Below are 1,055,708 nucleotides of genomic sequence, written 5' to 3' on the forward strand. Positions count from 1 at the left end.
ACTGGAAATACATTTGTTTGAAAATCTTTAATACAGTAGGACTCATTTCTCAAACAAGTATTTTGACTTGGACAGCAATTTTGAAATGTCTAGCAAAGTCCCAGCTACCTATCTTTTATTTATTTATTTATAGCTACATATGGACACAATACCTTTACTTTGTTTATTCATTTTTATGTGATGCTGAGGGTCAAACCCAGTGCCTCACATGTGCTAGACAAGCACTTGACCACTGAGCCACAATACCAGCCCCCAGCTACCTATCTTAATACAAATCAATTCAGAAAAAAATAAGTGATGTTTCAATCTGTATTAGAACTCACAAATATGTTAACATTTTTTAAAACCTAATTAAGGTAGTTGGTTCTCAGACTCACTCCCAAGATGCTAATTCTTTTTTAAAAATATTTTTATTAGTGGTTGATGATTTTTTTTTTATTTATTTGTATGTGGTGCTGAGAATCGAACCTAGTATGTCACACCTGCTAGGCAAGCACTCTACCGCTGAGCCACAATCCCAACCTCCCCAAGATGCTAATTCTTGGCTTCTGTTTTTTAGAGTTTCCCTACTCAGTACAAGTGAATGTTAAAAGCACTAACTATGGTATGTACAGGCATTCTTTTTTTTAATTTGTTCTAATTAGTTACACATGACAGTAGAATGTGTTTTGACATAAATAGAGTATAACTTCTCATTCTTCTGGTTGTATATGATGTATAGTTACATAGATTCTGTAATCATATATGCATATAAGGTATTATAATGTCTAATCAATGAGTGTATAGAGAGCCTACAGAATGAGAACACATTTTTATCCCTCATACATCAGATAGAGCACTAATCTCTAGGGTATATACAGAACTCAAAAAGCTAAACACCAAAAGAAAACAAATAACCCAATCACGAAATGGGCCAAGGAACTGAATAGACCTTTCTCAGAAGATGATATACAATCAATCAACAAATATATGAAAAAAATGTTCATCATCTCTAGCAATTAGAGAAATACAAATCAAAACTACTCTAAAATGTCATCTCATTCCAGTGAGAATGGCAGCTATTAAGAACACAGGAGCTGGGGTTGTGGCTCAAAGGTAGGGAGCACTCGCCTAACATGTGTAAGGCCCTAGGTTAGATCCTCAGCACCACATAAAAATAAATAAATAAAATAAAGGCATTGTGTCCAACTACACCTAAAAAATAAATATTTTTTAAAAATAATAATATCTGATTTATTCTATTCTCTTTCATACCCCCATACCCTCTCCCTTCCCTTCACTCCCCTCTAATCCAGAGTACCACTATTCTTCCCCAGTCACATCCACCCCCAATTGTGAATTAGCACCCTCATGTCAGAGAAAACATTTGGCCTTTGGTTCTTTGGGATTGGCTTATTTCACTTAGCATAATATTCTCCAGTTCCATCCTTTATAGGCAAATGCCATAATTTCATTCTTCTTTAAGACTGAGTAATAGTCCATTTTGTATATATACCACAATTTCTTTATCCATTCATCTATTGAAGGGCACCTAGGTTGGTTCCATAGTTTAGCTATTATGAGTTGAGCTGCCATAAACATTGACCTGCCTGCATCACTGTAGTATGCTGATTTTAAGTCCATTGGACATAAACCAAGGATTGGGATAACTGGATCAAATGGTAGTTCCATTCCAAGTTTTCTAAGGAATCTCCACACTGCTTTCCAAAGTGGTCCCACCAGTTTGCAGTCCCACCATTCACATTCACCAGCAATGTATAAATGTATGTACATACATTCTAAACAAAAGCACAGCAGTTTGATTTCCATACAAAAAAAGTCCATGGCAAAAAAAAAAAAAAAGAGCATGCTAAATTAGAAGTACAGCTTCAAATTGCACCCCCAGTTTATAAGCTAGTTTTGGCTTCTCTGCAGTGTGATCATTATGATACCATGAAAAGATCCCAAGATTTGTATGCAGGTAGCTCTTTGATGGGTCTATAGCAGAACAAGTCCATAGTGTATTCCTATGTAATTTGTTCCACTCAGATACCTGAAATCATTTATCTTTCAGCACCCTTCAAAGAATCTCCTCTGGTTTATCAGTAATGGTCTGATTAACTCATTCATTCCTTCTTTCCTCCCTTTCTCCTTCTCTCCCTTCTTTCCTGTTTTTTAATCTGGAAATAGACAAAATAATTTCCTTCCATGTTATATAACTATTAATGCTAGAGGTCAATTTCCTATACAGAGAGCTTTATTTTACTTGATAAATCCTCAAGTTACTTTTTAAAAAATCTGCTTGAAGTGTGACTTGCCACAGTTATAAATGTGATGCTATAGTGTATTGTCACCCTGGAAAACTTAGAGTTCAGAAATTCTGCTGCCTTTACTGCCCCATCACCTTTTCCCATAGTCCCTTCAGGTGTCCAGTGCCCTCATTTTGGCCAAAGATCTTAATAGTAGCATCTACAAAAATACAAGCAGTGATGCTCCTTCTTCTTCACTGGTGGATTTCCTCCACCGCTTTTGATCAGTGTTCTCTATGAGCACCTGTTCTTATCAAACTGCCAGCAGTCATTATAATATACCTAATAATATACCTTTCTTCAGAGAACTGGCCAGAATTCACAGGCCCTAGGCTCCCTAACATTACTGAGGCCATTGCTAGAAATTTAAATAAGAATACAGCACCCTACCACACTCCAGGCCCCAGAATTCTGACACCTCTGTTTTCCAGAACTCTTTTCCTTAGAAGCAGATTTTGGAAAAGATGAAGAACATCACTAATAGGATGGCATGGGATCTCTCTGCCCAGATATTAGGCAAAGCCACTCTAAGGTTTATAGGTTGTGTACAGATTTTTTAAAGGGAGTGGCTTCCAGGGTAGTTTAAAAATGAGTTAGGAAAGCACAAGGCACTTACAGTTTTTATTATCCTATGTCTGTGTTCCTTCTTCATACCAAGAAACTGGTATCCCACATGGCAAGTTTGTGAGAAACCTACATCCACCAGGAAATGACCAAGGACATTAAGAACTTCCATCTGATAAAATGTCCGCATACCTGAAGCCCAGGAGTGTGAAGAAGCTACTGAGGATAAAACATAAATGGTACAAAGAGATGACCTAGTGTCCGTAAAGAGTCTGTCTAGCCCCCAAACCACATCAGTAGCACAGACAATTCTAAAATATCCCTTGGCAATCTTTTTTGCAAAGTAATTGGGAAATGCTGCACCAAAAGATAAAAAGCATTTCAAGTTTCTGCATAATGTCTGTTATATATTTTCAAAGTACCAAATGAAAAAAAAAAGATGAAAATTAGTTCTGAAATAAATAACAAATATTTATTGAGCAGTACCTATCAGGCTATCAGGCACTTTGCTGGGACTTCAGGGGATTTGAAGATGTATAAAACTAAGCTTACAATTTAGTTGGGAGATCAGACATGTGCACAGTAGAGGTTAAGCTCTAATACAACACAAAAGTACTTGAAATGTCAAAAAACACCAGCAAGTATTTCCATCTCAGGGTGTGAGGCTTCTACTCCCCAAAGGCAATTCCTAGCCCATCAAAATAGACAAAAATCTCCCTCCAGGTAATAATAACCCAAGATAAAAACAAATCAAAGGGATCACTGTCAATTTGAAAATGCCCTCTAAAAGGTCCTTGATTTTTGTTTGCCCATTAATCGAATATTATGTATGCATTAAATGGATCTTTTGCTAGGCTTCATTTACATGCAAAATTCACTAAATACATTCAGAAAATAAGACCAACTTTTTAAATGATGCCCTTTCATTACATGTCTGCAAAATATCAAAATAAGTGATCAGTTCAGTCACTAAAAAAAAGAATTTCATCGGATCAATGTGATTGGCATTAAACATAGCAGGCAGCCTAACAGATTTTTTTTCTATGAAATTGATTTCTTAAAAACTAACAAGATGATCTTAAAAGACAATAATGTTGTCTAAATAAAATTTTTCCAAAGAACTAGGATTACTGAGTGAGGTTCAGAGACAAAGAGCCCAATGGTGCTCTGTTACTGGTCTATGACCTCCCTCATCAAGTCATCATCCTCTTGACTCAGTTTTCTTTTATGAAATGAGACACTGAGTAAGATGCTCTCTGGGGACCCTATAATCTGCAGTAGCACAAAGAATGAAAAATCCAGGTTACCGAATTAAATACAACTATTTTAGTATTCACAGTAATATATATATATATATATATATATTCTTTCAAAATACTCATAACAAGCCCTTTACTGCTTTTTCTTTATTAAAATATATATAGGTGTGTATGTGTACATATATATACATATTTAATATGTATAATGTGTAAATGTAAATAGATTTACATTAGAACTACCTAAAGTAACAACTACATACTAACTATTACATTTATGGTTAAATTCTAATTTTGGAGAATAATTTCTTATAGAACCAAAACCAACTTCATTCTTATTTTCTGAGTATGTAGCAAGTATACCAAAGTATAGATGAAGTTAATCACATTTTAATAGAATGAGTGCAAAAAACTCAAGATTTTATTTATAATATTTTATAACTTTTGTTTGCAATATTTTAAGATAAAATGTTTTTTATAATTCTAGACTGCTAATCCTACTCTATAAATACTATTATAATTGGACTGTTAATTTCATGTAATGCATATCTACATACCTAAATTTTTTAATAACAACTTCAAAGTGAAAACAAATAATAAACATTAATACCCCCCCAGAAATGGCTGTGCATTCAAGTTAGAAGAAAAATCTCCGTAAATTTAGCAAAAAAAGTACAGTGATTCAAAAACATTATTTTTACTTATTCTCAGAGATTATCTAACTTATATAACTATCATCACTTCAATTTATAATTAATTATTTTTGATATGTTCTTTTCAATTAAGGTCTCTAAACATTAAATAAATGTAGTTGTATAGTATACATCAGGTCCAAAGGTTAATGGCCTGTGAACAATTGTGCCTATAACAACAATATTTTCTTAATATAACAATTAACTGCATGTTCTTAACACATCAAAAGAATATCAACACACCAACTCTAAGGGTAAAAGAGTAAACATAAGCAAAGCTTGACACTTGGCCGATGTCAGAATGTGATTGAGTGGTAACTCGTTTTGCTGTGGACTGTAAATATGGAAGGTATCATTATTATGTGATGTATGATAGCTCTTGGGAAGTGAGAGTGGTCATCAGTTAAACAAATGAACCATTGGGCAGAGAATAGATGTGACACTATGGGCATGATCTTCTAATTTTCTGATAGGCAATGGACATTAACTGGTTCACAGATTTTAATGAGGACATACACAATATGTAGTACATATTCATGTACAAACAGGTCTATATATTTATTTGAGTGAAATAAAGATATTAATATGTCACAACGGAAGATGTAACTTTTTTCTACTTTACATCAAAAATTTTTGAAATTGAAATTTTTCTGTCTACCTAAAGAGAACAGGCCAAATCACTGCTTAAGAGTTCCTATTTTTTTTTTTTTTGACAGTCTGCATTAGGATATCTATTATTGTAAATGAGCTGAAACCACTTTGGGATTGTGAATGAAACAAATTATAATTTACAGTTTGAATTTAGTACCAATGAAAATTCTGACTTACACCTCCCCCTATGTATAATATAAGCTCATAAGATCAAAGTGAAACTTCTTCAAGTTTGCTTTTGTTTAGGGTCCCCTGCAAGCAGACCATGAGATAAAGATTTGAGTTCAAATAATTTACTGGAAATTAAGGAAACTCTGAAAGGATACTGGGGATGTGACACAGGGAAAAGGAAACAGTCAATAAGGGTATGCAGTCAGTACTACCACTGTGGACCACTGGAGTATAATCCCACTGAAATCAGGGAGCCACTGTAAACCACACATAAGGATAATCCCATCCAAGAGGTAAAGAAGCTGATGTACCTATAATCTATCATAAATTATCACAGTCTTTGGGGACTGAGTTAATTCCCTGGCAGGGGTTTCAGCAGCCAGAAAAAGCCCCAGACCAAGGATACTGTATAGCAATTAAAAGTCAAGTTGTGCTCACTAATCACATAAACTATGGTGCTCTAATGCACTCAGAAGCTCCACAGAGAAACAACCCATGGACATGCTGCCACACTCTTGGCCACTTTCATTTCCTTTTGCCTTGACTATTTAAGTACCTTCTAACTGGTCTTCTCTCACAGTTCCTCTCTCCATTTCAATCTTTCCTATGCACTACTGTCAATTAATCTTTCCAAAAGATAGTTCCAATCTGTCATTGCCTTGCTCAGAACCTTCCAATGATTCTCCTTTATCTGCAGAACAATTAAGTCAAAATGTTTCAGTCTGGCTCTTTCTGTCCATAACATATACTCATTCTTCTTTTGCTGTGAGCTGTCACTATTCAATTGAACACACTTTCATCCTTGCTCACCTCCTACTCTTCATCTGGGACATCTAGACTTTATCACAGTCTATTTCCAAGGGTTCCTACACTTGTGTGAGGAGATGAGTCTTCTTCCTGCAGGTTTTCCTTACATGTGCCCTTTCTTTACTGACACAGCATCTGAATTCCTTCTCCACTTTATCATTCACTGGGCTAGGATTATATCTATTTGTATACAGTAATTATCTTTATGCACCTATGTTCTCATCTCTAAAATGAGATCAAGCTCTTAGTTTTAATCCCTATGCTACCATCATAACTAAAACAATGTGGGGTATATAATAGATGCTTAAAAATCAAATGATAAGTTGAAACTATGACTGCAGGAAGGTGCCATGTGTCATAAAAAGAGAACGGAACTTGAAGCCTGGACACCTAAGCTGCAGTCACAGCTAAGTGAATGACATTGGCATTCACTTAACCATTCAGTGTCTCAGTTGCTTCACCTATAAAACTGGATAATAAACTGCCCTTTGCTGCACATTTCATATAACTTGAAATCAAATAAATTAGCACCCATGAAGTAACTTTGAAATTTTCAGTGACAGAACATCACAGGTTATTTGTTTTATCACAGTGAGGTCCTGTCCTTCAGGTGATGACAGAGATGACATCAATTTACTGCTGAAATGCTGTAATTTTGCCAGTAATTGTCCTGAATATGCTTTCTAAATTTTGGCTCCCTTTAAAAATTAATGCCTATACATATAAGCTGACTAGCTGGGAAAAAGTATCAGCATTTGAATTTAGTTTAGAACAGGATCAACTAGCCTCCTATGGAAACTGAATAAAGGATCTAGACCTCATTAACAGCAGGCTTTAATGCAACAGGGTCAAATAGATGTGTGTATGTGTGTGTGTTGTGTACTCAATAAACTAAAATGTCTATTGAAACAAAGAAGAAATTTACAGGACTCTCCTACTTGTCTATGGTACAAACAGATAATTTTCAAAAGCTATGCTTGTATATGTGTCTAGATAAAATACATGCATGTCCTCATCCTCCTCTTTCCTAAATGATATATCTTGACTTTACAGTATGTTCATACTCTGGCATTGACACACCCTTTAAATATTACTAAAAGGCTGCCTTTCTACAGTGTATTAAGCAGCTGCTTGCATATGAGTATCTTGTTGTCCAGAGTGACAGCTGTATTTTCGCCTGTTTTGACATTGAGTCTGATCTGGGTGAATAGCTCATACCCATTAAAGTGCTATTACAACACTGAATGACTGCCAGAATACTTCCTGATCAATTTTAAAAGCCAGCTAGCTGTCATCATCTAATCGCAACAGCAAAAAACAAATCTTTGGGGAATAAAATGAGATTTTTAAACATTTTTAAAGCAGTATATTAAATATAATCCCTAAAAACTATTTGAATAAGAATTATAAGCCACAGAAATGGGAAGGTGGAAATAATATTTTCTGCACTTTGAAAACCCTTACACTTGCATATTGGCAGGCAATCTCAAATACTCCTTAAATTTACCATTTCGGCAATCACTGAGTTTGAACTCCTGCCATTACATAACTTAATAAAGCAGCACTGAAAACAATCACCACAGAATGCGATTGTGCTCACCATTAAATTTAGTTCTATAAAATTTAAGACTGAATTCAATCATCTTTCTGTCTTTGCTTCAATGGTTGAAATCCAAGTGTTCAGGTTTACTCTTTACTTTCCTCAACAGCCAGACAATATGCATATTTTTAAAGTTACAAGGCTGGCACTTTTAGATTTGTATTTATTTAGCATTGCCGTAGGGAGGGAGAACTCACTGAAACAGTTAAGACCATGTGAATCAACAATTTAATTGGGGAAGTCTAATTCAAAATTGTAATTCTGCCATCATTATACCAACAATATCAACAAGTACATTGGCATAATCCATACGGAGGACAAATATTTAAAGTATGTAATCTGGGATGGTTTTCTCAATGGGTAGTGTTCAGTTTGTCTCATCTTGGTTTTCGCCTTCAATGTTTTCACATGGCCATTATGTCAGTAACACAATTTGGAGTGGGCCGTCTCAAGTGCAGACATGAAAAGATCCAATTTCATGACATCAGGAGGTTCAGTGATCATTCATTCCTTCCAGGATCTTGCACCATTGTGTCAGAGAATCTGAATAAAAGTCTAGAATTGCTAACTTCTCAACTCACATTTTATAGAGTATGATAAGAAGTGAACAATATATTTTAAAAACCCTTCAAATTTTAAGTCTCCTTAATAAAACAGAGCCATTAAGGAAATACTGGACTGATAAAAAAAAAATTCACTATTCGTTTCTAGAGATTCAAGAGCTCTTCTAAGAGACTAGAACCTCTGCTACAAAGAGTCTTCTCCGCATTATTAGATGATCTCTTTCACTTTTGATCAAAATCTCCCTTCATTTTTACTTTAAATTTTTTTTTCACTTTTTAATCCATTTTTAAATATTAAAATTGATGTTATTCTAAGAAACGGACTCATCTTACTTCCTCATTTAAATAGTCAATGCTCCCATTGTGAATCAGGGAGACTCAGGCACCTCTGTGGGCACAACGGCCTCCAAAGTGCTGCTGGTGAACTCACCTCTGTTCCTGAGCTCCTGTGGCTCCCTCGTTGGCCCCTCCGATTTCTCCCACCACTCCAGGCCCTTCTTATGCTCTGCCTTTGCACATGTTTTGCTCCATGGTCAGCCCACCTTCTGATCTCTTCCACCTAATCCAACTCCTGTTCTTTCTTTTTTCCTTTTTCTTAATGTGTATGTTTTGCTTTATTTTAGTAAACTCTTTATTAATAACTTTAGGTTTACAAAAAAGTTTCAGAGGTGTTAAGCAGTACTTCAAATTGTTCTAGTGATTGTCACTTTAGACTATAGCCTTTTGTTTCTTTGTGGGATTTTTGATGTTATCAAATTGATTTTTAATTAGTGTATAATACTCAAATTGAGAAAATTATGTTATGTGCATGTACAAATACACCACAATGAAACCCACTATTTTGTATAATTATTAAACACCTACTCTTTCTTTATAATACCTCCCCCATCACCTCCTCTGAGAAGTCTTCTTTGATTTTCCCAAGCAGATATATATTTCTTCCTTGTATCTGTCACTCAGGCCAGGAAGTAGGCATGACTATTTCACTTATTTATCTGTCTGATTTGCTCACGGACATGAATACTGGTTCTGTTGAGAATAAAATAAATTCCACAAATAAATACCAAATAACAAATATTATCTGACAAAGAGAACCCAGAATGAAAAGAAAACAGTAGCACCAGAATGGCATCTCTTAACAGTAGGTTCACGTCTATGTTTATTTTGTGTGGCCTTCTCTCACTTGTTCTTTTTTTTTTTTTTTGTACTATTTCCACCAATGGGCAAGCTTTTCCCTTGTAAAGCAGAATTATCAAAATCTGTCAACGCTTAAAAACAGGAAATAGCTGAGGTTTAGACACAAAAAAGAACACAAAAACTGACAAGGTAGAAAAGTCAATGAATTTGAGAATGAACTGCAAAAAACATCTCAATGTTTTTTAAATTTATATGTTATTTTTAAAGGTAAATGCTCATACTGATGAGTTACAAATGTATTCTGCCATATAAGGCAAAGACTAAATGTTCAAAAAATGAAGACTAAATAAGAATCACTATAGAGACTGAAGTGTAAGCTATGTGACAGTCCAAGGCAGGAGGTACTATTTACCCCAAGAAACTTAAGTTCATAAAAACAAAGTGACGGTTTATGAGTGACTGTGTGTTACGTGACAGCAGACTACAGTACAAGGGATTGAAAACTCTCTGCCATATATGTATTCTTTTTCTTTCTTGAATTTGAAGATACTCTGAACAGAGAATCACGTGGTACATAAAAGAAGGTACCAGAAAAGGTCATAACTGAGGTCAGTTATTTGTGCCAATCCCCATTTCCTTTATATCCACTCCATTACTCTCAGCACAAGTTAGTTCGGCCTCCCCACATACTGTTAAAAATATGTATATTGCTTCTGGGAGATCTACTGCCCCTTGTAAATTCACATATTAAAGGGTAGCATAGAAGGGAAAGGAATCTGTAATAGAGCCGTTTATAGCCAAGCACTAAATCATATAATACGGAAAACAAATGTAGATGACTTGGAGGGTGGGGGCAAATATATTGCCTCTCCTCAATGAACATTCATAAAATAAAATGGGATCTCCAAGCTGCCAAAATTAAGTGGAGCTGGGCTACAAAAATATCAAAGAAAGAAAGGAGAGGGAAAAGGATAGGGAAGTGGAAGAGGAACGGAAGGAGGGGAAGGGGGGAAGAGAAGCCAATTTAACCCAGTCTGAGTTAAGTAGTTAACCAGGTATTAAGCAAATTGGCATTATTTAAGTGAAATTCCTAACAGTTTTGAAACTCATTATACCAATATACATCTCCGGGAGGGTGGGGGGAGAGGGGGGGAGGGGGGGGGAGCTTTAAAAAAATAAAAACTGGAAAATCAGGATAAAAAATGAATAGACTGCAGCTTTTCCAGCTTTCCCAATGATTTCTATTCCTCCTGACTCAGTGCCCAAACACGTCTTTCTCTGAACTGCCTTGCTATTTTGCCAAAAGAGAAAACTTATTTTCCATCTATGTAAACTCCTAGAAGAGGAGGGAGCAGGAAGACTACTCAATTCAGCCCAAGAAAAATAGGGCCCTTGTTCATATCTCCAAGTGTCTGGCAGTGACCCAGTCCCCTGCCAACGTTGGTGGTCCAGGCTGCAGGCTATGATCTGACCCAGGAATTAGAAGCGTTTTGCTAACCTCCCTTCAGTGGGTCAGCTGGAGAAAATGATACACTTACCGGGCAGGAAGGAAGGGCATGAGCACATCACATTTAACACCACCCCTTTCCCGGAGCTGGCAGGTCTTAGAGTCCCTGGAATTTAGCTACAAAGGATTAAGCCTTACTAGTTTCTGTAATGAGAGAACAACTTCAAAGATACAAGGGGGGAAAGGACAAAGAGAAGGACAAGGGGAAGGACAGGAACTGAATTCTGCATTCATGAAGCCAAATCTATTTTTATTTATGTGCAATGTTAATTTAAAACAATCCAAAAGGCATAATAGAGACCAGCCATATATTTATACTAGCTGTCAGATGGACTAGTCTGCCACAGCTAAGAGGAAGACTGGGGAAGGAGTGAACAAATTGGAAGCCAGAATATAAAGGACAATAAATCCACTGTAAGGAACAACTAAAATAAGGACAGGAAAGATAACAGATTTTTAATTCCTCCCTAACTCTCCACAAAAAAAAAAAAAAAAAAAAAAAAAGCCCAACAAGGAGAATACCATGAACAGTGGGAAACTAAAGAAGGAGGAAATCATTCCCCTCATTGTTGGTGAGCAGGCTTCTGTCCAAATGATTCACATGGGCAGATGTTAAGTCAACAGCTCTTCGAGTCAGAAACTGTGGTAAAGACCACAGACACAATGAAAAGGCATACAGGCTTCCTGTCCTCAGAAAGTTTATATTTTAAAGAAAAGGGACAGTTGATAAATTTATAATTACAATTGGGCAAAATAAGAGGCACAAAGACAGATCATAATCAAATTTAAGGTACCTGAGGAGATCAGCACCTAGGCTGAGACCTGAATAGGAGCCAGCCAGAGGACTGTTAGGGAGGCACTCCTGTGTTTGCGTTCAATTATAGTCATCTGATGAAATAAATTATTTGAATTTGACTTATACATCTTATTGCTATACCTAACATCAACATGGGACTTGGAATCTTGCTCATTATTGAGCAGTCAAGAGAAGACTGTAGGCTGATAATATCAGAGAAAGCCTTCAGTGAGGAAAGAGCAGGAGGTGAAGACATCTTATTTAAATAATTCCTGTATTTTGTCGTTTTCCTATGAAACCTACCTGGAAGCTCTCGTGGAGTTTAAAATAGTTCAATGCCTGACCTGGCAGACTTCCTCTGACCAGTTTTTCCTATAATAACACCATATAGTTAATGCCTGGACCATATCTATATTTGGAAGTGGGGGAAGTTAGGCAGAAAGAACTAGCATGTATCGATCACCAACTGTGTGCTTTATGCTTGGAGTATGACATGCATTATAATATATTCAGTTCTTGCAAAACCCTCAACAAGGAACATCCTGATACCCTTTTTTTTTTTTGATGAGTACACAAGACTCAGAAACTTAAACGTGTTTTATCAAAGTTTTTACCGTCAGTAAAAAATCCAAGACCGAAACCCTCATTTGTCTGATCCCAAAAAACTGCTCAAAACCATTTAAGCCAGTTGCTCTCCACTTTCCAAATCTCATAATGATCACTGCCGAGATAGCAGCCTCCTCTGTTCACCCCTCACCTCCTCCAACTCACAGGTGTGTCTTTGCTTGCTTGCACTCTCTCTGGCTCTCTCAAGCTTATTACTTTAAGATCTATAAAAACACACATGGTATTTTTATTAGTGGGCACGGATACACATTTCAAGAGTACCCTAAAATTTCAGAAATAACCAATAGGTTAAGAATAAAATAGTGTTGATGGGCTAAGGATAGAGCTCAGTGGTAGAGCATTTGCCACCATTTGCAAGACTCTGGGTTCAGTGCCCAGCACCACATGCATACACAAACAGAGAGAAAATAAAATGCTTTTGAGAACACAGCTATGTGATATATTTTTTTATTTTTATTTTTTTAGTTGGAGATGAACACAATACCTTTATTTTATTTATTTATTTTTATGTGGTGCTGAGGATCGAACCCAGGGTCTTGCATGTTCGAGGCAAGCGCTCTACCGCTATCTGATGTATTTTAATGGCAAAACTATATGTGGTTTACAATTTAGATTATCATGACTCATTTAAGGATATTGTGTTCTATAATATTGAAAAAAAATTTCTCTACATTTAGTATTTTCCAATTACAAAAGGAATGTATTTCAGTATGAGAGAGTTTGAAAGCTACACGAGTATAATCAAAATAAAAATTATCCATAATCCCAACAAATGTTCATTCCTAAACATTTTGGTTGGTATATTTTTGTATTCTTGTGTACAATTGTCAACTAAGATCTAAACTGTGAATGATGTTTTGTAACCTGACTTTTTTCATTTAACATAATATGGTTGGCATTTACATACAATCCCAGAGTAATCAAGAACATGATTCTCAATGAAAATCCTATGGTAGTCACTAACCACATATGATGAAATATGAAGACTCAAATGTATGTTAATATATTTTCCTGTCCAAGAGTCATATCAAGTCTCTATGACAAAAAAAAATAATAATAAAGTTTTTCCTCTGCCATTTTTTCACATTCTGAACACCTAAGGGCAAAATATTTTTTTTGTTTTTAATCTTTGCATTCCCAATTTTATGACTGACACATAATAAATGTTCAATAGTTATTTGCTGAATTGATCTGAATGCCTGCCTATATAAGACCTACTGGATGACAGGCAAGGCTATACAGGGTGGATTTCTGTGTACTCCACAAATATATGCACAATAAAGTCTAAGCCTTCCATTTTAATATTATAAATGAACACAAAATAATATTCAAGACAAAAGTTTTATTTGTCACTATTTTATATTAAGACTAGAAAGAGATGTTTTCCCAAAACCCCAGACTACTGGAAGATTTAAAAATCTAATATGAAAAGGATATATTCTGAATACTCTTCCCATCTACTTTTCCAGTTCCACATTCAGGCTATTATAAAACTAGAGAATCAATCCACCTTTATAATGCATTTTTAGAATGTATTAGGAATGACAATAATTGTTAACAGCCTACAGATCTATTTCCAGCAGCAGAAAGTATCAACACATGTATGAAAAAAGGTGATTCTGACTCAAACTCAAATTAGGAAATAAGACACATAGAAGAAATATGGAGATTAGGTCACACCTTCCAATGAAAAGAAATATTCATTCCAAAAGTGATGTCATGGGTCAGCTTTGAATCCAAGTGTAAGGTTAACATTTTGTCTCACTAGAAAAAAATGAATTTGACCTTGTAATATTTATATCACACAAAAACTACCACAGACAGATTTCTTTCTGAAAGCCTTCAGATTGCTTCTTGTCAAATCGTCTGTGTCAGAGATACGAAATGTGATCTTAACTGGTAGCCATATTTGATGGTGACAACCCAAAAGGCAGGGCTGAGGAAGATTTTAGTGTGGGCTTTTTTTGTTGTTTTGTTTTGTTTTTGTTTTGTAATTTGTATTTGCCACTACTTTTGTTATGTCTGCTTGGAAGAGTACAAATGTCATTGAGGGAAGCCCTTGGGAAGAATTTCTTCTTCTTACAAAACTGTTAATAGTCTTAGATTAAAAATTTAAAGGTAGTAGATTCTATAAGCACTCAGAAAAGTGACATACAACTTTTGACTTAAATGTGGTAACTCACTATAAAGAACAGAGAACAAAAAGAAAGCATCAACACATGTAGAAAAAAGGTGATTCTGAAACATTTCTAAACATGAAAATGGCAGATAAACTATCATAAGTTTATTTTGATGAATATTGATAATAAATACATTCCTTATCCCTTATAAATTATGCAATGAATATAAAGAAGGAATGCATTGCAAAATTTATAGATGGGTACTAATTAAGGAATTAATTGAGAAAGTAACCACCAGGTACCATGGTGCATACCTGTAATCCCAGTGGCTTGGGAGGCTGAGGCAGGAGGATTGCAATTTCAAAGCCAGCTTCAGCAAGAGCAAAGCGCTAAGCAACTCAGTGAGACCCTGTCTCTAAATAAAATACAAAATAGGGCTGGGGATGTGGCTCAGTGGTCGAGTCTCCCTGAATTCAATGCCCAGTACACCCCAAAAAAATTTTTGGGAAAGTAACATTTTTCAAATCTCTAAAATATAAAATTTCTAGTAACTTTAATGGAACTGCCTTGTAGCATGATATTTAAGAGACATATAGCTGAGCATGGTGTTGCATAAGCCTGTAAGCCCAGCAACTCAGGAGGCTAAGGCAGAAGGAAGGTAAGTTTGAGGCCAACCTGGGCAACTTAGCATTAGTTGTTGATGAGGATGTAACTCAGTGTAGAGCATTTGCCTAGCATGTGAAAGGACCTGGGGACCATCTCCAGTAGCAGTGAAGAAATATGAAGCTTGTACATACTTGTTACATTTTTCAAAGCATATGCTCCAATGTATTCTTCAAGATATGTTGTATTAATAGATGAATAAATAAAGAAAATGTGGTACATATACAGAATGGAATATTATTGAGCCATAAAGAAGAGTGAAATTATGGTATTTGCCAGTCAATGAATGGAATTGTAGACTATCATGCTAAGTAAAATAAGCCAATCCCAAACAACCAAAGCAGATGCTGACTCACAGTTAGGGAGTGGGGTTCATTGGATTGGACAGGGTGGAGTGTTGGCAGCCATCCATGGGCTGTGTGTGGACTATATCGCGCATCACAGCCTAACCAATAGGAGAGTCTGGGGTCTGGGAACTTCCAGTGGACACTTCCTCTGTGTAAGAGTGCCCAGACACATCGTGAGCCCTATTCAAGCTCTGCCCCAGGTCCCACATAGCACCATAGATGGGGTGACCTACTGTAGCCGCACAGCCCCTCTGAGATGGGGGTGACCTGCCAAGATGCCAATCAACCTGTTGACTACAAGACATCACAAAGCAAGACTCCACTCCTGAAACCTTATTCCTGCCTTTAATGTACCACCTTTAAATAAACCACAAGAGCCATTTTCTAATTGTCTAGCTCCAACTGCTGTGTGGACTGGATCTATCATGGGCTCCAACTTTTGAAGATATTTCTGACTTCGTCTTTTGTTCTTCACTAATTATTCTAGTCTTTAATTTCTTGGGAGGCTTATCCCTCTGAGCAGGCAAGAATTCCCTGGTAAGGTGCTGGCCACCCCGCAATAGTGGGGTGGGGAGAAGAGGCGGGTGGGAATGGGAAAGATAGTAGAATGAATCAGACATAACTTTCCTATGTTCATATATGAGTACACAACCAGAGTAACTCCACATCATGTACAACAAAAATGAGAAGTTATACTCTATGTATATGTGTCAAATACATTCCACTGTCACGTATATCTAAAAAGTACAAATTTAAAAATATGTTATATTACTTCATAATATCTACCTTCATTATTTCCCCATAGACATAAGAAAGTTTATGCCTTACATGTTTAAAAGCAAGGTAAAGACACCCTTTAAAGGTCAAATATATGATTTCTTTGGCATGCTATAAAATGTGGCAGGTGAAAATGCCTAATGTTTTCTTTGATATAAGGAGGCTGATTCATAGTGGGATAGGGAGAGAGAAGATGGGAGGAATAGACAAACTCTAGATAGGGCAGAGGGGTTGGAGGGGAAGGGAGGGGGCATGGGTTATTAATGATGGTGGAATGTCATGATCATTATTCTCCAAAGTATAGGTATGAAGATATGAATTGGTGTGAATATACTATGTATACAACCAGAGATATGAAAATTTGTGCCTTATATGTGTAGTAAGAATTGTAATGCATTCCACTGTCATATATAAATTTTTTAAAATGAGAGATGCTTAAGCTTAAAAAAAAATGTGGCAGGAGAGCAAGAGGCTCTAGATGAGAGGTAGCCTATGGATCAGGTGGAAAATGTATGGGGCTCAGGTCGGACAGACGTGGGTTCCAATGTCCTACCCTCTGTGATTGGCATACAGCATTACCTAACTTCTGGCTGAAATGAAATGAGTAAGCCCACTTTGACTCTTGGGCCATAATATGTGACTCCTGATGTATAAGAAATGTACATATTTGGAGAAAGGAAGAAAACTACTTAGGCCCTCCGGTAAGGGGATTAGTAGAAATAACCACCACTTACTGAGCAACTGCTATGTACCAGTTACCCTTTGTGTCTCTACTTCCTCTAATAAGCATTTGAATGTTGGCTCTGATTTTCATGCTGCTGCTGCTGCTAGTTTGGATACTCAGTACCAAGCCTGTGCCATGCACTTTCCCTAAGTGGCATCATCTACCCCCCACAATAACTCTGCAAGCCACATCACAACAAATGAGTTGAATAGAGTTAAATAGGAAAATGTTGGCCTTGGTATGGTAAAAGCAATCACTATGAACAGTTTTAGGCACACCCAATATTTTTAAAAGATTGGTCTGGCAGAGCAGGATAGCTGGGAAGTCAATCCATTGCCCATCATTCCCACACTGCCCAGAGAATGAGGGTCTAAGAAGCACTGTCAAAATGGCAAAAATAGGGTGGAGAGAAATTATGCACCCCCCAAAAAACTGGACATGATTTATTGTCCTTACAGCTCACCACCCTTATTAAGTGCTTAAAATGTGCCAAGCAACGTGTTAAGTGGTTTTTGGTTTGGTTGGTTGGTTTCTTTAGTGCTAAGGATGGAACTCAGGGCCTCTTGCATGCTGTGCAAGTGCTCTTCCATGGAGCTACACCCCTAGCCTATATTTAAATGACTTTTATAGAAATTATTTCATTTACTTATCATGGCATCACTCTGGTAGTTACCATTATCATATAAATTTGCAGATGAGTCATCGACATCATCTATAAAACCTACAGTTTACATCACTCACCCTATACAGTGGGTCAGCAGTGGGTCTGGCCTTGAACCCAGATTTGTCTGATCCCAGAACCAGCACTCTTGGCCTCTTCACTGTGCCTAGCTCTCCCACGGCAATACTTACGATGACAAATATGGGATCTGATTGTAAAAATTAATTGATATTAATTTATTAATTATTTAATTAATTTATTTATGATATTGATATTGACTTTCTTATTCTTCAGAATGTATCTCCTTAGAATCTAAAGTTTTGCTCTTTACTAGGTATTGTCAAGGCATATCCATTTTTTAAGCAAAGAATGCAAATTCCAATTGCCCTTCATCAATCATTTGAAAGGTATAACAATATAGATGAGACATTTTAAAAATTTGTCAAGAGATATAACATTTGTGAAGTTTTTCATGAAAAATCAACCTATTTATAAAAATAATTATTGCTGCTTACCACTGGGTTCAGGTCTGTAAGCAGACAGAAGACAGAGATTCATATAAAGCCCAAGCAAAAGAAGTTTCCATACAGCAAAATCAAAAAGTTCATTTCTTGAAACTAACCGCTTTAAATGGGGTTGTTTTGAAGACACTGTTCATATCTATTCAAATAGACCCCAGCCCGACCAAAATGTTAATCTGTCACTCCTAACTGATCCTTTACAAAGCCTTAGACCACTGCTTACAAAAGGAATGTAGTTTATTACAGTTGTTGCACTCCAAATGAATATTGATTTCAATCTCAGAATGCTATGAAAGGACTTGCATCAATTACACAGTACATCAGAGTCATAATGCAAGTTACCTAGTTCCAATGATGCACACAGCAAATCAATCATTCACTTTCACACACCTTTGAAGAGACACCAGCCACTATGAGCTTCCTTTATCTAAACCTTAAAATAAGCCAAGCAGTGCAAAGCGGTGATGGAAAAGGAAACCATCCCCGGTTTTTAAAAACCATAGGCTACTGTCAAAAAGCCATTATAATTACTCCCTTTCAAGTGGGCTGTGTGTTAATACAAATACAAATGAGGGGGTAAAAAAATGAAGCCTTAATGACAGCATTATGAGGGGAGGTTTCTCCTTTACATTATTTATTTATTCAATGGAAAATTATTTGGCAATTATGATAAAGCAACTAGAGGACAATGACTTTCCTTTGAATCACTAATTAAAATGCTGATTGCCTGTGGAGTGAGATGTGCAGTTATGGTCAAACAAGAACTTTCATTGTGCGAAACAGCTTGGGCTGGCCTGACACCTGGGTGGGGAGGGGAGAGGATGAATCAAGCCGACTTCGCTACCAAAATCAGACTCATTTTTATTCAGGAAAATCCTAACATAATGTTAGAAATCTTGGCAAGATAATAGTGCAGCCAGGAATCTTAAGAGAAAGAAGAAAACGAAAAAGAAAAGGGGGAAGGAAGAAAGTTAGTCCTGTTTCTCAATGAATAACCTTATGATCTGAGAATATTTGATATATACCAAGTAGTCTTCCATGGGAAAGTTACTTTCTTACAAGTCTGCATTTCCTATGTTCTTAGATTTTGCTATAAGCTACTTTTTTATATACACAAACATCAAAGAAATGTCATCTTCTTAACTCAACATAAATGCTCTTTAAGCACAGATGATTTCTCTCCAATAATGGAAGAAATGCCTTACAATTAATTGTGAAGAGGAAATTGCCTTTCTTACAATGTAATGAATTCAGTGCTTTGAATTTTACTAAAAAAAATAATGTCTTTCCAATAATACTGAAATAGTCATGTTTCTAAAATAAAAAATATATTTCTTATATTTGTAGCTTGCTTATGTTCTTCAAAAAATAATTAAATTCATAAAATTAAGGAAGAGTAGACACCTTAACCAGTAACATTCACCATTAGAAAATACATTATTTTGAAAAATCCAGTCTCTCACAGAATGATAAATTCTTAGATTCAGAAGAGAATTGAGAGGTCATCTATCCTATCCAATTTGAAAATTCCCTCCAGAGTGTCTCTCAGAAGATGCTCATCACCTTCAAAGATAGACTGTCCCACTTCTGAATGGCTCTTTAGGTCAGCTAAAATGTAAAGGTCAAAGTGGCCTTCCTGGGGTTAGGGTTGTAGCTCAGCGGTAGAGTGCTCGCCTAGCACTGCAAGGCCCTGGGTTCGATCCTCAGCACAATATAAAAAATAAATAAGTACATAAAGGTATTGTGTCAACCACAACTAAAAAATATTTTTTTAAAAAAATGGCTTTCCTATAACTTCTATTCCTGGAACCCATTCTATCCCTGGAGCATCACAAGATAAATCTCTCCCTCTTCCAAATGACACCCTTCAAATAGTTTAAGATGCCTCTCATGTTTCCTTCAAAGTTTTCATTTTTCCAAAACTTATTAATTCTGACTTTTCCAGCTAGTCTTGATGTGACTTTGTGCCCATTCTCCATAATCTGTTTCTCTTAACAAAAGATTGAAGAAAAATAGAAAGAACTATATCTTAAATGAGATCAAATTATTCAAGTGCATTGGAACTAGTTTCTTTTTTTTATTTCTATTTTTTAGAGCCATACATAACAATGCATCATATTTATCTCATAGTCAACTAAAACCTTTAGATAAATGTTATACAAATGATTTGTTTAAAAAGTACAAGCTTTATGAAATTACAAAATGCTTTAAGACTTCAATGTCTTTGTCCATTTTTAACCCTAACAAAAATCCTTTCCTGTCCATTTGATGCTATTTGCTCTTTCTAAGCCTTAGTTTCCTCATGTATAAAATGCTTAATCTGATAAATTCTAAATAGACACTAGCTGCCATTTATGGAGGATTTGCCAAGTGGTGGGAACCCTGAAAGGGCCCTATGTGTACCATGTGCAGGTAGATATCATCAGTTGAATCTTATGAATGAACAAGCTAAGGCATAGAGAGGTGTGGTAATTTGCTCAAGTTCTTTAGCTAGTGACAGGGCCAGGCTGCCTTTAACCACCACACTATCAATGACCATTCCTCTTAATTTCCTGACTTGTAAAACATTAACAGTTGGGACTATGATAAACTGTTAATCAGGATCAGATTAAAGCAGTGTTTCTTTAAAGACCAGTTCTCAATTTGATTAATTTATCTTGGGAGGTTCATTTGCTCAAAACCGGTAAATCCCTCACCACACAGTACATGTCCCCACAAAGAGCCAGCAACCATGATAACATAAGGCGCTTTCTCAATTGGCTTGCACACTGAGATATACTATGCCTTGGGAATTCCCCTCATCTACAGATTTAGTCATCCTGTTTTTTTTTAAAAAGGACATGATATCAGCTTGGTATCCAAAGTGCTGTCAATCTACCCATTTTATAGTTCCCACCCCAGTATAAGCCTCACATTAGACACCTACAGGTTTTTTTGTTTTGAGTTTTTTCCCCTCCAAAATATCAAGAAATTGTCTCATCTCTCCTCTTGCCTGTGTTTTCCAGATTTCCAAGAGAAGTTCCACAATCCCAAATGAAAATCTCTTTAGTACCATGGGATGAATCTGTAGCAATTTAAAGCAGCGAGCTCATTTAAAATCTCTACACCTACTTGAGATTTTCAGTTCTTTTAGTTACAGTTGTGCTGCCCTTTCCGATTTGAAAAACCATTATCCTTTACAGAGAAAATAGGAGTTAAATAGAATTTAGCGGTGTTTCTCTTTCTGTAGTCATCTTTTAACATGATACCATCTGTTCCAAACAATGCAAATCAGCAAATATTTCTGGAGTGCCTAGAATGTGCAAGTATTTTTTATGAGAACAAAGGGAATATGAAGATGACACAGCATGCTTAAAACTCAGGAAGGAGGTGGGGCAGAAGGCAGGAAGAGCAGTTACAAAGGCAGAAATGGTTAAGTATAATATAATAGAGAAATGACTACACAGAAGAACAAACTGCTATAGGATCCTACAGAGAAGGGACCAATTAAGCAATAAGATAGTTCTTCTATTCCCCCGTCTCATTTCTGCTTCCACACGTAACTTTAAATCTTTTTCTTTTAGAGTTGTATATTTTACATGTGTAAACTGGCATGTGACACTTTTTGGTCAACTACTCTTTTCTTTATTGAGGTAATCTATAATTGTCAGAATTTTGTTAGGAGAGCCTCCCACACCAATGGTCCATACACATTCAATCACCTTTTCTCTCATTCATTCATTAAACAAACATTACTATGATAGCTAAATATTTTAAAGTCATAGAATTGTCCTACTGAGACAGGGGTGAAGGACAAGTGGTCAGCTTAGATCATAATGGGTCAGAAAGATGAGGGCTGATTATGGAAGAAAAGGAAATGGATTGCTAACATTTCCAGAGCACTTCCCTGCTCAACCAGTGGCTAACATCTTCAGGGAATCACACTTTCCAGTACAAGGAGTTGCTAATGATTACTCCCTGGGCTGCTCCTTCCTGCCCTTAGGCACATATACAGGAAAGAAAGAGAAGGTGGGGAGGGAGAGGAAATCTGGGATCTATAAAAAAGCAAGACACACCTTCTCCCACCAACACTCAGCTCTGGGCCCCTTCTCTGCAGAGAAGTCTGCTGTCTCTGTTCTATGTCTTTCTTAAATACAACTTGCTTTCTACTTGCCTCAGCATTTCTCGCTTGTTTAATCTTCAACACTGGAGGATCAAAGACCTGATCCTGATTTCCAAGACTGGTATCACTTTTATATTTTTAGATTATTTACAATTGGCAAATACTGTAGAGCCACTGGCCTTGCATTTAAGGAGCTAAACCTTTTTTTTTTTTTTAATTTGGATTTTTAAAAATCTGCTTCCTTCTGGACATGGTAGTACACACTTGTAATCCTAGCTACCCAGGAGGATGAGACAGGAAGATCACAAGTTCCAGGCCAGCCTGGGGCAACTTAGTAAGACCCTGTCTCAAAATAAAATAAAAAGGGTTTGGGACATAGTTCAGTGGTGGAGCACTTATTTGCCTAACATGAATGCAGCTCTGGGTTAAATCCTCAATACTGGAAAAAAAAATTTTTTCTTTAATTATAAACCAAAAACTACTTCCTAAATTCTTAGATTACTAGACAGTTTTCACTTCACCAACAAATTTTCCCCTAATTTAAAATTAAATTCGGAGAAGCCAATCATTCCATTGTTTCCACAATCATTTAAGAGATTATTTTTTCAAGACAAATCATAATTTTTTTCATAATCTTGACAGACTTTATGTAGAGATGAAATTCTACAACACTACTATATCTACCCCAATAACAGATTTAAAATCCCAACAATTAAAACATCATTCATCCTGATATGTGGCGAACAATTACTGCTGTTCAAACTCAAATACTTTCTACTTAAATATGTTTTTATATTTTTGGTATTTAAAAATATTACTTAGTATGTTTCCACTATCAAAGAGTTAGGTGTCCACTATTTAAACATTTGAAAATATAGAAAATCAGAAAGACAAAAAAAATCCTAAAATTTACTACCTGGAGGTAATTTAACAATTTTGGTATATTTCCTTCCTGAGTATATGTGAAGGTGTGTGTATGTGTGTGAAAAGACACATATGTGTCTATGTATGCCTATGTATTTATTCTGGGTATGTATGTGTGTGTGAGTTCTGCAGTTTACTTGTGAAATATATAGTGAGTCATCACTGTATATTTTAAAATTCATTTCTTGTTGAGGAAAAGGTGTTTCCCCTTAGTCCAAGAGTTGCTTATACTTCTTATGCTCTAATTTAATTTTTTGCTTAACACCTATACTTTATCTTCTGCATACAAATATCCGACCATACTGACCCTATCCATACTATTACTGTTTTTCAGAGAATTTTTAGGACTTCCCTCATCCTTTTTATTTATTAATTAAGTATCAATTTTGTGGTTTTATTATTTTATTTTCTTCTCTTTACCAGTCCCAAATTTCAATTTAAAGTTCTCTTGGCTCTAATGATGAGCCCTCTGTCAAGCTCATCCTTCCCAGTACTAAAAACTAGAAAAATAGATTAAGACATTACTTATGTCTCCATCAAAAACTGTAGAGACTTTCCCAGGCCCCCCTAACCATCTCACTTGTAAATACATAGACAAGAAGAACTCCTCAATTCCTAGGTTCAAAGAGGTTTAACAGACCAGTCTCATCCATTCTAGGGTTCCTGCTCCAAGAATGTGGTACATGTCTCCCAGCACTATTTCCACAGTATATATTGTCTCCTTCCACTTCCCAATAGAAACCACTGCAGTTTATGGAGTCACCAAGAGAGATTGCACTATGCCACCCGACACTGTGAACACTCTTTGTTCAGCACAGCAAGAACAGTGCCTCCTGGAAAGGGCCTGCCTGGTGCTGCAGGGAACATCTCCAAGGGCCCCCAGCAGCTAGGCTGGGCAGATATGCCTCTCCTCTTTCCATGTGGAATAAGTTCCCACACTCACCAACTCCTTGATGTTGATTTATATTGTCTGCTGATGCTCTTTTCTTCTCAGAATATTTGCTCCATTCAGACTGCCCTCATCAAAAAATTAATCTATTTTATTGCACATAATATTTGCACATAAGATATAATGTAAAGTTTTGATTCATGTATCTATGGAATAATGATCAACTCGGGGGGAAAAAGATAAAATATTTGTGAAAGAAAATAAAATGGAGTGGCTGTCAAGTCAGATATGAATTTATTATTATACATAGTATGTTAAACATTAAAGTGAATCAAATGCAAACATATTAACATATAAAGTTAAAATCTAAATAAAAAAGGAAAATTTGAAAAAAATCAAAGAATGAATGTTCAATCACCCAGGTATCTAAAACAAGCAAAACTTCTTTCCATAGTTTAACAAGTTTATTTACTAAAAAGAACAAATATGATTTATTATTTTAATATACCAAGATTTCATTATGTAGCACTTAATCATTTAAGATATGTCACATATCACAGTATAAAGGCAATATTAATAATGATCTTCTTATCAGTATATGATCATCATTTTAAGATTAGCTCAAAAGAATGGCATATAATATTTTATTACAATTGTGGCATTTCAATGGATTGTTTTAAATTGAGAACACTAATTACAAACATATCTCTAAAATTTAACAGGAACAAAAAAGCAAATATTTATTTCTCTATAACTATTCTTTCTATTTTTAAAAAAAAGATAGATAGAGAGAGAGAGAGAGAGAGAGAGAATTTTAATATTTATTTTTTAGTTTTCAGCAGACACAACATCTTTGTATGTGGTGCTAAGGATCGAACCAGGGCCACACGCATGACAGGCGAGCATGCTATTGCTTGAGCCACATCCCCAGCCCAATTCTTTCTATTTTTTATTACTGAAAACATATTTTGAAATACAGTCCTTAAATGTATAATATACTTTAGAAATAAAGAGTACAAATAATCCTTTGTCCTGTGTCTCTCTAAAATATGCATCTTAGTATCATTCCCCAAATAACATGATAGTAGGGTACATTTAAATATTAGCTAAAAATTAACATTTTCCTCTCTTGTCTAATTTTTAAAAAAACATTATGGGGGCTGGGGATGTGGCTCAAGCGGTAGTGCGCTCGCCTGGCATGCGTGCGGCCCGGGTTCGATCCTCAGCACCACGTACAAACAAAGATGTTGTGTCCGCCGATAACTAAAAAATAAATATTAAAAAAATTCTCTCTCTCTCTCTCTCTCTCTCTCTCATCTCATCTCTCTCTCTCTTTAAAAAAAAACCACATGTATAAAAAATCAACAAGATTATCACTAATTTTTTTAAATAGTTTTACTTCTGTAAGGTGGGAAGGTGGGATCCCAGGAAACTTTCCTTGTCTTTATACTTCTACATGCTGTATGGTGTATGATAGACATGTATTACATTTATAATTGAAAAAGGAAGATAATTAGACTATCCAAATTATGAGATTTGCCAGGCACAGTGGTGCATGCCTTTAATCTCAGCAACTCAGGAGGCTAAGGCAAGAGAAGCTTAAGTTCAAAGCAACTTAGTGAGGCCCTGAGCAATTTAGCGAGACCCTGTCTCAAAATTAAATAAATAAATAAATAAATATTTTTTAAAATTAAAAAAAAAATCAGGGCGAGGATGTAACTTAGTGGTTAGAGTCTCTGGGTTAAATCCTTGGTACCAAAAAAATTTTTTTTAAATGTGAAATTTACCTTTAAGCTCCTAATCTTAAATTTCAAATATTAAAATGAGTCAAAGCACATGACTCTGAATTCCATTTGAGATTTTTTTAAAATAGAAATGCTAAATATGGCTAATTTAAAAACATTTACAGGGAATCTGCTTTAAATATTTGATATCTAAAGAAATAAGATATCTACCAGGAATAAAGAGATACATTCATTTATTTATGATATAACAACAAACAGTTTCATTAGTCATATGAAGAAACCATCTAGGGGCTGGGGATGTGGCTCAAGTGGTAGCGTGCTTGCCTAGCAAGCGTGAGGCACTGGGTTCTATTCTCAGCACCACATAAAAATGAAATAAAGATACTGTGTCCACCTAAAAAGAAAAAGAAAAAAAGAAAAAGAAACCATCTAATCTGATCTGTGTGTGCTCATTAGGTATAGAGAACCTGACTAAAAATACCATGCTTTTTTCAGTCTTCTATCCTTCACCGAATTATTCTTTTCAGCAAGGGAACAGAAGTTCAGTGAAGTAGACCGTTAGGATCTGCTATCTTAACAAGGTTTTAAACATTTTGAGTCAGAGAACCTATCCATTCTCACTGTTTTCTCAGCCTCTAAGAACACTGAAACTGATATCCATCATTCATACTACTAATCAACAAAATTAGACTCTATGTTCTGTTTCATGCTTTGCCACTATTTATGTATAAATATGTTGATCAAAAGATAAGACTTCAAGACTAAAAGTGTTATGCATTTTTCCTGATAGAATTAGTTGGAAGTTCTCACAGGTCCAAATTAGAAAAGAGAAACTCTCAACTAAAAGGAAGATTTCTATTATTTTCCAAAAAACATTTAGTGAGTTATTAGTTCACATTAAACTTTAGCTACATTTCACTAATATAGCATGCCTTCACTGCAATAATAATCCAACATTCAAGACTGAATATTTAGAGTAGGTTGCAACTAAAGACTTTGTTTCATGCAAGAAGAGGTCTTAATCATCTTCAACTCTCCACCCCAACTGAAGTTACTACCTAAGAAAAGAAAAATATTAAAATCTATACCAGGTAGATCATAAGACTCACAGTGTCCTCATATCATTAATAAAATTATAAGGGACAGGTCAATGCTCTATACAATTGTGGGTGTTCAATAGGGGACCATGGAATGGAAAGAGAAAAACAAGCAGAAGAAATATCTGGAAAGCCAGGCACAGTAGCCCACACCTATAATCCGAGCAACTCTAGAAGCTGAGGCAGGAGGACCTCAAATTCAAGGCCAGCATGGCCAACATAGAAAGACCCTGTCCCAAAAAAATGGCTGGTGCTGTACTGCAGGGGTAGAACATCCCTGGGTCCAATCCTTAGCACCTCAGTAAGTAGGTAGAAAGGTAAATAAATAATTAAATAAATAAATAAAAGTAAGGCAGGTGCAGCCTCAGGGCCATTCAACCTGAGCAGTACAGTTCCTACCTGTGGCATGTACAGGAATTCCGTGCAAATTTTAATTGGGGGAAATGGGCCAATCTCTTAGGGGGGGAAGGGGAAAAGAAAGAAAAGAAAAGCTTTTGAGAAAAAAAAGTACATGACCCTAGGCTTTCTAACCTAGGAATCTAAATTTTTCTTTCATCTGTGCCACAAACCTGGAGCCTATTTTTCTCTGAAAGTCCACCACAATTCACCCAGCCTACAATGCATTACAGGTAACACAAATACCAAAAATAAGATGAAGAAGATGAGGAAGAAGAAGCAGCAGCAGCATAACTAGGTTATAATTAAATTATTTCCTAGGCGTAAGGAAGACATACAGATTCAAGCTACTGGAAGAATAAGTAGGAAAAGCAGGGCTCTCACTTAGAAATTACTGGTTTCTTACAAATTATTTATAGACATATCTTAACATAAATCGGTTCAAAGTTAATCTAACAAAGAACTGGCTGTTCCATTTCTCACTTGGACTCTTGAAACTTAGGGATGTTGTTCCTTTTACAAAGCCACTGCCACTAAACCAAACACAATATACATGCAGTTATATTTCAACAAAGGTAAGAGGGCTTCTCAGATCTACTCCCTGGTTGTGACCTACATCTTTAAGGCCTGAACCTAAGTAGAGAAGTTCATGCTAACCCTATGACATCATCATCATCCAGCAGATGCAATGTAGAAGCAATTAGCTAAACTGCTTGTTTGATGACAAGATAACAACATTTTACTTATTGGACTCTAACAATATATTGTGTTCTTTTTGCCTGACATTATCTCACTGTCTCTCCTAATCCACACAGCCCAGTTATTAACTCCACTTTCTGATGAAGTAACTGAATCACAGAAGTAATGCAAGGCATATTAGAGATTATGTTTCTAGCACCTTTGTTTTATGATGGAGGGAAATGATGCAGGGGGTTGTTATTTAATGTCAGAGCCAGCACTAGACTAGGTGCCCGCTGAGCAAGCCTCGCCTTGGAAGGTTTGAAACTTTGGGGTTAGACGGCAATATTTACATCCTGGGTTTAGCACTCACCAGCTGAGTGTTCTTGGGCAAGTTGTTACTTCTGTAAACCCAGACTGCTCCCTTTATATTGAGAAGGAAGAATGATACCATGGCCCTAGCCTTAGCCTCAACTCAAACTTTGCATTGAGTCCCAAATCAAGACACAGCTCTCTTACAGAGATGTCCCTCACCTGCCAGCATCTGTTCCTTTATCCGCTTTTTATATTACTAGATTTTCAAATTGGCCTTTGAAAATGTGACATCTTAGGGTGTTGTCTAATTTCTTCTTCCCCAATGAAGTGGGCTGCTCTTTCAGAAAAGGGGCTGTCATTCACATTTCCTTTGTTATCACTTACCTTTTCAATATAGTGAAGGGTTCATAGTAGGTCTTCAACAAATACTTGCTAGATTGAAAAAAGAGCCTCTTCTCAGCTATAAATAAGAGTCTTTCAGCTTTGCAATCTATCGTAGGTCTGGATTCACATGGTACATTAATTTATAACAGTCACATTTTAAAACAATGTGACTTCTAAATTAAGGTACACTGGCATCAGTTCCTCACAGATTTCTTTCTCTAGAGAAGGCAGCATATTGCAAAGTTTCTTTATCAAAGTGTGGCACTAGCACAGGTAAAAATTCCTAAGGCCAAACTGACCATAACATTGACATACAGCTCATAAATTGCCAAGCACTGTGGTTAGTCTACTACCTTTGCTAAGTTATTGAATTTCTAAAACTTCATAATGTCCAAAGATTTTCTGTAGATCCAAGGACTATGTAATAAATAAATCATATGCCCATTCTATTGGAGGTAGAGTTTTTACCTAACATTCATTTCCTATAAACCCCTCAAAATTATAAAGACTGTAAATTTCATGTGCTATAATTTTAAACTTAAAAATTATAAGTCCTCATTCTTTATACTCTTTCAGAATATAAATGTCTGTACAGCTTTTATTTTGCATGTCATTCTCTAATGAATTTTTTAAATTCATGGTTTCATATCCTCTTTGACCTTTGGCTAACACCCCTAAATCTAGTAGCTACCCAGCAACAATCACTTGTATGAGCTTGGTGTGTGTTCCCCTAGAGCTTTTTCTATAAATTCACAAACATATATTTATATCCATGGAGAATATGGATGGTCTTTTGTGATTTGTTTGTTTAGTATGAATGTTGTGGTACTGTTCTATAAGATGCTTGTTTATCCTGTAAGAAGTGGTATTAGGAAGAAATTTCCTTGTCAGTTTAAAAAAATACATGTGGCTCACTCTTTTTTAGCTATGCATATTTTCACAATTTGTTTAACTAGTTTTCTATCAGTGAACATTTAGGCCATTCTTCATTTTTTTTTGTTACTACAAATAATATTTCAGGGATAATCCTTGCTAATGTTTCTCTATTATTTTCCATGGCATTTTATTAAGAATTATTTTATTAAGCATACATTCTAATTATATACAAATCCTCAATAAACAATATGATATAGGGTATTTTTTATTGCTTAACTGGAATAAATTTAAATGCTGGCATTTATCCATGCTAACAATAAATTTAGAGAGCTCCCTTCACACTAAAACAGGAGTAAGCAAACTACTGACCACTAGCCAATCCTACTCATTGTTTATTATTATAAATAAAGTTTTATTGAAACAGCCACAAACATTCTTTACATATTATGACTGCTTTTCTACTACAACAACAAAATTGAATTGTTGTGACAGAAACCATATGACTCACAAGGCCACAAATATTTACCATTTACCACAAATGTTTACGGACCCCTCCACTAGAACACAAAACATTCTTTCTCAAAAAAATTTTTTTTCTATTTCTCTAAAGTGCAAGTTAAAGGGCCAGTATATTTACATTTAAAGTATAAGACATGTAGTGGCACTTGTTTCTAAAAGGCAAACAAAAAGTCCATCTCTGCTAAACAAAATATCTTTTTTGAGCTCCATGATCAAAACCATGTAGTATTAAGCCACATCTGCCTTGGATCTTTCATAATTTTTGAAGATACTGAATGAATTAATTAAATTTAGGATTCTTCTTTAAATAGTGAGTTATCCCTCAGCCTAATAGGTGATTTAGGTCACCATTTTGAATAAAAATATGTTTTTATTATAGCTGAGTGGTGTGTAGTAATATTTGAGATGAAACAAGATTATAGAATGAAATAACTAGTGAAAGTAAGCCAAGGGGATAATGCTTCTTGGCTTCCCTGAATCCTTAGCATCTGGGATGGTTGTTCTAGACTACTAAAATCCTGGTTAGTTTTCACATTTGAAAGCACCTACGATTCACAGTTAGAAGGAGGTACTTACAATAGTAACTATATATTTAAAATAATGAAAGCTATACAACATTCACAGCAAACTCTGTTATTCTGTTGCCACTGACTGCAAAATTTATGTTAAAGTTGGTAAGTGGATAACAACAACAACAACAAAAAAATCATCATTTGAGCTTAGTTACTCTATGCTCATATACAATGAACTGGTACTTGCAGAGTTAATAACTAATAGTTTCTACCACTTATTTAAAATAATAAAGGAGACTCTAAGCAGCATAGATGAATTCTAAATGTTTTGAACTCAATTTGCCAGGTTGTGCTACACTTGCACCGAAAGGGAACAGGGCTTCCAGCCATTGTCCTATGTAAATGTTAAAGTTCTTTCAGCGTTCCTCATTATGAAATGTTTTACAAAGTATAAAGAAGGTCCCAACAGTTGTCCAAAGCAACAAATTCTCATTTTACTCTCCTCTACAGAAAGAAAGAATAGAGAAGTGAGTCCACTAGTTTTGTTTGATCAAAAATAATAGCAATACTAATTACTTCTCAATTATTTGCTGGTTTACAGTTAGCAGACTTCTTAGAAACCTTCCTGGTAACCTGTCTGCTTAGTCTCTTAGGTGAATGGGCCATAGTAATCCACAGTTGCCCCTCTTCCTGGAAACTACTTTAAAAAAAAAATTAGTGCATAGTTTGTTGGTGGTGCTGTTGTTGTGAAAAAATGAGAAGAAGAAATAACTAATTTTCCCTACCAAAGTCTGGGTCCAGGGTGGACACAGGACCAGTTTGCACAGGACAACCAGGTGTGCACCAGGTTGCCCTATTGTAATTATGAACATCCCTCCCCCTACCCTACGAAATGTCATAAGTTGAACTATAAATTCTGCATTTGATCTCACTAGGCTCAGGTCCATTCATTTTTGCCTCCTCCAGTGTCTTCTTTCCATCTCTTCTTTGAGAGTCCTGATTAGGAAGGAAAATACTGAAGGAAAAGGAGGGGAAGCATTGGATTGGAAAAATCAACAGAGTCAGAAACAAGAAGGGCTCCAGAGATCCAGACAACTAGAGACGAGGAAAGTAGTGAATGATACAGAGTCTAATAAGAGGTTTGGGGTCAATGTCAGTTTCTCTCTGCCTTCTGGTAGGGCGACTAGGTCAGGGAAAGGGAGTTCATGCTTCCATGTGTGGCTATGAGGGTGAGTGTTAGGGGCAGAGTTTCTGTGCAACGACTGTAGCCATAATCATAAAGATAGTAGTCAGTACCCTTAGAACTGGTTAAGGAACAAACAGGAATATCCTTCTCCGGAGATCTAAAATGAGAGCAGAGACACTCAGTGCCATCATGGAAGCTGACATTTGAAAAACTGAGAAAAATCTCTGAATCTCAAAGACCCAACAGTCAATAAGTGTGCAGGAAAGAGCTGGTTTATCAAGTTTGAGAAGAGTTCCACAGCCTACACAGCTAGACCGACTCCCCTTCAAATCAGTCTGCCCCACCCCACCCTCTCCTCTAAACTAAGATTCCCTCTGTTTTCTGGCCCAGATGATTTCAGAGTAAGTCTTCTCCTTAGGGATGCCTTGCCTGGGTGGAAAACATGGTCCGGGTGGAGTTCCAAATTTCTCAGGAGCTGGGGACTCAGCTCTCAAACCCACTTCTCATGCTGTTATCAGCAGAGTACTGGGCAGTTGAAGGGCCATGACACTATGTGACTTGTGCTCTCAAGTAACCAAAACAGACACACTAAGTGATCACAAACAATACTACAAAGTATTATTAGAGTTGTTGTATAGCTAACACTTATTGTTATCTATGTATCAGACTCTACTCTAAGCACTTCACACTTACTAATTCCTACAATCTTCACATGACCCTAAGAATGATGGTATTATCCCCATGATACACATTAGAAAACTGAGGTTAAGCAATCTGCCCTGAGTCACATGGCAACAGGTAGCATAACCAGGATTCAAATCAGGGTGATTAGGCTCCAGACCCTACACACTCAACCACTTTACTCCAAGTGACCCTCTGATACAAACTCTTCTGAGATTCCACAACAGGTGAGATCTTAAAACTAATTTTTGATAGTTGACTTTTAGAAACCACTTTGTCACAAATTGCGGTAACCTCAGTGTATTCCAGCAAATCATACACATTATTCGCTATTCTTGAATTTTTCCCTCTTGAAAATTAAAATGTAAAGAACAATGCTTTGTAGTTTCCCAAATTCTTATGAAGCAAATAATAATTGTAAATCTTTCCAACTGTTTCATAGCTTACACTATGAAAATCTTACTTGGATTTCTTCTAAACCAAAATAACCTGCCAAAATATTCAGGGAAGAAAGCTCATGATGGCGTTATATTCCTTTTTGAAAGCTTCATTTAGACACCTACCAGAGATCCCTTCATGGACACAGAAAAATCTTAAACTGTCTCTATTTGATTGTGCTTGCCTAAGGCATTAAGTCCAATCCACCATGTCTCACCTCAGTAACTCGACACAGACTAGAAAATTCTTACAGTCAGCTTCCCCAAGGGATTTGTTAAGTTTCACATGCATTTAGTCGTGCAGTTGCCCTGCTCAAATTGATAAACTTGTAGCTAAATTCTTTCTGCAGCAATGGGCTATTGGGCTTATGTTTTTTATCACCAAGAGAATAAATATCTCAAAAGAAGCTGTTGCTATATGTTAGTGTTACCCATTAGTTTTTAGCATAATTGAGCTTACATTCCAATTTCTCAGTAACTGATAAGTATTTATTTTGTGGATGTGGTTAAAAGGTGAAAGGAATTTAAAAAGGGCTAATGCTGAAATATATTTGTAGCAAAAAAAAAAAAGAAAGAAAGAAAATTTTGATGTCTTAAAGTGAGCAACCAAATGAAACAAAAATTATGAATAAAATTACTTGTATGAAAACTCTCAAGTTGCTATGTTACATGTCTTTACAAGGGATTTTTTTTTCAATGTATCCACCCTGTAAAAATGATCTAGCCTAACCCATTTACATTACACAGAGTTTCAAGGTCACAATAGAGTCGGGACTAGACCACTGGTCTTCTATCTCTACAAATCATATGATTCTGACAACTCTGGTAAACATACACATCTGAGAGTCTCATTGCAATTGAAAACTGAAGGTATATTACAGTCATTCAAATCATCACTCATTCTCAATCTGTTAGTAACAGTATTTCGATACTATCAGAATTTGTGGGAGCCACTTCTCTCTTTGGTCTCCAGGGTCATTAAGTGCTATCATTTATTTTATATACTATGTTCCTCAACTAGAAAGCCTTTCGGGAATCATCTCAGGCTTTGACCTCTCTCATCCTATAAGATATAGAGCCACTGCATTATTTTTCCAAACAAAGTGGGCCTGTTGCTTTAACTCCATCTCTAACATGTTGTATTTGTCTGTTTACAATGTCTCAGGATCCTACACACAACCATAAGCATTTTCTTCCCTGAGTAATTTTTGTTTCCTGTTCTCAGAAGCCATCAATGGCTCCCAATTGCCTCTTGAATCAAATGAAAACTCCCATCCAAATGATTATCTTCACACCTAAGTACCTTCATCTTCATTCAATATGATTATTCAGCAAGTATTTGTTGAGTAATCACTTTGTGCCCAGTAAGATGCTAGGCTGTGCAGGAAATTATAAGATAGATGATATAGTTCCTGACCTTCTAGATCTTAACAATCAATTTGGAGAGACAAAACATGATCACATTAAACATTTTCATAGCAGGGAAAGGCTGCCCATGACCATGTACTCATAGGAGGGAGTGGAACACACAAGTCAAAGTTTATTGGGAGCCAGCGTATTTGTGTGACGCTGCCTGAGCTATTCATGAAGTGAGCCAAGCCTGCTCCAGAATGTGTGACAAAAGCACATTCTCCTGGGAAAGCCCATGCCTCCAGGGTGGGAATTGGCATCCTCTAAATTCAGAGACTAAAGTGACCAGTCTATCTGAAGTGGAGCCTTCTTGTGTTTAGTAGTCAGAAATGAGACTAGGAAGGAGATGGAGACTGAATAACAGTGATTCTTTAAGTATATGCTGAGCAATTTGGAATTCATCCCTGCACAAAAGGGAGGAAAAGGGATTACCGAGTGAGAATACAGCAAGAAGAAAGTGATTATTATCTAGTAGCAATATCCAGGGTGGAATTTTAGATAGGAAATTATTAAGCCATTGCAATTGTTATGAGATAAGGTCACTAACAAGAGCATGCATAGATGGAAGAAGAAAAGGAAGACAGACTGAAGAGACTTTCTGAAGGCACACTATTAATACATACATAAAGAAAAGACAGCCAGGGGCTGGGAATGTGGCTCAAGTGGTAGCGTGCTCACCTGGCATGCGTGTGGCACTGGGTTCGATCCTCAGCACCACATAAAAATAAAATAAAGTTACAAAAAAATTGTTCTACAAATGTGAAATAAATTTTTTTTTAATTTTTTATTGTGGGTTGTTCAAAACATTACAAATTTCTTGACATATCATATTCCACACTTTGATTCAAGTGGGTGTGAAATAAATTTAAAAAAAAAAAAAGAAAAGAAAAGACAGCCAGGCATAGGGGCACACGCCTGTAATCTCAGCAACTCTGAAGTCTGAGGCAGGAGGACTGCAAGTTCAAGGCCAGCCTCAGCAATGTAGCAACACTGTCTCAGAATAAAAATATAAAAAGGGCTGGCAATGTGGCTCAGTGGTTAAGTGCTCCTGGATTCAATTCGAAGAAGAAGAGGAGGAGGAGGAGGAGGAAGAAGAGGAGGAGGAGGAAGAAGAGAAGGAGGAGGAGGAAACAGACAAACCTGAAGGATTGCAGTACATAAGGTAATATAAGAAGAAATTGTCAATAAAAAAAATAACACATAATAAAGCAAGGAAAGGAGGGAATGGTGAGTCTGAAGTGTCAGCAGGGTAGATTGAAGAGACTAGCCTAAACTTCAGATAGGAAACGGGAATGTGCTCTAGATTTGTAAGATACTAGCATAGAGTGATAGCAAGAGACTGCTATGCATTTCCAAAAGCTCATGACTTTTTCCTGCTGAGCACCCACCTCCATTACCTTTTCCAGGCTCTTGCCTGAAGTCACAGCCAGGTGGAATGTGGTGGGCAGGGTTACTTCTAAACTGGGCCCATATGTACTCCCACATATTATCCCCTGTTTTCTGTCCCTTTCACCAGGTGAATGAAAAAGGAACCTACAGGAAGACTCCTAGAACCTAGGATTGGGCTGGACAAAATCTGGATCCTTAAATAAATGCACAGAATAGAAACCCATACATGTGGGGAATACCACTGAATCTGATAGAAAAGATATAACTTTTGGTTGTATTAAGTCACTGTTATTTAGAATCGTTTGTGCAGCAGTCAGCCTATGCTAATATGGTTGGCTTTCCAGAAGAAACCCATGTCCTACAAAAATCCAACTGTTAAAGCAAACCTTATGATCATCTACACCTTATTCAATGCCCACTCTCTGTTTTTTTTTTTTTTTCATTTCATTCTACTTTCTAGAATGATTTCCACCACTCTAAGCCTTGTCCTTCCTTCTTAATATTTTTGCATGAGTTTTATATCCTGCGTTAAAGGAGCTTTTGATTTACCCCAGCTGACAATAGTCACTGCAATCATTTTCCCAACCCCACAGCACTTGTGCAAATATCTCTATCCATCTGTAACTGGTTATGACTATGTTTTTATGTTTATTTTATCTGTTATCATGTATCTCCATTTATATTTGTTCCATTAGATTATAAACTCAATATGAACAAAGATTGTGTTTCCTATTTCCTTTGTAATTTCCTACATGCCTCATATATTGCCCTACACTGTCAGTGCTTCATAAACTCAACTAATTGAAGTTCAAACTTCTACTCATATACTTGCACCAGATGTGTAACCACTCACAAAAATCTGTGCCTACAACATAAATGCATGCACAGTTTTTCAGTGGCACCCTTGTTTATCCACTGTCATCAGGGAACAAGCTGGCCCACAGAGTTAATCTTGGCAATCAAATATAATGCAGCAGGGAGGAACACAGTGGCTCAACAACACAGCACGCTTAGCTGGCATCCTTGCCTAAAAAGCTCTTTAGTAAATCACACTTTGACAATAGTCATTAAAATAGGTCTCTACTAGACATCTGGTAGCAAACAAGTTCAAACTGGTTAATATCAGTTTGCATTTGTCAGACATAGGCAACAATTGATAAAAATATTTTAATCAGAGGCTTTTGACACTCCAGATATCATTAATCTTTTTTGCCCACAAGTTCCTAAGACTTAACTCACTAACCATGGTACCCATGCCCCTCAGGTCACCAGGAGATGGAGGGTCTCCTTTCTTCTTTGTACTAGGTCATTTTGTATAAACGTCAATTACAGCATTCATCACACTGTGTGGTAATAATAAGCTTTTCTACTTGCTTCACCCCAACCCACTGCAAACACCTTGGGAACAAGGACTGAATCTCACACTTCTGCAAATCCCTAATGCCTGTGTAGCACTGTAGCCTCCTAAGTTATATTATTTGTGATAAGCTTTTATTATAAGAAATAGAAACCCAAGCTAAACAAATGTGAAGGAAAAGAAAAAGAAACCATATAACAATAAGGATAACTGAAACTAGGAAAAATACATCCCCACTAGATTTTCCTGCCCAAATACATCATTTTGGAGGATCTTTACCAAAGGTAAAAAGCTTTAATTAAAATTGTTTCCCTTCCAAAATACGAAAGAAAATAACTAGAAAACTATATGTGTAATTTTTGGAAATAAAAATACTTCAGGAGAGAAATATGCACTCTGGATAATCATTTAAAAAATGTAACTGTGCTAGACAATTAGTATAACATTTATAATAAACCTCATCTAATTCCTCATGTATGCATATCAAAAAGTAAGGTATAGGGGCTGGGGCTGGGGCTCAGCGGTCCAGTGCATGCCTCGCATATGTAAGGCACTGGGTTCAATCCTCACACCACATAAAAAAATAAATAAAGATATTTTTTAAAAAGTAAGGTATAGCAAAGTTCAACTGGACTTTTTTGACACCAGAGTCAGTAATTATAATCAAAAAATTATAATCAAATTATTATCTAAAAAACAAAATTACTATTTAAAAGCAATTGAGTTTTCACTATTTTCCACGGTGGCCACCACCCCAAAGGAAGACAGCACAAAGAGGGGAGAGGCAGAAACACCAGTACCAGAGGAGTGTGACTCAGGCAGTGATCTGGTCTAGGAAAGCAAGGAAGTTGGAAGAATGCTATTGCCTGCCATGTGGCAAGAGTAGGGGATATTTCACAGAACAGCTGGCACATCTGTCCTTTGTCAAAGAATACGGATGAACTTTACCCAGAAAGGAGACAGGAAGAACGGCATGAGCCAAAGCAAAGAATGATAAAATATATAGTGTATTTAGGGGAAAAAAATCTCCCTAAATTTGGGAAAAGATTATGGGGGAAGTATTAGCAGATCATAAAACAGGAAATGAGGTTGCAGCCTGTGAAAGGTCTTCTAGGAAGCTGGGGAAGGTGGAGGTTCACTCTGTACACAAGGGGGAGCCAGTGCAAGTTTGTTGATTTTTTGTTTGTTTGTTTTTGTTTGTTTCCTCCAATTGAGGTGAAATTCCCATCATATAAAATCAATCATCCTAATGTGAACAATTTTGTGGCATTTCTGAATGAGATATTCAACCACTGCCTTAATCTGGTTCCAAAGTATTTTCATTGCCCCAAAAAAGAAACTCTGCACCTATTTAAGTAGAAGCTCCCCATCCCTTGCTTTCCCTGTAACCTGACAACCACCAACCTATCTTCTGTTTCTATGACTTTACGCATTCTAAATATTTCATAGAAGGGGGATCATATAATATGTGACATTTTGTATCTGGATCTTTTACTCAGCATAACATTTTCAAGGTTCATCCACATGGGTGTATCAGTACTGCATTCCTTTTTATGACTGAATAATATTCTACTGTGTTCATATAACACGATTTCTTTATCTACTCATCTGATGGCATCGGGACATTTTTTTAACCTTTTTTGTGTGTGAATTGTGCTGCTATGAGCATGCAAGTCTGTGTACTTTTCTCTGTACCCATTTTCAAATCTTTCAGATTATAACTAAAAGTAAAATTGCTGGTCACATAAAAAAAAAATCTATATTGAGCTTTCTGAAAAACTACAAAATCACTTTCCACCGTGTCTGAATCCTTTTACATTCCTACCAGTACAAGTTTTGAAGCAGGAAAGAATGAGGCAGTTAAGAGGCCATTCTGGTGGTATACACAAAAGATGGTGGTGCCTGAGCCAGGACTAGGCAGTGGGAAACATGGGAGGGCAGAATAAAGAGCACACAGAGGAAGGAATACCATGGAAGGAAGACTCAGATGTGACTCTTAGGCTTTGAGCTTGAGAAACTGGATGGCTAATTCGTTCAACCATGAACTAGGTTATATAGAGCAAGAAAACTTGAGAAGGGAAGGATTTGGGAGATCCCAGCAGCTCCCAAAGACATTAAATGGGTCATTAGAAATTCTGGTCATGGGATGAGGTTGATTTTTTACTGTAAGTTCAGGGGTGGTTAAGAAAGAGGGGTTAGTCTAGTCAAGGACATATGCAGAACAAGTCGTTCAGAGAGGGATTTAGAGAAGAGAACCAACGAAAGCAGTTTGGAGGACACTCACTCAGTACAATGTGAACCAAGACCCTGAGAGTAAAAACAGAGGGGTTGGGGAAGTGGACTAAGAGAGCAAGAGCCAAAACTAAGATTTAAAAATTCTTTATTGGTACTTCATCCAGAAAGGTTGGACCCTAATTCATGGTTAGTTTCTCCTGAGCAAAAACGCTCAACAGATCTAGATGGCATATTTCATACACCATTGTTTTTTACTCTACAGGAGCTCTGTGTGGCATTATTTACACTTTGTAAATGACAACCAGATGTTTGGAAAAAATCCACTTTCCCAAAACACAGAGATGGTGTCAGCAGGAGGATTTGAACCCATGTTCCTTCCTATGGGCTGAGTGGGCCCATCTTCAGTTTCTCCCTGAAATAGGCCTCTTTCCTCTCTTCCTTAAAACATTTTCCAAGGGTTGTTTCCTTAATAAAACAATAATGGTTCCAAAGACAGAACCCTGACTCTAGGAATTCAAAGTATTTAAGTATTTAAAACATAAACACTAGAATGACTATCTAATTTTTAAAATTTAAAATTCCAATAGCAAGCACTTGTCTTGGAAACTTTATCAAAGACTTTTTGTAGCTTCTCATTATATGAAATCATTTTTGTCCATTTAAATTAACAGTTTTAATGGAGAAAAAATATTTTGTGCTCCAATGTGTAATTGACAAGGGTTTAATATAGTTTTGATGTATTATATTTTGTCTTTTGCTGAAAGATAAGTATAAGTAGTATTAACCTAGCTTAACTTTTGTTAACGGGTATTAATTTAATATATAGGAAGTTAGTTTGGAAGTATCTCTTCTAACAGAATCATACCATGTACCTCGGAATGCCACAAGCATTTACAGTTTTTCTCAATAGTGTGCATTTAATACAAATATAAGTGCTTGCATGTTTAGAGTACTCATGGAATTCATAGTACAATATTTCAAACAAAATAATAAATAACTTCCTAACCCACTCCATCATCCATACTTGCTTCCCTTCCTTCCCCACAAAGTGCCAGGCTTCATCCCCTTTCAAATTGTAAAAGTCAAAGGAGAATATCTCTGCAAAGTTGCTGGTACCTCTTCCCAAGGGTAGAAGGTAATTAATTTGACGTAAAATCCTCCTCTTCAAATTCCTTCTGGGCTATGATAAGTTAAGATCCTGTTTATGTAAATAAAAGTGCTTAATTAAACAGTGTATGTGATAATGCCAAAAAGAACTGGAAAGATTTTCATGGTACCATTTCATTGTTAAAATTTGACTGTATCTAATGGAGTTTCCATGAAGATATATCTGTTCCTTAAAAGGTAACAATATTTAATTTCCTAAACTTTTATTTCATTTTCCGAAACTAACTTTGCTTCAAATTAAGTTCTATAAAAATTTATAAGAGAGAATGCTTAATTTAGTGGGAAATAAAGGCCACAGTCTGTCAGTGAAGCCCAGTAAGGTGGGGAAAAAAACCCTTAGTTGACCTAAAGCAAAAATATAAAGAGGTTACAAAATGACTCTTTTATCACATATGACACTATTATCAAATTCAATACATATTTGGGGTATAAAATCTCTTAGCTTGGTGCATTTACTTATTTATAATCACCTCTTAAATTTCTTACCACCTTAAATCATCTGACCCTACACAAAGCAAGGAATTTGATTCCATTTCCTCTAGAATTCCTCACCTTCTTGGGTCCCCCAACCCTGTTCTTCGGTTGCCTCCTTGAAAGTTCAATTTATTTTCTTCTTGGAGTCTATTATTTCTCCTACTCTCAAACTTCCAAGACTGGCCAGTCAAACCTACGCTCACTTCTCTGTGTTGTCACATACGCTCCAACTTTTTAAGGGCCTATAGACATTTTTTAACACACCAATATCAATTCAAATGCAATAGAACTATCATTTTCCTTGCCAAACCAGCTCCATATCTCAATCTTCCTTTTTTGATTATCAACAACACCATTATTCTAGTTATGCAAAACTCTGGAGTCATCTTTGACTCATTTCTCTCTTTCATCCTGAATTTAATCATTTTTTTCCTTATAATTTTTTTTTCAATACAGATAATGTTTAGTGTCTTGATGTGAATGTATAAAATAGCTTATGCTCAGATATGTGGCACAGAAAACATGGTCAGTATGTTCCCTGGTCCCCTACTTTCTGCCATATAGTACTTCTAAAGCAACAGTTAAATATAGCAACTTATCTGCCAGATAATCTCATGTCAGACTTTATGACAGATTCTAAGGCCAGGGATAAGCAAGTTCAGTCATTGCTGATCATCCCCAACTACCTGATTGCTGAACAGTGGCATTCTCCAAACACCTGGAGATTAAACCAACCGATGAAATTTCTGCCAAAATAATAATATATCAGAGCAGAAATAGGCAAAGTCATTTTAAAGAAACAGAATGAAGCTAGATGTGGTGGCCTTGCCTGTATTCCCACAGCGGCTGAGGCAGGAGGATTACAAGTTTGAAACCATCCTGGGCAACTTAGACCCTGTCTCAAAATAAAAATTAAATTTAAAAGTCTGGGGATATAGCTCAGTGCTGGAGCTTTTGTCTAGCATGCATGAGGTCCTGCGAGTCCCCAGGAAAGCAAAACAAAACAAAACAAAAACAGAATAGTTTCTAAGCCATCAAGATTTGAACATTATTTGATGACCTAAAGAAAGAACATGACACTCACAAAGTCTCCTTAACCACAAGTACTGCTTAGAAACTGAGAGTCACAGAAACAAATGCTGGGTGTGCCCTTTCACTCACTATCCCACACAGGAGTAGCCTTGGTTAATAGACTTTGGAGGTCCTTGTGCTACTGAACAGTCCACAGGCAGCTGGCCACACTGGGCTGTTACAGTTTGATCATCCAACTCCCCTATTCTAACTCCATGCTCAGTGGGCCCCTTCTGAGTATGATCCAGCTCTCTGTGCTGGAAAAGAATATTTGGTAAGACAAGTATTCAATCTGTGACTGTGTTTCTCATTGTAAATGAGTGCTTTGGCATTCTGGTTTTATTAGCCTCATGAATGTGGTTAATGTGAGTCTGCCTGAGAGAGATGGATCTGCCTTCAGTGCTGACAATGTCAGACTTGCGGATTGGCTAAACTAAGTAACAGACACTGCGTTACAGATAGCATCAAACCAAAGGTGGTGAACACCTTAGTATAAGGCATAAAGGGAGATGCAGCAGTATTTTTGACCTCTCCCTGAATGATATTTGGAAGAACTGAAAGGAAAGGATAACACTAACAATCCAAATTGCTTGGAACCATGAGTTATGATACAAACAATGTAAATTAAGCAATGGAAAAATAACTGTCATTCATATTTTTTTGTCTTCCAGTCATTAACTGAATAGTGTGAATTATTTTTGCAGCTTTCCAGAGCCACAGGAAAGAATTCTACCTATATTCGGTCTCTACTTCCATTACAAGGATAAAAACAAGGGATCTCCAGTACCATGTAGAGCTTCAAAGGAAGGTCCTGGTAGTGTTACTGAGGAAATCAGGTCAGACAGGCAGCAAGCTAAAGACATTAAGGCATGTTTTGCCAAAGGCCAAGCTTTCCTCCAACTGAGAATCTGCATGCTTCCAAAGCAAAGACCTCCACGTAGTCTTGGAGGGGACATTTTCCCTACTGTCTAGATTATACTTACATGGAATTTGATTCTGCTAGACTTATAGCCCAATTAACATGTGGGATTTCTGAGGAAGCATCAAGAACATCAACTTTTATTACAAAATAGTCACAAATATTCCTCTATAGGGTCACATGGAACCCTCCTGTACCTTGCTCATTGATTTCTGACCAGCCTTCATTAATAAACCTCACCAAGAACAAATTTTGAATCCAAATGGATGAATCCTCCAATTATTTTAATAAACTATACTCTCTTATAGTTTTCAAGTCTTTTCTCAGTCATTGTTTTTCTAGTTACTGAATTCATTCACTGGTAGCTTTCCATTGTTCTTAGGACATTCCAAAAATAAGTAATGAGGGGAAGTGGAAGGCGGTGGCACTTACATTAATTAGCTCTAAGTACAATCATGTACAGCCACATTAACTTGCTTGGAAATTTTTAAGCAACAAAGAAGTTGTTCCTGCTATTTATTCTTTTAGTTTTATAATAATCGGAATGCTGGTTTTAATAATTAGAATGTATGGTTTTAAAATAATAATAGCAAGTCAATAATAGTCATTTAAAATGTAATGAATTGATGGCTAATCTACACATTTATTCAATCATTCAATAAGCATTTGTTTACCACATACATTCAATTATTTTCATATTTAGGATTAGTCTGCAAATGCTTGGGTTTCTGTCATTTCACTTTTTAATGTAAGGCCTCAGTCTCAAAACAGACCTTAGTATCTTCTGGCACAAATCTCTGCCTTTTCTCTATTTACTATTTCAGGGAACAGAAACACAATCCACTGAGTCAGAAACCTTTGCATATCATGGCTCCTTCCTTCTTCCTCACCCCTCACATCCCAATAGCTAATTTGTGTAGACTTGCCTCTTGTTATGTATCAAGTCCATCCCCACACACACTGCTTGGACCAGGATACCACCTTCTGCCTGGAGGACTGAATGAAATAGCCTCACACTGGCATCTCCTCCCTTTTGTCCCACCTTTTTCCTCTCTCCATATCACCAACAGAGTTAGCTTTCTAAAATTAAAATCTAGAACTAATTCAATCTCTCTTGTAACTCTTTCAGTTTAATTCAACTCACAGCACTGTAATGGGAAGTAGAAAATAAGAAGCAAAATCTACTGCATGAAATACAAGGTTTTTTTTTGTTTTTTTTTTTTTGTTTTGTTTATTGTTGGTTGTTCAAAACATTACATAGTTCTTGATATATCATCTTTCACACTTTGCTTCAAGTGGGTTATGAACTCCCATTTTTAGCCCATATACATATTGCATGGGAGGGAAAGGGAGAGAAAAGGGAAATTGCATGGAAATGGAAGGAGACCCTCAGGGTTATACAAAAGAACATACAAGAGGAAATGAGGGGAAAGGGAAAAATAATACAAGGGGGAGAAATGAAGGTCAAGTTTTAATGACTTCATTAAATATTGCTTTCCAGCCTCAGTTCCTATCCTATGACCACATGCATCCCATCACTACAGCCTATATCGAATTCTCTATAATTTTTCTGCCTCTGTGCCTGAAATGTCTGTCTCCATTTTATCTGCCTCTCTAGTTCTTTCTCATCCTTCAAGGCTCAAAAGGTTCCATTGCCTTGAAGCCTGAGTTCAATCACTTCTGGGCCTCTACAATAAATCTAGTGCCCCAACCCTATGCCTCCAGAATATCCAGTACTTATCTGTTCCCCAGCATGCATCATGTTGCAATTGTTGCTTTGCTCATATTTGTCTTTCCTCCTGCCCCTCCTCACATTTGGACTGACAGGTTCCAGATGTGAGGTGCCACATCTAGTTCATCTGTGGTTTTTAGCACCCTGCCCAGTGGCTGCTGTACAGCAGGCACTCAATCAGTGTGCTGAACCACTCGATGATGGGAAAGATTCCTACAGGAGTTGTGCCATGGGTTTCAAACTGGAGGTACAGAATAAATAAATTAAGAGGAAAATACAAATTGAAAAGCCTTCTTGAGGAAGAGATTTCAAGAGATTAAGTAAAGAAAAGTTTTGGAAAACAGGAATCAAGTGACAGGATGGTGTGACAGTGAAGACAACAAAAGAAACTCATATGTCTTGTTTACTTGGTTTCCACTGTGTTTGCTACTCTGGTTGATGACACAACAAAGGTGACACATGCTACTGGTGGTATAAAACCAGATTTGCCCTCCAGAGTCCTCATAAGAAAGGTATCAGATAAATAGGAGATTTTCTCTTTCTTTTTAAACAATAACAGACCAGTTGAAGGCTTACATCTTCATCATGTTTATGGATTAGTCAGGTTCTTACTCCTTACTGTACTTAATCATTGTTAACATAAGGGGTGTGTCTGTTTCTAAAAGGGCTGTTGTAAACTAAAAGGAATTACTTTTTATAACTTTTTTTATTTTTATGGAGAAGAGGAAAATTAGAGAAAAATTGAGTCTTCTTTGACAAAGCTTTTCTGTAGACATGTAGCAAAGACAGTCTTCTGGAGTAAAAATAATCATCTTTTTAATTAGATGATCATCAGATTATGCCAAATGTTCACCTAGGAGGGCTTCGTTCTATTTTTCCCAAAGTATCCTAAATGCTAAAAACCACTATAAAATGTCTAAATGCTTTATAATGTATCTATAAAAACTACAAGAATATACTTTTAGGGAAATTAATTAATGGGAAAATCCACTAGAAGTCAAGTCAAAGAGGCAATAACCACCAAGAAGTAACTAACTGTCTCCAATCCATAGTTTAGCTTGGAAACATATTTAAAAGCATATCAAAGTTACTTGCTTTATCCGCTACATCTATAAACTTTTCCCATTTTGTTCTAATATTAAAGTGACTATGTTCTCGTCCCCATGGGTATGGTCCCAAGACACACAGCACAAGGGAGAGATGAGTCCAGTTCCATTGTTTTCTTGTCATTTCTAATGCTCCATTTCCAGGAAGCACATATAAAAAGCTGACAGAAGTTGCCTTTTTGCATGCCTCTGCCAGTTCCAAGACTTCAGTTAGGTGAGCAAATCCTCTCTTCTCACCAACCTTCCCGCTCCAAGGGACAGCACACTGAACTGCCACAGGACTGGGTCCCGGCGTTCACTGGCCTTAGCCATGTATGTGAACCAGCCATCTCCCTTCTCCAGTTTTCTTTCCCTCCGTGTTTAATGTTTTTCCTTCCCATGCAGGCAAAAATCCTTTGAACCATTAATGCTTTTCTTGATGTAAAGACCTTTCCCATCTATTACATAATGATTCATTTTCAAGCCATAATTCAATGGAGAACTGTAGTACACAGATATTATAATTCTTAAGCATAGAGGCAATACGTCACCAAATCAATGATTTCTTAACTATGATTTGAATATTTTACATATTAGCACTTTGATATATTTTATTGAAACTGTGCTTGTTAAAATCTTTCCCAGAACTCCCATTTTTCTTCTATTGATATAGAACAGGAAAAATTAATAACAATAATTAACTTTACCTGTGTATTTATAGTTTAAAAGGGGAAAAAAGCATGTTTCTCTCATATATTGAACTATGGACAAAATATTTAGTTGCTATTTTAATTAATATGCATTTTATCCATGTACAGAAATTTGTATGAAACTGTTCCAAATTAAGTCACGGTAAAGCCTAAAAAGAGCAAAAGGCAATTTAAAGTATTTTTGACATCATTCATTTAATATGTCTTGTAAATTCATAAAATTATAGCATCTAAAAACAAAGATTTAGTATTGAAATTTACAATTTTGTGATTTTTTTTAAACAAAATTTACAACTATACTATCTTGCTGTTGTTACTGTCATAAATTACTATCACTTGTTTTATAACAACAGCACGTTTTTTGTTTGTGGAAAAATGCTGTATCACTAATGTTACAAGTCTGATTACAGTTTTGGTCTGTCTCTAGTCATGGGAAATAACAAAACTTTTGTAAAGGTCTGAATCCAACTCCCCACTCTCAGGGATCATCCTTAATTTTTAAATCTATCCTGAAAAATGTAACATTTTTCAAGCAGCTGATGCTTTAAACACGCTGGACTAGACTGAGCATTCCTTCATCCTGATGTCATGCACCAGCGTTTGTCTCAGAAGACATCTTTTGTAGTTGTAACCAAAAGGCAAAAGAAATCAGAGCTGTGAACAGGGAGAGAGAGGGAAAGAAGGAAAAATGCTTAGACCAATTCACTCCAAAGAATTCGGACACAAACCTGTATGTTTTTAGTCACTCAACATGCACACTTTAAAATAATGCCTTCCGACTTTTGTAAGGTATTGTGTGTATTTTCACACTATTGGTTTTTAAAATACTCTCTGCTTTATGGTAATGTGTCACAGGGAAGTTAGCTATAGTTTCATGAAAGACGTTTTCATCCCTGACTGGCATCTTCTCAATAGCTGGGGCCCAGGCACACCGCGCTCTTCCCGGCAAGGCCCTCTGCACCGAATACAGTGCAGCATTCATAAGTATTCTCAGCACCGCGGGGCAGCTCACAGAAAAGCTTCTCCAGCCTAATGGGTTACATCACTGAAAAGTCTTCCATTGGCCTAGGTGAAAAACATGAATGCATGCCTCATTCATTTCTCCACCTTAAAAAAAATCAAGTAAAATCATATCCACCCTAAAGCAAGACTTACATTCCCACAGCCCAGCTCCATCAAATCTAGAACTGAACCTTATGCAATGGTACTAACTTGCTTAACCACCACTCACCTTCAAAATGATTTTTACAACCTGTGCCACTATTAAAAATACCCAGTACACTACCAAAGATAACTTCAATTTTTAATGGAATAATCTTTGATTGGTGCTAGCATTGCCTTTAGATTTAGGTCGCATTTTAAAAATATACTTGAGGTGCAGCCATAAAAACAAAAAACTCACCCTTTCCACTGACATCAACACCATAAACCAATGTGCACAGAAATTTCCACTTCTCCTTTTTCCATACCTTTCCTGATGGTCAAAAGAAATCAGTTGCATCCAACACTTTTCAGAATGTGCCAAATATCTATGATTTGGAAGGTAGGCACCCACTAGTGTGTCCAAAATATTTTAAATTGAAGAGAACACACTTTTCCCTCCTTAGAACATGCCTTTTAAGGCTAACCCATAGTTAATGTCTTGAAAACATTTCCACCTTTTTCTCAAAACACAGGTTCAAGTGTGAATACAAGTAATACTTGGAGGGAAAAATAAAACCCATTGCTCATATTCTGTACTCTCACTCATACAAATTAAAGAACTGAAACTGGAGCTGAAGCTCTCTGGCTGTGCTTTTAAAAATGATGCCAAATGTCCAAAACTACAGCTGCACACAGACGTTCCAAAAGGCATGTAGTGTTCTGCACAGAGAGCATGGAATCCTCACAGTGGCATCCATGTGGACTCACGGGGTTGCTGTGACAATGGCAGCAGCTCCATGTCCTTACTGCTGTCTGTCTGAATGACAAGGGAAGCCATGTCAATTATGAAGAATCGTGGACTTTATGACTAATGACTCACTCAAAGCCATTTATATCCTTGATCGTGTAAATCCATCCTCGCTCACCAACCCATGACATGATAGAACTTTATAGCTTCTTCTAAGCCATTTCCGTGCATTATAGGGGACTCAGGCTGCTATCATCCGTGTTCAAAATCTGCCTAAACATCCTTGTGAAATGCTCACAGAAATCAATTCTGTACTCCTATACAGCTAAGAACTTTTTTCTGCTTTCTTTTCCTTTCTTAAAAGTTTGTTAATTTTTTTTTTTTTTTGGGGGGGGGTTGTTTTATAAACATAATCCCTAACTGGCAACATGAAAAAAATTCTTCCCCAAAAAGTCTACACTGAGAATTCCAAAAGAAGCTGAATTCTAAAAGAAACTGAATGCCTTTACTAAACATAACATATCTCTTTGGCATTAGATAAACTCTACAGAATACAAGCATAAATATTAATTCCTGAAATAGCAGAAGTTCCAATTTGCATAGGAATGGCCTAACATCAACAAGGCAGACTTTTTTAATAACCAAAGGTCTCCTTGTTGTGTTATTTGTGTAATGTAGATTTTTGTGTCCTGTAGATTTCTGACTTTGCAAAATGCTCTAGAATATGCAGCCTTTAGAATGTATAGCATATTCACGCAAGCCCTACTTAATTGAAAAAAAAAAAGAAAAGAAACACTGAGATACATAAAGGCCACTGTTACCAAGCCCATCAACAGATAATATTAAGTGCAATATTTCTCTGCTCTCCATTTTTTATCAATATATATTAGTTGCTTATCTGACTATAAGTATATCTTGTTGAGACAGGATTCTTACATGTCATACTAGATACCCCCATAAATATCTAGTAATTAGCCTTACCATAATTTAAACTCCCATTATGAGAGAATAGATATAATTTGGCCCTCAAATTCTTTACCTATCTATGCACATTATACCCAAGACTTCATGGTTTGCAAGATAGACATCAAGTCAGAAAATGCCCCTTCCTGCAAGCATCTTAGCAATTAATTCAGATTTTGAACTGTAGAACACAGAAATGACTAACTAGAGCTACAGATTGGGTGGCCATTCCTCCACACACTCTTTTAGAAGACAGGGCAAAAATTCACAGAATATTCACATGACTAAGGATAATCAACGTCAACCATTTCCACCCTGCAAAGGAAAATGGAGCTTCTGTTAAGAATGAACAATAAGGACATTATTTTGGTTCCATTGTGTTTTTTTGAAGGAGTTCCCATCTCTAAAAAGTACACGCAAAAGCAACAGTATTCCAGCTATCCCAGCATTATTCAATTCACTGATGATGCTGTTGTAAAGATTTATGTAAATACAAAAAGTCAATTAAAAACTGCTTTAAATATTATTTCCTCTCAAAACACAGCACAAGAAAGGCTTATATGGAACTGAAACATAAATAGTTAGGAAATTATTCAACCAAGATGGTCACATCTCCAAAGATCAATGAAACAAAATATTGATAAAAGAATACTAGATCTGTTACAGTTGACCACTTTTATTTTTTTTTCTCTTTTTTACTTAATGCTTTTTGAATATTTTCATATCATAAAAGCCCTTAAAAAGTTTGTATAAGTACATCATCCTAATCCAATGAGTGATACTTGTAGAGCAGTATGAGGAAGAATCCTTACTCCACTTAGAACTCCATACAAAATTCTAAGATTTAGCAGGGATTAAAACCAAACAAAAATAAGATTGAGCCATCATAATATAGGTTATGGATATATCTAAAAAGTAGGTAACTCATTTCCAGAGCATGAGACAACATATAATATGTTATTGCTGAACCTAGTCAGTTAGGCTTCATTTAAAAACCATGTTGCATTAAACAATTTCTCCTCTGAATGAGTTTTTCTGTACAACACTTAATAATTCTATTTCATTCAATAAGTTTTTACAAGTTCTATAAATATAGCACTGCATCACTAATTTATAGTCACTATTAGAGGAGGAAACCCAGCACATATCATGTAGTTTCAACTGAATATTTAAATTTACAGCATTTGACAAAGACTTTGGGAATGAATACTAGCATGTATATTTTTTTCACTTTTTAAAAGGGAAACTTTGTGATTTTGGAAGAATAAAATCCGAAATCCAAGATAAACTGTTCATCTCAAAAATTAATGATTTGATGTGAGTGACCCCCCGTATTGGGAATACAAGCAGACTTTAATATAATAAATTATTACAACAATATAAAGCACACAAAGACACAATTAGGAATTTGAACTCAAGGGCACTTGATCACTGAGTCACATCGCCAGCCCTATTTTGTATTTTATTTAGAGACAGGGTCTCACTGAGTTGCTCAGTGCTGTGCTTTTGCTGAGGCTGGCTCTGAACTCATGATCCTCCTGCCTCAGCCTCCAGAGCCACTGGGATTACAGGCATGGACCATCATGCCCAGCAATAAAATTGTTTTTATAGTCTAAAGAAAATATAAAATTTCACTTTCTTTTTGTTTTTTATCTTACATTTAGCAGTAAGATTCCCATTGCCCTATTCATATAATGTAATGGATAGAAGCAAGCGATTGTGCAGAATTTAAGTGTGTGGGATTCAGGAACTAAGGGGATTTAAGAAGGTAGAGGTCCTCTCAAAAACTGCCAAATCTTAAGCATATATAACAGAAATAAGAAAAGGAAGGTAAGGGGGTAAGTGTCCTAAGGAGCACAGATAGAGATTATTTTAGGGGGCATCTTATTTTGAAATTTCAGATGTTGGTGATTTGTCTGAGAGAGGAAACCACCAGGCAGTTAGATAAAGTAGAAAGATAAAGGATAAACCAAGGTGAGGAATGGGGAGAAGAGATGAAATGGAATAGGACATCAGCAGAGGCCTGCTACGCGACACTTTAGGAAAAAATATCTCAGGAGAAAATGCAAAGGAAAGAGAAAATGACCTCGACTTATTGAACTTGTGCGACGGAGAGCTGGGCCCATGTTGGCTTTGCCCATCAGGACAGTGTGCGGCTGGAGTTCCACAGCCCCGTGCCAGAAGGTGAAGATGGACACCTGCCGCTGCAAGAACATCTGACAGACATCTACAGGACACCTTAGGAAGATCCATTTGGCTTGACAAAGTAGCTCATCAGAGATTTTCTTATTTTCTTTTTTTTTTTTTTTTGTGGTGCCAAGGGTCAAACCCAGATCTGTGCATGTTAGACAAGCACTGTACCACTGAGCTATATTCCCAGCCTAAGATTTACTTTTAAATGGTAAACTTTCTGAGCATTTTTTCTAATCAATTATTTTTCAGTAAGAATAAAAACTGAGTGTAAAAATTTTAATAAAAAATGCGATTTATAAGTTATTCAGCCAAACTTTTATGGCCAGAGACACACTATGCTTACTATGTGCCCTGTTAAGAATAATTAAATGGCTGCCACATTTCACCCCAGAGGTGGATTCATTCCATTTCCATATTGGACTCAAAGATCACTTTCCATAAAGTATTCTCAAGATGCATGCTCCATTTACAAAAGCTCTTCAGATGAAAGATGTTTTTGCAAATGCAAAATATGAATTATTGTCATCATCATCATTTTTATTGTCCTAGGCATGTGAATGGATTTTGCATCTGGTGGCTCTAAGGTTTTACCACAGCAGGGTGGCTGGGTTAAAATCTAAATTCCTGAAGCAATACTGTAATACTTTGAACCATAGTGACATCCAAGAGGGATAATGACTTTCTGATGAAGTGAGCAGCTCCGCCATGGTAAGAGGAGAAATGCCAAACCTGAACCTGGTGCAAACTCACTGCTAACTCCTGACGGAAAGTGGATAATAAATGGCTGCAGGCTTTCTTAGTTCTTCTGTGTGATCACCTAACAGCAAGAACCACTGCAGGTCACAATGAAGAGCCTAACAATTTGAAAGAGGTGTGTGTGTGTGTGTGTGTGTGTGTATGTGTAGCTAAAATATTAAATTGAAATACTATTTTCTAAATACCTTCCACAACATAAGTGGCCTGTATCGTCTTTCAAGACAGAGTATCAGTTTATTTCAAATTTAGAGATACTGGCCTCGATTCAAATTCATGGCAGTTATAGAAACCAATGTTCCGTGCCTTGATTCAGGTGGCAAGCATTAAATCTTTTTCCGGCTGTCATGCAACAACAACTTTAATACAAATTAGCACTGCCAAACTCAGTTTCCTGGGCTCAGAGGTCCTTGATGCTAGTCCGTGAATTTTATTCAGACTTGCACATGAACTGTGTTCTCTTTTGAAATGGTAGCATCCGAGAAGAAAAACCTAAACAAAATACAATTTAATTACTCCCAATTCAGCAGTCTAATTTATAACTCACTACAAAAAAATTAATATTCCCTGTTTTGTTATTTTGATTAATGGAAAATTTAATCATTACATCATATGTAGAATGTTCTTCAATGCAAATTCCATTTCTATAATGGAAATCCTCCTTTTTAAGCTGTTAACATTGAATAGAAACCTGTCAATCAATACTAATTCAAAATATAGTACTTGTGTTAGTACCTCTTGGTTCTGAGTCAAATCTTCCAATGCTTACAACCCTAGGAACAACGGACCAAAATAAGAGAGCTACCTCTCTTCCCTGGATAGGCAAGTCAAATTGACATGAACCTGACACTCCAAACAACTTTGGAAGGATTTCCAGCTAATGAAGGTCTGATAGAGAAGCATTATTTCAAGTGAGGCTAGTATTCTTCTTATACCTTAAATTGGTTTTTAATTAAGATACCCCAAGGGAAAACAGTAATCTGGTAGATAGTTTTAGCTTCTAGGTTTCTAGATATGTGTGATATGTTCAAATCATGATCCTCTGACAAAATTTTAACACTCACAGAAACATCAGCTAGCTGAGAATTGACATAATAATAGATTATTTCTTTTATTTAAAAAAAAAAGCTTTTGACAAATCAATTGGCCTGATCCTAAAAACAACTGACCTCCTAGTCAAGTAACTGCTTTTATTTAATAATCACTTCAAAATATACAAAATGGGCAATGTAACACAAAAAGAATCTCATTCCAAATGTTAAGCAAATTACTCTTTTTGTGATCTTAAAAGTCTAGGGCTGGGGATGTGGTTCAAGCAGTAGTGCGCTCACCTGGCATGCGCAGGGCGCTGGGTTCGATCCTCAGCACCACATAAAAGTAAAATAAAGATGTTGTGTCCACCGAAAACTAAAAAATAAATATTAAAAATTTCTCTCTCTCTCTCTCTCTCTCTCTCTCTCTCTCTTCCTCCCTCCCTCCCTCCCTCTCTCAAAAAAAAATCTAGGATTCAATAGTTTTAATCTGAACATTTTAAGAAGGAAAAAAAAATGGTCTGAAAATTTTAAAAGAGAGGTTTTGGGAAATTTAATTCCTTTGAACATTTATTCCACTATAATGTATTTAAATCCCTAAACAGAGCAGATTAAGGCTATCCTAACTTGCAACCCTCAGGCCCAAAGAGAGAGATGTCACAATAATGGCCCACACATGTGCATGGTCCTTCTAAATGGCCTTAGAGACTCAAGTAATGGAATATGGCATGAGACAGACACTGTTTATGACTACTTATGGTGACCTTAATCTGAGACCTTTACTCCATGAGCCCTGCAATTCTGAACTACAAAATGAAAACAACAGTACCTTACCCAAGGATTTTCGCAAGGATTTAATGAGATAACATATTTAATTTGGTGACACATAGGAAATACACTAATAATTATTAGTTCTGAATCTTATTGAAATTTCACAATAATCAGTGATGTGGACAATAGTGTCTCGATTTTACAGAATAAGACTGAGAGAGCTCAATTAGTTTGAGGGCTCATAGATTTTAAGTGACAGAGCCAGAAGTTATTTTTTAAGAGACAAATGGCAGTAAGTAGAATAATAAAATTATTAGTATAGAACATTTATTTGTATGCTTACAATGTGGCAGGCACTACACTAAGCTTTTTAAAATACCACCCAATTTAATTCTCATAAAGACTCTGAGATTCACACTATTATCCCCATTTTATATATAAGGAAAACTGAGTGTCAGAATGGTTAAACAACTTAAATTACTCAACAATTATTTTTTGAGTCTTTACAATGTCCCAAACATGGGTACACAAATACAAAAGGACAGACAGGATTCCTCACCTCTCAACATTTAAAAAATCACACCTAAACACTCTTTAAAAACTGTGACCTTTGGGGCTGGGGCTGGGGCTCAGTGGTAGAGCACTTGCCTAGCATGTGTGAAGCACTAGGTTCGATTCTCAGCATCACATAAAAATAAATGAATAAATAAAGGTCTATCAACATCTAAATATATATATATAGCAACCCAGTAACCTTAGAGACTGAGGAAAACATCAGCCTAAAGCTCAATACAGTTATTACCTGACAGTTTGTATGAAGGGGAAAAAATCACCAGTTGCAAACCTCTCTCACTAATCTACGCAATGTTTCTCTAGAACACAAAACAATTCTCATTTCCACTGTACAGAGGAGTAAACTGAGATTATAAAGTATGTACCATTGTACAGAGGAGTAAACTGAGATTATAAAATATTATATGAATGCTGTTGGATCTATGGACTGAAAACAGGTTCTGAAAGGGGAACACATGCATGGCACACGCCTGTAATCCCAGCAAATATGGAAGCTGAGGCAAGGGGATCACAAGTTTGAGGACAGCCTCAGCCACTCAGGCCCTGATCCAAAAGAAAAAACAAAAGGACTGAAGATGCAGTTCTATGTTATATGCCCCCGGGGTTCAATCCCCAGCACACTCACACAAAAAAGGTGGGGGCAGAATGTTTCTGAGGGAATAGACCCTAGACACCTAGTGGTCCCAAGTGCCAGAGACCCTGAGGAGACTGAATTATTCTCCTTCCTCCTAGCTCCCTAGGAGCTCCCAGGTCCACGAAGACCAAAGATCTGCTAAAATTTACACACACACTAACCTCCTTACCCCTTTCCAACTCCTTGTGCCTGAAACAGAACCTTCTAGCCAGAGCCACCATTTTGCAGAACTCTAGGGCGCTCCACTCACAGAAGGTACACAACAAATATTGCTCTTCAAATTGTACACCTATGGGCCAGCTCTCTGCTATGAGTTTGGGCTTTTCCTTGTGGGTAGGGTGGGTGGTATTTCTTTTCCCCATAGTTGTCAGTCTCTATCCCAAATCCCAATCTTACAAAAGAGCCAGGTCCTAGTCAAAGCATGAAGGTATATATTAAGAAGCAGAGGACTTCACACCACCCAAGAACACAGCCTCTGGCGTCTGGACCAGCTTCTTCAGCTTACTAGCTCAGTGTCTCTGAGACGTTTCATCATATCCTTAAGCCTCCATTTCCTCATCCATAAGATGGATAATAACAATAGCACCCAACTCTGTTTTTATAAAGATTAAATGAGATAATAAAGTGACCAGAATAGTGCCTAGCACATGTGTGCTCCATCAATATTACTAGTAGTTATATTTATTACCATTTTAACTCAAATTATGTTAATCCTCTCCTATTTGCCAAGATACTGAGAAATATCAGGAGAAAAATAGCATTAAAATAAGAATTTGGGGGTGGGTGGGCTGGGGATTGAACCCAGGGCCCCATGTACTCTAAGCATGTACTCTATATCACAGAACTACACCTCAACCCCTAGAAATGAACTTTTAAAATGAGAAACCAAATTGGGTTTTAGAACTTCATATACTCCATGTGTTATGTGGCTACTAAAACACTGACAATAAATGACTGAAGCTTTTCAAACCAGCAATTTTATGTTTTTTTTTTCTCCTTTATTGGCAATTCAACTGAAGAAATAATTGTGTGTGAGAGAGAGACAGACAGAAAGAGCAACGAGATAGAGAGACAGAGAAAGACTGTGTCAGAGACAAAACTTAAAAGAAAGTAATAATGGCCCCAGGCCTAGAAACACTGACTAGAAGAACTGGAAAATCTTTGGATATCACAATCTATTTTAAAGAATAAAAAATATGAGGAAGCAAAATTAATGGACTATATTCATAATCATGGTTAAAATTATGGTAGTTAGTTGTTGTAATCTAAAAAAAAGAATATCTTTTAAAATATGAAGTTATACAATGAAAACAGTTTTCTTTTAGCTTGAATAGATATGCTTTATAGGAAAGGGTCCTCTGTGAACAGAAGAGAAGGGATTAAATCAAGGCTTTAAGACAAAGGATGAGGTAAGTCTCCAGAAAACCCACCTTATTCATATCCACTGATAAGTGGCACCAAGTCACCAAGCCCTACTAGGAACTGTAGTGACAGAGAGAACCCACAAGACCCAAGTTACCTTGATTCTTTTCTTCTAATGTCTCAATAGGGGTTTGTTTAAATAACAGTATCTGATCAAAAACTAACCTTAGTACACATACCTGACAGAAGCTGCAAAGTCCTTTCCTCCTCTCAATCTTTTGCTATGCTCTGTGTGTATGCATATCTAATAAAGAAGCCTTGAGTAATGTCGATATCTAAATGAAAAACAATTAAGGAACAATAAACTCTTACACAGAGCTGGAAAGGGGTATGGATTTGAGCGTTGTTAATCATTTTAAGTAGTGATCTCCAAACTTCTTTGATCATGCACCACTCTCATTAAAGCATTTTCTAAAACAGACCTTTAATATGTATGTACCACTCTATTTCTAAAATATAAACATATACAACTGTATTAAAATACCATGTACATTACAAAACACAAACATGAAATAAGTTTTAAAAGGCAAAGTTAAAAAAAATGAATGTTATCAGAAGTTACATTATTTTCTTCCTAAACCAAAGTAAATCCTCTGCAGATCATTAGAAATACACGCATCCCTGTTTTTCGAGGTCAGAAATATCAGAGATGCGCAGAGACCTAGCATGGGAGACTTTACTACCATTCCAACCTCACTTACTGTGTGCATGAGTTTCTTGAAGTGTATTCCAGGAGCTGCCTCCCTCAGAATCATTTGGATTACCTTTAAATTCTCAGTCCCCACTCTTACCTAATTTCATAAATCAGTAGGCCCCTAAGCTTTGGTATCTATCAAGCTCACCAAAGGATCTTTATGCACACTAATATTTGAGGTATACCAATCACAAGTGTTAATTGCTTTTGTTCCTTCTTGGTTGTGGTCCCCAAGGATGCCAGAAAAAGAAAAAGTCTAAGGTTGAAGTGGTTCATGCAAAACACACATACACACACAAAAATATGCATACATACACACACAGACACCACTACCACCAACAACAAAAACAACAAAGCACTAAAGAAAAAGATCACCTTTAGGAGGCAGAAGTACTATAAAAACTGCCGAGCTGTTTGTTGTTGCTTTGTTTTACTAACTATAGCAAGTACCAATCCTCTCACCATCTGTTGTATTTGTAGTCTTCCTTTAATAAAAAGGACTTCACATTTCTCAAGTAGAATTTTTTTTAAATTAAAAAAAATGACATAATACTAATTTAATAAGAAATTGGAAGCACCCTTTGCTCTACCACAGTGGTCTAATGATTTAAAGATAACAAAGATGATTGATTCTTTGTAAACTTCAACTGATATCATCAAAAAAATGACCATGATCATTTGAAAGAAACAACAGAAACACGTTTCTTCTAGAAATTTTAAAAACCCACCCATCCTTCCCTAAATAAGACCAGTAATCATCCAAATGTTAATGCCAGTTCTCTAGGCTGATGGTATTAAAAGTCTTGATCTGGAGAGGAATGGTTCTTTATTCTGATACCCTCATCCATTATGAGTCTTTAATCATTCTAGTGCTTGTTGCAGACATTTATGTTATATTTTTGCTAGAGTGGTACAGCAAAAAACTATTCTACCAATAGCATCTTTTTGCACACACAAGTCTAAAGAACATGATTGATTACCTACTAAATTCTGACAGATTACTTTATTGATCAGATACTCTTTCTATATTTATTCTCATTAGTAACACTAAAGAGAGCCTTGTTTAGTTTGTTCTTTTGTGTTTGTATTTTGATTTTGCCTGTTTTTTTTTTTTTTTAACACCTCTCTAATAGACTTTGGATGATACCATGATAATGATGGTCACATGACCTTGTTCTGACCAATGAGAAGCAAGTAGGAGTTAGATTGCCATTTCTGGGACAGTTTCTGCTTTTCTGATAAAAATCTTAAAGTTTTTTCTTCTTCTTCTCTTGTTTTTTGTTTTTGTTTTTGTTTGTTTGGTTATTTTTCCCTCTACTTGCCCCATGCTTCTGCCTTGAAAACTGACATGATGGACCCGGGAAATCACTGGAAAAGAAGCCAAGAGAACACAGGAAGACATCTACTCTGTCTTTGACTGTTAAACCAACATCAACACTCATCTGCCTTTAGGCTTCTAATCATGTGGGGGAAAATTAATCTTTTTTTATACCACTGTTAACCAGTTTTTATCTTTTATGGAATGGGAAAAAAAGTGTCCCTTACTAATATTTACAGCTGTCCTCTCAGTATTTGTAGAGGATTTATTCCAGAATTCCCTACAGATACCAAAATCCATAAATGTTCAAGTCCACTATATAAAATGACATAACACAGGCATATAACCTATGTACACTCACCTGTATACTTTAAATTATGTCTATATTACTTATAATACCTAATCCATATAAGTTCTATGTAAATAGACATTATACTGTACTGTTTAGGGAATAATGGCAAATAAAAGGGTCTGCATGTGTTCAATATAGACATAATTTTTTAAAAAATGCTCTGGGGCTGAGGAGTGGCTCAGTGGTAGAGCACTTGCCTAGCATGTGTGAGGCACTGGTTTTGATTCTCAGCACCATATATAAATGAATGAATAAAATAAAGGTCTATCAACGCTTAAAAAATACTTTAAAAAATAATTTTAAAAAATGTTCTCAATCCATGGTTGAATCCATGCAGAACCATAGATCTGGACTCCACAGTGCTCAGATATACAGGATGATTATATCATCTTTTTCTTATTGCATTTCCAAATTCAAATTTCACCAACACTTGAATTATTCTTCCTCTTCTGATCTACAAAAGCACTTCGTGTGTATGTTAGCTGCAGCCCCCATCATGTTCTCATATGTTATTATTACCACCATTCTCCAGTGGAAGGGAAACTCCCTGAGGGGGAGGTCCTAGTTCATTCACCCTTGGCCCCACAGAGCCCTCAGTACAGTGTCTGGCAATTATAGGTGTTCAATTAAATACTTACTGAGAAAATTAATGATAAAAAGTAACCTCCTTTGTCACTTAGATGACTATAATAAAATTCACAAATCTCCCCATGTAAATGGCCCCAGGTAGTGTTTTATATATATATATATTTTTTTTTGTATGACAATTCCATAACTCATTCCTCAATGTTAACTGACCACTTCATATGTGTGAAGCAATATACTATGTGCCAAAGGAACAAAAATCCATTTTGTAGTTGACTTCAAAAAATTTATAGAAAATTAAATTTTACAGAGAAAATAAAAATATATTCACTGAAGTTATATTCTGGGACTAAATTAGATGTCAGCACTTGAAATAGTTATTTAATCTAGGTATCCCTGCCATAGAAATGGCATTCAACAATCATCATATACTTGTGGAACTATGAACAGATTTTCATTTACAAGCAAATCCAAATTTATGAACAAATGAAATTCTAAAAGTACATTTTTACATGAAACTTGGAACACTTTTTCAAACAAATAACATTTCCAATTGTGGTTAGGTGTCTGATCAGGCCCAGATGCCTGTTTAACCTTAATGTGGTAAAATTATGGACCAAGTATTCCCAGAATAGTAACAAGTCCGTGAAAAAGGAAGTTAAAATATTTTCAGCTTTTAGAGAACATCAACCATATTCTATTCCACTCCTTGTTTGGGTTTGGAGGTAAGGCAAAAACTTCAAACAGATGAATATGTCCTCAGAATGCTTTATTTAGTTTGCTCCTAGAAGATACCTACCTGAATGTGGTATTTTTTATTCAAATCTTTATTCAAATCTTAATCACCCTCTTCCCTATATCACAGAAGAATTCCTCAGCATCTTCACCAAATGCATTCCCTGTCCTACCCTAACACCCAAAGAAAAACTCACTTAGTTGAGAATAAGGGAGAAGGCAATGTGATCAAACTAATCTGCAAAAATACCTTCCAGTATATCCTAACATTAAAAAGAGATGGGTATTCTAGGTGCAGGCCAGCAGCAGTTTTGTAGTGTGGAGAGTGGGGTAAGTAAATGGCCTGAGCTGACATGCAAGGGTGCAGCCCTGTCCTCATCTTCCCATCACTACCAAACATTTTCCACTCCTCAACTCACAGTTCTCAATGACCCTTCCAAAAACATTTCTTGTTCAACAAAGAAACATGAAGGTTCAGCTCTGTGGCAAAGTGTTTCTTTTCTTCACTTTCCTTCAGCAGGTTCCACGGCAGACACAGCCAGGATTTTAATAAGAGAGAGAGAGCAATGGGTGAGCAGGGGCAACCTGCTGGATTTATTATGGGTCATTTGGAATTTGGCAACCATCTGTACTTACAGGGTTGAAGACTTTAATTAAAACAAAAACGTGATTACAAGGAATTTAATTTAACTGTTCTTTTATGCTACAGACTTTAGCAAAGGCTGTGTGTGTGTGTGTGTGTGTGTGTGTTTCATTGAGCAAATTTGGTCTTTAGGAATCTTCAAATATAATGACAGGCATAAATTATTTAAAAATTTTTTAAACTAAGAAAAGCCTTATTGCTTAATTAGGCTTAACAGGGTACTAAAACATTAAATTTATTTGCTTTTAACCAGCATTATTCTGGCAGATTTTTTACTTCAAGGATATGTCCAGCTGACCAAGAATCCCATTGATAGAAAAGAGCAAGACTTGAATAAATGTTATATACAAGATTAAAATATTTCAAAGTGATTTGATGAAAAACATAATCATTTGGGTCTTTTATAATGAATAATATAGAAACCATAATCATGGATTTTGTTGAGATATGAAAAAACAGCAGAAAGAGTACATTCCAAGAGGTTTTTATGGATTTTAGTCATCAACTGAGAAGACAAAATATATTTTTAAATAAGTTTAATTGTGATCGAAAATGGAGTTCACAAAATATTCCATTTTCTATTTGGCCCGCTAAAAGTTACAAGTATCATATTAAAAGTTATTTACCTTTACTTGCATATGTAGGCATTTTCAATAAATATTATCTCAGGGAATTGAAAATAACATTATACATAACATAATTTTCATTCTATTTCTTAAATCTTATCCATTTAATTAAAAGAATCTTCAATGAAAGCTACTTTTATGTTAGAGATGATACACAATTGGTAAGACTACAAACAAAAATACAGAAATCATTTTCTCAAGAGTTCAACTCTGGTTACCATGGGCAGAGGAGCACACATTTCCAGGTGGCCATTTCTGATATGGTAATCATTTCTAATAATATCTGTCTTACTCGGTGAAGGAGCTTTGGGCTGAATTTTGTTCCCCCAAAAGACAAGCTGAAGTCCTAACCATCAATAACTCTGAAAGTATAACATGAGGTCACAGAGGTAAGCCCTAGTCCAATAAGACCAAGATATTTATAGAATGAAGAAATTTGGGGCTGGGGATGTGGCTCAAGTGGTGGCGCGCTCGCCTGGCATGCGTGCGGCCCGGGTTCGATCCTCAACACCACATACAAAGAAAGATGTTGTGTCTGCCGATAACTGAAAAATAAGTATTAAAAAAATTCTCTCTCTCTCTCTCCTCTCTCACTCTCTCTTTAAAAAAAAAAAAAAAAAAAAAAAAAAAAAAAAAAGAAATTTGTACATGGACATGCACATGCGTGTGCACAGGGAGAATGCTATGTGAACATGAAGGCAAAGACTGCTGATGCATCAACAAGCAAAGTCTTGCCCAAAATTGCCAACATACCTCCAAAAACTAAGAGAGTAGCATGAAATGGTTTCTCCCTCACAGCCTGAGAAGGAACCAAACCTGCAGATACTCTAATCTTGGACTTCTAGACTCTAGAATGATGAGACAATAAAGCTGTGTTGGTTAAGCTATCTGCTATGTGTTATTTTGTTAAAACAGCCCTAAGAAATACAATGGGAATTGCTTTAAAAGGAACATAAAGGTGGTGTGAACCTTTCTGAACGTACATTTTCATTAACAAAACAAGGAAAAACTACTACTTCTATAGAAGAAAACAACATGAAACTGTACAAAAAAAAAATGGAGTAGTGGGGGGACTCAACCACTGAGTCACATCCCCAGCCCTATTTTATATTTTATTTAGAGGTTGGGTTTCACTGAGATGCTTAGCACCTTGCTTTTGCTGAGGCTGGCTTTGAACTCATGATCCTCCTGCCTCAGTTTTCTGAGCCGCTGGGATTATAGGCATGTGCCACTGAACCCAGCCAAAATTTTTTTTAAATGGACATATATGCTATGTCCCTGGGTTAGAAAATGAATCAAGTCACAGAACTTGAGGATAACAGAAGCAACTGAAGCAGCAACAAAACTGTAAAACAAACATGTTGCCTTTCCAAAAGAACTGAGAATTTTAGACATTAATTTAATTAATTTCTAACCCAGGATAAATTGATTAAAACAATCAAAGTCAACTTCAGTTGCTTTACCACTAACAATTTTTGATTCTTTTTATCCCTGTTTTATAATTCCCTTCTGGTTTTAAAATCATTTTTATTAATGTCCAAGTGTTTTAATATGCTTTAATTTTTTTTCTCCCAACTACTACAAATACTTCTAATAGTTTATTTCCTTATTCATCCTCTAAGTGGGTCTCTCTTTTCTCAATTAGCCTCTATTATAGTTTAGGTATGAGGTATCCCCCCAAACATTCATGTGTGAGACAAGAATTTTCAGAGGTGAAATGATTAGGATTACGAGACATTTAATTTAAACACGGAATTAATCCACTGATATGGATTAACAAGGTGGTAACTCTATGCAGACAGGGTGTGGCTGGAGGTACTTTACTGGGGACATGCCTTTGGGTTTATATCTTGTCCTACCTCACATTCTTTTTTGAATTATGGCAGAGCCCTAAAAATTATTAATTGTTAATTGCATCGTTTTAAAAGAAATATTTCTGAAGGTGAACATTTATTTGTGTACTCCTCTACAAATTCCACTACCTACCTACCTTTCTTACAGATAAGAAAGCTGAAGTTCAGAAGTGGCACAATGGACATTTGAATACAGTACCTTTAGTTCTTCCTTCATAAAAACTTACTTATCAGGGGCTGGGATTGTGGCTCAGCAGTAGAGCGCTCGCCTAGCATGTGCGAGGCCCTGGGTTCAATCCTCAGCACCACATAAAAAAAAAAAAGAAAGAAAGAAAGGGTATTGTGTCCAACTACAACTAAAAATTTAAAAAAAAAAATTCCTTTTCAGTCTGATATAACAAATTCCATCTAAACCTGCAAAATCATTTCAAAAATATTGTCCAATACTACCCATGTGTAAGGCAGGAAGAGAATTTGGCATAGACTTTTTTTTAATGATGATTTTTGTGGTACAATATGGGCAATATATCTTCATAAAAACTTAGGGACTTCGGGCTAGAGTTGTAGCTCAGTGATAGAGCTATACCACCTGCCTAGCATATGGGAGGCACTGGGTTCAATTCTGAGCACTGCATATAAATAAAATAAAGCTCTATCGACAACTAAAAAAAAAAAAAATTAAAAAAAACTTTGAGATTTGGGCTGGGGGTGGAATCAAAAGAGGTACAAGGCCCTGGGTTCATCCATCAATGAAATATAAAAATAAACACTTTGGGACTTTATTGGCACAACTATTTCCTAAAGAAATACTTGGCAGTGGTCAGTCCCCAGGATGGTTCCTAACAATCCCCACCTGCTAGTACTTCACACCCTGGTGTAGCCCCCACCCCCAGTGGGCCAGGACTGGTCTCTGACCAACAGAATATGGAATGGCACACCTCTCCCGCCCCCCACCCCCACCCCCTTTCTCTGAGTCAATTGTCATCTTAAGGATACCCAGGCAGCCTATATGGAGAGGCCTAGGAGGTGGTGAATTGTGACAACTAGGCAAGAGCCACAGGGAACAACAGGATTGTCAGCAACCAATGAGCTGAGTCATCTTAGAAGTAGATATTCCAGCCTCAGCATTTGATTTCATCCTCCTGAGAGACCCTGAAGAGAAACAACAAAGTAGGCACTCCAAAATTCCTGCGCTTCAGAAACCAGACTAGCTAATAAAATGCTGTTGTGACATAAGGGCAAAGGACAGGTAGCTGATTATCAAAGAAAAGGAAATGGGTTGCTAACAGCCTACCTCCTATGGTACTTCCCCCAGCTCAACTGTGGCTAACACCTTGGTGGGGGGGGGTCACTTTCTAACACAAGCAATCACCCCCTTGGGCTGCTCTTTCCTGCCTTTGGGCACATTCTCAGGAAAGAGAGGCTGGGGAGTCTAAAAAAAAAAAAAAAGCAAGACACACCCCTCCCTCAGGCACCAGCTCTGGGTGCCAGCTTCTCTTCAGAAGAAGTCTGCTACTCTGTTTTGTCTCCTATATAGGGTGTTTAATCTTTTACACAGGGGACCAAGGACCAGATCCTGATTTCCAAGACAGTATCAGTTGTATGAGGATTTTAGTTATGAAAAGTAATGTGGTTTAAAGTGTGGAAATGTACCATGATTAAACTATATTACTGGATTTAGGAAACAAGTGATCCATAATTATATTCCAAGTATAATGATAAATTAATTGATATTATATAATCAGATACATATGTAATAGCTTAGATGGTTGGAATTTTAATGACAATAGTTCAAATAAAAATATTTTATATACATTTACATTGTACAGCAGGTATATTAAGAATTTTAAAAATATTCTGTTGGACTTTCCAAACTGCCATTTATATATGTTTCTCTAATTATACCTTTTCCAATATACAAACTTTCTCTGGCAGAAAAAAATAAGCTACCTGATTTATAACAGATGTGTTTATTACATCTTCAGAATTTCCTCTATTCATATGGAATTTTAAATGTCTTCATTAAAGTATTCATTCTCTAATAGAACATATTATATGTAAATATGTAGCAACTGGATATTTTGTAAAAACTTAAAAGAATGGTTAAAATAAGGCAGGGATGCTGGGTGCAATGGTGTGTACCGATGGTCCCAGCCACACCAGAGGCTGAGGCAGGAAGATTGCTTGATCCCAAGAGTTCAAAGCCAGCCTGAATTGTAACAGAGCAAGATCCATACTCAAAAAAAAAAAAAAAAAAAAAAAGTTGTGTGTGGGGTGGGAGAGGGAGTTCAGTACATTTGACATAAAGAACATAATGGATCAGACAAGCATCTGGGACCTGGAGTCCAGGAAACCTGGGCTAGAATCCTAGCTGTAACATTTGCTAGCCGCAGATTGGCCAGTTTACTTAACCTCTCCATACCCAGCAGCCTCATTTATAAAGTGGCTCTAATAACACCTACCACATAGGACTGAATAAGAAATGAAGGATACATAAAACATTCTTAGCACAGAGTCTAACATACAGTAAACACTAAATCAATTAATGTTTATCATTTTGAGCACAGTATAAAATGGAACAAAGAGCCAAAGGAGATTTTCCAGAGGAGACAATACTGTTTTGGATATTATTAAGTCATTTCATCTATATTCTGACCATTGTTGTAACTGTGATAACTTTGAAATTTTCATTTTAGTAAGGGTGATGTTAATTTTCTTTGAATACTATTAAGGCATATCAAGGAAGAATAGACAGTGAAAAACTGAGTCTTCCATTAATTAATGGTGTTTCAAACCTCCCAAACCACGGCTTCTCCCCAGACTATTTTTCTCTTTTTTCCTGTAACAATAACAGAAGTCCATAATATTAAAGGTCAGGGATATTTGTGCCATGAAATTATCATATTACTGGGTACTTACAGAGAACTTTAGATTCTATAAAAGCACTTTCCCATGCATTATCTTACTGAATCAACTACTAAGTTCTAGTTGAATACTGAATATTAATTTCAAATGTAAAATTAATTTAAACATAAAATGGAAAGCTTGATTCTGCCTAACTTCAAAGTCGCTCATGCACTAATAACTGTTTCTGTCCCCTGGATTATTCATCTGGATAAGAAGAGGACAAAATGGCTGGAAGCTGGGAGCAGGTCAGTAAGCATGTAGGGAGGCTGCAGTCTACTGTCCTGTGTCAACTAAGTTATGCCCACTCCACCCACTCCCCTCTCAGCACTTTGAGAGGTACAAGGAGAACCTCCTTTTAAAAAAGATGAGAACCTAGTTTCCAAAAAGCGTCACTTGTCTATTTTTCCCCATGAATTGCCTTGGAACAGCCTGATCCATTATCTTTTTTAGCAGCTCATTATTTCAATTTAATGTCCTTATCTGCTGTCTTCCACTTGGCAAAACTCCTCTTATCAAATGTTACTCTGTATTTAAAATCTGAAAAGTAGCTAATATGGGACCTATTACAGCAAACATAGAAAAGACCCTATTTTGCCATTTTGTATTTGCATTCTGAACTGCTTAAACTTCTTAAGCAATTTTTTTGGCCTCAGAAAGTATACTTTTATCATTAGATTCTATCTAGACTTTCTTCAGGGTCATTAGCTACCATTACTGGGTAGTACCCATGTAAACAATGAAGACCTTTCAGAAAGGAAGGAAATGAAGGGATCTTGAAATAGATGGAAATAAGCATTTCTGTGGTATGAATTCCCAAACTTTAGTATTTTCTTATATTTCATATAGTGTTAGTAACCTACCTCTTATTGATACCTGAATTTTAAACAATGCCACTTATAGGCACAGTCTCTTCTTTTCAGGACAATATTTTTTCATCATTTTTTTAAGGTTTGTTCATGGTTTGCCTAGCTCCACATCTGATGGAAATACTTTATACTTGCAGGTAACTGGGAGTGTTTAATAGTTTCAAAATTCATTTTTAATAACAAATAATTTTAAAACTCCATCTTTTTGTTTTTCAATTTAAACCAGTTTTTATCAACCAACTAATTTTTAGTATCCTCCTCTAAAATTCTTCAAAATTATCCCATTGCTCTCCTGTCCTCTACCTCCATTTATAACAGTAATGCCCTAAACTGGATTACAGATACAATTCCTCACCAATATCAAGAAGCAACATGGCACTGTACTGAAATATCTGTTAATTCCTCTTCCTTATTTTCTAATTGTTCCTTTGGACTCCATAACTGAAAATTTATTGGAAGGGTCTTAATTATTGTGCTTAATTATTTACTTAGGAGAATTTGAACTTATGTAATAACGTATCGGATGCTACTGTGTATTTGAACTTCTGAGCCATTCCCTTCATTTTCTTACCTTTTATTTAGCACTAAAATGTAGCTTTATAAAAAGAATTTAAATAAAAGTGTAACTGAGTTCTTAACCTCCTAAATGACTCAGGTCCTCACCCATAACATGGGCGTTTCCTCAGAAGTTACTGTGGGAATCTAATGAGGTAAAGTGTGTAAAGCTCTCAGCACAGCGCCTGAGCTCACTGCATGTTGACTTCATGATGACCAAGAAGGTGAGGAAGGAGGGGGTAGAGGAGGAGGAGGAGGAGGAGGAGGGTGTGACCCTGAAGGATATCACACAGTACTCACACTATCAATGACCAAGAGGCCTCCTCAACCAGAGAGATGGAGCCATTTATCACAACATGTTCTGCAGACTGTGTGTGAAAGAAAGCAGAGCCAATAAAGGATGGCAGCACTACCATCGTATGAATTCGCCTTCTTCAAAGAACTGTTATTAGGTTTCAAATAAGGTTCAAATTTTGCTTTGAGTTTTAAATATTTGTTTTTGTAATGGGAATAGTCACAAACATTTTTAAGTTTAAAAATGTTTATTTCAAGAACTGCCATGAAATTACCATTTATGTGGGGAATTAAGCAGCACAAACATTTCTCTAAATACTTCCAGAGGTTAATGAACATGTTTAAACACATATGCTGGAGGAAACAAAACAACCCAAACACACAGCCTGCTCTCAGAGTCCTGGTGACTCAATGAGGCTGTTCCAGTGCAGCGTTTTGTTTCCCACTGTTTCTTAAATGACCACCACTAGGTTTTACGTGATGTCTTTGCTTTTTCCTAATTCCACATTCAACTCAGAAGTATACATGAAATATGAGCAAAACTTATGGAGAAGAAATTATTTCAATCTATAGTAAGAGACCCAAATAATAGTTTAAAAACAAATTTATGACTACATTTGACTAATCAGTAATGAGAAAATTCCATGTTTATTATTTCTGAAGCAATAAAAGCTATTATAATGTACAGAATAACAGTGCCCTTTAAAAAGGGTCCTTGATTTGACTTTCCACAGTGGCATTCTTGGTGATATGTCTACTATGCTCCCTCAGCCAACTCCCTTCAGGGCACAGAAAGAAATGTGTCTCTGTAATCTCCATTTTCATTTGAACTTATTCTTTTCATAGTAAAGCCTGATTTTACTTTTATTCTTCTCCTGTTTCAACAAACATTCAAGGATATAAAGATAATAAGCTATGGCTTCTCCATGGCTACTACAATAAATATTATCTTTCCTGCTTCTCTCCCAAATTTAGTACATGAATTTGGCACTGACTGTAAAGAATATTTAAGTCAATGAAAACCACTATATAAGAAAAACATAAAAGTTAAAAAAAAAAAAAAACTTTTGGATGACCTTCCTTCTAAAGTTCTAGATGTCTGACCACCATCTTATAATCAATATATTTCCCTGAATATGAATATGAATATGAATATGAAGTTCCCTGATCCATACTTTCTTTTAAAAAAAAAAAAAAAAAAAAAAACCTTGACCCATACTTGGAAGTTGGAAGGATGGGAAGTTATGGACTCTACCTAACTAAACAATTACTCCACAACAACAACAAAAAATATAAATGGAAACTCACATAAAACCTTAGCTATGTTGAGTCTCTTCATAGCATTCACAAAATATTTATGATAGTCTATACAAGCAAACTGACCTCATTCAGCACATGCCTTCCATCTGGAGTATACTTAAAGGAATACAGATATTATCACTGTACTACATGAATACATAGCATTGGATAAATTCAACAAATATGGGTTTCCCCTCCATAAACCTGCAAACCCTTGGGAACCTCAATGCAGAGCAGTGATACTGTTACAGAGGAAACAAGCATGTATGACTCAACCTGGCAGGTGAGCATGTTCACAGAGCTCGGAGCACTGAAAGGCTCCACTCCTTTACCCTCACCGTCACCAGGTACATTTAGGTCCATCAGAACCTCCAACACAATGTGCATAAGCTAGAGAAGACTTCATCAAAGAAAAGAAGTTTTAAAAGGGCAAAATGACAACAGAATTAAGTATTTACTCATGTAAAAGTAAACATAATTCTAAAGGGTTAGCTTATTTTAATTGTCTAATATTACTAGACAGGAGGTCACGACTCCTCTTTCAAATCCTTACTTGAAGATCAATTAAAATGTGCATGTGCAGCCAGGAGTGGTGGCTCGCACTTGTAAATCCCAGCAGTTCAGGAGGCTGAGGCAGGAGAATTGCAAGTTTGAAGCCAGGCTCAGCAACTTAAGGCACTTAGCAACTCAGGGAGGCCCTGTCTCTAAATAAAATATTTTTAAAAAGGGCTGGATATGTGGCTCATTGGTTAAGTGCCCCTGGGTTCAATCCTCAGTACCAAAAATAAAAAAATAAAAAAGTATGCATGTACACACACACACACACACACACTAAATACCAAGTATCCCTTAGCAAAAGTCAGAGCTGGTCTAGGATTAAAGGTTTGTGGTTTCTGGAGCATAAAAAGAAAGCAAAAGTTTAGGAATAAAATCTTGGGGCAGACGTAAAAGAGTGCAAAGATCATTCAAAAATAAGTAAGTAGTGTGTCAAAAAACAGGAAGTCAAAAGAGAAATTAGAAGGATGGGACAGATTTCAGGGTCAGGGAAGACAAGAGTTATATGTCTCATAGTTTGGCAGAGCAAGATAACAGTACCACCATCAATACTTTGGCATAAGCTATTCAGAGGCTAGTTTATTTTCTAGATTATGTATTTTCTTTCTGGTGTATTCATTTATTTTCATCCACTTATTCATTTGACACGTAATATGCTGAGCACATAACCATGTGCCAAGTAGTGTGCTGTTCAGTGGGGCCTATGTAAGTAGCTGTGGAAGATACACAGCTGTACATATGGATTTAGAAACCAGGGGAGAGATATGCTGGTTGAAAATGAGCAGTTACAGTGTTGTCAGCTCTTCAGGAAGCCCAGAGTCCTGGAGGGAGTACAGAATGGCATGAGAAGAAAACCAAGACAAAACCATGGATATCAACAGAGAACTGAGGGAAACATCAGAAAAGCATAGTAGCAGATCTGTGGAGGAAGCAAAGTATCTCAAAAAGGACCAAGAGTGTCCAATACTGCTAAGAGATCATAGAAGATAAAGACCAGAAGTGTCTTTTGGCAATGAGTGTCCTCAGGTTTGGAGATACACAAGGAAGCTGCATATTCCTCACCAAGGAAAAGCTGAAGGTAGTGATGGGCTCATGGGCTTAGGGGAGAGTATTAAAATTTCTGGAAGCATTCAGTTTGGAGGGAAGGGGAGATTCACTGTAAAGAATTTATAAGATAAGAAAAAAAATCAAGGTAGAGAATAGGTTGTTACAGGCTTAAAACACACACAAACACACACATACACACACACACACACACACACACAACAATAAACAAGACTTTAGGTGGTAATTTAAAATGGAAAGGCCCAAATTAAAAGGAAACGGATGAAGTATACTGAAGGAAGTGCAGAGTTGAGCACAGCAAAGAAAAGTGGTTAAAATCCAAGAGCTAAAACTGGAATATTTCTGTACTGAGTTGGAGTGGGGGATAGTGAATGTAACTACAATGTTTCAAAGGCTAGAGTTCCCACATGAGTGCTACAGAATGTCCTTGCCTATGAAACTGAGAAAATGGGAACTTCCATAAACCTATGATGCCCACAGGGATTTTACCACCAAATTCAGGATTAAGAGGTGCATGATCCCAAACTGAGAGACAAAATCAGTCCAAAGAATAAGAAAGTAACTCAGTTAAATAAAACTAAAAAAAAAAAAAATCTCATCATTCAAAATTTCTAAGAGAATAGGCAAATGCAAGATAAAAATCTGGACTAGAAAATAAATGCTTATAATAAGAAATATTTAAAGATATCAAAGATGAATTACAAATTAACAATTCAAATGGTTAGAAAGTTTAAGATAATGTGGTAAAGTATTTGTCACTGTTTGACACATAAGAGTATGATAAACAGTGATTATTCAAATATTATTATTAAAACAGGAGAACATGCATCTGCACAAATTTTCCAGGAAGAAGGGCACAGTATAGATATGGCAAATGTTTTTTTTAGGAAGAGAACAATCTTCCCACATATATACTGGGAATAAAAGAACAGTTTCATCTGAAGTTTGGAAGTCAGAGCAGATTTGCACAAATTAACTAAAAACACTGTCATACTAAGGCTTAGGAAATAGCCATTCACAGTTATATTTGTTTCTGGAACTTGGTGGTCTCTTTGGGAAAACAAAGTTTTTGTCCATTAAAATGGATAAAATGTTTTAATATCAACACTAAATATAATTTCTAACTGTGTTATTGGGTAGAGATCTGTTTGTCCAGTATGTATGTTGGGGGACAGGCATGTTTTGGGTATACATTGAACAGATTTAGGTACATATGTCAGTATTTTGGTTGTAATTTTGGTTTCACAAAATTGTGTTTCCTTGTCTGTATCTACCAATAAATTGGCAGTTAAAGTTTATTCCAAAAATTATTCAAGACATGTTAATGCCTGAATAAAGCTAATATGCATTGAAGACGAAATTTAGTGTCTACAGATTATAAACTTTGGAGAAAGTAAGCAATGTCCAGAGTAAAGAGAGAAAGGAATAAGTATATTTGAACTACTGATCCACTCTTTCCCTGGAGTTATTAATTATTTCATTTCTTTTTACATATTAAGTTCAGACAAGTTTATCAAGTTTTAGCCCTCTACTAATTTATATGATGAAAGTAACCATATTCACCACCATTAATCAATCAGGGTGAAGAGCTAAATTAATCACAGCTATTCAGTTCACCCTTACAAGAGATTTTATGTGCAAAGATTTTCCTTCTAGGTACTATGTACACAAGAACATGTGATAGCTGAACTGCATCACCAGAGGAGAAAGACCTGGAAAAATGTCAGCTCTCTTTGCAACCTGTTCTATTTTATGACTGAATTTCTCAATTTTGGTCTAATCAACTTAAATTATTATAGGTACAATTTTGTGAAATATAAAATTAATGCAATTCAAATTTTATGGAATTATAATTGACTATAAAACGGGTTTAATATGATCCTAATTGGAAATATAGTAGTTCATTGTTCCAGTATTCATCTATTTGGTGGTATCATTTAGGGGTTTTTTTTAAAAAAAAAAAAAAAAAAAAAACTATCAAAGATATATTTGATTCTAATTAATTTTCTTGATTTCTTGCTTAATAGAGAGATGCATCTTGAACTTAAAACTATTCTCTGCACAGTTACAAAGTTTAATCTTCAGGGAATCTACAATGGACAATGTAAATAATTCAGCCTTGAAACCTAGGAGACCCTAGGAACTACTCAGCATTAGTAAAAGATATATAATTACAAACTCCCCATTCCCCTGTCTTTCTCTCTCTAGATTTGAGATCATGGGTTATGCTGAGGATGGTTGGAGATCTGACTGGTGGGAATTTCTGGGATGAAACATAAAATAGGAAATAGGCAAAATTAAATCTGGAATTCATCCATCCTTTTATTAATTATGTCCTCAGAATGTATTTCAGCATTCGGCATGCAAAAGGGACACCAACGTGTTCCCTTTCAAAGAGGTAATGATTTATATAGAAAGACAAGTATAGAAGAAAACTATAATTTCTTGCTATGAACTTGCGATCCTCCTGCCTCGACCTCCCAAGCCACTGAGATTACAGGTGTGCGCCACCGGACCCAGTTATAATTTATTCCTTCACTATCCATCATTTTGGTTAATGGTCCTTTCTGCTGGTATGAATACTTATAACAATAGATTTCAGTGGTAAACTATGATATGCTTCTCAGCACATTCCCCTGAGTATGTCTTCATGAGTATCTTACAGTTTGATATCTTGGCATGGTCTCCACACATTTGACTGACATTTATGCAAGTAGTTCCATTCAGAGAAAAATTGTGTTGTGTATCCTAGAAAGAACATTTGGGTCCAACCCATTAATAAATAATGGGTTTCATTACTTATTACATTATGCTTTGATAATTAATTTGCATTAAATTATATTGATATACATATATTATTGTATTAGATTGAGATAAAAATTGGGCCACAAGACTTGAAAAGGGAAAAACAGAACGCCAAATCATTGACCGTGAAGTGACTACCTAATTTTATAATTGGATCTGAATTGACCAAAAATCACCAGTTATATTAACCAAGAGTTTCAAGTGAGCTACATCAACAAATTATTATTTATAACAAGTGCAATGCTATGCAAAAAGTAGGAATACATTATGACAAAAAGAGTGACCATGCCACCAAAACTCATGAAAAATATGTCTCTTCTCTGGTGAGTAGTCTATAAAAACTATGCAGGAAATAAACTGGGCGTGGTGGCAAAGGATGGCGAATGCCTGTAATCCCAGCAGCTCAGGAGGCTGAGACAGGAGGATCTCAAGTTCAAAGCCAGCCTCAGCAATGGTGAGGCACTAAGCAACTCAGTGAGACCCTGTCTCTAAAAAAATACAAAAATAAGACTGTGGATGTGGCTCAGTGTTTAAGTACCCCTGAGTTCAATCCCCAGTATAAAAAAAAAATTTTTTTTAACTATGCAGGAAATAGAAATCACAGACTGTAACTTGCTAACAAACACATCATAACTTCCTAATAACAATCTTTTAATGCTGTACCTTCGCATTATGCTAGGTGTGATCTCCAAACATTTGCTTGATCTATTTATGTTATAATTAAAATTGTTAGCTTGAGAAGTAGTTATTATAAACTCAGAAGATAAGGAAGGTGATGATTTAGTATAATTTCAGGTTGCAAAAGACTAGCCTACAAGTTCGTGAGTAGTACTGAAAAGCAACATATAAAAGCAGAGTCAGAGAATCAGCTGGCCCCATATTGGCATGAAGAGGTACAAGGAAGAGAAAAACAGTATGATGCAGAAAAGTAATGTGGGAAAGTAGAGAATTCCCTGAAGAAGGAATGAAGAGAAAAAGAACTCTAAGAGTCAGAAGGAAGCCAGTATGATAAAATGATTTCATCATCATTAATGCAGACAGAGGCTAGTTTCAAATCTTTACCAGATATTATCTCATCATAAAATGGCAATATTAACAGAGCCTGCTCTTTTGAGTTATGGAGAAATTTAAATGATGTGATACAAACACATAAAGTAAAACTTTCAACAAGTTAAAGTTTATGGATAAATACACCAAACCAGGAAAAGCAGGCTTACAAAACAGAACAAACATCTACTATGATAAAATATGCCATGAAAATATGAATATATCAACAGTGAACCCATCTCCCATTGAATCAGTGAAACCTATATAAGCTTGATGTTCTGTATAATATGATTCATGCTTAAGCAATTTGGGTACCATTACATGTTTGGAACTTCAGTCATTTTCTGTCTTAATAGTTTACTTCACATTTTTTTTTTTTTTTAGGTTCAAAGAAGCTCTAAACTATAGAACTACTAGATCCTCTCATCCCTCTATAATAATGTTGACATGTAGTGGCTTGGAGTGTCAAGAAACAAGAATCGATTGGTTTCCCAAATTTCTGCATATTGTGCAGGCAAAATACTAACCATCTTTGTTATAGACTCTCTATGTAAGGGTCTGTATATAGAGAAGAGCCTTGGATACAGAGATACTATTTCCCTCCAAAGCAAAAGGAAGACATGTTTACTGCCCATCCTGAAAGATTCAGGTTCCCTGGGCTCAGAGTTCCTCCTGTAACCAACTACTGTAAATGTGGATGTCATTTGGCCTTCTTCATGTCATCCTGTGGAAACTGGGGCTCAGAGAATTGACTTAAATGCTGATAATCTGGCTACCACTAATGCTATAATGAATTGCCCTTTATCTCTGACCCGGCATCCTTTAAAATGTAGCAAACTAACCTGTTAACTTGCAAGTAGGATGAAAATCTCAGAGACTTCTAGAGTTCTTCACACAGAATGTAAGGGAAAATATAATCACTCAAATAAATAACAGGTAAAATAGTATCAACATGCCACTTCAGGGGACTTTTGGATCCCCTGAAGTCTATTCACTGACCACTGTAACACAAATGAACTGTAAGACAGGAGAAACCACACTCAATCAGAGCCTACTGAAAGTTTTTGTGACCATGCATGAACCTAATACTGCTGACAAATGGATAATGGGTATAAAATATAACTAGATGTCTGTCCTTGGAATAAGACTTGGGAAATGAAAACAACTGCAGAAGGTGGAGAGGGACTGAAATCTAATTTTGTTTGGCTCAACTCAACTCTAAAAACTTCGTTTTTACAAAGAACATTATAAGCATCTATATATGCCAAATATAAACTGTTTCAGAGTGAGCAGATATTTCCAACTTTGGGATCAATACATATTACTCAATTCTAAATTTCTTGACTTGGTGGTAGATTATTGCCATGTTGAGAAACCTTTAATTAGGAAAATAGTTACCAATGAAAATATATACAACACATTTATTTAACCCAACTCATGTTATTTACCCACTTTTCTCCTGAGTAATGTTATAAAACTAATTTAAAAATATATATATATATATCACTCTGAGACACTGGTTCCAGAAAAGGTGTGTCCAGGTACTGACTAACGCATCTATAAACGTGTGCAGCATAGTAAGAAAAGCGCACATGACAGGTTCTCCATGTTCCTTCTATTCATTTTAAAATGTGCTAGTATAGCTTCTTTAGAAATTGAAGGTAAGAGGGGCTGGGGGGTACAGCTCAGTTGGTAGAGTGCTTGCCTTCTTTCTATGCACAAAGCCCCAAGTTCAACTGCCAGCAGCACAAAAAAAAAAAAAAAAAAAAAAAAAAACAATTGAAGGTAAGGGTAACTTCTAAGCAGGAATTTTTCTAATCAGTTAATCCCCTAACACATAGCCAAAATTAGCTTTGAAAAACAGGATTTTGATGAATGAAGAGGATGAATGATTTTGATGAGTGAAAGCATCTATGGAAGTATAGTCCACATTAAAACATTTAAAATATTTTCCTAAGTACTCATAATTGAAAAACAGATAATCACTTTTTGAAGAATTGAGTATTTCTTCAGGGAAAAATATTTTATCAGTAGTATTCAATTATCATTGACAAGGGCATAATATAGGTACAGGGGAAAATATTCTTAATTTACATATAATACACAGAATATATGTATAGATAATCTATATTTAGAGAGAAATTAGGCAAACAAGTTAATTATCTCATAGGAATATACTTGCATTTCCCATTAAGTATCATTAATTGGAAATTTCCAAGAAAACAACAAACAAGTGATTAAATGATACATCTATTTAAAAAGTCATTAATCCACTCTAAGTAAAAAATCTTATCTAATCACAAATCTTTAGATCTGTCTACACTACAAACATTAAATCAATTCACCTTTACAAGTGAAAGAGTAGAATTAGAAGAAGGGTCTTTTGAAAAACAAGGTTAAAAAGAAATAAAAAAAACTGTTGTAATGCAGAAATGTTTTCTTCTATAAATGTATTAGAATACACAAAATTTTCAGAGATTAGTTACCACTAAGCACTTGCCTGTCTATCAAATACTCTTCCTCTGAGTATATCATCTAATCTTCAACTATTTCCAGAGATCTTCTGTCTCAATTGCATTGAACCAACAAATGTATTTATCTCTAAAAACTTTTAGCATATTTCTTCAGTACTACACTGAGTCATATGCATAACATGTCACTTTAAAATATAACTTAATGTCTTCTACTCTCCCATTGCTTCCACACATTCCTCTGGACATTTTCCATCAAACTTCCTTTCAAAGATGCTCTCAGAAAAGAAAAAAAAATTTTAAACATACATATTTTACTGACTGAAATCGATACGGCAAACATCATAGTTGATCTGAAACTTTTAAGTGTTTCATAAATAAGGACTATTTGTAAATGTTAATGACATTAGAAAAACACTGTATACTTCAACTCATTATTTTATGTTATATATTCAGGTATTCGTGTAATCATAGATTTCTATAGTTGGGAGTATTAGAAGCTCAATATACAAATGAAGAAACTGAGGCTCTGAAAGGTTAAAGGACCTGTGTAGAGTACAGTTTCCTATAAAGATAACGGAAGACTGGCACTGCTGCCCAGGACTGATGTCATTCCATGCTTCTGTATCAGTTCCCAAGGACCAATAGCCAATGGAAATTCATAACTTATTTACCCTGACAACCTCAATATCCCTGGGCTTTGTCACTCATATACAGTTATCATTGAGTAACGAAACCCTTCTTGCTTTTTGACTGTCCATTGTTGAAAAAAAAAAAAAGATTGACACACTTTGGTACATCTTGATTTGGGGGGCTTTCTACTGACTTCTGCCCTGATGTATTTTATTGGTAGTTTAAATATCCTGATTCAGCAGTGATATATAGCATCGCTGTTATGGCTATCTTTTAAAAAATACAAAGCCACATTAGTTAGAGCATGGTGCCCTAAACATGATGTGCCAATCATGTTTCAGCCGTTGTGCAGCCACATCAACACAGCACAGAGTCGGGCCTCAGGAAATTCTTAACATTCTGAAGAGAAATACAAAGATGGGGAAATATTTTTTCTATTTGCTAAGAGTGTTCTACCTTGCTAGTAGTTGTATCGATTCTGAAATTGATTCTAAAACACAGATATACTTAACTTTGCAGTTAAAAGTTTCTCTATACTAATGGGAAGTGATTCGTTTTATTTTTTAAATGATACTGATTTTCCTGCTCTAAAAACTAAAACAACAAAAAAATACTGCATGAGACTAAACCATATGGATGAAACCACATGCTGGAGCAGTACAGGTTGTGGGAAAATATGCCTTCATGATGTCTTCTGCTATCTGTGCTGCTAACTATAACTCTTGCATATATAATTCTATTATACTTTTATAATTCAGGGTTTTGAAAATGCTTTTGAACCATAATATATTTTCCTGGTTAAAATTCTTTGAGATGTTCTTAACAAGAGTCTTAGATAATGAATTTGGGCAAACTCTGGAACAGTCTTTACAGTATTATCATTCTCATTAATTTTCAGAACTACCCACTGTGTTGAGATGATTGTCATGGGCCTAAGACTTCAATTTGGCTAAATATTTTTGCATATATTTCAACATATAAGTAACTAACAGATGTTTAAATGTTAAGTTCATATGGAAGATATCGTTAAATGTGTTTAATCTTTTAATTTCTTTGCCACACTAATTCTTATTATACTATTTCTTTATGTTTTAAACAATTTTCTCTATAATTTGTTCTACAATGGACCAATAATTACAAAATCCCTTCAAAGAAAACAACCCTTTAAAACACTTTGGAATTTAAGCCATTTGTGCATAGATAGCATTTAACATTTCTAGCATCACTACTTTTTAAAGAATACCATAAATAGGAACTCTGACATTTTATTTTATATATAATATGATATACAGCATAAGACTATACTTTTCCTTTTCTTCTTTCCTTCCTTTCTTTTTTTAATAGAAAGAGTAGTTTCCATTTATATTCTTATTTGTCTTTAGCAACCTGATACATGATACTGCCCTGACCTGCCAGGGGGGAAAAAATAGATAGGAAACGAAAGCCAATTTTACTTTAAGAGAGTTAATGCAGTGCACAGTTCCATACTTTTATCCAGTGTATTCTTTTTTTTCTTTGCCTTTTTTGGTTATCTCTGAAGACTCCTTCTGTTTCTATTGTTTCATCCTTTAGCATTCACATATCAGAGCAATAAGTATTTCATTACTGGTTTATCTGTCCAGAGGCTTGAGAAGCGGTAACAATTAACCCTCCCTTCACAGTGATTGATACAGGCTTTGCTTTCAATTTGTTCCACTACACAGATCATGAAATTCTGAATGCAATCATCCTCATTGACCTACACTTTCAAACACACAGCTACAATGAGACGAAAGTAATTATTAAAAGGAACACAGGACCACTGAGATCTGAAACAAAGTCTTTTAAAAATCTGTTAGATGACCTTCTGGTAAAATTGGCAAATTTTGATGCTCAAGAAAATGATAGCTCTGTGTCCCTGTCTGGAAATATTAGATGCAAGTTGATCAATGTATATTATGGTGATTGCACTGGGTACAATATGTACTTAGAAAATGTATCAAACCATTCTAGAACTGCTACAAATAAACTGTTCATGTTGTAGCTTAAATCACATAATTTTTCCCCCAAGAATATTAAACTTCCTGATTTGTGTAAAAAAGTGAAAAGCTTGACCATAGCAGAGAATCCGGACTGGAAAAGCAACAGTCACTCTCAAGGAAGAGCTGCATACCTGAGCTCCACATTTTCTCTCTCCCCTCCCTTTAGATGAAGATTCATGGTAAGAAATGAATACATTTTTCACAAAGTCTGAAAAATAGCTTCAAATAAATATTAATCTACTGCAATCGATATATATGAGGAATGGAGAGGAGCTGGTAGAAGAGTGGTGACTACAGAACTATATTAAAACAAGGGTTGCAGTTAAAGAAAATCAGGGCGGAAAGCAAGACAGCAGGCCTGAGGCTCTAATCACAGAACAGAGTGATGGAGATGAACCAATACTGCATGGATTAGCAATGAATTATTTTGAACTGTAATCATATGCCTGCATAGAAGAGAGGCAAAAACTAACCATTACTCATAAACTGATCTGCTGATTGAGAGACAGAGAAAGAGAGAAATTCATATGCTATACTAATTCAGAATAATGAAAACCTGAAGATGTGGTTACACTTCAAGTAACATTTTATTTTTAATGTCTGCTACTTACTAAATAATATGGAGTATTTAGAGTATAAACTGTGAAGTGCTTTGATTCAAACAGTATTAAGCCAATCATTTTTGAAAGATCAGGATGTGATATAACTAGTCCTCTGACACCATTCTTTTTTTGCCCACTAAAACCATTTTTGGATAACTTTGACACCCCCCCCCCATATAAAAAAAAATCTTTAAAGTATTTAGTTATAAAGGAGAAATAGCACTCAGAGAATTAACTCCTTTTGGAGAATCTGAAAAATTCATATCAAATGAAGATCCAATTGTTAGAACTAATTTTGTTAGGGGAAAAAAATCAAAACTGCTGGTAGCAAGAGATTCCTGAGATTCTTATGAACAGACTGTTTAAATGAAGAGCACTTTAATCAGTAGAGGAATCCTCACGTTTCTAATGTCTTGCTGTGCATTCTGCAGGTTATAGTAGCAGCTGGTAGAGGTCATATATCTTTTGTGAGCATCCCAAAAAGGCTCACTGCCAGACTGTTAAATTATGAATAAGCAATGAACAAAAGAATGCAGATACGGTGGTGACAAGATAATCCAAGCAAATTTATCTATGACAAATTTCACAGGATTAACAAATTACATTTACACAGAACAATAAAAATGTGCAAAAAAATGATGAGCCTACTTTTCCTTACAGCATTAGGAAAACAAAAAAAAGTCACCAACCCACCGCATATATTTAAATTTAACTCTATCTAAAGTAAGACATTTATAATACATTCAAGATATCTTTGTAACATTTTCACACCTTAGGTAGACACAGACAAACACGGTATATCTGGTATACACTTTATATGTAATTTGTGTGGTATGGAATGCATATATGTGTGTATATGGCTTATATATAAACCATACATATCATGTATGAAAACCTTATACAAAATAATCCCATTCATATATATGAATAAAATGCATGTGTTCAGAGTAGATTCTGAGGAATAAATATTTTTTATAGGGAAAATGCACCCTCAATCAGTGTAATACATACTATCTACTAAAATATCCTTATGCATTTATGTCTCCATTTTCCTGGACCAGAGAGAGAGAAAGGTTCTGCAACCAATCACTCCATTTAGCCCCACCAAAATATTTCAATCTCTCAGAGTAATGCGCTTCTGAATGAAGTTTAAAACTAGCACCCTTTCCTATAGTGTTACAGCAGAAAGGAAATTTCAGAGATTTGAGGAAGAGGATGTTAATTACAGCTATATTCACATACAAATGACCCTTCATTCAATATTAAATTTTTCTTTATAATAAAATTTTTATGAATCTTTTTACAAATCTCACAAACGAAAAACCTGTAGTCTATCACATGTAATGAGATATTACTGAAATGACCTATGATTCTTTAAAGTAGCCTTAAAATGCTATATGGCACTACATTTCAAAATATGCAAAATAAAGATTTGGTAAGTTTTAATGTTTTATACTAGCTACCCAAGTCAGATCTCCTTAATTCTGCCACTAGTGTGCTGATGATAATAAAATACTGTAATCAGATGTAATTTCAAGATGATCTGACTGCTGTTTTAAATTTTGTAGCCTTTTTAGTTATACTTTCTATTGACTTTTGTGGGAGTTTTTTAGTAAAACTTCTCTCTAAATGAGTTATTACCAATTCATTTTATCAATTTTTATCAAGTTTTTATGTAAACAAATTTGCTGAATGTGAAAGTGAATATCTAATTAAGATACAAAAACAAAATATTCAGCCTTTTCAACCACAAATACCCAAACACTGCTTATCTAGTCCTTTCAAGTCCTGAAATTTCTACTACACTTTTTTTAAAGAAGCTATTTGGTTAACTTTACATCCAAAAATGTAAAGATAAACAGAGCATGCTTATCAACTACTGCAAATATAGCATACAGTCTGCAATGAGCAGTCATCAGGTCAGATGCTACAAAGTTTCCTAAAGAATAATTTTTGTCAAAGAACTGTTACATACCTAATCAAGCCCTTTGGATCCTGGCATGGAGAAATAAAAATGCTACCAAAGACATTCTCTTCTTGAAGATGTCTGATATGTGTATGTATGTGTGTGTATAGACGAAACAACAACCTACTATTGTGTACTTATGGTGGCCCATTATTAACATGTTATATTTTTAATTAAAGGAGTTAGCATGTGTAAACACCTTAAACTATGCAAAACCCTTAGAAGAATACTTGTGTATTAGCATATAGTGGTATATAAATGCTTGCTGTGTTATTATAATGCCTGATAATTTGGCCAGAGGCCAACTTGTACAATACATTTCAAAAGAATACCCAGAAACACAGCCAGGCACTAAAGTGTGTTATTCAGAAAGTTCTGTGGGACTGTGTCTACCCACTCAGTGACAAAACCACTACAAAATAAAAATCCCCAACTGTAGTTTCCAGCAGCATGCTGTGAGGATATGCTATGTGTGCAAGAGGGCCTTGAGTACTGTGTGTGCTGTGACCAAAGCTATGAATCTACAGCAAACTGATTCTTCTAAACCATTCAGCTAAAAACCTGCCCTAAAGTACATATCACCGCAGAGTTTGCCCACATAACTATTGGAATGTTACAGGGAGAAGAAAGCATACTTTAAATAATTGATTCCTCCTATAACTTTATAAACTATGTTTCTGAAGTTCTCCAAACATCCAATGAGGCACCAAAATAGAGGAAAGATATAGTTCATTATCCACAACTTAACCATTCTTGCAACCATTGGAACTGTCCGTGATTAGCTCAGAAATTTGTGACTCTGGAAAGTCCAAAACTCCAGGTCCCTCCACACTGCTGTCAAGATGCATTTCTACAAAGATGACAGTGCCCAATTCCACATCAGCCATAAATCTGAACTCAATCTCCAACTCTACCACTTTCCTTGGGAATACTAAGCCTCTTATTTCCGTATGAGGAAACCAATGATAAAACTGCTAGGAAGTACAAATACAGGGTGAAACACGGTGTCCAATAAATGATTTTTATTATCCTACATGATCTCTTTTTAAATCCCATCAAAACATCTTTTCTAACGTTTGCTATAATTCTACTTATATTTAAATAGCATCTTTTCACTGTCTTTCCTCCAAGAACTTCTAATCACTCTATTGTTATTAATTACCATATTTTACAAATGGGACACCTGTCCTCCCAGAACACTAAATTTTCAGAAGTAAATAGAGAACCTTATAGTTTTATGAATCTCTGCTACTCACCCTTAGAAAAGGGTATTTTATGACAGTATCATGTTTTGCATGTCCAATGTAAGAGCCATTCAATGATCAGAACAACTGCTCTTACAGGGTATATTATTCAGCACTACCCCAAGCACAAGTCACTATGGTCCGTGGTAAAGGTCCAATAAATAAAGCTGAATGGAAAAAACAATCAATAATTGCAGTCTAGGGCCAGAAGCACTGTGGGCCATAGTAACATGGGATTTTCATCTTGCTTCTCATGATTTTGTATACAAGACCACAAGTATTCCAACTAATTCACCAACATGTTTTACAAGTGTACACTGAGGACAACTTCACATGTCTCTTCAATCTTGCCACTGCCCTAGTCATTTCAGATACAGTAGCAGTCACTTCATTCCTACTAAGCCACATCCTATTATTCACTGTAGTATTACTAATATTACCACAAATTATTCTAACTATGTAAGGTTCTATCAAACTTAATAGTGCAAACATCCTATTCACACTAATGAGGCCCAGCGCAGTAAAAATACCATTCAGTTACAGTTGGTTTATTATACTGCCCAGTGAGGGGAGGAAAAAAAAAAGCCACTATTTACTGTGAAAATACTAACATCATTAAATGGAGATAACTGAACTTTCCTATAGATTCTAGAAGTTTTAACCTAATCATAAGTTTAAACCAATTATATGCATTCCCTTATATGCAACGTAGAAAAAGCAGCCATATAACCATAGCATGGAGAGGGTGGCTAGTCCTGCTGCTCTCATGTGTTCTTGGTTTTCTTTAAATTTAGTAGCATTATGCATAAGAAATGATTACAAGAATTTTAAAAAATAAAAATACACTAAGGTTTACACTGGGGTCATTATTAATTACATTGGGGTAATTTGAAGAAGTTTTTAAGGGAAAACATTACTGGGAATTATAGAGAAGCTTTTGTAATATATTCCCATAAACAAATATGAAGATATACACCTTAAACAAGATTGAAGCTATTCTTCTAATTCTTGCAAGTGTTGCTTCACAGAAGCCTGTGTGTATGTATGTGTGTGTGTGCAAGTGTGCGTACGTACATGCATGCACACACATGCACACACACAGTCTTTTGTCATAGAGAATCTCACTACAAAACAGGACATCCTGGACAGCAGATCTTGCTTCAAACAGATGTGATTTTAACATGCCAGTGGGCCTCAGACTAAAATCTGGGGCAGGGAAAAAGAGTCGAAGGGATCATAGAAATTCTGGCATGCCTACAAAATAACTCTGTTATAGGGGTAACCATTGTAGAAAACTGCAGGGGAAGATCAAAATTCATATTACTACAACTATCAAATTGTTCTCATTTGTGGATTGTATTTAAAGCGCAATGTAATTCTCTGAATTCATTATTGAGAAAGATGTTAAATATATATATAACTTTTAATCAAATATGAAAGTTCTATTTTTAAAATCACATATAGACACAAGGACCAAAACTTTACTCACAATAACACTAAGTGCTATAAAGACCTTTTATAACTTTTTCTTCAATCAAACCATCAAATAATGTTGAAATCCAGTTTGCTCATTATATCAAATCCAATCTAGTGACTGGCATATTGTACACTTGGAGTAATTAAACATTTCTCAATTCATAAATCAGAAAGTGGAAATCTGAAAGGATGCTGTGATGTGGGAGGGTCCTATGTAATAAAGGTCATTATAAGTTCTGACTCTGGAGCTATACTATCTAATATCCTCTCTGTTGGAATCTATGATATGCCCATGCATTACAGTTCTTGTTGACAGTCTGTTGCCTTGGAAATATTTCATTATTTCAGTTTTTCCATTTGTAGACCCTTGGCCTTGTGATATGAAGGCCATCCTATTTCATATTTTCGATTATCATTTAAGCAATCTTGTGGAGCTATTTATATATATAAGCAAGTGTTAGACAACGCATATCATCATTTATCACTGTTTAAGCTTATACTGTAGAAAGAAATACCTCCAAAAAAGTCTCCACCACCACCTTTCACTTTCAGCCAAAACCATGTGCTAGTGAAATATGCTTTGCAAACCAGCATGGGCACATCACATGCTTGACACTTCTCTCTAATTTTCTTGGTTATATATCCACACAGTGGAACAACTCTGTGGCAGTGCTATATAATTTGCAGCCCACTGGAGTTTAAAGAAAATCAAACAAGTTTACACAAACAAGGTTTTTAACTTGTTCTTTCAGGTTCTAAAGAAGCATTTGGTGTATGTATAATTCAGAGAAATTTCAGGAATACTAAATAGTATCCAAAGACATTATCAAGAATGAGCTCCTTTGTAAACATTATAAGGAAATGATTTTTTGGACTGTATTATTATATGCAGGCCATGCACTTCGTAAATAAACAAGACAATTCAACAAGTTACATTTTTTCTCTATAAGTTTTGAATATGGGTATATTTGAAAAGTAGTAAATAATCAAGTGCCCATAAACACCTTTGCGAAATCAAAGGTTTGGAAACCACTTTTTAAATAAACGGGAAGATACAATTTAAAATATACCAAAGAAAGTCATCTTTTATAAACATATCTGTGGTTCCACTGTGGTTGCAAAGAATATTAACTAGCAAGTTCTAGGCACAAAGTGCAAACAAAGGTGGAATGACTCTACTTAGTTGCTGAAAGTACTATGAAAAATAACCCCCTCCTGAACAAACCATCTGACTTCCCATTTCTCATTACAAAGCCAAATCAACTTACATGTGTAATGTTTACACTTAAAGGCTAAGAGCATTTAAAATCCTGATAACAAAGTAAACCCTTGGGACATAAAACAACTGTTTGGATAATGGACCAAGTTTGTGGTTATTACTGTTTGTAACAGTTTAGAACCCTTTCTTCCTCTCCTCTATAATGTTCCTTCTATACTCTACCCCCTTATTACTCCTCCCTTTCCCCATAGGTTAAACTTTTTTCAGATCCAACCTTTAAAATGACAGCATCCAAGCTGAACAAGAAGATGCTATTAAAGGGCATTAAATTAAATACAGTATATCCTCCTACAACTTCAATCAGAATTTCAGACCAAGTGTTATTTAGTTCAGCTCTCAAGTGGAGCAGAATAACAAATCGCACACTTTGATTTACCTTCTTCGAATGCCAAATGGAGACAGGTGATAAAGAACGCACTCATGCACAGGCTATGAAGTTTCCCCTAGAAATTAATTCTATCTTCGAGATTCCTATCTCAGAGAAATTCCCAAAATGGCACACAAATAGGCCTCTGCTAGAGAGATTACTGGGGCCATCCCAGTAAATACATTTACTACCAACACAACTGGGAAAGGAGGAAAGAGGAAAAGAAGGAAGAGAGGGTGGAAGGAAGAAAGAGGGAAAGGGGAAAGGAAATCAATTTTAACCTTCTGATTTCAAAAAGTATTCACTATCATGCTAATGTAATTATCAAAAGCCTTGCAGGATGCACTTAGAAATAATTTTTCTACCTATAAGAATAAAGTATTTAGTATGTGAATTCTTCCTGAAACACTAATACTTAAGGATGAAATGTTCGTTATTAGCTATCATAAGATGTCAGATCTGGGAATTAATCGTTAATGTGCATAGCATTTAACATCTTTAATTATCTAGAGTTTAGAATTAGTCAATTATGTATCTTCTTAAAAATATTTCCTTAATCCTGATAATTTTGCTGTCCCTATTATATGAAGAAAACAAGCAATAATACAATAGAAGCTTTTTACAGCCTGAGTGTCTCCCTATTTTTTTCTCGATGTATGTTGTATCAAAAACCTATGTTGTATCAAAAATAAAACTGTCTGTTATAATTAAATTTTTCAATTAAACACTTCCCTCGGCCTCTTTTCAAGTTTTCCTAAGCCTGTGAGGAAAGTAAATGTCCATGCTTGGAAGCTCGGGTTGCATTTCCCTGACTGTATTTGTTTTCCTTATGAATCAGTGGGTAACATTTCATTGAGCCTTTCCTCTTCGGAAACAGAGATATTCACTTTGCTCAAGACGATATGCTATATGCAATTAATGTCATTAACGCTGTCAATTAATAGCAAATGGGATTCCAAACAAAGTAGGCTAGGTGGACAGCAGGAGTGGAAACTACGTTGGGGTGGGGGGCGGGGTGCTTAGTTACTCTAACAATGCTGTTCACGTAGGACGATTAGAGAGATTTTGAACACAAACTCCTTTTCCCTTTGGCTCTACTAGTTTAAGTAACTTCAAACAGACATGCTCGACTGAGCCCTTGCCTGGATATGCAATTCTCACCAGGAACTTTTTAAAACACAGATCCCCAAACAGTAACTAACGGGGCATAGATGCTCCAACTGCTGGCACATTTTGGATCTCGCTGTTTGTTTGCTTATTTGGATTTAAGGGGTTTCTTCTTATTTATTTACTTTTTCCTGGGAGGGGACGGAGACGAGGGAAGGATGAGAGCAGAGGGCAGAGCAAGAGACCCACAAGTTGCCAGGGCTGAGGGCGCAGCCCGGGCGGCGGGGAGGCGGCGGCGCGCCTCGCTCCGCCCGGCCCGGCCTAGCTGCTCCGAGCGGAGACGGCCCCTCAGCGACACATTCCGGGCCTGGCGCGAGCTCAGCGCTCCCCGCCCCCGGCCTCCTCCTCCTTCTCTTCTCCTCCTCCTCCCCCTTCTTGCCTGCCTTCCCTCCCCCTCCCCAGCCTCATTCCCTTCCTAGAGAGCAGCTGCCAAGGGACCTGCGGCGGCCCCGGGGATCCCCCGGCCCCCCACCCTCACCGCTGCTTCCCGTCACACAGCAGCGCCTTCTTTTTGTTTCTCTTTTTCTTTTGCCCATTTTCTTTTTCTTTTTTTTTTCATTTTCTTTTTTTCTTTCTTTCTTTTTTTTTTTTTTTTTTTTTTCAGCGAGTCACTCTATTCGCCGAGCCGAGGAGGTGCGACTGCTCCGAGAGCCTGGCGCCGCTGCCGCCACCGCCAGAGCCCGCTCGCTGCCGCAGCCGCCGCCGGGCGGACAATGCGCGCGGGGACCGCGGGCGAGCGCTTAGCCGCAAGCCCCCAGACGAGGTCCCCGCGGGCTCGCGGCCCAGGAGGCGGGCTGCGGAGCGGGCCCCGCCACCTCGGCGGCGACGGAGGCGGCGGCGGCGGCGGCGGGAGCAGCAGCCCCGGCGGCAGGTTCAATAAACAGAAAAGTGTTACCGTTCTCGCCTGGAAGGATCCTGCTGAAAGCTGGGCTTGGTGGGCGCCATCTTCCTGCTATTTTTTTTCCTCTCTTACTTTTTGCCTCTCTCCCCCCTCCCGGGGTGGGGGGCGTGGGGAGGGCGGGGGGTGTGCGTGTGCGTGGGGTGGCGGGAGTGAGTGCGGGCGTGCGCGGCGCTCAGCTGCTGCCCGGCGGGCGGCGGCCGTGGCCGTGGCCGTGGCCGCGGCGGCGGCGGCGGCGGCGGCGGCGGCGGCCGTGCTGCTGAGGCAGGGCAGCTACGGAAAAGTAGTGGGGCCGGAGCCTCGCCGGCGGCCGGCTGTCCCCTCGCGCCACCGGTGCTCCCAGCCGCAGGTCGCCGCCTCCTCCGCCGCCTGCGCCTTCTCCTCCCCCTGCTCGCCCGGCGCCGCCGTCCATGCGCCGCAGAGCGCCCGCGGCCCGGGCCGCTCCGGCTCCCGAGACATGCCCAGCTCGGAGACAGGCGACCGGTGGAGGCGGCGGAGGAGGAGGGGGAGGTGGCGGCGGGGGGAGGCGGCCGCGCGGCCCCGCGGGCTGCCCGGCCCAGGGCCCCGCCGCCTCCGGGTTCTCACCCTAGTGCGCCGCCACACACACACACACACACACACACACGTACACACACCCACAGTCACCCCACCACCACCACCCAGAGCTGGCCGGGTGACAGGTGGGGCACACACTCTCCCGGCGGGGGGCGGCCGGGGCCTAGGCTGGGAGGGACAGGGAGGGGGAGGACACGCAGGGGGTTCCCAGCTTGACCGCTGTGAAAGTATTTCTGGGCATTTTCCAGCTGCTTTGCTCCAGAGCGCTCTCTCGCACGCAGACACACACACCCCTTTCTCTCCTCTCTCCTCTCTCTCTCTCTCTCTCTCTCTCTCTCTCTCTCTCTCTCTCTCTCTCTCTCCCCTCTCTCTCTCTCAGGGGGACTGGAAAGCTCGGCTGCTGGCGCAACAACGCCACTCAGTTGCAGTTTCAAACACTTCCCTTCTCTGGAGTATCGCAGCCAGGAGGAAGGAAAGAAAGACAAGAACTGGGAGGCCACGGGAGTGAGCTGGGGCAGGACAGGGTCCCGGGCGCACCTTTGGAAGCAGCGGGAATAAACGTGGGGCTAAACGTGGGGCAGGGATTTGGGCTTGTGCTGGCCCGGGCTAGCGGCCGGGATAGTCCTGTGGGCCCGCGCAGCTGCAACACAGGCACCTAGTGGCTCTGGCGTTTTCAACAGAGTCCCCAAAGCCAGAGTATCTGCATTATTCAAGCACGTACAAATATGCAGACCCAAGGGTTTACAGGTGAATCCCCAGTGGTTAAAACGCAATTACGTAAAACGCTTTTCCCGACTCAGTTCCCGGTACCTGAGACCAGACTGCTTGCCTCTGGGGATCTAACCGGGCCGCCTCCCCATTTTACAGCTCAGCAAGGCCTAGAGAAAGAGCGATTTGGTGAAGGTCCAGCGCTGGAATCCTGTTACCTGAGTAGACCCTAGTCAGTGCGTTTTCTCCTCTAAGCCACTCTGCAGCAGGAGAGCAGTTTTCTACGCAGAGACTTGGGTCAGTCATATGTCAACCAGGCATAAAGAAAGGACTCCCAAAGCTTTTCCACTTTTAATGAATGAAAGAGCCTGATAGAAAACACCAGTCCTACGCGAGGTTTTGCATTTTGCTTTTTAAACTTTAGGAAAAATAAATACAAGACCTGAAAAGGAGGCCCCTGTGATCCTACCATTCAGTGAAGTAGGGCTGGAACTTGGAAACTTCCATCTAAAGCATAAGTGTTTTTCGAGGGGGCAGAGGTGTTTAATTTGCATGATGATGTTTGAGTTCTCTTTGGAGTACACGCTACAGGTAGGAGAAAATGAGAATGAGAAATGAACTGGAATAGAGACTGTTGTCTACAAGATACAAAGTGACTGGTAGAGAAGGGGGGAAAGTTGCCAGTTGGAAGCTCTGGCTCCAGGACAGCCATCTAGGGCATTTCTGCCCCAAGATGACAAATGAGAGAAGCTTGTGTTCTCCCAACAAGCAGGCTCTTTTGCATGAAAACGCCCCACTCCTGTCACTCTCTTATAGACTCCCCAAAAGTACTTAAAATATTTTGGGTGTGTGTGAAATGATGTGTCACCATTCACTTTAGCATACACATCCAAGTCTGGAGGTAGTAACTAAGTCTGACCCTCAGAGTTCCTGAAGCCTGACAGATAGTTGGTGGCCCACAATGCTGGCTCAGACCTTACCTCAAATACCTGCCAATAATCTTCTTGCCCCACATGATTCACTCCTCTGCCCCAAATTTAACTAAAATTAAAGACAGTAACAGGTGTCATCATATCTGAGTAACACCACCAAAGAAAGCTACATTTTTTTACATCATCTTCCCTTCTGTCAATATAAGAAAACATAAAAAGGGAGGGAGGGAATAATACATCTCAAAAGCTAGAGTTTACAGGTGATTATTTTTTATCTTTAGAACTATAGTGGGACTCAAATGTTTGACAAGAAGCCCAAATTCAAAGACAAAAAGGTGGAGGGCTCCAGAGCAGCTTTCAGTATGGAGATGGCAGGGACCATGGGGAACTGCCACTGGATGCTTCTAACTTGAAAAAAAAAATGCCTCAAGATAATCTTTTTTAAGGACAACACCAACACTCAGAGCAAACCTAAAGGCTAAAAATTCATAACTGTCCCCTATGCCCAATTTTATTATCTTTTAGTTTAGCTCAAGTTCCCCAGAGGTCCCTGAAATCTTCTAAAAGCCATCTGACATTTCTGACCCTTAACTCCCTACTTCACAAACCACACTATTGTGACCATTGCCTGCACTTCCTAGTTAAAGTGATCACCAAATTCTATTGTCATTTAAATGTTTTATAAATGACAAAAAATACCTGACCATGAAAAGGAAAAATCTAATTCTTTTCTCCTTCATGTTTGAAAGACTCCCACATCTTTTGTATTAAAGGTTCTTGTCATCACTGAAGTAAAACAGGGCTAAAATAATTTAAGTCAAAAATCACCTTGTCAAGGAATAGCCCCTTTTTGAAATATTTTTAAGATTCCTTTTAAAACTTCTGACAATAAGCAGAGCATATAATGAAGTCTTCTTTAGAATATTTGCATTACTGGGCATGAACTTGGATAACACTCAGTGTGTTATGCAAAATCTGCTCTGGTCACTGGGCCCTTGGTTAGAAGACACAAAATATGGCAATGATAGATTATCTTAACCTTTTCAGTTTAAATACTGTTGGTTCAAATCAAAGGTTCTCAAATCAATGAAGTTTCAAATACAAGGTAAAAATAGGAACTGTTATTTGAATTATGCATTGTGTATATTTTAAGTTAAATGCCATTGGCAAATCTCTCAGATGTTTAATCGTGTGCAATCTGGGAAACACAAATATTTAATTTCACACTTTCATGTGCTCTTTTTTCTTCCATCTTCAGTAAAATTGAACCCCACAAATGGAGAGCTTACTTTTCTTATTACATTGTTAGTTTTTCTCAGCGCATTTTTATGGATTACATTTTCAATAAAATCTTGGACCATCGAAAGTTGTCCTTATGGAAAAACTTTAGAGTTCTAGGGCTGGTAGTGGAGGTCATTTCTCTCTCTCTCTCTCTCTCTCTCTCTCTCTCTCTCTCTCTCTCTCTCTCTTTCCTAATTGAATCAAAGAATGTTTACTATCTCAATGTCACATCCATATTTTTTAAAATCTACCAATATGTTTAACAGAAATGCAAACAAGTATTACTTTTAAACTTCCATCCAACCACCAAGCCTAACTTTGTAAAATTAGTTTCCTAAATTGTATCTCGGAATTTTATCCATTTGCATTATAATGCATTTAAGATGAATACTTAACAGCGCCGAAGAGACTCGGATTTCATGCTGTATTTCCCTGTAGTAACAGGTGACATGATAACACGATTATGTAGAAATGCAAGTCTACCGCTACACGTGAAAATCGGTCCTATTCTGTTTGGAAACAAATGATCAATCAGCCTCCGGTGATCAATTGCCCTCCTGGTTGTTGGTCAGCGCCGATCCGCACCCGGCAAAGGCATTGAGAAAATTCTGCTGGAAGGGGAACAAGGATCCCAAACTTTGCAAAAGCACCTTGTGCGGCGTCTCAGACTTCGCTGCAACTCCTTCGCTACTCGGGACTGAGGTTCTAGGTTTGGGGCTAGACAGAGGGCAAAGGATGATTTCACTTCGCCAGTGCACTGGAGTGCTTTTCAATTCGGACTGTGATTTTTTTTTTTTTCTTCCTTCTCTATAGAACGAGAAGAAGGCAAAGTGAGCCCTGGTGGTGTGCATGTGTGTTGTAAGGCACAAAACAGGAGCAAAGTGAGTCCCACCCCAGCACCCCGGGGCGGGGGCACTATCCCAGCTCAGGCGGGACTACTCACCGCTGCTGGTAGGATGTGATGCCCTGGACGTTCTGCGGGGTACCGTTGGCGGCGGCGCCGGCCCTCCCCATGCCCGCGCCGGCCGGCACCCCTGCAGCTGCCCCGCCGGCCGCCGCGGCCGTCACCTGCACGCTGAAATCCGGAAAAATTCGGATCATCGCCGCGACTTCGGACCCCGGGTGCTACGACTCTGGGCTGGGGCTGGCGGGGGTTCGGGCTCGGGCTCGGGCGGCGGCGGCAGCAGCAGCGCGAGCAGCGGCGGCGGCAGCAGCGGAGCCAGGCACCAGCCTGCAATCCCATTAGTGAGCCGCGGCCACTGTGCGCGGCGGAGAGGCGCTTTGATGTGCGCGCAGCGGACTGGGGGGGCCGCAAGCGCGAGGAGGAGGTGCGGGGGGCGTGCGAGGGACTTGCAAACAGCAAAACGTGTCAGGGTGGGGCCTTTTTCCCTTTTGGGGGGCAGTGGTGCTCCCCCCTCTTTTCAGGATGTTGCTCTCACTGGCTGCTCAGGCTTCGCCGCGCGAGCCCAGCTGAGGGAAGAAGGGGAGGGGGTAGTGGAGGAAGGATGCACCAGGAGGCTTGGCTAGGACTTGGCCGGTGCAAGGGAATGACGGGCAGTGGAGAGTGCATTTCTTTCCCGCCCCTCTATACACACACACACACACACACACACACACACTCGCCGCGCACTTCCGACCCAAAGTGCTAGACTGAGGCGCGCTCTCTCCCTCCTTTCTCTAGAGAAATAGCCACCATACAGGCAGGCTCGCGCCTCCGGTGGCTTCCAGCAACCTGGACTCCAGCCTGCATGTGTAGGAATGGGGGCGCGGAGCCTCCCCTCCTAGCCCGGGCCGCTCTTTGCCAGTCTTCTGCACACTATGCAGCGCAAGCGTTGCCAAGCGCAAGTTGGGCTCCTGGAGAACTTGATACTTATCAGGAAGAGATGGTGTGCGAAGGTGGAGGGAAAAGAAGTCGCTTTTGTGCAATGAAGAGTTTGTTCCCTTTATAAGAAAGGACTCTTCCCGCTCCTAGTGGGCGGGCGGGTTGATTCTGGGCAAACTCGTGAGGTGGGTACTGTAGGACCTGCTAGCGGGATCCGAGAGTGCCCTGATGACCCACCTCCACAGGCCCCCTTTCCACCGATGAAACGAATAAATTAGCAGCCACAATTGAGAAGAACTCTGCAAATTCCAACCACCAGGGAAACAAAAAGAGAAAGCACGTGCATTTATTTCCTCGCGTCTCACAGTTACTTCTCCACATTGTTGCAGCAATCCTTAGGGGATGAGGAGGGATTCTTTATGGTTTGGGTACTCCTTCTTAAGTGATAACTTGCACTCCTTTCACTCGACTAAGGGATGTGACGGTGGGAATTTATCATCCCCCTGCCCTGGACCCCTGTTGCCCCACTTCCTCCTCTTTCTTCCGGCTAGAGAGCGGGAGCGAAGTTGCAAGCAGTGGGCGCAGCCCCTAAGGGATGCAAGGCTCAGGCTTCCTACCCCTTGCGCTCCCACACTCCCTGCCTGGTTTTGCTATTGCTGCTGCTGGTTTCCCCTTCTCCTACTCTTCTCCTTTCCACTCCCCTCACGCCAAAGCCCCGGCACCACAGCCTGGGGAGGAGTGGTCGCCGCACCCTCAGCTCAAACCCAAGTTGGGCTCAGCGAAGCGTGGTGACCGCTGCCGCGCCGCCCGGGCCCTCGGCCAATAGCGCCTCGCCAGGCGAGACACCTGCTTAACCCTTTGAGCCTGGGGCGCAGCCGGCCCGCCGGGGGCCAGAGGGGCAGAATGGATTGGCCAGAAGTTGCCAAGCCAGAGAGTAGCAGAGGCCGCTCAGCCCAGCGTCTCCGCACAGGGTCAAGGGGCCAGGAGTCTGCCCTTGCTGCACACTCAGGAGTCCCCTCCCACCCTGATGGCTCTGGAAAACAGCCAAGCAGCACAAAGGCGAGTCCTCGCCCCAGTGGCATCCCACGCCTGCCAGGGCAACCTCTGAGCTTCCCTAACCCAAGTCAGTTTCCGGAGGAGCCTCCCGCGCCCAGCAGCCACAGCGAGACAGAGGGAGGGAGCCTCAGCTCTCGCTGGCCGGGCCCACGGCGCAGCTGCGTTTCCATTTTCCTCTCAAAGAAAATGCTTTGGACCGCAGATAATACCAGGAGATATGAAACTGCTTCGTCCCCCCACGTGTTGCACGTAAAAAGAATCCTAATGAGCATCTGTGTCTTGTGCGGAGGATCCCACGAGTTAGTTGAAGACCCGAGCGAGGTCCTGACTCCCTCCTTAGGGTCATTTTCTAGCTTAACAGGGATACCTGTTGAGAAGCCAAACGCGGGGTTCTTGGAGCCCGGGTTGGGACCGTGGGGGGCGGAGCGAGGTGAGTGGAAAGCCGCCTTGTAAGGATCATAAAAGTGAGTCGTGGTCCCACGCGGAGCACTCAATGACTAGGTGTCGCGGGCTGACTTGGATCTCTGCGCTCTCGCCCCACCGCCTCTCATCCTCAGGGCAGGATCCCAAGAAATTTCAAATAACACTCTTCAGCCCTGGGAAGGCTTTCCAGTTGAAAGAAATGGAGTTCATGCCCATTCTAGACAGGTATCATAGGCCAATGGAAGCCTAGTAAACGCCTGATGAATGAAGCTGAAAACTCACTCATATGTGGGCAGTGGTTTTCTATAAAATACCATTTGTCTGAATTATTAGCCCATTTGTAGGGTGGTGCTGTGCCTGCCACTGATGTCTACACCAACCACTTGATGGAGGGCTTCTAGCAAGTGGCTCCTGCCTCCTTGTGACTCCAGTACTGTCATATACTATTTCAGGCCAGATCCTGTTGATCCAGAGGCAGCCCAAATGGCCAAGTGAGGGGGAAAGGGAGAGAAAACTCTCCTTGGCCAAAAGAGAAGAATTTTTAGAACTTTGGTTTCCCTTTTAAAGTCTTTCTACAAATCAACAAAAGCTATATTTATGAATAAAGAATATCACTTCTTTAATTGTTTCAATCCAACACTATGACTAGAAGAAGCCAGTAATTACATTTTATTACTACATATTTTACATAATAGTTGGTCAGCAAATGTGTGATCCTGGGGTTGGGGATGTGGCTCAAGCAGTAGCGCGCTTGCCTAGCATGCGTGTGGCCCGGTTTCAATCCTCAACACCACATACAAAGATGTTGTGTCCGCCGAAAACTAAAATAAATAAATAAATATTTTTTTAAAAAATGTGTGATCCTGTTTCTCTTCCCTTTTGGAGGGTAATTTTTACCTGGAAAACCAAAGGACAAAATTGTCCCATTAGAAAGAAAATGTGAGATTTGCTGTTGGACACTTATTTACAATGAAGCCTCTTCAATTATACTATTAAAGAGTTAAATGAGCACATTCAACTTCAAAGTTCTAAGCTTTCAATTATCCATTTTTAAAGGAATTGACAGGACTCCTGCTCTCCGGATCCTTCTTTTCTAAAACAGAAACACACAATATACTTAAAGAAGACTTGCACTATAGGTTACCTTAGAATACATATGTAAGTCTGTTGTAGCATTTTATCCTTACATATATGGTTTCAGAAGGTTGGTTTGCATGCACAAGAGACAAATTCCTTGTTGGAAATGCTTATCTCCATGTTCATTAAGGACCTTAAGCAAAACATAAGTTTATTCTCTCATTAGTAATTCAGATTCATTACTCTCTTTCTTCAGTTAAAATCTTTACATGCTGGCAGCTGTTTTGAAATATTTTGAAAGTTGCTTTGGCGTTCACCCAACCAAAAGGGCTCCAGTTAACACTGAACTGTATACTTTCTCATTATATATCCTCCCCCACCCAAATCTAAATATTAGTGTATGTAGACACATAGATAAGAACTGTATGTTTTAACCTTGAATATATACATATGATATACAGAGCTATCACAATCACAGATTTACATTTTTAGCCTTGTACAACTGTGCCTAATGTCCATATGAATAAAATACTTATTCTGGAGAAATTTATTTCCATTTACTTACATGCTTTGATTCTGAATTTTTACTATTTGCTGTCAGAAACTGTCAATGATAGGTTAGGAGAGAAGGAGGCTACAAAGCTTGATTATATCTATTTTTTGTTTTACTTTGATTATATATTTATAAAATATAAAATAATCTACAGAGATTAGGATAAGATAAGGCAAAATGGGAAATAAATGGCATAAAAATCCAATATGCAATGAATAAAGGTAAGAAATGCTTTGATCAGAAATGTTGAATGTTTTTATAGAAGTGATTATGCTGCAATTAAAGATTTTTTTTTCTATAAAGAAACTTACATGATAATATGCACCAATCTGGAGACTTCACTTTAGTAAGAGCCATGAGCTAGTATTACGGTCCCACCATACCATTTGAAGGAGATTTTACATTCTGTAGAGGGGTTAAATATTTGATTTAACCAATTTTCCATCTTCACTCCTCAATCCAAATTGAATTCAAGCTCTTCCTGCTAAATTTTCCATGCTATTAATATATTCTCCAGTCCATTTAAAAGAAAAACAATAATGTCAGGGAAGGGAAGAATAACATAAACTTAGCAATATAGCCTTTCTCAATGATCTAGCAGGAAAACTAAAAGACTATTCAATGAATCATTATTTATAATATATGCATGACCATATATAATATATAAGAAAAGTTCTGAGGATTTTTTCATCTTAATACTACATGTATCAAGCACTAAAATAAACTATTATGCCAAACTAATTCTCAGAGGACTTTATAAATATATAGCTAGGAAAAAAAAAAGACATTTGGTTAGAAGAAAATCCTTTAGCCACTTTTTAAAAAATTCAGTAGCAGGCAGTAGGGGAGGAGGAATTGTTTAGAAAAATTAGTGTGATGGGGGAGAGTTCTCAGAAATCCATATTTTTTTCTTAAAATATTCACACATTATGGCACATATTATTCCAAAGCACGTACAAATCAATAGAATCTAAGATAAACTTAGACTTAAAAATAAAATAACGGAATACACTCAACATATTTAATAGATGAATTTGACTTTAAGCAACAATCTTTTGCTTTTGCTTAATTTCTTGTGGTACGGTATTTTATTTTGAAGTTGAAACAGTTCTAATTTTTTAAGGAAATAGTTTTAAATCTACCTGTGATTATAAAGAAGTCCCGATTGCTGGTTCTACTTTTGTTTCTTCTGTTACCATCAGCATAATTGGAACTTGCATGGAACCTCTACTTGCCCCACAGATTCAGCAACCCATGGTAGTTTTTGTTTCAGTCAAAATTATATACAGTACTAACTTAAACTCTTGTCCCTATTTGACTTAATTGCTCCAGGTAAGCATTCATATAACCAATGAACTCCTTCTTCATTGAATTTTCTCATTGATTGTAAAATTATTAATTCAGTAACTGATTGATTGAAGGAGTAGTTAATTGCTTTGGATTGAAATTTTCTTCCAAAATGAAAACAACCATACTAGATGAGTTTTTACATGAATTTTTCATTTTCAGAAGGGTAGGATATTGTATAAACCTAATCACACAGAAAATCAAACGAGTAGTTTTATTAAGCTCCATGCTGAGTCAACCATTCTGTTTTTATTAAACTGTTATGTCCCTTCACCTAGAGGGATGGTTCTCAGACTTCACCATGCATCAGAATTACAAAAAAAGAGCTTATTAAAACGCAAATTTCTGGGCCTTACTTCCATAGGACCTTATTCCATAAATCTGGGGCCGGGCAATCATTTTCATTTCTAACATGTTCCTGGGTTGTGTTAATACAGTTAGCTCAGGTACCTTATTTGACAACCACTGACCTAGTATGTTTATAACAGAAGATCCTGACTTTGATACACATTGAGTGGTCAAGGACAAGTTATTTAAGCTTTCTTGGCTTCAGCAACCTGATATTAATTAATTAACTAATTAATTTTTAAAGATATTTCTAATTTTTTTTTAGTTGTAGAAGGACACAATACCTTTATTTTATTTATTTTTATGTGGTGTTGAGGATCAAAGCCTGTACTTCACACATGCTAGGTGAGCACTCTACCACAGAGCCACAACCCCAGCCCCTGGTATTAAGTTAGTCCAGGAAAAATGAACTTGTCCTATGTGTTAGGAATTCAGACATAGTTCCTTTCTTTAGGGAGCCATGAGTTTATAAGCAGAGGTAGATATGTAAGGAAACTAACAACAATTATCCCAAGTGCAACAATCAATTTGTGTAAAACACACAAAAGTGGCATGGGGGTAGGGAAGCTAAAGAAAATGAGAAGAAGAAGTAAAACACGGCCAAGTGCACAGGGTGAGAATCCTGCACTCTGGCTTGTATACGGTTCTACCATATATAAGCTGAGTGACTCCAATTTATTTACTTTCTCTAAGTCCCAGTTCTTTTATTTGTGAAATTAGTAAGACAGTTCTCAAAGGATTGTTGTAAGAATTAATTGCTATGAAGTGTGCAAAGTGCTTAGTAAGTGCTTGACCCATGTTAATTATTCAATGAATGGTGGTCATTCCCATCAGAGCAATTTCTGTTCTCTTGAGGTCTCTTGGGTGGAGATGGAAAATTATTTGATTACCTAGATAAGTTAGGAAATATCTTTACACTATATTTATAAATGTTGACAAGCCTAAACAGTTCTTTATTCTAAGCTGTATAACTACATACCTGAAATCAAAGTAAAAAAAGACACCAGATAAAATTACTGCTAGTGCTCCAGAAAGTTAGGAGTACTTTTCTGGAGATTTCAAGTTCTGCTTCACACAAAGGGAAGTAAACTTCTGGCATCAATCATGTATAGGAAGTGTAGAGGCATAAAATAAAAGAGTTTCAAAAAATATAAATTCTGATATCAGATCCCTCCTGTATTGGCAATTATTGGAAACAAGGATACTTGCATTTTGTTGTGAATCTTTTAAATCAATGAGAGTAAGGATAACTGTGATTTTTCATTAAAGTATCATTTGATGCAGTGAATCACAAACATTTTTGTCTCCAAGTCATCTTTTTAAAACATTATTTGATGGGCTGGGGATGTGGCTCAAGCGGTAGCGTGCTCGCCTGGCATGCGTGCGGCCTGGGTTCGATCCTCAGCACCACATACAAACAAAGATGTTGTGTCCACCAAGAACTAAAAAATAAATAAATAAATAAATAAATAAATAAATAAAAATAAATAAATATTTAAAAAAAAACATTATTCGAGCCACTAAAAAAATCTGGATTATTTATATCACATTTATAAATATTTACTCTATTCAAAGTTAAGACATATATGTAAGAACTCTTTGTTAGTCCATTTAAAAATGACCAATTTTTCTCAGTACCATTTGTTGAAGGGGCTATCTTTTCTCCAATGCATGTTTTTGGCACCTTTGTCTAATATAAGATAATTATAATTTTGTGGTTTAGTCTCTGTGTCCTCTATTATGTGCCATTGGTCTAACAGTCTGTTTTGTGCCAATACCATGCTGTTTTTGTTACTATTGCTCTGTAGTATAGTTTAAATTCTGGTATGGTGATGCCACCTGCTTCACTCTTCCTGCTAAGGATAGCTTTAGCTATTCTAGGTCTCTTATTTTTCCAGATGAATTTCATGATTGCTTTTTCTATTTCTATGAGGAATGCCATTGGGCATTCCATTGATCAGAATTCCATTAAATTTGTATAGTGCTTTTGGAAGTATGGTCATTTTTATAATATTAATTCTGTCTATCCAAGAGCAAGGTAGATCTTTCCATCTTCTAAGGTCTTCTTTGATTTCTTTCTTTAGGATTCTATAGTTTTCATTGTATAGATCTTTCACCTCTTTCATTGTTGATTCCCAAGTATTTTATTTATTTATTTATTTTAGGTTATTATAAATGGGGTAGTTTTCCTCATTTCATTCTCAGATGATTTGTCACTGATATACAGAAATGCCTTTGATTTATGGGTATTGATTTTATATCCTGCTACTTTGCTGAATTCATTTACTAGTTCTAGAAGTTTTCTTGTGGAGCTTTTTGGGACTTCTAGGTATAGGATCATATCATCAGCAAATAGTGTTAATTTAAGTTCTTCTTTTCCTATACATATTCCTTTAATTTCTTTCATCTGTCTAATTTCTCTGGCCAGTGTTTCAAGAACTATGTTGAATAGAAGTGGTGAAATAGGGCATCCTTGTCTTGTTCCAGTTTTTAGAGGGAATGTGTTTTAATTTTTCTCCATTTGGAATGATGTTGGCCTGAGGCTTAGCATAGATAATCTTTACGATGTTGAGATATGTTTCTGTTATCTCTAGTTTTTCTAAACTGGAAATCCATATGCAACAAAATGAAATTAAATTCCCATCTCTCACCATGCACAAAACTCAACTCAAAGTGGATCAAGGACCTAGGAATTAAAGCAGAGACTCTGCATCTAATAGAAGAAAAAGTAGACCCTAATCTTCATCATGTGGGATTAGGCCCCAACTTCTGTAATAAGACTCCTATAGTGCAAGAATTAAAACCAAGAATCAATAAATGGGATGGGTTCAAACTAAAAAGTTTCTTCTCAGGTGAACAGAAAACCTACATCCTGGGAGTAAATTTTTACCCCTCACACATCAGATAGAGCACTAATCTCTAGGTATATAAAGAACTCAAAAATCTAAGCACCAAAAAATACAAATAACCCAATCAATAAATGGGTCAGGGGCCTGAACAGACACTTCTCAGAAGATATACAAGAATCAAATATATGAAAAAATGTTCATCCATCTCTAGCAAGTAGAGAAATGCAAATCAAAACTACTCTAAGATATCATCTCACTCCAGTCAGAATGGCAGCTATTATGAAGACAAACAATGTTGGCGAGGACGTGGGGGAAAAGGTACACTCATACACTGCTGGTGGGACTGCAAATTGTTGCAGCTGTTATGGAAAGTAGTATGGAGATTCCTTGGAAAATTTGTAATGGAACCACCATTTGACCCAGCTATCCCTCTCCTTGGTGTATACCCAACAGACTTAAAAATAGCATACTACAGGAACACAGCCATATCAATGTTCATAGCAGCACAATTCACAATAGCTAAACTGTGGAGCCAACCTAGATGCCCTTCAGTAGATGAATGGATAAAAAAAAGTGGCATATATACACAATGGAATTTTACTCAACAATAAAAGAGAATAAAATCATGGCATTTGCAGGTAAATGAATGGCATTGGAGAAGATAATGTTAAGTGAAGTTAGCCAATCCCCAAAAAACAAATGCTGAATGTTTTGTCTGATATAAGGAGGCTGATTCATAGTGGGGTAGGGAGGGGGAGCATGGGAGGAATAGACAAACTCTAGATAGGGCAGAGGGGTAGGAGGGGAAGGAAGGGGGCAGGGGGTTAGCAATGATGGTGGAATGTGATGGACATCATTATACAAAGTACAGGTATGAAGACACGAATTGGTGTCAACATACTTTACATACAACCACATATATAAAAAATTGTGCTGTATATGTGTAATAAGAATTATAATGCATTCTGCTATCATTTATTTTTTTAAAAAATCAATAAAAAAAGAAATAAAAATAAAAAATAAAAATGACCAATAAAATTCATTACATAACATCAATAATGTTTTAATAACTATTAATTAATTTTATTCAAAAAAATAGAAGAGAAATATTGTTTCTTTTTTTTTGGTTCTCTTCAATATAGCTTAGAAGACAATCAGATTCTTCTATCTCTTCTGCATTCAATCTGTTATGAAGTTAGGAAAGAGGTAAGAAAAATTTTAACAACCTTCAGATAATTGTGAATTGTGAATATTCTTCTTTGCTACTATACCAAAACTAAATAAGAGTAGTTTCTTAAAACTTAGTAGTAACATGAAAATTGAAATCATACTAAGAAATTTTCATACTATGGCTATTAAAATTCATTAATCTGTAGATATTTTTCACCCATGTGTGATTTTTTAAAAAAACATTTATTTTTTAGTTGTAGGTTGACACAATATCTTTATTTCATTTTTGTGTGATGCTGAGGATCAAATACAGTGCCTCCTGCATGTTAGGCAAGCACTCTACCACTGAGCCACAATCCCATCCCTCCATGTGTGATTTTATATCATTATGCATTGATAATTTTCAAAATATTGACTAACTGGGCTATGAACCTCCTCTAAATATTCATACATTTTATTATGTAATATCAACAAATCATATCTGTACCAAAATGATCTGTAAGTCTTTAAGCACTAGGAATCTGCATGTTCACAGTGGCAGCTGAAAGTTTCTTAAAATTCTAATTTTCACTTGAAAACTCAAAATATTATTATTATTGGCAACCAAATATTGTCAGTTGTTATCTTTGGAGTGACAGACACATTTTATTCATTTTCAAGAAATTTGGGAGATGTCAAACACCCAAAACTGAATAACCATAACTTTTCAGTTATTCTTTCAAGCATAAGTATCATTCCATGAAAAAAAAAGTGGCTTATTCAGTTAGCAATGCCAACAATTGATTGTACAAGTGATCTTTCAGAGACACTCATTGTAATCAGGTATGCAACAAAAGTGCTTCGTGTGTACTTGCCAGTTCATCACAAAGAACATTTTAAAGATGTGTGCTTGAGTGTCTAGATTTAATAAAATTAATATTTTTGCTGCTTTATCAAGGACATAGGAAAGTAATCTGGCAACCTTTACTATGAGTGAGTGACAGGGGAGAACACAGTGACAACTAGTACAGTTTGGTCCTTCCATCTTGTTTCCTGCTAATTTCTTATCAGGTTGGTTGGTTGGTTGGTTTTCTTGGTGTTTGTTTGTTTGTTTGTTTTTGGTACTGGGGAGTGAATCCAGGGGCACTCAACCACTGAGCCACATCCCCAGCTCTTTTTAATATTTCATTTAGCAACAGGGACTCACTGAGTTGTTTAGGACCTTGCTAAGTTGCTGAGGGTGGCTCTGAACTTGCAATCCTCCTGCCTCAGCCTCTTGAGCCACTGGGATTACAGGCATGCTCCATCGCACCCAGCTTCCCCAGCAGTTTTACATGCCATTGTTTTCATATCATCAGTGCAAGTGTCCACAGTGAGAAAGGCAAATAATGTCTTAATATTATTACAAAATAATTTTGACCTCCTGGATACTGAAAGGATCCTCAGCCCACACTTTGAGGCCCAAGTTCTTATTATTATGCAATTCTCATGTTATGACAACTAAATAAAATGTCTAGACTCTCTTTCTTGCTATTTTTCAAAGAATGAAAATATCCTTTGCTATTTTGTGTTGTTTTACTATCAAATCACGACTGGGTTATTACCCATATTGTACTTAGGATTTCAATTTTAAATAAAACTCAGGTATAAGTGCTTTGTTTTTTTTTTTAATAATATCACTTAGGAAATGGCATAGTTGTTTTTAAAATATTTTTTAGTTGTCAATGACCTTCATTTTATTTATTTATATGTGGTGCTGAGGATCAAACCCAGCGCCTCACATATGCTAGGTAAGCTCTGTATCACTGAGTCACCATCCCAACCCCAGGAAGTGGTACAGTTTTGAACAAATTATTTAAAATACTTAATGTTGGGCTGGGGTTGTGGCTCAGTGGTAGAGCGCTTGCCTAGCACATGTAAATCACTGGGTTTCATCCTCAGCACCACATAAAGATAAATAAATCATAAAACATACACAAATAAATAAAAGTATTGTGTCCACATACAACTGAAATTCTTTTGAAATTAAAAAAAATAAAATACTTAATGTTGAAGATCTGGGGTCAGGAACTTAATTTTTTCTCAACTCAGAGAAGGGGACGGGAATACAGAAATCAATATGATATTCCAGAAAGAGGGAAAGATGAAAAACATAAGGAGGTAAAGTTCTATGTTGGAAAGAAGTTTTCCATCAGTCAGTACTGAAGAGGACCTCTGAGGTTCTGGCCTCCATCACTTAGGATATATTTTAGTAGAACAAGATGAACACTTTCAAGGAATTCAGATGAGAAATTTTGGCACTGGGGGATCTGTTAGAGTCAATGTTCCCTAAATTTACAATTAGTATAGACCTGCTCTTTAATCATGTCCTGTCAATGACCTGAGCAAAACATCACAACACTGTTCTCAAAGTGTGTGATCTTTCTGACATGGTCTTCACAGGCAGCCACAAGTAGTTTCCTTATTGTTTATCACTATTCTCAAGCAAGAGGACTTCAAAGTCTTCTTCATAATAGGAGAACAAACTGAATTGCAATGTAAAGTATCTTTGCTTTTTCAAAATAAAAAGGGGGAAATCTGTAATTTAAGTATTTACAATAATTAATTTTATTTAAGTACCCTGGACAGCTGCTCAAGATACCGACCAAATAGGCAGAGAGTAACTCAATCTTTTGAAGTTGGAGCATGGCTTGTTATTAGTGATTCATAATCAAAAAGAAATCTCAAAAAGAGTATAAGCCACTGAAGAATTAATCACCCAATATATAAATTAATATAATCTTATCCAATGATTATATCCTGTCAGATATACTCTTGATGAGTTCTAGAAGCAGTAGCTTGCTGGCTGATTTATTTCTAGAGAACACTTTTCAGTGTTTGTATCAAGAGGAAATAAGAAAGGTATTTATCAGATAAATGTTATCTTTGTGTCTTTGCACAAAACCAAGACACAAACAAACAGTTTTAATTATACTTATTTTGACTGAGAAATAATCCTTCCTAAAAACAGATTTGTGTGGTCATAGTCAATAAAAACTATGCACTTGAGGAAGAGTCACTGAGAATTATAACATTATATGCACGAGGGAAGACATCTAAATAAATTGTTAAAATTTAAAACTTTTGCCAAACTCATTTTATTTGATTTGGAAGAGTGACACAATGCATTTTCACTTGGAAATTTTCTTTGTTTAAGATCTTGGCTTATTATGATTTCCTCTTGCTTAATTTTTCTAAAAAGAAATATTAAGTAGCATAGAAGTAAAATATACCATATATCAAATCACCTTAGATTTGTATGACAGAAACACAAGTTATTAGTTGCTTACATAAAATAAAAGTTTATTTCTTAATCATACAGATGTTTAGCAGGCAGATTACTCTATATCAAAGAACCTGGGTTCCACAATGTCAGGGGTATTGAAGTAATCCCTACAGTTCAAGATGATAAGCTACTACATCCAATTTATAAGTAGCAGAATAGAAGTACCATGACTGAGGGACAGAAGGGTATGTGGGTTCTCTTTAAGAACACACTTTAGAAGTGGCACATAGTTCCTTCACATGTCTTTGGTCAACACTTAGTCATCTGACCAAAAATGGCTGCAAGATATGCTGGGATATGAAGTCTATGTTATAGTCAAGTGACAGGATAAAAATCAAGAGTGCTAGTATTGTAGAAGGGAATCATTCAATGTAAAAAATCCACTTGAAACTAAAAGACAAGCAGAGATCCAATTAATCTGAAACTAAAATATTGGAAGTAACTCTTTATTGAAGCTAATGAAGGTTAAGTTCAACAGTATTTACTTGAAATCTAGTAATAACCAAATTCAGAGGTGTTCATTCACCTATGGAACACATAAAGATGCCTTTCTGATTTTTTAGTGAAACCAAGGGGAAGGAATATAGGCGTGAAATGTTGTGACATTTTTCCTTTTGTTAAAACGAAAGAGGTGACAAATTTCTAAGAAGAACTCCAATCTAATAAATTTTGTATTGTGAGGTATAATTTTCATTTGATTTATGACATGGAACTTAAGCCAAGCAAATATACAAATATTATTTATTCCATTGTAATGTGGGCATCTATTTTTTATTTGGCCCATGTTCAGAGTATGAAGGAAAGAGTTCAAGGATCAAAATTATCTCATCACCATATCAATACTTTGTGGTCTTTAGAGGAAGGACTCTATGATGCTCAACATATCTTTGACTGTGGATAAGGCTACAGGCCTTCAGCAGCTTAAGAATAAGAGAATTCCTGATGATGATCTTAGATGTCTATACTCACAGCCCAGTTCTGCACAAAGGTCCAATTCTGCCTACAGGTGATCCTGCTCCCCCTACTGTTCTCCAATAAAGACCCTCCTGCCTTCAACTTGAGTGTATTTTAAACTTTGATCTAAACTCCAGGTTTCTTTTCAAACACATTTTGATGTTTCACTCGCTGTTCTTATCATTTGAAAGGCACAGGAATGTTATAAAAATGAAATAGATATTGCTGCATGCCGTGGTGCACACTGGTAATCCCAGGACTTTGGGAGGCAGAGGCAAGAGTCTCAGCAACTTACTGAGACCCTGCTTCAAAATAAAAGATAAAAAGATATGGGGATGTAGCTCATTGGAAAGTACCCATGGGTTCAGTCTCCAGAGCACCCTGCCAAAAAAAAAAAAAAAAAAAACCCAAAGCTACAGATATTTTCCTACACAGTATTTTAAGCGTCAGTAGAGAGAAACTTGAATTAGAACACTTGGATTTTAATACTATCCAGGGATGTGGGATGAATTATCTAACTTCTAAAAGAAGGTTTCCTTTCATTGATTCATGAATTCATCTGAACAAACACTCTGTGAGCAACTACCATATGCCAAGTATTCTTTTAAGCAGCAAAGCTATATCAGGGTAAAAGAAACATAGGGAGCTCTCCCTAGATGTAAGAAGAGGCAGCAATGAACAAACACCCCTAAAAGGTCGGAAAAGACAACCTCATAGGGTGGCTATTCTAGTGAAATAAGGTAAAAACAATATAAAGTATTTAGCATGGTGCTTGGCATACAAACGTAATTCTAGTAGGAGCTACTATTAATAGCATTACATGGATTTGAGTAGTCATTATGGTAGTGTGCAAATGTAGTCTCACATGTTCACAAGATTGAGGCAGGAGGATCGCATGAGCCCAGGAGGTTGAAGCCCAACTGGACAAAATAGTGAAATCCTGTCTGGAAAAGAAATAGAAAGAAAGAAGGAAGGAAGGAAGGAAGGGAGGGAGGGAGGGAGGGTTGATTTTAAGTGTATAATAATAGTCCAAAATAGTAGGGCTCATCTGCATTGAAAGTTTTGTTCCTTTGGTTATTTCTCTATTTTGTAAACATAAAAAATGTAAAATCCCTAATTCCAATTCTTGCATTATCTAGTGGAAAATAATACCACATTTAACACAATTAAACTCCTCTTCATTGCCTTTGACTTTGCATCATAAAAAATATTTTTTTAAAATATGGCCATAGGAAGTATATAGGAGAGGGTCAAGGAGGGTAGGAAATGGGAGGCAGATATGATCAAAGTACACTATATGCATGTATGAATATGCCACAATGAAACCCATTATTCTGTGTAACTAATATGTGCTAATAAAAACATGCCCACAAACAACTAAAGATGTTAAAATGTGTAAAGAAATGAAAATGAAAAATTAATGTCTCTTCATCATGCGCTACTGTTAGGCATTCCAGACATACATTCTCTTTAAACCTCATCACAAGCTATATTAGATCCAGGTAGAAAATTCCATCAATTGTCACAGACTCAAGTAAATGCATGGAACAACTAAAGAGTTCTCAACATAGCTTTTCTTTTTCAGTTTCCAGTTACTGCTCTACAAATAATTGTATTTCCAAATACTTTTCTGGTAAGAAACAAAGGAAGATGACACCATCAACTAGAATGAGAAGATAATTGAGAGTTTTTATATCTTAAAAATGGTTTATCCTCAAATAAAGCAGGCTTTTTTCACCTTCTGTTTTTCAGTTCATTTAGTTCTGATATAAAACAATCATAGCACTTCCAATTCAATTAGTAATGCTCATAGAAATTTCAGTCTTTTTTTTTTCTTTTTTTTTTTTTTTGTACTGGGGATTGAACCCAGGGGAGCTCAACCACTGAGCAACATCCCCAACCCTTTTTATTTTGACATAAGGTCTCTCTAAGATGCTTAGAGTTTTGCTAAGTTGAGGAGGCTGGGTTTGAACTCTCTATCTTCCTGCCTCAGTATTCCAAATGACTGGGATTACAGATGAGCGCCACTGTGCCGGCGGTTTTTTTTCCCCCCTATTGTGTAATGATAGCAATGGTAAAAACAGTAGGGTCCTCAGACCAGCACCACCATTTTCAATGGGGTTATTAAAAATGGAAATTCTCTGCAGCCACCTATTGAGTAGAAAACGAGGATGGGTCCAATTGATCTGTGTTTTGAAATACTCTCCAGGTGATTATGATATAGTAAAAAGTTCGAGAGCTGTAGGTATGGATAAGTATTGATAACCAATAAACAGTGCTACAGAGCATTATAATACTACTTTCTCTAAGGCAAGATCTTCCCTAGCCAACAAAATTTATGTCATTGGTTTCTTCCCATATAAACAGAAAACAGAGTACTCCTTTAAAGATTCAACATTTCGGGGAACTTCTAAGTGTCACCAATTTGGGAGCTACACTCCTAGTAAAACTAAAGCAAACATTTCAAAGACAACCAACATCCAGTTTTCTTTCCAAATTCTTCTGCTTCTAACAGGGTGGGGAATGTATTGCAAAGAGCCACGTACAAAAGAGCAACCCAAAGACAGGGTGAATAGAGAGCGTCACAATCACGCTTTAGAGGCTCAGTTTCCTACCTGGAGGGTCTGAAAGAACGGGTCCTGTTCCATATGTAGAAGGCCAGGGAGCAGGATTGGTTTGTTAAGGCTGTCACTGAGATTAGAGCTTCCCGAAGCTCCTGTCCTAACATCAAGTCAATTTCTTGCTAAACTCATTCTCATTTTAAATGGGAAAAAGATTAGACTGTTGAGTGCTTGGGGAAAAATATAAAACTGGCTGGTAGGCAAGCTTTCCTTTTTAAAAGAAAAATTCTCTTAGCCTTCTGAACTCAACGATAGCTTAATAAAAGCAACAGAAAAGACTAAAACCAGGGGGAAAAAATAAGAAGACAAGAAAAAAGGAAACCAGATCCCTTTTAAAATCAGTGTTCATTAAATGCCAGTGAAAGAAAATGCCTTCAAAATTCTTACAGAGATACTGTTGGGACAGAGGAAGAGACTCACAAACACTTCAGAACAGTAACTGGAGTTTTCCACTTCAGAATATCACAGGAAATCCATCACCTAAGGATGCAAAAATACGCTTAGCCTTAAAAGTAGCCATATTTCTCACATGTACGATGGCCCTTTTGTGGTATGAACGCCAGGCTCACCATCTAATCGGAAGCTCTTCTGATGAAGACCTGTTGCAAGATATGAAGAGGACAAAGAAAACAACAGTTTACTTTTTTTTTTTTTATTACAAAGGTAAAAGGTAGAATTAGAAAGGGTTCCTGAAGGGTTGGGGCTATAGCTCAGTGGTAGAGTGCTTCCCTAGCATGTGTGAGGCATTGGGTTCAAACCTCAGTGTGACAAAAAATAAATAAAAATAAAATAAAGGCATTATGTCCATCTACAACCAAAAAATAAATAAATTTTTTAAAAAGGGCTCCTGAAGGTGGATTTTTTTTCACCTAGCCTGTTCACCACAAAGCTACGCTTGCCCTATAATTTTGAGAAATGAGACTAAGTGAAAGTTTCTGGGGTTGCTGATGTACTTGAATAAGGTCCTCGTGAACAATTGCCATGAGCTAAGCTGGAGGAGAGTTCAAATAATTTTGAAGCAGGTGGGCAAGGTAAGCTTTCAGCCCCAAACCTTCATTTCATCAAGTTATTTAGTTGGTTATCATGACTGAAATTGAATGCTAAGATGAAGATAATACAAGAGGTTTTGGGAAGGAGGGAGAAGCCTGCAACAGAGAAAACGAAAGGAAGCAAGTTTTGGTAAAGATAGCCTCTAAAACAGGATGTAGATCTAAGATTTATGGAAAGAAAGCAGGGAGGAAGCAGAACCAGACAGGGAGAGTTGCAAACTGTGGCACAGTTTAATTGTGCACTTAAGAATTCTGTATTGGGTAGAAGTGGCCAGCCTGGTTGTCCCACCATGCTCATCCATTGCTTGAGGACCATCAGGGAGGAATGTGGCTTTAGTTCAAAAGTTGTAACACACTTGGAAGGTACTGCCACTGGAGACTGTCAGCTTTCTGCATCCTTCACAGCTGAACAGGAAACCTGTACAGTGTTCTTCCATGGTGGACACAGGCCACACTGTGCCAAGGAATCCACTTCTCCAGGATTCCAGAGAGTGCCTCCCTGTACCTAAGAAGAATGACAGCTTTTCTTGCAGCTCAGCTGGTATTCTGTATTTCCACTCTCCACTTTACTTGTTCCCATTTATCCTTTCTACTGGTCTTGGTGGCTTTTCCAAAAGTATACAGTTCTCTGCAGCAGATGGCTTAGTCTTATTTCAAAACCCTAGGGATCTATACTGAGATACTTCAATAGGGGTTTGCCATAAACTCCAGGGCCTCGCACGTGCTAGGCGAGCACTCTACCGCTGAGCCACAACCCCAGCCTCACCATTATATCTTTTCCACCAGTGACATCACAGAACAAAAATCATAGTTCTGCCTGGTCATTTGGTTGAAGCAGCAGCAGACATGCTTGCACATGCAGTCTGGTCCTTGCCCCTGGTGTTTAGATTGCAGCAGCATTCCTAGGGATAGACCAAAAGAAACTTGCCAGGAATCGTACAGGTGGTCCAAATCTCTTAGGACTATACTATGGCAGAGACAACAGAGCCCTCTGGCAAAAGTGTCAATATAAATTGTTGCCCATACCATACAGATGTGGACTCTTTCTGTCTCCCTTGCTTGCTTAGAATAGAAAGTAACACATTTGCTAAATTAAAGGTACATATCATGTACCTGAATTCCTTGCCAAATAAGTCCTATATTCCAAGAGATTGTCTCTAAGTCTGTCATCTGGTCCTATGTTCTGGCCCTCTTTGTCAAGTACTCTAAAATCCCAATCCTAGGGGTACTTTCCCAGCTTCTGCTAGTATATTCTGACCAACCATTGTAGCTTTCTTTAGCATCAGGCCCAGCACAGGTTGGTTAATGCCATCACCATGGAAGCCAGAAGTGGTAGAGTTAAATAAATCCTGAGGGGAAGAAGTCCCTGCAGTATCCTTCTGCATGGAGAGATTTCTAGCTTTCAACAGGGATGGGTGGGTTCCCTACATATTCTGTGAAAGTCCAGAGGAGCCCAAATCTTTAGGTATACCCACTCAGATTCTCAGAACAGTTTTCTTGATTTTTCCAATGAGTGTTTTGACCATCAGACCCATGTCCGCTGGGCATTCCATTCATCATCCAAAGCTCTGTAATTCTAAGTCCTGAGAATGGTTTTTGGCTTTTTCTCCTTTCCCACTGCAGAAGATAAAGACTGTTTTTTAAGCTGCCAAAGAGGCCCCCGGGGCTTAGCACTTAGTTTTCAGTTTACTAACTCCCCTTAGCTTTTCATTATCCTTCTGCAGGATTCTAAATCAAGCTAATAACAGCAAGCCAAATTCACTGTCCTTGTGTGCATTGTTTACCACCCATCTCTGACTCAGCACTTTCAAAGTCTTGAGTAACTGTAGCAACCAGGGTGATCTCCTCCAATACAGCATCAAATTAGGCCACCTCCTTTGAAAGTTTTAGCAATGGAGTCACCACCTTTTGCCAGAATCTACATCTGTTCTGTTTACCACCCACAATGGGGTCTTCATTGCCAGATGAATGCTGAATGACCCAAGCCTTAAAGCCCGTCTTCTTGTCAGATTGGGTCCTGGTAGGCAGATACTGAGAATTAGGAATGTGCACAATTAGAGGGGAGAGCTAGCACCTGTGAAAGATAAAGGGCAAGGCAGCAGGATTGAACAAGAAAGGCTTTCAGATTGGGATGTGGATCTGAGAGTCTGAATGGAAAGTGGGAGAAGGCAAATTAGGAGAGCACAACTACTCTGCAAACCCAGTAGAGTCTTGACCAACTCAATGGGAATCTTCGAGTCCAAGATTGCCCATAGAGAAGTCCAGCACTGGGCAAAATGGACCAGGCTCTAGAATTCCACCATGTCAGTCACTGGGAGGTAGCTATGTGGAAAGCAGGTGCCTTGACTCAAGTGCTATGATCCTGAAATCACTACAGCTGGAACCTGGCTACTAGCCACTTGTAATATGAGTATTGCACTTCCATAGCTGACCTTCACAGATTTTTCCTGTGGACATATATTTATTTATTTTTCTCATTTCACAACACAGTAATCGTTTTGCTAGGAGATACAGAGATGAGTAAATATGTTTCACAATTTTCAAGAAGCTGGAAGATAGGGGGGAAACCATTCATGTCACAAAGGAGTGACCCAAAATACAAAGGTGCCAGAGCCATCCATTTGCCTTGTATTAGAAATTCTGTTTTAAGTGCTCAAGGACAGGCAGTCAGCTTTTATTTTGATCAACCTTATGAAAAATACTTAATTTTAAATGTGATTTTCTTTATAAAAAAAAAAAAAAAGAAATTCTGTTTTCTTTCAGGGAGCAGCCCCTCTGAGTTCACATGGAAACGCCTCCCTGTGTTCACTCATCCCATTCAGCTCCTAAAGAGGGTGTAACTCAGACCTGGCCACTCAAGGCTTGGGTTGGAAATACTGTGTGCTCTTTTACCTGCTGGTATTGCTTGTGAGGATGAGGTAAGCCTGGAGTTACCAGAGAACACCACGTGGACAGAGCCTGCCTGAGACTGCAGCCAAGTCACAGGGAAGTAGAGCTGAGGCAAAGAACTTGAGAAACTGGATTTTGATGACACCTTTGGAGCCCTTGGAGCCCGCCAGACTTCAAAATCTAGGTCTACAACTTTCGGTTATGTGAGCAAATAAAGTGTCATTTTGACTTTAGGCTGTTTAGGATTGGTTTACTGTCAACTCTTGATACAAAACTGGTAGAGGAAAGGCTGAGTCTAGAACAGTCATATATTTTAAGGCACACTCCTCTACAACAGCACCCTAAGTAGTACCTTTGAATACTGGAATGTGAAAAGAGTACACCCAACCTTCAGTCCAGCCTGTCCCTCTAAAAGAGTCCATGAAGGATGACTCTTCTAAAGTCACAAGCCACTTGATAGAGCACATTTTGTTAAGTCTGTGGGGTTTAGGCCACAGTTGTTTTCACTGTGACACTATGTGTCCCTCGAGAACAAGATGAAGATTACATGCTGTTTAAATTCACAGAACTAGGAGAAACTGAAAAAAAATTAATTTATAAACAATAGCAGTCAGCTAATGCTAATTTAGTATTTAATGCCAGTAATCCTGGATAATGTGGCTATTGAAGAATAGTTACTAACGTGGGCTTCATACTATAATTTAGCATTACTTAAGTAAGAACAAAATCAAAATATGCACTTTTGAACAAAATGTGGAAAAAGTCTAATCCTTATTAATTTTTATTTTTGTGACTAGCCTGAAAATGTTCCTTCCTTTTGTTCAGCACCTTTTAATTCTTTATAACTTATTCTGGAATGTTGTGAGAGGAAAATAGTTTCAGAAAATTAAAATTAACTTTTTTCTAGTGCATTGTTATTTACTTCACCATTGCAAAGAACTTCAAAGCGACTTTTGGCCTTGAGACTTGTTTTTATGATGTATTCTTATGGCATCTTTTGTTTTTAATTGGCCTTTTTAGATTTTAAAGGTTAGTTAAAACAAAACTGAATTCTTAAATGATGGCTGTGTCCACATAGAATACCTAAAGAAAGAGATGAAGATTTTTACATTTAAGAGTAATTAATTTTTTTTATATTTTTTGGATTTTTTAAGAAAAGGGCTTATGAACCATTGGGGATTTTATATTTAATGGAAGATTTATTTGAGGGCTTTGATTTGTTTTACATAAACATTATATTCTTAAAATTAGTCCTAATTTTAAAATTGGATTTTTTTTCCCATACCATGTTTTTGGATATTTTCCAGATATTTCTAAAAGCAACATTATGATCAATCACATTCTTATCATCCCATAATTAGTTTGGTAGCTCAGTTTTACACATTGAAAAATAGAAACAGAGATTAACAGACCAAATTTGAAAAGAAGCAATGAAGAGAATTCATTCCTTTGTCCACATAACATTTGGCAATTCTGGACTTTTACATTTTTTTTTTTGGTACTAGAAATTGAACCCAGGGGTGCTTAACCACTGAGCTTCATTCTCAGACCTTTTTAAATATATATTTTATTTATAGATAGGGTCTCACTCAGTTGCTTAGGACCTCACTAGGTTGCTAAGACTGACTTTGAACTTATGATCCTCCTGCCTTAGCCTCCCAAGTCACTGGGATTACAGGTGTGCAAGATTGTGCCCAGTGTGGGCTTCTACTTTTTAAGATAAATTGTTTATAATCTTCAGTTCAAAACTTGTTGTTCATTGTCAGGGTGTCACAGGCAAATCTTCATATTCTTGACATCACAATTACAAAAAAAAATGGTTTTTAGCATGTATAAAAAAGAACAGTCACTGCAAACATCTAGTTAAAAGATTAATGGCAAGAAAAACAAAGAAACAAAATTTGAGCATATGAATAAGGCAGGAGAGTAGTATTTTGGTATTTCATTACTAAGGAAAACCTGTTTTTGCCTCCTCAGAGTCAATGAATTCTTCTACACATTTGAGAAATATTCACTGAGCATTTATGTTTAGCACAGAGGAAATGGAGATGAAGTGACCCTATTCCAGCCCAGAGGAGTGTGAAGAAGTAGGAAAGACAGACAGACACATAAACAAATGACTATGGGAGAAATAGTGCAGTAGAACTTTGTGATGATTGATGTGAAAACAGAGATGAAAAGATGATATTACTTGGGCAAATCAAAGGGAAGCCAAAAGAAGCCTTTGTGAAGGAGGTCAGTAGGATTGTAACAGTTGTAGAAGAATAGGCCATTCAAGGCCAGCATTTCCCAGTAGGTGTGTGGGAGCAGGTGCATCTCCTGCAGAGAATGGAGTTTTGTCAGAGAGCAAACAGGGTTTGTGGTAGAGCATGGAGGTGAAGAAGCAAAGCATAAAGAGCCACCGGAACTTATACTCATGTTGGCAGGGTAGGCAGGTCAGAATTTTAAGACCTTGAATTCAAAGTCATGAAGTTTGGGTTTATCTAATTCTACACAGAGAGCCATCAAAGGTCTTTTCATTTTAGCAAGATTGTGGTACAATCATCTCATGACATAGAAAGATAAAGTCTACCAGATGTGGATAGATTGGTGAGAAAAGAGACTAAAGCTATGAACCTCTTTAGAAAACTGTTCCAGGAGAAGGAATGGCTATGTGTACCTGAATAGTAGGAACAGCAGTGGAGTGAAGGAGACAGGAATGCCACTTGGATCAAAATGTGGAGGTTGGTGGTGTTGACTGGGGAAAAAGATGAGGACTAGCTTGTTGATGAGAGCTGGAAAGGGGACAGGAAGGAAATGTTGGGTTTGGAACATGTCAGGTTCAGGTGCCTGTGGTTATCTGGGAATAACTGTCCATAATATGGATCCAGAGCTGGTCAGGAGTGTCCATCTGCTGAACCTGGCTACAGAACACCTTTAGCAGACAGAAGATGACTCAAGTCTATGTTAGCGATAAACCACAGAGAGTTGCATTTTCATCTTAATGGTCTCCTGGGGGGCTACAGATGAATAAGAAAACATTTTTGAGTTCATGTATCTCTCATTTCACTGTTATAGAATAGGAGTTCAGAGAAAGCAAGTGACTTAACTCATCCCCACAGCTGGTTGGTTGTAATACCCATAAGAGAATCCATATCTCCAGGTATTAGCTGTTGTGTGGGACAACTCTCAATACCTACTGGCAGGATTATAAATGGGTACAACCATGTTGGAAAATTGGTATCGTCCAATAAATCCAAACACGTGTATACATTCCAATAGTCCAGTCTTTCCTCTATAATTCTCCATACACAAAAGAAAGACATACATCTATTAACTGAGAGTCATGCGTGAGAATATTCATAGTAACACTATTCATACGACATCCTGCCAAGAGGAAATTTCCCCAAAACCCATCCATGATACATAAATTAATTAATTAAGGTATATTCACCATAAAATGAGAATGAGATGGGCATAGTGGTGCATGCCTGTAATCCCAGCAGCTTGGCAGGCTGAGGCAGGAGGATCACAAGTTCAAGGCCAGCCTCAGAACTTAGGACAGCCCTAAGCAACTCAGCAAGGCCCTGTCTCAAAATAAAATATAAAGATATTTTAGACTGGGGTTGTAGCTCAGTGATGGAACACATATCTAGTATGTGTGAGGCACTGGGTTCAATTATCAGCATTGCATATAAATAAATAAAATACAGGTCCATTGACAACTAAAAAAATTTAAAAATTAAAAATAATAAAACATAAAAATAGGCTGAGTGTGGTTCAGTGGTTAAGCATCCCTGGATTCAACCTCTGGTACCAAAAAAAAAAGTTACTTAAAAAATTTCATAATGTCTAACACATGTTTAGCATTGTCTCTGAGTAAGATTTATTTCTGGATATACTTACACATTTGCCTATACATTCTAAGCATCCATCTATTCTCCATAGCAGCATACCTTTCTGATTAGTCAGTCCTCTCTATAATATAGATGGTTTGTTGTAAGGTGGAACATCTGGGTTTTTCCTTGCTGGCTGTGACTGGCAATGTTTACTACTGGATACTCAGGGCCTTGTACATGGAACTTTCTTGCTAAATATCAGCTAAGGGACAATGAAATATTTGTCCCTGAACATAAAATAATACTAATACTAATACTCAGTTAGGTTCTTGAATGAGTTGGCAAGTAAATCATTTTTTAAAAAAAGAGTTGATTTGAAAGTTTTATATAAATATACCCAGGCTCTGATTCTCTTATATATTATTTTATTTCCATCATAATCTATTATAATTTAGAAAAGTAATGTTGATTCTATTGTAAATGGTACTTCCTAATTATTATCACATGATAGGAGTGTGTCCTATGGATAGAAGGCTACCATGCTAAAAATAGCAGGCAGTTTTATCAATTAAAACATTGAGCCAGGAAAACCAATACTTAAAATTATATTGTTTTAAAATGTACTATTGTCACAGATTTAAAGATATGAAAACTGGGGGTGGGGGGAAGTTGCCAAATTGTTTCACATAATGAATATTTGTGATGATGTTTAAAAAAAAGACTCAAGTTTTTAGTTTTTCTGTGATATTTAACATTATTTCAACTTTAGTTTGTATAAAATTAAAGGACTAAGATTAGAAACTATTATTTGTTAAGCTTGAAAGAATACTTAACATTTGTTAAATGAATTGAATATAATAGTCCCCAAATCTTCTAATTCTCTAGTCCATTTTCTTTGTCCAGTTGAAAATAAAAACAATTCTAGATCTAAAATCCCATGATTAACTTCCCATATGACTTTGTATTTACAAACCATGTCCTTTTTTCTTGAGACAGTATCTTGCTATGTTGCCCCAGGTTGGCCTTGAACCCCTGGACTCAAGGAATTCTGCTACCTGAACCTCCTTGAATAGAGTTTATATTAACTTTTTTTTTTTGGCAGGCTTGGGGAGCATACCAGCAATTGAACTCTGGGGCACTCAACCACTGAGCCACATCCCCAGCCCATTTTTGTATTTTATTTAGAGACAGGATCTTACTGAGTTGCTTAGCACCTGACCATTGCTGAGGTTGGCTTTTGAACTCACAAAAAAATTCTTCTGCTTCAGCCTCCTGAACCACTGGGCTTACAGGTGTGCACCACTGAGCCTGGCCTTTTTCTTCCCTTAAGTAGTGTTTTCTGTCACACAGTGGTAGGGGGCTGATAATGGGTGTAACTTATTTGGGGAATCCTACTTCAGTGATGCTATTGTGACATAAAGGCTTGAAACAAAAACAAAACAAAATACACAAAATGTTCCTGAAGGTCTTGGACAGTGAGGTGAGTACAGAGAAGGGGACAAGACAGGAGGAGGCAGGTACGACACTGCAATGTCCTTCATAATCAGGAGCCGGTGGCGGTCACTAGAAGCAGGCCAGGAGCTAGGACTGCAGGTGTACCACCTCGCTGGCTATAAACTATCTCTAGGTAAGGGGGCCCTTCTCAAATACACCATTTCAAGTTTCTTTCGGGACTTAAATGATTTAATTACAACATGTTCAAAAGAGAGCAGACAATGGTGACAGAGGTATTTGCATAACAGCCCACTGAAAGGAAAACTAATGGGAGAAAGTCATGATGTGTGAATTATTTGCTTGAAAAGAGTTTTAATATGGTCCCTTCTCCTTAGCCAAGTGGTTCCCTCATGAATGGGGATCACAGGAGTGTTGAAGGACATATTCTGTTACTTAATTTTCCTTGTGTTTAGTGGCCAATGGAATGGTTGGGGTGGTGGTGGGGGCACATTTTCAGCAACCTGGATTTATAGGTAACTAGACATGGCTTTATATTTATCTCAAAGAACTCTTTTGATCACCTGCCTATAAGTGGGATCCAGCTCCTGGTTAGTGAGGAGATTGCAGGGTTATCCCTATCTCCTCTCATCCTCTCCCCTTCTCTTCACCCGGCTCACTGCCAAGGGCTTCAGAAGCATTTTGTGTATTTGTTTGTTTTGTTTTGTTTTTGTCTGAAGCCTTTATTTCACAACAGTATCACTGAATTAGGATTCCCAAAATAAGTAACACCCCTGCCGTTGTGTGATAGAAAACACCACTTAAAAGGTTAATGTAAAAATTACAGCTTTTACAAAAACAAACCACTAATTTTCAGTTTTAAAGGAAATGTGGAAGAGAAATGAAAGTCTTAGTTAATAGAAGATTGCAGTGTTAAAGAACAAAGTGAATAGTAGTTGAAAGTTGAAAGTCAAATCACCATCCGCACTAGAAAGTCATGGCAAAATAAAGGTTAAAAAAGGTGACAGATGTGCTGAGTAAAAAAATGATCTTAGAAACAAGCTTCCCTTGAATGTGAAATGGAAGAATCCAGAGTTGGGATTGCCAACTGTTTACAAAGAAAAGATTATTCAGAAGAACTACGTGACTTAAACAATAACAGCTTTCAGATTCTTCTGGGAAGATTGGTAGATAATATGAAATTTAAACTAACATTTGGACCTTGTCCATTTTGTGCACAGTGAAGACATTTTTGGCATGCTATTTAAAATATTTTCATATCAGTTTATCATTCCAAAATATAGTGAAAACACACTCTACAGTTGCATTCTGTGGCATGAAAAAAAGTAATGTCAGAGGCAGAGGCCACATTACCTTACATAGAAATAAATAATTCCCTGTATCCAGTTTACACTAATTTGCACCTTCTTATGCATCTAAGGTACAATTCCAAGAAATTCTTTGTCAGAGAAAAATCATCATGTAAACTTGGGCAAATTACTTAATCTCTTTAGTATAATTCAGTTCCTAGTCTAAAAAACAGAGACAATAGTAGTAAACATTTCCTTTAGTTAATGTGAGTATTGAATGGACTGATACCTAATAACCACTTAGGGCAGTCAAAAATAAAGAGGAATACACACGCACGCGCGCGTGCACGCGCACACACACACACACACACATATACACGAGATAATCCTTACTGTTTATAAAATAATTATCTATTAAAACATGTGAAACTGCTAGAAAAAAATGAATATGTGACAAAGACCATATGAGGACTGCAAAGACTAAAATATTTACAATCTGGCCCTTTACAGAAGTATTCACCAAGGTCTGCTCTAAATGGTAATCTTGACTACAATAGGGATGTTTATTCAGTTAAGCGAATAATATAAATGGAATGCCAGCAATATTTAGATTTTCTCTGGGGCTACATAGCATTTACTAAGATTAAAAATTGATTATATAACTAAATTACGATTTCTTGTATAAGTTCAAATGTTACCAAAATATTTATCAAAGGAGAGCTTTCTAAAGTATCTCTGACATCTGATGCCAGGGAATTGTTAGTTAGGGTTTTTGTGTTTTGTTTTGAAGCTGGGCCTATGAACACAACCACCAGGAGCTACCAGAGATGCATGGATACTTCAAGGGTCTTATTGTGAAATTAACCTTATTCAAGACTACAGTGATGCACAACTCCAGGGGGTACCATTTACATCATGTTACATGAGAAGGAATTATGCCTTCTCATGTAACAATATGAATCCCTCTGAGTTGTGCAAAAACAACTGTACTGACTTTAGTTCCTTTCTTAATTGGCATTAAGTTGGCAAATAAGGAAATAATTCAGATGATATATTTTTATTTTAATAGACTATTTGACAATCTCGGCCTTGATATCTTCTTATCAAAAAAGAGAAATACAGCTTGGATATTTATATGATAATTTGAGTAGATTGAATAATTTTTTTCCAAAGATTTAAAGATCATTGACTGGTGGAGGCCAGCTGGTTGGAGGAGGCTGCCAACTGGATGGAGGAGGAGTGGCCTACTGTGAAACAATTACTTTGGCTGGGAAATTCAACATAGTTTTAATCTATGATCTAAGAGAGGACATAGAAGCTATGCTTATCAAATTTACATATGACATAAATTGGGAAGTTAGAGGATAGTAAATATAGTTTCAAGAAAAAAATTTAACACTGAACCAAAGCTAAACAAAATAACACACTAGAAATTGATCTTTAGCAATCAAGGAACTCTCTAAACCATGGCTTTCTCAATATGTATAATTCGTTGTTGAACCTAAATGTATTTTGGCTTCATAAGATTCGGGGAGTCTTAAAAAAAGACTGAATAAGTATGATTATCCAGTAATTATAGTTATCCTTTAATATTTGACTCTTTTCTTTACTATGTAAGTTTAATACATTGTTTCCCAAAGATAAAATTGTGAGATAGAATTTAACTTATGTTAAAGACTGAAGGGCTGCAAAACAGATATGGTCCATAGATGTCTTTTATTTGACTGCCCTCCTCCATTGTGTGCCAGTGAACATTTGAATTAATTGCTTACACTGAAAATCCCCAAGATTTCATGCACATATCTGGATCTTTGGCTTCTCTGGAGTAACAGGAAGATCCACTGCACTGGCCCCTTTCTTGCACAATAGCTTCCATTCTCCTAAGGCCAGATCTGCACCCTCATGCCATCACATTCCTCCCCATTCCCTATGGTGGTTCTACCTGGTCTGATTACTAATTTATCTACATGTCCTGCACCTGGGCATTTGATTTAGTGTGACTCCTATAAAGTAAAATGATGAAGACATTTTGAATATATGGAATCTTTCTCCAAATGTGTTGGGTTGCTTTAAGAGGTGTTCAACTTCCCTCCCATCATGGAAGGAAGCATCCTTGAAAGTATATGATATGGGTATAGGCCTGACCAATGTTTTTCAAATTTCTTTTTAAAAGAAAGAGACAAGCAGTGTTGCTTGCTCAATGTTTACTCTGATTCTTATACAGTCATAAATATAAAACCTGTGAGTTAAATTCTTATGTTTTTGTTCTGATTTAAATGAATTCCAAGCAAATATTTAAATTCCAAAATTATTGCTGTCAAGCAGCTCTTTAAAGACTTTAAAACGTCTTTTCATATATTGAGTGTTTACGATGTATAGACACAGGCTATATTTATGATATTTCATCATCTTTGTAGTTTGGACGAACATTTTGGCACTGTGCATAGCTGGAACCATAAACTTAGGGATGATTCCCATGGTCCAAAATTCCTATGAAGCTAGGTCATGCACAACCAACATTCAGAGAAGAAAAAGAAGATGATCCTAGTTATACCACTTTATTCCACTTGTGAATTCCAGAGTCCTGGTTATATTTGAGATGCAGATGCACACATGTAGATTCCTTTTTCAAATGAGACACTCTGACTCACTGAAATGAAGTCAAAGGATATGTGTAGTATGTACTGAATGAGGGCCACCACTGTTTGGACAAAAAAAAAAAAGAGGGGGAGGGTATGTAAGATTAAGTCCTTGCTCCTTAGGAATGCACTCTTGTTGAAGATAAGTCACTAACACAAGAGATAATTAAAGAACAATAAAAGTAGTACCTAGTCAAATATACCACAGACTACACATACAGTAGGCATTTGGAGAAGGCACAGAGGAGCACAAACTGTGGCAATTTGTAGAGAATGAATAGAATGTCATTCAAAGGATAATCCAAAGGAGGGGAAAAGATACACCGAGTAACAGTTACAGCATGTGCTAAGAAACATACTCCTCCTACGTCAGGCAGAATGTGAAGCATGCGTGAGCAGGCATGTGAGAAGCCTGATCATGGAGATACTGAATGGTGTTGAAGACTGGATCCTTGAGCATTCCTTTAATTATTGGTGAAAGGATAAAATGAAACAATGAACATGACAGCATGCTGAAGACCACTAAGAAGGCTGGAGCTCTGGCTAAAGTGGAGTAGGAGAAAGACTCTGCCAAGAGGAGACAGAAAGGAAAATACGATTTATTTCTAACGATGAATGCTCTCTAGGTAGCCATAGGTTGGTGTAGTAAGATGGTGACAAATCAAAGAAGTGCTGTTTCCAGTATGAGGAGCTGTGAGCATGCTGGTGTGCTGATGGAGATAGCTGAATAATGAGCTCACAGTAGAGCCTGTTGCATTTTGTTTGATATCATGTCTTTAAAGAGCAGAACTAGCCCTCCAAGGAGATGGGCTCATTTTTCTTAAAGATGGAAGCCATGAAAGAGCTTAGATAAAGCTACAAATAGGTAGAGTGGATGTAAGAGAAGTCGAGGGGGGCTTGTTTCTTAATGTAATTTTTTTTTCAGTGAAGTAGGAGGCAAGGACATCTACTACTGAGAGTGAATATATAAGACTAGGCAGAGAAGGGTAGGGAATGTTAAAAAGGCAGGCAAAGAATGTACTCATTTAGGGATTCAAAAATCTATAAATAAAATAAGGTTACTATTTAAGCAGAGATGAAAGAACATGGATTTGTAGCTGAGTCCAGCATCATGGTTTTGAGAATTTTTCTCAGCAATCTTTGATAATAACCAAGCAATAATTTAAAAAAAAAAGAAAGCAAATAGGCAGCAGGTGAAAGAGGCATAAGATTTTAGGGTGATAGCTCATGCATGATTGACATGGTAGTTCTTATCAAGAAGTCCAGCCTAGTTAAGGAAGTGAAGCAAATCCACTTGCCAGGATGAGGGCCAGGAAGAAGAGGAGCATTGGCAGACACTGTGGAACAAGAAGAGCCAAGGGGATGAGGAAGGGGACAGGTTGTGTACCAAGAGAATAATAATACTAAATTCCTGCATTCAGAATTTTCAAGTGTGGGAAGTGCTGGGTGATTGTGTCACCACAGATGTGGCTGTGCTAGGGACAACTGACACGGAGCGAGGAGAGAGATGAGATGAGATGTGAGGCCAGGGTCCTAACCAAGTATACTGAAGCCATGAAAATAGAGGCCCATCAATGAGAAGGTTGGAACAGCATCTTGGTGGCTGGAAACTGAGGTGAGGATAAGAGCAGTTTAAGGAGTTGTCATAGATTCCAGAAGAGGATTATTGACTAGGAAAAGTTAGGACAACAGTAGACCAGATGCACCAGCGATCTAGAAATTAGTTGCCCCAGTATACAACACTTTGTGTGCCTCTCTTCAAATCATCTTGCTTATTGCTGGAGTTGCTTTAGCAAACAGCTTCACACAAATGGAATCTGATACCATCGCAGCTTGACCACACAGCTCTTATCTTCTGCCCCAGGCTTTCCTGATCAAGCAATGTGGCACTCCCAACATGCAATCTAAATCTGGAGGGAGTTAACCCTGATTGGGATAGCACTAGACTGACCAGCGCTGGGGAACCAATGTACCCTTCTTCCCTCCCTTGGGTAAATAATTCTGAGGTGCTTTCTATGAGGCTCTTCGGAGCACTCCAGATGTGTTGCTCTTCAGTTGTGCACAGCAGTAATGAGAGTGGTAGCAGAGCTTGGTACTGGCTTTCCCTTCTTCCTGGCTTTACTTCTCCCAATTTCCTACCCTATTCCCTGTGATTGCTTCTTAAAATACACTACCTGAATGCAGGTGCTTGTTGTAGACCTGCTCTCTGGGAGGAACCTCAGACTCTTATCTGTGAGTGGGATCCCCTGAGTAATAAGGAAGATTTCATGATCAAGTGAAAGCCAGGTTTCAATTTAGTTGAAGAAGAAGAATCCTTGAAAAAGAGGAGTTTCTGACAAAACACAAATTTCAAAAGAATCCTCCTGGATTGGTGGCAGGTCATAGCAAGAGCAGGGCTGATGGAGATGAAAGCATAGGAGGAAAATGAGGAAGGTTAAATATGAATCATGTACATTAAGCCAGCTCCCCTGTTCCAGAAAATAAATACTAATAAGCATGAGCGGCACGTTTTAGACAGTTGGATTTATTGCTGGAGATTTGCGTTTGCCTTTATCTTCATTTGTTTTGCCCTGGGCAGAACATCAGACAGTCTAGCCTTGCTGTGTATTTCCTTTTCTTGCCAACATGCTGATGTCACCCTGTATCCAGCCCTTAACGTCACTTCAATTCACATTCATGTCTTTTGTTTTTTTCCTTGGTGTCTAATTTACTATAGTTTCATTGAACTTCCTTTTCTTTGAGTAGGACACATGGTCAACTCATCTAAAATGTCAAGAAACCATATGTATGCACCATAACAACATGGAGTTATGTCCTTCAGAGGAAAAATTGAAATATACATTTACATGTGATTAAATAATTTAAATAAATATCTGTGTATTTTTAAAAAGCACACAATTCTGACAGTACTAGATAGATGTTTCACATTCGACTGAACCTTGAACTATTATTGCTGAGAAAGAATTTATATAGGAGACACATTCAATTGGGAATCATTGAAAACAGAGATCAAAAGAGAATGTTCAAGTCATTACCACCCCACTTCCTGTCAGTCATCTACACTATTGTTGCTCTTACTCAGCCTAATCTTAAATTCTCTTCACATGTGGCCTCTTCAGCAATTATTCCATATGTAATATTACTGATAAAACTATTGCTGGTCACTGTAGGTCTGTTGCCCACAGCAATACTAGGCCTGATATTTCTCATGCAGAGTTTTGATTACTCAATTTCATCGCCCTCTTCTCTTACCTGTCCACATTTATGCACATCGGAGTCATCTTACTCTCACAGTTATCTTAATTAGTACACACAGCTTTTAGAATTCATCTTCTGTGTCCAGGTTTCTTCAATTATTTCTGCTATTTGTTTTAAAATTCCTTTTATTTTACCTTTCACATCTCGTTGATGAAGTTTTAGAAGATATTTTTTCTTAAATCTAATTCATCATCCAATCATCATAGCTAGTGGTGTCTGCTTATGGATTTAAAAGCACAATTCAACAAAATGCAATCCCTAACCTCCAATAGACTCTAATCCATAGAAACAGTTTGGTTTCTCCAAAAGCTACTTGACCATAGCAGTACTCAGTAATGGAATTTTTATAAGAGAGCATATAAACAGATAACTATTGGTTGCCATCTTGCCAACTATTAGAATTCCTAAAGGAAATGACTTGCTGGAAAACACTCCTAAAAGATGGAGAGAGAAATCGGGCCCTGGCAACATCCCTTGAAAGCTAGCCGACGGTCCTACTTTGAAGCCAGTTCTACCTCTGTACTTTTCAATTCTAAGAGTTTGTTATATATTTTAGCTTTTATTGAAACAAGTTTGATTTAGGTTCCTATCATGCAGCTAAAAGAGTCCTTACTAATGTATGTAGTTTGCCAAATAACAAATTTGACCAGCTCATTAGAGCAATCTTTTGCATACCAGTGCTTCTCAAAGTGAGAGTTGCATAGTGATCTTTTCAGAATCACCCGGCATGCTTGAGAAATGTAGATTTTTCTGTAGTACCCTCCAAACTTCATCAGAATCTATAAAGGTGAGGCTCTCATGTTTGACAAGCTACCTCTGGTGATTTTATGCACAGGAAATTTTGAAAAACACTCCTGAAGTCATGACTTTAGATTATATCAACTCAGATCCAGCTGTTTTTTAAATCAAATTGACCCTTAGGTTCAGTCAAACAGCAATTCTTTTCAAATAATTGATCATCAGATTTTAAAATGTCAGCATTGATGTAGCTAGAAAACAGAGTAAACACTTCAGGGCATATGTGAAGGACCTGTAATGGGAACTGTGGTGTTTAAATGACTGTGGAGTTCCTATCACCTCTTACCTGTAGTCTAAGTGGCATTGGAAGACAGAACCTTCTACCAGGGACGAGGCTGGGCAACATTTGCAGGTAAAGAAGAAGGGATAAAGTAAGTTTACCTTGAAAAGGTGCAGAGTCAAGGCAGACCACGCTGGAGACGTGTGGCTATTGTGCCTTTGTTCTTTCAGCTGTTGAATGAACTTTACACCTCTCCAATATGGTATTAATTTCCCACACTTGAATAATTCCTCATTTCCCAAAGAGCACGAGTACAAGGAAAATCCTTCATTTTCGAGGACCCTATGGACTCCTTTACTTCTTTGGACCTTTTTAAATCCATTTAACTACAGATGTATTTAATTAGATAAATCTTTGGACAGGACACCTTGCAATTCAAGGAATTCACTTCCCAGTCAGTTTCAGAGGAGATGGAGTTTGTGGAGCAAAAACATGAATCTGTCAACTGTTCAGTAGATAAATACATTGTGGTGTAAACTCAGTTAAAAAAAAAAGGAAATAAATAGTAATACACTTAACCAGACTGATGAATCTATAAAACATTAGGCTAAGTGAAATAATTAAAACACAGTAGGGTACATACCATGTGACTTCTGCATGAAATTCTAAAACAGCAAACCCACAAGGGACAGTAGATCAGCAGTTGCTTGGAGCTGTGAAGCAGGAGAAGGCTTCTGCTACACAGAGGCACAGGAAGCTTTTCAGGATGATGGAATCATTCTATATCTTGATTGTGGGGAAGGTTATATGAGTATATATAATCATCAAAGCTTATCAAATTGTATATCTCAAGTGGCTGAATTTTTTTTGTAAGTGAATCATACCTCAGTAAAACTATTATTGAACAGAGAAGTTTAGATGGAGTGGAAACAGATTTTACCAGAGCAGGAAAACTAAGACACACACACAAACACACACACACACACAAAACAGTTTGAGAGGGGAATGAGTTGAGGTCTAGGGACAGTGTGGGGCCTGAGGATGCAGGCAGGTCTCAGCAAAGGGAGTAAGTACCCTGTCATCCAAACGGGAAACTCTGGTTTGGGCTGTGACCCTCCTCACTCTATCCTGTCTGCTGTTGCCTGAACAAAGTGCACAGAGCTAGAACAGGGTCCAAGTTCTACCTGAAGGTGACCAGAAAAGAATGAGACATTTGGAGACTGAAACACAGAGAACAAGGCTGGAACAGAAGGAAATGACACAGAGTGACCCCCCAGGGTGGGCAGTTCTTGGGAGGAAGAGGATACTCTCTAGTCTAATGGATATTTATCTAGAGGCCAATGACCTTGTGTGATAGGTTAGTGCCCTTGAATTATTCTAAAGATATCAACAGGTTATTTGCTCTAGAAACAAAGTTCCAAGTCACTCCCAGGTAACAAAGTGCAGGATGCTAGTAAACATGCATTGAGTTAGAAAATTATTCTCTGGGGGGAAAAATGCTTTGTAAAAGATAGAAAAAATTGCTTCTGAAAAATTGAGAGCATTTAACAAGCAAGCTTGATTACAGCTGCTTTACCTTCCAGTGAGAATGGAAGGGTTTTTTTTCTTTTCTTTCTTTCTTTCTTTCTTTATTTTTTGAGAGTGCTTTCCCATAAATATCCTGTTCACATGCTGAGAGAACAAATGAGAATGGTAGAATTCGGTCCATTTTGTGAACCCCTTAAAAATAAGAGGATGCCCCCATCGGCAGTGTTTTATGAGCAAGAGGATGCTTTTGTGCTGCCAAGTGGGATAAGGTTTTATTTAAACCCTAATTTTCTCTTTCACTCGTTTGCTGTCATAAACCAAATGAAATTTGGCTTTTAAAAAAAGTGGTAACTCATGTGAAGAAACAATTAGAGGGATTATTAAAAATCCATAAATTATATTAAATTTATAAAAAGCTCTTAGTGCCAATAAATAAGTCATGTCCTTATCTAGACACATTCAAACTGGGCATCCATAAAAAAAGCACAAGGAAATGAAAAGTTCAAATGGAAGAAGAATCACTAGATGAATTACTTCATCCTAAATGTTGCAATTGGCTTCTTTTACAGGAACAATTTTTTTTCCAGAGGTGATAAACGCAGAACCTCATCAATCTAGCTCTTTACCCTTGGCGGATACTTGTCTTTCTATATGCATATTTTTTTTTCTCTTTGGCTCCAGACACAAAACAGAGTATCATTGTGATCCAGGATTTGTTTGAAGAGATTTCATCTGGAAAGAAGTCAAGCAGGGCACTAGCAGGGGAGCTTTTACAGATTATGACCTGTAATCTGGTTAATACTCTGAAACACAAAGATCCAAATGTGGGGATAAGGTTACTTCATGTGGCCATGTGCCTCACCTCCCCCATCCCCTAGGAAGTCATCCCAGAGGCTGAGAAGGACCCAGCTTGTGCATGCTGGCAAGCTAAAGGGGAAGATAATATAGCTATAATGCATATATTCCAAATCTAGCACAGGATAATTACCCAATAACAGTACTCACTTATTCTGCTATTATTGCCAAAGGAATCAATTTCCTTTTTAGTTTAGGATTTATACCTATGATCCTTGGTAAAGAGAGGGTACAGGGGTTGAGTATAAGTGAGGCTTTATTTCTACTCCAATATTTAGGCTAATCCCTAAAATTTTACTTTTTTACTAAAAGGTTGTAAAAAACCAATGTTTAACTTTACATATTCATTTGCAGACCAGTAAATTTTAATTCATCCTCTTTTAGAAACCATCTGCTGAAAGTAAATCTTCATAGCATCTAAGTTAAATTGTGAATATACTTTTCTTAAACACAAAGAAGTTTCTAGAAGATATGAAATGATATATTTTTTCTACCCAAAATAAAAGATTAAAGTTTATTTTCCTATTTGAATTTTTTTTAGATTGTGTTTTTTAAATGGCCACTTAAAGTCCCGAGACATTATTTCTGTTTGAAAAATAATAACTGCTTTTGTGCAGATCAGTTTTCCAACACATTCACGTGCATACCCATGCCTGTGAGCAGAAGTCTTAGGCATCTCAGTGGTGAGTCCCCAAGTAATAAATACTAGACTTAAGAACAATTTATATGCAGAACAAGTTATCAGAGGAAGCAAACCCCAAGCCCCTAGTTCCTATGGGCATCATCTCTTTGTTCCCAGTAATATATGGGGAGCAACTCATTTAAAGGAATACTTTAGCTTGCAAACGTAATAACAGAGACACTGACCCTTGATACTATCTATCCACCTGCTCTTTGAAGGAGTCATTGACTTTGAATCTGTTCCCTCTCATACTGATCCATCAAGGCAGAGAGAAGTGTGAGAAGTTTGTTGCTATTGCAATTGTATTACAGTTCTTGATTTACTATGAAGATTTTGCAGACTAATTGGGGTACTGAGTTGCATTTCTAACAATATTGTCCAAGAAAAAGTAAATTCCAAATTTCAGATATTTGATTAATATATTAACTCTTGGAAATAACCTACTCATAAATCGGGAGCTTCTGGAATGATTTTTGTGAGATTGACTATTTGCCATTTGGGTTGAGAAACTGAAGTTAGGTTAAGTAACTTCCACAAAAGTTTCAGAGAACAAAAATGATGAGATGTACCCAGACACATGTCCTATACAAATCTGTATTCATCTCATTCATCCTAGAGATTTTTTTTTGGTTGTTGTTCATATATAGAATTACTTGTCAAAAAATAAATGAGCCAATCTTTGTTTCAAGTGAAATTTTAAATATGAACATTTAAAAAAAAATCCTTTTGGGTAGGGAAACCAGTAGATTTAACTCTTAATCCTTTTATGGCTCCACGGAAAGGGAAAGTTCTAATACTCCTTTCATACCCCATGGTGTTCAAATAAACCTCTTCTTAAAAACTGTTCTGCATGTTTTGTACTTAAAAATTAGAGAAGAAAAAGCAAATGGAAACAGGGCATTTCAATCTGATGACAAATGGGTGACTCTGGCACTCAGGAAGTTTCTTTGTCCTATTTTCTTCTGTAGATCCTGCTCCTCAATGCATTTTCACATGGAAAATTTTTAAAATAGATTTATTTTAGTAGGGAAACAACAGAACAAAATTTAAGATACCATTAATATAGTTCGGGGACAGAGCAAAGTGTTAATGCAGAAGGAGCATACATTAGAGAACATGTGACCTTTCTCAGGATGAACTTCCTACATAAATCCTCTCCTTCCTCTGGAGGTGGCAAGGCAAATACCTACACTGTCAAACTCAGAAGGCTTTTGATATGGGGCCTGGGGCAACTGGTACATTTTTTAATACCATTTTCCTCATTTGTAAAATGAGGATAATGATACCTTCTTGTTCTATAATACTACGAAAACTAAGAATTAAAAATTTAAAAGTAGCCCCAGTTTCGCAGAGATACACTGAAAAAATCAGACTTTAAATTTGAAGACCACTAGGCCATTTGGTTGTGACTTTTAAATGCCTGAGGAGGGGAGAACAAATTCTTTTGAATATCCAAAGCTTTTATTCCCCACCCCCTTTAATCAACAAGCTTATTAAGTTCGACTATTTATAGCATACTCAGAAGCCCACCATATATTTCCACATGCATTATTTCATCTGATGTCCACAGGAGGTCTTTGAGGTAGTTGTGATTTCTTTCTTTCTTTCTTTCTTTTTTTTTTTCCCCCCATGAGGAAACTGGAGGAGAAGCTAATGACTCACCTGAGCCTCATGACCTGGAAGCAACAGAGGTCCGCCTTGAACCTATGTCTGCTGGGTCAAACTGTCATGGAGCCTGTGCAGGCTCCAGGCAGGCACAGCCAGCTCCTCATCAGGGAGAAGGCTTTGCTTTTCTTTATCCCTTTCATTTTCAGAGCTGCACTAAAACCCACCAGAATAATGGGATGAACTCTCAGAAAGGGACACATATATGGGCCCATCTCAAGTAGAATGCAGATTCAATACAGACAGCTGCAGAGTTTCATATAGTTCAACGAAGAAATGCTAATCATTAGTCCTGTACTTTATTTGTTCCAATTTTGTTTCCTCTAACAATCAAATGGGGGATGGGATCAGGAGGGAGTGAACAAGAGAGAAATGCCAGTAATCATGGTGAGTAACAGTGTAGGGGTAAAGTGACAGCTCAAGGCTTTATTGTTGTCATAAAAGTGGTGCAGTTTTAGAGCTTTAAGATGAGCAAATCTCGGGGGTCTATGTCCACTGTGGTTCTAATAGCATTAGAAAGGGTGAGTTGGTATAAACAATAACAAGATTTATGTTAGTGCAAACTGCTGACTATTGACTCTGATTTTGAAGAGAGGAGAAAAGAGAAAGTGAAACTAGACCAGATTCCTGTTATGTCCCTATTTATGGGAAAGTGAGAAACTTGACCAGTTCTAGTAGTCATTAACAATGGGAAAGCAAGGAACTGATTCTGTGCCTTAAGATTAGTCAATAGAAATCAAATGGAATAGAGACAACAAAAAAAGCTGTGGTGTGGCTGTTTGGAACTGAAGATTCCTAATAGCAAAGAGGAGCTGACCAAGTGGTCAGACTGATAATTGTATACTCAAAAAAACAAAGATTTTGAAATCCTACTTTGTGAAACAGAACATCTAACCTGAAGTGTTCACCTGTAGAAAAGGAAACTCAAAACACCCTTTTATTCATAACTTGTCTCTCAGTTGGAAGCAAAAGACCTAAATTTAACTGGATGTGAATTTAAGTCATATTAATATATGAGGGAGGTCACCTACCACCTTTTCCCACTTAGTCAATAAAAAGGACCCTGAGCTGATTCTTCTCTTTTCCATTTATTATCAGTGAGAAGAGATACTTTTCTACTCTGAGGAAACTTCCCGTTGGCTTTGTGATTATTATTGAGCTACCGCAAACATCTTGGCTTCACCAGTTTATATTAACAATTTCATTAACTTAGCTATGTATTTTCAGCAATCAAGAAATCTTCCTAATTATACTCTTTTATATGGGAAGTCCAGCTTCTTAAAAACCACTACGCGATTACAAAAACAAACATATAGTAAAGGAGTCTTCAGCTACAGGAGGGAATTTAACCAAAGTACCATTGATCTTAATAAAAGAAAAATCAAGCTTAAAATAGAGAATTGAATACTTTGAGCACAAGATCTGCTCCCATAATCTAGGAATTTTATGACCTCCCTAAAGGAAAGAGTATGTGGTCTGTTAAATCTGATCATAAAATATCTCCTTGAGGCCTTAAAATGTAATGTGTCGGATGTTCAATCCATCCAGTATGGGCCAATTGTGAAGCTAAGATGTCAGCCACCTGTTCCCAAACAGTCCTTCTGGTGTTATTGCCAGTCTATAGCCTTCAGGAAAAGGGTGGAAACTATAAAGCTGAGAAATAGTACAATTATTTGGATAGAAATATACTTTCATTATATAGTAATTAAGTATACTTGAATCTCATATCTATGTGCCTACTTTTCTATATGATACCTGAAAGAACACAGATTGAACTCTTAGGGGGTTCCTGATGAAGCATATATTAGTTAAGAAGCAGCATTTGCTTTTTGTTTTGCATATTAGCACATTGCATGACTTTTATAAAAAGAATTTATTAATGTAGCAAATAAAAATTAAGTCAACATGATCTTTTCTTAAAGAACACATGGGGTGAAAACTTTTTAAAAATTTGATAGTCTTAAACAAGTTCAGTGCAGTTAAACCCAGCAATTTGGGGGTGATCTTGTGGCTAAAGCAAAAAAAAAAAAATCACAATGTTAGAGTGCTATTTTTATATTTACTTGTACAGCTATGTAAATTAAGTAATTCATCTTAATTTTTTATTGCCTTTGAGATGCATTAGAATCAAGTAGTCAGCAATTATTTCTGTCTCAGAAGGAAAAAATCATTACCCTAGGTAAGCCACTGATTCATTACTGAGAGTTCATCCCCACCAAAGAACACTTTGGTAGGCCAATTCTAGGGATGCATTTTGTAAAAAGATAAACTCTATGGTTTTGGATTAGGAGCTCATGCTCGAGAAATAGAATAATAGCAAGTTGGTAGCTTTTGAGTAAGATAATGAGCAATCCTATGCCACTTGGAAAGCTGGGATGCTCTGGCAGAGAACTCTCTGACATGTGCAGTCTCACACTGAACAAAGCTGTGTTTCAATACATGAGTCTTGTGAGAACAGAGACCAATAACCAGAGGGCACTTTGGCTTATTTCTTTGCAAATATTTTTTTTAAATACATAGTAGGAACCAGGAACCTAATCTTGAGGCCCTTATGATGGGGAGGGCACGATAGGGGTTGAAGGAGGTGGGTATACTTAGAATTTCATAAGTCAAGTCACTTATAAAGGTATATGAAGTAGAGAACAAGTTCACAAAAAACCCAGAAACTGATGATTTGCAGAAAAGACACACTCTCTAAAGCAATTGAACAAGGAGAAAAAGGGCAAGAAAGAGATACTTCATAAAGCCAGGCCTAAACTAATGCTTTTTGCCCTACACCTTCACATTTACACTTAACCTAAAAAGATTAAAATATCATAATAATTCTGAGATTTCTGGCTCTCAAGATTTCCATTATGACACATCAATAAAGCAAGGCAAGGTGACTGAGGAAGAACGGCCGGCTTTCATTTCCTGCTCATTTGAAGGTCACTTTTGGAGATAAAGATTATATTTTTGCAGAACCAGAGGATACACGAACATTTCTAGAAACTTGTAACATCAGATGTTCTGAACGAGCGAAGGAAAATGAATGATCCTATTAAGATACTTCTGACCATAAATCAGAGGTGTTAAGCTCTGACTGGCTAACTTCAGCTTCCCATTTGACTCATTTGAAAATGGAACTGATGTGAATATAGATTGGGGAAAGATGCTCAGTACCATTAGAGGTGGCTCATAAGCTACTACTCATGAATCTCAGATTGAAATACAATGTGCCTAGCACCCAGGGACAAATATTTGCATCCTTTCATTGTTAAGTGACTCCGTACAAGAAGCAGAAAAATGGGTGTCATGCTTGTAATACAAAAGAACCGCTTGTGTTAAAACGCACAGGCTCGCAGGGAGGAGTGGTGAGCAATTTACTAATGACTGACACTTGGAAAGGGTGATTTTGTTTTCAAGCTCACCCCCCCCCCATTTGCAAAAGCATCTATTTCTTGACATGTGCTGGTGTTACAAACCTCTTTCTCTAACATTTTTAGTGATATTTTGCTTCAACCCTTTAATGGAGCAACCTTTTAACAAAGAGGATATGGATCCCTTTTCTGCTATTTTTCTGAGTTCTTAGTTTCTAGGAACTTTCCCCAGGCAAAATGATGAAATTCTGCCACTCACCCATGGGCAAGTGATTTAACCCTTCTGAGTCTCTGCTTTTTCATCTGCAAAATGAATCTAAAATAATTCTCATCCCACAGAGTAGCTCTGAGGCATCGAATTGGATTTGTTAAAGTGTATATAAAAAAAATCTGGCCCCAAATAGTAGCTAACAAATGTTATCTACTAAAAGGGTGCTATAGGTAAAGATAAACCTCGACAACAAAAATCTCTAAAATTAAGTGATGCAAGTGAATCTTTTTCAGTGCTTGAAACATTGAATGCATTTACCTTCTATTTTCTAGTACTCCATAGAGTGGCATATGATAGATAATTATGTTTGCCTTGTGACTATGGCTTTAAATGACTTCTATCATTGCAAATAGATCAATGGTCAATTGAAGGGGGAAAAACATCAAAATGGCTTAAGAAATATTGTCAGCAAGCATCTGAGATTGAGGCAAGTGTTAGGGAGCTTGGTGGATGCCTGAACTGCCTCTCTTCTGCACTGGGTGGGGTCACCATGCATCATGTGCCATTTATCAACATGACTCAGAGGAGAACATTACAAACAGCTGTTTAAGGATTGCGTCAATATCACTTACTCTCAAATGTGAACTAGTGACACTTATACTGTTTCTGCAAAGAAAAGAGACACCCAAGTCATGATCTTTAAAAGAAGCAAATTACTATCTTATATATTCTAGCATAACTCATAGCCATTACAATAAGGAAATCACTCCTCACTAGGACTCCTAAAGCTCAGGAAATAATGCCAAGAATTAATAAATGGGTTGACATCAAATTAAAAAGCTTCTGCACAGGAAAAGAAACAAGAATGTAAAGAGGAAACCTACAGAATGGAGATTTTATTTACTAGTTATTCTTCTGACAGAGGATTAATATCCAGAATATATAAAGTACTCAACAAACTTACCACCAAAAAACCTTGAAATAACCCAATTAATAAATGGGCAAATGAACTAAACAAACACTTCTCAAAAGAAGAAATAAGAAATGAGCAAGAAATATATGAAAAAGTGGGGCTGGTACTGCAGCAGTGGTAGAGCACTTGCCTAGCATGTGTGAGGCACTGGGTTCAATCCTTAGCACCACATAAAAATAAATAAAATAAAGGCATTCTATCCATCTACATCTACAAAAAAATGTTTTTTAAAGAAATATATGAAAAAGTGTTCAATATCTTTAGAAATTATAGAAATGCAAATCAAAACTACACTGAGATTTTTATCTCACTCCAGTCGGAACAGCAGCCATTAAGAATACAATCAATAAAAAGTTCTGGGGTCAATGTGAGGGAAAAGGAACACTTTTACATTGCTTCTGAGATTGTAAATTAGTACAAACACTATAGAATCAGTATGGAGATCCCTCAAAATACTAGGCTGGAACTACCATATGACCCAGATATACCACTCCTTGATAATTATCCTAAATAATTAAGTCATCAGGGCTGGGTTTGTAGCTCAATAGTAGAGTGCTTGCCTAGGATGGGTGAGGCCCTGGATTCGATCCTCAGCACCACATAAAAACAAATAACAACAAACAAATAAATAAAATAAAAGTTAAATTCTTAAAAAAGAAGAATTAAGTCATCATACTATAGTTTGATGCATGCATAAACATGCATACCCATGTTTATAGCAACACAATTAATTTTCAATAGCCAAACCACGAGAGGTATCCATCAACAGACAAACGGAAAAAGGAAATGTGATATATAAACACAATTGACTTTTATTCAGTCTTAAAGAATAAAATATGTCAGAAAATCAAGGGCTGTATGTTTCTTCTCATATATGGAAGCTAGAGAGGAAAAAGGAAAATAAGTGGTGGTGGGGGGAAATCTCATGAAAATAGAAGGGAGACCAGCGAAGAAAGGAACCAAGGGGAGGGAGGAGAGGAAGGGAGGGGAAAATATTGGGGAACAACATTGACCAAATTATATTGTCATATCATATCACGTGCATGTGTGAAAATGTAACAACAAATCCCACTATTACATGTAATTATAATACAGCAATAAAAATATTTAAAAAAAGAATTTCGGAAAATGAAAAAAATCCAATTATAGAATTCATATATGAAGGGAATTTTATGGCTAATTATATATTTTTTAAAATTCTGGGGCTGGGGTTATGGCTCAGCAGTAGAGCGCTCGCCTCACAGGTGCAAGGCCCTGGGTTCGATCCTCAAAACCACATAAAAATAAATAAATAAATAAATAAAGTTATTGTGCCAATGACAACTACAAAAAATTTTTTTTTAGAAAATCCTAAGAAAGCGTCTGCTTTCTGGTGCCATGTTCTGAGTAGCTTTCCTCTACTCTGCCCTTCCATCTTGATTTTCTGCCTCACCTCAGGCCAGAGCAACAGAGTTGGTCATCTATGGACTGAAACCTCTGAAATGTGAGCACAGAATGAACTTTTTGTTTTCTACAGTTGTTCTTGTTGGGTCTTTAGGTCACGATAGTGAAAAAGCTGACTAAAACAGAAATTGGCACAGACAATTGGAGTCCTTGCTATGCTGTGGTTCAGAAGCTTTGGGAGCATTTTGGAATTTGGGGGAGGAATTTTAAAAGTTTAAACATACAAGCTGGAAAAGCTTTAGAATGGCGTGAGTAGAGCTTAATGGTTGATTCTCCAGGGAGTTCAAAAGAACAAAATCCCATAGGACAGTAAATACTGGGCTCATGAGGTTTCAGAGGAAGAAGAGTTTTGCAAATTGGACTAGAGACCATTCATGCTACATTCTGGCAAAGAAGTTGTCTACATTTTCCCCATGTTCTGAGACTTTGGGAGGCTGAATTTAAAGGCCATGTACTAATTAATCTGATGGAAGAAACTGAGGCAGCACAGCAGTCAGGTGGTACATGGGTATGGCTGGCAGCTTTTAGCCAAGTTTACTGTGATAATCAGGAGCAGAAAGCAAAGCAGAAAGATTTGGAAAACTTGGAGTTTGGCCAGAAAAGTGCTAATGAAACGGTGGTAACACAAAATATGGTTGTTAAAGATATTATAGCCATTAGATATTACTTTGACAGAGACAATAGGAAAGATGACACAAGTTCATCTTAAGAATTGGCAAGACCACACCCATTTAGACGCAAAGGATGTAAAAGTAAAAATCTCTTTGAGAAGAGAATGGGAACACTCTGCTTGCACAGGAGGACCTAGAAAGTTGTTTTACTATGCTCAACTGCCCAGGTACTCAGAGGCTCCCTAGAGGCTTGGCTGCTGCTTAAGATGGTGGCAGACTTTGGCATCAACCATAAGTTGCTGGTTCTGCAGGGATGCAGGATGCTGAAGTTAGGGGGTCGTGGATGCTTCCACTAAGATTTCAAAAGAAGGCCTGGGAGGCCAGGCAAAGTGTAGCAGGATCAGAGTTCCTGTGGGTTGCCCCTGAGAGAGCTATACATGAAGTAGTGAGAAGGAAAGCTACAGTGGAGATCCCTGAGGTTAAGAGATACCAGTATCATGGAACATCTGCCAAGGAAAGCTTCAGGAATTGAGCAGAAACAAGTCAAAAGAGAAGTGTCATGGGCTGCAACCAGCAAGGCCATAGCAGCAAAACTACACAAATCCCTTGAAGAGAACATTACATGTGCTCCAGGGAGCTACAGGACTTGTTGGCCCAGATGGCTTTCAGTCTTGTTTTGATCCCATCCCTTCTTTCTGTGCCACTATATCTCCCTTGTAAAATGGAAATGCTTATTCTGTGCCTTTATATATTTTGATATATGTAACTTTCTTTTTGCTTTTTATATAAGGGGAAAATATCTAAGGATTTGTCTTGAGTCTCAGAGGAACTTTGGACTTGGACTTTTGGATAATGCTGGAACCATTAAGACTATGGGGACCCTTGAAAATTGATATATGTATTTTGTATTGTGAGATGGGCATGAGGTTTTGTGGTCCAGGAACAGAATGTTAGGGTTTAGATATGAGGTGTCCCCCAAAAGCTCGTATGTGAGAAAATACAAGAAAGTTCAGGAGTGAAATGATTTGTTTAATCTAATTGGTGCATTAATCCATTGACAGAGATTAATTAGGCGGTAACTGAAGGCAGGTAGAGTTTGACTGGAAGAGGTGGGTCACTAGGAGTATGCCTTGGGGGTTTATATTTTGTCTCTGGTGAATGGAACACACACATACAAACACACACACATTCTCTCTCTCTCTCTCTCTCTCTCTCTCTCTCTCTCTCTCTCTCTCTCTCTCTCTCTCGTTGCCATGTCCTGAGCTGCTTTCCTCCTTCTACTGTGATGTTCTGCCTCATCTTGGGGACAGAGTGATGGGGATGGCTGATTATACATTGAGACCTCTGAAAAAGTGGGCACCAAACTTTTCCTCCAAAAGAAAACTCTCCAAGCCAGACACACACACACACACACACACACACACACACACCCTTAAGAAAAAAGATCTAGGCAGTTTCTTAAACTGCAAGTAGTTGAGAAATAAAACTAAATGTTTTTCCATACTTAAATTTTGAATTATAAATGATAGTCTTTTAATGCTAACACATATTAAACAAAGAAGAAACATATTAAAGTAAAATTCTATAGTTTTTAATAAAGGATTCTTGACAAGTCTATAAAATTCTAAAAGAAACACTTCAGATTAAGCAAGACCTCATTGAAAACTCACAGTGAGTAGTATGCACTGAGGGTTTTTTTTTGTTTTGTTTTGTTTTTTTTTTTTGGAGTAAATAAATGATCAAAACATCATGTTATAGAATCCAAAATCTCTGTTTCTATCTCCCAAGAAATTCCTTGAGAGAATACTCTAATTGTGTTTTGACATGGTTTTTGGTGCTTGTAGGGATGACTTTTGCACCTCAGTACAAATATTATAGTTTGTAAGGCTTTGAGAGTTATTTGTCTCTTTGTTCAGGGGCATCCCAAGATTTTCTTTCTCTCTTTTCACAAGACTAGGTTTCCTTCATTCAAGTTGGAAAATTAAACTAACAAAATTATCAAATATTTCTCATAAATTCTGAAACTGTACACAAATATAACTTGGTACAGGTATTAAAAATCACAAAATGTTTTAAAGCTAGCCTTCATAACTTACCATGTATGCAAATATTCTCAGAGTTTTCCAAAGTTTATTAAAAAAATGGAAGAAGAAAATATTATTTCTTATCTTTATCATGATCACATACTCCAAGTACAACGTTTACAGTTTCCCACATTCATCTATTCATTTATTCATTTAAGTGTTTATTCCACAATATTCTCTACCCTGTGGGCTTTAGCATCTAGTATGGGAAAGAGACATTAAGAAAAATGTCCTATAAGATGAATAATTATGAACCATGATAAGTTTTCTTTTAAAAATGGATTGGGAGCTATAAAAACATAGAACAAGAAAACTGATCTAATGGTGGATCAGGGGAGACTTCCCTGAGGTGGAAATTGGACTGAGGTGTGAATACTGCTGGTCAGCCAGTGATGGAAAAGACTGAAACACAATGCTGCTTCATCCACTTAGTTCTAAAGATTGTGAAGAATTATTCTATTTGAAGTGAGTAGAAAGAAGTCTAGTGTAGCTGGAGACTTTGGAGCAATATTTCCCAATCCTGGTGGAATTTGGGGAACTCTAAAAGAATCCAGGTGCCTGAGACTCCTCCCCAGAAAGTCAGATATACTCATTATTCAAGAGTCTGGAATTTTTTGAATGTTCCCTAGGTAATTCTAATGTGTAGCAAAAATTGAAAATTAGTGCTGGGGAATTAGAGTAATATGGTGGAAGAGTGTAGTGGAGGGAAGTGGCACATGTGATGGTCAGAAAGCAGAGGGACACTAACCCCAGCTAACCAAATATATTCCCCAAAGTCACACCCCCCCCCATTGTCCCACCTCTTTCATCCACACCTGACCCACCTTTAGTTGCCACTCAATTAATCCCTATCAGGAGATTAATTCACTGATTGGGTTAAGGCTTTTATAACCCAACCCTGTCACCTTTGAATGTTCTTGCATCATTTCACACATGAGCTTTTGGGGGACACCTCACATACAAACTATATCAGATACCTCAGGGGCCTATGTGCCCATGGCCCCCAACCCGTGACACTATTGGAAGGTGGTGGTACTTTAAGAGGTAGAGACCACTGGAAGGTGTTTTTGTGATTGGGGCAGGTCCTTGAAGGGGATATTTGTATCTTTACCCCTTCCTCTTTCTCTCTTGTGTTCTGGCCACAAAGTAAGTGGTTTTGCACATGCTGCTGCCATGATGTGCTACTTTGCATGTGTCCTTTCAGTTCTATAATTTTTTTGTTGCTTCAAGTGTTTGAAGCTCACTAATGAGCTACTCATATGTTTGTGTTATTAATATTTCCATTTATTACTGATAATATTCCTGTTCTGAAATCAGTTTCTTTGATATCAATAAATATTCCAGATTTCTTGTTTTGTTTTTTCATATTATTTTTATCTCTTTTAATCTTTTCAACATTTGAAGTGATTTTTTTTGTAGATGCCAATTAGTTTAGTCTTGTTTTATCATTCAGTGTGAAAAATTAATGCCTTTTAATTTCTTGTTTAGACCATTTATACTTAATGATTATTGATATTATGGTTTTAAATGTTTCATCTTGTACTTATTTTCTACTTGTCTGATCGCATCTCTTGGCATCTATCTCCTTATGGGCCTTAGGCCTCTGAAAGCCCGCAACAATAACTTTACTTTGTGATTTTTGTTTGTTCGTTCTTTCTGGTTTTGGTCCATAAAGATATTTATTTGCATATTGTATGATTGTATCACTCAATGTGTTTTTCTATATTTAAATGTTATAAATCTTTTAATATTTTCTGATTCATTGTTGTATGATAAACTGCAAAATGTTACCTCAGAGTAGCATCTTGGTAGGAATATTCTGATTTTATTTCTGTGTGGAGAATGATTAGAAGGGAGAAAAGATAGCTCAAGAGAAAGCAGAAGAACAGAAAGCAGGCTATTGCGATAGTCAAACTAAGAGGTGATAGTGGCTTGGAGTAGGGAGGTGTTCTAGTTATTTATTATGATTTAACAACTTTCCTATATGTAGTGAGAAAAACAACCATTTTATTTTGTTCACAGATTCAAGTCAGTGCTTCGAAAAGGGCACATTAGGGGAGTTTTGCTTCTGCTGCCCCATATCTAGGGCCTCATTCAGGAAAACTCAGATGGCTGCGGTGGTGGAATGGCTGGGGGCAGAAGGAATTTGGAGCTTTCCCCGTTCACATGTCCCATGCCTGCCCTGAGGTGATTCAAAGCCTGGCTCAGCTCGGGATGTCCACTGGACCTACATATAACTATACACAGCTTGGTGTCCTCAAAGCACAAAGGCCTCAGTAGTGTTGTGTTGTTCACATAGCCACATGGGGCTCCAAGGACAAGTGTTCTGTGACCTAGGCAGAAGCTGCAGTGTCTCTGACAACCCAGCCTCTGAAGTCACATAGCATTCACTTCTGAGTTTTGTTTTTTGAAGCAGTTATAAGTCCCTCAGATTCCAGGGAGGAGATAGATTCCCCTCAACAGGATAATACCATTTACATTTGTGCATATATACCTACATGACATATTTGTGCTCCCAGTGTCTGAGCTAAAATGTCTATTGTGTGCCAAAATATTTTAGGTTGATGAATTGCTCTATATTAAAAAGTAATATAATTTGAAATTTTGATGGGAAAGCAGATCCAAATATTCAAATTTGCAAGAAGGACAATTTCTCATTGAAATATATAAAGAAGCTTTTATAAAATACCTAAATATGGTCTTTTATCTTGAACAGAAGTACCACAAGTAAAGGATATAAACACACTTGAAAAATATATAACTTGTCTACTTATTTCTACATTAGAACATGTGGTATGTGCTTAATTATTAAACGTTGCTATGTGCCCTGTCCTGAGTTTTCACACTGAGGTTTATTGATATTAATTCCCACCCACAGGGATCTTGGAGTCTGGTAGGGAAGATCAATATGCAAAACATCAATATCCCAAAAGAGGGCTGTTGTAAGGAGACACATACTATGTGCTGTGCAGGTGTAAGACGCTCATACACTCCAAAGGGACTGTGCCATCATGCCTGACAGGATGAGCAGTGGTTTCCCCAGGAAACCAGCAGGAGCCTTGGTGATACAGGCAAGGGAAGAGCTACAGGTGCAAAGGGAAAGATTAGGAAGGTGTGTGAGAGGGGAAGTACAGGGGTTCTTTCTGTGTAAAGTCAGATGTAGGCAGCTTTTCCAATCTACAGAGGTAAGAGCAAGTTGTTCCTGACAGATTATGGTACCCTTCTGGCACTTTATTCTGAAGACACCAAGGAGGCCAGTCCCAACCTCTTGTCCTAATAGTTAAGGATTGGAAGGAATCAGATGCTGCAGTTATTCAGAGAAGGGTTTTAAAACCAGCTTACAGGATATTTTTTTTTTTTTTACTAAATGTTGGACTTAAAAAAAAAAACCCAAAACTTTCAAGTGAGAGTATCAGATCCAGGTTTACTCTTGTCAACCACATTTAACAAAAGTATTTCTAGAGACAATGCTGAAATTGTGCTTAGTATCAGTCAAACATTGCTATAGCTTCATCAAGTGACTAGAAGTTTTAATTGTAAATTTTGAAGAAGCACCTAATATTTTCCTTAACATCTGCTAAATATGTTAGATTGCATATAAGTCAAATTTACATATATTACTAACATATAAACAACGTTAGGAGAGCTTCAAGAAACATGTATTTGAGGTCTCTTTTAGAAATGATGAGAAAAGTAAATTGTGCTGGAGGTACACACAAAAGAACTTGGTGTGTTCAGGAAACACCATTTTTATTCATTAGAGGATCAGCTATTGAAGACCTTATTCTTACAATAATCCTAAATTCAAAAGGGAAACTTCAGTTTTACTCAGTGTCTTAAATCCATTTGGGTTTCTGTAACAAAATGCCAGAAACTGGGAAGCTTATAAACAATAAAAATATATTTCTCACAATTCTGGAGGCTGGGCAGTCCAAGATGGAGGCAGGAGCAGCTTCAGTGGCTGGCAGGAGCTCTCTGGTTCCCTGAAGGCGTCCTCCATCCTCCCATCCTCTGGCTGAAGGACTCCCACAGGCCTCTTTCATTGACACACTAATCCCATTGGGGAGGGCCTTGCCCTCAGGACCTAATCACCCTGCAAGGCCCCACCTGGTAACACTATTGCATTGGCAGCTAGGATTTTAACATAGGGATTTGGGGGGGAGTCAAAAACATACACCATAGCACTCACTCGGGGTTTTCTTTGAAAAAGCAACAATGACAATTTGATCCAGATTTGATTAATACTTTTCTTCTCATCAGCAAAAAAAAGAAAGATGATGATCTGAATTTTTCTGTAAGTCAGATTCCATTTTCTAAGTTGAGGCTGCACGGCTTTCTGAGAGAAACATCCTTTTCCACACGGAACATTCATCAGTGTCATGTTTCACAGTCATCACTCTGAGTTTCTGTAAAGTTTCAGAAATCTCCCTTTTTCCCTATCCAAGTAGCATAAATAACATGGATGGTGTTTCCACTGTGAAATGACCTGGTGGTAATGGGGCTAATTTCCCCCTACAGGTCTGACTGATTCTCAGGCAATGCCACCCAAAGACTTTCATGTTTACATCCAGAAACAGAAAAGACTGGAGGGAGGTTTCCAGGATGGGTTTGGTGGCCTTTCTGGCAGCCGAACACAGCAAATGTGGTATTGAAAGGGTGGAGGTTCTGGGATTTTGTCAGTGTCTATAATAAACAATAGTTTCAAAGCATCCAAAATTTCTAAAAGTTCTTATTATCAGCTACAAGTTATCATTTTAAGATGAGTGAGGTATATGTCCTTTGGAAGACTGTTTTTGAGCTTATTTGTGGCAAGATCTATCCTATATGGTAGTAGGTTCAGAGTTGACACTACCTGGGTACCATGCCTACATTTGCTCTTTTAAATCTAGATGTGAGGGTGTTCCAGACATTAGGCCCAACAGTAGCTATATTGTTACAAGTCCAACACCTAATCTTTGTCTGGGTAAATTCCCCTATTCAGATGTTAGTTTTCCTCTAGAAACTCCAGATTAGTTTTAACAAAAACTCTAGAAAGAAAACAGAAAGATGAGGCCCAATCTCTCCTTTATTGACTATTTTAAGTTCTTAATGAAGAACAAGCTATGTGGTTCCCAGATTAAAATCTAAGAAGTGTGATTTTAGGCAGATAGTAGGCAGGGACAGGTGGGGTTGTTGAGGGTAAAGTGAGCTCATTGGAGAGTGAGAATGAGAACTTAAAATAGAATGAAAACTTGAAACAAGGAAACTGACACTCCAAAAGTTTTTAGGTGATTTGTTTCAGGCAGCAAGGGGAAGCCCCAAGAAAGATGGATATATATAGTCTTTGAATCAGATTGATTTAGTCTAGTTTTATCATGCAGAGCTCATTTGCAAAGTCCATCAAGTGGTGCTAATTAATAGAATAGTCAATTGTGGGTTAGTTCAAGTTGAGCCTTGAAACCTTTGGAAGGCAACCTCCAAGGTGGCCCCCTATGATCCTGGCGTCCTAGGAATCATGTCTTCACAGTCTTCTCCCTCGTTGAATCATAGCTGGTCTGTGATCAATAGAATATAGCAGAGGTGACTCTGTGTGACTTCCTAGACTGGGTCACAAAGGACAATGAGGTTTCTACCTTGATCTCTTAGATCATTCTTTCTAGAATAAGCTAGGAGGATGTCATGGACATACTGGAGCACCCCTGTGGAGAGACACAGGTGAAGAGAAACTGAGGCCTCCCACCAGTAGCCAGCACCCACTGTCAGCCATGTGAGTGAGTTCCCTTCAGAAGTGGATCCTCCAGTCTCAGCAAAGTCTTCAGAAGACAGTTATTCAAATAATGCCTAAAAGAACCTCTTTGGAAACCCTGAAGCACAACTACCAGCGAAGCCAGAATTAGACAGGCAGATAGGCAGGGGCAGGATCCAGAGAAGGGAGAAATTGAAATGTTAGTTCCTTCAGAGTGCTTCCTCCACTCTTATCCAGGTAACCTGCCCAGACTCCAACCTATTGCTAAAGTAATCTGTCCCAGGAATTGCCCCTCCCTACAGGGAGTTATAAAAGTTGTTAATTAATATGTCCTGGGCTGCTCCCTCTGGCCCTTCCCCCTCCATCTGCTTCTCACCTTTTGGCCACCCCACCTGACATCTCCTGGAAGCCAGCAGGAAAACAAAGGAAGCCTAGGACATACAAACACCCTCACTTCTTAGGATACCAGGACACCAGCTATGGCCTCCTTCTCCCTCCCGGGAGAAGTCTTTGTTACCCCTTTTTAAATTAAACCCTGTTTTATATGTTTTCTTCTCTAATGTTATACTTCAATATGTGAGGGAGCAGAACTCATCACTGGTAACGGGCGGTATCACCGCGACACCAAAGGGATCCTGAATTCCTCGTTCACCAAAACAATCAACAAATTTCATGGTTGTTCTAAGACATTCAGTTTTATAGTGATTTGTTATAGAACAATAGTTGCTGAGCTTCATTTTCCTACTTTCCATCTGATTTCTACAGGATACTCTAGATGCCTCAAAGGTACCTAAACTTGGAAGCTAAGCCCCCCTCAGGGATTGTCTCCCTGTGGACAGTGGGTTGCTCAGGAAGTCTCTTCCTTGACTCCCTTTTAGCCTCCCCAAAGGGTAGGTTGGCCGTCTGATTGCATTCTGGCTTGTGGAATGTGGAAGGTGGTGTGACTTCAAACCTACCCCATGAAACTTCTAAAATGTGCCCTCCCACACACTTGTTCATTTCTGTCTGAATGTAACCTCTGAAGCTGTGTGTTAAAGATGGTATTTCCACTGGGCCCATGTCCCTGAAAGATGTGTGGAGCAATGTGAACTGTCATGTAAGCAAGAAATAACTGCTCAGAAGCCACTAAGCTTTGGAGTCCATTGGTCAAGTAAAGCCAGCTAATTCTAATCTAATCAGTGAATCCCATATTCCAGATTCTTTCTGGAATCTTTCCCTGGGTTCATCTCAGTGCTAAAAAAAAAAAAAAAAAAACCAAAATCTTTCCTATAAATATCAACTATTTCTTTGAAGATAAGTTCTTCCATAAATCTAAACAAATCTAATGTGCTCAGCAGATGGGTCTGGATTAAGATTTGAGCCCTATATAATAGTATTTTGCAATTTAACAAGATCTGGTGGCAGATACATATTTAAAAAGCAATGCCAAAGAATTTCAGGCACTTCAGCAAGCTCCTGAGATAGACTTTAGGGGACAGAGTGATTTTGAATGACTTCAATCATAGCATCAGGGAAACTTCCTGCCCTTGAAGGATGTTGGAACTGTGAGAAATAGAAAGTCCAGTGGCCCATTTTCAGAATATAGTATTTAGTCTTAAATGTAAGATTTGAATACAAGAAAGGCAGCTGGAGGGGAGAGCGGAATGGAAAGTTACAAGCAGTTAACACTGAGGTGTAAAAATTCATAGCCTCTTGCCAAATAGGGGAGAGGGAAGGGGGAGAGGGAGGGCAGAGGGAGGGCAGAGGGAGGGGCCTGACCAACTACATACTTGCCCAAAGGGGCCTTCCTGCCACAACAGAACAAAGGGGTGGGAACAACTAAAAGACTATTTCTTTAAATAACCACAGGAGAAAGTAAACCTAGGAGGATGTTGGGGAAGATTGTGTAACCCATGGTACTTGGCCAAGGAAGGACCTTGCATTCTAGGGGACAAAATGCTGACTAAACGTTCTGTGAGGCCTGCTCCCCAGACCTCCAATCTTGTAAGATTGTCAGTAAAGCTTTCCTTTTTGCTATGCCTTATGTCTCTGAATCCACTTCTTGGGTTTGGACAGGTGAACAGGTTTTTAGCAGTCCTGAATTATAATCTGACTGACCCGGATAGAAGAGATTTATCTGGAAGTTTGGTGTGACACCACACCCTAAAGGGTTTGCACTTCCAGAGCCTGGTCTTTGGCCTCGTTTCTTATATATAGTTATGAATGAGCATTTTTTTTAAAAAAATTTAGTTGTAGATGGACAGAATGCTTTATTTTGTTTATTTATTTTTATGTGGTGCTGGGGATTGAAATCAGGGCCTCCCACATGCTAGGCAAGTGCTCCACCACTGAGCCACAACCCCAGCCCATGATTGAGCATTTTTTATCCTCAAATGTTTTCCATGTCCCTTAGACACTAGCAAGAGAGAAGGCCAAATATAGTGATCTGAGGCTTTGTCACACACTAAGATATTAAGGGAGGTTTCTGTAGTTCTTGAAGAAAGACATCTTAGTTTTTGTGTGTGTGTTTAGATTGCTGTTGCACACTAAATACACTACATTTACACATATATACATGTGTGTATGTGTATATGTAAATGAATGGAAATGAACGAGAATGGAAGGGAGAAATAAAACTTCCACACAATGTTGGCTATCCCTGAAAGGTCATGCCAACTGAGAAAGATTATACCAGAATTTTACTGCTTTCCCCTCATGGCATCTACATATTTCCCACGGCTTCTCTGGCTGACCATAGAGGAGTGACTGGAGAATATATCACACTCTAGCTTATTAACTTTTGCAAATGGCAACAGAGCAGAGTAAGAATGTCTTTATGTAAATTATAATATGAAAACATTTCTCCAACAGTGGTGTCTCAGCCTGCGTCCCCCAGAAAGTAGGGTCTGGGGCAAAGATCCTATGTGCAATTCCTTTCTCAAGAAGTACAATCCCACTGGGCATGGTGGCACATGCCTGTAATCCCAACAGCTCAGGAAGCTGAGGCAGGAGGATCGTGAGTTCAAAGCCAGCCTCAGCAAAAGTGAGACACTAAGCAAGTCAGTGAGATCCTGTCTCTAAATAAAATACAAAATATGGCTGGGATATGGCTCAGAGGTTGAGTGCCTCAGAGTTCAATCCCCAGATCCCCAGTACCAAAAATGAGCAAAAAAAAAAAAGTTCAATCCCTGGGAAGCAGAGGCGAGGAACAAGTGGCGTGAAGTAGGGAAATGGGAGAAGCCTTGATCCAGGGGTTTCATCACCCATTGGCCAAAGATTTTTCCCATAAGGTGTCAACTCCTTTGAATTCCCAGGTTGTACTTGGGTGGGAACATAGGTGGGGACAGGGTACTATAGATTCATTTGTGTTTTCCATAATGTATTTAAATGGAATCAAAGTATATGTGGGGTTTTTTGTGTGTGTGTGTTTTGTACTGAGGATTGAACTCCAGGTGCCCTGTACCATTCAGCTGCATCCCCAGGCCTTTTAATTTTTAATTTTTTAAAATTTTGAGACAGGGTTCCTTTAAGTTGCTGAGGCTGGTCTCCAATTTGTGGTCCTCCTGCCTCAGCCTCCCAAGTCACAGAGAGTACAGGCAAGCGCCAAGGCTCCCTCCTGGCAGTCTATGCTTTCTTATTTGCTTCTCCACCTGTCCCCCAACTCAGAATAATTATTTAAGTCCCCTGTATTGTTGCATGTATTAGTATTTGTCATGGAGACCCCTAAGGTAGCTTCCAATAGGTCCTGCCCTTTTCTAACCTCCAAGGAGGGTGGGACCTGTGACTTGCTTTGAACCAACAGAATGTGGCAAAGGTGATAGGATGCCAGTCTGCTACTTATTTCACTTTTTCCTTGCTGTTGGATTTAGATTGTTAATTCACCTAGAATGTATTTTGAATTATGATGTGAAATGAGGTTCTATAATTTAAAATAGCTCATAAGTAGTCCTAACAAATTTGATTTCATTTCCTTATCATTTTATGGTACCAGTTTTATCATATATTAGATTCTTATATCTAGAACAGATTCTGGATGAGGTAGGACTAAAACTGAAAACCAATGAGTGAAAAAAATCGCAAAGAATATATAATGAGGAAAAATTAAAAGATAAAAAGATGGGGCTGGGGTTGTGGCTCAGTGGTAGAGCGCTTGCCTAGCCTGTGTGAGGCCCTGGGTTCGATCCCCAGCACTACACATAAATACATAAATAAATTAAAGGTCCATTGACAACTAAAAAAAATTTTTTTAAAGATAAAAAGAAATTAATGATGAAGTTTTGGCATCATGGAAATGGGGAAAGATTTGTTTACTGATTATAAACTTCTTATAGTAGTCTGTGTAAAGAAATTTACAAAAAAAAAAAAGAGATTGAAAGATACCTTGTGTTCATGGATTAGAAATATTAAATTGTTAAAATGTCCAGATTATGCAAGTCGATCTGTAGATTCAATGCAATCTCTGAAAAAAATTCTAACAGTATTCTTCACAGAAATAACAAAAACAATCCTGACATTCATATGGAACCACAAAAGACTCCAAATAGCCAAAGAAAACTTGGGAGAAAAGATGCTGGAGGCATCACACTATTTTCAAAAAATACCTTAATATACAAAGTTGTAGTAGTCAAAACAGTATGGTACTGCCATAAAGATAGACACACAGACCAATGGAACAGAGAGCCCAGAAATAAATCCACACGTTCCTGGTTGACTGATCTTCATCAAGTGCCAAGGCAAACAAGAGGGAAAGAACAGTGGCTTCAGTAAGTGTTGCTGGGAAACTGGATAGGCACACCAAGAAAGAAACTGGACTCATCCCCACCACAGCTAATAATCAACTTAACATGGATTAACACTGAATCGTAAGACTAGAAACTGTGAAACTACTAGAAGAAAAACATAGGGAGAAAGCTTCTTGCATTGGTCTGAGCAATTATTATTTGAATATGATCCCCCAAACACAGGTGACTAAAGCAAAAATAGACATGGGATTGCAGCACATTAAGGAGCTTCTTCGAAGCAAAGAGAACAATCAACAGAGAGAAGAGACAACATACAGGAAGGAAGAAAATATTTTGAAGCCATCAATTTGATAAGGAGCCAATCCTCCAAAACAAAACAAAAAAAAAAACCCTTCAACTCAATAGCAATAAAATGAAATGACTAGATTTAAAAGTAGGCAAAGGGTCTGTATAAACATTTATTGAAAGAAGACATACAAATGGCCAACATATACATGAAAAAATACTCAATGACAAATAGCAGGCTTTGTCTGAACGTGAAGTCCCAAACTAAAAAATTATTTTAAATATTTTTTAATTATAGTTGGACACAATATCTTTATTTTATTTATTTATTTTTATGTTGTGCTGAGAATCAAACCTAGCACCTCACACGTGCCAGGCAAGTGCTCTACCACTGAGCCAATTAAATATACCCCCACTATTGCCTCCAGCAACAGAATCCTGCCATCAGTATCCTAATCACACTGGCTTTGCCTTCTATTTCAAGTTTCCTGTGTTCTTTCTTTGGGATCCTTTCCCCTGAGGATAAGGACTTGTCTGTCTTGTTTAGTAAGCTGACCCCCAAACCCCCCAAAAAATACCTGGCACATCATGAGTGTCCAATTAATGCTAGCTGAGTAGATGAGTGTGTGGATTTATGGATGAATGCTACTGTGGTAAGGGCAGGAAATGATGGTGGCTTGAACTTTTGCCAAAGAAAGGGAAGAAAGTAAGGTTTCTTTATTTTGCATATAGAATCACTTGGACTTAGCAAAAGGATTGAAAATGGGACGTGAAGGAACATTATTAACCACAGTTGACTCCCAGAATTCTGGCTGGAGGAATCTGTATATCTTCACAAGTGTTTAGTGTTTAGCATCCAGGCTAACACATAGTAGGTGTCCCCCAAATGGTTGTTAAGTTAGTGATTGATCTGACCTTAAACTTTAATACATTAAAAGTATTAAAAGCTATGAAACTGAGAAGTACCTGTATGTATTCTGGATTCCCTTTTCCTCATGACCCTTGATGCTCACATTCTGTTCTGGGTGGCTGAGCTATGGAGGCAGAGGCTGCCCAGTGGCCACATGCTGTACCTTGCTGGCCTGGGGAGAGACACAGGAGTGTGATTGCCATTGCTCATTGAACCTGTGTTTTCAACCAGTTGCTATAAAGGTAAGCGGTTTGCAGTTTCTCACCCTCTTCCCTGGAGAACAATGAAGAACACTGATTTGGAAAAAATGTGGCAAATTTTCAGATTAATTATTGGAACAGTATCTGAACCATGAAAAATTCCGTTTCCGAACGAGGATTAAAAAAGAGCATACAGCACTAATTGTCATAGAGTCCTTGCAACATTTTATGTATTTTTCATTTTGTAAAAGCAGTGATTCATTTAAAAGAAAAATTTGAACGGCAATTTCAGCAAAAAGTTAAATTAATACAGACATTAGCTCAGACTCAACATGAGTGATACTGGCAGGTTACGTGCAGCTCTTGTTCCCAGGGACAGCACCCATAGCAAGGCCACCTCTGGATTTCCTTGCTCCTAAAGCCGTTTGTTAGAATGTGAACTCTGATGTGTCCTTGCCCCTGAAATTCATTACGTGGGCTTCACAGGCCTGCTGACCCTCCAATTAACCAAGTTTCCTTGCCTGATTTCTTAAGAAAGGGACAAAGATATTTTAATGCAGCAGTATCTTGCACAATATGGAGTCTTGATCATTTTTCCTTTCTCAATGATTTTACAAATAATGATGTGGAGAGTGGAGAGAAGAAAACTACTACAGCATGTAGCCACCAATCATCTCTTATTGTTTTCAAAGAATGGGCATGTGTCATTCTACACTTTGGGTCAAAAGAAATTTTTAAAAACCCGCTAGAGTCAAATGCACTCATATGTAGAAAAGTTTCATTTTTAGAATTAACACAATCATGCTATCTTTTCCTAACTGGCCCGTTGTATCAAGTCTACACTGCCTGCGATGATTTCGGAATGCCAGGAGCCTGATATCCTTTCCCTGCCCCTCTATGGCCCCCACACTCTTTGTTTCTGTAAACTCCAGGTGGCCGGCAGGACAGGGAAGGTAAGTTGGGCATTGGAAGTGAGGGCCTTGACTTCAAACATTGGCTCAGCCTCGACATCACTGTTGGACAGGAAAAGGACCATCTTCATCTGCAGAATGGGCTTATGATTAACTAACTCACAAAGTGAGTGTCAGAGATGGTACCTGTGTTAGGGAAAGTATGTATGAAGCCCCTGCCTTGTAATGAGTGACCCTAGTTGTCAGTGGCCTAAATCCCCAAGCATCCTGATTTGCTTATTTTTCAGTGGAACTATTTTTCCTTGGGTTCTGCATTGTGAAATTCTCTCTTATGTTCCATTTATTACACACTTGTTTGTCTTTTCTCATTTATAAGTTCATAAGTGTGAGACACACGCTCACCTGCCCAAGCCCAAAGAATGGACTAAGAGATACAAGGTTCACCAAAAAAGTGAAGCTTTACTATAATGATGGTCTTGCAAGATCTGATGCCTGGTGTCCAGGGACCCCCAGTTCCGGCACAACCAGTGTTTTATCCCCTAGAGTGCAAGATCCCTCTCCCAGTTCCTCACTGGCTGACTACTACGGGGTGCACAGTCTTCCAGAACCTCACCTAGGTTTTACTGTATCCTATCAGTTTATTTACAACCTTTAGTTGTCTCCACCTTCCTTTGTTCTCTTGTGGCCAGACAGTCCCCTTGGATGGTACATACAGTTTATCTCTGTTGGTCAGGTCAGATCCCTTCCTTCTCACCTCCTGTTTATCAGGGGGCAGTGGATTTTTGCATTCTGGTGTTAACTGCTTGTAACTTTTCATTCTGCTCTCCCTTCCAGCTGCCTTTCCAACATCCCAAGTCATTTTATATTTCAAGCTAAATACTGTATTTTGAAAATGGACCACAGAACTTTGTATTCTCAGAATAAGTATAAACTGTAGTTTATGATTTTCAGATAAGACACCCATCAAACAGCTCTGGAAATCTCCCTGCCTCTTAGAAGACTATGTCAAATTGTCTTTTGGTATAAAAAAATCCAGGCATGGTTTATTTAAATATGTAAATGCATATTTTAGTATTAGCATCAATTTATTGAGTGCTAATATGGTGTTTGCATTAGAAGACCAAGATAAAGACCACCAGGAATTTGTATCCTAATAGTTGATTTAGCAGTAGGCAAAGTATTCCAAACCAATACTCTAATAAACTTGTTCATAATTTAGATATGGAATATACAGCTTATTATTGTGGGAGGCCATATAATATCTGAGGAATCACAGAAAAAGAAAAGTGTATTTAGTATAACCTCCACTTTATGTAAGCTTGTAATTCCTGGACAGTATAATATATACCATTTTTATGTACAGCACCCAAAATAGTTGGATTCTCAATTATATCTAGAAATAAAAGTCCCATTTTTACCTGTGACTCAGTTTTCATGGTCTCTGAACTTTGAAGTCATAATTAATTTTTGCAAGCGCAAATATTCTGAGAAGACATTATAGCCTGTGTCTGGTTCTCTGGGGGAGTTCTGAGACGGAGCATTTGTCAACAAGGAACTTCAACTAGGATCTCCAGCCCCGTTTCCATCAAAAGTTCTAATGCTTTCTGCTAGTGAACTTTCAGCTAGAGCTACTGTCAATAGAAACAGAAAAGAATGCCAGGACCCAAGGCCTTTCAACACAACCGCTGCAGCAGGGAGAATTTAGGAATGCAGAGATAGAAGGCTCGGCCACAGCCAGGAGCGTGTAGGGGGCCTGTTCTTCAAGCAGGTTATACAGCTACAGAGGGGAGCCAGAAGGTCTGCAAAATCCACTCACAACCTTACAACAGGAAGAGTCCCAGCATGCTCTGTGAGTGTCATTAAAAACCCACCCAAGGCAAGTGACCTTAGAAGACCATCCTGAAAATTCCCAGAAACGGTTATGCAATTATTAATAATTAAGGGCCTACTGTGTGCAAAAGCTCTAGACATAATCTCACATTTTGCATGACCTTGATTCTACTTTTATTCTCCTCAAGAGATTCCACCAGAAAATCTTCTTGTTAGGCAGAGAAAAGTGCTCTGTTTGTCATTTCTGTACTGAAGAGTTTCCATCAACCTTGAATTATAGGAAAAGTCTCCTGTACTCAGCTATTGTTTGCATCATCATCGTCATCATTATTCCAGGCTCCTGAAAGGGAGCGGAGCGTGCTTCTTTTAATGCCAACTGTGATTTGCATGTTCATGGAAGGTTTGAAGTTTCAGAAATTAAATGTCGGGGTGTAAAATTTTCTTGAAGGAAGAAAGTATGATTGCATCAAACTTTCAAAGTACAATCAAAGTCTAAAGGAAATATAATTATTATTGTCGGTTTATCACCTCAAACATGTTGTTGTAAATGTCATTATATCAGATGAGTTTGGTAACAGGTTTTCCATTTTGCACTTTATTTGACAAGGTGATTCATTGTTTAGTGCAGTTTAAGATGTCAGTCCTTCTGGAAGGAATTGAGCTGAGCTGATGTGCATAAGAACATTCTTCCATCAAAGTGTATGATTAAAGAAGGGTTAGACTCCTGAAATATTGTTTCCAAACTTGCTTTGAATAAGAGTGGTTTCTTTGTGGAGATATAATTTATCACAGTTTGTTCCATCTGGGAAAGTGTGTAAAGACTTGACACACTGTCTGGGGTACTTTGTGCAGCTCTAAGCCTGGGTGAGAGAATCCTACTTTGAATAAATTTCTCTATCATGGGAGCCTATCGAGTGATTGCAGTTGTGCTTTTTGTTTTGTTTCAAATAAATTATCTCACAATGAACAAGGAGAGCAGAGAAAACTGCTTTCCCCACCTTTTGTTGCACACCGTATGTTGGATTACTGTGTGTTGTGTGTGTTGGTCATCCAGTACTAAACACTTCCCAACAAAGCACCCAGCTTTTGGGTCATGGAAGGAAGCCAGGGCCTTCTTTTTGCCATGTTGATGATGCCATGACCATTTCCTTTTTCTCTTTGTTAATTTTTTGTATTGAAATTTTAAATAAGAATATAGATCTTGATAATGAAGACTCCTTTTTTTTTTTTTTTTAGTCAATGGACCTTTATTTTATTTATTTATATGTGGTGCTGAGAACCGAACCCAGTGCCTCACACATGCCAGGCAAGTGTGCAACCACTGAGCCTCAGCCCTAGCCCTGTAGACTACTTTTTAAATACACGTACTTACGAAAGGCCAGGAAATGGGATAACTCGTGGATTACCTCTCACATTCAAAGCAATCTTGTAAATTATTTGCATCTGCACTCTAAAATGAGGGAGCCGAGGCTCTGAAATGGTTACTGGTTTGCCTAAGCCATGCTCACTACAATGGCAGAGCTGAAATTCCAAGTGAGCCTCTGTGACTCCAATACCAGAGCTCTTTTCTTTCCCGTGGTTGGTATGTGTCTCCACAACACATGAACTTACCCTCTTTTTTTTATAAGCAGTTTGGCCTATAGATTTTTACTGCTGTCCTAGGTGATATCTGTCCTAGTATCTTTTAAAATTCTATTGGATATCTGACTGTTGTTAATATCTTATGTTAGGTGATACTGTGCACAACACATACAAGCTATAAAATTATTTTCTTCCCTTTCACCCCAGTGGAATATATGCTGATTTCAACAAAGGTTAAAATGTCCCAGGCCTTTTACAGGGAATTTGGTTGTAAAGGAACTCCCTAATATCTTCCAAGTGGCATTTAAAAATTTTGGCCAAGTAGAGGTTGTCACATGAAAAAAATTCTGTACTTAAATTGAACAGTCTTTTTTTTTTTTAATGAGAGATGCAATGACCAGTATTTAAGAATATAAAATAATAGTGAAGTATTTATGCAGTTGCCATTAAAAAATGACAAGTTTGTCAGAGCTAAATAATGTCTTCTTGTGATGAAAGCAGACATAGGCTTGATACTTATGTGGGTTCAAGGCTAAGATATTGTCAAGCCCCCTCAGTCCAGGGTAATTTGCAGGACTCTCCATCTTATCTTGGCCCTCAGCTTGAAGTAGGAGTCCACACACTAGATTTGAATATACTTAAAATCTCAAGCATTCCAAACTAGGTGAAGAGTTTGTCATTTCTGTTACTGTACAAGAAATTTTGAAACTTGTGATTTGTATGTGTGTCTGAACATAGGGTTTTTAAAAGTATTATTATTGTTGTTTTCAACAAATAAAACCATCTCTGGCTAAGAGGGCTTGTTTTCATTTGTTTGAAATTTTTAAAATATAAATCTGTATGCACATAGTATCTACCTACACATACTTACCAACAAATGCACACCTTATGGTTTTAAATTTCTTAACAGAATTGAAATAGCCATAAAACAGTCCATAAATAACTTATTGCTCTGCCAATAATAGAGGATTGTATCGTGGTTTAGATCTTGGTCTCTGGTGCCTAGCTTCAGATCCAGTTTTAACCCCATTATTTCTTACCGCTTAGGCAAGTTTAAAAATATCTGTTCCTTAGTTTCCCCATTTTCAAGTAGTACCTAATTCATAGGCTTATCTGAGTTCATATTTATAAAGCACCTAGAAGAGTGTTTGGACACACAATAACCACTATGTATTAAACTACTGGTTTAATAAATGAAGTTTTTCCTAGAAGCAATATGCTCACAATAAATTATAAAAAAAAATGTTTTGGAGCATATTTTGAGAAGCATTAACTCTTTTTGTAATTTCACTTGGTTTTCTGAGGAGATGGTTGATAACATTTGAAAATAAAAGTCCCTCTTAAAGTGAACTGGCATCTATACTAGGTTAACTACAGGAAAAACTAGAATTCTGTACACAGTGCAAGTCAGTGGGACCAATATTATTCTGTTCTCAGTAGGTGATAGTGATCAGAGACTCAACCTGCTTGAATCTAAGACCGGCCTTGGATAAGTTAGTAAATGTCTCTGAGCCTCAGAGTCCTCCTTTATAAAATGGGAATACTATTGTAGCTACCTGTGAGATTGTTATGAGACTCAAATCAGATAACATTGTTAAACACTATTAACCCAATAAGAGCGATGATCTATATTGATATTGATAATTTTGTTATTCAGGTCTTTGCCATTTAATTTTCTCATCTCCTTATTAAGAATAAATGGAAGTGGTATCAATTGATTCCACTTATGATGGAAAAATACATGAAAACAATGGTGACCTATGGTAAGAACTGAGGAAGCCCCTGCGTTCATATCGGTGGTAGCCAGGTTGTTGTAGCATGATTTGTCAGGTTTTGATTGGCTGTATTCTAAAAATATGTAGAGAAATCACAGTGAATTTAGAAACCCTAAAAATAAAATAAAATATTAAAAAAATAGGAAAACAGTCCTGAGGAAAAGGATTTGTATTATTTACATGAGACCAACAAGTGATTAGCTCAAAGCTTCTTCAAAAGATAGTTTTCATGAGAATGTTGACTTTCATCTATGAGAAGATAAAGGAGCTGATTTTAGATAGTAGACAGCAAGTCAGATGACATAAGGACTTCTGTTTGTGAGTGAGTTCCCACAGCAGGACATTTCTCAACAGATAGGGTGTGATCACCACCTCCAGAAATATTTAAACAAAGGATAAGCAACGACTGTCCATGATGGTTAGTGTGATTAAATCTTATTTCTGGGCATGAAAATGACCTGATAATCACTTTCGACTCCAAGGTTCTATTTTTTTACACCATCCACCAGAGCTTCCTCATTAAGTTCTACAGTATACCAGAGTACAGAGCTGAGGTTGGACCCTTAGATCCCACCATGGACTCCACAGTCAGCAAGAACAACCTCCTCCTCCATTCTCTCCAGGGGGAGTGTGAACTGTGAAGTAAAAATCTAGGGAATTATTCACTTGGTTGTGTAATGTACTGAAAAAGAGATGGTATCTAAATTAAAAAAAAAAAAAACATGTTATGGATCAACTAGAAAACTTTTGGAGGCCCAGAGCAACTCCTTGATACACATGTGGGAGCCAGATGGATTTGAGAAAATTAAGGAACTTACAGCTTTCATTATTCAGTCTGGTGAGGTACTCTTTGGATTTTACCCCCAAAAGAATACTACAGAAATTCAACAGAAACATTGCAATGACTTGGTCATTGGTAACGAGGTCTTTATCTACATGGCAAATGCTGATAGAGCCTGCTCATTCTCAACAATTCATACCTTGAAACTTTCAAGCAATAGGATTCCAAATTTCCTTAGCGAGAAAGTCTAAACAACCTTTCAAATTAAAGGACATAGAACACATTCATCCTGCTCTTGAATTTTCATCTCTTTCTTCTGTGTCTCCAAACTATTTAGTTATGAATTTTATATTTGATCACAACCAAAGATGGAACTATTAAACCATTTATTCAATCACCCCACATTCATTCTTTTAAATAGTAAATATTCAGAAAATGCATATACTTCTTAAAGCTTTGGTAGATCCAATAAAACAGAAAGCGAATTCAACCCATAAGATATATGCAAAAATAACTATAATGCCAAAGCATATATAAGAAGAGACATAAGGATAGGTTAAGAAAATAAATTTTGGAAAATTGGGAGATGAGAAATCAGCATGCAGCATATATTTCTAAATACAAAATGTGGCCTCTCAGGAGCATTTTAAGAGGTTTCATGGAAAAGTCTTATTGATTTATCATTGGTCATTAAATCCATAAAGAGGACTAAGTGTATGATTTCAACATAGATTTGAGGTTTATATTTCTTTCTTGAGCCATTACTGTTGGCCAACATGGCACAAATTAACATGGATAGGAAAGGCCTTCTTCTTGACAGATGAAATGCCTACTTTAAATGGCACAAAACAGGGCTGCATCCCAACTGTACTTCTTTTAATTTTATAACTGAACAAATTGGTTGTCATCTGGTGACCTGGCCTCCATGGGACAAGCACCTCTCATGTGTCGACATGCATTATTATCTGGTTGCAGAGTTGCTTTGACAAGACAGCCAACCTGTTGGCCAACTTCTGTCAGGAAAAGCTGTAACTGTTAGTTCTACTAAAACCAAAATGATCCATTTTGGCAGGTATGCTTTGGTGTCCAGAGAGATATCAAACTAGTCTGCTTAGCAGGCTATATTTAGTTTCTAGTGGGTCACAGTTTATGACTTATGTGGTTAATCCTTGGGATGTAGTTGATCTCCAAATTAAACATTATACAGGAATCCTGATAAGGATCTTCTGTGGTCAGCAAAGACCTTTATATTTATATTTCTTATCCTCAGATAAATTCTTTATCACAAGAAAACATCTTTGTCTATTCATCAGATTTTTTTTAAATCAGCAATGTAGACCATCTTTAAGTACAACTGGACAGTAATCTCAATTTTGAATCGTCTATTCTTTTTCTGTCAAAAGCCTAACCAAGACTGTATGGGAGCCACCAGTCACTCATCTTTAAGTTCTCCCAAATATAACCATATCATATCCTCAGTTGTTATGTATGTTTATTGTAAGAAGTAGTTCTATGTGGACTTCTTTTTTGTTTAAGATTTAAATTATATTATCTGTTATGTCCTTCAGTGGTCTGTAAATAAAGAACTATAAGGCAGAAGTTACTTCCTTTATTAGAAAATATTCTCTTTGATCGTGTTTTCTTTACCTAGATTGCTAAGCTTAGAGTGAATTTTTATACTTGCTTGGTTTCAGAATTTTTCCTTGGTCTGAATTTTCATATAGTTATTCCTTTTACCATTTTTGTTTCTTGGCTCATGTGTCTCTTATTATATCAATAACTTCCAAACTTTAATTGTGATTTTTTGTTGTTGTAAGCTGTGTCACAGCATACATCACTTTTGGAAGAGGGGAGTCAAAAAACACACATGAAAAATATAATCTCTTCAACATGGATCGAGTACCAGATCAGGTACTGCCTTGAGAAATGTCTCAGAAGGCCTGGCCAATGCAAAATAATAACCTCAGATATTTGTTCCACAGAATCGTACCTTCTACTCCAAATCTATTGAATCAAAATCAAGGCGGAGACAGGAGTCTTTATTTTCACTGGTTCCTCAAATGAGCCTTGTGCAAAATAGACCAAGCACCATTGACCTAGCATAATTCTCTAGTTGATCCATATGTGTGACTATATCTCCCCAAGTTTGTAAGCTGCCCTGAGAAGAAGGATGGGCCCTATGTTCCACCAGCATTATCTGCAGCTCCATCAGAGCATAAATTTAGATATTCATAAAGGACTCCATTGGATATGGTATAAAAGAGTCTGAAAAATTATTGGCTGAGGCAAAGTGGTAAGCACTGGGAGTGACCTCAAAGTGAATAGAGAGGAAATTATTGCTTTGAGCCATGTGTGAGTCTTGGGAGTCCTGGCATCAGATGTCAGTGGGAACAGAAGGTACTTAAGCAGGATTTCAAATTGTGGGGAAGTGTTATAGTTTATGTGGTATCTTCCAAAAGCTCATGTGTGAAACAATGCAAGAAGTTTTGGAGAAATGGTTGGGTTATAGCCTTAACCTAATCATCGAATTAATCCCTTATGAAATTAACTGAGTGGTATCTGGAGGCAACGTAGGGTGTGGTTGGAGGAAATGGTTCATTGGGGGAGTAGCTATAGGGTATATATTTGTATCTGGTGAGTGGAGACCCTTCTCTTTCTGCTTCCTGATCACCATGTGAGCCACTTCCCTCTGCTATACTCTTTTGTCATGTTGTTCTGTCTCACCTCGAGCCCCTAGGAGTGCAGCTGGCTGTGTATGGACTGAGGCTTCTGAAACCATGAGCCCTCAAATAAACTTTTCCTCCTCTACAACTGTTCTGGTTAGATATTTTAGTTACATCAGCTATTTAGCTAAAACAGGAAGGGGCGACCAGTGCCTTTTCAATCACATTTGGAAGATGAGAGAAACAGAGGGAGATATAAGAGATACCCCAAATTTGAATTTTGAACAAATGGGAAAAACGTTAATGCCATTATCTGAGATAGGATATGATATAAAAGAGTGTGAAAAAATTATATATTTGGCTTCAGAGTATGAGGGCCTGAGGAAAGTGCCAGGTGGAAGGACAGTTGGATAAAAGGACCTATACCCAGACTCACCAACAAAAGTCAAGCTTTAGAGACAAAGTGTTGGAAAAATTACATACCTAGAAGTGAGTTGAAATTGTGGGAGTAAAGAAATAACTTGGGAACTGTAGAGTGAAAAGACAGGAAAGCTTTGAAGGCAACCTGAAAGAAGACATGCAGTAGAGAGGGGAGGAAGAAGCCAGGTGTGTTAAAAGGTAGGAGTGAAAAGAGGAGAATTTCAGATTTCAGAAATCAGAAGAAAAATGAATTTTAAGAAGAGTATCAACCCCCTGTTAATAGTTTTCACCATAGTTGAGGCAGCTACTCTCTGAATAAGACTACTTGGGATGATTCAAGCAGAATAATTTCCTTGTTCTGGAATGGGACATTGTGAGGAGTGAGTTGCTGGATCTGGGATTATGATTTGCTGGTTTAGAAGCAGCCAGTGGTTGAACTAGTGAGTAGTTGGATGAAAGTATAGAGTCCTTGTTTTTATGGTAGATTTCTAGAAAAACCTGAAATGTTCGTTTTCAGGCTAACCATATGTATCAATGTACAAATGAGTGTTTTGATTTTCTCACTGACCTGTAACATTGAGAGGTGGGTAAAGAAAACAAAACTCTGCCTTTTTGCTCTACGAAAAGATTTTAGTCCACAAGGTTTTAAGCTGTGTTCATTCCTACTCTGAAAATGTGCAGCATTGTTCTGGGTATCATCTTTTGAAAATAGAAAGCTCTTTGATATGTGTATCACATTTCAGGGCTTTCTTAGACATTTCTGGCAGATTTGCCCAAACCTTCCTTCAGATGGGCTGATTTGTACAGTATCCCCTCCCCAGATATGGGTTCTGAAACAAATACCACACTGATAATGGTGATATATTCATTTTAAAGCTGTAAAGTAAATGTGGTTGAGGTGGGATGGAAAGGGAGAGAAAAGGGAAATTGCATGGTAATGGAGGGAGACCCTCATTGTTATACAAAATTACATATAAGAGGTTGTGAGGGGAATGGGAAAATAAACAAGGAGAGATATGAATTACAGTGGATGGGGTAGAGAGAGAAGATGGGAGGGGAGGGAGGGGGGATGGTAGAGGATAGGAAAGGTAGCAGAATACAACAGTTACTAATAGGGCATTATGTAAAAATGTGGATGTGTAACCGATGTGATTCTGCAATCTGTATTTGGGGTAAAATTGGGAGTTCATAACCAACTTGAATCTAATGTATGAAATATGATATGTCAAGAGCTTTATAATGTTTTGAACAACCAATAAAAAAATTAAAAAAAAAAAAAAAGAATATCAACCACCCAAACCTTTTTTTTGTCTACTTGGTAGGATTCTAACATCCTGAAAAATTATAGTTGTGCAATTTCAATAGAGTAGAAGGGGCAGAGAAAAGATGACCAAGAAAGAATGAATGGGAGGGACACAGCTACTATAAAGCTTGTGAGAAGTCTGATAAGGAAGAATAGTGATGTGATGGGGAAGGAGAGTGAGGGCATTTGGTGCCACTTGAAAAAGGAGGAAAATGTGTCTCTTGCTGAGGGTGCACCTATTCCCACGTGAGTGCTGATGTGACTTGGCCATCTGAAGACTGAGTGGATTTCACCCTAAATGACTAACCCAGCAGGGAGTTTTTGTGCATTGAGCAAAAGAGAAAGTTTTATTATTTATTTATTCATTAATTTTTCATTTTTTTTCTGTACCAGGGACTGAACTTAGGGGTGCTCTACCACCGAGCTACATCCCCAGCCCTTTTTTCATTTTTTATTTTGATTCAGGGTCTTGGTAAATTGCCAAAACTGACCTTGAACTTGTGATCCTCCTGCCTCAGCCTTCAGAGTTGCTGGGATAATAGGCGTGCACCACTATCTCTGTTTGAGAGAAAGGTTTTTCATGACAATAAATATTTAAGCACATTTCTAGGCCTAGGAAATTTTTCTAGTTGTTGAAACAGGTGAGATGGCAAGAAATGTATGTATTTAAGAGAGAAGAGAATAAGGAAAATCAAACAGAAGCATGAAAAGCTGGATTCAAAATACAGTTGCCCTTAGACAATGAGCAGAGCAGAAATGGCCACTTATGCCAGCACCTTACCTGAATTTTTTTTCTCATGTCATTAATTCTTTTGTATAATACAGGCATGTAATGGACTCTAAATCTCCTTTTGTAGTTTTGAAAGAACCTCAAAAGTTATTTCAGTGAGTGTCATATAATTATAAAAAAGACTGGAGAAAATCTCTATGAACTAATTTGCAGTGATTTCTAGGGATATTAAATTTTAAAAATCAAAGGCAAAAGATACACAAAGTATGATAACTGTTGGGCTAGAAAGAAGAGAAGATAAGAAAATATCCATATATATGCTTCTTATTACAGAAAGAAACTGGGAGAATAAGTCAGAAGACAATGGATTTGCATACTTCCAAGGGCCGAAAGGAAAAGGGATGAGAAGGAAGGAGAAGGAAGTGATCATTTTCGGGGTATATTTTTTGAATGGTTTCAACTTGGAAAGCAGGTTAATTATTCTACAGGTTAGAAAAATGAAATTAGGCCAATAAGAAAGGAAAGGAAGAAAAAATAGACTAAATTGAAAAGAACTGAAATAAATGAACTTAATTTTAACTATTTTGAATGAATGACATAACTGTATTGAAGGGAAGAAATACTGAAGGGAAGAGAGGAAGGGAGGGAGGAGGAAGTACAAAACAAATCCATGTAAGGAATCACGTTGAAACAGTTTAAGCACACACTTCAGTACTGAGCTGGGTGGGACATGTGGGAAAGGGAGGATGGGCTAGGGAAAAATTACAAATGCATCCTGAGCTCTTTTATGTTAGGTTGTTTATTGTAATGCTTCTAAGGCAATTCTAATACCATTTTAAATGTATTGTATTTTATTTAACAAATGAGTAAAGGGGTTGATGTTGTCAGTGTCCAGGGTTTTCATGGTGGAAGAAGAGAAATACAAATATGGAATTAAGAAAGAACCCTAAGAGAATGGTTTGAAATCAGATACTGATATAAAGTCTTGATTTCTAAAATAAGGTATGTGCAGGTATAGTCACGTTTGTGTGTGTCTATGAATGTGCCTTTGTGAATATATACTTGTGTGTGTGTACGTATACATGTATGGGTACAAACATTTCCTTGCTCTGTTGACTGAAAGGGTCCAAAAGCAAACACCTCAGTAGCAATAAGTACATCTAGCACTCAGATCTTGTTCTTTAATCCTCAAAGAATCAAGGCTTCTCAGAGAAGTGGCTGATTCAAGGGCCGGGATATGGAGCTTCGAGTATAGCTCAGCACTTGCCTTGGCTGAGAGGCCCTGTATTTGATCCCCAGCAACACACACACACACACACACACACACACACACAAATTTGCTCAAGGGCTGGAACCACATAAGTGTAAAAGAAGACTTGAATACTTTTTATACTAAAAAGTAAGGAGTTGCTTAAAAGATGTTAAAAGAATAGTAGAGCCAGATTGTAGAGGCTCCCACTGGCTCCAATTGGGACAACTTGAGCAAATTAAATAAGAAGAGCCATGTGTTATAAACAATTGGGGACAAAAGGAATTCATGAGTTCAGGACTAAGGTAAACAGTTAGGGATGGAGGGGAGGATCTTATTTACTGTGAAATAACACCGATAACCAACTGATTATATGAAAAGAATGTTAAAGTTAGAAAATAATGCCAGGCATGGTGGCGCACGCCTGTAATCCCAGTGACCTGGGAGGCTGAGACAGGAGGATCACAAGTACAAAGCCGGCCTCAGCGAAAGTGAGGCACTAAGCAATTCAGTAAGACCCTGTCTCTAAATGAAATATAAAATAAGTCTGGGCATGTGATTCAGTAGTCGAATATCCCTGAATTAAAAAAAAAAAATCCCCAGTACTCCCCCACCAAAAAAATTAGAAAATAATAATTTTACAACCATCTTGGTAAAGATTAATTAGGTAAGAATTATCAGGGGATAGCCAAGCACTGCATGCCTATAATCCCAGTGATTTGGGTGGCTGGCAAGTTCAAAGTCAGTCTCAGCAATTTAGTGAGGCCCCAAGCAACTTAGTGAGACCCTTTCTCAAAATAAAACAGGCTGGGGATGTGGGTCAGTGGTTAAACTCCCCTAGGTTCAATTCCTGCTACCAAAATATATATATCGATAAATGCTAAAGAGAAAATTTTGAAGAGAGGCAGAATATTTGCATAAATTTTAAAGTGCTTTTTCCATAAAGTGACTAAAATTAACATCTGTAGTAGGAGACATATGGACATTGTGTTTCTCCCAATAAGATACCTGAAAAAGACAGAATATCAACTATGTGACTTTTCTATTGAGAATGCATAAAAAAAAAAAAGAGAGAATGCATAATTTCAATCTAATCACAAGGAACAAATTAGAAAAACACAAAATAAGGAACAATTTATTTAAAAAGGTGAGGCTTATTCTTCAAAATTATAAATGTCATAAAAAAGACAAATAAAAAGCTGGGAAAATAGTTCCAGATTTTTAAGGAAGCCCAAAGATACCTAAATTCAATACCTAAATCACATACTGAAGGAAAAAAAATGCTACAAAATATAACAGGAAAACTGACAAAACTGGAAAGATAAATTAGATAAAGACATTGTATCTTCTAATATATGGATATTTATGAAGTTGATAACTGTAATTATGGTTATGTAAGAGAATATAGCTATTTCCCCATTAGGAAACATACAATGTAGTAATTTGGGATAAAAGACCATGATGTATGTGACTCACTTTCAACTAATTCAGAGAAATAAAAACCAAATAGAGAAAGAGAGGGGGGGGAGAGAGGGGAAGCATATGGGATGGAATAGTAATAATCAGTGAATCCAGCTTTATTTTTATATTATCCCACAAATCTGAAGTTATTTTTAGATGTGAAAAAATGGTCACCAGTTGTTACTTTAAATGTCTATAGTTGCTGTGTGGCCAGTGGTAAAATCCAACAAACGTAGTCTAGGAAAACCTCTTGAAGATAATGAAAAATTTTGAGGTAAAATGTTTTGCAAACTGAGACCTCAGTATTTACTCTTAAATCTAGAATCTCCTGGAGGAGAATAGGCTCATGTAAAGAAAAATCACATATAGGATCCTAGAAATCATAGCAAAACTCACGTTTTTATCTCATTAAATTGAAATTAATTGATATTTTATAGGATTGTCTCCCTTACTACCTTTTTCAGAAATGAAATAAAACACATGGATGGGAAGTCACATATTTTAAAGCATTCCTCAAGCAAAATGTAATGATAAAATGTATGTTCCCACTAGAACATTAATCTCGTCCTTCATAATTAACTATTGCATTTTTCTTTCATCAGGCTCTGACCTTTAAGGTGTTCCTGTTGTGTGTGTTTTTAATGCTTAACTTTTCTGGAAAATGTGCAGAGGTCATAATGAGGCATAATTATATACAGTATATAATTTTCTTTGGCCTTTTTCAAGTGCTAATTTAGCTATCATTTCTTCCTATAGAATTTTTATAAGAACTACTTTTTGAAATGAAAATTCTTTCCTTAGTTTTGGCATGAGTTATATATTCAATAAGTATTTAATACAGATAGGAAACTTAACAACATATATATGAGTGTTAAGTGAATACTGTATGATAAATTCTTATTTATCTGGATGGAAAATAAACTTTAAAATTAGCCCTTTCCTTCTGCATGCACTGGTTGATAGGAAGGGTCTGTTTTTAATCATTCTGAATCAATCAGAACTTGTATCTTTAAAAAAAAAATGCCCATTAAAGCTTGTTTCAGTCTTATAGAAAATGCCTCAACTTGTAAATGAATAATAATTTTACTTTTAAAAGATATTTAAAAATATAGGGGCTGGAGTTGTGGCTCAGTGGTAGAGCCCTCACCAAGCATGTGTGAGATCCTGGAGTTGATCCTCAACACCACATAAAAATAAATAAATAAAATAAAGGCATTGTGTCCAACTACAACTAAAAAATAAATATATATTTTTTAAAAAAAGATATTTAAAAATATACTTTGCTTGGAAAGACATCATTTGGTATATTAGAAGAGAATATCCAGAAATTTATAATGCTGATAGAAGTATTTAGAAGAGGCAAATCCTGAACATGCAAAAATGGAATTGTTTCTTGAAAGTTAAGAAGTTTTTACTTTATGAAACCTTGCCATTAAGCGTCATTAGTCATTTGACCAGCAGGGATGAGAGCATAAATATGAAGACTGATTTGATATTCACACAATTCTAATAACAAGATAAATTTCGCCAACTTGGTTTTGTATTTTAAAAGACACTTTAAAATAAATGAAACATATTTGCAAGCAAGCAAACCATACAGAAGGAATTATTATTTGTTTTGAATTTCTGACTTAGTGTAAGTAACTTGATCAACTAATAGAACCAGACTAATTCTATAAACCTCTGAGTATATTTTATAAACCACTGGTTAGGGAATATTAGGATTTAAAGAGGATCTTAAGCATTTTTATGTTCCTAATGCCTTCAATCATTTTAAGTCCTTGAATAAATTTTGCTGAATAATACTTTCTTTCTGTAATGTTCCATTTGTTTATAGGGTTTGGATTTTTTTTTTTAGTGGTAAGTTAAGTGTGCATAAAGACACAGTATATTTATTACGTCATGCATTTATAAATTTGTATTAAATTAACAAAGTCCACTATTATATGTCCTCATGGTAGGAGAAAATTCCAAATTTCATTCTGGAGATTCTGCCAAACTTTCCCACATAAAATGAAATAAAGAAAGGCAAAACAACAATGGCACAATCTATAAAGTTTATAAGCATGACAGCTTAAATGGTAGAAACACAAGGATTTTGTCTATACCTGGAAAATCTTGATGCTCTGACTCCATAGTTAACAAGGGCAAAGTTACCTAGGCCAGATCATTGGGACTGGCCATTTTTCCACTGTAAATGAGGAGAAACTCTATGGCATTTTACATTTGCATTTTGAATTCACTTTTTTTTTTTTTTTGAAGAACATACTCACCAGAAAACTTTGAGTGTTTTGTAGTTGAAGATCATCTGGGTCTGTCTATACAGGAGTTGTATGAAGTTGATCCTGTTGTTCTTTGGGAGCCTTTTCTCATATTTTGGAGTACCTCATTTCAAGCAAGAAAGTGTAAACTTCAGATTCAATGGTTCTCAAACATGATGTTTAACGTTTGTAACCAATAATAAAACGCTAAATTGTTTTGGTTTATTTATTTATTTATTTTTTGTACTAGGGATTGAACTCAGGGGCACTCGACCACTGAGCCACATCCCCAGCCCTATTTTGTATTTTATTTAAAGACAGGGTCTCACTGAGTTGCTTAGGGCCTTGCTTTTGCTGGGACTGACTTTGAACCCGCGATCCTCCTGCCTCAGCCTCCCAAACTGCTGGGATTACAGGCATGTGCTACCATGCCTGGCCAGAAGAATTCACTTTTTTTTTGTTGTGGTTTAAGTATGAATTAGATGGGCTTCAAAGTTACTCTTAGTGCAATGTCATTCCAATCCTCTAAATTGATACCCTCCTTGAGCAGGAGAGAGGGAAGCTAAGATTGCCCATACAGGAAATTTCTTATTAATGCTTGACAAAAGCCTGGAAATGTCTCTTCTATGTCTGTATCTCACAGAAATTCATATGTTGAAACCTAATCCCCACTGTGGTAAAGAGTTGGAGTCTCTGGTGGGTGATGAAGTCATGAGGGGGGCTCTCATGAATGCTATTAGCACCCGTATAAGACACCTGCGGGGGCTTGTTCATCAATGCCCTTCAACCATGGGAGCACACAGCAAGTTGGCATCAAGTGCTGGTATAATTTTTCCAAGGGCTTCTTGCATGGAGCCATCAATTGGCTTGGTATTGTGGCATTTTGTATCCTCCCCTTCTGCTAGTAGCAGATTATTTATGGTGTTTATGTAAAAACCACTATGGTCGTTATTTAAATTAAACAAAAGGGAGAAATGTTAGAATCTGTAAACAAGTCTGGATGGCACCTGGCAAAATGCCAGAGGGAGTGGTTTGTGAAGTAACGCCAGCGAGCCATTAAGTGTGGAGATTCCTTATTGGTTGACTGCTGTATCTAGTTTATGTTAGATAAGCTGCGTGTAATGTATAAATACCTCTGTTGTCCTACAATAAACGGCTTCCACTCCTGCTGTATCAACGTACACAAGTTGTTCTCACTCCCCGGTTATTTTGCTGCAGCCGGACTGCGGCAATCAAGCAGAGAACTGCCCTAACCAGACACTAAATCTTCTGTTGATTTGATCTTGGACTTCTCAGCTTTCACACTTTAACGTATACGTTTGCTTTGTTTAAAAATTGCCTAAAGTTTTTTTGTTATAATAGCCCAAATGTATTTAACACAAGTCTCACACATGTGAACACCTCCCAAGTTTTGTGTACTGTGATGGAAAAGAACCTGATAAAGTTGCATTATGCAACTGATTTGCTTCAAAACACAAGGACAAATAAAATCTGCATAATTTCTGCTATGGTGAGAGTCCATTAATCAAGGGTCAGAATAGTCCCAAAGTATTGGTCAAAAATGCCTTTGGTAAAGAAACCTATTGTGGACCTGACCAGCACAAATCACTATTATTTTATTCCGGACACACAAATATGTGGCAAGTCTCAAATTAAAAGATTATTATTATATGGAAGGTATGTGGTTGTTTTTAAAGAGGGAGCTAAAGCCTTAGTATGGCTAGGTATGCAGCAGTGAGGGGGGCAGTGCTGTCACAGGTAAACCAAGAGAAAAGCAAAAAAGGATCATTTCCATTGAAGATCTTTTATCCAACAAGAATTTCCACCTAGGGGCATAGCAAGGTCAGTGTTGAATACTTATTTCCTTGGTACATTTAGATTTGTATTTATGACCAGCAGTCAGGAAATGAAGGTATATCATATACAATCTTTCGATCATTCTACTTTTTAGGGAGTTGAAAAATAAAACTTAAAAAGTTCACTGTGAAATGGCTTGGTTTAATTCCTTGGCCTGCCTTGGGAGAGTATTCAGAGAAAAGATTCCAATTTTTGCTGTACTGACATGAACTTAGGTTGTATCATTTTTTCTGATGGTTTTGATTGAACTAATTAGTATTTAATTGACTAACCCATCAAAACAATCAGTTACAGGAGCTGGGAGTGTGGCTCAGTGGTAGAGCACTTACCTAGCATATGTGAGGCACTGGGTTTGATCCTCAGCTCCACATAAAAATAAATAAAATAAAGGTATTGTGTCCATCTATAATTTAAAAAATGGTTATAGTTAAGGAACTAAATTTAAATCCTTAAACTATGCATGGGGAGAGATCTTTAGTTTATGAAACAAGGCACACTATTTTTCTAAAGTAATAGGAACTAAGAATGCAATAAAATCTAGAAAAGAAAAAAAAAACTATTCCAGTTCTTCTATGTTATATTGACTTTATAAATTGAAATCTATCTAACTCTAAGAAAATGGTGTCAGAAATTAGAACAATACGTACCAGGTCAGAAAACTTCCTGCAATGAGCCAGACAGTAAATATTTTAGGCTTTACAGACAATATAGTTTTTTGTTGCAAGTACGTAATGCTGTAGTTACAGTGTAAAAGCAGCCCTATGTAAACTAATGGGTAACCTTGTTCCAATAAAACTTTAGACATCAAAATGTGTATTCCTTTTTATTTCTGCATGCCATGAAATATACTTTTGAGTTTTTTTAACCACTTAAAAATGTAAGAATCATTCTTAATTCACATGTCAAAGAAAAATAGGCAGGGGACTAGGAGACTGGGTGTGGTGGCACACGTCTATAATCCCAGTGACTGAGGCAGGAGGATTGAAAGTTTTGAATCAGTCTTGGTAATTTAGTGAGACCCTGTCTCAAATAAAAAATAAAAGGGCTGGGATGTAGCTCAGTGGCAGAGTGCCCCCGGGTTCAATACCCAGCAAACAAAACAAAACAATACTAGTGAACTAGATTTGGCCTTTGGGCCTAAGTTTTCTGATCCTTGCCTGAGACTAACAGAGCATGAGTTGTAACAATAAACTGTGAACTTTGAGACACATCAAGAATGTCAGTGTTTATTCACTCTAATTAAAGAGTTGAACACATCATCACCTAGGTACCATACTTGACATAAACGTTCATCCTGAGGGGCTGGGGATATAGCTCAGTTGGTAGAGTGCTTACCTTGCATGCACACAGGCCCTGGGTTCAATCCTCAGCACCAAAAAAAAAATCATCATCCTGAGTTTAATAAAGAGGTTCCATGCAAATTGTGCATCATTCCATAAAACTGGCGTGGACTCTTCAATAATGTCAATTTTATGAAAGATAAAAGAATAAAATTTGAGACTAAGTTGTTTAAGATTAAGAAGACACAAAACCTTTAATATGTGATCTGTTCTGGAGCCTGGATTAAAACAACTGAAAATGAATATTATTTGGACTTTTGGAGAAATTTCAATATAGATTATCAGACAGTATTATTGTATCAATATTATGTTTCTTGAGTGTGAAGATAAAATTGTAGACTTGTAGAAAATGCCCTTGTTCTCATATGATATGTGTTGAAGTCTTCACAGATTTTTTTTTTGTGTGTGTGTGTGCGCGCGCAGAGAAAGGAAGTAAATACTACTACCAAATAGTAACAATAAATGAACCTGAGTGATGAGTGTGCAAATGTCATTGTAATAGTCTTTCAATTTTTCTATAGGTTTGAAATTATTCAAGATTAAAAACTGTTAAAATAGAAAAAAGAGATAAAGCAGTAAATTTAGTTGGTTCAAATGATATCCGAAATAGAAAAATCATGATACTTGAAAAATCACTTATTCTTTAAAATTCCAAGATAATTCCAATTTCATTTGGACATTAAAGCCATTTTACTTATACGAAATAGCTGGGTCATTTCATTCTGTATTGATATTTTCACCTACTTTGTTCCAAGAAATTATAGAACAGATAAAACCTAAACTGGATGAGACAAACATAACAAAGTCATCAAACTTAGGTTATCCAAAGCTCTAAATTTAGACTGTTTTCTTGTTGTTGTCTAAAATGCATATTTACTCAGGATGCAGAAATCTGAAAAACACTTTCTTTTCTATAATTAAGACCACTGTACTTCTTCTAAAAGTCAGATCTAAATGGTTTTGTATACTACCTTGCTCACCAGATTTTTGAAAATGTAAAAAAAAAAAAAAAGAACTGTATGAGAAACAAAGTAAATGGGGTCATCATTTAATTTGGAGAAAAGTCATAATCATTTCACTCAAGGATATGAAAGGCTCTTTCAAAAGAAAGTCTGTAAACCCTTTGGAGATGGAGACCATGTGTTAGTTACCTTTGTGTACCTGCTGCCAAACACAGTGCCTCATAAAAGTAGCCATTTGAAGCGTGTGGGTTGAATGACTGAATGACTAAATGGATGAATAAGTGGAAGAGGACCCTGTTTTATATGGATACAGGGACCCTGTTTTATATGGATACAGGTTGTGTTTGTTCAATGTAAAGAAAAGATTCAAGATGACTCCAGCACTGGACTGGGCCACTGAAGGAAATAGTGGATTCTTATTTATTCACTTATTTATTTGTTTATTTATTGAAATTTACAATAATAGAATAAACATATATCTTGAATATATTTTTAGAGAAAACTTAGCACTTAAATGTTCAGATAGTTTTCTACATGTATGATGATGAAGACAGTTCCTTGATTTCAAGGATTCTGTTAACATTCAGTCAGGTTGAAATAAATCTGAAAATCATGACATATGAAGGGCAGTTGGAGGAATAGTGGTTGGGAGAGAATGAGTAACTGGCCTCAATTATGTTCAGGGTTGCCATGAGAAATAGGGAGCAGATACTATAAGCTGCCCCAGGACCAGTAAGCAAAATTAAAGACAGGGCAGGGGGGAATGTACACACTTTAGCAACCAAAGAAAGAGCATTCTAACAAAGAGACATACCCATCCCTAAAACAGTTTGCCTTAACAGATAACAAACCACTGTCCCTGGAAGATATACAGGCAGAATTTGTGTGGCTGTTTTTAAGGGTAACTGGGGAGACAGCATCTATGCAGGATGTAAAATTGAGGCTCTTCCATCTCTTCCAACCAGAAAAGGCATTGTTCAATACGCCTAAAAGTCAATCTAAAAATTTGGTGTTAATACTAAACAGATGATTAGTAAATACTTTGAACAACTCAAGGTCTTTTATGAGCATGTAAATAGAACACCATGGTCAATTCATTCTTTGAAGGTTTTATCAATAGATGCAGACTTGACATTAGTTACTATCCAGGAAAAATTTAGGTTTTCTCAGAATGTAAAATAATACCATATTCCAACAGAGGTCCAAAATACTCGTAGGTATTTCAAAGACTCTAGGATTTGTTCTTTCTATATATCCCCGGCCACTATCCCTGTGTACTCTATCATGTCTCAAATCTAGCTTATTTACTATAGCTGCCTCCTAACTAGACAATTATCTCTAATCTCTTTCCTCTGTAATCCTTTTGAATATAGCAACTAGATGTCTGCCTAACACCCCTTTGGAACAAATGACTACCTATTCAAAAGCCTACAATGATTCACTCAGAATTATGTATGGAAAAGATTAAAAGTGGACATAAAATACAAATATTTATTGAAGTGGGAGAATTACAAATAAGTAGTGTTCTTGGTGCAGTGCTAATAAAGTTCTGATTATAAATAAAATCAGGTGAAATCCAAAGAATCTACAAGGTTTCCTTACCTCCTAGCATACTTCACACAAAAGCTCCGATTTAGCTTTTTAGAAGACCCTTCATTAAATCCTCCCAATAGGCCTTTTCTTCTATTATCCTTGCAATAAAACTCCACTATTTTCTTGTCTTTCTGCTCTCTCTTTATCCTGTTTCTTCCTCTGTGTCCCTCATTGCTACGTCTTCACTTGTGCCTCTTTCACTATTTGCTCTCTTCCTCACCTCCAGGACAACTACTGAATGTTGTCTGGATGTTCACTTTGTCTCTACCCTAGGTAAGCTTCCTCAGGGCAGGGCCTAGTCTGTTTGTTCATAGTTGCATTCCCTGAATCTAGAATAGTGCCTTGCAGATAAAAGGTATTAATGAATTATGTGTTAAATGAATGATTGTCATTTCTGTGACTACATGAACCCATAACATTTTTCCCTTTCTGAAATATGATATAAATTGATTATATATTGTGTGATTTTATATTGCATTATATCTTTTTCTAGCTGTGTACATGTTTTAATGTAGTTCTCTCAAAATGAAGCGATATGTCATCCATGTTTCCTAATTTGATATTCCAATTTAAGAAAATTTTATTGAATACCTACTGTGTGTCAGGCACTTTAGTAGGAATTATTAAATAAATTAAAAACTGCATTTAACAAGCATTAGTAAAGACCAAATGGAATACTTCTCTGCTGATTTCTTTTACACAAAATAAATATACCTGAAATCTATAGTTTAAATAAAAACAATAGTCAAATTTTCTATACTTTTCTGCCATCTTTCTATCAAATCCACTTGAAAGAATTATTTAAAATAAATTAGACATACAAGATATCCTGAAATCCAACATTAAACCATTAATGATATGTGGAAATAAAATTAGTATACATTTTTATTGGTTTAGGGGAACTGGCCTTTCATCATTTTTTGTTTCAAGATCTTTATAGTGGCCAGAAAGATTTCGAAAATTGTGTAGGTTTCATGTCTAGTCTATAATTCAAGTAATTTTATGCCTTCTATGCAATCTGGATATTTTGGAAGCTGCTACATGTTATATTTTTCAGAACCAGATGAAACAATTTGGTAAAGAACACAGGTAGAAGAGATCACTAATTTTCCTTTTCCCCCAATAAACTATTTTTATTATGCCAATTTTAATTACCATGCAATCTAATGGATTTAAGGCTTATATTTTCCACATCACTAGACATCACAAACATGAAAGCATTTTATACTGTCATTATACATCAATGTTTGTACTTGGTTATACATATATACAGAAATTATTCACACATCTTAACCTTGCTATTTCCTCCTTTCAAACTAACATAATTTTACCATGAAAGCAGCTTTTTAATAAATGGTATAAGAAATACAGCAAGGCACACTTTTTTTAAAAACTTTTTTTTTCTCATTACCACCTCAAGAAGCATAAAAAACAAAAATGTTGTACATAATTGAATAGTAGAGTATCACCAGTTTGTAATATACAACACTGTTATAGATGTGTCTTGAAGTGCTGCATAGATTATTATTAAAATGAAATAAATAGAATGGTGCTTTTAAAAATTACTTAATTTTGAAAATTACTTAATTTTGACCAATGTTTCTTCTCTATGCTACAATCAAATCAAATGTTGATGTTTTGGGTAAACCTCTTTCAATAAACATAGGCATCATATCATTAAAAAAAAATCCAGATTGAAACATGAAATTGGTCAAGTACTGGCAGGGATGTCATTCCAGACGGTGAATTTAATGGACCATCAATTTGGTGAACTGCAGAACTTCAAAGAGTGGATAGAGAGGGAAGGAGGCAAACAGAAAAGTCTCACTGGAGAGAGAGGGTTGGTAGAGGTAGCTTGGGACAGGAATCCATGGGAGAACAAGCAGCTTTGCTGAACTTCAAAGACGATCACCTAAAGAGAACCAGTGCACACATCCAGATCACAAGGCTCATGTGGACAAACTGCATTCAGAAGAAATATTCATCTTGGGAAAGTCAATGTGACAAAAGGCAGTGACAACATGATGGAACCAGAGATCAGCCCAAGGCGGGAGGATGAGGCCAGCCCTGAGTTGCAGCCAGACTATCTACAAGAAAGAAGAAAGTGACAAGAGAAGGTTTCAGAAATGTTTTTCACTTGCAAAACAAAGCCCTTTGAGGAATCACTGAAGGTTGCCATTTGGGGACTACCCAATAATGCTCTGAAATAAAATAATGATTTTAATAGCCCAAGGTTCACATTACTTATAAAAAAACCACTTTGATATAGATGTGAGAAATGCATTTGTTTTTGAAAAATGACATGATTTCAAAGAAGAGAAAACTCAAGTTTGACCTTTTCTCTGGATCATCTACTCTTTTGCAGGTGAACTCAGTTTTAAATACTCATGATTGCTTCAAATCTATATGAAAATGTGAGGCAAAGTTACTAAGTGATTCAGCAAAGTATTACCAATGATTTGGAGACTGAGAGCATGGGCTCTCGGGTTTAACCCTTCCTTCAGTGACTTTATGTGTGATATTGAACAATGTCAATATTATATAGAGGTGAAATATTTATAACATTGTGATAATCCTAAATGTTTTAGCCTTTTGCCTATAAAAGGCTAAAATTAGGATTTCTAACTCAACTATAACGCATTTAAGATACTAACAGCATTGTAGAAATGAAACCGATTCAATTATTTTTGTACATCTGATGGCTGATGCAAATTTGTTCCAACAGATTGGAACAGATTGGCTAAAAGCAACAGGTCAAATGTGAGGAACATCGAAATTCCAGGTTTAGTTGGTAACAGTATGCAGTTACTTTAGGTCTACTTTAGGTCCTTGGACCCAGCTCTAAAATAAAGCAGGCTTTTGCTTGTCTGAGTTTAAACTAAGTTCTAAAGTCTGATATTAGGTTGTTTACTGCCCCTCTAAAACTAACATGCTCATTCTCTGTCTTGTTCTTGCCTTCTATTTTCTACAATCTTGCAACTTTTATGAGAGCCAGAAAAACTTTTAACAAAAAAGTGGTTTGGCTGAAACCACAGGAAGTTGGGGACAGATAAAAAGTTAACAGGAACAGGGGAAGACAAACAGACAGGAACAGATGGGACACGATTTGGTGCAGTAAAATAATCAGTAACTCAAGAAAGCACAGTACATTGTTCAAACGCTGAGGACATGACTCATCTGAAATTGGCTACTGAGTAGGGAATCCTTAGGTGAGGCAAATCTGGTCTTACTAAAAGCTGGCATTTAAATTCTTTCTGGATAATCAATTCTTTCAAGTTGGCCTACTTGGAAACAGTCAGACCAAACTGGCTAAGGCACAAATCTGATGTGTGTGTGGTGTGTGTGTGTGTGTGTGTGTGTGTGTGTGAGAGAGAGAGAGAGAGAGAGAGAGAGAGAGGCTATGTCAAATAAAATCTTTGTTATTTACCATTGCAGGGCTAGTTATTCAGAAGTTCTGGGTAATTGAAAATCATATCCAGCAGAACCTTGATTTATTAAAGCGATTTTAAAGGTAAATCTGATAAGATTATACCTATATTGTCTAGTGAAAAAGTAATATACAATCCCCAAAGACAGTTTCTTAAACTGCTTGACCAGCTTTGGGAAATATCAAACACTTAGCATCAACCCAATTAAAAGAATGAGAATCTGTGCTGTGTACATTAGGAATGTTTGCTCTTACAGCTTTCTCAGTTTTTAAAAACTGAGCAACAGCATTTTTAACTGTATATATAAGCTGAGTATGCATAACTACAAATAATTTCCTAAAATCTAAAATCTATAAGCTACCAACTATCACATTTACAGACCAATAAAGTAGAAAAGACAATGAAACTAAAAGTGCTAAAGGACTATACGTATTGTAAGTAAATACAGCTCCCTGCCCCATCTTCAAAACACATGCGTGCACAAAAATACACAGGCATACACAGATGTACACATACAAAATCCCTAAACCACCAGAACAAACCAAAAAGAAAAAAAAGTACATACTGGCTGCATGCGATGAGTTAAATTTTTATACCACAGGATTTATCCAGCCTGAAGTTTAGGGTTAAACCATTCATCAAAGATCAGAGGCTTATGATGAGGATTATGAAGAAAAAACTGTCAGAATACAGCAAAAAGATTAGTGCAAAGTACATCTCTTAGGCAGGTCCTAGGAGGCACTCTAGACATACATTATGTGCTTTCCTCCAAATTAGGCAGAAAGAGCTGGATCTATCCAGTTACCTTGCCTTTGATGTGATTTGCTGTAACTGACCTCTCTATTTTTATAGAAACATGACACATAAATGAAAATAGTGAAAAGCACAGCAGTGTGCCTGGAAATCAGTGCAAATGCACACTGTTAGATCACATTAAAGCTTCTCAAACAGTTTCAGTAGGTTTTTAATTAGAACGCAGTAAATAAAAACCTTTTCAAAGATTTTTGAAAAAAAAATTGTGTTTCTGTTACAGACTGTATTCTAAGTTATATCTCTTCTGGATGGAATTATAATCATTTATTTCTGATCATTTCATCAGAGTTTATTTTTTTACTTTACCTGGGGAGAAAAACCCAGCAAATTGAATTTAGTTAATTTTAGAGTCTAGAAAGAAAGAGTACCCAAAGTGATGATTTTCAAATGGCTTTAAAAAGCAGAGTTTTTTTCTCTTGCTTTTTTGAATCTTACAGAAAAAACAATAACAATCAATAAACTCCTATAGTCATGAAACCTCATATTTCTCAAATATCTTCATTATGTATTCCTCACATTAAATTCTGAAAGCTGGTCAATATTTTCAGATTAAATAATGTGTCCTGGTTGACAGCACTTTAACAACATATGAATATTGACATCCAAGTACCTAATGCTAATGATGGGAAAAATTCGGGCCTCCAGATGTTTTGTCCACATGAAATAAAAACAGCACCACCTGAATAGGACCAGTAAACTGAGCTATTCAAATTGCTCTAAGCTGATAACAAGTCACTTGGGGGCGATGTAAGTTCTGCAGAAGTAAAATTTGGCTGCTTCTGCTTGTGTCCAAGATAGGGCCATTGTGGGGGCTCAACAAAATATTGCTGACTGGCATGCAGGCAGACTGGCAGATATCTGTTCCTGCTTCTTAAATGTGAGGACTATACAGATCCATAAGCACATTCACTTCCCTCAAGCCTAAAGATGGGGCAGCTCATCATTTACATTTCATTTCAATTCTATGTCTATGTAAGGCAGAGAAGAAACTCCCAGAGGATTGAAAAGGGAGAGAGTGTCCCAGAGGCTTCTCCAGTGCCAGAGTTTCTCCTGCTCCCGATCTCAGCATGACTGGTGACTCAAGGGTCACAGTCACATGATGTCATGCTCAGAGTGGTGTTGCTTTCAAGCCTTTATCCCCATTTAGCAAACAAAATCAGCCAGGCTCTACCAACCCTTCTGCAAGGTTGGCAGAACCCACAGTACAATCGGTTTTAATAGAACTTGTTTTGAAGCAGCTTATAGAATTGCAGTTACTCTCCCTTAATGGTCAGTTTTACTGCATACGGATAGAGAATGTGATTATAGGGTGGACACGACTTGCAGAAAATACATTTCTCTCCCCTATTTTTGTTCTCGCTTGCAGCCAATTGTAAATAGAGTCTGAAATACAGAAAATTAGTTGAGCTATATTAGTAAGTAGGATGCTTTTCTTCAGTTTTGCATATTGAGTTTATTTTTAGGGTATATATATGGTATAGATTCCCCCCTCTCTCCCCATTTCTAGCAGCTCTACACAGAATCACACATTTTAATGAGCTTAGGGCACAGGTGTTGCAGGAAAAAAAAATAATGATGTTTGCCATTCATCTTTCAAATTAAATAATGTGTTTTTAAATAGTAACTTTTTTCATAATACATTATGGGAACAACATTTATCTGTCACATTTTAAAAGATGTATTTGTAATAAATGTAAATTACTTTTAGAAAATCAGTAATTAGGCTCATCAAAAAATAAACAATCTGCCACAAAAAAGATAATCTTTAGCATAGTTAAGTATAATAACTGTTATTTGAATAAGTTAACAAATTAGGGTAGATTGCTTCTGTAATTCATTTCCTATAGCACGAGTTTAGGTTACAGCATTAGGCTTCTGGAGTAGGGGGTGGAGATGGCATTAGGCACCTCATACTTTGGTGAAATATGACTCTCACATTTGAAAATTTTCTTCTTTAAACTTGATTGAGAAAGCATATTCATCATTGGGGCTTCGAAATGGGAAATAACAGAATCTTTGTGTCACTTTTAGAGATACATCATCATCTCAGAATTATCAATCAATAGCTGTCTTATTAAATATGAAAAGTGGAATGACTTTCTTAAAAAATTTGATGGAAATCAGCCTGTCACCTTCAGGCAAAATTCAAAAATTCTGTTTTTATCAAGACGCCATTAACTTGTCACGTATTCTCTCTGCATTTGCTTTCTGTGCCTATTCTCAATCTGTGTGTGGATAAATAAGAGCCTCTTCTTTAACATCAACGTCCCCTCCTGTTTGAATTCGCAGACACGGCCATGATTAGAAGCTGTGATAGCACAGCCTTCCACTGGGGGAAGTAAATGTGATGATAGCTCCATTAGAGGGAAGCATAAGAGGGAGGCCCTAGGTAGGAGCTTCAGCCCTTAGCCTGCTCACTGCCTAAGTTCAGGCACTGGAGGGAAGCAGCAGCTATGAACAGGGAGTCCAAGTCAGGAGTGGTACATTTTGATGATGGGGTATAACTGCAATTTGGATAACTTTTTTTGAGGTCCTAAACTGTTCAGCTACTTCCTCAAATTTTGTATTTTTCTTGCCAGAAAGATGGAATAAAGGTAATGTCACTAAAAATGTCAAATTTTCACTATTCTCCCCCTTTTTCTTCAGTTACTTTCATTGTTGGAATTATTCCTTCTCCCTAACTGCCTCATTCAGATATCTGCCATGATTGGTCATTCTGACTAGCCTTTTCTTCTATTATGATTTGTTGTTGCCCACTAATATTTTAAACATATAAATGGAATGAGGACTGATACATACCTTTCTATGAGATGATTTTCATGCTCGGGGAGGGCACTACATTCTATCTATGCATATTTGTATGTCGTTCTTCATGAAAGTTTAGAAGATTTTCTCTGCAGGTTAGAGCCTTGGGGCTGGGATGCAATGCAGTCTTGTCTTTGGGCTGATTCACCTTCAAGGACAGGTCTTGAACTTTAGATTTGGCTGAAGCAGCATCACGTTCTGGCATTCCGGACTCACCTGGCTTTCCTGAACTCTCCTTTTCACTGCCTAGCCTTGAAGGACTAATCGCTGAGCTTTCTGCATAGCCAGTGGATGTTCGGGGAAAATCACATACTTCCTTTCCAGAGTTGGCTCCTTTCTGCAGGGGAAGACTTGAAAAAGCCACTGTGTCTGCATCAGCCACGGAGGGAGAAACATTACTGAACTCAGAACAGCTTGCTGTTGTTTGTATTGGCACCACAGCTTCACTGGGAACTGCAGATTCATTCGGAGAAGGACTAGAGAAATAGGACTCCTCTCCTTCAGGGTCATCCTCAACACAGGCCTCAAAGAAGCATTCGATGTCCTCTTTGTCATCTAAGCCAGAGTCGATAGCATCTAGTGGCAATGGAGTGTTGCTCTTCTCTTCTACGTAATTGGTGACCTCCCCACAATCACTGTCATGAGATGAAAGAGACAAGTAGGAATAAAAGTCCCCTTTTCTCAGCTGGATGGGCCGGTGAGAATGTTCTAACACCTTCTCCTTGATTTGAGTTAATGAAGTGGGAGCAGCCTCCTCGTTTTCAGGTTGAGATTTACTTTTTAGGGCAGTTGAAGCCATGTCAATGATTTCCTTAACAAAGTCATGTACTGAACAATCTTCAGCATCTTTTTGATGGAAAACATCTGGCTCACAGTGGCAACAGGAAGTGTTGTCGCTGATAGAGGCATTTTCCTCTGTTTCATTTTGTTCAAGTGCTAGGCAACAGCTAGCAGATTTTCCAGCCTCACTTGGTGCATCATTAGATGAAGATTCCAGTACATCACAGTCTTGTCTGTCGTTAACTCTGGTTTCTGAAGCCAGTTCTGGGCAAGACTTCTCAAGGGGAATGCAATCAGCAGCTTGATTTTCAAAATGGTGGCGATTTGGACATTTCTTTGGAGGGTGTCTGCCGTTTGGGAGAACAAATTCCTTTCTACCAATATCTGAATCCTCTGAACCATCCACAAATGCTTTACACTTACAGTGCTCACTTTCTGAAGACTTTTTCCCATCTGAACCAAGATTTTCTGGTTCCTTTGAAATCCCATTCACTTCATCCTTTTGCCTTTCTGGAGTACTTTCAATATTGCCATTTTCCATGTCAGCCACATACAGATCTTTACTAACTTTGAAAATATTTTTCTTATTTTCACCCTTTGTCCCTAACTCATGTGTATGAGATGAATTCTTAGCATTTCCATTATTTTCAGGAAGACATTTTATGGAGCCATTTAGAAGGGCCTCAATGTTTAGGGTATCAGAGGGATTGGTCGTTTCACCACTGCTTACATCTTTACTGCCCTTTATATCATCACTGAGATTGCACCGTTTCTTATCTTTTGTCAAGGAAAATTTTGGCCTAATCCAGGTCTGCAATTCATTCTTTATATAATCCAGCCCTGACATCAGGTTGCATTCTTCATAAATTTCATCATCTGTGGCAATACTGGAGTCATCATCTTCATCTTTGATGCACAGTTCTTCTTCAGTCAAGGTGAGTGTAGAGCTGGAGAGGAGATCACTGTCATCTTCATCGTCAGTGCAAGCAGAGGTACAAGAAACATTAACGATCATGCTGACATTCACGTCACTTTCATCAGCCACAGAATGATTCAGGCGCTTCCTGAAGGATGCATTTGATTCCGGGATCTTGTTCTTGTGTAACACAATATCCTCTGAGCAAAGAGAGACTTCATCACTGCTACTAAGTTCTGTAAGAGATGCCGCTGAGTCTTCATTGATAGAAGATGCTATGTCTAATGACATCTGGCCAGCAAAGGACATCTTTTGGGAATTGCTCTGGAGAGTGATATCAGAAACGCTTCGTTTTATCTTTTGCTCTGAGGGACTCTGAATATTCTCCAAACGATTCAGGAGATCTAATGTCCTTTTACTTAGTTCACCAACTGAGCCACTGCTCACACTTAGGTCCCCAGAGCTGTGACAGCTAAAAAGATCTTCATTGCTTTTGTAGGATGTCAACCAACTTTCTAAAGAAGTGCTTCTCTGGAGGCTGTCACTACCATTTTTAAAGATGCCCAATCCAAATAAATCACCCCCTGGAGAAAGGGACTCAATAGATGAACTACGAGATAAAAGGGAGAGCTGTTTGGCATTCTGAATGCCAGTAAATGTCTTCTCTATATCGCCACTTTTATATGAATTGCGATCCATTTCATGGGGTGCACTTGCCAAAATCCTTTCATGGGGAGGTGCATCTGGTTGCAACTCTGAAGCTTGATGTTTAGATTTGCAGGATTTTTTATCAAAATAAAAACCACGAAGAAGGGGATCTTCCACATGTGCCTTTTCACTTTGTGACTGTTTCATTATCATTGGTAATTTGAGTTTTGAGCCTTGGAGGTACGAGTAATCATAAAATGTAAACACATCATGTTTTCCTTGTAATTCTTCTCCCAAACAATCAGGGGTATGTTTGGTAACACTGTTTAAGTCTCCAACTTTTCCATTTACACAACTCACTGGTGAAACGGATGAGTGAGAGCTATTTGGGAGCTTACTGCATTCCTCCTCATCTTTAAATTTTTGCTTTAACATGTTAACTGCCTCTCCCACTTGTGTGTCCAGATGTTCGGTTTCAGGGTTACTTGGGGACCTATCTCCCACATTGAGCAAGTACATTTCAGAGTTGGTAGTCACTTCAGTGTCTCCTTCACTGACGATTCCACTCTCACTGCCAGAATTCTGGCTCATGTCTCCACTATGGCATGGGCAGGGCTTCATCAAGTTGGAACTACCTAAAAGATCTGGCAAAGATTTGGTAGATGAAAATGAAGAGTCTTTACTGAGACTCTTAGTTAAAATACTAGGCTGTGTCATGCCAGTAAACTTTGGATTGTTTTTTAGAAATGGTATGTGGCTGTCATCATAGAGTTCAACATTATGGAGGCTATACACTTGGTAAATGTGTGGGCTGGGGGGTGCAGTGATATTTGAGGCATACTGAGATCCCCCATGGTCTCCTGCCTCCTCCTCATAACCAGGGTCCTCACTACTTGTCTCTTCAAGCTTTGATGAAGGCATAACAGATTGGGGTTCTTGATCAAGGTCATTTGATTCTTCATTTAAACTAATTAACTTGTTGCTTATATCTGTTTCATCCCATTCCAAAGCATCCTCACTCATTCCGTTTAGGTCCATCAAGCCAGGATCAATCACATTCAAAGTCTCCTGTGTAGGAAGAGAGGGAGAAAAAAGAAGAATTAGGGAATATAAATAGGAAGATTTTACCCATTTGAAATCTCTTGGAAGAGTCAAAAAAACTGCCTGAAGCATGGATTTGAAAGATAGCAAAACTATCACCTCTGCTTCTCTTTGGAATAACATCCTCAAATTACTGAAATAGCTTTTTCTATCAATAGTAATTTGTCACTGAAGGCAATAACATAGATTAAAATGTTAAGATTATTAGAGTCAAATTGTAATTTATGGAATTAATCATTTCCTATTGATTCTTCTATTTTTTAAATCTTGGATTAAGTGAAGATTAAACTGTCAGGTAGATGAAAGTAAAAAGAGCACAGTCTATGATATCTGTTCAGGTACATTCACCCTCATATTATTTTAGTTTCCAAGCCCATAGTGGGACATCTGCAGTCACACATGGCAAATTCCCTTTACCTCTATTTCTGGGTTCTCCACTTGAAGTGGTTTTTGCCTACAGAGCTAGTTATAGCCACCATAGAGGTCCATTTATTGACCTGAGGCTTTTGACTATCCATCCTTTTCCCTTCCTTCCCTTTCAGGGCTATACGCCTCTTTAGAACTTGGCACTGCTCCCAATCAGACCCAAGGTGAACAACAATAACTGGTTTCCTCACACCTTCCCATGAACCCTAAGTGTTCTAGGGAAGTTCCTTGATCACAGTTTTCTCAGTCCCTCTTTCTTCAGTCTTGTCTTTATGGTGGAGACTCCACTTCTGTCCTTGTTCTGATCTCACTATGGTCAGTCTTGACCTCTATTTCTTATAGGCAAGACTTTCCCCTTCCTTCCCATTTTCAGCCCCAGAATAATAACCCTCTGAAGACTTTCTTGACTCCCAAGGATGCAGAAGCCCAGATCTCCTTACACTGCTCTCTGTCTCCCCATTTGGGATAAATTTTGATCTTCCCTTGAACTTCTTGGTTTTGCCCCTTCTTAGGTAGAACTTGATGCATTCTGGGATACAGTAGCTGGACAGGCTCCTGGATCTTGATCAGATTCCTTCACCATCTTTACTTGCTATCCAGCTTTCTGGATATGCCAAAAAGGGTGATAGATGTGTACTACAGGCCCTGATAGGCTCACCCACAGAACAAAACACAAAATGAACTTAGCACTTTAGTCTCTGCTCATGCTGGGTAGCTAGGCAAATGAGCTTGGCTCTAGAACTAGCAGACTAGTTGAAGGGCTAATTTTGCTGCTTACCACCAGTGTGATTTTGGGCAAGTTACTTAACCTTTATGAGCACATCTCATTACCTGTAAAATGGACATAGATCATCTATCTTTTAAATGAGTGTTATGTGAGCTAATGATTGTGGAGTCAGTCAACATTAGGTAGCTAAAATTCTTAATAAATGGAGAATGCAGAATTGCTCTAGACTGACCTTGAGTCAAGTCATAAAGGGTTCTCCCTGCCTCCTCATTCTCTGCTTCTTACCATTCCTTCCAATTTGCTATTAAAACCACAAAGAATTCATGCATTTATAGAGAGAGGTGTCATGCCTGTAACAGACCAGCATTTTTGCATTACCGGTCAGAATTATTTTAACTGTCTGATTAAAAAATAGGCCATGATGCTTTTATTCCTCAGTTAGTGGGAAGAAAGCTTCACCTGCAGCACATTAGCAGAATTTTCCTAAGCCCTTAACCCTTCCTGAAACTGTTGGAGGATACCACACAAACACATTAAGTATAAATACCTATTAGCACTTTATTATACTGGATATGTAGGAGATTGTCTGTATAGCACGCTTAAGTTTAAAGGAGTCCAGTTACAAAGTAAACATTAATTAAGGCATATTTTTAAACTTTCGAACAGAAATGTTTCCTGCTGCCAATGTTACAGCAGTTAATCTAGTATACTGGCAGTCATCATAGTCACTTACATGTGGAGTACATTCACTGTGATGAATTTTTATTAGAATTCCTGTTTATTCTTTGCTTGATGATAAAGGGAAGTACTAATGACCAGTTTGCATGGCTAATGAATGTTAAAATCTTCAGTTGTAGGAACAATCAATCAGTCTAATCAAATAGTATATTAATTTCAAATACCTTAGCTGACACTAAGATAGAGCTAATAAATAATTGAACTAGTCTTTCAAAGGAGCTCTCTTTGTAACTCTCAGTTGACTTTAAAGTTTAGCAGCAAAGATTTTCATGAGGGTCCCAAATCTTAGGGCTCATGTAGATATACAGGGATGTGTTGGGAGTAGAACCTAAGTGTTGCCTGCAACTCAGACTGGTGTTCCATGACACAGTCACGTTCAAATGCTGCCTTTATGGCTTTAGAAATTCAAGCCTAAGAAAGTACAAAACTTATAGCAGCATCTGAAGGAACAAATCTTTTGCTCAATAAAATAGCTGGAGTGGAAAACTTGCATATAATGTAATTTTTTCCCCTTAACTCTCTTGTCCTATAAACCTCTTAATTTCTTGTGATTTCTAACATTTTTTGGTAAGTCAATTCCAGGGAATATGTGACAGGATCCATTAGGAAATGAGTCATATTAGACTTTGAATTTTTTCCATATTAAAGAAGTGCTGCTTACTCTGCTCTCTTTCACTCCCTTCTTGTTTTGTATTAAATTCTGTCAGCATTTTTAGTAAAATCTCCATTTCCTCAGGATTTAATTTAAACCATAAAACATAGCCCTGGGGTAAGAAAGTGGGAAAAATTTCCAAGAGGAAGGACACTGGGATATTTATATAGCTAAGAAAGTTGCCTTTAGAAAAACAAATGCATATACAGAGATATAACTGATGGGATGATGGGAAATTATTTGGTCAAATGCTGTCTTTGATGATAGCCCAATACAGACAATAATGCTCAAACTAAGTAAACATCTGCTTCATTGTTGTTTCCCTAGACAAAATGCTTAGAACTTTTTTTTTTCTTTTTTTTTTTTGCAGTACTAGGGATTTATCCCAGAGGCACTTATCACTGAGCTACAGTCCCCGCCCATCTTATTTTATTTTTAGTTTTAGACACCGTCTTGCTAAGTTGCTGAGGCTGGCTTCAAACTTGCAATCCTCCTGCCTCAGCTTCCCAAGAACCTGGTAAAGAGGTATGAGTCTGGTAGAAAGGGCATGAGTCCCCATGCCTAGCTCTTGCTTGGTACTTTTTTAAAAAGGTACTAATGATACTGTCTGTGATAAAGTGATGAGTCCAAATGGAATTGGATAAAAATCTGAATATCTGAATGAAGTCAAAAGAAGGTGATTAGTAAATGAAGTTCCACTGGAATTAATTGTGCAACTCAAATTGAGCAATACATATACTACTTATGGTAACTTTGAAATGATAGTATAGAACTCTATTTTTAGAGTTTTTCTATTTTTCTATTGAGAAAAATAATAGAGGAATTATTGGTAATAATAATCATTAATATTATTAATAATATCATGAATAATAAATTATAAACTCTAAATTAATTCATGCAAGGATCTGTCATTTATAAACTTGCTTTGGATACAGAATTTTGTTTAAAACCAGGGTATTATATAAATAATCACACACACACACAATTCTGCAGATATATTCAAGAAATAAATAAAATTAATTGGTGCTATTTATTATTTTTATTCTTGAAAGCAGGTTATTTATAGAAATACAATGTATATCCAGAAAGGAACTAAAAGTGGCTAGAGAAATGATAACAATGATGATGATGATGAAAGAACCAAGATTCCAATTGAAGTAAGTGATATACATCTGAATTGGCATCCTCTATAGCTTTATGGCTTTAATTGAGTTATATATTCAAGGATTGCGTTTTCAAGAATTTCTTAAAATTTTAGGTTTATGGTTGGTGTTTATAAGAAATAAGAAACACATAACCTACAGAGTGGGAATGAAGAAACCTGACATTCTAGAAAACAACAACCAACAGATCTGATACAGCAACCTCTGGATGTCTTGGATTTCCTTTAAAAAGTAGTGCCTCTTGAAAGATTTTTCCTAAAAAAAATCTTAAGAAGATTAAGCTGAACTGAATATTTTAGTAAAACTTCTGGTACTGGGAGTAGGCAAAATCTTTAGGAGGTCTTGTGATTTGCATAGTCCCATTTATTCCAGATTCAGGATATTTTGTTCAGCTTTTTCACTGCTGTGACCAAAAGACCTGACAAAAACAACAAAGATGAAGGAAAGTTTATCTGGGTCTCACAGTGTCAGAGGTCCCAGTCCATAGATGGCTGACTCCTTGCTCTAGGCTAAAATGAGGCAGAAGTCATGATCAAAGGGCGTGGCAGAGGGAAGTAGCTGAGGATATAATCATCAGAAAGCAAAGAACTCCACTCACCAGGGACAAATCATAACCCCCAAAGGCACATCCCAGGGACCCAAGGCCTCCAGTCCTCCCCAGTGTTGATGTGAATTAACCACCATCCCATTAGTTCACATCAATGGATCAACATACTGATTAGGTTAAAGCTGCCATAATCCAATCATTTTACCTCTAAACTTTCTTGCATTGTCTTATGCACAAACTTTTGGAGGACACCTCTTATCTAAGCCATAACACAGGAGTTTAATGAGTAGTACTACATCAAAATCTGGTAGGGGGTATTTATCTATAGAAAAAAGGAATATGAAAAAAAAAGCAAAATTAACTATAACTAATAAAGATATACTTGCTTACTCTATGGTGAAAAGCAGAATACATGGAGATTTGAGTGCACAATGGAGAAAATCATATAAAGATCAGATTGGGGAAATCAATCTAAATGAGAAAAATTCCCAAATTCATATATTTACTCTGCTTTTTTTTTTTTTTTAATTCTGCAATATTCTTTTTAGCCCCTACCCCAAACCTATACCTAAAGTGTCTGAGCATTGGATGCATAATTAGTTTCCTAAATTGGATTTTACCAAACAAAATCACAAACAACAATCATAAACAGCCAGTCCTCAGAAAGAGAAAGACAGCTTTAAAAGAATCCTGAATGTGTCATATTCTGTCTCTTATTGAGCAGAGAATGGGCTCAGAGTTAGCAAGAAAAATACTGAAGGGGAAAAAAAGCAAAATGTTCACTGTTTATCAGCCACTTTGGGGTTGGATGTAGAAACTAAAACAAATCTGGGTTTGAATTCTGAGTCCCCTTACCCCATGTTATCTGTGGACAAGTTAGTGAACTGATATAAACCTAATTTCAGCACAGTGTGTCTATTTTATAGACTATTAAGAGCTTTAAATAAGGAAATATAAAATCCCATAGGGTGGGCCTGGCACACAGTAGGGGCATAATGACTCATAGCTATCCTGTGTTGAAATATCCTATATTTCCTGTGTTGAACTGAGAGGAAGATAGCATGGTTGAATGGTTAAAAATCATAACAGTTTTTGTATCAAGACATGTGGTTTGGTTGACTAATCTCTTTGGTACAACCACATGCATGGGATTCAATAAAATAAATATCAATTAGGCCCCTTACACACACTGTGCTATACTTGGGAGTGGGGTCTGCTTTTGTCTTGCATGCCCTAATTGGTTTATCCTACAGGAATAACCAAGCCAGAAAGGCACCAGCCCAACTCTCAGTAAGGCCCATAGCTCAAGGACTTTCTATTTCCTGAAAATAATCTTTTTTTTTTTTTTAAAGGCAGGTCTATTGTCTGTGAAATTCTATCACAACTGACACATTAGAGCAATCAAATACTGCTCACTATCTATCAGATTGACAATAATGTTAAAGTAACTTGTCTCAGCTCAGAAAATGCTTTGAAAGTCTATTTCACACTAATGATCAAAAACTGTTCTAGTGAATGCTCTTTTTCAATAACAAAGCTGATCAGAAACTCAAAACAGACAAGTAAAATCCAAAGTCATCTCACAAATCTTACTAAAATGAGTACTGACATGGACATATTTCCTAGTCTTGACTACATAGATAATTCTGAAATAGTTGAAAATGAAAAATCCATTAGATGTTGTTCTAATGGTAAAAATTGCCTTTCTTCTCAGTAGGGACTAGGGACAAAGGGAGCTCAATGATGGAAAGCAGGGGTTTTCTTTCCATAAATAAACTTCACAGGGGCAGGGCTTTTGTCTTCTCTCCCTTATAATCCTAGTACCTACAACAGTGCCTGAGATAAAGCAGGTTGTCAAAATTTTTTTTACTAAGTGAACTGAAGGAAGACTTGCTCAGGGTCTCAAGAATTGTTGAAGGGAGCTGAGGAAAGCTCCTGAAGTTAAACTGTGCTGTGCTGAGGGATATCTGACTTTTAAGCTGGTGCTATCACTCAGTTATAAAATTTAAAGAGCTCAGTTATAAATTCTAAGAGCCTTGAAAACCTGCTCAGTGAAAGACACAACATCATACACAGTCATCCCTCAGTGTCCACGGAATATTTGTTCCAGGATATCCACACCCTCAAGATACCAAAATCAGTGGTTTCTTACATAAAATGGTACAATATTTTTATATAACTGATCATATACTCCAGAAAACTTTTTAAAAATTATAATACTTTAAGTAATACCTAATACATATCATTGTTACATTGTGTTATTTAGGAAATAATTACAAGGAAAAAATCTGCCCATGTTCAGTACAGATGCAATTTTTTTCAGTTTTTGTTTTGTTTTTGGTACTGGGGATTGAACCCAGGGGCACTCAACCACTGAGCCACATTTTTAGCCCTTTTTTGTATTTTATTTAGAAAAAATAAAATACATTTTTATTTTATTTAGAGACAGGGTCTCCCTGAGTTCCTAGGGCTTTGCTAAGTTGCTGAGGCTGGCTTTGAACTCAAGATCCTCATACCTCAGGCTCTAAACCTCTGGGATTACAGGTTTATGCCACTGTGCCTGGCTCTTTCAAATATTTCTTATGGATGGTTGGTTGACTCTATAGAAGTGGATCCTATGGATGTATATGAAGGGTTAACTGTATTGCCTGATTCCATTTATAACCAGATCAGGTAAATATTCTGAAATAGTTAATTTCAGAAAATAACCAGAAAAGATAAATCCACAGGGACAGAATGAAGATAGGTGGTTGCTAGGGGCTGTCAGGAGGAATGGGAAGTGACTGCCTAATAGGTATGTGGTTTCCTTTTGGGATACTGACAATATTTTCCAGGTGGTAGTGAGATAGGAGTTTGGAGAAACAGAAAAAGACAGACTGAGTCTTAAAAGAGAAGCACCCACGAACTGTTGGCATGCAAAACAAGCATTGCTGAGCAAAAAGACCTGCTTCCTTGACCCACGCCCTTGCCAGCAAAAAGTAACACATAGGCTGTGTAAGTGCTGGAGAAACTGGAGTAACTTTGTGCTGACTCCTCTAGTCCAGCCCCTGGCTATTGTCCTTCTATAATCATTAACACTCCAGACTAAGGGGTTGTTGTCTCTCTATCTCGGGATGGTCTGCATTCTCCCTTAGATGTATATTTTTTACTTCATCCCAGAAGACATCTCTCCCTTGAGAAAGCCTGCATTCTCCCTTGAATGTGTGTCTGCTTTCCTCAATAAATCTGTGTGTCTGACTAGCTCATGCTGAAATCCTTTTCCATCCCTTATGCCAAGGATCCCACTTGTTCTGAGCTGAGGTCCCCCTCTCGGGAACTCCTCTGTCAGTGGGTACAATGTTGTGAATGTACCAAACCCACTGAATTACTTAAAGTTATTAATTTTGTGGGAATTAAAGAACTACTGAATAAAAAAAAAATCATTTGTAACCTTAGAGATGGCTGGTCCTAGATGTTGGCACACGAGGAAATGAGTATAGAAGTATTAAAGAGCAGCCCGAAGGAGTCCAGGACCCATGGCAAAATTGCAATTAAGACTGGCAGCATGTGCCTACCAAGGTTGTTTACCACCTTTCTTGTCCTCTAGCACCAGTCTTGGAAGGAGAATGGAAATATAGAAACCATGAAGATCACAGAATGTATTGGAAACTCTTCAATACATTCTGTCAATTATTCTAATACCTTTTCCTTCAAACCAGGCACAGTAGCCCATTCAAACTATATTTATTTAACAATCAACCCCCCCACAAAAATGCTGTTTAATACTCTTGATTTGATTTTGTTTGTGAAAATCAGGTTGCTGAGAGCTTTAATGTTCTATAAGCTATAATGTTCCTCAGGCTATAGGAAGGAATTTCACAGAAGAAAGCAGAATACACAAAATATAAACACTTTTTCTTCCTTTCCTATAACTTCAGTCTCATTGAAGGGTCTGCTCTAGTGAAGCACTATTTTGATTAAGAAGCTATGTTATAATAAGAAATATATTTGGACTTTGGTCTTTACCCAAGTTTCCAACACAGAGCTCTTAAAACCCTTGGAATTTACTGATAGGAATGTCTTTTGTTATTCACAAAGAGCCACTTTTGATTACACTGGAGTTTATGCTAATGAGGTAATTTAGGTAGGGCCCCTAGGTAGCCTCATAGGCTGGAGCTGGCCACCAGAAAGACCAAGTGATTAGAGGGCTGGAACTTTCAACTCCACTTACAGGGTCTCTAGAGAGAAGGATTGGGCTGGATATGAAAACCTTCAAAAAATTCTTGAAGAATGAAATTTGATGAGCTTTCAGGTTGCTGAACTCCTAGAGGTGTTGGAAGGGTGGTACACCTGAGGAGGCAAAGCTTTAATCCCCTCACCCTGAGCACCTTCTCCATCTGATGATTCCTGTGTTGTATCTTTTCATAATAATTTGTAAATGTAAATAAAGCCTTGCCCTAAGCTTTGTGAGCCATTTTAGCAAATTATTGAGCCCAAGGAGGTATGGTAGGGATTAAAAGTCCTGCCAGAAGCAGAGAATGGTAAGATTGGCATCTGAGGTGGGGGAAGTCTTGTAGGACTGAGCTCTTTACCTTGAGGGATCTGACACTGACTCCACCTAGATAATTTGAGAACTGGGTTAAATGGTAGGACATCTGGCTGGTATGCAGGAAGTAGAGAGTTGCTCAGTATGGAGAAAACCTACACATTTGCTCTCAGAAATATTTTGTGTAGGGAAACAGCATTTTTGGTTTTTTGTTTTGTTTTTAAAGAAGCAATCTATTGAGTAATATAATAAGTGGACTGGGGTTGTGGCTCAGCTGTAGAGCACTCGCTTAGCATGTGTGAGGCCCTGGGTTTGATCCTCAGCACCACATATAAATAATAAAATAAACATATAAAAAATAATGAGTGTCAATAAGTTAATGACATTTAGATACTTCATAGTCTCTAAATAATTCTTAGAAACTTTGGTGTTGGTGGTATTAAAGCTAGGTGACAGCAGATGACCAAATTTTTTCTTAAGCTAATTGTTGTATAAATCATTTTCTCTCTTCCTCTCCCCACCAGGGCCTGCCTCTATATGTGTGTCTGTATGTATGTGTGTGTGTGTATATATATATATATATATTTTTTTTTCCTTTTTCTTTTTTCTTTGAGTTAGGGTCTCATTATGGTCCTCTTTTGCCCACACTAGGCTCAAGGGATCCCTTTGCCTTAATCTCCCAAGCAGCTGGGACTACAGGTACAGACATGCAACATGTACCCAGTTCACATTATTCATATTCCTTAAACACATGCTGTAGGAAAAAGTTTTTTTCCAACTCTGAATGCTTTACTAGAAAAACAATTTACTTCCACTGGCAAATAATTATTTTATCTTGACTATTGTTTTATATGTAAACAACTAAAATTTTTATTATCTTCAGAATAGTCTAACTAGGAAAACTGTTGTTTCCTTTTCTCAGTCACTATTCTGTGGAATTTTCCTCCTGAATTTCAAGAAGTTCCTAAATTTTTAGTTATATAAAAATAATTTTTTATTAAAATTTAGGAAGAAGTTTTTACACAAAAGGAACTTCTCTTTCTGACCTCTACAGTACTATGTAGAACTGAAACAAATAAAAAAAAAAGTTCAAAAGAAAAAATAAACCTCAATGAGGTTGTAAAAAGCCCAACTGCAATAAAATGGTATTTTCTTCTCTCCACCACATGGTAAATCTATCTGGGTGACAATGACAGACTTACATGCCAGTTGCATAAATGATTTTCCCCTCTAATGGTAACATCTAGCTTCAGTTTTCTAGATTTGTTCTAGCTTTTTGGTGTTTGCTTTCTAACTGTCAGGAATTGAGATAACATTTGAGTTTTGTGCCACTGGATGTAGTTTTTATACCTCTGCCTTAGGGAGATGTATACTCTTCTTGCTCCTTTATGACAGTGATTTTACATTAATAAAAACGTACATTTCCCTCAATATAAGGAACTGAACCCAGGGCCTTGCAAATGCTAGGCAAGCACTACCACTGAGATACATTTAAAAATACTTTTTAAAATACTTTTAAAATTATATTTTGAGACATGGTCTCGTTAAGTTGCCCCAGGCTGGCCTTGAATCCTCCTGCCTCAGTTCTTTATGGGTAATTGGGATTATAGGTATGTAACACCGTGCCTGGCAACACCTACAGGTTTTTTGTTTTTTTTTTTTTGTTGTTGTTGTTTTAAAAATATTTTTAGTTGTAGATGGACATAATGCCTTTACTTTATTTACTTTTTATGTGGTGCCAAGAGTCTAACCCAGCGCCTCACATGTGCTAGGCAAGTGCTCTACCACTGAGCCACAACCCCCGCCCCCATATCTTCAGTTTTTAAAACCTAAAAAATATTGGTAGTAAAGAGGAGATGAGGAATCATATAAACAAGTGAACTTTTCTAACACATGGGCTTTTCTTTGAGATAGAATTAAGGTCTCAACTTTCAATCTGTTTTGTAAGAAGATAAAATTCATGTTATAATCCTCAGGTAGCCTCAGGTACAACAAGAGTATTGTCAACATGCCAAGGTCTGCTTGAAAAGCACACATCAAACAACAGAGCTCACCCATGTCCAGGATCCATGCCCTTTACAAAGTACCCACTGGAGTTCCCCTTAAACTGCAGTTTTGCTTTCTGTGGTTTCAGTTACTCAAGGTCAACTGTGGTCTGAAAGTATTAAATGGAAAATTCCAGAAAGACAATTCATAGGACTTGAATTGCATACCTTCCTGAGTAGCAATGAAATCTTGCTTTGCTTTGCCCCATTCTGCCTTGGACATAATTCATCTGTTTGTCTAGTGTATCTATTTTGCATATGCTTACTCTCCTAATTACTTAGTAGACATCCCCATTATCAGATCTACTGCTATGGTATGGAAGTGCTGTGTTCAAGTAATCCTTATTTTACTGAAGAACAGCCCACAGCATAAGAGTAGTGATGATGACAATTTGAATTTACCAAAGGAAAGCCAAAAAATACTTAAAGTGAAAAGCTGAAAGTTTTCAATATAATATGGAAAGAAAAAAAATAGATGGTGATGTTGCTGAGATTTACAGTAATAATGAATCTTCTGTGAAATTGTAAAGAAGTAAAAAGAAGTTTGTGCTACTTTTGCTTTCAAACCTCAAACTTCGTTGAGTGATAAATTGCTTAGTAAAGATGGAAAAGATACTAGGGATGTGCTGGGGGTCTTAGAATATATTCTCAGGATATGACAGGGGAAGGTTTACTCTATTCACTGAGAGAATTTTCTATCTATTCATTCTCTTTATGCTCTTTTTTTTTTTTTTTTTAGAGAGAGAGAGAGAGAGAGGTAGAGAATTTTTTAAAATATTTTTCAGTTTTTCAGCGGACACAACATCCTTGTTTGTATGTGGTGCTGAGGATCGAACCCGGGTCGCACGCATGCCAGGCGAGCGCGCTACCGCTTGAGCCACATCCCCAGCCCTATCTATTCATTCTCAAGGATTACATACATCAAGAACCAACATTGTATCATTATAGCTTTTAATTGTTAACTCCTCTCAGATAAACAAGGTGTGGTTTTTGCGGTTGTTTTTAAATTTTAAGTCTTATGATTACAACTCATCATTCAGACAAAACAAAAAGAATAAAGTGTTGATTAACTTGGATTAGGAAATTATGAGTGACCCTAAATGGCATGCACTGGATTGGTTTTTTTGTTGTTGTTGATCTTTCTCATGCCAATCACTATGCTTTTCTCACATTTATCATCTGATTGGCCCAAGTTTATCCAAGTTTATCTGATTAATAGGCAGGTCAGCTATGATTCATTTTCTTGAGATGGTTTAACCCTTTATTTTATTTCATTTGATTTATATCACTGTTTTAATAGCCTCTCATAAAGATAACTGCTTTTAGACTCAGAGGGGAACTAAAGAGTCTCAGAATTGCTAGGATACCTCCCTTGAGCTGTCACTGCTCCCATCACAAAAATGACTGGAGAGTTTACAAGCTACAACTGATGCTCAGAAGGTTGCCTGAAATTTCAGGATGAATTTTGCTAGGAGGTAATAAATGTTTTTGAAGTAGGTTTCCACAAGATTTTTCCTATCCTAGAATCCTTAGACATGTTGAAAATGTAGAATCCTGGGGGATTTTCTTTTTGAGATCTCATGGGAAAATACTAAGTATTCTAAAATGCCATTAAATTAAAACTTCATCTCGACTGGAATAGAAACTCTGATCCTGGGCTCTCATGGAGACTCGTGAAAGTTTTAAATGTCAGGACCTTAATTCAAACTGTAACCCAAATCATAGATTTCTAAATCAAAGAAATGTAAATCTCAACCTAAAGAAAAATGATATCAAAATGTAAGTTCATTTTGTAAATTAAGAAAAAAAAAACGACATTAGAAGTTCATGGTTACTTTAATCCCTTAAAACCCTTTGTAATGTAAAAATTAGCTCAAAATAATGATGAACTCTAAACTCTTTGGATATGGGTCCTTAAGTTGGCAACTAAGAGAATATGCTGAATTTATAGGGCAGAGAGGCAAGGCACTGAGCAGCCAGGGAAGCTAATTACCTGGGCCAAACCTGAATTTACTACTCTGGACACTTCACAACGGTAGCATTTGTGACTGATAATCTCTGCTTTGCTTGCATTCAGTGCAGTGTAACATACTTTGCACTATGTAAGGTTTGTTTTTTTTTCTTCTTCTTAATAAATAGAAAGTAATCAGGGAAATAGACTACTAGATGACCTCTACCTCTTACCAACCAACAATATTTTTTAAAGGCCTCTCTGTAAGACATTCTCTGGTAAATAAATGTCTTTGCTGCTCTTAGGGAGCACAAGGAACCTCGGATAGAGATCCCTTATGTTTACCTTCAGATAGTTTCCATATTAAGCTGATAAAGGCTTTATTTTTTTTTCTTCAAATATTAAAGACCCCCCCCCCACCAAATTAATCATTTTCCTTCATTATTTAGTAAAGTATTTGATGAGCTGTGACTCCATAAACTTTAGGAACTCATTTATTATGTTGCCTGATCAGACCTTGCATTTATTTACACAGTGTACCCATAAAACCCAGCTTTCATTAGTGCTGGGGAGGAACACTCCTGCTTCCTTTGCTGGGGAAGGTGAAGCTGGAGAAGATAATTAACCATGAAACAATAAGGAGGCTTGCTGGGTAAGCAGTAGTGTGAAAACAGTTACTCCTCACAAAAGAGGGGAAATTAGCTTGCTGGATAAAAAAGGAAGTGTCAGATTGAAGACTGAAAGGCCTGCCAACAGAAGTAGATAGCTCTATGCATCATTAATGAAATTTTTTAACACTTAAACGCCACAGCTGTCCACATTTAAATGCATGTAAATGCCATGTGTTTCCAGAGATTAATATGCATGTTAAAATATTTTTTTCTTCCTTAAACTTCTAGATGTTGACTCTGTTTCATTTCACCTACTTTCTTTCTAAGAATAAAAATGTACCAGCTTTCTCAGCATTGTGTCCTCATTTCCAAAGCCCACGTACATGATACATCCTGGAGATGGGCAGTGTGCTCGTTATATTTTAACAAACACATTATTTTACATTCATAATACTGGTATTTTAGTAAACAGAAAGTTTGTTTTGATTTTGCTGCTTCACAGAGTGAAGACTTATGATGTGCGTTTCCTTTCAAAACTTCCTCCTGGAGCATTAGTGTTCCCTGAAGCAGCCCCATTTTGGCAGAAATTCAGTTCTGTGCAGTGCCAAAAGAAATAGAATAAACAAACACTGCTCCATGCAGCTGGTGAGATAATTTACATATTACTGCACACCAAACATGAAGACCTGAATATGGATTAGAGCTACGGTGATGACACAAATGTCATATAGATAAAGAGAAACAAAATCCAACACATCATTGTTTATTTTACCACTGCTACTGTATGAATGCTGCCCAGAAAGAAAAAAAAAGAGAGAGAGAGAGAGGGAATTGCTTTTTGAAAATTGGAATCCTTTCCGTATTTCAAGTGGAGTTCTTTCAGACAGTAATACAAGAAAAGAAAGAAGCAAAAAGGCATAGGTTATTTTGGATCCCTGAGTCTTCCCACTTTTGCCTTGTCAGTTAAAGCAATTTTAAAATGCATAAATTTGGATGAGATGGGCCAGGGATAACTGGCCATAGTTATCACACAGGGATAACTTTTAAAATACAAAGATACCTGAATTCCTATCTAGCCCCTTCTCTACCCTTGATAATTTCATTTGAACATTGAGCTCTTTGAGAATGAGGTTCTTGGTTAGGAGGTTGGAATAGACAGTGTAGGTCCATTAAAGGTCCTTCAGGAGATGCCATTCAGTGGGCAGGACCTGCCTAGAGTTCTCAGCTAACATGTCTTCTCTCCTCATTCCTGCACATGCAGGTTATACAAAACAGTTGACCCTTCCTGACCTCAGCTAGATACAGATACAGGGAAGAAGGGACACCTCTCTGGGTACTTACTCGGGATGAATAGAGCATTTAAAGAGATAAGAAAGTTAACATATATAATGATGATGGTGATAGGGTGGAGAATAAAGAGAAAGTGAATTATTTTAGCCCCCACCAAATTAAAAATTCTTTATCCCAGATAAGACAATTTGATGTTTTACATTCAGAACTATTTTTGAAGTTGGATTGTTTTAAAAGCCTTTAGCCCTTTAATCTTTAGGAGTGATTGTCATGAGTACTCCTGATTAACTGTAAAAACAAAGAGAAAAATTAAGGCCATGTGGGTTAATCTAATTAACTGAATATTACTAAATTTTAATAATCAAGGAATTTTCTCTAAAATTTAGGGGAAAAAACATTGGAGAAGAATTTAGAGAGTAGGTGCTATTTTACAGGTAAAGAAGAGACTACTTTTTTCTATAGTATTTGAAAAGTCACTCTGATTTGGACATTGAAAATGGTCTCTGTTTCTACAACTCCAACCTCAAAGAATGGAATTATATTGCAGCAAGAAAACATAGATGAGATACACAAGAAGGATTTGCTATTTAAAAGTCAATTAAACCTTCTCATTGATTATCATGAAACATTTTGAAACTCTATCTAGGGACTTAAAAAAATAGAAGGAACAATAATGTGTTCAATATAATCCTACATATCACTTCCAAACCAGACTTCCTAAAATAAATTTGTTCATTATATTACTTCTCTTGTTTAACCAAACCAAACTTCACCCCACCCACACACCCCACCCATACATACACAAAACTTTTAGTGTATGTCTTATCTTCTTAATTATCTGGGCTTACTTTTAAGGCATTCCATAAATTGGTCAAATAAAATGACTGAAATTCAATTCATCGTGCTCCCCTGAAGCTCACCGACAGTATAGCAACTGCCTCATGAATGGTCCCTGCTCTCTTTGTCACTATGCCTTTGTTCACAGTAGGCATTCAATAAATATTTTTGAATGAATGAATGTGGTTTCTAATAGCCCTCACCCAAATTTCTTAAAAGTCAGTCATAGATTCCTCTTAAGATTTTTTGGTTACAGGGTCTTCAGAGGTCTTTGTCTCATTTGATTTGACAATGTGATAGAACTACATAATTTAGCACTTTCATTGGTTTGTTCAGTAAATATTCACTGAATACTTAGTACATGCCCAAGCACTGAACATATACAAAGACAAATCAAGCACATCTCATCCCTAAAGGATATTGCAGTTTTGTTATTAGCTTTGAAATTTGTGCCATTGCTTTCATCCCAGATTTGGCATACTTACTGTCTCATCTATGTTAGTATTACCTTACTATCATAGCCTGTGAATTCCTTGAGAGTGAAGATAATGTCTAGTACTATGTCTTTGCAAGCAAATCCTAGAATGATACTGAGTAAATAGCAGGTACTCATGGGACATTTTTTGATTATTTGCCTATAGGTTTAGTTACTTCTAATCCATAACTCAATGGAATCATACAAAAAGTGATCTATGCAAATAAAAGAATACAAAAACCAATACATACTTGCAGAATCAGCAATGATACATTGATGGTATTATGGTCATGGGAAGAATATTTAATCTATTTTAAAATAGTTTCAGTTTTTCAGATCCTGGACCTATGGACTTACCTGTACTATTTTATACTGCTACCTTCTTCTATGTAAAAATTACCTTATCAATTTTGATATTTTAATTCAAGTCCCCGAATGACTAAAACATAGTGTATTTCCTTTGATAGCCACTAAATGCTGTCATTTATATAATAAGAAATAATAAACACAATTCAAAGGAAACAACTGACCTAAATATTAGACCTGAATAAAAAAGAAAATCAGCAGTAAATTTGATCTTCCTACAACAGGGTAAGAAAATTATTTGACCCCATGGCATTTTCACTTAAATGTTTTCTCTTCAATCAAAGTTTAATATTTATTTTTTTAGTTATCGGCAGACACAACATCTTTGTTTTGTATGTGGTGCTGAGGATTGAACCCGGGCCGCACGCATGCCAGGTGAGCGCGCTACCGCTTGAGCCACATCCCCAGCCCTTCAATCAAAGTTTAAATGTGACTATTGCTTCATGATCAGCAGGTTGATACTGAGGTTTATCTCTTATTTCTGGACCAGTGCTTTCCAACATTTTTCAAGTCATGACACATAGGAAATGCTAATAGACTTGTACACTGAGAAGAAAAGAGGAGATAGTTCATTGCAGAAGGCCATGAGACTAGACTCCTTCCAGTTCCTCTGCCTCACCTAGGGGTGTCAATATCTTAGCCCATGTCTAACTAATTCAAGGGACATGACTGGGTAGTTCTGCACAAGATAACTATACTTAGAGGTTTCTTTGGTAAAATGAGAAGGTGTAGAGGTAGTTCAACAAAGACTAAATGATATAAAAAGAAAAATTAAGAAAATAGAAGACAAAAGCAAGTTATTATGGGCTTTTCCAACAACCTCATTTATTCAATAAATATGTATTCAGAAAATTTATGTATTCAACACATTTACTGAATACTAGGTACCAAGTGAAAACAGATAAGGTTTACTCTTAGGATCTACTGAGTCAGAATATAATCTGACACCATACTGAAGGTAGATCTGAGTTATTCTAGGATGTCAGGAAAAGTTTACCTGAGGCAATGCCTTTTGATTTGATTTCTGAAGGATAATAAGAATTTTCTGGGAGGGAACTCAGGATATGGATGAATGGTGAATGCAGAAGGAATGAGGCTGTAAGGTAGGAAGAGGCATGCTACATTTGAAGGCCTCACAGCAAACAGAGGGTCTGGCCTGCAGAAAAATGGGATATGTGCCTGGAAATAAACCCCAAGGAATCAAGCAAGGTGAGATAATCAATTTGTGCCATCTCTTTCATCCCAGTATTTTTAAATGATTGTAGAGACCTCAGGGTAGAGGACACACTGGAGAAGGGCAAGAGTTGGTGTGAAGAAAGCAACTGCAGTGGTACAAGTAAGAATATGCATAATAATATTTATTGAATATTTTTTTTGTGCTAGGAAATATCCTAAACACGTTTCACATATTAAATAATTTATAAGAGACTCAGCTTGGACTAAGGTGGTGATAAAGCACTTTTGGAGAAAAACTGATTTAGGAGCTCTTCATAAAGTAAAATCAACCAGACCTAATGATGAGCTGGATGGAACGATACTGAATAAAGAGTCAAGGATGACCAATGTGCTCTGGTTTAACACAACTGAAGAAATTTTAGTATATTTCCTTGAGATTAAGAATACTAGAAAAGGATCAGTTTGTCAGGGAAGATTAGTAGTTTCTTTTGAACACAATGAGCTTGAAATGTCTTGGGGAGTTCTCAGGAGAGTTGTACTGCTGTATATATATGTGTGTGTGTGTGTGTGTGTGTGTGTGTGTGTGTGTGCGCGCGCCTAGAGTTCTTGAAGCTATGGGTGGGGTGAGAGAGCCTAGAGAGAAAGAATGAGATGAAAAGAATGTCCAGAGTGGAAAGCTAAGTAGAAGGTGAGGAATAAAGAAAGACAACAGATCACTGTGGACAAGAGTAGTCAGAGAGAGAGAGAACTGGGAAGAGGAGGTATCTGAGCTGAACTCTAAGGGTTAGGCAGGAGCTTCAGAGCTATTTTCCCATAGGAATTTTTTAAACCTAGAAGCATGTAAAGAAGATAATAAAAGCATTCTTAATAACCCCTGGAAATATTTTATTTAATCCCTCATGCATACACACACATTTTATAAAATCATGACTATAATTATGCATATATTATATGATCAGCATTGCATAAATGTCCTGTTTTTTTACTGTATGTTGAATCCAATTTTTTAATTCATAAAATATTTATGACAGCCATGATATTAGTGATTTTAAATATTCTTCAAAGTTTTCTTATAATGCATATTGTTAGAAATTCATATTTTTTTCTAATTTTTATAGGGGTTTAAAAATAAAATGAAGTAGGCATTTTCACATGAATAGCTCATATTATTTGCTGAGACAAATTTAAGAAAGACAGATATTAGGCCAAAGATTGGGAATACTTTCCAGGATACTGATAAATAGCTAAAGATTATACCAGTTTTCAATCCACTCACCTCTCTAACACTGGAATTTGTCATTAAGTTTCCCTCTTTTAGATGGGTTAAAAAATAGCAACTGATAAACTATGTTACTTTTTATTTCTTCCATTACTAGTTATAGTACATATTTATTCATAGTTTAGTAACCATTTATATTTATTACTTTGTACATCATTGGGTCATATCTTTTGTCCATTTTTTTCTTCTATTTGGAATTAACTGGATAGATGAGCTATTGTTGGTAGAAAAGCTTTATACTTCAGAGTAAGATCAGTCTATGGAGGTTTGAGAGTTTATGAATTTGACTTACAAGCAAAACAGAACTATAACATATTCTTTGATGAGTGGGATAACATAATTATAATAGTGTTTCAGTCATTTGAGTCAGATAGTTGTGTGCAGAGTAGACCGGAAGAAGTACTTGGAGATAAACATACTAGCATTTAGTCTAGCCATCAGGTGATTCTGACAGAGGGAAAGAAAGTTTAACTGTTGTGAATATCCAGAATACTCATCATATGTAAGGGCCACTTTTTAGTGAAAAAGCCTTTATTACAGCCCTATCCCACCTGAGGAAAGACATTTCTCTGACTTCAACCTCTCTAGTCTTCCTGTCTTAACAAAACAGGTGGCAAACTAAGAGACTCTTTTGAAGATGTCTTCCCCATTCCTTATCATCACACCAACAGGGCTTCAGTATAATAGTGTATAAGAGCTGAAAGAGATAAAAGATATTGAGGAAAAGTTCTTAGGAAACCCCAAAGACAATAAGAGAGACAAAAACAAGAAAAAGGAAAAGAAATTTGAAGCTCAGCATAAAATAATCATATTTAGAGTAAACATGAAATACAGCTTGACTCATACGCAGATTAACATAAAACTCACTTGAGGCCTATTTATCTCATTTTCTATTGCCTGGTTTCTATTACCTGATCATCATGCTTAGTTTTTAACAACAACAACAACAAAATTTCCATACATGCTAAAAGGCAAGGAAAAAAAATCCAAAAAACTGTAATCTAAAGAGATAAAGTAAGCATCAGAACCAGATTCAATATGACATAGATTTTGAAACTATCAGAAAGTTTTAAATAGATGATTAATATATTAAGAACTCTAATAGTGAAAGTAGAGAACATTTTAAAATGGATGGGTAAAGTAAACAGCGATATGGAACCTTTAAGAATAAATAAAAAAGGAAATGCTAAAAATAAAAATCACTGTTAAAGAAGCAAAGAATGTCTATAATGGGCTCATCAGTGAATCTGAAGAAAGGTCAATAAAAATTCCTAATAAATGCAAAAAGAAACAAAGTGATAAAAATAAGTGAAACATCTAATAAATGTGGGACGATTTCAGAAGGTATAACATGTATAATTAGAATACCAGGAAGACAAGAAACAATGGGTCCAAAGAATTATTTGAAGTGAAATGGTCAAGAATATTCCAAAATTAATGTCAGACATCAAATCACACAGCCAGGAAACAGGATAAATACCAAAAAATCTATACCTAGGTATAGTATATACAAACTGCAGAAAATCAAAACAGAGAAAATTTTATGTCTTAGAGCAAAATTTAGAGGAAAAATGATAAAAATTACAAGGGACTTTTCATCAGAAAACATGCAAAGCAAGGATAGATTAGGTGAAATATTTTATCAGAAGAAAAACCTACTAACCTATAATTCTATATTCAACATTATACTTCAGAAATGAGACAGAAATAAAAATTTCTTTTAGACAAACAAAAACTAAGGGAATTCACTCCCAGCAGTACTGCCTGGCAAGAAATATTAAAAGTTATTTAGGGAGAAGGAAATGATACAGGTTAGAAACTTACATCCACATAAAGGTAAAGTGTTGAAGAAGAAACATATGGAAGTAAAATAAAACATTTTATTTTTCTTTTTTGGAGGGTACAGGGGATTGAACTCAGAGGCACTCAAATACTAATCCATATCTCCAGCCCTTTTTTGTATTTTATTTAGAGGTAGGGTTTCATTGAGTTGTTTAGTGACTTGCTTTTGTTGAAGCTGGCTTTGAACTCGTGATCCTCCTGCCTCAGCCTCCCAAGCCACTAGTATAACAGGCATGTGCCACCAAGCCTGGATCATTTTTCTTATTCTTAATTGACTTAAAGGGTAACTTTGTTTAAAGTAATAATAGTAACAAAATATTAGGTAGTTATACTATATGAAATTAATTTTTAATATACTAAATTAAATGAATGATAGCAGTATCATAAAGTCTGGGAAAGAGGAATTGAGAATATTCTGTTTTAAATAGCTTTCTCTTTAAGTGTGAAGCAGTATAATAGCATTTCTAAGGTAGACATGAATTAGTTTAAAACACATATTGCAAGTTCAAAGGCAACCTGTCATTTTTTAAAAAAGATATATAATTGGTATGTTAAAAGAAGAAACAAAAATGAAGTCATACATGCTCAGTTAAAAATCACAGAAAGAAGAAAAAGGAGAAAAAGAAATATCAAATACAATGAATAGAAAATAGTTACAAATATGACAGGTATTAGTCCAACTATATTAATAAAATGTAAACTTTAAATATAAATGGTTTAAATAATTCAATTAAAACATAAAGTTTCTTAAAGTAGATTCAAAAACAAGGCCCAACTATATGTTATCTATAGAAACTCACTTTAAAACAAAGATTCAGTCAAGAAATTAAAAAGATAGAGAAAGATATATAATGCTAACCCTAATCTAAAGAAAGCTGGGGTAGCTATATTAATTTCAGAAAAAGCAGATTCAAAGCAAGGAAAAATCAAGAAAAAAATTGGGATTTACACAATATTAAAGAGGTCAATTCTTAGGAAGACATACACTTCTGACATGTATACACCTAACAACAAAACATCAAAACATGTGAGGCAAATATTGATAGAAAAACTGAAAGGAGAAATAGAAAATCCACTGTAGCTATCTATTTCAATGTCCCTCTTTCAGTAACTGATAGATCAAGCAGGTCCCAAATTTGTAAGAATATCCTTGACCTGAAGAGCACTATCAATCAACATGATCTAATTGACACTTACAGAATACTTCACCCAACAACAGCAGAATACACATTCCTTCTCGGGCTTGCAACAAACATTAAAAACACATCACAATTGTGGCCATAAACACACCTTAACAAACTTAAAAGAATAGAAATTATGCAGTGTATGTTCTTAGACCATAATGGAATTAAAACTAGAAATGACACAAAGATAGTAGGGATATCCCCCAAATATCTAAATAACACATAACTTGAAGAAGAAGTCTCGAGAGAAATTTAAAGATGTTTTAAACTAAATAAAAATTAAAATACAATTTATTAAGATTGATGGGATTCAGTGAAAGTAGTGCTTAGAGGGAAAGGAAAGCATTAATTTATATAATTAAAAATAAATATTAGAAGAGAGATTAAAAAATCGTTAATCTAAACTGCCATTTTAGGAAATTAAGAAGAACAATTTAAGAATAAATCAAGCTGTAGAAAAAATAAAATAAAATAAAAATTAGAGCAGAAATCAATGAAATGGAAAACAAGAGAGCAACAGAGAAAAATCAACTAATTAACCAGTACCAAGAGAGAAGTGTCCAGGATTAATTCAACTGGTTTAGCTTAGGTCCACTCTTGCTGAAAAGGATAAAGATGAGGATGGATGGTCAGGTCAACCACTGAACCCATCACTTAAGACAGAAATTCATCATTTAGTCACTTCTCTATCATTTGTTCATGCATTTATTATTAAATATTAACTGCCTGCTAGACCAGGTAATGTATTATATCTAGACAATTACAAAGATAGGTAGGTCTTTGGTGGCTACAACATAAATAATAATAGCAGCTAACATTTATTGACTATGTGATAGCAGCTATTTAAAGAACTTTTTACACAGTAGTTATTTAAACCTTATATAATCTATGTGATAGGTAGTATTGTTATCTCTATCTTCCAAATGAAGAAATGAGGCTAGAAACGTTAAATAATTTGCCATGATCACACAGCTACTAAGTAGGAGAGTGTGACCAAGCTCTTAGTGACCATATTCTATTGCAGTAGTCATGGAAATTTCCTTGAAAAATCTTCTCTATTTACTGGAAATCCTCACGTTAGGAATATCTTGTATTTGTCATCAAGCACTTCAACTGTAATTTAAACTCATTTCTTCCTTTTTTGGCTATGATAAGTAGAAGGAGTAGAAGGACTTGTAGATCTCATATAATTTACTGTAATGTATTTGAAGAACAGCAATAAGGGATTTATAAAAGAAAAACAAAATTATTGAAAACTACTGTTAAAAGAGCTTTTTGGTATTGAAGCTTGGCTAGAAATCCTCTAAAGAAGAGAGCTGTTTTTGACATGTATAAAGATTTTTTTTTTTTAACAACCATCTCTCTTGTAAGTAATTAAGTACAAGTAATTACATAATTACTTGATTATGTAGCAGCACTAAAATTTTACAGGAGGTTTTTCACTTAAACTCTAGCCTTATAAAAATAATTGCCACAGTCAAAATTATTTTCTAAATGCAGTAATTCTTTCTGCTTCTAATTTTTTTGAGGGGGGTGATGGTGGAATCTAGGTCTATTTTTGTTTAGCAAACCGAGCCAGAGAAATGTGTAATTTAATAATGTGTCACTGTGTTCAGACAGTGACTTAAAAACTTAAACTGAATCCTCAAGTTATGATGGTAAGAAACTAGATGGAGAATGAAATTTATAAGCCGGGGTTGCATACTGGAGGATTTCTTCAGTCATAAATTTCTAAAATCAACAGTTAGATTAGGATGAGAATTCTATTACCTTAGCCAAAAAATAACATTTAGAATATTTAGTTTTTCAAAATCTATCAGCAAGTTATAAGATTGAGAGATAGGAGAGGTATTAGATATAAAGGAAACTCACAAAACATCACTTTTGAGTAATCTTTGCTCATAAGCAAGAGGCTTGGGTAACATAATGTGTGGGGTTTCCCCCTCCTTTTATTTCATTCTTTCTTTCTTTCCTTTTTTAAAGTGAGCTGTCTCATCATTGCAAATTTTCTCAAGTTCTTAGAACTCTAATTAAAATGTGGTAATTGGTTATGTTACCTCAATTACCATGATGCATGGACATTGATGCAAAGTGACACCAATTGAATCCCTTGGGTGTTTTACCCTGGGGCCATCCCATTTATCCTGGCCTTATTATTTTCAATTATGTGGCTAGATGGGTTGCATACTTTCAAGGCCAATAAATGTGTAAGGTTTTTCTGGACACAAGGTTCTGTTTTCAATGCAGACCTCTGGAGTGTCAAGCAAAGAGGAAAAAAAAATGGGAAGGAAAAAAAATCCTAAAACCCTAAATTTGCTAAGGTTCAAAGGCATGATTGCCAAAATAAAGGTATTCCAAATAAATCCAGACGATATCTGTTTAAAACAATTGTTTAAAAAGCAAGAATGATTTATTCACTACTGATAACTACTCCTCCTAACAAAATAGTGGTGAGACCACTCAGAGTCCTCATGAAAGTGAAAAGGGTGAGTGAGAATACAGATTCAAAAGTTTTCTTCATCATCAGATAAAGGTTTAGGTCTCTAATAGAGCTAAGCAGAGATGTGCAGCATACTTTTCAGATGTGTATTATGAGAAATCTGTCCTCACGAAAGTAAGATGCTATAGTTTAGATATAAATTTTATAAACTGTACCTCAGTAAACGCATGTGATAGACAACGTAGGAATGTTCAGAAATAAAATGATTATATTAAGAGAGCTGTAATCTAATGGGTGGCCATTTTGTGGATTAATAATTTGAATGTTTACTTGGTGGTAACTCTAGGCAGATGGGGCAAGGCTGGAGGAAGTAGGTCACTGGGAGCATAGCTTGGGATTTAGATTTTGTCCTTTGCATTCATATTCATTCTCTACCCCCACCCCCCACCTCAGCTTCCTAGGTGCCATGAACTAAGCAACTTTCCTCTGCAAAGCCCTTCTGCCATGATGTTCTGCCTCATCTCCAACAGAGTAATGGAGTCAGCTGACCATGGACTGAACCTCTGAAACTTTGAGCCTCGAATAAACTCTTCCTCCTCTAAGTTGTTCCTGTCAGGTATTTGATCACAGCAATGGAAAGCTAGCTAACACATAAAAGTACTGTGAAATGATTATTCAGTATTCTGAATAAATTGTTTTCTACTGGGGACACTAATGGAATTTGTGGGAAAATTTGTCTGTTTATAGGCTTGTTCCACTCATTTTTATTATCTCCTCAGACCTATCTATTCAATGTCAGTGATATCCTCAGTGGTTATGAATACCCTTTGTACATTCTCCTCAAATATCTAGGAAAAAATTAGGGCATTATCTGGGAACACCACCAATAAATATAATGTGATACTTTCTCAAACCAGTTTAATTTTATGAGAATAATCCTTGTGCCTTCACCAGCTTTTTTTTTTTTTTTTAATTTTCAGATTTCTGAAAACTAAAAGAAAATTTGTCATTTGCCTATCTCCAAATAGGTAGAGCACTGAATTGGGAAAATTGTGAAAGAAAGAAGGTATACTTACAAAGATCTTCTAAACCTGGCAGAACTGGAATTATTTATGGCAGAACCCCAGGCTATTCCGAGTCAATAACCAAAGAGCCTTATGTTCGCAACACTTTGAATGTACTTTTTCAACTGAGCCTCATCCATATTTTAACTGATAGATAATTTTTTCCTTCATTTTTGTCTTTGTATTCAAGACAGTTCTAAAAGCAAATTCAAGAGAGTTTTACCTAGAATTCATTCCATTATTTTAAAAATACTTTTGAAATAAAAAATATTGAATGATGATATATAAAGACCTTGTTTAAAGCATTTCATCCATAAAAACATTTTAAAATCTAAACTTTACTAATAACTTATTCAAACTTTTTATTTGAAGTTTAAGTTTTAATTTCAATTCTTTAAAAACAAAAACAAAAAACCAACACTTTCCCTCTAGCTTTACTTTTAACTCAATGATTTCTCTTTGTTTGGTTTGAAACTTTTCCAAACAATATCCAAACTAAATTCCATCCATGAATGTCTTCTGATGAATCCAACCATTTATATAAGAACTGATGGATGAATGTGGAGGGGAGTAGTGGCTGTATTTTCAAATGATGTTCCCTGAGTACTATCTAGCCCTAGTCTTCAGACAACATGCATGAATTCTTAGAACTGATCAACTAATAGAAAATAACCTATTAACAGAAATTACTGTGCTGTCATTTCATTACATAATTCTTCTTGAGTTCAATTAAAAAAGAAAACTCAGGTAGTTTCTAATAAAAAGGAAAAATAATAGAAGTCAGTATCACAGAATATAATAACCAACCAAAGAAGTCTTGGGTAGAAGAAGGTCAAGGAATGTTATCAATAAATCTTTAAGAGAAAAAAGGGCTTAAAGTTCTAGAATAGATATACCTGGATCCAGGTCTTTGGTACTAGCAGTATTACCAGGGTAATTTATTTAATCTTTCATCAGCAGTTGTAAAGAAAATTAAGTAAGAAAAGTGGTCATAGTGACTAGGATATGTTATATGCCTAATAATATTTACAACACAACAGCCCTATTCCCTTGGTGATGACACTTGCAATATACTACCTGGCTTTTTACAGGGATCCTTGCTAAAATATTTTAAAAAACCCAAAATTAGTATAAAAATAGAAAAATACTGAGAAACATATTTTCTCACACTGTATGACACCCTCCTGTGTTAGCAATTTTGAGGGTTCCCCTGAGGGAATTAGTCTATACTAGACTGAACCTGTCCAGAGAGAGAGAGGTTTATTGAGATGACATTTGCAATAATAAATTTGATTTGTGGTATATACAAATCACGGCTGGAAAACTGGTCTTACTACAAATCCCACGAATGTCAGGAGTTTCTGTGAAGCATGTGTGAATTTAATAACTAAGAAGCCCCATGTAGTTAGAGGAAATGCTTAAATAAGTGTCAGTGAGTTATCAGTGATCATCCAGCACACATAATAGACCAAATCCTCTCTTATTTTCTCTAGCATTTTGAAAGAGAAAATGTAGTTCTCTTTCTTGATGTTCTTACAAGAACTTACTGATTTTCCTTGAACATTTAGATATGGGTTAATTTTTGGTACATAAAATTCTTTGTATATCAAATGGCAATTAAGGAATTTAATCCATAATTTCCTAAACTATATGGAAAAGTGGAATCATCTAATTTCCAAATCCAGTTGGCTTAATTTGTATTTATAAAAAGTTTTGTTCATTTATTTAGTTTAAAGGTAGTTGCTGGGTATCTTAATGGCAAAACACTTGCCTAGCGTGTGAAATCCCTGGGTTCTGTCCCTAGAAAGGCAAAACAAAACAAAATCAAACCTGAAGACTTCATCTTAGAGAGGCAGTTTAGTATATTCATTTAAAACTGGAATTCCCAGGTTCAAATCCCAAATCAATTACAAACTAACAGATAACTTTGGACAAATTACTGACTTTTTTTTTTGCCTCAATTTTTTCTTGTGCAAAATTGAAAGGATAAAAATAGTATACATATTATATGGTTTTTAAGAATGTTAAGTGACTCAGCGTATCAGTTACTTAAAACAGTGCCTGATACACATCAAGTGCTATGTGAGAGCTATAGTTACTGTGTTTGGCTTTTCAGGAAAATAATTCCCATTTTCATTTACTTACTCTAAGGCAAGGATACCCACTGCCAGGTTTCAAGGTAGTCAATCAATTCCTTTGTAATTGATATTCTGAATATGCTCATGTAAAATTCTGAATGTGTTCATGTGTTTTTAAAACAGCTTTTTTTTAGGGTATAATCTGTATAAAATAAACTACATATATAAGATGTACAATTTTGTTTTGATAATATGAACACAGTCATGAAAATTGTACCCTATGATTCATTTCTAATTTTTTTAAACATTTTACATGAAGGTCAAAGCTCACAACCTGAGAATATAGATACTCAGTTGTTCCAGGATCATTTATCATTTTCTCCATGAATTGCCTTTGTACCTTTGTAAAAAACCAATTGATCACTTGTGCTTATTTTCTGGAATATCTGTTCTGTTCCATTGATTTATTTGTTGACTTTGGCACCAAGGCCACACTCTTGAATATTGTAGTTAATTGTAAGTCTTGATATTAGGAGGTGTAAGTCCTCTAACTTTACTGATCTGTATCAAAAGTGTTTTGGCTATTCTAGGTTCACTACATTTCCAGATGAATTTTATATTCAGCTTACAAATTTCTGCCCCCCAAAATCATCAGAATTTCCACTGGGATTTCATTGACTATATAGATAAATTTGATGAGAAGTGATATCTTATTGATGTCTTCTGATTCATCAATACTTTTAGATTATCATTAATTGAATTATCATTTAATTTCTTCCAACAATATTTTGTTGCATTTTTGCACACATTTCTTTGGTTAGATGTATCTCTAAGCATTTCATAGGTTTGCTGCTATTGTAAATAGTATTGTTTTCAATTTCAGCTTCTGATTTTTCATCAAGTAGTACATAGAATAAAACTAATATTCATATATCAGTGTAAAGTTGATGGAAATGGTAAAAATATATGTCCTTGTTTTGTTCCTGAAAACACTCAATCTTTTAATTCTTAGGTTTCTGAGAGACTATATGAGGAAGGATATAGATTTTGTCAAGTGCTTTTGCAGCTCACATTAGGATAATCACATGATTTTAATTTCTAAGTCTCTAAATATAGCAAGTTACATTTTTTTCACACTTATATATTGTTAATTTCATATGATAAAATTTTAAGAATCTTTTTATTTATATTAATTAGGAATTTCAGTCAGTCTTTAGTATTCTTGTATTGTCTTTGTCTGGTTTTGGTATGTAGGTAATATTTGCCCAAAGAATGAGAATGGAAAATATTCCTTCTTTCCAGTTTTCTGGAAGACTTTGCATAACATTAGTATTTCTTCCCTTAAACATTTGGTATAATCCATCTAAAGGGCCATCTGTTCCTGGAGTTTTCTTTATGGAAGATTTTAAACTAATAGTTCAATTTATTTAGTAGTTACAAAGTTATTCATAATATTCCCTTTATATTCTTTAAATATTAGTAGAAACTGCAGTGATGCCTGTTTCTTATTCCCAATGTTGATAATTTGTTTCTTCTCTCTTTTTTCCCTTAATCAGTCTGACTGGAGGATTATCAATTACATTAATCTTGTTTTTAAAATACAACTTTTCATTTTGATTTTTTCCTTTATTGATTTTCTATTTTCTATTTCAGTGATTTCTGTTCAGATCTTTTTTATTTCCTTTCTTCTAGTTTGAGTTAAATTTGTTTTTCCTTTTCTAGTTTTGAAAGATTAAAGCTAAGATCAATGTTTTGATGGCATTCCACATCAAAATGTATGTGCCTGGGGCTGGGGATGTGGCTAAAGCAGTAATGCGCTCGCCTGACCTGCGTGGGGCGCTGGGTTCGATCCTCAGCACCACATAAAAATAAAATAAAAGATGTGTCCACCGAAAACTAAAAAATAAATATTAAAAAAAATTATCTCTCTCTCTCTTTAAAAAAAAAATGTATGTGCTTTTTCTATTTCTATTCAGTTAAAAATACAGTTGGTACACCATAGCCATGGGTTTGGAATCAACTGCATATCAAACATACTGAAAAAAACTGCAACTGCCGACTTTTTTTTTTTTAATTTTTTATTGTTGGTTGTTCAAAACATTACATAGTTCTTGATATATCATATTTCACACTTTGATTCAAGTGGGTTATGAACTCCCATTTTTACCCCATATACAGATTGCAGAATCACATCAGTTACACATCCATTGATTTACATATTGCCATACTAGTGTCTGTTGTGTTCTGCTGCCTTTCCTATCCTCTACTATCCCCCCTCCCCTTCCCTCCCCTCCCCTCTTCTCTCTCTACACCGACTTTTTTTATTGTCATCATTCCCTAAATGATACAGAATAATATTTATATACATTTGCATTGTGTTAAGTATTAAAAGTAATCTAGAGATGGTTTAAAATATTTAGGAGGATGTGCATGGGTTATATATGCAAATACTATGCTATTTTAAATATTTTTAAATTTATTTTTAATTGACACATAATAATGTACTTCCATACTATTTCATATGAGGGTTTTGACCATCTTCAGAGTTATATGATTGGGGGTCCTGGAAACAACTCTCTACCCTACCAATGAGGGTGACTTCATAATTTACCTTTCAAAATTTTGACCTCTGTACTATATAAGTGTGTTATTTATTTTCCATATATTTGAGAATTTTTCATACATATTTTATTATTTATTTCTAAACTAATTCTATTATGGTTAAAGAACATACTTTGAGGTTATAAGTTCTTTTAAATTTAAGACTTGTTCCTTGACGCAGAAGAGTCAGTTTTGGTACGTGTTCTGTGTGCACTTAAAAAGAATGTTTATTTTGCTGTTGTGGGATGACGTGTCTTATTAATTAACTTTTTAATTTTTATTTTACATATTTAAGATGTGCAAAATGATGTTTTGATATACATATACATAGTGAAGTGATTACTACAATCAAGCAAATTTATATATCCATCATTTTATATAGTTACCTTTCTTTGTGCACATAGGGAGGAGAGTACCTAAAATCTACCCTCTTAATAAACTTCTAGTATATAATAGAATATCATTAAGTACAGTCTTCATGTTATACACTGAATCTCTGGATTATTCATCCTACTATAACTCAAACTTGGTATTTGACCCACAACTTCCATTTCCCTTCTTCCCCCATCCCAACCCCTGATAACCAACTTTCTATTCTGTTTCTACATTTTGTTTTAAGATCCCATGTGTAAGTGCAATCATATAGTAATATTCTTTCCACGTCCTATAGGATTCTCCATGGTATTGTAAATGGCAGAATCTCCTTTTCTAAACACTGAATATTACACTCACAATTTCTTTTTTCCATTCATCCATCAATGGATACTTTCACTTTTTTCACTATCTTGGCTATGGTAAACAGTGATGCAATGGACACGGGAATACAGATGTCTTAATGAGGTAGTGACTTAATTTCTTTTGTATATAAATCAGAAGAGGTATTGCTAGATCACATAGTAACTGTATTTTCTTAATAAACTTCTAGTATATAATACAATATCATTAAATACAGTCTTCATGTTATACACTAAATCTCTAGATTATTCATTCTACCATAACTGAAACTTGGTATTTGACCCACAATTAGGAACTTCCCACAGTGGCTGCACCAATCTATTTTCCCACCAATGGTAAACAGGTTCCCTTTTTTCCATATCATCACCAACACTTGTTACCTGCCTTTTGGATAAAAGACTTAGTTGAAGTGTTTTAATTAGGTCAAGTTGGTTTATAACATTATCCAAATCTTTTATGTTTTTACTGATTTTCTGATCTATCAATTACTGGGAAATGGTATTGGAATCTCTGCCCTAATTTGTCTCTTTTTCCTGTCTCTACTCAGATGTATTAGCTTTTGCATGGTGCATTTGTAAGGTCTGTTTTAGATGTTTAATAATATCATATTCTCTTGATTAACTGGAACTTTTCACATTAATAAATGTTATTTATACTTTGTGATGTGCTTTGCTCTGAAATCTGTTTATTATTAATATAGCCACTCTGACTCTATTTCAATTAGTCTAAGCTTAGCATATTTTTTCATCCCTTTTTAAAAAAATCTATTTTGTCTTTATATTTAATATGGGCAACATATAGTTAAATCTTAAGTTTTTTTTCTTGATCTAATAAATTACTTTCTTTGGGCTTTTAGTTCATTGTGCATTTCTGTTTAATAGGACTATTGCTATAGCATTTAAATCTTTCATCTTGTGCATATATACGGGTATGTGTGTGTGTGTGTGTGTGTGTGTGTGTGTTATTGCTTGTTACGTCATCATTGTTTTTTCTTTAACTGGGGATTGAACCCAAGGGCACTTAACCACTGAGCCCAGCCCCAGCCCCCCTTTTAAAAAATATTCTATTTACTGACAGGGTCTCACTGAGTTGGTAAACCCTCACTAAGTTGCTGAGGCTGGCTTTGAATTTACAATCCTCCTGCCTCAGTCTCCCAAACTGCTGGGATTACAGGCATGAGCTGCAGCATCTGACATTACATCTGTTCTTTATTTTCTTTTTCCTCCTTTCCTGGATTGAGATTTTTTCCAAAATGATTTACTTAATTTCCTTTGACTACTATTTATAGTTTTTTTTATTATAGTTTTAAAGGGTTACAGTGTTCTTTTTATCTTATCACAGTCTACTTTTTAAGGATATTATACCACCTCACATAGAATAAAAGCCATACAAAGCTCAGTAACATTTCTTGCTTCCTGACCTTTGTGATATTGTTGTCATATATTTTATTCCTACATGCTATAAATCCTATAATTAACTGTTATTATCTTGATTTCAACAGCCTATTACTATTTAAAGAGATCTAAATAACATGAATTTTTTTCTCACTAATCCACATGCTTACCATTTCCATTGTTCTTTATTCCTTTGTGCATATCCAGGTTTCCATCAGATATCATTTTTTATTTTTATTTTTTGTTTGCTTAAGGACTTCCCTTAAAAAGTCTCATAATATGGATTTAGTGTGATGAGTACTTTAAGCTTTTAATATTTAAATACTCTTTTTTCCTTCTTTTTTGAATGATATTTTCTATGTGTGTTTACTCCTGGGTTAAGTTATTTCCTTCTAATATTTTAAAGATGTTGCTCCTGCACTTACATAATTTCTGATAAGAAGTCTGCTACTCTGCTTCTTCTTATTCTGTAAGCAATGCATATTTTTTTTCTTCTGGATGCTTTTAAGATATTCTCTTATCTCTGGTTTTAATCAACTTGATTATAATGCCTTCTGATGTATTTTCTAAATGTTTATTGTGCTTAAAGTTTGTTGGGGTTCTTGGATTTGTGAATTTATAGTTTTCATCAAATTTGGGAATTCTGGCCACTTTTTCTTCAAAAATTACTTTTCTCTTCCTCCTTTGTCTTAGAGACGCTAACTATATACATATTTGACTAAAGTTTTCTCACAGCTCACTAATGCTGTTTTTTTTGTTTCTTTTTGGATAGTTTCTATTGCTATATTTTTAGGCTTATGAATTATTTCTTCTGGAATCCTGGGTATTTTGTTTGTTTGTTTATTTTGTACTGGGAATTGAACTCAGGGGCCCTCTACCACTGAGCTACATCCCAAGCCTTTTTACTTTTTATTTTGAGACAGGGTCTCATTACGATGCTGAGGCTAGACTCAAACTTGCAATCCTCCTGACCTAGCCTTTTAAAAAAAATTTTTTTTGGTTGTAGATGGAAAAAACACCTATATTTTATTTATTTATTTTTATGTGGTGATGAGGACCAAACCCAGTGCCTTACACGTGCTAGGCGAGTGTTCTACCACTGAGCCAAAAACCCAGCCCTTGCCTCAGTCTTTCAAGTAGTTATTATAGGTGTGTACCCCTCCATGGACTCCAGTGTATTTTTTAATTTAAGCAATTGTATTTTTAATCCTTATTTTAGGTAGGTATCTTCAATATTTTTAGCTATGATGCTCAATATTTTTCTAGCATCTTAAATACATGGAACCAAAGTATAACTTTGTTCTTATCTACTAGTTCTATAATTTCTGAATCCATTTATTTTGATGGATATTTTTCTCTTCATCAGCTGAATTTTCCTATGTTTGTTTGCATGCCTGGTAGCATTTGATCAGATGCCAGATATTAAATTTTATGTTGTTGGATACTGAATATTTGTACTGCTATAAATATTCTTGAGCTTTGTCCTGGGATATGATTAAGTTTTTTTTTTTTTAAAAATGTTTGATCCTTTCTAGTCTTGCTTTTAGGAAAGACCACAGCAGTAGTCTAATTTTACTCAATTGTTGAAGCAAAATCCTCCTTAATACTCTATCACATGCTCTGTGACTTTCTTATGACTGAAAGGAAAGAGAAGTATTCCTGGCTTTGTAGAAGCTTTGAAGAACAATCCATAGATTGTTCTTTCTAATCCTTTCTGGTGGCTACTTCTGCTAAAGACTCAAGAGGATCCATTCTGTAAATATTTATCAAACACCTAGTATGTGCAAGGAAATCACAGGCCCTGAATATAGGAAACAGAAGTTGGTATCAGTCCTCTCCATTCTTCTGTCCCTTTTTTTGAGTTACCTTCAATCACCATTTTTTTTTAAGCACAGAAGAAGTTATGTGCTATCTTCACTAACCAAATAATATACATATTCAGCAAGGGTGAGTCTTTTTCTGCAACTTGTATCTACCTCTACACAGTAGCCTGAGTCTCTAAGAAGTAGCTCCCATTTCTCAAAGCTAAAACTTGCCTGTACTGTAGAAGTAGGATAAAAATACCTACATTTGGTCTGGAGAAATCTAGCCTGGCATCCCTTATTATATGATTTCAAACCAGTGCTTAAAGGAAACCAGTTTGTGTCTTCTAAACCAGTTTGAATGCTTCCTAATGTTAGAACTTTCCCTGCTGCAGCTAGATTTTGCCCAAACTTCTTTCACCAATACCAAACTTACAGGCTTCAAAGTTCAGAAAAAAAAAAAAAAAAAAAGGTAACCTCTTGCCCTTCCATATACTCTCAAATATGAAAAAAAATAATAATAAAGAAAAAGAAAAACATGCTAGTTAAATAACTTCACAGCAAATAGGTCATTTCAAAAAAAGATATCCAATTATGTAGACTCTGATTACTGGTAATAATTTGCAAGTCTTAAGAAATTTAACAATTTCAGCTCAAAACAATTAAACAGAACTGTTGAAGAGAAAATCACCCTTAGACTCAACATGGCTTCAGATGCAAAAGATCAGGAAGGTTTACTGATTCTGTGTCCCTTCTGTTTAAAGTCCCTAATGCCAAACATCTGAAACAATATTAAAGCAAATACTGCTTTGTTAAAATTAGGATGCATAGGAAGAAGATATTTTTCAATGACACGATTTTTATATTTGATATTTCAGTTTTGAATCCTGAACTTTCCAAAGACATAGAACTGAAAATATAAACATATAAGGAAAACTTTCCTTTCTATGTATATATATATGTATATATTTTTGTTTATATAAGTCAAATATGAGAGTTGGCCCTTCAACTAATAGCCATTGATTTTGAGGGCATTTGGGGAATACAATCTTTTTATCAATAAATTCTTTCTCATAAGAATAAGGCTTTCTGGACAATACATTTTGTATTATAATAAAGCAACTTCTAGTCTTCTCTATTTCCTTCATCTAGCAACAGCTTGAACCTGTACTCAATTTGGAAAATCCTTAAAAGGAATGACTATCCCCATTGTGATCATGACATTAAAACTCTAAGAAGAAACTTGTCAGTTCTCAGCAATTTAACTCTATCAGAACGAGCTCCAAGTAGAAACAATGGGGGAAATTCATGTACAAGTAGATGGTATTAACTCATATGATATAAGGGAAAGGTAAACAGTATACATTATTTCACTGCATTATCTGCCACGCAAATAGGTTGCTCCATAAACTGAGAATGTTAAGCCACCTCCTAGCAAAATACTCATGGGCGGTGCTGGAGTGGTGGCTCAGCAGTAGAGCATGTGCAAGGACCTGGGTTTGATCCTCAGCACCACATAAAATAAATAAATAAATAAATAAATAAATAAATAAATAAAGGTATTGTGTTCAGCTACAACTGAAAAATAAATGTACTCATGGGGCATTTTACAATTAATGAATATCTTTGGTGAAGGAATGATTGAAAGAATTAAAGGCTTAGGTGGTAAGGTAAAGTGAAATCTCCATTTGATTTTTTAAAAAGAAAAAGACAATGAGGTGAGCAGTTTGACCATTTGGAGTGCCTGCACTCTGTATCCTATTATAAACTAAAATAAAGGGGGAAAAGGGCAATGAGATACCCTAAAAGGCATCTCAGTAAGACAAGTAACTCTTGTGTTATGACAAATGGAGTTTCACTAGTGGGAATACATTTTCCAAGCTCTGGGAAAATTATTTTTTGTCTGAAACAAAAACAAAACAAGGGACAATTACACTAAAAAAAAAAAAAGAAAAGAAAAATTCACTCACAGATTCCTTTCCCATCTTCTTTTGTAGTCGAGTTTGCCACTGGACGGCTTGCATGACAATGGCTTCCCATCTTCTTTCAAGATTTACAATGATCAGCTGCATGGGCTGGTGGTCTGCGTTCAGATTGCAGGTCTCACGGTCATCCAGTAGATGCTGGCATAATCGAAGAATGGAGGCCACTCCTCGACGTCGCTGCTTTATTTCACGACAGAGGGACTGCAACACAGAATTGTTACAATCTATGAACTGAATGTTTATAGGGCGGAGTTCCCTAAAACATGAAACATTCCCTTCCACCATTATTTTGAATTGTAATTATATGCTAGTTACAAACAATAGGACAAGAAGAAGGGCCCTGAGGTCTCTATAGATAGCTAACTAATGCTAGAGAAATTAGCTTCATTCCTTTTTCACTTATTTCTTCCCTTTTTCACTTATTTCTTCCTTTTAAATGTAGGTTCCCACCTTGAAACCTAGGTAGTTAACAATTTCTAATCTAATGAAATAAATCATTTAGGGCATATGAATGCTAAACAGATTGACATGCTTTTTCAAGGTCAAAGAAACACACAAAAAATTGAAATATACTCCAAAATAAAATGGAATTTTTCCAAATTTATTTCTAGACTCTTTGAAAAGAACAAGTTCAGTTTTTTACTGTCTGCGAATGAATTGAATAAGGTTGCAAAGAATTTTTATACATAAAAGCTATTATCTGAAAAAAAAAAGATAAGCAGTATTTCTCTTCCGAAGCTTGATTAACAAAGCAATAATGTTCTGAAAACAGAAATTAAGATACTGGATTATTACTGCACTATTTGTTGGTTGCTGTGTTTCTTTTAATAGACATCACACTATTTAAGAAGGATATGCATGCATCAAAATAGCATTTTGCCCCCAGAAGCATTTGTATTACTGCAGTGACCCTAAGCTGAACAATTCAAGCAAAATAGTGGGTACACATGTCTAAAAATATTGTATCCTTTCTTTGCCTACGGATAGTGTGTAAGTGATATTCTAATTCAAAGCCTTCAGGAGAAATGATGATTATATCCACAAACATCACTGAATTACTAATCTCCCTCTACTGCCACAATTGGACTGTTCTAACAGTTAACAGATTGCTTATTAATCAACAAGGGTAAACAAGACAATGCAATTTCATTTAGTGTGAGAGTTTTAATGCCTGAAAGTATTTGTGCTTAAAATGTTAATCTAGATAAGGCTTCATTAGAAGTCTTAAAATGATTAAGTGCAGTTCATTGAAATGTGCGTGGAGTAGGGGTAGTAGATCAGCAGGTGGACATTTCATACAGATGTTCCACTTATTGATATAATGCATGCTATAGCTATTTAAATGACCGTAACTCAGTAATAGCTGGAATTCTATTATTTCTATAATGAGAGAACCCTGTACCTTTAATATTTCTGAATTTTAAATAAGGTGAGTGACAAATTCCCAAACCTCTATTTATGGCAAAATATGACTAGGAATTTTATTATTCAATTTATACCAGTGCAGCAGTTCCAGTTTTGTTTCCTGGGCTTACCCTTATTTATTTTCCTAGGGTTCATTACTATTTTCCTATATAGCTCCTGATACAACAACCAGGTCTGACAAATTTCTTTACTGATACTATTCATTAGTTCACTGCTGATTGAGGGGAAACTCCTAGACATTCAAGGATAAAACTTGAGAGCCCATTAAAGCAACAAGCATTGTTTCCATCTCCTCCTCCAATTCTGCCAGCTGTCCTTTCTTGATCCACATGCATATTCTCTCTCTCTCTCTCTTTGACACACACACACACACACACACACATACCTACACATCCTATACACTCTTACTCAACAACAACTGTTGAGCAGTCCAAACTACAAAGTCCACTGAATACTTGTCAATTTTTTTGGCCTAATACTGATGGTTCAAGATAATATCATCGCCAATTGAAATTGGTTCAGATGCTTCCTAAGGAAATGCACACTAAGAATTCTGTTTTTGGGGGCTAGGATTGTGGCTCAGCGGTAGAGCGCTGGTCTAGCACGTGTGAGGCCCTGGGTTTGATCCTAAGCACCACATAAAATAAACAAATAAAATAAAGGTATTGTGTCAACTACTTCTAAAAAACAAATGTTTTTTAAAAAAGGAATTTTGTTTTTTGTTTTGTGGTTAATTTATTAAAAGAAAGGGCTATAAAAACCAAAAGATGATTTGTGTCATGGTCCTAGATTTTTAAAACCACTGTTTGAAGTTACACTAGAATAGTAACTACATTTCTCAAGTCAACAAAAAGTCCCTGAGTTCTTAGCCTAAGGACAATTTGCAATTAATGGCACTAAAGGTATGTATGGATGACTCCATAATAAATAAGGCACAGACCATACAAGATAGTATCTGCAAAATGCCCTTATGGGCTTCATTCACCCTCACAGGTATTTTCAAAGTTCTAAAACAGGACTCCTGAGGTTGGTATGGGAAATTTTTATAAATATCATTGGCCATATTTTTTGTAAGTATCTATAATATATCTAATATCTAAATATCCAGAAAAGCTTCACCCCCTTATCTTAATGCACATGAATTAAGATGAAATGGTGGTTTAAAAATGTAAAAGCAGTTACTATTGATATTCACTACCTGATTTTTCAACCTTCACAATTCTACATTTTTCTTACTTTAAATATCTAAAGGGCTTAGTCTACATTCTGGATTAATAATTTATTCTATATGTACACTCTTCAAAAGGAGAGGAAAATTGAGAATTTTACATGGCAAACATTTCAGTACTTTTTAAAATAGGAGATATAACTGGTAAAATAACATTCTTCTACATAAATGTGTTTCCATGACAACATTAAAATATACATATTTATTTATAATCACAAACACATACTAAATAAAATCAGTGGATCTGCTGGCAACATTTCTCAGAATCAGTAGTTTACATTATTTCCATGATAAACTATGCACAGAGAAATGATAAATATAACTACATAGGAATAAATGATTATTATGACTATTTTTGTTTTACATTTCAGAGAACTGTATTTTTAAATAGAAACCCAAGCCAGGCAATCTAAGTAAGGCACAGAAATATGACAAACTTATTCTTACCGCTCTCTTCTCTGCTACACTGACCTCCTCAAATATGTACTGTATCTTCAATGCTAGATACTCATTCAGGAATGAAGGTTTCAAAAATGAACAAGCTACTGCTCCTTTCCTCAAGGAGCTGAAAGTCTACTGGAGGTGAATTATACAAATAAGTATAACCATACAAATGAGTATAAAACAAAGAGGGAAGGAAGTCTGTGCAGGTTAATATTGGAGGAACTAATGAAATCTTCAAGGAAATGGTGGAAACCAGGAAATCCAAGATAAAAGATGGGTGATAGTAGTTACAGGGATAGAAGACCTAGAGACATATGAATGTGGCAAACAAGCCCGAACTAGTACCTTTGGGTGCTTAATAGTTGGGGAAAATGAGAACGAAATGGATGAAAGAGGTCATGGCTGGTTCCTGTACATGGTCATATTGCCCTCCTGGAGAAGTATAAGAAAACAAAAGGTAAAGGAAGTTCAAAAGAAAGAAAAGCATAACTAATATCAATATGTCAAAGAAAAGTATTCCAAATGCTTTAATATTTAGTTATCATTTGGTAATTTTTTGGCAATTTCTTCCTGCAAGGCTACCTTTGTTAGTATAGAGGTTTGTCTTAGAAACCCAATTGTTAGAGTGCAGTTTGATGTGCCACTTTTAAATTTTTTTTCTTTTTTTAAATATTTTTTTAGTTGTAGATGGACACAATACCTTTTATTTTTTTTTATTATTATTTTTTAAATATTTATTTATTTTTTTAGTTATCAGCAGACACAACATCTTTGTTGGTATGTGGTGCTGAGGATCGAACCCGGGCCGCACGCATGCCAGACGAGCGCGCTACCACTTGAGCCACATCCCCAGCCCCCACACAATACCTTTTATATATATAATTTTTTTTTAATGTGGTGCCGAGGATCAAACCCAGTGCCTATCACATGCCAGACGACTGCACCACCACTGAGCCACAACCCCAGCCCTCCCATACTTTTAAATTTCTAATGACCAATTATATTTACTTATGTTTCTACTCATTTTCATCATGTTTCCAAAAAGGCAGATTTTCTATAAAAAGGAGAAGCATTAAAAAAAAAATAAAAATTCTTATGTTTGTTTTTCCTTTACAAAGAACAGATTTACAACACTCTAAACATTTTTCCCCCCTTAGGGAGGGATCATATTATAAAAGAGTTGCTAACAGGGAAAAGATTTTGTTTTACATCTATAGGCTGTCAATTTGGTTTCTAATTCACCAATGGCAATTTACAAGGGTTTTGTTTTGGTTTACCTCCTGACATCCCTGGTCAACTTTCCAAATGTTGAAATCATTCATATACTGAACCAAATAGACAAAATCATTCCTGGCACTGGCTTCAGTATGATGTCATTGAAGGTAAGACTTTCAATGCTGCTACTTTTTTCTTCACAATATCTCAAATGTATCGCAAATGCTAATGTTTTACATAGAAATATTACATTTACTTGTATGTACATGTACTTGATATTGAACAAATGCCATCTACTTCATATGATGATGTAAACAAACTTACAATAAAAATAATTACTATAAGTAGATCAAGAACTGTTAAAATATTACACATACATAAGTAAAGTGTGAGAACCAAATAGAGGAAAGAGAGATTAAGAGAAAAACAATGTTTCAAAAACACCAAAACTTGGGTGGGGGTTGTGGTTCAGTGGTACAACAATTACCTTGCACATGTGAGGTACTAAGTACAATCCTCAGTACCTCAGTACACACAAAAATAAATAAATAAAAATACTGTGTCCATCTACAACTGAAAATATTTTTTTAAACACCAAAACTCAATATATGTTAAAAATATAAATTCTAAGAAATTTGTCTCCAATATCATAATTTTATTCAACATTAATTTAATATTATTAGGTAGGTCAATATAAACAAAGTAATAGAACTTCAGATAATCTGAAAATTGAAACAGAAACTATGAAGCAGTTCCATTTATAAAGGCAAATATTACTTCTAGATTGATCAGTATGATACCTATACCTATTTTTTAAATTCATTCTTTCTAGATATACATGGCAATAGAGTGTGTTTTGACATATTACACATACATAGAATAAGTATGACTTGTTCCAATTAGGATGATTTTGGTTGTATATGATGTGGAATTACTTTGGTCATGTGTTAATATATAAGGATAGGAAAGATACGTCCAATTCATTCTTCTGTCTTTTCTATTCCCATCCTCCCTCCCTTCCCTTCATTCCCCCTTTTTATGATATGAGCAGTTGCTTTCTCTTTGTCTGCTACCTGTAGCCAGATTTTCTAGAGCAGAGGTCCTCAGAGTCTTATTCCCAGGTCCCAGGGGTATTAGCATCACCCAGGAATTGTTAGAACTGCAAATTCTCTGGGGCCATACCATATCTTCTGAATCAGGAACTTTGGGATGAGGCCCAATGAGGTACAGTTTAACAAGTACTACATGTGATTTCACTGCATGCCAAAATTTGAGAAGACAAGTCTACAGGGAATAGAGAAATTAGTTTTCAGTTAAAAGCATCTTGTCAAGTAGATTTTTTACAAGTATAAACAGAAGGTATAAATTCTGATTCTAAAATCAAACTGATAGCCAAGAGTTGAAGGACAATGATAATTAGTGATCACTCTTTTTCTTATTGTCAGCAAATGACCAAAATATAAATAAATGAATGAATCAGTGCAATAGTTTGGATTTTGAATGTTCCCCCAGAGACCCATGCTTGGATTTTCCCCAGGGTGATACTTCTGGGAGGTGGTGGGGCCTTTAGGAAGTAGGCCTAGTGGGAGGTCTTTAGGTCATTTGGGGAATGCCCCTGAAGGGAATTGTGGGACTTTTCCTAGTTGTCTCTTTGCTTCCTGTCTAGAAAGTTTGTGGTTTCACTCCACCACTCACTAGCACTCTGGTGTGCTGCCTCCTTACAGGTCCAAAACAATGGGCCAACCTGTCATGGACTAGAAATTCCAAAACTGAGCCAAAACAAACCTTCTCTCTTAAGTTGGTTATCTCATGTATATAACTTGTTATGTCAAAAAGCTAACTAATATAATCAGTGAATAGATCTTTTCATCCAATCTTATCTTTATGTTATTAATATTTTCTTGATGATATCCAAAAATTTCAGTGAAATTATAATTGAACCTGTGTTATATTGTTTGCATCCAATATTTGGAGCTTCTACTCCTATTTTTACCAAATGTCATTTACTAGTTAATGCCTCTAATAATACGACATTGTGCTAAATTAAATAGAAGCCCTGCTAACAGAACGTTTACACAATAAAACAGAATGATGAAGATTCCTAGGAAGGTAAAAGAGATCAGGTGCATACAATGTTGATACCTGCAGTCATGGTCCAATAAGAATATAGAACAAGTGGGGAAAATGAGAGGCTATATTGGTATCCTATGCAATTTCAGAAGATGCTTTTGACTGGTTGATTCCAGATCATTATTTGGGGGGCAAGGTTAGCAATAGTCATATGCATGATATTTCTTATAGCAATAAGCATTTTTTGAGTATCAATTATTTGCCATGCACTGTACTTTTCATTACAGGATTAACATTAGTGGATGAGAGGCATATAATAAGAAGTGTTACCTGTTCTTAAGATCTTATAATCTGATTGGAAAGAGAAGATGCTGATTCCTCAGCGTGAGATAAATAAATGTAAAGCAAAGGTTATTGATAAAACAACTCATCAGGTTGAAATAGGTTTAAAATAAGGTAAGGGAGGGGAAAATTATTTGTGAATAGTATGACCATGATCCAAGTTTAAGGTGCAATTGATATATATGCTATATTATGGCAATTTACTTAGAGAATAAGAAAGTCCATTACTAGCTGCAGTATATACATTAGGATTCACAGAATTAAAACTAGGCTTGGAAGATGCTGAAGATTGGAAAGGAGGAGGGAAGCAAATATAGGCATTGCAGATTAGAGTATGCACAGAAGAAAAGGTCAAGAAATCATAATTTTTGTAACATTTTAACATGGAAGTTCAAGTGGGTATGATGATAATCATTGTTAAATCATTCATTCATTCATCTAAATGTACTTATTGAGTGCCTCCTACATGCCAGGCACTGTTCTCAGTGATAGGAATATAGCAGTGTGCAAGGTACACACGATTTCTTATTCATAGAACTTACATTTTCATGTATGCAGGTGAGAGAAGCTAGAAATAAAACATAAATAAATATTCTAAAATATCAGATAGTGTCAAGAGCTATAAAATAAATTGGGTGATACAATAGAAGTAAATGGGAAGTTACTTTAGATTGGATCTTCAATAAAGCTTCTCTGAAGAGGTAACATACAATAACAAGTTCAGATAGAGAAACAAAATGTGACTTACTGTTCTGATGCTGTAATAGTTTAGATAAAATAATGTTTATAAAGTAAAAGCTAATATATTTCATTAAAGTCTTATTTTAAAATTAAATATAGAGTGCTATGATTAAAATTTAATGCTTATCAATAAAATAAATTAAGTTTAAAAATTATTAGTGCAATTAAGTCAAGAAACAATAGTCTATTAAAAAATGGTGCTGGGACAACTGGATATCCACATGTAAAGGAATGAATTGGACCCCGACTTTGCACCACATGTAAAACTAATTCAAGATGAATCATAGACCAAAATGTGAGAGCTAGAACTATAAAAATCTTAGAAGAAAACAGAGGAGTAGGTGTTCATTACCTTGAGTTAGTCAATGTTTTCCCAGAATGACAGGAACAGTAGAAATGACTTTTGACTTCTTAGATAAAATACCAAAGTACAAGCAATTTTTGGACTTCTTAAAACTTCTACATTTCAAATGACTCCATCAAAAAAGTGAAAGGACAACTCACAAAATGGAAAGAGATTTTTCAACATTACATACCTGATTAAAGATTTATATCCAAAATATATTTAAAAATTCTTACAATAAAAGCAGTCTTTTAAATGGCCAAAGTATTTGAGTAGACATTTCTTTAAAGACATAAAATGGCCAATAAACACATGAAAAGATACTCAACATCATTAGCCATCAGTAAAATGCAAATATAAAACATAACTTGATAGCACTATGTTTCTACTAAGTTGTCTAAAATAAAAAACATACAAAAATAATAAGTGTTGATCATACTAGAGAATTTGGAACTCACATACATTGCAGATGGAATTGTAAAATGGTGCAGCTACTTTAGAAAACAATATGACACTTTGTCCAAAATTTAAACATAGACTTACTCTATGATCCAGCAACTTTACTCCTAGGTAAGTATTCATGAGAACTGAAAACACTTGATCACATAAAAGTCTGTACAAAAATATGTATAATAGCATTATTCGTAATAGCTCAAAAGTATAAACAATCCAAACATCCATCAATCAATGGGCGAATAAACAAAACATAGCATACTCATATAACAAAATATTATTTGACAATAAAAAGGAATGAAATATCAATACATACTACAACATGGATAGACCTTGCGAACATTATGCTAAGTGAAAAAAGCTACACACAAAAGGTCATATATTACCTGTCTCTATTTATATGAAATGTCCAAAACAGGATAATGGATAGAAACAAAGTAGAACAGTGGTTACCAAGGGCTTCAGTAAGGGTAAAATAGGGAGTAACTGTTAATGGGTAAAGAGTTTCTTATAGAGGTGGTGAGAATGTTTTGAAATCAGATTCTGTAGTATGTGAATCATACTTCAACAAAATTGTTAATTTGAAAAAAGTTCTATTTCTTCATCAATCATGTAACTGATTTTATAATCAGAAAACTTATTATTCTCCTAGGGTATTATGTATGCTTGTGTTACTAGTGATACCAGTCATCATGGTTCTGACACCATGGGTTAGTGCAAGGATGAATAGACTTACAAATATAAACTGAGAGCTTTTCTCCCCCTTTTTCAACTTCTTTTCCAGACCCAGTCTTCTTTGTGAACTTTTGTATTTGTTTTATGTTATTTGTAGAACAGCTATATTAAAAATTGCACTTCATTATTATATAGTAGAATATCTACTTTTCATGTTATTCTAGGAAAATTATGTGTAACTCAAAGTAATGAACACTTCTCTGTTTTCTTCTAAGATTTTTATAGTTCTAGCTCTCACATTTTGGTCTATGATTCATCTTGAGTTAGTTTTACAGGTGGCACAAAGTTAGGGTCCAATTCATTCCTTTATATCTGGATATCCAGTTGTCTCAGCATCATTTCTTGTAAAGACTATTCTTTCCTGACTTGATTATACCAAGTAATGATTATAAAATCCATTGGGATAGAATCATTAATACAAACCTACATATCTTAGTCAAATGGTCAGACATTCTCCTATATGACAATAATGTATTGCAATTTTTAATATAGCTGTCCTACTTCTAGAAATATCATGAAACATATATAGAAAAATACACAAAGACGACTTGGTCTGGAAGAGTAGTTGAAACAAATGTGGAAAATGAAGAATGTTAATTAAATCAAATTATTTCAGTGAAGAATTCCATACATAATCATTTACATCTTATAAAACTGTACTCTATTGCATTATTGGTGTCAGTACAAAAATGGGAGACCTGACATATTGGATGTACTTCATGTACTTTACCAAAGATCATTCCAAATTGGTTACATCTATCTGAACCAATAGAAGATAAAAACAATGCTATCTTCAACTATTTCATCAAGGCTTGCTTGAAAGCAAAAGCCAACAACCAATGAAATTTATCAATTTCTATAGTACTATTCTTAATAGAATTTTCCTAGTTATTTTCACTAAGCCCCGATATTAATGATTAACATTTTTTGTATATGTGTGCCATGAATTTTTAGGTACTTGTATGTATTTACTCATTTAATCTCCACAACAATACATGCATACACATATGCTCACGTGCACACACACATACATACACACACACACATATAGAAAGGGGAACAAAGGGATTATGATTTAGTTTACAAATGAGGAAATGACGATGAGGGGAAGTTAAATAACTGATCAGAAGTAACGCAACTAATAAACAGCAAGGCAGGATTTTAACACAGGAAGCCCAAATTCAAAGCTGATTCATAAAAACTATGATACACAGTTTTCTTTTCATAAGTAATTGTCGCGACCCCTCGCCGGCAAGGGAAAACACGACACAGGATTCTTCTTTCAGCAGTTTATTCAGGCCTTGTTTCATGTATCATCTTCTAGCGACCCCCCGCCGAGCGCCCAAGCATAGCCTAATGAAGCTTACTCAAGTCCAATCCAAAGCTGCCACGCGGGGTTTTCTCATAGGGTGTTGAGGGACAGCGTGCCAACTTTCCCTAATAAGGAGTTGTTTACCAAGATCCACAACGGAGACCGGCGCCATCTTCTAATGGCGGCAACGGTCTACAAACACGGCTCACCACAAGTAATATGAAGAACATGTAAGATGTCTACATTTTCAGACTAACTGGATCCTGACTTCAACTATATGTGGATACAGTCATAAAGTTATTGTTCCTAAGAAAGCCAACAACCTCTTCTTGTAAACCTTTCAGAAATACAATCTTCTAAAGGGCACTCTAGGTCTTCAAATACACAAGAATTAGTAATACGCACAATACTTAAATCCAGGTTGGCTACGAAAACATGGATGGAAAAAAATATAAATCATTAATTAAATAAGCATGTATGGAATACCTATTATAATGGGTAGTATTCAAAGTGCTTGAGATATATCAGTGTACAAAACAGGCAAAAATCTTCTTTCAAGGACCTAATATTCTAATAGATAGAGGAAGTATTATCTCTTGAGAAGGGTATAAATTATAGGAATAATAAAGGAGAGATTGAACAAAGGTAGAAAATGTTCATTAGACAAATGATTAACATTTCTAGCAATGGGTCAGCAGCTCTTTTGGTCCTGAGAACACCATTCTCAAATAAATTATGTGCTTAACTATGTGTAGTGTATAAAGTGTTGAAATAAGAATTTTCACCCTAGAATTGTGAAGAAGTAATTATTCAAAACAGACAAAAAACCCATATTTCAAATTAAGTATGAATGATGACTTGTATATATTTTTTTAAAATATGGCAAATGACATCTTGGTATTTTAACTGATTCCAACCTTGAAAAACAATGTCAGCCAATATAGAGATACAGTTCAGTTGCAAACTCTGGGACTTAATCTATATTGAAGCTAAATATTCTATAAGCATGCAGTGAAGTGCAAAAAACAGCAATTGAAAAATGACATGATTAAATGGCAAGACATGCAATCATTTGCTCTCAATTATATCAATGTATCTTCTTCATTTCTAGGAGTCAGGCAGAAATATTGTTTTTTAAATGCCTCTATTAAATTGGTCACCAATAATAAAATAGATGAGAGTCCTAATAAGCTCATTTACATAACATATATCATACAGTACAAAACTATTCTCTCCAAACAGTTTTGCTCATAGATTTGTCTCCTGGTTGTCATGAGTCTTTGCTACATTAGCAGATTTTAAAAGCATAATACTGCCTTCAGGACCATTTGTAGAAAAATGTTTATGAAACTTTTCTAGTTAACCCTTGGCAGGATCCTTATTGCTAATTATGGAAAAAGTATTGATATAATATCTTGGCTGTCACATTCTATTATGGTGATGGTAGAAGCAGAATCTAGGTCTGACATTTTGGAAATATCATCTAATTGCAAGTCAGAAACAGAGAATGACAGTTTTAAGTAGATTATAACTTCTTTCAAAATAGCAAACTGGTTTGCTTAATATAAAAGCTAGATTTTAAAAATAGTATTAAAGCCTCCTGAATTGGTTCACCAAGCACATCTCTATCAGCTCATTGGAAAAGAGCTGGGTTGTGTGTCAAAACAGTTTGAAACTGTACATGACAGTATAAGTCCAGATTCAAACACTGAATTATTTCTTATAACCATTTAGAATCAAAATATTTCCAGTGAATATTTTTATTTTTAAGAAAAATCACTTACCCTCTGTTAATTCACCTTGTCCACAGAAAAGAAAAGGTCAAATACAGTGCATCACCTTCCAGGACTCTGAAAAACCAGCCCTTTGACCTAGAAAAATATTCTACTTCTTCTTGCAATCTAGTATACTCACCAATCAATCTGAATCACTAAAGGTCACCAGGAATATTAATTAATACTGTAAATTCTTGGAGACCCTTCAATAAGTGATGTCATCTAGGGAAAGATAATTATTATTTTATAAATATTGATGTTTATGTTTAATAGCATGTATTTTCATCTGATAGAAAAAGATGTAGTAAATTTTTATATGGTGTGACACTACATCATGTATAACCATAGAAATGTAAAGTTGAGTACAATGAATCAAAGTGCATTCTGCTGTTATATATGCTTAATTAAAACTATATATATAGGGGCTGGGGATGTGGCTCAAGTGGTAGCGTGCTCGCCTGGCATGTGTGCGGCCCGGGTTCGATCCTCAGTACCACATACAAACAAAGATGTTGTGTCCGCCAAAAACTAAAAAAAATAAATATTAAAAAAAATTTTCTCTCACTCCTCTCTCTCTTTAAAAAAAACTATATATATATACATATATAGTATATATAGTAAATTTTACTTATAAGGGAGCATTTCTACAACTTTTAGCTTTTTTTTAAGCTGTAGGATAATATAAATATACAAGAAGCATTCTAAAAATGCAGATACCGTGTTATTTCTTGAAAACTGTTGTTTTTATCCCTATGTGGCACTCTTTAATTTCTTTGTTATTTTCTCTATACTAGGTTAAGTACTTTTAAATATGTTTGTTTTTAAGAATCAAACTCAGTGGTTTTGTGCTTAGTTCATATTCACGTGTAATTAGTAATATGTTGTATACTTCCTTTTCTAAATTAAAAACACTATTAAAATTCCAGACATACAAAACAATATGAAGATTAAGTTACTCTAAAGAAAACTGTAATAGCTTACAGATTGCTTGTATCATTACTAAAATGCTGGTACCTATTATGGAGTCTCCCTGGAATAAAGAATGTACTTTTGGCAATAATCTTTTAAAAACATGTCCATTATGTTAAGATGCTAAACTAGTCTGCAATTTCAAAAAGGTAACTTTTAGCAACAAGGGGAAAAGGGTGCTGGATTTAAATGCAACTTAGCCATTATACTACAAAATACTTTTTTTAAAACTCCACAATCACTCTTTTCATAAGCAAATAAGATATTAATTGTAATTTATTTTCATCTATTATATTTATAATACCCACTGAGGTTTTCTCTCATTGATTCCATGGGAATCATTTCAAAGTAATTCTTGGGAATGGATAAAGATGATTTCTTTCCTCTAGATTATCTGTTGGTCCCAGCTACCTGAAATCACTTTTGTTTTTAGTGGATCTTAAGTATTCACTGGCCAGATCAAAGGACATTCAGGACAGACTGTAGGAAAGGAAGGAAAGAATTCTGTATGACAACATACAGTGCACTACAGTATCCATTTTATAAAATCTATAAGAAAGGGCTTATCCTAATGACCATACCTGGAGAATGAAATAGCATAAGAAGGAAAACTAGAGAATATAGGACCAAGGGTGAACCAAGAGGAATTTCCAAGGATAAGGTGAAACACACAGCCAACCTAACTCATGACGAAAAATAGACTATTCAACTAACTAATTTCATGAGTTGCTCGATCATACTGCATGGTGTTTTTTTTCACTCTCATCTGCCTATAGTTGGCTATACTTCACCACACTCCTCTTATCAAGTCCTGTTTTTCTAGACTTGTCTCTGGCTTCTTTTTATTTCCTATGAATACACTCCTGAACTCATCACAAATCTCAGTCTTACTTGAAGTACAAGAGTTAAGAACTAATATTTTAGAGAAGTATTCCTATGATTCTAGAACCATACAGATGGAAAAAATGGGATTCGGGAACTCTAGGAATATATAAAGAATATTGGAAAGAGAGTCAGACTTTGGGAATAAAATTTCTAAAGAGGAGGAAAATGATGCCAGGGAGAAAAAGTCAACATTCGAAAAAAAAAATCCTTTTATTTAGTAGTCATTTAATACTCTTGATCTAGAAGGGGCAGAGGCATAGACAACTTTATAAATTTTATGCTCTTCATTTTATTTTCATGGCATGTAAAATAAATAGGATGACTTCTTGTATAGAGTTTGGACCACTGGGAATTTGTTTCTTAGCCCTTTCCTTTGCATTTGCAGTGGAAGCCAGAGCATCTTGCCTTCTTTGCACAGGCTTTCAGTATTCCCAGGGATGTAGTAATACTAACCAGACTCTCAGGGTCATTTTGAAATTCAACTAATATGAAATAGAAAATCACTCTTCAACTACTATGTTAGGTAGAAAAGAGATGGTGACTAAATATTAGCCAACCGGTAAATTGCTAGGATGATTATTTAGCTTAAAGCAACATTCGAGAAATTTGTGAAAAAGAAATATAAGAACTTCATTCTTCATCTCATAGCTAAAAATCAAGCGGAGGTCCAGGAACATTTTCTTAAATAAAGCCAATTCTCCTCTTCTGGGAAGAGATAGCACATCTCCTGCCTGTTGTTTTCCCATCCCCTGGAAAAAATTGAATACATGGGGGATTAGTTCTTTTGTTCACTCTATGTAACATTTTGTCAGCAAGACAGACGATTTAAGCTAATCACACAGGTGTTTTAGTTTATATTTGAGAAGCAACTTGGAATAAGAAACTACAATGTAGGATATTCTCTTAGTTTGGCAATAACTAGTTGTGTGATAGCAAGTAAATGATATAACTTCTTTGTTTCCTTCGAATCTTCTTTTTAAAATTCAATGATCCTTTGGCCTCTAACATCTTCTGGCATCAAATACTGCATAACCTTCTACTAGGTCAGGAAAAATATCATATTGTGGTCTGAGATGGACTTTTTTTTTTTCTTCTTGATACTGAGGATTGAACCAGGGGCACTCTACCACTGAACTACATCTTCGGCCCCTTTTATATGTTATTTTGAGACAGGGTAATCTCCTACCTCAGTCTCCTAAGTAGTTGGGATTAAAGGTGTATGCCACCACTCCCATCCTGAAATGGACTTTAAAAAAAATTATAAAATAAAATTCAAGTACCTCTAGAATAAGTTAAAAGGTGACTCTCATCTTTTCTTATGAACTTCTAGGGTGTGACAGAATATTAATTTTATTTTTATGCCTTTGTCATTTTAATTTATTTTCCTTTTTGCTGACTTTAACTGTGGTCACCTGCTTTAACTGGATAAGTATGAGTTGCAGCCATCTCAATGAAACAACCTTGCTTGGTTTCAGATTCTACTCATGTCATGGTTATGTTCTAACATCTTCAAAGTCTCACCGAATAACTTTATAGTGAGAATCATACAAGTAAGTGAAGCAAGCACACGTGACTGAAAATTTAACTTCCATTGCTGTGTCAGTAAAATTTTGAAGTCTGTTGCACCTGTATTTTATTGAAGATGAAGATGTCATAACTGAATAGATACTCACTGCTGGTCTTGATGGGGGTCTTTACTGACAGATAAAGGAATAAATGAACTATCCCTCCAATTCCTAAAAGTCATTTCTCCTGGTCATTTTTAGAAAAGAAGGATGGCAGAAGGGGAAAGAGGAACTTGAGTTACTGCCCAGCCTGTGCTTCTCATAGGAGCTTTCAATATAAGACCTGTCAGTCTCATTTTACATTTATCTGCAGGGCATTAAATTTAAAAAAGAAAGCGAAATCTCCTTGGGGAAGAGAATGTGGTATTCTAAATGTACAGTGTATAATTTAGGATTTAATCAACAGTTTAGAGCATCAGTGAAATTAAGAGAGATAAGTTAGGCTATTTTTTTTTCCAGATGGGAATAATGATTTATGCCTCCACCCTATCTTAGAGAGGTTTTGGGAGGATTAATGAGCTAATGTCTGTAAAGCTCTTTAAGCTCCTCATATGGAGGTGCAACATAAACACAAGGTGAAAAATGATAGCAAACTCTATACTCAATTTGAGTTCCCAAGGGTAAAGCCCCTGGAAATGAGAAGCTGTTGCAGGTCAAGATGGTAAATACGTGAGTTCCAATGCCAGAGGAGCAGTGGTTTGTTGTCATATATATTTTTAAATCTGTTTAAAATAGTCCTTAGTAGTTGTAATAAAGCATTTCAACATTTCCTTCTTATCACAGTATTCCTCATGATGATCATTTTTATTTCTATTTGTCAAACGAGACAAGATTATTATCTATATTTTACAGGGAAAAATTGGAATTTGGAAATTGCAAAGACATCAGTGACAATCCTGCACGAGAAATCACTGGCTTGGTAATATTGGATTGTGGCTTTGATTGGGATTCCAAAGATGCAGGCTGCCATCTGGCTCTGCTTGTTTTGTCCTGGGTGAGTCATTTAATTTATCAGACACCTAGTTTCTTTCTCTTTCAAATAAGGAGGCTGAGCTAGTTAGATGATCTCAGGTTTCATTCAGAGATGAAATTCTACAACCTGCTTTGTACTTTAGTATCTAGTAATTTCAAGGCATTGTCTAAATATTATGAAGGACAAGCAAAAAAAAATAAATTTTTTTTGATAGGATACATAGTCTGTTGATAGGATACATAGATGCATATTTATACATGCCTGAATGAAATAAATAAGCATACAAACAATACAGGAATTTCTTTAATTACTTACCTCCAGCACTCCACATATGCACATAGTGTTCCGTTCCTTGCCCCAACTTTACTTCAGATTTCAATTTAGAAGTCACTTACTCTAGGAATTTCCTCATCTCTCCCCATGAGAATATATATGATGTCCCTCCCCAAGAATGTTCTATGTATATATTCACTCCTGTCAAATCACATGCTGCATCCTGTGTTCTACTTTAGACTGTGTGTTTCTTGGAAGTCATCTATGAATGGCTCACCACAGTATCCTTGGTACCCAGAATGATGCTTGACAAATGTGTTTGCTTTAAAAAAAAAAGGTGTCAAATAAGTGGAAAATATCTCTACCCACATTCCCCAAATAATCTTGAACTGGTTCTTCCTTCTAAACACCAAAATCCCTTCATCCTTATACACCTTCTATTATTTTTAATGCCTCTGTTGAATATACTCCTTTCATTCACAGGGGAGTGGAAGTGAAATAGAGGCAATAGCTATCATTCCAGGGAGAGAGGGGTTCTTTGTAGAATGAGACCCAGGAGGGTCAAAACAGTTACCACGTCCTGCCATTTCTAATCCTGAGACCTCTTTTACATCTAGCCCCCATGAAAGGATGTCAGCAAGATGGTAAAACAGGGAATTTCCAGTGCTTGTCTTCTTACAGACCTTCACAAGAGCTACAAAAAGCAGGTGAGAGATTACGGCACTTGGGCATTGCAAAGAAATAAGACACTGAAGAGGGGAGTAAGGTTTCAATTTCACCTTTCCAGTATTACTCCCCAAATCTAGGCAGGACATCACAGAGAGATACTGTCTACTAAGGAGGAGAGTAAAATAAGCTGCTGACTATCTGAGACTCCAGTGTCAGGCCAGGTCCCAGTATCCCCACAGGTCATACCACACTAGCCTTTGTAGTCCCAGCATACTCATGGATCCAAATACCAGACTAACACCTCTCACCCCAGTCTCCAGGTCAGCACCTAAGGCCCCAGTTTTGTCTAGCCCTAGGCCAGTCCCTGTGACCCCAGGATTTAGGCCAACACACTCCAGAAGACCAAAGGTCCAAGTCCATGCCAGTAGACCATAACTCCGGGGCAACCCCCATGAACTCAGCCTCCAGGCCCATTCTAGCACCAGGGTGACTGGTGTGGCCCTAGATTCTAGACCAGATTTAGAGAACCAGTCTCTAGGCTGGCCTCCCATGGATCAAGGTTCCAGGTCAGCACACATAGTCCTAGGCTAGAATCTGCTGACCCATACTCCAGACAAACCCTCTGGACACAGAGTCTAGACTGGTGCTAATGGCTTTAGGTTCCAGTGGACCCAGGTTCCAGGTACTCCCTAGCAGAATCAGGGTCCAGGTCTGCCCCTGTATACTCCATCACTGTACTGGCTGCTACATACTCTGGCTCTAAGACTACCTGTATAAACCCAAGGTATAAGCCAGCTCTAGGAACAAGTTCATCCCACAGATTCAAACACTAGGAAAGCCCCTACATGTAGTCTCAAGACGTGTGCAACACCAGGCTCACCTCAGTGGACCCAGTTTCAGGCTTGACTTTATCTCATATATCCATGCTCTAGGTCAGCCTGCCCATGGATCCTACCAGATGTCCCACTCAGGAATCTTAAGGCCAACTGACTGGTAAAGGACTTCTACTGATGAAGTCAGTCTGTAGAGATGAATAGGTGCCTATTTCTTCAAATGTGTAGGCACCAATGCATGACCACAAGGATAATCAGGAAAACATGAATAACACTACCAGATGGAAAACTAAAGCATGGGTAACTGATCCTAAATAGTGGAGAGTTGTGAATAGCCTGGCAAAGAATTCAAAATAACCATCTTAAATAAATTTAGTGAATGTAAAAGGCCACAGAGAGACAACTAACAAATATAGAGAATATACAAACAAAACAAGAGTTCAAAAAAGAGATATAATAAAGAATCAAGCACAATAAAACTCAAATCTAAGTAGATCAAGGACTTAGACACTAGAACAGAGAACCTGTGCCTAACAGAAGCAAAAACAGTCCCAAATCTCCACCATGTTGGCTTAGGAACTGACTCCCTTAACAAGACACCTAAAGCACAAGAAGTAAAATCAAGAATCAGTAAATGGGATGGAATCAAACTAAAAATCTTCTTCAAAGCAAAAGAAACAATCAATTATGTGAAAACAAAGTCTAGAGAATGGGAAAAAATTTTTACCACTTGTACCTCAGATAGAGCATTAATTTGAGCATTAATTAATATACATCTACGATATATAAAGAAATAAAAAAAACTTAACACCAAAAACCCCAAATAACCCAATCAATAAATGGGCAAAGGAACTGAACAGACACTTTATAGAAGAATAAATACAATCAATCAACAAATATATGAAAAAATGTTTAACATCTCTATCAGTTACAGAAATGCAAATCAAAACTACACTGAGATTCCATCTCACTTCAATCAGAATGGCAATTATCAAGAATTCAAGCAATAATAAATGTTGGCAAGCATATGGGGGAAAAGGTACACTCACACCTTGCTGGTGGCACTGAAAATTGGTGCAACCTTTCTGGAAAGCAGTATGGAGATTTCCCTCAGAAAACTAGGAATGGAACCACATTTTGGCCCAGTTATCCCACTCCTCAGTTTATACCCAAAGGACTTAAAATCAGCATACTACAGTGATGCAGCCACATCAATGTTTATAGCAACTTAATTCACAATAGCTAAACTATGGAACCAACCTAGGTGCCCTTCAACAGATGAATAGATAAAGAAAATGTGATAAATATACACAACAGACTATTACTCATCCTTAAAGAAGAATAAAATTATGGCATTTTCAGGTAAATGGATGGAGCTAGAGAATATCATACTAAGTGAAATAAGCATATCCCAAAGAGTCAAAGTCTGAATGTTTCCTCTGATATGTGGATGCTAATTCACAATAAGCGGGTGGAGCTAGGGAAAAATAGAGGTACTTTGATTAAACAGAGGGGACTGAAGGGAGGGGAGAGGGTATGGAGGTAGAAGGATAGAAGAATGAATCAGACATCATTACCCTGTGTGCCTATATGATTACATGACCAGTGTAACTACACCATGCATAACCAGAAGAATGAGAAGTTATATTCCATATGTGTATAGTGTATCAAAATGCATTCTGATGTCATGGGTAACTAATTACAACAAATGAAAAGATAAAAGAATCAAGTAGATATTATGGAGCTAAAGAACACCAGAACTGTGCTGAAAATTTCTAGAGAATGCTTCATTAGCAGATTTGACCAAACAGAAAAAAAATGATGAGATCAAAGATTGATTATTTGAGAATTACCTAATCAAAGACATAAAAAGAAAAGAGAAAGGAAAAAAAATGAAGAAAATCTATAGAATTATGGGACATCATCAAGTGAACGAATATAAACATATAAATCTCAGAAGAAGCAGAGGAAGGGGAAGACATTTATTTAAAGAAATGATTACATAGAAATCCCCAAATCTAGGGGCTGGGGTTGTGACTCAGTGATAGAGCACTTGCCTAATATGCATGAGGTACTGGGTTCAATCCTCAGCACCACATAAAAAATAAATAAAATAAATGCACTGTGTCCACCTACAATTAAAAAAAATCTCCAAAGAACCCCAAATTGATTAAATAAGAAATAGCATCCCCAAGACACATAAAGTCTCAAAAGTCAAAGACAGAGAATTTTTGAAAGCAGCAAGAAAAAAGCCACTCATCACCTGAATCAAACTATCAGCAGAGTTCTCTTGTAGAAAAAAACTTTGCTGTCAGAAGAAAATGGAGAGATATATTGAAAGTATCAAAAGGAAAAAAGAAAAAAATTGACAAAAAGGAGCTTTTAATCAAGAATATTATATATGGTAAGGATTTCCTTCAAAAATAAAGGAAAGATAAGAATTTTCCTAGAACAAAAGCTGTAGGAGTTCATCATCACTAGACTTACCTTACATGAAATGCTAAAGGGAATTCTTCAAGTAAAAATGAAGGGATGCTAACAAAGGGAAAACATATGAAAGTATAAACTTCTTTGTAAAGAATATAGTCCAATTCGGAATATCCTACTGCTATAGTGATGCATAAATCACTAAAGTATTAATAATACTATAATAGTTTGATAATAGACAATATTTAAAAGATGTAAGTTGTGACATTAATAACAAAATATGGGAGGAGAAGTTAAAATGTACTGTTTTTATGCAACCAAAGTTATTATCAGCTTAAAAATAGGCTGTTATCTTTTATACAGGTTCATGGTAATCATGAAGGAAAAAAAGCCTACAGTAGACACATAAAAGAGAAAGAGAAAGTAATCAATGCATACCACTAAAAAAAAGTAATCAAATCACAAAGGAAGACAGCAAGAGAGAAAGGATCAAAGAAACTACAAACCAGTAAAAATTTTTAAAAAATTGCTGTAGTAAGCCCTTACCTATGAATCATTACTTTAAATGTAAATGGATTAAATTATCCAATTAAAAGATACAGAATAACTGAATGGGTTCAGAAAAACAAATACAACTATTTGTTGTCCAAAGAGAACTCACTTTGGCCTTAAAGACACACAAAAGCTGGCAATTAAGGGATGGAAAAATATAGTCTATGTAAATAGTAACCAGAATGGAGCAAGTGTGGCTATATTTATTTCAAACAAAATAGACTAAGTAAAAAAACTGCTAAAAGAGATAAAGATTATTTATAACGATGGTAAATACATCAAGAGTACATAATAAATATAAGTACCTAAATATATAAAGTAAATATTAACAGAAATGAAAGACAAAATAGCAATACAATAATAGTTGCAGGGGCTGGGGTTGTAACTCAGAGGTAGAGCACTCGCCTACCATGCATGGGGCACTGGGTTCAATCCTCAGCACCACATAAGAGCAAAATAAAGATATTGTGTCCACCTACAACTAGAAAATTAAAAAAAGAAATGATAGTTGCAGACTTTAATACTTCCACTTTTAACAATGGATTGATCATCCCAGACAGAAAATCAGTCCATGGACCTGAACAACATTATAGGCCAAATGGATCTAATAGACATATCCAGGAAATTCTATTCAAGAGCAACAGCATATACACATTTTTTTTTCAAGCACACAGAAAAATTCTCCAGGACAGATCATATGTTAGACCACAAAAAATATCAACAAATTCCAGAAGACTGGATTTATATAAAATGTTTCTTTTTAACATAATTGTATGAAAAATACAGATCAATAACAGGAAGAAAAGTGGAAAACTCATACATATGTGGAAATTAACACACTCCTGAACAACTAGTGGCCAAGGAAAAAATCAAATGAGAAATTGAAAAAACATAAAAAATGAAAGTGGAAAGGCAATATACCATAACTTATGAGATGCAGCCAAAATAATTCTAATAGAGATGTTTATAAACACCTACAACACCTACATTAAGAAGAAAGATCTCAAGTAAGCCATCTAATTTTATACTTTAAGTAATAAGAAAAAAAAACTAAATCCTAAGTCATCAAAAAAAAAAAAAAAAAAAAGAAAGAAATAATAAAAACCAGGGCAGAAATAAATGAAATAGACACTAGAAAAACAATACAAAGGATCAATGACACTAAGTTGGTTTTTCAAAAAGATTTTAAAAATTGACAAATATTTAGCTGGAGTAAGAAAAATACATCTGAATAAGATGAAAAAAGGGGATATCACAACTGTCATTGCAAAAATACAAAGGATTATAAGAAGCTACTTGAACAATTATATGCCAAAAAATTGGATAACCTGGAAAAAATGGATAAATTCCTGAAACATACAACATACCAATACTGAATCATAAAGAATAAAAGAAAATCTGAACAGAATGATGGAGATAGAGTCAATATTAAAAAAAACTCCCCAAAAGAAAACAAGAATCTTTTCATGCTTGCATTATACTAAACATTCAATGGATGAAATCCAATAATTCTGAAACTCTTCTAAAGAACTGGAGAGGAGAAAACACTTCCAAACTTATTTATGAGAACAGAATTATTCTCATACCAAAAAGCCAGACAGGGGCACTATAAGAAAACTATAAGCCAGTATCCCTGATAAATGTAGATATAAAAATCCTCAACAAAATACTATAAAACTAAATTCAATAACACATTAAAGGGATCATACACCGTGATAAAAAGGAATTTATCCCTGGGATATAAGAATAGCTCAACATATGCAAATCAGTAAATGTTACAGAATCAAGGATAATGGCCATACCACATGGCCATCTCAAGAGAAGCAGAAAAAGCATTTGACAAAATTCACCATCCTTTCATAATAAGAAATCTCAATAAATTATGTATATATGGACTGACTGGTTTTCAAAATAATAAAGGCCATATATGATAAGCCCACAGTTAACATCATTTTCAACTTCCCCCAAAAGCATGAATAAGTTCAGGATGCCCTCTCACCACTTCTCCTTGACAAAGAAATTAGCAGGAAAAAGAAATAAAAAGGCATATTAACTGGAAAGGAAGAAATTAAAATATCTAAATTTAAGAATGACAAAAACCCTATATACAAAAACCCCAATTCTACCAAAGAAATGTTGGAAGTAATAAATGAACTCAGTAAAGTGCAAGATACAAAGACCACCAAGTAAAATCAATGAACTATTCAAAAGGGAAATCAATAAACAATTCCATTTACAACAGCATTTAAAAAAAACTTAAAGAATAAATTAAACAAAAGTGAAAGATCTGTAGATAGAAAATAATCAAACATTGATGAAAGAAACTGAGGACATACAAAAAATGGAAAGGTACCCCATGTTTATGGATTAGAAGTAATATTATTAAGTATCCATAATACCCAAAAGAATCTACAATTTCAATAAAATTCCTATAAATTTTCTAAAGGCATTTTTCACATAAGTAGAACAAAAATCCAAAAATTATATGAAACTTCAAAAGACTCCCATATTGACAAAGCAACCTTGGGCAAAAAGAACAAAGCTGGAGGCATCACAACCTGATTAAAAAATAAACACTACATATCTAGGCTGGGTGTGGTGGCATATACCTATAATCCCAGAGAATTTGGAGGTTGAGGGTAGGGGATCACAAGTTGAGCACAGTCTGGGTAACCAATCTAAAAATAAAAAATTAAAAGGTCTGGTGATATATTCAGTGATAGAGTGCCCCAGGTCCACAAGCAATCAATCAAACATAAGTTAGTTGACCAATTTTAAAAAAAGGAAGAAAAGAAACACTACAAAGCTACGATAATTACAACATCATGATACTGGCATAAATGCATGTAGACAGTCCAATGGAACAGTAAAGAAAAGCCAGAAATAAATCCATATATTCATGGTGAGTTGGTGTTTCACAAGTGTGGCAAGAACATACCATGGGGAAAAATAGTTCTCACTGATCTAAGAAAAAAATGGATATCCATATGCAGAATGAAATGATCCCTTTTCTTATGCTATATGCAAAAATAACTCAAAGTAGATTATAGACTTAAATGTAAAACCTGAAACTGAAGAACCAATAGAGCAAAATAGGGGACAAGCTTCTTTGCATAAGTCTGGACAATAATTTTTTGCCTATCATTTCCAAAAGCATAAGAAACAAAATAAATAAATAAAAAAAGACAAATGGGATCACATAACAAAAAACTGCACAGCAAAAGGAACAACTGAGAGAATACCTAAAGAATAGAAGGAAATACTTGTGTACCATACATCTGATAAGGGGTTAATATCCAAAGTATATAATGAATTCAACTCAATGACAAGAAAACAAATAACATAATTAAAAAATGGCAAGGAACGTGAATAGATTTTCCCAAAAGAAGACAAACAAATGGCCAAAAGATATGTGAAAAAATGCTCAATATCACAAATCATCAGGAAAATACAAATCGAAGCCATGATGAGGTAACAAGTGTTGGCAAAGACATGGAGAAAAGGGAACATTTGTACATTATTGATGGGAATAGAAATCAGTATAGCCATTATGAAAAACAGTATGACAATTCCTCAAAAAATTTAAAAGAATTACTATATGATCCAGCAGTCTTGCTTTGGGGTATACATTCTAATAAAATAAAATCAGCACATCAAACAGGTATCTATGTTCCCATGGTTAGAGCAACATTATTTACAATAATCATGATAGACAATCAATCTAATGGATAGATGGATGAATAGATAAAGAAAATGTGGTAAATACATACATACAACAGAATACTATTTAGTTTTTAAAAATAAGGAAATCCTGCCATTTATAACAATATGGACAAATCTGTAAGACATTATACCAAGAGAAATAAGCGAGGCACAGAAACAAACAAACAAAAATTACTGTAGGAGCTCAGTTACACTAGAATCTGAAAAGGACAAACTTAGAGTAGCAAAGAATAGAATTATGGTTGCTAGGTGCTGGGAAAAGGAATCAATCAATTTTTAAAAAACAAAGAAAAGAAACACTACAAAACTACAGTAATTACAATATCATGGTACTGGCATAAATGCATGCATATCATCCAATGGAACAGTAAAGGAAAACCAGAAATAAATCCATATAGATTGGTTAAAGGCTACAAAGTTTCAGTTATAAAGATGAAAAATGATTAACTATGTGAGATGATGTTGGTTTGACTTAGTCACATTATAATACATGCATATATTAAAATATCACATTGAACACAATAAATATATACAATTCTTATTTTTCAGTTAAACTTTAATAAAGATGGGTGGGGGAGTAATCCTGCTTCCTCCTCCCTACTATAATTGAACTATTTCAAGCCTCCACAATATAGTGTCACTTAAATTACAGAATAGTAACTTCCTAATGGGTCTTTCCCTTTAAAGGATTGGCACAGGCTCTTTAAGCCTACTCTCTTGATTAGGAATACTGAAGATATTCCTAATTAATGAGCAAACTGTAGGTTCCTTGTCCTGCATTCAGTCTCACCCAATTCTCCAGTTGGTTACAATATGCATCAGTATCAATATATAATATGTATCAGTATCAGTATACTGCATAAATATGGTCTATGCTTTCTTATCCCTGAATTTCAAACTAAAGAAAATCTACATCTTCCATTTCTAGTCTCAGACTGAGATATTTGTACAGGGGACAATTTGTATAATTTCAAAGAGGACCTATTTTTAAAAAAATATTTATTTTTAAATTTTTAGGTGGGTACAATATCTTTATTTTATGTGGTGCTGAAGATAAAACCCAGTGCCCCACAGGTGCTAGGTGAGCACTCTACCACTTAGAGATACTTTTTGTCCTTTTGAAGCATCATTTTCAATGAAGTAAACATGGATGCTGGGATACAGAATTGGCTGGATCCAATAGAAATTTGTGCCAAACTAAAAGTATTGTTTAGAGGAATCAAATGGCATCTATAATCGAATAAATCTACCAATGGGCAAAGATGGCTATTACCAAAACCAGAATGTGAGAATCAGAGGGAATCTAGAAACCAAACCAAAATTAACAAATAAAAATTTACAAATAAAGAAGACTAGGCAGAGGTAAATTATTTGCTAGAGATTACACAACTGAAAGTCCTAGACTATAATATTATCAACTAACAGAACCTGTTGAAAGTACTCAGTAAATACTATCAACTGATCAATTATAAAGACATGATGCTGAAAAGTTGCAGAAGCTGACTGATAATTCAATATGAGCATGAAAAATTAGTCTTGTTTGTCTCTTTAATTGAAGATTAAATGTGTGTGTGTGTAGAGCAATGATCTTGGAGACATATGAAGATGTAAAAATAGTTTACAAAAGGTTAGAGAGACAGAAGGTGGGGAAGAAAATGGGCTCCACTTTAAAATGGTTTGCCACCTTACTCAAAATCTGAAAAGTAGCCCAAAATGTGGAGAATTGCCCTTTATTTGAGATCTGGTTTTCTGTACCTAATAAAGAGCTGTCCCTTCCACAAGTCAAAGTGCAATCTTGAGAAGTGTACTAACTACCTCCTTTTTCCCTCTAGTCTTCAGAGAGAAAACAATTCTCTTGTGGTTTTACCTAGATAGTAATAGGTCAATGATCCAATTAATAGATAATTCAGTTCCTATAAATTATATAACTCACCTAACGTAATTGAAACTCCAAGGGATTTGCTGTGTCTATTTACTACAACTCTTCCATATTAAACATAAATGCCAAAAAAACATGTATGAGTTCATGCTTTAGTAATTATAATGATGGCAGCTAAAATATATTGATCTCTTATTTGGCAGGCCCTATTTTAAAAAGTTTTCATATATATTATCACATTTAACACTTACAACTACTCTTCAAGGTATTGTTATTATGTTTATTTTTGAGATGTAAAATCTTTAAGAAAGAAAAAAGGCAGAGCCAGCATAACCTAAGCATTCTGGGAACCCACATGCTTAAGCCTCTACACTATGGTGGATCAGATTCACTGCTCCAGTCCTATATTTGCTAAAGCAGAGAACATGGGAACAACTTTGCAATTCTGTTCTCCTAATTTTGTCCTTATCTGAGTTTATTAACAAAGAAAATTACACTGAAGTCACGTTAAGAGATCACTTAAGAATAGAAACATTCATCACTCTGGTTTCTGAGCCATTGTCTGATTTTTAAGGCAATGAAGAAAGAATATGTGAGTTTTCCTTTTCTTATTTCTAGATTAGAATGGCAGTCTTTGACTTCCATAAATCTGGCTTATCCAATAACAACAATACAAAAGATGCACATAAATTGAGCACACACTTGTATCTTTGTATTTTTACATCTTCAAATTAGGGCAGAAGACCCACTTCAAAGGAATATCATTCAGCATCTTTTCCTCACAGAAGGTGTGATTAGAAAGGATTTGGCCTTTATTCCATTTTCTTTTACATTAGAAAACTGCTCTGGAACTGCCTATAAAAATTTCCTTTGGGTCTTTCCACCACCCTCAGGCAGTAATATGAATAGGATTTATTTAAATATAACATTGAATTTCAACCTTAACCCAGCCAATTTTTCTTAGAAGACAGTTCTGGATTATATCCAATTATTTCCAGGTATATATTAGGTGACAATTTTTTTTTATGTATGGGGGTGGAAATCTGATAAGAGTTTTTTTAATGAATATACATAGTTTTCTTTTGATTAACATATATGGTTAGTATAATAGTTTCTTAAAAATTATCTAAGACCTATATAAAGGAAAATCATCTAATGTCTGTTAATTTTTAGTGTTTTACATGCTTTGGTTATAACCAGATTACATTACTGTAATTCTTTGTTTGCAGCTTTGCTAATAGCATCATTAAAAATTTTGTAATGTCTCCAGGATAGAGTAACATAGATAATTCAGGCACCTGTAAGAACCATGGCTACTTTTCTCATGTATCAAAATTTCCAAAGTATTCTCTCCTGTCTTTCAATCTAATCTACTTTAAAATGTAAATTTTGGTGCTAGGTGAAGTGGAATTATTTATGCTGCCAATGAGATAGGTTATAGTGGATATGGGAAATTTTCCCTAAATATCATAATTACCTTGGCCTTGTTTTTATTTTTAGAAATTATGCATTGAGATTTTAGGAAATATTTCTTAAAGCATGGACTGTGGTTAGGGGTTTAATTTCTCTATTTTGCAAAATTATGTTAGTGGTATTTCTTTGTAAAGTAATTACTTGGTAATACTGCACATTTCATAGTCAATGTGAATCCTTTTCAAGGCTCTACTCTGAAAATTTGATTTAAAAGATTTATAACATTGACTCAATGACTTCCTTTAGCCAGCTGTCAAGTATTCAGAAATGGGAGGGAACAATGGAGTATGTTACCAGCTAATGTATTTTTCTCTTTCCAGAAATAGAACTTTGACCAAGGGAATGTCACGTTTACAAAAGTAGTGATCAATTGTGGAAAGATTTGTAGGTCTGGATATTAGTTCTATCATCTACTGACTGTATGAGGTTGAGCAACTTACTTCAATTTCCCTTCTTCAGTTTTTACTCTGTAAGTAGGAGATAATAATACCACCTGCCTCAGGATGATGATGAGGATTAAACAAACAAATGCAGGTAAAACATTTAGAAACTGTGCCTCATACCTTAAGAACACTCAGTCAGTATTTGTTGTGGTTACAGTTACTAAAAGAATGCTTCATCTTCCTACTGCAATTCTAGTGTAGTCTCCATTTTTAAAAGGAGGTACAGATAGCAGCCATTTACCCATTTATAATAAATTTTGTCATCTAGAACAGGGTCAGGAAACTATGGCCTGTGGGTCAAACCTACCCACTGCCTGCTTTTAAAATAGTTTTATAAATTAACTTCATTGAATACGGCTGTATCTATTCATGTGCATATTGTCTGTAGCTGCTTTTGCATTAAGATGGCAGAGTTGAGTAACTGCGATGGAGATCATATTATATGGTCTTTCACGGAAAATGTTTGTCAACTCCTGGTTTAGAATAAAACAAAGTTTTAGTGTTTCTTTGAAAGGTCATCAAATGACAGAGTGGGAGATTATTTGAATTTATACCAAAATGCCATTGTTTTCACTCTCTGTTTTTAGTTGTCATGTGAATTCAAACAAGTTCCATTTATTTTCCACAATTCAAGCTCTTCATTCATAAAAACATGTAAATACACATAAGAGAAGGTGTTCATAATTTTTAACTTATATAATTATGGTACATGTTAAGTATAATAACATGGAAAAGAGTATATGGTCAAATTTAAATTTCGAAGCAAATCTGGGGCATTAATCACTGACAGGGTTACCAAATCTATCCCACTCATTCACCTTCTTCATGACAGGATCTTATGACAGGTCTAAACTTGCCTTTCTCCGGCTGGTTCTGGGTCCAGGCTAGCACTGTGGACTTCTGCAGTTATAGTGACAGATAATTTTGTCCCAATTTAGAGCCTTTAGAATAATGAGTTTGGTTTTGGGATGCAAGGACACATGATTAAGTAATTATATTCTTTTCTCTCTGAAGGGTCATCATTAAAAAGCAGTGATTTCTAGCCAATGGCATTGAAGCTGCTCACACACAGCTCTACAGTGCCCTTTGCCAGCTGGCCTCATTATATCCTTGATATGCTTGCTCTCCTGCATTTTGTTGTCATCGTGTTCACTTCTTGCCAATTTTGCATTTCTGTCCCAGGGCTTCACACCTTTATGTTTCTCCTCCTTTGTTGGGCTTCAACTCTTTCTTTTTTGGATAGAATTTTCTCGTGTCTAATTCCACATGTACCATACTTACTGCTTTAATGAAAAAGGAAACAATCCACAGTTGCTTTTCCTTTTCCAAAAACTTAAGATCCTGATCTTTAGTCATATCCCAGATCAAGCTATGTATACGAAATGCAGTTCTGTCTACAATGTGAAGGGCTTTCCTTTTGGTCTGAAGCACTCTCTTTCCTGTTCTTCTGGATAGTGCACTGTGATTTGTCTATCATTGCTCTCGGAGTCATATAAAGGAATTCAGTTGTCTTAAAAGCCTGAGGTTTTTAGATGGAGAACAACAAAGTTAAAGCCTATGGATAAAGTCTGCCCTCTTCTGTGTGACCAATGACGGAAAGAGATGTGGGAACCCACAGGAAGAGTCAGAGCACAGCAGTTTTCAAACATAAAGGTTCTATAACAACTCTCATATTTGAATTATTTTATCACTGAGAAAGGCAGAGGGTATCTGTTTTTTGGATTTATGGCAAATAAAAAGTTTTCATTCTGTATATGCTTGTTACCAATTATGATTTTGACAGGTTATAAACATATTACATTGTTATTATTTATTATACATATTTGGTTTCACTCTTTCAATGAATGTGGTAAGACAGAGAACACTTGATTAATCATATACAAAGAAAAGTAACTAGAAATATTTAAAATTCTCACTATGAAAGACATTTATACACGTGTGTACATTTTTCTTTAAAAACAAGAAAATGCTATGCTAGACCCTTTAACTATCTGATCAAACTCCTCAAGCTCAACTTTAGAAAGGAAATAGAGCTTTAAGGTTATAAAGAAAAATCATCAGTATTTTTAGGGCTTTATCACCTCAAAAAGTTTGAAAAGTTTCAATTTAAAAAATTACAGAGAAAAGAAGTTTGCACTGACATAGAACAAAAATTCAAGCCCAAACCACAACTATCTTCCCAACCCCCAAATATCTTCAATAGCTAAAGCTAATTTGCTACTCTGGCCAAACTGCTAAAGGCAGTGACTGATAAATCGCCATAAAGAAACAATGAAACCTAGTTCTGTCCCAGTTTTCTTTCTGAGTCATCTGATATGGAAGGATACTCAGTGAATATCAATAAATACTAATTTTGCATAGTGGTTCAAAGAATGGACTTTAGAGTCTTATTACTGGACTTAAAATGCCAATTCTACCATGCATTAAAGGTGACCCTGGATACAGAAGACTTAACCTTCCTGTGCCTTTGTTGCATATGAAAAATCAGGATCTAAATAGCAGTCCTATGTTGCTATTAGGATTAAATGAGATACATGTAAATCCTCAAAATGGAATATTATACTTTTTCAAATAAGTAATTATAATCATACTCAACAACATGAATAAATCTTGGCATTAATTAGTAAATGAAAAAATTCTGAAAGACAATTTATAGCAAGACTATCTTTTTAGAAATTTAAAAATAACTGAAATAAAAATACACTTTCCTATAAAAGGGAAGGAAGAGAATAATCAATATGGGGTTCAAGATTACGACAAACTTAAGGGAAGAAAGCAGGGGATGGAATGGGGATGAAGAACCATATGATTATGTATACATTATTTTTAAAGTCCTACCTTTTTAGAATAGGAGATTCTCTGTGATAATTGTATTATTTAAAAATAGCTAAATAAAGTGCGATATAAAAGCAGTTTAATGAATAATGACACTGAAAACAAGAATGCTCCACAGTAAAAATACATGTCTTTGAAGAAGAGAATAGAATGGCAAAACCATGTGATGGTCTCCACTATAGTTTAGAAATAAAACTTCTATGATTATTTTCAGTTACAAAAATGCACTTGGTAAATAATGAATTAGGTGTAGTGACTATTCCCCTAGTGGCTAGAGAGTGGTAGTGCAACTTTAGCAAAAGAGTGGAATGCCCCCCACCGTTCCACCTATCTCCTTCTCTCTTTGCTTCTGAAGTTCTTTCAAATTTTTACTGGGACCTAGCTAAAAATAATGTTGTCACTATACAAAGTCAAAGTATAAAGCTAATTTCCTGTGGAAAAAACAACAAAATTAATGTGGAGCCTTTCATGCTTCTACCTATAGTAATAGCAAGTAACAGCAAATGGTCTATATATAAAACATAAAACATAAGTAGGTAGGTTGATCAATAATGGTCGGAACAAACTTCTTGTTGTTTACAATTATTATATAACACTTTTGGGTGGGACAAGTAAAAAATGACAAATTGTGTGGGTACTAATAGGTTTTAGACTATAAAACCCACTTGTTTTGTCAAGATGTTTTCACTTTTCAGTTTGATCTTGTCAACTAAATAGCAGAAGAGGAGGTTTCCAACCAAGACAACATATAAATGTGTAATGTAGACAATTTATTGGGAAGTATTGTGGCCTTACTTTGAGAGTGACTCCTCTTGGGTTCCACCATGAAGCAAGATGAGCCTGCCTATATGGCAAAGGGGAGGTGAACCACAGGGACTAAATTCTCTAACAGATTGCTGGGTGGGGTGAGATGAATAAAACCTGATCCTGGAAGGTTTTGAGAAGAAATGGTTGCTTGGTCCCAAGAAGTTCTTTGTTTCTTAGCTGTCCTGTTTCTCTTAATACCTTTTACACTAGAAAGTTTCTTGCCACAAAATTCAAATTCTACAACCCCAAAGCCCCAGGCTGATACCAGCCAGAACACAAATAATTACAATCTTTTCAGGAGGGTTCAAGCAGTATGAACAAGCTACGACGATATGATTAAACATTCAAATGTTAAACTGCTTTTGAATAGATACTGTGTAAAGAATAGAAACAAACCAGGGGAAATGCTTCTCCTTGGATATGAACATGAAAACAGCTGTGTTGCTAAGGAAAGTATTATCCTACAATAGAATATACTATAATGTAGGAACCTCTTTTACTTTATTTCTGTCCTCCATAGTTGACTCTTCCATATGTAAAAATTACGTTTCTTTTTGTCAGCATTAATGGCCTTAAATTAATTCAGGTGCTTTGATCAGACCAATTTATAAAACTATTTTTAGTCAAGTTTTTTATAGAACATTTAGGTCTACCTTTCAAAGTCCCCAAGGAATCTTTGGGTGTTTGCTGATCTGCTTTTAATTTACCAAAGTCCTCCCTCAATAGGAAATGCATAAAACACACAAGTAGCAGAGACTTTTCTACAATGTGTATTTGATATGCTTGATGTTCATCTTTATACGAATATAGACATTAGCATATAAGAAATGTGGAAGGCATCTATAAATTCAAGGAAACATTTAAGCAAACAGTGATCCATAGATACATGGGCATAATACTTTATGTAGTTGATAAATATTTCATCTCTACCATAAAGAAAGCTTTTTATCAACTTTGATTGTTTTTTTATTACCTTAAAGTATTGCAGTTGTTTCTCAGCATTCATTGTTCCTTCCTTTTCTTGTCTCAGGCAGGAATTGAAGATGAAAAGCTCTGTATCTCTTAGCCACCCTTTCAGTTCTTTGATCCTGACCTCCAGCTGCCTTACCAGGCTTCCGCTTTCAGGAGAAAGCAGGTCACGTGAACCCGACCCACTGTGCCCTGCCATTGTGTCCTGGATCTTCTCTCCTAGGGTTTTCTAATGTATCAGATTCAAAAACAAAAACAAAACAAAACAAAACAAACACCAACAACAAAAACAAAATCATGTATTAGCTGAGGTGACCAAAAAAAAAAAAATCATTAACAAGAGCTACATTGAAGTGTCCAGTAGTACCTTCCACCTCACTACTGATAATTAGTTTAGGCCAGCTTGCTATCCCATTTGGGATTCAAATTCTCAGACAGTGTGCATTTTTCTGACTGCCAGTGGATGCTTAAGAAAACCTCATCCACTTGTACCTTCCTTTTTAACAGAAAGGAGATTTAGTCCAAAACTTCACTATGGTCATAGATAAAAATTCATTTGAATATTCATGACAAGAATTTATAGTAAAAAGTTCTCTACATAACCTGTTCAAGAGATAGAAGTCAGAGTTTAATCAATATATGAAAGAGCCCAAGAGTAGATTGTGCAGAGAATTAAGTTCCTTCTTTTGTTTTGTGAAGTACAATTTCCCAAACAATATGACAGAGGACATTTAAAAAGAAGTAGACTCCTTGGTGCTGATGTTGATTTTTACTTGACTGGGAAATTGTTCAACCCCACAATTCTTCCCATTTGGCATTTTGCATGCTAGATGCTATACTGTATGTGTTAAAATAATGCCCAACTCACTCTGCTAGAAGCCTACTTAGATTAACAACTATGACATGAAGGTGCCTTGGAACTGGTTCTCTTTTCTTTCTTTCTCCCTCCTTTGGTGGAAAGCACTCTCTTTGTAGAATTAACAGGATTTAATCGATAATGATAATTTAAACCTACAAAAGTAGCTTTAAAACACAAATAAAATTAAATCAACAAACATTCATCTGCTGTGTAGTGTTCTGTAAATAGTATTTTTAGGAGATTGTAACAGAAAAATAGTCTTTCTTTGCAACACCCTTGTATTTTCATGGTGCAAATATTGATAATTTGAAGACCCTCAGTGGAATCCAGATTTAGCTATTGTTTTTATGCTGTAACAAAAGTAGCAGCAGGAGGTGAAATCAATGCCCTTGGAGGGTAGGGTCACAAAAAAGAATTTATTGCCACTTTTTTGTTCTGGAACAGTTTGCAATCATAAATTCTTCATAAACAGAATACTTCAGAGAATGGTCCGTCTTCATAAATATACGACAGAGGACATCAATTTCATTTAATTCACAATTTGTGTCAGCACAGCAGATGCCAATGCCTGCCTTGATAGGGTTGTTTAATATGCAATTGAGACAGAGTAATATGTAGCACAGGGGACAAAATTTCACAGATTAAACTGTACGCACCACTGACATTTCATTCTAATGTATTTCCATTCCACACTGTTCACCTTAGATGAAAGTAATATTAAAAACCATATCCCTCTATTTTACTATTGTTAGAAGTTAAAATCCTTGTCTTTAATTTTTTTCATGCCAATTAAAATGTAATCAAGCCAATTAAGAGTATGCCTGGGTGGTGTTAGTGTAGCACAGGTTTTGTATTATAAAATCTTTCCTTCATTCTACTCTCCCCCCCAAATCACTGCAAAATGGTGTATTGTATTTGAATGATATTTTTATCAAAAATCACAACCATTTTAAGGCATCTGATCCATAAAAGATAGTTAAACAATCTTTTTTTTTCTCTTCAATATGATGCTGATTTAAAATTTTTGTGGTGGAAGCAATATAAACGACATATTATGAACAGTTTTCTAAAAAATGTTAGTTATGTATCAAATTAGCAAAAGATATATTAAAATGCAATGTCAACAGACTATCAGTTTATTGATGAAGCAAATAAAGTTGCTGTTGTTATCTATTTAGTAAACAACCTTTTAAAATGTCATAGACTAACCGCATTTCTCATGTCTGAGATCAGTGAATCCTATAAAATTTAGTAGGTTCTGACTTACATCACCAGAAAGTGGAAGACATTAATTACTATTAAAAGGCAATGTAACAATAGATTAGAGTAAGAACCTTTAACATTTTAAGTTACTTTGCACAACTGCAGAGTGTAGAGAATTTAGATGAGAACCAAGGACTTAAAGTTGCAGTTTTTTAATCACCTAGATTAAGCCTGACATAAACTCAACGCTGGCATTTCTCCAAGTCATCAAGGTACATGGAATGCTTCTAATTCAAAATATTTTTGGAGTATTATTTCTTCAAAAATAATTTTAAAGAGGCAGAAAAACGGAAGGCACGAAAAATTAGGCTCCATAACTGACACCACCCATACTTAGCTGTTCAAATTAATCATTTAGGTAATTGACAAATTTAGCTTACCCTTGATTTGAAGTGAAGGCAATTTAGGGGAGAAGCTGATGAAAAAAAATACAGGTTAACTTCTCTCTCTGCTGTCTTCCAACAAAAGGACAGCACTGTCTCCTGCACAGTGCCACCCTGGTCTCTGGGTAACAGAATCTCTAGATTGCCTTTTTGCCAGATTCTTGCATCTCAGTCTTTGGCTGAGACCCAGCCCATCATTGCGTGAAATGAATTACATGAAACTTTTTTCTTTTCTTTCTTTTTTTTTTTGCTTTTGTTAAAAGTGAGCTGGAAATTGAGGCAAAAAACAGAGGCTGATTTAATTCTGCATTTCAGATTTAGGTCAAATTTGCATCTTTGTTTTGGTGCTTTAGTGGGACTTGAAAGCTGTAGTGACAACTCCACTTTTCATCTTAAGGGTACAGTAAATCGTTAAACAGTAGATGTCTCTAACATGTACCTTCAGAATAAATTCTATTAACATTCACTCAAGCATGACAGTCAGTGTATATCAGATATACTGTATTATAGTTGACTTGGTGCATACCCATAATACATGGCATATTTTACTTACTTTTTATGTATTAAAGAACCAAAATTATTAAAATCTGAGAGGAGACAAGCTCAGAATTTTAAAAAAAAAATCAACGGAAGAGGAAAAGCAGTGTTTTCCACATAATAGCATGAATAGCTTGTTTGAAATGTAGGTAGTGAATTGAAAGAGAGAGATATTTGTGCCTCAAATTAGAAATCAGACAGATAGAGTACTTCACTACACAAAAAATGTACACATAACCTACAAACAGTAATAAAAATGCAAATACCCCAAGCAGTTCCCATTTTTCATTAATTGAATCCACTTTTTCAAGGAGATCATTTGGTAGTAAAACGCCACCTTTCTTCAAAGCTTCAACCTTACTAAGCAGCTCCGTCTTTTTCAGGTGCCTGATGGACATTTCCACACTGTATCGCTAAAATGAAAAGAAAGAAAGAGATATCATTAGGGAGAGAGGTGTTCTTAGAAAAATCTTTGAGCAGAGTATGTAATACTTATGGGTGTGAAAGTTTTTATTTCCAATAAAATTTGTAAGGATAATGAACTTAAACTAAGTACGTTGAGTGGTTGAGGAATATTGCTAGAAACAGTTAAAATATATTATGCACATATACACAAATATCTAATTTATGTATTGAGTTGACAAAGATTTGTGTCTTTTTAAATCAAGTTTACATATGCATTTGATCTTTAATTGAAGGCATCCCAAACGGGAAAATATCCAGTTTTGTAGGATTTAATATTACAGTTAATTTTGATCAATATTTGGCTCCAGAGTGCTGCCTGTCTCATGTGTCCCCAAAATAAGTTGCAGTGGTTTAAATAAAATTATCAATGAAAATTATGTGACTTCTTTCTTATAAGTTGCCTGAGTTCTCAATTAACATTCTGTTTCCATTTTTCTTTTACTTAAAATCTCTATGTGGGCTTAGGGAAGAGGTTCAAATAGAGAGGAAAAAGAAGATCAATGTTTGGGGAATAATTACAAACTATACCTCTTTATTGGTCATTGTAAAGTGTTTCCAAAAATTACAGTTGATTACAGAATCCTCTTCCTCAATATACACCATATTCTACAAACTGTGAAGTGATCTCTCTTAAAAGATGTTTTGAGGGAAATAATGTAAGAGCTATTTAATATGACAGTTACTATAGTGATTCTCTTGAAATAACTATACTTGTATAACTTCATAGTTAGAAAGTCTTATGGATAGCTATAAATAACTATGGCTATATTTTAAAAATATATATGTAAAAATACCTCGGAGTAGAAAAATTATATTCTCTTTAAAATATTAAACATACTTTACATTTTTAGAATATTTTAAAAATATAATGGCAATTCCAAAACTTCTTTCTTTGAAACACCAAAGTTAGGTCACTGAGTTCCATGGTAGCACTCCTCTTTTTCCAATTGAGCAAGGTTGCCCTAAGGTAAGCACCCTTATCAGATCTAATATGAAACATTTTTGTCTGGGAAAAGTAGCATTAATCAGTGAGTTCAAAACATACCCAAGCACTTGGATAATTTTATTCACCTTGGAAACATGATATTATATAAAATCCTAAACTAAAATACAATTGGAAGCAGCTTAAAGGAAAAGAGGGTATGAAATTACTGTTTCAGTTAATAGATTTTCAGCATTTGCGTGCATATGTTTGCATACTTTTAGTTTCATATTTTAATCTTTCATTTACACTAAACATGCACATCATTTGTATTATGTAAACTTCTCCAAATGTTAGTCATTTGTGGATCACAGAACAAAATGTTTTAAATGAGGTGATTTAAAGCATTTCATATTATTAATGAATGTTGATCAGGATGTCAGAGTATCCAAAATTACATGAATATGCATAGTGAAGAAAATCAAGGGTTGCTTTAGAGCGCTTTCAGAATTTGGCCTGTGATACATGGGAAACTCTGATTGCATTTTCTAATGACAGGCAATTACCAGGACCACGTTACTTTAATACAGAAAACATACTGTCCACTTGAGTTTTGGGGACTCAATACTCAATAAGTATTCTAGAAACCCAGATAGGGATTTATTTGTCAGAATGATAACCGAAGAAGAGGCCAATATGCTTTATGTAATCAGATTCCCATGTAAAGATTTACATAACTAATTTGGTAAGACCTTGACATAATGTTGGGGGAACCAGTATTTCAGGGAGGCAGAAAAGTCCTGTTCAAATCTTTTACTTATGCCACATGTGTTAATAGACAGAGGGAGTTCTCTGGCTATGACACCTGGCAGTGGCCTCTACCATTTATCATTTTTACTTGTGACAACTCATTTCTCTTTAGCCCAACACTGAATACCTCCTACACAGCAAATTTGTCAAGAAAGAAAACAGTTTAGATGTATCCCACAAAAATCATATTTTTATAGTAATAAAAATATAAAAAGCAAGTAATTGCCAGATGCAGTGAAACATGCCTATAATCCCAGCTCCTTGGGAGGCTGAAGTGGGAGGATCACAAGTTTAAGGCCATTGTATTGTTAATTGGACATTGTAATACATTGGTCATGTATTGTTAGTTGGACATAGATTACATTATCTTTAATATAAATCATAATACAAATATTAAAAATGAATTGCAAATTCCCTAATAGGGAAATTTAGAGAGGCCCTGTCTCCAAATAAAAAAGGGCCAGGGATGTATCTAAGTGATAGAGTACCCTGGTTCAATCTCCAGTACCAGAAAAAAAAAGTAATTAATTTGAAGTGGGTTATAAGTAGTTACAGCAATATCTTCTAAAATGATTATTATATTTAAAAAATATTGTCTTTATGTATGCTCTTGTCCCTATGTAGCCTACTACATAAATAGCCCAATGAAAGAGATGATATACGGACAATGTCTTCAAACTATAAAATCTAAAAGAATCTAGTTAATGGTTAGATATATTGGTATATGTATAAAAGAATGTCATGTAATTTAAGGTGAAAATATTTATATTTTAATTTATGAAGCACTCTAAATATTGGATTTGATAAGACTTAGGGTCTTAAGCTGTATGTGTAATAATACCAGGAGGGTTATATTTTTATTGACGATAGTATGTTTTTATTCTTCTCTACCATCTTTTCAGAAGCATTAGAGGGGGAGCAATGACAGCCAGCTCTATCTGTTCTCAGTCATGCTATCAAGTAGGGCTACTTTATCCTGTGGTGGAAAGATAATTTAATCTTCATATTCATTCCACCCACAGCAGTAAGTGAGCAGAGGTTGCCCCATTGTGTCCTGTAGTCTGGGGATGTTATGATATAGACTACTCTTCAATAGCCAAAAATGAGATTAGCAAAGTTAAAGTCAGATGGCTTTTCTTGAGTGCTAAGGTAAATAAGCATCCAGTATTTAATTTCCCCATAGCACCTGCTGTGGGCCTCTCTGTCTAGTCAAAAATAAAATATACTCTATTGAAAGGGCATATTTACATTATTAAGTGTATTTGCTTGGCCAATTCAATTTTGACTAATGAATCCTCCTAATAGATTTGTGAATGATCTAAATTAAAGACACAGGACACTACTATCCTAAATGCTAATCCAGTATATATAACTATAAAACATTTTTTTAAAGAGTTAAAAAATAACCAGAAATAGTATTTCACTGTTCTAGTATGAATTAAAGAAGGTTTTAGGAAATTCTTACTGAAGAGTTTCCTTTTTACAGGCACAAATGATAAACTGAATTATAAAACAAAGCCAGCAAAAACAGGGATTTCTGAAATAAACATACTTAGAAATGCATGCAGACTTGATTGAGATAACTTTTTTGACAGTTATGCTAAAGGCTTTTTTTTCCCCCCTCTAAAACCCTTTTTTTTTTTTTTTTTTGTTAAAAATCACACCGAAAATTCTGCCCAAATGGAGACTGGAACAATGCCTTGAAACAGTGTTAATTGTCACCATGGAAACCAGAAGAATAAGCCATTTTGAAACTGGTATAGAAGGCACACATTGAGCAACTCAAGCATTTTTCTGCCTCCCTCAATGTTAAAGAACAAGATGCCTTGTCACTGTGAGGTCAGAGAAAGAAAGCATCATGAAAGGGTTGTAGATGCTCACTGTCTAGTAAATAAAAAAATAAAAAAATAAACTATATACAGCTAATGTATAAGACTCTACCAGTGAATCTTTTTGAAATAGAAAGATCATCAAAAGATGGCCAGGATTGGGGGATGGCTCCCACCTAAGCAAAACTTCAGGGCTATATTATGTGAACCTTGCCCCCAAAGCTCCCTGGGAATTCTGCTGTTGTAATAAAACTTCAGAAGAGGAAAGAAAAAAGGCAGCATGATGGAATTCAAAATAATGCTCTAAAAGCACACAGAGAGATTAAGACATCCATTGTAAGACTTTTGTATGGTGCTTCTGTTGGTTATGCTGAAAAGAGACCAGACATTGCTGAGCAGAGAGTGAAGCTCTGGTTACAAGAAACACAAGAATTAAACCAAATAATTTTCTTGATTATTAGAATAGGACTGTCAAATTCTGTGTCATCAGGGTTCGAGTATTTATATCATATAATATATTACTTTTAACTGGCTTCAGGTGACTTTATATTAGAAGAGTTAAAACAAGGAAAATGGTCTATAAAAATATCAAATTTGAATATCTTTCCTGGTGCAATTTAACACTTCAAATACCTGAATGTTTGGCATGATCACCTTTCCCATATACACATGATAGGCAGATAGATGGAGAAAATACAATGAGAAAATAAAATATCTTAGTCTACTGACAAGACAGCACATGCACAGAACATATGAAACACAAAACTATTGGCAAAATTATGGGTGAAAATGTGCATTTTTTTGCACAAAAATGCAAGGATGTGTCTATGACTCTCACATTGTGTTCTCTGGCTAGTGTTTGCCCTTCTCATTGGAGGCTTCATGGTGGCCCCTCAGCAAGTCCATGCCTAATGCCATTCAGTGATGAACAAAGAGTCTTTTTATATGAAAGTCCAGGGTCCACAGCTCAGCTGTACTGCTAGAGACCAGTGTTGCCTTTGCAGCAGCTCTTGTGCTGCCTCCTTTTTCTGAAGACCAATGTCCAGCATCTCACAAAGCATGTGATGCTTCACAACGAGTCAGGATCACCAACACTTGGGGAAGATGTTCAAAATTGAAGAAGAGGGTTCAGGCCAAGACAAATAATAGTTGTCATTTCTTACAAACGACTTGTATTTTACCATTAGCATTTATGGCGAATAATTGCACAGAGAAATTATAAAGACTCCTACAATTGTCCTTGTAAATTAATAATAGGCTTTCTTGATTGGGATAAATTTGCTGCTGAGCCTTTGGAAAAATTAAAAAGTGCAATGTCATTTAAAATTGCCAGAACTCGCACAGCAAATTACATCTGAGGTTAAGAATTGAGTTTCCCCCCCTCTTCTAGCTTATTCCATTTGCATGATCTGGAAATCACATTACATTGGCCATGTATTGTTAATTGGACATAGATTGCATTATCTTTAATATAAATCAAACTACAAATATTAAAATGAATTGCAAATTCCCTAATAGAAGATCATAAAACAATCTTTTTAAAAGTATCTCCCATTAATAATTTAATTCCAATTATATCACTCAGGAAACTTAAGTAGGAGATCTGGCAACTTATTTCTCCAATCATTTCTTTTACATAACAAATATCTAAGCCTTTTAAAATAAATATAGCTGGAGAAGAATTTTTCATTATAAAATAAAAATAAAAGCACAAGCCTGAAAACTTTTAATGTCAATTTCATGTAAAGTACTGCATAAGAACAGCAAGCCTGCCTGTCTCTTCCCTTACCAACACATGTCAAGGATGAGAAAAAACACATCCTATAGGAAAGATTCTGAAGTTTAAGAAATATTGTGATTATACCCTCTAAAATTACAAAATTGATCATTATTATTCTATTTATTTTTTAAAAAGGTTCTTTAGCCCCTTAGATATTTCCAGAAATTTGATATCTTTCTGAAGCCTCTGCATGGCCTTTAATGAGTTTATATTAAATATTTAATACTGTTTAGGGCATATCCACTACTACCAAAAACAGTTATATTCCCAGCAGTCCCACTGTTTCAGGCAGAGGACTTGATTGATCCTCCTAGCCTGAATTGAGTAGAATGAAAAGAAGCAGTTGGAAAATAGCTGCAATCATTTAATGCAGATGACCTCTGACAGCCTCGCAGCTCTTCTATCTGAACAGAAATTTGCATGGGGTCTCTGTGCAGAGGAACAATGTAACCTAAATGGTAGACAATCTTTATTCTAATGAAGTGGGTGTCAAGGTCAATGTAAAACTGCAATGATAAATGGTCCACCACTAGGCAAGAGAAGTTGCATAGGCATTGTAGTGCTTTCACGTTAATTGAAGACTGAAATGCACTGCGTGAAAAGCACAAGCCTCTCTTTTCACCATAATGTGTTAACGTGCCAATGCTGAAATGATTTCTTCAAGATGTTTGCCTGTTGACATGTATCTTATTGCAAAAATAACACAAATGTAGAATTATGGCCCAAAATGGACATTTTTAGAATTTCGCATTTTCCTGGTACAGAATCACAAAAATTAAATAAAGTGTCCCCCAAACAACATCCTGACACCTAATGTAATTCCTTTGATCCCTTTTTCTTTTCTTTTTCTATTTAGACCTGTCTTTAATTAGTTTCAACCAAGCAACCTTTTATAGAATCTTCATTGGGTACTTTCATGCTGAGCTAACTGTAAAAGAGGACAGAAGAGAATCATTTAAATATTATTTTTCTCCCTCAGTTTTCAGCTTAGTCTGCAGTTAAGATCTTCAGGTGTTGTTTGTTTTAAATGAAAATACAATGAAAAGCCCATGGTTTGTAAGAGAAAATAACTATTTTCTACGGAGGAAACTAGAAAACCATAATCTGGTCACTTGACATTGACAAAATGACTGTACAGCAATAATTACACCATTTCTTCAGTTGATCTAGCAATTTTGTGGCATTCAATATTTTTCAGCCCTTAAAAATAAGGATAGTAAGCTGCTTTTAAAAAATCCTGATCTACTTAAGCCTGTAAAGGGGACACTGTTTGCTAATACACTCATTAGCAGCCAAGCACTTTAACTTCATCAATTAAACAGGAAATGGAGTTGCACCATTAGTTTCACAATTTGCTAAAATACTGATAAGAGCATATTACTAACCATTTGAGAAACATTTCCAGGCTCAACTCATAATAGGTTATAACTGAATGCATTTTTATGGTTGCCTTTTTTTTTTTTCTGATTCCGGTAAACTCTGTGATATTCCAACAATAAGCTTCTTAACTCTAAATATATTTTAATAATACAATTACAGTTTTACTAGTCAAGAATGTAGTCTGCAGTCTTGGCAACTAGAAGGTTATTAGTATACATTTGTGTAAAATAAATGATATTGCTAGTTTGTAACTCTGATGTAAAAAGAAACTGTCTCAAATAGAAATCAAGGATTACTGAAATGGTAATCCAGAGAAAAAAAAATCATACCATGAAGGAGGATAGTGAAAAAGAAAAAAAAAAGTTACTGATGAAACTGTTTAAAAAACTGTACAGCTTCATCTGTGTGTGATTTGTCAGGTCTGAAGCTTTGACGTGCCCAAGGGGCAGACCCCAGCGGGGAGTAGGCTGCCGAGCTAAATAGCTGTGAAAGAAGTCTTAATGTAGGATGGAATTCAAACTAACCTTGACATGACCTCGGGAAAAATATGCAAAAAGTAAAATGAATGCTCTCTGCAAGATACATCCTAATTTTGTGGTGGAGCTGGTTCGTTTTACAAACATAACTGAGACCTTAAAAGAAAAACAGAAAGCTAGTAAAAGAAGAAAACTTTAGAATTCAGGCAAAAAAAAAAAAAAAAAAAAAAGTAAGCAAGCATGATGTGTTACTGTGAAGGCATGTGAACCATTTGGAAGGAATCCAAATAAAAACCCACACTGAACAATATTGTTGTCAGCCTGTCTATTCAGAAAAATTGTTTTTTTTTTTTTTTTTTTTTTTAGGTTGAATATAAATGACACAAAGCCAAGATTACATCACTGCATTACAAAGTCTGTTGTGGCTTTTAGCTGAACAAGCCCAATGGATCTATTGGTTCAGGACAGTAATTCAGTAAGGAGGTTTTAATGTGTTATTTTTTTCCCCCCAGAGTCAATAAAAATAGTGAAATTTGAGGAAGAAACATCCCATGTGCTTTGTAGTCTATTTCTTGCTTTTGATCTGTATTCTATAAGCAAAACTCCAGTTTTCATTGATGCATTTAGTCCTGATTTGACTCTATTATAAATTTTGCCTGTTTTGAAGTGATCAGCTTAGTAGGAAGGCATTTGCTTTAGTTCCCTGGACAAGAACTGGCTAACTCACTGGATATATGGAAATTTTAATTGAGTGTCAACTTGTGTAGAAATTCAATCCTATTACCTTCTCAATGCAATTTTGTAGCAATACCAGTTATTTACTACACTACTAACCAGATTTTAAACATAATTAAGTTGCTAGCAACATAAACCCAAAATCTAATGACTTAAATCCCTATAGCAAGGATATGAATTCATGGATCAGGTGTATGTATGTACTTCCATTAGATTTCATAAGCATAAAGTGAGCAGAGGGATGCAATAGCTTAAAAGCTTAAAAGTGCAGGGATTTTTGCCGAAAACCTGTTGAACAACCATAAGTAAAGATCACTGTTTAATGATATGTTATGCTATAACAGGTCTCTTCTTTGGTCCAGTCTTATTCAGTGTCTTAGATAAGGAAAACATGCATGCAGTATGTTGTTCAAATTGACAGATTATACTAATCTCATTGATTAACAAAGAGTAATAAATAATTTAGATCATAAACTCAATTATCTATAGGTACTTATATGCTAATAAACCGGTTTTCTGGAAGAAGAAAAAAGAAAGACAATGTCCTAATCTGTAGTGTTTGCCAATTTCCCTGGTATAAATACTCCCACAATGGCAGGTTCCAAGAAAGCAGTGGTTGTTACTACTAGCAAAATCCAACACACTACTACCCAGCAGGTAATGTAAAAGAGACAAGTAGGGTAAGCCTAAGTCCTTTTCTGTTGAGAGCTGCCACATAGGAGCTGAGCGCCCCCTAGCTTCAAGTGATGGAAATGTGGAGACTGGCTTCCCTGCGTGCGGAAATACGTAGCTCCACATCTCTGCTGAGCAGAGGAGCAAAGCTTTGGGAGTGGGCATTACCCAATGGAGTGGGCTGCCTTCTTGTTCCTTTGTAATACTACCCCTTACCTTTTGTGGATAGAAGGTTCCATCAAACATCCCCTTGTGTGCCTCCTATAAAAATAAAGAATTCGAGTGGCTCACTCTCTTTTTTCAACGGAACCCCAAGGTCGAGAGTCGTCACTGGACCCTAATAAAAAAGGTATTTTCTGTCTGTCCATGTAATTATTTTGTTGCAACCCAAATTCGCCTGGGATGACCCTGAATGATTTGGTTGCGTATCGTGACACTCTTCCCTCATCATATTCTCACTATTGCTTAGTATCACGGAAAAGGAGAACTACTTTCTCTATTGAAGAAAAAACAGTGCATAAATGTGATTATTATTGATATTTGATGTAATGACAAGAGATATAAGTGGGGAGAGTGATCTGTGGTGGATAGGAGAACATACACTCCATCTAAAAGGACAAATGTTATTCAGCTATGCCAATTATTATCATATGAGATTATAGCTTCAATGTGGTTTCAGTATGACTAGGTGTGTTTTTTAAGTGAAGCTAAAATACAACTTTTTATGTGAAATCTGTTTATATTTTGCATTAAAACTTCTTAATACTATACAAGCCAAACTATGCCTCTGACTTGGATGTGAATCCATAGGCAAATACTTCATATTGTCTATGTCAGATGATAATAGTAGACTCTAAAGGGAACAAAAGATGATGGCATAATAAATTAAATCTAAGAAGGAGAAATGGCAAATGTCAAGCCTTACAGAATTAATAACCACCGTCAACCCATCCTACCCTCATCAGAAAGATAAATATGTAACAACTACATAAAGGACACAGGTAACTAGGCTTCAATTGCCTTTAGGTTCACTATGAATCTATGAACAATGGAAAGTATATGTAAAAAAGGGGGGGCTAAATTGAGACAAATACAAGGTCAAGACGATGCAATAAATGTCCAAAGGAAGATCTGACACTTCTGCAATGGGAAAGCTACTGAAGAAGCTAGATCTATTCAGAAGACATGTTAGCTGGCTGAATATTTAGAGGACTTTCACATAAAAAAATATTAATTTGTTCCATTTGGTCTTAAGAGATTGGACTAGGGATCAAAGGCCAAAGCATGAGTAAGAACACAGCATGGGAGAGACAGTGAGTTCCCATTCACCAGAGGTATGCAGGCAGAGACCAGAAGCATACTTGGCTGAGATATTTTATGGAATAATAAGGCACTGAATGAGAACTGGCTTGGAAAATGGAGTCTAAAGTTCCTCTCTGTTTTAGAAAGTTGAGCTTCTTTGGGTTCATATCTACTAGATCAACCACAGCAATCATTTTATTTGATGTAGAAGAAATGCCAAGATCAAAACCCACCAAATAAAGATGTCACTTGTTTGAACAAGATGCAGATATAAGATTCTAATGCAGGAAACCTCGGAGAAAACAATGGTGCAACGGACAGAACCACATAAAATGTAAACTATACAATTTAAGCCCAAGATATAGAGAACCAAAATAAAAGGCAAGGTTAACTAAAAATTCTGAAACAATTTTCAATATATCCTACTTTAGTGGAGCATTTAATTGGATTTGAGGTATTTAATGAAAAATTTCAAGTTCTTTTATTTGATAAATATATAATAGGAGCCTTCTACTATAGAACTTAGGAAGTTAGATCCTTATTTCAGCAAGGTCCTTCCTGAGATTTTTTTTCAAAGACATACTCTTCCAAATGCCATTCTCAAAAATTTCCTTCCACCAATATAGACCTTTCTCCAACAGATATCTAATAAATGCATTATAACCATTGATACCAGCAGCATGGGTATAATGGACTTTCTCTTCCAGGCGATGAAACTTTGTGCTACACTACATTCCAAATCTATACTTCTTGATGAGTTTTCTGTGCATTCCAATGCACTTCAGTGATGATGTAGCTCATTGCCATAATACATCATGACTGCTCTAATTATGGTTTTATTATGATGCACCATATCAGAGCTGTTAGAATGTCTTATCAGCACATAGTGAGAATAGTTATGTAATTACATAATATCTGTTAGAGTATGCAACTTAGGGTGGAAAAAAAGACATGGGGAGTAGAAATAAATGTAATAAAAATCAGTTTTCTCCTTTTAAAAAGGTTCCAATTTGGGGCTGGGATTATAGATTATAGATTGCAGAGCACTTGCCTGGCACATGTAAGGCACTGGGTTCAATACTCAGCACCACATAAAAATAAATAAATAAATAAATAAATAAATAAATAAATAAATAAAATGTATTGTGTCCATCTACAACTGAAAAAACATATTTTAAAAAAGTTTCCAATTTAAAATAGCATCCTTTGTTTTCTATCCCCCGCTCTAAACAAATAACTCCAGACACATTTATTTTTGTTTCTTTGGGAACTATATAATTTAATGAATCTCTTAAATCAAGCAAAATAAGAATTAAAAAGGAAAATTCTAGACTTTAGCTATTCTCTATATGTAGTAAAAGAATTTAGCTAGTACGTACTATCAGAAATCCAGTAAAAATTTAAGTGTAGTAAATTAAAGTTCAGCAAAGGTTTATCATTATCAAACTTCAACACTGCATTCTGTATTCACTGTATTGACCTCTTGTGTAGACATTACACTTCTTGCTTCATCCACTAAGACTTGACTGACTAGCCGAATTTTATTAAATAAACTATGAGGATAAAATGAGATAAAGTACTGATAACTTTATTTCCTTCCCTAAACTCTGACTGTAAATATTCCCTTGACTTTAGTCTATCTGCCAAAATCTACCCAAATATAAAAACAGAAATCTTGTTATTTGTCTTATAAATTTGAAGAATGAACTCTCAAAGCATGAAGGCTATGTCTTCTTTGGCTGACCATGAAGTATTCTGAATATTTGAGGGTTTCAGAAAACACTAAGCCAATCAATGGTTTCTCAAACTAATTAATACATGACTGCTATTTGTTGTTTTAACATACAATCACAGGAGAATTTATATATCAAAGCTAACCCATATCTTTATAGCTGAATTATAGGCCTGTTCAATGCAAGTATTTATAATGGAAATGCTGATGAAGCCTAAACTATGGATGGGAACATTGTGCAGCAGCAGCCATTTCAAATATAGATATATTTTTAGCATTAGGAGGCACCAAGTTTGTTTAAATCTGGATTTTTTTTCTACAATTGCAAGTAATGTTAATAGCACACTGTAAATGTTAAGGCTAAGTGTGCAATGTCAAAATAGATTGGATCTCTCTGAAAATTGGAAATTCAGGCTTTTCAAACATAATCCAGATGTTTGGCTTTTATTCAGATTTCAAGAAAGAGGGAACTAATATGATATAAAATTCATACATGCATATTTCATTAGTGCCTTTTGTATCGCTGAATTAAACATTCTGAAACGTGCTTTTCCCAAATCATGCAGAGTTTTAAACCAAAGCAATTGCCAAGATGTTGTGCACCTCAAAAAGAATGCCAAAAAGGCCAAATTAATTTCATAAGGAAAAGACTCTATATTTCTTATGCTGACTTTGTTGATAATGTTTCCTCAGAGAGAATATCTTGCTTTCTCTTTAAGAAAAGAGAAAAATCAGTACACTGCACCCATTGTAGTTCATCAAAAATGTGTTGCTGCAGAATATAGTGACTTTCAAAATCTATGTGAACCAGTGGCCTGAATGAAGGCTGGAAGTTCATATTTTCATCATCAAAAACTATATTTTCAAGTTTATCACAAATGGGTATTCCCCAGGGACTAAGGACACCAGCAATGAGAAGCTGTACTGGGAATTTACCACATGATGGTAGGTGTTAAGACACTGCTGATTAAAGCTTTTCTAGGGTTCCTGCTCCCAAAATACAAAAGTCATCATACCCTTCACATTGTAACTTTATATGTGTGTGTGTGGTGTGTGTGTGTGTTTTAGCTTTTCAAAGGTTTTCCCATCTATAATCTATTCCCCCCACCCATTTTCCCCCTCCAGTGCTAGAGATGGAATCCAGGGCCTCATGCATGCTAGACAAATGCTCTTGTCTACATCCCTAGCCCTTCTCATCTATAATCCTAATAGATCCATTATGTTATGGGGTTTTAGTGGTCATTGCCCAATCCCTGCATAAATATTTGATGTTTTAGGTAACTTTTTGAGGGTATCTCTGGTGCCTTCATTTTAGATGAGGACAAATGTGGCTCAGAATTAGATTATAAAATCCTGCAACAACAGGACTCTGTGAGGTCAAGAACCATGTATTATTCACCCCTTACCTACTCTAACTCTGAGCACTATGGCGTAGATGTAGAAGACAGATGGAAAATATTTATTCATTTGAATTTCTCCCCAAAGAGTAGTCAGGTGGGCTTATATCAGCTGTTGCAACATATATGCCAGGCATATTGTCAGCACACAGAAATGAGGAGAGTATGATTGCCCTATCTTTGAACTTTATTGTCTACAAAAACTTATTTGATAAAACATCCAATACAGAAATATTCTCAATTTTCAGATACAAACTAAGAACAAACTTAATTGCTTCCCATAGCCAGGAATGGTTAGCATGTACACGAAAAGCTTCTATAAAATGCATGGCAGAAAAGAGAAAGGTGACAGCAATTCACCTTAAATCTTTAAAAATTTAAGGGCACCTTTTATGAGTAGTGTTTTCTTATAGAAAGAACATTTAATCAGGAATGCAAAAGTCTAGGTCTAATTTCCAGTTCAACACCAGTTTGCTATAGACTTTCAAATCTTCTGATCTAGTTCCCTTTTTGTTTCTTTTGGGTGTCTGTTCATATTTGCCCTGAAGAGATTTTAAGAAAATAAATTTGAGAGACTTCAGGTTTTAAGCTTTATATGCTATTGTTTCAGCCTCAGAAAGCTTGTTTGTCATTGCAATGGATTTTTTTTCTCTTAAGGGAAGTTTATGATGAAAGTCAGTAATATAACTTCCATCTTAAGATTAAAAATTGTACATAGAAGCTAGGTGACTCACCCAAAGTCAGTAAGATAGTGCTAAAACACAGAAATACAATTTCAGAGGGAATTTCATCTTAGTTTGCTAGGTCATATTATTGCTCTTGAAAAGGTATCTTTAGATCTCAGTCCAGAATCTAATAAAATTGGTAGACCCTAGGAATATAATGTACATATAGGGTCAAGAATGTCATTCAAAATTATTTTGGAGTGGCCAAACACAGTTAAGAACCCCAACATTGTGGCCTCCATGGCCAGATTCATTTTGGCATAGGCTCAGCCTCTAAAACTTCATACATTTTGAATAGCATGAGGCTGATTCTAAAAGGGCAAACAGAAGAGTTCTCACTGATAGTCACGCCTGTCACTCAGAATAAAAATGGCTCACAGCTTAAAGAAGTTCTAGGGTATAGGTGGGAATTTCTTAGTATATATTAAGACCCAAAGCAGCAAATCTTGGTTATAATAATCATGTTGAGCACATTTCCAGCTACATTAAGGAATCTGCCATAACATTCAAGAAAATTTATTAGAACAGTTCTACCAAAGACAAAAAGAATGTGTATATGTGTGCATATGTGTGTGTGTGTGTGTGTGTGTGTGTGTGTGTCCAATCACAAGAGACAGAGCGATTAAAGTAAGGAGGAGGAAGAAGTGAAGATTTGGAGAACAAAATAAAGAAGATGCACAGACAATGAAGAGAAAGTAGCAAGTGAGGAAAGTTAGAAACGTTTAGTCAGAGGAACCATTACCGGTCTACAGAGAATAAGTCATAAAAATTACATAAAAATAAATAGCATTGTAAAAACAGAAAGAATCACAGCTAAGAAGAAGGTCTTCAATGAATGACTTCCCCGAAATAAATGGATGAAAACATATAATATATTGTCTTAAAATATAAGGGCTGAAAAAATTCATTAAAAGAAGACTGGAGCTGGGCCTGGTGGTACATGCCTGTAGGAGGGTAAAGCAGAAAAATCACCAGTTTGAGGCCAGAGTGGGCAATGTAGTAAGACTCTATCTCAAAAATAAAATAAAAAGGGATGTGAATGTGGATCAGTGGTAGAGTGTTTGCTAGCTTGTAAGAGGTCCTGGGTTCAATCTCTAGCACTGAGAGAGAGACCACACACACACACACACACACACACACACACACACACACACACACGGCGGGGGGTTGGTTGGAAATAAAAGAAGCAGAAGCACAAAGATGTGGTCATTTAAAACAATCTACAGCCACAACAAAAGATAACTATTCAAGAAATAGGTACTAAAACTTGTGACATCAAGGATTTTCCTCAGTACCATTGAGAGGAAACCCCTCCACCAAGTTCCATCAGTCCTGTATTGTTTTTCCTGCCTTTATTCCCTTGGTGGCTTGCCACATAATCCATATTATATTTCCATAGTAATTCCATCTGCAAAACAGGAACAAAACCATACTTGCCATTTATCAACCATAGATATTTTAAGAATTATCATGTTTGTAAAAAATTTCATGTCTACGTGAAGTGCACCACTAAGAAAAAGTCTTCAGTTTTAGTACACCTGACTTTTGTAATAAGATTTGTTGGGCTGTTACTCATTTGCAAGTAAAACCAATTTCTCATTGGTTTTTATTTTCTATCTTACAAATACTGTGTTCTAATTATTGTCTGGCCACATTAGAGAGTAAAATAAATCACATCCAAGTGGAGTCACTGGAAAGGTAAACATTATATAAATGTTCAATTCCCATCTTCTAGAAAATACAAAGTTTTACTCTCTCTCTTTTTATTTTTACCCTTAATGAAGAAAGGAAAGAACATATTGATATCACCTAGTAATAGTACTTCTTAAATGCTACACAGAGATAACCATTTAATCACTCACTTCTAAAACTGCGGTGGCAGGAAAGGACTATGCCCAACATTTTAATGTGTCAGTCAAGGAGACTGACAATAAATAAATAAATACCTGGATACATATTATACATGTTTAAATTTTGCTTGCCTTGCTTACCAGTTATGCCTTCACAGTGCCTTAGTTGCTCACCTAGGGATAATATTAATACTTCATAAGGCTGCTATGAGGATTGATGAGCTAATATATGCAAAGATCTTAGAACAACGCCTGTTACATAATAAGCATCACATACAGGGCTGGGGTTGTAGCTGAGTGTTATAGCGCTTGCCTAGCGCGTGTGAAACACTGGGTTCGATCCTTAGCACCAAATAAAAATAAATAAAATAAAGGTATTATGTCCATAAAAAAATAAGCATCACATACAAACATTGGTTCAAACTTGATCCAAATGTTGCATGCTAAGAAAATATGACTTTGGCATTATTTTTCTCATCTCTTTTATGGCACAAGTTTGTATAACTATCTTCACTAAATGAAACACTGAATTTGGGAACCAATAATCAACAGAATGAAAAAAGATATTGAACATTACAATTTGTCACTGGTTTTATTCTTGTCTCTTGTGTGTGTGTGTCTTACTGGTTTTGGTAAAGTCCCAGGACTATGTGAAACTAATTTCCAGATCTAAGGTTTTCTTCTGATATTGCATTCTTCTGCAAAACACCTACCTTTATTTTACCTATTTATTTCACTTCTATCCAACAAGGACCAATTCATGTCTCATTGCTTACATAGAGACTTTCTTAAGAAGATTAGCACTTAATTTTTGTACATGCAAATATGTGTCTTTACTATTAGTTCATGTTATTTTCTAAATGGATTATAATAAATCACTTAAAGAAGAGGATAATCTTTTTATTTGGTTTTCTTTCCATAGCATACTCCATACAATACGTAACAAATTTTTACTGCTGCATGATCATATGGTTACCAATGAGACAATGACATTTTCTACTCTTTTAAAAAATATGGAAATATTTAACTGAAATTCCTAATATATGTATTAGTACATATGAACCCAGAGTAATTTTCAATATATAGATATAGATAGATAGATCAAATAAAGGAATAAAGGTAAGAAATGTTTTTGTGCTTAGGCATACAAAAATTGATGCAAATTACACAAATTATTTTTTGGGTTTGATACCAATTAATGCAGTTTGCAAAGGAGAAAAACTTGTAATCAATTTTTTTCCCAAGCAAATAAGACCCTTCAATCATACAGCTCTCCAGAGAAGTAGCTCCAGTAGGGAATTGGGGATTAGAGTGACTGCCTGTCACTAGTCTCCCAGGGTAGACTTTTAATTCAAATGTGAACCTATTTTGTTTACACCTTTATTGAAATATAATTCAGATATCATAAAATTCCTCCACTTTAAATGTACTATCCAATGGTTTTTAGTTCACAAAGTTGTGCAACCGTCACCACAATCAATTTTAGAACATTTTCATCATCCCAAAAAAGAAATCCCATAATCATTTCTAGTCTTTCCCAATTTATTTCCTCCTTCCCCACTCATCCTCCCTCACCCAACCTCCTCAATTACTTACCTACTTTCTTTCTCTCTATATTAGCCTATTCTGAACATTAAAAAAATTCATCCTAAATATATATATATATATATATATATATATATATATATATATATATATTATATCCTTTGACCAACATTAAACCATAGCACCCTCCCCTCTAATCACTTAAGTCTCTAATAACCACCATTCTATTCTCTACTTCTATGAGATCAACTGTTTAAGATTCCACATATGAGTGAGATCATGTGGTATTTGTGTTTCTGTGCCTAGCTTATTTCTCTTCATATCATATTCTCCAGGTTCATTTATTTTCCTGTTGCAAATTATAAATTTTTGTTCTTTATGGCTCAATAGTATTCCACTGCACTGGAATGCTACTGTATGCATTGAAAATATATATATATATATATATATTCTCCATCTTCTTTATCTATTCACCTGTTAATGGGCACTCAGAATAATTAGGCAAGAGGAAGAAATAAAAGCATCTAATTTGGAAAGGAGGAAGATAAAAATTGTCCCTATTTGCAGATAACATGATCTTATATAGAGAAAATCCCTAAGATTCTACCAAAAGTAAAATTGTAGAATACAAAATCAACACATAAAAATCAGTAGCATTTCTATATATTAATGGCAAACTGTCTAAAAAAAGAAATAAAGAAAACAACACCATCTACAATGGCTACAAAAAATAAGATACTTAGGAATACATTAACCAAGGAGGTAAAAAATCTCTACACTGAAAATGCTAACATCAGTGAAAGAAACTGAAGAATGAACACACAAACACATTCTCATTCTCTCTCTCTCTCTCTCTCTCTCTCTCTCTCTCTCTCTTTCAAGATACCTCACTTTCATGGACTGGAAAAGTAAATATTATTAAAATGTCTATAGTATCCCAAAAATATACAAATTCAATTCAATCCCTATCAAAATACCAATGACATTCTTCACAGAACAAGAAAAAAATCCATAAGTTTGTATGAAAATATAGAAGACCACATACAGGAAAAGCTATCTGAAGCAAAAAGAACAAAGGGAGAGGTATCACACTGCATGTTTTAAAAATATACTATAAAGCTATAGTAAACCAAAACAGCACAGTATTAATATAAAAACAGAGCCACAGACTAATGGAACAGAATAGACAGCCCAGAAATAAACTCACATGTTTACAGCCAAATGATTTTTTGATAAACCATGGGGAAAGGACAGTCTCTTCAGTAAATGGTTCTGAGAAACTGGATATCCATGTACATGATTAAGAACCTTATCTCTTACCATATTTAAAAATAACTCAAAATGGATTAAAGACTTAAGACCTAACACTAGAAAACATAGGAGATAAGCTTTTTTTCAGGGGGAGGAGCATTGCTGGGGATTGAATCCAGGACCTTGTGAATGCTAGGCAGTCATTCTACCACTGAGCTACATCCCCAGCCCTAAGACAAGCATGTTTGGCATTAGTCTGGGCAATGATTTTTAGCTATGACCTTACAAGCAAAAACAATAAAAGCACAAATAGATAACTGGGATTTTATCAAGCTACAAAAGCTTCTGCATAACAAAGAAAACAAATCAACAAGAGTGAAGAGACAATCTACAGAATGAGAGAAAAATTTGCATGCTACACTTCTGACAAGAGGTTAATATTAACAATATGTAAGAAACCCAAACAGCTCCATAGCAAAAATATAAAAATCTCGATTGTAAAACAGCCAAGAATCCTGAATAGACATTTCTTAAAAGAAGATATAAAAGTGAACAAAACGCATATGAAAAAAAGTTTAATATCTCTAAGCATCAGAGAAATCCAAATAAAAAACACAATGAAATCACTTCACTCTAGTTAGAATAGCCATTATAAAAAAGACAAAAGATAAGTGTTGGCAAGAATGTTGAGAACAAGGAATCTTTACACACTGTTGGTGGAAATGTGAATAAATACAGCTATGGAAAACAGTATGGTGGCTCCTCAAAAAATTAAAAAGAAAATTGCCATGTGATCCATCAATCCCACTACTGGGTATATCCAAAGGAAATGAAATCAGTATGTTGAAGAGATTATTTGCACTTTCATGTTTAGTACATCACTATTCACCATACCCCCCAAAAGGGAAACACTTAAGTAAGCCTGTTCTTTTCCAAAATGCTTTAAGAAGTACTTAGATCCTTTCCTCATAGATAGCTAAATTATTTTAGCTGTATTTACTATGACATCCAATGTAACAATTCAGATATAAACTAGTGATGTACATACTGCAACAGAAGTAGAAGGTAAGAACAATTAGCTCCTCCAATATGTGTATCGTCAGTAAAGAGAGACCCTAAACACCATGTCACTGAATGCCCCTTTTCTGTTCCCAAAAACCTATCCAAGTTAAGGCGACAATGACAGCAAGCCTGGACTAGAAAGTCCAGATGATTATTATCTTGAAAGACACTAACTTTCTCTTATGCACACTGGGAACAAAGGTAGGGGTTATCTATAGATGGCTACTTTCTTGCATGTGCACCAGGACAGTTGCTCCTTACCAATGCTAGTCATACAAGCAAACAAAGCAAGCTAATGCTGATGATGTCACTGCTTCTGCAGCCTAGCCCCTTCTGAGTGGAAACTGGGGTGGAACTAATGGCATTGTGGAAAGGATACATGTCACTTGTTGGGCCAGCAGCTATGGTACAAAATACTGTGTGGGAGAGAAGGCACTTACAAAGCACCATGAGTGACAGAGGTGCTATCTGCCCAACTATAGCCATGGAACTCTTAGAGCAGTCACTGATTTCTTGTAAGTTTCCCCTAATAAACCTTATGTTTCCCATGCTGACTCTAGACACTTTCATTGGCTTTCCTGCAACCAACCCTCCTGCCCTGGCACAACAGGGTTGTGGATGTGACAATATGAAATGACCAGTTTTCAGTGGAAATATAGATAAATATATCTGTTCTATTCTGTGAGAAAAAAAATGAGGAGTATTTGTTAAATTTGCCTATAGGAAAAAGGTAGAGAAATTAAAGAGTGTGGAAAATCAAACATTAAAGAGAAAGCTAAATTTCTATGACACATTTAGGAAAAGACACATTGTATAGGATCCAATTGAATAGTTATCTACCACTGAATAAAAGTAAAACATAAAAAAAAGTATCTAAGATGCTTCAGAAAAAAAAATATGTACGATACTACCTGAAATGAACAAAAAACAGTGTGGCATTTAAAAATTATACTTCTTATGGTAGTTTAAAAAATATTATATTTATCCTAAGTTTGTAGTCTTTGAAATTGTGCTCCTAAAATGCTGATTTTGCCAGATTGCTAACAGGTAAATTAAAGCAATTTTTGGTAGTTTTCAGCAAAGAGAGAACGCTGAAATTGAAAGGACCTTAAAGCCACTCATTCCATCCTCCCCATTTCACATATGAAGAAAATGAGACCTGATAAGATAGTCATTGTCCAAAGGAATCTTGCATTCTTCTCCAGCGCTTTATCACATGGCTTCTCTACACTGGTCTTTAGCAAAGCTTAAAAATAAGCTTGAAGAAACTTCAAAAGAAGATCTACAGAATAAAATATAAACTGGGCACGGCACTAAGATGAGGTCCATTCATTCCCTTCATATAACCAAGATTCTTTTTAAAAAAAACTTCTTTGGTGTATGTGTATGTGTGAGTACACATTTAAATATATTTTTATTTTTACTGTTTTAATGGTTTCCAGCTCTGATAATTTATTTTCTAAAAATTGTCAGTGTGAATTTATTTTTGTTTCAAGACCAAATATGAAATGTATGGTTCATAAATCGATTTCAGAACAGAAGAGAGCCACCAATGAAGATCTATAATAACATAGTGACAGCCAAACTTGCAAGAAGTGTATCAGATCCACTTTCTATTTTCTTTGGGTCCCACAAGCACAACAGAGTATAGGAGGCCACCTGGTGGTGAAATGAAACAATTAACCATTTACTATTACACTGAAAATCAAGAAAACAAGGAGAGTTTTAGTTGTTACAAAAGGAAAATTAGAACCCTAGGCAAAAGAATGATAGTCAACAGGTATTGCTGAAATATGGCAGACAGAAAAATAATTGGAAAATCATTCAAGTCTGAAGAATCATGTATATTGCTAAAGTGTTGCCATAGTAGTTATTATTTATATGTAGGGATTAGTAAACTTTTTCTGTGAAGTTCCAGGTAATAAATAATTTAGGTATGTTGGCCACATGATTATTGTTCAAACTACAGTTCTGTCATCATACTGTAAAAGCAGCCATAACTACATAAATGAATGTGTGTAAATGTGTTTCTAAATAAAACTTTATTTAAAAAATAGGCTGTGGGCTGGATTTGACCTGCAGGGTATGGTGTATCAATGACTGATTCTATATTAAGTACTCAGCACATGCAATTTACCAAACACCAGGTGAATCCCTTATATACATTACCTCACTGAATATTTTTTTGGGGGTAGGGGGGTGCCAGTGATTCAACTCAGGGGCACTTGACCACTGAGCCATATCCCCAGCCCTATTTGTATTTTATTTAGAGATAGGGTCTCACTGAGTTGCTTAGAACCTCGCTTTTGTTGAGGCTGGTTTGGAACTGGTGATCCTCCTGCCTCAGCCTCCTGAAGCGCTGGGATTGCAAGTGTGTGCCACTGAACCCGACTACCTCACTGAGTCTTAACAACAACCTCTCAAGGTGAGTATCATCAAATTTTCTAGGTTTGAAAACTGAAGCCTAAAATGATTTTTAAAAATTGGTGGAAAATGTACTCAGCTCTTTCTGCCTTAGAAATGGTTCACGTAGCTCCATGACCATTTTATTCTGAGATTGAACACACTTGTTCTGACCCTCCTTCTCATTTATTTTATAGAGAGGCTGTTTTCAGTGTCCCTCGATGGTGACTTTGCTCTTGTATTTTTACCTCATGTTCCCTTGAATGCTGTTTGTCTCTAACCAACTCTTTCTCCACCACTTCTTTTATGTTTAAAAACTTTATGTCAGTTTTCATAACAACAGATGTAAGCAAGCATGAGAAAGAGACAAAAGCAATGTATTAAAAATAGATAGCCACATATACAACAATAAGCCAAAGAAACTGTCATACAGTGTATGCTCCAAATGGAAACGGAGCCAAAAACGTGAGACTCACTCTTACATAAATTATGTATTATGCATCTACTGGGAGAAGAAGCAGCTCTGTTCCTAAGTGAAAGAGGATTTGGGGGAGGTTCATTTTATGTCATTTTTGAAGTCTTTTTAAAAAAATATACATGATAAATCAAAGCATCTCAAACCACATTCCTCTTCCAAACCATCCATGAACTCCATTATTAGCTGCTAATGTGAGAGAGCTGAAAAATCTGATAGAGGAAACTATGGAACTTGTTAAAGTTCCTCAAATATGCGGATTAACCAGCAGTCTCTCAATGTTACCATATTTTCTCCTACAAAAGAAGATGGAAGCAGTTTCACTTAGATGGAGTGTAGACAAAATTGAAATGACTTAGAGACTTTTTTTAACTTGAAAAGAATAATATAAAATCATGAGAAATGTGACTACATCTAAAAAAAGAGAGAAGAGGGTTAATTACAGAGCATGGATTCTGGCTGACTTGACAATTAAATCTAACAACAGAGGGGATATACACTAGATATAAGAAGACATTCAGGGCAAGGAGAGTTGTTAAACATTTTAATGGGAGGTTGTGGAATTCCCTCCGGAAAGATTTTTTTAATGGAGGACAAATTTTCTCCTATCTGGAATGGATAAAAAAAAAGACCAATCCTTGAAAGAAAGGAAATGAAATGAAGGTGCTTTGGAGGTCACTTATAGTTCTGAAACTCCACTGAAATTCTTATTTTCCACAGAACGAAGTAACTGCACAAAACCTCTAAGAAATTTGGAATATTCATGAGAAAAGAATCAGTAACCAGGTAATTCAATTCAGAAAGTATTTACTGAGTGCCAAATATTACCTGTTCCTGGGGGGATGTTCACCCTAGTAGGGCACAGGTCTGAACAGCAGGGTGGACAATGGACAGGGAACACAATTATTTCCCTCAGTTAAAACTCTAAAACAAACAAACAAAAACCTTTTGTGCTCCAATCAGTTTCTGGAACTATTTCCTGAACTTGTGAGCTCAAAACTCCCACAAGCGCTGGCTGTCACATGAGATTTCTGGCATTACTCATGGTATCCCTGGATCTTTTTATAAACAGAAAAGGCTTCTGACAGTGTTTCCATACTTTATTTCTTTTTCTAACCCAAACTTGGACGGATGGAGCTTTGTGAAACTATCATCAAAACATGGATTACAAAACGCTAGCCAAATTTGAATTCTTCTGCTATATTTTAACGTTGTAGAAAAAAGATTTCAATTAGCTCAACTTGACAGATTCATTTATACTTCAACTTTAGTGAATATGAGGATTTTTTGCTCATGGTCTATAAGACAATCAGTGTTTCACAAAATGGGTGTTTAGAACAACCAGGCAGATGACAGTAAAAAGAGAAAAACAAAATCGTACAGACAGGAATGTTTTTCATGTATGTTTTTAAATCTCAGGGTGTCCTAGCTGACGAAAGCTGAGGAGGAAGGACAAAGTTCAGTGGGAAGACAGTAAGCCCCAAAGGATGTCAAGGTAGACACATACAGGGCCAAGGAATGAATTCATTATAAATCTTTATCAAATTCTAACTTTACATGGTGTGTCTTTTAATCTAATCTTAACTGATTAAAATAATGAAAATTCAGAACTGTTAAGTAAAAAATATAAATATCCATATATATGGATTCTTTTTTAAAAGTTTGAATAGTACAAACTTTTTTAATTTAAAGTTTTTATTAGTTGTTGATGCATCTTTATTTGTTTAGTTATATATGGTGCTGAGAATTGAACCCACACATGCTAGGCGCTAAGCACTCTCCCACTGAGTTATAGCCTAAGCCCAAGTATTAACATTTTTGTAAAAGAAAATGTGAAAGTTTTAAAAGCATGTTTCAGCCCTCTCTTGGCATTATAGCAGTGAAGTTTAGATTTTAAGTTTTCACATTCTGAATTAGCTAAGCTTTGGAAAGGTGAATTATTCTTTTAAACTCTACACTACACACACACCATGATGAACCTGGATTAAAGAGTTAGCCCAAGTCCAAGTTCCTTATTGTATTTCTTACTCTCTCCGTGACTACATTTTTAGAAACACACATTCACCTCAAGTCAAGTCTAATTTTCTGCAATGGATATGCCAATAAGCTGTCCTGTACAAGAAGAAATTGTGTTGGTATACCTACAGTTTCTAATGACTATTCATGTTCACCTATATTCATTGTTTGATTTTTAGGTCTCACATTTGCATGGGGCATGTTATCCTCATATCTATAAATAATCATACTGGTATGTATCTAAATAATCAAGAATATATCAGAGGATGTTATCATTTGAGAGGTCAGAGATTATTCATAGAATGATCATGATCAGTTGGACATTCTTGTACCATTTGTCTCACATGTGGGGCATATTTGTCCTTCCCTTTGCCTCTGCTTCTTCCTATTCTCTCTTTCTCCTCAATATCAGCCTGGCCAAATCTGAGTGATCTGAGTATTAAGAACCATCCTTACTGTACTTGTTTTTTTCAAGAAGAAAGATTTTTGTTTTTATTTTATTATATGTAATACAAAAGGCCATAAAGTTTTATACTCAATTACCATAGAAAGAAAGTAGGATTATTTTCCTGAAAAAGTAATAAAATTATAGTAAAGTTCTAATTAATAGAGTTTAATTATAATAATTAAATTTTTAGTGAATGGGGTTTGATATAATATAATCCTCAAAATATACTGAGTTTTTATTGTGCCAGGCAGTGTGGTGGGAACTAGATCTATATCAATAAACTATAAAGACACAAGCCTTCCCACCTTGGAAAGTGGAATCTAACAAAAATTGTAAATATTCATTTTCAAATTTGGTCAACAAAGTCCAAATCTATCATCATTATTTAAAAACCCGCTTTTAATTAATAACAAAGTACTCACAGCTTAATTATCCTCAAGGAGGGCTTTCTCACAGAGGCACTTCTGAGTATAGAAAGGGGTACTATTATTGTAATGAAGGTAGCAAAATCTAATATGCCAAAATTTATAGCATAGAAACGCTCCAGACTGAAACTTGGCATACATGAAATAATTTTGCATAGTTATTTATATATGCATGATTTAAATGTCTTGGGACTACCAGCATATCTGATCCAAGGAATCTGGCTTCATCCCCATTCAATTCTGATGAAAAATTTTGTAAAATTAAACGCACACATTTACATGTATGTGTACACATGTAAATGCATGTGCAAAAACATATTCATGTGTGTACTTTCACAAATTTCTGTTTTTAGTGGCTAACATGACAAAGGGAATATCAAAAATCATAAATTTTCTTATACAAATGTCTACAAGCATATGGAATCTAAGTTAGAAAAACAACTGAAATAGTAAATTCAGACGGGTTTCAGGAGTGTATAGATATCCTTCTGGAGAAAAATCTCTCTGTACAAGAAAGTTTAGAGGAAAATTGAAATCAACCCTCAAACAATAAAGGTATTAGTCTAGCTGGCTCTTTCCTAACTTGTGAAAAAGAAATATGTATGTGTATATATGTGTTTTGTGTCTTATGTAAATGAATTAAGGTTCAGCAGGAATACTACTCCTTCCTTCTTAGCTTACCCCAGTGTGCCTCATTAGGGATAGAGTGTCACAGAAGTGCCTAGTTTAAGAATGTATGAGCTTGACAAATGCCCACATTATTAAAAATATGCTTGTTTCTGAGAACTGAAATTGCTTCCTTGACAGGAGTGAAAATGGTTTTTTCTGCAAATGATATTCCTATAGAGTATCTCTCCATGGGGACTCTTCTTCAGTAACTTCTTGGGCAATAACTGGATCCATGAGGTTGAATCCTCCTAGGGCAATGCTGTCTTTAATGCATCTCCAAAAGAGCATATATTTTCAGCCTTAGCTTTCCTGAATCTGACAGAATATAGGAGGCCCCTGTGAGGCTCAACATAGCAAGGCTCCCTAGGATGTTGAGGTGCTTATGAAAGTTTGGCGGCTTTCACAAAACAGCCTGATGATTGGCTAAAGAGCCAACACAAGTCCATCATGTTTCTTTGCAGATGTACTACCTAAAATTTAGGAGCCTCTTCTATCTATCCAAGCACAAAAAGCGCATATAGAGGGAGGAAAAAAATGTTCTTGCAAAAATTCTACCTGTTAGAGAAGAGGATATGAAGCAACAATGAGTAGGTAAGCATCATGTGAGAGAAAGGAAATGGGCATTAGAGCTAACCAGATTGAGTTCCAATTTGGACTTATTTACTTAGTTCTTATGGCAGTAATTGGTACAGTTAAATAAATATTTCTAGCTATCAGCCTTTCAGACACATGGCAGGGTTGCATTTCTTTACCATTTTGAAGTTGGTTAGAGCCATGTGATTCATTCTGGTCAATGATGTTGGGTATGTTGCAGTTTGGATCTGGACCATCCCCCAAAGGCTTACATGTTTAAGACTTTCTCTCTAATGCAGCAACATCCAGAAGTGGGACTTTGGGGAAGTCATTGAATCATGAGGGCTCGAATCAGTGTAATAATTCATTGATGGGTTTATAATTTGATGACATTATTGGGAGGAAGTGTGAACTAAAAGACATGGGGCCTACTTGATGGAAGTAGCACTGGGGGCATGCCCTAAAAGGTTACATGTAGTCCCCAGTCCCTCCCCAACTGCCCAGCTCTCTCTTTCCCAGCCACCATAAAGGTGAGTAGCTTTGCTCCCTCATGCTCTTCTACCACAGTACACTGCCTCACTATAGGATCCAAAATCATTATGAGCCCAGACACAATGGAGTCAGCTGACTATAGACTGAAAGCTCTAAAACAATTCACCAAAATAAATCTTTCCTTGAGTTATTTTTCTTAGGTATTTTTTCACAGAGATGAAAAGCTGATCAACTTGGGTGGAAGTGACTTGGGTCTCCTCCAGGTGGAAGGATTAATGGCCAGAATGAGACCCCTCAGAAATCCTTTTACTCTTTGCCACAGTGAGGGAATATTTAAGAAGGTGGCTACTGTGTAAGTCTAAGTAGTGAAGTGAAGACAATGCCAAGACGAACCAAGAGCCAACTTATGATGGACACGTAGAGAAATAAATCTTTGTGGCTTTAAGCTTCTGAGATTTTTTTTTTTTTTTTAAAGCTCAGCATACCCTAGACCAATATGACTAAAAAACTAATTTTGTGTCTTTCAGGCTATCCACTTAACCTCTGTGTTTTAGGATCAGAATCTATAAACTAGGGGAAATAATCTAGGATCATTGTGAGCATTAACTAAGATAATGAGAATACAGATAGTAAGATTTGACCAATGTTAGTTTCTTTTTCTTTCCATCTTACTTCCACGCCAGAGTACACAAACACTCGCTCACATACGTACACATGAACACATTTCTATTTTTATCAAATGGTAGAAAAGATATCTGTTCTTAGTTCTTTTCCTGGATTTCTCTCAGTCTACTACCTTCCTTTCCCATGCTCTTCCATTTAAGTTAGATGTTAAGATTGGCATTTCATTCAATTATTGCTCTCCAACATTCCTCCATAAACTATCAGCATCTAGTAGAGAGTATTCTTCTCTACTCCAAACAAATGACTCTTAAAGACAGGATTAAAGGCAGTATGGACATTTAGAAATGGAGATAGTTGGATTGAGGTATTTCTAACACTCCAAAAATGATGTCCCTTGGACATCAAAACCTATAAATCTACTTCCCTCTATAGACATGGTTGTGAGGTAAGGACAGAAGAGATAAGGTTAATGAGTTTATATGTGAAAGCATTGTGGTTGAGCTTATCCCCTCAGTGTTTACCCCCTATTCCAAACAGGTAGCAGAACTTCTGAAACAATGAAAACATTATCAAGGTAGCTTTTCTAGCCCTACCTTCTTTCCTTCTTTTTCTTTTTCCATTTTTTTTTTGAGAGAGAGAGACAGAGAGAATCTTTTTTTTTTTTAATATTATTTTTTTTTTTAGCTCTCGGTGGAAACAACATCCTCCATTCTATCTTTATGTGGTGCTGAGGACCGAACCCAGCACCCCACACATGCCAGGTGAGTGCGCCACCGCTTGAGCCACATCCCAGCTCCTAGCCCTACCTTCTTTTTACTTCAGGAAAATACATGCATGGAATTCTAATAACTTGTAAAACTAGAATAATAAAGACAAAAGACTTGGATTCAGTAGCATATATATCTAATATATTTCCTTGTGGTTATGGTTACAATAATCAATGTCTTCCTAATGTAATTACATGGAACATTAATCCTAGTGTTTATCCTTCTTATATCAAGACCCCTTTGTCAATGAGGATACTTGGTTTTCATCTTTAAACTTTGGTACCATTCTCTTTTTTAAAACAAAATAAGTAAAACCCAATTCGTATCATAGTAGTCTGTGAATTTAATCACATGTCATATTTTTCCCAGCTTCAAACCAAATAAGCCTAAATATAAACATAATCACTAAAGATAAGTAATTCAAAAATAGGAAATACTAATAAGTAGGTGGGAGACACTTCTATTAAGTTATTAACCAGAAATATATACACAGCATTGAGTAGTTCAAGATCCGAAGACAGCAGTGAACCAAGTGCTGTTTCTTATTGGGAATTTAAATGTTCCTCTAATCATCCTTTACAAATCAGAAAGAAATCTACAAATATCTGAGTCTAAAGCCAAAGCTCTCATCTTAATGAAGGAAGGAGCACTGTATTATGCCAATTTTATTAAGTAAAATTTTTTGAAAAGTTAAAGACGTAATTTTTTTTTTGGTAATTTAATCCAAAATTTTATTAGTGAACTCTTAATGATTATTCCTGATTGCAATTAATAAAATTTCCATAGCAGGTCAACTCATTTAAGTGCAATCTGTAATCATTTGGACTTTAACATGATGGTTATTACTTATTACCCTGAAACCAAGCAGCACAATGAGATATTGATTACTTTTAACCTTTAGATCCAAGGATTCAAGAAAGGTCAGAAGAGGGGAACACTCTACTTCTCTCAGCTGGTAAATGGATATCCTTCAGGAGAATTCAAATGATTCCCATTGGCCAGGTAGACCCAAGATTAGTTTATTTTCTGGGCTGACAGGAAATGATGAGACTTTTTAAATAGCAGCACATATTTAGTGAAATATTACATTTATATAACAAAGGGCCTCACATGTGCTTTACAATTCTGCCAGTCTCAGGCTGTGAGCCCTTTACCAAGTTTCGTTGGAGGCAGCATCTTTGTTGGAATGAGATATTAAACACAGTACCTTTTATTAGAATGAACTCATTTCATCAGACTTAAGCTCTCTTGGTAGGTTCCCAAAGGTTGAATACAATTATTGGTAACTGTTGGTCACTCACATGTCTTTTGGTTTCCCTTTTCCATGATAGCATTTAGAAGTATTTTTCACTTTTGTGCTACTGAAAAGCAAGGAGTTCTAGGCAGGGTCCCGTAGAATCACAGGCAAGAGAAATATAACTGTTATGTGTTAGATTAATTTGCAGAACACTTGGCATTATTATTGCCAAGTCGTCAAATTGTTCCAAGTTGTTCCGGAAGGTTGTTATTAATAGTATGTTTTCTGAGGAAAGTTCTGTCTACTTTTGGAACTGCATTTCTGTTGCCAAGGAAACTCCTTTAAGCAGAGTTTTCTAGGAGCACACTGCTGCTTTTGTTTGCCAGTGTCCTATTCATATCATCTAAGTAAGCATTTTACATGCACTAGCCTTCAGTCCCAAATGTTGAAGTTTTAGGCCATTTAAGTTGCTTTTTCAAACACAGCTAAATGCCTGTTATGATTTCCCTCTCTCCCTTCCTCCTAGCTTCTCACTTCATCCAAACACCCTCTTTCCCCACCTTCTGCCCACTCTCCCTCCAACATGACCAACTCTTACTATTCAAGGTTTATTTTTTTAAACAGTTGCATTAAAGCAGATAGTTTTCATAGTTTGATACATTAACTTTAATTTGAATAATAATTCCATAGGTTGTAGCATTAGTCCTTCAAGTGTTAATTATCTTTTCACTCTAAAATTAATGTAGTCATTTCCTACTGACTCCCTTACCCCATTTATTGAAGTGCTGAGGAAAACATGTCATTGAGTCCTGAGCCAGCCCTGTTGTTGTGATTAAGCTGGTCACATGGCCCATCTCTGCCAAAAGGAGGGCCCTGAGAAAAGGTGACAAAGACAGTGATTTCCTGTCAGCAAAGAGTACGACAGGGCTGTCTAGAAGTGATGCAAATGAGGGAACTTTCCCCACGGCTTGTTTGATCCACTCCAGGCCAGAGCCGGCCAGGCCAGGGAGAGAGGGAGCAGCACAATGCTGCAGAGGCCAGCTCAGAGAGCCAACGCACCTTCCGGACAGTAGCTCACCCACTAGAGACAAAAACTGCTGGCGGGGCTTCCCTTCCTTGCCCCTCCATACACAGAGCCAACTATTTCTTGGCATCCTATTCTCTTAGCATCTTTTTTTTTCTCCCTTCTTTTTTAAAAAGCGATTCAAATAGGAATTATAAAATCCAGCATGAAAGGCGTTTCATGTGACATTCAGAAACCACGTTCATCTACCTTTTCTTTTCCTAAACAAACATTGGAGGATGTTTTACCCTCTCTCACACTGAAAAGAAAAGGAAAAGATAAATATATTCAAGTGTTCATACCATTGATTCATCAAAGCTCAAATTAGCATAACAGTTAATCTAAGGACTTTTGAACTTTAATAAAAATGGAACAACAAATTCATTTCTAGATAGTAGTAGAGAGAGCCTAGGTTTTTCCATTCTGATCACTTAAAATATGACTAGATAATGTTATTTGAAATATTATAATGATTATAAGCATATTCTTATCTTAATGGAGTTTTAATCTAACATACAATTAGGCTATACAATTAATCTCCTGGGAAAGAGGTAAAAATTATCATTAAGTTCTTGCACTTGATATATCTAGCACACTTTTACCTGGACTGCTTCAATAACTAATAATTTGTTTAATTTTGAACAATCAAGGTAGAGATGTAAAACTTGGTGCTGAAATTCCAATATAAGATCTAATTAACAGAATTTAACTTTTGATGCATATTTCTATTCTATATACTAATATATGAAAAAAGCCTAAAGTTAATGGATTTTTTTTTTAAGGCTGGCTACTATGACCTGGACTATATAAAGCAGATAGCATTGCATTTTTAGAAGTTAAAGTTCTGTCACAAAGGTATCAAGACACATCTGAAATTATTTAGATCAATTCAGTCCAGAACAAAATGAAAGCAATCCATTCCAGAGGGTTGAAATTTGTGAATTTATAAAATATAGGCATAGCATGATTAATCTGTTTTCTATAATCAGTTCATAGCTATGACAACATCATTTTGGCATCAATAGTGATAAAATAAGAAGCCAATGATATCCCATTTATCTTCTTTTTACTCTATATTTCTTATTCTTCAAAATATCTAATTGTATTCCATATACATTTCTTTTAAAAGTAATGATGTTTGCCTTTAACACATACCCAAATTCTCTAGAGTAATATTTTCCTCTACTCCTTTAAAATTTATCCTTTCCTCTGATAACTATTTCTTTCTAAGCCAATTTTTCTTTCACTGCTTAGTTTTTTAAATTTATTTGTATTTTTTTAGCATTTTCTTACCTATTTGCCTATCCACCTGCTATTTTAATTCATTTCTGTGCTCTTTTCTGTTTGATTAACTCTGAATTAACTGATTTTAACTGCCCCCCTCCCAATGCTTATAGTTCCCTCTCACTTTTCAAATATTCTCTTCTTTTCCAACATACAATGTTGACATCCTATCTTTAATAATCCCACCTGGTCAAACTATCATTGAAAGGAGCCAACTTTTTGTGTGAGTTGTACTCAAAAGTCTCTGAATATTACCTGGCAATGGATACAGAGAAAAATATTTAGTTCATGTGCTAGAAGTATTATGGTTACACATTTACCTATAAGAACTATTCTGTTCAAAATTTGCCTGTTATATTATTCTAAGCTATATAAAAAGCCTAAAAATATTTTCATATCTAAATTTCAAAATAAAGTTAATTTTCTCAAAGGAAGTTATTATGCTTTTTTTCTCACAGAAAAAGTAAACTGTGTAACTGAGCACATTTCCCTCTTTGTTTTCATTATGAGGAAACTCAAACTTTAAGATCATCTTTATGGGCCATATAAGGCCTTACAGTCTATATGTAGACATATCAACTCTTCTCGCAGAAATAGCCTTTAATCTCTATATTTTCCCTAGTTCTGATTTGTTTGTTTGTTTGTTTTAGAAGGGGTCTTACTATGTTACCCAGGCTGTTCCTGAACACTTGGGCTCAAGCGATCCTCCTGTCTCAGCTGAGACTATGGGCATGCACCACTAGCTATATTCTTGAAATATTTTTATTATTTTCATGTGGATTCCTAATCTCAAATTCATAGCAAGGTAAAAATATATTTAATATGTTTAATAACCATTGTATTATGCAAAGTGAATGGTCCCTTTCCTTTTACACATAGGACATGTTTGTATACTACTTATATCTATGGAGGAACACACAGAAAACTTTCATTTTTCCCATAAAATGCAGAACCATATAAGTAACTAACCTTAAAATTAAATGTACAATTTTCAGTATAAGTTTCCTGCAATCATAAAGGTCTTAGTTGAAGTGGATACTTATTTCATACTATTTTTAAGCTTTAACTCCTTGGAAATCATATACTCTAATATTTTATTGATAAGGAACAGGTAAGGAATTCATTCAATAAACAAATATATAAATGTGTTGTTGTAATGAGCTTCATACCATCTGAAAACAATTCTTGTTTGATGAGAACAATAATTACCAGGAATCAACTTCTTAATTTGGCCCCTGAAATTAACTTTTGGACTCTGGAATCCCCTACCGACCCAGGATCACTAGGAGCTCTGCAATCTGTGCTCTGTAGGTAGCAGAGAACTGGCAGTACTACTCTGTGCATAGATAAGGAGTCCCTGAGAAGGCACTTCCTTAAAACACTACAAAGCCAGCTGTGATTGCCAGGGACCACATATATCACTGACAGCAGCCAGAAGCAGCCTGAGATACAATTCTCCACTCATTGATACTTCCAGGTCACTCAGTCTATAAAATTTATAGGATGGAGGAGGAGGTGATTGAGCTTCCCTGAGTCCAAGAATAATGCCACCTTTGATCTGTAGAAATGAAAAAATTGAGCTTTTCCTTTGCAAGTGGGTTTTAAATATTTCTCCATTAATAGTTAATGCACACACAGACTAGCAGAGTGACAGCTCCCTGTGATTATGAATTCTGGCTTTGTAACTCTAGTCCAAATAGGAGCTGAACTTTCAAAATCACAGTGGTTACTTTTGACAAATTAAATTGTCCTACTTAGGAAGGTAGAAAGAATGACGAGAAAGAAAGTGAGAGAGTGGGAGCAAATTATCCTTGGATGTGATCCACAGACTGAGGAAGGAAGAAATGAAAAAGGACGATGTTTATATTTTCTAGGATGACGATACTGCCAAAGTTTATTAGAAAATTGGTACAGAAAGTTACTATTCAGATATAGAGTACGACAGAGAGGGGATAGGGAAGATGTTGGTAGTATAGTTCAACGTCTCCAAATTAGGAAGAAAATATATTTAAAAGAATGATTAATTTTTAGTAAGAATTAAGTTGCTCTCAAAATCCTGTAGTTTAAAATTAATTAGGAAAAAGGTCTTAAACATCTAAATATCGGAAAATAACAAGAAATGGTTTAAAGAGAATATGCTCTATACAGCTCAATGTAGTATTAAGATTTCTAAATATTATTTTTCTCTATGAGTTTCTATGTATTTTGCAGGCTTTGGGCAGGCAACAAGTGCTTCACTTAGGAGGTCTGCTGAATGGATAGTCTGGGGTATTTATCTGTAGTTCCATATCTAGGAGTTAAGGTCATTTGATTTTCTAGCAGAGACAAGAATATAAAAATAGATAGTCAAGAAAATAATACACAATGCCAAAAATAGCAAATAAGCTTTACTTTCTGTGACCAGTAGAAAATCTTATTAGATTTTTTTTAACATGACATTTCTAAATGTATACCTTGGGGGATCAACTTGGGACTGTACACATACATAGACATGGGTCTAGACATAAGGATCAGTGCCAGAAAAGGAGTTGGATGATGAAATACAGTAACCCAGGAAGAGCACAAAGGTTCCAATGCAGTAAGAGCAGGATTGATGATTCAGTCCTAGCTCATAGTTTCCTGAAGATTTTTCCATCGTTTGCTTAGCTGAAGATCTCCCTTAAAAGTTTCACCATCATTCTTTCACTTATATCAGGTATCAGCAGCTTCATTTCTAATTGTAAATTATTTTTTTCCTTTTCATGCTGGGGATTGAACACAGGGCCTTAACTCATGCCAGACAAGTGCTCTGCCATTTAGCTATATCTCTAATCCCTTAATTTTTTTTTTAATTCAACAACTATTAGCTCAGTATCAACTATATAGAGTTCATATGTATAGAATACAAGTGCAAGGCATTTGTGTTGGTGTTAAAAAGTATTTTATGAAGTGAAGATGATATAAATAGGTTAGGATGAACTGGAAATGCTGTGAAATGGGTTTGGGTCCTGTTGAGTTGTGACAATGACTGGGAAACATGACTAGAAAATATTCTGTAGTACAAGGGATGGTACTACAAACTGATAAAAAGTTGCCTTAAACATCAATGATTTTGGGGCTAGGGTTGGGGCTCAGTGGTAGAGTGCTCGCCTAGTGTGGGTGAGGCACTAAGTTCGAACCTCAGCACCACATAAAAATAAATAAATAAAAATAAAGGCATTATGTCCACTTACAACTGAAAAAAAAACCTTAAAAAATCAATGATGCTCTTTCTTTTAAAATAACTTCTTTTTTGAAAAAAAATAGTTGTAATGGACATAATAACTTTATTCTATCTATCTATCTATCTATCTATCTATCTATCTATCTATCTATCTATCTATTTGATGCTGAAGATAGAAACCAGTGCCTCAGATGTGTTAGGCAAGCGCTCTATCCCTTAGCCACAAACCCAGCTCCTCAATTATGCTCTTAATAAGAAATGTTGATCAAACATGTATATATTTGGAGGCCAACAAATATGATGATTAAAGACAGTTAAGGCAGTCTCAAATGGTATTTAAAACCTAGGAAGGCCTGGGGACCAATTGAGAAGCTTTACTCCTTCAGGGGTCTCTTTGATCAATAGGCTACAAATTCCCCTCCCCCAAGTCATCAGTTTAGCTGATTCCTGGAAAAGCAGATTTAAACAGAGGAATGGGATATTGAAAATGTTGACCTAACCTGGGAATCCCTGGGGATTCTTTGGGAAGAACTGAAATTAATTCTCTTCAATCAGTTTTTCTAATTCAGGAGGCACCCTACGTTCTATATGAGTCCTGAGTCTATATCCTCAGGATTGCTTTGGAGGTTTCCAAAACTCTGGAATATTTTCTGGGCTCTCATAGAGAAAGATAGTACAGACTTGTAGTATCTGCCCTTGGTTTCTAACTCAATCTTTGATTTTGCTTATAACTCAAAGAAAAGTTAGTGCTGGTCTATGTTGAGCACCTCAAAGCAGAACGATGGTGACAGGACATGAGTCACAAATGAAAAAAACATAGTATAGAAACTCTCTGGAAAAATACTATACCCCAGAAGTACTGAGTGGGTGGAATAATGGCCTTCAATGTGGCAGAATAGGAATTCTCAGGCAAAGCACTTACAAGGAAACCACAAGAAAAAGAAGACTGCACTTTTTGTTCAATGATTTCCTATTAATTGTGATGTAAATTATATGAATGTGATTTTGACAAAGAATAGTACTGTTTCTGAAAAAATAGTGGCATATACGCAAAATACAAAATGCATCAAGAAGAAAAGAAATGTTATTTGGCATCATGAGTGCAATAATTTCTGAGACAATGGCTTAGGAATAAAATATTTTTCTATCACTAAATTAATATATATTTATAAGCATTTTATATGTAATTCCTGATCCTGATATGAAATGTGAAATTACCTAGCTTTACTCTAACAATATGTTATGCCAGAAGATGCATTGGATAGCTTTGTTATTAATGTGGACAGTTATCCATACAGGACACAGCTAACAGTCAACAAACTTAATCAATGTTGGACAGAATTCTTTAGAGGGTTAAGTGTCCCCATGTGCTGAGTCCTTGGGGAGCTTATATCTTCTCTTAACTAAGGTGATTCCCAAGGGACACTAATTAAAGTCAACCAGACTCTTGAAAAGTATAAATATCTCTATTTAGAGGAGGCACACATTAAAATATATTATTAAAGAAAGGTAACTTAGAATACTAAAACTGGAGAAGAAAGAAGACAACTTTTATTTGACCTTGAATGTACTTCTTATTCTATAAGAAAATTTGAAAAGCTAGAGGGTAGTTGTTTCCTGTCATTATACTGTTGCTGATTCTGTGGTTAGTTATTAATTTTATTTTTTATGATTCACAATCTGCTCTTTGAAATATGCCATATGCTCAAAGCAATTCAAGGATGACAACTGTCAGAATTACTCCAATAAAAATTGCCTAAATGAGGAAGATTTACTGCAGTCTGATATTTCAGTGGAAAGTCCCTCTTCTTTCTCTGACAGCTTTTTCAGGCACTGTGAATCTTGCAACCATTTTTTCAGTCAAAATCACTATGGTTGTTTTGTACGAACTTCTAAGACTATTTCAATTGAACTGGTAAAACATATTAGGCTAAGGGTGAATTAGCAGACACAGAAACAATATAGATAGTTATCAGATGGATTGCCTGCAATCAATATGTGGGTTCTAAACCAGTTTTCTTAAATCACATGAAAATGTATTGAATTAATATGACCATGTCTTCTCTATGTATCACTAATAAACATTAAATTGGATGAGCTCCATACTATGTCAATAACAAACCAAACTGAAGGCAAATTTCTTTTTTCTCAGGAAAGATCTGAGAGGTGGAAAGAATCCACCTGAGTGCTCCAATCAAAATACATTTTGTTAAATGTTACCAGTCCATTTATCCTTCGTTTTGTTTTAGTCTATTTATTAATGCAGTTTCATTTATTGCTATTCATCTTGAAGATAAATCTTTGTCCTTCCATAGAATTACACCAAATAGAATGTGATAAAGGGAACTTTCTTGCAATTATGATGTCGGTGCAGCCTGTCAGCACACAAGGGATGGAAATGAGTTTGGGGACAGGGAAGGGAATTCTAATAGACACCATGATACATACAATGAACGCAAAGATATCCTGTGAGAGAGAGACTTGTCAGGCTAATCAGATCTTCCACAGCAAGGTAAAGGCAGGAAGGGTAGCTCTAACCTTGTAAAGATGCTGCTGCTGCTCTTCTGACATCATCAGGTCGTGGCTGTCCATCACGAGGGACTCCATGTCAATCAGCCAATCCCAGAGCTCCTGATATTCTGAATCAAAGTCCAGAAGCCTGAAGATAAGGCACAAAATGTATTATGCATAAATACAGTGTAGTTGTTAAAATCTCATATTAGAATAATATATTCTTGAAAAATCATGATGTTCCTAGGTGATACCTATAAAAAAGAGAAGGGAAAAATTCTGTGTGGTTACACAGTGGACAAAATAGGAACTCAAGGCTGTACCACTGACATCTCTAGATTCTAAAATGAAACATGTAATTCCAATGCTCATACCTGAGACATGTCATGGTTATTTCCATCTTTCTGAAGGTTTGTAGCACATGAACAAAATGACCATGACCATGTCTTTGAAAAAGAATACTGCCATTTAACAGACTGAGAAACAGAGGATCAGTGATTTGTTGACAGTTTCATGGTCCAGAAATTTGGGTAAGAACAAAACCTTCAAAATTTGAAACACTTTCCCATCTACTAGATTTTCCATAGATAATGCATCTCAATAAATTTATGATTAAGAATATTGACTTATATTTCTACAGTGATAATAAGATATTATCAGATCCCAAATGTTTATTTCACTGGAAAATGACTCAATCACTTATCTGTCCTTCTGCTGTCTATCTGCCTATCTCTGCAAATATATATCCTATACTTATTGTCATGGATGAGTAGCCAGCATTTCAACTTAACACTCAGAGATAGGCTTGAGTGACTCTGGTAAGCCAGTGAGAACCAGTGGCAGATCCAGTATTAGACAGGTGTTCCCCACAGACATGTAGGAAACAAAGGTAAGGACAGGAAGTCAAAACAATGAATCTTTGAATAGCCAGTAATCATTAAAATTCAAAGGAGGATCACTATGGTTTTCAACAAAATAAATCATTAGAATAAGGAGCTTAACAGGATTAATGTGATTCTCTATTGAAAGCCTGGTGAATAAGTAAAGCCCAGATTCTTCTAAAACACTGTGATCAGAAAATGAAAATTCAGGATGAAAAACTATGACTTTTTCTATCCCCACCCCAAATCTTCCTCCTAAAAGAAGTACTACAGTTTTATCAAACAGTAACTGAGCAAAACGCTATCGGTACTAATGCAGCAGGAGCCTCAGGTAGGAATTTCGTTTTATCAGTTGAATATTGAATAACTACCTTTTTCCTTTCTCTATATATGTTAGACTACTTTATAAAAAATGACTCTCCACTTCTAATAACTTATAGTTTACCTTAATAGATCTGTCAAAAAATTAAGATGTGCCTGGTGATAGGGAAACTGGATCTGGAACTGTCTATTTTATTTTAATTATTTACCATCAAATAAAGATCCTTGGCCAGGAACATAAGCACCCAAGGAAAGGGTGGCTAACATATTGAATTGATCCATAAGTGTTTATTAAATGCCAATGCTAGGTATAGATAATGTTGTCATAACCTTTATTAAGGCTATGGTAGCCTAGAGCAATGTTTTTCAGACTTAAATATGTACATGGAACAACTGAGAATCTTACTGAAATGAAGGTACTGATTCTGTAGTTGGGGGTGGGGAAAGCTTGTGATTTTGTGTTTCTAACAAGTGTTGGCAATGTTGTTGGCCCAGAGACCAACCACACTTTGAGTAGCAAGGACTTCTAGTATCCAAGTGAAATCTGAACTAGTTCTCTGTTTCAAAATACTACAACTTATTGTCATGGATGAGTAGCAATGTCAATAACAAAATTGACAGCAGCAGCAGCAGCAGCAACAACAAAACCAATCACTATAATGTGGCAAATAAACCACCAGTCTTTCTTTATTAGTGCTGTGACTAATAAGGAGTGACTAATAAGCATTTGCTGACACAACAGGTTTAACCATTTAGAAATGCCTCCTGAATTATGGTCACCATTTCTCTTGCTTCTCACCTTCCCATATTTGAACCATAAAGACACGGGAAAAGTGAAATGGCACCCACAAAATTAGAAAAGTATGATCGGGAGGAATATTAAAAGTAAAGGGAAAAGCTCACTCTTTTTAATTCAGTGGACTTGGAGAATAAGAAGGCAATGAAGGCAGGAGGAACAGGTACTCTAATGTGTATCCTCTCCTCTTTGCTGAAGATTTAGAGGGGAAAGCCAAAAGCACAAAAATGTCAGCTGCACTTCCTACTTGGAACTCTAGGGTGAGATTACTCTATAGGATGTCCTTACAATAAAGTGGAGTAGAGATGTTATAGTTAGAGCATGGGAAAGCATTTTGGTTAGGACTACCTTTGCAACTGAGAAACTAATGTGACTCCATTTTTGAGAAACCAGCCTCTACCTCAGAGCAAAGCCTGTCCAAGGAAGGGGGCATGACCCTGGTCCTTGGAAAAACCCACAGAGCACTCCTGGGCACATAGCCACCCTGCTGAGTTGTTTGTCTATAAATAACAGGAGAGGTCTGTGGCACCAGGTGTCCCAGACTCAGTTAGGCTAGGTGAAGACCCATAGCAACCTCCAATCATCATGAGACAGGAAAAATACCTGGAATGCCAGATGACCCCCAAGTAGTTTATGGTGGTTGATAACATGTTGGGAAACCATGTAGTTTAGCATGTACACCCCTGGTGGCCTAAACCAATCAGTTCAAACGAATCCCTCTCTTGTACTAACCAATCACCCTACCCAACTTGTTCTAACCAGTGAATGTGCTAATCAATGTTAAGAGTTGTTGTTTGACTTTCCCATGGTATGGAATGATTTGCTGTGTGATGTTGTGACGCATAGAGTATCCCCCCAAAACCTATAAAATCTCACTGAACAAAGGACCACTGTGTCAGGAACGGTTGTGAGTCCAGGCTTGAGTTTGCAATAAAGATTCTTGTGTGATTGCATTGGATTCGGCCCCTGGAGATCTATTGGGGTCCCACGAATCTGGCATAATACCACCATTCTCTGATTCCCCCAAGGAAAGACTCCAAGATTCCTAAAAGTTCACCTGGTAAAACTGTCAGAGGCATTGCCATGGCAGCAAAAGCACAAAAACCAAGGACAATCAGGTAGTCTTTGTAGCTAGACCTCAAGAGAGCTGGGAGGGCCAGTGAGGGCTGAGGTGTAGCTTGGTCAGGAAAAGATTCCACTGGGGCCTAACTGAGCAAGAGATAACAAAAACTGGACCAGCCACAGCCCTCTACCTTATATGCCTGCATAAGACCCATTTCAACAAATCCATTAGCCTGTACCCAAGCACAGTGTTAAACTAGGGGATCTGAAAGTACCCCAGAACCACAAAGTCATATGAACACCTATTTGCTCAGATATCATCTTGGAGAAAAGAATGAAGAGGAACAGGAAATCTGAAAAATTGAGCATTATCTCAAGAAATTGTTCCTTAGAGAGATTATTCTCTACAGAGAATGATAATTAATTAGAGAAGTAATCATGTGTTTAAGAGCCTGAACTCTGAACTTTATATTATTGTTGTAGGGATTAAACCCAGGGATGCTTTACCACTTAGCTATATTCCCAGCCCATTTTATTATTACTCTTATTTGTTTTGAGACAGTATCTTGCTAAGTTGCTCAGGGCCTCCCTAAATTACTGAAGCTGGCCTCAAACTTAAGATCCTCCTGCCTCAGCCATCCAAGATGCTAGGATTACAGGCATACACCACCATGCTTAGGCTCAACTCCAATCTTAAAGCAAGTTTTTTTTTTTTTCTTGCTTTCCCAGGAATATGAGTGTAAGATGTATCACTAAAATTATCAATCAGCACGAGAACATAAAGAAGCTCATTTTCTTTTTGTATGTTTATAGTAGAGAAGAAAACTTTGATCGTGACTAAGTAAGTCAAAGGCAAGGGACAAATTTATTATCTTTGCACCTGCAGTGTCCAGCATAGCACCTGGTGATTATGATGAATTAATGTAGATGATGAAATCAAAAACTTTCAGTAGGGCAAGGATGACTTAAAAGAGCAGTGAGTGATGGAGACAATATTATCTCATTCTCCAAATCTAGTGCCAAAGCAATCAGAGCAACATGCATAGACTTTCACTCATTCTGTAGGTGAGATTTTATGTTCAGTATATGGTAATGGCACATATGCTTACTTAAAATAATTATAAGTAGTGGATACTCAAATTAATTAGTTGCCTTTCATTCTACACGAAAGTTAAAGGAGATTTATGAATAAGATAATTATTAATGAATAAATTTCAAATAAATGAAAAGTATATGCAGGATAATAAAATACTCTGAACCATGGAAATTTTTTCCACAGGCTCTTTACCATGCCTTCATATATATTGAGCTGCTCCTTTCTATTTTTCTCCTTATTGAGGACCTGAGAACAAAAGACATTTCTTTCAGATGAAAGCACCAAGAGTTCTCAGACAGCCTACACTTGATCCAGCAAGCAGTTAATGAGCCTAACACAGATACTCACCATTTTTTCTAGTCTAGTCTGTTTTCATCCTAGCTAAAAATACTCAGGTTTGATATTTAATGTGCTAGATACAGTAAATACTTTGGTACCATATTTTGGTTTATCAGTATAGAATCAACAGCAATATTCCAAATAACAAATGCTTACAAAGTTCTGATATAAGAAGATAAAAACTCTTTAAAAAATAATTTGCTCCTGATAATCTTGGCTATGTGTTAATTTGAAAATCTGGAAAAGGCCTGAGATTTTTTTGAAGATCAAGTATTTAACTTTGTGGCAAATTAGAAGTAAATTACTAAATTTCTTTGTTGATTTTTGTGAAAGCTTCTGAAATGGCCACAATTTTATATGCACATTATTTCAAAAAACTGCTCAAGTAAGGAAGCAGATAACTTTCCTATTTCTGCAAAGGTAATATGTTTTTCAAGTGATTTTATAAAATACAATGCCTTCTAGAAAAGTGCTAGCTACTTACTATACAAGTAAATAGAAAAGATCATAGATGAGTGAACTTTTTTTTGTTTTTGTTTGTTTGTTTTGGTACAGGGGATTGAACCTAGGGGCACTTATCCACTGAACCTTAATATTTTATTTAGAGACAGGGTCTCACTAAGTTGTATAGGGCCTCAGTAAGTTGCTGAGGCTGGCTTTGAACTCACAATCCTTCTGCCTCAGCCTCCTGAGCCACTGGGATTATAGGCATGCACCATTGTTTCCACTCAGATGAATGAATTTATCAAGGGTACTATATAACTAGTTAGCAGCTTGATATCACATCAAAGAATACACCTATTCTATCAGCTGAATTCAGAACCAGATTCTGCTCTTGAATTTCTAGTGACAAATGCCCTAGGTCCCTCTTTTTAGAAGGAAGAGAGGCAACTGACATTGTGGCAAGTAGCTGGGAATCTTAGGGGATGTGAGGGTATAAATTACTCTTTTAGAATGACTTTCCTCATAAAACATACTTTGTAATTGTGTTTGGGTTTATTACATCAACTCAAACATTATCATGTGATCTCTGACTTTCAAAGGTCTGAAAGCATACCTTTTAGGTATTCTACAAATATGTTACATTCTTTACAAAAGTGGTAAATTCAAATATACTCTCATAGAGAGTATTCATAAAGTGGATATAAAAGCAAACACACTGCCAAACTTGTATTCTTTTTGATATATTTCCTTAAAATTACCATATACCTGATCTTAAATAGGTTTACAGTAAAAGAGAAAGGTTTTGTTTGTTTGTTTGTTGTGGTAATGGGAATTGAACCCAAGGCTTCATTCATGCTAGGAAAGTCCTTAGCCACTGAGTTACATCTGCAGCCCAAGAGTTAGACATTCCATTGGAGGTATAATATCCTCATTTTAGAAAATTTAAAAGCTTAATCATGAGGAGAAAAACATATTCTAACTCAAAGTCAGTTTTTGTTAGAAAAATAAAGAATTTTCAATGTTTTAATGTTATAATCAAGACTATGGAGCAATAGATGTGCAATATTTTCTTTAGTGTTTGTAAGTTTGGGCATAACTACTATGGATGATTGCCAAGTATTTCCTAGCATATTGCCCACCATTCTACCATGCTACTTCAAGGTTAAAAAAGATTCTAGGGCTTCTCATCAAAGAAACAAAATAGTAAAAATTTAGTATCATTTTCTAAGATTGGATGGCAATATATTATTTGTGAGGCTGGCATAGTTTAAGAAATAACTCTTCTTCTAAACCCTGGTGGGAGTTATGTTTGACTAGCTAAGTATTTGAATACATAAATGCATTCAGCCTTTGGTATTTAAAGTGAGCATCATTAACTCAACATTTCAACTTAAACTTTGCTTAAACGATAAAGTTTCACCCAAGTGAAATCAATGGGAGGTGTGTGTGAATATGGGAGGTTTCAGCTTGGCCCACTGAGGAATTTTGATTAAAACAGACAACCAAATTAAGAAATCATCAAAATAGAGCAATTATTGGTTGAAGAAAAGATAACACTAAAAAAGTCCTCACAATTTTTCTACCTCAGGCTGAGTATGTACACACACACACACACACACACACACAAATTTAAATATCCATCTTTTATATGCTTAATGGTTCATTTCACACTAACACATCTAAAAACATCAGGCTGGTTCCTGAAATACCACCTTGCCTATACTGGGAGTTCTATTAAATGATCCAATTTTCCTAGCTTCTTTAGCATATTGATTCTTTCCCCAAATATTCACTAAGTATTCACTGTTCACATTATTTGAGCAGGGAAGTTTGCCTCTGGTTTTCAAAAAAGAAACTAAAGGGAGTGGTAAAAAAATCTTGCAAAAATATAGTTTAAGTGTTTTCCTGAAGTAAAATGCTAATAATAGATCAGAATTTCCCATCATCCTCTACTTCATGTGGGATGTAAGCAAGAAGAGAGATATATAACAGTGGCACCTAGCCCAATCATAATATCATTAAAGAATAAAATTTAGCTTTCCAGACATGGAATCTGATATGCGCAGTTGCATGCAGAATCCCTTTCCACTCTAAACATATTAAAGTGTGGACACTAATTTACTATTTTGAATGAAAATTCATGAGCAACTTCCTCATGAGAAAAGCAGCCTGCCTTTGCCATTAATAAATAAAAAGGAATATGGAGTTCTTTCCAGCAGTAATTTTCTCAATTTTCATATATACCCATGTACATGTGAAAATGTCAAAGAAAAATAAAATCATGCCTACAAACTTGCTAATAACTGGCCCTACTTTCTCATGGACCATCTGTCCACAAACACCTATAATTGAAATAAAATGCATAAAGTACCAAAATAATCCATAAAATTCTAGCCAACAGGATTATTCATAAAATTAAAAATAGATTTCTGGGTATATTTTGAGGATTCTGTTAGGCTGTCAGGAAATAAAACCCTTTTCCAAATTTTCAGAGAATACACTGGACTAAGTTCTAATCCAAAGAACTAAGAAACATTCTGAAAAATGTTAGAATCAATACTTGAGCAAAGAATTGAGGGACCTGCATTTCAGAAGACAAAACAAGAGTTAACTTTAAAAAGCGAGAGATAAGCTGTCTTACATCATCTTCTATCTGTATGTTAAAGCGACACAAGATCCAGACCTTCTCCTGGCACACTGGTGTGGGTTAGGCAACTCATCCTTTTGTAAAATAGGTCTTTCTGGGTTGAAAAAACAAATAAAATCTTATCAGTAGAAATGGGTCCAGTAGTACATTTAACCCCATTGGATTCATCTATCTGGGTCCAACTGATTTTCAAAGATTTCATAGGTAATAGAGAATGTTTACTCTTTGTGTTACAGAATAAATAAGTAAACTGAAACTAACTGTCTGTTTGCCCAATCTCTAATAAAAGCCTGGTAGCAGAAGTCATATGAAGCATTCTCAACACAATGTTGTCTCCTCCACTGGGGCTGACCCCACCCAGAGAGTCCAATGCTGAGACTGAAAGGCTTAGTTACTTACAGAACTGCTTTTACTGAATTATGCTTAGACATCACTTCTGTAGCCCTACATCAAAAAACTGCTTTGGGGATTTGGTTTCTCTTATAGAGATATAGTATTAAAGATACCCATCCTCTCCTTAAAGAACAAGAGAAATTCCTCCAGGTCTCAGTGGGATAAAATTTGTGTTTTACCTAATGTATATTATTTTTAATTTTAATACTCTTAAGAATTTGATGATGAATGGGATTTTATTATTTTCTTTTGGGTGTGAAAAGCTTAGCACCAAATCATGGCCCTTCTTGAGGCCATGCATAGAATATATTTTACTTTGGGGCTGGTTATGTAGCTCAGTGGTGAAGTGCTTGCCCAGCATGTACAACACCCTGGGTTTGATCCCCAGCACCACACACACACACAAATTTACTTTTGCCTAAATTACTTCAGTCAAACATTTATTCTGTTTTATTGTCAATATTTTTGTAAGTTGACTCAAATCCTTTGTGGAAGAAGATGGGGGAACAAATAGGGAAATAAATGTTAAAGAACAGAGTTAAACTCTGCACACTAAATCTTGGCAGATTAAGTTTATCCTAGGTGTCTTCTTATTGTCATTCTCTACCTCTTCAAAGGGTCCCATCAACTTTCAGAAATTTGTACAGAAACCCATCATTGTTATATACATTTATATAGTTTTTTTATATATAAACACATATATTATATTTATACATTATTATTATTTGACATCACTATTAATTTGAGGTCTCACTTCCCCAGAAAGCAGTTTTCTGCCTCTCTGGCTTGCCCTTTGTTGGCTCCTGGTATTAGATCACTATAGTGGAAGACTATCTAGGTCTACAGTTATTTTAATGAATTTTCCCATTAAAACAGTATAATATCGGGGCTGGAGTTATAGCTCAGTGATAGAGTGCTTGCCTGGCATATATGAGGTACTGGGTTCGATACTCAACAAAACATAAAAATAAATAAATAAATAAGATAAATATGTTGTGTCCATCCACAACTAAAAACAAAATTTAAAATAGAACATAATATCATAACCCCAAATTATTTCTACTGGTCACATTTTGTTTGTTCCTTTGAACCTGGAAAGACCTATTTTAATAATCACACAGTAATCAAAATATCAGTTATTTGGGAAGTAGCCCTGTACTTTTTGCTCCACTTTTGTTTTATTTCCTTCCTTCCTTCCTTCATTTCTTTTCTGAGTCAGGGGTCTCATTATGTTGTCCAGTCTGGTCTTGAATTCTGGGGATCAAGTGATTTTTGAGCTTGCCTCAGTCTCCTAGGTAGCTTGGTCTACAGGCACATACCACCAAGTCTGCCTACCTGTTGCTCCTTTTGACTATATGCTGCATTGTGATCTTGCTATTTAACAATAGCAGAGGTATAGGAAAAAGGGCCTGAACTGAACACTGATCAACTAGATGTTCATTAGAATAAGATAGGGCAAGAGTTGGGAGAAGGAAGTACAAATACAGGATGGAAATGTTTATTTAAGTTGTCTGGTGACTTAGGTATCTTAACATTGGCACATGTAGGAGATAGAACGTCATTTATATGGCTGGTGTGTACCCCAAAGAAAACATTTTATATAACAATGTTTCAAAAATACCCATGGAGCAGATATTCAGAATGGTCAGTGTATGCATGTTAGAGAGAGAGTGATCAAGAGAAAAAGAGACTATGAGTGAGCATGAATGTTCATCCAGTTACCCAGAGATGCTTGTGGCCTGTTGCTGAAATGAAAATCAGAAAGATCACAGGGCAGCAGTGAAATCCAAGGTGATTACATCCCTTCTCAGGTGGTAAAAGTTACTTGATGTATCTTATTGCTCAATTAATTTAGAGAAACAAAGTTGGTCTTTAATCAAGCAATATTTTAAATTCTGATTTATTTATTTTCACTTGTCAATATAATTTCTCTTTGGGGATGTTTTATATACATTTGGGTATGTGTGTGCTTTCACACCAATCCAGAGGTACATCTTTTCCTAAATCTAGCCCGCCAAACTTTCAGCCTTTTATCTATTTAAAGTTCCTTTCATTCAGACTATTACACTAGGAAATAAGCAATATATACTGTTTGGATATGGAAATTTATGCTAAAACCTTGCATGTTAAGGAGTGACTTATTCCCATATTTTTAGATATAAGATATAAACCTCATCTATATCTTCCCAAATTCCTATAGACATTGCCTGACTTCCTCCACTGCCAGAGAAAGCCTTGCATGTGGCTGATGAGACTTAGGTATCTTATAGAATTTCACCCCCTTGGGGATCCCTCCTGATCTTAGGATGCAGAGTTAGGCATTATCTCCATGCCTCTATGTCAACAACATCAAATTATTTATCGCGATTCTTGACATACACGCTCTACACATTTACTCTCATAACTGAAATCCTCACCCTCCCTCTCCCTCTTCTAATGGCTAAAATCTAGGCATCTTTTAAGATAGCTCCGTTGTTCCCTCCTCCCTTGTCTCCATGACCCACTTGAGGCAGGCTGGATTAAATAGTCCTCCCCTTCTTAGTACCCCTATAACACTCTATATATTGAATTTTGTACATTGTTATACAAAGTTGTGTTGTGTGTGTGTGTGTGTGTTTGAGAGAGAGGGGGCGGGGGAGAGAGAGAGAGAGAGGGAGAGAGAGAGAGAGAGAGAGGGAGAGAGAGAGAGAGAGAGAGAGAGAGAGAAGTGGGGGTAGGGAGGGAGGGAGAGACACTACACTGAGGATATGAGGACTGTGGAGATTAAGTCTTATGTATCTTTTTCATTCATAGCATCTCTATTAATCCCCAAACTAAAAATTTCAATGTTCCAAGCACTGTTTCTCAAATTTCAGCATCAGAATCACCTAGTGTTGGTCTCTACTTCCAAATTTTGCAATTCAGTAGGTCTGGAATGGAACCCAGAAATAGGATTTCTAATGAATTCCTAGGAGATGCCGATGCTTCTGGTATAGAGATCATGCTTTGAAAACTACCAGAGCGGGTTCTCAACCAGTGGTGAACATTACACATAATCACTATCATCCACTCCCACCTACTAAATTAGAATTTTCAGTAGGGTGGAAAGGCACACTTTTTCCACCTCCCTTCCTCCCTTTATCTTTCTCCCTCTTTCTTTCTGTACTCTTTCCAGCCTCTCTCTCTCTCTCTCTCTCTCTCTCTCTCTCTCTCTCTCTCTCTCTCTCCTTCCTTTCTTTCTGGCTTAAAACCTTCACAGATGATCATCATTATGAATCATAAGCTCAAAATTTAACTCCAGGATCTGGACTTTATCTTCTTCCAAAGCCTTATTTTTCATACCTCCTCCAACTTTCTACCCTGCTTTCTAATCCTATGACACAGCAGGCAATTGAATGATTCCAGACCTTTGCTCCCTCTTTCTTGGTCCCATAGCAGTTTCAGTTATTAATTCATGCATACATTCATGAACCCATGCACATTCTGAGCACCTAGCATGTGTCAGGCACAGATTCAGGGAATAATGTAGCAGGGAATACAATGGATGCAGCTGTGCCTCACAGAGTCCATCTCATTTGTTCTAAGCCCCAGGAGCACCCCTGTGTCCCCTTCTTTCTTACTGCATGGTAAATACTGACTTAATGTTACACTCTCTTGTAGACTGTAAATGCCATGAAGGCAGGAACTTTCTCTGTCTTTGTGGGTGATCAATAAGCCTGTTTCAGATTAAATTGAAAAGCTCTTCTTCTAACACAGTTCTTCTAGATCATTTCCAGAGCCTTCTCTCCCTGCTGTCTGGTCTGACCTGCTCCCCCTCAACACAGTCTGAGAGCTCTGCCTCAAAGAGCCTGTGCCCTAACTCACACAGACTCAACACTTAAAAAAATCTTTATTCTATTTTGTTTACAGATTTTCCTCCTCCTACCAAACTGAGCTTCTCAAAGTTTGGAGCCATTTCTTTTAGCCTTATTAATCTTTGCACTTTCATATAGAACCTAGCATATAAAGGGAACTTACAAATGTTCGCCAAACTCATGTATGCATTCATGTTGTTTCTTCTGGGGGGGTTTATTTTGTTTGCTTTTTTCCTTTCCTTTTTATTGGTGCATTATAATTGCACATAATAGTGAGATTCATGGTTACATATTCATATATGCACATAATATAAAAATAGAGTTTGACCAATTTTATTCTCCAGTAAATTTATTTGTTTGTTTGAGACAGGGTCTCACTATGTTGCACCAAATAGCCTTGAACTCCTGGGCTCAAGTCATCTTCCTGCTTCAGCCTCCTAAGTAGCTGGAACTGGATATGTGTGCCATTTTGTTTTGACTTATACCTGCTTTGCATTGTTTTGTACAAAATTCCTTGTAGTTTTCATAAAATCTTCTTAAGATGTTTTCATCTCTCTATAGTTGGAAGATACCCTAACTCAAATTTCATAGGTTGGAATATACACAACACAGAATTTAGATTAAAATGTTTGTCAAGGATATAATTGAAATCCTCAGAGAGAGGGTAAAGTGCAACTTTTTGGAATAGCTTTTGCATTCTTGACATAAAGTTGAATTGAGGACTTAGCTCCACCTTAAGCCTTCTATCCTGGATAAGTGAGGCACCCAGACTTTTTACTTTTTAGGCCTCTAACTTATTAAACTAATAAGATACTACACATGATCTCAGCCAAAAGGCCCAGATGCAATAGGCCTCTAACTTTGACATGGAACAAAAGACATGGTTTTTTAATATAAACTAAGTTTTGACAACAAGAGGCTACTTAAATGAATCAAATAACACCTTTGAAATTCATTACAAAATGAAATCAGACAACTTCTTGATAGGAACAGGTGTCTGAAAAAGAGATGGTTATGCTCTATAAAATACAAAGAATATAAGTGTTCTTAATAAATTATGTTCAAAGCATTATGTTATGTGTATAGTAGGCCCTCAATGAATATTTATTGGATGAAAGACATAAAACAATTAAATCTAAAAGTACTGGCTTCTGTTACTATTGAGAATCACCAGAGTCACACATTGCAGGTCCTCCAAGAGCCATGGTTCCACGCCCTGATGCTGGAGCCAGTGCTAAGTGTCTCCACAGGTAAACATAGTCTACTATTAGAAGTCATTCAGCTTTACATGTGTTCAGGGAGATCGTCCTGCCACACATATACATGACTGCTAATCATACAATTCATAACTGAATATAAGCTGATATGTCACCTTAATACACATCTTTTCATCAAGCTGGAGAAGTTATAAATTCATTTCTACATGATATTATGACTATAAAATTTTTGCAGAAATTTAAGATCACTATTTTATGTAGCAACTGAGTCTTCCTTGAAGTAGTATTAGATATTTTTCAATTACACTATAGTATATATTATTTAGCATGCATGTAGGCATATATGAATTTTACTACCAAATTCGTTTGCTCTGCAGTATTTTGGATATCTGTATATGTAATGGACATCCTGGAAAGCCACATTATTCCCACAAATACTTACTGGAAACAATGCTCATTCTATGTAACAAAAGGAAAGGTTAATGAAATTATGTATCATTGGAGCAGATAATTTTACAAAGCTATATTCTTAAGGCTTCAGAATGAATGATTTGACTGTGGGAGCAGAGTCTTAGGGGCAGGATACCCCAGATAACCTCACCCACATGCATTTCTCAAACAATGCTTTTCTGTATGTAAACAGAAAATAGAAAGGAGTATATGGTTTTTGTCCTTATTATTAAGTATCTGGCTTTTCTTCAGTGCACTCTTAAATTTCTGCACAATGCACAGCCTTCAGCACCCCAAGGAGCATAAACAAAGGATATCAGGCAAGTTCACCTACTCCCACTTCACAGAACAATGCTTGTTGTTAACTAAGCAATTCCCAAGTCAGATTTATGATTCGTGGAGCCCAGAGTAAGTACTCAGGTTGGGTACTTGGAATCTGGGGTCAGAAGCATGTGGTGCTGCTCAGTCCCCAGGGCTTTTAAAAAACATGAAAATGTGACCTAAAGTTTATGCCTGCATGTACACCAGAGACTATTTAGGCATTTAGAGAAATTAAAGCACATAAAGATCTCAAAACAGTTTATTGTTCATGCTCCAAGATTTAACCTTTTCTTTCTTACTGCTGCTATGGTTTTTCTCTGGTGAATAAGTGTCTACTGAATAAATAAGAAGAATCAATTATATATATTACATGTCTTATAAAAAATAGACTGATAAAACAACAAATTACATAGGTAGTTAAATATGAAAATTTAAAAAATTTGTCTGAATTTCATAAACAAATTTATGATTATGATTTAATGGGATCAAATTCTGTTTTTGTAAGACAAAATTTGTAATCTGTATACTTAATTTAACCCAAATTTCATATGAGTACTGTAGTTCCAGTCAGAAGTGAAGTGCATAAAAAGGCTTCTTTTCTCCCAGCCTCTTTAGGAAACATTCTGGTTAGAGTTACGTTCTGTTATAGTTTGGATGTGATATGTCCCCCCAAACCTCATGTGTGAGACAATGCATGAACATTCAGAGGTGAAATGATTGGATTATTACAGCCTTAACCCAATCAGTGAATTAATATTCTGATGGGGATTAATTGAAGGTGGGTAGGGTGTGGCTGGAGGAAGTGGACATTGGGGCATGCCTTTGGTATATATTTTGTATCTGGCAAGTGGAGAGTCTCTCTCTCTCTCTCTCTCTCTCTCTCTCTCTCTCTGATCATAACGTGAGCTGCTTCCCTTCACCATACTCACTCATCTGCCATGATGTTCTGCATCACTGAAACTGAAACTGTGAGCCCCCAAGTAAACTTTTCCTCCTTAAAATTGTTCTTGTCAGGTCTTGTGATCACAGCAGTGAAAAAAAACTGACTAAAACATATACCACAGTTTTATGTCATGATACAAATATTTAAAGTAGCTCTTTTTTTTTTTTTTGTACCAGGGTACCAAAAAACCACTGAGTCAAATCTCTAGCCAGTGGTTTGTTTTTGTTTCTGTTTTGAGACATGGTCTCCCTAAGTTGCTTGGGGCTTCACTAAGTTACTAAGTTGCTGAGACTGGGTTTGAACTTCAGATCCTCCTGCCTCAGCCTCCCAAGCTGCTGGGACTAAAGTGGCTTAAGAGAATCTTTTCTACCCCTTGTTGTCTGGCTCAGGTATAAAAGAGAAATTGGCTACAATTTCCATTTTTATGAATATGATGTTATCAAGCCATTAAACTTTAAAATAATTAAATTTCATCACTACTCTTTCACTCTTTAATAATCACCCATTAAATATTAAATATTAAAGTTGAGCCAGAAAAGATAATATAAGAATATACATATACACAGTATATAACAATGTTTTTATAACTTTAAAGAAACTTAGAAATGTTTGAATACATGACTTAATTGTTGAATTGCATGGGTAGTTAGTACTATATAACACAGCCATATGTCTCAGGCTGAATAAAATTCTTGATGGGTCAATGAAGGTGTTGGGTCCCTTCACATACCATAGACAATTCAAGTGCTAGTCTACAATTCCAGTTAATTTTCTGTGAGGCTAAGTGGCTATTCCATAGTCATTAAATAATTATTAACTATGTTATTGAGGAAAATTATGTCCTACCAAGTTCCCAATAAAATTCTGGTGTTTAAAGTTTCCATAAATAGACTTTAACATAAACCATGAAGCTTCAAAAGGGGGAAAATACAACAAGAAAAAAAAACTATAAAGAAGAGAGATCAATACTATTCACACAATGTTTTTTCAAAATACTCAAAAAATTGCTTTTTACAAAATAATGACAAAGTTAAGAAGTTCTGGGTTAAATGACAGAGTCTGATAAAATCCACAGCCTTCAATTCTGACATGAAGGGAAAAGAACATAAATGCCTGGTCTACTGAGCTTTCCCTTGTCTGTTAGCTAGGGAAGAAATGCCTGCCTAACACCTACTCGTGCAAGGTCAACGAAAAAGTAGATTAGTGAGAATAAAACAACAAAAAGAACAGTCCCCTACCCATTGCTTCCTACTGAATGAACTTTTGACATATCAGCAAACTCTTCTTTTCTCTTGCTGCTGCTGGTATACTGTTCGCTGTACAGCTTGAGGGACATCTGCTCAACAGCATCTCTTTGTGCTTCCAGGTAGCATAGCTGAACCTCAGCCTGGAGAGAGAAACAAAGAAGAATGGATGCTTTAATCCAGAAGGAATGCATTTCAAGTGAGGTGTAACAACTCAAAAAATGGGAATTGTTCACATCATTATATGCTCCTTTTGGGGTTGGATTTAATGGGATCAACTGGGCATATTACAGGATTATATATTAGAGCTGAATCTTGTAAGTTCTTCCTTAAAATATGACCCAAATAAATGAACTCTTGGAAGACTCAGTAAATATCACAAAATATCCCTGAGATCATAATACTGTATGATAAAACTTTACATAAAATATCTGTAAAATTTTTTAATAATGATCTTGTTCACATTGTCATATATAATATTTATTTTTTTTTAATTTCCCCCTTCAACCCAGACACTGGGAGATTACACACACACACACACACACACATATAATATATATGTTTTTTAAATTTTCTTCCATAGAAATAAAAAGAGAAAGAGAATAATTTTTAGAAGTCCAGTATTAATTATAGTACCTCTCCAATGGTGAAAATAGGCTTCCTTTATTACTTTTTTTCCCTTTTGATTCTCTGTATTGTCTTAATAATTTTAACTCAAAGGAATAGTAATTTTGGTTACATGCAGGTTTGGATTATTAAACCTTTCGTAGTTATTCATAGTTACTTGGGCTTCCTGTAAAGAAGAGGTAGTAAGTTCACTATGCTGTTTTCTATCAAACCAACGCATTCAAAAGAATGCTGAATAATATTTGGCATGGAAATGTATTAAATAGATGCTTTATTTATTGCAGCTGTTATAATCCCTGTGGCTTTAGGGTTCCCTAGAATGCCAGATGAGATGGAGAATGAAGCTTCCTCAGGGGCAAACTTGTCCATGGTAAAGAGGAAGGGACAATACTGAGTTCATGTACACCGTGAACCAAAGCACTCTTATTTTTCTTTTAGTATGATTTACTAAATCCAAGCACATCCACTAACATTTCTAATAAACCTTAAGACTTCTATTTTTATTAATAGTCTCCTAAGAAAAACAGTTGTGGGTCAGCTGTTGAATAGTCACCAGAATTCTACAAAATGTAAGAAAAGTCAAGGAAGACATGACCTCTTCTTAGTCTCTAGAGCCAACCAAAACCTTTTATCTGGTCTATAGTTTTACAGAATAGACTAAGGAGAAAAAATGTTATACAATGGTGGCTGCTTAAAAGGCTGAATTAGAATTCTGTGAAGAAAAAATGGTTATCTTGTAAGAAGTAAGGTCTCAAACTGTTCTAGAATTTCTGTTTTTTTTTTTTCCCAAACAGCTAATTGTGAGTGCTCTCCATTGCTGAGGAAGAACTTAAAGAAACAATGTTAAATATTATAGTTACACAGTTTAAGTTTCATAAAGTAGTTCAAAACTAATTTGTATATTGGTTCATGTGAACTTTTCTTGCTTAGACCAATTGGCTTGAATAAGAATAGAGACATCTGGATTAAGAATTATGTCTTAACACTATAAACAAAGTATAATGTTACATGGAGTATATCCAATTGGGAATAGAAGGTGTGGCTGATGAAAAGGACAAAGGAAACGCTAAATCCAGTGTTATTTTGCATCTTTATTAATGATGTGGAAGAGGAGTACGCAGAATGTTAATGGCATATATAGAAGAGTGCCAGCTAAGAGGTTTGCAAATACCACGGGACCTGGAAGAATTACACATACTGATCTAGGAATATATTTTTAAAGATAAAACAACATAAAGAGTCAATGATTAGAAAAACAATATAGTTTTTTTAAAGCATACAAGTTTTTTATGTGACAAATAATAGAGATAACAAACAATTTAAAAACAGTACTCTTCCCATGTGTTGTCCCCTCCCTTCCACTGCAAAGCTGTAGGCACAATAAGATCATCCTATACTAAGTATTCCACGGGAAATTCTATTACAATAATGCATCTATGCCATTAGAGGCATGTTTGGTATGTAGATGTTTCTGTTATTTTTTAATTATCCTAAGTAACATGCTAGACCATGGCTTGATCTCACGTTTGTGTGCCACAGGTCACTAAAAGGATCAAAAAGAGGGAAGCAATGCAGACTCACTGTCACTATGGAAAATAATCAGTGGTCATCCCTTTGTGATCCTTGGTCATTTTTGTGTACAAAGTAAAACACCTTTCACATGACAGGCATATATGAAAAGGAGTTTAGGGAACAAAGCTGAGAACAACTCCAAAGATTGTTACTTAACAAAAACGACTGAAATGTCATAATCTAAGACTTTTATTGCAGAATATTTCACAGGCATTTGGTACAGAAACTTCAGTGCACTAACAAGGAGATGAATTACATGGCCCAGGTCTTTCCTATCTATCTCTATTTCTATTCCTGCTCTCAGTGATTCATTCTTAAATGTGCTGATAAAAATAGAACCACAGTAGTTCCTTTTGCTAAGGTTGAATGGCTTTTCTAGCCTAAATCTCTCTGCAGACTGTTTTAAATTTTTTTCATACCATATCTTAATCTACAGATGTATTTTAGAACCAAAATACAAACCTAGAGGCAGCAGATGAAATTAGATAAAGTGAGAATTTCATGGAGAGAGAGAGAGTATGATGAGAAGAGAAAAAGGATCAGATCTCACATCACCCTATTCTAGGCCTGACCCAATACAATAGATTCTCAATTGTTCTACTTCTTTCCTTCTCCACCACCCCCAATTTCATTTTAGGTGTTGTTCATTGATTGATCTTTTTTGTATCACAACTGATGTTACTGGTTGTGTCGGAGCTTGATTCTGGAACTGTTTCCTTTATATCCTCTTTTATTCCTTTTATTGCTATTGATACAGTAATGCCTTCTAATTTTGACCTCTGAACTCCACATTAAAATGTCCAACCAATCATGTGCCATCACTACTTGGATTACTTTAGAATTTACTGTTCAAAAAAGAACTCTTCATTCTCATCTTTACTACCCACCCCAGATCTTTTCATACTTCCCATTTAATGAAATGGTATCTATTGCTCAGATCAGAAACATAACTTGACTCTTCCTCTTGCCTCTTCCTCTTCATTACCACAAGTTACTCCATGAGTTGTTGATTTGTCTTCTAAAATGTCTCTCCAGTCTGTCTTTCCAATCTGCACTGCTGCCAGCCTAGTACAAGCCTTTATTATCTCTCACCTGCAGTATAATTATCTTCTAACATGTATCTCCTCTCTTGATCACTCCTACCCCTCTGCTCTCTTCCTAATTAACTTCCTAAAAGTTAGTGTGGTTAGTAAAGGCTTGATAGAAGTGGTATTTGTGCCAGAACTGAGATAATGGGTATGACTTTGTCAGAAGAATCAGTTTCTTTACCCCCACACCTGGGGATTGAACCCAGGAGCACTCTACCACTGAGCTACATTCCCAGCCCTTTGTATTTTTTATTTTGAGACAGGGACTCGCTAAGTTGCCAAAGCTGCTCGTGAACTTATGATCCTCCTGTCTTAGTCTCCCAAGTTCCTGGGTTATAAGTGCAGACAGATACCTTTATAGGCAGACTAACTCCTTTTTATAAGGGCCTAAAGTCAAGAAGGGATATAACCTGCTTAGAGAATGGAGAACAGAGCTTTGGGGCATTTAAATGAAGAAAATAAAATAGAAAAGGATAGACTGTGGAGAAAGTCAGGTTAGGGAATTTAAATACTGAGGAAATGTCACCAAAGTTGTCAATGTTTCTGTGATAGCCTTAATTTTGCCTCATCTTTCTTCTTCTGTCTTGACAAAATAGTCATCCAATGAATTAGAACAAATATGCTTACATAGCTCCTGTCACTTGTACTTTGAGAACAGCACAGTGAGAAGGGAATTATCTGTTCCCATGAGGCTGGAAATCCAGCCTTCCAAACATAGGGAATACCTGAAAGCTTCCCATGACTAATACCTCCAGTAAACCTTTAATATATATACTGAATTATGTCCCTTTACCTCCAAATTCATACATTGAAGCCCTAAGCCCCAATGTGTCTATATTTCAATATAGGATCTTGAGGTAATTAAAGCTAAATGAGGTCTCTTGGGTAGGACCCTAATCCAATTGTACTGGTGTCCTCATAAGAAGAGGAGACACATATGAGGCCACGTGATACTTTGAGAAGACGGTCATCTACAAGCCAAGGAAAGAGGCCTTACCAGAAATAACACTTACAGACACCTTAATCTTGGACTTTCAACCTTCAGAACTGTGAGATACAAATTTCTTTTATTTAACCATCTTATCTGTTGTATTTTGTTGTGGCAAACCAATAAAGTTAGACACGTGGCTTTTCATCTAAGGTTTAATACAATTGCTTTGCTACTTATCGTTAGTAGCATGTTTTCCCCCTTTATTTTGTATGCACCTAGTGCCTAAGTCACAAGAGGTACCCCTCTTTGAATTTAGACTACAAATTAATAATTTAATCAAGATACAAGACACAGAGTTCTAAAATATTTTGTTTAAATTTGGCTGGGTATGTGGTGATTTAAATTCAATGATCTTCTTTGGGGCCTGAATAATGACTCAACTATAAACTTCCCTCTGATCTTGTGTGTCTGACTAATAAACAAAATAGCCCATAGTACATGGAGTCATTTTGGGGGTATAAAAATTTTAGTCAATTTAATAATCTTCAAGGATTATACATGCAATCACTATTATAAACATATTTAGTCATATGCCTTAAACTTGTTCTTAAAAAGTACTAATTTAGTTAAGAAACATCACTGATTTCCTTACACTCTATGTTCTACCATCCTTTTTGTGTTATTATATATCCTGGAAATATTAAAATTAATTTCACTCTTTCTTAATTCATATCATTGCAGAGCTTCCTGCTCTCTCTCATACTAAACTTTATAGGTTACCATTAAATTCACCCATCTACCTGCATCTAGGTCCAGATCCTCTACTTTCCCTTCTGTTTCTGTGGAAGTTGTCCATTTTTCTACTAAAGTTAATTGCTCCATTTGCACCAGACTCCCTCAAAGATGATCATCAATGAAAATCATCTTTTTCTCCTGAATCAAATTTTATTCTCTATTGTATTATTCATATTAACACATTATCTTTCCCACTACCCCAAAACTGTAGCTTTTACTATAGTTTAAAAAAAGAAAAAATAATTCCTAAATATCAATTGACACTGATCTGTTCTCCCCATTTCTCTATTCTCCATTGTGGCAAAACCACTATGCATTGTCTGTACTTGCTGATTCCAGTTTCTCTCTTATCTTCAACATCCTCCAATCAGGTTTTTGCTCATATTCCCTATGTACTGATCTTTCCTCAGTCCTCTACCCATTATCACCTGCTCCAACAGGGCTTGTGGGCACACTCTTAAGGGCATTTGCTCTTGTTTACCTAATAGCTCAGTGTCTCACCTTCTTTGGGTCTGCTGAAATGTCATCTTGTCATCAAGGTCTTCCCTGACCTACAACCTAAAACTGCAACTTACTCCCACCCCTAGCAATGCCTATCCTCCTTTCTACAATTTTACCACATGTAGCCAGATATATTATTTATTTTATGTTGTTCATCCTGCTCCAGTGGATTGGAAGGTCCATGAGGGCAGACTCTTCTGTTTACATGTTTACTTCTGTATCCCTAACACCCTTCATGACCCATGTATGTGATACACATTCTATACACATTGACTCAAATTTTAATGAGTTTGAATAACTTCAATGGATTAAAATGTACAAAGAAATAAAAGTTTGAAGGTTGTAGCCTCAGCTTGATATTTTAAATTGTTGGCTCTGTTCTCCCTCAGGAGACAATTGTTTCTTTGGCAGAAAAGAAAATGATTGAAATATATAACTTGTTTACTATTCTCTAGAAAAAAAGAAAAAGGAGAAAAGAAAACCTCTAATTTATGAGTCATGTGGGCATTTGGAGGCAATATCAACAATGCCACAGTTTGTATTTGGAAGACTGTGTATCAGCTTAGGAAAATCATGAGGATTCTTTAATAGGATGGGGATTAACTCTATTTTTCTAGCAATAGTTTTATTATTTGGGGGATATTTTCCTACTTCTACTACTCGGTGTTTTTAAACCCTCAGTGCAGTATAGCTAAGCATACACCTTTTCCTTTACTTCTTTAAACAAATATTTACCATGCCTCCCTTCCTTCCCCTCAGTAGTATTCCTCCTACCCACTGACCCAGATTGCTTCCTTTTTCTAAAAACACTATCAGGTCTCAAGACCTCCACAGGTCTTGCCAAGAACTTCCAGGGTTGATTAGAATCTGCACTTGGAAATATTTACTCTTTTCTTTGGCAGAATTCCTCATACTCATTCTAGGATTTAGATTTCTCACCTTTGAAGCATTTTTACCTAAGATCTGTTTAAGTTTTTTATATTTTTGCTTTTCTTTGTCATTGTTGGCAGTTCATAATTTCCTAAAATAACTCACCTTTGGGACAGAATTCAAAGTGCATTTCCTTCGTTCAGAAATAAGCTTTCTATGAAAATCAACTCACATATCCATGATTAGCTATATTCTGGTTAAATACAAATAGCATTTGTCATCACAATGAATAAGAATCTCATGTCATGTTATTCTTCCAGCCTTAAATGCACAACTGGGTAGAATGTCAAAACTTCTTTCTGCATAGTCAGAAAGGGAGTCATAGGTTTAAAGAAGTAACTTTTTTTTTTGGAGTAAGGTGGTTAAGGGCCTTCATTTATTCATTCAACAAATACATCTTGTGTATCTTATATGTAAGACACTGTACAAGATAGAAACATGGGTCAGACACAGTATCTATCCTCAGGGATAATATAATCTAGAATCACAGAAAAATTAATGGTATGTAAAGGGAGTTCAAATATTCATTCAAGAATAAGGCTAATATTACCATTAAAAATGTTGCCAAAAACAATTAGTAAATTTGTTAAATGTTCTTTTTATTATTGGGTAAGAGAATTATAAAAGTCTTAAAAATGTATTTCCCTTGTTAAAAATTAAATACACACACACATATATATTTAACAAGGACTTTCAAAACTATTTTAATATTGTTAGTCATTAAAGACTATTGCATATACTAATCTTTGTACATCAGTATAGAAACATATAACCATAGTGGTAACTTCAGAAAACCTAGCTTTAGATCATCAAGATTTATTATAACTCTCATGTCTATATGTGATAGATAACTCATTTAAGTTGGAACATTATATTTGTACCTATAAAAGATTTTAATTTTTATTGACTTGTTTGCAAATCATTAAAAACATTCACTATAATGTTTAGGAAATTCAATTTTAAAACTACATCCTTAATGATATTTATTAAATGGTAAGCATTTAAGCAAAGTGGAGAAATTAACAGCAATACTATTTTCATTATGCCTTATGTATTTGTGTGTAAAGAAAAATGTTCTCTTCCTCTAGTTTAATGACAGATGTTTACTAAAAATACAACAACAAAAATACCTTCATCTGACAAACATGAAAAACAAGCATATCACACAATTGCATTTGTGAATTGTGAAGTGTTTCATCCATCACTCCCTCTATTTTGATAATGCAAGTAGTTAAACTCATTAAAAATTCAGCATTTTATGTCATGAGCCAGGGTGGGAAGGAAGTGTGATTACACTGTGTGGACTGGAGAGGATGATTAGAATTTTCAACGTCTCTCCATTACTGTTTCCTTGGCAAATCTCTGCACGACGAAACAGGCATCAGGTCTGTATTTATATTCTATGGCACTGTTCTTATTCTCATCTTCAAATTCCACTAAGGAAAAATCCTTATTTACTTTCTGGCAGAAACTAAAAATTAAAAATGTATATTGTGAAGATACAATCATAGTTTCTTTTGCCCTGCAGGACTGGCATTTCCTTCCCAAGAACAACTATGCTGGCAAATGCTACTATTAACTCTATAACTATGGCATGCACTCCAGTTTCTTTGAAATTCTATAAAATAGTTACCCTTAGATGGTGATGGAAAAGGAGGAATGAAGCAGGAACAACAAGAATTATTTTACATACTAATAATAACAATTTAGTTATCAAAACAGAACTGAACAAGTGTGCCTTTATACTGTTCTTTTAAAAATTTAGCCTCCTAGGGTTCTAATAATCAGGGCCTATGGTTCAGGAATGCATGGTAGCACTCAGGCTCAGTGCCTATATCCTCATTTCAAAGAGAATCATTCAAACTGACATCTACCCTGTCAAGAATCTCGACTTTGAGCTGCTAATGTAGAATAAAAATCAATATAAATTTTGATCATTTGATGAATATTTACTTCTTTCTTTAGTGTTTGGGGATTTAGAATTGAAAAGTGCTGAATCAAGTCATTTTATTTTTTTGTATTTGTGCCAACACCAATTTACTACCCTCCAGAAAGTTCCTGAACAAGATGTCTCAGGTGGCACGCATGTTGGTTTTTCCTGTCAATCATAACAGTATGTCACTAGGGAACCATAGTCATTTCCCTTTCATATTCTTAGTGTTCCAAAGAGGAATATTTTGATTACTTCCCTGGAAAAGGTAAACTTTCTCATTTAGACACACTATTGTAAGGCTAGATATCTGTTGTTTTTGGCATTCAGTTATGCCTAAATGGATGCTATTAAAAGTCAAACACTTCATTTTAGGCTCTAAGGGTCATGCACAATAAATAGAATTTACAAATGGGTTTCTCTATAAGCAAAATTCAGTATCACTCCCAAGACAAAGAGCTTTTGTAGAAGCTGCCATCTTTCTCTATGCATTTTCTAAAGGTAACAAATATCAACTGACTGCTCTAATCAGCAGAAAGGCTTCACAATAGAAGACTTTACATTTTTATTATACATGAAAAGAAAATACACTGCAAATGACATTAAGAAAGCTTCGCAATTAAAATGTGATTCCAGTGTGAGACTAGTTACATTAGTAGAACAGCATGCCACCATTTTTACTATGATACTTTGGGGTGTGTGTGTGTGTGTGTGTGTGTGTATGTAAAACAAAAGCTTAAAAGCTGACTACCATTCTTACAGAATGTTTCCATAGTGATTTTTAAAATAATGGTCTATCCCAATCTAACAAAGACTAAATTATTTGCAAGCACCAAAGAGGTAAACTACTCTCATTTTTTAAAAATCTCATATGATATAGTGGCAGAAGACTCAATACTAAGGAGGCATTTTTGTTGGTTTCCTATAAATTAAATAAAAATGGCAGCAGCTGCCTTTCCCAAGGATGATATAGCCCTGGACAATCACTAGATATTATGTAGACAGATGTTTTAAATAAAATAAAGTATTTAGATTGCTAGATACCTTGCTCGATATGAAGGCAATTATAGGATGTCTTTGTTAAATTACATTTTTCATTTTTGTGAGGAGAAAAAAGAACTGTCCTGGAAACAGTACCAACAGGAAATGATCCTATATCTAAAACAGCTGGAGACTGTAACTAATATAAATTTACTTGAAAATAAAAATGCTGTGTGCCTCTGGAGACATGCAGTAACATGCCATAAAAATAGATGAGACTACAGAAGTATTTAAAAGGGAGAAAATACATTTTATCTAGATATTAATCCGAGATGTGATCCACTGATAAATGAGAAATATTCCATGATGAAGAAAAGAGAAAATCAGAAGAGTCATTTTAAAAACTACAACAAAATTTTATTTAAAGCTATATTTGTATTTGAATTTGTATTTTATTTAAAGCTATATTTGATGTTACAAGAAATCTTTGTTTTTTATATATTGGTTATCAATCAATTTACTAAAGTCATAATAATAACGTAAAGGCTGATACTGTGCTTGGAAAATTCTAATGGAAGCAGAGAAGATTTACTATGAGTAAATTAAGGACCCTAAATTTTGGACAAAATATTATAGTAATTCTCAAAGCTATATATAATAGCTTTAAACACAAAGACTTCCCACTACTTTTGGCCATCTCCCAGATTCTGACTCTTGTTAGTTGTTGAATTAGAAAGACGTCTGATACACTAATTCATACTAAATAATCATAGACATTAATATTGTAACATGGATTACTTCTAATTGAACAAATTTTAATATTCTTTACTTAAAAATTGAGATGCATTAACCTACATGATAATTTTAATAAAAGCTGTGGCTAGAAATCTACTTGCACAGGCGTGGTAGGGAGAACCTGGGTAAGCACACCCAAGTCTTAGGTGTCCACCTTTTTCATTTCTCATCTATGCCTAAGACTCACCTTGGTCCAGTCCTTGGGGTCTTGGTCCAGTGGGGTCTGGGCCTCCAAGAGGAGGACACTATGTGAAACTGGGACTTTTCAGGGCCTTAAATTCCCATAGTCAGGGAAGATCCCAAAGCCTCAGAAGTTGCTATATATATATATATATATATATATATATATATATATATATATGTGTGTGTGTGTGTGTGTGTGTGTGTGTGTGTGATGAACAGTTACCACAATACTGCCCTCAAAACCCAAAATGTAATGTTCTTAAACCAGATCTTGATTTAAAGTTCTTTTGTAAATTGATGTTGCTGTAATAACCTCAAAAGTAAACCTCCAAAGCATAAACTAAAACTGGAAACAAATCCAATAATTCTTCCTACTTTCTATAAGTTCATCAAATATTTTTTTTCTTTTATTGGTTATTTTTAGTTATATATGACAGCAGAATCCATTTTGACATAATTATAAAAGCATAGAATATATCTTATTCTAATCCTGACCCAGTACTTCTCTTTCCCCTTTGTTTTCTCCACCCCCTGTGTCCTACTCAGCTTTTTCACTGCTGTGACTTAAAAACCTGACCAGAATAACTGGGGGCTCATAGTTTCAGAGGTCTCAGACCATAGACAGTAGGCTCCATTCCTCAGGGGTCAAGGTGACGCTGAACATCATGGCAAAGAAGTGTGGTAGAGGGAAGCATCTCACATGATGATCACGAAACAGAGAGAGACAGAGAGAGATCTCTACTTACCAGATACAAATATATACCCCAAAGTCATGCCTCGAAATGCCCTACCTTCTCCAACTACACCCCACCTGCCTTCAGTTATCACTCAATTGATCCCATCAGGTGATTAATTCACTGATTTTGTTAAGGTTCTCATAACCCAATCATTTCCCCTCTGAACCCTCTTACATTGTCTCATACGTGAGACAATGGGGGGGGGGACACCTCACATCTAAGCCATAACATCCTACTCCCTTCCCTTTTTTTGATCTTTCTTCCATTTACCCATAGGTTTTTTTAAAAATTCTTTTCTGTGGATATACACGATGGTGAGATTCACTGTAGTGCATTTATATATGTATATAAGAAAGTTATGTCAGATTCATTCCACTGTCTTTCCTTTTCCTATCTCCATTCCTTCCCTTCATTTTCCTTTGTTTAATCCATTTTCCTTTGTCTAATTCTATTCTTCTCCCCCACTCCATAGGGGAGAGAAATGTGGTTTTGAGGACTGGCTTATTTCACTTAGCATGATAGTCTCCAAACCCATCCATTTACCAGCAAATGTCATAAAGTTTTCTTCTTATGGCTGAATAATACACCATTGTGTATATATACCACATTTGTTTTATCCATTTACCTGTTGAAGGGCACCTAGGTTGGCTCTACAGCTTAGCTATGGTGAATTGTGCTGCTATACACATTGATGTGACTGTATCATTGTAATATGCTGATTTTAAATCCTTCCAATTATATACACCCAGGAGAAGAATAACTGGGTCAAATGATGGTTTCATTCCCAAGTTTTCTGAGGAATCTCTATACTGCTTTCCAGAGTAATTGCACCAGTTTGCAGTCCCACCAACAATGTACAAGTGTACCCTTTCCCCACATCCTTACCAACACTTGTTTCTTGTATTCTTGATAACTGCCATTCTGAGATGAAATTTCAATGTAGTTTTAATCTGCATTTTTGTAATTGCTAGAGATGTTGAACATTTTTTCATATATTTGTTGACCATTGTATTTCTTCTTTTAGAAGTATCTGTTTAGTTCCATAAATATAGTTATCTAATAATAGACAAAGATGCTAAAAACATACATTGGAGAAAAGATAGCCTCTTCAACAAATGGTCCTGAGAAAACTGGAAATCATATATAGTAAAATGAAATTTAACCCCTATTTCTCACCCTGCACAAAACTCAACACAAAAGTAAATTAAAGACCTAGGAATTAGAGCAAAACCCCTGCACCTCCTAGAAGAAAATGTAGGCCCAATACTCCAACATGTTGGCTCAGGAACAAACTTCCTTAACAAGACACCTTATGTGCAAGAAATAAAATCAAAAGTCAATAAATGGGATGGAATCAAATTGAGAAGCTTTTTTACAGCAAAGGAAACAATAATGTGAAGGGGAGCCTATGGAATGGGAGAAAATCTTTGCCACCTGCCCCTCAGATTGGGCATTCATTTTCAGGAGATACAAAGAACTCAAAAAACTTAACACCCCAACTAAATATCTCAAATCAATAAATAAGCAACGGAACTGAACAGATACTTCTCAAAAGAAGAAATATGAATGGTTATCAAATATTAATAGGAACTACTGGGGTTATTTTCCAGTAATCCTGTAACAAAGCATGTACACACACACACACACACACACCCCTACAACAGTGATTTCTATGCAGTGTATCATCTTTATAACTATACAGACTGATTATCACTGCTGTTTACTGTTTGTAAAGCATGATGTGTTGCTTATTTTTTCTTGAATTTTCTTACTAGCTCCATGTTATCCCATCTGGAGGAGACTAAGAAAAAAATACACATTTTTCCTCCCTTTTTGATGGCTTAGTTCCTATCTCTCAGGCATACTGATATACTAAGTAAGGAACATGTTAAAATTTTATATACTCCATTTTTGGGGTCTAGCTTTACTTTAGGGTCAAACTGAAAAGATAAATATTGCCATCTCCTAAGACAAAAGATTAGTTGTGAAAAGGTTCCTAAATATTGCTCCATCCAAAGAAGTCAAATTTCAATGATTATTTTCTTTTTGCCCTTATGTAGTAAGTAATATCTGATAGATATTAAATGTTATGCTTAAAATTTATTTTAAGTTAAAGATTGGACCTCAATCTTTTAACAAGTGTGTTACCCACATATCACTCCTTGGCTTGGGTCTCCAGAAAACTGCCTTGTGCATCACTCCACCCTCCTCCTGAGCTGCTCTTACTCTTGCCCACATACTCCAGCTATACTCAGCTTCTTTCAATTTCAGTTCCTTTAATGAATCTAACTCCTTCCTACTGGTACGTGCCATTTCTTTCTCTCTTTTTTATATGGCTAACACCTTCATATTTTTAAGTCTCACTTTAAATGTTACTTCCATGATTATCTTACCTAAGGTAGATATTTTCTCTCTCTGATCTTTATTTCTTTTCTTCTTACTATTTATTACAACTTAAAATTATGTTTATTTGAATGAGTAACTTTTGTTTGCATACTTGATTGTTTTAAATCCATATCTCACTGAAATGTAAATTCTACAAGAACAGGGGCCACATCTTTTTTCTTCATAATTGTATCCCCAATGCCTAGAAAATTGTGTGTTGAATGAATCAATGCGTTGTTGAGTAAAAATCCATGAGCAATATTGATAGTTCTCAGATTAGAAGAGTAATGACCTTGGTACAAGCAAAGATCCATGCTGGGCATGATAGCACATGCCTGTAATCCCAGTGGCTTGAGAGGCTGAGTAGGATGATGCCAAGTTCAAAGCCAGCCTCAGCAGCTTGGTGAGGCCCTAAGCAACTTAGAGAGACTCTGTGTCAAAATAAAAAATTTAAAAAGGGCTAGAGATGAGGTTCAGTGGCTAAATGCCTCTGGGTTCAAACCTGGTACCAAAAAACCTGGTACGAAGGAAGAGAGAAAGAGAGAAAGAGAGAAAGAGAGAAAGAAAGAAAGAAAGAAAGAAAGAAAGAAAGAAAGAAAGAAAGAAAGAAAGAAAGAAAGAAAGAAAAGCAATACTGGCCAATACTGAAAACACCTTGGGTTGCCAATCTGAGAGACAAGGTATGCATGACAGAGAGCATCAAAAAGAAAGGGTTGCTTTGATCAAAGTCTCCTGAGATTCCTTTACCTTAATAAATGGGTTGGGATTATCTAAAATTTGCAAAGGAAAATCCTGGAGTCTATTAGTCTTCTGTGTAACACATGTTAATTTAAAGTGATGATGTTTAATTTTAGTGGTCTCTATGAAACTTTAACTGTGGCTATAAAAGAGCCGGCTGAACTAAGACATGGAGAAAATATATCAGATTCAGAGCATAGTAGGAAATAGAATTCACAAAGTCATAGTAGAGAATAATGGTTGAACAACACATAAAATGGTTGAACAGGACAGAAAAGCTCAAATCACAAAGGAAACAAGAGAAAATGAAAATGCTTAATAAGTGGTCAGATTCCATAAGCTGATTCTCAGAGACTCCAAAACATACCTAATTCAGCTATCAATTATCAAAGGGGAGAGGATGCAGCAATTTACTTCTTGAAGTACCAATAATTTTTCTTTGAATCTCACTTTTTTCATTTGGAATGTGAGTCTGAGATATTTCATATCCCTAAACAGAATCTGTTCTATGCATGACTGTTAAAATATAAACATTGATTACAATGCAATCATACTTGCAAGTATTATGGGGGCTGCTTTTTGTTACTCAGAATGTTTTTAAACCCAAAATGATTTTGGAGTTCTAGTTTCTGATTTTAAAGCTTATGCTCTCCACTACCTTCATGACAGAACAGCTATTTCTTGCAATTCTTTAGTTTTTGGTAGGGGAGAGGGTGCCAGGAATTGAATCCAGGGGTACTTCACCACTGACCTACACTCCCAGTCCTTTTTTTTTTTTTTTAAATTTTGAGACAGTTTAACTACATTGCTGAGGCTGGCCTTAAACTTGTGATCCTCCTGACTTAGTCTCCTAAGTAGCTGGGATTCTAGGAGTGCATCATTATACCCAGCTATTTCTTGCATTTCTCAATATGACAGATTTTAGTAGCTTGTCTCACCTTACACATATGTTAAATTAAGTTTAGAAGCTAGATAACTAAAGTTCCAGAAAGTGTTTCAAAAACAAGAGTAAGGAACCTTAGAATGAGCATGAGAACATGAGAAGTCTCTTTTCAGTATGACCTCCTAGGCCTTGATTTTCAGTAGCATTTTGGTTGTTTAGGTCATTTTGCTTTTCTGTTGTAGCTTATATAATTAAAATTGACCATGTAAGAAATCCTTGGAGGTATAACTTTACCATAATTTTCAGAAGAACCAAGAAGAAAGGCATGTTATGCTTGATAGACAGATATCTGGTAAGAATGGAATTTTCCATAGTTATGGGAAGTTGAAACAACTCTTATAATGAAGCAACATTTAAACTTTTTGTGATTTTCTGTGAAACAAATCATAGGAGTGGCTAGTGCCTTGTCCATGAGCTTTTTCAGCATCCAACCCACTAGTTGTATGACCAAATTTCTCCTTATGATGACTCACATGAGGAAAGGCCTTTATATGAGGCTTCCCATAGCACATTTTCAGTCAAAACATTGTTATGATTTTTAAAATGAAAAAATGACAATCAAGAACAAAAGTGGTTACCATTTAGTGGTTACCATTTTCTTCAGAATAAAACTGAATGTCATACCATAGTAATTAAATGGATTTCATGATTGGATCCTAGTTCACTCCCATGACTTCCTTTTCTGACAAATGGCAAAATCCACCTATACTCACGTTAGCCTAAACTGTGTCCTCCCGTGTACACAAGTTTTTCCATCTCTGCTTTTCAAACTTTTCTTTATTTCTGCAACTCCACATTCCACATACTCCTTTAGGCTTAAGACCCACCCCCACCCCCGCCACACCTAAATTTCCTGGATACATGAAACATATCTAGCATAAAACATATCTCATTCTACTAGTAGATATTCAGCTCACCCAAGTGGGAGATGAGCCAGATTTATTTTGATGTTATCCACAGGTTTTTGACACTTAGTTTCTGATACTCAATAATTGGGAGCTAAATGGATAATTGACTGAGGCAAAGAGAGACGCTGGTAGGTACAACCTATTTCTATTTAAGAAGAGTGGAAGATACCATTTTAAAAAGTCTTTTAAAAATTTTGAGCAGGAAAAGTCTAAGATGAACCTGGGACATTATCTTGTAACAAAGAACAAACAAAAGGACACAGTTGTTATGAAAAGACTCTTTTTTTTTCACAAAGGCGTGAAATATATGCATCAAAAGAAATTATTGTACCTGATTATTGCATAGTGAATAAATAAAGATCAATTAGACTATAATTACACTCTAAAGAGAAAGAAAAAATATTTAATTTGATTTAAAGGAAAGCAAAACATTTAATTTGCAAGTTTGTTTGTTTGTACTGAGGATTGAACTCAGGGGTAATCTGAGCTACATCCCTAGCCCTATTTATTTTTTATTTTGAGACAGGGTCTTGCTAAGTTGCTGAGGCTGCCCTTGAACTTGCAAGCCTCCTGCCTCTGCCTCCGAGTCACAAAGATTAAAGGTGTGCACCACCACATCTGGCTTCATTTGCTTTTTAAAAACGGACTTATTAGCTCATCTAAAGTTGATATGAGAAAGTTTTATATATTTAAAAAACAATGCCAGCTAACAAAGTATAAGAAATAATAGAATGAGGAAATAAACATTTTGTAACTCCCAAAGAAATAACTGATTATAGCAAGAATCATCAATGGATTCGAAAATCCTACAGTAAATCTTTAACAGGGAACTAAATATTCACATGCTGTCCAAACAATGCCCCACAGGTTATCTGTTAATTACAAAGAAAATCTCATCTATATAAAGAAGGTATTGGACTGTCACCACTTTAGCATCACAAACAGTGGAAAGCCTGACATGAAGGGATGCCATTTGAAGTGTATTTGTCAAAAATATTTAATCTGAATCTGAGCAAGCCTCCAGACCAAATTTCCAGTTTATAGGCAATAGGGGATAGAGATAAAAACTATGAGATACCATGAGGAACAGACAAATCTAGAACACAAAACATCTGGTACAACGACGATTCACTTGGCTTCTTCAAATTACCCCCACAAAAAATAAAAATAAAAATAAAAATAAAAAAATAAAAATGTATGAAAAAAAGAAAGAAAATGAAGAATCAAATAAAACTGGTCCTTTTTACAAAAAAAAAAAAAAAAAAAAAAGACTGTTGGAACTTCAATTTGAATGAAGTTCTGAGACAGAAAAAAGTGCCAGATTAAAAAGACAGCAGTGAGAAATCCTTTTGTACTGACGTTAAATGCACTGCTGTCTTCAATCTGCAACTTCACAGATTTAGAACCAGCCCTAAGAGAAAACTATATTCTCCAAAAAATAATAAATATCATACTACTGCTAGTCATTTTCCACACTTATAATGAACGTCTCTGCCATTTCACAGAACATTTAAAGAGAACTATAAACTTTTATATTTTACATAATTAGATATTTATATTTTATAGTTCCATCTCAAATAATCTATTATTCTGTGAAATAAGTATCAATTTGTGTTCTGAAACAATATGCAAATTAACAGATTAATTGGATGTAAGTTCACTATCTATCACCTAGAGCAGCTCACTACTGGGTATTTAGATACATGCTTAAATTTTGAGAGTAATGTTGTGCTTGATCAGCAATCACTTTCTAATAAAGTACTGATACTTTTGATAAGAAATTATATTTTATGGCTTATGATTTCATGTATATTATCTTATTTGATAATCATAGCAACCAGTAGATCAGGTATTACTATCCCCACTAAATAGAGGCAGAAGCCAGAGATCAAATAAATTAGTTTTTCCAAAGTCATATAGCTAATGAGAAGAACAGCCAGGAGTTTCTGGCTCCAAGTTCATGGACAAGACTACTAACCATCCCAGGTATCTTCTATAGCCAGCAGTCCTGAAACAATGGCTTCCAGTTTCCAGTCAGTCCCTGCAGTTGTCAGTACAAAGACAATTAAAACAGCTGACATCTGGAATCTACTATATCAAATCTACTGTATAAGGTACACAATTCAGTTACTTTTTGCAAGGCTCAGTACACAGTATGATTTAAGCATGTATCTAGATACCCAGTAGTGAGGGAATCATTCAAATCTCCTTGGCCCTGATGGCTTCAGAAATGCACTGATTCTGCACTTTTGGTGGCTGTGCACCACCACTGTGTGCACCTTGTCCATACACTCTGATTACCTTGCCCTATTACAGATCATACCACTATCCCTCTTTCCCTGTGGAAAGGAATGAAATCTTACTGAGAGGATCATTTTTCTGGTCATTTCTTAGTGCTGACTCCCAATTAGGCACATGATTTATTACCATTATCATGATTTAGAGATTCATAGAGGGATTATAGTAACTTAGAAATTTAGGGCTGGGGTTGCAGCACATGTAAGCTTTTTCTCATTCTGCCTTCCTGCTATTCATTTCTGGAGACACTATGCCCTTCCTCCTCTGACCTCCTTTCTGTTCATTTGCCAACATTTTTTCAGAATTGCCTTTCCAGGGCTTTCATGCATGTGCCATTCTGACTAAATAAGCTCCTGCTAATCCATTTCCTCTCCAATCTCTGGTTCCTTACTGTCTTGTTCCCCTCCCCTTCTTCTGTAGTTGGATTCCACCTGGCCCTCGGATCAAAGCAACCTGTTTTTCTAAACAGGACATCTGGACCCTCGTTGGTTGGAAACTGAGAAGGTGAGACTCTGCTTAATGGTAAACTCTTTTCTTTGTTTACCTTTTCTTTCTTTGAGCCTGGTCCCCCCCCCCCAAAAAAAAGGACAAATACTAAGACCAAAAAAAAAAAAAAGAAGAAGAAGTGGGGGTTGAAATCTTCCCTAGTCATGAAATGGGCAGCAGTCTATTTTGTCTTTCCAAATTCTACATATCAGTTCCTTAGAAGTTCTGTCCTCATGGTTCCTTTATTCTGTAGAAAATTAAAAGCTCCCCAAATAAAATTTTATTCTATAGTGAGACTTCAAAGACGAGTAGTTATGAAAAATTAAGTGATCCTTGTGAGCAATGAGACACACATAGTCAAAGACAAATGGCTGTAGTAAGGAAGAGGAGGGGGACGAGGAGAAGGAGAAGCAGCAATACAGAGTCAGAGATAGCCAAAAAGCCTTTTTTATATTTCATCCAGGTTCCAGAAAAGCCATGGATAGTAAATTAAGATAGAGGAATGGTGAAGTGAATTATTAAATAATCCACCTCCCTTACCCCAGTGTAATTAGTTTCCAATATTCTCTATAAATGCATAACTTTTCTATATGCCCTCAAAATTCCATATTTTATATATTATTCATAATTTGGTATTGAAATAAATATCTTCACAAGGTAGATTACAGGTCCATATATGCCTTACAGACTCCTTTAGAAAGTCTGCTCTTACTTAGAACTTGGGGGAAAGCAAATTAATGTTCTATAAGCTATTCACCAGACTCTAAAGTCACTTCTTTTCAGAATTCCCTCAAATCCCTGAACTAGAATTTATTGCTCTGGCCAACTCATTTCTCCCATCAACCAAAACATCAAAATTTCTTTCCAGGATTTCCAGTAATTGCCTCACAATTAGGCACAGCCCAGCGTACCCATTAGGTTGTCACTTCCTACCAGATGTTTTCCAGCTGTTCTCAATGTCTTTCTGCTAATGCTCTGCCATCTGCCACCTTAATGGTGGCACAATGGGGAATGGATGCTTTGGTGACTTTGCTTTTTGAGTTGTAAAGACTTGGCCCATTGCCTCATCCTAGGGAAGTGTGATATGCACATTTGTTACATTTCTCCAGCTAGTTATTATATTTATTTTCACCAACTTACTAACCAGTATCAAGCCAGTTATAACATGAAATATGTGGGTGCTCACTATCATATCTAAATCTGCATTGCTCTTCATTAATGAACATTTTTATTTCATTTCTGGCTATCACATGTTCTGCCATAAGGATAACAATTAACAGCTTTTATTATAACTTTAAATATATATATTTAACTTGCCAGTTATATCTTACATATTAAGATTTTATGTTTATTTTATATTTTCTACAGCTGAAAGGAGATAAATCTTGGCCCTCTGAGATCAATGGTAAGTTATCAAAGTCTGCTAAGACATAACAGTTACTGATGTTTATTCCTAGGGAATCATAATTCAGTTTGTAATCTATTTGTATATACTTATTGGGAAGATTATTGCTCCCTTCAATTATTTAGAGTAATGGAAATTATTTTCCTGAAACCAAGATTACACTAGATGTCAGAAAGGTTAGCACCATTAGCTCATAATCCCTTCCACAGACCCAATGGGAATGGTTATTATTGGGACTTGAGCAAATGCAAGAGTAAATTCAGAAGAACTGATATGCATACTAATTGCAATGTACCTGTCTTCAGTCATCTGTTTAATTATATAAATATATACATATTTTTTTTTGTGGTGCTGAGGATAAAATCCAGGTACTCATGCCTGCTGGGCAAGCACTCTATCAATAAATTATATTCCCAGCCCATTTAATTATTTTAAGATTTGAGTCCTCATCACCTGATAACCCGATGTGTTATTTTCCAAAATAACATAAGCTTCTATGGCTCTTAAGTGAATACCTTATTTAAAGTATTTGTGCTTATAGTTACAAGCCAGATTTCTAAATTTGCTTGTAGGTCAGATTATAAATATGGGGCTCAAATAGAATGTTAACATCATTCATACCAATATAGGCACTTGTTTTCTGGTCTCAAAACATTGACTTATCTTGAATAAATACCCTCCTCCCTTTCAGTTCATATTTAACTGAAATTAACAAAAATATCAATCATATTGACAATGTAACAAATTTCAAAAAGCAGCTTCATGCTTTACTTAAAGCAGCCATATATGTAGCATCAAAGCAATAGTCATGTTCTAAACGTTCACTCTTTCCCACTTTAGTCAGTAAATATATTTAGTTGTATTACAAATATTTAAAGAGTGGTTTTAACTTATAAAACCTGTTAATATCATATCAAATATGCTGGTCCTTATAAGGATGAAGACAACAAGGAACTTTCAGTTAGCAAAGAATATAAACTCTTAACAACTAACTATAATACAAAGCAGAATGGTATAAAAGAACTAAGAGTGATATAATGAGGCATTAATAATTAGTTACTGAATATACCATGGAAAAGATAATGTTTTAATTTGATTTTGATGTATGAACAGAATTTTGACCAGTAGACAAGAAAGAAATACAGTTAAGTTAAAAAAAATAAGTCTTTAAAAGTGAACCTACCAAACTCCACTGTACTTCATATAATCACTGCTCTTTTGCACCCCTAAGAGTGTTATTTAAGTTTTCAATGCAGTTAATTGAAACCCTACTAGATGCAAATCAAAAGTTTCAGCCTTAATTGAGATATTTTGAAAATTGAACCCATTGCTTCAGGCAGGTGCTACATGAGATTCCATTAATATAGGTAATTAACATTAGCCTCTGCTTTAATTAACATGCACACTTTAATTAGCAAAGCATTAACCAACATTAAAAAATCTGATCTTCATGCATCACAAAAAACTGCAAAGTTATGACTACTATGTTATTTTTCTCCAAGGTTGTAAATCACAAAACAGCAATCACTTTTGAAGTACACTCCAAATTTAAAATATTAAACAGGAAGACATATACACTATGAGTAAAAACTCTATCAACATGAAAAAGAACCCTCTTTAGAAAATATAGAACCAATGACTTTCAAATTTTAAACATGAATTACATTATAATCTTTCAGTGATCATTTGGAAGGCAGAAGACTGACTTGAAATATCCCCAGAGACTGTCACCATCCTTGTATATATATAATAAACAAATGACTATACCAGAGTACAATTACTGATTTGACCATCTACCTCCTAACCTCTTCTCATAGATTTGTAAGTTGATTCGTTGTTTTAAGATGTTACATTGGAACAATTTGTTTCCAGGGACTTCAAAGAGGTTTGGGCTTCTCTCTTGGTCCTAAGGCTTGCCACTTCACCACAGCCACCAAAAGATCAGCATGAGTCAGCATCTTTACCCTTCACTATGCTCTCCTTGTAAGCTAACAAATTGGAAAATGAATGCTTCCTGGATTTTCAAAGCCATCCTCCAAGCTGTTACAGTGAATTTCTTGGCTCTTTTCCCATGGCAAATCAGAGCCTGGGCTCCCAAGAGACCATGCAGAAGTTTGGTGTTCTTTCTGGATTGGCACTGAGGACTGTGCTCTGGAAACAGGTGCAAAGGCACCTCTCATTTTTGTTTAAATTAACTCAAGGAACCTTTATCAAATTCTTCCCCTATTCTGTAGATTATAGTATGACAAAATATGTTGGATTGTCATAGATCCGTATTACCCATGTTCTGCTCATTATATTCACTTGGGCTTTCACTCAGGAAAGGTACAAACAGAAGAGACAGAGAGAAGCATTTCTAAGAAGCACAGAATCCTGATTTATAAATGTGCAACAAACCCTCACAAATACCCCTCTCAGTTTTACATTCCTGGGGCCTTCCTTAGAGAAGTCCATTCAACAGCATCAAACACTAAGTCACTTGCTTAACTGCTTATAAATATTTAAGACAATTACCAATGAGTGAGAATTCATTCTCCACTACATTGATATCTTTCCCCTCATTCTAGAGAAATATTCTTTCAGAAACCGGTCCTTAAATCATAACTTCAGAATAGGCTGATTTGATGAAATGCAGATTCTCAGGCCTGGTTAGGATTGAATGAACCTGTTTCTGAGAGTGGGTCCAGTTTACTCAGCACTTCCAGGTGATGATTACTCAGAATAAATCTGTAGAACAACTGAGAGAGTGAAGCTATAGTCTCCTATTTACCATGCCATAGGAAATGCTTATAAAAAATGAGCAAATATTCTGCACCTAATCTTACAACTCCCTTATAACTTAATATAGGAAAAGAAAATAGGTTTTGTTGGGAGAAAGCTTTTACTAACCTTTGGTAATGAACAAAATTTGATAGATAATAAAAATAATGTAAAACAGAAATATTTACATTTACTTTTAATAAACTTTTATAGTCGTCTCTCTTGTAAAGGTTGCTTCATAAATGCATTTTAAGCAGTTTTCAAACACATTTCTTAAAAAGTTCTGTTGGTAATCTGCTTTTAACACTCTTACTTTGCCAACAGTATCATGTTTCATGTCAACTAACTCCTTATGATTTTCACAGAAATATCTGAAAGAGGTGTTTATCTTGAGAGGAAACAGATTTAGCTTAAGAGAATGAGATTTAACATACATTTACATTCTTTAGATTTCTGATTATATTCCATGTGACATGATCACCATAAATCTGGCACAATACAGTGAAACTCACCTAGCTAAACAAAAAATGTTAGATTAGCCAAAATGACTTTCCCCAGTCTGACCCCAATTTCCTTTTAAATCTTATCTTTCATTACTTTTCACACAACCTCCTTTCCAAGCAATTTGTCTCTTCATTACTGGCTCCCAAATAATAGCACTTCCTACCCCGAATCCTTTTTCTAGAAAAAGTAATTAATTTATTTTTATTTGTACATCGTAATTATATATAATAGTGGAATTCATTATGCCATGTTCATACATGGACATAAATTTGTCCTGCATAAAATGCCACCTCTCTTTAGTGAAACCAAAATGTCCTATAAGGGCCAATGCAAACATCTCTTTGATCTCCCCAATTCCAACTCTTTTGTTTCTATTCATCCAATATGGACCATTGACCACCTTACTTTAGTAGAGATCTGTTGGCTCAAATAAGTTATAGCTTCTTAACTGAATCTTGAATTCTTAGAATTAAGGCATCTCCCACAGTGGTTAGGACCCTGACTCAAACATCAGAGTTACTTGAAAACTCAATGTTAACATTTTTAAATATTTACATAGACATTTAAAAAACCTAATAATAAATTGTTCAAATATACTATAGGGTTTAGGCCTTAGTATATTTTACATTCTTCCCCTACAATCTAGTGGAGAAATCAGATACAATTTCATGCAGTTCACAGTAGTCACCAAAGAAGAAGGAGAATAATACAATGTTAATGACTAGGTATGTAGGGCCTTTGTATCTTAACTCAAAATCCAATCTTTTGTTGATATAAAAATTTCCACCACAGTCAACAGTTTCTTAATCTGCTGCGTATTCAATCTTTCCCTGGTGGTTAATATTTCTATTTCAATAATTTCACCTGTTCATATTTTATTCCCATTTGATGATTTTTCTGAATTCAATTGCTTAATTGAGATTGCCTCATCAAAATAGTTTATCAACCCCAAATTTTATGCTAAACAAGATTAAAGTTGCAAATATTACACAGATTATTTTGTAAATTTATATAAATCCTTAGAACATGAGTCTTTGTATCCTTTATATATTGCATATAAATAGTTCTTCATACTATTTCTAATTATGTATAAGGTATCTTTATAAAAGACTACTGGTGTGGCATAGCTTATTCTAATTAATCCACAGAATTATGCATTTTGTTCATTTAATTGGTTTGTTTCATTTGTGATTGGGTTCTCAATACACTTCCTCACAGAGAAGAAAATTCTCATTTTAGTCAATGCCATTTTATTCTATGACAGAAGAACCCCTAGGGTATCCCTTAGGGTATGGGAAATAAGCTGTAGGTCTGTGTCAGAAAAACAGACCTAGAATGTCAGTGTGTACGTACAGTCTTCAGAGCCCAACTCATGTGAAACTAGAGTTTGTAATGGTTTCACAAAACTCCCCCAGCCAGTTGTAAATGACATACCAATATTAAATTGAGCATGACATTTTTTGAAAGAGGAAATTATACAGCAGATATATAGCTGCTAAAAATTATGGGCATTTTATAGGGCAAAGTCTCATTTTTAATAAAGATCTGAAATAATGACTTTAAGTTTGAGCAATTAGTAAGAGTTTAAGGTACAATGGTTTCAAATTAGACTGTGCACATGGCAGAAGAACCCAAATGGCCCAAGACATGCGTCTTCTGATTTGCTACTGTGAGTCTGCATAGGTTTTTTTATAGGCAGAAACCTGGAAATTACTACTCATTCAACTTACATGAATGTGAAATGATAGAATTCAATTATTCTGTTTTTCCGTTTTACATATCAATTCATGAGCCTAAATAAAAATGAGGCAATATTTTGTTTCCTTTAGTTTTGCTATCACAAAAACCAGAGAAATCAAATGAACATATTCAAACCTGTTACTTAATAGCTATCAATTTTATTATGCTCTTGAAGGTAAGTATTACTATTCCCATTTTATAGATAAGGATATTGATCCATAAATTTTACTTATTGGTTAAAAGGGGTAAAAGGACAAAATGGCCAAATATGGTAACTAAACTTTCATTGGTAGAATACTTGAATTGAGGCCTAACGTGTCAATTAGCACAGCAATCTCCCCTGCTGTAAATATCATGACATGCAAAGTTGAGTGGGAGTAAATCAATGTTGGATTTAAAAGCTTTAGGGATATGCATTCAGAAAGAGGAAGTGGAGAAAAATATTAAGTGAGGAGAAAAAGGGAAGAGCTAAGAGAATAGCAGTATATTTATTGCTTGAACAGAGTATAAAGTCTTCTTGATTAGAAATAAAAAATAATTTGGTGTTGTAACTTGCAGAATCTTTAAAGGAAATTCAAAGTACCTTTGATTTGATACAACATGTATGGTATTTCCTTTTAAGAAATTGAGCTTTTATAAAGATCAGAAAGGCATACAAATGCTTCAAAATAATACAGTTCCCTGATTCTGGGTTTCTAAAAAGAAGGAAGGAAAATCAGGCAAGAGGCAGGTGGAGTAATATAGACATAAACAGCTAAAGGCCTAGGTTCCTATACCACCTATGGAAATAGAAAAGCATTATTCCAAGAGACCTTGGCAAGGAAGACTCAACCAGACTTGGAGGTTGATAGTTACCATTTTGGAAACAAAAGAGAGAAGAACAGTGAAAATCACTTTCAGTCTCTATTGCTGAGGAGACTGGCATACATTGGTAGGGTAATAGGAAAAGTAGAAAAGCAAAAAGAGATAAAGTTAGTTATTATGGAAAGGTATTATGCCAAGAGCATGTAAAACTGGCAATCTTCAGGCAGGCATGGTGGCATACACCTGAAATCCCACCTCCTTGGAAGCCTGAGGCAGGAGGATCACAAGTTTGAGGTATGGCTGGGCAACTTAGTGAGAACCTTTTTCAAAATAAAAAGAACTGGAAAGGAAGCTCAGTGGTAGGGTGCCTCTGGATTCAATCCCTAGCATAGGAAAAATTAACCAGTCAACCAATTAGACAAACAAAAAGTTGGAAATCTCCTACAGGCAACTGAAGATGGAACCATACTGTGCAAAGTAAACAGAGATTAAACTGAAGATATAGATCTGGGCATCATTGCTGATGATGGTGGTTAAAGTATCACGCCAAATAAGACTCCTAAGAGAGTAGGTATATATGAAGAAGAACAGGTCATCCAGAATTCCTCATCAAAGGGTGGCAAGAAAATGAGCATTCAATAAAAAATGAATTTAAGATGTGAGTGGACCGAAAGAAAATTACAGTGATTTGTTAATAATCTCTGTAGGAAATAAATCTTTCACAAATCACATTAGTAAAATTGACCCCTGCTATGGTTTTAATGATGGTGACTCTTCCTAAATTCATGTTGAAACTTAAATCATCAATGCAACAGTATGAAGAGGAATGGCCTTGGGGATGTTATTACATCATGAGCTCAACATCCTTCTACCAGCCTGAGGTTGAAGGCAGTGCACTCTTGCTCTTCCATTCCTTCAGGTTAGGATGCCACATTCATCTCCTCTAGAGGATGCAACAACGAGTGCTTTCTTGAAAGAGGAGGTTGTATCCTCACTACAAACCCTGCTGGTGTATTCTCAGTTTCTAGAATTGTGAGAAATAAATGTCTGTTCTATATAAATGACCAGTCTTGGGTACTTTGTTACAACCTTACCTAGTATAGTCTATCTAAAACAATTAGATACTTCACAGTTATCTATGATAACAAAGAGCCATTTAAATTTTTTTGGAAGAGAAGAAATCATTAAACATAGGATCCTTGGCTGCTGTGACACATATAATAAGTGTGGGCACCTTGTTTAAAAATTTGAAAGTAGCTAGGAATGTGGCGGAGTTAGCAAAGCAGACACTGCATGGTTTGTAAGTATGGGCTACTGGACACTCAAGGAACCATTAAAATATATATTTAAGGGCAAAGAGGGATTATTGAACAAATTCCTATGACTGGTCAACATGAAGAGCACCAAATAAATTATAAAAGTACTGAGATCCTTTATGTCCAGGTAGGAGTATCCTCTAGTAGTTTTCCTATCCTAATCAAAAGTGGAATAGTTAGTTATCATGGATAATTTTCTCCCTTGTATGTCTCACCTTATGGCATGAAAAAAGAAACTTTTATAATCTTCTTAGGTTCAGTCACAGGATAATATTCATAAAAATATAAAATATAGGAAAGAGTTCTTAGAACTATTTACCCTAAACCAACCTTCCAAATAAATTTTCTTATTTTCTCAAAGTATTAGAAATTTATGCATAGTCTAGGTGAATGTAAAACACCAATATCATGGGGGAACTCTGGTCTATTGAAACATGTTTGAGCTGGAAATTGATTTACTTTTCTTTTTTAAGATTATCTGAGCTTTTGCAAATTAATTGTTTAGCATTTAGAAGCTAAGATAAGTCATTGTTGTATCTTTAAAATACAAGCTACTGTAAAGTATATTAAGCTTCTTGCACAGTACCCAGCTAAGGTGACTTAGGATAAATAACCACAGAACAAACTAGATATACTTATTTGCATTACATACTACTTTAACATTTAGGGAGCTTAATTTTAAAAAGAAAGAACAAGACCCTTAAACAGGTTATCTTTTTTGCCTCTGAAATTTATAGCTATAAGACAAGCTTAATACTACAAAATTAAAATAAAATTCTAAACCCTAGATAATGAATTCAACATTTATGTTGGAGAAAGAAAAAACAAAAGCCTTTCTCAGGCTCTATTTTTAAAAGTGGTCTATATAAAATATGTGTTGTGTGTGCTGCTTAGACAAACCCAGTGTTGCTATCAAAGATAAGGAACTTGATAACATATTCTTTGTAACTTCTCTTCATTTGTTAAACCAACTTAAAACAATTTACCAAGCCAATTTGCAAACCCAGTTTACTGACCAACCAGCTATTATTTTTTATATGATTCTTATGAAATGAAGGTCATTTCAAACAGGGACTACATAAAATTACCCATAAACTACTAAAAGTGATTTGCTTACTATTGCATATTTCTTCCATTTTTGTACCCTAAAACTTATACTTTATTGATTTATATTTATAAAAATAAGTAATTATGACATCAATAGTAAGAAAAAAGCAAAAATCTTTAAATTTATGAGATAAACACAAAAATAAAAAATAAAATTACATTGAAATCTATTGTAACCTTTCATTTCATGCCTTAGAAACATAAAGAAATTTCTAGAAATTCAATGAAAACTTTGCAGCACAATTAAATGTAAAATAAGTTTTAACATGCATTTCTCCTGCCAATTGGCATACATAATAGAAAAATGGGAGAGAATAGGTTAAACAGTCTAAAAGGATTTTAACCTTAAATTTGACAGAAGTTAAATGGCTGTGACATTGGGTTCTTCTGCTTTATTCCAGCTAGTAATCCACCCTCAAAGTTCCTGTCAGGTAAATGACCTTGTATTTCATTAACTGATAATTAAATGGATTTATTCCACTAACGGTTTTAATTAAAATGCTAGAAATATTGATTACCCCTCTCATCCTTATTCCCCCAGATGAAAAAAAGGTTTTAGGAATGTTTATTTAGAGAAGACAGAGAATTAAATTAGATTGAATCTCTATGAGACCCGAAGACTGGTTCTTTCATTTCTGCTGCTCAAGCAGAAAAAGGTTTCAATTTTTTGATGTTTGATTAATTATTTTGAAATCCATTTATGCTTACCTTGGTGTTTAATTAAAAATGTCATTTTTAGCATAATTAAATTGGCTATCTGTGGAAGACTAACTTCAAACTTATATTTTAAAAATTCGATGCCTTTTTTTTGGTAAAAGAAACTTTTTAGTTATTTGCTTTTTCAGTAGAGGTGCTGCCTCATGAATGAAAAACTAAGGAGAGCAGGAGCTTAATTGGATTTCCTACATTTGAATATTAGACCACATATGCTTATGACTAGTCTAAGTTTATTTGGCTGTACTCTTTAATCCATTAGTAATTCATTCATTCTAACAAACACAGAGAATGCTCTTCCAAATGTGTTGGATTTCATAGTGTTTACACTGACAAAATGTACCTCATAAAAACTGTCTCCAGCATGCCTGGATGCCTTTCTACAGCACTGATTCAAAGAAGTTAAGATACAGTTTCTACTGTCAGTCCTGTCAAAGCACATCCAGGCAATTGGAAACCATTTTCACTAAACATCAGACCTGATAATGACATAGTGGGAAGTGTAATAAACAGAAAGAGAAGACCCAATCATTCTTGCATACTGTGCTCTACCAAAGAGATGCCTCCATATAGGCTCACCAAAAAGGCAATTCTAAAAATGATCACCATTATTATTTACAAAACAGTGCTAAAATAATAATTTCCACGTAGGCAAAAAGTCATTCTTGAGAAAGCTACAACATGAGAGGTAACTAATGAAAATCAAATTTCATAAGAATACATATTTTGATGTAACTTTATTTATTTTTTTTTTTTTAATTTTTTATTGTGGGTTGTTCAAAACATTACAAATTTCTTGACATATCATATTCCACACTTTGATTCTAGTGGGTTATGAACTCCCACCTTCACCCCATACACAGATTGCAGATTCACATCAGTTACACATCCATTGATTTACAAATTGCCATACTAGTGTCTGTTGTGCTCCGCTGCCTTTCCCATCATCCACCCTCCCCCCTCCCCACCTCTCCCCTCCCCTCCCCTCCTCTCTCTCTACCCCCTCCACTGTATAACCCTGAGGGTCTCCTTCCATTACCGTGCAATTTACCTTCTCTCTCCCTTTCCCTCCCACCTCTCATCCCTGTTAAATGTTAATCTTCTTCTCCTGTTCTTCGTCCCTACTCTGTTCTTAGTTACTTTCCTTATATCAAAGAAGACATTTGGCATTTGTTTGTTAGGGATTGGCTAGCTTCACTTAGCATAATCTGCTCTAATGCCATCCATTTCCCTGTAAATTCTATGATTTTGTCATTTTTTAATGCAGAGTAATACTCCATTGTGTATAAATGCCACATTTTTTTTATCCATTCGTCTATTGAAGGGCATCTAGGTTGGTTCCACAGTCTTGCTATTGTGAACTGTGCTGCTATGAACATCGATGTAGCAGTGTCCCTGTAGCATGCTCTTTTTAGGTCTTTAGGGAATAGACCAAGAAGGGGAATAGCTGGGTCAAATGGTGGCTCCATTCCCAGCTTTCCAAGAAATCTCCATACTGCTTTCCAAATTGGCTGCACCAATCTGCAGTCCCACCAGCAATGTACAAGTGTACCCTTTTCCCCACATCCTCGCCAGCACTTGTTGTTATTTGACTTCCTAATTGCTGCCAATCTTACTGGAGTGAGATGGTATCTTAGGGTGGTTTTGATTTGCATTTCTCTGACAGCTAGAGATGTTGAGCATTTTTTCATGTACTTGTTGATTGACTGTATGTCCTCCTCTGTGAAGTGTCTGTTCAGGTCCTTGGCCCATTTGTTGATTGGGTTGTTTGTTCTCTTATTGTCTAATTTTTTGAGTTCTTTGTATACTCTGGATATTAGGGCTCTATCTGAAGTGTGAGGAGTAAAGATTTGTTCCCAGGATGTAGGCTCCCTATTTACCTCTCTTATTGTTTCTTTTGCTGAGAAAAAACTTCTTAGTTTGAGTAAGTCCCATTTGTTGATTCTAGTTATTAACTTTTGTGCTATGGGTGTCCTATTGAGGAATTTGGAGCCCGACCCCACCGACTGTAGATCGTAGCCAACTTTTTCTTCTATCAGACGGCGCGTCTCTGATTTGATATCAAGTTCCTTGATCCATTTTGAATTCACTTTTGTGCATGGCGAGAGAAAGGGATTCAGTTTCATTTTGTTGCATATGGATTTCCAGTTTTCCCAGCACCATTTGTTGAAGATGCTATCCTTCCTCCATTGCATGCTTTTAGCCCCTTTATCAAATATAAGATAGTTGTAGTTTTGTGGATTGGTTTCTGTGTCCTCTATTCTGTACCATTGGTCCACACGCCTGTTTTGGTACCAGTACCATGCTGTTTTTGTTACTATTGTTGATGTAACTTTAAAAACAAAGCAAGTTCAAATCAACATATTTTTCTGAAATGTTTCTTTGAAAGATGATTCCTTCTAAATTCTCCTTTAGTTAAGTTTGGATTTTAATGCATAGTTCTGACCTGCTAAAGTAACAGAGATGAAACACACACAATTCTCATGCTTATGTCTACTGAGGCCCTAAGAACTAATAATGGTCATTTGCATTATTTTAAATGGAAAGATAATAAAGGGAGAAATACTGATCCAAAGACTCCAGATGAATTCTTACTTTGGTACAATTCCACATCTCATAACTTGTCTTCTTTATAGTTAATACTGTATCTTTTAAGGGTACACCTACATATTTTATCTTGTGGTAGAGAAAGGCAGTATAATCAATCTGATAATATAATATTTTGAATTCTTCAATGAATTTCAGAAACGGTTCTGAAAATGTTTGTGCTCTGAAGAGCAATATATATTTCATAGAGCTGGGCAGACTGGAATTGTGATAGCCCAGTGCTCCGTAAATATGAAGCTCTGAGCTTCAAGTGCTCAAGTTATATGGTGTCAAACATCTACTGGCTACATTTTAGCAGTCTAACATCAATATTGTAGCTTGTTTTTCAAAGACTGTTATAAATCATTGGTGCAATTTCATTCTATCTTACTATCCGAAGAAAATCTTGGTCAAGGCTTTTGCCAGAGAGTGCATTCAAAAACTAAGAAACCTATTCAATCTTTCTAATAAAAGATAAGGAGGAAGAGCTGGACCTTTTCATTTGTAAAAATAGGACTAAAAAAGTGAAAGAAAGTCAAATTCTAAGATTCCATCATTCTTACCAGTAAAAGGAAACCTATATGGTCATATACCTCAGTTTTCTTATCTACCAAATGGGAACAATAATAACTAAGGAGAGGATTGTTCTATTCTGAAAGCTCTGCCATCTGCAGAAGTGAAGACCAATGAACACCATTTGCAAAATAACTGCATCAGAGGTTTGAATTTAAAGACTCATAAATAAGGGATGTTGGCTTAAAACTTATTATACCTGAAAAATGTCACATTTCATTTTCATAACAATAGAAGCAGGGTTTATTATAATGCCTACCATTTCTGGTATTTAAACAACAGCACTTGTCAAGATTACTGATAGTTCTATCACATACACTTACTTTCTTGACTATTGTTTTGAGAGATAGTGACATGGTATTTCCTTAGATATATAGGGAAATATTTTCAAGACAATAGGGTTTTAGTGTCTTTCCTATGAACTTTAAGAAAGTAGCCAAGATGAATAACTTCATTATTAACACTGATATATGACTTACTTTAACCTGTCTACATACAAAAGTAATGCTGTTAACAATTGCAACTTTCTTCAAGTATGCTATGAATCACTGTATTCCTTTTCCCCTTTTTCATGCACCATTGCCACTATCTTACCTTCAGCGGTTTTGCTAGATTTCAATGAAGATGGAACTAGAGGGCACACATTAGAATTTTATATCAGTTCAAGAAGGGGAGAAAAGAAAGACATATGAAGCCCGAATGACATTCATTGAAGGTTCCCTAGGGAAGATAACACATGTTTTTGTCTCTCACCTGCTAGGCATGCTAAATCAGTGCAATGATAAGCTAATTTATGAAATATATTTCATCAAAATATGGACATCTTTACTGTTGCTAGTTCAGCCATTGAAATTTTCTAAAATAATAGCAACCTAATTTTTAAAGTGTATGAGACTTGAATTGTCTGATATAATGCTTGAATGCTTGTGGTAGATCATATATGTAACTTAATATTTCTAACTAAAATAATTGTTACCAGGTTGTTGCTTGGCTGAAACTCAGAATCTTTATGCATGCCTCTGTAAAACTTGTCTTATCAATTTTAAATACCAGTATTTTCATTCCAGTGTCAAAGTGATTGAGTTTGGGGATATATATATATATATCTTTTATGTGTTCTCAGATGCACAGTGGACATTTAATTGTTTAAATGATCTTTTACAATGCTTTACTACTCAAATGTCCAAACTTTGCTTTTTACCTGTCTTTCTTATACCTAGCTTTTACCCAGATTTCTTACAAATGACTTTAATGAGGCTATCAGGCAATCACAACTAGAAGAGTAGCCCTACAGATGCTATAGATAACTCCAGAGGTATATGCTTCCATGCTTCCAGGTGGACACCATTAAAATACAATGCCATCATGGTAGCCCTTGAAACCAGTCCTGTTTCATTAGCAATAGAGCAGATAGTTTTTTATATAATCAATGCCTTCTCCAAGGAATGGCAAATTAAATGTGGATCAAATTAAAAGCATCTAAGCATAAAATTAGACTCAAAACAAGAATTTTCCATTAAAAAGTGCTATTCAGCCTTGTGTGATATTTTTCAATGACTTTTCCTTGCCATGCTCTGATCTTCCTGCCAGGTTTCCAAGAATTATGTATGAACAGTGTCTGACTCTTTTACCATCTACCTGCTCCTCTTGCCAGACTCACTTGAATTCAACATAGATAGCCCTGTTTGAGACTTGGAAACTCATCATCACAGGACTGAGTTCCCCTGTTATCCATACTAGATGGTGCCACAAAGAAACATACAAGATAGGAGGAGGCCAGTTATAAAAGAGAGACTGTCTGTTTACCCACAAATATATTGGCAATCAGCAATGATGAGAAAGGAAACGCAGCAAACATTACTGATAGCTTAATGGCATTTAAATAAAATATTCAAGTTAGAAAATTTCCTCAGTGCTACCTTGCTCTTTTAAGTGTTCTCTTTTTAGAATGAAATAGCTTTCCTTAAATATTATGTATACAAATAAATAATTTGTATAAATAGGTTATTTATTTAAAAACCTAATTTTCCTGTGCACAGAGTCAAATTTAAGTTGTCTAGCCTTTTTGACATTAGGTTACTGCCAAAAGTAAACACTCTTTTTATTTAGCTGGATAATAGCATCATTCTAAGCTTTGTGCAGAAGCAGATTTTATAGCAAAGATGATAAAAGATACAGGTTTGTTACAGAAATAAATTCATAACTGGAAGCTTACTGGTTTGTAACTTTTGTGCTTGATCAATTGATTGAAATAAACATACCTGTTAATCTGTGAATGACCAGAAGCACCGTGGTAGGTTTTTTTTTAGAAAAGAGGAACCCTCTGTTTACAAAGACAGAAGGAAATTTGGGGAGGTAATCAAAAGGATAACTGCTGAGAATTTGGGGCATGAAACTGAGGCATTAAGTAAGAAGGCAAAAAAATAAATTATATATGTAGGGAAACATGGATGCTTCTTTTTGTGAGGGTTGTTGAGGAAGAATAATAGAGAAAAGAGAATAGAGGCAGAGAGAAACAGAGAGGCTAACATTTTGATCCTCAAAACAGAATACAGAACTAAAGCAATCCAAGGCCTTATTATACAGAGTTTTATAGCAAACTCAAAAAGACTATTGAGTGCTCAAAAGCTTTTTTTTTTCTAAAAAAAAAACAAAACAAAACAAAACAAACTTCCTAGGCCAGTAGAACTCTTGGGAACATCCCAGAAACAAAACCCCTGGGCAGTATTTACAGAGAGATCAAATAAATGTTCAAGAAACCAGAGATATGTTAAAGTTTCTTTGCTCTAAGTTCACCAGATACAACTCAGCCAGGTTAGAAATTACTGACAGCTTTACTTTCTAATGTTAGGTCTGGAAACACTTGATGGGAGGAAGAAATAACCTTCACAGAAAGAGCCATTTCTCTGCACATTATTTCACAACCTTTGGAGTTGCAACTTCAAATCACCAGAGCAACCCCAACTCCATCTGGATTTAAGATCTCTGTGGTCATTGGACTTCTAATGCCTCTGCATCATTCTGTAGCAAATGAAAGATCACCAGACTAAATGGGACCATTTAAAGTCAAATGATCTGCTAGTAATGGTCTAAACCAGAAAACATCTCATCCTCAGGGGTGTACAAGTGAGTAGCTTTACCTAAGTCAAAATGTTGTGCTCTGTATATACGTGTACAACCATGAATGTCTTAGGATTCATTAATATTTCAGTGCATCAGGTGAATATTTCTATGAGAAAAGGGAGAAAGAGGCAAATAACTGCAATTGGCATTATGTTTAAGATATGGACCAAATTCTAACTGAAGATGAAGAACTAAGTATTTTTAATTCCTATTTCAGATGGCTTTTCTCTGAGCAGATAATCAACACTAAGAACCAAGTTTATTATAGTTCAAGTGTCCATTTAGATAAAGGACATGTCTTTTATCTTTGTGTTTCTCCATGATGACACAAAGTTAACATAGAGAAAAACCTGTAATTCCTCTTCAATAGCTCAACTGTTTTTTAAAAAAAGGAACTATTCATGAATCAGGAGAGAGAAATAAAAAGAAAGGGAAAGGAGAAGAAAGGAGAACAATAATACAGGAAGAAAATGAAGGAGGAAAGCAAAGAGAGAGAGAAAGAGGGGAAAAGGGGGGAGGGAGGAAGGGAATAGGAAACACTTTTCTCAGCATAATATCCATTCTGGTAGATGGGTTTCACCATTTTCTCCTACTTGACATTTTCAGGGCTAAAAGATTTCAAACATCTATTGGGACAACACAATGGCAAGAAAGTCCCTTTTAAGAGACTCAGAGCATTAATCTTTCTTATTACATTTGTTTCCTAAGAGTTATATTGACATGTACAGATTTGGTCTAGTTGTCCTAGTAAGTCTTGATTTATCCTCTTATACTGTCATGAAAACTTTATTCTAATGAAAAAATTCTAATACTATGTGGAATTTAGTTTGTAATTGTATTGCCAATTTCCTCGTCATATGGTATTCCCATGACACAGTATTAACACTGATATACTTTAACTGTGCTTCCTGTATAAATTTATAAACACAAAGGCATATGCACTTTTTAATGGGATTTACCTGAGTAATGCTAATGGGAAGCCACACATGTAAATCCTCACGCATCAAAATGAAAATATATCTCTGCACGTTCTCAAATAAGGTTTCTTGGGGGTTCATTTAATGTTTATAAGAAATTCATTCATATTTGTAACCAATTCTAACCATCTGAAGGTCACAGCATGTGCTGTATTTCTAAAATACATCCTATGAGGTGAATAAATGGAATAGACTATGTTCAAATTTGCTGCTCTCCTCTGAGCCCATTTAAAAATTAGATGCCTAATTTTAAGGAGATTTACCCCCTATTTAAAAACAACTTTGTGAAAGAAAAGAAGTATATACCACTGCCAAGTATATGTAAGTTCAAAAGTTTTTCTATTGCCTGAAATAGAGATGCGAGAAATTACATTAAAGTTTTAAACAGAAACATAAGTTTTCAGCTGATGTAGATCAAAATCTATTAGAGATAAAATTATTTTGACAAAAACTGTGTAAATACAATGCCACTGGCTGCAAGCCTATTATTGAATGCAAGTGGAAAATAAGAATAGCACTCCTGAAGGGGCATTGCTAAAGTGACACAAAATAAACACAACCATTTCGGTATAATTTTTCACATTAATTATGTTCTCTTATCGTAGATGTATAACTAGCCAAGTATAACAACAATAACAAGATAGCACTGAAGTTATTTTGCAAACAGGAAAAAGCAAATAAAATAATACTGATATGCTAGTTATTAGATTACTAGCATTTTATCTTGTGAAATAGCTTCCTTGAACAAAAAGACTATATTAATCATTTCTGTTCTTCCAAGTAAATGATATTGCATTTCTGAAAAAAAAATGTTAACCGTATTTTCCCTTAAAGATACCTTCATTTATTTGCTGATTTGCCATCCCCAAATCTTTTGCTACTAAGAACATTTTCAAAGACTATACCTGGCAAGTAGTGTTCTACTAAGAACATAGGCTGGCGCATGTTCTCTCCCTCTGTCTCTGTTTCTCTCCGCCCCCCACCCCAGGTTAAAATTTAATTCCCTAAAAACATGTTTGCCATTTTCCTTAAATGGGACCCTTATATCGATAATTTATATATATTTTTTAAATCAAGGAACTACCTACAAAATTCACCATTTTTTAGTCTAATCAAGTAAGCTGCCCTTTCCTCATGTTTTAATTGCAGCTCTTAATTACTTCTCACTCAGTGGACTCCAGGGACCATACTGAATTCAACCAATCTCCACTGGTAGTCTTCAATATTTGTCCATTACTCTTAAAAACAAGTCCAAAGCTGAAAGCCAATAGATTTGGTAAACATAAGTCTTCCAGTTTTTACTTAGAAGACAATAAGACATTCTCTTTGTCTGGAAGGTCCTAGCTTTCTGATTTTCTTTTTTTTTTAATTGTACATTATTGAACATTCTGCTTCCATTTACATAATTTATCTTCTTCTCTTGCATTCAGATCTACCCTTCTGTACATGAAGCATGCTAGATTAAATCAAATACATACCTGATTACTCATTACTGAAACAGATAGGGTGGTATTTTTCTTTACTAGTCCCAAAACATTATTTTCAGAGAAAAAAAAAATCAAAAGAATTTTCCAGGGAGTAAAAGAGTAGTTATCTGTTTCTTTTACACTACCATTAAAAATATTATCTGCTGTGGACCTTGAAGAAATATAAGAATTCTCTGGGTAGTATATCCAATACCAGTAGTTTATGGAAACATGCCACCAAACAAGTCAAGACAGGGAAACGGCTCGGCATGGTGGCACACACCTGTAATTCCAGGGACTTGGGAGGCTAAGACAGGAGGATTACAAGTCTGAGGTCAGCTTCAGCAACTTAACGAGGCCCTAAGCAACTTAGTGAGGTCCTAAGCAACTTAGTGAGACACTATCTCAAAATAAAATTTAAAAAGGACTAGGGATATAGCTCACTGATAAAGTGCTCCTGGGTTAATTCCCCAGTACCAAAAAAACAAAACAAAACAAAAAAGGTGGGGTGGGGGTGGGGAATGGCAGCAGCTAATGATCCTTCCTAATTCACCATCTGTGTTTACATACTTTTGTTGTACATTTTTAGTTTGCATATTTCTGTAATAGAGTCCCACATCATTGCTACATAGATTCTAAAAAGTAGAATTTCTGTGTCATCTGTGAATCATAGTCTTTGAAGCTTAGCATTCATAAGGTTTTACAATTGTGATCTCTTTGGGGAATAATAGTTATTAGAATATACTACCAAATATGAGGCTGTTAATTAATTGAGGGTTACCTGTGAGCACAAATAAGAGTGCCCTGATCTCCACAATGTGAGGCACATTGAATAAGTGACTTATTGTGAAGATTAGAACAGATGTTTATATGTTTATATTTTATTTTTGTAGACATTTATGAATTGTTAGAAAAGAAATGGTTTCTTTTCATCACCTTAGATTAACTATGAGGAGAATAAAGAAGACATGTTGAGGAGAAAATTGGGAGGTCATGGATCCTAAAAAGAAATAAGAGAACTCAGTCCTCTCTAGGGCCTAAATCAAAGCTCTGGAGTGATTTTAAAATGTTTTAAAAATGTTTTTTAAAAGTGATTTAATATAGTGAGTTGAGATACATTACATTAGATATAATTAGACCTAGACAGGAAAGGTGGTTCTGAGAAGCTAATGAAATATCATTAAGGTTGAATATAAGATTGTTGATTAGGATAAAGCTAATCCTGATTAGGATAAACAAGATGGGAGCTAGAGATCTTATTTTTCCTCTTATTTATTTATTTTATAAGTGAAGAAGAAGGGTGCTATCTTGCTTTAAGTGGAAAGAAAAAATAAAGAATATTATCACTTTTATATTCTGTTAAAATATTCTATCACAATAATGTTTTTTCCACTTTATTTTTTGGAAAGACATTTGCCTTGAGATGTATCTCTATTAAGGTAAAAGATATGAATAAAAATTGAATTTACCTGCTATATATTTTGCCTTCACAGCAAAGAACTGCAAGGCCCCAAGCAGTCTGGCTGCTCCTTCTCCTCAGTCTTGCTCCACGCTATTGCACTCCTTGTACTCTCTATTTCAGCATTACTGTCAATCTCTGGTCTTACAATCACCAATGCTGCCTCATCCTGAAAAAGATTTTCAACCACACCCCCCACCACTACCCAAGCTCCCACCCTACCTATTTAAAGATTAATCATTGTATAGAGTCCGCTTCTATTTTGCTCCTTTGATAAACTCTTTCCAACTTCTCTGACTACATCAAGCCAACTAAAAGTTTTAACACTCTGGAATTCCCCCTTATGGTATTTTCCACAGGTGCAATTTTATTTTTATTTTTGAAAATATTTAGTTTTGCTCAATCTTCCTCAAGCCTCTTATGGCGACAAGTCATGTCTAGTTTTGCTCACTATTGATTCCCCAAAAGTGTGGTGTAGTTCCTAGAACATGGGAGGTACTCAATAAACATTTGACAACTGAAGGAGTCAATGAACAAATAAACATATGAATGATTTTCAGTTTTTTATTGGAATGATTCTGCTGCATAGACACAATTAATCATTAGTTCTAGTCTTGAGATAATGATGGATGCATTGTCCTCTCTATAAAAATTTGATATATACTTGAAAACTTCTCCAATAGCAAGTGTCTCTATAATTTAAGTACATATCACAATGATTAAACACAAATTATAAATTCATGTGCACTCATAAAAAATCAACCAAGATATTTCTTTATCAACTACAGTTCTTTAATAATCTTCAGGGCTTATTCTTTAGTGTCAATGGATCATAATATTAATATGAACTATTCAATAGCAATAGTATTTAATATACTATGGATTGCATGTATGTCAGTTATCCCTTTTGATGGAAGAAAACCAAAGTAAATTCTATACATATCACTTAGATTTGAAATTTAGGGAGCATTGTTGCCATATCAGCACCAAAATTCCCACTAAGACACAAAAATTTGTAATACATTTCATATTAGCTAATTGCTCTTTCTTCCATAAGATTATTTATTCCCTGATTTTAGTTCATGATTTACAGTGGCATTATAATTATCTGTATTGTCAATTCTGTTTCCTTATCTATAACAACCTTAGGAACAGGAATGAAGTTCTGTTCATTGTTTATCATCTCTGACACTTCACTCTACCAAGCACAGTGCTTTGGTAGTTAAAACTTAATAAATAAATGTGTGTTAAATAAAGGGAGCGGGGGAAATAAAGTATGAGAGGGAAGTAGAATAGAAAAAAGGAAACATAAAGTCTTCCGATTTATGACATCATGTTGAGCAGACCTGGCCTTATATAGTATCAACATTTTGTAGCATTTCTTCCCAAAACCAACATTTTTTTAAAGGTTTCATCACAATATGCAGTCATACACTGATTAGATCTTCATTTCTTTTCACTCTGTCTCTCTCTCAGTTTTCTGGCTGAAATGCTAATGATACACAGTGAAATAGGCAAAATGTTGGATATGAGAGAGAAAAAGAAACAAAATGGAGTTGAACATGTCATGTGTCCATTAGGTCACAGGTTTCTGACACTTTCCAGTGCCTCTGCCTATGCCAGATTGGAAGTTTGGGACCATTAATTTTACCATGCCTCTCTCATCCTTGTCATTATTCACCACTGCTAAAAAGAAAGACCCCGTTTTCTGTGTTTCTTATTCTCATCCCAATACTTTCCCAGATAATCTTCCCCTTGACATTCCCACTTACCCTTTCCTTAGAAGGAGAGGTTGCTCATTCTTCCCCTCTCCACGCACCATAATGTACACAAGAGAGTCAGTCTTTGTGTTCCTATAGCTTTTGCCAATCGCTCCTTTATTCTATTTTTAAAATATGTTCCTTTAGATTCATCCTAAGTCTCTCTGTGTGGCTCATCCTCCTGTTACCCACACCCAACAAATTGGTGAAGGATTATGGCTCCTGGCTCAGGATCTTTGTCTCTCCCATTCCCATTCTGCTTTAAACAATTCCCATGTATGTGAGGATGACTCTTTCCATATTCCAGTTACTTGACTTCCTCAATCCCAATGGACTACACAATTCTGCAACCCATTCCCATATTCATATTCTTGCCATGGCTAGGATATCAACTCCCATGTTCCACTTTTGGACCACAAATTCTGATTCTCCCTTGTGTGAACACTCTATCGCTTTCTGATTTTCAATGCATTAACTCTTTACAGACACATCCTAAGCAATTCTAATTTCTGCCCATGTATAAGTTCTCTTCTGCTCTCCATTTTTTTCCAACTTAGATCTCAGGGTTCACTGTACCAACCACTCCCTTGCCCGTACTTTGTAACTTCTGACACAACTGAATATAGGCTTATGTTACAAACAAATGTGCCCAAATGGAAACAAGAAGAAAGCCTGTATCAAATATCTCCCTTTAGCTATTATCTTGTTTTATTCCTTTCTTCATGGTCACATACCTTGTTAGTCTGTCTTTTCTTCAATTCTTCACTCTGAACTTTATTTTTGAATCCACTACAGTCTTGCTTTTGCCTTTCAGAATCGATCCCTTCTCCACAATGATCTATCTCAAAATACACTGCTATTTGTCCATTATCTCTTCTAAAGCCTATAGTTGCCTATGTTCTTCTTCTCTTCCCATGAGTTACCAAGTTCTGCTGATGTATTATGACATAGCATAAACCAACATTTACTGAACTTATTCTAAGTGCCAGGCCCCATCTTAAGCGCTTTACATTTAATTCTCACAACAACCCTATGGGGTATATAGTAAAGTACTACAATTGTTACGTTTCACAGATAAGGAAATTATAACTAGAGGTGATAAGCTAAGTCAAGATCTTCATACATCCTTAACATCCCTGGATCTATCCTCTCTCTATTCCCACACTGAGCGTGCTGAGGTTCTATCCTCTCACTGCTTTCTCTGACTCCATTTCATGTCTCCCATAATCTTCTCCATTTCTGACAAAGTTCCCTCTAAATTGCACAACTGCTCACATCACTTCCCTGCTAAATACCTTCACAGGTGCCCCTCAGCTAACAGACTAATTTCAGTGGTTACACTTATTACCTAAGTCCGTTCATAATCTGCTCCTTGCTTGCCTCCTGGTCTCATCTTCGGCCATTGCTTTCTTTCCCTATACTCAGTGGAATTAATTATTATTCCCAGAGAGTGTCACTCCATGGCTAATGCCTGAAGTACACTTTTTTATTATTTACTTTTTAATTGTAGTTGGACACAATACCTTTATTTTATGTATTTATTTTTATGTGGTGCTGAGGATTGAACCCAGGGCCTCACACGTGCAAGATGAGCACTCTATCGCTAAGCCACAACCCCAGCCCCTGAAGTACACTTTTAAATGACTAATTTTTACTCATTATTTAAAACTCAGTTTCAGTCCAGTCTGTCCAGAAAGCCATAGTGTTCCCTGGTGTAGACACCCTTCTCCACCATTGTGAGTTACTGCACTGCTCTCCCACCACAGAGTTATGTGTCATTAACTCACACTCCACTACAAATTCCTATAGGGCTAGCAGGACTGTGGTTTTCTCAACTTTAATGGCCAGTGCCTGCCAATATACGGGAATTCAAATATTTACTTCTCAATCTTTTTCCTAATTCAGCCATCTTGATTTTAATTCATACATTAAGAGTATTTTTCAAAATTTATAATCCTTCTAAAGAAATTCAAAAAATTATTTTCAAGTATAACAAATGATGTTTTGATATGCCAACATTCCTAATGAATTGAGTAAAACAGATACCATTTGTTTGTTTTGAATGGCAAGTCATTTGCTTGCCAGCAATTACATTGTATGTTTGTAGATATTTCTGCACATATACCATTTGCAACATTTCAAAATCTGTTATTTTTCAAGTTACACAGGTTTTGTCTACTAGAGATTAGGACACTTTTATTTTAAATAATTTTGAAAGTAAGTGCAAAACATTTCTGGGCATAATACAAAGTCCTTACAAATACTAGTCTATAAAACAACTCAGAGAGGAGACCACTATTTGCATGTAAATCAGTAAGCTTAATGGTGGATTTCAGGTCTCTTGAGAACTATCTAACATAAAGCAACGAATAAATTGAATGGTGGTGCATTGCTTTTACAAAAGCTAATAAACACGGCTTTATAACACCCTATTCTTTGAAATAATCTCCTCTCCTACCATTATTTGGCTTAACATATATTTCTACACCGTTCACATATGAAAATCACATTTTAAAAATTAGGTATTATAATTAATCATTGAATTTCAACATTCTTTAGAATGTGCTAAGTAAAATCTTACATTGAATACAATAATTTTCCCGTAAAATATTTCACATTCTTTTCCCCCACTATAATGATTAATACCTTGACATGTACACTGACTTTTTATCAGTGTTCTTCAATCAGTTTTTGTTATACCCCATTCATTTAATCTAGCTATAACACCACTAGCTTCTAGTTTCAAGACAGCTTCCTAGTCACATCTAAATTAATAAGGTTCTCTGTTGAGGGTAGTACTTTCTGAAATTACTTTCAATTTAATAATTACAGATGGATTAGTGATGTGATTGAATCATATGATCCTTTTTATTTTTTGTGAATGATACAAATTCAAATTAAAATGGACCATAAAATATCCATACAGAACCCCAGTTACTTATTTTGTACACATATATACATTTTCTTCTGAAGAAAGAATCCATATATACATTCATATATACATTTTATTCTGAAGCAAGAATTCTTATTCTGACCATGACTTATACAGCAATTTCCATAATTCCTTGTTTTTCACAGTTTTATAGCATTGGCAAGCTGCTTTCCAAACCCCCATTTCCTCACTAAAATAAATTGACTCTCAGAGATTCCTGGAAAGGATATAACTTTATTTTCTAATTTGAAAATAATTAGTAAAGTATTCAGCAGTGAGTCTCAAATAATATAAGACAGCTTGACCTTGGCAGAACATACTTCATTTAGCTAGGAATAATCTTCTCTTTCAAAACTCTCCTGATTAAACTGTGGTAATACTGTGGTCACTCTTGAGCTTTACACTGAAAACTAAATTTAATGTCTGGATCTCTCTTCCTTTTGCTTTGAATATTTGACATGTTTTTATCTTAACACCAAACTTCTTATTATAGGATTCCTTCAAGTTGGAGGTGCATTTGAGAAGAAAACTGAATGACATGGAGATCAACATTTCCAGAGAGGTCTATAACTAATATTCTATTAAAACTGTGAACATTTCTATACTGATTATCCCTTCTCCTCTAGTCCCACCCCAGGCAAAAAAGAAAAAGTAACTCAAAAAGAATAACCTCAACAAAGGAATTATTATCAATTAGATTGGACAGCCATCATGTCCTCAGAATAGAAGAGGACACAGAATAGGTTTAACTCGTAGTTTAATTGTCTTCTAGAAGATTAGAACCAGAAATGAGAACCTAGTTTACTCAAATAATAATGAGCACTGAAAAAGATGTAGTAGAAGACTTCATAGAGAAAGTACTCTTTGAACTCAAACCTGAAGTTTGGTTAGAACTTCAAGTTTGAAGGCAACAGCATAAGGCCAGTTAATATTGAGCATTTACTCTGTGACAGGTACCATACTAAGCATTTTACATGTCTACTATTACTTATTATTGTGGCCTTACAAACTGAGTACTCTTATTATCCCCATTTTGCCTTGAGGAAGTTGCTGCTTCAGTAGTTTGAGAAACTTGTCCAAGGTTCTCCAGCTAGTCTGTGGTGAAATTAAACTCCAATCCTAGACTGTCTGAATCCAGAAGCCACTCTCAACTATTATACTAGAATGTATATTATACAACTATTATACTAAAATGTATTTGTACAGGTTGTGAAACAGTGAGGGAGCTAGCCCAACTAGTGATAGAAGTTTTGTTTGACATACGAATTAAAGTATTAGCTGTATTGGAAATAGAAAAATTTCAAATTTAAAATAAAGAGTCATGGAAAATTTGTGAACAAGAGAGCAATGCTGGAGGAAGATTGGGGAGACAAATATAAAATGATTAAATCTTTGATGAGTTTGGAAAAATACTTGATCAAGCTTTTGGTAATTGCATTTGGTAAGCTCTGCTGTGGTAACAATACCCAAATGTCAGAGGCTTATGCAAAAAAGTGTTTGCTTCCTATTGAAGTTTCAAGCCCATTGAGGATGGTTTGTAAGTGATTCGTGGTTTTTCCCAATTTGTTATCTTCATTCTTGTATTGAAACTGAAGGAGAAGCTCCTATTTGGACATGCTATTCTTGTGGCAGAGGGAAAAGAACCAGATCACTGGAGAAGACATGCAATGATTCTTAAAGCATCTGCTCACTTATCATTATCCAAAGAAAATCACACAGCCAAACTCTATGTTGACAGTGCTAGGGTGCATCCTCCTCCATGGAGGCCTGCAGATCACACAGTAATAGGCAGGGTGTATAATCCTTTTACAGGAAAGAGAGTGAATCGTGGGAATAATAATGTAATCTACCAGAGAAAGCCTGTGCTCTTTGCAGATGCTGTCACGATTCATTAAAGCAACAGAGCGAAATGAGTAAACTTCATGGAGGAGGTGAAATCTCTTGTTCTCCCTAGATAGAGGGCTCTGTCCTAAGAAGAACAACTGTTGCTCTGTTTCCATGCTTTCTGATGTAAAAATCTAATGCTGCATGATTTTGTCATGCTGTACTTGAAATCTGTCAAAGATTGAAATGTGAATCAAAGACAGTTTATATGAATTGATGGAAAGGATATGAACCCTTTACACTGTTTCTTTGCAATTAAAATGAAATTAAATTAGAAAAAGTAAATACAGAAAGGACCCAGTTAACATATATTTATGCCTTCTTTTTTCCTATCCTAAGTGGCATTATGTTTAGGATGATTTTACCTATTGCCTCTTTGTGACTGTTGACCTCATAAACAATTCCAGTCCCATATAAAATATATGCAATACAAATGAGTAATAGTTAAGTATTAACCAAGTATATTTTGGTGCAAACAAGTCTCTCCCAAATATAAAAATGATTAAATCAAATAAAAATCATTCTAGAATAAGTCATTTCTAAGCCTTTTGGGGAATTTTATTAAACATAAAACTAAAGTCTGAATTTATCTTCATGCTGTCTGTTTGGCTTTCTTGCTTAAGTATCTGGCCCCCACTGGTCATTTTTAGCTTCCAACATCTTTCCAAAGGGTCACTCTTTCTCTGGTCCAAAGCCTGGCTTTATCTTCCCCTTGTACCTCCCATCAAGTTCTCCTGTTTGAATTCTTAGACATACTATAGATGTAGCTCCTTGCAAATTTATCATTTCATCAGAGCATAACTTTTGCTGATACCAGTACATTCCCATTAAAGATCAATTTTACCTGACATTCAATTAGAAAATGATTTGTCTTGGACTGAGGTTTTAGCTCAGTGGTAGAGCGATTACCTAGCACACGTGAGGCACTGGGTTTAATCCTCAGAACCACATAAAAAGAAATGAAGGTATAAATAAAATAAAGTTATTGTGTCCTTCCACAATAAAAACTTTTAAAAAACTAAAACGGTTTGTCTCTTTCCTTTTTTGAAGTTATACCAAATCTTTTGCAGGGGAAGCCCAAGTTTTTCCAGAACCCAAATCTTCAAAGTCCAAAGAACACAATATGTGGAGATATGTGATAGATATAAAATATTTGTAGAATTAATAGACAAATATATAAATAAACTAACCACTCTAGCAGGTAAGCTTCTCCTGTGTAGAAAAAGCTCCTAAACTTTTATTTAAAGATACTTAAAGATAATTTCATATATATTTTTTATACAAGACATTTGATAAATATTATTTGTTTACCTGGGCAAGGAGGGAAAAGTTTGGTGGTTCATAGCAAAACATGATACCCTAATCACATCATTACTTCCTGTTCTCCATCAGTTTTGTTTAAGAAATGTTTATAATCCTGGGGAGAAATAAATATAAACTGAAAATCCTAAAATTAGGAAGAGAAAGTTGTCTCCCGCCTTCTAAAATGCCTTTTTCTAAAAACTTAGAATCCTATTAGAATGTCACCAAGATTTTAAAAAGTTTCTTTAGTGTTGTAATGATCTACTAAACATAATTATGCTTATAAAAGAACACTAACAACTCATAGAATAACCATATCCACAGTATATTGTATTTGCTCTCTAAAGACCTTTACCTAAATTGACAATCAAAACGTTGCTGTAAATTTTTAAATCATTTTAAACATCTCAATCATGTGACAACTTCAACAGCTTATTCTAAGGCTACTTTTGACAGAGGAACTCGAAGAGTCTTCTGATCTCCATCTTACTGGTAAAATGTGCAGCGCTGGGTTCAATCTCAACAACAAATTTTGAAGCACTGGAAGAATATGAATAGAATCCCATTCCCTTATGCTGTAATCCCTATTCTCAGGAGATCAATAAATGTATTTCTCCTAGTTTCATATAACTACACAACTATAGTATATAGCAAGTCTGTTTTGCTACATTTGTAAGACCTATTTAAAGTCTAACCAATCACAACTTTTAAAAAGAATCATAAACTTGGGGCTGGGGTTGTGGCTGAGCAGTAGGGTGCTCACCTAGCATGGGCAGGGACCTGGGTTCGATCCTCAGCACCATATAAAAATAAATAAATAAATATATTGTGTTGTCCAACTACAACTAAAACATAAATGTTTAAAAAAATCATAAACTATTCAATCATGAAATTATGAACTATCCAAGGAGGCATTCTAAAAAGTGGAAAACTGGTAAATATAAAACCTGTCATTATAACATCATGAGTTTATTTGCATAAGCACAGAAGTGGTGCTAATCTTAATCTTATACACAAATAATTGTGCTCAAAACATAAATTTCTAAAATTATAATGGTAAACAGTAGAGGGAGCATTCAGCTACAATGTAAGATCTTAGTAAAATAAATATAAGAACAGACCTTCCAAACAAAATGAAAAAAAAATTTTTTTGGAAAATGAGATATAGAAAGCATATTTCTTAACAGAAAACAAAAAAATGTAAAATATCTTGGTATATTTCAAAATTTTCTATATAATTTTTGAATTTTAAAAACTGTGCTTAAAGTATTAGAAGTAGAAAAAAGACTAGAAGGACATACACATCAGAATATTAGAGTCCTTGTCATTCAATGTTAAGACAGTTGTGACTTTTAAATTTATTTCTATACTTCCCAGGTTTTCTTCAGTAATCATCTATTATTATTAATATCAGCAAGAATAATAAATTAATTTATAATATCAAGAGAACTAACCAACTCCTTAGTATCAGGAAAGGGTTACACTGTTAAACTGACTTTAAACACGCTATGTAGAAGGGCCTACCTTTTACCTTAGATTTTAGCAAACACTAGAGGCTCACATATCAGGTAATAATTTCATTTATATTAGAGTTATTGCTTGTTTCTAAGTCCTAGCAAGTCATTGCTTTGATGGGAATATTTTCTCTCTGGTCCAAAAGTATCTTGCCTTTTATCCCTGAACTACTGCAAAAAAATTATTACAAAAATGTCTTGGAAAATAAAATCAATGCTGCTACCCAACTCCATTGCATTAACAGGTTTTTCATCAAATTCTACAAGTAATGCATTATATTGCATTTTTCCACAATAGCAACATGAGGTAATTTCCATTATACTGCTTTTATAGTTGAAAAAATATCTTTCATTTTCTAAATATTGAACAGTATGCTAAGCTCTTATACTCTCATCTGGGACCTAATTTCTAATTTAAATTTAAAGATCATTTGAAGTAAATTAAATGGGCCTATGAAACAAGATCTTCTCAAAGCCCAAATTTAAAATGAGATGAGATCTTTGATAAAAATTTTTGCACATTAAACTGTGACGACTTTAGATAATGGGGACAGGAAGAGGCAGTTGAGGACTGCAGCCTCAGTTTGCAACTGTTCGCCTTATTAGAATAATACATTTCCAGGAATTACACAGAAATAATCATATGAACTTAGCTATTGGGAAGCAGTTACATCAAGGTAATTTTAAACTAATACTTTGGTTATTAGTTAGTGAATTATTGGAGAGTATTATCATTCTTACAAAAGACACTATTTTAAGTCACACTCAAGTACTGAGTTATGCTCAAAAAACTGGGTTCTAGTCTTTCAGGTTCTCTGTCAGATGAATGCTTATATGCAACTAGCTGCCCTGAAACATGTTATGTGTGTGTATACACACACACACACACACACACACACACACTCTTATTAGAAATAAAGCCTGGGATTGTCCTCTCACATTATAAAAGAGGTCCAATTTACAACTTGGCATCCAGAGATGTGGGACTAATATAAGTGTATATTTCTACAGGTTCTTGAGTTTAAAAAAATATATATATTCTAAATAGTTGCCTTTTTTCTTTCCTTTTCTTTCTTTTTCTTCTTTTTTTCCCTCTTTTCTTTCTTTTCCTGAAACTAGCACTTTGGCAAATCACATTGTTGTACTGTGTTTTGATGCATGATGTTTTCATGGTAATGCAACATGTATAAATGACAAAATGCTGGCTATCTCCCAAAAGTGTAAAATAGTTAAAATGCTTTTTCAAAGGAAAAGAGCCATTATCAATATTTTTAACAATTTTTTTTTTTTGCTGTAAATGGCAGTCAACCAACTTAATACCAAATCTCCACAGAGTTTACGATTACAAAGAAACAAAAGAGTCTTAGATATGGGCAATTTTGTTTATGAAATTTTTCACTACCCAAACTCCTTCTTGGCTCAAAAAACAAAATTATGCATCTTGAAATTTCTTCTATTTTTTAGAGAAGTAATAGTAGAAAATTCCCTCTACAAACCACATATTCTTCTCACTTCTCTTGAGATTTGAACTGCAGGTGGCTGGATGTTTTTATTTAGAAAACAGTCCATTTATAAATCATGGATGGCAAAGACCTGACATTAACTTTCATTTCTGATGGTTTAATTTAAATGTTTTTAATAAAGTGCTTTTGTTGTATTATGTCTTCTCACAGATACTGATAACCCTGATAGAAATGGTGTCACACAGATGTATTGAATTCTCAAGAGAGATAAGCTTCCTTAAAATTTAGTGAAAAAGAAAACAAACTCCTTTTTTTGTTTTTTAATTTTCTATTCCCATTTATTTGGAGAGGAAGGAAGAAACGACTGGGGGTGGGGTGGGGTGGGAGATGTATACCGTATCTAAAAGAGTGGCAAATGCTTTTAAACCTTGCCATATAAATGAGTCTCTTTAAATTTTTTTTTAATTAAAGCAAAAAATCACCACCTTATTTTTGCTCCTTCTTTTTCTTCTCTTAATATTTTCTTTTATATTTTAACGTGGTTCAAGTTAAAATATTTCTTGGAATCATTCACCCAGCCCTAATTCTAATAAAAGTCTTCAGAGTTTGTGTCTAATAACAGCTCTGTGGAGGCCCTTGAAATTCTAATAAAGACCCATCAACCTATCAGAAGAACATGTAATTTTATGTTCATTACTTCCTGGTTCCCGACTATAGAATTTGGATGGTTGCACCTCAATTAAAAGTTGAATTGAAGTTAATATCATTTAAATAAAAACTTCAATAAAAAGTTAAAGTTCTATTCTTAATAGCATTAATACCCTTTAATGACCGCTATGGTCATTACCACCAGATAACTGACCTCCTTGACCCTTTCCTCACTGAGAAACCTGGCAACACAGACAATTATTTAGCAATAATGAACACTCTATGGGAGATGATTGTGTAACCAAGTACCTTGACTTACCATTCTGTTGCCTCCATTATTCAAAAAACGTTGCATTTTTCCATTATAGGTTTTTCTATTTTTAAAAAAGAAAGCTGCTCAGGCTTCAAACTCACACTCTCCCTTTGGCCTGCAAAAGTTCACCTTATAATTGGCAAAAACTTTAGATATAATTAAAATGGCGTAAATTAGGTGAGTCTACTATTCTTGAGCAGTGACTGATGCCTGTTAAAAAACTTAACCTTTACCATTAGAGACCACTCTAAAGAAGAAAAAAAGAAGGCATAAAAAAGAAGTTAAAGGTGGCTTTCCAGGTCTCTTTCTAACTAGGCTTTGTGATTGGTGTTAAACTTAGCAGTATGAGAGACTTAGCAGTATGAGAGACAAAAAGAAGAAAAGTCCAAACAGGTGATTTTTAGCAGGAGAAACTTCACAAATCCTTTGAGACCTTAATTCCTGTTTTCCCTTCCTGGAGAATGTTATTATTGGAGGTAGTGCCAAAAAGAAATGGAACGACATTAGCCCAATTTTTTGCTAAAATAATGACTTAGTAGACTCAGCTCCTGAGAACTCTGAGAAATCTTATTCCATAATATAAACTAATAGAGGCACTGTTTAAGGAAAAACAATAAACTTCTTGCTATGCTCTATAATTTTATATCGTCATAAGCATATCAAGCTAATAGAAATCATTCTAATTTTTGTGGCAACTCCAACTCACAATCTAGAATAGTGAAATAATACCAAATATTGATTAACAAGTAATTCTCTTACAATTCAAAATGGACTACAATTGAAGTTAAGCAATGCTTATATATTGAGATACCCCTAGTTCTGAGTTCATTTATTTTGTTTCTATGCTTTTCATATTGAGTTTTTATTTCAGTAGGAAATTATTCAAAGACTGAAGGCAAGATAATCTTTGATTCCTCTGAGGACAGATACAAGATGAACTGAGCATTTGATAGAACTTTCAGATGTAAGCAAAAGAATTTATTAAAAAGGATTTTGCACTAACATAATTTGTTGCTCTGAGGAGATTATATGATCTCTATTTCTATAAGTCTGTCAGATAAGTTCAGGTTTATATCCACATCCATAAAGCCTGAACAAAGGCAGAGAAACTGAGTTGATATCAGTCTAATAGTTCAATGTTTCCCAGTTACTTCAAACCTAAAAAAACGAAATAACAAAAAAAAATCATTCATTCTCCATCAATAAAACAGTACCTATTATATACTGTGCAAGGCATTGGTAAGAAAGCAAAAATGAAAGTGGTATGGTTCCTGCCCTTAAGGAGTTTATAATCCAGTAATAAGACCAAATGAAATATGTGAGAAATCACACAGAAGCAACATACTAAAGGAATACAACCAATGTGATTAGTTTTGTCTAAGGGTGAGTTAGGAAGAACTGAATGGACAATGCAATATTTGAGCTGGATTTTGAAAAAGTAGAAGACTGAAAATGGAACACAGCACCCACTGTGAGGGAAAAGTACAAGTGCTAGCTTGGACCTATAGGCAAATGTGAGGCAGGAGAAGCGTTGAGGAATCCATGGACTGAGGTTTAGGCAGGGCAATAGAACTAACAGCCAATAAGCCTGGAGAGGTAACTTGATGATGAATCAAGAAATATTTTGAATACTTTGTTAAGGAGTATAGGTTTATTCATTGGCAAGGTTTTTGAACAAGAGTTTGATGTGATCCAATATGTACTTTAGGAATATGACAACAGAAATAGAGATCAGTATATAGAAGTTGAAGCTAAGAGTCAATTAGAAGTCAGTGATATTATTTGGCCCTAGAACTCTGTACAGGAAAGATTACTGGGGTCAGGGTGAATGCTGCCAACATTAATTATCATATTATAGTGAACACACCAGGATACCACTAGAAGTTCACTTATTAAATAAAAATTGTTTACATTATCTGTGGGAAATTACATTTCTAAGTAAGTCTTCAGTCCTTACCCAGAAACTGGAATGATAAGGCCTGGATCAAGTTTAGCAGTGGGTATAAAAAGGCCATAAGACAAAAACATATGTGTGGCTCTACCAGATGCTACTGGTTCCACTGATTTGTAAATAAAATCACCCTTGAACCAAGCTAGGGAAGCAAACCAAGTTAAACACACAGTTTACTGCTGCAATGGGCTTCCCATTTAGTCCCTATTGGTCTCCGCATATACTAAACAAAAGCCAAAGCACAGTCATCAAAGTAATACCAAGAATGACCCTGGAAGACTGAAATACCATTCCTTTGGTCAAAATGGTGCTTAACTGATATATTTCTAGCAGATGCCAAGAGCAGGAAGAGTCATGTTCTACATGCATCACCACATGAGACCTGGGGCATGACCACAGGTGAGATTTTCATAGACCAAAAAGAAAAACTGTCAAGCAAACATTTTTGCCATTCTGAAAGAAAACGGAGCAAGAAGGATTTTTTTTTTTTTATTTGTATAAAATATATTGTTCTTCCAGGCTGCAGTGAAATAGTTTCTATTTAATTGCACAGAAATCCTAAGAAGGTTACAGCAGTGAAACATTAAAATTCTAAGGGCAACTAATAACATTAAAACTTTATAGCCCCAGATAGAATAATTTAGACAAAAACAACATGAACATATGTTTTGTGTAATAATAACAAACATTTATAGCTGTCAAGAGAGAAAAACACAGGTTTATGCACACCTTAATGGTGTGCATGGGTGAGCATGAGTATATTTAAAACATAATATATTACAAAAATGACAGCATGCATGGCTCTTCTGGGTACTATGTTAAATCAATGAATAAATTACCAAAAGTGAGCTGTGGCTGTTTGGATGTGTAATTGAGCTTAACGTATGTAGTGTTATTTCAAAAGAAACTGTTCAAGGAGTTTCGAGCCCAATCCACTCTGCATCTATCCTAGGCAGTTTACAAATAGCAATAAATGAAACTGTTTCACAGTAGGAAGGAAGTTTAGTTATACACATTACTTAAATTGAGGAAAAGTTAATTTTAATATGCTTTGCAGGAATTGAAAACAAACTTATAATAATTTGCTTATGTTCACCAAACTGGAAATTGAAATGTTAATATTTGAATTTAAATTTATTTTAATTATTCACTGTATGACTCAAGAAAATCACTAGAAATTATCTATTTAACTTAAAACAAATACATACACAAACCCTTCATAAATATGTTTATTATTCTACTTGTTTTAATTATACAATCTGAATGCCACACTTTTAAAAAAATATTAGGACTACAGAATAAGAAATAAATTTTAAGCTTGTTTGTGCCAACAAGTTAATGGCAATTGGTAATAACTGTGCTGTAGACAAAGCCATTAATGTGATTTTTTAGGATAAAAAATAACTTCTCATAATTTTCTTTCTAATTATAAGGTTGTTTGTCTTACTTAGTATTCTACCAGTTTTATGAAACATGGAAAGAGGTATATTTTCTTACTTTTCCCTGCCTAATTTTTCCTGGCCTTAATTGTCTTATGTTTTCTGCTTTACGTAGAATGCTATGACCATTTTACATAGGAAATTTGAAATAAAATCATAAAAATTAAGTCCTGAAGCTTTTGAATTACAGATCTTGCCAGGCAGCTAAACTAAAAGAGCTACTCAACAAGTGTAATCTCTTTTTAGGAGACTGCAACTTTAAGCAATTTAAAATGTTATGATGGGCTTAGGTAACAACGATGCTGACTCCTTATTTTTCATTTCTTTTCTGTTAATAGGGTCATTATATCATGGCAGATGCAGGAATGTCATATGTTGTATGAAAAGGAGACTATTTTTCTTGAACAGCATATTTTTATCTGTTCTATTAGTCCTGTGCTTTGTCATCATTTATGACCATCTAATACAACAAGTATCTTCCAATGCTATCTGCAATTGTGTAAGGCCCTGAACTCATAAATCCAAAGGCTTGCTTTTCATTCTGCACTAGATGAATAGATTCTTACTAACACTGAAAGTAACAAAAATAAGTTTGTATTTATCAAGATCTTTTTATCCAAAATAATAATACAATTAGATAGAAGGTCATTTCTCAGCATTTTTAGCACCACTTTTACTCATGTTGTCACTGTTAATTCACTTTTCCACTCTACTCTCTTCTCCCCAAATTTTGCACAAACCAACCAATTTACTGACTCTGCCAAACAATAATCCTACAGGGTTTCCATGCTTTTATGAGCAGATGATGATTAACACAGTTGGAGCAGTCAGATGCAGATAGTGGAGCCCACTTACAGGCTCCATGTTTCTTAGATCAAGATATGGAAATTCATAAGACAGGAAACACTGCTTTAAACACTGGGAGTTTTACGGCCTAGCCATTTTATGCTGAAATGGGTAAAGCTACTTTCACCCTCTTTTTAGTCTACTCTGTCTGCAACATAAGTCACCGGTCTTTGTCTATAGCAGCTGACCCCACAGAGGCATCACTGGTTATTAAGCAACAAGCCTCAAATATTTTGCAGAAAGAATTTACTGAAGCTTCTATGAACAAGGCCGTAAGAACCAGAGACTGTCCCTGACTACACTTATTTTAGGTGACCTATTTCCTTTCCTGATTTAAAACTGAGTCCTACAGAATTAACAGTCAAGGAGTAGGGGTTTGTGGGAAATGGAAAGGGACCAGCAGCTAAGTCAATATTAAATCAACTAGACAACTACCATGTTTCAGATATTACCCTATGAATATCAGAGCTAACAAAAGTAAATAATAAACTCATTGTCATAGAAGTTTACTGTAGATCTCAAAACTCATGCTAATAAAGTCTTAACATCAAAGACCCTTGACAAGCTATCACCATAATAATATCTAATAATAATAATGAAAGCAAACATTCAAATTATACCCTATACCTCTTAAATCTCCAGATCTAGCTACCTTAGGATACAATGCTGAAGCTTAAAAAATATGAAGATGTCACACACTGAATCTGTGGACCAGCACAGAAGAGGGAACCCTGGGAGTCACAGATTGGTGTGCATACGATACAGCCTGTGCTAGGATTGATATTTTTGGCTTCCTAGCTACTCTCACTACTACTACCACCACTGGTACCACCGGAGGTCCTTCCTTGAGGTATTTGACTCTGAATATTGGTGCCTCAGCGTGGTAGTCTCCAGGTTCTACTTTTGGTTTTCCTTTTTACATTCTTTCCCTCTGCCTCCTGTTGTGGATTGTTTTTGCTTCAGACTGTATTTTTGGTTCTCAAGCCCACTTTTTCCCTAGATGCTGTGATTCTCCTTCATTCCATGACCCACTCAAAGCCCTCACTGTAGCCCAGATTATTGTCCCAGCTTGCTACCTAACACTGCATGAAAACAGGGAGGCAGACTCCCACCCCGACAGTGATTACAGGAGTTTTGGAATGTTCCAAACATCTCTGATCATCTTAGCAATCATGTATGAATTAGTCAACCAACTTTGATATTTTCGTATATATCATCTAATCTCTTCAACACCTCTGTGAGGGAGGGATATAGCATTATCATTCCTCATTTGTGGATGATGAGACAGGTAAAGAGATGGGATTCTCTGACTTATTTATCCCTTGGATCAGCACATTCCATTTCCTTATAGCTTATGGATATACAGACTTTATTTTAAACTTTCAATTTTATGGTTCCAAAATTATGATTATTTGTCTCTATCATTAATTCTACTCCTTCAAAGTTCCTCCCTAGTGAAAACAACTGGTAGTAGGAGTCTTAAAAAATATTAAATTAAAAAAATTATCTACAAAGCATTCCAGTCACAACATTATTACTACTGTAATAATATATTTTTATTTCAGATTTGTAAAATATTAGCTTACCAAGTCAACATACCTTTTTCTTATTATCAGAAATATTTAAAGATACTAAAGACAGATATTAAAATTAGAAAGTACTAGGTAACTAAAATGAAATAGTAGAAACTAAATAGTTGTACAGTGTGGTATGTTCTTTCCTGCACCAACTTTTGATACATTTATTAAACTTGATACAACTCTCACACACATTCTATTAAGGAATGCTAATTTTACAGGGATTATAAGAAACACAAACTCAAAAGGAGACATGCTTTATTGAAATTTATTATTCTCACTGGGAACTCAATAACAATTATTTAAATGAAAAATTAAGTGTTTAAAAATTATAGTAGTAGTACAACTTCCCCCACTTATCATTGATTCATAACTGGTATGCCTAGGATGTCAGCAAGCTAATTAACTTATAAATAATTCCATTTAAAATGTTTTAAAAAGCCAGATTTCCAAGTCTGGACACATTAGGCTGCTTTGTTTTACTTTTTCTTTTTAACTGTGAAATGTATAGTTATAGAATATTTTGCACTAAAAACACTTCACTTTAATTTTATAGAACTGGACTGTATTCTACCATATCAATTAAATTTAATCAATTATATCATTTTAATTCCACATAACCTCAGAGAGAATGGATCAGCTTATAAAACTCATACAAATACTAAAGGACTATAAAGGAAATCCACATATCTTAAGGGTTTTGATTTCTGGTGTGAATTTTTTGTTCATCCAAAAAGTATTTTTTTTTAAGAACAGTCTCTGAGGGATATAGTATGCTGAGCATTGTAGTATACAGAAAAATGAACAAGAAATAGCTCCCTACCTTCAGAGAGCATGAAACCTGAGAAATATCTTTAATATAAAATTCAAAAAGAGAATATGATATTGCTATAATTGAGGTATAAATGCTAAAAGAATGTTGAAAAATCAAGTCATTTTGATATAGACAGGTGCTGGGTGGGAGACAGCTAGTATATTGCATGGTAATGAAGATTAAATAGGGATAGAAGGGCAAAGACATGGGGAGCTGAATGAGAAGAGCATAGGGAAAAAAAGGACAAACTTGGGAAACCAGGAATGACTCCATGTGGCTACAAAAAGGAGAGAAAAAAAAGAGGTTTTAAAAACCAGTTTAGAAAAGTAGAAATTTAAACTGGCAAGCTTTGTAGAATTTGAGGACAGAGAACCAAAGAAGGTCTAGAGAATAGTAAGCAAGAGACAGCTGTCAGGTTCTGACTCAACTGACAAATTCTACTGTGGTTTGTTTTATATGTGGGAACTATGAGTAAGATTTGGTTTGAAAAAAATGATTACTGAAAACCACTAACCATGATCAAATGTTTTATTTGTAGATTGGGAATCTAAGGCTGAGCAACCATTTGTTTTGATAACCAAGAAGCCACGAGTGAACATTGATGAAAATTACTTCAGCAGAATGTGGCCAAAGGCACCATTAGCAATAAATTAGAAGAAGTTTAAAACAAAGTAATGGTTTAACAGTGGCAAAAAATACTAAAAAACTATTTTGAGATGTAATAGGAAGAGAAATATACAAATTGTATAATATTCAGTAGTCTATAATATTTTTATTAAGACAGTGAATTTGTTGTTTATTACATTCCCCCAAACTAATAGAACGTTAAAAAAGAAGAAAATTATTTAAAAAAATGTTGAAGGAAGGGTACCTTCAGAGTTTGTTAATTCAGCTATTCAATAACAGAAAAACCCATCATTCCCCTCTACCATCTTTGGCATATAAGCATGGGTTCTCAAGCTAGCTTCATTCATAGAGACAAAATGGATAAGGCAGCTCAGCTTCCTGTCCCTTTGAAAGTATCCAGAGTTTGAAAGGGAATCCTTTCTTTTTGTTTGTCTCTTTGTATAAGAAAAAAAATCTTCCCAAAGTCTCACAAAGACTTCTCTTCGTATCTCACTGGCCAGAAGTGCACTAACTATGCCTAAACCAATCATTAATGCGGCAAAGAAGCTCTTATGGTTGCCTATGGACTAGTCATGATTTACATACTCCCTGGTTGAGGAATAGGATCCATTGCACCTGAATAAGAACATATGAAAAAAGGTGGCTATGTAGACAAAATAAATGGTTCTGTCAGAAAAAGGAAAAGAAAAATAGCTATTGGGTAGGCAGTCCACAATGCCTGCTATATTAAGTTTAATACACATTATTTGATGCCACTGTTGATGGTTATATTATTAGTGCAACATCAGCAACCCATTTCCCTCTTATGAGGAGAAGTGTGCCTATACTTCCTTATATCCAATTTTACCATTTATTGGAAGAAAGAACTATTGATTGCTTTGGAAAAGTACACAAAACAAGAGCTTCTATTTTGAGGCATTCATTGACAGAAGGCTGTGTGAGAGAACAACTGCTTAAAATTCACAATTTCTAAAGAGATTCTATCTTCAAGTTCTTTTACCTGATTTCCCTTTTGTGTATTATCCAATGGAGAATAGTTGTTAAGCTTTTTATGTACAACTGAGACTAAAAGAAGCTACAGATAACGACAGAAGATGCTATTTGTCAAAGGTCTAAAGGAGGAATACAACTAAAAACTACTACACAATTGGGTAAAATATAAAAGTAATTACAAAGGAAGAAAAACACTCAAATTTACCTTTATTCAGAGATATCTTTGTTCATATCTCGGTCTCCTTGTCCTGTATCACACAATTAATAATTCTTAACTTTTAACCCAAAAAGGGGGCTATTTTCAATTACAGATTAACAGTTATACTTACAAAGTTTTAATGACATGATTTCATTTCCTTCTAAAATGCAACAAAAATTAATAGTAGCACTATTCAATGACAATTTGAAAAATACATTTTCTTCAGTAATATTAGTCTAATTTACTTGACAGAAAAAAGTATTATGATATAACTTCATAATGAGAATGAGTAGTGGAACCCAGAAAGCTGTTTTTTAAAATATATATCTTTTAGAATAGTTTGTCCAGAGGAAGAAGAATGTGTTATCATAAAAGAAAAATCAGGGCTGGAGTTGCAGCTCAGTGGCAGAGTGCTTGCCTAGCATGTGTAAGGCACTGGGTTCGATTCTCAGCACCAAATATAAATAAATTAAAAGCAGGTCCATTGACAACTAAAATAAAAAAAAAGAAGAAGAAGAAGAAGAAGAAGAAGAAGAAGAAGAAGAAGAATCAGAGCAAAGGCCCTTGATAAGTGTACATACAACAGGCCAGGTTCTAGAAAGTTCCACCACATGAAGCTGGCTGGTATTACATTATAACAGTCATTATCAGGGATGCTACTGGGTCTGTTTAGCATCAGAGTCATGAGTTTATATCATGCTATTGTTAGTTTACTTTTAAATAGAAGAGAGATGAATACTTTGGGGACGAGGGGCTGGAAATTTAAAAAGAGATGAGACAAAGAAGAGTTTTAAAAAATTCTTTATAATTAAAAAGGCATGGCCCTCAAGTTATGAGTGAACTTCAGAAGGTTCAGATAAAGGCTGCAAGTTTAAATATGCTGATGAAACTTAATTCCTTTCTGGTCTCACAACTAGACCAAAATTTCCCATTAGAAATGAATGGTTTTATCAGTTTTAGCCAGATGGATCTACCCAGTGAAATTCAGTATTCCTCTCAGAAATATAATGATAGTCTGAGTATATACATGAGATATTAAAGCAAAGACAGCAGAGAAAGAAATTCAACCAAACTGGGTTGAAAAGAAAATGCAAGAGTGTTTGTTTTTGTGTATGTTTTATAGAGACCCTATTCCAGAGAAGTGATCCAGGTCATTTTACACAGCAGAGCTCTCCAACTTTGTATTTCTTATAAAGGTCTAGGAGGATATAAACTATGTTATGTTAGCTAAACCTCATTCATCATTTACTAGAAGGATGTGTATGTACACAGATTACAGTGGACCAAATATAATATGTCAGAGATTAGACTTTGTTAGACATTTAAATAGTGGTATGATCTAGTTCTGCCCTTTGAATTTATGTCAATTTAGAGACCTTTACCTTCTCAGGTTCAATCTCACCTAATCTTGTTAGAGAGCTTTAAAGCAAAGACTACAAATCTCATCAACCAGTGAGCTGGCCAGCGAGATATTAGATGCTTTTAGTTTTTTTTCAAAGTCACTCAGAAGTATATCTTCTCAGAAAGCCCCTTCAAACAAAGACTTAAACACCCCTGTCAACCTGTTAAAACAATCAACCAACTAGATTTACCTTGAGGAATAATAATAATAATAATACCACCAATATCTATTTTATAGTATAAATTACTAGTTATTTGGGGGAAAATAGGTTAAATGGCTCTTTTAGAGGTTTTCAATTAAATTTTATTTTTTGTTCAATAAAAATCAAGAGGCAAAGGAAGTAAGAGAGAAGCATAGAAAGAAAGAGAATAAGATGGGGTTTATCGTTATTTATATAAGATAAAACATCATGAAAGATGAGAAGATAAAGTGAGGTTCTATCTTTAGCTCTAAAATGAACACTATATATTAATCAAATCAAATAAAATATATTTCAAGATGAAATAATGTATAAAGTAAGTAAAATGAAGATGTTTAGAATATAGTTGCTACCACAAGTAGTTTACAGTCATGAAGAGTGTAATCACCTTAAAAGTTAACTACAAAGATACACATGGAATTTCAAGACAAAAACAGAAATGTTATCATGAGATTGTGTGTTATTAATCAGCAAATGCGTGGTATTAACAATTAATTTAATGCAGTTTAGAATAGGTAGATATTATAGGAAATCTTTTTTGAGAGGGCAGAATGAATCCTACTATACTCTCCAGTCCCTTCTTACCCTCTACCTTCCTCTATTGGAATAATTTTTCCAATGACTAATCACTTAATTCGAAGTCCCTTGACTTCCTTCCATCTTTACTGAGCTTATCACTAACATTCCTTCTTTCTTTAACTCAGAAGCTATATTCCCTTCTAGAAACTTACATTTCCACCTGATTCACTTCCTCTCCATCATCTAAATCATTGTACAGTGGCCTCCCTTATCCATGGTGGCTATATTCCAAACCTCCAGTCAGTAGATACCTAAAACCATAGATTGTACAAAACCCTACATATTCCTCTATTTCCTATACACATATACTTATGATAAAGTTTAATTTATAAATTAAGTACAATAAGAGATTAACTAATGATAGGGATTGGGGTACAGCTCAGTGGTAAAGCATTTGTCATGTGTGAGGCCCTGGGTTTAATCCCTAGTACTGCAACAAATAAATAATAAAATAGGATAACTATAACAACATACTATAATAAATTTTTATGAATATTGTCTCTCAAAATATTTTATTGTACTTTAGTCAACTTTATTCCTGTGATGATTTGAAATGATACCTAAACCACTTTACAGCTTCTCTTTGGCAGGTCTGAATTGCCAGTATCACTACTCTTGTGCTTTAAGGCTATTATTAAGTAAAATAAGGGTTGCTTGAACATAAGCACTGTAATACCATGACAGTCAATCTGACAGCAGAGATGGCTACTTTATAACTAATGGGCCAGTACAGTATACAGCATAGATATGCTGGACAAAGAGGTGATTCATGTTCTGGCTGGGACAGAGAAAGATAGTTAGAGATTTCACCACACTACTTAGAATGGTGTACAATTAAAAGCTTATGAATTGTTTGTTTCTAGATTTTTTTCACATAACATTTTTCAACCACTGTTGACTATAGGTAACTGAAACCATGGAAAATGATATTAGGGATAAAGGGTACTATTAGTGATTCTCTTTCTTGTTCTTCTTGAAACTGTCACCTTCAACTGACCTTATTTTACTATTTTTGTTCTTCAGTTTGACCTACATTGCTACTGGCTGCCAGCATTCTGGACTGCAGGGGCTTAGAGTTTCACTGCTGAGCATGTTGATTCTCACTTAATCCCTAATTTCAGTATGTCATCCTTGTTCTCAGTTGCCCTAGGCATTTCTCAGGATTCTATTGTATCTCTGCCTTATTTTCATACAATAGTATCTTACTTGTCAATATCAACTTCCAAAGCTATAGACATTATTATTTCAATTTGGATTGCCAAATTTACATTCTTAGTGTTGATTACTCCAAACTTCAGACTTGCATTTTCAACAGTTATATATGACCACATAGGTGATTTTTAGGGTTATCCTATTTCCAAATCATTGTTATCAAAACTACTTGTACTTTGGAATAACCTGGGGGGGTGGGTAACAGATGCATTTATGCTCAGGTTATATTCCTACATATTCTTGTTAATTGGGCATTAAGGTGGCTGTACTAAATGAGTTAATTATCTTCCTTCAAAACTGTTCCTTATCAAAAATGTGTTCAACCTCAGTTAATGCTATTTTAACTGATCATGTTCAATTCCCTAATGTCACTGTTAGCTCCTCTCATCTCTCCATCCCCTAAATGCCAAATTCTATTAATTCTTCTTCCATAATATTGTTCTTATTTGTTTCTTTATATTATTATAGCAACTGCTATAAATCAGCTGCCTTTAGTTATTGTACTAGTTTCCTAATTCATTTTTATGACTTTTGATTCTCCCTCTTTCATCCTACCTTTTCCATCTGTTTTCTGTGGCCAAACTGAATCATTAAAAACATGGTACACTAGTAAAAACAACTCTTCAACCTGGTGTTCAAAGCTGTATGGAATATTGCTCAATGTTTTTCAGGCTTTATCCTCAGTGAGGTCCTCTCCCTTCCCATAAGCACATGAACATTCTATGCTCCAAAAAGCCAAATTTTTCACTGCTCTCCATTCTCTAGATGCCCCTTGTGTTTTCTCTTTTCCATACTTTTGACCATGCTATATCTTCTTCCTGGAATGTTCTCCTCTAATATCTTCCTAGTACCATTTAACTGAATATTGGAGACCTCTGCAAAATCCATCTTCTCATAGGGTGAAAGCTTTCTCAGAGCAAATCAGATTGAAATAATGTTCCCTCCCCAAATTTCCCTATCTCCTCTATTCCTTATTATAGTATTTGTCACATATTATATACATGTGTGTAATTTAGGATTACATATATGCAATAAAAGTGAAGTTAGCCAACCCCCCAAAAACAAATGCTAAATGTTTTCTCTGATATAAGGAGGCTGACTCATAGTGGGGTAGGGAGGGGAAGCATGGGAGAAATAGATGAATTCTAGATAGGGAAGAGGGGTGGGAGGGAAAGAGAGGGAGCAAAGGATTAGCAAGGGTGGTGGAATGTGATAGACATCATTATCCAAAGTACATGTATGAAGACACGAAAAAAAATATCTCTACTGTTAGGCAGTGTGAAAGGAGAGACATGTTGTCCTATTCACGGTTATACCATTACAGTGTAAAGACACATTCAATAATTATTAATTTTAATGACAGATTAGAATAGTATAGAGAGAATGACAAAAGCAATTAGCAAAATCAAAGAGAAAAGAAAAGGGAAAACACATTTGGAAGATGATAGATAAACTAGAAGATATATGAAATGAAATACTGACGTGAATATTGACTAAGTTGGAATCACATGAGCTTAAGAGGTTTAGCCTTTATCCTAAACTATCATAAATAGTTTCTCAGAAGACTGTCTCAATACACATGATTATGTAATACGTTTGGAACCTAGGTTTTTTCATCAGGAAAGTGATGAATTTTAAGAGTTAGGACTGCTAGAATTCTTGGGACAAATGAATGAGACAAACCAGGTAAAAACCTTAGCATGAAACTGTACCACAGTAAGTCTGCTGTAAATGCTAACCCCATTAATAAAATGTTACATAAACACACACACAGACACAGACACACACACACACACACACACACACACACACACACTGCTTATATAATAATATCTAAGATGTCAAAGAAAAGGAAGTTTTTCTGGCTTTGTTTTCCAGAGCTTGAGAAAGGAATGAATAAAAGGGAAGAGACCCATGAAAACACTAATGTCCATGAAATTCCTTGGGCAGCCTTTGGAATTCAGACCTCTAAATGACAGGTGAGGCAATGGTTTTTAGCTTCTACTACTTTTCACTAGATACACATTTTCTTCTTTTATCTTTCTCCTTCTGTTCCTTCTCACTTCTCTTTTTCTCTTTCATTGGTTAGCCTCTTCTTTAGGCTTCTTTTATCCTTCTCCCCTTTCTCACTCAGTGAAGTCCCTGGCTTTGATTAGTCCTGCAGGGGCAATACTAAATGAGTATTGGTCTCTGCATCCTATCTGAGTATAAAGATGAGAAGCCATTGCCCCAACTCAATGCAAAATGGTCTAGACGTCATAGTGAGGTGGGGCCTTGAACTCTGTCCCAACAGGATTTCCTATCTATTTCCTAAGAAACATTAACCTTCAGTTAGCCACAATGAGGGATAAGACTGGGAATGTTATGGACCTGATGGAAAAGAGCACTCCAGTACATTGGAAAAATATCTGTCTTTGGTAGTATCATAAACACATAAATAGCCATTATCTTCCAAGTGAAATCTAAAGAGAAGGATAAAACAAAATGTGGACATCTCTATGCCTCTTGACTTCACTGGACAGAAGAGATACTCTGAGTGTGAGAATACTTAAACAAGTGTTTGGAGTATTCAAAGTGTTGAGTGAAGGTGTGTGTACAGTTGCCATTTTAAAAGAAGTCCTAGGTGACTCAATAAACACAAGAGCCAGAGCAAACTAATTCCTATAGCAGGCAAGGTTCTCCCTGGCTCAGCCTGGGGCCCCTACCAGAAACAACACACTCCAATAAAAAGTGTGAATCACACAACAAGGTAATTGTTTCATGCTTTCAAAGGATTAACTTATTAATTTTAAGGCATTTTTAGAAGACATTCTCATCTTGATTTTTTTTGTGCTTAAATACTTATAGGTTTTTTTTAAAGTTGACATCCACTGTAGATCAAAAATCCCTCTAATGTGCTGATTATGTTATCTTCCAAATAGAAAAAGTGGAATATAAAACATGAATTCTGCTAGTAAAAGATGGCTGCTTTGCAAAAATCTATGTTTGTATCAAATACCATACATTTTGTAATTCTATATTACAGAGTCAGAGATTAGACATCCTTAGACAAAATAAGAAAAAAAAATGAAACAACCTATATACCTCAGTGACATTTCCCTGTGTTGATCAGAGTCACCAAAGAATTTCACTTCCAGATTCTTGCTGAGCCAAATGATTCCATTATCAAAGACACCAGCAATTGAAGTACAGTGTGGAAAAACAAAATAAGCTATGGTCTTATACACCATATAGACCATGATAAGGCTGACCACTAGCTATCCTTTGACGTACTATTTTTAATTTTTATGGGTATATCCACTCATACAGTCAATAACATACAAATTTAAGTACCTCAAAGATATTAGAGAAAATATTTTTTACTTGATTCTATCACAAATTTAGTAACCATATTGATCTTCAAAGAAGTAATTCAGTTTTGTTTCTGTCTTTCAAAAAACACTTTTGAAGAATTCTGCCCTTCCTATAACAGCAACAAAAAAAGACTGTCAAAAATTCCACAGTGGAAGAAAGAGCTCTGCCTATGTACTGCAAATCAGGACTATGATTATATAGTTCAGTAGAAAAGGAACTGGATCAGATATGGGCTTTTAGGAAGAATTCTGAACAGAAGAGATGGAATTGGTAATGCATTTACTACTCATTTGCTTGCATCAAGAACTCCATTCCATTTCAATCTGCCAACATCCTAATTAAGATGATCTGAATCTTAGGTGATCTATTATTCTAGATCCAAGATAGCCCAAACTACGTTAGACAAGATGTTACACTGTGTGCTTACATTGAAATGATAAGGCCACTGAGCAGAAAAGCATGTCTTCTCTCGTGTCTGGCTTGGCACTGGACAAAGTCTCTGTCAGCACTCAATAAATAACAGGCAGGCCTTTGCCTATTGTCTTTCTCTCTACTAGTTTAGGCAAGATTTAATTTTATTAATTCATTTCAGATTCCTTTTGACAACATATACCTGTACTTTTATTTACATGGGTGGGAGAGAAAAAAGTGTACCAAGTATATTTTTATGCACGTGTGCATCAGTGTATGCAGAACTAACAACATATAAATGCAAATTCCCATTCAGTGTCTTAATACTGCTTGTGAAAAGCCTATATTAAAGACTATGCCCACTATATAAGCTCCTGAGCCAGCACAGAAAAGAACGTAGCCTCTTCTTTAGGCTTCTTTTATCCTTCTTCCCCTTCTCAAAAAATTATCAAAGCCTTGAAAAGACTCAGGATCAAACGACTCTAGACAATAATGTCTACTTGAACTATTACTGGTGAGGCACAATCTTGTAAATGTGCTCTCAAAATCAGCTCTTTTATAGCCCTTCATTTAAAAAAATGTACCCATAAAATATTAGCATAATGTATTATGCTAAATGGGTTAAGACAGTCACCTGGTAAACAAACATACAAAAACATGTGTTAATGCTGGATGTCCCTTCACTTGACATATCAAGAAAGGTCAGGTTGTCGGTGATAAGCCCAAGTCAAAGGCCATGCAGATGCCCATCTCACCAATACCTAAAACTGTCATTTGTAGGTCTGAGCAAACATACTTAAAAAATGTCTGTAAACTTACTTTCCTGCTATTGTTGAACAGATATCATTGATGACCTTCAGAGTCTGATATCCATTTCCAAAGGATGATGACTTCAATCTAAGAGCCTCAAAGAAGACAGATAAAATAAGCACAATCCTAGAGTTCAAAGCAGCTAACCCTCTGTCTCCTTTTATTAAGGAAATGAAGATGCTAGTTGGGACCCAGGATAGGTCACCCTTATAGAAGCTGTAAAGTTTTCTGAATTTATAATAAAATCTTCAAATATTCCTTGTTCTGGAAACTTATCTGTTTCCTTAAAACGGACAAAGGAACCATTGTTGCCTGCTTTCAGTGATGCAAAGTTTGATAAGTCATGTGGGGAAATCCTGGCCTGGATTCTAAGACATCTGTAAAGATGCATGCTTTATAGGAGAAAAGTAAAGACACAGGAAAAGAGTGTTTTAAAGGAGGTTATGTGAAAAATCTGTAAATGCTTGCTTTTTTCAGGATTTTTGTTTCATGCCTTGAAAGGTCAAAAAATAATATAGCCTTTGCAGGACATTGGATATTCACTGTGTTTTGAAATCCCTCCAGCTATGTACACCATTAAAATATTTAACATACAGAAAGCCTAGTTTAAGGAGATAAACTTTTACCAATCTAGCTAAAATAAAATACATAATTATAAGCATATTTTCAATTTTAGGATGTGAGTACCGAAGCTCTATTTCTACAACTGTTAAATTCTGTTCTCTATTTCCATGTATAAAAGATCTCACAGTCCTGGGAAAACACTTTTTTAAAAAATGAAATACAACAAATAAGGTATGCTGCCAAGTCCTGGGGGAGAAGTTTCCCAGAGTCTTTGAATTTCCTCCTATCCTCCTTCTTTACAAGATTTCTAAGACCAAGTCCTTTTCTGCAGTCTCTCAAACAAGGTAAAAAAGAAAAATACCCCCTAGATATATTCCTTAGATTTTCTATTATGCTTCTCAAGCTCCCAGTAGCTTCTGAAGTAAACCTAAGATGAATTCTGGAGTTATTTTTATTATGTTTTAATTTCAGTTCCTCTTTTAGGTCTAAGATGAAATAGATGATCATAACTGCTGTACTTGGAGATGCATTTCATGGCACAATTTGTACATGACCTGTGCAAGGTCACATCATGGAAAGGGGACTGACATTATGGATAAGAAGCCAAATCCTGATTTTAGTCTTAAAGAACTTCAGTGTAAACTATTTAAATTTGTACTATTTGGTGTGATATGGGAAGAAATTTTTCTTTTTTAACAGTGTGTGTGTATATACCTATATATTCAATATGGAAAGCTCACTCTGGCTTGGATTGTGTTGATTATTGTTTGAATCAACAATCATTAAAAATCTTTTTTTTTTTTTTTTTTGGTCATGTTGTGAGGCTCAGTGCAGAGTATGGCAAGCCAGCCTAACCATCATCTATGACACAGTCCTGGGTTCTGGACATAACATATATTTTTATACCTGTAGGTTTTATACAAGCTCTTTTTTTTGCCTATTATTTTCACCTTAGCAAAAACTCTTTCTACCCTTCAAAACATCAACTCCTCTGCAAATCTTTCCTCAATATCCTCAGAAAAGGTTAATTATTTCCTTCTCTGTGTACTCACAGCCCTTTGTACCAGTTTTACCAGATATATTATAATTATCTGCTTACTTTCTCCATCACTAGAATATAAAGTCTTGTATATTACATTTCCCTTATTTAGGATTTACTATATGCAAGGTTCTGCTTTAAGTACATTAGGAATGTCAGCTCTTTTCAATTTGAGTGACAACCTTTTGAGGTGAATATTATCACTACCTCTATTTTACAAATGAGGAACCTGAGACATAGAGAAGTAACTTCCCCCAAGGACACCCAAATAGTAAATGCCAGTCATTGAACCCAGGCAGTTTGACTTCACAGTTTGAGCCTCTCTATCACTGTGATAGAGACTAAGAGAGGCAGTTCATAAACATTAAACAAGGAATGATCATTCTGATTTCTCCATAGTTTCCTAAGCTTAAGTTGAGAAATATATTTTTGTCTTAAATTGATTCTACATTCACCCTTCAATATGTATGTGTTTATTTAAACAGAGAAAATTTATCCCAGACTAGGAAAGAGAGAAGTAGTTGGGAGGTTGAAGGCCTAGAGTTCTGCTGGCTTTTCCATGTCAAAGTCTCAAAACTCTCAGTGCCTCCCTCAGGTTCCACATCCATAGATGCCTAGAAAAAGCTTATTCTTGTATCTGCTTTTAGCTATACTACATTGTGCAGATAATGTGACATTAAAATGCTTCAGAACAAAACTGCTATCAATAAGAAAAAAGTATATTATTCTTTGTAAACTGATATGACTCCAGGCATTTTCACTTTTGGAATGATTCAAATAAATTTCATATTATTGTGGTTATTGTTTAAAGAAGTGAGGCACCCAAATCATTAAAAACCAGATGTATTTATTTTCCCTCCTTATATTTGAATTCATATCTTAATAAGTCTCCTGAGTTCAGTATCACCTATTTACCCTTTAAAGCATATTAATATTTATATTTTACATGTATTCTTTATTTTCTGGTTTACAATAATTCTTGCCAAGTGTAGAGATTTGGAAAATTGAAAGATATTTAAAAATATATCAAAAAATATATAACTGCATATTATAGGTCTCTTCTGATCTATTTATTTATTTATTTTTGTGTGCCAGGTATTGAACTCAGGGGCACTCAACCACTGCCCTCTTTATTTTGAGACAAGGTCTCACTAAGTTGCTAAGACTGTCTTTGAACTTATGATCCTCCTGCCTCAGCCTCCCAAGCTGTTGGTATTACAGGCATGTGTCACCACACCAGGTACTGTCTTCCAATTTTTAAAAATTTCTTCTAAAACATTTTTAATAACTATGTAAATCTTTCATTAGAATAATATATAGTATAAATTAAACATTCCCAGTTTTGAAAACATTTCAGCTGATACTAAACTGTTCATAATTATAAGTAACAATGCAACAAACCTTCTTTCTTTTTCATGTTGTGTGTAGTTCTGCAGGAAAATGGCCTTCTTACAGCCTATTTCAGTGGTTTTCTGGGAGCTAGTTGAAATGCAATTCATGGGCCCCTCTCGGAGGGTCTGATTTGGTCTGAGGAGGGGTGTGGGCAAGCAGTCACTCTTTTTGAGAAATGCTAACATCATCTCTATTGTGAAAATACTTTTCTCTAGGTTATATTCTTCATTCTCAATACCTCCCTATAAAATGAGCTGATTTAGAACTGTCTATTTCAAACTGACTCTGTTGATTGGGGTTCTCTATTGTCAAAAAGTGATTTTATGAATTTAGGTGATTTTGCCATCTCAGGAGTTCCAGGTTGGCATATCCATCACCCTGCTCTCACTCGCCCCACTCCATTGGTCACTACATCCAGAACAGGTTTTTATACACCTCAACTGGGTGTCATTTCCTTGATTTCTTCAAAACCCTCCCCTTACCTGATAACGAAACACCCAGCTTCCCCTAACTCCTCCTTCTGTAAACACACAGATGTCACTTTCTCAGAGAAGCCCTCTCTGATGCCCTGATCTAAATCACTTCTCCCACCCCAATCTCTTATCAAAGCATGTATTATGACATTAGAGTCTGTCTCTCCAACTTCACCGTAAGTTCCATGAGTTAGGCCCTGAGTCAACCCTAATGCCTGGCACCACAGTTGGCCTTGAGCAATACCAGTGAAAGAAAATGTGCTAGGTGCTAACAAACATGGACTCTAGGATTAAAAGGTACAGATTCAAATCCTAGTCTTGCTATTTAGTAGCTATATGTCCTCTAGCAAATTGCTTAACCTCTTTGTACCTTCATTTTCTCCCCTGGGGATTATAGTAGAACTGTGTTATATAATTCTGTTGAGATGATGAAATAAGAGAATATAGAATATAAAATATTGTCTTGCACACAGAATGTACCTAATGTAGGACAGCCCTTAAAGAATAAGTACTCAGTATCCTTTCTGTTAAATAAATAAAACACAACCAAGTTTTCAGTTGTATCCTTTTTCATCTTCCTTCTTCCCATTCCCATCCCCACAAAGCCAAAGCTTTGCACAATTTCTCCCTGTAGCCTGCTCCTTAAAATAACTCCAAGTTTGCTGAATACACTCTCCATTCCACGTTATTAGTTGCGGCTTTGATCCTTTCATCACATCACTTCCTAAAGTATGTGCTCATGTGCCAAGCCACCTCTCTTCCTTCCTTCAAGTATTTCCTGAAATGTGACCTCCTCCATGGAGCCTTCTTAAAGTAAAACTGAGCTCATCATTCCATCCTCTGCTTCCAACAAATAAGCTAAAGGTTGTGGTTTGAGGTTCCAAAGCTGTAAATCGCCTGAGCTTTTCACTGGCTGCATGGGTCTCAGCATTGCAGGGATGATTTTGGTTTTTCCTCTGTCTGCATTTAAGAATTTGAGTCTAACAGGGCAAAGTGCTTGTTTAACTTGGTCTGTATACATTTAGCACAATGCCAATCCACATGGATACTGAAGAACTGTGATTTGATAATTATTTACTTGCTTTGTCCATGCCAGGAAAAGAAACCAGGAACTCTTAAATCTGTTTCCTCCTTGTTATGATATGTTTCAATGTGAAGTCTCTTAGGAAACACAGATACAAAAGTAAGGCAAAACTATAGAAAAATATCAAATGAATAAAATTATTTTCCACATTGTGAGTCCAAAGATATCATTAGAACAGTAGCACTCTGTACTGAAAGGTGTCTCATTTAAAGTTCAGTTGCATACGCTGCATGGGTTATTTTGTAAATATAAAATGGATAACCAAAACATGTCAATACTCATTTTTAAAATACTTGTTGTATTCGGTGCATGCACCATTATAGAGAACTTACACTCAGAGCAAAAAGATTTGTAGCAAAGCATATGACCTTCTTCCCACTACAATGACCATCCCCTAATTAGGCAATGCATCTGATAGTCATTAACAGGAATGAGATAATGAATCACTTTCTCTCTTCTTTGTTAATTTGCTGTAACCAAGCGGCTAATGGATGTCAGAGCTGAGTGATTGCACTGATTATAGTGATTTATAGTTGCAACAAAACAATTTAAAACCATTCTGATTATTCATGTTAAAGATGCTTTATGTTTTGTTTACTAAATGTTTTATGTCCCCTTTTCTCCCACCCCTAAAGTACTGTCCCCCTCCTAACCTGCCACTTTTTACAAAAAGACCTCTTCCTGTAAAACTTGAAAGTTGTAGGCTTTTCCCCCTCCTTTTTTTCATTGTTTTAAACCAAGCCACTTCGTTTTGTTTATATATAGAGAGATAGATATATAAAGTTTACCCACTAGACACGAAAAGCCTTAGGGGTGGAAAGAAAACTTCAGTGGTGCATAGTTCAAAAGAAGACAGAAATGAGAGGAAATAAGGCAAACTTCAAGCCACTTACCTTGGGGCTTCCAGTCCCTTCCTCATCCTCCACAGACACATCAGTAGCCAGTATCTCTGCTTTGATGGTATCCAGAGCTCTGAGAATCCAGCTGTGTTGCCGTTTGATTTGCCTCTGCAACTCCTTCCATTGACTTGCAATCATCCGCAGCATGTCCTTCAGTCCTTCTCCAAAAAGAGAGGAAAGCACAAGTTGGGAATCTGATTAAATCTTTACCCATTATTATTTTTTATGTAGTAAATTAGGTGGCTATTTCAAATGCTATACATGTTTTTAAATGACCTTGCCATCACCTGCCACATTAGCACTTGTCACTCAGAAAACAGAGTGGCAATTTTTGAAACAATATATAAGGATAAAAAACAGAATAACCACATGCTTTGGAAACAGACTTAGATTCAGCTATTGACTGAAAAAAAAAAGGCATGTGGAACAAAAATCACAATGCATAAAGATTATTAACACTATAGTTTCTCATTCAAATGAAAGGGCCTGTGTATCTGTGTAGGGGCATTATAATGATCAGAAAGATGTATTGAAATAGGTAAAGTTAATTCAATGAGAAATACAGTAAATGGGCCTGAAGTAAAACAGCAGTCTTTAACACATCCGATTAATGCTGTGCTTTTCCTATTTAGCTGTAGTAAGCTCAAAGAGCCAAACTGTAACTCAACCTGTCTTATGATCTTCTACTACCAGGATAAGTATAGCAAATGATGACAAAATGATTTTTTATTTGTAATCTGTTCCTCTTAAATACATTAATACTGGGCTAAGAATTGGTTGAAGGCCCAAAATCCTGCTAATGCAAAGACCAGCAAAGAACACAAAATGTTCATCTGTGTGAATTGGCTGGGAAATAATCAGATACCTCTAGACTGCCTGCCTTATATCTGTAATGATATCTATAAGCACCCTAACGCATATGCATTGTAACTATACGTACAATTCTCATTCATTATCTTAATGTTATTTCCAGAGCACCTACATCAAAAAGCATGTCAATGTGAAGTTTTCAAGAATGTGATTTCAATTGAAGCTCAGGCGAACAGCAAGCCCAAAATAAAATGAACAGACCATTTGGAGGCAGTATTTCATCTTATAAGTATCACAGCATTGTATGCAGTATATGAAACATTTATAAATCTTGAAGGTCAATCTGATAATGTAAATATTAATAATACATAAGGAAGTGAATATATGCAGTAATTTACAGCAATGCTTCTTCATTCTTAATAGTCTGGAGACATAAAGACTTGCAATATTTCAGGAGGATTTACCTGCTTTGTGGGATGCAATAAGCTCAAGAAGTTGGTGTCCTTCCTCCTCCACAGCTTCCTTGAGAGCACAATGGCTGTCTACATTCAACTTGAAACTCTGCAAAGAAAAATATGAGCATCAAACACTGGAAAGACAGTTGCACATAAAACATCCATACAAAATTACTTGCTTCTTTTTATCAAGAACCACACAGCCCAATTTACCCAATAGACAAACTAATTTGCAATACTAAAAGCTATTGATATTTGGGATCTGGGCTCAAAATGTTTCCATTAGATTAGCAGAGTGCATCTGTTTGGAAACAGCTGACAAATCTAGAAATTCATTAGGCTTTTATGAAAAGTCACATCCCGTAGGCTATATCAAGAAGTAGCAGTGTTCTATAAAATACACTGAATTTCTACTCACATATATGAGCTCTTTTCTTCATTTTTTAAAAATAAATGTTGGTGATAGACCTATTTATGAAACCATAAAAATTGGCAGCAGGAAATATATTAGACTTATGTGTGCATATATAAATTCATTAATACAGTAGGGTTTGATTCAGCTGTTCCTCAGATATTTCAAAACCACAGAACATGGAGGTGAATTTAGGTGCCATACTGAGGAGTCAAATGCTTTTCAAATCTTTGATTTTTAAAAGTTTATTCTTTACAATATGACACTGCTTTGTAAATAAATATATTAAGCAAATCAGGGGCATTTTCCCTTCATTACAGTCATCTAAAAGACAGAAACTGCTCTCAAGAGTAATTTCTTGCAGGAAGGCTTCCTTAATACCTCTGCAGAGTTAATTATTCCTTTTTTATCTGCTCCTGATACCTGCTTCTACTGTAGAATTTATCATACAGTATATGGGTTTATTTCTATTTTTGTCTACCAAATTATAAGTAACATGAAAATTGCCACTTTCACATATATCTCCATTCCTGTCACATACAAGGTGTTCGATAGTTGTTTGCAAGCATAGTAAACATCTGTTGAACTTGATCAATAATACTCTCTAAAGAGGAAGGTTTATACTTAAATATTAAGGGCTGGGGATGTAGCTCAGTGGTACAATGCTTGTCCAGCATGTTTGAAGCCCTGGGTTCGATCCCCAGCACTACAAAAAATAATAAATAAAATATTTTAAGAAACACAAATGGATTGCCAAATATTTCTCTACCTCTGGAATGGTCATAAAACATTTCAGCCACAGGAAGTTCAAGAGAGTATAATCACAGTAACCAATTTGTTGAATCAATGATTAGTCTTCAGGGTGAAAATTCATTCCTTGACTTGACTAATTGGAACAAGCATAGATTTGAAATAACTGTGTGCCAAATTTTGGCTTCTTCATGAGAGGGCTCCAAAATATACAACTGTTTAGTTCTCACAAACATTCATTGAATAACAGTGTATATACTGCATTGTACTTGGTATAAAGAATATTTGACAGAAGTTCAAAATGATCCAGTCCAGGTTGGAATATGTTTCAGATTGAAGAGGTAAACAACCATAAATTGTGAAATTAGGTATTCATCCAGTCACCACTTAGAAACCACCACTGTGACTGCTATGGACACTAGGCCAGGCAATAGAGATTTGGGTAGTATAAAGCATGACCTCAGGCATCAAAGTGCCACAGCAGGTGTTGCTAGGAAAACAAAGTGCAGCCTGAGTCAACTTGGATGCTTAATGGTGAGTTTGGGCTCTCCCTTTCACCATGGTGAAAACGGTATTTTTAAAAAGTACAGAAGAGGGGCTAGGGTTGTGGCTCAGTGGTAGAGTGCTTGTCTTGCATGTATGAGGCCATAGGTTCGATCCTTAGCACCACATATAAATAAATAGATAGATAGGTAGATAGATAGATAAATACATTGTGTCCATCTACAGCTAAAAATTATTTTTTTAAAAAAAAAAAGTGCAGAAGACAGAAAGAATGATCAAAAGAACCTGGAAATGAAGGATAGAGACATGCAGATCAGGCCTTGAAGTATAAAAATAAGAATTTTGACTAAAAAAATTCAAAAGTTAAGAATCAACTTTCATCTGACTTTCTGTTGTAAGATACAGTGATATATCAGCCAAATATGACAAAAAGTAACAATATTAACTTTACCAAAAGGGTATTCACCATTCCTTGTATTGGTCTTTCAGCTGCCAGCATTTGAATGAATAAAATAAAATAAGTCAATGTATAGGAAGCCTAGTGTTTCTGGTCAATGTAAATAATATTATATCTGTGAAAAATTAAATATTTATTATTATACAGTCAAAACATGGCTGTATTACTTCTTGCCACTGCCATGAAAATCATCAATGCTATAGCAATGCCATGAAGAATAAATAATGTGTATGTTGCAGAAAGAAGGAACAGGGAAAATAGAAATACCTAAGATCAACTGAAAAGCACCAGAGTTTAGGGGGGAACCTATTCTAGAAATTTCTTCATAACTGTAAAGTTGGCTTAATGCTCTCTATAATTGACTGTTTACTTACAATAGATTTGTGTTGAATGATTGGTGAGCATGAGCTTTTGAAGGGGTATGTCAAGCCTATGTCATAGAGCAAAAGAGAACCTTAGGACCTCTAAGCAGACTGGATAATTCGATATAATTGAAGCCAAGAGTATAGAACAGATACAGCTGGATCTGGCTGTGTTTCAAGATGATGTGGAAGCATTTGATTAGGAAATTGGAAAAGATGAGATATTCATTATTAGGAAAAAGAGAGTCTGATAAGCTTGACGCTGTATAAAAAAACCATCTAACATAACTATTACCCAAATGGTACAATATTGCTTGATTTTTCAGGTGCACCCATTAACTATTAATATAAACTAAGGAATTCACAATAGGCCTCTGAGAAAGCAGCCAAGTAGATACATTAACAAAATTGTCAATGAAATTTCTGGCTGCTAAAGGATTCTGTAATAAGCTCTCATATTTTGCCCCTACCTCTTCCTTAGAGAAGGAAGCGGAGATAAACATGCTTTCTTTTCCTAAATTTGATATTTGGACACATTTCCATTCTTGGGTTACTAACACATTTCCTCAGAAACGACATATGGTGTATATTCTTTCTGCAACATCTATACCACTCCCTAAAAATGTGGGGCATTCTCTGGAGACTTGATTTACAGTAAGAACATTGCCACAGGCAGGTACCATGGTCCTATGTCACTGATTATATGAAATTCCATAAATATGAGTAATCTGTGTCCTAGGGGACACCAAATCTTTTTCAGTGTCTTTAAAGCAGCATGTAACTGAATGACTAGAAGAGAAAAACTAGAAAACTAGAAAAATTCAATGGCAGAAACAAATATTAGATTATCCAAAAGATGATACATCAGAGGTTAACCAATGGGCATTTACATTACTATAATTTCTGGCATGACCAGCTTATATAGATCTTGGATGTACTACTTCTTGGCAGGAGCCACATTCAGGTATGCCTACTGATTATACTTTGTAGGGTCTCCTACAAAGCAGATAAAATAACACATCTAATCCTATTACATGCATTTTTTTTCTTTTTTGTAACCAGGGATTAAACTCAGGAGTACTGAACCACTGAGCCACATCCCCAGCTCTATTTTTGTATTTTATTAGAGACAGGGTCTTGCTGAGTTGTGTAGGGCCTCGCTAATTTGCTGAGGCTGGTTTTGAACTCAGAATCCTCCTGCCTCAGCCTCCCAAACCGCTGAGATTACAGGCATGTTCCATAGCACAGAGCTTACATACATATTTCTGAATGGCACTGTTTGATGGGAATGTGATGGTCACACAGACATGAATTAAAACTAAGGGTATGTACACCTTAATGGAAATGAAACAATAACAAAACACAAAGAATGGTTACTTATGAAGAATCATAAGAATAGACATGGATTTTCTGGAAATGGTAGGAATAATCACAAAGGTTTAAACATCCTATCTAAGTGGTCCCATCTTAGCAGCATCACATCATAAACACAGACTTTCAATTCCCCTATGGAATACTGTTAATATCTGCCAGATCCAGAGTTGTACAAGTCTTGTAATGATTGTGAACAGAGAAGACAGGAAGACAGACTGAGTCTTTCTGACCTAATTTTATATTTTTAAGGCAGATATTCACACAATAAATATTTATTGAGCAGCCTCTGTCAGGTCTACAGATACAAAAGTTAGCAATAATAAAGATAATAAAGTTGGTAATCCTGGTCTTCAACCAGCTTACAGTCTAGTCCAGTGGGGAAGAGATTAGCACAAGTATCTTTTATACAACCCAGCGCAGAATAAATGTGTAATTAGGATTTGGTGTATAATATAGACTGATGGAGTCTTAAGCAAACTGAACAATAATGTGCCTTGTTCGATGAGATTTGAGTGTGTGTGTTTGTTTTTAATTTAAGAATTATGCCAGTCAAGCAAAAACAAGACTGTGGGCTGCATTCCATATGAGAGTGATAAGTGATAGGTGTCATAGGGGTCCATGCTAGGGTCCAGATTTAGCAGAGCTTGGCAGGAGCTTGTAAAGAATAAACTGATTTGTACCTGGATCTAGGGACACCCTTTGGTATAGCATGAAGTAGGGAAGCAGGGAGGCAGGAGAGACAGCAGCTGTAGCTACAAAGGACTTGCCTTCTAGAACCATGGAAAAATATGGCAGTGATGTGAGAGAGTGACCAATGCAGATCTATGATCCAAAAAGATCTTTCTGGCTGTTGCATAGAGACTTGATTTTAAAAAGGCAAACTGAAGACAAGAAGGCCATTTAGGAGGCTGCTGTGATAATACAGGCCAGATGTATCTGCATGATCATTTTTATAATTAAAAAAAGATATGCCTTTTTTTAAATGAATGGAAGAATGAAAAAATGAAGAAAATCTTCTGTCTTTTTAGGTTTTACTTGGTGCGTGAGAACAGCGTGTGCCAGAATTTAGTTCTTTGGCTGTTCTGATGATAAATATCAGAGGTTATTAGTCAGGAGTCTCCAAATGTGAAAGACATATTGAACTGATGAACTTTTACTCCCACTGTCATTTTAAAGAGATGGTATATATGCTGATGAATAAGACACTTGATGACACTTTTTCTTCACACAAAAGATTTTCGCTACCCTAAGAAAATGAAAACATGTCTTTTTTACAAGGGCAGGGGGAAGAATGTATGTCCAGTCAGAAAAGGCAAGGCTTGAAAAGCCACCTGCTACCTTCCTCAGGCCATCTCTGCCCTGCTCTACTTTGAGCTGTGCCCAGCACAACTCTACATTTTCAGATAGGCTCCTGGTAGGAAAGGAGCCATGATCATGATGCAGAGGCTGACAGTTTTTCTTCTCCACCCCATAATGCCATCCATGGAAAATGGTCAGCTGTCTTGGTCCTCAAAACATAAAATACACCTGCAAAATGCCATGTGTACCAATAACTGGACAATTTCTGTGAGTAAATACTTATTTAAGAACCTTCTGAAAACTCAACACAACATTATATAGCCATTAAAATGAAGAATAAGCAATCATATGGCAAATGTGTAGAACATGCTACAAGCAAAAAATGAAAATTCAAAACTGTATTAACAGCTGGGTGCTATAGTGCATGTCTCTAATCCCAGAGACAGGAGGCCAAGGCAGGAGGACTGCAAGTTCCAGGTCAGCCTCAGCAACTCAGTAAGATCATGTCTCTAAATGAAAAATAGAAAGGGCTGGGGATATAGCTTAGTGATAAAACATCCTCGCATTTAATCTCCCCAATATAAAAAAAAAAGTATCAACAATACAATTCTAGCTATGTAAGTAGTCCCAGTACATGGAAAAAGATACAGAAACATATAGAATCTTGACATCCTTTGTTCAAGAGCAGACTTAGAGTTATCATGATCTGTTCTTACAAAGCCAGATCTAAGTGCTTTACTTTTCTGAAACATAAAATGGAAACATTACTGACTTCTAGTTATTGTGAGAATTAGAGACAATGAATGTGAAGTATTGAAACAGTGCAAGGCAATGAATAAGGCTTTAAAAAACTCATTATAAAAATTCATTCATTTTCCCTGTTTTTCAAGTGTTCTAGGTAGTAGTTGATACTTTATGTCCTGTATTTTTGAGGCCCTCTGAAGTGCCCAAGGACTAATACCAAGTCTCATTTGCTTTCTTTTCCATCCAACACAGGCTGCTCACAGGAGACACCCCAAACATAAATGCCATTATCTGAGACATGAGGAAGCACATGCCCAGGCTGAGAAGCCAATGATCTGGGTCTTCCTTTCCCTCTAAAGTGTGTCCTTGGACAAGTCATTTAACCCTCTGGGCTACTTATCTATAATCCAGGCATTTGGACTCAATATTTTCCAGTACTTAGATGTTTTGATTTTTATCTTCTTAAATCTAGGTAGTTTAAGATAGGCAACTTGAGAGAATTTTTATTTATTTTAAACCAGAGAATTTTCAAAGAGGGAAGAATCACAAAGGCCATCTAACCACTCATCTACCCCAGGGCAGCTCCATCCCTCAACCATCCCAGGCAGATGTGTCCCCTTCTATTTTTAACCATCTCCAGGGAAGTATCTTCTAACTTTTCATTGTGGATCTACAGCACTTCTTCTCAGGATTTTAAAATCTCTGTGAAGTGCAGCATGAGTTTCCCTCTTCTTCAGATTCTATTGCCAAATCATCTCTCCAGTATAGGGACTGGAAATCAAAAGCACTGAGAGAATATGCCAACAAGATCTGCATGTCCAATCAATCACCAAGCCCAGCCAATTTGTTTCTCCATCCTAACCTCTCCATATTGACCAACAGTGCCTTAGACTCATCAACATTCCTTATTAGGGGGACTATGACAGCCCCAATCATGGTCCCCTCAAAACTACACTCATTCCTTATTTTTTGCATGCCTATGGAGACCTAGACACTATAGAAAGCTTGAAGGCTATGACTGTGGACAAGATGAATGTGGTCCCTGCCCTCACAGAATTCACAGTCTAGTGAGTGAGTGGGGGAGGGGTCAAAGAAATTGAATTGTAGTCAGTTGTGTCAAGGGAGTTTTGATATGAGATGTGTGCAGGTGACAAGCAAGGACTCTGGAGTTAGCCAGGGTGGATTCAAATCCTGGCTCTTCCATCATCACCATGTAACCCTGGGCAAACTATATATAATTATATTTTTCTATCCATGAATAGGAGAGAGCCTGACACATTGTAGAAGCACAATAATTGTTCTTATTCACAAAATGATCTGTCTGCCAAACAAATCTGACAAAGACTCCCTTCTTAAGACTCTCCAGTGGTTTTCCAAGACTATGGAACAAGGTCCAGGCCCCTAGCATCACCAACGGACCCTTGAGGTTCCTCACCAGGTCAGTTCTGCATACCTGACCTGCCTTGCAATGTTCCTAAACTGCTTGAAGTTTCCATCTCACACAAGCTGAGTTGTTCCTCCAAGATTCTTTTCATGCTACGCTTCTGTCTGGCAAACCCTTCCCTGTCCTTCATGTCTTTTAAAACTCATCTCAGGTGTCATCCTTTAGGAAGTTTTCCCTGACAGTCTTTTACTCTACCAACTTCCCTTCCTGTGACATCCATAGTACCTCTGTAGAGCTCAAACCTCCAAGTACTATGTTGTATTCAAGTTATTGATAGATACATCTACTTCCCACATTTGAATTTCTTGAAAATAGAACTGTGTTTTCACTCATTTTTGGTAGGTATCCTCAGTGCCGAGGACAGTGCCTGACACATAGCATACAGCTAACAAATGGTCAGGGGAGTTAATACATGTAGATTTGTACCAAAACGTTCCACATAATTTTCAAACAGCCTACAGCATTTTGGGAGATATTGGTGCAATCATCCTTCACTTAGAAGTGGTTGATAAATGTCCCCAAATTTTACTCATTGAACACCATGTAAATGAGCTGTCATGTTCCTTCGCTTACAAAATTACTTGCCAATTACACTTAGATGATCCCAGCGTTAATTGCCATGTAAACTATACCCTGGCTGAGATAGCCCAAATCATCAATTTAACTTTACCCACTCATCATATGGTACTTACCACATAATTAAATAAATGGTCAGCCACTGCCACAATTGTGTATTTTCCCAATGAAGTGAAGTGGCTACATTTGTCATTGATTTATCAGTTATGACAATCTGTAACACACCTCCAGGTACAATCTTAGAAGCTTAAAAAAATTCAAAGAACTCTGTATGCTTGAAAAAGAAGTTCCAAATTTTTTATTAAAAAGATTCACATCATAAAATCTCTGTTTTTCTTTAAAACAAAGACACAAAGACATAAAAAACAAAACTACTCATTATTTCTAGGAAATAATTCTTTCTTCCTGAAATCTCAGATAATAAAAATTATTCCAGGCATTTGAAGTGAATTTAGCTCTTTGAGCAACTTATAATTTATTTCAAATAGTTGATTTTATGTGTGAAAAGTAGATGCATCTTACTGAGGCTGACATTCTTTTCTGATAGACTGGCTAATATCTTATGCAAGATTTAGATAGATGAGAGAGATATTGAATGCTGATGGTGGCTCTGAGTGACGGAATTTTCATCTGCTTCTCTGGATGCCGCCTCCACACCTGACACAGGTAATCACATTGACTTCTCAGCATGGCCACATTAGGCCAAATGAATTCGCAAACAGAGGTTCTGTCTAAAGGGACCATTTGACTTCCCGAACATACTGCTCAGAGGCCTTGATTGAAAAGGAGGTCAATGCTGGCCCAAATATCTCTCTACCCCCTGAGGTGGAATAATTGATGTGCAGCAGCCCCTACAGATGTGGAGTCACCAGGGTGATGGATGGATATAAGTATATTATTCACATGTACATCTGCTAATATACAGGTCCCAGTGCAAACACCAGGACTTAAGAATATTATGTGGATTTAGGACAATCCCTGAAGGACTCTAGTTCTATTAAAATTTTGTTTGGCAGCCTGGGGCAGATCTATTCCAACTCCCACAAGCTTCATGCATCTGAGAGGGAGAACCAAACCACTTTAAAAATAAATTTAATAAATTTCGTAATGTCAAGTCATTAACATCCTGTCTAGTCATATAGTCTTCATATTTTGAAACATTAACCTGTGGAATTGTATTAACCCTTGTAATATCTGTATTAATGTTGTGTGTGTGTGTGTGTGTGTGTATGTGTGTATGTTTACTAAAGAGGATTAATTATATCCCAAAAAACTGAAGAAAAAATTCCCATTTTTTCTCTATAGGTTTTTCTTTTTTATTTATCAGTGTATTATAATTATATATAATAGTGGTATTCCTTATGCCATATTCATACATATACATAACATAATTTGATCAGACTCATTCCCCAGTACTTCCCCTTCCCTCCCCTCTTCCTTCCCCCATCCACCTGCTCTACTCTACTGATCTCCCTCCCATTATTATTATTATTACATTATATGTATGATTCATTGTAGTATATTCATACATGGACCCAGCATAATATGGCAGATTTAATTTCCCACTATTTTTCCATGCCCTCCCTTCTTTCCTCCCTCTTGATCCCCTTTTATAGGTATTTTTCTTGTCACAACTACCAGACAGTATCCAGAAAGCCCAGTGATCAGATCACTTTGGTTTGTAAATATTAGAGAAAATAACTTACAGATATACTTGGTTATCCTTTTATGATTTATAACATTAGTTAGAATTTGCTGCTGTAGTGGTTATAATGTTGCTTTTACAAGTGTTCATTCATTCATTTTAGCATATTTTTTTAGTATCTACTATGTATGAGCAAGTCTGGGTGTCAGAGGAGAACCAAAGAGACATAAGCTTTCCCTCAAGTCATGACAGCTACGAGAGAACAGTTGAGGGGTGAGTGGGGAGGTGGGGAGGATTTCAACTTCTCTAAGAATACCTGAGCTTCTCATATCACATATTCTCAGGTATCCAAAGAAGAGTATACAACTTCCTAAAATGAAAAAATAAAAGCATCTTCACATTCAACATGTTCATTTGATCTTCACAACAACCCTAAGTAAATATGACAGGCATTTTTTCTGGCTAATGTAAAGATCTGAGATTTCTACTTATTTACCGGGTAAATTATTTTAAGATTTTAAAATTCCAGGTAACACAGTGGATAACCAGGATCTGTGCATGGGGTACACAGGATGAAAGATAGAAGGTGACTGTACCTAGCTCATGTGACTTTCTTGTCCAAACACAACATTCTCTGGCCTGTGCATGAGCACCTAGTACAAGGCTCATTTGCAAACTTTTTCAAGGCTTAATATACCATTGCCCTAATTAGGAAGTGTTTAATAAATATAGTATTTCCCTGGCATCTAGTTAAAAAGTCATCACTCCAGGAACTCAGGAGCCTGAGGCAAGAGGATTGCAAATTTGAGGCCACCCTCAATAACTCAGTGAGAACCTCAACAACTTAGGGAGATCCTGTCTCAAGATAAAAAATAAAAAGGTCTGAGGATGTAGCTCAGCAGTAAAGTGCCCCTGGGTTTAATCCCCAGTGCAAAACAAAGTCATTAATTCCTTAAAAAAAAAAAAAAAAAAAAAAACATAAAGCTATATATCAGTAAACTGTCTGGGCACCAATAATTTTCAAACGATTAAAACTGCTGGATGTTATGGCCCAACAGTCCTTAAACTCAGGTAGAAAATGAATTTCTGAGGTGCTTAAAGCAGTGCAGGGATCCTTTTTTAAAGAAATGGAAAAATAATACTATTTGTCTCCTAGATGTACAGAATTGATTACATGAGCAAAGGTAAGTGGTCTAGGACTTTCACATGTCCAAAAAGAGCTTTCTGCCACACCCACTCCCCACCTCTCCCAACACATCAGTCTCAAAATGCATGCATGCTATAAATTCCTGACAGACCCTTCTATCTCTATCCACCAAAGCTAATAACTCAAGGCTGTGGGTTCAGTATTTCAAATTCCCTAAAGAAAAGTAATATTGCTGTTCCCTTCAAAACTCTCACCTTAAACTCATGGGAATCAAAGCGGACAGACAGTTCACTAACACTTTTTGTGGTGCTAGGGATTGAACCCAGGGCCTTATGCATGTGAGGCAAGCACTCTACCAACTGAGCTATGTCCCCAGCCTGGCAAATGGAACTTTAAAGGTCCTGTGATGGCCCCAGCCTGCTCATGTTGGCTGAGGGAGGTGGAAGGCAGGTTGGCCACACAACTCTGGCTTTTGAAGTCTGACTGTCTTACAGTAGCCGAGTAGCACCATGCATATGGCTACTGCTGTTCTTGCGAAGCTCAACTTGCTTAGGCCATGCTTGTCTATCATCTCATCAGGGAAAGGGAGGTGAGAGAGGTGGGCACCAGGAAGTGGAAAAAAGAAAACTGTATCATCTCTTAACTTCAAGCAATGAAACATGGAGCAAAAGTGAAGACAGAAGGATACACAAAAGAAAACAGCCTCAAGTATTTTTGAAAGTTTTCTTATATGGCTAAAAATTCTGTGAGAAGTATTTTTTTGTTAATGATACATATGAAAATTATTTAATCATAAATGTAATATAAATATCTATATTGGATGACAATTGTGCACAAATATTTTTTGCTGAGAATTTTGTTAGCCAGGCCTTTAAAAAAAAATAAATACTCAGGGTAATAACACAATAAGGAAAAATTGTCAAACACTTCATGGGTACAAAAATAATGGATTTTTGTGCTGCGCTGCCACCCTGTGGCAACCAACTCAAATTGCAGGTATTAATCCTAAAATGAACAAAAAAGTTCAGAGGTGTGCTTTTACAAGTCCACCCCTGTAAACATGGACCAAAACACATACACATACAAATGTGGATCCTACTCACTTTTAAGGACATGGAGTAATAGTTGTCTACAGAGTGTGACAGACTCTCATTGCATGGAGTCCCTGAGTTGTTGCTATAGACAGACACTAACAGGATCAAGAGCAGACTCTCAAATGGTGTAAAAATAATAAAACTAATATGGATGTTCATGGAGTATTACTTGCAAAGTCATAAATAAGTAGAAAGCTTAAATTCCCATCATTGTAGGAAAGAATAACACAATAAGTTAATTAACACAACGATTAATTAAGAATAACAACACAATAAAATACTAAAGAACTTCTAAAACATACAGATCATCATATTCTTATGGAAAGATATTTGAGATATTCTTAGGTTCAGAAAGCAAACTGTTGAATAGTACATCTAAAATAAATTTAAAAATCCTTGAAATGTATGCTTTTACATAAAAAGGTTCAAAATTGTTTACATTCGCTACCCAGGGGAGGGTAAAGCTTTTACCCTTAGGGAGGGTAAAGCTTTTACTTCTAATTTTATGCTCTTTTATATGGTTTTATTTTTTGTGTGTGTTTTTAGTGAGTAGAATGTAATGTTTTTCTTTAACTGGAATCAAATAATTTCAGTAGTTTTATGAAAGAAAAAGTTTTCTCCACCTTAAACACATGCCCCTTTGTACTCACTGTACTCTAAGGACATCTGCCCCTTCTTTTCCATGAAAATACTATTGGTAATGTTCACACCACCTGGTTTCACACACTCACTCCCTAGAACTGCTCTTGAGCCTCAGTCCCACTCCACACCCACTGCAGCTCTCAGCGACGACTATATTCTTAGCTACATACAAATCTTACCCAAACTAATGTCCAATGCAGGGCAGTGGGCATTAGCAGCTTTGGAGGAGACAAGGGAAAATGGAATACATGTTGGTCATGATATTTCTCACCAGATAAGAGTGGCCTCAAAAAGAGAGGTGTTGACTTGTCTGATTTGTCACCTTCTCTAATTTGCCCCTGTTTCCCTATTCTCACTTTCCTCACCTAACATTGGCTCACATGCTGTCCACATTTCCTACCGCTCAATCATTCTTTAATCTACTCATTCAAGTATGGCCACCCTCATTGTAAGCTTGTTTCTTCCACACGTAAGTAAGAAAACTTTCCTGCTCTTTCCAGGACTGGAATACAAGTGTGCTTTTGCCAAGGGTAGAAACCTGTTACATGTTTATCAGACTGGCTTTTTAGATCTATCTAACCCTGGATTCCTCAAACTGTTAAGCTACCTGTGTTCTTTTAGAATAGAACCACTATAATATGTCTTTTAAAAATATTTCTATTCACATTATAGACAGTTGATTAATTAGTATTAATATTTTAAAAGTTCCTGTAAATATGGAAACAAAAGACCAAAGAACAAACAAATGGGTTCATAAAATGAGCAGATAGTCTTCAAAAAGGAAATGCATGTGACTCCTAAAAATATGAAGAGATACTCACCTCTATTTAAAACATAAGAAATACACACTGTTTAAAATTCAATAAGATGCCATTTTTAACTATCATGGTAACTAAGTTCAACCAATACTTTGGATAGCAAGAATGTGCAGCAACAGACATTCTCATGCAATGCTGAGTACAAACTCACATAATCTCTATCACAGAGTTTAGCAAAATATGAAAATTTTAAATGTACATAATATTTTTATTAATTTTTTATTTATATATGATAGAAGAATGCATTATAATTCATATTATACATAGAGCACAAATTTTTCATATCTCTGGTTGTATACAAGGTATATTCACACCAATTCCTGTCTTCATACATGTACTTTGGATAATGATGTCCATCACATTCCACTATCATTTCTAATACCATGCCCCCTCCCTTACCCTCCCACCCCTCTGCCCTATCTAGAGTTTGTCTGTTCCTCCCATGCTCCCCCTCCCTACCCACTATGAATCAGCCTCCTTATATCAGAGAAAATATTCGGCATTTGGTTTTTTGGGATTGGTTAACTTCACTTAGCTTTATCTTTTCTAACTCGATTTTCCTGCAAATGCCAGGGTTTTATTCTATTTTTTTGCTGAGTAATATATATATATATATATATATGTCACGTTTTTTGAATTTTTTAATTTCATCATCACTAGCAATTAGAGAAATGCAAATCAAAACAACTCTAAGATTTCATCTCACTCCAGTCAGAATGGCAGCTATTATGAAGACAAACAACAATAAGTGTTGGCAAGGATGTGGGGGAAAAGGTACACTTACACACTGCTGGTAGGACTGCATATTGGTGCAGCCAATCTGGAAAGCAGTATGGAGATTCCTTGGAAAATTGGGAATGGAACCACCATTTGACCCAGCTATCCCTCTCTTCAGTCTATAGCCAAAGGACTTAAAAACAGCATACTACAGGGACATAGCCACATCAATGTTTTTAGTAGCACAACTCACAATAGTTAAACTGTAGAACCAACCTAGATGCCCTTCAGTAGATGAATGGATATGTGCATAATGTTTCATCCAGAAATTTCACATGTACAGTATTCTAAGGGTATATGTATACTATGTAAGATGATGAATTTCAAAGCATATGCACTAAAGCATCATTTGTAATAGGAAAAAAGATTACAAAAACAACCTAAATTTCTAGCATAAAAGATTGCTTAAATAAGTTATGACATATTCATAAAAGGGAATAATGTACAGCCATTCAAAAGGAGGTAGTTCTATGTTTACTGAGTTTTCACTACTGCTAATATTAACTGAGGGAACAAAGAACATATATGCATTTATTTTTAAATACTTGGAAAAACTTTGAAATGATATAAAGAAATAAGGAGTAGTGGTTGCTTCAAGGGAGAACTGGTACCTGAGAGAACATGGTTAAGGGGGAGACTGACCTTCAACATCTTACTGCTTTGCTTTATTTACTCTTTGAATTCTACTGTCATATCTACACACAGTCAGTCAAAAAACATTTTTAAAACTGAAAACTGTCTACCTGTACTAGTACATCAAATACTATACTCAAATCCATTTTCTATCATGTCCATAATTATTCTCTTTTAAGCCCTGAACTTCACCTAGTTAATTATGCCAAGCTGATTTTATTCCCATAGCATTTATGGTTGATTCATGTCACTCTCCTGTTTTACAATAAAACAGACCTTCAGTGAGTCCCTATTTCCTCCAGATAAAAACTCAATCTGTGAAAAAATCATTCAATTTCCTTTACCATCAGCCCCAACCTGCAAGATTCCAACCTAGTCCAGGTCACACCAGATGGCTCAACACACCTACCTCACCTAGCCTATAAAATTTCCTCCCATTTTCTCTCCTCCTGTCTCTACCTACCAAAATTTTACATGTCCTTTGAGGTCTACATCAAACTACTCTTTGAATCTTCTCTATTCCCAGGAATAACAAATAAAAAATTTCCTCCATACTCCTAAGAGTGCTTCATTTATCCTACAAAAAGTCCTGAACAGAATATTATATTAGCAATTAAAGGGTCTATATACATATGATCTATGATTTCCTGCCTTAGATTAAAAATCCCTGAAAGAAAGAAACTAAGTTTATTTACCATGTATTCCTAACAACTAAATAACTTCCTGGCAATCACAGTTGCTTGAAATAGATAAACTGGAATTCATAGTCACATTTCCTTCCACTTTTCTCATTCATCAAACTCCATTAATAATGTGGTTTCTCTAAGACTAATTCTATGTGGTTGGTTAAAGTTTGCCTATTAAAACATATGCTGCCTATAAAAATTTACTCCCCAAGTTTAAGAGGGGCCCTGTGGTTGTTTTTTGTTTTTTGTTTTTTTTTTTTTTTCCTAAATCTTGGCACAACTGTCTGTTGTTGATTTGACTTCACTTTCTCTCACCAGACACTCTGATTGGCTCTAGGTAAGTGAATTTTTGATTTGTTTTCCAGGGACTGATTGTATATGCTCTAGTGGTCATTGGGTGAGCAAGGCATGTGTGAAAACAATTTGGGAGATCAGAATTATCAATTCAGGAGCAAATGGATATGAAATGGAAGCTCTAGAAAGGTGATTGCTGGCCTGATCTGCTGCTTTGCTCTTAAGCACTCTAATTCTGAAGATCCTCTTAAAAGATAAAAATTAATAAACTCTCTTAAGAGAAAAAAATCTAAAGATAGTTCTGCTCAAATGTGATCAGTCAAAAAGATTGTGGGGAAAACAGCTTAAACATCCATCAGCATGTGAATAGATACACCATTGTACATCCATGTAATGGACTACTACTCAGCAATAAAAAGGAATGCAACTGACAAGAGAAACACAACATATCTCAAAATAAGTATGTTGAACGAAGGAAACCAGACCTCTTCCCTTCAAAAAGAATGCATATGTTTGTTTCACTCACATAAAATTCTAGAAAATACAAATCCAATAGTGATATAAAGCAGATCAGTGATTGCTGAGGAATGGAAAGTGAAGGAGAGAGGAATTACAAAGAGTCATGAAGAATCTTTTGTGGGTGTATGAGTGTGTTCATTACCTTGATTATAGTAATGATTTCATGGGCATATATGATTTGCAGGTTGTCAAAACATAATATTGTATACTTAAAAGTATACCATTTATGACAATTGTACCTCCATAAAGCTGTTTTTAAAAGTAGTAGAAAGACAGAGGTGAGGGAAGAAACAGAGAACTGAGTCTATTCAAGAATAGACCAATATAATGCTATTTTAGAAGTAATTTTCAAAGAAGGATTGTTCGATACCCCCCAAAATACACTTCCAAAATGACATTTTCTTGAAATGTCATTTTCTAAGAAGATAGGAATTACAGTTTTGAAAGGAGCAGCCAGGTTTCAAGCAGAAGATTAATTATCATGGAAAATCATTGATGTATAATTGCAATTTCACAGTATTTCTTACTGTTAAAATAAAGCTCCTTCATATCTCTCATAAAATTATTATAAAGCTTTAATTGATTTGTGTTGGTGAAAACCCTTGGTTACCATCATGGAAAATAATTGAATCAAATATCAAAATATAAATGTACAACTTTTGTTATGATTTTTATATTTGTTTTTCTTTACAATTAATATTACAGGGTGCCAGCTATTATACTAGGGTAGATTCCCACTCTATGGGATTGTGCCTCTCTTCATTTAATGTTAAGTTATAGAATCTATAAAGTCATTTAAATAAACGTGTAGCTATCTCTACTATTGGATAACCTTGCAAATACCACTTACCCACTTGTTAGAAGCAAAAGTCATTTACATAGGATGTAAGGAATATAAATCTCTAGGCTTACTTATATATTTGCTTTTAAGGGAAGGTAAACTTTCTTTGCCTTCTCTTTGAGAATAACAATATTAATTCAGCATGACAGCAAGGATATGCAATAAAAATATAAATGACAATAATGGTCAGAAGGACAATATAGACACACAGAGACAGAAAAACTTAGTCTGTTTGAAGGATTTTTGAGCCACAGGCTATGTCTAGAGTAATTAACAGCATGAACAGTAACTATTAATGATTTTTTTTTTTTGGCAGTTCTGGGGATCAAACCCAGAGGCTGTTGTATGCTAGGCGGGTGCTCTACCACTGAGATACATCCTAGCCCATGACTGTCCTTAAGTGTTACTTAGTAGCAGTCCACACACTCTAGGGCTTTAGCAACTGTCAGGCATTGTTATTCATAATTTCAAAAGTGAAATTTGTGATTGTGACTTAATATCCAGTGGTCATAGTCTCTTACTATTTGAAAAGCCAAGGAAGAGAAGATATTCCTAAATTGTCTCTATTCCCACCAACATAATCAGAAATGATCAAGGAGAAAACTCGTCAAAGAAAGTGTTCAATCATTAGGCAGAAACAAGGCTATTCTGAAGAGAACTATCTTAAGAAGGATCTTCTGCTATGTTTCTCCAGTATAGCGATCCATAGCAAAGTAAATAATGATTTTCACGTTTTGGATGAGAATGTCATTATGAGGCAGATACAGATGCCTATAACTCACCTTAAAACATGCTGCAATTTATAAGGATAGATAGAATAACAGTAGTCACTAGGCATGTGGCAATTTAAATTCAAATGTAGTCAACTAAAATTAAAAATTCATTTCCTCAGGTGCACTAGTCACATTTCAAGCTCACAGCAGACGCATGTAGCTAGAGGTACCTGTACAGGACAGTGCGATATAAAATAATCCCGCATCACAGACAATTCTAGTGGACAGCTTTGGGATAGAATGAAACAGAGTCTAACACAAGGATACCAAATAAGGATCTCTGGAGTACTGGAGTTGAGAATGGGAGCACACACTGGTTTAAAGGGGTGTATCACTCAACTCCTAAAGCAGAAGGAGCTCTTGGCTCAGCCTCTCCTAGCCTGGCTTTCAATAAGTAACCTAGAGTTAAAGTGCTCTTTATGCCCCCATGCCCTCTGGGACCTCAAAAACTAAATGTGTGTTTTCCATAAAATATTAAATCAAGAAAATTAAGACAGCACACTTAATGTGAAATAAAGTTCATATACTCCTGTTTAAACACAGATTAGAATTTCTGTCAGAACAATGCCAGTGAAAAGTTGACATTCTAATTAATACAATTTACATTATAAAGCACTGAATATCTTTATCTTGCTATTATGAAATGCCCTCTTTTTTTAAAAAAAAAAATTGGAACTGTACTCAACAGGGAATTGAATACTAAGGGCACTATTTAAAAATACATGTACAAGAGAGGCAGTTGGGGTCACTGGCATTTTTACACACTATCAACTCAGGTCTCCAAAAAGGGAAGCAATATGCTCATCCTCTGCCACACATTTTGTCATTTTTATCATCCATACAGCTATCTGCATGCAGCAAGAGGATTTTGAGGCTTTCTTGCAACAATATAAACATGCTGCAAAACACAAACACATAAACACTAAGACATTTTCTTTCTCTTGCTCTCCTCTCTTTTCTCCCTCTCACAGTCTCTCCCTTCTGTCTCCCACTTAACATCACAGACAGCAGTTCTGCAGCCCTGTGAACACACACATATGTAGGACTCCCACACTGTGTTCACCCAATCCAAATTCTGACTTTGTAAGAGGGGCAGAAAATCAACCCCACAGTTGAGTACCCAAGGATTCGTGTTCATTGCCTTTGTCAATTTTATGCTATCAGTGAGGGGAATGAAGATGAGACCCTTAAAGCTTGGATTTTCATTTCCTGTGACAACGTGCTTTTTCTTCATGCTTTATCACTCTCTACTACTTGGTTTCCGCCCCTTCATAATTGATATCGGCCATTTGAAGCATTCAGTAAAAACCTCATGAGGTTCACCAAATGTCCCCCAGTCTATAATTCTTGCTTTTAACATACTCAGAAACATATTCATCCAAGTGTATTTCACTTCTCCTCCATGGTTTTCTCTGTGCACAGGGACGGGTATAATGCAGTTGTATTAATTATCTGCTGAAAAATCCACATAGCAGCAAAAATGATGGAGATCATTGTTTTAAATATTTTATTAAAATAACCCAGTGTAGAACAGATAAAGTAGATCCTCTTGATAATGAGAGGCTCATTAATTTTACAAGAATTCTAGAAAGCTTAGAATGGTCATCAAAATTGTCTTTCATTAATCTATTTTTTTTAAGAGGAAAACCTTTGATTGTCACTTGAGAGAGCAAGGCACTAGTAAAATTTTCTAAGGTATTTTTAAATAGTTATTTACCCTTCTGGAAAAAAATTTTAAAAATTCTAAATTTCATAATATTACTTGAAACACCTATAAATCTTCAGCTTTTGTAGTTTACCCCATTAGAATTTGGTTTCACTAGCATTTAATGACTATTGGTAACTAAAACTGATGTTTTAAATAGACAAACAAGCAGCACATTAACGTCCTTCAATTACTGATAATAAGAACAATACAATCTTGCCTACCAAGTGTGTCTCCAGGTACAGTTTGAGGCCATCCGTCTCTGCTTTAGGGGGAGTCCAATTCTCAGTGGTTTCCATGGCTTCATTTAACCAATGAATAAATTCATCCAGCTTGTTGACAAACCCCTTATGAGAGAAAATAAAAGGGCAAAAAGAAAAAGAAAGGCATATTAGTCAGTTATTTTTTAAGCCAAACTTAAAAATTCCAAACTTCACCCGTGGTGAAAAGTGATGAAAGTGATACCACTTCACACCCACCCTAGCGCCATTTTTGCTGTGATGAGATTTCTACTATTCCTGGCCCTGAAATCTCTCCAAATAGGAAAACAAAAACAAATTTTTAAAACATGTTCTTTCATTTCCCCCTCCCCCTTAGGAACACTTTCCTGAAGAATCTGGATTGGATTGTGGGGTATCACTGTATAGGTGACCTCAAAACATCAAAACATTTTTGGTGTCTGTCAAGTATCACCTTGCCAAAAAGTCAGATCAGATGTTTTAGGAAAGCCCACTGAATTTAGGTGATAAAAGCATTTTTATAAGGATGGTGTTCTTTACTCAGAGGCCTATGGAGTTGAGTTGCCTTTGCTGAACTAGAAATATATTCTGAAATCACATAAGCACTTGGACAAGCTCTATCCGCGGTCCAAAGGTCTGGCTGAGCCTGGGTGCTAAGAAAAATGGAAGAGAAGAAGAGTAAGGCCGATGAACAAACACAACCACCTGACTCTGGGTATGTCTGGACATAAATATTCTTGTCTAGCAAGCACAAATCACAATAATCTTGCAATTTTTCAAATAGTGGCTATAAAATTTTATTGACCATTTAAAAGAACACATCTGTAGAAACGAAAAATAATTTGAAGAAATGAAAGACCAGCTACAAACCTAAGCAAAGGCATGGGGCTTAGCGTCTGCTTTCCACGTCTAGGTAAACAGCACCACCTGGAGGTCATAATGAGCAAGGGCAGGCTGCCACACTTTTAAGCTTGGGATGCTATTTCCCCATTAAACTAACTCCTTCAAGTTTGCCTTTTTATTAATTTTGACTAATATCTTTAATGCATAACTGGGCTATCCTGAAACCAAAGTGAGAATAGCGAAAATTCATTTTCTTTTATCACGCCTCTCAGAAGCTATGTTTTGCTGTTTAGCATTCTACTAGATAATTCTTTAAGGTTCATAATCCTTTAATTTGTGCAATTGATTTGTCTCAAAAGAATTATTAGAAAAATAAATATGGGATCAAGGAGGGTTATAAATAGAAAGGCAGAAAAATAACACTTAGAAACATTCCTATCTATTAGAGGACAAAGCAGAGATGTGGACAGAGGCCCAAGGAATCAGATCATACCGTCCCACGTCCTGTCCATAGTTTCATATTGTCAACCTAAATGGAGCTCAGTATTTTACCACATAGGGTAGTATGTCATGTATTTTCCCCATATTCTATAAATGCTAGCAAAAGCTTTCTATATTGAAATGTCCCTACTGTGTCAAGACTCAGAGGACACAGGTGACACATTACTAAGATTTCACAAATGAAAGGGTTTTTAAAGTGTTTTAAAAATCTATCCTAATCAGGTAGTTTGGTAAAGCCAATAAGAAATATCATATTAAAAACAGTTTAATCAGAAACTGTGACCTAGACAATTGCAACTGGATGATTTTGCATGAGGTAGTTCAATGCATCAATCCTGGCCTCCAAACCTAAACTAATGATATTAATGAGGCTTCCTTTAAATATTATTCAGAAGAGTTTCTTCTAGATGAGGTAAAAGCGTACTACAGAGAACATTTCATGAATTTCACACCTACATTCCCTTACAAAATATATTTCTAATGATCCACAAAATCAACATTTTTCTAGTTTCTTCATATTACAAGTTTTTCTAAATGCTAGTAATCTATGCCAAATAATTCATTTTGCCCTTTCTCATATATTTTAGATATCAGTTTTTCAGCTTCTTCTCCTTTCCTGCATTTTCATAAATTTAAGAGTTGCTTTGTTTTTCATTTCCTCCCCAATACTTGACTCTTAATGTAGAAGTTACACATATCCACATTCAGTCTTCTCAAGAGAGCTTTCCACCTGTTCAACATGATATTCCCCAAACTCCTTTTTCTGATAGACTACCTAGGACTTAGAATATTTCACAAATTCATATCTGACTTGATGATTATCATGAAGCCCTTCAGATGTTTACATTAAGTTTATGAAAAGTAGAGACAGAGACTATTAAAACTCAAGTCCTAACTCTTGATACTCTCATAATGGAATTTTCATAAAAAATCGAGACCCTTTGTTGAACAGATGGGCTTACAGAAATACTACCATCTATAGAAGTTTATCAGCAAAGCAGATGGTTGATGACTGTGAGGTGAAAATAGTATTTTATAGTACTTACAGTACTGGCCACATTTTTACTATTGAATTTGGACTTGAGTTGCTATATCTGTGTAAACAATTGGTTTTTGGGGAAAAATTAAGTCAGGAAGTCAATTATTTTGGAAAGGACTGATTAAATCCAAGAAGACAAATAGCAAGAGATAGTTTGTGAAATATAAGCAGTAACAGACTATTAATTACTTTATTTCTCTCTGAAAAACAAATCAATGAGAGAGTACCTAAATGGATAGGTGCCTCATTATAAAAGGTTATTCTTAGCCAAGGATTATTAAACAATGTGTATCATATTTCCTAAAAGAACCATGATTACATAGGTAGCTGCAATTTTTGAGGTGTATATTAGGCAAAATGCATGGGAACTGGGAAAACTTTTATGGATGATCTCTCTGTAGCCCAGCGTAACAGAAAAACTGTTTGTTTGTCTGGTGTCAAAGAAACAAGGGCGAGGGGGACCCAACATGGCGGCCGGTGAGGAGGCAGCACTTTCAGTATCTCCACATTAACGGGATCAGAGAGACCCATTAATATGCCTAGATTCTACCTGCTGAGGAACTTCTAGCAAAATTCCGCTGAAAGGAGACCTGCCGGGAATTATTAAGTTTATTAGAGGTGACAGTTTGTCCCAGATGAGTGAATCTCGGCCACGCGGCACAGAGGTCCAGTCCCGCCGGCCGCCGCCGAATGGCTGCGGCCCACCCGTTGCGGCGAACGTTCGAACGGCCGCCCGCCCGGCTCTGCGAACGGCCCCGCCCCCACGGCGAACACCCCCGCCCGACCAGCTCGGCAAACGGCCCGTCCGCCCGGCTCAGGAGGTGACGTGAAGGGACTCTAACCAAGCCTTTATGAAATAGCGAACTGGGAACTAAAACCAGAGATTGAGTCAGACCAGAGACAAGCCAGTTCCACCCCTCCCTTCGGACACTCCAGCAAAGAGCCAGGGGCCCACCATAGCAGAGAGGGGAAGTCACCAGAGTTCGGCCAACGAGATTCCTTCCCAGCGGAATCTACTTTAGCAGGTGTGTGACTCCCACCCACATCAGATACAAACAACCGGGAAACTTCAAAAATCTCTCCGTGGGCGTGACCGTAAGGGCCAAGGGACTCCCGACCCCCAATTCCCCCTACCGCCAGTGACGTGGGCGTGACTGTAGGGGCAGAGGGAAGCAGAGAAGACTCCCCACCCCCAACTCCCCCAACCGCCAACTGAGAGGGCGTGACAGTAGGGGCAGAGGGAAACAGAGGACACTCCTGACCCCCAACTCCTCCTACCGCCAGCGGAGTGGTCATGATTGTAGGGACTGAGGGAAGCAGAGGGGATCCTCGACCCCCAACTCCCATTACCACCAGTGGCGACACCCAAGGTCTTAGCCGCCAGCTTCCGAGGGCGTGCCCACCAAAGGGGTCTGGAAAAATTAAACTATTGACTCCCAGACCACAGCTCCACAGCACTGGGGCTTAGATGAATGACAGAGAGAGTGCTCAGTCGTTCGGGAAATAGGGCACGCGGTGGGGCTGAAAGTGTAACCAGATCCTTGGGGAACCGCCTCTGGTGAGCAGGACTTGGCTGGCTGGCAGGAGGAAGGGGAGGAGGGGCCGTAGAAGTGAAACGGCTCTGGACTAACAGGATTGAGAGACTCCCAGGAGCTGCCTTACAGGGATTGCTGTTGACACACAAAGGGCAAAACTCAGCTCGGAGGGCACAGCTCTGCCTACGGGAAGAGAAGAAAATGGATATCTAAGACCTAATTTTATTTCTTATTTTATTTTATTTTCTCTCTCCCCTTTTCCTTCTTTCTTTCCCCTTTCAAGTTTTATTGTTCTTTCTATTCTCCTCTATTCTATCTATCTCCCTCTCCTTCTTTCTTTTCAAGAGCACCTTCCTTCCCCTTCCCCCCAACTTTCATCCCAAGCATTACGTCCTCCATTACGTGTAATTGTCTAAATGCAAATAGGTGAATGTTTCGAGGCCGTCTATAGGGCTCCTAAATACCTAGCTACTACCAACACCCTGATCCAATCGACGGTTAGTATCCCCCTTCAGTAGAGCAACCTTCTAAAGTAGCCAAGACATACTAACCCTTATACCTTCATAGCACCTAACCTAAAGTCCTAAGAACAAACAACAAATCACTATATGCATACAGAATCCGGAAGCCCTTTATAAATTGAATGAATCAGCTTTAAAGTACAATAAAGCCCAACATCTCTAGGCATAATCTCCCACCACAAAGGAGAGAAAACAGAGATATACAAAGCCAAAACAAATGTATAGGAGAAAGCAGTTACTAAGCAGCCAAACAGAGCTGGAAAGTAACGTGAACAACATGAAAAAACAAGGGGAAAAAGGATTACAGACAATGCAGGACAACTTAAATCTACAGGAGGACCTAGAAGCATCAGAAACATGGACAGGGAAAGAAATCAAGGCATACCTAACTCAGATGGAACGGAATATTAGAGAAGGCATGAGACACCAAGTCCAAGCATTGAAAGTATATTTTGAAAACAAACTAAACAAACAAATTCAAACTGCAAAGAACGAGCTTTACCAGGAGATAGAGATCTTAAAAAAAAAAAACAAAACAGTAATCCTAGAAATGCAAGAAACCATAAACCAGATTAAAAACTCTAACGAGAATATTACAAATAGACTAGATCAAGTAGAAGTCAGAACATCAGATAATGAAGACAAAGTTTATCAACTTGAAAAGAATATAGTCAACACAGAAAAGATGCTTAAATCTCACGAGCAATCTATCCAAGAGATATGGGATCTCATAAAAAAACCAAATTTGAGAGTCATTGGGATAGAAGAAGGCACAGAGGTTCAAACCAAAGGAATGGACAACTTATTAAATGAAATAATCCTAGAAAACTTCCCAGAGATGAAATATGGAATGGATTGCCAAATCCTGGAAGCCTACAGGACCCCAAACATCCAAAACCATAATAGACCAACTCCAAGACATATAATTATGAAGATAGCCAACATACAGTACAAGGAGAGAATATTAAAAGCTACGAGAGAAAGGAGGCAGATTACATTCAGGGGTAAACCAATTAGGTTAACGACTGATTTTTCATCACAGACTTTGAAAGTGAGAAGATCCTGGAATAATGTATTTCAAACGCTGAAAAATAATGGATTCCAACCAAGAATACTGTATCCAGCAAAATTAAGCTTCAGCTTTGACAATGAAATTAAAATCTTTCACGATAAACAAAAGCTAAAAGAATTCGCAGCCAGAAAACCAGCACTGCAAAGCATTTTGGGCAAAATACTACAAGAAGAGGAATGGAAAAATAGTGCCCAAAACTAACAGCGGGAGGTATCTCAGTAAAGGGGGAGGAAAATAACCAAAAAGTAAAAACTAGCCAAACTAAAATAAATAAATAAATAAACATGACTGGAAGTACAAATCATATTTCAATTGTAACCTTAAATGTTAATGGCCTAAACTCACCAATTAAGAGACATAAGCTAGTAACCTGGATCAAAAAAACAAATCCAACAATATGCTGCCTTCAGGAGACTCATATGATAGGAAAAGACATACACAGGCTGAAGGTGAAAGGTTGGGAAAAATCATACCACTCACATGGCCCTCGGAAGCAAGCAGGAGTCGCCATACTCATATCGAATAAAATCAACTTCAAACCTAAGTTAATCAAAAGGGATAAAGAAGGACACTATATCCTGTTAAAAGGAACCATCCACCAACAAGACATAACAATTATCAATTTGTATGCACCAAACAATGGTGCGGCAACGTTCATAAAACAAACTCTCCTCAAGTTCAAGAGTCAAATTGACCACAACACAATAATTATGGGTGACTTCAACACACCGCTCTTGCCATTAGACAGATCCTCCAGACAAAAGCTGAATAAAGAAACTATAGAACTCAATAACACAATCAATAACCTAGACTTAACCGACATATATAGAATATATCAACCATCATCAAGTGGATACACTTTCTTCTCAGCAGCACATGGATCTTACTCAAAGATAGATCATATATTATGCCATAGGGCAACTCTTAGTAAATATAAAGGTGTGGAGATAATACCATGCACCATATCTGATCATAATGGAATGAAACTGGAAATCAATGATAAAAGAAGGAAGGAAAAATCCTGCATCACATGGAAAATAAACAATATGTTACTGAATGATCAATGGATTACAGAAGACATAAAGGAGGAAATCAAAAAATTCTTAGAGATAAACGACAATTCAGACACAACATACCGGAATCTATGGGACACAATGAAAGCAGTTTTAAGAGGGAAATTCATTTCCTGGAGTTCATTCCTCAAAAAAAGAAAAAAACCAACAAATAAATGAACTCACACTACATCTCAAAACCCTAGAAAAGGAAGAGCAAAACAACAGCAAATATAGCAGAAGACAAGAAATAATTAAAATCAGAGCGGAAATCAACAAAATTGAAACAAAAAAAACATTGAAAAAATTGATAAAACTAAAAGTTGGTTCTTTGAAAAAATAAATAAGATCGACAGACCCTTAGCCATGCTAACGAAGAGAAGAAGAGAGAAAACTCAAATTACTAACATATGGGATGAAAAAGGCAATATCACAACAGACACTACAGAAATACAGAAGATAATTAGAAAATATTTTGAAACGCTATATTCTAATAAAATAGAAGACAGTGAAGATATCGATAAATTTCTTAAGTCATATGATCTGCCCAGATTGAGTCAGGAAGACACACACAATTTGAACAGACCAATAACAAAGGAAGAAATAGAAGAAGCCATCAAAAGACTACCAACCAAGAAAAGCCCTGGACCAGATGGGTATACAGCAGAGTTTTACAAAACCTTCAAAGAAAAATTAATACCAATACTTTTCAAGCTATTTCAAGAAATAGAAAAAGAAGGAGCTCTTCCAAATTCATTCTATGAGGCCAACATCACCCTGATCCCGAAACCAGACAAAGACACTTCAAAAAAAGAAAACTACAGACCAATATCTCTAATGAACATAGATGCAAAAATTCTCAATAAAATCCTGGCAAATCGAATACAAAAGCATATCAAAAAAATTGTGCACCATGATCAAGTAGGATTCATCCCTGGGATGCAAGGTTGGTTCAATATACGGAAATCAATAAATGTTATTCACCACATCAATAGACTTATAGATAAGAACCATATGATCGTCTCGATAGATGCAGAAAAAGCATTCGACAAAGTACAGCATCCCTTTATGTTCAAAACACTAGAAAAACTAGGGATAACAGGAACTTACCTCAACATTGTAAAAGCTTCATATGCTAAGCCTCAGGCTAGCATCATTCTAAATGGAGAAAAACTGAAGGCATTCCCGCTAAAATCTGGAACAAGACAGGGATGCCCTCTCTCACAACTTCTATTTAATTTAGTCCTTGAAATACTAGTCAGAGCAATTAGACAGACAAAAGAAATTAAAGGCATAAAAATAGGAAAAGAAGAACTAAAAATATCACTATTTGTGGACGACATGATCCTATACCTAGAAGACCCAAAAGGGTCTACAAAGAAACTACTAGAACTAATAAATGAATTCAGCAAAGTGGCAGGATATAAAATCAACACGCATAAATCAAAGGCATTCCTGTATATCAGCAACAAAACTTCTGAAATGGAAATGAGGAAAACCACCCCATTCACAATATCCCCCCAAAAAATAAAATACTTGGGAATCAACCTAACAAAAGAGGTGAAAGATTTATACAATGAAAACTACAGAACCCTAAAGAGAGAGATAAAAGAAGATCTTAGAAGATGGAAAAATGTACCCTGTTCATGGATAGGCAGAACCAACATCATCAAAATGGCGATATTACCCAAAGTTCTCTACAGGTTCAACGCAATGCCAATCAAAATCCCAACGGCATTTCTTGTAGAAATAGATAAAGCTATCATGAAATTCATATGGAAAAACAAAAGACCCAGAATAGCAAAAGCAATTCTAAGCAGGAAGTGTGAATCTAGAGGTATAGCGATACCAGATTTCAAACTGTACTACAGAGCAATAGTAACAAAAACAGCATGGTACTGGTACCAAAACAGGCAGGTGGACCAATGGTACAGAATAGAGGACACAGAGACCAATCCACAAAATTACAACTTTCTTATATTTGATAAAGGGGCTAAAAGCATGCAGGGAGAAAGGATAGCATCTTCAACAAATGGTGCTGGGAAAACTGGAAATCCATATGCAACAAAATGAAGCTGAACCCCTTTCTCATGCCATGCACAAAAGTTAATTCAAAGTGGATCAAAGAGCTTGATATCAAATCAGAGACTCTGCGCCTGATAGAAGAAAAAGTTGGCTCCGATCTACATATTGTGGGGTCGGGCTCCAAATTCCTTAATAGGACGCCCATAGCCCAAGAGTTAAATACAAGAATAAACAAATGGGACTTACTTAAACTAAAAAGTTTTTTCTCAGCAAGAGAAACAATAAGAGAGGTAAATAGGGAACCTACATCCTGGGAACAAATTTTTACTCCTCACACTTCAGATAGAGCCCTAATATCCAGAATATACAAAGAACTCAAAAAATTAAACAATAAGATAACAAATAACCCTATCAACAAATGGGCCAAGGACCTGAACAGACACTTCTCAGAGGAGGACATACAATCAATCAACAAGTACATGAAAAAATGCTCACCATCTCTAGCAGTCAGAGAAATGCAAATCAAAACCACCCTAAGATACCATCTCACTCCAGTAAGATTGGCAGCCATTATGAAGTCAAACAACAATAAGTGCTGGCAAGGATGTGGGGAAAAGGGTACACTTGTACATTGCTGGTGGGACTGCAAATTGGTGCAGCCAATATGGAAAGCAGTATGGAGATTCCTGGGAAAGCTGGGAATGGAACCACCATTTGACCCAGCTATCGCCCTTCTCGGTCTATTCCCTGAGGACCTTAAAAGAGCATACTATAGGGATACTGCCACATCAATGATCATAGCAGCACAATTCACAATAGCTAGACTCTGGAATCAACCTAGATGTCCTTCAATAGATGAATGGATAAAAAAAATGTGGCATTTATACACAATGGAGTATTACGCAGCACTAAAAAACGACAAAATCATGGAATTTGCAGGGAAATGGATGGCATTAGAGCAGATTATGCTAAGTGAAGCTAGCCAATCCTTAAAAAACAAATGCCAAATGTCTTCTTTGATATAAAGAGAGCAACTAAGAACAGAACAGGGAGGAAGAGCATGAGGAAAAGATTAACATTAAACAGAGACAATTGGGGGGAGGGAAAGGGAGAGAAAAGGGAAATTACATGGAAATGGAAGGAGACCCTCATTTTTACACAAAATTACATATAAGAGTTTGTGAGGGGAAAGGGGAAAAAAAACAAGGGAGAGAATTGAATAACAGCAGATGGGGTAGAGAGGAAAGATGGGAGGGAAGGGGAGAGGGGATAGTAGGGGATAGGAAAGGTAGCAGAATACAACAGTCACTAATATGGCATTATGTAAAAATGTGGATGTGTAACCGATGTGATTCTGCAACCTGTATTTGGGGTAAAAATGGGAGTTCATAACCCACTTGAATCAAATGTATGAAAGATGATATGTCAGGAGCTTTGTAATGTTTTGAACAACCAATAAAAAAAAAGAGATAACTGTTAGGACTGAGAATATGAAGGAAGGAAGGACACAGTAATGAAACATACTCTGGAAGTAACACAGAGGAATGCTGATCTCAAGAAGAGGTGAATTATTGTTTCCATGAAAACTTCTGTATACCATCCAGCTTGATTTGACTTTTTCTCTGTTTAAATCTCTATTGAATAAATTCACCATAATCGATCATCTTAAAAAAATAAATAAACAAACAAGGGCCCTTTCAAGGCTCCTCTCTGGATTTTTTTCTGAATTATATTCTCATTTGTACCAATTTTTATTTGTTGCACTTTTCCTCTTTCCTTGTCCATACTCAGTTTTATCAGTCACAATAGAAACCTGAAAAATCCCAGTGTTCCTGCCTTATAATTAAAAAAAAAACTTAGTACCTCTCCCTTTTGGGGAGATCTAAGTTTTCTACTTCCTCTCCTGCTTCTATGTGTAAGTTTCAAGAATATACAGAAATCATGAAAGCAAGTGAAACTGGAGTCCATTCAATTCTTGCTATCTTTGTCAATTCTTCTTCTCCACCTCTCTCAGCTCCTACCACAGTATTCTGTGTAGAGTGTCTGTGGGTTATCCCTATATCATGGTGCTCTCTTTCTTAGAAAGATCAAGGAAGTAACACTTGATACATATACCAGGTGAGTATGCAAAGTATTCACATTTAAACACATACAACACATGTTTGATGCTCATTTTCATAAGTTCTGCTTAAATCTTGGTGGTATGAATATAGGAAAATGAGTCTGACTTAAGTATCAACATAGAAAAATAGAGAAAATATTTTAAAAATTATTTTTGAACACCATTTAAAATCTAGTACAATAAGTACTGATCATTTATTCATTCCATTAACAAATATTTATCAAGTGCCTAATATGTGTAAAGCACACTGCTAGAGTGTAAAGATAAATACTGTTGTGGGAAAATTTTCAGCAGACAATAAAGCATGTGTAAACACTGACCTACCAAATTCAAGTAATTTTAATCACTAACAAAATAGATTTACAGTAAATAAGAACAGGGACACACTCTAGGATCTTTTGAAACATATTCTATGTCATGGTTTGAACAGGAGGTGTCTCTCAAATGTTCCTGTGGATGCAGAAATAGAGGTAAAATGACTGAATTGTGAGAGCTGTAATCTAGTCAGGAAATTCTAGTTTGAACGGACTGGGTGGTAACTGTGGACAGGTAGGACATGACCCGAGGAGATGATTCAGTGGGTGTACCCTGGAAGGGTGCATCTTCCTTGCGGCTCCTTCTCTTCCTCTCTGCCTCCTGACCCTGCCATGAACTTAGCAGCTTTCCTCTCCTAGGCGCTTCCCCCGCGGTATGCTGCCTCACCTCAGGCCCAAACCCAAAGAGTCAGAACTCTATGGACTGAGACCTCTGAAACCGTGAACCCCAAATAAACTTTTCCTCCTCTAAGTTGCTCTTGTCAGGTATTTTTTGGTCACAGCAATAAAAATGCTGACTAAAACAGTCTATATCAGAATCCTATCTGTATCTAAATTTGTTCCTATTGTTAATATTGATCTATCTGGTGTTTCTCTAAGACTCGGAGTTCATACTTACTTACCTGGAGAATCAAAGATGACTATAAAAATCAGATTTTCTTCATGACAGTTCAGTGCTGCCAACTGCACTACATAAAAAGCACATTTTATGCATATTCAACTTATTGCCACAAGCTGAATCACAAACTTTTGAAAGTCCACATTTCAGTCTTCATTATTCAAACTTCTAGTCATGTAGTTGGTCACTCTCTTTCCCATCATTTTCTATCACCAAATTCCTACTTTCCCTCTCTGACCCTTCTTCCATTGCCTTTCTCTGCCTTTCTTACAAGCTATCCAGGGTCATATGGAAGGTGATACAATCCAGAGGCCCAAGTGCTCCCCACCCTCTCATGGTATAATTGCTTCCTTCTGGGTAGATTCCTTAGCACATTCATATCTGATACAGGCTCTGAGAGTCCATAACCTCATGACTGGGGCCAAACAAGGACTCAAACTCCAAAAGAAATCTCAGTCATTAAACTTGGAAGAAAATGGAACTACAGCAGGTTCTCACCAGTTGGCAGTACAGATCCTACTTTCAAATCATCTGTATTTTCGAAGTTCTATCATAAGTTTTTTTTTTTTTCAACTTACTTTTAAACTTTCTAAAGCATCAATCTCTTTAAAGACTAAGAAGCAGTGAAAGTGCATGCAAACATATACTTATTGGTTTGTAAAAAACATAATTTGCTAGTCCTTAGCTAACTGACACACATTTGAAGTGGAAAACAAGATATTTTCCCTTCATTGTGCAGTCAAAGCCTAGGGATTTTTTTTTTATATGACATGACCTTTAGGCCAAAATAAAATTGAAAATGCTCTAATAAAAGAAAAAGGAAGTATACAGCAAGAAGTCGATACTGTGTAGTCAAAAAACTCCATGAGGAAACTAAGGGTCAAAGGTGAGTGACCTCTCCTCTGGCAGAAGCAGGATTTGAACCTGGATCTTAATCCAAAGTCTGTTCCTCCTTCAGTAACACACTGCCAGCTTAAAAATAGTGCTTCCAGAGACACAGTTTCAGAGCCAGGTGAAGAACCTGCATTTCTTCCCAACCCAACATCCTGGACCTGAAACAGAATCCTCCAGGTTCTATGCCCTTCTTCTTTCACATTCACTTTTTTTCCCCCTGAAAAGGATTTGTGATGAGGCTAAATGCATAAAAAGATGCAAGCAAATATCACTGTAAAGTTGATTTCCTGACATAAAAAAAAAAATTAAGTAAAAAATTTAAGAGAAGTATATTCTTGAATGAGCCCATTCCACTCATGCCTCAACTATGGCTGTGTGGGGCTCTGTTTAATCACAGAAGAGATGGTCCTTAGTTATCAAGGGGCAGTTTAGCCACCCCCATAAACTGCTAGTTTTCTTTTGTTGTTTGTTTGTATGTGTATGTGAACATGTGGCATTCCCCCCTCAGAAGAATTTACATTTCTTTTTTTCTTCTTTTTAGTACTGGGGATTAAACTCAGGGGCACTAGACTACTGAGCCATGTCCCCAGCCCTGTTTTGTATTTTATTTAAAGACAGGGTTTCACTGAGATGCTTAGTGTCTCATTTTTGCTGAAGCTGGCTTTGAACTTGAGATCCTCCTACTTCAGCTTCCTGAGCCACTGGGATTACAGGCATGCGCCACCGTACCCATCAGGATTCATGTTTCTTGATGGACAGAGAAATCAGGTGTGATGTCTGATCCAGTTTAAATCAAATTAGCTCCTCTCAGTGAGTGGCATGCTGATGAACATCAAAAAAGTAAACTAGAGATCCAAGATGGCAGGCCAGAGGGAGGCAGTATTCTGTTTCGCTCAGTGACCTGGGACTCAAGTAGTGAAAATACTGCTTCTCTGCTAGCAATATTCTTGCTCCAGGGCAGAAATCACGTCCCAGGCCGTCCAGGGCTCCAGTCCTCAACTTCAGAGTAGGTCTCCCAAGTACTCGCTCAGGCAGGACTACTGGGTACCCAAGTGAGACCATCAGTGGCAGCAGCACCCGCACAAAACTTTTAGCTACCCACACTAGGGAAATCACAGATGATGCTCCCATGTAGGACACCCTGGAGCTTCCCATAAGTAGGAAATCTCACCACCACTCCCAATCTACCAATGTGGGGCTCCCTTGGTAGCCGCCTTCAAGGGACTCTGCAGCAGCAGAGATAGTCCCTTACATGCAGTAGCCTGCCTGCACCTAAGAACCTCACACAGGCTCTGAAGTCAACTGATAGCCACACACTGCAAGGCACAGAGCTCATCTCTGAACTCATCGTCCAATACCATTGTTCTTGGCTCCCCCCCGCCCAACCCAACACCCCACCACTGAAAGCAGGTACCTCCATCTTGGGTCACCTTCATCACCATCTTCAGTGGGGGCAACTCCAAGTTTGGAACTCTGGCTGGCCAGGTACCCAGTTTCTAACTACCGCTTTCTCCAGCAGCCGCTACCCCGACATATTGATACCCTGGTTACTTTCACCAGCCTGAGGGTGGACATACCAACTAACAATAGATGACCCCACCTATTAGATGAGAAGGGAAGCAGGAAAGATAATGATCTCCAGCCAAAACAATACATGTTTCTTCCTTCAAGATTTTTTTTCCTCTCCCTCTCTATTCTCCTGTCCTCACATCCCCAACATGTGAAACCAAGAACTATGCATAAATTAGGATTTTGAGGACTGACAATTCTGAATAATATATTACAGTTGTGTTGTATATATTTTTTCTTTTTTCCCCACCAGTTTCTACAATTTTAACACTTTTTATTTTTCTTAATATATATGTGTCTTCGTTTTATGTACTCTACTGTCTTCCCACCTACTTGTCTACCCCAAATTACTTCCTCTCCCTTCTCCTGTTACTAATCTTCCTCTTTAGATTTCTCTTTCACACTTCCTAAGATATAATAACTCTACATTGTCACCTTCTACCTCCTCAGCATATCATCCTACTCCTCACTCCAGGTTCTTTGTCCACCATTAGAAATGGTAACCCTTTTACAAACCTACGGAGTATATTGTAGATAATAATTGAATTTATCATTTCTGTACATTGTGACCAAACTTTAAACGTTTTAATAGCAAACATTTGTTTTTTAGGGTGGATATTGTTTATATTGGGAGCTGCTAACATTGTCCTTTGCCTCAAAGGAGAGGTATTGGATCCCTACAGGGACACTATAAGGCTATAGGGTGAAAACAGTTATGCCTTAGATCCACAGTACTAAAATGGAAGACACACAAGCAATATGAAAAGACAAGGGAAGAAAGTGCTCCAAACAAATCAAGAAACCATATTATTAGAATCCATGGCACAGCAGAAGAAATTACAGAGAAGCAGATCAGGATGTTCATAATTAAAATGTTCTATGATTTAAAGGATGATGTAAGTGAGCAAATACAGGCAGCAAAAGATCATTTTGACAATGAGCTACATGAAAAATATAGGAAGCAAAAGATTACTTCAATAGGGAGATAGAGGTTCTAAAAAAAACCCAGAAATCCTTGAAGTGAAAAAACAATAAGCAAAATTAGAAGTTCAATTGAAAGCATCACCACTTGGAAGACAGGACCTCAGACAATGAGAACAAAATATATAATCTTGAAAAGAATGTAGACCACACAGTAAAAATGGTAAGAACTATGAGCAGAACATTCAAGAATATTGGATAGCATAAAAAGACCAAATTTAAGAGTTATCAGGATAGAGGAAGGCATAGAGTGCCAAACCAAAGGAATGAAAAATCTATTCAATGAAATAATATATCAGAAAATTTTCCAAACATGAAGAATGAATTGGAAAACCAAATTCAGGAGGCTTACAGGTCATCAAATGTACAACAAATTCACACCAAGGCACATTATAATAAAATTGCCTAACATACAGAATAAGGGGAGAATATTAAAAGCCACGAGGGAAAGTAATCAGATTATATAGGGGGAAACCAATTACATTATGTGCAGATTTTTCAACGCAGACCCTGAAAGCTAGAAGATCCTGGAACATATATCAAGCTCTGAAAGAAAATGGATGCCAACCAAGAATCGTATATCCAGCAAATTAAGCTTTAGATTTGATGATGAAATAAAAACCTCCATGATTAAAAAAAAAAGTTAAAAGAATTTACAAGTTGAAAGCCTGCACTACAGAACATCATCGGCAAAATATTTCATGAAGAGAAATTGAAAAACAACAGTGAAAATCAGCAAAGCGAGGTATTACACTAAAGGAAAAACTAATCAAAGGAGAAACCAAGTCATGTTACATACGAAAAATAAACAAAAATGGCTGGGAATACAAATCATGTCTAAATAATAACCCTGAATGTTAATGGCCTAAACTCACCAATCAAAACACATAGACTGGAAGATTGGATTTAAGAAAAAGACCCAGCAATATACTGCCTCCAAGAGACTCATCTCATAGGAAAAGACATCCACAGACTGAAGGTGAAAGTTTGGGGAAAATCATATCACTCACATGGTCTGTGGAAGTAAGAAGGGGTTCCTATCTTTGTATCAAATAAAGTAGACTTCAAGTCAAAGTTAATCAAAAGGGATGAAGAAGGATATTTCATACTGCTTAAGGGAACCATTCATCAACAAGACATAACAATAATAAATTTATATGCCCCAAATAATGGAGCATCTACCTTCATCAAACAAACTCTTCTCAAGTTCAAGAGTCAAATAGACCACAACACAATAATTCTTGGTGACTTTAACACACCTCTTTTATCACTGGATAGATCGTCCAAACAAAAGCTGAACAAAGAAACTATGGAACTCAGTAATATAATCAATAACTTAGACTTAGCTGAAATATATAGAATATTTCATCCTTCAATGAACAAATATACTTTATTCTCAGCAGCACATGGATCCTCCTCTAAGATAGAGTTGTAGTTGTAGATGGACAGAATGCCTTTATTTTATTTGTTCAGTTTTATGTGTTGCTAAGGATTGAACCCAGTGCCTTGCACATGCTACGCAAGCACTCTGCACACTGAGCTACAGCTCCACAAAGCTACTCTTAGCAAATATAAAAAAGTAGAGATACTACCCTGCACTATATCAGATCAAAATGGAATGAAATTAGAAATCAACGATAAAGTAAAAATAAAAGCTAATACATCACCTTGAGACTAAACAATATGCTACTGAATGAACAATGGGTTGTGTAGAGAATCAGATGTGACTGCGTTACTATTACTATCCTTGATGGAGTCTGCCTGCAAATAGGATATTCTGTCAAGGTATAGATTGGTAACAGCGGACATGCTTGAAAACGAGTGTCTGCTGTCCTTGGGAGGGCCTGCTCGCAAACGAAAGGCTCCTTCCAGGTTTAGATAAGGTAACAGCGGACATGCTTGAAAACGAGGTGTCTGCTGTCCTTGGGAGGACTTGCCTGCAAACAGGATGTTCTGCCAAGTGGGCTAGTAGGGCGCTGAGAAAAATTTTATTATCTGTTCTTAACAAGAACAGAGCTCGGCATGCTCCAGGCCGAGAGTAGATTAGCCATGAGAAGCGGGTCACTTCTGATTAGAAAGTAAAACTTCTTTATGCTATGTTTAATTAGCTGAAAGACCTGATTTATTGCTGTTGGAAGGCTGCCTTCTTTGTTCACAATACTATAAAAAGATTGCTTGTACACAATAAAGGACTTTTTTTCTGCTGCTGCTTTGCTTGCTCTGCTTCTTCTTTCTTTCTCATGCTGACCTGCACGTGAATTACTGCAACAGGTTGCAAAAGACATCAAGGAGGAGATTAAAAATTTTTTACAGGTGAATAAGAACATAGATACAATGTATTGAAATCTCTGAGCCACTATGAAGGCAGTAGTAAGAGGAAAATTCATTGTGTGGAGTTCATTCCTTAAAAGAAGAAAAAGTCAACAAATAAATGACTTAACATTACATCTCAAAGCCCTAGAAAAAGAAGAACAAATCAACACTAAAAGCAGTAGAAGATAGAAAATAATTAAAATCAGAGCTAAAATCAATGAAATTGAAACAAAAGAAATAATTTAAAATATTGACAAAACAAAAAGTTGATTCTTTAAAAAAATAAATAAAACTTACATACCCTTAGCCATGCTAACAAAGAGAAGGAGAAAGAAAACTCAAATTACTAACATATGCGATAAAAAAGGATATACTGCAAAAGACATTACAAAAATACAGAAGATTATTAGAAATTATTTTGAAAACTTGTACTCCAATAAATAGAAAATACCAATACCAAAGGCATTGACAAATTTCTAGAGTCATATGGTTTCCCCAAATTGAATCAGGATGATATACACAATTTAAACAGATCAATTTCAAGTGATGAAATAGAAGATGCCATCAAAAGCCTACCACCAACCAAGAAAAACCCCAGGTGGATACACAGCCAAGTTCTACAAGACGTTTAAAGAAGAACTAAAACCAATATTCTTCAATTTATTTCAGGAAATAAAAAAAGAGGGAGCACTTCCAAATTCATTCTATGAGGCCAATGTCACCCTGATTCTAAAACCAGGCAAAGACACATCAAAGAAAGAAAACTTCAGACCAATATCTCTAATGAACATAGATGCATATATTCTCAATAAAATTCTGGCAAATCGAATACAAAAACATATCAAAAAGATAGTGTACCATGATCAAGTGGGATTCATTCCAGGGATGCAAAGTTGGTTCAACATATGGAAATCAATAAGTGTAATTCATCACATCAGTAGACTTAAAGATAAGAACCAAATGACCATCTCAATAGATGCAGAAAAAGCATTCCACAAAATACAGCATCCCTTCTTGTTCAAAACACTAGAAAACCTAGGGATAACAGGAACATATCGCAACATTGTAAAAGCTATCTATGCTAAGCCTCAGACCAACATAATTCTCAATGGATAAAAACTGAAGGCATTCTCATTAAAAACTTGAACAAGACAGAGATGCCCTTTCACCACTTCTATTTAACATAGTTCTTGAAACACTGGCCAGAGAAATTAGACAGACAAAAGAAATTAAAGGGATATACATAGGAAAAGAAGAATTCAAATTAGTACTATTTGCTGACAATATGATTCTATACCTAGAAGACCTAAAAAATTCCACCAGCAAATTTCTAGAACTAGTAAATTGATTCATCAAAGTAGCAGGATATAAAATCAACACCCATAAATCAAAGGCATTTCTGTATACGAGGAAAACTACCCCATTTATAATAGCCTCAAAAAAAAAAAAAAAAAACTTGGGAATCAGCCTAACAAAAAAGGTGAAAGACCTCTACAACGAAAACTACAAAACAGGATGGCGGCGAGGGGAGTGCATTGCCCCCGTGTGCCGCGTCACTGTGTGGGAGAATGACAAGTCAGGAAGGCTAAAGGCTATCTTATTAGGAATTTCCAGAAATAGTGGGGTGCTCCAGAACCTGGAGGAAGGATTTCCATCACACGAGGATCGGCTACGGGGACTCAAACGTGAGAGATTTGTCGCACGGAGGGTAACACTGCTTATTCAGCAAATCGCCCCGCGGCTAGAGTCTGCAGCACGCGCTGGGAAACGAGGAGATAGCGACGCAGGGATACAGCCCTGCAGTTTCTGCCAGCCGTGCAAGCACCGTACTCAGGGCTGAATTCTGGGTTCGAGACGGGGGAAGGAAGCGGTCCAATTCGGTTCTCCACATCAGTCAGACCACAGAGGAGGCCAGCGGCCACCATCTTGGAGAGCTGACGTCACCATCCCTGTTTAAGATGGACCGCAGCTCATTCAGCCATAGAACAGGTAATTTCAGGCTGCCATTCGCCTGCGGCTTGCAGACAGATTACTCAGGCTCAGTGCTAAATAACCCGCGGAAACTACTTCTTGGAGCCTGCCCTTATCAGAGCATACACCGAGCACGGAGAGGCCGAGTTCCAGCTCCCGGAACTGCTCTGGCCCAGGGCTAAGGAGCCCGCGGAAACTGCTTCTCGGTCCGGGTCCTGCTGAGTACTGTGGAGGTAAATACCAACCGAGCCTTCGTGGGCAGTGGCAACAGGACTGAGACGGGGCCTGTGAGGGCCGGTCAGGATTCACCCGTTGCTTTGGTCACCCGGCAAAGGGAACGAAATGCTGCCATTCGCATAGGATACCAACATGGCAGAGATCTGATGTCATCAGAAAGCAGCGGAGGAGAGAACTTCATCAATACCAGTGGCGACAGAAACAGTTGGTCTCCTGGTAGGGAGGGTGAGTCACAGACACCCGAGTCTCTCTCGCTTTGTCGTCGAGCCAGAGGGGAGGAGCCGGGCCGCCGCCCGCGCCTGGAGCAGGCCCGCGGCTCGCTGGTGTGGTGGTTGCATGACCCCAATTAGAGAGGGGGTGGAGTGGAGCTGCCACCCGCGCCCGCAAGGTGGGCAGACCTGCAACCCAGTGGTACGCGGGCGTGGTAGGAGGGGCAGGGCAGAGCCGCTGCCCGCGCCTGCAAGGTAAGCAGACCTGCGACAGACTGGTGAATCAGGCCCAGCGGCCTGCCAGCATGGTACACACATCACCCCAACTGGAGTAGGGGCAGAGCAGAGCAGAGCCCGCGCCCAGATCAGGCCCCGCCGGTGTGGTGGTCACGTGACCCCAATTGGAGTGGGGGCGGAGTGGAACCGCCACCCTTGCCCCAAGGGTGGGCAGACCTGCGACCGACCTGCAGATCAGGCCCAGCGGTCCGCGGGCATGGTAGGAGGGGCAGGGCAGAGGGGCAGGGCAGAGCCGCCGCCCGTGCCTGCAAGGTAGGCAGACCTGTGACAGACCGGCGGATCAGGCCCAGTGGCCTGCCAGCGTGGTACACACGTCACCCCAATTGGAGTAGGGGCAGAGCAGAGCCGCCACCCATGCCCGAAAGGTGGGCAGACCTGCGACCGACCAGCGGGACAGGCCCAGTGGCCTGCCGGTGCGACAGACTCGTCACCCCATTCGGAGTAGGGGCAGAGCAGAGCCACCGCCCGTGCCCGCAAGGTAGGCAGACCTGCGACCGACCAGTGGAACAGGCCCAGCGGCCGGCCGGGGTGGTAGGCACGTCACCCCAATTGGAGTAGGAGCAGAGCAGAGCCTTCGCCCGCGCCCGGAACAGGCCCAGCGTTCCGCGGGTGTGGTAGAGAAGTCACACCAATTGGAGAGGGGGCAGAGCAGAGCCACTGCCCGTGCCTGCAGGGTAGGCAGACCTGCAACCGACCAGCGGATCAGGCCCAGTGGCCTGCTGGCGTGGTACACTCGTCACCCCAATTGGAGTAGGGGCAGAGCAGAGGCGCCGCCCGCGCCCGGAACAGGCCCAGTGACCTGCCGGCGTGGTAGTCACGACACCCAATTGGAGTAAGGGCAGAGCAGAGCCGCCGCCCGCACCTGCAAGGTAGGCAGACCTGCGACCGACCGGCAGAACAGGCCCAGGGGGCTGCGGGCGTGGTAGACACTTCACACCAATTGGAGGAGGGGCAGAGCAGAGCCGCCGTCCGCGCCTGCAAGGTAGGCAGACCGCCGCCCGACCCTGCAAGGGAGACTTTTCAACTATACAAGAGCAATATAAATATATAGGGGAAAAAAAAATTTCAAAAACACAACAGTTTCACCAAGCAGAAAGAAACGCAAACAGTATGAAAAGACAAGGAAAGAAAGGACCACAAGCAATGCAGGTCAACTCAACTTTAGAAGAGGTAACAGCTGCAGCAGATGGAATGTCAGATAAAGAATTCAGGATATACATGCTTCAGATGATCTGGAGTATCAAGGAAGACATTAGACAGCAAAATCAGACAATGAAAGATCACTTCGACAATGAATTACACAAAAAAAAAATCCAGGAAGCAAAGGATCAACTATACAGGGAGATAGAGGTTATAAAAAACAAACAAACAGGGCTGGGGATGTGGCTCAAGCGGTAGCGCGCTCGCCTGGCATGCGTGCGGCCCGGGTTCGATCCTCAGCACCACATACAAACAAAGATGTTGTGTCCGCCGAAAACTAAAAAATAAATATTAAAAAATTCTCTCTCTCTCTCTCTCTCTCTCTCTCTCTCTCTCTCTTTAAAAAAAAAACAAACAAACAAAAAAAAAAAAACAAACAAACAGAAATCCTAGAAATGCAGGAAGCAATAAACCAACTTAAAAACTCAATTGAGAATACTACCAGCAGAGTAGAACACTTAGAAGATAGAACATCAGACAATGAAGACAAAGTATTTCAACTGGAAAAGAACATAGACAGCTCAGCAAGACTGTTAAGAAACCATGAGCAGAACATCCAAGAAATATGGGATAGCATTAAGAGACCAAACTTAAGAGTCATTGGGATACAGGAAGGTACAGAGCTCCAAACCAAAGGAATGAGCAGTCTATTCAATGAAATAATATGAGAAAACTTCCCAGACTTGAAGAATGAGACAGAATCCCAAATCCTAGAAGCCTACAGGACGCCGAATGTGCAAAATCATAAGAGACCCACACCTAGACACATTATAATGAAGATGCCCAACATACAGAATAAGGAGAGAATTTTAAAAGCTACAAGAGAAAGGAAGCAGATTACATTTAGGGGTAAGCCAATCAGGATAACAGCTGATCTTTCAACACAGACTCTGAAAGCTAGAAGATCCTGGAATAACATATTTCAAACACTGAAAGAAAATGGGTTCCAACCAAGAGTTGTGTATCCAGCGAAATTAAGCTTCAGAATGGAAGATGAAATTAAAACCTTCCACGATAAACAAAAGTTTAAAGAATTCGCAGCTAGAAAACCATCTCTTCAAAACATCCTCGCCAAAGCATTACAGGAAGAGGAAATGGAAAATAACAATGAAAACCAACAGTGAGAGGTAGGACAGTAAAGGGGGGGGAAATAATCAAAGAGAAAAACAAACCATGTTTAGTAACAGAAATAAACAAATATGGCTGGAAGAACAACCCATATCTCAATAATAACCCTAAATGTTAATGGCTTAAACTCACCAATTAAGAGACACAGGCTAGTAGAATGGATCACAAAACAAGACCCAACAATATGCTGCCTACAGGAGACGCATTTGATAGGAAAAGATATACATAGGCTGAAGGTGAAAGGTTGGGAAAAATCATATCACTCATATGGACTTCGGAAACAAGCAGGAGTGTCCATACTCATATCAAATAAAATAGATTTCAAGCCAAAGTTAATCAAAAGGGATAAAGAGGGACCCTACATACTGCTTAAGGGAACCATACACCAACAAGACATAACAATCATAAATATTTATGCCCCAAACAATGGTGCAGCTATGTTCGTCAAACAAACTCTTCTCAAGTTCAAGAGTCTAATAGACCACCATACCATTATCATGGGAGACTTCAACACACCTCTCTCTCCACTGGACAGATCTTCCAAACAAAAGTTGAATAAGGAAACTATAGAACTCAATAACACTATTAATAACCTAGACCTAATTGACATATATAGAGTATACCACCCAACATCAAGCAGTTACACTTTTTTCTCAGCAGCACATGGATCCTTCTCAAAAATAGATCATACATTATGTCACAGGGCAACTCTTAGACAATATAAAGGAGTAGAGATAATACCATGCATCTTATCTGATCATAATGGAATGAAACTGAAAATCAACGATAAAAGAAGGAAGGAAAAAGCATACATCACTTGGAGAATGAACAATAGGTTACTGATATCAATGGGTTATAGAAGACATCAAGGAGGAAATTAAAAAATTCTTAGAGATAAATGAAAACACAGACACAACATATCGGAATCTATGGGACACACTGAAAGCAGTTCTAAAAGGAAAATTCATTGCTTGGAGTTCATTCCTTAAAAAAAGAAAAAACCAACAAATAAATGATCTCATACTTCATCTCAAAATCCTTGAAAAAGAAGAGCAAAACAACAGCAAAAGAAGTAGAAGGCAAGAAATAATTAAAATCAGAGCTGAAATTAATGAAATCGAAACAAAAGAAACAATTGAAAAAATTGACAAAACTAAAAGTTGGTTCTTTGAAAAAATAAACAAAATCGACAGACCCTTAGCCATGCTAGCGAAGAGAAGAAGAGAGAGAACTCAAATTACTAGCATATGGGATGAAAAAGGCAATATCACAACAGACACTTCAGAAATACAGAAGATAATCAAAAATTATTTTGAATCCTTATACTCCAATAAATTAGAAGATAGTGAAGGCATAGATAAATTTCTTAAGTCATATGATCTGCCCAGATTGAGTCAGGAGGATATAGACAACCTAAACAGACCAATATCAATTGAGGAAATAGAAGAAACCATCAAAAGACTACCAACTAAGAAAAGCCCAGGACCGGATGGGTACACAGCAGAGTTTTACAAAACCTTTAAAGAGGAACTAATACCAATACTTTTCAAGCTACTTCGGGAAATAGAAAAAGAGGGAGAACTTCCAAATTCATTCTTCGAGGCCAACATCACCCTGATACCTAAACCAGACAAAGACACTTCAAAGAAAGAAAACTACAGACCAATATCTCTAATGAACCTAGATGCAAAAATCCTCAATAAAATTCTGGCGAATCGGATACAAAAACATATCAAAAAAATTGTGCACCATGATCAAGTAGGATTCATCCCTGGGATGTAAGGCTGGTTCAATATACGGAAATCAATAAATGTTATTCACCACGTCAATAGACTTAAAAATAAGAACCATATGATCATCTCGATAGATGCAGAAAAAGCATTCGACAAAGTACAGCATCCCTTTATGTTCAAAACTCTAGAAAAACTAGGGATAACAGGAACATACCTTAATATTGTAAAAGCAATCTATGCTAAGCCTCAGGCTAGCATCATTCTGAATGGAGAAAAATTGAAGGCATTCCCTCTAAAATCTGGAACAAGACAGGGATGCCCTCTCTCTCCACTTCTGTTCAACATAGTTCTCGAAACACTGGCCAGAGCAATTAGACAGACGAAAGAAATTAAAGGCATAAAAATAGGAAAAGAAGAACTTAAATTATCACTATTTGCAGATGACATGATTCTACACCTAGCAGACCCAAAAGGGTCTACAAAGAAACTATTAGAGCTAATAAATGAATTCAGCAAAGTGGCAGGATATAAAATCAACACGCATAAATCAAAGGCATTCCTGTATATCAGCAACAAATCCTCTGAAATGGAAATGAGGACAACCACTCCATTCACAATATCTTCAAAAAAAATAAAATACTTGGGAATCAACCTAACAAAAGAGGTGAAAGACTTATACAATGAAAATTACAGAACCCTAAAGAGAGAAATAGAAGAAGATCTTAGAAAATGGAAAAATATACCCTGTTCATGGATAGGCAGAACTAACATCATCAAAATGGTGATATTACCAAAAGTTCTCTATAGGTTTAATGCAATGCCAATCAAAATCCCAACGGCATTTCTTGTAGAAATAGAGAAAGCAATCATGAAATTCATATGGAAAAATAAAAGACCCAGAATAGCAAAAACAGTGCTAAGCAGGAAGTGTGAATCAGGCGGTATAGCGATACCAGATTTCAAACTATACTACAGAGCAATAGTAACAAAAACAGCATGGTACTGGTACCAAAACAGGCGGGTGGACCAATGGTACAGAATATAGGACACAGAAACCAATCCACAAAACTACAACTATCTTATATTTGATAAAGGGGCTAAAAGCATGCAATGGAGGAAGGATAGCATCTTCAACAAATGGTGCTGGGAAAACTGGAAATCTATATGCAACAAAATGAAACTGAATCCCTTTCTCTCGCCATGCACAAAAGTTAATTCAAAATGGATCAAGGAGCTTGATATCAAATCAGAGACACAGCGTCTGATAGAAGAAAATGTTGGCTACGATCTACATACTGTGGGGTCGGGCTCCAAATTCCTCAATAGGACACCCATAGCACAAAAGTTAATAACTAGAATCAACAAATGGGACTTACTCAAACTAAAATGTTTTTTCTCAGCAACAGATACAATAAGAGAGGTAAATAGAGAGCCTACATCCTGGGAACAAATCTTTACTCCTCACACTTCAGATAGAGCCCTAATATCCAGAGTATACAAAGAACTCAAAAAATTAGACAATAAGAGAACAAACAACCCAATCAACAAATGGGCCAAGGACCTGAACAGACACTTCTCAGAGGAGGACATACAGTCAATCAACAAGTACATGAAAAAATGCTCACCATCTCTAGCAGTCAGGGAAATGCAAATCAAAACCACCCTAAGATACCATCTCACTCCAGTAAGATTGGCAGCCATTATGAAGTCAAACAACAACAAGTGCTGGTGAGGATATGGGGAAAAGGGTACCCTTGTACATTGCTGGTGGGACTGCAAATTGGTGCAGCCAATTTGGAAAGCAGTATGGAGATTTCTTGGAAAGCTGGGAATGGAGCCACCATTTGACCCAGCTATTCCCCTTCTCGGTCTATTCCCTAAAGACCTAAAAAGAGCATGCTACAGGGACACTGCTACATCGATGTTCATAGCAGCACAATTCACAATAGCAAGACTGTGGATCCAACCTAGATGCCCTTCAATAGACGAATGGATAAAAAAAATGTGGCATTTATACACAATGGAGTATTACTCTGCATTAAAAAATGACAAAATCATAGAATTTACAGGGAAATGGATGGCATTAGAGCAGATTATGCTAAGTGAAGCTAGCCAATCCCTAAAAAACAAATGCCAAATGTCTTCTTTGATATAAGGAGAGTAACTAAGAACAGAGTAGGGACGAAGAGCAGGAGAAGAAGATTAACATTAAACAGGGATGAGAGGTGGGAGGGAAAGGGAGAGAGAAGGGAAATTGCATGGAAATGGAAGGAGACCCTCAGGGTTATACAAAAGTACATACAAGAGGAAGTGAGGGGAAAGGGAAAAATAATACAAGGGGGAGAAATGAATGACAGTAGAGGGGGTAGAGAGAGAAGAGGGGAGGGGAGGGGAGGGGAGGGGGGATAGTAGAGGATAGGAAAGGCAGCAGAACACAACAGACACTAGTATGGCAATATGCAAATCAATGGATGTGTAACTGATGTGATTCTGCAATCTGTATATGGGGTAAAAATGGGAGTTCATAACCCACTTGAATCAAAGTGTGAAATATGATATATCAAGAAACATGTAATGTTTTGAACAACCAACAATAAAAAATTAAAAAAAAATAATAAAAAAAGAAAGAAAACTACAAAACACTAAAAAAAGAAATTAAAGAAGACCTTAGAATATGGAAAGATCTCCCTTGTTCTTGGATCGGCAGAATTAATATTGTGAAAATGACCATTCTACCAAAAGCATTATACAGATTTAATGCAATTCAATCAAAATCCCAATGACATTCCTCATAGAAATAGAAAAAGCAATCATGAAATTCATCTGGAAAAATAAGAGACCCAGAATAGCTAAAGCTAAAGCAATCTTTAGCAAGAAGAGTGAAGCAGGAAGCATCACTATACCAGACCTTAAACTATACTACAGAGTGACAGTATCAAAAACAGCATCGTATTGGCACCAAAATAGACCTGTAGACCAATGGTACAGAATAGAGGACACAGAGTCAAACCCACAATCTCTTCAACAAATGGTGCTGGGAAAACTGGAAATTCATATACAATAAAATGAAATTAAATCCCTATCTCACCATGCACAAAACTCAACTCATAGTGAATCAAGGACCTAGGAATTAAACCAGAGACCCTACATCTAATAGAAGAAAAAGTAGGCCCAAGTCTCCATCATATCAGATTAGACACCTACTTCCTTAATAAGACTCTTATAGTGTAAGATTTAAGATCAAGAATTAATAAGTGGGATGGATTCAAACTAAAATGTTTCTTCTCAGCAAAAGAAACAATCAATGAAGTGAATAGACAGTCTACATCTTGAGAGCAAATTTTTACCACTTGCACATCAGATAGAGCACTAATCTCTAGGGTATATAAAAACTCAAAAACTATATATATATAAAAATAACCCAATCAATAAATGGGCCAAGAAACTGAACTGACATTTCTCAGTAGAGGATATATAATCAGTCAACAAATATATGAAAAAAATGTTCAATCTCTCTAGCTAGAGAAATGCAAATCAAAACAACTCTAAGATTTCATCTCACTCCAGTCAGAATGGAAGCTATTAAGAATACAAACAACAATGAGTATTCGCAAGGATGTGGTAGAAAAAGGCACACTCATACATTGCTGGTGGGACTGCAAATTGGTGCAGCCAATATAGAAAGTAGTATGGAGATTCCTTGGAAAACTGGGAATGGAACCACCTTTTGACCCAGCTATCCCAATACTCGATATATACCCAAAGGACTTAAAAACAGCATACTACAGAAACACAGCCACATCAATGTTTATAGTAGCACAATTCACAATAGCTAAACTGTGGAACCAACCTAGATACCCTTCAGTAGATGAATGGATAAAGAAAATGTTATATATATATATATATATATATATATATATATATATATATATATATATATATATATATATATAAAGAATACTACTCAGCAAAAATAGAGACAAATCGTGGCATTTGCAGGTAAATGGATGGAGTTGGAGAATATAATGCTAAGTGAAGTTAGCCAATCCCAAAAAACCAAATGCCGAATGTGTTCTCTGATAAAAGGAAGCTGATTCATAGTGGGGTTGGGAGGAGGAGCAAGGGAGAATTAGACAAACTCTAGATAGGGCAAAGGGGTGGGAGGGGAAGGGAGAAGGTATGAGGGTAGGCTAGACGGTGGAATGAGATGGACATCATTCCCTAAGTACATGTATAAAGACAGGAATGGTCTGAATATACTTTGTATCAACCAGAGATATGAACAATTGTGCTCTATATGTGTAATATGAACTGTAATTCATTCTGCTGTCATATATAAGAAATTATAATTAAAAAAGTAAACTATTTTCACTCTATGAAAAAACTGATCATCCTCTGCTATTAAAATGTATTTACATCTTTCTTAGTATTCCAAGATTAAAATATTAGTGAATGTCCTCGTCCAGATAATTCTAGCTGAAACAGTAAGTATTCACTATGTGCCAGGACCTGTTTAAGTATTTTATATACAATATATTATTGAAGTCTCACAATGACCATGTAAGGTAGATACTGTTATCACTTCCATTTTGCAGATGAGAAAACTGAGGCAAGAACTGCCCACTGTCCTGTGGCTAGAAGGTGGTAGATTCGACCTCAATTCAGAGAGTGCCACTGGCACTACATGAAATCATGAAAGGCCAACTGATCTTTCAGCTTTTATATATCCTAGCAGAAATTAGAAGATACAAACTATTCAAATGAAGATTGTGAGTGGGCAGAAGGGGACATATTTAAAAGTAAAAGAAAAAAAATAAAATAACAATGCTCATCATGAACCAGTAAGGATAATGTTAAGAGGGCAGTTGTTAGAGTCAGACAAAATTGAATTTGATTTTAGGAGTAAACAAAATGAGTTATTTAATCTCCAGACCTCAGTTTCTTCATTTATAAGAGATAATAATATTCACCTTGAGGTTACATGAGAAAAACAAGAGAAAAATATATTGAAGCCTGATGTAAAACAAGGGCTTGATAAATGATTTTTAAAAATCATTCCTAATAAGTTCTAGTTTGATATTCTATTTCACTCAAAAAAATGTTTGATTATTTACTAAGTCCAGCACTGTGGTAGATGCTGAAGAAAAGATGGATGAGAGAAATCCCTATGTGACTAGAACCTAAGGAGTGCCAAAAAGAACTCTAGGGATTCAGAAGTGTGTTAGTCTATCTGTTGCTGTGACAAAAATACCTGAGAAAAGGAACTTAAAAGGAAAAAGATTTATTTGGGTTCACAGTTTCAGAGGCTTCAGTCCACGGTCACATGGCCCCATCACTTAGGCCTGTAGCAAGGCAGAATATCATGGGTTGGATGCGGAGTATGGTGGAACAAAGCTATTCACTTCATGGTGGCCAGGAAGTAGAAAGAAAGAGAGGGGCCACAGACAAAATATACCCTTCCAGGACACAACCCAATGACCTAACTAGGCCTACCTCCTAAAACTTCTACCACTTCCCAATAACCCATTAAACTATGAATCTGTAAATGGATTGATTATTCATGAGATCAGAATCCTCATAATCTGATCACCTTTCAAAGTTCCACCTCTGGACACTGCTATGTTGGGGACCAAGCGTTTGATACATGAGCTTTTGGGAGATATTTAAGATTTAAAGGATAACAGAGGAGCAATAGCTTTTGCCTCACATCATCAATCAGAAAGTGAGAAGAGGATAGCATCTGAACAGTAAGAATTTTATTGCCTCCCAACTCCCCCAGTGCGTCTGGAAGTGATCATAGTTCTTTATTAATAGCCACAAGTTTAAAAATAATCTGATAAGTTTCCTGAACAGGTCATATTCTTTGGAGCAAGTCTTTAGATTAGCAATAGAGTACCACTGAGTAATAGCTAAAGGATATCATACTCACTGCTTTATTTAAGCACTGAAAACTGGTCAACTCTGTTTAGAAGCGACATTATGTCTTGAGATTTGTTATGTATACCTAACAACATATATATTTAATCTTGTATTTTGCACATAATTATTATATGCAGAATTCCAATAAGAAACGTCTAATTTAAATTTGCATACAACAGCACTCAAATGCATTTTGCCTTTTCCTTACCACCTATCTAAGTACTTAATATGCTCCCAAGACCCAGAGGCTCAAAATGAAGTACTAAGGAGTTAAAAGTAGTGCTCTGGATCCTATCACCTTATTCATTTACCTACCTTCCTGCCTATAAAATCCCACCCAAAAGAAATGATGTGGTGTGTCCTTTTAGAACAAAGACTGAAGAGAAGGGGAAGTGGTTTCAGACAGTGTTAACTCTGATGTCACAAAAACTCAAATACTGAAATGCCTTATTAAATATTTAGCTTCTTTTCTAAAGGTTGAATGGGATGGCTTTAGAATATAAAAATATTCCTCATGAAATTCTTCCAGAATAAAGGTAAAAGGCTATAAGCAGGAAATAGCAAGAAAGGCAGAGTTCAAGCTTTGGAACACCAGATCATATTCTCTCTGTAACCAGACTTACTTTCGTGAGGTCCACAGAGAAAAAACAAAGGACAGTCACATCCTCTGCTGTCTAAGCTTCTGTGAGAACCCTAGCCCCCGTCACACAACTCAACCACTCCTATCTCAGCCCCGTTTTAGGTCATTCCTTCTGAACTTTGTCCTCTCCCTTTTCTGTCCACCTTTCCTTTCTTTCTCAGCTTCTGTTTCTTTTTTGCCTTTTTCTTCTCCCCTTCTCCTAGCCCTCTCCCAGCCGGGTTATTCAGTTCTCTTTTTCCTTCTCCTCAGTTTCTCTCATATCTCTCCCTGATCTTTTTTCTTACAGCTCCAAGTCTCCCTGCCCAACCCCACCTTTTGGGTCTAATCAATTATTTTCAATAAACAACATTTCCCAACATGTCTGTGAAGTTTTAATGAGAAGGACTGGCTCCTCCACACTGAAGTTCAGAGCTGAACATGCTGTTATAATCCTGGGTCTAGATTAGCTCTAACCACTTTCCTGATGGGTAAGACAAATCAAATATCTAGAAGAGGAATGTACATGGCTAGATAGGAGTGTCTGTAGAATACTAGGTTATTAAAAGGATTATATGTGATGTTGAGTTGCTGTTTATCCAAATTTTCTCTAGGAAGCATACCATTCTTTAATAATGACAAAGTTTTTTTTTTTAAAGTTGAAATTCCATGTGCAGAGATTATTATACTGAATGAGTAAGAAAATGCTACAGCCAACTTCCTCTCAGAGAAGGCCAGGGCAGCAAGTCAGTAGAGAGTAATAATTCTGCCAGTACAATATCAGGAGAGTCAAGACAGAAAATAGGAAAGGAGAAATGAGACGAATGCCCAATTTTCAAAAGATCCTTAGACTCTCTAGATCTCTCTAGTTCAAAGAACCCTGCCATCCCATTTTACAAGTGAGGAAAATGAGGCTCATAAAGGTTTTGTGCTTAGCTGATAACACATAACTCACAGGAAGCAGAGCCAGAAGAAGTTAGGTGTTGTGTCCTCAACTATCAAACTCTAATTTTGCATCTTAAAGTTTTCATAGTCATCTTTTAGATAAGATTGAAGTTTTTTTTAAAAAATGGGGGGGGCAGAAGTAGGATTAACAAAATTCTAGAATACTGTTTGTTTAGTAAATTTATATACTATCAAGATTGAGTAGCTCTAGGCCAACTGAAATAAGGATTAAACTGCCTTTTTTGTTCAAACTTCATATGTATGCACAAATATGCACACATGTGAAATAGTTCCTTTGTTTAAAAAAGTGTTTGAGACTTTACTATGAATAAGAAATTGTATTAGAGGCTATGCCTCACTTATCAATGACCCAGGTTCTTAAAGAGTTCAGTGCAGTGGTAGATATAAAATGTGATATGTATGACAATGTCGATCGGTGCTTCTCAGACTTTCAGTCTCAAGACTCCTTTAAACTATTAAGAATTATTGACGACTCAAAGAACTTTTGTTTTCTTTGAGTTATGTCTATCAATTTTCATTTTAGAAATTTTTTAAAATGCATTAATTTAAAAATGATGATAATTTATTATGTGTTAAATAAGGTATTATTATGAAAAGTAACTATGCTTTTACAAAATAATGGAAAGAGTGGCAGTTAGCTGTATGTAAATTCTGTGAACGTCTGGCTCAATAGAAGACAACTGATTTCCATTGCTAATTCTGCATTTAATCTATTACAACATCACATATCATGCAGCCTTTGGAAAATTCCAGTGTAAACAGAATGAGAATAAAAAGGCAAAAAACACTTTAGTATTAATATGAAAATAGCTTTAACCTTGTGGACCCTTTAAAAGGGTCTTTGAAGTCCCTGAGACGCCTGGACCACACTCAGAACCTCTGATCTAGATAATCCCAAGTGCTCAGGGGCCATTGGAAAGGCATTAAACTTAGCATTGAAACATCCAGGGGAGCTTCGGTGGAGGAAACTGCAACCAAGCTGATCCCTGGCAGATAAGTCTCAGTAATTCAGAAAAAGAACAAAGAGGACTGGGAGGAACAGAGAAGAACATTCCCAGCAAATAAAGCCCAAGAGAGAACAAACAGTTTGTTCTGAGAACTCTTAGCTTGAGCATGGCTAACACTCTGCAGGTGAACAGGAAAGCAATGAAAACTTAGGATGGAGAAACTGGCCAAGAGCCAGGCCATATTTGACATGTTCTGGAGTTTGGACATCATGCTGAAGACAATGGGAAGCTGCTGAAATTTTGAAGCAGGGGAATGAGAGAATTTGATTGCCATCTTTGAATACTCACTCTGGCTGCAGTGCAAAGAAGAGATTTCCAGTTGTAAGGCTGGGAGCAAAGAACCCAATTAAAAGGCTGTTATAGCATTCTATGAAGAACTTCATGAGGCTAGAGTAGTGCAGCGTCAGTGGATATGGAGAGAATATGCCAAGATACAGAGAGTGCTTGAGAGGAGAATGGACAAGACCAGTTGAATAGGATATATGAGAAAGATGTTAGAACCTGAGATGACTTTCAACATTCCCAGAAAGAAGCAATAAGAAGTTCAGAAGGAGGAATTATCTGAAGGAAAATCATGAACATGATATTAGATATCATGAATTTGGTTTTGTGATTCACTAAAAGCATCCAATGAGGTGGCTGATAGTATGAGCCAGTAACTCACGAGCACGACTTAGTCAGAGAAGGCAACAATAGCAGGGCACTGGAGACATGGATGCACTCATCTTCCTCTACCCCAGCCCCTCTCTCCATTGTCTGTCTCTGTTCTGGCTGTGTCTCAAAATCAGTTGTGAAATTTTTAAACATTAAGCGAATTCAGAGAAGAGAAATCTCTTCAAAGACTATCAGGGCTACAAAGATAAAGAGACAACACCAGGAATATTTTAGTATTGATGTTGGAGGGTGGGGAGTTCTTGCAGCTCCTTTGTGACAAGCTTGCAATATCTGGTAAACCTGGAGATGGGATGTTGTAATAGGAAGTGTTCTGGACTGGAGAGACAGGTTTCAGTTGTAAAATGAAGGTATTGAGCTATTGTTTTTTCATGTCTTTCTGATTGTTAACATGTATGGTTCTTGCATATATAACCTCCTTCAAAGTCAGAGATGTTCAGATGATTTACCTTCTTCCTTCTAGTTAGACAACTGACTGATCTTTTAGGTCTTCCTTATACCCTCTCAGTGTCTTCTAATCTGCTCACCCTATATATCCTTTATGATCCACTCAAATGCTCCACTCCAACAAGGCATCTCAATTTCTGCTACTTTTGAAGTACATTTTCTTAATCTTTCCATACTTAGCAGTCAGTAGTTTCAGGGACAGTTCTAAATCTATTAGAGGTCTTTCCCTTTTCCTCACATAATATACTATGACCCTCCCTCTGGTTAAAATTAGCTATGGGAATGATTATTTATAAGCATGTAATTGTAAATGAATATTTCAAATATGTGTAAATACAAATTATATATAATTACACATTATTTATAAGGTTATGTGTGACAATATTATAAATCAGAATATTGTTTGTATTTGGCTGAACTTACATTCATAGCATAAATTCCCCTACATAAACTTCCTAAGATGTCATAGCAGTGCACCAACTAAAATTATTAAGCCAATTAGAGAAGAATTATCTCTGGTATAATACAAGAATCATCTGTCAAGGCTGGAGGCTCAGAGTTTAACAAAGAAGAGGGCACAGGAACCTCCAGAGGAGGCCATTACAGGTCCCAAGAAGGGGAAAGGGTGACCTTGACCATTGTGGATAGGTTTATATAGAAGTCTGAGGGAGTTTACTGAAGGTGAGAAGAAAAACAGGGTGGGGGCATTTTTATCTCAAAATACCCCAATCATCTATATACAGCAGCTGCTAAAACTGGACTCCTCCTTTCCCACAGCAGCAACCACCACCATAAGAGCTAACATTTATCAAATGGTTATTAAATGCCTGGTACTATTCTATGTTCTTTATACATTTTAATACATTTAGTCATCGCAACTCTATGTGATAGATAAGGCTTTTTAAATTCTGTTTTGCAGAAGATGAAACCAGAACACAGAGAGGTCAAGTCACTTTCTCAAAATAACACAGGTGATAAGCCCAACAGAGGTGGATGAGCTAGGCCTTGGTTTAGACAATATGGTTCCATAGCCCACATTCTTTGCCACCCTGCTTCCCAACCATCCAGCACCAAAGAAGCTTCCTCACCCATTAATATACATTGCTCTAGAATTCTCTTCCTAGGGAATTATTTTTTCTTTGTCAAAAAGCTCCATCTATTCCTTTTCTGAATATTCATCTTTTTGGTACCTTGAATAAGTGTCTTTCTTGGAGTCCTTTCCAGACATATTTCCCAAGATAAAAGTGTGTCAGAGAAAAAAGTAGGTCCTGCATCCCATTAAGACCCTGCTTAATAATTGTCTCTTAAATACGATGGCATGCACGAAACAGCATGAAACTTGAGATGTAGTGAGGATAAGATAAAACAGCTTTAGTGAAACTTTATTTTGGAATAGTAGTCTTCTCTAAACTATAGAAAATAAAAAACGAAACTATTGTTATTGAACTTGTCATCTTTGTTTTGGGGCTTAAGGAAAAAGAAAAAGAATACTAGATTGCCAATTGTGACATATGCTTGCGCTCTGCCTGCCTGCTCCCCACCCCCACACACATACATTCATAAAATGTAGTTCTAAGTTCTCAGGGGGGAAAAAAAACAAAACAGAATTTCAGAATACCACCTATAAGTGATACCTTTGCTGTGTGATTTTCTTAAAATTTTAAAAAGATAAAATACTAATAATTTCCTTTATTCCTAGATAAAGCATGAAGGCCAGTGGTAAAGCGGCTAGCTTCTAAGAAGGATAATACTAAGCCTTATCAACCTGAAGAATGTAAGGCATGAAGGCCTGAGTTCACAAGCAGCACTTTTCCTGGATAAAGTTGCTTATTCACCATGCAAAAATCCAGACCAGTCATCTTTAGATAGTAAGATCAGCCTCAGACATGGTCTGACATCATGAATGCCCTTGACAGAGAACCCACATTCTTGGAATGTATTTCCCCATGTTGTCTGAATACAGGACAAGCAGCAGTGCTGATGGGTAATTTTATAACATCAAAACGCCAAATCCACCAAGATGAATGTTTCCAATCTGCTTTATTTAACTGAACTTAACTTGCCATAAATTCAGACTAATCCATATCTAATTCTTACTGGGTTACTCACTTGTTTACTGTCACCACTGGTCCTGGTCTTTTGGTATCTTATAAACCCTAACCAGGCCCCAAATTCCTCTAGCATATCTGGTTCTTGTCATATTACAGTACTAAGAATGCAGCATGAATAGTTTCATACCTCCAGGCTCGTTAATGTCTCAACCTCACATTCGCTTACCATTAAGAATCTTCTAAGGGGAATTCATGCAGAATTCCATGGAATATTCCATGTTGTAGTGATATAGTCCAATGAGTATTTTATAGAAAAATCACTGCTTTTGTTAATTATTCCTCATACTCAGTCTCACATAAAAGTTCAGAATTAAGAAGTATTTATTGATCAAGCAATGTGATTCCTTTATTGTTTATTACTTAAAACTGAGGCTTGAAAGACTGTTCCAAGGCTACAATGATACTTAGGGGCAGAATTAAGGTTCTTATTCTAGTTCTTTTCAATATAATTGATGCTAGTTCCCTAGATTCATAGAAAAAGTCACAATGGTGATAAAACTAATATTTATGTAAATTTTAAAGTCTACAATGAGCCTTTGCTCTTTGTAATTTCACATAATTGTTGTAATGACATGACAAACATAAATAAAATTTTAAAAACTATAAGGCTTATATAGTAAACTTTAAGTGACTTATTCATGTTTTCATAATTAAGCCCCAAATTCCTGTCTTCAAGTCCTATACCCTTAGATAAGTTAAAAACTTCGTTCCTCATTGGTAAAATGTAAACATAACATGTCTGCATTAAGGAGGGATTTTTTTGAAAAGTCAATGTGATACAGTATTAAATGAATAAACTCCTAAGCATTTTGTCTAATGCATTGAAAGTAGAAAATAAGTGCCAAGATTTCCTTTTGGTTTTTCATTATATTTCCAATACATCCCACCAGGGATAACAAGTTATGACCTTAAGCCTAAAGATAAATAATAATTCACCAATTTCCTAAGAATTATTTTATTTTATTTTAAAAATGCAGGACTGAGTTTATCCCCTTTTGAGATTTTTCATCACCGTAGAACTGTTTGTTATCAAATGCAATTAGGCACTGTTATCACATTTACACAATATGTTATTGAGTCATAGCCCTTACACGCTAAGAACATCACAAAGAATTTGATATTTTCATTGTGATATTTAAAACTGCACACAAAGAAGCAGACCATCTTGCCCACAAATTTCAGGGCAAAAACCAGATGCAGTGATCAGATTCAGCCTCACGGTGGAGCTAAATCATCACTGATAAAGCCTTCTAGATCCAGTGAAGGCTTTGCAGAAACAAAACTGACAATGGAATGAAAAGAAGGCTTTGCTGTGTTAACCAAGAAGGCATTGCTTTGGATCCCTGTGGTTCTTTTCAACCAACCTTGAGCAATGACTTGACATACTCAGAAAAATCTATTAGCAATGTTAATTCACAATATTTTTTCCTGGCATTGCAACAAACAAAAGATATACAAAACATTTTTTTTTAATTATTCTTAAAAAGAATTTTATAGGCTTGTCTTTAAAAATGTTATGCTGACTTAGAATTCTCAACTTGGATTTGGGCCACAGAATTTGCATGTAAGATAACATTTACCTTTCCCCCAGTTACTGTGTATCTTCATTTCATGTGTCCCTTGGAACATTTCATCTCCTAGTCCCCAAATTTTAACTTGAAATCTCAATTCTTTAGACTTTCTTCCATTCTCTTATTTTAAAACAGGCACAAAATTTTATTAATTTATCTAACATCTCTTTATTCAGTCTGCTTCCAGAAGCACAGTTCAGACCCTTTTAACACACAGTCCGGACTATAGCAATAACCTTCAAAATTAGACTTAGAGGACTAGCTCCCAACCTTGACTGCACAATGCAATTGCCTGAAGAGCACATTTAATTGCCCTGGGGTGGAGCCAGAGGCTGAGACTTTTTTAAAAGCTCTCTGGTGATTATAATAAGCAGCCACAGTTGAGAATCACTGCTTAGAGGTGCATCCAGCCAGCATACCATGACCAGATTAACCTTCTTAAACTATCAACTCTCTAAACCAAAACTTTTATGTAGCTTCCTATTAAAAGGTTGAAAATTAGTGACTTAAAGGTCAAATGTATTCTATAGGTGTGTTTTGTTAGGCCTGTTTAAAATTGTTCAGACTCAACATTTAAAAATTGGGAGATGTCACATAAAACCCAGATTTTCTAGTTCTTTTTTAAAAGCTGCAAGATCTTGCCAAATAGGCCCACAATCCTGTGCAACTTTCATCTAAAGCTGAGCAGTGGCTGCCCTTTAGGCATGTCAAACATCCTCCAGTTGATTTGGTCCATTGCTTCCCTTTACATCTGGTTATATAATTTCTATCATCTGCCTGGCCTTTTAGAGTCCTTTTAGTTTGGAATCCTGGTCTAGAAGATAAACTTCTAACTCAATGACACATTCACTCACTCATTCACTTATATACTCACTCATGAATTCATGAGATAATTATTTTGTGGCTTTGCTATGCAAATACTTGGAATTCAAAGACCCTATTTTGGCCCAATTCTTTCTAGCTTTATATTCCCCTTCCTTTTAACAAACTTTATTCTAATCAGAAGTTAGTTTAAGAGACATTCTCCTCCCAATATTCATAACCTAATGGTTCATTCCAAAACTCCTTTGCAGTTAGGTGATGACATATGACAATGCCTGGCCAATAGGATGTCAGTAAAAGTGAAGTTGTATGAAACTTCCATGTTATAACCACAGAGAAGAAGTTAGCTCCCCTCTATTCCTCCTTCTCATGAGCTGGAATGCAGAATGGTATAGTGAGCATCAGGGAAAAGAAACCTGGATCTCTAGTTGTCGTCTGTCTTCTCTGGACTGTCTGTCTCTTGTTAAGTGAGAAAGAGACTTCTATCTTACTGCACTTTGAGTTTTTGTGGGTTTTTTTTTTTTAATTTTTAATAGAAGCTTAGTTTGCTCTCTAAAACACAGAATCTCTTTTACTACTTCCTAAACATACCTTGTTTATTTTTGCCCTCAACCTTAGTCTGTGTCAAAGCTTGTATCACTCATATCCCTTCTCCTCATCTCTGCTATATAAATTCTACTCATTATTCAAGGCCCAGCTCAAGGACTCCCTCCTCTGTGAGGCTTGCTCTAGCTACACTTGTTTTCCTTCCTTTGTTCTATCTCATATGACTTTCCCTTGGCATTTATCAAACATTATCTTATGTAAGAACATAGAAACTTGAATTATGTTGCCATATCTACAAGCTCCAAGCCCAGAATCTAAAACAAAATTTCTGGTTATGCACAGTTGAAATAAAAAGAGTATTCAGAGTCCTCCAGTATTCTACTTTTGCTGAATGATCATCCACATTGTCAATTCACGTTCAATCTGTGATCCTTTAGGATTCTCGAATCTTCTAATTATAATTACAAAGCTGAGTCTGGTCAATATTTTACGAATGTAGCTTTTTACCTGATATTTAAGCTGGATTCTAGTTTTCTATCTTTTATCTAATCAACTCCTTGACTTTCTGGATCCTTATTTCTAAGTTTGAATGGTGTTAGAGAGCCAACTCTTATTGTTCTCATATTGAGAATCTGAAAGTATCTAGGACAACATTAGAGGGATAAAGAAGAAGATATTCTCAGGGGAAATTTGTGAAAGAAACTGAAAGCTAAGTCCAGAAGAAGAATAAAGAAAAAAGAATGGGAGAGAAAATGTAAAGAAGATGTGAAGATTCAAAATGCTTCCAATCCAATAGGGTGCTCATAAGAGATCATTATCTACACCTAAGAGAACTGCCACTCCACTCACACAAGAAAAACTAGTATGTAGTTGGTATAAGGGAAATATCAAGCAAATGAGAATTGAATTTATTGCAAAACTTACCAGTAAATTTCTCTGTGAGTGAATAAAGATAAAATTGTGTTTCAAATAGGACTTATTCAAATCTCCAGGCAAGTAAATAATGTCCATACAGGACTTTTAAAAATGAGCGACCCTCAGTATTTTTTTTTTTTTTTTAGGAGACAAAGTCCAGAAGATGACTTAGCTCTAACCTTGAAGCTGTGCCCTATCCCATAAGAAAGCCCGGGGTGAGTCCTCAAAAACAGAAGAAGTAACCATAACCACACTGAGATATAATCAAAGAGAACACAAAAGCCCCAGACTATAAAACTATTAGGAGAAAAATTTCATGCTGTTAGATTTAGCAGTGATTTCTTGGATATGGAAACAAAAGCAAAAATAAACAAATAAGACTACATTTAATCTAAAATATTTTATGTATCAAAGGACACAATCAATAGAGCAAAAGGAAATTTACAGAATGGAAGAAAATATCTGCAAATCATGCACATGTGTGCACATATATACATATTATGATTTTTATTAAAATTATAAAAATTTTATGATTTTATGTTCTCCTATTTCTTTATTATTCTTCTGGACTGAATTTTCAGTTTCTTTCACATACACACATATGTATGATTTGCACATCATATATATATGAACAAGGTGTTAACATTTAGACTCTATAATGAACTCCTATAACTCAATAACAAAAAAAAAATCAAACAACTCTATTAAAAAATGGACAAAAGACGAGAATAAGATGATATGCAAATTCCTCCAAAAGATGATATACAAATTGTCAACAAGTATATTAAAAGACACTCAAATCAGAGAAATACAAATCAAAATTACAATTAAATATCATGTCATATCCATTAGAATGGCTAATATAAACAAAAATACCAAGCTGGGAGTGGAGGCACATGCCCATAGTGCTAGCTACTCAGGAGGCTGAGACAGGAAGTTTCCTTGAGTCCAAGAGTTTGAGGACAGCCTGGGCAACATAGGGAGACTCTGTCTCAAAAAACAAAATAAGACCAAACAAAAATTAAAAACATAAAGTAACAAATAGTTAAAGTATGTGAAGAAATCCTTGTGGCCTTTTTTTTTTTTTTTTTTTTGGTGCTGCGAATTGAACCCAGGGGCACTTAATCACTGAGCCAAATTTCCACCCCTTTTTGTATTTTATTTAGATACAGGGTCTCCCTAAGTTGCTTAGGACCTCACTAGGTTGCTGAAGCTGGCTTTGAACTTGTCATCCTCCTGCCCCAGCCTCCCAAGTCGCTGTGATTATAGGCAGGCACCACCATGCTCAGTCCCTGTGTACTCTCTTAATGGAATTGTAAAATGATGTAAGACAGATGTTTCTCAAAAAACTTAACTAGATTATCATATGGCCCAACAATTCTACTTCTGGGTACATACTCCAAAGAAATGGAAGGAGGATCTCAAAGAGATATGTGCGTATAAATGTTTGTAGCATCCTATTTTTACAGTGATAGACAAGAGATAAAAGCAACCCAAATATCTATCAACAGATAAATGGATAAAAAATTAAAATGTGGTATACACATACAAAGAAATATTATTCAGCCTTAAAAAGAAGGAAGCCCTGTTATATATCATACCAAATAGGGATGAAACTTGAGGACATCATGCTAAGTGAAATAAACCAGTCACAAAAAGACAAATACTGTCTTGATTCCACTTATTCAAGATACTTAGAGCAATCAAAATCATACAGACAAAAGTAGAATGGTTATTACTAGGGACAAAAGAGAAAGAGTTTTGTTTAAGGGAACAGAATTTCAGATTTGCAGCATGAAAAAGTTCTGAGGATCTATTTTATAACAATATGAATATACTTAACACTACAGAAATGTATGCTTAAAATGGTTAAGATGGTAAATTTTATGCTATGTGGGATTTATTTTTACCACAACAAAGAAGAAATAAAAGGAAGGAAAGGAAAGGAAAGGAAACAAAACTCAGAACAGCATATTTTTTTTATGACTGTCACCTTCATGGTAGTGTCATTGTAAAATCAAAATGAAGATAGAAAGACAGCATAGGTTCTGCCTGGACCCATTTTACTATAGGAAAAGAAATGTAAAAATCAGTGCCAAGTGAATCTCATACAAAACCTCCTCTCCATTGATGTTACACTGGGTCCACCACTTTCCAGCTTTCTCTCTAGGCAGGAGCAATGGTGGCAACCTTGGTGCCACTACTACAAAATCAGAAAAAGACTTGATTACATAGTCCAGTTACAAAGAGTAAGCATTCTGCTAAGTACTGGCTGCACTGAATCCAAAATAATTTATGTGCAATGACATCCCCAGCTGGCAGCAAAGAAGTTTTTAGAATTGGGTTATAGATGTTTTTAGGACAAAATGCAACAACAGCTGAGTCACTGAGCCATAGCTGAGATGCCATAAGCTGGCATGTGAAGACATTTACATCTCTGTGGAGAAATGGGTTCAGCTATGCCATGCACCTAGCAATGATAGCACTGATTCCAATCTAATGGAGTCCTATTTCCAGGACAAGTTTTGAGAATTTAGTGTGAGCAGGAAGCCCACGATGCAAGAAGTAGATCTTGCACTATATCCCAAAGGACAGACCTGAAATGCTTCACTGAGGTACACTTCCTGGCACTGCACTCTGCCAGCCCTCCTGGGAATCATATAGCTATTAACCTAGCATCAATAATTTCCTACTTTGTCCAAGTGGCTACTTATCAGGCAGTTGATTTCTATTCATGTCATGAAGAAGAATCCACACTGTTCCTTTACTCAATCTAGAGGTGGTCTATGGGTTTTATAAACAAATTTTATCTGCATATATGATTATTGTCTGAATTCCCTGGCATTTGAATTTATCTCTAGGATAAAATCCAAGTCACTTTTGGCATCTCAGTTGTAATCCCACCCCTCACACTTAGCAGCTGTGTGACAAGTAATTTGCATTCAAACCTTAGATTCTTAAATGGGGTCAATAACAGATCTTCCATAAGATTATTGTCTAAATTAATTAAAATAATCTACTCAGAACCTGTACATAAAAGATGCTGATCAGAAATTATTTCCTCTTCTTCTGCCTTAATCAAGAACAGGGGTCAGTGGTTATTCTCTAGTCTTTGCAGGCTACACAGTTCCTGTCACAACTACTCAAATCTGTCATCACACGACAAAAGCCTGCATAGACGATGAACACACTGTGTTCCAATAAAACATTATTTTAGAAAGCAGACAGTATGCTAGATCTGGCCCACAGTCTACAGTTTGCTAACCCCTATTAGTGATAACATCTATGTCTAGGTATCACACTAAGTTAATTTTTCACCGTTCTGTTAGATTTCATCTGCTCCAGATATGTCCTGCTCTCCTTTCTCCCCATTGCTTTTGTTCTATTCCTTAACTATATCAGGACAGATGAGTCTAGTTCAATGGCTTGCCTCTTCTTTTTTCACTTTTATGTATTGAGAGACTCCCATTGGTACTCAAACCCAAGATGCTCAATTAACTTATCCACAACACAGATTCTGAGTAAATCAGCCACCATTGAACAAAATCCCCTCAATCCTCACAGAGAAATCAGAAAATGGCCCTTTCCTTGGAAACTGACAATTTACAGAGGAGCTTTCATTTGTGGGGAAGGAAAGACTGCAACTTATTTCCTGGTTTTAAAATTTTTGATTCACAAATATGTTTACATTTGCTTGTATGTGTGTAAACTTCTTAAAGGACATAAGATTAAAAACAGCAATTAATACCTATGGCGGGGTCAGAACTCAAGAAGGAGGATAGGGATGAGAAATAGATTTACTGGGTATCTTTTAATGTCTATGTTTTAAAATTATGTGAATACATTATCTGTTCAAATTTTTAATTTCCTAATGAATAAAGGATACATACTTAAAATAAATATTTCAAATTAATGAAACCAACCAATGAAAGACACAAACATGAGAGATAGGAGGTGATAGGAAACTGTTAGGTACCTAAAACATGTAGTCACCAATCCCAGCTGTTATCCTAAGGAATTCTACCACAGTCCTCAAAAGTCCCACTTTGTTAGTGGGCTTTTATGTACCTTCTGCCTTCTGCTCTGATGGCTCAGAGAAGACAGGGTGGAACATTTAGGGAGTGGCAAGAGGAAAATATGTACCACTCTCCATTTGATAGAGTAGAACCAGAAGAAGGATATATTCAGTATTTTTTTTAATGTCAGGCTATAATCCTTCCCATGTGTTCCATACACTCTCCTTTCTAGTCTCAGTGTGTACCCACCTATACACTCCAGCCATTTTGAACTTTCTTGCTACTTCTTACTTTAAATAAGATTTAGTTAAAAAAAAAAAAACTTTCATTGTGTCTTATTTTGAACTACCATCCTTTGTTTCATGCTGCTTTCATAACCAAATTATTGAGCTGTTAGGAATGAATTTTTCTCATTTTTCAAACATCTATACTCCAGCTTCTACCTCCACTCCTCCATTAAGTCAATTTTTCTTTAAGGTCCTCATGGACTCTTTCAAACAAATCTAAAGGCTATTGTATTTTTCTTTCTTAGTCCTTATTCTTTTTGATCTCCCTTTTGAAAGGAACAATGCTGATGTCCACCTTATTAAATATCTCTTTCTCCTATTTACTTAAACACTGGAGGATTTTCTCTATCCTTTCCTGATCCCCACAAATGAGCTTCTTCCTTATCTTGCCTTATCTGTGGGCTACAACTTGAATCTCAGTCTTTTTCTTTTCTCTATTTATCCTCATTCTTTTACATAATTCACCTATTCTCAAATATTTAACTAGTAGAGAGAATAAAGTAGATGGGGGCCCAAAGCAGGCTCTGTGCTTCTTTAGCTGTGCTACTTAAGAAAAGCACTTTCATTTGTCTGAACTCAGTTTCCTCCATTCCAAGATGGAATTTTTTTCATTCATTCAATAGTCTCCACTGACTGCATATTATATGCCAGACACTGTTCTAAGTACATGAAATTCACTAGCAAAATAAACTGTTAATATCCCTGCCATTATGGAGCTCCCATTCTAATGGGGGAGATGAAACAAATGCAATAAAAATACTACATAAGGAATGACATAAAAGAAAAAAAATGTGATAAGAGATTTAAAAAGCGGGTTATATACCTTTTTTAAATAATAGGTGCTGGGAATGTGGCTCTGTGGTAGTGTTAGTGTCACTTGTGAGGCCCTGACTTCAATCCCCAGTCCCCAGAATCACAAAAGAAAGGCAGTCAGGCAGGCAGGGAGGGGAAGGGGAAGAGAAGTAGGGAGGGGAGAGGATGGGAGAGGGAAGTTGGGTGGGGGGAGGTCAGATGGTCAGGTTTCTCTGAGAAAGTAATTTCTGATCAAAGACTCAGAAGAGATGGAGGAATCAGAAATTAGGGCATCTAATGGAAAAATTAGACTGTAGTCAGGGGAAACTGATATCTCTACACTAGGTACCATCACAGCTATACCATAAAGAAGCATGCCCAGAATTTTCTAGGAACAACAGAAGCCAGTGGAAATGGAGTGAAATGGGGAAAAGCAGTTGGAAATAAGGTCAAAGAGGAAATTAGGAGACCACTCCATGTAGGACCTCTAAGTGCACTGGTAGAAGTTGTTGCATTTTAAGCGGAGAATGACATCATCCGATTTATATTTTAAAAGTATCATTCTGGCTGCCATGTTGGGATTAGACTGAAAGAGGAATAGAATAGAGGCAAAGAAACCAGCTAGGAGGTTTCCACAGTAATCTAGGCAAGAGGAGAGACTGACTACTAGGACCAGAGTAGGAAAACCAGAAGGAGAGAGAAGTGGTCAATTTAGGATTTTTTTAAAACCTTGGGGACTGAATTAAAGCAAGATATAATCCATGATTTTATAAATCATGTCCACCTTATTAAATATCTCTTTCTCCTATTTTATAGTTATGTCAAAATGTATTCTATTGTCAGTATAACTAAAAAGAGCCAATAAAAATAAAATAAAATAAAAACCTACTTTTTCAGGATTATTAAAAGAATCCTACGATAGAATTATCATAGGCAATTCTATTATAGGACTGAGATGTTAAGTGATATTGTACAGAGATGTTAAGTAATATTGTCTCTTAAATTCTGCAAGAAGAATAAGTTCTCTAGGTCACTATTTGGAAGAGACCAAATCTAGGGTGTGATATTCAAGTTCAGTTGACTAGGGGTTGGCAGCTACCGTCACTACTTCAGCAATGAGTGAGTGAAGGGAGGTTGAGCTGAGGAAGGAACTTAATCTTATTGCCTTCCTTTACCTCATATCCCAACCAGTATAGTATTTCTGATTACCTACAGACACTTCTTCTTAAAGGCTTTACCATATACTCACCTTATATACACAGTTTTTAAAAAGTATCTATCCCATCTCTTCCTTAAACTAGCTACCAATCTAAATATTTCCATCTATCAGTCCCCAGATGCTGAAAACTTAGCTTTCATTTTTGTAGAACTATAGAATTAGAGCATGCTACCATTGGAAGTTGATAGCACAGCCATCACTTGGTAAAAACATCTCTTTTTATAAAAGAAGAAACAAAACTCAGAAAGAAGTATGACTAGCTGGGGCCACCCCAGGCTTTAATGACTAGACAAGGCCTGGAACCAGTTTTCTATATCCTGTTTACTTCCTTGTCAATGCCTCCTTGTTCAGTCTATATCACATCAGTCCCTGAGTTTTTCCACCTCAGGCTGATATCTCCACACCACCAGAGCTACCAGGCACTATCATTATTGCCAATTAAACCTTCCAGAAAGATCATTGGAGGTCATGGCCTACACTGCTTTAGTATGCTGGCTTTAGCTTCAAATACTGACTTTGCACCTAATAGTTGTGAGGACTTGAGCAAGTTTCCTAACATATGCTGCCTTAGTTTCTTCATATGAAAAATTCCTATATTCTACAACTTAAATAGAATGAGACATGTAAATATCCAGTACAAGCAAACACAAAATAAGGGATCAAAAAGCACTATTTGTTATGGCTTGTATTACCACTCTCATGAAGAAGAAGTTGTTGATGCCTGGTAAACAAATATTAATTGCCTTAGTGCGACCTTCAGGGTCTTACTACAACCAGGTCTATTACAGGTATGGAAACTTTTGTTGTTCTCTAATCACAGACCTTCCAATTGGGACAGCTGTCTTTGCACTCCCACATCCATTCTAATTCCCATTCTAATTTCTGCATTTTAGCTTATGCTGTTCCTCCCTGACATGCCTAATTTCCTTTTTCTTATCTGTCTAAATCTTGAATATCCTTCAAAGCCCCATACAGTGTAGCGCTGTATAAGAATACTCCAGGCAAATTCTAGCTCCACTGACATTACTTCTCTTCCATACTACATTGTTTACATTTAGTACATATTAACCACTTCTTTATGGAGAGGCATGACAGCATTTAGTCAATGGTGTGGGATCTACAGAAGACTTCTTCAGTCTCCTCATCCATAAAATGGGGTTAATATTAGAATTGTTGTGATGAGTAGATATATAAATATATGATTTGTATTAATTAGTATTATGTTATGATTATTGTATATTTATGTTAACTCTTCCCTCTTTCTTTTAAGAACCTGCTTTTACTCCCAGTTATTCTGTCCATATGTATGACTCTTTAACCCGGGTCTAGCATAACACTGGTCTCAGAATAGTGTTCAACAATGAATGAATGTGAAAAACTGGGAATAGCAGCCACAAACCAACCATTGGGTTTTACTAATCTTCTCTATCAGATATGGATGGCTTCTAAACACTGTTCTCCTATAATTTTATAATTGCCTGGTGAAGGAGAAACTCTAACCTCTTTCAGGGAGGCAACACGATGTAAAGAAGAAAACTGGATGGAGACTCAGAAGACATGGTTTATGTCTCAGTTCCCAAGCAAAAGGTTCAGTGTGTCTGTCTGGCTATCTATCTGTCCAACTATTTCAGCTTAGGGAAAACAACTTGAGCTTACTATTTTCATCAATATAAATGGAGAATGCTCTGGCATTACCTGCCTGCTTCACATAACAGCTGAGAAGATCAAGTGAAAAACTCATCTGGAAGAGCTTTATACACAGTAAAATGCTATACAAATGATATAAGGCATACTTATTTATGTCACTGAACAAGAAACCATAAGAACGATCAAATTGAATGAATTTATTTCCAGTGAAGTTCTGGAGAAAGGGCTATTGCCACAATAATCAGAGTGAATCTTTCTGGCTCAGCTGTCTCTTAAAAAATCAACTCAAAACTTGAATCATGGAGCTCAGCCTTGAGAATTTTGATAAGCCTATCCTCAAAGATTTTATCACATCTAACAATTCATTCAAAAAGTACAGATTTACCCAAAATATCAATTCCCCAGATGGCAGGGTCATAAAACCAAAGGTCTCACCAAGGATGGAGAATAAAGAAAAACAAAGATTCCTGATAAATTTCAACTGTGTGGTCTATTTCAACAGAAAATTACTAGAGATGGGGAAGCTATTCTGGGGTCAGAACAAATTAATCAAAAAGTACTTAAGATAACTGGAATATTCTATTCATATATTCCTGAGATACTTATATATGTATAGCTATTGTCTTATTTTATTTTGTTATATCCAGGGAGTCTACCATTCATCAGGAACCGTGTTAAGTTTGAGCAGTATCAATAGAGAATTCTATACCAGGCAGGGACTCATCAAGCCAACACATTGACAAGGGCAGTTCCAAGTGATACAAATGTCACAATGTAGTGATCATTGTGCCTTTTTCTTTCTTTCTTTGGGGAATTGGTTATCAAAAACAATAATACACTTGATAATGAATTGGGGCGAAATTGACTTTTTCCCAGCATTACTTCCAAAAATCAGGTAAGAAATCATTCAGATTAAGACCACCTTACCTCTATTTTTTCCCATATGGCTTCATAGTTGTCTTGGTGTTGAATATCTTGCATTAGTTTCTCAATTAAAGCTGATTTTGTGGTGGAATGGCTCTCATTTTTCTCAGAGGATGAAGCTGTCTCTGATTTCTCATCAATTAATTTTTTCATGCCAGAAAGAGGCATGCACAGCTCCTCATCAGAAACAATGTCACTCAGTGGCCCAGATTCAATGCTTTCCCCGAGGGAAGATGCTATGTCACTGGGTGAGCTGGGAGACACTCTGCCTAGCCTTGTGTGTTTTTTCTTGACATGGTATGTTGGGTACATCTCAGAATCTGAATTCATTTCAGACAGTTCCCAGTCATCAATATTCTGAATGATTTCTCCTCTGGGTTTCTGAGGCAGAAGTTTTGTTAGCTTTTCCAGCTTCAAAGCTAACACTTCTGTCTGCTTAAGGTGAGAGGGTAGTGCTAGATATTCATCAGAGCCATACCAGGCCTCCACAACCTGACCATTCCTGGTAACATGACTTGGGGAGAAGGAGCAATCTTTTTTACTTTCATATTTTTTAAGAAGGGATACTGGAGACAAAGTATTGTCTGAACCAACAGAAGATTCACTGCTCTGAGTAAAAGGTGGTGAACTGGATATTTCTGATGGCACTGACAATTTGGCATTTTGACTTCTCTGACTGCACGGCTCAACAGAGGATGTGGAAGCAGAATCTGTTTCTGGTCCCTCTATGGCCTTGGAAGTACAAGAAGGCATTCCATTCAGCACTACTGAGCTCCTCATAGTTTCAGTTTGCTTGCCCGAACCAGTGGCCTGTTTCGGTATTCCACTTGGAGGCACATCTTCTGAGGTCTTGGGTGGTTTTTTAAGTCGAAGTTTCTCTTTGTGGCAGTCATTAAGCCTTCCCAGACTGGAAGAGATTTCTTTAATGTGACTTTTGACTATGTTTTCAAGATTCCCAACCCCCACCTTGTACAAGCACTCATAGGACTGGCTGGCAGCAGAAGGGCTGTTGGGGTAGGAAGACTGTAACACTAGGCAAAGCTTAGATCTGTCAGGAGGGTCCACCAATGAAGGAGTGCTTCTACTCATCTCAGGCTTCAGATCAACCATCTTCTTCTTGCCATCACTGCCTTTTAGATCATTCTTTAAAATTTCTTCTTTAAGGAAAAGCCCTCTTTTTGGCAATGTGGGCTGCGTGGGAGAGTCCTCATTATAATTAAAGCAGTCTCTGATGGATCGCTTGGGGGTTGCATTCTCACAAGGAGGAGGCTGTTGGTTCTTTGCGCCAAGATGGGAGGAGGAACTGCATTCTTGCTTCACAGTCTCGGAAGGTGACTGAACAGCATTTGTCAGAGCTTCCCCTGCAGATGGCATACCTGATGTTAAGCCTGGTTGCTCTTTGATTGCACAAGCGCTGTTTTCCTCATGTCCACCTTTGTCCTCTGCTGAGAGAGATACCTGAGACATCTCCTCACTGACTGCTTCACTGCAGCTGGAAGGGACAGGGTCAGCAGCCACTGTGAGTAACCCAACACTTCGGATAAGCTCAGGGAATTCCTTTTCCATCTCACTATAGCTCCAAGAGTCAAAAGGTTTGGTTTTGACCTGGCTAGAGGTCATGTCACCCAGGCCACTGAGCAAATCCTCACTTGGACTGTAGTCAGATAGTTCAAATGCAGTAATACCACAATCCAGAGACAAGTAATTCTGAGAACATTTGATAGTTAACTGTCCTGAGTCATCCACTTCCGTTAGAGAATCAAGTCGGCCCTGAAACAGAATGGTAATGGTTTCAACATGAATCATACTCAACTGCTGTTCAAATGAAATCTCAGCACAGGCTGCTATTAAGCTCAGAAATGTATCAGTCTTGACTGCTTCTGTTTTGACATACAAAAAGGCCTACTAATCAATTACCTCATTGAATCATAGATCATATCCTGTTCTTAAATATTTGAAGACTTTTATTTCATCTAGAACATAGAGCTATAAGAGAAATGGTCAAGGTCAAGCCCAAAATATCCATTCTTATCTAATTTTCTATTTAAAACTAATATATTAATCCTTTAATATGCATTCATAAGTAAAGCCTTAAGTAATAAAATTTCTGAGAACAAAATAATGTAATAGTAAAATCTCTCTGAGTATGTGTTTTGTTTTTTGTTATTGCTCGAACCAATACCTACCACAATGGTTAGGTCATAGTAGACGCTTAGTAAGTATTTTAAAGTGAAACAATTAATTATATTAAACCAATCATATTAAATACATATTCACAAATCATAAAAAGGTAAACAATTGACATTTCAAATACATAACATAAATAGTTCATGACCAGTTTCTGTTTGGTCCCATGTTTTCAAAGGTACACACAGTTACTCCTGGAGAAAATTAATGAATGTCACAACTTTATCATCTTAGCCCCATCTCCTCCCTCTGCATGCATTTCTCCCCCTCCCCCTAAATCCACCAGTGTATGTTAGATCCTAAATTCCCACTTCCCTTGTTTATAATTCCAGGTAGGCTTATCGATTTGAAACTCCTCCATGCTAGCCAGGCATGGTAATACATGCCTGCATTCCCAGCAACTTGGGAGGCTGAGGCAAGAAGATTGCAAGTTCAAAGTTCAAAGTCAGCCTCAGCAACTTAAGGCTCAAAAAAAACTTAAAGAGAATCTTTCTCAAAATAAAAAATAAAAAAGGGCTAAGGATGCAAATCAGTGGTTAAAGAGCCCCTGAATTCAATCTTCAGTACCAAAAATAAAGAAAAGAAACCTCTCCACGCTATAAAATAAAAGTGTTTCAAGTATTTACTTCAACTGTGTGATTAAAGTTTTTGTCTCATTGCTAATGTAGTTTTTTCTTTCTTTCTTTTTTCTGTGGTTCTGGGGACTGAACTCAGGCCTTGTGCTTGTCATGCAAGCGCTGTCCCACTAAGCTACAACCCCAGCCCCACTAATGTACTTTCTCAGATCACACAGCAAATAGGGAGATTTCTAATTGATGATTTGGGGCAAATGGACCCCTGAAATCCTAATTTGCTTATCATGCTAAGGGACAGTTTGGTCTAATCAAGCCCTTTAGGAAATAAAGGAAGGAAATAGAAAAGTGAAAGTTTATTTTATTCCTGGACCTCTGTTCTGCTGGAGGAATAACTGGGATGAGCCCATGGAAGCCTGATCCTACGTGGTTTCTGGACCCTCTCTCCCTTTCAACCAGGTATCCCGAGACTTAGCCTTGTCAGGATCTTACGTGGGTTTTATTGTTCATTTGCTTGTTTGGGGTTGGGAATGCTCTCTCCCTTCAGACTTTCACTTGCCTTTATCTTCCACTCCTTTCACTCTTAATTCATATCTGGATAATTCAAATAATAATAACAGAAACTTTTAACTTTTTTAAGCCTCAGTTTCCTCATCCATAAATTGGGATGGTTGATTCCTATTATCACCTTTTCACTTAATCCTTAGAACTTTTCTCTGGGCTCTGCACTATTCTTCTGTTTACAAAAGACCCTGGGTCAAAAGAAGGTACAAAAGGAGCCCATGGAGGCTGTCTGACCTAAAGTCCAAGTTCTGAGCATTGGCAATTACTTTAAACTGACATGTCCCCTCTTCTAATTTGTTTTCCACACTGCCACCAATTTTAATCTTTATGAATTGCAAAATTGGTACTGTTATTTCTCTGCTTAAAATTCTTTAGTAGCTTCCTCTTGCTGTTCAGTTAAAAATCCTAACCCTTCCAAGGTCAGGTATGAAAAAGCCTCTTTCATGCCACTTTCCCTTCCACAACTGTACCCAGTCACATTATCCTCCTTATAGTCTGAACATATCATGTTTCCTCCTGTCTCAGGGCCTTTGCTTATGTTATTTCATATCTGGAAAGCTTCCCACCTACACCTCTTAACTCTGATTCTCATTCATCCCCAAGAGTTTAGCTCAGGTTTTTATTCTTCGAGATGTCAAACCATCACTTAACTCAGAATCTTTTATTGTAAGCTCTCAAATCTATACCATTATCCCTTCAAGAATTTATCTCAATGTAAATAAATACTATTGTGATTACTTGACTCATTTGTTTCACACATAGTTTGTAAACACTGTGAGAGTGTAAATCACACATAAAATGATTGACTGACCAGTGTACCCACAGCATTTAGCAAGAGATCTGTAGAGAGTGAGCACTCAAAGACACCTCTGTTGAATGAGTGAATGATGACATTTTGGGGACGTTTCTCTATTCCTTCATATAACTTATTCCTCTGATTATGTACTTCTAGTTGACTCAAATGATTAAAAGCCCAAGCTTCAGGGTCAAATTCTTGCCCTGGCACTAATTAGCTATGCAACTGAAGGTCAGTAGTTTGATGTTGCTAAGCTTTGTTTCCTTCATCTGAAAAAGGAAATGGTAAGCCATATCACAGGGATGTTGAGAGGCTTAAAGGAGATAACATATGTAAGATATGGTGCTCAATGAGTGGTCACTGTTACTGCTCTTATTATTATTTTTAGTAATAAAATATGATGGGAAGGAAACTTTCTTCAAGATGAGAGTTACCTCTAATACCAAATTACACTGCACAAAGAAAGAAATCAGTTTCAGCTGCCAGTCTCAACAATAATTATCTAAATGGAATTGTGTGACTTTTGAGGTTCATACCTGGACTAGGTTCTTTAAATAACAAATTCAAAAGCAAAAAATACCAAGGAATAAGTTAGCCAATAAATGTCACATTTTTGTGCAATTTGTAAGAGAGTTACAGTGAGATTTGCAATTTAAAACAGGTTGCACTTTTTAAAAATCTTTTATTTTGGTTGTTCATTACTCAGAAGTTACTCTTTTACAGAAATAGTATTGTAAGTAATGGTCAAGTCCAAAAATTATTCCATAAGACCTAGTCCAATTATCAACTAATTACAAAATAATTGCAAAATTATTTTCTGTCATTTCTATCATAGTTATTGCATTGTAATACTTACATGAAGTTAAAGAGGCACTAAAGAAAAGTGTTTCTATGATGAGTAGAGAAAAGAAACTCAAAGTTTCTTGAGAGTTCCTGTAACAATTAGACCACTGCAAGTATCAGCCACCAGCCTTTGGACAAAGAGGGAACACCATGGCCCTAGGAGTATATTTAGTTCCCATTTTGGTGGTCACAGCACCTTAAGACCAGGGACACTGTCTTGAATGATAGGTGCTCAATAAATGATGTTAGATGAATATAGTGAATATATATGTTAGATGAATATGTAACTTTATCTCAGAGAATAGAGTGTGACTACCTTTCTTAAATCTTCAGGGATCTCTGGTTTAGAAAATAAAATACACGCAAAAGTACTCAATGTTCCAAAGGGGCCCTCTCTGATTCTGTTCCCAGCAAGGCCAACTATCTAAACTAGTGAGACAGTTGAATCACTTTAGGATAATTATTTTTTTATTCATACTGTAATTTGTTAATGTGAAAAAAATTTTGGGGGGAGAGGAGGGGAGCAACCAAAAACAGTCCTGTCTTTCACCGTACAAAGGCAATTTAAGAAAAGAACGTTCTTACAGTTTTTCACATCAGATGAACACTGAGTTTCATTATTTGAAATATTTTTTAGTATTACTAATACTTTTAGTTCTATTGCTTCCTCCTGACTACCTTCCCAGATAGTTTTCTAATGCATGTAGTAGTCTTAGATAGGCATCGGCTCAGGGGATGAGTGCATGCTGTTTTTACTGTCTTTATTATTTCAGAAACATCATGTTTAATTATTAGTGCAGACACTTATGTCAGAACTGCCTTGCAATGACTCCACTCAAATATACCTCCATTTAATATATTATGAAGCAGCTTTTCAGAAGGTTATATTTTATAAACGTGCTAATTTATCCACTTTATTACAGGCCACAATCTTATCTTAGATATTAAGGAAGCCCCCACCACCATTTTCTAATAATTTGAAGCAAGAAATTTTGCTTTGTTCCTTATCCATAATTAAGTTAACTTAAGTCTTGTTCCAAATACTTTTAGAGCCTTCTTTTTTGAACACTATACTGTATTTTGCCACCAAGTGAACATGAAATTTAATGTCCATAATTTAGAAGATCTCCCTATTAACATGCCCCAAGAGTACATCAGTCTCCATTGCTATTTAAGGTCATTTTTATGCCTAATCTAGTATTCCTCCTGAGAAGAAAATAAGAAATAGAATTCTATTTTTTGAAGTATAGGTATAGTGAAAAAAAATGTATATCTCTCTGTCCCCTAACTCCTTTAATCTAACTACATAGTGTTTGTTGTTTTAATTCCTGACATATAAATTCATGGACCTTTTATCAAAGTGCCATACATCCCCAGAGTCCTCAGACCCCAGTGGACTAAACTCAATCATATTCCTTTCTGTTCTACTGTTAGGAGTCCATGATTCTAAATGCATTCCAGAGAGCAGCAGTAGACTGAGAGGAGCAAGTATGATAGGGAAATGTGAGGTAAAGTTCCATTTCTAATGGGCAAAGGAAAAAGTACACAAAGCATTTCAATATTTTTATTTATACTATATTAATGATTTTTAAGAATGTTCATTTTCTACAGGCTGAAATTATGTACCAAAGAATCTCTATGATTAATTCATAGTTTACCAACCTAAAGTGATACCTCCCCGTTCCACACCTCAAGTGGTGATTATCTGTATTATTTCATTCAATTTATAAAACATTTATATACAGTGATACAAACTATATTCTGTGGAAGACAGATGAATATAATCTAGTATTAATCCTTATACAGTTCAAAATCTAACACAAACTTTGTCTTCTTATAAATTGGTTCATAATAAGTGCTAGTGGAAGAATACACAAAATGCTATGCTGTAAGTACTCTGGAAGGATCAATGTATCCTCATGGAGAAGGAAGTATCGTTTAGGTGAGGTACTTACTACATCATCTGCCCATAGCCTTCATCAATGTTTGCTATTGTGTTAATATTAATTATTGTTATAGTTTGGATATGCAGTGTCCCCCCCAAAGTTCATGAGCTACCATGTTCAGAAGTGAAATGATTAGATTATGAGCACTGTAACCTCATTGGTGGATTAATCCATCAAATAGATTAAACATTGAGAGGACTACTGTACTGGGTGGTAAACTGCAAGGAGGTGAAGCGTGGCTGGAGGAAGTAGGTCACTGGGAGTATGTTCCTGAGGATTACATCTTTCCACCTGGCTCCTTGCTCCCTCTCTGCTTCCTGACTGCCATGAGCTAAGCAGCTTTCCTCTGCTGCACCCTTCAACCATGACATTCTGCCTCACCTCAGAGCAAGAGCAAAAGTGTTGGCCATTCACAGATGGAACCCCTGAAACCATGAACCCAAAATAAACTTTTCCTTCTCTAAGTTGTTCTTATCAGGTATTTTGAACACAACTTATCACTAGTTATGCAACGTTAGCTTTCTCAACTTGGTCCTCTCATATGTAAGATGGATGCAATGATAATACCTGTAAAATGAGGATAATAACACCCACCCTGCCTACCTTCCAGAACAGTATGAGGAGCAAACAAAATTAGGAAGATGATTATTAATATGTTATTCATCTTTAATGCCTAATGTGTTATACATAGCAGAAATTCAATACAAATTTAGAAAAAGTAGAAAAGAAAGAAGGAAGAGAGGAAGGAAAGAATTGCTATTGAAATAGAAATCAGTTAAAAACTGGTTTGGTTTTATTTAATTATTCCTAGATTCATGTCCTTAAACATTTGCTTAACCTCTCTTAAATTCAGATTCTACATCTATAAAATGAAACGATTTTAATACCGCTTACCTTTCTTACTAGATTAAAAAAATACTAGGTGATTATCACAGTGTCTAAAATATAAAAATTTCAGTGCCATACAGTTGTTATACAATTTTGAGTTTTACTTTAGTTTTTGTTCGTTTGTTTGGTTTGTCAATTTGTTTACTACATATGGTTAATTCCATACTTATTTATTTATTAATATTTATTTTTTAGTTGTATTTGGACACCGAACCTTTATTTTATTTATTTATTTTATGTGGTGCTGAGGATTGAACCCAGGGCGTCGCACTTGCTAGGCGAGTGCTCTACCCCTGGGCCATAACCCCAGCCCTAATTCCATATTTAAATAAAGAATAAAACATATTTTGCTTTTTCAAGAAACAAAAGAGTTAGAACTTGCCACTTTCTAGAATTTCAAATTCTCTCTTCAGTGTGGCTCTGAATTTCAGCTTACTTCTCAAAATAGAAAAGTGAATCCTCCTTCACTGGAAAGACACCTACTATTTTAGTTTTTCAGAGTTTTGTTGTGTTTTGCCATTTCTCTCTTCAATCTACAAATCTTTCACATGTGAATTTATTCTGATAAAGCTGAGAATTTTATCCAAATCCCCTTCCTGTTTTCCACAATCCCAGTATGCTGATAAAAACAAAACTAAGCAGTCATTTGATTCTCATAGAGTCACACACAAAACACGCAACACAAATAGAATAAAAATCCAGTTTCAGGAAGGATGGTCATGGAAGTATAGCTTCAATTCATAGAAAATATTCACAAAGCAGATGACTGAAAATCCACTGTTTCTCTGCTCCTCACACAACATATTCTTACAACTCTGCAATAATAAAGACTGATCCCAAGTAAAAACTAAACTGCTTCAAATCCAATCCACAAGCAATTGTTGAGTTCATATTGTGAGAACCATTATGTATGTGTCATGACACAGCTATGAAAACAGCATTCAGAACCATTAGCCTGAATGGCTTTTCATAGTGTGTGTATATGTGTTTTACTGAATTTTGAACCCAAGGCCTCACACATGCTAGGCAAGTGTTCTACCACTGAGTTATATCCCTAGCCCTTTTTATTTTTGAGACAGAGTCTCAATAAGTTGCCAAGGTTGGTCTTGAACATGCAGTCCTCCTGCCTCAGCCTCCCAATTAATGGAAGTGTCAATTTTATTTGAGAATGGTAGAGTTCACTTGGATTCAAATTTACAGTATCCCTGATGAAATAATTCATCAGTAATTTTAAAAAACTGTTTAAAGTCCTATTAACATAAGCAAGAAAAATAAATTAGCTCTGTAACATTCTACTGTTCATTTGATTCACTACATCCAGAATAATTTTTCTAAAGCATGAATCTAATCATGGCAATTCCCTGAACAAACACTTCTTTTGTCCTCGAAATAAGGGTTAATTCACTTAATATGGTTTTAATAGCTATTTATCTTCATGACTAACCTCTGCTTACTTACTGGGACAAATCCTGCATCCTTTTTTTTTTTGCTCCAGTCTTGTCTGTCTATAAGCCTGTCACTCTCTCTTACCTCTAAGTCTCTGATCTCGCCATTCCCTCTGTCTAGAACACATTCTACCCCATTCACCTATCTAATTCTGCTTCTCTTTCAAGTTTCAGGTTAGATCTACTTTTTCTGAAAAAGCCCTTCCTGTCTGAATTAGGTGTTCCTTTCTCTATCCTCCAACTAAATTTTTAAACTTACCACAGCTGGGCCTTAATGTATGTTCACTTCTCTCCATTCTCCACTATAGTCAAAGTTCCTTAAAGGTAAAGACTATGTTTTGATCACTATCATATTCTTGACACCTAGCACCTGGAATAGTAAGTGCTCAATAAGTAAGCATTAAATATTTGAAGGGGAACAAGAAGTCAGGTTAGTACCAAAAACTATGGACAGGATTTGTGTAAACTACCAGATGTGAGTTAACTCTGACCTAAAGCCTCATTCACATTAGAAGTGTCCTAGCTTCTGTTCACTACACCTAGATTCAAAGTCCAACTTAGGAACTGCTTATTTATCTACAAAGAATTCCTACGTGATCTCTTTACACTGAAAACATCCTCAAATGGTCACACTTGACAAGACATTACTTCTCTTCAAGGAAAACACTCACCTCCTTTGTCTCTTCAGAAAAAGCCTGCAGAATGTCTGTCTGCCTGGTGTAGTTGCCATTGGCATCCTGCAGTCCTTGCAGAATGCGCTCTCTCAGAACCAGCACTGAGACTCGGAGCTGATGCCAAAGGAGCTGCACTGCGTGGATGTCCACAATCACATTGACAGAGTAAGACAGCAGCTTTAAGGAGAACTCTGTTTCAAGGAGGGCATGGATTTGCTCAACATGGTCAGAAATATCTTCACAAATGTCCTGTAGCAAAGAAAAGCAAAATATGTGAGAAGAAGTTTCCCCCATCCTGGGGTGAAAGGGGTATGGGGCTGGGGAGTTCACTCTTTTACCTGACACCAATTATCAGGGTCAATGGTAGCACATGAATAATTGGTCTTTGTTTTAGTTCAGATATATGGTCATAGGCCATACTCTTGTGTACTGGGTCTTCATACATACAGGTAAGTTGATCTTTCTCTAAACTGCAATATTGCTGTTCTTTAAGTTCAGCCAAGGTGGGGGGTTCACTTCACCAATCCACTCTCTGTTCTCTTTTATAAAGTTTGTTTGGGGTTCTGGAAGGGAACCAACAGCTGTTCTATTTTCTCTATAGAGCTCATAATATTTCAGGATAGAAATCTCATTCAGACATCCAGCAGGAAGAAAGGTGTGGTAGTATGTGTGCTTCATAGGGACTCCGGCCCTTCTCAGTACCTGCTTATTTATCTACAAAGAATTCCTCCCCTACATCTCTATACTGACAACATTCTCCAAAGGTCACATTTGACAAGGCAAGTTCTCAGTGAACTTTGAGGTCTTCAGTGCAAGAGGCAATTGTCACTTTCCCCCAAGGACACTATTCACTATTTAAATTCACAATGAATATTTAAATTTCCAACCTATACTTTGCAAACAGAAATCCCTTTTAAGCAACAAAGCCAAACAAAATCCCAAAGATGAAAAAAAGACAAAATACATTTTTTTTCAGACCTAGACATTTTAAACAAAAACACTACTAAATCAAGGTTTCAATCTCCTTCACACATACTATTAGGTAGACAGATTTGATATCTGACATGTCACTTGCTCTTACAAGTTCCCAAATTTCCATTGTGCTGTCAGAGGCCAGAAGCATGAAATGAGTGGCATCAACAGAAACATTTACTTGGGCAATTTAAGAGACCATTAAGTATCAAAATGATGTTGGTGTCAGCTTAAAGTGCTCAGTTACACGTTTTTAGTTGTGCATCAGTGATTTTTTAAAATTAGGCTTTTAGTTATGATTTTTGTTAAGGCTAAAATTGTGTGATAGCAGTTAAGTTCTGAGACCTACCATCAGTGTCAAAACTGTCTTTCTATGCTAGAAACATGCCTTTCTGATTTTGCGTAATTCAGTAATTATTTTAGAGAAAAACTTTCAAAACTCCTCTGCATTCCACTGGAGAATGCATCTAGTTCACATTTTCCTCTCTCCATACTAAGCATACCATTATTTGAGGTAATTTCAATATTCACACTGATGAATCAATCAATGCCCTAGCACTGGATTGCCTTTACTTCACAACTTCCAGGACCTTCATGCCATAGCTCTACTCTGGGCCTTGTCATCTACCATGTAACAACATCAGAAGGTCTCCTATGTCACCTATGTCTTTATCCAACTTTTTTACTCCTGACTCTTCTAGCTCACCCAGGCCACCAGCCCCTCCACCCCTTTGCTCCATATGTGACCCCCTCCAAGTAGAGCATCTATGGGGATCACTTCAGTCACTCTCTTGGCAGTGTTTTCAACTTCCTCACCCTCTTGATTTCATAACTCAGATTTGTTAGCCTCTTTCTTTTGGGTCTCAATTTGATCCTACAGATGCAAAATACTTTACATACTTAGGAAAGAAAAAGGCTTGGGTGACCTTTATACCACCTGCTTAAAATAGCCAAACAGGCATTTCTCACCTCCCCACTCACATCCCCCAATACAAAAGGTTATATATAGCTTTGGCACCATGAAAATTTCATGCCAAAACACTTGCCATCTGTTCCTCTTGATTCAGCTTCTTCATAATGGATATATTAATGCAGTGAGAGCCAGGTCATGGGTCAAGATTGCCAGGCAACAATTCAGGGGAAACAATCTATAAGACATTATTGTGCCAGTTAATTTAGGTTCCCGCACCTGACTCCTCATAAAAGAGAGGTAAATTGGCTCAATTCTCACAGAATCAGATGAAACCTTAGGGGAAAGAAATACTCTCCCCCAAGAATCAACTTCCCTCCATTGAGTACTTTGGCAATGTACTCATGCAGTCTCTGTTGAAGTTTTTGAAACTAAATAATACATAGTTTATTAATATATAATTTTTGTATTATTTAGTGCAACTTTCTGGAGTCTATTAACTTAATTATTTTTATTCCCTGCACTCTTCCACCAATTGTGTGGTTTGACAACAAGTACAAGAACACACAAACTATAAAATAATAATTACAGGTGTGTGTGGGGGGACTTTGCTTTGAACTTTTAGTGGGAGATTTGTTTAAAGTAGGTAACTGAGCACTTCTGACCTATATACTTTTTAAATAACAGAAAAATGTGTTTTTGTTTTCCCTCTATAAAATGTTGAATGAATGTTTATGGAAAAATTAGTCCAAACTATCTAATGTTTAGCACTTTAACAATTACCAATTTGTTGTACATTCATATGAAAGAAACTGAAGATTATGGACTTTCTGTTTATTTTTATTCAGTCAGGTAACTAGGTATTAGAGACTTTCAAAAACAATATGCTGAATGGCTGCCTCTCAGCAGGAATGGCTTGCAAATTAAAGGCTCTAAGAGACTCAACCTGTTGGAGGCCTTGCAAGCTCTCCATTATTAAGGTGAAGTAGAAGCATGGGGGTGGGAGTAGAGGGGGGTTAGATTAGTCTAACTGATGCATGTGAGGAATGACTGGTGTTCAGACTCAACTGCACATGTGCCTCTAGCAAAAGCAACCTGAAACTGGCCCTGTTCACATGGCTAAAGTGCTCAATGTATTACAGATTTGCATATACTGTAGTGCAACACAGTGGAAAGTAAATAGTAATTTCAGAACAGAGCTAGTTTTTTAGGAATATAGAAAAAAATAGTCCCTTCATAACTAGAAATTTATCTACCTACCTACCTATGTATCTATCTATTCACTTTAAAGACCCATACACAAAATATTTTTCCCATCTACTTACTAAGAGAATTAACAGGAAATAAAACATTACGTTCCACAATTAGAAATTTTAAAACTTAACAAGGCAATGACTGGTTAGGCTGACACAGTAAGCAAAATTCACAGTGAAGTGTAATCACCCAAGAAATGAAATGTTTGATTTCGAATCCTTTCCTGTTTGGATAGAGAAAAGGGTGGTAGTAGGAGGTAGAAAACTGAATCTACATAAGGTCAAGAGAGGGATGAAGATGGTGAAGACTGTATGAGTGACAGACACAGAACCATATCCATCTTTGATGGAAGAGATGGTTAGGTCTACATCTGACTTATAGGACATCTTCTATAAGTCAGGTTATTTTTGGAAACTCACCTTTCATAGTATGAAATTATCCCATATCTCTTGCTCACACATAATTTTTGCTCATGTTCCTATCAGTTTCAGCCTCTCTAGCCAATGTCATCTCTGCCAGACTGTTCTTCTCTGATTTCTAGACTCCTCTTCTCAAGATATATTTGGAAAGTATATCTCTCCTGGGACAATCATACCCTGGAAAAAATCCACCAGTTCAAGCCTTCTCTCACTCTCAAGATCCCAGATTCAGACTTTTACTTTTAAGGTTGCTTCTACTCATTGTAAGCAAGGTCCATGAACAAAGAACTGAAGGACTTTGAGAATAAGAGGGTAGAAGAAAGGCAGAATCAGAAAGAGATGGCCAAAGATCTCAAGACAAACTGTGTTAACCTTTAGAAACTTGCTTGGAGATGGACCTGTTTTCTGGTATTGTTATAAGCAAATGAAAGTTACTATATCTAACTTCTTCAGAATATTATTAAATAATAGGATGCTTCCTTCCTATAATTTATAAAGATTTCATCATCAAAAGGAGGCATCTTCATTCCCAGAGGATTTGTTTATTTCTGTATGTGAATCTTCTCTCTAACTAGAAGACTGTTTCCCTATGTTCTCTTTTATATAATTAATGGCTGCCCATTAGTTGGTCACTCTTTTAGTCAGTTTTCCATCACCATGATAAAATACTTGAAATAAACAATGTATAAGTAAGAAAGATTTACTTTGGCTCATAGTTTCAGAGGTTTCAGTCCATGGTCCCTTGGTCCCATTGCAACACGTACATCATGGCAGCAATTACACATGGTAGAGTAAGACTATTCACCTCATGGTATCTGAGAAGCAAAGAGAGAAGAAGGGGCGGGGTCCCAACATCACCTTGTAGGGCACACCCCCAATGACCTAACTTCCTTCCACCAGGCTCCACCTCCTAAGGGTTCTACCACCTCCCAACAGTGTCACAGGCTAATGACCAAGACTTCAGCTTATAGGCCTGTGGGGGACATTTAAGATATAAATCATAACAGTCGCTCAAGAATTGTGATGATATTGCTCTCCTTTTTGACAGACTAACAATGAACAAAAAATTAATTTTGGTAGATAAAATTATTTAGATTTCTTGTCTTTTTCCTTGCCTTGTGTGTTTGTTTTTTATTGTTTTGTTTGTTTTGTTTTGTTTTGTTTGTATTAGGGATTGAAAACCAGGGCCTTGTGCAAGATAGGTAGGTGCTCTCCCACCAAGCTACATCCTCAGTCCTAGGTTTATTTTTCCAAATCACGAATTAACCATTGCTTTAGCTACTTGAAATCTCCTTAATTCCTACATTGATTTCATTCCCTCCTTATCCTTTCCTGAGGAAAATAAAAAAAAAAAAAAAGTTCTCCAGCAAGTTCACTTAAATGGTTATATTAACAGATGTCTTTAAAAATAACAAATTTTGTTTTTAAATTGAGGATGGTTTTTAAATGTTTTTTAAACAACTTTTTAAAATAGATACTCAAATTTTCCACAGCTCAACCCATACTTATTAAGAACAGAAGAAAAATGTCATTAGAAATTAATTACCTCACTGAATATATTGAACATGCACTAATCAATATGCTAGGAATACAAGGTGAAATAATACCTAGGTCTGCCCTTCCAGAGTTCCCTGCCTGGTAGGGGCATGTCAGCAGAGGTTACAGTTAAGAAGATAAATGTTCATTAAGAGTACACAGACAAGGACAAAATGCCCATAAGAGCATGGGGAAAAGACGCAAAAATACTTTTTAAAGAAAGTAAAGTTTAGATCTTGAAGAAGACAACTAGGAAAATATGGCGGAGAAGAGCATTCCAAGGAGCAGTAAATGTCTCTGTTAACTATGAACCTGTGGTTTGGCAGTGATCTCTTGGACATGGAACTAAACACAGAATTCACAGAGGAAAAAAACTGAACTTTATAAAAATTTAAAACTTCTTTTCTATGAAAGAAATTTTTTAAAATGAGATAGGTTATAGCCGGGCATGGTGGCATACATCTGTAAACCCATAGGTTCAGGAGGCTGAGGCAGGAGAATTGTGAATTCAAGCCTAACCTCAGCAACTCTGAGGTGCTAAGCAACTCAGTGAGACCCTGTCTCTAAATAAAATACAAAATAGGCTGGGGATGTGGCACAGTGGCCAAGTGCCCTGAATTTAATCCTGGGTACCAAAAAAATAAAAAAAAAATGGAGCAGGGGCTACAGATTGGGAAAAAATATTTGCAGATCAAATATTCAACAAAGAACTTATATCCAGAATATAGAAAGAATTCTCAAAATTCAACAGTAAGAAAACAACTAATCCATTTTAAAAGAGGCATAAAATTTGAACAAGCATTTTACCAACATGGATACAGTATTAAGCATGTGACTAAAATGTTTAGCCTTGTTAGCCATTATGGAAATGCAAATTAAAGCTACAATGAGATGCCAGTATGCATCTTATTAGAAGGCCTAGAATGAAAAATTACTGACAGTACCAAATGCTAAAGAGTTCCAGAGCAACTAAACTCTCCTACACTGATGATACAGGAACACAAACTGGTATAATCACTCTGGAAAAGAGTTTAGCTATTTCTTAGAGTTAAACATACAATTACATATAAACCAGAAAGCCCACTCCTGAGAGTTTATTGTAGATAAATAAAAATTTATATACACACAAAAATAAAAAAGACTAGACTTTAATTTCTCAGGAGGCTTATCCCTCCCAGCAGGCAAGAATTCCCTGGTGAGGTGCTGGCCACCACACGATAGTTATGTTCAATTATAATCCACTGATAAAAACTGTGGGGGAAAAGTGATTGTCCCCTTTACCTCCAATCTGTTTCTCCACAGGAACAAGTGGCAGGCATTTCTCCATTCATTTACCATCCCAAATAAGGTTTCTCTATCTCTTCCCCTAAAAATAATTTCATTATTTCTTTCAAAACATTCTTGACTTACATTTGTGTAACTTTAGGAACTATTCAGACACTTTTCCTAAAACAAAAGTAAGCTGAAGCCTACTGTGTATTTATTTATCTGGTACTGGGGATTGAACCCAAGGGCGCTTAACCACTGCCACATACCTTATCTTGTCTTGTCTTGTCTTTCCTTCCTTCCTTCCTTCCTTCCTTCCTTCCTTCCTTCCTTCCTTCCTTCCTTCTTTCCCTCCCTTCCTTCCTTCCTTCTCTCTTTCCTCCTCCTCCTCCTCCTCCTCCTCCTCCTCCTCCTCCTCCTTCTTCTTCTTCTCTCTCTCTCTCTCTCTCTCTCTTTAATTTTGAGACAGGGCCTCACTAAGTCTCTGTGACTGGCTTTGAACTCACGATCATCCTGCCTTACCTTTCTGAGTCACTGGAATTACAGGCATGTGCCACCACACCCAAATGAACCCTACTTTTAAAGAAAAATTCTCCTCACTCATATTTTTTTTTCTTGTCAGAGTTTCAAAAATCCTGGACCCTCATTTTATCCAGAACATTCCATTCCACTTAGGATTGAAAGTTTTCATGTTTTATAGTCAGTAAGCAAAAGAGAAGTAAATATAAAAAGGATTTTATGTACATATTTTGGTTTTACTACAAAATGCCATGTCATCATTTCTGCTCATGTTATTATGAGTTGTAGAAATTAATGATAAAAGTATCTTTACCCATATGCATACCATATGTGTATGCACTCTTAGAAAAATCTGGGAGCATATTTTTACCTAATATATGTACTTTATATTTTAAAATTCAGATCACGAGAACAACATAGTTACATGTATAAAACTTTCTTTTTTCCCATGTTTTAATTGGTACATTGTAGTTGTACATGATGGTGGGATTTTTTTTTATTACATATTTGTACATTCACACAATATAACAATATCATTTGGCCAATAAACTTTCAAGTAAGTTATTTCAGCTAAAACTTGAAACTTTATTTAAAAAAATCAACTTCCTTTTGTAGAGTATAACATTATTTTCAATTGACTATCAAAACTGTGCTTTCTCCAAAAACAAACCAACAGATGTTCTATGACAAGGTATTTTTATTTTCTAAAAACTAAACTTCCCCTTTTCCATATAGTAGCAATAAAGGATTTGATAAAGAATAACTATTAAAAAAAATACCCTGTAGTTAACATCAGAGTTAACAGTGAGAAACTAGAAGCTTTCCTACTAATATAAAAAATAAAATAATAAGAATGTCCCCTCTCAATAGTTTTTCTCAATATCATATCATACTGGAAGTCCTACCTGTTACCCACCCACCCCCCAAAAAAAAGAAAAAAGGGAGAAGAAGAGAAAATAAAAGGTTTGCAGATTGGGAAGAAAGAAATAAAACCATCTTGCTCACAGATAATGTGATCATCTATGTAGAAAATCTGAAATAATTGACAAAAAAAAAAACTCTTGGAACTAATAACTAATTATAGCAAGGTTCTAGGATATACAAGTTAATATGTAAAAGTCAATTGCTTTCCTATACACAAGCAATGAACAAACAGAATTTAAAATAAAAAGCAAAATACCATATAAATTAGCACCCCCAAAAATGAAATACTTAGCTACAAATCTATTAAAAAGTACAAGATATATATAAGAAAAACTACAAATTTCTAATGAAAGAAATCAAACACCTGATATAAAGCTTAATTCAATCAATAACCCAGCAAGTTATTTCTTGGACATCAACAAACTTATTCTAAAGTTTATACAAAAAGACAAAAATCCAAATAACCAACATAATACTGTATTGAAGAGAAATTCCTCTCACTTTGGTAGTAAGACTGACATTATTCAACTTCAATTTTTCAATAAATTTTGCTGGAACATTTGGATATCCACAGGAAGGAAAAGAAAAAATAAAAAGAATCTAGATGCAGATCTTTCTTCCTTCCCCTAAATGAATCATAGATCTAAGTACAAAACCTATGAAATCCTTGGAGACACCATAGAAGAAAATCTGGATCACCTTGAATTGGCAAACTATTTAGCTAAAATATCAAAAGCATAATATTTAAAATGAAAAAATGATAAAATAAATTTCATTAAAATTAAAATTCTTTATTCTGCTAAATATACCATCAAGAGAATGAAAAGACAAGCCACAGACTTGGAGAAAATAATTACAAAAGATTCACCTGATAAAAGATCATTTTCCAAAATATACAAGTACTCTTAAACCTCAACAATAAGAGAACAACCAATTTAAAAATGAGCCCACATTAACAAAAGCAATCTACAAATTCAATGCAACCTCCATCGAAATATTAATGACTTTCTTCACAGAACTAGAAAAAAGTCCTAAAACTCATATGGAAGAATAAAAGACCAAGAATAACCAAAGCAACTCTGAGAAAAAAGCACAATGCTGGAGGCATCACAATACTCAATTTCAAATAATACTACAGAGCTATAGTAACAAAAACTGCATGGTACTGCCATAAAAGTAGACATGTTAAACCTAGTGAAATGTGTGTTAGTTGAGCTTTTCATAGCTGTGACCAAAATACCTAAAAAAGAAAACCTTAGAAAAAAATGTTTATTCTGGGCTCAAGTTTTCAGAGATTTAGTCCATGGTTAGCCAACTCCATTGCCATGGGCCTGAGATGAGGCAGAACATCATGCAAAAGGGCATGGCAGAGGAAAGCTGTTCATATCATGGCAGTCAGGAAGCAGAGAGCAAGAAAGCAGGGACAATATATAGTCCAAGGGAATTCCCCCGTTGACCTGCTTCCTCCAGCAACATCTCACCTTCCTACAGTTACCACCCAGTAATCCATTCAGTTGATGAGGTTATAACTCTCACAATATAATCTTTATGCCTCTGAACATTCTGCTTTCAAAACATGAGCTTTGTGGGGGACATTTCTAGATCCAAACCATAACAGATAGATTACAAAGAGACAAATCCACACAGATACAGTCATCTGACCTTCGACAAAGGTGCCAAAAACAGATTGGAGAAAAGAGACAGTCTTTTAAACAAATAGTTCTGGAAAAAGTGAATATCCATATGTAGAAGAATAAACCTAGATCCCTATATATCCCCCTAAAGAAAATTCAATTCAAAATGGATCAAAGACCTAGGAATTAGACCCAAAACTTTGCATGTACTAGAAGAAAACAGGACAACAATCCAAAATGTAGGTACAGGCAACAGCTTCTTCAATGGGATTCCTAAAGTTCAGCAAATAATGTCAAAAAATTAATAATTGGGATCATACCAAATTTAAAAGCTTCTGCCCAGCAAAAAAAAAAAAAAAAAAAAAGAATTTGGAGAGTGAAGAGAGAGTCTACAGAATGGGAAAAAATCTTTACAAGCTACTCTTCTGACAGAGGACTAATATCCAGAATATATAAAAAGCTCAAAAAAATTGATAAATGGGCAAAAGAACTAAACAGACATTTTTCAAAATAAGAAATACAAATGGCCAAAAATATATATTAAGAAATGTTCAACATCTTTAGCAATCAGAGAAATGCAAATCAAAACTACACTGAGATTTCAACTCATTCCAATTACAATGGCAATCATTAAAAATACAAACAATAATATATGCTAGAAAGGATTCAGGAGAAAAGTAACAGTTATACATTGCTGGTGATATTGTTAATTACTACAACCACTGTAGAAATCAAAAGGAGGTTCCTCAAGGACTAGGAACAGAACCACCATATGACCCAGCTCTCCCACTCCTTGATACATATCCAAAAGAACTAAAGTCCACATAGTATGCAATACATGTATACCCATGTCTATAGCAGTGCAATTCCTAATAGCAAAGTTATGGATCCAGCCTAGATGTCCATCAACAGATGAATGAATAAAGAAATATAGTATATGTACACAATGAAATTTTACTCTACCATTAAAAATGAAATTATATCATTTTCAGGAAAATAGATGGACATGGACAGCATCATGTTAAATGAAATAAACCAGACTTTGAAATTTAAGGGTCACATGTTTTCTCTCATGAGCTTTGTAGGGAACATTTTTAGATCCAAACCCTAACAGATTACAAAGGGACAAATCCACACAGATACAGTCATCTGACCCTTGACAAAGGTGCCAAAAACAGACTGGAGAAAAGAGACAGCCTTTGAGGCTAGGAATAAAAAGGGAATCTCATCAAAGTAGAGGGAAGCCCAGTAGAATAAAGGAAAGGGATCAGGGAAGGGAAGAGAAAAGGGCAAGGGAGGTACAATGGAATGAAATTGATATAATTATGTTATGTGCATGTAAAAATATGTCACAATTAATCCTACCATTATTTATAATATACCAATAGATTTTTTAAAAATAAAATAAAAATTAAAACAATAGAAATGGACTTGTCAGGCTCAGTGGTGCAAATCTGTAATCCAGTGCCTTGGGAGGCTGAAGCAGAAGGATTGCAAGTTCAAGGCCAGCCTTGACAACGTAGCAAGACATGGTCTCAAAATAAAGGATAAAAAGTGTTGGGGATATAGCTGAGTGGTTGAGTGCTTGCCTAGCAGTGCAAGGCCCTGAATTCAATCCCCAGTTTTAAAAAAAATGACAAAATTTTTAACAGCTACCTCACTAAAGAAGGTATACAGATGACAAGTAAGCATATGAAAAGATGCTTCACATCATATGTCATTAGGGAAATGAAAATTAAAAGAATGATGCAATATCATTATATACCTTTTGAATGGCCAAAATCCAGAACACTGACACCACCAGATGCTGGTAAGGAATAACAGGAAATCTCATTCATTGCTGATGGGAATGCAAAATGGTAGAGCCACTTTGGAAGACAGTTTGGTGGTTTTCTTACAAAGCTCTACATACATTCTTACCATACAACCCAGAAATTATGCTCCTTGGTTTTTACCCAAAGAAGTCCAAAACTTATGTCTATGCGAAAACCAGAACATAAATGTTTATAGCAGCTTCACTCATAACTGCCAAAACTTGGAAGCTACCAATATGTTTTTAAATAGATGAATGAATAAATAAATCATGGTGCATCCAGATAATGGATATTATTCATTGCTAAAAAAAGTACTATCAATCCATGAAATATGTAAATGCTTATTACTGAGTGAAAGAAGCCAATCTGAAAAGGGTATATACTATAGGATTCCTCCTACATGACCTATAGAAAAGGCAAAACTATTAGGGCAGTAAAAAGAGCAGTGTTTTCCAGAGGTTTGGGGTGAGGAAGGAAGGAAGGGTAGAATTGGTAAGCCAAAGAGGAGTTTATTTCAGTGAAACTATCTTGTAAACCATAAAGGTAGATATATTATAACATTATACTTTTGTCAAAATGCATAGAATGAGTGAACCTAATATTAACTATGAATTCTGGATAATAATGATATGTTGGTGTAGGCTCATCAGTTGTAACAAATGTACTCTGGTGGCTTATGTTGATAATGGGGTATCCTATGTCGGGGCACGGAGTACTCAAAATATTTCTATGTCTGGTTATCATTTTGCTGTGAACCTAACACTACTCTATAATAATGATCAAGTCCTAAAAAACACAAATCAGATCATCCCTTTTTTTCTTTCCTCTAACAAATACACTTTTCTAATGGAACTACATTTTTTTTTTCTTCTACTTCATTCTTCTAGATGTAGTGGCTATAACAGACAATAGTAGGAAGAGTGGTGAGTTTTATGATCATCAGTACTTCTCTTAAAAGTTTGAATAAATCTGTAATGGTAATTCTTTTTTACTGCTAGAATCATGTGAATGGGATAATTTAAATGGGATCATTTATGCAGAAATGATTTTGTTGTTATAATTAATTACACTCATCCATCTCCCTGACTAGACTATGCATTCCTACTAGCAGGAAATGTGTCCTGTCTTTGCATCTATAATGCCACATAACTAGGATACTGCCACGCATTGGGCAATGTTCAAAGGATGTTTGCAGAATTGAATTCAGTTGTACAAAATATATTTCACAAATCAAGAGGAAAGTAAGTAGTGGTTCTGATTCCTCTTTAAAGATATCTACACTTATCAGCACATGGTCAGTAAATGTAATTGACATTGATTGAATCATCTCCTGTTTTGATTACGAGAAGTGTATAAAAGCATGCAGATTTGGAAGAGTGGGGAAAGAGGTAGAAAGAGGAGGATGAAGATACTGAATACATTAGCAGTCTTCATACTTCACCTTCATGCCACAGAAAATCTCCTTTGCCTTCAACTGAGGAAGGACCGTTTAGAAGCAACGGCAGGCCAGGACTGGAGGTGTGGCTCGGTGGTACAGAGCTTACCTCGTATTTATAAGGCCCTCTGTCTGATCTTCAGCACCAATTAAAGGAAAGGAAAAAAAAAAGTAATGATAGGTCAAACCTGATCTATCCAGATGTGAACTGTACTGCTTTCCATGATTTGAAAAGGTTTTGCTTAAAGTTGTTATTTAAAAGCTTCAGAAGATTGATTTAACTATGACTTTAAATCTCAAATCCCAAATTCTGATTTATTTGTGTGTGTGTGGCAGGGGTGGGGTGGGGTGGGGGGAGGACTAAGCAAAATGTTCAGAGGAAGACTGACCATCACTATGGAGAGATTGTTTTACAACTTCATCACTTATTTACATTCACTGTTTTATATGACTTTACTAAATATAGGTTCAAAACCCGAGTTTCAGCTAGGTGCAGTGATATATGCCTATAATCCCACCTACTTGGTAGGCAGAGGCAGGAAGATTCCAAGTTTGAAGCTAGCCTAGACAATACAGCAAGACTCCAACTCAAAGAATAATAAAAAATCTGAGTTACTTCATGAATAAAAGTCATAGCTATGGCCTTGACTCTCAAAGGCTTATCTGGAAATTCTCAGAAGATTTGTACTTTTCCCAAGACATAGTTATAGAACTGATGCTTTGGCAGTGCCTCAGACAGAAATCAAGAGAGAAGTCAGTGGTGGTTTTTATATAGCAATGTGCTTGTTTATCATGCAAATTCCTAGGTGCCTCCTTTTGATGGCAGCTGGGACCAAACAAATAACCTACATTTTCTTAAGCATGTGGTGGTTTTCTATGCACAACACATTGAAAAACCCAGGGACAGAAATGGGTCATCTATCTAGGCTGACTAGCACAGAAACAGGAACTAGAGCAAGCCTGCAGCTACTATTATAAGGCCCTAGGCAAGCTGAAAGGTAATACTACTAACATTACACAGGTGTATCAAAGGTATAATTTACATTTTTTCATGCACCAGAAAATAATTTCCACAATTTTATTTATCCAATGCTGAGAGTGTTATGATAATCTCTAGAGCAGAGTCAGGGTTTTGGGTTTTTCTAACATGCCTCTTTTTTCCCTCACAGTTTTATTGCAGAATGAAATCGATACAGAATACCACAAAAAATATAGAAAGACCAATGGAGATACATTCTGAAAAATGTGTCACCAGACAATTTCATTATTGTGCAAACATCCCAAAGTGTACTTGCATAAACCTAGGTGCCAATCATTGGATGTGGCCTGATGCAAAGAAGTCACGTGATAAACACAAGTTGTATGAGGCTGCTGCTAGTGTAACACAGCATACTGTTTCACAGTGAACTTTTTTCAATAAATAGGAATATACTTTAATGAGTAATAGTTTAGTAAATACAGAAACCAATAACAATCATTTATTATCAAGTATAGTGAATTATATATAATTGCCTAGTATTAATACTTATTAATTAATACATAATTTGTCTAGTTTCAAATATTTATTTGTATAAGTATTTATAATTGTCTGTGATATACTTTTTTAAAATATTTTTTTAGTTGTCAATAGACCTTTATTTTATTTGTTTATATGTGGTGCTGAAAATCGAACCCAAGGCCTCACTCATGCTAGGCAAGCGCTCTACCGCTGAGCCACAACCCCAGCCCCTGTCTGTGCTCTACTTTTTTTACTGGCAGTGCAGAAGGTTTGTTTACACCAGCATTACCATAAAATGTGAGCAATGTGTTACACTATGATACTAGAACAGTTACAGCATCATGAGGCAATAGGAATTTTTCAGCTCCATTATATTTAATCTTATGGATTAAATATTATGCAGCCAATTGTTAACTGAAATGTTATTTTGTTGTACATAACTTTATTTATCTATCCCTATATATGTGACATAATAAATTGTATATGGCAAACATTCTTAGAACAAACCACCCAGCTCAAAATTTAGAACTTGTCCAGCCATCTCAGAAGTACTTCCATGGATCCTCTCCCCATCACAGACCCTGCATCCCATCAAAAGTGACCATTGTCCTGACTTGCACAGCAATCACTCCCTTGCATCTCTTTCTGGTTTTAGCACTCAAGTATACACACCCGGATACAGTTTTTAACTTGATACATATTTTAAGTCTCTTGTAATCTGAAGGTTCCATCTGAATTCCTTTCTTTCATATAATTTATTGGTTAAAGAACCTGGAATGTTAGACCTGCAAGTTCCCCACGATTTGGATTTGTTGATTGAAGCCACATGAAGCAGTCCATCATGTTGGTTCCTCTGTCCTCTTTATTTCCTACAAATTGACAGCCAAATACTGAGGACAAATTAGTGTAAGTTCAATTTTTTTGACAAAACTGTATATACTATTGTGTTTTCTCATCAACGCACTTAATTTTGATTTTTTTGTGCTCTTTTTTGAAAATTGATGATATCAACTATTTTGGTAGTTGATGGTCAGTGTATAGATCTGTTAATGCATTAGGGTTTATAAGAGGTTGATATTCTCATGTTTTATGTATTAGTTGGAATAACTTTATCAGAAAATGATTCTCTTTATAACTATTTTAATACATTGGTACAATTCATTAATGAAAATTGAAAATATAGCTACCAAAAACCTTTTTCATATCTCTAAAAAATTCTTGTAAAATTACTGCTATTTCCTGCCATTGGTAGATTAAACACTAGACTGGGAATCAGAAGACCTAAATTTCCTGACTCAGGGACACTGAAAGGTATCACTCTGGCTCCTGCAGGTCACCCTGCTCTAGGCTCTGAATAACAGAGCAGATCCATACCACCAGACTGAGAAGGAAAGAATTATGGTTCATTCAGAATTAGGGCCGAGACCATCATGTACCACCCCAGGGTTAATGTCTTAAACAGTCTTTTTGGTTATCTTTTCCTCAGTTACCATGGTGTGTCCTCCACCCTCCAACTCCCCCCCAATCAGCAACGCAAACACACATATTCCTTTCAGTCTCATTTTCATCTGCCTATATACCACCCACTACTCTTTCTACTTTATAATCATTTAAGAATTTACCTTCCAAAATATTTATTAATATCTAATACCAATTTTGATTTATTATATCTAAGCTAGAAAATTTCTAACTCTGTTGAAAGACTCTCTGAAGCATTTCTAGGTTTAAAGAGCTCTATAGTTCATTTATAAATGCTTTCTCTTTTTCATAAATACTTTTTATATGAGGAGAAAGAAGTTAAAGAGATCCAGGTTCTATTTGGGATTTCACTGCTGATTCATGATGTGACCTTGGTTAGGTCAACCTCTTTCTTAGATGTACTTTTTATATATTTAGATCACTAAGTCCATGGCACAGCATCTAAGGATGTGTTTCTATCTTCCTCCCCCGTATAAACATCCGCAGCATCTAGCTTGGCTGTTGATTTGTATTTAAACACCTACAACATGCCCGTTGAGAGTTAATATTATAGACACAAGTTTTTAAGTCTCACATCTGAGAGTCTAGACCAGGGGACCAGGGAATGAAACCTATGGGAATAGAATCCTATGAAGAGACAATTTTAGAGGACATGGTTAGGACCTTGTAAGTGAGATAACAACCAATTCAGATTCTGAAGCCAATGTCACCCTTTCATGTAGGAAAGATGGAAATGCAAGTCTCAACTGACCTTCTGGAAACTTCCCATTGCCTCCTATTGACTCAATAATTTCATTTCTGAGAATTTCTCCTTAGGCAATAATAGATTTAGTAACTAAAATGTTATCACAGAGTTGTTCATAATGGTGAAAATTATAACAACCACAAGATCTAACGAGGAGATGGGTTTAACATGATGTTTTATTCCATATGATGAGAAAATACAGAGGCTAAAAATGATGTGGCAAAATATATTTAATGGCATCAGAAGATGTTCAAGATATATATATGTATATATATATACATATATATACAGATATATATATATTTTTTAATTGTCAATGTACTTTATTTTGTTTATTTATATGCAGTGCTAAGAATTGAACCCAGTGCCTTACTCATGCTAGGCAAGCATTCTACCACTGAGCCACAATCTCAGCCCCCAAGATATATTTTTAACTGAGAAAAAGTTGTAAGAGTTCTATAAAAAATAAAAACGAGTTCTATAAAAAAATGTAGCTATGTATACTCAGAAAGAATTTTAAAAGATGTCAAAGCTGTTCATAATATTTTCTCTAGGTGGCAGCATTACAAATGATTTTCATCACACTATTTCATTATACTATTTTAAAACACAAATCTGTATATTTTAAACTTTCACCACTGGAAATTTGTTTCTTTTGTGAGAAATAAAAAAAAAATAAAAGTTAAACAACTAAAGTTAAATAACTAAAGTTATTTCCAAGGCAGAACAACAGTCAAAGAATGCAGGTCAAACTATGCATAATAATAATATGAACTACAATATCAAGGTAGCCGAAGCATACCAATGCCAAATCAACAGGATACTTAGAGTCCCAGCATTCTCTTTGTATAAGAAGAAACCTGTTACTTCATTCATAGTTATCTTCTTTTCATTCTCTTAAGTTTCTATGTCAGGTGGCCAAGTGTTATTTATCAGTCAGGTATCAACAGATAAATAATACTTCACTAACACTGATTATTAAGACTTCTGTTGACTTTTATTGCTTCCCCCCCCCCTTTAAATTTAGCAAGATTGAGATAGATAGAGATAAAAGAACAGAAGTGAGAGTGGGAATGTAAACATTTTCATCCCCTTCTCCCTTTTAATTTGATCAATCGGTTTGTACTACAGCACAGCAGAATAGGTCACCAAACCTCCTCTATGTTTTCATACAAACCCACAAAGGGAGGAGATGTTTTTGAAGGCAGGTTTCACCACTTGACAAAGCCAGACCTTGTCACTTCAGGATTGACCCTGACACCCTGTGATTCAGAATCTCCTACTTTCTGCCTTTGGGTAATTACTGGGAGAGTGAAGACATCTGAGGACTTTGTGTTCCTTTGGAGGCATACTTTACATGACTAAAATTCCAATCTTTCACAATTTCTTATGAATTATTGGAATATATAACTTTTATAATTAATATATATAAATGTTTATTTTCATTAACCCAAATGTACTGGTAGATATTTGTTCCCCTCACCCAGGAGAATCAATATGAACAAAATGTATATATCTAGAACATTTTCTGAAAAAATTAATGCTTAGCATCAAAGCCCAAATTAAAATACAGAATTCAGCTTATATCTTAGTTAAGAAAATCTATTTTGATATTTTGCCTGCTGCATGCTCAACTGACTCTCCATTTTAGAACTACTCTTAGGCAAGCCCTAGACACACAAAATAAGATGAAAGTTATTGAATTCCAATAATGTGGTTTTAAATCTACCCTCATTGCCCTTTTCCAGAGGTTCCTCTGGGAAATAAAAATGGATCAAAATAACATATCTGACCAAGAAATGCAGCAAGCATCCATTATTAATAGCTCAATGACATACCAAAATGGAGGAGGAAAGGTCCATTCAAATAATCCTATAGCACTGATTCAATCTCCTCAAAAGACAATGTACTTTACTTTTGAAATCATCTATCAGTGAAGAAACAAATTAAATTCCAACAGACTCTTCAAACTTCCAGATTACTTGTATCTATAAAGTCTATTTTAACTCATTGCTTATTTAAATTGACCACAAACTTAGTGAGGAAGAATTTTCTTCTCTCCGATTACACACCCAGGGTTCTATTCCTATCAAACAATAAGCAGAGTTTCAGAAAGCATACAAAAGGAAAAGCAGGACCAATAAATGAGCTCTGAGCAAGCACAAACACCAACTAAACCTCAACTCATTCCTTTCGACATTTAATCCATGATTAACAAATTCTTCCTTATAGCACCCTAAATCTTATGTCTATCCCACACCTACTTAACTGCAGACAGAAACCATTCTGTGAAATGCCTAGCAAAAATCCAGATGTACACAGTATATTAATAAATAAAGTACATAATTAAAGAAACAAAAGGGACAATCAAGCTGGAGATACAGAAAACATAAGAAAAGACTACACGAGAGATTTACTAGGATGGGACAACTTACAGTATTTCTCTATGATTTAGGCTTTACCTAAATTCCAAAAAAAAAAAAAAAAGGGCAGATTGCAGGTGACTTACAAACAGTAGAATGCACTATTCATGTTTATAAAAAAATATACAGGCAGGAGAGAAAAATGAGCAAGACACGTATTAGTCAGCTTTATGCTGTGACCAAATACCTGACAGGAACAACGTAAGAGAAGGGAAAGTTTATTTTGGCTCCCAGTTTAAGAGTCCATGGCCAGCTGACTCCATTGATCTGGGCCCAAGGTAAGGCAGCACATCATGGTAGAAGGAGGATATGATGGAGTATGATGGAGGGAAGCTGTTCAGGATATGGCAGCTGGAAAGCAGAGAGAGGGAAGGGAGAAGAGACCACAGGGAAAATGCACCCTTCAAGGATACGCACCCCCAGGAATCCACCTCCTTCAGCCATGCCCTACCTGCTTACCATTTCTACCCAGCCTATTGGAACTAGGATGAATTGATGAGGTTACAGCTCTCACAATTTAATCATTTTACCACCTAACATTCCTGCACTGACATAGGAATTTTATGAGGACACCTCATAGCCTCAACATAACAACATTTAAAATGAGATAGTTACTGCAAGTGAGCACTTAGTTTAGCTCTGTGAAAGAAGGAAAAAATGTGTGGCCAAAAGTAGATGGCTGAAGACAGTGAACTAGTACGGGAAATTAGAGACATAAAGGGATTACTAACGGTTAAGACAAGAGGGTAGCAGCAGATGATTTCTGCAACAGAGTGGAAAAAAGGAAGATCTGGAACACCTAAGCAGATATCTTGCTTCTTTAGAATTTTCATGGCATCTTTCTAACAATTTAGACTCTGGGAGACAAAGCCAAGGTTTAACAGAGAAAGCTAGGTGAATAGAGGTCTACTCTGGAAAGGGCTGATCTCAATAATCAGAAAGAAAACACTAACAACATGGAAATTTACCAAAAAAAAAAATAATGTATCTCTGAAGCTAACAAAATGTGAACTCTGTAATTAAGTTTTGTCCTTGCTGCTTGTCCACCTGCTCACAGTCTATGGAAGATCTGTGCTCACACAATGTCAAGATAGTTCTCACACTCCAAACAGAGGTAAAAGGTATGTGTAGGATGATTTTGTCCAGAGGGACTTCTTTTCCTCTTTTCTCCCTTGAGTTAATGAAAGGTCAAGATCTATCAGTGACCCCAGGAGAACCTCTGTGCTAACCTGCCCCTGGGGTTTCATTACGAAGCTCCAAAAAGTGAGAATTATGTTGGCTAGCTTGACTCCAGTGATTTCCCTCACTGGAGCTAGAACTGACTTGTAAAATAAATGAAGCTTTCTCGAAATAAACAAACATTCTGTTATTATATGGTAAGGGCCAAGAGGCCATTTGATGTTGAGGGGAAAAAAAGTAATTAAGCATTTCATTATGATAGCATTTGTTCTCTACAGAACAAATAGGCCTATCTACATGGAAAATACTGGTACAGATGAGTCTAAGATCTATAAATAGGCAATATAAGTGGTGGAACAAAAGCTGAGAAACATCATGTGAGTAAAAAGCAAAAAAAAAAAAAGTACACAAAGAAAATATACCAACATATCTCTAGGGAATAGGAACTGTAGGTAATTTTTTGCTTCATATGTATCTGTTTGTTTATATATTATAATTTATTAAAGAAATAAAATAATTTGGTGGGTTTTGTGGATTGTTTGCTTGTTTTTCAGCATATATACAAAGATCCAGCATTTTATAAATACGAGGTGATGATGAATGCATTAAAGCAGAGACACTATTATTAGTGTCTTCTCACAGGAAAAGAGCTAGGAAGAGGGAGGGGAAAATAAAACAAAGGTAAAAACACTGAGATCTGGTGATTGCCCAAACTCCCCTTTAGTTAATTTGCCCACAAAACTACTATCACCAAGTCTTTTCCCATGAACTCACCCCCAAACTCCCTTTTAATGTAGCCAGAATACATTTTGTTTTTCAAACTGTGGGAGGTCAGCTGCTTGGAGGGGCAGCAGCCACAGCTTATGGAATGATAGAGATTTCCGGGAGAGGCAACTTCAACAGGAATAAAAAAGTGTCAAGTAACATACAGCGAATGTAAATAGACACCAGGGCTGGAACGACTGGCTCCTTAGAAGGACTATAAACAGCCAACAGAATCCCAGTCTCATCAGCAAGACTCTATTTGCTTTGGAGCCAGAACTAATTGAGTTCTGACCACTCTGGCCACCAAAGGACAGGCAGTGCCCTGACCTACCCCAAGCAATAGAGTGGTGTCCTGGAGCCACCTCTTTAGTTGCATAAGACCTGGACAAAACACAGGACAGGACAGTGTCATTTTTAATCGCATCCTCTATTCCACTTGTACAGTCAAGGATGACTGGGAACAAACTTACACATAGCATCGATGGCCAACAGGAGGATTTTTAAAAACATGAAAAAAAATTGTATTTCCACAGAAATAACATGAGTTCATTGAAAAAAAATAGAAAAGACTAAATATTAATCATGGATCATATCTATCATTTTTTCTTTTTTACCACTTATCCTTAGACCCCCAAACAATGCCTGGCACCCAGTGGACACTCAATAAACAATTACTGAATGAAGAGCACCTATATAAATCACCAATAACTGTATTCTCCATATAAAATGGTATACAATTTTCTAGATTGTGTTCTATATTTGTGTTGTTTTTTACTTGATGGCATAATATGAATATTTTTCATGTCAATTAACGTTTCATAATTCTTTATGACTGCCAAATATTCCATTTTATGAACATACAACATTTATGTAGCCAGTTCTTTGTAGCTGGACATTGGACTATGCCTCTCTTAAAGGCACAAACACCCTATTCGTCATTCGCCAAATTTCCTTTAATTAGAATACAAGTTCTCCAGAATAGAGGCCTCTCTGTTTTGCTTATCACTGGATCCCCAGGAATCTAGTGTAGTTTTTAATCAATAAATAATGAATAAACAATTATTCTAGTATTTGCCACTTCTTTTAATTTCTATTTTAATTTCCTTGCTCCCATTTAAGTGACTAGCCTAGCTTCCAAGCTGGTTTTCTTCCTCTGGTATGTTTCATTCCCTTTCCCAAGGCACTCATTCTTTCTGAGTTTAATACCAACAACTGCCTCTTTCATTATGTGATCTCCCTCCACCTTCATTATGTGATTCCCCTGTTCAGAACAAACTTAAAGGTTCCACAGTGTTAGGATGGATCCAAAAGTCCTTATTCTAACTTATTAAGGACTACCATAAAAGAACCACCAGATATGTTTAAAGATTTTTTTTTTTCAGTCTGAAAGCATCATTTTGTATCTCAGGTAACTGAAGCTTAGAATGCTCAATGACTTGCAAGGACACAGGTTGGCTTGTAATGGAACCCAGGTCTCTGGGTTTGCAGGCCACAGCTTATACCTTCAGACCCCACTGGCTCCCTCCCAGTCTCCCCTGCTAACTTCACTTCCTACCCAGATCCTCATTTCAGAGAAGATGGTTTTCATGCTATTCCTGAAATAAGCCTACTCATTCTGGCTCTTGCATTTTGCTCATGGTATCACCATTGCTTGAACTGCCCTCCCATCCCACCTCTATGCCCAATCAAATCTTTTTTCAAGGCCTGATTCAAGCCCTGTTTCCCTAACTATGTCTGGCCTCAGCTACACTGAATTCTTTGTTCTTTACTCCAACAGCACTTGCCCCAGTCATTCCAGCACTTAATTACACCTTGTTTCTCAATGGTGAATATATCACAGCTGAGTGAAATAGCTTGCTGTGGGTGTAAGGAGGAAAAGAAGGGCAGGAATGGAAAAAAAAAAAAAAAGACTGCTATAATGTGCTTAGCCAGCCAGATATGTTCTAATGCTGGAATACACCACTTAACAAGCACAGGCACCCAGGTGTTGCATCTCGATGTTTAATCACCCTTGCTTATTTTAAATGTAAAACTTAATTTGAGTCTAATATTTCTAGTTTGCTTGTTATAAAGCTTTCCACTTAAGAGCAAGATTATTTTTTTCACTTTGAGGTAATGGATGGTAAAGTCTTTCAGAGGAAGAATTGTGCCTTAATTATCTTAGTATTTACAACAGTGCCTTATACAAATGTTAGACTACAAATTCTGGAACAAGCCTGATTACTTTTCTATAAATAATTCTACAAATGCTAGGATTCCTTAACTGTTTCATTGACAAATGATAAGCAATTATTGGACTGATGATACCTACATAACTATGCCAAAAAAAGATGGTCAAGAATTTTACATCATAACTGTGCTAACACAAACCTCTAATATATTTAATTTACTTTATGCTAGTTACCACTGTCTCCCCCTATTATATAATTTGGGGATGTACTAGTTTTTAGGCATGCACCTAGACATTTTTTTCCTTTTTCTTGAGATTTTTCTAAGAAGTGCCTGTGTGTGCATGGGTGTGTATTATTATATACACATACACCAAAAAAGAGATGGACATTTTCTTTAGGATAAAAGAATTAAAATAGGATATGCATATAAAATACAGTTAATAAGTCATAATGTCATAAAACACTATCTATTATTGATATATTGGTACACAGGTTTAGTTTTAAATATACCTTTGTGTATTTCTGAATCAGGGCTGGGTAACTAATCCATTCAGAGATTTACTGATGCATGAATAAACTATTTGTTCCAATTGGCAAATAAGTCTATATACTTATATTTATATAACATAACAAAGACCAGATTTTAGAACCATAAAATGACTTAAATTCTGGGCTGAAGAGGCAGTAGACAGATTATGTGGATATGGTTGGGGCTAAGATATTTACCATAGTCTCCATGATTTCTTATTCCCAATGACAGAAAAAATGGAACTATAACTTTTGTTTTATAATGTACAAAGCTGAGTCAGTGTTCTTAGAATAGTTCTACCAAGTATATGATCCAACCCTATCCACCAAGATCTTACAACATTCATTCAAATGACTGACATGACAGAGGAGCTACATTAATGTTATGCATCCAAAAATACTGTTTTCCTTCAAAGTTGTCATATTGTGGAGTTATCTTTTTTTAAAAAAAATACAGTTTAAATAAAAATTCCTGGAATTATACTTTAGAAACTGCTTTCAAAGCAAGTTCATAAGTCACATAATAAAATGAATATTCTGTCTTCATATTTATTTCTTGGTTTTGACCAAAGATTAATATCCAGCTTCATAACTCTGTTTATGATGATAAGAGACATGTAAAACAGAAACCCTCTTCAGTACCCAAAACTGAACCCTAAATAAATTTTGCCTGTTTTTAAAAAAAATCAGATGACAAAAATTGAAAATTAGGCATCACAGAGAACTTTCAAAGTATTCAGAAATCACTATAGATTTTAAAAAATGAATTCTCAAACTAATACTGAGTATATTAACAAACTAGGATTACAAATGGGCCTACATTTATTTGCTAAAAATTCCTCATGACTGATTAACTAAATGGAATCATTTGTATTAATATATGCCTTACAAAAAATACATAAATATATATTATGCACACAATATGTAACATAACACTCAGTAAAATACTTTTTAGGGCTGAGGTTGTGTCTCAGTAGAGCACTGTTCTCAAACGTCTGAGGCCTTGGGTTCGATCCTAAGCACCACATAAAAAAATAAATAAATAAAGGTATTGTGTCCATCTACAACTAAAAATATTTTTTAAAAAATACTTTTTAAATAATTGCTCATAAAGAGAGGATCAGTACTACTGATTCTCCCATTTGCCTCAGGCTCTAAAATGTCTTGGCACAACATTGTTTATTGATCCTGCCTTCATTTAAAATTTTGATATTTTGTTCATAATGGATTTATCTACACTCATTTTTCAAAAAGAAAATGCAGGGGAACTACTGGGAAATGAAGTAGAGCAAATTATATTTCATGCTTGTATGATTATGTCAAAATGAATTCCAATATTATGTATAACTATAATACACCAATAAAAATTATAATATTATTTATCTTGATTACTAGGTTTGTTTTTTTTTTTAAGAGAGAGAGAGAGAGAATATTTATTTTTTAGTTATCAGCGGACACAACATCTTTGTTCGTATGTGATGCTGAGGATCGAACCCAGGCCGCACGCATGCCAGGCGAGCGCGTTACCGCTTGAGCCACATCCCCAGCCCAGATTACTAGGTTTTGTTGTCTGTCACCCTCTTACATCAGGTGCCTATGGTAAATACCTCACTTTTCTCACCCTAGTCCCAGCCTTGCCTTGGCCAACTCACTGGTTCAGGAAGATAAGGGACATGTAAAACAGAAACCCTCTTGCCTAGTCCACCCTTCACTAGATACTACCAGCCAACCAGCAGACACATGACCTAGATAAATGCTTATTGTAACATGCCACTAAATTGTGCTTTTTCTTTTTTTTATTTGTTTTAATTAGTTACACATGACAGTACGATGACCTTGACATATCATACATAAATTGTGCTTTTTCATACTCTAAGAGTCAAGTGATAGAGTAAAATGACAATTATAGATAGGTACGAATTAAGTATTTTGAGTACATGAACTCTGAATTATGATTATATTATTCAAAGTTCATAGCTTATCTGGGAAAGTTAATCAAGGATAATAATAGATTTTATATTATTGATTTTTTCACAGCCAGGATTCCTCTCTGTGAAAGTATTATACCTACTCCTCCTATTGATATCACAACTTAGCCACATGAGTTGTTGTAGCCAAGGAAATGTGAGCTGAAATGAAGAAGATGGAATTCTAAAAGTCATCAAATGGCTCTGCCATGACTTCTTTCTTCTTGATTTCAGAAGACTAGCACATCCCTGATGGAGCCATTCCCTTAGTATAATCCCAGACGATAAGGACATAGAATAGAGCTGAGTATCACCCCGTGATGGGCATGTTACATGAATGACAAATACACCTTGTTGTTAGTCATAAGGATAGGGAGTCATTTGTTGCCACAAAATAACTTAATGAAAACTTACAGAGCCAGTGTAGTAACTATTGGCAAAGAGAAGGTAAGTCTACCACTATTCAAAGATTATACAACTATATGATTGGGAAAACTCAAGAACTGACTTAAAAATTTCAACAATCAAAAAATGCAATCAGACAGTGAAGTAAGAAATAATATTTACAAACCAATAGCAATATATACAAATTACAAGCTCTTAGGAACTGGAACTAAATACTCCATTAACAATATAGTATCAATAAAGATAAAATGGCTTTAATAAATCTAAAATGCAAATATTCTACTTTAAAATACTACTGAGGAAGATAATTAAAATGAAATGGAAACACAGGTTCTTATATAGAAAATCTCCATATCTTTAAAATAGCAGCCTTTCCTAAGTCATTTTATAAATGTAATGTGATTTCTAATTCAAATAACAATAGGCTTGCCTTTTTTGTGGGATTAGGGGTTGTAACATAGGAAAGGAGAATAATCTGATTTTAACATTAAAACAGACAATCAGGAATAGCTAGAGAAAATGGGAAAAGAAGGTCAGTGAGGGAAGACTAGTCTAGCCATTATTAAAATATAAAGCTTTAGTAATCAAAACTGTGTAACGCTAACAAATAAGGCAGACAAGACAATTGAAAAGAATAAGTCTAAAAGAAGATACAAATAGGGGCTGGGGCTAGGGCTCAGTAGTAGAGCACTTGCCTCATACATATGAGGCACTGGGTTCGATCCTCACCACCACATAAAAATAAATAAATAAAGATATTGTGTTCATCTACAACTAAAAAAATATTTTAAAAAAAGAAGATGCAAATATACATGGTTATTTGAGTATATGATAAAGGAGACATCTCAAATAAGTAGGAGGAAATGTAACAATGAGATAAATATGTGGAAAAAATTAAGGTGGGTTTAATTGTACACTTTGATAAATTCCAAACAGACCAAAGGTTCAATTTTTTTTAAAAAATGTAAATATTACTAGAAAAAATATGCAGAATCTTGAAGTGGGGGAAGTCCTTCTTGATTCAAATTCCAGTCATTAAAGAAAGATATTTGACCTATGATGGAAGCTAATGGCAAAAGTACTGAAAATAAACACTTCTTAATCACTCCTGGTTGGAGTGTAAGTTAGTACAACAACTGTGGAAAGTAATTTGGCCATTTTTATGAAATTATAAATGCATATGTACATTGAATAGTGATCTACTTCTGAAAATTGATGTCACCAATATATTTATACTTTTTTGTGAAGTTACTTAAATGACAGACTATTTATGGCAATGCATGGATATTTTTGAAATATCCAAAGATTGGAAACAGACTAAATGTCCACTAATATGATACTAAATAAAATGATACATTTATTCTGTAGAATACAGATAATGATGAAAAGTCTCCTTATATTCTGACATAGAAAGATCTTCATGATATTGTTAAGTTACAAAAGCAAGACATGAAACAGTGTATAATATAAAATAGGAGAAAACTAAGAATACATATGTTCTTAGAAATGCATATTTCTAGAAGGATGTACAAGAATTCTTATTTAAGAATGAGCACCTACCTAAATGGAGTAGAGAAGGGAAAAACTAGTAGAAAAGCCAACACTCTGAACTAGAGGATAGAAGGGGAACCTTAAATTGTATATATTTTTGTATTTTAATGTTTTAATCCTATAAATATATTTCATGTTCAAAAATATATTAGATGATAACACAAACTCCAAAACCAGATTTTCTGTGGGTAATTTAAAGTTAAAGGGCACTTGTCTAATTACACTATAGTAAAACCTCTCCCAGATGGTCACTTGTACTATGATCAGTAGTCCACAGCCTGCCATCACTCTTTACCACTAGTCTACTTTGAATAGCATCTCATTTCTCCATCTAAAATATCCCCTTCCATCTACAAAATAAAGCAGCTTATCCAAGCACTTCAATTCAACAATTTCACCATTAAGAGCATTTTCATTACTATTTTTCTAAGCACTTTTAAAAAGCTAAAAACTTCAATTGAACAGACTGCTCATTATAACATAAAGTACAATTTCTACATTGATTGAAATGGCTTGATGAGGACCTTAATAATTCTTTGCTTTGAATGAGGAGTTTCAGTATGCAGAAGGAAAAGGCCCACTCAAAATGATAATGTGGTGCTCACAATAGTACTATTAGTTGAACCATCTAGTAATAAAGCATATTGCTTCATTACGCTGGGCTGCTTGTCATTTTCTAAAACAGCAGTAAGTAATAAGATACTGTCATTAAGTGAGAACTGATGAGATAAAAATATTGATGACATCAGGTTTACTGCAAGCACTGCATCCTCATGGACAAAGTTAGAGGGGAGGCCAAGGGAGAAATAAAGGAAAGATAAGGCAGGGCAGTCAGATGGAAGAAATATCACTCTAGGAAGTAAAGATCTGCATTCTACTTATATTTTCCCATTAACTAGCCTATCACTTAATGTTCTTTGGCTCAGTTTTCTGATTTATAAAATGTGCTAATAATAATAATGTATCTGCTATGGTACAGACACCACTGCAAGTGCTCAACAAATCTATTTCCTTTTCCTCCTGTAATGAAGCTAATCTACACTTTCCAGGTGTCTCAGGCAGGTAGGCAAGGTCATAACTGAGAACTGGCCAGTGAATGTGGGTGGAAGTAACAGGCTTTGGTGCCAGACCTAATCCCTAAGACACTTTTGGAGATCCTCCATGCACTCACTCTTTTCCTTGTCTGCTGGCTAGATTCACAAGATTCAGAGAATGTGAGGTCCTAGAAATATGAGCCTCTAAATCTGCATGCTCCAACATGGTAGCAACTGAAATGCAGTTAGTCCAAATTGAGATATACATAAGTATAAAAATACACACCATATTTCAGAGACTGTGTAAAAAAAGGAACTTAAAATGGCTTAATAATAATTTCTATACTGATTACATGTTGAATTGGGTTAAAAAATATTTTATTAAACTCACCTGTTTAACTTTTCTTAATGTGGCTACTAGAAAATTTAATCCTTATGTTATTCACATACATGGTTCGTCGTTTTTTGTTGTTGTTGTTGTTGTTGTTGTTTTTTAAATTTTTATTGGATAGCACTTCTAGGGGATGGCAGAAGCCTCAGTCTCTGAAGGACCATATAGAGCAGAGCTCTCCCAAATACTGTGACACAGACCAAAATGCACTTGGAAGAGAAAAGCTCAGGGCTCAATCTTTGTTCCTTCAGGAGTCCATTTTAAAGTTCCCTATATGCGTACCTGCCCCAGATAAGATAAAGGAAAAAGGAATTTGTTCACCCTAAATCAGGGTAAAGGGGATGGAGGAAGAGTATGTCATGACACGATGGTGGTTACAATTATCATATGTTTAGACTACAGACGCATTACAAAACTGGCAAAGAAAAAGATAAAAGGTTAGGTAGTATTAAGTACAGCTGTGAATACTGAGCCTTCCTGATGAAGACTCCCCCCGTCACATGCAGTAATTAATACTCAAGTACAGAACTATTCAGGGAAGATTCATGTATACTTAAGTCTTCACCATTCCAACTACTACCTGCGCTGGCAACACTATACCAATTCTGGGTATATAGCCTGCTTGGATGCATGGATGCAATTTTAACCATTCACTCCTGTGCATCCCATATGGTAAATGTGCCATTCTTTCAACCAACGACGCAGGTTAAGAATGTTCAGTGTCATAACAATACAAGAATAAGAAATGGTAACTGACTTCAATATAAATATATTTCCTACTACCCTTGTAATAAGAATCCTTCAGATGCATTGTAATATTTGTTTTCAAACAAATACTAATAATATTCTAGAGTAAATACTTCAGAATGATCTGTCAAATGAAAAGGTCATGGGATGTGTGTGGGTACCTATTTCTCCATTAAATCATTCAAGTCTTTTGTTGGCAAGATCACTGGGAAGAATAATCTGTTTATATTTCCTGTTGAAAATTTCATGGATCAAGCTAATGAAGCATGTTAGCTAGCTAGTTTTCCTTCCCTTTTCTCATCTCCCTTTTCTTTAAAGTAAAAGATCTAGTATAAGCTAAGTTAAACATAAATATACTGGGGGGAAAAAAGAAACAAAATCTAAGTCTCAAGTATTTCTGGATATATAAATTACAATTAAACTCATAGATAATAGCTAAATATAGATGCATTGTTTTAGTTCACACAAATACCAATTCTTATTTAAAAGCTCTAGTTTTAAATCAGGTACATATGTGCTTTTAAAAATAAGTATTTGGAAGATTGAATACTAATCAACTGCAATTGCGACAATTTTAAAAGTTAAAAATCATATATCATGCTGGGTGTGGTGGTGCACAACTGTAATCCCAGCAGCTCAGGAGACTGAGGCAGGAGGATTACGAGTTCAAAGCCTCAGCAACTTCATGAGGTCCTCAGCAATTCAGCAAGACCCTAACTCTAAATATAATATAAAAAAGTAAGGTTAGGGACACGGCTTAGCGGTTAAGCAACTCTGGGTTCAATTCCCAGTACCAAAAAATAAAACATATATCATGAATATTGTGTCTAATCTCTTTTTAAGGATTAATGCTTTAACAATTAAACATGCAATATTTACATGCAAACAGTAATATTTACTTTTAAAATATAAAATAACAAACTGTTTTAATGATAAACTTGATAAGTCATGTAATACCTTAAACATCATATATTAATAATGATATTTATTTAACATTATTAATACTTTGTAAAAAATATTATTCAAGTTTTTTTCAGACCATTTGTATCAATGCTTTTTAAATATATATATATATATATATATATATATATATATATATATATATATATAATTATTATTATTTTTTTTTTTTTAGTTGATGGACACAATACCTTTATTTTGTTTAGTTTTTTTATGTGGTGCTGGGGATTGAACCCAGTATCTCACGCATGCTAGGCAAGCACTCTACCACTTAAGCCACAACCCCAGCCTTGTATCAGTGCTTCTATTATTTACCACATTCATCTTCTGAACAGGTCAAATTATAATCTCAAAGAACTATGTAAGACTTCAATCAAATCAAGTCAAATGCAAATTTAGTCATCCAAAAAATGAAGCAAAGGCTGGGGATATAGCTCAGTGGTACAGCATTTGCCCAGCTTGCACAAGGCCTTGGGTTCAATCTCCAGCACCCAAAACAAACAAACAAATTGAAGCATGAAACAACTTTCTTAATTTAAAAATGTTATCCCTAAATGAGTGAATAAAAATTAAAATTCCTTCTCTCTCTTTTTTCATTGTTGCATTCATTTTTATTTTCTCATGTGTTTTCAACTTTTGTTCTATATACTATGGCTTTCATAGATAGAATTTTATAAATCATAAAAATTACATCACAATTATAAAGTGAACAAAATGTGTAACTCTCACTCTCCTAAAGAACTATTCACTGCTGATAGCCAACATCCTGCCATGTGCCTTTTTGCCTATAGAAGAAGACCAAGCCTATTACTTTATGGTACTCACTCCCTGGTTTCTTTCTTGTTTTTTTTTTCCTTTCTTCCCCAGCCCCTCTCAAAAATTTATAGCACTAAATGCCTACATTTTTAAAAATGAAGGTAGGTCTCAAATCAATGGCTCAAGTTTCATCATTGGACATTAGAAAAAATAAAAGCACTGAGATAATACATATAGAGAAACCCTAAACTATGATGTAAATTTGGTCAGTAAAAGCAATGAACCTTCTCAAATATACCCCAACTTCTGAATTTCAATCAGCCATTAAGGACATATGTACATGGATACTAGATCTGATAAACACTGGAGGCAGCACTTGGCAGAAATTGTTTTTTTTTTTTTTTTTTTTTTTTAAGGAGTTAAGAATCAAAAGAAGGATATAACACACACATAGGATCAACTTACAGGAAACAACTCTTGATTCTATTTTTACCTAGAGAGTTCTCATACTTTATGAGACTATCTGACCCTTGCCACTACTATTGTCAGAAGATTAAGGCTAACCTTAAGATGAGTTAGTGTCCATTAAACGATTAGGTTGAGCTACTCAAGACTGCTATTTTTACAGGTCTCAAACTGTTAAGTATTGGCAACTTCATATCATTCAAGCTAATAATTCCAGAGACTTCAATAGTACAATACGTTTCAAGAATAATAGCACATCATTTCAAGTTTATTAAATTGACAAACATAATACATAATTTTAACTTTCATTTTTTTAATTTCTTGAGTTCATTATCTTTGTCTCCAGAAAATCTTTCTCCACCAAAGGTATAATTTAATATTTAATATGCTTAATAGGCCACTTCTAAATCCCACCACACAGATGTCCTCCTAGGGATCCCCGAAGGGCTTTATGTGATCACATGCATATGTGTGTATAGGTATATGTACATATCTAAATGCACATATACATGTATATTACTTGATAATGAAAAGGCAAGTTTTGCTCCTGAGAAGTTTATACAAAGTTATACAATATCAGTAAATCTCAGTTTAAGAATCTGATAGACAAAAAGCACCATTAAAGCACAAATTAATTTGTGACTTCTTATTCATTTAACACAGACTCAGCTCCTCAATCACTCCAATTATATGTTTATACATATTTTTTAGGAATATGTCTATCACTTTATATGAGGTATATTTTATAAATTTGAACAACTGTTGGATTAAATAACTCAGATGGAAGTTTCAAAGTATAATATGCAGCATTTATGTACTTATTTTATACTCCAGACACTTAGGAGCCAAACTAAATTTGACATTTTATAATGTAGGTCAATTTTGGAATAAGAAGAGCATTAAAACTACAGCATTTTATGTTATTTACACTGATGTGGACACAATCAGGAGCTTAAAGGAGTCTACTTGGAAAAGATTAGTGCTGATTTTCATCTTAATCTGAAAACAAAATTTAGACCCTAAAATAGTTTAAAATATACAAAAACCATATGTTCTAAAATCTAAGAAGCTTTACATTTTCTTCTATTGTTCCTCACAAATATAAAAGCCTATCTTTGGGAAACAGAATAAGGGAAATAAAACAGAAAAGAAGAAGGTAAAATTTAAGGAGGCATTTTATCAAATGCTGGATAATCACACTTTGTGTGAACTCCCTCGGTTTCCCTTATGCCTTACAATTTGACTGCCCTTGAGTAACAAAAATATGAAGACTTTCATTGCATATTGTCTAGTTAGTGAGTGAAACAGTGCCCAGCAATATAGGCATGTTCTGTACAGACGAGACACTTGAGACTTGCATGTCCTGCTCTGGAATTGAACAGTTTAATGGCCTTTATCTGTCTTATAAATAATTCCACATAAACAACAGCCTACCTGAACTGCACAGCAAGAAGAGGTCCCAAATGCAGTGGGGTCTTAAACAGGCTGCTGCAATTTCATGTCTCTCAGGCAAGCCATCCGCTTCTGTTGGTTACTCCACCACCACCACCCAATAGGTTGAAAGCAAGGTAGAGAAAGCCCAGATCTTGTAACTTAAGTCGATTTGGTTTTTAACCAGTTGTTGCTGGTTAACTAGCTTTACAAAGAAAAAAACTAAAACACAGCACATGACTTTTTTTCCATATCTGACCACTTAAGAACTTTGGGCCTATTTAGAGGCTTGTTATGAACTATAACTACAGTAAGGTTTCAAATGCTCTGTCACTCAGCTCCCAGACTGCTAACTGGAATTTCATTCCACATGTGCCCCTCACAATTAGCAGGGTTATTTTAGGCACTGACCTAAGTTCTCAGAGAATGTAAGCTGATGGCAAAGGGGTGTCTAATGTGTCAGTTGCTTAGTTACGATAGAAAGCTTATATGTGAAACTTAAAATCCAAGTAGTGATTCTTCTATGTCCTACTGCATGAATTTTTACTTTAACTGAGGATAAATACTGAAGTTGTACATCTATCTTTAAATACCCACAGAGCTTAGATCCATCATGGATAAACACAGAACAGTTACAACTGTTAGTGCACATATTGTCAGTGCAAACAGAATTCAAGAGAGGCATGCAAGTGACTTGGACAGCTGTTTGATAAAACAATTTAAAATTCTGACTGGCAGTGTCCAGTCACATAGTGCATTGTGCCACAGAAAGTCTTAGTAAAAGTAAACTAACTGTCCAGAATCTTATCAAGATTGTTCATTCCCTTCTAGGCTTTTATAAAGAAAGATATAAATACAAAAACACTCTAAATATTTTTCATAATTAGGAGAGTTAGTTCCCTTCTACAGTTTGACACTTACCTAGTAGGGCATGCTATTTATAATAAAGTACTCCACCTACTGGCTAAGGTGACTGTCTTGTAGATAAATATCTTAGAAAAGAAATGAACAAAAGTGAAACAATGGAAGGAAACTGCATTATGCCACCTTACCATCGAGTCCATCCATGCCAGCTCTGAGCAGTCTTACTCCCACAGGCAACCTGGACATATCGACAAATCTTCCAACTTCCTCATTAACATCCTCCTCATAGTTTCCACAAAAGTCAGAACTCCAGGACAGAATGTGAATTCCCCCAAGGGGACAAACATAAATTAGACATAAGGATGGATTTTCCTGGGTTAGAGATTTGTGAGAACTACTTGTAGAAAGAATCAGTCATCCTCTTCCCAAAGACATTTAAATCAAAATATGAATAAATCTGTTGGGAATGATTAGCCACGGTATCCCAAAAGAGAGAGTACCAAAACATACAAAAATCTGAAAGTAACTTCTTTTTCCTTGGTTGCTATTCTATCAAACTTCTTGACAGTCAGCTCGGGTTCATTCACCTACTCTAGAAGTATCATGACTCCACCTGGTTGGCTTAATGCTTTTTCCTTGGTGTTGCCAAGCTGCCTCTGCCTGACATCTTAATGATCTCTTTACCTCCTTCCTCACCTGGAAACAGGCCACTCATCAACAGGCAATTGATAGGTCAGGTTAATTTTTGCAAGGCTGGTTTTAAAACAGCACTGTCCTTAGCAGATATAAATGAGTGTTTGCTAAATGAATGGATTCTGCAGGTTACAGGATCAGTGGAACAAATGTGGCCTGCTTCTGAGTTCAACAAGCTACTCCCACCCAACTCCCTGTCAGTTCAGGGTGACCAGCAACTCTGAAATAACACAATGGATGGTATGTAGATTTATAATAAAACAAAATTATAAAATTCAAGAAATATCTTTTGAAGGTGCAAACAAATGAACCAACTTCATGTCAAAGTTTTGGTAAGAGTGTGACTTACAGCCCATTCGCCTCTCCAATCTTACACCAGACCTGCTCTAGTCAGTCCTGATGACAAATAAGAATCTATCTTCCCCAAACCAAAAGACTTTCATCGTTTGCTCTCTGACATGCAGCTACTTTTCTTCTCTACCACTCAAGCTTGCTGAAATTCTCTAAATTGAAATTTTCCAAGCTGAAATTCTTCCATTTGTGATGATAAAATGGAAAGAGAAGTCAAAGCCAACCCACAATGTAGATTAATCACAGATTGTAATGGCCTCAACCAAAGGGACTTTAACAAACTTCAAATTCTGAATATCTTTCAAGAATTAAAACAACAATAACAACAAAAACAACAACAACAAAACCCTTTATATTTCTGAGTAGAAGTAAAAATATTTGAACCACTAGAATATCTCCTAGGAGCTATTATTAAATCATTTTTTTTTCTTTATTTGATAACGTAACCAGGGGCAAATTTTCTTTTCTCTTTTAACATGGAGAGAAAGAGATGACCCCAGTCCTGTGGTCATGATCATTTATATCCCAGCAGAAAAAAAAAAGGAACATGTAATTCACAAGGTCCTATTTTTAATTCTCATTTAAATAGCTGTCAGCTCTTGCCAGTACAAAACAAGAAAGATGACAAAATCAAGACAAGATTTTCTGACCAGAGCCAAGTATTAACATTAGTCTGGAGAGCTATGCATATTTAAAAAGTTACACATCCTTCAGAGAATTTAAGAAACATCCAAACAAAATTTTCTCTAATTCTGCCACACAAAAAATGTGTATACACATTAAGTATCCTTTATCCAAAACAACTTGGGGCCAGGAGTGTTTTATATTTCAGATTCTTCTTAATTTTTGGAATATTTTCATATATACAATGTGATATATAATCATGAAATTAATTTGTTTCCTGTACACCTTGTACATGTAGCCCAAAAGTAATTTTACATAATATTTTTGGTATATCTGTATTTTGACTACAACTAGTCACATGAGGTCAGATGTAGAATTTTCTATTTTTTATTCTAATTCATTACATATGACAGCAGAATGCAATTCAATTCATAGTACACAGATAGAGCACAATTTTTCATATCTCTTGGTTGTACACAAAGTGGAGTCACACCATTCGTGTCTTCATACATGTACTTAGGGTAATGATGTCCATCTCATTCCACCATCTTTCCTATCCCCATACTCCCTAAATTCCCACACCTCTCCTTTGCTCTATCTAAAGTTAGTCTATTCCTCCCATACTCACTACCCACTATCCCCACTGTGAATCAGCCTCCTTATATCAGAGAAAAAAATTGGCATTTGTTTTTTTGGGATTGACTTACTTCCCTTAACATTAAATTCTCCAACTGCATCCATTTACCTGCAAATGCCATGATTTTATTCTCTTTTAATGCTAAGTAATTTTTCATTATGTATATATACCATATTTTCTTTACCCATTCATCTACTGAAGGGCATCTAGATTGGTTCCACAGTTTAGCTATTGTGAATTGTGCTGCTATAAACATTGATATGGCTGCATCCCTGTAGTATGCTGTTTTTAAGCCATGTGGGTATAAACTGAGGAGTGGAATAGCTGGGTCAAATGGTAGATCCATTCCCAGTTTTCCAAGATATCTCCATAATGCTTTCCATACTGGCTGCACCAATTTGCAGACCCACCAGCAATGTATGAGTGTGCTTTTTTCCCCCATATCCTCGCCAACACTTATTGTTGTTTGTATTCTTAATAGCTACCATTCTGACTGGAATGACTAGTTTTGATTTGCATTTCTCTAATTGCTACAGATGTTGAACAATTTTTCATATATTTGTTGATTGATTGTATATCATCTTTTGAGAAATCTCATCTGTTCAGTTCCTTGGCCCATTTATTGATTGGCTTATTTTTTTGGTGTTAAAGATTTTTGAGTTCTTTATATATCCTAGAGATATATGCTCTGATGTGTGTGTGTGTGGTAAAAATTTGCTACCTTGTGACATCATATTGGCCTCAAAAAGTTTCAGATTTTGGAGCATTTTAAAATTTGAATTTTCAACTTGTGTGTGTGTATGTGTGTGTGTCCCCAAATAGATATTTGACAGAGCTAGCTATAAGAAGAATACCTTCTGATTCCTATAAGGAAAATCTATTTCTTTAATAGCTTTAATTGTGAAATATATTTATTCATTTAAGTACAAATAAGTTTGTTCAATACACATTATATATCAAGCCCTGTGCTCAGCTTTTAATTTTTTTAAAAATGAAAAGGACATTGTCCTAATCCTCAAGAAACTTAGACTCTAAAGGGACATAAACATAAATAAATAATTATTATGTAGTTTAAGAAGCACAGTGATATCTGCAGAGGGTATCATGAAAACAGAAAGAATAAGAGGAACCCCCAACCCAGAATAAGACAGAGAAGCCAGTCAGAGGTGGGGTGGCAAAGAGGAATTCCAAAAACTAAGTAAGAGAGGTGAGCAAGTGTTTAAGAAGTAAAAGTATCATACAAGAAGACCTGGCAGCAGCAGAGTAAGAGGCACTTTCATTGAGGGTAATGAAAATACCTCAGTATTAGAGGAGCTTCACAGGCAAGAATAGGAATGAGCAAGATATGGAACTGATGAATCAAATAATCCCTCACACTTCAGGATAGCTCAGAAGGAATGTCTAGGATCACTGCCTACAGTGCATCTTAATCCTAAGGGATTTCTGCCAGCCGTTTAACTGTGGAATACTTCAATTAAGTCATGACTTAGCTTCCCATTAAAGTCATGAATCAACACAGATGAAAGAACTGATATTGAATATTACTTTCTCTATAATAGTTACAACCTAATACTGATGTTAGTATAAACATAAACTTCATTTTTAAAAGCACACAATACATTTTAAGGCAATGATTCAGAATTATAAAGTCATTTGGTTTGGAGATCTGGATCTACTTCCTCTTATTGAAGAAGAGGAAACTAAGGTCTAGAAAGGTCATCATTTGCTCCAGTCATATGATAGAAAGGGACAGCCCCTGTACAAGGCAGAAGTCTTTGAGTACCCTACAGCACAGATTGCCTGCCTTCAGTATCTGCTGCATGGGCATATACATTTGTGTGTGTGTGTGTTTGTGTGTGTGTGTGTGTGTGTAATTTTATCCTATGGGTTAAAGAAAGGTGCAGTTGGATTTGAAGTACAGTACTGAAAGCTTGGGTAAGATTTCTATTTTAAAAGGATCTTTCCTTCTTTTGATAAAGGATTGTTTTAGGGTTCTTTTAAATAACTCAGACAAAAAACTAAGCAAAGACAGTAGAGGTAGAAAGGAGTGAAAAATTAGAAAAATATTAGGGAGACAATAATAAATACAATCAGGAGACTAACTGGACATAGTAGGTGAATAAGCAGAGAAATTGAGAGGGTAACTCTTCATTTTGTATCATGAGTAACAAGTAACTGAGATAGATGCATATAAAGCATTTAAGAAGATGCATATAAAGCACTTAGGGAGACAGGAGACTCTTCCTAGCATTTGAGATGAGCAGAAATAGCCTGAGATCAATGGAGTGATAGATGCCACAGTCAGATCACTTTCACATTCTTGGAATATTATATGGCTTTCTTGGTATTTGAGGTATCTTGTGATGCCTTTGTTCCTCCTAGAGACATAGACATAAAATTAAAATCAATGTTCCCTGACAATAATATGGCACTTTAACAATCTTAATTTGTCATTTTATAACATTTCTTGGTTTTCATTTCTGGTTAGAGCAGACTAGTTTATGTAGACCACCAAGGACAATTAGATAAGCTGAACCAGAGAGAGGGCGGGGGGAGAATGAATCAGTTTATCCAGGTATGGTGTTGCATACCAAATACAGAAACTCAGGAGCCTGAGGCATGAGGATTGCAGGTTTAAGGCCAGCCTCAGTAATTTAGCAAGGCCCTAAGCAACTTGGTGGGTAGCTCCGTGGTAAAGTGCCCCTGGGTTCAATCCCTAGTGCAAAAAAAAAAAAAAAATCAGTTTGAAGGCATCAGAGAGTTTCCAATGCAGCAGAAACTTAAGAGTTTAAGATCACATGAAGAACAGAAATACAGAGAGGTAAGCTATTTGACACTATTTTTCCCTCTCAAGTGCTTTACAGATTTGTAAGCAAAGCTAGAGTTTTAAAAGTTACACAGAACTTATAACAGGCCTCAGTACTGGAAAGATGAAAACTTGAGCTTAGAACCCACAAAGAAGGAGGAAACTGGGTAAGAATCCAGGCTTTCAGAGAGGACCTCTAAAGGTCTACACCAGGAGGACAGGAGTAAGCCAGAAATAGACCATTCTTCACAAAAGAAATCCAGCAATACATTAAAAAAAGATAATGCATCATGACTAAGTTGGATTGATTCATACTGGGAAACCAAGTTTGGTTTAATGTTTGAAAAATAATTTTTCAAAAAATCATATGAAAATCTCAATACATTAAAAAAAAACTGATAAAAAGGCAACATTCAGGGATAAATCTCATAAATATTTTAAGCAAAAAAAGCCAGATACAAAACAAATATACCTTGTATTATTGTATTTACTTGAAGCACCAAAACAGGTAGATCACACGATGTATTTAAAGATATGGGCAATAAATCTGTATATCAAAGAAATTATCAGAAAGTCAGAAAGTTGGTTTCTTCTGAAGCGACAGAGGGGATGTGATCATAAAGGAGTATACAAGGTGTTTATATGTTCCTAGAAAAGTTTGATTTTGTTTTTTATTTTAGGTAGGTGCTTATAGCTTCCCAAGATAATGAATACTTAAAATGGAATGAAAACTGAGACTGCATTTGGAAGAAGATTGGAAACCACAGGAGACAATTCTTCAAGGATTACTGCTATAAGGGAAACAAAGTAATTGGGTAGCTAGCAGGGGATGTACAAGTCAAGGAAGAGTTCCTTCTCTTTCGGGCTGGGAGATGTTACAGCTTGCTTATGTACTAAAGCATTTGCTCTTTTTATTTTCTTTGGAAGGATACATACAAAGTTGATAACATGACTGCCTCTGGAGAGGGGAACTGTGAAATAAGAAAACAAGGGTAGTGAGTTCTCACTTTATCATTTACCATCTTTAATTTTGTATCTTTGAATGTATTATCTAATCAATAAATAAAATCAAACAGAAAGGTAAATCTTTACATATTGATACAGAAAGAAATCCTAAAATATTACACAAGCTAAGAAAATAGGCTACATAATAATAATCAATATACTTTTAAAATTACATAAATATGAAAGTAGACATAGTGGCCCACACCTGCAGTCCCAGATACATAGGAGGCTAAGGTGGGAGAATCATTTGAGACCAGGAGTTCAAGTCCAGCCTGGGAAAAATAGCAACACTCCATGACTCAGAAAAATTATATAAATATGAACGTAAATATGGACTGAAATCCTAAAAGAGTATATACCAAGTAGTCAACAGTGTTTTTCTACAAAATAGAAAAAAAAATTTCACTTACCTATTATTTAATTTTTTACAACAATCTTTTATATCAGGAAATATATATAAACATTTTAAAGTATCTTTATCATACACAAATCTATAAATATAAATGAATTACCTATGGTTGAAACAACTAGGAAAACAACTAGATACTTTTCTGTGCCAGTAGCAGTTGCAGGCTTGGGCAGGCAGTGTTTGGGGTTGAGAGAGATAAGAAAAATCAGACCCAGGCTGATCAAATGTATTGAATTCCAACTCCTGAGGTTATGTCTTTTATCAGCTTTACCTATCAAATGTGCCTATCTCAGTGACATCTAAATTCACAAAATGATAAATTAAAACATATTTTTAAAAAATCTTTGGGATTTACAAATCTTTTGGCTCCACTCTGGTTTATACTAAATCACAAAACTGTTTTCTTCCTTCTGATTAATATGAGTCACTTTACATAAATGTCTACAAATCATGGAAAGAAATACAACATCAGAAAGCATGACTATGACTTTCCACACTGACTAAGGCACATATTTTTAAGAAAAAAAAAGCTCTTTGGATTCTGCATCTAGTACTACTGTTTCAAACATAAGGCTTCAAGGCTTAACATAGATCTTTCACTAATGCATGATTTCACTTAAGAGCATTTATTCTTCATATCAATTGTGATTTCTCTTTTCCTTTTCAACTCTGACCCAAAATTTCTCTACTTGGAGCTCTGACTTTTTCACCCAACTCTGGAGCTCAACTGCTTCTTTTTCTAAATATCTGATATAGTACCCAATATTTCTCTCTTAGTCAAGAAGCTCCCTATCATTTGTTTGAATTAGGAAGCATTTAGTCAGACACCTCAAAGAAAAAGTATTAAGAGACACAAACCTCAACTCCAAGGTTCAATTCCCTTGCATTTTCAAAACTATTGTTTTCTCCTCTCATAACCCAAGGCAATCTGTTAATCTAAAACAGTCCTCTCAGGTCCTAAACCATCACTACACCAGTATGAGAAAGGTACAGAACTCTAAGTGTCAGTCCACTTGGGCTGTTAAAACAAAATGACATAAATTGGGTAGCTTTGAAACAACAGAAATAAATTTCTTACAGCTCTGAAAACTGTTCCGATGGCTGATTAAAATCCCCACTGCCTTGATGAATAATACATGGCCTCTGTTGAGATAGCCAATCCATACTAGTCTCCTTATCAGTTACTTGGCCACACTCTTATTCTCTCCCAAATGGGTTTTCTCAGTTTTCCAATATAGATACTCTGAAAATTTTTCAAAAAAGTTAAGTTCTGCTTTCCTTATGATTAAAAATTCAATCTTTAAGTCATTTCTCTTTCCCTGAATTTTTTTATAAAGCAATCAAAAGAAATAAGAAGTCAGGTATGATGACAACACACCTATAATCCCAGCTACTCAAGAGGCCAAGGCAGGAAGTTCACAAGTTCAAGGCCAGTCTCAGCAACTTAGTGGCTCATAATTTATAAGGGGAGTGGGACTTGGGGTAGCTCAATGGTAGAGCACCCCTAGCTTCAAGAAAGAGAGAGAGAGAGAGAGAGAGAGAGAGAGAGAGAGAGAGAGAGAGAGAGAGAAAGAGAGAGAGAAAGAGAGAGAGAAAGAGAGAGAGAGAGAAAGAGAGAGAGGGAGAAAGAGAGAGAAAGAGAGAAAGAAAGAGAGAAAGAGAGAGAGAAAGAGAGAAAGAAAGAGAAAGAGAGAAAGAAAGAGAGAGAGAGAAAGAGAGAAAGAAAGAAAGAAAGAAAGAGAAAGAGAGAGAAAGAGAGAAAGAAAGAAAGAGAGAAAGAAAGAGAAAGAAAGAGAGAGAGAAAGAAAGAAAGAGAGAGAGAAAGAAAGAAAGAGAGAAAGAAAGAAAGAGAGAGAGAAAGAAAAAAGAGAGAGAGAGAGGAGGGAGGGAGGGAGGGAGGGAAAAGAAAAGAAAAAAGAAATCAGGTTGCTCTTTGAACACTTTGCTTAGAAACTCAACCAAGTATCTTATTTCATTACTCATATGTTCTACTTTCCATAAAACACTAGGACACAAACAGGATTCAGCCAAGTTCTTTGCTACCTTATAATAAGACTTCCATTCATTATCCAATAACTTGTTTCTCATTTCTGTCTTGAGATCTCTCAGGATGGTCTTTTCATCTATACAATACTACCCAAATTCTGAGCATAATCACTTAGGCATTCTTTACCAAGACTGGGGCTTTCTCAGCTCTCTTCCTCTCTTGAGACCTAACTAGAATTAATTACTCTTTTTAGTCCATTTATGGCATGTATATACCTCAAAACTATTTCAGCCTGTTCATTTATTTCAGCATATTCATATATTTCAGCCTGTTCATTACCTGGTTCCAAAGTCACTTTTACATTGTTAGCTGTTATAGCAGCATCCCTTCTTGGTTCCAATTTTGTGTAGTCCTTTGGGCAGCTGTTTTTTTATAAACTAGATAGTCTATATTCTGGAGACTAGGAAATCTAAGATCAAGAGGCTAGTAGATATGGTATCTGGTGAGGGTCTTCTTACTCACAGATGGCACCTTCTTGCTGTGTGCTCACAAAGTAGAAGAGGCAAGGGGTCTTTTTTGGGCACTAATTCCATTCATAAGGGCCACGTCCTCATGACCTAATTACCTCCCAAAGACCCCACCTCCTAACACCATCATCTTAGTATTTAGGATGTCAACATATAAATTTGAAGGGCACACAAGCATTCAGACCATAGCAAAATCCCTTTGTAATTAGTTTATTAGGGATTTCCTAAGCATAAGAGTTGTAAGAAAGTAAATTTAGGGGCTCATCTACATAACACAAGAAAAAGTTAATGACAGAATGTTAAGTTAAAGAAACAATGTATAAAATTGTGATGTATTCTGAGTTCAGTTTTTGTATACATTTAGATAAAAACTAGAAAGAATAAAAATATATATTGGCAACATTATCTCTAGGGGGCCATAGATAATTATTTTATAAGAATATATATTATTCATACACTCAGAAGAAAACACTAGAAAAGTTATTTAAAGGCAAATTATTCAAGATTAACAATCAACTGAGGTGAGAACTTGCTGTTTACTTGATATAAGCCACATGTTCCTAAGTCTAAACCCCAAAAATCAATGGAATCCTTTCTCCGTAAGAATTCTCCCCATATGCCTAGGATTCTTTCACCATGTCAAATTTTCATAGAAATAGGAATGGGCAGATCCTCTTCCTCTCCTCCCAGTATATTTTACTCCCAGTATATGTTCTCTCTGACTTGAGACTAGCTCCTTTCTTCTGCATTCTTATTTTATTCTGAGTAAAGAATTAACTCTGTAGAAATCAGGAATTCCTGACCATTACACCAAGGAATTTTTTCCATTGGCTGTCCAATCCAGTCATTCTCTTTGACTCTATGTGTAACAATCTTCTATTCATCCCTATATTTTTCTTAAAAGAGATATATTTCTTTATATCTAATTATCACAATGTAGTTTATGTGTTCTAGGCCCTCCCCATAAAATCTGCCTGGATTTTACTCATCTTCTTTCCTAATTGGCACCTTGAACAGACCTGAATTTCAGATTAAATCTAGTTATCCACATGCTGATCATCTCTTTCTTGTATCAAATTACTTTTTTGTGTTTTTTGATAGCAGATGTCTCCTCTGATGGCTTTCCCTCCTGAGGACATTCAGTCCATTTTTTAATCTTTGTCACCTACAAGATGTTAGTTTAACTGTTGCTGCTTCACATCTTGACTCCAATTGGTGTTTGGAATTTTCCTTCTCACTACTCATTTACTTTATCATTCAGTCATCTGTTTAACAGAAGGCTGGTTGTCTCCCTGATATCTATTCTATAGTTACACAGATTTCAGCATGATGTCTTCCTGACACATTTTATGGCAATCACAAAATGACTTGGCTCAAAGGCTTACTCTTGTATGTGTGTGTGACATATATTGGCAATGACATTCACTAATATTGCTCTTAATCACTGAAAAAGAAAATTTAGGAAGCTGGGTGCAATGGTGCCCACCTATAGTCTCAACTACTCAGGAGGTTGAAGCAGAAGAATCACTTAAGTCCAGGGTTTGGGGACCAACCTGGGCAACATAGCAAGACCCCATCTCTTTATTTTTTATTTTTTTATTTTTTTTTTAATTTTTTATTGTTGGCTGTTCAAAACATTACATAGTTCTTGATATATCATATTTCACAATTTGATTCAAGTGGGTTATGAGCTCCCATTTTTACCCCATATACAGATTGCAGAATCACATCAGTTACACATCCATTGATTTACATATTGCCATACTAGTGTCTGTTGTATTCTGCTGCCTTTCCTATCCTCTACTATCCCCCCTCCCCTCCCCTCCCCTCCCCTCCCCTCTTCTCTCTCTGCTCCCTCTACTGACATTCGTTTGTCCCCCTTATATTATTTTTCCCCTTCCCCTCACTTCCTCTTCTATGTACTTTTGTATAACTCTGAGGGTCTCCTTCCATTTCCATGCATTTTCCCTTCTCTCTCCCTTTCCCTCCCACCTCTCATCCCTGTTTAATGTTAATCTTCTTCTCCTGCTCTTCGACCCTACTCTGTTCTTAGTTACTCTCCTTATATCAAAGAAGACATTTGGCATTTGTTTTTTAGGGATTGGCTAGCTTCACTTAGCATAATCTGCTCTAATGCCATCCATTTCCCTGTAAATTCTATGATTTTGTCATTTTTTAATGCAGAGTAATACTCCATTGTGTATAAATGCCACATTTTTTTTATCCATTCATCCATTGAAGGGCATCTAGGTTGTTTCCACAGTCTAGCTATTGTGAATTGTGCTGCTATGAACATCGATGTAGCAGTGTCCCTGTAGCATGCTCTTTTTAGGTCTTTAGGGAATAGACCGAGAAGGGGAATAGCTGGGTCAAATGGTGGCTCCATTCCCAGCTTTCCAAGAAATCTCCATACTGCTTTCCAAATTGGCTGCACCAATTTGCAGTCCCACCAGCAATGTACAAGTGTACCCTTTTCCCCACATCCTCGCCAGCACTTGTTGTTGTTTGACTTCATAATGGCTGCCAATCTAACTGGAGTGAGATGGTATCTTAGGGTGGTTTTGATTTGCATTTCTCTGACTGCTAGAGATGGTGAGCATTTTTTCATGTACTTGTTGATTGATTGTATGTCCTCCTCTGAGAAGTGTCTGTTCAGGTCCTTGGCCCATCTGTTGATTGGGTTGTTTGTTCTCTTATTGTCTAATTTTTTGAGTTCTTTGTATACTCTGGATATTAGGGCTCTATCTGAAGTGTGAGGAGTAAAGATTTGTTCCCAGGATGTAAGACCCCATCTCTTTAGAAAAAGAAGAAGAGAAAGGAAAAAAAAGAAAATCCAAAACTTCATACACGGCAATGCTCAGCATATGACTTTGCTCTGAGTCTCAAAGAGTTTGCTTTTAGCATTTAGGGTTGATACCCATGAGATCTGTCAAGCTGTGTGGATGATTTACCATGGAGGGTAAATCCCTAGACATGCCATGCCATGCCTATTTACAGAGAATCTAAGACTCTCTCACTAGACAACCTATATTTTTATAGTGCTTTCTATGACCAGGCATTGTTCTAAGCACTTAATAGATACTAGGTAATTTAATGCTCATTGCAGTCCTATGAAGTAGATGCTATTATTACAACCTTCATTTTACAGCAGAGAAAAATGAAGCACAGGCATTTGGGCTCCAAGAATCAACTCACTGAACCACCACTCTAAACTGCCTCTCAGTTATAGCAAGATCTCTATAAATAAAAGTGTTTTGTTATTGAAAAGATATGGCTAAATCTGATTTGGGGGACCAAAGTAATAAACATGACACAGGACATTTTTGAAAGTTTGTGATAAAACACTAATTTGGAATTGTGGCACTAATTTCGTTTGCCAAGACAGACACTAACACACATACGGAAGTCAAGTTGCTTTAGAACTGAGCTTCAACCCACCTGCCTGAGCCACTGCTTGGGAGAATTGCAAACCCCACCCTCAGCTTCTCTCTTCAGCTGCTTCTACTTATGAATATTCCTTTTCTCTTTTTCTCTCAGTTATTTTTAAGTCGGTAATATAGAAAGATCCTCAACTTGGGGCCCAGTGTATAAGGGTTTTAATCTTTATCTGACACAAGTAAAATATAGCTAGATAAAATTTATAAATGAGAAAAAAAGGATAAAATCCAGTAGGAGACTTCATACATTTCTTTTCAAATTCTTTTAGTTGTAGATGGACACATTACCTTTATTCATTTTTTTTTTTTTTATGTTGTGCTGAGGGTTGAACCCAGGGCTTCATACGTGCTAGGCAAGTGCTCCACCACTGAGGTACAACCCCAGCCCTCCTACAATACATTTCTAAGGATAAATCACAACTTAAACCTCCTTCAGTCCCCATTTTGTTGGGTGCTCATCTGAGTAGGATGACTTCAGAGGCTCCTGAATTACAGTTTCTATGTATTTCTCCCCAGGTCTCTCAGTATTACCTAAGGAATTTCTTCTATAGATCCATTTTTTTCCTTTGTCTTCTGTTTTTAACTCTTAAAAACTAATCACTATGAGAATGTTAAGCACTGAGGCGTGTCTGGGTATGGAGAGTTTAGAAATCAAAGACACTGCCTGGCTAAACTGTAAGGTGCACTGTACAATATCCTTGTCCAGGAAAGAAATCGCATCTCTCTGGCAGCATGCAGAGGACAGAAGAAGAAACCATTCTGCAGCCATGGTATTGGGACTGAAAACTGAGGGAGCCAATTTCTGGTAGGCCTGAGTCTGTCCCAAAAACCAAGCCTGGCAAACCCAAGCTGCACAAGAGGAAATGTGCCTATGTGAACAGAAGAAAATCAAGCATGGACAGAGGTTTACACAGGGTAATATTGGTTGTGGAAACCCATCCAGCTTCCCCCTACTCCTCCAATACAGCTGCTTATAGGACCAGCCAGGAGAGAACCACCTGACCAGGAATTCAAAAGGGCAAGGCAGCAGATATTGAGTTTGGAGACTGAACCTGAGACCAGTAATCCTGGGGTCTGCAGGCAACATAGTAGGCAAAAAATTGATTCCTACACCACACAAGCGAAACCCAAAGGAGATCCCTAGGGACCAGTCTTCCAGCATGGACTGACAATTGCTGGGCCCAGGAGGTACTCTGATTTAAAATCTCCAGACCAATTGGCATTAATCGAAGAGCCTTGAGCACACCAAAGGCTAACCCCTGCCTCTAGGATTAACCCTCTCACCTTAGCAACCCCATCCTGAGAGTGGAGCAAGCATTACACTCCACATCTAACACTGTGGAGAAGGGAAGCTAAAAGTCTTTTTTTTTAGTTGTTGATGGACTTTCATTTTATTTATTTATATATTCATTTTATTTATTTATATATGGTGTTAAGAATTGAATCCAGTGCCTCACACATGTGAGTCAAGCACTCTACCACTGAGCTACAAACCCAGCCTGCCGAAAATCTTTTGACCTCCAATGGAAACAATTCAACTTTTCATCGAGATCTTTTTTTTTCTTTTCTCTTTTCCACATTCTTTTTCACATTTCCACCATTTTTTGAAACTGATTGTTTTTTCATCTATCAGTTTATTGAGGACAAGGATGTCTGATTAGTACATTTCAGTTTTGTTTTGTATACTTTCATCTTCACTTTTTTCAATTAAAAATATTTTACTTTATAGATTTATTTTTCTCTCACTCATGTTTCCCTTGATTCTCTTCCTCTCTTTTCTCCTGCTAACAGCCATCCTGTATTGTTCCTTCTTTTACTGTTTTAATTTTTCACTTTTTTTTCTATTTTCCCTACTTCTTCCTCATAATCATCATATCCTACACCACTTCTGTTTGTTCCTTGTCCACCATTTGAAATTGTAAACCCTTTTGCAAACTTACTGCTTTGATTGTAAGCAATAACTGAACATATCCTTTCTAATTATTGCAACAAAACTGTAGATGTCTTAGCAGGAGCTATTTGGTTTAATGCTGCATAATGTTTGCATTGGTTGCTGTTCTTATTTGTCTCCCCCTTAATAGCAAGGTACTGGAAACCTTCAGGGGAAACTATAAGTCTACAGTGTAGAAACTGTACTGCTTCAGACCCATACTACTGGATGGGTAGACACACAAAAAACATGAAAAAAAAAAACCAGGAAAAAAAGTCACCCCTAAGAAACCAAGATGTTCCAATAGTAGAATCCATTGACACCACAGTGAAAAAAATGTCAGAGAAGGAGTTTAGAATGTAGTTAAACTGATCCATAAGGTAAAGGACAATGTAAGGAATGAAATCAGAGAGAAAGACAGAAGGTGAAAGATCAATTCAATAAAGAGATAGAGATTCTGGAAAAATATCAAGCAGAAATCCTTGAAATGAAGGAATCAATAACCAAATTAAAAATTAAATGAAAAGCATGACCAACAGAGTAGACCACTTGGAAGACAGAGTTCAAGACAATAAAGACAAAATATATAATCTTGAAAATAAAGTTGACCATGGAGAAAAGATGTTAAGAGAACTTCAAAGAAATATAGGATAACATGAAAAGACCACATTTAAGATTTATCAGGATAGATGAAGCCAAGGAGATACAAACCAAAGAAATCGTTTCATCGAAATAATATCAGAAAATTTCCAAAATCTAAAGAATAAAATGGAAAATCAAATACAGGAGGCTTACAGGACCCCAAATATACAAAATTACAACATACCCACACCAAGACATATTATTATGAAAATGCCTAACATACAGAATAAGGATAGATTTTAAAGGCAGTCAAAGAAAAACATCAGAATGCATTTAGAGGGAAATCAATCCAGATCTCAGCAGATTTCTCAACCCAGCTGCTCAAAGCTAGGAGTCTTAGAATAATATATACCAAGCTCTGAAAGAAAATGAAAGCCATCCAAGAACACTATACCAAGCAAAATTAAGCTTCAGATTTAATGATGAAATAAAAATCATTCATGATAAACAAAAGTTAAAAGAATTCACAACTAGAAAGCCTTCACTAAAGAACATTCTCAGCAAAATATTTCATGAAGATGAAATAAAAAATAAAAGTAAAAACCAGCAAAGGGAGGAACTACACTAAAGGAATAGTCAATCAAAGGAGAAACTATATTCACATTAAAAACCAGAAATAAACCAAAATGACTGGGAAAACAAATCATATCTCAATAATAACTTTGAACATAAATGGCCTAAACTTGTCAATAAAAAGACATATACTGGAGGAATGGATTAAAAAACAAGACCTAACAATATGCTGTCTCCAAGGGACTCACCTCATAGGCAAAGACATCCACAGACTAAGGGTGAGAGAATGGGAAAAAACATATCACTCACATGGATTTTACAAACAGCAGGGGTTTCTATCCTCATATCAGATAAAGTAGACTTCAAACCAAAGTTAGAAGGGACAAAGAAGGACATTTCATATTTCTTAAAGGATTTCCACATCAACAAAACATAACAATTGTAAATATTTATCTCCCAAACAACAGAGCATCTACATACATCAAACACACCCTTCTCAATTTCAGGAATCAAATAGATCACAACACAATAATACTGGGTGACTTTAACACCTCTCTCAGCACTAGGTAGATCCTCCAAACAAAAACTAAACAAAAAAAACTATTGAACTAAATAATACAATAAATAATTTATACTTAACAGACATAGAGTATTTCATCCATCAATGATTAAATACACTTTCATCTCTGTAGCACATGGATTCTTCTCTAAACTAGACCATATATTAGGCCACAAAGCAACTCTTAGCAAACACAAAAAAATAGAGATAATTCCTTGCATTTGAACAGATCATAGTAGAATGAAATTAGAAATCAACAATAAAATTAAAAAAAAAAAACAGAAGCGACTCTAACACCTGGAGACTAAATAAAATGCTATTGAATGACCAATGGATAGCAGAAGAAATCAAGGATAAAAAGTCTACTAACATTGTCCTTATCCCAAAGGAAAGGTTTTGGAATTCTACAGGAGCACTACAAATCTGTAAGTGTAAAAACAATAACACCCTGGACCCACAAAGCAAAAAAACCAAAACAAAACAAAACAAAAAACTTAGAAGTAAATGAGAATAGCAACACAACATATTAAAATCTCTAGGACACTATGAAGGCAGTTTGAGCTCATTTATTAAAAGAATAGAAAATTACCAAATAAATAACCTAACATTACATCTCAAAGCCCTAGAAAAAAGAAGAACAAATCAACAACAAAAGCAGAAGACAGGAAATAATTTAAATGAGAGATGAAATCAATGAAATTAAAACAAAAGAAACAATTTTAAAAATTGGTTCTTTGAAGAAAATCAATAAAATCAATAAACCCTTAGCTATGCTAATGAAGAGAAGGAGAGAGAAATCTCAAAGTGTTAAAATTCGTGATGAAAACAGAAACATCACAACCAGACATTACTGAAATACAGACAATAATTAAAAACTATTTTGAAAATTTATATTCTAATAAAAAAGAAAATCTTGAAGATATTAATAAATTTCTAGAGACATATGACCTACCCAAACTGAATCAGGAGGACATACACAATTTTTTCTTTTCCCCTCTCCCCAGCTGCAGTAGTCCACCACAGTAGCTGCCCAACTCAAAACAACTCTCAGTAGGACTGATGTGCAGTGTGACCAGGGCACCGCCCACCACCCATGGGAGCCCTGAGGGAGAGGGAAATAGGACAAAAGTTTGGAGACTTACAGAGAGACCAGGAACTGGGAAATCTTCAGGTAAGATAGTGAGAGAGGACCGGGCGCTCAAGTCATATGAGTGGACCCCAAAAGAGACCCTTGAGGTGCAGTCTCCCTGCGGGGACTGGCAGGTGCCACTCCTCAGTTCCAGGTGCCCTGCACCAGGACTAGTCTTCCCACCCTGGTTACCTTCACCATCCTAAGGGCAGAGACACCAGCTTACAACAGAAAACCCCACCTACTGGATGAGAAGGAAAGCAGAAAAGATATGGATCTCTAAAACTAGCAATAATCCTGGTTTCTTCCTTCAAGAATTTTTTTTTCTTTTTTCTTCTCCCCCTATATCCTCCTTACCTCACATCCCCAACATATGTAAAACCAAGAACTTTGCATGAATTAGGATTTTGAGGACTGGGACATCTGAATAATATAATATAGAGGTGTTGTACATGCCCTTTTTTTCTCCTTTTATTTTTTTCCCCTCCAATTTTTACTATTTTAACATCCTTTATTGTTCTAAATACATATGTGTGTTTGTTTTATGTACTCTACTGGCCTCCCTCATACCTGTCTGCCCAAAACTACTTCTTATATATTCTCTTGCTGCTAACTCTCTCCATAAGATTTCTCTTTCACACTTCCTAAGATATCTTAACTCTATATACTCATATCCTATCTCCTCAGCATATCATCCTAAGCCTCACCCCTAGGTCATTATCCACCGTCAGAAACTATAAACCCTTTGACAAACCTACTGATTATATTATAGATAATAATCAATTCCAACATTTCTGTACATTGTGACCAAACTGTAAACATCTTAATAGCAACAAATTGTTCATAAATGGCATATTGTTGATATTGGGATCCATTAACATTATCCTTCCCCCCAAAGGAAAGGTTTTGGAACTCTACAGGAGCACTACAATCTAAAGGGTAAAAACAATAACACCCTGGACCCACAGATAAAGAAGGGAAGACACACAAGCAACATGAAAAGACAAGGGAAGAAAGTGCCCTGCAAAAATCAAGATACCACATTATTGGAATTCATGGCCAGCATAGTAGAAGAAATTACAGAGAAGGAGTTCAGGATGTACATGATTAAAATGTTCTGTGAACTGAAGGAAGATATAATACAGCAAATATAGGCAGCAAAAGATCATTTCAACAAGGAGCTACATAAACCAATACAGGAAGCAAAAGATCACCTCAACAGGGAGATAGAGGTTCTTTAAAAAACAAAAACAAACAAACAAAAAAAAACAGAAATCCTTGAAATTGAAGAAGCAATAAACCAAATTAAAAGTTTAATTGAAAGCATCACCAACTGAGTACACCACTTAGAAGATAGGACATCAGACAATGAAGACAAAATATATAATCTTGAAAAGAACATAGACCACACAGTGATAATGGTAAGAAACTGTGAGCAGAACATTCAAGAAATATGGGATAGCATAAAAAGACCAAATTTAAGACTTATTGGGATAGATGAAGACACAGAGTTGTAAACCAAAGGAATGAATGATGTATTCAATGAAATAATATCAAAAAACTTTCCAAACATGAAAAATGAATTGGAAAATCAAATTCAAGAAACCTACAGGACGCCGAATATACAAACTCACAACTGATCCATGCCAAGGCACATTATAATGAAAATGCCCAACGTACAGAATAAGGAGAGAATATTAAAAGTCATGAGAGAAAGGAATCTGATTACATATAGGGGAAAACCAATTAGGATAACAGCAGATTTTTCAACCCAGACCCTGAAAGCTAGAAGATCCTGGAACAACATATATCAAGCTCTGAAAGAAAATGGATGCCAACCAAGAATCTTATATCCAGCAAATTAAGCTTTAGATTTGATGATGAAACAAAAACTTCCCATGATAAACAAAAAAAGTTAAAAGAATTTAGAGCTACAAAACCAGCACTACAAATCATCCTTGGCAAAATAGTCCATGAAGAGGAAATGAAAAAAAAAATGAAAATCAGCAGAGGAATATAGTACCCTAAGGAAAAACTAATCAAAGAAGAAAAGCAAGTCAAGTTAAATAACAAAAATAAAGAAATATGGCTGGGAATACAAACCATGTCTCAATAATAACCCTGATAATAAATAAAACTCATAATCAATAAAACTCACCAATCAAAAGACTTAGGCTAGCAGATTGGATTAAACAAAAAGACTGAACCATATGCTGTCTCCAAGAGACTCATCTGATAGGAAAAGACATACACAGACTGAAGGTGAAAGTTTGGAAAAAAATCATACTACTCACATGGATTGTGGAAGCAAGCAGGGGTTTCTATCCTTATATCAAATAAAGTAGACTTCAAGCCAAAGTGAATCAAAAGGGAACCATACACCAACAAGACATACAATTATAAATATATATGCCCCCAAACAATGGAGCAGCTATGTTCATCAAACAAATTTTTCTCAAGTTCAAGAGTCAAATTGACCACGACACAATCATCTTGGGTGACTTTAACACACCTCTCTCACCACTGGACAGATCTTCCAAACACAAACATTCAAGAAATATGGGATAGCATAAAAAGACCAATAATTTTGGGTGACTTTAACACACCTCTCTCACCACTGGACAAGTTGAATAAAGAAACTATAGATCTCAATAATACAATCAATAAATTTGACTTAACTGACATATATAGAATATTTCATCCAATATCAAGTGAATACATTTTCTTCTCAGCAACACATGGATCCTTCTCTAAAACAGACCATATAATATGCCACAAAGCAACTCTTAGCAAATACAAAAAAGTAGAGATACTGTCCTGCATTTTATTAGATCATAAAGGAATGAAATTAGAAATCAACGACAAAATAAAAATAAAAATATCTCTAACACCTGTAAATTAAACAATATGCTACTAAATGAACAATGGGTTGCAAAAGACATCAAGGAGGAGATTAAAAAATTCTTAGAGGTAAATGAGAACATAGACACAACATACTGAAATCTCTGGGACACTATGAAAGCAGTACTAAGAGGAAAGTTCATTGCATGGAGTTCATTCCTTAAAAGAAGAAAAAGTCAACAAATAAATGACTTAACACTACATCTCAAAGCCCTAGAAAAAGAAGAACAAATTAACACCAAAAGCAGTAGAAGGCAGGAAATAATTAAAATTAGAGATGAAATCAAAACAAAAGAAACAATTGAAAAAATTGACAAAGTAAAAAGTTGGTTCTTTTCAAAAATAAATAAAATTGACAGACTCTTAGCTACATTAATGAAGAGAAGGACAGAGAAACTCAGATTACTAACATATGTGATAAAAAAGGAAATATCACAACAGACACTACAGAAATACAGAGGATAATTAGAAATTACTTTGAAACCTTGTCCTCCAATAAAATGAAGATATTGAAGGCATCGACAAATTTCTTAAGTCATATGATTTGCCCAAATTGAATCAGGATGATATACACAATTTAAACAGACCAATATCAAGCAATGAAATAGAAGACACCATCAGAAGCCTAACCAACCAAGAAAAGCCAGGACTGAATGGATACACAGCAGAGTTCTACAAGACCTTTAAAGAAGAACTAATACCAATACTCTTCAATTTATTTCAGGAAATAGAAAAAGAGGGAGTGCTTCCAAACTCATTCTATGAGGCCAAAACCAAAATCACCCTGATTCCAAAACCAGGCAAAGACACATCAAAGAAAGAAAACTTCAGACCAATATCTCTAATGAATATAGATGCAAAAATTCTCAACAAAATTCTGCTAAATCGAATACAAAAACATATCAAAAAGATAGTGCATCACAATGGAGTGGGATTCATCTCAGAGATGCAAGGTTGGTTCAGTATACAGAAATCAATATATGTAATTCATCACAACAATAGACTCAAAGATTAGAATCATATGATCATCTCAATAGACGCAAAAAAAGGCATCTGACAAAAGACAGCACTCTTTCATGTTCAAAATATTAGAAAAATTAGAGATAACAGGAACATATCTCAACACTGTAAAGGCTATCTATGCTAAGCCCCAGGCCAACATCATCCTAAATGGATAAAAATTGAAAGCATTCCCTCTAAAAACTGGAACAAGACAGGGATGCCCTCTTTCACCACTTCTATTTAACATAGTTCTTGAAACACTGGCCAGAGAAATTAGACAGACAAAATAAATTAAAGGGATACAGATAGGAAAAGAACTCAAATTAGTACTATTTGCCAACAATATGATTCTATACCTAGAAGACCCAAAAAATTCCACCAGCAAACTTCTAGAACTAATAAATGAATTCATCAATGTAGCAGGATATAAAATTAACACCCATAAATCAAAGGCATTTCTGTATATCAGTGACAAATCCTCCGAAAGGGAAATGAGGAAAACCACCCCATTTTCAATAGTCTCAAAAAATAAATACTTGGGAATCAACTTAATAAAAGAGGTGAAGGATCTACACAATGAAAACTACAGAACCCTAAAGGAAGAAATCAAAGACCTTAGAAGATGGAAAGATCTATCTTGCTCTTGGATAGGTAGAATTAATATTATCAAAATGACCATACTACTAAAAGCACTATACAGATTTAATGCAATTCCAATAAAAATCCCAATGGCATTCCTCACAGAAATAACAAAAGCAATCATGAAAATCATCTGGAAAAATAAGAGACCCAGAATAGCTAAAGCAATCTGTAGCAAGAAGAGTGAAGTAGGTGGCATCACTATACCAGACCTTAAACTATACTACAGAGTAATAGTAACAAAAACAGCATGGTATTGGCACCAATTAGACAGGTAGACCAATGGTACAGAATAGAGGACACAGAAAATATCCCACAAAATTACAATTATCTTATTTAGACAAAGGTGCCAAAAACATATAATGGAGAAAAGATAGCATCTTCAACAAATGGTGCTGGGGAAACTGGAAATCCATTATGCAACAAAAGGAAATTAAACCCCTATCTCTCACCCTGAACAAAACTCAACTCAAAGTAGATCAAGGACCTAAGCATTAGACCAGAGACCCTATGCCTAACAGAATTAAAAGTAGGCCCAAATCTACATATGTCAGCTTAGGAACTGACTTCCTTAATAAGACTCCTAAAGCACAAGAAGTAAAATCAAGAATCAAAAAACGGAATGGAATCCAACTAAAAAGCTTCTTCACAGCAAAGAAAACAATAAAAAAAATGAAGAGACAGCCTACAGAATAGGAGAAAATCTTTGCCACCTGCACCTTAGATAGAGCATTAATCTCCAGGATATATAGAGAACCCCAAGAAAATAACAGCAAATAAATAAATAACCCAATCACAAATGGACAAAGAAACTGAACGGACACTTCATTGAAGAAGAAATATGATCAGTCAACAAATATATGAAAAAATATTCAATGTCTTTAGCAGTTGGAGAAATGCAAATCAAAATTGCACTGAGATTTCATCTCACTCTAATCAGAATGGCAATTATCAAGACTACAATCAACAATAAATGTTGGTGAGCATGTGGGGGGAAAGGTTCATTCATACATTGCTGGCGGGACTGAAAATTGGGGCAACTACTCTGCACTATGGAGTGCAGTATGGAGATTACTCAGAAAACTTGGAATAGAACCATCATTTGACCCAATTATCCCACTCCTCAGCATATACCCAAAGAATTTAAAATCAGCATACTATAGTGATACAGCCACATCAATGTTATAACAACTCAATTCACAATAGCTAAACTATGGAACCAACCTAGTGCTCTTCAACAGATGAATGGATGAATAAAATGTGATATATATACCTGGTGGAATATTACTCAGTCATAAAAAAGAAGGATATTATGGCATTTGCTGGTAAATAATGAAACTGGAGAATATAATGCTAAATGAAATAAATCAATCCCCAAAAACCAAAGGCCAAATGTTCTCTCTGATATGTGGACACTAATTCACAATAAGGTGGGGGTGGGTTAGGAAAGAATAGAAGTACTTTGGATTAGAGAAAGGGGAAATGTAGGAAAGGGAAGGGGAATGAGAATAGGGGAGATAGTAGAATTAATCAGACATTAATTTCCTATATGCATATGACCAATGTAATTCCACATCATGTACAATCAGAAGAATGGGAAGTTATACTCTAAGTATATATAATATGTCAAAATACATTCTACTGTCATATATAGATAATAAGAACAAATAAAAAATTATTTTTAAAAGTATATAGAATATGGTAAGAACTCAGTATTTAATTTATATTGTATAAGATCCTAAAAAATATACCATAGAAATGTAATTAAGAATAACACATTAAACATTTGTTTCTGCATAGAAGTAGGAAAGTTTAAAGGCACTAAATAAATAATGTGCAAGTACTGCTAGTTAAAAGAAGCTTAAAACAATCTTATGGATATTCAAAAGAGATGAAAATGATTTTTATCTGCAGATTCTGATTATCAAATTAAGATACGAGAGTGCAGGTGGACTTATTGGTTATATACAAGCAGAAGGTAATTTGCTTGCTCCTCCCCATTCAGAAAATTCACAAGATTCTTCTTTCAAAATTTTGCTCTTCATATAGCTATCACTACATACCTTTTCAGTCTTTCAAAACACTGTGCCCAGGACTGGGGTTGTATCTCAGGGGCAGAGTGTTTGCTTAGGATGCCTGAGGCACTGGGTTCAGTCCTCAGAACCACATAACAATGAAACAAGAAAATAAAGGCATTCTGTCCATCTACAACTACAAAAAAAAAAAAAAAAAAAAAGAAAAAAAACACTGTGCCCAAATGGCACCTTCAAAATAAGAACTGACAACAAAAACAGTCACCAAAAATGATTGGAGGGATGCCTGAAACAGTTGCATTTGATATAAAGGCAGAATGGTATAGTAATCAAGAAAGCAGTCTTTACAGACAGTCTGAAAGTCAATCTTAGCATTACTATTAACAACCATGGGTCCTTGGGACAAAAACTTCACCTCTATGCCTCAGTTCCCTCATTTTTTAAGGGATTTTTAGAATTAAAATTCACATGACAGAGGACGAAAATGTGATGGTGTATGCAAGCACCCATCATACAGTAAGTATTAAGTAAAGATTCACTGTGACTATTATATATTTATAAGCTACGGAGTGAAAATATGAAGTACTACACTGAGATGTCCATTCCTTTGTATAATCTCCATTAGGCTATAGTTCCATGTGTTCATTTCCAGAGAGAAAAATTAAAGAAATATACTTCCTATGTCTCAAATAAAAATATAAAATTAAGAATGAATGTTTAGCACTGTTGTTATGGTTTGGATATGAAATGTTCCCCAAAAGCTCATGTGTAAGACAGTACACAAATGTTCAGAGGTGAAATCATTCAATTATGATAGATATAACCTATTATTCTATTTGATTAATAATTTAAATGCATTAATGGATAGTAACCATAGGACGGTAGGGCATGGCTGCAGAAAGTAGGTCATTGGGGGCGTGCCCTTGGAGATTATATTATCCCTGGTTCCTTGCACTCAAGCTCTCTTTGCTTCCTGGCTGTCATGAACTAAGCAGCTTTCCTCTGCCTACCCTTTCACCATAATATTCACCAGCCAGCCCCACCTGGAATTTAGTTTGGTTACAAATAAGTTGTCAGTTTGTTTGCCTTGATGCCCTTCTTCTCTCCTCAGAGAATTCTAAGTAAGGAGAGTCCTCATAGTCATTCAACTTTTTTTAATTTTTAATCAGAGAACTTGTTTGTATAGAAGTTGAACCATGTGCAATTACCTATACTCACTTCTTCTGACCTATTAAAACAGCAATTTCACGTGATTCAGTTTCATTTACTATTAATTGGATGAATGCAATCTTGAGGGAGTTGGGGAAGCAAGAAGTAGATGGGCGAGAAGAGATTTATTTCTTGTCAATGAATTTTTACTTCACCTTCTCAAAGTTGTTGTGTCATAAGATCAAACACTTTTTGAAGAACTAGAAGTACTTCATGTGGAAGGAATTAAATTCTCTTAACAGTGAGAAAAAAAGATAAGGACGATCACGCTGATAGCAGCAGATCCATGATCCAACTGCACAAGAAGGTATCAAAGAAGCATAACCTCTCACCCAGCATCAAAGCTACATATGTGGTGGATGAACAAGTTATTCTGAAAAACAAGACTAGGCAATTACCTACCATGTAAAAGCATTAGATTCTCAGTCCCCTCTCCTGTAATTTACACCCCTTCAAATGAATCTTGTTCAGGCAGGTTTACTAAACAGTTGCAAAATGCTTGGATTATGAACTTTCAAGAATGCAAAGAGCAAGCAGCTCACCCCATTAATTAGACAGTTTCAAGCTCCTCTTTCCCATCCATCTCTCTTCGTTTCTCCTTTTCTGCTTTGAATTTTCATTATAGTATGACATCTGCTTTGAATTTTCATTATAGTATGACATTTGATTCATTCTGAGAGCACAAACTCTAATTTTCTGGCTTTCCTAACTAGATGGCCTCTTCACCGCCCCATGGAAGAAGCAAAATAACTTGTTATCAATGATGTCACTTGGCTTCCACTTTTAATTTTCTAATTTCCACATGTGCCATTCCATTATTACTGGTTGTTCACACACCCTGGAAACATTGCAAGCAGCCCAAGAAGCACATTTTTGGCACATCACTGCCTCCAAGGATCATCTCTCATTTTGTTCTATCTTCACCCCTGGTCCCTGTCACCACTGTCCACAAAAAAAAAAAAAAAAAAAGTATAATTCTAAACTGTCATCCATGTTATTCCAGATGTTTCAAAACTTCAATTAAAAAATTGTAGATTAATCTCAGAGAAAATAAATGCAGAACATAAAAACTATTTTCCACATTGCTGTTCCAACATTCCACAGGGATTTATATTTAGGCAAATACATGTGTTTGAGGGAGCTTGTGGACTCAACTTTAATCATTCTGAGAAATAGTCTAACCAGTTTAAACTGGATTTTTGCTCTTTGTAACCCATATGGCATTCCAAACATTTCTAAACATTAGGATTACATCATTCTCTCCCTTTAATACAGACAGCTATTATATTCCATTTTCACTACCTTTAAATTCCCAGTATCAAATTGCCCAGCTGCTATTTCAATCTCTCTCAGTTGCTAAGAGATGGAGATGGTAGCAGACCAGACTAATTTTCTTGAACATCGAATTGCAAGTTGACATAAGAGAGAACTAAATTCAGCCAAAGCACAATGAGCCCAACAGTTGGCAGCCAAACTATGTGTCTTTTCACAGCTGCAGGAGACAGTTGGTTCAGAGAACCTTGTTGCCATCTCCCTGCCAACATCACAGCCATGTTTTAATACATTCTCCACAATACCTCTCAGCAAAGAGAGGCATTGCCATTTGCATTACAGGGATCAGTCTGCTATAACAATACCTCTTCTAGAATTAACTTCCATAGCTAAAGGCCACAGTATTATTTTTCTGGGCAAAGCCCTTCTTTTTTTTAATAATAATAACAACAACACTTATAGTTATTGTTGTAGGCAACACTTGTACTCTTCCTCCCACCTATTCAGCTTTCTGATCCAAGAACTTATTCTCCCAACTGCCAGGAGTGTTGCCTGCTTACTCAGCTAAGACCCTTCCTGGGAACTGCTCTCAGCTGTCTGATTCAAGGTCATACCCTTCCTTGGGAGCTTTATACATCTAACACCTGTTCGATGATGAACATATAAAAAAAAGTGGTGAGAATATATAGCCTGGAAGAATGGGAGAGCCACCAGTTTCTGGTACAAGTGACTGGGGTCTGTACCAACGCTACACTACACTGCAAAGTTCTGCCTCTGTTTGATTTGACTTCCCTTACTTGTCAGAGGTACTTTCCCCCAGAGTTCACTCTAATAAACCTCTAGCATGCAGAGTTCAGAGCCTTGAAATGAGCTTCCTGGGGACCCAACTTATGGCAAAAAGTAAATTCTTAAACCTCTCATTTCTTTTATGGAAAAATCTACAAGGCTTTCACATAGTAAAGAAATCCCATCAGGACTATTTTTCTTGATTTACTCATAACTGTGCTGCATAAGTCATAACCCAGAATTCTTACACACTGAAATATCTGTTTCCTACATGAGAGTCCAGTAACACAGGACCCACAGTATCATTCTTAGCCAAACTCCAGTCAGGGAGCAATGTCAACAGAGTTCCTATTAAATGAAGGAAAATGAGACAGACAATAAACTACAAAGACAGTATGTATCCCAGATAAAGGTGAGGTTTCAATTTACACTAATTATGCAAAGAAGATATTAGCTGTGGCCCTAGAAGGAGGGTTCAGAAATCTATCTACCCAAACTGGGTGAGAAAATGTTAAGAGTTAACAATAATAATTGAATAAAGGTAGAATATACTCAGGAGACAAGGGATGCATTGGGTCATGAAACTAAGCCCCAGCTAACAGCCATGGATGTGGATCCCACTGAAAAGGAAGGCTTGAACTAAGGAAGGTTCATCATGGTAATCTATAGTTTAGGAAGTGGATCTGAGATCTTGTGTTCTGGTCCATTGCCTTTCTATACCTGTTCATAAATAGATCAAAGTACTGGTCATTGATCAAATATGACTTTGGCTTTCTTTAGTTGTGTGTCTATTAAACGCTAAAACAATGTAGAAATATAAAAATGACATAAGTCCAACCCATGCACTAAATTTAGTAGTAAATTTTATGATTATGGAGATAATCTTCATTTATTATTTAAAATTTGCAAAATGTTTTAAAGAATCAGAAATATCATATTGCCTTGAAGTTTTAATTTGAAATCTTTAATAGTTAATAGATATTAGCCATGAATTTAGCAAAGGTAAGAATTTGATTAAGTGTATTATCTAAAACAACCTAGTTTATCATGGCTATAAATTTGACTTATTATATTTTCAAACTTGCCTAAATTCATAGAAATATTTGTTTTAACTGTTTCTAAGTCCATCCTACTATGCATCTAAGATCCTTGAGATCATTAGGTGATTAAATGGCTTAAGAATTTACATTTGGGATGATATTAATGTGTCAAGTTTATGAACTAACTTAACATGAACCAAAAAACAAATGTCTAGGGCTGGGGAAGTGGCTCAAACGGTAGCGTGCTGCTCGCCTGGCATGCGCGGGGTGCTGGGTTCAATCCTCAGCACCACATTAAAAAAATAAAGATGTTGTGTCTACCAAAAACTAAAAAATAAATATTAAAAAATTCTCTCTCTCTCTCTCTCTCTCTCTCTCTCTCTCTCTCTCTCTCTCTTAAAAAAAACCAAATGTCTGGAATTTCTGTTATTCTCATAATGAACTTACTAAATTTGTAAACAGAAGAAAGAGAAGGTAAGATAAAATTAAGATCTAAGATGAATCAAACTTTAAAATTTCCAACTTTAATAAGTTCTTTCCTAAAATCTAAGTGTTTATTTCCACTTCAATTGTCAGGAACTATTAAGCTTTACCTCCTACTATCAGTTCAAACCATGATTCTTCCTCAGTAGACCTAAATAACTTTGCTAGTGTTTTCATGCCCTGAAATTTCACAGTTGGCAATTTCCCTCAGCTACCCTAAATGATTCCCTGACTGTATTTCCCCAGAGATGAAGCTGCTAGATCTGGTAGGAAAGAACTGCCTCCTTTGTTCTGTTGGTGATGTGTCTCAACAATAGTGATAAGATTTTTATGAAATAAGCCATGAGTCAGAAAGTAAAATTTTTCTAAGAGTGAAGTATTGTAAATCCAAAATTCATTAATGAAAGTCCTTAATCCTGTTCTGACTAATGTTCAATTTTGTGGGGTTTAGGGAGGAGAAGTGTTTAAAAAAAAAATCTCTAAGACAGTGCTTCTCAACATTTAATGTGCGTCTGAGTCACCTGGGGATTTTGTTAAAATGCAGGCTGATTCACATTCCTAAGAGTTCTCAGATGTTGCCATGGATAATACCTTGGGTATAAAAGCTCTAAATGTCAGTACCCAAGTTGATGCTTTGTGGCTTCTTTTAGTTGTGAAATTCTGTTGGAGGTGGCAGATAGGGAGTGATGTTATATAAGTGTCAACCCTGGACCTAATGACATTTTATATTACCAATTATATTAAGATTAATTGATTATTTGCCACTTAAAGATGTGTTTTTTGAAAAGCAACTGAAGTTAAAGCAAATTAGTAATTTCCAACATTCACAGGCTATTTTATTAGGAAATAAAGAGATATTAGACCTGAAGAGTGATAAAATATGTCAGATATGGATGTCAATATATGTCAACTCTGATCATTAGGAATTTAAGATGTTATTCTTATTTTGGAACTAAATCTAATGTAATCTATATTTCATTACTTAGAACCATCTCTGAGCAGCACTTCTTTGGCTGCCAGGCCAAGGAGATAATATACTTAGATATCCGTTTTTCTCAGCCTGCAAAGCAAGGCAACCTAAGAAAGCTGTAGAATGCTAGTTTCTTTATGAACACTAGATGGTGCTACAATACAAATAAATAGCAGCCAATTCCTTCCCTTGCAGGATTCAATTAATGATTTAATCAAGTACCAAATCTTGACCCCGCCTTTTTTTTTAAACAGATAAAGATCTAAACTGTCTTGAATTTATACAACAGGTTAATGGACATGTTTTTAAAGTTTATTACTACAGAACACTGGTGATCTACTGATAGTTTAATATATCACATAACTTTGTTTTGTAAATGAACATTTGTATGCATGTGTATCTAATTCTTCTTAGATTACTTGGAAAACATGAGTGCTCACAAAGCTTGACATTCAATGACATATAAAGAAGTTTGTAAAAATCTCCTCCCTTGGAGATTAAGAGCAATTCAAAACCCCTCCATTGCTTTCATAGGCCTACTTCAAAGCAAGTTGATGAACTTTACTAGACAAGCTTACAAATTATTTCCTGGCACAAGATCTCATGGCAGGACACAAAGCACTTCCCCAAAGCTGCACTAGTTCTCACAATAAACCCCATGAGTCAGGGAGAAGTAACAAAACAAGAGGAGTCAGAAACATCTCATTAATACCTCTACCAGTAGCATCGCCATAAAGTTCAAAACAATCTGATTTACACACTTGTACTAATCAGAGAATAATTTTGACTAAACCTGCCTATTGCTTGTGTCTTATTAAGAATGACACAGGAAAAATGCTCCAAGATCAGTAACCTAGAAATAATGATGTTGATAAAGGTGACAGAATTGTCAGAGCAAAGGGGGCAACTCCAGTTAGAACAAAGGACATTTGGGGACTGGCAAGTCTTTAAAGTTGTGTTGATGGAGGGACTTTCATCAGGAGAAAACGACAAAAGGATATAGAGGGTATAGAGTAGGAAGGCAACAAAAATAAACCAAAAATAAAAATCCTGCTTTGCAGTTTTCCCTTAAGTCATGGTAGCATTGATATATGACGCAGCCTAGAACCTCTATATACTGGATCTAAGGAAAAGAACCTACAAGTGTAACTTTCTACAACTATAAGGTGTATATGCACAGAGATCTAAACTTGAGTTAACAGGATTCCTGCCCTAAAGGAGCTCTTAATCTAATGTTTCTGTGCTTCACTGACAGATGGGCTAACATTCACTACATGAAGGGCAAGGCATTGTTTCGTAAGGCTTTGGTGTATTCATTTCCTAGATAGAAAGCAAGGCGGTTAGGGGTGAAAACTACAAATCTCAAAAGGTATAAGGTAAGGTGACACTGTTGGGGGGGCGGGAAGAAACCCTAGCTTTTATTTTATTTCTTCATTGATGTCTTCAGTAAATATTAATAGAGTACCTATTGTGATCAAGGTACCAGCATTTCAATAATTTTTAAATAGAAAAAGCATGTGTCTTCCTAGATTCTAAGTACTATTGTCTAGGTTACTATTCTAAGACCACCTTGTGAGAGCTTCCTTTTCTGAATTCAACTCTTTGAAAGGGGGTGATCATAGAGTGAGGATGAGGGAGAAGGAATAACATCTATAGCACAGCCGAGAAGGGCTGTAACCAGCAGTCGAAAAGTCACTCGATAAATTGGGCAAGACTAGGGAGAAAAGGGAACAGAGATAAAGGGAGGGAAAGGTTTTTTAAAAAGAAAATATAAAATAAAGGCAAATAAAACCTGGAAATTTTAATATGTGATGATAAAAGAATAGAGAGGTGAACCCTGAAGGTAAGCTGAAGAAGACTAGAGATCTCATTAAAAAGTAAAAAGTGTGATTGACATTGTAGGAATCTCAGAGTAACTACTTTGGATTCTGACATCGCCCACACCAAAGATCAGAGCACTGGAAGAGTTATTCAAACAACCGGGCACAAGAAACCATTTATAACTTTAAGATAGCATGGCTTAGACAAGCAGATCCAAGATACAGTATCAGATGGTAGGGTAAGTAAGATTCCTGATTCTGACACTATAGTTACGTGTCCTGGAGCAAATTATCACCTCAGAATATGTTTCCTGTCCATGAGAGTGATACAGGTTTTTTGAAATATCTTATATAAATGTTATTCTATTTTTTAAGACATTTTAATGGAAAATTTCAAACATACAAAAGCAAAGACAACAGGATAATGAACTTTTTAAGTATGTATTACCCGGAATTAATAGTTATCAACCTGGCCAATCTTTTTTCATCTGTTCCCATCCACAGCACCTGATCTCAAATTATACTGAAACAAATTCTAAATATGCTGTAATTTCATCTAAATAATGTTTCATTATGTATTGCTAAAAGACAAGGACTCTTTAAACACAACCACAGTAATATTATTATACTTCTATAAAGTTAATTCCTTAACAATATCAAATATCCAATTGCTACCCATATTTCCTCAATTGTCATACATATATATATATATATATATATATATATATATATATATATATATACATATACATATAAAAGGAAGAAAAGGGAACAGAGATAAAGGGAGGGATAAAGATAAAGATATATATACATATATATGTATATATAGATCTTATTTTTCACCTTATATTTTGAATCATGATCCAAGCAAGAGCCACATATTGATTGGTTAATCTTATGGTCTCTTTTAATTTTGTCTCTTATTGTCTGTTTTAATCTATACAATTTCCTGAATTAATTCTCATTTCTGTTCTGAAATTTTTATTAAGAAATAGGGTTATTTTCCCTATAGAGTTTCACACAGTTTGGGTTTCTGCTGAATACAACACCATTATATTATTTAACAGAGTCCCTTCTCTTCTGTTTCCAGGAAACTGACAAATCCAAATACTTTTCAGATTTTCTTTTCCTTGTGTTGGCAATACTAATTCATGTATGTGGCATTATATGGTTTTGTCAAGAGTTGCATAGGGCTGTCTTTATTTTTGTAATTTTATTAACTGATGATAATCACTGCCAGCAGCACTTTTATGGATGTTTCTATAGTAATTCTGATCATGTAACATATATGATCCAGAAGATTCCTCAATAACCAATCATGGAAACAATATACTCTGATTTCTTGCAAGTTTGTCTGTGGTCTTTACCCTTGAAATTGTATTTAGTTGATTCTTTAGCTCCTATTTTCCTTTCCTGAGACTCTTACATATATTACTCCATTATCTTCTTGCCAAAAAAAAAAAAACAGCTAACAAAAAGTTAATGGTGACAATCCTATCATCTTTGCTTTATTTGTGACTAGGAGTTTAGGCTGGATGACCATAGACTTTTTTTGCTGTTGTTTTACTAATTTTTTTTTCCTTTATATAGTCCAGAGGTTTTTAGTTTTCCTCATAAGTGTAGAACTTTTCCAATGTGTAATTTTAAATCACTTGAAATTTATCTCAGGAAAGTTTTCGTGATGTATAAATGTTAATATTATTTCTAGAATACTGTTTTACTTTCCTTTCTCGGGGATTCCTATTATGCACATGTTAAATATCTGCCTGTACTGATTTTCTCAAAAAATTTTTTCTCTTATTTTTATGAGATACAGTTAACATACAATAGAATTCATCCTTTAAAGCATGCAGTTTGGCAAGGATTGGCAAATGTACACAGTATATGACAAGATAGAGACCATTTCCATCACTCCCAAATGTTCTCTCATGCCTCTTTGCAGTCAATTGCCTCCCCTCAACCACACACGCATATTTCCAACTCTAGCAACACTAATCTGTCCCTATATTTTGCCTTTTTTAGCATGTCATTTAAATATAATCACATGGTATGTAGTTTTTCTTTGCTTTTGAGATTTATTCATGTTGTTTCATATGTAATTAGTTCATTATTTCTACTGATTAGTAGTATTAATTTATGGATAACTTTTTTATTATTATAAATATTAACATATTAATTGTACAAAGTAATTGTATTCACTCTGATATTTCCAAACATACACACAATCAGCTGAATTAATTGTTTCCATTCACCCTTCTTCTACCCTTGCCTCCTTCCCCAACCCTTCCCTTGGCACTGTTCTCATTCTCTAGGAATCTCCTTTTACTTTAGGGTTCTCATTTTTGTTATTCTTATTGTTTAGTTTCCACATATGAGAGAGAACATGTAATACTTGTCTTGCTATAGCTAGCTTATTTCTCTTAATATGATGTCCTCCTGACCCAACCATTTTGTGCAAATGACAGGCTTTCATTTTTCTTTACTGTTGAATAACAGCGCATTGTGTATTATATACCCTATTTTCTTTATCCACCCATATATTGACAGGCACCTATGTTGATTCCATATCTTGGCTACTGTGAATATTGCTGCAATAAATAGAGACATGCAGGTATCTCTTTTGTATGCTGGCATCATTTTGTTTGGATAAATACTCAGGAGTGGGATAGCTGCTGGATCATATGGTAGTTCTAGTTTTAGGTTTTTGAGAAAATTCCTTACCATTCTCCATAATGGCTGTACTAACTTACATTCCCACCAACAGTGTATAAGTGTTCCCTTTTCTCCACATAATTACCAGCATTTTTGGAGGAGTCTTTTTATAATAGCCATTCTAACTGGGGTGAGATGGTATTTCATTATAGTTTTTTCATTTCCCAGAGGGCTACTGATATTGAACATTTTTTCATTATTTATTCCTATTTTTATTTCTTCTTTTGAGAATTGTCTTTTCAGATCATTTGCCCATTTTTAACCAAATTACCTTTTTGTTGTTAAGTTTTCTGAGTTCTTTATATATTCCGGACATTAACCCCCTATCAGATGAACAGTTAGCAAATGTTTTCTCCTATTCTGTTGTGATTAGGTAGTCCCTTCACTCTATTGATCATTCCCTTTGTTCTTCAGAAGCCTTTTAGTTTATTCATTTGTCAAGTTTAGCTTTTGTTTCCCATGCTTTGTGGAGTCCTACCTAGAAAATTATTGCTTGTACCAATACCTTGAAGTACTTCTTTTATATTTTCCTCTAGTAGTTTCAGGTTTTATATTAAGGTTTTTGATCCACTTTGAGTTGACTTTTGAGCATGTGCATATCCAGTTTTCTCTGCACCATGTGTTAAAGAGGCTATCCCAGGCTGTGGTTGTGGCTCAGGGGTAGAGCACCTAACTGGCACTTGTGATCCCTGATTCAATCCTCAGCACTACATAAAAATAAATATATTGTGTCGATCTACAACTAAAGAAAAAAATATTTAAAAAATAAGAAGAGGAGGAGGCTGTCCTTTCCCCAGTGAATATTTTTGGCTCCTTTTCAAGAATCTCATAGCTGTAGATGCATGCATTTATTTCTGGAATCTCTGTTGGGTTCCACTGGTCTATGTGCAAGTACCATGCTGTTTTGGTTACTATGGCTTTCTATAGTAAGTCTTTAAATCAGGTATTATGATACCTCCCTTTTCTCTTTTACTCAAGATTGCTTTGATTATTTGGGGTCTTTTGGGCTTACATATAAATTTTAGGATTATTTTTTCCAGTTCTATAAAGAATATTTGACATTTTAACAATGTTAATTCTCTAATCCATGAACATAGGTGGTCTTTCCATCTTCTAGTGTTTTCTCCAATTTCTTTCTTCAGTGGTTTGTCATTTTCATTACACTTTCTTAGTTTATTCCTAGGTATTAAATTTTATTTTGTGGCTACTGTGAATGGGATTTCTTTATCAGCAAGTTCACTATGTATAGAAAAGCTACTGATTTTTGTATGTTTTATGTTGCTACTTTACTGAATTTGTTTATTTTAGTTTCTAATAGTTTTTCAGTGGAGCTTTTAGTTTTTAAATAGAGAGAATCATACCATCTGCAAACAGGGATAACTTGCTTTCTTCCTTTCCTATTTGTATACCTTTTATTTCTCTTATCTAAGTACTCAAAAATTTCTAGTACTATATTAAATACCAGCAGTGAGAATGCATTCCCTTGTCTTGTTTCTGATATTAGAGGAAATGCTTTCAGTTTTTCCCCATTCAGTATGATGTTGGCCATAAGTTTGTCATATGTAGCCTTTACTATGTTGAAGTATTATCCTTCTATACCTAATTTGCTCAGGGATTTTATCATGAAAAGATACTGAATTTTAGGAAATGCTTTTTCTACATCAGTTGAGATGATATGATTTTTATTCTTCATTCTATTTATGTGATATATTATGTTTACTGATTTGCATATGTTGAACCAATCTTGCATCATCCCTGAAATGAAATCAACTATCATGGTGTATAATCTTTTTGATGTGCCATCTGAATTTGATTTGCTAGATTTTGTTGAGAATTTCTGCATCAATTTTCATTAGGGACACTGGTCTATAGTTTCCTTGTTTTGTTGTGACTTTGTTAAGTTTTGGTAACTGGGTAATGCTATCCTCATAAAATGAGGCTGGAAGGGCTCTAGCCCTTTCAATTCTATAGGATAGTTTGAAAAGCATTTCTGTTAGTTCTTCTTTAAAAGTTTAGTAAAATTCAACACTAAAGTCATCTGATTCTGACCTTTTTCTTTATTGGGAAACTTCTTATTATCAATTCAATCTCATTACTTGCTATTGGTCCTATTGGGTTTTTTTTTTTTTCAGCTCTTCTTGGTTCAATTTTGGCAAGTTTTACATGTCCAAAAGTTTTTTAATTTTCTCTAGATATTTCCAATCTGTTAGCATATTATTATTCAAAATAATCCCTAATGGTCCTTTAAATTTCTGTAGTATCCATTGTAATGTCTCCATTTTCATCTCTAATTTTATTGATGTGAGTCTTATCTTTCTTAGTCTCTAAAAATTGTCAATATTGTTTACCTTTTCAAAGAAACAAGTCTGTTATGATGATCCTTTGTATTGATCTTTTAGACTCTATTTCTCCTCTGATTTTTATTATGTCTTTCCTTCTATTAATTTGGGATATCATATGTTCTTGTTTACTGAGATCTTAAGATGCATTATTAGATTTTTTTTAAATTTTAATGTAGGCACTCATTACTGTAAACTTCCTTCTTAGTACTGCTTTGCTGTATCCTAGAGGTTTGGGTATGTTGTGCTTCTATTTTCATTTGTTTCAAGGAATTTTTAAATTTCCTTTCTGATTTCCTCAATGACCCACTCTTCCTTCAAAAAGGTATTCTTCAGTCTCTGTGTGTTTGTATAATTTCTAAAGTTTCTCTTGCTGCTGACTTCTAGTTTCATTCCACTGTGATCAGAAAAGATATGATATACATCCAGTTTACAGTGGAGTTGGCATTTTAAATTGGCTGTTTAATTAGCAAAATTCTATATGATTAGTGACTTGAAAAATGTAAAAGAAAAGATATGAAATATGATTTAACTTTTTAAAAAATTTGTTTAGACTTTTTTTGTGACCAATATATGGTCTGCTCTAGAGAAAATTGCATGTATGGATGAAAAGAATTGTATATTCTGCAGTGTTTGATGGAATATTCTATAATTGTCTATCAAGTCCATACAACCTATAGTGCAGTTTAACTCCAATATTTCTGTTTGTCGGGGTTGGGGGGAGGTCTGGTCAATCAATCCCTTAGTAAGAATAGGGTAGTGAAAGCCCCCACTATAATTGTATTAGAACCTATCTCTTCCTTTAGGTCTAATTGTGTTTGTTTATAAAATTGGGTGCTCCATTATAAGGTAATCCCTTAGTAAGAATAGGGTAGTGAAAGCCCCCCACTATAATTGTATTAGAACCTATCTCTTCCTTTAGGTCTAATGGTGTTTGTTTATAAAATTGGGTGCTCCATTATAAGGTACTGTGCACACCTGGATGGGGTGAGGGCTTTTATACCCCTACTTTTTAAAGTTGTGGTACCTTCCGGGGATCAAGCTCAAGTGGGTTGCTGCTGGAGCCAGGCAAATTTTTTTTCACCCCCTCATTTTTCTCATTTCTCAGGGAAAGAGGATTGTGAAACTCTGCAGCTACCAGACAAAAATTTCTCTCCAGAATTTATTAGGCTGTATGCCTTGGGAGAGAGATGGATTCCCTACAGCACTGCTCAAAACTGACCCCACCATACTCCTGTGGGTGGGTAGTGGTAGTATCTTAGAGACCTTCTGCCTCTTGGAGACAGGTGCTAAGAGAGGAATAGTAGGAACTGCGGGGTCAACCAGGATTCCAAGCAAACAACATGCAGGTGGCTGTACCCCTAGTCCCAGAGGACAGATTTCCCAACCCACTGGTTATTTTAAGGGCTGTGGACAGCACCCTCTATACCCCTCCACATCATCATGTCCATGCCCCACTGTGAACCATTCTCGGGGGGGGGGGGGGTTATGTCAGATTCTTTCCACAAACTAAATCTGGCTCTGGCTCAAGAAATAGTCAACCACTGAGCCAGTGCATTGGAATATCTTTAGGGGATCCCAGAAATTGGAATATGCAGGGGTTTCTGACCCCTTGAGCAATCCAAATTCAAACAATAGTCCCCTTCTCAAGATGGCTCCTGGCTCTAGCATTCTGGGGGTTCACTGCAAGATTAAGTGAATTCATTTTCCAAAGCCATACTACTATGTAGGTTTCAAGCCTTTACCTATTTTAGGCTATAAGCCTACAAGGCCTGTGAAACATAATGGTTATGACTGCCAGTATCTGCACTGATAGTTTGCTAGGACTTTCTCTTCTACCTTTATACTTGGGGAAGGGAGACTCTCCCTCTCTCTGCTATAGAAACAGGGAGGCAGGTGATGGGCTATTTTCTCTTGCCATGCTTCTCATCCAGGTCTCTGGATTTTACAAAGTTTCCATATTTCTACTGTTGAATTCCAGAGTTTTCCCATGGTCACTCAACTCAATATGCAATTATTTACCTATTGCTTTGCTGCTTCTTTGTGGAGGATCAGGTGAGTGCTAGGTCCCTCCATTCATCCATCTTGCCTGCCAGAAATTTTGTCTTTTCACAAGCTGGTGGGTATTTGGGCTGTTTTCAGCTTGGGGCTATTATGAATAAGTCTTTTGTACCATGGATATTCTATTTTTCTTAAAGTATTATCTGTTATGTTTATGTGTCCTTGTGTTCTTTCCTTCTAGCATAGTCTTCTTTCCTGAAATTATTTTTCCTTTTATTTCTAATTCTTTCTTGAGTTTTTCACCCCTTTTAAAAAATCTCCCTTTTCTTTAATGATCACATTTGTGTTTTTCTAATTCTGAATCATGTTATTTCACAGCTTCTATCATTTTCTTAATTACTTTTGACTCAATTGGAAATATAACCTTTTCATGTGTTGGAGGGTATACCTTTCTGGCATGCTTTCATTATCTATAAAGATGTTATTCTGCTCTTTATTCTCTTTTTTTAAAAATCGATGACTTAGTGGGTTAATAAACTTTTTCTGTTACTCATTTTTTAAATTTTTTTTAGTTATAATTGGGCACAATACCTTTATTTCATTTGTTTATTTTTATGTGGTGTTGAGGATCGAACCCAGTGTCTCGCACATGCTAGGTGAGCGCTCTACCGCTGAGCCACAACCCCAGCCCCTGTTACTCATTTTTTTTACCACTATTGTGATTAATAATAGTTATTTTAAGGGCATCTGAAGTTACAGATGACAGCGATAAACTTCCTTAGAAAAGAAAATTCAAAATTAATAGTAGTATCTGCAACATACACAATTGTATATATTCTGACATCTGTAGAAAGTAGGCAATATTATTACGTGAATATTATTACATGAATTTTATCAGTATTTATCCTTACATTACTGGGGAAGAAATTAATACACAAAAATAAAAAATCTTCTTCCAAGTTTATGGTAAGACAACATTATAACTCCACGTTCCAAATTATCAGATTATATATAAAAAAGGATACATTGGAAGAGAGATCATTATTTTAACTTGAAGAACTGTCTTTCCCAAGTAGATTTTTCTCTGCTTTTGGCTGTTTTAAAAAAATAAAGAAAAAAAAGAAAATTTGAATGTAATGACCACTGATACTATTTTAAAGTGGTAAAAGAATTGCCATCCAGAGCAAGTTAATTTTCTTTTATATACTTACATGTGTTTTCTAAGGCTTTTCATTCAGACTAACTTGCTATGAAACAGGCAAATGGAAAAAGATGTGACTGTAATCATCATAGAATATCTGTAGCAAAACTGATGGAATCCCTAAATGTCAAAAAAATCCCTAAGTGTATTGCTGAACTGATGACCAAGTCAGCCTTGCCAAGTTGAGGAAAAGAGGTCTAAGGCAATTGAACAGAAAAGTTTAAATTCTCTATTTTGGCATGATATGAGTCACAATTATTTAATTAATGCCTCTGAATAGAGATAAAAATGCCAGCAGGAACATTTCAGAAAGTTCATGTTTATGACGTACATGAAAAGCATGTGGTCCAGAGACCAGGCCCTGCCTGTATAGCTTCACCAGGCGCCTGAACTCTATCAGGATGTCAGTTCCAGCAGCACACAGGGAAGAATTTCCAGTGCGTTCATCACACAAGTATCTTTCTGTTTGGTTTCACCCTGTCATCTAGCACTGTGTTGAAGTCCTGAAGTTGATCCGAGATTAACAAGAAGCTTAAGATTTTTTTGAGTTTCGCCTACTCCAACACATTGCTGAGTATGGTGAGGGAGGGTACGCTCTTGGCATATTTGCTGTATTGAGAACTCTCAGGCATCCAAGGCAAGTTCCTGATTCTGAGCTGCCTCTACTCCACATCAGAGCCATCTGAGAGCCAAACAGTGAAGCAGATAAAATAGGAGTCAGAGCCACACACACGCAACCCCAGCTATACAAGAAGCTGAAGCAGAAGAATAACAAGTTCACAGCCAGCCTAGCAATTTAGTAGGCCCCATTTCATTATAAAATTTTTTAAAAGAGCTGGGGATGCAACTCAGTGGTAGAACACTTTCCTAGCATACACAAGACCCTGGGTTCAATTCCCAACTACCACTCACACACACAAGAATAGGGGTCAGAATCATTATGACCTTACCTGATACTGCTAAAAATGCCTATTACCAGAGGAACTTCATGCCCTTCCACTCCCAAAACTTAGTCAAAACCTACCCCTTCTATATCAGATTTCCTCAGGCTTTACTCAGTATATGTTAAGGCCCCTATTAAGTAGATTAATTCAGTAGTTCTCAAACCTTGTCTTCAGCAAGAAATCTCTTTTGTTAGCTTCCCCATTAGATCCAATTCTTTTCCACAATAAGCCCCATGCATGGAAAGATTGTGCCTATTGGATAAACTGTATTTATTCAGAAATGATTAATTTATTTTTCCATTTAATCAATGACAGAAATAACTGCTGCTTTGAGCTCCCTGACGAGCATAAGAAGTGTTAGTTACCTCATGCACTTAATATAATTCCAGACAGAAGACAAGAAAAAAAATGTTAATCCATGAAGCCATACTTGATTGATTTAAAGTTCACATTAAGCAAAATTATTTGTTTCATTTGAGAGTATGATTCATTTTAAAGCACTTGCTATCAGTTACAGATTTTGTTACTTCACAATAAAACAAAAATATCTTGCAGATTTAATTTCTGAAGTTACTCCTTTAGTGATTTATTTAAATAGTACTATAACTTCTTCATGTTTTTTGTGAAAAAAAGGAGAAGAATTTTAATTTATACTTTGTATTCTTTTTAAAGTTGAAATTGAAACTACATTTTTCTGTGGCATAAAGATAAAATGTATAAACATTTTCATCATTTTGAAAAATTGGCCAAGTTAAATATGATGGCACTAATGTCATTCATAACTTTAATGATCAGCTTTAAAATTAAATATGGTGAATGTTGCTTTTCATGTAAAGCACTATGATGATATAATATTTAGAAGATTTCCATGGATCATATTGGCATAAGCATTATTATTATTTTTACTTTATAACTAAATATACTCCTGCATTTATCAAATATTAACCATATCTACTTTTCTGAATACATATATATTTGCCCTTTTCTACATATGTACCTTCACCACTAAAAAAAAGCAGAAACAAAAAACAAAACAAACATCTTCAACTCTTTAAAAAAATATTGCCAGGTAAAGGTTATAACATAATCCCTTCCTCAGGAGTACAAAGGGAAGAAGGAGGGAAGGAAAAAGGGGAAGTACTGGGGAATGAATTGGAGCAAATTATGTTATATGATTGCATGAGTCTGTCACAATGAACCCCAATATTGTGTATAATCTTAATGCTGTAATAAAAAAATAAAAAAATCCTTTCCTCTATCCCTTTGTCTAATCAAAGTAGCTACTCCAGAGTCAATCACCTTCCACCACCAACCCATTTTTTTATGTAGACAAATGGACAGCCAGCAAATTCAATCATCAGTTTAGGATTTATACTTCATATACTTGTAAAGTAGGTTTGAGGCAGGTTATAAGTGTTACGTAATTTTAAAATAGGGCAGAACTGATAAAAACAGATCAGAGTACATCTAAAAGAGATAAACGGGACAAGGACTACAGGATTTTCCATATTTTCTCCCTATCATGACCATCACAAAGTAAAAAATTTGTGATGTGAACCAATTTTGCTTAAAAAAGAAAAGGAGAGGGCTAGGGATGTGTTTCAGTGGTAGAGTGCTTGACTAGCATGCACTAGACCCTGGGTTTAATCCCCAGCACTGCCAAAAATAAAATTATTTTTCAAAGGATAAGAGAGCAAGTACATTTAATTTTAAGTTAATTTTTAAGGAAAATTTTCAGGATTTTGAGCAAGCCAAATGGGACATACACTAAGATAGTGTTCCAGTAATTCTCACATCTACATCATCATACTACCTAATTGTCGAATGTACCAGAAAAAAAACAAAACAATTTTAAATGAATAAAAAAATTATTTAGCATAATGAAGCATTTTGTTGGAGGAAAATAACCCTTTCCATTTCAAATCTATAATTATGCGCCTTTTAACTACATAGCAAAAGAGAAATATGAAATAGAGTAACTTTTCAAATGCCTGAAATTTTATATTATCTGAATCTTTTTTACCTTATGTAAAAAAAATCAAGCTTTCACTCTAATTTATCTTCCTCTTGGTCTGCTAAAGCAAACCCCATTAGTCCTTGCATTATGTTACTTCATTTTCTACTGTTTTATAGTTGAAAAATTCAACAAGTGCAAGACCAAGTGTTGCCACGCAAAGACATCAGATACAGCCATATGAGAAGCTGTGATCTATCCAGAAACCTTGCAAGTCTGTGATTTCCTGTAGAAAGACAAGCATTCTCCCTTGGTTGCATTGTGACTGGAGAGGGTCTGTCCTTTCTGAATTTAAGAGCTTTGCTGCTTCTTAGAAGATCTAAATACTAAGTAAATAATAAATGCAGCAATCTTAGTTTCCTAAGATATTTATTGCTAACAGCTACTAGGCTTTTTTTTTTTTCTTGTCCAGGAAAGAGAGAGAGGGAGATCCTGAGATGGGTAGAGACACTCAGGGTGTTGCATGCTCAGAGAGTGTTAGGAAGACTTAGTCATCTAGTCATCTAATTGAGTTCACAGGCTGATTGAAATCGCCTGCATAATTTGTGGCTGTCTACACTCATGATTTATCACATCAATTCATAAAGTGAATTAAAATTCAGAGATTAACTGAAGACCAAAGACTCTCAGAGCATCACCAAAAATTTGTTTCCAAAGAATGCTGGCTAAAATCAATACCATTCATGAGAAACAGATTTAATTTGCAATTTGGCCTAAAGACTCAGTTTGAAAAATTGTATTGTAATTCCAAGTGATTAATAAAAGTTTGGCAGCCTGACTTCAATAGCCCAGTTAGCCTTTACAAGCATTTATTTCAAGAATGAACTAGACAAATATTAGTTATCAAACCGGTTATGACACTGGCTTAACTTTCATCTGAGAGGTAATAAAAGTCCTGCCACCTCCTGACTGCATCTTTCATAGATGTGGGATGAATGTAAAGGAAAAGACAGAGGACAAGGGTCAGAAGGCTAGAGTCTAACTGATTCTGCCACTTGTTAGTAATGTCAGTTTTCTGGGCCTCTGTTTTCTTATTTATAGAAAGAACAGCAGAGTTTAATAATCTCTCATCCCATTCTCTCTCATTCTAACATTAAAACAAAAATTTTCTCACTTCTCTAAATGCCCTTGTATGAAAAACCCTACCTCCATATTAACCTTCATATACCTACAATAATAAATGATGTTTCTGAGGTTAGGACTAGCAGGCTCTCTCCCATGAGGAAGTCTATGTGCTCACTTTCACCACAATCACCATTCCTCCTTTTGGATTAAACCAGGTCACAGAAGATTCAAGTTCCCTGATTGATCCTTACAACTACCAGACAGTTTAAAATATGAATGCCATACATGACAGCATTTTCCTTTTATTTTTTAAAACACTCACATGTTATTTCATTTGTAGCTCACAAGGCACTGGTAAGGCAGGTGGTAGGTATTGTTATTTGTATTTGAATAGAAAAATTCAATGAGACTTAACAAGGTCCAATGACTTGATACAGTAATATGAATATATTCTCACAATAAACCAAGAGAATGTTTATTGATACAGTCTCTGGGGGACAGCTTAGCAGTATGTATCAAAATATCCTAACATGTAAAATATATAATTCCAATTTTAAATATTTTAGACAAGTATACAAAGATGAATACTCAAAGATAATAATCACAACTGCTTTTATAATAGGAAAAAAATAGAAATAACCTATATGTCTGTCAATAACTAAGAGGTTAGAAAAATAAATTAAAGAATACTCAAGCAGTAGAATGTTATGCATAATGAACAATGACAGGATAGAACTCTAATTAATAAAAATATGCCACAACTTGTCTTTAAGTTACAGAAAAGGGGTGGGGGAAAGAAAGTTAAAACATCATCAGTTCTATCCAATAAAACTCTCTAAAATTTTAAAAATGGTCTTCTGTGTTATTTAATGCAGGTGCCATTATTTTTTTATATGTAAAATGTGATTAGTATGACCAAAAATGAATATTTTATTTTTATTTTTTTTAATTGATTTAAATTTAAATAGCCACAATTAGCCAATGGCTACCATATTGGAAGGTACGGTAGACATAGTTATTTTATGTGTTATATTATAATCAGAAAAAACATAAAATCGATGTAAACAACAACAAAGTTTACCAACCTGTGTCTAAAAGAACAGCCAGAAGATAAAAGAAGAAATTAGTCAACAACAATTTTACCTAAGGAACTGTTATGCCTTCAGTGTGAGGCCCCAGTACATATTTTATACATGTGGTTTCCATACGTGGGCATGACTGTGCTAATTTGGAAAGTTTCCTAAATACCAGTTTACACACTAGCAAATATGTAGCTTTATGCCAAGAAAGCTGTATCCTTTGTGCTGTCTCTGCAGAAGAGACCAAAAATAAAGGGTGATAAATGGAATTAAGCAGAAAATAAAAGCTGAAGTACTGAAAGCAGGATCATACTTTTTGAAAGACTAATGAATTATTGAACTCATTGAATGGATTTATAGTAATTAAGAAGCTCATGTTTTCTACTAGCAATTTTTTATTATATCAAAATGTAATGAAGCTGCCAGGCACAGTGGCACACGCTTGTAGTCCCAGCAGCTTGGGAGGCTGAAGCAGGAGGATCATGAATTCAAAGCCAGCCTCAGCAAAAGCAAGGTGCTAAGCAACTCATGAGACCCTGTCTCTAAATTACAAAATAGGGCTGGGAATGTGGCTCAGTGGTAGAGTGCCCCTGAGTTCAATCCCTGGTATCCCCCACCCTCAAAAAGAATATAATGAAACAACAAAATATATTATTTTCTCATATACCAGCCAATGTAAAGTTGATTCCTAGGAAATCATACAAACCAGCTAAAGAATGATTTGATTTTTAGACCTGTGCAAAGCAGGAGGGATGTTTGTTCACGGGGGTTTCCAAATTCCAAACTATCTGCAAATATAAAACAGTATTTCCCCAAGTCAACAAATTTTTTCACTATAAGATTATTAGATAAAATCACATTGATATTTACAAAAATAAATAAATAAATGAATTTTTAAAAAGATTATTAGATAGATGAAACATAATAATAAAACCACCTTCCCCATTTGTGTTTTTTTCCTCAGAATTTGATTATTAATAACAAGATAAATATTAGGGCGGAGATGTAGCTCAGTGGTAGAGTGCTTGCCTAGCATGTGTGAGGCATTGAGTTAAATTTCTACCACCAAAAACAAACAAAACAAAAAATAAGATATAGTATACATATCCATATGAAAGCCTTTTTTCTACATTTAAAATTTAAAGAGCCTTTCTTAAAGAATGAATTGGCCCAAACTGTATCATTCTTAACAGTATGACTATAATTAACCAAAGTCCTGAATTAATTAGATCCCCTCATTCCACTTTTTTAGAAAAAACTTTCAGTGTAAATCTCTCTCTCTCTCTCTCTCTCTCTCTCTCTCTCTCTCTCTCTCTCTCTCTCTGTATATATAGATAAAGATATAGATATATAGATATAGATATGGTACCAGGGATTGAATTCAGGGGCACTCGACCACTGAGTCACATCCCCAGCCCTATTTTTTGTAATTTATTTAGAGACAGGGTCTCACTGAGTTGCTTAATGCCTCACAGTTGCTAAGGCTGGCTTTGAACTCACAATTCTCCTGTTTCAGCCTCCCAAACTGCTGGGATTACAGGTGTGTACCACTGCACCCAGCTTCAGTGTAAATTTCTTAATACATCTAAATCTATATTACTCTATTATGTGAAAATTATGTTCCAAGAGATAACTTTAAAAACAGCAGTATTGCTGGGCACAGCGGCACACACATGTAATGCCAGTGGTTTGGGAGGATGAGGCAGGAGGATTACAAATTCAAAGCCAGCCTCAGCAAAGGCACTAAGCAACTCAGTGAGATACTGTCTCTAAATAAAATACAAAATAGGGCTGGGGATGTGGCTTAGTGGTAAAATACAAAATAGGGTTGTGATGTGGCTTAGTGGCCAAGTACTGCTGAGTTCAATCCCCAGTACCTGCCATCCCCCAAAACCCAACAGTATTATTAATTTTGAAAAAGATTTAGATATATTCAGTACTATGCACATGAAATTTGGGGAAGAATAATAATAAAAGTGAAAATTTTAGCAAGTTTATTTTTCATTTTGTTTTGTTAACCACAACTTTCAAACAAAATATGTGCTGCTCTTTGTAAGTCTTATTAATTAAGACTATTTATATTGTGCTTTAATGGCTAAAAGCAAATTATAGAAGACTGTATTTTGATTGGAAGTATGTATATTTACCACAAACCTAACACACACACACACACACACACACACACACACACACCAATTCATCTGAATATCATAATCACAAAGGCAACAAGCAGTATTTGGACTGTGAAATAATCAGAATTACTAATATTCATGTAGCATCTGAGATTTACATAGCTCTTCTAAAGAATGACTTACTTGATTTTTACAACAGCTTTTAGAGGTAGATATTTATAGCCAAGTAAATTGAAGCTCACAAAAAATTAGTGAATTGCTTAGTCTCTTAACAGTTAATACATAACAGAGACAGGATCACAACCACGACCACAATTTCTAAATCCCAGGGCCTTTCCACTTGGCCTCACTTTTGGCACTGGTCAGCAGGAAGGGAGACTGCAGGATGATAACTGACACTGATTGAAGAACTCTGTTTTCAGTATTATAAGATGGTTAATAGTAAAGAGACAGCTAGCTATCTTTGCCAAAAATGTGCTTATGAAATCTCTGAGGTAGCTTGAACTAAATGAGCCACCATCCAAAAAGCAGGCTAGGATATTTCACTATGCCATTATAAACTCTAGAAAACAGACACTGCCCAGTTTTAAGAATACCTTCAATCGTTATACAGCTACAATCTTATGCTTGGGATCTAGTTTAAATTAGTAGTCCTCACACCATATGACCCAAGGTAAAAACTGGCAGCTCATTGGTGAACTCTCTTTCAGAATCCTTTTCCTTTCACCTTACCTTTTGTGAGACTCTTTCTTCCATCAAAAGCATCTGGTATTCAGTCTTGATGTGACTGTAAGCTAATGTATTACTTATCCTAGTAGCATTTATTTTTAATGCCATATCTCTAATTATAGAAAGATAGACTTTGTAGAGGTTAAGGGAAATTCAGACATTAACGAGATTAGGAATTAAATATTTTAGGTTAAGAATCTGTCCTGCAATACCTTCTACCTACAAATGGAGGCTTCCCCATAGCCCCTGATGTTCACGGAAGTAGCAAAACCTAATGCAAAGGATCCAGATAGCTATTTTCTGCTAAATGTACAACTGTGAAATTAGGTATGCATTTGGGGGGATTGGGGTTTACTGGGAATTGAATTCTGGGACACTTGACCAATGAGCCACATCTCCAGCCCTATTTTGTATTTTATTTAGAGACAGGGTCTCACTGAGTTGTTTAACACTTCACCACTGCTGAGGCTGGCTTTGAATTCAAGATCCTCCTGTCTCAGCCTCCCGAGCCACTGGGTTTAAAGGCATGCGATGCCAAGCCTGGCAGTATGCATTTTAAATCTCTCTTCCTCTACTCATTTTGAAATCAGTTAAAAGGCAGTATGATGCAGTATTCTAGGTGTTAACTTGGAGTCCCCCACCCATGAACAGATTTAAAAGGGTCTCTTGAGATACTAAAAATATATATATATATATTATTACCATGCCTGTGCATATGTCTTGAGAAGATAGTTTTATAGTTTTTGTCACATTCTCAAAGAAATTACTAAACTGAAAAGGATTACCACAGACTAAGATAGACCTGGTTTTTATTCTTAGCTCTATCACTTTCTAGCTGTATGATCTTAGCAAGTCAATTAACCTCTCTGTGCCTCAAGTCCTTTACCAGAAAACTAGATATTATTACAAAGATTAACTGAGATTCTGCGTGCAAAGCACTTTGAGGGAAAGCAAGGCACAAGTAATTGCTGGGTAGTTAATTAGTATTATCACTAAAAGGGTAAAGGACTTGAGAAACTTTAAGAAGAAAGGGTCCTCTAGCAATGCAGAAAGAGGAGATTGGGGGTCAAGGTCACAAAATTAGCAAAATCTACAGTTTGATTAGGTGTGTCTAGTTATTTTCACAAAACATTAGGTGTAGAACATCCTCATTTTGCTAATGAGGAAGCTGAGATTCAGACATGGATAGCACTGCCACATCATACTTTGGTAACAGAACTTAGATGGCAGATTTTTGTTCTAGTTCAGGCAGTTGAAAACAAAAAGAAGCTGCCACTGAGGTACTGCTACTATCCAACTACAAGCAAAAACCCCTAATTTTACCTGATTCATACACATTTTTTTTCCTCCCTTGAAAGATGACCTTTGGTCCTGAGCATCATTAATCAAGATGTCAGTGGATTTCATTTCCAGTTCGTCCCCCTTTGCTTTCCTTACAGAAAAAGCAGTGTACATGGATAGATTTATAACAGATTTAAAATGTCAGTGAATTTGTTTTAACCTTTTAAACCAGGACTCCCACTGTAGGCTGTTGAGAGAGCCATGAGTGAGTACATTTTCATACCATCTCTCAGGCAGAGAATGGATGTAAATTAATATTAAAACTGCCAACTAGTCCAGGATTGAGTTAGGTTCATAATTCTATTTTCTCTCAGATATGAATATGCGATACAGTGGAAATTATAAGAATTTAACTGACAGGACTTTCAGAGCGCTCTGAGGTATACTTTGGTTTCTACCTTTGGGTTACATTAACTGGAATCTAGGGCTAGAGATGTAGCTCAGTGGTAGAGTATTGTCCTATCAAGTGTGAGGCCCTGGGTTTGATCCCCAGCATCACAAAAAAGATACAAAACAAAAACAAAAGAATACCTAGAGTGTGCTGTCTAAGATGAAATTTAATAAAGGTTAATCAACACTTATTTTTTTAAAATGTCAAATTTTGCTCTGAGTTAATACCAGCAAAATTGTGCTTGTTTCTGCCAATCCCTAACCCTAAAACTACTGTGAATTTTACAATGCTTATGTATACATTTTATTGTTTCTCTGAAAAACTATGGGAAGTTATGCTTCCCTGGCATACTAATCCCTCTTAGAGCAGAAAGGAAATTTTAAAATGATAATATGAGCACTCAGTCATTCAGTTGACCAAATAAGTATTTGTAGTTTTATAAAGATAAATAGAACTTGCCTTTAAAAAGCTTTTAGATTATTTGAGCAGATCAGAAAATAATATATGAAAAAAAAATAGAGTGCAACCTTGTTGTTAACTTATGGAACAAATAAGTAGGTACTCTGAGTAGTGTGGATGGAGTAGGCTGGCAGGCTTTTCAGTAGAAAGAAGAATTGTAAGCTAGACCTTAGATCACTGGTTTGAAGTTAGATGTGCAGGAGTATACTTGTGAGTCTACAATTCATGCTGTGATGATTAGCTGGAGTCAGGATATAAGGAAAGAGAAATAATCATCTAAATTGGTTTCCATTTGAAATAAAAACTGGGGGGGGGCTATCTTTAGCTACTACATCTACAGAATTATCAATGAAAGTCCACAAGCAAAAGAATTTAAGTTTGATGAGGAATAAAACATACCACACTGGCTTTTTTAAAATAAAAGCAAAACCATAAAATTCTATTAAATAAATACATAATGTTTATGAAGCCTTGTGCTTTAATGTAAGCTTCAATAAATTTGTTCTGGAAACTTGCCACACATTTATGGACCTGCATTTTAAAAGATGTATTGAATTTTAGGATAACTACATTACATGGTTGTGAAATATTTATTCTTATTTATGATCTTGTGACAGACAAAAATAAAGTTGTGTGTAGATCTGTAGCAAATGCTAAGACCAGTGGTTTTGAAAACCTAAAACAAACAACGATAACAAAACAGATGCCTGCCAGCCCCAAGAAAAATATTCGCCATTTTAAACATATTTTTATATATCTACAACTTAATTTATGAAAGTTTAAAGAAAGATTATTTTTAAAAATATAGACACCTCAAGTTTATAACTAAACAAACAGCAGAAAGGAAGAAAAACATGTAATCATATGTCATCCACACTGAATTTAGATTTATTTTTATTTATTTAGCTTATTACTTATTGACAAGGCCATAGTCCAACAGATTTGTATATCTAAGGGTGAACTTTCAGAATTAACACATTTACATGAACCAAGGAAATTACTAAGTCCATGTGGATGTTTAACAAATAGTTTTTGCCATGAAAATTAGGTATCCAGTTACAAAAATCCTACATTTATCAGTATGAAACATCGTACAGAAAAACTCAAATAAACTATAACACCTCATCATCTTTGAATGTCTTCTTATAGTATCCATTCTTCAATGACAGTATAATTACCTCTAAATGTTCACTGAAGTAATATTGTTGAAATTGAATAACAGAACTTTTGAGGTGAGGACTCCCCCAGCCAAGTATACCCCTTAAGTGTCACGTATAGTGTCCATGATGTTCTGTCCTAGGATAAACAAAATGAAAATATGTCCAGTCATGGTGGTGCACACCTGCAAACCCCAGTGGCTCAGAAGACTGAGGCAGGAATATCACAAGTTCAAGGCCAACCTGGGCAACTTATTGAGGCCCTCAGCAACTTAGCAAAAACCTGTCTCAAAAAATAAAAAGGAATGGGGATGTGGCTCAGTAGTAAGCACCTCTGAGTTCAATCCCCCATACCCCTCACCCCCTTGCAAAAAAAAGAATAGATGTCCATTTTCAGATTTCCAGTACAAGTGTGGGAACAAATGCTCAGAAGATCTACTAATTATTCACAAGTTTAAATATGCTGATTTGCTTTCAATCAACAAAATGATACAAGAAAATGTGTTTTATCATGATTTTTTTCTTCTATCCTTATTTCAAAATCTTACCAATTATCACCAGAGATGCACAGCTATAGAATAGAAGAGAAGTTTGGGGTAAAAAGTGAGATGATTTCCTAGGAAGAGGAAACCATGTTCCAAGGCATAAATATCTGAAAAGGCCTGGATTGTTGAAGGTACAGGAAGAGAAATATCAAGAAAAGGAACAGTAGGTCAGCTGGGTCTAGAATTTGAAGGAACTCAGACCATGCCCAAGCATTTGAACTTCATATGGGAGGGAGCTAGAAGCTAAGATAGATAAACATTGTGGTTAAAATATTTTTAAAAACAACACTTCACTCCATTACTCTACGATGAGGACATAGATACATACAAAAAGGAAGTGCTCTCCTATATGATATTATTTGAACGACCCAAGAGCAGTTTTGGTGAGAGTTTCTCTCCCCATCATGTTACTCACTAATGCCTGACTCTCACCATTACAAAGATGGATTCCTTTAGTCAGTGTGATATTAAGTCCCTTTGCAGAGGTAAAAGTTTGAGCTACTGCCATTATTGACACTATTGTTTGACTCACTGTATAATCTTCTGATAGAAATTAGGTTTCTAGATAGGGGGAAGAAAGCAAAAAGCATTGTAGACCTACATAATTTGTCTAACGCCAGTTTCCCTTTTTCTAAACTAATTCTCCTATGGATCATATACTATTCTTCCTTTCTTTGAAGAAGAGAAAATTGCTTTTCCTATTGTATTTCATATATTACTTTCCCATTTAAGCATGTATTTGGCCAATCTACCTTATTCAAATAATAAAGAAAATTGGTACATTAGAGTATTGCAGAATAACAGAAGTGGCTTACATCAAAAAGCTCACTAATAACAGAACACTGTTAAAATGTGAACAGAAGAGATATTTCTATTCTATTTCCCTTTACTTTATTCACATTTATTAAAAAAAATAACCCTTAAGCCCTAACACAAAGCAACAACAGATATATCAGTTCAGTTTGAGCTTGATGAGGGAAAATTAAACCTTAGAAAATTAGTCACCTCTGACATCCCTGAGCACTCTCTAAATTACCATCAGTATCTGGTCTGATGGACTTTTTTTTGCTTCCTACGTTTACCACCCAAGTTCAGCCACTTTGTATCTCTTGTTGAATAGTCTCATAGCATTCTCATATCTCTCTCCTTTCCATATTATCCTGCACAGCCCTATAAATTCATCCTAAGATATAGGTCTCTAAAATTTTTTAAAATTTGTTCTAATTAGTTATACATGAGAGTAGAATGAATTTTGACATATTGTACACAAATGAAGACATAGGTTTTGATGGCATTTTATCTTAGTAGATAACTTTATGTGTCAAGCTCAGACTCCTCTGGGGCATTTTAAGTTTTTATGGTTCTTCCAAATATGTTTCCACCAAGCACAGCAGTATTTTCCTCCTATAATTCCTTAGCTATAGACAAGGAAAAGCCCCTTCTGTCTTTCATATTCAGAGCACTTTGTGCTCAGGCAATCTCGGCCGCCTATATAAAGTGAACACAAAAGGCTATGCAGGTGATGACTGCGTGACTTCAAAGGTACCATTCATATGTGACCTGTGCAATCGCAGGTAGGCAGCCCTGTGCCTGGACCTCTCGTAAGACAATTTCTACTTCAATGAGTTCTTTGAGAATAATTAAAGGAGAGAGGAACATAGTTTAAAATCTGGTTTGGGTTGTTCTTTTGTCTTTAAAAAATTTAAGAGAATAACATAAGATAGTACATCTAAAACATACAGACTAGTATCTGGAATGCACTTATGCCCCTTTTTTTCCCCTTTTGTTTTACTGACTTTGTGAGGTCACTTGAAAAACTGAAGAAATTCAAATTAGTAATTTAGGATATTTTGCTTCTAAAAAGGCATCTTTGAAGCCCTGGCTATCTTACTGGAAGAGGAAAGGAAGAATGAATGGAACAAACAAGATGTTTCCTCTGCTCATAAACGTCCTTGAGATTCCTCAAAAAACCTAGGAATAGAACCACTAAATGACCCAGCTATCCCACTCCTTGGTATTTATCCAAAAGAACTAAAATCAGCATACTACAGCAATACAGCCACATCAATATTTTATAAGCGGCACAATGATAAGAACCAAATTATGGAACCAGCCCAGATGCCCATCAATAAATGAGTAGATTTTTTAAAAATGTACTATATATACACAATGGAGTTTTACTTAACAATAAAAAAGAATGAAATTATGGCATTTGTCTATAAATAGATGGAAATGGAGAGCATTATGCTAAGTGAAATAAGCCAGACTCAGAAAATCAAGGGTCAAATGTTTCTCTCAAGTGCAGAAGTTAGAGAAAAATTAAAAAAAAAACAAAATGGGAGGGGGGTGATATCTTAAGATATGGGGAAGATCAGTGGAGGAGAAGAAGGGGATCTACAGGGAAGGAATAGGGAAGAGAAAGGGGAGGAAATGTAGAATGAATTTAATAAAATCAAGCTATGTGAATATAAAGGTATGCCACAGGGAATTCCACCTCTATGAACATGTAGAAATCACCAATCAAAAATAAAGAGGTAAATGAGCAAAAGGAAAATCAGTAGAGCAGAGGAAGTAGAATAGAGGAAGGGATGAGGTGAGGGAAAGTATAGGGAAATAGGGTCTGAAATGGAGTATACCAAATTCCATGCGTGTATGATTTTGTTAAAATATATCCAAAACTATGTATAACCATAATGTTCTAATAAAAAAATGAAAAAAAAAATCTCTAAGTGAGTGTCAGCTTTGGCTATGCATTAGAATCACCTAGGGTTGGAGTGGGGTCTTATAAAAACTGATACTCAGGTCCAACCCAGATTCCGATAGCTAGTCTAGATTGTGGCCTGGCAATGTTGTTGTTGTTTTTAAGCTTCCAAGGAGATTCTCCTATGGATAAGAATCATGGACTCTACACATGTCCTACCTGGAAACCAATTGATTTGTTAATATTTCTAGTTAAACATGCTCATTTCATGTTCTACCCATTTCCCTCTTAGTATACTAGTAATTCATACCTTAGAAGCATTTTAATTAAATCAGATTTTTCTGCCTTTTGAGGTGTCAAATTTTGAAGGAGGCAATATAGCAGCAAACAATGAAGAAAGGGAAATAAGCTATAACATTACTACTCAAAGGAACTCCAGAACTTCATTTACGTTCCTACTTCAAACTGCTCACTTTCCTACTTGTTGATGAATTAAAATACATAGAAATTGGATATTCTTCTTAATTTAAAAACAATAAGCCCCCTACCTTCATGCCCATTCATCTTAACTATCTAGTATAAGAAAACCAGAACTATTATCTTTTACTCCATAGGCACTGGAATTTCTCACACCTATGAGTGTGAGGAGTGTACAAAAAATATGATTTGACTTACTGACCTTCTGACACTCTCAAGTGATCACTTACTCACCTTCTGACACTCAATTTCCTCATCTCTTAACTGTAGATTGTTGTGTGATTAAATAAGAGATTTTAAGCAACAGTCTTGATACATATTAGACATTCTACAAATGTTACTGAACCAAAATCTCCTTAGGTAAGAAAAGGGTTAACTCATATCCTATCTATGGTGGTTGCCCCTACAAAAAATTCTCCCCTGGAGACCACAAAAGCAGATGGCTACTGTTGCGCAGAGTTAGTTCATGCTGATACTATTAAGCAAAGCATATCTTTTTGTAAAATCTGTTTTATAGTTTATTTCAAATTATGCAATCTATGATAATACTCATTTTCCAAGCTACTTTTGCTAATTAAAAATTACACAGCTATACAATCTGGTAGAAGTATTGAGCAATTGGCAATTAATGCTCCCATTCAGAATCCTACATTATGGATAAGGTTTATATATACCCAAAGATCTTCCATAATAATATGCGTCAGAAACCACCAAAGTTAATTTTTCCATGTTATGCTTTCCAGGTCTTAACAAAGAATATTTATATGCAGTACAAAAAAAGGTGCTAAGCCTAAGATTTAGCTCATTTCCCCAAATCAGATGAAAATATATTAATCATTCAACAGTCAAAAAATATTCATTTAGTACTTAGCCTATTTTATAGCACTGGATGTACAAGGAGGGAGAGATAATTAATAATTAACTAGGACAGATTTTTTTTCACATAATTATATCTTCTAAATATCTAAAATTAGCCTTTTAAACATCAAACACCTTTTTATTTCAACCATTTTTATTGGTCAATGATACCAAATATTATTATACAATCCAGTCACTAATCATAGGGAAAACTTTTCCACTAATAAACATCTTAATGAAACCACATTCCCAAGATACTTAACAACTAGTATCAGCTTCTCTAAGAAGAGAGTCCCTAAGGAAAACCACTGTCAGTCTGTTAAGGCTGCTGTAACAATATACCTTAGACTGAATAATTTATTAATAATAAACATTTATTTCTCATAGTTCTAGAAGCTGAGAAGTCTAGGATCCAGGCACCAGAAGAATTGGTTTTGCTCTCTGCTTGCAAGATGGCACCTTCTTGCTGTGTCCTCATATGGCAAAAAGGTAGAACAGCTTTCTCACACCCTTTTTATAAAGTCACTAACCTCATTCATGAGGGTGGTACTCTCATAATTAACCACCTCTTAAAGGCTCTATGTCTTCATATCATCACTTTATGAGTTAAGACTTCAACATATAAATTTGCAGCAGTGGGAGGGGATGCATTCAGACCAGAGTACACATCACCCAAAAACGATTATAGCCACAAATCTGAGCTATAATTAAAATTTTTAATCTTCATATCTACCAACAATCAGCTTCATCTTTTAATTTCCTGAGGTTTGGGATATACCTTTAAGGTTGCCAATTTAAGGGCATTTCATATAAGTTTTGGTCCCATATAAGAGCAAAAACCAGTAAGGTTGCACTAAAAAGCACCAGATTACATTTACTTGCATAATATTTTCCAGCTTTGGAGTATATATCAAAGTTACGGAGGAAAGTTGAGAATGGTCTAAAACAGTAACTATCAAACTGCTCTGGCCTTGACTCAGGAAAAGATGTAAATTTACATCATGAACAAGCATATAATATATATATATATATATATATATATATATAATTAAGACCAAGGTCTACAAAATAGTTCTTGTCTTACTTCATGTGATTCTATTCTACTTCATTGTTTTAGCTCTTTAATTCACTAAACTTATTTTACAACCTGCTAATGGTGGAGACCTACTTCTTGAAAAGTAGTGGTCTAAAGAAAAGAAAGGAAAATATCTGTTCTTCTCAGAAAACAAAGGTACTTCTTCCACTAATCTTATTTAAGACATAGTATTCAAAGATGGTATAACTGGAATGCTTCAGGCTTTAACATATGATCATGTTAATGTTAAGATCAGAATTCTCCAAGCACCCAAATATTGATGTCAGAAGTTTAGTTCTACTCAGAATTCCCTTCATCAAGAATTTTTGAGAATTCCAGAGTGTTTTCAATGTGCTCAAGAGCCAACCCTGGCTTTTTCTCACTCTCACACCAGCAGATCCTGGACTCCATAGCTATCACCTTGTGCCACCACTGCCATATCAGGCACAGCTCTCTTGTTATGCTCCAGCAATGAGGGGGGAAAAAAATAATGCTCTTTACCTCTGTTCCTGCCAAACGAAGAGCAAGAGCCTCAGCCACTGGGAAGTCATCTGTGTCATGCCCATAGCTTCTTCTTCTTCTTGCTAATTACCCACACTACCAAGGTACCTGCTCAGGATGGATTACAGAGCTAGAAACACACTGTATCACAAACCACCACTCCTCTTTCTCCCCCACACTGGAGCAGACTCTTTGTCCCATGGTGACAGTGAATCCTCTCTTAGGAACTTCACCATCCCTAGATTTCCATCATCTTTAGTCCATCAGGCACATCTGTCCATCAGTCCATCAGGTACAAATCCCAGCAATGGAGAGGATTCAAGCCTTTCTCCCACAGGCCCTCCAGACCCTATGTGAGTCACTGGGTATCAGTGTGACAGGCACATCTCAGTCTAGGTATAGCCCATTCAGAACACCTTGTAAACACAGGCTCTGAACTTTGAAAATCAAGCCAAAATCAGAGTTACAGACATGAATCATATGTGGAGGTGGTTTAGAGCTGAGTTTATCTTAAGTCAATTTTAGGTAAATGATTAGAGCTAAGTCACTTCCAGATTTCTGTTTGTTAGCCAACTACATCATTTAATTTATGCCAGCCACTCTAAGCTTTACCTCCTTATTGTTATCATGTTTCCAGGAACATAAATAATATTCTAAGAAGCCTAAAAGTAGACAGAGATTCATACTTTCCTGTTTAGACCCCAAATACTTTCACATGGGTCAAAAGTCTTCATTAAAATCTGGTCTGGTTTTCATGAATAGCACAGCTTCTGAAGCCAGAGAGGAGGGTCAGAGTTTCTAAAAATGGTTCAGCTGCTTTTCCATACTTCTTACTAAAGGATATTTGGAAACTATGAAGCAAAATGTGTGTACTGCATTTTCACTTTTAAAAATAATGGAAAAAAGTATTTAGTATACTACATTGTTCCTATATTTTAAAGTTAAGGGTAGATGATTTTGCTAACTCTCAATATCAATCACTCCCCATGGGAACATGGGAACTTTATAGTAGTGTATGTTTGCAGTTCAACCTAGAGGTTATAGTAAAATGTCCCCTAAGAACTTGGAAATAAGGGAGGTAATAGTGTTCTCTGAGGAATAAATTCTAAGAGCAACCCAACAATGATCACAAGATAAATAGTTGCATTTAAAGAGTGGTTCTCAATCTAGAAAAACCGAAAGTAGATTTATTGACCAAAACCATGACCAAAGAGTCAGAAATGGGGGATAAAGGGAGCCAGGCATAGTTACCTACAGAAAGAATAGATACTCCTGGGCAGATTTCTCAGGCAAGATCTCCAAGACTTCAGAACCATTCATAAACCCTCCCTGATGGAAAAGTAATGTACCAAACATACTTTGGCCTTGATTCATTTAATGCCTTTGTCCAGATTCACTCTTCACTTAGCAGCCTTCCTTCTGTGACTTGCAGTGCAAGCCTGCCTATAGAGGGGAAAGGCACTGACCATAAAGACTTGGACTCACCTATCCACCACAGGTATGAATTAGACTGGCACCAAATGCCTAACCCTGTCCTAAGGAAGAGAGATACAGTAGATAATTAGACATTTGAGGAAGGGAACATAAACAAGTAAACAAATAAATGGGATGGTTGCCATCTGTGAAAAGAAATATCAACAAAATAAATAAATAAAGCTAAGTAATAGACTAGACAAAGACTTGGAGCAGGGTTGGATGTTTTAAGAGTAGGAATAAGAAAATGCTTGAGAAAGTAACATTTAATTTAGGACCATTGGCAGAGTTACTCCTGTGCATGTTCTAAAACCATTTTTTCCAACCAAATTTTACTTTTAAAGTAATATACTGAATAATGGTAGAGAAGACTATGTTGAAAACAGAATGGCAGTGTGAGATATATAGATAAGGTGGACATTGTGTGTATATGTGTGTGTGTGTGTGTGTGTTTCACCAAACATAGCACCGGCTCTACTTCTTATTCCCAACTCTGCCCAATCCTCTCCCAGACTTGTGTCTACAGAGGTTAGAACTTGACTGTGCCTCGTACTGATAGTCTGATGAGGATCCAAAATCTGTCATGCAATAATGGGGGAAGAGTTTCTAGGAAGAAGGAACAGGAAAATTTGTGAGACAAGAACTAGCCTAACACTTCTTTAGAACTTCCAATGCCTCTGGAGTTTTATAAACAAGGTAGAAGGTAAGAAGAGCCATGGCTAGAGAAGAATGCAGTGCAGAGTCACAGGCAAAGATCTCAAGTCTTATTTTAAATCCAATAGGAAGCAAAGGATTAGCATGATCCGGTTTACATTTTTTTAAAAATCCCATTGGTTTCTAAGTAGAGAATAAAATGGAAGGGGGTAAAGGTGAAAAGTGAGAGCAAGATTAGTTAGGAAGCTTTTGAGCAACCCAAGGAAACAGTGATATGGATTGACCAGGCAACAGTAGGCTGAGCAGAAATAATTTACTTTAGGGCATGTTTGGGGGAGATATTCTCTTGTTGATAAACACACATGTCGGGTAGATACTTGTGCCTTTTGCTGAAAGAGGAAGATTAAGAGCTCTCTGATGGGCACATCCAGTTTGAGATGTCCACCAAGACACAAGTGAAGATGTCAGTTAGACAGCTGAAGCTCCTAAAATCGGGAAAACATTGGAATAAATATACATTTAGAAATTATCTATACCTAGATGGCATTTAAAACCATAGGCATTTCCATCTCGTGGTGGTTGTTTTTCACTGTAAATGAATAGATTGAGTAACTGACTAAAGTAGTGTGAGCTAAGTGGGACACCACATAGCAGATGGTTGGCCTTGCCCAAGCTGGACCTAGCCCTCTGCTTTGCCAGACATCTGTCTCTATTGAGAGGTACTTCTACAAGAAATTCCACATATAAAACACTGTGCCAACTTCCCCTATAGTCTTATGGATCAATATGGAAATCTGAAAAAGTGACATATAAACATTTTTTGAAAAATTCATCAAAGTACTAAATTTGGTTAAATAAAGACATATTACACAAAGGGGAAATGAACTAAACATGTTCAGAGATAAAACCAAACTCTTTGTATAGACCATTTTAGAGGCCATACACACTGACCAGAACTTGTTGACTCTGGGTTCAATGTGGAGGGGCTCTATTAAATAAAATATTTGAGAACAATACAGAGAATGTTGAGTGTTTATGAAAAAAGCACCCCAAAAATTAATGATAGAAATTATAGGATAAAATGAAGGTAAGACATCTCAATTCATCACCTTAACAGCTACTGTTTAACTACATAGGATTATTATGTTGATTTCATGTCCTGTAACTCCCTTCTTAGAAGGGAGAGACAGACCATCCCAAGGAATAGAGCTTATAGGGGCAGGTAAGAGATGATGACAGGTAGTTACAAAGAGAAAAAGACAAATCACCCTATATAGGTGCATTACTCAAACACCAAATATAACCATATATTAACTGTACAAAAACTTCACATTTCTATTTGGAATAAAAATCTAAGTTTTTACTTTTACATTACTGGCTTAATTAAATAAAGTTAATTGACATGTTGATGTGTTTAAAATTCCTTAACATTGTTTTTAGTTAAGTCTTCTAAAAATATTTCCACTTTGCCCCATTCTCTTTTATCACTTACTACCTTTTTGTGTAAATCTGAAGGATTATGAAGGTAATAACTGCTTTCATTACAATCCCAAACCTGAATCTATTTATGAGAGTCAGACATTAGTGGACAGGGCAAAGCAAAGTCTCCTAATTTCTATTTTATTCAAACCCCAAGGAATTGGAGTGTTGTTCCTCTGATTAAATTAATGTTTCTGAAACTGTATCATATCACTCCCTGCCTCCACAGCATGGAATTTGCATTCTCTTGAGGCTGGTTCCTAACCTTCTATTACCCTGTTTTGCATTCTTCCCAAGAACCTATAGAAAGAAGGAAACCCTAGGCCTTCTCAACCTGGGAGAAGCCCAGCCATTTGTGACATTCTGGCTCCTCTGTTCTCTTTCCCTTTCCCCTTTCCTCCCCTAGAATTTGTTGAATTAGCGTGAGAAGGCTGAACCAGATCTTCTCTACCCACTGAGGCATGTACTTTCTCTTTACTGCCCATCTTTCTTCTCTGATGGCTACATCCTGTAAGTTATGTAAGTGTTAAGATCCAAGAATCTGTTTAGCCTTCTCTTTCAGGTCATTTAGGATGAACCTGGGTAGGTAAAATAATTTTCCTTGGGATTCCATATAACTGGCTAGAAATTAACATAGGAGTTTACAAACCTAATTGGATACAAACCTAACTTGTTTTGCTGGTTATTGACCTAAGCATGCATTTCCCTCAATGACCTGAGAGAAAGGAGAGAGTACATCAGAGGTAGAATTCACAGTACATGTTTTAGGGGCCCTAGGCCCAAAACTCTATCACTAGCCCTTTTGAGTAGCACCTCCAATTCATTTCCGCCAAGAGTCAAGCTTTTATAAGGGCTCTAGAAGCCACAGACATTTTTTAAATCTCTGAGCTTTAGATGAGTTGTTACAAAAGAACCTTTGTTCTACATGATGCATTGTACCTGGAGGAAAGACTTTATTCTAAAAAGAGAACATTGCCCTTCCCTACCATGCCAGAATCCATTGTTTGCCACAAAGACAGCATCAGCTTCAACAGCAAATAATAACCACATGCATATACTCACAATCAGATCAGCTTGATGCTCAACCTGTGAGTCTTTAATTTATCTTTTGTAATCATTTAAAAAAATAATTTTATTCTTTATAACTGATTTCTATGGCATTATACTAACATCCCTTGTTTTCCCTACTTCTCTGTTCTAGTCCCAAAGGCCAGTTTTATTCAAGATAATTGGCATACAAAGTAAAATCAGAAAAGAACTGATTCTGTCCACATCTACCTTCAAGAATAATGGTTTCAACCCTGTTACTCTATTTTTCTTCCTGGATGTTTCCTCACTGGGGAATACAGAACTCAAGATGTACATGTCATAGCCTTTGTCAGCCTTCTGATCTGAGAGAATCTAAGCCCAAAATCAGCCTTACCTTTAGTTGAACTAGGTGCACATCCACATGCTTGCTGTCTGAGTCCTGCTGGACTGAATAGGTTAGGTCCCGGACCCTCTCTGAGGTCATCCGGAGCCAGGTCTCAATTTCAGGTAAATGGAGGACAATCTTCCAGTCAGCCCCTGTGTGGAGTGGAGGTGGCTTTTCATACTGCTGTTCAGAATCTAGGTCCTTTGTTGCCTCTTCTCCCTCACCCTGCTCCACAGTGGGTGTCATGTTGATGGCCATGGGTGAAGCATCAGTAGCCATAGGATCCAGGTCCTGTGACCTCAGAGGGGAAAGTGTCACGCTCATGGTTAACATGGAGAAGTCTAAACCTTACTTCTTTCCAAAACAGCTGAAAGGCAAGAGGAAAGAAAAAAGCAAGAGTCAGACGAGATTGCCAAATAAAGAAATGGTACTTCACAGAAGAAACAGGATTTCTAAATTAAGCCAGATTTCTAAATTAAGAAACCATTGCTCATAACAAAAACAGAAAGAAGTACTTTGATTTTCTACATGGTAGCCCCAAGACTCAGCATGTAATAAGAACACAACATCACAGTGACATTGTCTACCCGAACATCCGTTCTCCCCTCATTCCTTAGTAACAAAACACTGATCTTTTAGCTGTGAATATTTCGGCCTACAATTTAAAACTGCATTCCCTATCTCCTTTGCAGGCAGGTGTGTCCATGTGGCTAAGTTCTGCCCAATGAGCAGTAAGTAGAATTACTATATGGGAATTCTGGAACAGCTGCTTAAAGGGAGCTGACTCAATTAGGAGGGTCCCCCTTTCTACCCTTCTGCTTTGCCCTTTGATTCCAGTGGGTACTATGGACTTGATGGCTGGAGCTCCAGCTGCCAGCTCAGACCCAGAGACAATTTTGAGTATATCCAGTGGAAGATGATGGAGCACAGAAATAAGAACAAGGGTCCTATAGGAAAATAAGGAGCTACTAGGTACTATGACTTCAGTCTTCGACTTTTTTTATGTGAGAGAGAAAAGCAAACTTCTATCTTAAGCCATGATTATTTGGGGCTTTCCTACTATGAGCATCTAAACTATTTTGATTATAACCAACATATTCAAGTACATGGATAACTAGAGAGGGAATATTTTCTCATTACCAAAAACATTGTGGTGACTTCAAATACTGTTAGATATTTGTTAGATAAATAGATATCATGAGAAATTCTAAGCTTTTACTTTTCTAAAAGTTATAAATGATGGATTATATTAATTAGCATTCAAAGTAGATTACATTAATATTTGGTTATATTGAATTTTTAGAGGTGCTGGAATTTCAAGAGTAATAAATTGCTCTAAAATGTATAACAGTAAAATATTAGTCAAATAGGTGAAAATAACAAATATAAGTGATAATAAAGTAAACTTTTTTTAGAGATATAGATATTTTTTTAGTCTAGGAGCAGCCTCTTCCTCTCAAGGAAACAGATTCCTCTTTTACAGGTTTTCTTCTGATCATACACATTGAAGTTACTTTATACCTTCATGCTTATAAAGATGAAAAGTGACTGACCAAAAGATCAGAGATTTAATGTGATTGTCAGAAAGTAGCTCGTATTTCTCTATATTCTTAATATTCACTTAGTAACAAAATAAAAATTATTTTTACCTGCAAAAATGGTTGGGGGAGAGGGCAGAAATCAAGACAGCTCCAAATTTGACCAGGAACATGCAACTTTCCACACAGAAATGTGCACAGGGAATAAAAAAACATGTAGAACTGACAAAGGCCTTAAGAATAAGTCATTCCTATGACATACTATTTCAGAATCCTTTCAGCACTACAGTGTAATCCCCATCCCTAATTTCTTGGGCATCTAACTTTTGAATTAAATGAGAAGGATATTTGCAGGTGAAGTTTTGAAAGCAAAATTATTTGCAAAAGCAAAATATAAGTCATAGAGTAGGTTTATCACGTTGGTGCCTGCTTTAGAGAAGGGCTTTAGGCTACTACTCAACAGCTTTCTCTCCCTGATTGCAAGAGGGAGAAATCCACACCCCAAATTTTTAACCATGTTTGTATTCAGTTTTTAAAATAATAATAATACTAGAGCTGGGGTTGTGGCTCAGTGACAGAGAGCTCACCTAGCATGTGTGAGGTCCTGGGTTCTATTCTCAGCACCACATAAAAATAAATAAATAAAATAAAGGTATTGTGTCCAACTACAACTAAAAAATAAATTTTTAAGAAATGATAATAATAATACTAAACTTAGCTATTTAAAAAACCCTATTAGAAGGTAACAAAATTTCACCAGGAATGACAAAATTCCATGAAGAGTAAGCTACTTTACCATTTCTTAATAAACCGTACTTCGGCTTCAGAAAGGCTCTTATTCTGATTTACCAAAACACCTTTAAATTATTAATTGATTCACTGCCCTCTGTGGGGGTCAGTTTAGAATCACATCCTAGAGAGGGAATCTGATACACAAAGGTTAATAAAGGTTTCTAGTTCAAGGACGCAGAATGATTACAAATGAAGAACACATTCATATCCCAATGGTTCCCTCTCCTAAAAATTTAGATTCATTCAAGGAGATAACTAAATGCCAGGTTGGTATTCAATAAATTGCTCCAGCTATGCCCACATTGACCATTTGCCCCAACTCCTGCCCAAGAGCCCTGCATAACTGTGTCCTTGTGTTTCCTCTAAAATTCCTAGGTCAAGGCAGGGCCTTTTCTGGGATGCACATCCTACTCTAAACTAAAGAACATACCAAAGAATTAGTTCAGTGCAATTTATGACTCAACTTACAACGTCTTTATATCAGGCTATGTACCAAGTAAGCACAATGCAGTTTTTTGTAATTTAGAAAAAAAACTCCGTATTTCTGGACCTCAGTTTCCTGGTCTGTAAAATGAAAAAAAAAAAATTAAACTGGATGAACAGTAAGATTTCTCTGGCCTAAGAATACATGACTGCTTATAATTATTAATCCAGAGATTTCAAAGCTCTTGGAAGCTTCCTACCTAAACTGAGAGCTGTGTAGCTACTAAAGAATGACCCTCCATTTTACCAACACACACAAACAGCGTCAACAGATTTGTTCTACTTAACGGAAAAAAAAATTGTCATGATAAAATATTGTATAAATTACTATTTGTATATTAGGTGTTGCTGATTCTTCCCAAAGTAACAAACATGGGAGATTCTCCCCCATAGGAACTTGCTACTCCTTAGACTAACAATATAGATGTGGTTAGAGAGAGAGAAGAAACAGGATAAAATTATTAAATAAAAACTTGACTGGGCTGGGGATGTGGCTCAAGCGGTAGCGCGCTCGCCTGGCATGCGTGCGGCCCGGGTTCGATCCTCAGCACCACATACAAAACAAAGATGTTGTATCCGCCGATAACTAAAAAATAAATATTAAAATTCTCTTTCTCTCTCTCTCTCTCCTCTCTCACTCTCTCTTTAAAAATAAAATAAAATAAACACTGAAAAAAAAAAAAAAAAAAAAAACTTGACATAAAAAATGCACATAAATTACAATTGAGAAAGGGGCAAGGAAACCTGAAATTCAAATTGCCAAAGCAAAATTTTCCTCCATGTGTAGTTTCAACCTGGATATGATATTTCCCCAAATAACTGCTCAGATTCTAAAGAAGGGAATTTTTATAATCCTGAGAAGTAAAGCAAATCAGTGTTTAACTCAAGTTTCATTTCAACTTTTGTCTATTACTTTCCTTCACATATACTTTCACAACTGAGAAAGAAATGCCTTAGGTGTCAAAATAGCCTAGCAAGCCTGAGAAAAAAACATAAAATGGATTAATTATCCATTTTCTTTAGAAGGCATTTACTATAAATATTTAATTTTCAATTCTAACAGTTCACATTTAAATGTAGCACCCATGAATAACCATAGTCTACCTGATTTTCACAAAATCACATTTGATTTGAAATATAAATTTATAATTCAAGGAAAAATGCTTTAAATTTTGGAGATTATAGTAACAATCTTTGTGTATATTTTTTCTGCCCCTATCAGGAATATTCAAGCTTGCTTTCAAACCATCAAATTAATCATTCTATTTAAATACAAACAAATAGTAGGAAATTCAGCACAAGTCTATACTTTTAAATGCTGTTAAGTATTGTGCTCTTCTTTTACAAGTCATCTTATAAAGGAAAAGATTCCCTTCTTGTCATAGAGAAATTGAAAGAAAATAAGACCACTAGACAAAAACTTCTGATGATACAAAGGGAAGCATTAGGCCAAGTGCACAGAGGTACCTACCAAATTATAATTCTGACTCCAAGATGATGTTAGAGGAGTGACTGGCCAGCTTTTTGGAACCCAATGGCCTCCCATTCCCTCCTCCTTATCAAATGCTTATCTGTGGTCACCTTTCCAGCATTAAGAGATAATACCACCTTTATCCCAGCTATTGTTAAAAATAACATCCATCAAATCCTTTCCTGCCACAAATCTAGTGAAGAAGCAATATTTAAAGTGGAAAACCTGAAAGCATAACAATTTTAAAGCTTTTTTACTTCTTAGTTTGTGGAGGATATTTCCCACCTTACTCTATTAATCATCCTACCGCAACAGAAGAAAACACACTATGAATTGCTTAATAACAAGAACTTTTTCTGCTATCTCTTTGACATTAGCCAAGTTGAAAGCCTGACATTAGTAGAATTCATTTTGACTTGATGTATTTAAATCAGGATAGTGTTCTTTAACCAAATCAGAAGGGAAAAAATTCTAGCTACATAGTCATCAAAACTACCCATCTCTTTCTCCTTTCTCCTGTTAATTTTCTCTCCAAATGAAGAGGCAGAGAAGTCAATATCTGAAGTCTATGCTACTCATTGTAAATGCTTTTGTCCCTAAGATCCCCTCAGGATTAAGCATCTGGCTACTCCTCTCCACCCTCTGGCTCTCTTCTTATGCCCAAACAAGATAAGGTTAGCATCAGGGCTGCTCCATGCCAATAGGCACCATTTCATATGCTCTCAGTGACCTAAATCTTTTGCTCTGAGAGGGCTGTTACACAGCTATTTGGAAGCTAATGTATAAGCTCCAGGACTGCAAGTATAGGCAGGCCTTTTGCAAACAAGTGATGATAACTGAGCTGAGAAAAAGAAAATGATTGCCAAAACAAGAATAACTACAGAAAAGAGTGTTTTGGTGGACTGAGCACATCCAGTCAGCTCAGAAGAACCATGACTGTAATCTAAAAAATAAATAAATAAAATTAAAAATAAAAAAAGAATTTTAAAGCAGGATAAATAGTTAACATGACCAGCTGATAAAGCCAATCTGAACTAATTAGATTCAGGTTATTTATTTTCTCAAGAAGAAACCGTTTCTTCCAAGCAAGAACATCATCATGTGCACAGTGTGAGAGGAGGTCTTGCCATAATGTAAATCAACCTTAAGCCCAAATACTTAATATTTCTGGGTCCTGCTTACTCCTGAAAACACAAACAAGGAACTAATGCATAATTTTGGCCAAATTAACAGATTGGCTTTGCTACTTAGCACATTACAGAACAGAGGTAGAGGAAATTATGTTAGACATCACTATGTATCCTTATCCTCTCACCCCCTTCATGTTTTTCTTTTGTATTCTCATAACCACTCTTCAGAGAATCAATTAATAAACATTTTAGAAAGAAAAAAATTCCTCTGGATTGTTTCAATTTTTGTCTAAGGTTAGTTCTCATGGTTTGATTGCACTGAGGAAATATAAATTAATTCAAGAGGCATATTCTATATTTGAGTCCATAATACCAGAATTGGACTTTGTAAAGAAAACACAAAAACAAGTTTAATAAATTGCTTAATTAAATGTCCCTGCCTACCCAGATGAATGAGGATCTAATTCATCACCTAGTCTTAAATCTTGCTGTCTGCCTATCTCCCTGACTCTTATACAGTCAAGAAACTTTAGATGGCTTTAAAGTTCTTAAATAGGAAAGTAGAATAGTTGTTGCCAAATATAAAGTTAAATTTGAATTTAGAAAAGAAAGAGAGAGTGGCTTTTGTAAAATGTTCCTAAGGAAATTTCCACAATAGCTGTCCGATACCTCTTCCTTTGCCTTCTCCCTGTCACAACCCCACGTCCTCCAGCACTCACCTAGAAAAACAGTGAATTCACTACAGTAAGTCCTGATCAGTGTCACTTTCTAATCCTCCTGTAATAACAGGCCAGCCTGCAAGCAGATATCAGTAAGAAGAACTTCAAGCACGTAAAAGGGTGCAAGAAAGCTGTTAACAGGGAAGCCTGAACAGATTTCTACAATTTCTTTTGGTGTTATTCTCTCTCTCTCCCCCTCCCCCACCCTTCGATATTTCCTTTGTGTAGAGCTCCATCCCCAGGCAGATGGCTGATTACATTCTGCTAATCACTTAGAGACCATGCACCCTCTCCAGGTTCTCCCTTCAATCATCAGATAATTCCCTTTCCCAGAGCATGGAATCTTCTGTCAGCCATACCACGCATCATAAATCATTTTCCTTCCTTGACTCCTCCTCCCACCCCTTTCCCTGATTATACAGATCATCTCTTGTGGCAAGGCTACCCAGATTGTCAAGGCTAGTCTTCGCGCTCTCCATATTTTCTTTCTTCTACTACTAAAATCAGTTCCAGTCACACAAAGATTCATTTGGCTACTTCAGGCAGTCAGCCACATGGATGCCCCTGGTCATCAACCATGTGGACATGAATGCAATGAACATTAATGAGTGTTTATCTCCCTCACATCTCACCTTTAAGCATTAGGCATCCGCTTTTCTATTGTTCAAGAAAATGTCCTGAGAAGGACTGGATTTGTAAAGTACTAATATGTAATCTGTACCATTGTTACTTTTATCAACGCTATTAATTCAAAGAACATGAAATAATTACTTCAAATCAAATATCTTTACTGAGAATGAACTAAACTCAAAGCATTATAATGAATCCTATAACCCCCCCCCCTCCGTCTGTGCATGCACACACACACATTCACTAATATCTACTGCACAGGCAGGCTGTAGTCAATATATGGGAGGCAAGATCAAAACCAAGTGAGGCCCCAGTAGAATGGTATTAATTGTGGGTGGAGGAAAGATAAGTGGGAACATCTAGAGAAGGGAAAATTTGAAATAGGTTTGTAAAAATGAGTCTGATTTCAATAGGCAGAGATAGAAGGAAGATGATAAAGGAATTCTAGGAGAGGAAATACATGAACAAAGAAACCTCAACATCATAAAGTTGGGGAAATTAGCAAATGCTTGTGTTGAGAACACTGGGAACTTGATGCTGCCCAGAAATAGATAAATCTAGAAGGTAAGTCACACCACATTATAAGAGAGTTTTGAATGCTATGATATGGAGTTTGGAATAAATCCAAGGGAAGCAGGAATTCTAAAACGACTGTTTAGAGAAAGAAATCAGATTACCGTTGTATTCTAGAATGAAACAGAATAGTAGACACATGCAGTCTTATTTATCAAGAAAATAAAATGAGAAATCAGAATTGAGAGGATCAACATTCCCTTTTCTAGACAAAGACTTCATTAACATGAAATGTTGCCTTAAAAATCTTTCTATCCCAGAGGGTGAGAGATTGAGAGACAAAGACTGAGAGACACAGAAAGAGAAGTTACAAGTCTGACTTTTAGATCAGAGTGATAAAGGAGTTCTCTGCTATGTCCTACCTACTCCATTAAATATAAATAAAATTCTCCATTTTTAGTTCTCCATTAACCCTACTCCCAATCCTAGCTTCATAATTTGAAGTGGAAAATTTTTAAGGATTATTTTATACAATGCTTTTTTTGGTCTAAAATGACTTTTTTACATTAATTTTAAAGTAATACATATTAATTCAAACATTGTAAAAATAGATAACAGTGAAGATAAAAGATCCCTATCTCCATATTCTTACCCCTAGTCAACAAGTGATAAGAGGCTATTTTGTTTTTCTTTTGTGTTCTCCATATGTGACATTGAAAGGAAATAAGTTCTAAAAGAAGAGCCATCTTTAAATATTCTGAAGCCTAAATTAATTAGTTATCTCTATTAATGCAGCAATATTGCAGTATTTGATAACACAGAATTATTGCCCAGGTATTAATAAGTATAATACAAAAAGTTGCTACAGAAAATAAATTGAGAGAGTGATGGCAACTTCTGGGTAGAGATAGTCAACTGAATACACACATGTAGTTTTGCTTCCTCCAACTGAATACACACATGTAGTTTTGCTTCCTCCAAAAATCCCTCTAATACTACTTAAAAGGCTTTTCTAGTAAGCATAAACACTCAAGAATAGGAGGCAAATAATATTTTAGAAGCCAGAAATTTGATGAACAAGTGATAAATGACTTAGTTAACTTTCGAAAAGTAAATCCTAAGCCAGCAATTAGGGGACAAAGAACCAATCTGATTTTTACTTCAAAATCCCTAAATTATTTTGGAATTCATGGAACCAGATATATCTGGAAGGAGGAGGCATGAAAGAATTAACTTTCCTAAAAGGAAATATGGACTTTGTCCTACCTCCTGGGTGGTAACCTCTTTAGAAGTTAGAAATTTCTGACTGATAGGAATATCTTTGCTGTTTGTGGTGGGCTCTCTAGATCACACCTCAAAATTTATGCTAATGAGCTGACTCAGGAATGAGGGCAAGCCAGACAGAAAGCCCAACCATGTGATTAAAGTTTGGGGTCTTTGGGAAACTGTGTAAACAATGATCCAATCAATTGTGCCTATGTAATTAAGCCCCCACCCCCAAAAAACTATGGACACTGAAGCTCAATTGACAACACTCCACATGTTATATCACATGTTAATGACAGAAAATAATGCATCCCTGAAAGTTGGAAGCTTAGTACCCAGTCCCAGATTCTGGGAAATGGGCTTTGGGATAGAGGTTAGAGACATACAAAACACCACAAATTAGAGTGTACTGAATCTCTCAACAGCAACATTGGAAATCTGAAGACAATTGTTTTGCTTAAGAAGGAAAAGAATTCTAGTCTATATCTCTATAGATGCTTCTCCAAAGAAGATATACAAAAGGCCAAGTACATGAAAAATGTTCAATCTTATTATTCACCAGGGAAATACAAATCAAAATCACAATGAGATATCCACTCACCCCAATTGTAGTAGTTGTCATCACAAAGACAAAAAATAACAAATGCTGATGAGGATCTGGAGAAAGGGGAACACTCATACACCGCTGGTGGGAATGTAAATTAGTATAGTCATTATGGAAAATAGTAGGGAGATTCCTCAAGAAACTAAAAATACAACTATCACATGATCCAGCAATTCAACTACTGGATATATACCCAAAGACAATGAAATCACTATACCAAAAAGATACCTTCACTACCATGTTCATTGCAGTACTCTTCACAATAGCTAAAATATGGAATCAACCTAGATGCCATTCAATGAATGAATTTATCAATAAAATGTGTATATGCCATACACAATGGAATATTATTCAATCATAAAAAGAATGAGATCCTATCATTTGCAGACATGTGAATAATATAGGAGGTCATTATGTCAAGTGAAATAAGCCAGACACAGAAAGACAAATACCACATGTTTCTACTCATTTGTGGAAACTAATATATCAATCTCATGGAAGAATGAAATGGAATAGTGTCACTAGAGATTGAGAAGGGCAGAAATAAAATATGGTAACCATTGGTTGAAATAATCTATGATATACTTTATAACTAGAAGAGTATGAAATTCCTAACTCATAAAATTGATTAGTGTTTGAAAGATGGAAATGCTTACTGCCTTGAATTGATTACTATACACTGTAAACATATTGAATTATCGTAACATATTCCATAAAAATGGACAAATATTAAGTCTCAAAGCTATAAATTACACTTACATATTCTTAATAATATAAACACTAGATGTTGCTATATCCCAAATCACTACATAATTTTTACAAAGACAGGCAGGAAGTCAAGAAAGGCAAACCAAGCATCAAAAAAAGAAAAAAATCTAGACTAGAACAGCAAGAATAATGTAAATTAATAAATAATCAATGTGATGGTAGAATAAATTAGGGGGGTTTCAAGACTTGAGCCCTGGGGCACTTAATCACATCTCCACCTTCCACTCCCACCACCACCACCCTTTTTTAAAATTTTGAGATAAGGTCTTACTATGTTGTTTAGGGCCTTGCTAAATTGCTGAGGCTATCCTTGAACTTGCTATCCTCCTGTTTTAGCCTCCTGCATTTTGGGGATTAAAACAAGTATGTGCAATCCTACCTGGCTAGAATATTTTTAAAACACACACACACATATACACAAACACACACACACATCAACTTCTGCCTACTTTTAAGAGACATCGGAGGCTACATTCTGTGAAAATGAAAGAGTAAACCAAGAAAAAGAAAATCACAGGAATTCTAGCCCCCAAGCATGATGAGGAAGGGAAATTCCAGGATGGCAGCTATGCACCAGGGAAGCCAGGCTTCCTGTCCCTACTAGACCAGGTCAGAAGGCTCATGGTAAGACTGCTTCAAGCAGATAACGCTGAGAGAAAACCTGATGTAAACAAATGTCCTAGAAGAAATTTATGCAACTGGTAGAAAATCAGGGGTCAAATTGGAGATGAATTCATAGAAAACCAAATAAATAATAATAAACTCTAGCAACAAAAGTTTGTACAAAAATAGAAAAATTGGTTCTTCTCAGTAGGCTCTACAAATCATCTGTTTATAATTTTTCAACTAATACATAACAATCATAATATTATGATACAGTTATTGCTCAGTGCGGTTTAGCTATAAATTACACTTACATATTCTTAATAATTTAAACACTAAACATTGCTATATCCCAAATCACTACATAATTTTACAAGAATAATGAGAGATAGGAATTTTTTGTGTGTACTCAAGCAAGTGCATATGTGCCCCTACAAGAGAATAACAGAGCCAGGCATGGGACATATCTGTAATCCCAGCTGCTCAGGAGGCTGAGGAAGGAAGATTGCAAGTACAAGGCCAGCCTTGGCTGTGGAAAGCCATCCGCGAACTGTGCATGAACTAAAACAATGTTGGTACCATAAGGCAGGGAACGCTGGTAATGGGAACTCCCAGCAGCAACACCTGGTTTATGTGGCTTCCTACCTAGCTCCATCACTAGCTCAGCACAGCATGGGAGATGGGGTGACCCATTGGAGCCACACAGCCTTTTGAAGATGGGTGTGGCTTGCCAAAATGTCAATCAACTTGTTTAGTGCAAGACCCCAGCCACACTGAGAAGCAAGTACCCAAGACTCCTCCCACTGAAACCTTATCCCTGCCTTTGATGTACTTCTCCTTAAATAATTGGGGCCCCTTTTCAGCGTTCAACTCCCATCAGGACTGGAAAACCCATCAGACACTCCCTTTCTATCCAATTTCTGGCTCTGTCTTTAATTCTCACTAATTATTTCAAACTTTTTTATTTCTCAGGCAGTTCATACCTTCTGAGCAGGAACCTACCCTGGCAGTATTCTTATCACCCTGCAATACTTGGCAACTTACCAAGACCCTGTCTCAAAATAAAAAGGGCTGGGAATGTAACTCAGTAGTAAAAGCACCCCTGGGTTCAATTCCCAGTACCAGAAAAGAGAGGGAGAGGGATAAAGAGAGAAAGAGAAATAGGGTAGGGTAACAAGCTAAATAAATTCCCATCTTTCATAGGGAAAATTCAAAAGATAAAACTATGGAAAAAATACAGCATGCTTGGGAAATAGTCCTACCATCCTATTGTTTCAAGATGGAGGTACTCACCAAAAATGTCAGCCAAAAGATGACACCAGATTGCCTCTGGAGCATGGGGGGGAAAAGGGCTGGAAATGGAAAAGAAAAGGGCTATTGTTTGTCTCAAGGAACTGAAGTACTACTCACCTCTTAACTATTTGTCTGCAAGCATAAAACTCAAAAATATCTAGATTAAACAATGAAAGCTTTTTTATTATAGAACACAGTTTTAACATTCTTCAGTGTCACTGAGTGTTTCTATATGGGACATGGAATATAGGAAACATTATTTCTCAAACTTGTTTGACTCTGAAAATAATAATTATATATATTTGCCTTTTGCTTTCTGATAGAGAATGTCACAAGACTGGGTAGGGTACAACTTAAGTGATGCTAAATTTAACATGCTAAGTTCAAATTTGTGCCTATGTACTCCTAAAACATTTTTCTTTTTCTTTTCATTTTTGGTATCAGGGATTGATCGTAGGGGCTCTAAACCAATGTCTCCAGCCCTTTTTATTTTTTATTTAGAGACAGGATCTTACTAAGTTGCTTAGGGCCTTGCTAAGTTGTGGAAGCTGGCTTTGAACTTGTGATCCTCCTGCCTCAACCTCCCAAGTCACTGGGATTTCAGGTATATAACACTATGCCTGATTAAAACATCATATTTTAAAATGCAAAATGCTTACTGTGAGTCACTTCAATAATAAAGTCTTGTTTGTTTCACTCAAATAATCCCTTTAAGAAAGAAATGTTTTCTACAAACTAAACCTGATCCCACATGACTAAGTGAGCAAGTCAAAGGTAAGCTTATTTTAGTATTTGTCCAAGTAGATACATTGTGAAATAAATAACTTATTTTTTAAGACAACTGGATCAGGCTGCGATATCAAATAATAAATTAAGTCATACCTTTCAACTAATATTAATTTGTTTTTTACTATTCATGCTATAATGTGAGAACATATTTAATAACTATCTATATTGTCATTTTTTCATAAATAGGAGATATTATTTTAGAGGTGATAAACTCTCATAAAAACCAGGATTTTCAAAAGCATTATTCCTATTCACTATTATTTCCTACTCAATCTAACTTCGCAAACTTGCAAAACAATTTTCTTTAGAAGATTCTAATGTCAAATTTAAAAAAAATACTAATGGGAGATGGCAAGAGCTGTTAATATCCAAAGGTCTATGATTCTTCCTTATAGTTTTCTTTATTAGAGAAAGAAAAATGAAAGTCTACTACCATATCTACCTTTCAAGAAAATATCTCACTAAGATAAAACCTATTCATTTTAAAAATTTTGAAATGGTTTTGCTTAAAATGCATCAACTTTATTAAAAATTCAAGTATTTCAGCTCAATTAGCCATCTAAATTGAAAGTGAGTGTCTGATTAAATATGACTTGCTCTAAAATGAACTGGTGTTTTGAGAAACTAATCCCTAGAACAAATAAGTTATATATCATAGACCTTCAAAAAAAATCAAATACATATTTTCTAGTAAAAAGTAGATAATACAAGGTAATAAATATTTTTGCTTATATATTCTAGTAGACAACAAAAAATAAGAAGCATGGACTAGCTTAGCAAAAATTCACCTTCATTGAATTTTTGTTTCTAAAAAATAAATTATTTATTCTCTTGCTTAATAAAATAAACAGCAATAATAGGAACTACTAAGTAAGAGCTAATGACTTAAATGTCTCCAAAAAGAAGAAGGAGGAGGAGGAGGAGGAGGAGAAGGAGGAGGAGGAGGAGGAGGAGGAGGAGGAGGAGGAGGATCTTTCAATAATCCTAGAAAATTAGTTTGTAGATTGAATTTTACCAGATGCTTTGCCAGCTCTTACATTCATAGAAAGTAGAAAAAAGATTTTAGTTTTTAAATTTAGGAATCTCTCTAAATCACAGGGATACAGAGGGCAAAATGCTGAATGCCAGAACAGGCTAACTCATACTGTCTCTCTCTGCTTTAAGAGGGGGATGGCCTAAACTAAAAGCAAAAATCCTTCAGTCATTTGATTTGATCACTTACCACTAACCAAAGTCTAGCTGCAATGAAGAAGAAAAGGAGCAGCAGTCTCCAAGAGAGGTTATGATTTCTGGGTTTTTCACTTCTTTCCTTCCCTAGGTAGACTTCACTTCCCAAGCACATGAGCATTTGGCTGCCATCCAAGAGTGATTCAGATGCCTGAAAGTTGACTGTGCCCTAAATTTTTTCTTTTAATTTTTCTTATCTTTCTCTTTGTTAACAACAGTTTCTCATAATTGATATGACACTTAGAAACAACTTGTCCTTCCAAGGGGCTCTAGATATCATCTATTTATAATTTTTCAACTAATGTACCACAGTCATAGCTATCATATGACACAGCTACTTTTGATCTTAGTCATTTGCAGCCAAATACAAAAGAACCGCAAATTCTGCTTGTCATAGCTTCTATTCACTGTGCTCTTTGCCCTGATACTATTATTGTCAATAGTTCTGTATGATTCAGACATGAATTTGAATACCCAAGGTCCTTTGATTGAATTTCCTGGAGAAGAAATGGCATTTCATGTGCCTGAAAATGAATAATCTAGAATATTTCATTAGTATTCAGCTGACTGCATTTTTTTTATTATTTATTTTTTAGTTTTCGGCAGACACAACATCTTTGTTTGTATGTGGTGCTGAGGATCGAATCCAGGCCGCATGTATGCCAGGCGAGCGCACTACCGCTTGAGCCACATCCCCAGCCCAGCTGACTGCATTTTTAAAAATAAAAGTGTTTGAGATGACCTTTAATTAAGTTGAAATCTATAAGGTAAGAGTTTTGTTCTTGAACATTATTTAAAACAGAAACAGCTGGAAGACTAGTTTTACTTTGCTTCGATGTGAAAAATGACATGAAATTTTTAAACAAAACTAATCCAGTCAGATTTATACAAAGGCAGAGGAATATATCAGCAGGCAGTTGAATGCACACTATAATTTAAGGGGGAAAATGGTGTTTAGTGAGCAGCTCACTTTATTTGGCACCTATCCCTCATGCTCTGGCAAACAAGCAAGTCATCAATTGTTCATCCCTCACCCTCCAGGAAGAACTGGCAGCTTCCATGTGTATCATTTCTCAATTGATCTGTAAAGGGAAATAGGTTAGAGAAAAACTGATCTTGATCCTATAGAGTAAGTCTCTACTGTTAAACCAAGCTTTTCAATTTTTTAAAAAAGCTACCTGCCCTATCACTTAACTGGTTTCTAACAACAAGGTTTATATTTAACCTTGTTAAAATATGACAAGATTTTTGTATATTTAAATGTAACAAGCTTTATTTTATAACAGGATCTCAGTGTTCAGACAAGTTTACAACAAAATTTAGAATATTTTTATGAAGGTAGAACACTTTAAGTTCAAACTATGAAGCAGTCACTTGAATAAATTAACACTGCTTTTTATTATTCACAAAATAATCAGAAAAATAGACAAATTTGACTTCATGAAAATGTTAAAATTTTGTGCATCAAAGAACAATATCAACAGTAAAAAGGCAACCCACAAAATGGGAGAAAATATGTGCATATCATATATCTTAAGAGAGTATATTTAGAATATGGCAAGAAACACACGAAAAGAGGCTCAACGTCATTCATCATTAGGGAAATATTAATCAAAACTAGAATACATCACCTCATACCTGATTAACATTACCACCATATACAATAAATAAAAACAAGTGTTGACAAGGATGTGAAAGTGTTAGAAGTTTTGTGTACTCTTAGTAAAAATATAAAATAGAATAGCCCAATGGAAAATGGCAGTTCCTCAAAAAATTAAAAATAGAATCACCAGTCAAAAAAACAAAAAAAAAATCCCAGAGGGAAAAAATCCACTTCTGGATATATAATCAAAAGGACTGAAAATAGTGTTGCAAAGAGAAATCTATATATCCATGTTTAAGAGCAGCATTATTACAATAGTTAAAACATGGAAGCAACCCAAGTATCCATCAATTGATAAATGGATAAGCAAAATACAATGGAATATTGTTCAACTTTTAAAAGGAAGGAAATTCTGACATGCTACACTTGAGTGAACTAATTGAAATAAGCCAATCACAAAGAGAAAATACTATGTGACTATACTTAGATGAGTCACTTAGAATAGTCAAAACCATCAAGATAGACCACAGAATAGGGATTTTCAGGTTCACAGCAGAAGGTGAAATTAGGAGTCATTGTTTAATGAGTATAGAGTTTCAGTTTTACAAGATGAAAGGAGTTATAGAGACAAATCATGGTGATATTTATATAATATTATGAATGTCTTGAATACCACTGAACTACACATTTAAAATGGTTAAAATGTTAAATTTTGTGTTATATGTATTTCACCACAATGAAAAGAATTGGGGAAAAAAGGACTGATAAGCTAAAAGAAAGAAAGAAACAATGTTGTAAGCAATGAAAGTATTATGGGTAGATCAAAATATTTGTAGGTCTAAAATTTATCAGCTAAATTAACATAAGTCTCAAATTGATAGATGAATTGATTTTTAAAGACAAGTCAACATACAACCTAAAAATAAAAGTAATCAAAAGTCTTAAGTAACAAAAGTAATTCCCAAATACTTATGGATATCTGCTCACTTAAAGCACTAATATAGGCAGATAAACCCCCATACAAACCTCAGTAAAGGTGTTTGCATTGTCTACAATAACATTGTAGGATGATATCATCAACAGTTTATAGAGGGTCTTCTATATTTATGCAGTTATTATATCTCCCAAAGAATTTGTAACCAGGAAGATTTAGCTCTTCTTATTTTTTAATTCTTTTCCAGTATCACCAGTGACATCTGTGTCCATGAACTACTTAAGAAGAAAAATATCCAAAATCTCATTCTCATTCAATCTATTACCTCTATTTAAAACTGAACCTATGAAAGTTGTGAGTGTTGTTCAGAGGTTGAGTGCTTGTCTAGCATGCACAAAGCCATGGGATCAATCCCCAGCACCAAAAACAAAAAAACAAACAAACAAACCTGAATCTGGGAAATTAAAGTGTGTGTGTGTGTGTCTGTGTGTCTGTGTGTGTGTGTGTGTGTGTGTGTCTGTGTGTCTGTGTGTGTGTGTGTGTGTGTGTGATTACTTGCACTTCAAACTAAACATGAATCCAAATTCAGTTATATGAATAAAGACATGTTTAACTCAGTGAGTACATTAGCCTGATATGCTATTCAAGGTCATTCATTCCCTAGGATAAAACTAATTAGAAATCTGAACTGCCCAGTTGGATCATTTTCCCTTTTTAACTTGTCTATAAAGTGGGAGGGCTTCAAATTTTTCTTAACGCTTTGTGTTATCTTAATAAACACTGTCTAGATAATAAGGATAATATATAATAACATATATTCAAGATGAAAATATCTACTCTGGGATATTCAACTCAGCCTTTTCCCATCAAAATGCAAAGAGAGCAATTCATTCATCTGCAAAATTTAATAATTTGAACTCTGAAAACCAGCAAAACAAAATGTTCTGACCAAGAAGAGATGGCAATTAGAATGTGAATATAGGTGTATTCAGAGTATCATTTCCCAAAATATGGTCCACATAATATTGGTTCTGTTAGGTGAGAGTTTAGGGATGTCAAGATGGCAGAGGCAGGTTAAAAGAAAAATGCTGCTGGAGGACAAGAAAGGGGGATTAGTTGCCATGTATGTCCCTGTTCATCCTAAGTCTCATTACCATAACAATTTCTGCCACTTAACACCTATAACAACCCCTGCCACAGATTTGGTATTCTAAAATAACCAATAGGACAGTATTCTAATTAGGTATTCTAAAGTAGGGGTGGGGGGGATTGGACAATAGTTTAATCAGGTATCATAAGGTAACCAATGGGAGCAAATGGGGTAAGGTCTTCAGTCAGGTCCATGCAGAGAGAAGAACATTTCACATCTCAGCAGATCAACAAGAATTCCCAGACATTGGGGCCTTGAGCCTCTCTCTCTCTTGCTTGGTCCACTCTGCTTTAATTTATGGAGTGCTACTTTCACCTTAACCTCCAAAAAATTTGTGTTTCACCTGTTACTGCTATGTGTCTTTCTCAATTCTTTGGGACAACTGGACATCCCCAAAATAACAGTCCGGTATTGACTAAAACAGAAACAAGTACCAAGAAATGAGGTCATTGATATGACTAACATGACCATGTGGTGCAAAAGGTTTTGTAGCTTTTTGGAATATGTGGGAGAGATTTTTAAAAGCTTAGAGATACATGCTGGAAAAACTTTAGATGTTATAAGGAGATGCTGGTGGGAGCTCAAAGACCAGAATGCTGATAGAACTGGTAGATAGTAAAGACTTGGCTCATGAAGTTTCAAAGGAGAAGGAGGTTGCTATTAGAAATTGGACTAGAGGCTATTCATATTATCTTTACTATCATTAATATCCTTATTAATATTCATGTTATCCTTATTATCTAGACTGTGTTTATCAAAATAACATAAATTCAGGCCATTTTAGCTAAGAAGTTGTCTACATCTTGCCCACATCCTGAGACTTTCTATGAGGTTAAATCTAAAGGTGATGAACTTCTTACAAGAAATTTTTGGTATAGCATTTGGGCGATGACATGGCTATTTTTGGTGGGTCTTAGCCAAGTGTACTGTGATAATCAGGAGCAAAAAGATACTTGCAATTAGGCTAGAAAACTGTGAGTAAAACTGGAGCTAAGGACTGTGTAGTTGTTAAAGAAATTACAGCCACTAAAGAGATGTTGCTAAAGTACTTTACCCAGAAACAACAGGAAGGATGACTTGAGGGTATCTCAAGATTGGCAAGACCACACCCATCTCAGACTCAAGGGTGTAAAACTAAAATTTCCTTTGAGATGAGACCATGGGGCACTCTATTTGCACAGGGGAGTCTAGGAAGTTATTTAACCATGTTCAGCCACCCGGCTTCAGAAGCCAAGGTCCAAGGAGGGTTGGCTCCTGCTCAATATGGCAGCAGACCTTGGCATCAACCACATGGTACTAGTTCTGCATGACTGTAGAAAGTTGGACTTAGTGGGTCATGAAGGCTTCTACTGAGATTTCAAAGGAAGGCCTGGGAAGCCAGACAAAGTGGAGCAGGGTTGGAGTCCCTACAGGCTGTCCCTGAAAGCACAGTGAATGGAGAAGTACAAAGGAAGCCTAAGCTGCAATGAAGACCCTGAGGTTAAGAGATGCCAGCACCATGGGACATCTGATAAAGAAAGCTGCAGGAATTGGGCAGACACAAGCTGAGAGAGAGGCCATGTGGGCTACAACCAGCAAGGCCATGGGGTGGAGCTACACAAGCCCTTTGGAGAGAATATCAGGATGCTATGTGCCCCAGATGCTGGATGTAGAGCAACAGAACTTCTTAGCCCAGCTGGGTTTCAGTCCCATCCCTTCATTCCATGCCCTATTTCTCCCCTGTGGAGAGGAAATGTTTGCTCTGTGCAAGTGATACTGTGTATATGTAACTTCCTTTTGATTTCTACAGGGGCTCACACTGAGTTTGCCTTGAGTCTCAGAGACTTTGGACTTAGACATCTGGGCAATGCTGAAACTGGTAAGACTATAGGGACTCTTAAAAATGGACTAAGTGCATTTTGCATTATGAGATGAGAATAAACTTTGGGAGGCCAGAGACAGAATGTTAGGGTTTGGATATGAAGTATCCCCCCAAAACTCCTGTGTGAGACAATGCAAAAAAGTTCAGAGGTGAAATGATTGGGAAATGAGAGCCTTAACCTAACCAGTTCATTAAACCATTCAAATGGATTAACTGGATGGTTACCATAGGTAGACAGTATATGGCTGGAAGAAGTAGATCACTGGGAGTTTGACTCTAGGGTATACATTTTGTCCCTGATGAGCAGAGTTCACTCTTTTTCTGCTTCCTGATTGTCAGGTCCTGAGTTGACTTCTTCTTCCATCACACCCTTCCACCATGATGTTCTGCCTCACCCTGGGTCCACAGCAATGGAATCAATCATCCATGGGCTGAGACCTCTGAAACCAGGAGCCAAACAAACCTTTCCTCCTCTAAAATTGATCTTGTCAAGGTCTTTTGGTCACTGCAGTAAAAAAGCTAATGAAAACAAGTAATAAGAAAATGTTTAGAACTTGTTACATCTAGGAAACAACTTACACACACACCCTACTGGAGATATGAAGCTCACATTAGTTCCCAGGAGTCTTCACAAAGAATCTTGTTAATTTGGCATAATTTAGTATTGTACATACAGTATATACATAAAAGATACAAAAGATACATAATACAGTATCTTTTGGTGATGAGGAGAATAGATATCAAAAAGAGACAATTTAAAACAGTATATCCACAGATAAGTACCTCTAGACAGCCTCCACAGTAGAAATCCAGAATACATTATATAAAATGGCACTTTATGAGACAGTTGTGTTTGCAAAAAAACCTTCAAATTCTACGTTAAGTTAAAAGCAAAATGTTAACACCCACTCTGGGCCACCGTGCCATCTTTTTTCTTTAACCAAAGGCATTCGTATTTGTTAAGAATACGAATAACACCAGGTCAGGGCAAGTTGGTGATACCATCATCCATGTCATATGTCATGGAAGGTCTACTGTACATGTGGGCATGTTGATTCATTTAAAGGAGGTTGTTTCCTGGTGACTATTAGATGTTCCTTTAGAGCATTCAGCAATGAATTTTTAGTTTTACTTCCTAAGTACTCAATAGAACCAAAGGAAGGTGAGCAGTAATTTTCTCTTGGCTATCTGTTTAAGTGAGGTTCCTCCATTTCCATTTCCCAGACATAATCTTACCCCCCCAAAAAAAATGCCTTTCATGGTTGATGATATGAAAGAAAATGTGTCAGTATTACATACAAGATTAGGAAGTATGTCACATTATCTTGAAAACATCATCTAACTTAATTTACTTCCAAAAAATACAAAGATAATAAACTTCTTAAAAGCAAGTATTTGTCTGAGACACAGCATTTCACTCAGACTCTTCTGCACAGCAGGCATATTATAAACATGTACTAAATATATGAATGAGTCAGTGGGTCCTTGAGTGTATGAGTGATTCAATCAGTGAAGACATAAAAATTCAACAAATCCTATGTATGAGTAGTCCAAGAGTCAACTGTATGGCACATTAGATAAATGGGTATGAAATAGTTAAAGAGAAAAATAATCCAGAGAGGTTAAATGTAACTACTACTGGGAAATGATTTTGTTTTTAGGAACAGGGTAAAACTTTTGAGACAGCTTTAAATCTAGACCCTACCTCACCCAAAAAAAGAAAAAAAAAAACCAAGATATTCAATAAATCCTTCTTACTTACATGTGGATGTGGGTGTGGGTGGGTGGGTGTATATTTAAAGCCATTTCCTATATGTATTAACAGAAAACATCTTAGAGAAGAAAAATTATTTTTATACTTCTGGTAAAGAAATAATGTCAAATGCTCTCATTAGCTTTTGTTTCCTCCCAAAACCCATTTAAAAATCACTAAAGGAATTAAAAACAAAGACAGTAAGAAAGGCAATAACAGCAAGGAAATTTTAGAAACCAGAAAATAAGTTGGCAAGGAATAACTGATTAAAGCAAACTGTGTAGTCTAAATCCTAAACTGGCAATGGGAAAAACGAAAATCAACCTCATTTACAGGTAGAGCTCCCAAATGCCATTAACTGATAACATCTTGTTACCCTGGAAATGGGAAGAAAGTGAGTCTAAAAATAGAATAATCTCCTGGAAGCCAATTTAAAAAGCAGCTAAAACCCCAGATTCTCTCTTTTAGGAATAAGTCTCTCCCTGGAAAGAGTAAAATAGAGAGTCTCTTGACTAGGACACCAAACACAATTGAAGGTGGGGGCACATTGCCCTAAACTGGAGAATTAGGTCAATATATGCTTATTAAATGTTTAGATCCCATATTCTTCTTCCTTTTAGCTCCCAGAATGCTGTCATCATGGCCTTGACCCTCCAGGCAGGAGGCTGAAATCTGATCAGATCTAAAGGAAAGATCTAAAGATATTGATGGAGAAAGATGTTCCATCAATAAACAGCATATATCCCCCTGTAACAGAATTTCTCAACCTTGATACTATTGACATTTGGAGCCAGATAATTCTTTGTTATGGGGAGCTGTCTTGTGCATTACAGAATTTTTAGCAGTCTTTGTAGTCTCTTCGCTCTAGATACAAAAGCAGTACTCCCCACAGCTCTAGTTATGATAGAAGTATCTGTAGATATTGCCAAATGTTCCCTGGCACGCAAAAATCCTCCCAGTTGAGAACTTCTTCTTTATATTGAGGCTCCTTCTTGACAAGCCCCTCCAGTTTCAACTCAGCTTCTTAGCTACTAATTGATACTAACTTTAGCTATGCCTGGGTAAATGTATTCTGCTTAAACTATTTAACCACTTAGGAAACATAATGTAGTTTAGTTTTTTTCAACTAAATTTTATTCTTTATAGGACCTAAATATTTTTTAATTTTGTAAAAAACAAAAAAGAACATCATTCTGAAGTTAAACTATTGCAAAAAAATTAAAAAGCAAAAACAGGAGTATGGATATAGCTCAGAGGTAGATCACTTGCTTAATTAGCACAGTGAGACCCTGAGTTCAAACCCTACTATAAGGAAAATAAAAAAGATAGAAACAAACAAAAATAATTGTTAGCTTGGTCAATTTATGGGGAATTAATTGGAGTTTACTGTAAAATTTTAAATAGTTTGTTCTTCCTCACTTAAGAAACATTTGTTATTAATAATAACAATCATGATCTTAAAATAGCTCATCATAAATTAGACACAGTGGTACATGACTGTAATCACAGCCATGTAAGGCTGAGATTGGTGGAAGAGGATCTCAAGTTCAAGGTTAGGCTCAAAATTTTTCAGATTGTGTTCTGTGTGCATGAATATATCATAATAAACCCCACCATTATGTTTAATTATAATTTACTAATGTACCAATTAAGAAAAAGGGCTGGGAATATAGCTCAATGGTTATAGAAATCTGGGTTCAATACCCAGCACCACAAAAACAAACAAACAACGAGTCATATATGAACATGAAAACTAAGCCCAGTGGCTCTCCTGGGATGCCTCTGAGATTCTGGTCTTTAAAAAATGAATATCTGACATCAGTTTGAAAATGTGGAATTTGTTTTACCTTTTATAATGTTTACTAGTTTTAATGTCAATTTCAAATTAGAGGAGAAAAACTTGGTCGTTAATCTGTATCAATATACAAAGTACATTTTGCATGTAAGAAAACATCTTTTCAGGAAAATTAGACGATTTCAGAGTAGAAAGGTACCTCAGAAGCCATCTTTCAACCTTCCACCCAAGGAAAGAATTTCTGATATGGTAAAGCTAATTTTTTGAAGAAGGTACTTCAGTTGTGATCACTTAGAAAGGTGCCTAACTATGTGTTATTAAAAAAAAAAAAAAAAAAAAAAACCTTATCCATTGGTATAATGGAGGAGAAAGTGGTTTTCTCTCTAATCATTCAGTTTCAATTCAATAATTTGGGGCTTTGTTTTTACCTATGCAGTTAGTTTTACAGCCTCTAAGAAATTCTAACACCTAAACAACACCAAGAAATAAAGAACCAAATGAACTTTCTGAGACATCTGACACAGCATCCATGTCTCAAAAAAACCTTCTTATCTGTACCAACTCCCTTTAAACACATCCTAGTCATTTAGAAAGGGCATCTTTATATAAGATTGAGTATATGAAACTAATCTTGATTGGTTATAGCAAATAATCATTCCACATGCAGCCTTTGACCAGCATTTGCCTCTTCATGGATAAGAGAGAGTCTACCCTCACCAATATCCATTCACCAAACTGCAATCCTCATTCCCACTCCAAGGCCATAAGAGTAAAGGCATAAAGATCTCTTCCTCCTCTACATAGACATACTCAGAGATATTTTTAAACTACAGCAAAGTAATTAATAGCCTTGATTATAATAACAAACTAAAGTCAAGTCAGACTTGTATAGAGCAAAAAGCCTGCCTCCAAGCCTAAAGCAGCCTAAAGCATAATCACCATTCTTGTGATTATGCCATAAATATTTCAAGCTTGTTCAGAGTCGCAGGCATGAGTCTATTATAAAAGGGACAGGAAAAGGGGAAAAGAGAACTCTCTCAAGGAAGAAAGTGAGTCCTCTTAGGAGAAGGATGGTGTATATCCCTCTTACTCTCCAGTTTTATTGGGGGTCTCTGGGATGTTTCCAGGGAGTTCTACTCAGGCCTGTCTCTTGACTTTTGATCAATAGCAGGATTGCATCAAACTTTTAAGTCCCTACTGTGCATGTTAAAGGTGAAAGGCAACTCTAGATCACTTTGACCCATGCTGTCCGGTTCTAATTGGAACTTGTTCTTACAGATTTTATGGATAAGAGGAACTATCCTTATCTCCCAGAGTTTGGGGATCTGTTTTTTATGAGTATCATGAAAGTCTTCCCATTCCTACCCCTCAGGATAAGTCAAGTTCTCCTTATCTGCAGGGAGGAACCTTTCAGACCTGCATTTCTCCTTCAGATAACAGGTTGCTTGCTGGGGAATGTAATATATCCTACTGACTTAAGCCTGGCAGGACTGCAGGTAAATTGCTTTTTAAAAGAAAGCATGTTGGGGTCAACACAGTAGGCCCAGTTTATAAGATTATCCCCTTACCCTCATGTTCCCACTGCTCACATCTGTTTGTTACCTATCAACACTCAAATTATTTGTATTTTTAGGAGAAACTCCACAGCAGATGACCTAGTTTTCATTCTTGAGTTTACAGAGACTCTTTATCCATCCAATGAAAACTAAATGAGCGTCTAATAGTTAAAACAATCAGCCAAAACTTTCCTATCGTTTATTCTATAAACACTGAAAACATTTTAGTATAAATATTATTGCTAGTCTGAGGCCTATTCCTTTCTTTTTAATAATTTTTAAGTCTCTAGCCCAATCCAAGTCAATCATTTCAAAGTTTAATTTGCAAATGATACAAAATAACTACTTTTATAAGATAATGTAGCATTTGAAGGCTCATTAAAATTTTTATTGTATCACTCAAAAGACCTTAGTTATTCTCCCCTGCTTCCCTGTTCATTTTCACTTGCATAATCTGGCTCCTAGCCAGCCAGTCTTGGAGGAGATCCTATTCAGTCACCCACTCCCCACCCCTAACCATGGGGTGCCAAACAATAATTTTTTCTCATGCTATGACAGCTCCTGTCTTAGAAGTTTTTCTGCTTCCTCTGTTTTACAATGTTAGGTAGTTACAAGGCCAATGATTTGTGCAGGTAAAAAGAGGATTCTGACATCCACTAGAAAAGTGCCTAATCTTTTGTTACTTTTCTGCATATTATCCAACAGTAAATACTATCTGAAGTCCAGAAAGGAGGTCATTGTGGGTGTTTCTGATGCCTCAGTTCCTAATTGGCATTAAGACTAAATGTTGGGGGCTAGGATTGTGGCTCAGTGGTAGAGCACTTGCCTGCCTGACATATGTGAGGCACTGGGTTCGATTCTTAGTACCACATATAAGTAAATGAATAAAATAAAGGCCTATCAACAACTAAAAAAAAAAAAAAAAAACTAAATGTTGGGCTGGGGTTGTGGCTCAGTGGTAGAGTGCTTGCTAAGCACATGTGAGGCACTAGGTTCATCCTTAATACCACATAAAAATAAACAAAATTAAAGGTGTGCTGTCCATCTAAAACTACAAATTTTTTTTTTCAAAAACTGAATATTTTATCCAGATCAGCATACTTATCCTTTTTCCCTCCAGGACATAGTATCTCCCAATGTAGAATCCTTGGGGATTTTTTTTTCTTGATTTTTGTTATGTTGTGTGTATGTGTGTATAAAGATTCACAATCAGAGTTAAACTCTATATGCCATTGCTCTGAGGTTACCTGGTACTGTTTTAAAAAACTATTAAATCTAAGACTGTGGATTTCCCTAAAACCCACTAGAAACTAGAATAAGAATAAGATCAGAAAAAAATAATAAAGGAAAAAGCATAGAAAAAGAGAATCTTAAACCACCGCACCAGCATGCACTATCAGTTTTAGGAGTCCCACAAACATACCAGCATCTCTGCCCAGGTGCCTTTTGGGGCCTAGGCAGGTAGACTCAGCCTCTGCCCTCATCTTCACTTTTTCTATAGAGAATTAGGCTCCTTTCTGTGCCCGTTGGGAATCTCCTCAGACTAAGTTACTAAGTTACTAAGTTACTAAGTTACTAAGCAACTAGACATCTGACATGAAGCCCTTTAACAATCTTTCCATAGATTACCAAAAGTTCCCAGAACAAAATCATGTCTGGTCCAGTGAAGAAAAAAAAGGAAACAGAGGTAGCCAAAAAGGGAGCAAGGAGAAGGAAGCCAAGAGTGTGAAAAGAACCATCATGTCTTTGTGACATGTGGAAGCAAGAAAAAGAGGAAGGTACATAAATGGAGGCACTGGCGAGGGGTGGAAGCACCCAGTGAAAAGAGTATAAATAGAGGATGGTACAAATGACTCCAGAAAAGCATTTGCTACAAGATCTAGGAAGCAATCTTTCAGGAAAAGAAAAAAAATTCTAAGGTTTTCATTCATTATATAGAAGTACTGGTCCTTCTTCTACTTTATTACACTCATTCCCAATCAAGCATCGAACCTCAAGTACATGGCTTATCACAAATTCTTTAAGGGTAAGAGGCTAACAGGCTTCTCTCATGAAGACAGACAAGGAGTACCTGGGCAAGTTCTCCATTCATAACACAATACCCTGGGCAAGCCCCTCCAGATTCATACTCTACCCACTCAGTGGCCCTGGTGCTGACAATGAGGAGATTAATTATTTGTGGAGAACTTTTAAAACAATAGTAAATGAACCAAAAGTCAACCTGCTTTTCATTAATACAATAGCTAAAAGTCTAAAACTGAGAATAACATCAGTTTTACCAATATTTAGGCCTCAAGTTCTCTCTCTAAATTTACTTTCTTAAAAACATTGTATTTAACATGAAAGTTATTTCAGACAGCTTGTAGTTACAGTGGCTATCCTGACAAACAAAAGACTCAGAGACAGGGCATCCTTTCCAAGATAAGTTTCTAGCCTTCAGAATCATATTTTACTTCAGGAGGACTTCCCTGAGAGTAGTACATATTTGTTTAAACATTGTCAAGAGAAAGAACCAAAATCAGAGTTCTGTACGTCATTCTGTGTGACTACTAGGAATTTTATTTTATTTTATTTTTTTGGTACTAGAGGTTGAATCCAGGGGTGCTTAACCACTGAGTCACATCCCCAGCCCTTTTTATTTTTTATTTTTAAATAGGATCTTGCTCAGATGCTTAGAGCCTTGCTTAGTTGCTGAGGCTGGCCTCGAACTTGTCTCAGCCTCCCAAGTTGTGTTGTGTGATTGTAAGCATGCACCACTCTGCCCAGCCAGGAATTTTAAATTCTTGTTTAAAATTTAAAACAGTGAAACAGAGTGTAAGCCAAAAAAGTAATATTTTTTATTTAGAAAATGCAAATTTTAGATCATACATGAAATACTTCACTGAATTTAAATAATTTCAACATTGTAATTTAATCTTCTAAATTTGTTCATTTTATTTGTTGTAAACCTTAGATATGAGTCCAGGAAACCATTATTATGACTGAAAATAATTTTATCCTATATGAGCAGGAGGAGAAGGATTAAAAAATTATCTGCCCTGGGGTATCAAAAACATGACGTACAGCATTGCCTACATGGAGCACAATAATAGCTTCCTCTGCAAAAAATGGCTTCTTAATGGGATCATAAGGGCCCACTAGACAGAGATCAAGAAAAAAAGAGCAAAACTGTGGCATTTACCCTTCCCCTTTCTGCTGGCTTGCTCTGGTTTAGCAACATGCTTTGCCTTTAACCAGGGCTCACAGGTCCTGTCAGAGTCTCTCTTCATAAAGCTGGTAATCAACATTCTCTTTCTTCTCCCTCTCTCTTCTGGATTATGGTAATTGTTTGCCCTTCTTGACAGTTCAGACTTGGAGCTACAAAGGCACTGTCTTTACTTACACTTACTAGTGTAAGGATACTGTAACCCCTTGTACTTTCCCTATAACCTGCCTTTACCTTTATAAATTGAGTTTAACTCTGAAAAAAAAAAAGCTTAATACATATATTTATATTTATTAAGCCTAATTTTCATCACAACTCTTCGTCATCATGGATCATGGAACTGAAACAGCTGAAATTAGTTGTTTCATTACAATTTTACTGTTCAGGAAAGAGTGGGGAACTGTCACACAAGATGTACACTTACTTGGTTAAGGAACCTGCTGCAGCACAACCTCTAAAAACCACCTCCCCTTCTCAAATACTTATCAGTCAGCTCATAAAAATAAAACTTGACAAATTGCCTTATTTAACACGACGCCTTCCCTGACAAAAATCACTTCAGTATTTTCTACTTCTCTCAAGATTGGGAACTAAAAACATACCAGACATATCAGTTCTACAAATTAAATGTATACATTCAGGGATTACTCAAAACCTTTGATCATTTTTAAAGGGATAATCTTAAAGCTAACTGAAGGCCTGACTTTAATCTATCCAAAACCCCAGTATTTTACTTTTTCCTTTTACATGTTAACCATAACTTCAATGGTCACTAATAAATACACTAAAAAATCAATTAGAATAAATAATTTTTTGTTGCCAATTTTTTAATTAATTTTTTGTTTATTTATGACAGCGGAATGCATTATAATTCTTATTACACATATAGAGCACAATTTTTCATATCTCTGGTTGTATACAAAGTATATTCACACCAATTTATGTCTTCATACACGTACTTTGGATAATAATGTCCATCACATTCCACCATCATTTCTAACCCCATGCCCCCTCCCTTCCCCACCCCGACCCCTCTGCCCTATCTAGAGTTTGTCTATTCCTCCCATACTCCCCCTCCCTACCCCACTATGAATCAGCCTCCTTGTATCAGAGAAAACATTTGGCATTTGGCTTTTGGGGATTGGATAACTTCACCTAGCATTATCTTCTCTAACTCCATCCATTTGCCTGCAAATGCCATGATTTTATTCTCTTTTATTGCCGAGTAATAGTCCATTGTGTATATAGGCCACATTTTTTTATCCATTCATCTATTGAAGGGCATCTAGGTTGGTTTAGCTATTGTGAATTGTGCTGCTATAAACATTGATGTTGCTGTGTCCCTGTAGTATGCTGTTTTTAAGTCCTTTGGGCCGAGGAAAGGAATAGCAGGGTCAAATGGTGGTTCCATTCCCAATTTTCCAAGAAATCTCCATACTGCTTTCCATACTGGCTGTACCAATTTGCAGTCCCATCAGCAATGTATGAGTGTACCTTTTTCCCCACATCCTCACCAACACTTATTGTTGTTTGTCTTCATAATAGTTGCCATTCTGATTGGAGTAAGATGAAATCTTAGAGTAGTTTTGATTTGCATTTCTCTAATTGCTAGCAATGATGAACATTTTTTCATAAATTGTTGATTGATTGTATATCATCTTCTGAGAAGTGTCTGTTCAGGTCCTTGACCCACTTATTGATTGGGTTACTTGTTTTTATTTGGTGCTTAGCTTTTTGAGTTCTTTATATACCCTAGAGATTGCACTCTATCTGATGTGTGAGGGATAAAGATTTGCTCCTAAGATGAAGGCTCTCTATTCACCTCACAGATTGTTTCTTTTGCTGAGAAGAAACTTTTTTGTTTGAGGCTATCCCATTTACTGGTTCTTGATTTTAATTCTTGCGTCAAAGGAGTCTTATTAAGGAAGTTGGGGCCTAATCCCACATGATGGAGATTAGGGCCTACTTTTTCTTCTATTAGATGCAGAGTCTCTGGTTTTATTCATAGGTCCTTGATCCATTTTGAGTTGAGTTTTGTGCATGGTGAGAGATAGGGGTTTAATTTCCTTTTGTTGCATATGAATTTCCAGTTTTCCCAGCACCATTTGTTGAAGAGGCTATCTTTTCTCCAATGCATGTTTTTCGCACCTTTGTCTAATATAAGATAATTGTAATTTTATGGGTTAGTCTCTGTGTCCTCTATTCTATCCCATTAGTCTACCAATCCGTTTTGGTGCCAATACCATGCTGTTTTTGTTACTATTGCTCTGTAGTATAGTTTAAGGTCTGGTATAGTGATGCCACCTCCTTCATTCTTCCTGCTAAGGATTGCTTTAACTCTTCTGGGTCTCTTATTTTTCCAGATGAATTCCATAATTGCTTTTTCTATTTCTATGAGGAATGTCATTGGGATTTTGATCAGAATTGCATTAAATATGTATATTGCTTTTGTTAGTATGGTCATTTTGATAATATTAATTCTGCCTATCCAATACACAAAATATATTTTGTGATGAAAAAGTAACATTCATTGAAATTCAAAGATTCTTGATTCTCTGAACTTATATTTAAAATGAGTTAAATACCTTTATAGTGTGAGAACTTGATCTCAGAGTTCCACACAAATGCAATTAAGAAAACAAGAATTATACCTAGCAAGAGTAAAATCACTTAATTTCTGCAAAACAAATTTATCAATCTACCTGACCTCAATATGATTATACAAAAGAGAACTCCATGATTAAAAGGGCTGCAGAAATATACTGACCATGGCTAATCTAATTGATGAAAATGAGAACTAGAGTTGAACACCAAAAAAAGCAATAGCAATAAGAATAGCTGACACTTATATCATGGTTACTATATGTGCAAGGCACTGACTAAATGTTTTTCATGCACTGACTTATTTTATCCTCAGAACAATGCGAGAATTTAGATCACTCTTACTATTCCCATTTTACAGATGAAGAAACTGATACTAGGAGAGTATACATAATTTGCCCAATTCACACAGCTAGTAAGTTATGAAGCTGGGATATAAGCACAGGTCATATGATCTGTGCCCATACATCTAATGCTATGATATATCATCTCTATGGGAACACAGTATTTTAAATAGTGTGCAATTAAAAACATACAATTGGCGTAATAGCAGCACATGAATTCCATTTAATCTTCTTTTCTCTTTCGGGAACAACTAAACATGAGAACCTGAGGAATCCCAAGAGAACTCTTACTGCCACAACATTTGAGAGGTCATGATAGCAGCACCAATGCCTTGGGACCTCACACTGTCAGGAAGAAAAGACAAACTATTTCAGTAATTGACATCAGTTGTGATGGAATCAAGAACCCATCTGTGATTCTGTTGACAGTTATGGTCTTTCTCACAAGAAAATGTCAAGAGAAATTGGTTAGATTGAAGAGAGGTAGGAAAAGACTGTTGATATTAGAAAATAATAGAATTCTTCATTTTGATACCTGAATCTGTGGGATGAAAAAATTTAATTTTATAAAACAATGCTTCTAGCTATAATTATTAAGAATCTTACCTTCCTGCCAGATAGTGTGCTTCATCACACACCAGTACTAACTTTCACCTCAGCACAGCCATCTGTAGGGAAGGTATCACATAACTGGAAGCCCTTGGCCATCCCTCTCGAAGCCAACTAGAATGTATGTTGCACTGTTAACCATGATAAGGATACCCGTCAATAGAAATTTACTTGAGGCTCATAACTCATTTCCTCATAGCCAGGGGAGTTAACAATAGAAATTTATTTTGATTCCAACATGGCTTTGTATTTCATTAGCAATCCCATGAGTTTCTAACCCTTTTCATTCAACTGTCAACAGTCCTTGATGTTATAAATAAAGAAGCTGTCCAAACTGGGATTAAAAAGAACAGGGGGGAAAAATCAGTTCCCTTTCTCAGACTCTATGTGGAGGAGCTGAGCTGGTTTAACTCCCTAGGGAGCACCCTTTTATTTTCTTTACAATCCTGGTCACGACTGAGATTCTGGCATTTGCATTATGCAGCCTTGATTCCTGCTACAATTCTTTCCAGTAAAAATACAACACAAAAGAATAGGGCATATTTGAAATTCTAGTAGAATCAATGTTAATTTGATTGAGGAATTCTAAAAGTTAAAATTAAAATCTGAAGGGAAGCAGATTAAGTTACCAATCAGTTAGGGTTGCCAGAGAACAACAATGTATAAAAATAGAATGAGGAAGAAGACATCCAGTAAAACTGTCATGCATTCAACCACAAATGGATCCTGTAATCGCACATGTGCAAATGAGATGCAGTTTGGAGCAGCTGCCTCCTTTCAAGGTTTAAGATTCACAATTTTAAAGTGTTACAGCATATTCCCAAAGGACTGGGTGAGATTGGGGGTGGGGATGAGGTAAAGTGAAAAAGAAAGTATCACAGAAATTAGAAATTTAAGAAAATAAATGAAAGCAAAATTTGAAATGAACTCAAAGACTTTGGTACTCTATAGCTGGGGGTGGAGCAGGGAACAAGATTCAGTGTAGTGATATGATGGATGCATTACTTAGAATACTTTGGGCTGCAAATAACCAGAAAACCCTGACTTGAATTATATTTAATTTTTTCTATTTATATAGTATCCTACAAAAATAAATAACACAAGTAGGGCAGAACCTAGGCAAGGAGGAGTTATCAAGATTCCAGCTCCATTCTGGAATTCTCTTAATTTTGCACTCTATGCAGGCAAGATGCCTGTGGTATTTCTACCACATGTCATGTCTTGACAGAGGAAAATCACAACCACCTATTCCTGCATTTCTCTCTCAGAATTGAGGTAACCTTTCCTGAAAGCCCCAGCAGTTTTTCCCTTCTAACTATTTTGGCAGATTTAGATTACAGTCCCATTTGTATACTAATCACCAATGAGAAGGAAAGAATTCCCATGACTGATTATCAAATGTGGTCCCTAGACCATTAGCAATTGAGAATAATGTTGAAGAACCAACTTCAAACTTACTGAATGAGAATCACCAGAGTTGGAAAACAATAACTTGTGTTTTAATAAGAATTCCAAACAATCTAGATGCACTTAAGTTTGTGAACCACTGGTTTAGAATAGAGCAAAAATGATGTTAGGTTCTCAACCACAATGGCCAGTCTACCTGTCAAAGAATTAGCAATTAGGAGAGGCCATAGCCATTAAGATGACCAAAGAGTCATCACATTCAACTAGGATTTTTGAATGCTTCTTTCTTTTTCTTGTTTGTTTTGTTTTTGTTATTGTTTTTGCTAAAAGCAGACTACATATCCTGAAATATTCTTGCTACCAAACACCTAAAAATGCTGCATAGAATATAACCAGTAATCTTTTAAAATACATCACCAAACTCTTGGTAATTAAACTCCCAAAAGCCAAAAGAAAGAGAAATCTTCAAAATAGGTACTGAAATTTCTATTACTCTCATCTGGAGGTTATTGCCAATCTCAGGATCAAAGCGTCTATGTGTAAATGAACACAGGTAGCCACAAAGTAAGATGATAGATCTAAGATTTTTATGTTGAGCTAAGACCCTTGAAGATTATACCTCTGAAAACAGGTGAGCTAGAATAAAAATCCACTCACAGAAGGAGGCAACAAGGAACCTTCTGTATCATGTTCTGATTTCTGAGAAAAAAAAAAAAATTCCCCTGAGAATGTGTAACCAGGGGCCCTTTTATGGGTTTGAGACAGGACTTACACTACCTACAAGGGTGGATAAACCCCAAGCAGAGCAATTAACATAAACACAGTTCCCAGATTTCATCCCTGAGGTCCTAGCTGAAGAAAATAGGAAGCTATTAGTAAAGACACATCCTCAACTCAAGTCACACAGGATTCTCACAGATAACAAAAGCTTATGACTCCAAATCACAAAACACCCAAGGAAACACATCACCTTAATCAAGTCAGCAAAACAAAATAAACAAAGTCCAACATTTAAGAATGTGCCATACTAAACTCAAAATTATGCTTAACTGAGTCTGCTGTGACTCTAAATAAGGAGTATTTACTTTATTTCAAACGACTTGTACAAATATAAGTGGGGGGATGTAGTATTCAGAGTGCTATCAATTTGCATCAAATCAAAATTTGATTCTACTGCTGGAGGAAAACTATTATAAAGGCCTAAACTTTGATAATCATCGTATATTTACCTATTCAGAGACTGCCTCATCCTTTCTACTGGCTAGACCCAATAGAAGCCTGAAACCATAGGAGAGGCCTGAGTAAAGTATGGATGGCTGGAAAGCACAAGAATGTGTCAAACCATGCCCATCAAATTTGATGTTTCTATCTCAATCCATTCCTGGCTCAGGGAAGTGCCACTCCTTCAGATTCTTCTCTGCATTCCCAACACATGTGAATCATTTGGCAAAACCTAATGCCAAAAGAAATGCAAAGGTGATTTAAAGCCAAGAAGCCCCTGACTGAGGATGAACAAATACCAGGTTTAAAAACAGAGGGCTGGGGCAAGCAGGTCCTCCAGGCCAAGGAGAAGGCCTCCCATTTGCTGAATTCCTTCCATCCCTGGTCAGGAAGAGCTTCACTGCATTTGGGACCACTGCTGCTGCTTGAGAAGAAAGCATAGAAATACTCCTGACCCTTGCACAAACACTATGTTTCTTATTTAAGAAACAGTTATTTGTCTAATGTAAGCTATATAAAGGGATAGGACATTTTCTTCTCTTAAAAAGTAATAGTCTGCGATTTATCTGAAACACAGGCAGTCTCCTTGATTATCAACTTGGAGTTGATATATTTATAGAAGGAGTAAATACTTGAAGGCAAATTAACTTTGCCCAATTAATAGAACACAAGTATTTACAGTATTTTGTGCTTGGTATGAAAAACAGAAAGTGACAAACAATGACAGTTTTTCTATTCAGAAGCCCAAGACTACAAAGAGGAGACCTTAGAGGCTCCATTTTCCTTAAAGGAAAAGTTGTTGGAGTTTCTTAACAACTAAGTTATCTCTTATTTATATAATTATCATCCTGGGCTAGCTTTAGCATTCCTGTATTGTACTTAAACTTGCCTTCAAATATTCAACCACAAGAGTTTGGCAGAAAGCCCTTTGCTTCAAGCTAGTTAGCCAAATGTTACTGAGTACCCATAGTATGCTTAGGGCTATGTGTTAAATCCTATGGAGAACAAAGATATTCAAGTCAAAGCTCTTCACCTCACGGAATATACGGTTCATTTAAGAAGAAAATATAAAGTAAGTCTGATAACTTGTTTCATCATGTGGTTTTATCTGCCCAATAGGCTTTGAAGAATTTAGAGCTCCTCCGGTGAACAGTTAGAGCTCATTTTTTGATAACCGCATGACTATCCTGGTATGCAAAGCAGCTTGGAATACTTGGAAGTTTAAGTTTGTGGTCCTCAAAGTATGGTCCCTAGATTGGCAGCATTTCTACTTCTGGGGAATTAGTTATTAATTAAATTCCCAGGCCCCACCCTGAGCCATTGAATTGGAAGCTCTAGGACTGAGCCCCAGGAATTTGTTTTAACAAGTTAGTTCTTTGGAGAATTCTAAAAGTATGAGAAGCAGTGGTCTAAGGAGACAATTGTTTTACTCCCCTACCTGCCAAATTATCTTTCTCTCTTCCTAATTTCCATTTTCCACCTATTCAAAATTAGAGAAAGTTTTTTTTTTTTAAAAAACAAGTTAGGACATTTTGTGCTGCAAGTTACAGCAGACACATTTATCAAATAAACTTAACAATGAGAACATATTATTGGCATAAGGGCAGGTTCCATAATCAACCTAATCTAACACCTCTCGCTTGGTTTCTCTGGAAATCTATTAATTCTGCCCTCTTCTGAGGGTTAGCCTTGCCCTCAGGCTGCCAGCAAGCAGCATCCGCCTCCAGTCTCACACCTACACGTAAAAGCCTTTAGAGGAAAAGAGAGGTTTCAGTTCTTGAAACTCTTCCCAAGAATGAGGCATAAACTTTCCCAGAAATCCCTAGAACATCTTTCCTCTATTGTTCCTGGCCCAAATTGTAGCACATATTCATTTCTGTTTTGTTTGCTTTTATTGGTGCATTATAGTTATATAAAATTGTTGCGTTCATTTGAAATAATAATACATACTAGAGTTTAATTTACTCTATTTCAATCACGTTTCCCTCCCCATCTCCCTCCCCTATTCCTCTTTCTCTATTATATTGATATTCCTTTAGCTCCTTTGTACATAAAGCACCAATTAAAAAATAAATATAGCCAGGAGTGAAGGCGTACACCTGTAATCCTAGCAGCTCCGGAGGCTGAGGCAGGAGAATGGCCAGTTCAGAGCAGCCTCAGCAAAAGTGAGGTGCTAAGCAACTCAGTGAGATCCTGTCTCTAAATAAAATACAAAATAGGGCTCAGGATATGGCTCAGTGGTCGAGTGCCCCTGAAATCAATGCCCCTAAATAAATAAATAAATAGAAAGATATAATTCACTATGGTATAATTTTTTCTACACATAGTATAATTTTGTCAACTTCATTCCACATTCCAGTACCCCCCCCCAAAATAAATAAATATAAGGATATAATTCACTATGGTATACTTACATATACCCGCACATAGTATAATTTGGCCAAATTCATTCTGCATTTTCTCCCCTGTCCTGTCTCTCCTCTCTCTTTCCCAATCTCCTACTCTACTGATCTTCCTTGATATCCACCCCTGCCCTTTTGTTCCCCTTACTTTGCTCTAACTTCCACACATGAGAGAAAATATTAGACCCTTAATTTTCTGAGTCTGGCTTATTTCACTTAGTATGATATTCTCCACTTCCACCCACTACTGGCAAATGCCATCCATACTTTCTTTCTTCTTTATGGTAATGAGTAAAACTCCATTGTGTGTGTGTGTGTGTGTGTGTGTGTGTGTGTGTGTAAAAGGAAAATTAAAGTATGAGTTTCTGGACAATCCTTAGAAATCAACAGTACAAAATGTAAAAGATAACATAGCATTGCGTCTGCATAACAAATAAGGGGAACAGTCCCAGGGCAGGATGCGCCACTTACACATGTTCAATGACCACATCTACCGCTTATGAAATATGCTGAAAGTTATTTGCTAACTAATAACAAAGTACTAGAATATGCAAAAAAAATTACCACTTAATAAATTAAGTAGGTTCAAGATTATCACTATAATCTTGTTACTATCAATTATAGTCTCATGTGCTTTCAAAGGTGGAAGAAAAAGGGAATGGAGTTACAGTGAGCCTGCTGGGATGGATGGATGGAGATATATATATATATATATATATATATATATATATATTTAATATATTCCTGGATTTCCCATTATTGTATATTATGAATATGAACAAAATCTGTTTTCAGTGCTTGGAAACAAAGTTTAGAAGGGCAAGTCTAAGGGTTAATATAATGTTACCACTTAATTCCTAAAGTTAATTCCTAACTTATAATAAACAAGGCCCCTGGAAAACAAACCAAGGTGGCCATGACTTCTCCAGAATATACTCTATAACAAATGCTGCTAATTAGCAGACACAATTTTTTGCACTCACAATTTGTTTTGCCAAACAATTTTTCAAAGACTGGCATTTTTACTTCTTTTCCTTTAGCTTACAAGAATGATAAATTTAGTCTTCAATATAAAAGTAAATCCATATATACAGGTTGGGAACTAGTTCTCCAACTAAATGCTAGAACAAAAATTAAGATAAAAGTACGTTTCAATTGACTAGAGAATAAACCAAACATTACCCAAGCAAAAACAAACGTGTCACAAATATGGCAAAGCTACATTCAGGGGTAATGGTAAGTGTGTCTATTTGTGTGTATTCAGGTACAGAGAAAAGAAAGGAAAAGAAGAACTATCATTTAATGTGAATATAAATTTCTCCCAACATTGGGTGACCTTGATTGCTCTTTGGTCTGTTTGCCATGGTGCATCAGTGACCCCACATTTTCTAAGTTCCAACACTTTACTCTTCTTGAGACTCTTGATTCCAATGTTCCATCTGAACCTATAGAAGTACAAGACATATTCTATACAGTCATAGTCTACTACATTCCATGGTCCCAAACATATTCTATACAGTCTCAGTCTACTGCATCTCATGATCCCAGTTTTGGACCCTTATTTCCCTATTGTTACAACACGTTTACAATTCTTCTTTGGAATCCTGAATCTTTGGAAGTATAAAACATTTGCCTCCAACAAGTAGAATATATCCCTTGCATATTAACACTCAACACATCATGGATTCTTTGAAAACTTTATTAATGATGATAGTAGAAAATGACCTTAAAAGAAGAGCATCAAAAAACCCCTCCCTGAAAGACCACTACTAAATGGCTTTTGATTTTGTATATTATTTAAGTCTTACTTTAATGAATGTTATAGTACTAGTTGTCAATTTCATATTTGAGAAAGCAGAATTTAGACACTCTGTTAAGTGCAATCATTTAATGTGACCTAGATGTCCTACAGTACATGAATGGATAAAGAAAATGTGGTATATATACACAATGGAGTATTATTCAGCATTAAAAGAGAATAAAATCATGGCATTTGTAGGTAAATAGATGGAGTTAGAGAATATAATTCTAAGTGAAGTTAGTCAATCCCAAAAAAACAAATGCCGAATGTTTTCTCTGATGCTGATTCACAATGTGGTTGGGGTGAGCATGGGAGGATTAGATAAACTTGAGATAGGGCAAAGGGGAGGGAGGGGGCATGGGGATAGAAAAGACGTAGAATGAGATAGACATCATTACCCTGAGTATATGCATGAAGACACAAATGGTGTGACTCTACTTTGTGTACACTCAGAGATATGAAAACTTGTGCTCTATATGTGTAATATGAATTGTAATGCATTCTGCTGTAATATATAACAAATTAAAATTTTTTAAAAATTTGACTTTCCATTTTAATTTACAGAGGAATTGCAAAATAGTACAAGAAAGTCCAGTACACTTGTAACCTTACTTCCCCAAATGTTAATATTGTATAGTTATGAAAATGAGGAAATAAATGTTGATATAATATTATGAACTAATCCATAAATCTTATTCAAATTTTGCCATTTGGCCATCTAATGCCCTTTTTCTGGTCTAGGGTTCATTCACATTCATTCAGTGCACTTATTTTTCATGTCTCCTTAGACTTCTCAAATCTAGGACAATACTTCAGTCTTTGTCTTTTATGACCATGACAATTTTGAAGAGTACTGGCCAGTTATTTTGTATAATGGCCCTGATGTCTGCTCATTATTAATTTCAAATTATGAACTTCTAACAAGTATATCACAAGAATGATACTGTACTTTTCTCAGTGAATAATATCAACATATGTATGATGCCAATATATCTTATTGCTGATGATGTTAACTTGTATCACTTAGTTAAAGGGTATCTGTAGGTTGTTTTACTATAAGGCTACAATTTTTCACTTTGAAATTAGCATTTTGTGGAGAGATACTTTGATACTATGCAAATAACGTTTGTTCCTGATTTTAGCATCAATTGATGATTCTGGCCTAAAATAATTATCATAATATTGACAAACAGTGATTTTTTTCTATTTTCATATCTTTCCATATTTACTAATTAGAATTCTGTTGAGATTTTCTTTCTCCCCGTTTATTTGTTAATTTTAATGAATGAACTCAAGTATATTTATTTTATTCTACAAATTATAATCCATTACTACCATTATTTATTTAGTTGCTCAAACTGTTTTCAATTTGGCCAGAAGTAGCTCCTTCAACTTGGCTCCTAGGCATTTGTGGTATGTCCCAATCATTTCTTGAGCACAGCCTTATTTTCTGTCATAATAAGATGCTCTTAAGTTCATCTTACACTTTCTCTGTCTCAGTCCTGGAATCAGCATTTCTCTGAGGAGCTTAGGTTCTTTTTATTTGCAAAGGTATTTTGAAACCAAGATCTGAGCTGGTAATGTTCACTGGGTTTTCACTACTTCTACACCCTCTCAGTGGACAGAACTAGGAAATATATCTATTATTCTAAATCATGCATGTGTGAACATATATATCTATTTTTATATTCATATGTGTCTATATTAAAAACCAAGTTTATACTGATCAACCTCTAATACCAGTCAATCAAAGGGATCATCCTGGCAAAACTTCTCTCCTTTGTACTTCCGTTCTCTCTCAGACTAGGTTTTCTATACCTACAATATATTCACTTATTTGCTTTAGGATATACATAAAATCATTTTAAAACTGCTAACCCACCCCTGTGTAAAACAAGCCATAACCTAATAAACATTATTTGTGTGCAGTCCTTTTAGTCTTTTTCCTTATATATTATATAATATATATTACAATAAAAATAAAACAACAAAAAATACCCAAAAGAAGTAGAAGGCTAGAAACATTAACATGTTGTAAAAAGCAAGAGGAAAGATATGAATGACAACTCAGCTTCCACAAAATTATTTTGTGGTGTGATGATCATTAACATAGATAACACAGTTTTAGTTCATACCATACTTTTATCTCTTCAAAATTATTTTTTTTGTGTGTTTCTAGACTTGCGTTTTTAACCACTTTTTTCATCAGTGATACTCCCCAGGTGCCCTTTTAGACATGTTTTGTAAACTCCCCTCATAAAATTTTAATACCTCTGTGTGTGTGTGTGTGTGTGTGTGTGTACTGTATGTGTGTACTATATGTATATCTGTGCTTTATATACAAAGAGTCATGTATTTTTGGCCCTCCAAGAATAAATTTTCACCTACTTGGGAAGATATTAAGAATCCAGGTTCAAGATACTCTTTATGATGCCATTTTCTGTTTAAAAGTTTTCCATTTCCAAAAGGAAAATGAAAAGATATGAGAAATAAACAAATGAATGTCAAACTAATGAACAACAACTAAAAGAAAAATTAGAAGGAAAAAAATAGGTAATAAATGAAAATAGGAAATACAGTATAATTCAAGTATAAAGCAAGAAAACATATTTTGTGTATTAATCCACAACATTTGGAAATGGCTATGTGGTAAAGTTGTCTTTGTCAATGCTGAACTTCATATTTCACTATTAAAGAAAATTTATTTTCACCAAACTATAGCTATACTTTTCAAGGGCAGAAAATCACTTTGAATCAGATTTATCTCTGTCACCTTAGCCTGAAGAAAATGTTCATTAAAAAAAAATTTTCTTAGATTGTATAACTGGACCTAAAGAAATTAATCTGATAATAATACTGTTGTCTGTTTTCATATAAACATTTTTGTATTCTGAACAAAGTTTATCAATGCTGAAAAGAAAAGAAAGTTATCTGAGAATGAATGACTCACTTTTCAAGAGGAAGAATGTTGGGGATATTTTTTTTATCACTAGGAAATGAGAAAATTAGGAGATTCCCCTTGGCATTACCCTTGCTACAGAAAGAAGAAACTATGGGAAATTCAGGATCATTATTTCCCAATAAAGTGGGGAACAATACTGGGTCTTTCTGTTCCTAATGATCCAATCTTCCCAGAAACAAACGGTGGAGAAGAACTGTGAAACTGAAAAAACAGAATTGGAACAGACAGAGGGAACCAATGTACACAGTATGCCAAGTAATTTCATAGGTTAATATGTTTATTTCTCAAAACTGCACTATGTTGTGATATTTCATGTCATTTTAAAAGATGAGGAATATTCCCTGGAAAGGTAATCTAATTTCTCTCAGGGCCACACGATGCAATGTGGATTTAGATTCAGATCTACCTCCAAAATTAATATCCTTGTTCCATCATGGGTCTAAAACTTTGCTATAGACGCCAACTGCCCTTCCTTACTTTTTCATGACACTTCTTCCTATGTTTTTCTCATTGTTTTCTCCATAAGGTTCTACAACCAAAACCAGCATGTCTTCATATTCCCTTAACCACCTCCTTTTTCCTTCTTTTTTTTTTAATTTTTATTGTTGGTTGTTCAAAACATTACATAGTTCTTGATATATCATATTTCACACTTTGATTCAAGTGGGTCAGTGCCTCACTGGCACTGGCTTGCTCCTCCACTTTAAAATTTCATGGAATACTTGAAGGCTCAGGTCTTACTTGCAAGTCTTCTGGAGAAGTATTAGGAACACATGCCTGCTGAATGCCCTACTTCTCATTGTCAAGTGCTAGCCAGAACAGTAACCCCTTGCATTAAACAGCTAGGCAGTTTTCCTTGGTTCATTTCCCTTTTAGTCTCAATCCTCATCACCTCATTTTGTACTTTCATGTAAAATACCCGAATTCTTGACTTGGGCTCTGTTTTCTAGATGAACTAAGTGTATCCTTATATGAAGCTTGATAATATTTAAGATTTTTATGCAGAGCTTCATTGGATTTTTACAAAATTGAAGTCTGCTACATATACTTTGTTTTGGAGTGGTTTTAGGTCCACTGCAAAACTGAACAAAAAGTACAGAGATTTCCCATATATTCCCTCCCGCATCATATGTACAACCTGCCCTGATATCCAAATCCCATACTAGAGCAGTACATTTATTATAATCAACAAACCTATGTTGTCACATCATTATACTCAAAGTCCATATTTTATATGAGGGGTTCACTTTTGGCATTGTACACTCTATGGGTTTTGCAAATATATAAGTAACATGTATCCACCATTTTAGTATCACACATTTTCCCTGACCTATAAGTATTCAGTATTCTGCCTATTCCTCCCTCCCTTTCTCCTAACTCCTGGCAGCCAATGATCCTTTTTTAATTTAATTTTTATTCTAATTTGTTATATATGACATCAGAATACATTACAATTCATATTACACATATAGAGCACAATTTTTCATATATTTGGTTGTATGCAAGGTATATTCACACCATTAGTGTCTTCATACATGTATTTAGGATAATCATATCCATCTCATTCCACCATCTTAAAACCTTCCATGATAAATAAAAGTTAAAAGAATTTATAGCTAGAAAACCTGCACTACAGAACATCCTTGGCAAAATACTCTATGAAGAAGAAATGAAAATAAGCAGAGGGAAGTATTACACTAAAGGAAAAACTAATCAAAGGAGAAACAAAGTCAAGTTAAATTAAAAAATAAACAAAAGTGGCTAAGAATACAAAGCATGTCTCAATAATAACCCTGGATGTTAATGACCTAAATTTACCAATCAAAAGACATAGGCTAGCTGATCAGATCAAAAAAAAAAAAAAAAAAAAAAGACCCAACAATATTCTGCCTCCAAGAGACTCATCTAATAGGAAAAGACATACACAGACTGAAGTTGAAAGATTGGGAAAAATCATACCAATCACATGGACTGTGGAAGCAAGCAGGAGTTTCCATCTTGTATCAAATAATAGTAGACTTTAAGCTAAAGTTAATCAAAAGGGATAAAGAAGGACATTTCATATTGCTTAAGGGAACCAATGATCCTTTTACTGTTCCTGAAGTTTTGCCTTTTCCTAAACATTATATAGTTAGAATCATACAGTATGTGGCCTTTTTTCAAATTGGCTTTTTTTCATTTAGTAATGTACATTTAGGGTTCCTCATATCTTTTCATGGCTTAATATCTCAATTCTTTTAGCACTAAATAATACTCCACTATCTGGATGTACCAGAGTTTATTCATCAGTTCACCTATTGGTAGACATCTTGGTTGGCTCCAGGTTTGGGCAATTATGAATAAAACTATTATGAATATCTGTGTGTTTTTGTATGGACATAAGCTTTCAATCATTTGAGGTAAATACCAAAGAGTGCTACTGCTAGATTACACAGAAACATGTTTAGTATGTACAAAAACTGCTCAAGTGTCTTCGTAAGTGGCTGCACCATTTTTCATTCCGACTAGCAATGAATGAGAATTTTTGGTGCTCCATATCTTCACCAGCATTTGAGGTTGTTAATGTTTTGAGTTTTGGTGATTCTAATTGGCATGTTGTGCTGTCTTATTGTTATATAGGTCAAGTGTCCCTTATCTGAAATGTTTGGGACAGAAGTGTTTTGTACTTTGTATTTTTTTTAAATTTTTGAATACTTGTATATACATAATGATATCTCAGTGATGGGACCCAAGTTTAAACAGAAAATGCATTTATGTTCCATATACATGTTATGCAGATAGCCAATACATATACTTACACATGTACTTGGAATTATATAGTATGTAGCCTTTTCTAATTGGCTTCTTTTACTTAGTAATGTACATTTCAGTGTACATGTAATTTCGTACAATATTTTTAGTGCATCTACGTTTTGAATGCAAACTGTCACATAAGGTCAGGTATGGAATTTTCTACTTGTGAAATCACATTGACATACAAAAAGTTTCAGATTTTATAGTATTTCAGATTTAACATTTTCAAATTAGGGAGGCTTGACCTATATTAATTTGCATTTCCCTGATGATATATGATATGAAGTATCTTTTCTTTTTGAAATATCTTTTCATTGTGATTATTTGTGTATCTTTTGGTGAATTGTCAATCCATGTCTTCTGTTCTTTTTTAAAACCAGGTTGTTCATTTTCTTATTGTTGAGTTTTAAGTGTTTTTTGGATATGTGGGATAAGTCCTTTTTTAGATATGTCCTTTGCCAATATTTCTCCTAGTCTATGGCTTATCTTTTTTCTCCTGACAGTGTCTTTTGCAGAGCAGAAAACTGTTAATTTTAATGATGTCCATCTATCAATTGTTTCTTTCATATATTATGCCTTTGGTATTATATCTTAAAAAATCATTGTTAAACCCAAGGTCATCTAGGTTTTCTACAAATTGTCTTCTAAAAGTTTTATAGTTTTGTGTTTCACATTTCAGTCAATGATCCATTTGGAGTTAATTTCAGTGAAGGGTGTAAGATCTACATTTTGACTCTTTTTTTTTTAATAGAGATTGTTTCAGTACCGTTTGTTGAAAATATGTATGTTTTTTAATATAATCCTTTGTCAAAGATTGATTAATTACAATTAGGTCAAACTATTTCTTATATTGTTATTATTAATCTCTGTTTGTTCTTTCAACAATACCACACTGATTTGATTCTATACCTATAGAGTAAGTCTTCAAGTTGGGAAGTGTTAGTCCTAGGACTTTGTTCATCTTCTTCAATATTATATTAGCTATTCTGGGTTGTATACCTCCATATGAATTTTAGAAACAGTTTTTCAATATCTATAAAGTAACTTCTTAGGATTTTGAATGAGATTAAATTGAATCTATATGTCAGGTTGTAAAGAACTGGTATCTTCACAATATTATCTTCCTATTTATAAGCATTGAATATCTCTCCATTTATTTAGTTCTTTTATTTCTTTATCAGAGTTTTATAGTTTTTCCTCATATAAATCTAACATTTCCTTCTTTCCTTTTCTTCTTTCTTTTTTGGATGCTAATGCAACTGGCACTGTCCTTTTAATTTCAAATTCCACTCATTTGTTTCTAGCATATAAGAAAAGGGCTAACTTTTGTATATTAACCTGTATCCTGAAACTTTGTTATTATTATTTCTAGTAGTTGTGGATTTTTATATGGACAATCATGTTATCTGCACATATATATGGTTTTATTTTTTCCTTTCCAATCTTTTATCTCCTTTTCTTCCCTGGGATTCTAGCACAATGTAGAAAAACAATGGTAGAAGGAGACATCCTTGACTTGTTTCAGATTTAGCAGGAAATAAAATATCAGTTGTAGATTTTTTGTAGTTGTTCTTTACTAAATTTAGGAATCTACCTTCTGTTACATATTGCTGAATTTGTATTGGATTCAACTGCTTTTTCTGAATCTATTGATATGACCATGTGATTTTTCTTTTTTGATGTTGTAATGATGTACATTAATTAATTTTGGAATAGTAAATCAGCCTTACATAGCTGAAATAAATACCATTTAGTCACAGTGAACAATTGTCTTTATATATTGGATTTAATATGCTACTATTCAATTGTATTTAATTTTGGTATAAAAACATACTTTTCTACTCTTAAAATGTGATTACTACATTCAAAAATAATGAAGGAAATAGAAAAGAGAAATACCATCCAAAATTCTACCTTCCAAGAAAATCAATGTTATTATTTTCCTGTATATCCTTCTGGTATTTTTTGTTTGTTTTATATAATTTCTAATAATAACTATAATAACAGTGATAAAATATCTATATTTGGTTCAGAAACTAATATACACCACAAGACGTACAAACAATAGTTAAACAACAATAACATGTAGGTAGTTAAAAGTGTTCTTAGAATACTAACTATGCTTTTTCTATTCTAGTTTATTGTTAAACCAAAAAAGAAGACAATAGGGGCTGGGGCTGGGGTTCAGTGGTAATACACTTGTCTGGCATGCGTGAGGCACTGGGTCCAATTCTGAGCACCGCATGTAAAAAAAAAAAATCTATCAACATCCAAAAAAATATTTTTAAAAAAGAAGATAATATATGTCAGATAGTCTATTTTCTATCTGTCATTTGTTTTTATACACTAGGAATATCTTAATATTATGATTCAAATTTTATCTCTATTTAATTTTTTATATAATAAAAAAAAGAAACAGCTGAGTCACATTCTAAAGATAGTAATTTTCATGGATCTTGTGAATCTCTTAAAACTAATTTTGATTCATTGTCAAAGTTACTTCATGCTCTAGAATATAATATTGCATTCTGCCAGTATGATTGGTCTTATTTCCAGGCCACTATTGCAGATTAAAAATCAGATTCACATAACAAATCAAGAAGTGAACAGGAAAACCATCTGCTATTCTTGTTTCTTAGTTAACACACTCAACACAAAACATATTTCTAAATGAATGTTTTTTATGTATACTCCCATATATCATTTGCAGCAATGCATTAATGTCACATTTGAGAAGAGAAATCTTTTTAGAAAATTAGTTTTACTTTCCACAATTTATCAGCTTCATTAACATAATGGAACATGTGGCAGTCATTTTAAAGGCTGGTAACAATCTACACCCTCCTACATGGAAAGGATATCCATGACATATTGTTGAGTTAAATATTCAGATAACAGGGAATTTCCTCTTCTGACAATAAAGGATTAGCTAGAGGGTTGGGGCTGTAGCTCAGTGCCTCAGTGAGGCACTGGATTGGATCCTCAGCACCACATACAAATAAACAAATAAAATAAAGGCATTCTGTCCATTTACAACTACAAAAAAAATTTTTTTTAAGGGATTAGCTAGGTCCAGAATTCTTCTGCCACTTTGTAACAGTTAATTTGAATTGTCAACCTGATTGGACTAAGAGATACCTATGATTAAGAGGCTTCTGGGTGTGTCAATGAAGGTGTGTCTAGAAATGACTGGCATGTGGGATAGTCAACAGAAGTGGAGACCCTCTCTAAGTGTGGGCAGCAACATCCAATAGGATGTTGGATGGAATAAAAGTTAGTAAAACAATGGGCTGGGGCTATAGCTGTGTGGTAGAGCACTTGCCTAGCATGTGTGAGGCGCTGGGTTCAAACTTCAGCACCATGTAAAAAAAATAATAATAATTAATTAAATAAAGGTATTGTGTCCATCTACAACTAAAACTAAATTTTAAAAAAATAAGTTGGGCGGCCTGCTGAGGGGCAGAGCCGCCCCCCACCCCCCGCGCCTGCCAGGTAGGCAGAACTGTGACCACTGTCAGAAAAGGCCCAGTGGCCCGCGGCGGGACAGAGCTTCCAATCACTCCTGCAAGGTAGGCGGGCCTGCGACCCACGGGCAGAAGAGGAGCAGCGGCCTGCTGAGAGGCAGAGCCGCCCCCTCCCCCTGCGCCGGCAAGGTAGAGGGAACTGTGACCACCTACAGAGCAGGCCCAGCGGCCTGCTGAGGGGCAGAGACGCCCCCCCCCCGCCGCGCCTGCTGGGTAGGCGGAACTGTGACCACCGACAGAAAAGGCCCAGTGGCCCTCGGCGGGACAGAGCTTCCAATCACTCCTGCAAGGTAGGCGGGCCTGCGACCCACCGGCAGAAGAGGAGCAGCGGCCTGCTGAGAGGCAGTGTCGACCCCTCCCCCTGTGCCGGCAAGTTAGACGGAACTGTGACCACCCACAGAACAGGCCCAGCGGCCTGCTGAGGGGCAGAGCCGCCCCCCACCCCCCGCGCCTGCCAGGTAGGCGGAACTGTGACCACCGACAGAAAAGGCCCAGTGGCCCGCGGAGGGGCAGAGCTTCCAATCACTCCTGCAAGGTAGGCGGGCCTGCAACCCACCGGCAGAAGAGGAGCAGCGGCCTGCTGAGAGGCAGAGCCGCCCCCTCCCCCTGCGCCTGCAAGGTAGACGGAACTGTGACCACCATCAGAACAGGCCAGACCTGCAACCGACAGACAGAACAGGCCCAGCGGCCTGAGGAAGGGTAGAGCCGCCCCGCCCCCCGCGCCTGCAAGGTAGGCGGACCTGCGACCCACTGGCAGAACAGCCCCAGAGGCCTGCAGAGGGGCAGTGCCGCTGCCTGCGCCTGCAAAGTAGACAGAACTGCGACCACCGACAGAACAAGCCTAGCGGCCCGCAGAGGGACACAGCCGCCGCCCGCGCCTGCAAGGTAGGCGGACCTGCTACCGACCGGCAGAGCAGGCCCAGTGGCCTGCCGGCGTGGTAGGCACATTGCCCCAATTGGAGGAGGGGCAGAGCCGCCGCCCGCGTCTGCGAGGGAGACTTTGCAACTATACAAGACCAATATAAATATATAGGGGGAAAATTCAATAGCACAACAGTCTCACCAAGTAGAAAGTAACGCGAACAGTATGAAGAGACAAGGAAAGAAAGGACCACAAGCAATGCAGGTCAACTCAACGTTAGAAGAGGTAATAGCTGCAGCAGATGGAATGTCAGATAAAGAATTCAGGATATACATGCTTCAGATGATCTGGAGTCTCAAGGAAGACATCAGACAGCAAAATCAGACAATGAAAGATCACTTCAACAATGAATTACATAAACAAATCCAAGAAGCAAAAGATCAACTATACAGGGAGATAGAGGTTATAAAAAACAAACAAACAGAAATCCTAGAAATGCAGGAAGCAATAAACCAACTTAAAAACTCAATTGAGAATACTACCAGCAGAGTAGAACACTTAGAAGATAGAACATCAGACAATGAAGATAAAGTATTTCAACTTGAAAAGAACATAGACAGCTCAGTAAGACTGTTAAGAAACCATGAGCAGAACATCCAAGAAATATGGGATAACATCAAGAGACCAAATTTAAGAGTCACTGAGATACAGGAAGGGACAGAGTTTCAAACCAAAGGAATGAGCAATCTATTCAATGAAATAATACGAGAAAACTTCCCAGACTTGAAGAATGAGACAGAATCCCAAATCCTAGAAGCCTACAGGACGCCGAATGTGCAAAATCATAAGAGACCCACACCTAGACACATTATAATGAAGATGCCCAACATACAGAATAAGGAGAGAATTTTAAAAGCTACAAGAGAAAGGAAGCAGATCACATTTAGGGGTAAGCCAATCAGGATAACAGCTGATCTTTCAACACAGACTCTGAAAGCTAGAAGATCCTGGAATAACATATTTCAAACACTGAAAGAAAATGGGTTCCAACCAAGAATTGTGTTTCCAGTGAAATTAAGCTTCAGGATGGAAGATGAAATTAAAACCTTCCACGATAAACAAAAGTTAAAAGAATTTGCAGCTAGAAAACCATCTCTTCTAAACATCCTTGGCAAAACATTACAGGAAGAGGAAATGGAAAATAACAATGAAAACCAACAGTGGGAGGTAGGACAGTAAAGGGGGGGAAAATAATCAAAGAGGAAAACAAACCATGTTTAGTAACAGAAATAAACAAATATGGCTGGAAGAACAACCCATATCTCAATAATAACCCTAAATGTTAATGGCTTAAACTCACCAATCAAGAGACACAGGCTAGTAGAATGGATCACAAAACAAGACCCAACAATATGCTGCCTACAGGAGACGCATTTGATAGGAAAAGACATACATAGGCTGAAGGTAAAAGGTTGGGAAAAATCATATCACTCATATGGACTTCGGAAACAAGCAGGAGTGTCCATACTCATATCAAATAAAATAGATTTCAAGCCAAAGTTAATCAAAAGGGATAAAGAGGGACACTACATACTGCTTAAGGGAACCATACACCAACAAGACATAACAATCATAAATATATATGCCCCAAACAATGGTGCAGCTATGTTCATCAAACAAACTCTTCTCAAGTTCAAGAGTCTAATAGACCACCATACAATAATCATGGGAGACTTCAACACACCTCTCTCGCCACTGGACAGATCTTCCAAACAAAAGTTGAATAAGGAAACTATAGAACTCAATAACACAATTAATAACCTAGACTTAATTGACATATATAGAATATACCACCCAACATCAAGCAGTTACACTTTTTTCTCAGCAGCACATGGATCCTTCTCAAAAATAGATCATATATTATGTCACAGGGCAACTCTTAGACAATACAAAGGAGTAGAGATAATACCATGCATCCTATCTGATCATAATGGAATGGAACTGAAAATCAACGATAAAAGAAGGAAGGAAAAAGAATACATCACTTGGAGAATGAACAATAGGTTACTGAATGATCAGTGGGTTATAGAAGACATCAAGGAGGAAATTAAAAAATTCTTAGAGATTAATGAAAACACTGACACAACATATTGGAATCTATGGGACACATTGAAAGCAGTTCTAAGAGGAAAATTCATTGCTTGGAGTTCATTCCTTAAAAAAAGAAAAAACCAACAAATAAATGATCTCATACTTCATCTCAAAATCCTAGAAAAAGAAGAGCAAAACAACAGCAAAAGAAGTAGAAGGCAAGAAATAATTAAAATCAGAGCTGAAATTAATGAAATCGAAACAAAAGAAACAATTGAAAAAATTGACAAAACTAAAAGTTGGTTCTTTGAAAAAATAAACAAAATCGACAGACCCTTAGCCATGCTAGCGAAGAGAAGAAGAGAGAGAACTCAAATTACTAGCATACGGGATGAAAAAGGCAATATCACAACAGACACCTCAGATATACAGAAGATAATCAAAAATTATTTTGAATCCTTATACTCCAATAAATTAGAAGATAGTGAAGGCATCGATAAATTTCTTAAGTCATATGATCTGCCCAGATTGAGTCAGGAGGATATAGACAACCTAAACAGACCAATATCAATTGAGGAAATAGAAGAAACCATCAAAAGACTACCAACTAAGAAAAGCCCAGGACCGGATGGGTACACAGCAGAGTTTTACAAAACCTTTAAAGAGGAACTAATACCAATACTTTTCAAGCTACTTCAGGAAATAGAAAAAGAGGGAGAACTTCCAAATTCATTCTACGAGGCCAACATCACCCTGATACCTAAACCAGACAAAGACACTTCAAAGAAAGAAAACTACAGACCAATATCTCTAATGAACCTAGATGCAAAAATCCTCAATAAAATTCTGGCGACTCGGATACAAAAACATATCAAAAAAATTGTGCACCATGATCAAGTAGGATTCATCCCTGGGATGCAAGGCTGGTTCAATATACGGAAATCAATAAATGTTATTCACCACATCAATAGACTTAAAAATAAGAACCATATGATCATCTCGATAGATGCGGAAAAAGCATTCGACAAAGTACAGCATCCCTTTATGTTCAAAACTCTAGAAAAACTAGGGATAACAGGAACATACCTCAATATTGTAAAAGCAATCTATGCTAAGCCTCAGGCTAGCATCATTCTGAATGGAGAAAAACTGAAGGCATTCCCTCTAAAATCTGGAACAAGACAGGGATGCCCTCTCTCTCCACTTCTGTTCAACATAGTTCTCGAAACACTGGCCAGAGCAATTAGACAGACGAAAGAAATTAAAGGCATCAAAATAGGAAAAGAAGAACTTAAATTATCACTATTTGCAGATGACATGATTCTATACCTAGCAGACCCAAAAGGGTCTACAAAGAAACTATTAGAGCTAATAAATGAATTCAGCAAAGTGGCAGGATATAAAATCAACACGCATAAATCAAAGGCATTCCTGTATATCAGCGACAAATCCTCTGAAATGGAAATGAGGACAACCACTCCATTCACAATATCTTCAAAAAAAAAATAAAATACTTGGGAATCAACCTAACAAAAGAGGTGAAAGACTTATACAATGAAAACTACAGAACCCTAAAGAGAGAAATAGAAGAAGATCTTAGAAGATGGAAAAATATACCCTGTTCATGGATAGGCAGAACTAACATCATCAAAATGGCGATATTACCAAAAGTTCTCTATAGGTTTAATGCAATGCCAATCAAAATCCCAACGGCATTTCTTGTAGAAATAGAGAAAGCAATCATGAAATTCATATGGAAAAATAAAAGACCCAGAATAGCAAAAACAATGCTAAGCAGGAAGTGTGAATCAGGCGGTATAGCGATACCTGACTTCAAACTATACTACAGAGCAATAGTAACAAAAACAGCATGGTACTGGTACCAAAACAGGCGAGTGGACCAATGGTACAGAATAGAGGACACAGAAACCAATCCACAAAACTACAACTACCTTATATTTGATAAAGGGGCTAAAAGCATGCAATGGAGGAAGGATAGCATCTTCAACAAATGGTGCTGGGAAAACTGGAAATCCATATGCAACAAAATGAAACTGAATCCCTTTCTCTCGCCATGCACAAAAGTTAATTCAAAATGGATCAAGGAGCTTGATATCAAATCAGAGACACGCCGTCTGATAGAAGAAAAAGTTGGCTACGATCTACATACTGTGGGGTCGGGCTCCAAATTCCTCAATAGGACACCCATAGCACAAAAGTTAATAACTAGAATCAGCAAATGGGACTTACTCAAACTAAAAAGTTTTTTCTCAGCAAAAGAAACAATAAGAGAGGTAAATAGAGAGCCTACATCCTGGGAACAAATCTTTACTCCTCACACTTCAGATAGAGCCCTAATATCCAGAGTATACAAAGAACTCAAAAAATTAGACAATAAGAGAACAAACAACCCAATCAACAAATGGGCCAAGGACCTGAACAGACACTTCTCAGAGGAGGACATACAATCAATCAACAAGTACATTAAAAACATGCTCACCATCTCTAGCAGTCAGAGAAATGCAAATCAAAACCACCCTAAGATACCATCTCACTCCAGTTAGATTGGCAGCCATCATGAAGTCAAACAACAACAAGTGCTGGCGAGCATGTGGGGAAAAGGGTACACTTGTACATTGCTGGTGGGACTGCAAATTGGTGCAGCCAATTTGGAAAGCAGTATGGAGATTTCTTGTAAAGCTGGGAATGGAGCCACCATTTGACCCAGCTATTCCCCTTCTCGGTCTATTCCCTAAAGACCTAAAAAGAGCATGCTACAGGGACACTGCTACATCGATGTTCATAGCAGCACAATTCACAATAGCAAGACTGTGGAACCAACCTAGATGCCCTTCAATAGATGAATGGATAAAAAAAATGTGGCATTTATACACAATGGAGTATTACTCTGCATTAAAAAATGACAAAATCATAGAATTTACAGGGAAATGGATGGCATTAGAGCAGATTATGCTAAGTGAAGCTAGCCAATCCCTAAAAAACAAATGCCAAATGTCTTCTTTGATATAAGGAGAGTAACTAAGAACAGAGTAGGGTCGAAGAGCATGAGAAGAAGATTAACATTAAACAGGGATGAGAGGTGGGAGGGAAAGGGAGAGAGAAGGGAAATTGCATGGAAATGGAAGGAGACCCTCAGAGTTATACAAAAGTACATACAAGAGGAAGTGAGGGGAAAGGGAAAAACAATACAAGGGGGACAAATGAATGCCAGTAGAGGGGGCAGAGAGAGAAAAGGGGAGGGGAGGGGAGGGGAGGGGGGGGATAGTAGAGGATAGGAAAGGCAGCAGAACACAACAGACACTAGTATGGCAATATGTAAATCAATGGATGTGTAACTGATGTAATTCTGCAATCTGTATATGGGGTAAAAATGGGAGCTCATAACCCACTTGAATCAAAGTGTGAAATATGATATATCAAGAACTATGTAATGTTTTGAACAGCCAACAATAAAAAATTTAAAAAAAAAAGTTGGAAGAACAAGGAAGCAACAGCAGATGCAAGCTCCATTCTTCTTGAATGGATTCTTGATTGCTACTGCAATCCTCTGATAATATAGGACTCTCACTTCTTTACTCTTCCAAAGCAGACTCTGTCAGTGATTCTCCAGGAATTTTCTAGAAGCCTTTGGTCTCCAATTAGGGTAGCACCATTGATCCCTTTTTTTCTGGGGCATCAGCCTCTTGGACTGCACAGCTACTGATTCTTCCAGCTCTCCAATCTGTAGACTGCTGTTGTGGATTATCCAGCTTCTGGTCACATACACTAACCTAATAAATCCCTTTTTTATAATCATACTTCCTGTTGATTCTGTTCCTCTGGAGAACCCTGACTAATACACACTATAAACAAAAGGAAAACTGGATAAAATGTATAAGCAACTGTTTTCAGCAGGGCTGCAACTGTGATGAAATAAGAAAGGTTCTGAGTTGCAAAATTTAAGGGAGTATTCCTCTTGAAGACTGACCTTGCATTTGAATGACCCTTAAGATGGATCCTTTCTTAAATTTCTACATTTGGTGCCTCTCCTCATCTTGATCTCAGTTTTCTTCTTTACCTACCAGACCACAGACAGCAGCATGACTGATTTCCGAGAAAGGGAAAATAAATCAGATCAACCAAGAAGAGGAGGGAGGGGGAAGAGAAGGAGGAAGAAGAGGAAGAAGAAGAAGGAGGAGGAGGAGGAGGAGAGAAAAGTAGAGGGGAGATGAGAGGAGGGGAGTGAAGGGGAGAGGAGAGGAGCGGTGAGAAAGACCAACATACAAGATTTTTTTCTAGATGCAAATTCCAGATCATAGTGCAAGGTGGGGAAACCCATAGAAAATTCATGGTCTCATTGAATTGAGGAGACAGAAACTGGAGTCTAACATATGTATATTTGAAATCCCGAAAAAAAGGGGATCAGAGAAAAAAATGGAAAATTTTAGAAATATTTAGAAAAAATTCCTATTTCTTATGGAAAACATTCCCAGAAAGTCAAGAAAGTCAATGAAATCCAAGGAAGATAAACAAGAAAACCACACAAAGGCACATAATCAAATCACTGAAAACCCACGCCAAAGAATACATTTATAGGGGCTGGGGCTGTAGCTCAGTGGCAGAGTACTTGCCTAACATGTGTGAGGCACTGAGTTCAAGTCTAACCACCACATAAAATAAATAAGTAAAAGTACTGTGTCCATCTACAACTAAAAAAAGAATTTAAAAACAACAAAAAAGAATAGATTTATAGCCAGGTGCAGTGATGCACGCCTGTAATCCCAGAAGCTCTGGAAGCTGAGGCAGGAGGATCGCAAGTTCAAAGCCAGCCTCAGCCTCAGTGAGGTGCTAAGCAACTCAGTGAGACCCTTTCTCTAAATAAAACACAAAATAGGACTGGGGGTGTGGATCAGTGATTGGATGCCCCTGAGTTCAATCCCTGGTACCCCCCCCAAAAAAATAAAATAAAAAGAATACATTCATAAGCAGTGCTGGAGGGAGAATAAAGAATAAATAATACATGATCACAGGTTTCTTGTCAGAAACTAATGCAAAACAGAAGTAAACACAATGGCAATTTTAATACACAAAAATAAAAATACTGAGAATTCCATATCCAGTGAAAATACCTTTCAAAAACAATTCTTTTTTAGACAAATAAAGCTAAGAAAATTTATCACTTATAAAGAATGTAAAAGGAAGTTATTTAAGCAGAAGTTAAATAATACATAATAGAAATATAGTTCTATTATGGCATGAAGAGCATTAAAAATGGCAATTGTAAACATATATAGATGTCCCTCAAGATCCATGAGGGATTGTTTCCATAATACCCCCACCCCTACAGAAACAAAATATCAAGTCCCTTATATAAAATGGTATAATATTTGCATAGAACCTATTTATATCTTACTGTATATTTTAAATAATTCTAGATTACTTATAATATCTAATGCAATGCAAATATATAAAATGTCATTATATTATTTAGGGAATAGTGACAAGAAAAAATGTATGTACATTTTTAGTATAGATGCAATTTATTCCCAAATATTTACAATCTGCAGTTGATTGAATCTGTGATACTGAGCCTACAGATAAAGAAGGCCTAAAGTATATGAATACATGTTTCTCCCATTAAAAATGACTTTAAGATGCAAGAAGTAAAATCAAGAATCAACAAATGGGGGGTCTGGGGCTGTGGCTCAGTGGCAGAGTGCTTGCCTAGCATGTGTGAGGCACTGGGATTGATCCTTAACACCACATAAAAATAAATAAAATAATCATTTAAAAAAGAAGAATCAATAAGTGGAGCTAAGATAGGAGGCTCACAAGTTCAAAGACAGCTTCAGCAATGGTGAGATGCTAAGCAACTCAATGAGACTGTGTCTCTAAATAAAATAAAAAATAGAGCTGGGGATGTGGCTCAGTGGTCAAGTGTCCTGGGTTCAATTCCTGGAACAAAAAAAAAATCTATAAATGGGATTATATCAAACTAAAAAGCTTCTTCACAGCAAAGGAAGCAATGGAGAACATGAAGAGAGAGAATGGGAGAAAATCTTTACCACACACAACTCAGATATAGCATTAATCTCCAGGATATATAAAGAACTCAAAAACTTAACCCCAATATAACAAATAACCCTATCAATAAGTAGGCAAAGGAACTTAACAGACATTTCATAGAAGAAAAAATACCAATGGTCAACAAATATATGAAAAAATGTTCAATATCTCTAGCAGTTAGAGAAATGCAAATTAAAACTACACTGAGATTTGATCTTACTCTAGTCACAATGACAATTATAAAGAATAGAAGCAACAATAAATGTTGGAAGGGTGTTGGAGAAAAGATATGCTCATACATTGCTGGTGGGACTGTAAATTGGTGCAACCACTCTGGGAAGAAGTATGGAGATTCCTCAGAAATTTGGAATTGAACCACCATTTGACCCAGTTATCCCACTCCTCAGTATATACCCAAAGGACTTAAAATAAGCACAGTATAGTGACACAGTGAGATCAATGTTTATAGCAGCTCAATTCACCAAAGCTAAGCTATGGAATCAACCTAGGTGCCTTTCAATAGATGAATGGATAAAGAAAATGTGGTACATATACACAATGGAATATTACTCAGCCATAAAGAATGAAATTATGGCATTTGCCAGTATATGGATAGAATTGGAGCTTATCATATTAAGTGAAATAACCAATCCCAAAAAAACCAAAGGTTGAATTTTCTTTCTGATGTGCAGATGCTGAGTCACAATAGGCAGCGGGGGAGTGAGGAGTGGATGGTCACCAGATTGGACAGGGGGAGTGGGAGGAAGGAAAGAATGGGAATGGGAAAGACAGTAGAATGAATTAAACATAACTTTTCTATGTTCATATATGAATACATGACCAGTGTTACTCCATATCATGTATAACCACAACAATGGAAAGTTATACTCCATGTATGTATGGTATGTCAAAATATATTCTACTGTCATGTATAACTAATAAGAATAAATTTTTGTAAATGACTTTAAGATAAAATTAACTATTTAAAGAAAAATGTTAACAATTTGTTGTAGGATTAACAACATATATGGAAATAAAATATATGACAACAATAGCACAAGGACCAGGAGGGAAGAAACTGAAGATTGTTAAATTCTTACATTATACATGAAGTGGTATAGTAATATTAGAAGATAAACTGTGATAAGCTAAAGATGCATTTTGTAAATCTTAGAGAAATAAAGTTATACAGCAAATACAGAAAGATAGATTATATAAAATAATACTCAACACTAACTTAAGTGTACTAAAATAAAATAATACTAAATACTCAAACCAAAATAAATCAGGAAAAGAGAACAAAGAATAAACAGAAAATAAATGAAAAAAATATTTATTTAAATAAATTTAAATCTAACCATTTCAATAATTACTTTAAACATAAACTGGTTAAATATTCCAATTAAAAAGCAGAGATTATTAGTATTGGAAAACCCATGGTCTGTCTATAAGAAACTTACTTTCAATATAAAGTCACAGATTAACAGTAAAAGAATGAAAATAAAGATATATAACATAAGAAACCTAGAGTCTACACCCATTTCTGTAAGACACCACAGGACACAAATCACTGGAGAGGTTCCGCTTTATTACAAAAGGCTGTGGGTTTATATAGATCTAAGGAGAGGTGGCAGGGCTGAGGTAGATAACGGGTCAGCCGTTTATTGGCAAGCTCTTCCATATGTCAGTTCCGGAGCCCAAGAAGTTAATTCTTATTGGGGCTAAGGTTTCCCACCCGCAGGATTTGAACATTGGCGCTGGCGGGAACGTTTCATGCCAGTGAAAGAAAAAAGAGGAGAAAGAAGGTCGTTAGGCGCCATGTTGGGGTTTTTCTCTGGGGTGCTGCTGCCGTTTTTATATCTTTCCCAACAATTTCAAACAAACGGACTTCAGTACAAAGAAAAGAACTATACCAAGAGGCAAAAGGGACATGATAATGATAATAGAGTCAATTCATAGGAGGATATAATAATCAAATAGAATTTCAAACTCTTGACAGATTTTCAAAAAATAAGAAGTGAAAACTGGTGAAACCAAATGCAAAAATCCCTTCTTTTGTAAAGAATCTTTTCAATCTTTTGCCCATTTTCATTGGGTTGTTTTCATATCACTGAATTATAAGAGTTCTTTATATTTGTCAAAATTCATTGAAGTATATATTTAAAATGAGCAATTTATTAGCATAAATTATACTTGAATTCAGTTGATTGATAAAAGTAAAGCTTAAAAAAGAAAGTAAAAGATTAATTTGTCACCTGCCTATTAGATTTTTGGATTCAATTAAAGTGACAAATTTTAATTGAAGGAGACTACAAAACAAAATGTATAGTATGATTATATTTGCATAAAAATACTGTTTACATATGTTTTTATAAATACACATAACCCTAAGGGCCAGGAGGAAGTTTCAGAAATATGAATATGAGTTGGCTTCATGACTGAAATGTGAGTAAATCTTTCTTTGTGAACCATACTTTTGTTTTCATCAATCAATGGCAATACCTATTATAAGTTCTTTGTGAGCTGCTGCTCTACAAATAGTCTTGAATACCTTCTACTTATCTGCATACAGCTGGCAGGCAAAGGGCAAATAGCAGACTGGAGAGTCAATATGATAAATCTCAGACATCTCCAGAATTTTCTTTCTCTGCACTTCCTTCTCAAACAACCTCACCAAGATGCCTTATACTCTCCAGGTCTCTAATTTTCCCAGTCAGACAAAAGATGTAAATGATATCAGCCATGTCCACTCATCATTCCTTTGGTTAGAAGATTCAGTATTCATTGTCACTCCCATCAGAAACTAAAGGTCAGTGATTTATTCCTGGAAGAAGACAGTATCTTTTCTCACCAGATTCCTCTAGCAGGATTTAGACCCTAGGCTGCTCCATCACAGGCTTCCTGCTGCAGACACATCATCCTCTCCTTACTTAACCTCAAACGCAATTGCAACCAATCCTTTTTTTTTTTTTTTTTTTCTAGAGTCTCTCAGCTATTGTCAGTTTTCTGACATTTATATACTCACATGTTTCCAGGGTATAGTACAAAGCACATGAAATACAAGTCCAAAGAATTGTGTCTAATCCCTGCATTGCCTCTGACTAGCTGGTAACCTCTAGTAAAGTCTCTTAACATCCCTGTGCTTCAATTTCTGCTGGGAAAGGGAAAAACTAAACTGGGATGTTTTCTAGCTCTTAAGCTAGAATCTTAAAGATTTTCTGCTCTTGAATTATATTCTGGAAGATAGCCAAATCCTCCTATGATATATCTTCAAGTCTGACACATATATTTCTATTTATAAACATGTAGTTAAAAAGTATTGTCTTAATTTTCAGGGATATTGTTGAATAATGGGGTTAATTTCTAAATTATCAACCTAATCCAGTAGAAAATGAAATCTCCTTTTAAATCTTTTCCCTACTTTCAGACATTCTTTTTCTTTGTCATCTCCCCCTGCGCTCTCATGTGCTCTCCCTCTTTCTTCTTCTCCCTCTCTCTTCTCCCCATTCCTCATCTTGTCCTCTCCTCACACTGCTGTTTCTTTTGACCCTTCTTTCTTCTCTCTCCTTCTATTTTTACTCATTTACAGAAGGCATAATTAAAGCAGAACATCAGACAATCAGAAAGCTAGTAAAACTACTGAGCTATATTTGAGAATAAAATTTATGACAAAGTCATTTGTACACAAATACTAATTTATTCTGATTTAGCTCACCCAAAAAATGGGTGGAAAAGCTATCTAACTACCAGTGAGTTCCATAATATCCAAGTAAACACTTGCTGGCTTTAGCCCAGGGGTATTATACATAGATTCAGGGACTTCTGTGGAGAAGAAGTGGCTTTAGGCCACTGAGTAGTTGCTTTCTTCCCAATCAGAGTCCAAGTGGACCATACAGCTGCTTTCTCTACTACTCCATGGTTGGGAACAATCCAAAGTACATGCTTTGGAGGAAAGCATTCCTCTTCTCTCAGTTGGCTGATATTCACATATTTGTACAGAAGCATGTAGGTACAGAGATATTTAGAGAAAGAGTATGAACTTTCAGCTATTGCTGCTAAAGACACTAAGCTTTTCCTAGTTGATAATAAAAGTCTGGTACAAGGGAAATACGTTCTTCAAGGCAGAAAAAGAAAAGCTGAAGACTAGGATATCAGAAAAGATCTGAATAAGACAAGAGCAGATATACTTCAGCAAAGGGGTGTCATGACTTTCTTATCAGGAAGCACTAGAAATTGAATATGAGATGATGTGTGTTATTGCCTGTTGCTTTACGTTAACATTTAGCCATTGTAGATTCTTCACACTTAATCCCTCACTTGCTTTAATAAAGTTCACAGTCAAGCACCTGGTCATGTGTCACTTAGAAGAGACATCTAGGTCCTAGCAAACAACTATAGATCCAATAGACAATAGTACAGAAAAAAAGTCCCTTATACATCAGTGCCTAAACAAAATTTAGTCCTTTTGGGTATAGAACATGCTATTTTAATAGCAAAAGACCATCTCATGGAAGTTGAGAGCTAAGATAGTGGTTATCAGAGGCTGGGACAGTAGGGAGGTAAATAAAAGGGAAGGAGAAAAGTTGACTAGTGGGTACAAAATTATAGTTAAGAGAAGTAAATTCTGGTGTCTTATTGCACAGTAGGGTGACTACAGATAAGGATAACACACTGCATATTTTCAAAAGCCAAAAAAATTATTATAAATGTCTGATATAAAGAAATGATAAATGTTTAATGAGATAGATGTGTTTACTCTGATTTTAACATTATGCAATATACACATGTATTGAAATAGCGCATAGTACCTCATAAATAGGTATAAGTTTATGGGTCAATGAAAGTAATTAAATACTTTTAAAAAAGCATAGAGCTACTAGTTGCAAGTAAAAAAATAATAATCTTAATAAACTTCATTCAAACCAGTTCCATCAAAAAATAAAGGAGAAGAATGTCTCTTTTTATGGCCATAGGACTTAAACTCTGGGACTTCAAAGGTTGAATCAAAGTAAATATTTAAATAAAGGCTTTTAACCTTACATAATGGCTGCTGCTTTTTCCCCTCAGAAAATGTTTCTTAGGCCCACACATTCTTTCCAGGGTGTTATGAGGCTACAGGAATCTTACTGTAGGTGAAATTAAAGCAAGACTATTGATAGTATCATGACAGGTAAATTACTGAGAAAGTCTAGAGCTATTTATCTTTTTAAACTTGCTTCTTGTAGAGCTCCCTAAGGTCAAACAAATCAAAGCATGGGAGATTCATAAAACCCCCATAAATTCCATAAGCATCCATTACCATAAGTGGAATCAGTTTTTGCAACTGTGGGTTTCATCATAAGCATCATCCATGCTCCTTTACCCATCCTAACTCACTGCATTCCAACCCTTCCTCACTTCAGCAATAGAAGCACAAAATGTTTTCAGAGTTCATGTTCACTTGGCACTTTGCCAATAACAATCATGCTCCCTAAAACTAAAACAAAGTAACAATAATTGTGGTGAGCCGCTTCTGCCGTTTCTGCAGACTATGGTCGCCATTACAAGATGGCGCTGGCTCCGCTGTGGTCTGTGACAAACAACTCCTTATTTGGGAGAGTTGGCGCATGGTTTTTCACCACCCTATGAGAAAGCTCCACGTGGCAGCTTCGCATTGGGGCTTGAGATGCTTTATTAAGGCTGGGAGGGGCATCCGAGGGGGAGAAGAAGAAATATCAAGGGCCTGAATAAACTGCTGAAAGAAGATTCCTGAGTTGCGTCTTCCTTGCGGGCAAGGGGTCGCGACAAGTGGTGCCGAAACCCGGGAACCAGAACTTTCAGCAGTCAGGGGTGGTGCACCGGTTAGTCCCAGGTAAGTGGGATCCGCGACCAAAGCGGGGTTAGTCCCAATAAGTGGGATCCGCGATCAAAGCGGGGTTAGTCCCAGGTAAGTGGGATCCGCGACCAAAGCGGGGCAGCTCCTCTGTAAAGAAAGAGAGAGCATTACATTTTATTGCAGCTGCACTGTGTACTTTCGCTTCTACTTTCGCTTTTGTTTTCTGTGTTTCTTTTGTTGTGTCATTTCGCTTTTGTTTTTTGTGCTTCTTTTGTTGTTGTGTCATGGATGCCGCATCTTCAAGTCCACTTCTCCTGGCCCTAGATGGCCTGTTACGTTCCAAGGGCCTGGAAGTGAAACATAGTACTTTACAGAGATTTTTACAGAAGATAGATATCGCTGCACCGTGGTTTGCATTTTCGGGCAGCCTTACTGTACCTAGTTGGGATAAATTAGGCAAAGATCTTGACTTTGCTTCTGAGCAGGGCATATTAGAGGGTGGGGTGATACCCCTTTGGAAAATGGTCCGTAGTTGCCTTACAGATGGCAGATGTCAAGAAGCACTTACTAAAGGACAGGAAGTTCTAGAGCAATTACATGAGGAGAAATCGGAGACGGCAGGAAGTGAGGTGCCTCAGGAGGATGGGAGTGTGCGGAGCGTGAAACAGGGGAGGAGACGATTGTATCCAGATCTCAGTACGCTTCGCACACCCCCATGTGAAAGTGGGTCAGAGGAAGAGGAGGATGAGGAGGAAGAGCTCGGGAGGCTGTCTCGTCAGCTAGAGAGTTTAGCTATAGGAGAAGGGAACAGAAATAAACAGGGGCTCAAGAAAAGCGATCCCCCGGATCCACCGCCGTATGGTGGGGGTGTTTCGGGGAGAGCTTTCCATGCCCAAACATGGAGGGCTGTTAACGCTGAGATGGGTCTTGCTTATCCAGTTTTTCAGGATGACAATAGGGGAAGATTCCATGAACCCTTAGATTTTAAAATTGTGAAGACCCTGGCGGAGTCTGTGCGCACTTATGGGATAGATGCCGCTTTCACTCTCACTCAGGTGGAGGGACTTACTAGATTTTGCCTGACTCCCTCAGATTGGGCTAGTCTAGTCCGCGCTTGTGTTTCCCCAGGGAAATATTAGGAGTCCAAAGTTGGCTGTTTAATGTTTCTGGCAGTACCCAAGACTCGGAGCGAGGTAGGAGACTTAAAATTACTTCACACAATTCACAATTGTTTAATGCTACATTACCCTCCGCAGCAGTCTGTCTCCAATCTCCGTTCCTGTTTCTTTTGGCTAATGTTACATTACAGGGGATGCTTAATTGTTCTAATATTACCTGTTATTTGTCTGAGTGTTGGAATGGCTCCTGGACTATGGCAGTGGTTATGAAAATTCCAACCTTTGTCCCGATCCCGGTTACTGCAGATCCAGAATCCTTTCCTATTGTTGAACTGATTAGAGCCCGTAGAGATTTTGGAATTACGGCAGCTATAGTGACAGCTGTGGCAGTGTCTGCTGCTGCAGCAGTTACAGCTGGAGTAGCCATGGCCAGCCAAGTACAAACTGCTGCCACTATTAATCAGGTTATTCAACAAACATCCACCATACTTGAATCTCAAAGTAGAATTAATCAACACATTTTATCTGGGATTCTAGCTGCTAATCAAAGGATAGATCTGCTTCAAGCTCAGATTGAGGAATTGTCTGACCTAGTACATTTGGGTTGTATTGATCAACGTGCACATTTATGTATAACCTCTGTCAGATTTTATGATTCCAGAAATGCCTCCCGCATCATCGGAGAGTATCTATCCGGAACCTGGTCCATGGAAGCAGAAAACTTGATCCAGTCTCAACTAACTCAGATTGCTGTTTTGAATAGTACCCGAGTCGAACCAGTGACTTTGGGTCAATTCACCGATTGGATATCTTCTGCTTTTTCCTTCTTCAAAGAGTGGGTGGGGGTAGGCATTTTTGGTGCAATGTGTTGCTTCGGTATGTTCCTCTGTTTGTGGTTTCTCTGTCGCCTTAAGGCCCGCAGTGCTCACGATAAGGCTATGATCATACAAGCTCTTGCAGCTTTAGAAAATGGCAACTCACCTCAAGTCTGGCTTGCGCATCTTAAACAGTAAACCTTTGACATGGTCGTTACACCCCAAGTTATTATAACATTGCACTGGGATCGACATGACTTTCCTTGTCATTCTCTTAGTGTTGGAAAGCCCTTGCACTCTGCCGGTCTTACTGCCATTGCACGCAGATGGGTTTCCACACTAGTGCTTTTCTATCGCCTTAAAGTCCGTGCCTTTCTTTCAGGGTGCTGTCAACTTGTTTGTCGTTATAAACAGCCACAGTTCAGCCTCAGCTATCTCCCTTTGTCCACCATCGTCACGATACAGGATGCAAGGCAAGGCACTGCACTTGAGTGATCCTTGACGAGGACCTCAAGGAGAGCATGTCCTATTGCATGCGGGTTAGACGCGTCCACGCCCCGCCCCACGAAAAAAGGCGTCGGCTGATATGGCCTCAGATCTGGGGAAGGGCCCTCCTTAGGACTGAGCCATACTATGCAGCCACTTCTGCACAGTGGGATAGGACCTCTACTCTCGCCTGTATTGTTTTAAGAAAACAGAAAGGGGGAACTGTGGTGAGCCGCTTCTGCCGTTTCTGCAGACTATGGTCGCCATTACAAGATGGCGCTGGCTCCGCTGTGGTCTGTGACAAACAACTCCTTTTTTGGGAGAGTTGGCGCATGGTTTTTCACCACCCTATGAGAAAGCTCCACGTGGCAGCTTCGCATTGGGGCTTGAGATGCTTTATTAAGGCTGGGAGGGGCATCCGAGGGGGAGAAGAAGAAATATCAAGGGCCTGAATAAACTGCTGAAAGAAGATTCCTGAGTTGCGTCTTCCTTGCGGGCAAGGGGTCGCGACAAATAATGTGGACTTTGTTCTCCCCTTTTCAAGCAGCTCATTGAAGGGTGGGGCCCTTATTATCACAAAACAGGCAAAACCAGTTCCTCAGGCATTGTAAGGCACACTAGCCTGGGGCCAGAAAACTGAGGTTCTTCATCATGCATTTTCACCTTAAATAATTTCACACATCTAAAACAATAAATACAATTTAAGGTTCCTTCTATTATCAAAATTCTATGGTTCTGTGACTTCTTGTAGAAAGCCATTATCAGCTAGGCTTTGCCTCTCTATTCCCCAATTCACTAAGCAACAGCAATAAAACATGAGGTGACAACTTTAGAATCTCCCAGCTTTTACTCCCTACTCCCCCATGAGAATTCTTCTAATGAATTAAAAATATCCTGAATACTTTACAAATTAGGGCAATGCAAGACACAAAATCTGTACCCTAGAGATTCTTCCTATTGCTCTGGTATGATGAGAATTACCCTAGGAGAGAAAGAAAGCACTCTTCCCCTATTCTAGCAAGAAGAGAAAACAATGACCAAAGATTTCTTGGGCCTGTAGTCTGATTTCACTAATTAAGGGATTTTGTTCCTTCCTAGCATTCTCCAAACCTCAGCCTTTGGTTAGGAGGCATTAACTCCTAATCAAGTGCTTCTAATTTCAGCACTGAATACCACATGATTTCCTGATCATGAACCAGCCCTCAACAGCCTGGTCACTTCTAAAGAAGAAAACATGGTCTGGGGGAGGGGTGTGGAATAGGAGATATAAAAGGCAACTAATGGTGGAATGAGATTCTGCATTTCATTTTCTCAAGGTAAAAGTCTCATTTTGAAAAATACACATGAAAATTTTACCCATATGTTTTCCTATATGGGTAAAATAGAGGATGATCATCTATTTAACCATTCTTGGTTAAGCAATACATGAATGAACTGGCTTGCACTCAGGACCATGTTTAAACACCAGAATCATTTTTTACCTCAAAGAGATGTTCCTGAATGGAAGGCTCAAAGGAGCTGAGATCAACTAAGAAAAATCAAAATCATACCTCCTATTCCCAGGAGTTCTTAGGGCCGGTACAGGCTTATTGTGTGAATTGGTATGTGAAATTTAAATTTCTTTCCAAATGGTCCTGGTTGAATTCATATGTATCAAATGTCACATGATATAACTCCACCATAATGTCACCAGGCAAGGATAATGGATTTTCTGGGACTGGTCAAATTTAGACATGCTGCTTCAGTCTTAGAGTATACAGTAAATTATAGGTTTCAGAAACTAAATCATTCTAGAAAATAATACATTCCCTTGAAAGATAATTTAATTACACTTTCAGACTAGAATAGAAAGTAACATAGTACCTTTAGGTTCACACAGTCCTGCCTTGTTTCCCCAGTAAAGAGCACCAATCTATTCCTGAAGCAAGTATTTGATATTATTTTTGACAAATAAATATTCTTTTAAAGTTTATTTAAGACCATTGTTGTTTTTGCATACCTAAATAACATTTTGCTGGTACTTGAAGTAGTTTCATCTTAAGCCTCTCTTATTATTTTTTCGCTGAAAAACAAACAAACAAAAATAACCCTGAAATCTGTCCCCCTGAGTAGAATCTCAAAATTCTACCTGTAATTCCAGAATGAAGCATCATCTTTGTAAAAAATGTTTGGGTTTGTTGTTGTTCTTTTTGGAGGGGTTCTTTTTAAAGTGGGGGTGTAGGTTCTGGTGCTCTCAGGAAGTTCAGAGCTGGTGTGGAAAGAGTGAAGCCAGTGAAGATACCAAAAACATGCAGGTGGTGGCAGCAGCACCCTTTGTCACTCCACTCCAGCCCAGCTGTCACCTCTTTCCTTTTCCAGGCAACCATATCCAGATCCTGGCAATGGTCCCTCTTACCTGGGTTTTCCTCCAATTGGTAGGGTTTCTCTCCCATGAATAACAAAGCTACCACACACTTCCACACTCTCCTTCTAGCACAGGTAGTGAAACCCAGCAAGCATGTATCAAGGGCCTGCACTGGACACACTATTCTAATAGGCACTTAAATCCTGCCAAACTTTCCTTCTGAGATCAGAATATGAGGATGGGGCATTGAGAATATTGTGTCATGAATCTTAAGACACTCAACACATTTTCTAAATTTAAGTACCTAATAATAGCATTTATTGAGTACTTAAAATGTGCTGGGTTTCATACTAAACTTTTCATGTAGTTCATTTAATCTTCACTCTAACCTGTGAAGTAGAAATAATTATTGTTAGGAAATTAGGCCACAAGTGAGTATGCAACCTGCCCAAAGCTCACACAGCAACTAAATGGTAGGACCAAGATGTGAGCCTGTCATGTCTGATTTTAAAGCTGGTACAGAGATGTCCTCCTCTCAGAGCCTTCCTCTGAAACCATATACTCAGACACAGGGGATGACTCCAGGCAGAATTCCAGAGGCAAATTCCCAGAAGATGGATTAGTTGGCAAGAGGATTGAAGAGCACTGATATCAGCAGAGAAGTAATGGAATGGAAATAGTAGCAAAAAAGCAAAAGAGGACACTGTGATGCAGCGCAGTGGTAGAGTGCCCCACAAGCATAAGCAATGCCCTGGGGTCAATCCTCAGCACCATGAGGTCAGGAGAGGGGAACCAGGGAAGGAAGAAAATAAATATTTGCTGAGAACCTGCTGAGTGACTCACAATTTTATAAGTATGTACTACTAATTCCCTTTTTCACAGATAAGGATAAATAACACAACAAAGGTAAGCTAAGACTTTACTGAGCTGGACATAAACAGAAATTTTCATTCTTTTGGGCAAAGAAAGAGAAGAGATGAGATCACACAGTGAGTGGGACCCTGGACCTGGGGCAAGTAGGGTTTTGAAAGCAGAGACCAGGAGAAAGACTGATTCAAAACTGAAAGAAGAATCTGAGGGGGCTTAGGTAGACATGCCATTGGAGGATGATTTGAGTCAGATGAGGTGAAATTAGAAGAAAGGGAGGGACAATGAAGCAAAGTCCAAAAACAGAATATTTATGAGACAATCAGGGAGCAACCACAGAAGCAAAAGATGCTGGCCTCTTCTTTGGGGATTGATCTCCCCTCCCAGCCTTTCCCTTTAACACAAGCTTTATATTGTCTCTTTATTCCCCCACTACTCTGCCTCCAGATTATAGTCTCTCCCCCCTTTAATGGCCCAAACAATGGAACCAAAGAATACTTTCCTTCTATGTATTTATTAAATAAAGTCAGATGCTCCTACTAGATTTTTAAATTACCTATATAAATTATTTTCTCTCTCCACCACTTCCCAGAAACATGACTAAAATTAGAATCAAGTTTCTCTTCAAAAGGAAGGTCTTATTGATATTTTCTATAGTGCTTAAAAAGTTTCTTGTTCCTATCATAGATTAGGTACTCTGAATTCATGTTTCTCCCACTGGACTATCATTTTCTAAATTAAGACTTTGGGAATTTGTTTGGTTGATTTATAAGGCCTGTTAAAAAGTCTTTTTAAAGAGGGTCTTAACTGAAATTTCTTCAGCAATTGTCAAAAGTGAAAACCCTGAAGTAGAAGTCTTCTCTCCACACTTGACTTCAGTGGTTTTAATGAGAGGGAGCTGCTTTTCTTGTGTAACAAGGACTCTAGCAGTAGGTAATTTTGAAGATGATAGAAGAGTTTAGGAACATCACTAAAGACCAGCACTTTCCTTTCCTTCCACTAAGCCACCCTCAGTATGCTAGAACTGTTTTTCCTTATGAAAAGCAAAAAATTAATATCTTTCCTATCTATATGCCTCCTGAAAGGAAAATCTATTTAAACATCTTATTATAATTTGAACCATCTACTTTAATAATATAAAATACAACTTAAATCCCAAATATAAACAAAAAAGATCTCTCAAAATCTTCACTCATCCAATGGATAAAAAAAAAATGTGGCATTTATACACAATGGAATATTATTCAGCACTAAAAAAAAAAAAACAATATCATGGCATTTGCAGGGAAATGGATGGTATTAGAGCAGATTATGCTAAGTGAAGCTAGCGAATCCCTAAAAAACAAATGCAGAATGTCTTCTTTGATATAAGAGGGGGCGACTCAAAACAGAGCAGGGAGGAAGAGCATGAGAAGAAGATTGCCATTAAATAGGGACGAGAGGGAGAGGTGCGTGGGAATGGGAGAGAGAAGGGGAAGGAAGATGGTAGGTGACCCTCATTGTTATGCAAAATTACATATAAGATGGTGTGAGGGGGAAGAAAAAAGAGAGAGAGAGAAACGTGTCACGGTAGATTGGGTAGAAAGAGGAGAGGGGAGGGGAGGGGGGATAGGAAGGGCAGCACAATACAATAGACACTAGTATGGCCCGATGTATAAACGTGGCTGTATAACCAATGTGATCCTGCAATCTGTACACGTGGAAAAATAAGATTAAGATTACGTACCCCATTTGAATCAAATGTATGATATGTCAAGATCATTGTAATGTTTTGAGCAACTAATAAAAAATTTTTAAAAAATCTTCACTCATCTATTCATTCACCAAATATTTAATGATTTGTAACCAATCTGAGTTAAGTGTTAGGATAGAAATTGAAACAGAAATAACAATGGACTGGAGTTGTGGCTCAGTGGTACAGTGCTTGCCTGGCATGTGTGAGGCCCTGGGTTTGATCCTCAGCACTGCTTATAAATAAATAAAAGATCCATTGACAACTAAAAAAAATATTTAAAAAGAAAGAAAGAAAGAACTATAAAGTACACTCTCTAGGAGCTTTCATTCTGGTACGGGGGATTCATAAAAACAGGCCATCACAGATCACCTGGCCAAATACTAATAGTGAGGAAAAAACAGTGTGAAGAACCCAGAGAAGTGACAAATGACAACTTGAAGACATGGGGAAGTGTTTCATGGAAGAGACAGTCCCCCTAGCCTTCAAGGATACACAAACATTTGCTAAGTACATTTCTAACGACAGAATGAAAAAGGAGTTAGAATGCCAGATCAAATTATAAGAGGTTTTAGATACTCCATGGAGACTAAAAGGGGGTTCTTATGCCTGAGCAAAAAGGCTTCAAATTTTAGGAAGACAACAGTGTGCAGACAAGTTTGCACTGAAAAACCAGAAAGGAGGCAGCTGTAGTCATCCCTAAGATGTGATAAGAAGTTAGATGAAGCAGGGGGCCAGGAAGAGTGGAGAAGATGGATAGATCATGAATTTCTAAGGCAGATGTGACAGGGTTTAATACATGACTATAAGTGACAAGGACGAAGTATCAAGGGCAATTAACAAATTTTTCAGTATAGATGGAAGCTAGAGAGAAGGTGATGCCACTCACAGACACTGAAAATAAAGTTCTTGGCCTGATCTCTGAGCACTTTTAAAGTGACATTTGAATTTGACATTCTGAGAGGCATCTGGATCAAGATCTAATCTGAGATGCAGAGCTCAAGCCTGCCATCAAAGTTTACATGTCAAACACTGATGGAGGCATTCTCTGCTCTTCCAAGGGTATGACATCATGAGAGTAGATAAAAGGGGAAAGGAAAAGAATCAGGAAGCCCAAGGAGAGGAGGAATCGGAAGTAAGGAACAGGGCAAGATGAGGACAAGAAAAGGAAATGACAGAAGGGACAGTTTTTTGTATCTTATATCAAAGGAAAGATATATAGATATTAGATCTGAGGCCTCCTGCCCTACTTCAGGCAACTCTGGGTAAAAAAAAAAAATGAGAGGGCAGAGTAGAAACAAAGACCTTATATCCTAGAAGACAACTGACAGCAGCAAAATAAGGTGGGCAAAGTGAAAATTAATTAACTTCCTACTTTGTTCCAAATTGTTTAAGAGATTTTAAAAAGAAGCAGTACAGTCTGAAGTAATTTCATAAGATGAATTATCTGGAAAATTCACTTAAGTGAAACAATGTTTGTGAGCTTGTCAAGATCAAATAATTGTTATAAATATGATTTTCCCCAACCATTTGAGACAAAAAAAAAAAAAACTATTCTAAAAATAAGTTACTGATTTTGGTCATTTTAAAAGCATACTACTAGGAAATGAATCAGACTACTATAAAAGTCACTTTGGTGTGGAGCCTAATATATCAAGCACAAGACAGCAATCAATAAATATTATTTTCTGGTGATGATTAGGCCAGTCCCTCTTCCCCAGCAGGCACCCAATCCTCTGCCACTTCCCTCTCTTCCAGGCATGAGCTCCCACTGACTTCAAAGGAAACTTTAAAAATGGATTAAAGCAAAGATCATATATTGACTTCAAAGGAAGCACTGAACACACAGAAGATATTTCATGGAGGAGGGGACAGAGATAGAAATTTTGTTCCCTTACTTCATGCTTGATGAATACCATCAACATTCCCTGTGAATTCAGCCAAAAGTACACTTCTTCCTTTTGCAACACATTCCATTATGATGACATCATAATAGTTGTTCATTCCAGAAAAAAATCTAATATTTGCTCTAAATATTTCAGTATTTTTACATTGATGCTAAATATTAGGTTTTTTCCTGATATGATATAGTGTCCATGACAATAAATTCTGTCAGATCATGCAAAATATTGTCATTTTAATTGCATACTATAATGTCACTTGGAAAATAATGATAATTATTCTTGATATCACAATGTTCTTTTATTATACACATCCAGAACTAATTTTCAGGACTCTTTATACAAAATGCAAATAATTTAATATAATGCATATAGAAATGTCTAACATGCTTGTTACCTCTCTGTGTGATGATTATCAATATAGCATCAATACCCCTTCAGCATATGCAAATCCAGATAATTTATTCCTTATGACATTCAGGACACTCTGAAAATAAGAAAGTATATTCCAAGTATGGTTGACCTTCTTCATAAAAACTTCAGACTCACTCTAAAACAATAATTATGATTAATCAGAGGCTTTTAAATTTAAGTATGTAAGCTAATAAAACTCCTACAGAGCCCTCTAAATTCATAAGAATTCTGGTGTTCTGATCCAGAGATAGGACATCCAGCTAACAGATAGATAAACTTGAACATAGGTAAGGTTGATGTCTGTGTATGAGGAAAGCAGCCATTTTTATCTAAAAGCTCAGGCCTTTTCAGGATTTCCATGTTCCTGTGACTGCCTGGATTCATGGCTGGCCTCTCTCTCTCAACACAACTCACCCTGACTTCTTTCTTTTCTTCTTTCTTTCCCTGTTCTCTCTCTCTCTCTCTCTCTCTCTCTCTCTCTCTCTCTCTCTCTCTCTCTCTCTCTCTCTCACACACACACACACACACACACACGCACTTCTATATGACCTAACCACATATGGGAATTATGAACCAAATGAGACAGAAGAGTGTAAGAGGAAGTCAGTGAAGACTTTCTTTTTTCCCCATGGGGAAAACAGAGAACATAGTTGAATTTGTTATACATTCAAAGGAGAGAAAGATCAGATACAATATCACATATGATTAAATTCCATATAGGAACTCACAAGTGAAATACTGAAATCAGTAGGGCTTCTGCCTATAATAAGACAAAATAAGCAAAATAATAATAATAATAATAATAATAATAATTGCATCAAACCAGTAAGAAAGTTTTAAAGTGTATAGGCATAAATGAAATCCAAGTCTGACTTTAAATTATAAGACAAGAATCACTCATGATGTTTCTAAGCCCTAGTGGTATATGCAGTCAGGACAGAAATAACCAAAATGTTGCCTTCCACAGTTTACTCAACAACTGAACTGAGAAGTAAACAGCTCAAATGAAAACAAAAACTAAAAACATATAGTCTTTTTATTTTCTAATAACCTGGTTTGTGTCTAAATTTACATCTATATTTTGAACCAGATACATTTTTTTTTGATATTTACTTTTTAGTTATAGGTGGACACAATATCTTTATTTTACTTTTATGTGGTGCTGAGGATAGAACTCAGTGACTCACTGATGCTAGGTGAGTGCTCTACCACTGAGCCATAGCCACAGCCCCAGATACATTCTTTCAGTAAAGAACTTATTTAAAAGAAAAAGCACTAACTTCCTGTTTTTTGTACATTTTACTCATTCATATAATAGACACACATCAATTAACTCTATGAAAGGCACTTCACAAGGTCCTGTGTAAGAAGTCAAAATGAAACAGACATGGACTCCAGTTTCCTGAGACCACAGGAGGAGTACAGAGCATGAATAACAATACTGCAAAGGAGAATGTATTCTATGGCCACCAGGCATAAGATACAGATAAAATTTTTTGTATTCCACTTAAAACCAACCAAGAAAAAATAAAATCCAATTTTACTTAGAATGTTTTATAATACTATCCCTAAGAAAAGTTTATAAATTTTCTAGATAGGGGTCTTCTAGGAAGAAGCAGTGGTCTCCGAGACTGAATAAGTTCAAATAAGTTTGGGAAGCATTTGATAGACGAAGTTAGAATAGGGTCTTTATTGTAGGGCTTCTCTACTTTTCATGAGCTAATGTAAGTTAGAAATTCTAAGAGAAAAATAGATTTGGCAGCATTTCCTGTACTCATTTGACCCCAAACACTTGTTGGTTTTCTTTTCTTTCTCTTTTTTTTTCCCCACAGAGCATGTCATGGAACTACCAAAACACTTTGGTAAACTCTGGTAAAGTTTGAGTTTATGCCGAAAGAAAAGAAGCATTTAAAATTGACCAGTCTTGAGTAAGTTAAAATAATAATAATAATAATAACAACAACAACAATAAGGGTAGAAAGGTAGGTTAAAATTAGTAATGAAGGAAATTTTCTCTCCTGGAAACATCTTTCTTTCCTCAACCACTATGATGAGGAAAATTTGAACAAATTGATTCAAAAACTGACTTTACCACTTACTAATTGCAAGATCTTCAGCAAATTACTATTGTTTCCATATTTTCTCATTTATAGAATAGCGTTCTTAGAAGGATTCATTAAGCCTATGAATATAAAACTGCTTGTGAGGACTGACAATATCTATTGCTTGATATCCTGGTTTTCCTTTCTAGACTTCTGAATATTCTTCTCTGCCTCCCTTTATGGCTCAGCATTTCTTCAGGTTCCTTAAATGACAGGTTTCATTAGAATCATTCTTTTAACTCCCTTTTCCTACTTACTCAAAACTCTCCTTGAGTGATAATAATTCATTTTTCCTGGACTAATATGTGTTTTATGATAAAAAAAAATATCCAAAATCCATTCTAGGTTTTAAATATATATAGTCTATTATCATCATTTATAGTCACTCTGAAGTATAAGACCAGAACTTCTTTCTTCTAACTTTAACTTATTAACCATTAATCAACCTTTCCTTTACCTCACTCCTCTCTTTTTCCAGCCCCTGGTAGCGGGGAGGGGGGCTGAACAGGAGCTGAGCACATCCCCTTAGCCTTGAGTAATGGGGGTGTAGAACTGTCATCACATGCAGTGAGGCAGGTGGGCCTCACCTTTCCTTGGGCAAGGAAGTGCAGCTCAGAGTGGAGAGTGGGCATCACCTATTAGGACTGGGCTACACCCCAGTGTTTGCTGTAACACAATCCCTTGCCTTATTTGGGTGGAATTTTCTATGGATGTCTTTCCCCTAAATAAAAACAGGGGTTCAGGTACACTCGCTCTCTTGCCTCTTGCCTCCCTTGCTCCCCTTGCCTTCCACCATGGAGCTGTTGTCTCAGAGCTGTCCTTGAACGCTGAAAAAGGTATTTCTATGTTTGTGTGGTCTTTTCGTTGCCAGCCCAATTCACATGGAGTGACCCTGACTCCATCGCCCGCGCAGGATGTGGGTGATAGGTAACCACCACTCTACTCTCAACTTCTGAGATCAACTGTTTTAGATTCCACATGAGTGAGATCATGAGAAACTCATCTTTTTATGACTGACTTATTTCACTTAACCTAATGATCTCCAGTTCCATTCATGTTGTCACAAATGACAGGATTTGATCCTTTTTCTAACTGAAGAGTATTCTAAATGTGTATATGTACCACCTTACCCATTCATCAGTTGATAGACACAGGTTATTTCCCTCTCTTGGCTATTGTAAATAGTGTTGCAATAAACACAGGAGTGTAGATGTCTCTTCGACAAACAGATTTCATTTCCCTTGGCTATACACCTAGTAGTGGGATTGCTGGATTATACAGCAGTCCTGTTTTTAATTTTTTGAGGAATCTCCATACTGTTTTCCACAATGGTTGTACTAATTTACATTCCTACCAACAATGGGCAAAGGTTTCCTTTTCTCTTTACTTTGCCACACTTATCTTCGTTTTTTTACAGTATTTTTATTTTATTTTTAGTTAACATGTATTAATCACATGTATTAATGAGAATCAGTGTGGATATTTCAATACATACACACAATGCACTGGTAAAATCCAGCCCCCCTTTATCCACTTTCCTCCCACCCACTACCCTCTTTTGTTTTCTGGATAATAGTCATCCTAACTAGAGGAAAGTGGAATATTACTGTGGTTTTGATTTACATTTCCCTGATAATTAGTCATGTTGTACTTTTTTCACATACATCTTGTCCATGCATATGTCTTGCTTGAGAAATGTCTATTAGATTTATAGCTCATTTTTTAAATCAAATTATTTGGATTTTTTTTGTTGTTGTTTTGGGGGTTTTTTTGATAACCTTATCAGATGTATAGTTTGCAAATGTTTTCTCCCTTTCTGTATGTTGTCTCTTAACTTTGCTTATTATTTCCTTTGTGATGCAAAAGTTTTTTGGTTATTGTTTGGGGTTTTGTTTTGTCACTTGGGATTGAATCCAGAGGCACTTTAGCATTGAGCTACATTCCCAGCCCTTTTATTTTTTATATTGAGACAGTGTCTCACTAGGTTGCTCAAATCCTGCTAAATTGCTGAGGCTGGTCTCAAACTTGTGAGCCTCCTGCCTTAAACTCCCGAATTGTTAGGATAACAGGTATACAACACTGTCTCACTATGAAAAAGTTTTACTTTGATATCATCCCATTGTCTGTTTTTGCTTTTGTTTCCTGTGCTCTAAAGGTCTTATCCCCAAAATCCTTGTCCATTCCAATGTTTTGAAGCTATACTGTGATATTTCTTAAATATAAAATTGATTATCTGGGGCTGGGGTTGTGGCTTAGTGGTAGAACACTTGCCTTGAATGTGTGAGGCACTGGGTTTGATTCTCAGCACCATATATAAATTAAAAATAAAGGTTTGTCAACAACTAAAATGAATAAAATAAATAAAATTTTCAAAAAAAATATCTTATTCTCATACTTCTATAAAGATTGTAGTTTTACATCAAGCACCTTAATTAATAAATTAGTTAATAATACTTATGCTGAAATATTTAGAAATGCACTGAAATCTGTCATTTGTTTTGTAATATATAAATAATAAAGTCTCCATGGGTTACTAAAGGGATGGACAGATACGTGATTAAACAAGTCTAGCACATTTTTAAGAGTGCAATCTAGAAAGTAGTCATACACAAGCTCTTTATATAATTCTTAAAATTGGTTACTATTATGGTTTGGATATGAAGTGTCCCCCCAAAAGCTCATGTATTAGGTAATGCAGGAACTATTAGAAATGGTTATATTATGAGAGTTATAACCTAATCAGTGGATTACTCCACTTGACAGATTAATAATCTGAAAGAATTACTGGGTGATAACTAGGCAAGAGTGGTGGGGCTGGAAGAAGTAGGTCACTGGGGGCATGCCCTCAAAGACTATATGTTGTCCTTGGATCCACATACATGCATGTTCTATCTCTCTCTTTCCTTCCTAGCTGCTATAAGATTAGCCATTTTCATCCATTATGATGTTCTGCCCCACTTGGGCCCAGAGCAATGGAGTCAGCCAACCATCCACTGAACCTCAGAAACCATAAGCCCAGAATAAACATTTCCTCCTCTAGGATGTTCTTCCTTGTCAAGTACAAAGCAGTACAGAGACAAAAAGCTTATTAACATAGAAAATGATACCACAAGTGGGGTCATTGCTGGAACTAACCTGACCACGTGGTTCAGAAGCCTTTGAAACTGGTTGGTAGGAAGGTCTGGAAAAGTTTGGAGATACAGGCTAGAGAAGCCTTAGAATGTTATAAACAGAACTTAGATGATTCTGGTGGGCTCTCAGAAGACCAGAATCCTACAGGAATGTGGGAAGTAAAGACTGTGCTCATGAGGTTTCAGAGGGAAACAAGGACTCTATTGGAAATCAGATTAGAGGCCATTCATGTTACATTTTGACAAAGAACTTGTCTACAATTTTTTCAGAGGGAAACAAGGACTCTATTGGGAATCAGATTAGAGGCCATTCATGTTACATTTTGTCAAAGAACTTGTCTACATGTTGTCCATATCCTGAGACTTTTCTTGAGGCTGAAATTTAGAGGTGATGAACTAATTAATCTGGCAGAAGAAATATCAAGGTAGAATGGTATTCAGGTAAAGGCATGAGTATTACTGGCAGCTTTTAGCCAAGTTGACTGTGATAATCAGAAGCAGAAAGCAGATCAGAAAGATTTTTAAAACTTGCAGTTTGGCCAGAAAAGTGCATGTAAAATCGAAGCCAAGAAAGGTGTGGTTATTGAAGAGATTACTGCCACTAAGTAGTGTGCACAGAGTCAATAGGAAAGATGCTTTGAGGGCATCTCAGGAATCAGCAAGACTACACCAATTGAAGACTCAGGGTTTAAAAGTGAAAACTCATTTCCAAGACTGGGAGAGCTCTCCTTGCACATGGGTGCTACAAAGTTGTTTCCCAGGATTTTTTTTTTTTTTTTTTTTACCATGTTCAGCTGCCTAGGTACTCAAAGGCTGCTGCAGCCATGATCCTGGGAGGCCCAATTACTTCTCCAGCTTATGGGCCTCAGTGTTGTCCACATGGTGCTGGTTTTGCAGGGATACAGGACGTGGAAGTTAGAGAATCATGTAGTCTTCCATCAAGGTTTTGAAGGAAGGCCTGGGAGACTAGGCAAAGTTGTAGCAGAGTTGGAATGCCTGCAGGATTCCCCCAAGTCTGTACCCTATGTTTTGGCCAAATGGAATGAATCAACATATTCTAATGCCTTATAGACTCTTCTTTGGCCAAGCCTTTGTCATCCTTTTATCTTTTCCTGGAAGACTCCTCCATTATTTCTCTAACTGATGAATGTCTAATAATTCTTAACAGCAGTAGCATCTTCTTTGAGATGACTCCCTGGACAATGTTAATTGAGATATATTCTCATTCTCTCCTACCCACCACCCCCTCTCCTGTGTCTCTCACAGCACTTTCTGTGGCCGTGGCTGGTGCTTATGGGTTTCTCTCACTGGTACTAGCTGCTCTTTGATGAACTATGTCTCCCAATTTTGTATACACAGTATCTAGCATAATTCCTAACACATTCTAGGCTTTTAATACATGTTTTTGAATTAAACTGAACATGAGATTAAGAAGTATGCTATTTTTATGCAAAGTATTACATTGCTCTCTCTGGACCTTTTTACTTTACTCAGTGGAAATCTGTTTTATGTTCCATATGTCAGGTGTTCTCACTATCCCTCATCTTTAACCAGGATAAGTATGATGCCAGCATGTAACACTATTGTATTTTAATCCAAATGGGTTTCATATATTTCAAATCTTTTTTCTGTAATCAAGACTTTTACATCAGCATGTGAGGAGAAGCTTACTTACAACAAGTGAACACTGCTCCATTTGCATAAAAAATAGCATCCTTCTTAGTCTGTTGTTCAGTTTAATTCATAAACATGTATTAAAAACCTAGAATGTGCTAGGGATTATGCTAAAAATGATCTTATACAAAAAAAAAAAAAGAACTGTAAACATCAGACTCTGAGACATTAAAAAATCTCTCCGAATTTCTACCAGTTTGCTTCTAACTTCATCTTTCCCTAAATTTCACAGCAACAACTAGAAATAATGCATCAACTTTTTAGTTCACTTCCACCTAATAATCTCAGCATTCTCATAAGAAATTGCCTCCATACACAGCCATACTCCCTTGCAGGATCTCTCTCTCTCTCTCTCTCTCTCTCTCTCTCTCTCTCTCTCTCTCTCTCTCTCTCTCCCCCTCTGTGTGTGTGTGTGTGGGTGGGGGAGGTATGGGTATGTGTGAGGGGGCGTGGGTGTCTTATCTTTCTCACTTTCCCTGTCACTCTTGATCTCTCTCTCTTTTACCATACTCACAGGCACATGCAAACATACATAGAGGAAAATAAAAAGAAACAGGGAAAGAAAAAGGACCAGAGAGGATGAAAAGAGGACTAATCTGTATATCTTGCAGATAAAGGAATTGTCCTTCAAATCAGGTTAGTGACATGCATAAAGAACATTAACATAATACTCAAAGCTAGAATATCCTTCTGCCTCTTTCTGATTTCTTATCAGCTCATCCTTCAATAATTTCACCTATTTCATGAAGCTTTCCTTGTCTTTCAACCCACCATGACCTTTCCTTCTACTAAAGGTCAATAGCACTAATTTTTATATAATCACTTTAATATTTAAATAAACAAAAATAGGAATATTCATATGTACATTTTATTTATTTATATTTTTTCATAAAAGATTTATGTTGAATTTTTACATATGTAATTTATGTCTCTCTAAAATCCATATAAATTCATTAAGGATAGGGTAATGGCTCATTTGCCTTACTGATGATAACTCTTATGTCACAGAAAATAAGACAAAAACTTATTTTTAGGGCTTAGTTAAGATTCATGTTTCTGGATTTCTCCTGTCTTGGTTTAATAAATATCATCTAACCCTAACATTACTGTTTAAACTATCAAATGGCTTCCCTCAAAATAAATCAAACAGTAAATTTAAACAAGATGATTCTCTGATTTAGTTTTGCACTTTCAGGAATCCATTAAAATTAAAACTAGGAGTCAGCAAGAGTCACTCCTCCTCCTCTTCCACAAGGAAATAAGATACACAAAGAAGGAGGCAGGTCCTGCCAGTACTAAAATCTTCCCAATTCTTCGCATACCAGCAACCCTAGAAAATGCAAACCCCCAAACAAATCTCTAACCACTTACTCATTTGTTTACAATTTGATAGCTTTATAAGAATTATATGTTTTAGCCTTAAGAGAACTACCCAACCCTCCATTGTTTGATTTCCAGTGAAATCAAAAGATTTATTTTATGCAAGTCACTCATTCCTTCCATTTTACAGAATTCACAGAGTCCCTGGTTTCCCTCTCTGATCAGTCAATAAGCCATTTATAGCTAAGCCTTCAGACTACACAATTAAAGACACTGCAGGTCTCTGCTAATGGCCACATGAGGGGAAAAAATAGTCCTAGTTTGCAAGGAGTCAAACTCAGTCATTATTTGGGTTCACATCTAGTAATTAAGCACTTAATTATCACTTTGCATACCTAGCATTCAGTAATCACTTTTATAAGCACTCCTCATAAGAACTTAGAACATCAAATCAATACTACCATCTTTATAAGATGCAAACTGATGGTGGTAAGGGACCAAAAAAGTCTCTTTTCTGTGTGAAGGCGATGCCACTCCCTTGAGGACAAACACCAAGTTGTACCAAGTTGTAGTTTGTTCTGCTTTGTCCACGGTTTTTCTGTATTTTACTAAGATCCGTCTTGAAGGATGACAGATGTTTCAGAAACTCTGATCCTATCCTGCAAGTACCATGCATCATATGTTCCATGGCCAAAGTGGAACAAAATATACTAGCTTAGAAATCATCATCATATAAGTTGCTTTAGGAGTTTATGATTTAAAGGGAATTGACTTTCTAAAACAATCATGGAGAGCAACAACAAAAATACTTATATTTGAAGCAAGTCAACCACTGATGAAATAAACCCAATGCTTAAAATGGATTGCTCTCTTCCTCATCTTCCTAGGAAAGGATTTTTTAATCCAATTTAATAAACATACCATGCATTGACTACCAGGCAAAACTTCAAAGGAAAGGGAACAGTAGTCCTAGGATCAAAAGAATGCCTGTTGTTGAATAAATCATATCAGGCTAACTACCTGCCACTTCTTTGTTTCTAACCAGGATTACTGGACCAAAAGTTCAGAAAATGACATATGTATCTAACTGGAATTCATCAAGAATTTTGACTAAGTTGGTTGTGATGTGTACAAGAAAAAAGGACAATGGGGAATAATGAATAGATACAGTGAAATTATAGTTACTAGTTTCTGTGTCCTTATCAGTCCAAAAGGAAAATTTTGGTGCCTATTTTGGAGAGAAGGCTTCCTCTCTCACAGTATTTCTCAGAACCATCCACTTACCGCCACCTCACTGTACATCTTGGTAACAGTCCTGGTTACCTTTCACTTAGGTCCCTAAAATGCCGATCTTCATCCCAATCTTGCTTCCCTCCAGACTTTTCCCTACATTTTAAAAGGGTGTCCAACTTTCTAACATTGACCAGTTTATGTGCTGTCCCATTCTCAAAAGTGCCCCCAATACTTGAAATTATATGCCTTTCTTTAAAGCATGGCTCTAACCATATCACTCCCCTACTTAACCCTTTTGTTACTTCCCCTTCCCTTAAGAGTAAAGCCCAAATTTCTTTGGGATAGCATTTGAACATTTTGTTGTCCACTACACTGAGTTCCATGAGAGCAGAGTTGTGCAAAGAACCGTTCCCAGCACATAGTAGTAGGTACTCAAACGTATGTGCTGAATAATCTGCTTTTAAGGGGCCCACAGTTGAGTGGGCCTACCTCTCCAACTTCATCTTTGCCTTCTCTTTTCCACAAATTAATCTTCAATCAGAATGTATTTTGTTCAGCTCCTTTCTCACATGTAGTCCTTTACACATGTCCTTCCTTTGACCTGGTATATTTCCCATTCCCCATTCCAGCCTCATCTCCCTAATTTCTTAATTCCTGTAGTGTCCATCCTAAAAATCACTTTCTCTGGAAGGCTTTCCCTAACCTTTTGACTAGAAAATATCCTCCATGTGTGTACTCACACCACCTTACCTTCTCCAAGGCTAATTAATGCTCATTATACTTTACAATTCATCATTTTTGGTAATCTCTCTTTCTCTTTGCCAGTCTATTCATTCTGTTACATCATTTGTACATATTCTCAGTACCCAGTCACCTAGTACAATGTCTATCACTGGAGAGGCACTAAATAACACCTGAACTGAAACTAAGCTAATGTGATCTTAAAAGCAGGATATAAAGGGCTGGAGATATAACTCAGTTGGTAGAGTGTTTACCTCTCATGCCCAAGGACCTGGGTTCAATCCCCAGCACCACACACACACACACACACACACACACAGAGGATATAAAGATGAAATGCAATGACAGTCCTACCTTAAGTTGTAATAGATTATGTTCATTTCTGGGCACTAAGCGTTAATGGTATGCTTACTCAGAGAAAAGTAATCATGGGAATTAACTAACTGCAAAACAGAAAATAAGATAGTTCAGCCTAGGAAAGAGAAAAGAAAAGGGAGGGAGAAGATGAAAGACATGAAAACTGCCTTCAATTTTCTAGAAAAAAAATATTAAACATGATTTGTAGGTCCCTGGTAGAACCAATGAAGGAAATTAGAAGGTATAATTTGTGGAGTTTTAGTAGTTAAAGGTTCCTGAAAATAAAAGTGTTGCCTGTGAAGTACTGAGTTTCCTGTCTCCAGAGGCATTCACAACAGGACAAATTGTAAATGTGATAGGGATGTGAACTTGGACTTGACTATTTTTGGTAGTAAACAGCATACAGAAAACACAGTAACAATTATAGTAGTTAAGTAGCTTGGTCAGATTGAAAAGAAAGTCCAAAAATGGTCCCAGTGCATATCTCATTGAGTTAGCTGAGTTCCATCCCTGTCCCCATTCTACAATTCTATGAAGGAAATGGGGATGGATGAAGTATAACAAAACAAGAGGCTCAATGAGCAGGATACTAAAGGTGATACAGTCCCCAAGGAGAAAATTAAAATTGTTAAAATGTGGTTGATATCAATACATTCCTGTTTTAAAACACATAAAAAAATAAATATTGGAATCTATAGTCAACTTTCAATAAAAAACAAAGAAAAAGAAATATCACTTTAATTTTACTTTAATTCCAGGTGATAAAAAAGATACAATTTTCTTTCAAACTAAATAGTATACAATAAGACTTATATTTACAAACTTAAATTCTGATCAATTAATAATTTAAAAACAAACAAGCAAAGAGACAGAATTGAAAAACAATTCCATGAGTGTAAACACTTCTGACGGCTTCCTGTTCTTAACCCACATTTCAAATGACACTAGTAGAGAAGTAACTGTCTTATTGGGTCTGTGATATGATTTCAGGTAACAAATTAATGACTCTGATCTATGCTTTGTAGGCTCTGGAATTTTATTGATTTGGTAGGACAGGAAAGAAATTCTCAGCTGCCAAATCTGAAGAGGTGTTTGGGCCTCTCTCATTCAGTGAAACCTTTCCTAGGGAAATAAGACCACTGTTCCCAGGAGAGCTTCCAAAAGACCTTCTGAATAATTCATGGTCTCAATTGGAATAGACCACTGCAAGCAATTTTATAATGCCCTTATGCTTGACTACAATGCAGGCCCCTTTCAAGAACATATTCTGGAGCTTCACTAAAAGAGAGGTTAAGCTGATTTATAAAGCATCCTAGAGAATGTGCTAGAACTTCTTTCTCCTCAGTTTCCCCTAAACTGTGCTATAACCCTGCAGAAATCTTTCTCCTGGAGAATGAACCTGAGATTTGAAAATCTCAGTTTTCATAATTAACATTTGACTAACCAGACTAAACATAAATGAAGATGTTTTTTACAGTTTTGATAACCATACCACCTTTTACAGTGAATCCCCAACACACACACACACACACACACACACACACACACACCATTTTCCAATATAAATATAAAGAAAGGTTTCACTTTCTAGTTAGAAAAAGAGAACACAGCAAGAGATAAAATATGCAATGCCACTTAAAGTCAACATTCTAAAATTTAGGTGTTTTAGTTTTAAGGACAGATTTTTTGCTTTTTTGATTTTTCTAAAAACATTGAACTGAAGCCAGAGAGTATTTGCCAAGGATCACAGCACCCCTCACTCACAGTCACTATCAGCCACTGAGTGGTAAAGAATTAGGCTATCAGTGCTCAGTCTGATAACTCATCTGAAGGAAACTCTGACCCCAGAAGGGCCTGCCCTACAAAGAATTAACTCCTGAGGGATGCAGCTCAGTGGTACAGTGCTTATCTAACATGCCTGAAGCTCTAGGTTCACACACCAGCAACACACACACACACACACACACACACACACACACACACAATTAACTCCGGAGGATCAATAGCATCAAGTTTAGTTGAAGTGCCATATTTTAAGTGAAGGAAGACTCATTAGAAAGTAAAATAATGAAATCTGGCAATCAGGCATTAGGCCACTTCAACTGAACAGGAAGAAGCCAGATCAGAGAAGTTGTTAATGGAGAGGGTACAAACAATGAAGGCAGGAGAGATAGGAAATAGTGGTCAAGGGAGGCTAGAATCAATGGGTTGCTGTTTAATGTATATGGTTTTCCTTATATATTTGTTTATTTTAGTGGAAGGGATGTTAACAATACTTATAACCTAAGGAACAGGGTGCATGAAGAGAAAGAGAGGTTGGAAGATACAGACAGTAGTAGAAAAGGATTCTGCCAGTGGGCAAGAAATCCAGGAAGTGGGAGAGGAGTGAATTAACTGAAGACTGGGCAGAGACACCTCTCCTCACAGCAGGGGTGGGGGGAGTAAATAGTGAGTACAAATGACCATAAGCAAAACAGAGCAGGAAGCTGAGGCATTCTTACCTAATGATCAAATTTTTTGGTGAAATAGGGAGCATGGCCTTCCTCTGTGAAGTGAGGAAGTCGAGTTTTGGGGTAGCATCTAAGGTAAAAGTTTGGACGGGCTATTTAGAGGACAGGGAAAAGGCTGACTAGTAGGGACCAGGCTATTTAGAGGACAGGGAAAAAAGGCCCAGAGGCCTCCTGACAGTTGACATGGGTACAAGTACCTCAAAAGAAGCACCTACAGAAGATCACAAGAGAGACTGGGGCCCCTGAGGGGCAAGGTCAGCTGGAAGAGGCTGCCTAGAGGTAAGAATGAATTGCAATTGGTAGCCAATAAGATTAACTGAACCATATAAGGCATATTTTATATAGTCAGTCCAAAAGGAAGACAGGAGTCCTGGAGTTGTCCTTTTATCAGGACATCCTTGAAGACAGGTGACCTTTGAAGCACTCTACAAAAGGAAAAAATCCTAGGTCCCAGCATAAAGAAGCAGTATGGAAATGCCTTCTGAGCTGCAGATAACTCCTATCTAGAGAATCTCTTTCCCTATTCTTCTATGACTTCATCATTAGATAAGTAACTTTACCACCCACAGATGACTCATTTGACCCAGCTATTACAATACTGTGTTTTAAAAATCAAGGGAGAGATAAGAGCAACCCCAGAAGCAATTATAGACTTTCATGGCAGAGTCCACATCTGAAGCAGACTCATATGTCATACAGTGAGGAAGTCCAGGTGGGACCAGATGTGAACGACCTTAGCCCAATATGCTAATGAGACATGGTATTCCCTTTGAGTGTCAGCTTCTTTATATGTAAAAACAATGTTCTACTAGTCTTTATAATTCCATCATTAACTCTTCTTATAAATTAAATGCCTGATTCCAGAGCTCTGGTGATCTAAATCTACCAGTTTACAATAAATAAAACCAAAACATTCTGAGTGGGGACCCTGTTTATGTTGTCAACTATCATCTAGAAAATTAGTCTTCCCATAAATTATGGGAAATGATTCAAAAATCCCCCTCCTCAGTTTTTCTTTGGATTGAAAATTTTATCTCCTTTCCCTTAAAACAGCTATACTTAAGCACAGGTAGAGAGGGAATTGGGGATAGAAAATAGGTAGTATTGAAGTAGAGAGGGATGATAAGATCTAAAGGAATAAAAGTTTGGAAAAAAAACACTTCTAATGTAAAATATCCAAATAAATTATAGCTATTTACCCTAAACAAAGGGATAAGTAGTTACTTATCTACTTAATTCCACTTCCTCCTCAACAGATGGGATAAGAGAGTTGTGAAGGGGCAATGCTATTAGAGCTACAAGCCTAACAATAGTTGAGGAGTCCACTCTGCTCTTGCCCAACCATAGGCTTCAATACAGTCAGATTTTCCAAGGGCTCTGGTTGTGGTAAAATGTAAGTGAAGAATATAATAGAAATTGTAGATCTATATCTAGAAAAATTCCAGAGAGAGTACCAAACTGAACTGCTACCCAAAATCTGCTACCTCCTTTCTCACACCTTCCTTTTCCTGCTCTGCTGTTAAAAGAAACAATCTAGATTCATTGTCTGTATGTCCCATCCCAGAGTACAGCAGCTTCCCATCACACTCCTCCTATTTCTGTTTTTTCTCCTAACACTCAGACTGGGAATACAGTGCTTAGCAAGGACCCAGTCCCTGCCCTTCATTCTGCTTACAATCTAATGGGGGAAACCAGCTATTTTCTTTGCAATCCATCCTCTTTCTTGCCTATGCAAATGTAATTCCCTCTCTGTGGAATGCCCACAGCCCTCTTGTCTCCTAGCAACTACCTATTCACCTCAATGGAAGCTCAGATGGTACCTCCTCTGTGAAACCTTTCCTCTACTCCTCCAGGTAGACATAAATGCTTGTTTTCCTGTGTTTCCTCAAAACTTAGTAGACAATCAACCTGTTAATTGTAAGGGTTTTATTTTTTGATTGGTTTATTTTTGTGAATCTTCCTACTAAGGTAGTAAATTCTATGATGAAGGTAAATGTGAGGTTTTTTTACCCTCACAGTTTCAGTGCCCAAAAGACTACTGTACAGCAAACTAACCAATATGTTATTTAATCCATATCCCAGATAATAATATTTCATCCTCTTATCTTATCCAACTACAAACATGAAGGTCATCTTTGATTCACTCTTTTCTCTTTTCCCCATCCCATCATAGTCTTGATATATACCTTTGAAATACTGACTTTCTTTTCTGCTCTCCAACCTCACTGTCAGAGCCTCATATCAGTTCTTGTTTCTTCTCACTTTGGCTATATTTTAGTCAGCTTTTTTTGCTGCTGTGACCAAAAGACTTGACAAGAACAATTTTAGAGGAGGAAAAATTTATTTGGTGCTCACGGTTTCAGAGTTCTCAGTTCATAAATGGTGTAAAGGTTAATTTGAATTGTCAACTTGATTGGATTAAGAGATCCCTACGATTAAGAGGCTTCTGGGTATCTCAGTGAATGTTTCTAGAAATGACTGGTATATGGGAACTGAAGTGAAGCACAGACCTTAAGCATGGGTAGCACCATCCAATAAGTTGAAGGCTTGGATGGAACAAAAGTTGGAAGAACAAGGAAGCGGCAATAGCTGCAAGCTGGATTCTTTTTGCATGGGTTCTTGATTGCCTGAGGACATCAGACTCCAGCTCCTTTACTTTTCCAGAGCAAACTCTTCCCAGTGACTCTCCAGAGAGTTTTCAGGCCATTAGTCCCAGACTGGGCCTGCATCATTGATCCCTTTTGTTCTGAGGCTTCAGCTTCTTGGACTGCACAACTACTTGTTCCTCCAGCTCCCAGCCTACAGATGGCAATTGTGGGACTATCCAGCTTCTGGTTGTGTAAGCCCATCTAATAAATCCCCTTTGTATGATCACATATTCTGCTGGTTCTATTCCTCTAGAAAACCCTGAATAATACCAATGGACAACTCTTCCTCTGTGTCCAAGGTGAGGAAGAATACCATGGCAGAAGGGCTTGGCAGAGGAAAGCAGCTCAGAACATTGCACCAGGAAGCAGAGCGTTCATTCATCACTAGGGATAAATATTATATACCCCAAAGGCATGCCCCTAGTGACCTCTGTCCACACCTTACCTGCCTAGTTACCACCCAGTTAATCCCTATCAGGAGACTAATGCACTGATTCAGTTAAATCTCTTACAATCCAATCATTTTACCTCTATTCTTGTATTTTCTCACACATGAGCTTTTGGGGGACACCTCATATATAAACCATAACAGTCTATAACAATAACCTGCTCACCATTTTCAGTCCTCTCACCACAGACTGATTTTTCAAGTTGTTGGAAAAGTGATTTTCTAAAAACTGTTCTTCTAATTGTGTAATTTTCATATTCATTAGGATAAAACTTAACTTAGTGTGGCTCCAATTTACATCTCCAGTCCCATGTCCTACTTTCCCTCTATAACTTGCCTGCCCCCACCAGCCATTTTGCACTTTACATTGTTGTTGGTTTTGTTTATTTTTTCATGCATTGCATAATCTTTTTCCACCTTTTTATAAGTGCATTATAGTTGTATATAATGATGGAATGTGTTGTTACATATTCATACGTGCACACAATATAACAATATAATTTGGCTACTATTATACCCCAACACTTCCCCGCTCCCATCCCCTTATCCATTTCCTCTACTGCTCTCCCTTTGATTTTCATTAAATTCCCCACCACCACCACCACTTTTATTTTCCTCTCTAACTTCCATAAGAGGAAACATATAACCTTTAACCTTCTGAGTTTGGCTTATTTTGCTTAACATAATGGCCTCAAGTTCCTCATTTTCCTGCAAATTACATAATTTCTTTTTTCTTTATACCTCAATAAAACTTTATTGTGTATATATAACATGTTTTTTATCTACTCATTTATTAATGGACACCTATGCTGGTTCAATAGTTTAGCAATTGTGAATTGTACTGCTATAAATATGGGTATGCATGTATCACCGTAGTATGGTGATTTTAGTTCTTTAGGATAAATACCAGGGAGTGGTATAGCTAGGGCATATGGTGGTTCCATTTCCTAGTATTTTGAGGAATATCCATATTGATGTCCATAGTGGTTATACTAATTTATAATCCCCCAAAAGTATTAAAATGTGCCCTTGTCTCCCCATCCTCTCCAGCATTTATTATTGTTTGTTTTCTTGATGACTGCCATTCTGAATGGTGTGAGATGAAATCTCAATGTAGTTTTGATTTGCATTTCCCTAACTGCTAATGATGTTGAACATTTTTTCATAGATTTTTGGGCCATTTGTATTTCTTCTTTTGAGAAGTATCTGTTTAATTCATTTGTCTTTTCTTAATTGAGTTATTTGGTTTTGGGGTGTTAAGTTTTTTTGGAGTTCTTTATATTCTAGATATTAATCCTTTGACAGAAGAGTAGCTGTCAGGAGCCGTCATCCATGGGCTACACATGGGTCACCATACATGGAAGCCAAGGGGATAGACATCTGGTGTCTGGGAATGACCAGTGAACATTTTCTCTAGTCAATTGCCCAGGGAAAAATGTAGATTTCTATCCTGCTCTGCAGTGTGGCCCACACAGCACCTGAGATGGGTGTGACCTGCCAAGACGTCAATCAACCTGCTGATTGCAAGACATCAGGAAGCAAGACTCTGCCCTTGAAACTTTATTCCTGCCTTTAATGTACCCCCTTAAAGAGACCACAGGAGCCATCCTTTCTTTGTTCCAGAACCCATGTGGACTAGATCTATCAGGGGCTTTGCCTTTTGTAAATATATTTCTGAATATTTGTGTTTTGTCATTCACTAATTATTTGAGATTTTAAGTATTAGGGTAGCTTAGATTCTCCTGGGCAGGAAGAAGAACCTCCCAGTGAGACACTAGCCATTAACCACGATTAGTAGCTAGCAAAGATTTTTCTCCCATTCTGGAGGTTCTCTCTTCACTTTATATCTGACATTAACTGGTATATGCCATATTTGTTCATGCTTCAATGCTTTTGCACATGCTATTTGCCCTATCTTAAACACCAATACCATTAGTGTGTGTCCTCTCATCTCCAAACACACATGCACACGCACACGCACACACACATGCATGCATACACATACCTTCTCCTGAAAAATTCTTATGTAGGATAGGAGCCTAGCTCAACTTCTGAGGTTTTTCCAGGGTTGGGCAGAATTTATTTCTTTCTTTCACACTCTATCTATATTACTTTGTTTTAATGCACTGAATTTAAATTATGTCTACATAGCTTTTTTCCTTACAATACAAAACTCATTGGTGCCCACAACGTACCTTATTCATCTTTGTAATTCACGTATGCCATGTAGTACTGACACAAAAGAGATTCTTACTGAGAGTTTTCAGCACTGTTGAAGATGACTGTAGAGTATGCATGCCGGAAATATTAAAAACAGAAAGACATTTAACCTGAATGCTGGGGCACTTACGGGTCCACAGGCAGAAGGACACACTAGATAATCCCTCTAGGATTGTCTCAGATCTAGCAAAATTCTCATAGCTTTTATTGAGTACCCACAATAGACCAAGCAATGTGCTACATAATTTTTAAAAAAAAAATTTATTCATTTCTCATAATAACACTGTGAGGTTGTCAAATTATTTCCATTTCAGTGCTGAAGGAAAGGAGGCTCAGAGAAAAGACTTGCCCAAGTTCAGCACTGAGCCAGCAAGCTCCCTACTGACAAGCAATTCAACAGCAAGCCTGCACAACAGGAAAGGAGCTTTTTTTAAGCACTGAAGCATAGCAACATTCTACTGACCCTCAGTGAATGGGAAAGAGCAATCAATTGATAATAAATGAATGTATAGAAATCAAGTGGTTTTTCCCTGTAGCCTAAGTGAACTCTGTTCCCTGTTGAAATTAAGCCTTATAACTATAAGGTAAATTTAACAAAAGCCCATAAGAATCTGATCCTTATCACAAATATTAGGTGGGGAAATAACCCCAAAGGAAGGAAAAAAGATTTCGGAGGCAATGATGAAAATTCTGATTAGTTTCTCACATCACACTTTATTCAGCAGAATCCAAAACAAAATCTAGGTGGCCTTCCTATAATGACCCAATGATTCATTTGTTACTGTGCCTTGAAATAGATGCCAACTTGGCTGGCTGCTGCCTCCTTTCCAGTGCTGGCCTCACTGACCTCCTGGCCTATGTTTGTCATGAGTCCCCTGGCCCCACTGCCCTCATCCTCTACCATTTATAACAGAGTTTGATCTCAATTCTTTGACTCCGCTAGGCTCTTCCCCTGTCAGATCATAGCTCACACTGTGTTCTCAGTGTACTATGATTTTACCCAGATTCTCAAAAATATACATTCAATAGTCAAAACTGGAACAATTTAAGCAATGTAATAAATAAATATGGTATTGAATGATAGTAAAAAATAACCGTGAGTCTAAACTGTATAAATAAATGATTGTATAAGTAAATAAAGCAGGAAAAGTAGCAGATAATCATTACAGGGAAAAAAATCAAATTAATAAATGTAGAAGAATGAGGAAAATTAAAAATCATCATTATAACACCACAGTAGTAACTGCTATAGGCAAAATCTACTGATTAATGCTGTAATCAGTGGATACATTTTTTAAAAAAGAAGATATATGCATAGCCTCAAAATATCTCCCACTTAAAATAGCATAGGGATACACTCTATTATCAAGTTAATGTTGAATAAACTTTGGTACTTTGCAACTTTCTGGAAATTTCATCTATATCATTAAATTTACTGGTATAAAATTTAAATATTTATTTATTTATTTTCCCCCACCTCCAGATTTACCAGTAACTGTGGTACTTTTAATATATGCCCAAAGAGTCTGACAGACCTCCTTCTAAGAGATGGTACTCAATTTCTCTCCCATTAAGTATGGCTGAACTTGCTTCTAAAGAATATAGCATGGAAGAGGAAAAATAGTAAAAATAGTAACCTTATTAGCAAACACCACTTGAGCATGTGATTAAGGTTAAAATAACCAGTAATTATTTGTGTGGATGTTTTGAGCCTTCTGATATGATGTGATAAGAAAGGCACATCACTGCTGTGGTATTCACCCCAAACTCTGTAACCTCAGACTATGAGAAGGAAACAGTGGACTCAAATTTAGAAACATTTTGAAAAATATCTGACTTCTAAACTTCAAAAGTATCAAGGTCATAGAACATCAGGAAAAACAAAGAAATAGTCATAAACAGGAGGAGACTAATGCATATGACAACTAAATGCAATGTAGAATCCTAGATTGCATATTGGAACAGAAAGGGGGCATTAATGGAGGACCTTAGAAAATCTGAAAAGGTCTATAGTTTAGTTAATAGTAATGTACCAATGTTAATTTCTTTGCTTTGAAAAATATACCATTGTTATGTCAGATTTTAACATTAAAGGAAGCCAGGTGAAAATATACATGGGACAATTCTTACCTTTGAAACTCCTTTGTAAATTCAAAAATTATTTCAAAATAAAAAAAATCTTAAAGTATACCTTTTTTTCCTGCTTCTTATGCATATTTTATTTTATTTTTTCTAAAATGAGGATGTTTCCTTGCAAAATCGGGAAAAGCAGAAAAATGTTCCTTCTAAAGACTAACTTCTTGGGAAGAGGCTCTTCTCAGTGAGGCGAATTGCTCTTTTTTTTAAAATATTTTTTAGATGTTGATGGATCTTTATTTTATTCATTTATGTATATGTAATGCTGAGGACCAAACCCAGTGCCTCACACATGTGAGGCAATTGCTCTACCACTGAGCCACAACCTCAGCCCCTGAGGCGAATTGCTTTTTATACTGCACTCCTTCAAGATTTTGTCTGTTCAGACAACACTCCACCTTAGCACTCAGTTTATCCTACTTCATTTTATATTAGGTATGTGTTTTGTTTTGTTGCCGCTCTACAGAAGCAAGGATCCTTTAATTCCCAACCAAGCCTTAGAATCCAATGAGTGCCAGCTGAGTTATTGTTATGGAAGGAAGCCTGCATCCATCTAAGGCCAGTTCCTGAGCCAACCCTAGCTTTGGGTTCAGCCTGCCAGCTGCTATTTCTCTAAACTTCTGCACCTGGGACCTCAAAATATAATATAATACCGGAGCTCAAGGCCAATCAGTCCCAGGGTGATTCATGCAAATCTTTACTATCACTGGTCACCGCAAAAAATATAGCCTTATGTGATAATTGATCCTTAATGAACTTCTCATGCTGTCCCACATCTTTTTAACTATCTCACATCTCATAGTTTTCCTTTCTTTCCACTAACCCCAACAGAACCTCTACTCAGAATGTTCAATCCAACCTCCCAATTTTACTGGAATCTCCTGTAATGACAATCCTCTTGAGAGGTTAAAAACCAGTACATACTTGGAATAAATTGCTCTGGCTCAATACATACCACCCTCCAACCCCTCAACACATAGTTCAGAAACTAAACACAGAAGGAAAAAAAGGAAACAAAGAATATCCAAATTCTTTTAGGTCAAAAATTTTGTTGTTTATGAGAAAACAAGCAATGGTTCATTTTTAACCAGAGAACAAAGAGTTTTCTGGCATCCTATATTGAGCATCAAGTCCAGGATTTGCACAAGAAAAGGAATTTCAATTTCTGAACCAAGAAAATTTAAAAAGTAGCAAAGATCATATTTTGGCCACAATTTTTGATGCTTTACTGTGGTCCTAAAATTTGTACTTGGAAATCTGTCCCAGAGATTTAGAAGAAGAAGCAGAGAGCTAAAGATGTTCCTTTTGTGGTACCATAACTAATGCACTTGGTGTTTCAGATTCCTTGAGGCTATAGTTTTCAAACCAGATAAGCAAAAGCCTAGACATAGTGCTCTTTGATGCCACTTCATTTCTGTAGGAGACAATGGTCTAGATGTGGCTCCAGGGTTACTTGGATATGCTGTGAGTTAGCTTCTTCTCCCTATCAGTAAAGTGCAATATTTTTTTGTTTTTCATCTTCACCATCATTTGAATAATAAGTAACTGGGAGCAAAACCACACACAAGGAGAGAATACTAAATAGAATTCCATGGCTAAGGCTGCCATATATGCCACAATGCAGGCTATGCATTATACAAAGTCATTACTTCCAAGGAGGTGTCCTTTACATCAAAGATACCATATATCTTCATATTTATTAGTGTGGTTTTTCAAACAATGACAGGAAGGCACCCTATTCTAATAAAACTATTCTGTTATGACAATTCCCTACAGATGAAGTAAAGTGTTTTGAGTAAGGAATGTCTTTTTCTATTTCCCATAAAAGTGTTATATGGGCTAGTAGCAGTCATAATTTAATTGGATGTTATAAGACAGTTTCCCATGCAGTAATTCTACCTCTAAATTCTTAAACATCAGTCCGTAGTAAAGATCCACAAATATTTCTGAGTTTTGGGGTTTTTCTCTAAGAGTTTCCACTTACAGTAAATCTAACCTCAACTCAGATAAACATTTATAGATATGTGAGAAAAGAACAATAACACACATAATAATACATCTAGCTAAAACAATATCTTAAAACAGATATGGTTCGCTGGGATTTTACATACAGAAACTTAACAGTTTTAAATTTCAAAAAAAATCTACGATTTCATCTTTTCTGCACTACAACAGTTACTTGACCCAGTTTCTCCACCAGAGAAGTCCAATTATGTTACACAGTGAGACTAAGATTTTGTCCTAAATTTATAATGGAAGATATTCATTAATTTGCTCTCATCCTCTCAAATAAATTTGCTCTCTGTGTGAGTCACATAATAGTTATTTCTTAAGAAACAATAAATATGTCAACAAATATTTCTTGGGAACAAGGGCTATATGGCAAGAACCTCTATTCTGCTAGGAGCTAGAAATATATTTTGAGAATAAAATAGAGTCCTTTTCATCAAGAGAATTATACCTTAGTAGAAAAGAGAAATATATAAATACATAGTGGTAATTCAGTGTAATATGAACTTCACTAGAGGCATATGTTAGGTTCAAGCATAAAAAGAAGGGAGGAGTTATCAACTGTATGTGAGACACATGTGAGTTATCATAGACGCTTTCCTAGGATAAGGCACGTGGGTCTAGTCTTGATAGATGAGTAAGAATTGGCAGGTGGGCAAGGTTAGGCATACAACAGACTGTGTAAAGAGTTTCTGGGCATAAAAAAATCAAGGGACATTCAGGAAGTTCCAAATATGTGTATAAGGTTAAAGCAAGTTGTGCCAGCAAAAGACAGAGACAGAACAGAGGATGGAGAGAGGAATATGGTAAGAGATAGAAGTCATGGCATCTCCTATGGAGGGCTTTTGATAACTTGAAAAGAACTTTCAATTTCAACCTGTTGGCAAGGAGGAGTCATTGAAAGATCTTATCTAAGGAAATTATATGCTCAAATTTGGAACATGCCAGCTTTTTAGATGATCCTTCTGGCAGCAGTGTGGAGGATGAATGGAAGAAAACAATACTGGAGCTTAATCACAGAACAGGAGAGAGATGAGAAACCCTTGGGAAGAAGGAAAGGTGTAAAAGTAAATTCAGGTATAGACATGTTGATGAGGAGCTGCCAATAGTCATACAGCAGAAGATCTCTGAACATAGAAATCCTTGCTGAAAATAAATCTTGAGTCTTCAGGATTTGGATAGTAACAGTAAGCATAGGCATAGATGAGAATCAGGGATTCTTCAACTGAGTCCTTGGACTTCTAAGAGTTCTGCAGATAGAATTCAGAGAGTATGAGAACTTAAATAAAAGAAAATTACAACTTGTTTTCACTAAGTGAAATTTCCCTCAATTACCTTCAATTACAAATAAAGGCAATAAGTACCAGAAGTATTAACAGTATCTGTGATTAAATCACAATACCTATAATCACCAATAGAAACCTCAGACATTTTTAAATCCGCTTCAGTTATTAAAGATATCTTGAAATTACTGCTTCAAAATTATGGTGGTGATTAGACCCACCATTAGATATTATTATTTCGTGGGCTAATTTAAAAACCCTCATATTACTGTATTATAATATTTAGAGATATTTTGACAATTGCATTTTTAAATTTTTTTTGTAGTTGTATATGGACAGCAGGCCTGTATTTTATTTGCTTATTTCCATGTGGTGCTTAGGATCGAACCCAGTGCCTCAGATATGCTAGGCAAATGCTCCTCCACTGAGCTACAGCCCCAGCCCTTGACAATTGCATTTTAATATAATTACTTTCCTTTACATTTCTGTGCATTTTATTCAATGCATTCGAAACATTATCCAGAGAAGTAATTAATGGGTCTCCCTCTCATGCCAAAGGGTCTGTGGCACATTTAAGAACCCCTGGGTTAGTATAAGAACAAAACCAAGGGAGGAAGCCTGGGAAACATTTTAAAGGAGTAGGTTTTGGGGCAGGGTGGGACTAAGAATTATCAGGTAGAAATGTAATAGAAGAACCAGGACAGTGCATCACTGCAGGATTTATAAGAACAGAAAGTTGCAAGGACAAGTGATCAGAAGTGTTAGGAAACATAAAAGGACTAAAATATTTCCCTTTAATTTACCAATTAAAAGGCTGGGGTTGTGGCTCAGCAAGAGCACTCGCCTAGCACATACGAGGCCCTGGGTTCGATCCTCAGCACCACATAAAAATAAATAAAGGTATTGTGTCCAACCAACTACAACTAAAAAATAAATATTTTTTTAAATTTATCAATTAAAGACTTGTATCAGAGTTCTTTTACTGTAAGCCATAGAGCCAACTCTGTGACGTAAGCAAAAAGAAATGTTTTGAAGGAATATGAGGTAGATCACAGATTCCAAGGGGAAAAACTGAAGAATTAGTCTATGAAAAAGACAGGAAAGCAGAGACTGTTCAGGGAGATTTGAGTAGCAAGAAGGAAAAACTCACCATTTGTCATTCCCGCAGTATGCTGGCTTGACCTGACTTGGGGTCTTGTGTCTACTTCTGGGCTGGGAGAAAGCTGGGCTCCTGAACTGAAGTTACACCAAGATTCATGGAGAATGGCAGCTCCCTGAGATGGTACTCTGTCACTAGGAGGGTAAGGATGCTAGGTAATTAAAGCACATGTCCACTTCAGGGGTATCTTACTGGCAAGTGTGGTGACAGCACAGAAACTAGGGGTTTTGTTGTTGAGACAGGGCTCTTGCTAAGTTACTGAGGCTGTCATCAAATTGGATCCTCCTCCCTCAGCCTCCTGTATCACTGGGATTACAGTTGTGAGCCAAGCCTGGATTCCAGGTTGTTTTTGTCAAGGGGCTGCCCAGAGTGATGCAGAATATCCCACTCTGCCAAAAAGAAGTTGGCTACGAGAAAAGATGCATGGAGTAACAATAAGGAAGAAAGGCAGAATCAAGGGAGAGGTTTTGGTTCTATTGTTTCTAACCTAGAAGATATTTGAGTATAGTAATAGATAGAGAAAGGAGCCAAAGTAATAAGAAAAGTTTAAGATCTAGATAAACCCTGGAAGATGCATTGGCTTTGAGCAGAGAGAAGTTACTATTGCCACTTCCTACATCAGGTATTTATTAGGCCAGAAACCATGCTACACAGACTTCACCTGCATTATCTTTTAATATTAAAAAGTATCTAATTATAATCATCCTCCATTTCACAGAGTAAGGAATTAAAAATAGCAAGTTTAAAGTAAATTGCCCAAGGTCACATAGCCATAGGGCAAAGCAGGGACCAGGCACATTTCTTTCTAACTCCAATCAGCCTCTTTCCATAAAATCCAGAAAAAGGAGTCTAAGAGAGATCCCCAGTTTGTCAATTTGTACCAGGGAGGTAGGATATAGAAAGGATTTTTGTCACTTAGCTTCACTTTTCTCCACAAGGAATTGCCAGCCATTGGTTGAAAAATAGAAAGCTGGAAATGACACAGCAAGGCTGACCGATGAAAAATTATTACAATCCAGGCAGAGAATGGGAGAGAACTGGCTATGATAGGAAAAAAGGTCTGAGGAGCATGCTGACATCCCTCTCCACACACAGAGACGCACAAACACATACAGTCTTTCAAGACTACACAGTATCCAATGTTCACAGCTGTGTAACTTTATAGCTTCTACAGCAAGGCTACCCACTCAGGGTGGGTAGACCTACACTCAAATTCCAGCTCTCTCAGTGTTGTGAAGAAAGGTGAATTTTTTTAAACATATAATTATTCAAATTAGTTATTTCTTTGGCTCTGAGTTCAGATAATCAGAGTTTCCAGTTCTCATCATTACTGAGCCAGCAGTAAAGTAATGCCTTTAAAAAACTGTGTGTTTGCAATGGGTGTGTACATCCATACATATATTCAATTTCTATCACTAACAACTTCAGCTAGCATCCATCTACAAAGTTTAAATATGGTCAACAATTGACTTCTTTCCTACTTATATTTTTCTAAATGAAAAATAAGTTTTAGTCTTCATTTTTTAAAATCCATAATTACCATGTAATATTTTTAGATCACGTTTTCATAATGTAACAAAAATTCAGAAATGCCTAGAAGATTTTTTTAGACTAGAAGAAAGAAAGGAAAAAATGTTTAATATCTATAAAGAGTACAGTCAAAAGGCTTAAAGTATAGACTTGTTTAATACCTTTGGGGAAGTAATACTCTCTCACAAATATTTTTTGAAAATCACCTGGAGAACTGAGGATGTGGCTCAGTGATACAGTGCTTGCCTAGTATGCATGAGGCCCAGGGTTCAGTTCCCAGCACTGAAAAAAAAATAATAATCGCCTGGAAAATCACTACAATCTATCTCAAAACCAAGTTTATGATTTAGTGCTCAGTTGACAAAAATATAAGTCACAGAATGGAATAAAAAGAAAGATTATATACTTTTAAAGCATGTACCTATAGAACATAGAAGTTATCTGGGAAGATTCATGCCAAATTATTGAACTATTTACCTGTGAGATTGGAATGGTGTGGACTTGGGAGGTCCCACTCAGGGAAGAAGGGAATTTTAAATTTTCTATGGTATTCTGCTTTTTTAATATAAGCTTATATTGCTTTTTAAACTTAAAACTACTAATGTGTGTGTCTGTATGTACTTGTGTTCATTCATTCATTTAATAAACTTTTTGTTTTGGAATAATTTTAAATTTCCAAAAAAGTTGCAGAGATAGTACAGAAAATTTCCATAATACTCTTCACTATGTTTCATCTATTGGTAAAACATCATGTTACCAAAGTATGTGTGTAAAAACCATAAAACTGATCTTGGCACATTACATTAACTTAATCCACACTTTATTTGAATTACCAGTTTTTCCATTAATGCTTTCTTTCTGTCCCAAGACCCAACATTATCATGGCAGGACCCCATGAAAATATATAGTAAAACATTTTAAAATGGATTTAGTTAAACTCTCTCCTTAGTCTCCTCAACAATAGCTTCTTAGGCTTTTCTTATTTTTCATGACCATGAAGATTTGAGGAATATAAGCTAGGTATCAGGTAGAAGAACATCCTTCAGCTGAATTTGCCTGCTATTTTTCTCATAATTAGAATGTGGTTATAGATTTGGAGGAAGAATATCATCAGTATGAAGCACCTATCTCATCACATTATATAAGGGGTATAGGATATTTACTACCATCATTGGTGATATTAATCTTCACCACTTGCTTAAGGTCATGTTTGCCATGCTTCTCCATTGTGAAGTTATTATTTATTCCTTTCCATACTCTGTTCTTTGAAAGCAAGTCATTAAGTCTAGTCTACCCTCAGGGGGAGGTAAGCTTTTCCTCCTAAAGATGGGAGTATTTACGTACATAATTTGGAATTCTTTGGTAAAGATTTGTCTCAGCCGGTGCAGTGGTGCACACCTATGTAATCCCAGCAGTTCAAGAAACTAAGGCAGGAGGATCCAGAGTTCAAAGCCAGCCTCAGCAACTTAGCAAGACCCTAAGCAACTCAGAGAGACCCTGTTTCTAAATAAAATATAAAAAAGGGTGGGATGTGGTTCATTGATTAAGCACCTTTGGGTTCAATCCCTGGTTAAAAAAAAAAAATGCACCAAGATTTGTCTCTTCTACCCTATTTATTTATTTATTCAATCACTTATTTTTAATAGTATGTACTTGTGCACTATTTATTTTATACTTTAAGTTATAACTCAGTGCTACATTATTTATTAGATTTGGGCGGTTGAAACTTTTTCAGCTTTGCTCTTGTCCCCCACTGAAGTGCCTATTCTTTTTATTTTTAAACACTCCCTTACTTTCTCAAATTGTATGACGCTCTTGCTTGCCTTGAACTTCTCCCTGCCCTGACCCTAGAATAAACCACTTTGCACTCAAAGCCTTGATTCTTTTATTGAAGAATGGCATGCAAAAACCAAGTTCTGGCTAGTCTGTTCCTTCAACTACCTTTTAATAAGTTTGTTGTCGATTTGAGTTAGCATGTATGAAGCACTCTCAACATAGAGCCTAAGACACAGGAGCACTCAATAAAAGGAAAAAGACATCATTGCTGTTATGGATATTAGTCAACTTTTCATTGCTGTGACCAAAATACTTGGCAAGAATAACTTAGAGGAAGAAAGATTTTGGCTCATCGTTTCAGAGGATTCCGTTCATGGCCAGCAGGCTCCAAAGTAGAAACATCATGAAAGGGTGTGGTGGGGGGAAAGTTATTCAGCTCATGATAGCCAGGAAACATATGTGATATGATTGTTCCTGTACAATTTAGGGAAAAGCAGGAGAACTGGACTAGATGCTAGCACAAGATTTATTTGACCACTTATATACCAAAGGTCTGAAAGTAGAATAAAAATTCTCCTAAAATGAGAGCCAGGTAAAGAGATAGACCACTATCATAAGTAACCCAGTTTCCAGTGACCACACCTGAGCATTTCCTGTATCCCAGGAATTGTACTAAGTGCTTCACACACATTATTTCTAAGCCTCACAATAGTTGACAAGGTAGGTACTATAAAGATAAGCAGGGCCCAGAAAGGTTAGGCAATATTTCCTACATACAGAACTAGTAGTGACGGGACTAAGGTTTGATCTAACTAACTACAAGCCTAAGCTCACCAATATCCCACCTGTCTTCCTGTGAGAATCAGTCCTCTGAATCTCTGAGGAAAAAAAATGTTGCTGTTTAAACATTGTTGCGAATAGTAATGCCAGCATTGTGGGCTTCAGAGTTAAAAATGGCTCTTGTCTACAGAATTAATTCAGAAGACAAATGAGAATCATGCCCATAAAAAAGAAACACATTATGGTGCTAAAGTCAAGAGTAAGTAATCCCCCAAGTCAGGATGTAATAACTTAACATATCAGTGTTGGGAACTCTCTGATCAGATTAGCTTTTAATTAAAAATTTAAATAATAACAAACTTTCTGTGTTGAACAACAGGTCTTATTTAGTAGAGTCCCCATTCAGTACACTAACTTTGTATTTTCTCCCCTTCTTCACCACAGTGCACCAGCCACACTGGCTGCTGAGGTTGTCCTGGACACAGACTTTAAGGTGGAAAAGGTTTAGAGATCAGCTAAAAAGATACTGGGGATTTCCATGAGAGAACTGTCTACTCATATCAGGTCTATGGTTTAGAAAAAGGGAAGTCAGGAGGTGGAGGAACATGACCTAACCTGTCACACAATAAAAAATTATATGGACTGATCCTAAATTCATTTTCACCAAATCCCAAAGACTTAGAAACAAGACAAAACTTGGCAATGCAACATATCTTGAGAGGGCTGAAGATGACTTCCTGTCTCTACCTTGAAGGATAGGATTGAAGACAATGCTTCATTCCAGATAGGGAGTTCAGAAAGGAACAGGTTTAGAATGGAGAAGAGGATGATATTATTTGAGTTGTGCAGAGTAAGGTGTCTGGAAGATTCAGGAGGAAACATAAGAAAGCAGAAGCATGTAAGTTTGAATCTCAGGAAAAATAATCGGAACCTAGAAATCCAAATTTAAAAGTTATCAACACTTTTCTTCTCTATAGGGATAGCCATCAAAAAATATAGAGCAGCTAGAGAAAAGGAAGAAAGTAAAAGATTTGTCTCTTCCTATCTGGGACTAGACTGATAATCCCATGAAAGTAATTTTAGACTAAATAAAACACTAAATTTGATTAGTGGTCAGCATTAAACATATAGAACACTTGTGAACATTTAACTTCAAAAATTAATTTTAGTTCAAAGAATTTTACAGAAAAAAATGTAAAGTCTATTTGTTATCATCACATTAAAAACTCAACTGTTTGTGGTTTTCTTAATAGATGTTTGTTATTGTTTCTCTCAAAAAATGAAAAATAAAAAGAGGAAGAGTTGAAGTAAATTTGCAGATGCCAGGCAAATTACGGGAATTATAGTTCCAGAAATAGTTACTTGAGGATGACATGAAAGACAATCTTCTTATTCTCCCCAAAATTGTCCTTTGGAAACCTTGTTGAAATCATATCAGCTCTAGTAGCTATAACCCCAAGTCACATTACTGGAAGGACACCTCAGGAATCTGCCCCTTCTCATAACTATTTTCTTCTAATCTATAAAGGTACAATTACTTGTTTTAATAGCTAAACATTTAAATATTGATGATTGAAGAGCACTATGCTAGTAACAGCATCATGATTATTTATTGAGTTCCAAGCACATGTTGGGCACCATTCTGGGAGCCATGGCCATTCTCAGTAAGCTTACAAGGAAAGCATTATCAAATCCATTTTACAAATGAGGACGCTAAACTCAGCAAAGTAAACAACTTGCCCAGGGTCACATGTTGGTAGCAACAAAGCAGAATTCAATCCTATATCTGTTTGTTTGTTTGTTTGTTTGTTTTAACCAATGCCCTTGAATATTCTGCAGTACTTTACTTGCTATTTAGAGAAGGACTTTCATCAATGAGCTATAAAAATTATAAAGACTAACACTGGTATGACAATAAACAAATTATTTGATTAAGTGACATGAAACTGCTGATATCTGACCATCTTTGACCACAAAAATATAAACTCCATAAGGTTCAACCTAATTAAAGTGCATTCAACCATATTTTATGTGGATGTCTGGAGCAATGGAGTGAATTTCTAAAGAGATTCCACATCCAACAGAAGAGACTCAAATATTTCACCCAGTGCACTAACTGAAGAGTACATATTGTAGCTTTAAAAAAATAAAAAATAAAAAGGAAGAAAAAATAAAAATGCATGAATTTGCAAGACAAGGAAACTAGAAAAAAAAAAGTGTTGTGAAAGACAGTAACTTGAAAGTTTAAGTGAACCATATGTGTTCATTTTAGATTGACCACCAAGAACTCTATGAAATTCAAGCTAATGAAACACAAGTATAAAATAAAAATGGTATAGAAACCCTATTTTCTAAGTTTTTGTTCCCAAAATTCATGTTGAAATCCTAATCTCTACAATGATGGTACTAGGAGGGGTCCTTGGGAGGTTATCAGAACATAGGGGCATAACCCTCATGAATGGAATAAATGCCCATATAAGGGAGGACCAAGAGAGAGCCCTCCCTATCCCTTCCACCATGCAAAGACAGTTAAAAGGTTTGACCTGTCATTCAAAATGTAGACACTTAACAGACACTAAATCTGTAGCACATTGATCTTGGACTTTCTATCCTCCAAAACTGAGAAGTAAATTTCTGTGGTTTATAAACTACCCAATTTTTAGTGGTTTTTGTAGTGGCCTAAATAGAACAGGACAATAAATTAAAATGTTTTCATCTACACGAAGGCACTAAGCAGGTTTAAAATATTCTTTGGAAAATCTTTTTTGAAAATCACAAGGCCAAATAAGTGAATGATTTGGAGAACCTTGTAAATGAGGTATAAAATATCCTTGTGTCCTGCAACTGGCCATGCCATGTACTGCAAATATAAGAAAATTCTCATGAGGCTTAATTTTTATCATGTAGCATGATGAGGTTGATAAAAGTAAATGTATTGAACACATTTTAAGATCATAACAGTGTGTTTTACAATTTAATAGCATTATATTTTCTTATTCAGTCTACTAAAATATAACCAAAATACTGCCTTATCCTAGGATGTTTTTCTAATTGATTTTGGATATTGTTTGTCTTCTTAAAAAGGAAGGCAACTTAAAAATAGCATGTTGTCAAAATGGTTTGAATTTCAAGAAAAAAAAATCTCATACCTCTTCCTGAGAAAGAAATACTCAGTTCACAAGCATGACATTTTAGAATGCCTTTGGTACAAAATTCAGCTGTAGACATATCCACTGCTAAAAGAGTTTGCTGGTAATTTAAAATAAATAGCAAAAATCAGTTATATTAATTATTCCCTTCATATATGAGGCTTCATGTTCTGGCTGAACAACTGTTTCATTGTGTTCCTCTGATTTGCTTTATTTCTCATTAGAGCATTTTTAATAGTAATAGGGAAGGGCTGACTACAATGGTTTACCATAACTTCTCCCTACTGGGTGCTTTAAATGAAGTTTCTTTGAAAATCTACCAATCTATTGACCTAAGACTTATGGCTAAGAATTTAAAGATTAAAAAAAAATAACTTTGTTCCTAAAGGAGATTCAAATTCATTAATGTGAGAAACAGGCAACCACCAATAGAAGAATCAATATATCTTTCAAATGACCTGCAAAACCTAACTCCCTCACAGAAACTCTGCAGACAACATCAGTACTACCCAGACAATATTCTTGCTCTCAGTGGAAGAATTCAGAATAATCAGATGGAACATAATGCCTTTACCATCAGCCACAAGGGCCTCTTGACAAACTATCTGAAATAGCAAGAATCACTCATGGGTGTTTAGCACCTTGAAAAGGACCACTGCAAAAGAGAATTAATTTCCTATATACTGAATACAATCATATTACTTCTTTCTAGGGTTAAGTGAATTCATTTATTCTCATAACATATCATATGCAAGGCACTATTCTAGGAGCTAAGAAAATATCAATGAATGAAACATACAAAAAATTCTGCCCTTGTGCAACTTACATTAATTATACTAGGATGAAGAAAACAAATAATAAATAGGTAAAATGTGTGATAAATAAATGGTGATAAATGTGATGGAGAAACATTAAGCAGGGAAAGAAAATTAAATAAGATAATATATGTGCTGGCACAGTATAAGCATTTATATTTTTAAATTTATACTTCTAAATTTATACTTCATACAATTAAATTTATACTTTATACATTTAAAATACTAAAGCACTTTTCTCTCTGCTAACAAATGCTCTAAAAATTATTTGCTTGCTTTCAGGATTGGGTTGGAAAATTGCATTTTTTCTTGGAGAAGTAATAATTTTATCACACTACTTGTGAGTAGGTAAAATAATAACAATTTTCATTCCTCAAATGCCCTCTTTGAGCCAATAATTTCATTTCATCCTATAAAATGGATACTCTCCCTATTATATGTTTGGGAAAAATAAGACTCCAAGAACTTAAGATCACAGATTTAATAATTAAATAACTAAGAAGCAGAGGTAGATATACCTAGCTTCAAAATCCTACTAGGCTGTTTTCATCCAGCTTATAGATAAAAAATATTCAAGAAGGGAAACATGACTATTGCTCACAAGGCACTACCCATTCCCTGCCTACCTTCCCTACCTCTAAATCTCCTGCCCACAGAATAGCAGTCTATATACATATGTGTAAATTGTTAGGTTTTAGTATTCCAAAACTCAAAATAGACTCATTCGGTACAAACTATTGAAAAAAAAATCACTTTAGGTTTGGTAATGTGGCATGTTCATCTCCAGTTGAGGTTCTCTTTTATTTTTGAAAAGGAACACATTTGTTTTCTCATCAAGTTTGTTGACAGCACTCAACTTACTTCTTGTTTGCGTATTTTAGCATATACAATATTTAGACAAGGATGGTATTAAGATCTAAGAACCAGAGAAAATCATTGTGCCAGAGATCATAATTTCCATGATATTTTTTAAAATATCCATGATATTTAAAAAAAATAATTCCAAAAAGTAAAATGAAACATGGCTTCATTCACTTTCATGACAAATAAACCAAATAATATTAACCAGAACAAAGAACAAAAGAGAAAACTCCCAAAGCAAAAAATAACTGGTGAGATATGTCTCTTCATAAGCTGATTATATCATGTTTTCCTTGGTCCTCTGCCTCTCAATCTATTCCTTTTCAGTTTAACTAGTCAAACTTCAAATGTTTAAAAATCTTATTGTTATTTATTTTTAAATTAGTGTCTTAATTCACCAATCTGATTCTTTATTAATCCTCAGAGCAATGACATCTGTTTTTGTGATCATTTTTATTTTTACCTCTGTTTTTAGATTTGTCTCTTTATTCAATCAGCTGCCACTCTGAGGCATGTGTTTCCCTATAGTATTCAAGAAGCTGCATGTCACTCCCTGCCAATGCTGAAGAAATGTGCTTTGCTCTGGCTTCTTGCTGTGCTGCTTACCTTCTCCATTACCGCCCCCCTTATTTTTACTTATTTTTAATTAAAAGTGAAATTTAACGATAGCACCAAGAGATTTTTTTTCTTAAACTACACTTGCACACCTGTTTTCAATTTTGGATCACATTTTCTACCACATGTGGCCCTGCTACTTCAGTCATTTCCAGTTGCTACCCATATAGACTACCTACAAGGCTAACTAATGTGAGTTTTAAAGGGTCATTCCCCTTTAATTCACACAAACGTGAAAACCAGATTGAATACAGGGCAACATTTGAATTAACCATTAAAAACTAAATGCAAGTGAATTACTTCACACGGAGCATATCAGAGGAGATGCAATGTCATTTGGCTTTAGATTGGCTATTTTTATGGTAATGTAATGGGAATTAAGAGTAACACAGAGAGGAGAGCCTTAGGAGGTGTGATTCTTGCAGGAAGAACTATGGTGGGATCAGAACTGTTCCAAAAGGTGACAGTGACAATATAGAGTAGAAACAAACTACAAGCACTAAGGATTGGGAAAGCTGAGAGTAGGCCAGCAAAGATAATGAGTTATTAGAAACACATTGAAATAAAAAAGTTGAAGAGAACAGAAAGTTATAGGCAACCACAGATATGCCTTAAGCTCCATCTCAGGGTATATCCAGAACCATAGAAGAATTAATCAGGATCATTAACAAGCAGAACACAGATAACATAGTGTTAAATCTGTGACAAGCTCTCCAAGTAATGTACAAGTGTGTCCCTAGGGTCGTCCTTATTTATAAAGTGTTTTGTTTTTCTCCTTAGCATATGATCTTGCACAGGGTAGAGATTTGATGCTTTTGTTGATTGTTAACTACTGGTGAAATTATCTGAAATAGCTGGTTTTATGGTACAATGGCGAATGTGGTGAGCATCAGAATTGTTAAGGGACAAAGAGTAAGTGTTCTTGGGGCTTATTCCCTGCAAAAAACTCCAGACTTAGGCTTCCAAGCAGTGACAAGTACCCCTTATGGATTTGTCAGATTCCTGCTTATTGACATAGTCAAAAGAAGAAGAAAAGGTTACCTTTTACCCCTTTCCTGTACAACAAAAACCATCCTTCATATTAATTCTCTAACAACTCTCTGCAAATCTCTAGACTAATAGAGTAAGGCAGCCACTTCTCACTGTGATATGATGGGTAACAATGCTTCACTTACCACAGGGCCCAGGAGCCAGCCATTGGCATCTCATAATTATAAATGGTGGATCTGGAATTTAGAACATTAGCATAACTGAAACTGCCTTGCTGGAGAAAGATTCATTATAAATATTGAAAATGATTCCCTTCTTAATTTAAAAAAAAAGCAAACTCTTCTGTAGTAATATAAGCTCAAATTATGGGTCCCCAGCCTCCTGGAGAGAGAGAATTGGGTTGAGGGAAGGACAGTGCTAAAAAAACATACCCAGAATAAATATGCTGTGTAATTTAAATGAGAGTTAAACAAAGAAGGTGATGATAAAAGTAATAAAATAGTAAACAAATGGCAAGAAAATTAATATAAACATTGAACCAGTGCATGGTTAATTAGCTTGCTTGGCAAAGAAGATTTGATTTCTCCCCTGAAAGCAATAGTGGTGACAAATAAGCCTGATCAACCAAATATCTTCAGGTATAATGTAATATGCCCCCCTCTGGCTATAAAAGAAATGTCATTGGATCACTGTGCACACTGCTGAATTACCAAGGGGCAAGGAGGCAGGTGGTATTTTGCTCTGGGTTGTTTTAACAATGATGGTCCCTTATAGTTTAAGCTCCACAATTTCTGTTTGAATATTTTCATATCTGGGAGTTGAGGGAGCCTCAAACTCAAAATACATACAGGACTCAAGCAATAGGGGATGCAAAAGGACCATATAGAACAAGCCACATAATTTACAGAGTCCTGTGTAAAATGAAAATGCAGAGCCTCTTATTCAAAAATTATTAAGAATTTAAAGATGGTAACAGCAAAGCATTAAACCACATATAAATTCTTGTAGGTGTAGGGCCCTATGCAACTGCACAGGTAGCACACGCATGAAGTCTGCCTGCCCTAGACCCATACAAAACAAGCTCTAGGTCTGGTTCAGTTCATGCATTAGCCAGTTTGAGATCATGTTCTAAAGTTCCATACTCTCTCCCTTGTTTCCTTTATGGCTCAAGTACATAGTACATAGCAAGACGGCTGGAAGAGTCAAGAAACTTTACCTCGTCCCCTTTGTGGCACAAGCACATAGCAAGATGGCTGAAGGAGTCTAGAAAATGCCTTATGGCTGAAGAGCAAAGAAAAACATAGCTGGTGGCTTACAAGGGAAACAAGTCTCTCCTTTATCGTCACCAAGTATTAAAACCAACTCAAGGATTCTGATAGTAACAGGTATGTACTAACAGAGGAAAAAATCTTCTGCCTTATTAATTCAAAATACCTGAAAGTCTGTTAGTATGGACAAAGTCCTATAAAAATGTGATGTTTCTTTGAAAAGCCTTCTCACTCACAAGCTGTCTACAGAGCTGGGTATTTGCAATTGCCATCAAAGAAGGAGGAATAATCAATCTGCAAGTGATTTTTTTTCCCTACATGGGCATACCAAGCTGAACATACTCTATCTGCATGAATATGTACCTTAAAAAGTCATGCAAATACATCATAGTACATTAGTTAGAATGATTATTTAAAGAGTGGTTCCCATTTGAAGTGATGTTTATAAGGTATGCTAGGATAAATGCACAGATTAGATGGACCTTGTGTGGTACACACTTTTACTAGCATGTTAGCTAGAATGCTTGATTTAGAGGGCTCTCTAGAAAAGTAGCTTTTAAAGGTGAGAAATGGCTTTCATTAAAATATTCTAAATTTCTCCTTAATTGTCTGTAACATGCATTTCATCTTACTACATGTCAGTTTTGTCAAATGAGACAGACATACACTTTTTGAATGATTGCAATTATATTTCTCAAAATAGCTTAAACCAAAAAAAAAATCACTAATTGCCATATTGGCCATATCTACATCTAGTAAGCTTCTAATCCAACTCAAGCAGGAATAAAATTTATTATTCAACACAGCAAAAACCATATAGAACCATATATGTATATGCACCTCTACATATTTGTGGAGATAATGGATTTATCTACTAGCACATGGAATAGAAGTGAATAGAAATACATTGCAGAATCACACAGGAAAATATTCTAATACAAATTTATTTGTTTATTTTTGTCATCCCTCCAGAATGTAGTTGGGGAAAGGATTTGTATATGTCATATGTATTGCTGTGTTCCTTAACAATGCCTGGACATAGAATACTCCATATTTGTTGAATTGAATCATAGAATTTAAAAAATGCCTTTCACTGATTCTAGGATTGGAAATAGAAGGGCTTCAGAGATATGCAGCAGGATCACCAACTTCCCTTAATTCCACTATTTTATTCCCTAATTGGTACCTAATTCCTATAGTCACTGTGCCTGGAAGCTCTCTTGCTTTCTGTCAGTCTCTCATTCTTGTACCTCATGCGGGCATGAGCTTTAGCCTCCTTGGAACAGGCTAGGATAGAGGTTAACTTCTTCCCAGAACCTACAAGAGGCTAATAAGCCCTGTGGAATATTTCTAAGTATTCACCATTCTGGAATCAATATCAATGTGCTGTCAGTACGTGCATTAACCCCACACTAAAACAAAGAACGGCCCTTAGAGCCCAGTAATGACACTGGGCGTGGATAGCTGGGGATGGGCAAGATGATGCAGAGATGACTGTATCATCTATCCTCAAACACAAGACTTCCAGGATGTTGCACAAGACTGTCATTCTTGTACTTGGTCAGAAGACAGCTTTTGGTTTCAGCCACTAACACATTCAGAAAAAAAAGAAGTCTCTTTTTATGTTTTTTACTTAAGAGATAGATTCAGATCACACCTTCACATCTTCCATGCTGTGAGAGAAGTTTGTTTCTCTTCCTTGCCTGGTATTGCCAGAGAATGCACATGTCTTAAAGTTAGCAGAGCCACTACATACGTAGCTGATAGAACAGGAACAACAAACTTGAATCATTAATGACTCAGGTCTAAGACATGCTTTTTAGTGACACTCCATCACGCCCACACTCATTTATGTAGCTTTTTCCACATACAGGTCCTGCTAAAAAGATATGTCAAGAAAGAGTCATGGCAAAAGGTCTGTGCATTGATTCTGCATGATTTAAATCTCTAGGATAAGAGTAAATATTCACATTTGACCAAGATTCACACTCATCCTTACAGTAAAATAGATCTTCATGTAGTAAATGAGATTTTGTTCTACATGTGAAATCTGATTTTCCAATTAGAATGAGGAAGGGTGGGGTATATATAATACAGTGTTGATGACTGATCTGTATGGTATGTGCAGTTAAGATGTCATAAAACTGGGATGACTGTGAGTAAGCATGTGGGATGCATAGCCAGATTACACTGGTTTGGAATCCTGACCCAATCACTTATTAACTATGTGACTTTAGCCAAGTTCATAACCTAAGAATCGGTTTCTGCAAAATGTAAATAATAGAACCTAATCCTATAAAGTAAGATTATTACTCTGTACCTCATAATGTCATTATAAGGACTAAATAAGATACATGCAGGGCTGGGGTTGTGGCTCAGCGGTAAAGCACTTGCCTAGCATGTGCGAAGCCCTGGGTTCAAGCCACAGCACCACATAAAAATAAATAAATAAATAAAGGTATTGTGTCCAACTACAACTAAAAAATAAATATTAAAAAAAGATACATACAAAGCTTAGTCCCATAACTGATACATAATAATAACTGAATAAACGATAGCTGTGGTTGGTTAATATGATTATTAATTTTATCATTTCTACCATGGCCTAGCTATCAGCAAAGAATTAACTTCTTTGAAAATTAACTTCTTTGAAACTTTGTAATTCAGTATGAAAACCATAGCTGTAAGTATGGTGTAAAATTAGCTTCTTGTAAGGTTTACATGATCTATACAATAAATACAGTCTTGATTTTTCAGTTTTTACTATGAAACAAAATTCTCTAAATTCTAGAAAATTTCAGTGAGACACCAATAAAGGCAACCAGAGAAATCTCTCCCCTTACTCAAATGGGTGCACACGTGTACACACACACACACACACACAGCATCTACCCCTTGGGGATATATTAAAACTACAGCAACTGAAATAGACTTAGCCAGTAATTAAGACACACAGCTAATCAGAGAACAGCACAGGCTGTAAGAAGAAACAGAAGACCTGGATGACAGCTCTCATTACCAGGGCTTTGTTCTCCTAGAGCAAAAGAACACATAAGCATAAAGTTGAAGAACTATTAACTGCATTTTGAATACTTGTTGGGGTTAGGAGAATCACGCTTGTCTGAACTGGGAGGATATTCCACTAGATAACTGCGTCAGCCCACACCCACCCTCAAAGCATGACTTTACTTTTTCTAACACTGCCCTAAAGAAATCTGGCCTCTGCGACTTCCAGTAATTGTATAAATCACCGATGATGAAGCAACTGAGAGCACTGTTAGACAAAAGAGACAAGAATTAAACAAATAGAAAACTCATTAAAATTCTGCCTTTGGTTATTTTTTACTCCTAGCAATTCATGTTACCAAACAAGTCTTTCTTCATTGCTTTTCATTGGAAGTAATACTTTAGAAGAATTCTAATGGGCAAGGAATGATTTTTCTCCAGACTTGTAATCCAGTCACTAGACATACTTTCCCTTCCCCCATCACCATCTAACACTCCTCCCTGTCACCTTAGAGCTGCCGACTTAGCTGTGTTCACACCCAGCAGTCCCGACAGAGCTTTCTGTTCACATTATGCGACATAAAACGGCAGGCAATGATCAATTCATACTCCTAAGTGCTTGCGATAAAGCCAGGCTGAGCTGACCTCTCCTATCTCACATAGCTGCATGTCAGCCATATAAGCTTAAAAAACAGAGTAGCATGTGTGTGATGTGGTATAAACAAACTAATTAAAATCTGAGCTCTTTCACTCAGGCTAGTGCCTAATGGGACCAATATGCTCAACTCTGAGGAAAAAAAAAAAAAAAAAAACCTCCAAGCTGGCTAGAGGTATTGCTTTTCCTGTTTCCTGTGATATATTTGTTTTAGGCTCAATAAATAGGCTAAAAGAAAAGAAACTCAAGGGTTGCCATTCTTTCCTGTGAGACTTTTCAAATAAATACTGTCAACTCGGCAGCACAGAATCACAAGACCACTCCCTGATTCTAAGTGGACATATTGATCAATTGAACTGACATGTGCCTCCTCCTTTCTCTCCCCAGTAGCAATCAGTTGCACTAGGGAAATCCATTTCATTTCCCAAAACAAAAGGCAACACATTACTCCTTACTGACAGTGTTAGGCTCTATTTTTTAGGAGAAAAAAATGATGCAAATATGATGATGATGATGAAGATACCTAAAGACTGAGCTAAGAGTTGAGATGAAAAAGATACATAACATATTTATCTAGAGTTTCAGAATTGAGTCAGGATTATGACTGAGTCCAAGGATCTAAACACCCTGCAATCACTGAGGATTCTAATATTTATTCATCATACCAGATTTTGGTTAAAGTTAAGCAAGAGATAGCAACACCACTGTCACTTCCAGAGGCTCTCCTCAGGGTTACCCTTGACTGCAACTGCCGCAGAGAAAAGACTTGTTCCTTTCTCAGTTACAAGTCAGCCTGAAAAGAACTCCAGCTATTTTAGAGACTAGCTAGAGACAGAAAAATATTGTGGCAGTCTTTCAACTAACTATGGAGGTTGTGAATTGAAGAACCACCACATAAATCAAAAGGCTTAACTAATTCCATTTTGTTTAAGTCTTTATGCTTTTAATAAATTCTTTCCAGAATATGCAAGAAATTCTCTTTCACATCAGGGTATCAAATGCTTATTCAGCATTCGTTCCTTACCATGAAGAAACTGAAACCCAACCGAGGTACATACTGAATTCCATACTAAAAATCAATAACTATTTCATTAATCACAAGAACAAACAGGGGACCAATTAGCTCTGCACCATAAAAAAAGAAATATATATCCTTACAATGTTTAAATACTGTAAACTACTCATTTTAGAGCTTACCCATGGCTTTTCAATAGAAAATCATCATGTTTATAAAAAAATTCTATAAGAACACTAAAAATAACATACAGAGATAGAGCAAGAATAATTCTTTATATTTTGATTCCTGTATGACTCTTACAGGCCTTTGTCTTAACCCAGCAGCCTGAAAAACAGATTTAGGCAAAACAACCCTTCTTTCCCCAGTCCATTTTAAGCAGAAAACATCCCCCAATCTCTGCCTTAGCAGACACCAACTAGCCAACAAAACAGCCGTGCAATTAAGGTCCAGACATTTAACACTCACCATCTCCTGCTCCCACCGTCTTCTTTTGATGTTTATGGCACATCTGTAGGATGCAATACTAGGAGATGCCTTGTTTGACCTGCTGCATGATGCTGTGACATCAGTTCAGATGATGCAGCTCATTATGGGAAAGACTGCTGTTGCTATGGCAACTGGGATGTGCTAGGAATCCTTGCTGCATTTCCAGTGGAGCCTCAGACAATACGGAAGCCCTGTAAGAAACAGACAATATGCAAAATTTAGACCAAAGGAAGAGGATTCCTCATTGGACTAAAATTCATAAGTTTAATAGGGATTTCCCTAAAATCACTTTGGAAAAAATTAAAATTACCTCCCCTTTGTTGTTATACATTTAGAAAAAAGATGAGAGAGGAATACAGATTTAGTACACAGCAAATAAAAATTCAAATGTATAATGATTCTCTATAAGAAAATTTGATCAAAAAATTACAAGATAATTTTTCCTCTCTGAATAGTAGCATTATGATACCTTTTTAACAATTACTAAAAAGATTTTTTGCTTCTGTCAAAGACCAAAAGAAAAAAGCAGAGAGAAGAAAAATACTTAAAAACCAAATATAAATAGCTGACCAAGTATTTCTACTTCTAAAGTAAACAGACTTTAATTCTCAAAACACAGGCAAACTATTGGCCAACTAAGTCTGCCCCCTGGCACCAACCTACAGAACATCCTTATGTATAGTTACTCAGCACTCATCTAAACCTAAACTCTGAACAGCAGTGCAAGGAGGTTTGGATTCTAGGAGTGGGGGAGCACCACAGCACCCTCAATTTCTAGGGGCTATTCCCTTGACCTACAAAGAACTCTTCCTACTCATGGCCAAAATGCAAGAATCCTTTCTGGAACTAAATCTGTTGGTTTGAACAAGGGACAGACCTGCTAGAAATGTCCTAAGTCATTGGCATTCCAAATATTGAAGTCTGTTTTTTTTTTTTTTTTTTCCTTTGGGGCAATAAGACAGCCTACCACATAGATTATTCACACCCCTCCCCCATAGAAGCTGGAACTGTGTGAAAGCCACATTTCACTTAGACACAGTGCATTATTTCTCCAGTTGGTAAAAGAAAAGCAAACACTTTTTTCCAGTCCCGAGCAGAAATAAACATCATATGGCAACAACTGGAGAAAGGAGACTTGGATAGAGCAGACCATCTCTTGCATATTTAATACTTGCAGGCCACTGGTAAAGACAGAATCAAGTTGACCTATATCCACTCTATATTCACAACTCTGAGGAAAAACAACATTCTAAAATCCCAAAATATAATGAAACAATTATGCTATAATACTTGAAATTTTAAACAGAACTGTAGATCAACAGCATGGAGGCGGGTGTGGAGTACAGAAGAAATTCAGGCAGTGTCTCTGTGAATAGGAGCTGATAAAATGCCTGAGAGGTGCCAAGATCCTAGCAGGGTGCACCATCAGCCTTGCTTAGAGCAACCATGCTCTGCGTGGGAAGCCAGGATTGATCTTGCCTCACCTAATGAAGAACTAAGAGACCAAGAGAAATAAGTGAGCTGCCTGCTCAAGTCACCTATGCTCTCAACAGCAAGACAGAGCCTGACTCCCTGCTTTTATCTCAGATCACATGCCACACACACCAAGGAAGATTAAGAGGAGCCACTCCAGTGCAAAGAGCACTGACCTGGGATTCAGTAAACCCACACATGATGCTAGTTCCTCCAAAAGCATCTGTATGACTTTGGGCCAATCAGTAAACCTCTCTGGGCCTCAGGAGTTTCATCTACAGACATGAAAGATTTACCCTGAATAGTTTTCAGGGGTTCTATTAGTAGCAGAACTTTTTCTTTTAATGATAATACAGATCAAAGCTGAACTGCCATGGTTGCAGAGATATAAGAAGGCCAGAGCCAAGATTGGTGGACCCTTTTCACTCCCACTCCCTAAGCTTGTCTGCTATAAACTGGCCCCTACCAGTATCTATGAAGAACACATCAGCCTCTGGAGAAGATGGAGTAAAAGCCATTTAGAACAAGATTAGACTCTCCAGAACTAAAATCCCATGATTCTATAGAGAAGAAAGGGCAGGTTGGGACCAGGTGCTTCAGTTTGAATATGGCTTCACAGGATGAGAAGAATCTTGTGAGTCCCCTTTGCCAGCATCAAGTAATTTATTTGGTGGGGAAGAATAGATAGCTCATCAAATCTGAGACCAGGTCAGACTTAACAACCTGAACTAGATGAATAGCTGGCCCACAGATTGGCCTGAATTGGATTTTTTTTTAAGCCCTTTTTAGCAGATGCAAGTCATGAGTGTTTCCTTGCTTTGTGAATGGGTGTTTGGTGGTTCACTTTGTACTTCCCAATGGCCTTTTTGCTCCTACAATCCCAGCTCCAGGGGTTTTTTAGGATTGCATTCAATAATGTATATAATAATATTTGATAAGCCACAAGCATCATAAAAATGACAGACCTTGCTAGTATCATCATTAACAGCACACTAACTTTATTAGTGAAGGCTCTTTAGTCCTCAGAATCTGGACTATGGGATAAAAACAAGGAAATCACCTTCAAAGTCTACACAGTTACAGAAGAGAGCCTACCACTCAACCTTCTCTTCATGTGAAGTCAGAAAAAGGTAACTGGTGGGGGATCCTCCCAGAGGACAATGCTAGAACCACAGGTAACTGTGAACAGATGAGTTTCTCCTGGAGAACAGAATCAAGGTAAGATCAGTAAATCGAAGCAGGGAGTTTCATGCCTGAGTAACTAAAGGGATTTCATAATCGCTGTGAGAAATCCTTAAAAATAATTTTAAATGGAATATAGACAGCTGACCAAATGACTCTCAACCTAATAAATAGGCTTTAAATAAATAGGCTTTAAAACCCATGAGACATATGTCTCCCAATCTCCTCAATGGAGATAATTCTTTTTTTTTAAAATACCATCAAAAAATCCTGGACTTAAGCTAAATGTAGAGACTAAATATCATATTAAGTAGCTCATTTAGGATGTATGTTCTTTGAAGAGGGAAAGGGAGCAAAGAGACATTGGAGGTCAGCAGGACAACTTGCGGAGAGTACCAGGAGTGTTCAACAAGCCCCATTTCTCTGGCTCCTAGGCACACTTAGAAGTAATTCTTACCAATGGAATGGGAGTAGATCTGAAGTCATTTTCAAAGACAGTCAAGAGCAAGTATGCCTTCTTATTTCCCTCTGCTGTTAGCTGTTTGCAAGAATCCAGTGGAAATCTGAAGCCCTGAAATGGACCCAACTTTGAATACAGCCTGGGTCCCTGAATGACTATATGGGGTGGAGTCATTTTCTCCAAACCATCTACTGACACACACTGAGCTATAATAAGTGAGAAATAAACCTTTATTATCTTAAGATATTGGGATTTGGGGCTAGTTTATTATGGATAAATAGTCTGTTTATAGATAAAGTGACTAGAATTTAATATAACAAAAAATATTTAATAAAACATTAAACACTATTTAATAAAATATATTATAAAATTATAAGCTATATATTAGTTATTAATAATACTAAACTTAATGTTAAATTTGTTATATATTATGTTATATATTTATTAACTGATAATGTTAAAAATAGGTTTCTCTCAGGATTTTAAGTTTGAGGCCAGCCTTGGCAATTTAGCAAGACCGTAATCCCAAAACAAAACAAAAAAAAGGGCTGGACATATAACTCAATGATAAAACACTCCTATATTCAATCCCCAGTACTGAAAAAAAAGGGGGGTGTATCCTTTATTGCAGACTTTCTCAGAAACTATAATCTTCTGATATGTACTAAGACTCTTTCATAGGAAGAAATATGGTACACAAGTGCTTTCTTAATTTATTTAACCCTAGAATCCTTTTTTTGTGGACTAAAGTTCCATCAGCCATTGAACCACAGCATAAGAAACATGACAGTGAACACAATGGGTTAGAAATCCCCTGGGTTCCCAATTTAGCCTGGGGGGCTACAGAAAAGGGAAAAAATTAAACTTATCTCCATTATGATTCAGTTGGCCTCCAATTATTCTCTGCCATATGAACTGACAAGACAGAACTTTCATGTTACCATAGGTAACTACATTTATACAAATGTTTCCCCCAACCATTTTCCCTAATTTATAAGTAGGAATTACATCACAGTTTCTCATGATTTCAGAAGCAAACGAGTTTTGTTTTCCGAATCAGTAGCTCATGATGTAAATGTGTTTATATTTTAGGATCTAAAAAAATCTTAAAGCCATTCCAGAAAATGCATCAGGTCCATATATATATATATATATATATATATATATATATATATATATATATATATATTTAGATGTAGATGGACACAATGCCTTTATTTTATTTACTTATTTTTATGTGGTGCTGAGAATCCCGTGCTAGGCGAGTGCTCTACCGCTGAGCCACAATCCCAGCCCCAGGTCTACATTTCTTAATAAATGATTTCACAGGTAAGCCCCAAAATTACCCTGACTAAATAATTTTATTAGTCAGATTTTGAAATCTGAGCAGATGTTATTGATTACAGGTGACCATCTATATATAATCATTTCAGGGACTCTGACTATCCTGGGATTTCACCTTCTACTACAACCTTACTATCTTTGGAATTAATTGAGCAATTAGGGAAAGAAGATAAGAGATAGCATAGGGAAGAATTTTATGGACATACTAGTCATTTTACCCACACTCCACTGGTTAGAATTCAAGCAAATGGCCTTATCTACTGTAAGAGGCTGGGAAACAAAGTCTATCTCTTGTTTTCTCCAGGGAGAAAAGGAAACAAGCATAATGCACAGTTCTTTAGTCTCTGCTACATCATAAGATCAGGAATATTATCCTTGTTTTAGGCTGCAATTTATATATGTGTCTGCAGTACCTTCAGTGGGTCTAAAGCTCAACTAAACATTTAGGAGCACAAGACTATTTTAGTCAATATTTGGCAGCAGCACACTCAGTTTGCCAGCAGAGCAGCATAGGTTATGCCTCTTATTAAGCATTCTTGCAGCAATCTATGCAACAATCCAGTGTCCATGAACTATTATATCTGGCCTCTAGGTGACAGCTGAAGAACAATGAGACAAGAACACACTAGGCAGAGTCAAGAGTGCCCAGCCTTTAAAACCTCATTCCTTACAAAGAGGCAATATCTTTGTAACAACTCCATAGGATCCTCGGGAGAGACATGCCCAATTATAAGAGTCACTGAAATCAGAGAAGACCAACACCATGACTTCCTTTTAGGATTCATAGTTATGTTAATCCAACTACTAGGGAAGGCTTGTACCTCATCACCTACTTCAGATGTAGCCAGGGAATACAGTGGATGGTCCAGTGTTATGACAGAATAGGCAAGCAACCCCCTTGGAAGAGCAGAGTTAGAGCCAGTCCAGGTAGTAATTCCCCTGTTCCAACATAGGCATTTTTACTAACGATGGGTCATTTTTATCCTAAGCAATGCTGCCTAGCAACATAGTTGACATTTTACTACTTTCAGGTTTCCAGAAAAACAAAGCTACAGAGTTAACCAAAGGTCAAATTCTCATGCAGAAGGAGAAAGGATTAAAGGAATCCTCTACCAAAAGTACACAATTCTGGCTTTAAAACTAACCTTCATTCACAAAATAAAACAAGTATTCAGACACTTTACCACAAACCTATATGGTCATAAGTCTATTCTGATTGTGGATGCTGCTTCAATCAGTATATTTTATATCTATCTGAGAATATCTAGAGGCCAAAAATATTTGGACACTAAACTACAGTGGACATTTGTGTTTCTTATAATTGTAGAATGTTCTACATCCCTTCTGCTTTCCTTCAGTAACCATGCAAAAGCAGAAATTGTTTCCTAAAGATTTTTTAATCATTGACAACCAGAATAGAACTTGAAGCAATAGGATAAAAACTCAGTTATCACTATTATCTGATGCTTAGATTTATTATTTCCTCTTAGACATTACTTCTTTCACATTCTAATTTATGATGCTTTGGGTGAAAATCCAACCAAGATAATGGAGTATGTGACCCAGTCTTGGGCCAATCAGTTTATTGCATTTCCTGATTCACAGAAGTTTTTTCATTCAAAGATGGGTATGGGATCCCATTGAAGCCAATACGATGAAATGAGGTATTTTATTGGATATCAATTTTGGCGACTAGGTTTAAATGTGAAAGGACATCAAATCTAAAGCTGTGTACCTATTTTGCACCCATGAAAGCCATCTAAGAATCAAGCCACACATGAAGGACAGCAGAGCTGAATTGAGGAATAAGAAACAGTTTTAGTGACACTACTTGAACCAGAAATCAGTGTAGTCTAGCTTTATCAGTTATGAGCCAAACAGTCCCCATTTCTGCTTAAGCCAGTATGGGCTGAGGTTTCAGTCATAGTAAACAGAAACCTGATTCACAAAGCCATCTGAGAAACTGCTTAATATATCCATAGGCATTATTATCATGTTTCCTGGGGAAGGGGAAAGGAAAGCTCAGGACCCTGAGCAATTCACAAGTCTTAGAGATCAGACCCCTTCAAAGGACTGGTGTTGGGACCAGAAGAGGCAAGAACTCTTCACAAGGGAGATGCAAGGCATTATCCATCTTTTCTCCTGGACATTCCTAAATTTGTAAAGTGAACATATGCCTCAGTTAGACTAAGCTCCATTTCTTTGTCATCTTTCAGGTAAAATTTTCATCAGCAAAAGCCAAAAAGTCTCAACAAGTCCAGGAAGAGCATATACTTCCTGAATGAACACTAGATTTGCAGGCTGAGGGGCCCTTGGGTGATTTTTGCCCACAGAAACATGCTCTAACAGGTTCAAAGATTTCCCGGTCATTCTTCTGAAATTGAAATTGTTCTCTTACCTGACTTTATGGAGGCAGAGTTATCTGCTGCTTTGTTTTGATTCAAACACATTCAATAGGGAGCCAAATGGCTTGAATGTTCTAATGGAAGCAAAGAGAACTGCTTCATATAGGGCAAGGAACAACACATGAAGCAAAGGTTAGATACTATTTAAACCATGCACTGGTATTTCTGGGCTTTCCTGTTTTACCATTTAATTTTTTCATATGTCTTAATCTTGACTATTCACCATAAGGCATACAACCTTTTTTTTTTTTTTTGATGCCTGATGCTTTATTTTATTTTTTAATACCTCTACTTTTTTATTTTTATGTGGTGCTGAGGATTGAACCCAGTGCCTCACACATGCTAGGCAAGCACTCTACCACTGAGCTACAACCACAGGCCAGTATACAACTTTTGATTTCTCCATAACCTTTGGTACATTTCTAGGCATAAGTAATTTTAAAATAAGTTTTTCTTAATTCTTAATTTCTTTTTTTAAAGAAAAGTACCATTATTTCTATTCCAGGCAAAGACAAATTTACTAGCAGTTTTTTTCTTTATCACCCCAGGGTTTGAAATAGTAAAAAGATTTCTTAAGGCTTACATGTGTAAATTTTTATCCCTTTCTTTGCTGCCTAAAATACTAAAAAGTAATTCGCTTCTGAAAAGATCTGACCTTAAATGACAAAGGAAATCAGCAAAAAACATACTGTGTCATCAGAGTCTCCATTGGCAAGAGATGGTAGAAATGGTGATCATGGTAACTGTTTTTAAGTTATTTACATCAGAGTTTTGTAACACAGGATTTTCAAGCCCACATGGTCTTTAATCTAAATTCCATCTCTTACCTGAGAAGAATTATTAATGAACTAGTCAACTCTTGTTTATAAATATTCTTCCAGTATGAACATAATATATTCTAGAAAAATGGGGATTTCTAAGATAACTTGTAAGAAGTTAAAGTTGTTCCTTCTTTTGTGGAAAAGAAATTATATCATACCTTTATAGGTAAAATTTGTTCAGTTAACTAATACATTAAATGATTCATTATAAGGAAGTCACACGCAGCTCTCATAAAAGAGGCTTGTTTCAGAGTAGAAACATTTTCTTCAGTGAATAATCCAATAATGCACTCTTAAAAAAATCAGCTCTAACGAAAATGGAGTGTCACATGCCATTGACAAAAATGTTTTTACATTCACTAGGTTACCACAAAACAAACAAGAGAGCTGAAATCCTATGTCCTAGCTGAGCCTTATGTTCTACTACCCGGGTGTGTATCTATCATGAAAACAACTTGAAGCTTCTCCAAGGAAAGAATTTTATCAGGGCCGGGGCTGGGGCTCAGCAATAGTGCATTTGCCTGGCATTTGTGAAGCACTGGGTTTGATTCTCAGCACTGCATATAAATAAAGGTCTATCAACAATAAAAAATAAAATACTAAAAAAAAAAAAAGAATTTTATCTTCTGGAGCAGAGAGCAGAATAGGTGTGTAGCAAATATTTGTTGGGTACCTTGCTTATTAGTAAATGCTACTTTACCTGAGTTTGTCAAACTCAAAAGACTTAATCTTTCCCATTCTCCAACCCTACTCAGCCAAACACATGTAATCAAAAACATCAAATTACCAAACATGAATATATGTGCACATAAATACACACAGAGAAAGTTTTAAAACTAGGTGAGAATGAGTGTTTCACATAACACTTTCTTTCCCTCTTACTTTGGTAATTGACTCTTAAATTACTAATTTACTAATAGAGTTAACATTCTATCAGTTACTTTTATCAATTAAAAACATTTCACTATAATATAAAATAATACTTCATAGAATTCTTTTGAAAAGGATAACACAGACACAGACTTAGAAGTAAACATAAATTATCATATGTATAAATGTTACAAAAATAAGATTTACATTGAAATATGGCAAAAAGAACAAAATCAGGTAATTAAACTGTTATTTTTACCCAGTTCTATGTTTATAGTGCTTATGCAGCTCTTGTATGGAATTTGGCCAGAGAGAACCTTTTTCCTAACCAAGATTAAAGGACACTCCAGAGCCTATTTTATTGGCACACTGGCCCAGGGCTTAACATCTTAAAACACCCAAGAAGTATGGCCTAACTTTAGAGTAACCACTGTGGTTGGTCAATGCTATAATAATGTGTGGTTCAGGTTTTAAATTGTTAGTGGTATGCTGTACAATACCACTAATCTACTACAACAATTAAGACAGAAGGAAAAAAATGTGCCCCAAAGGTGAAAATGAGCCAATACTGTTTTTATATGTAGGATTTCAAGTGTTGGTTTTTAAGCAGGCAAACATCAATGCCTATCCCACCCCAGGCAAGGGGACAATCTGAGCCTGAGTGAAATGCTGCTTCTGAGGTTGTGTAAGGTTCCCATGCACTGAAAGATTTGAGAGTCAGCTTTGGAGTCCTCTTTTTCAAAAGAAGCCCGCTTTATGGGCAACTACCACTTAGGTGGTGGGATTTAAGGAGAAACCAAGTCCTTCCCTCTGTTATTTCCCTCACAAATCTGATCTGATTCCTAAATTACCTTAGAATTCAATCCACTCAGTTGGAAGCTAATGAATAATTTTTTGGAGGAATGGATGACTGCCAGCCATCCACAACCACTGATAACTACAAAGCAGTGCATGCCGTCCGTGGGAAAGGCACTAACTAGACAAGTGGAAAGATAATCAGGTCCAACACTAACTAGCCATAGGAAACTAAAGAATCTGAATGACTTGCCAGTTTCCATGGCTAGTTAGCGTTGGACCTGATTAATCTCTAAGTTGGTCTATTTTCCTCATTTTTTAGTTTATCTATAAGTTATCTTAAATATATACTCTCATCTTAAATTACTAAAGAAGCATGTATACAGAATCAGTAGAAGAACAAGGCATTCAAATATTTTAATCAAATGTGAGTTACTTTTTGAGAAATGAAAAAAGAACAAATGAGATAAAAATTCTAATAATTATTATTATAATAGTAACTATACAACAGGCACTTTTAGGGTATCATTAACTCATTTAATCCTTAAGTAATCCTAGGAGAAAAATATTGATCCTCATTTTGCAGATAAGAAATGGAGTTTCTAGAGTTGCCAAGAATTTGCTGCTATTAAACAGCAGAATCAGGATTTGAACCCAACCATGAGCCAACAGAGTCTATTTTCTAAACCTCCAAGATAATGCATAACCCCCAAAATGCATTTACCTCTAGAACACAGATCCTTCTTTATTAACATACCAATCCAGTCCTCACTACCTTTATTCCTCAGCAATGATCCAGAATTCAGCCATCAATGAAAGAAGAGGCAGGGTTCATTCCAATAATCCATAAAATATTAGCCATGTACACAGCATAGAGTAAAGACTGCCTTAAAGAACTTTCAATAAACACTCACATTTTAGAGGTCAGCAAATAGGAAAAAAAAATCTTGCCTAAGGAAACTTTGTTTGTACCATTTGACACTGGAGGACGTATTAAATTTTCAATATTTTTTATCACAGCAATAGGCAGATCTAAGAAATATTAAGCTACTAGACCAATTACCACCAAGCTTTTATTTCTCCATTATAACACCATTGCTGCTCAAGGGTCAAAGACAATGCTCCTGATCAAAGTGAACATGGTTATACAAAGTATGCAGCATCATGAGTGGACAAAGAAAGCTCATCTCAACAATTGTTAGGACTGGTCACCTAGTGTAATTTTCAGGCTATGGGCCTGTGCAGAAAAAGACCCAAATCACCAGTTGAAAGACAACCCAAGTTGAACCTGGGTACCTTGAAGAAAATGACAAAGAAGTTTGGGAGACTGACCAGAGTGCAGCCAAGAAAATAAACTTAAAACACTGAATTTGCTGAGCCAGTTTATAAAGATAGTAATCCAACTGTTGCTCCACAAGGGAAACAGAGCACAGGGCTGGGAATTGGGAGCCTTGAGTTTTAGTCTCAGTACCTAGTACTAAGAGTCATTCATATTCTCTATTTATGCTTCAGTTTTTTTTTTTTCATGATACATGCCCTTCCATTTGTAGATACTATTGTGGGTACTGACATAACAAAGAGAATTCATTTTTCAAATTTAAAGACTACAGTCCTGTCTAGGGAAAATGCTGTAGGTTTTAGAGCCCAATAGACATAGGTTTAAATCCCAGCTCTTCTAGAATCAACAAATGGGACTTACTCAAACTAAAAAGTTTTTTCTCAGCAAAAGATACAATAAGAGAGGTAAATAGAGAGCCTACATCCTGGGAACAAATCTTTACTCCTCACACTTCAGATAGAGCCCTAATATCCAGAGTATACAAAGAACTCAAAAAATTAGACAATAAGAGAACAAACAACCCAATCAACAAATGGGCCAAGGAACTGAACAGACACTTCTCAGAGGAGGACATACAATCAATCAACAAGTACATGAAAAAATGCTCACCATCTCTAGCAGTCAGAGAAATGCAAATCAAAACCACCCTAAGATACCATCTCACTCCAGTTAGATTGGCAGCCATTATGAAGTCAAACAACAACAAGTGCTGGCGAGGATGTGGGGAAAAGGGTACACTTATACATTGCTGGTGGGACTGCAAATTGGTGCAGCCAATTTGGAAAGCAGTATGGAGATTTCTTGGAAAGCTGGGAATGGAGCCACCATTTGACCCAGCTATTCCCCTTCTCGGTCTATTCCCTAAAGACCTAAAAAGAGCATGCTACAGGGACACTGCTACATCGATGTTCATAGCAGCACAATTCACAATAGCAAGACTGTGGAACCAACCTAGATGCCCTTCAATGGATGAATGGATAAAAAAAATGTGGCATTTATACACAATGGAGTATTACTCTGCATTAAAAAATGACAAAATCATAGAATTTACAGGGAAATGGATGGCATTAGAGCAGATTATGCTAAGTGAAGCTAGCCAATCCCTAAAAAACAAATGCCAAATGTCTTCTTTGATATAAGGAGAGTAACTAAGAACAGAGTAGGGACAAGGAGCATGAGAAGAAGATTAACATTAAACAGGGATGAGAGGTGGGAGGGAAAGGGAGAGAGAAGGGAAATTGCATGGAAATGGAAGGAGACCCTCAGGGTTATACAAAAGTACATACAAGAGGAATTGAGGGGAAGGGGAAAAATAATATAAGGGGGACAAACGAATGTCAGTAGAGGGGGCAGAGAGAGAAGAGGGGAGGGGAGGGGAGGGGGGATAGTAGAGGATAGGAAAGGCAGCAGAATACAACAGACACTAGTATGGCAATATGTAAATCAATGGATGTGTAACTGATGTGATTCTGCAATCTGTATATGGGGTAAAAATGGGAGCTCATAACCCACTTGAATCAAATTGTGAAATATGATATATCAAGAACTATGTAATGTTTTGAACAGCCAACAATAAAAAATTAAAAAAAAAAAGATTCAAAAAAAAAAAAATCCCAGCTCTTCTGTAAACTAGCTATGCAATCAAAGGCAAGTCACTTGCCATCTCTGGATCTAGTTTCCTCATCCATTGAAAAGGTACAATAAGACTCATCTCTGAGGATTGTCAAGCTATCTAAATAAGCTAATTATGTTAAGCATCTAACACATAATGATGCTATACAACTGAAAATTATTGTGCCTGGTTTCTAGCCATTTCTCAGGTTAATCTTATGTAGACTATAAACATCTTGAAGGCTTGGATAATTGATTTTTTAAATCTTACAGCATCTAGCATAAAAATGAAATTATGAGTGGTGACTAGTAGGAAGAGAAGGAGCAGTATTAGCTACATCAGAATCCACAGCAGCAGCAGCAATAATCATGGTTAGAGCAGTAGTTAACAGTAACAACAATAGCAGTAGTAATAGTAGTAGGGCAATAAGAATAATAGTAGCAATCATTGCAATACTATCATAGACTGTTCTTTCCTGTACAATGGATTATCTGTTCCCACACCAAAAAGATAAAGTCTTACACGCAAATAGGCATTGATCTATAGATGGTGAATCAATAAGAAATCAAGCAAACCCTGAAAGCTGAGAAAATTCAAATGCTTATGGATATAGGTTTCTCCACACTGGTCCAGTAAGTTGTCATCCACACTGGTATCAGACACAGTATCTCTATGTCATTGTTATATATAAGATGCTGCCAGGCACCACCACACTTGTAATCTCAGTGGCTCGGGAGGCTGAGGCAGGAGGATCTCAAGTTCAAAGCCAGCCTCAGCAAAAGCAAGGTGCTAAGCAACTCAGTGAGACCCTGTCTCTACTTAAAATACAAAATAGGCCTGGAAATGTGGCTCAGTGATTGAGTGCCCCTGAGTTCAATCCCTGGTACCCACCCCCCCCCACCAAAAAAATGCTAATAGAAGAAACTGGTAGAATTATAAATGGAGTGGTGAACTTAATTCACTCAATACTTGAAGAGAAAACACTCATGGGCATTTGTGCTCTTAAACTTCTTCCTTCTCTGACTTTCAAAATCCCCAAATCTTAAGAGACTATACTCTTCCAGGTTCAAAATCACTTTTCAGGTGTCAGGAAAAGAGCAGATAGATGCAAATCACCAGCTGAAAGACAGGCCCGGTTTAATTCTGAAAACCTCTGGGAAAATGACAGAGAAGTTTGGGAGACTAACCAGAGTGTAGCCAACAAAAAAAACTTAAAATACTGGATGGATTCCTCTACCTGTCCTCAAAAGTAAATTTTCCTCCTGTGGGAAAGATTTTAATCATTGTTTGAGAAAATAACCAAAAGCATGCAATGCATGCACTGGAACACCCTTTTTTTTAATTCATGTCTTCCCATGGGGAAAATAAAGGAGAATGTTTACTTAATAATATATACATAGCTATATGCTTAAAAAGAAAAAAATTATAGAGTCAGACTCTGACCATAAGCCATATATATAAAGAAACATTCTTCCAAAATGAGCAATTCCAAAGGGGAAAATATATTTCCTAATTAGCAAATATAAGAAGAAAGATGGCAGCATACTTGTATAAAAGACTCAGTACAGTCAAAGAAATGCATCACACCAAAAGGACAACACACTATGAAATAAACATCCTATTGAAATAACTCAAAGACTTAAAATATATCAGGAAGAGAACCACTTACCACTACTGTATAGCATTTTTTATTACCATGAGGATGAGGGACAGTAATCTGTCCTTTGAGAACAAACAAAACAGAAACCCTGTTTTCTGTACAGGCCTGATGAGCTCTCCATAACCCAGCACCTTCCTCCTTCTGCAGCAATAGGAAACCAGAGGTCACAAAGAAGGCTCCATTTGGCTGAACCCCAAGAAGGAAGTAGTTTTTCTCCAAGCTCTTTAAGCTCTGAGGAATAGAAAGCTTGAATTCTCTCCGACTCTGCAGTAGACACACGTGAACAGTGATCTTGGTAGCAGTACTGGAAGAAAGTGTCCTCAGCAAAATCTATCATCTTTATCTCATCATCAGGTCCCCAAGGACCTGAGCTCACAGGTCTTAAAACTTCCTGTGACCCACCCAAGAACGGATTTCCTGATTCTAAGTTCCTAATCTTGCCAAGTTCACTATTTGTCAATAGTGGGCCTCTACTGAGTAATGGAAAAATACAAAATCTGGTGGTGTCAAATGTGTGAGTACTGGTAACTACCCATCAACTTTTAGACTGTGAGCTAGGATGAACATGTAAGTACAGTGATCTGGAGTAACAGTTTTGTAACATGATTATCTCACAGACACCTCTTTCTTCATTGGTGGCAAAGACTCCTTCATTTCTTTTTGATCCCAGAGGCAGGCAGTGCAGGGAAAAGAGAATGGGGTAATCTAGCAGAAACTGAGGTGATACTGGGAATGAGAAGGAGCAAAACTAGGCTCCAACCCCACTATGAACACATGCTAATTATTTTAACAGTAAGCTTCGAAGTTACTTATCAGCTTGGGCTGGAACAAAGTGCTCTTCCCTTAAAATGGACCTAGTTGGCAACCCACCAAACATTTTGTAAACTTGAAAACATTATATGTAATAACTGCAATCTATACTACTATTACCAAAAAGATAATATCAAGAATCAACAATTTGGGAATTATATTTTACTCTTTGTTTCTTGTTTTTAAGCTGTTAGTGGTTTAGATTTCTTCATTGAACTTTGGAGCATTTATTAGTCATGTTAAACATTCTCCACAGAAATTTTAAACCAATCATTGAATGGAAAGGATGGGGGAAAGCACTTTAAAATGTGCCTTTCCCTTCAGAGACATTATTTTCTGTTCCTAAAGAGAACACTTACCACACAGCCCGAAGTATGTACATTTGGATGGCCTTACTAATATTCAAGACAATTCTAAACATAAGCAGTCAGTTCTTTTTAATTACAGCTATATGACCTAAAGGGCTTTCAAAATAAAGACAGACTATGCTCCAAATATTATTCCCATTTCCACCCATCATATACACAGAAAATATTTCTGGCAGCTTTAGTATAGTGTTTTTGTCCTTCATTCCAGCCATGATTGGTTTAGAGATACAGTGATCCAGCTTTGAAGGTTAAAATATCATACTATGTGATTCAGTACCAGTCCAAGGCACTGCAAAGCATGATGAGTTCTGGCCACTTCTAAAATTATCTACTACCTGATGGGTAAAATTTGAAGGGAGAGATGATAGAAGGAATCTAGCATTTAAGTACTGAAAACAATACTCTTCTTGCAGATAGCAGATACAGGGAGGGACTTGAGTTCTCCTTGGGGTAAGCAAAGCCTTTGTTTGAGGGCCGGGGAGGGGAGAGTAGAAACTTTGGTTATACCTACTAATTTCTCTTGGGAAAAAAATATGAAATAACCTAAATGCAAATGGAATATTACTCAGCAATAAAAGATAATAAAATCATGGCATCTGCAGGTAAATGGATGCAGTTGGAGAATATAATGCAAAGTGAAGTTAGCCAATCCAAAAAAAAACAAATGCTGAATGTTTTCTCTGATATAAGGAGGCTGACTCATAGTGGGGTTTGGAGGGGGAGCAAAGGAGGATTAGATGAACTCTAGATAGGGCAAAGGGGTGAGAGGGAAAGGGAGGAGGCATGGGGGTAGGAAAGGCGGTGGAATGAGTTAGACATCATTAACCTAAGTACATGTATGAAGACATGTAAGGAATGATGTGAATATACTATGTACACAACCAGAGATATGAAAAATTGTGTTCTATATGTGTAATATGAACTATAATGCATTCTGCTGTCATACATAACAATTAGAATAAAAAATATAAGCACTCTGTTTGATAGAGAAGATTTTCACTTTGGCTTGTGCTTAAGTGATCATTAGAGACTTTTTTGTTGTTGTTGTTCTTTTGTTTTAGAAGGGAGCTGTGCACTTAGGATAAGTTTCCCCTAAAAGGAGCAGATATTTACAATCCTTGATGAGACAGAGACTTGAATAAAAAATAAGGATTCAGAAAGCCCACCTTAGACTGGAAGAAGAGAAACTTTCTCTTTCTGGGTCTTCTAGCAGGTATGCTTAGATTCTTAGGAACAGACATGCTCAGAGCACTCAAGGGTATTGTCACCGCTACCACATAAAAGTATGCCAAAAAGTAAGCAGCTAAATACTAGAAAAGTCCCTAATGATACTCAAAGTTGTGTAGTCTAAAGGTAATCACAATGCTATGGACTGAACTGTGCCCTTGACATTATTGAAGCCCTAACCCACAATGTGACTACATTTGGAAATAGGTCCTATAAAGGGACAATTAAGGCTAAATTAGGTTATATGGGTGGGGTCCTAAACTGATAGAATTAATGTTTTTATAAGAGACACCAGAGAGCTCCCTAACTTTCTTTCTGCCATGTGAGGGTCACAGAAGGCGACCATCTGCAAGCCAAGAAGAGGACCCTCACCAGACACTAAATAGGCCAACACCGTGATCTTGGACTTCCCAGCTTCTAGAACTATGAAAAAACAAATTTCTGTTGTTTAAGCTATCCAGTCTATGGTATTTTGTCGTAGCAGCCTGAGAAGATTAAGACACATACCTAATAAATATTTCAAGGTATCTTTTGTGTTATATTTTTGTATTATATTTTTATTATATTTTGTATTATATTAGCCAACCCCAAAAAACCAAATGCCGAATGTTTTCTCTGATATAAGAAGGCTGATTCATAGTGGGGTTGGGAGGGGGAGCATGGGAAGATTAGATGAACTCTACCTTAAATATTCTCATTAAACCTAACAATGTAGCAGATCTTTCAAGTATTTGAATACTCAGTATGCTCTAGGTGCTACACTATGCAAGGGTAATCAATGATGAATAAGATAGTCATGGTCTCTACCCTTATGAGAAGTCTAGAGTGAAAGATATTAAACAAATAAGTATACAAATAATTCATGGCAACTGTGACAGTTGCTACCAATGAAAAGTGTACCCTATACATTCAAGAGCATATGTCAATCTTTCCCATGCTCTATAAAATTAAGGGAAGATCCTCTCCCTGTGTCACACAATAAAGAAGAATACAAGGCCAGTATGGTAGTGGGTGTACTCATGGTTCAAGGGAGATCAGAAATCCCACCACATGATGCAAAGAGCATGCACCAGCACAGCAGCTTGATAAGGAGACTGGAACACTACACTATAGGCCTTATAGGGTCAGAAACTCTTTTTTTTAATTTACTGCTACATCCCCAGAACCTAGCATCCTTAGCACACAGTACACACTTAGTAAATATTTCCTTGAAGAATGAATGAACATGAATGACAGGATCATGGGGGAAATAAGTGATAGGAAATCTGAGGGCACTATCTATACTTCACTAAATAAAAACACAAAGCTGCTATAAAAAGATTATAAAAAGGAAGTAATACCTTATTCAAATTCCCAAGGATATTCTAGTAATATTAGACTTAAGATTTGTTTGGGGAGCCACATAAGAAATGTTCTGTAATAAACACCTGTTATTTCTATCCAATAGCCATTTCCAAAATTTCTAAGGAATTAAAAGTTTCCTTTGGGAAAGAGGATCCAAAATTTCATTTGGAAAACAACCCTCCACACTCTCTAGTCATGTGGTTTCCATGGAACCAGCTCCAACATTAGCTTACAGAGGGGTCCCTGACTGGCTTAAAATAACAGTACATCCCATCCCTGTAGCTATGCTAATCTAATTAGTTCCAGAATAGCACTTAACCCAATCACACCCATGAAAACTTCTTTACTCTTTCTCTGGAATTTTTAGTGCAAGGATAATACCACAGAGTGAGTTAGTAAATCTGACAGCCAGATGAAGCAAATAGAGAGACAGATCCAAGTGATCATATTTGACACTGGATCAAATATTGATCCATTGGATTATATTGGAAGCTCAGTCTTCTTGTGGACTTTTATATAAACCAATAAATTCCCATCTTGCTTAAGGCACTTAAGCTAGTTTTTTTAGCACTTGCAATCCAGAGAATCCTAGCAGATGCATGCTCTGTTTGCCCTATCCTCTCTTCCAGATTGAAACAGGCTGGGTCATAGAGACAGTAGGTCCCTCACATTAGATCTCTTAGCAAGGGCTGCTGGGATTTATCTGGCATGTCTCCATGGTCATCCTGCCAGCAATGAATATCCTAGGGAGGGATCCCTATTCTCTTATGATTAAGGACTCCAGCTTACAATCTGTCTTCCCTGCATCATTTTCCTATGGCAAGAAGGCAAATAAATGCCCAATATGCGATAACTGGGGAAATCCCTGGACTTGAAACTCAGAATATTATTGTAATAACCAGTTTCAGTTATTTCCCTTTCTATCTCCCCTGTTTCAGTATCCTAGCCACCCAAAGCAAGAAAGGGGAAACTTGGGGGCCTGGTAGAATTACAGAGACAAGAAGGATAGTTCCAGAAGGTGAAGAGGCACTTTAAAGTCTTCATACACTACCTGGGAACCCAAAACTAAATATCCATGGCCCTTTCCTTCAGTACTCCATCACTAATATCTAGCATATATCTTTATCCTTATCATCACAGGATTCTATGGGCTGAACTGTATCCTACTGAAATTTATATGTTGAAGCCCTAGCCCAAAACATAACTATATATGGAGATAGGGCCAAGGAGGAGGTGATGAAGTTAAGTGCTATCCTAAGGGCAAGCCCCTAATCCAATCAGATAGGTATTTTTTTCATTTTTTAAAAAATAAATGACAGCAGAATGCATTACAATTCTTATTACACATATACAGAACAATTTTTCACATCTCTGGTTATATATAAAGTATGTTGACACCAATTTGTATCTTCATACATGTACTTTGGATAATGATGTCCATCCCATTCCACCATCCTTGCTAACCCCCTGCCCCCTCCCTTTCCCTCCCACCCTCAGGGAGAGATTCTAGGAAAGACCATGTGAGGACTCAGGGAGAAGGTAACTGTTCACAAGCCAGCAGGAGAGTCTTCACCAGAAACCAAATCAGTTTGAATCTTAATTGTGAACTATTAACCTCCATAACTGTGACAAAACAGATTTCTGTTGTTTAAGCCACCTAGTCTATGGAATCTTTATAGGGCAACATGAGTTAACTAATTACACAAGAGGTTATAGTTACTTAGAGCCAATTAGAGAAAACCATGTGATAAGGTTTCCAAAGAGCCAAATGCAATCTCACCCTGCACTGAGAAATAAATAAAGTATGACTGATGGACAATAGTAGTCATGTTTTACTCTACCACATGTAGAAAGAGACAATCAATGACCTAACCAGAATGATGAGTCCCCACAGACAGAAACTGGAATTGCTGGCTTGGAAAAGAGGAGATAGTAGGCTGTCATGTTAAAGACAGAACTAAGCTTATTCTGGGTACATCAAAAACTAGAAGATTGGGGCTGGGGATGTGGCTCAAGCGGTAGCGCACTTGCCTGGCATGCACAGGGTGCTGGGTTTGATCCTCAGCACCACATTAAAAAATAAATAAATAAATAAAGATGTTGTATCCACCAAAAACTAAAAAATAAATATTAAAAAATTCTCTCTCTTTAAAAAAAATTAGAAGATCAATGAATAAGGAAAAGGTAAAGCCAGCTTCAGCTTAACATTAGAATGTTATCACAAAGAGTTCTGCCCAGTAATTAAAAGGGTTGCTTCATTGAACCAATGAGCATTTGTTGCTAAAGACAGAGAAGCAGAGGCTATATAAGAAACTCAGAATATCAAGTAATTCCCACTGTGGGTCTATAACACTTCTATTTCTTCTTCCAACTTTATGATCCTATGAAATCTATGACAAATAGCACAGTAATTAAGAACTAGACTACTAGTTTCAAATGCCAGCCCTGTCCCTTACAAACTATGTGACTGGGAGCAAGTTACTTAACATCTCTTTGTCTCAGTTTTCTCATCTGTAAAACTGGGACACTTCAGAGTATTTTCTTCATCTTATGGTAAAGTTTAATGAGTTAATATATGTAAAGAAACTTCTAGTAACCAAGCCCCTGGCTTATGATAAGCCCTTAGAAGTGCTAACTATTGTTATTAATAAATGAATGAAAACTTTGTGCTCAGTCACATCACAACTAAAATAAAACATCAAAATATACATATGAACCTGGCCCTCAAGATTAATACATGAAAACAAGAGCAAACAATGATAGCTACCAATTTTTGACTTCCCATTACAAAATGCACACTTTACATACTTCATGTATAATCTTCCAGTAATCAGAAAAATAAATACTATGTTCCCATTTAAGATGAAAGAAACAAAAAATTACAAAATTAATTTGAAGCTAGTTATAAGGTAATGATGAAGATTCAAATCCACCTCTGTCAGGTACTTTCCATTCTACTATCTACTTCAAAACTCAGTTGTCAGGCTCAAGTTGTAGCTAAGTGATAGAGCATTTGCCTAGCATGAGTGAGGTATTGGGTTCAAATCTCAGCACTGCATATAAATAAGCAAAATAAAGGTCCATTGACAATTTTAAAAAATTAAAAACAAAAAAAAAAAACTTGCTTGTCCCTTTTTGTTACTAATTTTACCCTTGACACAGTGTGAGACAAAAAGTATTATATGGGAGTTGAATATGCAGGCTCTGGAGTCAGACAACTTAGGGTCAAATGGGAACTCTGACATTAGATAAGTTACTTAACTCACATCTCAGCTCCTTCACACTATAAAAAGAATGATAACTTTATGTGTATCAAAGGATCTCGAGAGGATTAAGTGAGCTAATACACAGAAAATACCTAAATCCAAAAGCCTAATGAGGTGGTTAGCTATTATTGTCATCCCATTTATGGATAAAGAAACTAAGGCAAATCATTAAAAAAAAAAACTAGACCACAATTCAGGTTTCTTAGCCATTTTTCCACTAGCTCATATACAGTCATGCATCATTTAATCATGGGGGTATGTTCTGAGAAATGCCTCATCAGGTGATTTGATTGTGTAAATATCACAGAATATACAACATAAACCTAGATGGCACAGCCTACAAAGATAGGCTATAGCATACATATAAGTGTATACATCCCCATCTTGTCACTCCTAGGACCATGATGAACAAAGCAACAGAAGTTTAAGTTAAGCACAAATGAAAATGATGCAATCAAGAAACAAAGCCAACACAAAATATATGAGGTTGCTGCTGGGGTAGCCTAGCATACTGTTTTACAGTAAATTTTTTTTAATAAGTAGAAGTAGTGAACTCTGAAATACAAGTTAAAAAGTATAGTACAGCAAACCCATAAACCAGTAACAGAGTCATTCATAATCAAGTACTGTGTACTGTGCTTAACTGCATGTGCTATACTTTCATACTACTGGTTTGTTTGAACCAGCATCATCACAAACATGTGAGTAATGCATGCACTAGGACATGACAACTACAATATCACTAAGCAATAGAAAATCTTCAGCTCCTTTATAACTTATGAGACCTTTATCATTCATGTGCTCTCTCACTGATCAATATATTATTATGTAGCATACTACTACAGTGGTGCTAGTAGGACATATCAGGGTTTCTCTTTCAAAATTAAAGACTAAATATCATATTTCTATAAACCTGAATATTATTAATGCTGGGGCCTTAGTCATAATAATTTTATTCCCGCCACCTCCACAAAATTCAAATATCTAATATGCTTTAATATTAATGCTTTAATCCCTAACCATCACAAATTAGGTCTCTATCTCTCTTCTCCTCATTCATACAGTATCATTTAATATAAAAAAGTGCTTTCTGGTCCTGTGGTCCAGTAACAGCCTCCACAGTGAGATACTTACAGGCCTCAGCCCCTTTCTTCTGCCCACTACAAATCTAGGTATGTGGATGCTATGTAAAAGCTATTTGCTTCACATCTGGCTTCCATTTTTCAAACCAAATGGTAATGTTTTCACTTTGTGACCCTTCAAATTACCCCTGCTGGACTTCTGAACAAACCCACTATGGGCAAGCACTTCCTCCTAGTGAAACTCTTTGCCAACCCAACACCAATTATTGTTTGTTTTTTGGGGGGGGGTTCCCCATATTATAGCCCCTGATGATGTCAAAGTAAACTTCACTCTGTTGTGGACCAAAATAACAGTCCTTGAATTAAAAATTTTTAATAAAAGGCAATTGTGCATTAACAGTGGTATTCCTTCCTTCCTTCCTCCCCTCCCCCGCTCTCTTGAATTAGACCTCTAATCCACAATTTCACATGAACAATGGAGTTTGTACTAGCCTGGGGATCCTAATTCCATGCCAAATCTTGCTCCCCCATATGGCAGAAAGGGCTGTTGCCGTGGGACAGATGCTGAGATGTAGCTCAACCCTGTATGAAACACTTACTGCCCAGAGGGTGTCACCTCCAAGATGTTCAGGGCTCCATCTCTCCCTCTCTGCCTGCCTATTAGGCTTAGAAACAGGCATGCAGCATAATCACCCTGCCTCTCCCAGATCCCCAAGGACAGCCCCCTCCTCAGGGTGGAACGTCTGTCATATGGCTACCAGGCATCTGGTTTTAAGCAGATTTTTGCTGAAGGGTGAAATGGTGCCAGTATTGTACTGTTTTCCTTCCCTGTGGACATTCTTCAGAGTAAATGAGAGTAGATTAGCCCATTAAGGATCTGAGTCTCACTTGGCTAAAATGAATTATTTGGATCCAGAGTCTTAAACTTCATATATTAGAGATTTCTTTCAGTGTTAAAGTGTTGGGGAACTTGAGTTATATTTCAGATTTTATGTCCGTGTTATGCCCTCTAGAAAGAGAGACAGACAAACACATACACAATTTTTCAACCTATAGATGGTTTCAATTTTTTTCTTTATAATTTCTCCATATCCTTGCTAGTGATGTGGAAAGCATTTTGTACTTCAAAATTCAGGCTGATGAATGACAAGGCTTTGGGCTAAACTAGAAGTGGTAGAACAATACTAGGGTCAAAAAGGCCATCTTCTCCCTCTGCACCAGAAAAGGCTGGAATTGGAGGACTGGAAAGGCAGACAGATTCTGGCTACCAGACAAAAGCAATAAATGGATAAGAATGACATTATTCAATAATATTGAGACAAGAAAGAAGGAAGGGATAGAGGGAAACCAAAAGAATGTTGATACATGTAGAGGGAAGAAGAAATGAACATCAATTAAACATCTGCTCTGATCAAAATCTTATGATTTTATATATGCATAATCCTCATGAGGACCCTGTAGGAGAGATAGTACCCAGTTTTTACAGAGAAGTAACTTGCTGAGATAGTACCCAGTTTTTACAGAGAAGTAACTTGCTGAGATAGTACCCAGTTTTTACAGAGAAGTAACTTGCCTGGCATTATCTAATAGCTACAAAGTATGATATAAGACCTAAATTCTATTTTGTTTAATCAAAACCTCACTATTCCAAATATATCTCTCTGTCTCTCTCAAATCTAAATGACTATGTACATGTACATGCTCGGTCACTAAAAAATGAATGTTAACTACTGGATACATAAATGCTAACATTAGAGAAAGCTGTGTAGAAGATATATGGAAACTCTGCATTTTCTTTGCAACTCTTCAATAAGGGTTTTAAATTATTTAAAAACAAAGTTTTAAAAATGAATATAACTCCATTTCACAGGGCACACATAATTCAGACAAAGAGTTGGTATCAATTTATGGATTAAGAGCCCAGTGACTCAGGGATCAATAAACAGACTTTTTTTTTATTGTTGGTTGTTCAAAACATTACATAGTTCTTGACATATCATATTTCACACTTTGATTCAAGTGGGTTATGAACTCCCATTTTTACCCCGTATACAGATTGCAGAATCATATCAGTTACACATCCATTGATTTTACATGTTGCCATACTAGTGTCTGTTGTATTCTGCTGCCCTTCCTATCCTCTACTAATAAACAGACTTAATATGATTTACTCACTGTCCTTTTAACCTCAGATGCTAATGGCCCCAAATATTTCTTCTCACTAAAATGAAATAAATACTTTAAAAATTGCTGTCAATCTTAAGATGTTTCTCAACTAAACTTGCTATGTTGCTAACTTAGACACAGTATTAAAAATTGCAACTATTCACAGAGCAACATGTGTATACTCCTTTGGAATATATGCACAGGAATTTCATTCATATTACAAGCAACAGTTAAAAATGTTAGACTTTTCAGGTGATGCTATAGTTTGAAAGTGTATGTCCCTTTAAAAAATCTTATGTTGGAATCTAAGACCCAATGTGATAGTATGAAGAGGTGTGGCCAAGGGATGAACAGATGAGTGGAGCTAAGTCATTGTGATAACAGTTTTTACTTTCTGTGATACTTTCCATGAGTTCTTCCAACTGAGATCCCGTAGATACCACGGCTTCTATACTTGTGAGGTCTTATTTTTCTGCTACTTAGTGAACTACACAATATTCAATAAACTTCCCTATTTTTTCCTTAGTAAAATTTAGTCTATTTCTGTCTCTATCAAACTTAGAGGATAAGAACATCCTATCTGGAAGGCATCTTAGAAATGATTTAATAACAATTTCCCTTTATCCCTGCTACTATATTAAAATTGAGCAGAATTACTTTAATTTGTGTTTGGTCTTGCTACATGGAAAGTCAATTTTTTTTTGTCCTTGAGACTAACAGCACTCTAATATAAATGGTCTCTGAGGGCTTACCCATAAATATTCTACAAGATATTGCTATTCCAAATTAAAAAGGAGGGTCATATCTTCAAGAGTTATTGATGCCATGAACTAGCTCTCTTTTTAAATGGAGACCTAACAATATAGAATATTAATACTTCTGCAGTATTTTCCATTACTGAAATGAATTTCAGACTGCAGAAAGTACCTCTGAATCACTAATGTAGTGATTCCCTCAAATTTCAGTGGCTTGGGGCTGGGGTTGTGGCTCAGCGGTAGAGTGCTCACCTAGCATATGTGAGGCACTGGGTTCGATACTCAGTACCACATAAAAAATAAACAAATAAAATAAAGGTATTGTGCCCAACTATAAATTAAAAAAAATTAAATTTCAGTGGCTTAGCACACTATTTCTTAGTCCAATGAGGGTCATCCAAGTGACTTGCTCCACAAGTTATTCAGCACCCCAGTTCTTCTATCTGGTAACTGTGATCTCCTTTGACTTTCAATTTCTCCATTCGGCTGACAAATGAATAGTAGAGCTTGTCCATGGGAAGCTTCTATGGAAAGGTCTAGAAAAGGAGCACATCACTCTCTCTACATTCTATTGATCATACTTAGTTGCAAGGTCACACCTGGAAATAATATGCAATAGCAAGTACAAGAGAGGCCAAGAAATTAGGTCTAGCTGTGTGCCCAGAAAGGAAAAATATCAGTGAGTTCCAGTGGGTTCTGACAGACACCAAAAAAATTCCCTGACTTATTAAAAGGGCTCCGGAGGAGTCTGAGAGCAATTTCTATGGTGTAGTTTTTCCCTACTGAAACATAGAGATTGACCTACCAAGTTAGCTGCACATAGATATATTTTTTAAATACTTGGTTTCACAATGTCACAGAAAAACACTAAAATTATCTAAATACTCTAGATATGCAAATTTGTTTCTTATTAAACAATCAAAGCAAAAAACCTATCAGGATGCAAAGAAAGTTGATTAATTAGGCCTTATAAGGAAATAAGCCTGCTGGTTCTCTTTTGATGTCCATATAATCATTACCAATAAAAGTGGGGGGGTAGAGGGTCAGAACTATGGGATCAAATGTAGTAGTCAGGAAGTGACTAAAGTAAATTCTATGCTCCAAGTGTTGTAACAGGACTTAAGTTCTGGAGTTAAGGAACAGAAAGAAATCTTTGAGCAGAACTTCCTATCTTCTGCTGAACACTGAATGTCCCTCTTCTGTTTCTATTGTCATATGGGATGTCACCACATCAGAATCTAATCCAGGTGTTTCTTATGTGATAAACTGCTGTGATTCATCCATCTCTGCCATCTTTAATTAATAGAACCTACATTCTCAGTCTCATGTCCTTCCTTGGGCTTCTCCTGGACCACAGTGAGTGAAAGAATGCTCTGCGATGTGTCCTGAGTTCACAGGAAAAAGAAACAAAGAACAGTTTTTTCTTGCTTCTAAGGATCGAACCCAGGCCTTGAGGATGCTAGGCAAGTACTCTATCACCGAACTTCATTCCCATCCCTTTATTTTATTTTGAGACAGAGTCAACTAAGTTCCCAGACTGGCCTCAAACTTGTGACCCTCCTGCCTGATCCTTCAGAGTAGCTGGGATTACAGGCATGTGCTGTCATACCAGCTAAGAGCAGTTCTCTTTTATAATCTCAATATCCAAGGATATAGAGTCCAGTTGCCAGGGGGAACACGATGCTTCTCACCCAAATAAGGTTTTTGGCTCTGGTCATTTCTAAGATCTCAGTCTGGGATTTAAGGCCCCACAGTCTGAGTTTCTCCCTCCTGGCACACTCCACCCAGAATAATAAAGCCTCTCAGTTCCTGGTGTTTCCTAATGATTATCTGAAGCACAATGGCTTGGGAAGAAAGGGAGGGGGAGACCACGGGAGTATGGGCTGAGCCAGCAGGCATGCTTGGGAGGCAGTCAGCAGGCTGGGCTGGCAGCCCCTCAGAGCCTGCTGTTTTCCACCAGGGGTTTTCACTGACCAGATCAGAGTGATACTAGAGAAGGCAGCAGCTGTGGCTAGAGTCAACACCCCCAACTCCTTAGCTAATGAACTGGAAGGATCCAGAGGGAGCCAGGGAAAAATGAGTCCCCTGGGGCATGGAGAGAGGCCTCTCCTTCCATGAATTTTCCATTTTAAATTAGACTTGATGGTTTGGTTAGGATAAAACTTTTTAGATAAAATATACTAAGAAGGGATATCCAACACCTACTTCATCAAGAAAAAGAAGCAAAGAGCAGTTTTCCCTTTGCTTCTGGGGATCAAACCCAGGCCTTGAGGGTTCTAGACAAGTACTGTATCACTGAACTTTATCCACATCCCTTTATTTTATTTTGAGACAGGGTCAACTAAGTTCATCATCTCTCTCAAAATTTTAGACCCTATACTACCTCTCACTTGGGTCTCACTTATTTTGATGAAGCCAAGAGGGAAGGTACAGAGTATTTTTTAAAGTATGTTCTTTCTTCATTTAAAAAAATGATAATTATTAAAAATTGAAACAGTTCTGAAATCCATGTCAGAGAAAAAAATGTGTCCCATAAATCTACTGTCCCATGGGATATCAATTAAATGTTTTATTTAGCTTTTGTTTCATATACAAAGGTCCTTTATGTGATATTTGTACATATATGTAGATATTTAAGACAGAAATTTGATATTATATACTCTTGCAACTTGCTCTTGTCCAGTTATCATCGTTACTTATAGATCTATCTTATTCACTTTAACAGAGTTTTATTCTAAGTGTATGCTTTTATTTAATCAATCTTAGAGTAACTAGTATTACTGAATACTTTTCAGAATATTTTAGTAGAATAAACTGATAGAAGGATTGCTAGATAAAAGGATATATAATAGTGTGTGCATATATATGGGTTCTATTTTAATAGACATTGCTAAGTTGTAATATTTTAATTTTTTGTTCACTATAAATATACATCCAAAACAAATCTAGGACAAGTTATTTGAGTGTTTAGGCCATGAAATAAAGCCATCAGAAAAGTTCCTGCCTAGATGAGTTAACTGTGTTCAGAATCTACACATGTGGCTATGGAAAGAGTTGGTATGATCATGAGCAGATAATCTACTCAAAATAGACAAAGTCATAACATTTATGTCAATGTAAAAATTACTTGCACAATTTTACATTCAATATCTGATCCTGGAAATTATTCACAATTGTATATTAACTCCTTTGAATGTTAAAAAAAAAAACCCTGCCTCTTCATGTTTCTATTAAAAACTCAGTTCTAGGTACTTTGGAAATTAGAAATGGAACAGCATCTATAAGAAAAGAAGATATATCAAGTGCTACAGTGCTCACAGTATGAAAAGTAGGGAGTGAGGAAGGTCCACAGCCTAACAAGCCTCTCCCTCCCCACCTCCCTCTCTCAGATACTAGGATTGGATGCAGGGACACTCTACCACTGAGCTGCATACTCAATCCTTTTTATTTTTATATTAAGAGAGGGTCTCACTAAGTTGCCCAGGCTGGAAAACTTGTTTGAAAAATACACATATGAATTCATTTTGCCTTATGTATTTACTACTGCTATCCACATATCAAAAACAATTTTAGCTAAATTTTTTTAAATTATTAACAGTTGATTTCATGAAAGCTCTATGTAATTGAAGGTAAAATAAAAAGCGAAAAAGAAAACTTTGAAGATCAGATAGATTTTGATTTTGAATAATTTGAGAAGTCTGCAATTTTCACTTTTAAATTAGAAATATGATGCAAAGAGTTAAGTCACTTCTTGTAGTTAATATAAGAATTACATGGGAATGTTGATAACCACAGTTTTTTTTACAGTAACTAAGTCTAATATGGGGATTAATACAGAGAAGGATATTTTGAATGCCATCAACAGACCAAATATTAGCATAAAATGCTAATAGCTTTTATATATATATATATATATATATATATATATGTATATATATATACATGTATATATACACACACACACACACACACACACACATATACACACACTTTTCAAATAATTCTTCTGAAGAAAAATACTGTCTCACCACCTTGCCCTATTAATGTAGAATATTACATCTTTTTAGAGAAACAAATGATAACTTTAATCAATCAATAGGTAACAAGTATAAAAATGGAAGAGAGAAAATAAAAAAATTAGCAAAACACTAAATCAGTAATCACACATAAATATTTTTATATAAAACATGTAAGCAAGAACAATTAATTATCTGTTGAGAGAAGAATTCTATAAATGTACATTAGATTAAACTTTTTCATTGTTTTGTCAAATTTAAATGTGCTTCTGTGTGGGTGTTTCTAACATAATATTTGAGAGATTTATGTTAAATCTTCAAGTCATATCAATTTGTCCTTGAATTTAATAAATTTTAGCATGTATATTTTGAGAATATTTTGTCAGATGAATAATCATTTAAAATTCTGGTATTATTCATGTATATTTATACTTTGCCAATACATAGTTATTCTGTATCAGTAAATGTAATGTCTTTGAGCCAACACTGTAACACCAATATTATACCTACATATACTATCCTAGCACAAAATTATAAATATTGAAAACATAGTTAATAGGCTGGACATCAAACTATAAATATACAAAAGTGAATTAATGACTTGAAAAATAACATAAACTGAAGAAATTACTCAGGGATCACAAATGATTAAAATGAAAATTATGTAATTGTAATTAGAAAATTAGAATGCCACAGTCTGGCTGGGCACGATTCAGGAGCCACTTGTCAAAAGAAACTAACTTTATTTTTAGAACCACACAGCCAAACAAAACAGCCTCTCAGGAAAAACCCTCAGAGCCCCAACTGCCACCACCAGCTTTCCACAAGCCTCTCTCTCCAACACAAGCCTCTCTCCACCTCCCACAATCCTCCTGCTCTTGAAGCCGATTGGCTGGGTCACGTGGGCGGAGCCAAAAAAGTCCCCCAATGAGCAGCTCCGTGGTCTGAAAGGGCAGGGAAACAGCCCAATGAGCATCACTGCAGAGGAGCCAATCAGCTAGATGTTGCTGGGGCCGCTGTGAGCCAATCATCAGCCCGCAGCTGGAAGTTTGCTGGCAGCTGAAAGTTTGCTGGGGCCCCTTTGGCTGTGGCTCTCAACATTAGAAGATATTCAGAATTACATAAGAAGGTTCAACATGATTCTAATCAGAATATTTGGTCTCTTTAAGGAAGGCTAATGAGAAGACAACAGTATAGGACTGTGGCATTATGGCAGGGTCCTTTACAAAGAGTACCTCCTGATCTCCTGTTCAGTTGAGGCAATCTGTAATTAATACTGACCCATTATTGACAGCTAGATGAAAATTTGAGGTACCACATTATGATTCTTCAAGTCAGGTCTCCATTCACCCAACACAAAGGTTTTTATTTTGTTTTGTTTGCTGGAACCTGAGCAAGATTCAATCAACTCTAAAGAAAGAGAAAGGGCAATAAAAATTTGCATGTGTTCTGTCCATCCTTGATGGAGCCCACTCTTGTTCTCCTGCCCTTTGCATTTTACAGCCATCTTTCTTTTCCTGATTCTACTGTGTCCACAAGTTTAGCATCAGACATGAAGATGACAGCCTTCCAGAGACTGCTTAATCAGATCCCACAATTACATAAAGTTAAATCGCTGTAACAAATCCCCTCATGTGTATATGTGTATTTTATATACATGTGTGTATGTTTACTTATGTGTAGATGTGTGTATGTGTATATATATATATATATATATATATATATATATATATATAGTAACTTTTTACAAGGATGTAACCTTATGTTATAGAGACATATAGATATACACATAATTTTTCTGATAGAACCCTATTGATATAATACCCTTATACTTAAACTATTATTATTTTTTTCCCTTTCGTTTCTCCAGATGTCTCAAACTTCTTTGCCCTTCTCAACATGGAGGTCGGGGCAAATAATTAAATGAGAAACAACTCCCTCTCTTTCCTTCAGCTTACAAAGTCAAAATTAGTGGCCAAAGGGCTGGAGTTATAGCTCAGTGGAAGAGTGCTTGCCTAGCATGTGTGAGGCACTGGGCTTAATCCTCAGCACCACATAAAAATAAATAAAATAAAGGTATTATGTCCATCTACAACTAAAAAAAAAATATTTTTAAATTAGTGGCCAAAATCATGATGACATTTCAGGATAAGGTATACCCAAAAGCCATTTTTTGATTCACATGTTAGAGACCCACTTGCCTTATGAGAGAGTGGGCCTAAGGGATAGATTTCCCTTCCTCCTTCCTTTTTTATATTTTAATTGACACACAGTAATTATACATATTTTTGGACAACAATGTAACATTTCAATACATATATACAATGTGAAATACTATTTGCAGATCTGTCACCTCAGCCTTTTATCATTGTTGACAACATTCAAAATCCTCTCTACAGTTATTGTGACTATGCCATTTATTGTTGTCAACCATAGTTATCCTACTGTGCAAGAGGACATCAGAAGTTATTCCTTCTATCCAACTGTACCTTTGTACCTGTTAACCAGTCTCCCTTTTTCCCTCACATCCTTCCCAGGCTCTGGTATCCACTATTCTATTTTCTACTTTTTGGATATCAAGTTTTTAGCTTCCACATATAAGTAAGAATAAAGTGTTTGCTTTTCTTTTTTTTTAATATTTATTCTTAAGTTTTAGGTGGACACAATGTCTTTATTTTACATTTATGTGGTGCTGAAAGTCGAACCCAGTGCCTCATGCATCCTAGGCGAGCACTCTACGACTGAGCCACAACCCCAGCCCTAAAGTGTTTGCTTTTCTGCGCCTGAATTACTTAACATAATGTCCTCCAATTTGACCCATGTGCTGCAAATGACAAAATTTTATTCTTTGTTTGACTAAATAATATTTAACTACATACATGAACACATTTTCTTTACTCATTTATCTGTCTATGGACATCTAGGTTGATTCTATTTCTTGACTATTGTGAATGATGCCACAATAAACATGCAAATGCAGAGGCATCTTTGACATACTGATTTCAGTTCCTTTGGCTATATACCCAGATTGCTGGATCATATGGTAAAATACTGTCTCTAGTTTTTTGAAAAATTTCCATTTATTTTACAGGGGACAGTTCTTAACTATCCCAAATCAATCATTTATTTATTTATTTGCCAGTGATTGGGTTAGGAATGGGCATATCATAAAATTCTGGCAAGTAAAATAATGGTAAGAGATCTTAAGGAAAAAATTTCCTCCTTCTTTAAAGAGTACATGAAGAAAATATAGCCCCCGTTCTAGTCATTAGATGTTGCTGAGTAAGAAGATGGTATTGGAGTTACTACAGTACTTAAATTAGACAATTTGTCCTTGTCCTAATCCTCAGAGCATGTGAGCATGTTAGGGAAATTAATTTGCCAATAGAATTAAAATTGCTAATTATTTGACCTTAAAATAGAGAGATTATCCTGATTTATCTACAGATAAACCAACATAATCACAAGGTTCTTAAAAACGAAAATGGGAAACAGAAGAGGAGAGGGAGAAGGAGATGGACTACGGAAGAAAGGCGGAGAGAGAGGCAACACTGCTGACTTTAAAGATGGAGAAAAGGACCACAAATAGAGAAGTGTGGGTAGTAATTTTATAAATTTTATAGTAATTTTATAAATTTTATAGTAATTTTATAAATCAGGGGACTCTGTCCCCTGATATAACCAGGAATGAGCATGAAGCATAAGCTAGACCAAACAGGGTTCATTTGCCAATATTTGAAATGAAACAGTTAAGAATGAAGTGACAGAGACAGATTGGCTTATTGTTTTGAGAAGCCTCATTTAGTTACAAAAAGTTTTGAGACCTATAGGCTGGCCATCTTCCACTTGTGATGTAGGTCAAATGGGCACAGGAAACAGGTCTATAGAAAGAATGAAGCAGCCATGAAAAGGGACAGCAATGAAAGCATCAGGATGGTGTGCCATCCCTGATGCTAGGTTCTCTGCAAGCCTGACTATATTCTAGCTCAGTATTACTTGAGGCACCCCTGTATCTTGAAAACTGCTTTTTCCTTAACTAATTTTAACTGGAGCCTGTTACTTGCCACCAAAAACAACAACAACAAAAAGTAGTGCACACCCGTCGTAGCTTCATAATGTGTCAATATGGCCATGATGAACTGTTTTTCAGAATTCCCTTTCCTATATAATTCTGAAGAGGGTTGGACACAGAATGATTCCTGTGGGAGAGTTAGTAGCAGAAATGATGCAGCAGCCCATTTGTTGCTCACACATGCTGCTGCTTATTTCTGCTGGTTCACCTCATTGTTTTAAAGCAGCAACTGGGCCTACAACTTGCTCTACTTTCCCTTGGCTCTTTCTTCAGCTGTTCCAATTCCTGGGTCAGGTATGTGTGTTTAACTGGGAGATGAAGGTTTATAAATGTTACTTTTATTATTTCATCTTATACATACTAAGCCCATCATCCCATCATATTGATTACCTGCCATTCTGAACTTTAGCTCCTAAGCTGTTACAGCTCCAGCCTGACCACTGGCTGTCTTCCTCCATACCCTTCTTATTAATAATCCTGGGGACCTTCTATTTTCTTTAGATCTATTAAAAGCACTGGGCAAAAACAGAATAAGATCTAATATATTAATATACTACCCTACCTCTTCCTTATTCAAACAAGTGTTTCTAATAATAGCAGCAGCTCAAAGGAATTATTTTTGTAGACACACAAATTTCAATTGCCAGTTCAGGCTTGAAGGCAAGAAGAAGCCCCAAGATAAGTGACCATCTATTCTGACTACTCTTGCAGTGGGCCTTGGCTACCACACTAGGAAGCAGGAAGCTCCAGATTCTCCCATTATCTCTTAGACATGGCAAACATTCTTTACCCTTTTCTTTTCTGTTCTCACAAATGTAAAATCATGAAGTCAGGGAAAGTATCTGACTTGTTCCCAGACTCATCCCCCACATATCCCATTTGCCTGGCACAAGTGGGTACTCAATAATATTTGTTGTTCTTTGCTGCATAAGCTTGTACAAAGGCCCACTTTGACTCAAGAAATCCCAGCCAATCCTAAAAAACTGCAGCATAAACACCATACAGCAAGTCCACAGCAGCAGACACATTTCTGCCACTGGCTGATAACAACACTTGGGTAAAACAGGGAAGAAAGGAAAAATGATTATTCCTTATCAAATCCATAGTTCCAATTTAAAACTACAGACTAGTCAGAAATAGTATTATTCTTTTAAAATTAAAATGCACCACCTGAGAAAAATGTGTGTAGAATGTTGTTTATCTAAGAAAAGAGGAGATGTGAAATAGACAAATATATAAATAATATATTAAAAAATAGAAAATGGCTATCTATAGGAGAAAAGGAATAAAGTAGAGAGGACAAGCATAGAAGCTAGGCTTCTTTGCATATACTTTGTTTGTTTTTTTCATATGACTGGACTCCTATAAATATATCATTATAAAACAGAATTAATCCCTTTAGGCTGAGTCCATATTTAAAAAGCTATATGCTCCTGGGCATATGGGTATACACCTGCAATCCCAGCTACTTGGGAGTCTGAGGCAGGAGGATCATTTGACCCAAAAGCTTGAGATCAGCCTAGACAACACAGTGAAATCCCATCTCAAGGGGGAAAAAAAAAGCTATATGCTGTATGATTCTATATTGTAGGAAAAAGACAAACTACAGGGACCAAAAAAAAAAAAAACTAGATTCATTTACAGGGACTGTAGGGTAGAGGGAAAGACTTACTACAAAGTGGCTCAGGGCAATTTGGAGGGTGATACATATCTTATATCATGATTTGGATGGAGGTTTATGCATTGGTCAAAACTGGTAAAACTATAAAAAATTAATTTTATAGCATGTAAATTATATTCTAATTTTTTCCAAGCTATAGGTTTTATGTATTTATTTTACTTTGTCTTAAAGCATTGTGTTACAAATATTATATTCTATTTTTTATCTAAATATTCTAATTTTTTAAAGTATAAAAATAATGCCCAAAGCAGGCACGGTGGCACACACCTGTAATCCCAGTAGTTTGGGATGCTGAGGCAGGAGGATTTTGAGTTCAAGACCAGCCTCAGCAAAGGCAAGGCACTGAGCAACTCAGTGAGACCCTGTCTCTAAATAAAATACAAATAGGGCTGGAGATGTGGCTCAGTGTTTGAGTGCCCCTGAGTTCAATCCCCAGTACCCCACCCCCAAGAAATCCCCCAGCCAGGATTTTACATACCTGTAATCCCAGTGGCTCAGGAGGCTGAGGCAGGAGGATCCTGAATTCAAAGCCATCCTCAGCAAAAACAAGGCACCAAGCAACTCAGTAAGACCCTGTCTCTAAATAAAATACAAAATAGGGCTGGGAATGTGGTTCAGCAGTCAAATGCCCCTGAATTCAATCCTTAGTACCCAAAAAATAATGATAATCCCTAATAGTAAAATGTTTTAAAGAAAATGAGTCTAAATGTATATCCAGTTGGTGGTATAACCACCAGAAACAAGTTACTCTACATGACTTTAAAATACCATAATGTGTCTGCTCATTCTTTTTGAAATATTTATATAAAGAATTGAAAACAATTTTACATTTTTTTAAACTAGTCATATTGTTAATAGTTACATTAGTAATATTACAACTACTGTATTGTCTAGCATGGAATGAGGAAAATGAATAATTATATTAGTGTTAAGAAATATTTTGATGTAGAAGAAAGGAGAAATAGATCAATGAGATGAAGTAAAAAAACTTGTGGGATTTTAACTAGAAGCACCATTAGGAATTCATAGTGTATTTTAGCTTTAAAAAGTTTTCCTATGCCAGGCATGGTGGCCCACACCTGTAATCTCAGCTACTTAGGAGGCTAGGACAAGAGGATTGCAAGTTCAAGGACTGCCTAGGCAACATAGAGATAACCTGTCTTCTAAAAAAACATTTTTTAAACTCTATGTCTACTAAAAAAAAAACTAGAAATAATGGCTAAAAACAGAAGAAATACACACCCATAGCACCCAGTTAGTGTTTTCTCTGAAATGCTTGTGAAGTCATCAAACACTACTAAAGTAGAACCCTGGAGCCAACTTGAATGTTTCAAATGGCAAAATATGGAAAAATTTAGGCTCCAGTAATGCTTAGGCCTCCAATCAATTAGAACACATCTCATGTGTTTAAATGTACAAATTCATAATGATACCAAAAAAGGGGGGGGGTCATCACAAGAGCATGGTGGGGAACCACTTGATATATTTTTTTAAAGCTGGTCAATAAGGGAAAAGAATCAAGCACCACTCCTGCCTTTCCTTTATGAACTTGTTTTAGTCAGCTTTTTCATTGCTATGACTAAAGGATCTGACCAATTATACAGGAGGAAGAGTTTATTTGAGAGCTCATAGTTTCAGAGGTCTTAGAAAGCTGGTTCCATACCTCAGGGCTCAAGATGAGGCTGAACAACATGGTGGTGGTGTAGGGAAGCAGCTCACATCAGGAAAGAGAGAGACTCCACTTTCCAGATACAAATATATACCAAAGTCATGCCTCAATTCCCACCTCCTCCAGCCACACCCCACCACTTCAGTTACCACTCAGTTAATCCCTATCAGGGGATTACATCACTGATTGGGTTAAGACTCTTACAACCCAATCATTTTTCCTCTGAACCTTCTTGCATTGTGTCACATATGAGTTTTTGGGGGACACCTCACATCTAAACTGTAACAGAACTGTACCTCATGGAACCCTAGTAAGAGTTGAGAGAAAGTTCTCCTTTAGATGGAAATATTTCAGCTAATATGAAAATAGGGACAGTCAAGCATTCTTCAACAACCATAACATATTTAAGAATAAATTCTGTAAAGAAAAAAAAGACAAAGAGCATGATAACATGAACAGATAGGTCTTTTGGTCATGTTTTGACTAATAATTAATAGCATTATATTAAATAAAAACTTTTGATCCCAAGAACTAGTTTTCAATAAAATAAGGTCAGAATGAGTAGGCAACTCCTAAATCTGACAAAAAAGCGGGAGGAAAGGGAGAAGGTGAGTAGTTGGATCAGTGTACTTAGGTGCTTTGAGACAATTCTTTCTTATTAAAGTCGAAGCTAAGAGATCTGATACTAGACAAGCTCTTTATGGAAAGGATACACCACCAAAATCTTCAATTTGACTAAAGAAGAGAATTGCAAAAGCATCATTTAATGTCTTTGTATTCTAAAATGTGGAAAAAGTTTTTAATTAAATATTTTGTGAAGCCTAAGAGATTAACTAGAAGAAGATAAGTTGCATAATTCAGGTAAATTAATGGAACAAAAGCAAACAATCCAAGACCTCAGATTTTGGTGTCTTGAACACAGTGCTTAACTAAGTGGGCCTCTGTAACAAAACTATGGAACCAGCCATCTATTATCCCCAAAGAGGATGCAAACTTTGGAAAATCATGGTCTTCAGAAGTGATTGATTATATACACTTAAAGAAAAACTAGAAAACAGGTTTTTAATAAAATGAACCTACTAAAGATTCAGAGAAGAGGAGATTTGGGGCCATCTTCCCAGAATAAGAGGAGAAATCTCTAACATTATGTCTTGAAATCACTCTTCCAAAAAACCCAGGATAATTCAGAAAGAGGAAGGGTTTATATCTTCCATGATTAAAACAAAAATGTTAGAGGAGAATGAGATAAAATTAAAGTATAGAAACATCCAGAAATATGAAAGAAGAAAGTTTCAAAGCAAAAACATATATTTCTTCTGAATAGAATATGGACTGAACAGCTCTTTGAAAGCCACTGAAAAAAAATTCAAATACAGAAAAATCAATGAGACCAAAAGTATTTCAAAAAGAGGTAGGTTAACTGTATTTCAGAGGGAAGAAAAAAAAGCTAACATAGAATGATGTCTTTGAAGAGAAAACTAGAGAGGATGTGGGGAGAAAAGCAGGGGAATAGGGGAATAATCTGAGAATAAAGTTGATTTACTCAAGAAAATGGAGAGTTTTTAGGGCTTTTTAAAAGTTAGTTAGAACATAGAAAATAAAGGTGGAAATGTTACAAAATGATAAAGCAAGGAAATGTCTCAGGAAAAAAAGGTTTTGAGAAATTATTATAGATGAAAGAGGAAAACATCAATGAAAAGTACATTAAGAAAGAATTTAACTGATCTTTGAGGGGAAAGAAGAAATAAGTGAAAACAGAGAAACTAATACATTAAAACAAGTAATAATTGTCAACTGGAGATGGAAATATTGGTATTTTTCTCAAACCTCAAACTTAAACAATTTCTGGATTTTTTGTCAATTATGTACAAGTTTTTCAAGAATTTCAGCCAATTTACACTGCTGCTTGTTTCCTTTGCTGTGCAGAATCTCTCTAGTCTATAGTCTCACTTGCAAAAGGACTAACACTACATGATTCCACTTATGTGAGTTATCCAAAATGGTCAAACAGAAAGTGCAATGGTGGCTGCCAGGACCTGCAGGGAAGGAATGGGGCTTGCTGTTCAACAGATAGAATATATGTTACACAAGATGAGTCAGTTCAAGATATCTTGCTGTACAACATTATGCTTACAATTAATAATATTGTAATTGTGCACTTCACATTTTGTTAAGAGGGTAGATCTTATGTTGTATTCTTACCACAATAAAAAATAATAACAATAACATTTAGCCTGAGAGAATATTAATTATAAACTATTTCCCTCAAAGTCACTGTAACTATGTCTGCACCGCTCAGGGGAGATCTGAGAACTGTGATCTCCAAAAAATAGAGAGACTACTCATATTAATAATCTGGATGAGTATATAGCAGGCACTCAACAAACAATGAATAAATAAGAAAATAGAAAAATAGACATGCACCCAAAACACTACTTTTTCCTTTAGACACCAGTCAAGGCTTCTAAGTCATATAAAAGAATAGCAAGAATTTTTTTATCGATTAAAAACAAACAATTCAATTAGACAAAAATGCAAAGCTTCCCAGACACTGGATCCACATTTTAAAGTATTATCTCTGTTGGCAGATTTAAAAGGTTTCAGAATTTAAAATCTGGCTATTATTGAGAAGAACAACAAACACCTATTTTCTTACCTAAGACAATGAATAGGTTTATCACTGAAATTATTTTTATCTTTCACTGAACTCCCCAGCCTTAGTTGAATCCTGTTTAAGAGGCTACTTCTGCATAATGCTGCCAGCAGCACCTTTTATTTACAAGTTTTCAAGAAACTGGCCTGGTAGTAATTAAGATTAGTCAGCAGCTTGCATAATGAGTATAATTTTTCATTAATAGAAATCTCTGCATTTTAAAAATAGGTTAATCATTGCATTCCAAATAATGACATCCTTTTCATCTGAAATCTATACTCTCTGGTTAGATACAGGGTAGGTGTGGGAAGATTTTAATTCTAAATGTGATCCCTAAAATAGGCTTCAGCTTCACCTCAAAGAACGCCTGATTGAACTACATGAAGATAAATCTACCTGGCCATGTTATCACTCAAAGCACCCATTGCCTTACCCCTACTTTATAAAAAAAAAAGGGGGATTGACAAAAAGATAATCTATGGCATGCATTTTCCTGCTCCAGTCATAAGACTCGGAGTCCTTGAAGACACAAAGCAAACATGTTGCCTCTTTGATCCTGTGCCTAACATAAGATGTTTTTTTACTTAACTTAGGTAAATGACTTCTGGGTATGAGATCCAAAGCAGATATTAAAATGTGGGGTATTTGTCATGCTACCAGGCTGAATGTTTAATATTCTATTCAGCTATCTAACTTGGAAAGCCATTTTTTTGCCCAACAAACATTAATTATCTTCTTGAACCAGGCATTGTTACATTGCTTGGAATGTCAGATAATAAAATAAAAATTTCTTGATCCTATTGACTATACTCTAGTGGAGGAAGATAGACCATAAGAAATAAGTATAATAATTTATATCCAATGTTAAATAATAAGTGCTATGAAAAACAGAAAAAAATATAGCAAGTTAAAGGAAATCAGGTTACAGTGGGAAATGAATGATATTAAATAGGGTAGTCAGGGTATATTTCCTTAAAAAGATAACATCTGAACTAAGACTTGGAAAAGTGAGTGAATGATGAGGACGTGATTCAATGGTAAAGCACTTGCCTCACATGCATGAAGCCATGGGTTCAATCCCCAGCACCACCAAGTGGTTAGCTGGTAATCTCCAAGGGGTACACTTGCAGGTTCTGAGGTAGCATTCATACCAAGTCCATGAACTCTCTGGACTACTCCCAGCCAATGACTGAGCACAGCGGGGGCCCTCAAGGAGCTTGTTCCTATCAAGGCAGAGTGTCTCTGAAGGCAGTCTTTGCTCTGGTATCTGCTTGCTGGAATTTTTCCAGAGTTGTAATGAACCTGAGCTTCTTCCTATACTTTCCTCCTTTCTTCCTTCTGTCTTTTCACAGGTAATCAACCAACAATGCCATGCAAAGACTCTCTTGTGGCTTCATCATCCTATGAAGGCATATCATCCTACGCCTTCTCTCTCTCCCCTTTATCCTTTATAAGAGATCCCCTCTGTGGATTTACCCTTGCACTTTGGATAACATCTGGGCATCCATATCTGGAGAATAAACTTTCATAATTAGTAGGCATTAGTAGTCTGAGAAAGCAGGTAGTAAGGTAGGATTTTTGGACTGAATCACCCACTACTTAACTGGACAAGAGGATCACACCCAAGTGGATTATAAGTCACAGACTGTCCCTGGCACAAGGTGGGGGTCCAGCTGGCAAAGATTTTACTAGTAGTGATGTGGGAACACATCCCATTGAAGGGAATGAATGTCCTTATCAATTAGACTCAGACATTTGAAAGCTAAAGGCAAAGAAGCACAAAAGGAGAGTGGCCTTAGCTGACTATTACTAAGGTGTGTTATCCTGTAGAAGAATAACTAACAACCCAAAAGCAGTTAGTAACAATTAAAGTTTTAGTATAACAATCCTAAAGCCTTTTGATGGCTTTTAAAAAGGTTTGTATCTCCCACAATGGTGTTCAATAGTCCCTGAGCTTGCTTCACAAATATTTAAATGCTTAGCTGAGGCAGGTATATACAAAAGTCCTAGTTGGAAAAAGCTGGAACCCAAGTGTAGCATCTGGAGGTCAATGCCTCTGATGATTGTAACTCTATAATTCCTCAGAATCCTCAGAGCCTGCAAAAGTAGTTCACTACTTCTCGATAAAAGCTAGCTTATCCTCCATGCAGTAAGACTCTACAGAATACTCTACAACACAAGGCAACACATGCCACCTTCAGGAGCTGCCCCACCTTGTCCCCTGGCATAAACTCCAGCACAACCTGTGGTGACATGTTAGGACTGATAAGGGAGGGAAAAGATTACACCCCAAAGGAACAGCAAGAATCAGTCAGCATGTTCCAACAGGATCCAGGGCAAGGCCTCTGTGGCTGGATTTTGAGGGTGGGTGATAAAGGGGAAATGAACATAAGACTATAAGCATGCATGCATTGACTTCAGGACACTCTTTGGGGACATGGGCTTTAATGGTCTGGCAAGGACCCCAGGAAGGGAAAACCTTATCACTAGTGTGGCACACAGAAGCCTGGAGAAAGCTAGAACCTATGCTCAACAAAGCATATGAGTACTGATATGTGGTAGAGGAAGAGATAAAGAAGCTGAGAGAAATAGGCATACTGGAATGGATGCATTATGTGATGCCAAATGACTCACAAGAGGATTCTATTTCATAGGAGGACTAAGAGGATACTTCATTCACCAAGGCCATGAAGAATTTGCTGGTAGGAGAGGAGCTAGCACACTTAAGAACTTCAGTAGTGACAGTACTTTTGACTGCCTTTCCAGAGCCTAGGGCAGGAAAGGCAGTCACAAAGTTTGGTTTGTTTATAGCAATAACTGTGATGAAGCCCCAAAGCAATAGAGACCAGATGGCAACACAGAAGCCAAAAGGCCAGAATCACTGCAATAACAGGCAAGTCTAGAAAGGTAACCAGCTGGTCAGAGACCTGAAGGGAGCTATCAGAAGACTAGTAACAAAAAAATATCCACCGTGTAAATGGACAGATAGTTGTGAGCATAAGTGTGAATATTTTTATGTCCCATGTTCATTCTCACTAGAAAAAAAAAATTCACCATAGAATAGGCATTGGATAGTCAAAAAACAAACTGATGCATCCAGTTGTCATGAATTAGCCTTTATCATCAACCCCTGGCCCCCAGGAACAAACAAGATAGAGACTTATTCCTGGGACCAGCACCATGAATTCCACATACCAAGCCCAATCTAGCTACTTCCATCTCTGAATTTCCAACTTCAGAAACTGTTACTAGGCATCATAAATGGCACTATTCCTTGAGGAGGTCAAGTAGCCACCTGCATCCCCTCCACTCTGGGAAGGCCAATAATTTATTCTCATAAGAGTAGACACATGCCACAGTCTGGCTGGGCACAAATCAAGAGCCACTGAAGCAGGAACAAACTTTATTTCTGAACTCCACCAGCACACTCCACACACGCTCCCCGGGAACTCCCCCGAACGCCTCGCGGCTCCTCCAGGAACCAACAACCGGAAATATCCCTCCTCCGGCACTTCCCCAACCAATGGGAACTCTCCGGGAATCCTTGCAAGAGCTCAAGCGGAACTCAACGGGAACTCTGCCAGAACTCAAAAGTCATCATCTTAATGGCTCTCTAGCATCACCTCTCAACCACTACTTCTGGCAAAAATGCCATGCGTCATCCTGACTCAGCTATGGCCCTCAACAGACACCTATTATGGATAAGGGTTTCTCTTTACTATTTGAAGATCCTCAACCAGCACCACTCTACAAAGATCATAGTATGCCTATTTTATAGACAAAGCATAGTATCTGACCAGAGAAACCACTTTGCAATGAAGGAGATGTGTCCACAACTATGGAATGCATTGGTCATATCAAAACTGCACCATCCAGAAGCCACTAGCCTGATAGAGAACTGAAATATCTTGTTGAAGGCATAAAGTACCAGCTTTGAAGTAATTATCTATTAGGATGAGGTACCATTCTTCAAGATACAATATACAAATTGAATCTATGTCATGTTGTATTCCAATAGGAAAAATTCTAAAGCTGGGACCCAAGGGGTGAAAGCAGGAGTGACCTCACTTAACCATCACTTTCAATGACCTACCTGGGGTCTCTATGTTTCCCATCCTCATTACTATGGGCTCTGTAGGTTTAGAAACATCTGCTAACAAATTTTGATCTTTTAACTTTTATATTAGCGTTAAAAGAAAATGACGTACCATTACAGTGTTACATAAACCTGTGTATGTCTATATATTTACACTCACAGTGAGATCTATGATTTTGTGTGCTCTGTGTTGCATGTTTTCATTCCAATTTAAAGAACTTCCATTAGCACTTCTTAAGGCATGTCTAGTGGTGGCAGACTCCTTTAGTTTTTGTTTGTCTGGAAAAGGCTTTAATCTCTTCCTCTAAAGGATAAGCTTGCCAGGTAATGGTATCCTAGAATGGCAAAGTTTTTACTCTCAGTACTTTTGAATACATCATCCCACTCTCTTCTGGCATGCAAGGTTTCTATTGAAAAATCCGATGATATTAATTAAGACTCTGTAGGGATTCCCTTGTATTGTGATAAGTTACTTATCTCTTGCTGCTTTTAAAATTCTTGGTCCTTGACTTTAAATTGCAATAGAATGAACATCAAACAATTTTTGCCAAGACTCATTATTATCTTGGCAAAAATTTCTTGATGTTCAGTCTATTGCAATTTAAGCATCATGGATCTGGATGTCCATTTCCCTCCCCTGTCTGGGCAGTTTTCTCTATTTCTTAAGTTAAACTTTCTTCCCCTTTCTTTTTCTTTACTCCTTCTGAAACTCCCATAATGCATATATCATTTTGCTTGTTGTTGTCCCCATAAGTAGGCTTTCTTTATTCATTTATCTTTGTTCCTATGGCTAACTTCAAGTCATTTGTCATTAAATTCAGTGATTCTTTCTTCTGTTTGATAGAGCATGCTGTTAAAGCTCTCTACTGAATGTTTCAGTTCACTCATTATATTCTTCACTCCATAATTTTCACTTCTTATATTGTGTTCCTGGTTTGTTCAGTTGTCTGTGTTCTCTTGTAGCTCACTACCCTTCTCTAAGATGATTATTAAAAACTTTTGTTAGATAACTTACAGAATTTCCATTTCTTTGGGGTCAGTTGCTAGAAAGTTGTATTCCTTTGGTGTTGTCAATTTTCCTTTATTTTTCATTTTTTTTATAGTCTTGCTTTGATGCAAATACATTTGAGGGAACAATCAGCTCTTCTAGACTTTATGGACTATTTTAAATGGGGAAAGATCTTCTCCTATGAGTGGTACAGGGCATTAGTTCAGTGGGGTGTCACAATTTCAGCTTGTAGAAGCTATATTGCTATCATATCTTGGAGTTCCATTAACTGATATCAATATTAACTAAGAATTTAAGTGTCCTCTATAGCAGCCCAAGTTCCTAGTGTCTTCCTTTTCTGTCCTCTACAGTAGGGTGGGAGAGTCATGGCCAAAACGATCCCTCTTGGCACCAGATCTGGGATCTGGAGTGCAAGCATGCACAAGTGACTGTAGCTTTGAAATCCAGGGAACAATGGGCTGGGGATGTGGCTCAAGCGGTAGCACGCTCGCCTGGCATGCGCGGGACGCTGGGTTCGATCCTCAGCACCACATACAAATAAAATAAAGATGCTGTGTCCACCGAAAACTAAAATATAAATATTTAAAAAAAAAAAAAGAAATCCAGGGAACAAGTAGCACCAATATATGAGGCACAGGAACTTGTAGAAAAAATTATGAATTGAGGGTTTAGAGCACAAATGTACATACTTAAGCAGTTCTGCTGGTATCATGGACATGGGCACTCATGGAACAGCTGCAGAGTCAAGGAGTGGAGCACAGGCACATGCTAAACAATGGACTCCAGGGTCCATATGTGCACATGGACACCAGAGGCAGGGTGGTAGCTCAGTCTGAGTGTTGCAGTGATGTCTCCTTCTCCAGGAGATTAGTAGAAGCAGTGATAGCGACTGAGGTCCTTGGTGGTAAAAAATGCTAAAGGGCAGGCCATGGGAGACCACAGTAGCACTCAACATGAGGCTGATACTAAGAGCCATTGCCCTTTTCTTTGTTCCTAACCATCTTCAGATGTCTCAGCTATGCAGATCTCAGTGATTTGGGTTGGGTTAAACCAAAGAAGGTCTTTTGGTCAGTACCTTGAAAGGCTGGGGAAGCTGGTTGTGCACCCTGCTGTCCTTTTATCCATGAAGAGAAGTTGTGGGATGGGGACTTCTCACTTGGCACTGAACTGTGCTGGTCTAGGGGACGGGATCATTCAGGCAATGAAACTGTTGTTCCTTCCCTTTTTGTGCAGTTATTCTTTTTTTTCCTCCTTTTTTTTTGCCCCACTGTGCTGCAGTAACTTCTTAATTGGACTAGTAGGCTCTCACTGAGGCATTTTCACTCATAAATAGTTAGCTATATAATTGCTATTGCTGTGAAGAGGAAAAAAGCTAGGATCTAGTCCACCATTCTACCATTGTTCTGACATCATTCTCTATTCTCCCAGTAAATCTCTTATAGTTCTAATTCCATCTTGGCATCCATTCCCAGAAGATCTGAATTGACACAGGAAGGGAAATAAAAAATTCAATTTTGGATATGGTAATTTTGAAATATCTATTAGATATCTAAGCAGAGCTATGAAGTTAGATATACAAGTAGATTTAGAAATAAAATTTGAGACAGACATGGTGGAATGTGCCTGTAATCCCCAGGTACTCGAGAGACTGAGATAGAAGAGCTGCTTGAATTCATTAGTCTGAGGCCAGCTTAGGCCACATAGTGACACCTTGTCTCAAGAAAAGAAAACAGGGGGCTGGTGTTGTGGCTCAGTGATAAGAGTGCTCGCCTAGCATGTGTGAAACAATGAGTTCAATCCACAGCACTGCATAAAAATAAGTAAATAAAAAAAGGTAATGGTGTCCATCTACATCTTTAAAAAGAAAGAAAATAAATCAAAATAGGTAAAATTTGGGCTAGACATATAAATTTAGAATCCATTTGAAGTATTTGAAGACACAAGACTAGATGAGATCACAAAGGAAGTGAATGTAGATAAAGAGGTCCTTAGGATTGACTCCTAGAGTACACACCAATTTAAGTATCCAAAAAGAACAAGAATAATCAGCAGTAGTGACCACAAAGATTAACAAATAAAGTAGGAGAAATCTAAGAATGTTTTATCCTGGAAGCCAAGTAAAAAAGTATATCAAGGAGAATGGAGGAATGAAACATAAAATGCAGCTAATAGGTCAAATTAGGTAGCAAAAAAGGAGTGACAGCTAGGTTTAATAAACTAGAAGTTGCTTGTGATCTTGACAAAGAGCAGTTTTAGTGGTGTTAGTGGTAGGGAGGATGGAAAAACTGAATGCAGATTTAAGAAAGAATGAAGGAAGAGGAAGCACAAACTACCAAGTATAGACAACATTTCCATGGAGTACTGCTACTAATGGGGAAGCAGGAAAATGGAGTGATTTCTGGAAGGGAAAGTGATTTGTTAAAAAAGGATTTGTTACAGATAAGAGGCAAGTTTGTGTGCTGATGGAAATGCCCTAGTGGAGAGAGGAAAACTGATGATGTAGGGAAGAGAGATGAATTTCTGGAGCCCTGTTCTTGACTAGATGAAAGATGATATAACCCAACACAGAAGTTCAAGAACCAACATTTAACAGAAGCATGGATAGTTCCTCTGTAATAACAGAAGGGAACATAGAGTTCATGGATATTGATGATGGTTAAGTGCATGACAGAGGGCATGAAAATCTGTGGATATCCTTACTTATTGCTTCAATGCTCTCAGTGAAATAGGAAATAATGACATGAAATGAAAATGAGAGGGGAGAGCTGACAGTTTGAAAAGGAGATGTGAATAGTTATTTTATCAAGACTATATTAAGATGTGCTGGGAGTAGTGCTAGGCGTAGCACTCCTATAATCCCAGCAGCTCAGGAGACTGATGCAGGAGGATAGCAAGTTCAAAGCCAGCCTCAGCAAAAGCAAGGTGCTAAACAACTTAGTGAGACCCTGTCTCTAAAAAAATTAAAAAATAGGGCTGGGATGTGGCTCAGTGGTCAAGTGTTCATGATTTCAATCCTAGTGTGTGTGTGTGTGTGTGTATAGATATAGATATAGATATAGATAGAGAGAGAAACAGTAGATAATAGGCAAAGTTATCTTAACTTCCTCTGTATATCTCCTTAAACTCTCTTGCCTGTGAGGGACTATTTTATATAAATATTCAGTGGAACTAGATTATTCACATAATACTATCTGAGGTCCCATTCTGTGGACTCTACCAAAGCCAACCCTAGAAACCATTGATGTAGCTGATATCAATCCTTCTGGAATGAGAGTTTACTGGGAGACTTTTACATGACTACTGCCCTTCCCTTTCTTTGTGAAGTTCCTCTGGATAACACATAAGTGACAGTGACAACAGCTGACCTTAGGATGTCCTGAGGTAGGTATGTATGTACATGTGTGTGTGCAAGCATGATATAAGTGTGTGTCTGAATGTGTGTGTTTATATCAATGCCTAATTACAAGAGTCCCACCATTCTCCACTGTCTTACATCTGGCTCAGTTCACTAATATGTCATCTGCATGGCCTATGAAGATAAAGTCACAACACTTCCTTCAAGGAACAGAAAAGGGAGATAAGAAGAAATAACATATACATAAAAATATCCATATATTTGATAACTTATTGTGACTTTTATATAACTCTAGTGTAAACTACCTACTCCACAGAAGTATATGTATATGTATATGGCACAGTCATATATTATCAGCCTTGATCCTTTTCTATCCTCCAAATTCAGTTTCAACCTGATTTGTTCACTCCTGGCAGTTTTCTTTGCCATCATATACACCTGTGAAATGTAGAGGCCCTCCTCATTTTCCTTCCTCAATCTGGGATTCAAGACAGGCAAGATATCACCAACTTCAATGGCTCATGATTGGATGAGGTATGCAATGCAAAAATCACATTTGATGTCCCTTATGCATCTATCTGGTTCCAACACTACTTTATAATATGCTTAGAGCATGAAAAGATTATCCTCTGGTTTACATATATGCTGCTTACAAAACTGCCAAGTTTCTTAAACTGCCTTCCTTAGGGCTGTTTCCTGTAAAAGTCCCAATTTAGCAAGAGATCAAAAGAACCACCTGTTGCCAGAGGCCAGGGCTGAGTTGGTGATGATTCACAGCTTGTCTAACTCTTTTACATTTGCCAGATGTGAGTGACACCACCCTCTCTTTGGAAATAGAAAACATAGCACTATAATGAACATCTAAGACCAGACATTTAAAATAATGGGTTTTTGCTGTAATGAATGTTATATTAAAAATAATGTTCTTAATACACAGAAGCTAAGATAAAAGGTCAGTTTTTCTGTAATGAATTAGAAAGTGAGTAGATGCTTATTGACTGTGATAGGGAGAAAGAAGCCACCATTTAACCACACCCTTCCCCCTACTAGAATTTTGAAAGCATTTATGATATTTTGTTTTGGTAAGTAGCTGAGATATTTGACTTTTTGAGACACAGGAGAAATCAGAGTTAAACCTCACTAGTCCACAGAACTAAGAAATGAGAAAGCTTAGATGTCTTTATTCCTTCTAAAAACCAGACACTTAACACACCTTCCCTTCAAGTAAATTTTGTACCACAGGGTCCATAAATATGTTCTACAAAATTATTCCTTCTAGAAAATTCATAATCAACCAAGTAATAATAGAAAGCTACTAGGATTCAAAAACAGCCAGTCCAAAAAGCACCCCCTTTTTAGAATAAGCTTCATACCCAAATATAATTTTATTTGTAGATGTCTCTGGTCTCAAAGAGAAGGGACAGGCTCTAAAGATAAATGAGTTGAAAGCTGGGCAGTCTGGATGGCATTCCCTAAGATGCCATTCACTTGGCATCCAGTACATTCAGATTTTTAGTCTGAAAGGGACAGCTGTTGGTTTTTAAGTCCTTAAGTGGAGTTTCAATTTCCTGGAATGCTAAGGGAGGAGAGTTCAGGCCAACCCAGCCTGTCTTCTGAAAAACAGCCAAACTCTAGTGACAATCTGATTTGGGAAGCCAAAAGTTTTATTTTTGAACTTTTGTGAGAAAAAGTTGAAACTCTATCCAAGTTAACAGAGAAGGAAAGAGATCAGGATGGGAATAAAGCCTAAGAGATGACACGTGCCTATACACTGGATATGCATGGCCATTGGGAGGCCTCCTGCTTTCCTGCCTAGCCTTCAGCAATTACAAAGCTGCTGTTCACTAAGACTTCTGAGAGTATATTCATAAACTGTGTCTCTGTCATGTTATTTTAAAATCTCTTAGAGAGGGTGACAGATGACTCTGAGCTAGAGAACAGGACCTTGTAACCTTTCTAGAACTCTTCCCTGGGAGATCTAAATTAATTTCTTGCTGCTCTCAATGCTACACACAGGGAGGGTAGCCAGGTTAGGATCTCAGTAAGTTCATCTGGCCTATGGAAAACTGTTTTCTCTATAGCATATTACTGGAAAATATGTATGGCATAATTGTTTCAAATACAGGCCATGAAATCAAAGCTGGGTCAGTTCCCAGTTCCCAGTCTTGCCACTTAGTAGCAATGTAAATTCCAGCAAGTTTTTAAATCTCTGGAAGCTTCATCTGAAAACAAAACAACAACAAAATTATTAAGAAAAAAAAAAGAAAACACGAATTATATCTAACACACACACACACACACACACACACAAATGGAATACTGCATGTAAAGTGTTCAGCATATAGTAAGTTGTTGACATCTGTGTGGTCATTATTACCAATACAATAATGGATTGAAGAAAAGAGAGACAGGAAAGTGACTCCTCGTTTGTAACTGTTTCCCAAGTTTTAAAATAGAGGCATGATTACTCATTTACCTTACTAGATATTTGGATAGCATTAGTAAACCCAATTGGGAAAGATACAAGACAGTGTCAATAACAGAAAGGTATGACCTAAGGAAAGAAGACCATGGCCTTGATATATGTCTTCTAATTCTCTTACTACATATAATTCACATTTCTGTTACTGTTGGATCACCCATGAAGATTTTTAGATGCAGTTGTTGTTGAAATCTTATAAGCTCTCTAGGGCAAGAATTTTTTTAAAATATTTTTTAGTTGTAGATGGACACACAATATCTTTGTTTATTAATTTATTTTTTATGTGGTGCTGAGGTTCAAACCCAGTGCCTCACACCTGCAAGGCAAGCGCTCTACCACTGAGCCACATCCCCAGCCCAGGGCAAGAAATTTTTTAAGAAAAAGAAAATGAAAACCAAAGTTTCCACATGACAAGAGTTTCTGGTTACCATCAATGAAAGAGAATTAAATTACCCAATATTATCAAATATAAGAACTTTTTTTCCTATCTTGAGAATAAAAACACCTCATTTTCTTACCAAAGTTCTGATTCAAAAGCTAACAAACCTACAGTGTTTTGTTTTTGTTGAAAAAAAAATCTTTCTACAGTTTATTGCCTTTCCTTGATAATAATATACACAAAGTCCTAAATATTTACCAGATGATACAGATCTGCCAGTATTTTTAGCCATGTTTCAAAGTTCTATGAAATCAGTTCTTGGACATATTCCTAAAAATTTGGCCCATGGAAATTAACTGGGAAGGATTTTCCACCTTCTTCACATGGCTTTAGGTCACCACCTCTTTGTGTATCCATAAGAAACCCACATCCTGCAATCGTGAATAGCCTTGCTTGCTCAGAAGCTGTTGTTATTGATAGATAAATATACAAAAATTTGATTCTTTGGGAATATCTATTTCCAATAAAGACACCACATGCTCTGGCTTTAGTACGAACCTATTTTCCCAGCCTCCACCCACTCAGATCACAACTATCTTTAACTAAATATTTTCTCAAAAGTAAATTTCAATTCAAGTTCCCTACACTAACAATTCTCAATTCAAGTTCCATAAAGCCAACCACCAAACTTGTCCCAATCAGATTTTTTCTTTAATCTTTATAATTTTGTTTGAATTAAGGCTTTAAAAATTTGGGGAAAAAATCACCCTTCTGTAATTTTACCCCTTAATAAAGAAATCAGTTTCATTACTTCAGTTACTAAAATGTTTTTTAAATAATCATAAATATTAAAATGTCATATAACCATTTTAAAATCTTTCAAAAGTATTTTACATCTTTGAGAAATTTCAAGAAACAGGGAAGCTGGGCCTCCACATCCTGTCCCAGTTGCCTTGAGGGTCTAGCTGCCAAAAATCTTAAGTCTGTCTCATGGGAGTCCCACATACACATTCAGCCAGGAAGGTCACATTCCATCCAGAACTCCAGAAGAAGAAAATGATCCAAAGGGATGTGAAACCAGGCCAAGCATCTACTACAGACCAAAATTCATCTATACAGCAGCGACCCAGTTAGTGAGGAAACATTATCCTCATTCCATCACACTATTATTTTTGTGTTTCTATGTGGGTCACATTACAGAAAAATCCATGGAGAATTTGCCAGCGAAAATATGAAAGTTACAACTGAGGATTGTTGACCCCACTTTTTTGCTCAAGTTGCCAAATGAAAGGAAAGGTGAGACCACAGGGAGTAGCAAACTGCATTTGCCCAGATTTTAGAATTTCATAGACAGGAAAATATTTTAAAAGAATTAAGGAACTGATTTATAGTTGCTAACTTTTTCTTTGGACAAGCAAATATGTGTTTTTAATGATAACTCTTATCTATTAGCATCTTTTTGTAAAAGGGAATTTTAACATTAAGAAGTAGGAAGACTATAATGTCAGAAAGAAAAAGGACTTTCCTTTCCTAAATAGGTCAGTTGGTCCTCTCATCCTGACATCACAATGAGGACATCGATCTTGCTCCCTACATTAGACTTAATGTTTTATTTTCTTTTGTTTTCACTTTAAACAAGTGAAAAGTAATTCAGGTTAATCCCAGTCAACATACTGGCTATCCAGAAAAATGGGGCCAGAGGATGGTATAAGAGGCAGGCTCCCAAAGCAGCCTAGACCTGAGGTGTGTGACCAGGATCAGCAGGTTGGAAAAGAAATCCCTGTGGTATATCTCTAGCTGCCAGTTATGGAGATCCAAAAGAAAAACAAGGGTACCAAAGCATTTTATAATCTTTGCTATTCTCTGCCCATCCCTGGGAAAGAGATAGAGGGGCCAAGAATACATACCCTCCTCCACTTTGCTAGTCAGCTTTCCAAGCTTAGTGATCCTTTTCCAGCAGGTGGCAGAACACACACATAAAAAACTCCAAATCCACCCAAGGTTTTTTTTTTTTTTCTCTCAGTTGGTCCTTTCTTTAAAAGTCAGTGAGGGCTAGGGGTTGTACTTTAGTTAATAGAGCATGTGCTTAGCATGCATGTATAATACCCTGGGTTCAATTCCCAGAATTCAAGAAAAAAAAATCGGACATGTATAGAAAGAAATATTGCAAATTAACAAAACAAAACAAACACCCACCCACATTCCATCCTGAAATCCTGTTTACACAATACTTTAGTCTTCACAGAGAGGCAGAAACTCTACAAAAACTCTGCAAAGAGTACCACAAAGTAAAAAAAAAAAAATCCTAGCCAATAAATGCAAATGCCAGGACCAACATCTTCTTGCTGTTGGAGAACTAGCAAATAATTCTCACATTAAAAAATTAAAAAGCCAAATCTAAACCTAATCATTCTTCATTAATCTTCTTTACATACACCTATAAAGATATAAACATGAATTGTCTTTTCTAAAGAAGTCCATGGACTTTACATTGCCTCTTTCCAAGGAAATAATTAATGCAGTATCCAAAGATACACAATGGGTCAAAAGAACAACCAAGAACACCAGTCACATGTCTTTCTACTAGAATATGTCTTCACAAAAGCAAATTTATATTTCAAACTGAAAAAGTATTTCCTAAAATATACTCTAATTGGATATTTCAGGTACAATAGTAAGTAGGTCACTTGCTTTCGAGGATTCAAGAATATCAGTCTACAATGTCTGTTTCTTTCCTGAACAGGAAAGGTAAAGGAGAAATACTACAAACAAGGAAATCAACATCACACAGCTCCTAAAGCAACCTCAACCTGACCTTGGGGGGTCAAGTCAATAATTGTGAGCTTTGTAGATAATTTCAAAAACTAATTTGACCCACAAAAGTAATTTCCCCCAAATCTGCAAAAACTATGACTTACATTACTACCAACCCTCCCTTTCAGGTAATTTCTAATCAGAAATTAAATTCAGGCATAAATGCCCTAGAAACATCTTTTAAACAGCCTAAATTTGATTATCAAATCATGTTCCTTCTCTATGCTTATCTTCTTTTTTCTCAGTGTCCAATCTGGTCCTATCTCTACCCCCAAACAATTATCTAGGGTCCTAGGGGTACCTTATGCTTGGCACCTTCTTGAATGGTATATGCCGCATGAAATAGAATAGCAGATATAGAAGGAATCTGACAGGAATGAATAAAGCTATTTCTAAAGATAAGGGAAACATGGCTGTGAGAAACAAACTCCCTCAAGGCCCCAGCTTGCTAGTCGCAATGTTATGAATCCACCTCACAGTGTCCCCATTCCTCTAGGTCATGTCAGTTTTTTCATTTTCACGAGACAAAAAGTTTGAGGCCCGAATAACTGGCTTCATCATCACTTCTTTAATGAACAAGGGATTTAGGTTTAGAAATTTCAGGAAAGACTGAGCAATAGGTACTTTTCTTGTCTTCAAATCACACTGTTCCTATAAATAACTCATTTTTAAAACATAAACATCAAGGTCTGAACTGATCCTTGGCAATGATAACAAATGTAAGCTCCACGAGGGCAGTGACTCTTGTTTTATTCACATTTGTTTTCTTCTTCCTTCTCTCTATTGTCCATCTTTATCCCCCTTTTGTTCCCTGTTAGTGTTAATGTCTGGTTCCTTTAAACAAAATTGTGTTACCAGGTGGATATCTATCATTTATACTTTAGTAGCCTTTAAGTCTGGAATATCAGTTTTACCTTTAAAAAAAAAAAAAAAAAACAACAGCAACCAAACAAGGCATTGGCCCCCACCCCACTGTAGGCCTCCAGTCCCAGTCAGCAGTGGAAGATCTTTGTGGTGAGGCCCATATCCATTCTCCTTTCTATGCACAAGGCCAAGCTTTGAATACTTTGGGAAAATGGCAAATTGGTCACAGGAACAGCTCCCTCCCTGATAACCCCTGGATTCCCTCCTATGGCTCTGCTTAGCCTTCACATCTTTGTAAAGTGATCTAAAACCTTACCTTTTTGCTGTATTTATCTTCCTTTCACAGCTGTCAAAACCTAGAAGACATCCTGATATTGCATATTTAGACTCAACTATACTGTTTAACAAATGCCAAACTGCCTGTTTCCCACACCCTGCTCTGTGAAGCCAGCACACCTCTCCTTACTGAGTCAATCAGGAGCCCATTCTCACCCTCTAACACGCTAGGGGGTGCTGTTGCCATTTCCAGATACAATTAGCTTCTAAACAGAAAAGGGAAGCAAAAGTCTTCAGGGTCCTGGAAGACATTTCTAGGTGGGCCTCTCTCTGCACAAGCCCTCTGCACAGATCCTCAGCATCAAAGAACCCTACACTTTACCAAATCACACAATTTCAGAATGAAGCTCACAAACAGTGTAATAAAAAGAGAAGGATAAACATCACCATGATAATGATTTTATTATAAGACTGATTTAGGTACATGAGCATACACAATCATCATTATGATGACTGCCCAATGTGAATAATTAATCCTTACTTGACACCAGAGAAATTCTGTTTAAACAACCAAGTGGCAAAAACTATCAGGCAGAATTAGACATATCGAATGCAAAAAGAACAGCCAGAAAACACTCAAGCTTATTATTCTTGCTTTTCACAATCATCTTCCCTGGTATTTAGTGTCTAAGGCTTGAGAAATGAAAGGTTTATATACAAACAAATGAACATCAGCCTCTGTCAGCTTTTAGTTGGGCTGCTGCACAAAGCTTACAAGCTGCCTGAGAAGCCTACTGGCTTCAGTTAACTCTGCTTGAATGGCTGGTGAGCCAGCATGGCAGCAAAAGGTCTATTACATATCAAAAGGCCTTTTCAGATTTCAAAACAAGTCATTCATGATAGTATTTTTGCTGAGTTTGTCAATTTTTTAAGATAACTTTTTTAAATGTGCATTTTAAAAAAAAAAAGTTCACTGAATGAGACTCTTACCTAACATTAAACATTCCCACACAGAGAAGAACGGATCTGCACCAAGGAAAATAATTCTGGTATTAATCCAAGAAAAAACAATCCTGTTCACCCTCCACCCCCAAGCTAGTGTTTCACACTCTTTGTTGGTATGATTTGGATACTCCTCACAAATGCTAATGAGCAACAATTCACTAATGCTAATGATTAAACTTTCTTTGAGTCTGAAAGCAACCTAACAGATCCAGAAATCTGAAGAATCCCAAAGTAGTTCAAGGGGTATTCAGCTGCAGGTGCATTCTAGAACAAATCTTACACAGAGTGGTGCCCTTTTTTGCCATGGACTCCATCCCTAGGAAGGACAGAATCCCAAATGTAAATATATCATACTTTCAGATGAAACTCGAGAAATATCCAGTGCGAGCACTCTTTTACTTCAACTACTCGATGCACTCTTGTTACTTCAACTACTTGATTGGCATTTCCCCACAAAGCGCTAAAGATAAGAATGAATATACTATGCTTAACAGAGCAGGTAACAGGAAAGTAACTCTTAACATACTGTCTGCCCTCACATTCCCAAAAGGTACACTCCATCAGTTACCAAGTCTGACTTCTGCAGTTATATAACTAGGACCCAGGGAGCAAATGGGGAGGGGGAGATTGGGAAATGTACTGTGACATGTAGTTGGAAAAGCTTTCTGAAAAAATGTACTCAGAATAGCCCCCTAGAAGCTCAATCAACCTCATGAGGAAACTCACTGAAATTAACTCATACCAAAGAGAGTACACAGATGGTAACACCAATACCAATGTATTCATGGCTTAAGTTCCTGACTAAAGGTAGGTGAGCATTTCCAGTCCTATAACCCTCAAGTTCTACCTTTGAAATGAAAAAATATAAAAACAAAGCCCTGTAGCTATTTTTGTCCAGAAACCTTCATATGCAAAATGCTAAGTCCTCAGAGAGGGGCAGAAAGCAAGTTTTAATTTAACATTATCAGCTACATTTTTTAAATTTTTTACAGTTACTCATGTGATTTCCTAATTCAAACAGAAAAAATGAAAAGAGCTGTTTCTTTTTTATTTATTAATTTATTCTAATTAGGTATATATGACAGCAGAATGCATTTTGATTCACTGTACACAATTGTAGGCACATCATATGTGCAGTCTACATGTGCCTAGGGTAATGATGTTTATCTCATTTCACCATCTTTCTCCTCCCATATCCCTTCCTTTTGCCTCCCTCCTCTTTGCCCAATTACAGTTCCTCCATTTTTCCTGCTTCTTTAATACATTAAGCAGTGAGTCTTAACTAAGATTGCCCCTCAAATTCACCTAAAAAGATTAAAATATCCTGTCCTGACTACTCAGTGGATTGTCACCTTTATTGGCTTGGGAGTAGGATCTGAAGTGAGATCAGTACTTTTTAAAAAGTCTTCAGGTGTACAGCCAGGTTGGATACAATTGAATTGGTGTATCCAGGCCAACTACCTGAACATAACTGCCTTCTTCAAAGTTTCTCACATCTAAATTTTATTGTGCAAAATGAAGTTAATAATGGTCCTCTCTCCTGGGTAGTAAAGATAAGACTATGATCATAAAGAACTTTGAGGAAATGAAAAAAAGGAAGTGGTTACTGATATCTTGATATTTGAAACCAATTTTTGGCACTGATGACAATAAGACCACAAAATTTTTGTAAGATAATATCACAAATACACAGCAAGTCTGTACTTCTGAGTAGAAATATATTACATCTCCTAACCAAAATATTGATTGCATTGCAAAATTTAACATTAAGTTCAGACAAAGAAGCAGTAATGGGCAGACAGAAGAAAGGGATATGAGAATCTTGAAAAATGAAAGGTCTAAACACAGATCCAGATGATAGTAAAGGAGAGGTTTAAGTCACCAATCCTGTTGTTTAAACTCAGCAAAAAATCCCCTTAGGAAAGAAGCCATTAAAGCCAAGACTTGCAAGCCTTCCCACACCTCCCTGCAAGCCTGATGGACCTAGTGGTTTCTAAGTCAAAACCATCCCCTCAAATCACTCCTGAACAGTGGAAAGTAGTCAGTCCTTCACTGCTAACAGAGGTTAGAAGGGGACATACATCCCTAGAGCCTATAACAACATTCAGGGCCAAATCAGATCTTGGCAGTGAGAATCAAGGTGGGAACCACAGAAATCAAGACTCTCTAAATCCCAATGTAGCTTCAGAAGAAGAGTGGCACCTCTCAGATAAACAAGCTCTGTTCTGGCAAAGTTCAACTTCTTTGAGACCAAAATTCATATACCCACTTAGCCAGCAGAGGATGGAGAATCTCCACTTATCCACACCTGCAGCATCACCATGACAGTAACTCAGTTGGCAGACAAATCATGAGAAATACCTTACATAATGAGAGATATGAAGAAGGGTGACATGCGTGGACCTGTGTTGGAATTTCACAGAAACAAAAGTATCTAGCTACTTCCAAATGTATTTTTAATGACCTAATTTGGTCAGGACTTTGGTGATAAGCTTAGCAACCAGCACAAAGTAACTTCCCCATCCATCCCTTCCCTCAGTGTACTCATAACCTCTCTGATTTGAGTCTTCTTTCACCCCTTTCCAGTCAGGGTAAGTTATACCTCAACAATTCTTCATGCAGTCACTGTCAAACTCTTACTCCTGGGACACTAAAACAGGCTTTGGTCGCCATCTGTTACCAAACACATACAATGTTTGAGGCACCAATTTCAATTTCACCTTCACAACAATTGTTAAAGCAGGCATATTATCTCTATTTTACGGAGAAGGAAACTGGAGCATAGTGAAATTGAATGCTTTCAGTTCAAGGTCACAGGATTAAGTACCCAGTACAGTAGGCTTTGAACTAAGGTTTGTTTGATCTTAAGCTCATACTCCTTAAAATAAGAATGATGGGTTCTTAATACAGCACCACAAGCCAGGCTCTGGTCTAAACACTCTTTAAATACTATTTATTTACTCTTCACAAAAATCCTAGGAGAGAGGTACTATTTTTACCACTGTTATTATAAAAATGAAAAAATCTGAGGAACAGAGAGGTCCAACAACTCTGTCAGAGTTGCCAAGCTCTTAATGGGCAGCATGAGGGTTCAAACTCTGGCTGGTTTAGGCATCCATTGAGGCTTTAACCACTGCATTTATAGCCTCCCCCCTTCTCTGTGTATTTTAGTTCTTTCTAAATTCATTCATTCAAATATTGCTTAGGCTCCTACTTGTGCATCATACCAGCTATTGAAGAAAAATAACCAGTATTTGAGGGGTCCCTGCCCTCAGAGATCAATGACCTAAATGGGCAAAATCAGTGAAACAATATAATAAGGCAGTTATAAGAATGTGAGGCCAGGTAATATGTACTGGAACACCAGGAGGACTCAAGAACTGAGACAGATAGGAGGACCTCACTGAGTGTGAAAGGTGAGTTCCAGGTAAGGAGAATGACGTGCAAGCAAATGCAAGCAAAAGAAAGGAATGGAGATGCCAGAATCTGCACTGCTTTTTTATATGTATTATCTCACTTGATCTTCCTACAGTCCTGTGAGGCATTATCATTTAACAGATAAAGGAAATGAGGTACACAAAGTCCACCAATTTATCCAAGGTCACACAACAACCAAGTTATAGAGTTAGGTTGTTCAGGTTTGTCTGACTCAGACACTCTTTCCCTAATTCTGAAGCCTTTTCACACATGTAAATCCAAACTGACTAGGACAGGGTATCCAGCAAGCACTGGCAAAGCCAGACAGAATCAAACCATTCTCATTTCTAGACCCCTTAGAAACAATTAGGGTCCATCGTCATCCTCCCATCCCCAGAAGGATATATGCAATTTCAACTTAGCAGCCTCTTCCCATTAAGTTCCCACTGCAAACAAGATTGCTCTCTGCAGACTGACACATTGTGACTTGGCTTTTCCAGATATAGAGCCACACTCAAGCCAGATGAACTTACTAGGAAAGGTGCCAGTTTGTGGGGACACAGGCAGAAAAAAGGATCCCCTGATTCAGACCCCTTTGTCAGAGAGGAAAACAGGTTCAAAGAGGGTAGTCAGTCAAGGTTATATATTTCCTCACCTCATCCCCCAAACTTTTGAGCTCCATAAAAGTACTTTGGCAAGCAGAAATCTGAAATTTCTGCAACAGCTTGGAGAAGAGGTAACTAAGGATCTGCCTTCCCACAGAATCTGTCTTTAGATTCCAGTGCTGGTAAGACTAAAAAGAGCAAATCTGTTTTCTCAGCAAGGTTCAAGCTTGACTCAAATTTTGTGTTATTAGGAAAGAGGTGGGAGTGGTGGGGCATCCAAATGTGATTCATCAGCTCTTAATCAGCAACCTGGGGAGTGGGATGTTTTGGGAAAGTGCACCGTCTTGAGAACTTGGATCCACTTTCTTCCCACTTCAGGGAAAGTGGGCCCTGATTTACAGCACCCACTTGCAGCCTCTTATAGCATGGTTTTTTCAGCACCCACTGCTTATAACAGGGATGAATATAGATGTCGTGATGTTTCTGCCACTCCACCCTTAGGTGGCTTTCTAAACAAGCTTGAAATAGTCGACCTAATCACCCAAAGAAGAGTTTTCTGGTAAAAAGTAAAAGCAGCCCCCATTATTTCATTGTCAGAATATTCAAAATATACATCAAGGTCATTATTCACCAAACTTTCCCTCTGGGAATAAATAATACTCACTGCTCTTTCTAAGGCCAAAAGACTGTGTGCTACCTTCCATAATATTTCCTATCACTTTTTAGTTCCATTTTCACCAATCATCCCACATTAGACCATAGCCAAAAGACATAACTTTTTTAAAAATACACTTACTTTAATGTCCTCAGAGTATTCATAGGTCAATTTCCCTGATGGCTACTATTAGTGTAGTTGTACAATGTATAAAGAGGATTTCTTCTCATTCTCTTTAGCAATAGGTAAAATCCTCAGAGGAAACAGAACCCAGATGTGTTTAAATAAAATACAACAATAACTTTGAGCTATGTAATTCATAAGTACTGGCTGGATATGCTTTCTTATTCTATTTTTCCTATTCTAAAACAATTGGTCATAAGTAATTTGAAAAATTTAGAGACCTAGAGATTAGATAACAAAGGTGAGGAAGCTAGAACATTGTCCCATCTTCAAATTCTCTCTTCCCCAAGCACACCTCTCTGATCACTTATGGTTAGGTTTCTTTATATGACACTCTCCCTTAATCAAGCCCTTAAATATTGGTATTCCCCTCAAAAATTCATCTATTTCAATATGTACATCATAAATATTCACATCTATATTTCATTTGATAAGCTCTCTTCAGAACTTCAGACCCATTCATTCAATTGCCAACTACACATTCATAGGATGTCCCATAAGCTTCTCAAACTTAATGTAGAGAACTTAACTCATCACCTCTATCACCTCCCACACCTTTTTCTTTTTTTATATTCCCTTTTTGATGACACCACTCTCTATCACTGTCTTTACTCTTTGTGAAGTCTTTACCCAAGGTCCCTTATATCCAACCAACACAGAAAACTGTCAATTCCCTCTGAAATCCATCTACTTTTCTCCATTCTCATTGCCTAATATAGTCCAAAATCATCATTTCCCAAAAATGACATAACAGTCTCCCAACTAATTCCTTTGTCCCTACTCGAGCTCTTTCAATCCATTGTTTAAATTGCACCCAGTGATATTTCTAATGTGTATATCTAAATCTAAGCATATCATACCCTCACTAAAAATCCTCCTGTAGCTCCACTATGCAAATGCTCTGACTAAAGAGACTTTGTTTAACTCAGTCTCTGTTGATACCTCTTCAACCTCGTCTTTCACCAGAAGTCCTTCCTTCATGTTCCATGCTTCAGCCACTCTGAATCTCTCAGATTCTCATACCTGCTTGTTTTTCTCTTGCCTCTTGGCCTTCTTAGGATTACAGAATTTAGAAAAGTGGGGCTAAAAATCACCAGGGCAACTTTATGCTTACCTTCAAAAAACTCAATCCAATTTATTATTTATTGAGTGTCCACCATGAGTAAAACACAAATTTGGTAGCAGCAAAGACATTTAATGAGTAAGATATAATTCATGCCTATGGAGTCTCATTGTTTTGCTTTCCTTAAACCTGAGTTCAAAAGTTCAAGTTCCTAAAAATAGTTCAAGCCACAGCCACACTAAGAAACCTGACACTACTGGCTTATGCCTACCTACAGTTCTACTGAGTATTTCATCCCCTTCTCTGCCAATCCAAAGCCTATATTTCTCCTCCAAACCTCTACTCTTCAAGGAAGTTTTCCACCATAGCCTCACTAGTTTGCGCCTGGTTTAGAAAACTTTAAGTTTCTGTTGGCTTTCTTAGCTGTGCTTGATGTACTATAATTGGAGCCAATGGCCAGAGATTCCCAGGGACCAGAAATCCTGTATGAATTAGCTATGTTGCATCAATCAGGACGGCAGAGAGTGTTTAATTTCAAAATTGTGGAGACCAGTAAAGGAGACAGAGAGAAGGGCTATCCAGAAAAAAAATTATTATCCAGCATTTCTAGACTGTTCCTTGTCACACACACATAGCAAATCAACGGAACTAGGCAAAGAATAACTCTCTGGAATCCAAAGACTATATCCTTGTCTTCACTGATTCAGAAATGTTCTTGATAATGGAGACACTGATCTTGGTAGGTTTTTCCTCCTTCTTGGTAGGTAGATGATTAGAAGGCTTAGTGTTATTATCATTACAAGAGGCATCCCTTTGCCTAGCATGGTGGCGCACACCTAGGAGGCTGAGACAGGAGGATCCCAAGATCAAAGCCAGCCTCAGCAATGGCAAGGCACTGAGACTGTCTCTAAATAAAATACAAAATAGGGCTGGGGATATGGCTCAGTGGTAGAGTGCCCCTGAGTTCAATCCTCAGTACCCATCCCCGCCAAAAAAACCATCCTCTCTGGGTAGACAAATGATAAACAGATCCTGACCATCTCACGGCATCAGAGGGCAGGAGCACATACTTGGTGACTGGAGATGGGTTTAATTTAAGAACACTGCATGCTCACACCTAGCTGGCCTACATGACACCTTTTTGCCTACTATCAATTCATGGCTTTTAGTACATAAGTGGTAGATACTATCTGCAGTTTCTCACCACCAAAACCCTGAACAAGAGGGCCTCTACTTTCTAGAGGAAGTGGATATAATACATTTTTGTACACTTCTCAACTTGGAAACTCATCTGAAGTTCCTTAATGCCTGAACTTTCTTTATCTGAACATTGTGGCCAATCCTCACACTACTACTCTCCCAATAGTAAAGTATAAATTTGGATTATTGTCAAATGCAACACAAACATAATTCATGGAAAACCATTTTACCAAGAGGTAGTTATGAAGCATAATATCCCTGGATGACCAGAAGTCTGACAACTGCTATTAGAAGCAATATGAAAGATTAAAATCTTTTGTTGGGCAAAGGGGTGGGAGGAGTAGGGAGGGGACATGGGAGCAGGAAAGATGGTGGAATGAGATGGTCATCATTACCCTAGGCACATGTATGACTGCACATATGGTGTGATGCTACATCGTGTACAACCAGAGAAATGAAAAGTTGTGCTCCAGTTGTGCACAATGAATCAAAATGCATTCTGCTGTCATATATATGTAATTTAAATGAAGTAATTAATAATTTTTAAAAAAAGAAATATTCAAGTAGGACAGAGAACATTGTGCAGCTGGGTTGAAATGCTAAATCATTCAGAACAGGATACAGATAAACAAGTGCCCATTTTCTCTGTCCTTAATCACTTTTGTTGTTTAGGCTTGATTGATTCTTGGCCAGTTCAAGATGAGAAACATACTAGATTACTTTGGTTAATCCTCCAACTGAGGATTCTAGACACTCCTTTTAAGGTAAGCCCCAGTCCCTAGTTTAGCTGAATGTTTCTAGAACTAAGATAACCTTTCTTTCCATAAACTTGCAAAGTGGGTGTGTATGTTAAGTCACAATAGCAGTAAGCAGAAAAGTGAAAAGACTCAATGTTGCATCAATGCCATTTATCTGCATTGTTGAAGAAGAGAATATTCTGTACTTAGGGTAGCAAAATCTCCCTGAAGAACTAGAGACAGGGTGACTGCTATATTTTCCACACCTTTGGCATGGCCTTATTACCCAAATGACATTTGAGTAATAATACTCAAATGTTATCCTGCATTTCAACTAAGAACTTTTCAGTGAGTCTTTCAGTATAGAGCAAACAACAAATAAGGGAACTATGGATTTATAGTCCAAAGATACTGAGTCTAGAAACCATTACAAATTATCTTCTCTTTGGAAAAAAATGTATTGAACACCAGGGTGAGAGATGGTTTGAAGATGACATAAACACAAAAACCCTCTCCAAAGAACCTTAAAAGGGGGGGAACAGACACCAACGTGAATAAATAAAATAAAAGAGGGAAAGAGTCCAAGTATATGGGATTATGACTGCTGAAAAAGAACCAAATTTAGAACTTGCCACACCATCAATGCCTTTTAAATGTTTTTCATTCTTCTAAAATAAAACCTTATCATACCTGCCAAGGACAGAAACTACAATAAACAGAAATATGTGTCTTGGGGAAGACTGTCTGTACTCTTCTTCTATTTTCTAGACAGAATCTCTAAGACCTTTTCAAATTGAATTTTTTAACTTTATGAATTTTTTTATTTGTTTTAATTAGTTTTACATGACAGTAGTTATACATGGCCTATGGTTTTTGGTGATTAGTGGGCTTCGCTTCACATAATATTCTCTTAACTCCATCCATTTACTGGCAAATGCCATAATTTCATTCTTCTTTCAGGCTGAGTAATATTCCATTGTGTAAATGTACCACATTTTCTTTATCCATTCATCTATTGAAGGGCACCTAGGTTGGTTCCATAGTTTAGCTATTGTGAGTTGAGCTGCTATAAACATTGACGTGGCCAGTATAGTATGCTGATTTTTAAGGCCTTTCGGTATAAACCAAAGAGTGGGATAGCTGGGTCAAACAGTGGTTCCATTCCAAGTTTTCTGAGGAATTTCCATACTGCTTTCCAGATTGGGTGCACCAATTTGCAGTCCCACCAGCAATGTACCTTTCCCCCCACATCCTCACCAACATTTATTGTTGCCTGTATTCTTAATGATTGCCCTTCTGACTGGAGCAAGATGAATTGGTTTTGAAGTATAAAAATGATTTGGTTATTAAGACAATAAACTATCCAATATATCAAAAGGATCAGAAAGGTCCACTGAGGCAAAATCATGATCCATACACTGGTAGGATCATACCTGGATTCTATAGCAAGGCTCAGAGGGAAACAGACCTTACTAATTCAAAGGCATGCCATCATAACTGATAAGTCCCTATCAGTATTTCACACCCTGGAGAAAGAGTAGCTGTGGTCCTAGCAGGAAGGTCTGGGAAACCAACTCAGACCTCCTGAATATACATTAAAAAAATAGGAGACTTTGCTGATGAAAGAAGTTGATCATTTGAGAAAGTAACAGGATACTTAAAATCTTCCATCAGATCCACTTCAGCTTAATTGCAAATCTTGATTCCAGGCTTATTTCTGAAATATATCAAACATATAAAGAAAAATAAAGTATTAGGGAAAAAACATAGTTTATGCTACATGGGGGATAGAGAATGAGACATGTAACAAATGGCATGGGGAAGGGCAAAGAGTTTAATAAGATTTACTACAGGATTAGGCATTCATTTGTTTAAAAGCAGCCTATATAGGACAGAAGCAGAAAGAAATCACACTGCTTTGACTCATCATGCTTCAGGGTGTGCAGCCACCATTGTGTAGACAGGACCAGGTAGAGCCATGTACACACAAGCCCTAGTAATAGGCATCACAATTGGTGAAGTGAACTGTGAAGGTTATACCTTGCTCTTTAGTGTTATTAAAGTCTAGGTCAAAAAGACAGTAGAATGAATCGGACATAACTTTCCTATGTTCATATATGAATACATGACCAGTGTAACTCCACATCATGTACAACCACAACAATGGGAAGTTATACTCTGTGTATATATGTCAAAATACACTCTGCTGTCAGGTATATCTAAAAAGAACAAATTTTAAAATTATAAAAAATAGATAAAATCTAGAAAAAGGAAAGAACAGCTCATCTGGTACAAAAAGAAAAAGGGCCAGTTTTATATCCTCAGCATCTAATATAATAACAGGCACATTAGTGCTTAATAACTGTGATTTGAATGAGTTAAGGTATAATCTCTTGCTTATATCTAAGAGGTCCAGAAGGATATATAGGTTTAGTCCGGATTTGCCTGACAGTCCTATAACTTTGTATCAGCATAAGGCTTAATGTCATTTGCATTTGCAAATGGTTATCAATGTAGATAGTAAATTGAATTTTACTTTAGTTTTATCATCAAAATGAATGGCCTTCTATTGGTTAGATTATCATAGAGACACATGGGGAACTGTATTTTTTCCATCAAGTTACTCCTTATAGAGCGTAGCTTAGATAAATTTGGAAAGTCCTTTTCTCTCTGGTCTCCCTTTGTTTTTACTCCCTCATGTCTTCATCATTTCTTCTATCCCAGTCTTCCCCCCAAGTGTCCTGGCATTATTCTTGGAGTAGGGGAATACAAATCAACTTTGACGTCCTTCAGAGTCTTAGAAGAATATCAACTATAACATTGCTTTTCCTGACTCTACTAATATTTGCCGTCTTTCATAGTATAGGTTTAATATACTATTGTTCTGACAGTTCCATCTTTTTCTCTGACTTATCAAAAAATCCTTCCAAGAATGAGTGATAATGAAGAGAAGGAAGCAAGGGAGAAAGAAAATCCTATCTTGCCTCAAATGAATAAATGAACAAATAGGGAGGTTATGCATGTGGGTAAGGAGATATACTTTTAGCCCTTTGGATTTTTTTCTTATTTACCAGAAAGGAAGGACTAAATTACATGCTTGGTTTTTATGTAAGCAGACTGATTTATTCCTGGGACTTATATCTATTTCCATTTATTTAGCTTATAGTTTATAACAGCAGGGTTCAAGAACAAATCCTATTTTGTTCAAGACAAATCATCACTCACTCCAGGAAGCCCAAAGCCATCACAAAAATAAAAAGAAACAGGAAGAGAAAAGAAAGATAGAATTGGTTTGGGCTTTGGTATCTTTTATATTTTAATTTTTATGTAAAACTTTTCAACTCAGAGGAGTGGGAGTTTGTTTTCTGGTGTGTAAACCTGTGAGCTTTGGTATCACTTTTTGTATCACTATTAATAAGGAAAGTAAAAGTCGATCTAGGGTCTCTTCCTTGGTAAAAAGGAAGGAAGAGACTCATTTGGCCCTATCAGATGCAAGATTGAATTAGAAATCTTTTAAAAAATAAATAAATAAATTCAACCCCACATAGCATGATATAGACTCTGAAGACATGGATTAGAATCCCATCTACTCTTGTCTCTTCCTATCTGTGTTGACTTAGGCAAAACCCTTAAAGCTTCAGTTTCTTATTTGCACACTCAGGGGTTTGTTTGCTGTGACTTTATCCATCACTAATTACTTGATCAAGGAGAATTTCTTTCCCCTATCAGCCTGTCAGGGAAGATGGTCCACTCTCCTCACCTATGCCCACATCCCACTAATTATCTTCAAACAGAAGCACATGGGATCGTGATGCACTCTCACAGCCCATCACAGTGATTTCTGGTAACAAAAACTGTCTCTGCTCACCATGCTTGGCTATACCTTGACTAGGAACTCTCAGCACAACAAAATACCTCAGATCAAAGGATTCATTTTAAGCTAGAAAAAGAGTTTGAATAATCAAGTTTGCTACAAAGTAGCCATTTCAGGTCTGTCACTGAGAAATCAATTGTTCAGCTTTCTGAGACTCTCTCCAGTGTATATTCAATGGATTCAATCCTTCCTTCTCCTTGGCAAGGAATGTTACTTCATTATACTTGCCTAGAAAAGTTCAAGATTTCCTTACTTGCTACTGACACTCCGATTCAAATCTGAGACATATTTGTTTGTTTAAAAGAGCCTAAGCAAAGCACATAATATTTATTTTCCATTAATGAGTAAAGGTCTTGCAGGATCTTGTCAACCTGGTTTAAAAATGGTAGTCACAATTTGTTAAAATCATGTTCTTTTGAGATGGAAACATCTTTAACAGTCAGTCCCGGTAATTTTAAACATCATTTAGATATTTCCTAAAATAACCCTTATAATACTACCCCCCATGGAATGAAATAGATGATGCATGTGAAATACACCAAACACAGCACATATAGGAACTCTATTTTTCCCCCCAGTGATGGGAAAGATGTCTTAGAGAAGGGAGACTAGAGAAGCTCTTTTGATGATGATAGAGGACTACTGGGATCAGGTGGTAAAATGGTAGGAGTGAAAAGAAGGAATGGATTCCTAAGTAGGTAGAAAAATAGAAACAAACCAATATGGAAGAAACCATGGGTACAATGTGGGAAAGTTCTCCAGATCTGGCTTCTCAGCATCCCAAATGACCACACTCATGAAAACCTTATTTACTGGTGTTTCTTAAGTCCCACTCCCATTATAGCATCTGTAATCTATCTATAAACTTCCTCCTACTGCTTCCTATATGCAGCAGTCATAAGAAACATACCCTCTGCTCTCTAGTTCTTGTGTAATTCCTACATCTCCCCCATGGTATCAAATGGAATTCATATAACTGCATTTGATTTCTGTGATCTGAGTAGAAACAGGCATCTGAGGTTCTATTTTATAAGTAATTTGGTAAATTCCATGTTATCCAGGCCCATGCTTACCTTGTTCTCTAGGAAATTAATTTAATGCTACTCTGTATTCAAGGGTCCATAGTTGATATTTTCCTTATGGAAATCATGGAAGTCATATATAGACTTTCAAATCCCTTCAGTGATGAGCTGAAAACAGTTTCCTACATGAGGACTATTGTGCTCCAAACATCAAGGCTGCCCCACCCTCATCGCTGGTAAACTCTATTTAGACTAACAAAATGTCCCAAAAGAGAAGTTCATCAAAAGCTTCCATAATTCTAAATATTAGGCTTGCTAGACTAACTCTTCCCTTCCCAACTACAAGACAAATTCCCCATGATCCTTGAATCCCATCTCTGGTTCCTGAAAGCTGACCACAGACATTCTTGATCTTCCAACTCAAACTATAACAAGGAACCCTTGGACTGATTAAATTTGTTCCCTTTTCCTTGATTTTCTTTCTCTAGCTTTCTCTGTCCTCCTAATTACAAATAAGCCTCTCCTTCCCTCATATATCCTAAACTTCCCTGAAGGAATTATCTGTCAAGTTCTGGCAATTAGAAAAAGTAGCAAGAATGATGAAGATCAGTGCAAAAACAAAAATGCATTTGGTTCCAGAAATCACATGCTTTTATACTTTCTTAGCCAGTAGTACAGAAGGGTCTCCTGAGAAGGAATCAGGCTATAATATTACTCAATATTGAGGTTTGAGTAAGCATTGCAAGGTGATATTCACCATGACTTTCCTTATACTAGAGCCTGGATTTCCAGCAATTTCTTCCCTGGGGCTAATTTCTTTTAGTTTTATGGCCCGCAGAAGTTGCTACACAACTGTGCAGGAGAGAGGCAGGAATTAGATCCAAGTCCAAAGTATCATTGTCACTACACACAAAAAGCTGGCTAATGTAGGGAATAAAAACTGGGAGTTGATCTGGCCACTTGGCAGCTTTAGGGTGTCATTAGCTGGAGAGAATGTCTGAGTTATAATTAAGCTAAAAAAGGAAGCTGGCACCTCACCTGCCAGTTCTATGTGCACTGAAATAAAAAAAGGAAGTCCAGCCTCTAATGCTTCTTCCAGCAGCCAGTAGGTTGGCATGACAACTGGGTGCTAGTCTCTAACCCTGCCTTCACTATAACCCAGTGGGAAAGTATCCCCAGTATAGAATTCAATAACCTAGAAAGAGATTGTAGATGTGTTCTTGTTTGGCTTCCCCACTCTGATATCTTTGTGTAAGTTAGAGGGCCCTCACTCTGAATGGACTCAGAACCATGGGTACAAGGGTTAGGTGAAACACAGGCTAGATTTCAGGCCCCATAGGTCCCTGTGCTTAGGAACTATGTACAACACACATTCATACTGACTACCCTATTCCATAGCTCAGGAACAAAAAATAACTTAGGTTGAAGGCAGAGAGCTGGAAAAAACAGTAGCTATCATGCCTGGTCACCAAAAGCTGCCCCTCTGTGCACTACAGTGCAATTCCATGCCAGGCAAGCAAAGAACAGAGAGTTTAAAGGAATAGGGGTAGAGGGAATATGATGGCCCTGCCAGAACTCATACATACCAGCCATATCCTAATCACACTGTGGCACAGCTACTGAAACTCAACACACTCCTATCACCAGTCTCTAAATAGAATTATTAAGAACAAGTCAGGCTTGCTTGCTCTGGTCATATTTTGGGATCCAATAGTGACATGAGGTGTGAGTAATGGGCAGAGCAGCATAGTTACCAATTAAGGAATCAAAAAGAAAGGGAAAGCTCTCGTATCAGGATGATTAGTTCTTGAAAGAAGAGGAATGGAATCACACCCCTCCCAGCAAAGCACCAAAAACAAGTAATAGATAAAATGTCAAAATAGGCTCAAAAGCAAGATAATAATCTCCTTGGACCCAACAAATTTCAGCTTTTATGGATTCATGGGAATCCTACACATAATGGGGGCTCTGAAGCAAGTTCATTGTGGAAAATCAGGACTAGACCAGGGTCCCCCATGGCAGAAGAGCTACTTGCTGCTGCTGCCTAAGGTTGAGTCTCTTGTGCACTACAAACTAGGGATACAGGAGGAAATTGACCTGATCAATCAAGATGACCTGACAGGGCCCTTAGTAAACTGCTCACAAATGCAAAAACTGGGCCTGTAATGTATTCCGTTTCACAGATGACAGGAGTCCACACAACCTATATAATATTCAACTCTGATGTGTGGCTCCTGGGGGCTTGAAGTAGAGACAACCATTCAAAGAGATAAGTGAAGAGAGAGAATCAAGGAAGAAAAGTAAGCAATAAATGTCAGCTGATATTACAAACACAATGGAAATAGTAATCTAAAAAGGGTGTATGTATTTTCAGGATCCTCACAGAGGTAAAGGAAGGAATAATATTCATTTGAAAAGTGAAACAAAAACAGGCACAAATGAAATTAGAGGAGATGGATGCAAGATATAATAAAAGAAAAATACAGAAACTGAAAACTTAATAACAGATAAGAGAGCACCTCTAGTCTATATACACTTAAAGAAAGAATAGGAAATTGAAAAATTATGCTGAGCACATATTTCTGAGAAGGAAAAAAATTATGAAAGTTCAAAGACACAGAGACTTTATTGAGAAGCTTCAAAATACACCTAAATCAGTTCCATAATAACAAAGAGTGAATGGAAGAGAAGCAATATTCAAAGGGTCTGTACCTAATAATTTTCAAGAATTGAAGAAATATGAGTACACAGTTTGAAAATGCATTCTGAGAGGCAAGATGAATCAATAAAGATAAATCCACAACCCCAGTGTGTTATCAAACTACAGAACATTGCAAAAGCTACTGGAGAGAAAAGACAGATTCCTACAAAGGAATGACAATTAGACTGACAAGAGATTTATCACCAGCAACAATTAATTCCAAAAGAAAGTGGAGCAGTATTAAGAGGAATTCAGGGGCACAGAGAGCACTGAGTCTCAAAAGGGAAATGCCCATGAACCCTTGGAATGCAAAACAGACTACTTGCAAGCAAACTAGTTGCAGTCCTTGCCTGAGGCTTGCTGACTGGTTGATGAAAAAGCAAAAACAATCTGAAAAACTAAGGAGGATTAAAATATGGGAAGGCAATGCTCAAGCGTAAGGAAACTACTGGTGACAAACTGTATAACCCTGCCCTGAGTCCACCTCTACTCCAGCCCCCAGCTTCTCTATAAATATTAGAACCCCAGCCTAAAATGGCATGACCTCCTCCCTCACTCCCCCCCCCTTTACCCCTTTCTCCCTCTCACTTCCCTGAGTTCCCCTACACTCCCATTATTGAGTGTGTACTGTCCCTTTATGATAAATCTCTTGTTCTGCTACTCATACTGATTTACATCCTTAAATTCTTTTTTTCTGCAATGTGGCTAAAAACCAGGAAGGTCTGAGTAGAGCTCTAGGAGGAGATGTCCTTGGACCTCCATGTCATGACAAGATCTTCCACATACCAGAGAAAATTATTATCCACTCTGAATTCTATACCCAACTATTCAGGTATAAGAAGGGTGGGGGGGCACGGGAGAAGGAAAGATGATGGAATGAAATGGATATCATTACCCTAGGTACACGTATGAATTCACAAATTTTCATGGGGAAAAAAAAACTAAAGAATGTACTTTAGCAAGAAAGAATTCAGAGGGCAATAAGCAAAGAAATTAGAAAAGAATAATAGTAGTATATTTAATTCTTAACTATGAAAATAATTTTTTGTGACTTTTAAAATAAAGCTTTGAAATAAAAACCCTAGATAGTAATAAGAAAATGTATAAAGCAGTGGTTTGTGGAGAATAATAATCAAGAAATTCTTATCTACAGAAGAGAAATGCTGACTACACATAGGCTTTATAGAAATTTCAAAAATTATGTATATGTTAGAATTTTGAGAACGACCTCTAATACAAAACAAAAAAATACATCACATATATTCCACGCCAACAAAACAAATGAAAAGAAATAGGGGGAAAATGTCAATCCCAGGAAATACCATACAGGGAAGGGAGGAACAGCAAAAAATTGGGTGGCTGTGACAGAAGTATCCAGATGTCTGCCAAAGGTATGTGTTATTCCACCACAGTGAAAGACTGCTGTTAGGAAGTGGCTGCCATACCAAAAACTACATTTCCCAGGCCCCTCATGATTCTAGGTGGGATGGTATGTCTAGTTCTCATTAAAAAAAAAAAAAAAGAAGTGCGGCTATAAATGTTGATGTGGCTGTGTCACTGAAGTATGATGGATTCCTCCTCTGAACCTTCTTGCATTGTCTCACACATGAGCTTTTGGGGAAAACCTCACATCCAAAACTTGAATGGGTCATGCTTTTAGAATCACATAAGGAACTTAAATAATACATACACTGGCTACCTTAACCAGACAGGAGAAAAGGGAGAGAATCTTTAAGATCAACTAATTCAGTATACCTCTGTTACTCTCAGGAAGAAGACAATATTAAGGGTATTATGCCATTGTTTGTTTCATGCTTTTATAATGAAATATCTGAGACTAGGTAACTTAAAGGGAACAAAAATTTATTTTCTCACATTTCTGGAGCCTAGAAATTATCTGATGTGGCACTGGTAGAGTCAGTTGTTTAGTGAGAGTGAGGGTGCTCCTATAATGGCACTTTGAACGCTGCATCCTCTGAAGGGTGTCCTCATATGACAGAAGGCAGAAAGGCAAAAAGGGAACTCCCTCCATCAAGCCCTTTCAAAAAACACTTAATCCCATTCATGAGCAGAGGAGCCCTCCTGACCTAACCTCTTAAACTTCTGACCTGTTTTTTTTTTTTTTTTTTAGTTACACATGACAATACAGTGATCTTGACATTTCATACATTTGAATCAAATGGGGTATAATTTCTCATTTTTCTGACTGTACAGGTTGCAGAATCACATTGGTCTTAATATCATCACACTGATCATTAAATTTAAACATCTGAATTTTGGACAGTACATGGTCACACTTACAGGTAGCAGACAGACATGAGCAGTGGGAACATAAGATTAATCTAGTTCTATAGATTGGGCCTTCTGTGCTGACTGCCACTTTTTTTTTTTTAAGCAATTTATCTGAGGCCACTCTGACCCTGTCCTGATTTAAGTCAGTAGGTTATACTATATTCCTCAGCAAACAACCTGTTACCTGCAGGAGAAATGCAGGCCCAAAGACCTCTCCCTGCTGATAAAAAGAAAACAAGTTACCCTGAAGAGGGGACTTTTGTGACCTTTATATAAACCTGACTCCATGACTGGGGGATATGAGATAATTAGAAGCAAATTTCCAATTAGAACCAGTCTGTGTGGGCCAAGGTAACAGGTTGCCTTGGATCTTTAGCATGTCATTATAATAGTAAAATTTCCCCTCTATGAGATAAGACTATGCACAACGGAAATCTGAAAGTCTGATGCAATCCTATCATTCAAAAGGTGGATCTAGGCAGGACTCTTTAGAAACTTCCCTGGAACCCCCAATAAAATTGGAGGACTGGGGCTGTAGCTCAGTGGTGGAGCACTTGCCTAGCACATGTGAGGCACTGAGTTCGATCCTCAGCACCACATATAAATAAATACATAAATAAATAAATAAATAAAAGTATTGTGTCCACGTACAACTAACAAAAATATTAAAAAGAAAAAAAACACCTGTAGGGCAGGAGGGATGTACTGTCCCTTTCCTCTCTCCCTCTCTCCCTTTTTCCCTTTTTCTTTCTCTTCTAATAAGCTCCTGTCTGCTACTATGTGCAATTTGCATGAAAATTTTCAGGCATGTTTAAGAGAGCCAATGGTTGCAGACCATCCCACCAACCTCTTCAAATGGTCCCTTCAGTTCTGAGGGAAGATTGTGCTCTCTCAAAAAAAAAAAAAAAAAAAAAAAAACTAGCAGCTATGGTGAAAAAAGGTTGAATGAAAAGTGAAAGTCTTTCTTGAAGTGTTGGATAGCAGTCAACTTGGATGATAAGTGCTCTCTGAAAATAAATATAAGCTAAGAAATTAACATATAATTATACATGTTGACTTATCAATTACTTAAACCAATTCCAATGTGGGCTAATCCATGGCTACCAGAGATACTGAAGAACTAGAACAAAGAACTACAGCAAAACATCTGTTTTAATAGTGACCAGTTATCTCTCCTAAATTTCTGGATAATTGATTCTAAATTTCATGACTTGTCAAAGTTTTGTCTTTAGTAGTTTCAGTTTAACTAAATAAGAAGTGCTCAGTTTAACTAAATAAGAAGCGGCAGGAAATATTTTTAAAGTTGTTGAAATCGACCTATATTATCAAGTTAAAATTTTGGTCATCCAACTTTAGGGAAATTTTGCCAACAGACACAGTATTAAAAGGTGCTCCATTTCCTTTAAAAAAAAGTTCAAGGTCAAAATTCATTGAGCAGGAGAAATTCAATTTAACCTAAAAAAAGCAGTCAAGGAGAAGTTTAACTTTGATAAAATAGAAAAATACAAAGTCCTCCTCCAATCAAGTCTATTTGATTTCCTTTCTAACCCTCACCTATAGAAAGAAATTTATAATAATGTAGCCCATACAGCAAAAGTTATCCTTTACAAGTAAGTTCTATGTCATTAAAGTCTGCAATAAATATATTTTCAGACTCAAAGGCAAGATAAATAAATTATGTCTAAATAATGGACAGCAGGAGATATTTTAGAGCCATGAGAACACAGCTGTTATAAAAAAAATCTAATGTGGGTGACGGAGAATTAGTGATGTTTACTTCTGATGTGGGAGACAGAATCACAAGTATTTCCTGAGAAGGTGAGCATTATGGGTTTATGCAAATGATAGTCAACTATGTGCAAAAGGGAGTCAAGCAGGGAAAAAAGAAGCTAGAATTTCTAGTCATCTAGACTTTCTGGAGTCAAGATATATGGTCATGAGAGTGGCAGGGGGGTTCAGAAGACCATGAGAATGAGATGTAAAGTAACTGAAGACTAAGGTGAATGAGCCAACTGGACTTAGTGAATAACTGGGTAAGAAAGAAAAAGGAGCTAGGGATATAGCTCAATTGGATGCATGCATAAGGCCCTGGGTTCAATCCCCAGCACCACAAAAAAAAAAAAAAAGTCATTTTGGGGGATGGGGTTGTGGCTCAGTGGTAGAGTGCTCGCCTCTCACGTGCAAGACCTTGGGTTCGATCCTTAGCACCACATAAAAATAAATAAGTGATATAAAAGTATTGTGTCCAACTACAACTAACAAATAAATATTAAAAAAAAAGAAAAAGGAGAGGGAAGGAGAAAGAAGAATAAATAGAGGAAGACAACAATGCATTTGTAAAACTTTGGTCTAGGTATTACATAGGGAAGAGAAACATTTATTTATAAAAGGTTAATTTTAGGTGCCTTGAATGTGAGATAAAGGGGGTGGGGGTAAAATCCAGGCCAGCAGCTAGAGAACACAGTGATTCTCAAAAGGTAGCCTACAGAACTGTGAATCAAAATACTTTGGGTGCCTATTAAAATAGAGATTCTAGGGCTCTTTCCAGATCTACTAAATTACAATCTTCAGGGGTAGAGAGGAAGGAATGGGAGTTCAGAGAAGGGAAGAACTGAGCAAAATGGAGTATATTACCTACTTAACCAGAAATGTAGATATGCACACTGTATAGACCAAATCCTGAGCAGCTAAGCTTACCTAGTTATTGAAAAGGAAGAAAGATCCAAACATTAAAGCTTGAGGGTCTCAACAGTTATGGGTCATGGACAAAGAGTAGCCAATAAAAGACACAGAAAAAAAAAGGAATTTACAAACTTAGCCTACACCAGAATTATACATTATCACAAGGATAGGGGAGTTTCTAGCAGAAACACTACCAGATGCTTAGATATTGTTTTGTTTTGTTTCTCCCTCTAAAGTTCTGGATGATTGCATTGACAGCTTTACAGCTGACCAAGAATACAAGTGTGACCAATCTTCCTTGAATTAGTCCATGAAATTGAAAGGGAAAGAACACTCCCCAATACATTCTATGAAGCCACAATGACCCTTAATCCAAAGCCAGACAAAGACACATCAAGGAAAAAAATCTATAGACCAATATCTCTGATGAACACAGATGCAAAAATCCTTAATAAAACATTAGGAAAATACATTCAAAAATTCATCCAAGAAAATAGTACACCATGATCAAGTGGTGTTTCATCCCAAGGATACAGAGTTGCAAATAAATAAATGTAATTCACCACATAAATAGAATTAAGGACAAGAGTCATATCATTATCTCAATAGATGCAGAAAAGACCTTTGATAAAATCCAGCACATATTCATATTAAAAGCACTGAAGAAACTAGGGGTAGAAGGAACTTACCTCAACATTATAAAGTATATATGAGACAAACTCACATAAATACTATATATGACAAATCCACAACATATTGAACAGAGAAAAATTGAAATAATTTCCTCTAAAGTCAGGAATAAGACAAGGATGTCCACTCATCACTCCTATTTGATGTAGTCCTTGAAACTCTAGCCAGGGAAATCAGGCAAGAGAAGGAAATTAAAGGGATACAATGGGAAAGGAAGAAGTCAAATTACCTGTTTGCAAATTATCTATACAAAAGACCCCCCCCAAAAAAAAAAAAAAAAAAACTCCACCAGAAGACTTCTAGAGCTGACAAATAAATTTAGCAAAGTAGCAGGATACAAGAACAATATTCACAAATCAATAAGTTTCTAATGGTGATTCTGCAGAAAAAGAATCAGGAAAACTATCCCATTCAGAAAAACCTTCAAAAATAAAATAGAGAATTAATCTAACTAAGGAAGTGAAAGAACTCTACGATGAAAACTATAGAATACTGAAGACCTTAGAAGATAGATAGAAAGACATCCCATGTTTTAGATAAGCAGATAATATTGTAAAAATGGCCATACTAGCCAGACACAGTGGCACATGCCTGTAATCCTACTGGCTCGGAAGGCTGAAGCAAGAGGATGGGAAGTTCAAAGCCAGCCTCAGCGAAAGTAAGGTGGTAAGTAGTGAGACCCTATTTCTAAATAAAATACAGAATAGGGCTGGGGATATGGCTCAGTGTTTGAGTACCCAGTACCCCCAAAAAGAAAAAAAAAAGTCATACTACCAAAAGTGTTATACAGATTCAATGTAATTCCTATCAAAATACCAATGACATTCTTCACAGAAAGAGAAAAAATAGTCCTAAAATTTATTTGGAAAAATAAAAGACCCCAGATAGCCAAAGCAATCTTAAGCAAGAAGAGTAATGCTGGAGGCATCACAATACCTGATCTCAAATTATAGTACAGAGCTACAGTAGCAAAAACAGCATGGTATTGTCATCAAAATAGACATGAAGACCAATGGAACAGAACTAGAAGACACAGAGACAAACCCACATAGTCATCTGATACTTGAGAAAGGTACCAAAAATATACGTTAGAGAAAAGATAGCATTTTTTTTAACAAATTCTGGGAAAACTCGATATCCATATGTAGAAAAATGAAACTAGATCCCTATATTTCAATCTGTACAAAAGTCAAATCAAAGTGTATTAAAGACTTAAGAATTATACCAAAAACTTTGCAACTGCTAGAAGAAATCATAAGGTCAATACTCCAACATATTGGCACAGGTACTGACTTAAGACCCTGAAAGTACAAGAAATAAAACCAAGAATCAGTTTAAGTGGGACAGTAACAAATTAAAAAGCTTCCATCCAGCAAAGGAAGTGATAAGAGTGTAAAGAGAGAGAGCCTATAGAATGGGAGAAAATCTGATTCCTCTGGCAGGGGATTAATATCCAGAATATATAAAAGACTCAAAAAGCTTAACAACAAAAAACAAATCACCCAATCAATAAATGGGCAAAAGAACTAAACAGACATTTCTCAAAAGAAGAAACATAAATGGCTAACAAGCAAATGAAAAAATGTTCAACATCCCTAACAATCAGGGAAAAGCAAATCAAAACTACACAGAGATTTCATCTCATTTTTGTCAAAATGGCAACTATCAAGAATACAAATAAGAATAAATGCTGGCAAGGATGTAGGGAAAAAGGTATACTCACATTGTTGATGGGACAGCAAATTAATACAACCACTCTGGAAAGTAATATGCAAATTCCTCAGAAAACCAGAATGGAACTACGATATGATCCAGTTATCCCACTTCTCATTATTTATTCAAAAGAATTAAACTCAGTATGTTATAATGATTAAGCCACATCAATGTTTATAGCAGTGCATCTCACAATAGCCAAGCTATGGAACCAGCCCAAGTGCCCATCAATAGATAAATGGATTAAGAAAATATGGTATAAGGCTGGGGCTGTAGCTCAGTGGTAGAGCGCTTGTCTTCCACATGTGAGGCACTGGGTTCAATCCTCAGCACCACATAAAAATAAATAAAGATATTGTGTCTAAATACAACTAAAAAAAAGAAATTTTAAAAAAAGGAAATATGGTATATATTCACACAATGAAGTTTTACTCAGCCATAAAGAAGAATGAAATTATGGCATTTTCTAGTCAATGGATGGAACTGGAGAACATCACAAAATAAGCCAGACTCAGAAAATCAAGGATCAAATGTTTCCTTTCATAAGCAGAAGCTAGAGAAAACTAAGGAGGAAAAAAGGCAAGGAGGTTGGATATTATAAAGACAGAGGGAAGATCAACTGAGTAAGAGGAAGAAGGAGGTACAGGAAAGGAAAGGAAATGCAGAATAAATTTGACAAAATTATGCTATGTCCATGTATAAGTATACCACAGTGAATTACACCTTATGTATACCTATAAAGCACCATTTAAAATATATAAATGAATGGAAGGTAGACCAGTAGACTAGAAGAAGGGAGAAAGGGAGATGGAGAAGGGGAGGGAAAGGGGAGCACTGGGGACTAAAATGGAATAAATTAAATTTCATGCATAATTATGTCAAAATGAACAAGTGTTATGTAAAATTATAATGCACCAATAAAATCAAAAAAGAATAAAAGAATACAGCCTGAGCCTGTTGATATTCACAATAACAAAGGCCAATAGGCCAACAGTAACTACAAGTAATAAGGCATTTAAGTCTTACCCAAAGTGATAGTGAATCTTCTCTAATCTTCACCATGTACTTAAGAAGGATGACCCAAGAGCTGGGGTTGTGGCTCAGAGGTAAAGTGCTGGCCTAGCATGCATGAGGCACTGGGTTCAATCCTCAGCACCACATAAAGTAAAAATAAAGATAGTGTGCCCACCTATAAGTAAAAACTAAATATTAAAAAAAAAGGATGACCCAAATGTACATAACTTTTGGGTTTAAAAAAATGATTAAGAAATATTTGATACAGGCCTGTGCAAACCTGATAATATTTTATTTTTTGCTGTGCTGGGGCTCAAACCTAGGGCCTTCTACACACCAGGCTAGTATTCTATCACTGAGCCACATCCCCAGGCAAGATCCTTTTAATATTTAATTAATGTGTAAGATCAAAAAACTAGGTTATATTAACTACTATTTCCTCATTTACTACTATCTTTCTAAGATGAATGATTTCTTTTTCATAGTCCAACAGTTTTGATATTAGATTCTCCTAATGTAGTTTGATTTTTAGTACAGCAGACCCTCTTTCCCTTGTGGGATATGTTCTAAGATCCCAGTGGACACCTGAAACTGCAGAAAGTACCAAATCTTATATATGCTATCTTGTTTTCCTACACATACATACCTATGATAAAGTTTAATATAAAAATTCAACACAGATATTAACAGCTAACAATAAAGTTATGTGAATATACACTGTAATAAAAGTAATATAATCTTTTTTTAAAAAAGTTTTTTGTAGGTGTAGAGAAGCATAATGCCTTTATTTTGTTTATTTTTGTGCAGTGCAGAGGATCAAACCCAGTGCCTTACACATGTTAAGCAAGCGCTCTGCCACTGAGCTACAGCCTCAGCCCAAAAGCAATTTAATCTTAATCTCTTTCAAGATCTTATTGTACTGTATCCTTGTTGACTACAGGTAACTACAACCATGGGAATAAAACCATGGATAAGTGTTTAAAAAACTGATTAAGAAACATATTTAACAGATGCCTAATATTTTTAAGTTTGGGGAGAAAAAAATTTGATTGGCCCCAAATGAGCTTTTCCTAAAGTCACACTGTTTCCTTTCTAGTGATGTTTTTAAACAAATATAGTTTCCAAGGTAATGGCTAGCAGCTGTTGGCTTACATTCCTCCTCTTAAAAGAGTTGTAGGCAGGTGCTCTTTGGGATAAGGTCTCTGAAGCTAACACCCAAATGCTTTTCTTGAAGTGAGTAAAAAAAAATAAAAATAAAAACCCAATCAATGTAAGCCATACAGATGAAAAAATTTCTCACTGCAACAACAGCAATTTATACACCTGCCATACTTTACAATGCACAAGGCACTCTCTCAAGCATTTCTCACAGATGCTCTCACAAATAATAATTATTATCCCTATTTCACCAGAGGATATGAGTTGTCCAAGAGCTGGAGCTGGGATTTGATCTCCCACCACTGGATCCAAATATCTTTCCATGACACCCTATATTGTCTCTGAAATAAAGGGGGATAGTAAAACACCATGTTCCTTAATGTCCCCTTTCTCCTTCCTAAAACCTAACCAAGTTATGGAAACAATGATAGCAAGCCTAGACTAGAAAGTCCAGACACATATTATCTTGAAGGAGTCTGGTTTTCTCTTATGCACACTAGGAACTAGAGCAAATTAGTGTTATCTGTAGAAAGTTACTTTCTAAGTGTGTGTCAGGACAATTGCTACTTGGAATGCTGGTCATATGAGAAAATTAATTAATTAGCAAGCTAATGCTGATTACATCACTGCTTTTGCAGCCTAACATATAAAACCTCTCTCTGAATGGGGACAGGCACAGAACAGAGAGCACTCTGAAAAGGACAGGTATCACTTGTCCAGCTGGCTACCACTGGACCAAACACTGTGAGGGAAAAGGAGGCACTGCTTGGCAAAACATGGTGAGGGACAGATTCTTTCTGTCAGCATGTCACCACTGAATTCTCCTAGGAGGAGCCGCCCATCTTTTTTAAGTGTTCCCCTAATAAACCATATGTCTCCCACGCTGCCTCTGAACACTTTCTTTGTCCTGTCTGCAATCTATCCCACTGCCCTGGCACAACCAGGCTATGGACGAGATTCACACAAAACATGATTTATTAAAAAGGGATATTTTCTTTCTTTAGAAATAAATCAAAGAGAGAGTTTGTCTGATCAGTGTTTTGTATGCAGTCAACATTATCAAATACTACAATGGAGGCAGCCTTAGTTTTTCTAATGGACTTGAAGTTTAAAATTTCCTGGGAAACAAAAACTTTTTGCTGTTTAAACCAGCAAAAGTGGTAAGAGAAATGAAACCACCGGATAAGGAGATATGAAAAATAAATGCTTTTTGCAGCTGGGGTCTTGGCATTAGAAACTAACTCCTACTTGCCTTATGATCCAGGAATATATAGAGTCACTCCTAGAAGCAGTAAGAATGGAACACAGAAGTAGTCATCTTATACCAGGATCTAAACAGTCTCCCAAGGAAAGAGAAACTGCAGACTCATAATATGGGCCCCGGGTGAGGGATCAGGGCCTCACCTGATCATTTGTGATCATTGTGGCCTCACCTCACGTTTGTCATTCAGATGCACTGTTATGGAATGATTCAGGAACTAGTCTCAGCTGGTATAGAGGTGGCTAAGATAAAAAGAGAAAATTAAAATAATGGATTATCCAACATCTTCCTGAGACCCTAAGAACCTAAGGCAACACTTTTTTCTGGTGTTTTTTTTTTTTTTTTTTTTTTTTTGAACAGACAGTAGGTAGACTGAGCAAAGGGAGGTAGACAAAAAAATCCAGCTCCACTCCTGAGTGGCACCCAACTGGCTATTACCATCACCTAGGAACTACACTTTATATCCAGTTTTCCCCATATTAGTTCCCTCCTAATCTGGGGAAAACTGGATACAGCCAGCCTGAGAGACTACAGCATGAACGTAAGGACTGAAGTATATAGTCCTTGGGTGATCCCAGTTCACAGTGGTATCATTTACATTATGCTATGCATGCAAGGGGTGGGGCTGGGGGGTTGCTTAAGTTGTTCCAACATAGGAAAATTGACAAAAGTGAATCAAACCGAGGTGAAAACAAATGCAACCACCCCAAAATGAATAACTCAGGAGAAAGGATGAAAAAGATCTCAAATAGGCCATAAAAGCCCACAAAGCAGAAGATACCAGGCTGCTCCCTCTCTTGATATGGCTAGCTCTACATTCTCTGGAGTGTACTTTCATTTCTGTAAATAAAACCCTTTGTGCTTACTTTGTGTTCCTTGACTGAAATCTTTCTTCCTGAAAGACTAGAACCCAGGAAATTTCACCCAGTAACAGTACTGGTTTTTCTATAGAGCAACATGAAAGCACACAGGGATACAAAAGTTATTTCTGAAATGACTCACATGTGAGCATAGGCCATCTTAAAGTGTAGTAAGTAAGGTAAAGTCATAAAAATATTATGTTGTATGGCCTTCCTACACATTAATTCACTCAGAAAGTACTAAGGAGACTTTGTGACATCATTTTTTGTAGATGAGATAAAAGCAGTGAACAACAAAGATGAAGTCTTGCTCCTCAGAAAATTTATTCTAGGGGGAGAAGACAGAAAATGAGTGAACAAATAAATATATATGTGGTGTATGCAGCTGCTGCAGAACAAAATGAACAAAGTAAAGCAGGATAAAAAGAATGTGACTTCGCAAAAAATAAGTTGTATTTCTGTTTGAGGTGTTTTTTTAGATCGTCAAAATTCATTTGATTAATCTTAGTAGTTGTGATTGTTGAGAAATGTTTCATAATGATAACAAGATCGATTCATCAAGAAGACATAGCAATCCTAAATATCAGAGATTCCAAATGCAGCAAAAATTGTCAAAACTAAAAGGTCAGGGGCTGGGGTTGTGGCTCAGCAGTAGAGCACTTGCCTCAAATATGTGAGGGCACTGGGTGTTGTGGGGAGACCGCTCAGAAAACACACCAACTCCAAATTTGAAATAATTTGACGGATTTTTATTTTACCAATTATACCTGGCCAGCGGGTGAGTCTAACAGAGTCCAAGTGGCTCTCTGAAAGAACAGTAATTTTCTGGCCTGTGTCTTGGGAATTTAAGGAGAAAAACCACGGCTTAGGGACTTTTCTTAGTGTCCTGCAAGCAAGCCAATCACAGAAGCTAAAACAGCAGTTAGCAGAGCAACTCAGACAACTGCATCTGGGGTTTAAGCAGGTGTTAGACAATCATATCCTGAGTTGCATACATTTTGTGGGGTACAAAGTACAGAAAACAATATATTTTTTTTAATTTAGCAGAAAACAGCTTTCATTTTGTTTTCTCAGAAATGGGTCCTGCAGCTGTCTCTTCACAGGAGCAATAACAGAAAAACTAAGGTGGAGTCTAGAATAGCTGAGATGGAGTCCCTACAGCCATACCTGTTTGCTCTTATAGCCATAGTGACTCTATTATTGCTGCTTCAGCAAGGAGGGAACTGTTACAAGTGATCAGGTAGTTTTACCATAGCAATTGCTTTACACAACCAGTATTAATCTATAACCTATACCTATAGCTTATACTCTTATTGACTTTATTGATTAGTCCACACCACAACATGGGTTTGATTCTCAGCACCACATAAAAATAAAAAAACAAAATGAAGGTATTAAAAAAATTGTCTTTCCACAATTACAGCTGAAGATTTCAAAAGTCCTCTCAAGAATTAATAGAAATACAAAAAAACAGTAAGAATTTGCATGATTTGAATGTTATCAACTAACCTGACCTATGAACATTTATATAATGGTTGAGCAATCAAATGCATATTTTCTTCCTGCACATGTGGAACATTCACTAAGGCATAATATATTCTGGACCATAAAACAAGTCACAATATATTTTAAGTTATTGAAAGCATACCATAAGAGAACTAAACTTGAAAATGTATATAAAGATAAATGGAAATATTTGAAACTACAAACAAACATCTAAACAACCCATGTGACAAAGAAAAAATGAAAGTAAATATTTTTAACCAAATGAATATATTAGCACAGCACATTAAAATTTAAATGGCTAAAGAAGTGCCTAAAAACAAAATCACATAAATATTATACTAGAAAAGGAGAAAAGTCTAAAGTTAACCATCTAAACTTCTACCATGAGAAATTAGAAACAAAAGAGCAAATTAAATCTAAAGTAAATGGAAGGAAACAATAAAGAACATAAATAAATAACTAGAAAATGAACAATAAAAAAGAAATTAAAAGCTGTCTTTTTAAAATATGGTAAAATTCATAAAAATTTCAGTCAGAGAGAACAAGAAACAAAGCCAGGTGTGATGGCACACACCTGAAATCCCAGCAGCTCAGGAGGCTGAGGCAGGAGGATTACGAGTTCAAGGCCAGCCTCAGCAACAACGAGGCAACTCAGTGAGACCCTGTCTCTAAATAAAATTCATAAAAGGGCAAGGGATGTGGCTCAGTGGACCAGTGCCCTTGAGTTCAATCCCTGGTACCTAAAAAAACAAACAAACAAACAAGAAACAGGTACAAATTACCAACATTAGGAATGAAAAAAGAGAGATCTTATTATAGATGCTAGAGAAATTTCTTTAAAAGTAATATAGGGGGGCTGGGGTTGTAGCTCAGCGGTAGAGCGCTTGCCTAGCATGTGTGATGCACTGGGTTTGACTCAGCACCACATAAAAATAAATAAATTAAATAAAGGTATTATTATTTTTTTAAAGTAATATGAGGCAGGGGCAGAGCGTTTGCCTAGCACTTGTGATACACTGGGTTCAATCTTTAACACCACACCACATAAAAATAAACAAGTTAAAAAAGACAGATCACAAAAAAAGAATAAAGAAGAATATTTAAATTAGAAAAACAAACAAGTTAAAAAAGACAGATCACAAAAAAAAATAAAGAAGAATATTTAAATTAGAAAAACAGAGAATCAGCCAAATTCTATTGTCATTTGGAAGTCAAGATAAATATGTCTAGGCTTTAAGCAGCTTATAGTTGTGTATGCTTCTATGATGAAAAGTATGCCTGGTTTTCTTAGATGAATGCAATGGACAACTGAGTGGAAATCCTCCAAACTTTTATAATTAACGAGAAAAAGGAAAATCAAACCTCATATGGATTTTTAAAAGAACAAGTATTAAAAGTTTGATTTAATATATTAATCCATGAGTATACAAATGGAACAAAACTAGCTTCTTGCATAATGGTAGAGAGATCAACTGAACTTCTACTGGTCAAGATAGAATTTGCAAGTCTATAAACAAGAATTACTTTTTGCATTATTATCACCTATCTACAGTTTACAGAGTTGTAAAATAGCTTTCATAGAATTGGAATCAGCTACTAGATTCCATACAATAAACTTGTGCCCACCCAAGCACAAGTTTTTCCCCCCAGTTCAAGGGACACCTCCCCTCTAAGACAAGAAGGGAACAGGGTGAGTATTTACATAGGTAAATTTGTAGTGATTATAAGAAATCACTACAATCTTTCTCCCTCATTCTGTGAAAAAGAACATGAGGTTATCTGCTACAAATTAAGGGAACTGATTACATTGAAAGGGCTTGAATGCACAAAAAATATTTCACAACAGCCTCAGGTGAGTGACTCTATTTCATTAAAAGTAGATGTTAGCTCTGGGGTTGTAGCTCAGTGGTAGAGTACTTGCCTAGCATGTGTGAGGCACTATGTTTGATCCTCAGCACCACATAAAAATAAATAAATAATATAAAGGTACTGTGTCCATCTACAACTAAAAAAAAATTTTTAAGTAGATGATAGAACACAAATAGGTCATCTGAAAGATATACTAAATCATTCTTTGAATAACTGAAATGGGCCGATCTTCTGGAAGCAATAGGTGAAGGATATGGAAAATGACAACCCCCAGGACAGGAAAATGACAACCCCCTAAAACTGTCTGACATGAAGGAAGATGCAGGAGGGAGGGAATCATTAATCATCTCCCAGTAAATCCTTTCCCAGTAACAATGGGTCCCGAAGAAAAGAAAGAAAGCAATATTTCATCCCTTCCTGAGTTCATCCACCAAAAGCAAACACTCATCCCTTCCCAACCACAATGGATCCTTTTTTTTTTTTTTTTTTTTTGCTACCAGGGATTGAACTCAGGGGCATTCAAACACTGAGCCATATCCCCAGCCCTATTTTGTATTTTATTTAGTGACAGGGTCTCACTGAGTTGGTTAGCACCTTGCTGTTGCGGAGACTGGCTTTAAACCCATGATCCTCCAGTCTCAGCCTCCCAAACTGCTGAGATTACAGGCATGCGCAAATATGCTGGGCCCTGGACTTCAATCCTTTCCCATTGCCAAAGAGTCCTGAAAGGAGAAAAGCAAATACTGTAGCTCTGGGAAACAATGAATCACAGAGAAAGAGGACAAGCAGTGAATACCGAGTTCTGAGCTTTTCCCAGTGACAATGAGTTTCGGACTTTTTACACCTTTTTCTGACTACACAAATCTACACATTCTGATTCAGTCTCCAATGATTAAATCATCCTCATTGTAAACTATGAAACTCAAACCCCTTCCTACGCAGAAAATGAGCCCCTCCAATGCCTGATTGACTCCCCTGCAGAATAAAGGAAAGCTCACTGATATGTTTGAGGTCTGCTTTCGTCCCAGTTATTTGTGTTTCCATAATGGCACCAAAACCATGTTGGTTATTTTTGCTTACAGTAGGTTCTGGGAATCTATCATTAGACAAGTTTGAGAAATACTGCCATAGCATATTTTATTTAGTTTATGGGGCTAACTACTAGAGCTCTGAAGAAATAAAACCCAGCCAGATGAGTTTTTAAAGCTCCTTGTAGTTATTTCCAGGTGGGACATTAAGAAGGAGTCCCGGGGAGCCACTGAGTGAATTATTTGGAGGGAGAGGCTATGACCATAAAAGGAAGGGAGTAGTAAAACAAGTGGCAGGGTAGAGAATTCAAGATTAGCTTCCCCTGATGGACAGTTTCTGAAGAAAAAGAAAGGAGAAGAGGGAAGAAAGGCTGCTGACAAGCCAAAAGAACAAGATGGACTTTCTATTTATCAGTGTGTGCTGTCCTGTTGTTGACAACTGAGAACTCAAATGTGACTGTAAAATGTCAAGCAGGAAAGTCTTTTTTCTTTTCTCTGTAATTGTTGCAAACCTTATGACTTAGTAACACCATGAGTGATGCAACAGAAAGAGCAAATGAAGTTGGCCTCTGAAGATGGTAAAACCAGGGCCAGTACTGCCCAGGGATACCATTGCACTTATCTTCACCTCAGTTTTCTTCTCTGAAAAATGAGACACATTTCTTGGATCTAAAATGTCCTGATTATAAGCATTATAATAGTTTTTATTATCTACTCAAAAATGGTAGTTGTTTTATTCTACTGTAAATATAAATAGTTGGAATTATTATTAATAGACTCTACATCTTCCAGAATATAAAAATAAAGTTTTTTTATTAAAAAATGTGATAAACTGAGGAAAATCAATGTCTCCTAAAATCAATTTAGCAATTGAGATTTATCCTTCTCAAATGAGTCAAATCTTAAGATACAAAAGATAAATATTTAACTAAAAAGTCTTTTACCTCAGTTTCCTATATAACTTCCAAGAGATATGATAAAGAACATTATTTTCATCTAAGAAAGTAATTGAAAATTCTTAGTAATAAGAGCAAGAATTAATTTTGTCAAAATGAAAATATGAGATCTTAAATATTTCTGAGTAATATCATAAGCCAATAGGAGATATATATATATATATATATATATATATATATATATTAGTTGTAGATGGACACAATACCTTTGTTTTATTTGTTTATTTTTCTGTGGTGCCAGAGATCAAACCCAGCGCCTCACGCATGCCAGGCACTCTACCACTAAGCCACAACCCCAGCCCACCAATAGTGTTTTAATATTGCAAATGTGTAATGTGAAGATATCAGCATAATAATAAAGGCATAAGGTGATCTGGATAAACATGTTCAGTTAGTGATGCATAAAATGTAATGAGGGAGGTAAACCACAGGAAAGAAGAAACAGGACGAAAAGGCCATAGGGGAGGACAATGGTTTGAAAAAAGACAATTTTTAACAAAAATGAGAGAACAGAGTAAGGAAACCCAAGATGTTTAAACTTGAATACCCCTGGCACAATGCCCTACTAAATGATGTGTAATGTAAGTGCAGAAAATATCCAAAAAAGAAACACAGCCTACATTCAAACAGAGATGAGTACAGGTGAAAAGCAAAGCTATTTCTGTTTATCCACTTGATTGGACAGGAAGACAGAATAACTAAAGTATAATAGTGCAGGAGAGGTATGGCCTAAGCCCTCAGGACCAGCATTAAAAGACTACAGAAGAGACCTCAGCAGTGAGGAGACAGACAACTTCAACCTAGCCCAAGTAAGAAAGGGAATTTGTTAGCTAAAAAACCTGCATTATGGAAAGCACCTGTTAATAGGTGACCCAATGATCCGGAGTCTCAACATGAACAATTTATTTTAATCTCTTTTCAAGGTCTTATTCTCTCAAGTGTCTTCCGTGGAGTACAGAACTTTGCCACCAAAGACCTTGTGGTTACATCTTTGTAACTCATGAGCCTAGGATTCAACACAAACCCTTTACCTGGCCAATATTCATCATTGTATTCTAAAGCCACTAAGTGAAAGATTTCATGAGTATGTTATAATGGAGGGATCGGGCTGTTGATACCACCAGAACTCACTGGTGAGGGTTGCACGTCACTAACACTATTTCATGTTCCCTGCTGAGATGCAATAGCAAGTGCATACCCTATCAGTATCCTGTATATGCAAATATAAATAACTTAGCAGGAATCTGACTTTATACCTAACTATATATTTTCAAGAAATAATGGGGCTGGGGTTGTGGCTCAGCGGTAGAGCGCTCACCTAGCATGCGCGAGGCCCTGGGTTCAAACCTCAACACCATATAAAAATAAATAAACGTGTACAACTAAAAATAAAAAAATATTTTAAAAAAAGAAACATTGCAAACAACATCCTTAAAAAATGGACCAAATTAAAGGCATTTCACAGGGCAAATATCCCGTTTTCTCAATAAGTCAATGGCATGAAGAAAAACAGAATGGAGACCATTAGTAGACAAAACAGACCTAACAGTCATAGCAACCAAATACCACGTGAAATCTTGTTTGGGTCCTTATGAAAATTCAATCATGAAGTGGCATCTTTTGAAATAAATAAAAAATTTAACATGGATTGAATATTAGCTAATATTAAGAAATTACCTTAATTTTTATAGGTATGACAATGGTCAGGTGATAACTCTCTCTCTCTCTCTTCTCTCTCTCTCTCTTTCTCTCTCTCTCCTCTCTCTCTCTCTCTCCTCTCTCTCCTCCATGTTCTCATCAGAGGAAGTTAAGTTTAAGTGGTGAAATGACCTGCTATAAATGTGCGCAACCCACAAACCACTATCTCAGCGCAGCGTCTCCTGACGGGACGTCCCGTTTCCCGCTCCCTGGGCTTTCTACAGCTAGGAGCGTGCATTCCCAGCATGCCTCGCGGGCGGAGCGCTACGGCCGAAACTCTCAGCCCGGTGCCTGGGTGCAACCTGGGGGCCACGGGCCCAAAGTGCCACGGGAGCTCATTTGCATGTAACCCGACAGGTAAACTTAGTAGGTCCCTCACTACCAGATGCGATCTAGCAACGCGAACACCAAGCGTACGAATCTGGTGATGCGGTTCCGTAACTGCAAGCTTTCCTAAACGTCCCGGGGTAGATGAGATGAGAGTAGGTCACCCTAAGTAAGAGAGGCGAGAGCCCGCCGTACTTTATATAGACTGTGTGCAGATTGGGGAGCGTGCTCGCTTCGGCAGCACATATACTAAAATTGGAACGATACAGAGAAGATTAGCATGGCCCCTGCGCAAGGATGACACGCAAATTCGTGAAGCGTTCCATATTTTGTGCAAACACAAAATACAACTTCACTATTTTATATGAGAAAACAGGCTCAAAATACAGTGGATAACACCCAATATTGAAATGTAACTTTCAAACAAAAATATTCCTGTAATTGATCTATGAAAAGAGAACAAAAAGGAATTACATTTGAAAAATTGTGTATGACTATGTCCTTAGTACGTATCTCAAACATGAGAAAATGTCAGTGTGCCTCTCCCTGTCATTTAACTTAAAAGTCAGAAATTGAGTTATGATTTGTCTACCTAAGAGCACAAATTCCAGAGGCCCGGATAGTTTGGCTTTTTTGTTTGTTTGTTTGTTATTCACTTAGGAGATACCTGACATGCGAATTGCTGGATGGATTTTTACTAAATCATTGCTAAATTAATGAGTCCTTCAAAAGGAAGCAACATTATTTATTTCTTGAGTGACATCCACCCTCTTTCTTTCTCGGTCTGTGAAGCCGCACAAAAGCAAAGGTTATTACCAAGGGCTGGTGTTGTCTGGATGAGCTCACTGTTGGCCGGTGCCTTGAATTGATTGAGGAGCTCCAGGACCAATAAAGTTTGGCTAAAAGCAGCAAGTTCATTAGGATCTGTTTTCACTAGTCTCTTTTTGTATAAAAAGGGCCATCAGAAAGGTCCGTTTACACATATCTGACGGATTCTGTTATAGGAAATACGATTTAAAGTTCAGTGCTTAATTCAGAAGCAGAATCGGATAAATGGAAAATAGTATTCAGGTGCAGACAGAAGGATTATTTTCGGTAATAGTAACGTGAATAGGATGCTGTATCGATAGTAGGGTGCTTGGGCCCAAACACAGAGCAGGAGAACCAGACAGCAAGGAACCTGTACTTCTTTCATCCTCACGGAAGTCTAATTTGGGAACTGCACAAAATATGGAACGCTTCACGAATTTGCGTGTCATCCTTGCGCAGGGGCCATGCTAATCTTCTCTGTATCGTTCCAATTTTAGTATATGTGCTGCCGAAGCGAGCACGCTCCCCAAACTGCACACAGTCTATATAAAGTACGGCGGGCTCTCGCCTCTCTTACTTAGGGTGACCTACTCTCATCTCATCTACCCCGGGACGTTTAGGAAAGTTTAATGTAAGGGAACCACTTCACCAGATCCGCACTTCTGGTGTTCGCGTCGCTAGGCCGCTCCTGGCAGTGATTTTTGGGACCTGCTGAGTTTACCTGTCGGGTTACATGCAAATGAACGCCCGTGGCACTTCGGGTAAGTGGCCTCCTGGCGGCACCCAGGCTTGGGGCAGAGTGTTTTTGGACCTTAGCTCTCGGCCCGCAGGGCATGCTGGGAATTCACGCCGCGCGCAGGCTGTCTCTCAGAAGTCTTTCTGCGAGCTTGGGAATCCTTGGCCTGCTAGTCCCTGAATCGTACAAGGGTCCTACTAGAAAAATTTGGAACTCTTCTCAATATTTCACAGTGAAGTAGGGGCCTTTTGCCAGAAGGCTTTGAAGTTCGCCCAGAGCGATTCCTCTGGGCGATCCCTCCCAACTACTCAGTCCTGTAACTGTCCACACCACACTCCAAGTTGCCTGGGACTCTGCGTGCATGAGCACGCATTTATCCGTAGTACGCAGGCTCCGGACCCGGAGCGGAAGGACTTGGACGGGTGACCACGCCCCTCCTCTCCCAGTTCCCCCCCCCCTCAGGTAACTCAAGGCTGTGTCCAAAGCTGCGCAGGCGCAGTGGACTCCCGAGCGCAGAAACGCTGACCAGGGCCACGCCTCTTCACAGGTGTCTTGCCCTAGAGCCGGTTGCAGGTGCCAGGCTGCCTAAGATTCGCACTGCTGAAGGACCGGCTGAAGCCTGCCTGTTTGGCCTGAGAGCTTGTTTTGAGTACTTAACACCGTCCACTTGCAGAATCATCCTTATACTGCACTCTGCCCCTATTACGATACAAACTGCCAGACAAACCTATATGCAAGAAATGTTCCATTATTGTCAAACATTCCGATTTTTAATTATAGTAAAATTTGTGCTGTTCGAGTCATAGCCTTACGCGTTGTGAAATGAAGTCCACAGGTTAAAGCCTCTGGTATTGATATGGTTACGGTATTCCACATACGGAAGTAAGTGAAGGCCTCGAATTTAAATGGCATCATTAATAAGGACTATGGCATGTTAGTATAATAACTGGAGTTTTCTTTTTTTCTCCTTTCTGTTATTGCACTCTCACCCTCAACTGTAATACAGTATTTTTTGGAATAAAAACCTGCTGAACGTCAGTAATTTCGAGGAATTTCCTGACACCCTATTTTCTGATGCGCAAAAAGAAAATAGTGTGAAATCATATAAGAATTCTAGTATTGCTAAGACAAAAACCAAGAAGGGAATAGAAAGCCCACAGGGATTATTGCTAAACCTACCTTTCTTTTTGTTTATGATTGTAATTATTTTCTCTCACAGCTTTTGAAAAGTAATTAAAAACTATATTCATTCTCCACTCAAAAAAATGACATGCCTGTTGAGTTAAATTTTCCAATTACAAATAAAATATGCTTTGATATATTTCTTCTAATGGCCTGTCTTTCCAATATGTTATTTCTGACTTCAAAGCTATTAAGAAATAGTAAATTGATGTTCAGTTTTATAGTTTGAAGAAATATATCAAAATTCTTTCATCTTACTTTCTTAAAAACTTTACATTTATTGAATGATACATGCTTAAAGACATCTATAGTCGGAAAGCTGGTCAGAGTTAACAGGGTCACCAACTTGATGTCTCTACACGTTTTAAGTTCTTTCTGAGTCAGGCTACACTCCAGGATGATTATTTATAAACCTTTTAGGAGGAGGAGGGGGAGGGGGAGGGGAAGGGGGAGGGGGAGGAGGAGGAGGAGGAGGAGGAGGAAAGAATTTGAAAGAAATGTTTGGAGGAGGAGGAGGAGGAGGAGAGGAGGAGGAGGAGAGGAGGAGGGGGAGAGGAGGAGGGGGAGGGGAGGGGGAGAGGAGGAGGGGGAGGGGAGGGGGAAGAAAGAATTTGAAAGAAATGTTTACCAAATATCAAATATATACAGAAAAAAATGGAAGGTTTGCAGCACAACAAATTTATTAAGATGAAAAATCTTTGTATATAAAGTGGTTTTAAAGTATCAAATGTGTACAGAAATAGTAAGAAAACATAATTTTAGAGTCATGGCACTATTGAACAATGTAATGTTAAAAAAACTAGAATAGAGGGGATGGGGTTGTGGTTCAGTGGTAGAGCGCTCACCTAGCATGTATGAGGCTCTGGGTTTGGTCCTCAGCACCACACATTAAAAAAATAATAATAATAAGTAAATAAAAGAAAGGTATTGTGTCCATCTACAATTAAAAAAGAAATATTAAAAAAAAAACTAGAATAGAATTTCTCACAGGTGATTTTTATGACACCCTTTAAAAAAAGAAGTTCTCCCTTGGACTTCCAGTGTTATTTCAGTGACCTATTATTTAGATAAATCTAAACAGAAAACTGGGCATAAACTCCTCATTCTTTCAGCTGTTATACAACTCTAAAACCAAAACCATATTTACAAATTAAATACAAAAGTAGAGATCAACAAATTCAAATTAACAACATTAATTTATTGCAGTAGAAGATGTGTTTGGCTTTAACAAAATCACCACTATTGGGTTTGCTAGTAGAAGGATGTAGCCTCAGGACACAGCACACAATAATGGGATCTGAGAATCTATGAAAAATGGTAATTTAAGAAAATCAGCCCTCCTCCTTAACACTGCCTCCCCAAAAAGTTTTTGTTTTTGTTTTGTTTTTTTTATTTTAGCCTGAGTTCATAAACTGTTGAAGGCAAAGAAGGAACAAGGCTTCTCAATTTGGCCACTATTCCAACAACTGTTCGCAAGAGAGAAAAGGATTGACTGACAGAGTCTGTGTACTCAGAAATTCCCTCTTATTCCCAAAACAAAGCAGACAGTTTCCTGGAGTGAAACCAGTCTGACACAGGTATCACATGGCTTGGGTATTTTCAGATAGGCTCAGCATCACATCTGCTATGAATGAGGCTTGTGAATGCTTAAACTCATAGTGGTAATAAGCAGGTTACAGAAAGAACATTTGAACTCCAAGTCTTCAGAATCCAAATCGCATGCTTCCATAATTCTGTGATATAAATTAACATTAGAGATATCTATATATATATATAGAGAGAGAGAGAGCCAGAAAAATCTTTATGAACTGTTTTGAAATTCCTAGGCAATCAATACATAGAACATAAAAATTTCAGCCAGGTCTTGTTCTGTTTCTAGATTATGAAGGAAAAAAAAAATCAATCTCAAACTAGCTTTCTTCTTTCTCTCAAAAAGTGCTTCATGGTTACCTTCTTTAGACTTATGATGTTTACACATGAAATGAAATGTAATATAATTGTCATAGAGGTAAAAAAAAAAAAAGGAAAAACTGCAGCCATATAAAACAGTAATGAAATGATCAAAGTGAGGTCATCTGTGCCTATGTTGTTCTCCAATAATACAAGTGATTCAGAATTGCATAGTGTTTTGTTATTTGAATGCATGTTTTATCAAACAAGATCAGCTTTCTAGTTTAGGCAATAAACTTTGGTTCTAATCAATTATTTTTCATTGTAGCATCCCCGTATAGCTATAGTTTATTTGTATTTCTTAGAGCTCCTAAAAGGGTTGGTAAAACTCAATTGTCTTTCAAGTGCACAAAAAAATAATTTGAGATACAGATTCTAAAAGAAAGCATAGGAAAGCATTTTTGCAACCTCAAGGTTAACAAAGATTTCTAAGTCAGGATCCATTAAAATTTTGATAAATTGCACTTCATCAAAGCTTAAAACTCTGCTCAACCAGACATCCTTTAAAAAGTAATAGAGAAGACACATGCTGGGAGGAAATAATCATAATCAAATATCAGAAATTTATATAAGGAATAAATTAGGAGCCAGGCACATTGGCACACACCTTAATGCCAGTGGCTCGGGAGGTTGAGGCAAGAGGATCAGGAATTCAAAGCCAGCCTCGGCAATTTAGTGAGGCCCTAAGCAACTCAGTGGGACTCTGTCTCTAAATAAAATATTAAAAAGGGCTGGGAATGTGGCTCATTGATAAAGTTCCCCTGGGTTTAATCTCCAGTATGGAAAAAAAAAAAAAACAAGAAGAAGAAATCAGGAACCAATAATTAAAGAACAACTCAGAGAAAATATTATCAAAAGTCTTGAAAAGACATTTCACAAAAAGATGTTTAGCATCATTAACCATCAGAAAACTTTAAGTTACTACACAGTGAATACCATTTCACACCTACTAAAATGGCAAAATTAAAATGACTAACAATACCAAAGTGCAAGTATGTGAAAAAACTAGAACTCTCACACATTGCTGGTAGGTTGTACATGTTTTGAAGAATTGTTTGGCATATTTTTATAAACATACACTTACAATGTGTCCCAGCAATTTTACTCCTACATATTTTTCCAAGAGAAATTAAGACATGCATAAAGATTCATGTTGTTAGGTGCAGGACAGGCTGAGTAAGCTGTCTGCAGGGCATGCCAAACAAAGTTAGCTGCAGGATTACCTGGCCTCTCAAACCCTCTGTCTGGTTCTTTATCAACTATTTGCTTTAAGCCCAAACGCCCAAGCCCCCACTCAAGGCTGAACACTCAACCCCCTGCTTAAGGCCAAATACGTAACCCCCCTTGTGCCAACAAGGCAACTTGCAGACCCAGAGACCTCATTAGATTTGGGTTATAAAAACTCCCTCCTGCGGGGCCCCTCTCTCTTGCTCTCTCTTGCTATCTCTCTTGCTTTCTCTGTCTCTCTCTGTCTCTGTCTCTCTCTCTCTCTCTCTCTCTCTCTCTCTCTCTCTCTTTCTCTCTCTCTTCTCTTTCTCTCTTTTCTCCTCTGTTGCACTGCTGCAATAAAGATCTCTTGGTTGCTCTGAGTGTTGTGGTCACTTTTCTTTCACATGTAAGAAAGTTTAAAATAATTTTATTTTATTTTTGAGAGAGAGAGAGAGAGAGAGAGAATTTTTCAATATTTATTTTTCAGTTTTTCGGCGGACACAACATCTTTGTTTGTATGTGGTGCTGAGGATCGAACCCAGGCCGCACTCATGCCAGGCGAGCGCGCTACCACTTGAGCCACATCCCCAGCCCAATAATTTTATTTTTTAAACATTTTTTAATTTTTATTTTTGGAAGTGGTTGGAAACAATATCTTTATTTTATTTATTTATTTTTATGTGGTGCTGAGGATCGAACCCAGGGCTTTGCATGTGCTAGACGAGCGCTCTACTGCTGAGCCACAATCCCAGTCCCTAAAATAATTTTATTTATAATTGCCCCAAACTGGAAACAATCGAAATGTGCATCAACAGGAGAATGAATAAATTGTGGCGTATTAATAGAATCCAAGCAACTCCTGAGGCTGATGCAGAAGGATCACAAGTTCAAGGTCAGCTTCAACAACTTGGTGAGGCACTAGCAATTTAGCAACACTCCGTCTCCAAATTAAAAAAAAGGTTTGGGGATGTAGCTTAGTGGTAAAAGCACCCCTCAGTTCTATCCCAGTACCAAACAACAACGGAATATTACTGAGCAATAAAAGAAATACACTACTGATGTGCACAATAACATGGATGAATTTCACAGACATATTGCACAAAAGAAGTAAACATGAGAGAGCATGTGTTGTATGATTCCATTTATATAAATTCATGATCAAGCAAAGCTAATCCAATAGTCATAGAAATCAGAACAGCAGTGCTTAGAGAGGAGAATAGAAATGCAGACTTGACTAGAAAATGGTAAGAGAATTTTCTGGAATGATTTAAAGTTCTATGTTTTGGTTAGTGTGTAGGTTATGTGTGGATGTATTCATTTATCAAAACATATCAACTATACACTTGAGATTTGTGTGTCACCATTATAAATTATATTGCAATTAAAAACATGCTTACTGAAAAGAAGGAAGCATCTGAAATAAGAGAACGATTGCTTAAGTCTAAAGCCAGTGGGTTTGCTGTTTATCCACTGTGCCATGGTTTCTGGAACTTTGTACTCTATCTGTAACTTTTCACTAGACATGTATTAATCCCATCTGATAACAAGGCACTTAGTAAAGCTGGAGGCTTCAGTCTAGTTGAGGTGAGAAATATATATATATATAATATATATATGAACTTCTGAAGTAATTTGTTAAATGTTTTTCAATTTATACTACTCTGCACAACCAGACATTCTTTAAAAATAATAGGCAAGACACATACTGGGAGGAAATAATCATAATCAAATATCAGAAACTTGTATAATGAATAAATCAGGAGCTAGGCACGGTGGCATACACCTGTAATTCCAGTGGCTCGGGAGGCTGAGACAGGAGGATCATGAATTCAAAGCCAGCCTCAGGTGCTCAGTATTTATTGAGCACCTATTATGTGCCAAGCAATATTCAAGATACCAGAGATTCAGCAATGATCAAGACGCTACACCCCTTGCCTCATAGAGTTTCATCTGAATGCAGAAGAGACAGAGAAGGAAAAGGTATGCAAACAGAGACCATTTCCAGTAGTGATGAATATGATAAAGAAAATTAAATATATAAAAATGAAATATTTGGCCACATTTTACTCATTTCTGAGAAAGGGTATGCGAATCACACATTTGCACGTCAAATTACATTATATTTATCTCCACTGTGGTTTTAAAAATCAATTCTCAAAAATTTTTGTTCTCACTGTATGACAAAAACATAGTTTCAAAACACAGGAATATATATATTTCATCAAGCCACATCTATGTACATTTTATTTTTTCACACTCTCTGTCATCAAAAGGACAGATTAACTGTTTTACCAAATCATTACACACAAATAAATAAAGAGCATGTGGACTGTGTTTAATCCGTTTTGTCTCGGGGTGTTCTGTATTATGGGACACTGGGACATAATGGGTTAATCTTGTAGCATCTCCTCTACATCACATGATTCACATGGAGAGAAACCTGTGCATATTGCCAGCTGAGTCTATATTTATGATCATTTGCCTTGTGAAATAAGGATGACAATGGTGATGTTGGCTCTTCTGAAACCCTGGAACAGGTATTCAAATAAAGGTAAGCAATTAAATTGAGAAGGACAGTTGGGGCCACACAGTCACCTGAACAAAAAGGAAATTTAGAAGCAAAACCATTATTTATGTTAAGACATAATAAGGGGGTGAGGGAAGAATAGAAGATCATTGTATTAGACAAAGGGGAAGGAAGAGAAGGAGAGAGGATGGGAATAGGAAAGACAGTAGAGTGAATCAGACATAACTTTCCTGTTTGTATACGAATACACATCCAGTATAACACCACAACATTGTACAACTGCAAGAATTGGGATCCTAATTAAGAATACGTTTTACTCTATAAATGTATAATATGTCAAAATACACTCTACTCTCATGGATATCTAAAAAGAACTAAAAACTGCTAGTTCTTAGATTTAATATCACAGCATGGAGGGAAGGACTGGAGAGAAGGGGACTAGATAGAATAATATTTTGATAATCCAAACTTGGGAATAGGAGAGCAAGGACCAAGAAAACAGAAAAAGAAGGAGGCTAACCGAGCAAAAAAGATTTGACAAGACATGTTGATTGATTCTAGAGGACAGAAGGAGAGGGAACTAGAAAGCTCTAGATGGTGGGGATAAACACTCTTGACAAAGGGGAGCTGTTTTCTGCTGATGGAGGTAGATAAAGCAAGAGGTACCCTATTTTTTTTTTGAATGTTAAATTATCCTGTGTTATTCATTATCTTGCAAATAAAAATTTTAATTTATTTAAAAAACCATCATTAATACAGATAGCAGTATTAATGAGAATAAAAGTGGAGCGCTATATTTTATACAGTGAGACTGAGTTGGGTTTTTCTTTTTTTCTGTTTCTTGAAAATATGCTGAGAGGTTTGGTATCCATGTGAATAATAAAACTCCAGCTGGGGCTGTAGCTCAGTGGTAGAGCCTCGTATGTGTGAGGGTCATTCCTCAGCACCACACAAAAATAAATAAAGATATTATATCCAACTACAACTAAAAAATATTTTAAAAAATAATAAAACTCAATTACTGGGCTGGGATTGTAGCTCAGCAGTAGAGCGCTCGCCTAGCACGGGCGCGACCGGGTTCCATTCTCAGCACCACATTAAAAAAAAAAAAAAAAAAAAAGGCATTGTGTTGTGTCCATCTACAAAAAAAAAAAAAAAAAAAAAAAAGATATCCTCTCTCTCTTCCCCCTCCTCTCTCTTAAAAACAAAAACAAAAACAAAAAAACTCAATTACTTGTATCTTTTAAAGGCAGATTTTGAGGCTGATGGCAGAGACAGGAAAATACCATCTCTTCCAGCTGAAAAATGTCTCACTCTAGACTAATAATTTCAAATCACCACTGGATGGTACAGATGTTTTAAGTCATCATTAAATGTTTTATCCTTCTTATCAGTCTGAGACACAGGATCAACAAAGAATCCCTTTTTTGTAAACCACATGGCTCCTAATCTATGGGATTTTTAGAAACACTTTGGGGCAGAACATATCTGGATTTGAATCTCAGCTGTGCCACTTACTAGGGTGATCCTGGGTTTGTCCTCTGTTTTTTAAACTGATAAAACCTTCTTCATAACATTATCCACATGAACATTTTGTATTTTCTATTTACCTTTTTCATACTTTCAGACAATTCTCTACTCGTCTTGTTCTCCTAACTGGAAATATGAGATCAGGGGCCAGAGTTACTTGTCTTTTGGTTTCCTGAAGGTCTTTGCACCCAGTAGGCATTTAATAAATTTTTACCAAAAGGAAAAATGGTATACATCATTATAACTTTTTATCGGAAGTATTAGGCAAAGACATCATCAATTACTCACCCTTCCCTGTGCTCAATTTATAATGTCCTACATGAGATGAATATTCACCAGCTTTGAGCAGCCCACTACTGTTGCTTTAGAACATAACTATTTTTGAACAAGTTCCTCAATTTGGACATTTTTTTTTCTGGGTTCTAAACTGTGAATGTATGATCTCTGGGTATAATTCGTCCATGTTCAGAGTTAGAGGCAGCAATGAATAATGTTTTCATTATCTGTAAATTAAATTAAATTCACACTATTGAGGAGTCAAAGTATCTGTTTACTAGAATAAATATCCTTTATCCTTCATTTAAATGATGTTTTTAAGCTGGGCGCAGTGGCACACACCTGAAATCCCAATGGCTTTGAAGGCTGACACAGGATGATTGCAAGTTCAAGGCCAGCTTTAGCAACTTAGTGAGGCCTTAAACAACTTAGTGAGAGCCTGTCTGAAAATAAGTAAGTAAATAAATAAATAAATAAATAAATAAAGGGTTCGTGATGTGGCTCAGTGGTAGAGCACCCCTCGGTTCAATCCCTGGTACCCCCCCCAAAAAAAAAAGAATAAAAAATGATGAACAACTTTGTGTCAATAAATTGGAAAAGTTAAAAGAAACAAATTCACAGAAAAAAATTACCAGTCATATCAGATTAATAAGATTAGAGAATGGTATCTACTGGAAATTCACTTAAGAATTTTCAGGCACACACCAAAAAGGGAATCTCCCTACGATCCTCCCCAGATTGTTTGAATATGTCCTGTCCAGAAAAGGGAGGACTGACTGAATTCTCAAGTTTCGTGCTAAATTCTAATGATAGACTGAAAGTCAATTTAAATATTATCTGAAGTGGGAGTGAGAGAGAAAGGACAAAGCATCAGCACTCAGGTCAAGCATGGGAGGTCAGACAAGTCATGGAATTACTGTAAAGGTCACACTGAGAGAATACCTCCACTGCTCCTTTTCATTATTTTGTGCAATCTCGGACATTCAAAAGTTTCCATCTTGAATTTAGAGTTGAACTCTTCCTAATTTGATCAAAACTGGAAGAATATCAACTTTGCAGGTTTATCTGCCATTTCCTGTTTCAGAAAGGATTCACAGTATTATGAACTTCTTCTTCATGTAACTGCGTTTCTACTACTTCTGCCCAATCAACAACAACAAATAATTAAGAAGTGGATGAAATTATGCAAGAACATGGGCTTTGAATTCAGTGGAACCAGGATTCAAATATACCATGTATTTTGTACAGTGGTATAAGATTTAGTAATTATTAGAATTACTAAGCCCAGTACAGAAAGCCTGTATGTAGGTGCTCTGTAATAAGTCTAGGCCCAGCTCCTTCAGAATATTGGTGGAGATAGCATGTTTCTAAATGGATCTAACTCATATTGATGAAAATGCTTCTCCTAGGGTCTGGCTTGGGAAGCTCTAAATATCACATATTTAATAATCCTATTGTTTCAACAAAAAGGTTCAGATTAAAGAACTTTTTTTATTTTTGGTTTACCACATTTCCCAGGAAGCTTGTTAATGTTTTAATCTGTTAGTATGAAAGATAACATCCTTTTTAAGTGGCTCTGGAAAAAGATAATAGAAGACACAGGGGCATCAGTTGGCTGGCTGGCTGCCAACCCCAAGCTGCTCTCCTGGTGTTCTATTCGTGTGTTGAACTATATGGAAAGCTACTTCTGTGGATTGGCCTGCCTTTAAAAAATGAATTCCCCCAGTGGGAAATGTATTTACAGCATAAACAACTTCTAATAAATAGTTCATATTTGGCAAATTCTTCTTTGGGTACATAATGATATCAAACTAATTTTGGACTCTAGGAATTGTTAGTTCTTATAACTCTCAACATGGGAGTTTTCCTAAACTCTAGGACCTAACTTATTACTGAGTTCTGAAGTCACCTGCTGAGGAGAACTGCAACTATCATTAGTTGATTATAAACAATGCTAAAAATATAGAGAGACAATGTCAGGGATCATCATATATAGTAAGGGGAAGTATTGTTTGGAAAACTTTTGTGTCTATGTTATATGTGAGTGTGTATGTGTGTATACACACAGGTATGGTGTCAAAAGTACTCCTTACTCTGGGTCTTGATCAAAATGAGAATAAAAGCAGCTCCATGTTAGCTGAGAAAAAGGTTTCCCAGTAATGTGGGCCAGGGGGTCTAATTCTAATGGTTCTAAAATATGAGATCCCACAACAAATGCTTCACACACATAGCCCCCTTATACAGTAGGCAGTTGCCAGTGCTCAAGTTTGTATGTCAGTTTTGGGGGCTCAGAGTATATCATATAAGACTTATTAAGCCAGTCCACTAAAGTCTTCTTTTTGTACTCATTTATTTTTTTGTTTGTTCTTTTTTAGTTATGCATAACAGTAGAATGTGACTTGATATATCATACATACATGGAGTATTACTTCCCATTCTTGGGGTTGTACATGAAATGAAGTTAAACACTGGTCATGTATTCATATGTGAACTTAGAAAAGTTATGTCTGATTCATTCTACTGTCTTTCCCATTCCCATTTCCCCTCTATTCCCCCCATTCTCCCCTCTCCGATCCAGTGAACCTCCACTCCCCACCCCCCCACATCACCACCTATAGTGAATTAGCATCTGTATATCAGAGAGAATATTCAGCCTTTGGTTTTTTGAATTGGCTTATTTCACTTAGCATGATAGCTATCCATTCACCAGCAAATGCCACAGTTTCATTCTTCTTTCAGGCTAATATTCCATTGTGTATATGTACCACATTTTCTTTGATAATTCATCTACTGAAGGGCATCTAGGTTGGTTCCACAGCTTAGCTATCATGAATTGAGCTGCTATGAACATTGATGTGGCTGCATCACTATAGTATGCTGATTTTCAGTTCTTTGGGTATATGCTGAGGAGTGGGATAACTGGGTCAAATGGTGTTTCCATTCCAAGTTTTCTGAGGAATTTCTATACTGCTTTCCAGAGTGGTTGTGCCAATTTGCAGTCCTACCAGCAATGTATGAGTGTACCTTTCCCCCCACATCCTTGCCAAGATCTATTGTTGGTTGTCTTTTTGATAAGTGCCATTCTGACTGGAGTGAGATGAAATCTCAATGTAGTCTTAATTTGCATTTCTGTAATTGCTAGAAATGTTGAACATTTTTTCATATATTTGTTGATTGATCATATTTCTTTTGTGAAGTGTCTGTTAAGTTCCTTTGCCCATTTATTAATTGGCTTATTTTTTTGAAGTTTTTTGAATTCTTTATATATCCTAGAGATTAATGCTCTGAGGTGCAGGTGACAAATATTTTCTCCCATTCTGTAGATTCTCATTTCATGTTATTGTTTCCTTTGCTGTGAAGAAGCTTTTTAGAGGGCTCGGGCTATAGCTCAGTGGTAGAGCACCTGCCTTGAACATGTGAGGCACTGGGTTCAATCCTCAGCACCACATAAAAATAAATATATTGTGTCCAACTACAACTAAAAAAAAAATATTATTATTTTTTTTAAAGAAGCTTTTTAGAGTGAAGTCAAGGACTGGCCATAGAGATGTCTTGCTGGATGCTGGGTCATCCCATTCTGGAAAATTGTAGATGGGATTGTAAAATAGTGATCTAAAGTCAAATTTATTCTACTAATATATTTTTAGCTTGGACAGTGTGTTAAGAAATTTTGATTTAGACATTAATAGTTTTTCAAAGACTAAAGATTCTACACACACACACAAAGAAGCTTTTTAGTTTGATAAAATCCCATTTATTGATTCTTGATTTTATTTCTTGAGCTTTAGGAGTCTTCCTGTTAAGGAAATCAGGTCCTAAGCTGACATAATGGAGAATTGGGCCAACTTTTTCTTCTAGTAGGTGCAGCGTCTCTGGTCTAATGCCTAGGTCCTTGATCCACTTTGAAATGAGTTTTGTGCAAGGTGAGAGATAGGGGTTCAATTTCATTCTGCTACGTATGGATTTCTAGTCTTCCTAGCACCATTTGTTGCAGAGGCTATTTTCTCCAATGTATGTTTATGGTACCTTTGTCTAGTATGGGATAACTTTATTTATGTGGGTTTGTCTTCATGTCTTCTATTCTGTACCATTGATTTTCACGTGTATTTTGATACCAATACAATGCCATTTGTTACTATAGCTCTGTGCTCTGTAGTATAATTTAAGATCTGGAATTGTGATGCCTTTTGTTTCACTTTTCTTGCTAAGGATTTTTTTTTTTTTTTTCGCTATTCTGGGCATCTTATTTTTCCAAATCAATTTCATGACTGCTTTTTCCATTTCTATGAAGAATGTCATTGGAATTTTAATAGGAATCGCATTAAATCTGTATAAATGCTTTTGGTAGTATGACTATTTTGACAATATTAATTCTGCCTATCCAAGATATGGGAGAATCTTTCCATCTTCTAAGGTCTTCTTCAATTTCTTTCCCACTAAAGTCTCTTTAACCTCTAATGTACTCTGACAGAAATACGAAACACCCCAAGAACCACGCATAAAAATACACTATATGGACAATGCAATTATTTTCCATTTATAAAGTAAGAGGCTCAATAACCTCATGATGACTTTAGTTAAAACAGTCACATCTCCCACTAAGCCTCAGGCTAACATCATTCTAAATGGAGAAAAATTGAAGGCATTCCCTCTAAAAACTGGAACAAAATAGGGATGCCCTCTTTCAACACTTCTATTCAACTCAGTTCTTGAAACACTGGCCAGAACAATTAGACGAAAGAAATCAGAGTGATATGTATAGAAAAAGAACTTAAATTAACACTATTTGCTGACGATGATTCTATACCTAGAAGACTCAGAAAACTCCACCAGAAAACTTCTAGAACTAGTAAATGAATTCAGCAAAGTAGCAGGATATAAAATAAACACCCATAAATCAAAGGCATTTCTGTATATCAGTGACAAAGCCTCTGAAAAGGAAATGAGGAAAACTACCCCATTCACAATAACCCTCCCCAAAATAAGATACTTTGGAATCAACGAAAGAGGTGAAAGGTCTATACAATAAAAACTACAGAACCCTAAAGAGAGAAATTAAAGAAGACCTTAGAAGACGGAAATATCTTTTGACAATATTAATTCCTGGATAGGCAGAATTAACATTATCAAAATGACCATACTACCAAAAGCACTTTGCACTTAATGCAATTTGGATAAAAATCCCAATGACATTCCTCATAGAAATAGCAAAAGCAATCATAAAATTCATCTGGAAAAATAAGGAGACCCAGAATAGCTAAAGCAATCCTTAGCAGGAAGAGCGAAGCAGGTGGCATCGCTATAGCAGACCTTAAACTATACTACAGAACAATAGTAACAAAAACAGCATGGTATTGGCACCAAAACAGACTGGTAGACCAATGGTATAGAATAGAGGACACAGAGGCTGACCCACAAAATTACAATTATCTTATATTAGACAAAGGTGCCAAAAACATACACTGGAGAAAAGACAGCATCTTCAACAAATGGTGCTGGAAAAACTGGAAATCCATATGCAACAAAATTAAATTAAACCCATATCTTTTCCCATGCACAAAACTTAATTCAAAATGGATTAAGGACCTAGGAATTAAACCAGAGACTCTATGTCTAATAGAAAAAAAAGTAGGCCCTAATCTTCATCATGTGGGATTAGGCCCCAACTCCTATAGCACAAGAATTAAAATCAAGAATCAATAAATGCGATGAAATCAAACTAAAAAGTTTTTTCTCAGCAAAAGAAACAATCTGTGAGGTGAACAGAGAGCCTACACCTGAGAACAAATCTTTATCCCTCACACATCAGATAGAACACTAATCTCTGGGGTATATAAAGAACAAAAAGCTAAGCACTGAAAAAACAACCCAATCAACAAATGGGCCAAGAACCTGAACAGAAAAGGATATACAATCAATCAACAAATATATGAAAAATTGCTCATCATGTCTAGCGATCAAGAGAAATGCAAATCAAAACTACTCTTAAGATATCATCTCACTCCAGTCAGAAATGGCAACTATTATGAAGACAAACAATAAGTGTTGGTGAGGATGTGGGGAAAAAGGCACACTCATACATTGCTGGTGGGACTGCAAATTGGTGCAGCCAATCTGGAAAGCAGTATGGAGATTCCTTGGAAATCTGGGAATGGAACCTCCATTTGACCCAGCTACCCCTCTTCTCAGACTATACCCATAGGATTTAAAAACAGCATACTACTTCTTTGATATAAGGGGGGGCGACTCAAAACAGAGCAGGGAGGAAGAACATGAGAAGAAGATTACCATCAAACAGGGACAAGAAGTGGGAGGGAATGGGAGAGAGAAGGGGAATTGCACGGAAGATGGAAGGAGACCCGCATTGTTATACAAAAATACATACAAGAGGATGTGAGGCGAAGGGGAGAAAAAAAAAAGAGAGAGAGAAATGAGTTAGGGTAGATGGGGTAGAGAGAGGGGAAGGGAGGGGAGGGGAGGGGGGACAGGAAGAGGATAGGAAGGGCAGCAGAATACAACAGACACATGGCAGTATGTATAAACGTGGCTGTATAATCAATGTGATCCTGCAATCTGTACAGTGGGAATAATAAGAATTCATACCCCATTTGAAACAAATGTATGATATATGTCAAGATCAATGTAATGTTTTGAGCAACTAATAAATTTCTGATGTTTAAAAAAATATATAAATAATTCTAAACTGTGAATTAGTTGTAAAGAAGTCAAATAAAGATTTAATTTCTTTGGTGATGAGAAAAAAGAAACAGCATACTACAGGGACACAGCCACATCGTTTATAGCAGCACAATTCACAATAGCTAAACTGTGGAACCAACCTAGATGCCCTTCAGTGGATGAATGGATTAAAAAAATGTGGTATATATACACAATGGAATATTACTCAGCAATAAAAGAGAATAAAATCATGGCATCTACAGGTAAATGGATGGCACTGGAGAAGATAATGCTAAGTGAAGTTAGCCAATCCCCCCAAAAACAAATGCCGAATGCTTTCTCTGATATAAGGAGGCTGACTCATAGTAGGGTAGGGAGGGGGAACATGGGAGGAATAGATGAATTCTAGATAGGGAAGAGGGGAGGGAGGGAAAGGGAGGAGGTAGAGGATCAGCAAGGATGGTGGAATATGATGGACATCATTATCCAAAGTACATGTATGAAGACACGAATTGGGTGTCAACCTACTTTATATACAGAGATATGAAAAACTGTGGTCTTGATGTGTAATAAGAATTGTAGTGCAAAAAAAGTACATGTATAAAGACATGAATTGGCGTGAACATACTTTATATACAGAGATATGAAAAACTGTGCTCTATGTATGTAATAACAATTGTAATGCATTCCGCTGTCCTGTATTTAAAATAATAAAATCAATTAAAAAAATGAAAAAAAAAAACCAGTCACATCTCTGGACTCAGATCTGGAGTGAAATAAGAAGGATATTTAAGGGTTCTTCTCACTCCATACATGATGTTTTTAAAATCACCTTTTACTATTTAGCCTTTCTCATCACAATGGAAGAGGGAGTGTGGGTAGAGGGACAAAAACAGACTATTGCATTAGCTGTGAGCCACTTCCTACATCCACTCTAATTAGTTCTCTTTACTTTTTGCTCTCCCAGAAAAATCTTGAGCTTTCTTATGACCAAGATAAAATATATTTCTGACTCAAAAAAAGATTAAGTCATAACATTTTAAAATACATTTGGATATTAATACTTTTAAATTTTATGTTATTTGACTAGTTATTCTAGACTGATAAAATAAAAATTAAAGTGCCAGGTATCAAGATTTGAAATGTTCTGTTAGCAAGAAATTGGTAAGGCTAGAAAGGAAAGATAAAATCAAAGATGATTAAGAAATATCTGCCAAGTCTTTAGTCTGGCTGGTGTTTCCTATTAGAAAGCAGATGGTTGTAGAGAGATAGAATGCCTTGTGGTTTACTTAAGATTGATGAGAATTTCCTATGAAGTCCACTCCTAAAATAAAGCTGAGATAAAGCTGCAGTCCATTTTTTGTTTATTCCCCCACAGAGCCTCAATTATAAAATGAGTTTAGATATTATTTTCCTTTTCCATCACCTTGTCATAAGGGACCTTCCTATACAACCTGTGTTAGTTTGGGACCTCTGGGAAGCAGACACCAAGATGGAGTTGGAGATACAAGATATTTATTGGGAGTAATCCTGTGAAAGATACAGAAGTAATGTTAGTAGGCAGGGAAAATCTGTAAGGCCATTAATTCCTGCATAGTGTGAATCATGATATAACCAGTAGATTCCCATGGTCATGGACCCACACCTATACCTCTTTTACTGAATGCTATAATATGTGAGAATTCATGCCTACTGATGGACCAGGTACTTTGTAAGTCTCCAGTCAGTGGTAGTTTTCCTGAGGTTCTGGGGATAGAAAAAGGCAAACTCGTACTTGAAACTGATGTTCGTTCTTCTGAGAATGAACTGCTCATCTTTCCAGGGCAGAGTGGGCCAAAGCTAATCAAAGTGTTTGATTGGTCTCCACAAGGAACAGTACCATACTGGAAGGCTCAGGTTTGGTCTCTTGTTAGCACATTGGAAATTCAGAATAGTTGAATTAGCCTGAATCAGTAGTCAGATCAGCCTTGTTAAGTGAAAGTTCATCTCTGCTCTAGTGACCACTCACCAAAGTGCCTGATGACAAAGCCTAGCTAATGTCAACTGAGTCATCTGATCTATTTGGTCAGTGCCTTGTTTGTGACTGATACTTTTCTGGTGGGCATTATTAAATAAGTGAAAAAAAAAAATCATGCTTCCTGTTCATTCCCATAAGCCCCTTACAGAGAACTCCTTATCTCTGATTTTTTAGTCTTTTTCTCTTCCAGGCCCTCACCAGCCAGCCAGGCTATTCATTACAACAGGTAAGTCAAGAAAATGTTCACCTCAGGCTTTCTCCTTCTACATAAAGTATTGATCAGGACAACTACTCATAGTTCCATCCGTTGGAAATTTTCTCCCTCAACACTGTCTTTTGAGATCAACCCAGGGACTGTTTTGAATGCTTTTATTGATAATAAACCAGGTACAGTCACAAAAGAAATAGCAGAGGCTCAGGAAGACAAAGTTCATTCTAATCACAGGTTATAGAGACAGAAGTCAGAATATCCCACACAGGATGATCCCAGCACGGCCAGGAGTTGGAAAAATAGGAATGAGGGGAAAGCATGAGACCAAAGATTTTAGGGATTTCTGCTGGAAAGAAAATGCAGAACAAGGTGAATAGTTTAGGATTTTAGCAGGCTTTAAGCTGTCAGGGTGGTCTCTGATTGTTTGACCTGACCCTGGCATAATTACAACAGAGGAATATTGTTTTCTGGGGAGCAGGGAACAGATAGAGATGGTTTACCTCTGGATTCATTTGCATAGCAAAGACATGTTCCCAGCTTATAAATCTAGTTTGTTTTTTTTCTCCTTCTTCACCTGGTCATACAACCGTAGATGGCCGAGGAAAAGAAACAGATGCAACTGGGGTGGATGATAGAAAAATATGGACTACTTGCCTATGTAGCTTATTTGTGCTCTCTAACCCTGCTCAGGTGCAATCCCCAGATGTACTATTTCCATCTCACAATGAATTGATACTGGGCATGTCATAAAATTGATGGGTCTAGCAGAACCTGTTCATTATGGGCAGCTCCAGAGACAAGGTAGTCAGATGCTGTCTCTACTAGAGACCAGGAATATACCAGGAGTTGTTTTTCAAAAGACATAGAAATATATCCACTGTAAATGGTATATGCTTGTGGCAGAAACCCAGGGGCTTGCGTTATAATTTTCCGATTGGGTTTTCCATAAACTTATATTCTCTCTCCTGCTCTCGACACGTCCAATGCCATAGGATCTGCTGTATTGCATGGCCCAAGAGGCAAAGTTGCCTGTGCCAAAGGCTGGGCCTTCTGCAGAATTCTTTTCTGTTCATGACTCCATGAAATCTGGAAGCCTTTCCTGTCACTTGTTATATGGGTCAAAGCAGAATTCCTAGGTGTAGAATAATAGTTCTAAACCAGGTATGATTTTGTTCCCTAGGGGGCATTTGGCAGTTTGGAGCCATTTTTTAAATTTCTGACTGGAGAAGAGATACTGCTATTGGTATTAACTTGGGTAGAGGCTTAGGACGCTGCTAAACATCCCATCCTTCAATGCACAAGATGTCCCCTTACATGAAGAAATATCTGGTTACAAATGCTAATAGTGCGAAGATTGAGAAACCTGCTGCAGAATGTGTTGCTTTCAAAGTCTGAAGAGGCCTACATACCAGATGCTGTGCAGTACAAGACGAAAGATGCAGCAAATTTTAAATGATTTGTTCTTAGGTGCCTACAAATTTAGGTAATTTAAAATTTAGAATTGCTCTTTTTCTGAATTGAACCCTTTATTATGATTGTTCTCTATCTCTACTGATGTTTTTGCCTTACATCTGGCTCTGTGTAATAGTATGGCAACACCAGCTATTAACATTTATATTTGATCTTTTAAGTGCTTTTGTTTACCTATTGACATAACCAACATTTCCTTATTCTGATTTGTCAAAATTAAGAAAACTTAATTTTCCTCATAATACTTTGCTAAATACAAGTGTTTAAAATGTTTGCATTTCTACTTGAATGAGATTGCCCTACAATTATATGCTTGTTGAACTTTCTTATCAAGATTATGCTAGTTTCATAAAATCAGTTTCCTTTTTTAGTTTGCTGAGAACTTACTCTATCTCTATTATCCTTTCCTTAAAATTCAATAAATCCTTACAAATTACAAATAACTGAATATCAATATATTTGAAAGTTTGAAAAAAACCTTTTCCTCCCAAAGCACAATCTAACTTTTTGATAAACCTTTCTCTTTTATTCTCTGTAATTTTAGTTCTTGAGGTTTTATTCTATTTTGTGTGTGTGTGTGTGTGTGATGCTGAGTGTTGAACCCAGGGCACCTTGTGATGCTAACCATGACTCTACCACTAAGCTAAACTTTCAGCCCCATTTCATTCTATTTCCTTCTGATGGGTTTTTCAGACCCATGAATTCTATCTTTAGCTGTGACTAATCGGTTATAAACCCAACCAATGAGTTTAATATAGATTTTTAAGTTGAATGGCAAACGCATAAAAATTGTACATATATACACATTGTTATGTTTAAAACATTTATAATTTTTAACATTTAAAATCTTTTCTTCTAGCTTTTTGAAATAAACAGTAAAATATTGTTATCTATAGTCACTCTACTGTGCAATAGTACACTATTACTTCTTTTAAAAATAATTTTAAGTTATAGATGGACACAATACCTTTATTTATTTATCTTTGTGGTGCTGAGGATCAAACCCAGGGCCTCACATATGCTAGGCGAGCACTATACCACTGAGTCACAACCTCAACTCCACAACATCCAACTCTTAGTACCTATTGATCTACCCCTTCCTATACACCTCTCCCTTCAACTCTCTTCATCCTCTGGTAACAATTCTACTCTGAATTTCTGTGAATAATATTTTTAGATCTATCAGGTCATGCAGTACTTACTTGTCTTTCTGTGTCTGGCTTTTCACTTGACATAATGATCTCTAGTTCCATCCATGTTGTCCTAAATGTCAGAATTTGCTTTTTATGGAAATACTGAAGAATATTCCAATGTGCTTATGTACCACTTCTTCTTTATCCATTCATCAGTTGATAGACACTTAGAACCTATTTCCATTTCTTGGCTATTGTGAATACTGCTTCAATAAACATAGAAGTGCAGACATCTCTTGACAAACTGACTTCATCATTTAGGATGTATACCCAGTTGTGGGTTTGCTGGATTATATGGCAAGCTATATTTTTAATTTTTTGAGGATACTTAATTAATAAATAATGATACTTAATTAATACAACTGTTGTATTAATTCACATTCTCACCAACAATGTGCAAGGGTTCCTATACATCCTCACCAACACTTGTGTCTTGATAATAGTCATTCTTATTGTAGTTAAGTGATACCTCATTGAGGTTTTGATTTGCATTTCCATGATTAGTGATGTTGAACTTTTTTTTCATAGGGTTGTTGGTCATCTGTATGTCCTTTTGAGAAATATGTAATTAGGTGTATTACTCACTTAAAAATGTTTTTTGAGTTCCATGTATATTCTAAATATTAATCCTTTATGAGGCTTCCTTTGCCGAGTTTTTAGTTACTCTATGTTTGGCCCTACCATTCCATTTGGTACTTTCTAGTTACCTGGTAAACTCTTCATCTCGTCTCCTAGGTTAGGTAAGCATAATTAAAAACCTGTGGTCCTGTCAATTGTATTTTTAGTTGTTTTGCGTCCACACATGCCTTGTTACTTTGTGGTAGACATCCAATTTATAAAACTGTAGTTAATACTTGGAAGGTCTTGAACTCCAATTCCTGTCCACCTTTATCTGCAGGAAGCCATCAGAAGTATTTAAGTATTTTCATCTTCTTGGATACTTCCTCCAGGAATCTCTCTACAAAAACCTCAAAGAAGTTGCTCCCATAGACAAGTTCACCTAGGTTTCTGATGTCCTTCAAATTGATTTTTTGAAACAATTTTGTCCACTTTCTAAATGCTCTCAATTGGGAAGTTGGTTCAAATCATCTTAACATTATAGCAGAAATCCCTTCCTGTTGAAACTATACAAGAACGCTTCTGAAAGATAAAGGTATATGAAAAGGGTATAGATAACAGGTAACATTTACAAGTAATCAAATTTGGCTTTTAAAAAATTCCACTTATGTTCACATAAAATGCTTGCATGCACAGATACATACCAATATTGGCATAATGTATAATCTTGGTATGATGATTAGTATATCCTATGCAAGAATATAAGTAACAGCAACTGGGATCATTGGAAGTCATCTTGGAAGAGGGCTTTAATTCTATAATAAAGTTTGATCTTTGATTAACAGTCTTTCTACATTTTGTATATAAGATTTCTCTTCTCCATGAAATTTTGGTATATGAATTCCTACTTTTGGGTTAAGGCTTTTCCATAGTCACTCCATTTGTATGTTTGGTGTGCATTCTTTTGATACCAGTTCACCTTAACATGTTCATAGGTCTCTCCAATATGAACATAAATGGATATGAGGCAAATAATCCTTTGGTGACCATCTCCCCAAATATTTCTCCATTGATTGCAGATATTGAGGTGTGACTTTAAGAATTTCCCATGATTACATTTTCTCCATCTGAATTCTCTGACATCCAGTAAAACTGAAGTCCTGCTCTCACAAATTATGTCTCTCCTATAAGATTCTCCAAAGGAACCTAAAATACTGTCTGGTCAGTGTGGTCTAAATATTGGAGAAATCATTCATGAATTGACTATCATGTCTTTTGGACTCATTATGGTTCCATAATTTTTATATTTTTTTTGTTAACTACAATGTCACTTCATTAATCTATGCTACAACTTACTGAAATCTTTACCTGGTAGTCATTAATATAGCATATGGAAATGCAATTACTAACCTCAAATACCTTAGTCCATCCTTTAGAATAGAAATAAAGCTGTGAAAACAATTCAGTACTGAAGTATATATCCATCTATCTTCTTTTAGATGCCTTGTTTCAATAATTTAGTTAAGTTTTTTTTTACAAACACTCCACATAGCTCTTTTTAACTTAGTACTTAAACCCAAAAAAGATAATTTACTTTGGGAAAAAAGTGATAGGAATAGAGAATATCATTCCTTGTAAAATTTTACTCCAATCTGTATTATTTTGAATTAATCTATCATTATTCCACAGATTAAAAAAATTAGAGAATTTAGTTATTACTAATAATCAATGCCAGGGATCAGTCAAGCATAGTTTGTGGGCCAAACTCAATTTTATTGGAACACATTCATGTTCATTCACTTCTGTATTGTTTATGGCTAATGGCAAAACTACAACAGCAGAGCTGAATAGTTCCATAATGATTGTATGACTTGCAAAGCATAATATACTTACTGTCCTTTCCCAGAACAAGTTTGCTAACTCCTGATCTATACCACAAAAATAATACTTAAAATGGACTTTAAGGTAATCCAACAGTCATTTTTTAATTAAAGTACTGGGTGAAACAGATTTTCATTTGTATTTTAAAAGTACATTGCTAATAGTTTCGCTCACTTCAAATACTATAATACCAAAACATTCACAACTATGTCTAATTACCAACAAATGTAAAATCTAGAAATGAAATTTCCAAGAAGTAAATCTGAGAAGATATCTAAAGACTATATTCTCTCAAATAATTAGTTTATAACTATTATGTTTTAAGATAGCTTTTTTAACAAATGGTGCTAGGAAAACTGGATATCCATATGTAGAAGAATGACACTAGACTCCTGTCTCTCACCCTACACAAAAGTCAAATCAAACTTTATCAAAGACTTAGGAATTAGGTAATATACTTTGCAATTGTTAAAAAAACATAGGATCAAAACTCCATCATATTCATGCAGGAACTGTCTTCCTTAACAAGACCACTAAGGCTCAAGAAGGAAAACCAGGAATCATTAAGTGGGATGGCATCAAATTAGAAATCTATGCACAGCAAAAGAAAATATTAAGAGCATGAGGAAATGCCTGCAGAAATGGGGAAAAAAAAAACCTCTGCTAGCTATTCCTCTGATAGGGGATTAATGTCCCTAAGAACTCAAAAAGGTTACCACCCAAAAAACAAATAACCCAATCAATAAATGGGCAAAAGAACTAAATAGACACTTCTCAAAAGAAACACAAATGGCCAAATACATGAAAAAATGTTTAACATCTAAATGCAGATCAAAACTATACTGTTTTATCTTACTCTAGTCAGAAAAGAATTATCAATGCAAATAATAAAAACTGGCAAGAATGTGGGGGGAAAAAATCACACATATACATTGTTGGGGGAATTCCAAATTAGTGTAACTGCTCTGGAAAGCAGTGTGAAGAGTCCTTAAAAAACTGGAAATGGAAATCAGACAGACCCAGCTTATTCCACTCCTTGGTATTTATCCAAAAGAATTAAAATCAGCATGCTACAGAGATATAGCCACAATGTTTATAGCAGCACAATTCACAACAGCCAAATTATGACACCAGCCCAGGTGACCATCAATAAATGAATGGACTAAAAATGAAGTATATATACAAAATAGAGTTTTACTTAGCCATAAAAAAGAATGGAATTAAGGCATTTGCTGGTAAACAGACGAAACTAGAAAAACCATGCTAAGTGAAAAAAGAATCAGAAAATCAAGGGTTCAATATTTTCACTCATGTGGAAAGCTAGAGCAAAATGAGAGTAGATATCATAAAGATATACAGATGATTAGTGAAGGAGTGAGAGAAGAGAGAGGAAGGAGAGATGGGCGAGGGGAGAAAATACAGAATGAATTCAACAAAATCATATTATGTGCATGTATAAGTATACCACAATGAATTCACCCTTTATGTAGATTGATAAAGCACTAACAAAAAACAAACAATTTCACTTGAACAGCAGAGGAAAAATGGAGGGAGGGAGAATTGGGAAATGTAGTAGAACCAGGGACTGAAATGGAATAAAGCAAATTCCATGAATGGATGATTTTGTTTAAAATGAACAACTACTATGTGTAACTATAATGCACTAATAAATGAAAAAAAAATCACCTCATCTATACACTTAAAAATGAGTTCTATACATATGACTGTGCTTGTTTCTGATTTCACTTATTATATGGAATTAAATATTATAATAATTCTGCTTCTTTAAACACATGAATTGAGGAAAATAAAACAAATAAAATAGAATACCAAGAATCTGGAGTAAAAGGAAACTAAGAGCCACACATGGAAAGTTGGTAAAATATTTTCAGAACTTACAGCAAGAATGTGGAAAACACTAAACAGGACAAAACATTCACAATTCAAGGACACAAGAAAAAATTATCTAATGAAGAATACAGACACAATTAAAACTAATTTGGGTGAATAGTGAAGTAATAAACAAAAGGTCAATTGCTAAACCTACATCATTCATACTGATATAAAACAATATAGAAATAAGTTTGAAAAATGTTAAAACTGAAAATTTAAACTACATATCTGGCAAACTATCAGGACTGAAGGACCATTATTAAATTGCTCAAAATAACTTTCCAGTTGAGAGAATAAAATCAAAACAGAAAGTCTACACTGTGGGAATAAATCAAGTAAAAATTCTTAAACAGCTAATTACAAAGTGCATATATTGCAGGTCTTAATACTCCTAATTACAGGTAAATATGACAAACCGTAACTTAAAATATTAATTTTAAGGGTAATATATTTATTAATAAAATGTTTTATTGACTATTGACTGGCTTTTCAAAAATCACTCCCACTGCCTTCGAAATTTCCACAGAACACTAACCTTATAACTTTTAATTAAGTTGTGAACAATATTAGATGTCATTGCTCTTCCTATCTTCTTCCTCCTGACAAAAATAAAAATAGCATGTTTATATGTAAGTGAACTGAATCATGCATGTAGAATGATGATGAGGTTCGAATGAATGGTGAAGATTCTCAAAGTTCACTAGTTAGACTTGAACTACTTTATAAAGACTAGTACTTGGATCATATCAAATGACAAGATGTTGGAATATGAGGTATTAATGCTTATAATCTTTTCAAGTATAAAACAATGCTACCATAAGAAAATGATTTTAAAGAGTAGCTTCTTCCCTTATTCAAACTTAGCAAATTTTATTTTCAGATATATGATCACCCAAAAGGCTAAGAATTTCAAGAATTTAAATACAATAAAAAACTAAACATATCCCAAATGTACTGAAACAAGAGAGAAGTTATGCAGCCTAAGAATTAAACTGCTTAACTAAAACAATTAAATTCAAGATAAATACAAAGATTCAAGTCAAACAGACCTCACCAGATCCATAGAATCTGACATCATACACTATTAAGGTTTGGCTTAATATTTCCAAACCACGAAAACAAAAATATTGTTATCCTTTAATTTTAACATCTCTGCCATAACTAGGATACACTTCAAAATATTTCCAGTGGCTCAAGAAAGTTTAGCCACAGCTCAAAATTCAGGTAACATTTGAATTTTAGAAATCTATACATAATCTCATTTCCCTGACCATTTTTAAAATCCAATTTTCATCTGTATACATGAATTTTAGATCTCCTTTTATGATACAGGGGAAGTGCAGTAATACATCTTCCTAATAAAAATTTCATATTAATGTCAATTTATTTTTCATATTTTACTTGAAAAAATTAGTTGATTTTTACCAAAAAAAATGGTAAAAATAGAGGCAACTATAACTTAGAATTACACAGCTTCTTAATGTTTTATTTATAGCACTCTTTGTACATCAGAAGCTTCACTGATACTTAATTTACTGCAGCATCCTCTGGGTGAAGCACAAAATTACATTAATTATAAACAAAGAAACAAACCACTTTGACTTTTTAAAATTATATATATATTTATATCCAGTTGACAAATAGCATCACAATTATTACTGTATAAAAAACTAAAATTCACCATGGAAGCTAAGGCCTAAGTTCTTATTCCAATCAATCCCTTTTTATCTAAGAGATATTAGAAATTAGATTCCAGTACCTCAAAACAAACAAACAAACAAACAAACAAAAAACAAAACCAAAAGGTCTACATTATTTACATTTGGTATGGAAAATAAAAGCTGCTTTTTGGCTAAGTTAGATTGCTGTTACCTACAGTATTTACATTGTAAATGTTAAGGGGGAAAAAAGTACTACTAAGTACCATTTCAAACAGAAATATGTTGTGTGTCTGGAATTTTGTTCTAAAATTATTTGTATATTCTAATAAGTATCCGTGAATAGTATCTGACTTCTAAAAAATCTACTGAAAGTTTGAAATAGAATACCACTATGCTTCTTTATATTGCTAATCTAGATACTGTTAAATCCAATATTGTAGTAACTGTTAAGCATTGAACTTTAAATGAAACAATGGCAACATGTGTAGGTGGAATTTTATTTCATATTTTAAAATATAATGCCTTATATTTACCCATAATAATGAGACTATCTACTATTCTTTAAATCCTTTAAGAAGTCTCATATATGATACGTCCCTAAACAGTGAAATCTTCTAGTAACTTACCAGAAGAAAGATTAATTTGTTATTTTGTCTTTAGAATTATTTTGCTAATATTTAAAAACATATCTAAACCCTTGGCAAAAACAAACACAATCAATTCAGTGTAACAGACTGAGCTTTAAACCGTACTTTAATTTTCAAAAACTGTAACCTACTGGTTGATTGAACCAAATGTAGAATATTTAAAATGACTCACTATGAAGTGAGTCAAATCAACAATAGAAATGCATAGAAAAGTAGAGATAAGATTTGGGAAAGGTGTAAGGGAGTTCATATGAAAAATGGTAAATGCTAATTTTAATAACAAAAATGATACTAAATGCAGATGAATGTTAAATTAACACAGTATAAAAGAGAATAGCTTAAATAAACTGGGATTCACATATTACAATAGCAAAGTTATGACAGAATGGACCAGACACGAACAGTTCTGAAAATTCTTTTCAGCCTACTTCCAATAGAAATAGTCAGGCTTTTTTCCTGTACATAGTTTGATGCTTTGTCTATACCATATATAGTAGAAAAATAAATTCTTTAGCAACCTAGAAACAGTTTATAAAACTCTTAAAGTTTAATTTTCTTTGCCAGACATGCCAATGTTAAACTGACAGCTATAAATTAAAGCTATATAGACAATAGGTATAAGTAATATAGAACAAGTTAAGAATACTACATTTACCGGATTTTTTTTTTTTAAAATTACTGTACTTTCTTAATTCCTGTGTGCTTTGCAATAGGAATAATAGGGACTTTGTTTTCTTAGAAAAGATAATAACATGTAAGAGTATAACACAAATAAGATAATTTATAATATACATGTACTTCAACAGCAGCCTGGTTCATGTCAACATCTTGGTTCTGAAGTTAAAATTGGAAGTACAATACCTAGGACATAACAGTTAGGAAAGAATATTTTAGAAAACAAATGGAGCAAATCAAACTCTTAGGAGCCTTGAATCTCAAAATCATCTATTTACTATCATACATGTAAGATAACCTTAAAATTCCAGTATGGATGAAGATTACAACATTGATCAAAAAAAATTTATTCTTTACTACATAAAATATGATGTAGCAATGAAATACAAACCATTTCCTTTTTTCAGGAAAAAAAAATGGCATGGTTTGATAATTAAAGAATTTTGAATAAAGCCTAACAAAATTTACCTGTGCCATCTATTCCAAAATTTTTTCCATAATTTAGTGCTCTGGTTGTATCTTCACTAACAAAATATTTAACCCCAAAAGCAGCAGTGATTTATAGCAACTCTGGTACCAACATGAAAGGAAAAAATTGGTTTAAAAAATGGTGTAAAAGCCATTTTGGATTTTAGTACAACACATCACAGAAAAGAATATGAATACAAGTTTGTAATTTTATATACACACACTCCAAGGAGTCTGTCAGTACCCAAAGTATTTTTATTGCTATATTAGCAATGGATTTTTTGGATATGTTTCTAAGGGCCACATAAAAATAGATTCAAGGAACAGATTAAATTGAAGTCCTAGATTAAAATGTTTGGTTTAAAGAATTTTCTACAACAAATTCCATGTTTATGAAAAGTTATATAACCTTATATGAAAATGTCATGAAGTATTTCTCTACACTATACTAAATGTATTCCCCAAGAGGGAAAAATTAAAATATCTAAAATATATTAGATTAAGATTACAAGACCATCATAGATCTTTTGAACATGCATCTGTTTACAGAATTAACCGTATACAAAATGTTTATTTCATTATGGACCATAAAGAAATGAGTTGGTGACAACTATCCTTTGCACAACATTATCAACTCACTTTAGCCACAAACATGTCCTTGGTATGTTCATAAAAGAAATAGGTTCATTTATCCCTCATCAAATCATCCACAGGTTTACTCAGAATTAATGATGAAGGTATAGAAATGTAAAATATGCTGTATAATTTTTCTTTCTTTTAAACAACATCCCAAGCATGGCATTAAGTAGCCTGAAATTAAGAAATATTTAACTGGGCTTTTAGTTATCTATGCAGACTGCTAGAATGTAAATTAAGTTGTCCAAATTAGCACATCAAATAACAAAACCAGCCATAAAGCAGGCTGAAAAGCATTATATGTTTCATATATGTGAGTTTTTAAATCAATTTCTATAGAAAAATTTTATTCACAATATAATGTGACAGAAATTGCCACAGGAATGATATACTGATTGCAATAAGGTTGCATGCAGCAGTAGCTTTGTATTTTATAGCTATTTTTGTTTATAAAAATTAAACCTCTCCAGTCATGCTTACCACATGGTCTTAGATTTGTAATGTAAGTGAATGAGGAATACCATACAGTTCAGAGAGAAAATGTCTCATCATTTTGAATGTGAATTATCTGTACGAAACATGAAGTATTCTACTGAACCCTGAAACATGCATGTGTAGATTTGCTTTTTTTCCAATTTCAGGCTGTCTGCAATCAATTTCTATTTATATAATACCAAGAGGATCCGTCTGTAATTGTGGTTGTATCAGCTGAGGTTGCAATGGTGGTGGTAACTGGAGGGGTACCATTGATTCAACCAACTGTCCTGGATTTGAAGGTGGTGGAGGAGCCACAGTGTTCCCAGTATCTACAATTTCTCCATTGTAAAAGAAAAACTGACACTGTTGAATGAATGTTTCAACAACAGATTGATGGATCTTAGTGGTAGACAGAAACTCTCGATTTTCAAAATCAGGTCTCATCAGGGTTGGCCAAAAACAGATGGATAAGTTGTCTGCTGTCATTAGGTTGATTTTATTTTGCTGACTAACCCTGAAATTATGAAAGGAAAAAACAGAAATCAGAACTCATGACAATTACAGAATCCTAGAGCTAGAAACTATCTCATATTAGTGTTACCTTTTATCCTAACATTGAATTTATGTATCTTTCTTCTTATTCAACTACATTTTGAAAAAGGAAATGAAAATAAAAATCCATATTGTGAGAATGTCAGACAGTCTTTTTAAAAAGTTGTGCCTTGGAAGCCTTCTTAATTTGTGTACATATGTGGGGAAACCCTAAATTCATAAGACAATTATGAGATTAAAAACAAACAAAACCCCACACATTCTTAAACTATTATGAGATTAAAAAATAACCAGGATATGCCATCTCTTTCAAATAGTTTTAGAAAAAATTTTTAATATAACCCAACCAAGAATATTTTGAACTTTCAAAACACTTTTTTTTTGCATTCCATAAAACATCCTTTCTTGGGGAAAAGTTGGAGGGTGGAGGGGCACTGAGGATTGAACTCCGGAGTGCTCTATCACTGAGTTACATCCCTAGCCCTTTTAAAAAAATTGTTTTTTTGAGACAGGGCCTCACTAAGTTGCTGAGGCTGGCCTCAAATTTATAATCCTCTTGCCTCAGGCTTCTGAGTGGCTGGAATGAGGGAGGTGTGTGCCACTATACATAGCTTCATAAAGCAATCTTTTAAATCCTTTAGTATATTGTTAGAAACATCATCTGAAAGACAACATTCAGTTCATGACACATTCTACCTTAAATTTTGTATGTGATTTAATAATTTACAAATGATCATATACAATATTAAGTCAATGGCATACAGTCCTTTAAATTTGGAGGCAAGCACTTCTATTATCTTTAATAAGCAAAAAATTTAAGAGGCAAATCTTGGGCTAGAACTCAAAATTATTCAACTGGGAAGGATCTTTGGAGTTAATCTAACTTTCCTAATTCATACATAAGAGTCCAGAAGCATGTAGGACAGGAGGAAAATCTTAAATATGAAAATAAAAATTCCTAAGATCTAAACCAAAAGAAACCCCAAAATAAAAGTTGTTCATCTGAGATAACATATGTGGTCAAATTATATATATATATATACTATAGATTATATATATATATATATATATATCCCTCCCCCCATGGTAAAACTCATTAGTATTTGTTGAAAGAGGCTTAAAATCAACCTTTTGTTAAAAGATGGTAGGTACAGCAGATCTAACATAACCCTCTCCTTACAGTACTGTACTCTTCAAAACAGGAAACTGCTAAGTATACTACAATACTGTGTATGTTGGTATGAGAGATTTGTGGAGAGGGTTATAAAAATAACATGGTATTTTTATGTAATAGGAAAGTGCTAGATTTGCTATTTTAGGTACCACTTTTTAGGAACAAGAGAGGCAGCCATGTCAAGATGTAATGACAAACTAGATACAAATTGATACTTTTATATCAATTTAACTAATTGCTATTAGTTAAAATACAGCAGAGTTTAGATTACCTATCTGGGAAAAGGAAGGGTGATGCAACTGAAGAAGTTAGAAGCACCTAGTGTTACAAGGTTTAGATTTGCTCCTAAGAAAATAAAAACGCTATTTAATCATAAGGGATCTTTACAGAAAGATGTTTTTAGAAAGATCTTTCTGGCATTAGGAGAAAGGAAAAATTAGTAAGGAAAGATGGCAGAGAAAGAGCTCAACTACAACTATGCTATAAGTCCCTACGTAAGAAATGTTAACTAAAGTAGTGGCAAAGGAAAGCAAATGGGGAAAAAAATAGAAAAAATCTCATCTGACACTTAGTGGATGTGGAGAGTCAAAGAGAATATAGCCAAACAATAATTCCGCAGATTAGTTTTTGTAACTTTTCAATCATCTCCTACCCATTTATTTTCTCCTTTACTAGAATGTAAGCTCCATGAAATATATAGCTATTTTATTTTGTTCACCAACATCCCTAGCACTTTGAGAGTACCTGGTACAAAGAAGACCTTATCCAATTATAGTCTAGTTGAACATTCATTTTAAAAATTTAAGTCTGATTGTGTTATTTCTCTGTTCTACTCTCTGGTGGGTCTCCATATCATTCAAGTTAAAAGAGAATGCATTCATGCAGTGCTTCTTTTATAAAAGAAGAGAGGCCTTTTCATTTCTTTTCTTAAAAGAAGAAAAAAATCAGCTAAACTCAATATGGTACTTAAATACAGGGTCTTGTTAAGTTGCTCGGGCTGACCTGAAACTTGCGATCCTCCTGCCTCAGGCTTCTGAGCTGCTAGGATTACAGGAGTATAGTAATTACATTTGATGCATTCATCTCTGTACCCAGCATTCCCTAATCTTTTAATTGAAGCTGTATTTTCATTTCAGTAAAATAGTATATATTCATAAAATACTCCTATACTTCATGTTAGTTAGGTAAAGTCTACTCAGTATCCATTTACACTGTTATCATTCTGCCAAACTCTCCTTACAGTACTGTACTCTTCAAAACAGGAAACTGCTAAGTATACTACAATACTATGTATGTTGGTATGAGAGATTTGTGGAGAGGGTTATAAGAAATGTTCATATAATTTGGTACTACACATTTATAGCAATAATAAACTTTAAACTTCTTTTAAGAAGTACAGAGTAAAATACACTTTGTATAGACCTTGATACTATTTAGTTTTTAAAAAAACAAACAAAACCCAAACTCCGCAGTTACTGACTAACTGCAGTGCTAAGGATCAAACCCAGGGCTTCACACATGCTAGGCAAATGCTCTACCATTGACCTACACCCCTAGCCCTGCAGTTAATAAAAATACCAGTAGAAAACACCATGAAGAGTAAACACAGCTATTAGTATAAAAACTAACAATCCCATTCAGTCCTCAGAACAACTTTGTAAAATGTTATTTTTCTCACTTTACAGTTGAGAAAATCAAGACTTAGCAAGAAAAAGTAATTTCCCCCAAGGTCACAGAACCAGAAATATTTCACACTGACGTCCATTTGATTCTACAGATTAAGCTTTTAATTATTAACACATTATTACCTTTTAGTTAATGAATGCTTTTTGAGAATATCATCTTTTCAGAAAAAAGCAAAAGCTTGAAGCTATGATAAATGTTAATATTTAGGCATAGAAATGTAAGGATTAGTGCCCGGCATTTCAAGTAACAGGATAATTTGTGATAAAATTTCACTGTGTGGGTGGGTGTCGTGGTACATGCCTGTAATAGCAGCAGATCAGGAGGCTGAGTCAGGAGGATCTCAAGTTCAAAGTCAGCTTCAGCAGCTTAGTGAGGCCCTAAGCAACTTAGTAAGACCCTGTCCCTGTCTCAAAATTAAAAAAAAAAAAAAAAAAAATAACAAAAAGGGCTAAGGATGTGGCTCAGTGGTTAAGGGCCCCTGGGTTCAATCCCCAGTACAAAAGAAAAGAACCACCGTATGGAATATTTAAAATAAGAAAGATATAAAACACCAATATAGTATAGTAGAAGAAGCAAATCAAACCTCTTAAGAATTAGATTCTGGGCATAAAATGTGTCACTTATTAAAATGTTTTATGATTTGGGGATTATAATTTCCTTCTTTAAGCCTCAATTTTTCCAAATCCAAATAGGGTGATTTGATTAATTATATGAGGGTCATTTTACAAATAAAATCATAATTTATCCAAACTACAAAGAATAAGCAGGATAAAAAGAAAATATACTGATCATACTTGGTATTTATGTTATTATTTCATGTACAAAAATAACCATATAGTTTTAGAGATAAATAGGAAAATATAAATTAGACAACCATTATAGAAAAACCAATCATGTTTAGTTTGCATTCCTTTAATGAAATTTACAATTATCCAATTTATAAAGTTTACATTTTTTAAATGGATAGTGAATTTTATTTGCAAAAACAAAGCAAAAATACCTGTTTAGATGTGTTATTACATATCTGAATACATCATAGTTTACAGGATGAAATTTCTTAACAATTTCTTTCAAGGCATGAAGACGTTCTGCTTTTTCTGGGATTTCTGTAAGGGTAGTAAAAATTTTGTGTGAAACCCACATACTTAAAAAAACAATTAAGAATGTGTTTGAAACATATTAGGATAGGTAAACAACAACAAAAAGTAATTAAGAATCTGCTAAATTATCTAAATTAAGAAATTAATTTGACTGACATTATCTATACTGCAATAGCCTTCTTATAAGTAAAGCTATTCATCAAAGATCAGAGTGACTCAGCACTGATAATATTGGAAATGGTATATTAGCAATTTACCCAGGCAATTTATATAATTAGATACTGATTTAAAGTTTACTAATTCCTTATAAATCTTCTGGCCTCTTAAAATTAATGCTACAGATAGTAAGTAAATATATCAGGCTTTGTGGGTACAACTATTCAAAGTTGCAGGAGAAGCACAAAAGCAGTAATAAATGATATAACGAATGTTGGCTATCTTCCAATAAACTTTTGAAATTTGAATTATGCATAACTTTAACATGTAATGAGATTTTCTCTTTCTTTTGTTGTAATATTCTGAAAATGGCCCCTGGGTCATAGTTGTCTATACACACTTACTCATAATCTACTTATTAAAAATTGTCATTTATAGGCAGTATAAGCATTTTAAGATAATTACTCTTCAAAAAATATGTAAATTATAAAATAGGGTAACTCAAATGTGGTCCTGTGAAAACTGAGAGATAAAGAGATTGCTTTCGTTTTCTTCTTTCATTTTGGAGGCCATTGTGCATGCTATATCATAATAACTAACAAATACTAACAAATTCTCATGTGTCACATTTTACCTCTGATCCAGCTCTTGAAAATGTCCTTAAGTAGAAAAGTTATGGTCAAGAAATAAGATTTAAGCTATCAGCTGAACCCCTTTCTTAGTTTACAAGCTACACATGTGCATGTATAGGGCAACTATATTTTTTTGAGAATATACCAAAGTGGTTTTTAATTCCTTAAAAAAAGTTTTAATATAATCAAAACTATAATGAAGTAGTAAAAGAACTTGAAAACTACTAATAAAAAGAAAATGTTAAAAAGAAATATAAAGACAAATTTAGTTGTTAATGTAAATCAAGCAGGTTACTTGATGCCCAAAATGATGCCTTACTTTCCAGATAAGCGAGTATCTGCTTACTGGAAACATCTGAATGATTTATATCAAAGTAGGAATTAAGTATCTCATGTTTCTGCCTTACCTTTTCCAAAAACTTAATATTTGAAGCCAAAGTTAATTTCCTTCATTTAAAAAAATGTTTAAATATGTGCAGACTCTACACAGGTTAAGATTTTAATGAAGTACATTACATATCCATTCATTTGAAGTATTTAATATTGTTATAGTGCTTCTGGAGTTTGAATTAAAAATATAAACCACAATAGCATTTAAGTCATCTGGGAGGCTAACTAAAACTGAATATTCTTGGGGGCCACCCCTGGGGATCCTGATTTTATTTCAGTTTAGAGGAAAACATCTTTAAGAAACAGAGTTCTAGTAAGATGAACTTTTATAGCTATATATTTGAGTGTATGACTTGATTTTTTAATATTTAGCAATCAATACCTGAAAACTGACATCAGCAACTTTCTCCCAAAAGGGTGTGTGTGTGTGTGTGTGTGTGTGTGTGTGTGTAGGTAGAAATTTATACTTACTTGCTGCTTCCAATAGCTCTGGATGAAGAGAATATGGAATTAAAGGATCTGGAAGATCTGCAAAAAAAGCTTTAAGAGCTCCAGCTACAGCATTTACTGTTACTTCCATTGAGACTAGATTGATATTATGATCTATAAAACAAAAATTAAAATTTTAACTGATTATAGAAGAATAAGCTAAAAAGATACTTTGAGATCAGAAGATATTAAAACTTCTTATTAGCCACTTTTCTTTAGAGACTGAAAAACTGTATAGATAAGGGAAAAGAGAACCAAGCAAGAAGCTCTTTCTGTTAACAATAAAAAATGCTGTTAGGTTTATTATATTGAAGAACTTTACTAATTCTTAGAGGAATTATGTAAATAAATTATAACTTGAATTTTTTAACTTGTTTTGAAAGGTTAATTATGTAACAAGTTTTTAAAATGAGAAAATATAGAACAGCAAAAAAGAAAATAATTACCCCCATCACCTAGAAACAATAATTGCTTATGCTTTTAGCCATGTTCCCTTTCAGCCCTTTTCTGCTCATTAAGAACAAACAAACAACAGCCTAAACATCTGTCCATTTTATATTTGATTTCATTTTTAAAACACTACTAAAGGTTATTAAAATTTCATGCAACTTTTTAAAACATTTTGTTTTCTCTGGGTAACATTTAATTGTCATAATTTCAAATCTGCACAAGTTTTCAGAATAGTTCTAAGATATCAAACATATCCTTAACCCAGAATCTCTTAACTTAGAATCTCCAACTGTTAACATTTTGCTCTACATAAACAAGTTTAATGTCTACAAGATGCTCTGTTTCATGTATAAAAACTTACTTCCTTAGTCTACATTCATTGGGTAATAATAGCTACCCAATGAACACACAGAAAATTCTTCACACACATTATTTTCATGCTCACTCTTGACACCTAAACTAGAGATGAGGAAACCGAAATTTAGAAAGATTAAGTTTAATAGAGCACAAAGATAGTAAGTGGTAAGACTAGAAAACAAAACCATGAAATTAAATCTAAGAGCCTTGGTATTAACTACTAGCCTGCCTTCATTATTAGAAATGAAATTTTACCAATTTGATATTATAAAGTCTAAACAGGTTCTCCATAATATTTTTTTTAATGGAATAATATATATAATAATCTTTGGCAAATCATGTATTTTTTGTACACATACATGCCACTCAACAACTGATATCTTGCAATTTTAACAATCAATTATTTTACATGGCTATTAAGTATTCTACGCTTATAGAGACACCAGTGGTTCCCCAGTTCCTTTTTTTTTTTTTTTTAAAAAAAAAAACTACCAGGGATTGAACCTAGTGCCTCACACATACTAGACCAAATGCTCTGAGCTATATTCCAACCTATAGTTGCCCAGGCTGGCCTCAAACTGGCTATTCTTCTGATTAAACACTGGGGATTATAGACATGTACCACCACTCCTTGTACCCTACCATTTTTCTTTTTAATTACAAAAAATGCTGCAACAAATGCCCTGGTATGTTTGTGCAAAAGCTTCTGTAACATCAGCTGCTAAATGTAGAATTTCTCTAGTAAAGCTACCTGCTTTTTAATAGATATTCACAATTTTCCCTTAAAAGGCACCCACAATCAACAGTGCACTTGATACTTGATTGCCCACACTATATCAAATAGTCTTCCACTCTGATAATATAAACTTTCAATAATTTTTTTCTTTTATCATTGATAGAAGCTAAGCATATATTCAAGTATTTACTGGTGACTTTCTTCTGATATAAATTGCTTCACCTAGCATTGGTATTACAATACCATCATTAAGATTATACTTTGTCTTCGGGTTTTACATTTTTATTTTGCTTGTGGTGCTGGGGATTAAAGAGTGGTTCTCTACCATTAAGAAGCATCCCTATTCATTCATTATTTTGAGACAGGGTCTCCTTAAGTTGCCAAGGTTGGTCTCCAACTTGCAGTCCTCCTGCCTCAGCAGACCCTGAGGAGTTGGAATTATACAGGCATTTTCCATTGTGACCAACTTTATGTTTTATCTATATTCTCATACAGAGCTTTTATATTTTAAGTAGTTCAGTCTATATTACTTTGGTTCATTCTTTCTAGTTTTTACATGAAGTTTAGGAACTTTCCTAATCCAATACTATTAAAAATATTCACTCATGGTCCCCCTAGTACTTTTGGCTTTCATTTAAATCTTTGAATATATACAAAATTTACTTATGAAGATGAAGGTTATTTAGCTTTATTTTTATTCTTAATGGTAAATATCAAGGACACCCCCCTCCAACAACATTTACATTGGATTATCTCTGATATAAAGATGCTAATCTATCATAAGTCAACTTATTGCTTTTCCAATTCTGGTGATGGATTTATAAAGTTCGGTCATACACTCTTATTTGTGATAGCTTACTGAATTAAAAATATAAAATATGGAAAGAATATGAAATATTGAAAGAAACTAAGAGTAGCTTTGTCACAAAATATCTAATCTTGCCCCCCAAAATTTATTTTGAACTATTCTCTGTAGTCTTAGAATATGACATAGTCTCGCATTATTACCAGAACAAAACCTATAAATTCTACTTCTTTATTCCATTGGTCCTATAACAGACTATTTCAATACTGAGGGCCTTCTTTTTCAGTACCTCCTTTCTTATAGCTCTTTATATATATATAAATACTGTATTTTCTTGATCTACTGTTATTGTTTTCAATCTTTCTTCTCCTTCAAATGTATTTTAAAAGTTTATTTTTTTATCTCCAACTGCCTGATTCCCTACTAGTCAGTACCTTAATAACAAAAGGTTCTAAAATAATAATTTTCTTGCTAGTGTAAAAAACAGACTTTTGCCTGCTCTCCTGTACCTTTACTATAGCATCTATTCTATTTAATACTTCTAATCCCGCTTTGAAACTCCCTCCTCTAAATATTCATTTCCTTAAGAAGTTTTCAAATAAAAAATCTTCCCACCATGAAACTCCAGTAAGGAAAACAATAAACAATAATTTTATTGTACACAATTATCTTCCTACCTTGATCAAACTGCTTTTGAATGTTGTCTTGATCAGTTTTGTTACCACTAACACGGTACAGTCCTTCAGTACATAACCCTAAAAGAATAAAGAAATATACATGTTTTCAGAAACACATAAGAATATACTTAATCTTATGAACTTAGTGACTTACCAAAACATGATGATAAAATATTTTTAAGAATAAAATATTTTGGGCTGGGGCTCAGCAGTTGCACAGCATGTGTGAGGCACTGCATTTGATTCTCAGCACCACATGTAAACAAATGTCCATTGACAACTAATAAAAAAAAAACAACTTCAAAAAAAATAAAATAATTTGAGCATTTTAAGTTTTTTTTTTTTTTTTTTTTTGAGAGAGAAAGAGAGAGAATTTTTTAATACCTATTTTTTAGTTTTTCGGCAGACAGAACATTTTTGTTTGTATGTGGTGCTGAGGATTGAACCCGGGCCGCACGCATGCCAGGTGAGCGTGCTACCACTTGAGCCACATCCCCACCGCATTTTAAGTTTTTAATGAACTGATTTCTATTTTAAATCATTCAGTACGTCCATTTCTGAACAAAATCAGTAGACAAAAAACTTTTCTCTATTCTTCCCAGTAATTGCAGCTTAAAACCCTGAACACAGTATGTTTGAAAAAAAAAAAAAAAAAAAGGATTCTTGCTGGGTGCAGAGGCACACACATAACCCAAACAACTCCGGTGGCTGAGGCAGAAGGATCGTAAATTCAAAGCCAGCCTCAGAAACTTAGAAAGGCCCTAAGCAACTTAGAGACCCGGTCTCAAATTTAAAAAAAGACTGGAGATAAAGTTCAGTGATAAAGTTCCTCTGGGTTCAATCCTCAGTACCCAAAACAAACAAACAAAAAATAACCCTCTTATAGTGGAGCAAAGGTGGAGTGACTTATGATCACAGAACTTTAACAGCGACATTACAGGAAGTTTCTACATTTTCTTTTCTTTTGGCAGGGTGGCCAAAGGGGCACTCAATCACTGAGCCACATCCCCAGCCCTTTTTTATATTTTATTTAGAGACAGGGTCTCACTGAGTTGCTTAGCACCTCACTTTTTCTGAGGCTGGTTTGGAACTCATGATCCTTCTGCCTCAGCCTCCCGAGCTGCTGAGATTACATATGTGTGCCACTGCACCTGGATGCATTTTCTTTATGCCTCTTATATGCCTTGGACAGGGCAACAGAGAGGCCAATAGCCCCAAAACACCAATGAGTACCAACAACAAACATCCTATCCCAAACTAAACAACAATAATAGAACAAAAAGCCACCAACAAGAAAAGCTTGTTCTCTTTTTAGATCTGGAAAGGTACAGGATAGCAAGACAAATATATTTTTGACATTAATGGTTCCATACTCAAGCCAAACAGCATGAAATGATTCTCTTTACCCTTGTCAATCAGTGGGGAGGCCTACTGGGAAGACTACAGACTTTCACCCTTGATCATTCATAACAAGGAGTTCTTTATCTTCCCTCAGTGTCAGTAGAGGATGAATGGAGAGCCTAAACTTCTACTAATACCCAGAGGTCATAGATACCCTATCTTCGCAAATGTGGTACTAATCAACGGATGCAAAGTGGGGACTTGGAAATTTTCAACAACACCTGGCAGGGAGGCCTCCTCTCCTGCTGGTTCTGCTAAAACACAAGATTTAAATAAGATCCAAAGTCCCACAATATCCAAAATGGCCAGAATATAATAATAATAATACAAAAATTACTTATCATACCCAAACCCAAGAAAAATTTCTATTATTCTACTATTATCTGACATGGATTTTAGGGTAAGCATTATAAAAATACTTGAATGAGGAATTATGAACACACTGGAAACATGAAAAAAAAAGTTTCAGTAACGAAACAGAAAATACAAAGAAGAACTAAATGGCAAGTTTAGAACAAAGATATTAACAGAAAAAAAAACTCACTGAATGGGCTTAATAGCAGGAGAGAGATGACAATGAAAAGAATAAATGAACTCGAAGATTAATCAGTACAGATTACCAATCTAAGTAACAGGAAGAAATAAGACTAAGAAAAATGAAAAGACTTCAGGAATGGGTAGAACAACAAATAATCTAGCATTTGTCAATGGCCAAAAGTGCGAATATAAAAGGGAAAGTGAGAATTAAAATGTACTTTGCAAATACATATACATTACTATGGTTTTGCTCAAGGCTATCCAGGAAAAAAAAAAACTTACACATTGGAATAAAGGGCCTGAAGCCTTAAACTTAACTGTCAACATATGTGTATACAGAAGAGAAGCAATGGAACAAAATAAAAATATATGGGAACTTCTTGTGTTAGCATTACAACTTTTCTATGAGCACAAAATTAGAGGATGTAAGTTACAAAAAAATGTTACTCGGCTTTATACTTAGTTCTTATGTGAGAACTGCTAGAAATCTAAACAATTTTATTAGTTTCAAACTGGGCAGTTCATTGATTCATTTATAAAAGAAATAAAAATTGGGCTGGTGATATGGCTCAGTTGGTAAAGTGCTTGCCTTGCATGCACAAGGCCCTAGGTTCAATCCCCAGCACCACCCCCGCAAAAAAAAGAAATAAAAATATGCTTATTTTTAACATACTTTGTTAATTATAGATAGAATAATGGTCAGTTTTGTGTCATCTTTTCTAGGCATAATATGCAGTTAGTCGATGAAACATTAATTAGATTTGGATATGAAGGTCTTTTATTGTGATCAACATTAAAAATCAGTTGAGATCATCACCAATAATATGGGTAAGACTGATTTAATCAATTAAAAAGCATTAAAAACAGAACTAAGGTTTCCTTGAGGAAGAACTTCAGCTGTGGATAAGAATATTAGTTCTTGCTTAAGAGTTTCCAGCCTGCATTTCCTGACCACTCATCTTCTGATTTTGGACTTAGCTAACCAGCATTGCATAATCACTTAAGCCAATTTCTTATAAAAGTGTCTCATGTTATCTCCTACTGATTATATCTCTAATAATTAAAAGAAAAAGAACAAGAAAAAAAATGGCTAATATTTTTATATGTTTCTGTTTCAGGCATTCTAATACCATACAGGAAATATTTTCTTTTAAGAGCATATAATTTCCCCAATGCCTATTGACTTAATGCCTAGCTCTTTTAAGGTCTAGTTCCAACACATTGTTTTCCTTCTACTCTTTCATTTACATAACCTAAGTGCTACCCCCAAACAACCTATAACTTTATTCTCTAGATAAAAATGTCTTGCCTTTGTGAATAAATTCTTTTATGAAGTTAATTCTTACTATTCCAAGTCTTCAGGACCCAGTTAACACATCCACCTCATTGACATGTTTCCTAATGCCAACTAGAAGCTATTTTTTCTTCCTTACATTCTGATAGCACTTTATTTATAACCCTTTACTACTTAGTACTTTCTGGATTGTATTATAATAGAACATTCTTCTACTCAGCAGTAAAGTATTAAAAGGAACAGCAGTGTCCTTTTCAGAGTCCTCTGGTTCATTCACAGAGCAGTGGTTTTCAGCTGGGTGACATCATACCTCAGGAAATACTTGGCGATGCCTAGAGATATTTTTGGTTGTCAAAACTGGAGGAGGGAGATACTATCATCTAGTAGGTAGAGGCCAGGGATGTTGCTAAACATCCCAGAAGGCACAAGACAAGCTCAAATGACACAGAATTAAATGGCCCCAAATACCAATAATGTCAACTTGAAGATTTTCTTACATAGTGATAAATAATTAGCAGTATTTGTTAAATAAATAGTATAAGGTGTTTAATCTCCATGTTAAACTCTTGCTTTCTACACACTTATAAAACTAAGTGGTTTGAAAAAACAAAAAAATACCAAATTATTTAGATATGAACTACTCAAGTTTTACTTGGACTTAAATCACCCAAAGTTTCTATCCTGGACAGCTAATCAATAAGGGGATCAACAATCTATCCCAATATACCAAAATTAAACATAAAAAAATTGAAAATTTATATTACCTTTAACCAAATATCACTGTAAAAATTCATTTGGAAAGGTCATTAACTAAGCTCATAAGTACAGTGTTAGAGATAACTGAAGATTTAAAATAGTTCAAGATGTGTCAATAATTCATATAGTAGACTAATATGTTCTTGGGGGGGGTAGCACCATCAGAAGTGGTAAAGGAAATTCCTAAGCCCAGTCCTTTCACAAAAATGATTTGTGAGTGGCCAAAAGATTCATAATTATCTTTTGCAGAACTCTAGAATTTAGTTAAAATAACCCAACAATCAGAGGAAGTCTTGGTGAAGAATGAAGTTTTAAAATTACTCATTTATCATCTTCCATACCCCAGAATAGTAACAACTATGAGTAGAGTGTAGGCTGTTAAGTGCCAGAGGGAGCAATAAGGATGTTATTCAGAAAGAACCTTGGTTGTGAATTTTAACATGTCTGGTGGCCTCAAGAGTAAAAGGACTTGCCTTTGTTTCAACCACAAGACTTAGAAAGTATTTTCATTTTTTTGGCTCCAGGCATTTAAAGAAACTATCAAAACATTAAACTAATGGAACACAGACTTCAGTGGCAACAAATAACAAAGAATTCAGACTTTACAACAGGAATTTTGAGAAGCTGCTGAACAAGCAAACAACCAACAAATAGCAAATAAATAAATAAATAAAAATAAAACAGTGAAGGGGAAAATCTGATTTCCAGAGTTGCCATATTATAAGGTTCAAAACAACTTATTTTTACCAAAAATTAGGAGGCATGCAAAGTATTGTCCATTGCAAGGAAAAAGAAGAAATTCATAAAATGTCCATTTGGAAGCACAACCATTACACTTACTGGACAAAGAATTTAAATTAATTGTTTTAAAAAATTCACAAAGGACTAAAGGAAACCCAGAGAACAATGATTCAATGAATAGAGAACATCAATAAATTTACAAATTATTAAAAAAAATTAAAAGTCTCCAAAAAGAAATTCTGGAGCTAAAAAGTACAATAAATGAAATGAAAAAGTCACTACAGAGATTCAACAGCATATTTGAGCAGGCAGAAGAAAGAATTAAAGATTGGTTAATTGTGAGATAATACATCTAAGAAGCAAAAAGAGAAAAGAATGAAGATACGGGAGAGAAAAGACTGTCATACAAGCATTCTTGAGTAATATTACGAGTCTGTTTCTGGAAACAATAGTGGTCAGAAGGCAATGGAAGGATATATTTAAGGTGCTAAAACAAAAAGTACCTATCAAAAATTCTCCTACTACTTGGAAAAACTTCAAAAATGATAGAGAAATTAAAACATTTTCAGAGAAAAAAAAACTGAAACTTCATCACTAGTGGAAAGGAATGCCCTAAACTGAAATGGAGTAGCAGTAATTTCAATCTCATACCAAAAATAAATAAATAAATAAATAAATAAACTAACGAGGTAAAGACAGATAAACACACAAGCCAGTAATATTATTTTATTTTTGATTTATAACTCTCTCTTTGTTGTGATATGATTTGAATGACAAATGTAAAAAATGACAATTACAAATGTGTGTTAACAATACACAACGTATAAAGATATAACTTGTGAAAATAACATTAAGGGGCCAGAGAGAGCTACAAAGGAACAGGAGTTCTGTACACTTTTGTAACTCAAGTGAGTTTAATTACAACAATCATTATAAAGTTAAAATATTAATTCTAATCCCCAGGGTTACGTTTAAGAAACTAAACTCTGTCTTTACTAAGACGAGATTGGTACAATGGACAAAACAGAAAAATGATTCATATTTTCAGTCTACATGCAGTCTACAAGATATTTGGTATAGAATCAAAGACATCAATATGTTGGATATAAAAGTTCGAAAGGCTTGGAGTAATGGCATGTGCCTGTAGTCCTGCATACCTGGGAGGCTGAGGCAGGAGGACTGCTTAGGCCAGTGTTTGAAGCCAGCCAGCCTGTACAACATACCAAAATATGACACAGTGAATGAATGGGAAATATATTCCATGCAAATAATAACAAAATGACAACTGGGATGGCTATCCTAGTATCACAAAAAGTAGACTGTAAGACAAAAACTGACACAGAATGACATTATACCTTAACAGAAGGAATCCAAGAAGATATTAATTATAAACATGCATAGCTAGTGAGTGTTCTATATTATGTGAAGCAAAAATTAACCGAAGTTCAACTTAATAGTACACTGCAGTAATGAATTAAAAACAACAACAACAACAACAACAACAAAAAACACCTCGTGTCAAAGATCACCAAAGAAATGGAACACTTGTATAACACAAAAAACAGACTAGAACAAACAGAAAAATGCAACCAGCAACCGTACAACATGCATTCTCTTCAAGTATACAGGAAACATTCTTAGGACAAACGACATGTTAAGTCACAAATCAAGTCTAAATAAACTTAAAAGGACTGAAATAATACAGAGTATGTTCTTTGATCACAAAGAAATGAAATTATAAATCAGTAACAAAAAAATCCACAAACATGTGGAAAGTAAAACTGTCTAAAGGAGCCTATAGATCAAAGAGATTACAAATGAAATTAGAAAATACTTTTCAAGCCACCCTTAATTTTTAGAAGACTATACTACTAAACAAAAGCTGCAGTACCATGTAAATATATTTCAAAAGGAAAGCAGCTATTCAACAAAGGCCCTTATCAAGCATTTTTAAAATAGTCACACAATAAATACTATTCAAATGAAAGAAGCCAAGAGGAAAAAATAAAATACCCTTGAGATGAATAAAAAGGAAAACCTATGGAATGAGGCAATAGCAGTGTTCAGAGAGAAATTCTGTAGCTGTGAACATTGACATTAAAAACATCTCAGGCTGGAGATGTAGCTCAGTAGAATGTGTGCTTGGCATGTACACTGCCCTGTGTTCAATCCCCAGCACCACAATACAGACTAGCAAAAACTTGATTTTACAATTAATTTTAAGGAACTAAAAAAAGAGAGCAAGATAAACACTAAGCTAGCAAAATGAAGGAGTATAAATCAGAATGGAGATAAACAAAATACAAAGCAGAAAAAACAACAGAATCAACAATTCCAAAAATTAATTCTTGGAGGAAAAAGATGGTGTGTGTGTGTGTGTGTGTGTGTGTGTCCGCATGCGCGGGGGGGACTCCTATTACTAAAATCAGAAATGAAAATAGGGATATTACTACTGAAAATACAGAAGTGAAAGGTTAAAAAGAGAGTACTATGAATAAATTAGATAAACTAAACAAAATGGGCAAATTCTTGGAAACACACAAATCACCAAAACTGGCTCAAGAAGAAATAGAAAAGCACAACTAACCCACAAATAGAAATAATAAGATTCATCCAGTGATAAAAAATTAGAACAAAGGAAAGCTCAGAACCACATGGCTTCACTGATAAATTATACTGAACCCTTAAAAGAAATACTAATAAGAATTGACCTCAAATTATTAAAAAAAGAAAGAAAGAAAGAAAGAAAGAAAGAAAGAAAGAAAGAAAGAAAGAAAGAAAGAAATGCTTTCTAACTCATGTTAACAAGCCAATATTACCCTAATACAAAAGCCAGATTTTAAAAAAAAAAACCACTGGAGAAGAAAACTATAGGGCATTATTCTCTATAAGTATAAATATAAAACTGTTCAACAAAATACTAGTAAAACAAATCAAGCAACATATTATGAAGATTATACATCATGATCAAGTAGGATTTATCCAAGGAAAGCAAGTTCAACTTTGGGAAATCAATTAATGTAATAGACCACATTAATGGAATAAAGGGAAAAGACTACATGATCATCTCAATTAGTAGACAAAAAATGTGATACAATGTAATATCCTTTTATGATAAAAAATATTTAGATTAGGAACGAAGGGATCTTTTTCAACATGATAAAAACTGTTTATGAAAGATCCACAGCTAAGCGTCACATTCATGTCAACTGTAGTAAAATATGGTGATAGAATAAAAAACAGTAGATCAAGAATAGGACAAATATGTCCGTTTTACTATTTCCATGAAACATTACACTGGAGTTCTCACCCAAAGAACTGGGCAGGAAAATAAATGAAGGACATTTATCTTATAAAGGAATAAAGTAAAAATGATTCCTATTTGCACATGATATGACTTGCGTAAGGAAATTCTAAGGAATCCACAAAAACATAGTACGGTTAATTCAAGAATTCAGCAAAGTTGCAGGATATAAGAAATAAAAAAATCAGCTGTATTCTTATACATTATCAGGACAATAACCCCAGTTACAACAGCACCCAAAAGAACAAATACTGAGGGATAAACTTGACCAAGAAGGTATAAAACTTGTATACTGAAAACTACAAAACAGTATTAAGACAGTTAAAGAAGACCTAAATAAATAAAAGACACCCTGCATTTTGTGGATGAGAAGTTTAATATTACCCAAACCAATCCCATAGATTCAACGCAATCTCTAACAAAATCCAACTTTTTTTTTTTTGCGAAAAACAAAAGCAGATCCTCATAGTCATTGAACTGCAGGGAATCCTTTGGCCAAAGGAACTTTGGGCGGGTGGGGGACCCAATTTGGTGAACTCCACATTCTTATGATTTCAAAACTTACTATAGGTTGAACATCCCCAATCTATATGCTAACACTTGGAGTTTTGGGGGCACTGACAATGCTACAAGTGGAAAATTCCACATCTGACCTCACATGATGGGCTATAGTTAAAACACAGGGACACTAAAAACATTATATATAAAACTGCCTTCAAATTCTGTGTATAAGTTGTATATAAACAAATGAATTTTAGACCTGGGGGTCCATTCCCAAGATATCTCATCCTATATATGCAAATATGCCAAAATATAAAAAATTCAAAATCCAAATCATCCCTGGGTCTTAAGGATTTTGGATAAGAGATGCTCAACCAGGACCAGCAAAAACCTAACACATATAGATCAGGGGAATACAACTGTGAGTCCACACATCTATGGCCAATTATTTTTAATAACAGTGTCAAGATCACTTAATTAGGAACAGATAATCTTTTCAACAGATGGTACTCAGACAGCTGGATATCTACATACAAAAAAAAATGAATTTAGATCCTTATCTCACCATAAAAAAATCATCTGAATGTAAGTGCTTAATACCATAAAAACAGATAAAGGGTACACAGGGATAAATCTTAATGATTTTGAATTTGGCAAACATTCTTACACATGATACCATAGTATGATCAATAAAATTTTAGAAATATATATTTTTTAGTTGTAAATGGACATAATACCTTTATTTTATTTATCTATTTATTTTTATGTGGTGCTGAGGATTGAACCCAGTGTCTCCACATGTACTTTACCACTAAGTCACAACCCCAACACAACATTTAAAACTTTTATCAAAGGACATTATTAAAGACAAACCATGGTACATGCCTATAATCCCAGTTACTCAGGAGGCTGAAGCAGAATATCAAGTTTGAGATCTACATGAGGAACTAAACTCCATCTCGAAACAAGATAAAAAAGACTGGGTATTACCTAGAGATAGAACACTTGCAAGAGGTTCAATCCCTGGTACTATCAAAATGGCAAAAAAAAAAAAAAAGAAAGAAAGAAGGAAGGAAGAAAGAGCCTATAGATTGAAAGAAAATGTCTGCAAATCATTTATCTAATTAGGGCCTAGTACCCAGAATCTATAAGAACTCTTACAACTCCACAGGAAAAAAGACAACTCAATTTATAAAGGGCAAAAGACTTAAAGATCTTCAACATCACCAGTTATCATAAAAATGCAAATCAAAAAACACAAAGAAGTATCACTTCACATTAAGGATAGTTATAATTAAAAAAAGGAAAAAAGCAAATGTTGGTAAGGACACAAAGAAACTAGAACCCTCTTATTACACTGCTGACAGAAATATAAAATAGCACAGCTGTTGTGGAAAATAGTTTGGTAGTTCCTAAAAAAAACTAAACATAGAATTACCATATAACCCAGCAATTCCACTCTTAGACATATGCCCTAAAGAATTCAAAATAGGTACTCAAATAAACCTATACGAAAATGTTCATGCAGCACTGTTCACAATAGCCAAAGAGTAGAAATAACTCAAATATCCACCAGTGGATATATATGGATAAACTGAATGTGGTATAGTTATAAAATATTACTTAGCTAGAGAAAGCAATAACATAATAATACCTGATATAATAAAAACGAATCTCAAAAGTGTTAAGCTAAATAAAAGCGCCCACCATAAAGGGTTCTATTTTGTGATTCTGGTATATGAATACCCAGAGTAGGCAAATCTGCCAAGTCAGAAAGGAGACTGGTAATTATTAGGGTTGTGACAGTTTTAACCGATTTGTGGGTTCATAATTTCTTTTTGGGGTGATTTCCTTTTGGATCTAAATAAAGGTGATTATTAAACATTATAAATGTACTAAATGCCACTTAATTATATACTTCACAATTTGAGTATACTTTAATTTTATGTTATGTGACTCTTCCCTCAAAAATTTTCAAGTCCACCAGGGGGACAAACACAAGAATTATAAGTTGAAGGGACACTCTACTGAATTAAAAGCACATTCTTATTGCTTAATATAAATTTAAAGACCAAAGAGTGAGGTATATGGGTAAATGGTAACCTTAAGTAAAAATTGCATTTCAAGAGGGCTGGGGATGTGGCTCAAGTGGTAGCGTGCTCACCTAGCATGCGTGAGGCACTGGGTTTGATTCTCAGCACCACGTAAAAATAAAATAAAGATATCGTGTCCCCAAAAATCCAAAAACAAAAAACAAAGAAACATACCAAATTTAAAGTGCATTTAAACAAAGTAACAGATATTCTGCATTAATCAATTAGCAAAATTAAATAATTGTTTTATTATTTGAGAACATAAAATGAAGAACTAGCCAGTCAACATGGTAATTATGTCGTGGTACTCACTGAATTCTCCCTCTGGAAATCTAAAACTGATCAAGTATGCCTGGTTAGGTTCAGTATGTGGTTAGAACTTAGACCTGACACAGAGAAATAGAGTAGCATACTGCCAGGTTCTAATTCACCAGATTAGTTGCTTTTGTTTTAGGCTTATATCACCCTTTGTTCCAGTTAAATGCATTTTTTGGATTTGGGTTTTGTTGATGTGCAACCACAATAATTTAAATAAATAAAACCTCAAGTTCTTGGCTATAAGTTAGGTATTGTCTTTCTATACACCCAACAGTTTTAAGTAGGAGACTACAAGTTGTAGGAAGGCAACTTGATTGAAAAGAATACAATGTAATAGACCTCGATATGGTAATGATCCTGTAAAAAACGATACAAGACAAAAACTGCTAAGAATGGGCAAGGATTAGCAATTAATGATATATGGACACAATGAGTGAAAAAGTCAGACTGATGAGATACCAAAGCCCAGGCAACTAGAAAATGAAATTGGCATTTTGAGAAAAAAGGAGAACTAAGAAAGGAACTGGTTTGGAGGAAGGCAAATTGTACTTTAATCTTTGGTTCTGTTTCAGAACCATTCAGTAGGAAGTTTGAAATACAGTAAAACCTGAGATAAAAGAAAAGATCTGGGAGGTATTCTCGTAAAATGTGATGGCCCCAGCAACAAAGAAAAATAAACCAGATATGTATAAATGACAAACACTAAATGAAATGACTATAAATTATTTAAACTATTTAGAAGATGTACCTAAATGACAAGTGAAATAAGTCAATCCCACAAAACCAAAGGGTGAATATTTTTTCTAATATGCAAATGCTAATTTACAATAAGACGGAGGTGGGGGGGGCCCACTGGAAGAGTAGTGTTACCTTAGATTAGGTAGAGGGAAGTGATGGGAAGGGAGGGGATATGGGGATAGGAAAAATAATAGAATGAAACAGACATTATATACACATATGTATATATGTGACTACATGACCAATATGATTCTGCAACATGTACAATCAGAAAAATGATAAATTATATCTCAGATATATATGACATATCAAATTGCATAAATGTATTCTACTGTCATGTATAACTAATTAAAACAAATTTAAAAAAAAAAAGAAATGTTGAGTATGGGCTGGGGTTGTGGCTCAATGGTAGAGCACTTGCCTTGAATGTTGTTGAGGCACTGGGTTCGATTCTCAGCACAGCATATAAATGAAAAATAAAGGTCCATCAACAACTAAAACAAATAATTAAAAAAAAAAAGAAATTTGAGTATGTAGAGGCATACTACATGTTTTTATTTGAAATAGGATTTAATATTTCTTTTCTTTTGGGGGGGGAGGTAACAGGGGTTGAACTCAGGGGCACTCAACCACTGAGCCACATCCCCAGCCTTATTTTGTATTTTATTTAGAGACAGGGTCTGAATTGCTTAGTGCCTCCAAGTGGCTGAGGCTGGCTTTGAACTTGCAATCCTGCCTCAGGCTCCTGAACTGCTTGGATTAAAGGTGTGAACCACCAGACCCGTGGAGGATTTAATGTTTCTTAAATGCTGTTATTAGAATATGCATGTGTGATACAAGACATAAAGTACATTGTCCCTGCACATATAGTTCAATACATAGCCATTTTGAGTGTTAAAACAATGGCTGAAGTTAATATACTCATGATGTTTTCAGTGATCTAATGGAACTTCACATCAAACTGAGTGAAGTGAGATTTTCACATGTTAAAAAGCTGACAGAGATGAAGTGACATCAACAGAGCTAGAACTTTTAGCACTGGCCCTGGACATTTCGGGCACAAAGCCACTTCAGGAATAATAAGGACTAAAGGCAATATTTCCTCTTTTCAATTTACCAAAACAATGTGGGTTTTTTTGGGGGGGGCAGGGGTGTGGGAAGACATGCAAATTATTATAACCTTAGCTTACTGAACTATAAAATGTCACTACTTTCTAGTCACTAAACTTTAATCACTGAGACATAATAATAGTTTTCTGATACTTCATTGTTAATTTCATTACATGACTAAAATTTCAAATATTTATTATTTCAAATAAATATTATGTGCATCATTTCATTCCATCTTTGAAATAATGCACTAGTAGACTTATTAAAGATAAGGAGGCAAGTTTTAAAAAGTGAAGTGGCTTCCTTAAGGTCACAGGGTAAACAAGCTGGGGTCAGTCTGTCCCATTTAATACATAATATAAACTTTTGAAATTCCTCTCATTTGTTTTATGTGCTAAATGTTTTCCTCTCTCTGCAAGACTACTATTATTGGAGGTAGCTCTAGAAATTTTACGTTTAGACATTTTTCTCAGAAAATACGAATACAAATAAATAAAGACATATATAAAAGGGTAACTGCCAAGAATATTGAATGTTTGGAGACTTATGCCCAGAATTAGGAAGTTACTGAATAAGTTATAATTTTCAGTATGTTATAATATGACATACAGCTATTAAAAGTAATTCCAAAAATTGATACCTACTTGCATAGAAGAAAATTATTTATATATTAAAAATATTACAAAAACAGTAAGCTTAATTTTCCCTTAAAAAAAAAAAAAAGCTATGCATGTTTAAACATGTATTCTATACTGGGCAAATTTATAAGAAAAAAATCACAGGTGATTTTTAGTTCTACTCCTTATGGACTCATCTGTATTTCTATTGTGTTAAAATAAAACAGTAGTAGCCGCTTTTCTTAAAAACTTCTGGTTATCAAAGATCACCTGAAAGATGTGTATGGGCTAGAATCCAACTGGGTGATTTCAGATAAGTTATATAATTTCTCTGGGCTTCTGTTTCATTCCTTGGTAAAATGGTTGTAACTACACATATACTGTATTTCACCACAAAACTGTTGCAGATTTTATGACAAATGTTAAAGTGGGATGCAACCATTATGTGAAGTTTGAGTAAACAAATTGTGCTAATATTATTTTAAAATCAATTAGTGAACTGGCTTTAGTAAAAGATCAGGATGCATGTTAAAACTGAAAAATCCAAAATGACACACATCATTTCCTTGTGATAGTTAAAAGAATATTTTCTTCTGGAAAAACAACTCATTAGTTGTTACTGATTTGTGCATTAAGGCTGAAATATTTATTATCCTTGAGGAAATTTACTACAGTGTTGTGAAGTATGGACTTAGAAAATTTAATCTTCTATATCCGAAGATTCTGTGTAGCTATCATTGATTCATTACATGATGTGCCATCCTCAGTACCATTCTATAAGATGTATTTATTAGTAGTACTGAAGCGCTCTACACAAAACATGAAAGTTGGCTTTAAGAAATGTACTGACAATTGCGTATATGCTGAGAATTCTAGGCTCACAGCTCCAGAAAAGACAAATACAAACAGATATGCCACTGTTGCAAACATTCCTGCTGTGTTTACCTTTTATACAATGTAACGAACAGAATTCTACCATGTGACAATTACAGGATGAGAGGTATACATCAATTTTTGGACTGAAAAAACAATGCAATGGTTATGTGGTAATGATGATTATGCAGTGAAATACAGTATTCTGCCCAGGTATAAAAGTTAAGTAAACAAACATTCTTTTTTAGCTCACTAAAGGTTTAATGTGTAAATAACAAGCTTTCAGTAAAACTTTGATTATTACATTTTCAAAATAAGTATTCCACGTGGAGGAGTAAATGGGTAAAGACTAGTGCTTCTTCAGCCTTTCACTAGATTCCTTCTCCTGTATGAATTTCAACATTAAAAAAAAAAAAAAGGTGGGGATTGTGGCTCAGTGGTAAAGCACTTGCCCAGCCTGTCTGAAGCACTGGGTTTGATTCTCAGCATCTCATAAAATAAATGAATTAAAAAAAAAAAAAAAGCCCATCAACAACTAAAAATACATATAAAACTTTTTTTTTTTAAAAAGGTGGTCTAGATGTACATCATCTGTCAACTACAAAAATGGCAATTTCAAATGAATCCATCTAACTTTAAGCAAAGCATTGAAATAGATTCTGCCTAAGGCTTTTTCTCTTACAACCACTGAGCATCTTGAGCTCTGTATAACTGTTATCACAATACATAAAACCATTCAAAACCCCTGCTTTTATAACACTATAACTTAATGGTTAATCTAATGCAAATTACTCAGTTGACATAAAATCATGAATAAGTCTCTGTAACACAAATGCATTAGTCAGTCTTTCATTACTATGGTGAGACATTTAAAGCATCTTAACTTTACAAAGAGGTTTATATGGATCAAAGTTTAAGAGGTTCAATGATATGGTGCCTGCATCAGTTCCTGGCTACATCACTTGAAGGCAGAAACATATTTGGGAACAGTCCTCACATTACCAGACACAAAGTCAGAAAGAGAGCTGGGTCAAGCCAGGCTCAGGCATTTATAATAAGCCTCTCTAGAAAACTTCTTAATCCCTTTTGAGGGCATATATAGGCCTGATCTCTGAAAGGTCCACACCACCTCTCAATACTGAAATACAAAGGACCAAGCTTCCAATACAGGGATCTTTGGGGGTGCGGGGGTCAACGGCAACATTTAAGCAACAAATGATAGCATTCTCTTAACTTTTAAATGATCATGCATTCTTTATATTTGCAGGGAAAAAAAACAATAATGGTAATTTTAGTTTGGAAAATAAAGAGAAAAATTATCAGTGTGTAATGTCACAAGGATACCCTATTATTAAAATTTCTTTATTCATTTTAAAAAGCATTTATTCAGAACTAATTATGTGCCAGACACTGTCTTAGGAGCTTGGGGTCTCTATACACATGAAGATTAAATTCTAGTGGCTGTGGGTAAAACACAAAAAGTTTTAGTTTTTTTTTTTTTTTTTTTTTTTGGTACCTGGCATTGCATCCAGGGGTGCTTAACCACTGAGCCACACCCCCAACCCTTTTTTATTTTGAGATAAGGTCCCAACAAAGTTGCTTAGGCCCTCGCTAGGTTGCTAACGCTGCCTTTGAACTTGTGATCCTCCTGCCTCAGCCTCTAGAGTCACTGGGATTACAGGTGTGTGCCACCATGCCCAGCAAGCTTTACCTTTTTGACCAGTTATTATGACCAGCTACTTTAAGAAATGAGTTCTTGGTAACAGATAAAAGAAAGTTTCAAAGTCAGAAACCACAAAAGGCAAAATACATACACCATAAAACCTTAAGGAATTTGTTGCTAGATATAAGCTTACTAAAAGAATCTTAAGAAATGCTTTAAGGCCTAATTCATAATTCTTTTGTGTTAGAGCAAGAAAAAAAAATCACCTAATTATCTCAATTGCCACACACACACAAAAAAATCATTTAACACTCTTTCATCATAAAAACAAGTCAAACAAAAAAAAAAATCACTCAACAATCTAGGAATAAAAGAATATTATAGGTTTAAGAGTTTCCCCCAAAAAAAATATGTTCAAGTCTTAGTCTCCAATATCTCAACAGGGTAACTTTATTTGAAAATAGGGTTCTTACTGATATAATTATATAAAGATAAGATCACACTGTGGCATAGGGTAGGTCCTTAACCCAGTGTGTTGGTGTCCACATAACAACACAGACACACATAGGGAAAATACCAAAGGCAGAGATTGGAAAGATACAGATTTCTATCTTTCAGAACAGTCAGAGTAATTTTCTGTTGTTTTAAGCTTCCCAGTTTGGGGGCTTTGCTATGGCAGCCCCCAAAACAAACACAGGACGGAACTTCCTCAACATTATAAGGAGCAATTATGAAAACCCCACAACTAATATTCTCAATGGTGAAAGAAAGAAAGCTTTCTCCTAAGAAAAGAAATAAAAGATGCTTGTTTTCACAACTGGTATTCACCACTGCACTGGAAATTCAGCTAGAGCAATTGAAACAAGACAAAGAAATAGAAGGTTTTCAAATATGAAAGCAGTAAAGCTATTCCCTAATCCAGAGAACAACAACAAAAAAATACAAATATGTGTATGTATATATAAATACAAACACAAGAAATTCCAAAGAATATGCACACACAAAAGCGCTTAATAGAGTTAATAAAATAATTTAACAAGATTGCAGTATACAGGATCAACACACAAACAATTGCACATAAAAGCATATACACTTCTAAAAAACTAATGCCATTTACAATATCATCCCCTAAAATATCCAAGAGTAAATTTATCAAAAGCCAGACTTGTACACTGGAAACTATAAAATAGGATTAAAAAAATTAAAGAAGACGTAAATAAATGGAGATATCAAGCATTCTTGGACTAAAATGACAATACTAAAAAATAATCTAGAGATTAAATGCAATCACTATGAAAAGAGATAGGATGGCTTGAATTCTCTCTTTCCCATCACACTACGATGTGGAGATATTCAAGTCCTCATACATTTGCTACGGTAATGTAAAATGGTACATATACGTGGAAAATAGTTTGTCCTCGGAAACTTAAACATAGAATTACCAGGAATCCAAAGAATTGAAAATGGGCACTTAATAGATGTATATGAAGCTTTACAGCAGAACTATTCACAACAGCCAAAAGGTATAAATAACCTAATGTCTACCAGATGATGAATGAATAGATATAATATATATCCATACAGTGATACATACTATAATACAAATTAATCTCAAAAACATTATGTTAAATGAAAAAAAGAGACAAAAAGTCATGTTATATGATTCCATTTATATGCTATATCCAGAATATGTAAATCCACTGAAACATAAAGCAGATTGGTAAACTGAAGAAAGGGAGTAATAAGAAGTAACTCTTTGTGGGTTTAAGCTTTTCTTTGGGGGTGATAAAAATGTTCTGGGACCAAAAGAGGTGGTGGTCAAACAACATTGTGAGTGTATTACATGCCATTGAGCTATACACATTAAAATGGTTCATCTTTTACACATATGATTTCACCTTAATAAAAAGTAACGTGGCCTGGAGTTGTAGGTCATTGGGAGAGGCACTGGGTTTGATTCTCAGCACTGCATATAAACAAAGGTCTACTGACAACTAAAAAAAATTATATATATAAAAAAGTAAAGTAACAAAATCATCATGAAGTCATTTAATACTAACAACCATGCTTTTTCCTTAATAACTTTTTTCTCTTTTTTTGCAGGGGGTGGCGGGTGGACAGGGGGATCAGGAATTGAACTCAGGAGCATTCAACCACTGAGCCACATCTGCAGCCCTATTTTATTATTTTATTTAGATACAGGGTCTTGTTGAGTTGCTTAACACCTCTCAGTTGCTGAGGCTGGCTTTGAACTGTGATCTTCATACCTCAGCCTCCTGAACTGCTGGGATTATAGGCGTGCGCCACCATACCTGGCTAATTATTTCTCTCTTTTGTGTAGTCTGGCAACTTTCCTTCTCATTTTAAATATTGACCTTGAAGCCCAAGAACAAAAAAAGCTACATTAAGATCTTATATACTCAAAATTACCAAAACAGTATCTAAAGACCAAAACATTTTCCAGAGCTTCACAGCCACACATATTCATTCAACTAAATTTTGTTTTTTTATAGGGATTTTCCACAGGCACTTTAAGATTTAACATGTCCAAGATATGGATCCATCATGAACTGTTAAATCTGCTTTTCATATTTCAACTTCCATTTTCATTAACAGAGTACCATCTAACATGGTAATCTGAGAGGCATTTTAAAATCCTCTTCCAACCTCACAACTGTCTGTCTTAACATGGTAATCTGCAAGGCATTTTAAAGTCCTCTTCCAACCCCACAACTGTCTGTCTTATTTACTTAAAGAAGCCTATTGTTCCTTTCTTTTGTATTTCTTCCATACTACCCCTTTTTGTCCTCTTTACACTTAATGCTACACAAATTGCCCTCCCACAGTAAAGAACTAAAATTTTAAAAACACAGTTTTTCTAGCACTTAACAGGCAGCTTAATATTATGATTCATAAAGAAAAATGAGTCAAGCTAACAACGCTGGAGAGTATTTAGGTGGTTGTGAAGGCATGTGGAATAGTTTATAAAAACTGAGGAGAAAGAGACACAAGTTCAGAAAAGCCGAGAAGGCTACATTTGTAGGGCAGAGTACCAAACAAACATATACACAGATAAAGAGCCTTAGATACGTGCAGAGTCCCTGGTGTCTTTGGATACTGCACAGGTACAAGTGGAAAGTTTTTGGGGCCAGGGCTGAAATTATTCTCAAAATATCTTTTAATATATAGGGCACTGGGTCAAATCCTCTTCTTGCTTTTCTGTAGACCCACATAAGTACCAGAATAGAAGCTGCTTTGAATCCTTCACATTTTAGCAATTGAATCCAGCAATATATAAGAAGAATAAAAACACTATGACAAAGTGGTGTTTATCTCAGGAATGCACCAGTAATTTAACATTAGAAAATCAATTAATATAATTCACCATATAAACAGAGTAAAAAAATTCCAAAGATCATCTCAAAAGACACGAGAAAATTGTGTGACCCATTTGGGAGAAAAACTTTCAGAGAACTAGGAACATTAGAATACTTTCTTGACCTAATAAAAAGCATAGGAGAAAAGTAATAGGGTTGGGGTATATTTCAGTGGTAGAGCACTTGCTCAGCAGGTACAAGGTCCTGGATTCCATCCCCAGGACCACAGAGGGGGAAAAAAAGGTCAACAGTGAATGCTGTACTTAATCATGAAAGACCAGAAATATATTGTATGTTAATATATCAATGAAACTTTTTTTTTTTTTTTGGTATTGGGGACTGAACCCAGGGATGCTTTCCAACGGAGCTACATTACCAGCTCTTTTTTATCTTTTATTTTAAGACAAGATTTCACTAAGTTTCTGAGGCTGGCTTCGAATCTGCAATTGTCCTGCTTTAGCCTCCCAAGTTGCTGGAATTACAGGCATGCACCTAGCAATAAAACTGACTTTTTAAATCTACCATTATATTTTCAAAGTTGTTCAAAAAGTTTAGTCTTTTAAACAAGAGAGCTGATTATAACAAGAAACTTGTCATTTGTTACTATATCTAAGAATCTATAAACAGCAAAATGCAATTTTAAAATAATGGGTGTCTGCAATATATTTCCATTACTGCATGTTGAACCTTAAATATAAGAAGACTGTGCAACAGTCCATACCAAAAGCTATATAGTGAACTCTTAAGCAACTGGAATTTAAAACCACTAATTAAAAAAAAAAAAATCAATCACTATACTAAAATAACAGCAATAGAAGAATTAGCTTTAATTTTTTATTCTATTCTTATGGTACCTAAGTATAAATTACTTGTTAGTGACTTGAACTAATTCAAGTGTATTAAGAATTAGACTACAGGGTTGGGAATATAGCTCAGTGGTACAGCACTTACCTAGCGTGCCTGAGGCCCTGGGTTCAATTCCCAGTGCCAACAAAAAAAAAAAAAAGAAAAAAAAGAAAGAAAAAAAAAATTGGGTGGGAACCGCATTTTACCCTGCACTTGAAATTTAGTCATTTTGTTCAAATCACTCAGCTACTTTGAAAGTATTCAAGAAATGAGATTTTTTAAAAATTATAATAATAAATGCTAACCCATCATTTTATTATGTTTCAACAATTAAGGGAAAGTATTTTATAACTGCTCAGTCACATCTGTAAGTAAGGAATTATATTACAAGAAAAAATGAGAACTGTTTAAAGCAGGAAGGTAATATTGTAAGAATCTGTATTTCTTCTATGTTAAAGATGAACAGAAACACAGACAAGAAATTGCTTGAAACACACTTCTCAATTTGTTCAGGGAAAAAGTAAATAGTTAATAGCATATCCCATGTAGGTTCTATAAACTAACCCTTCTTTTTTTTTTTGGAGGGGGGTGGCAGTACCAGGGATTGAACTCAAGGACATTCAACCACTGAGCCACATCCCCAGCCCTATTTTGTATTTTTATTTAGAGACAGGGTCTTGTTGAGTTGCTGAGTACCTCACTTTTGCTGAAGCTGGCTTTGAACTCAATCCTCCTGCCTTAGCCTCCCAAGCTGCTGGGATTACAGGCATGTGCCACCTCTCCCAGCTATACTAACCCTTCTTAATTGAAGGAAGACTATAATACTAGCAGGTGACAGTTTAACCACCCACATGTCACACCCTTATTAAAACTTAGAAGTCACCATTCCTCAATAGAGACAATACAATATGTATAGAACTTAGGTGACAATCAGACTAAAAGGATAAGATGCACATATGAACAAAAGTAAGCATGCTTATTTATATACAACATTGTTATGCTTTTAAAAAAAAATGCTCCTATATCAAAAGAGATCATTAAGTAAAGCTGAACTACCTTAGCTCATGTTTTCAAACCATTAAAACCTGTAGTCCATTCAATCAGTAAGGTTCCATGGTTAACTTGTGTTCATTTTAAATATACTCTAACATAACAACCTTCTGCTATCCTACCTCTTGACTTGTGCAGCTCAATTTTTTTTTTTTTTTAGTTTACATTAGGCAAAATAAATAAGAACAAGCTTATTTTTTAAAAAGTAAGAATAATTATACATTTCTTGAAAATACCACTCAAACCATATAAATCACATCAAACTAGAACTGCTGAATAAACTGGAACATCATAATAAGCTGCCTTTCATACATCTATAACTATGTCTGTTTTAAAAGAAAATAATCCACATGTAAGATAGGTAACAAATAGTATTAGATTTTAAAATATTGGAAACTTCCAAATTACTGATTCAAGTAATAATGATCTGTTGATAGCATAATAACCAAGTTATTCTAAACTTCAAAGTAATATAAAGTTTAACGCTTTAGCATCAATTTAGCCATTTATTAGGTTCAAGAGAAGTCCAACAAAAGCATTACTGGTCAACAAAATTCCTTCCAAATATCAAGTGGTTATCTTAAGAATTAATACTCAAGACAAATAAGACTCAACCCTAATAATGAGAACTATAATCCTCTTTAAAAATTTAGCTTAAACAAGTCACAAACATTTGATAAACTGTTGGGGTAGCACAAGTGAAAATTTAAATCAAATCTTGTTTTGATATTTCTATCCTACCTGTATCTTCAATAAATTCCACACATTTTTCAACAAACAGTGGTATGGGCTTCTCAGCTGTAACCAGATCCTGGAGGGGCATCCCAAAGTAATTACTTTCCCAATTTCTACGCGTTGGTGGATTGAAGTTCTTAGTTTTCTTTTTCTGCTATAAGAAAACATATTTGAGTTAAAACTATTAAAAATTAATCTCCCTCAAAATATTAGTATCAAGCAATATAAACACACAGTTTGGATAAAAGAAAATATTTACAAGCCATACCCAATTGAAATGTCCATGAAAACCGGACACATTACATTCTACTAAGAGCAGCAACCTGATCAATGGAGGCAAAAAAAGTGAATAGGGAAAAAAATTAGCTGACTAGAAGAAAATGTTCTCTTTGGAAAATAACATAAGACTAGATAGGGAGAGATGAGAAAGATTAGATAGTAAAAGACAGGGAAGATCATTTTTCAATGCCAATGTAGGGGACAAACTAGAAATACACAGAGTAGGGTTTTGTATAAATCTGTATTTCTGAGAATAATTTACTGATTATATAATGAGGTTATATATTTGCACCAAGATTTTAGTCTATTTTTCCCACATTTGTGCAATCCACTGTGACTTAAATATTAAGACAGTTTTCAGAAGAAATTTGTAAAATATTTTCAATACAAAAAAAACCAAAACAATTTTTTTTTTTTTCAGAATTTAACTTTTATCTAACCATTAGAAAAACATGGATTATTAACCAGGAATGTTCATCTCAAAACCCAAGGATGAACTGTCTGGAATCAATGTTGGGGAGATTCTGATTCATTCTTTTTTGAGTAGGGTATAGCAAGCATCTTCAAAGATGATTCTGTTATGCATATCCAATTGAGAATCTCTAAAGTATAGGAAGAAAAAGTTTTCACAAATTCAAAGAGCTTATTAAGAGCACTTTTACTAACAGCCCTGATTTCTTTTTCAGTATAACTATCTAAAATTTTTTATTTTCTCTAGTATAAATCACAAATCTATTCATATTGCTCATATCACTACTGGCTTACAAACAGAACAACAACAACAACAAAAATTTCCTTCTATTTTAACCTAAAGAATGGTCTACCTTAGGACTTTTGCATGGCTGTTTCTTTTATCTTTTGAATGAGGCCTACACTGATCACCTGATTAAAAATCACAAACTGCAATCCTACTGCTTGTCTTCCCCAGTACTTCCAATCTTTCTTATCCTAATTCTTCTCTCCTCAACATTATAAAATTTATTCATGCATCATCTTTGTTTCAGGGGTGTGAGGAAGGAAACAAAGATGATGCATGAAATTTCTGCTACAATAGAAACTCTACATATGGGCAGAGATTTTGATTTGCTCATCAATATATCCCAAAGATCAAGAATACAGTCTATAAAAGGAAATAGTACAAATGGTCCTAAAAAACCCATGAGGTCTCAAATTGAAGAAGACCTTAGAAGATGGAAAGCTCTCCCATGTTCTTGGATAGGCAAAATTAAATATTGTCAAAATGGACATACTACCAAAAGTGCTAAACAGATTTAATGCAATTCCTATTAAAATCCCAATGACATTCTTCATAGAAATAGAAAAAGCAGTCATGAAATTCATTTGGAAAAATAAGAGACATAGAATAGCCAAAGCAATCCTTAGCAAGAAAAGTGAAGCAGGAGGCATCACAATACCAAACCTTAAATTATATTACAGAACTCTAGTAACAAAAACAGCATACTATTGGCACCAAAACAGACATGAAGACCAGATACAGAATAGAAGACATGGAGATAAACCCACATAAATACAACTATCTCATACTAGACAAAAGTACCATAAAGATACATTGGAGAAAATACAGCCTCTTCAAAAATGGTGCTGAGAAAACTAGAAATCCATATGTAGCAGAATAAAATTGAACCCATCTCTCATCCTGTACAAAACTCAACTCAAAGTGAATCAAGGACCTACACATTAGACCAGAGACCCTGCACCTACTAGAAGAAAAAGCAGGCCCAAATTCTCCATTATGTCAGCTTAAGAACTTAATTCCTCAACAAGATTCCTAAAGCTCAAGAAATAAAAATCAAGAGTCAATAAATGGGATTGTATCAAACTAAAAACTTCTTCACAGTAAAAGAAACAACCAAGAACACGAAGAGAAAATCTTTGCCACCTGTACCTCAGAGCATTAATCTCTAGGCTGTATAAAGAACTCAAAAAGGTACACTCATACATTGCTGGTGGGATTGCAAACTGATGCAACTAATCTGGAAAGCAGTGTGGAGATTCCTCAGAAAACTTGGAATGGAACCATAAGATATTCAAATCAGCATACTACAGTGATGCAGTCATATCAATGTTTATAACAGCTCAATTCACAACAGCTAAGCTGTGCAACTAACCTAGGTTATCCTTCAACAGAAGAATGGTATCTATTCACAATGAAATATTACTCAGCCATAAAGAATGAAATTATGGCATTTGCTGGTATATGGAGAGAACTGGGAGGTATCATGCTAGGTGAAAAAAAACCAATCCCTCCAAAACAAAGGTTAAATGTTCTCTCTGATATGCAAAAGTTAACACACAATGGGGGCGGGGTGTGGAATAGAAGTTTCACTGGCTCAGACAAAGGGGAATGAAGGGAAGAAAGGAGGGATGGGAATAGGAAAGAAAGTAGAATGAAATGAACATAACTTTCTGATGTTCAAATATGATTACATCACCAGTGTTTAACTCCACATCATGTACAACCACAAGAATGGGAAGTTATACTCAATGTATGTATAATATGTCAATACATTGCACTGTCATGTATATCTAAAAAGAACAAAAATGAATAAATCCTCCCCCCATATTTGAGGTCTCTTCTAAAATAATGAGCTTGGTTTATAGTTTGAGTAATCTTACCATATACTAGGAAAGATAAACAGAAGTGAATCATCAAATTAAGAGATATATTGTGCTATATTCAGTAAGTCTCAAAGAATAGTAAAGGTTCCAGACAAGATGAAAAATAACAACAGTGGGGAAAAGTAACAGGATAGATAGCCTCAGAGTTCTCAGGAAAAGTACAAGTCACAGGATTCACCTATAGGAATGCTCATGGGAAAAAAAATGTGTCAAGAATTCTTTACCTAGCCAATATATATGTCATTCAGGTGTGCATAACCACCAGCTGTAAATTTTTTTAAAAATTTTTCAAATATGCAATAATCAAATTTAAATTATAGCATGCACAAACTCCTTCTTGAAAGATCATAAAGAACACACAATGAAGAAATCAATAAAAAAGAACTTATATTGGAGAATGTCGCTATGAAAACCATATGAACACTATACAATGAAACAAAACTAATTCTAAGTAATAATATATATAATCAATAATTTTCCAGGCAGCATTACAAAATATAAAAATTATTTGTAAGAGGTCAAAACCAAATTCTCAACCTACCCCAAAAGAGGAATGGGTGGGATATAAGAGATAATGTAATTATAGTAGTGCATGACAGGTTATCAGAATACACTGGTAGGTTGAGCAAGAATAATAAACTGAAATAGGTTTGTAATATTTAAAGAAAAAATAAGCAAACCATAAATTAATAGCACCTTCATTTTTCTTATCTTTTCTCTGATGGCAAAGAAAAAAATTGAAAATAAAGAAAAAGCAAACTGATATTTATAAAAACAAGTGTAAATAGAATAAGATCAGCTATATAAATAAAATTCTAAGACTTGGTATAAAACTAAACCAACTAACCATATGCCATTTAAACCAAGGGACTTAAATAAGTTAAAAATGACAGGCAATTGAACAAAGTATGTACAGAAGGACTGTACATAATGTACTCAATATGATATGGTCTACAAATTATCAACCCACAGCCAATCATACCTAATGAGAAAAAGCTGAAAATCTTTCCTCTAAGATCAGGTACAAGAAAAGGTGTTCATTCTCACCATTCTTATTCAACACAGTACCCAAAGTTTTAGCCAGAACAATTAGAAAAGAGAAAGAAATAAGACATACAGATAGGAAAAAAATCAAATTATTCCTGTTTGTAGATGATATAATTCTCTCTATATAGAAAAACCTAAAGACTCCACCAAAATACTATTAGAACTAATAAATTCAGTAAGGTAGCAGGATACACAACCAATGTACACAAATCAGCTGCTTTTCTATACACCATAACAAATTTGCTAAGAAAGAAATCATGAACATCATCCCATGCACAATAGCTACAAAACAATAACAACAAAACCACCTAGGGATAAACTTAACCAAATTAGTAAAAGACCTCTACAGTGAAAAATATCAAATACTAATGAAAAAGAAACTGAAGAAGGCACAAAAAGCTGGTAAGACATCCCGTATTCATGGATCAGGATAAATATTACTCAAATGTCCATACTATCCAAAGGGATTTACAGAGTCAATGCAATCCCCATCAAAATACCAGTGACATTCTTCAGAAACAAAAGAAACAATACTAAAATTCACACAAAACCACTTCACCTGAATAGCTGAAGCAACTTGGGCAAAAGAAAGAAGCTAGAGGGACCACAAAACCTGATTTCAAAATAGCGTGGTACTGGCATAAAAACAGACAAATGAAACTGAAGTGATATCAGAAATAAACCCAAATGACTAACTACAGACAACCGATTCTTGACAAAGGTGCCAAAAACATTCATTGGACAGCCTCTTAAATATGGTGGGAAAACTAACACAATAAAACTAGGTTATTCATAAAACTATAAACAGATATATCACACGATTCCACATGCACAAGAAACTGAAATTTGACCCCTATATCTCACCCTGTACAAAAATCAACTCAAGACAGATCAAAGACCTAAATATAAGCCTGGACATTCTGGAAAGTAAATGAAGAAGCACTTTAAGATATTGATGTGGCAACGATTTTCTGCACAGGACCCTAAAGTACACGGAAATAAAAAAAAAAAAGTAAAAATTGGCAACAGGAATTACATCAAACTAAAAGGTTTCTGCATAGCATAGCAAAGGGAGAAAAATCAACAGAGTGAAGGAACAACTTACAGAATGGAAGAAAATATTTGCCAACTAACTATGTATCTCACAGAGGGTTAAAATTCAGAATACATGAAGAACTCAAACAACAACTGTATTAAAACGACCAAATTATCTGGATACTTCTCAAAAGAAGAAATATAAACAGCCAATAAACATATGAAAAAATGGCTCAAGATCATCAACCATCAGGGAAACACATATCAAAACTACAATGATACCATTTCACCCCAGTTAAAATAGCCGTTATTCAAAAAACAAACAATAAATGCTAGTAAGGATATGAAGAAAAAGGAACTCTATACACTGTTGATGGAAATGTAAATTAGTACAATCATTATGGAGAACAGTATGAAGGTTACTCATAAAAATAAAACATAGATTATTTCACATGATTCCAGCTATCCCACTTCTAGATATATATTCAAAAGAAGTGAAAACAGCATACCAAACAGATACCTGCACATCCATGTTTACTATCCACAGTAGCTAACATATGACATGACATCAGCCTAGGTGCCCACCGACAGATGAATGGATTAAAAAAAAAAAAAGGAATACTATTCAGAAATAAAGAATGAAATTCTGTCATTTGCAGAAAAAGGGATGGACATTATGTGAAGTGAAATAAGCCAGATCAGAAAGTGAAGTATTTTCTCTTATCTGTGAAAGCTAAAAATGTTAACCTGGCAGTAGAAAAGAGACTATGGGTTAATTTTATGACTTGCATGTGTTAAGTTTTAATATAGTTTAGCTTTTTATAATAGATCTGTGTAAACGTTCTGTAGTAAATGATAACTCATCTACATGTATTTTATGCATTCATGACCTACTTAACTTTTTTTTCAAAAAGGAAAAATAATTCATAGGGTAGAAAAAATGATTTTTTAAAAAAAAGCAACACTGGACTTGTCTTTAAGGCAACAAGCTTTGAGTTATACAAAAAGACTCACTTGATAACTAATCAGAATTTGATCCATTAGGTAGTAATATTATATTAGAAATAAATATAAACAACTATGGAACAATAAATTATAAATGATCTCCTTTAGTTCTCATCAGCTCAATTATGTCTAACATAATGCTAATAAAGGCTTGAATTAAGGCAGCTGATTTTAATAGAGCCATATATACTGGTACACATTAAAGTTTAAGAACAGTATAAGCAGTACAATACTACTTCTCTAAAACTAAGTAATTCATATTAATATAAGTACAATTGACCCTTCAACACTGCCAGGGGTTAAGGGTGCTGATCCCCTTAATAAAAAAATTGAGTATAATTTTTTTAAAAAATTAATTAAGCTCTTTATTAACGGATACTTGCAGTTTCACTTTTCAAAAAAAAAAAACAAGTTTTTATTTGTAAGTATTACAAATTTAAAAATAGATTTTAAAAAATTTCAGATATAATCAGATACAAAACAATTTTAAAACCTTTAAAGGTATACCGAGAAAAATAAGGCTTTAAAAAAACTATTTTTTTTTTTTAACCAAAAAGATATATCTTTAGGTAAAAACAATGAAAGCCCTATGCATGCTGCATAGATAATGCAGATTGTCTATCTGGTCAAAAAGTAAAAAGCAACCACTGTAAAGGTCTTCAGCTCCAATCTTCTACACATTTTTTACTGCTAGAATTCTGTTGGATGTGTTCCATCACATTTCCCTGCACAGGAGAGCTGGAATACTGTGGTCAATACCCAAAGGATTTCTTCATATGCTAAAATGGGAACCTCCACCTGAATTAGGGCAAGTTTTGTTGAGCCTACTGAGAGTACTTGTTCTTTTTCACACTCTCACTATTCTGGTAATTTTGCTGGTAATTGTATAGAGGACCCCTAGGACATGGAGAACATCTGTAATGTTTACAGTATGTTGCATTTTTACTGCCTTGAACTCTAAAACTTCACCAGGCCCTGCAACATTTGGTTACTCCACACCCTTTCCTCCTTCAACATCAAATTCGAGACTCTTCATCTCATACACTTGGAAGGTACTTCCCTAGGATTATTCTTTATGGCAGTCTGATATACAACTACATCTTCCTTGGTGTTATTTCTGGCATTAAAAATAGGAAAGGAAGAACTTAAATTATCACTATTTGCAGATGACATGATTCTATACCTAGAAGACCCAAAAGGGTCTACAAAAAAAACTACTAGAACTAATAAATGAATTCAGCAAAGTGGCAGGATATAAAATCAACACGCATAAATCAAAGGCATTTCTGTATATCAGCGACAAAACTTCTGAAACGGAAATGAGGAAAAACACTCCATTCACAATATCCTCAAAAAAAATAAAATACTTGGGAATCAACCTAACAAAAGAGGTGAAAGATTTATATAATGAAAACTACAAAACCCTAAAAAGAGAAGTAGAAGAAGACCTTAGAAGATGGAAAAATATACCCTGTTCATGGATAGGCAGAACTAACATCATCAAAATGGCGATATTACCAAAAGTTCTCTATAGGTTTAATGCAATGCCAATCAAAATCCCAACGGCATTTCTTGTAGAAATGGATAAAGCAATCATGAAATTCATATGGAAAAATAAAAGACCCAGAATAGCAAAAACAATGCTAAGCAGGAAGTGAGAATCAGGCGGTATAGCGATACCAGACTTCAAACTATATTACAGAGCAATAGTAACAAAAACAGCATGGTACTGGTACCAAAACAGGAGGGTGGACCAATGGTACAGAATAGAGGACACAGAGACTAATCCACAAAGCTACAACTATCTTATATTTGATAAAGGAGCTAAAAGCATGCAATGGAGGGAGGATAGCATCTTCAACAAATGGTGCTGGGAAAACTGGAAATCCATATGCAACAAAATGAAACTGAATCCCCTCCTCTCGCCATGCACAAAAGTTAACTCAAAGTGGATCAAGGAGCTAGATATCAAATCAGAGACTCTGCGTCTGATAGAAGAAAAAGTTGGCTCCGATCTACATATTGTAGGGTCGGGCTCCAAATTCCTTAATAGGACACCCATAGCACAAAAGTTGATAACAAAAATCAACAAATGGGACTTACTTAAACTGAAAAGTTTTCTCTCAGCAAGAGAAACAATAAAAGAGGTAAATAGGGAGCCTACATCATGGGAACAAATTTTTACTCCTCACACTTCAGATAGAGCCCTAATATCCAGAGTATAAAAAGAACTCAAAAAATTAAACAATAAGAAAACAAATAACCCAATCAACAAATGGGCCAAAGACCTGAACAGACACTTCTCAGAGGAGGACATACAATCAATCAACAAGTACATGAAAAAATGCTCACCATCTCTAGCAGTCAGAGAAATGCAAATCAAAACCACCCTAAGATACCATCTCACTCCAGTAAGATTGGCAGCCATTATGAAGTCAAACAACAACAAGTGCTGGAGAGGATGTGGGGAAAAGGGTACTCTTGTACATTGCTGGTGGGACTGCAAACTGGTGCGGCCAATCTGGAAAGCAGTATGGAGATTCCTGGGAAAGTTGGGAATGGAACCACCATTTGACCCAGCTATTGCCCTTCTCGGACTTTTCCCTGAAGAACTTAAAAGAGCGTACTACAGGGATACTGCTACATCGATGTTCATAGCAGCACAATTCACAATTGCTAGACTGTGGAACCAACCCAGATGCCCTTCAATAGATGAATGGATAAAAAAAATGTGGCATTTATACACCATGGAGTATTACGCAGCACTAAAAAATGACAAAATCATAGAATTTGCAGGGAAATGGATGGCACTAGAGCAGATTATGCTTAGTGAAGCTAGCCAATGCCTAAAAAACAAATACCAAATGTCTTCTTTGATATAATGAGAGCAACTAAGAACAGAGCAGGGAGGAAGAGCAGGAAGAAAAGATTAACATTAAACAGATACATGAGGTGGGATGGAAAGGGAGAGAAAAGGGAAATTGCATGGTAATGGAGGGAGACCCTCATTGTTATACAAAATTACATATAAGAGGTTGTGAGGGGAATGGGAAAATAAACAAGGAGAGATATGAATTACAGTGGATGGGGTAGAGAGAGAAGATGGGAGGAGAGGGAGGGGGGATGGTAGAGGATAGGAAAGGTAGCAGAATACAACAGTTACTAATAGGGCATTATGTAAAAATGTGGATGTGTAACCAATGTGATTCTGCAATCTGTATTTGGGGTAAAATTGGGAGTTCATAACCAACTTGAATCTAATGTATGAAATATGATATGTCAAGAGCTTTATAATGTTTTGAACAACCAATAAAAAAAAATTTAAAAAAAATAATAAATAAAGCTAAAATAGCTAAAAAATAAAAATAAAAAGTGAAGCAAGGAGGCATCACAATGCCAGACCTTAAATTATACTATAGAGCTACAGTAACAAAAAAGGCATGGCATTGGCACCAAAATAGACACAAAGGCCAATGGTACAGAATAAAAGACACAGAGACAAAAAAAAAAAAAAAAAAAAACACCTTATGAGTTTCTTGCATTGAATGATTTCACTCTTCCATAAACCTTCACTGTATTAACTTTCCTGGCTCCACCCACCAATAGAGCCTGCCAAAGTGAGTCGTCCCTTTGTCTCCTCTCTGTACCACTGCTTTTGGTGCCTGGCTTGGTGTCAGCAGTGCTGGAAGTGGGGGTGGTAGCAGCTGTGGCAGCTGCAGATCTTCTTAGGCTTGGTACCAAGGGAGCAGTAGAGCTGCTCAGCTGCTTTGGAGTCTGCTCTTGGCTCCTAACTGAAATTTGGGTATAACTTTTACCCAAATCTACCCACTGTTGACCAGAAACCTTATCACATAAGCAGTCAATTAACATTCCCCCCCCCCTTTTTTGGTGATACTAGGGATGGAACCCAGTGTTACTCTACCACTGAGCTACATCCCTAGCCAGTTTTATTTTTTATTTTCAATCAGGGTCTTGCTAAGATGCCCCAACTGCTTTGAACCTGTGATCTTCCTGTTTCAGCTGCTAGGATTACAGGTATGCACCACTGCACGTGGCTACATATGCTGAAAAATTAGGCCTTTTGGGGTGTGGGGCAGGTGCATAATACAGAGAGAGAGTTAACTGCTCAGTTGAAGATGAGTCCACTCTAACAGGCATCTCCTACAAAATTACAGTAAATCAGTTATGGACTACAGTTAATTTAATGTTACTATGAATTCACATTACATCTTTACATATGTTTACATTTCTCTTAACTGGGGCCATTTATGACTTGCATGCGTTAAGTTTTAATATAGTTTAGCTTTTTATAATAGCTTTGTGTAAACATTCTATAGTAAGTGATAACTCACCTACATGTATTTTATGCATTCATGATCTACTTGACTTTTTTTTTTCAAAAATATTTTTTAGTTGTAGATGGACAATACCTTTATTATATTTATTTATTTTTATGTGGTGCTGAGGATCGAACCCAGGGCCTTGCACATGCTAGGCGAGCACTCTATCGCTGAGCCAAAACCCCAGCCCCAACCTACTTAACTTTTAAAAAATGTTTTCAGTATTTCTAGGCTACACCAACTCTCCAAATAAAAACTCCAAACCTTAAGTGGTTTTGTGCAGTTTGAACCTGTATTATTCAAGGGTTGATTGTGTACAAAAATGTAAAAAACAAAGAAGGAGTTACAAAGTATTTCCATTTTAAGTCATAAATTTCCTTGAAAGGAAAAAATATTTTAAAAGGAAAAAGATTACTTGTGTATCCTGGTAAAAAATATATAAGATTTAAAAAATTATGGGCTGGGGTAGTGGCTCAGTGGTAGAGCCCTTGCCTAGTACTGGGTTCAATCCTTTGCACCACACAAAGTTTTTTCTTTACATATGTTTACATTTCTCTTAACTGGTGCCATTTATGATTGCATGCGTTAAGTTTTAATATATTAAAAAAATAGATTTATTTAAAAAAATTATCCACAAATTCTGACTTCTCTTTCTAAAAGGAAGGAAATGTGAAATCATACTTCCCTCCAACAGCTTCCCATTTGAATTTTCTCTCATCACTATATACTCTGGTCCCTCTGTCCTAAACTCAAGGGATTTTCAACATATCCCAGCATACAATGCAATCAAAGAAATCCAGGTAACCACAAGAACTACCTAACCTCTCCCTTCCTAATGTTCTAAAACCACATTTCATTATGTTACTGCCATGACCAACTTTCGTATAGTTCTACCATGTTTCATATTTTCCCACCTGTAACAACTACAGTATAATTATAAAATCTACTGCCCCTTCCATCATCTAAATCGTGCTTTTTCTCTTTTATTTCTTTGGGGCTACTCCTACTTTTCATACTTTTTTTCTTTTAGCATCAATTTGTCCCAACATACAAATACTCTTTAATCTTTAAAACCCTACTCCAATACCACATTGCCTTCTAATCACTGCCTCAATTTTTGCTCCTTCTCACAGAATAAAAAAAACTTGAATGTCATTTAAACCTTCATTTTTCACATCTTACTCTTCAACTCACTTTCATCTGGCTTTTCATACCATCTCATTAAACTGATTGTGAAGATCAGATACTTCCACACTATGAAATTAAAAAAAAAATTCCTTCCATCCTTATTTTCCTCCTTAAGTACTTGTTCTTTTGGCTTCCAGAGTACTCATCTTTACTAGTTTTTCTCTTTTCAGTCTCATCTGCCAAGAACTCTTCCTTTTTCTAGCCAAATTCGATTCTGAGCTCTCCTTTCTTCTCTAGCTATCTCCCCTTGGATGAATTTATCTAATCACGCATAAATTCTTTTATGTCCTGATAACTTTTCCTCTGAGTACCAGTTTCACACATTTAATTTTTTAGACTAATTCCACTTGGATATCAACAGGTATATTTAAAACATAAAACACACAAAATAGATGTCTTAACTCCCCCCCCATCTGAGATCTCTCACCTCTAGATTTTATTATTTAATAAATCCACTCAGTTGCTCAAAACATAAATCAAAATACTATCTAGAATCTGGTCACTTTTCTGTTTCTTGGTACTTGAACAAGAAATAATATAGATACTTAGTAAACACTGACAAGAAGCAAACAAAACTGTGAACAAGAACCTGAAGGCCAGGTGCAATAGTACAGTTCTGTAATCCCAGTGGCTTCAGAGGCTGAGGCTGGAGGATCACAAGTTCAAAGCCAGCCTCAGCAAAAGTGAGGTGCTAAGAAACTATGAGACCTTATGTCTACATAAAATACAAAATAGGGCTGGGGATGTGGCTCAGTGGTCGAGTGCCCCTGAGTTCAATCCCTGGTACCATTAAAAAAAAAAAAAAAAAAAAAGAACCTGAAGAATCTTTACCATGTAAAATTTCTGTGCTGTTCCTTTATTTACCAGTTTACAGAAACCATTTCATTTCCCTAATGCTTCATTCCTACAAAAGGCACTAGACAGCTATGCCTAAACTTACATATCTTAACTGAAAAGAGATTCATACAAAAGAATGATTACTTGCCATAAAGTCATGGTAAGAAATAAGCAGCTAGCTCTACGTAAATTCATCTGAATATAATGAAAGATGCTTTCAACAGTGTATAAACTGAGAAATATAACTTGCTAGGTTACTGTGAAGGATACAAAAACCAGTAGAATTTAATATACTCAAGAAATATACAATCTATTATGAAGAGTAAAACACCCCACTACCAGTCATTTAACAACACATATAAAATGGTATTTTGTTGTTGTTGTTGTTTATTTTTATGTGGTGCTGAGGATCAAACCCAGGGCCTCATGAGTGAGGCAAGTGCTCTACCACTACAACCTCAGCCCCCATCAAAATGGTATGTTAAGTATCAAAATAACTAGAGGTAAGGCTTAAACCTAGATTTTTAAAAATTTTATTATTATTTTTTTTTAAATATAAACCTAAACTTTAAAATATGGGCTGGGGATATAGCTCAGCAGGTAGAGTGCTTGCCTCACATGTATAAGGCCCTGGGTTCAATCCCCAGCACCACAAAAAATAATTAAAAAAAAAAAAAAAAAAAAAGGTAAACCTCATATAAGAAATAAAGCTAGGGACATTTTAGGAATTTAGAAAGGAGTAAGTCTAGGCTCTGTAAATGATTTATTCACTTAAATGTTTGGGTGCCTATTAACTAGTACCTATCATATCAGAAAAAGGACTAGAAATTGCCATTTATATACTGCTCACCATCAGGCACAAGTTAAGGCTATGTACACAATCTCACTCTTCATATCAGCTCTGAGACAGGGCTTCTATTTTACATCTATTTGGGTGTTCCTGGAATTTAAAAAATGCACACAATGGAGGCAGAAAGGTAGACAAGGGCTATACTGCAACAGCTTTAGGTAAAAAGTCTGAAATTTACACAGAGGTTACAAATATATTTTGTAGAGCAAGTGATCAGGTATTACTGTATAATCACTATCCCTCACAAAGTAACATAAGGAGCTGTTTGAATTAATGTTGAATGTAACAGAGAAACTCAATTAAAAAGTTATTGCACCACAAATATTGGTGAGGATGCGGAGAAACTAGATACATCATACATTGCTAGTAGGAATTTAAAATGGTACATCTTACTCTGGAAAACACAAGAGTTTCTCATGAGACTAAATATGAAATTACCATATGACCCAGCAACTGCATTCTTAAGCATTTATCCTAGAGACATGAAAACTTATTTTCATATAAAAATCTACTCTCAAATGTTCATAGCAACTTTATTCATGATTGTTAAAATCTGAAGATAACTTGATGTACTTCAACAGGTGCCACAGTCTGGCTGGGCACACAATCACGAGCCACCACACAGCTTGTAGATTCAAACAGCAACTCTTTATTCCCGAACTCACACCAGCCGTCTACAATCACGTTCTGGGGAAATCCACGTTCTCTGCCCGAAATAACAACAAGCAATGTGGCTTAAGGACCGTGCCTGGTAGGTTGTCCAATTCAACATATGGTTCTTACCCGTCATGGGAAAAACTGACCTTTAGGCGTCAGCCTCCTGTCTTAGGTTGATACCACTGCAATTGAATCATACCCGTCACTGACTACCGGTCCAGCATACAGCCATACTGTGGATAGGTCTATGCACCAGTGGGGGGGTGAGGTTCTTTGCCTCACCTCTGTTGGCCCCCAAATTTGGCCTTGGTGCCAGTGGGGGAGTGAGGTTAATGTGGCTTATGGACCGTGCCTGGTAGGTTGTCCAATTCAACATATGGTTCTTACCCGTCATCGGAAAACTGACCTTTAGGCGTCAGCCTCCTGTCTTAGGTTGATACCACTGCAATTGGATCATACCCGTCACTGACTACCGGTCCAGCATAAGCCATTGGCCCCCAAATTTTAGACCATCACTAGCAGAAGGGAGGAGGATACAGAAATGCCACGACACCAAGCCAATTGACGGCTCCTTGGGAAAAATTGCATCACTGGTGACACCATCAGCAAAGATATGCCAGCACTACCACAATTAACATGGGGTGCGCTGGCAAGGAAATAAAAATTGCATCACTGGTTAATCACTGTCGCAGATGTAAGAATGGCCAAGCTGGAGTTCTGGATATCAGCTGTTATGGATTTGAGTCAAATCATCTTCTTTTCGATCTGTAGAAACTGTTTTAGTTAATCTCTCTGGAATCCAAATGGGCTGCTGTTCTCCCTGTGGAAACACACAAACAGACCCCCGACTCCAGACAATCACTGGGTCAGGACCTTTCCATTGTCCTGTTAGAATATCTTTAACCAGGATGCTTTTTTCAATAGCTATTTTATTATTGCATTTTTCCACATCATAAGGTTCTATTTTTATTTTTTGAGCTCATACAAACCTAGGTTAACATTTTTCTGATCAGTTTTATTTTTTGACTGTGGAGTTTTTAAACATTGCAATGGAGATTTCACCTAGGTAAAGCTACAAGGCCTTTACTATTTTCTTATGTGTTGTACGTTTGTGTACACTCTTGTGTTTTGTGTTGTATGTCTGTATGTGCGTATGTCCATATTTCTTATATGAGGAGCGCTCATGAAAAAATGGATCCGAATTATTATTATTTTTTTATTCACGTGATTTAAATGGTTTAATTTAAATTAGGTAAACAGCTGTTAAGGATTGTTTTTAAAGGTGGTTAACAGATCTGTTTGTTTACTAGTTTAAATTAGGTAAAAGGCTGTTAAGGATTGTTTTTAAAGTAGGTTAACAGATCTGTTTGTTTACTTTCACCTTTCCTTTTCATTATATTTAATAATTCTTTTCAGGATAATGTCTCTTTAGCATCATTGCCAGAATTCCTATCTCCATCCCAGTGCCGGTGAAGAACTCAACAAGTAATGCTCAATCAAAGAGTCAACTTACTTTGGGAGGAAACGGATTTGGGGAGGAAATGGACATATTGATAGATTCCTCTGCTTTGAACTGCTTGCAGAACTTGCCTGGACTATGTAACTATCGTTTGGTGCAGCAAATTGTGGTAATGCTGGCAAGGAAATTGTCATACCTACTTGGCTAATGGCTCCCAGCAAACAGGTTAAAAAACTGATATATTTATATCATGAAATATTATTCAACAATAAAAAGGAATAGTTGATACATGCAATGACTTGACTGAATCTTAAGGGAATTATACTGAATGAAAAAAAGTCAAGTCTAGAAAGTTACACACTATATGATCCCATTTATATAGCATTCTTGAAAGGACAAAATTATAAGCCAGGTGTGGTGCTACATGCCTATAATTCCAGCTACTTGGGATACTGAGGCAAATTGATCTCAAATCCCAAGCCAGCCTGAGAAACTTAGATCCTGTCATCAAAAAAACAAACAAAAAAAAAAAGGTGGGGGTTGGGTGGGGTAGGGGAGTAGGAGGCTAGGGATACAGCTCTGGTGGAGTGCCCTTGGGCTTAATCCCCAGTACCAGGGTGGAGTTGGGGGTGGTGGCAGGAGCAAAAAATGACAAAATTATAGAAATAGAAAACAGATTAGTTGCTGCCAGATTAGGTCAGGGGTGGGGGAAGGGTAAAGAGGAGGTTATGATATAAAAGGATAACACAAAGGATATTTATGGTGATGAAGGCAGGACATACACAAAGGAGTACAAGTGAAACTGAGGAACTTAAGATATGGACTGTATTAATGTCAATATGCTGGTTGTGATATTGTACTAGTTTTCCAAACTGTTATACCATTGTGAGAAAGCAGGGAAATGGTACACGCGATCTCTATTATTTCTTACGATGGTATGTGACTCTACAATTACTTAAAAATAAAAGGTTTAGTTAGGAAATTTAAAAAATCACTGTAATAATCCAGATAAAAATGTAATGACAACCTCAACTAAAACTGTGACAATTTTATAGCTGAATAAAAAGTCAAGTATTATAAATAGCAATAGCATGTATCTCTGGTTTTATAGTACCACTTTCCTAAAAGCGCATTCTTACTTCTTACTCAGCCATGGTAAAGACAGGGAAGTAAAAACTATGACCGATGAGGAAAAAAATGCTTTTCCTACTGAACAAGTACAAACATGACATGAATGATTGACTTCTAAAAACTCACAGCAATTTTTTTAATGACCAGCTACTACACCAAGGTTTCTCAACTTCAGTATTATTGACATTTTGGGCTACACGATGTTCTGTTGTGAAAAGTGGCCTGTGAATCTTACAATGTATAGCAGCACCCTCCCAAACCCAGTTGTGACAGCCAAAATGTCTCCAGACATGACCATATGCTCACTAGAGGGCAATATTGACCCTGGTTGAGAACCACTGTGTTCTTAAGGACCAAGGGCTGGGGTTGTGGCTCAGTGGAGGAGCGCTTGCCTAGCATGTGTGGAGCACTGAGGTCAATCCTCAGCACCATATTAAATAAATACAATAAAGGTATTGTGTCCATCTACAACTAAAATACACACACAAACACACACTTTTTTTTTTAAGGATCAAGAACTCAAGCTGGGAAAATGGATACAGATGTATTTCTGAGTAAGTCTGAGAAACTTAAAAAAAAAAAAATCCATACATGACTCAAGGTTGGGAAACACCACTGTACACAAAGATGAATGATAATCTCAACTGCTGTCAAAATGTTTACAATGTAGGGGAAAAAACACAAAAATTTGTGTACTGTATATAAAGCAATTATGTTAGGTGGGGAAGAAGAAATATTAAACTATAGAATAACATCAGTTTCAAGAAATTCAAGTGAATGGGTAGACTTCTACCCTGCTTCCCCAAATTTATATTTTCATGTATATTCAAAAGAACGTAAGTTTTATATTATACCTCACATTTCATTCTTAGAACCACTGTTGTTCCCTTTGCTTCCCATCTCATCATTAAGTACTCTTTGTTACTTTAATGGTTGGAATTCAGAGCATTAGCAAAGAAAGAAGAAAATTTTCATTGTATCTTCCTTTCCCACACATCTTATAATGAGGTCTTAAACTGGGGTCCACAGGTCTTTAGAAGTATGTGAAACTCTTAAAACTTCAGTAAAAATTTGTGCATGATCATTTTTCTAGGGAAAATACTCAAATCTTTCCTTGGATTTTCAAAGGCTAAAAACAAACTTCCAAAAGTTCACAATTATTTTGTACAAAGTATGCAAGGTGTACCTCTTATATGAACAGTTACATACAGTCATGAAAACCCCTTTGTTACACACTCATAATTTGTTCTAAGGACTGGAAACATCAAAAATTACTATTTTTTAAAAGCAATCCTCACCACGCACTATGGCACACGGCTATAATCCCAGCAGCTCCTGGAGGCTAACACAGGAGGATCTTGAGTTCAAAGTTGGCCTCAGCAACTTAGCGAGGCACTTGCACTTAGCAACTCAGCAAGACCCTATCTCTAAATATAAAAAAGGGCTGGGGATGTGGCTCAGCGGTTGAGCACCCCTGGGTTCAATCCTCAGTATTAAAAAAAAAAAAAAGCAATTCTCCTTCCCACTGGGCTTTCTCTTCTTTAAAAAATCACAGATTAAACCTTATTTACTTGAGTACTCCTTGACAACATTGGTGAGATGACAGGAAAACATTATAGAGGTAGAAATCATAAAATTGAATCTACTGCAAAAACAAAACAAAAAGAAAACTCTTCTAGGATTGAGTAGAACAATTTGTAGTATACCAAATTTGAAGTTTATAAAATTGGCAATCCTATAAATTTACCTATAAAGACTATAAAACACAATATTCTGTTATGGGAGTTAAATGCTTCTTTGACAAACATTAACTATGTTCCTAATAATCAATAATCCACTGCAGAAATAAGTAACTTAATTATCCTCATTAAAATACATGAATCTGAAATACACTTTTAAAATTAAACAGCTAATTATATTTTAACTATTTGAAAAGCAACAAACCATGATCAAATGGATAGCACAGAACAAATTCAAAGAAATAGCAAACAGCAGACTGTTAAAATACTGGTAGGAATCCCTAAATTTATATATCATAAGTTAGTGAGGCCAGCACCAGAAATGCTACTAAAGAAATCAATTTTAGCTTTACAGAAACATCATAGATCTAGGTAATGATCAGAAATAGAGCAATTTAGCCAATTAGTAAGAAAGCAACAGAAATATTTATTACAAAAAGTTTCAGTGAATGCTTTTCAGATAAAACAGATTCGAGGAAAAGGAGTTTGGATAAACCTTGTGGAAAATATATTTAAATTTCAAAAAAATCAATTTTGCTAGGCTGAATTCCTTGACAGCAGAGCCAATGACTAAGTTATCCCTCTATTAGCTTCTAACAATATTCAGGCACAGCAGGTATTCAATAAAATGCTTATTAATTAAAATAACAATTTCCTTAAGTGAAAATAACTTATAATTATTAAGCAGATTCTTTTATTACCAGTTTTCTACAAAAACAAGGCCATATATATTTATACTGACTTCAACTGATCACAGCACAACATACATCACAGCACAACAACATCTCCCTAGGTTAGGGAGATGAACTATAAACAGTTTATAAATTTTGTCCATGGTGGACACCACGGTTTTCATCTTTTAGAATTTTGCCCAATTTAGAGGAAAGCTGGCTTCACCCAGAGCTCCGGGACAAAGAGGCTCAGAACTAAATTCAGTAGTGAATTCTATTCCTCTGGTCAGAAAATATTGACTAGGAGTAGATACAGACCCAATTCAAGACAGCGAAGATGCTAATTGAAGGGCTTGGACTAGAAAAGATGCTAACTGCTAGCTTTCTCATTCTTCTAAACATACTTCCTGCTGGGAATGGTGATGTGTGCTACTCAGAATGCAGAGGCAGGAGGACTCCAAGTTTGAGGCCAGCCTGGGTAACTAAGTACAACCCTGTCTCAAAAAAAAAAAAAAAAAAAGATTGTGTTGGGAATGTAGCTCAGTGGTATAATGTTTACCTAGTATATCCAAGGCAATGGTTTCAATTCCCAGTATTACAAAAAATTAAAAGTAAAAAACAAACAAAAAAACCACAACCACCTCAAAACTTCCTATACAAAGATGACCCTCTCATTTTAATGCTGTCCAAAAGGTAATAATGTATATAACTGACATATTTTATCAACTTCCAATAAAACCTAAGCAAGAAATTCCCAGAAAATAATTTTTAAAAAATTTTGAAACTTTCAAGCATCAAGACTTTGTTAAAGAATCCTTGCTCAGGGGCTGGGACTGTGTCTCAGTGGCAGAGTGCTTGCCTCGAACATATGAAGCAGTGAGTTTAATCCTCAGCACCACATAGAAATAAACAAATAAAATAAAGGTATTGTGTCCATCTACAACTAAAAAAAATTAAAATTAAAATAAAAATATGTATTTCTTGCTTATAAAACAAAATGCAAATCTAACCCACCAGAGCTGTAAATATTTTTCTACTGTCTCTTAACGTCCAATTCATATGTAGCCTTAATTAATTTACTTCAAAAACCTGATGTATCTCAGATGTGAACACCGATAATCAACCTCTGGTTAAAGATATACACTAAATCCCAAACTACATTTTCCCTACAACTTATGCATTTTCATAGAGTTCAATACAGACATGTTTTCATATACTTCATTAACTTTATATCTGGAATGAACCAAGTTAGAAATCAACTAAAATGGTGGTTACCACTGTTTGGTTAGTGGTATTTATTTTTTAAAAAGTGTTTTACTTGATAACGACTGTAAGGTTCTAGAATTCAGAAGTCAAATAAGTCTGAAGATTTACTACATTCTAAAGGATCTACTAGATTAATGGTATTGCAAGTTGCTATTTGCTATTATCAAATTAACGTCTTTTAACCAAATACATACACATTAATGTTTACCTGTTCAAGTCCTATTTTCATATCCCCCCATCCCAAAAGGCTTCAAACCCTGGTTTCAGCAGTAGCAATCTTGTAAGCCTGATAGTGCATTTAGATAAGAAGGGCACAGTAAAATGCAGAGAAAAGAAAGGACTGGAAAGTATATTTGAGTACAAAATAATATTTGGTAAGTGTTAATATAAATAAGAGGATGAAAAGAGCTAAGACCTGGAAGACAGGAAAGCAACTTAAAAAGAAGTTACAAATGAAATATCATTACAAGACTTACACAAATGCACCATAAAATTCAATAAGCATTTTACCATTTACACCTGCTGAACCAAATTGACAACACTGAAGCAGATACTGGAAAAAAAAAAACAAACAAATCAGCTTGAACACAGGTATACTTCCCTCCTTCACTGAACACTGAACAGGAGTTAAAAACTGGCAATTTTATTAATGACTCAAATTTTCTCAGTTTCATTGTCTTAAAACATGGCTTTTCAAATATTAGGTTATGAAAACAAAACAATCCAGTAGATTCCAGCTAGCACTTCTTTTATCACTGTAATAGACCAGAGAATCAAAGTATGGTACAGCAATTGAGCACAGTGGTGCATGTCTATAATACTAGCACCCAGGGAGGCTAAGCCAGGGGGGATTACAAGTTTGAGGCCAGTCTCAGCAACTTAGTAAGATCCAAGAGCCTGTCTCAAAAAATAAAAAGAGATGGAGATACAGCTCAGTGGTAAAGTTCCCCTGGGTTCAATCACCAGTATAAAAAAGAAAAAAAAAAAAAAAAAGTATATAGTCAAACTAGGTACTGTATTACCATTTCAATTACAGAGATATATTTAGGTAATACGCCATGATTTAAAAAAAATTCTCACTGCTTGTGTCTTATAGGTTAAATATAAAATGTTTACCATAATTTTATAAATATAAAACTCTAAGGTTAAATTTTTTTTTTAAGGTTTTGTTCCCATAACTAACACTAAACTCATTTGGAGGATTAAAAAGATAGCTAAGTATAAATCTTTCTCTGATTCTAAACGGATGAGCCCATTAATGACTCCCTTGATGCCATTAATACCCAGAAGTTACAGATCAAGGAATCTGAGTGAAGATTCCTAACTCCTAGACTTTGGCTCCCATCTTAAAGAATGAAGGTAAAGAAAATGATCCTTTATGTGGTAGGGGAAAAAGAAAAACTTCAAAGATGTGCATAAGCTCAATTAAAAATTATAGGAGTATTTAATTTTGAAATGTGTCAGAGATTAATTCAGCAAATGGGACAAAAGATTGTTTTGAAATACAGTACACTGGGATACTTCAGGCCTGATACTATTGTTGAGCAGTATGATATGCCAGGCACTTGAAATACCTAGTTCTAGTTCCTACCACAACACCAAGGAAAGTACTCTAAGTCCTAATTTACAGCTGAGGGAACCAGCTACAGAAGGGTCAGGGTTAGTAGTTTTTGTTGTCTTTTTTTGTGGGGCTACAGATTAAACCAATGACCACAAATGCTAGGTAAATGCTCTAACACTCAGACACACCCACAGTGATTTATTCTTATAGTCTGCTTAATTAAGGATCATCTCAGTTATTTGTTTGGCTATTCAGTACTAGCAGTTCCTCAGAGATCTATGTTAGGCAATCTTCTATATTCACTCCCAGACATTTCATCTATTTCCATCTCTATTTCATTGTCTCCTAAATATGTATCTCTAATTCAGATCTCTCCTGAGAGCTCTTAACTACCTACTCAACATATCCATTGAACTCTATAACCAAAGTTGTAATTCCCACTTCCCAATCCAAAACCTGGCAAATTTCTAATGGTCTATTATTGGATTTCAAATATTAAGAATCAAAAAAATAAATTAAGGATCTATAAAGCCTAACTATAAGGTTAAATTTTTATTTAAAATTTTTGTTCAGTCATGAATAAAACAGACATGTATTTTTCTTTTTAGTTGTAGATGGACACAATATCTCCATTTATTTATTTATTTATTTTTATGTGGTGCTGAGGATTGAATCCATGCCTCACACATGCCAGGCAAGTGCTCTACCACTGAGCCACAGCTCTCTAGCCCTGTATTTTTCTTTTTTTAAAAGTACTTTTTTAGTTGTAGAGGAGCACAGTATCTTTATTTTTATTTATTTATTTTTATGTGGTTCTGAGGATTGAACCCAGGACCTCATGCATGCAAGGCAAGTGCTCTACCTCCACTGAGCTACAACCCCAGTCCCTATTTTCCTTCTCTTATATCACTTGTCTGGTTATAAAATTAAGGATAAACCAGGTGAGGTGGCACACACCCATAATCCCAGAGACTCTGTAGGCTGAGGAAAGAGGATCACAAATTTGAGGCCAGCCTCAGAACCTTAGCCAGATCCAGTCTTTAATTAAACAAAAAAAAAGAAAGAAAGAAAGAAAAAGAAAGAAAGAAACAAAAACAAAAACAAAAACAAACAGAAAAGGGCAGGGGGTGTACCAGCTCAGTGGTAGAGAACTCCTGGATTCAATACCCAATACTATTAAAATAAAAAGTAAATAAGATAAACAGATGACTTAAGAGAATGAATTGAAAAATGTCTTCTGTTTTCTGGAACAATTTTTTAACAATGGAATGACCTATTCCTCAAAAATCTTCTGTAATTTTTATTTTATTTTTAAAATTTATTTTATCTGGGCCAGATATTTCCTTAGTGGGAAAATTTAACTGCTATTTCACATATTTTTATTAAAAGCTTTCTTATTTAGGTAAATTGTATTTCTTTTAGGAGTTTATTTTGCCTAACTTCCAATTGTGCTGGCATAAAATTATAGTACTCTATTATCTTTCTAATCTGATCTATCTCTAGTTTTGTCCTTTTTATTCTCAGTGTTTATGCATTCTCTTTTTTCTCATCCATCTTACCAGGTTTGTCTACTTTTCTAGTCTTTTCAAAGAATCAACTTTTAGCTTTGGTCATTTCTCAAGTAGTCTCTAAAACTCTTTATCATTTTATAGCTCAATGGTCCATACCTGTCCTTTAACATGACTATCTGATACAAAATCTTTTTCCTTAGTATAACCTGAATTCCAACACAGCTGACCTTATGGCTCAGGCTCTGCTTAACCAATTTCAGCTCTAAATTAGCTTTTCAGTTTAGCAAAAAACCCTTTTAAATGTAATGTTATTCCAGAATTCCATGACTAGGACATCTTCCTTGTACTTTGCCTTATACTTATGCCTCTGTACAAGAGATTTTCCCCACCTAAAATATCTTTTATCTTTTTAGAAGCCAACAAAAATATTTGTAACTGATAATTTATACTGTTTTCATCAAGTTTTGTAAAACTACCACCACACACTACTGGTGGTCTCTTTCCATCCTATGTTCCCATAAAATATTTACATTTGGATTACATTATCACAGAATAATATATTTTTTTAGGGGTGGGGCAAGTACTATGGATTGAACTCAGGGCTTCACACATGCTAGGCAAGAACTCTACAAGCCTTTTAAAAATTTATCTTCAGACAGATCTTGCTAAGTTGGCCAGGCTGGCCTCAAATTTACAATCATCCTGCCTCAACCTCCCAAATAGCTGGAATTACAGGCATATGCCACCATGCCTGTCTACGTAAGTAATTTTTATTCAATTTTACGATGTCCCAGGCACTATTTGAAATAAATATTAACTTATTTCTCATAGCAATCCTAGTAAGTATGATTATTTCCATTTTCCCAGATGGACATACACAGAAGTTATATAGTTACATAGCTAGTAAGTAGCTGAACCTGGATTCAAATCCCTTAAGTCTGTCTCTAGACCATGTGTTCTTGACCATCGAACTATGCTTCTTTCAATTGTTCTAATAATATTCTCCTAAACCTGGGCAAACCACAGGTTTACAGGGTCCCAGGCTACCATATTTCCCTCGTTAAGGGATACAAGTTTTCAAATTCTTGAGAAAGAAGCAACTTTGATGATTTAATATTTTTAATACAAAAACAATTTTTAGGCAAAACTAAGATGTACAGTCGTACTCCAGTCATTCTGTAATGACTGAATGTAATGAAAAAATGCCATGGATAGTTATATAAATGGCCCTTTATAAGAAATGTCTTAGACATTTCACTATGGATAAATAAAAGCACAAAAGTATAATTTTGGCATAAAACTTTATCTATGATGTTGCATTATAACCTATGTTTATCTTCTTGAGACCTGTGGTCCAGAAACCAAATGTGTTTTTTTTTAGAGAGAGAGAGAAATTTTCTTTTTAATATTTATTTTTTAGTTCTCGGCGGACACAACATCTTTGTTGGTATGTGGTACTGAGGATCGAACCTGGGCCGCACGCATGCCAGGCGAGCGCGCTACCGCTTGAGCCATATCCCCAGCCCCAGAAACCAAATGTTTATGACACCAGATTTAACATTACTTTAAGACCTAAAAGTTTTGAGGCCTGTCATTTTAGTGTTAAGAGTTCAAACATAGGGGTTGGGGTTGTTGCTCAGTAATAGAGCACTTGCCTGACACGTGTGAGGCACTGGGTTAGATCCTCAGCACCACGTAAAAATAAATAAATACAATAAAAAAAATTGTCTATCCGCAACTAAAAAATATTTTTAAAAAAGAGTTCAAACTTGAATAAAAAGCATGAATCTACTACTTAAAGCAATGTTATAAGTGTAAGGCAATTCTGGAAAAAAAAAAAAAAACTACAAAACAGCTAAGACTAAGTATAATCAACTGAACACTGATTAAAAGTCTAGAGTTAAAACCCAGTTACTATTTCACTGCAAGTGAGGAAAAGCCAGACACCAATTAAGGAGAAGTACTAAGCAAATAATTACAAAATACTAGATTCAGTGAATGTAAGATGCTAGTGATTGTTAGCAGCACTATTATTTTATCTCTCTCTAAAAAAGAATAAAAATAAAACCTGCACCATTTAAATTGTGATATGCTATCGACTGTTGGACACGTCCAGATTTCAAAAATGAGAAAAAAAACCCTGGATTTTAGAACCAATGAAATATAGTTTAAATCACTATTTAAAATAGTGATTTAAATATAATCAGGTATGAGGAGACCGAATTCAATTCAAGGCATACTAACATTCAATTCAAATAACATCATTAATTAAAGGGAATTAAGGACTGTGCTAAACATTCTAGAACATAAAGCTGGCACATTTTCCTCCTCAAGGTGCTCAAGAGTTGAGAAATTTAACACTCCTAAGAACTGTAGTAATAATAAATTTCAATCTGAAATATTCAGGCATTTTGAATGTAGTAATTTGATTCAACTGTATATTTATTCTAAAAAAACACTCATTTATGCAAACTGGCCAATGCAAAAATAAATAAATAAAAAAGTAAGACTTGGAAATCTAACCAACCAGTTTTGATAATTTTGCTAAATGGAAAATTATGTAATGACTACAAGTATAATCTGAAAGACTACATAGCACTATGGAAAAGTATGATTGTACTACTGCTATTAAAGAGAATAGTTCTGTCTTAGGGGGATATGATGAAGAATTTTATGGCAAAGAGTTTAGTATCTCCAATTTAATCTTAAAAGGGCTCAGAACAAACAAAAACTAATATATATACTGTTCAAGCAAGTGGAACTAAACATAAGCAACTGGTAAATATGTGTAATGGCTGTACAAAAACTTTACTATTCCTGCAACTACTACCCTAGTGGAAACTATATCAAAATAAAAAGTTACCAAAACATTTAGATTTGTGAACAAAAATGGAAAACACACACACATAAAAAGCAATTTAAAAATGGAAAAGACGGAGGGGGGAGGGTGGAGGATGGGAAAGGCAGCGGAGCACAACAGACACTAGTATGGCAATTTGTAAATCAATGGATGTGTAACTGATGTGATTCTGCAATCTGTGTATGGGGTGAAGGTGGGAGTTCATAACCCACTTGAATCAAAGTGTGGAATATGATATGTCAAGAAATTTGTAATGTTTTGAACAACCCACAATAAAAAATTAAAAAAAAAAAAAAAATGGAAAAGACTGTGGATGCTTTATTTTTGTTAATAAGTATCAAGTAGTTTTCATAATATAGGCTGTGTTCCTTGGGGCCAGGAATGTTTTAGATTTCCAATATTTTCCCATTTTGTAATATTTGCATGTACATGTAATATTTGTGGATGACACCCAAGTCTAAAACCAAATTCATTTGTTTCATATACACCTTACAATATAGTTTTAAGGTAATTTTATACAATGTTTTTAGTGCATTTGCATTTTTTGGGGGGGGCTGCATAATAATAAATTTTATTTTATTGGTAGATAAATAATTATACATAACAGTAGGAAGTACATGTACATAATTTGATCAATCTCATTTCCCAATACCTTCTCTTCACCCTTTATCCCCAGATTTGTTTTAACTGATACACATCATAAGATGTCAGGTGTGGAATTTTCCACGTGTGGTATCATATTGGGGCTCAAAAAGTTTCAGAGTCCGGGGAAGGGGAATGGGAAAGACAGTAGAATGATTCTGACAAAACTTTCCTATGTTCATATATGAATATATAACCAGTGTAATTCCATATCACATACAACCACAAAAATGGGAAGTTGTACTCCATGTATACATGTCAAAATATATTCTACTGTCATGTATAACTAAAAATTAAAAAAAAAATTTTAAAAGGATGTGCTATATGAGTTTATAGTTGAAGGAAATTTTGATATTGGAGAGAGGAGTGATTACTTAAATGTCCACAAAGAGAGTATGCAGTATCAATATTTATACATTAAAGTCTTTCTGAAATTTTAATATTTGATTTGGAGTTTGAATAAACACCTTTAAACAAAAAAAAGTATGAGTCTCATTTAAAAAGTTTACATGCTTAGCGAAAAGAATAATGATAAAAGAAACACTGTTGCTTAAATTTAGAAAATAAAATGCAGTCTATCCAACTATAATGGGGAATTACCATATGCAGGAAAACTATCTAGAGTAAACTTAATAAAAATATTCATACCTTTAGTTGAGCCAAATAACAATCACCTGTAGTAAATATGTATTGATAATTTATGACTATGGAATTAACTGATGGAGAAACTTTCAATAATTGAAATACCACTTTAACAGAAACATTTAATATATGTATATTTAGGTTTCTCATGTTTCATAACATCAGATCAATTAACCATCTATTGAAAATGTAAAAGATGAAAATTTGCTATTTGGTCCAAATTCTACAATTCAGATTTAAGAAATCCCTCTGCATGTTTTCAGGCAGTATAGCACTATACACAAAGAAGCTTCCTGGAAAAGTTAATACATTTCCAAGACTATAAACGGTTGCATTTTAAACCTATATTGATATCCCTGAGTAAAATAAATGAATCAAATTAATATCGCAAAACTGGTTGTTAGAAAGGAAAAACACAAACAGGATTACAAATAGAAAAAAAAAAATCACTCCATATCTGGGTTTCTGTTGAAAGAATAAAGCCACCTACAATTTTTATGCTGAAGGAGATGAAGTCAAAATTCTACTAATTAAGCACAAAAAAGAATAAATTTGCCCCCACAAAATACTGAGAAAACTAATAAGCTATTAATTATACTTACTGAATGAATAAATCTTAAATTGATACTGATATCAAATCTATTATCTTAAAACAAACATCTTTATAAACATCATTTACCTTTTTATCTTCTTTTACTTTGTGGGTTTTCTTCTTCATCTTCTTTTCATCGACTTCCTGGTCAGAAGTGATTGCAGGATTATCAATACCACCTTTCCAAGTTTCAACAGGAGAAAGAAGTGGATCTTCTTCACTTCCACGATGTCTTCCTTTTCTTTTTGTTTTTGAAGTAGTGAAAGCTTCATCATCACTTGCATCTGAATGTGTTCTTCTATAATATGACTTGGCTTTACTAAACAAGGTTTTAGATTTATATTTATATTTAGAAGGCCTCCGTTCCCCATGACCTTTTGAGGTTCTATCAGAAAATCCATTTTCTTCATCTCCTTGTGTGTTATTTACAAATGAGTTTCGAATTTTAATAATTCGATTCTGACTATCATCTGGGACAACATAAATCTCATCAGAATAGCCCTTCTGTTTGAAAATTGTGTCAATGGGTTCTGCGTAGTTATCTGAAGAATCCATATCTTCAGGATGTGCCAAAGGCACCCGGGAGGTCTGTTTTCTTGGATTTTTACCAATACCAGCTTCAATTGTTTTTAAGAGATTTGGATCCAATTTTTTCACATTTGTCTTAGGTACAACTGGTTTAGGTTTAATAGGTGGAGGCACTTTATGGTTGCGTTCATGATCATGACAGTTTGGAGTGCTATGAACAGGGTATTCATTTCCTTCCAAATCTAACCTGTATCTGGAACGGTCACTAGGTGTTGGAAGCAACTGTACATCATCCCCAATTGGACTATAAGGAGGTGGTGCTTCTGTATCATCATCTGAATCAGGGTAGTTGTTATAAGGAAAACAATCTCTGGGAGATGGTAGAAAAACATCTTCACTTTGATGTGTTGACTCCCTTGTATTATCAGACAAGTAAGAATTTTCTATCATATTTTTTTTCTCTAGAACATCACTAAAAAACAGAGTAAAGACCTCAGTTTGCCGATGATACTGAGATAAAGAATACAATGCTGTAAATTTAGCAGTGATCTCAGTTGCAATGTGTTCTCCTTCAGTCATTAACTCCTTGATAGCCTCATTTTCAAAAAAATCTGCTTGGCTGTCAGTAACTGCCACCAGTTGTACAGGAATGGTATCTTGAACTTCTGATAGAAATGCTCGAAGCATTCCCATTGATGCTTTCCGTTTAGCGGAGTAAACTAATATATACCCATGAACCAGTTCATCCTTCCTTACTCCAATTGAAGAGTGATATGACAATATTGTGATCTGTATTCGCCTCCTTTTTTCACCGATAATTTTATCAAGCATTAAGGAATTATTTTGTCCAGCTTGAGCAGCACTGCAAGAATGAGAATCAAGGAATGGTGAAAGAATAAGATCCACACTAAATGGATCACCACACATGGCACACATGACAATTCTCAAGTCAGCTTCTGATACATCCTTATTGGTGGGAACTGGGCTCACCACATCTAAATTGTGTTTAACTGATTCCAGTACTCCTCTTAGAGCTTGCTTTATTTGGGTTTCATTAAATTTACGAGGATATGTACCTGCAGGCACATCTACAAAAGGACACTGTAACTTGTTTGCCAATTGCTGCCCTTGGTGCCTGAGAATGGGAAGGTTCTTGCTAATGGAATCTCTCTGATTAGCCAGAATTAATGTAAATGGAAGATTAGCCATATACTTATCTTTTCTGATCTGGGAAGCTTCAGTTCTTATTTTTCCAATAAATTCCCCAATAAAACTCAGTGACTCAATGGAATTAAATACACAGAAGCACCCATGTGGTTTAAAGGCAGCAGTCCATAATTGACTCAAAATGTAAGGCGATTTGGCATCAACTGGCCGAAGATCAAGTTCATAAATTTTTCCATCTAAGGCATACTCATCATCAGTGGACTGTGTCCTTATCTCATTTGCTAGTTCTTGGGCAAGTCCATCTTTCCCTAAAATGAAAAGGTTAACTTTATCTATATTGGTACTATCATGATATAACCGTGAGCGGCCATGATCCAACTGCAAAAGACTACTAGCAAGTAACTGTTCCACTTTAATGTCTGTACAATTTTGGCCACTAAGGCATGTTTCTTTAGTGGGATGATAAACAAATCCGATATGCTTAAGTAGAAGAGATTCCCTATCAGGTGCAAGTTTCTGTAAAGCTTTATATCTAGGTTCTTCACTCAGAACTGTATGAATTTCGCTCATTTTATCTGAACTTGGTGTTGCGTTAAGATCTAAATCATAAAAAAGTTCAGAATGCTCAAAAAGCATTTCCTGAAACTCTTCTTTGGCTTTTTCAACTATCTCTCGCTGATGCCTACCATATACCTCCTTACTATCAGTCTCAGTGATATATTTGAAGGCTTCATCCTCCATAACAAAGCACATAACTTCCTCCCATGGCTGTCCAGGTGAAATGAAATGAATTTTTTCCAAAGTCTTTTTGAATTTTTCCTTCATTTCTACTCTCCTTTTCTCTGATATTAGATGCTGTACATGGTTCTGGTAGACTTTTTCAGCTTCTAAAGTGCCTAGGAGGTCAAATGGGATTCGTCTATCATTAATTTTGTCTATATGGTCAGTTTCATCCCAAGGTGTTTTTTCTAGCACCACAAAACATAACTGGAAATCTGCTCTCTTCTCCATTAACTTCAAAGCTTCTGACCAGTTCATATGTTCAATCTCTTCTAGATTTGGCAAAAGAGTGTTAAAAGCTCTTGGTAAGGTACTTATATATTCTTCTCTCCTTTTTCTTATATGTTCCTGTTTAAGTTGTTCTATGTGTTTTGAGAATGTATTTCTGGCCTTTCTTGTTCCCTCTAAGTTGATGTATTCTTCATAATCAGGATGATTTTTTAATTTGTTACTAACAGTTTTCCAAGTTGCATGATAATCTCTCACAGTCTGCACAAGTTTTTCAAACTTATCTGTTGCTGTGACAACAAGTTGTCTCTGTGTTTTATAAGCATCCAGATAGGGAATAATTTTAGGCTTGCCACGAGTTTTATCCAACATTTGTACTAGTGCAGTGAAACATGTCTCAATGTTGACATTAAATCGTGCTGATGTTTCTACTACAAGAAGGTTCTTTTTGTTTGAAGCAAATGCCTGAACTTCTCTAAGATAATGATCCACGCATTCATCACATTTAGTTGCTGCTATTATTACAGGTTTTTTTGATTTTGACAGCTGGATAAAAAGGTTGTTCACAAATTTAAGTTGATCATCAAATTTCCTATTGCATCCCTGACTTACATCAATGCACAATAAAAATCCATCTACATTGAGCTTCCCTTCAGGCATCTGCTTCTGCTCAAAGTCTTGCTCTAAGCCTAGTTGATCAGTGCAAATGTACATTAGTTTTTCCGCTGACTGCAATTTAGAGGCAGCTGCACGTTTTATATATGGTTGCAAATTCGTACTCCGATGAGGCAAGAAAGTCTGGTCATCAATGAACTCTGTTTGTTCAATGACATGAATTTTGCATTCTACTCCATCTTCACCATTTTGTGTTATGTCACCCCAGTATAAAAAGTGATCATTGTTTACTACTCGTCCTCCAAAGTCAATGGTGCTAAGCACAGAAGTATGCTCTGGATAATATTCATCTGCTTTTGAGCGTACAAATCTATTGCACAAACAAGACTTTCCAACTCCACAGTTACCTTTGTCTTTTTCAGTCCCAGAGAGTCCAACTACACTGATAGTATAGGATGGGGGACGAGGCTCTTTGTTTTTTGCCATCATAACCGTTTTCTCATGTCTCTACATTCATAAAGGTAACCATGTATACTTCTCATTCTGAAAATATCATCTCAAAATACAGGTCCCAAATTTCAGAATTGTATTTGGTTCTTTGTATTTCCCTCATTTCTGCGCAAAGGTCTTCAAGGTCATATGGATCATCTTCCTAGAAAGAGGGGGGAAAAGGACAAATCTTAATCATGAATTATTCAGACTGAATTACCATATTAAAGATGTTCATAAAAGCACTATGCAAGTTAATAATAATCCTAGTTATAAGGTTACATGTATTTTAAGAAACCAAAACATAAACAGTTGACTCACTATTAAAAATGCAAAATGCTCTCAAATTTTAAGACAAACCTGACAATAAAATAATTAAATACAAAAACCTAACATAATATTTCACTCTAAAATGCCTACTAACCAAATGTGCGCTTTGCCTCTAATTACTCTTTGTGAATCTGAAAAAAACTAGTCCTTTCCACTCCCTTAATTTTCCTGCCTTCTGTAAGACTATGTTGGTAATAACTAAAATGCATTGGTTATTTTAGCAACTCCTTTGTGACTTTTAAAAAATACCAACAATCTTTCTATTACAGATTTCCTCAAAATTTATTCCCAGGCTGGGGTTGTAGCTCAGTGATAGAGTGCTTGCCTAGCATGCAAGGCACTGGGTTCAATCCTCAGCACTATATAAAAATGAATAAAAGTTCATATGAATTTAACAAGATTTCAGAATCTAAATTTTTCAGGAAGTTTCAACTTCTATGGAATCTATCAAATTTTATGCCCCAAATTAAGAATATTCAAATATTTACTGGGGGCACAATGGCACACACCTGTAATCCCAGGGGCTCAGGAGGCTGAGACAGGAGGATCTCAAGTTCAAAGCTAGCCTTGGCAACTTAGTGAGATCCTAAGCAACTCAAGAGAGATCATGTCTCTAAATAAAATTGGCTGGGGATGTGGCTCAGTGGTTAAGTGCCCCTGGGTTCAATCCCTGGTACCAACAAATAAACAAACAAACAAATATATAAAATACTGAAAGAAGGGAATTGAAATAAATGGAGAGGTGAGAGTATAGCTCAGTAGTATGAATTTCACCCCCAGCAAGAAAGAAAAAAGAGGGAAGGGAGAAATGGAAAAACAAAGAAAGGGAGGAGGGAGCAGGGGTTGTGGCTCAGTGGTAGAGTGCTCGCCTAGCATACATGAGGCACTGGGTTCGATCCTCAGCACCACATAAAAACAAAATAATGTGTTCACCTAAAACTAAAAAAATACATAAATAAATAAATATTTTTTTTTAAAAAAGAGGAGGTCGGTGGGTAATATACATAACGACAGCAGTTAAGTAGATTGGTGCTTTTCAAACTCTAAGATGGAAGAGATCTTTATTTTCATATGGATAAGTCCAATTGTAAAATAATTTTTTTTTAAAAACCAAGCATTTTAATTAGATTCAAGATATATAAAATTATTGTCAAACTGTTTCTAAATGTTCTTGATTTCTGTATTTTCTTTCAGAGTAATCAATAGCTTTAAGACCATATTCTGAGTAGTACCAAGCTAAATAATTTTAAGATTATATATTTGAGACAATCTTTTAGAATTTTTAACATTATCAGACACATTAAGTATCCTTCCAAGAATTATGAAATTTAATTTTGGTTACATATTTACAAGTAAGCAATGAATCACTTTTAAAAATTAAGTTTTATTTGGAGAGTCTTCATATACTTTTGAGGCTGAATTAAAAGCAATATGTCATTTCTACCACCTAAACTTTCACTAGATAGGAAAAATATATTCAGTCATGTACATCAACATATACGAAAATTATTTACAATGTAGACCCCCCCCACAAATATAAAAAGAACACAAAATATTTTAAGGAAAGACTGTATTAGCTCTCCCCTTCCAAATTGCTGGCTTCTTCCCTGATCTCAATTGCAAGGTAACATTTATTTTTATTATAGTGCACATTTGCTATACTAATGGTGAAACTCTCCTTATAATTTAAAGGCTTGACTAATATTTCTGGCAAAACTGTAATAATTTTAAAAATAAAACTGAAGATTATTACATTTTATAAGTTAATTCTATCAGCCTCAATTAAATTTTAACAATCAGCCATCTGATAGTAAAACAAAATGTGTATTAGGTTCACTTCTGAATAAATATTACCATATGGCAGCAACACTTGAATTATATAATGAAATACAACTTTTTATGAAAGAAACATCTAAGATATAATTCAGAGACTATATCTAAAAAGAACTCAAAGATGTTTAAGACTGTCTCTTGCCTTCCAGTTTACAAGACAGACAGGTTAACAGAAAAATAACACCACTATGTGATAAAGACTTGAAATATTAAAGAAATTTTTCAACTAAAATCTAATCCTTATCAAAACAGTAACATCTTTATTAATACTTCTTATATATTCTTACCTGAACACAATATAATTCTGGATACTTTTACTCATTAAAAGTTAAGACTTGGGGCTGAGGATGTAGTTCAGCTGCAGAGTCAGCTGCTTGCCTAACCTGTGCAAAGCCCTGGGTTCAATACCCAGCACCACCAAAAATAAGACTCACCTCTGGTCTTTTATAGAATAAATCCCAAAATACTGAAATATACTTTATTGCTTTAGAAAGCTAAGAGTAGAAATGAAAACACTCTACCATAAAATGTATTATTAAAGTTTCTGAGTTTCAAAAAGGGTTTTAAAATTATAAAAATGAAGATCAAGTGGAGACATGGAAATCTTTTTTTGTTGTTGATGGACAAACATCATTTATTTATTGATTGATTTGTGGTGCTGAGAATTAAACTCAGTGCCTCACACCTGCTAGGAAAGTGCTCTACCACTGAGCTACAACCCGAGCCCGAGACATGAACTCTTCACCTTGTCATTGGTCACTGAAAACTGGAAGTCTTTTTATCTAAGAGACAAACTCCTATTATATTGAAGTTAAATTTTAATACTAAGGCTTCAACTCATCCTAATTAACAGGACAGTAGCAATCCACCAATCATGAATATTAAAGTTCAAATAAAAAATAAATTAGTTTTCTGTGAGTTTTACGGTTTTCACACCAATTCACAACAATCTGTCAATTAGACACAGTGAACACCAAAGTCCTTTAAAAACAAAAAACCACTGCCAGACAAGCTGCTTCCTGGTATTCTGAAGTCAGTCCCAGAGCTTATGACATGAATTACCACACGGTGATTTTTTATAAAAATTATGGTAGAAAAAATCCTTTCACCTAGAGGTAGGAAAGATGAATGTTGGGCAAATAGTTGCCTTTTCAACTATGACTAGTGTCATCTTTGCTTAATTTACAGGTTTGACTCAGAAGATTTAGTTTGAAATGTTTCAAAATTAAAAAATAAAAGTTTGAGAAACCCTAGACTAGAAAAAATTGTTGCTACACTGACCTCAAAAGGATTTTGCTAGGTTTTTACTATGGTTAAGTGATATAATAAACTTTAAAGGGTAAAGTTAGAGCTCATGAAGTTGGCCCTAAAAGGTTTATAAGAGAATTTCATTTCAGACACTGGGATAGTTATATTATTAATTATCCACTGGCTTCTAACATCAAAACTGTACTCCATTAACTAACCAAAGTAGTTTTATTTTTAATTTCAGTGCTAAGAATAAAAAAATTCCCTTCTGTCTTTTATGTTCCCATTAATAAACCAATGACTACTATCTTCAACTGTATATAGGTTAAGATAAAAAAGTTATCTTTCAAATATGATCACTTAGTATAGTATCCAACTGTGTCAACTATGCATATCTTCTCTTTTTTTGATGTAATTTTGCTTTTGTATACAGTACCTTGGTTTCATAACTTCTAACAGCATGTTTACTTTTACTGATGAAAAAAACCAAGACAAAAGTAGCAATGACCTACGCGATACTATAATATTTGGTAGGATCAAAGCCTCTTCATGCCCAATCTTAGTACTGCTTTTAATACTATACAGTCTTTCATTTTGCCTTTAAGATGACCTTAGAAACTTGTTTTATTTCAAGGAAATATTTCAATAATTATCTTAACAGAAATTAATGACAATGCATTATATACATGAAACTCTTTATAATTATCTATCAAAATGAAGCCATTTCTACAATAGGCCATTCAAACATTACATGCCCCTTTTAATGCAATTTTACTGACATGTAGTGGCTTTCTGAAAATTAAGAGAAAAAAAGTTACACAAGAACTCTCAAAGTGGAAAAAATATTTTTTTAATAATTCAGGACTTAAACCAAAACATTTTTAGAAAACAGAATAGTAGTTACCAGAGTTTTAGAAGGGTATGGGAAGAGGGATGAAAAGGATGGTTTATGGGTATAGGGGTATAGATAGGAGGAATAATGTCTAATGTTCTATGGCATACATAGAACATACTACCATAGGATTATGGTTGACAATAGTGATTTCAAAATAGCTAGCAGAGATGATTTTAAAAATTCCTGACACAAAAAAATGATACATGGCTGCAAAAAGAGATGTCAATCATCCTGATTTGATCATTCATTACACACTGCATACATGTATTGAAACGCTATGCTATACCCCATAGATACGATCACCATGTGTCAATTAAAATATAAAATTAAATGTCAAAGAATTAGTTTAAAAAAATAAAACTGTTCTATATCTTTTTACAAAACTGTCACATTCATTAATAAAAGGTGCAATTTAGCTGGGCGCAGTGGTGCACACCTATAATCCCACAGGCTGGGAAGGCTGAGGCAGGTGGATCAAGAGTTCAAAGTCAGTCTTAGCAACTTAGTAAGAAACTTAGCAACTCAAGTGAGACCTGTCTCTAATAAAAAAGGTGCAATTTTTAAAAAGTATGCTTTTAAATTGCTATGCTATGTCAGGAAATTCCTATTGGCCCTATCTTCAAAATACATTCATAACTTACCTATTTCTGCTAACTTTATTATTATAACCTCATCCTACCTTCCTCATCTCTGGCCCAAGCTTACTTAAAAGTCTTTACTAATTTCCCTTATTCACTCCTATCTCCCCCTCCCCCTACAATCTATTTATATCCATGCAGTTGGAATATTCCTTTTAAAACCTAAGTCAGAGTTTGCCATTATTCTGTCCAAAACTTTCCGGTGCTTTTTATTACCAAAAAAAAAAAAAAAAGTAAAAGTAAAAGCCGTATCTTTTCAATGACTTGCTACAAGATCCATCTTCTCCAACTCTTCTCCTACCTCTCTGGTGCTCTCTTATTATTCCTCATTCTCATTCTGCTCCAGTCACATTGAGGACCATAAAATGCTAAGGATGTTCCTACTTTTGCACTTACTTTTCCCAATACCTCCAAAGATAGAGTTATATTCTATCACTTTTCCCATTCAACTCCAGATTTAATGAAAGGGCTAGAAAGGCACAAATCTTTGTTCATTCCACTAATATATCCGAAGACTAGAAGAGTGCTTCCCATACAATGGTTACTTGTCACACGAGTCTTAACAAATACTAAAATTGAAAATACTAAAATTGAAAGCATCAAAATAAAGGCAAACTAAATCTAGAGTTATGCATTAAGCCAAAATAATCACCTAATTTTTATATGCAATACTTATAAAAATAAAACAAATTTTATAAGATGAAGGTAAAAAAAAAAAAATATATATATATATATATATATATCCCAAACATAGTTAATTCAAAATATTGGCTAAAAAGTTTTTAAAATCATAGATATTATAGTAAATTACATGTTCAAGATCTAATTACATGAAATAAGTTTTATAATTACCTGCTTTATCTTAAGTCAAATATATATAGTATATACTTCATAGTCTTAGACAAAGTTGTCCAAAACAGCTTAAGAATTAAAAATAAGAAAAAAAGAGAACTACATACTAAGCAAGGAGTAATGTAATACTAATGTATTACTTTTTTCATTGTTGTTAAAATTTCAGTAACAAATTTGCCAATGTTAGGATGAGCAAAAAGAAATGACATTTTAGCATGTGTAAGGTAATTAAGTAATCTAACAATATTTGTAGGAGAGTCAATCATATTCCATAATTTAGTTTACCACTGAATCAAGGTTCTGTTATATAAACACACAACCTGTAAGTTTAAAGGAAACTTAAAGTCACCATTTCTATCAATTAGTCTTTAGACAAAACAATAATCAGGTTCACAAAGAAAGCCAATAAAAAATTTCAACAATTTATGTAGTGACTAAATAACCTGGAAATATTAGAAATTTTTTTCTTTTACCTTATCTCCAGCACCCAGAACGGTGCCTGGCATACAGTGAAAGCTCAATAAATATTTGATTAATAATAAATGAATATATATCCAGGTTTGGAACACTCAACTCTAAAAACACTAGACAATCCTGATGACTCACGTGAAGGCACAATTAACAAATATCACACATGGCAGAATATTCTAATATTAAAAAGTCCAGGAGGCTGGAGTTGTAGCTCAGTGGCAGAGCATTTGTCTAGCATGTGTGAAGCACTGGTTTCAATCCTCAACATCACATAAAAATAATAAAATAAAGGTATTGTGCCCATCTACCACTAAATATATATATATATATATAGGGGTGTGTGTTATATAAAGTCCAGTCTTTAAAAAAAAAAAAAACCTATAGTTTGATTATTAACACACATTAAACAGCGAGTCTCAAGATTCCACATAGTTCTTCTAAGGAGGATCCAAGCAGATAGGACTCCAAGAGCTTCCTACACCCTACTCAGCAAATGTAATTGTTGTTTTACCTTTTGACGTTTCAAGTTATTGTTTGGAAAAAGTTTCAATGCTGAAAATATCTGAAAACTAACAATCAAACGATTCCCAAACAGGTTAACCATGTACCCTATTATTTAATCTATATCCTCCTCTAATGTGTTGTTCCTAAGGTCTTGGTATAAGTTATTCCTAATTCGTCCCAGTCTACTTCCTTATTCTGTGGTGAAAATAGAAGAACCAAAGGTCATTTCATTTACATCAACCTAGAAAAACAATCTATAAGTATTTACTGTGCTTAGCTACTATCTGTTTAACCTTATGTCAAAGGTTTTAAAGGTTCAAAGGCATGTACAGGGAAGTATACACTAAGCCAATATAGGTCTGAGTCCTTTTAAACTTCCCACTCAGAACAAAGCAATGGGGACAAAATCCAACCTTTGATATTGTAATGCTATACACAGAGGACTCATCATTCATAATGTAAATAACACTGAGTAAGTTTTAGCCACTTTAAAAAAGATGAGAAATACATGCTGATGGGAACACTGAGAAGTCAAATAATCACAGGAAGAGGGGTACAGAATTAAAAACATGGGATTTAAAAAGAATGCGGGGTTGAGGGTTGAAAAGTACTTTCCCTACTACATATTTTTAAGAATATTTAGAGTATCATAACTGAGGAGATAAAGGCAATGTGCTACACCTTGGAGTTGATAAATACAATAGGAATTTAAAGAACTGAAAGGTAAGTACAAACTGGAATTGATCAGGATTTGGATTTTTTCCTTTTTTTCTGTGAAGAGCCAGCCAAGCAGCAAACACTTAAGGTCTGCATACTATACAGTGTTACACTACTTGACTATGCAGTCATAGTGTAAAAGTAGTCACTACTAAAATGAATGACTATTGTCACATTACAATAAACCTTTATTCAGGTACACAGAAATTTTAATTTTATATAATGTTCACATAACAAAATAGTTTTTTCCACAACCATTTTAAAATGTAAAAAGTCATTATGCAAAAACAAGTAGCAGGGCAGATTTGGTTAAAACACTGCAGTTTACAAACCCTGAAACAGATTAAAAAGTTTCAGTGATGGGACTGGGGTTGTAGCTTAGTGGTGGAGTACCCGCCTTGCACAGGGGAGGGACTGGCTTCGATCCTCAGCACCAGCACCACATAAAAACAAATAAATAAATAAATAAATAAGGTATGTGCCCATCTACTACTAAAAATATTTTTTAAAAAGTTTCAGTGCATAGCCAGACATGGTGGTGTATATCTGTAATCCCAGTGACTCAGTAGGCTGAAGCAGGAGGATTCAGAGTTCAAAGCCAGACTCAGCAATTTAGTGAGACCCTAAGCAACTCAGTGAGACCCTGTCTCTAATAAAATATAAAAAGGGACTGGGGATGTGGCTCAGTGGTTCAGATTCCCTGGGTTTAATCCCTGGTATCAAAAAAAAAAAAAAAAAAGTTTCAGTGAATAGAAAGGATTTGAGTGAATCTTAGAAAATAGGCTGGATTTAGTTTAAAAATTAAAGTCATTCCAGGTGTGTGATTAGGATGGAGTGACTGAGCCATACTGGAAAGTAATTAGGTTGAAGATAAAATATGACTATCATCTTCAAGGGTAAATAGGACCTTGTAATAAGCATAGTCAAGAAGTAAAATACTGGATTTGGTGGGGCACAAAGCCCAAGACTACTGCTGGCTTGAAGTACCTGAACTATCATAATAGAACTGAAAAGAGTAATGTAAGACACAGAACTTAGTGCCTGGCTACTAAATATAAGAAATAAAAGACAAATGAATCAGTGTTTTCTAATAACTATTCAGTTTTAGCAACAAATGGTGATATCACCCAAGTTTCAGGCATTATTTCCAAAGACTAATTAAATTTTAGCAGTGAAATGAGGCAAGGTCAAGATGACTAACATAAACCGGGTATGGTGATGCATGTCTGTAACTGTAATCCCAGCCTTGGGAGGCTGAGACAGGAGGATCATGAGGTTAAAACCAGCCTCACCAACTTAGTGAGGACCTAAGCAACTGAGTAAGACCCTGTCTCAAAATAAAAAAAATAAAGAAAAAAATGGGCTGTGGATGTGACTCAATGTTAAAGCATCCCTGGGTGCAATCCTTAGTACGTACGTACACATGTACACACACACACACACACACACACACATACAAAGATGTAGAACGTAAACTTCAAGACTGTAAAACAAAGAAAATTATCCAAGAGACCATTTAATATTCTTTAAAGCATCTGAAAAGTTATACAGTCAAATAATAGGGAAGAATGGAACATAGTAGAGAAGAGCAGAAATCTGCATCTTTCAATTCCCCAGATTAATAGCAATATTAATTTTCTATTTGTTATCTAAAGTCAACAATAAAGACATCAAAAGAGGAATTATCATAGCACTGGAAAGAGATGTAGAGAAAAATGGACAATTTTCTATCTGACAATGTCTAAAACAGCAACTAGAAAAGCAGTTACATGTATTTTTTCTTCACCACCCCATCTATTATCCTTGCATTAATACTTCCCTAAACCTTTCAATTTGGCTTATTAGGTACAAACTAATGCTCTTACATCTTTACCTTATATTTTCATCTCACTTGCCAATTTGTCCTTACTTCCTAGCACTTCTGGTCCCAACTGTCATTAATGTACCTAAATGTGCCCCCCACCACTACCCCAAATCTTTACCTACTTTTAAATACTGTCTCTTTTACCTATCTCCCTTTATAAACTAAATTTTAAATCAGTAATATACTTCCCTATATAGAGAGCTTCTATTCTGTACCAAACTGGCATTTAACACGTGGTCTCTTGATCTCACCATCAAAACTGTAAGCTCTAACGGTAGCTTTTAATGAAGTAATGTTATTCTTTTGTTGTATCACTCAACAGTGCCTAGCTGCTCAATAAATAATGGTCTGGGATTATAAAAATAGGCTAAATCTAATCTGATACTTACCATTAACTCTTCATAAGAAAAAACAGGAATCTAACCAATTGACACATATTATTCATATTTTAACTATGAAATTACAGTTATATGTAACTTTTTCCCAATTAATTAGCTTTAATATAAGGAATGAATCCTACAGGTGGCGTCAAAAATTGACAATCTGTTCCACTTCATTGCATATTCTCAGGCATTATAATCCACAGTGAGCCATCTAAAAACAGTGGGAAAATTTTAAAAAAGACTCCTTGCTTGTCACACATTCAAATTCCCTCTTGTAGTTAAAGCAGTGAAATTGGTGTTTAATTTCATTAAACAAAACAGGCCCTGATACAAATAGCTGTTCTCTTTTTTGCATCTTTTAGTATTATTTACTCCTTTATAGTTACTACCTCTCCAATTAAGGCTCAAGCTTGAGCTACACCTTAATTTATCTTAATTTCCTAGGGTGAGGCACATAGTTAGTGCTAAAGAAAATTAATCTGAATTAATGATAACAAATCTGGTTTTAATATTTTTTAATGTAAATAAACTTTTTAAAAAGTAATTCTTGTATTTAAGTAATAGATAAAAATAGAAGCTGCCTTGGTTTGGAAAGGTTGTTCCTAAGAGGAAGTTTCCAGGCATTTAGGAAAAACACCAAAGAGAACCAAGAAACAGAATTTGAAAATCATTTAAAGTTCACATTTAAAATTCTTAGCATATTTTAAGTGTGAACATATAACTATTTTTCTTAATTTCTAATACTGTTTTTCCTAGTTGGATTAAAATAATCCACAAAAGTCTACACATAAACAGATAAGAGCTTCATTACTCAAATTACCAAATGATGGATCCTTTATCAAATTTTCTCACAGTTCTTTTAGAAATCAAATTCTGCTGGTAAACTTTAAATGTATATTACAGACATCTTTCAGGAACCTAGTATTACTAAAACAGAACAATGCTTCTGGAGTCAATTATCTGCATCCCTTCTTGATGTATAAAGAAAAAACAATGGAATCTTAAAGCCCAAATAGTACCTGTGGAACTTAAGCTGTGATAAAACTTATTCAGTAACTACTAAGAAAATCCCTATTATGCTCTTTCATATTTAAGCTGTGAAAACCAAGGCAACACTTACCTTACATCCTAATGCTGAAAGTACAGTCTTAATGAAAAATACTTTTTCTTCAATTAAAAAACTATTACTCTAAAGCTGCACCATAACTTCAAATCCAAAAAAGGAAATCAAATATTTTATTCACTAGAAAATCTGAACTTTCAAGGTCAAAACAATTCATTTTCTCCAAGAGTGTGTGTTTACTAAATCTACCTTTCAAACAAAAAGGGGGAGAGGAGAGATGGTTTTCAAAACATTTAGGGTAAATACCTTATGACAGAATTAAGATATTAAATTAGTAACACATTTTTTGAGTTGCTAATGTAGTTTAAATGGAGGGATACTAAAAAAAAATTGATAAAGATAACAATTCTGTAACTATTCTTAGTATCAAAGTGTAATCAATCCCACTACCAATATCTCTTAATAATTCATATACAAAGATTTGTAAAGTAAGATGCTGATCTGGGTTAAAAAATGTAGCCTATGCAAAATTATCAAATCAACAATTACCTGTAATCTGTACTCTGATTCTGTTTTGAGTCAATCAGATCTATTACGCTATTTCTTGAAAGGCAAAATATTATGCATTCCAACCTTTCAATATTTTTAGTCATAAAGTGTTCCAATGCCTTTGCAAGTCTTTGGTGACCCAAACACTCTCTTCCTCTGTTCTATTTACCAGATTCTAGAAATAGATGAAAGAGCAAAAAAAAAGAGAGAGAAAGTAATTTAAAATGGACGCAAAATTTGCTCTGGAAAAAAAAATGTGTAGTAGGTTACCTACACCATTAGTATGTATATTTAAAAATAGTGAATAAGAATATCATTTTATCATATTAAAGTACAAATAACTGGAATCTGCAGTAAAACATTTCCAAACACATTTTACTAATCTGCTTTAAACCAAAATATCTTTCCTAATAGCTGCCATCTAGATGAAATTTTTGCTAGAAGTAATTTTAAATGTAGATTTAGAGAAATCTTCCAAAAAGTGAATGAGATCCTCAATACAAATAAACATTCCCTAAAATTCTGTTCGAACAGAACACTGGTTTGAGATTTAAGTGGAACCGGCAAACCTCCTCCCTCCCCCAACACCTGTAGAAGGCAGCACATGCAAAGGCTCGTTAATACAGAGGTATTCTACTGTTTTACATCCGAACATTTAAAAAATGTTGTCACTGCTTCCTATCTAAAAGGAAAAAGTAAATTATGGATGTTAATATGAATTTTAAAATGCGCGCACAAACCCAGGTGTATGGCTATTCTGGTGTAGATTTAAATTCCCATTTTCTAAGTATTGGTCCAAACTGCATTTCTATCATATGGTAAAAGTATAAGCGTCTTCCCTCCAACTTTCTTGGAATTTTACTAACCGTCTGAATAGTTTGCCCTTACTTGCGAACACCTTTCGGTCTCAGCTACACTCACAGCCTCCACCTCACTTGCATTTCTAATAACACTGTAGAGGGAGGGTGTGAGTGTGTATTTATGTGTGGATAAGTGCACGCGCGCTCCCGCGCAGCTCCCCACCCCCACCCCGATACTTTTCTTTAGTGGAAACAGGGAGAATCTAGAGGTTATTCTACCGAAAACTCAATAGCAAAGCCCCAACCTTACGAAGTCAATCGACTGGACTCCGTGTTTTCGTTGCGCAGTGCAACTTCTCACACCCTACCCCAAGCTGAAGCAGCAGAAGGGAATCTGAAGAGAACCCAGGGAGGAGTCGGGGAGATAAGGAAAAAGTGAAAGGGCCGATCCCTCTGAAAGGCGTTTAAGTTTGCAACCGAGATCTTGTTTCCGCAAATCTGCGCCCACCCCGCTCCCTCTTCCAGGTGGAACTCGTTAAGAGCAGCAACCCAGCCAACAGACACCGCCACCTTCCTTCCCCACGTACCCTCCCAGACCAGGGCAAGTCACGGCGGCGAGCGAGAGCGGACGCCTGGCGGGGCCGCCACGATCCCGGGCCACCACCAGGCCTCCGCCGACCCCAGCCCCGTCACCTGTGGAGAAAGCGCCCCCTCCCCGGCCTCTCTGCCCTTCAAGCCGACCGTATCCCCGCCGCAGCAGCCGACCCCCGTCCGGCCTGCGAGAACCGAAAGCGGCACCGGGCTCCCCTCCGCGGTTGCGGGGCCCCAGCCCCCCGAACTGGTTACAACCGGCGGCTGCGACCGAGCGGGGCAGCAGGCGGCGGGAGGGTCCCTGTCGGGGAGGGAGGGGAGGGGAGGGGACGGGCAGGCCCGAGGAGCTGGGGGTTGCAAGGTCCTACCTAATAACGTCGGTCTCCTCCGGCTCCTCCTCAACGGCAGCGGCCCCGGCGGTGGCGGCGGCAGCGACATTCCTGGGGAGCGCTCCTGCCGCCGCCGCCTCCTCCTTCACTCAGCTCGCCTCTCGCCCCCGGCGCGCTCACCAAGCGCCGCGTCCCTTCAGCCACCTCCTCCCGCCCTCCCCAATACACACGCCCCGAAACCCAGAGCCCTACGGCTCCCGCAGCCTGGTAACCCACCCGCCCTCCCTCCCAGCCACCAGCGGCGGCCCCGTTCCCTCCCCCCTTCCCTAGCGCCCGCCGCCGCGCCGGGCTCAGTAATGGCGGCCACTCGGGCTCCCTCGCGCTGACGGATCTCTCTCCCTCTCTCCCGAACTTTACCTCAGCATCTCTCCCGGCGCGCACCGCCAGAACGCACGCGCGCGTGCACAGCCACACACCCGGCCGGGGGCGGAGCGGCGGCGCAGCCGGGACGGGAGACGCGGGCGCGCGCGCGCGCCCCCAGCCCCACAATCCCCCGCCCCCGCCGCCCCTCACCTCGCGACGCCTCCCGCGCCGCGCGCCCGGCTCGGCCCCGCCCCTGCCCTCGTCTCCCGGGAGCCTGGGAAGGCGCGAGCGTTGGAGCCAGAGGGAGGGGAGCGAGCGCGCGGGGCGCGTCCTCGCTCCCCCGCTCCCCCATTGGCTTCTGCCCCTCCCCCTTCTTCCTCCGCCTCTCACATCCATTGGTTCCCTCTCCTACTCCATTCCTTCTCACCTTTTCCCTTCTACCCATTGGCGTGAGTATTTTCCCTTAGCTTTCCTCTTTCTCCGTGTTCTGCTCCTCCTCGGTCCCATCCTCCACGCTTTAGAAGCTGCATGCCGTGCGCTGTAGTCTCCGAACCTCCCCTGCTTTCTCCCTTTCCTTCGTTTCTGTTTCTGGCCATAACTCAGAACAAACCGCAATACTGAAAAGGAGCCTGATGTTGTGTTAGCCGTTGTAAAACATGGCACGGGCACTGAATGCTTCTCGATAAATCCCTCTATGGTCTCTGAGCATTAAAGAATGCAAAGGAGGAAAATATGTGTCCAAGCTCGTTCGCAGGGGCATGTTCGCGTGTGTGCTTCTGGGTGTGCTGCCAGTTTTCAGCCTGGAGAATTGCTCGCCAACTTATAGACATCACCCTCCTAGGACCTGGTGCCACACTCACCCCAGAAACCAGAACTCCTCAAGGGCTAGAAGAGACCATTTCTCCTACACGGCACGGGGCGCAGGCCCTTGAACCAGTCCGTTCTTGCGGAAGTTGAGGAAGAGTGGGTTAATTTAGGATGCAAAAGACCCCAGCTCACACCACCAGCAGCCCAACTTAAAGAACTTTTGGCTTTTGGCTTTTATTATACTGCTTTAAATATATTCATTATTTTTTGAATACTGGTTTGGGGGTACACTGGATTTTCCATGTAGTTTTCATCTGTGCATTGACATTGAATAGTAGAGGGAGAAAGAATGGTAAAAATTAATGCCTTCCTCTTACCAGTAAAGAAACTGAGGTCCTGTGACTTTCCCAAGGTCATCAGCCTCTGTCTTACACAGAGGTCTTGAAATAGTTGTCAGTAGATAAAATAATGAGCAAAAACACTAATCTGCCCCAATTCGTTGTAAAGTTTAAAAGAAAAAAGTAATTTGGAGAGAATTTCTCTTTGGAGAAAGATTTATATCCTGCATTGAAAATTGTTTATCATCAGTAAAGTTAAGATAAAAAAAAGTCTCTGAAATTCAAGTTATTCTTTATTTCTTGTGTTACATAAGATACTGAAGTTAGCCAAGGTTGCTTTTTAGTGTTATAATGGTGCAGCTGCTGCCAACCAGAGTACATTTACGGTCTGTCAGTAAAGAAAACAAAAACTGCCTGTTGGTAAAAATCTGTTAGAAAATATTTGTCAGTAAATCTGTCACAATATTCCAGCAGAAGTTCTGTTCGTTTGTTCCTTCCCCCTGCCCCACTACTCTCCATATTTCTCAAAGGTAAACTTATTAGCAGAAAAGGCATTTCTAATTTCTCTATGTGCCTCTTACTCCCTATAATTCCTTATTCCAGCCACTCCCTTGCATCTGAATGTTACCAAGCAGATTTAAGACTGGTTAAGGTCTGTAGGTACTTCTTTCTTTCAGGTACAAATGATAAGCAAGGAAAAATACACTGGAAAAAACTTTCAATGAAAATAAACACAGGGAGAAAGGGGAAAAAAAAAGAGAAGAAAATTGGGGAGAGGGAGGTCAAACCACCAAAATGTGCTACTAATCCCATTGGTATTCAACCACTTATATAGGAAAGTTAATGTATTAAAATGCATTTTTTTTTGTATTTTTGTACTGAAAGTCCATAAAAATATATAAGCCAATTCAAAGTCATAACCTTATTTAATGTTAAGTACTATATAAGTGGCCACCCTAGAGACAATTTTTAAATTATTTCCTAAATAATTAGAAAATTTTTAACCATGAATGTATATTATTATAAACTGGAGCTAAATAAGTCAGGGTGTTTAAAAGGAACACTGAGATAAAAAAGATGTAGTTTTCAATTATAGGATTTTAGAAATTTAGGATTTTGTTTCTTATTAATAGTCTAAAACTACAAATAAACTACAATTTGTATTATTTTTATGTTACTTACTTTTTCCAAAAAATAAAGTTCACTGTTTTCTATACCAATAGAAATCTGAAAATGGGAATTGGGAGCCAAAAATCTGTGGTTGCTTATGTATCTACAAATAATGGGTGGGGGGGGGGGAATAAATGTCATCTTTTAAAGTATATCAGGAGTCACACCTCACAGCCACACCACACTTTAAAACATTACCCTCCCCACTCAAAAGGGAATATTTTGGGAAAAATAAGAAGTTTATTCTTTATACACATGCAAATATGGGGGAGAGATGGAATAAATATTACCAAGCCTTCTCATATCAGCTATTCTTCTTATCTAGAATAAAAAATTTAAGCACTTGTTCTGCTGTACTGGATAATTAAAATCACCCAAAGCTTTGTACTTCGTTTTCTTTGAAAAAATTGGCAGAATAAGATTTCAGTCAGGCAGTTTAGGTTTTTAATTTAAATATTCTTCTCCACAAATTTCTGCTTCTTCAACATATCCTAATAAAGTATTAATATGCATGGTCTTTTTGGATCAAAAGAGGTGACAGTCATTTTAAAAAATGTTATAATTCCAGCCTTTACCATCAGGAGTAACACTGCAATATTCAAATACATAAGTGTGATATGGCTTCCAAAGAACTTACCCTATAGAAGTGGCTACACCCCCTGCTGGAAACCTTTGATTACAACAACTTTGGCTTCTGTAGCCTCAAGAACACGAGAAGTCAAATATAGGACCTTTCCACTTATGACAAAATCCACCAATATTTTTGCCTGTCTGATACAAGACAAGCTTTTGGGGAACAAGCTATCTCAGAATGTCACCTTGATTACTAACAAAATACACAAAAAGTTGGATAATAAGGATGTAAGTAAATACTCAAAGCAGTTGTAAGATTATTTATTAATTTCCTACTGTTTTTCTCATTTCCATCCCCTACTCTATCTCTACCTCCTGCCTATAATTCTCTTCCTCCCTGTCTTGAACAGTTAGGATTACTCAGGTGGGGAGACAGGGTAAGATGAGGTGTTATTCTTGCAGGTAGGCAAATCATGATGTACCCAGAACCACAGCAGCCATTTGCTGAGTTAAGGTGCTTAAGGGCTTTCCTCAGATTTGTATTATGGCTACCAATAGTTTCAACATGGAAAAAAGGGTGATAATTATGTCCTGGCTGTTACAATAGGAAATATTTTGATACAAGTTAAGGTCATTATGAGTAAGGTCCTAGAACAGGAGGAAAGTAAGTAATGCATTGACCTTCCTGGCACTTTGTTCCATAGAACCTTGTTTTCTTGATTTTTCCAGAATCGTATTTTCAATCCCAAAGATGGTATCATGCTCATGCCACTCTGGTCCTAGGACATAACTAAAATAGTGAAAGCAGCACTACATTTTAAAATAGTATTTTATGAAGATTATTTGTAATGCAGACTCCTCTTAAAGGAATAACAATTCAATCAGGTCCCACCAGCACAAATACTTTAATTAGACAAAAATCTTCAAGTTATTTCCTCTCACAAAAGGAGGTATTGTTGGGCCATCTGGACCCTCCGTTGAGTTTTTATGAAAGATCACAGCTTGAATTTAATCAACCTCAATAAGGTTAACCCTATAAAGCTAAAAAATAATTGCAAGGGTTGCTAACTGAAGGATTTGAATTCTCTCTTTGATATTGTTACCACAGATATTTGTAAATCATTTCAATGGGAAACATCCACGTGTATTGCTTGACTATTTAACCATATGAACATAATTTTGATTTTTTGTGAATTTATTCTCACTCTGTTTTGACAAAATTTAGGTCGTGAGCCGTTCTACATAGGTATCACAAATATTAGGCTCTATACAGTGGCTAGAAGATTGTTAGTAGAAAACTCAACAAATGTTTGATAATACTATGAAACACCCTAGGTTTTATGGATTCCTGTGAATTTATTGCTAACAGAAGTATTTAAATTATGTTTTGAAATAACAGCTTAGATAATCACTTTGGGAAAAAATAAAATCATTTAAAGAAATTGCTGAATTAGCCTGCAAAAGTTGAGTTAGATGTCCTTCCCCAAGTACAGCCCACATTCTCCACATAGCATCTGTCTAGTAGGTAAATATGAGTTTCTAGCAACAAATAACTCTGGGTCTGAAACATCAGGGAACATTTTTAAAAACTGATGCAGTGTAAGAGCTTCTGCAATCAACAATAAAGGTGGTTAATCACTCTGCAATTAAGCCTCTGTCAATTTTCCCTATTATTATAAACTATCGTGGATGGTAAATATTTGCCTTGCCAATCCATGCTTCTGCATTTCTTAAGAAAGTCAAAAATATCATGGCTATTTTTCTAGCTCAATAAATATATCCTTCTAAATCTTCTATGCTTTTCATATCACATGTGATCTTTCTGACGACACAGCTTCTTTCATATACATCTATTAGTAAGGAATAATAATACTCATCTTCTCTCTCCCGCTAAGCTTCCCACGCCTCTTCTGCATAGCCCAGGACAGGGCTATGTCATTACTTCATTTGTTTTGAGCTCTAGTTCCTATAGCAATGGACATTCAATAATTATTTTTTATTCTTTTCCACATGAGTATTTATATTAGGAATTCTGAGATTTTTATAAATGTAATATAAAAATTTATAAAGAGCAACATGTATCTTATAATCCAAATCTTATAAAATTAAACATAAAAGGAAGTAAATATTAAATAAATTAATATTTACTTAAGTATTTGTATTTAAGAAATTTATATTTATTGAGGTAGAAAAAACAGCCATAATATTTTATGTGGAAAAAAAAAGTCAGGCTACAGAGCAATAAAGGCTGATTTTTGTAAAAAGAAAATGCTTAAAAACAAGACTTGAATTTTATTTTGGGTTTTGTTTACTATTGTGATCTTTAGAAGTCATTGAATTTCCCTGAGCTGAAGTTTCCTCATCCACAAAAATGTTCCCTTTACCACTCTAACATTTTCTTTTTTTTTTTTTTTTAATTTATTTCTTTTTAATGCGGTGATGAGGATCGAACCCAGGGACTCTCACATGAGAGGCAAGTGTTCTACCACTGAGCCACAACCCCACCCTCCACTCTAACATTTTCTTCTTTTTGATTTTATTTTCTAATTTTTTTACAATTAACATATTATTTTCTTATTCAACAAAAAATTGGGTTTTATTGGGGTTGAAAATTGAGGCAGACAGTGCATAAATCAAGATAAGGCAAACATCTTAAAGCAACTAAACTGCCTACCATGTATATCTTTTCATTTTTCTCTTTTAGCCTTCCCTTTCCCCTTTCTGTTTTTTCTCCTCTTACTCTTCCTTTAGATGTTTCTTCCTCCTTTTTTTTTTAATTTATTTTTTTCCTCTACTGATTCTCTATCTTTTCTTTCTTAAATATCTCTAAGGCATTTTTTCTTTTTCCCTTCAGGTACTGGGGATTGAACCTAGGGGTGCTTTACCACTGAGCTATATCCCCAGCCCTATTCATTTTTATTTTCAGATAGGGTTTCACTAAATTGCCCAGTCTGGCCTGGAACTCTAGATCTTGCCTCAGCCTTTCAAGTAGCTGGGATTTCAGGCATGAACCACTGCACCAGACTATTGCACCTCTTACGGTCCAACCTGGGCATTGCTTAGTTCTGTTTGCAGCAACCTGATATCTGGAATGAAATAGTCTAAGGGCTAAGACTTAACTTTTGTGATCTTCAAAAATCATTGAATCTCCCTGAGCTGAAGTTTCCTTGACCATAAAATTGTCCCTTTGCCACTGTAGCATCATTTAGTTGAAGTTATTTTGCAAGGTTAGCCCACACAGCAAGCTTCCCTTTTTCCTGGTTTACACTTAATTAACACTGAGCACCACACCCAGGACAAAACTCTTAGCTTTAGCTTTCCTTTTGGTTTTGTCTGGGGTCCTTACTCCATCCCGCCCACAAAGATTAAAACAAACAAAACACCATAACAAAAAGTTTCATCCTTATGAAACCAAGTAAATTTATGTTCATTCAAATCCCAAATCCCGTTCCTAAAATCTATTTCATTAGGTTTGAATTTTCAGACTTCCTGGAACAAACTTGTCCCCTTCATGTTATAAGATCACTGGCTCTGCACCTTCTTTGGCAAAAGATTGCTTTGTATGTTCTAAGCCTACAGTTCTTTAAACTCCCCAAATTTACTGATTACTTTGCCCCCTAAGCAGTACAACCTAGAACATCCAGTAGCCCATATTGGGTCTTAATAACTCTGTTTAATAATCTATTCAGGCCACGTCTTTTCTCCCTACTGCCCATTTATGGTCAGTCTTGTTTCCATCCTTAGCTCCACATGACCACAAATCAACTTTCTTTCTTTAGAGAAAAGATCTGTCCTATTCTGGACATTTCTTATTGATGGAATCATACAATATGTGATCCTAGGATCTGGCTTCTTTACTTAGCCTAATACTTCTGAGGTTCATACATGTTTTAGCTTGCTTTGGCACTTCGCTTCATTTCACTGCTGAATAGCATTCCATTGTATGAATACACATTTTTTTTTTGTATTTTGTTTTATCCATCCATCAATCTAATTGACATTCAGATTGTTTCTATCTTTGGGCCATTATGGGTAATACTGCTACAAATAACCATGTACAAAAGTTTGTATGGACATAAGTTTTCATTTCTCCTGGCTAGATTCTTATTATATAGAATTGATAGATCATATAGTAAATTTATGTTTAAACTTATAAGAAAATATCAAACATTTTCCAAAGTGGCTGTATCATTTTATATTCCCATCAGCAATGTATGAGTGTTCTAGTTTTTCTACAATCTGGCCAACACTTATATTGTCTGCTTTATTATATCCATTCTAGTATGAATGAAGTGGTATTTTATTGTAGTTTGAATTTACATTTCCTTGTATGATAAATGGTGTTAGCTTATTTTTATGTGCATATATTTGGCCACTGGTATCTCATGTTCGATAATATGTCTTTTCAAATCTTTTGCCCATTTTTAAACTGGGTTTTTGTCTTATAATTGAGTTGAACCTCACTGGATATTAAGTTCTTAGGTTGAATTTTCTAAACAAATCCTTAAAACTTCTTAATGCACTGTTGACTTTATTTTAATATTTTTCCTGCAATACTTCCTAAGATTCATTTCCTTGCATTTTTGAAATACTTCTTTCCCTCAACTTGCATAAATTTTTAAAAGACTTGTCTTGAAGGAAAATACTCTTTTAGTTTATCTTAATTTAGTTTACTTTAGCAATATGTAGTTGTTTAGACTTTTTCTCTCTACTTTTTCTTGCTCAAACAGAATAGCTGAATGCCAGTTATGGGTATCATTATTATTATTGTTACTTTTTTAAAAGAAATAATATACTCATTTTATCAGAAAATCTGTGTAGACTATTAAACAGTGACCAATCTGTTCCCTGATCCACTTATTATTGTAATCTCCATCTCAATAACAAGAGCCTTCAAGCAGGACTTTTGAGGCATATCTATCAAAAGTGAGAGAGACTACAACTAACCTTCTTCTTGGTGTCTAACTCACTTTCAGTTAGTAACTGTCTTTGAGAGTAAATGAACTCCTGTAATCCCAGCAGCTCAGGAAGCTGAAGCAGGAAGATTGAGAATTCAAAAGCAGCCTCAGCAATTTAGTGAAGCCCTAAGCAACTCTCCAGACCCTGTATCTAAATAAAATATAAAAAAGTGCTGGGGATGTGGCTCAGAGATTAGGTGCCCCTGAGTTCGATCTCTGGTACAAAAAAAAAAAAAAAACATAAAAAATTAAGTTAACTCTTTTAAGGAGTACAATTTTAGAGTAGCTCAAAGTGATCTTTTCATTTGATATCTCAGGATATCACCATGCCTTTTAATATTTTGCTGTGCAAGGCAACTTCTTAGCCCCAAAGAAATCATGTGCCACAGTGATTTAGGGATTAGAAAGAAAGAGGTTACTGCAGTTTGGATACTCACTTCTGATTTACTATGTGTACATCCGCAGTGAGGCCTGCGGGTTCATGTTACCGTGGTACATATCCCAAGTGTCATCCTAATTCTGATAAAAGAGGTCTGGCTTTGACAGTGTTCTGTATGTTTGCCTTGTAATGGAACAGGCTGCTGACAATTCTTAGAATTCACCTGAGGGTAAAACTCTTAACCCTCCCCAATCATCCCATCAGTTAACTCACTATAATCCACTGCCACAGCCCATTGTTTGGATAAGCATTTTTAGCTAAATCACCAGAATAATAGGTATTTGCAAATGTTTTCAGATCAGATACCATTATATACACCTGCAGCTTAGAACACTGGCCTATCAAACTCTCCTAAGACATAGTGAAGACTGTAAATTTCTAAGAGGGTGTGTCCTCATTCAAAAATGGATGGAGTCTTCATACAAAGGAGACACATTTTAGGAATACTGACAACCTAGAAAGTCAGGAACTCTCCATTAGTTATAACATTGATCCAGATCTCAGTTTTATTTTTTCATTTTGTTAAGAACTCTTATTGTTTAAAAGTGATATGCATTTCATATAAGCTACTTATAGGGTAATTATTTCTAGTTTACTCTACCTGAGATTTTATATATTCTGGAAATTCCATATGACCCCAATTTGTACAAATACAAAAATATTAATATATATTTTAATAGCCTGGAAGGAAATATACCAAAATATTAATATTAGCTATCTCTTGAGAAATTTTCTAAATATAGATACATGTATATATATTTATTTTGTATATGTTATTATATAAATAATATGTATTTATTTATATACTAACATTTTAATTTTATTACATGATATATTAATTCATATATATTAGTTTTATACATTTTTGTATATATTCACCTTACATTCTCATATACACTTGTGTATGTATGTGCATACTTTCTTAGAATTTAAAAAAGAAGGCATTTTTTAATCTGCACATGCTAATCATCTCTTTTCATTCAAAACATTCCTTAAAATTACACTGATTGGTACTATACAACACAAGCTTTAACTCTGAGGTAGACATTCTCTTTAGAGTAGTACTTTGAGACATTCTCTCATTTAATAACTATCAATTTGCACACACTCTGTGCCAAAGACTGTGCTCAAGTTAGATATAGAAAAATGAAAGGCATAATTTGTGTCTACAACAAGATCATATCCCCCCCCCCCAGGATTGAATCTTAACTACAAAGTAGGCCTATTGATTACATTTTTTTAGTGACGAGCAAATAATTCTTTCAATTTCTGTCACATTAAAATAGCTTCATCACTTGTAATTTCTCACTTTAAATACAACAAGCATGATAAGATAGACTTTTGGAGGGTGACAAATTTGAATGGATAACACTTTCTCCTTTATCAAACTGACCAACTAACTTGCTCAAACCACTTTTTAAAAGAATATTTTTATTATTTGTTGATAGATCTTTAATTAATTAATTTATTTATTTATATTCAGTGTTGAAAATTGAATCCTCACACGTGCTATGCAAGTACTCTACCACTGAGCCACAAACCCAGCCCCTCAAACCAGTTTTCTGATTAGGGTGTTTTCAAAGCCCACATTCTGAATGTCAGAGGTACTTTGCGTCAGCTGTGTTGTTTTTTTCTCTTCTATTGTCACATTTGTAGTCTTGTGGTTTTGGTTTTTTTGTAGTCTTCAGGTTAGGGCCCTACCACCAGATGACACAGGCCATTCTGAGACCCAGTGAAGTCTTGTTTTAACTGGCATACAACTGTTTTTGTTTGGGTTTCTGTGGAATTTAGCAGTCTGAATCTCATCCAAAATGAGGGCATTCCACAAATTCCATTTCAAAAAAGCCATCCCTCCCTCATATACTGTTTCCATTTCCTTCAATGTTACTAAACTTTTCACAGGACATTCCAAGGAATGTGATAAAGGGAGGTGTTTTAAGACAAGGGAGACAAAATTCTTACACAGCAAGTTTTCTTGGTGGTATTAATAGTAGTAGCAGCAGAAGCAAGTAGTCATAGTAGTTAAGAAAATAAAGTCATAATACAGTTAAATACTTAAATCATTGACCCTTTTAAATAAATTCAGAGATTCCAGAATTAAAAACAATATTTGTACATATTAGATGATTCAATGCAAATAATATTTATAATCTTTTAGCAATATGTGTTATTTCTAAAATTGTTTAAACAAGAACTAGATTTTTCTGGGTGGCCAAATTGTTAGCCGCAAAATAAATCTTACTTTTTCTTTCAAATACAAAAATTGATTTGCACCCCAAGTATTTTTAATGCAAAGAGAAACTGAGGGACAGATTCTAGAGAGGAGGCCTTAAAAAAGATCTGGGTTTTTCTCTGATATAACATTACTCCTGTTGGCATCTTGTTTCTTGAGAGATACAGCTAGTGGCAGCTCTCCATATATGGAGACTAAGTCTATTTTGACATGCTGGTAAAACTCATGAAAGCTAATGGGGACAAGGAACATACATAAGGTAAGCATGGAACCTACTGAATATAATAGCAGAGAAAACACTAAGAACATTCTGACTGTGAATGCCCCGTTGATTTGTTGAATGGTAATAAGGTTTGCATTCCAGCGCCCTTGTCAAGGTTTTGGAGGGAAAGCCTTGGCACATTCAAACCCTGCCTTTGTGCAGACTCGTGGTGGAATGTTTTGATCTAGTGATGTGCTGCTTTCTCTACATTGAGCACAATTTAGTACAAATACTTCTGAGTGCTCTGATTTTATGGGAAATACACACTATAAGAGTTGAAGTAACTTGGATTCTTTTGCTTGAGAAAAGGAAAACTATTTTTAAGCATATAAATGACGCAATGAAGAATGAATAAAAGGAAATGAGCTTACACTGCCATAGTTAAAAAGAAAGATGATGTCCTTACAGTGCTGATGTTTTAAAAATTCTGTAAGGTTTTGCAGGCTTCTGTAGAGGTGTTTAAAAATCAGAGAGATTAGTGATGTTGAACATTTATTTTCATGTACCTGTTATTTATATGTCTTTTGAGAAATGTGTTATTAGCTCATTTGTCCATTTTAAAATAAGATTGTTTGTTTTTTTAATCACTGAATTCCATATGTATTTTGTATATTACCAGATATAGTATGCAAATATCTTCCCCCATTCTGTAGGTTGTCTCTTGATTCTATTGTGTCCTTTGTTGTGCAGAAGTTGTTTAGTTTGCAATAATCCCATTTATGTACTTTTGCCTTTTTTTTCCCCCCTGTGCTTTTGGAGGCTTGTTAAAAAAAAAAAAAATCCTTGCCCATTCCAACATCCTACAGCCTTTGTCCTACATTTTATTCTGGTAGTTTCATAGTTTACAGTCTTACATTTAAGTCTAATCTATTTTGAGTTGATTTTTTATATATATTGAAAGATAGGGGTCTAGTTTTATCCTTCTGTATGTGAATAACCAATTTTCCCAGCACTATTTATTGATAAGACTGTCCTTTCTCCCAGTACATGCTTTTAGCATCTCTGCTGAAAATCAGTTGGCTGTAGATTCATGGGTTTACTTCTAGACTCTGTATTCTATTCTACTAGTCCATGTGTGTGTCTGCCATGATGTTTTTTTAAAAAATATATATCTATATATCTATCTCTATAAAAAATAAATAAATAAACAAAATAAATATTTATTTACTTTTTATGTGAGGCTGAGGATCTAACCCAGTGCCTCACATGTGCAACGCAAGTGCTGTGCCACTGAGCCACAACCCCAGCCCATGCCATGCTGTTTTGATTATTATGGCTTTGTAGTATATTTTGAAGTCAGGTAGTGTAATGTCTCCTTCTTTTTGCTTAAGATTATTTTAGCTATTTGGAATTGTTTTGTGGTTCCATATGAATTTTAAGGCAATGCAAAGTAAAATCACATTGAGATTCCACCTTGCACCTGTTAGACAAAAAGACAAAAAATAAATGGTACTGGAAAGGGCACAGAGAAGGAGAATCTTTACACATTGTTGGTGAGAATGTAAATTAGTACAGCCTTAGGGAAAATAGTATGGAAGTTCCTTGAAAAACTGAAAAGAGAATGAGCATAAGATCCAGGAGTCTCACTACTGAGTAAAAATCCAAAGGAAATGAAATCAGCCTATTGAAGAGACCTTCACATTTCCATGTTTACTGCAGCACCATTCACAACAGCCAAGAAATGGAAAAAAACCCAAATGTCCATGTAAGGGTGAATGGATAAAGAAAATGTGAAACACATGCACATGCTAATGCATGTAGAATACTATTCAGGCATAAACAGTGCAATGTTGTCATTTAAAAAATAATATGGATGTAAATGACATTATTATGTCAAGTGAAATAAGCTAATCCAAGAAAGACAAATACATATAGTCTAAAAAAGTTGATCTCATAGAAATTGAGAGTAGAATAATAGTTACCAGATGCTGGGGAAAATAAAGGAGAAGGAACAATGAGGAAAGATTGGTGAATGAATACCAAGATATATTCAGGAAAAATGATATTTCTATTGCATAGTTGTAGGATGACTATAGATAATAATATACTATTTAATTTCAAAAAAGCTGAATTTAATGTTTTCACCATAAAGAAATGATAAATATTTGATTGGAATATTATAAAATGTACCTACTTGTATCAAAACATCACATGGTACCCCAATATGTATGACTTTTATGTGCCAATTAAAATAAAAAACAGGCATGTTGTTGGTTAAGTCAGGATAAAAGACTAGACGGGTGTTCCCATGATACCTCTCTTGCCAAGTGAAAGATGCCAATAAAATAAAATGTTCCATGTGTCTTAATATGCCTATAAACTTGTTTTTTACTTGGTATGACCACATGTAAACAATGCTCCAGTGGCATGCTGTACACACCGGGTCAAAGCACTTATCTATGATATTGTTGCATTGTGTTACTTGTCTGAGTTCTTAATCTCAGACTAACTTTTGCATCAGCAATACTCGTCTTCTGTTCCCATAACTAATAACAACACTAAAAAATAAATGAAGGATTAAATCATTATCCCCTTCATATTTGTGACATCTTGAATTATTCAAAGTGTTAATAAATAGTAGAAGGGATATTGTGCCATGGTTCCCCAAAGTTTCATATTCACTTCAAAGAATTTCAATGGTTTTTATATAATATTTTGACAAATATAAAATAGCAATAACAAAATACCACATATTTAATACTTAAGAATAAGTAGATTTTGTTAATACCAGTGGCATTTACTCACATTTGAAAAATTATACCCATAGAATATGGTATGTTAAGTCTCTAGACAGTGTTTAGTATGTATATTTAAGGGTCCCAAGTAAAAGTCAGTATTCTCAGAGGTTCGAATCCACATGTTGAAATTAACAACTGGAGCTCATCATTCCTGGATCTATAGTAACTCCCTTAATACATGAGAAAAACATCTCTTTTTTTAAAGTTTAATTTTCTCATCTGCAAAATAAGGAGATTGGACTAGCTGATCTTTTAGAATGCTTTGAGCTCTAAAGCTTTGATTATATCAGGTCCTTTATTTAGCACCCATACACAACTGGATTTAAATGTCATATGTGGACTTAAGTGTCAACATGTAGCAATATTAATATGCTTTCTGTGCTAGAGAAGTTGTTTTTATCAAAGATTTATCAGTATTCCTATACATTTATGTTTAGTGAATCCATGATAAATGTTCAACATGTCTACTTTTAATGCTTTCACTAGCATTTCATTTAGTCAATGTCTTAGTCCATTTGGGTTGCTATGACAAAAATTCCATAATATGAGTAATTTATAGACAGAAACAGATGGAGTCTATCCAAAGGAGTCTCTCCAAAGGATCCCATAGCAAGTAAGGTAGTGACAGAGTTCAGATTAGGGCTCTCTTTAGGAGATGAATTCTGTAAAGCATACTCAAGGAATCTGTTTATGCTGTCTTCACAGCAATGAGTAAGTATTGAAATAATAACTGTAGATGATTTTCTTCTCCAAAATTATCACTTTCTTAATTACTGATGCCATTAAGTCAGTATTTGTCTAGTTTATGTTACTTGAGTATAACTGATTAAGATTATGATGCTGCTGTATCAGGTTTTTTATGCTTTTTAAATGCTGAATGATACCTTAAAATATTAATTTAATAGTAATACTATTATTGCTGATATAAATAATATTTGCAGGAAAATTTTAGAGTTAATGAGTTAGTAAAATTCTAATAAGTGCTGTTCTTAGTAAATTTCAATAAATGATCATACTGTTTAATTTAAAACTATCCAGTCACATTTAATGTTTATAGACCTATTTGATATGTTTACTTTTCTTCAGTAATATGATTCTAGATTTATTGTTAGTATTGATTTTACTCTTTGACCATGTTTTTCCTAAAATGAGTTTTTATATAAAACTAATGTAACTTTATACACAATTATATAATATCAAAATTTCACACACACACATCTCTTCTCATTTTGAACTCTCAGTGAATATTTTATGTGGTCATTGGAATACATTTTATTTTTCACTATGCTGTAGTTGTAAGCCTTGATTATAGGAAACCTTTTTTTTTTTTCCACTTCTAAAACACCGGGGGGTCTAGAAATGAAGAGATTTCTACTTCAAGAAAGAGGATAGCCAATGTTTTAAGAGCAAGTGAGCACCTAACATGCTGGGAAAAGTAGCTTTCTCTTTTTAGGAGCAATAGAGCTATTGTCTAGAATAAATCAGTACCAGTTTAACAAGGGTTTAGTATGTTTGTATTTCAACCACATATAAAAAATTATATTGAGTAAGAAACTAAGGAATCCTTTTAAGATGAGATAGGCATGATAAAGGTCCAGGGGGTTAGCAGTTAATGGAAAGGAGAGAAATGGGGTCTAAAACATGCGAAACTTAAACCAGAAAACATCCACAGAGCCAAGTGTACAGTATTGAGGCTTGTGTCACCTCAGCCCTTCCTTCTTTTCATCAGTGTCATTTCTGAATGAAGTATGAGGACGGAACCACATTGTAGGCCTCCATGAGGGGTTAGCCCCCTTCAAAGTCACTCTTCTGTGTGGAGATTGATGCATTCACAGAAAACAACCCTCCATACCAGTGAAGCAGGCTTTGAATCCTGATTAAGCATTTTCAGATTCAAGGCTGTGAACAGCCTCTTCAAGAAACATTCCCAGGATTGCTTGGCAGAGTCAGCAGAGGAGGAGCTTCCTAAAAATATACTGAGTAGGAAATGGTTCAAATACAAACTGGAAAGTGCTGCATGAGATAATTAGGGTCAGAAGTAACTAGTCAGAAACTCAGGGTATAAATAGGATCTTGATTGGCCACTGGATGATGAAGAGGATACCAGATGGGATTCTAGACACAGACACAAATAAGAAGTTGAGACATGCTACTAGTTTTCAAGGTTAAAAGAAAAAAATTCAGAAATTAATTTCAGGGATAGGGCTGCAGCTCAATGGCACAACGCTCACGTAGCATATGCAAAACCCTGTGTTCAATCCCCAGTACTGCTAAAAAAATTAGAAATTAATTTTATCTTTACATAATCACACAGGAAATAATTAAATAAAACAAGACAACCTGCTTGTTCAGAAAATAATTTCTATGCTAATCTTGAACCCTAAATTTTTGCTATTCCTGTTTCAGTTTAATCACTTTTACAAAAGTGCACACACTTAGCCATTTTTCCAAGTACCACTGTTTAGCAGTTTTCACAGCATTCTAATATAGGCCTTATCATTCTTTTTTTTGTAATTTTTTTAAGTTGTTGTTGGATCTTTATTTTATGTATTTACATGTGGTACCAATGCCTCACACATGCTAGGCAAGCACTCCACCACTGAGCTACAACTCCAGCGCTAGGCCTTATCATTCTTACACTCATCCTAATAAATAAGAAAGGACAATCAAACCTGAACACAAATCACACACAAAATTTGGAATGTTTCTTGACACTAACCCTCACCGCCCCACTCAATATTAAAATTTTATACATCAGTTTGGCCTAGTCCAATTGATCAGAGAACCCTGAAACAAACCTTTGGAATTGTTTCTATGGGCTGAGTGAGAATCCAGAAAATTACCAAATGGTGGATGGACAATTACTGTCATGATGCCATTGTGTGATCAATGACCACTGAATCATGCAGTAGTCATTTTCCAAAGTAATGGTTAACTCCTTGTGTTATTCAGCTTTCTGTTGATGTGACAAAATATCTAAGAAAATCAGTTTATAAGGAGGAGATTCACTTTGGCTTATAGATTCAGTCCGTGGTTGCTTAGCCTCATTGCTTTGGGCCTCTGGTGGCACAGTACATCATGGCAGAGAACATGGCAAAGAGAAAGTCTGTCCTGGCAGCTAGGAATCAGAAGGGGCCAGGGAGGCTAGGATCCCAATATTTGCTTCAAGGGCACACCCACAATGAACTAACTTTCTTCCACTAGGCCCAACCTTCTGAAGTTTACCACCTCTCAACAGTGCCATAAGCTGGTAACTGAGCCTTTGGGGGATCATTTAAAATCTAAACCATAATACCACTTACACAGTCACTTTGAAAAAACAAGTAAAATGAGTATAACTTTAATGTGGACTCAGAAAGCAGCTAGAGACCTCTAAACCATCTTTATTCCTCTAGATTAAAATTACTTTTGACACCTAAGAAAGGAATAATTGGCTTATTTTATCAATTGTTCACTGACCCATTCATTTAGCCAACAGTCACTGAGTGCTGGATGTTGTGCTTGGTACTGGAGACATAAGGACATTGTTCAATGTAGGAGACAAACAGAAGAACAATGCCAAGCTACAGTGATACTCATGAGAGACCAACGCTGTCTCCTGGGAGTTGAGGTACACTGAGGAAGGCTTCCTCAAGGCGGTGATGATGCTCAGAGTCTAAAGGATCAGAACGAGTTGTCATAATTAACAGGTAAGGGTCAACAAACGGGCACTTGGGCCTTGGTGTGGGAGAGTTTTATTTGAATTTTGATTTGATTTAATCTCATCTGTTTTCATCACCCATAATTATCTTCAAAATTAAAGGAAAAAAGAAAAAAAAACTCATTGGGAATCATTTAGAAAGACAGATGACTGATGGTTACACTAGATTGCAACTTAGAGTTTTATTGCTTTAAACCAGAGAAAAAAATTTGTAGTCTCTGAGTACCGATTTCCACTTTAAAAATTTCTGATTTTTGAAGCTATAGCATAAGCTTACCTATAAATGTGATAAAGAAGGTCAACTTTCATTTGTGACCACAGCAGACAGGATAGGTTTAGGGGGTGGGGTATACAGAGAGAATACATGAAAAGTACAAGAGGTATAGCTCATAATTTAAGCCATTGTCCAATAATTTTCCAAAACTCTACTGCCTTGGTTCCTCAACCCCCTTTGAAAATTATTTGTAACTTCATATTTGAGAGGTTATAATATACTTTTATTTTTTTGAAATCTCCATGATCTTTTAATGATATAATTTAGAGAGGTATGGTAGTATATGCCTATAATCCCAGTGACTCAGGAGGCTAAGACAAGAGGATTGCAAGTTCGAAGTTACTTTGGCAATTTAGCAGACCAAGTCTCAAAAAGAAAATTAAAAGGGTTAGGGACGATCTCATGGTATAGGGACCCTGAGTTCAATTACCAGTACTGAAAAAGTGTGTGTGTATGTATGTGTGTGTGTGTGTGTGTGTGTATAAAAAATTCAAAATATGATCCAAGTTGGATATGATAGTGCACACCTAATACTAGCAATTTGGAAGGTTGAGGCACAAGAATCAAAATTTCAAGGCCAACCTCAGCAACTTTGTGAGACCCTGTCTCAAAAAATAAAAAGAACTAGGGATATAGCTCAGAGGTAAAGTGCCCCTGGGTTCAATCCCCAGTACCAAAAAAACAAAACATGATCCATGGGATTGTATCCTAAATTTCTCATTTTCAGCACTTAAAGATTCAATTAAAAATTTAGAATCCTTAGATGCTTCCCTTTCTCTAACACAAAGGAAATAATGGAAGCATTTGTTCCCCTTCCAAAAACAAAAACAAAAAACAACAAAATACCATATTAAATTTAATATGGTAATAACTTAAATTTAATATGGTAATAACGCATATTAAATTTAGCATCAATCATTTGGTGGGCTTCAATAGAATCAGATTGTAATTGTCTAATCTACTGAGAAGGACTTTGTTTCATTTTTGCCTGTCCCTTCAAATCCATGTTATGGGATAATTTTTAAGTGAATATTTAATTTAAATCATTAAAATCCTTCAATGTGGTATATGATAGAATACATATAAAACTTAAACTAAATTTCACTTTAAAACAAATCTTGTTATGAGGAAACCCCAAATATTTAGACATTATTAAACTTTGTGATTGAATTAAGAAAATGGGGCTTGATCACTCCTTTGTTTCCCTTCTGTTTGAGAAGCTTTTTTTTTAATATTTATTTTTTAGCTTTAAGTGGACACAATATCTTTATTTTATTTTCAGTAGTGCTGAGGATCGAACCCAGTGCCTCACGCATGCCAGGCGAGCGTGCTACTACTTGAGCCATATCCCCAGCCCAAGAAGCTTTTTTTTAATATTTATTTTTTAGTTGTAGTTGGACTCAATATCTTTATTTATTTATTTTTATATGGTGCTGAGAATCGAACCCAGGGCCTTGTACATGCTACGCGAGTGCTCTTCTGCTAAGCCACAACCCCAGCCCAAGAAGCTTTTGCTCTTCATAATGACATCTCAATGTATGTGAAATGATCTACAAGACAGTAAGTGAAAAGCATGTTGATAAATAATATACATAGCTGGAGATTATATCTAGAAATGTGTACATATATTTTTAAATTTAATATACAGGAAAAGGTTTGGAAGGATGTAGCAGAACATGGATGGATTACAAAGAAATGAGAAAGGAAACAGCAAAAGGGAATATGATACTTCTTTTTGTATTATGTAAATTTTTATGATTAAAACTTCACACACACACACACACACACACAATCAGAATGCATCAATTGTTAACCAAGAGCAAAGAATAAGAATAACAACCAGAAGCCTAAAAGAAAAAGAAAGTTAGGGTCCAAAGCACACATTAAGGAAGGGGTACTTGAGAAGGCTGAAACTATCTTAGTACCAGCTGCTTCTTTTCCTGATATCAGATGAAATATTTTCAAACAGGGAATTATGTAACCCCAAAGCACAACATCTCTGATTTGTATACACTGTAACTTTACAGTATACAGATTGTATCATTTTGTACTATGTGTCAAGCATGTCACTAAAAAGGCATCAAACATATGCATTTTACTTGTGATAAATCTTTTTGACTAGGTCACAGAACAAGTAGATTGCAGACAGCAAAGTTTTCTAAGTGCATAGAAGAGAACTGAAACACGGTGGCACTCCTCACGTTTTGCAGAGATAAATGACACATGCCATCAAACTCACAGCCCCATCTCACATTTGCTACATTTTTGACAAGCAATTTTCATTCAGTAATGCTTGTTCATATATAGTGGCATAAAACAAAAAGGGCATATATCAGTTTTCATTCAAAACTATAAAGTAGTATTCAAATATGTTTTGTAATGCTATAATTTCTTAGAATTATTATGATAAAACATAAATAATTAAAATAACTTGAATGATATAGGGATTTTATCCATGATATTCAGCTTTTCCTAGTACTTAATACTTTCCTTTCTTCTCTCTCTCCTCCTTTCCTTTTCTTTTTTTTTCCCTACCCTGCATGTCTGCCTGCCTGCCTTCCATAAATATGTATTAAATATCTATTATGTGTCAAGCAGTGTGCTGGGTGCCAGGAATCCAAAACCAAGCATGGCACAAATCCCTGCCTTGGATGAGCTTGCATTATAAGTGGGGTAAACCCATATGTAAACAAATGAACCTAAGTAAAACATGGTGTCATAAACAAAATTCCAATGAGAAACAAAATAAAATTTAATGGGCATCTACTAAGCACTACATTACATTTTTTATGTACATTTTTCACTTAACCTTCACATTTAAACCTTCAACAAAGGCTCAGCATAGGTATTTTTATCTTCCTTTTGCAAAATAAAAATTTACTATGTAGGAAAAGGCTTGGAAGAATGCATAGCATGAATTTCAGAAAAAAATAAATAGTTTTTAAAATTTTTTCAAAGTGCTTAAGAAATAATCAGCAGAGCTATTAGGATGGTAAATTATAAACTAGGTTGGATGAACTGACTTAACACTTAAAACTCTTGGTATCAACTGCCAAAGCTCACTTTTAAATAGATGGAAAAAAGGAAGTTGATATAGTTCATTACAATGAAATACAATGTTTGTTTTTGATAATTGAGTTTTGAATTTCAAGTATAAGAATAAAACTCTAATTTCAGTAACATTTAACTCAGAATAGAAAAGAATTGATAATTGGATAACTGAATTTCATTAAAACAAAAGTTTTGACATTACATACAGCATTTGGAGGACTCTAGAAATGCTACTGAATGACTTATCTGACCTCCGTTTTACCAGATTTTAAAAAATTCACAGCTCATATGCATTCTTAAAATTGGACATAATTTTTCTTCCCTTTTTTGGGGAAGAGCAGTATTGGTATAATTTCTACAGCCAAGAAATATCTAGAGGCATTAAAGCCTTGTAATTTTTGCATGTTGTATCTTATAAGATTGGCAGGGGTTGGGGGGTCATTGACATTTTATAGCTGGTGAAACTGAAGCTCTATAAGTATTAACTAAAGGGTGACAGAAAGGATAGTTAATGAGCCTTCCTCATAAATACTGCATAGTTTAACATTTTCTCTTTGCTAATGAAGATGAAAGGTAGCTTGCCTTTTCCTTCTTCCCTTTCAACAAACATATTAGATACCTATTGTGTCCTGGGCTTTGGGCTGGATAGTACAGATGCAAAACTGAAGTAACTTACAGATTAACAAAGACCTATAAGAGATTATTATAACGGAGATACTACTGAACACTTTCTACAGTTACCATGTTCCAAGTACTATACTATGTGCTTTATGTGGATTATCTCATTTAATACTTAAAACAACTCCATCAGGTATGAACTAATATTGCCTTCATTTTTCAAATAAAGACAGAAATACAAGTTAAGTATTTGTCCAAGATCACACATCTAGAAATTGGCATTGTTGATGTGTTTGTATTTTAATTATCACATAATGCTGTTATGATAGAGATGTAAACAAAGAATTATGGGAGCCAGAAAGACATAAAGGGGGTGTGATTGACTTGGCTTCAGGCAATCCAGAGATATTTAAAAAAAATTTTTGTAGTTGTAGATGGACAGCATACCTTTATTTTATTTGTTTATTTTTATGTGGTGTTGAGGGTCGAGCCCAGTGCCTCATACATGCTAGCTAAGCACTCTGCTGCTGAGCTACAGCCCTAGCCCCGCAATCCAGAGATGTTTCATAGAAAAGTTAATATTTGAGCTTTGCCTTGAAAGAAGAAATAGTGGATATTCACCGTGTGGAAAAGAGAAGAAGGCCATTCTAGGCTGACAACACACACACACACAAATGCACACACACACACACATAAAGGCATGGCAAAGTTGAAGAAACAATTCGGGATCAGCAAGAAAGGAGTCACCGGATCTAAAGCTAGATGAGGAAGTTTTGCATCCTTCAACAAGGAGCTTACACTTTGTTCTGTGGGCTGCAGAAAATTAAGAAGCAAGTAGAGTAAATTGTGTGTGTGTGTGTGTGTGTGTGCGTGTGCGTGTGCGTATGTGTGTAAGATAATGCTTATGGCAACGTAGAGAGCAGGCTGGTGTACAAAGTCTACATGTAGCTACAACAGTCTAAAGAGAAAGAAGGGGCTGCCCTGAGACTCAAGTTTTGGAGATGTCCAGCTATCAGGCTGCCTATGCTATGCAGGATGCTGAGAGGGTAAGACAGACCATGCTACAGGGAAGTAATTATGTTCATATCTCATGTATGTGTAATTACATACACATCTATACATACATGCAAAGATATATTATCTCGTTGACCCTCAAAACATATCTCAAAAGTTATATTTCTTTCTACTTTGCAGAGGAGAATCCTGATTGCTAAGGAAGTTAACCAAGGTCACATGGGTGATCACTAGCAGAGATGGAATTCAAACCATCCAAGTCTGTCTTCCTCCAAAGTCCATGGCCTTTCCACAGAGGACACACTCAAGGACGCTACAATCCATTCATTCCAGTTTGCTTTCACTGGATTTAAATAAAGTACCTTCAAGAGCCAAAATGTTAAAACAGCAAACAGACATGATAAAATAAGGATCACAAAATAGATCTATAAAGTCAGAGCTAGCTTTTTTTTTTTTTAATGCTCTGTATTTCACCTTTTATGGCATACTGCCATTTTCCTAAAGGAGAAATTTCTGGAGATGCATATGTACTTTGTATTTGTGATTTTGGAAACTACCCAGAAAACTGATCTGAATAAGAAAGATGTAGTATTAAGGTAAAAATTACACTTAGCTTTACTTAGCAACTCAACTCCCTGAATCAAGGTTATTACCAAAACAATTTTGAGCAGGCTTTATGCATTTACATGTATGCCTTCACACACTCAAGCATGTACATGTACTATGTACACACATAGTTTTTATTTAGAGAAATCAGGTTAGGCTGCTGCCTTTAGAACCTGTCTGCAACATCACATTCCTTTGACTAAATGTCCTTGATACCATATTATATCAAGCTTCCTAATGCTGTGGCAATGTGCCATTATACTTTTATTATCATTCATTAACTTTTACAAATGGATTAGAAAAGATAATCCACATGGTGCAAGTGCCATATAAATATTAGATGTTGCTGTTTCTGTTTTTATTATTCATCATCATTACTGTTATCATTATTTTCCAATCCAATCAGTCATCAGCATTTAGAAGGTCTAGCAGTAATAGGAACTTCATATGCCTTCTTCTATCTGAAAAGAGAGTTTTCTTCAGATAATCAGATTTGCTTAACCAAGTCAGTCATTATCCCATAATTTCTCTCTTCTATTTTTTCCTTCCTTCCTTCCTTCCTTCCTTCCTTCCTTCCTTCCTTCCTTCCTTCCTTCCTTCCTTCCTTTTTCTTTCAACAAACATTTTTTCACCCTAATGTCTAATTTATCCATTTATTCAACAAATTTTTATTAAACACCTCCTCCAAACCACACCTAGTACCAGGTGCAGTGAATGAAAAGACCTGCCCTCTATGAACTGCCATTCAAGTGAATTGGTCTTGCCACACATCTTAGGCAGACAGTCCATCAGGATCTAGGTCTGACAAAGGTGGAGTCAGGAAAAGAAAATACCAGGCAGTTGCCACCTCTGACCTGTGCCCTCCTGTCAGAGTCTGGCTACACACCAAAAGAGTTAAGAAATATTTTCCCTCTTGCCACACTCACCTTTGTGTGATACTTTGGGTTGTTAACCACCTCCAGAGACTTGGAGACTCTCACTTCCTGCGATTGCCTTTATGACTCTCCTTTCCAACCAGTGTCAGGTGTCTGGGATATCAAGCTTTTCATGAGGAAAAATCCCAATCTGAAGAAACTGAGGGCATTTTACAGGACATCTGAGACTCCTGGTTATAGGCTCCACACAGACACCTTCTCCTTGGGTTTGAGCCCAAACTGAGGAGCTCTGCAGTGGAGGAATCCATCCACACCTGGTCTACCTCCGCTGAGCTAGAAACTAGTCAGCAGTGCCTGAAGGGCATGACCAGGGAGACAGTTTGACCTACTTCATACTTGGGTTCTTTCTCCATAGGATCTTAATGAGTTTCCTTAAACTGAATCTTCTTGGTTTTCCTAAAAAGTAGGAAAAGAAACAGGATTCAAAATGAATCATTTGTAAATATCCTTTTTTCATACAATGTTGATTAAAAACACTGCTTTTAAATTAGGGCATTTCAAGTGGATGGCCATTATTTATCCATTGCAAGATCAGGAAAAGAGACTACCTAAAAAATAGGTAAATTAAACTCTCACAAAACTCAAAACTGCTATTTTGGCCTGTAATTCAGCCTCTTTCCCTCAAACCAAACCTTATGCTGGAAGTAATAACATAAGAGGAAAATGGATGTTTCGAGATGCATTTCTTATTTTCCCTTTCTCTTCCTACTGGAGGTGACTAATGAACAGTGAAATGGCCAAGAGGTAGGCAGGGAGCCACAGAGTATAGGAGGAGAATCAAATAACAGAAAAAATCTACAAATGGCAGCTAAGTCTGAAACAATGTAGAATTCAGTGTATTCTCACTTTACAAGGTAGGGGGAGAGGCCTGGCAATAATAGTTATGTTAGCTTAGGTAATGACAGTAATTAATAGTTGTATGCCTTTTACTATGCCAGGCCTAGTGCCTCCCAGGTATTTAAAAAAAAAAAAAAAAAATATATATATATATATATATATATATATATATATGTATATATATATATTTTAGTTGGACACAATACCTTTATTTTATTTATTGTTATGTGGTGCTGAGGATGCTAGGCGAAGCGCTCTACTGCTGGGAGCCCCCCTTCAGGTATTTTATATATTTTATATCCATTATCTCTCAGCAATCCTGCAAGGGTAGCCTTATGCTTATTTTAAAGAAGAAAAATTGGAGGCTCAGAGAGTTAAGCAACTTGTCCAGGACCACATTGCAAGATGGTGGTGTCTGAATCGGAACTCAAACTCTTTGCCCTTCCTTTTCAACACAGGTCTCCTCAGACTCCGCTACAAGACATTACATATTTCTTCATAATACTATAATATTATGAAGAATATATTATAGTATTATAATATTATAATTATAATATACTATGTATTATAGTATTATGCCAATTTAAAACATTTTAAATAATATTCCAATAAAACACACTGGCGTATGGAATGCAAGCCTTAGTATACATAAAAATTACCTAGAGAGTTTATTTAAATTTTATATATATATATATATATATATATATATATATATATATTTTTTTTTTTTTTTTTTTAACATCAGTACTGGGTCTTGAACTCAGGGGCACTTTAGCACTGAGCTACAGATACAGCCTTTTAAATTATTTTTTATTTTGAGGTGGGGTCTCTAAATTGTTAAGGCTGGCCTCAAACTTGTGATTCTTCTGATTTCAGGTGTGTACCACTATACCCAGCAAGTCTATTTAAATTGCATATTCCTGGGTCTTTCCCCTAGATATTAAGATTTATTAAATCTGAGGAATGGTCCAGAAATTTAATATTTTTAAAAATATTTGTTTTTTCAGTGCTGGGGTTTGAACCTGGGCAGAAATTTACTTTTTTAATAGGCATCGAAGTGAATTATATAAGTGATCACACTTTGAGAAATAATATCAGAGATCTTATCCCAAATTGTAATTTCTAAATTTGCCATTCCCTTGCTTTTTCACTTACTTTAAGATATTTAGAGCTATGCCAGTGAGATAGTCAGGTACAGATAAAAAAAATCACAATACTTTTTGGAGAAATCTTGATTCTAGGTAAAATTTTATTGCTAACAATTTTGGAAAACAAATAATTTCTTTTAATTTTCTGAACTTTATTTCTTCTCATGCAAAATGGAGAGTTTCTAAAATCACACATTTATGATTTTAATGAGCTGGAGAAAGCCACATTTTAAAATGATAGTTTATAAAGCCTAAACATTTCAATGATAAAATGTATGAGCAGAGTCTAATTTCTTTACTAATTTCTAATATTAACTCAAGGTCTCCAAATGTCATGGGTTTGGGGGAAGGGAATGGGAATCCAAAGATGGAAACAGTTATGACTTCAGTTATATCAAGGCCATTCAGTGTTTGCTTAGCAACCAATTGCTTTAATCAGTTAGTTGTATCTGTAGCTAAGAATGTTTCAAGTATATTATAATATTTTAAATCTTAGAAATCACATTATTGTGCAGTCATTTACTCTAATTTTCATTAGCATCTTGAGGTCCAAAATTATTTTGAGTTTTTTTTCTTTTAAGAAGTAGACATCCCTGGATTTACATTAACATGCTCCTAGATATTAAAAACAAGTTGAGAATTGCTGATTTACATCTCAAATAAAAATGCCCATGGTATGGCATACTGAATGATTAGTGTCCATGGAGACAAATTTAGTAAGTAAAATGAGTTGTACAAATGAAGTCACAATTTACAAATGGGAAGAAAGACCCCTTGCAGAAGAGCTTTGTGGTTCCAACTTTACAAGGAAAATCATGAAGTGAACTTGTTGTACCTTCAGAAGACTGTTTACTTCCTTGAAATATTCCTCTTTGCTCTGTGACTTAGCAACACCTTCCTAGGAGGCACTAATTTGCTTGCTCAAACACACTAATCTAGCAGCAGAATTTGGCAAAAGAAACAATGAAAAGTTATATTATTATGTGGAAAATCTGAATCATCTAAAACAATTTACTCAATTAATGAACTAAGTTGAAACGCACTACTTATTACAATGTTGAGGGAGACATTAATTTCTTATTTAGATAGTGTGTAATATTTTCTCCAGCATCTTATAGTATAATTTAACAATTCTTATTTAAAAAGGAACTTTTCAACTCAATTGATGCTAGTTTTATCCCCAAATCTTTCAATTATACCCCATTCCCAAATGTATCATATTAAGTAAACTCAATATATTCAGAATCTTACATAAATTATATTGCATAGTAGAGTCACTTAGGGAAGTATACTGAGATTATTTTTGCATGTTTCATAAGAATAAATACATGTTTTCTATGCATTTACTAGCTATTTCCTTAGCAAGATCTTGGAGAGTTCATAAATTGATTTTGACTTCCTTAGTTTATGATCTTGTAGCATCCAAGAAAGATAAAATGTTTTATGCTGTAGTCAAAGAGTTTAATATTGCTTTAGCCTATTTACTTGTATTGTAAGGTAAACTCAGAAGTTAAAATGAAAAATGTTTCTTTTTTAGATCAATAATTCAATTTTTTAAATATTCTATACTAACCTTTAATAACATCTGTAAATTCTATTACCCAAAAAAACAAATAATTGTTTTTTTTTTCTTTTTTTAAATCCAGCCAATAACCTGTAATCCACACACAACTCAAACTGTGAACTTCGGAACAGAACTACTGATGAGCCATCAAAGACCAAGTGGGCACCCGGCTATGTAGGTTCCAAGGCTCCTTCTGCCTTCCCACTTTCCTACATCTTCTGAAGTGAAAAAAACAGTTCTAAGAGACTGAAAAGGGTTGGTGGAACTAAGAGCTCGCTCTACCAAGACAAAAGAGAAGAGTATGTTCCCAGCAGACCAGGGACTTCTATAATCATGACTTCAGAAGTCATGGCTTGGCCTGCAAATTTTACATTTAATTACCTAATTTCTTAGAGGTTTGGGCCCACTTGTACAACTTTGGATGTAATTATGGTTGGAAGACATCTATCATCTTATCAATGCTGAGGGGAAAGAGAGAGAAGAAAATAGGTCCTTGTTGGAAATGTATCTATTTTGTAACTAAACAGTAAACAACTTTTTCTAGAATTGTTCTTTAGGTACTCAGAATTTTGGTAGACTAAATAATTCTGAATAATCATAATTCTAAGTAATTCTGGTGTCTGAGAGGCCAGAAGAAGAAATATCAAAGTAGATGAAAAGAATCATTAAAATGGCAGCTAAAATCTATCAAATGTTTGACATGAATGATTTTGGCTAATCTTCATGGCAGTCCTTTGAGGTAGATATAATTATACATTCTATTTTTCAGATAAGGAAACTGAGGCTCCAAAAAAATTAAGCAACTTACCCAAGGATTGGTAGTTGATAATGGCAGAATCAGAATTTAACCCAGGTAGTTGGGTTCCAGATCTGTCATATTTAAACAGCATGATATGCCACTTTCCAGTGGAAACTCTTTTTTGCTTTGACAAGTCCAACTCTACAAAGGTAAGTCTATCTCTGCCTAACTGTCATTAGTTGTCAAGGAAATGAGACATTCCTATCTAAGATAAGCCACATAAAACATTCAAATAAGATTTGAATAAACTCATGTTTTTATTTATACTATATTGTGCTGCACTAAAGGCAATTTATTACATGCAGTACTTCAGAAGCCATACTATTTATTTTGTAATGTGATACCACCATAGAAGACATGCCCAACCTAATCTGTTATTTCTTTCAATAGAAGTTTTTCTAGCATTGAGGACATAAAGTTCAGAGGCAGGGAATTATGGCTCTTGTGAGCACATACCAAGTCCTAGAGCTCCTTGTAAAGGGTTGAGGAAGATGGGAGAAATCTCCATCTAGAATTTATAAGAAGAGGCCCTAAGACAGACAGAATTCATGTCTCTCTGGGAAGATCTCACTGCCCTGATGTGCCTGGAAGAAACTTGCTGCCAAATATGAACGGAGAGCTTGTGGTGTTCCAGCAGAACCTTCTCCCTTATACCCCATCTCTCACCTTTAGGGGACAGTGTGTTTCTCAGCCCCAGTACAGATGCTAAGGAATCCCGGGAAGACTGTGTGATTCCTGAGATCTCATGGGAACAGCTAAATGGTACCCACTAGTTTCTTCCCTAACCTTTCTATTCTGAGTTGTGGTGCTCTGTGGGGTTCTGTGCATGCACATGGATCTCAAGCCTTTGGAAAGTGACAACGACCAACTTCTCTTTTAATCAACTTATTCAAAGCTTATGGTCAAAACAGACAAAGAAATTACTGGAAAATACTGGAAAGGCTAAGAAGGTTTTAGTAAGTTATGCAATATATAAAACTACCTAGAAGTACAAGTACCTTTTCAAAAGGCAGCATTCTCATTTGTAATCACATTCTTATTGTCTAGACACAAGTTCACCCTGTATTTCATGAAACATTTTATTCTTTTCTTATCTGGCAATGGTTATTCTTGAACCTGTGGTCAGATTAGAAGGTTAGGCAGATGGTATTTTCAATTTAAATGGATTTTATGCCATTAAAAGGAATGTTTGCTCTGCCTAAGAAGAGTATTGACTATAAAAGTCACAGGCTCCTCCGGACCATTTCCTGTGGGATTTTCCCACTATCCTTCCAATTAGTCAGTCAAAGTGATGTTTCTCTAAACATGGTCATTTATTTTTCTCTGGAGGGTTGCTTTCTATCCTACCCAAGAAAGATGATCCTAGAAAATAAAGAAAGCTTTCTATCCCCCTCTTCCCAGTTCAATATTTATGATTAATTGCAGCCCCTCAATGAATGACAAAAGAAAAAAAAAAAGCATTCAGTTTCCTTGTTCCTCTCACATAAAAAAAGCATTTGTTGCAGTTTGAGTCCCAGCCAACTTCCATTGTTTAGGCAATAATTAGTCAAATTATACCAATCACTAGCAATCATAACAGAAATTATATAATTGTAATTTAGACAAATGACCCTGGACTTATGAAAATAGAATATGGGGTATTTAATTGCACAATGTGGCACTACAATTCTATACCTATAAACTCAGGGTTTTTATATTAGTTGATTAATTTACAATGCCCTGGACCTAAACATTTCCAAAATTGACAAAAACTATGTTAAATTGCACAAAATATCCAAGTAGCATTTTGTTTTTAAAAAGTTGATCCATTACTAATATAAAATAAGACTCTCCTGTAAGTAATGACTTCAGATATTTCATAAATGTGAATGAACTTTGCTGCAAACATTTAAATTGAACAGTTTCAGGGGGTCTAATTTAAATTATTGAAGATAAAAACGAACCAACATCTTTTCTAATCAGAGAAATGCTGACTCTGTTCAATACCCACTGTCAGTTGAATTCACCTTAAGAAACAGAATGAGTTATACATACAAAAACAAACCTCCAGTTGGATGCTTCACATCAACAGAACGATGAATAAAAGACTCTTCCAGCACAGTAGGCAAATTTCCCCTTTAATAAGCAGCCAGGAAAAAGCAATATTTCAATGTTTGCTTTCCTTCCTCTGAGGGAGAAGGTTTCACTATGACTTATTTTACTTCCTTTTTATTCTGTCCTATTTTCTTGGCTCTCAGAGTCAGCTCCAGTAGCAACATGACAATACCACTTTGCACTTGCCGAAAGCACCTTTTCTCTAAAACTCTCAGCTGTAGTCTATGCGAGGAGAGTATAAAACAGGGGAAATGATGCAAACATTGAAGTTCATCCTCTTGTACAAACGTTTTGAGAGACCCAGAATAGTCTTAATTCAGGACTGGGAATGAGGGATACCCCTAAAAAATAAGAACGACAACAACAAAACTCCTCCAAAAATTCATGCTTAGTATCCTGGAGGCCTTTAGCAAAATTGACCATTATCTTGAGAGCTGCCTCACATGTAAAAGAAAGCTGTGCCACTTTCCTTTATGAGGATGTGAAGAGCAACTGGACTGCATTTTCTAAAATAAAACCTGGGGGGGAATCATATTCTTGGAATTCTAAAAATAAGTCTGAAGTGGTACCTAGAAAGTATCAATCTTGAAAGCATGTTTCTGGGATAGGGGACACTCATATTCCTAATTTTTAAGAAAATAAAAAGGCTTGTTTGTCTAGGGAAGAAATATCTCAAAATAAAAAGAAAAATATTTCAAAGTATAATTTTTCAAAAGATTGTTGATGCTCCATCTACATACCTATATATGTGTATATCTGTATCTACACAGTACTTTTTAATGGATGAAAGAGATTTCTTTACAAATATCAGAGTTTTCTGATGTTTATTTAAGGTTATACTCAAAGCAGAGATTTCAGACTTCCCAGACAGCTGGAGAGGGCCTGCATTTCAGAGATCTACTCTCTTTTCTTTGCTCTTAGCATTTACAATGACATTCAAAACTTAGAGCAGTTTTCTTTTCCCATTTTGTCAAAGATGTAAATAATTCATTTCAGAGTTTATTAGCTAATTAGAAGAGTTGGTTTGTGTGAGCTAGAACTTGCTTATCCTAGTTTTTTAATTTAAGGAACCTGAAACAAAATATGCATAGCTACCTATTCCCTTACTAAAAGAAAACTAGGGGGGAAAATCTATTGAAGTAATCAGGAAGAAATGTTCTTATAAATATGTATTTCTTTTATATTTAAAAAATGATTACATGCCTGTATATAGTACTATTATCCTGCTTTTTTCATTTAAAAAAATACACATACACGCAACTCAAATATTGTAACATAGAAAAAATAATATATCATGAGTAGGATTTCTGCTAGGAATGCAAGGCTGGTTTAATGCTGGAGAATCAATGTGATTCCTCATATCATAAAGAAGGAAAATTATGTGATCATCTCAATATTCATATCAAAGCATTAAAAAAATTCTATAAGCCATTTGTGACACTTTGAGCCAACAAGAAGATAAAGGGAAATTTCTTAGCCTAATAAGGGGCATCTACAAAAAACCCAACATCTAGTATCACATTAAATGGTGAAAGAATTAATGCTTTTTTCCTAAGAACAGGAATAAGGCAAGGGTGAATGAATGCTAGAACCACTCCTTGTTTCTTTTCTTTTCTTTTCTTTCTTTTTTTTTTTTTTTTTGCTGTGTCCAAAAGACCTGACAAGAACAATTTTAGAGAAGGAAAAGTTGATTTGGGGCTCATGGTTTCAGGGGTCTCAGTCCATACATGGTTGACCCCATTGCTCTGGGCAATCATGGTAGAAAGGTATGGAGAAGAAAAGCAGATCAGAACATGACAATCAGGAACCAGAGATAGAGAGAGAAAATTCAGTTCACCAGGGACAAACACATACCCCAAAAGCATGCCCCCCAGAAACCCACCTCCTCCAGCCACAGTTTATCTACCTACAGTTATCACCCAGTTAATCCATTCAAGTGTATTAAGGCATTGATTAAGTTAAGGCTCTTAGGAGCCAGTCATTTCACCTCTAAACTTTCTTGCATTATTCTTCATATGAGCTTTTGGGGGACACCTCATATCTAAACCATATCACTCCTATTCAACATGATACTGAAGGTCAAGAGAACACAAACAGATGGAAACAGAAATAAATGCATATAAACTGGAAATAAATTGCATTTTCTCTATTTGAAGATAAATGGACACGACTAAAGATGCCCAACAAGATTAGTTATTAGAAAAATGCAAATTAAAACTATCATGATAAACTACATTCCTATTAGAGTGGCTTTAAAAAAAACAAAAACAAACAAACAAAAAAAACACTGATCCTGCCAACGGCTGCTCAAGGTGTAGAGCAATGGAACCCTATACTTGATGATCGGAATATGAAGTGCTATAGCCACTCTGGAAAACAGTTGGGCATTTTTTAATAGTTAAACTTGTACTTAACATATGATTCAGTATTCCCATTCTTATGTAGTTAAGAGAAATGAAACTTTATTTTCACACAAAACCTTTCTTTGATTGTTTTAGGACTTTATTCATCATTGTTAAAAACCAGAAACAACTCAAATTTTCTTCAGCTGATGAATGGAAACAAATTATGATACATCTATGCAATGAAATATCACTCATTAGTAAAAAGATGAACTACTCATACCTGTGAAGATATGGATAAATCTCACAAGCCTTATGCAAAGTGAAGGAAGCCAGACTCAGAAGGCTATGTGATTCTACTGAAATGACTTTCCAGAAAAGGCAAAATAATCAGAACAGAAAATAGATCATGGACACCAGGAGCTGGGGATAGAAATAAGAGGAGGAATGACCCCAAGGGCAGTAAAAGGAATTTTTTGAGGTCAATGGAATCATTTTGTATCTTGACTGTTCTTGGTTACATGACTGTGTATGTGTGTGTGTGTGTGTGTGTATGTTTTAAAAGTCATAGAACAGCACCCCAAAAGTGTGAATTACTGTAGGCAAATAACAGTAAACTTAAGAAGTTAATTAGGACACACAGACACACACACAAAAACCTTGAAGGATATATACAAAATATTGATGGTGTTTATCTCTTGGATGCGGTATTACAGATGATTTTGAGGGTCTTCCTTGTCCTTTTCTGAAATTTTAAACTGGTGCCCAATCAACATGTTTTACTTTGTTTCTAGGGAGAAAATCAGTTACATTCCTTCCATCTTTGAATGTGACCCTTCTGACCCAGTTAAGACTGCAACAGCCTCCTCAATTCTAGTTTCCTTCTTCTTCTCTTCTGTCCTTTATCCTTCATAATAGTTTCAACACACCAATCTTCAGTTCAAGAAGCAGCATTGGTTGATTAATGTCTATTCAAGCCGGCCCTAATTTCAGTTGCATTTTGAATCTACTTCTGATAATACAATTAGGCAAAGATTTATTGAGTCCTTTTTACGCACCAAGCACTGCTAGGTGTTCTACATGCAATACCTTAGGTAATCCTAGCACAGCAACCTTAAATTATATGTCTTTTCCATTCTCGCTTTATAGATGTCCCTGGTCACCAGAAAATAGAGACAGAAGTTGGAAAATTCCAAAGTACAAATTCTTAACCAGTGCAGTAGAATGAGATGGCTAAGGAATGTGGCACCTGGAAGAAAGCTATCTAGGTTCTAAAGCTCAGCTCACCGCTTCCTTGCTGTGTGATCTTGGAGAAGTTATAAACTTTTCTAAGTTTGTTCCCTAAGAATAAAATAAGGATATAGTAGTAGTAACTACTTCATCAGTTAGTTGTGAGAATTAAATTATATTAGAAAGGCAGAAAGAAAGTGCCTACTACATAATAATGTGTCCCCCCAAAGCCCACCCCATGTCCAGTCTTCTTTTTTCTTTGGCTCTAGTAAGAACCTTCAGTGCTCATTTGAATGATCACCTAACTGTTTAGTAATAACATCACTTGGTTTTTGGTCATTGGTTTATTATTCTCTCAGCCTGAACATTCTCTCCTCTCTTTCCCACCTTCTCTCTTACCCTAGCCAACAAGGGTCAGCTCAAGCTCCCTGTATCCAAAATGACATTGCTTTATATGTCTCCTTATGGATGGTCACTACTAATTCTATCTTCATTAATGTTGTCTTCAATTAAAATGGAAATGCAACGAGGTAGTCAACAGCCTTGTGTGGTTATATAAACTTAAATTTTACATTCGCCACATTTGAAGTGCTCAAGTGACTGATGTCAACTGAATCAGTCAGCATTAATGTAGAGAATGTCCTTCTCCATAGAAGGTTCTCTTAAAGAGTGCTAGTCTAAAATGTAAACCCCTGCAGGGCAAGGACTATTGATGAACCCAAAAGTGCATAATACAGGGATTACCTAGCAGGAGCTCTGTGGAGTACTTGGGTTGTGTTTTATTGATTCACATTTGATGGGAATACTAAAGTGGGCCTGATCTTTCAACCTAAGTTACAAAGTATTCATTGATTAAATTGATTTAACTTGAGTTTCTTTCGAAAGACCAAATTTCTAAAGATCCAGCCAATCTTCCTTTTATTTGTTTATGTATTTTTTTTTAGGGAAACAAAAGAATTATTCTGCCAGTGACTCCTTCAGTGAAGCTGATGTCCTCTATGACATGTGCAATTTATACAGAAACTTAGATATGAGGCCACCTATGTTAAAAACTCTTTTGCCAAATCTTACCTAAAATAATTCTCTAAATGAAGAGCTTGACAAATACTGCCTTGATAACCTGCAGCATTTCAATAAAAGTGAAATGCATATATTCATCTTATTTTAAAGGTGAAAAACTAAGATCAAGTGATTTACCCAAGGTCACATTTCAGTGCTACTGGATCTAGTTTTCTCAGACACCTGAGCCCCTATTTTCCCCTTACCGAATACCAGAATTCTAAATCATTCCCATACCCTTAGGACATTTTATGTACACTAATGATGCCACTTATTCTGAGTGCCTACAATTTGTAAGCTCCCTGCAAAAGCAGCAAAAGCTGAGGCTGATGCACATTGCCTTGCCCCCACTGTGTAAATATCTCTGCTGTACCCAGCTGAGTCACAGTCACAAAGTAAAAGATTCAAAAAAATCAGACCAAGCTTTCACCATTCCACTAAAGCTGCTGCAGAAAAGTAGGTCATTAAGAAATAAGACATAAAATTAGCAAAACTGCATTTCCCCATGCTAAGAGGTTTCACCAAAAGACACACACACATATGCACACACACTCCATATATCAGAAAGGAGAGTGAATTGAGAAAGTGGCTTCAGGGATGCATTGATTGAGATACTCAAACAAGATGAATTGCTTTTTGATAATTAGATTTGGGGAAGTCTTTTTTTTCCCCTTCTGTGACTCCATTATTTTGTATCTTTGTATATTGTAAAAAAACTTTCTCCATGTGCTACCTCTCTTTGGGCTTATATCCAAGATACCATAGTGAATTTTTTTTTTTTAATGGTGCTGGGGATTGAACCCAAGGGTGCTCTACCACTGAGCTAAACCTGCAACTCTTTTTAATTTTATTTTATTTTGAGAGAAGGTCTCATTAAGTTGTATAGGCTGGACTAGAATTTGTGAACCTCTTGCCTTAGTCTCCTAAGTCACTGGGATTATATATCTGTGTGCCACTGGCCTGGTTACAATAAGAACTCTTATAAAAAAAATTATAGGCTTATTTGCCAAATATTTTCAATATTAAAATGTTTCAGTTTTTCAACCAATCTATAATTAAGACTTCAAGAAGAAAGTTATTCCAGGGTACATATCATTAACATTCAAAAAGAATAAAAGGGGAGTAGATGTGAGTTTCAACACATGAAATTAGCAAAATGAACCTGATTTTATATTTTCATTATTCCCTGATCACTCTTGGAATCATAGCATAAATAATTGGCCCCAATTATTAAAACTGAGAAATTTAACACGGCACAAGATTAAAGTGCATGCACACTGGGTTAACCTCACTTCTCACTCATTAACAATTATTAAAAATGCTTTCAGCTAGGCTTGCACTTTGAATTCAAGAGGATTTCTTAACTGACAGCAAATTTACAGCATTTCTTTATTGCAGCAAATTTGCTTGACTTTTGGTCTTTATGCTGACATTTTGATAAACTAGGACTTCAGTTCCATCGAGAAATAGCATGATAATAATCTATAGCAAATACTTACAAATTAAAAAAAATAAAAAGAGTGGGGATAACTGGATATCATAGAACTCTCCAGCATCTTAAAATCAACAGTACCAACAGAAACTTATTAGCAGTCTCTCTGCTTTGGTCCACATGGAAATCTAATCCTCCCTGCATCCATCGTCTGGAAAGTATGCTGAATCTTTTCATTAAAGATTTCGGGATGGGGAGGGAGAATAAATAGATTCAGAGGGACATAGAGTGTGAAGAAAAGATATCAAGAGAGGAAACACACATACACACACACACACACACACACACGGGGGTGGGGAGCAAGACAGATGAAACAAAATTATGTTAGGAGTTGAGTATAATAATCTTGGAAAGTCCAAGCAAGAGTAAAACAAAAGTGAACAGACTCAGCTGAAATTAACTACTCAATGGCCCAGTCACATTTTCCCTGACCTTTCAACCATGTTTCACTCAGTTCATGCTCTGGTCTCTCTTCTGAGTTCCAGCCAATCTTGGAGTTTTCACTCATACTGTTCCAGTTATGTCAATCTCCAGAAAATGTAGAATCTTAATTCATATTATCTAAGGTATTTGGATCCAGAAGTTATTTTTCATTTGAAACCCAACTGTTTGAACTACTTGTCCCCTGAAACCATTATATAGCACAGCTGCCCACATTGCTCAGATCCTGGCATTGCATAAATTACTACAGGAGATCATTGCCTCTGACACTTGCATTAGTCAAAGCATCCTCTTCACTGGTGAAGTAAGAGGTAGAGATGTTGTAAGATTGATTCTGGGGACTGACAATGGGAAGCAAGTCTGTGATTTGCTCTACATCTGGTGACATTGGCCTATTTTTTTTTTAAATGAAGTAACTTTTTTTTATAACTTTATTTTATTCATTTATTTTTTTATGTGGTGCTAAGCCTCACATGTGCTAGGCAAGCACTCTACCACTGAGCCACAACCCCAGATTGGCCTATTTGTTATACACAAAATATACTGGTGAACTTCGTTTTTAAATGCACACCAATAACATGAACTATGTCAGTGGTGCACAAGCTTTAACATGCACCAGATCATCTGGACAGAAGGGCTTGTTAGAATACACAAGTTGGGTCCTGCTTGGAGAGTTTTCAACTCAGTCAGTTTGGGGACCCCCATGAGAAACACTGATTTTAGCAATCTCAGGTAGATTAGGAAGGGAAAGCTATAGGGGAAAACTGATAGGTTAATACATGCAAAGAGGGAAGAAGATGCCTCCTCTAGACCAGGGTTTTTGAAACTTGAATGTGCCTATGAATGCAGATTCTGATTGACAAGCTTGGGATGGGCCCTAAGATTGTACGGTTCTAACAGTCTCTCAGGTTATAGTGTTGTTGATGCTGCTAACCCGGGAATCACAGTTTCAAGTCTCTATGTTAATCAGGGCAATGTTTCTCAAAGTATACTTTGAGAACCATCTGTATTAAAATCCTAAAGTTGTTTGTGCAAGTGAGAGGGATTGTCATTAGGGCAAATTCCTAGGTCCACTCCTAGATACACTGTATTAGAAACTCTGGAGGTGGAACCCAGGGATCTCTCTCACAAGTAGAGTTTCTGACATTCTTATCCAGATTGAGAACAATGGACTAGGGATTACAAGTGGGTGTTTAGGGATCAGTATTTCTAGACACTGACTATGCGGGTTCCTAGCTATTTTCTTTCTCTTCTTCATTCTACTACCCATCTTTTGTCAACTGTTGATGACATCATCTGAAAAGGTAAAGAGGATCCTATAAGAGGAGGTGAAACTTGTAATGATCTATTTTGTTCTATATTAGGAAAAACTCAGGGAAAGAAGTGGAAAATATAGGCCATATTTTATTTTTTTCCATAAATTTAAATTATCTCTGTCTTACCTATTCCATTCCTATAGACAATTGCAAATTGTTGTCTAGACTTCTTTTGTTAGCAGTAAGTGAAAAATGGTTTTGTGATGATTACTTAATATGTTGCTAAATCTAGAAGACAGAAACTGTCTGCCAGCAAGTGCCATATTGAAGTTTCCTAAACACTACAGAAAATAGAAATTATTTACAATTAGCACTCAACATTGGCAAACAAGTCATGCCATTAAAGATGTATTTGCATATGTTATATTAGGAGGCATGCAAATGTACATGCAAAACTAGGCATAATTAATCATTTCTACCAATGATGAATACCCCATTTCTTAGTCTTACCATCCAATCACCCCTACCTTCCTTTTGAGCACAGATGTGTATTTCTAACCTCCTGGGATTCCAGCATTATGTCTTCACCCCAGTTCTTGTGCTTACATGTATATTTTCTTTTCTTTTCTTTCTTCTTCTTCTCCTTTTTTTTTGGCCTGGGCAACATCCCCAGCCCTTTTTAATATTTAGAGACAGGGTCTCACTAAGTTGCTTAGGGCCTCCCTAAGATGCTGAGGCTGGCTTTGAACTTGTGATTCTCCTGCCTCAGCATCCCAAGCCACGGAGATTACAGGTGTGTGCTCCTGTGCCCAGGTACTTTCATATATATATATTTGAAGGACTGAAACAGTGAAAATGATTCCAAACTCTCATTCAATGACTATGAAAATAGCCAGGAGTGGTGGCACATGCCTGTAATCCCAGCAGTTTGGAGGTTGAGGAGGAGGATCTCAAGTTCAAAGCCAGTCTCAGCATCTTAGCAAGGCCTTAAGCAACTTAGTGAGACCCTGTCTCAAAATAAAAAATAATAAGGGTAGGGATATGGCTCAGTACTTAAGCACTACTGGGTTTAATACCCAGGACAAAAAAAAAATTATGAAAATAAAGTTTGATCAGCAGTGAATATGAACAGTTGTTTCTAATCCTTGTTCATATTATCAGAGCCATCCAGGGGAGCTTTACAAAAGTTCAGATTCCCCAACCACCTCAAGGTTCAGATTCAGTGGGTCTTGAGAGGCCAAGAAACTTATAACTTTCTAAAACACTTCAGGTGATTCAGATGATCTGAACACTACTGGCATACATAAAAGAGCTTTGGACAGAATCAGGAAATTTCAATAATATTGTCATTATTTTTGTTGTTAGTAATTGTATTTATTAACATTAATTGAATTCTTCTTACATGTCAGACAGTTTACTAAGCACTTTACATATATTATCACAATACCATCCATCCTCTGGACAAGGAAGCTAAGGGGAGGAAGTTAAGTAATTTACCTAAAGCCATAGAGATTGTGGCAAAGCAGGAATTTGATTTTATCACTGAGTAGTAGGTAAGTCATTTAAGTAGTTTGAGTCATTTAAGTCACTAAGTTTTCTTGCTTGAAGATGAGGGGTGTTGGGCTAGACACTAGATTATATCTCAGATTCCTTCCAGCTTTGAAGAGCTCCTATGGAATGGAATTGAACTGGAAGACAAGGGTTTTGGCCTTCTGAAGTTCAACTGCACCTGTTACACTTTCTTGCCCTCCTTCTCATTTTAGGTTTAAACTGCCGTTTTATCTATGGCACCTCATTTCCCAAAGAACAAAATCTCCTTTAAGATCAGCTGTAATTCCTCTCTCCAGCTCCCTCACCCAGCTCTTGGGGCAGACTCCTGACTCTCTGGCCTCACCCCATTACTCCATGTCCTTACTCCCCATGTTCTTTCTGTCCCAATGCTCTTGTCCCTTTGGGTTACTTGATGGGTTAATCCAGCCAACCCATATATCAACTCCTTTGTGAGGACAACACTTTTTTCCTGTTCAGAATTAATTTTTTTTTAAGATATTGTTTTAATTTGAGTTATTGGTAGAGTGAACTTAAGTTCTAGCTCTCAGGAAACTTTAGTTTCAAATATTCTGTCAGTTCATCAGCATAAGCATGCCAAATGCTTGGCATCCCTGAGACAAGATGGCAACTGTATTTTGGTATGTACCTGAAGAGGGGTATCAGTTGTTTCCTTTTGATGAGGTTCTAGAGGACAGAGGAACCTGCTTTATATCTGACTGTCCTTCCATCCATATCCATCCATTCAATGATCCACTCATCTATTTGCATATATGTCAAGTTATGTATCCCAAATTGAAGTTGACTATATTCAGCATGGAAGAGACTCCATTTAAAAAAAAATTGATATTAACTTCTTTTAAATGAATCTCCGTTAGATAAATCTTTTGAAACCAGCTTCTATTCTACCCTCTGGCCCTGCTACCTTGGATAAAATGTTTCTTCTGAATAACTAACAAAGTCACAAAGGAATAGTAGCTATAGAAAATGAATGGAAGGACAAAAATGTTAAATTTGATTAGTGCAGGCTACTGGCATAATAAAAGAGACAAAGCTGACATTGTGCTTTTACGACACAATGATGAAGGCCAAGCTCTTCACCTGGACCTGTGCCCAGCACTGCCTTTCTACTAAGCCTGGAAAAGGAGTCAGAGAGCATGTAACCAATGTGACCTGTACAATTAAGTGAAGATAAACAAGGGCCACCAACAGGTCCCCCAGAGTCATCCAACTCGCCATAGCATAGGGTGGTGGCATTCAGAGGGAAAATATATGGTAGGCTTCTAGAAGGGTTTTCTGTGCCCTCAAACACCAAGAGAACAACAAATGCATGAAGGAGAATTTAAATCTGAATCCTCCTTTTACAAAGCATTGTTGCTTGGCAACTTGTGGCAGTTTTCAGTGACTTCCTAAGGTCTTCTTAAGCACCTCTCCTTTGTGCTCCTAGACCTCCATCCATTAACCATCACACTGTGGTTTCCTGTGATTGTATGCTAACTTGAAAATTCTCTCCTGATAGAGTACGCTTCACTTTGGTATTTTCAAGGCCCAGTACAGACTCAATATATGTTTGATGAATTAATGAAGGAGAAAATTAGCCATCTGTACCTATCACAAGCAAATTTCTTCTAATGATCAAAGACGACTTTTACAATGGAATGTGTTCTGTTTGTGTCATCCTAACAAGAAAGCAGGCTGTGTCTGACTAGAAGCAGGTTTTTGACCCTAGAGAAGTTTACAGCTTCGCAGCAATTAGGCAGAAAGGATCAAAGCACTGGAGGCCTGGTTATTCTAAATCCCCTTTAAACCACGGAACACCAGATCTTTACTCTCCCAGTCATCGATAGAAGCAGTTCTAAATCTCGTTGCATTACACTAGGATAGGCAAATGTTTCTTTTGCTAGGGTTTTCCCCCCTTCTTCCTGACTCTGTGTGAGTATCCAAAGAATTCCTGTAGAGGTAGCAAATGGTCTCCTTGTTCCACATAAGAATCACAACTTTAACATTTATCTCCTCTTAACCAGGGCCTAGGAATCGTGAATCAATAATTTCAAAAACCAAATAAAATGGCCTGTGCTTTATACTGTGTTTTTTAATCCCACTGCACACATACCCTGCCATTTTCTTTTTGTAATCACCTGCAATTAGTTTTCCTACTTAAAATGGAAGATGCATTTTCTTGATCATCTACATGAATATTGCATGATTACTTTGTATTTGATGAAACCTAGGTTATTGAAAAGTGTTTGGGCACAGATTACCATATTTTCTTATAGGGAGTCAAGAAACTAATTTTTGAGACATGCATTAGGAAGTTTCAAAAATTAGCAAGTGCCCAAAATGTGGATCTCTCAACATTCTCCCAGTGACATCTCCAATGCATGTTGCCTTCTCTGTCTCGGTCAGAGGTCAAAGAAATGTGATTCTTACCTTAGCCCTATTACAGAAGATGATATATTAAAAATAAACCATGCCATACAAATGTATGGGGAAATGTTCAACATCACTAATCATTAGGGAAACGCAAATCAAAACGACAATGAGTTATCACTCACTCCAGTAAGAATGGTTGTTATCAAAAATATAACAAGTGTTGATAACGATGTGGAACTCTTGCATATTGTTGGTGGCAATGTAAATATAGCCACTAAGGGAAACAATATAGAAATTCCTTAAAAAAAAATAGAACTACTGTATGTTCCAGCTATCCCATTACTGAGTATATACTGGAGGAAATGATATCATTATATCAAAGAGATACCTTTGCTCCCATCTAAATATAGCAATATTCCTAATAACCAAGTTTTGAAATAAAATAATTCCATTTATGGATGACTGAATAAAGAAAACGTGGTGCACATATACATAATGGATTATTATTCAGCCATAAAAAAGAATGAAATTCTGTCATTTGTGGGAACATGGATGGAACTTGAAGCCATCATGTTAGGTGAACTAAGCCAGGCATAGAAAGACAAATACTAAATGTTCTCACTCATTTGTAGAAGCTAAAAATATGATCTCATAAAGAAGAGAGTGTAATAGTGGCCATAGAGACTGGGAAGAATAGGGGGAAGGGAATATTGAGAGAGTTAGATAATGGGTACCAAAATCAGTTAAATAGTAGGAATTAGTTCTGGTATTCTAAAGCATAGAAGGGTAATTACAGTCTACAGAAACTTATGATATATTTCAAAATAATTAGAAAAACTGAGTCAGAAGTTTACAATGAAGTTTACATTTACAGAAATGGATAAATGAGTGAAGAGATGGAAATGCTAATTACCCTGACTTTATCATTAAACACTGTATATATGTATTGTGCCACCACATTGTACTGCATAAATATTATTTATCAACTAAAGAAATAGGAAAATTAACTAGCAAAATCATTAATGTAATTTAAAGTTTGCAAAAAATGGAAAAGGATGTAATGACTATTGAAGAAAAATTTAAACTTAAAAAAAAACCCTACACAAGCTATGGTGAATAGTCAATATTTTGACTCTTTTAATCCTTTTTCAAATCCCATTCCTTTCCCTAATGCATCCCTAAAGAATATGAATCAGTTTAATGTCGATTAGTGTAGTGAAAGGAAAAACAATTGTGTGTATGTGAGATGTTGTCAATTTTCTGTGGAGATTACATACATTGTAACTCAAGTTCTTTTTGGTTGGGAAGCTTTTTTAAAGTCATATTAGATCTAGATTGAGTTTAAGAGGAATCTTTCAATAGTTAAAAAAAATAGCAAAGCATTTAAGAAAACTTTATCTACATACACATAGTTCAGACCTTCAAAGGATATTTTATTCTTTTTGACATTTAGCAATCATGGCCATTTCAATAGAGCATATGCATAAAGTATAATTCCCCTTTCCTCACTTTATTATTTCTGATTATGATATCACAGACCGAAGGACCATCAAAATTGGGCCCTGGATTTTTCTTCAAAGGACTTCAAGATAAAGGACATGCTTTTAAAATCAGCTTATCATTGACAAGTCAGTCTTTTTTTTTTTTTTAACAGTACTAGGGATGGAACTCAGAGATGCTCTACCACTGCTCTATAATCTAGCCCTTTTTATTTTTTATTTTAAGACTAATTCTCACTAAGTTGTCCAGGCTGGGATGGAATTTGCGATCCATTTGCCTTAGCCTCCTGAGTTGCTAGGAGTACAGTCCTTCACCAGGATTCCTGGCTGGTAACTCTTTAGATTATGAAAGCTATAGGAACTTTTACAAACATAATTTACTTTTTATAGGGAAAATTTAATTACTATGGTAAGAAGAGAATAATAATGTAAGTCTACACCGAATTATTGAGAGGCATAATTTTACAAGACATTATGTCTTGTAAAACCATCACCTCTCAATCATTCCAGTTCAGAGTCTCTGCTATGTATGTGAATGAAATCTTTTGCTGCTGCTTGTCTCATTAGAGTCAGAAGGTTCTTTCTCCAGAATATCTGGTGTATTGCTTCTCAAAGTGGTGTTCTGAAGACTATTAACCTTCAGGGTGGTAGAACAGAAATAGAGCAGAATGGTTAAGACCATATTGGTTATGTGTACAAGTTTTACATGTATCAGTGATACAGTACGTAATGGGCCCAGGATCCTGGCTAGTCCAATTCTGTATGCACATGATATCCAAAACATTTTTAAAGTAGATTTTAAGGCAGATACAGTCCATCTCTGGCATTTCCACTTCTATGATTTAAGTAAGTTATCTTCTCTAATCCTCAGGCTCATTGTTTATAAAATAGGCATGATAAAAATAGTCCCTGTCTCACTAGTTGTGACAATAAGATGAGATGATGTGTGCCAACCAATTTTTATGTTCATGTATCTGTTTACTTGTTTATTGTCTGTCTTCCCTCTACCCCACCTCAAGGTAAAAATTATGGACTTTTCCTTTTTCATCGAGGTATCCCCATTGCTAGGAATAATGTGGCACGCATAACAGAACTCAACAATTATTTTAATAAATGAATAGATAAAAAATACACAAAATACATAATAATGTATGTATTAACTACAGCATGAAGCCTTACCATGATGTGAAATAGTAAATGCTCAATGAAAATGAGCAAAAAACCTGCCTAATTCTGTGAGATATTTCTCAAATAAAGGATCTGTGCAGTATGTATTATAGACTCTTAGATATCCTTCAAGGAAGAAATGTGTATAACTTTTTAAAAATTTCTGTTTACAAATCTTATTTGACCACAAACCCCCCTTTTCCAGCTATACCTGTTAATTAGCATCTTGCTACATTAGTGTGTCACCAAATACACTTGGGAGATAATCAATTAGTCTCATGTCCCCATTTTATAGGCAAGAAAACTGAGGCCTGGATATTAGATGGTTTGCCTGTCACATGACCTACAGCAGCAATTCCAGAACTAGAGGCAAATGCCCCACCTCTCAAGCATGCATCATTTCCCTAGGCCAGGTAAGCAGTGGTGTGTGGGCAGTGATGTTGTACTTTGGCATTAGAAGGTATTGGATTTAAATCACACCTGTATTTTCTAGCACCGAGGTCTGTATCAGACTCGACTGGTGGCCCACCTCATATCCTCTTCTTCCTGAATGGAATAAGGAAGCACGATTCCTGAGCACAGGATAAAACTGGAACAGGCCCTTGTGAATGTGCAACCTGGAAGTGCAAGGGTCGGAACACCTCACAAGGCAACTCTTTGGCCAACGGGAGATGACAACAAATGTGTAAATGCTTCCCCCACTCTGAGGTGCTTTCTGGTTCCTTTGAGGGTCCTGGTGGGATCAGTCCTAGCTGTCTACGTCCACAACAGTCTACAACTGGGTGACAGCAAAAGCAGACTCTCCACATTCCCAGTTTTTCTCCTTTCCAGTCAGTCTGCCTTTTCCCAGGTGTGTTACTCTTTTGCTTACTATTGAAAACATCTGTGTCATCTCTTGTGAGCCCATTAAACAGGTGCTGTGTTTCACACCAAAGGTGGCTGCGATTCCACAGGCAAGAGGTGTGAAATAGGAAATGACTTCTAAATATAAGTTAGGCAAGAATGAGCCTCTAACAGATGAGAGAGGTGCTACTAAACTCAGTGCTCCATTGCTTTTTTTTTTTTTCCTTCCGAGCATTCAAAGATTTGGAGAAGGCATGAGAACAATGTGTTTACAAACACACTCAATGTTTATGACACCTTCTGGTTTTTCTGTTATGCTGAATAACAGAAAAGAGGAAAGAGGAAAGCTACTCTTGATGTGGGAAAACAGTGCCATCTGAGATAGTTCCCGCAATCCTTTAGCAACTCATTGGGTAACCTACTGGAGAGTTAGAGGTCCTAGCTGTACACCTGCTGTAATGCTCTCAGCCCCTGAGGCACAAAAGGGAGGCTGAGAGCATTACAGCAGCCATATGAGACTCTGGAGACAAACAGATCTCCAAATCTCAGCTCATTTCTTGCTCATGTAACAATACAATACAGGTGCTTCTGGGCAGCAGTTTTCTTCCATGCCGAATTCAAGGAACATGGGTGTTCCCACACTGCTGCTCTGTGGTTCCCTGTGGCTTTGAGGTCACTGGCATTCAGCTAGCTGAAGAGAGCATGGAGTAAGCTCACAGGTGACATGAAAACCAAAGCTCATACCCCACTGACAAAAGCTAGTCACCTGGCTCCCCCTGGAAGCAAGGAGGGTTGGGAAATGTATGACCATCTGGGCAGCGACTTTCCAGATACAACCATCTCCTATGGAATGTGGGGCACAAATGGAGGGAGCAGCCAGTCATCTCTGCCACAAAGGTACTAGCGTTAAGAATGCTACTCTAGGGCCCAGTGCACCTGGATTCAGATTCTGGTTTGCCACTCAACATCTGTGTGAACTTGGACATGTGTCTTCACCTTTCTGAGCCCTTTTCCTTATTTTGAAATAGGGATAATCTATCTCATAGGGTGGTCACAGGGTTTAAATGAGATCACATACATAACTGCTCTTGTCACAGTGACTAGCACACAAAGAACACTCGATAAATGGTGAACCTTTTTATGATTAAATTATAAACAATGCCATCCTCTCAATTGGTGAGAGGTGTTAGTTTTCTTTGGTTTGCAAGAAGTGGCACATAGATTATCTCAGTTAATTAAATTAAATTTACTTCTTAAAAATACAAGGAAACAAGAAAGAGCAGGAAAAAAATTGGAGCAGCATCTAATTCTCAGCATATTTCTTTCTGGCTGCTTCTGGATGGCATCTTTGCTTTTCTCAGTAACACCTGGTTTGTTCTACAACCTTCTCTCTGTGTTCTTGGTTGCTTATCCACCATGTTTTCTGTGAGTCTCTGTCTTGTACTCAGATACCCTAAGAGGATCTGGCTGATAAATAGATCTTACCCAGTAAAGATCACACATTATTGGCCAGAATCCAGAGTCTATCCACCATGTATAGTGGTGGATATTTTCTGCCTAGCATGAATCCTTGATTCACTCAACTATGACCATGATAGTGGAGGTATATCAAACAAACATGGTGACCTGGTATGAGAAAAGTCTTAACACTTCCTCATTCAGAAAGGAATAGTGGTGGGAGACAGCAATCAGAATATGAGGTACAGGGCCAGTCATTAAAATATCACTGGTGGAAATCTTCAAAGTTATTAACTGCCTTCAATTTATTCACATGGCTTTCTAAATTTTGTTATGAATGATGCTTAAAGTAAAATGTGAAAGTCACTATTTCTTACTGGTATTCCTGGCTAAAGTTTTTTCACATGTAGCCTCTTCTATACTGCCATTAGAGTTCTTATCCTCATATAAATCTGATAATTTTACTTCAAAATCTAAATTGGTTTCCTTCTACCTATAAAGCCCCAATCATTTTCTATCCTTTTCTTCATCACTCTTCGACCAATGCCTCACTACACTGGATTTTCTCTACTCTCTTTCACACTTTTGTGACCACATGTATGCGGTTTTCTGGTTGAAATGCCATTGCCTATCCAGGGATCCAGACATCAGGAACGTGGCTGACTTAATGTACTGAGTGTGGCTGTGGGGTTCATTTGCCACCTGGCAAATCCCATTTATTCTCAAAGGCCTAACTCAATTGTCATCTTCTCTGAGACGATTTCCCCAGATCTGTCTCTATGTCCAACCAGTATTCCCCTATGCCAGATTGAAATCACCTGCCTCTTTGCCAAATTCCCAGAGAATGCAAGCATACATTCTTTGTGGTGTTTATTATTTTACATGGAAGCCATTCCAGAGTAATGGCTTCTCCAGGCACAGCTATGAGCCTCAAAGGCGGAGACCATCGTACTCATCTTTTATATTCCCAGGGCCCAAGAGAGCATCTGTCTCATTTAGCACCCAATAACTGTATGTTGAAATTATTGGGATTCAAACCTCTGACACCATGAAGGAATCTGGGATATGGGACAGAACTCTCACTCTTTCTTCTGTGTGCATCTCCTTTGTATGATATTTACTTCTGAAGGGTCATTTCACAGTAGAACGTACTTAATCTATTCCATAGAAGTGTGGAAGAGAAGTCTACATTGTCTATAAAGTATATGACATTGTTTTATTCTTATCCAAGTTTCAGGAAAAGTATACATTTTATAAGTCACGAGACGCTCAGATGTCTTCTTCTGCCTTTTCTCTTAATATCAGTGTCATCTTTGGGGAACAATGATGTTGCTAAAGTACGTTAACTGGAGATGTGGGCTGGAATGATGGAGGTCACATTTTTCCATATATAGACAAGTGTCTCTCTTCAAAATGAAGAGAAAACTAACCTCTTATTACCAGGCCTCCTTTCTTCAAAGAGATACATACACCGTGAACTCTTTCAGAGCAGTTGGCATTTGGCAATGTGTATGTGTGGGGTTGGTATTGTTGTTGCAATGAGTAAGGAGGCCTTCTCAGGTTTAATGGGGGTACTAAATACCTTTCAATATATGGGACAGTCATGCAAACCGAATATTATCCTATCTAACACATAGTCTCCCAGTGGAGAACAATTGATTAAATTAAGCTTCCCAGTTGCGAACCATTGGGTTAAGGTATATACTTAAAATATTTATTTTTCATTTTTTCTTGCTTTAGATGAGATGAACACAAACCATAGGAATCCAAAAGGAAAGCTCTTTCCTCGTTTTTAAGAAATTTTGATTCAAATAAATGTATGCTTTTTCTTGTGTGCAAAATATAGACTTATGGCAAATTTCATGGAAACATGAGACTCTTTAAAAAAATCAACAGAAGATATGGTTAGTATGCCATCCTGCTACTAAATATAAGAAAATAGCAGAACAAACTGTCCCTTCCTTTGAAATGCATTTAATTTAATAAAATACCAAATTAAAGGTAGGACAGTCTCATCCCTATTACCAAATAACCTACAGAGTGAAAACTGAGACATGCACAATTTCATTAACTTTCCATTCATAAAGCATAATGTAGGGAGAATGCCATTTCGACATCCAAATGAACAAGGCTATTTCCATGCCTTGAGAGAGTTTCCCTTATTAACATTATCTGTCAGCATGGATACAGGAAACTGTGGAGGAAAAAAAAATCCCAGCCACATAAAGCATTTATACTTTTAATGGACCATCTTTTGAATGAAGATATTTTCCTTTTTCTTAAGAGTGTTTTATCTGCATTGTTAAATATTCTTAGCAGCAAGCATGTGGAAAAGCATGTCAGTTTGTGACTTAGTGATATTTATACAGTTTGGAGATTTTGTTAAATCCTGACTCAGAGTTTAACAAATGATAGAACTTTAGAACCTCAGAACTTCAAAGGCCCTAGAGAGCACAGGCTTTAGAGATCAGGGCATCCCGTTCCCTATTTTTCAGATGAAAAACTGAGGCTCAGAGAGATCAGGGACAGTGGAGGTGATGAGCTCTGAGGACTGTCTACTTGTAGACTGACTTCAGCGTACCTTTAATTATTTCCTAATAGATAATGGCAATTCAAACTCTGCTCATTTTGTAGCAGTCTCTGACTGTGCTAATACAATGAGCTCCTGACCAAAAAAAGAAAAAGCAAAACCAGAGCAAAATTCACACAATTTATAAAATGGCAAAACATAACCATCTAACATTTCAGAAACATGTCATATTTCATTAAGGTTTTGTATCGTATTCAAATAGTCATCCCAGAAGGATGTAGCACTTTTACTTCCCCAGAACAAGCCAAGCACATCCTTTCACGCTTACCTCTTCCTCCTTCTCCCCAGCATGTCATTTGCAAATGAATTGTACACCTAACATTTGCTTTGTGCAAGTGAATTTTAAAGCAGGAAACAGCACTGTATATTTTGGTATATTATAGCAATAGGCTACAAGTTTAATGAGCTTTATATCTAATGTAGCAATTGGGAAGTCTCTTCAACCTTGGAAAAATGAGATTCTACCTGAGATTATAAGCAGGTGCAATAACACTTGGAATGTGACCATGTCTCCTATCTGAGAGGCTTTTTGGGGAGTGTACGTAAAGCAAATTGCCTCTGTAATACTCTTGCTTCCTTTCCAGAGTTCTATTCTATGACCAATGACACTGGAACAAAATGTCCCCATCTGACAGGTATTGTAGCATTTCGGTAATTAGCTTAAAATGCAGTTGATTTGTTCTCCTGCTGCTTTTCCCGAGGCGACAAGAATCTGAAAGCTTGTTTTAAAGCCATTCAATGAGCAGGAAGAGCCACACCTGTTGCATCTGATTTCCTCCCCATTAAATCAGGATGAATAATTTAATAAGAACTGCTTTATCCACAGACACTCCAGTGACTGGTTGGAAGGTAAGGCTGTCGGGCTCTTGGCATCTTCACTATTTCTGACTAGTTTTGAGCAGAAGCTCAAAAGGCTTTTCCCCTCGATGGCAGTAAGCCAAGTAGCCCAGTGACCTTAGACTTTCACCTAAGCCTTTACTATGTCAGGACCTTTCTCCTGTAACAAAGACCATTGTTTCTTTTGTAAAGGTGGCAGACATTGTTGGCTGGTTAAACTGCCCTTCCCAGCCCCCACCCACCTTAAGGTAGAAATAGGCAGGTCGCTCTATTCCCCCCTGCAGCCAGGATGGTCATGTGATCTCGGTCTAACCAATAAAGCATAAGGTGAAGTCTGCTGAGGGGTTTCTGGGAAACCTCTGCTTCCCTATTGACAGGTACTTTGACACCTCAAGGGCTACAGAGCCTTTAAGTTCCAGTTCTACCATTTGTTTAGGTAATGCTGAGAAGTTAATTGTGCTTCTTTGTGCTTTGGTTTTCCTTATTTGCTATAGAATTAAATGAATTGATATACAGAAAGAGTGCTTAGGATAGTAACTGACATATGGTAAGTTCTAAAAAAAAATTAGTTACCATTATAATTAATTAAGAAGGAAGGCATATGATGAACATTCTTTCTTCCTGCCTTTGGGGATGATTCTTCGAGGTCAAAATGCCTGGAGTTATGGCAACAATTTTGTTGCCATGAGGGGAAGGTTAAGGGAATTGCAAAGACTTTGACTCACTGTCTTTGGGTTGTAGAGATACTGGCTCAACCCTGGGATTGCCTAGCTCAGGATTTTCTTAAGCAAACAATAGATATTCTTACAGTAGATGTTCTGTTACTACCTCCTGAACAATTCCATCTAATATCATCATTATTAAACTAAGACTTAAGCCTTGCAATCTCTGCCTCCAGCTGCTTTGTTGGCTTTGCTCACCATGTATTGCTTCCTCCTCTGGTAGAGATGAGATGCCCCCTCCTAACAGTCTGAGACTGATTTCCTTTAATCTTCTCTGGGAAAACTATTAAATAGACTGTGGGTCTGGTAACAGCCTTGTGTGTAGGAATCAGGGTTTACTGGAGGAGGAGTGTCCTTAAACCTTCCACTTTATCTGAACAGGATAGAACTACAAAACAGCAGGCTTTCCCCCACTCCTGTAGGGCTGGCAGCAGCATGCAAACATCTGGATGGGCTACAGGGTCCTGATCTAGCAACCCAGAGGCTATGTCTAAGGTGGTTGTCATTGGTACTGTTGGGAATCCATGGCTGCCATGTGTTTGGGTGTGGAGGGAGAGAATGAGTGGCTCCCAAAGATCACATGTGCTCCTTTGACAAGATTACAGCAAAGCTGCCCACCTCTTCCCCAGTACATTTATGTTTCTTGGGGTGAACTTCCATGTTTCTTTGATTTCCACATCACTCCTAGGCAGACTGTTCAGGAAAATGTTGAAGACATAGTTTTATAGAATGACAGAAGAAGGAAGAGTCACAAAATTAGAAACTCTGGAACTCGCTCTTCTCCAGACAATTGGCTTCTTGCTAGGTGTCTTACATTTCTGTTTCTGTATTCAACTTTGCTGATAAGGCCCTGAGGATTTCTTTCAGTCTGTTCTTCACTGAAACCACTGTATGATTATAGTAAAAACAAGGCTAGTGAAAAGAGTAGTCACTGCATAGCCTCCCTGGGTTTGGGAATAAAATCCAACTCAGGTCAGGAAGGCACCATGAGACCCAGATGCTGTCACCTATTATGGGATTTCAATAAACTGTTTTCAGTAGTTCCAGGACACTTGTAGATGATTTTTCTATCACATAAAATTTAGAATGAGATGAAAATTTCTCTAGGGAAATTTGGAAGAAAGAAAAGCACATTCATCTGTTGTCTGTTTTATTTTTTAAGTACATCAGTATACTTATTATTTAGCTAAACACTCACACATGTAAGGATCAACACAATGCCATGGGCTACATTTTCAGAAGAGACTAGACCCTTCTGGAAGCAGACAGAAAAGCTTTAGGTCATTAGGGTGCTGGTTAATGAATTGTCCCCATTGCTTAGCACCCTATATCTTGCTAATTCTAAGGAAATGCTTCCTTGAGGGAACAGTTTGACTCAACATGAATAATAGATATACTTCCACACACATCACTCTGAGATGTCCCAGGGTTGGACAGGGACCTGAATTTGTAAAACTGCCAGAACCAGGGCAATAGAGGAAGCTCTTCATGGCTCCCCTCATACCTCGGCACACACACTCAGGGTAGCAGATACGCCTAAGCCCCCTCTTTGGCTAAATGAGCCATTTTTTCCCAATGCTTCCTGAGTCCTTAATCCTTTTAAGGAAGCCAGAAAAAGAGGTCAGTACAACAATATTGAAAACAAAAACCCTGGGTCTCTGGTAACCCAGAAAAGCAGAACATTTTTGAATTTTGGCTCTGACACAGAAAAGCCCTGTCTCTAAGTCCCTGCTCATGACAATTGCCTGGGGACTAGCTGGGAAAGTCTTCTGGCTGATATTAACTGCCATGATCACATACTCTGGGAGAAACACTTCAAAAGTACCCAGAGCCAGTTTGTGGGGAGAAAATAGGCCGAGTAGTTGACTATGCATTTAAGTTTAAATGAGAGGATATAGGTAAGAAGGCTTTAAGGTCTGTAAAGTCTTATTGTGTCAAGTCTTAGTGTATCAAGCCCCCAGCACAGAGTGCAGAAGATTCAGAAGACAGGCATCCTATGCTCCAAGAAAGACTCCAAGAGGAAGACAGGGTCATTCCATGTAAAATAACCAAACAATTTCTGGACTGAGTGACAGTAAGAAGAGCTATGCTAAGTTGGCATGAGATAGCACTGGGACTAAGGGAGTCAAGAGACACTTGGTGGTAAAGCTACAACCCCAATGGTGCCCTGTCAGGGACATCATGTACTAGAAAATGTTGAGATGGAGCGGCTTCCTTTATTCACAAAGGGTATCAGTGAGGGTCAGGAATGCAATCAGACAGCTTGTGTTGGTCTGACTCAAACTTTGTACTTAGTTCAAAGTATGATTTATGGCTTCAAACACTTTGGCCTACAAAGACTATGACACGGCCAAATGATTTCAGTATTTAAAATAGACAGTAGTAGCTGGGCCTGGTGGCATATGCCTATCTTAGTGACTGGAGATGGAGGCAGAGGGATCCCAAGTTTAAGACCAGGTTGAGCAACTTAGGGAGACCCTGCCTCAAAATAAAAACTATAAAAAACCGAAGATGCAGCTCAATGATTGAACCTTCCTAGGTACACTTCCTAGTACTGCAAAAATAACAAAACAAAACAGTAGAGAACTGGTTTTAACATAGCATGTGGCTATGTAAGAACTAATGTTTGATGGCTCATTCTCACTAGATAGATGATAAGCCATAGCTTTGGTCACTTCCTTGCTAGAGAAGTAATAAGAGGAGGGACTGAATTCATTCCATCCATGTACTTTGCTTTGTCTTGATTCCCCAAATAATGAATAGCTTTTAGGCAACAGTTGTTGAATTCTTCTTTGCTTTGTCCTGACATGCAGACTATTTAAGAGGAAAATAAAGTCAGGGAAGTATTTATAGGGAAGAGTGCTGATGCCTACAATTCATTTTGAAATGGATAAAAAAAAAAGATAGATTATTGGGCAGATGGAGAGATGGTTAGATATGTAGCTATGTGACAAAGCAAGTATAATAAAATATTAATGAAAAAATCTAGATGGTAGGTATAAGAATGTTCATGCAAAATTATTTTAACTTTCAGTTTAATTATTAAAAAATGTTCACAATAATATGGTGGGAAAAAAATCAAATCAGAGATTTCTTTGTCTTACTATTTCTTTTAATAGTTAGAGATCATTATCTGAAAGAGCACAAGGAAAATAGCTTGGACTAAGTCCTAGATATAAATGAAAAGTGATAATTGTGTGTGTGTGACTTTTTAAAAGAAACCCTCAAATAATTTCTCTACTAGGCAACTATTGATGCCAGAAATTCTACTATTAAAAACATGGTCTTTAGAGTTAAGGGGTTATTGTATAAAAACCTCTTGAGATTCTTGGATGACTACCAGATTAAATTCCATTAGTCATTAATATTCAACTGCAAATCAATTTAAGTGACCACTTCTAAATAATATGCAGTTAAAAGGGTTAGGATACAGGAAAGGGAAGAGACCTTAGAGACCCTAAACACTGACCATCTTAGGGAGGCGTGGGAAGTATGGAAGACTATCTGGAGAGGCATTGAAGATCAACTCTCTTCTTCACAAGGTTATCCTGGGACAACACCAATCCTGAAATTCATGTTTGCCATGCATGAATTCTATACAAAGAATTTTTGAAATGCAATGGGGGTGTCCTGTGGCACTTTATTTATTTATTTATTTATTTTAAAAGAGAGAGTGAGAGAGAGAGAACTTTTTAATATTTATTTTTTAGTTTTCAGCGGACACAACATCTTTGTTTTTTGTATGTGGTGCTGAGGATCGAACCTGGGCCGCACGCATGCCAGGCGAGCGCGCTACCGCTTGAGCCACATCCCCACCCCCCCTGTGGCACTTTAAAAAGCCTTTTAAACTGTCCTATCCCTCTCTTGATAGCACGACTTAAGCCCAGATCTTCTCCTCACAGGGAATCCTGGGTACCAGGGGTTGTGCATCCATGTTTAGGTTTAAAATTTGACTTATGTTCCCTGTATGGAGGTGAATTTTTTTCATTTTTGTACACTTTGCTATTTTTTCTCTCTTCAAAGACATTCCTTTTCTCAGCCCAGTTTCTTTAGAAAGCAGGGCCTGAGGCAAGGTTTATGTATCACTCTTTTATTAGGGCATGTGCAGTAAGGACCAGGAGGGAGGACAAGGGATGTGAGACAGGAAAAAAGATAAAATCAATACAAGGAAGGGCACTGAGCTGGCTACCACAAAGATTAACTGATGTTTGATATCACAGGACCGTCTTCCATAAAGCCATGTAAACAATGTCTCAGGAATATTCCTCTAGGATAGAAAAAGGGACGAATTTATCCCTTCCTCCCATATTGCATTGGTTAAAGTTTCTCTCTATTGCCTTTATTCTCCCTCACAAGCAGGTTGTACATGTATGAGCATTGATGTGAATTTCTGTCTTGGTATGAAGCAGAGAAATACCAGAATACCCCCCAAAATCAAAGGCTAGGGCGCTCATGCAGAGCACGTCACTACTGCAGCAGCTGGAATAAGACAAGCAAGGCTGAGAATATCTGAAGGGAACCAAATGTTGGATATACTTCTTTTAAGTGGTCATGCCTCTCTCCAGGTCTCCAGGGTATAGCAATCGGTAAGCATTTCCCCCCTTACTATGGACTTTTACTGGCTTGTAGGACTCTATCTGCATTACTCCCTCTCCACACCTCTCTCCCTGTAGGTGTTTTTGGGAATGCCAAGTGATGTCTCTGAGGCCTCTGCTCACTGTGACAACACCTCTCTATGTGTCCTATTCCCAACAAGTCCAGCCTCTGCCCCTCCTGGCTGATAACCTGACACTGCTGATGGTCTGCTCTAGAGATAGAGCCTTGCCAATCCTTGGTCACTTAGCAAACTGCTCCAGAGAAAGGAAATAGTGTCTCTCCTGTGTCATGTTCTGTTGGGGGAAAGGCCTTGTCTGGCAGTACAGTTGCTTAGACTCTATAACTGGTGTTACAGAGTTTGGTGGCACTGTTTTTCCAGCTTTATTTATTCTTCTCTCTAGGGCCAGAGTATGACACCAAGGTAATTGGGCCAGGATGGGTTCAAATAATAGCCTCTGTGCTGAACCAAGGCTCATTACTCCTTTTGATCCTTAAGTCCTATTGCTAAGCCCAGCTTGCTGTGCCAGAATCTGTCTTCCCCTAAGGATAGATTTTCTTCCAGGGACTGTACGGCTCTTGCAGTTTTGTATTAGATATGTCTTTCTCCCTCAAATGTCTTTCCTCCAGTTTGCTAGAGGACTCAGTGCAAACTCTTTGTCTGGGAGGTTCTTGAAGACTTGTGAGGGCTGAAGGTGCTGCTGCATTAATTCTTCCAACTAGTCATATCTGACCATCAGCTCTGGCCCAGACCTTAGGGCTCCTATATCCTTAGAACTGAGAAAACATCTCTTACACACACACAAACACACACACACACAAACACACTCAGGCTGGTGACTTTAAGGTTTAAGTTGGAAGGCATAACAAAACAAAACAAACAAACAAACAAAACTCCTGCTAAATGTTTACAAAGCTTATACCTGCACATCCTGTTTTCCCATTGTGCCAACTTTGGTGATCACATCCTCATTCGCTTTTAATGCCCCTAAGTTTGAAACATTGGGGTTGGGTAACACATGGAGACCAGGAAACCTGAAGTAGAAAAACGCTAACAGGAAAATATACAATAGATACACTTCATTCCCAGGGCTCCAATCATCACCCAGTATCACCACCTCGCAGTACTGGACCTCAGTGGATAGTCCCAACACAAAGGTGATGCTGTTGCCCCTGAAAAGTTATAATGGATCTCAGACCCTGTCTCTTCACACTTTGGGTAGAAACTTCCCCTTTGCATTTCCATCATCTCCAAGAAAATAAAATTTTATGTCAGCTATGGTTCAAGTTAGTCAATACAAACCTGTCTGATCCAGTAGTAGAGAAAACATTTTATATGATGCTGCAGGTAGGCACAACCTGGACTAGCTGCCTTCAGCTGAAATACTCATGTAAATGCTCACTTCAAAATACATGTGCAGGTCAGGCCCTGGGACAGATTCCAAGAATCTGCTAATGTTGTTTTATTTGGTTGTCATTTTTTTGGTGGTTTCTTAATGCAGTAGTCTTGTTCCTCTCTTCCTTTGGACAGCATTGTACATGTAGTTGGTATTAAACATGTTTATTAAATAACTAGATGAAAGAAATAATTGTAGAAATCATTACTTGAATTACATGCCATGATCTGGGGATCTGTCCATTTAAAAAAAATAATAGAGCAATTTTAACTGTAAAAATTTTCAAAACACTTTTTGAAAGAGAATTGAAATTGAATTGATATATTTAACCCATTTGAATATTTGCCTAAACATTGACAAATATGACTAACACAGAGTCACAAATGCAACATGCAATGATAGGGAAAAAGTATGACTAGGATATAAGGATATAGTCTTATTTGATATTTCATTTGTGCATACTTTTATACTTTAATAAGTTAGAATATTAGAGCTGGAGGAAATCTGCCAGATATCAAAACTGAGGTCTGAAGAAATAAAATGATTTGCCCAAGGTCACGTATTAGTTAATAGCAGATTCTGGACTATAGCCTGGATGTCCAATGCCCATTAGTCATTTTCCCCTCCACTTCTTGCTCAGTAATGAGGCTTTCTCCTGAGCTGTATTTTTGCTACCATGTCACATGAATGTCTCCCTCTTTAATTTTGAAGTCCACTGTGCCAGAGGCGAGCTAGTCTCATTCCTTAAAAAAGACTGCTGAAAGCAGTATTTATATTACTAGATTTTGGTCATTTTCAAGCTTCAATGACATTTCTAATGAATTGGTGGAAACACTGATGTCCAAAAAAATTCCAAGCCAGCTGCCACCTCTTCATTTCCCCTGCTATGCTAATCGGAACAAGGGCAAATGACTGGTTAGAAATGCTCTGGGGTTCTTCTCCTCTGCTCTCTGCCTTCACACAAAAATGCTCATGAACACATGTATGTATACACACACACAAACACACACACACACACACACACACACACACTCATACACAGAGTTTATTATCTATATTCAAAAGAGCAAAAAAGAAGCCTGAGAAGTTATCCAGTTTGTTCCTCTTAGCTGTGACCACACCTGTACATCCAAGATGTAAGCAAATTTGGCTATTTATACAGAGGAATCCTCTCTCGGAAGTGCCCTTTAGTTTCTCATAATTATCTCTAGGAGTGAGCCTCACAAGTACACACCACACACAAGCACAGCGTGGGTCAACATAGGAACCAGAAAACCCCCATTGCCCCTGGAGGCCCCCCAAAAGGCAGTGCAGATGGGGAAGGGCAAAAAGGTAATCCACTGCTACATTTTCTACACATATTATGTTGGGCTTTTGCTTAGAGCTGTTCCTGGGAGTCATGCCCCAACAGTCCCACCCTTCTGAATGAACACACCCAAGGTGCGGCTAGGAGCTTTTAACAGGTAAAGTCTCTGGATTCATCACACCATCTTCTTATCAAGTAATCCTTCCTATCTCAATCCCTGGTAGTAAAGGCCATTCCTATAATTGCTCATTGATCGCTGCAAAGATGTAGAAGAGTAGGTGACTATCTTTGTATATAGTATGTCATTTTATCATCCTTGATCCTTAGTTTTCTCCAAGCTAAGTCATCCCAAGTGGGGATCTTCTAGCCTCTTGCTTGATCTAGAAGTCACTGCTTTGAAATTTATTGAACTGACTTTTATCGAAAGCATCATATGGGTTGAACTCTTAGTAGCTAAAGATAAATACATGAACTCTGCCCTTGAGGAACTTAAGATCAAGTGAGAAAGATGATTTACTGATGATGCCAATGACGACGAGTATATTCCAGGCCCTTACTTAACTCATTTAGTCCCCACATCAACTCTATTATTACTCATAAGAAACTGAGGCTGGGAGAGGTTAAGTGACTTTCCAAAAGTCACATAACTCATTAGTACAAAGCCATACTGACTTTTTTTAAAGACCACCATGCCAATCACTGAGAAAGCAGACAATTTCTGTAGAAAGTGGTATGAACTTAAGGAAGGTACATACAATACCTGGGGAGTTCAGTGAAGTAACCACAGTCTGGGGAATTAGAAAAGTCTTCCTGGAGGGGATGACTGAACCCATGCCTCAGATCGGGACGGGGCCTCTTATGCAGTCACAAGGCTGGTCACATCTCCATCTCCCTGGACTTCTGTCAAGTCTCCACCCACTTCTCCTTCCTCCACATCTTCGTTGTGTATGACCTTCTGAAATTGCCATTGGTCTTGGTATCAGGCTCTTATTCATAGGAAATTTTTCCTTATTCTTCTGCACCATGACCCCCAACTTGGATTGCTGAATTTCTACCATCTAAAGCAAGTAAAAGAATTGGTTGCTGCCTCCCTTTCACCATTAAGTGAACCCAGATGGCAGGCGAGGAGAATCAATGCATTGAATCCGGATATATCTGGGATGGAGTGACTCCATTACAAACTCATTGTGTCATACTTGAACAATATAAGGATTCTTTCCTTCTCTCAGAGAGTCCACAGCTGCAATATTTCTATGCTGTTTTGCAGACTCTTATCACAGTTTTAATGAAGTGTAGTTGGTTTGAAGTCAAGTCTGTCGGTTCTCATAAAAAGAATTAAATTTTCGTCTTGTGCTGCATATTCAGTTCTAACATGGACTCAGGGCTCATTATTCAGAAAACAGTAATTTATTTTCATCCCCAAATATTAATTGTGCTGCAGAATTTTCACCTGATGGGACGATGAGCTCATTATCAAGAAGGGTTTGCCCATAGGAAATGATTGATTACAATTATCTGGAAACTGGTGCTCAGAATTTGAAAGGGCTAAACACTGCAATGCTGAAGGGGCCCTTGGCTGGAAAGAAGAAACTAATTATCATTCACAATCAGAGTGACATTCCCAGGCAAGCCAGTATGGATGTTAGGCCATCTGCAACATTTGTGAAAGTTTTCTGGCTGCATTTTTTATCTTTATTTTGGGGGCAATAATCATAGATTTTGAACATAAGGGTGGGGAATAAAATAAGGTCTTTTAGCCCATCCCCTGATTTTTCAATTAAACTTATATGTCAGAAGGGTAAGACTATCTCTATCTCTCAGTTAATAGATTGCCAATAGTTTTAATCTAGGGGTCCTGGCACATAAGTAGCTGCTCCATAAACACTTGATGAGTGAATGAACAAAGGTGAGTGCCTCCTCTGGTCTCCTGACCCCCTCAGAAGTGATTTTCAACAATACTTCTATTGCAGATTTCAAGAAGCAGTCTAATTTGTCTCACCATGGCTCTGAAAGGAGCAGAGAAACATGACTTAAGCTGCAAGAGAGAAAGAGGAAGGGAGGGAGGAGAAAAGGAAAGAAGGAAGAGAAGGAGGAAAGAAAGAAAGAGAGAGGAAGGAAGGGAGTGCGAGCAATGGAGGAAGAGAGCTATCGAGATATCAGGAGATGCGCTGGGGTCGTAGCTCATTGGTAGAGCGCTTGCCTAGCACGTATGAGGCGCTGGGTTCAATCCTCAGCACCACATAAAAATAAATATGTGTATTGTGTCCATCTACAACTAAAACAAATTTTTTAAAAGATATCAGAAGAAGACAGGAACAGGAGAAAGCAAAAGGGGTGTGGAGACTCAGGAGGGAGAGGGGAGAACATAAGAGGAAAGCAGGGTAGCAGGGAAGCCCGGCTGTGGGTACAGGACGGTGACTTGGGAGAGCTGGAGTCTAGTAAAGCAGTTAATGGTCTAATAGCAGCTTTAAATAGCTCTGGGTTAATCGAAAACAAGTGATCTGACCTGGTAGTCTCAATAAATGGGAAGCAGAAATAGCCTCTTGGGAAAAATCTGTCCCTGGTGGTTTAACAGACTGAATAAAAAGGTTTAAAAGCAGAAGGAAAGAAGAGAAAGGAAAAGAAGGAAAATCCCTCTCAGCTTAAAAAAAAACAGTCTTCCCAGAGCTGCCAGTGACTGCACTTTCACTGTGATGAGAAAGGTTCTAGTTTCCAGAAGGTTCTTTCTGGAGAGAATCCCTCAAATAAATGCCACGCCCACAGGCCAGAGTGCTGGTTGTAGGTAAGCAAAGCCTACTTCTGCCAGAAAGCAGATCTGGCTTATTCAGATAATATGGACTCTTCCCTTGTGTGAAACGGCACACATCACCGCTTTCCACACAAGCCAGAGTCAAGATGATGATTTTTGCCTACCCTGCTCATCAACTTAAAATGCTCATAATCAGCAAGTCCTTTATTATGTCTTACCTATAGTTCTCTAACTTTAACACAAGTTCCTTTATTCTTGTTCTTTCCAGCCTCAACACAGGAGATTAATTAGTGCCTATCTTCTGCACAGTACATTCCTTCAGACTCTTTACTCTTAGGTCATTCATTAGCCATCTCCCCGCAAGCAAGGATTTGAAAAATAACTAAACAGATAATGAGACCTATTCCCACTGCCTTTTCCTAACATATCTCGGCACACAGCATTATAGATCTGCCATGGGGAAGAGAATAACAATTAAACATTTTTAGATTCGGAATTAAGTGCATGTTTCTTTAAAAGCATTTAGCATAGATTATCACCCAAAACATTAACCACATAATCTTCCAGACATTTTTATAAAACACATACAAGCAGGAACGATCCCCTCCAGATGGAGGAAAGAAAGTAGAAAGTGCTTTTCCCCAGCAGGTTATCAGCACAGTCAGGAAAAACCTCCCATGTCTGGACTTGAACTTTCTTGTCCTGCTTACAGTCCAAAATATCCTTAAGAAAGAATTCTCTCTTAAGAGAAACACAAGAGAAGTCCTGGAAAATCTAAGAGCCATATTCAGAAAGGAGAGCTTGTTTCTGGTCTTTGGGCCACTAGGATGTGAGTAGGGAAGAGACCCTAGACTTCCTGATTTACCCTCCCTTCACACCACCTGAAATTCTTTCTCCAGAAAAGACCCCGCAGGAAATGCCAGTGCCAGTGAATTGCTTCATAATGACAAATTTCTCAAAAATTTCCATTAGGCATCAGCTGCTCTTTAAGTTAAACTGAAAAGAAAGGTCATCATCTTTCTTGATGCTTCAACGAGAGCATGACTCAGAAGAACAAACAAGGAAGAGATGGCAGTAATCCCTACATTATTTTTTAATACCACACGTGGTACGGCAGGCCCCAGACAACAAGATCCAGGACTAAAGTGAGTCTCTTTTCCTTAGGTAACTGTTTACCTTTGCACAGACTCCCTAATCTCCAGGCTATGCAGGTGCCTACAGAAAAGGCATTGCATTCTTTTCCCTCATACTAGATCAAAACTTGCCTGGCAAGACTGGCTTCCTCTGGGTCGGGGAAGCAGATGACCCACCCATGTCAGAATAGTAACTGTGGGAGTGTGGGAGTATGGGAGTGTGGACAGAACTTGTCCTGGGTAGAAAAGGTGGTGGGGACTGGGGGACGTAAAGAAGCCCTATCTCCAATGAAGATTCTCTCCCAGGCCCAATGGCATCTGGGAAATTCCATCATTAAGAGATTCCTTGCCTTGTGTCTCCTGGGAGAAGACAACAATTCACATGGTGAATCATTAACAAGCCAGGGGGAATTTGCTCAACAGATCACTCCCTCTGAAAGAGGGCTGGATGCAGCAGAATCCCCCAGGTGCCTGGGAGCTGCTAGTAGCTGGAAGAGTTGGAGGGTTTGCAGGCAGACTCTTCCATTAGCAATGTTCTCCAAGCCCCATCTAAGAGGATGCAAATGCGAGCTATAGAAGGAGTGAGAGCAGGCATCCCAGTTTTGCTCCTTGGTTGAGGTAGTCAATGGTTTTGAAGAATCCATGACTAATTTCTGCTCAGTGGCTATTGAGCCAGCACACCATTTTTATGCACACTCAGAAGAGTGTTGCTCTCAGACAGGAGCCTTCATGATTTTGATCTGAAGCCCTAGGTTTTAAGTTATACTATGGTCAGAAGAATAATTGACCGAAATCTTTAAAAAACCTCCATTCTCGGAATGGACTTTCTCTGTGTATAATATCAAGTTAGGTCAATATAATATAAGTTTTGGTATCTTGGCAATTCTCTCTGAGGTTAAAGGCTTGGCTTAAAAAAATTTTAAAAAGGAAAGCTGATACTTGCCCCGTTACCTACTGGGTGAGAAGGAAATATTTGCTGTGCAAAGTGTTAAGGTAGCCCTGTCCATTCTGTCCTGAGCAGGCCACATGAGCTAGGAATCTCCTTTATACCCCACACTCCTGATAATAACAGTGTCCCATTGGCAACTTCCAAACACAGGGTGTGAACTCTTTTCTTGGTTTTGAGGCTGCAATTGCAGAGTGATCTTAAGTTTGTTTGCTGAATTCTTGTTTTCTATGGATTTTGGTGAGCCAGCTGTCTCTGACAGCATTTTTCTCCACTGATCTCTACCCATGATGGTGTGCATTTCAAACTGAGGTAGGCCCGTCCTGGGTTACAAGGTCTCTTGCTTCATTTAAAAGAGCAAGTCATCCAGAACTCAGCCTATAGGCAAACTTCTGGGTGGGCAAGATTTTTCTTGAATGGGATATCCCCCAAATGAAAATATATGCTCAACCACATGATAGACTGACAGCCTCCCAGATTTTACTGGGAGGCTCAAGTGACATTTCTAACTAGAGGAGAAGAGTAATGAAACGAGAAACACATTTATAATTCTTTTTCTCTGCAAACAGGTTTCTCAAGGATTTGGTCGATTATTTTTCTGGCCACAGCATGTCTTAAACAGATGTATTAACATTCTTCACTTGGAATAAGCTCTCCCCATATCAATTGCCGTGGGAAATTGGGTACCTCTCTGGGCCATTCAGACAGGACTTCACTTGTGTCTGAATCAACTAGGTAAATTCAGAAATAGGCTAGATTTTTACCTGGATTTTTATTTCCATATTGTGTTTTACTATGAAGACATGGCTTTTTAGATGTAAGTGGAGTCTCACAAGTCTCTGTCACATGGATTTCTTAACCCAAAGTGGTCATATTATAAAGCTGAGAAAGGGTTAGATTTATTTTATTTTATTTTACTTTCTTCTCAGTTTCTACCCTTTTCTTGGAAAGATGGAAACTACACATCTTCTCTTTTTGACCATTATTTCCATTCCAAAATGAAAAAGGAAGCTGGTGACTGAAGGGTTTTGATCATCCCTGCTTCAGAACCTTCCTTGTAGTTCTATGCAGAGAGGACTGAAGCTCTGTTGGCTCCGTGAAAGACTGAGACAAGTGGGTTTCAATGATGCGTAGCTTTTCAATCTATTAAGGAGGTGGCCTTGTGGCTGTTTATCATACCAAAAAAACTGAGAATTGGCAGGAACTCACATTCAAACGATACCAACACGCGGGCACAGGATGGAAAGGAGGAGCAGCAGTGGTGGCAGCGACAAAGCAATGCCTCAGACAACTGCTCCCCCACCCTGGCACAGGCAAGATGTTTCTGTCGGTGTTGCTACTCATTTCCATTATGTTCTGTTTCTCAAACCAGAACACACACAGTGCCCCTCTGGGAATATGTAGCCATGTGTCAGGTCCTGGCAGCCAAGGGATAAACAAGTCCATTTTCCTGCAATATGAGAATTTCCTCCAAGATTTGGGGGTCGGGATATATAAAGCAATATAATTGGTGATTTAAATATTTTCATATTTTAAAACAATTTATTATAGAGTAGGGTATAAAACTCTAACATATTTTTAAGAGAAAAGTGAGAGTGAAGAGTACAACCAAATTTTTCCAACCACAGTGAGCATTCTGCCAAGTGTCGTACTTCCAGAGGGCTGCATTTCCTCGCTCCTGTCGGTGGGATGCAGAAACACTTGGGAAGCACGTCCTGCTCTGCCTAATAAAGACTATCTGCCACCTTGGTGTCCTCAGGCCCTTCAGCGGCTGGGCGCTGTTGGACAGGCCCGACCTGGGCTGTAGGGGCTGGATGCATCATGCCTGGGCCAAAAGGAGCTATTCCACTCCTCCTGCTCTAAATAAATCCCCACTGTCTGCCTGTGGCCACTGCTTCTCACTTGACTGCGGTTATGAGGCCATTAGTAGAAACAAGAATCTGCTCTTTCCCCATCTGCATATTGGACAAGTCCCACTCTATTTCGCTTGTGAGGCTGATAAGAAGCCAGCACAATCTGCCCATTGACTGCTGCCCTTCTTTTCCAGTCCCAAGTACCAGAGTCTCCTGGCTTAGGCTCATTTTGCATGTCTCTAGCTGTCCCCAATTGAATGCTTTTCAGTCGCACCTGCATGGCACTTGTAAGAGAAGAGAAAGGGCTTCTTTTGAGCTCATTCAAACTCCTGGTCCTCACACTTGTTGCCCTCTTGTGTGTCTTGGGGATCTCTAATTTAAGACACAAACATGTTTAAAGAATACTGTTCTCATGGCCCCACAATGCTCTGTTTATTTTGACCCATACTCCTAGGAACATGGTGGGAACTTCCTTGTGCCTTCCCCATCCCCCAAAGGGAGGAGGCGAGGCAGTGCTGACAGGGCTCTTTCTCTTCCTTGTTCTTCATGACAACTGAGATCAGCTAAGCCTATGTCCAGGCCTTTGGAGAAAGTTCAGAATGGTCTCCTCTGGACTTAGCATCTTAAATATCTTTTGTAGATCTGGTTTTCTCTATGTTGATTTTAAAGTACAGAACCTTACTTGGGACATGAGTAGATGACTAACATATTCCCATGAGGGCTGAACACATTTGAAAATGATGATGATGACAGAATAGTGAATGCCCTGAGGAATTAGGAAGCTCAGATGCCAATTTATAATATAGTGAAGATTAAAAAGAATTACTGAGATAACTGTTGCTACTAGAATTCCTTTTGTGACAACATCTGCTATGCTCCCTGAGGATAAGGACTACACCTCTTTTATTCTACTTTGAAAACCCAATGCCTAGCTTAGCACCAAACACATAGTAGGTGTTCCATAAATATTTGTGAAGGAAAATGAATGCACACATACACACACACACACACACAAACACATTGATGGGCCACTTAGATAGACCAAATATAATATCTGGAAAGATAAGGCAGAACCAAAGACACGCAGGCAGCTAACGCATAAGAAAATGGGAGAAATTGGCCCTTAAACGAGTAAAAAAGGGAAGAGAAGGCTAACCAAAATTCAGGAGGCAGGAGCAAAGATATTTAAGCTTCAGGGGTGTATTAAATTCAGTCTTAAGTTGTTTATGTTTCAAGGGTATAAAATCCCTCCATCTCCCCAGATTTATGTAGAGTCTGCTATACACACAAAGGTCTCAAGTGAGGGCTTTTGTTGCTTTACTTGCTTAGTGGGAAGCAGTGGTAGGTGCCAAGTTGCATTTGTGGGAAAGTACCAAATAAGCAAGGACTGCACACATGGATGGTAAGTTGTCCATAAACTACTTCACTTGAAGCAGGAACCAAGAACCAGAGGTGCCACCCTCCCTTCCCCCTACTCCCAGTTTCAGGAAAGTTCAGTCAAGCGGGGCTTATACCCTGCACATGGGGGATGGGCTTCATCTGATCTCCTCTGACATCTAATCATGGAGAGAGACGACCTACTGCACTGGTGTCTGATATTGTTTAAGACTTGTTTTTTTTTTCTTTCATCCCATCCATTCACCTTCTATTCCATTCTTTATGATGTCTCGCATAATCTTTAGTATCATGAAAAATGAGAGAAAGGTTCTGCTGAGAAAAGCCACAAAATGAGAAATAGTTTAATTATTCCCATAACCTTTCAGAGACATTTAGGTCTTATTGTCTTTAAGACCCAGTTGGTGTAGTTAGAATGGCTTATGAAAAGTGCTTGTTATCTTGAATCCAAAATAATAATTAATTGGCATAAATAAACTTGATAAGAAATCATGATAAAATCTGAAACTCCAAATGAGTTTTGTTGAAGAACAAAATCTTTCAGGTCACTAAGGAAATTTGCTTTTCCCATCTCCAACCATATCAAACCACCATGATGAATTACTGCAATTAAAACAATAACTTCTTCTCCATCACTGACTGTGATAATAGGTGTCCTTTATCATATCTCTTTATTTAAACTTTAAAAAATGAATTCAATTAAATTTAAACTTGTAGGAAACTTGGCTACCAAGGGAAAGTTTGAGGTTAATGTTCTTTGAAATTATTTCAGGCTTTTCTCCAAATTCTTCAAAGATTTTTCCTAGTACAATATCCTGGGGTAAAAAATGGGGAGAGCAGACCCTTGGCATTTGAGAATTTAACACTGGCATATTTACATTTGCAATTTCTGCCATTTGTGAGTGACCTTGGAGTTCAATGAAGGAAGAGGAATTTGTCATTTTGAACTTCATCTCAACATGGCTCTGTTGTTCTTTACTGCCCTGGGATTCAATAACTTTCCAGAAGAAATGAACTCTCTTTCTCTATAAAGAAGGACCAATAAATTTATTGAATTTTTTTTAAAAAAAGATGGTTAATTCATGGTGTGCAGAAAGGCACAAGAAATAGACTTTTATTGGAAACATGATTCTAGAAAAATGGATACCCAAAAATAAGGAGAAGCAAGCTTTTCAAATATCAAGAAGTTGTTGGTGCTGAGTGAAAGAAATGAAGATTCAGAAGGAATCATTTTTACTCCCAGTTCCTAGCTTACTTTAATACAGAGGCATAGTATAGTTAAAGTGATATTATCCTCATATTCTGTTTACTACTTACCCACTAGCCAGCTGTATGCATTTGGGGTAGTTACTTCACCTCTCTGCTGTTATCATCAGAATCATCATGGCCAGGATTTCTTGAGTCCTTTCTATTTTAGGTACTAGATAATTTCATTTAATGCTTATAATAACCAGATTTGATAGTCACTATTATATCCATAGAAGAAAATAATACCAGATAACAACAACTTGCATTTATTAAATGCTTATTGCTAGTTTGGATGTGGTTTCTCCCCACCAAAACTCATGTTGAAATTTGGCTGCCAATATAGTGGTGTGTGGAAGTGGGACCTTCATGGTGTCAGGGACTGAGTTCTCACTCTTGCATGACTGAGTGGGTTACTTTGAGAGTATATTGCTATAAAGTGAGCCTTGAACACTCCCTGACCCCCATCTCCACATGTGCTTACTCTTCTGCTTTTTCACCACTGAGTAATAATTCTAGATGAGGCTCTCACCAGAAGTGGTGCCCAATCTTGAACTTTCAAGTTTTCAGAACCATGAGTCAAGATAAACCTCTTTTCTTTATAAATTATCTGGACTCAGTCAGAGCTAGACTTATACACTTATCTGGACTTATACACTTATCTTGGAGGATATTATGCCAAGTTCTTTACATGCATCATTTTATATAAGCCTCATAATAATGATCTGGGAAATGTTAAATCTATGTTTAACAGATACAGGAAGTTGAGGCTTACTTTTTCTAAGGTCATACAGCTAGTAAGTAGTAAAGGAGGATTTCGAATTAAAATTTCTGACTCTTGAGCTCTACATCTTAACCACTAGGCTTCACTGAGTATAAAAATAAACTAATCATACTGAAAAAATAGACATCTGTGCAGATATTGGGTTCCTTATATTTATATAAGCATCAATTGTTGGCACTTTACCATCATTTAGTCATTACGTCACATAGATAGTATTTCCCGTCAATGGGGCCAGCCCCTTGAGCTATTTCCTCTGTAATCATATTCATGGAGCCAAATTCACATCACATGGCTTCCTATATGTGGCCAACAGCAAATATGGAGAGGACAGTGGGTCAAGGTTCAGGTGTTAGAAATACTGATTAAGAAACTGGTTTCATCACTGTGACATTAGGATTGAACCTGTGCTCTGGTCGACTTAGCACTGTACTTTATCCAAAGAAAGCAATCATCTTTTTCATATCCTATGTAGTATCTGGAGAAATTTCATTTTTTGAACGGTGGCAGATAGATGGCAAAAATCTGGACTTCTAATTAAGAAAACTTTCTTTTTGTCTTTGGCTCACAAAAACAAAGAGATAGACAATGGAAGTTTACTAGGATTTCTTTTCTTTTTTTTTCTTGCGGTGCTGAGGGTCAAACCCAGAGCCTTGGGCATGAGGCAAGTGCTCTTACCACTGAGCTACACCCCCCCCCCCGGAAGGCAGATTTCTAATTTAGATTTTTCAATACACACACACACACACACACACACACACAGCGACCAGTAACAGAACAACAGAGACAAGAGTGACCAGTGATTTGCGTATCATAAAAACACAGTGGGAGATCTGATAAAATTTCATTTTCATGCATTTACTTTAAGGGATCACAGGTCAATGCCAAGACTTCTCATAGAAGACAAAGACACAAATACAATCTGTTAGATTGATTGTAAATCAGAGGAGCAGTTGTATCCAAATTATAGTTATTAACGTTATTTCTGTCTCTGGGGAAATGATAAATTATATTTGAGTCCATTACTTAGCAGAATTATTATGCATTTAGGAACTTAATTTGGGGACAGTTTTTATTTTTCTTTGGAAGAGAAAAGACAGACACATCTTTTGGCTCAAGCATGACTATTTTGGGTTCCAGTCAGAGATCATCTCCTACGAGACTGGTCAAGTGTCACTCTTTTCCTCCATGGGTGGCGCAGATGAAAAGAGGAGCCATATGCAGGGAATGTGTTCTCAGCTTCATAATGATACCCTTCCTTTATCCAACATTCACTAAAAATAACATTTGAATGAAGGAATTGGGTCACCTGGTGACATTTTAGGTAGTAGCAGAAAATTAGGGGGAAAGGCCTTTATATTTTCATGAAGAGTTGCACTAGTTCGATGTGTTGGGTTTGTACAGGTATTTCCAAAGAAAGCTACAGAGGTGCCTCATTTGAATCTCTTCAAAGCCCAGAGGAGAGGGCCACACTTCTAGGGCAACTTGGGAACTCCCTCATCTAGGCAGGGGTGGAGGTAATGAAGACAACTTTGAAGTCTCCTTTCAAGCCTGCAATTCTATTTCTTTTCCCATCTGATTTACTGGCCCCAGGAAGTAAGCCAATCACTTCATCACTTTATCTCTTCTAATGCACTTGTTTCATTTTCTGAGCCCAGAAAGCACAAGCTGCAGATTATTTTAATTTTGTATGGCTGGAGTGAAATTTGGAGCCTTTGAAGATAGACAGCTATTACATTCTAATTTCTGATTCCAGGGGCTTTGGGATACTTGGCACATAGTAGAGTTCAATAAAGACTACTGAATGAATAACAGTGATAATCTGAAATCTCTTACAACCTCTCTGATTTTTCTTCTACCACTTCTAGTCTCACTCACCCAGCTCAGCAACATGGGTCTCCTGACTGATTCGCAGACACATGAAGCAGGACATTGTTTCCCCATAACCTTGCTGTATCATGCCATACAACAGCTCCAGCTCCGAGCTCAATGCTTCACCATCTCATCCGCTCTCTCCATCTCAACCAAGAGAGGAATCCAGCAATCTCAGATCATCTTTATAAGCCTAGCCAATACTTCCATCTCCGACTGCTCCACTGATGAGCTGATGCCCTCCCTGGGTCCACCCACCTGTGATGTGGAGAAGGCTTCATGCTGTCAGCTCACCTTTAATAAAAGTCACTCACTCAAGGGGCAGCTTCTAGAAGGCTCAGGCCATTGACCTCCCATATAGTACCCTCTTCCTTCTCCAAGGATGCTCTTTTATCTCCTGCATACCCCCTGAAAGGCAGTAGGAAGTTCATTGCACATTTTCACTTGTTTGATGTTTTTAATAATCAGTTTTACCCAAAAGTGCCTTCAAAATTATGTGTGTTGAAGATTTATAGTTAATGTGAGCACATGAGCACTCTTTTTGTCTTGGGCATCATGGCAGATTCTGGAAGGAGTCTGACAAGTTCAGCTGGTATGGCAGGTCCTGCACATTCCTGGCTGAGAGGTCCTCACAAACCCAACTGACCAGAAATGCTGCATGCAGGGGCCTTGCTCCTCTGATCAGTTGTGAGGATTGCCTGGACTTGGCATAGGGAATACACTGAGACAGCTACATTCAAAGCAAAGAGACTAGCAGGAGACAATTATTTGGTCCAGCCCAGATGCTGGAAGCTAAAGCTCTTGAAAGATGTGTAATTAATCCTTTCTACATCCTCTTTAAGTCTCTTCTCAAGCCAAGGATTTGTTTTTCTTTCTGGTCTTGAGAGATTTTACAGTAGAGGACCCTGAGCTGAGCACATTGAGGGCCAGCATGGACATTGGTCATGTTCTGGGAAGCTGTTGCCCTCAACCATCTATGGACAGCAAGCAGAAAGGAGAGAGGGGGGAATGACCCACCTCGAGGCCCATGAATACATTCTGCAGACCCAGGCCAGTCGCTGTGGCTCCCAGCAAGTGGCAAGTTCCTGTGGGCCTCAGTTTCCTCTTCTCTAAATCTCAGAGTTATAGAATCAAAATCTAATTGACACACCATGTATAGAAAATTCCTGGGTTTTTAAGCTCATCAGGAAAGAGATTTTATTTTTTAGAAAAGGGGTCTACACCTATGGTCCATGGGCTAAACCTAGATCTCTGACTGTTTTAAATGTTCTATAGCGTTTGTACTTTTTAATGGTTGGAAACATGAAAATTATATGAAATTCAAATTCGTGCCTGTAATAAAGTTTTATTGGAACACAGCCATGCTCATTTATTTGTGTATTGTCTGTGACTGCTTTAGCACTACAGAGTAATTGTGACAGACACTATATGGTCCACAGAGCCAAAAACAATTTTTTTCTTGCTCTTTACAGACAACTGTTGCCAATTCCTGTTTTAGAGCATAGAAAGTGAGTCAGACAAACCTCGGTTCAAATCATAGTCCACCTCTTACTAAGAGTGTCATTTGGGAAAGCTACTGAATTTTTCTAAGCCCCAGTTTCATCATCTGTAAAATGGAGTTAAAAACAGTCTTTATCTCAGACTGTTGGGAGGAACTGAACCAGATCGTCAAGAAGCACCACGCAGAGATCCTGGCACAGTGCATCAATCAAAGCATGATTCCAAGACTCTCATCCTCAGCATCTGGCTCCACGATGGTGAAAAATAAGTGCTCCATATATGTTGGCAGGATAAGTGACTAAACTGTGAAGTACAAATGTGCTTTTATTTGATATATCACCCTGAAGATGCCTAGGACTGAGAGGTCAGCAAAAGAAATGGGAAGGACAAGCCTGAGCGCCAGGGTGAGGCAGGACCAGGCAAAGTCAACCAGCCATAGAGTGCTTCTGTTCCTACTTAACTGTCCCAGCTCTACAGGGCCAACGAAGTCACAAGGCAGCTGTCACTGGACACTGAGATTTTTTTTTTCCTGCTTAGGTTTATCACTTCCTTATGGAGCCAGAAGTCATTCATTCACTCACTCACCCACTCATCAAAAAAGAAAAAAAAAATTTGGCTTTACTTTTAAAATATACTCCGGGAGCTGTGTAGGATGAGACGTGACTGTAATCCTAGTGACTTGGGAGGCTGAGGCAGGAGGATTGTAGGTTTGAAGGCAGGAGGATTGTAGGTTTGAAGGCCCTAAGCAATTTAGCAAGACCATCTCTCAAAATTAAAAGTAAAAATGGCTGGGGCTATAGCTCAGTGGTAGAGCACCCCGGGTTCCATCCTCAGTACCAAAAAAAAAAAAAAGACCCCACCCCTTCTCTCTTCTTATCCTCTGTCATTCCTACCTCTCTGAGGCACTGTGTCTTCTCTCACCTTTTTTTTTTTTTTAATTATAACAGCATTCTAACTGAGCTCTCTTGCTTCTGTTCTGCTACTATAGTCTATTCTTAGTACAGCAGCTAGAATTACCCTTTTAAAATATCAGACCATGTCACAACTCTGCTCCAGCTGTCTAGTGGCTGCCCATCACATGCAGAGTCAAAGCCTAAGTCCTTACAGTGACCTGCCCATCATCTTTGACTCCCTCTCCTGTTACTCTCCTCTTTACTCACTCTGCTCTGGCTACAGACCCTCTGCTGTCCTTAAACGCACTAAAGGCCTTTGTCCAGTCTGTCCTTCCCATCTGGATTTTCTTCCTCCACATATCCCTGTGGCTAACTCCCTCACCTCTTTCAACTCTCCTTAAATTTTACTGCTCAATGACATCTAGCTTGGCCACCTGGTTAATTAATACTGTTTAAAATAATAACTGCGGAAATTTTTGTCATTTTTTTTTATTCAGTGATATATCCCAGGCATCTAGAACGGTGCCTTGTTGATACCCAATAAAAGTTTGTTGACTGACTCAGTTAATGATCTAATATTTTATAATCCAATAGTATCCTCCAGTTCTAGATTTTGCCTCTTTATTGAGTCTTCCAGGAAACTGACCACCTCCTGGAAGCCTCTGTGCCAGTATCTTAGGTGCTATAAAGAAATCTGTGGGGAAAACTGTACTTAATCTCAGAAAAATCTGAGAAAGCCCAAACTGCATCTAACTCCCACTGTACCTTCTGATCCAGGAGTGGCTGCAGTTCCTGCCCACTTAGGGTAGATGACCAGCGCTGGACTGTTCCATCTCTTTTTCTTGTTTTGTTTTTACCCTAGTATCGTTGATACCATCTGGATAACTTGAGCAAAGGAGTGCGGGCAGACATAAGAATCTAGCAGGAAAGGGAGTAGGAAATGTTGACATGAGTTAGGGGCAGAGTCTGTCTTGAGTTATCTCAGTTCTCTTGGATAAGGTGAGGTTGTATTATCACCTCTAGGGAGGAACAAAGGGAAATGAGAGAAGGCTAAGGCAATGTCCTCAGATTCTGTTTTCTAAGCGCTCCTCAGGCATAGCTGTGCATTCATCCCAAGAAGGAGGCTGTCACTTACTCACTAGTATCCAATTCCCAGTTGTCAGGGAGTGAGGAATCTTATCAATGTTAACAGAAAATGTCCCTGAGGCTCTACCCCTCTGGCCTACGTTCCATGAGAGATGGCTGTGGTCAGAGTCATCATAAAGTATAAGTACATGAGTCATAAATAATGGTGAATAACCACATTATAAATTTTACAAGGCTTGTTTTACTGAGATGAGATTTACACCTCAAGATACAGGCAATAAAGCCTCCCTCTACCCTTTAAGGCCTCAGAATACTTAGCAATAAACAAGGAAAGGAAATGGTGTGAAGAATTTATTGAGGAAAGTCCTTGATCAGACACAGCCCAGAGTACCCCTTGTGCTTCTCTCCTAAGTGATGTGTGGGCTCCTTTATTACCCACGTGTGTTCTTTTACTTCTCGTGTTGGGATCTAAAGGAAAGGAATGGAGGGCAAGAAAATTCTCAAGGGAGAGCTAGGTCCAGCCTCCACTCTCCACTGTGAGCTCTTTTCTAGAGCCTGCAGTTTTGAGGTAAAGCTTCAACTCTTCTCATGAACATGGAACTATATACTCATGTCCAGCAGGCACTAGTATTTTTTTTTACCACCTATTGATTTTCTGAAGGTCCTTTAAAAAAAAAAAAAGGAAGCCAAACTCTAGTTCCTCCTTGCGCCTACAGTCAGAATGTACAAAATTAAAGAAATGAAATCTTCGTGGTTTACCATGACCCCACAGGGAGTGCCGCCTTCACCCTGGGCCAAGGAGTCTATTTACAAAGCTGATTTAACATGAAAGTGAAATAGACTGAACGAACTGTACCCCTCTGCCCTGATGAATATTTTCTGAGTGAAGTTTGACCAGCTCTGAAATTCTTCACAAATTCAAGAGGAAAGGCATTAAGCTTCTAAAAGGCCTGGATCAGGTTTCCATAGTAGCTTGGTTAGACAACAGACCTTTTTCCAAGAGTTATGCAGATCTTGTCAATAATGCTGGTACGAAAACAAGAAAGCCAACAATGGGGTCTTGTTCATTTTGAGCTGAGTCATGAAAATCGTGCACTAAAACCATCCTTGGAGAGGGACCTGATTGGTAAAACGACAGCCACTAAACTTGGAAGGAATTTTTGAAAGGAAATGTTACCCTCTGGATTCTGAAAGGCATTCAAAGCAATGAGAGATTTAAGAAAAATAATTGACACCGTACTTCTCAACCTCATAAAACATTTTTAAAACTAAACTCATTATCATAATTTATGGCAGGAACTAATCCCTTACGTCTCAATGGACAGTCTGTCTGACATCATGGTCCCATTTATGTGATTCATTTTTTTAAAAGGCAGTCTTGATAGACCGTTAAGGAGTAAAACAATTAATTATGTTTTTTATGATAGTTGGTTGCCTTCTGGCCCCTAGTTTTTCTTTTTGTGGGGAACATTATATCATTCATGCAGTCTCCCCTGATATTTTGGACAACCCATGTCAGAATGCTTTCTGCATATCAACACAAACCATCCAAAACCTGCAAAATGAGGCCCTTATTTCATTGGGCATTGCAAACTTAATACTCTTCCTGTCTGGTGTTGCTTACAGCCTCTGCCTTCTACTCCAGGATTCCTTCACAGCAAAGCAATTGTTCAAACTGACCTGGACTACCATTACACCAAATGTCACCATTTATCCCCCCAAATAGGAAAGCATTAGTTAAGGACAGAGCTGTTTTCACTGGTGCTCTCTCAAAGGGGACAGTGAGAAGGTTGTGGTGATACAGAATAAAAGATTAGAGAATTATTCCTTCTGAGATCCATCTTATCTCCATCTACCTCCAAAGGAAAGTCAGATTCCATCTAAATCATAGCAAGGCTGGCTTTCATTTCTTCATCCCTCCCTCTCGCTTCTCAATCTTCTTTACAGTTACAGAAAAAGTGGAAAATCACTTCTCTCTTTAGATTTCTTATTATAGCAACTATGGCTGGATGGATTTTTTATTCTCTGATATTTTTACCACAATGAAGAAATCAAATCCTCTTATGAATATGAGCTCATTAGTTCCCATAATAATACTCTGAGATGAAGTAAGGACTGAGATCTTTAATACTGACTCTTTATGGATGGGGGAAGTGAGACAAGGTACTGGGAAACTACAGAGGATTTAGCCAAGCTGAAACTAAAACCTAGTGTTTTCTCATTGAGTGCTGTTGTTACCCTAAATGAGTCTACATCTCAATGGCACAAAAGGAACCTCTGAGGACCAGCCAGGATGACATGAAAATAAAAATAATTCCATGGAGTTTTAATACTGTCTCTTTAAGTTTTCACTGTTGCTCACTGCCTGAAGTATAACATAGACAGTCAAAAGAGAGTTAGACACAGCAGACTGGAACTTTGAGACTGCTCAAAGAACAAAATAGTTGACCTGTTTGCAAAGAAAGCAAAGAGAGGAGAAACTGTCAATGACAATGGAATCATAATGCAAAGTTTAAGCTAGTGATTTAAAAATTGTATAATATGAACAGTTTAGTGAGCTTTTGAGGTATGTGAAGGCCACCCACACACTCATTCAAACACTTTTTCCATTGATATGAACCTTAAGGTTTATTTCTTCCATGAAGCCTTCTTTGCTTGCTTTACCCTGGAGTAAGTTCTATCTTGGTTGGACTCTGACAGCACCTGCAGCTAAACCATGGCTCTAGTTAGAGTGAATTTTGCTATACAGGGCATGGTGGGGCTGAGGTGAGGAACAGCTACTAAAACCATATCAGTTAAAAAGGGAATTATTGAAATGATATTATAGATTATTATAGGGATAATATTAAAAGCACAAAGAAGATTCAGTGGGAAAATTGTCAGGTAGGATTCTATATTTTTTCCCAATGCCTCTGCAAGATTTCTATTCTTCTGTGTGTATCTACTTTGAACTCTCTATAGATTACTCACCCATAATTCCTGCTCCTTCATAGCCCACAACTTGGTCATGACTTTGGCTTGTCTCCATGCCCACTCTATTCCTCACTCTACTTGATTTTACTAGCTAAACATCTATTACCATTTGACTACCATCTCTGAGCTTCTGAATTCAGATTCTTGGAGGGGAATTTCACTGGCTAAGCCCTATGCACGGATTGGTTTTGGGTTAGGTGTCTAATCTTGGTCCAGCTCCTGTGACTCGGGTGTGGGGAAGGGATCCTATAAGATGCAAATAGAAGAGGAAGTTAAGCCAGGTTTGTCTCAGCTATTTGTTCCACTCAGTTTTAGCATATAATCACATTCTGCTTTGCCTTCATTTTTAATTTGTTTTGTATATGTGACCTATCCTTCCTAGTATAGCAAAAGTACCTCGACAAGGGTCAAGTGTTTTCTTTCATCTGTGGAAGCTAGAGCAAAGTAAGGGAATGAAAGGGGGAAGGGTCGGGTCTCATGAGGAGAGAGGGAAAATCAGTAGAAAAGAAGAAAGGGATTGAGGGGGAAGGAGGAAGGACAGGAAAGGGGAGAAAATGTGGAATGAATTTAACAAAATTACACTACGTGCACGTATAAATACACCACAGTGACTTCCACCTTTACATATATCTATAAACAATCAATTTAAAGTAAATAAATAGAAGGCAGACCAGTAGAGTAGAAGAAAGGGAATGGGGGTGGGGGCAGGGAAAAGGGGAGGGAAAGAGGAGGCAGATCAAATGGAGCAAATTAAACTCCGTGAATGTACGTCTATGTCAAAATGAACCCAACTAACATGCATAAGTATAATGCACAAATAAAAACATTTTTTAAAAAAGTACCTTGACATTAGGGCTCTTATTTTCTTTATGCCTCTTTTAGAGCCTTGTACGTGGGTTATTGAGACTATTTTTTGAATCGATTTTATCCTTTTGTACACACCAAGTGCAAAATGTATCTACTTCTTAGCTATTGACGAATGAACTAATGGTGTCACATTTCCAGTTGAGAGATTTTAAAAACATTCATTAAAGAAATAACCATAGTTTTTATTAAAGAAGTTTGGTTTTCTTATTGCCAAGCATCACAAACAAGCCTTTGTTCTTTGCTATTTTTCAAAATAGTTTTCAGTTGATATGTTTAGAGACTTTGCTTCCCACCATAACTGAAACCTGACTCACCTTGGCACTGAAATAATCTGTAACAATGAACAAAATATATGAGGCAACTGTTTTTAGGAAAGGAACAGGCAGCATGGGACTATCATTGTGGAGAAAAAGGAAGGATGAGGTAAGCCCACAATTGCCCCAGCTTTCTGCTGGAGACATGCTCCTGCCATAGCATGGGAATATGGAGCCAAAGCAGAGTGAACGGATGAGGCAGAGATTACAGTTCCATGCTGCTGAAACAGCTGGAATTTGTGACAGGAGATAGAGGAGTATCTATGTAGAGGGGAAGTCGCTCAGTGAGGATTTACTATGGGTCCTTGGCAAGGGCTGAGATGTACTTTCCCAGGGCAAGTCTCTTTGAAGCTTAGCAAAAATTTCATTGCTGCAGGGCCGTGAAGTACAATGCTGATACCAGAGGTTGTACAGTGCTGGAAGGTATTGATGTTGTGGTCTAGAATCCAGAAAAACTGTGCCTCAGGAATAGGTTCCTAGTTTAGAAATAAGAACCTTAAGAGTAAGGACCACACCATGCGGTAAAGCTTATCTAAATTCAAAACCAAAACCAAAATAGACCTTCCTTAACAAGACAAAACAAAACTGAACCTGACGGAATCAGAAAGGATTTAACCGCTGACAACAAAACTCAGCACCCTTTAAATTCTATGCTCATAACCCAGAATTCCTGTCATAAATCATGCATAATATCTAGGTTACAACAAAACTTTACTAGACAGGCAAAGAAACAGAAAATTCTGATGTACAATAAGGAAACAGAGAAAGAAAAAAATAGAAATAGAACCCAAGATGACCTAGATGTTGGAATTATTAGGCAAGGACTTTCGAGTAGCTACTACAAATATATTCAAAGACTTAAGTAAAAAGACAGTCAAAATGTCTTTGAGATGTGGAATCTCAACAGAAAAATAGGAAATATAGAAAAAAAGAACTAAATGGAAATTCTAGAAGTATAAGTGCAATATTTAAAATGAAAATTTTACTGGATGGGTTTTGCAATAGGTTAGTGACTTCAGATTACATGATAAATACACTTGAAGAAAAATAAACAAATTATACAATCTGAAAGTAAAATAGATTTTTGAAAAATGAACAAACCTAAGGAATCTATGGGACAATCGTGAGTTCTAAGATACATATATTTGGTGTTCCACGTGGAATGGAGAGAAATATTGGAACAGAAGAAAATATTTGAAGAAATAGCAGCCCCAATTCCCCCAAATTTGGTGAATAGCATCAAACTATAGATCCAAGAAACTCAGTAAAGTCCAGGTAGGATGAATACAAAGAGAACTAAATCTTAGAACATTAAAGTCAAACTCTAAAAATCGAAGATAAGGAGACAATGAAAGCACACACTCAAAGATACATTATTGTCGTGGACTGAATGTTTGTGTCCCCTGCAAAATTTATATGTTTAAATCTGATCCCCTATAAGATGGTATTTGTAGGTGGGGTCTTTAGGAGGTAATTGGGTCATGAAGGTGGAGCCCTGATGAATGAGATTAATGCCTGTATAAGAAGCAACAGAGCTAGCTCTCTTTCTTCTCACCATGTGAGGATATGAGAGGCACCACTTGCAACTAAGAAGCAGGCCCTCACCAGATACCAGGTCTGTCAGGGTCTTTTGATCATGGGATTTCCCAGTCTCCAAAACTATTGTATAAGCCACCTGTCTATGATAATTGGTTATAACAGCCCATACTGGATAAGATAAGTACATGTAGGGAAATAATTATACATATGATTGCTAACGTCTTATCAGAGATATCAGATGCTGATAGACAATGGAATAGACATTAAAAAAAAATGGATAAAGAAAACACCATCAACTCAGAATTCTATATCAATGACCAGGGATGTAACTCAGTGGTAGAAAGGTTGCCCAGCATATATGAGACTCTGTGTTTAATGCCCAATCCTCTACCCACCAAAGGAATCATATATTTTAAGCAAGAATATCTTTAATATATTTTATAAGTAAAAATTGAGAGAACCAGATACCAGCAGACTTGCACTAATAAGAAAGACTAAACCAAGGATTTTAGGATAGAGAGAAATGACACTGGATGGAAATCCAACTCTATGGTGGGGGGGAATGAAGAATACTGGTAATTATAAATATGTGGGTAAATTTTGAAATACCATCTTTGGCTTCTCCCCTTAGTTTATTTAAAAGGCTAAAGAATGTTTGAAGCAAAAAATATATAATTTTGTCAAAAGGTTTATATCATAGGTAGATACAAAATGATATAGAAAGTATGGCATGAAGGATGAGGGATGAAAAGTGGAACTTTATTGTGGTAAGATTTTCATATTTCATATGAAGTGACACAAATTTTTCCAAAGTGATTATGATGAATTAAGGATTCCTATTGTTATTCCTGGAATAACTGCTAATCAAACATAAACAACACATATACACAAACACATATAGCTAAACTGTCAACAGAATTAAAAGGTATCCTATTAACTTAAAAGAAGTTTAAGTTAATAGGATTAACTTAAATCTGCCTATAGGATTTCCCCCTCACACTTTAGGAAAAGAGAAACAGAGGAACAAAAACAAATGTAACAATTAGGAAATAAAACCAATGACACGGTTGACTTAAGACTAATAATTATGTTACATGTGATTAGACTAAATATTCCAATAAAAGGGGAGAGATTAAAAAGTGAGATTCAAATAAATACTATTCATAAGAGATCCACTTGAAATATAATGACAGAGATAGGCACAAAGTGAAAGGATGGAGAAAGATATACCATGTAAACAGAAAGCATAAGGAAGCCACTGTGGTACACTAAAATCAGAGAAAGTAAGGAAATCAGAGAAGGACATTTCTTAAAGAGAAAAGTGCCAATTTGATCAGGAAGACATAAGAGTCATAAATTTGTGTTTATCTGATTACAGAGCTTCCAGATACATGAAGCCCTAACTAGCAGAACTAAAGGGAGGAGGAGTTTCAAGATGGTGTAAAAGAGAAAGTCGTTTTCATGGCTTCTCTGTGGAAGTCAGGTAGGAAGCTTCTCAGTAAGGTAGGTGAAAAAAGTGTGTGTGTGTGGGGGGGGGCGAGGACTTAACTGGAATTTAATGCTGGACATTCAAAGCAGATGTGGGACTCAGGAGGTTGGATATAATAAAATAAGGAAGAAATCCCCAGTATCAACATTGCTGCCACTGCCAGAGTAATCAACCATGGTGGTCCCTCTGTGAGAAAAGTGGAGGAATAAAGGAATTAAAGGAACCCACATTTTTAGGAGGCCTGAGGCATGTCTGGGTATGGAGAGATCAGAGTTCAAAGACACTGCCTGACAAAACTGAAAGGCATCTCTTTGTATGGGAAAGAAGCCACATCTCTCCCAGCTGCTTATGGAGGATAGAGGAAAAGAACCATTTTGCAGCCATGGCATGGGGACCAGCAGGTGAGGGAGTTATTTTCTGGCAAACTCAAGTTTGGTCCAAAATACAGATCTAGTAACCCATACTGAATGGTGTAAAGTATGCCTAAATTACCAGAAGAAAATCCAATGTGGAGAGGGGTTTCCACAGAGGAATACTGGTCATGGAAACCCACATGGCTCCCTCACTCACCAATCTGGCTACTTGCAGGACTGACTGGGAAAGGTGCACCTGACCAGGAATTTGAAAGGGTGGGGGCAGGATAGATTGAGTTTGGAGACTGAACCCAAGAGATAAGGAAATATGGGGTCCACAGGTGATGGAAGGCACTAAGAATTGGATCCTTCACTGCATGAGCCCAGGGGAGATACCTGGGTGTAATTTTCCAGTGTGTGCTGGCAACTGCTGGGCCCTGGAAGTGTGCTGATTTAAAATATTGAGATGAATTGCCATTCAACAAAGGATCTGGAGCCTACCTAAGCCTAAACCCCACTTCCAGGAGTTCTGCCTATAGGATTTCCCCTCACCCTTCAATAACCCCAATCTGAAGGTAGAGTAGGCATCAACTCGAGAGCACCCCACATAACACTGCTGAGGAGGGAAGCTGAGAAACTTTTAAACACCAATGGAAACCCTTCTTTAACTTTTCCTTAAGATCTTTTAAAAATTTTTTTCTTTTCTCTATTTAATTGGGACCTGAATTGTTCGTGGACACTTATACACATTCATATTTTTTCCCTAGCATTTTTAAAGCCAGTTGTTTTACATGGACCAGTGTTTTGAGGACTAGGATGTTTGATTAGTATATTTCCATTTTGTTTATACCTCTTATTTTAATTTTAAGAATTTTTACTTTTTATATTTTCTCTCTCACTATCTGTTTCCCTTGATTCTCTTTCAATCTTTTCTTCTGTTATCAGCAAATCTCCATTGTTATTTCTTTCATTATTCCTTTAATTTTTTAGTTCTATTTTCTCTCTTCCTCCCTCATAATCATCACATCTTACATCACTTCTGTTCTCTCCCTGTCCACCATTTGAAATTGTAAACCCTTTTTCAAAGTTACTATTTCTACTGTGGGCTATAACTGATCACATCATTTCTGTTTATTGTGTCAATTAACATTGTAGATGTCATAGCAGGAACTATTGGGTTAATGCTCTATATTGTCTGCATTGGTTGTTATTGTTATTTGTTCCCCCCTAAATAATTAGGTACTGGAAACCTTCAGAGACATCAAAAGTCCACAGGGGTAGAAATTCTACTGCCTCATATCCATACTGTTAGATGGGTACACACACACAAACAACATGAAAAAGCAAGAGAAAAAAATGTCCCAAACAAACCAAGGTACTTCAGAAATATCAGAGAAGTAACTTAGAATGTACACAGTTAAACTGATCTGAGAGATAAAGGATGAGGTAAGGCATAAAATCAGAGAGAAAACTCAGGAAGTTAAAGATTACATCAATAAAAAGAGAGATTCTGAAAAAATATCAAGCAGAAATCCTTGAAATGAAGGAATCAATAAACCAAATTAAGAATTCAGTGGAAAGCATCACCAACAAACTGGACCACTCGGAAGACAGAGTTTCAGGCAATGAAGACAAAATATGTAATCTTGAAAATAAAGTTGACCATAGAGAAAACATGTTAAAAGAACATAAATAGAACTTTCAAGAAATACGGGATAACATGAAAAGATGAAATATAAGATTTATTGGGATAAATGAAAGCCCAGAGCTACAAACAAAAGGAATGTACAATCTTTTTAATGAAATAATATCAGAAAATTCCCCAAACCTAAATAATGAAATGGAAAATCAAATACAGGAGGCTTATAGGATATACAAAATTACAAAATATACAAAATTACAACAGAGCCACACCAAGGCACATTATTACATAAATGTCAAACATACAGAATAAGGATAGAATTTTAAAGGATGCTGGAGAAAACAACAAGTCACATTGAGAGGAAAACCAATCCAGACCTTAGCTAATTTCTCAACCCAGACACTCAAACCTAGGTGGTCTTGGAATAATATATATATGAAGCTCTGAAAAAAAATGAATACTATACCCTGCAAAATTAAGCTTCAGAATTGATGATGAAATAAAACCTTCCATGATAAACAAAAATTAGAAGAACTTACAACTAGAAAACCTGCACTACAAAACTACTTAATAAAATATTTCACGAAGAAGAAATGAAAAACAAAAAAAGTGAAATCCAGCAAAGGGAAGAACTATACTAGAAGAATAGTCAATCAAAGGAAAAACTAAATCAAATTCAAAACCAGAAATAAATTAAAATAACAGAGAATAAAAATCATTTCTCAATAATAACATTAAATGTAAATGACCAAAACTCAACAATCGAAAAACATAGACAGACAGATTGTATTAAAAAAATAAGACCCAATGAAGACAAGACACTCACCTCCTACACAAAGACGTCCAAGACAGAAGGTAAAAAGATAGGAAAAATTATCATTCACATGGATCTTGTAAACAAACAGGAGTTTCTATCTTCATATCAGATAAAGTGGACTTCAACTCAAAGTTAATCAGAAGGAACAAAGAAGGTCATTTCAAACTGCTTAAGGGAATTATACATCAATAAGACATAACAATTGTAAATATTTATACCCAAAACAATGGACCATCTACGTACCCTTCTCAATTTCAAGAATCAAATAGACCATAACACAATAATACTAAGTAACTTTAACATGTCTTTCTCATCACTGGGTAGATCCTCCAAACAAAAACTAAATAAAGAAATGATAGAACTAAAAAAATTACAATTAACAATTTAGACTTCAAAGGCATATGTAGAATATTTCATCCATCAATGACCAAGCACACTTTCTTCTCAGCAGCACACAGATCCTTCTCTAAAATAGATCATTTCTTAGCCCATAAGCAACTTAGCAAATACAATACAAAAAATAGAGATAATACATTGCATTCTATCAGATCATAATGTAATGAAATTAGGAATCAATGAAAAAATAAAAAAAACAGAAGCTATTCTAACACCTAGAGACTACATAATACATTATTGAATGACCAATGGATATCAGAAAAAACATGAAATAAAAAATACTCAGAGATAAATGAGAATAGTGACACAACATATTAAAATCCTGGGACACTATGAAGGCAGTTCTAAGTTCATTGCATTGAGCTTATTCATTAAAAGGATAGAGAGCCACCAAATAACTAACCTAACTTTACATCTCAAAGCCTAGCAGAACAAATCAATACCAAAAGTAGTAGAAGACAGGAAATAATTAAAATCAGAGCCAAAATCAATGAAATTGAAACCAAAAAAAATCCAAAAAAATAAACAAAACAAAAAGTTGGTTCTTTGAAAAAATAAATAAAATTGATAAACCTTTATTGAAGTGAATGAAGAGAAAGAGAGAAAACTCAAATTAACAAAATTATGAAAAATGAAACATCACCACAGACACTACTGAAATACAGAAGATAATCAGAAACTATTTTGAAAATTCATACTCAAAATAGAAAATCTTGAAGACATCAATACATTTCTAGAGACATATGAGCTACACAACTTGAATCAGGAGGACACAGAAAATTTAAACTGTTCAACTTCAAGCAATGAAATTGAAGATGCCATCAAAAGCCTACCAAACAGAAAAGCCCAGCACCAAACAGATTTTCAGCTGCATTCTATCAGACCTTCAAACAAGAACTAACACCAGAATGAATTGGACATATCTCTTCTATGAATAAACAACCAGTATAACTCCATATCATGTTCAACCATGATATATGAATAAACAACCAGTATAACTCCATATCATGTTCAACCACAAGAATAGGATCCTAATTAGAATAAGTTATATTTAATGTATGTCAAAATACATTCTGGCATTTTTATCTAAAAAGAACACATTAAAAAAAAAAAAAAGAACTAACATCAATCCTCCTCACATTATTCCATGAAATAGAAAAGGAGGGAGTCCTTCCAAACTCATTCTATGAAAATCTACCACCTGAAAATCTATCACCTGGATTCAGACAAAGACACATCAAAGAAAGAAAACTTCAGACCAATATCCCTGATGAACTTGGAATCAAAAATTCTTAATAAAATACTGGCAAATCGCATACAAAATCATATTAAAAAGATAATGCACCGTGATCAGGTGGGTTTCATTTCAGGGATGCAAAGTTGATTCAACATACAGAAATCAATAAATGTCATCCATCACAGCAATAAATTTAAAGACAAGAATCATATGATTATCTCCATAGATACAGAAAAAGCACTTGACAAAATACATCACCCCTTCCTGTTCAAAACCCTAGAAAAACCAGGGTAAACAGGAACCTACCTCAACATTTTAAAAGCTATCTATGCTAAGCCCAAGGCCAACATCATTCTAAATGGAGAAAATTGAAAGCATTCCCTCTGAGAACTGGAACAAAACAAGGATGCCCTCTTTTACCACTTTTATTCAACATTGTCCTTGAAGTTCTAGCCAGAGCAATTAGAATAAAGAAATTAAAGGGATATGAATAGGAAAAGAAGAACTCAAACAATCCCTATTTGCCAACCATGTGAGTGTATATTTAGAAGAAAATTCCACCAGAATGTTCTAGAACTAGTACCTGAATTCAGCAAAGTAGCAGGATATAAAATTAATACCCATAAATCACATGTGCCCCTATGCATCAGTGATGAATCCACTGAAAGAGAAATTAGAAAAAAACTATCTCATTCACTGGAAATCAATCTAAAAAATGAGGTGAAAGACCTCTACAATGAAAACTACAGAACACTAAAGAAAGAAATTGAAGAAGACCTTAGAAGATGGAAAGATCTACCATATTCTTGGATAGACAGAATTAATATTGTCAAAATGGCCATACTACCAAAAGCATTATACAGAGTTGATGCAATTCATATTAAAATTTCAGTGATATTCTTCAAAAAAATAGAAAAAGTAGTCATGAAATTCATTGGAAAAATAAGAGGCCAAGAATAGCCAGAGCAATCCTTAGCAAGAAAAGTGAAGTAGGAGGCATCACAATGTCAGACCTTAAATTATACTATAAAGCAATAGTAACAGACATGGCATGGTATTGGCACCAAAACAGACATGGAGACCAAAATGGAACAGAATGGAAGACATGGAGACAAACCCACATTAATACAGATATCTCACACTAGATGAAGGTTCCATAAACATACATTAGAGGAAAGATAGCCTCTTCAACAAATGGTGCTGGGAAAACTGGAAATCCATATATAGCACAATAAATTGAATCCCTTTTTCTCACCCTGGACAAAACTCAACTCAAAGTGGATCAAAGACCTAGGCATTAGACGAGAGACACTGTGCCTAAAAATGTAGGCCCAACTCTCCATCATATTGGCTTAGGAAACTAATTCCTTAACAAGACTCCTAAAAGCATAAGAAGTAAAATCAAGCATTAATAAATGGGATTGTATCAAGATAAAAAGCTTCTTCACAGCAAAGAAAACAATAACATGAAGCCTGCAGAATGGGAGAAAATCTACCACCTGCATCTCAGTTGGAGCATTAACCTCCAGGATACACAAAGAACACAAAAATACTTAATGCCAAAACCACAAATAACCCAAAGGAACTGAACAGACACTTCACAAAAGAAATATAATTAGTCAACAAATATATGAAAAAATGTTCAACATCACTAGCAATTAGAGTAATACAAATTAAAACTACACTGAGATTCCATCTCACTCCAATCAGAATGGCAATTATCAAGAATACAAGTAACAATAAATATTGGCGAGGATGTGGTAGAAAAAGTACACTCATATATTGCTGGTGTGACAATAACCACTTTGGAAAACAGTATGGAGATTCCTCAGAAAACTTGGAATGGAAACACCATTTGACCCAGTTATTCCACTCCAAAGGACTTAAAATCAGCATACCATAGTGATACAACCACATCAATGTTTATAGCAGCTCAATTCACAAAGCTAAGTTATGGAACCAGCCTAGGTGCCCTTCAACAGGTGAATGGATTAAGAAAATGTGGTAGATATGCACAACAGAATATTACTCAGCCATAAAGAAGAATGAAATTATGGCATTTGCAGGACTGGAAAATATCATGCAAAGTGAAATAAGCCAATCCCCAAAAAATCAAAGGCCAAATGCTCTCTCTGATGCGGATGTTAATACTCATTAATGGGGGGAGGGACGAATAGAAGTTCATTGGATTAGACAAAGAGGAATGAAGGAAAGGAAGAGGGAATGGGAATAGAATGAATTGGACATAACTTTCTTATGTTCGTATATGAATTCACAACCAGTGTTACTCCACATCATGTACAACCACAAAATGGATTTCTAATTAGAATAAGTTATACTCTGTGTATGTATAATGTGTTAAAACACACTGTCATGTATATCTAAGAAGAACAAATGAAAAATGCAACAACAACAACAAGCAAAAAGAACTACAGGGAGAAATAATCAGTGGGAGGTTTCAACACCTTTCTCTCAGTAATTGATACAACAGTTAGACAAAGAAATCAAAAAAGGATAAAGAAAATAAGAGGACTATTAATTAACTTGACTCAACTGCCATTGATAAAACAGTACGCCAAGAACTGAAGAGAAATATTTTCCTTAAGGAGCACAAGAGATGTTCACCAAGAAAGACCATAAAATAAGTATCAATAACTTCAAAAGATTGAAATCTTACAGAGCATGTTCTAGAACTACAATGAAATGAAATTGGAAACTTATAAAACTTATATATATAATATACTCAAATATTTTTAAGTGAAACTACATACTTTTTTATATTCCAGCTGCCAGCATATATTTATTTTTTACCTTTAGGTGTATCTTTATTTTTTATTTTTATTTTTATTTTTATGTGGTGCTGAGGGTCAAACTCAGTGCCTCATGCATGTTAGGTGAGCACTCTACCACTGAGCCACAACCCCAGCCTGAAACTACATACTTTTGAACAATCCATAGGTCAAAGACATCACAAGGAAAATTAGGAAATATTTTAAACTGAATGATGATGATATATAATGCAGCAGAATTTATGTGATGAAGCTAAAGCAATGCTTAGAAGGAAATTTATAGCCTTAAATTTAGCTTATTCTAGAAAATAAAAATGATTTAAATTCAAAGATCTGTTTTCATCTTATACAGGTAAAAAAAATGAAAAATTAAATCCCATATAAGTTAAAACAAAGAAAAAAGAAAGGAACAAAAATCAATAAAACTAAAAACAAAGCGACAATAAAGACCATAAAAAAGAGAAAGTTTAAGTAATTCACATTAAAAATGAAAGGCAGTATTCTGAAATTTTCACACTAATAAATTTGGCAATTTAGAAGTCTTGGAAAATTTCCTTGGAAAAATTCAAAGTACCAAAACAAAAAAGAGAAAGAAAATCTGACTGGCTTTATGTCTATTAAGGAAATTTCATTTATAATTAAAAAAAAAAACTTTTATACAACAGAAACTCTATGCCCAGTTTTTTTTTTTAGTTTTTACAGTAATTTTTTTTAAACACTTATGGAAGAAATGTTACCACCATCATATGGACTTTGAAGATGCAGAGGTGGTGATTCCCACCGCATCACTACTCGACTTTTCTACTTGCTTGTGCAGAAATTGGATGGACACTTGATTATTATAAACTTAACCAGATGTAACTCCACTTGCAGCAACTGTTCCAGATATAGTTTAAATGCTTGAGCAAATTAACAAACCAATTAATGCAACTATTGAGCTGGCAAATGCATTTCTTTTTCTCCCTCCCTGTCAATGAGGACCACCAAAGCAGTTTGCTTCTAGTTGGAAAGGCCTGCAATACACCTTCACCATCTTACCTCAAAGGTATATCAATTTTCCAGCCCTATATCATAATTTAGTCCACAGATAATTTGATTGCTTTTCCCTTCTAGAAAACGTCACACTAGTCCATTACATTGATTGATGTCACTGTGCTGAGTGGGCCTAGTGAGCAGTAAGTAGCAACTACTCTAGACTTAATGGTAAGAAATTTTTGTGCCAAAAGGTGGGAAATAGATCTGACAAAAATTTAGGCACTTCAGTGAAATTTCTAGGGGTGGAGTTTTGAAATATTGTTTCTTAGACAAAGGATAAGTTGTTACACTCAGCAGTAACTGCATCCAGATTGGCCCTGGTGAGTAGAAGTCCATGCTGCTGATTCCATGCATAACCTCCTTCACTGGTGCCATGGCCACTTTGTCCATGGGCTTTTGGGGCAGTGGTAGGAGTGGCTGGGGAAAAAGATTGACCTGTATCCACAGAAAGGGTCATCCTATTCATTTGTTAAGATCCTCTGCTGAAATCACCCTTTGGGGAGCATTCACATGGGACACAAATAACACTTTCTTTGCCTGTTCAGAAAAGACTATCCATATTCCTCTTTCCCAGACTTCCTTGTCACCAATTTTCCATTCATGCTATTTCCCATTCACGCCCATCAGGCCAAACCACTGGCATAGCCCTGAATCAGTATGAACTCATACCTCTTATTATTTCTCCTTCTAAGCAAAATAAACACTGAGAGGAATTCCCTTCACCACTGTTCTTCAGGGTTGTCCCAGAGAGGGGCCATCATGATGCAGCTGCCCACACTCAGGTGGTACCTGCAATATGGTGTGGGACAATCTGTAAACGTGCATTTTTTCTTCTTCAGCCAACTAATTGTAGGGAATTCCCCATGAGGTCATAAAGTGGGTTGGCATAGAGAAAGCAGAGTCACAGGAATTAAGGTTACAGGTATTTGGGCCAATTCTTCATATAACTTCATTGTGCGTTCAGAACCTGCTAAATCCCAGTCTCTTGTGTACCCCTTCCATTTGACAACACAATTATTTGGGGGTGATCAGCCAGCTACTTGGTGGCTAGTTGATTACTTAAACCACTTATACCACAGAAGGAGCAATGTTTTGTTCTTACTGGAATAAATCCTTAGTCTAGTTATAGGTTTGCTTACCTTGTGTACAATCCTTCTGCCAAAACTACCATCCAAGGAGACTTACCAAATGCCTTATTCACTCTCATGATATTTCCAACAGTATTGCTTCTGACCAAGAAACTCACTTCACAGCAGGTGAAGTGTCACAGTTAGGCTGTGGTCATGTAATTCATTGGTCTAAGTATGTTTCCTATCATCCTGAAGAATGGTGGAATGATCTTATGAAAATTCTGTTACAGCACAAGCTAGGTGGCAATATCTTACAGATTGGGGCAGGGTCCTCCATGAGACTATATATGCTTTTATCTGGCATGTTCACCTTCTCCCACAGTAAGGACTCATGGGCTCAAAAATCAATGGATGGAAATGGGTGCTGGGAGCCATTAGCCAAGTAAGTAGGTATGACAATTTCCTTGCCAGCGTACCCCATGTTGCAGTGACATTGAATGTAGGTGACCTTGTTCAAGGACCAAGGCGGATTAGGGCGTTCCCGGTTTAGGTTCCAGGTTTAAGGTTTAAGATTATTCCTGCTGGGAATAGGGCGTATCCTGCTGCCTGAGTTCCCCTTGAGTTCTCACAGGATTCAGACAGTATTTTTTGAGAGATAGAAGCCCAGTGGAGGTGGATTTGGGCAGAGAACGTGGATTTGGGCAGAGAACGTGGATTTCCCCAGAACGTGTTTGTAGACGGCTGGTGTGAGTTCGGGAATAAAGAGTTGCTGTTTGAATCTACAAGCTGTGTGGTGGCTCGTGATTGTGTGCCCAGCCAGACTGCGGCATTTGTGCCCAGCCAGACTGTGGCAAATGGGAATAGCCCGACTCATTATTACCTCTAGAGATCCATGAGTAAAACATTTACTACCCATTCCTGTGACTTTACACTCTGATGGTCTAGAGATCTTGGTTCTGAAGGCAGAAATGTTTCTACCAAGAGATGAAAAAAATTGATTCCATTTAACTCGAAATATGACTGGCATCTTGTCAATTTGTGTTCCTCATTGATCTGAGTCAATAGGCAAAGAAGAAAATGAGGATGCTGGTTGGGGTTATTGGATCTGATTATCAAGGAAAAATTGGACTGGAACCACCATGTAGGTAAAGTAGAGTATATATGAAATACAGGGTGTCTCTTAGAACTATCACTAAAAACCAAATGATTGGTGCTGAGTGTGGTAGTCCCAGTGATTCAGAAGGCTGTAGCACAAGGTTTGAAAATTTAAGGTCAGTCTCAGCAACTCAGTGAGACCCTGTCTCAGAATAAAAAACTAAAAAGGGCTAGGGATATAGCTTGGTGGTAAAACACCCCTGGGTTCAATCCCTGATTAAAAAAAAAAAGTGTTTGTATCCCTCTAATGTTCATATAATGAAGCCTTACTCTTTAATGTGATGGTATTTGGAGATGGGGCCTTTTGAAGGTAATTAGTTTATCAGAGTGGAGCCCTTATGGTATTGGTGCCCTTATAAAAAAAGACACAAGAGAGAGGAGCTCATGCTGCACCACGATACAGGCAGAAGGCATCCCACTGAGGAAGAAAGTCCCTCAATAGTAACCAAATTGTCTGGCACCTTGATCCTGGACTTCCTAGACTCCAGAACTGTGAAAAATAAATTTCTATTGTTTAAGCCACCCAGTTTATGGTATTTTGTTTTAGCAGCCTGAGCTAAGATAACTACCATCTAAGATAACCACCGAGATTGAAGTCAGTGGAAAACTACAATTCAATCCAAGCAGTGCTGCTAATATCCTCATTCCTTCAGGAATAAGTCTGGGTCAGCTCACAGGCAAAGGCCATGACTAGCTGACATGCTTTCTGCAGGCAAAGGGAATATGGAAATTTTAGTGGAAGGAGGTAGTTATAAATACCATTGGTAACTACGTGACAAGTTGTAGAAATAAGATCTGTCAAGTGTTATATGTAGTTCTTTCTTATTTTGTTATAAACATGTTATATATATAATAAATGTTAAATATTACATATACCCACATAATATAACTTGATAAATATAAAATATTTTTGTTTTCTTCCCTATCTTATCTCCAAATCATCTAATGTAGGCTGTATTAATAATAGTTAACTTTATATCAAAATATCTGTTATAAGATACCAAGGAGAAGAGTGAACATCACCCAAGGTCTTGCATCCTCTTCTGGAGAAAAAAAATCTGCATATTTTTGGTAATAAACAGGATACTTGTATATGCTGGACAGAAGTGTAGTTTTGTTATTGTTTTTATTTTGGAGACTAAGTATAGTTTAAGGAGATAGATATGGGTGCAAGTTGACAAGGAGTAGACAGGACTGGTCAGTTTTATGGGTCAACTATATTCCATTAAACACTTACCTAGGAGTTATTCTAAAGGTATTTTGTAGATATGAGCAACACATACAATCAGTTGACTCTAAACAGATTATCCTCAATACAGATTAACCCAATGAGTTGAAAGATATTAAGAGCAAACAGGGCTGGGTTGTGGCTCAGTGGAAGTGTGCTTGCCTGACATGTGTGGGGCACTGGGTTTGATTCTCAGCTCCACATATGAATAAATAAAATAAAGGTCCATCAACAACTAAAAAGTAATTAAAAAGAAAGAGTAAACAGACTTATCCGAGGAAGAAAAAAATCTACCTGTGGTCTAAAGCTTCAGCTTCTGTCCAATAGTTTCTGCCTGCCCTTCCTGGTGGCCTTCCCTACAAAATTTGGGTTTGTCTAGCCAGTCCCCATGATTGTATAAGCCAGTTCTTTGCAATCTACCTATTTATCTATCTAAACACACACACACACACACACACACACACACCCCTTAACTCTTTTATAAGATCAGAAACCCCTAAAACCAACACTTGACAAAACATTAGAAGGAATGAAATTTACAGACCCACATCCTTCATGACTATAAACACAAAAATTTATAATAAAATCTTAGCAAATCAAATATAGCAATGTAAAAAGAATAATATACCATGACCCAGTGGGGTTTATTCCACAATGAAATTTGGTGAAATATTTGAAAACTGATGACTGAAATTCATCATGTTAACAAAATAAAAGAGAAAAATTCATATCATCTCAATGGAAGAGCAGAGCATTTGACAAATTCTACATCCGTATGTGGTAATAATTCTCAGTAAATAAGAACTGAAAGGAAACTTTACTGGGTATGATAAAGAACATCTATAAAAACCTATGGTAGCCAAAAGCACACACCTGTAATCCCAGCAACTTGGGAGGCCGAGGCGGGAGGATCACAAGTTTAGTGGCAGCCTGGGCAATTTAGCAAGGCCCTAAGCGACTTAGTGAGATCCTGTCTCAAGATAAAATTTTTTTTAAAGAAAGGACTGGGAATGTAGCTTAGCTCAGTGGTAGAGCAACCTGAATTCAATCTCCAGTACCCAAACAAAAACCCCATAGAAAACATCATACCTAGTACCAAAATATTGGCTGCTTTGCTTGTAAGGATGGGAACAAGGCAAGGATGCTCACCCTTATTATTTCCTTGAGCACAGAGGTTATAACCAGTGCAATAAAGCAAAATAAATAAATAGCATAAAAATCTGAAAGAAATGCTAGGTGTGGTGGTTAATCCCAGCAACTAGGAAAGTTGAGGCAGGAGGATCACAAATTCAAGGCTAGCTCTGGCAATTTAGCAAGACCCTATCTGAAAATAAAAAATAAAAAGGGCTGGGGATATATCTTTGTGGTCAAGCATCCTAGGTTCAATCCCAAGTACCAAAAAAAAAAAAAAAAAAAAAGCTAGAGTAAAACTGTATTTATATATGGTAAGATTGCTTATGTTGAATCATAATTCTATTTAATAACTTTATGGTTTGGAGTTAATATCTAATATAACAAGCTTACTGCCCTTAACTATAAATGGTGATAGCAAATTATGTGCATGGAATGAAACAGCACACATATGTGTTTAACTCTGCATCAGCTCATGAAATCTTAGTGTTGGCAACCTCTCTATGCCTCTATCTCCTCATCTGTTAAACAGTGATAATATTTCTTACCTTATAGGACTTTATGAGAATTATAAGCAAAAGCATATACAGTGCTTAGATCATTGCCTGACATAAAATATGTGTCAATAAGTGTTAGTTAATTTTATAATCTAATTATATGTTCTCATATTTTTAAATTGTTCTCTGATAAGCCACTCTATTAGAAAGGACTTGAGTTCAATCTTCTGCAGGATATAGTAGATTTTCTCCAGAACCTTAAAGTAATTTGGGTAAATTTTTAAAAAGTTAATTTAATTCAATAACATTTATTTGATACTGCTGAACACCAATCACAGCTAGACACATTTATATGTTTTAATCTCCTTTAATCCTTAAATCATCTTGTGTTGTGAGCTCTCTCCTTGGGCTCATTTTTATTGGAAACTGAGACACAAAAAGGTTAAATAATTTGCTTTAAGTCCCATTGGTAGTAATTGGCTGAGTTAAAATATCATTTCCAGGCCTCCAAGTGCAACCATTTCCACTGCTTCTTAGTCATGTGCAATATGAATAGCTCCTAACTAACCTTACCAGACTGTGTTTATTCTTTGCGTACAGATAAAATTAGTTAGTCAAGAGCATTTATTCTTAATGTCCAAATTAACACTGTAAGTATGTGTCAAATGAATCCAAACTGTTGCTGGGGGGCAGGGAAGGAGAAAGTTCCTCTCCATTCCAAATGATTTGGATCAACACCAGCATTGATGCCCCAGCTTTCAAAACTCTATGCTATGCAAAAGAGAAATCAGAGCTTATAGTAAATGGAGTCTCACCAAACTCTATGCCCAATTCTTGCCAGGAAGAAAAAAAAATGAAGAAGCAGCTAAAAATGTTCCCCATATTGGAGCCTGCACAAAGTCAGCCCGCATTACTTACTGCTACATGTTGGTCTAGAAGAAATGTTTCATTAACTACACTCTTGCTGTAGATTTTATCTAGTTACCATAGAAACTTTGGAGGAAAGCTTGTTTTTAACCCTTGGACTAGGTTTGCTACCCAGCTTTATAGCTCTATTTAAAGAGCCCCCTTGTTATTTTAAACTCTTCCCCTTCTGCTTGCCTGTTTTCCCCTCCTGTTAGACAGCTGGACAGAACCTGTTCATGACCTTCAAACTGCCACTTACTGTGATTTTCAAGGCACAATTCCTGCGGGTAGATGGCTATAGCCAACAGTGCTCATCTGTGTGTATCTGTGAGATAGGCTCTGGTTGCAACAGTTCTTTTCTTTTCTCTCTCTTTTATTTTTTTTTTAAGTTGAAGTTTCACTTCATCAAAAATAAAAATGAACTGTCTTGTTTCTATTGCCTCTGCCAAACAAGCTTCCCACCCAGCCCAAGTCTTTAAAGAAGGCATCACGAGCTCCCACCCAACTCCCCAGACAGCTTTCAAATTGGAAGTGTCTGGTTTCTAGATATCCTGAGTCCTCCAGTCTTCCCATCAGTCCCCTCCTCCCAGAGTTTCTAAATACACCATGAGGGTTGTGCTTGCCTGGACAGCTTTCCCTTCCCTGGGGGACATATACATGAATTTGAGAGCAGTTTATAGCCAGTGGGTCCCAGAATGTGGACTCCTGCCGGTCTCCCTACTGGGCGACATTTTTCCAACACTGTCCCTTTGTTCTACTTGATGCATATTTGGTGCATATGGAAATTCTCATCTGGTTGTAATTGATTTTGTTCTACAGGAGGGAGGTGGGTGTTGGACAGTGGGGTTGAATTTAGTGAGGTCAGTCAGGCCTGGCCTTACTCTGGGTTGAAGGGTATTTTGAAGACCAGATGTTAGACGTTTTTGGAAGCTACAAAATGTAACCTGTAGGGAGTAGGAGGATTACTTCCAAGTTTTTCAAAAAAATTTGTCATAGATGGAGATGTGGTCAAGGGCTGAGAACAACTTCACATAAACAACATGCAGCTCCTGCAAAGGCACATTTAGTCTCCCAGACAGGAAGTTGAGGTAGGGCCTCATTGTGTGCAGTTTACAAATGCTACTCCAGGGGGCTTAACCCCTCAAGGTGAAGATGAAAATTAGGTCAGATAACCTACCAAGGAGCTTGAAACTGCCAGGCGATTGCACATCTCAGGTGTGCTCCCACCTGGGGTAGCACTTGTTTTAGAGCTCTCGAGGCCCAACCTCTGCAGCCTGATGACGCACACAAGCATGGGGAAGCCAGAGATCCACCGCAGCCTGTTCTGTTCTTGCAGTTATTAACCAACAACTGAGATAAGCCAGCTCATCAGGGAGACTCCCTGGAGATGAAAGGGTTTCCTGGTTGCCAAGATAGGCAGTGTCTCCTGGCCAGGCAGTCCAAAGGTGACCACTGTAGCCCAGTAACTGTCTACATCTGGCTTTAGGCTTACAAAATTCCAAGTAAGCCCTAGATATGGAAAGGAAGTGTTTTAATGCATTTCAGAGTTATTTGGAGCTACAAACTCCTCATATGTCTTATTTCTAAATGCCTCTTGTGCCTCAGAAAAAAATAGCACATAGTGATGCTAAACAAGTGTTTATTAATTGTGAATAGGTTTTTTTCCTTGCTATAGATCATAGAATTTCTTTAAAAAAAAAACCCAACTTTTAAAAAAGATTTATTGAGATATAGGTGTTACCATAAAATTTACTTTTTTTTTTCTTTTTGCAGTACTGTGGATTGAACCCAGGGGTGCTCTACTACTGAGCTACACCCGCAAGTCCTCTTTTTTAAAAAAAAAATATTTATTTTTTAGTTGTAGTTAGACATAATACCTTTATTTTACTTATGTATTTTTATATGGTGCTGAGGATCGAACCCAGGGCCTTGCACATGCTAGGCGAGCGCTCTACTGCTAAGCCCACAACCCCAGCCCCCTCTTTTATTTTAAATTTTTAAATTTTGAGCTAGAGTCTCCCGAGGTTGCCCAGGCTGTCCTGGAACCTGCAATCCTCTCACCTCACGTTCCCAAGTTGCTGGGATTATAGACATGTACCACTGTACCCAGCTCACCCTTTTGAACTATACAATTCAGTATGTAGCTCAGTGGTAGAGCATTTGCCTATCATGCTCAAGGCCCTGGTATTGATCTCTAGCACTGAAAAAAAAAAAAAAGAGTAAAGTATACAATTCAGTGGTTTTCAATAGTCACAGAGTTGTGCAATTTACACTGCTAATTTTAGAACATTTTCATCACCCCCTTAATAAATACTCTGTAATCATTCTCCTTTCTCTCTTGTCCCTAGCTACTGCTAACCTGCTTTCTGACCACTGCATTCACAGTTTTATAGATTTCTATACAAGCACACAAAGCAAAATTTCTACCAGGGTCATGCTCTTCAGAAAGCATTCCTATGTTTTCCTGGTTCTAGCTAATCCAGTCTCGTCCTTTCTATCACTTAAAAGAACAGATGGCTTAAGCCTTCTCCAGGCCAAGGCTATGTCTCTGTATTGCCAAACATGTTGATGAGCACTGAAATTCAGCCCAGAATCACAATGAAAGCAAATGTGAAATACCTGGACATGGCCAAAGTAATTCAGGCATTACCCCAAGCTCCAGCACCATTTAGCAACTGCATGGGCAACCATTCTGGTGCAATGACTCTTAGCAGAACCAAATCTGGGCATGCCAGGTCAGTCATAGGAGGTCAGGCTTGGCCTGAGAAGGCAGTATTGAGGGAATTTGCTAAGTGCTGTTTTAGGATGAGGCCCCAAATCTGAAGCTTTAGCAAGTGAGATTGTACTGGGAGTAGAAAGCCAAGTCCAAAAGTCTCAAGGGCAGACACGAGCTGGTTCAGAGGCCAGGGTGGGCAGCCAGGAACCCATGGAAGCTGCACAGGTGAACAGTATGGTTCTGAGAACTGCTGCCCACTCAGTCAGAAATAGTAGCCCAAATGAGAAGCTTTAGCCTGAGAGCTAAAGCTTCATGGGATCTTTGACACCAAGAAGCGAGACACATTGGTAGATAACAACCTGGAGGAGGTACTTCTTCCTTCAACAAATTAGCCTGCTTAGAAAATAAAAGTTGGTAGAAGAATGCTTCAGTTCCAAGAACATCATGGGGGACTCCTTTAGAGGGAAGACATCCTGATGTGTCTATAGCAATCACTAACATGATTTTTCTGGGCTAGAATGTGAACTTCTTAAAAGAAAAGTCCACATTGTTTTCATTTTGGGATCCCTAGTACCGAGAAGTGTCTGGCACAAATAGCCATTCAATAAAGCCTTATTTCCTAAGTGAATAAATTTCTAGTGCCTAATTCCAAGATTTTCCACAGAACTCAGTGGCAAAAAGAGTACCCCTTCTCTAACTCACTGTATTAAGGAGGGCAATTCTAATGAAATGTAATGTGTATTTTAAAATATGCTACTCTTATCAGGGGGAAAAAAGGACTATACATCCAAGGGGAAAATGTGTGATCTGAATAAAGATTTTTAAAAACCACAGAAGACTTGATGTAAGGTCACAGAAGCAAGCTCTTAATGCAGGTGCAGAGATGGCGAACGCTGGGCATGCATGTTGACTCTCCCTTCTGTGCCCCTGGAGGACACTGCTAATTAAGATAGGCTACTCTTTCCTGCTAAACCCAGGCATAACTTTAGATTCCTTGTCAACCTTATGTTCCTTATGGTTGTCACTGTGTGGTGGGTGTTGACACATAGAATTTAACTTATTAGCCACCAATGAGTTAGATTATAAGAATGACAGGACTGTGAAAGAGTATAAAATCATCTAAGAAAGATGAGAAGGGGGGCTGGGGTTGTGGCTCAGAGGTAGAGCGCTTGCCCAGCATGCGTGAGGCACTGGGTTCAATCCTCAGCACCACATAAAAATCAAATAAAAATATATTGTGTCCACCTATAACTCAAAAATAAATATTAAAAAAAGATGAGAAGGGGATCTGGGAGGAGCACACTGGACTGTCTGAGATCTGCGTGTTGAGGGGTATGGGCAGAGCAGCTTTAGCTAACTCAAGAAATGATCCTGGGTCTGGATCTGGGGCCCAGTCAAGAAAAGGCCCTATTTTTCAAGAGCCCAAAGAAACTTAGGTAGCCAGATCCTAGAAGTCAGATGACCTAGTAAAGTCGGTTATCCAAAGCTTGAGTCTGGAGGAGTAGCCAGTTAACTGGAAGAGGAAGAAAGAAGCATTAATTCCTCACCCAGTAGCTGAGTAAATGGGTCTGCCCAGGAGACTTGTCTCAGCTATAAGTTTCTTGGACCCCAAGATCCTCTACCCATGCAGAAAATACTGGTGTAATACAATTCGATAGTACAAACTATACCTGCCCCTGTGTTGGGAAGGCAGGAGGCCTTGTTTCAGGAGTGAAGGGCCCTGCTGAGTTTCAGGAAAGTTGGTTTACAGAAGGGCATTTCCCTTCTGTCTTCCCAGGAGCAGACGATAGAAAGTTATAGTCATGCACCACATAACAACTTTCCAGTCAATGACAGCATACACGATGGTGGTCTCATAATATTTTACCACCTAAGAACATCATAGCCATCTTAGTTTGTGGAAGAACACTCTATGATGTTCACACAATGACAAAAACATCCTAGTGCATTTCTCAGAATGTACCCCTGTTGTTAAGTGACACCCAACTATACCCCAAGTATAGCCTTTTATTTGGACTTTTGTGTAAAGCTGAAATGCTGGCACCTGTCTTCAGAGCATAGCTGAAACATGTGGTTCCAGTTTCTCTTTAGGTGGAGGAACTGAATGTCAGACAGACTACATGACAAGTTCCCCCCACACACAGTGAGACAGCCAGACCAGAAGGTAGGCTCTCCTCATTCAAGACTGCCTTTCCACTGAGCAGTGCTGAACTATCTTGGCCCCTCTGAATCTCCTGAAGCCTGATTCCCAACAGTGACCTCAAAGAATGGTCATCATAGCCCTGAAAAGACGTGGATAGGAACCACTATGTGCCCAATTTGAGTTTTCTAGGGCATTTTCCCTCTAAGAAGCTAAAAGTATTTTCTTGCCTTACAAGGGACTCAATAAATAAAACTTTTGATGTTGACAACATCCTTCTAATATATATGTCCAACCATATTGCAGAAGAGCAGTGTATGGTGAACCTATTCTTTCTCAAAGATGGTGTGATAAAGGAGGGAAATCCTGGGCTTGAAGTTAGGAAGACCTCAGTTCCAGCTTCAACACTTACAACCTGTGAAACCTTGAGTTCTTACTCTCACTGAGCAACTGGAAATTAGGGAGACTATAACTTATTTCTAAAGGACTGTCCTGAGGATTAACAGTATATGTAAGTAGCTTAATACATAAAACAGTCCATCATGATAAATCCATTCTTCTTCCTAGGCAAGGATGGAAGCTGGTGGCTTTGTTCTTAAAAAGTAGGCAACTCAGGAGAAGGCCAACAGTATAGAGACAACCCAGGACTCCTAGGTTTCCAGGTGTCCAGGTCCAAACCCCTCCTTCTTCTTGATCTCTCTGCAGTCTCAGACTGGAGGTAGGGGTCAAGGTGGAAGAAGCACTCAGAAAGTGGGGTGGGCTTTCTGACCCCTAAGGTCCTGGCTCTTAAATAGAGACAGTCGGTGGTGCCCTGCCTTCAGGGTTGCTTTGGGGTTCACTTCAACTGAGGCACAATGTGGAGAGAACTACAGTCACGTTGGGAGATGACAAAAGCATGAAAGTCTGAGTGGCAGTGGGAATTAAGGAGGGACTAAGAGAGAGCCATAGCACAATAGCAAAACTGTCCCTGGGGAATGCTTCCAGAGCGCACCTAAGCTGAGTGTTTCATGAATTCCCTTTCCAGCTTAGAAAGTACAGCGTATCTCAGAGTCCCTGCCCAACCTCCTCCCCTTCCTCATGAGCTCTGGGCATCCTCCCTGCCCCCTCCACTCCGCCCCCAGCTGGCTCAGCTTCTGGCAGCTTCTTCAGCCAAGCCCTACAGCTCTCCAGGAGGTCAGCTTCAAAACCCAAATGCAATTGCAACAGTGAAGGCTGAGCAAACTGGCCCCAAAATGATGATGAAAAACTAAAGCAGGAAAGCAGGCAGGCTGTCAAGGAATGCCACCAGAATAATAATAAATCATGACAACCAGGCCCCAAATTCTGCAGACCAGGAGCTTAGCTCGAAGTGGTAGTGCCAGAGAAATGGTTACTCACTCCCTGGCACATTTTTGAAAAGCATCGCCTTTTATATCAACATGAAGGGTGCTAAGACCATGATGAAGAGCCATTGGAAGGAAGTGGAAAGGCAGGACCATGAGGCCTTAGAGGAGACAAAGACTGTGTATTTAAAAAAAAAAAAAAAAAAAAAAAAAATATATATATATATATATATATATATATATATATATATATATATTTCTTAGCAACCACCTGAGGAAGTGATGGTTCTCTTCCTTAGTCTTGCTTCTCCTGTCACACACCTGGACCTCAGCACAGCCTGCAGCACAGCCTAGGTCCTTAGTCCTGGAGGGACTCAAAGATTTGCAAGGCAGCAAGAGGACAACAACCCTTAAGCCACCTACCTGGAATATAAAACTGGTCCTGAGAGGAGAAGCAGGTCACTCCTGTGCTAGAGAAGGCTACTCTTGGGGAGCGCCAAGTTTGGCAGAAACTTCTCTGGGGAAGGCAAGGGGAGTGGACAGCAGACACACCTTCCAATCAGAGCCATTGTTCCCAGGGAGCAGCCACTTGCAAGTTCAGGGATGTCTGACTCTTAGGCTTTTAAGTATCTCTCCAGTGGAGGCCAGACTGCTACTTACTTCTTTGAAAGTGTTCCTGGTTTACCTTTCCTTCTCTTCATTTACTCCTGGCCCTGGCCCAGGTCATGGCGTCTTATTTTTGGATAACTGCAACAGCTGCTAAGTGGTGTTCACAGTGCAGATAGCTCCCTTTCCAGCTTTTCCCACCACAACCATAAGGCTTTCTCCCTAAACTGTTTTTTTTTTTAAACATAAAAATCCCTTATTCAAAGCTTTATATCAATGTCCTGTTACACAGTATTTGAAACCCAGACCTCTATGCCTGGCTTTCCAAATCTTCCACAATCTAGATCCAACATCTACAGCTCACGGAGAATCTGGACTCCCAAGCTCCAGCTCCTCCCAGCTTCCTCCTATTCATGTTAGACTTGTCCCTACTTTCATTTCTTATTCCCTCCTCCTGCATTACCCTCCTCATTCTCCTTACCTAACCAGGTTCTACTCCTCCTTCAGGACCACCTGTGATCTTAGTCACTGCCTGAAGCCTTGCCAGACTTCTTAGGCCTCCAGGTTTTGTCACTCCTCATCTGAATTTGGCACCTAGACATAGCTCTTGACAAATTTCTGATTGTTCCATTTGTCTAACTAGCCTGCAAGAGATTTTAAAGCAGGGTCACCCCCTTGTGTTCTTCAGTGGCCTCCATAGAAACAAGACAGAGCATAGTTTTCACACACAAGAGGGTCACAATTCATACTTTGGTTTTATGAAGTCCAGGGTGACCTTGAATTATAGTGAGATTTTGCATTCATATGATAAATGTCTGTTGAGTACCTGCTGTTCACCATGGTCTGTTCTGGTGATTCAAATGTGAAGAAGAAAGTCAGGGTCCTTGGCCTTAGGGAGCTTACAGATAATGGAAAAGAGACAGTTAAGCAAGCAGCTCCAGTAGGGGCTGACCTGATAGAAAAGGGACCGTGTGCCATGGGAGAACATACTAAGGGCACTTAGCTTAGTCTTGGGAGATAATGGAAGGCTTCTCTTGAGTTAGTCCTACTTTAAAACCTTGAGTTAGTTGGTTAGAGGAGTTACGGAGAATGAGAGAAGAGTAACTTAAAATAACTGAAATTTAGTATAGCTCCATTGCTTGATAGAAATGTCACTTTGGTTTTTCTCCATTTACTTAAAAGACCTTTATGACATAAATAGTTATTAAATGATAATGTAACTGTCTATACCTATTAATCTATCTATGCATCCATCTGTATATTCTCCATGAGGATCTCCAATGACTCCAAGATGTCTGTCGCTTAACTAGAAGTCAGTAGAGAAAATGAGTCAAATGCAATAAGAGTTGGACTATGGAACAGAACAGTGAGGAGAACTAGTCAAGTGGATGCCTCCAAGTCCCGTGTGTTCACCAGGCCTGGGGGAGAGCGTGAGACCTCCCTGGCTTTTCATTCCCAGCTGCCTGAGATGTTTGGGATAGTGATGTTACAAGTGGAGGGGGTGGGGCAGGGAAGGGGACAGGGGCGGATGGGTGTTCACTGGCAGAACCCTCCTCCTATCCGTGGGTTTCACAAGCTCGGTTGCTATTCACAGCAATTCCTTTTCAACTGAAATGTGGGAATCATCTGACTGCCAAGCTATTATGGACAAAATGAAGAGGCTGCCTACGTACAAATCTGTATTCCCTTCCTATTACTGAGAGCCAAAGGGCTGAGGCCCATCCCAGCTGGGTTTTCACACGTGCAGATTAGCAGGGCAGTTTGTTCCCTGAATAGAAAGAAGGCAGGATTTCTACACCCATTTTTCTGAACTCGGAGTCACCGTCTGGATGTACTGGTGTTTTATTATGCTGCTTCGGGATTATTTATTTAATACTGTTTCATTAAATTTTAAAGAACACAAGCAGTTTTACAAATAAAACATGAAATGCCCGAGTGCAAAAAATGGATGGTTAAATTCAACAAATATTTTTAAGTTTCTGAAGGAACTGAAGTATGATGTCTGCGTGTTTATACAGGAGAAGAGATCATCTTTTGTGACTAAAGATCCTTCTAGTCACGTTGAGGCCTGCGAATCCAGAGGCATGGTGCTGCCTAGCAAACTGGGCTCTCCTCTCATTTGTCAAAGTACCACAACCTTCCATTCCTGTGCAGAGCAAGTGGCTAGACTTCGGCATCTCATGCTAAGCATTCAGGGCACAGACATCAAACTCCTCTTTGTTTTCCATGGGGATGGCAAAAGGCTGTGAAACACACTCAAGTCCCACAACTCTATTGACGGGTTTGGAAACAGGAAGGCCCTGGCTGCGATATTCAACCACATTAAATGACCAGCATTATCTAGAGCCCTGCAACATGAGTTAATTGTGCTTGCTGGGCTTTGACGCTGAGAACACTAGAGAAAGGCTGTGCGTAATTAGGAGCTGGCCTCATGAAAGGGCTTGGTTCACACCGCATGCCCAGTTTTTGTCCTCAGTAGAGGGTGCCAATCTGACAAAGGGTGAGCCCTGAGGGAGACATATTTATACAGAATTTTAAGGAGTCGTGGTTATCTTGTTACCTTCACTCTGGAGTGGGGAGGAGATTCCCAGTCAGAATTTAGGCCAGGACACTTGCCAGTGATAGAATCTCAGAACTCTGCTGCTCTATTGTGCACAGCGAGCTGCAGGCTCCGACGCTGGGGGACAGAGACATGTTTCTCTAATAAATTCTTCCTAGTCCAATGTGTGAATTGTTTCCAGGTACTTAAATGACTCAATGACTTAATATTTTATTCTAAACCATGCTCTGCACAGGAAACAAGAGTAACATGATAAGGACTTTCAGAGTTGAGATATGCCTCATCCAGGTTGGTTTCAAACCCTGAGGTGGCACTGTGCAAATATTTCTTATAAATGTTAACAAATAACTCACTTTGTTCTTTAGAAAAACACAATCAGTCTTTTCAATGGCTTGAAAAAGACTTGAAATGAGGAGGGTATGGAGGTTTCCAGCACAATTCAGACATAAATCCAATCCCTGTGAATAGAGGGCCTCCCACCCATATTGCCTGCTTTGATTTGCTGAACCCCAAGGTTTTCTTAATCCCTGAATCCTTTATCTTGTAATTTTTTTGAATAGTTAATAATCTGATCAAGTTAAAAAGCTCTCTTTCTTCTTCCTTCAGTCCTAGTGCGGTTGTGACTTCCAATAAAGCTGACTCTACTACTTACTGACCCACCTCAGAAGTGCGGTTCTGCCCCAGTCCTGCTCTGAGCAGGCCTGTTTGTGATTTAACCATGAGCAAACTCAGGACCTCAGCATTTAAAAGGAACCTGAAATGTGGCACATTGCGATTCAGCATTCTTCCCTAACAGTAATCTTGTCTCTATTTGAAATCCTTACTGCTTGATAAGAGACTATGGAACAGTTGGCCATAACACAATTGCCACAATAGTCTCCCACCCTCACCCCAGTGGTTCTCCTTCTGCCATTCTATATCCCCAATGCAGGTGCAGCCCTTTCCATAAAGATTATATCTAGGGCTGGGGCTGTAGAGCCATATGCCTAGCACATATGAGGCACTGGGTTCGATCCTCAGTACCACATAAAATAAATAAAGGTGGGGCTAGGGATGTGATTCAAGCGGTAGCTCGCTCGCCTGGCATGCATGGAGTGCTGGGTTCGATCCTCAGCACCACATAAAAATAAAATAAAGATGTTGTGTTCACTGAAAACTAAAAAATAAATATTAAAAAATTCACTCTCTCTCTCAAAAATAAATAATAAATAAATAAATAAATAAATAAAGGTATTACATCCATCTACAACTAAAAATATTTTTTAAAAGATTATATCTAGTTGTTCATATGTCTTTTTGCTCTGCTGAATTCTTGAAGGCAGGAGCCCTGTCTTATTCATCTTTGTACCTCTATTGTCCCTGACATGAACTGAAAAAAAAAAAGGCAATCCTTCCAACTTGCCACTTCAGCACCAATTCAGCCCACTCCACCAATCAACCAAACAAGTCTACTTAACTATTCTATAATTCAATCAACATTTCCCCCAACTTGTCTACAAAAAATGATCATAAAAGAATCCATTGCAGTCTTCTAAAACCCAAATGTATTCCACTGAACTTTGGGCTTAATATTTCAATAAAAGATGGAAATGAACTTAATTTGGGATGCTTTGTTTTTAGTGACTGCTTGTTAGAACCTAGTAGATCAGAACCTACTAGAACCTTTTTACAATTAAGAAAAAGAAAAAAATATATATATATATGTATATATTAGTTGTATTTGAACATAATACCTTTATTTTATTTATTTTTATGTGGTGCTGAGGATTAAACCCAGCGTCTCGCACATGGTAGGTAAGTGCTCTACTGCTGAGCCCCAGCCTAGTCCTGAACCTCTTTACATTTTAACAAACTATTTGTTTGATAATCCATTCTGGAAATTTGCTGGTGGCTAATGCAGATTACCAGCCTGTACTTTCCATAATCCACTTTTGAAACTTAGGGTAACAGTTTCCCCCTCTTATCTGTGAATATTCATTCCTTGTTATCTTGTTCAAATATTGTTAAACATAATTCCTCAATCATATCTTTAAAAGATTTTTGTTCTCTGGGGTGTAATTTATCTGATTTTGGGGACTTGAATGCATTTCAAATAGCTAGCCGCTCTCATTATCCTCAACTGGGCTTCACCTCAACTTTTTTTTTTTAAATTTTTTCTTTATAGTTGTAGAGGGACAGTATGCCTTTATTTTATTTGTTTATTTTTATGTAATGCTGAGGATTGAACCCAGTGCCTTACAAATGTTAGGCAAGCGCTCTGCCACTGAACTATATAGCCCCAGCCCCATATCCCAGCTTTTCAGTGTATGTTCCCATTGATAAAGAGAAACAGAGTCAGTGAACTCTGCCCAGTGGGACAGCGGGACTCTGGAATATGGTGTGTGGTGACAGCCTGGAGAACTGCTAGAGCATGCCTGCTAGGTAACGACAGAGATGTACTTATCATGATGTTAATGAAGACTAACCTTCAGATTCCTTCATTAATTTTGTATTCTTTTCCTTAAAATTGGCCTTACAAACTATATAATCTGGGTCTGAACTCTGAGTCTTATGTGAACTTGGATATTATGCCTCTACTGGAAGTATTCTCATAGGCATGGCAATGACCAGCCTATCAAAGCAAAAAATGAAAATGTAGAGGTGTTTCATGGGCCAACCAGAAGGCTTTAAATACTCAGTGCTGATACCAACATTTCACCAGATGTTATGGTTTAGATATGAGGTATTGCCCAAAAACTCATGTGTAAGACAATGCAAGAAAGTATAGAGGTGAATTGAATAGGTTACTACAGCCTTAACCTGATCAGTGCATTAATCCACTTGAATTGATTAACTGTAGGTAGGTAGGGTATGGCTACAGGAGATAGGTCCTAGAGGCATGTCTTTAGGGTATCTATTTTGTCCTTGGTGAGCTCTCTGCTTCCTGTTTGCCTTGTCCTGAGCTGCTTTCCTCTTCTGCCTTACCTTAGGCACAGAGTAATGGAACCAGCCAGCTACAGACTGAAACTTCTGAAACAGTGAGCACCAAATAAACTTTTCCTTCTCTAAAACTGTTCTTTTAAAAAAAATGCTCTAATTAGTCATACATGACAGCCAAATGCATTTTGATTCATTATGCACACATGGAGCACAATTTTTCATTTCTCTGGTTGTACACGATGTAGAGTCAAAACATTAGTGCAATCATACATGTACCTAAGGTAATGATATCCATCTCATTCCACCATCTTTCCTATCCCCATGCCCCCTCCCCTAAAATTGTTCTTGTCAGGTATTTTGGAAAATAAACTGACTGAAACACTGGGATTAAGGAATACACTTAACCTCATTATTCTATTTTCTTACCCATAACATGGGGATAATCCTTATATTAGTCTTGATAGTCATTCAGTGTTAACAACCTGTTTGATGTGAACTTCAATAAGATAAATATATGTGTGTGTGTGTGTGTGTGTATAAAAACACTGAATGACTGTCAAGATATATACATATATATGGAGAGAGAGAGAGAGAGAGAGAGAGAGAGAGAGAGAGAGAGAGAGAGAAACTTACCTGGCAGGAAGAACATTTACTCTGTGAAGAAATTAATTTAATTAACTAATCCAGAATAAAGAAAAAAAGATTTGCAGTCAGGAGAACTACTTTCTGAACACAAGCCAGGGAGTAGCAGAAGGTTGAGCACATCTTTAATCCCTGTGAGTCTTAGTTTCCTCATCTGGAAAACAGAGATTAGAATACCTCCTTACAAAGATGATGTGAAAATTGAGATCCTATGTACTAAGCTTTGTAAATTTTGGAAGAGATTTATAGATGTTATTATCACCCTTAAATCACTAAAATTATGATTGACTTACAAAAATTTAATTTGCACAAAAATTTCTAAAGCAGACTACCCATACTACTGGCAGTTATGCATAGCATGAGACAAAAAATTTATGAATGACAATGCAAATATCAAATGCTAAAAAGACAAATATCAATTTAAAAAAATCAATAAAATGTCCAGCCTCAAACGCAAACCCATCCAATTCACACCATGATTTTTACATTCTGCATAGTAGAAACACTTGCAACGTTGGGGGTCATACTGGGTATCAGGATCATTATATTTGTTATCTGACCTCATACTATAAACATTCCTTCAGGGTCTTCTTTAATGTGCCCCAAAGTATGGGATATTTTATTGATCATTTCTCCCCAGCTTAAACTAGACTCCTGAAGTGCTGACACCCAAGGCTCTGACTCCTCTTTCCCCATAACATCACAAGTTTCCAACTTGAGGATATCCCTCCATTCAGAGAAACAACCTTGCAGAGTGTCACAGGATGCCCTTGAGATGCTTAAGCTCCTCTGTGACAGAAGGAATTTTGCACCTCTTTGCATTCAGAGTTTGCCAGAAGACTCCAGAAGCTTTCAAGACTCTTACAGATTTCCAAGTACCCAGCTTGCAGGATTTATCTGTGGAATTGGAACACTATTGCTTGACTTTTCTTAGCTTTGTTGAGTAGCAATTTAAACACAGATTCCTCTCCTTACAATCTGCTGTTCTACAAGGAAGGCCCCATTTCACAAAGTTCCATGCATAGTGGAGCTTCTAGGCTCAATAGAGACAACTGCATTCATTATCACCAGCCCTGGCTTTCAATTCAGAAAGGAATCCTGTTTCAGTTCATTATCTCTCTTAGTTCTGGCTTCATCAGTCTTCATTAGGAAGTAACTTGCCTTTCTGCCAAGAGGCACTGAAGGTGAGTAGCACAGTTCCCCTGCTACATGTACTTGCAACCCACAGCCTCCTCCTGGCAGAATGCTTCCCTCTCCACACCCTATCTTCTGTGGTCTAGAAACCCATCTTCCCCATTCCATTCGTGCACTCCTGAAATCACCCTCTGACACTGAGCACTCTGGTACACTCTTTCTGTACTTCCCTTCTCCCCTTCATTCATGCACATAATTTCCTTGGTGAGTTAGCTTATCAAATCTGTTCTCACCTCAAATAAAACCTTAGTTCTCCAAATGATCCAGACTGGGTGTTCCAGCCACCTTGCTCAGCCTCTCTCCCCTATTATCAGCCCATAGCTTTGAAAGAAAAGAAGGAAATCAAGAAATCCAGGCTAACTGTAGACAGAAGAGGGAAGAGTGAGGAAGAAAAAGCAATCTGTAGGGCATGAGTCTTAGGACAGGACTTGGAGGGATTGTGGGAGGGGAGTACTGGACAGCAAATCTGGAACCTTCCAAGGAGCAAGGCTGCAAGTCTGTAGGTCTGAGACAGGTATTCAATTACCATGAAAGAAAAAATTAGTCCCACCAATCCTTAATTTCACACAAAAATCAAAAACGTAGAACTAAAATATGTTCATGTTTGTGGTCTAGTAGGGGTTTTCTTTCTCCTACCTTTACTCTTATCATTTATTTTCCTTCTCGAGTTTGCTAAAAGCAAAACAGACCTGGTTTAGCACAAGACACAGAGAAACTTTGCAAGAAGAAATAGGGTGTGCCTGTGAGAGCCAAAAGGAGCATTTGTTTTGTAGACTCTCCACTGAAGCATCTAAAGCCTCCCTCAGCCCCAAACCAGAGAAATTGTATGCCACCCCCTACAGGCCAGAGTTGGGAACCTTCAGGGTTGGTCAGGCACCTGAAGGAGCAGGCCACCTCCTCTCCCTACTCCAGCCTTGCCAGCCTGAGCCACACCTTCATGTCCAGTGCCAGCCTCCGTTCTGTTGAAGGACCACCCCCAGGCTTGCACACACACTGCGAAAGTGACAGGAAATATCCCCTGGGGAGGGAAGGGGGAGGGCTTCAACAACCAACTGACTGTTGGTTCCAGAGGTGTAAAGTACTCACCCTCCTCAGAGATGACTCTCAGGTGTGGCCTCCTCCAGCTCCAAGAGTGCCTCTGTAGGCACTCTATTTTCCTCTTCCCAATTCCACTCCCTCCCCAGTTTTTTCCCCAGAAATGCTTCTCAACAATTACTTCTACCTGATTCCTTATCTCAGAGGCAGCCTCTGGAGAACCCAATTTAAGACACCCTAGAATTGAGCTAAGAGGCTGTGAGGGAGGGACAGAAGAGAGAAGGGCTTGATGTAGGAATGAAAGGAGACTTGGTGGGGAAAGTGAAGATGTATACAGTACCACCTTCCAGATCCCACGTCTTCTCCATAATAAGGAGTGTGTGTGTGCGTGTGTGCGTGTGCATGCACTCACATGTGGGTGTATGTTTTTCCCTTACTCTTTTGAGCAAAGGGTTCATTACATGCCCTTGAGTTATTATAGACATAACTAAAGAGTTGGATGTTATTTTTATCCTAAAATGTATTTTCTTTATGCTTTCCTAACTTTGGTAACAACAAAATAGCTTTGACAGGAAATAAAATAAATGAAAACACAGTTTAAAGAAAATGGCATTTTATAAGCCTCTAGCAAAGTAACTGTAGGCTATAAGACAGGAAGAAGAGGCAGGAGTGGAGAAGCACCTCCTTTCTGGGCTCACATTTGGTCCTCCCACTCCTGAGTTTCAATAGCCAGCCCAGGCCCTGTGGAGGTTTTAGGGGTGCCACTGTTTTATCACTTATTCATTTAACCCATGTAGTGACTCTTTGAGTAAATATTATTACTACCTTTATTTTGCAGGTGAGGAAATTGAGGCACAGAGAGAATATAACAAAAATCTGCTTTTGCTACTTCATGTGGTTATAAAATAGTTAGTATGTAAACATGTGGACACATATGTAGTGTTTTTCATTATGTTGTAATTATTGTTGTCATATTAACAGCTGCTTTCAGGACAATGGACCTATGCTTAGTTTATGTTATATTTCCCTAGAGGTCATACAAAACAGAAAGGCTACATTCTGGGTCAGGAATGCCATATGAAATGTGATCACCTGGAATTTACAAGGTTCCTTTCGTCTGAGGTGGGAACCTCAATCTGAAATTGGCATTTCTCTCTCCCCTAGTAAGGAGCCATGTTTGGAGGACTAGCAAAGGGGAGGAAGCCCAAGAGAAGGCCCAAGAGAGGAAGTAGAGAGATGTCTGTTGGCTCTGCCTTTAGGTGCTCTTATGGACTAAACTGATTTCTTCAAAATATGTTGAAGTCCTTCCAGCAAAAGTGACCTTATTTGGAAATAGGGTCTTTGCAGATGATTAAGTTAAGATGAGGTCAACAGTGTGCACCCTAATCCAATATGACTGGTATCCTTATAAAAAGGTGACATTTCGACATAGAGATAGATATGCACAGAAGGAAGACAATGTGAAGACACAGACAAAAAGTCATCTATGAGCCAAGGAATTCCTGAGGTTACCAGAAGTTTGGAGAATGGTATGGAACAAATTCTCCCTTAGAGTCCTTAGAAGGAAATAATCCTGCCAACACCCTGATTATGGTTTCTAACCTCTAGAATTGAGACAATGAATTTCTATTGTTTAAGCCACACAGTATTTTGTTACATCAGCCCTAGCAAACTAATACAGCCTCCCACTGATAAGCTGCCTCCACTCCCAGCACACCCACCCCCATAAGGGAGCAGAATATTCTTGTAACCTTCCCTCTGGGTCAAAGCCAGTGGGGAGGAGAGTGAGAAAGAGCTCTGAGCCAAGGACAATCAATCCATAGCTGGCCAGGAACCAGGGCTGGTGCAGCTTGGCTCAGAGAGATGACTCAGGACCATCACAGCCTCTCTCAAACAATAAAAAGTTGTAGTGGCTGGGGGGTGATTTGGAAGTTCATGTAGACCCTGGCACCTAGCTGCCATTTTGGACTATGTACAAAATGAATAAACAGAGGAAGCTGGTCAAAAGAATGCAAATAGAATGGAGAGAGGGAAATACTGGGGTGGTGTGGGGGGTTGGCGGTTGGGGGGTGGGAGCGCACACAGAACAGCTGAGCCCAGGGTTGTCTTATTTCTGCCCTTCATGACAGATTTCTCTGGTTTCCCACACATGCATATCCTTTAATAAATACCTCATCTTCTCTCCTCAGGTAATTTGACTATCATTTTTATTGCACCCAAAGCGGTTAAAGATGACAGCTTAAAAAGGAAACTCCAGTCTCTGGAGAATGATGCCCAGTAAGTCAGTGACAGCATTTTACTTGGTTCAGCTTCCTGTGTTTTTCTGTCTTAATCTGAGAAATAGCAGAGTTAGGTGAGTTAACAATTGTAAACACTGTTTTTCTAAAAGCCCTAACATATTAGGCACAACCCTGTGACAAAACCCCCAAAGAGGGAGAAAGGTGAGAACAGGGATAAGGAAATGGTTAGACTGGCGGGCTAAAGTTGGGAGAAGCAGGCCTTGAAGGGTCCTGTAGACCAGCCTGAACAGTTTGACTGTTTCTGGGAGAAACTGATACATATTTTAGAAAGAGAAAAACATCATCAGGGCGTGGAGTGAATTAGAAGGGAACTAGGGAGTGTAAGATTAAGAGGCTGTTGAAGGAAGCCAGCCATAGGGTGATGGTGGCTTGAGACTGGACCCTGGAGGCCAGAGGAGAGGAAAGAGTGAAGAGACGTGCGCGTAACACTGAGTGAACTTGGTGATGCTGGGCTCCCTAGAGAGGGGAGGGAGGAATGGAGGAGGACATGCTCTGAGGTGACTGGTCTACAGAGGCAAGCCCCTGAGGCTGGGGCCCAAGGCGGCTACTCTCCTAATCCTTTTCACTCCAAGGACCAGTTTCTGACATTTAAGAGACAGGTCCCCCAGGGTGGCCCCATTCCAAGGGCTGACAGTATTAGCCATTCCTGCCCCCCACCAGCAGGAAATCTCTTCAGGCTGCTGCCTGCTTGGAACCTCACACTGGAGCTCTGTGTTTACACATTCAAGAGAATCGAATCTCACATAATCATATATGTGACAAAGTCCTCAGCTATAAGCAACATTAATGAAGACAAATGAATCAGCCAAATGCTGCAGCCTGCACCCGGCTCCCAAGGCCCTGCCTTGCACGCAGGGGGCTGCTTGGTGGGGGGAGCTCACGTCTGCCTGCAGCTCTTCCCTGGCCTGATGGAGATGTATGTGATGCCCCCAAGGAGGGGTGGCTAAGCTACAGCCAGGGGCAGGCAGTCACAGGGGGCTTTGAGAGAATTTAAAGAGGATTCTAAGAGCATGCTTACACAATTTTATGAAAGCTATCTTAAGGGAGATATGCATGCAGAGATTAGTTGCCTACACAGAGGCCTGATCGAATTAAATAAACAAGCTCTCTGCATCCTGGTGGTTACCGATTGGGAAAGTAGCTATTGGAATTTTAATTCCACCCAGGGAATAACCACACCCTAAGAGCATCTTGGCTCTGAGCTAATAGCCTTTTCCCCTTTAAGGGCGGTGGTATCATTCTTCTCATCTTTGTGACAGATGAGAAAATATTGAACTTTTGAGACTTTGACTCCAATCTCTCCTGAGGGGATCAGAGCCAGTAAAAACAGGCAGGCATTTATAAATCAAGTGGCGTGAAACTGGAGCTGGTGAAGGCAGGCGCTGTGGTTCCTCCCCACCCAGGCCCTGCCTGACAGGGACACACATCCATAAGCCCCGCCCCAACCAGCTGTTTTGAAGCTTAGAACCAGTTCAGACCACCCCCCAGAAGTGGAAAGACAAGAGTCCTAAGTGTTCCTGGTGAGAAGACATAAAAACTGCCCCATGATCAGGCAGATCTGCTTGTTGTGAAAGCATCCAGACCTGGCAGCAGGAAGAGTCCCACCATCATTTTGGCATTTGCTCCATGTAATTCAAGAGACCGCAGGAAGGACAAGCTGTCTCTCCCAAGGGGTGTCTCCAATAGAGCAGTAGGGGAAAAAAAAGGCCCTTATCAGAATCTGAAATGAAACGTTCTCAGAAATTTCGTAACACGAATTAAACAAGGTGATATCATTAGGTCAAGACGAAGGGGTTTGAAACTAATTAATTAGTATAGAGATGGGATCAGCAGATGACAGTGAGACAATGGAATGAAAACTTGGCAAGTCCGTAAAAGCCCTGGGTTCAGACAGTGAAATAACACTGGGCCTCATCCCCTGTGGAAGAAATTTCAAATGCTCAGTAAAAAGGAAGTAAGTTGGGTGACAAATCCACTGTTGCTAGCAATCTTCTTCAGGGAATTTTCTCTTAGTGACACTCAGATTGATTTTCCATTCCTGGAAGGAAGTGGAAGTGATCAGAAAACATAAATATCTTTTAATAAAGCCAGGCAGGCTGCTGGAAGGACACATGTATACAGGAGAAATAAGCAATAAAAATAACACACTTGGGAATACAAGTTTCCAGCATCAACACAGTTACTATGAGGCAATAAAATTGGGAAGAAAACAGTGGGAACATCCTCCCTGGGTTACTTGGCCAGCAGACCTGCCCTCTCAGTGGAGGCAGGGGGAAACTCCCACTTAGCCCCAGGCTCATCTCTCAGCCTCCAATTTCCTTCTCACCTAAAACAAAGGGTTAGGCCAGAGGAACTCTAAGGTCTCTTCTGGCCTACAGATGCTACTGGTCATTATTATTCCAGCTCCCCCAAGAGATGGCCAGGGCTGCATTAGCCGTCCTGAATCAGAGTTAGATCTGTCTTCTCTCATTCTTGTCACTTGATTTATCAGAATCTCTCAAAACCTAATCAAATTGTACCACATTATTTTGTATTCACATGACACTATGCCAGCCACATGGTAGCTCAAAATGTGCACATCCCCCATGTTTCCTAGAGTGGCAAGAAACACTCAGCCTTCAGAGTTGGAGAGAACTGGGTTCAAATCCCTGCTGCACCACTAGCTGGTTGTGTGATGCTAGGCTAGTCACTTCCATGCAGCAGAACATTAGGCTGCCATTAGGAAGAATGAGAAGGCTCTGTAGGAATTCACATGGAAAGATGTCCACAATCTATTATTTAAAATTAAGCTGTGGAGCACACCTGTAATCCCAGTAGCTCTAGAGGCTGATTGAGGAGAATCGAAAGCCTGAGGTCAGCCTCACAACTTAATGAGATCCTGTCTCAATAAATAAAAAGGGCTGCGGATGTGGCTCAATGGTAGAATACCCTTGAGATCACTCCCCAGTACTGCAAAAATGTCAATCACAGACAATAGTCAAAAGACATAAGCCACCCACCTGTCTATTGATGGATAAAGAGATAAATTCTGATATATACATAGACTATTATTGAACTCTGAAGAAAGGAAATTCTGACACATCCCACAACATGGATGAAACCTGAAGACATTGTGCTAAGTGAAATAAACGAGTCACAAATACTGTATAATTCCACTTACGTGAGGTACCTACAGTAGACACATTCAGAGACAAACTGTAGAGGACAGGCAATGAGGAGGTAGTATTCAATGACTGCAGAGTTTTGTTTGGGAATAGGAAAACAGTTGTGGAGGTGGATAGTAGTGATGGTTTCACAACATTGAACTGTGCACTTAAAAATGATTAAAGTGTTTTATGTATGTTTTACCACATTTAAAATGGAAATGGAACATGAGGCCTCAGGTTCTGTCCCCAGCACTGCCAAAAATAAAATAAAACTAAATGAAGAACAGGAAGAACAGGTCAGCTGTTCTCAAATTGTGGTCCCCAAAACAGCAGCATCACATCACCTGGGAGCTTGTTAGAAATACAGATTATTAAGTATCACCCAGAAACTGAATAAGAAACTGTGGGTGGGGTCTAGCATCCTGTTTTAACAAGCCTGTCCACGTTATTCTGATGAATTTTAATGTTTCGGAATCGCTATCTCAGGGCACTATTTCTGAAATATTGCTGCATAGTAAAAATCACCTGGGGAGTTTTAAAAATTCCTGGTGGCAGTCCACACCCCAAGACAAGTAAATCAGAATCTTTAGGGGTGGAATCCAGGTATTTGTTCTTGGAAAAACTTCCTACTTGATTACAATGTGCAGCCTTGGTTAAGTCGTACGGGTAAAGTACTTTAGAATACCAGCGTACTTTTGTCCACATCTCCAGGTTGGATAGGGAACAACTTCTTGTAGTCTATCCATCAAGAGGGAAGTAGGAGGAGGCAAACCAACTACCTGGAGGTCCGAAGAAAACTGGGACACTCATATTCCCTGAGGCTTCAGGTATGTTAAAATGAACTGTTCAAATAGGATTTCAAACCCCTTAATATATTTCAGAAATTTACATTTAATAAATAAAAAGTTTTTATTTAGCACGTGCAAAATTTTAAACATACACGACAAGGCAACATAAACCATCCTATTTGCAAGATAACAGCAGGATTCATTTTTTAAATTCACAGATCTGCTATCAAAGTCAGGGATAAGTTTAAGGCTGATGATCATTTCCTTCTATAAGTCCTATTAGTGCATCTTGGGAGATAAATTTTAAAATATGATGTCTCTGTGAATGAGATCCCTGGATGCCCTCCTTTGCCATACCTCTGGGACAGATCTAAGAGGACCCCTGGAAAGAGATCCTAATCATGGTCCCCAGAGCAGCTGTGCATGGTTAGACCATGAAGGCAGCATCTGGGTGCCTTGCAGCAGCCTGCCCACGTGGGCCCCAGGCACATGGGAGGCAAGTCAGAGTGCTGTAGGTGTTCCCAAGCAGTGCCAACCTCCCCCACCCACACTGTCAGAACCTGTGCTGCTGCTAGCCACGCTCCTGGCCTCTGGCTCCCTCTCTGTCCTCAGACATGCTTGGCTGCCAGCAACAAGAAGTGAAGCAATGATAGCCACAAGATACCCTCTTTCACCTATTCAAGCAATCCCTCAAGTTTGATACATAGGTGTCAGGAGGAGAAGGAACTGGGGGGACATTTCCCTTGTGCAGCAACTACAGTACTGTGGGATTATAAAAGCCCAATTCTTCTGCCCCAGAGACTGAGCCGTCTCAGGACTGAGGACTCCATTTATATTAAACTTTAGGAAGAAGAGAAAGCAATCCCAAGAACAATAACTGTCCGAGTAGCAGGTGAACCAGTGAGGAGCTGTAGTTGGTCCCAGCAGCACATGCTTCTTCTCTGGGAGGTGGACACAGAGACACAGATAAGGGGACCACCAGCTGCATGCCTCAGAGGTCTCTTAGGAGGCCCAAGGCAAGGTCTGTGGTGGACAACCAAGGCAGGCAGCCTGGGCACCACATGACAAAGAGTGGGGGTGGGGAGCAGGCCAGGGAGAAATCAGCACAGACAAAAACAGCTGCCCTTGCTCTCATCGGCTCTGAGTCAATGACTGCTCCCTGCATTTCTATTTCCTGGAGATACAACCCCAAACATCACACCATCCTCTCCCCAAAGGAACAAGGAAGGCTCCCAGGGAATAAGGGCCACACCCAGTAGAGGTGGGTGAGACTGGGGTTCAAAGTCCAGGGCCAGCCCTTACACTGGTCCCAGCAGCACCTGCACAGATATCATTATCCCACTGTAAACCCATGGTGTCTCCAGCCAGGGTAGGGGCTGATTCTTTTGTCTCAAATACCTCATTGTTGGGTCAGGAGGTAAGAGTCTCTCCAGCCTATGGAAAATAAGAAGAGGAGGGGGCAAAGTCTGGGGGGTGAGGAAGGAAGAGGAAGGGCAAAGGGAACACATGGGCTACCCAGCCCACAGCCCCATGGCACCAGGGTGGTAAACACTTGGAAGGAGGCCAGCCGTCTGGCGCCTCGAGTCTTCCCCATCTCCCCAGCCAAGATTCAGACCTGTACATTCTGGGCTCTTTCTGCCCCATTTCACCCAGGCTTTAAATTACCCAGGCTTGTGTCTGGGTTATTCTGTCCAAAACTTTCCTCTGAAATCTAGATTGCAATGCAAGGTATACATTTATTCTCAGAATCGGATTTCTGAGAACTACATGCCAGACAGTGTGGACTTAGCAGTCTGACTGCGTACTGTTTTAGTCAGCCCATCAGATGAATACACAACGATGTGCTCATCCCTCCAGCAGCGCACGGGAGACAGTGATAGTCCAGGTAAATTAAAGAGAACCAGCTGGAGCCAGCTAGTCAAGGCAATTTAGGGCAAAAAAAAAAAAGGGTGCACCGAGGGTCTGAGATGGTTGGGGAATCAAGCCAGAGGTTGCTGAATTGCTCCTTCATTGGTTGTGCAACCACTGGTTCCAAAATCCACCCCTCAATTATGTAAGATGGAAGACCATTGAGGAAAGACAATGTGAGCCAATTCCCAGAGTCTTGGAACAAGCCAGTACAGCAGCAGTAGCAACAATCATGATGCTTAACATTGTTCATGTGCTGTGTGCTGGACACAGTTCTCATGCTTTGAATAGATTTACTTGGGGAATCTATCTCTGGATGGAGATGAGGACCACCCTGGAGGACAGTCCCCTTCTCTCTGACACAGATCCACTTTTACTCTTTAACATTTTAACTTGAGTCTTGGCCAGCCATGGACCTGGGTCTCACTTCTGCTTATCACAAGGACAAAAACAGGCCTAAAAAGAGTTTGGAGCCCCTGACAGCTGCCATTGAGTGAGCCAGACTTAGGAGAAACATTGAAAGGTGTGGTCAGACAAGTCTCCAGGAGGCAAGGAATGTCTGCACCTTGCTGTTGTTCCTCTAGGGAGTACTTGGGGTGGAGTAGGAGGGTCTCTCAGTTTGTGAAAACACAATATATAAAAAGCTTATGTGGGGGCTGGGGTTGTGTCTCAGTGGTAGAACGCTTGCCTGGCATGTGTGAGGCACTAAGTGTGATTCTCAGCACTATATAGAAATAAATTCTTTTAAAATATTAAGTGAAAATAATTCAGAAATTATTATTATCTTTATAAAACAGCCTGCCCTGGATACTTTTTTGTAAAATATGATTGTAAAATTAGATTTAATGAAAGCTCATCAAGCACACATGCATTGCATGGTATACATCTGTACAAGTGCTCTTAAAATGCTCATTAGCATGAGCCTTCTTTTTCCTAGAGGAATGTGTCCTGTGGGGAGGGAGGAAAAGAGGGAGTAAAAATAGCACTGTGCAGCTGCTGACTTCGTTGGCCACAAAGCTGAGCACAGGGTGCCTAGGGAACATCAGGAGCACCATCACATGTTCTCCTCACAGGAGACCATGGGGGAGGCGCATCATCCCAATTTACAGGTGAGGAAACCAAGACTCAGGAGGTCAGCTTATGTCCTCATTATCACACAGCCATTCAGAGAAGAGCTTGGTAGAGTTCAGGCTTGTCTGACCCCAAAAACTAGAACCACAAACAAGGCTCAAAGCAAGGTAAGGTCCTGATAGTGTTCAAAGTCATACCCCATGACCTCTAAATTGCAGATATGATTGCAGAATCCCACCATTTCCTTTCTTTTTGGTCTCCTTATTTTCTCAGTCCAGTCAGGAAGATTTTAATGCATCCCATACTGAGTCTGCCTTCAGCTGCAGAGAGCCAATAGATATTTGGTGCTAGCCCAGCTGGTGGGGCCGTTAGTAGGTGTCACTTCTGGGACCATTTTCCAGCAAGCACAGCTTGACGAGAAAGACTCAAATGCCTGTACTGGTCCAAATGGGCCATCACCAATGCTGCTGAGTCTGACCCACAGGCATCCTGGCCACAGAACCAGTCGCATCACTGGCTCTCACACCAAATCTGCAAGGATCATAACAGGAGGTTCTCCAGAAGATTCCTAAAGTTCCAATGAGTCGATCTCCTCCTAGATTCAGCAGTTGAATGAACCCATGCCAATTCTAGCCCTGGCATGTCTAACAAATGCAGCACTCAACCCAAGACGCTCAAATTGTTACCTCATGTTATAAAGGACCTGAAGCTGCAAGCAATTAGCACTGCATCTGTGAGACTAGAGAAAGACAACCAAAAGAACAGGGGCTTAAAATGATTATTTTGGTCCATATGGAAAATTGGTATGTTTTGTGCATGGTAAAATCCTTTCAGATATGTTTTTAAACCTTACATTTTTTAAATTGGGGTTTTAAATATTATTCCAGGAAAAGCAGCATGATTCCTTTAACATCAAAAAGAGAGCTGTAAGTACACTAAAAAGCTGTTGGAACCTTCAGTAAAGGAATTAACATCATGAATGAACCCAGGCATTAGTGCAAATTAATCAAACTGCATAAATTACAACTTTAATCAGTCATGGAATCTCAATCCTCGAAGGGACCTTGGAAATCATCTGTCCCAAGAGCAGGAATTATGGAAAATAAATGGGCAGGCGGGCAGAGGAAAAACCTTCTAACTAGAGAAATGAACAAAGAAACGAAGAGTCGGAGGCAGTGTGCACAGTGACTGAGAGCTCAGGGGTCTGCACAGATGGCCTGGGTTTGCAGCTCTGCTCTGCTTTTTGATGGCAGGGTGAACCAGGCTGAGTTGTTTGACCCTCCTAAGTGGCAGAGCACACCTCTAATAGGTAGGGTAACATGAGGTTAGTCTGAGTCTTAAGAAAGGGCTAAATATGGTGCCTGGGCCATTAGAACCCAGTAAATAATAGCTGCAGAGAAAAGAGAATAGCACAAATAGAATCTAAGTGAGTCGGGCTGACATATTATCTGTCACCATGGTTGTTCTCTTTTATATGTCCACAAAAAGGAAAAAAAGTGCAGTACACCTAAGCCCTCAGATTTCTGACTGCAAGAACAAGGCATAGCACCCATAGCCTTCTCTGGAATGGAAAATGAACTTTGTGGAAGGGAGTCATGTTCCAGATATAAATGAAGCCAGACCTGATACATGAGAGAAGGTGACCTGTGGAGTTGGTGAATCTCTTCTTATCACTTCTAAAGGTAAGAGCTGCCTCTAACAGGTCTTGATGCAAAGCTGTTCAAGGTTTAGAACTCTAGGCAAATTCCTGGCCCAAAGGGGTCAAAATGAGTGTCCACTGTGTTCTATTTTAGCCTGGAGGTAGAATCAGTGTCACACTAACAGTGACTGGGAAAAGTTAAGGTTAACAAATCAGACATAGCTCTAGTTTGTGTGCTTACATCTTGATATAAACCTAGCTTCACCTTATAATAACATTTACTAATTATGCTCAGGGAAGGAATGTGGAATAGCAGAAGAATATAGAATATAGGCTCTGGAATAGAACATATTCTGGAACTGTCCATTGCTCTTGTGAGATCTTTGGACAACCAACATAATCTCTTTGTCCTTCAGTTTTCTCATACGTTAAGATGCTATGAAGGGCCAGCACAATACCTGCTACCCAGTTGGTACCTAAGAAGCATTCATTTCTTCTTCCCATTGTGTCCACATTTGTCATATCAATAAACAGCTCTATTTTTTTTTTTAGTGGAAAAGGAGGATTATTCTTGCTTGACTCAGTATCCAACACTGATAGGAAGTTGAGCTGCTCAGACCAACACCAAGAAATTGACAGCACTATCCATTCAGCATCGACACACCTGAATCACAGACACAGTGTCTGCAAGGAAATTACCTCTGGAACTCTAATTTCCCAAAACGGAACCTACAGTAACAGAAGAGACAGTTGTATTTAGAGCAAGAGACAAGGGCCTTATCCCATTTCTGCAACATGCTAGTTTTTTAGCCTTAGGCAAGCCACTTCGCATTTAACCTAAGCCTTTGGTTCCAAATCTATAAAAGGAGGGCTTTGACTAGACAACATCCAAAGTTGTTTCTCAAAATCCCATGTTTCTATAGTTTGATTCCTGCTGTTTCTTAAAATGTGTGACTATGTTCTATTCCAAAGTCACAGGCCCCTGTTCCATGTCTTTCACCTTCGTTCAAGCCATGATTTGTTCCCTGCATTGGTGACTCCATATAAACAGCAATTACACAAACAGAACGTAAGTGAGCCAGGCTGCCAGCTGTCACTGCTGTGCCTTCTGCTCACTCTGGAGATCAGCTGAGGCCGCCTGAGCTGGGAATAAATGGATCTGCCATGAAGACAGGATTTTACTGTGAAAATGAGTTTTGTGATGAGTCTAAAGCAGCAAAAACACTCTGAAGACTGTTTCACACCTAAATGATGCCACATGAATTTAAAAAACACAAAGCACAACCTTTGATACCTCTTTGAGTTTTAGAATCCTGTGGCTGATAAAAATGTTACTAAATTCTCCAACTGAACCCTTCCACAGCCAGAAACATGTTTGGTCAGAATGCAAAATAAAATGGGGGCATGTGCCCATTGTAGCACCTATACTAAAATCAGTGAGGCCAGGGCTTTGTTTTTATAGAATGTTGATGTCACACAGAACTAAGCATTTGATTCATCATATTAGACACTAAGCAGACTGGAAAGCTCATGGAAGGCAGAGATGATATCTAGTACAGTGCCTGGTATACGACAGGTACCTGCTAGGGCTTTGAAAACCAAATATAACATGTTGGGTGGCTTAAACAGAAATTCATCTTATAGAAAAAGAGTTTGGAGACTTTAAGTCTGAGACCAAGATGGCAGACTGATTTCTTTGAGTTCTCTTTCCCTGTCTTGTAGATGACCATCTTCTCTTGTGTCTTCACATGGTCTTCTCTCTATATGCATCTGTCCATATCTCTTCTTCTTATAAGAATATCAGTTATCACAGAATTAGGGTCCATTCTAAGGATATCATTTTAACTAATTTCCCCTTTAAAGATCCTGTCTCCAAATATAGTCATCTCTTGAAATACTGTGGGGTAGGAGTTCAACATATTAATTGGGGAAGGGAGAACACAATTCAGCTTTTATTGAATAAGTGTTATATGAATAAGTGGAAGAAGTATGGGCAGATGAATAAATGGATGGATGGAGGAATGGATGGATGAACAACCAAGTAATCAGCAAAGGCTTGGTGAAATGAGTGAATTTACACAATCACTTGTGGAAACTGGGTTTTGCTGTTGTACCATTACACAGGTTTTAAATTATGTATAATAATCGAGCCTTATGAGACATTGAAAATTTTATTTAAAAATATTGCTCACCAAATATTATCACCAATTATTACTCACCAGCTTCTATCAGTTGACAAAAAACAGCCACACCTTGACTTACCAATGCCATTTCCCCCATCCTAATCATCCCCATCTTTAATGACTTCCTGTAGCTGTGAGGAGGTATTTTCCTACAACAAATAACTTTTAACTCTCCCATGAATACCAATACACTTAGAACCTCCACATTAAGAAAACAGAAAAAGAATAGTTAGATCTCTTGTCTGATACTGTTTGTTTGCTTTTAACGGAAACTGGTCAGTACTAGTTTCTAAGTTGTCTTTGCACTTTGATTCCATGCCACAAACTACAGAAATACTCCTATGCATTTGTAGAGAAGAGGGAAAGTATCCATGAGGGACCTCTTAAATCCCCCTTCTGATTCACCTGGTCACTGTAGGTGCTTATTGCATCTTTAATGATATAGAAGTTCACAAGCTAACTCTCTGTCACCAATGCTCTTTCTCTCTTTTCCTACATACCTACAGAATGAACTTGGTCATGCATAAAACTACCAAGCTGGGTGTGCTCAGAGAAGTGCCTGTGCTCCTTTGTCTTGCCCATGGTGTCCTGAGTCATGCTGCTGGCTGTGAGTCTGACTCAGAACTCCCCTAGGGCCCTTCCTATCCTGTCACAATAGGAAGAGATGCTTGAGATTCTGCCCAGCTCTAATGAGTGAACTGTCTGTGGCACCTCTAGAGTGAGACTGATTCGTTAGTGTCAGGACCATGAAGGCGCTCATTCATTCATTCCTCACTTATCCATACCCTACTGGAAATATAACATAATAGATAAACCAGAGCAGAAGTGTCCCTTGAAGCAAGTGTGGAAATTTTAAAAGTTCCATTATGATTTATACTATTTCTGTGATTAAAAATAATAGCAGAGAGATAAATGGATCATGTGAGTTCTGTCTGTATAATAGGTGATTTAGATATTAATATTTAAAGACAATTTTATTGTGGTCCCTTGTCAATGACAATGATTAATTACACTGACTTTGACCTTTGGACAGACTGGCTACTGTAAACTTAGAATCAATCCCAGTGATTGTCTCTCTGCTGCCTTCCCCCAGGCTCCCTGAGATGAGGCGGTATGAGTATTTCCATGGATATCACTGGGAAAGATGTTATTTGATGTTATTTAAAGATATTATTTGTTATTTTAGAAACATTCTGAATAGGCCTGTGAATTCCAGGCCCTGCTCATCTGCAAAGTTATTTTCCTATTCCCATTCACCTAGACATTTGTGCCAGGAATTGATCAAGTACATTCATGTGCTATAAAACTTCTTGTCAGGGATTCAAACCAAGTGATTTCTGACCTCTGTCTGCTTCTCTTTTTAAAATGTGTTTTAACTGTCGTGTTTTTTAGACATATTTTATTGTGAACCTTTTTGCGAGTAGGTAGCATGCAAATCAGAGTTGAAGAAAAACCTTCAAACTGGCACAATATTCCCAGAGCATAAAAAGCCCAAGGAGGAGGAGATGAAGGGGAGGCTGAGTCCCCTCAGGCCCACCAGTCCAAGAGCACCTGTCACTCCCACCTTCAGGCCCTGTTCTCTACAGGCTGGGATGATTGAAGAACCATCCAGGGTCGGTTAGCAGCCCCCATCTGTCAGAAGCAGAGCATCTAATTCACTCAAGCCTTGCTCTCCTGACAACTTCACATCACGGAAGGACAAGGATGCAGTGAAAAGAGCTGCTGCTTGAACTTGTTTTTGACCAATGAGGGAGAATTCGATGGATGACAGAGAGGAAGTGACTGGCACAGGAGTGAAATACAGACCTTGTCATCATATGATTTGTAAGAGCTAGGAAAGGGAATATGAGCAGTTTGTGTTTTTGAGGCTTAAGGAAAGCAGAACTCCACGTGTGCAAAGAAAAGAAGGAGATTCTGTGAACTACGTCTCAGAGAGCAGCATATTATGGAGGTTAAAGTCCACTCTCTGGAAGATAGACAGACCTGAGCCAGGCTTTAACTCTGCCCTTAAAGGTGCAAATGTCACCTCCTTGAATCTCAATTTCTTCATCTGTAATCATAAATAAGAACTATCTTACATATTGGTTGTGAGAATTAAATAAGATAATACATAACAAGCCCCTGCCACAGTGCTTGAATCATAGTAAATACTCAATAAAAGTTAACTGTTATTGTTATCATTATTGCATGATTCCTACATGTGAGGCACGAGGTTAGATGCTTTTTTGTTTCCAAAATCAGAGGCTTTCTTCTTTATTCAAGAAGAACTGAGGGCACACAATATTTAATTCTGACCATCCATTCATATAAAATTCTACAGAGGAAGAAGAGAGGGAACTATTCAAAGAAATTAGTTTAACTCCAGTGAGTTTATATTTTATCAGGACACAAAAGACAGGAAGGAGGAATTTGCAGCCAAGAGCAGATAAAAAGGAGAGGCCTAAAAAGAAAATAAAAATAAGTTTGGGGCTTGGGATAATGCCCACGTAGAACAACAAGAGCCATCGGGGTAGGTTCAGAACAAGGAAAAGGACAAAAGAAGCTCTAGCCTCTTGCTTGGGGCAGATGACACAGTTAAAACAGAATTACTCAGCTCCTACTCTGTCTTCATCTTCTCTATCAAGAATGAACTTGGAGCCAGAAAGAAGAGCAAAAACGGGGCCAATAGGAAATTACAGTCTGAGATAGTGCAGAGATAGGAGGGGAGCACCTGGCTGCTGCACTTGAGTCTCTAGGCTTAGATGAATGATATTTCAGCATGTCTGTACGTGGACCCAAATACTCACTGCAATAGAGATGGTAAAATAAAGCAAAACAAAATAAAAAGTCAGCGCTGGTATGCTAAAAACAAGAATCCATGAGTACAATATCTAATGTTATCTGGAAAAAAAATGGCAATATGATAATATATGAAAGTTTATGAAGCATGGCGGAACTTCCCGTAACTCACAGAGGAACAAATGTCTCAATTTTTATCAGTAGAGACTTTTTGCCAAATTCTAGCACAGATAAAACACCCTGTGTTGACCCAGAAAGATGAATGCTGGTCTGACAAATGTCTCTTCTCTAATGGGATTCCTCAGATGGTAACTTCATTCTGCAGACATAGTCTAGTTAGAAAATGGTAACAAATAAAGCTGCATAATCCCTTGGTGCAGATAGAAAAACACGTGCTCCATGGTAGTCCCATTAGGGGCACTCAGAGTGGCTCAGCTATAATGCTCAAAGAGGACTGGAGAACAGGTTAATAGTAGTCTGCAGAGGGATTTTAATTGCACTTGACTTAGTCTTTAATACCTCATGATACAAGGGCAGTTGCGACTTGTATGACAAAAGAAGTTTGCTGACATCTGCTGGGAGAAAGATCAGGAGGCAGCTGGGAGGTGGTGGAGGGGCTAAGGCCCCAGGCTTCAGAAGCAGCCTGAATGAATCTTAGCTCTACCACTTACTAGTTGTGATGTTAAACAAACTACTTAATCTCTCTGACTCAATTTTTCCACCAAGAAAATGGGGATGATAATCTACTTAGTGAGGTAGATCAAGTTAGTATTATAAAACATTTAGTATCTGATTACCAAAGTTGTTATAAATAGGATCCCAACCATCTCCGCACAGCTGAAATGATAGAATCTCATAAAATGAACACTGTAAAGATATTTATTGTAACTCATATTACCTGAAAGGAATACAACCTAAAATTCTGGCCAATAGGGGATGGAATATTATAATTACTCAAATTGTTACAGGCAACAAAAGCAAATATAAATAGGTGGGACTGTGTCAAACTAAAAGGCTTCTGCATAGCAGAGGAAACGATCACCAAAACAAAGAAGCTAACTAAAAATTGGGAGAAAATATTTCCAAACCATATGTTCTATAAGAGGCTGATATTCAAAATAAAGGAACTCATATAACTTAATAGCAAAACAAAACAAAATAAACAACAACACAGCAACCCAATTGAAAAATGAGGGAAGTTGCTAAAGAAGATATAAAAGTGGTCAATAGGTATTAGTGCCGAACATCAATAATCATCAGGGAAATGCAAATCAAATGCAAATCAAAGCCACCATGAGATATCACCTGTCAGGATGACTTCTATTTAAAAAAAAAAAAAAAAAAGGCAAGAGATAACCGGTGCTGGTAAGGGGTGGAGGAACAGAACATTTGTGCAATCCTACATTGATGTAAATGGAGATTGGTACAGTTATTGGGAAACCAGTAGGTTCCTTAAGAAGTTTAAAATAGAACTAAATATGACCCAGGAATCCCTCTTTTAGGTATACACCCAGATGAAGTCACTAGCTCATAAAGATTTCTGCATTCTCAAATTCGTTAGGGTATTAGTCACTAGCCCAAATACGGAAACAACTGACGTGTCCATCAACAGATGAGTGGAAGAAGAACTTGTGGCGTGTATTAGCACAACCCAGTATTCTTCAACCTTCAAAAAAAGAAACAGCTCTGCCATTTGTGACAACGTGGATGAAAACAATTATAAGTAAAATAAACCAGACACTGAAAAATACTACGTGACCTCACTTATATGTGGAATCTTTAAAAAAATAAAAATTATATATTTATATATACATACATACATACATACATAGAAATGGAGTAGAATGGTGCTTCCCAGGGGGCCTAGAGGAGGAAGAATGGGAAGATAAAGTTCAAAGCATACAAAAAGAAACTAAATAAATCAAAATAAAATCATGTTTCAGAAGACTATTTAATGTAGTGAAGAAAATGGATGAGAGTAAGGGAAAGGAGAATATGGAGGCGGAGGTACTATTTGGGGGAAGGTATTTTCCAAGGAAATGGTTATTTCATCAGACTGAAATGAGGGGCTGGGCCTTGGAGTGCTGGGAAGAGCAAAGGCCCATGAGGCTGGAGCAGGTGAGCATGAGGGAGAGGGGCAGGCAGTGAGGCCTGACCAGCCGGCAGTGCAGGGCCCTGCAGGCCAGGGCAAGCTCTGGCTAGGGTTTTATTTTATGTGATATGGGAGGCCATGGAGGACTGTGAGCAGGAAAGAGTGATGATGTTAATTACGCTGGCCAATTTTTTTGGAGACTAGACCGTACAGAAGAATAGTCTGTAAGTATGGCAGCAGAGAAATTAATTTTAGGGAATAGTAGTCTAGCAGTTTTGCAATAGTCTAAGAAAGAGAAGATTGTGACTTAGGCAAAGCAGCAGGCTCAATGTCTTTTGAATAGGATAATCTTAATTTTATTAAAAAATGAAATACACAAACATATTAGAAAAATAAAAATGAATAATAGTGGTTATCTCTGGATCATGCTATTCGTGGTGACTTTAATTTCCTTCTTTGCACTCTTCTACATTTAAAAAATTTTTCACAACAAACATGAAGTCAAAGGAAAAAAGGATATTTTTTTCAGAAAAGAAGAAATTAAGGGCAGGCCAAGAAGTTGTGGAGCAGCAACAGCCTAAGTAAAGAGATGTCAAGGATTTGACTAATAGCAATTTCAACGTCTGTTGACATTGTAAATGAGTAACTGAAAAGTAATGCCTCCTAAGACTTCAGGTAATAGGACATAGCACCCAGTGCGAGGGAGGTGACTGTCTCCTTCCCTGTGCTTTAACCTGAGCCCACCTTGTGGAGCATGGGCCATTCTGGGTGTCCCATTTTAAGATCTAACTGAGCTGGAGGAGAACAGTCAGGATTGGGAAGAGGCTTCAAACCACATATTGCAATCATAGGAATAGTCACCCCTTGCTGATTATGTGTCAGGCATTTTAAAAACATGGAGTGGTTAAGATGAGATGCTCATTTGAATAGGAGAACGGTGGCAAATGACCATTTTTCGGAGCACTTACAGAACCAGCGATTATCGCTTTTTCATACTTTATTGCAACTAGTCCTTAACTATAGCACTCAGATAAGTATCATCCCTGTTCTTGAAAATCAAGTTAGAGAAGCAGCATTGCATCCATGTCATGGAGCCAGAGATCCTAGATTCAAATCCTAGCTGCTACATGACTTCGGGAATTCTCCTAAGCTTTCCCTACAAAAGATATGGTTGTTTTAAGATTAAATTAGATAATGCATTAGAGTTTCTAGAACAGTACTAGACATGTGGTAAGCTCAATAAGCATCAGCTATTATTGTTAAAAATGTTACTACTCACGCACTGAGTAAGTGGAGGAGCCAGTGAAGAGGAAAAGAATCCAGGGCCCCAGGGCAGTTACTTGTCGAGGGAAGAAGGAAAAGGCTCCTACTGACCTGATGAAGTAGAACCTGATCCAGTAAATGTTAAGTGTAACAAGTGTCTGATAAGATGCAACCTGAAATTAGCTGGGTAATGTCAGTCACTTGTCTACCCATAAGGATACAGATCTTCTTCATTCGGGAGAGTCACTCTTACTTAAGATGATGTAAGACGTCTGCGCCCTATTGCCTGGAGGGGAGAGCTTAGCAGAACTCGGTGTGGCTTAAGGAAGCCTGACCCTCCAGGACAAGTGAGGTGTTATGCAGAGCTGCTCACTGGTGAATAGGAGGATTACAATCTCCCTGGTGGGTTAGGAAAGATCCCACAAAAAGCCCTTTGGAGAAAAGGACACCAGGAATTCCCAAGGGGAAATTCACCAAAAGAAAAGAGATAGTCTGGCCGTTGATCTTGGGTAACTAACGGTGGTGGTGGTGGTGGTGGTGGTGGTGAGAGTGACTGGTTCCAACACAGCCCGTGGCTGAGACAGGAAATCCTTCTGGATGTGGGTGTGTTTGAGAACAATGATTGAGCACAAGGAACTGAAATCTTGTCAAAGAGCTGTAATCTTGGAGCCTAAGCACTCAGTACCATGAAGAGAGCCCAGGTCAATAAAAGAATCCCTGGAAAGTAGGGAAAGGCTGCCAGTCTGAGTAGAGCCCGTTTTCAGCATTATCCAGAGTGAGAAGCGGCAATACTGGCGGACCACTCTGACTCCTCTGTCCTTTTCTCTGTTTGAACTTGGTACTAAGACTGGCCCTCTGAACAAAAGAAAGATCAGGGTTTTGGCAATCTCAGCTGTTTAGAAAAGGTGAGAGGTGGTGGAGGCCTTAGGGGCATTTCACTTGCTACTAATGTGAGTAGGACAATGTTCTGCAACTGATGGGGTGGGGGGAGATACATCTATTATTTCCCCCTTCCCCCAAAGTGGTGGTTAAATGGGTTGTCTCAGTTGGATACGTTTTAATTCCTTGATTTAGCTCAATGCTAAGGATTTCATAAAAGTCAGAATTAATAATCACAGCAGCTAATATTTGTTCAGTGTTTACTATATACCAGACTCTTTACATGCCTTACTTCATTTATTATCACAAAATCCCATGAATGTGAAAACAATTCAAGAGGCCATGGACAGACAGATACATGAGTAAACAAAATATGGTATGCACATACAATGGAATATTACTCAACCTTAAAAAGGAAGGGAATTCTGACATTGGCTGCAACATGGGTGGTTTTTTTTTTTTGTAATGATTTCTTTTTTTTTTAATTGGTTGTTCAAAACATTACAAAGCTCATGACATATCATCTTTCATACATTTGATGGGTGGGTTTTGAAGACATTATGCTAAGTGAAATAAGTAAATACTTTATGGTTCCATTTATGTGAGGTACACAGAATAGACAAAATAAGAGATAGAAAGTAGAATGGTGGATGCCAGGGGCTGGGGGAGGTAGGAATGAGGAGTTAGTGTTTAATGGGTATAGAGTTTCAGTTCTGCAAGATAAAGAGTTGTGGAGAGAGATGCTGATAATGGTTGCACAATATTATGAAATGTATTTAATATCACTAAATTGTACATTTAAATTGATTAAGACAATACATTTTATGTTATATATTTTGCTACAATTTTTAAAAATTGAGGAGAAAAAAAAATCCTCCTGAGGTAGGGATTATTTTATCACCATTTTCCAGGTAAGAAAACTGAGGCTGAGAGAAGCTAAAGTCTCTTGTTCAAGGTTGCATAATAGCCATACATGGAACAAGAACTGGATGATATGGCTACCTGGCCACAGAGCTTTTTCTTTCAACCTGTGCACACCTCTGACTCCCTGTACAGATGGAAAGGGAGATGCAATACCACTTGGGGATGCAGTCGATGGGATTAGTTTGATGGGCTGTCAAACCAGAACACCTAGAAAGTCCCTCTCCATGCCACCCCACTGAAATTATACCGTTCCTTCCAACCTGAAGAATTTTTGTGCTTCAGTTAGCTGTGCAGAATTGCTATCAAAATGAACTGTTTATCACACGTGGAAAGCAGGTTTAGCAACTATTACTAAGCCATATAAAGATAATCCACATATTGAGAGGCATTCTAAGGCTGCAGGTCAAATGTTACGACAGTTTTTAAAGGAGTAATATTTGCTCATTCAATAAATATTTGTTACGTGTCTTCTATATGTATGCATTGTTCTAGGTGCTTGATATAGAGTAGGGCACTAAATGGACAAACATCCTCTACCTTGCCTCCCTATCCCTCTTGGAAGGGAGGCATGAAAATAAACAGTGAACCTAATAACTCAATAAATGATGTATAGGACCTCAGAAGGCAATAAGTACTTGATCACAGCTGTGATTTTAAATTAGATCAGCAGGGGAGACTTCATGGAGAAGGTGACATCTAAGCAAAGACCTGGAAGAGGTGAGGCAGCCAGATCTGTAGGAAGAAAAAGTTAGGTAGAGGAACCAGCCCTGTTGTGTGAAGGCCTGCGTCAAGAGCTGGCGTGGGAGGAGCTGCTGCACGTAGGTGGGTGTGACTGGGGCAGGGTAAAGGTGCAGGTGAGGGGTAGGAAGTGAGGTCCACTAAGTGAGGAAAGGGCCACTGGCTTTTCAGGCCATTGTGAAGACTTTGGCTTTACATGGAGTGAGATGGGAATCCAGGGTAGGATTTTTAAGCAGACAAGTGACACTATCTAACTTACATTGGATAAATTAAAATGCACTGTATATAATACTATCTTCACTTGAAAATCTGCTTTATCACTGAGATCATTGCTCATGAGGAACTGCAGCTTATTCCTAAGTGAACATCAGCTCCACGTGCGAGCAGAGAGCCCTGCAGGTCTTGTGGTTGGAGTGGAAGGAGGTGTTGGGGGAGTTGAATAAAAATAGTTGTGTCATTTAGTTCAAAGAGCCTCTGGGAGGAATAACTAATAACAATAGCTGTAAAGGTCACTGCAAATATTAAGAGCTATCAAATGCTAACTACTACTTAAAAATAAAAAGCCTGCCATTATTCTTTGGCCCAGGAGTCAGGACCTCTGGCAGCCTGCATGCCTCAGCCAGCCCAGCAAAGCTTTGGTGCCTTTAAAAGGCTTTTCCTTGAGTCTGTGATATCTGAAGGCTGTATCTTCCATCTACAGCTCTGGTGGAAGGAACTGTACTCAGCAACAAAACACAAACCTGAGGGCAGGGGTTGATGAGCATTTGTTTTCTGATTTTTGTTGTTGTTGTTGTTGTTTTAATCATTAGTTATTAAGCTGTGTTTATAAGAGTCTCCAAAAAGTATTGAGTGTCCAAACCAAAGACATGGATATACATGTAAAAAGCTCTTGCAATGAGTTGTTTACACCAAACCTTCAGGTCATGGAAATTTTGCTCCAGATTTGTTTGTGTGGGAATAGCACTGGAATACTGGCTTGCTGGTGCCAGCTTTGAAACTGAATAGCTATTGTTCTGACAGAGTATCCGGCAGCTCGAGTCTGCATACACTGAAGATGACCTTCCTCTTTAGAAATAACTTCCAGTCATTTATATATAATTTTTAATTGTTATTGGTGTACCCAGTGTTCTCAGTGGCTGGGGAGGAGGAAGCTGTACAAAGATATTTCAGTTCCTCTCCAAAAGGATTCTACAGCTTTTCTATTTTGGTAAGTCAGGTCACCAATATTACTGCATTGCTAGCATGAGATATGGTCAAAGAGATGCAAAATAAAGTGGGGCGAACATACAAAGTGTTATTAACCAACCATTAAGTACCAGATTCTAAGCTTTGATATCATTTCATTTCACCATCTTAACCTAGTAAAAATAGATATTGTTCACCATTTTGCAGATGAGGAACTAAGATTTAGTTAGTAAGTAATATACTTAATATATATCAGACCTGGTATTTGAACCTAATTCTGTTGATTCTAAATCCATGCTTTCCCACCACACAGACCTGCCCCGGAGAAGACTGTCATCTAATGGGTCACAAGACTTATATAGAAAAATCAATTGGAGAAAAACACAAGCGAAACATAATCAAATCAAAAACATAATTAAATCCTTAATTCTTGTAATGAAGGCTCCCGAGTGCAATTCTACAAACAAGTACAGTGCCTACAAAGAGCAAGGCCCTCAGCAAAGTACTTGCAGGGACATTAATGGAGTAGAAATGACTAGAGGAAGTAAGAGTTTTCTATCAATGACACATACACCTCAGATGATCTGAGATGACAAAGAGGATAGATATAAGGTGGTGGGTTCAGGATGGCACTGCCTACCTCTTGGCATGCCCTGGACCCAATTCTGTCATTTCCCTGAAGTTCTACTGTCTGAACAATAATAGACTTGGGGTGAGGGATATTGAAAAGTCCTAAGCAACAAGTCTTAAGACATTAAAGAAAGTGAGAATTAGAGGTCACAAAGACAGCTGTAGTACCCACAGATAACTATGAAAATAAATCTAAAAGATGATTTGTTACCTGCTGATGGAATCTTCGGCTTCTGGGATGGTGGCCCCACTTCTTCTCAGCCACTGATATCCACCCTGGGAATGGCGATTGTGTACATAGTAAGCTATAATCTCTCAAATGCTATGCTCTGGCTTGTGGTTCTGAGCTGGACTCTGGCCCACTGGCTCCCTAGCAGGCTCTGCCAAGGAGTGCTAGACAGAGAAGGCAAGGCTGGAGAAGGAAGAAGGGACCTCCTTTTTCCTGTTTGCTTTATAGTTGCTTCTCACTTGTCAGCACCTCCTGAGTCTCACTTCTTCTTCATGGAAAGGGCAGTTCATTTCAGCAGCAGTGGTGGATTCTACTTTGCAGTTTTTCTAATACTCATAGAACCAACCTCATAGTCTGTAGGCCCCCCCCCCCGCCCCCCAAAGCTTTTAGGTTTTAATAATTCTGACTTCTTTCCATGTCCTTCTATCCTCAGGACTGGTAGCTGTTTCCCAGTTACTACTAACTACCATGACATTTAAATGTACTCTTTGTCTTCTCAGTTCCTCAACATCGCGTTAACAACTCCTTATATTAAGTTCTCCCCACTGAAATAATTGATGTGACTTCTGTCTCCTGGTTGATGATCATTTCATTGTTAATTTAAATTAAAATAAATGAGAAAGCTATTTAGTAAATGCTGAAGTGCCATAAAAATGTTTGGAATAAGACTATTTAATTCAGGCCTGAGGTTGTAGCTCAGCACCACATAAAAATAAATAAATAAAATAAAGGCATTGGGTCCAACTACACCCAAAAAAATAAATATTAAAAAAAAGAATATTTAATTCATTCTCCCAAGCCTACATGAGGCTGATGGCCCTAACATGTTAAACTATGTCCCTGACTGCATACAATCCAACTTCCTAGCACCAGTTCCTCCATGACAGTCTTTGCTTGTTTTCCAGATCCACCCTCCTCAACCACGCCTTATCCAAACCCACCATGCTGCTTTTTACCCTCCATTCTTTTGCCTAGGTAGTTTCCACTGCTTAGAATTTATCTGTTAAAGTCCAGCTCAGTTGTCACCTCTTCTAAGAAGTCTTTCCCATACTATGAACAACTATACATACACTCCCTACTCTGTAACCCTTTTGCTGCTAAGTATAAATGTTCCTTCGTAGCTAAGCTAAGTGGCACACACTTGTAATCTCAGTGATTTGGGAGGAAGAGGCAGGAGGATGGCAAGTTCAAGGCCATCCTGGGCAACTTAGCAAGACCCAATATTAAAATAAAATCTTTAAAAGATAGTGCTGGGGATGTAGCTGAGTGGTAGAAAATCCCCGGGCTCAATTCCTAGAACCATCATAATTAAGGAATTTAAAAAATAAATGAATAAATCATATATATATATATATATATATATATATATATATATATATTCTGTCCTATCAGATCATAAGATTCCCAAGACCAAGGTAGACATCATAGCTATTATTGCTTTAGCATTTGGTGCACTGCTAGGTGCTCGGGAGGTCTTTAATACATGATTCATGACTTAGAATTACCTGGAATTTCTTCATTATCCAAATTTCTTGCTGCTCACTTGAGATATATAATTGAAAGGGAAATAAAACTTCAGAGTTCAGAGAATTTTAAGACTCATTTCTTTCCCTTTTCATTTGAATACACAAAGCTGTTTGTATGCCTTTGCATTAGATTATATTCTTAGGAAGCAAGGACATTATAATTTCCTTAGTGCAGTGCCAAGAAGGGCTGACATCATTCCGAATGCAAAAGCTTCAGATGACAAAGAAGTAAAAATGGCTCTCTAGGACCTTGGCTAAAAGGAAAGTGGTCCCTCTGGCTATGGCAGGCCACTAGAGTGCTGAACAGTCCTATCTCTTTTTCTCTTCTCTTTATTTTTTTAAGAGATGGGGGTCTCACTGTGTTAAGACTGCTCTGGGGCTGGGGATATAGCTCATTTGGTAGAGTGCTTGCTTCACATGCACAAGGCCCTGGGTTCAGTCCCCCTAGCACCACCACCAAAAAAACAAACAAACAAAAAAGACTGGTCCTGAACTCTGGGCTCAAGGGATGTTCCTGCCTCTGGCTCCCAAGTAGGTGGGACTTCAGGTGTGTACCATTGTGCCTAGTTCTGAACAGTATTCTTGAAAGTCCTCTGAAGTCAAATAAGATCTCCTTTTGCAAGAAGTTAAGCCATTTATTTAAGTGGAATCTAGAACTCGGCTCTTTCTTGTTACCAACTGTGGAGATAAACCTGTTACTCCTGGGAGTATAATCCAAGCCTCCGAGTGTGGCCAGGGTCCCCCATGGATGAAGGAATTGGCAACATTCCCAAGTCAACTACATCATCAAGGAAACAGGATTTTTGCTGTCCCACATCTCAGGAGTCATTCCTCCATCTGCTGGCTGGCCACACATATGCTTCCCACTTTGTTGTTCCCTCAAACTGAAGCTGCCAAGGGAATGCATGTGACCACAGGAAACTGTGGTAACCTGGAGGCAAGTAGCGGGCAGCACAAACCCAACTCTGACCAAGGCCACTGTGTACTCCTCATGGTGGAGGTGGGGCTGGAAAAGAACAAGGGCAAAAGAGAAGCACAGTTTCTTGTTGGCCTATAATCTCTCTCTCTTGATCTTTTAATATGTAGATAGTAAGCATCTGTTCTTTCATGAGGAAGGAACAAGAGTCAGTTTGGTCAGAAATAACTGTGACCTCTCTAAAACAGTGGGGTTTTTTTAAGCCACAGATATGTGTTTTCACACTGTAGACATCACAAGGACTAACTGAATCACATGGAGAATAAATGATTATTCTGTTTTACTTCGGAGTAATTACATCTAGTTTCTGTAACCTTATTTTCAGGAATCTCTGCTGAGCAATTGTTCACTTTTTTTGTTATCATTCTACTATTGAAATGGTATAAATGCAATTGATTGTGAAAAATCCACTTTAGAGATGTGGCTTTGTTTTGATATTAAGTCTAACATGGAGAAAGGAGATAGTTAACAGAACAAAACGAAGTATGTTTCCTACTCTGAAGTGATAGATTTAAAGAAACCAAATCTTTAATTGATTCCTTCTTGTAAAGTGTAGAGCATTTCATGTGGGACTTGAACAATTTTGAGAGATTCTAGATGAGAAGGACAATTACATGGTAGGCCAGGTGTTTTGCTTCCAGATCATTCTCCACCCTCTCTACTTTGAACACTGCCCCAGGAGGCACAGGCCTATTGACTATCAATGGCTCTTGTTCTTTCAGGCTTCCCATTGGGTTCTACTAATGGAAAACTTGAAGAGCTGGCCTTCTGTGAGTTGTACAGGGTTTGTTGGAACCCCTGCCTTCAGAGTTCCTTAGGTTGACTGTCCTTGACTGCAGATCACTTCTATCAAGGCAGCCTTCTCTTTATTGGAGCCACCTTCCTCCATCCACTAGGGTGCAAAGTGAAGGCAGGTTTGCTGCTCCTAGCCCTAGGCTTTACTGCCTGCCCCTGTGATTTCACTCCACCCACACCCACACATGCACATTTGTAAATAGTTCCCTCATCAACAGACACTTATCAGATTATCTTAATTTCAGTGTGCCATCTCTTTCCTGTTAGGTCACTGGGTAATGCTAGACTGCTCCATATTAAGGGGTAGAAACATTCCAGTCTTTTATTGGAAGTCTGCTTTTCAGAAATTTGGTAATATGCTGAGGTGCTCTTCAAATGTTTAATGTAATGCTCTAGCAGTGTTTTGGAGCCCCTGTTTTATCAGGTCCTGTTTTTAGTTGTTGTATTATAGAAAGGTCTAGAGGATTGCAAGAGGTGGGCTAGGGCAGGCAGAGCAGAGAGCACTTGGAGGTGTCAGAATTGTAGCTATTTCCCAACTAACATGGAAGGGGTTAGTGTTTTCATAGCTGGTGCATCTTAGCTGAATGTTAGCCCAAATAATGTGCCTACCTATTTATGTGCACCTTTAGGTTACCACAGAGTTCATTTCTATGGTTACTTAACATATTCTGAAGACACAATTGCAGGCAAAACATTAGCAGGGAACAGATGTTGCCTTGTATGTATGATGAATGAGCAACAAATTTTGCATTCCCTTAACCCCACCCCAAATGAACCAAGAAAGAACCAATTTTAAGCCTCTGGCAGAATGGGTAGTGTATTGACAAGCTCGACATATGAACCAAATTTCAAAGGCTGCCCAGCTCTACCAGGCGATTTTTAGAACTGTGACATTTGCATCAAAGATTGTGTCTGTGCTAAGCATTTTGCATCCCTTATGACAGTCCTTTTAATCCCGGACTTTGGTTTCTGAACTTATTTGTTTGAGCATATAAAATAAAGCACTCTTTGATCCTTAGCCACACACAACAAGTTTCTTGATTCTTTTAGAGCTTATCTTCTATAATATAATTGGTTATTCCTCCTCTGAAACATGATTATTTCACATATTTTTATATTTCCTTCTGCTGCTTCTATGGTGACACCATTTACATATCTCAAGTGGTTAGTCATGAAAGGGGGGCCATATGTTTATAACACATACTATCTGGGTTTTTTAATCCTGTTAGTTTTAACATGGACAATTAAATAAATTCCTCTTTTATTCACTGTGTTGCAATTGCTGAATAAATAAACTATCTTGCTAATAAAGCATCAGATTTAAGAAAATAATGTAACTAATGATTTTGCCAGAATTTGAAAAGTGATCTTTAGCTATTCCTATAATAATAAAATGGTTGAATGTGAAAAAATTCCCAACCCCAAAGCTTGCTTTTCAAGAGGAGGACACAACAGGATTAGGACACAGACATGGAAAGTCTGCATATATGTACAAGAAGCTAAGGGATATAGGACAGATTAAGCTACAGAAGAAATCACAAATTATGTGGTGTTGTATATGAGCCAGGCATTTAGTATGAATGACAATGTCAGCTAGAATCTATAATTCATAAATTATACTTCTGTTTAGTCTCCTAGTCACAAGCCTAATTGGTTAAGGAGGATATCCTATCTTGATATGAAGATATGTTCTTCAAAGTTTATTTGTAAAGTATGTTTTCTTGCTATAACATACAAGATTTATGAAATCAAACATTTATTCCTATTAAAGAAAAATACTATGTCATAAGCCTTTAATTAAATGACCACCTCTAGAAACAGAAAGGTAAAAAGAAATACAATTAACTAATTGTGCCAACCATTTCTTCCTGAGGGCATCAGCCAGGACTTCTAGAATTAATTAGAATAATATTAATAAAACAGAATTATCGAGCTCCATTTAATACTTTTCCATCTTATGAAAAATTTCCAGAAAAGATGGGTATGTGGTCCAGTTAAGTGAGCAAACAAATTTTTTCCACAGTTCTAAGAATACTTTGTCAAAATTCTCTGATAATTTTAGCAACCCCAGGGTCATTATTAGTCTCCCCTGCCAATATGTTCCAAAACATACCACACAAAAGACCCGAAGGCATGGAAATAAGAAGCAATCTTGGTTTCTTGTTGAAAGTTAGTTGTTCTGGGAATAAAATGTACTATTACCCAAACTCTAAGTGGGAAAACTCAATCAAACTGCAGTAAAAGTATAATGTGAAGCAGGCATAAAGTAAACCCTCCACTTCCAATGCTGCTGACAAGTGGCTGCTAACCACCCACAGAGACAATTACAGAAGCCCCCGCAATTCATTACCCCACTCAAGCAAATTCCCACTTACTACTGAGCAGCAGAAGCTATAAATTTTTCTCTAAATGTGCTGCCATAGCAAATCTATGACCAGAGCTGCCAACATTGCCTCAGCAATAGCGTTGGCTTCCCCATCTGACAGCACTGCAGCCCTGGGGCTGCCTTTCTAAAATAGCCTCAGGAGACTTTAAGAAGCAGACAACAACCGATTCAATATAAAGGCATCAAACCAATTTGTTTTCCAAGTTAAAAAAAAAAAATACTACTGATCTCACAGTCTAAAAAAAAAATGCAGAGACCGAGCCATCTGGAATCACAGTGTGGCCTGTTTATAATTACAACAGAAGATCTGGGAGGCGCAGAAGTCACAGGGACTTGTGAGGTCTTCTGTGGGATGGTCAACCCCACACTAGGATTGCTTCTGTGACATTTCTGGTAGATGACCCCACTGCCAGGGAGGCTTCCCTAAGATAGCCCATCACTGCTTAAATCAAAGTGACAATTGTTTATGTAAATCTAGAACCTCCATTCCTGTAACACACCTGTTATGATTTAGATATGAGGTATCCCCAAAAGCTCATATGTGATATAGTGCAGGAAAGTTCAGAGGTGAAATGATAGGGTAGGAGAGCCTTAACCTAATCAGCGCATTAATGGACTTGAATGGATTAGTTGGGTGGTAACTATAGGCAACTAGGGTGTGGTTGGAGGAGGTGGGTCGCTGGGGTGTGGCTTTGGGGTTTACATTTTGTCCCTGGCAAGTGGAGCCCTCTCTCTTTCTCTGCTTCCTGCTTCCTTGTTGCCATGCCCTGCACTGCTTTCCTCTTCTCTACACTCTTCCACCATGATGTTCTGCCTCTCCTTGGCCATGTGTAGGGCATGATGTAACGTGGGGCATGTTGTATCAGAAAAGAGGAAACTTAACTTGCTGGCTGCTACCCGCTTCCCAGTGCTGGGGCCACATGTGGCTAAGAGAGCACCTAGTGATTAGCCAGAAGGCATTGCCGTGGGTTGTGATGAAGAATTGGACCACCTCTAGGATAGGCTCAGAATACTTCTGCCCTCACAGACAGTTCATGTCTTCCATTACTGCCTGTAGGATGGGTGTAGATGTAAATTCTCCCCACCCTGCTGACCTTTACCCTGTTTGGCTCCTGTACATTATATTAGCTGTGTATGTTTTCTCATAAACAAGATCCTGCTTTGACTGTTCTCCCTGGCGCATCTGATTGTCCTCCTGCAAGGGAGGGCTGGGTGCGGGCGGCGTGCTCCCCCAATCTCTCCCGCAGGTCAGGAGGGAAGGGGGGGGGGCTAAGAACCGCGACATCCATGGAGTTGGCTATCTATGAACTGAGACTTCTGAAGCCATGAACACTAAATAAACTTTTCGTCCTCTAAAATTGGTCACAGCAGCAAAATAGCTAAGACAACACCGATTCATACTCACTTTTTGTTGTTCTGAAGAAATAGATGAAGGCGAGCCTGCCTCTCTCATACAGCTCTGCATGAAGTTGATGTTCACCAGGTTTTCCTTAAGTCTTCTCTCTTCAGTCCATGAACAAGTGCATATTAGCTTCCTGTATCTGGTTAAACACAGGGGATTAAAAAATGAGCATAGTGCAATAGCAGACACACTTCATATATGAGAATCATCATTACATCTACAGTACGAAGTCCCTCAGAAACTGCTTTTTGAAAGTATTTTTTTTCCTTTTTCCCATAGCAATATAAACTTTTGTCTCAACAAAGTCTTACAAGAAACACAACTGAAAACTGCTCTGGTTAAGCGAGATGCGGAGCTCAGAACCTCATCTGTCAGCTTCCATCTTTTCCCTTTGGAGCCCCCAAAACACCCCATGGAGCCCAGAGCCTTGTGTAACTCAGTGTAAAACCTCATTTTAGAACTTCAGGGGAGGGTGAAAGTAATCTGCTGGTTAGAGGTGGAGTGTTGGGAGTGAAGGAATAAAGAGCAGGTAGTGGAAAACCTCCCTAAGGTAAGCGGCCTTTAAGCTGATCTTGAAGGATGCATAGAATTGGGAAATCAGAGCAAAGCTAAGGAGCTGGCATTTTCATTAGCCCAGAAATCATGGTGTGAACCAAAGCTGGAGAAGAAGACAGTGGATGGAAGGAGGAAGAACTTGAATGCCATGCTGAGGAATGTTGAGAGCCACAGTCGAGTCGGAATGGCCCCTGGCATTTTGCCAGAAGTAATGGTTGAGAGGCGAGCCATTAAGATGATGCTGGATTGATTCAATTGTATATTAGACCTTTACTGTCCGGTAATAGGATGGCTCTTGCTGCGTTGGGCTCCCGCTACTTTGGAGTTCCCGTTGAGTTCTTGCGGGGTTCTGACATTGAGTGCGTGCAGCCCAGGGGAGGGAGTTCTGGTTGGTGTGTGGTGTTCCTGGAGGAGCTTTCGGGAGAGTTCCCGGGCAGCCTGTGTGGAATGTGCTGGTGGAGTTCAGAAATAAAGTTTGTTCCTGCTTGAGTGGCTCGTGATTTGTGCCCAGCCAGACTGCGGCAGAGAAATCTGAAATAAAGGAAAATCCATAGGAAGATTTTTAGGCTGGGGAGTGAACACAGATTTATGTTTTAGAAAGATAAGTATGGTGGTGATATGGAGTTTATACCATAGAATGGAATGAAGTAATTGAAGTTAATAATGAAATGATGAGAGCTGCTGAAAGGATATTTTCCAACTTCCTTCTAGCACTCCTTTTTGTGCATGAGGGATGGGACCACTGAGGACTGTATTTCCTAATCTCCTTGCAGCTCCATTTCCCCCAAGGACCTTACCTCTGTCAAACAGAAGCAAAGACTGACCACCATAAGGGAGAGCCCACATGTGCCTGCAGCCATGTTCATACTGATGAACATGATTGTGGAGGCTTTTGGGTTTTAGTGGCAATGGTGCCAATGTCTAGCCCCCAACTTCCTGGGTACCATGCTGATGTGGGTCTTGACAGAGGCAGTGTGAACCTCCAATAAAGGATTGCAGTGGCACCTTCCTCATTTTCTGACTTTCTGATCATGCAAAGGCAGCAATCTCTTGGTAGACCAGTTCTGCGTTGTTAATTTGGGAATCATTCCTGGAAACTCAGCCTACATTTCCTCTAACCCTTCCAATAATTTTATAGGAACCTAATCCTTTCCATTCCCAGCCTTTCTTAAAGCTAGCTGAACAGATTGTTAGCTGTAACTAATTCCTAACTGAATCAAAGGAATATTTAACACAGGCTGGAGGTAGTCAGGAAAGGCTTCCAGGAGAAGATAATGCTTGGATGAATCTTAAAGGGGCAGTATAATTCAGACAAGCAGACAACCAGGAAAATACTTTCCAGGCAAAGCCAGGAAGGTGTGGAAGAGAGAGAACTATGTGTTCAGAGAACTACACAGGAGTTACAAAGGGAGATGCTAGAAGGCGAACGTAGAAGGGCAGTCAGGGACATGTTCACAAGAGCCTTGTGTCAGTCTAAGCAATTTGAGTTTTATTCATAGGAGTAATTGGAAATTGTAAGCAAAGAAGTAATATAAGCATATTTGCATGCTAAAAAGACATCTCTGCAGAAATGTGAAGTATAGATTGGCACAGCTGGAGTGTAAACTTGGGAGACTTCATCAGAAGGGAATGCAATAATTCTGGCAAGAAATACTGAATATTATGAGATTAGCTAAGAGTCAGGAGGAGTGGAGTGGTAGGGGCAGATTTTAGAATAAAGAATAATCTTGAGATTTTAACACCATCTACATACACATCTCTTACAGTGAATGTGCAGCCCTGTGGTTTAGACAGTCAGCTTTGGAACAGTACTGACTGTATTCAATTCTGGCTCTGCCACTTGGTGTGTGATCTCTAGTAAGATATCTCACATGGTGAAGATTAGTAAGCCATTCACAAAATTCTTATTTTCTTCTGAGGTATACAACTAGACTCTCTTTCCTAGCCTCTCCAGAGTTTAGGTGTGACCACAAGATTGAGTTCTAGCCACTGGAATGTGGGTGGAAATTAGGACTGGCTCATAAAAACTGTACAGGCCTCTGCTAACTCTGCCACCCTGGCTGCTGGCCTGGTATGAATACCCAGGGCAACCTGGGAAGCCACATATTGAAGCACAAAGGCCTCTATCAGTGCATGGAGTGGAAATCCCATCCCATGGTTGCTGCCAAAGCAATTTTACTTGATTAAGAAATAACCTTTACATGACTAAGGAATAATGTTTCTTTTTGTTAATCCAGTGAGATTAACCTAAAACCCTAATATTTTTAACTTCTCTAAACTTTAGTTACCTCTAGTACCTACCTTCATAATGCTGTTAAAAGAGGATTAGAAGAGAATCCATGACTGTAAAGTGTGTTAATGCATAGTGCCTGGCAAATGGTAAGTATGAAATAAAGGTTCGTCATTTATTATTCTATGAAACATTTTGTTAATTTCTCTTGTCTATTATGTTTGGCACAATAGAAAGCTCTTACCCATATTAAAATGCCTACTTCTTATGGTTTGAAATTCCACTCAACCTTTATGTAAATCAATGCTTTCTCTCTTTAGGAGTTCTTTTTCCATATTTAATTATAAAATCAACAAACTCATATGTTCATTACAAAAAAAAATCTATAATAACACGAAACTTATAAAGAACCAAATATTGATCATCTATAATCCTATCACCCAGAGGTAATCACTGCTAGCATTTTGGCATATGCCCTTCCAATTTTTTGATTATTGATATAGGTGTGCATATATGTATGTACATGTATATAACCAAAAAGGGAAAAATACAAAACATATAGTTGCTTTCCTCACCTAACATTTTACCTTGAACAGGTTTCTATGTATTCCGAGATACTTTGATTATTTGATGTGTACATATGGGGGTATAACAACTCATTTAACTATTATATGGGAATGTCAGAATTTATCTAATTATTCCTCTATTGTAGAATATCTTTGTTACTTCTACCAGAATGTAAAATTCTAGTACCAAGCCCCTGGCATATAATAATTTGCCCTTTCTGCCTTCACTTTCCTCTACTTGGGCTTCTTGAAAATAGAATTTTTAAAAATAAATTTTGAGCTCTCTAGATTATAAAAGAACTGATATGTATTTCATCAGGATTTATGTTTTCTGTGTTCCTTTACTATTTATTTTTTCTTATCATTTTAAAAACAAAAATGCCCCTTTTTGGTCCACAGACCTTATCTCTGAAGCCTTTGTGCTAATGCATTTGTCAGATTGTTTTATGTGCAGAAAGGAAAAACAGGCTATATTTAAATCCTAAAAGATAGAGGTAAAAGGAATTCCGAGGGAAGAGAAGGTGGTGGAGAAGAACAGAATATGGAAGTGAAATTACAAATAAAATCTCTGCATACCTCAAATTTCCACATTAAGAGGAAGTCTCTGTTTTATTATCCTAACCATCCTTAGTAGATGAGCTATCTATCACATTTCTTCCTTTTAAGATCCATTGGTACAAAAATAATGTGAATCATTAAAAAACTGAGATCTTGCTTGAGTTTTGCTGAGCATATAAGTGACACCAACAAAAGTAAACAATGGCATCAATGAAACATAATCCTTATATTGGTCTCCACTTACCACCGACTGGCGTGGGTCAGTGCCTGTAGATAACTTAATCATGGTTGCCTCTATATGTCTCAGGCACTGAATCAATGCCCACTTTTCAGAGTAAGGAGATACAGTGCCCCTCCACTACAGGTATCTTGGGGAAAGTGGTTGGAACTGCACCAGAATGCAGGTCACAGCCTTCTTTGACAAATTCTACACATTACAATTTTATATTTCCATGTCTGGAGTGGAGCACATGAGTCTGTGACTTGTGCGTACAGTGTCATTATCTAAATATAAATGCTCTTTCAGTTCATTTTCATTTACTTCTGAATTGTTACCTGGTCTCATGGGTGAAGATCTAGGCACAGATATTTATTCCCTTCAGGCTTTTATCAAAGTGTAACATGAAAATGATGGACACATGTATGCCTTTCTAACTGTCCTGACACAATGGATGGTCACTTTCAATAATATTTTCTTCAAATAAAAAGAGTGACAATATGGGGTACAATTAAGGTCCCAGCAGGAAACAGATGGCATACTCAAATTAGGATAATTCATAGAGAGTTTAATGAAGGGACTGTTTACAGAGGTGTGAGCAGGGTGTAAGGAAATCACAAGCCATAGAATGATACCCCAAGGTTAGTAAACAGCAGGGCAGTGACCAGGTCTCAGCCTTACGGGGCATTACCAGACCCAGAAAAGAATCATATGGAGATGCTGTGTTGATCTACCTCTGAGAGAAGGGTGCAGCCAGCCCTGGGACCACCCTAGGGAATAAACACCCTGACCTCACACTCCTGTCTCCCCCATTTCCTGCTGGGATCTACACTGATCTCCCAGCGGGGAGAGTGAGGGAGAGGAGGGGAGGTGGAGAGTGGCTATGGGGAAACACATGGAAGCGAGCTGGCAAAGGGGGAAAGAATAAAGTTCACTTTGGATGTGTCAGATCTGAGAGGCCAATTAGACATCAAAAGGAAGTGTCAGGTGGGCAGCTGAATCTATGGCCTGAGCTGGAGATGTGTGCTTGGAACTCAGCAGGTTTTGTAAAGCCATAAGTCTGAAGATGATCACAAAGGGTGTGAAGGGGAGAGGTGAGGACAAGGGGCAGAGACCGGAGGATCTCTAAGCTACCAGGCTAGAGAGAAGGGAAAGCTCTGGAATGAGGAACCTAAAGGTCAGGCCAGTGAAGAACAGCACTGCACCAAAGGGAGGGAGGGGACACTGTGTCACTGGTGCACTCTGAGGAAAAATGCGACGTGGTGTCACACTATGAAACATGTCACAGCACATTGGGGTGGCGTCATGGGGGCCAAGCTTGACTTCAGTTTAAGTTAGGGAGAATGAGAGCAGAGGAATGGAGATACCATGAGCAACTCTTTTGAGGAGTTCTTGTTTCAAAGAAGAGAAAGCAAATGGGAAGGAACAGCTGGCAGGGGAAGTAGAGTCAGAAAAAGGTTGACTTTCTTTTAGGAAGGGGCAAATAACAGTAGGGTTGTATGAGGTGGAAATAATCCAGGGGAAGAGCAAAAGTGATACTGGAGTCAGTGTCCAGTATAGAGGGGTTAAAAAAAAAACATGGGAGAGGAGAGAGGGGAGATTATGGCAACGAGGAGCACAGTTCCCTAGATTAGGGGAGAGCTACCACTCAGCTCTAACCCACTGTTGCCAGGTCTTTGGTTTCTCACGGGAAGCCAGAAATTGCCTTTTTTTTTTTTTAAATCAAAAGCATAAAGCCTCCTGATATTTAAATGTTGGCAACTAAGTTAGGAAATTGTTTCTAACTATGAAATCCAAACAAAACTCCTCTGCAGGCTGTCCACTGGCAATCTCCTACATGGCAAAATCTGACCCTTCTCATAGTTAACAGGTGTGGCCTCCTATTGGGGGGATCTCCTGAAGGACGCTGGCTGTTTAATCTCTAAAATCTTTGAACTTGTAAGTGCCCTGTGGTGGTGCTTGGCTAGGGTGGTTAATGATACAGTCATTGTCCCTTTCATAAAGCGCAGCGGAACTGAGGTTGCCAGAGCAGGCCGCACATCCTATACTTAAGTCCTCACAGTTAATACTTAGGCTTCACATGTGCCCTTTACCTCCTCCCGCCTCCTCCTCACTAAGGAAACTGACTATTATCTGCAGGCCAATGCAAATAAAGGTCACCAAGAGACACTTGCAGGCCAAACACCAAATGCTGGCATGCAGTAGAAGGGTTGATTGTTTGAAGGCTTCCAGCTAATAAAGGCAATGCCAATCAAAGGGGGCCTTCGGGCCTGGTCCAAACTCAAATGGAGCCCTAGCTGTCAGCAGGGGCCCCAAACTGGACAGTGCTAGGATTTTCAAGGATGTCCACCACCTGCACAGAAAAACTGCAGAGCCTGTTGACTTGACAGTCCTTCACTGACCTGGGGAAAACACCACACCGGCAGGCAGGGAGGAAGGAGTGCTGGCTGCCTTCCTCCTGAGGCAGGAGCAGGGAGGGAAGCCATCTTGGGGGGGAATCTTATGTATTTGTATACTTTTGAGACTGGTCTTTATAAAAGGGTTAATCCAGACCTCTCCAATTTTCCCCATGGAATGGTATAAGCATTACAAATGTTCCTCGGATCATAGTGCCGGTTTTCTCCAGTGATGTCTTGCCTTTGCCTGGAGTGTACTATTGTATACTCAGAAAAGTGACACTTTAAATGATTTCCTCCCATTAAAGAATAAACAATTTAAGCTCTAGGTGGGGGCAGAAACAGCTTTTGCTTCTGAAACTTTGTGCTCTCATTCACCCTTTGGTTCAGTTCTATGGAGAGTAATGTACCACATATTCATTCTTTTTTTTTTTTTTAATATTTATTTTTTCGTTTTCGGCAGACACAACATCTTTGTTTGTATGTGGTGCTGAGGATCGAACCCGGCGAGAAAAGGGAAATCACATATTCATTCTTATTGCTAAACTCGAAGGCAGGTCTGTTCCCTTCCATCCTGCTAAAGGCTGCCTGGGGGAATAAGGGAGGGGGAACGGGTCTTGAGCAGACCACAGGGAAGAGAGAGAGTTCTCCCTCAAAAACACCTCAGACGCTGGGTTTGTAACAGAAGGGCAGAGCACATGCTTAGCATGGCTGAGGCATGGGGTTCAATCTCAACCATAAAACAAAGCAAAAATGCACAAACAAAAATCCTAACAAACTCTTTTCAAAGGTCTCCACCACAAAGGCTAAATTAATTCTCCCTGCTCTAAGTGAGAAGGAAATGGGGTGCAGGGGACATTTCTTAAGAGCGCCTTCTAGAGGAAGACTCTGAGAAGACAGCAGTAGTGGCAAGTGTAGTTTTTCAATCTCTCCAAACACAAACATAAAAACAGAACAAGACAGCAAAAAGAAAAGCAAATGAACATCTTTTCTAACAAAATTAGACAAATTCCCCTAATTATAAGTGAGGGGAAACAGACACTAATACACACAAGACCTGTATGGTAGTCCATCAGTACAGGAGGGAGAGAAAACAGTGGGGACTCTGATTTATGAACCTCAGAACAAAAAGTGTGCAACACAGTCGGCAGGTATTCACTGGAAAATATGAAGGACTGACTCGAGAACAGCAGTTTAAACTGGAGGTGTCGTGCTCTCAAGTAGCAAGTGAGCAGAGCAAAGGGCCTGCAGTAAGAAGAACTGGAAAGGTCCCAGTGTACTCCCAAATCCCACTCATCAGCACTCCCTTCTAGGACAGGGCCCTGCTGGGAAGAAGCTGCTCAGAGCACAATCAAAATGGAGCAGAACAAAGACAGAGGAAACAAAGTTCAGAACAAAGTGGGGGAGGGAAACAGGCCAAGGTAGCTCAGAAAGCAACTGCCCATATATTTGAATACTACACAAAAACAACAAAAGAGGGAGCTCAGTGAAGTAAGAGAAGCATTCTGAAGTTCAGAAAAGCTAATTTTGCTAAAAATGAGCTATAGAATTGTATCAAACTAAATATCAAATAATAGTATTTATCATAAGTTATAAGGAAAAAGAAAATAAGGACTTGAATAGCATTCCATAGGCAAAGAAAGTATGTTAGGAAGGTATGCCTCAAAAGAACAAATGTTAACTAATCCTTCAAAATGAGTTAAAAGACATTTAGAAAATATGAAAAAGAAAAGCAAATCAAGGCCGGGGTTGTGGCTCATTGGTAGAGCACTTGCCTAGCATTTGTGAGACACTGGGTTCTATCCTCAGCACCACATAAAAATAAACAAATAAAATAAAGGTGTTGTGTCCATCTATAACTAAAAAAAAAAAGAAAATTAAAAAAAAAATCAAAATTAGAAAAATTCAGAATGCAAAAGAAAAAAACCAGAAAAGCAAATATTTCAGGAATGATGAATGAACTAGAAGGAACATAAGAGTAAATATATACAATAAATAATGCCTTAACTGAAACAAAATGTGCAAAAGAAAAGCATTTTAAAACTATAAAAATAAATAAAAAGAATTCAAGAGAAATTGAGAAAGATTAAAATACACAAAGGAGTTTGAATAAATTGATAACAAGCATCATTTGTAGAAAAAAAGCCACCAAAGTGGGGGAATAGAACAAATTCTAAAAACTATAATTCACAAAATATTTTTCTAAATTTTAAAACAAAAAGATTTGAAACTACATATTGAAAAACAAATACACCATGTACCTGAACTTATCAACCCAGAATGATTAATACCAAACCTCACTGTAGTAAAAAAACTATGCTGTTAGCAAACAAACAAAATCAGGAAGGGAGGGGAGGGGAAGACAATAGAGGGGCACCTAAGAAAAAGAACAAGAGACTTAGAATAGAATAAATTAGATAGTTGTTAGTTTTTCTCCACAGTTGCTTTCTGCCAGAAGGAAATGAAGTAATATATTTAAGATACTCAAAGAAAGAATGAGCCAATAATTTTAAATCCAGCAAAACTCACTTTCAGATATAAAAAGAATACACATTTTTAAAAATTTGTTATATATGACAGCAGAATACATTACAAGTCATATTATACATATAGAGCACAATTTTTCATATTTCTGGTTGTACACAGAGTCACACCATTTGTGTCTTCATACATGTATTTAAGGTAATGATGTCCATTTCATTCCACTGTCTTTCGTACCCCTATGCCCCCTCCTTTTCCCCTCCCTCCCCTTTACCCTATCTAGAGTTCATCTAAACCTCCCATGCCCCCCCCCACCACATTATGAATCAGCATCCTTAAATCAGAGAAAACATTCGGCATTTGGTTTTTTGGGATTGGCTAACTTCATTTAGCATTATAAGGAATAGACATATTTATCAACAGACTCAAGAGCTCTCCTGAGGAATAAATAAGGAACAGACTGTTTTAGGGTGACACTGACATGAGGATTACGTGGGCATTAAAAACACACTTGACCTGTGAACTAAGACTCCGTGAGGGCTTGGCAACAGTATACATAAAGTATAGCTATTGAAAAATGGGGCAGAAAGAGTAGATTCAAAATATATGCATGTGTGCATGTATGTGTCTACACACATAAACATTTCACAGCTCTGTTCATGGAAGAGGTTTAGAAATAAACACTAATCTAGTAACAAAGAGCATCCCTATATCGATGTGGTATTAAAATACAAATTCTCATGAAAATACAAATTATATACATGGTAGATTCCAGGAGCGGCACAGGAAGTACACAAGACAAGTCTAGGACATCTTGTCATAAAACAGCAAGGAAGCTATGAACAACACTCAGGTCATGTCTAAAGGACTTGGGAGTCACTTTGAAGAGGGTTTCTGCTAGTCATAGATATTAACAGTTTAAGCTACAGTGATGATAATAAATACAAAGTTTTGAAGCCTATTAAACACATTTAAATCCATGAATTCTTAAATGAGTTTTCAAAAAAGGAATTGGTCATCTTTGAGTATCAGAGAGGACTAGTTTATTATCTTAAGAATTAGTAAGTAAAGGGAAAGAATCAAGCATTTACCCTTCTTTTTCTACATGAACCACTCCATCAAAATAAATCAGTAGTAAATTAAGTATCTCTTTATAAATATGTTCCAGCTAATAAGTGGGAAAGAAGTGACAGAATAGTACCATTTGCAACCCCAATGAATTCATAGATATAGACATTAAACATCAAAGCTGTTACTGTCATAAAAAGAGAGAGAACCGCATGTTCACGTGCCTCCTATGATCTTGACAAATACCACCTAGAGTCTTGCAAAGGGAGTAATCATGGGTCTGATGCACTGTTTGCATCTAGTTGCGAAATAGTCAGGAAATACAGAGGACAGGGAACATGCTGCACTGCACCAAGAGACTGCAATCAGCAAAACCCAGACTTTGAGAAATTCTGAAGGCCAATGGCCTGGATTCTTTTACATAAAGTTTAAAGAAAAGAAAGGGATGGAGAGAAAATCTATAAAGTAAAAGAAACGTGGGGCTGAGGGTGTAGCTCAGTGATGGAGCACTTGCTACCATATGTAAGGCCCTGGGTTCAATCCCCAGAACCATCAGAGAGAGAGAGAGAGAGAGAGAGAGAGAGAGAGAGAGAAACAGAGACAGAGAAACTGAAAAGGCACAATAAATTTTAAATGTAAGACTAAACTATAATAGTGTTAATGATGCACATAGAGTAACACTGTAAGCAGGCACTAAAGTCATTGTGATAAAGTCAGGACCTGGTTTCTTTTGTTGAGAAGAAGGGAATTGTGATTGGAATGGGGCGCATGGAATGGGTGAAAAAGTTCTATTCCTTGACTGCACTATATTTCAAAAATGCTCACATTAAAATAATTCATTGTGTCCTATAGTTGTTCTGTGTTGTTTTCTATACCTGTGCTTTATTTTTTTGATGATGAGGAGGAAGAGAAGGAGGAAGAAGAGGATAAAGCTCCCTAAAGCTTTAAAAAGTATCACATAGACTGCGACTTAATAAAGTAGTACTTTGGCCAGTAGCTTGGTCAAATAGTCCTCTTGGAGGAGAGTTAACTTTTATTTTATTTATTTATTTATTTATTTTTAAAATTTTTATTGTTGGTTGTTCAAAACATTACATAGTTCTTGATATATCATATTTCACACTTTGATTCAAGTGGGTTATGAACTCCCATTTTTACCCCGTATACAGATTGCAGAATCACATCAGTTACACATCCATTGATTTACATATTGCCATACTAGTAAGTTTGACACCTAGCAAATAATCAGTCAGAGCTGAGGCACCTCGATTTCCTTTAAAGACAACTAAAACATATAAACAGCACTGTAGAGATGAGGAATACAAGAAACTGTTCTATTTACTCATCAATCATGGGGAAAAGTAAATAATACACTTCCTTGCACCATGGGTTAGGATTTAGTGATTTTAGTTAATTTTAGGATTAACAAAATGAAGGAAACCAGGTGTGGTGGTACATGCTTGTAATCCCAGCTACTTAGGACACTGAGGCAGGAGGATTGAAAGTTCGAGACCAGTGTTGATCAACTTAGCCTTTCTCAAAATAAAGTAAAAAGGGTTGGGGACGTACCTCAGTGGTAGAGCATTTGCCTAGATATGTAAGGTCATCGGCTGGCTCAATCCCCAGTGCTGGGAGTGGGGAGAAGGAAAGAGGAGAGCAGAGTCATCAAATTCAATAACAGGTTGGGCCTCTGAACTCCCACCTGAAAAGGACCTCCCACTTTTGTGGGTGGGAGCAGTCTCTGGTGCAGGCTCAGGAGATGAAAGCAATTCTGCACCAAAGACAATGTTGTCTAACCAGGCAGCATGATGGCTTTCCCAGGATGCTGGGATGATGGACCACCACCAGCACATTCTTTGATTTTCCTCACCCTGTAGGGAAGGAAAATCATTGAACTCTCTTGAGAGAACTATTAATTAATATCCTGGATAATTGCTATTTTTATGTCAGAAGATATGCAAAAATAACTTTAACTGAGACAAGTCAGGAAAGCTCAAGCTAATTTCGCAGCCACCTTTAAAAAGGGCTATAAGTGGATGAGGACTAGGGGGTATTTGACCTCCTGGAAAAAAACATCAGACCTTGTTCTAGCCCTCATTGTCAAGTCCTCTTTCATCTAGAGCCGTGGTCAGCTCAACTGAGTGTACTGTGCTATGGTTATCTACTTCTTGACAATTTTAATGGCTTTAAAATCTGTAAAAGGAAAGCTTTCTATCCAACGAAACAGAGAATTTCTTATTACAAAAGTCTGTTAACCATCAGAATAGACTACTAAGGAAAACTCTGCCACAAGAAACTAAAGATCCTTCTATGCAGAATCCCGAAGGTGTGGGAGCAGGGGAAGACAGGTCAAGCACATGCTGTGGGTGTCTCCCAGAAGGTGCTGATTGCACTGTCCCTTCACTGCCCAGGTGTGCTGGTCATCACAGGACGGCAGGAGAGTAAGATGGTGGGAGTATACACGATTTAAGTTCAAACCCTGATCTTTGTCCCTTTCTAATCTGTCCTTGAGCAATTTAATCCACCTTTCCTCACGTCCATGTCCTTTGTGGGGGCCACCCATGAGCTATATTAAGCATCCTTTCTCAGCCTTGAGCCAAGCGGATGTTGGTCTGGTACTGCACACTGTTTGAGCTGCATGATGCAGGTGGTCCCTACCTTCACTCGGCAAAGAAGTCCGCTTTCTCATAGCTCTGGACTTGGGCGTTACACAGTGGGGCTATGTCAGCCCACCCCCTGCCTTATTTGGTGAAGAACATTCTATGGAAACTCCTTTGTTAATTTCCCTATAAAAGGATTCCTGGTGCTCACTCTCTCTTTCCAGAGTGAAACTGACCCTTAAGGTTGCAGAGCCATCCTGCCCTCGGTTTTAAAAGTGCTCTCTGTGTTGTGTGGTTTTTCGCTGCTTTCTTAGCTTAATGTTGCAGCCACCTCTTTTAAACCCAGTTCATCTCATCTGCACGGATCGTGGTCAAGATGTCCTCACATGTAGAATGAAGGTGTAATCACATCTATTCATTAGATTGTTGTGAAGGCTGAAGCTAATGAGGGATGCAACGGGCAATTTATCTGACATTCCACAAGAAGGCACTAAATGAGATCCATTTCCATCATCATTATTGACCTCACCGTTGCAATTGGAAGGAGTGTTTATTAAGCAACAAGATAACTAGACTAGTGGTTCTCAAAGTATAATTCCCAAACCAGCAACATCTGCTTCACTTGTGGACTTGCTAGAAATACAAATCTAGCCCCACCCCCACCTTCTAGACCTACTGAATCAGAACCTCTGGAGTGGGACCTAGCAATCTGTGTTTTAAGGAGCCCTCCAGTGATTTCAGACATGTGAGTGTCTGAGACCACTGATACAGAACCATCCTATGTTGAAGCTTCTTGGAAGCTTTAGAAGCCAGAGGCAAGCTTTATTTTTCCAGGAAGCCTTACTAAAAATTTTACTTTTTTTATTGTCTGAGAATAATGAACTTGAAATCTAGCCTTGATTCTATCAGTCATTGATGCTGAAAAGAATTCCTGTCTGGTGCCTCACTACCTTTTAAGTACATTGAGGGCAGAGATTGTGATTTGTCATCTAGGTGTCCCCCAGCATCTCACACATTGTCTGACAGGTGTAGACACTTGATAAATATTCATTGCCTGAACAATGAGTCAAAGTTAGAAGAAAGTCTGCAGATGATTATAGCATTCAATCATCAGATAAATTCACATCGAAGGAAATCTAATTTAGAATTTTGTTTAAATAATACTTTCTGGAACTTAGAAGACACTCATTTCTTGGGTTTAGTAAGCAACTTAAACATATTTTATTAAAAATCTGACTTCCAATTGAAATAGGAAAAAAAGATTAAGAGTGATTTTAAAACCTCAATAACTAAATCCCCAATGAAATTGAATTTGGGACAGTACTCAGTTATCCCTGAGGTTAAAGAGGAAACCAAAAGAAAACAAATGGAAATAAAGGATTTTAGTTATTGTTTTAGCTCCAATTCTGAGGTTAGAACTAAAAATAGAGTGAAATGGCTTTCTTCCTCAATATATGCAGATATATATTATAGCAGAAACATAAATAATTATATCCCAAAGCATGACAAAATCCAGATTAATCAAAGGAAGTTAAGTAGACTAGACTAAAGATAATTTAGTTAGGCAAGGATATATGAAATTTGTGTTTGTTTTAAGAAGGTTTCAATTAATCCCTATATCTCATTAAACATGCATCCCTATTCATTAAAGTTTAAAATATTTAGAAAGTACAAAACATATTATTAATTTGAAGTACTACATCTTCATAAAAAATGTATTTTCCTTTAAGAATTAGTATATAAAAGTAACAACTGTAATTCCAGGAGGTATAAAAAAATAAATGCAGGTTTGGCACTCATCCATACCTATAGATTTTATAGAAAAGAATTAAAAATAATAAAAAAGTTGAAGGCAGTTATGCCAGAATCAACCATATTTATTTTGCTTCTTTTATTTGACCATCTATCAGTGTAAACAGCCTTCCATGAAAACAATTTATTTCATCAATATTTTCAGGAAAACATATTTGGTTTCATTGTAAGATCTATTGTCAACAACCTTGGAAGTTTGATCTCCTGGCCCTGGAATACCACCTGTCTTGGAAAGTTGAGTTGGAGAATGAATGAAGAGCAGCACCTATGTGGAGCAGCTCCCATACGTTAGAGAGAAAAACAAAACTGGGTGACTGGCAATGATTCCTTGGTACACTTGATGAAATAATGCAGAGTTAACTAATGAATTAATAAGGGTGTTAGATCCATCATTTTTACTTTTGGCTTAGGAATAACAAGAGACTCTCTGGCTCAGGAGCACCATGGCAATAATTTGTTAAGTAGGCTGAGGAAGATAAGGGACATCCCAAAGAGCTTAATTTACTCTCAACGAAAACTTACTGACTCATTTCTTCATTCATTTCTCTTTAATTTGCTCTCAGTTATACCTTTAGATGTTCTTTAGATTTTAAAAGTAGGACAATTGATTTATCCACTTTTCTATGCCTTCGGTTGACTCTTTTGATGACTGAAATCATCCTGTAAAACATTTAGAGGAATTCTGTTCACTTTCCAATCTTCCTGAAATTAATAAAAAATAGTTCAAAAATTTTCCTCATTTTAAATTTCACCATGTCCTCACCCTTTCTTTTTCCACTAAAATGGTTCTTGATACCATATAGCAGTGGTATTAACAACTCTGATAATAGAAAATATTGCAATATTTTTTGTTTTTAAAAAAGTCACCTTGTGCTGGGTGTGGTGACGCATGCCTGTAATCCCAGCAGCTTGGGAGGCTGAGGCAGGAGAATCATGAGTTCAACCTCAGCCTCAAAAGTGAGGCACTAGGCAACTCATTGAGACCCTGTCTCTAAATCAAATACAAAATAGGGCTGGTGATGTGGCTCAGTGGTTGAGTGCCCCTGAGTTCAATTGCCAGTACAAAAGAAAAAAAAAGTTTTTACCTTATCTGCTGAACCTTTGAAACTAAGAAATTTTGTGTGTGCAAGAAAGAACAAAATGTCTCAGCCTCCACCAGCATGTCAATCACTCTGAAAGCTCTGCCTCCTGGCTGCACACAGAGCTATACACTATCACTCTGATAGGACAGAGGTTGTCAAGGCCTGTTTCAAATACTCAGCATTTAAATCACATGTGTATGCACACACATGCACACCTGGCATGTCCTATCATTAGTTGATAATAGAGCCTTTGTGTGTGTGTGTGTGTGTGTGTGTGTGTGTGCTGGGGATTGAGTCCAGGGGCACTTTACCACTGAGCTACATTCCCAGCCCTTTTGTGTGTGTGTGGCAGGGAGGGGGGTGCTGGGGATTTAATTCAGGGGCACTTGACCAATAAGCCATATCTCCAACCCTAATTTGTATTTGATTTAGAGACAGGGTCTCACCAAGTTGCTTAGCACCTCACTTTTGCTGAGGCTGGCTTTGAATTCGTGATCCTCCTGCCTCAGCCTCCAGAACCACTGGGATTACAAGTGTGTGCCACCATGCCCACCTTTTTTGTTTGTTTGTTTGTTTTTCTTTTGAGACAGGGTCTCACTAAATTGCTGAGGCTTGCTGTGAACTTGGGATTTTCCTGCTTCAGTGTCCTGAGCTGGTGGGATTGCAGGCATGCACCACCACACCCAGCTCATAAAACAGCCTTTTAAGAGTGGGCCTTTGTGTGGCAAATGAGCCAGGTTTTCAGGATAGAGACATGTTCAGGAGACATCTCAGCTCATGTCTTCTTCCAAGCCTATTTCAGAGGCCAACCAATGTTGCAAATGGCAACTGATAATTCTAGGCCCTTTCAGATGCCTGTGGTATAGTTAGGTACTGTCCTTATTACTCTGTCTCCTCCTTGGCTCACATTTGATGGAGCGATGATTTTATATGCTTAGATTAACCAATGAATAAACAGAGGTTTTTTAGAAGAATGTTATTTGATAGTTCTGCAGAAAGTGTACACTTGACTATTATAACAATACTTGTTAGTTTGTGATATTAGAGGTATTTTTCCTTCATTATTAGCTCCCCAGCTTCTGAGTCCACTTGGTTTGTGATGAGCTTCTGACCATTAATGGTTAAGCAAAGAGAGCAAGAAAATCTTATATAAAGAGGGTAATAGACTGCTGAAGCTGCCATGAGTTGGGACTTACCTCTGATGTATGTGCATGGTATCCCTGTTGGAACAAGGGTCTTTTCAGTTACATATAACAAATCCTTTCTTAGGGATTAGGTGATTAGCACTGTTCCTTTCATTTCTGTGACCCAGGAGATAAAAAATGAACACACATGATCTTAAGGGAAGGGAATAAGTCAGGCTGTATGTTCTAGGCATAATAATATCCATTCAAGCCAGGCGTGATGGCACATGCCAGCAGCCATGGAGGCTGAGGCAGGAGGTTTGTGAGCTCAAAGCCAGCCTCAGCAAAAAAAAAAAAAAAAAAAAAAAAAGCGAGGTGCTAACCAACTCAGTGAGACCCTGTCTCTAAATAAAATACAAAATAGGGCTGGATATATGGCTCAGTGGTCAAGTACCCTTGAGTTCAATCCCTGGTAACACTGGTAACATTGTTTTTTAATAGGGCCCTGCAAAAAAACCATTCAAGTGGTGACAATGGTTACATATGTTCCTCAGAGACCTGAGACTTAACATGGTCCAAACCACATAGCATCTTCTTAAAACACCCTGCTCCTCTTCCGATTTCCATTTTCTACATGACTGGTACCATTTGCCGAATCACATCTAGACACCATGTCCTAGGATCTCTAAATCCAATTTAGCTCCCTTATCCTGAGTTGGCGGGTCAGAGGTAGGAGTTGAAGGTGGACATTTAGGAGGTAAGGTGAGTTGAAAGATGAAATAGATGATTCTGGAGGGATCAGCTAGATTCAGGATTCAGGTAGTAATGGCCCCTGCCCTTCAAAGAGACCTCAGTAGTAATCATCAGAGGATGTCAAGAAGTCTGCTTGGAGATTTGTAATTGCTACAGACAATGGCTGGCTGCTGAGAGGCTAGTAGTAAGACCTAAAGGGTGTTGTGTTAGATATGGAATCCCTGAAGTCTATGGCAGTTCAGAACACTATGTTATCTAGCTGAGCCACAGATACAGAAACTGAATGAGGTCTCCATCCTTGCCACCCTCTACTTTCCTGAGGAAAACAGCCACTAGAACATATGATCTTGAGAAGTGTGAAGGTCAAAGCCAACATGTTGAGATCATACTAAGTCCCTGGTTGAAGAGTTAAGGTGGACAATGGGATATAGAGCTGGATGCAGTGGTGTGCACCTGAAGTCCCAGCTACTTGGGAGGCTGAGATCGGGGGTTGTTTGAGCCCAGAATTTGAGAACAGCTTGGGTAACATAGTGAGACTCTGTCTCAAGAAAGAAAGAAAGAGAGAAACAAAGGCAGGAAATGGAAGGAAGTCACCAGGAAAGTCAAAACTGAGAAGAAGCTGAGTTACTTGGAAAGGATTTTGAAGACAAGTAGTGTAAATGCCTACTGGACTTTTTTTTTTTTTAAGTCATAGTTGAACACAATACCTTTATTTTATTTATTTATTTTTATGTTGTGCTGAGGATTGAACCCAGTAGGCAAGCCCCCTACTGCTAAGCCACAACCCCATCCCCTAAGTACTGAACTTTTTATCAGCTCCCAACATTCTCTCATGTGGGCAAGCCAAGATCATTCAAATGATTAGCACAGGGGCGAAGAGCAGCAGGACAAGCTGGTTCATGCCCAAGACCTTGACTGTCACTGTGCAATAACAAGTAAATTGATCTGGTGAGAGGGAGAGAGACAGAACTCTGAAGAATTGTGTGGGTCTGAAATAACCTTTCTGGGAATGGAGAGGAAGTTGATCAGGGACACAAAAACACTCCCCAACAACCCTGTGATCCAGCTAAAACTGAAGACTATGCATTGGTCGTAGCACCATTACACTTTGACTTAAAGTTTTCTTTAGTATTGAATGGTTTCAGGAAAAGAGGAAACTAATTGCAGTGTTAACAAGGAGAACCCTAAATAAACCTTCTAGCTTCACTTGTTCTGAATTGATCTAAAAACCATGAATTTGGGAATTCATGTGCATAGCTGGGCAATGCATTACTAGTCTCCCACTAGCTTTGCTGTGGGTGACACCTCTGACACATGGGTTATGATGATAATTGTTGACTAATTTACTCTTCAGTGATCCTAAGCCTGCTTTTGCTGAAAACATTGACTCTTCACTAGGACCTACAGATGTCTGATGGGCGACTGGAATGGGATGAAAAGGTTTGACGTCTGTTTCCATGTTTTTATTGTTCTCCTTTGTTGCCTTGACTTTGGGGTTAGATTCTACTCAGTTCTATATGTAGACCTGTTGAACATTGGAGATGTGTTTAGTCCAAGGTGATAATATAGGGTTAAGTTGATCTAGACTTGCCTAGTCTTCCTCCCCACCAACCCTTAAGGCTAAAGACACCTACCAGCCACCATGACCAGAAACCATGAAAGGAATAACAACAGGTGGTACCCAAGTTCCTGGAAGATCCCTGTCTATTCCCAGAAAAGACACTGTTAGCCTATCCCTCTACCTTATTATTTCCATCCTATATCTGCAACTCCTCAACCCCATGGAGTCAAGAAGCTGATTTGTGACCAAAACTCCCTCTTCTCCATTCTTGGTCCACCAAATACAGACTTTCTTTCTTGATAACATTTGTCTGTTGAATGTCTCTTGGATTGATTTTTCAAGGGATTAAACCCCCCACCTGGGGTCAGTAACAGTAGGGGTGACACAAGCTTTGGTGTTCACAAAGCAGAGGCAGTGGTTATACAATAAGCTAAGAGAGTGAGAGGGAAGCAAATGAAACCATCCACTGTGTAGGTCTAGGTTGAAAAGGAAGATGCAATGGTTAATCTTACGCGTCAATGTGGCTGAAAACATTGCCCAGATACTTTTGGTAAACAAAATTCTTTAAGTTTTTGTGAGAATGATTTTGGAGGAGATTAAATCAGTATATTTTGAGAAAAGTAGATGGCCTGCAATCATGTGGGTGGGCCTTATTCAACCTATTGAAAGGTATAAATAGAAGAGAAGACTGAATTCCCCCAACCAAGAAGGAATTCTGCCAACAGACCGCTTTCACACCTGAACCACAATAGGGGATCCTCCTTGAGTCTCTAACCTTGTCGCCCCCAACTCCCTGCAGATCATAGACTGGCAGCCTCTGTAATCATTTGAGCCAATTCCTTAAAATAAAGCTCTTTTTAGATAGACACGCAAGCTATTTATTGTGTTCTCAGGAGAACTCTGACTAATATAGAAGGTAAATCAGGACAGAGGGAAAGAACTGGGTGAAGGGACGTCAAGGTATCAGAGCCCTAAACAGTAAGTTCAGTGAAGGAAACTCTGTTTGGGACTAAGAACGATGGTAAGTCACTGCCTTCAGAGTGAGGAGAGTTTCAGGTTTTGTGCAGAGTGCTTCTGAATAAGAACAGTCAAAGAATAAATGTAAACAATGTGGAACTGAGAGAACTTTGAGGCTTGGGAGCTGGATGGGCTTCATGTGCACAATGAAGGGGTGCCTTCCACTTGAGTGTGGGGCCTGGAATGGACAGAGGAGGTGGTGAGCCAGCTTGTCCGTAGACAGGAACCACTGCCTGCTAAAATTCTCCAGTGCCCTTGAGCTCCTTTGTGTAGCAGGAAGGCTCTTCCTGACTCAGCACTTTGCACCTTCCCTGTTCGATGACTCTGCTCAGCCCCAGCCCAGCCTGGCTTCAGCCACACTGACCTTTTCTCAAGAGATCTGGAAGCATACTATGCTCCCGGCCAGCAAGTCTTTGCATATCCCATTCTTCCTGGCTGGCATTCTGCTCCTGGCCCTACTCCTCTCTTTCCATACTGGAGATTTAAAATGAGGTCAAAAAGAATCCTCATTTTGACTACCACTCCTAATAAACCAATGGCTATCTGAGCAATAGTCTCTTAAGGGGGTCAGGAAAATTTCTTCATATATTCAGTGATGAGTTGAACTTTCAATGGAGCAAATTGTACTTTCCTATGGAACTGCAGATTCTACAAATAGTTTTAAAAGTTTCAGACTGCTCAATCTCAATCACATCCTAGGATTTGAGCTATCTTGGTTCAGTTCAGGTAGCATCAGATAATTGTATTAATTACTTGCAAAGACTGAGCCCACAGCAGGTAGCAAGGTATGGGTTTGCCTCCAAGTTCTTCATTTTTTGCATATCAAAAATGGCATTTTTTGCATTGCCATCTCTCTGCCAGACTTCCAATTGCAATGTTTAGTGCAGATATATGCTTTTTGCATTGATTTATCTTACTGTTCTTGATATTCTCCCTACAGCCTCTCTTGAACTTAGTGCTTTATTTAAAAAGTGCTAAATAAAACATGAGTTGGTTTTACCATTTAAAGCATGAGGTAGTGCGATAAATAGATAAGTGGACAGATGGTAATCAATTACACTTGATTCATGGCTTTCCAACTGATACCTGGACCAGAGACTCTGGCAATAAACTTTATGGAATCAAGTTCCTGATTTCTTTTTTGGCCTGAGTAAATTCACCCCTGTGACTCATTTTTTCCCTCCATAAAAATTGTATGGAGGCGAGTAGTCGAGTTAGGAACAATTCCATCACAAGTGGTTACCTTGCGTGTTACTCTTCTTCCCAACCATGGCCCTCAAGTTCTCCCTAGTGATACAGATGACATGACAGTACAGCTCCATCTACGACCAGTCTTTCACAAGTGACCCTTCTCTTTATAATTAAGCAAGCTGATGCATACAGTGGAAGAAATAAAGTATGATTCCCTTCCTTCTTAAACTAACTACTCTCTTTCTTTAATAAACTTCTTTTTCACTGTGAAATTGAAAACACAGCTTTTTCCTGATGACCAGATGGCCCAGCAAATTTAATCACTTCAAGTACTCCACACTTCCTCTCCACTGCCCTCCATGGTGGGGAAATCAAGAGGCAAACTCCTCATTTCTCCCAGATGCCAACCTCCTTGAAAACTTTCCCCAACACTATTATAAAAACCAGACATGCATGAGCAATGAAGTTGGAGAAAGCAAATGTTACTTTAAGCTATAAAACAAAACCAAAAATCTTTCAGAAGAGGGTCATAGTAAATAAATAACAGAAATAAGTCAGAATTATATTCCTGATTAATATTTAATTCAACAAGAATGGCAATAGCTATGTGAATTAAGTTTCCTTCAAGTTCTTAATTACTCCTCCAGAAAGTAAAGCAAGGAAATTTGGATATAGATATTGTTGGACAAAATCTCAGCCACATCAATTAATATCCACTTAATACTGTGGACTTCACGATTCCTTAGTATATCCTTCTTAGACAGTCTAAGGCATATTGATTGAACTTTCCAAACTTGTTTCTTCCACCTTAAAAAACAATGGATATTGTAGGCTTAGCAATCTATGTAAAAACACAAGGAAAGAAATTCGTGTTGGTAAGGTATTTTCAAGCCCAGATAAATTAACTACACAAAGAGGAAATTATTCCCATAATTGGATCTCCTGTATCATCAGGAAATCAATCCCCTCCTCCTTCCTCAAACCAATTTTGAAGTTAGTGACTAATGCTCTTGCTTACATGGGAAACAATAACTCCATTATTGCTTAAAATAATAGCCTGCAAGGATTGCTAGGAATTGTCAAGGAAAATTAGTTTGCTACAAGGATTTTTATTAACAGAGTTGTGAAGTGAAACCAGAACTGAAGGAGCAGCACCTATTCTGCATTAGAAAATCATGTTCTAGGAAAATGTTCAAGCAAGCCAAACAGTGGTGTAGTGTATGCCTGTAATCCCAGCAATTTGGAGGGCCGAGGCAGGAGGGTTGTAAGTTCAAGGCAGGCCTGGACAATTTAGAAAGATCCTGTCTCAAAATAAAAACCAAAAAATGACTAGAGATGTAGCTCAGGGGTAGAGTATGGCAATAAAACCATCATCCATAAATAAAGAAGGTTATACAGGTGGTGGCCTCAGGTCTTAGATGGTACACTTTCCCACCCTTGAGATGTTTCATTTTATAACATGCAACTTGACTGGACTCCTGCACTCTATTCTTTCCCAAAAAGAACTGGTTACCACAAACCTTCACTTTTGATAATCTGTTGTAAACTTTAATGAATCAGAAGCCTTAGATGGATACAACAATATTGTTTATATGGCAATTCCTCCCTAGGAAAGAACAGAAATCTTCCTGAGTCAACAGGAGAAAAAAAAAAAAAAAAAAAAAAACACTTGCTAATTCAAGACAGTAAAAAAGTGCCTCATCGTAAAGACATATAAACTAAGAAGGGGTTTTGATAGTTTTGTTTATTGGTGATTTCATGCACACTATTTATATACCTGGTTCCTGCAGAGGTAGACTAAAGAACACTATCATTTCAAGCAACATTCTGAATGCTAATGACACCAGGAAGAGCAACTCAGAAACACGTCTTGTCCCTCCTCCATAAGACACTGCAACCTGGACTTTGAACTAGAGGGTCACAGAATATTTATATTTTCTAATCAGTTAGAGAAACATTTCCTTTGGTGCAAAGGAGTGATCATCACACAGTATTTCATAGTAATTGTTCAGCAAGGAAAATAGTGTGCAATAGAAAAAAATAAAAAGACTGCAGATCTTAGTTCCTAAAATAAACTTTATGCAATCACAGGAAGCATTTAGATCCTTTCCCCCCCACTCCTGCAGGAAAATGGAACTATCTCTGGGCCACAGGAAATAACTCAAGTTTTAGAAAATCCCTGTGGTATGAGAGAAAAAACTTCAAGTGGATTTCTGAGTCCCATAAATGATGACATAAAGGACAACAGATGTTTGGAGACCAAGGTACTCCAATAAGAAGTAATTGATTTGTAGTGGTGAGAGTGACAACTCCAACTAAGGTGCATGAAAATAGGGCACAGAGTCACCCATACAGCACTACATCAATACGTCTGCACACGGCTAGCTCCTGGCTTCTTATTGGCAAAAAGAGCAAGAAGAGTAATGATGGCAAGAAAAGCTGAAGAAAGGGGGATGGCAGGTGGGAAGGGAGAAAAACTGGACAGGACTCTGATATTGGAATACAGGCAGTTCACACAGAAATTAGTGGAAATATGGGCATGTCAATATTTATGGGACAACTTAAGAAAAACCAACAACCCAATTCTATAAATATGCAAAAATTCATTCTACAAAATACAGTAATTAGGTAGAAAAAGCAGTTTATAGCATGCCACTGTCTGACTGCAGCCCTCAAATTCTTATGGTGAACCTAATCCCAAATGTGAGGGTTGGGGCCTTAAGATCTCCACAGCTCTACATTCAAGAGTGGGATTCGCGCCATCAGAAGAGGCTTCAAGGAGCTTGGTCTCATCTTCCTCTTTTGCCATGTGAAGATGGAGACAGAAGACACCATCTTAAAAGCAAAAAGTAAGTCCTTACCAAGGACACATCTGCTAGTGTCTTGATCTGGGATATCCTAACTCCAGAACTTTAAGAAATTAATTTCTATTATTTTTAAATGTAAACCGGGCACAGTGGTGTGTACCTGTAGCCCAGCTACTGGAGAGGCTGAAGTGAGTGGATCACTTGAGCCCAGGTGTTAAAGTCCAGCCTGGGCAACATAGCAGCATAGAAATCTAAACAACATGTTTACAACATAAACAAATAATCCAATCTATCTTTCTTTCATCTTTCTTTCCCTTAATTCCTTCCTTCCTTCCTTCCTTCCTCTCTTTTTTTACAGTAATCGCAAAGGACTGACATAGCAGTTTTATCAAATTTAATTATAGATGTCAAGAGAATAAATCCTTTAAAATCTAAGATACCCACAGCTCTGGCATTGCTTTGTAGGGCATAGTAGGAGGCAAACATTTTTATAATCCCCCAAAGACTTATCAGTAGTTTATATAGAGCGAATCAGGAAGAATTTCAGTTTTTGTAGAGATTTGTCCCTTGTGGTATTAGTGCAAAAGGAGATTCCACAAGACCTTCTGGAGACCATCTATTCTGTGACAGTATTCGACTACACTTTGAATTTAATAGGCCATTAATAATAAGCTAAGTTGCATTTAATAGATTGGAAATGTAGTTTTATATGACTTTTTAGACTCTTGGATTTTGGCAACAGTAATTAAGCAGACTGGACCACTTAATCATTTACATCATCAAAATATATACTTCCCTATGTTCTACTGTCTAGAGCTACTGCCATCATCCTTATCCAGGTCCTGCTCCCTCCTGGCTATATTCCTGTGATGGCATCCAACCGTTTTCACTGCTTTTGTTACTGAATGACCTTCCCTTGCCCTGCCACCACCACCACCACCACCAACAACAACAACAACACCTAACTTCCTGCATAGGGCTGAACCAATCTTTCTAAAAATATAGCTTCTATAAGTTATGTCCAGAGTCAAGAACTTCACCATAAGAATTTTGAGGGATGCAGTCAGACAGTAGAATGCTATCAACTGTTTTTTCTACCTATCTTAACTTGTAAAGATAATGACGCATGCAATGTAAATTGTAGCATTCCTCACACATTGCCTTATAACAATATAATCCATTGATCATTCCATTTCAGAACACTCGTGCTGTTTCATGCTTTTTTAGTAGCTGTATTGTACTCCATGGTATGTATGCATGTTCCGTAATTTCTCTAACAAGCCTCTGTTGAAGGGAATGGGCTTGAGTGAGAAGGAGGATGTATGTAATTCTCCACATCATATTACAAGGTTTTATTCTGTACAAATACACAAATGTAAAAATAAGTGAAATAGAACAATACCCATGATTCCCACTCAACCTCCTAACTTAAAAAAAAAACTTAACATTTACCAATATACCTGCTCATTATGCTCCTTTCCTGCCTCATGTTCCCGTCTCATACCCTAGAAGGAACCCTAAACCTGATTTTAATGTTTATCACCCTTTATATTCTCTTTTTAATATTTTTAGTTGTAGATGGACACAATACCTTTATTTTATTTGTTTAATTTTTTTATGTGGTGCTGAGTATGGAACCAAGTGCCTCACAAGTGCTTGGCAAGTGCTCTACCACTGAGCCCCAACCCCAGCCCCAATCCCATATGTTTTTAAGAAAATTTTAATCCCACGTATATATAGAAAAACCAGACATGTGTTGTCATTTACTAAACAGATATTTTAATGATACGCTGTAAATTATCTTCTGTAATGTGCACTTTTCTCACATTATATTTCTAAGATTCATCTGTTTTATAAAGTAGAACTGATGCATGATATTCTATTGTGTGACTGCAACAATGAATTTATTTATTCTTCTATAACCAGATGTCTTGGTCTGGTGAAGCTGTCATATAGACTGGGTAACTTATAAACAACAGAAATTAATTTCTCACAGTTCTGGAGGATGAGAAGTCCAAGAAAAAGTTGTCTCATATAGGTTTACTTCTGGTTCAGAGATGGCTGTCTTTTCACTATAACCTCACATGGGGGGAGGGAGAGACTAGGTAGCTCTCTGGGGTCTCTTTTGTAAAGGTATTAAAAGCCATGAAATATGTGGATATGTAACCGATGTGATTCTGCAATCTGTATTTGGGGTAATAATGGGAGTTCATAACCCACTTGAATCTAATGTATGAAATATGATATGTCAAGAGCTTTGTAATGTTTTGAACAACTAATAATAAAAAAAGATAAGCCCTTAGTGAATAAACTAGTACCTTATTAAAAAGATGCTTATACATCAATAAAAAATGATTATCAAAAAAAAAAAAGCCATGAAATACTCATGACCGCGTCACCTCCTCAAAGCCCCACCCTCCTGGCACTATCACCTTGGGGGTTAAGATTTCAACTTAGAAATTTGGGGACCTGTATTATAATTTTTTCAGTATAATGAAATATCTAATGCCATACATATAAAGAACAAAAAGTTTATGTAACTCAGTTTGAGAAGTTCAAGGGCATGGCACCTCCATTGGCTCAGTTCTCAGCAGCATGAGGTCTTGGCGGATAACAATGGCAGGAGTGTGCAAGGGATTACATCTTGAAACAGGACACAGGTGGTGTGGGGGGTGGCTTTTATAACAGCCCTCTTTTGAGACAAACCAAGGATCTCTGGAGAACCACATTTGGAAGGCACATCTCCAATGACCTCCTATCAGGACCCACCACCTCCCAGTAGGGCTCCCCTGTGACCAAAACTTCAATCACAATGGACTCTTGGGGAACATTCAATCCACACCCAAAGATAGCAGGAGAGCACATTCAAACTGGTAGCAGACAACTGGATTATTTGCAGATTTTTGCTACTTTGAGCAGTGCTGCTCTGAACATTCTTATACATGTCTCCTGGTGACATGTACAAGGAATTCTCTGGAAATACCAAGAAGCAGAGTAGTAAGCTGTATGACTACAATATTACAATAGTGTTCCTAAAAATGGTTGTGCCACTTTACTACCCCTGCCAGCATTGTCCAAGACCCATCTCTTCTAACACTTTATCAGGTCTCTCAACTTTTACAATCTAGTAGGTGTCAAACAGCATCTCATTGGTTTTAATTTGCCTTTTCCTGATCCGTACTGGGATTGAGCTTGTTCTGTTTATTGGTGACTCATGTTCTCTCTTCTGTGAAATGCCTGTTTGTCTCCACTGCTCAGTTTCCAATAACATACCCTTATTGACTTGTAAGAGTTCTTGAATTATTCCCAACAACTAGTTCTCTGCTGGTTTTACGTGCTTCAAGCATCTTCCCTGTTGGTGGCTTATCTCACTTTCTACATTGCTGGGAGCCATTAGCCAAGTAGGTATGACAATTTCCTTGCCAGCGTACTCCATGTTGCTTAGTGGAAGGACTTGTGGAAATAGGACATTTTGCAGTGACATTGCAGTTAGGTGACCTTGCTCAAGGACCAGGGCGGATCCGGGATTAGGGTGTTCCCAGTTTAGGATAATTGGGTTTAGGGCGTTCCAGGTTTAAGATTATTCCTGCTGGGAATAGGGCGTATCCTGCTGCCTGAGTTCCCCTTGAGTTCTCACGGAATTCAGACAGTATTTTTTGGGAGATAGAAGCCCAGTGGAGGGGGATTTGGGCAGAGAACATGGATTTCCCCAGAACGTGATTGTAGACGGCTGGTGTGAGTTCGGGAATAAAGAGTTGCTGTTTGAATCTACAAGCTGTGTGGTGGCTCGTGATTGTGTGCCCAGCCAGACTGCGGCATTTGTGCCCAGCCAGACTGCGGCACTACATGATGTCATTTACTAAACAGATATTTGAAACTGTAATATAGAGAAATTTATTCTTTTATGATTAGTGCCTTTTGTATCTTGTTTAAGAGCTTCTTCCCATGGTCATAAAAATCCAAAAATTTCCTCTAAGTTTTAAAAGTTATCCTTAAAAGTTGATTTTTTACATTGCACAAGGTAGGAATCTATTTTTTCTTACCTGGATAATCAATTGTCTCATCCCAATTTTTCCAGTGATCTGGAATGCCTTATTTTTTTTAAAGAGAGAGAGAGAGAGAGAATTTTTTAATATATATATATTTTTTCAGTTTTTCAGTGGACACAATATCTTTGTTTGTATGTGGTGCTGAGGATCGAACCCGGGCCGCACGCATGCCAGGCGAGCGTGCTACCGCTTGAGCCACATCCCCAGCCCTGGAATGCCCTATTTTTAAAAAATCATATATCAGTGCTCAAATGTTTAATGGATTATCTCAAGTCTATTTTTCCAATTTTCTATTCTTGTATCAAACCAAACTGTATTAATTACTATAGATTTATATAAGTCTTGATAGAGTGAGTTGCCCTATCTTGGAGCTCCTCAGCTATTCCTAGACCTTTGTTCTTCATGTAAATTTAAAAATCAGTTCGTGGGGCTCTTTAAAAAGGTAGAATTATGTTTCATGGGATGCCTTTTTGTATTTTTAAGTTTTTGTCTGGAAGACGTGCATCATATATGTGTGTGTATGTAACTATTATATATATATATATATATATATATATATATATATATATATATATGTAAATTATATATATATATATGTATAATTTTGGGGGGCTATTCTGGGGTTGAACCCAGGGCCTCACACATGCTAGGCAACTGTACTATCACTGAGTTAAATCTCCAGCCCTATGAAAAACATTTTTTTCAGAACTGCTTATTGTATCAAGGTCAAACAATATTTTATGTCACTCAAGGCTCTCTGTATTCTGATCCGTCTTCCACCCTGTTACCTGTTTTACACATATGAAGCTACATCTCCAGTAGGCTGGTTTCTTCCTGGCTTTCTGCATGTATAATTTTCTCACACTCATCATTTCTTGAACAAATTGTTCCTCATATTCAACCACTTATTTATTTATTTTTAGTTGTCAATGGATCTTTTTATTTATTTATATGCGGTGCTGAGAATCAAACCCTGTGCTTCACACATGCTAGGCAAGTGCTCTACCACTGAGCTACGATCCCAGCCCTTAACCACTTATTCTTTATTCTTCAAGCCTGATTCCAGGTCTTCTTTCCCTAATCCACTCCTTAAAAGAGCAAATGTACCATTAGTCAGGTATAGACTCTTTTATTTTAAAATCCACTTAATTTGTGGTAGCTTAGTATCCTCAGTTAAAGCATGACTCCCCAACAGCAAGTGCAGGCTGAAAAAGAGTTGAAGGAGTATTCTTGATTGGCTCTTCTCGTGTTCAATATATTTTAGACTAACCGTGATTGCCAACCTTTGGATCCAGTCACAATAAGGCCTTTTAGTTTTCCTATGCTGGCTTTTTGTCGTACTTGATCTGGGTGAGCAACTATGCTTCGTGAGTTACGAGAGAAAGCTAACATCTAATGGAATTTATTTGCAAGTGGCTTTTACAACATAATTTGAAAATACCTTCATCAGCACAGACAGCTTAATAACATGATCTTATGGTGGTTTACAATGTATCTGTATAGTTCTCCATTTGAAGAGATGATAAAGAAACAACTGTGTGAACCATAATTAAATCTATTAGGCACAGTGTGAAAGATAATGTTTAAACAACAGTTTAGCAGCTGTGACACCCATACCCTTCAGTGGATTTTCATGGCTTGAAACATATGTAGTTGAAAAGGATTTATTATTCCTTATTTTTCAATTTTTTAAAAATGAAAATCTTCATTGCTTGACATGTTTTTCTAAAAGAAAGCTGGTGTTACTCTAAAGGTCCAAACTAACCTGCAGTATAAAATTACCAAAGGCACAAGGTATAAGTGAGATGAAACAAAAACTCCCAGCTATGGAACTTTAAATACCTAAAAGATTAAAAGGGATAAACAGCAGTAAAGTAGACACTGAAATATACAGACACTTTTTGTCTTCTTTTAATTAAAGAACTTTTTTTTTTTTTGGTATTAAAATCCTTCTTCTATTAACCAACTCTGTTGCTAATAACCTAACATTCAAGGGGAATTACCAAATTAATACTTGGCAATTAATAAGTTGGAAGTGTGGCACATCTCTGTTTTATATAGGCCATCCAATTTCAGAGTTTCACATTTTCAGAGTTCTTTTAGGAACTTAAAACTGAAGATTGGATTTAAATGTTCGTTAAGTAAGAGTTTCTGATTAGGAAAGTGGTCAACAACTAAGTTCTAGTGTTATTATGCTCTTTGGAAACTTCAAGCCAAATTGTTTCAAAATAGTTTAAAATGTGATTAACAATTTGCTGCTCCAGATCACACAATAGGATGTGGCAAAGAAAGAAAAGAGAACAATCAAACTGATTATTATTCAGTTTTCAACCTGAACTCCAAATGTCAGTAGTTATACAAATTTACAAGCGAAAGGAAGAGAATGCTCATCTAGTTTTTCAATATGGTGTCTTAAGAGAGAGAGACTTTGAAAAAGTAATTTTAAAATAATCTTATATGGCAATTGTGACATTTTAGGCATTTAAAAAAGGTTAGTGTCTTATAAAAATACTATTCTAAGATGGGTGCAGTGGCACATGCTTGTAATCCCAGTGGCTCTGGAGGCTGAGGCAAGAGTATAGCAAGTTCAAAGCCAGCCTCAGCAAAGGTGAGGTGCTAAGCAACTCAGTGAGACCCTGTCTCTAAATAAAATACAAAATAGATCTGGGGATGTGGCTCAGTGGTCAAATGCCCCTGAGTTCAATCCCTGGTACCCGCACCCCCCCCCCAAAAAAAAAAAAAAGAATAGACAAAATATTGTCCTGAAAAGCATAATCCACTATCAGAAAGCAAATCATTAATGTGTCATTTTTACAGATTTGTTGAAGTATAACTGATGCATAATAAACTGCACATATTTAAAATGTACACTGACCAATGTATATACCTGTGGAACCATTGCTAGGATCAAGTTAATCCATCCCTCTTTCCACAACCCTTCTCTCCCAGTACTCACCTCCTGGTGGTACTAATCACTTTGTCACATAATTGAATTCACATTCTGGAGAACTGTATGTAACTGCAATTATGCTGGTTGTGTTATTTTTTGTCTATCTTTTTATTTAGCATTATTATTTTAATACTCAATTGTTACATCAATAATGCTTTCCATTTTATCACCAAGGAGTATTCTATTGTTTAGATATAACAAACTTTAGCCATTCACCTTTTGTTGCATATCTGAGTTATTTCCTGTTTTTGTATATTATAAACAAAGCTGCTAGGAACATGTACATGTAAGTCTTCATGGAGATGTATGTCTTGTTTCTCTTGGGTAAATATTGAGAAGGAGAATAGATTTTATGGAGAGTGAACCTTTAACTTTTAAGAATGTGCTGTTACCTCTGTTGACTGGTGACGAGTTCTTGCTTCCCCAATGTTGAAGAATAACACCAAAGAAGCACGCCGAGGCAAGGTCAGAGTAGAAATTAGAAGTTTATTAAAGGACAGCAGAAAAGACTTCTCCCGGAGGAAGAAGGGGACCCAAGAGGTGGAATCCGTGGAAGGGATGTTGTCTCCCCTTTTTATAGTTCTTTCAGTGATGGAATGTAGGTGGGAAGGCCCCAGGGGTGGGACACAGGTGGGCCAAAGAAGTAATCTGGTCAGGAAGGACTTCTGAGTCAGCACCTTTTTGCTGGGGGCTGTTCATTAACATTTCTTTGAGGTGGACTTTGGCCTAGGGCCTTTTCGGGACTTCATTAACATTCCATGAGTTGTCCTGCATTTCCCGGAATCATTGCCAGCATGGCCTCCATTTTAGATTTCACTCGATATTAGACCCGGATTTATCTAACTACACTGACTACCTAACTTTAAATCTGGCTTCAGTGCCAGATAGTACTCCAAAGTGGGACTCTCACCATCACTGTGTAAGAGTTCCGGTAGATCCACATGGCCATAAACACTTGGTGTGGTCGATCTTTTTTTCTTTTGAAACGGGTCTTGCAAAGTTGCCTAGGTTGGCCTCAAATTTGCAGTCCTCCTACCTTAGCCTCCCAAGTACCTGGGATTATAGACACATGCACTACTGCTCCTGGCCTGGTCAATCTTTTACTGTAGCCATTTTAGTGATTTAAATTTGCATTTCCCTACTAATTAAAAATGTTGAGCATTTTTTTAATGTTATTTTTTAATGATATAATTTCTTTTGGTGAAATGTCTGTTCAAATCTTTTGCTCATTTTAAAATTGTGTTATCTTATTAATGGGTGATAAGAGCTCCTTCTATATTTTAGATATAAATTCTTTGCTAGACATATGTTTTACAAATGTTTTCTGTCTATAAATTGCCTTTTAATTTTTTCTTAACTGTGCCTTTCAAACTGTTAACTTATCAGCTATTAGTGTTCTAGTTTTAGAGTGATTTTTGTGTTTTATTTAGGAATTTTTGCATAATTCAAGATCATTAAGATATTCCCCTATATTTTTCCTTCTAGGATATTTACAGTTTTCATTTTTACATTTTAGGTACATAGGATTTTGTGTGTGTGTGTGTAAAGTGTTGCTGGGGATTGAACCAGGGCCTCTTATATGCTAAGCAGGCATTCCACCACTGAGCTACATCCCCCACCCCCGCCTTTTGGGGGAGGGGTACCGAGGATTGAACTCAGTGGCACTCAACCAATGAGCCACATCCCCAGCCCCATTTTGTATTTTATTTAGAGACAGGGTCTCACTGAGTTGCTTAGTGCCTTGCCATTGCTGAGGCTGGCTTTGAACTCGCAATACTCCTGCCTCAGCCTCCATAGCCACTGGGATTACAAGAGTGTGCCACCGTCCCCAGCCTACATCTCCTCCTTTGACTCATACAAGTGCAAGTAGCAAGGTATAGGGAGAGGTTCACTTCTTTGCAAAAAGATGTCTAACTGTTCAAGCACAATTGTGAAAAGATTCCATTCTCCACTGAGTTGCCTTGACACCAATGATCTAAATAATGTCACCAAACTATGTAGTCTATGTCTTCATTCTCTAATCTATCTCACTATTCTATATTTCTATATTTGCACCAAGACCACATTGTATTAATTGCTCTACTCAAGCTTTATAATAAGTCTTGAAATCAGGTGATATAAGTCCCCAACTTTAAATTTTTTTCTTCAAAAACTGTCTGGCTATTCAGGGTCCTTTTTATTTACATATAATTTTTAGAGTCATCCATTTCAATAAAAATGTCTCCTATGATTTTGGTGAGACTGCATTGGATATAGTTCAATTTAGGCAGAACAGTTATCTTAACAATACTGAGTCTTTCAGATCATGAGCACGGTACCTCTCATCACTTACATGTTTTCTCTCATTATTGTTTTCTAGTTGTTTGCATATCAGATTTTTTATATCTTATTACATTTATATGTCAATATCTCATGGGTTGTTTTGGGAGGGTACTATTGTAAATTATACTTTTTAAAATTCAATTTCTAATTGTTCATCAGTATATAGAAATAAAATTGATTTTTGTACGTTGACCTTGAGTACTTCAGTCCCAATAAATTCACTTCTTAGTTCTAGTTGCCTTTTTGTATGTTCTTTGCAATTTTTTCCATAGATAATGGAATCATCGGTGAACAGTTTTATTTCTTCCATTCTAATCTGTTTGCATGTGTTTCATTCTCTATTACACTGTGTAAGAACTTCAGTCTGATATTGAATAAAAGTGATGAGTTTGGAGAGCTGTGTAATGAGTCTTCACCATTAGCTATGATGTGAAATGTAGTTCATTTCTTTCTTTTTTTGGGGATGGGGGTGGGGTGGGTAGGTACCATTTATTAGGTTGAAAATGAACAATAAATTTTGTACATGCTTTGTGTATATCTAATGAGAGAGATGTGGTTTTCCTTCTTTAGTCTTTTCTGCTTAGTCAGTTCCTTCTTTAATCTGCTTTTTTTGGGGGGGGGGGGGGGGGGGAGGGTATCGGGAATTGAACTCAGGGGCACTCAACCACTGAGCCATATCCCCAGCCCTTTTCTGTATTTTTTTTAGAGACAGGGTCTCATTGATTTGCTTCGGATCCTTGCTTTTGTTGAGGGTGGCTTTAACTGTGATCCTCCCATTCAGCCTCCTGAGCTGCTGGGATTAGAGGAATGTGTCACCACACCCAGCTAATCTGCTGTTGACTTGGATTGGTTTTCAAATATTACATCAATCTTGAATTTGCAAAACAACAAAAAAATGGTCATAACATTTTTGTATTTTAAACTTAATGCTGGATTTAATTAATTAAGATGTTGCTGAGAATTTTTGTCCCTGTTAATGAGAAATATTTGTAGTCTTCTTTTCCTTCCCTGTCTGGGTCATGTTTTGAGTACCAGGTCGATGCCAGCTTCATCCAATGAGTTGGGAAGTGCTTCTTCCCTTTCTGTTTTCTGGGAAAGTTTGCGAATAACGGGCATTATTTCTCCCTTTAGTGTTGGGTAGATGTTATCACTGAATGCATACATGGCTGGAGTTTTCTTTGTTAGTTCTTAATTACAAATTACATTTCTTTAAGTGATTCATGACTATTCAGGTGATCTATTTCTTGAGTGAGGTTTGATAGTTTCCTTCAAGGCACTTATTTCATCTAAGTTGTCAGTTTTATGCACATAAAGTTGTTGGTAATAGTTCCTATTGTCCTTTTAATTGTACAATTAAATTGTAGTGATATTTCCTCTTTCATGTGGTGATTTATGTCTTCCTTCTTTTTCTCTTTTCTTAATGAGACTAGCTAGAGTTTGTCAGTTTTGTTCACCTTTACAAAATGCCAACTTTTGATTTCACTATTTCCCCCATTGATTTCTTCTCAACTTCATTGATTTTTTTTTCTTCCCTTCTCTTGCTTTGGGTTTAATTTTCTCTTCTCTCTCTAGGTTCTAATGTGGAACATCATTGATACGTGATCTTTCTTCCTTTCTAAGGTATGTATTTAATGCTATAAATTTCCCTTTAAGATGCATTGCTTTAGCTACATCCCATAAATTTTGATATGGTTTGTTTTCATTTCTATATAATTCCAAATATTCTATGATTTTCCTCCCTTCGTTCTTGAACCATGGATAATTTAGAATTGTTTCCTTTTTTCAATTTTTTAAAAATTCTTTTTTTTTTAATATTTATTTTTCAGTTCTCGGCAGACACAACATCTTTGTTTGTATGTGGTGCTGAGGATCGAACCCGGGCCGCACGCATGCCAGGCGAGCGCGCTACCGCTTGAGCCACATCCCCAGCCCTAAAATTCTAATTTGCTATATATGACAGCAGAATGTATTACAATTCATATTACACATATAGAGCACAATTTTTCATATCTCTTATATACAAAGTATATTCACACCATTCGTGTCTTCACACATGAACTTAGGGTAATGATGTCCATCTCATTCCACCATTTTTTTACACCCCTTGCACTCTCCCTTGCTCTCCCTCCTTTCTGCCCTATCTAGAGTTCGTCTTATCTTTCCATGCTCCCTCTCCCAACCCCACTATGAATCAGCCTCCTTATATCAGTGAACACATTTGGCCTTTGGTTTTTTAGCTAACTTCGCTTAGCATTATGTTCTCCAACTCCATCCATTTACCTGCAAATGCCATGATTTTATTCTCTTTTATTGCTGAGTAATATTCCATTGTTATATATACCACATTTTCTTTATCCATTCATCTACTGAAGGGCATCTAGGTTGGTTCCATAGTTAGCTACTGTGAATTGTGCTGCAATAAATATTGATGTGGTTTGTGTCTCCATAGTATGCTGTTTTTAAGCCTTTTGGGTATAGACCAAGGAGATGACTAGCTGGGTCAAATGGGGTTTCCATTCCAAGTTTTCGAAGGAATCTCCATACTGCAATCCCACATCCTGGCAATACTTATTGTTGTTTGTATTCTTAATAGCTGCCATTCTGACTGGAGTAAGATGAAATCTTAGAGTAGTTTTGATTTGCATTTCTCTAATTGCTAGAGATGTTGAACATTTTTTTATATATTTGTTGATTGATTGTATATCACCTTCTGGGAAGTGTCTGTTCAGGTCTTTGGCCCACTTATTGATTGGGTTATTTGTTTTTTTTGTGTTTAGCTTTTTGAGTTCTTTATATACCCTAGAGATCAGTGCTCTATCTGATGTACAAGTGGTAAAAAATTGCTCCCAAGCTGTCGGCTTAGAGAGCCTGCACTGGTTGCTCGCCTCACTGATTGTTTCTTTTACTGAGAAGAAGATTTTTAGTTTGAATCCATCAGTTTATTAATTCTTGATTTTAATTCTTGCTCTGTAAGAGTCTTATTAAGGAAGTTGGGGCCTAATCCCACATGACAGAGATTAGGGTCTACTTTTTCTTCTATTTGACACAAGGTCTCTGGCTTAATTCCTAGGTCCTTGATCTTGATTCCTAAGTCCTTGAGTTTTGTGCGTGGTGAAATATAGTGGTTTGATTTCATTTTGTTACAAACGGATTTCCAGTTTTCCTGGTACCATTTGTTGAAGAAGCTATCTTTCTCCAATGTATGTTTTTGGTGCCTTTGTCTAATATAAGATAACTGTAATTATGTGGGTTAGTCTCTGTGTCCTCTATTCTGTACCATTGATCTACCTGTCTATTTTAGTGCCAATACCATGCTGTTTTTGTTACTATTGCTCTGTAGTAGAGTTTAAGCTCTGGTATAGTGATACCACCTGCTTTACTCTTCTTGCTAAGGATTGCTTTAGCTATTCTGGGTCTCTTATTTTTCCAGATGAATTTCATGACTGCTTTTTCTATTTCTATGAGGAATGTCATTGGGATTTTGATTGGAATTGCATTAAATCTGTATAGTGCTTTTGGTAGTATGGTCATTTTGACAACATTAATCCTGCCTAAGCAAGAACAAGGGAAATCTTTCCATCCTCTAAGGTCTTCTTTAATTTCTTTCTTTAGCATTTTGTAGTTTTCATTGTAGAGTTCTTTCACCTCTTTCATTAGGTTGATTCCCAAGTACTTTTTTGAGGCTACTGGAAATGGGATAGTTTTCCTCATTTCCCCTTCAGAAGATTTTTCATTGATATATAGAAATGCCTTTATGGGTGTTGATTTTGTATCCTGCTACTTTGCTGAATTCATTTACTAATTCTAGAAGTTTTCTGGTGGAATTTTTTGGGTTTTCTAGGTATAGGATCATATCATTGGCAAATAGTGCTAATTTGAATTCTTCTTTTCCTATCTGTATCCCTTTAACTTCTTTTGTCTGTCTAATTGCTCTAGCCAGTGTTTCAAGAACTATGTTAAATAGAAGTGGTAAAGGTGGGCATCCCTGTCTTGTTTCAGTTTTAGAGGGAATGCTTTCAATTTTCTCCCTTTAGAATGATGTTGGCCTGGGGCTTAGCATAGATAGTTTTACATTATTGAGATATGTTCCTGTTATCCCTAGTTTTTCTAGTGTTTTGAACATGAAGGGGTGCTGTGTTTTGTCAAATGCTTTTTCTGCATCTATTGGGATGATCATATGGTTCTTATCATTAAGTCTACTGATGTGATGAATTACATTTATTGGTTTCTGTATGTTGAGCCAATCTTGCATCCCTGGGATGAGCCCCACTTGATCGTGGTATACTATCTTTTTGATATATTTTTGTATTCAATTCACCAGAATTTTATTGAGAATTTTGGCATCTATGTTCATTAGAGATATTGGTCTGAAGTTTTCTTTCTTTGATGTGTCTTTGCGTGGTTTTGGAATCAGGGTGATATTGGCCTCATAGAATGAGTTTGGAAGTGCTCCCTCTTTTTCTACTTCCTGAAATAAATTGGACAGTATTGGTATTACTTCTTCTTTAAAGGTCTTGTAGAACTCAGCTTGTATCCATCTGGTCCTGGGCTTTTCTTGGTTGGTAGGCTTCTGATGGCATTTTCTATTTCATTGCTTGAAATTGATCTGTTTAAATTGTGTATATCATCCTGATTCAATTTGGGCAAATTATATGACTCTAGAAATTTGTCAAAGCCTTTGATATTTTCTATTTTATTGGAGTACAAGTTTTTTTCAAAATAATTTCTAATTATCCTCTGTATTTCTGTAGTGTCTGTTGTGATATTTCCTTTTTCATCACGTATGTTAGTAATTTGAGTTTTCTCCCTCCTTCTCTTCATTAGTATGGCTGTTTGTCAATTTTATTTATTTTTTCAAAGAACCCAACTTTTTGTTTTGTCAATTGTTTGAATTTCCTTGATTTTAGCTCTGATTTTAATTATTTCCTGTCTTCTACTGCTTTTGGTGTTGATTTGTTCTTCTTTTTCTAGAGCTTTGAGTTGTAATGTTAAGTCATTTATTTGTTGGCTTTTTCTTCTTTCAAGGAATGAACTCCATACAATGAACTTTCCTCTTATTACTGCCTTCATAGTGTTCCAAAGATTTTGCTACATTGTGTCTGTGTTCTCATTTACTTCTAAGAATTTTTTCCTCCTTGATATCTTTGGCAACCCATTCAATAGCATATTATTTAGTCTCCAGGTGTTGGAGTACCTTTTTTTTTTATCATTGATTTCTAATTTTATTCCATTATGATCTGATAGAATGCAGGGTAGTATCTATGCTTTTTTTAATATTTGCTAACAGTTGCTTTGTGGCATGATACCTAGTCTATTTTAGAGAAGGATCCATGCTGCTGAGAAGAAAGTATATTCGTTCATTTAAGGATGAAATATTCTATATATGTCAGTTAAGTCTAAGTTACCGATTATATTATTGAGTTTTATAGTTTTGTTCAGCTTTTGTTTGGATGATCTATCCAGTGGTGAAAGAGGTGTGGTAAAGTCATCCAGAATTATTTTGTTGTGGTCGATTTGGCTCTTGAACCTGAGAAGAGTTTGTTTGATGAACATAGATGCTCCATTGTTTGGAACTTATAAATTTATCATTGTTATGTCTAGTTGATGAATGGCTCCCTTAAGCAGTATGAAATATCCTTCTTTATCCCTTTTGATTAACTTTGGCTTGAAGTCTACTTTATTTGATATGAGGATGGAAACCCCTGCTTGCTTCTGCAGTCCATGTGAGTGGTATGATTTGTCCCAAACTGTCACTTTCAGTCTGTGGATGTCTTTTCCTATGAGTTTCTTGGAGGCAGAATATTATTGGGTCTTTTTTAATCCAATCTGCCAGTCTATGTCTTTTGATTGGTGAATTTAGACCATTAACATTCAGGGTTATTATTGAGACATGATTTTTATTGTCAGCCATTTTTGTTATTTAACTTGATTTTGTTTCTCCTTTGATTATTTTTTCCTTTAGTGTAATACCTCCCTTTGCTAATTTTCATTGTTCCTTTTCAATTTCTCTTCATGGAATATTTTGCTGACAATGTTCTGTAGTGCAGGCTTTCTAGTTGTAAATTCTTTTAACTTGTTTATCATGGAAGGTTTTTATTTCATCATCAAATCTAAAGCTTAATTTTGCTGGACATAAGATTCTTGGTTGGTATCCATTTTCTTTCAGAGCTTGATATATGTTCCAGGATCATATAGGTTTCAGGGTCTGGGTTGAAAAATCTGCACATAATCTAATTGGTCTCCCCTATATATAATCTGATTCCTTTTTACCTTGGCTTTTAATATTCTCTCCTTATTCTGTATGTTAGGCATATTCATTATAATGTTCCTTGGTGTGGCTGTTGTGATTTTGTATATTTGGCATCCTGTAAGCCTCCTGAATTTGGTTTTCCAATTCATTCTTCATGTTTTGAAAATTTTCAAATATTATTTTATTGAATAGATTGCTCATTACTTTGGTTTGGAACTCTATATCTTTCTCTATCTCAATCTTAAATTTGGTCTTTTTATGCTATCCCATATTTCTTTAATGTTCTGCACATGGTTTCTTACCATTTTCAATGTATGGTCTACATTCTTTTCAAGATTATATATTTTGTCTTCATTGTCTGAGGTCCAGTCTTCCAAGTGGTCTAGTCTGTTGGTGATGCTTTCAATTGAACTTTAAATTTGGTTTATTGTTTCTTTCATTTCAAGGATTTCTGTTTGGCTTTTTAAACAATCTCTATCTCCCTATTGAAGTCATCTTTTGCTTCCTGATTTGTTCATGTGGCTCTTTGTCAAAATGATCTTTTGCTGCCTGTATTTTCTCTCCTATATCATCCTTTAATTCGCAGAACACTTTAATTATGTACATCCTGATCTCCTTCTATGTCATTTCTTCTGCTGTGCTGGCCATGGATTTTGATAATGTGGTATCTTGATTTGTTTGGGGCACTTTCTTCTCTTGTCTTTTCAAATTGCTTGTGTGTCTTCCGTTTCAGCACTGTGAATGCGAGGTGTAACCATTTTTACCCTATAGGCTTATAATGCCCCTGTAAGGATCCAATACCTCTCCTTTGAGGTGAAGAACAATGTTATCAGATCCCAATATAAACAACATACACCCTAAAAACAAATGTTTGCTAATAAGATGTTTACAGTTTGGTCACAATGTACAGAAATCGTGAATTCAATTATTATCTACAATATACTCAGTAGGTTTGTAAAAGGGGTTACACTTTCTGATGGTGAACAAAACCAGGGGTGAGAAGTAGGATGATATGCTGAGGAGGTAGGAGGTGAGGATATAGAGTTGTTATATCTTAGGAAGTGTGAAAGAGAAATCTAAAGAAGATGATTAATAGCAAAAGAAAAGAGAGGAAGTAATTTTGGGTAGACAAGTAAATGGGAAGACAGAATACATAAAACAAATACACATATAAAGAAAAATAAAAAATGTTAAAATAGTAAAAATTGGTGGGGGAAAAAAAGGGAAAAAAAGAATATACAACACAAATGGAATATACTATTCAGATGCCCCAGTCCTCAAAATCCTAATTCATGCAAAGTACTTGGTTTCACATCACATATATTGGGGATGTGAGAATGGAGAGAGGGAAAAAAAAATCTTGAAGGAAGACACAGGGATTGTTTTGGTTGGAAATCAGTATCTTTCCTGCTTCCCTTCTCATCCAATAGGTGGGGTTGTCTGTTGTTAGCTTTTATCTCCACCCTCGCGATGGTGAAGGTAACCAGGATGTCACTGTGCCAGGGTAGTGGCTTCTAGGGAGAGGGGGGAGTTAGAAACTGGGTACCTGGCCAGCCGCAGTTCCAAACTGGGAGTTGCCCCCTACTGAGGGTGATGAAGGTGACCCAAGATGGAGGCGCCTGCTTTCAGCAGTGAGCTGTCAGGTCAGGTGCAGGGAGCCGAGTGATGGCATTGGACGATGAGTTGAGAGAGGAGCTCTGTGCCTTGCAGTGAGTGGCTGTCGGCTGACTTCAGAGCCTGTGTGAAGTTCTCCCGTGCAGGCAGGCTACTGCCATAGGGGTCTATGTCCGCTGCTGTAGAGCCCCAAGATGGCAGCAACCGGCTGAGCCCTACGCTGATAGATGGGGGTTCATACAGGAGTGCGGCAGGAATTCCTGTGTGTGAGAAGCTGCTGGGTGTCTTGTGTGGGAGTGGGGTTGGTGACTTCTGCTCGGGTGGGTGGCCAAAAGTTCTGCGCCGCTGATGGTCCCTCTTGGGTACCAGGTAGAACTGTGTGGGCGAGCAGTTGGGAGACCTACTCTGATGCTGAGACCTGGAGCCCTGGACAGGCACGTTGGCCATGATTCTTGCATGGAAGCAGGAATATTGCTCACAGAGAAGCAGTATTCTCACTACTTAAGTCTCAGGTCACGGAGAAACACAGAATGCTGCCTCTCTCTGGCCCGCCATCTTGGATTCCCCAAATTGTTTTCACATATTTGGGAATTTTTGGATACCCTTTTGTTATTATATTCTATAATTCTTTTATAAATATTTTACATGATTTGTTATGTTAAATGTGCTTAAGTATGTTTATGGCCTGGAATATGGTCTAACTTGTTAAATATCCCACATGCATGGGAAAATAATATGTATTCTGCTTGTTTTGGGGTGGAGTGGCCTGTAAGTGTTTGGTTTTGTTTAGGTCTTATAATCCTTACTAATTGTCTGTTCTGGTCCCATTGATTACTGAGAAATACATATTGAAGTCTCCAACTATAATTGCAAATTTATTTACTTTTAGTTCTATTTTTTTTCCTTATATTTCAAGCCTGTTTTGTTAGGTGGATATTTAGTATTGCTACATCTTCTTGCTTATCTTTATCAATCATTATGTAATGTCTTTCTACATCCCTGGTAATACTTTTTGCTCTTTAGTATCTGATGTTATAGTCACTCCACCTTTGTTTTTTGTAGTTGTAGATGGACACAACACTTTTGTTTATTTTTATGTGGTGTTGGGGATTAAACCCAGTGCCTCACACATGCTAGGCAAGTGCTCTGCCACTGAGCTACAGCCCCAGCCCTCTACCTTTCACTATTTATAGTGCATTTGTTTCCATCTTTTGCTTTTCATCTTTTTTTTATC

At 36.5% G+C, this 1,055,708-nt stretch overlaps 3 protein-coding genes and 2 non-coding genes across 23 annotated transcripts in view; 1 reads left to right on the forward strand and 4 right to left on the reverse strand.

The window, feature by feature from the left end:
* The window catches only part of Npas3 (neuronal PAS domain protein 3), an 851,762-nt gene extending 757,869 nt beyond the window's left edge, over positions 1-93,893 (reverse strand). For 6 of the 11 annotated variants that reach the window (XM_058573655.1, XM_058573656.1, XM_058573650.1 and 3 more), the window contains exon 1: positions 93,736-93,893. In XM_058573655.1, coding sequence (XP_058429638.1) covers positions 93,736-93,893 — 158 coding nt within the window. Of the gene's footprint in view, positions 1-89,313; positions 89,436-93,735 lie in introns of those variants that run through there. The other 5 variants (XM_058573654.1, XM_058573652.1, XM_058573651.1 and 2 more) reach the window with 3 other exon arrangements.
* Positions 93,894-175,196: 81,303 nt separating this feature from the next.
* On the reverse strand, positions 175,197-764,913 carry Akap6 (A-kinase anchoring protein 6). Of its 5 annotated transcripts, XM_058573661.1 has the most exons (16): positions 764,718-764,913; positions 710,431-710,531; positions 675,184-675,395; positions 561,435-561,792; positions 465,236-465,487; positions 455,327-457,093; positions 406,657-406,779; positions 386,946-387,042; positions 385,666-385,832; positions 312,624-312,772; positions 296,670-296,790; positions 258,787-258,933; positions 255,483-255,707; positions 222,106-222,321; positions 182,737-186,154; positions 175,197-177,783 (listed from the first exon to the last, which is right to left on the reverse strand). In XM_058573661.1, exons 4-15 carry the CDS (start codon positions 561,756-561,758, stop codon positions 182,780-182,782), a joined length of 6,963 nt encoding a protein of 2,320 aa, XP_058429644.1. In that variant the 5' UTR covers positions 561,759-561,792; positions 675,184-675,395; positions 710,431-710,531; positions 764,718-764,913; the 3' UTR covers positions 175,197-177,783; positions 182,737-182,779. The 5 variants fall into 5 exon arrangements, with proteins under 5 accessions (XP_058429644.1, XP_046283432.1, XP_046283431.1 ...); XM_046427476.2 differs by lacking the exon at positions 710,431-710,531; XM_046427475.2 differs by lacking the exons at positions 710,431-710,531; positions 764,718-764,913 and adding an exon at positions 689,175-689,495.
* Positions 764,914-765,290: 377 nt separating this feature from the next.
* Positions 765,291-765,397, forward strand: LOC124081274 (U6 spliceosomal RNA). Its single transcript, XR_006848003.1, has one exon. It is a non-coding gene; the product is annotated as a U6 spliceosomal RNA (small nuclear RNA).
* An 892-nt stretch (positions 765,398-766,289) lies between these two features.
* LOC124081275 (U6 spliceosomal RNA) lies at positions 766,290-766,396 on the reverse strand. Its single transcript, XR_006848004.1, has one exon. It is a non-coding gene; the product is annotated as a U6 spliceosomal RNA (small nuclear RNA).
* A 26,386-nt stretch (positions 766,397-792,782) lies between these two features.
* On the reverse strand, positions 792,783-896,180 carry Arhgap5 (Rho GTPase activating protein 5). 5 transcript variants are annotated; one of them, XM_058573659.1, is made up of 7 exons: positions 895,805-896,180; positions 854,948-858,830; positions 826,915-827,062; positions 804,955-805,032; positions 801,912-802,043; positions 800,163-800,268; positions 792,783-796,264 (listed from the first exon to the last, which is right to left on the reverse strand). In XM_058573659.1, exons 2-7 carry the CDS (start codon positions 858,665-858,667, stop codon positions 795,937-795,939), a joined length of 4,512 nt encoding a protein of 1,503 aa, XP_058429642.1. In that variant the 5' UTR covers positions 858,668-858,830; positions 895,805-896,180; the 3' UTR covers positions 792,783-795,936. The 5 variants fall into 5 exon arrangements, with proteins under 5 accessions (XP_058429642.1, XP_046283428.1, XP_046283430.1 ...); XM_046427472.2 differs by lacking the exon at positions 895,805-896,180 and adding an exon at positions 872,152-872,245; XM_046427474.2 differs by lacking the exon at positions 895,805-896,180 and adding an exon at positions 871,774-871,942 and having other exon boundaries at positions 826,915-827,059.
* Between the last annotated feature and the right edge of the window lie 159,528 nt (positions 896,181-1,055,708).

This window comes from Marmota monax, unplaced genomic scaffold (assembly GCF_021218885.2).
Source record: "Marmota monax isolate L192 unplaced genomic scaffold, Marmota_monax_Labrador192_F-V1.1 WCK01_AAM20220418_F8-fsc00222, whole genome shotgun sequence".
NCBI classification, from domain to species: domain Eukaryota; kingdom Metazoa; phylum Chordata; class Mammalia; order Rodentia; family Sciuridae; genus Marmota; species Marmota monax.

What these genes read in the sequence shown, in the direction of transcription:
- Arhgap5 (XM_058573659.1), bottom strand. Translation starts at nt 858,667, where the DNA reads ATGATGGCAAAAAACAAAGAGCCTCGTCCCCCATCCTATACTATCAGT. An exon ending in AGAGCTATTGGAAGCAGCAA is followed by an intron (nt 800,269 to 801,911) that starts GTAAGTATAAAT and finishes CTACCCTTACAG; the next exon opens with AAATCCCAGAAAAAGCAGAA. An exon ending in GTAATAACACATCTAAACAG is followed by an intron (nt 796,265 to 800,162) that starts GTATTTTTGCTT and finishes TCATAATTTCAG; the next exon opens with GGTTAGTCAGCAAAATAAAA.
- Akap6 (XM_046427476.2), bottom strand. Translation starts at nt 561,758, where the DNA reads ATGTTAACCATGAGCGTGACACTTTCCCCTCTGAGGTCACAGGACCTG. An exon ending in TGTACCTGGAGACACACTTG is followed by an intron (nt 387,043 to 406,656) that starts GTAGGCAAGATT and finishes TTTTCTTTGCAG; the next exon opens with AGTTTCAAGTTGAATGTAGA. An exon ending in TATTGCATCCCACAAAGCAG is followed by an intron (nt 385,833 to 386,945) that starts GTAAATCCTCCT and finishes CTCTTTTTGGAG; the next exon opens with AAGGACTGAAGGACATGCTG.